General features: G+C 39.1%; 2 protein-coding genes, 2 non-coding genes and 2 pseudogenes across 4 annotated transcripts; 5 read left to right on the forward strand and 1 right to left on the reverse strand.

Annotated features, from left to right (window-relative positions):
- Nucleotides 1-25,425: 25,425 nt before the first annotated feature.
- Nucleotides 25,426-25,498, forward strand: TRNAE-UUC (transfer RNA glutamic acid (anticodon UUC)). The gene has a single exon. It is a non-coding gene; the product is annotated as a tRNA-Glu (tRNA).
- A 3,834-nt stretch (nt 25,499-29,332) lies between these two features.
- Nucleotides 29,333-731,367, forward strand: CA10 (carbonic anhydrase 10). The gene is made up of 9 exons (XM_057717015.1): nt 29,333-29,400; nt 140,882-140,956; nt 359,877-360,019; nt 618,125-618,310; nt 706,537-706,632; nt 711,020-711,092; nt 727,047-727,201; nt 729,096-729,270; nt 730,968-731,367. Exons 1-9 carry the CDS (start codon nt 29,340-29,342, stop codon nt 730,988-730,990), a joined length of 987 nt encoding a protein of 328 aa, XP_057572998.1. The 5' UTR covers nt 29,333-29,339; the 3' UTR covers nt 730,991-731,367.
- Nucleotides 399,949-401,644, forward strand: LOC130840949 (nuclear receptor corepressor 1-like; annotated as a pseudogene).
- Nucleotides 731,368-805,786: 74,419 nt separating the features above from the next.
- On the reverse strand, nt 805,787-806,212 carry LOC130839565 (non-histone chromosomal protein HMG-14-like). Its single transcript, XM_057713813.1, has one exon. The coding sequence runs from the start codon at nt 806,210-806,212 to the stop codon at nt 805,883-805,885; it is 330 nt and encodes a 109-aa protein (XP_057569796.1). The 3' UTR covers nt 805,787-805,882.
- Nucleotides 806,213-1,142,921: 336,709 nt separating this feature from the next.
- On the forward strand, nt 1,142,922-1,144,311 carry LOC130840854 (hepatoma-derived growth factor-like; annotated as a pseudogene).
- Nucleotides 1,144,312-1,147,427: 3,116 nt separating this feature from the next.
- LOC130841157 (U6 spliceosomal RNA) lies at nt 1,147,428-1,147,534 on the forward strand. The gene has a single exon (XR_009050193.1). It is a non-coding gene; the product is annotated as a U6 spliceosomal RNA (small nuclear RNA).
- Nucleotides 1,147,535-1,153,433: the final 5,899 nt, after the last annotated feature.

A 1,153,433-nucleotide genomic window follows, 5' to 3' on the forward strand; every position in this document is an offset into this window, starting at 1 on the left:
GAAAGAGGGATGGATTTTCTTTTTCTTCTTTCATTCTTTTTCACTCCTTTAACCTTTTCATAGTTAACTGACTTTTTCATCCTTTCTAAGATACAGTGGATCATGTGCTTCCTGGCTTCTCTTCCCACCTGGGAATTATAATTCCAAGGGGGTTCCTGATTTGGGACTGCATTTCCATCCATAACATAATGTTCAGGTTGGTCTCTGGCGAACTGGTCAGCATGCCCCTGGGCTGCTGTCTGGATACTCTGTTTTCCCTCTGGAGTACAGCAAGTAGATAGGACTACTTGGACATCCTTCCAAGTTAAATCATAGACCAGAGTTAGGGCATGAAACCCTTCAACAAACTTACTAAGGTCTTCAGAAAATCAGCCCAGTCTCTATTTGCATTGGGCTAAGTTGGTTAAAAAGAGGGCACATGTACTCTGATTGTCCCTTTGTCATTTGCCACTTCCCTAAGAGGGCATAATTTCCCTGATCCTGGGTTATAGGAAGCTCCACTGCAAGTTACTCCAGATGGACTAGTCTCTCATTCTTGGGGTAATGGAGGGTAAGGAGGGACATAAGGAGGTGGAGTTTGGAATTGCTAAGAGGCACTGGGAAAAGTAGGTGACTTCAGAGAAGTAGGTAGATCTGGAGAAGTAGGGATAGTGTCAGGAGTAGGGGGATCTTTGTTTCCCCCTGAGAGACAGGAGAGCTTAGAAGGGGATCATCTAAAATGTTGGGAGAGTTTTCTGGTTCCACAGGTTTTGAAATACAAAAGCCATACAAGGCAAGATTTTGGTAAAGGATCGTGAAAGCCTGAATATAGGGAAACTCAGTCTACTTTCTAATCCTGCAGCAATAAAGATCCACTTGCAGAATGATATTATATGTTAGAGACCCGCTTTCAGGCCATTTTTTTCCATTCGCCAACTTATACAAAGGCCAGGCACTATGATGGTAGAACTTAAGTTATTCCTTTCTTAGCCCTTCTATTTAAAAACATTTCCAATTCTTAAGGGGAGGGGAATCCTCCCATGTTGGGCACCTGCAACTGAGAACAAGAAAGCACTCCTAGAAATGGAACCCAGCATCCTGGAAACACTCACCAGGAGGCATTAACATGAAGGGGTTCAGGGCACCCCCAGATTCCCTTCGAACCTGATGGGGTTTCAAGCATCCTTTAGTCTCCCATAAACTCCTGCCCAGATGTCTCTGGTCTTCCTTGGTACCTTGCACAAGGTGTCTCCCCACGTGGCCAGGAGAGGACATTTGAACCAGTGTAGACTGGTTGCCAGGACTTTCCTTAGGAGGGGTACATTGTCTATAGAGCTTATGTCTTATGAAAAGTCTTCCTACACTGGAGTGTATTCCTCATGATTGAGCATCTATAAAGTTTATAATTTGGGCTTCTGGGTAGCAGCTGGCCCAATAGGCTATCTGTAATGGTGTGCATGCTGTGAAAGCCTGGAGTGAAGTAGATCCAATATATGCAAAGAGGAACCCCTGGAGAAATTGGAGTTGGGCACTATGTAAGATGGCATGGGGCTCAAGGCTTGAGGGCCATGAGGTGGAGAGATTCTCACAGTAAATTTTGGGGCATTGAGTAAGGTGAGAGACTAGACAGCAGACAAACCCAAAATATTTTGTTCTATCTGTTTGGCAGCTAAGATAAAATTGGGAATCTTCTGATGATTTTGTCTGACACAGGCAACACCATGTATGGCAGTGGCAGGATGCAGTTTAGGAACGATGTCCAGGAAATCCTTTCCTAAAAGGGTGAGAAGATATGAAGTGAGAAAGAGACCTTGTTGTGTGAGTAAGGTGGGTAAGAAAAGCATAGTGGAGGGTTCTATATGGTACAGTGAGAGAGGAAGAGCAAGAGAGAGAGAGAGACATTTTGGGCTCCTTCATGGTCCGAAATCACATTTCCACCATGTCCCAAAGGACAGTGTCAGCTGTCACCCAAGCATTATTTGAATCTGCATGACCTGGGGAATACCCCTGCCACCCCCAATTTTGGGGGGAGCCATAACACAGTGGGCAGACAGAGATTATGTCCTGTGGGACTTGGAAAGAAAGCAAAGTTGAGAGCAAGAGAAAGATGGCAAGAGCAAAAGTCAGAGGCCTCAAGCCACAGCTGGGTGAAGCCTCTGGTATACCTTGAATTCCTGGGTTTTGGCAACAAATGTGATCTCAGGTGGCCTTGGCCTGCTGTGGCTTGGAAGCAGGATTTCAGCTCCCAGCCACAGATTGAGTTTGGGCCACAGCAGTGAGAGGGCTAAATCCTAGCCACTATACCAACCATGCAAAAAGAATTTCCACAAAGATGGAAAGTAGTGAAAGAAGTAAAGTGTTTATTAGAAGGAAAAAGAGTACAGTACGTGTGGATAGACATACAGGTAGACTCAGATAGAGTCGTACCCTCATGGTGGTTTAAATCACTTATATGGAACATTTCTTCCAGGCTTCCTTTGGGCAATCATTTTGATTTGCCTGGTTCAGAGTCCATATTTGGTACATTTCAGGATCCTCCCATGTGTGCAAGTGCATCTCTTAGCCAAGATGGATTCCAGTGAAGCGGCCTATGGATAGCTTGACATCATTCGCCTTTTGACCACCAAGGAGCTTTTTCCTCAGGAAGGTCTCCTTGACCTCGAGAATGAGAAATATGTGGTCTCTTATCTTTTATCTGGGCAGGGCTCAGCCTCCCCCATTATTCTCTGTTTATCATCATCTTGGAGAGTACTGGTCCACAGGGAACAAATTCCAGCTGCTCACCCTGGGGAACATCGATCTCCTGCCTCAAATAGACATCTTGTGTATCTTGGTATACCAAATACCAGCACAAAGCTCTCTAAACATTTGTTTATTCAAAAGAAAATGTACTTATATTGAGCAGAAAAGCCACTCTATAAAAGACCTGACAGAATTGGATTATTTGGTGAAAATTTCAGTAGCCATTCAAATGTAGTTTTACTTACTAATTACAGTATACTGAGGGCACAGAATTTGTTCAGAGTCCCTATCTTATCTATTGATTTTTAGGTTGATTTTTGTTACTGATGTGAAATTACTTTATAATAGTATAAGAAATACAGTATATCATCTATTTACTGCTATAAAGGAGTCTTTATGATAATAAGTGAAAAATGCAAGGTGGAGGAAAAAGTGTTTAAAAAGAGAGTATACAAACAAGTGTGTTGAGTGTGTTTATTTTAAAAAATAATTGATATATTAAAAAATTAAATTGGTAACCTAAGGAAAGGCAAAATGTTGTAGGGGACAGAGTTTAAAGCTAGAAATCTCTAAATATATCTTGTTTTATATGCTTGATCTTGGGATCAAATATTTAACATAACTAGAAAATCAAAATAACATTTGAAAAGCAGTTCCTAAAAGCAAAAATCATAATGAAACAAAGGAACCTGGCTGTGTATTGAGTTGCCATACATAGAATAAATATTTTGAGCAATTTAAAACATTTGTTATGCTGAATACCTCTAATAAGGTACATCCAAGGACAAGAAGATTAGTAATTTAAAGAAATCTTAGTACATGCCTTTATGATAGCATTGGAGCTGTTACTCTGAGACTACCATGACTTCTGAAACTTAAAAAATTATAAATTATGTTAGTGACACTGGGAACAAAGTCTTTTGACATGGAAGAATGATACATGCATAGATGTAAGATTGATAAAATTAAGTTAAAACTTAATAACCTAAATTTCACTTGGAATTATAAACCTATAATGTTCTTTGTCTTTAAATATAAATATATAAAAACTAATATGTATGTAAATGTGGGCAAAGACACATATATACATATATACACATATATCAATGTACATATGAAACACATTCTCATATATTTCCTGCATAATTCTATCCACTGAAAAGGCATAGAAACAACAACCAACCAGTGAGCAATGAATAACCCTTCCACACAGATTAAACTCTTAAATACCAAAGTTCTTTGAGAAATTGTTGATTCTAGGTCTTGGACAGGAGTTGTATGAGTGTGTAATATTGAAACTGTGTGGGATCCTGGGCACAAAAGCCTTTCTGTGTCCCCCATTTCTTGATTACAGGAAATAGGCTTCATTCAGACTCCATGACCTTCTCTGAGTTCCAAGAGTCAGTCAGGTTCAAGCAGTTGCTAATTAGGGAAGGGACGGGATGCAGAGACAAGGGAGGAATTGTCAAGAAATAATAGCGCAGCCTTGGGGCCGGGTCATGGTTCCCCCGCCAGGGACACATATAACAATATCTTTGAGCTGTTTTGCAGATATGGAAACCCCCACCAGGTGGGAGAAGTTAACTGTATGCTGCCCACAAGCATATAGACCCCATAATCCCAAAAGAAAAACTTGTACCATAATGTTTATTGCAGCACTATTTACAATAGCCAGGACATGGAAGCAACCTAAATGCCCGTCAACAAATGAATGGATAAAGAAGATGTGGCATATATATACAATGGAATATTATTCAGCTATAAAAAGGGATGAGATGGAGCTATATGTTATGAGGTGGATAGACCTACAGTCTGTCATACAGAGTGAAGTAAGTCAGAAAGAGAAAGACAAATATTGTATGCTAACTCACATATACAGAATCTAAAATGGTACTGATGAACTCAGTGACAAGAACAAGGATGCAGATGCAGACAATGGACTGGAGAATTCGAGCTTTGGGGGGGGCAGGGGGTGAAGGGGAAACTGAGACGAAGCGAGAGAGTAGCACAGACATATATATAGTACCAACTGTTAAGTAGATAGCCAGTGGGAAGTTGTTGTATAACAAAGGGAGTCCAACTCGAGGATGGAAGATGCCTTAGAGGACTGGAACGGGGAGGGTGGGGGGGGGGACTCAAGGGATGGTGGGGGGGGGGAGTTGAGAGAGGGAGGGAATATGGGGATATGTGTATAAAAACAGATGATTGAACTTGGTGTACCCCCAAAAAAATAAAAAAAAAATAAAAAAGAAAAAAAGAAAAGAAATTTACACACTTTAGGGAAGTCAGCTAGTACTCAATAAGAAAGCTTGTACTCCAGAAGACACTATTGTAAATGTTTCAACTATCTTTACCACTAAAACTTTAAATTTTATATTAGATTTTAGAAATTGGTTTTTATTTGTGATATCTGAAGCCTATTAATTATCATAACAGATTTTAGAAATGTGTGTTCATTGGTAAAATTATTGGTATTCAGGGCATGAGGATCAATAAATTATTTTAGAGACACTTTTCACTCTTGCATATATAGCAATCCTAAGACTCTGGTCCCTAGGGATGGTATAAAGGATTTATTCCAAAATGTGTCTAAATCCAGCTATTGATTCATTGGATTCTAGTTGCCTCATTCTGTTAACTAAATCCAGCTTCCAAAATATTATAGTGTCTGACACAAGTAAATTTTTCATGAAAAATATAGTAGGAGAATCTGAAACAACAGAAAGATGAATTTCATCATGCTTATTGAAGAAGCTGCAACAACATTTTTCATGGTAAATAGTTGTTTAATAAATGTTTTATACAAAGCAGAAAAAAATATATATTTGATGTTTTACCAATTATTGCATAAATGTTCATAATTATTATCTCTTTGTTGGAGATCACATCTTTAATAGTATAAAATAATCAGCTTTTTGCCATTTAATTTTTCTTACCTTAAATTCTACTGAGCTGGAATAAATATTTTCACCTATGCCTTCATTTTCCTGGTACACTTCTCTTAAGCAGTACAGGATTGAATTTTGCATTTTATCCAGTTAGCCAGTTTGATGGTAGGAATAGTTCCCATCTGTCTGTAGAAGTTCAGCAAAGATAAATGCCTCAAATAAGAAAAATTAATATTATCAATTCAACTATTGTTACTGAGTCCAAGCTTGCTCTGCTTGCTGCATGACAGGCCAATGAATCAAAGATGAAGTGCTGAGGCAAGGAATACGACTTTATTCAGAAAGCCAGCAAACTGAGAAGATGACAGACTAATGTCTCCTAAAAAACCATCTTATTGGGCTCTGGATGCCAGTTTGTTTTATAGAATCAGAGAGGGAGGGGCTGTGAGGAAGTAAGATGAAAGGGCCATCAGTCTTACAAAAGATCTCCAGGAATGACCAGACCTGGTGAGGGGATATGTTAATTTCAGCCATTCACACAGGTGGGCAGGGCAGACTGTCCACTGGTAGGCTGACCAGAGGCACTTTATTTCAACATTCAGGCAGAGGGGCAGGGTTCCCTAAGACAGGCCATCATGTATGATTACAATAACAAAAGCTGCAAAAAGCAAAGGTTAAGTCAAAGAAACAGATCTAACATGGAGTCCGATTTAGCTCTACATGGTAACACTATGATACATTAAAGGATAAGAACCTGACTATATAAACTGTTGCTTCTTAAGAGATGGATGTTCAAATGTGATCTGTGACCATCTGCATCAGAATCACTTGAGATGCTTAGTAAAAAGGTAAGCTAGAAGCTCCACCTTAAACATCAAGTCTGAATCTTTGAGGGATGGAGTCTTGAAGTCTGCATTTTCAGCAAGTTCCAACAGGTTATTCCATGGTCATTACAGCTTGAGGACAATTAACCAAAAGGATAACAAAAAGGTATCACAAAATAAATTCACTTCTTATTTATTTGGTTGATTTTAGAAGGAAAGCTTCCAAATGAACACTTTTTTTTCTGTGCAAGAAGAGTAAAAGAGTTAATAAGAGGAATTTGACAAGATTGATGGCAGAATTTTTTTGCCCTCAATATTGGAAGAGGAAGGTATAGTGTTCGAATTTGCCCTCTTTTCTGCTGTAGATTTTTCTCCCACTTTGTCCAAATGTTTCCCATTTCTACCACCCCTCCAACTTTAGTTATAGCTGTTCTTATGTTTATATGCCATGATCTTGGACTGTAGGATCTTTTGTATAAACGAACCAAGATTCTTTCAGATTTTTTTTTTTTTTTTTGCAAAAGGGAGAACACATATTTGAAATGATAACAGTGTGTTAACATGCTCTGATTGCACAATCAAGGCTTCCTCTTTTTTTAATCCCATGCAAAATAGTTTCAATTTATGAGGCCAAATATCTCAGTATTTTGCTGTCAAACAATTAAGCTATAATATGTAATTCAATCATTGTGTATTTCTTCCCCCATTCAACATTTACTGACTTTTTAGATTAATCTTTTGACTGAAGAGATTTGAAACATTGTCAAACATATAGTGGTGTATAATAACTAGATTGAACCTCTTCCCTCTGCCCCAGGCATTAGTAAGTCAAATTTCTTTTTATTCACTTTGTTTTATTAGGTCAGATCATTAAAATGGGACTCTATGCAAGCTTTAAATGATATTTACTTAATTCACTGGGTACATTCCTAATGGAATTCTATACACTTCTCACTTAGGAAATACTTCCCTTATGAAGCAAAGTCTCCCAATGTCACTAATGGGTTCAAAATATCTGTTAGCAAATAAAGGCTGTGTTTAATCCTTCAAGACATTGCACAAGTGGAGTAAATGGACTTTTAGGAAGCATCTAGCTTACCCTTTAATTTTTACACATAAGGAAACTGGGAAATATCTTGCTCAAGGTCAAATTATAAGTGACAAAGCTCAGAAAAGTGTGAGTTCTTAGTCCAGTGTTGCACTGGTTATGCCATATTGTCAATGGGATGTGTCCGGATATTACTGTTCACATGTTAATAAAACTTTTTGGACCAACTGATTCTTTAACCACTTATAAAAATTGATATGCATGTGTTCCATAATGAATTTCTTAGCTCTTCTATTTCTTCCATCTCTATAGCCATCACAAATCTTGAAATAGATCTGAAATCTAAATACTTGCCCAATACCTCTTGCTCTGATATCATGATTTATAATAGGAAATATATATTTGGTATCCCTCTCACTTCTGTCAGAGAGCTCCTAAAATGCTTGGAATTATCATGAGTGATAAGAGCAATTAAAGTGACTTATGTTAATGAAGTGATTTTTGGAAAACACATAGGTAACCTCATTTTCAGGCTTGTTGCCTGGTGATTAGTGGGTGGGTTGGAACTTTCCGTTCACCCCTCTATCACTCAAGGTGTGCAAGCACAGCCTGAACAACCATTGATGGGCACAACTATAGAAAGAGATTTAGCATTAAACAGATAGCTGCAGGAGGTGGTCTGAGTGGTCCCTTCCAGTCCTATGGTGCTGTAATACAGGGATTCCACTCATATTATCACTATTTAGAACATTTCTGAGATCTCTGTCTTAGAAATTGCCTCCAAAGCCTGTGATTCATTCCTTAGACTATATTCATTAATAAGTTCAATTTCACTGAAGAAAGTGAATGATAAAATCTGTTAATACATTTCCTATTGTAAAAAAATGGTTGCAACTATAATACAGTTGTTTAATACAGTTGTTTCAATTTTGGCATGACTGGTTTTTTGTTTTGTTTTGTTTATTTATTGGCTGTGCTGGATCTTCATTCCTGTGCATGGATTTTCTGTAGTTGCAGTGAGCGGGGGCACTACTCTTCGTTGCAGTGCATGGGCTTCTCATTGTGGTGGCTTCTCTTATTGCAGAGCACAGACTTTAGGGCTTCAGTAGTTGTGGCACATGGGCTCAATATTTGTGGCTCGTAGGCTCTAGAGTACAGGCTCAGTAGTTGTGGCACAAGGGCTTAGTTGCTCCGTCGCATATGGGATCTTCCTGGACCAGGGATTGAACCAATGTCCCCTGCACTGGCAGGCAGATTTCCAACCACTGCACCACCAGGGAAGTCCCTGGCATGACTGTTTTTAAATTCATTTTCAAATAAGAATTGTCATACTATTTTGCAAAATGATGGAATTGTTGATAAAGTTCTTTTCAGAAGTTCTTCCTTTGAAGAACAAAGTTACCTGAACATGAAAATTTTGCTTTATGTGAATTAAAAAAAGCACACACATACAATGAAAGATACTAAAAATCATCAAATTAACATTATATTTCACCTCTTATGTAACATTCATTAACCTCCGTATATACAAAGTGCTTTAACAAAAGATCTTATTTTAGTGCCTTCTTAATAATATTAGTGCCCACTTTTCATATGTATACATTGAAAATCAGAGATGTTAAGAGGCACTATTCATAGTTAAATAGCAAATAAAAGGTGGTGTGCACACCAGGTCCGAAACTTTCTGATGCCAAGTTCATGGTCATATTTTTCACTCATGCACACCTAAAGTCAAGACTTTCACCAACAGTGAAGAATTCCAGGCCCCACCAAAGGCACATGGAAGACATAATTCTGGGAGGTTTACCTTTTCATTTCCCCTCAAGCCTTGGTGTATGAGAAGCTTCTTATTCAACCTACTTGTTGAACTGTTGTGTCTATAAAGCACAAAAAGATGTCAAAAATTATTTTCCTCTCCTGTAATGTAAATCTTTTTTGTCAGTGTGTGGAAACAATGCTGGATTTTCCATACACTTTATAAATTGTCACACTCTTGTTATTTTGTTTTCCAAATCTATTTACATTCCATGGCTTTATGTTAAGCTTGGGTTACTAACTCACACATTTATTCTAAACTTAATTGAATTTTTATTACTTATGATAAAATTGATATTTTGCATTTTGCACAATATTTCTCTGCTTTGAGCTTTCATAAGGTACAATTATATTTGAGTCAGAGCCTGGGGAAATTAATTATTAGTAAATGGAATAAAGACATTAATGTTTATCTGTAGCTAATGGGAGGCTACATTTGCTTCCCTCAATTGTCACAGCAGTGCCTGAATTTTGATGCCCTTTTCTTACTTTAATCCTAGGTAAATATTAAGTAAATTCCAATCCTAGGACTACCATAGATTATGTAATATTAAGAAATCTTCAAAATCAATGTCTATGTGTGTGTGTGGGTGTATTGTGTGTATATATATATATATGTATATATATATATACACATATATGCCTACATATATATAGTCATGCATACAAAAAAATGTATGTTCACACATACATGCATATGTATACACACACATATATAAAGTGTTTTGCACTGATTTTTCCATCAGCTCCACTACTCAGTAACCCTGTGAAGTAGGGAAAAAATATTAATCTTTTAGTTTTTAAAACTAAAGAAACTAGGGTCTAGAGATTTTAGATGGCTTACCCAAGATCACAGAGCTGGGAAGCAGCAAAGCAGGACTCAAATTCGTATCTCACTGATCTGTCCACAAAAACTGAGTGCTCAGGAACTGACAATAATGGCCCCATGTATTTAAGGCCTACTGTTATACCAGGTACTTTGTGTGTATTCTCATTTATTTCTTAAAACAGCCCAGTGGGGTAGATATTAATCCACCTATTATAGCAAAAAACAAAACTACTATAGAGTCAAAAAGAAACCAACCAACTAAACAAACAAAAACAAATGAAATGAAAACAACAACGAAACAACTCAGACTGGGAAGTAACTTGCCCACATAACTTCTAAATGGCAGAGCAGTAATTTTAGCTTAAGTCTTCTGATTCCTATCTCAGTTCTCCTTCAAATCGCATCTTCCTGATGTTTTTATTTGTTGATAAGAAAAGAAAAAAGGTTTAGTTAGTTAACAACAAGTAAATATTTGCTTAAAATAGAGATATCTGGTTGTATAATTGCCTACTCCACTTTACTTCACCTTGCCTAAATTCCAACCAGCTAAACAAAGACCATTGTATTGGATGGGGGTGGGAGGTGGGGTGGGTGTGGGAAGGGATATAAGAATGGGATGCATGAGAACCATACCTTGTTACATCCTAAATGTCTGGTATTTGGTGTTTTAAAATTCCTGGTTGGCATGTTTCATGAACCACATGTTGCATTTTCCAATTATAATTCTACATAGATTTAGATTAATAATTATTAAGTACCAATCATGTACAATACTAAATATTTTTATTTATGCTATTCCATGTACTTGTCTCAATAATTTTATATGAAAGATGTTTTTATCCTGTTTTTGCAAAAGAAATTGTAGCTTTAAGCATTTAAATACCTTTTGAAATTCCATAGCTGGTGAAAAATATATTTCAGATTCAAATGGCAGGCTTTTGATTCACGGCTCACTGACTTTTTATCCACTGTGTTCTCCACAGAGCCTAAGGTTAGTACAGTTTTGAATTTAGGATGACTTACCTCTGCTATCAACCTTTGCTCAGCTATTATGGTTTATATTGGATATTCCTCTCTGAGTTCCTACAAACATCTTTAAGCCTGTAGGTCAGCTGTATTACTTCTTCAACTCAGGTGACCTCAGGGTCAAGTCTCCAGATCAGAAGACATATATTTTCTTTTTGCATCTACATTGTTATCTGGCAGGTCCTAGGGATATGGAAGAGGCACCAAGGATGGTGCTGGCAATTTGAGAAACTGATTAATCAATTGTGATTATGAGGAGAGCTCAGCCTTTGACTCTGGTGGAACAAACAAAGGCTAAGAGGTGCAAAATTCAATGGTAGGAGAAGAGACTGTAGGGTAGCCTGCTTAGTTTCATGGGGCAGTGAGAGATTAACATAAAAACATATATTAGAAAGTCAAATATTTATGAGTTGTGGGTAAAACAACAGAACTGCTAGTGAATCAGAGAGAAAAGTACTGCTTCAATATCATCAAGCACTGTGAAAAGCAACACTTCATTTTCTAAATCCTGGACTATTACAAATGATGTAGCTCTACCACATTAGATGATAATTTTTCGTCCATCAAAGTCCTGTCATTATTGGAATTAGCGGATGTGTCAATTACTAAACTATCATATTTTAGTTCCAAATTCTTCCATACTCTGTGATGCTGTGGTTAGCTCTTTATCAAACACATTTCTTTTTGGTCTCTGTTAGGTTTTGCCAACTGAGGGTGGTAGAGGGAGATTAGAAGGCCTGAGGTAGCAGAAAGGACTTGATTCATTCAGTTTTTGCAAGTTGTCTCCTCAGCAACAACTCTTGCTTCAGCAAGCAGCAGTTGGTCCACTTTCCAGTTTCTTCCAGCAGTCTCAGAACCAGCCTTCATTGTGCTGCATCAGAGATATAAGTACCAGCTGAGCAACATACCCTCCTTAGAGATCTGAGTTACAGCCCCTCCTCTGAGCTTCTATGGCACCAGTGTCAATGTGAAGCACTTTCTCTTGAGAGGTGCAGGTCCCAGATCATCAAGAATCCCTCTTTCAGGCTTCTAGGTTCTGATAACCCTAACATCTTTGCTTTGTCTCCTCAGTGATAATGGTGGTAGCTACTTCCTACAGTTAACCTCTCCGGGTTATAGACTTTCCTGTTTGCTTTTTAGTCCTCTAATGCCTGTTCAACAAATTATCTACATTAAATTCTCTCAGAAAAATAATGATTGGTTTTTATGTTTTTGACAGGACACTTCTTGGTTGATTGGGTCTTCATTTTCTAGTTTAGGTTTCCACTAGAGTAGCCAGAAATGTCTTCCCTTCAGTGGAAAACAGTTAGGAGGTTCTTAAGTTCCCTTACCTCTAGGTACCTTCATATTAAGTTTGCTCATTGCTTTTCCATAGGGATAAATTATATCCAGGCTGACTCAAGGTTGCACCCTGCTGGTTTAAAGTAGATAGCTGGTAGCAAGTGAAAGTGATAAAAGAGCCTCTACTTGATAGCATTCAGTGGCAAAACAGTTTCGATAAAAGTCACTCTCTGAACCATTATAAACCCAACTTCTTTATGCCAATGGACCTTATCCAAGCTTTCCATCATTTGCTTTTGTAACACTGTCACCCTGCACCTCCTTAAGAGTTCAAGTGTATTAAAGACAATTTTCTTAAAAATTTTAGGAAACTCCTGAAGAGAACTCTTTGGATGTGGCACTCACATTCTGCTTTATAAGGAGAATACTCCTTCTTTGGTTAATTAGAACTATTGAAAAAACTAGCTCAAGTAGTTATTGATTGAACTGAATCCAAATGTTATTATGGCAACACATCCAAAATTACCACCTCCTTCTGAAATTCACTTTTACAAGAGGAAAAAATAGATTTCATTCCATTTTTTTTTTTGTAACTAAAAATCTGATGTGAAGAGGGCAGGGTGCCAATCTGTTTCACATTTTATGGGAAGAATAGTGAGAAATAGCCACCAGAAATTCCTGTTTTATTATGAGAGAACTTAGTGACTTGAAGAGAATTTTTTAAATAGTTGACCATTTAAAGATTTGATTCATATCCATTTAATAACTCTTCCTATAGAAATAAAAAATAATCAGAGATTTAAGTGAAATATATTTTCACAAGTAATGTTTATGTCCTTCTCTCTTCCAAGGGGAAATTCAGCATAAGGTAATATCAGCTCATAAAGGTCTTCAAAGATTCATTAAGATTCATAGATTCATTAAGAGAAAGCATTTGAACTAATGAATTGAAAACCATCACTTGATTATAAGTTTATGTGATATTTACTGCATCCTTGATATTTTACAATACCTGACAATAGTGTGTTTATATTTTTGTAACAAAACTCTACCCTTACAACCACCTTTGATCTCAACTGTTGTTAACTCTGTCATACAGTATGGCTACTTATATTGATACCTCTCCTGTTCTTCTTGGCAGGAAGTTCTTTTTGATTTAATGAGTTTTCACTGTTGCTCTGTTTAGCAGAAATCAGAGAGTAGGAGATGGTTCAAGATGGTGGAGTAGGAGGATGTGTGCTCACTCCCTCTTGCAAGATCACTGGAATTACAACTAACAGCTGAGCAATCATTGACAGAAAGACACTAGAACTCTCCAAAAAAGACACCCCACATCCAGAGACAAAGGAGAAACTGCAATAAGACAGTAGGAGGGGCACAATCACGTTAAAATCAAATCCCATAACCACTGGGTGGGTGACTCACAAACTGGAGAACAGTTATACGATAGCAGTCCACAAACTAAAGTGAGGGTTGTAAGCCCCATGTCAGGCTTCCCAAACTGGGGGTCCAGCAACAGGAGGAGGAATCCCCAGAGAATCAGACTTTGAAAGCCAGTGGAATTTGATTGGAGGACCACCACAAGACTGGGGGAAACAGAGACGCCACTCTTGGAGGGCACACAAAAAATAGCATGCTCACCAGGACCCAGGGGGAAGGAGCAGTGGCCCTATAGGAGACTGAACCAGACCTACCTGCTGGTGTTGGAGGGCTGCCTGCAGAGGTGGGGGGCAGCTGTTGTTCGCTGAGGGGACAGGGACACTGGTGGCAGGGGTTCTTGGAAGTGCTCATTGGCATGAGCCCTCCCAGAGTCCACCATTAGCCCCACCAAAGAGCCTGTAAGCTCCAGTACTGGGTTGCCTCAGGCCAAACAACCAACAAGGTGGGAACACAGACCCACCCATTGGCAGACAAGCAGGTTAAAGTTTTACTAAGCCCCACCCACCCAGCCCAACCCACCATCAGTTCCTCCCATCAGGAAGCACCCACAAGCCTCCTAGATAGCTTCCTCCACAAGAGGGCAGACAGAAGTATCAAGCAGTATCAGCAGTATTTCGTTCTGTGGAACTGAAAACCACAGCCAAAGAAAGACAGAGAAAATGAAAAGGCAAAAACTTTGTACCAGATGAAGGGACAAGATCAAACCCCAGAAAAACAACTAAATGAAGAGGAGATAGGCACCCTTACAGAAAAAGAATTCAGAATAATGATGGTGAAGATGATCCAGGACTGTGAAAAAAGACTGGATGCAAAGATGAAAAAGTTGCAAGAAAAGTTTACCAAAGACCTAGAAGAATTAAAGAGCAAACAAACAGAGATATGCAACACAATAACTGAAATGAAAAATACACTAGAAGGAATCAATAGCAGAGTAACTGAGGCAAAAGGGTCAATAAGTGATTTGGAAGACAGAATGGTGAAAATCACTGATGCAGAAAAGAATAAAGAAAAGAGAATGAGAAGAACTGAAGACAGCCTAAGAGACTTATGGGACAACATTAAACACACCAACATTCGCATTATAGGGGTCCCAGAAGGAGAAGAGAGAGAGAAAGGAACCGAGAGAATATTGGAAGAGATTATAGTTGAAAACTTCCCAAACAAGGATAAGGAAATAGCTACCCAAGTCCAGAAAGCGCAGAGAGTCCCAGACAGGATAAACACAAGGAGAAATACACCAAGACACATAGTAGTCAAATTGACAAAAATTAAAGACAGAGAAAAATTATTAAAAGTAACAAGGAAAAAATGACAACATACAAGGGAACTCCCATAAGGTTAACAGCTGATTTCTCAGCAGAAACTCTGTGAGCCAGAGGGAATTGAATGATATATTTAAAGCGATGAAAGGGAAGAATCTACAACCAAGAATGCTCTACCCAGCAAGGATCTCATTCAGATTTGAGGGAGAAATCAAAAGTTTTACAGACAAGCAAAAGCTAAGAGAATTCAGCACCACCAAAGCAGCCCTAAAACTAATGCTAAGGTAGCTTCTCTAAGTGGGAAACACAAGAGAAAAAAAGAACCTACAGAACAAACCCAAAACAATTAAGAAAGTAGGAACATACATATTGATAATTACCTTGAATGTAAATGGACTAAGTGCTCCAACCAAAAGAGCACACTCTGGCTGAATGGATACAAAAACAAGACCCATATATATGCTGTCTACAAGAGACCCACTTCAGACCTAGGGACACATACAGATGGAAAGTGAGGGGATGGAAAAAGATATTCCATGCAAATGGAAATCAAAAGAAAGCTGGAGTAGTGATACTCATATCAGATAAAATAGACTTTAAAATAAAAAAATGTTACAAGAAACAAGAAAGGACACTACATAAAGATCGAGGGATCAATCCAAGAAGAAGAGATAACAATTATAAATATATATGCATCCAACATAGGAGCACCTCTATACATAAGGCAAATGCTAACAACTATGAAAGAGGAAATTGACACTAACACACTCATAGTGGGGGACTTTAACACCCCACTTACACCAATGGACAGATCATCCACACAGAAAAGTAATGAGGAAAAACAAGCTTTAAATGACACAATAAGCCAGCTAGATTTAATAGATATCTATAGGACATTACATCAAAAAACAGCAGATTACATGTTCTTCTCAAGTGCACATGGAACATTCTCCAGGATAGATTACATTTTGGGTCACAAATCAACCCTTGGTTAATTTAAGAAAACTGAAATCATATCAAGCACCTTTTTGGACCACAACACTATGAGATTAGAAATCAATTACAGGAAAAAAACTGTAAAAAACACAAACACATGGAGGCTAAATTATACACCACTAAATAACCAAGGGATCACTAGAGAAATCAAAGAGGAAATCAAAAAATATCTAGAGACAAATGACAATGAAAACACAATGATCCAAAATCTATGGGATGCAGCAAAAGCAGTTCTAAGAAGGAAGTTTATAGCAACAGAATCCTACCTCAAGAAACAAGAAAAATCCCAAATAAACAATATACTCTTACACCTAAAGAAACTAGAGAAAGAAGAGCAAACAAAACCCAAAGTGAGTAGACGGAGAGAAATCATAAAGATCAGAGCAGAAATAGATGAAATAGAAACAAAGAAAACAATAGCGAAAATCAATAAAACCGAAAGCTGGTTCTTTGAGAAGGTGAATAAAATTGATAAGCCTCTAGCAAAACTCATCAAGAAAAAGAGGGAGAGGACACAAATCAATAAAATTAGAAAGGAAACAGGAGAAGTTACAACAGACACCACAGCAACAAATGCATCATAAGAGATTACTACAAGCAACGATATTCCAATAAAATGGACAACCTGGAAGAAATGGACAGATTCTTAGAAAGGTATAAACTTCCAAGATTGAATCAGGAAGAAATAGAAAATATGAACAGACCAATCACAAGTAATGAAATTGAAACTGGGATGAAAAATCTCCCAACAAACAAAACTCCAGGACCAGACGGATTCACAGGTGAATTTTATCAAACATTTACAGAAGCGCTAACACCCATTCTTCTCAAGCCTTCCAAAAAAATGCAGAGCAAGGAACACTCCTAAACTCATTTTATGAGGCCACCATCACCCTGATACCCGAACCAGACAAAGATACTACAAAAAAAGAAAATTACATACCCATATCACTGATGAGTTTGAATGCAAAATTCCTCAACAAAATACTAGCCAATAGAATCCAGCAACTCATTAAAAGGATCATCCACCATGATCAAGTGGGGTTTATTCCTGGAATGCAAGGATTCTTCAACATACACAAATCAATCAATGTGATACACCATATTAAGAAACTGAAGGATAAAAACCACATGATCATCTCCATAGATGCAGAAAAAGCTTTTGACAACATTCAACACCCATTTTTGATAAAAACTCTCCAGAAGGTGGGCATAGAAGGAACCTCACTCAACATAATAAAGGCCATATATAACAAACTCACAGCAAACATCATTCTCAATGGTGAAAAACTGAAAGCATTCCCTCTAAGATCAAGAACAAGACAATGGTGCCCACTCTCTCCATTACTCTTCAACATAGTTTTGGAAGTCCTTGCCACAGCAATCAGAGAAGAAAAAGAAATAAAAGGAATCCAAATTGGAAGAGAAGAAGTCAAACTGTCACTGTTCTCAAATGACATGACACTATACATAGAAAATCCTAAAGATGCCACCAGAAAACTATTGGAGCTATCAATGCGTATGGTAAAGTTGCAGAATACAAAATTAACACACAGAAATCTCTTGCATTTCTATACACTAACAGTGAAAGATCAGAAAGAGAAATTAAGGAAACAATCCCATTCATCATTGCAACAAAAAGAATAAAATACCTAGGAATAGATCTAACTAAGGAGGCAAAAGATCTGTACTCAGAAAACTATAAGACACTAATGAAAGTAATCAAAGATGACACAAACAGATGGAGAGATATACCATGTTCTTGGATTGGAAGAATCAACATTGTGAAAATATCTATACTCCCTAAAGCAAACTACAGATTCAATGCAATCCTTATCAAATTACCAACGGCATTTTTCACAGAACTAGAACAAAAAATTTTACGATTTGCATGGAAATGCAAAAGACCCCCAAATAGCCAAAGCAATCTTGAGAAAGAAAGATGGAGTTGGTGGAATCAGGCTTCCTGACTTCAGACTATACTACAAGGCTACAGTGATCAAGGCAGTATGATACTGGCACAAAAACAGAAATATAGATCAATGGAACAGGATAGAAAGCCCAGAGGTAAACTATGGTCAACTAATCTATGACAAAGGAGGCAAGGATATGCAAAGGAGAAAAGGCAGCCACTTCAATAAGTGGTGCTGGAACAACTGGACAGATACATGTAAAAGAATGAAATTAGAACACTCCCTAACATCATTCAGAAAAATTATCTCAAAATGGATTAAAGACCTAAGTGTACGGCCAGACACTATAAAACTCCTTGGGGAAAACATAGGCAGAACCCTCTATGACATACATCAAAGCAAGATCCTTTTTGACTCACCTCCTAGAATAAAGGAAATAAAATCAAGAATAAACAAATGGGAACTAATGAAAGTTCAGTGCTTCTGCACAGCAAAGAAACTATAAGCAAGATGAAAAGACAACTCTCAAATGGGAGAAAATAGTTGCAAACGAATCAACAAAGGGTTAATCTCCAAAATATATAAACATTTTATCAAGCTCAATATCAAAAAAAACAAACAACCCAATCCAAAAATGGGCTGAAGACATAAATGGGCATTTCTCCAAGAAGACATACGGGTGGCCATGAGGCACAAAAAAAGAGCTGCTTAACATCACTAATTATTAGAGAAATGCAAATCAAAACTACAATGAGGTATCACCTCACACCAGGGAGAATGGGCATCATCAGAAAATCTACAAACAGTAAATGCTGGAGAGGGTGTGGAGAAAAGGGAATGCTCTTGCACTGTTGGTGGGAATGTAAATTGATACAGCCACTATGGAGAACAGTATGGAGGTTCCTTAAAAAACTAAAACCAGAGTTACCAAATGACCCAGCAATCCCACTACTGGGCATATACCCAGGGAACACCATAATTTAGAAAGACACATGCCCTCCAATGTTCATTGCAGCACTATTTACAATAGCCAGGACACAGAAACAACCTAAATATCCATCAACAGATGAATGGATAAAGAAGAAGTGGTACATATATACAATGGAATATTACTCAGCTGTAAAAAGGAATGAAACTGGGACATTTGTAGAGACATGGGTGGACTTAGTGACTGTCATACATAGTGAAGTGAGTCAGAAAGAGAAAAACAAATATCGTATATTAACACATATATGCGGACTATAGAAAAATTGTACAAATCAACTGGTTTGCAAGGCAGAAATAGAGACACAGATGTAGAGAACAAACATATACACACCAAGTGGGGCAAGTGGGGAATGTTGCAGGGGAATGAATTGGGAGTTTGGGATTGCCACATATACATTACTAATAAGAAAAAAATTACCAAACTATACACTCTAAATATATGCAGTTTATTGTTTAAGTGTATCTCAATAAAAGTTCTTAAAAAAAAAAAGGAAGTCAGAGTGTAGATCCAGAACTCTGTGGGTTTCCTACCATGGCAACTCAACTCCTGCTTTCTTAAATCCACACAGCAGTATCAGAAAACAAAAATTCTTATTAAAGTTGTATAAAAATCTGAAAATCCTAATTGCAGTAGAGGAGAATAAGCTAGATGTGGAGTTCCCTATGTTGATTTGGAAATGGGATTCCTTTTAGAGACTTCCAGTTGCAGCTTCCTCACTCTTGAACATCTTCAGTGCTTTTAATTTATTCAATGTTATTTCACACAAACATATGTTTAACACTGTTGGGTGGGGGAAGGTGGCAGCTCTGTTTCCTTGAGGGTTGACTGCAGTGCTGGTAAGTGCCTACCTAGGACCAAGAGTGTGATCAAGGATTTAAGTGTGTGTGTAAGAAACGAAGGCTTGAGGCACTTGAGCTTGAGGCATCTCATGTAAGCATGAAAGACCCACCATGCAGCCTCTGGCAAATTGAGATGGTGCCAAGAGTGGGAAGAGAAAGGGAGAGGGACATGGGCTTGGGGAGGAAAGATCCATCAGATTTACTCATCCTGGGCCTCCAAATATTTGAGGTAGTTCTGTCTGCCACATTAATTATTTGTAGGTTTTCCTAATAAATAACTGGGATATATGATTTTATAACCCAGCATATAGAAAGTGCTGAGTAATAAACCAGAATATGTTTTTCAATAGCAAAATCAAAAGCTAAATACTTATAAGTTTAATACGAATCATTAGGGAGGCAATGTGAAAAAAATTTTTCGCCAATTATTTTAACACCTAATGCTAACTGCAAAACTATATAAGCTAAGATGGTAGCAGACTGTTGTACTAATTAAAGCCTTTCTTTAAACCTGAGAATCATTATGGAACTAAAATCCTCTATATTGATCTATAATTGCTACTTGAAACAGCAACTACAGCTGGCTTAAGGAGAAAAGGAAAGGATTTTTGTTGGTGTAAAACTTCACGGGAAAGTGTTTAATAGAACCCCAAAACCACACACACACACACACACACACACACACAGTGAGGTAGAATTGAAAGTGTTTTGGACCAAAAGTAGAAAGTCTGGGAAAAGCATGTTTCACAATGTTGCATAAATTTGGATGGTATATTTACTTTCTGTATTTCAGCTGCTGCAGCTTGGTAACAGCAGAAAGAATGATGGGGATGGAAGGTCCTTGGAGGAGGTAATTGAGAGGACGTGACCAACGGTTGACCTGAGAGTTGGACCCTGGCAATCAAGGCTCCTCCTTATCCTTAGAATATATGTTCCACTCCCCATTCCCAAAGTGGGAGCCCTTTAAAGGATGCAGCTTTGAGAGAGTAAGGTGTTGTTGAGATAACTGGACTAAATATGTGATTGAACTCAGTTAAACGCTCTATATAAAATTCTAAGATTCTGGTGAGCAAGTACAGAGATTTACTCATTTTGCAGCCAACCGCCCAAGAGAATCCTCGTTTGTAAGTTTCCTTGTTGATTAAAATTGCCAACTCCTAATCTAGAGTTCTTAGCCTCTTTCTTTGGTCTCTGTGTATAGGAGCCAGTGTGTGAACCAACATAAGTTTAAAAATAAATAATTAGGAACACTAGAGTCAAACTCTGACTCTGCTTCTGCTTCTGTCTATATTTGAACTTGGGCACATCACTTAAGCATTAAGCCTCCATTTTCTCACCTGAAAATTAGAGTTGCATTAGATCAGGTCTGAAATGTATTAATGTACAGTTGAAACGTACCATCAAATCTACCATCAAATCCATAAAACAAATGTAAGAAAGATTGAAGTTATTTAAATAAACAAATAAACATATTCAATTTTTCAGAAATAGTTTACCTGCTATTTATTCATTGTAAATAAGTCTTCCACTTGTAAAATCTTGAGTTCAGAAGGCTGGATACTTGAGACAGTGATTAACTGTAATGAAAAGAAGAAAAGTGTGGTGTTGGTGTCACTAATTTCCAAACTGATGCCCAAATTATTGACCAGAACACCATAAAGTTAGTGTATACCATTTCCTAGTTATTATTCATGTCAGAATTTAAATAACAAATTAAGAATAGAATTTATAGGAATAAAATATCCACTATCTCCTCTAAAAAATAAAATTCCTTATGTTGGTTACAAATTATAGTATGAATGAGAATAAAACCTATTTCAAAAAGATGTCCTATTTCAAAAAGATGTCCTATTTCAAAAAGATGTCCACAACCTAATCCCTAGAACTTGTGAATATCTTACTTTACATGGCAAAGGGAATTCTGCAGATATTATTAATTTAAGGATTTTGAGATGGAGAGATTATCCTGGATTATACAGGGAACACAATATAATCACAAGGATCCTTATAAGGAAAAAAGGGAATTAGGGAGTAAAAGGATATATGATGATGGAAACAGAGGTTGGAGTAAAGCCACTGCCAAAAGGGAGCCATGAGCAAAGGAATGAGGACAACCTTTAGAAGCCAGAAATGGCAAGAATGAATTCTCCCCCTGAGACTCCAGAAACAATGCAGCACTTCAGAAATTTCAGAATTCTCACCTCGAGATCTGAAAGATTAAAAGTTTGCATTGTTTTAAACAACCCAATAAAAAAAATGGGCCGAAGACCTAGATAGACATTTCTCCAAAGAAGACATACAGATGGCCAAGAGGCACAAAAAAAAAAAGATGCTCAACATCACTCACTATTAGAGAAATGCACATCAAAACTACAGTGAGGTATCACCACATATCAGTCAGAATGGCCATCATCAAAAAATCTATAAACAATAAATGCTAGAGAGTGTGTGGAGAAAAGGGAACCCTCTTGCACTGTTGGTGGGAATGTAAATTGATACAGCCACTATGGAGAACAGTATGGAGGTTCTTTAAAAAACTAAAAATAGAACTACCATATGACCCAGCAATCCCACTCCTGGGCATATACCCTGAGAAAACCAAAAGGGCATATACCCTGAGAAAAACCAAAATTCAAAAAGACACAATGAACTTCAATCATCGCAGCACTATTTACCATAGCCAGAACATGGAAGTAACCTAAACGTCCATCGACAGATGAATGGATAAAGAAGCTGTGGTAATTATATATACAATGCAATATTAGCCATAAAAAGGAATGAAATTGGGTCATTTGTAGAGAGGTGGATGGACCTAGAGTCTGTCATACAGAGTGAAGTAAGTCAGAAAGAGAAAAACAAATATCATATATGAATGCATATATGTGGAATCTAGAAAAATGGTACAGATGAACCTATTTGCAGGGCAGGGATAGAGATGCAGAAATAGAGAATGGACATGTGGACATGGGGAGGGGAAAGAGGGTGGGATGAATTGGGAGATTGGAATTGATATATATACACTACCGTATGTAAAACAGATAGCCAATGGGAACCTGCTGCATAGTGTAAGGAGCTCAGCTCAGTGCTCTTTGGTGACCTAGATGGGTGGGATGTTTGGGGCGGGGGAGGTCCAAGAGGGCAGGGATATATGTATACATATAGCTGATTCACTTTGTTGTTGAGCAGAAGCTAACACAGCATTGTAAAGCAACTATACCCCAATAAAAAAGATTTGTGTTATTTAAGCCACTAAATTTATGATTTATCACAGCAGCAAAAGGAAACAAAGACACTGCTTGGTGGTGTCAACCTGCATGCTGAATAGAAGAATCGTAGAGTCACTTCTGAGGTTCTTCCCTCTCACCTACTAATTCCTGAGGAATCCCTGTGGGGATAACCTATCTGTGCCCACAATCCATGTCATCACCAGAGTCTTCACCTGCTTCTTTCTTCCACATAGCTCTCTGCTCTGCCAATGGTATGCCCTTTGTGTCACTTTCCATCACACTCTGCAGTTTGGTGTACCACCATATGTTTGCTTCTGTTACCACCTCCACATTAGTTTTGGATCTGCTGCAATCCACCTTATCAATGTAGCGTAAGTGCTGGCACACAAATTTTCCCACAATATGTTACAGTGTTTATCAATAGTCATCTGAAGAGACAGCAGAAAGGAAGAACATTCAGAGATTAATTTTTAACTGGTTACTACATATGATCGCTCTCAGATTACAGAATTGTATGTCAATCTTACTGGTTTCCCTCAGGGTATGTTTCTGCCTACCATAAAGCTTCCTACCTGCCTAGTTCATAGCCCACCTCCCAGTGGCAGAATCTAGCCATCACCATTAAACATGCTCCTGAATGTACAGACTCCTTTGTCTCTCATTCTAACTCAGTAAAAATTAAGTATTCTTGCTCAGCTTCACTCTAAAGCTCATCTTCCAAGTTTTCATTTTTGTCCCAAGATTTGCTTCTCTCCAGGAATGACTGACTGGATAATTTTCACTAACTTCAAGGAAAATCTCCCCACATAATACTAGGGGAGCTTATCATATGTTCCAAACAGGATAGTTATATTTTAACGTAATAGTCCAATACCTATAAAACATACAAAGATACAGGTACAACATTAGTGCTACTTCTTTGAATGACAGCTTCCAAATTAAAGAACAACTCCTATGATTTTTAATATTTCTCAAAGTCTGAGTAATTTTACAGTAACATTTCACATAGAACAGCAACAGTGCACTAAAGTGGAGCTTCTTTAAGCCTAGTCCAGCCACAGTTTATTAAATATATCCATTTCTGATTATTTATGATTATAGTCTCTGCCTCTATTTGAAAAAGCTAATGATCCATTTTTGATGGCTGATCTTGAAATAAAACTGACATAAAATAAACATCACAGGGGCTTCCTAGGTGGCACAGTGGTTGAGAATCCGCCTGCCAATGCAGGGGACATGGGTTCGATCCCTGCTCCAGGAAGATCCCATAAAAAAAAAGAAAAAAAAAGAAAAGAAAAGAAAAGAAACTTCACATGTTTAAAGCACACAATTTGACAACTTTTGACATATGTATAAATCCATAAGCCATCAACACAGTTAAGATAATATATATATCCATTCCTTTTGCTCCTTTGTAATCTCTCCCTCCTGTCCCTCTCTACTTCCCTGCCTCCCTCCCCAGACAACCGCTATTCTTCTTGAGTTAGATATGGCATGGAGACTAGAAACATATACTGAAATAGTGAACCCATTTTGCCTGAATATAGGTTGACCAAGAGAGGAGTGGGGAAGGGAGATGGATCTGCTGTGTCTTCTAATATAGAAGCTCTGCCTCAGAGAAATGCGCCCTAATGGGTGCCAAATTCTCAAAAATTTTACCTGTCAGATGAGCCACTCCTTTTTCTATAGGGTTGAAAAGAAGAGAAAGTGGAGAGAGAATACAAAGGATTTCAATATCGTTCTCTTCTAGGGAGTGGAATCGCAATTTCTTGCTTTCCCTGGAAAAAACTGGAATTGGCTCTCACACTTGGACTCAGCCAACACTTTCTATTGTATGTGTAAGATACTTGCATTGAATTTGTAGTAGAAAAATGTAAAGCAGGAAAGAGACAAAAGATGAAGACAGATATAGTAGAGAGAAATTCTTTGTAGTTATCAATATATGGGCACAAGTTTATTAAAATATGAAACAAAATGATAAAAATAAATATTTTCTAGCTTCATTGTGTTCTTTAAAATTTCTTTTGTTAGTTTCATGGGTTAAAAAAATTAAACACTTCAGTAAAGAGTGAAGACAGAAGCTTCCCAACTTAGTACATGCTTTTCCTGAGTTATTTTATGGATTAAGGTGAAAAGTTTCTTAGAAAATGTGGGTTAACCCTAGAAATAGCTCAAGAAAATGTTTTTTTTTTTTTTTTCTAGAAAATGTTAACATGGAAATTAAATTTTGAGGGACTGCTGAGTTCAGAGCTGTCTTCCAAGTGACAAGAACAGAACTGGCACTTACCAGGCACTCCCATTCTTTCATTAGAAATTTCTTGAGGGAATTCCCTGGTGGTCCAGTGGCTAGGACTCTGCACTTTCATTGCTGAGGGCCCAGGTTCAATCCCTGGTTGGGGAATGAGGAACTAGGATCCCACAAGCTGCATGGCATGGGAAAAAGAAATGCCTTTGATTACTCTTAACTCCAGTGATCTTTTCTTTCTCCCAATTCTACAGTAGTAAATTCCTAAAGTGTGTAATCTGCCATTACATTACATTTCATCCTGCCTTTGATTAATTTCTAGTTGTGGACTCTGCTTTACCTCCCCAAGATGATCCATTTCATTTTATAGAGTGTGAAGGGAGATAGTGTGTCATGGCCTCTGAGTTTGGAATGCTTGGCTCTGATCTCTACACTACCAATTAGTAGCTGTGAGACCTGGACAAATCACTAATCTGGGCCTCTGTACTATCATCTGTAAAGTGTAAGTAAAAATGATATTTCTCTCATACGGATGATTAAATAAGATTCTTCATGGAAAGGATTTGGCAATGCTTGGCACACAGCAAACAACTGACACATGCGTGTTATTATTTTTACTTAAATACTATCACATGAATTGACATTTTTGTTTCTTTTTGTTTGTTTTCTAACTGAAAGGACTTAGTGGCAGAAAACAGATTAAATATGCTTTGAGAGGGCTGAAGGTGAGTGTACAGGCTGAAAAGAAGGAGATTAAGTGTTATTTTACTGGCATTGGCTTTTAAGGCAAAATGCAGAAGGAAATATGGCCTATAGGCTTCTTGAAAACAAGGATTATGGATGTTTAGTCTTGCCACAGTGCTTGACACATACCTGGCACTCAGTATTTGCATAATACATCAGCAAATAAATGAGTCGTGTTATAGGTAGGTGGTATAAGTAGCAGGCACTGTGCTTCTGCTTCTAGAGAGAGCTCTCCTGCTGGCAAGAAAATTCCACTCCCTGGTGCAGAGCGTAGGTCACTGTCCATGGTTTCAAAAGCTCCCTGGGGTGGAATCTGTTCATCTTTAGCAAACTGCTTTCTTCTCTCACCCCTTCAAAAACCCTTTTGGGCTGTGGACTTTCAAGGCACGGAGACATCCCCCGCCCCGAGTTTCCCAAAATGGCTAATTCTCACTATTTCAGATTCTTTTAATATTTTGAGGTATCAGCGTTTTTCCTGCACGTTTTTAATGTGCTGACCACCTGGAGTCCTTGGCCTTCATCGCAGAGAACAGATCACACCTCCGTCAAAGCAGGCAAGTCTGCCTGTGGTTCTTTTTTCGAATCCCCGAAGGCAGCAGAACCACGCAGCTGTGACTCCCAGGTCTGCCAGGCCCAGGCAGCTCATGCTGTATTCGCTCTGCTCACTCTCCCTGCCCTCCACTCCCAACCCCGCACCCAAAAGTCACTCTGCAAAAAGACCTGCCAGACTCCTTCCAGAGCAGTCCTCCGGATTCAAGAATCCTGGGAACCCTGCAGTGTAACTTCTTTAGCTCCAACCCCTCGCTCTCAGATGCCAAACCGCCTGGAAGACTCACTAACTTTACTGTGCGGATGAACGGCACCCATTTTCCTTCTCCTTCTCCCTTTATCCACCCTTTGTGCAGTTATTAGACTAAGCCTCACACTGAAATGGCTTCTGAACACCAAAAAGTAAAAAGTGCAAAAAAATTCCCTGCGGGTTATGTGTGTTTGTGTTTGTCGTGTGTCCATCCGCGCTTGTGCAAAATCTCCAAACGTTTGCTATCAGAACAAGCGCGCCGAGAAATCCGAGATCTTTTCAGGGATTTCCCCTCCTCTTTTTCAGCTCTCCCGAAGAGGTAAGTCTAGGGCTTTCTCAGACTTCTTCTGCAGCCATTAAGGCAATACAAACCTGCGTTTTCTGTTTTTTTTTTTTTCTCTCCTTCTCTCGCTGCCAGCCTTCTTTTCAGGCGAACAGTCCCGAGCGCAGGGTCTCCTTCGGATTCTCTTGCATCTACATGACAAGGTGTTGACCTGCAGCAAGTCCCTTCCAGGCCGCGGCGAGAGCTGGCGCGGACCCGCGGGAGGCTGCAGCGTCGGGCTCGGCCCGGGTGGCTGCCAGGGCTCCCGCCGCCCCCACCTTCCCCGGGGGCCTTGAGCAGCCCCGGGCGTGTGCGCGCGCGCGCCCGCGCGGTCGGTGGGGGAAAAATCTGTGGAAGCTGCTGTGTTGCTCGCAGTGCTCTGCAGCCCAGCAAACGCCTCTAAAGCACTTGAGCCTCTCGAAAGAAACACAGAATAAACGAAAGAAAAGAAGGGAAGCCCGTTCCCTTAAAGCCTGGGTTTCCAATAGTCCTGGATCTTTCCCGGGCTAGGCAGAGGCGTGGCTGGCAGCGGCCACGGCCCCGCGCCCGGACTTGGAAAGACGGCTTCCCACCCCCCCACCCCGTTTTAGGAGAAGGGAGATGAGGGACTTGAACGACCTGGTCTAGGAAGCTGCAGAGAGAACTCTGGGGTAAGTAGTGTTCCGGCACTGAGCGGAAAGGGGGAAGAGGAGGGGGGCAAGAGCAGGACGAGAGAGAGGGAAGGGAATGAATTATGCAAAAAAAAAAAAAAAAAAAAAAAATTCCCCAGTAGTCCACAGCCGGGGGAGAACGCAGCACAGCACTCCCAAGATGCGTCCGCCCGGGTCTCCCGCGCCTAACCGGCTGGCGCAAAGTTATTTTTAAGAAGAGAAACTCCGCACATCCTGTAGGGTGACAAAAGCAGCCCGGGCGGGGAGGAGCGAGGCGCTGGAGCCCGGCGCTGGGGCGAGGCGGCTGCTGCCGTGGCCCGCAGCTCCGACGTCCAGCCCGCTCCTCCTTAGGGCCGCATGCAGCCTGCCCTCCCCAGCCCGTGCTCGCGTCTCCGCCCCCGGGCGCCGAGCGGCCGGGTGGACGTTTGGACTCCCGGCGGCAGCGAGGACGCTCACCTGGCCGAGCCCCGCTCCCTCCGCCTCCACCCCTCCCCCACCTGCCCTCCACAGCCCCTCGGAATCGGGAGGCGTCGAGATCCATAGGCTTGGAAATAACGACCCCTGCAGTTGCATTGCGGAAAATCGCGGCGGCGGCGGCGGCGCTAGTCGCGGACGATGGAAGCGAGGCAACTGGAGGTTCTGGAGAGCCCAGGAAAATAGCAGAGGAACGGGAAGCGCGCGCGCGCGACGCGGGGAGCCCGTGGGCTCCCAACGCTCCCGGATACCAGGCTCCCCACGGTTCCCGCTCCTTACCTTGGAAGGGCCGCCCGAGCCGGGCTCCGAGGAGGCCGGCTGCGCGCGGATCTGGGCAGCAGGGAGGGTCGGCGGAGGCAGCTGGCGGCCAGCAGGTTCGGACAATAATCCCTGCCTCTCTTTCTGTCTCTCTGTGTGCTGTGTCTGCTCCTCCCCCCGGCCCCCGGAAGCAGGAGGACGGCCCCGGAGTGGAGCAGCTACCCGCTGATCATGCCCCGGTGAGGGGGATCGGACTTCGAGGGCAACTCGTCGCGGACTGCCTGGGCTTATCCAGCAAGCTGAGAGCTGCCAGGGGCCCGGAACTGCGCGGCCCGGCCCGGCGGGGGGCTATCGTCTATGTCTTCTTGGGGCGCCAGGCGGATCGGGGTCTCGTCTTTGCAGGAAGCTGGTGGCTTCAGGTGGCTGCCGCCGCCGCTGCTAGTGCTGTTTCCGCCGCTTGTGCAACGAGCAGAGACCCGCGAGCGGGGAGACCTCCCGGGCAGCGAGGCATCGGACATGTGTCAGCACATCTGGGGCACACATCCGTCGAGCCCCAGAGGAGATTTGCAGGAACAATTCAAACTGCGATATTGATCTTGGAGTGACTGTCCCTGGCTGGCTGTCAGGTGGGAGTGCGAGTGTGCACTCGTTAGGAAGTGTGTGTTTGTGTACATGTGTATGTGCCTTGTGGAGCTTCCCCCTTCCCCCCATTTTCCCGTCGAGTGATGCACTTGGAATGAGAATCAGAGGATGGAAATAGTCTGGGAGGTGCTTTTTCTTCTTCAAGCCAATTTCATCGTCTGCATATCAGGTATGGGACGCGCTGGAGTCACAGGCGGGTTCGGGTTCTGTTGTGGTCTTTGGAATGTATGGGGTTTTATTGTGTGTAGACCATCAAGTAGCCTCGTGGGGTGGGACGGGAGAGGGGTGGTGGCAGAGACCCTTTCTGCTCCGCGGATTTGCTGCCTTCAGAGTTCAAAACCTTCCAAATCCACGGGTGTGTGTGTGTGTGTGTTTTGGAGGTAATATCTGTATAGAGTCCTGGAACATAGTAGGGTGGAAGGATGAGAAAGGAGAGGCAGATGGGTGTTGATTTTCAACTGCTTTCCTGGTTGAGAACTACGGGGAGGAAATTCGAGCCTTGGCAACCCCACCACCATCCCCTGGCTTGCAAAGTTCCCAAACTCTCGGTCATTCCTGGTTGAAAAAATGGACGCAGAGCCCTGCCCTGGTATCTAGGCACTTTCAGGAGACTGCAGGAGGATGCGGGGACTGGAGAGTACCAGCAGGGACCAGAGTGATGTAGAGGTACTCCATGCCTTCCCCAAACATATCAGGACCACCCCAAATAAAAGCAACACAGTATCATCAATACCACTTTAGATCATGATCTTTCTTAATTCCCAGTGGCAAGGATGTACTTCCTGGCTCAGAGTTACTGACCTCAGGCTGCTTGTGCCAGTCTGGTTTTAGGAGCTAGTGGGAAGCCAGGGCACTGAGATGAATGAGGTAGAGCTTGTGCCTGCCTCTGTGTGTGTGTGTGTGTGTGTGTGTGTCTGTGTGTTGGGAAGGGTTTTGATTTCCAAGCAGATGTAAGAAAACGCCCCAGGATAAGCAGTATTTCCCAGCTCAGTGCCTCCTCCCATTTACAGTGTCCACACCATTTCCCTCCACACTTGTCATTTAAGCCCCCCTGGTAAGGCCCATTTGCAGTCCTCCCCTCTGCCTGCATTCCCTCTGCAGAATTGGGGATTCAGCCAACTTCCCATGAAGTCAACAGAAGTGGAGAGCAGGAACCTTGCCCATGTGAGCAGGCATATTTGAGCAGCATTGGGTTGGAGGGAGATGTTTCCTGCATCTTCCTTCAGCTCAGCCAGTCCCCACCCTTTAAGCCAGACCTGATTCTGGGTATTAACAACCTTTGTCTGCCCTTATCCTGGACCAGTTCCAAATACCATTATTCAGGGCAGGAATGGGGGAATCTTTTATTTGAAATCATTCTTTTTGGGGCTTAGCCACCCTAGTAAGAAATTTGCCTCTATAATACTTTAGAGATATGTTGTGTACCAGAAGACAATAAAAAGTGCCCTGGGGTCACTCCAAATCCTCTTCTCTTTTACCCATCCTACATCTAAGAGGAAAAATTCCCAGGTGACTTGTAAATGTTTATATCAGTCTTATGTCCAGGGATAGACTGGGTGGTGTCTCACAGGGCCACATTTTACATCTTTCTCTTGTACATATCTCTTTCAAACTCTCTCTCTTTTCTCCATGTTTTTTCACTAGTTATAAAATAGCCTTTCCCAGCTTCTTTCCAACATTATAATTTTCAAATCAGACAAACCAGCTGAGTCCCTTTAAGATCTACAAAAGGTTAACATTAATTAAAGCTGTGGACCTCCCCATCCTTTGTCCCCCAACCCCTACTCTGCATTTGGTCAGGCCAGCATAAAGGGGAACCAGCTGAGAATGGGTCTGTTCTTAGCCTCCAAAAGAGGCATTAGTGGGATACTTTGTCACAGCTGTACTTGATTTGGTATATCAGACTAAATGATACAAATAGAAGCATTAGGAGGGGGTTATTTCCAACCCAGGAGAGTTGCTACGTGGCCTTTCACATGTATTTACTAAATAATCATTATTGCTATGTAAAGAGAATATAAAAGTGTAAGCAAAATTGCTAGCAATTAGCTAAAATATGGAAAACTAGGTTACTGTTTCAAATGCCCAATTAGGGTCAATATTAATTTATACTTTATGAAGACATTTAGGCAGAGTTACATTATGGACTCTATATTTACACATTCATAAACAATCTTAAAAGGCCATTCTTTCTCCAAAGCCAAGGTGGCCTCCTTCCTTTAGAAGAAGAACTGCTCATTCAGTGATATCCATGTATGTTACAATTCTGATTAGTAATATAGTTATGACTCACATTTGCCACAGTTTGGGTGACTGTTTTCCCATCTGGCAGCCTTAAGAAGTATAGGAATGCAATACACTAAGGTTTAAGTAATTGTGGCAGGGAGGGTTTAGTGGGCTTATCAGTTCTGTTTCCGTGATTTGCAGTTTTAATTTAATCATGAATGAGCTTTACCAAAAGGAATGTAAGCCTGTATTCATAGAACCTGCTAAATCTTAATATTTTTTAAAAGGCTCCTCTCTACCATCTTGGGATCAATTACCCCGCCTGCGAAACGGGTACTAATTGGTAGTGAGTTACCAGGCATCTGTGATTGATGCGTTTGTAGGGTTGACTTCATTACTGAGGAATACCAGACTAGAAAAGGCCAGCAAAAGTCTGAAGTGTAAACATTCTGCCGAAGGAAAATTTTGTAAGTAAATTTGGCCTATAGAAGGTATATTGACTGAATTTCAGTTGGCTTTCAGGAACACTCTGGAGCTTTGTAAATTAGTGTTTTGTTAACCAAAGGTTCCTACTCTCATCTTACCCCACCCCCTAAATTAAAAGTATACCCGAAGGAGTTTTCTCCCTGGGTCTGTGTGGCTATATTGCCGAAAATACAGACACCTGGGCTTGTACGTTTGCTGGCTCTGCATTAATCATCTGGTTGTGATGAAGCTGAGTAAATGGGGCTAGGGGTCTGCTAGCTAGATTAGCCAGGCTAGGTAGTTGCTGGGGAAGTAGCATGTGTGCCTTCCATTTGAGAGAATTTGGCTACTTAAGGAAAGCATGGCTAGTTTGCAGAGGGGATGCCATGATCTGGGGGTTCTTGGGGCTCTACGTTTGACTCAGATGTCATTTTACTGAAAATATGAGGTAGTCAAGATCTGTGGAGATGAGTGGGGGTGAGAGGAGAGAAAAAGAGAGAGAGAGAGTGAGGGAAAGCCAGGATATTTCCCTGTGCTAGCAAGAGCACCATTCCCTTCTTACAAAAGCAGCTCAGATCAGCGAGAATGGTATTACTTAGCAGCACCAGGAGAGAATTTCCTGGTCCACAGAGAGCTGTCTGATTTAATTTATACCACACATCCTACTTCCCTATATGTAATTTTACTTCCTTGTCAATTTATTCATAATGACAACAATAGTAATTAGGATTTTGTGATACTTTCACATGTGTTGCACAATATTGCACATATTTTAACTCGTCTCAGAATTTGTAGGGTGATTTTAAAAATGAGGCAACCAAAGCCCACAGAGGTTCAGCTTGGAGGATTCACACCTAGTTCTGAGTCAAGATTCAGTATATCGTTTATGTTTTGGTACAAGGTTTCTTTTAAACGTTTTTATTAAGTTTTTTTTTTTGATGTCTCCAGTTGAAAGAATAAATTGTGTTAAATGGATGTAAGTCTTAGAGAGTTTGGAAGTGGAAGTTTAGGGTGATTGTAGTATAGAGCTAGAATTAAGATAATGTTTGAATTGTACATGACTCTGTCATTCATACAATGAACACTGTTACCAGTTTGCCCCCAGTGCCTTATGATCAGCAATACCTACGAGAAATGAATATTACATACATTCTCTCCTAATCAGAAAATTAAACTGATTTTCACATCAATGGTTTACCTGTAGAAAGGGGATGACAGTATATACCCCACATTTATTATATAGATTAAATGAGATAATATGGTCAATGATTTTCACTTAGCACAGTGTCTCAGGCATAGTAAGCTTGCAGTAATACATGTTTTCCTACAAACCTGGCATTGCATGGGTTTGTGAGGAATAGAGTAGAACCTTTACCTTCTTCCCTTACAGCTTGTTTAAAAGCAAAAAAAAATCATTAACTAGTGCATTTGATAACACTGAGTACAAACCCTACTTTCATTAAGGTCTTGGCTTCACAACTTTGAAATGTCTCTTAATTTCCTTTCTCATATAAATGAGAGTGGTAACATTAGGCTTCAGTGCATAGTCATGAGTGTAACCCACTCTATCCCTGTGAGCCCAATATTGAGGTGAGGCTTGGAAAGTTAAATAAATCACTGGGAACAATGTAGTGCTTATTCCCAAAGGAGCAAGAGAATTTTCCTCTTTCTGCTTGTAAATTATAACTCAGTATAGACCCAACTTTACAGTGCTTCCAAAATGGCAAACTGCATATGCTGTCAATATGATTTGAAATAGAAAATCCTATTAAATATAAAAAAGAGCCCCACCCCAATAAAGAATCTGATGATCTTATTGGCAATATGGTTTCTTTAAATCCACTTTCCCATGTGATGTCACATAGCCTCTTCATTTACAGATACCATAGGTGACAGATATCATAAATGAGGCTCTCCTGGCAGTGAGATAAGAAGGTTTCTTCCCCTGGGGGGTCAGGGGAAGAATTATTAATGTCAAGAAACAATATCTTGGGTGGGGAGAAGGGGTTTCATTGCCACCCTAGGCAGCTGTACTTATCCCACCTTTTCACCTTAATTAAGCATTACATATTTGGGCCTGAGGTTTAGGCCAGGAAGAGATCCAGGCACCATAAATGTGTACAGTAGCAGGCCACTGTATAAAGAATATGGGAGTTTGAAGACCTACTCTGCAATCAAATTCTGCCTTAGTTACCTATATGACTTTGGGCAATTCTCTTAGTCTCTTAGAGTCTCAGTTTCTCATCTGTGAAATGAAAAGTTATATCCTCTTTGCCTATTTAAAAGAATTGTTGAGGGAAACATCAGAGAGTGATTCTGATTGTTCTTTGTGTTATGCAGATGTAAAGTATAAGTTGAGATACATACACATAATGTAGAGTGATATAAAATAATATGAATGATACTTAATGGTTTAGATATAGTTATGAAAGCAGAGGTGTAATGCACAAAATGTATTGTGATATAAAACTACGAATAATGCCTAATTGATAAAGTACATAAATGCTATGTAAGAGAGAAGTCCAGACATGAAGGAAGAGGAGGATATTAGATAGATATTAGAGGTTTGGATAGAAGAGATGGAGGGGACCACATCATAAAAAGGAGAGGAATAGGAATGAGTAAGATGTACAGTGAAGACTGTGTCAATTGGAAAAAAAGATTCAACTTAGGAGATACTGGAAAGTTGGGAGGAGCCCACTTAGGGAGCTGTTGAATTGAGAGACTATGGAGTGTCCTAATATATTTAATTTTTTGGTGATTTTTATTTTTTTTCTTATTATGGATCTTTACATGGATTCAGTGGTTTGGACATGGTTAAAATTTGTTTGAAATTCTAACATTTCTTTGGATTTTAAATTTGTGTTGCGTGTCTCCAGCTACTGCTGTAATTTGCATAGTTTGTAGGCTGTTTGAGATTGTAGACAGTTGAGTTTTAGGGAGACTTCAGCTTTCTCATCTGTAAAATGGAGATGGTACTTATTTCTCAAGGTTATTGATCCTACAGGGTAATTGAAAGGGACAAAATACTATTTGTAAAATGCCTAGCATCATGGCTGGAATACGGTAATCACTGACCAAATTACACATATCATATAAGAGTAAGCATGGGCTTTGAAACCAAAATAGTCCTAAATGTGAATACTACTTTTAGCATTCACTCTCTGTGTGATGTTGGGTAAGTTCTTTATGTTCTCTGAGTCTCTGTAAAATCTGCAAAATGCAGATTGGAGAAAAAGTACATAAGATCCTGCCAAAGTGCCTGACACGTGGCAGTCGCTTAGTGAATTGGAGCTGTTACTGTAAAATCATTATCATCAATAACAATACTTATTTTGACACTTTGGACCTGTTTTTGTAAATTACAATTAATTTTTCAGTCATTTGTTTGTGTTCAACAAAACAGTATTACCAGTTAACTGCATGCCAAGCATAGTATGTGATAAAGGTGTGTGCAGAGTGCTTTTTATATTTTTAATTATTATTATATATTTATAATTATTATTTTAAATTATTTATATATGTAATTATTTTATATTGTTAACTTATTTAATCATAAAGAAAGAGCAATTAATTCTGTTGTTAGAAGTTGGAAGATGCAAGTGGGAAAGGGGAAGGGTTTATGGAGGAGAAAACAGTTGAACTAGGATACATGAGATTTCAAAAGAACAGTAAAAAAGAAAAAGACATACCATGAGGCAAGAATAGTATGTTCATAGACAAGAAGGGATGAAAAAACCCACAAAATTATCAGAAATATGGTGAAATGAGCTTATAAAATAGATGGGTTGGATTAAGTGAGTGGATATAAAGCTAAAAGAATAACTTGGGGCCAATGTAAAGGGGTTTGCAAGCTAAGGTAAGAATTTTAGACCATATCTTTTAGTTATGAGAAGCACAGGGAGAGATAAAGAAAGTGACATAATGAGGTTTGTGTGCAATTTAATGATACTTTTATACTTTGATTGCAATAAGCAGTAACTGAGAAACCCAACTACTTCTTGTCAATCTTTATTATTGTTCACAAAACCTGTTTAAAAAAATACTGGCCTAATAGATCAATTAGGCCATTATGGGACATTCTGAGGGACAGACTTAAAGAAAAAGTCAAAGACTGTTGTCCTCTTATGGACCTGCTATACCCTAATCTTTGAGATTTATTATTTTCATAATAAACAATTGCAAATGTCTCCAATTTTGTACTTGAATAATAATAGTAATGTCTTTATCATTAGATAAAGGCTAAGAGAAATGAATCAACCATACATGCTTTTGTGTTTTGAAGATTGTGTGCCAAGCAATAGATGTGCTTCATATTTTACATGAAACTGATAATAGACTGCATGTTCACTTGGGAGAGTATACTTGTGGTCCAATCAATTATATACCCATATTACCTTTCAATGGTCCAGTTAATATAAAATGCATAGAGACCTAAAATGAAATGGCTTCCTTTGTTTACTGAGTCATTCAAAATTTATTGAGGGTACACTATACTTAAGGTACTGGGGATCCAACAGGAATGAGTAAGACACTGACCTTTCCCTCCAAGAATTCATAACCTTCTAGTAGAACACTGATTTTATAAATAGTAGTAGTTATAGCAGACTGTGATAAGTACTGTAGTGAAAAGAGATACAGTGGTGTGTGAATAGGACAGAGAAGAGGCGTCGGACTCATTCTGGAGCTGGGAAGGATAGATGAAGGAGAGTCAGTAGTGTGAGAGGGTGTTTGGGGTGAGTCTTAAAGAAAGCTAAAGAGTTAGCTTGGAAGATTTTTGCTGATTGACCAGGAGTCTGATAGGGAAACAACATTTGCAAAGAAAGGGCAATAAGATAGGACATGATGAATTCAGGGGACTGTGAAGAGGTAAAGTAAGTACGGCAACAACTAGAGGGTGCAGTGTGATGGATGAGGCTGAGATAGAAGAGCATTTAGGAAATATGATTCTAATAACAGTAATACCTTTCATATAATAGTAGGAAAAATTACCCTTGTGCCTCTCAGTGCAAGGAAGGCCCAAGGGGTTAGGTCTAGTTTATACCTTTCTCTTCTTCAGGAGCAGACCATTCAGGGTTAAAGGTTTTGGCTTTAGTCCAGCTATGCTCCATTTGGCCCAGATCACTAGTTATTTTCCAGTATTGTCTCTAGTTCCAGGTAGCTTCCCAAAAGGTTTTGTTATAACTCAGATTTAGACTACAGAATCTTATCTCCTTACTTGGTTTGTATTCATGTATTTCTACCCTAGGAAGAAAACCAGGACTCTATTGACCCTCAGTTTTGCAGTATGTCAGCTCTCATCTTATTCCCTTTAATAACTGAATCTTTCCTGCAACTTTTTGCAGATTTCATCTCGTGTAATCTTACACAAAACTTTAAAGAATTTATAGCATGTAAGGGTGGGGTGGGGAGCTATGAATGCTAAGAAATGGTCTGTGATTGCCTTTATAACACAGCCATAATTGCTTTTATTAGTACTATTGGGCTGGTAATGGGGTAGCTAGTGTTTGGGTTTGATTTCATTTACATTAAGGTGCCATCAGGATGGAAGTGGAAAGCTCTTCAGTGGTTGTGAAGAAGACAGTCTGCAAATACCTTTCCCTACTGATCTGGGAGAGGTGGGATCTTTGTCACAGTAAATGGAGAATTAATCTTTACTTCTGTCCAATACTTCATGCCCAGAGGCCAAAGGAGCTGGCAGTAAATAAAGCCTGTGACTTTCAGGTGAATTTTCCAGAGCCAAGTCCTGCTGGCTTCACAACACATTTGGCAGCAATGCCACAATTGGAATAAACATGTTTACTGAAGGATGTGAGTCAACATATTCCTCTTCTGCTGCTCCCTCTTCCTGCCATACGCACAAGCTACTTTTCACCTTTAAGGAAAACAAGTTTGATGTCAGCACTTATTGAATGAGTACAGGCCATTCCTCCTCCATAGTTTTGGAGTAGTATAAATACATCATAGGATTCTTGGGAAGGACAAATACAGGTACATGTCTATGGAAGGGTTCTTTCCCACTCTGAAGGGATTTAATGTGTTGGTTCATTAGTCTCACAAATGCTAATAAATGCCTCCTGTGAGTGAGGCACTGGGCCAGACAGAAGTTGAAATATAGTAAGCTTTGCCCTTGTAGAATGTATATGTAGTGATACACAACGTTTTCCCATTGCTCAAACTAGAGCCTGGAATTTTAGTAGATAATAATGAATGAGTTGGTACATAAGTGAATAACAAGGATTGTTTTAGAATGGCTTTTCTTTCTTCACAGGAGACTGGGAAACAAGATTCAGATCTTGTATGGCAGTTAAGAGGGAGGGAAAATGAAGAAGACATCTCTGTTAGTTGTCCTCTTGCTTCTACTGTGTGCAGACAGAATCTGGTTGAGCATGCAGTCAGAACTGAAACTTTCCCAGGGAACAACTTATTGGATAGTTTTTTATTTCCTTTTCAGACTCAACTCTTATCTGCATTTGACAAACCAGTGTTAGTTGGGGCACTTAAGCGTTATTTAAAATGTATTCTGCTCTTTTGTGTTCTGAGATAGCACCATGTAAGACTTGAACTAGGGCGATTAAGGATCCATGGATGCATTGCTGTTCTTTCTCCATGCCATCTCTGTTCCTATTAAAGGAGATTGCTATGGATATGGTGGTTTTCTCACTGGGTTCCAGCTTGGGAGAAGCCAGAACTTGAGAAAGCTCACTGTTCTTTAGTTAGCAATGAACTAGAGTGCTTCAGGGGAAGAGCCTACCCACCCTTTAGTCTTGATGCAGAGCAGTACTGGAAACTGGTTTCTAAGGTATTTTCAAGCCTTGTGTCAGAAAACTTTACTTCCCTTGCCCTCCCTGTCCCCTAGCCTTTAGTAACAGAATTGTGATGCCCCATAGTTATCACCATGGAGGAGAGCCAGGAGACTAGAAATTGAAAGAACATAGTGGATTTGCTGTTTTTGGCTGTGCATTCTGCCAATAATCGCCTAGTTGATCTTTGCAACTGTGAAGAAATGGTCAGTTGGATGGTTTCTTGATTGTTTGCTTGTTAATTATAGAAAAGAATAGGGGGGGTTATAGAAAAAAGGCTCCTACTGTTAATCTTACAGTAGATATATGAAAATTATACTGATAGTTAAAAAGCGAGGCATCTATGAATAGTAAATGTCTGTTGTATGGCCTGGGTGCGAATAGAAATATCTCACTGGCTGGCTGTCTTGCAGTACACAGTAATGATACCAGCTCTAAGTCACTCACATCTTATAGAATGAAATATAAAGTAATGAAGTCATGATTTGTTTTGGTTATTTCTAACCGATTTCATCCCTGTTTTCCACTATGGTGAAGATATTCTTTGTGGCCTTTTAGTTTGTATCTTTGAAGTTCAGTGTTGTAGTGGGTAAATGAGAGTCCTTTGCAATTAAAATAGTGCATGAGTTAGTGCAGCCTTTTTGTTTGTGGGTTTTTTTTTTGTTCCTCTTTTTTTAGAACTGTTGAAATTAGAGTCTGACTGAGTCAGGTAAAGTTTTATAATATTCTATATCTAAAAGTAAAATGTGTTGAACAAATTAAAAATGAGAGTTTTATTTATGCGTTTGCTGTTTAGGCTAATTGTGTGTTCAACTGAAATGCTCTTCTTTGATCAGTGCTCCTTACAAGCAAGGGACTGTATATGCAAGTGTTTTAGTGTTACAAACGTGAGTGATACTAAAAGTCATTGAGTTAATTTTAATGCTAAATATGATAGAACAATAGTATCAAAGACAATTTAGGAAAACAAACTAATTCTTCATAGACTAAATTTTTATTTCCCAAAGTTTGCGATTATACATTTTTTCCCTTAAAGCTTTGTACTTAAAAAAAATCTTTATGTTATATCTTAAGTATTTCCTTTTGTTGCTTCCTTGTTGTGTTAGTTCAGGAAATCCAGGACTTTGTGACTGGTAAACCCCACAATCTCAGTAACATAACACAGTAGAAGCTTACTTCCTGCTTACATTAATTGTCTAATTGGTGTCAATGTATGTGTGTGTGTGAGAGAGAGAGAGAGAGAGAGAATAGGGGCTTGGTGAGGGGGAAGGAATCCTGTCTGTATAGTAACTTGGCTCAAGGCTGATAGTCTCTGCTATCTTAAAGACATGGCTTCCAATGTTGTTCTGGGCATCAACATTAACAGTAAGAAAAAGAGTGATGCTAACACATGTATATGGAATCTAAACAAATGATACTGATGAACCCAGTGGCGGGGCGTGATTAAAGATGTAGATGTAGAGAACGAACTTGGGGCGGGGGGGCGGGGGGAGGAGGGAGGGAAAGCTGGGATGAAGTGAGAGACTAGCATTAACATATATATACTACCAAATGTAAAATAGATGGCTAGTGGTAAGCTGCTGCATAACACAGGGAGATCAGCTCTATGATTGGTGATGACCTAGAGGGGTAGGATAAGGAGGGTGGAAGGGAGGCTCAAGAGGGAGGGGATATGGGGATATATGTATAAATACAGCTGATTCACTTTGTTGTACAGAGCAAACTTATACTCCAATAAAGATCTGGAAAGAAAAACAGGGAGTGAGGAGGAGGATCAAGGAAGAGATGTTTGTGGGCCTAACAGGAAAACTGTGTACCTCACTTCTGGTCAGTCACATGGCAACATCTTATTGCAAAAGAGATTGGGAATTGCAGGCTAGTCTGGTGCCCAGGAACAAAGGGAAAATGGTTTGGTGAACAATTGGCTGATATTTGCCACTTTAACATTTATGATTTTCTTTGTAATAGTTTCATAATAGTTGATTCATCTAAAATAGCATTGTTTATATTTCTCTTTTTCCCTATTTTTGAGCACCTATGTTGTTTCTAGTTTTGCTATTTTAGGAATACATATTTATATCTATACATATTTATTTCTATTAAGTTATTTCTTTAAAATAATCCCAGTATTGTGGTTACTGGGAAAACAGTATGAAGTTTTTATGGTTTTACCATATTATATCCATAAGTAATATATAACCTATTTATAAGTCACCAGAAATACACTTGAATTCCTGGAGGAAGTAAACAAATATGTAGAACAGTTGTTAAACTTTCAAAAATCTGTTAAAAGAAAACAAATTCAACTCAGTAAATTTTAAAGATACTATTGGTTTTTATTCAACAATTCATAGATCAAGCAGCATCCCATCTAGCAGATAGAAAGAAGCTCCAGAGAGCTGTACAAAATGGAAGACTTTTATAGGCAGAATAGGATGGGACAAGAAAGTTACTAGCAAAGACTGGATTGTTTCAGGCAAGGTCACATTCCTTTGGGGGACGGCAGGAATCTACCTGGCGGATTACCTCATTAGTGCTGACCAGGAAATTCCAGAGTGACTGGTTAAGATTATATTCCTGGGAGAGGCTGAAACTGCAATTAGGGTAGGTATTAAGTCTCAATTTGGTGACATGGGCCTTAACACAAATGATTCCATTTGGGGCCTGTTGTCTCTTTTTTAATAGATCCTTTCAATAGTGGTCCACCCCCAGAAAGTTTTAGCAAAAACCAAGTAGCCGTGGCGTTCAAGACATTATTTTTGCTTAATAAGTGAGATCAGAGATGGGAAACCATGGTTAAGGACAAGCAAGTATCTCTCTAAAGTCCAGAAATTTGAGCCTTCTTAAATATTGTTCCTAGAGCATATTTTTATAAATTATAGGGAAGAATCACTCAGGTGGTTTTCAGGAAAGATTACTGGATGGAAATTAGAACATGTTGTGGTTAGTATTTGTTTTGCCACTGTGTTGTGTTGCGAAGGAAGTAGTTTTACTGGTCTGAATCCCAGTTTTCTTCTTTGAAACAGGGATATTGGACTGAATAATTTCTAGGTCTCTTTCCAACTTGGAAATTTTATAGTATTATGAAACTTTTAGGAAAATTATCAGAGTTTACTGTTGATGCTAAACTTTTCCAGTTTTTGAAATGTCAAAGCAGCAAGTTTAAATTACAGAAAGAACTTTGGAGGTTGTGAGTGAGCAGAAAATTGGGAAGTGACTTTTGAGATGGGCAAGTGTAAGCATAAGACGTAATGAAAGACTAACCCAAACTATATTTGTGGAATGCTGACCTTATAGCTCTCTAGTAAGACCCTGAGAAAGAGTCCAGGGGTCATCATTGACTGCTCCATAAAACCATTTACTGAAAACCTTGGGGGTGTGTCTATATATTAAAGTCTTACAATTTTATTTCAACTCTGCTTTTACTTGTTGTGTGACATTTAAGAAGTTACTTAAACTCCCTAACTAATCCTTAGTGTCCTCTTTCCTAAACTGGAGGTAATAACATCTATCTTTGGAGTTAAGGGAGACTGAAATTTAAAAATGCAGCAGAGTGCTTGTCATATGTACTTGAAAATGGTGGCTTTATATTGCTATAGCTGAAGCTAAAAGAACAAAAGACATGTTGGGCAAAATTAGGAAGGAATTTAGCAATATCATGTAAAACATGAGAATTAAATGAGCCAATTCATGTGAAAATGTTTAGCACAATGCCTGCACATAACACGTTATCAGTTAAGGTTTGTTGAATCAGATTCACTATGGGAAGCTAGGATGTTTGGGGAATATTTGAGAGATTATAAGAAAGACCATCATGTCTTTTTCATAAAATAATCTTCAGAGATAATTTACTGAGTCTGGTCCACATTTTTCTTTAATATCAAAAAAAATAATGACATTTTCATTTTACAACTAGGGTTTAGATTTATCACAGCCTCTAATATAAGCATATGTCTCATGTGACCCAATAAATACTCAGCCCTCACAATGATGGCATAAACAAAATCCTGATTCAGGAATGTGCTCATAGTTTTTCTTGCTTGATATATTAGTAAATATTGGCTTACTGGCCAGAGCAATAAAGAGTTGAGGTATTATGATACAATATATAATATTTACATATTCTAAAGCTGTCATTCATTTTTACTAGAATCTAGTTGTTCTGTTTTCATTATTCAGTTTTGCTAGCTTCCTCAAGCACTAATTTACACACATGGTAACCTTAACTATGTTTTTTCAATAAATTTTCAATATGAAAACATAGTTTTGATTTATGTTTCATATTCATTTAAGAGAATGATTTTTAAAATGATAATTAAATGTTAAGCCATTTGTGGGATTGCAGCATGATTCCTTTTCAAATATATTTGTTCTGAGAACTTCAGCAAAAGGCATAAAAGAAAAACCAACAAGAAATAGGACAGATGACAAATGCTGTACTGATGTTAAGTAGAAACAAGCAAACTGTGACCTAAGTGTACCAGTCTCTAGGGAGCTGGCTTTGGAGCTTTTTTGAGTGTCTGTGTATTTTGTGGGATTTTTTTCCCCAATCACTTTGGTAGAAGCTGGATTACAATTGAGAATTCAGAGATTAATGGCCTGTTGTGACTAATCCACTAAGCTCCTACTCTTATTTCTCTTAAATTGATTGAATTTAGAGAAACCAAAGATAGGCGCATACCAGCTATCCTGATATTAAATTCCAGTGAATTAATGAGTCTTAATAGCTCTAAGTACAGGTAACCAAGAATCATGGCACCTTCATAGAATGTAGTCACTTTTTGTATTAGGAAATTCCTTTATTAGTTGCTTTGTAGAGTAGATCCCAATGTGTTGTTTCATAATCTTTTCTTTTTAAGAGAACATTTTCACATGATTACATTTAAAATTATAACACTAATATAATTCAATTTTAATTAATTTAGGGAACAAGAGAAAAAGAAACAAATCACCTGTAATCACATAACTTGAATGCAACTGTTGTTAACAGTTTGTTCCCCTCTAGATTTTATTTATAAGCATTTTTACTTGTTTGAAATTGTATTCCACTATTATACTTGAGCAAAAAGTCGTGTGAGATAAATATATGGCTTGTGTGCATTAAAGCAAGGCCCATTTAAAATGTAGACAGAAACAATGTGAAAATATAGAAAGATGGATAGATATGGCATTGATTCAAAAAAATCAAAATTTTATGTTAAATTAGTGGGCTCAGATTGGATGAAATTTGAACAAAATATAAATTTCAAAATCTTTAATTATGAATCTGTTGCTCTTGGAAAAAATATTTAGTAGGAAGACAAAAAGATGAGAAAAGTAATCATAGTATTGGGGATTTTTGAGTAGGAGAAACTCTCAAACAGGAAATTTAGAAATGAGGTTTTAAAAAATGTCGTATTTGGAACAGAATAATATGTTTAAGTGCACTGAGAAGCTATTTAGGAGAATGATTAAAAGCTTGTAGATGGATAGACCTGGGTTTAAACCCACACTCAGCCTCTTCCAAGTTGGATGGCTTTGGGTAAGTTAACTTCTTCTGCATCTGTTTTATAATCTGTAAAATAGGGATAAAAATAACCACCTCAGTGATTTTTTTATAAGTATTAAATGACATATGATAGTAAAGCACATTGTATGTTATTATCAGGCAGATAATAATGGCTTAATAAATGCAACCCATTAGTAACATCACATTCATAATATGTAAGATGCAGCCAGCCTCATCATCTTTCTAAAGGAGGAGGATTCTTTGAGTTGCCTGTTTTGTAGGGAACATTGTACTAGGAGCTCAGAAATCCTCAGTGCCTCCCACTGACTCTACAAAAAGAGTTCACACTGTTAAAACTGATGTGTAAAAGCCTTCTGTGATACTCCATAAACACCTTTCCAACTTTGCTCCAATCTGCCAACTCATTATTCTGTGAACACACCTTATGCATACTTGCCTATGCCTTTGTTCATATTGTATTTCTCCACCTGGTTTTTACCCTCCTGGATCATACCCATCTCACAAGTTCAGCCAGAAGTCTCCTCTGTGAATGCTGTTGTGATCTGTCTAGTTAGCAGTGGTCTCTTGGTTCTCTACACCCCATTGGCTTTTATTGACTCTAGTGCTGTTCGTCACTGAACTTTCTTCTTCATCGGATGGAAAACTCATTGTGATCTAGTTTCATCTAGTCTACTTGTATATCCTGTTCCCACTCCTTACACAATATTCTGATTGGTTGGGTTTTACTCCCTCATCTATAATGATGGTTACAAGATTATCTGCAGATATTCTAAGTATTGATAATATCTGTTGATCTAAGTTTTATTTTTTCTTGACCAACCTACCTAGTCCCACTTCAAGATACTACAGTTTAGGACAAGGCTCAGCAAACAATAGCCTGTAGGCCAAATCTGGCTGGCCCACAACATAGTTTTGTAAACAAAGTTTTCTTAGAGCACAGCCAGGCTCATTCACTTATATATTGTCTGTGGCTACCTTTATACTACAGCCAACCTAGTTGAGTAGTTGTAACAGGGACTATATTGCCTGAAATGCCTAAAATATTTACTGTGTGGTCCTTTACAGAAAAAGTTTGTAACCCCTAATGCAAATAATTGTTTCAAAGACTTTTCTTCAGTGAAACCATTTTCCTCAATAAAAGACTGGCTAAATTTTCTCTTAATTTTTTTATTTTTTATTTTATATTGGAGCATAGTTGATTAACAATGTTATGTTGGTTTGAGGTGTACAGCAAAGTGACAGTTACGTGTATCTATTCTTTTTCAAATTCTTTTCCCATTTAGGTTATTACAGAATATTGAACAGAGTTCCCTGTGCTATATGATAGGTCCTTGTTGGTTATTTTAAATATAATAGTGTGTACATGTCAATCCCAAATTCTCAGTCTATTCCTCCCCCCATCCTTCTCCACACCAACCATAAATTCATTCTCTAAGTCTGTAAGTCTGTTTCTGTTTTGCAAATAAGTTCATTTGTATCACTATTTTTTTGTTGTTGTTGAGATTCTGCATATATTTGTCTTTCTCTGCCTGACTTACTTCACTTTCAGTCTGTATATGTCCCTAGATCTGAAGTGGGTCTCTTGTAGACAGCATATATATGGGTCTTGTTTTTGTATCCATTCAGTGAGTCTGTGTCTTTTGAATGGAGCATTTAATCCATTTACATTTAAGGTAATTATCAATATGTATGCTCCTTTTGCCATTTTCTTAATTGTTTTGGATTTGTTTTTGTAGGTCTTTTTTCTTCCTCACTTCTTTTGTTCTCTTCTTTTGTGATTTGATGACTAATTTTAGCATTGTGTTTGAATTCTGTTTTCTTTTTTGTGTTTGTATTAATTGTAGATTTTTAGTTTGTGGTTACCATGAGGTTTTGATATAGCAGTCCATATATAAACAAGATTGCTTTAAGTTGCTGGTCTTTTAATTTCCAATGTGTTTCCAATATCCTGCATTGATGCCTTCCTCTTCTCACAATTACTAGGTGTGATATCATATATGTGTGTGGATGATTTCCTACCTTTACTGTTTGTTTCCTTTTGGCAGTGAACTTTTCCATTCCTAATTTTCTTTATTCTAGTTGTGGCCTTTTCTTTCCTGCCTATAGGAGTTCCTTTAGCATTTGTTGCAAAGCTGGTCTGGTGGTGCTGAATTCTCTTTGCTTTTATTTTTCTATAAAGCTTTTGATTTCTCTGTTGAATCTGAATGAGAGCCTTGCTGGGTAGAGTATTCTTTGTTGTAGGTTCTTCCCTTTCATCACTTTAAATATATATTTTGCCACTCCCTTCTGGCCTGCAGAGTTTCTGCTGAGAAATCAGCTGATTAACCTTATGAGAGTTCCCTTTTTTATTATTTGTTGGTTTTCTCTTGATGCTTTTAATATTCTTTCTTTGTCTTTAATTTTTGTCAATTTGATTACTATGTGTCTTGGTGTGTTCCTCCTTGGGTTTACCCTGCCTGGGCTTGGGTGGCTATTTCCTTTCCCCTGTTAGGGAAGTTTTCAGCTATTATCTCTTCAAATATTTTCTCAGGTCCTTTCTTCTCCTTCTGGGACCCCTATAATGTGACTATTGGTGCAATTCAAATGTTCTCCCAGAGGTCTCTTAGACTGTCTTCATTTCTTTTCTTTTTTCTTTTTTCTTTTCTTTTCTTTTCTTTTCTTTTCTTTTCTTTTCTTTTCTTTTCTTTTCTTTTTTTCTTTTCTTTTCTTTTCTTTATTCTGTTCAGTGGCAGTGATTTCCAGCATTCTGACTTCCAGCTCACTTATTCATTCTTCTGCCTCAGTTACTCTGCTATTGATTCCTTCTAGTGTATTTTTTATTTCAGTTATTGTGTTATTCATCTCAATTTGTTTGTTCTTTAGTTCTTCTAGGTCTTTGTTAAACATTTCTTGTATCTTCTTGATCTGTGCCTTCATTCTTTTTCTGAGATCTTGGATAATCTTCAGTATCATAATTCTGAATTATTTTTTCAGGTAGATTGCCTATGTCCACTTCACTTAGTTGTTCTTCTGGGATTTTATCTTGTTCCCTCATCTAGGATATATTCCTCTGGCATCTCATTTTGCCTAAATTTCTGTGCTTGCAAGTTCTGTTCTGCACACCACAGGATTATAGTTCTGCTTGCTTCTTCTGTCTGCCCTCTGGTGGATGAGGCTGTTTAAGAGGCTAATGCAGGCTTCCTTGTGGGAAGGATTGTTCCTGCCCATTGGTGGATGGATCTGGGTCTTGTACTTCTGGTGGGCAGGGCCATGCTCAGGAAGACTTTAAGCAGCTGGTCTGCTGATGGTTGGGGCTGTGTTCCCACCCTGTTGATTGTTTGGCTTGAGACATCCCAGCACCAGAGCCTACAAGCTGTGTGGTGAGGCCAGGTCTTGGGGAGGAAATGGTGGCCTCCAGGAGGGCTCACGCCAGTGAGTACTCACCAGAACTGCTGCTGCCAGTGTCTTTGTCCCTGCATTAAACCACAGCTACCCCTGACTCTGCAGGCGACCCTCCAATTCTAATAGTTAGGTTTGGCCCAGAGGTCACTGCTTTTTTTCCTGGGTCCTGGTACACACTAGACCTTGTGTGCACCCTCCAACGGTGGAGTTTCCATTTCCCTCAGTCCTGTGGAATTCCTGCAATCAAACCCCACTGGCCTTCAAAGCCAGATTTTCTGGGAGCTCCTCCTCCCATTGCTAGACCCTCCAGGCTGGGAAGCTGATGTGGGGCTTGGGATTTTCACTTCTGTGGGAGAACTTCTGTGGTATAATTATTTTCCAGTTTGTGGGTTGCCAGCTTGGGGGTGTGGGATTTGATTTTATTGTGATTACGCCCCTCCCATTGTCTCATTGTGACTTCTTCTTTGTCTTTGGATGTAGGGTATCATTTTTGGTAGATTTCAGTGTTGTTTTTTTGTTGTTGTTGTTGATGGTTGTTTCAGCAGTTAGTTGTAATTTTGATGTTTTTGTGAAAAGGAGTGAGCTCATGCTCTTCTACTCCACCATCTTGCTCTATTATCTCTAAATTTTAGGTGAAATATTCAAGAAAAGTTTTTTAAAACCTTGAGGCTTTACAAACTCCAGAATTATATTGACTTTTGTGAATGTCTTGGCAGTTTTTATCCCCTCAAAGAGGTTCCTTAAGCTTCTACCAGTGTCAGAAACCAAAAAAAGAAATCTCAGTTTGTGCTGGTTTGGATTTTTAAAGCCGCCTTTGCTGTGAGAGGAGCTTGGAGTATTCTGGCCCTGCCCAAGCAAATATTCTCAGGGGAAGCCTCCCCTAAGAGATGCTTTGTGCTGGGGATGGCAGCTTGGCAGAGAAGGAGCAAGCTTTGAAAGTACTGTTCTGCTGCCAGTTCTTTGAAAAAATAATCCTCCTCTTTTGGGAATGTGAATGTCAGACCACATTCAGAAATAAGAACATCACCTGGAAAGATAAGCAATTTTAGGAATGACAACCTGAAAAATCAAACCTTTACCCTGATGATTGAGACAGGCCAGACACATAACCTGAGTCATGATCAGTTGCTGCACTTGGATCGAGCATTTTCTCCCAAGTAACAAACTGAATGAGCTTTGTGGGCCTCTGGGAGACAATCGTTGTCCTCCCTGGACAGATGGGGGAGTTGCCTAGCCACAGAGGAAGTGGGTTCTGGCAAGGACCCCACAGGACTCATGGGTGCTAGATTTCCAGCCCTCTTAGCCATGGCATTTTCACTGAGGAGCCCCTAAAGCAGCTTTCAGAATGCTGCTTGACAAAGACTCTTTTGAACTGTAGAGCAGGGCTTGCAAAACAATGGCCCAGGAACCAAATCCAGCTTGCTGCCTGTTTTTATTAGGCCAAGAGCTAACAATGATTTTTATATTTTTAAATGGTTGGGAAAAAAAATCAAAAGAAGAGTAATATTTTGTAACACATGAAAATTATATGAAACAAAATTTCAGTCCATAAATAAAATTTTATAGAAACACAGCCACACATTCACTCATTTATTGTCTTTTGTCTATTGCTTTTGAATTATGACAACAGACTGGAATAGTTTTAACAGATCGTAAAATATTTACTATCTGTCCCTTCACAGAAAAAAAAAAAACAAACTTTCCCAGCCTCTACTCTGGAGTGCATATAATATAATAATTAAAATCAACTTTATTGAAGTGTAATATATAAAATGCAATCACTTCAAATCTACCGTTTGATGAATTTGGAAAAAGAATACGGTCATATAACAACTGCCACAATCAAGATAGAACATTTCCATTATCCCCCAAATTTCCCTGTGCTCCTAAGTAGTCAGTCCGTCTCCTATTCTTGAACTCAGGCCGCCATGGATCTGACCTCTATCAGTAGTAGCAGCTTTTAAATGTTTGTTTCCTGAGAATTTTGAATCACTAGAGACTGTTTTAAAGGAGGGTGGTGGGACAGGGTGTATGAAAACATGAAGTTGATTTTATTCTCTCATTTGATAACTCCTTAATTCACTCCAAACACCCACTCCAAACAGCCACTTAACTGTTTATAGTGTTAGTAGCTAACAGGCACTGTTCAGAGAGCTCTCCATCTGTTATCCCATTTAATCATTTAACCTTATAAGAGAGGTCTTATCCACTTCCCATTTTATTGAAAGGAGACAGAGGCACCCAGGTTAACTTGCTGAAGGGCACACCACTGATAAGATGTAACCTACCATTTGAACTCTGATATGTCTGAATCCAGAGCCTGAGCTCAGCCACTACTCCGTACACTTATTCAGTCCTCTCTACAAGCCTGCTTGGAAGTGTAATATGAACATTTTATAGAAAAGGAAGCTAAGAGAGATTAAGTGACTGGTCCAAGTCACCCAGCTACTAACTGCCAGAGTCAGATTTGAACTCCTGACTGTAAGCAGAAGGCACAGACACAAAGCAAATGAAAAAACATTACTTTGAAAAATAAAAATCACCCTGTCCTACAAAGAGGTGAACTAAGGGCCTGGGTGAATAAGCTGTACATAATGCAGGGGTGAGGATGGCGCTAGGTGAAAAGCAGTCTTAGGTCAGATATACTTTTGCTTTCTGAACTAATGGATATTCCAAGACTATTTAATTTAATATAAACAACTAGTGGGGTAAAGTGCTTTGAAAAACACTGAGGATTGCATCCTTACTGACCAACGTCAATAATCAAAATCTCTTTTCCCATCCCTTCACAAACAGCATTAGTATTCATCTGTTTAGGCTGAGAAAGTCTCATAGTAGGGCCACATAGGGTGTTCTCTTTGCATCCTTCTCCTCACACCTACTATTACAAAGGATGGTGCAGTTTATCGGCCCTTAGTTTGAATGATTGCGCTGCATTTCTTCAGAGCCTTTTTACCAAGCACTTGGCATCTAAGAGGCACCCCAAAATATTGTTTGTTGTTATAGTTTTCTAGGAGCACTACATCAGCCTTTCTGCAGGCTCTTCTTACAACCCAGGACAGGAGGTTGTGTTCACTGGGATCCTTAGTTGTAAATAAAAGAACCCCTTCAAAATTAGTATAAGCACAAAAGAGATTCAGTAAAGCAGGTACTCACTGGATCTTTGGGTGGGCCAAATAATTGCAATTGGGGACTACACTTAAAAGACTGTGCTGTAGAATTGTTCTAGAAAAGACCCCTGCTCCTGCACTGCTGGGCAGAGACAGCCAGATTCCATCACTGATGTGGGCTGGTTACCAGACACCACTGGTGTCCAGAAAGCTGGACAATTCTGCCACCAACTCTCCAGAAAATGGATTCCACATAAGACCTACTTTCTCATTGTTCACTTCAGAACTGAAATATCAGGCATCTGAGATTGGCCAGATTCTGTCACATGCCTGTGTCCTAACAAAAGTAAGGTCCAGGATTCTACCTAGGTGGGATTGAACCCAAAAGGTGAGAAATACTCCAAACATAGTGGGTTGGCTGAATAATGACCCCTTCAAATGTGTCTACATCCTAATCTTGGGAACCTGTGAATATGGTAAAAGGGACTTTGCAGATGTGATCAGTAGGATCTTGAGAGAAGAAGATTTTCCTGGATTTTCCAGGTGGGCCCAGTGTGATCATAAAGGTTCTTATAAGAAGGAGGCAGGAAGATCATAGTGAGAAAGAGGAGATGTGATGACAGAAGCTGAGGTTGGAGTGATGCACTTTGAAGATGCAGGAAGAGGACTATGAGCTAATCTATGCGAATGGTCTCTAAGTAGCTGGAAAAAGCAAGGAAACAGATTTACCTCTGGAGCCTGAAGAAGGGATACGAGTCTGCTTACACCTTGATTTTAGTCCCCCAAGACTCATTTCATACTTCTGAGCTCCAGAACTATTAAGATAATAAATTTGTGTTGTGTAAAGCTACCAAGGTTGTAGCAATTTGTTACAGCAGCAATGGGAAACCAATACACATAGGAAAAGCATCCAAAATGTGATGGGAAATCAGAAAGCATGAAAAGTGTCCATCATAGTAGCACTGAAAGAAAGCTTGAGAAACTGTTTTCACATCCAGTTTATAGGGTTATATCTCTTTACCCTTTGAGAGCATTGTAATAGAGTCTTGAAGCTAGATTGGGTGAACAAGCTGAGTAAATTTCTTATTCACCTACTTTATTCACATTCTTTGATTTGTTCAACAAATATTCTTCTCATTAATCAAATATTTGTTGGATTAAGTACCAAGCACTGTGAAAGATATTATGATTGCAAAGAAAAATAAGAGAACAAGACTTAGAATTAACAATCAAGGAGTTCATAGACACTGTGTTTAGATTTCACTGATTTTCAGTTATCTCTATATATGAAATTCCACTAAAAATCCACATTTAGGTGGTTTGGAAGAATGGGAATTAGGATATCCAGATGATTCTAGGAGGACCCCCAATAATGCCCCAACAAGGGCATTATAACTGGTGTGTGTATATATATACACACACACACACACACACATATATATATATATATATATATATATATAGGATCCCTATTATAGCAGCAGTCAGTAGTTACTGAGTGTTCTTTGTGTAAAAGTAATGCTAAATATTTTTGTATATTTTATTTTTATATAATTATATCAGTTACATGAGGTATGGACAATTATAATCCCCATTTACAGATGAAGAGACTGTAGGAATTATGACCAAATTCACTTTGCTAGGGTAACAGAGCTGGGATTTGAACTTTAGATTAAATTTGAACATCAGGTCAGGTTTTGAACATCTGACCTCTGAGTGCATATATTTGCCACCCTGCCTACTTGTGTACTAAGCACTTGGTTAGAGACTAAGGATTCACATGTGTAAGAGAAAAAAAAATGCCAGATAAGTGAACCTCAAAATTTAGTAGGTAAAATAAGCTATGGAATGCAGACAAAGAATTACATGGCTTCCCAAGGTAACTGATTTATATCCTCATTTGAATATATAATTTCTGATTCATTTGGTTAAAGATGATATTGCAGCTATCATCTTTAACCAAAGACAGGGTAGAAGCAACCCCTATGTTGCTTCCACTAATTTAGATACCAAATAGATTCTATATATTTTAAATTTGTAAGTCATATTCCATAAGGAATGTACATGAAGCCTTCTTTCCTCTTTCTCCTCCTTCTTTCTACCCTTAGGTGTAAGGTAGGGTCAATGCTTTGGTCAATGGTATTGTTTAGATTAATGCCCCTTGAATCCTCTTGCCAGAAATTGTAAAGATTGGGGATGCAGCCCTCCAGCACCTTGCTCTAAGCCGGGTGCCTCCCCTCTGCAAACATCCACACAGAAAATGTTGGGGCTGAGTTGGACTGGCAGCAAGGATACACAGATCTGTAAACTGAAGAAAAACACACAACCTAAAAGTTATGAGTTATGTGTTATTTGGAGGCCTTACTGAGGACAATAGCCTGGGAGACAGCCTTTCAGATGCCTGAGGAACTGTTCTGAAGAGGTAAGGGAGGAATCTGGATATATAGGAGTTTTTGCTGAAAAATCAAAAATAAAAACAACAATCAAAAAACATGAACATGTAGTTAAACATCAAAAGATTACTGCTAATCATAAAAAGCAGACATCTCAAGTTACTGATTTTAGTGCTTTTCTATGTATAGGAAGATGCAAGAGTCTGGGCTCATTGAAATTATTCCTTGGATATACATCTTCACTATCAAGGGCCAGTATTCTCCTTTTTCCTTCACCCTGAATTCCCCTCAGGGTACACTGCCCGGGACTGCTGCAGTGGTTGATGGCTTGATGGTGGGCAACGTTCATTGTTTACTAGAATGGCCAGGCAGCATTCTTTATTTAGTGAAATGGCAGGCAGTATTTTTTTTTTTTTTTGCCCACAGATGTCACTTATTTTTCCCAGGCTGAGCAGAGTGTGTAAGATCTCTTGACCACTGAGCCAAGGTTACATCTTACCCAAATGGCACCATAGTATTCTGCTCCTTGGGTTCTGGGAGCTGATGTTTGCTAGGTTACCACTTAGCAATCCTGTTGACAGATGGTGTGTCTTGCTCATTAAATTGGAATCCTTTCTACTTTGAGGGCCTGAGGCATGTTGGGAGACAGACTTGGTGGTGTTTTCTAATGCTGAATGGCCTGCAGCTCAAGAGCATGAAGATAAATATTCTACTTCATTGTGTATTCACTGACTTAAGCCTTTTTGGGTCTATTCCCTTCACTTTGGCAAGGCACATTTAGAAAAGTGAAATGAAGTGCATTCAGGCACTCAGCTCCTGCATCCATCACTTTCTCTTGTACTGTATCAACTTGGCCCTTTTCTGAGACTTGTCTTCACATAGTGTTTTATATAAGTTGCATACAATATCTTGAACCAAAAAGAGACCTTCCTAGTCCAGAGTTCAGAACTTAACTTTATTTTTGAGACAGTATTGTGCAAGACCTATTTCTTCAGAGAGATTGTTGGAGGAAAAGACAACTACCTAGGCAAAGAAGGGGGCTTGATGTAAACCAGTGTGCCTTCAACACAGATAGCAAGTGAGCTTAGAGAACAAGCGTGTTAACAAGCTGTGTATTTATGCTAAGATCAATGGGAAACCATGAGAGGGCCTTAAACTGGGTGGGGGGTGTACTTCACATGGTTACATTTGAGTTTTAAGAAGATTTCTTTAGCTACAGAGGGGAGAATTGACTGGGAATGAAGAGGGGTGAGGGAGACAGGTAACCCTTGAAAGGGGCAGTCAGGAGACTGTGGCAGCAGTTTTTTAGCGACAGAGATAATCTGATGAAGCTGGTGGTGGATATGGACAGCGATGGAAAGAATCAGGAGCTGTTTAGGACATGGGTCAATGGAACTTAATGAACTGTATGTGGCAGGGGAGACAGAGAATGGTGGGTTAGAATGAGACCCAGGTTACTGGCTCAGGAACTGGGTGGATTGTGGATTCATGGATCAGGGTCACAGTGGAAAGGGGAACTGTCATGCATAGCATGCCTCTGCACTGAGTCACGGAAAATTGAAAGACTCTACATCTCCCTCTTCCTTGAAAGGGAGAGGGAGATGTAGAGTTTGGGGTGGGGGAGAAAAGGAAATAATAATGAAAGAAAGAAAAGACAGTGTCCTCTACCAGAGAGTATACCAGGACATAAGAACACACAAACATACTATTACTACAATTTTTAACTTGTGTTGGCAACACCACTATTACCAGCTGCTATTGATTGCTTAGTGTACGTCTAAACCTTCAATAGCTTTCAATTTTTACAAAAAACGTGTTCATAGATATCATTCATTACCCCCACATAGCTGAACGGACAGGCTCAGAGATGTTAAATAATTCAGCTGGAGTTAGAAAGCTAGTAAATGGCCGAGCTGCGATTTGAATCCAAGTTTGTATGGTTCCGAAGAATATATTCATAACTTTTTAGGGAAAACTGATACTCCAAGGGACGTATAAGTTCAGGGTTAGGATGATGTTAAGAATAACGTAGTGAGATAACAAAGAGTCTGATAGGAGGACATTTTAGGAATATTTCTCGGAGAAGTTGAGGTCTGATGGTTTCTGCTATATAGGCCAAATGTCTGGGTGCAAGTACATTAGTTTGAAGCAGGGAGCAAATAAATGAGATTAACAACACGTTGGGTGAAGGGGCCATTGGAGAAGGTGTTTTTGAAACATCATTCTACTTTATACCCTTTGATTATGCTACTTTGCCAGTGTGATAAAGCTCAAATACTTACCTGGACCCACATGACTCTCGTGACGTGCTAAGATACTTTTATAGACTCACTTCTTGCCTCCCCTCTGTGTACCCTATGTCTCAACCATAAAGGATTTATCCTTCTCCCTTTTCTACCTTCCTCCCTCCTTTCCTTTCTTCCCTCTTTCCTCCTTTCTATGTTTTCTTCTTTCACTCTTTCCCTTATTCATCGTTTTTTTTTTTCCCTTATTCAGTGCTCATACAATGAGCACCTGTTGTGTACAGTGCCAGGAACTGTACTAAGTCTTGAGGGTCTTAGGATTATCCTCAGGGAGATCACGGGTAGCTATAAAACATGGAGTTCATAATCGTTGTATTGTACTTTGAAATACACTATTACAAACATTGGGTCATAGTAAAACAGGTCAGATGAGGGTGTGCCCTTCTCTAAAGGAGGTGAATTTTGACGTAGGAACACATAGAAATTTGTCAGATATGTAGAGGAGTTGAGCTTTTCCGGCAGAGAAAATAACATGTGCCTTTTAAAAAAAGCAGCAAGTACTTGGAGAATGGAAAACTGTTCTACAAGTGTAGATTTGAACGGTTTTTGAGATGTGACAGTTATTTTTTTTCCCCCTGTTACCACCCTTTGCATTTCTCTTTCAAAATCCCTAGGCCTCTTCTTCCACGGTCTTCTCTTTTCTGCTTTCTTTCACCTCTTTGCTGGCTCTCTGAATTAAACTCTTCATTGCAGATCTCTGACAATTTCTCCTCTGCTTTGCTGGCCAGTTTAAAAAATAGACATTTAAAAGGTTCTGTGGGTCTCCTGCTATGTTATGGCTCTCGTGCTGTGTGAATTGATGCTCCCTGCCCAGACATAGGGCTCTGGGGGCTGCGAACTTGCCATCAAGGTTTGCACCACGGGCTGTGCTGACTGATAGCTTGGCTTCAGCTCCCCAGAGTCAGTCACCTGCCACGTGCCTGCCTTCACCAAAGGGCACAGCACCAGATTGCTTGCTCACCAACAGAGGCCCAGACAGGGCAATGAGGCAGCCCAATTCAACATGGATCAGGTCCAGTCTAACTCCCAGCTTTTCCTTACCTTTAGGGCCACATGATCCTCACCAACATGCTCAACCTGCCTGGGGTTCTCGGCTGCTCCTGAATGGAGGTAGGGCTGCTTTAATCTGCCTCACCTCGTATATTGGGCTCTGCTCTAAGACAGCCTTGCTGCTGTCTCGCTCTGGCTTTTGCCTCAGCTTAGCCATGAAATTTTACCTGTGTCTGGACTGAATCCTCAGTTTGTGGCTTGGTTCTGATAAGGGACTCCTTTTGTAACCAAGCAAGGGCTTGTGTGCCTGCCTGAGGCACAGAAAGCCAAACTCTGACAAGGAGGTTTTTGCAGCAAAGTAAGGGTTTGTTGCAGAGTGCCAAGCAAGGAAGTGGGAGATAAATCTCAGTTCCACTCCCTCTTGGTCTTTGAGTTGGGGGTGTTTTTAAAGGGGAATAGCAAAGAAGCTGGGATTAATCATCATCCTGTGACATTTCTGTAACATTCTTAATCGTAGTTCCAGGGGTTCAGGATGTCTCTGGTTTATGATTCTCTGGCCTGGTGGTCCATGGCTCCGGGTCCTGTTAGCTTATCTTGCCCTGGATAAACAACCTGAATTTGTGCATTAATGATAATATTTACAACAGCAGTTTTAGTATGTTAACAATGTTATTGACGACAGCAACCTTAGTCACCTGATTGGTTGATTAGTATTCAGTTAGCACAGGATTGAGGTCAGAGGGGACAAAAAAGGGATTGAGGTCAGAGGAGTCAAGCAAGCACATAAAGTTTTGGATAGAAAGATTAGTCATAAAATAGGCAAGGGAATTTGGTTTTAATGGGGCTAGATTTCACTCTCCCTGTACCTAGTGCCTTCATTTCTTCAGGCATTACACAGGGACCTTAATCTCTAGATTTAGGGCCCAGTGCCCTCCCTAAATCTGGTGCCTCTACCCATGGGCTAACCTCACTAAAACCCACTGGAGTCAGGTAGCCAGAGACCTAGGAAAAAATGCTAAATTCTGAATATCCACCATGCCTTCATTCCCCATTGCTGTGCCCCATATACAAGTCAGGACCCCATTTATCAGAGATTGTTCTTCATTCTAATTATTATATATAATATAGCAATTAACACATGAAGTGCACCTACCCTGCCCTTTACTGTGCTAGACTTTTGAGAAGAATTAGCTTACATGGCTTCACAATAGCTGCATGAGAAAGGCACTTCATGGCACTAGGATTCCAGCTCAGGCAGCCTTGCTCCAAAGCCCATTTTCTTAAATAGAATGCACTTTATTGAGTGCTTCAACTGGAGTATGTCCTTATCATGCTCAGTGCTTTTCCAGCCATACCAGTTTTCTGATAGCATCTTCCTCTGGGTCTGCCTTCCCAATGTGTCATAGGTTTTGTGGCAAATCTTGTTCTAGTCTGATTCCTCCGTAATTGGACAATGGCCACTTAAGTAATTGGATGATGGGCAATAGAGTCTTAAGATGATTCTAGAGTAGACTTAAGGACACTGAAAGCACCACTAGTGTCAAATTGTATACCAAGCATCCAATGAATTCTTATTGTGTATTGTTTTTGTGTTCAACTGTTTTCAGTACTATAAAGAGATAACATGGAAGAAAAGTTTCCAGTGGTTAAACTCATGAACCAGACTGAACCAGACTATTCAGACATGAATACTTATTTCACCACATAGTATCCATGTGACTTGAGTGACTTATCTCTATGCCCCAGTATTCTCATCTGCAAAATGGGAAAATAATGGTACCTACCTCACAGGGTTCTTGTGAAGATTAAATGAGTTGATTTGTGTAAAGCATTTTTGCACACACTAAGTGTTAAATAAGTATGTTATAATGATGTTGATGACAGTGATTAAGGAGAATATGGCAGTATGGTTCCTGTTTCAGGATGTTTTTATTTTAATAAGGCAGACTGCAAAATCACATAAAACAAAATTAGACCATATGTAAGTAAATATTAGTTTGGGTGATGAATATGAGAAGTTTAGTAAGGTTCCTAATAGTTTGGGGGAGAAAATTGGGAAAGGCACCTTGAATGAGGGACTTGACCATAGCTTTGGGGAGTAGCTGGCTGGAGAAAGGCAGAGAGGAAAGCGTGGTTTCGTCTTTTTAGCATGAGGGCTGCTTTCTTCAATGGAGCACTGATGATCCTTGTTACAGTGTTTGTTGTTGCCTGTTAGCCAAATTTCCATTCAAATAAACAAGATCCCAAGATTCTGAGTCTAATCTGAAATCTTGGGGACTTGCCTTAATCACGGGGGTAGGGTGTGATTCTTCCTTGGGTAGCAGAGCACAGATTGAAAGGTGATTCAAGAGATAGTGTCCAGGGGTGGAGCTGGCCTGGAAGCTGGACAGTCAAATTAAGCTTCCACTCCACAACTGAGTCGAAAGGCAAACTGAAGGCATGACCCAAAATATTGGAAACTGAGGACTTGGGATGAAAGATGGAAAAGAGAGCATACTGATGGGAAGCAGCAAGCCGCAGTGGGCTTCAACTGATAAATGAAGGGAAATAAATTCTCATTAAGCACAGAGCAATTCACTCAAATCAGATCCTGCATCAGTGGAGTCCTAGGGGAATGCGCCGTAAAGCAAATTATTCCTAATGAGAGAGATGAGATAAATAATAGAGAACAATGTCTAGAGGTTCTGATGTGGGAACCAGCTCCAGGACAGATGCCATAGTAGATAACCCAGGAAGGCCATTGTCAGATTCACATAGGGGGACTTTCAGTGATCTTGGATTGTAGGGGAAGAAATTTTATGAGATTGAATAGTATGTCTTTCTTTCAAAATCTATTTATTAACTTTCTACTGTGTTTAAGGTACTGTATTTTTTGCATCAATGGTAGAGACAGAGGTGACTCAGCCATGTATCTTTCCATTGAGAAGCTGACAGTCTAAAAGATAAGGTAAATCTCATTCACAAATAACTAATACGAAGTAGAAAGCTGTGCCTGATATAAAGAAGGAATAAATAAAGAGCCTTAGGCAGAGAATAGAGTGATTGCTTGCAGTGGAGCCTGGTGGATCATAGCCCCATAGCCAGCATTGGAATCGTGAAGCCTGAGTCTAGATTTCTGCTACACCGCTTAATAGATACTGTGAGCCGGAGTAGGTATGTGTGACCTCTTTGACTATATCTTCATCTGTAAAATACGAATCAAAGTGGTTCCTATCTAACAAAGCTATTTTGAGGATTAAGATAATGCAGATAGTGAGATGGTGCATGCAAAATGTGTCACTTAAAAGGTAGTTGTTATTAATTCCAGTGGACTATTTCATTAGGGTCATATCCAAGGGAAGTATAGGTCCAGAGGATTCTGATATCAGATATCTAGGGTCAGCTGAAGATAGAATAACAGGGCAAAGTAGCAAAAAGGAGGAATTAGTGCTATGTAATAGAAAGGGGAGAATTATCACTAGGGTGAACTCTTTCCACTCCTTCAGGATTTACCTGCTAAATGCACGTATGGAATGCCAGAGAGTTAGAAGTCACCAGTTTCTCCTTCCCTACCAACTTCCTCTCTAGATATTAGCACAGAGATGCCTCCTAACTGGAGTGGATCCTGGTGGTGAAAGTGTAAGTTGGTATTCCGTTACTGGTGAGCAAGTCTGCAGTGTCTATTAAAATTTGAATGAAGAAAAGTATGACTGTTCTGAAGCCACAGTTACAGCTCGTAGTGTACACCCTGGAAAAATATACACACATGTGTACTAGGAAGCACATACAAGATATTCAGTGTTGTATGATTTGAACATGAAGACATTGGAAATAGCCCAAGTAACCATGCAGAAGGAATAGGATAAATTGCAATAAACTAAGATAAACTATAATGGGTCCCCATTATACAATACTATGCAACAGTGGAAAAGGAAGTGGTAGAGTTCTATGTCCCTCTGTGGCAGGGTCTCCAGAATATATGTTAATAAACAAATTTGCTGGATAGTATGCATAGTGTGCTATTTATGTAAAAATACATGTGTATGTTTGTAATCACATATTGAAAAATCTAGAAGGATACACACTAAATTGATAACATTGATTACCTCACGAGTGGAGCGAAGTTACGAAGGGAGAGGTAAGGAGATCAGAGGAACTTGAGCCTATAAACCTATAAATAAAAGTACTATCAAAATTACTGTGAGGATGTGTTCACATTTTATTGTATAATTGCAAACAAACAAGCATATAAATAAAATACTAAATAAGCCCCAAATGTTCACCCCTATTTGCCATATCTTCACCTCACTCCTAGTCAGCTTTCAAAATGGAGGATATCAAGTTCTTGCTTAGCAAATGCGATATAGAAAAACACGTCAATTTATTTTCACGTACTAACTCCTTTAGAACTAGTAAAAATAAGTGTGTTGCCATTGAAAAAAAATTGTGAACAGTTGAAAAATTAAACTTGGTTCTTAAATTTCATGGGGAATGATTTAATGTTCTCTAATACATTTTGGGCATGCACATATGTCCTAAATAAAAATGAGCTACATAGAAATATAAACATTTTTGTGGCATTGACAGTCCTGTTTAGCTTGTTCTTCCAGACAGACGTGAAGATGTCCTTTTTAATTTACATTTAGACAGAATTACCATTATCTCAATAGTATAAGGAAAAGTAATGATCTTAGAGGATGATGCTTTCAAGTGCTTTCAAGTACACAGCAGTAAACTCATGACTTTTCCAACCATGCAGATACAATAACCAAACATTTAGGTGAGGACTACAGTTGTCAGCCAGACATTTGTTCATTTTCAAATATCTAAATGACTAATGGCATTTTAAAACTTCATTTATTGAATTGGAGTGGGTAAATAGAGATGATAGTACATCAAAATTAAAATTAAAAAATAATAATAGCATATACTAGGTATGTTTTCAAAAGTATATTCATTTTCCTGCATACCTAAACGTCATAGAAACCCTACTAGTTATTTAGAGTGGATATTATTAGTGGCATTTTGGAAACTATAACATTTAGTTTCAGAGAGATTTAATAGGTTTGTCCAGGATAGCATAGGCAATGTCATAGGCACGTCTTTCCTCACAGCACTTAGCACTAACATACATTGTATGTTAATATATATATATATATATTTTAAGCTCTTTATTAGAATATAATTGCTGTACACTCTTGTACCAGCTTTTGAGGTACACCAAAGTGAATCAGCTGTATACATATATCCCCATATCCGCTCCCTCCCACGACTCCCTCCCACCCTCCTTGTACTGGCCTTCCAAAGCATCACCCATCATCGAATTGATATCCCTTTGTTATACGGCAACTTCCCACTAGCTATCTATATTACAGTTGGTGGTGTATCTATGTCTATGCTAAACTCTGACATCGTCCCAGCTTCCCCTTTGCCGCCCCCCCTCACCAACCGCATGTCCTCAAGTCCATTCTCTACATCTCCATCTTTATTCTTGCCCTGTCACTGGGTTCATCAGTACCATTTTTTTAGATTCCATATATATGTGTTCGCATACGGTATTTGTTTTTCTCTTTCTAGCTTACTTCACTCTGTATGACAGTCTCTAGGTCTATCCACCTCATTACATATAGCTCCATCTCATTCCTGTTTATGGCTGAGAAATATTGCATTGTATATATGTGCCACATCTTCTTTATCCATTCATCTGTTGATGGGCATTTAGGTTGCTTCCACATCCTGACTATTGTAAATAGTGCTGCAATGAACGTTATGGTACATGTTTCTTTTGGGATTATGGTTTTCTCTGGGTATATGCCCAGTAGTGGGACTACTGGGTCATATGGTAGTTCCATTTTTAGTTTTTTAAGGAAGCTCCAAACTGTTTTTCATAGTGGCTGTACCAGCTTACATTCCCACCAACAGTGCAGGAGAGTTCTCTTTTCTCCACACCTTCTCCAACATTTCTTGTTTCTAGATTTTTTGATGATGGCTATTCTGACCAGTGTGAGGTGACACCTCATTGTGGCTTTGACTTGTGTTTCTCTAATAATTAGTGATGTTGAGCATCTTTTCATGTGTTTCATAGCCATCTGCATGGCTTCTTTGGAGAAATGTCTGCTTAGGTCTTCCGCCCATTTGTGGATTGGGTTATTTGCTTTTTTGGTATTAAGCTGCATGAACTGCTTATATATTTTGGAGATTAATCCTTTGTCCATTGCTTCATTGGCAAGTATTTTCTCCCATTCTGAGGGTTGTCTTGTCTTGTTTATGGTTCCTTTTGCTGTGCAAAAACTTTTAAGTTTCATGAGGTCCCATTTATTTAGTCTTGATTTTATTTCCATGATTCTAGGAGGTGGGTCAAAAAGGATCTTGCTTTGATGGATGTCATAGAGTGTTCTGCCTATGTTTTCCTCTAAGAGTTTGATACTGTCTGCACTTACATTTAGGTCTTTAATCCATTTTGAGTTTATTTTTGTGCGTGGTGTGAGGAAGTGTTCTAATTTCATTCTTTTACATGTAGCTGTGCAATTTTCCCAGCACCACTTATTGAAGAGGCTGTCTTTTTTCCATTGTATATTCTTGCCTCCTTTATCAAGGATAGTGTGAACATATGTGTGTGGGTTTACCTCTGGGCTTTCTATTCTATTCCATTACTCTACTTTTCTATTTTTGTGCCAGTAGCATACTGTCTTGATCAGTGTGGCCTTGTATTATAGTTTGAAGTGAGGAAGCCTAATTCCACCAACTCTGTCTTTCTTTCTCAAGATTGCTTTGGCTATTCGGGGTCTTTTGCATTTGCATACAAATCATAAGTTTTCTTGTTCTAGTTCTGTGAAAAATGCCATTGGTAATTTGATCGGGATTGCATTGAATCTGTAAATTGCTTTGGGTAGTATAGTCATTTTCACAATGCTGATTCTTCCAATCCAAGAACATGGTATGTCTCTCCATCTGTTTGTATCATCTTTGATTTCTTTCATCAGTGTCTTATAGTTTTCTGTATACAGATCTTTTGCCTCCTTAGGCAGGTTTATTCCTAAGTATTTTATTCTTTTTGTTGCAATGGTAAATGGGAGAGTTTCCTTAATTTCTCTTTCTGCTCTTCTGTTGTTCGTGTATAGGAATGCAAGAGATTTCTGCACATTAATTTTGTATCCTGCTACTTTACTAAATTCATCGATTAGTGCTAGCAGTTTTCTGGTAGAATCTTTAGGGTTTTCTATGTATAATATCATGTCATCTGCAAAGAGAGACAATTTTACTTCTTTTCCAATTTGGACTCCTTTTATTTCATTTTCTTCTCTGACTGCTGTGGCTAAAACTTCCAAAACTATGTTGAATAATAACGGTGAGAGTGGGCACCCTTTTCTTGTCCCTGTTCTTAGAGGGAATGCTTTCAGTTTTTACCATTTAGAATGATGTTGGCTCTGGGTTTGTCATATATGGCTTTTATTATGTTGAGGTAATTTCCTTCTATGCCCATTTTCTGGAGAGTTTTTTTTATCATAAATGGATGTTGAATTTTGTCAAAAGCTTTTTCTGTGTCTATTGAGACTATCATATGGTTTTTATCTTTCAGTTTGTTAATATGATGTATCACATTAATTGATTTGCATGTATTGGAGAATCCTTGCATTCCAGGGATAAACCCCACTTGATCATGGTGTATGATGTTTTTAATGTGCTGTTGGAGTCTGTTAGCTAGTATTTTGTTGAGGATTTTTGCATCTCTATTCATCAGTGATATTGGCCTGCAATTTTCTTTCTTGTGACATCTTTGCCTGGTTTTGGTATCAGGGTGATGGTGGCCTCGTAGAATGAGTTTGGGAGTGTTCCTCCTTCTGCTATATTTTGGCAGAGTTTGAAAAGGATAGGTGCTAGCTCTTTTCTAAATGTTTGGTAGAATTTGCCAGTGAATCCATCTGGCCCTGGGCTTTTGTTTGTTGGGAGATCTTTATCACAGTCTCAATTTCCATACTTGTGATTTATCTGTTCATATTTTCTATGTCTTCCTGGTTCGGTCTTGGAAGATTATACTTTTCTAAGAATTTATCCATTTCTTCCAGGTTATCCATTTCTTTGGCATATAGTTACTTGTAGTAGTCTCTCATGATCTTTTGTATTTCTGCGGTGTTGGTTGTTACTTCGCCTTTTTCATTTCTAATTCTGTTTACTTTTGTCTTCTCCCTTTTTTCCCTAATGAGTCTGGCTAATGGTTTCTCAATTTTATTTCTCTTCTCAAAGAACCAGCTTTTAGTTTTATTGATCTTTTGTATTGTTTCCTTCATTTTTTTTTCATTTATTTCTGATCTGATCTTTATGATTTCATTCCTTTTGCTCACTTTGGTGTTTTTGTGTTCTTCTTTCTCTAATTGTTTTAGGTGTAAGGTTAGGTTGTTTATTCAATATTTTTCTTGTTTCTTGAGGTAGGACTGTATTGCTATAAACTTTCCTCTTAGAATTGCTTTTGCTGCATCCCATAGGTTTTTGGTTGTTGTGTTTTCATTGTCATTTGTTTCTAGGTATTGTTTGATTTCCTCTTTGAATTTTTCAGTGATTTCTTGGTTATTAAATAGCATATTGTTTAGCCTCCACGTGTTTGTATTTTTTATAGTTTTCTTCTTGTAATTGATATCTAGTCTCATGGCGTTGTGGTCAGAGAAAATGCTTGATATGATTTCAATTTGCTTGAATTTACTGAGGCTTGATTTATGCCCCAAGATGTGATCTATCCTGGAGAATGTTCCATGTGCACTTGAGAAAAATGTTTATTCTGTAGTTTTTGGGTGGAATGTCCTATAAACATAAATTAAGTTGAGATGGTCTAATGTATCATTTAAAGCTCGTGTTTCCTTATTTGTTTTCTGTTTGGATGATCTGTCCATTGATGTAAGTGGAGTGTTAAAGTCTCCTACTATTATTGTGTTACTGTTGATTTTCCATTTAATGGCTGTTAGCATTTGCCTTATGTATTGAGGTGCTCTTATGTTGGGTGCATAGATATTTACCATTGTGATATGTTATTATTGGATGGATCCCTTGATCATTATGTAGTGTCCTTCCTTGTCTCTTGTAATAGTCTTTAATTTAAAGTTGAATTTGTCTGATATGAGTATTGCTACTCCAGCTTTCTTTTGACTTCCATTTGCATGGAATATCTTTTTCCATCCCCTCACTTTCAGTCTATACATATCCCTTGGTCTGAAGTGGGTTTCTTGTAGGCAGCATATAGAAGGGTCTTGTTTTTGTATCCATTCAGCCAGTGTGTGTCTTTTGGTTGGAGCATTTAATCCATTTACATTTAAGGTAATTATTAACATGTATGTTCCTATTTCCATTTTCTTAATTGTTTTGGGTTTGTTCTTGTAGGTCTTTTCCTTCTCTTGTATTTCTAGCTTTGCCAAGTTCCTTTAGCAGTTGCTGTAAGGCTGGTTTGGTGGTGCTGAATTCTCTTAACTTTTTCTTGTTTGTAAAGCTTTTGCTTTCTCCATCAAATCTGAATGAGATTCTTGCTGGGTAGAGTATTCTAGGCTGTAGGTTTCTCTCTTTCAGGACTTTCAGTATATCCTGCCCCTCCCTTCTGGCCTGCTGAGCTTATATGTTATTTGTTGCTTTTCTCTTGCTGCTTTTAATATTTTTTGTGTGTTTAATTTCCGTTTGTTTGATTAGTATGTGCCTCAGTGTATTTCTCCTTGGGTTTATTCTGTATGGGACTCTGTGTGCTTCCTGGACTTGATTAATTATTTCCTTTCCCATGCTGGGAACGTTTTCCACTATAACCTCTTCAAATATTTTCTCAGACCCTTTCTTTTTTCCTTCTTCTTCTGGGATGCCTATGATTCAAATGTTGGTGTGCTTATTGTTGTCACCAAGGTCTCTGAGACTGTCTTCCATTCTTTTTATTATTTTTTCTCTTTCCTGCTCTGTGGCAGTTATTTCCCCCATTCTATCTTCCAACTCACTTATTCGTTCTTCTGCTTCAGTTATTCTGCTGCTTGTACCATCTAGAGTATTTTTAATTTCAGTTATTTTGTGGTTCGTTACTGTTCGTTTGCTCTTAATTGTTCTGAGTCCTTATTAACTGTTTCTTGTATTTTCTCTATTTTGTTTTCGAGATTTTGGATCATCTTTACTATCATTACTCTGATTTCTTTTTCAGGCAATTGTCCTATTTCCTTTTCACTTATTTGGCCATGTGTATTTTTACCTTGTTCCTTCATCTGTGACATATTTTTTTGTCATCTCATTCCCTCCCCTCCTTTTTGGATGGACAGGATTGTGTTCCTGTCCCACTGCATGTTTGGCCTGAGATTTCAAGCACTGCAGTTTGTAGGCTGTTGAGTATAGCTGGGTCTTGGTGTTGAGGTGAGAACCTCAGGGAGACCTCACTCTGATGAATATTCCAGGGGACCTGAATTTCCCTGTTAGTCCAATGTTTTGGACTCAGAGCTCCCACCTCAGGAGCTAAGGCGTGACCCCAGGCTTCTCAATCAAGATGCCACAAGCCATGTAGAGGAGGAAAATGGAAAAAAAAAGTAGGAGAACAGCAGAACAATAGCAAGATAAAATATACAATAAGAATAGGAAAGTAACAGATGTGTTAGAAAAATTTTAAAACTATAGATGGAGCAACAACTGGAAGGTAAAACAACTGCAATAGCCAAAGTGAGGAGGTGGGAAAAAGAAAAAAAGGAAAAAAGAAAAAAAAAAAAAGCCAGAAAGGCCTTGGCTGTGGGGGCAGGCCTTAGAGAAGGGCCAGGGGGTGGGGTGGGATGGGGTTAGGCATTGGGGAGGGCCTACGCTTAGAAAAGGCCCTGGGGGTGGTGGGAAAAGGGCTTAGGCCCAATGAGGCAGAGGGGCCCAGGAATGCCTCTGGTCCTGGGGGCAAAGGACCAGGTCCACGTATCCGGCAGGCTCCCTGGGCCCGAGTTGGTGGGAGAAATGCTAGGCACTTCCTCCAGCGCTCCAATCTCGGAGGCCCCCTCCCCCTTGTGTTCTGTTCTTTCCCACCCCCTCCCTCCCATTCCCCTAGGACCCTCACAGCTGGAGGGGGCACTGGAAGGCAGGAGACCAGACTCTGATGCCCAACAGGCTTCCTCGTGCCATCTGGGCTAGGGTAATGCCTGCGGCACTTCCCCAGATCTCCCAGTCTCTTAGGGTCCCTGTCCACCTCTCTTCCTCTCGCCGCCCCCCACTCTCCTAGGTCCCAAGCAGCTGGAGGGGGCCCTGGAGTGTTAAAGACCAGGTCCGTGAGCCTAGCAGGCTTCCCAGGGCTAGTGGGCAGGGGAAATACCTTCCCCACCTCCCTTGATCCTCCAATCCCAGAAGGCCCCCTCTGCTTCCCACCTCTCCTCTTCTCCCCTGCTTTCCTCCTACACCTCTAGGACCAGTGAGACCTAGAGGGGCCCCTGGAGGACTGAAGACCAGGCCTGGGGGCACAACAGGCCTCCCGGTGCCAAGTGGGTAGGGAGATTTCCTGCAGCATCTCCCCTGATCCTCTGGTCCTGTGAGGTCCCCCCCACCACTGTCTGCCTCTCTTCCTCTTCCCCTCTCCTCCCTCCCTCCCATGCCTGTATGACCCACTCAGCCAGAAGGGCCCCAGAGACCAAGGGACAAGACTTGGGAGCCCAGCAGGCCCACCAGGCCCAAGTGGGCAGGGGAAAGGTCCCCCACACTTCCCCTGGTCCTCTGATCCTAGAACATCCCACCACTGGTCTGCCTCTCTTCCTCTTCCCCTGCCACGCTCCTATGCCCCCCGGACCAACATGTCTGGGAGGGGACCCTGGCAAGTTGGAGACCAGGCCCAGGAGCCCAGCAGGCTTCCCAGGCCAGTGGGCAGTGGAAATGCCTTCTGCTCCTCCCCCATCCTCTGATCCCAGAGGATCCCTCCCCTCTTCCTCCTCTCTTCTTCTCCCCACGCCGCTTCCCTCGTGTACTCCTAGGACCAACGGCCTGGAGGGGCCTTGGAAGGTGGAGGACCTGCCTGGAAGAAGTACCCAGCGGCACCTCTCCTATTCCTCTGACCTGGAGAAATCCCTTCCCACCCCCACTGTCTGCCTCTCTCCCTCCCCCCATTCCCCCCGCCCCCAATGCCCCCAGGACCCACGTGCCAGAGGGGGGCCCAGAGAGTGAAGGATCAGGCCCAGGAGCCCAGTCGGCTTCCCTGGCCAAGAGGGCAGGCGAAAGGCCCTCTCGCCTCCCTTTCCCCCAGTCTCAAAGCCCCCACCCCCACCAGTCTGCCTCTCCACCTCCTTGCCCCTCCTCCCTCTCCCACACCCCCAAGACTCAGGCAGCCCAGAGGGGGTCTTGGAGGGTGGAGGACCCTGCTGGGGAGCCCAGAAGGCTCCAAGGCCCAGGAACTCAGCAGGCCTCCTGGCCTCCGAGGCGGGAGAAATCCAGATACGGTTTCCCGATCTCCCCAGACCCCAAGGGTCTCTCCAGGCAGGAACCTCCCCCCTCACCCAGCCACGCCCCAGGGGCACCGATCCTGTCCGGCTTTCCCTTCCCTGCCCCCCTGACTTCCCCAGGTCCTACCCCATTGCTTCAGGGTTCCTCTGGTCTCCTTGGACCTCAAGTTCTCCACCGGCCTCCGGCAGGTAGCCAATCTATTTGTGGGGAGAAGCGAACTCCTCTTCCCATGCCGCAATCTTGACTCCACCCTTGTTTATATTTTTTATTCTGATCTATTCATTGCCTAGATAGCTGTTGAATGAATGAATGAAGAGGATCTAAGCCTGAGCTAGCACCTAGTTCAGCATTCTTTCCACCACACCAGTCACCCCCAAACATTATAGAATGGTGATTGCAAAGATGGGAAGGGATCTCCAATAAGAAAAATCAAGGAAAATCTGATCATGGACCCTCTTCTGAGATAGACAGGGGATGTATCAAAGAAGAAAAAGGTCAAGGGTGACATTGGGCAAGTCAGTCACAAGGTACTTATCATGGTGAGCTGGTCATGATCCAAGGAAGAGTGCCATCAACCCTGACTCAAGAAGGCTTCCTAGAAAAAGTGACCTTTCAGCTGACATCTTCTGGAGGACTGAGCTGGGAGGAGGCCAAGGGTACTACATGTGAAGAGGCTTAGAGAAAAGAGAGCCAGTGATGTATATGTGAAAACTGAAGGTTGTTCAGTGTGGATAGAGAGTAGTGTGAGAGGGCTTCATAAATGCAGGAGGACACAAGGCTGAAAGATGTAAGCAAGAGCCAGATCAGAAGGGCCCTTGACAAGTCATGTAGAATGATCTTTATCCTGAGAAAAGATCATGGGAGGCTACCTAAGTAATAGCATTGTGGGCACAGGGGAGAACAAATCTTATTCAGAAAGTTTCATAAGTCTTACTTAAGAAGGCTTTAGAAAAGTGAATAGAAGTGTGCCAGGTGAATGAAGTTCCAGGAGCATTGTGGAGGAAACAGCACACGCAAAGTCTTAGAGGGATGAAGACAGAGGGTGAGGGATGTTGCAAGGTCAGCAAGGCTGGGGCACTGTATGAATAATGGTGAATGGTAGAAAAGAGGCTGGAAAATCAGACAAGCCAAATTATGAGAATCTCGTATATCATGCTAAAGAATCACTATTTTCCCCAATATCTTCTGAACCTTTTTATGTGACTTTTATATGTCACTTCTTATGTCAGGCTTAAACTGATTACATGCTACATATCAGGGTGAGGTCCTTGATAATATAACAGAATCCTGTACTCACATGAAGGTAGGGGTAAAGTGTTTGCCTTGAGGGAAAGGAGACCTGATTCTCAATCCCAGATTTATTACTTACTGAGATCTGGGGCCAACACACAACTTCTCTGACCTTCAATTTCACCATCTGTGGAATGAGACCGATGATAACTTGCCTCGCCAACTTCATAGGATTGTTGTGAGGCCTAGCTGAAAAAGTATGTAAGAAATGGTCCATGATGGACTAAATTGTGTGTGTAGGGTGTAGGTGGAAGGAGAGGAGGACACATGGAGAATTAGAGATGGTAAGCTAGTGTCAGAGTGCTAGGAAGCACAGAAAGGAGCCCCATAGTCAAAATGAAGAAAATCAGAGGGTACGGTCAGGGTTAGATACTAGCTTGAACAAGAGATTGTAGAGTCCAAGTGGGACAAATGTAAGAGGAAGACTCTGTGGGGCAGATCATTAGTTTGTTGGCCAGTAAGTATGAATGCAGGTGCTCCATAATGCTTCTTGTCCTTGCCAAGATGCGTTTTTTAAAAAGGGGGGGACGGCTCTTCTCCTGTGGATACCTGTATCTATCTTAAAGGCACATTTATCCAATTGTGATACCTTTTGGAATGCATTCACATGTTAAAACAATGGTGGCGAAATAAACTCAGAACTCACACACTCATTTATCTATTCAATAAATATTTATTCATTCTGTCCTAGGAGGGCCCTGCAGGATGTTGGAACATATAGATGATTCCTGCAACTCCAGGAGAGTATGGTCTTTCTAATAGATAACCTTGAAAAGCATGTGTAAATGTTATTTTCTTAGACATATATCAAGCTTCAGTGTTTGGCCCCTTGTCCTGCTTACCATATATTCATGAGCCATCTATTCATGCATATCTTCTCAGAAATATAAGTTCTTTTTTATTGAAATATAGTTAATTTACAATGTTGTGTTAGCTTCAGATGTACAGCAAAGTGAGTCAGTTATATATATATTTCAGATTCTTTTCCATTATAAGTTATTACTTATAATGGACATTGAATATAATAGTTCTGTGCTATACAGTGGGTCCTTGTTATCTGTTTTATATGTCATAGTGTATATATGTTAATCCCAAACTGCTAATTTATCTATCCCAGCCTCCCCCTACTATCACCTCTGGTAACCATAAGTTTGTTTTCTATGTCAGTGAATCTAGAAATATCAGTCCTCTTTCAGTTTTCCCCCATAGCTGGTTTGTTTTCAACATAACAATGGCTCTACCTTGGGGTCCTCAGGCCCCATTGAGATGAGGAAGTTGGTAATGAGATCTGGATTCCTTTTCAAATTTTAAATGAAAACATTACATAATTATTTTTTTATTGTCTGTAGTTCTATTACTAGTACACCAAACTATTTTTCTTTTTACATATTTTCTATCTTTCTATAAACCTAGGTGAAAACATAGTATACCTACCATTTATCTTATGTCACTAGTTTTAATTCCTATTTCACCATAATTTTTGAGATCTTCTTAAAATTTCAAAATATCTGATGTAAAGTTTGACACCCTTGATGAAGCTGCATGGGCTGACTTGAAGGACAAGTATCTCTGCCTTTGGTCACAGTTCTGTTAACCCAGCCTGGAAATCATAGGTTTTCTTCCATTGATCAGAAGATAGGATTGAAAAATATAGATATCATGGCCTATTAAAATGATAGAATTTCATTAATAAATGTATTATATATTTAACAAAAAAACATCTTTCAAAATCGAGGTCCTATTTAGAGTTGGGGAGAAATAATTAGTCTTTGATGATGCAAAGACTGGGAATTACTGATTAAAAAGGACGTTGCAAAACAAGACCCATTATGGAACAGAAATGGAGAAGTAATGTTAAATTTGGGGCTTTCCAATAATAATAATATTTCTTGAATTAAAGCCATGGCATTTGAACCCCAGGGGAATGTTTAAAGTTCTTTAATAATGCTTAAGTAGGAACTGGTCTCCATTGCATTATAATTATTCTAAGGCCTCTGTTTTTGTTTTTGTTTTTTAATGAAATGGGCGGCACTAATCTGGAAGGCTATATCAGAAACAGGTACTCTTGCTCTTCCTAGTGATATAAGAATTCTCAGTAGTTTGGAGAAGGGCAGGAATGAGGATAAGATAAATAAGGTATTTGCGTTGGATGTAAATTTAAGGGGGTTCCAAAAAACTTGGAAACAAGATAAGTAATATTTTAGTGAAATATTTTTAAGAAATCAAATTTGGTGTGGAAAAAACCCACGATGAACAAAGTATCCAAATTTTTGATAAAGATAATATTCATATTACTGATTTTTCCTTTGTCTTATGCTTCAAGATGTTCTATCACAGCACTGTTGACTTTTGTTCTTTTTCTTTTTTTTTTAAATTGAAGCATAATTGACCTACAACACTGTGCTACTTTCAGGTGTACAGCAGAGTGATTCAACATATTTATTCATTATAGAATGACTTCCGCGATAAATCTAGTTACCATCTGTCACCATACAAAATTATCACAATATTATTGACTACATTCCCCATGCTATACATTTCATCCCCATGACTCATTTATTTTGTATCTGGAAGTTTGTACCTCTTAATCTCCCTCACCTTTTTAATTCATCCCTCCACCCCCCTTCCCTCTGGTGAACACTTATTTGTTCTCTGTATCTGTGAGTCTGTTTCTGTTTTATGTTTGTACATTTGCTTTTTAGATCCTACATTTAAGTGAAATCATATGGTGTTTGTCTTTCTCTGTCTGACTTACTTCACTTAGCATAATATTCTCTAGGTCCATCCATGTTGTCGCAAATGGTAAGATTTCATTCTTTTTTAGGGTGATTAATATTCCATTGTATATATATTCCACATCTTTTCACATTCATCTATTGAATGTATATACTCTTCTTTATACCTTCATCTATTACACTTACAATTCTTCCATATCTTGGCTATTGTAAATAATACTGAAATGAACATAGGGATGAATATATCTTTTTGAATCAGTGTTTTTTGTTTTCTTCAGAAAAATCCCAGAAGTGGAATTGCTAGGGAGTTCTATTTTGATTATGTGAGGAAACTCCATATTGTTTTTTATAGTGGCTGCACCAGTTTACATTCCCATCAACAGGTATGAGGGTTCCCTTTTATCTTCATCCTTACCAACACTTATTATTTGTTGTCTTTCTGATGAGTCATTCTGACAGGTGTAAGGTGATATCTCATTATGCTTTAGACTTGTGTTTTCCTTATAAGCAGTGTTGTTGAGCAACTTTCCATGTGCCTGGTGCCCTTCTGTGTGTCTTCTTTGGAAAAATCTCTATTCAAGTCTTACCCTCATTTTTTTTCAGATTGTGTTTTTCAGATTGTTTTTGATATTGAGATGTATGTATCTGTATATTTTGGATAGTAACCCTTTATCAGATATATGCTTATAAATATATTCTCCCATTCAGTAGGCTGCCTTTTCTTTTTCTTGATAGTTTCCTTCACTAAGCAAAAGTTTTGTCTTTGTTTTTGTTTTTAGTTTGATGTGGTTCCATTTGTTTATTTTTGCTGTTGTTTTTCTTGCCTGAGGTGACATATCCAAAAAAATATTGCTAAGACTTATGTCACATTAGTGTACTGCCTATGTCTTCTTCTAGGTATTTTTTGGTTTCAGGTCTTACATTTAGGTGTGTAATCAATTTTGAGTTTATTTATTTCATAAATTTATTTATTTATTTACTTATTTATTTATTTATCAGTTGTGTTGGGTCTTTGTTGCTGCGCACTTGCTTTCTGAGTGAGTGGGGGCTACTCTTCTTTGTGGTGGGAGGGCTTCTCATTGCAGTGGCTTCTTTTGCTGCAGAGCATGGGTTCTAGGCATGCGGGCTTCAGTAGTTGTGGCATGTGGGCTCAATAGTTGTGGCTCACGGGCTCTAGAGCACAAGCTCAGTAGTTGTGGCGCATGTGCTTAGTTGTTCTGTGGCATGTGGGATCTTCCTGGCCTAGGGATCGAACCCGTGTCCCTTGCATTTGGCAGGTGGATTCTTAACCACTGCACCACCAGGGAAGCCCACATTTTGAGTTTATTTTTGTACATGGTGTGAGAAAGTAGTCCAGTTTGAATCATTTCCATCAAGCTGTCCAGTTTTCCCAGCATCATTTATTGAAGAGCCTGTCTTTTCCCTAATGTGTATTCTTGCGTCCTTTGCCATAAGTTAATTGACCATATAAACATGGCTTTATTTCTGGCCTCTCTATTCTGTTCCAGTAATCTTTGTGTCTGTTTTTATGCAGATGCCATATACTGTTTTGATTACTGTGGCTTTGTAGTACAGTTTGAAATCAGGGAACATGATACCTTCAGATTTGTTCTTCTTTCTCAAGATTGTTTTGGCTATTTGAGGTCTTTTGTGTTTCCATACAAATTTTAGAATTATTTGTTCTGGTTCTGTGAAAAATGTCATTGGCATTTTGATAGGGATTGCACTGAATCTGTAAATTGCTTTAGGTAGTATGGTTATTATAACAATATTAATTCTTTCAGTCCATGAATATGGTATATCTTTCCATGTGTTGGTGTCATCTTCAATCAGTTTAGTCAGTGTTTTATAGTGTTCTGAGTATGTCTTTTACTTCCTTGGTTAGATTTATTCCTAGGTATTTTATTTTTTGATGAAATTGTAAATTGGATAGTTTACTTAACTTCTCTTTTTGATAGTTTGTTGTTGGTGTATAGAAATGCAACTGATTTCTGTATATTAATTTTTTATCCTGGAATTTTACTGAATTTATGTATTAATTCTTATAGTTATTTGGTGGCATCTTTAGGTTGTCTACATATTCTATCCTATCATCTGCAAAGAGTGACAGTTTTACTTCTTCCTTATCAATTTGGATTCTTTCTTTCTTTATTTTTTTTTTTGTGACTGATTACTGTAGCAAAGACTTCTAATACTGTGTTGAAAGAAGTGGTAAGAGAGGGCATCCTTGTCTTATTCCTGATCTTAGAGGAAATGTTTTCAGCTTTTCACCATTGAATATTATGTTATCTGTGGGCTTGTCATATATGGCCTTTATTGTGCTGAGGTATGTTTCCTCTATACCCATGTTGTTGAAATTTTTTATCATAAATGGATGTTGAATTTTGTCAGCTTCTGCATATTGAGATGGTCATATGATTTTTACTCTTCAGTTTGTTAATGTGGTGTATCACATTGATTGATTTGTGGATATTGAAACATCCTTGCATCCCTGGGATAAATCTCATTTGATCACGGTGTAGGATCCTTTTAATTTATTGTTGAATTTCTTTTGCTAATATTTTGCTGAGGATTTTTTTTTTGATTTCTAATTATATTTATTTATTTATTTATTCATTTTATTGGAATATAATTGCTTTACACTCTTATGCCAGTTTCTGCTGTACAGCAAAGTGAATCAGCTGTATTTATACATATATCCCCATATCTCCTCCCTCCCACGATGCCTTCCCACTCTCTCTATCCCACCCCTCTAAATCATCACCAATCATTGAGTTGATCTCCCTGTGTTATGCAGCAGCTTCCCACTAACTATCTATTTTACATTTGGTAATGCGTATATGTCAATGCTACTCTCTCACTTCGTCTCAACTTCCCCTTAGCCACCCCCTCCATGTCCTCAAGTCCATTCTCTACATCTGCATCTTTATTCTTGCCCTGCCACTGGGTTCATCAGTACTGTTATTTTAGATTCCATAAATATACATTAGCATGCAGTATTTGTTTTTCTCTTTCTGGCTTACTTCACTCTGTATGACAGACTCTAGGTTCATCCACCTCGCTACAAATGATTCAATTTCATTCCTTTTTATGGCTAATATTCTATTGTATATATGTGCCACATCTTCTTTATCCATTCATTTGTTGATGGGCATTTAGATCTATGTTTATCAGTGATATTGCCTGTAAATTTTTCTTTTGTGTGTGTGTGTTATCTTTGTTTTTGGTATCAGAGTGATGTTGGCCTTGTAGAATAACTTCAGAAGTGTTCCTTTCTCCAGTTTTTTTGGAGTAGTTTGAGAAGGATAGGTTAATTCATCTTTAAGTATTTGATACAATTTACCTGTGAAGCCATTTGGTCCTGGACCAAATGACCAAATAGTAGTCCCCTACTATTATTGTGTTACCATTAATTTCTCCCTTTAAGTTTGTTGGGAATTTTTTGATTACTGATTCAATTTCATTACTGGTAATTGGTCTGTTCATATTTTCTGTATCTTCCTGATCCACTGTTAGGAGATTTACATTTCTAGGAATTTATTCATTTCTTCTAGGTAGTCCATTTAATTGTCATTCATAGTAATCTCCTATGATCCTTTGTATTTTTGTGTATCAGTTGTAACTTCTTTTTTCATTTCTGATTTTATTGATTTGGGCCTGCTCTTTTTTTTTCTTGATAAGTCTAACTAAAAATTTATTAATTTTATTTTTTCAAAGAACCAACTCTTAGTTTCATTGATTTTTTTTCTATTCTTTTTCAAAGTCTGTAATTCATTTATTTCTCCTCTGATCTTTATCATTTGTTTCCTTCTACTATGTTTGGATTTTGTTTTTTTCTTCTTTTTCTAGTTTCTATAGATATAAGGTGAGGTTGTTTTATTTGAGGTTTTTCTTGTTTCTTGAGGGAGGCTTGTATTGCCATAAACTTCCCTCTTACAACTCAGAACACAGCTTTTGCTCTGTCCCATAGATTTTGGGTCATTGTTTTTATTTGTCTTCAGGTACTTTTTTATTTCCTCTTTGATTTCTTCAGTGACTCATTGGTTGCTTAGTAGTATATTGTTTAGCTTCCATGTGTTTGTGTTTTTTGAAGTTTTTTTTCTTTGTAGTTGATTTCTAGTCTCATAGAGTTGTGGTTGGAAAAGATGATCAATATGATTTCAGTCTTCTTAAATTTACCTGTTTTGTGGCCTGGCCTGTTATCTATCCTGGAGAATGTTCCATGTGCACATGAAAGAAATTCCACTGCTTTTGGATGCAATGTTATCTCTATATTTATTAGTTTCATCTGGCCTAATGTGTTGTTTAACACTAGTGTTTCCTTATTGATATTTTTTCTGGATGATCTGTTCAGTGATGTAAGTAGGTGTTAAAATCCCCTACTATTGTTTTGTTACCAGTAATTTCTCCTTGTATGTTTTATGTGTATGTTGGTTCTCCTATGTTGGAAGCATATGTATTTATAATTGCTATATCTTCTAGTTGGATTGATCCTTTCATCATTATGTGATATTCTTCTTTGTCTCTTGTTACTGTCTTTGTTTTAAAGTCTATTTTGTCTTATTGCTACGCTGGCCTTCTTTTCATTTCCATTTGCATGGAATACTTTTTTCTATCCCCTCATATTCAGTCTGTGTGTCTTTAGGTCTGAAGTGATTTTATTTTAGGCAGCATATACTTGGGTCTAGTTTTTGTATCTATTCAGCCATCCCATGTCTTTTGATTGGATCATTTAGTCCATTACCATAGGTCTGTACTTATTGCCATTTTATTAATTGTTTTGAATTTCTTTATTTAAAGTTTGGATTTTTTTTTTCTAATTTTTTTGGATTAACTTTGTTTTTTCAAAATGTTGCATTAGAATGTTGTTTTCCTTGGTTGCTGAATGTTTTGACACAAATTAAATTTTGCCTCATCTGCTTTATTCTCATCACCTCAGTCCCCAGCACCTGCGCTTCTTTATACAAATTTGACTCTGCAGCTCTTTTTCTTTTTCTTTTTCTTCTTTCTTTTTAACTTTTTCTTTGTATTCTCTCTCTCCAAGCATTAACTGCTTTGGGGTTGTTAACTGTTTTGGGTGCACCTGATTAAAGGTTGCATAAAGGGATATTTGCTACAGAATAAAAGCCAGTAAGAAGTGTATCTGTGGAAGACATTTTAATTTGCTAACCCCAGTGCTAGGATAATTAGGGTTATGTTCTGGAAGATGTACCAGAGGAGGGGGAGGAGTGAGTAGGTCAAGGCTCTTAAAGATTAGCTTCTTGCCTAAAGGTTCCTGATGGCTGTTGGATGGGAGGGGAGCACATGTGTGTGGCAAGAGCAGGAACATTATTTGGGATACAGGTTTTCTTTTTGCAACACAACTCATGCTGTGTGTTCTGAGTTGCAAGTGTGATAGACCTGATGCCTTCTTAACAATGATTGGAAGTTAATATCCAGCATTTTATTTTTCCTGTTGTATAAGTGGTGTGTGTGTGTGAGAGAGCCAAGAATGCCCTCAATATTTTCTTCTTTTATGTGATTGCTGGAGGATGTCCAGCAAGAGGCAGTAATTCTCTCCTTTTTTTTTTTTTTCAATGAAGATCTCTTTCTAGTGAAAATTGTGGGAAAAGCTTATAGCTCCACATACCTAAGCTTTGTAGAGTAATTTATGGAGGATCTGTTTAGCAATTTTGTTCTGTATATACACTATTAATTTACTTTGTGTGCTAAGCAGCAGTCCTATTTTTTGAAACAATATTCCATATCACTTTTGTCTTCTCCATATTTTAATGCTTTTGCACAATTTTGCCAATAAATAGCAGAATCCTTGTTTTCTCATTTTCTGAAACCAGCTGACCAAGAGGTAATGCAAAGAAAGTGAATTCTTTGAGAATGCTTGGAAGAAACTCTCAAGCATTTACCATAATATTTGCATAACAGTTGGTGGTCCAGTCTTTTGAGTCAACCTGCCACAGGGAAAATTTTGACAGCATTTGGGTAGATTAGATGTCAAACCACAAATATGAAGATGTAGAAACCAATAAGATTCTTGGAGTCAGAGAAGGTAATGTTGGGAGGTTTCAACAGGACAATGGGACATATTCAGGTAACCATGCAGTCATTACCTGATAGTCCTGTCATAGACAAGATCCCAGGAAGAGGCAGAGCACAGCATTGGAGGAACCAAGTAGCAGGAGAGGAACTGGGATGTGAAGACTGTGTCTAGTTCTTGGAATGACTGACATGAGTCAGCATGTTCAACAGAGAAAAATTAGGGTACTTTGAAACTAAGAACTGTTAAGTAGAAGGATAAAGTTAGAATCAAGTTACTAAAATTAGGCCCTCTTGGTGAAACCTGGGTTGGAGTAAGATACACAGATAAACTTTGACTTGTTATAGCCCCCTTTCTAGGACTAGTATTGGTCCCAGAGAAGGAGTCATGGGCTGTTCTTGTAGCTGGTAGGTTAAGTAATAGAGGATTTAAATAATGGTGTATGACAGCTTGTTCTTATTAGGTGCTAACTATGTACCACAGATGATTTGAAAAGCTTCAGATGTATTAACTCATTTGGCCCTAATAACAACACTATGAATTAAGTAGTATTATCCCTTCCATTGGGATAAGTAACTTGCTCAAGATCATAGTGGCAGAACTGGGATTTGAACTCAGGCAGTTTGGTTTTAGAGCCACATTCTTCATCATTATGCTATGTTATTTATACAAGAAGATCATTGACTCACCAAAATTAGAGCTTCAGTAGTTCAAAGGAACAGAAATCTGGGTGTATGGTTAAACTTGAATTTGGTCGCATATCTGGGAATAAAGGAAATAGGATGTCTTCAGTGAATTGGTGAATATGACAGAGAAGCTTCATTCAGGAGACTCACTTGCAGGTATTTCAGATTGGTCTTTCTAGAACTTTCTAGAATCCAGCCACTCCTGCTCATTCTTGCTGATTCTGGGGGGCTGTTTTCTGATTTCTGCTATATTCATATACATTAGCTTTTGAATTCTTTGACTCTGTTCAGGATCTCATCCCATTCTCATATTCTTACTGTGGGAGCTGTCCTCTTTGCAAAGCTTCACCTTATCACCTGTCCTAATTTCCGTCTGACTCTCTTGGTCCAGCCTACACATTTCCTCCAAAAATATTACAACTGAAGTTAAAAAACAATGTTCAGTGGCTGGTTAACACATTATTAACCTGGGAAGCTATTTAATTAATGTTTGTTTTAAACTAAAACACCTTAGATTACTCACTTTGAAATATAAATATATATTTATAAATATATATTTAACTTTGGCATTTTATATTCAGTACAAGGAAGTAGGAAGGCCATTTTCTCCAGTTTTGGTTAACAGATTTACGTCATGTGGATCTTATTCTCCTATAAAATTTCTATAATACTAATTATCTGAAGAAAGCATTTAGCAATTAATTACTTACTACATAGTTGTATATTTACCATTCTTGTCTTGCACTGTCATTGAACTCATTAATTATCATTTAACGTTTCATAGACTTGTCTTCCCAAGTGGATTGTTAACTCACTGGGACAGGAATTATACCTCATGGGTTTTTTCCATGGCCCCCAAGGTAGTGCCTTACACATATGGGAATCAATATATATTTTTTTACTCACAACACTGACCTTTTTGTTATTGAACACTGCCAGAAAGAGAGGGGGAAAGAAAGTGAGACACACACAGAGAGAAGCAGGAAGGGAGAAAGAGAGAAAACACTCATTCATCTGTGTTTTTCAAGGAAGTGGGTTATTCACAACTCATACTAATTTTACCTCCTACCTTTCATTCCTGTCTTACAGAGGCTGGGCTCTCTGTGCATCTTGAGCAGCTAATCTGTATGCTTTAATAAGCCCTCTTACGAATAAAGGGTTGGTGTTTTAAACCACAGTCTCTGAATCATACGTCTTCAGAGTCCCTAATTGATTTTAAAGGTGAGAAAACACTATTAGTTGGGAAGATAAACCTGTTATTTTATCAGAGTTATTAGTCTGGCCATTGAATATTTTAGTAGGATACAGAGGAAGAAAGTTTAAAATTGCTGCATGAGCTTTTGACTGAAGTCCTCTTCTAGGAATAAAGTGAAGAAAAGGAGTAAAACGGTTCCTCCCCTGCATGGCTGCTGGGAATACTCAGCAAGTGCTCTGTCTGCATTCACAGTGAGTTATGTCTGAAAGGTTCCTGTTTATGTGTGGGAAAGGGCAGGAAGGTGTCTACGTGGTCCCGTTGGCAGAAGAACCAATGACATGTAAGAGGAGAGGGAGGAGGTTTGATCTTGGTGTTCATAATAATAATAGCTAACAGTTATCGACTCATTGATGTATTTTAGACATTGTTCTATATACTTTCAATATTTTAAGTCCTTCAACCTCCACATCAACTATGAGGTAAGTAGTGTTAATTTCCTCATGATAATGGTAATGAAGAACTTTCTTTGGTAACAACTAATAAGTGATAGAGCCAATATTTAATCCTAAGGAGTTTGACTACACAACAGGGGTCAGAGAACGCTTTCTATAAAGAGCCAGATAGTAAATATTTTTGACCTTGTGGGCCAAGATGGTCTCTGTCTCATCTAGTCAACTATGCCATTGTAGTTCAAAAGCTGTCCTAGAGAATATGTAAATGTATAGGCATGGCTGTGTTCCAATAAAACTTTATCTATAAAAACAAAGAGCCAAATTTGGCCCACAGTTTGCCAGCCTCTACTCTAGAGCTCAACTATTTGCCCTTTTAAAATTAGGGCAATTATTTTGTCTTTTTCTTTTTCTTTACTGTGAATTTACTTGTGAGGGATTAATTATTTTGTGGATTACCCATACCAAATAGTGGGTATTGTTTTTTCCTTTTTCTTCCTTTCTCAAATACTTCACAGTTCTGGTAGAACTAAAATGAGATCTAGTGAATTAGGGCAACATATCCTCTTGTTTAACATACATGAATCTTTCCAAACTCAACAACTGGTTGTCAAGCATTCAATTCCTTGACCACACGATGGTGATGATGGTATCCAGAATCTCTGTTCCCTTTCCATACGATGCCTAGAGGCTACTATTAAAGCTCTCCTAACACCTGCTTGGACTTGTTTTCTGAATTCAAGTTGGTCTCTACCAGTAGATTGAGTATTAGATGAAACTTCAAGAAAAGAGCTGGTCACTCAGTCTGGTTGGCTTCCTTTTTGTTTGACCCCAGTTACTAGAACAGCAGCAAAATCTCTGGAAGGGGCTCATTAATTCAGAAGGAGATGTGGAGTCAGGGGATTTGGAGAGCATTGAACATAAGGTTGAAGGTAGAAGAATTAATATTAACACTAATAATTAACTTTTATGAAGCACCTTACAGTTTGCAAAATGCTTTCCTCCTACTCCTACTGATGACCATCCCAGCTTTCCCTTCCCCTCCCCTCCCCTCCTTGGGTGCTTGGGGATTTGTTTTAATGGTGTTTCAGAGTGTAAGGCTGCTGATACAATCTAATCTGAGCAGATATTGGGACCTGAGCACATTACTTATTCATGCATTTGCTGATAGCGATGGAAATCCAAGCTTGACATCAGTGGATCCAGAAGGAGATGCCTTTACATCTTCTATCTCTTTAAATCTGGGTCCTTGCATGTCAAGGAGAAGAAAAGTACATCATTTAAAAGTGCATCTGTCACTTACATGCTTGGAAACATGTCACAGTGAGTGGTGAAACATTATTAATTTCTTTTGCCCTCAAAGAATAATTCATGCACTTACAAGTATAATCTGCATCACAATGAAATATTTGGATGTAAGCGTAGGTGTAATTAACATCAGAAAATCTCTGAAACAAGGGAAGCAAGGAAATTCACAGTTAAGTCAGCTTCAGACATAATCAGTGTGGCAAGGAATTTGGGGACATGCTACAACCTTGCATAGTCCTGGTAATTAATTAAGGGGGCCAGTGAAGGGGAGAAATGGGAGAGCTGCCTCCAAAGCTTTTAGATCAGTGGAGGAGACTTGAGCTACTCATGCTGGTTTTGCATACTCTCCATAATTTGGATCTTTTAATTTAATTCAATTTGGTAACTATTTATTGAGTCACTGTCATATCAAAAGCTCAGATCTAGACATGAGATGATACAAATACAATAATAATAGTGTAGTAGTGGGTGCTATTGGTGCCCTGCCCAGATCTCCTTTGCATGGTTGCTGTGAATATTGGCTACTGTCAGCTCACAGCTGCCCTTTTCTCCAGAGAATTGTCCTCAGCCAAATGGGAGCTACCGTGCCATGGAGGGTATGTCTCCCTCCCCACCCCTCAGGGTGCAGTCTATAGTAAATGATTGACTGACATGGAGGGCTTGGATGGGGGGAGGGTAAAAAGGGCTGGATCCATTCCAATGTGGATCCAACACTGGTGCAGTTTATGCTCCAGAGCTCCCCTTGGGACCTTGCTAAAGCTAGATTTCAACTTAGCTCTCCCTGCTGCCCTATCTTACTTCCCTCATTCCTTTATTCCTGAGACTTCTCCTTCAATTAAATGACAGGCACCTAAATCCTCATCTGAGATTTTACCTCTAGAGAGCCCAACCTAAGACACAGTGCTATCATTTATTGCATCAGTTACTAGGGGCAAGGTATTGGCTGAGCAATTTACACATATTATCTCATTTGATCTTTACAATAACTGTTTTGGTGTTGGAATTGAGGCTCAGAGAGGTTAGTTAAAGGCTCAAAGTCCCACACTTAGTAGAGCCAGCTTTCTGGAACAGGTCTGTCAGACTTCATAGGCCTCATTCTTTCCAGCTGCCTAAGTTGAGTAAGACACATGATCATGCATGTTCCATACCCACAGGAGCTTATAGTTCATTAGGCAGAGAAAGCAAATGCAAAAATATTATCAGAGAGATACAGGAAAGGTTATGGGGATTCAGAGGAGAAAGAGCTTGCATCCAGTTGAAAAGCAAGACTGTTTATAGAGATTTTATCACATGCTTACAGAGAGACCATGCTGATCTCTTAATTTTTCCAGCTGGACTCATGCTGGTGTCTAGTCTAGTATATTTTAAGCTTTGTACTTGAAGAACAGTCATGAGGATGAGATTGAATTAGTTATATTGTATGAACTCCTTCATAAGCCTGTTGCAGATAAAACTTTTGTGATACCAGAGAAGTTGAGGCATGGGATGTGTTGCCTCCGGATTAGTAAAGACCACAGAACAGGGTGTCAAATTTTTTAATTGTCAAGAAGAGAACACCTCTTTGATGCTCTCTTCTCTGAAATTGGCTACCTGAAAGTCATGAAACATCAGTGGTCCTATTCCCATCTTTTAGATCACTAGTTTAAAATGGTAATAGTAGAGGTGGAAAGAATGACAAGATTTGGGATGTATGTTGAACTAGAGCTGATGGATTTTTTGAGGACATGCTCATGGGATTAGATGTAACCTACATTAAGTTTCTACTCCATTACTTTCCACCCTTTAGGAACTAAAAGCAGGCATTTTGTCCCCAGGCCTCATAGAGAACAGAATTTAATCTGCATTAATCCTCAGTTTGTTCCCCAACTAGGCAATGAACTGGGGAAGAATTATGGCTTCCTGTGATGTTCTTCACACAGGGGCTGTGCTTTTTAAGTGGGGAACACTCAGTCAACATTCTAGGTGATCTTTTCATTGAATAGAGCTCTTGTTTTTGGAGAAGTCAGTGAAGAATCAAATTAAAAGATTTCTTCTCCCAGACTTATTGCTCTGGTTTTCCCCTAGTAATCCATGATTTACTTCTCTTCTTCTCTCCTTAGAAAAGAAGATACACACACATACATACACACATACGTACAACCCTAACAACCTTAGGATGATTTTCATGTTTTTCTCGGAAAATCCATTACAGAATTATTTTAAATATCTGAAAATAGTACTTATTATCTGTGTGATTTGGTCTTTGTAGGCAAGGTACGTAATCTCTTCAGTTTCATCTACAAAGTGGGCCTAATAATGCTCCCATCAACCCCTTCCCAGTGTTTTAACAAGTATGCAATGCAAATGCCTGGTAGAATAAATGGCTAATTAAATGTAAGGACATTATGATTTTTGTTTTTAATTCTTATAACTTGGTGAATTTTCACTAGACCAGATCATTGCTAGGTCAATGGGTGATTTACATTGATTGATGTTCTGTTTCCCTTGTGGTAGAAAAAGACATTCTTCCAGCATTGCCATGCTCTGAGTTTCTTAAATACTCTTAGCATTTGTTTCAAGGCTGGAGGATTACACTGTGCTCACCTTGTCTAAGCTAATGTGTCCTTTGCACTATGACCAGGGACTGGGGAGTTCCAGCACAAACTGATGGAAGCAAAAGGTTGCTGATCATATTGTAGGTCTAATTTGTAGAGGGAAGTAGTTCAGCTTTTTTCTAAATGTTTCTATGTAATACTCAGAGGCAGCTGTTCTTCCATCACTTCATTTTTTCAAAATATAAGAACCTGCATCTAGGGTCATATTGCATTTTTTTTCTCCCCTATCTTCTGGATAATAAAAATGTTAGGGTTTATTCAAACTGTTCGTGTGGAGACAATAGTTTTAGTTACAAGTATAAGTGGCTATGTAAGGAATAAACCCTGCATTTTCTGGAGAATTTTCATAGGGGAAAAAAAAAAAACTTAAAGGATTTTAAGTGGAATTATCTTTCTGAGAATTTCTCCCTGTCATTTATGCGTGCAGAGCCTTAAGTATGACTTAGGTCATAAATAACGTCAGCATTCAAAGGTGCTGTAGAGATTCCATCCCATCCTTTGTTTGCTTTACAGCAAGAGTAAACATTAGAATCAGGACTAGACCTCAGGGCCCTGGGCTCCTAAGGTGGGGTGTAGTCTCTATACCGCAGCAGTTGGAAAGAATGAAAAGGAGCCTTGGGCCTGTCTTACCCTAACCTTCCTTTCACAGGTGAGAAGACAGGCCCATGTGCACTCAGGTCTCCTGGCTCCTGGCCATGTTTCTTCATAAATCATCAACTCTATTAATTCAGATGATTTCCTTTCAGTAGCTAGAATATTCAAAAATAACGCAGTTGGTTTGGGGTTTCATTTAGATGGGACTCTCTGCTATACTTAAAATTGACCTATAGAAAGTAGTTTGGAGTTTAAAAGCCTAGTACTTTCTAAAAATAGCTATAGTTTTTCTAGGGCCTGATCAAAAACAGGTAGTACTTCATCTTATGACCAGTGGAGGGCAATCAAGTTAATAAATCCTTTTGAGCTATTGGGCTTTCAATTAATGTATGGATATGAATAAATAAAACAAAGAACCAAATTAGTCTAAATGTTTTAAAACAAACCCATTAATCGATATCTACTATATGGAGGAAACACATTTTGCTTTATATATTATAGGCATTCACCAAGGAGTACTGCAGTTATAGAACAGTCCAAAAGAATTTATTAACTGAGCCCTTGAAATCCAGGCTGCTTGTTCCTCATCACTGTCAGAGTCTGGTGGCAGTCAGGTAGAAGACACAGGCATGGGACTTGCTATGTTTTTTTGTAATAGTTTTAGAAGTTTCATATTAATGGCAACAGACAGCCATCTTCTGCCAGAGTGAAAGGACCTCATAACAAATGTGATGGGGAGTAGTTCCTAAGTCATTCTTCATACCTCCCTCTCCCTCCCTATTTGATTTTCAGGGACTCAGCGATAAAGAAATCAGTGGTGGAGGATTCCACCTCCCTGGCTCATTCCACAGGCAGCATAAATCAGGTCTGCTCTTGATTAGAGCCATGGGTAGGTTGGCAGCATTTGGAGACAGAATAAATGGCCCCATGGTCAGTGAGGTTTTTACAATCTTGAGACATGGCAAGATCAGTTTGAAAGTGAAGGCAAATACAGATTCCCTGGTCATTCATTCACTCACACATTTGGGAAACATTCATTGAATCCCATAATGTATGGCTGATGTATGTCAGCCACTGTGCTAAAAGCTGGAGAAACAAACACCAGTAAGACATTTTGCTTCATTTAAGGAGCCAAGTTGGACCATTTTTTAAAAATAATAAGTATACTAAAAATTCTAAAAGAAAAAAAAAATACTACAGGAATTTCAACCTTTACTAAAGTTCTATTAGAATGTGTAATTACAACAGCTGACATTTGTTAAACATTTACTATATACCAGGACTCTGCTAAACACTTTACATGCAATATGCCATTGAATCCTCATAATATACTTAGTCTATAGATGCTGTTTATAGTCTCCTGATACACAGGAATATTAAGTGCTAGCCCAGTCATGCAACTGGAAATCAGAGACTATATCATATATATAAACTACATATGTAAATTATTATAAGTTTAAGCATTGCACATGTAAGTAAGGATTTGAACCTGAGTCTTATTCCAGAGCTGGAGAGAGTAACAGGAAGCCAGTGGATTTTTAAGTAGTGTATGTAAGAATTGCCTGGGAGCAGATTCCTTGACCCCATTTTAGTGATTTGACCCTAATCATCTATAAAAATCACCTGGAAAGCTTTTTAAACTTACCTATTTGGCCCCACTCCAGATCAATTGAACCAAAATCCCTGGAGGTGAAGTCTAGTCTTCCCATGAGTCTAATGTGTAAACAGGGTGGTGGTCAGTTGACCCTTGAACAACATGGGTGTTAGGGAAACTGACCCCCACAGAGTTGAAAATCTGTGTATAACTTGCAATTGTCCCTCCATATCTGTGATTCCACATCGGCAGATTCAACTAACCATGGATCATGTAGTATCTGTAGTACCTATTTATTGAAAAAAATCTGCTTATAGGTGGACATGTGCAGTTCCAGCTGTGTGATTCAAGTGTCCACTGTACCTTTAAAAGTCTAGGATGGGGCTCAGGAACCTGTATTTTTATATTCACCTCAGTGGGAAAACTAGTCTGAGCTCTACTGTTTAATCTAAACTATATCTGAACTACTGGGAGAAAGGAAATGGTTGTCTGCAGTGCAGCACATGATGAATCAAGGCAAGTGAAATCCCCAGCAGGTCAAGACTAGAGTGAGGCACCTAGGGAGCACGTGCTCTCAGGGTTGGGCGAGAGATGGAGCAACTCTTTAAACTGTGCACTCTAGACACTTTACTTGCCTCACCTGAGTCCACCATCTTAGAGACACTTAAGAAGTCACTGAGAGAGGAAGAGAGGGGAGATAAAGTTGGAGATTTTAAAAAGGGTTGATCTAGGAGTGGGGAAATGGATATTTTGACGAAGTTCTCCCAGTAATTATTGGTAATTGTGTTCTCCTTTGAGGAAGAAAGATAAAAAGAGGGCAGGGGGTGTGACATGGACTTGGCCCTCCTTGGTAGGGGAAGCCAAAAGAGGAACGAGCCTGTATCAAGCATCTAACATATGTGCCTAACATCATCTTATTCAATTAGACTAGACTCCCTTGGCAGTTATTTTATTATTCTCTCCATTTTGGAGATAGCAAGTGCAATCTCACTCAAGGGTGGTCACTGGCCCAAGGCCATAGCGCTCTAAGTGGCAGAGCTGGAATTTGAACCCAGGTCAAGCTGGCTCCAAAGTCTGAGATAGGCCACTGCTTCAGGCTGACTCCCTGCACACGTGGAAAGATTTAACGTGCGACACAGCACCCACACCAGTGTAAAGTCATATCAAACCAATTAATCAAGTGAGGGGACCACCTTGGGTGGTAAGGAGAAAATTAGACCATGGAACTGCAACAAATGAGACAGCCATGGAAGAATAAGTGTACTGAGCTGCATTCCTCATTTTGTGTGTATGACTCACTCACCAAGCAGTAGTCCCCAGGTCTGTGGCTGAAGGAAACTTCAAAGATGAAATCACCACAGTCTAGGCAAGTGGTATTCAGCTGCCCAAACAGTCATGGTGCATCATTCCCCTCATTTATGCAGTCAGGGAGCTAGCAGAGTTTGATTTTCCCTAATTTAAGGGTCAGAGTCTCAGGCATTGGTAGGTTAACTGAGTCCCTCTAAGTAGGAAGGGTCTGACTTATTTCTCACTCTTGAGCATGGCTGGCAAGCTCCTGAGGGGGGACAATAATGAGATCAGGGTGACACCTAATAGAAAGACAAATGGGCAGATGAGCACAAACCTGGCTGTCACTTTAGGTTGTGTTGTGGACACCCGGGAGAGTGACTGGAAGTAAGTTGCTAAAGGAGCAAGTGATAGAGTTACTCTTACAGTCACCGAAAAGTCTTAAGTCTCTACCTGATCACAGGAGGCAGTATAATGGCACCCAAAGAAAGAAAATCATAAAGCTTTTCTCCTGTGCTAGCTTAATCAGGGCCAGGTGCTAAAACTACCTTAGGAGATTGTTTATAAAACACAGATTTTTGTTGTTCCATCCATTAACAGATATAGAAGATCTGGGGAGGTTTCTGGGTAGTTTCAAAATCTCTCCAAGTTATTCTTATCACTTTAGACTGAGCCCTACAATTCTAAAGGCTTGAAGTCAAGGATAATTAAGAAATGAAGAGGCTGATCCAGCAATCCAACTTCTGGGTGTATATCCAAAGGAGATGAAAACAGGATATCAAAGAGATAATTTGCATTCTCATGTTCATTGAGGCATTATTCACAATAGCCAAGGTATGGAAACAATCTAAACATCCATTAACAGATGAATGAATGAATGTGATGTGGTGTATATATAAAATGGAATATCATTCAGGTATGAGAAAGAAGGAAACCCTGCCATTTTTCACAACATGGATGGACCTTGAGGGTCTATGCTAAGTGAAATAAGCCAGACAGAGAAACAAATATTGCATGATATCACTTATATGTGGAATCTAAAAAAAGTCAGACTCATAGAAACAGAGTAGAAAAGTGGTTGCCAAGGGCTGGCAGTTGAGGAAAATAGGGAAAGGTATAAGATGAATAAGGTCTGAGGGTCTAATGTAAACCATGACTGTATTTGATAACACTCTATTTTGCTGAGTATAACTTAAATGTTCTCACCAAAAACAGAAAAAAAAAGATAAATATGTGGGGCGATGTATATGTTAGTTAACTGGGTGGGGGGATCCTTTCACAATGTATATGGCGTATCAAATCATCATAATGTACTCTTCACATAGCTTACAGTTTTCTCAATTATATCTCAGTAAAGCTGAAATAATTTTTTAAAAAGAGGTGATGTGGGCATGTGGATAGCAGTTAAAAATCTAATAAATGCAGTCCCTGGAATATTTATATTCATGTCAAGAGTGCCTTCCATATAGGATGGAGTAAGTGTATATCTGGGATAAGATGCATTTTGGATTTTGCTTAAGGCTTAATAAGTAAGACTCATTACTCATTCTGTAATGCAGTTGAGAAAATTTTATTTACCAACATTCTTCTTGAGGAGAGCATTGTTTTGGAGAAATAATCAGAAAAATTGCTTAGTAAGGGATGGGGACATGTTTAAGTGCCTTTATTTTCCTGAAAATCTTGGTGTTTGGGTTTGCAAGTTAAGAAATGAGGGAGTGCAGAATACGAGGGAAAGTAATTTAAAATTCTACAAGGAAGGGAACAGGATCCAGTAAGAGAGAGCCACAGGTGGCAGGGTGGCCTAAGGAGGGATTTTGGAGAACAGAAATGTCTGTGGATTTTAATTTTTAGTGAAATGCCATGAACTCCAAAATATGATCATTCTTCATGACTTCATCACTCTTTAGTACAGACTACCAAGAAAAAAAGAGCAAAAGAGAGGGAGAAAGAGAGGGAGGAAATGAGGAAGGAAGGAATTCATTAAACTGTCTACAAATTACTTTAGAACATTCCTGTTTAATTCTTGTGCTATATGTATTTAGCTTAATTTTATCCATACCCTGGGAACAGCTAACATTTGAAGTGCCTTGGAAAAGAATATATACTCCAGAGGATAGCATTTGAGAGACAATGACTGGGAGTCAACAGTTCAAAGACAGCCATGACAAGCAGTCAACACTCCATATCTAAATCTACACCTAGAGACTGTGGATTAGCACAAGAAATGTTAAAAATAATTTTCTTTTTATTGATGAAATGAAAATATGTGGATTGGCTAGAAGTACCGTATAGTCACCACTGCCCTTGAGTGAATGAGGTGTGAGGACCTAGCAAGCCCCAAAGCCTTGCACTCCTTTCTAGTGGTGCCCATAGCTTAGGGCTCCAGTTAAGTCCTATGTCCAGCTACTTAATAGAGGATTCGGTTGCCTAATTCCAACTAGAAGATTGGCTGAATTCTGCTGCTGACACAGTGTCACATTTAGCTCAACTAACCCTTTCACACAAGAATCCTTCTGAAAGCATCTCAAAGAACAGAGAGATGGTCCTTTACCACCTCACAAAGAAAGTAAAAACTTTTGTGTATATGCTTGTGAATACAGGTCTGTATATGTTATAGAAATCAGTTGGATACATGTTTATATTGAAACATCCCATGTAGTGACCAATTATAGGGGAAGGGACTTAGCCCTCACCAGTACCTCATTGTTGGAGGACATTGATATGCACTCCCAAATCCTACCAACTGAATGGCAGCACTGTCTTAAACCATACTCAGACTTGCTGAGACTAGACTTCTTATGGGAATCTTTAAAGATCTGAGTTTGGCAACCGTGTGGAAAAGGGAACAATTGATATTGAGGCCATGAGTCAGAGTGGCAAAAAGATATTTAGAAGGTATAGTAAGCAATCAGGACAATTATATCCTTCAAAAAGTACAAAACTATAATATAGGAAAGGCTTTGCTAAGTGATACTATAAGACTGAGAAATCAAAGGAGGGCAAGACAGGTACCGATGATGGGGGGGTGGCATTGGGTGGATATCAGGAAAGGCTTGATGGGAGAAATACTTTTGAGGTTGAGAGAGAGTGTCAATATACCAAATGATAGGCAAGGTATAGGGAGAAGACTGTCAAGAAAAGGATATTTCAAGCGTCAGGAACAGTAATGGGGGAAGGGGTATGACAAGATATATTTCAAGAATTTTGAGAGGTTTAAATGTTGTAGGGGATATTACATTTCATTTCCTCTCCCTGATTGCTCTGTTTAGAAGCTGCTTACCTCTCTCTCTTGCCCACTTTTACAAAGAATTGTTTGTTTTCCTTTGTATTTATGTAGGGTCATGCCAGCTGTTGGCTTGCCTGTTTTTCTTGAGAGTGCTGTTGCACTTGAGAATAGATTGTACCTTTTTGATCTCAAACATAGAGAAAATGGGGAAATGGAGGAAGATAGGAACCCTTCATCTTTTCAATGCCAAAACCACCTATCTGTGTTTATACACAGTCTCTTTTGTTTCCCTCCTATTTCTATGAAGACAGTATCTAAGCAGCTATCAAAAACCAATCCTAATGCTTTTGATCTAGATCCCAATCTCTTTTACCATCTCCAAGTTTTTGCTCCTGCAATTATATCTTCCTTCACTCCTGAATCATCACATTATCCCTCTCCATTCCTATTATCATACAAATATGCTTTGAGATCTCCTATGAAAAAAAGTTGATCTCTTATTTCCCTCCAGCTGTTACTCTTTGTTCCCTTCACATAAAATCTTGAGATATTTGTCTAAAAGCACTATTCCCACTTCCTCACTAGCATTCTTTTCCCGACTCACCTGGTAGACTTCCTTCCCCAACACTCCCCCACACCCACTGCTGTTAGGGTCACCAGTAACCTCTATGTTGCCAAATTTGGCAGGTGATGGGTGCTCTGTTCTTATCTACCATGACCTTACAGTAACATCAGACATGGTCAGCCACTGCCTCCTTGAACCACTTCTTAGAGCTCACAAGACTCCACATCTTTACTTTATTCTTCCTCTCTTTTAACCGGCCACTCTTCACATTCCTTGGTTGGCCTTCTGTAATCAGTCTGTAAGTGTGGCATCTCCTATGAGTCTGCCGTAGAAACCACCTAGGTTCTTTCACTCCAGCTCCAATAGCTTGCCAGTTCTCCAGGATTTTGTTTACCACAACTAACTTGGCATCTACTCATGGATGTCTAGCTGGCATCTCAAATTTGCCATGGTTAAATGAAACTCTTTCCTTTCACCCTCAAACGTCCTCACACTACAACTTTCCCCAACTAAGTAAATAGTCTGAACACTTAACTGATTACTAAAGCCAAAAAATCAAAGTAATTCTAGATATCTAGTAATTCAGTATAAAGGCAAGCTTTCCAGAATCTACATGTAAAATATATTGAAAGAGGTCAAAGAACTCTAATGGCTGCACATCACACTTAAAATAAAATTTAAACTCCTTACCCTGACATATGTAGCCAACAGGATCTAGCCCCTTCTTACATCCTTAGTGTCAGTGTATACCACACCCTACTCCCACTCATTATGCTCTAGGCAGCTTACTAGCCATTTTGGTCTATGAAGCTTTCTTGCTTCAGGGTCCAGTACCATCTATTTTCTCTACCTGAATATTTTTCCTTGTCATCTGTGTATGATTTCCTCCTTCTAATCTAGATCTCAGCCTAAATGATATCATCTCTAAGAGGCCTTTTCTCACCACCCAATCCATGGTAATCACCTTGCCACTCTGTCACCTTTTGCTATTATTCTTGGCTTATGAAGTTCTTCTTGTTTATTTATTCAGATGTGTGTGTACACACACACACACACACACACACACACATCTATATACGTTAGCCACCACCCACATCAAAATACAGAACATTTCCATCACCCCACTAATGTTCTCCCCTACTTCTTCCTAGTCAGTTAGCAACCTCTCCACTCTCACACCATAATGGTTAAAACTGTTATGACTCTTATAAACATCGACTTATTTTGCTTGTCCTTAAACTTATATGTTATATCATACAGAACATGCTCTTTGCGCTTTGCTTCTTTCACTCAACAGTTTGTGAGATTCACCCAAGTTGTTGCACATACCAATTTTTCATTCTTATAAATTGATGTGTTGTATGAATATACAAAAATATGTTTATTCATTCTGTTGTCACTGGGCATGTTGGTTATTTGCCGTCTTTGGCTATTATAGATAAAGCTGCTGTAAATATTTTTTGTACATGTCTTTTGGTATACATGAACACCAATTTCTTTCATATATATACCTAATAGTGAAATTGCTGGGTTATAGAGTAGATGGAGTTTGTAGTTTTAACTTTAGGAGATACTGCCAAACAGTTTTCCAGAGTGATTATACCAATTTATATTCCCATCAGCACCATATGAAAATTTCAGTTGCTTCACATCCTTGCCAGTACTTGGTATTGTCAGTTGTTTTAATTTTAGCCATTCTCGTGGGTGTTAGTGCTATCCCATTGTGCTTTTAATTTGATTGATAGGTAATGACATTGAGCAAGCTTTCATGGCTTACTGACCATTTGGATGTCCTCTTCAGTGTAGGGCCTATTGCAGTCTTTTGCCCATTTAAAAAAATTGAATTGTTTGTCTTTTCCCTATTAATTTGTAGGAGTATTTAAAATATCCTAGATATAGATGTATCTTCTCTCAATTCATGACTTGCATTTTTGCCCCTTTAATAATATATTTAGGTAAATAGAAGTTTTTGGTTTCAATGAAGTTCAATTTATCAATCTTTTTTCCCCAAGTGGTTAGGGCTGTTTGTGTCCCGTTAAAGAAACGTTGGCCTGTCCCAAGGTCCTGAAGGTATCTTTCTCTGTATTCTTCTATAAGCTTTATTGTTTAGTTTGGCAGAATTTTAAGCATATGAATTTTCTAGTCAAATCTTGGTTTCAAGTTCCAGCTTCCTACTTACCAGGTGTATAACCCTGATCAAATAATTTAGAGCTTCAGTTACCTTATGTGTGAATGAGATAAAACCTACCTAATAAATTTGTTGTGAGAATTAAACAAGATATTTATATGTAAAGCATCTACTACATAGGTGAAGCATAGCATATTTAGTTATCACCTTTCCCCATTCTGCCACATAAAATAGTAATACTTCGGAGAATTTATCTCTTGCACTCAAAATGTTAACAAATTACATATTTATTGAGTATGTACTGTAAGAGGAACACAGGAAAGACATAACTAAGGCTCACTTGGTTGAAGAGACCATGACAAGGGAAATATGAAATAACAATACAAATGTTAAGTAATAATTAAAAACACTAATTAAAGATTATTCACGGAAGAGTACAGGGTAAACTGCCAAACAGATAAAAATTGCAATAAGTATTCAAAGAGGAACAACTGTTTCTGTCTGCAGCAGCAAAGGAAGCTTTCAATGGATTGTGATGATTTGAGCCAGGGTATGAACAGCTTTTGTAAAGGATGGTGAAATATCTCAGATGGAGTCTACTGATTTAAGCAAGAAAACACATGGCATGTATAGGAGCTACTTTTCTAGTTGGCTGGAATGGAAGATTTGTTGAGATGAGGATTGGGAAATAATACTACAAGCTGGTTCATTCAAAATTCAACAGATATTTATTTAGCATCTGCTATGTGCCCAGCTTGCTGATGCTTGAGTTTCTCAACTATGTGGTCTCATTTAATTCCCTGATATGTTTGTGCATGTGTATTATCTATCTATCTATCTATCTATCTATCTATCTATCTATCTATCTATCTAATGTGTATATACATCTTCATATATACCCCAGATATATATATCTTTAAAAAGGAAAAAAGAATAATACATACACATATATACTATATATACATACATATATGTGTATTTATTTACCTACATGTGTGTGCATATATGTGTGTGTGTGTGTTTGTGTATAAAATAGAAAGTGGTTGAATACAGTATTATGGAAGCTGAGGACAAAGCAAGTTAAGATGAGCTCCATGGTGCTCGATTTTTGGAGACAGCAAGTACAGTAAAGTCTGGGTCATGGCCAGTGGGTCTTGGACATTAGAAGAGCTATGGAAGGATAAGTTTAGATTGCTCTAGGAACAAAAGTCTGGTTGGAGGATGTTTAAAAAGAGCTGGTGGGAATGCAGTGAAGGTGGGAGGGATGGAGGGCTGCTTGCTCTGCTGCCTTTCTCTATACCCTTGGGTAGGTCAGTTCACATCTTGGATCATGGATTTCCCGGCCTGTAGATTAGGAAGAGAAAGCCCATCCATCACAGAGAAAGTGCTTACTGCAAGTGTATCCACAGACTAAGAATAGTGTTACTCCAGAGGGTGACCACAGGGGCTCACTACTGAACAGTAATCTTTCATTTTCTGTGAATAGACAGTCCAGACAGACCTGAGACCAAACCCAACTACTTAACTGAGATTTTGGACAAAATCCTTCTTTGACCTTCAGTTTTATCCACTTAGGTTGCTTAAGTTCAAGCTCCTCTTAGAGTGGCTTGAATGAAATAATGTATAAAAGTTAACAAGCATTGTGCCAGGCAAAGTAGATGCTGTATTAGTACCCCACCTGGAACTTTTTTTGTTTGAATTCCATGTACAAGAAGAGGGAAAGTTATACAGAGAAAGAGACAGAAAGAAACATTGAGGAAAACACAGAAAATAAAAAGATGTAGAATCAAAGAGAGAGTCAGAAGGAGACAGAGAAGTAGAGAGACAGAGAGACAGAGAGGTTGTTTCAACTCTTGGCTTCCATAGGGAAATATGTTGTCACGTAGAGGTTTGTGCAATGTTTTAGAGGCACCAGAATATGTGAAGAGCATAGACAGCAAAACCTTTCACAGGTAACATTTATCTCATTCCCCATTCACTTCTCTTCTGCACCTTTTATTCTGGAAGCCTCATGAAACTTCATTAGCTATGCAGAAAGCAGGTCCTTCCAGTGTTACATTTCATTGAGCAGCTGATGTCCTGTTAGGAAGACCTCTTGTCATGGGATTGGTCTTTGAGTTTGCTCACAGTATTCAAGATTTCTGGTAAATTGAATGCTGACAGAAACAATGAGGCTCCCTACAGTGAGGTCCTCTGTCATTTACAAAGTGAAATCAAGTCCTAAATGTTATCACATTTCCTGAAGTAACACTCTGTGCTCCCTTCCTTAATAATTGCCCTGAAGGAGCTTTCTCTGATTTGACATATATCTTATATGCATGAGTCAAAACCGGTAACTAAGAATTGGGGGAAATGGTTCAGCTAGCAGCATAGTGGTCAATATGTGAGTCAGAAATTTTGCTCAGGAATGATTATCCTTTGGATTTTCTTGCTTTCTTCTATAGGCCTGAAAATTAAATATTAATGTTAAGGCTCATTAGTTTAACCTTAAGAAGAGAAGTTGTTAGGGTCTTCACCAAAATCTGGGTCATTGGTGTTGGGAAGCTCAGCACACAGTGGGAGGTTTTGCCTTTTAAATTTTTTATAACTTTTTTATCCTAATTGTAAAAAATAAATAGAAGTTACAAAAATGTTGTAAAATACAGAAAAATTAAGTTAGAAAATTAACTCCACTTCTTATTACCTGGACATAACCTTGTGTAACATTTGGTTGTATTTCCTTCCAGGTTTCATTTGTCTCTTCTGAAAATTAAGATCATATTTTGTATACTTTTTTCCTTTGTATCCTGCATTTTCCATGTAGTGTTTTTTGGTAAGGATTTTTTCTGTCTTCAAATAATCTTCAAAGAAGGCATTTACTGCTCCATTGTATGGATAGTCTGATATATTTAGGTAATGCTCTATTCAACTTTTGGTTATTTGTAAGTTTATTGATAAGAGTGTAGTCAGTGTTCATTTATATGTCTTTGTCTTCATTGGCTAAAGGTAATCTCCCCTAAGGGCTTCTTTTATCTTTCCTTAGAAAACCTCAGCCCATCAGATAATCTATAGTAGTTTGTACCCCACTTTTAAACCAGGTTCTTGTTCACCTTCCACAGGGGCATGAACAGCACTTGTTTTCATTTCCCTGAATGTTCTGAGGGTTAAGCTGCTGAAATGTCTAAATAGCACTTAAGTTTAGGGAAGCAAGATGACCTATATTGGCTGAGTTGTTGCTTTAGTTTTGATCCAGAAAAATTTTTTTAAATTTTATTTACTTATTTTTTACATTTTATTTTGCATTTATCTTTCTAATCCATCTAGAGCTAATATTGTGACAAGCATATCTGACAATAATTTTGTTACAATTAATCAGTTTTCCTAGTAATTGTTGAATAACTCACTTCTTTGCAATATATTTTGATATTTTCATTATTATATCTTTTTAGCAAATGTGCTAGGAAATATTTCAGCACCATCAGTACTCTTTCATTGATCTGTCTGCCAGTTGCTTATTGTGTTAATTATCGTAACTTTATAAAGTTTTGATATCTGAACATGTAAGGCCCTAAAAATATTCTTTTTAAATAGTCTTATTTGTTTAGTCCTCCATGCAAACTTTGGAAACAGGTTAAGTTTCTAAAAAAATCTTTTGGTATTGAATTAGATTTATCATTAAAATTGACATCTATTTAGTCTACCACTTCTGAAAAATGAAAGGATCTTACTGATCTCTATCTTACTGACTGGTCTATCTTACTCCTCTAAGGTTGTTTATTTCCCAGCTAATTTTCAAAGATAGGTGTTTGTTTATATAAAAACATGTTTACTTGCATTTATACCTATTTTTTCCTTTCTTATTTTAAAATTATGAATTCTTTTGAGTATACCAGAAAACTACTAAGACTATATCAAATAATTATGTACCCACATTCTAAAATAGCAGATATTAACATTTTGCTGTATTTGCTTCAAATATTTTTAAATAAATAAAATTTGTAGTAATCTGTGCACCCCTTCTCAATTCCATTCCCCACTCTCTCTCCTTATCCTTATCTCTGATTATCCAAGAGATAATCACTTTCTTGGGGTTATTATGTATCCATGTTTTTATAACTTTATATGAATGCATGCATGACATTTTAGTTTTATTTTGTGAGTTTTAAGATATTATAAATGTCATATATAGTTTGCACTACATATGTATGTATATATATTTCAAATTTTAGGTGTCTTTTACAAGTTGCTTCTTTACTTGATATAATTTATAGTCTATCTTAATACTTATAGACCTAATTGATTTAACTACTATAGAGAATGTGAAGATGACAATTAATTGACCTATTCTCATACTGATGAATATTTAAATTGTTTCCATATTTGCTTACAGTCTTTTTGTGCCATTTTATTTTAGGCATGTAACTATAATATAAAATATCAGTTTTTTAAAAAAATCCAATATGAATTTGTATCATAATAGTTGAGTTTAAATCATTTACATTTCTAATAACTAGTATATTTGAATTTATTTTCCCATTTTGTTTTGTTTTCTATCTATATGATCTTCCTTGCTCTCCTCTCCCTCTTCTCTCTGCTCTATGTCTCTCTTCCTCTCTTCTTTGTCCACTCTTGACTCCGCTGGATTTTTTTCTTCATTGCTTTTTGTTTATTTTCTTAGCTGATTTGGAAGGTATACAATTCATTTGACAAGATATACTGTACAAATAAATTTTTCCACTTCTTTTCAATAGTATGGTTATTATTCCCAGTCTCCCCTAGTTATTGTTCAGAGTAAAGCCCATGAGGTTCAGCATCAAACAGACTTCCTTTAGAATGCTGGCACCCACTAGAAATTGGAAGCTGGAAGAGATTTTTCCCCCCAGAGCTTCCAGAGGCCTTGGCCTTGTTGATTCCTGTACCCCAGTAAAATTAAAATGAACAAACTGCTACTCTCCCGAACTAGGAGAGAATAAATTTCTGATGTTTTCAGACATTAAAAAAAAATACACACACAAAAAATCCCCACATACTTTCTTTATATCCTGCATCTGCCACTTAATAACTTATGATCTTGGGTAACTTATATCTTTAAATCTTAATCTCCACAACATTTTATTTTGTAGATTTGTTCTGATTGAGTGAAATGGTATATTTGATATACCAAGAAGGGTGTCTGCAATGAAAAGTCACTGAAGAAATGGTAACTTTTACTTTTCAACATTGTTTTAATCACACTTGTCTTATTTCTAATTAGAATTGGAATCCTCATTGATTTATTTCTCCCCTTTGACTCAAAAAATTCCACTTCTAATATGTATCCAAAGGAATTAACCACAGGATCAGTGAAACTTTATTCACAAGAATGTCTTCATAGTTTTCTGAGTAGTTGTGATGGAACATTCCACCAGGAGGAGGAGGACAGTGGAGGTGGAGGGGTGATTTGGTCTTTTCTCTGGGTGTCCATCTGAACCTATGTTTTCTAGAGTCTTCTTGCATCCTACCTACCCCTTTTCTTACTCTATTTCTCCAGGACTGGAGACCTCTTAGCTCGATTGCCATCTTGAAACTTTAGGCAAATTACTTAACATCTCTAATCTTTGTTTTCCTCACCTGTAAAATGGGGATGATGAAAGTAACACTAAAGAGGGTTATGTGAGTTTGAGTCAATATACATGAAGTACTTAGGATAGTGCCTATGAATAAAAACTATTTAAATATTAGCTATTATTATTATTATTTCTTTTCTTTGCTGATTCTTGGCTGCTAAGAAGACCTTTGAATCCAATTCAAGTCCAAAACCTAATGCCAGCCAGTCCTGGTCCCAGTGATGGCATCTTCACACACCATACACTCACCAAAGCCAGGATCTTTCCATTTAGCAGCCATCATGAGTGCACTAGTGACAAACAAAAAAAGGTACACTAGTGATACAAAAACTCAGCTAAGGTCAATATTGTTATATTTCACATGAACTGCTTTAATATTCCAATCCTATGTTTTTGACCTTGAAAGTTAGAGCACAGCATTCGCTTCAGAGTACATATACTCATTCTGTGTCTGGTTTTGCCTATCTTTTGAAATTCACAGTTGCGTGACCTATAGCTGGGGCACCTACTGGATGCTGGAGGGGGTCCTCAGACACTTAAGAGGACAGGAGGACCCCCCGTGTGACGAAGTAGGACGTGGGAAGGAAGGAGCGAGGAAGAAAGAGTGGAGGCAGGATGGGATCAATGCCCCTGAGGGTTCCCGTTCTTGGAGGGGCCCACTCGTGGTGGGGGGATCAGCAGGGATGGAAAGGGACCTTCAGGGGATTGGGAGATCGGAGGGGAACACAGCCAGTGCCTCCCCCACTTGCTCGGGCCCTGGCTAGTCTGCTAGGGTCCCAGCCCTGAGACCCAACCCCCTGGGGCCCCCTTCTGCTGCACAGATCCTGGGGCCTGAGCCCCACCCTTCCAGCCATGTGGGTTCCCAGACCTGAGCAGCCTCCCCACCAGACCTCTTCTAGCCACAGGAGTCCCTGGGCTTGAGCCCTGCCCCTGCCAAAGGCTCCTTGCAGGTCCTGGCAGCCCAAGTGCTTGCCCTGACAAGGCCTTCTCTGACTGTGTGGATGGAGGCAGGTCAAGCACTGCCTCCTTCCAAGGCCTCCTCCAGCTACCGTGGCCCCAGTGGGTGCCGCTCATGACAGGGCCTCCTGGCTGCATGGGTCCAGACAGGCCAAGCACTGAAACCCTCCAAGTCCTCTTCCCACTGCACTGGCCCCTGTAGTTGCTGGCCTGGGCCTGCACCCCAGCAGGCCTGTGTGGCCATGTGTGCTCTGGACCAGCTCCAAGAAGAGATGCTGGTGAGAGGAACACACAGAGGTGGGGCTGACACAGTGGGTCCAGAGACCTACCTAGAGGTCTTGGAGGACTACTGGGGAGGCAGGTGTAGGCCGTATCTCACCATGCAGGCAGGCACACTGAAATAGGAGACACCAGGGAATTATTTATTCATTTATGTATTTATGTATTTATGTAGTTATTTATTTAATTACTTTTTAATTGCTTTTATTTTCTTTATTTTCTTTTTTACTTTTTATTTTTATTTTATTTTATTTTTTTGTTGCAATGGTTCTGTTTTGTTGGCAATTCATTTTTACTGGTATTTTTCTGGTATAGTTTTATTTTTTTATTTTTTAAACTTTTTTATATCTTTTTTTTCAATCTTTATTGGAGTATAATAGCTTTACACTGTTGTGTCAATTTCTGCTGTACAACAAAGTGAATCAGCTGTATTTATACATATATCCCCATATCCCCTCCCTCTTGAGCCTCCACACCCTGCCTATCCCACCCCTCTAGGTCATCAGCAATCATCGAGTTGACCTCCCTATGTTAGGCAGTTGCTTCCCACTAGCCATCTATTTTACATTTGGTAGTATATAAATGTCAATACTACTCTTTCACTTTGTTTCCGGTTCTCCTTCCCCACCTCCTCATGTCCTCAAGTCTGTTCTCTACCTCTGTGTCTTATTCTTTCTCTACACTAAGTTTATCAATACCATTTTTTTAATTTCATATATATGTGTTAGCATATGGTATTTGTTTCTCTCTTTCTGACTCACTTCACTCTGTGTGACAGACTCTAGGTCCATACACCTCACTACAAATAACTCAATTTCATTCCTTTTTATTGCTGAGTAATATTCCATTGTATATACGTGCTGCATCTTCTTTACCCATTCATCTGTCAATGGACATTTAGGTTGCTTCCATGTCCTAAGTATTGTAAATAATGCTGAAATGAACATTGAGATACATGTATCTTTCTGAATTATGGTTTTCTCTGGGTAGATGCCCAGTAGTGGTATTGCTGGGTCATATGGTAGTTCTCTTTTTATTTTTTTAAGTAATCTCCATACTGTTTTCCATAGTGGCTGTATCAATTTACATTCCCACCAACAGAGCAGGAGGATTCCCTTTTCTCCACAGCCTCTCCAGCATTTATTGTTCCTAGATTTTTTGATGATGGCCAATCTGAGTGGTGTGAGGTGATACCTCATTGCAGTTTTTTTTTTTTTTAATTTTATTTATTTATTATTTTTTTGGGGGTACACCAAGTTCAATCATCTGTTTTTATACACATATCCCCGTATTCCCTGCCTCCCTTGACTCCCCCCTCCCGAGTCCCCCCCACCCTCCCCACCCCAGTCCTCTAAGGCATCTTCCATCCTCGAGTTGGACTCCCTTTCTTATACAACAACTTCCCACTGACTATCTATTTTACAGTTGCTAGTATATATATGTCTGTGCTACTCTCTTCCTTCATCTCAGCTTCCCCTTCACCCCCTGCCCCCTCCCAAACCTCGAGTTCTCCACTCCATTCTCTGTATCTGCATCCTTGTTCTTGTCACTGAGTTCATCAGTACCATTTTTAGATTCCGTATATGTGAGTTAGCATACAATATTTGTCCTTCTCTTTCTGACTTACTTCACTCTGTATGGCAGACTGTAGTTCTATCCACCTCATTACATATAGCTCCATCGCATCCCTTTTTATAGCTGAGTAATATTCCATTGTATATATATGCCACATCTTCTTTATCCATTCGTTTGTTGATGGGCATTTAGGTTGCTTCCATGGCCTGGCTATTGTAAATAGTGCTGCAATAAACATTATGGTACATGTTTCTTTTGGGATTATGGTTTTCTTTGGGTATATGCCCAGGAGTGGGATTACTGGATCATATGGTAGTTCTATTTGTAGTTTTTTAAGGAACCTCCAAATTTTTTTCCATAGCGGCTGTACCAACTTACACTCCCACCAACAGTGCAGGAGAATTCCCTTTTCTCCACACCCTCTCCAACATTTGTTGTTTCCAGATTTTGTGATGATGGCCATTCTGACTGGTGTGAGGTGATACCTCATTGTGGCTTTGACTTGCATTTCTCTGATGATGAGTGATGTTGAGCACCTTTTCATGTGTTTGTTGGCCATCTGTATGTCTTCTTTGGAGAAATGTCTATTTAGGTCTTCTGCCCATTTGTGGATTGGGTTATTTGCTTTTTTGGTATTAAGCTTCATGAGCTGCTTGGATACTTTGGAGGTTAATTAATCCTTTGTCCGTTGTTTCATAGGCAATTATTTTTTCCCATTCTGAGGGTTGCCTTTTAGTCTTGTTTATGGTTTCTTTCACTGTGCAAAAGCTTTTATGTTTCATGAGGTCCCATTTGTTTATTCTTGATTTTCTTTCCATGATTCTAGGAGGTGGGTCCAAAAGGATCTTGCTTTGATGGATGTCATAGAGTGTTCTGCCTAGGTTTTCCTCTAGGAGTTTTATAGTGTCTGGCCTTACATGTAGGTCTTTAATCCATTTGAAGTTTATTTTTGTGCATGGTGTTGGGAAGTGTTCTAATTTCATTCTCTTACATGTTGCTGTCCAATGTTCCCAGCATCACTTATTGAAGAGGTTGTCTTTTTTCTATTGTATATTCGTGCCTCCTTTGTCAAAGATAAGGTGCCCATATGTGTTTGGGCTTACTTCTGAGTTCTCTATTCTATTCCATTGATCTTCCTTTCTGTTTTTGTGCCAGTACCATACTGTCTTGATCACGATGGCCTTGTAGTATAGTTTGAAGTCAGGAAGCCTGATTCCACCAACTCCATTTTTCCTTCTCAAGATTGCTTTGGCTATTCGGCGTCTTTTGCATTTCCATACAAATCGTAAGATTTCTTGCTCTAGTTCTGTGAAAAATGCCATTGGTAATTTGATCGGGATTGCATTGAATCTGTAAATTGCTTTGGGTAGTACAGTCATTTTCACCATTTTGATTCTTCCAATCCAGGAACATGGTATGTCCCTCTATCTGTTTGTGTTGTCTTTGATTTCTTTCATCAATGTCTTAAAGTTTTCTGCATACAGATCTCTTGCCTCCTTAGGCAGGTTTATTCCTAGGTATTTTATTCTTTTGGTTGCAATGGTGAATGGGAGAGTGTCCTTAATTTCTCTTTCTGCTCTTCCGTTGTTAGTATATAGGAATGCAAGAGATTTCTGTGCATTGATTTTGTATCCTGCTACTTTACTAAACTCATCAATGAGTGCTAGCAGTTTTCTGGTAGAGTCTTTAGGGTTTTCTATATATAATATCATGTCATCTGCAAAGAGTGACAATTTTACTTCTTCTTTTCCAATTTGGATTCCTTTGATTTCTTTTTCTTCTCTGATTGCTGTGGCTAAAACTTCCAGAACTATGTTGAATAATAATGGTGAGAGTGGACACCGTTGTCTTGTTCCTGTTCTTAGAGGGAATTCTTCCAGTTTTTCCCCATTGAGAACGATGTAGGCTTTTGGTTTCTTATATATGGCTTTTATTATGTTGAGGTAATTTCCTTCTATGCCCATTTTCTGGAGAGCTTTTATCATAAATGGATGTTGAACTTTGTCAAAAGCTTTTTCTGCATCTATTGAAATGATCATATGGTTTTTATCCTTCAAGTTGTTGATATGATGTATCACATTGATTGATTTGCATATATTGAAGAATCCTTGCATCCCAGGGATAAACCCCACTTGATCATGGTGTATGATTTTTTTAATGTGCTGTTGGAGTCTGTTAGCTAGTATTTTGTTGAGGATTTTTGCATCTATATTCATCAGTGATATTGGTCTGTAGTTTTCTTTTTTTGTGACATCTTTGCCTGGTTTTGGTATCAGGGTGATGGTAGCCTCGTAGAATGAGTTTGGGAGTGTTCCGCCTTCTGCTATATTTAGAAGAGTTTGAGAAGGATAGGTGTTAGCTCTTCTCTAAATGTTTGATAGAATTTGCCCATGAACCCATCTGGTCCTGGGCTTTTGTGTGTTGGGAGATTTTTAATCACTGCCTCAATTTCCGTACTTGTGATTGGTCTGTTCATGGTTTCTATTTCTTCCTGGTTCAGTCTTGGAAGATTGTATTTTTCTAAGAATGTATCCATTTCTTCCAGGTTATCCAATTGATTGGCATATAGTTGCTTGTAGTAGTCTCTCATGAGGTTTTGTATTTCTGAGGTGTCTGTTGTTACTTCTCCTTTTTCATTTCTAATTCTGTTGATTTGCATCTTCTCCCTTTTTTTCTTGATGAGTCTGGCTAATGGTTTATCAATTCTGTTAATCTTCTCAAAGAACCAGCTTTTAGTTTTATTTATTTTTGCTACGGTTTCTTTCCTTTCTTTTTCATTTATTTCTGCTCTGATCTTTATGAGTTCTTTCCTTCTGCTCACTTTGGGGTTTCTTTGTTCTTCTTTCTCTAGTTGTTTTAGGAGTAAGGTTAGGTTGTTTATTCGAAAATTTTCTTGTTTCTTAAGGTAGGACTGTATTGCTATAAACTTCCCTCTTAGAACTGCTTTTGCTGTGTCCCATAGGTTTTGGGTTGTTGTGTTTTCATTGTCGTTTGTTTCTAGATATTTTTTGATTTCCTCTTTGATTTCTTTAGTGATTTGTTGGTTGTTTAAGAGTGAATTGTTTAGCCTCATGGGTTTGTATTTTTTGCAGTTTTTTTCCTGTAATTGATATCTAGCGTCATGGCATTGTGGTCTGAGAAGATGCTTGATATGATGTCAATTTTCTTGAATTTGCCGAGATTTGATTTGTGACCCAAGATGTGATCTATCCTGGAAAATGTTCCATGTGCACTTGAGAAGAAAGTGCAGTCTGTCATTTTTGGATGGAATGTCCTATAAATATCAATGAAGTCGAGATGGTCTAATGTGTCATTTAAAGCTTGTGTGTCTTTATTGATTTTCCATTTGGATGATCTGTCCATTGATGTACGTGGGGTGTTCAAGTCTCCCACTATTATTGTGTTACTGTCGATGTCCCCTTTTACAGCTGTTAGCATTTGCCTTATGTATTGAGGTGCTCCTATATTGGGGGCATAGATATTTACCATTGTGATATGTTCCTCTTGAATGGATCCCTTGATCATTATGGAGTGTCCTTCCTTGTCTCTTGTAATAGTCTTTACTTTCAAGTCTAATTTGTCTGATTGAGTATTGCCACTCCAGCTTTCTTTTGACTTCCATTTGCATGGAATATCTTTTTCCATCCCTTTACTTTCAGTCTATATGTATCCCTTGTTCTGAAGTGGGTTTCTTGTAGGCAGCATATAGAAGGGTCTTGTTTTTGTATCCATTCAGCCAGTGTGTGTCTTTTGGTTGAAGCATTTAATCCGTTTACATTTAAAGTGATTATTGTCATGTGTGTTTCAATTACCATTTTCTTAATTGTTTTGGGTTTGTGTTTGTAGGTGTTTTCCTTTTCTTGTGTGTCCTACTTAGAGAAGTTCCTTTAGCACTTGTTGTAAAGCTGGTTTGGTGGCGCTGTATTCTCTTAACTTTTGCTTGTCTGGAAAGCTTTTGATTTCTCCCTCAAATCTGAATGAGATTCTTGCTGGGTAGAATATTCTCTGCTGTAGGTTTCTCTCATTCAGGACTTTCAGTATATCCTGCCATTCCCTTCTGGCCTGCAGAGTTTCTGTAGAAAAGTCAGCTGTTATCCTTATGGGTTTTCCCTTATATGTTATTTGTTGCTTTTCTCTTGCTGCTTTTAATATTTTTTTTGTGTTTAATTGTCGTTAATTTGGTTAATTTGTGTCTTGGTGTATTTCTCCTTGGGTTTATTCTGTATGGGACTCTCTGCACTTCTTGGACTTGGTTAATTATTTCCTTTCCCATGTTGGGGAAGTTTTCCACTATAACCTCTTCAAATATTTTCTCAGGCCCTTTCTTGTTTTCTTCCTCTTCTGGGATGCCTATAATTCTAATGTTGGTACACTTAATGTTATCACTGAGGTCTCTGAGATTGTCTTCTATTCTTTTTATTCTTTTTTCTTTTTCCTGCTCTGTGGGAATTATTTCCCCCATTCTATCTTCCAACTCACTTATTTGTTCTTCTGCCTCAGTCATTCAACTGGTTATAGCATCTAGAGTATTTTTAATTTCAGTTATTTTGTTATCCATTGCTGTTTGTTTTTCTGAGTTCTTATGAACTGTTTCTTGTCCTTTCTCTATTTTGTTATTGAGATTTTGTATCATTTTTACTATCATTACTCTAAATTCTTTTTCAGGCATTTTTCCTATTTTCTCCTCATTTATTTGGTCTTGTGGGTTTTTTTCCTCCTCCTTTGCCTGCCTGGTGTTTCTTTGTTTCCTCATGGTTGTCCAAACTTTTGGGGTTGCTTGTCCTGGTGATAGAGGTGTTTATAGAAGACTGTGCAAGCCTCAGTCTAATGTCCAAGTGTTGGATTAAACAAATGTTAAGTCTAGGAAACACGTACATGTATAAGACACACAATTACTGAATCCATTAGAACATAAGGCTTTGGAAAGACCTGACAGAACCCCAGTGTGCTATCAGATATTCAAAGAGAAACCTAACAGAAATTGACAACTGAAACAGAACAAATCAGAGAGAAAAGCAAAAGCAAACAAACAAACAAATAACACCTTACACATACAAACATTAATCCAGGGAGATTTTGTAAGCTAGGATCAAATATAGAAAAGAGCCAGAGTACCACCAGAGAGAATGGAGATTCTCAGAATGTGATTAGACAACTGTACTAAGAACTAAGGTAAAGACAAAAACCTAATATTAAATACCAAGGCGGTGCGTCATCTGGAGAATAGAGCAAGGAGTCTGAGCAGATCGATAGTGTTGCTTATCAGTATGTTAAGATAAAATAAACTTAAAATGGCTGGTAGAAAGGGGAACAGAAGAACGTAATGTGGTTGGGAATATGCAAATAGAAAGAAAGGAATAGAAATGTATAAATGATAGGGATGAAAGGAAAGAATGAGATATATATTGTCCATACTACCAAAAACTTAGCTAATTATAGAAGTATATAAAAAGGTAAAAAAAAAAATAAAAATAAAAAAATATCATTAAAAAATTATGTTATAAAACTTGTAGATCCCTTAGGGCTAAGATCGTATTTAATAAAGGAAAAAAAAAAAAAAAGAGAGAGAGAAAAAAAAATCCAGAACTGATCTCAGAATGGACCAGTTCAATAGGAATTGATACTAATATTTCTGTTTCCTTAGCGTCTCAGCTGTAAGTGTCCTTCTCCTTGCCTTGGGTTTTTTTGCATTATTCTGTGACCAGCAGAGCTTCCTTTATTGTTCATCTGTAAGCTTCAGTGTGTGGTGAGGGAGAGGGTACAATAGTGTCTCCTTCCCCTGGGAGTGAGTGAGCAGCGGTGCACTTTTGTTTCAGTCGGGCTTGGAGGTGCCTGTTGCAGAGGGACTCCGGTGGCTCAGGCGTAAACAGAAAGTCTTAGAGTTGGGCCTCTCTCAGTTTTTTTTGTTGTTATTGTTGTTGTTGTTTTTGTTTTTGTTTTTTCTTGGCAGCCTCCCTGCTGCTGGCATTCCAAGGGGTTTTAATCTAGCCTTGCCCGAGTGCCTGAGGGTGCTTGTTATCCCTGAGCACCTTAGGTGGCCCATGGGCGTCTCTCCGCTGCCTGTTGCAGAGGCGCCAAAAGAGAGAGAGAGGCTATGCACGTGGCTCCTCCCCCCCGCCCATGAGCCTGCAGCCTCCAGCCGCCATCATGGCCGGGCAGCTCTCAGGGGCAGGCACTCCTCGTCGTGGACCTCTTCCCTCCTGTCCTCTCGGTCCGTCACCTTACTGGCAACAATGTTTCTCACCCTGAACCAGCTCTCCGGTTCCCACGCTCCTGCTCCCGGACTCTCTCTTTAGCTGTTTATCAACATCTCGGTCCGGTAATGCTAAGCTGCGCTGCGGACCCTCCGTATGTTTATCATTCCCTCCCATCTGCCACAGCTCTGCCACTTCACCCTCTTTGATCCCTCGTAGATGCCTCCCTCCCAGTTATGTCGGGCTCCCTGCAGTCCTTTCTGGTGTCTGAGGCCGTCCGCTGGTGTTCAGCTGGTTCTCTGTGTGTATTATTGCGTCCTTCGGTGCATTCCCAATGCACCTGTGGAGAGGGATGCACTCCACGTCCCTCGTTGTAGTTTTGATTTGCATTTCTCTAATGATTAGTGATCTTGAGCATCTTTTCATGTGTTTGTTGGCCATCTGTATGTCCTCTCGGAGAAATGTCTATTTAGGTCTTCTGTCCATTTTTGGATTGAGTTTTTTTTTTTTTTTTTTTTTAATTTGAGCTGCATAAGCTGCTTATATATTTTGGAGATTAATCTTTTGTCAATTGCTTCATTGGCAAATATTTTCTCCCACTCCAAGGGTTGCTTGTCATCATATTTATGGTTTCCTTTGTTGTCCAAAAACTTCTAAATTTCATTAGATCCCATTTGTTTATTTTTGTTTTTATTTCCTTTAGAAGATGGGTCTAGAAAATCTTTCTGTCATTTATGTCATAGAGTATTCTGCCTATGTTTTCCTCTAAGAGTTACATAGTGTCAGGCCTTACATTTAGGTCTTTGATTCATTTTGAGTTTATTATGGTGTTAGGGAATGTTCTAAATTCATTCTTTAACATGTAGCTGTCCAGTTTTCCCAGCACCACTTATTGAAGAGGCTGTCTTTTCTCCACTGTACATTCTTTCCTCCTTTGTTGAAGATAAAGTGACCATATGTACATGGGTTTATCTCTGGGCTTTCTATTCTGTTCCATTGATATATATTCCTGAGTTTGTGGCAGTACCATACTGTCTTGATTACTGTAGCTTTATAGTATAGTCTAAAGTCAGGGTGCTTCATTCCTCCAGCTCTGTTTTTTTTTTTTTTTTTCCTCAAGATTGTTTTGGCTATTCAGAGTCTTTTGTGTTTCCATGTAAATTGTATAGTTTTTTGTTCTAGTTCTGTGAAAAATGCCATTGGTAATTTGATAGGGATTGCATTTTGATCTGTAGATTTTTTAGGGTAGTATTGTCCTTTTCACAATGTTGATTCTTCCAATCCAAGAACATGGTATATCTCTCCATCTGTTTGTGTCATCTTTGATTTCTTTCCTCAGTGTCTTATAGTTTTCTGCATACAGATCTTTTGCCCCCTTAGATAGGTTTATTCCTAGGTATTTTATACTTTTTGTTGCAGTAGTAAATGGGAGTGTTTCCTTAATTTCTCTTTCTGATTTTTCATTGTTGATGTATAGGAATACAAGAGATTTCTGTGCATTAATTTTGTATCCTGCAACTTTATGAAATTCTGTGATTAGCTCTAATAGTTTTCTGGTAGCATCTTTTGAGTTTTCTATATATTGTATCATGTCATCTGCAAACAGTGGCATTTTTACTTCTTCTTTTCCAATTTGGATTCATTTTATTTCATTTTCTTCTCTGATTGCTGTGGCTAAAATTTCCAAAACTACATGGAATAATAGTGGTGAGAGTGAGCACCATTGTCTTGTTCCTGATCTTAGAGGAAATGCTTATAGTTTTTCACCATTGAGGATGATGATGGCTGTGGGTTGTCATATATAGTCTTTATTATGTTGAGGTAGTTTCCCTCTTTGCCCACTTTCTGGAGAGTTTTTGTCATAAATGGGTGTTAAATTTTCTCAAAAGCTTTTTCTGCATCTATTGAGATTATCATGTGGTTTTTATCCTTCAATTTGTTAATATGGTGTATCACATTGATTGATTTGCATATATTAAAGAATCCTTCCATTTCTGGGATAAACCCCACTTGATCATGGTGTATAATCCTTTATATGTGCTGTTGGATTCCGTTTGCTAGTATTTTGTTGAGAATTTTTGCTTCTATGTTCATCAGTGATATTGGCCTGTAATTTTCTTTTCTTTGTGACATCTTTGTCTGGTTTTTATCAGGGTGATGGTGGCCTCATAGAATGAGTTTGGCAGTGTTCCTTCCCCTGCTACATTTTGGAAGAGTTTGAGAAGGATGAGTGTTAGCTCTTCTCTAAATGTTTCACAGAATTTGTCTATGAAGCCACCTGGCCCTGGACTTTTATTTGTTGGAAGATTTTTAATCACAGTTTCAGTTTCAGTGCTTGTGATTAGACTGTTCACATTTCCTATTTCTTCCTGATTCAGTTTTGAAAGATTGTACTTTTCTAAGAATGTGTCCACTTCTTCCAGGTTGACCATTTTATTGGCATTTAGTTGTTTATAGTAATCTCTCACGATCCTTTGTATGTCTGCAGTGTCAGTTGTTACTTCTCCTTTATCATTTCTAATTCTGTTGATTTGAGTATTTTCCCTTTTTTTCCTGATGAGTCTGGCTAATGGCTTATCAATTTTGTTTATCTTCTTGAAGAACCAGCTTTTAGTTTAACTCATCTTTGCTATTGATTCCTTAATTTCTTTTTTGTTTATTTCTGATCTGAACTTTATAATTTCTTTTCTTCTGCTAACTTTGGCATTTTTTTGCTCTTCTTTCTCTAATTGCTTTAGATATAGGATTAGCTTGTTTATTTGATATTTTCATTGTTTCTTGAGGTAGGATTGTATTGCAATGAACTTCCCTCTTAGAACTGCTTTTGCTGCATCCCATAGGTTTTGGGTCATCGTATTTTCATTGTCATTTGTTTCTAGGTATTTTTTAACCTCCTTTTTGATTTCTTCAGTGATCTCTTGGTTATTTAGTAGAGAGTTGTTCAGCCTCCATGTGTTCATATTTTTTACAGATTTTTTTTTCCCCTGTAATTGATATCTAGTCTCATAGCATTGTGGTCAGAAAAGATGCTTGATATGATTTCAGTTTTCTTAAATTTATTGAAGCTTGATTGTGACCCAAGATTTGATCTATCCTGGAGAATGTTCTTTGTGCACTTGAGAAGAAAATGTTTTCTGTTGTTTTTGGATGGAAAGTCCTATAAATATCAATTAAATCCATCTGGTATAATGTATCATTTATAGCTTGTGTTTATATAATTTCTGTTTGGATGATCTGTCCATTGGTGTAAGTGGGGTGTTAAAGTCCCCTACTATTATTGTGTTACTATCAATTTCCCATTTTATGGCTTTTAGCATTTGCCTTATGTATTGGGGTGCTCCTATGTTGGGTGCATAAATATTGACAATTGTTGTATCTTCTTCTTGGATTAAGCCCTTTATCATTATGTAGTGTCTTTTCTTGTCTCTTGTAATAGTCTTTATTTTAATGTCTATTTTGTGTAAGTATTGCTTCCCCAGATTTCTTTTGATTTCCATTTTCATGGAATAGCTTTTTCTATCCACTCACTCTCAGTCTGTATGTGTCCCTAGTTCTGAAGTATGTCTCTTGTAGACAGAATATATATGGGTTGTGCTTTTTATCCATTCAGCCAGTCTGTGTTTCTTGGTTGAAGCATTTAATCCATTCACATTTAAAGTAATTATCAATATGTATGTTCCTATTACCATTTTCTTAATTATTTTGGATTTGTTTTATAAGTCTTTTCTTTCTCTTGTGTTTCCTGCCTAGAGAAGTACCTTTATCATTTGTTGTAAAGCTGGTCTGATGGTGCTGAATTCTCTTAGTTTTTGCTTGTCTGTAAAGCTTTTAATTTCTCATTCAAATCTGAATGAGAGCCTTGATGGGTAGAGTAATCTTGGTTGTAGATTTCTCCCTTTCATCACTTTAAGTATATCTTTCCACTCCCTTCTGGCCTGTAGAGTTTCTGCTGAAAGATCAGCTGTTAATCTTATGGGGGTTCCCTTGTATGTTATTTGTTGCTTTTCCCTTGCTGCTTTTAATGTTTTTCCTTGTATTTAATTTTTGATAGTTTGATTAATATGTGTCTCGGTGTGTTTCTTCTTGGGTTTATCCTATATGGTACTCTCTGTGGTTCCTGGATTTCATTGACTATCTCTTTGCACATGTTAGGGAATTTTTCCACTATAATTGCTTCAAATATTTTCTCAGACCCTTTCTTTTTCTCTTCTTCTTCTGGGACCCCTGTAATTCGAATGTTGGTACATTTAGTCTTGTCCCAGAGGTTTCTGAGACTGTCCTCAGTACTTTTCATTCTTTATTCTGCTCTGTACCAGTTATTTCCACCATTCTATCTTCCAGGTAACTTATCCATTCTTCTGTCTCAATTATTCTGCTCTGTATTTCTTCTAGAGTATTTTTAAGTTTTGTTATTTTGTTGTTCATCACTGTTTGTTTGCTCTTTAGTTCTTCTAGCTCCTTGTTAAACATTTCTTTCATTTGCTCCATTTGTGCCTCAATACTATTTCTGAAATATTAGATCATCTTTACTATCATTATTTTGAATTCTTTTCCAAGTAGACTGCCTACCTCATCTTCATTTGCCTGGTCTTGTGGGGTTTTACCTTGTTCCTTCATCTACTGCATCTTTCTCTGTTTTCTCATTTTGTTTAACTTATTGTGTTCAGGGTTGTCTTTCCTCAGGCTTCAGGGTTGTAGTTCTTAACTCTGTTCTCTGTCCCCAGTGGGGAGGTTGGTTGAGTGGGTTGTGGAGGCTTCTTGGTGGTGGGGGGGGGAGGGGACTGGTGCCTGTGTTCTTGTGTGTGGAGCTAGATCTTATCCTTCTGATGTGCAGGGACATGTCTGTTGGTGTTTGGGTGTGTCTGTGAGCTTAGTATGACTATAGGCAGTCTGTCTCCTAATGGGTGGGTTTATGTTCCTGTCTTGCTAGTTGTTTGGCTTCAGGTATCCAGCACTGGACATTGCTGGCCTTTGGTTGGATTTGGATATTAGTCTTGAGAATGAGACCTCTGGGAGAGCACTTGCTGATTAATATTCCATGGGGTTGGGAATTCTCTGGTGGCCCAACATCTTGGACTCAGTTCTGCTGCCTCAGAGGTGTAGGTTTGACCCTCAGCCAGGGCACTAAGACCCTGGAAGCTGCTCAGCATGGAGAAAAAGGAGGTAGAAGGAGAGAATAGAAAAAAGGAAGAAAAAAAAGGAAGAAAGGGAAAAGAGAGAAATCCCCAAGATAGGTGGTGAAAGCCACTTTAGTCAGTAAAAATCACACAAGGAGATGTGCACACTTGCACTTGCAAAAAGAGAAGAAGAAGAGAAAATTATTAGAAAAGAGAAAGAGAGAGAACAGAGACAAAAAAGAAAGGAGTAATCAAACCAGTAAACAAGCCCACATACAAGTATATACAGTAAAGATTAAATTAACAAATACATAAAACCAGGAACAAGTCAAACATACCAGGAAGTCCTCCACTACTTCTAGTTAGGTTTTTGCATCTGCTGTGGGGAGGACTGTGATCTGCTATTAGTTCTGCATGTATTTCCCCCCACAGTTCACAGTTTCCCTGTAAGTCTACAGCCTCTATTGTAGAAACACTCTTCTATTCAGGTGATCCACAGATTCAGGGTCTATCAAGCCTATTGTGGGTATTAAATCTGCTCCTCCTGCAGCTGTTTCCCTTTCTCTTCTTTGGTTCTGTAGTCCTCAGGGATCAGTTTTGGTTTTGGTCCCTTCTTTGCGTGTGGGGTGCTCTCAGGAGTTGGTTTCCCACCAGAGCAAGAGGGGGCAAAAGAGGGTTGTTGGGGCTCACTTGCAAGTTCAGGTCAGGGGGAGGAAGGAGTGTGACAGTCTAATTGAAATTTGCAGGCAGGCTTGCAGCAGCAGAGGTCGGTGTAAGCCTGAGGTGTGTCATGTGTTCTCCCAGAGCAGTTGGTCCTGAATGCGGGACCCTTGGCATTGGTGGGCTGCCCTTGCTGCTGGGAGGGTGTGGCCAATGACCTGTCTTACTCACAGGGCTTTTGGCGGCCACAGCAGCAGCCACTGTGTTTCAATTTAGCAGTTACAGGTCATGGGTGGTGCTCACGTAGGTGCTGCTCTGCAGCCTGTGATGGAGCCCCCTTCATAGCTCCATCCCAGTGGGGCATGTCTCCTCAGGATGCCTTTGTCTCTTTTGTTCCCTTTTTTCTTTTGTGCTACCCAGTTATGTGGGGATTTTCTTGCCTTTTTGGAGGTCTGAAGTCCCCTGCCAGCATTTGGAAGGTGTTGTGTAGGAACTTTTCCACAAGTAGATGTATTTTTTGTGTATTTGTGGGAAGGAGGGGGATCTCCACATCTTACTCCTCTGCCATCTTCCTGGAATTCCCTACTTTTTAAAATTTTATTTTATTTTTTAGTCTTTGGTATTGTTCTGCTCTTTTCTGTTGTTTTTTTCCTTTGTTTCTTTTCTTTTCTTTCTTTCTTTCTTTTTTTTTTTTTTTTTTTTTTTTTTTTTTTTTTTTTTTTTTTTTTTTTGCCATGTTGCCTGGCTTGCAGGGCCTTGGTTTGCAGGTTGGGGGTTGGGCCTGAGTTCCGGGAGTGGGAATGCTGAGCCCAAGACACTAGACTAGCAGAGAACTTCAGGTCTGAGGGAATACTAATCAGTGTGTGGTCTCCCAGAGGTCCTCATCTCAGCACCAAGACCTGGGTCCACCCAACTACCAACAAACTTCAATGCTAGATGGCTCAGGTCAAACAACCAAGATAGGAATAGAGCCCCACTCATCAAAAAAAAAAAAAAAATGAAACAAGAAAAGAATATGTTACAGATAAAGAGCAAGGTAAAAAATATACAAGACCAGATAAAGGAAGAGGAAATAAGCAACCTACCTGAAAAAGAATTCAGAGGAATGATAATAAAGATGATCCAAAATCTTGGAAATAGAATGGAGGCACAGATTGAGAAAATACAAGAAATATTTAAAAAGGACCTAAAAAAACTAAAGAAAAAACAGTAATGAACAACAAATAACTGAAATGAAAAATACATTAGAATGAATCAGTAGCAGGATAACTGAGACATAAGAATGAATCAGTGAACTGGAAGATACAATGGTGGATATAACTGCTAAGTAGCAGAATAAAGAAAAAAAGAATGAAAAGAAATGAGGACAGTCTCAGAGACCTCTGGGACAACATTAAACAAACCAACATTTGAATTATAAGAGTCCCAAAAGAAGAAGGGAAAGAAAGAGGGTCTGAGAAAATATTTGAAGAGAATATAGTTGAAAATGTCCCTAACATGGGAAAGGAAATAGCTGCCCAAATCCAGGAAGCACAGAGATTCCCATACAGGATAAACCCAAGGAGAAGCACACTGAGGCACATATTAATTAAACTAACCAAATTAAATTCAAATAAAAGTATTAAAAGCATCAAGGGAAAAGCAACAAATAACATACAAGCAAATCCCCATAAGGTGATCAGCTGATTTTTCAGCAGAAACCCTGTAGACCAAAAGGGAGTGGCAGGATACCTTTAAAATAATGAAAGAGAAAAACCTACAACCAAGATTACACTACCCAGCAAGGCTCTCATTCATATTTGATAAAGAAATGAAAAGCTTTACAGACAAGCACAAAGTAAGAGAATTCAGCACCGCCAAACCAGCTTTACAACAAATGATAAAGGCACTTCTTTAGATGGGAAACACAAGCAAAGAAGAAGAAAAATACCTACAAAAACAAACCCAAAACAATAAAGAAAATGGTAATAAAACATACAGATAGATAATTATCTTAAATGTAAATGGATTAAATGCTCCAGCCAAAAGATACAGACTGGCTGAATGGATAGAAAAACAAGACCCATATCCATGCTGTCTACTAGATACCCACTTCAGACCCAGAGACATATGCAGACTGAGAGTGAGGGGATGGGAAAAGATATTCCATGCAACTGGAAATCAAAAGAAAGCTGAAGTAGCAATACTCATATTACAAAAACTAGACTTTAAAGACTGTTACAAGAGACAGGGAGGGTCACCATATAATGATCATGGAATCAATCCAATAATAATACATAACAATTATAAATATTTATGTACTCAGGAGCACCTCAATACATAAGGCAAATCCTAAAATTCATAAAAAGGGAAATTGACAGTAATGCAATAATAGTGGGGGACTTTAACACCCCACTTACACCAATGGACAGATCATCCAGAGAAAAAAATAGGTAAGGAAACACAAGCTTTAAATGACACAAGAGACCAGATAAATTTAATTGCTATTTATAGGATATACCACCCAAAACCAGCAGACTACACTTCTCAAGTACACACAGGATGTTCTCCAGGATAGAACACATCTTGTATCACAAATCAAGCCTCAATAAAGTTAAGAAAACTGAGATAGTATCAAGCATCTTTCTGACCACAACATTATGAGATTAAAAATCAATTACAGGAGGATGCCTTGGAGGACTGGGATGGGGAGGGTGGGGGGGACTCGAGGGAGGGTGGGGGGGAGTCAAGGGAGGGAGGGAATACAGGGATATGTGTATAAAAACAGATGATTGAACTTGGTGTACCCCCAAAAAAATAATAAATAAAATTATAAAAAGATTTAAAAAAAATCAATTACAGGGGAAAAAAATGAAAAAACACAGACACATGGAGGCTAAACAGTAGACTACTAAATAACCAAGATATCAATGAAGAAATCAAAGAGGAAATAAAAAATACATAGAAACACATGAACACATGAACACATGAAAACACACCAACTCAAAACTTATGGGATGCAGCAAAAGCAGTCCTAAAAGTGAAGTTGATAGCAATTCAATCCTATGTCAAGAAACAAGAAAAATCTCAAATAACCTAACCTTACACCTAAAGCAACTAGGGAAAAAAGAACAAATGAAACCCAAAGATTGTTAGAAGAACAGAAATCATAAAAATTGGAGCAGAAATAAAATAGCAACAAATAATATAATAGCAAAAAAAAAAAATCAATGAAATTAAAAGCTGTTTTTTTTGAAAAGATAAACAAAATTGAGAAACCTCTTAGCAAGACTCATCAAGAAAAAAAAAAAGAGAGGACACCAATCAACCAAATTAGAAATGGAAAAGGAGAAATTACAAGTGACACTGCAGATATACAAAGGATCACAAGCAACTATATGCCAGCAAAATGGACAACATGGAAGTGATGAACAAATTCTTAGAAAAGTACAACCTTGCAAGACTGAACCAGCAAAAGAAATAGAAAATATAAATAGACTAATCACAAGTAATTAAATTGAAACTTCAAATAAAAACTTCCAACAAACAAAAGTCCAGGGCCAGATGGCCTCACAGGTGACTTCTATCAAACATTTAGAGAAGAGCTCACACCCATCCTTGTCAAACTCTTCCAAAAAATTGCAGAGGAAGGAACACGCATAGGGTCATTCTGTGAGGCTACCATCACCCTGATACCAAAACCAGACAGAGATATCACAAAAAAAAAAAAAAAGAAAAGAAAAGAAAATTATAGACCAATATCACTTGTGAATGCAGACACAAAAATCCTCAACAAAATACTGGCAAACAGAATCCAACAACACATTAAAAGAACTATACACCATGATCAAGTGAGATTTATCCCAGGGATGCAAGGATTCTTCAATATACAGAAATCAATCAAAATAATACATCATATTAACAAATTGAAGAATATAAACCATACGATCATCTAAATAGATGCAGCAAAAAGCTTTTGATAAAATTCAACACATATTTATGATAAAAACTCCAGAAAGTGGGCATAGAGGTAACCTACCTCAGCATAATAAAGGCCATATACAATAAACCAACAGCAAACATCATTCTCAATGGTGAAAAACTTAAAGCATTTCCGCTAAGATCAGGAACAAGACAGAGATGTCCACTTCACCACTATTATTCAACACAGTTCTGGAAGTTTTAGCCATGGCAATCAGAGAAGAAAAAGAAATACAAATTGGAAAAGAAGTAAAAAATGTTAGTTTACAGATGACATGATACTATACATAGAAAATCCAAAAGGTGTCACCAGAAAAGTACTAGAGCTCATCAATGAATTTGGTAAGATTGCAGGATACAAAATTAATGCACAGAAATCTCTTGCATTCCTATACACTAACAACGAATGATCAGAAAGAGAAATTAAGGAAACAATCCCATTTACCATTTCATGAAAGAGAATAAAATACTTAGGAGTAAGCCTACCTAAAGAGGCAAAAGACCAGTACTCAGAAAACTATAAGATGCTGATGAAAGAAATCAAAGATGACACAAACAAATGCAGAGATATACCATGTTCTTGGATTGGAAGAATCAACATTGTGAAAATGACTATACTACCCAAAACAATCTACAGATCCAATGCAACCCCTATCAAATTACCAATGGCATTTTTCACCGAATTAGAACAAAAAAATTTTACAATCTGTAGGGAAACACAAAAGACCCTGAATAGCCAAAGAAATCTTGAGGAAGAAAAATGGAGCTGGGGAATCAGACTCCCCAACTTCAGACTATACTACAAATCTACAGCAATCAAGACCTTATGGTACTGGCACAAAAACTGAAATATAGATCAATGGAACAGGATAGAGAGCCCAGAGAAAAAAACATGCAAACCTATAGTCAACTAATCTATGACAAAAGAGGCAAGAATATACAATGGAGAAAAGGAAGCCTCTTCAATAAGTGGTGCTGGGAAAACTGGACAGCTACATGTAAAAGAAAGAAATTAGAACACTCCCTAATACCATACACAGAAATAAACTCAAAATGGATTAAACACCTAAATGTAATATCAGACACTATAAAACTCTTAGAGTAAAACATAGGAATAACACTCTTTCACATAAATCACAGCAAGATCTTTTTTGATCCCCCTCCTAGAGTAATGAAAATAAAACCAAAAATAAACAAATGGGACCTAATTAAACTTAAAAGTTTTTGCACAGCAAAGAAAACCATAAACAAGATGAAAAGTTAACCCTCAGAATGGCAAAAAATATTTGCAAATAAAGCAACTGACAAGGGATTAATCTCCAAAATATACAAAGAGCTCATTCAGCTTAATATCAAAAAACCAAACACCCAAATCAAGAAAAGGGCAGAAGACCTAAATAGAAGCTTCTCCAAAGAAGACATACAGATGGCTAAGAGACACATGAAAAGATGGTTCATTACTAAATATTTGAGAAATGCAGATCAAAACTACAATGAGGTAACACCTCACACAGGTCAGAATGGCCATCATCAAAAAATCTACAAACAATAAATGCTGGAGAACATGCAGAGAAAGGGGAACCCTCTTGCACTGTGGTGGGAATGTAAATTGATACAGCCACTATTTTGAACAGTATGGAGCTTCCTTAAAAAACTAAAAGTAGAAGTATCATATGACCCAGCATTTCCACAACTGAACATATACTCTGAGAAAACCATAATTCAAAAAGACACAGGCATTCCAATGTTCACTGCAGCGCTATCTAAAATAGCCAGGACATGGAGCAACTGAAATGTCAATCAACAGATCAGTGGATAAAGAAGATGTGGTACATATATACAATGGAATATTACTCAGCCATAAAAAGGAACAAAATAGGGTCATTTGAAGATAAATGGATGGACCTAGAGTCTGTCATACAGAGTGAAGGAAGTCAGAAAGAGAAAAACAAATATCCTATATAAATGCATATATGTGGGATCTAGAAAAATGGTACAGATGAACCTATTTGCTGGGCAGGAATAGAGACAGAGACATAGGGAAGAGACATGGACATGGGGGGCAGGACATAGGATGAATTGGGAGACTATGATTGACATAAGTGTACTGCCATGTGTAAAACAGGTGGCTAGTGGGGACTTGGTGTATAGTGCAGGGAGCTCAGCTTGGTGCTCTGTGGTGACCTAGATGGGTGGAATGGGGGAGTGGGAAGAAGGGCCAAGAGAGTGGATATACATACACACACACACACACACACACACACACACACATAGCTCATTCATCTCATTCTACAGAAGAAACCAACACAACATTGTCAAGCAACTATATCCCAATTAAAATAAAATTGCATGACCCAAAGGAATGGATTTATAGAAATGCAGAATGATGGTACTGGGGTGATGGTGGCCTCATTGAATGAGCTTGGGAAAGTCCTTCCTCTGCAATGTTTTGGAAGAGTTTCATAGGATCGGTGTTAACTCTGCTCTAAATGTTTGATACAATTTGTCTGTAAAGCCATCTGGTCCTGGATTTTGTTGGAAGTTTTAAAATCATTGTTTCAATTTCAGCACTTGTGATTGGTCTGTTCATATTTTCTATTTCTTGCTAGTTCAGTCTTGGCAAACTTTACCTTTCTAAGAATTTGTCCATTTCTTCTAGGTTGTCCATTTTACTGGTACATAGTTGTTAGTAGTAGTCTCTTATGGTCCTTTGTATTTCTGTGGTGTCAGTTGTAAATTTGCCTTTTTCATTTCTAATTTGATTGATTTTTCTCTTTCTTTTTTCTTGATCAGTTATCAATTTTGTTTATCTTTTCATGGAACCAGCTCCTGGTTTCATTTATCTTTTCTATTGTATTTTAGTCCCTATTTCATTTATTTCTGCTCTGATCTTTATGACTTCTTTCTTTCTACTAACTTTGGGTTTTATTTTTTCTTCTTTCTCTAGTTGCTTTAGGTGTAAGATTAGGTTGTTTATTTGAGATTTTTCTTGTTTCCTGAGGTAAGATTGTATTGTTATAAACTCCCCTCTAAGAACTGCTTTTGCTGCATCCCATAGGTTTTGGATCATTGTATTTTCATTGTCATTTGTCTCTAGGTATTTTTTGATTTCCTCTTTGATTTCTTTAGTGACCCACTGGTGGTTTAGTAACATATAGTTTACCCTCCACAAATTTGGTAAAATTGCAGGATACAAAATTAATACACAGAAATCCTTTGCATTCCAATACACTAACAGTGTGTATAGGATGTGTATAGGAATCAGAAGGAGAAATTAAGGAAACAATCCCATTTACCTTGCATCCAAAAGGAATAAACCTATCTAAGAAGGCAAAAGACCTGTACTATGAAAACTATAAGATACTGATGAAAGAATTAGAAGATGGCATAAACAGATAGAAAGCTATACCATATTCTTGGCTTGGAAGAATCAATATTGTCAAATGACTCTACTACTCAAGACAATCTACAGATTCAATACAATCCCTATCAAATTACCAGTGGCATTTTTCACAGAACTAGAGCAAAATATTAAAAATTTGTATGGATACACAAAAGACCTCTAATAGCCAAAGGAATCTTAAGAAAGAAAAATGGAGCTGGTGGAATCAGGATCCCTGACTTCAGACTATACTACAAAGCTACAGTATTCAAAACAGTGTAGCAGAGGACCAGGACAGGGAGGGTGGGAGGGAGTCACGGGAGGGAGGGGATATGGGGATATATGTATATATGCAGCTGATTCACTTTGGTGTACCTCAAAAGCTGGTACAAGAGTGTAAAGCAAGTATATTCTAATAAAAAGCTTAAAAAATGAGTCAAAAAAATAAAAAAATAAAAATAAAAATGGCACCAAAATTCTACCCATCAAAAAAAACCAAAAAAGCAAACAAAAAAAACCCCCAGCAAAACAGACATGTAGGTCAGTGAAACAGGATAGAAAGCTCAGAAATAAACCCACACACCTATGGTCAATTAATCTATGACAAAGTAGGCAAGAATATACAATGGAGAAAAAACAGTCTCTTCAGTAAGTAGTGCTGAGATGACTGGACAGCTACATGAAAAAGAATAAAATTAGAACATTCTCTAACACCATACAGAAAAATAAACTCAAAATGGAGCAAAGACCTAAATGTAAGGCCAGACACTGTAAAACTCTTAGAGGAAAACATAGGCAGAACATTCTCTGACATAAATTGCAGCAATATTTTTTTGGATCTGTGTCCAAGAATAATGTAAATAAAAACATAATAATATAAAGAAAAATTTTAAAAATAAAGAAATGAGACCTAATTAACCTAATGATGAAAGAACATTTGCTTACTTTATAAACAAAGTATTGACTGGGGAAATCTGGCCAAGATGATGAAAGCAGTTTATTGATTGAGCTCTAAATAATCCTTAGTATATTTTCCACTTTTGTGCCTGATGATTTTTTTCTGGAAGCCAAGGGTGGTGTGGATGTCTGAAATGGCATCTGCCTTGCCTGTGTGATAAAATACTACTTGTGTGTAAGGGTGTTCCTTTCTTTTCATTTCTTGGCTTTGTTATGACTGGATGCAATATTTATAACATAGAAAGTTTGTTCTTGGCATTCCCCAAAATTTGAGAAAACGTATTGTTTGAGGAAAAAAAGAAGTCGTTTTGAAGTACATTTTCCTTTGTTCCTTTAGAGATTAACTTTTGGACAGGGTCTCAGAGAAATCAGCCTCCCATAATTTCTCTTTTTTCATCCATAATAATCTGTCTTTTATTTACAAGTGAGTAGACCTTGAGGGGACAATGCACACAGTTTTGAAGGTGGGTGATTAAAGCACAGAAGGAGCTTTCTGTTACTTATAACTCTGAAACTTGTCAGACTCTACTTCCACTTCATTTTCCTAGGCAGAGAATGCACATTCTTTTCCAGCATCCCATGATATGGCAACAAGACTAAATCTCATCATCACAGATTTATTTGGTGGAATTAATGCATATATTCTCAGAAAATCTTGGAATTTGCTGACTACTGAATGGATAATTCTGAATAACTGAAGTTGGATGTTCTGTTTAACTGATGACTAATCTTTTCTTTTACAACTCATTACAAATCCTTTTATATGTAGTTGGAAGAGCAACAATTTGATCACCAGAGACCTTAAATCACAATATTGGCTCCCTGTTGTTAATTCCTCTGAAGGCTTTTACTCTTCTGGATCTCAGTTTCTCCCTCTGATGAATAAGGGGAACAGAAAACAGGATTCCAAAGCTCCCATCTACATCTATAATTATGTGTCATATTTTCATTTTTCTGAACAGGTTATCCTATATTTAGAAGAAAATGAAATATAATTAGATACTTTATAAGATAATTATAATTCATTGTATTCAATGTCTTATACTACAACTTATTCTAGCAGTGATCCTCACTGTATGGGATCTGAAGAAATCATTGGGGGTTATGTTGAATATTTACTAATAGAGAAAGGTTACTCAGAGAAGGGGAAACACTCCCTCCACTCAACCCCATCAGCACCCAGCCATAACACCTTCAATACCTCCAGTAAGCTATTTCCTTGAAATTTGCCTCTTTTCATCTAACATTTAAATAAAAGGAGAAGTATCTGGGTCATCAGGTTTCTAGTAATTGGGTATAGGGTCAAATGAGTTGGTTTTACTGACATCAGCTGGCAAATGGTGATGAGGATAGTAGTGTCAACTGAAAAAAAGTGCACAACCTAAAAGTTAAGAATTATGTTTTATTCAGGGAATTATGGAGGGCTATTGCCAATGAAGGCAGCTTCTCAGATAGGTCTGAGGAATTGTTCCAAAGAAGTAAGGGAGGAGTCAGGATGTACAGAAGTTCTCTTGAAAAAGAAAAAAAAAAAGCATGTAGTCAAACATCAAGATTACTGCTAATCACAAAAACAGACATCTCAAGTTAATGATTTCAGTGCTTTATTATGTATGGAAGATGCAAGGGTCTGCATTTATTGAAATCATTCCTTTGATATGCAATTTCACTATTTAGGGCCACTATCCTGTTTTTCTTCCATTCTGAATTCTCCTCAGGGTGCACCATAGGGGCATCTGTAGTTGCTGATGGTTTTATGGCAGAAACATCCTTGTTTACTAAAATGGCAGGTGACATTCTTTGTCCACAGCAGGAGAAAGAGAAAGAGTGTATATAAGGGGAGGGAAAAGGTGCAATTCTTGATTTATGTTAGACAACACACATACATGGTAAGATTTTCATCAATATGTGGCTGATCTGATATGAATCTGAGTGCCCTACAGGCAGAATCTTCAAAATGGTTAAAGCAACATGTGGCAAAGACTACTATGTGTAAAAATAACCATATAATTTGCCTAAATTAGGACATATTTGAGAGCCAAAGAGAGCATAATTACATTGAGACAAGGGTAAACTAGGAATATCCTAGGCAAGACAGAAGTAATAGTCGTGCTAGCTACGTATTCTCCAAGACATATTCGGTCCATCTTAGAGGAATGAGAAGCTTTAAACTTTCTTCAGTATTACTCAAGTTTGACTGCTCACCCCTGGAAAGCCAATTTCAAGAGACAAGTGTTGGTTGGAAAGGAAAGCTTGCTTTATTCAGGAGGCCAGCAATCTGGGAAGGCAAACTCATGTCTAAAAAACCAACTCCAAAAATTCTGTTCAATGATAAAAGTTTTTAAAGGGAGAATCATTTGGGAAGGGGGTCAGAGTCTTTGTTATCTTCCACTGTGTGCAGACTTTCTTCTGATTGGCTGATGGTGAGGTAGCAGGGCAGTGCTCCAGTAATCTTGTGTTCAGCATGAGGTTACGCTCCTCCACCTGGGTAGGGGGGCCTTCGTTCTTACAGAAGAACTCAAAGGTATTGTTATATATATTCCTTAAGGAGGAACCAGGACATTGCCCCGCAGCTGCACTATTGTTTCTTGAGTGTTCTGCCTTTGTTTCTGCATTCCCTCCCTTCCCTATTAAGCAATTGTTTGAACCTGCCCTTTGGAACTCAGGGAAGGTCAAGGAGGCTGAATGAAGCCTATTTCCTACAAATAAGAAATGGGGAACACAGAAAGGATTTGTACCTGTGAGGGTCCCACAAGGTCCTGCTCTGTTTTGTCACTGTGGGATATGGAAGCTTCTCTAAGACTTAACTTTGTTCTATCCAGTCAAACACTATTGTGTAGTCCACAGCTGGACAACATTATCCTAGCTTCCTTTACATTTAAGTATATTCAGGACACTAAATTCTAGTCAATGAAATGTGGGAAGAAGTAATGCTTATCCTTTCTAGGCTTATGCCATGAAAACAACTTTTCCCTTCAGGCCTGATGTACACATCATGGTGGTTTAAGTTCATATGTTGCAGAGAGCAGAGCCACAAGACAGAAAGCCTGGCCCTGAATTGGAGAGCTGTGCAACAATCAAGAAAAGCAGTTTGGGATTTTACATATGTACTACACCATTGAGAATTTTTTTTTCTATTGAGATTTTAGAGTTTACTTTTTACAGCAGGTAAAGTAGCATTATCATCACTTGCATTATCTTTAATATATTGCATAAACATTCACCTCAAATGTTAAAACATCCTTTCTTTCTTATTGAACTGTGAGCCTTTCCAAAATAGAAACCTAGAATAGGTAGTAAAATACAATGAGTACACTCTAAATTTATTTTTGGATTGCATTGGACTGAATTGAATCATGTTGAATTGGATTGAAAGGAAATAAATTATACACTAAATGGTAAGAAACTTCACAGATGATAAAGCTTTCTTCCAGCTGAAAGGAACATGGAAGTTTTCAAGGAGAAAGTGGCCTTTGAGCTGATACTTGAATTGAATTACTTTGGCTATGCAGTGATGAAAATGATGTTACAGGAAAAATAAATAGCATGATTCCAAAAAAAAAAGACACATAAGTAAGAGAAGACAGTTTAGTCCAAATAGGACATAGGGTCAATCAGTGAAAAAATATGTTTACATTTACTTCAGTTTAAAAATATTTCTTGGACACCTGTTCTGTCAGGATGACAAACCCATGAAGAGATAATTTACGAAAATACTATATATTGGGTTGGCCTAAAAGTTCATTTGGGTTTTTCTTAAGATGTGTAAGATTATGGAATAACCCAAACAAACTTTTTGGCCAACCCAATACAGTAAGACAGGAGTATATAATGCAATCTTTGAGAGCACAGAGAAATGACTCTCATAGGAGACTAGAGTGAGTTTTGAAAACAGGTAAATTAACCACACCCTGCAGAGCATTGAAAGCATCACTTGCCTATCGTTGTGTATTCAACCATTGAAGGATTATTGTTGTGATCCTTGAATGATGATCAATGAGTCTGAATATTGTTCTGTAAATAGTTGGAAGTCGTCAAAGAATTTTAAGGAGGTAATGAAAGACATGAGAGAAGCACTGCTTTAGGAAGAGGGGTCTTAATAGTGGAGTAGGTGTGGGGACTACATCAGGGAGCATGGAGACAAGAAGTCCTATTACTAGGCAGCTATAATTGTCCATTTAAGTAATTATTGTCCATTTAAGTAATTATATACTAGGTAGTATATAAATGTATAGGAAAGAATAGATTACAGCTACAGCAGAAGTAGAATCAATGTCTTAAGTCCTTGGGTACTGGAGGTGAGTGTGTATCAGTATATGGATTAGTGTCCACAGTGAGTAACAGAAAATACCAATGAAGGTTTATTTCTCTCTTCTAAATGCAGACATTCCAGCTCCATCTATCTTGTTATTGGAAATGAGGCTTTTGCTTCATAGTTCAGGATGGCTACTTGAGCTCCTGCCATCATGTCTACATTCTAGCATCCTGGAAGAGATGAGAAGAAGCATAGCATTTCCCTGTAACATTTCTTGGATGTCCTACATACTAACATCTCATTGGCCAGAACTTAGTCACATGTGCACACCTAGCTACAAGGGAGGAAGAAAATGTAATAGTCTTTATTCTGAGAAGTCAATGTGCCTTACTCAAAATCAAGGCTTCTCTTGTTAAGGAAGAAGAGGAAAATGGATTATTAGCACTGTCCTTGTCATAGGGGCAAAAGACAGTTGTGATCATGAAGTCCTGGAAAATAGCGATACCTTATCTAACGGACTGCTAGAAAGGTTAGATAGAGCTGGAATGTAAAATCCCTGTGAGGAATATAAATTTTTGAATTATCTTTATTGAAATGGTAGCTGAGATAGGTAGAATGAGCAAATCTTTCCAGCTATGGGGATATGTGTATAAATACAGCTGATTGACTTTGGTGTACTTCAAAAACGATAGAAGAGCATAAAGCAATTATATTCCAATAAAGAGCCAAAAAAAAAAATCTTTTGAGCTACAATTCTCCAGATAATCAAGTTTCAAACTTTCTTTTGTCTTTGTTACTTAAATAATGGAACTCTAGTTTGGCTCATCTGCACAACTCAGATATGCTCATAATTCACTGGCTCCATTGCTTATACAGTATGTGACAGCACCTGTCATGTAGTGCATGATCAGCAAATACTGAGTAGATCAGAATCTGAAAGAAGAACAAAAAGATGTTGAGCTGATGGTATATGAAAATAATTAATTAATTAATTAATCCACTTGGCCTTTTCCTAAGAGTTACATCTGGTCTTATTTCCCACCATGCTGATTCCAATGGGTCATTTTGCCTGCTTTCCCTGCAGCCCCATTGGGCATTTGGCTTTGTCCCAGCAAATAGCACAGGTTCCCTGAATCAGTTGTTTTCCTGCTTCAAGTCTCATGTTCTGTTTTCACAGGTTCCTTGGTGACTATACTTTGACTTGAAAATGTCATGAGTGTCATCAGGGGCTTTTGAACTCTGCATGGGTCAGGCAGGGCTATCTTTTTCCTTTCATGAGTTGGCTTAGGATCTGGAGGATGGAGTGTACAGATTAAGCTTCTTCAGGCCATCAATTTTTTTTTTTTTAATTTCAGCCAGATACAAGTAAAATTGTGCCATAGCTTCCGGCTTCTTTTTCTGAGCAATTTTCTACTTTTTGCCAGATTTCCTTTCTGCCCTTTTTTGCACTGCTCTCCCGCTCCCCACTCCCCCATTACCACCACCACTAACATCAAATAATAAAAACTAGTAGATGTTATATATCGAGCACAAAGTATTGTCTTATATTGATTGTCCTTTTGACAGCCCTTCAGGGTAGCTTTACCAATTTTCAGATAAGGACACTGAGGTGTTTTGTGTTTTTTTGTTTTTTTTTTTTTTGGGGGGGGGGTGGTAGAGAGGTTTGAGTATTTGAAAGATGAAATTATTTCTGGAAGTGACACAAAATTTAATAGTAAATTTAGGATTCAATTACAGATTGCTGTATATTTTCCATTATTTCACACTGCCTCTTAAAAGACACCAATAATTCTGCTTGTTTCCTTTACTTTCATTTGACTTAGACTTGCTGAGTTCAAGCTTAAGAGATATAGGGAGATTTTAGTCTCATTCAAAGCTATTAGTTGTGATTGAAAGTTATGTGTGAATTGAGATTAATCCCACAATTGACTAACTCATCGATTTTAAAAATTACCAATAGTTTATCAACTGTGGTTTAAAAACTGATTTATTATGTTAATGGCCTTTTAGGATTCTGAAAATAGCATATGCATTCTCCTTATTGCTATGACTTATGGGAGGCCAGGTGAATCCAGGCATGGACTTGAATTTTTGGGGTCTGAATTTCCATCCATCTGTTTTAAAACATGAATAGATTTTTACTACCAAATCGATCTATAATATTTATGGAAAAACATCTATACCTGATAAATAATAGTAAAAAAGTGAAATACAAAATGTGTCACTTTGATGAAATATTCATCTCATGAATTTGTGACAGAAGAGCATCATTCATTAGAGAGAATTACAGTGCTTCCTGATTAGTTGCCTATTTGTCAGAAGTCAAAATTATTTTTAAATGGATTAGAATTATTTTATTACTATTTGTCTGAAGTTACCCCAATATTTTCCTTTAAAAAATAATCACTTACATTACTATGGCAAATACATTTTTTATGAAGTAATTTAACAAATATACTTATGCCTTGTTCTTTGACCCTAGTTTTGGTGTATGTGCTAAAGAAAAATTCTGAAAGAGGGAGAGCAGGGAATGCTCTAGAATTGAAAGGGTTAATTGCAGTATTCAAACAACCAAATGGCCAATATGCAGGGAATAATTGGGAAATTATGGCATGTTTACTAAAAGGATCTTTATATGCACATTAAAAATAAGAATGAAGAAAACAATTCAGGACATAATGTTTGGTGAAAGAAGCAGAAGACAAAATTATAGCTACACTGTTACAATTACACAGATTACAGCTGATCTTTTTATCCCCTTTATTTTGTGTTCTACTATTGTTATTGTTTTAGTTACATGGTTCTTAAAATCTAGGAACTATTTATCATTAAATTTATTTTAGGGAAAAAGTGGAGAGGAGTCTGAAGGGTGGGTATTCCTATTACTTGTAAATAGCATTTCTAAATGGTGCTTTACATGTCTTTCTTCCTTCCTAGGTTTATTAAACAAATATTCATTAAACATTGTGCCCAATGCACCTATTGTATATTGTGAGTTGCATTATAGTAGAGAAGGCACAACATTTACCCTTGAGATACTGTTGATTTAGTTAGGGAGGCCAGGCTATAGGGAAATTACAAATTTGAAATATATGAAGAAATTGTTGCAGCCATGAGAAAACTAAGGAGACATGATAACTAAATGTAATGTGGGATCCTGGATGGTATCCTAGAATAGAAGAAGAACAATAGGTTAAAAAGAAGGAAATCTGAGTAAAGTGCAGACTGTAGCATGTTAGTAATTAAGGAGTGGTTATGGGATATATATGGGGACTCTGTACTATCTTTGTAATGTTTCTGTAAGTCTAAAACTTCTAAAATGAGAGAGAGAGAGAGAAGAAGGGGGAGAAGAAGAAAAAGAAGAGGAGGAAGAGGAAGAATTAGAAGAAGGGGGAGGGGGATGGGGAGGGGGAGGAGAGGGAGAAGGAGAAAAGTAAAATAAAGGAATGGCACAAGACCACTGTTTTCTCTCCTGTTTGTTTTGTCCAACCTTAGTGGCCTCTCCCTGTCAGTCTCATTTTGGATTTTCCTCCTTTGTTTAACCTCTAAATATTGAACATCCCAGAACTCTATTCTGTGTCCCTTTTGGTCTCTCTCCACATATTTTCACTTTCTTCTTGGTGACCTCTTCTAAACTCATGGTTTTAAATATCATTTTTATGTCACTCATAAATGTATATCATCTCTGCCTCTCCTCAGAACTCCATTTATATCCAACTGCCTACTTAACATCTCCCCATAATTGTTCACTAGCCTGCTCAAATGGAGCTCTTTACTTCATGTTTCAAAGCTACTCTTCCCCTAGTATTTCTTGTTACCTCAATAACTGTCAACATCTGGTCACTCAGGCCAAAAAAGGTGGAAGTTATCCTTGATCTGTGTTAACTTCCCTCATTCAACTCATCAGCAAGTCGTATTCATTCTTCTTCTAAAACAGAGAAATAAAATAAGGATATATTTTATGTAATATATATTAATATATATATATAGGGTCCATATCCACTTCTATTTTCACCAACACTATGCTAGTTGAAGCTACCATCATTTTTCTCCTGGACTACTACCTAAATCATAAGGCTTCATCTTGACCCTTTCTTCCCATACATCTGCAATGGTTCACCCATAATGGCCACTTTTATGTTTCTGGGGAAAGCTGCTCCTGCCTGACTTCTTAAGATCTTTTAATCCACTTGAAATGCAATAGCTGCTGATTTTCTTGAGGCCAGATCTTTTTTGTCATTTAAATCTCATATGATGTCAAAATCTCAGAAGCCATCACTGTTACACAATCTAATGTCTTTCCAGTCATTCTATACTACCTCACCTTCTTTAACTATATTGCAAAATACTTTCTTCTGTCAAATATTCTTAAGTTTGTTTGTTTTTTTCTGTCACCTTCCAGTAGAATGTAAGGTCTTGGAAAATAGGAACTTTGTATTCTTAATGCTTAGGACACTGCCTGACAATCACAGTACTCCAATAAATGTTTGCTGAATTAATGAAAGTGACAAATAAGGAATGGACACTGACATTCTGAAATTCAGGAAGTGAGAAATTACAGTGGAGGTAGGATGATCAGGAGAATTTTATTGAAAGGAGTGAGAATTGGTAAGGCTTTGAGAATTGAGTAAGACTAGTCAATAAGTAGATAAAGAGGGAATTCCAGGAAAAAAGGGTAGAACAAAGGTGTGAAGAGAGCAGTAAAAGTGATATACCTGGGAAAAGCAGGTAAACAGAAATTTTGTGAAGATTATGAGATGCGAATGAGTGGCAAATCCAAATTGCAGACATTCTAGAATACCAGGCTCAGAATCAGCATCGTTCTGTTGATTTTCAACTCCACCTATCTTTTTTGTTTTTAATTTATTTATTTATTAATTTTTGGGGGTACACCAAGTTCAATCATCTGTTTTTATACACATATCCCCGTATTTCCTCCCTTCCTTGACTCCTCCCCCTCGAGTCCCCCCCACCCTCCCTGCCCCAGCCTTCTAAGGCATCTTCCATCCTCGAGTTGGACTCCCTTTGTTATACAACAATTTCTCATTGACTATCTATTTTACAGTTGGTAGTATATATATGTCCGTGCTACTCTCTCGCTTCGTCTCAGCTTCCCCTTCACCCCCTGCCCCCTCCCAAACCTCGAGTTCTCCACTCCATTCTCTGTACCTGCGTCCTTGTTCTTGTCACTGAGTTCATCAGTACCATTTTTAGATTCCGTATATGTGAGTTAACATACAATATTTGTCTTTCTCTTTCTGACTTACTTCACTCTGTATGGCAGACTGTAGTTCTATCCACCTCATGACATATAGCTCCATCTCATCCCTTTTTATAGCTGAGTAATATTCCATTGTGTATATATGCCACATCTTCTTTATCCATTCGTTTGTTGGTGGGCATTTAGGTTGCTTCCATGTCCTGGCTATTGTAAACAGTGCTGCAATAAATATTACGGTACGTGTTTCTTTTGGGATTATGGTTTTCTTTGGGTATATGCCCAGTAGTGGGATTACTGGATCATATGGTAGTTCTATTTGTAGTTTTTTAAGGAACCTCCAAATTGTTTTCCATAGTGGCTGTACCAACTTACAGTCCCACCAACAGTGCAGGAGAGTTCCCTTTTCTCCACACCCTCTCCAACATTTGTTGTTTCCAGATTTTGTGATGATGGCCATTCTGACTGGTGTGAGGTGATACCTCATTGTGGCTTTGACTTGCATTTCTCTGATGATGAGTGATGTTGAGCACCTTTTTATGTGTTTGCTGGCCATCTGTATGTCTTCTTTGGAGAAATGTCTATTTAGGTCTTCTGCCCATTTGTGGATTGGGTCATTTGCTTTTTTGGTATGAAGCTGCATGAGCTGCTTGTATATTTTGGAGATTAATCCTTTGTCCGTTGTTTCATAGGCAATTATTTTTTCCCATTCTGAGGGTTGCCTTTTAGTCTTGTTTATGGTTTCTTTCACTGTGCAAAAGCTTTTACATTTCATGAGGTCCCATTTGTTTATTCTTGATTTTCTTTCCATGATTCTAGGAGGTGGGTCCAAAAGGATCTTGCTTTGATGGATGTCATAGAGTGTTCTGCCTATGTTTTCCTCTAGGAGTTTTACAGTGTCTGGCCTTACATGTAGGTCTTTAATCCAATTGGAGTTTATTTTTGGGTATGGTGTTAGGAAGTGTTCTAATTTCATTCTTTTACATGTAGCTGTGCAATTTTCCCAGCACCACTTATTGAAGAGGCTGTCTTTTTTCCATTGTATATTCGTGCCTCCTTTGTCAAAGATAAGGTGCTCATATGTGTTTGGGCTTACTTCTGAGTTCTCTATTCTATTCCATTGATCTTCCTTTCTTTTTTTGTGCCAGTACCATACTGTCTTGATCACGATGGCCTTGTAATATAGTTTGAAGTCAGGAAGCCTGATTCCACCAACTCCATTTTTCCTTCTCAAGATAGTTTTGGCTATTCGGGGTCTTTTGCATTTCCATACAAATCATAAGATTTCTTGCTCTAGTTCTGTGAAAAATGCCATTGGTAATTTGATAGGGATTGCATTGAATCTGTAAATTACTTTGGGTAGTACAGTCATTTTCACGATGTTGATTCTTCCAATCCAGGAACATGGTATGTCCCTCCATCTGTTTGTGTCGTCTTTGATTTCTTTCATCAATGTCTTAAAGTTTTCTGCATACAGATCTTTTGCCTCCTTAGGCAGGTTTATTCCTAGGTATTTTATTCTTTTGGTTGCAATGGTGAATGGGAGAGTTTCCTTAATTTCTCTTTCTGCTTTTCCATTGTTTGTGTATAGGAATGCAAGTGATTTCTGTGCATTAATTTTGTATCCTGCTACTTTACTAAACTCATCAATGAGTGCTAGCAGTTTTCTGGTAGAGTCTTTAGGGTTTGCTATATATAATATCATGTCATCTGCAAAGAGTGACAATTTTACTTCTTCTTTTCCAATTTGGATTCCTTTGATTTCTTTTTCTTCTCTGATTGCTGTGGCTAAAACTTCCAAAACTATATTGAATAATAATGGTGAGAGTGGACAGCCTTGTCTTGTTCCTGTTCTTAGAGGGAATTCTTCCAGTTTTTCGCCATTGAGGACAATGTTGGCTTTTGATTTTTCATATATGGCTTTTATTATGTTGAGGTAATTTCCTTCTATGCCCATTTTCTGGAGAGCTTTTATCATAAATGGATGTTGAACATTGTCAAAAGCTTTTTCTGCATCTATTGAAATGATCATATGGTTTTTATCCTTCAGTTTGTTGATATGATGTATCACGTTGATTGATTTGCGTATATTGAAGAATCCTTGCATCCCAGGGATAAACCCCACTTGATCATGGTGTATGATTTTCTTAATGTGCTGTTGGAGTCTGTTAGCTAGTATTTTGTTGAGGATTTTTGCATCTATATTCATCAGTGATATTGGCCGGCACTTTTCTTTTTTTGTGACATCTTTGCCTGGTTTTGGTATCAGGGTGATGGTAGCCTCGTAGAATGAGTTAGGGAGTGTTCCGCCTTCTGCTATATTTAGAAGAGTTTGAGAAGGATAGGTGTTAGCTCTTCTCTAAATGTTTGATAGAATTTGCCCATGAACCCATCTGGTCCTGGGCTTTTGTGTGTTGGGAGATTTTTAATCACTGCCTCAATTTCCGTACTTGTGATTGGTCTGTTCATGGTTTCTATTTCTTCCTGGTTCAGTCTTGGAAGATTGTATTTTTCTAAGAATGTATCCATTTCTTCCAGGTTATCCAATTGATTGGCATATAGTTGCTTGTAGTAGTCTGTCATGATGTTTTGTATTTCTGAGGTGTCCGTTGTTACTTCTCCCTTTGCATTTCTAATTCTGTTGATTTGCATCTTCTCCCTTTTTTTCTTGATGAGTCTGGCTAATGGTTTATCAATTTTGTTAATCTTCTCAAAGAACCAGCTTTTAGTTTTATTTATTTTTGCTATGGTTTCCTTCCTTTCTTTTTCATTTGTTTCTGCTCTGATCTTTATGAGTTCTTTCCTTCTGCTCATTTTGGGGTTTCTTTGTTCTTCTTTCTCTGGTTGTTTTAGGTGTAAGGTTAGGTTGTTTATTCGGTCATTTTCTTGTTTCTTAAGGTAGGACTTTATTGCTATAAACTTCCCTCTTAGAACTGCTTTTGCTGTGTCCCATAGGTTTTGGGTTGTTGTGTTTTCATTGTCATTTGTTTCTAGATATTTTTTGATTTCCTCTTTGGTTTCTTTAGTGATTTCTTGGTTGTTAAATAGTGAATTGTTTAGCCTCCATGTGTTTTTATTTTTTGCAGTTTTTTTCCTGTAATTGATATCTAGTCTCATGGCATTGTGGTCTGAGAAGATGCTTGATATGATGTCAATTTTCTTGAATTTGCTGAGGTTTAATTTGTGACCCAAGATGTGATCTATCCTGGAAAATGTTCCATGTGCACTTGAGAAGAAAGTGCAGTCTGTCATTTTTGGATGGAATGTCCTATAAATATCAATGAAGTCAAGATGGTCTAATGTGTCATTTAAAGCTTGTGTGTCTTTATTGATTTTCCATTTGGATGATCTGTCCATTGATGTAAGTGGGGTGTTCAAGTCTCCCACTATTATTGTGTTACTGTCGATGTCCCCTTTTATAGCTGTTAGCATTTGCCTTATGTATTGAGGTGCTCCTATATTGGGGGCATAGATATTTACCATTGTGATATGTTCTTCTTGAATGGATCCCTTGATCATTATGGAGTGTCCTTCCTTGTCTCTTGCAATAGTCTTTATTTTCAAGTCTAATTTGTCTGATATGAGTATTGCTACTCCAGCTTTCTTTTGACTTCCATTTGCATGGAATATCTTTTTCCATCCCTTTACTTTCAGTCTATATGTATCCATGGTCTGAAGTGGGTTTCTTGTAGGCAGCATATAGAAGGGTCTTGTTTTTGTATCCATTCAGCCAGTCTGTGTCTTTTGGTTGGAGCATTTAATCCGTTTACATTTAAGGTGATTATTGTCATGTGTGTTTCAATTACCATTTTCTTAATTGCTTTGGGTTTGTATTTGTAGGTGTTTTCCTTTTCTTGTGTGTCCTACTTAGAGAAGTTCCTTTAGCACTTGTTGTAAGGCTGGTTTGGTGGTGCTGAACTCTCTCAACTTTTGCTTCTCTGGAAAGCTTTTGATTTCTCCCTCAAATCTGAATGAGATTCTTGCTGGGCAGAGTATTCTTGGCTGTAGGTTTCTCTCTTTCAGGACTTTCAGTATATCCTGCCATTCCCTTCTGGCCTGCAGAGTTTCTGTAGAAAAGTCAGCTGTTATCCTGATGGGTTTTCCCTTATATGTTGTTTGTTGTTTTTCTCTTGCTGCTTTTAATAATTTTTCTTTGTGTTGAATTGTCGTTAGTTTGATTAATATGTGTCTTGGTGTATTTCTCCTTGGGTTTATTCTGTATGGGACTCTCTGTGCTTCTTGGACTTGGTTAATTATTTCCTTTCCCATGTTGGGGAAGTTTTCCACTATAACCTCTTCAAATATTTTCTCAGACCCTTTCTTGTTTTCTTCTTCTTCTGGGATGCCTATAATTCGAATGTTGGTACGCTTGATGTTATCACTGAGGTCTCTGAGACTGTCTTCTATTATTTTTATTCTTTTTTCTTTTTCCTGCTCTGTGGCATTTTTTTCCTCCATTCTATCTTCCAACTCACTTAGTCATTCTTCTGCCTCAGTCATTCAGCTGGTTATAGCATCTAGAGTATTTTTAATTTCACTTATTTTGTTATCCATTGCTGTTTGTTTTTCTGAGTTCTTGTGAACTGTTTCTTGTGTTTTCTCTATTTTGTTATTGAGATTTTGTATCATTTTTACTATCATTACTCTGAATTCTTTTTCAGGCATTTTTCCTTTTTCCTCCTCATTTATTTGGTCTTGTGGGTTTTTTTCCTGCTCCTTTGTCTGCATGGTGTTTCTTTGTTTCCTCATGGTTGTCCAAACTTTTGGGGTTGCTTGTCCTGGCAATAGAGGTGTTTATAGAAGACTGTCCAAGCCTCAGACTAATGTCCAAGTATTGGATTAAACAAATATTAAGTCTAGGAAACACATACATGTATAAGACACACAATTCCTGAATCCATTAGTATATAAGTCTCTAGAAAGACCTGACAGAACCCCAGTGTGCTATCAGATATTCAGAGAGAAACCCAACAGAAATTGACAACTGAAACGAACAAATCAGAGAGAAAAGCAAAAGCAAACACACAAACAAATAACCCCTTACACATACAAACATTAATCCAGGAGATTTTGTAAGCTAGGATCAAATATAGAAAAGAGCCAGAGTACCACCAGAGAGAATGGAGATTCTCAGAATGTAATTAGACAACTGTACTAAGAACTAAGATAAAGACAAAAACCTAATATTAAATAGCAAGGCAGTGCATCATCTGGAGAATAGAGCAAGGAGTCTGAGCAGACTGATAGTGTTGCTTATCAGTATGTTAAGATAAAATAAACTTAAAAAGGCTGGAAGAAAGGGGAACAGAAGAGTGTAGTGTGGTTGGAAATATGCAAATAAAAAGAAAGGAATAGAAATGTATAAAAGATAGGGATGAAAGGAAACTATGAGAGATATATTTTCCATACTACCAAAAACTTAGCTAGATATAGAAGTATATAAAAAGGCAAAAAATAAAAAATAAAAAATATCATTAAAAAATTATATTATAAAACTTGTAGATCCCTTAGGCCTAAGATCGTATTTAATAAAGACAAAAAAAAAAAAAAAAAAAAGAGAGAGAGAGAGAGAGAAAAAGAAAAATAAAAAAAATTCCAGAACTGATCCCAGAATGGAGCAGTTCAATAGGAATTGATAATAATATTTCTGTTTCCTTAGCGTTTCAGCTGTAAGTGTCCTTCTGCTTGCCTTGGGTTTTTTTGCATTATTCTGTGACCAGCAGAGGTTCCTTTATTGTTCATCTGTAAGCGTCAGTGTGTGGGTAGGGAGAGGGTACAATAGTGGCTCCTTCCTCTGGGAGTGAGTGAGCAGTGGTGCACTGTTGTTTCAGCCGGGCTTGGAGGTGCCTGTTGCAGAGGGATGCTGGTGGCTCAGGCATAAACAGAAAGTCTTAGAGTTGAGCCTCTCTCGGGTTTTTTTGTTGTTGTTGTTGCTTTTTTTTTTTTTTCCTCTCAGCAGCCTCCCTGCTGCCGGAGTTCCAAGGGGTTTTAATCTAGCCACGCCCAAGTGCCTGAGGGTGCTTGTTATCCCTGAGCACCTTAGGTGGCCCACAGGGCGTCTCTCCACTGCCTGCTGCACAGGCCCTGAAATAGAGAGAGAAGCTATGCGCGTGGCTCCTCCCCCCCGCCCGTGAGCCTGCAGCCTCCAGCCGCCATCATGGCCGGGCAGCTCTCAGGGGCAGGCACTCCTTGCCGTGGACCTCTTCCCTCCTGTCCTCTCGGTCCGTCACCTTACTGGGAACAATGTTTCTCACCCTGAACCAGCTCTCCGGTTCCCACACTCCCACTCCCGGACCCTCTGTTCAGCTGTGGATCGATGTCTCAATCCGGGAACGCTAAGCTGCGGTGCGGACCCTCCGTATGTTTCTCACTCCCTCCCGTCTGCCACAGCTCCGCCGCTTCACCCTCTTTGAGCCATTGTAGATGCCTCCCTACCGGTTATGTTGGGCTCCTTGTGGTCCTTTCTGGTGTCCGAGGCCGTCTGCTGGTGTTCAGCTGGTTCTCTGTGGGAATTATTGTGTCTTTTGGTGCATTCCCAATGCATCTGTGGAGAGGGATGCATTCCATGTCCCTCTACTTCGCCGCCATCTTTTTCCTCCTCCACCTATCTTTGAGGGTTTTAACGATGACCTCATTCTAAGCCTTCTGAGTGAAAGTAATACAGGCTGTTCCACCATCATTTTTTCCTTCCTTTATTTCCCAATGCAAATTTTGATGTCAGCTTTGTTGGTTCTGGTCCAATGTGTAGGGTGATTCTAGGTTATACCTATCTTCTGTGGTTGGAACTGCCACAGCAACCAAAGGAGAATAAAACTGAAATAAGTTTTCTCTGCTATCGAAAGAGGGGCCTTTGCTATCTGTATTTCCTCATCTGGCAGTGATGACAGCTTTTATCATCAACACAATTTTTTTGACTAGATACTTGGATTTTTCCCAGGGGCTATTTTCACATCAAATAAAGAAATCCCAATCCATAGGCAAAGAGAAGCAGAGAACAGAGTGGAAGCTGAAGCTGCTTTCTGTTCACCTGTTTGCTCTGAGAAATTCTCAATCATCTCTCCACCCACTGGAAATTAGATGTAAACAACAACAAATGACTTTTAAGAATCTGGCTGGGAGGTGTGAAAATGGAAATACAGTACTTTTCTTGTTGCTGTAGCTCAGATAAACAGCGGTAGTACTCCAGCAGAAATTTAAATGAGGTGCCTTTTATTTTTATTTATTTATTTATTTTTTTTAACTTTTTTTTTTTTTTGGGGGGGGGGGGGCACACGGGCTTAGTTGCTCTGTGGCATGTGGGATCTTCCTGGAGCAGGGATCAAACCCATGTCCTCTGCATTGGCAAGTGGATTGTTAACCACTGCGCCACCTAGGAAGCCCAAGGTGCCTTTTAAATGTGCTGCCCTGCCTTTCTAAATTGCCAAGCAGTATGAGGCCAGACTGGCCATACAAGGGAATTTGAAAACATATTATGTAAAATGCCTTTATCTTCTTCAATTCTAGCCTGTATGTATTATATTTTGTAATTGATGGGCATTAAATGGGCCCTGCTCATGCTGATTGATTTTTTGCAGGGTGAATTTGGATCATTGACAATGCATGTCTAAGAAAGCTAACAAAAACTCTGCACTTCCATCATTATAATAGACTTGATTGAGATAGTCTGATTGTCTTGCTGCCTGCTAAAATCTTATATAATTCCACCTAAATGGATGGGGTAGCTGAAGAAACAATGACTGGTGATGAAGAGAGAGCAAAGTGTTTTTCAACACTTTTGATGGAACAGAGGCTTTCAGTGACCCTTTTCTCAGTTGCAACACTCTTAATTATCCAGGGGCTTATTTTTCCTTCTTCCTCTTAAATGATTTTTCTTAAATTGATGCTTCTGTCAGACTGATAGGTCTTCCTGTGTGTATGTGTGTGTGTGTGTGTGTGTGCACGCACACATGTAGGGGGCAGATAAAGAAAAGAGGTGAGTCAGAGGTAGAGATAAGTGATGGGAATTCAAATAGGCTTAAATACATACTTACTATTTCTCTTCAGTAGAAATATCCTGAGTGTTTTTTATAAAACTTTATGACAATATCTTTACAGGTTAATAATCAGTTTGAAAATAAGGTTGCTGTTACATTTTGTAGTATGACTTTTGGGCAGAAAAGGAGTGTTTTGTGTATAGTCATTCTTCTTTCTTATACAAGTACACAGGACACAGTACTTCTCTGCTATCATCTTAGTTTCTTTTCTCCTTTGTTTTTTTTTTAGCTCAACAAAATTCACCAAAAATCCATGAAGGCTGGTGGGCATACAAGGAGGTGGTCCAGGGAAGCTTTGTCCCAGGTAAATGCACATTTATTCTTATTACTTTATTTTTAAGAAAATATATGAGTAAAATGTAGTATTATTTCTGGAATTTTGCATTTGCTACATGGCATGGAGTGTATTGCAAAAGGCACCATAGTCTGACTTATGTCTCAGATGACTACTCCTTCAAGAGAAAGTTTATTAAGTATGTGGTAATTTAACCAAGACTATGATTTTTCATCTGTGCTTACATCTTAAGGTTTTTCCATCTACAGGTGGCTCTGCCAGGGAGAGGGCAATTCAGGAGTCAGGGTTGAGGTTCTGTATGCTGAAATTTAGTTGAGAAAGAGCCATTTTTAATGTTAATGAAACAGAAAGAATGGGAAGGCTGACCATAGCAATGTGGCTTGCTGGGTTGCACGCTGTCTCTGATATCACTTCGGTAGCATTCATGGTCAGGACTTAGCAGATTGAGCCAAATACCAGATAAAAAATAATATGTGAAGTGGATGCTGTCAGTATGGAGGGAGAGAACTGAAAACAGGTTAGAGCCAGAAACATACCATAACTTTAGTTTCGAGGCTAAGTGGAGGGTCCTTGTCTTCCACTACTACTCTTATCCTAATCATAGTCTGCAGCCTTCTGCTGCTTCAAGACTTTTTTAGGGAAAGAGGCAAGAGAACGAGCATGAATGTTAAAAAGAAGGATGGAAAGGAAAGCAGGTGAGATATTTTGAAGTATTTTTAACTGCTTATATGTGAGAGGCTAAGAAATAAAGCTCTTGGAAGGAGTCAATGTGGGGTTCCAACTCAGGCACTGAAAACAGAGGGCCTCAACTGTCAGTTGAGGTCTTTGTAGTTGGTGGCAGGTGGGAAGGATGGTGCCCCCAGGTCACCTGCTTCATTCTTGGATGCTACGACTTCTTTTCCTGTTCTTCTGTAGAATTCATTATAACAGCTGTGCAGAGCTAAGCAAGTTGCTAAACTCCTCTGAGCATCACTTTTCTAATTCGTATTGTGGGACATTAATATGTACTTTGGAGCTTTTCAATAGGAGGAAAGCAGACATGGTGAGGAAGAGTGAATGACCTAGGGAAAAGCCAGCTGACTGCCAAATAGTTACATAAATTGGTATTATGAACTTGATAAATTTACTGTGGCACATTTATTCCTTGGCCCAGGGGGCATAGAAACTGGGCTTGATTAATTCACCCACAAATGATCAAGTTTCTTTCTTTTTTTTTTGTTACTTTATTTTTTTAACATACAATAAACTGCATATATTTAGAGTGTACAATTTGATATCCCATCTCCCAATTCATTTCCCCCCAACCCTCCCCTATTTCCCCACTTGGTGTCCATATGTTTGTTCTCTACATCTGTGTCTCTATTTTTGCCTTGCAAACCGGTTGATCTGTACCATTTTTCTATATTCCACATGTATGTGTTAATATATGATATTTGCTTTTCTCTTTCTGACTCACTTCACTTTGTATGACAGTCTCTAGGTCCATCTATGTCTCTACAAATGTCCCAGGTTCATTGCTTTTTACAGTTGAGTAATATTCCATTGTATATATATACCGTATCTTTTTTATCTATTCATCTGTTGATGGACATTTAGGTTGCTTCCATGTCCTGGCTATTATAAATAGTGCTGCAATGAACATTGGAGTGCATGTGTCTTTTTAAAATGTGGTGTTCTCTGGGTATATGCCCAGTAGTGGGATTGCTGGGTCATATGGTATTTCTATTTTTAGTTTTTTAAGGAATCTCCATACTGTTCTCCATAGTGGCTGTATCAATTTACATTCCCACCAACAGTGCAAGAGCGTTCCCTTTTCTCTACACCCTCACCGGCATTTACTGTTTGTTGATTTTCTGATGATAGCCATTCTAACCGGTGTGAGGTGATATCTCATTGTAGTTTTTTTTGTTTGTTTGTTTTGGACTTTCTCTCTCTCTCGCTCCTTTTTTTTCTTTAAGCTCTTTATTGGAATATATTTGCTTTACACTCTTGTACCAGTTTTTGAGGTATACCAAAGTGAATCAGCTGTATTTATACATATATCCCCATAGCCCTTCCCTCCCACGACTCCCTCACCCCTTCCTTTCCTGGCCCTCTAAGGCATCACCCATCATCAAGTTGATCTCCTTTTGTTATACAGCAACTTCCCACTAGCTATCATTTTACAGGTGATAGTGTAAATATGTCTATGTTACTCTCTCACTTTGTCCCAGCTTCCCATTTGCACCCCACCACAGCTCCATGTCCTCAAGTCTATTCCCTACATCTGTATCTCCACTCTTGCCCTGTCACAGGGTTCATCATTACCATTTCTTCAGATTCCATATATATGGGTTAGCATACGGTATTTGTTTTTCTCTTTCTGGCTTACTTCACTCTGTATGACAGTCTCTACGTCTATCCATCTCATTGTAGTTTTGATTTGCATTTCTCTAATAATTAGTGATGTTGAGCAGCTTTACATGTGCCTTTTGGCCATTCGTATGTCTTCTTTGGAGAAATGCCAATTTAGGTATTCTGCCCATTTTTTGATTGGGTTCTTTGTTTTTTTGATATTGAGCTGGATGAACTGTTTATATATTTTGGAGATTAATCCTTTGCCTGTTGAATCGTTTGCAAATATTTTCTCCCATTCTGAGGGCTGTCTTTTCGTCTTGCTTATAGCTTCCTTTGCTGTGCAGAAGCTTGGAAGTTTCATCAGGTCCCACTTGTTTATTTTTGCTTTTATTTCCATTACTCTAGGAGGTGGATCAAAAAAGATCTTGCTGTGATTTACGTCAAAGAGTGTTCTTCCTATGTTTTCCTCTAGGAGTTTTATAGTGTCTGGCCTTATATTTAGGTCTTTAATCCATTTTGAGTTTATTTTTGTGTATGGTGTTAGGAAGTGTTCTAATTTCATTCTTTTACATGTAGCTGACCAGTTTTCCCAGCACCACTTATTGAAGAGGCTGCCTTTTATGCATTGTATATCCTTTGCCTCCTTTGTCATAGATTAGTTGACCGTAGTTTATCTCTGGGCTCCCTATCCCATTCCATTGGTCTTTATTTCTGTTTTTGTGCCAGTACCATACTGTCTGGATCACTGTAGCCTTGTAGTATAGCCTGAAGTCAGGAAGCCTGATTCTACCAACTCCATCTTTCCTTCTCAAGATTGCTTTGGCTAGTCAGGGTTGTGTTTCCATACATATCATAAAAATTCTCATTCTAGTTCTGTTGAAAAATGCCATTGGTAATTTGATCAGGATTATTGAATCTGTAAATTGCTTTGGGTAGTATAGTCAATTTCACAATGTTGATTCCTCCAAACCAAGAATGTCCCTCCATCTGTTTGTGTCATCTTTGATTTCTTTCATTAGTGTCTTATAGTTTTCTGAGTACAGGTCTTTAACCTCCTTGGTTAGGTTAATTCCTAGGTATTTTATTCTTTTTGTTGCAATGGTGAATGAGATTGTTTCCTTAATTTCTCTTTCTGGTCTTTCATTGTTAGTGTATAGAAATGCAAGAGATTTCTGTGTGTTAATTTTGTATGCTGCAACTTTACCAAATGCATTGATTAGCTGAAGTAGTTTTCTGGTGGCATCTTTAGGATTTTCTATGTATAGTATCATGTCATCTGTGAACAGTGACAGTTTGACTTCTTCTTTTCCAATTTGCATTCCTTTTATTTCTTTTTCTTCTCTGATTGCTGTGGCAAGGACTTCCAAAACTATGTTGAATAGTAGTGGCAAGAGTGGACATCCTTGTCTTGTTCCTGATCTTAGAGGGAATGCTTCCAGTTTTTCACCATTGAGAATGATGTTTGCTGTGGGTTTGTCATGTATGTGGTTGAGGTAGGTTCCCTCTATGCCCACCTTCTGGAGAGTTTTTATCATAAATGGGTGTTAAATGTTGTCAAAAGCTTTTTCTGCAACTGTTGAGATGATCATGTGGTTTTTATTCTTCAATTTGTTAATATGGTGTATCACATTGATTGATTTGGGTATATTGAAGAATCCTTGCATTCCAGGGATAAACCCCACTTGATCATGGTGGTTGATCTTTTTAATGTGTTGTTGGATTCTGTTGGCTAGTATGTTGCTGAGATTTTTGCATCCAAACTCATCAGTGATATTGGTCTGTAATTTTCTTTTTTTTTTAAATATCTTTGTCTGGTTTTGGTATCAGGGTGATGGTGGCCTTGTAGAATGAGTTTGGGAGTGTTCCTTCCTCTGGAATTTTTTGGAAGAGTTTGAGAAGGATGGATGTTAGCTCTTCTCTAAATGTTTGATAAAATTCATCTGTGAATCCATCTGGTCCTGGACTTTTGTTCGTTGGGAGATTTTTAATCCCAGTTTCAATTTCATTACTTGTGATTGGTCTGTTCATGGTTTCTATTTCTTCCTGATTCAGTCTTGGAAGATTATAGCTTTCTAAGAATCTGTCCATTTCCTCCAGGTTGTCCATTTTATTGGCATATAGTTGCTTGTAGTAGTCTCTTATGGTACTTTTTATTTCTGCAGTATCTGTTGTAACTTCTCCTGTTTCCTTTCTAATTTTATTGATTTGAGTCCTCTCCATCTTTTTCTTGATGAGTCTTGCTAGAGGTTTATCGATTTTATTTATCTTCTCAAAGAACCAGCTTTTAGTTTCATTGATTTTTGCTATTGTTTTCTTTGTTTCTATTGCATTTATTCCTGCTCTGATCTTTATGATTTCTCTCCGTCTACTAACTTTGGGTTTTGTTTGCTCTTCTTTCTCTAGTTTCTTTAGATGTAAAGTTCGATTGTTTATTTGGGATGTTTCTTATTTCTTGAGGTAGGATTGTATTGCTATAAACTTCCCTCTTAGAACTGCCTTTGCTGCATCCCATAGGTTTTGGATAATTGTGTTTTCACTGTCATTTGTCTCTAAGTGTTTTTTGATTTCCTCTTTGATTTCTGGAGTGATCTCTTGGTTATTTAGTAACATATTATTTACCCTCCATGTGTTTGTGTTTTTTACAGATTTTTTCCTGTAATTGATTTCTAATCTCATAGTGTTGTGGTCCAAAAAGGTGCTTGATACAATATCAATTTTCTTGAATTTACCAAGTCTTGATTTATGACCCAAAATGTGATCTATCCTGGAGAATGTTCCATGTGCACTTGAGAAGAACGTGTAAACTGCTATTTTTGGATGTAATGTCCTAGAGATAGCTATTAAATCAAATTGATTTATTGTGTCATTTAAAGCTTGTGTTTCCTTATTAATTTTCTGTGTGGATGATCTGTCCATTGGTGTAAGTGGGGTGTTAAATTCCCCCACTATGATTGTGTTAGTGTCAATTTCCTCTTTCATAGTTGTTAGCATTTGCCTTATGTTTTGAGGTGCTGCTATATTGGGTGCCTATATATTTATAATTGTTATCTCTTCTTCTTGGATTGATCCCTTGATCTTTATGTAGTGTCCTTTCTTGTCTCTTGTAACATTTTTTATTTTAAAGTCTATTTTATCTGATATGAGTATCACTACTCCAGCTTTCTTTTGACTTCCATTTGCATGGAATATCTTTTTCCATCCCCTCACTTTCAGTCTGTATGTGTCCCTAGGTCTGAAGTGAGTCTTTTGGAGACAGCATATAAACGGGTCTTATTTTTGTATCCATTCAGCCAATCTGTGTCTTTTGGTTGGAGCATTTAGTCCATTTACATTCAAGGTAACTATCGATATGTATGTTCCTATTACCATTTTCTTAACTGTTTTGTTTTTGTAGGTCCTTTTCTTCTCTTATGTTTCCCACTTAGAGAAGTTCCTTTAGCATTTGTTGTAGGGTTGGTTTGGTGGTGCTGAATTCTCTTACCTGTTGCTTGTCTGTAAAACTTTTGATTTCTCCCTCAAATCTGAATGAGATCCCTGCTGGGTAGAGTATTCTTGGTTGTAGTTTCTTCCCTGTCATCACTTTAAATATATCGTGCCACTCCCTTCTGGCTCACAGAGTTTCTGCTGAGAAATCAGCTGTTAACCTTATGGGAGTTCCTTGTATGTTATTTGTCGTTTTTCCCTTGTTGCTTTTAATAACTTTTCTCTGTCTTTAATTTTTGTCAGTTTGATACTATATATCTTGGTGTGTTTCTGCTTGGGTTTATCCTGCCTGGGACTCTCTGCGCTTCCTGGACTTGGGTAGCTATTTCCTTTCCCATGTTAGGGAAGTTTTCAAGTATAATCTCTTCCAATATTTTCTCGGGTCCTTTCTCTCTCTCTCCTCCTTCTGGGACCCATATAATGTGAATGTTGGTGCATTTAATGTTGTCCCAGAGGTCTCTTAGGCTGTCTTCAGTTCTTTCATTCTTTTTTCTTTTTTTTTTTTATTATTATTTTATTTTTTTGGGGGGGTACACCAGGTTCAATCAACTGTTTTTATACACATATCCCCATATTCCCTCCCTTCCATGACGCCCCCCCCTCGATTCCCCCCCACCCTCCCTGCCCCAGTCCTCTAAGGCATCTTCCATCCTCGAGTTGGACTCCCTTTGTTATACAACAACTTCCCACTGACTATTTTACAGTTGGTAGTATATATATGTCTGTACTACTCTCCCGCTTCTTCTCATTTTCCCCTTCACCCCCCGCCCCCTCCCATACCTCGAGTTCTCCAGTCCATTCTCTGTATCTGCTTCCCTGTTCTTGTCACTGAGTTCATCAGTACCATTTTTAGATTCCGTATATGTGAGTTAGCATACAATATTTGTCTTTCTCTTTCTGACTTACTTCACTCTGTATGACAGATTGTACTTCTATCCACCTCATTACATATAGCTCCATCTCATCCCTTTTTATAGCTGAGTAATATTCCATTGTATATATATGCCACATCTTCTGTATCCATTCATTTGTTGATGGGCATTTAGGTTGCTTCCATGTCCTGGCTATTGTAAATAGTGCTGCAATAAACATTATGGTACAAGTTTCTTTTGGGATTATGGTTTTCTTTGGGTATATGCCCAGGAGTGGGATTACTGGATCATATGGTAGTTCTATTTGTAGTTTTTTAAGGAACCTCCAAATTGTTTTCCATAGTGGCTGTACCAACTTACAGTCCCACCAACAGTGCAGGAGAGTTCCCTTTTCTCCACACCCTCTCCAACATTTGTTGTTTCCAGACTTTGTGATGATGGCCATTCTGATTGGTGTGAGGTGATACCTCATTGTGGCTTTGACTTGCATTTCTCTGATGATGAGTGATGTTGAGCATCTTTTCATGTGTTTGTTGGCCATCTGTATGTCTTCTTTGGAGAAATGTCTATTTAGGTCTTCTGCCCATTTGTGGATTGGGTTATTTGCTTTTTTGGTATGAAGCTGCATGAGCTGCTTGTATATTTTGGAGGTTAATCCTTTGTCCGTTGTTTCATAGGCAATTATTTTTTCCCATTCTGAGGGTTGCCTTTTAGTCTTGTTTATGGTTTCTTTCACTGTGCAAAAGCTTTTAAGTTTCATGAGGTCCCATTCGTTTATTCTTGATTTTATTTCCATGATTCTAGGAGGTGGGTCAAAAAGGATGTTGCTTTGATGTATGTCAAAGAGTGTTCTGCCTATGTTTTCCTCTAGGAGTTTGATAGTGTCTGGCCTTACATGTAGGTGTTTAATCCATTTGGAGTTTATTTTTGTGTATGGTGTTAGGAAGTGTTCTAATTTCATTCTTTTACATGTTGCTGTCCAATTTTCCCAGCACCACTTATTGAAGAGGCTGTCTTTTTTCCATTGTATACTCGTGCCTCCTTTGTCAAAGATAAGGTGCCCATATGTGTTTGGGCTTACTTGTGAGTTCTCTATTCTGTTCCATTGATCTTCCTTTCTATTTTTGTGCCAGTACCATACTGTCTTGATCACTATGGCCTTGTAGTATAGTTTGAAGTCAGGAAGCCTGATTCCACCAACTCCATTTTTCCTTCTCAAGATTGCTTTGGCTATTCGGGGTCTTTTGCGTTTCCATACAAATCGTAAGATTTCTTGCTCTAGTTCTGTGAAAAATGCCATTGGTAATCTGATCGGGATTGCATTAAATCTGTAAATTGCTTTGGGTAGTACAGTCATTTTCACGATGTTGATTCTTCCAATCCAGGAACATGGTATATCCCTCCATCTGTTTATGTCATCTTTGATTTCTTTCATCAATGTCTTAAAGTTTTCTGCATACAGATCTTTTGCCTCCTTAGGCGGGTTTATTCCTAAGTATTTTATTCTTTTGGTTGCAATGGTGAATGGGAGAGTTTCCTTAATTTCTCTTTCTGCTCTTCCGTTGTTAGTGTATAGGAATGCAAGAGATTTCTGTGCATTAATTTTGTATCCTGCTACTTTACTAAACTCATCAATGAGTGCTAGCAGTTTTCTGGTAGAGTCTTTAGGGTTTTCTATATATAATATCATGTAATCTGCAAAGAGTGATAATTTTACTTCTTCTTTTCCAATTTGGATTCCTTTAATTTCTTTTTCTTCTCTGATTGCTGTGGTAACACTTCCAAAACTATGTTGAATAACAGTGGTGAGAGTGGACACCCTTGTCTTGTTCCTGTTCTTAGAGGGAATTCTTCCAGTTTTTCTCCATTGAGAACAATGTTGGCTTTTGGTTTGTCATATATGGCTTTTATGATGTTGAGGTAATTTCCTTCTATGCCCATTTTCTGGAGAGCTTTTATCATAAATGGATGTTGAACTTTGTCAAAAGCTTTTTCTGCATCTATTGAAATGATCATATGGCTTTTATCCTTCAATTTGTTGATATGATGTATCACGTTGATTGATTTGCGTATATTGAAGAATCCTTGCATCCCAGGGATAAACCCCACTTGATCGTGGTGTATGATTTTTTTAATGTGCTGTTGCAGTCTGTTAGCTAGTATTTTGTTGAGGATTTTTGCATCTATATTCATCAGTGATATTGGTCTGTAGTTTTCTTTTTTTGTGACATCTTTGCCTGGTTTTGGTATCAGGGTGATGGTAGCCTCATAGAATGAGTTTGGGAGTGCTCCGCCTTCTGCAATATTTTGGAAGAGTTTGAGAAGGATAGGTGTTAACTCTTCTCGAAATGTTTGATAGAATTCGCCTGTGAATCCATCTGGTCCTGGGCTTTTGTGTGTTGGGAGATTTTTAATCACTGCCTCAATTTCTGTACTTGTGATTGGTCTGTTCATGGTTTCTATTTCTTCCTGGTTCAGTCTTGGAAGATTGTATTTTTCTAAGAATGTATCCATTTCTTCCAGGTTATCCAATTGATTGGCATATAGTTGCTTGTAGTAGTCTCTCATGATGTTTTGTATTTCTGAGGTGTCTGTTGTGACTTCTCCTTTTTCATTTCTAATTCTGTTGATTTGCATCTTCTCTCTTTTTTTCTTGATGAGTCTGGCTAATGGTTTATCAATTTTGTTAATCTTCTCAAAGAACCAGCTTTTAGTTTTATTTATTTTTCTTATGGTTTCTTTCCTTTCTTTTTCATTTATTTCTGCTCTGATCTTTACGATTTCTTTCCTTCTGCTCATTTTGGGGTTTCTTTGTTCTTCTTTCTCTAGTTGTTTGAGGTGTAAGGTTAGGTTGTTTATTCGATCATTTTCTTGTTTCTTAAGGTAGGACTGTATTGCTATAAACTTCCCTCTTAGAACTGCTTTTGCTGCATCCCATAGGTTTTGGGTTGTTGTGTTTTCGTTGTCATTTGTTTCTAGATACTTTTTGATTTCCTCTTTGATTTCTGTAGTGATTCCTTGGTTGTTTAAGAGTGAATTGTTTAGCCTCCATGTGTTTGTATTTTTTGCAGTTTTTTTCCTGTAATTTATATCTAGTCTCATGGCGTTGTGGTCTGAGAAGATGCTTGATATGATTTCAATTTTCTTGAATTTGCTGAGGTTTGATTTGTGACCCAAGATGTGATCTATCCTGGAAAATGTTCCGTGTGCACTTGAGAAGAAAGTGTAGTCTGTCGTTTTTGGATGGAATGTCCTATAAATATCAATTAAGTCGAGATGGTCTAATGTGTCATTTAAAGCTTGTGTGTCTTTATTTATTTTCTGTTTGGATGATCTGTCCATTGATGTAAGTGGGGTGTTCAAGTCTCCCACTATAATTGTGTTACTGTCGATGTCCCCTTTTATAGCTGTTAGCATTTGCCTTATGTATTGAGGTGCTCCTATATTGGGGGCATAGATATTTACCATTGTGATATGTTCTTCTTGGATGGATCCCTTGATCATTATGTAGTGCCCTTCCTTGTCTCTTTTAATAGTCTTTACTTTCAAGTCTAATTTGTCTGATATGAGTATTGCTACTCCAGCTTTCTTTTGACTTCCATTTGCATGGAATATCTTTTTTCATCCCTTCACTTTCAGTCTATATGTATCCCTTGTTCTGAAGTGGGTTTCTTGTAGGCAGCATATAGAAGGGTCTTGTTTTTGTATCCATTCAGCCAGTGTGTGTCTTTTGGTTGGAGCATTTAATCCATTTACATTTAAAGTGATTATTGACATGTGTGTTCCAATTACCATTTTCTTAATTGTTTTGGGTTTGTATTTGTAGGTGTTTTCCTTTTCTTGTGTTTCCTACTTAGAGAAGTTCCTTTAGCACTTGTTGTAAGGCTGGTTTGGTGGTGCTGAATTCTCTTAACTTTTGCTTGTCTGGAAAGCTTTTGATTTCTCCCTCAAATCTGAATGAGATTCTTGCTGGGTAAAGTATTCTTGGCTGTAGGTTTCTCTCTTTCAGAACTTTCAGTATATCCTGCCATTCCCTTCTGGCCTGCAGAGTTTCTGTAGAAAGGTCAGCTGTTATCCTGATGGGTTTTCCCTTATATGTTGTTTGTTGCTTTTCTCTTGCTGCTTTTAATATTTTTTCTTTGTGTTTAATTGTCGTTAGTTTGATTAATATGTGTCTTGGTGTATTTCTCCTTGGGTTTATTCTGTATGGGACTCTCTGTGCTTCTTGGACTTGGTTCATTATTTCCTTTCCCATGTTGGGGAAGTTTTCCACTAGAACCTCTTCAAATATTTTCACAGACCCTTTCTTGTTTTCTTCTTCTTCTGGGATGCCTATAATTCGAATGTTGGTACGTTTAAGGTTATCACTGAGGTCTCTGAGGCTGTCTTCTAGTCTTTTTATTTTTTTATCTTTTTCCTGCTCTGTGGCGTTTATTTCTTCCATTCTATCTTCCAACTCACTTATTCGTTCTTCTGCCTCAGTCATTCTGCTGGTTAGAGCATCTAGAGTATTTTTAATTTCAGTTATTTTGTTATCCATTGCTGTTTGTTTTTCTGAGTTCTTATGAACTGTTTCTTGTACTTTCTCTAATTTGTTATCGAGATTTTGTATCATTTTTACTATCATTACTCTAAATTCTTTTTCAGGCATTTTTCCTATTTCCTCCTCATTTATTTGGTCTTGTGGGTTTTTTCCTGCTCCTTTGCCTGCATGGTGTTTCTTTGTTTCCTCATGGTTGTCCAAGCTTTTGGGGTTGCTTGTCCTGGTGATAGAGGTGTTTATAGAAGACTGTCCAAGCCTCAGACTAATGTCCAAGTATTGGATTAGACGAATATTCAGTCTAGGAAACACATACATGTATAAGACACACAATTATTGAATCCGTTAGGACATAAGGCTCTAGAAAGACCTGACAGAACCCCAGTGTGCTATCAGATATTCAGAGAGAAACCCAGCAGAAATTGACAACTGAAACAGAACAAATCAGAGACAAAAGCAAAAGCAAACAAACAACAAATAACACCCTACACATACAAACATCAATCCAGGGAGATTTTGTAAGCTAGGATCAAAATAGAAATGAGCTGGAGTACCACCAGAGAGAATGGAGATTCTCAGAATGTAATTAGACAACTGTACTAAGAACTAAGATAAAGACAAAAGCCTAATATTAATACCAAGGCAGTGCATCATCTGGAGAATAGTGCAAGGAGTCTGAGCAGACCGATAGTGTTGCTTATAAGTATGTTAAGATAAAATACACTTAAAATGGCTGGAAGAAAGGGGAACAGAAGAGCGTAATGTGGTTCGAAATATGCAAAGAAAAAGAAAGGAATAGAACTGTATAAAAGAAAGGGATGAAAGGAAAGTATGAAAGATATTTTGTCCGTACTACCAAAAACTTAGCTAGATATAGAAGTATTTTAAAAGGCAAAAAAAAAAAAAAAAAAAAGTAAAAAATATCCTTATAAAATTATGTTGTAAATCTTGTAGATCCCTTAGGGCTAAGATCGTATTTAATAAATCAAAAAAAAAAAAAAAAAAAAAAAGAGAAAGGAAAAAAAAAAAAAAATCCAGAACTGATCCCAGAATGGACCAGTTCAATAGGTATTGATACTACTATTTCTGTTTCCTTAGCGTCTCAGCTGTAAGTGTCCTTTTCCTTGCCTTGGGTTTTTTTTTTTTTTTTTGCGTTATTCTGTGACCAGCAGAGGTTCCTTTATTGTTCGTCTGTAAGCCTCGGTGTGTGGGGAGGGAGAGGGTGCAATAGTGGCTCCTTCTCCTGGGAGGGAGTGAGCAGTGGCGCACTGTTGCTTCAGTCAGGCTTGGAGGTGCCTGTTGCAGAGGGCGCTGGTGGCTCAGGCGTACACAGAAAGTCTTAGAGTTGGGCCTCTCTCGGGGTTTTTTCTTTTTGATGCTGGTTTTTTTTTTTTTTTTTCTCTCGGCAGCCTCCCTGCTGCTGGCGTTGCAAGGAGTTTTAATCTAGCCCCGCCCGAGCGCCTGAGGGTGCTTGTTATCCCTGAGCGCCTTATGTGGCCCCGCAGGGCGTCTCTCCGCTGCCTGTTGCAGAGGCGCAGAAAGAGAGAGAGAGGCTATGTGCGCGGCTCCTCCCCCCCGCCCGGGAGCCTGCAGCCTCCAGCCGCCATCATGGCCGGGCAGCTCTCAGGGATCGGCACTCCTCTCCGCGGACCTCCTCCCTCCTGTCCTCTCGGTCCGTCACCCTACCGGCAACAATGTTTCTCCCGCTGAACCAGCTCTCCGGTTCCCACGCTCCCGCTCCTGGACCCTCCGTTCAGCCGCGGATCGATGTCTCAGTCCGGGAACACTGAGCTGCGCTGCGGACCCTCCGTATGTTTCTCACTCCCTCCCGTCTGCCACAGCTCCGCCGCTTCACCCTCTTTGAGCCCTCGTAGATGCCTCCCTACCGGCTATGTCAGGTTCTCCGCAGCCCTTTCCGGTGTCCGAGGCCGTCTGCTGGTGTTCAGCTGGTTCTCTGTGGGAATGACTGCGTCCTTCCGTGCATTCCCAATGCATCTGTGGAGAGGGATGCACTCCACGTCTCTCTACTTCGCCGCCATCTTTTTCTCTTGGTCTTCTTTTTTTCTTTATTCTTTTCTGCATCAGTGATTATCACCATTGTCTTCCAGATCACTTATTTGCCCTTTTGCCTCAGTTACTCTGCTATTGATTCCTTCTAGTGTATTTTTCTTTTCAGTCATTGTGTTGCATATCTCTGTTTGTTGTTCTTTAATTCTTCTGGGTCTTTGCTAAACTTTTCTTGCAACTTTTCAATCTTTGCATCCAGTCTTTTTTTCACAGTCCTGGATCATTTTTGTGATCATTATTCTGAATTCTTTTTCTGGAAGCATGCCTATCTCCTCTTCACTTAGTTGTTTTTCTGGCATTTTATCTTGTCCCTTCATCTGGTACAAAGTTTTTGCCTTTTCATTTTCTCTGCCTTTCTGTGGCTGTGGTTTTCAGTTCCACAAGATGAAATACTGCTGATACTGCTTGATTCTGTTGTTGCCCTCCTGTAGAGGAAGCTCTCTAGTAGCCTCATGGGTACTTCCTGATGAGAGGGACTGATGGTGGTTTGGACTGGGTGGGCAGAGCTCAGTAAAAGTTTAATCTGCTTGCCTTCCAAAGATTGGGGCTGTGTTCCCACCTTGCTGGTTGTTTGGCCTGAGGCTACCCAGCACTCGAGCTCACAGGCTCTTTGGTGGGGCTAATGGTGGAGCTCTCCCCAGAACCCCTGCCACCAGTGCCCCCATGTCCTCTGTGAGCCACAGCTCCCCTCCACTTCTGCAGGCAACCCTCCACCACCAGCATGTAGGTCTGGTTCAGTCTCCTGTGGGGTCACTGCTCCTTCCCCCAGGTCTTGGTGAGCACACTTTTTTGTATGCCCTCCAAGGGTGGAGTCTCTGTTTCCCCCAGTCCTGTGGTGGTCCTGCAATCAAATCCTGCTGGCTTTCAAAGTGTGATTCTCTGTGGATTCCTCCTCCCATTGGTGGACCCATAGTTTAGGAAGCCTGACATGGGGTTCAGAACCCTCACTTTAGTGGGTGGACTTCTGCTGTATAACTGTTCTCCAGCTTGTGAGTTACCCACCCCGCATTTATGGAATTTGATTTTAATGCAATCACACCCCTCCTACCATTTCATTGTGTCTTCTCCTTTGTTTCTGGATGTGGGGTGTTTTTTTTTGGTGAGTTCCAGTGTCTTTCTGTCGATGATTGTTCAGCAGTTAGTTGTAATTTTGGTGCTCTTGCAAGAGGGAGTGAGCACACGTCCTCCTACTCCACCATCTTCATTCACAGTTCAATCAAGTTTCTAATAATACTCTTATAATAACTTAATTGACACAGCTGTGTTCATATACATGAACATTGACATACATGACATTTTATACTTACAATTGGGGGCATCCCTTTCAAATTGACAGAAGGTGTGTATTTTTTTTTTTTTTTCTGAGGAATCTGCTTCTCATATTCAAGATATCCAAGAAATTACACTTATAATCATGTTTTTATGCTTTCTGATTATTTAATTAGAGTGAAATGCTCTAATTTATGACCAAAATGCTCATGTATAATACTAGATAGGTTTTGGAAATTTTGCTTTTATGTCGCACAGTTTTTTGTTATGTTCCCATCTGTTGACACATTCTTTCTTTTTTTTTAAATTAATTTTTATGGCAGTATGGTTGCTTTACAATGTTGTATTAGCCTCCACTGAACAACAAAATGAATCAGCCATACACTTACAGATATCCCCTCACTTTTGGATTTCCCTCCCATTTAGGTTACCACAGTGCATTAGGTAGATTTCCCTGTGCTGTACAGTATGTTCCCATCAGTTTTCTATTTTATACATGGTATCAATAATGTATATGTGTTAATCCCAGTCTCCCAGTTCCTCCCACTCCTTGGTATTTGTTCTCTACATCTGTGTCTCTATTTCTGCTTTGCAGATAAGATCATCTATACCATTTTTCTAGATTTATAGCATTTTATATATTTGCTTTTCTCTTTCTGACTTACTTCACTCTCTATGACACTCTCTAGGTCCATCTACAGCTCTAAAAATGATCCAGTTGCATTCCTTTTTATGGTTGAGTAATAGTCCATTGTATATATGTACTGCATCTTCTTTATCCATTCCTCTGTTTTTGGACATTTAGTTTGCTTCTATGTCTTGGCTATTGTAAATAGTGCTGCTATGAACGTTGGGTCACTGTGTTTTTTTGAACTATGGTTTTCTCTGGATATATGTCCAGTAGTGGGGTTGCTGGGTCATATGGTAGTTCTATTTTTAGTTTTTTTAAGAAACCTGCACACTGTTTTCCATAGTGTCTATATCAATTTACATTCCCACCAACAGTGCAGGAGGCTTCCTTTTTCTCCACCCCCTCTCCAGCACTGATTGTAAATCTGATGATGATGGCCGTTCTAACCAGTGTGAGGTGATACCTCATTGTACTTTTGACTTGCATTTCTCTAATAATTAGTGATGTTGAACATCTTTTCATGTGTTTGTTGGCCATCTGTATGTCTTCTCTGGAGAAATGTCTATTTAGGTCTTCTGCTCATTTTTGGATTGGGTTGTTTTTTTGTTTATTTGTTTCTGATATTGAGCTGTATGAGCTGCTTATATATTTGGGAGATTAATCTTTTGTCATTTTCTTCATTTGCAAATATTTTCTCACATTCTGAGGGTTGTCTTTTTATCTTGTTTATGGTTTCCTTTGCCATGCAGAAGCTTTTAAATTTAATTAGGTTCCCATTTGTTTATTTTTTTTTATTTTCATTAATCTAGGAGGTGAGTCAGAAAGATGTTGCTGTGATTTATGTCAAAGAGTGTTCTGACTATGTTTTCCTCTAAGAGTTTTATAGGGTCTGGTCTTACATTTAGGCCTTTAATCCATTTTGGATTTATTTTTGTGTATGATATTAGGGAGTGTTCACAGTTTTTTGATATTTTCACCTCCATTGACACATTCTTTCTTTACATGTACTCAAGTCCCTGCTTTGAGTTGATTTTTGCTTCTAAGACAACCACAGGAAAGAAGTTTTATCTTTCCTTTATGTGTTGATTTCAAAGAATTTAAGTTTTCCTCATTTCCAGTTTTAAATAAGGTAACATATGTAAAACCTACTATATGGGAAGCAGCAAGGGTTGATTTATGAGCATGGACTCTGGAGTCGACCAGACCTGGAGTTGAGTCTGAGCTCTTATGCCTTCTTTCTGGTAGAACTGTCAGCAAGTTGTTTACCAACTCTCAGTCCATCAGGTTCTTCATCTGTTAGAATGGAGATAAAGACCAAATCAGCCTCATGAAGTTTTGTGAGGATTAAATTACATAATATAGGTAAAGTGTCTGGTGCATGGTGTGAGTCAGTACCTGTCAGTTGCTGTTGGCATAACTGTCATTATTTTATCATGACAACATAACTGGATATTTGATACTTCTGTGTTAGGGAAAGGAAGAATTGAAAGATGTAATCTTCCAAGTGAGATTGAAAAATGTAATCTTGCAAGTGAGGGTCTCTCATGATGCTAGAACATGGAAGGTGCTTAGTATGTTCCCTGAATTTATAACCTCAAAGTGTCTCCATACAATAGCCATCAGAGAGTTAACTTCATCATCCTCTAGATTTAACAGTCCCAAAACTCTTTGGCTTCCTGGTAAAGATGACTGATACCTGATGGTCTCACTTCCTAAACCTTTGAAACTCCAAATCTCTTAAAAAAGATAAAAGAGAATTTGTGAATTAAGTAATTGGACCCGAGGCTTTAATATCAGACAGAATCCAGATAACCCACTTTATCTGAATTGGTTCTTAGGCCAATGGTCCCTTTTTCTCTCATTATCATTATGGCGTATAAGGTTAAGAGTGTTCTTTACTTTGCTGCTGGGATTTTTTTTCAGATTATCAATGTGTAAAAGAGAAGAGAATCTCATACAACTAGATTATTTGAACAAGTTTTATTGTCCCAAGAGTTTTTACAAGTGTGTCCAGAAATAATTGTCAGTTGACATAATAGTTGTGAATCTGTGACTTTAATGAAGCTTGTGATAGATAAAAATACATTATTTCTACAGCAATGGCAAACACAAGCACAGGTTGATTTAACACCAGAATACCCTACTTTGGTCAGTTCAGTAGTACTTAAGGAGTAGCCATCTGATACTGAACACATGTGTGGGACTGCTGATAAAGAGCTAACTGATATATGGTTCTTATACAAGGGTAAACCCACAGTCTAAAGAGGAAAATAAGCTATAAACCCATGACTTAGTATAAGGGCTCTAATAGGTTTATAGGACGTATAAAGGAGGCCATAAAGTGTTGGGATTCAGCCTGCCTGGTGTTTAACAGACTTTGTTATTTATTTGCTTAGATGTATATCTTCATCCAGCACCACCCATAACCACAGTCTGCTTTACAGACAGAGCCCTAATTTTGTTTGACTGTTTATCTCCACACAGTCATGTGTGCAGGAAAAGAGACCTTCCCAGCCCCAGAGGGTTACTCTTGGCTAATAACTACACCAATCATGGTGATTTAAGCCTCTTTTTTGACAGTGATTGATTTAGATGTCATTACAGCTAATTTTATGTGTCAACTTGGCTGGTCCACAGTACCCAGATATTTGATCAGACATTATTCTTGATATTTCTGTGAAGATATTTTTTAAATGAAATTAACATTTACATTGGTAGACTCTGAGTAAAGCAGATTACTCCCATAATGTTGGTGGGCCTCATCATCCAATCAGTTGGAGGCCTTAAGAGGAAAAGGCTGAGGGAAATTGTGCTTCCAGAAGTTTTTGGCCTTCAGCTGCAACATCAGCTAGGGCTTCAGGCTGCTGGCCTGCCTTGAAAATTTCAAATTTGTCAGTGTCCACAGTCATGTGAGCCAATTCCTTAAAATAAATTTCTCTCTCTGTAGACACACACACACACACACACACACACACACACACACGCATTCTTTTGGTTCTGTTTCTCTGGAACACCCTGATTAATACACTAACTCAGATATGAACATATGATAATTAGTTCTATCCATTGCTTGTGAGGGGAAGTCTGCTGAACAAACTTGGGAACAAAAGTCACACTAAAAATGGTAGAACAAAAAGTTGGAAAGGACCCAGATCTTTTATGGCCCACTTGAGCATTGAATTAACCATGGAACTGCCTCAGCACTTTTTTTCTTAGATGACATGAGATAGCAAAACATCTTGTTTTTGGAGCCTCTTTGAGTCAGTCTTTCTATTACTTGCAGCCCTAAGCATTCTTCGAGATTCACATTTCTCAGTACATGGGGCAAGGAAGGAAGGAAGTTGAAACTGGGTCTTGACAACCTTCAGGATTATCCAAAGTGGATAAGGAGAAGAATGTGAGGATTATCAGAGTAAACAGCGCTGACAAAGAGGAGTGAAAATTCACTGTGGGTTTGGGGAGTACTGGGTACCTCTGAGTCTCTAAAAGGCAGGGTACACAATGAAATGTGATGAGTGAGGAGGCCAGCAAGGTAACCAGGGAACATGCTGTGAAACTGTTTGTGTTCTGTGTTCAAGAGCTTAGACACAGTGTTTTTTTTTTGTTTTTTTAATAAAAGAATTATAAGACATTTTTAAGCTCTGGAGAGACAATCAAATGTGTATTTTAAAAAGCCAGCTATGAGTCAAATGGCCATGGCCATGGCCATGACAAAATTACAACTATTTACAGTGTAACTATTGATGAAAAAGACCAAAGACTAGCATAAGAGATATGCAACTAAAGATGTAAAGAAGGAACCACAACAAGACCAGTAAAAGGGGCAGAGATGCAGTATAGTCAAGACCCATACACCCAGGTGGGTGATCCACAAATAGGAGGATAATTACAATTGCAGAAGTTCTTCCCAAGGAATGAGGGATCTAAGTTCCACATTTGGCTCCCTAGCCTTGGGATTCTGCATAATGATGAGCCCATAGATTGTTTGACTTTGAAATCCATCAGGGCTTACTTTTGGGAGAGTCAGGGAGTAGTAGGAAATAGAGATTTCACTCTTAAAGTACCCACACACAATCTCACACACTCAAGGACCCAGAGAAGAAGCAGTAATTTGAAAGGATTCTGGGTCAGACCCACCTACTGATCTTAGAGAGTCTCCAGGAGAGGCAGGAGGCAACTGGAGCTCACCCTAGGAACATAGACACTGGTGGCAGTTACTTTGGGGATCTCGCTCTACCACAATTACACTGATTCTGGCAAGTGTTATTTTGGAGTCCTCTCTGTAGCTTATTAGTACTGGGACTGGCCCCACCCACCAGCAAGGTGGCTGCCTTAAGACACCCTGAGACCACAACCATCCTAAGACCCAGCCTTTACACCAGAGGGCCCAGAACCCAGCCCTGTGCACCAGTGCACTGACATTATTGGCTCTCAGACCAGCCTCACCAGCCAGTGGGCAGGCACCAACTCTGAGACACTCTGGGCCCTGCAGCCAGAGACCTTAGGACCTGGATCCACCCACCAGTGGGCCAGCACTAGCCCTAGGAAATCCTGGGGCTCTGCAACCAGCCATTTTGTGACCCAGTCCTGCCCACCAGTGACTGGTAGCCTCATCACAAGGCAAGGCTGGAAAGCAACCCATTCAGCCCAACCCATCCAGCACACCTAGACCATATAGCTCTGCTGACCAGAGGTGAGTGTGCTGTTGGGATTCTTAGGATGTCTCCTACAAAAAGCCACTTCTCCACAGTTGGGCAACATAAACAACCTTCCAAATACATAGAAATAAAAACACCAAATTAAGCAAAATTAGGCAACAGAAGAATATGTTACAACTGAAAGAACAAAAAACTACAGAAGAGTTAAGTGAAGTGGAGATAAACAATCTACCTAATAAAGAGTTCAAGGTAATGATCATAAAGATGTTCAAAGAACTTGGGAGAAGATTGGATACACAGTGTGAGAAGTTAGACATTTTAACAAAGAGTTAGAAAATGTAAAGAAGAACCAACCAAACATAGCTGAAGCATACAATATCTGAAGTAAAAAGTACACTAGAAGGAATCAGCAGTAGATTAGATGATACAGAGAAACAATTCAGTGAGTTGGAAGACAGAGAAGTGGAAATTACTGAAGCTGAACAAAAAGAGAAAAGAATATAAAGAAATGAGGACAATTTAAAAGACCTTGGGAACAACATAAAGTGTACTAACATTCACATTATAGGGGTCTCAGAAGGAAAAGAGAGAGAGAAAGGGACAGAGAACATATTTGAAGACATAAGAGCCAAAAATTTACCTAACCTGAGAAAGGAAACAGACATCAAGGTCCAGGAAGCACACAGAGTCCCAAACAGGATCAATTCAAAGAGGACTACATCAAGACATATTGTATTTAAAATAGCAGAAATTAAAGATAAAGAGAGAATAATGAAATTGGCAAGGGAAAAGCAACAAGTTACATACAAGAGAACACCCCCCATTAGGCTATCAGCTGACTTTTCAGCAAAAACTCTGCAGGTTGGAAGAGAGTGACACATTGTGTTTAAAGTCATGAAAGAAAACCTGCAATCAGGATGGTGGAGCAGGGGTGGGGCAGATGGATGAGCACATATGTGTCTGAAGGAAAAGCAGTGGATGGAAGCTTCCATGGTATGTAAAGCATCCTGTGAGTTAAATTTTGGAGGCATTGGAATGAATTGTTTCAAACACATACTTAGTGTGAGGTTACTGTTAGGTGTGCTGTTTACAGGGTAAACCAAGAACAAAGTAGCCAACCCCCGGCTTCTGCCTGGTGCCAAGGCTTGCATCTGAAATGACTAATACTCTCATTGTTAAAGGCAAATATATGGTAAATGTAGTAAATAATGATTTTCTACATTATATAGGCATAATCATCAAGGGGTCAACCCAAGAAGAAGATGAAACAATTAGAAATATATATATATATATATATATATATATATATATATATATATACACACACATATATATACAATTAGAAATATATATATATACACACACATATATATACAATTAGAAATATATATATATATATATATATATATATATATATATGTATAGCCCCAACATAGAAGCATCTAAGTACATAAAGAAAATATTAACAGACATAAAGTGAGAAATTGGCAGTAACACAGTAATATTAAGGGACTTTTATACCTCACTTACATCAATGAACAGACCATCCAGAAAGAAAGTCAATAGGGAAACACTGACCCTTAAATGACACATTAGACCAAATGAACTTAATAGATATGTATATAACATTCCAGACAAAGCAGCAGAATACACATTCTTTTCAAGTGCACATGGAACATTCTCCAGGATAGATCACATGCTAGTTCACAAAACAAGTTTAAGTAAATTCAAGAAAATTGAAATCATGTCAAACATTTTCTTGGACCACAACACTATGGGACTAAAAATGAACTTCAATGGGAAAAAAATCTACAAAAAACACTACCACATGTAGGCTAAACATATACTACTGAACAACTGATGTATCACTGATGAAATGAATGAAGAAATCAAAAAATGGAAATGAAAACACAATCCAAAATCTATGGGATGCAGCAAAAGCCATTCTAAGGGGGAAGTTTGTAGTGATACAAGCCTACCTCAAGAAAAAAGAAAAGTCCTTTCACCTAAATGAACTAGAAAAAGAAGAACAAACAGAACCCAAAGTTAGTAGAAGGAAAGATAGTAAGATCTAAAAAAAAGAGACTAAAAAAAAAATCAATGAAACTAAGAGCTGATTCTTTGAAAAGATAAACAAAATTGATAAATCTTTAGCCAGACTCATGAAATTAATAAACAGAGCACAAATTAATAAAATCAGAAATGAAATAAGAGAAGTTATATTCAACACCACATAAATATAAAGGAACATACGAGATCACTACATACAATTATATGCCAAAAAATGGACAATTTGGAGAAATGGACAAATTCCTAGAAATGTAGTCTTCCAAGATGGAACCAGGAGGAAATAGAAAATATGAACAGGCCAATTACCATTAATGAAACTGAATATGTGATTTAAAAAATACTCTCAAAAAACAAAAGTCTAGGTCCAGTTGGCTTCACGGGTGAATTCTATCAAATATTTAAAGAAGAGTTAACAGCTATCCTTCTCAAACTATTCTAAAAAACTAAAGAGGAAGGAATTCTCTATTAATTCTGTAAGGCCAGCATCATCCTGATGCCAAAACCAGAAAAATATCACACAAAAAAGATAATTACAGGCCATTATTACTGATGAATACAGATGCAAAAATCCTCAACAAAATGTTAGCAAGCTGAATTCAATGATACATTAAATGGGTCATTCAAGTGAGATTTATCCCATGAATGCAAAGAATGTTCAATATCTGGAAATCAATCAATGTGATACACCACATTAACAAACTGAAGAATAAAAATTGTCTGATCATCTCAATAGATGCAGGAAAATCTTCTGACAAAATTCAACCTCCATTGAATTGAAGATTCAACAAAAATTCAAAGTAATTTCAATAAAGTTGATAGAAAGTGAACACCCTCAACATAATAAAGGCCATATATGACAAGCCCACAGCTAACATTATACTCAATAGTGAAAAGCTGAAAGTGTTTCCTCTAAAATCAAGAGCAAGGCAAGGATGGCCACTCTAACCATTTTTATTCAGCATACTATTGGAAGTCCTGGCCACAGCAATAGACAAGAAAAATAGATAAGGCATCCAAATTGGAAAGGAAGAAGTAAAACAGTCACTGTTTGCCGATGACATGATACTATATATAGAAAACCCTAAAGATGCCACCAAAAAACTACTAGAACTCATCAATGAATTCGCTAAAGTTCCAAGATACAAAATTAATATACAGAAATCTGTTGCATTTCTATACACTAACAACAGACTATCAGAAAGTAAGAAAACAGTCCCATTTACAATTGTTTCAAACAGAGTAAAATTCTTAGGAATAAGTCTAACCAAGAAGGTAAAAGATCTGTAGTCAGAAAACTATAAGATGCTGATGAAAGAAACTGTAGATGACACAAACAGTTGGAAAGATATACTGTGTTCATGGATTGGAAGAATTAATATTGTCAAAATGGATATACTACCCAAGGCAGTTTCCAGATTCAGTGCAATCCCTACCATAATACCAGTGGCATTTCTCTTAGAATGAGAACAAATAATTGTAAAATTTGTATAGAAATACAAAAGATCCTGAATAGAAAAAGCAATCTTAAGAAAAATAAAGCTGAGGGTATCACAGTCCCTGATTTTGAACTATTCTACAAAGCTACGGTAATCAAAACAGTATGCTATCTACACAAAAACAGACACAAAAATCAATGCAGCACAATAGAGATCCCAGAAATGAACCCACAGTTATATGGTCAATTAATCTATGACAAAGGAGGCAAGAATATACAATGGGAAAAGGCAGTCTCTTCAACAAACGGTGCTGAGAAAACTGGACAGCTGCATTCTAAAGAATAAAACCCAACTACTCTCTCATACCACACACAAAATAAACTCAAATTGGTTTAAAGAGTTAAATGTAAGACTTGAAACCATAAAACTTCTAGAAGAAAAAACATAGACAATAAACTCTTTGATGCTGGTCTCAGAAATGTTTTTTTGGTTTTTTTTTTTTTTTTTTTTTTTTTGTATATGTCTCCTCATGCAAGGGAAACAAAAGGAAAAATAAACAAATGGGACTACCATCAAAATAAAAGCTTTTGCACAGTGAGGGAAACTGTCAACAAAACAAATGACTCCTACTGAATGGGGGAAGATATTTGCAAGCAGTATGTCTAATAGATGGTTAATATCCCAAATGTACAAAGAACTTACATAACTCAACATCAAATAAAGCAAGAACCTGATTAAAAAAATAGAGGATCTGAATTGACAGTTTTCCAAAGAGGACATAAGGATGCCAACAGGCACATAAAATGATGCTCCACATAAGTAGTCATCAGAGAAATGCAAATCAAAACCAGGAGATATTACCTCATACAAGTCAGAATAACTATTATCAAAAAGAAAACAAATAACGTGTTGGCAAGAATGAGAAGAAAATGAAACCTTTGTGCACTGTTGGTGGGAATGTAAATTGGTGCAGCCACTATGTTAGAGATTCTCAAAAAATTAAAAATAAAACTAACATTGATGCAGCAATTCCACTACTGGATATTTATTTGAAGAAAATGAAAACACTACTTAGAAAACATATGTGCATCCCTATGTTCAGCATTATTTACAGTAGCCAAGGTATGAATGCAAACTAAGTGTCCATCAGTAGGTGAATGGAGAACGAAAATGTGGTATATACACACACACACACACACATGCACAATGGAATATTGATCAGCCATAAAAAAATGAAATCTTGCCATTTGCAGCAACATGATCTAGAGGGTATTATATTAAACCAAATACTTCAGACAGAGAAAGACAAATACAGTAAGTCCCCTACATACAGATGATTTCCACTCTGAGAGAGCATTCATAAGTTCAATTTGTTCATAAGTCCAACAAAGTTAGCCTAGGTACCTAACTAACACAATTGGCTATAGAGTACTGTATTGTAATAGGTTTATAATAATTTTCACACAAGAAACATAAAAACAAACAGAAAAATAAAGAAAACCTTTTTAATATTACTGTAGAGTACCTTGAAAAGTACAGTAGAACAGTACAATAGCTGGCATACAGGGGCTGACATCTAGTGAACAGGCAAGAAGAGTTACTAACTGGAGCAGGGAGAGGAGGTGGGAGATGGTAGAGCTGAAGGATCATCAACAATAGGAGATGGAGGGCAAGCTGCAATTTCACTCACACCTGACATTGATGGCACAGGTTCTGGTTCTTTGCTGGATTCAACTCTGTCTACCCATTTGAAAAAACAATCCAGTAATGTCTGGGTAGTAGCTTTTTCCTTCTCATCATATATGACACAGTAGCACTGGATTGCATTCTGAATGACTGCTGCAACCTTCGTGTACTATTCTATGTTTGGGTCCTGTGCTTCAAAATCCAACAGTGCCTCCTCAAATAAAGAAAATCCCCATGCCATTTCCTGCATCTTTAATATCTTCAGTTCTTCAGCTACTTCTTCCTCCTTTGTTTCTTCATCCTTTCTCTAGGCCTCCAATTCCATCAGGTCCTCATTGGTAAGCTCCACATGTTGCGCAGCAAGGAGTTCAGTGAAGTTGTCCTCTTGCAGATCTAGCTCCAGCTTATTTCTGAGGGTCACTAAGTTGCTGAAGACCTCTTTGGTCTCCTCATCCACCTTCTCAAATCCACAAAAATTGTGAACAAACTTCAGGCAGAGATTCTTCCAAACCCCATTTATGGTGACAGCTATAACCTCATGCCAAGCAAAGTCGATGTTTTGTTATGGCCTTGTAGATGTTATGGTCCTTCCAAAATTGATTCAAGCTTGTTTCTGAGTCATTACTCATCATTAATGCCTGATGAAAACTGTGACATAAATAATATTTCTTGAAAGTCGCTATAACTCCCTAGTCCATAGGTTGGATGAGCGACATAGTATTCAGTTGGCAAATGCACTACTTTGATGTTGTGATGAAAGTCATCCATATATGGGGGGTGGCTCAGAGCATTGTTGAGCAGCAAAAGAATGTTGAATGGGATGTCCTTCTCCAAGCAATATTTCCCTACCTCTGGGATAAGGTGGTGGAAAAACCAGTCCTGGAAAATGGCCTGTGTAACCCAGGCTTTGGGGTTACTTTTCCACACAAAGGGAAGACAGCCCTTGGCTATGTTTTTTAAGGGCTCTTGGGTTCTCTGAATGATAAACTAAGAGAGGCTTCAGCTTCATGTGGTCAGAAGCATTGGCACCAAACAACAGAGCTAGCCTATCATTTGGGGCTTTATAACCTGGCATCAACTTTTCCTCCTTACTGATGTAACTTCAGTCTGGCATCCTCTTCCAGTACAGTCCTGTTTCATCCACATTAAAAACCTACTCAAGTAAATACACACCTTCATCAGTAATTTCTTGAAGTCTTTCAGGAAATTCTCTGCCAGCTACCATATAGGCACTCGCTGCCTCGTCACTTACTTTTACGTTGTGAAAGTTGGCTATAGCCTTAAACTGATGAAACCAGCCATGGCTGGCTTTAAAACAGCAGTCCCCAACTTTTTTGGCACCAGGGACTGGTTTTGCGGAAGACATTTTTTCCACAGACCAGGGGGTCAGGGGGATGGTTTCAGGATGATTCAAGCACATTACATTTATTTTGCACTTTATTTCTATTATTACATTGTAATATATAATGAAATAATTATGCAACCCATCATAATGCAGAATCAGTGGGAGCCCTGAGCTTGTTTTCCTGCAACTAGATGGTCCCATCTGGTGGTGATAGGAGACAGTGTCACCTGAAGTGTGTTGCTTATGTCCATTCTACTCTGTAATCTCGTTTTGGTTGCTGTCACTGCAGAAAACCCTGCTTCACGAAGATAAGATGTTGGAAATGGAAGCAGACTTTTCAGTGCTTTTGTGGCAATCTCAGGATATTCTGCCTTGACTTTAATCCGGAATGTATGGAGATTTGAAGTTGTCTCAAACATAATTTAAAGGCTCTTGTCAGTTATTTGAGATCTCAAGCAGTTGATCCTCTTCTAGCACGAACAAAGTCGATTCACCTGGCTTGTTCACAAATAGGTTGTGGATCCATTCCTTCCCAGTTTGGTGGTCTTTTGTGGTTGGGAAGTAAGGCTCAAACTCTTTTGAAAGCTGAAATATGTGATCATGCACCAGCCGGGAGAAAGAAGTCCCTGGCTCATTCTCTTTCAAAATCTCTGCTGGTGTTTGAAACATGTCAAAAATCCCAGTGTTCAGTCACTGCCCCCATAATTCCAGTTGGCTTTGAATGTCACTTCATCTGCCAACTTGAACACAGTTGTCATTCTTCCCTGAAGTGACAGATTGAGTTGGTTGAACAGGTTGAATATGTCACACAAATAAGCAAGTTTTGTGACCCATTCTGTGTCACTGAAATGTGCTGCCAGTGGTGACTGTTTTTCTAAAAGAAATCTCTGGAGCAGCTCTTGTAACTCAAAAACCCTGGTTACTTTCTACCTTTAGAAAGCCATCTCACTTCTGTATATAAGAGAAGACGTGTGTGCTCTGCATCCATTTCCTCACAGAGCTGCATGAACAGACTTAAGGGCATATGCATTTACGTGGTTGATAACTTTAATCACATCCCACAAAATGTTGTTAAGTTTGGGTGACTTTTTTTGGCTAGCCATGATTTCTCTATGGATGACTCAGTGTGTAGACTCACTTTCAGAAGCCACCTCTTTGACCCAAGTAGTGAAACCAGAAAGCCATCCAATCATGACAGCCCCTCCATCTGTGCATATACTGACACAAAATGACAAATTCAGTTTTCCGGATATGTAGTCATTCAGAGGCTTAAATAGTTCCGCAGCTTTGGTATTGGTTGGCAACAAAAGTGCACATAACATATCCTCATGCACATCCTCCTGAAAAATATATCACACAAAAGTAAGCATTGTTGCCTTATTGTCCACATCAGCAGACTTAACTTAGATTGTGTACCACAGTTACTCATTAATCCTCTCTAACAATTGTGCCTCACTATCTTCTGCTGTTTCATCAATTCACCTAGTTGTGGTGCTAGCCAAAAGAGGAACACGTGCCACCTTTTGAACTGCAGCCTCTCCTGAAATTTCATGACTGATGCCCTTAGCAGCAGGCAGGATCACCTCTTCACCAACAGTAAAGGGCTTCTTAGCTTTAGCAATGTGGTTAGCCACTAAGAATGATGCTCTCAGCATAGACACATTTGATAAAGCAGTGGCCTTCAATAATTGCTTCTGTTCTTTGTCTTCATGTTTTTTACTTTTGAAGAACTCCAAAGGCTTGTCTTTTAATGCAGGTGCTTGGTCTCCATGTGGTGAAGCAGTTTTGAAGGTTTCATGGCTTCGTTGGATAGCAGGTCTCTACTTGCCACTATAAAGCTTGCCACAAGATCCAGCTTAATTGTCACTTGCCACTTACTGATAGGGTTTTTTTTTTTTTTTAATTTTATTTATTTATTTGAGTCCGCAAGCAATTGATTTATTATCATCTCTGTGCAGGCAAACCTCTCTGCTAATGATAATCTGTATTTGCAGCTGCTCCCCAGCCCTAGCATCACCACCTCAGCTCCACCTCAGATCATCAGGCATTAGATTCTCATAAGGAACACGCAACCCAGATCCCTGGCATGCACAGTTCGCAGTAGGGTTTATGCTCCTATGATAATCTAATGCCCCCGCTGATCTTACAGGAGGCGGAGCTCAGGTGGTAATGTGAGCAACGGGGAGCAGCTGTAAATACAGATGAAGCTTCACTCACTTGCCTGCCATTCACCTCCTGCTGTGTGGCCTGGTTGCTAACAGACCATCGTGCTGGTCCATGGCCCAGGGGTTGGGGACCCGTATATTAAAAGAAAGCCCTCTGATTCTTCACCATTCTTCAAGTCTTTACAAAGGCTTTTAGCTTTCTCTTGAATCAGCATTAAACTGAGTGGGAATTGATGCTGATGCTGATCCTGCATCCACACATTGAGAAGTTTCTCCATCTCCTCCATCAGTTTTCCATGCTTTTTTGATATTATTGTTGACATCATCAGTACAGCAGACTTCCCATGTTCCATGATCTTGTCCTTGTTATTTATTTATTTATTGGCTGCATTGGGTCTTCGCTGCGGCATGTGGGCTTTCCCCCATTGCGGGGAGCAGGGGCTATTCTTTGTTGTGGTGCACAGGCTTCTCAGTGCAGTGGCTTCTTTTGTTGCAGAGCATGGGCTTTAGGTGCACAGGCTTCAGTAGTTACAGCATACGGGCTCAGTAGTTGTGGCTCACAGGCTCTAGAATGCAGGCTCAGTAGTTGTGGTGCATGGGCTTAGTTGCTCTGCGGCATGTGGGATCTTCCTGAATCAGGGCTCAAATCCATGTCCCCTGCATTGGCAGGTGGACTCCCAACCACTGCACTACCAGGGAAGTCCCTTGTCCTTGTTGTTTAGAGTCATGCAAATAGTTGAATGATTCATGTTATAAGAATGGATAATGTCTATTATCTTTTCACCTCACTCCACTCTCTCAATTATTTTCACTTTTGTTTCCATCATTATCACTTGGCACTTATTAGCAGTTCCACCTACATCACCGCTTCTTTTATGCTTGCTTGCGGACATCCTTGGCTTGAAATAAAGATACTGTACTATTTACTCTATACAGTACTGTACAGTAAAGTACACAAAAGCACAACCACTTGTAGAGGATTCATGCACATGACAATGTATGCCAGACACGTGAACTAACTTATGTGATTGGACATGTGAACACATGTTCACATCTTTGAAAGTTTGCAACTTTAAGGTTCGTATGTAGGGGACTTACTGTATTGTATGATTTCACTTATATCTGAAAATCAAAACTAATGAACAAACATAAAAAAACAGAAAGTGTTACAGATATAGAGAACAAGCAGGTAGCTGCCAGAGGGTAGGGGTGTAGGGGGAGAAAAGAAATAGGTGAGGGAGGTTAAGAGGCACAAACTTCCAGTTGCAAAATAAATGAGTCATGGGTATGAAATGTATAGTGTGGGGAATATAGTCAGTAACTATGTAATATCTTTGTATGGTGACAAATAACTAGATTTATTGTGGGGATCATTTTGAAATGTATAGAAAAATATCAATTCACTATGTTGTATGACAGGAACTAACATTGTGCTGAAGGTCAATTATACTTCAAAACCAAACAAACGAACAAATAAACTCATAGGAAAAGAGTTCAGATTTGTGGTTACCAGAAGCAGAGATGGCTGGAGGGGTTATTGAATGGAGGCAGACAAACAGTACAAACTTCCAGTTATAAGATAAATAAGTACTAGGGATGTAATGTGCCACATGATAAATATAATTGTCACTGCTGTATATTATATATGAAAGTTGTTAAGAGAGTAAATCCTAAGAATACTCTTCACATGGAAAAATATTTTTCTATTTCTTTAAATTTTTTTAAAATTTTATTTATTTATTTATTTATTTATTTATTTGGCTGTATTGGGTCTTTTTTGCTGTGTGCGGGCTTTCTTTTTTTCTTAGTTGTGGTAAGTGGGGGCTACTCTTCATTGTGGTGCGCTAGCTCCTCATTGCCATGGCTTCTCTTGTTGCAGAGCATGGGCTCTCGTCACATGGGCTTCAGTAGTTGCAGCACATGGGCTCCAGTAGTTGCAGCACATGGGCTCAATAGTTGTGGTGCATGGGCTTAGTTTCTCCACAGCATGTGGGATTTTTCTGGAGCAGGGATCGAACCCATGTCCCCTGTATTGGCAGGCGGATTCTCAACCACTGCACCACCTAGGAAGCCCTATTTCTTTAATTTTGTATCTATGTGAAATGATGTATGTTCACTAGACTTATTGTGATAACTATTTCACAGTGTATGTAAGACAAATCATTATGCAGCATGCCTTAAACTTATACATTGCTGTATGTCAATTATATCTTAATAAAACTGGAAGAAAAATAAATAAAAACCAGCTATGGTGACAGTAATGGAGATGTACTGTATTTCCATGAGAATATCAAAAGTAGAAAGATCCATGAGGTGATTTTTTTTTTTTTATTTTTAAAGCCCTTTATTGGAATATATTTGCTTTGCACTTTTATACCAGTTTTTGAGGTACACCAAAGTGAATCAGCTGTATTTATACATATATCCCCACATCCCCTCCCTCCCGCAACTCCCTCCCACCCTCCCTGTACTGGCCCTCTAAGGCATCTCCCATCATCAAGTTGATCTCCTTTTGATATACAGCAACTTCCCACTAGCTATCTATTTTACAGTTGGTAGTGTAAATATGTCTATGCTACTCTCTCACTTCGTCCTAGCTTCCCCTTCACTCCCCACCCCAGCCCCATGTCCTCAAGTCCATTCTCTACTTCTGTATCTCCACTCTTGCCCTGTCACTGGGTTCATCAGTACCATTTCTTCAGATTCCATATATATGTGTTAGCATACAGTATTTGTTTTTCTCTTTCTGGCTTACTTCACTCTGTATGACAGTCTCTAGGTCTATCCACCTCATTACATATAGTTTAATTTCATTCCTGTTTATAGCTGAGTAATATTCCATTGTGTATATGTGCCACATCTTCTTTATCCATTCATCTGTTGATGGGCATTTAGGTTGCTTCCGTGTCCTGGCTATTGCACATAGTGCTGCAATGAACATTATGGTACATGTTTCTTTTTGGATTCTGGTTTTCTCTGGATATATGCCTAGTAGTGGGCATATGGTAGTTCCATTTTTATTTTTTTAAGGGATCTCCAAACTGTTTTCCATAGTGGCTGTACCAGCTTACATTCCCACCAACAGTGCAGGAGAGTTCCCTTTTCTCCACACACTCTCCAACATCAAAGATGATACAAACAGATGGAAGGACATACCATGTCCTTGGATTGGAAGAATCAATATTGTGAAAATGACTGTACTACCCAAAGTAATTTACAGATTCAGCACAATCCCTATCAAATTACCAATGGCATTTTTCACAGAACTAGAACAAGAAATCTTATGATTTGTATGGAAATGCAAAAGACGCCGAATAGCCAAAGCAATCTTGAGAAGGAAAGATGGAGTTGTTGGAATTAGGCTTCTTGACTTCAAACTATACTATAAGGCTACAGTGATCAAGACAGAATGGTACTGGCACAAAAATAGAAAGGTAGATCAATGGAACAGAATAGAGAACTCCGAGATAAACCCAAGCACATATGGGCCACTTATCTTTGACAAAGGAGGCAAGAAAATACAATTGAAAAAAGACAGCCTCTTCAATAAGTGGTGCTGGGAAAATTGGACAGCAACATGTAAAAGAATGAAATTAGAACACTTCCTAACACCATACCCAAAAATAAACTCCAAATGGATTAAAGACCTACATGTAAGGCCAGACACTATAAAACTCCTAGAGGAAAACATAGGCAGAACACTCTATGACATCCATCAAAGCAAGATCCTTTTTGACCTGCCTGCTAGAATAATGGAAATAAAATTGAGAATAAATAAATGGGACCTCATGAAACTTAAAAGCTTTTGCACAGTGAAAGAAACCATAAACAAGACAAGAAGACCACCCTCAGAATGGGAAAAAATACTTGCCAATGAAGCAATGGACAAAGAATTAATCTCCAAAATATATAAGCAGCTCATGCAGCTTAATGCCAAAAAAGCAAATAACCAATCCAGAAATGGGCGAAAGACCTAAATAGACATTTCTCCAAAGAAGACATACAGATGGCTAACAAAAGCATGAAAAGATGCTCAACATCACTAATCATTAGAGAAATGCAGATCAAAGCCACAATGAGGTATCACCTCACACCGGTCAGAATGGCCATCATCAAAACATCTAGAAACAATAAATGTTGGAGAGGTGATTTTTTATATCATCCAGGCAAGAGATGACAAGCACCTATATGCTGTCTATGAAAACTAAAAAACAAACAACAAAAAAGCTTTTGTTGATTATGTTATTGTAGGATTCAGCACGCAGTTTTTCTTGTGGCATGCATGTAACATAATTATAATTTAGCATAAATATACCCATATTTAACACATTTCATAAAATTTGTCACAGATGCAATCTATTCACATTCCATTTATCCAAAGCAGTGGAGAAATTGAGCATCCCTTTAGAGGAGGCATTATGCCAGGAGTTGGAAATTCAAGAAGACATGGCTTCTAACTTCTTGGAATTTACCATATCTTCAGATAGTCTCTAATAATAATAAGCAGCCTCTCACCCCCAGTATCTTCTTCACATAGCAATGCTTCAGTGAGGAATTTCCTTCTCCCTTTTCAGAGTAGGACATCAAAATCTCGGGGCTTGCCTCCATTTTAAATTCTTAAATCAAAACACTTGGTGTATGTATTTTTTCAGCTTTATGGAACCTAGAGTAGGAGAAAAACCTCTCTTCCATTCCACCACTTCCAAAAGATCACTCCCAAGTCACTGAATATGAGTTCTTGAGCTCACTTATCCAATAAGCTCACTTTGGACACCTGCTTTCAGCATCACTGTACTTGGTTCTTGGTGGGTAAAGACACAAAAAAGGCCACTGTGACCTCAAGGAGCTAAGCATAGTGGAAGAGGGATAGCTACATGTCTGTAACTTATAATATTTCCAGGATTGCCATGAAGGGCGATTGGGACTTCCTGGTCTGAGAGAGCACAGAGGGCTTCCCAGATGGGCAAAGTTCTGGGGTCTAGGAAGAGAGAGGCTCACTGGAGTAAGAAGCATCAGAGAAATTAGGGCCAAGGAGGGCAGCAGGAGCCTGATCACAGAAGGCCATACCAGTCAGAGTCTGGATTTTACCCTAATGGCACTGGGACACCAAGGGAGGAATTGAAATTAGTGCAGAATTCAAAATGAGAGATGAAGGGGACATGAGATAAGATAGGAGCAATGAGGGCCCTGTTGAGGGTCCAACTTCTAGAAGCAGGAACCTCATTTTCCTTCTACCCCTACTCTTCCAGGTCATTGTGCAAACCTTGAATATAGCAGGGGTTCATTATTTGCTAAATCAATTTGGATCAGAACAGAGGAACTGCTGCCCCTTGAAGCCAGGTATAAAGAATAATAATAATAATAATAATAATAATAATAATAATAATAATGATACATAAACACATCACTACAAATTTCTGTATGTGCTATAAAGGGTTTTAAGAAGTACAGCAAGAATAGTCTGGAGATAAGGGAAGACCTTCCTGCAAAAGCCGTGGGTAGTTGAGAATGGAAGAGTAGGAGGGACAGTAGCAGTGAAGATTGGGCTTAGAAGAGGATTCCAGGCAAAGGAGTGAGCCTGCATGCATGGACATGACGTGGATAAGAAACAGAACAAAATTTACTGTGGCCAGAGCGTAGAGTGATAGAAGCAAATTGGTTTGAGAGTGGAGGTGGTCAGGAGCCAGATCACACTTAGTGTGGGCTACAGTTAAAGAGATCCTAGGAATAATGGGAGGTCATGAAACAGTTATAAGCAATTTACTGTTCCTCAGAGATCTGGCAATCACCAAGGGATCATGAAACTGGGTTTCTAATCATCTGAATAGTTAATAGAGAAGTTTAAAGCTTCATTTTTGATCGAGATTGCATTAGGAGGCTGTTTTGGTTCATTGTATTGGTGCCTTCTTTAAAAGCAGGTAGAAATGGTTCTCCCAGGCCAATAAACTTTCCCAACATGCAATTTTCACCCCTGCCTTGTTGGGTAGTTTTAAAACCTCAAGATTGTTGGAAGATGAAAGTAATTATATCTATTGGCAACCACCTTTGGTTTATCCCTGATGCCTAATTACCTGTGTTGTTCAAATGGCCGGTTTTCTTTGCTTAAGAAAGGCTGCTCTTAGATGTTGGTACGAAACATGAACTCTTTTTTTCCCCAGCAGTCCTCCTAGGAAGGGAAACAGGTACCCATGTTAGTTTTCTATTGCTGTGTAACAAATTACCACACATTTAGTGGTTTAAATCAATGTGTATTTATTGTCTCACAGTTTCCTTTGGTCAGAAATCTGGGCATGGTTTGGCTGGGTCCTCTGCTCAGGGTCTCGCAAGGTTGCAAAAGGTGTCAGACCAGCTACATTCTAATCTAGGGCCAAGCTCATGCAAGTTCTCAGCAGAATGCAATAACAATTATAGGACTGAGGCCCTCAACTCCTATAGGTTATCCCTTGTCCATAGGAGTTCACAACATGACTGATTGTCTCAAGGCCAACAGGAGTGTCTTGCTTTGAATGTCTCTTTTCCCTACTGAGAAGGCTTGGACTCTCCTTTAAAACTTAGGCCTACACAGGATAATATCTCTTTTGATCAACTCAATGTCAACTGATTGAGGACCTCATTCACATCTGAAAAATTTCTTCATCTTTCATATATAGTGTAATCTAATCACAGGAGTGAATGTCCATCATACACTCAAATTCCATCCATTCTCAAGGTGGGGGATTATACAGGGTGTGTACACCAGGAGGTGGGAATCGTGGGGCCATCTTAGAATTTGGCCTGCTATAGTGACTCTCATTCTTCCACATGGTAAACAGTGTCCCACGTACCTCAGTATAGTAAACTGTGCCCCTCATTCCTTTATATAGTAGAAAACCGTGGAAGGCTGCTAAAATGCTCAATCCAGATCAATTCCAGTGTGGCATTTGAAGATACAGTAGACATTGTTCTAGCCTAACATCTTCAAATTGAGAAGTGGGAAATAACATTCTTTGGATTGGGTATTACTTTTGTTGCCTTTACGTGAAGAGTATCCTCAGAAGAAAATCAATGCTAGCTTTCCTCCCCCCCCCACCTCTGATTTCTCGGCCAGCTTGCCCAGATTTGTAACAAATATAAGGGGTGAAGAAACGGAAGGGATTTTATATATGGCTCCCACATATCTGGCTTGGGGAACTTGTTGGAGAGTGGAGCTGTTCTCCATTGTTGGAGACACGGGAAAGAAGCAGTGAGGTGAGTGGGACAGGGTATGCAGAGGCTGCCTCTTGACAACAGCTCTCAGGGACTCACCAGATGCCACTTCAAATTGCTTTTCCAACCATTTACCCCTCCTTGTCTCCCTGGACCTTTTATCTTCCGACCTCAGATTCTGGCTTCTGATGCCTCTCCTTATTCAGTCCATTGTCGCTACATTTGGTACATTGTCTTTTGTCACCTGGTTCAGGCTCAGCGTTTGCTTTCCCCTATCCTCTCCACCTCTTACTCCACCTTCAGCTGACTGGCTCTACTGATGCTGATATCAAGTTTCACTCAGGATTTCTCTTCTCAAGGAATTCATTATATGATCACCCTTATCCTCATTCAGTCTCCCTTTGAAGAGAAGAGGATCCTATAACCCCTAAGCTTACCTACCCTCTAGCATCCTTCAATACAGTATAGTTGAGTGCTATATAAAATCACAATATTAGTTTCATATCGCTGCTGTAACAAATTAACACAAACAGTGGCACAAAACAATATATTTATTACCTTATAATTCTAAAGGTTAGATGTTCTAAAATCAAGTCCTTCCTAATGTCTCACTTTGCATCAGTTTCTTTGCTACAAAAGTGTATGCAAACCTTTTTGTTTGAGTGTAGAATTTCATTTTAAATTCTCTAAGGGATAAAACTTGCATATTGTTTGGTCAAGGGAATAACCCTCTGCTACTGGATGCTGTAAATCCTTACTGTGTAGGTTCTTGTATTTTCTGTTGAATTTCCTTGATCAAGGAGTAGGTGGGTGAGGACACCTGTATTCTGCCCTTGGAGTTTGCTTTTGGCATTACCAACCTTCTTCTTCTTTGGGTTATGGAAACAGCAAAGAGTATTGGAAAGTGCTCGCTGGCTTGGCTCATCCGCTAACCAAACATGAAATCTTAGGCAATCACTTAGTATCTCAGAGTCTTTATTTCCCCAAGTATAAGATCCGAATATTGAGCTGCATGATTTTCAAAGACCCATTCTGGCTCCAATAGTCTCTGAGAGTTTGCTAATGTGATATAAGATTGGTTTGGAGCTATATTTAGCACCTTTAAGAAATAGAATATTGATATCATTCACAGGATAATTTTATTATATATTCAAAATTAGTGTTTGGAAATGCAGCCAGTGATGTAAGTGTATTTCTCTAGATTTCTGATCCCTCATCTCTAAAAGAAAGCAAATAGAACTTAATGGATATATTCTTCTCAGTATAGGAGGGTGATGTTACACTGACTACCCCTCAATTATAAATACCTTTAGTTATATTTTTCCCAGAAATTGGGGTGTGTAGAGATTAAAATTTACTCTGAGCCTAATAGGTGCCATACACCTTGCTTGACACTGGGAATACAAATAAGAACAAACTAACGCCCCTGATTTTAAGGAACTCAGAGACAAGTTTAGAGACAGACATGCAAATCGGGGGTTATAGTTCAGCCTGGTAAGGGATGTGAGATGGGAGTAGTGAGACAAAGGAGAAAGCAACTAACTCTACCTTTGGGGTCAGAAAAGGCTTTGCAGATGAAGACTTCTTTTGAAATAGGTCTTAAAAGATGTAGGAATCTGTCAGGTGGACAAGATGGAAAAGGGCATTGCTGGTGGATTAAACGTAATGGAATCTGACCTAAATAACAGATTGTAAACTTCCTGTAAGCAGTAAGTACTTCTATTTATCATTGCATCTATGACAGCCCCTGTTATTACCATACTTCAAAACTGTGTAGTACAAAGTACACCCCACACAGAAGATCATGTTTTGTATCTCACTCCATTGTGTACCAACTGTATGATGTTTGGAAATCGCCTAATTTCTCAGAGCCTCAGTTTACTCCCTTGTAAAATAAGGACAATAAAACCTATGTCCGCAAATATTTTTGTAAAAATAAAATTGTGTATTAGACCTACACATGCTTTGTAGACTCTGAAAATCTACGAAGGTATTAGTATTTTTATTGTCATACTTTTGTGTTAAGCTATTTAAGCTTGCAAGGAAGGAACCTTCTCAGCTGTACTACTACTCTGAGTTCCTAATAATCCAAATCCAGGGAGGCACTTTAAGTCTTTTCAAGACATGTTAACAATAGCACATTATACATAAAGATGCAACTTGAGCACAAGTGTACATAAAACTTGCAAGAGGGTTTGTTGGGGGTCAGGTTGTAGTCATCCAATATGGAGTACTTCAGTTGGATTGGCTTTTGCACCAGGCCTTCTCAGAGGTACATGGCTTTCCTGGTGCCACACACTAATCCCAATCAACACAAGTGGCCCTAGTCAAACAACCTGTTCGGAAATACTTCTGGAGGTCTAGGACCTATCCAGTTAGCGGTATATGAAGGGAGGCACAGTGGCAGTAGTCCACACTAGGTTCAGGCAGTCAGGGGCCACACTGTCTGTAGAAAATTTAATAATAATAAAGAAACCCACCAAAAGTTTATTCTGATTTTTATTATCCCCATGTACTGGAAATTCTAAAAATGCCAGTGATAAACTATTCTCCCCTGACAAAAATGTTTTATTGGTCTAAGCTCTAAACAATTCCTATGTTTGCTGTTGTGTTTTAAGAATACATCTGTAATCTTCAAATTAGCACATTTTTTTGCTATGTATCCTTTAATTAGCACTATATTCCACACAGAAGTTAATTGGGGGGATTCTTAGTTATTCAACTAGCCTCTAACATGCATGGACTTAATGTGTTTGTTCCAAGAGAATGTCATAAGGGCTCAGGATTGGTGGAGTTAACTGTAGGGCAGTCCCTGTACTCCAGTGTGTAGTAGTACATATTCTTGAATTTAACCAGTTAATTGAAAGTAAACAACAATAGCACTGTGATAGTAAACACAAAGAAATATGACTTGAATTACTTCAGTTAAGTTGTTCAGTGTGATTATTTGGAGTTTTAGTTTGTGCTTAAAATTTAAAACACTGAAGCAGAATGTGAACTGCAAGGTGTAATACTTCTGTTGGGTAAGTGCAATTTTCAGCTCATCCATAAAATATTTTATTGAATCTGGATAATGCCTTAACCATTGAAAATTTTAAATTTAAATTTTAAAGAAAATGATTGTCATTGATTATTGTGTGGTTATTACTAAAAATCATTGTGTTGTTTAGAGGAGTGGGTATTAAAAAATGATCTGCCCCAGAGTCAAATACTTTAGGTATGCCACTGTATGCAGCCTTAGGTTCAGTAAATTTACATTCACTGAATAACCCAAAAGCAGGGGTGGGCAAACCAAAAGCAGAGCTCATGGCTGCCTTCTGGCCATGAAACACATGGCTTCTCTGAGTGAAACTAACTGGGTTAACATCCATGGCACTGGCCTCATTACCTCCTGGCTTCCCAGCTAGCTGAAAATTCACTCTTCTCTCCTCTGGCAAAGCCTCTCATTTGAAAGACATGCCTAGGTTACCTTCACAAGTCACAAGTAGAGCTTTATTGAAAAGCAGCTTGGTGAACTGATGGGAGGTACTTGTAAGGGTAAATACTGTTCATTGAGTTGTTGTGTGATAATAGGATTGTTTACAGAATCCACAGCAGGGTTTTTAACCCTTAGGTTATATCTTTTGTCAGGTGGAAGATAATCAAAGCCAGCAGGACTATAACTTCCAACCAGGAACCCTACTTCTTAAACCTGCAAAAAGATGACAGGGAGATGCCTGTGGACTGTTATAGAACATAATATTCTATAACATTGTCAAAAAGACAAAAGCTTTTATGTAGCAAGTATCCAGCAAAGGATGCTCTTACTTTGAAAATTTGGTGATAGAGGAAGTCAACTCCCCTCCTCAGACTCTAGCTTGGGTTGCAGGATCCCAGTGTGATGATAAAGGCTTTCTTGCCACAGTCCACTCCATGCCTCTTTATGACTGGCCACCATGGCATCTGTGACAATTTCTTACATTCAAACTCCAAATTTCCCTGCAAGCTGTCTTCTCTCCTCACTGAACAGAATTGGGTCATCAGTTTATGCCAAGTACCAAACTCTGATCACCAGTGATTCTCTTTTCAGACACCTCCTCTTCCTTTCTGGAAAAGAGCATATTTCTAGACCTATAGTTTCCAGATCTGAGGGCTCCTTTGTAGCCTTTTTTGCCTAGTCTTCCTGATGTCACCTCCATGAATGGTACTCCAGAGCCTCTATCTTTGTCATCTCTGCTCTTCTCATAGCTTCAGCAGCTACCTACTTTATGTGACAATTCCAAAATCTCTAGCACTGGTTCCAGCTTCTTACTTATGGACTCACTTTCTAAGCTTTTGAATAACCTTACCTTCTCATCTTTTGAACACCTGAGCTTCACAGGATGTAGCTTATATCAGTTATAAACACTATTATATTTTATTTCAGGCTGTCTGCCTTACTCCTGAAGAGCTGACTTTTTTCCTTTTGAATTTTTCCCCCCAGAATGATCTTTCCTAACACTACAGCAGTTTCCCAGAATCATGCCTCATTTAAAAATATTTTATAATTAGACCATACCTTTCTTGCATTTGTTTTTCCTGGGAAAATATTACTTTTTATGTAGTTTCAGAAGAAATTATACCTGTATCTCATCAGTATGGAAATATATAATAAATATATCATATTATTATAATTCATTATGTAACATATATTATGTCTATCACAATATAGTTATACTTCTTGATTTTTAATTATGCATTATGTGTTGTAGCAGCTACCATTTCTTGAAGACATTCTTCTCTGAGCTCTCTAACATTCCATTCTCTTATAGATTGATTTCTTCGTAGGCTTGTTGTTCAGCTATCACACTGGCTTTTTTTTTTTTTTAACCTCTACTCTTTCTCATATATTATGTTATGCTTTTGAATTCACTTTATAACTTTCTGAACTCCATATATTTAAGTTTTGCTTTTTATGTTTTCTATAGAAAGGGAATATGGGTGATCAATAATATGGGTCTTCAGATTGTCAATAAAAGGTCTTTCTTTTGCCCTTACACTTGAATGATTGTTTGTTCAGTAACAGAATTGTAGTTTCAAAATTACCTCCGTTCAGACATTTCTATATATTAATTTACTGTCAGCTTGTAAACAGTGTCAAAGATGAGAAGTCTGATACCTTTGCAGATAAATGTCTCCCACCAGCCCAGGCTCCTACTAGCTTTTAGAACATTATCTTTATCCTTGAAGTTCAGAAATGTCATGGATATATCTAAATGTACATGACTTTTTTCATTATTTATGCTCAGCATGCTAAAATGCAGGTTCCAACAGGGCAGAAATTTTTTTTTTTTTCTGTTTTGTTCACTGATCTATGAATGCTAAGAGCAGTGCCTGACAAAAAATACAAACTCATGGAATCTTATTGACTAAGTGAACTAATACTCAAGTCATTTCTTATTTTAGGGAAATTTTCTTCTATTATTTCTTTGATTATCTTCTAGTCTTTCTTTTCTTTCTATCCACAATTTCCATATCCTTTCTTTGTTCTTATAATTTCATTCTCTGTTGTTTTATATTAAGTTCTAGGAGATTTCCTTTACTTATCTTTCATATTTCTATTTTGGCTTTCAGGGACTTCTATTCTTTTACAATTTTATTAAATTTTTAAGCTTGGTAATCATATTTTAATTTCTAAAAAATATTTTTGCTTTTCGTTTTATATTTTTATGTGTACTGTCCTATTTTATAGACACATTATCTTCCTAAATCCCTATAAGGATACTAATTGAATTTTTTAAAGTTTTCTTTTGTCTTCAGTGTTATCTATCTTTGCTAATCTTGGTTCTTCTCTTTCCTGCTGTTGATTTTTCTCAAGTGTCTAGTTATCTTTGGCTGTCTGTTCAAGCTTTAAATAAAAGACTCAGTTGTTTAGTAACTGGTAAGTGGTGTGGTTTCCTCTGCAGTTATGCCTGTCATTTTCTATGATAAGTCTCTTGAATGGGAGGGTTAAAAATGGGGAATGCTAATGGGCCATTTTCTCTTCAAGGTGTGTGAGTACAAGATAAAAAGTCAAGCTCTATTTCCAAAGTAAAAATGTCTTTATTTAGGGAGTAGTATGTGTGGTTTTATTTCATTCCTCTACAGAATTGCCCTCATTTTTCATCTCTGTGTTAGCTGTGTGGTTCTGAAGTCACTTTAGTTTTGGTCAACTTCTCTTTCTGGACTGAGACACATACTAAATACCATCCCCCCTCCACCACACATGCATACAGTTGGTCTCTGCTTCATTCGAAGGGGCTTCTTATGGCTTCAGAATGGGAGCAAATGCCATATCTAACTTTAGCATAAATACATGGAGGGGAAGGAAAGGCAGCTCAGCACTTCCATAGGCTATAATCTATAATCATTACTCTATGTTTGGCCTGCTCCTGTTCCCTATACATTTGCCTATAGGTTTGGCCTTTCTCTAGGGAGCCAGTGAAAATCTTGAAAGAAAGACTGTTACTACTATTAGGAGATTTATTTATTTATTTATTTATTTATTTATTTATTTATTTAATCTTATTAAATATGATCCTATCTTAAATCTCATCTTGTCTGCTTGATAAACAGCTTCTGAAAACTCCTCAAAATTTCTGACCCTGAAAATGGTACCTGTTCATATTTATCAGAGTTTTTATATATTCATTCTTTTCCTAATGTATTTTCTGTAATTGCATCTGGAGAGTATGGGTGGAAGAGAGAGTAAATATGTATGCCCTGAATGATAATGAATCAATACTGGAATAAATTATTTTTTCCCACCAAACTAGTTCTTTCTCACCAACTCCCTTATTATTTTAATGGCTCATCAGTTCAGAGAAGCAAAAATCAATGGCCACTGATCAGTGTTGGTGAATGTCTTTCTCTCTCTCTTTCCCTCCTTTCTTTCCTTCTTTCCTTCTTCCCTCCCTTCCTTCCTCCTTTCCTTTCTTTCTGTCAAAAAATACATTTCAATCCAGGCATTGGAGAGGGGCTAGGTATATATTGTTAAACAAACAAATACGGTCTTTCCCTTCCAGAATTTACAATCTAGTGCAGGAGGCAAATATCAACCAAATAAGCACACAATTAAAATATATAGTTACAAAGTATGGTATAGCTCCTGAAGGAAATATGAGTGAGAAGGCCTTACTGGGTAAATATCATTTGAGATGGGCCCTGAAGAGTAAGTGGAGTTTGGCTAACAGACCAGCAAGGTAAGAAATTTGCAACAAGATGGGACACAAACATTGGAATTCCTTGAGGTAGGAAAGAGCTTGGAATGTGGGAGGATCATAGAGAAATCCAGGGAAGGTACTGAGGTATCCAACAACATGTAAAAAGAATGAGAAACTGGGAATAAGAGGCCTTGTCGGCCATGTAAGGAATTAAGATTTAAATCTTATTTGGTAATAAGCAATTAGAATATTAAAGAGTTGTTGCATGCATGATATACATTTTTTAAAAATCCTCATTTTAACTATTTTGTACAGAATAGAGTAGAAGAAGGCAAGAGTAGACTTAGGGAAACCAATTAGAAAACTGTTATAGAAGTGTAGGTGAGAAATAATGGTGGCTAGAACCGAAGAGTCAGGAGTGAAGATGGTAAGTGTACTGATTGTGAAAATGTTTTGGAGGTAGTGTGTACATGTCACACTGAAGACCTAAATGGAAAGAGCGTAATAAAAAATAAATCTTAGAGAGAAAAAGATGGCGGCGAAGTAGAGAGACGTGGAGTGCATCCCTCTCCACAGATGCATTGGGAATGCACGGAAGGACACAGTCATTCCCACAGAGAACCAGCTGAACACCAGCAGACGGCCTCGGACACCGGAAAGGGCTGCGGAGAACCTGACATAGCCGGTAGGGAGGCATCTACGAGGGCTCAAAGAGGGTGAAGCGGCGGAGCTGTGGCAGACGGGAGGGAGTGAGAAACATACGGAGGGTCCGCAGCGCAGCTCAGCGCTCCCGGACCGAGACATCGATCCGCGGCTGAACGGAGGGTCCAGGAGCGGGAGCGTGGGAACCGGAGAGCTGGTTCAGGGGGAGAAACATTGCTGCCGGTAGGGTGACGGACCGAGAGGACAGGAGGGAGGAGGTCCACGGAGAGGAGTGCCGATCCCTGAGAGCTGCCCGGCCATGATGGCGGCTGGAGGCTGCAGGCTCCCGGGCGGGGGGGAGGAGCCGCGCGCATAGCCTCTCTCTCTCTTTCTGCGCCTCTGCAACAGGCAGCGGAGAGACGCCCTGCGGGGCCACATAAGGCGCTCAGGGATAACAAGCACCCTCAGGCGCTCGGGTGGGGCTAGATTAAAACTCCTTGCAACGCCAGCAGCAGGGAGGCTGCTGAGAGAAAAAAAAAAAAAAAACCAGCATCAAAAAGAAAAAACCCCGAGAGAGGCCCAACTCTAAGACTTTCTGTGTACGCCTGAGCCACCAGCGCCCTCTGCAACAGGCACCTCCAAGCCCGAATGAAGCAACAGTGCGCCACTGCTCACTCCCTCCCAGGAGAAGGAGCCACTATTGCACCCTCTCCCTCCCCACACACCGAGGCTTACAGACGAACAGAAAAGGAACCTCTGCTGGTGAGAGAATAACACAAAAAAAAAAACCCAAGGCAAGGAAAAGGACACTTACAGCTGAGACGCTAAGGAAACAGAAATAGTAGTATCAATACCTATTGAACTGGTCCATTCGGGGATCAGTTCTGGATTTTTTTTTTTTTTTTTTTTTTTCCTTTCTCTCTCTCTCTCTTTTTTTTTTTTTTTTTTTTTTTTGATTTATTAAATACGATCTTAGCCCTAAGGGATCTACAAGTTTTACAACATAATTTTATAAGGATATTTTTTACTCTTTTTTTTTTTTTTTTTTTTTTTTTGATTTATTAAATACGATCTTAGCCCTAAGGGATCTACAAGTTTTACAACATAATTTTATAAGGATATTTTTTACTCTTTTTTTTTTTTTTTTTTTTTTTTTTGATTTATTAAATACGATCTTAGCCCTAAGGGATCTACAAGTTTTACAACATAATTTTATAAGGATATTTTTTACTCTTTTTTTTTTTTTTTTTTTTTTTTTTTTTTTTGGCTTTTAAAATACTTCTATATCTAGCTAAGTTTTTGGTAGTACGGACAAAATATCTTTCATACTTTCCTTTCATCCCTTTCTTTTATACACTTCTATTCCTTTCTTTTTCTTTGCATATTTCCAACCACATTACGCTCTTCTGTTCCCCTTTCTTCCAGCCATTTTAAGTGTATTTTATCTTAACATACTTATAAGGAACACTATCGGTCTGCTCAGACTCCTTGCTCTATTCTCCAGATGATGCACTGCCTTGGTATTAATATTAGGCTTTTGTCTTTATCTTAGTTCTTAGTACAGTTGTCTAATTACATTCTGAGACTCTCCATTCTCTCTGGTGGTACTCCAGCTCATTTCTATATTTGATCCTAGCTTACAAAATCTCCCTGGATTGATGTTTGTATGTGTAGGGTGTTATTTGTTGTTTGTTTGCTTTTGCTTTTGTCTCTGATTTGTTCTGTTTCAGTTGTCAATTTCTGCTGGGTTTCTCTCTGAATATCTGATAGCACACTGGGGTTCTGTCAGGTCTTTCTAGAGCCTTATGTCCTAACGGATTCAATAATTGTGTGTCTTATACATGTATGTGTTTCCTAGACTGAATATTCGTCTAATCCAATACTTGGACATTAGTCTGAGGCTTGGACAGTCTTCTATAAACACCTCTATCACCAGGACAAGCAACCCCAAAAGCTTGGACAACCATGAGGAAACAAAGAAACACCATGCAGGCAAAGGAGCAGGAAAAAAACCCACAAGACCAAATAAATGAGGAGGAAATAGGAAAAATGCCTGAAAAAGAATTTAGAGTAATGATAGTAAAAATGATACAAAATCTCGATAACAAATTAGAGAAAGTACAAGAAACAGTTCATAAGAACTCAGAAAAACAAACAGCAATGGATAACAAAATAACTGAAATTAAAAATACTCTAGATGCTCTAACCAGCAGAATGACTGAGGCAGAAGAACGAATAAGTGAGTTGGAAGATAGAATGGAAGAAATAAACGCCACAGAGCAGGAAAAAGATAAAAAAATAAAAAGACTAGAAGACAGCCTCAGAGACCTCAGTGATAACCTTAAACGTACCAACATTCGAATTATAGGCATCCCAGAAGAAGAAGAAAACAAGAAAGGGTCTGTGAAAATATTTGAAGAGGTTCTAGTGGAAAACTTCCCCAACATGGGAAAGGAAATAATGAACCAAGTCCAAGAAGCACAGAGAGTCCCATACAGAATAAACCCAAGGAGAAATACACCAAGACACATATTAATCAAACTAACGACAATTCAACACAAAGAAAAAATATTAAAAGCAGCAAGAGAAAAGCAACAAACAACATATAAGGGAAAACCCATCAGGATAACAGCTGACCTTTCTACAGAAACTCTGCAGGCCAGAAGGGAATGGCAGGATATACTGAAAGTCCTGAAAGAGAGAAACCTACAGCCAAGAATACTCTACCCAGCAAGAATCTCATTCAGATTTGAGGGAGAAATCAAAAGATTTCCAGACAAGCAAAAGTTAAGAGAATTCAGCACCACCAAACCAGCCTTACAACAAGTGCTAAAGGAACTTCTCTAAGTAGGAAACACAAGAAAAGGAAAACACCTACAAATACAAACCCAAAACAATTAAGAAAATGGTAATTGGAACACACATGTCAATAATCACTTTAAATGTAAATGGATTAAATGCTCCAACCAAAAGACACAGACTGGCTGAATGGATACAAAAACAAGACCCTTCTATATGCTGCCTACAAGAAACCCACTTCAGACCAAGGGATACATATAGACTGAAAGTGAAGGGATGGAAAAAGATATTCCATGCAAATGGAAGTCAAAAGAAAGCTGGAGTAGCAATACTCATATCAGACAAATTAGACTTGAAAGTAAAGACTATTAAAAGAGACAAGGAAGGGCACTACATAATGATCAAGGGATCCATCCAAGAAGAACATATCACAATGGTAAATATCTATGCCCCCAATATAGGAGCACCTCAATACATAAGGCAAATGCTAACAGCTATAAAAGGGGACATCGACAGTAACACAATTATAGTGGGAGACTTGAACACCCCACTTACATCAATGGACAGATCATCCAAACAGAAAATAAATAAAGACACACAAGCTTTAAATGACACATTAGACCATATCGACTTAATTGATATTTATAGGACATTCCATCCAAAAACGACAGACTACACTTTCTTCTCAAGTGCACATGGAACATTTTCCAGGATAGATCACATCTTGGGTCACAAATCAAACCTCAGCAAATTCAAGAAAATTGAAATCATATCAAGCATCTTCTCAGACCACAACGCCATGAGACTAGATATCAATTACAGGAAAAAAACTGCAAAAAATACAAACACATGGAGGCTAAACAATTCACTCTTAAACAACCAAGGAATCACTACAGAAATCAAAGAGGAAATCACAAAGTATCTAGAAACAAATGACAACGAAAACACAACAACCCAAAACCTATGGGACGCAGCAAAAGCAGTTCTAAGAGGGAAGTTTATAGCAATACAGTCCTACCTTAAGAAACAAGAAAATGATCGAATAAACAACCTAACCTTACACCTCAAACAACTAGAGAAAGAAGAACAAAGAAACCCCAAAGTGAGCAGAAGGAAAGAAATCGTAAAGATCAGAGCAGAAATAAATGAAAAAGAAAGGAAAGAAACCATAAGAAAAATAAATAAAACTAAAAGCTGGTTCTTTGAGAAGATTAACAAAATTGATAAACCATTAGCCAGACTCATCAAGAAAAAAAGGGAGAAGATGCAAATCAACAGAATTAGAAATGCAAAAGGAGAAGGAACAACGGACACCTCAGAAATACAAAACATCATGAGAGACTACTACAAGCAACTATATGCCAATCAATTGGATAACCTGGAAGAAATGGATACATTCTTAGAAAAATACAATCTTCCAAGACTGAACCAGGAAGAAATAGAAACCATGAACAGACCAATCACAAGTACAGAAATTGAGGCAGTGATTAAAAATCTCCCAACACACAAAAGCCCAGGACCAGATGGATTCACAGGCGAATTCTATCAAACATTTCGAGAAGAGTTAACACCTATCCTTCTCAAACTCTTCCAAAATATTGCAGAAGGCGGAGCACTCCCAAACTCATTCTACGAGGCTACCATCACCCTGATACCAAAACCAGGCAAAGATGTCACAAAAAAAGAAAACTACAGACCAATATCACTGATGAATATAGATGCAAAAATCCTCAACAAAATACTAGCTAACAGACTGCAACAGCACATTAAAAAAATCATACACCACGATCAAGTGGGGTTTATCCCTGGGATGCAAGGATTCTTCAATATACGCAAATCAATCAACGTGATACATCATATCAACAAATTGAAGGATAAAAACCATATGATCATTTCAATAGATGCAGAAAAAGCTTTTGACAAAGTTCAACATCCATTTATGATAAAAGCTCTCCAGAAAATGGGCATAGAAGGAAATTACCTCAACATCATAAAAGCCATATATGACAAACCAAAAGCCAACATTGTTCTCAATGGAGAAAAACTGGAAGAATTCCCTCTAAGAACAGGAACAAGACAAGGGTGTCCACTCTCACCACTGTTATTCAACATAGTTTTGGAAGTGTTACCACAGCAATCAGAGAAGAAAAAGAAATTAAAGGAATCCAAATTGGAAAAGAAGAAGTAAAATTATCACTCTTTGCAGATGACATGATACTATATATAGAAAACCCTAAAGACTCTACCAGAAAACTGCTAGCACTCATTGATGAGTTTAGTAAAGTAGCAGGATACAAAATTAATGCACAGAAATCTCTTGCATTCCTATACACTAACAACGGAAGAGCAGAAAGAGAAATTAAGGAAACTCTCCCATTCACCATTGCAACCAAAAGAATAAAATACCTAGGAATAAACCTGCCTAAGGAGGCAAAAGATCTGTATGCAGAAAACTTTAAGACATTGATGAAAGAAATCAAAGATGACATAAACAGATGGAGGGATATACCATGTTCCTGGCTTGGAAGAATCAACATCGTGAAAATGACTGTACTACCCAAAGCAATTTACAGATTTAATGCAATCCCGATCAGATTACCAATGGCATTTTTCACAGAACTAGAGCAAGAAATCTTACGATTTGTATGGAAACGCAAAAGACCCCGAATAGCCAAAGCAATCTTGAGAAGGAAAAATGGAGTTGGTGGAATCAGGCTTCCTGACTTCAAACTATACTACAAGGCCATAGTGATCAAGACAGTATGGTACTGGCACAAAAATAGAAAGGAAGATCAATGGAACAGAATAGAGAACTCACAAGTAAGCCCAAACACATATGGGCACCTTATCTTTGACAAAGGAGGCACGAGTATACAATGGAAAAAAGACAGCCTCTTCAATAAGTGGTGCTGGGAAAATTGGACAGCAACATGTAAAAGAATGAAATTAGAACACTTCCTAACACCATACACAAAAATAAACTCCAAATGGATTAAAGACCTACATATAAGGCCAGATACTATCAAACTCCTAGAGGAAAACATAGGCAGAACACTCTTTGACATACATCAAAGCAACATCCTTTTTGACCCACCTCCTAGAATCATGGAAATAAAATCAAGAATAAACGAATGGGACCTCATGAAACTTAAAAGCTTTTGCACAGCAAAAGAAACCATAATCAAGACTAAAAGGCAACCCTCAGAATGGGAAAAAATAATTGCCTATGAAACAACGGACAAAGGATTAACCTCCAAAATATACAAGCAGCTCATGCAGCTTCATACCAAAAAAGCAAATAACCCAATCCACAAATGGGCAGAAGACCTAAATAGACATTTCTCCAAAGAAGACATACAGATGGCCAACAAACACATGAAAAGATGCTCAACATCACTCATCATCAGAGAAATGCAAGTCAAAGCCACAATGAGGTATCACCTCACACCAATCAGAGTGGCCATCATCACAAAGTCTGGAAACAACAAATGTTGGAGAGGGTGTGGAGAAAAGGGAACTCTCCTGCACTGTTGGTGGGACTGTAAGTTGGTACAGCCACTATGGAAAACAATTTGGAGGTTCCTTAAAAAACTACAAATAGAACTACCATATGATCCAGTAATGCCACTTCTGGGCATATACCCAAAGAAAACCATAATCCCAAAAGAAACTTGTACCATAATGTTTATTGCAGCACTCTTTACAATAGCCAGGACATGGAAGCAACCTAAATGCCCATCAACAAATGAATGGATACAGAAGATGTGGCATATATATACAATGGAATATTACTCAGCTATAAAAAGGGATGAGATGGAGCTCTATGTAATGAGGTGGATAGAACTACAATCTGTCATACAGAGTGAAGTAAGTCAGAAAGAGAAAGACAAATATTGTATGCTAACACACATATACGGAATCTAAAAATGGTACTGATGAACTCAGTGACAAGAACAGGGAAGCAGATACAGGGAATGGACTGGAGAACTCGAGGTATGGGAGGGGGCGGGGGGTGAAGGGGAAACTGAGAAGAAGCGGGAGAGTAGTACAGACATATATATACTACCAACTGTAAAATAGTCAGTGGGAAGTTGTTGTATAACAAAGGGAGTCCAACTCGAGGATGGAAGATGCCTTAGAGGACTGGGGCAGGGAGGGTGGGGGGGCATCGAGGGGGGGGCGTCAAGGAAGGGAGGGAATATGGGGATATGTGTATAAAAACAGTTGATTGAACCTGGTGTACCCCCCAAAAAAATAAAATAAAATAATAATTAAAAAAAAAAATCTTAAATTTGGAATTTGAGCAACCTGGTGAATGATGGTATCATTAAATGAATTGTTCAACTGTGGGAGGTATAGGTGTGGAGTATGGAGAGTCCAGTATTCTGTTGTAGCAATGTTAATTTTGACATGCTGTGAAACATTCAAAAGGGGGCAGCATGTTGGCAAGAGGAGTCTGAGGGATAGATATGTTTTCCTCCTGCCAACATACAAATGATATTTAAAGCCATTGAGTGAATGGGATTACCTAAAGAGAAAATACAGCTCACAAATAGGTTTGTGAAAACTTGAGAAAAGCCAGAATTTTAGGAGATGGTCAAAGATGGAAGACATTTCATCTACTATGACAACTCATTAGTATAGGACTGCATGAGCATTTGCACATTTTAACAAATATTTAGATCACGCTTACCTTGTGCTAAGCATGATTCCAACTGTTCATATGGGAGTGAACTTTGTAAGTGTTACCTTGTTTATTTCTCACAACCGCCTCATGAAGTAGTTGTGATTATTAGCCCCATTTTACAAATAAGGAAATGCATGCATGTGGAAGTTTAGTATTTTACTCAGGGTCACATAGCTAGTGAATGAAAGAGCCAGGTCTCAAACCCAGGCAGGATGACTCTAAAATCCATATTCTTAAGTACTCTGCCATGGTACTTCTCAGCCTCCTCTGGTCTCACCTGGATTCAGTGAGATCCAATCATCAGCGAATATGGGATGTGGGAATGGAAGTATATCTGCTCTTGTTGGCCTTATAGACCTTGATTCTTTCTAATTCTTTCCATTTAAAATCAATCTATTGCCAAAACCCATAACTCCAAAATAATTCTGTAATTTTATTATATGCCTTCTATCACCTGAATTTCAGACTTTAAGATTATTGTAATAAACTCCTAAATGGTTTTTAGTTTTTCCTGCTCCAATCACTTTTCCTCATTGCAAACAGTAATCAAAGCACAACATATCCTCTTATCTCCTAGATCAAAAACTTCAGTGACTACATTTCTGAGAGTCATGCCTACCTTCCTCTCCCAGTATCCAAAGCCACTTGAAATTTGGTCTCAACTTCCATGCTTCACAGTCACAATTCCCTAATGTGTAGCTACCACTGTCAACTTGGACTAAGTAACTAATCGCTGAGTATGTCCTCAGCATACTCAGCTCAGCAGCTTTGTCATGCCTCTCAGCACATTTAGAACATTTTCCTTCTCAACTGTGCCCCAAAAGTTTCTTATCCCTCTCTACTGGAATCTGATTCATCCCACATAACCCATCATTAGGGCCCTGCCTTTCATGACTCCTTGATTTTAGCTGGAATTGATCACATTGTCTTCTGAACTCTCAACTTTCTTTGTACTCTTTTCGTTAGTTATCAGTTTCTAAACATTATAGGAATTTGTATGTGTAGATTGTCAAATCCCAGAGGCCAGGTCATCTGTATGTTTTCACCCACCCCAAAATGCCTACACTGTGCCTGCCTAAGAGTTGTTGCTTTAAGTATTTATGTGCTCAGTAAATACATGCAGGCTCTCCTTTTTAGGTGCCTTTTTTTTTTTTTTTTTTCCTGACCTGTGGAGCACTGCCCCTTTGTCTTGATTTCCAGTGGAATGATTCTGCTGCCCAAGTGTTTTCACATCATGGAGTGATATATTACATGCATTTCCCCTAGTTAAGCCTTTTGCAGGTAGAGTGAACCCTGGACCAGACATTTTCCCCCTTAGTTTGTCTCTCAGCAAACTGCCTTTCAGATGATTCAGAAGAAATAAAATCCAAAAAAAAAAAAAGGTTTTTTTGGAGGGGTTGGTGGTGGTGTTGATATCAGTTTATACGTGGGAACCAAGTACTGAAAACTCATTTATTTTTATCTAAATAAGAACAAAGGGAAGTTTGTCAGGCTTCCATTTTATTAATACAATATTTTTTCACCATAAAACATATTTTCTAATTCGAATTTATCTTAAGTTGAAGAGAGTTATTTTACAATACTTGTGAACTAGATATTCTGAGTTTTTTGGCCAGAAAAATATACACCATATATATTGTTTTAACTTTATAGTTTTGATAATAAAAGCAAGGTAATTAAGTCAAATATACTGTAAGATTTAACTTTTTTATATTCTCTCATAACTGTATAAGAAGGAAAACCAGCAAAATAAAAAAAGTGTGTATCTCTGTGTGCTAAGGTTTTCTTTTTTGTACATTTTTTGCATTTTCTAGTTTTTAATAATTAGCAGACATTACTTTTATGTTAAAACTTTATTAAAAATACAGCTTTTATTTTAATAGGAGAATTATGGGAAAGGAAGGTGGTATTGAGAGCTTTTTTATAGACCCTATATGAAATTTAAGAATGTGGAAATCTTATAATCTTTTTAAAATATGTTTTATTGAGGTATAATTTACATTAAATTATTGAATTTTAAATTTATAATTCCATGAGTTTTGACAAATTATATAGTTCTGTAACTAAACACCACTGCCATGATATATAACATTTATATCATCCTCAAAAGTTCTCTTGTGCCCCTTTTTAGTTAGTTGATAAATTCCTCCTAACTCTTGCTCCTGAAAACCACTGGTCTGATTTCTATCAATATAGTTCTACATCTTCTAGAGGTTTACATCAATAGAACTATAAAGTATATGTATATAGTATTTTGTGCATGGTTTCTTTCTTTAGCATGATGTTAAGTTTATCCATGCTTTTTACTATATCAATAGTTAGTTACTTTAAAATGCTGAATGGTGGGTTATTCTATACATATACCACATTCACTTATTGATGGAAATTTGAGTTGTTTCCGGATTTTGGCTGCTTGGAATAAAGCTGCTATGAGCATTCATATACAAGTCCACATGTGAATATACATTTTTATTTATCTTGATTAAATACCTAGGAGAGGGCTTACACAGTCATTTGGTAAGTGCATTTTATTTTTCAGGAAGCTATCAAACTGATTTCTTGTTTTCATTTTATTTCTTTTCCTTTTTTATTATTAGGCTTGATATACAGTATTATATTAGTTTTGGGTGTACAATACAATGATTCAATATTTTTATACATTATGAAATAATCACCACTGTAAGTCCACTTACTGACTGTCACCACACAAAGTTTTTACAGTATTATTTATAATCCCTATGTGTACATTACACCCTCATAACATTTATTTTATAGCTGGAAGTTTGTACCTCTTAATCCCTTTCACCTGTTTTGTCCATCCCTCCATCCCTCTCCCCTCTGGCAATCATCGCTTTATTTTCTGTATCTCTGAGTCTGTTTCTGTTTTGTTTTGCTTGTTTGTTTGTTTTGTCTTTTAGTTTCACACATGAATGAAATCATACAGTATTTGTCTTTCTCTCTCCAATCAAACTGCTTTTTAAAATGCCTGTACCATTTTACATTCTCACCAGCAGTGTGTGAGAGTTCTAGTGTCTCCACATCCTCATCAACACTGGTATTGTGAGTCTTTCACTTTTTGGTTATTGTAGTGAGTATTAGTAGCTCATTTTTTTAAAAAAGATTTTATTGGAGTATTGTTGATTTACAATGTTGTGTTAGTTACAGGTGTACAGCAAAGTGAATCAATTATACATATACATATATCCACTCATTTTTATATTCTTTTCCCATATAGGTCATTACAGAGTAGTGAGTAGTTTCCTGTGCTATACAGTAGGTCCTTATTAGTTATCTATTTTATATATAGTAGTGTGTATATGTCAATCCCAAATTCCCAATTTATCACACACACCCCCTTACCCTTGGTAACCATACATTTGTCTTCTAGATCTGTAACTGTATTTCTGTTTTGCAGATAAGTTCTTTCATTTGTACCATTTTTTTTAGATTCCACATATAAGCAATATCATACGGTATTTGTCTTTCTCTGTCTGACTTACTTCACTCAGTATGACAATCTCTAGGTCCATCCATGTTGCTGCAAATGGTATTATTTTGTTCTTTTTTATGACTAATATTTCATTGCATATATGTACCACATCTTCTTTATCTATTCCTCTGTTGATGGACATTTAGGTGGCTTCCATGTCTTGGCTATTGTAAATAGAGCTGCAGTGAACACTGGGGTGCATGTATCTTTTTGAATTATGGTTTTCTCTGGATATGGGATTGCTGGAGTGGGATTGCTGGATGACATTGTTAGTTTTTTAGGGAACCTCCATACTGTTCTCCAAAGTAGCTGTACCAATTTACATTCCCACCAGTAGTGTAAGAGCATTCTCTTTTCTCCACACCCTCTCCAGCATTTATTCTTTGTAAATTTATTGATGATGGCCATTCTGACTGGTGTGAGGTGATGCCTCCTTGTAGTTTTGATTTGTGTTTTTTTAATAATAAATGATGCCAAACATCTTTTCATGTGCCTCTTGAGCATCTGTGTGTCTTTTTGGGAAAAATGTCTATTTAGACCTTCTGCCCATTGTTTGATTGAGTTGTTTGTTTTTTGATATCAAGCTGTTTTGATGACTGTAGCTTTGTAGTATAGTCTGAAGTCAGGGAGGCTGATTCCTCCATCTCTGTCCTTTTTCTTTCTCAAGATTGCTTTGGATATTCAGGGTCTTTTGTGTTTCCATACAAATTGTAAAAATTATTGTTCTAATTCTGTAAAAAATGCCATTGATAATTTGATAGGAATTGCATTGATACTGCAGATTGCTTTGGGCAGTATGGTCATTTTGACAATATTGATTCTACCAATCCAAGAACAAGGATCCACAAACATCTCTACATCTGTTTGTGTCATTTTTGATTTCTTTCATCCATACCTTATAGGTTTTGGAGTATAGGTTTTTTGCTTGCTTAAGTACGTTTATTCCTAGGTATTTTATTCTTTTTGATGCCATGGTAAATGGGATTGTTTCTTAATTTCTTTTTCTGATCTTTTGTTGTTAGTGTATAGGAATGTAAGAGATTTCTGTGTATTAATTTTGTATCTTGCAACTTTACCAGATTTATTGATGAGCTCTAGTAGTTTTCTGGGAGCATCTTTAGGATTTTCTATGTATAATGTCATGTCATCTGTAAACAGTCACAGTTTTACATCTTCTTTTCCAATTTGGATTCCTTTTATTTATTTATTTTTTCTTCTCTGGTTGCTGTGGCTAGGACTTCAAAAACTATGTTGAATAAAAGTGGAGAGAGTGGAATCCTTATCTTGTTCCTGATGTTAGAGGAAATGCTTTCAGTTTTTCACCATTGAGAATGATATTTGCTGTGGCTTTTGTCATATATGGCCTTTCTTATGTTGAGGTAGGTTCCCTCTATGCCTACTTTCTGGAGAGTTTTTATCATAAATGGGTGTTGAATTTGTCAAAAGATTTTTCTGCATCTATTGAGATGATCATATGGTTTTTATTCTTCAGTTTGTTAATGTGATATATCACAATGATTGATTTACATATATTGAAGAATGCTTGCATCCTGGGATTAATCCCACTTGATTATGTTGTATAAACCTTTCAATGTATTGTTAGATTTGGTTTGCTGGTATTTTGTTGAGGGTTTTTGCATTTATGTTCATCAGTGATACAGGCCTACAATTTTCTTTTTTTTTGTGTGTGTAATATCTTTGTCTGGTTTTGGTATCAGGGTGACGGTAGCCTCATAGAATGAGCTGGGGAGTATACCTTCCTCTGCAGTTTTTTGGATGAGTTTCAGAAGAACTCTTCCAAACTGATAGAATTCACCTGTGAAGGCAGTGGGTCGTGGACTTTTGTTTGCTGGAAGTTTTTAAATCATAGTTTCAATTTCAGTAATTGTGATTGGTCTGTTCATGTTTTTTATTTCTTCCTGGTGCAGTCTGGGAAGGTTGTTCCTTTCTAAGAATTTGTTCATTTCTTCTAGGTTTTCCTTTTTTTGGTGTATAGTTGCTTGTAGTAGTCTCTTATGATTATTTGTATTTCTGTGGTATCAGTTGTAACTTCTTTTTCATTTCTAATTTTATTAATTTGTGTCCTCTCCCCATTTTTTCTTGATGAGTCTGGATAAAGGTTTATAAATTCTGTTTATCTTCTCCAAAAATCAGCTTTTAGTTATATTGATCTTTGCTAATAATTTCTTCATCTCTATTTCATTTATTTTTGCTCTAATCTTTATGATTTCTTTCCTTCTACTAACTTTGGGTTTTGTTTGTTCTTCTTTCTCTAGTTGCTCTAGGTGTTAGCTTAGTTGTTTACTTGAGATTTTGTTTGTTTGTTTGTTTCCTGAGGTAAGATTGTATTGCTGTAAACTTCCTTCTTAGAACTGCTTTTGCTAAATCACATAGGTTTTGGATCATTGTGTTTCTGTTGTCATTTGCCTCTAGGTATTTTTTGATTGCCTCTTTGATTTTGTCACTGATCCATTGGTTGTTTAGTAACATATTGTTTAGCCACCATGTGTTTCTGTTTTTTACAGTTTTTTTCCCTGTAATTGATTTCTTTTTTTTTTCATTTTCACCAAGAACTTTATTTATTTATTTATTTTTTAAACTCTTTATTGGAATATATTTGCTTTACACTCTTGTACCCATCTCTGAAGTACACCAAAGTGAATCAGCTGCATCTACATACATATCCCCATATCCCCTCCCTCCCACGACTCCTCCCCACCCTCCCCATCCTGGCCCTCCAAGGCATCTCCCATGAAGTTGATCTCCTTTTGTTATACAGAAACTTCCCATTAGCTATCTATTTTACAGCTGGTAGTGTAAATATGTCTATGCTACTCTCTCACCTGGTCCCAATTTCCCCTTTGCCCCTCATCCAAGCGCCATGTCCTCAAGTCCACTCTCTACTTCTGTATCTCCACTCTTGCCTGTCACTGGGTTCATCACTACCATTTCTTCAGATTCCATATATATGTGTTAGCATACAGTATTTGTTTTTCTCTTTCTGGCTTACTTAACTCTGTATGACAGACTCTAGGTCTATCTACCTCATGACATATAGCTCCATTTCATTCCTTTTTATGGCTAAGTAATATTCCATTCTGTATGTGTGCCACATCTTCTTTATCCATTCATCTGTTGATGGGCATCTAGGTTGTTTCCATGTCCTAGCTATTGTAAATAGTGCTGCAATAAACATTATGCTACTTGTTTCTTTTTGGATCATGGTTTTCTCTGGGTATATGCCCAGGAGTGGGATTACTGGGTCATATGATAGTTCTATTTGTAGTTTTTTAAGGAACCTCCAAACTGTTTTCCGTAGTGGCTGTACCAGCTTACAATCCCACAAACAGTGTAGGAGAGTTCCCTTTTCTCCACATGCTCTCCAACATTTATTGTCTCTAGATTTTGTGATGATGGCCATTCTGACCAGTGTGAGGTGATACCTCAGTGTGGCTTTGACCTGCATTTCTCTAATGATTAGTGATGTTGAGCATCTTTTCATATGTTTCTCGGCCTTCTGTATGTCATCTTTGGAGAAATGTCTATTTAGGTCTTCTGCCCATTTGAGGATTGGGTTATTTGCTTTTTTGGTATTAAACTGTATGAGCTGCTTGTATATTTTGGAGATTAATCCTTTGTCTGTTGCTTTGTTGGCAGGTATTTTCTCACATTCTGAGGGTTGTCTTCTTGTCTTGTTTATAGATTCTTCCTCTGTGCAAAAGCTTTTAAGTTTCATGAGGTCCTATTTGTTTATTCTTGATTTTATTTCCATGATTCTAGGAGGTGGATCAAAAAGGATCTTGCTTTGATGGATGTCATAGAGTGTTCTGCGTATGTTTTCCTATAGGAGTGTTATAGTGTCTGGCCTTACATGTAGGTCTTTAATCCATTTGGAGTTTATTTTTGTGTATGGTGTTAGGAAGTGTTCTAATTTCATTCTTTTACATGTAGCTGTGCAATTTTCCCAGCACCACTTATTGAAGAGGCTGTCTTTTTTCCATTGTATATTCTTGCCTCCTTTGTCAAAGATAAGCTGCCCATATATGCTTGGGTTTATCTCTGAGTTCTCTATTCTGTTCCATTGATCTTCCTTTCTATTTTTGTGCCAGTACCATACTGTCTTGATCACTATGGCCTTATAGTATAGTTTGAAGTCAGGAAGCCTAATTCCACCAACTCCATCTTCCCTCCTCAAGATTGCTTTGGCTATTCGGGGTCTTTTGCATTTGCATACAAATCATAAGATTTCTTGTTCTAGTTCTGTGAAAAATGCCATTGGTAATTTGATGGGGATTGCATTGAATCTGTGAATTGCTTTGGGTAAGATAGTCATTTTCACAATATTGATTCTTCCAATCCAAGAACTTGGTATGTCCCTCCATCTGTTTGTATTGCCTTTGATTTCTTTCATCAGTGTCTTAAAGTTTTCTGCATACAGGTCTTTTGCCTCCTTAGGCAGATTTATTCCTAGGTATTTTATTCTTTTGTTGCAATGGTGAATGGAAGAGTTTCCTTAATTTCTCTTTCTGTTCTTTCATTGTTAGTGTATGGGAATGCAAGAGATTTCTGTGCATTAATTTTGTATCCTGCTACTTTACTAAATTCATCGATTAGTGCTAGCAGCTTTCTGGTAGAGGCTTTAGGGTTTTCTACGTATAATATCATGTCCTCTGTGAAGAGTGACAATTTTACTTCTTCTTTTCCAATTTGGATTCCTTTTATTTCTTTTTCTTCCCTGATTGCTGTGGCTAACACTTCCAAAACTACATTGAATAATAATGGTGAGAGTGGACACCCCTGTCTTGTTCCTGACCTTAGAGGGAAGGCTTTCAGTTTTTTACCATTTAGAATGATGTTGGCTTTTGGTTTGTCATATATGGCTTTTATTATGTTGAGGTAATTTCCTTCTATGCCCATTTTCTGGAGAGTTTTTTTTATCATAAATGGATGTTGAATTTTGTCAAAAGCTTTTTCTGTGTCTATTGTGACTATCATATGTTTATTATCTTTCAGTTTGTTAATATGATGTATCACATTAATTGATTTGAGTGTATTGGAGAATCCTTGCATTCCAGGGATAAACCGCACTTGATCATGGTGTATGATTTTTTTCATGTGCTTTTGGATTCTCTTAGCTAGTGTTTTGTTGAGGATTTTTGCATCTCTATTCATCAGTGATATTGGCCTGCAATTTTCTTTTTTTGTGACATCTTTGCCTGGTTTTGGTATCAGGGTGATGGTGGCCTCGTAGAATGAGTTTGGGAGTGTTCCTCCTTCTGCTATAATTTGGAAGGGTTTGAGAAGGATAGGTGTTAGCTCTTCTCTAAATGTTTGATAGAATTCGCCTGTGAAGCCATCTGGCCCTGGGCTTCTGTTTGTTGGGAGATTTTTAATCACAGTTTCAATTTCCATACTTGTGATTGGTCTGTTCATATGTTCTATTTCTTCCTGGTTCAGTTTTGGAAGATTATACTTTTCTAAGAATTTATCCATTTCTTCCAGGTTATCCATTTTATTGGCGTATCGTTTCTCATAGTAGTCTCTCATGATCATTTGTATTTCTGCAGTGTCCATTGTTACTTCTCCTTTTTCATTTCTAATTCTGTTGATTTGCATCTTCTCCCTTTTTTTCCTTATAAGTTTGGCTAATGGTTTATCAATTTTGTTTATCTTCTCTAAGAACCAGCGTTCAGTTTTATTGATCTTTGCTATTGTTTCCTTCATTTGTTTTTCATTTATTTCTGATCTGATCTTTATGATTTCTTTCCTTCTGCTCACTTTGGGGTTTTTTTGTTCTTCTTTCTCTAGTTGTTTTAGGTGTAAGTTTAGGTTGTTTATTTGAGATTTTTCTTGTTTCTTGAGGTAGGACTTTATTGCTATAAAATTCCCTCTTAGGACTGCTTTTGCTGCATCCCATATGTTTTGGGTCGTTATATTTTCATTGTCATTTGTATCTAGGTATTTTTTGATTTCCTCTTTGATTTCTTTAGTTATTTCTTGGTTGTTTACTAGCGTATTGTTTAGGCTCCATGTGGTAGTACTTTTTACTGATTTTTTCCTGTAATTGATATCTAGTCTCATGGCATTGTGGTCAGAGAAAATGCTTGATACGATTTCAGTTTTTTTGAATTTACCGAGGCTTAATTTGTGACCCAAGATGTGATCTATCCTGGAGAATGTTAACACCGTATGCACTTGAGAAGAAAGTATATTCTGTAGTTTTTGGATGGAATGTCCTATAAATATCAATTAAGTTGCGATGGTCTAATGTGTCATTTAAAGATTGTGTGTCCTTATTTATTTTCTGTTTGGATGATTTGTCCATTGTTGTAAGTGGGGTTTTAAAGTCTCCTACTATTATTGTATTACTGTCGATGTTTCCTTCTATGGCTGTTAGCATTTGCCTTAGATATTGAGGTGCTCCTATGTTGGGTGCATAGATATTTACAATTGTTATATCTTCTTCTTGGATGGATCCCTTGATCATTATGTAGTGTCCTTCCTTGTCTCTTGTAATAGTCTTTATTTTAAAGTCTAATTTGTCTGATATGAGTATTGCTACTCCAGCTTTCTTTTGGCTTCCATTTGCATGTGGTTGATTTCTAATCTCTTAGCAATGTGGTCAGAAAAGATGCTTGATATGATTTCAGTTTTCTTAAATTTACCAATGCTTGATTTGTGACCCAAGATGTGCTGTATCCTGGGGAATGTTCCCTGTGCACTTGAAAAGAAAGTGTATTCTGCTGCTTTCAAATGGAATGTCTTGTAAATGTCAGTTAAGTCTTTGGTCTAATGTGCCATTTAAGGCTTGTGTGTCCTTATTGATTTTCTGTCTGGGTGATCAGTGCATTGGTGTAAATGAGATGTTATTGTTTACTCTTGATTGTTTACTCTTGATTTCCATTATTGTTTACTCTTGATTTCCCCTTTTATGGCCATTATCACTTGCCTTATGTATTGGGGTGTTCCTATGTTGGGGACATATATATTTACAAGTGTTATATCTTCTTAGATTTATCCCTTGATCACTGTCTAGTGTCTTTCCTTGTCTCTTGTGACAGTCTTTATTTTAATGTTAATTTTGTTTATTATAAGTATTGCTACTCCAGCTTTCTTTCGATTTCCATTTGCATGTAATATCTCTTTTCCATCCCCTCATTTTCAGTCTGTTTGTGTCCCTAGGTCTGAAGTAGACACCGTATATATGGGTCTTGTTTTTTTATCCATTCATCCAGTCTGTCTTTTGGTTGGAGCATTTAATTCATTTATATTTAAGGTCATTATCAATATATATGTTCCTGTGGCCATTTTCTTAATTGTTTTGGGCTTGTTTTTGTAGGTCTTTTTTCTTCCCTTCCTGTTTTGTTCTCTTCTCTTGTGGTTTGATGACCATCTTTAGTGTTGTGTTTGGGTTGCTTTTTATTTTTGTGTGTTTCTCTCAATTGTAGTTTTTTGTTTTGCATTTCTCATCAGGTTTTGAAATAACAGCCTCTATGTATACAAGGTTGTTTTAAGTTGCTGGTCTCTTAATTTCAAGTGCATTTCCCATTTCCTGAATATGTACTTCTTTTCTTCTCACAGTTGCTGGTTTTGATATCATATTTGTGTGTGGATGATTTCCTACTTTTACTGTATTTTTGCCTTTACTGATGAGCTTTCCCATTTGTAATTTTCTTGTTTCTAGTTGTGCCCTCATCCTCCCCCCCATCCCCCACCTAGAGAACTTCCTTTGGCATTTCATTCAAAGCTGGTTAGGTGGTGATGAATTCTCTTAACTTCTGCTTGTCTGTAAAGCTTTTGGTTTCTCCATCGAATCTGAATGAGAATCTTGCTGGGTAGATTATTCTTGGTTGTAGGTTTTTCATTTTCACCACTTGAAATATATCATGCCACTGCCTTCTGGCCTGCAGATTTTTTGCTGAAAAATCAGCTGATAACCTTATGGTGATTCCCATGTATGTTATTTGTTACTTTTCCCTTTTAATGTATTTCTTTGTATTTAATTTGGGTTAGTTTTATTAATATGTCTCAGTGTGTTCCTCCTTGGGTTTATCCTGTATTTGTCTCTCTGTGTTTCCTGGATTTGGGTGACTATTTCCTTTTCTATATTAGGGAAGTTTTTGACCATAATCTCTTCAAATACTTTCTTAGACCCTTTCTCTTTCTCTTCTTCTTCAGAGACCCCTATAATTAGAATATTGGTGCATTTAATGCTGTCCCAGTGGTCTCTGAGATTGTCCTCATTTCCTTTCATTCTTTTTTCTTTATTCTGTTCTGTGGCAGTGATTTCCACCGCTCTTTCTTTAAGCTTACTTATTTGTTCTTCTGCCTCTGTTATTCTGCTCTTTATTCCTTCTAGTGTATTTTTCATATCAGTTATTGTTTGTTTGTTTTTGTCTGTGTTTCTTCTTTAAATCTTCTAGCTCTTTATTAAACATTTTTTTTGTATCTTCTTGGTCTAGGCCTTCATTCTTTTCCCAAGATTTTGGATCATCTTTACTATGTTTCTCTGAATTCTTTTTCAGGTAGATTTCCTTTTTCCTCTTCATTTAGTTGTTCTTGTAGGTTTTTATCATACTCCTTCATCTGCAGCATATTTCTCCATCTTGTCATTTTGTCTAATCTTCTTTGTGGTCTCCTTTCAGCAGGTTGAAGAATCATTGTTATTCTTGCTTCTGGTGTCTGTCCCCTGGTGGGTGAGGCTTTCTGGTGTGAGGGACTGGTGCATGCCTTCTGGTGGTTGGAACTAGGTCTTGTCCCTTGGTGAGCAGGGCCATGTCAAGGGGTATGTTTTTGGGTGGCTGTGAGCTTACTATGACTTTAGGTAGTCTGTATGTGGATGGGTGGGTCTGTGTTCCTGTCTTGCTGGTTGTTTAGCCTGAGGCATTCCAGCACTGGATCCTGTAGGCTCATTGTTGGGTAGGCCCAAGTCTTGGTGCAGAAATGGGGATCTCCAGATCTCACTCCAATTAATAGTCCCTGAGGCCTCTGCTACCAGTGTCCTTGGCCCCACGGTGAGCTACAGCCAACAGCCACCTCCCTTGAAGCCCTCCAAGACACCTAAGTGTGTCGAACCCAGGTTCCTATGGAGCTATTGCTTTGTGCTGGGTCCCAGTACATGTGCGACCTTGTGTACACCTTCCAAGGGGGAGTCTCTGTTTCCTCCAGCCCCGTGGAGCTTCTGCACACAAGCCCCACTAGCTTGCAAGGCTAAATGTTCTGGTGGTTCTGCCTCCTGATACCAAACCCTTAGATGGTCTTGAAGGTCTGTTTTTAAGTGGGAATGTCCCTGTGTAGCCTGCATGGGTTTAATATTTTTTTGGTGTGAGGGTTGTTTTTAGTATGAATGACTGCCACCTCTTTCCTCAGTGTATGCTGGCCATTATCCTCTTGCTAGGGGGTTTGACTGGTGTTGTGGTGACCAGAGCCTGCCCTGGATATTGATCAGAGCCTCCCCTTAGCTCTATGCGTACCACTGTTCTGTTATGGGTGGGGTCTGCTTCATAGTTGTTGGAGTAGGGGCCCCAAATCTATTTTTTAGCTGTGTTTCTGATCTGCAGTGCAAGGTGGGCATGATTGGAGCATTCCTTAGCCGCCAAAGCTACCCTTCTGTCCCAGCTGATCCCCTTGCTGGTAAGGGGGCTCCTCTGGATACAGGAACCTCTCCTCTCCTTCAACTACTCACCCTCACCCACCCCAGCCAGGGCGCAGGTCCTGTCCCACTGTCTCTCTTATTCCTTTTTCCTAATTCTTTCTTTTGTCCTACCCATTTACATGGGGATCTTTCTTGTCCTTTTTGGTGTCTGAGGTCCTCTGCTTGTGTTCAGCAGATGCTCCATGACAGTTGTTCCATTTGTAGATGTATTTTTGCTGCATTTGTAGGGAGAGGTGAATTCCACATCCTCCTACTCCTCTGCAATCTTGACGCCCCCTGTTGAAAGTATTGTTCAAGTTTTCCATATATTAATTGATTTTGTCATTAATTATTCATCAATTATTGAATGCAGAGTGTTGAAATCTTCAATTATAATTGTGGATTTGTGGATTTCTTCTTTCAGTTCTATCACTTTTTGCATCATGTATTTTAAAACTCTCTTATTTCTATATGAGAATCTAATAACAGTATACATCTGTTTCTCTTCTCCTAGCTTTGTACTTTGATTTTTTACTCTTACATATGTTGTAGAACCTATTATACATTTTTAATTTTGCTTTAAACAGTCAGCTTTTAAAGAAGTGAAAAATGAGAAAAATGTATTTCATACATATCCACCTATTTAACTTTTCTGATGTTCTTTATTCCTTTGTGTAGATCCAAATTTCCATCTGCTGTCAGTTACCCTCTGATCAAAGAATCTCCTTTGGTATTTCTTTTAGTGCAGATATCCTGGCAATGAATACTTTTATATTTTGTTTTTCTTTATCCTTAATAAATATGTAAAGAAAAATTCTTTATCTTTTACTTATAAAATGTATTTCAACTGGGTTACAAATTATAAGTCTGCAGGTTTGTTTGTTTATGTTTTCCTTTTCTTACTTGATATTGTTCCACAGTCTTTTGGCTTGCATAGTTTTAAATAAGTTCAATGTCATCTTTGTTTCATTATATATAGTATCTTTTTTACTCCTTTGGCCACTTCTAAGATTTTTCTCTTTATCACTGGTTCTCATGAATTTATTTATTATGCTTCTTATCATGGTTTCCTCTATGTTCAAGTGCTCATGTTTCATTGAGCTTATTCAATGTATCATTGAACTTCTTGGCCTTTATATAATTTAAAAGTTTTTGGCCATCATCCCTTCATTTTTTTTAACCACTACCTCCTCAACCATTCAACTCCTTCTGGGATTCTAGTTGCATGTATCTGAGACTATCTGATATACTTTCACAAGCCTTTGAAGTTTTATTCAATTTTTTAAATTTTTTTTTTTTCCTGTGTGCTTAATGTTTGATGGTTTCTACTGCTATTTTTTCAGGTTCATGTATCTTTCCTTCTGCAGTGTTTAACCTGCTGTTAATCTTATGAAGTGTATTTTTTGTTTCAGATATTTTATTTCTCATCTCTTGATGATCACTTTGTATATTTTTAAAGCTTTCATTTCTCATCATGCTCATGTTTTCTTCTACTACCTTCAACATATGGGAAATAATTATAATAGCTGCTTTAATGTTTTTGTCTGCAAATTCCACTATTTATGTGTATCTGCATGTGTTTCAATTTATTGATTTTTCTGCAGGGTATAGGTTGTCTTGTTTGTTTGTTTGTTTTGCTTCTTCTATGACTTGCCATTTTGAATGGGTGGCAGATAACTGCAAGTTTTACAGTTTTGGTTGCTGGATTTTATAATATTCCCTTTCTAGTGCTGGATCATATTCCAGCATGCAGTTAGTTACTTGCAATCTTTTGGTTCATTTTAATCCTTGCCTGAGAAGTCTTTACTTTAGGGCTAATTTAGCTCTACTAACAAGACTATATCCTTCTATAGGTTCTACCTGATTCTCTATGCATTCTCTGTTTACACCTGTTTCTTTCCACTTTGGATTTTGGGGATACAAACTACTCCCAGCCCTGTGTGAGCTTCAGGAGTTGTCATGACTACTTCTTTCTAGTGTATTTCCCTGATGTGGGTAGTTTCTTCTCATACATGCTAAGATTAATACACAGCCAAGAATTCAGGGGACCACTCTGCACATCTCTGGAACTCCCTTTTGGTGTAGTTTCCTCCTCTCAGTAATCTGTTCCACAATTTCTATCCCTCCTCATCCTCTCCATCTCTGAATTCTGTCTCCTTAACTCAGTGCAATCATCAGATTCTGTTTCAGATTCCTCCTCCTGTCTTTGGCCTGGTGATCTGGGATACTCACACTACTCATCTTATGTTTTCCTTCTTTCACGGATCACTGTCCTGTACAAATTGATTCCCAATGTCTGAAATCCATTTTTTAATGTATCTATTCCAGTTTTCTTATCATTTAAGGCAAGAGGGTAATCTGACCCCTGTTATTCCATCATAGACTGAAATGAAAGTTTCTACATCCATTCTCTATTTTGAGACCTACATTTAACATCTGTTTAATGCAAAGAAGCCTTTAAAAACAAAATAAGAAGGAAATTACTATGATGGAAGAGGATCTGAAGGCCCAAGTACCTTAATATGAAAGACATCATTAGTGCAAAACAAAATTATGAGTACTCATAAATAGACCAATTACCTGACATTAATTTGGAATTAAAGTTCCATGTTTACAAATGAGCTATGACACCCATGCTTCATTTCCAATAGAAGTGGTGGTTTTTCTAAGCTATTGATTTTGAAGGTCACTTCAGAGTAACTCAAAAAAGAAAAGGTAGGGGATGGGGAATCTTTTTTTTTTTTTTAAGAACTTTTATTGAGATACAGTTAACACACAAAAAACTGCATATATTTAGAGTGTACTATTTGGTATCCCAATCTCCCAATTCATTCCCCCCCAACCCTCCCTGCTTTCCCCACTTGGTGTCCATATGTTTGTTCTCTACATCTCTGTCTCTATTTGTGCCTTGCAAACAGGTTGATTTGTACCATTTTTCTATACTCCATATATATGTGTTAATATACGATATTTGTTTTTCTCTTTCTGACTCACTTCACTCTGTACGACAGTCTCTGGGTCCATCCATGTCTCTAGAAATGTCCCTATTTCCTTGCTTTTTACAGCTGAGTAATATTCCATTGTATATACATACCACATCTTTTTTTTATCAATTCATCTGTTGATGGACATTTAGATTTCTTCCATGTCCTGGCTATTGTAAATAGTGCTGCAATGAACATTGGAATGCATGTGTCTTTTTGAATTATGGTGTTTTCTGGGTATATGCCAAGCAGTGGGATTGCTGGGTCATATGGTAGTTCTATTTTCAGTTTTGAAAGGAACTTCCATACTGTTCTCCATAGTGGCTGTATCAATTTACATTCCCACGAACAGTGCAAGAGCATTCTCTTTTCTCCACAGCCTCTCCAACATTTACTATTTGTAGATTTTCTGACGATGCCCATTCTGACCGGTGTGAGGTGATACCTCATTGTCATTTTGATTTGCATTTCTCTAATAATTAGTGATGTTGAGCAGCTTTTCATGTGCCTCTTGGCCATCTGTATGTCTTCTTTGGAGAAATGCCTTTTTAGGTCTTATGTGCATTTTTTGATTTGGTTGTTTCTTTTTTTGATACTGAGCTGGATGAACTGTTTATATATTTTAGAGAGTAATTTTCTGTAGATTAGTTTGCAAGTATTTTCTCCCATTCTGAAGGCTGTCTTTTCGCCTTGCTTATAGTTTCCTTCACTGTGCAGAAGCTTTGAAGTTTCATTAGGTCCCACTTATTTATTTTTGTTTTTATTTCCATTACTCTAGGGGGTGGATCAAAAAATCTTGCTGTAATTTACGTCGATGAGTGCTCTTCCTATGTTTTCCTCAAGGAGTTTTATAGTGTATGGCCTTACATTTAGGTCTTTAATCCATTTTGAGTTTATTTTTGTGTATGGTGTTAAAGAGTTTTCTCATTTCATTCTTTTACATGTAGCTGACCAATTTTCCCAGCACCACTTTTTGAAGAGGCTGCCTTTTCTGCATTGTATATCCTTGCCTCCTTTGTCATAAATTAGTTGACCATCGTTTATCTCTGGGCTTTCTATCCTCTTCAATTGATCTCTATTTCTGTTTTAGTGCCAGTACCATGCTGTCTGGATCACTGTAGCCTTGTAGTATAGCCTGAAGTCAGGAAGCCTGATTCCACCAACTCCATCTTTCCTTCTCAAGATTGCATTGGCTATTTGGGGTTGTTGCATTTCCATACAAATTGTAAAATTTCTTGTTCTAGTTCTGTTGAAAAATGCCATTGGTAATTTGATGGGGATTGCATTGAATCTGTAAGTTGCTTTGGGTAGTATAGTCATTTTCACAATATTGATTCTTCCAATCAAGAACATGGTATGTCCCTCCATCTGTTTATGTCGTCTTTGTATTCTTTCATTAGTGTCTTATAGTTTTCTGAGTACAGGACTTTTACCTCCTTGGTTAGGTTAATTCCTAGGTATTTTATTCTTTTTGTTGCAATGATGAGTGAGATTGTTTCCTCAATTTCTCTTTTCTGATCTTTCATTGTTAGTGTATAGAAATGCAAGAGATTTCTGTGTGTTAATTTTGTATCCTGCAACTTTACCAAATACATTGATTGGCTCAAGTAGTTTTCTGGTGGCATCTTTAGGATTTTCTATGTATAATATCATGTCATCTGTGAACAGTGACAGTTTGACTTCTTTTCCAATTTGCATTCTTTTTATTTCTTTTTCTTCTCTGATTGCTGTGGCAAGGACTTCCAAAACTATGTTGAATAGTAGTGGTGAGAGTGGACATCCTTGTCTTGTTTCTGATCTTAGAGGGAATGCTTCCAGTTTTTCACCATTGAGAATGATGTTTGCTGTGGGTTTGTCATGTATGTGGTTGAGGTAGGTTCCCTCTATGCCCACCTTCTGGAGAATTTTTAATCATAAATAGGTGTTGAATGTTTTCAGAAGCTTTTTCTGCATCTGTTGAGATGATCATGTGGTTTTATTCTTCAATTTGTTAATATGGTGTATCACATTGATTGATTTGGGTATATTGAAGAATCCTTGCATACCAGGGATATACCCCACTTGATCATTGTGGTTGATCCTTTTAATGTGCTGTTGGATTCTGTTGGCTAGTATTTTGTTGAGATTTTTGCATCTAAATTCATCAGTGATATTGGTCTGTAATTTTCTTTTTTTTTTTTTTAAATATCTTTATCTGGTTTTGGTATCAGGGTGATGGTGGCCCCATAGAATGAGTTTGGGAGTGTTCCTTCCTCTGGAATTTTTTGGAAGAGCTTGAGAAGGATGGATGTTAGCTCTTCTCTAAATGTTTCAGAAAATTCATCTGTGAATCCATCTGGTCCTGGGTTTTTGAGTGTAGGGAGATTTTTAATCCCAGTTTCAATTTCATTGCTTGTGATTTTCTGTTCATATTTTCTATTTCTCCCTGACTCAGACTTGTAAGGTTATACCTTTCTAAGAATCTGTCCATTTCCTCCAGGTTGTCCATTTTATTGGCATATAGTTGCTTGTAGTAGTCTCTTATGGTACTTTTTATTTCTTTGGTGTCCATTGTAACTTCTCCTGTCTCCTTTCTAATTTTATTGATTTGAGTCCTCTCCCTCTTTTTCTTGATGAGTCTTGCTAGAGGTTTATCGATTTTATTTATCTTCTCAAAGAACCAGCTTTCATTGATTTTTGCTATTGTTTTCTTTGTTTCTGTTGCATTTATTCCTGCTCTGATCTTTATAATTTCTCTCCATCTACTAACTTTGGGTTTTGTTTGCTCTTCTTTCTCTGGTTTCTTTAGGTGTAAGTTTCAATTGTTTATTTGGGATTTTTCTTGTTTCTCGAGGTAGTATTGTATTGCTATAAACTTCCCTCTTAGAACTGCCTTTGCTGCATCCCATAGGTTTTGGATGATTGTGTTTTCATTGTCATTTGTTTCTAGGTATTTTTTGATTTCCTCTTTGATTTCTTCAGTGATCTCTTGATTATTTAGTAACATATTGTTTACCCTCCATGTGTTTGTGATTTTTGCAGTTCTTTTCCTGTAATTGATTTCTGATTTCATAGCATTGTAGTTGGAAAAGATGCTTGATACAATTTCAATTTTCTTGAATTTACCAAGTCTTGATTTATGACCCAAAATGTGATCTATCCTGGAGACTGTTCCATGTGCACTTGAGAGGAATGTGTCATCTGCTGTTTTTGGATGTAATGTCCTATAGATATCTATTAAATCAAATTGATTTATTGTGTCATTTAAAGCTTGTGTTTCCTTTTTACTTTTCTGTCCAGTTGATCTGTCCAATGGTGTAAGTGAAGTGTTAAAGTCCCCCACTATGATTGTGTTACTGTTGATTTCCTCTATCATAGCTGTTAGCATTTGCCTTATGTATTGAGGTGCTCCTATATTGAGTGCATATATATTTATAATTTTTATCTCTTCCTCTTGGATTGATCCCTCCGTCTTTATGTAGTGTCCTTTCTTATCTGTTGTAACAGTTTTTATTTTAAAGTTTATTTTATCTGATATGAGTATCACTACTCCTGCTTTCTTTTCAATTCCATTTGCATGGAACAGCTTTTTCCATCCCCTCACACAGCCCATATGTGTCCCTAGATCTGAAGTCTCTTGTAGACAACATATATATGGGTCTCGTTTTTGTATCCATTCAGCCAGTCTGTGTCTTTTGGTTGGTGCATTTTTTCCATTTACATCCAAGGAAATTTTCAATTTGTATGTTCCTATTACCATTTTCTTAATTGGTTTGTTTTTGTAGGTGCTTTTCTTCTGTCATATTCCCCGATTAGAGAAGTTCCTTTAGCGGTTGTTGTAGCGCTGTTTTGATGATGCTGAATTTTCTTAGCTGTTGCTTGTCTGTAAAGCTTTTGATTTCTCCATCGAATCTGAATGAGATCCTTGCTGGGTAGAGTGTTCTTGGTTGTAGGTTCTTCCCTTTCATCACTTTAAATATATCATGCCACTCCCTTCCGGCCTGCAGAGTTTCTGCTGAGAAATCAGCTGTTAACCTTATGGGAGTTCCTTGTATGTTATTTGTCATTTTTCCCTTGTTGCTTTTAATAACTTCTCTCTGTCTTTAATTTTTGTCAATTTGACTGCTATATATCTTGGTGTGCTTTTCCTTGGGTTTATCCTCCCTGAGACTCTCTGTGCTTCTTGGACTTGGATAGCTATTTCCTTTCCCATGTTAGGGAAGTTTTCAACTATAATCTCTTCCAATATTTTCTCGGGTCCTTTCTCTCTCCCTTCTCCTTCTGGGACCTGTATAATGTGAATGTCGGTGCATTTAACATTGTCCCAGAGGTCTCTTAGGCTGTCTTCAGTTCTTTTCATTCTTTTTTCTTCATTCTTTTCTGCATCGGTGATTATCACCATTCAGTCTTCCAGCTCACTTATTCGTCCTTCTGCCTCAGTTAATCTGCTATTCATTCCTTCTAGTATATTTTTCATTTCAGTCATTGTGTTGCATATCTCTGTTTGTTGTTCTTTAATTCTTCTAGGTCTTTGATAAACTTTTCATGCCACTTTTCGATCTTTGCATCCAGTCTTTTTTCAAAGTCCTGGGTCATCTTCACCATTATTATTCTGAATTCTTTTTCTGGAAGAGTGCCTATCTCCTCTTTATTTAGTTGTTTTTCTGGTGCTTTAACTTGTCCCTTCATCTTGTACAAAGTTTTTGCCTTTTCATTTTCTCTGCCTTTCTGTGGCTGTGGTTTTCAGTTCCACAAGATGAAATACTGTGATACTGCTTGATTCTGCTGTCTGCCCTCTTGTGGAGGATGCTATCTAGCACTGGGCTCATGGGTACTTCCCAATGGGAGAGACTGATGGTGGTTTTGGCTGGGTGGAGATCAGTAGTACTTTAATCTGATTTGGTGGGCAGAGCTCAGTGACACTTTAGTCTGCTTGCCTGTCAATGGATGTGGCTGTGTCCCACCTTGTGTGATGTTTGGCCTGAGACGACCAGCAATGGAGCTTACAGTCTCTTTGTTGGGCTAATGGTAGACTCTGGGCAGGCTCATGCCAATTAGCGCTTCCAAGAACCCCTGTTGTCAGTGACCCTGTCTCCTCAGTCAGCCACAGCTGCCCCGCACCTCTGCAGGCAACCCTCCAGCAGGTAGGTCTGGCTCAATCTCCTTTGGGGTCACTGCTCCCTTCCCCTGGGTCCTGGTGAGCACACTTTTTTGTGTGCCCTCCAAGAGTGGAGTCTCATTTTCCCCCAGTCCTTTGGAGGTCCTACAATCAAATCCCACTGGATTTCAAACTCTGATTCTCTGGGGATTTCACCTCCCATTGCTGGGCCCCCAGTTTAGGAAGTGTGACATGGGGCTCAGAATGCTAACTTTAGTGGGTGGACTTCTGCAGTATAACTGTTCTCCAGCTTTTGAGTCACACACCCCGCATTTATGGGATTTGATTTTAACATGATTGTGCTCCTCCTACCATCTCATTGAAACTTTTCCTTTGTCTGTGGATATGGGTTTTTTTTTTTTTTTTTTTTTTTTTTGGAGTTCCAGTGTCTTTCTGTCAATGATTGTTCAGCAGTTAGTTGTAATTCCGGTGCTCTTGCAAGAGGGAGTGAGCACACATGCTCCTACTCTGCCATCTTGATTTTAGCCCCGGGATGGGGAATCTTAATGCTAAAGCAGCCTTTGTTATTTCTCAACCATATCTTATCTAACAGACATCCACCACCTCTGCTTACACATGTTCTATATCTTGTCAGTTCCACTTCTGGGAGGATCCATTCTGAAATAGCAGTACTTGCTTTAAATGACACATTAGACCATCTTGACTTAATTGATATTTATAGAACATTCCATCCAAAAATGACAGAATACACTTTCTTCTCAAGTGCACACGGAACATTTTCCAGGACAGATCACATCTCAGGTCACAAATCAAACCTCAGCAAATTCAAGAAAATTGAAATCATATCAAGCATCTTCTCAGACCACAATGCCATGAGACTAGATATGAATTACAGGAAAAAAACTGTAAAAAATACAAACACATGGAGGCTAAACAATTCACCATTAAACAACCAAGAAATCACTAAAGAAATCAAAGAGGAAATCAAAAAATATCTAGAAACAAACGACAATGAAAACACAACAACTCAAAAGCTACGGGATGCAGCAAAAGCAGTTCTAAGAGGGAAGTTTATAGCAATACCGTCCTACCTTAAGAAACAAGAAAATTATCGAATAAACAACCTAACCTTACACCTAAAACAATTAGAAAAAGAAGAACAAAGAAACCCCAAAGTGAGCAGAAGGAAAGAAATCATAAAGATCAGAGCAGAAATAAATGAAAAAGAAAGGAAGGAAACAATAGCAAAAATGAATAAAAGTAAAAGCTGATTCTTTGAGAAGATTAACAAAATTGATAAACCATTAGCCAGACTCATCAAGAAAAAAAAAAGGAGAAGATGCAAATCAACAGAATTAGAAATGAAAAAGAAGTAACAATGGACACCGCAGAAATACAAAAGATCATGAAAGACTACTACAAGCAACTATGTGCCAATAAATTGGATAACCTGGAAGAAATGGATAAATTCTTAGAAAAATACAATCTTCCAAGACTGAACCAGGAAGAAATAGAAACTATGAACAGACCAATCACAAGTACGGAAATTGAGGCAGTGATTAAAAATCTCCCAACACACAAAAGCCCAGGACCAGATGGATTCATGGGCAAATTCTATCAAACATTTCAAGAAGAGCTAACACCTATCCATCTCAAACTCTTCCAAAATATTGCAGAAGGTGGAACACTCCCAAATTCATTCTACGAGGCTACCATCACCCTGATACCAAAACCAGGCAAAGATGTCACAAAAAAAGAAAATTACAGATCAATATCACTGATGAATATAGATGCAAAAATCTTCAACAAAATACTAGCTAAGAGAATCCAACAGCACATGAAAAAAATCATACACCATGATCAAGTGGGGTTTATCCCTGGGATGCAAGGATTCTTCAATATACGCAAATCAATCAACATGATACATCATATCAACAACGTGAAGGATAAAAACCATATGATCATTTCAATAGATGCAGAAAAAGCTTTTGACAAAGTTCAACCTCCATTTATGATAAAAGCTCTCCAGAAAATGGGCATAGAAGGAAATTACCTCAACATAATAAAAGCCGTATATGAAAAACCAAAAGCCAACATCGTTCTCAATGGGGAAAAACTGGAAGAATTCCCACTAAGAACAGGAGCAAGACAAGGGTGTCCACTCTCACCACTATTATTCAACATAGTTTTGGAAGTTTTAGCTACAGCAATCAGAGAAGAAAAAGAAATCAAAGGAATCCAAATTGGAAAAGAAGAAGTAAAATTGTCACTCTTTGCAGATGACATGATATTGTATATAGAAAACCCTAAAGACTCTACCAGAAAACTGCTAGCACTCATTGATGAGTTTAGTAAAGTAGCAGGATACAAAATTAATGCACAGAAATCACTTGCATTCCTATACATGAACAACGGAAGAGCAGAAAGAGAAATTAAGGAAACTCTCCCATTCACCATTGCAACAAAAAGAAAAAAATATCTGGGAATAAACCTGCCTAAGGAGGCAAAAGATCTGTATGCAGAAAACTATAAGAGAGTGATGAAAGAAATCAAAGATGATACAAACAGATGGAGGCACATACCATGCTCCTAGATTGGAAGAATCAACATCGTGAAAGTGACTGTACTACCCAAAGCAATTTACAGATTCAGTGCAATCCCTATCAAATTACCAATGGCATTTTTCACAGAACTAGAGCAAGAAATCTTACGATTTGTATGGAAATGCAAAAGACCCCGAATAGCCAAAGCAATCTTGTGAAGGAAAAATGGAGTGGGTGGAATCAGGCTTCCTGACTTCAAACTATACTACAAGGCCATAGTGATCAAGACAGTATGGTACTGGCACAAAAATAGAAAGGAAGATCAATGGAACAGAATAGAGAACTCAGAAGTAAGCCCAAACATATATGGGCACCTTATCTTTGACAAAGGAGGCATGAATATACAACGGAAAAAAGACAGCCTCTTCAATAAGTGGTGCTGGGAAAATTGCACAGCTACATGTAAAAGAATGAAATTAGAACACTTCCTAACACCATACCCAAAAATAAACTCTAAATGGATTAAAGACCTACATGCAAGGCCAGACACTATAAAACTCCTAGAGGAAAACATAGGCAGAACACTCTATGACATCCATCAAAGCAAGATCCATTTGGACCCACCTCCTAGAATCATGGAAATAAAATCAAGAATAAACAAATGGGACCTAATGAAACTTAAAAGCTTTTGCACAGTGAAAGAAACCATAAACAAGACTAGACGGCAACCCCCTGAATGGGAAAAAATAATTGCCTATGAAACAACGGACAAAGGATTAACCTCCATAATATACAAGCAGCTCATGCAGCTTAATACCAAAAAAGCAAATGACCCAATCCACAAATGGGCAGAAGACCTAAACAGACATTTCTCCAAAGAAGACATACAGATGGCCAACAACACATGAAAAGATGCTCAACATCACTCATCATCAGAGAAATGCAAGTCAAAGCCACAATGCGGTGTTACCTCACACGGATCAGAATGGCCATCATCACAAAATCTGGAAACAACAAATGTTGGAGAGGGTGTGGAGAAAAGGGAACTCTCCTGCACTGTTGGTGGGAATGTAAGTTGGTACAGCCACTATGGAAAACAATTTGGAGGTTCCTTAAAAAACTACAAATAGAACTACCACATGATATAGTAATTCCACTACTGGGCATATACCCAAAGAAAACCATCATCCCAAAAGAAACATGTACCGTAATGTTTATTGCAGCACTGTTTACAATAGCTAGGACATGGAAGCAACCTAAATGCCCATCAATAAATGAATGGATAAAGAAGATGTAGCATATATATACAATGGAATATTACTCAGCTATAGAAAGGGATGAGATGGAGCTATATGTCATGAGGTGGATAGACCTAGAGTCTGTCATACAGAGTGAAGTAAGTCAGAAAGAGAAAGACAAATATTGTATGCTAACTCATATATACGGGATCTAAAAATGGTACTGATGAACTCAGTGACAAGAACAAGAACGTACATGCAGACAATGGACTGGAGAACTCGAGGTTTGGGGGGGGTGGGGGGTGAAGGGGATGCTGAGACCAAGCGAGAGAGTAGCACAGACATATATATATACTATCAATGTAAAATAGATAGCCAGTGGGAAGTTGTTGTATAAGAAAGGGAGTTCAACTTGAGGATGGAAGATGCCTTAGAGGACTGGGATTGGGAGGGTGCGTGGGACTCGAGGGTGGGAGGGGGAGTTGAGAAAGGGAGGAAATACGGGGATATGTGTATAAAACAGATGAACTTGGTGTACCCCAAAAAATAATAAATAGATAAATAAAATTAAACAAAACAGAACAAAACAAAACAAACAAACAAAAAAATAAAATAGCAGTACTTGATCATTTGGAACCTTCTCTGTACCATTCTGCCAAATATCTCTTCCTTTATCTTCCTCCTATTTATCTGGTCTGTCTTCCTGAATAACATAAAATATATTAGGATCAATAATTGATGACCATTATTTGATCTCCCTTAGGTTTTTTTATCTGGATTAAAATCCTCTGGTTTCCAATATGAAGCTATAAGTCAGGAGAAATAGTAAATGGCATAAACAGTTGCCTTTAAGAAGTGGGACTCCAGGACTGTTTTTTAATCTTATTGTTGTTGTGAAACTTATGTAACTATTTCACTATTTTAACACTTTTGATTGATTTAAAAATTAAAATCAAAAATGCCTTAAAAAAATCCTCTGGTTTCTTATAAAAATCATAGCTTTCAGACCCTCTCACCATTTTAGTCATTATTCTTTGGAAAAACTCTAATATGTTACTTTTATACATAACATGTCCCAGAAATAAGTACTCTAAATACAGAGTGAATGGTTCAAGTATTTCCCATGGCAAGGAAACTAGACTTATATTAATGCAGTTAAAGGAGGTATTAACTTTTTTCAAATGTGGAGTCTATCTGCAGCCACAGGTAATTTAAAACACATTTATTTCCTACCCCACTGACAGAGGGGCAGCAGTGGTGATCACAGGAAGCCCATTGGTTCATCTGTCTATCTAAGCCTTAAGTGGATATTTATGCTGGTTTCAGATCATTTTAAAAAATCAGTATTACTTTCATTCCCCAACTCAAAGCAAGTAACTGCTATTTAAGATGATCCCTTCTCCCCTGAAATTTCCTGTTAGCTGCCAGCTGACAAAAGGTGCTATGGAGTATTTTTTTTTTTAATCCCTGTCAACAGTGACAATGTGGAGTCAACCTAATATTTAGAGGAGAAAGTTGCTCTTTCTAGATTTCAAGGCTGTAATAAAGATAACTCATAGACAGAGAAAGTTGTCTAATATGCATTTATTTTACCAGACTTGTTTTAGGGGCAAGAAAATAAAGATTTCTCCAGATTTCTAGGAACCAAGTTGGAAAGAAGGGGGATGATTAAACCATGTTGCATACATCAAATTGATTTCAGAAGAGTAAATAATCTTAAAATGCAAGATTTGGGAAAAAATTTAGAAATTATTTAATTCAACTCATTTTACAGGTAAAGAAAGTGAGACCAAGAGAAGGAAAATTATATCTAAATCATCACATAGTTGGTTTGTGACAGAATAGGGTTTCTGACTACCCTGTCCCCCAGCCAAAATTTCTACTATACTAGTTAGGGTGTTTCTTGAAAGAGACCACATCTTTTAAATTATTTCTAAGCAGGTTTCAGAAAAAACATGGGCTTAATTGTAATCAAATTATAGTGCTTAAGACAAAAAAGAAGGACAAGCAAAACTTTTTGAGATAAAGTTTCAAAGAATGTAAGAAAGGGAAAATTTCAGGGGGCCTAGAATTACTTATCCCTTAGGTACACATAACTTGCTTCAGTTTTCAAAATGCTTGCAAAATATATTGTCTTTTGTGCTCCATGCCACAACTCTGTGAGGTAAGTAGGCAGGCAGGGCAGATCTGATTTCTTTCCTTTATGAAGACCTGAAGGCTCAAAGTGGGTTAGTGACTTGAACAAGGTAACTCATCTATAAGTGTTAGAGACATGATGAAAGTCTAGGCTATTAAACCTTGTTCAGGGTTGTTTTCACTGCACATTTCTGTCCACACAATGATTAATTCTTCTTTTAATTATAAGTTTAGCTGCTCTTTTGCTGGCAGTACTGTTACCTTATACTAGATCAAGTAATGGACTCTGAGTCTCTATTCACATCTGGTTTAATATTTAATTTAGTCTTCTCTTGTGCATTTTAATTCATGAAAACAACATGGTATCATACAATGCCATAGTGTTGTAGAATCAGACTCATTTCAGTGCTGCCACTTATAAGCTATATGATTTAAGCAACAAATTGGTAGCCTATTCAAGCTTCTGTGCTCTCATTCATGAAATGAGAATAATAATACCTACTTCATAATGTTTATTTGAAGAAAAAATTACTGATGTTGAATGTGTCTGGTAGGCACCTGATTACTTCTCCCTTTCATAAGTCTCCCCTACTTCCACTGTCCTCTCCAAACTTCAGTTCTGTTTATCTCACTCTAGTATAGACATTACTTCTATATGAATTTTCTTATGCTTGTTCTAAATTATTTTAAAATGCTTTTTGAGCATGATACATTGTTTCCTTCATCCATTAAGTAACTAGTTATTGAGTACTTTCTATAAACCAGGCGCTTGAATACAATAGGTTCAACTGGATAGAATACGGACCTAGACTGGTGTGGTCCTTCACCTTGTGGTGCTTACATTCCACAGAAGAGACAGAGATCAAATAGGTAAATAAACAAATGAAATATAGCTTTTGAAAAAGTTCTGTGAAGGAAATAAACAGAATGTTGGGTAGAAGATAATGGTGGGTGAGCAAGGTGAGAAGATCTGGCATGGCACAGAAATCAAGCTTAAAATATGATTAGAACTTTTTTACATAAAATTTTTCATCATTTTGGGAAGATGAAATAATTCTAGACTGGGGGAACAGAATGACCAAAGACCTGGAAGCTTCAAAACTCATGGAATGTGGCTAAGGCAATCTTCATGGAAGAGTGTTGGGGTGGTGGGGGCAAGGCTGGACCAGTGTCATCTATAGCCAGATCACAGAGGGCCTGGAATGTCACACAGGTCCTTGGGCAGAAACTGAGAGTAAAGTATTTAAATTATTAGTCTTGAGGTTTCAAGGGGAGAGTTTTTATTTGTTTACTGAAAAAGATGGCTTTTGAATAATTACTGTCTATGCCTTTTAGCTTTTTACATGCAAATCTATATTTTGTTTTATGAAATGTCTGTGATGCAGTCCACCTACCATAAAGCAGACTTTAACATTATAATTGGCATTTGAGTTCATAGAAGTTAATTCAATGATCCAGCGATATTACATAGAGAGAAAAGGGTCCACACCAATGCTTATAGTGTCAACACTGAGAAGTGGGAAAGAAGACTCATGAGGTATTATCCTAGTAGTGAAGACAGAAGAATTTCAAGGAGATACAGTAACAGTGCAGAAAACTCCAGAAATCAAGCAAGATAAGGAGCATTGAGTGATACCTGTGTTTATAGCAAGCCCTCTCAGTGATTCTGATGAATGGCATCATTTAAGAACTGCTAGACTGGGGTTGTAAAACTGTGGCCTGAGGACCCATAGGCCAAATCCTGCCCAAAGCCTGTATATGATCACTGAGGGCCCTTCCAGTTCTATGATTCCTTGGTTATGAGTACAGTGTCTTATCCCTGATTGATGGTGGACTTCCAGTCAGGAGGCCTGGGTTCTAGACCATCTCTTTCTACCTTGTTGTAATATAAAATAAGTTACTTCTGCCCTCCAAAGCTCAGTTTTCTCATCCTGAAAAATGACATTGGGATAAGTTTCCTGAATCAGTCAGGGTCCAGTTAGGAAAAGAGAAACCAGGCCAGCTATCTCAAATAAAAGGAATTTAACACAGGGAATTGGGGTACATAGATGTTTGAAAGCTGAAGGCAGAAGAAGGGAAAGCCAAGGCAACTTGGCAGGAATAAAATCAGAGTAGCTCCCATGCTTAGAACTTGGGGAGCAGAAAGGAAGAGGCCACAAAGCATTTGGGAATTGGAAGGCAGGCCCTGAGGGATTATAACTTAAACCTCTAAGGTGACAGCATGACAGACTGCTACTCAGACTCCTAAGAAAGTGATTTCCTGTGGCTGGTACTTGGGAATACACAGCTTTATGGTTTCTTAGATTAATAAAAGTGTGTGGCCCAGTAAGTGCTTGAAATATCAAGGAAGCTATAGCCCAGCAGATACTAGGATACCATGGTAGGGGTGGGGGAGTTCAGCTCTGCAGCTGGAGATTGCAATGAGGTGGTATTCTACTGAGGGGGATGAGTCCTTGCAAGGCCAGTCCTGAGAATGATGGGAAAAGCTGAAGAGTAGAGTCATAATTATTTTTTGCTGCTGCAGCAGTAAAGTTGACAAGTACTGAAGCTGGAAAGGGGCCCCTTCTCCCTTCCTCCCAAATTCCAGTTTCCCACCAATGCTTTTCATTGCCAGAATCTGACATGAAGACAGCCAGAAAGGAGATAGGAAATGCATATGGAGTTCCAGCCCCAGCATCACAGAACAGAGGATAAGAAAGGGAAAGGAGGGACTCGGAGCTGAGAGACAGGCAAATAATCAGCACAGGTGGTCTGATGATCTTCCAGGTCCCTCTCTACTTGAGGAATTGTATTATATAAACATATTGGTTACATAGATATGCCATGGATCCACGCATAAGTTTTTCACCCACTTCAAGTGTTACGGACATGACCATCCTCTAAGTATGACATTAATCATGACCCCTAATATCATGGCTCTGAAAGGGTCTGTTTTACCCCTGGAATGTTTTAAGTTGAGAGAAGAATAAATAAAAAGAATGCACTTTTTTTGGGGAGTAACAGTCCCAGGCACTGTTTCCAAATACAAAGATAACTAATAGATGGAATTTTAGTCCTTTCAAGAATATTCTAAGTACCAATTCTTCTTTTTCATTTATATTCACCTTACTTCAGTTTAACTTTAAGGGCAGCCTACCAGCTTCTAAGACCTTTGATTTTTCCCTAGGCTACCTCCCTAGTCCCATCTTCCATCATCACCCATCCAGGCTATCCTGTTCTCTACCTACTTGAGCTGTACACTAGACTAATTTACTTAACGAAATGTAGCTCTTACTTTGTGTTCTAAGAGCTTTTCAAATACTAATTCATTCAGACCTAATAGCACCCCCATGATATGAGTGTTGTTATTAGCTATATTTTTACAGAGGAGGAGTTGAGACTTGAAAAAGCCAAGTTATTTTCCTAAGGTCACGCACTGGTAAAATGGGAGATCCAGGATTTTGACTCAGACAGTCTGGCTTCAGACCCTTCTGATCACCATACTAAAATGTGGTGTATTATCCTGTACCTGTCACCCAGTTCTGCCACATCTGAAAATGCTGCCATATTTGTTTTATATCTTTCTCTCTTCTAAGAAATAAAGCTGTAATTATAGTTAGAGGCATCTGTGTACCTCTCCTTAATCATTTTTCATTTCTTTCCAACCTAGAGCAAACTGCTATCCAAAATTTTATATCCCCATGCAAATTTTTTTATCATATACTTTTACTATATTTTATGTATGAATCCTTAAACAATTTAGAGCATGATTTCTATGCTGTTAATCTTTATTTGTATGATGTACTATAATACATATCCTTCTACAGCGTGTTTTTTTTTTTCTTCTTTTTTTCCATTCAGCATGTTTCTGAGATTTATTTATGTTGGTAGGTGCATTGGGTTTTAGTTCATTTAACTGCTGAATAGTAGTCCATTAAATGGATTTATTACAATTTGTTTTTCATTCTGCTGTTGAACATTTCAGTTATTTCTAATTTTTCACTGTTATAAACAATCTACAGTAAACTTTCTGTAATTCTTCTTGGGCACACATGTAGGTTTGTATTATTTCTGGATTATAGTGTATATACATTTTCAGTTTTACTAGATACTTCCATAGTGCTCTCCAAATTGATTGCCCTCATATGAGGAGTTAATACATATTCTTATCAGGCTTTTGCATTTTCTCTGTGTGATGGGGGCTGAAATGGCATCTCCTGGTTGTTTTCTTTGAGTTCAAACAAGTATGAGCCACACGATGCAATTTTACTGCTTCACATCTCTGTGCTTGCTATTTCATTTTGCCTGGAATGTTTTCCTGCTTCTTCACTTTGCAGCATCTATTTTTCCTTCATTATCCTAACTCAAAAATTCCTCTTAACCCCCTAGCGATCTAAGGTCTTCCAAACACATTTTGCTGCTTTCTGTTTTTTTTCCACAGCACTTTGGTCTTACCAAAGAATAATGTTTATGTCAGCTGTCCTTGCATAATTATCAATAGTGCTCTTTTGTTTTCAAAAGTGACCAGTTTGGACAATGAATCAATAGTGACCTCCTTGATATTAACTCCATTATGGCTTATATTGCAGTTTTTTTGACATCACATATTTGCCCATTTTTTCACCCTTGCAAATCTGAGGTCTCCTAGACCACTCCTTTGTCATCTAGAAGAAAAGTTTTTAGCCACTCACGTTTTATTCTCTTTTAATGGAACCTGACTTGGCTCAAACCCACCTTCTTCTTGCAAGGGAAAAATGTGAAGAACTCTCTGAAGCAGGTTTATTCCATTTTCTTTATTAGCACTCTGCCAAGAGGAAGACATTATGAAGTCAATAACTAAAGTAAAAGAAGGAGGCTGCTTTATGTTTTTACTTCATGTTTTACTTGAGAGTTGAGTTTCATAAGATAATTAGAATGAGCCATTGTGTTTCTAGCATGTTAAAAAAGATACAGTGACTTATGGATTAGAATTACTCAGAAAGCTATCAAGTAGACCCATGCAGAAAGGGAATTTCTCTTTAAAAAAGGTACCTTGCAAAGTGAAAATAATAATAAAATGATATTGATAGCCTTTGGTTGCCGTGGAAATGCTAGTTCACCTGCTCCTGCTAGATATTGTGGTTCATTTCACTATACTAGGTGTAGTAGAAAATCACATATCCTCTTTTATTGTTTCATAGGCTGTAACGGTAGTAGGTAAGCATTTCATTTTGTGCATTAACGTGACCTCCCTGTTAGGTTTAGAAGGCAGAATGGTCAGTGCTTTAAACTCAACCCATTTTATTTGCATGTATGAGACTAGAGATGTTTGCTGTGCCCATGATGGCACCTGTATTTTTCAGAGTGCTTACAATTTTAAATTCTTGCCCTTCTGTTAAAACTTTGTATTTCACTGAAAATGCATTCACAGCAGTTATATCGCAAAGATTCTAAGGGAGTCACACATTATCAATTTCTAATATTTTCAACTTTATCAGTTTGTTCTACCATTCAATTTGTGGACTGAGCAAGTTAATGCAAAGGAGTATGCTGGGGGTTGAGAGGAAAGCAACTAGCATTTATTGAACCCATGATATGACCAAAAACCTGTGTGAAGAAGTTTACAATTATTTTTTGTGTTCAATCCTTAAGACATTAGAAACTCTTGATTTTTTTTTTAAATATATTTTGTAAAACTCAGTACTAGAGAAGGGAGGCAATTTGCATACAGTTCTTCATATAATTAGTGACAAAATCCAGTGTCGTTTCCAACATATGGTGGTAATTGGTAAAAAAAAGAAAATATGTATTTTTTTTTAAGTATGGAAATGTGTATTATTGGGTACAGTAAAGCAAATTTGTTTATGCTTTGCATCTCCAAGAGTTGGAGTCATTGTCAAACACTTCATTAATTATAAGCCAAATATTTTATTTTTCTTTGCTCATGCCTTGATGTATATCTGAGGACTATGTATATGGAGACAGAAATGGAATCCAGTTTGTACCCTTTTGCTTCCATGTGACTTCTCAGTTCCCATAGGACTAAAGAAATGTCCTTTGTCATTCTGAACATTCCTTTCTCACCTCTTCCATTCCACGGGGGCTGCTCCATAGTATACACTTTTTTTCACTTCATTCCATTAATGTTATCCAACAGTTTCGCAACTCATCATTAAGACAGAAAGGTCAGCAGGCCCTACTGCATGATCTTTAAAGGCTGATAATGTCAAGATAAATGCATTCTCTTAAATCTGTTTTTAAAGGCCAGAATCATTCATGCATTTCTGGGAGAGAATAATGACATCAAAATTATTACCAAGAACCAATCCCTGTAATCATGGGGGCCAGCTAGGATTTATTGCTGAGCTGGACAGAAGCCTCTGCCACCAAAAGCCTATTGTTCATCTCTGGTGGACTCAGTTTTAGGGTGTAGAGGGTATGCAACAAAGCAGTATGTACTCTATGGAAGTGAACAGATGACTTTGCTTGATATAAAAATTTTTGATTTTACAAAAAGTCTTTCTCTCTTAGAGTATACATATGAAGTGTGTGAGATAAATATACATGTAATATTTTGATACAATAAATTATAAAATAAATCCACTTTTTAGTTCAGCCACATGGCTTTTTCACACTTGGATATAAAATCGAACCTATGGGTAAGGAGTTGTAAGTTTCTTAGAACTATTCATGATCAGGTTTCAGTGTCTCATTCTTCTCAATGTTCTTACTTCCCTTCAGAAATTCAGATAATATCCAGTGGTGCTAAAGAATATATATGAACAGGGTTGGGACATGTGTAAAACCAAAGAAAACATGTTCTCCAGACCACCAGCTGGGAAGAGTTTTAGTGAGAAGCTATGTGGGAAAAATAGTAACAAAATGTAAAATTTAGCCTTAGCTTCTTCATGGCACTAAAGGTCATGTTATCAATGTAGAAGTTTCATGGGCACCCAAAGAACTGGAATTTTGTGGATGCACATTAGAGAACCGGACAGTCTATTTCATTCAAGGTTATGTCCACAGTCTTGTCTTGACTAACACTGCCCCTTTGCAATGCAGTGGTTCCCTTCTAATACCAAAGTATTAATCTTTGCTGCTTTTATGGGTTCTAAAGCCAGCCCAACGCAATGGCTGCCAGCATTCACTAGTGACATAATTGGTTGATAGAATCTTATTCCAGGAGAGATGCACTGCTGAAATCTCAAGTGGTAATTTCAGTTGTACCTTAAAAATACCAAAGATGTGCCCTTAAAAGGCTTTATGTAAATCGTTTTTTCAATTCCAGTTTTACTGAAATGCTACAAAGCATGAAACATATTGAAGAACGATCTTTTTAATACAATCCAGAATAGTTCTATGAAAGATATAAAGATAAAATCATTTATTCTATACTTTTTTCTATTAATAGGGCTTGCATATAATAGGTTTGCTTGAAAGCAAGAGGTCACTGGTTGTCGGTTTCACTATTAGTAAATACTGACTCCACATCTATGTTTCCTTCCTAAAAAATTGGGAGTGTAAGATTTTGGCCAAATAGAACTCTGCAGCCTCTGCATTTTGTTAATAATACCATGGAGTTTTTAGCACCATCGTTAAGAGGAGCTCATCTGGTTCTCACCTTTATTACTTCATTTATAGTCCTATCCCTAGGGGGCATGGAGTCAGATATCATTACTTGCATTCATAGAGGGGAAGTCTGAAAGGTTAGCCAGCACTGAGTGATGGTCAGCAAGAGGGCTCTAGGGAGAATGCAGGTGGGCCAAAATCAGTCCAGCCCATCAGTGTTTGTTGGAAGTCTAATCCCAGAGGCCCTTGGCATAAGGGTCCAAGGAAAATGAGATTCTATCAAGTGATTGCCCTTGTCTTCTGCTTGTTCTACTCTGCCACTTATTAGAGACACTGTGACCTGAGACAAATTACTCAACTTCTCTGACTCACAGCTGTGTCACAGGAAAAGTGCATAGAATATCTGGCTCAATTCCAGGAAGAGATTCTTTTCTAAAACAGATTAGCACTGACTCTGAGTACGAGTCAGGGGGAGAAAAGGGTTGGGCCCTGTGCCTTGCTCTTTCTTCACACCATGGTAAGGTCACTCCATTAGATTTTTTTTTTTTTACATTATCCCCTTTTAAAAATGCAGCGTATTCAAAGCAAAAGACCGTCTAGTCCTATGTGGATGAGCCTTAGGGAAATTGCTCTCTATTATCAATATTTTTCAGCAAGAGCTACAATGAGGAATGTATCCATTCTGAAGTTATGTGCTGTTCCTCCTTTGATACCTTACTTATTAATCATTGTGAAATTCTGAGCCGTATAACTAAAATTGAGTGCTTCTCTGAGCTCTGTAACAATGGATGAGTTAGCTTTATTCCTTCCCTCTTACTATTAGTTATGAGGGCCAATGGGGCGGGACCATAGTTGTAACATTTCATGTGTCCCATAGAGACTGTTTGGGGGTACTGGGAGTATGACTACTTTGAGGTATAACAAAGTATTTTAAAAGCAGTAAGTACTAGACTTCCCCTTTTATCTTAAAAAAAAATCAGCTATAAAATGTTAGGACCACGTATCCTCTGACTTCTTTCTGTTAATGATGATGATTTTCATCTCATGGTCATCACCACAGTCATCATTATCCTCTGTTCAGTCATCATCATTATCACCATCATCGTTATCATAGCCCTGAGTTATTAATCAATTGCTATGGAGACACTATTCTAAGTACTCTGCGTGTTTATTATTTCCAATCACTACAAGTCTGTAATGTAGTTATTAGTGATTATTGTCCTTTAAGAAACCTGAAGCTTAGAGTCAGGAAGATATCTGCTTTTAGAGGGATATCCGTGGATCACCTGTGGCTGAGGTATTAGCTTGTAAGGGTCCCAGATTACTTTGTATCTTCTGATACATCCCTCTGCATTTCCTTTGACCTGGTTTACTTCCTCTGCTTCTCTTTGGTCTGGGATTTCTGGAAAAAGCTTTGCCACACCTGAGGCCAGCTTGTGATTTGTCAGCTCTTCCAGTGCTCATGGGTTTATAGTGAGGGTCATAATGCCCTAGTTTCATGTGAATGAGCCTTAGGGGAACAGGTGACTAGGACAGCAGAAGATCTAAATTTTATTTAATAGGTTTGACATTATTATTTCCTTAATACCTTACATTTGGCTTCTATTTCACATATGTGTGTATGTCTAAGTAAGAATAAGCAGATTGTGTGTTTAGTGATTGGGTTTAGTACAACAGAAGAAATATCACTCAGAATGGACTGTTCTCCTTCTGGCTATTGAAGACTAGCTTATATCAGATTGATTCTCCTGCTGATAACTAGATAACATGCAAAACATATATATATTTTTAATTAATTTATTATTTTTTGTGGAGTTACACCAAGTTCAATCATCTGTTTTTATACACATATCCCCGTATTCCCTCCCTCCCTCAACTCCCCCACCACCCTCCCTCGAGTCCCCCCCATTCTCCCCCTCCCAGTCCTCTAAGGCATCTTCCATCCTCGAGTTGAACACCCTTTGTTATATAACAACTTCCCACTGGCTATCTATTTTACAGTTGGTAGTATATATATTTTAAAAATATCTCAGAAGTGATTATACAGTGACCTTAGGTTGTTAGGACCTTGGGTTGCCAAGACTCAAGATGCCAAGAGCCTTAACAGCTAGGAGGAGAACATTCCCTTTTGAGGGATATTAGGTAGTAAATAAACAAGCTGTTCACTTTGTGAAAACTCATCAGGGTATACACTTATGATTCTGTGCACTTCCCTGCATGTATGACATATATCAGTTAAAAAAAAGTTGAAGTTACATACAAATATAAGGTGTATGTTTGGATTGTTCCTTGTAAAAAAAAAATCCTCAAATAGATGTCAGCTGCTGAAAGCTGTTAGTGCGATTGGTTACATTAAACAAAGGAAAACTAACCCTTTAAGTATTCAGAATGACTAAAGGTGTAACAGGTAATCTTTTTGGCATGAGAATCAATTAAGAATTTTTTTTTTTAATTTTCTGAGTTAATACAAAGTTAAAACAAAAAGCTAAAGGGAATTTCATGAAAAAGTTATACTTTTGCAACTAAGATTACCTTCTTTATTAAAGAGAATTAAGGCAATAAGAAAATAACCCCATTTTTAAACAACTAAAATGTACAAATTTTAGAATTTATAAAACAAACAAACTAGAATTAACTCTTTCCAATCAGTGTGACATCAAATGGGTGGCGATTGAAATACCAGGCACTCTGCTGTGCACTGGAAATATAGAGTAATAAAATGGTGGGATTGGTCCTTCTTCAAAATGGTTATCCCTTTTCTGCAGTTATAACCTGCATATACACATACATAAAGTTGCCTGCTTCATGACCCAACCTCATCATGATGCCATCTACCAAAGAAAAAATATGAGCAGCAAAAAGTAAACAAGACTGGAAAAAGATGGCGGAGGTATAGGACGTGGCGATCACCTTCCTCCACACAAATACATGAAAAACATATCTACTTGGAGAGTAGAACACCTTCCGAATGCTGGCATGAGACCTCAGACCACCAAAAGGCAAGAGAATTTCCACATAATCAGGTAGCGCAAAGGAAAGAAGGGAAAAAGGGAGACAAAGAATCCGAGGAGACCATCCCCTCTGGGAGGGAGCTGTGAGGGGGGGAAGGCTCCCACCCACTGGGAGCCCCCTCATTGGCGGGAAAGGACTGGGGGAGCCTCCGAGCCCCCAGAAGAGAGAGCAATGGCAGGTCTGCTAAGGGCAGAGTGGAGAGATCCCGGCACGAAGGAGTCAGCAGCACTCCCCAGCCAGAGAAGCTAATCTGCTCACCCACAGCCGTGGTGGGGGCTGGGTGCTGAGGTTTGGGCTTCAGAGAACAGACACCAGGGAGAGAACTGGGGCTGGCTGCATGAGAACAGCCTGGGGGGCAGGTGCACCAGCAAGCTAGGAGGGAGTTTGGGGAAAATCCTGGGCCAGACAGTGAGGCAGGGGACTTTTGTTTCAGAGTAGTTGGGAGGAGCTTCCCTCTCTGCAAAATCACAGGCTGCAAAGTGGCAAGACGCATGGCTGTTGGATTGAAAAGCCTGCCACCCTGCGCCCCTGCCCACCCCATGCACCATTGGGTCCCGCCAAACGCCTGCCCACCTGCCCACCGCCCCGCTCCGCCACCCTGCCGCCATGCTGCTGACCCGCAGCCCACTCACCCACAGCCACCAAGGGTCCTGTGTGTAAGGCAAGTTATTGGCCACACCCACCCAGCAACAGGGGAAGCCCACCAACACCAAGGATCCCACGATCAGGACCAACTTCCCTGGGAGAACACGCTGCACACCTCAGGCTCACAATGACCTCTGCTGCTGCAAGCAATCCCGCAGTTTTCAGTTAGACTGCTATATCCCTCCCTACCCCTGGACCTGATGTTGCAAGTGAGCCCCAATCACCCTCTTTTGCTCCCTCTTGCCTGGATGGGGAACTGACTCCTAAGAGCAACATACACACAAAGTAGGGACCAAAACCAAAACTGATCCCTGAGGATTGCAGGACCAAAGAGGAGAAAGAGAAACAGCCACAGGAGGAGCAGATTTAATACACACAATAGGCTTGAAAGAACCTGCATCTGTGGATCACCTGAATAGATGAGTGTTTCTACAATAGAGACTGAAGACATAGGGGATCACGGAGGACTGTGTGGACAAAAACACACAGGACTAATACCAGATCACAGTCTGAGCTCTCCACAGTCCTCTCAACAGCAAGTTCAGAGCCATGCCTAGAAATATTGGAGGATTTCTTAGTATGCTTATTTTGTTTCTGGTTTTAGGTATTTGTTAGTTAAATTTTTACTGTATATATTTGTATGGGGATTTGCTTAATTGGTATGAGTACTGTCTTCTTTCTTTTCTTTGCACTCTCTTTTTCTCTTTTTTTTTTTTCTTTTTTGGTTTCTTTTCCTCTTCTATTTTTGCAAGTGTGCAAATCTCCTTGTGTGATTTTGATTGATTAGAGTTGTTTTTACCACCAGTCTTGGGGATCTGTTGGGTCCTTTCCCCTTCTCCCCTTTTTCTTCCTTTTTTCTTTGCTCTCCTTTTAGCTCCTTTTTCTCCATGCTGTGCAGCTTCCAGGGTCTTGGTGCCCCAGCCAGGGATCATACCTAGACCTCTGAGACAGCAGAGCAGAGTCTAGGACATTGAACCACCAGAGAACTCCTGACCCCATGGAACATTAATCAGAAAGCGCTCCCCTAGAGTTCCCATTCTCAATACCAAGCTCCAAATCCAAGCAAAGGCCAGCAAACTCCAGTGCTTGACACCTTAAGCCAAATAGAACACAGATAAGAGGCATTTGTACTAGGCAACATAGGGAAAGGAGACAGCAACTACTATAAATTAGACAAAATGAGAAAACAAAGAAATACCTTGCAGGCAAAGGAGCAAGATAAAAACCCACAAGACCAAATAAATGAAGAAGAAATTGGAAACTTGCCTGAAAAAGAATTCAGAGTAATGATAGTAAAGATGATCCAAAATCTCGAAAACAAAATAGAGAAAATACAAGAAACATTTAATAAGGACCTAGAAGAAGTAAAGAGCAAACAAACAGTAATGTACAACACAATAACTGAAATTAAAAATACTCTAGATGGTATAAACAACAGAATAACTAAGGCAGAAGAACGAGTAAGTGAGTTGAAAGATAGAATGGTGGAAATAACTGCCACAGAGCAGGAAAAAGAAAAAAAGAAAAAAAAAAAAAAAAGAATGGAAGACAGTCTCAGAGACCTCAGGGATAATATGAAGCATACCAACATTCAAACCATAGGAATCCCAGAAGAAGAAGAAAAAAAGAAATGGTCTGAGAAAATATTTGAGGATATTATGGTGGAAAACTTCTCCCACATGGGAAAGGAGATAGTAAACCAAATCCAAGATGGGCAGAGAGTCCCATAGAGAATAAACCCAAGGAGAAACACACGAATGCACAAATTAATCAAACTAATGAAAATTAAACACAAAGAAAAAACATTAAAAGCAGCAAGAGAAAAACAACAAATAACAAATAAGGTAAAACCCAGAAGGATAAAAGCTGATCTTTCTGCAGAAATTCTGAAGGCCAGAAGGGAGTGGCAGGAGATAATTAAAGTCTTGAAAGAGAGCAACCTACAACCAAGAATACTCTACCCAGCAAGAATCTCATTCAGTTTTTTTTTTTTAGAAATTTTATTGAGATACAGTTAACATACAATGAACTGAATATATTTAGAGCATACAATTTGGTATCCCAATCTCCCAATTCATTCCCTCCCAACCCTCCCTGCTTTCCCCAATTGGTTTCCATATGTTTGTTCTCTACATCTCTGTCTCTTATTTCCACCTTGCAAACCAGTTGATTTGTACCATTTTTCTATAGTCCACATTTATATGTTAATATACGGTATTTGTTTTTCTCTTTCTGACTCACTTCACTCTGTATGACATTCTCCAAGTCCATCCATGTCTCTAGAAATGTCCCAGTTTCCTTGCTTTTACAGCTGAGTAATATTCCATTGTATATATGTACCACATCTTTTTTATCCATTCATCTGTTGGGGGACATTTAGGTTGCTTCCATGTCCTGGCTATTATAAATAGCACTGCAATGAATATTGGAGTGCATGTGTCTTTCTGAATTATGGTGTTCTCTGGGTATATGCCAAGCAGTGGGATTGCTGGGTCATATGGTAGTTCTATTTTTAGTTTTTCAAGGAACCTCCATACTGTTCTCCATAGTGGCTGTATCAATTTACATTCCCACCAACAGTGCAAGAGCATTCCCTTTTCTCCACAGCCTCTCCAGCATTTACTGTTTGTAGATTTTCTGATGATGTCCATTCTGACGGGTGTGAGGTGATACCTCATTGTCCTTTTGATTTGCATTTCTCTAATAATTAGTGATCTTGAGCAGCTTTTCATGTGCCTCTTGGCCATCTGCATGTCTCCTTTGGAGAAATGCCTATTTAGGTCTTCTGCCCATTTGTTGATTGGGTTGCTTGCTTTTTTGATATTAAGCTGGATGAACTGTTTATATATCTTGGAGATTAGTCCTTTGTTAATTCGTTTGCAAATATTTTCTCCCATTCTGAGGATTGTCTTTTCTTCTTGCTTATAGTTTCCTTTGCTGTGCAGAACCTTTGAAGTTTCATTAGGTCACACTTATTTATTTTTGTTTTTATTTCCATTATTCTAGGGGGTGGATCAAAAAAAGATCTTGCTGTTATTTACGTTGAAGAGTGTTCTTCCTATGTTTTCCTCTAGCAATTTTATACTGTCTGGCCTTACATTTAGGTCTTTAATCCATTTGGAGTTTATCTTTGTGTATGGTGTTAGGGAGTGTCCTAATCTCATTCTTTTACATGTAGCTGTCCAGTTTTCCCAGCACCACTTATTGAAGAGGCTGCCTTTTCTGCATTGTATATCCTTGCCTCCTTTGTCATAAATTAGTTGACCATAGTTAATCTCTGGGCTTTCTATTCTGTTCCATTGATCTATATTTCTGGTTTTGTGCCAGTACCATACTGTCTGGATCACTGTAGCCTTGTAGTATAGCCTGAAGTCAGGAAGCCTGATTCCACCAACTCCATCTTTCCTTCTCAAGATTGCTTTGGCTATTCGGGGTTGCTGCGTTTCCATACAAATCATAAAATTTCTTGTTCTGGTTCTGTGAAAAATGCCATTGGTAATTTGATGGGGATTGCATTGAATCTGTAAATTGCTGTGGGTAGCATAGTCATTTTCACGATGTTGATTCTTCTGATCCAAGAACATGGTAAGTCCCTCCATCTGTTTGTATCATCTTTGATTTCTTTCATTAGTGTCTTATAGTTTTCAGAGTACAGGTCTTTTACCTCCTTGGTTAGGTTTATTCCTAGGTATTTTATTCTTTTTGTTGCAAGGGTGAATGAGACTGTTTCCTTAATTTCTCTTTCTGATTTTTCATTGTTAGTGTATAAAAATGCAAGAGATTTCTGTGTGTTAATTTTGTATGCTGCAACTTTACCAAATGCATTGATTAGCTCCAATAGTTTTCTGGTGGCATCTTTGGAATTTTCTATGTATAATATGTCATCTGTGAACAGTGACAATTTGACTTCTGTTCCAATTTGCATTCCTTTTATTTCTTTTTCTTCTCTGATTGCTGTGGCAAGGACTTCCAAAAGTATGTTGAATGGTAGTGGCGAGAGTGGATATCCTTGCCTTGTTCCTGATCTTAGAGGGAATGCTTCCAGTTTTTCACCATTGAGAATGATGTTTGCTGTGGGTTTGTTGTATATGGCCTTTACTATGTTGAGGTATATTCCCTCTACGCCCACCTTCTGGAGAGTTTTTATCATAAATAGGTGTTGAATTTTGTCAAAAGCTTTTTCTGCATCTATGGAGATGATCATGTGGTTTTTATCCTTCAATTTGTTAATGTGGTGTATCACATTGATTGATTTGGGTATATTGAAGAATCCATGCATTCCAGGGATAAAGCCCACTTGATCATGGTGGTTGATCCTTTTAATGAGTTGTTGGATTCTGTTGGCTAGTATTTTGTTGAGATTTTTGCATCTAAATTCATTAGTGATATTGGTCTGTAGTTTTCTTTTTTTGTAGTATCTTTGTCTGGTTTTGGTATCAGGGTGATGATGGCCTCATAAAATGAGTTTGGGAATGTTCCTTCCTCTGCAATGTTTTGGAAGAGTTTGAGAAAGATGGGTGTTAACTCTTCACTAAGTGTTTGATAAAATTCACCTCTGAATCCATCTAGGCCTGGACTTTTGTTTGTTGGAAGATTTTAAATCACAGTTTCAATTTCAATACTCGTGATTGGTCTGTTCATATTTTCTATTTCTCCCTGACTCAGACTTCTAAGGTTATACCTTTCTAAGAATGTGTCCATTTCATCCAGGTTGTCCATTTTATTGGCATATAGTTGCTTGTAGTAGTCTCTTATGGTGCTTCTTATTTCTGTGGTGTCCATTGTAACTTCTCCTGTTTCCTTTCTAATTTTATTGATTTGAGTCCTCTGCCTCTTTTTCTTGATGAGTCTTTCTAGAGGTTTATCGATTTTATTTATCTTCTCAAAGAACAAGCTTTTAGTTTCATTGATTTTTGCTATTGTTTTCTTTGTTTCTATTTCATTTATTCCTGCTATGATCTTTATGATTTCTCTGCATCTACTAACTTTGGGTTTTGTTTGCTCTTCTTTCTCTAGTTTCTTTATGTGTAATGTTCGATTGTTTATTTGGGATTTTTCTTGTTTCTTGAGGTAGGATTGTATTGCTATAAACTTCCCTCTTAGAACTGCCTTTGCTGCATCCCATAGGTTTTGGATCATTGTATTTTCATTGTCATTTGTCTCTAGGTATTTTTTGATTTCCTCTTTGATTTCTGGAGTGATCTCTTGGTTACTTAGTAGCATATTGTTTACTCTACATGTGTTTGTGTTTCTTACACATTTTTTTCCTGTAATTGGTTTCTAATCTCATAGCGTTGTGGTCGGAAAAGATGCTTGATATGATTTCAATTTTCTTGAATTTACCAAGTCTTGATTTATGACCCAAAATGTGATCTATCCTGGAGAATGTTCCATGTCCACTTGAGAAGATTGTGTAATCTGCTGTTTTTGGATGTAATGTCCTGTATATATCTATTAAATCAAGCTCATTTATTGTGTCAGTTAAAGCTTGTGTTTCCTTATTAATTTTCTCTCCAGTTGATCTGTCCATTGGTGTAAGTGGGGTGTTAAAGTCCCCCACTATGATTGTGTTACTGTCGATTTCCCCTGTCATAGTTGTTAGTATTCGCCTTACATATTGAGATGCTCCTATATTGGGTGCATATATATTTACAGTTGTTATCTCTTCTTCTTGGATTGATCCCTTGATCTTTATGTAGTGTCCTTTCTTGTCTCTTGTAACATTTTTTATTTTAAAGTCTATTTTATCTGATATAAGTATTGCTACTCCAGCTTTCTTTTGATTTCCATTTGCATGGAATATCTTTTTCCATCCCCCCACTTTCAGTCTGTATGTGTCCCTAGGTCTGAAGTGAATCTTCTGGAGACAGCGTATAAACGAGTCTTGTTTTTGTATCCATTCAGCCAATCTGTGTCTTTTGGTTGGGGCATTTAGTCCATTTACATTCAAGGTCATTATCAATATGTATGTTCCTATTACCATTTTCTTAATTGTTTTGTATTTGTTTTTGTAGGTCTTTTTCTTCTCTTATGTTTCCTGCTTAGAGAAGTTCCTTTAGCATTTGTTGTAGGGCTGGTTTGGTGGTGCTGAATTCTCTTAGCTGTTGCTTGTCTGGAAAGCTTTTGATTTCTCCCTCAAATCTGAATGAGATCCTTGCTGGGTAGAGTATTCTTGGTTGTAGGTTCTTCTCTTTCATTACTTGAAGTATATCAGGCCACTCCCTTTTGGCTTGCAGAGTTTCTGCTGAGAAATCAGCTGTTAACCTTATGGGAGTTCCCTTGTATGTTATTTGTCATTTTTCCCTTGTTGCTTTTAATAACTTTTCTCTGTCTTTAATTTTTGTCAGTTTGCCTGCTATATGTCTTGGCATGTTTCTCCTTGTGTTTATCCTGCCTGGGACTCTCTGCACTTCCTGGACATTGGTAGCTATTTCCTCCCCCTTGTTAGGGAAGTTTTCAACTATAATCTCTTCCAATATCTTCTCGGGTCCTTTCTCTCTCTCTTCTCCTTCTTGGACCCCTATAATGCGAATGGTGGTGCATTTAACGTTGTCCCAGAGGTCTCTTAGGCTGTCTTCAGTTCTTTTCATTCTTTTTTCATTATTCTTTTCTGCATCAGTGATGATCGCCATTCTGTCTTCCAGGTCACTTACTCACTCTTGTGCCTCAGTTAACCTGCTATTGGTTCCTTCTAGTGTATTTTTCATTTCCATTATTGTGTTGCATATCTCTGTTTGTTTGCTCTTTAATTCTTCTAGGTCTTTGGTAAACTTTTCAATCTTTGCATCCAGTCTTTTTTCAAAGTCCTGGATCATCTTCACTATCATTATTCTGAATTCTTTTTCTGGAAGGGTGCCTATCTCCTCTTCATTTAGTTATTTTTCTGGGGTTTTATCTTGTCCCTTCATCTGGTACAAAGTCCTCTGCTTTTTCATTTTCTGTGTCTTTCTGTGGCTGTGGTTTTCAGTTCCACAGTAGGAAATACTGCTGATACTGCTTGATACTGTTGTCTGCCCTCTTGTGGAGGAAGCTATCTAGGAGGCTCCTGCATGCTTCCTGATGGGAGGGACTGATGGTGGGTAAGGCTGGGTGGGCAGAGCTCAGTAAGACTTTAATCGGATTTGATGGGCAAAGATCAGTAAAACTTTAATCTGCTTGTCTGCTAATGGGTGGGGCTGTGTTCCCACCTTTTTTGATGTTTGGCCTGAGGCTACCTAGCAGTGGAGCTTACAGGCTCTTTAGTGGGGCAAATGGTGGACTCTGGGAGGGCTCACACCAATGAGCACTTCGCAGAACCCCTGCCCCCAGTGCCCCTGTCTCCTAAGTGAGCCACAGTTGCCCCCCACCTCTGCAGGCAACCCTCCAGCACCAGCAGGTAGGTCTGATTCAGTCTCATGTGGGGTAACTACTCCTTCCCTCTGGGTCCCGGTGAACACACTTTTTTGTGTGCCCTCCAAGAGTGGAGTCTCTGTTTCCCCCAGTCCTGTGGTGGTCCTGCAATCAAATCCCGCTAGCTTTCAAAGTCTGATTCTCTGGGGATTCCTCCCCCCATTGCTGGACTCCCAGGTTGAGAAGCCTGATGTGGGGCTCAGAACCCTCACTTTAGTGGGTGGGTTTATGCAGTATAACTGTTCTCCAGTTTGTGAGTCACCCACCAAGCATTTATGGGATTTGATTGTAACGCGATTGTGCCCCTCCTACCATCTCATTGCAGCTTCTCCTTTGTCTCTGGATGTGAGGTGTCTTTTTTAGTGAGTTCCAGTGTCTTTCTGTCGATGGTTGTTCAGCAGTTAGTTGTAATTCCGGTGCTCTTGTAAGAAGAAGTCAAGAATCTCATTCAGATTTGATGGAGAACTCAAAAGCTTTACAAACAAGCAAAAGTTAAGAGAATTAAGCACCACAAACCAGCCTTACAACAACTGCTAAAGCAACTCCTCTAGGCAGTAAACAGAAGACAAGGAAAAGAGCTGCAAAAACACAACCAAAACAGTTAAGAAAATGATAATAGAAACAAACATGTCAATAATTATCTTAAAAGTAAATGGATTAAATCCTCTAACCAAAAGATACAGACTGGCTGAATGGATACAAAAACAAGACCCTTATATATACTGTCTACAAGAAACCCACTTCACACCTAGGGACACATACAGACTGGAAGTAAGGGGATGGAAAAGATATTCCATGCAAATGGAAATCAAAAGAAAGCTGGAGTAGCAATACTCATATCAGACAAATTAGACTTTAAAGTAACAACTATTACAAGAGGTAATGAAGGACACTACATAAAGATCAAGGGATCAATGCAAGAAGAAGATATAACAATTGTAAATATCCATGCACCCAATATAGGAGCACCTCAATACATAAGGCAAATGCTAACAGCCATAAATGGGGAAACTGATAGTAACACAATAATAGTAGGAGACTTTAACACCTCACTTACATCAATGGACAGATCATCCAAACAGAAAATAAATAAGGAAATACACGCTCTAAATGAGACATTAGATCATCTTGACTTAAGTGATATTTATAGGACATTCTATCCAAAAACTGCAGAATACACTTTCTTCTTAATTGCACACAGAACATTCTCCAGGATAGACCAAATCTTGGGACATGTCAAGCCTCAGTAAATTCAAGAAAATTGAAAGTGTATCAAGCCCCTTCTCTGACCACAATGCCATGAGATATTAATTACAGGAAAAAAAAAAAACAGTAAAAATAGAAACACATGGAGGCTAAACAATACACTATTAAACAACCAATAAGTCACTGAAGAAATCAAAGAGGAAATCAAAAACTACCTAGAAACAAATGACAATGAAAACACAGTGACCCAAAACCTATGGGACACAGCAAAAGCAGTTCTAAGATAGAAGTTTATAGCAATACAATCCTACCTCAATAAAAAAGAAAAATTTTGAATAAACAAAATAACCTTACACTTAAAACAATTAGAGAAAGAACATAAAAACCCCAAAGTGAGCAGAAGGAAAGAAATCATAAAGATCAGAACAGAAATAAATGAAAAAAAAAATGAAAGAAACAATAGCAAAGGTAAAAATAAAAGCTGGTTCTTTGAGAAGATAAAGAAAATTGATAAACCATTAGCCAAACTTATCAGGAAAAAAAGAGAGAAGGCACAAATCAACAGGATTAGAAATGAAAAAGTCGAAGTAACAACTGACACCACAAAAATACAGAAGATCATGAGAGACTACTACAAGCAACAATATGCCAATAAATTGGATAACCTGGAAGAAATGGATAAATTATTTGAAATGTACAGTCTTCCAAGACTGAACCAGGAAGAAATAGAAAATATGAACAGACCAATCACAAGCACTGAAATTGATACTGTGATTAAAAATTTCCCAACAAACAAAAGCCCAGGGCCAGATGGCTTCACAGGTGAATTCTGTCAAACATTTAGAGAAGAGCTAATACCCATCCTTCTCAAACTCTTCCAAAATATAGCAGAAGGAGGAACACTCCCAAACTCATTCTATGAGGCTACCATCACCCTCATACCAAAACCAGACAAAGATACTACAAAAAAAGAAAGTTACAGGCCATTATCACTGATGAACAGAGATGCAAAAATCCTCAACAAAATACTAGCAAAGAGAATCCAACATTACATTACAAAAATGACACATCATGATCAAGCGGGGTTTATCCCTGGAATGTAAGGATTCTTCATTATATGTAAATCAATCAATGTGATACATCATATTAAGAAAGTGAAGAATAAAATCTATATGATCATCTCAATAGATGCAGAAAAAGCTTTTGACAATGTTCAACATCCATTTATGATAAAAATTCTCCAGAAAGTTGGCATAGAAGAAAGTTACCTCAACATGATAAAAACCATATATGACAAACTCACAGCCAACATCATTCTAAATGGGGAAAAACTGAAAGCATTCCCTCTAAGGATAGGAACAAGGCAAGGGTGCCCACTCTCACCACTGTTATTCAACATAATTTTGGAAGTTTTAGCCACAGCAATCACAGAAGAAAATGAAATAAAGGTAATCTAAATTGGAGAAGAAGAAGTAAAATTGTCACTCTTTGCAGATGACATGATATTATACATAGAAAACCCTAAAGACTCTACCAGAAAGCTGGTAGCACTAATCGATGAATTTAGTAAAGTAGCAGGATAGAAAATTAATGTGCATAAATCTCTTGCATTCCTATATACTAACAACGGAACAGCAGAAAGAGAAATTAAGGAAATACTCCCATTTACCACTGCAACAAAAATTATAAAATACCTAGGAATATACCTGCCTAAGGAAGCAAAGGACCTGTATGCAGAAAACTGTAAGACACTCATGAAAGAAATCAAAGACATTACAACCAGTTGGAGGGACATACCATGTTCTTGGATTGGAATAACTAACATTGTGAAAATGACTGTACTACCCAAAGCAATTTACAGATTCATTGCAATCCCTATCAAATTACTAATGGTGCTTTTCACAGAACCAGAACAAGAAATTTTATGATTTGTATGGAAACACAAAAAACACCAAATTGCCAAAGCAATCTTGAGAAGGAAAGAGGGAGCTGGGGGAATCAGGCTCCCTGACTTCAAACTATAGTACAAGGCTACAGTGATCAAGACAATGTGATACTGGCACAGAAACAGACATATAGATTAATGGAAAACATTAGAGAGCCCAGACATAAACCCATGCACATATGGGTACTTTATCTTTGATAAAGGAGGCAAGAATATGCAATGGAAAAAAGACAACCTCTTTAATAAGTGATGCTGGGAAAATTGGACAGCTACATGTAAAAGAATGAAGTTAGAACACTTCCTCACACCACGCACAAAAATAAACTCTAAATGGATTAAAGACCTAAATGTAAGACCAGACACTATCAAACTCTTAGAGGAAAACATAGACAGAACACTTTATGATATAAACCAAAGCAAAATCCTTTTTGACCCTCCACCTAGAATAATGGAAATAAAAAATAAACAAATGGGACCCAATGGAACCTAAAAGCTTTTTCACAGCAAAAGAAACCATAAACAAGACAAGAAGGCAACCCTCAGAATGGGAGAAAATATTTGCCAGTGAAGCAACTGACAAAGGATTAATCTCCAAAATATACAAGCAGCTCATGAAGCTTAATACCATAAACACAAATAACCCAATCTATAAATGGGTGGAAGACCTAAATAGACATTTCTCCAAAGAGGACATACAGATGGCTAACAAACACATGAATAGATGCTCAACATCACTAATCATTAGAGAAATGCAAGTCAAAGACACAATGAGGTATCACTTCATACTAGTCATAATGGCCATCATCAAAAAATCTAGAAACAATAAATGCTGGAGAGGGTGTGGAGAAAAGGGAACATTCCTGTACTGTTGATGGGAATGTAAGTTGGTACAGCCACTATGGAAAACATTTTGGAGGTTCCTTAAAAAACTACAAATAGAACTACCATATGATCCAGCAATCCCACTGCTGGGCATATACCCAGAGAAAACCATAATCCAAAAAGAAACATGTACCATAATGTTCATTGCAGCACTATTCACAATAGCCAGGATGTGGAAGCAACCTAAATGCCCATTAACAGATAAATGGATAAAGAAGATGCGGCACATATATACAATGGAATATTACTCAGCCATAAAAAGGAATGCAACTGAGTTATTTGTAATGAGGTGGATAGACTTTGAGTCTGTCATACAGAGTGAAGTAAGCCAGAAAGAGAAATACGTATACTGTATGCTAACTCATTTAAATGGAATCTAAAAAAAATGATACTGATGAACCCAGTGGCAGGGCAAGAATAAAGATGGAGATGTAGAGAACGGACTTGAGGCCACAGGGTTGGGGGGGGTGGCAAAGGGGAAGCTGGGATGAAGTGAAAGAGTAGCATAGATATATATATTACCAAATGTAAAATAGATAGCTAGTGGGAAGTTGCTGCATAACATAGGGAGATAAACTTGATGATGGGTGATGACTTAGAGGGCCAGTATAGGGAGTGTGGGAGGGAGTCATGAGAGGGAGGGGATATGGGTATAGATGTATAAATACAGCTGCTTCAGTTTGGTGTACCTCAAAAATTGGCACAACAGTGTAAAGCAACTATATTCCAATAAAGAGCTTTAAAAACAAAAAAGTAAACAAGGATTTTTCTTATTTACCTTTAGAGACTTTTTTTGAAAAAACAGAAAACACCATTATACAGCTAAAAATTTTTCAATTCCATTCTATCTCTTTGTAACCAGAGGAAAGCACTCCACTATCATTGGTGCATCATTTTTATTCTTTTTTCATCTATGTGTTCATAAACATTGCATCATGTCCTTTTTCAACTTGCCTATTTAATTCATATTATGTTTTTGAGATATATCCATGTTTATACATGAAGATACAGTTCATTAATTTTATCTGATCTTTAAGATTTTATTGTATGGATATACTGCAATTATTTACCCACTTTCTTCTTTGAAATTTTTGCCCAATTGATGGCAAAATTTTGCTGATGGATGTAAATTGATGTGTCATTGTTTTTTAAATATGCATTTCTCTGGTTTACTAGTGAACATGAGCATCTTTTCACATGATTGGATATACTGTGAATTTTCATACAAATCATTTGCCTGTTTTTTATGGATTTGTAAGGGTTCTGCATACTAATATTATGCCATGTTAGTTGTGTGCCCAGGAAATATCTTTTCACAGTCTAAGAGTTCACTTTATTTATAGAGATTTTAAAGTATCAATATGTCACATTGATTCATTATCAAACTTTTTATTTATCGCTTGTGGATTTTGTAACAATTCATTAGTCCTCCCCTATTCTGTACAAATATTCTTCTGTATTTCTTTCTAAGTTTTGTAATTTTGCTTTTCACATTTTGGTATTTTATCTGTGTGGTATGAGATAGGAATCCAATTTTTCCCCACAACCATTTGGTACCCTACAATTTATTAAGTAGTCTATCTTTTACTGTGTACTGATCTTTAATGCCACTTCCGTCATATTCAATTTGAAATATATATAAACATGTGATTTGCACTTTCTTTTCCTGTCACCTTGGTCTCGTTGTCTACAGGCTATACTTATGTAAGATCCCAATATCTGGCGTAATGAGTCATCATTTCTTATACTTATTGACTTGTCTTAGTCTTTTACTGTTTTGTATGAATTTAGAAGTTGTTATTTCATTAATTTAAAATGTATAACTTTGGTTTTATAAAAAATTTTATATTCTTTTTCTAACATGGGAGTTTAATTCTATTTTCTTTTATTATGATTACTGATATATATGGTCACATTTCTACAGCCTTCTATTGTATTTTTGTTTTTCATCATTTATCTTTGCTTCCTCTGGTTTTTTAGAATTTTAAATATCATTTAATAGTTATCCTCAAACTTATACCATACATACATGAATTAATAAAATCTAAATTTAGTCAGTATAGTACCTTTGACATTGAAAAAGTGAAAGTTACTAAAATACTATTATTAAAGACATGAGAAAACTAACAAACTCTAATATATCCAAATAAATTATTGTTTCTTGGAAGGTAATCTATCTCTTTCTATCCTCTATGTCTCTGAGTCTATCTTTTTAAATTTTTTTATAGTTTTTCTGTGTGCTGCACTCTATGTGGCTTCTTCAATTTATTTTCTAATTCTCTAATACTCTCTTCAAGCCCATCATATTTGTTGTTTAGTGCATCCATTGAGTTTTAATTTTATTCTATTCTTATATATTCAGTCTATTGTTAATTAGTTTTAAATCTAGTTTTCTTTTTTCCACATGGTTTCCTACATGAATTCTATCTCTTTTTTGCTTCATTTTATTTTTGTAAATATGTTATCTCTTTCAGGATTATATATTATTTCTAGTTCTTACAGCACAAAATCTCACTTTCACTTTAGCTTCTGACTCTTCCCCATGTTGATTAATTTCCTCATATTATTTCATTTGGTTTAATAACTTTCTGTTAAGTGAGTGCTCTCTTTTTGGTGGGAATTTTTGGTATGGATGATTATAAAAGTGTTTCTACAGAATTGTTTCATTTTTGATTTTCCCAGTTTGTTACTTTCTCAGCTTAGCAGCTTCTTACCATGCTTAGTGCAAGATTTAATTTAAAATTTCTCACATACACTGATGTCTATCTACATTCCTAGCCAGTAAACAAATTACACTGAGATTTTTCCAATTTTCCTAATTTGCTATCTACAGCAGAGGAATTCCTTTTAGCAGCAATCCAGAGAAGAAAAAGCACTAACAGCTACTTAACTTTAAAACAGGTTATTTTGGCAACTAATGTATTCCCATTTTCTCTTTTATATTCAAACTTACCCTTGTTCCATCTTGCAGTTTTACAAAGAAAACTCATTTGATATTGAAAAATCATTAGACTATTAATCAGAAAATATTAAATTTGGTATCATGCAACTACACATATGGGTAGGGCAGAATAGACTTCTTTGAGTGTGACTCCCTTTAACAAATAATTATTAAACATATTGGACAGAGTTTAATTTTGAACTGTTCACTTCTTTTAGAGTATTTTCTTATTAAATAAGTAAAATTAAGTGTAAAGTAAGTACATTGGAATAAAAGGTATCCAAGGTCTTTTTCATCTCTAAAATTTTATAAAACTTGGGCCTTTGCATGTAGTAGAACTCAATAAGCATTTCAGATGAAATAGCCACTACTATTTAGGGGCTTCTGGTATCATAGGAAGCAGTATGGTACCCAAAGTTGTCATACACACATGCATATGATTCTGTGTTTTCTCTTTGGGCTCATGGACCTATATTTAAATTTTGACTCTTATTTATTATCTATGTGGCCACTGTTAAGTTACTCAGTCTCTGCAAACATCAGTATTCTCATCTGTAAATAAAATTAATAATGCTGAATTTGTTATTGTGAGAATTTAGGATTTTGAGAGAATCACGGCAAGTTCCTCTCTGTCCTCAGTTTTCTCTTCAGTAAAATTGAAATAATCATCACAGAATTGTAAGAATTTATAACAATTATAAGAGAAATTATAATAAATTGCTTAGCACTGTGTTTAATAAATGGCAAGCTACTGTTACTTAGTTCATGGCATATTGCAGCAGAAAGGTGTAAGGTTCTCCTGGCCAGGCTTCTTCCTCACCCCAGGTACATGCTCCCTTATGCAGCCCCCTGGCTCACCTTGGATGTGAGCTTGCCTTCAGTCCTGTCTGTCCTCACAGGCAGTTCTGCCTTCTTGGCCATGGATGACACTGAAACAAACTGTTTCAGTGGAGCTAGTTACCTGGGAAAACAATGCTCACTACTTTTTGAATTTCCACTTTGCTCTTCCATGATTATGAAGTAATTTCTCCAGCAGCATGTACTTCTCATCTCTGTTCCCTTGAAGACTGTCTTCTCCACAAATCCATAGTCCCTTTTCTGTATCCTGATCCCCTGTAGCTTTTCCTGGGCCACATCACAATATATATAGTCTATATAGTCTTTGTAGTGTTTCATGTGTATTTCACTACATTTCCATTATAAAGTGTGAAACCAGCTATCCCATGTTACTAACCCTTGATATACAGAGAAGGGGAAGGGGAATGAGAAGGTGAAGAGGAAATGGGTAGGAAGAGGAGAAGTAGGAGGGATAGGAGAAGAGGAGGAGGAGAAGGAGGAGAAAAGAAGCAAAAGAATAAAAGAAAAGAAAGGAGGGGGAAGAGAAGGAAGATGAGGGGGAGGAAGGGGAAGAAGAAGAGGGGAAAAATCTAAATGTACTTTTGCAAAGTAGATATTTTTTTCTCATTTGCTTTAATAAAGCATCTCATGTTTTTTATATTAGTTAATATAACTGAATACAAATTTTAGCTTTTTGTTATGATGAACTATTCTACTTTATCATGAGATGTTTAATTTTAGAGGGATAAGAAAGGTTTATGATTCAAAACATATTTTAAACCAAAATGTTAAACATCTCAAAATTATAAATTCAGAAGAGAAATGTTCTTATAAATTATATTTGACCATTGTTTTAGAGATCCTCTAAAAGCTAGGAAGTTCCCTGCTACAAAGCCACTGTTGAGAAGTTGATTAGAGAAGGAAAACAACATTTAATACCCACAGGATATCTTATGTCCAAGTAATAGGTCAAAACCATAGTTCAGGTAACTTCATGAAGGCCTGATAAACAGTGATTAAATGGTGAAGTGGAAAATTCAATGTTTAAAATTTATATTTTAAACTATTTTTTCAGTAAATATTTATAATTTGCTTTCCTATGCAAAAATACAAATTAGATCCTGGTATAAGAGAGTTTTACAGTCCTATAAAAAACAGTCTATTTCTATAATCACTGTCCTATAACATAGAAAATACTGTGGCATAAAAAAGAGATATTAAGCTATTTTACAAATAAAAAGAGGAAAAAAAATTTTCCAATTGGGAGTATAGAGGAAGGCTTTGTAATAGAGGGTGGGTGATTCTTGAAAGAGTAGGATTTATACTTGTAGTATCTTTATGGTCTACTATTCATATTTTTCAAGATGAGGTGGACTAATACCAGTGGCAAAAGGAAGCACTTTTATCTGTCCAAGAAACATTCATTGAGTACTCTTTGCTAGGAACTGTACTAGGTGCTAGGGTAAAAAATATAAGACGCACTTCCTGACTTCTAGGAGCCCTCAGTTTAATGTTTAATGTTCAGGTGGGAAATTGGGGGAAAGGGTGAAAGTGTGTGGACAAAAGTAGAAAGGGACATCAACTATTCTGTGTAGAGAATGGAAGGCTATGCAAAAGGAGGAGTAAGAAATAAACTCAGGAAGGCTACTATATTCATGTTTAAATTTAATTTGTTTTTAATTTAGTAAGGTACAAATTACAAATTCTAGTGACTTTTGGGACTGAGAGTGTCTTTCAAAATTTCTTTAAGTAGGAAGGAAGTACGGAAGGTCTGAAACTTCAAATAATGTCTGCTACTTGATTTCTAGTTAAGATGACATTGCAAGTTCATAGTTTTGAGCCCCTCTTCTGCTTCAAACACATGGCAGTAACAGAAAAAAATATAAAAAGAGAAATTAGAAAGGCTTAGACAAAGTTATCCCTTAAATTTTTAACATGCATAAAATGTAAACACCAAAATGTAAATTATTGTTTCCCTACACTGTTACCTCCAGAAATCAATCATGCATTAGACATTTTTTGCATTACCTTCTTAGTAATTTGTGTTTAAGGCTTTATCTTTTTAATAAAAACAGTTCTTATATTTTTATCTAGTCAAGGGTTTGGAACATTCTCATTTAAAATTTATTTTTAGTTTCCTCTATTATCTTCATTTCACATAGAGTGAGTATATTCTCATCTTTATTGATTTTATTGACCTCCCTTGCATTAGCTTTCCTCAAGTGTTTTAGAATGTCACAAAGAAATCCTCTGGAAAGAAGCAGTAATGAAATAGGAGAAAAACAAGAGATGATCAACAAGACCAAAACTGGCTCTTTGAAAAATAGACAAGCCAGATTGTATTGCATCATAAGTAAGCAAGATGGATTAAAAAATACGAGGGACTGCACAAGTAAATAGTATGAATAATGAAAAAGTAATGTAACTATAGATATAGTGGAGAGAGAAGAGAAAGTTTGATGCTATTTCAGTCAGTTACTTAAAATTTTAGGAGCTGGATAATTTTCTAGCAAAATAGAAATAATTAAACATGCCTGAAAAAAAAATGAACCAGTAACCATTACAGAAATGTTTTTCATAGATAATTATAGAGATAAATGGATTTGAGTATAAATAGTTCACATATAATACACACTGTACCAGAGAATAGAAAAATAAGGAAAGCTGCCCAGCTCATTATGTGAAGCTAATAAATATTGACACCAAAATCAGACAAAAACAGAAGAGAAAAGAGTATAAGCTATTCTCAGGTATGATCATATATGCAAAATCTTAAACATTAGCAAATTAAATCCTACACAATATTGAAAGTACACTGTATTATATTTTAAAAGTCATTTTTGTCCAGAAAAGTGCCTTGCTTATGGATAATATATAAAAAGTATTTGCATTAAAAACAGTGCCACTGCTAACATTTAAATTGTTACTGGAGGTCTCAGCCATGAAAAGGTGAGAAAAAATAAATAAAAATAGAAGGATTGGAAAAGAAGAAAAATAGTATTTGAATATTATATACCCAAACTGTTAAGAAGAGTATTTAACAGATTTATTGGTTATAAGATCAATATGCAAAAATTGAAAGTGTGTCTGTACATCAGCCATAGCAAAATAGAGAATATAATAGGGGAAAAAAGTACCATTCACAATAATGGCTATAAGGAACCTATTACTACATATATAACATGTGTGAAAGGCCTTTGCCAACAACCAAACATATATATATATATATATATATATATATATATATATATATATGATTGAAGAATCCAAAAATTGGATGAAAGGGAAAGGGTCACAGTATACATGAATGGCAACAATTAATATAATAAAGAGGCTAATTCTCCTCAGGTGAATTAATTCAATAATATTTTAATCAAAATTCTGAGGGTCCAAGAATTGCCATGACATTTTAAGAAAAGATATATTTATGCAGGAGTACGTTACTACACTTAAAATTAATGAACTAGGTATGCCTGTATCAACACATAAATCTCAACCAATCTTGTGTAAAAAAGCAAGTTGCAGAGTAAACACTATATGATTATACTTATGTAAAACTTCAAAAAACTCTGTAAACAACATCTGTTGTATGGACATCCATATATGTAGTAAAAATATAAGAACAATCATTATAAAGGACATAAAGCAGCTCTCTAGTAAGAAAGGGGAAAGGTGGGCTTAAAAATTATGAAAATGGGTCTTCCACTGAATTTGCATTTTTTTCACAAAGAGAGATCTGTTGAAAGAATGACAAATGTTAACATTTATTAAATATGGGTGTGGGGTGATGTGGCATTTTTATATTCTTTGTATTTTATGTAATATTTTTATTGCACTATTTCATAATTTTAGGCACAAGTGTGCCTCATTCTCTTTTTGTTTAGCTGGTTGGGAACTAGGGAGTAAAGAAAAGAGTAAATTGTACATCATGACTTCATCCTTTTTCCCATAGGGACCTACTGGTTTATTAATGTCATATTTAAACTCTATCAATATGGGATTCGGATTTAGGAGTAAGCAGAAATCACATCAGGTGCTACTTCCTTCTAGGGATAAAGAAAAGGATCTCTGATCATTTTGCTGTCGATCAGTGATTTGGGAGTATGTGCCTTCTGCATCTTTTTCTCTCTAGAACTCATTATTTCACAGTCTATATCAGATAATGTAAGTTGCAATCTGACATTACTTCTAAGACATATGGAAGCTCTGTGTGGCATAAAAAAAATTGTACTTTAGGACTGTTTTTTCATCCTCTTTTCTCCTTGAACCCTTAAGTCGGTTTCCCTTCATCTTTCCTATCTTTTCATTTGTCACTCTTGTCCTTCCATGTCCATGTTTTATACAACCATTTTCCAGCCCCTGGTTGTTTCTCATGTGACTAGTTAGAATGGGTCAATAGAGGCAAAAGACCAATATATTGTAAAGAAAGTTTTCTAAACCATTAATTTGTGAGGATATAAAAGTATATTCTTGAAAAGCTTATCATTACATCAACATTGCAGCTCAGATCCCCACTAGCCCCCAATATAGCTACCCTGGACCATGAAAGTCTGGTAAAGAATTGAGCATCCACGAAATGGCTTAGATGGTTGCTCCAAACCAGTGAAATAGAGCTTTCCCAGGCCAGATAGACTACTCATCATGTTTATTATTAGCAAATTGCCCTAAAGAGCCATAATGTTTAATGAGTATAATGCCAAAGAGTCACGGGGTAGAAAATACACAGTGTGTATCTGGTAGTAGAGCCCCTCACTTGGCTAGGGAGTGGCCCTGGTAGACTGCCTACCTTTTCATTTCAATGAGCCTTGGAAGTTTTCTATTACTCACTGCTGAGAGAATAACTCTCAAGAGGTAGATGCCTCATGGAGATAAAAAGTTCCTTTTAAGATTCCAGTAAGTTCATAGTTAATGTTAGGACTGTATCATAGAAGCATAATAAAATGTAGAGTTAATTTTTGAAGGAGAATTTATTTTTATAGGTTTATAAATGATTTTATTGATGTGTTATAGAATCATTAAGGTTCTGAAGGGTTAACTAAATTATTGTTATATTTTACTACCTTTTATGAGGGAAAAGATATACTATAGATATATTCATAATCTGAGGGATTTATGAACATCCAGTTTCTTAGTTATATTCATAAGAGTGACTTGTTAATACACCAGTGACATTCAAAGCATTTAAGTATTTGAGAATCTTATAGATTTTTTGTTTTCCTTTTTAGACCAGTTTGAAATTTGAATAAGAAAAACAAGAGCCTTGCTTTTGGCCTGGCTTTGAGATGTCTGGGAACAATTAGCAAATTTCTTTAAGACTAAAAATAAGTTGGTATTTTAATAATTTTATACTAAAAATGGATATTTTTTCATTACTAAAGTATGTTCTCTGTTATTATGTAAAACAAGAACTACACTGGTTGACAATAAATGCTGTTTATCATTACCTCATTCTTATTTCTTGAGATATTCTCCTAATCTCTCCATGCCTCAGTTTCTCTAAAAAATTGGGAAAATATTAATTAATTATTGAAACACAATATCTTTGTAGACATGGTGTTAAAATAATGTAAGGTAGTGGCATGTTTGATTAATACAAAATTCATAACTTTATTCTAGATCTTGATGTCACTTCATTTTAGTACCCATAACTCTCTCATTAATGTCTAAGGTACAGAATGGCTGTACTAAAAATCTCTACCGTCAACTTCTAAGAAAACACATATATGTGCCTTTTGCATAGTATTGGATATAAACCACAATTTTAGTAGAATCAGATATTGCACTTATTCCAGAAATGTACAGCTGGCATTCTTATTAACTGGGCAGTTTTGTTGTTCTGATTCTGATTCTGAAATTGGTTAGATATTTCTCTTTGTACCTTTTGGTTTAAGAAATTATGATTTGAAAAATTTGTTTCATTAACCCTTGAAATACATGTGCATATATAAAATTCATTGTTTGCTATTTACTTCTAAGGTATAACATAAGGAAATTAAATACTAATCATGGTGATTAACTCTGGTACTGAAAAACAAGATGTTAAATTATACCATAGAAGAAGCAAAATTCAGTGAATTTTTATGATCTGTAGAGATGGGCAAATTGCATCGCAAATGATAAATGTTTTCAGCATCAATATCTACAAATAAATCATCATAAGTAGATATTTTGATTTATTAATATAGCTAGGAAGCAGCCCCTTGGGATGTGTATGTTATTTTCAGTGGTTGTCCTGGTAAGAGACAGCTAACTTACTGTTGTGTTGTTTTTTTTTCTATAAGTAACTATTCTGAATATTTTGAGGGAAGACTTTATTCCCTTAGAAATATGATTCCTTACACATGGAAGTGGGAATGGATACTAATTTGATTAGCTCAGTAGCAACATATAGAGTTCAAAGTTGATAAAATTCAACAGAGCAGTAGTGAGGTCTCTTTCTCTGCCTTTTACTTAAGGGAAGTCGTTGCATCTAAATACACCCATTTTCCTTATGAGTAAACTCTGGGCATTTTATTTTCTATCTGAGTTGCAAAGTTCCATATCTAAGTCTTAAGCTTCTACTTCAATATCATTGGAAGATTAATGAGCATTCATGTGTGTGTTTCCATCAACTGCTATCCAAAAATGTAACCTAAAAATTATTAAACAGGAAAACAAAAGGTTTCATCTACTCATTCCTTTAATAAGTACCAACTGACTGCTTGTAGGCCAAGGACTATGCTAGAGCTTGGAGAAACAGAATGAAGAAAATACAGCCCCTGCCTTCAAGGAAGTGACAGTAAAGTGAGAGAGAAATTCTAAACTGGCTATTATAATGTAGTGTGATATATGCTTGATAGAGAGAGGACAAGGTACCATGGTACAGACATGTAAACTGGAGAGAATCCTTGAGGGATTGAGATTGTTGCCATGGTGAAAAAAAATGTGGTGATAAAAGACTTCTAGGAGGAGATGAATGCTCAAGTTGAATCTTGAAAGATGTAAGGAGCAGTTAAGGGTATCCCTGCAAGAGGAGTGGCCTGTGCTATGATCTGTAGATTCAAAGGAGTATATTCAGGGATCAAGAAGAGATTAGTCTGTTGAATGGTCCAGAATGTAATCTGAAAAGAAAAGTGGAAGCATCTTGGTATCCTAAACTTACTTTCCCAACCTCTCTTTCTTTATTTCTTAATCCTACATCTCCTACTTATTTCCTACATAGGGAAGAAAGGGTTGTATAATGGCAAGAGACTAAGGTTGTAGCCAGACTTGGAGTTCAAATTCCACCTTTAGAGCCTGCTGCTTGTGAGGTCTTACCTAAACTTCTCAGCCTCAACTTTCTCATGTGTTGGAAAACAACAATAACAATAACTAAATATTAGACAACAAGAGATATAGAGTTGTTGTGATGCTCACATGAGAGAATGTGGAAGTATCTAGAGAGTGCATGACACTTAAGAGTTTCTTAATGCATATTAGTTTCATTTATTTTTGTTTTCTAATTTCTAAAATGTAGGACTTGATTCTTTCCTCCATAACTGGATCTTGAAGATCAAATAAAAGTATGCATGGAAAATCACCAATAAATGAACTTAGATGAATTGTGTGTTCATTATTTATGTGTGTGGGAATAAATTTAGAGCATGGCAGGTAGAATATCCCTATAAAAACCCACTGCTCCACAATTGTTTATTCTCTAATTGCTTACAGCTAGGTGGGGCAGCAGTAGTGTTGCTATGGCAGAGAGAACATCTGGTTTCTCGTTCAATTTTATTCACTTCACTGAAAAACACCAAACAGCTTTCTTCTGCCTCTTTCAAACTTTCCTTCTCTCTTCCAAGATCTATTCATTCTTTAGGCTGAGGTTCTGCCTTTTTTAAAGTAAATCAATGTAGCCTTTCTGGCTCGTTCAGTTCTTTATTTCAAGGTCAAAGAATCAGCATGATATAAGACCATGGACTGGCAAAATTTTCTGTACAGGACTAGATAGTAAGTTTTTTAGGGTTTGTGAGCCATATAGGTCTGTTGCATATTCTTCCGTGTGTGTGTGTGTGTGTGTGTGTGTGTGTGTGTGTTTTGCAACCCTTTAAAATTGTAAAAACCATTCTTATGAGCCATATAGAAACAGCCCTCAGCCTGGATTTGGGTGAAAGGACATAGCTTCCTAATCCCTGGTATAAGCAATAAAAGAACCACCAGCACTTAGGCTGAATATGGACTATTGGATGAGAGTGCTAATGAAAAAGGAGTTCTTAGTACATGTATAAAGCATCTTACTTGTCTTGTTCAGTCCTCAGAGCAACAGTATGAGACAGGTACTATGTAGATACGCTATTAAGAAGCTGAAGCTGGGAAAACCATCCCCACTTCACTCTCAGCCCTTTGGTCTTCTAGTGTTCAGACTTAGTCCCCATTTACTATTTACATGCTATATAACATAAAATAGGTAATTTAACGTCTCTTAACCTTTAAATTTCAATTTCCTAATCTGTAAACAAGAATTAAAATGATTGCCTTTATAGTTTTTATTTCTTTCTTGTTGAGAATTAAATAAACTAATATGTGTAGGCAATATCTGACACAACATATATGCTGCATACATATCAGCTTTATCATCATTACTTCAGTGGATCAGGTTATTGGTCCTTGTTCTATCACTTGCTGTTGGCCCTTGTGAGCACTTGGGAGCCATATGACCTCAATCAAGTCATTTATATACTTTGTGCTTACTTTCTCTTAAATAAAGTAGATGATAGTAGCATTTCAGGACTATCCTGAGGATCCAGTGAAGAGAGCTAGCAAAACTCAAATAAACATACAAATTCAAGAAATAATAATTACCTTTTATTCACTATTATGTGCCTAGCTTCATCCAAGGTCTCCATATCTATTATCAATGTGCTTTTTACAGCAACTCTATAGCAGGCATTTTGACAAATGTGAATACTAGCTGTAAAAATACTTGAAAGAAGTGAGGTGTTAGGCTCATGTGTGGATTTATTGCTTTCACTGAACCTACACAAAACAAGGACACTCAACAACCACAAATCTTGCTCTTAAACTTCATTGTCATCACATACTTCTTCACACAGGTGGCTCAGGGCTTGAGGACTCCCTTGAAATATTGTCCACATCATGAAGTTCAAGACCTAATTCCTGATGATGACACATCTTCACAACATCATCTTTTAATTTAGTTCGTGATTATCCGTATATAAATTACCTATTTTGTGGTATCTGTGGACAAAAAGAAAACCCCTTAGCATAATTCTGAGTCATCCTCCACCTTCATCATAAAGCCAGAAAGGACTATTTGCTGATTAAGAAATAGTGATCTGAAGAGAGGAAATGATTTCCTAGGATTGTTCAGTGTATGGGTCAGAATTTAATCAAAGAAGCAGATCTAGTAGGAGCTATTGAGAATAAGGGATTATAGGGATTGGACCTTATGCAATTGTGGCAGCTGGTTAAACAGTCTATGTGAGGCTACTGCTTCTGTGTCCGGTACTAGAGCTTGAAGTCTACACTTAAAGCAGTGGAGAAGGAAAAATGAATACAAAGAGGAGGAAGCAAGGACAAAATGGCAGGCTAGAACTCATGAGGATAACATGAACCCATATTAGTTTCTCACCAACACAAAGCTTTCAACTTTGATGGCAGAATTACCTGCAGGAAAATTTGGCATTCTACTTCACAGAGCTAAGCACACGTACAATGCTCAGCAGAAACTAAGATTGCTGTAGGTCTGGCTACTGTTCCATGCAAACAACTCAAACTAGCAGATAAGCAAGTGTTTGAGCTACAACTGCTGCCTTAGACCCTGCATAACCTTGTCCACAGAAAAAGAATATGGCTGCTACTTCACTTCCACCTTCCACATTCGGCCCAAAATATCTCTGGTGACCCACGCTAACTTGGAACTCTGCAGCAAAAGGAATTTTGGGAAACAATTTAGCATAGCTAAATTGGTACAATATATATCCTCCAATTTCAGTAAGTATGTGATGATACAGAACCTGAACTCTACTTTTGCTAACTCTTAGCCCTGAGATTTTCCCACAGTGCTCTGCTGCCTCTGAATTTCCTTCTATATGAACTAGAAGTCGTAATGCCATCCTCATAGAGTTATTGCACAACATAATATTTATAAAGTACCCCAAACAATGCTTGGCATACTAAAAACTGCTATCTCCTTTTTTTTGTTGTTGCCTACTTGGGGACCAAGAAAACATAATTAATAAGAAAGATAATTCTTTTCAGGGGAAAAATGTTTATATTGTATTCCTCAAGAAAAATATGATTTATTTGGAGCCAGCCATTATTTTAGATTATTCACTCCATTAATTCCCATTACTAGTAAGGATAATGGTGAGTCAAATGACAATTTCACCAACCTGGCTTTCACTTCTGTTTATGTGGAGTGGAAGAAATGTGCTATTCCATGTGGAAAAGAGAGGAAAAGGGAGGAAACAGTCATTTGTTTACTCTCTGATGATGGCCTACCTGACACCACTGGATGATTACTGAGAATTATCCTGTGACCAAAATAAGTTGATTAAAACCAGAGTCCTGCTGCTGAAGTGAAATTAAGCCACACAGGGTGACTTTAATACCAGGCTCTTTCCTTGTGGTGTGTTGCATAATAGAAACCAATTGAAAATATATATATTTAGACATATAAATATAAATTGATGCACTGTGCAGAAAGCACGCCCTGGGGGAGCCCACAGTGAAAGGTGGTACTTTCAGAGTTGAGAGCAGTGCCTTTTAATTGATAAAAGGGAAATGGGAAGAAAAATATATCAGAGAAAGAATGGGTAGTGCTGTAATTCTATGAGGTTAGTGTTTTACAGTATAAGGAATTCCCAGGGACAGTCATTAAAAGAAAGTAAAGTTAAATTTATCCTTGGCTGACTCACTCCATGTAGAAATGCAGTAGAACAAATATTTATATCCCATCCTTTTCTGGATACTCTTTATCTCATCTCTATAGCACCTGCAGTCTATGTAATTAAGCACAAAAATATTTCACTACTTTTCTTGTTCCTTCATTTTCTCTTATGGTATATCTTTTTAATCCTTTTCCTCCAGGATACAGCCATTAGGGTGGATGAACAAAAAACATGGACAGCTGTAGCCTCTGTAAAGAACATAGGCTTTGACCTGGGTCCCCACCAAGAGGAACAGCTGAGTCCCCAAATACCTCTTTTGTCTTTCTTCACCAGCCTGGGTGACCAGTGTGATCTATCTTTTACCTTGACAGATATTACAGTTAACATGCTGCTTTCCAGTTTCCCACTTGGTGACCATTATCCCCAGACTCTTTTGTCCCTGTGGTTCCCCCTGGTAGGGTGATCTTGGGTTTGCCATTGGAGGCTGACATTGTTACAAAATTTTTGACCCCCTTCTGTTTCTATGAGTCCTTCTCTCGAAGCATGAGGTGAGGTATTCCCTCAAGGGTGTCAGTTTTGTTCAGGGATCCCAAAAGTATTGCCCTGTGCTTTGAATTTCTTGCAGAATGCTATTTTAAATATGAGAGAATTTCTTTCAGGTTGAGTCAAACACTATTTAATTGTTCTTGCACTGATACATCTAAAAATATTTCTTCTTCACCCATAATCAACATGTTTTATTGAAAAAGCCTAGGCAGCTTGACTCTCTTCTACCACAGGATGAATTTCTGTTCCCAAGGGAGTATAGGAAGAATTTTGCTGAGTTTGATTGCAAATTTCAAAGTTCTTTGGTCCCTCTATCTCTCAGGACTTTCATAGGGCCTTCATACAGACAAAACCCTTGAAAACCACTTAGCTATCCTAATGTGTATAGATCTTCATCAACTATTGATTTCTCCAGCAACAAGACTATAACTATGATGGACATATAATCTACATTTTTATGCTATTATGTCATCTGGCATGGTGCAATATGGAACTGTAGTCATTCAACACATATTTGTTGAAACTCACTGCATTCCAGGCTAGGGCTGGGTGGATATGGATGAGTAAAAAACAAAGGTGTTCTCTATCATTATAGACTTTATAGACTTGTACAGAAAAAGACAATAAATAAACAACAAATATATAATGATAAATTAGTGTAAGTGCTATAAAGGAAAGGAATCAGATTCTATGAGAAAGACGAGAGCAGGGACCAACCTGAGAAGGACGTGTAGAAAGATTTCTTGAAGGGTTTGAATATGAGCCAAAATTTGAAGGATAAGCAGGAACTAGAGCAATTGGAAGTCAAAGAATTTAGTGTAATTCAGTCTCTGAAACCCCAGGAGTTTTTGTCTGGGACTAAGTTCAATATTTTGAGAAATGTATTAAATCCATAGAAAATAGTTGAGTACATTATAGCAGCTGTCTTGGTGACATTTTTACCACATGTGAATGTTTTGCACTTCACTGAAGTGTGGTCCTCAGCCATTATTTAAAAGTTAAGTTTTTGCCCTCGTGGCCTGCATTTGTTGGGTGAATGGCCATTTGGTAGCCCTTTGTAAGTTAGGTGCTGAAAAGCCAAGTGGGAATGATTATTTTGGTCTATGGATAAGAATTTTCCAAGGAAGATGGAGTCAGGAAGCAAAATATGCCAAGCAGAGAAGAGAGAATGCTCAAAGCTACAGATAATAGAAAGAACATGCCAAGTTGAAAGAATCAAGAGAAGTTTTGTATAGCCTGGAGAATGATGTGGGATATGAGGCTGGAGAAGTATGTGAGGGACAGCTTATGAAAAGTTATATAGACCATGTGGAAGTGATGGAACTTGATCATATGGAAAGGTCAGAGCCAATGGCAATTTTTGAATCAGTGCTGCTCAGAATTAATAGTAATAATTTTTGGAGGGAAGACAGTAGTGGCAAAGATGTTATTGTAGTTGTCCACGCAAGAGATGCTGATGGCCCAGTTCATTAGCATTGAGAAAAGACTGAAGAGATATTTCCAAAGTAGAAATCACCATTTGATATGAAAAGATGGAAGAGGAAAGGGGTATGACTTCAAAGTGTTGGGGACAAGGTGGATGATGAGACCATGAATAAGAGTTTTGGGAGAGCCACCTCACTCCCGTTGGAAAGAGCTTCTTCCTTATCTGTGCTCTTATAACACATATCTTCCTGTGCACTGAACATCTGCTTATGTGTTTTCTTCTCTTCTTTGACCAGGAATTCCTCAAGGACAAAAATGCTTTGTTTATCACTAAATCCCCAGGACAGCTGGCAAGACATATCTGAGGAATTAAATAAATAACTACTGTTATTAGGCCTTTCCATTTTTGTGTTTCAGTGAATGGGTGACACATTTTTTTTGTTTGTTTGTTTTTAGCTCTTTATTGGAATATAATTGCTTTACACTCTTGTACCAGCTTTTGAGGTACACCAAAGACAATCAGCTGCACTCATACACATATCCCCACGTTCCCTCCTTCCCGCGACTTCCTCCCACACTCCCCGTCCCGGACCTCTAAAGCATCACCCAACATCGAGTTGATCTCCCTTTGTTATACAGCAACTTCCCACTAGCTAACTATTTTACAGTTGGTAGTATATATATGTCTATGCTACTCTCTCACTTTGTCCCAGCTTCCCCTTTGCCCTCCACCCCACCAACCTCGTGTCCTCCAGTCCATTCTCTGCAAGTTCATTGGTTTTTTTGTTTTTTGTTTTTTTTTTTAATTTTTATTTATTTATATATTATTTTTGGGGGGGTACACCAACTTCAATCATCTGGGTTTTTTTTTTTCTTTTTGGGGGGGTACACCAAGTTCAATCATCTGTTTTTTTCGTTTTGTTTTGTTTTATTAATTTTATTTATTTATTTATTATTTTTTGGGGGGTACACCAAGTTCAATCATCTGTTTTTATACACATATCCCCATATTCCCTCCTTTCCTTGACTCCCCCCCCTCGAGTCCACCCCACCCTCCCCACCCCAGTCCTCTAAGGCATCTTCCATCCTTGAGTTGGACTCCCTTTGTTATACAACAACTTCCCACTGACTATCTATTCTACAGTTGGTAGTATATATATGTATGTGCTACTCTCTCGCTTCGTCTCAGTTTCCCCTTCACCCCCTGCCCCCTCCTATACCTCAAGTTCTCCAGTCCATTCCCGGTACCTGCATCCTTGTTCTTGTCACCGAGTTCATCAGTACCATTTTTAGATTCCGTATATGTGAGTTAGCATACAATATTTGTCCTTCTCTTTCTGACTTACTTCACTCTGTATGACAGACTGTAGTTCTATCCACCTCATTACATATAGCTCCATCTCATCCCTTTTCATAGCTGAGTAATATTCCATTGTGTATGTATGCCACATCTTCTGTATCCATTCATTTGTTGATGGGCATTTAGGTTGCTTCCATGTCCTGGCTATTGTAAATAATGCTGCAATAAACATTATGGTACAAGTTTTTTTGGGATGATGGTTTTCTTTGGGTATATGCCCAGTAGTGGGATTACTAGATCATATGGTAGTTCTATTTGCAGTTTATTAAGGAACCTCCAAATTGTTTTCCATAGTGGCTGTACCAACTTACAGTCCCACCAACAGTGCAGGAGAGTTCCCTTTTCTCCACACCCTCTCCAACATTTGTTGTTTCCAGATTTTGTGATGATGGCCATTCTGACTGGTGTGAGGTGATACCTCATTGTGGCTTTGACTTGCATTTCTCTGATGATGAGTGATGTTGAGCATCTTTTCATGTGTGTGTTGGCCATCTGTATGTCTTCTTTGTAGAAATGTCTATTTAGGTTTTCTGCCCATTTGTGGATTGGCTTATTTGCTTTTTTGGTATGAAGCTTCATGAGCTGCTTGTATATTTTGGAGGTTAATCCTTTGTCCGTTGTTTCATAGGCAATTATTTTTTCCCATTCTGAGGGTTGCCTTTTAGTCTTGTTTATGGTTTTTTTCGCTGTGCAAAAGCTTTTACGTTTCATGAGGTCCCATTTGTTTATTCTTGATTTTATTTCCATGATTCTAGGAGGTGGGTCAAAAAGGATCTTGCTTTGATGTATGTCATAGAGAGTTCTGCCTATGTTTTCCTCTAGGAGTTTTATAGTGTCTGGCCTTACATGCAGGTCTTTAATCCATTTGGAGTTTATTTTTGGGTATGGTGTTAGGAAGTGTTCTAATTTCATTCTTTTACATGTAGCTGTGCAATTTTCCCAGCACCACTTATTGAAGAGGCTGTCTTTTTTCCATTGTATACTCGTGCCTCCTTTGTCAAAGATAAGGTGCCCATATGTGTTTGGGCTTACTTCTGAGTTCTCTATTCTATTCCATTGATCTTCCTTTCTATTTTTGTGCCCGTACCATACTGTCTTGATCACTATGGCCTTGTAGTATAGTTTCAAGTCAGGAAGCCTGATTCCACCAACACCATTTTTCCTTCTCAAGATGGCTTTGACTATTTGGGGTCCTTTGCATTTCCATACAAATCGTAAGATTTCTTGCTCTAGTTCTGTGAAAAATGCCATTGGTAATTTGATCGGGATTGCATTGAATCTGTAAATTGCTTTGGGTAGTACAGTCATTTTCACGATGTTGATTCTTCCAATCCAGGAACATGGTATATTCCTCCATCTGTTTGTGTCGTCTTTGATTTCTTTCATCAATGTCTTAAAGTTTTCTGCATACAGATCTTTTGCCTCCTTAGGCAGGTTTATTCCCAGATATTTTATTCTTTTTGTTGCAGTGGTGAATGGGAGAGTTTCCTTAATTTCTCTTTCTGCTCTTCCGTTGTTCATGTATAGGAATGCAAGTGATTTCTGTGCATTAATTTTGTATCCTGCTACTTTACTAAACTCATCAATGAGTGCTAGCAGTTTTCTGGTAGAGTCTTTAGGGTTTGCTATATATAATATCATGTCATCTGCAAAGAGTGACAATTTTACTTCTTCTTTTCCAATTTGGATTCCTTTGATTTCTTTTTCTTCTCTGATTGCTGTGGCTAAAACTTCCAAAACTATGTTGAATAATAGTGGTGAGAGTGGACACCCTTGTCTTGCTCCTGTTCTTAGTGGGAATTCTTCCAGTTTATCCCCATTGAGAACGATGTTGGCTTTTGGTTTTTCATATACGGCTTTTATTATGTTGAGGTAATTTCCTTCTATGCCCATTTTCTGGAGAGCTTTTATCATAAATGGAGGTTGAACTTTGTCAAAAGCTTTTTCTGCATCTATTGAAATGATCATATGGTTTTTATCCTTCACGTTGTTGATATGATGTATCATGTTGATTGATTTGCGTATATTGAAGAATCCTTGCATCCCAGGGATAAACCCCACTTGATCATGGTGTATGACATTATTAATGTGCTGTTGGAGTCTGTTAGCTAGTATTTTGTTGAGGATTTTTGCATCTATATTCATCAGTGATATTGGTCTGTAGTTTTCTTTTTTTGTGACATCTTTGCCTGGTTTTGGTATCAGGGTGATGGTAGCCTCATAGAATGAGTTTGGGAGTGTTCCGCCTCCTGCAATATTTTGGAAGAGTTTGAGAAGGATAGGTGTTAACTCTTCTCGAAATGTTTGATAAAATTCGCCCGTGAACCCATCTGGTCCTGGGCTTTTGAGTGTTGGGAGATTTTTAATCACTGCCTCAATTTCCATACTTCTGATTGGTCTGTTCATGGTTTCTATTTCTTCCTGGTTCAGTCTTGGAAGGTTGTATTTTTCTAAGAATGTATTCATTTCTTCCAGGTTATCCAATTGATTGGCATATAGTTGCTTGTAGTAGTCTCTCATGAGGTTTTGTATTTCTGAGGTGTCCGTTGTTACTTCTCCTTTTGCATTTCTAATTCTGTTGATTTGCATCTTCTCCCTTTTTTTCTTGATGAGCCTGGCTAATGGTTTATCAATTTTGTTAATCTTCTCAAAGAAACAGCTTTTAGTTTTATTTATTTTTCTTATGGTTCCTTCCTTTCTTTTTCATTTGTTTCTGCTCTGATCTTTATGAGTTCTTTCCTTCTGCTTACTTTGGGGTTTCTTTGTTCTTCTTTCTCTAGTTGTTTTAGGTGTAAGTTTAGGTTGTTTATTCAGTCATTTTCTTGTTTCTTAAGGTAGGACTGTATTGCTGTAAACTTCCCTCTTAGAACTGCTTTTGCTGTGTCCCATAGGTTTTGGGTTGTTGTGTTTTCATTGTCATTTGTTTCTAGATATTTTTTGATTTCCTCTTTGATTCCTTTAGTGCTTCCTTGGTTGTTTAGTAGTGAATTGTTTAGCCTCCATGTGTTTGTATTTTTTGCAGTTTTTTTCCTGTAATTGATATCTATTCTCATGGCGTTGTGGTCTGAGAAGATGTTTGATATGATTTCAATTTTCTTGAATTTGCCGAGGTTTGATTTGTGAACCAAGATGTGATCTGTCCTGGAAAATGTTCCGTGTGCACTTGAGAAGAAAGTGTAGTCTGTCGTTTTTGGATGGAATGTCTTATAAATATCAATGAAGTCGAGATGGTCTAATGTGTCATTTAAAGCTTGTGTGTCTTTATTGATTTTCTGTTTGGATGATCTGTCCATTGATATAAGTGGGGTGTTCAAGTCTCCCACTATTATTGTGTTCCTGTCGATGTCCCCTTTTATAGCTGTTAGCATTTGCCTTATGTATTGAGGTGCTCCTATATTAGGGGCATAGATATTTACCATTGTGATATGTTCTTCTTGAATGGATCCCTTGATCATTAGGTAGTGTCCTTCCTTGTCTCTTGTAATAGTCTTTACTTTCAAGTCTAATTTGTCTGATATGAGTATTGCTACTCCAGCTTTCTTTTGACTTCCATTTGCATGGAATATCTTTTTCCATCCCTTTACTTTCAGTCTATATGTATCCCTTGTTCTGAAGTGGGTTTCTTGTAGGCAGCATATAGAAGGGTCTTGTTTTTGTATCCATTCAGCCAGTCTGTGTCTTTTGGTTGGAGCATTTAATCCGTTTACATTCAAGGTGATTATTGACATGTGTGTTCCAATTACCATTTTCTTAATTGTTTTGGGTTTGTATTTGTAGGTGTTTTCCTTTTCTTGTGTGTCCTACTTAGAGAAGTTCCTTTAGCACTTGTTGTAAGGCTGCTTTGGTGGTGCTGAATTCTCTTAACTTTTGCTTGTCTGGAAAGCTTTTGATTTCTCCCTCAAATCTGAATGAGATTCTTGCTGGGTAGAGTATTCTTGGCTGTAGGTTTCTCTCTTTCAGGACTTTCAGTATATCCTGCCATTCCCTTCTGGCCTGCAGAGTTTCTGTAGAAAGGTCAGCTGTTATCCTTATGGGTTTTCCCTTATATGTTATTTGTTGCTTTTCTCTTGCTGCTTTTAATAGTTTTTCTTTGTGTTGAATTGTCGTTAGTTTGATTAATATGTGTCTTGGTGTATTTCTCCTTGGGTTTATTCTGTATGGGACTCTCTGTGCTTCTTGGACTTGGTGAATTATTTCCTTTCCCATGTTGGGGAAGTTTTCCACTAGAACCTCTTCAAATATTTTCTCAGACCCTTTCTTGTTTTCTTCTTCTTCTGGGTTGCGTATAATTCGAATGTTGCTTAATGTTATTACTGAGGACTCTGAGACTGTCTTCTATTCTTTTTATTCTTTTTTCTTTTTCCTGCTCTGTGGTGTTTATTTCCCCCATTCTATCTTCCAACTCACTTATTCATTCTTCTGCCTCAGTCATTCTGCTGGTTATAGCATCTAGAGTATTTTTAATTTCAGTTATTTTGTTATCCATTGCTGTTTGTTTTTCTGAGTTCTTATGAACTGTTTCTTGTACTTTCTCTATTTTGTTATCGAGATTTTGTATCATTTTTACTATCATTACTCTAAATTCTTTTTCAGGCATTTTTCCTATTTCCTCCTCATTTATTTGGTCTTGTGGGTTTTTTTCCTGCTCCTTTGCCTGCATGGTGTTTCTTTGTTTCATCATGGTTGTCCAAACTTTTGGGGTTGCTTGTCCTGGCGATAGAGGTGTTTGTAGAGGACTGTCCAAGCCTCAGACTAATGTCCAAGTATTGGATTAAAGAAATATTAAGTCTAGGAATCACATACATGTATAAGACACACAATTGCTGAATCCATTAGGACATAAGGCTCTAGAAAGACCTGGCAGAACCCCAGTGTGCTATCAGATATTCAAAGAGAAACCCAACAGAAATTGACAACTGAAACAGAACAAATCAGAGAGAAAAGCAAAAGCAAACAAACAAACAAATAACACCTTACACATACAAACATTAATCCAGGGAGATTTTGTAAACTAGGATCAAATATAGAAAAGAGCCAGAGTACCACCAGAGAGAATGGAGATTCTCAGAATGTATTTAGACAACTGCACTAAGAACTAAGATAAAGACAAAAGCCTAATATTAAATACCATGGCAATGCGTCATCTGGAGAATAGAGCAAGGAGTCTGAGCAGACCGATAGTGTTGCTTATAAGTATGTTAAGATAAAATAAACTTATAAAAGCTGGAAGAAAGGGGAACAGAAGAGCATAGTGTGGTTGGGAATATGCAAATAAAAAGAAAGGAATAGAAATGTATAAAAGATAGGGATGAAAGGAAAGTATGAGAGATATATTGTCCGTACTACCAAAAACTTAGCTAGATATAGATGTATATAAAAAGGCCAAAAAAAAAAAAAAGAATAAGAATATCATCAAAAAATTATGTTATAAAACTTGTAGATCCCTTAGGGCTAAGATTGTAGTTAATAAAAAAAAAAAAAAAAAAGAGAGAGAGAGAGAGAGGGAAAAAGAAAAAAAAAAAATCCAGAACTGATCCCAGAATGGACCAGTTCAATAGGTATTGATACTACTATTTTTGTTTCCTTAGCGTCTCAGCTATAAGTGTCCTTCTGCTTGCCTTGGGGTTTTTTTGCATTATTCTGTGACCAGCAGAGGTTCCTTTATTGTTCGTCTGTAAGCGTAGGTGTGTGGTGAGGTAGAGGGTACAATAGTGGCTCCTTCTCCTGGGAGTGAGTGAGCAGTGGCGCACTGTTGTTTCAGTTGGGCTTGGAGGTGCCTGTTGCAGAGGGACGCTGGTGGCTCAGGCGTAAACAGAAAGTCTTAGAGTTGGGCCTCTCTTGGGTTTTTTTTTTGTTGTTGCTGTTGTTGTTTTTTTTTTTTCTCTGCAGCCTCCCTGCTGCTGGCATTGCAAAGGGTTTTAATCTAGCCCCACCCGAGCATCTGAGGGTGCTTGTTATCCCTGAGCGGCTTAGGTGGCCCACGGGCGTCTCTCCACTGCCTGTTGCAGAGGCACCGAAAGAGAGAGAGAGGCTACGCGCGCGGCTCTTCCCCCCCACCCCCCCCACCCCCCCCCGTCCATGAGCCTGCAGCCTCCAGCCGCCATCATGGCCGGGCAGCTCTCAGGGACGGGCACTCCTCTCCGTGGACCTCCTCCCTCCTGTCCTCTCTGTCCGTCACCCTACCGGCAACAATGTTTCTCACCCTGAACCAGCTCTCTGGTTCCTACGCTCCCGCTCCCGGACCCTCCGTTCAGCCGCAGATCGACCTCTCGGTCCAGGAACGCTGAGCTGCGCTGCAGACCCTCTGTATGTTTCTCACTCCCTCCCATCTGCCACAGCTCCGCTGCTTCACCCTCTTTGAGCCGTTGTAGATGCCTCCCTACCGGCTATGTCGGGCTCCCCGCAGTCCTTTCTGGTGTCCGAGGCAGTCTGCTGGTGTTCAGCTGGTTCTCTGTGGGAATTACTGCGTCCTTCCATGCATTCCCAATGCATCTGTGGAGAGGGATGCACTCCACGTCCCTCTACTTCGCCGCCATCTTTTCTCCTCCACCGAGTCATCTGTTTTTATACACCTATCCCTGTATTCCCTCCCTTCCTTTACTCCCCCCTCCACCCTCCCCGCCCCAGTCCTCTAAGGCAATATAGTTAATTGTGTATTCTGAACGCTCCATAGACAATGATGGGAAGTTGATTGAGAGAAATGTCTTTGATTATTTAGGTGAATTTATTTCAAGAAGAAAACTGATGACTCCTAAGAGAAGAAGAAATGTAATATGTGAAGGAACATATTAGCTGAACTCATTTGGTTCCATTGCTAAAAGGTGGCCATGGGAAAGGTTTTAAAGCAGAAATAATACAGGAAATTAGTTCTGAAAATCCAACCATCTTGGTTGGGTCATCCTTAGCCCTGGATAGACAGAGAACCTTTGCACAAAGAATACACAATATTCTCAGATATCATAGAAATTAACCTCAGCTATGCTTTTTTTCCCATTTACATCCTCTTTTTTGTTAGACCCAATTCGTTCAGTTAGAGAATGTCACTGAATGTAAGGGTTGACTATAAATTTAATGAAAATGTTTATTTGGTCTGCTGAGGGTTTAATTTTTGTTTTGAATGATTGAACAGTGTCTTCTCCTAATGATCAAGCTTCAATTATTTGATTCAACCATTATTTGCCTGTTTGTTTTTTGAAGCAATGCTCAGACATAAACAGAATTCTTAGTTGAAAATTAGGCAATTGTGCTTTGGGAATTTTATTTCCTGAATATTTTTACGTATTTGCAATAAGCAGAACATGGCATAAAAGCAACTAATTTTAATGAAAGAATGACATTTTTCTAATAATCCAAATACTAAGTGTTAGGCTTTATTCTCTTCTCTTGGTTGCTTTGTTTGTATTAAGTATTTTATGAACTTGAAATTTGGAAGGTAAAATGCATTACATGGTTTTGCTCCTGAAACATAGCTTTGTGCACTTTTGATCTTGACATCTTATCAGATTTTCCTTTTCTTTTTATATAGCTATGCCTATTTGTTGATTGCTAGGTTGTTGTCACATTCAGTTCCATTCAGGTATCTTCTGTAGGTCTCATATTTTGCAAACCATGAGAAGATAATTTATTATATGTCATAGAATCCTAGAGTTGGGAGATGTAGTTTTGTAAGTAGAAATAAAGAACTTCTAAGAACTTAGCTATATGAAAAGTTAGATTGTGCTCTCCAAGTTGAATTATCAAGTCGACCCAAAGGCCATTAGAAATAGACAGTCACCTTAAGAAGCAGGAATGCTGCATAAAGTTGTAGATAATTTATTAAGGAATAAATATATGTAGACAATACATATTTACTGAGATCTACAGGAAAGAAAAATTGGTGAGTAAAGAAAGTTTAAAGGAAAAGAAAGTCTGGGAGTTGGAAGTTCACAGTGACTCTTTAACATTGTCCTTAGGAAAGGGTTCCTGGTCCAGCCTACTAAAAAAACAGTTCCCTTGATGCATTGAGGTGCTTTCAGGACATGGTGTCATAAACATTTAAATCATTCAATTCCCTTTGCTTTGAGTCCATGCTTAAGTAATCTTTGATTAAAATATGGCTTTCCCTATAAGAAAAAAATGTCAAGGTAGACTGACAAGAATGTGTATTTATAAATCAAGAACTTGATTTATAAACTTTAATCTCATAAATTTAGTCTATGTAAATCAGGTACTCAAGTCCAGATCTTTGTAGCCCTGATAAAGTGAAGTTTGTGGACTTTCAGAATGAGAAGCCAGACCCAGATCTCTAGTAAATTAACCAAGGTAGCCTTCCAGCCTACCTCTCCTGGGGATAGACCAATTTCATTTCCCACTATCAGTCAGAATGTCTGCAAACTTTCAGTACATTTTGTCCTGACCAAACTCCATACATTAGAGTTGAAGAAATTAAAGCCCAGACTAGGGAATTAACTTAACTAAGCTCACATACAAATTTGGCCTCTTGTCTTCTTCCTTCCATTACACCATGTTGCCTAGTAATACCTTCCTTGGAGAACTGATCATATTCAACAAATCTTATCTAAGTCATAGGGAGAAACAAAACTCCTGGATCATTAGTCTAATCCCTACTCCAGTACCTCAATAGATGATGGGTCTACATGCCATTCAATTCACCCCATACTCTTTTTATTCTTTCTAATGGAGTCAGAACCTGGAAAATTCAGACTCATCTTTCAAGACTCACCCCATTTCTCACTTCCAAATTCAAAGCCTTCTCAACTTCTCTGAGTAGGATTGGTCCCTCCCTCTTCTGCATTGTTCATATTTCTGCTATGTACTTATCACATGATATTGAATGTCTATATACCTATTTTATTGCCTATTAGGATGTGAGCTCCTCTAAAAGAGTAACCACAGCTTTTCTATCTCTGCATACCAGCACCCATTACAGCATCTGGCACCTAGCAAATTTCACAATAAAAAAGAGATGAATCAAAAGAGAGAAGAAAAGGAGTGAGGGCAGGAGAGAGGAAAGAAACTTGAGTGCATTATTGACAGGGAGAGATTTTGTTTTGTCAACAGATGTTTTTGGGATTACGTGAGAAGAGGAAGATGTAGAAAATGTAGGCAGAACCACAAATTCAGCTCAAAAAGTAACTTTCCAGGCTGATTTGGAAGGCCCTGAGTTATTTTCTTCCTATTATTACCTTATGCAGAATACAATTATAAATTATTAGAACTTTTCTTCACATTACACAGTGGATTTAAATAATAATGTCCTCAGAATACTGGGGACACTGGGGAGAATTTTTGCTCATGGTTGCACAGATGCTAATAAATATCAGTTCTCCAAAATAACCTCACATCAGATCTGAAGAGTAGTTGGTTCCAGTGGTAACTGAGATGCTGCATCTGTTGAACAGATTGAAAAGAATCAAAGTGTATGCTTGAGAAGAGGTTCTTATGACATTATGTCAGAGACAACAGTGGATGATAATCCAGCAGAGTTAATTTTATAGTGGAGAATGAAATATTATTTAATCAGCAGTGCTTCATATATAATTCAATTAACTGTCTTCACTCATCAGTATTAATGAGAATGGGAGCCTGGATTAATGTGCAAGAGCCTCATAAAGGAGCTCCCAACCTACCTAAGTGCTGCTAAAACTTAATAAAGTCCTGCCAATCAAATTCTGGAATTTGGACCCAATCTATAAGTACACTGATATTACAAATTATCCTGAGCACTTCTCATTGTTTTCTAATTCTTTAATTATGTTGATCTTTGCACTAAAATGTTTAATTAGTGTATGGGGGAAGTGAGTAAGAGCTGCTGCTTCCTTAACTGTTGGGTTAAGTGTCAAGTAAACAAAGGAGAATTTTATTGCAAATAATATTAAACAGCAAGTTCTGCTTTTTGATATTTGTAAATCTCAATAAATGAATAGGAGACAGCAAGTTGGGTTATAACAAACGAAAAAGCTGCTTTTATCTTGAGAGGATATTGTTAATACTGGGTGGACATCTATCAAAAATACCTGGTCATTTTTTAGTTCAGCTTCTGAACTTTAAGAACCTTAATTTTGTCTCATTCTCCTCTGGAGTCAGATATTGGAAAAGAATAAGAGATACTAACAAACGAGTAATCAAGGACACTTGAAAGAATAAGAGATTATCATTATTATGGATTTTTCAAGATGAATGAATAGTAGCCTGCATATTATGGTTAAATTCCTATTTTAGGGAATTGGTAAAAAAAAAAATGCCTAATGTGTTTTAAGACTGTGCCTGAAATCAGAGAATGAATGGCCATCATTCCAATCTTTGTAGCATTCATTTAATTTACAAATATGGTGTGCTGGCTATGTTATCAGGAACTTGGTTAAGCTGTGGGTATATAGAGGGTTTTGAAAGATAGTTCCAGATCTCCAAAAAGCAAAACTCTACTGGAGAAAACAGATAAATGTGCAGAGAAAAGTAATAATGACAATAATGATGACAATGATGATGGTGATTATGAGGATGATAGATCCAACTTTTGCACATTTAACTGACTATCAACCACATTATATATTTGATTTTATTCTCATAACCCTGTGAGACAAATATTATAGAAATTTATTACAAGATAGTGGTTGCTTCAGAGGAGGAAGGAAGAGAAATAGAATTGAAAATTCACAACTGTATCTTTTTTTTATAGATTTTAAAAAACAGAACTTGAATAATACATGGCAAAGGGTAAATATTTATGAAATCTGAGTGGTAGAGACATGGATCTTTTACTTCTCTGTATGTTTGAAGTGTTCTATAATAATACTCAATTTTCAGGAAATAAGGGGAGTTCTGTGATGGTGGACCCCTAGGATGAGAGGGTAGAGCTGGAGTAGTGACCAAACTGAGGGGTTCATGGAAAGTTTTCCAAAGATATTGGTGATACTTTCTGTAAACAGCAGGGTTTTATCAGGTGCCTATTTATTCCTGGTATTGTATTAGGTGCCTAAGAAGGAAGACAAAACTGACCCATATTCCATCCTAGAGATTTCATAGTATAGTTGTTAGTAAGTAAATAGAGTAGAGCATTGCATACAAATATTATGTTACATGATTTGCATCTGAAGGACAAATGCATCTTGGAGGAGGCTGACATGGAAATATTTGTGTTGGCAATTTTGAAGTCTAAAAATCTGAGGCCTCAAAACTCCCGTTGTTAAGTAGGAAAAGAATTGCAGGAGAATGATTATGTGATATTATTTATCAGTGTATTATTTACACTACATTTTTTCATATATTTTATTCTCAGTTAATGCTATCAGACACCATAGGAGATAGGTAAAAATGCCACATTATTGTAGATGAAACCTGAGGTTCATAGTGGTTAAGTATCTCTTCCAAGTTTACACAGTTAAGAAAAGTAACTGTGGGAACACAGCTTTTAAGTGTTGGAAAGTGTATTCACACCATAGTCATCTCTACATCTTATCATAAAAACAGACTTATCTCCATCTTTGTCGAGTCTGCTTTTGTAGGGACAGATACTGGGGCCATCAATTGAGGCAGATAATTTTTCTAACTTGTCAACACTTCCTTGGAAAAGCAGCTGGATGTTAGCAGACAGCTTGAGAATCTAGCTGAAGGCACAAGGTTGTTCCCTACCCATGACTCCAAGTCCTTGAGAACATTTCAGCTACTTCAGTGTGATCAGGTGAGAAACAGAAAGGTGAAGGTGCCAAAGGAAGAAGGAATAAGAATTGGACACTCCAGAGGTTAGGGATGTTAACTGAGGAAAAAAATAAATGTAATTAGATTGATTAGGTTAGAGCAAAAACAAGAGAATCTGAAAAGGTCACTAATGGATGTGCAATAAAAGTTATTACCTAGATATTAAAAAGGTAGTTGTTTAGATTTGTAATTATCCAAGCTTCTCACTTTCTTCCTTAAATATCTACTTTATGGTCATTTATTTTTTGGCTGCGCCATGTGGCTTGAGGGATCTTAGTTCCCCAACCAGGGATTGAACCTGGGCTCTTGGCAGTGAAAATGTGGAGTCCTAACCACTGGACAGCCAAGGAATTCCTAGGAAGAAACTTTTTTTAGAAGAAAAAATGGGTTTGGATATTATCTATAATTTTCATAAATATCTGCATAATATTAGTGCAAAATTATAGAGACAAAATTGATACCTAGGAGATGATTTGACCAGAGCCTGCCACACAGTGATAATATATCTACTAGCATCCATAAAATGGGGGTCATGCATTTTACTCCAGGGCATTTGGTCTTGAAGGACAGCCCTAGTAGGAGAACAGATGAGTCCTCCATTTGTTCCTTCCCAAAACATTTAGTGTATTATACAGGTGTTATGGAGCAAAGGTGAATAGGATATAGTGTATGTCCTTGAAGTATCTCAAATGGGAAAGATAGATATGCAAATAGAACTCTGTAGATTAAGACACAGGACTCTAGAGGCAGATTACCTAGTTTCAAATCCCAGCTCCACTAATTACTGGGTGGTCTTGGGCACCTAAACCAATGTGGGTCTTGGGCTAGGTGATCTTGGGTACATTACATAACTTTGCAGTGTCTCTGTTTTCTCCTCTGTAAATGGGCATGATAGGATTTGTACAGCACACAATAACCAACACATAGTAAGTGCTGCTTGGAGAAATGATAGAGATGAAAAGAAAGAGAATAGTGTTAAGAAACAGGTTAGGGAACCACTGCAGAAACTCTAGAGGAAGTTTGAGTTGGATATATCTAGTCTTGCTACTCAGTGTGTGGTCTGTGGACCAACATAATTAGACAACTTGTTAGAAATGTAGATTCTAATTCAGCAGGTCCAGCGTGGGAACTGAGGTTGTGCATTTCCTGCAAGTTCCTCAGTAATGCCAGTGCTGCTGGTCTGCAGACCATACTTTGAGTAGCAAAGATCTAAAATTATACTGTCCAACATGGTAGCCACTATCCACATATGACTGTTGAGCATTTGAAATGGGTTGAGATGTGATATAATTGTGCAATACACACTAGATTCAAAGACTAAGGGAAAAAAGATGAACTAGCTCATTTATATTTTTATATTGGTTATGTATTTAAATAACACTTTCATATATGGGTTAAATAAAATGTTATTAAAACTAATTTCATCTACCCCTTTTAATGTTTTTCAATGTACCTACTTGGAAACTTAAATTTGTATATGTAGCTTTCACTGTATTTCTATTAAGTGATTGCTGCTCCAGAACATTTTTACCAACAGGTTTCCCTATAATATGTGTAGCTTAAACTACTACAAAGCTAGACATAAACATGCATATTCTTGAGTAAGAGTAAAGGATCTGATATTTTAAAAATAATTTTCATCATCTCATTTCTTGTTACAATATCTCGCTTATTTATTGTAGAACAGTTTTGAAAGACAGAAACAAACAAACAAAAAAAAAACAAAATTAAATCACCCACAAAACCACTGCCTTGAAATAACTACTGTTAACAGTCTGCTTTATACATATTCAAAATTTTGTATGCATTTTGAAATATCTTTTTACTCTTTTATAAGAATCTTTCTTCACTGGCATGTTTCAAACTGTCTTCTCTTTGTTTTTCTATCACACTGATTGCTACTTTTCATTTTCTTTCCTGATTTCTCATCTTCCCCTTCTTCTGGACTTGTATGTTTAAAACTTTCTCAAAGTTAATGCAACTAAAATGAAACTCAATTCTTAATTTCTTTTACCCAGACTTTTTAATTTTTGAAAACTTTTTTAGGGGTTGCCCTAGACTTTGTAAAATACATTTATAACTAATCCAAGCCCACTTTGAAATAACAAACACTTATGCCACTTCCTGGGTAGTGCAAGTACCTTAGAGTATTCCCCATTCCTCCTTCCAGTCCATTAAAAATACTGCTGTTGGTCATGTCATTTATCCATAAGTTGTAACCATTGAATACATTAATTGTTATTATCACTTGGACCAAACTCTTATCTGTTAGAGTAATTAAGAATAAGAAAAATAAAAGATTTTATTTTGCCTTCATTTATTTCTCTCTAATTCTATTCCTTTCTCTATGTAGGTTGATCTGAGTTTCTGACCTATATCATTTTCCTCATCTAAGAACTTCTTTTAACATTTCTTGCAAGGCAGATCTGTTGATTACAAATCCCCTCAATTTTTGTTTTCCTTTTGAATTTCAATTTCTATGTATTCATGCTTTACTTCTTTCCTTTGTTAATTAGCTTGATGAATAGTTCATCCATTTTTATATTTTTACTGTTGTTACTTTTTTTCCCCTTTGAACGAAAGTCTCAGATTTAGTTCTAAATATGCAGTTTTTCTGCCTTGTATTTTTTTATTTTATGCTTTTGTGTGGTACATAGAAGATTTTAATAAACATTTATTCAATAGATTCTTAAGTTAATCTTTCCTCATGCTACCTATTTTTTATTCATTTTATATCTTCTTAGGTTGTGGTTTGTTAATTTAATTTCCTAAGCTTTAAGTGGATCTTAAGGTATATTTCATAGGTCAGATAGTAATCTTTCAGCCATTTTATAGGTAATCTTTAATGAGTTTAATTTCCTTTTTGACACAAAAACTAGTAGAGAGATTCTACAATATTCTATTCTAAATAGCTTGTTGTTTCTATTTTAACCATTTTCTTACATTAAAAAAAAAATTATTGAAGGTGTTTATGTCCTAAAAACATATGGTAAACTATTGCAAATTTTCCATGTGCACTCATAAGGTATTTGTAGGGTACAGAATTACACACATACACACACACACACAAATACAAACACATATTAGATCAACTTTTAAAATTATGTTATTTTGATATTTCATCTTCTTGCTTTGTCTTTCCCAGTCAAAAACAGAGGAAGATACATAAAACTCTCCTTCATCACATTGTTTCCTCAACTTTCTCCCTAAAATGTCCCTGTATTCTGTCATTTTATCTTAGGTGTTTCAATGCATTATTATTTGGTACGTAAAAGTTCAGAACAGTCATAGTTCCAATTTACATTTTACCCATGAAATTGTCTTCTCTTTTCAGTTTAATGCTTGTTTACCTCGAATTCAACTTGGTTTGCTTTTCATATTATAACATTGACTTTCCTTTTGTTTGCATTTTGCTTGTGTATATTTGTCCATCGCATTACTCTGTGAAATTATATACAGAATTATAGATGGGCAGATGTTCATTTTTTGGTGAAAAGGTGCAATACTTTAATTAAATTAGCCATCTAATGAACCTAGAATCTATCAAAGGTTGAGAAGTACCAGAATAGGAATAACTTGGGGAAAACTAATTGAAAGGCAAGAACTATGATAGTCATACTATTCACAGTCAACTCACATAGGAACTTCAGGTTGGGAATATTTGCCAAGGAGAACAGAAGTTAAAGCACTCCTGCCAAAGCAGCTGACGAAATTCTTTCACCCTGACTTGTGGCAAACTTCTCTTCCTTTTCTGAGCCCTAGGCTTAAATAATGGGCTGTTTCTACTTTTGGTGTAACTGATTTCATCTTTTCCCTTCCCATCAGTCCAGTTTCATTTTGCTGTAGGTGATATTTTGCTTCACCTACATGTACTCTCTTTGCTTTAATCATACTTCACCATATTCCAACCACAAAGTTCATATAATAACAGTGATAAGGTGACCATGTGACAAACATCCCCAATAATTCAGGGGAACATGCCAGCACAGGCTTCCCTGAAAATTGTCCCCGCAAAACTATTCTTTTGACCTTATAGAAGGACAACCTGCCCTACTGTTAAATGTTCTTTATTTGTTGGCATAGCTTTTTTAAAAATTAGATATATTGTACATACATACAATAGATATCAATGTCTTCAGTTATGAAGGTGTGAGGGAGTAACCAATAGTCATTGACTTCTGTTTCCATTGTTGAGTAACTAGACCATCTTGTTGCTGGAGCTTTGTTTTCTGAAATTTTATCTAATTATAATATTCTTTCATGTTTGGTGTACAGCCATAGACAGTGTCTTATTTTATTTTGCTTTTACACAAGATTCTAAATCAATAAAAAGTTAACAAATAAAAGGTGAAATACACATGCAGTCATCTGGCAATAAACTAGAGGAGCTGGGATCCATGAAAACAAATAATGTCTGCCATCCATTTTTGAAGTTAAATAGAGTATATTATTGCATTCGAGAGGCAAAGAGGCACTCTAGGTGCAGATAAGTTATTGAGATTTCCATGGTACTTTTGATATTGCACAGTATAGTGGAAAAAATCAATCAAACAAATTAGAAAGCCTGATGTGAGAAAGATTGTGTACACTAACTTTAAGAAAGAAAGAAAAGTTATTCATGGTGGTAGAAAGCAGTCTTTTATGAATGTCCTGTGTAGGAATACAGCTTGAAAAGTGCTCAGGTTTCCTGATGCCCAGAAAGCTGACAGGGAACATTAAACAATGAGTAATCTGTACAGAGTTAGTTTCATGGTGGATAAATGACATGCTCTATTAAGGATGACCAGATATAAAATACAAAAGAGTTTAGAATCAAGAAAATAGAAAAAAAAATATTTCCTCTAGCAAAAGCGAAAGTTCACTCCAAGATGTGAAATTAGATTAGACTGGAAATGAAAAGCACCATTACTGGAGGAAGACTCAAGTTAAAAAAATCCAAAATGGCTGAATATCTGGAGCTAACAGTATCTTCATGAAGCTGACGCCTAATCAAACTATAGGGGTGATGGTGTTCCAAAATCTCTGCTTCATATAAATTCATTTTGTCCTTAATTGAACAGTTATTTCACACCTACTGTGAGCTAGACCACAAGAACACAAAGATTAATATTTCAAAATACATTCTCTCAATGAGATCCCCTATTCTCTAGAAAAGACAGAGATGTGAGCAAATAGATTTAAAATAGCTAACGTTGGTGAGATAGTTGGGGAGAGGCTGTGGTATTTTCGCAGTCCTAAGTGAAGAATAGGACTTTAACCAACAGAGAAAAGGGAAACATTCCAAGTAGGGGAAGAAAGATAAAAGAGCACAGTGAGTTTTGAGTAGTATACATAGCTTAGAATGGTCTTTGCAGTTCTAAATTAGTCCAAGCAAATGTTGAACATATGAAGCTGGAATATCCTTTAGGATTTTCTTAATGCTTTATCCTTGAAGGTTGGAATGAATTAGTGCATTAAATTTCTTTCCCTGAACATCTGTAACTCATAGATGCAAAATGTTCCATAACATTTGATAGCCTGTAGCCAAATATATGGACAGATTCTATATGTTGTCAATAACAGTGATTAGAATCTCATACTTACCTGCTTTCATTGCCAACCAGGGAATGTTAGTACACAATGGACACACTGGTTAAATACCAGGAAAAACAATCTCTGAAATACACAATGCCTGTGCTATTTATGCATGATTTTTCCCCCTTGATATTTACCTAAGCCACCAGAGTTCAGTGTTGGAGGTAAGAGAGTGGCAAAGCTCAAAGGAATTTTTATAGGCTGTCAGTAAATTATAAGTTAAAATTCATGATCGGAGATCTAGCTCTACATCTGGTATTTGTTTAATTGCTTGTAAAGCTGAATGGCAATTTTCTAAGCATGCTCTAAGTTCCTAATATCTTTACATGTTACCTGTGATTACCTGTGGAAGATGTTAGGAAAAAGAGATGATAGATAAATTCAGTTGATTTTATGAATTCAGCCCATTCCTTCTTAACATTCAAATGAGCTATTTTGTCTTAAGAGATATATCCCTAAGTGGTCAGACCAATTTCAGTATTTTCACAATCTGCTATTTTTATTATCATTTGATGTATATCTCAGCAGCAGAAAAAAAAAAAAACAAAACTAAACTAAATTCTGTCGTAGAGCCAGCAGAAACAAATACTAGCTTCTATTACTAATCACATGTGTAGCCTCTTAAAAGATTGAGATATAATCTACTTAATGTAAAATGCATATACCTTAACTATAAAGCCCATTGAGCGGTGATGAGTATAAACACCTACATAACACATCCCCATCAAGGTATAGAATATTTTCATCACTCCAAAAAGTTTCTTTGTGTACCTCCCCAATCAATTACCCCTCCAAGAAAGAACCAATGTTCTGATACCTTTCTTTTTTCTTTTTTAAATTAAAATATAATTGATTTAAAATATTATATTAGTTTCAGGTGTACAACATGCTGTTTAATATTTTATAGATTATACTCCACTTAAAGTTATTATAAAATATTGGCTCTATTTCCTGTGCTGTGCAGTATGTCCTTGTGTCTTATTTATTTTACACATAGTAGTTTGTACCTGTTAATCCCCTACCTCTATCTTGCTCCTCTCCCAGTCCCTCTCCCCACTGGTAACCACTAGTTTCTTGTCTGTATCTGTGAGCCTATTTCTATTTATATTGTTATATTGTTATATATTCTATTCTATATTGTTATAGTCATTTATTTGATTCCTTTCATCATAGACTAGTTTTGCCTATTCTAGAACTTTATACAATGGAGTCATTTAGTAGGTACACTTTTCTTTTCGACTATAATGTTTTTGAGATCCATCCATGTTGTCGCATGTATCAATAGTTCTTTCCTTTTCACACCTGACCAATACCCCATTGTATGACTATGTCACAGTTTTCATAGATTTTCCCAACATTTGTGTACAAATCTTTATGTAGACATATATTATCATTTTCCTTGGGCAAATACCCAAGAGTGGAAAGTCTGGATCATATGGTGGGTATATATTTAATCTTTTAGGATACTGCCAGAACTTCTTCCAACATGGTTGTAACACTTTATACCTACATCAGCAATGTGCGAGTATTAGGGTTGCTCCACCTCCTCACCAGCATTTGGTCTTGTCATGGTTTTTAATTTTATCTATTCTATCAGATTTATAGTGGTAACACACTGTAGTTTTTATTTGCATTTTGCTGATAATTAGTGGTTTGTCATTATGATAGTCAACATCATAATGATGTTGAACACTTTCATATACTTATTGTCCATTTGCATATCACCTTTTATAAAGTGATTGCAGGTCTTTTGCACATGTTTTAAAATTGGGTTGTTTGTTTTGTACTAATGAGTTATTTATCTATCTTGGATACATTAGTTGAATTATATCAATAGAATTTTGTATTTTTAACTGACATGGACTTCCTGGTTGAATTCCTAAATATTTCATTGAATTTAACCCTAAGTAATTTGCCCGTTCAATAATATTCTAAATAGCAAAATTGCTTTTATTTTTTCAAATGCTTACTGCCATTAAAAAGAAGCCCAATTGATCTTTCTATATTGGTTTTGTCTGTGATATTGATAAACTCATTTTTTAGTTTGTCATAACAAAAAGTTCTTTATCAAGATATATATTTTGCAAATATATTTTCCAATCTATTAGTTGCCTACTCATTTTCTGCTTTTTGATGAGCAGAAATTTTTTTTAGATGAAATATATTTATTTTTCTTTAATGATTAATGCTTATTGTGTACTACTTTAAGATCAGAAAGATATTCTCCCACATTTTCTTCTCTAATTTTTTAATTTTACCTAGTTTATGCTTCAACTAAAATTAATTTTTGTTTATGGTATGAAGTAGAAGTTGAGGTTTACTTGTTTTTTTCCCACATGGATAGCTAGTTGTTTCAATACTACTTGTTGAAAATAGTTTCTCTTCCCCATTGTATTGCTTTAGAACATTTGCAAAAAAATCAACTGAACATAAGAGCATGGGTCTGTTTTTGGAATCTCAGTACTGTTTTATTGATCTATTTGTTGATATTTATGTCAAAACCTCATTATTATTATTATTACTGTGGCTTTATGCTAAGTTTTGAATTTCTCTAAATTTGTTCTTTCTCAAGATTGTCCTATTCTAGATATTTTGTGTTTCTGTATAAATTTTAGAATGAACTTGTTTGTTTCTATTACAAATACAAGCCTTGGTGGGAATTTGGTTAGAAATGCACTGAATCTTTAGATCTATTTGAGAATAAAAGACTTTCTAATAATATTGAGCCTTCTAACCCCAGAGCATGGTATATCTTTCCATTTATTTAGGCCTTCTTCAATTTCTCTTAGCAGTGTTGTAAGTGTCAACATAGAGCTCTTATATAGCTTTCATTAAATTTAACCCTAAATATTTTATGCTTTCAATGATATTGTAAATGGCATTTAAACTTTTTCTCTAAATGTTTATTGCTGACCTGTGGGAACCCAATTACTTTTTCTATATTGGTTTGTATCCATGGTATTGATAAATTCACTTTTTATTTTGTCAGATTTTTCTTTGTAGATTTCTTAGGATTTTATATATGTACAATTATGAGGTCTACAAATAAGCCTGGCTTTACTTCTTCCTTTACAATCCATATTGTCATTTATTTGTCTTAATTGTACTATCTAGGATCTTCAGTAATATGTTAAATAGAAATACTGCCAATGGACATCTGTGGCTCTTTCTAGATCTTATAGGGAAAGGTTTTAGTATTTCATAATTAAGTATGATATTAGTTGTAGGTTTTGAGCAGATACATTTTATTTGGTTGAAGGCATACCCTTCTATCCCTAGTTTGCTGAGAATTTTTTCACAATTGTGTTGAATTTTATAAAATTGATTTGTTGTGGCAATTGGAAAGATCATATGCTTTTCTCTTTTAATTTTTACTGTGATAATTTAAATAAACCAAATTTTGTATATTTAACCAATTTTGAATTCCTAGACTAAATATTTTTTCATTATCATATATAACCTTTACAAAAAATGTGTTACTATGTTTTGTTTACTAATATTTTAAGTAATTTTCTTTCTAGATTCATAAGAGGTATTGGAATGCATTTTTTTCTTATAAAGTCCTTGTCTGGATTTGGAATCAAAGATACATGCTAGCTTCATAAAATAAATTGGAAAATTGTCACATATCTTGTATTTTTCTGAAAAAGTGAATGTAAAATTGATATACATTCCTTAAATATTTGATAGTATTCATCAGTGAAGCCATTTGTGCCTGAGTGGGGATTTTTTTTTTTCTTTTTTGTTTTTCATTGAAGTAGAGTTAATTTACAAAGTTGTGTTAGTTTCAAGTGTATAGCAAACTGATTTTATATATATATACTTTATCTATATATGTATATATACTTTTTCAGATTCTTTTCCATTACTAAAAGATACTGAGTATAGTTCCCCATGCTCTACAGTAGATCCTTGCTGTTTACCTATTTTATATATAGTACTGTGCATATGTTAATCCCAAATTCCTAATTTTTCTTTTCCGCATTTCCCCCACTATCCTCTTTGGTAACTATAAGTTTATTTTATGTGTCTGTGAGTCTATTTCTGTTTTGTAAACAAGTTTATTTCTATCATTTTTTAGATTCCATGTAAGTGTTATCATATGATATTTGTCTTTCTCTGACTTACTTCACTTAATATGATAATCTCTAGGCTGCAATCTCTTTGTTGCTGCAAATGGCATTATTTCATTCTTTTTTATGGTTGAGTAATAGTCCATTATATATATATATATATAATCACATTTCCTTTATCCATTCATCTGTTGATGGACATTTAGGTTGTTTCCATGTCTTGGCTGTTGTAAATAGGACTGCTATGAACACTGCGGTGCGTTATCTTTTTGAATTAGTTTTTTCTGGATATGTGCCAGGAGTGGGATTACAATCATATGGTAGCTGTATTTTTAGTTTTGTAAGTAACCTCCATACTATTATCCATAGTGGTTGCAATTTACATTCCCACAAACAGTATAGGATGGTTCCTTTTTCTCCATGCCCTCTCCAGCATTTGTTATTTGTAGACTTTTTAATGATGGCCATTCTGACTAGTGTGAGGTGATATCTCATTGTAGCTTTGATTTGCATTCTCTAATAATTAGCAATATTGAGCATCTTTTCATGTGCCTGTGTCCATCTGTATGTCTTCTTTGGAGAAATGTCTCTTTAGGTCTTCTGCCCATTTTTTTATTGGGTTATTAGTTTTTCTGATATTGAATTGCATGAGCTGTTTGTACATTTTAAAAATTAATCCCTTGTCAATCACATCGTTTCCAAATATTTTCTCCCAGTCCATGGATTATCTGTTTATTTAGCTTATGGTTTCCTTTGCTGTGCAAAAGCATTTAAGTTTAATTAGGTCTCATTTGTTTATTTTTGTTTTTATTTTGATTACTCTAGGAGATGTATTCAAAAAGATCTTGCTGTGATTTATGTCAGAGAGTGCTCTGCCTATGTTTTTCTCTAGGAGTTGTATAGTATCCATTCTTATATTTAGGTCTCTAATCCATTTTGAGTTTATTTTGTATATGGTGTTAGAGAATGTTCTAATTTCATTCTTTTACATGTAGCTACCCAGTATTCCCAGCACCACTTGTTGAAGCAACCGTCTTTCTCCATTGTATATTCTTGTCTCTTTTATCATAAATTAATTGACCGTAAGTGCATGGGTTTACATCTGGGCTTTCTATCCTGTTTCATTGGTCTATATGTCTGTTTTAGTGCAGTACCATACTGTTTTGATGACTAGCTTTGAAGTATATTCTGAAGTCAGGGAGACTGATTCCCCCAGCTCCGTTCTTCTTTCTCAAGATTGTTTTGGCTATTCTGGGTCTTTTATGTTTCCATACAAATTTTAAAATATTTTGTTCTAGTTCTATGAAAAATGCCATTGGAAATTTGATAGGAATTGCATTAAATCTCTAGATTGCCTTGGGTAGTAGAGTCACTTTAACAATATTGATTCTTTGAATCCAAGGACACGGTATATCTTTCCATCTGTTAGTGTCATCTTTGATTTCTTTCATCAGGGTCTTATAGTTTTCAGAGTACAGGTCTTTTGCCTTCTTAGGTAGGTTTATTTCTAGGTATTTTATACTTTTTGATGCAATGATAAATGGGATTGTTTCCTTAATTTCTCTTTCTGATATTTCATGGTTAGTATACAGAAATGGAACAGATTTCTGTATATTAATTTTGTATCCAGTAACTTTACTGATTTCAGTAATAAGCTCTAGTACTTTTCTGGTAGTGTTTAAGATTTTTTGTTTATAGCTCTTGTCACCTGCAAAGGGTGACAGTTTTACAATTTGGATTCCTTTTATATATTTTTCTTCTCTGATTGCCATGGCTAGGTCTTCCACAACTATGTTGAATAAAAGTGGTAGGTGCAGGCATCCTTGTCTTGTTACTGATCTTAGAGAAAATGCTTTCAGCTTTTCACTGTTGAGCGTGATGTTTGCTATGGATTTGTCATATATGGCTTTTATTATGTTGACGTAGCTTCCCTGTATGCCCACTTTCTGAAGAGTTTATTTTAATAATAAATGGATGTTGAATTTTATCAAAAGCTTTTTCTGCATCTATTGAGATGATCATATGGTTTTTATTTTTCAATTTGTTAATGCAGTGAATAATATTAATTCATAGTTTCAGAGAGATAGGTGTCAACTCTTCTCCAAATGGTTCATAGAATTCACATGTGAAGTGATGTGGTCCTGGACTTTTGCTAATTGGGAATTTTTAAATTACCGATTCAATTTCAGTACTTGTAATTGGTCTGTTCATATTTTCTATTTCTTCCTGGTTCAGTCTTGGGAGATTGTACCATTCTAAGAACTTGTCCATTTCTTCTAAGTTGTCCATTTTATTGACATAAAGTTACTCATGGTAGTCTCATGATCCTTTGTAGTTCTGTGGTGCTGGTTGTAACTTCTCCTTTTTCATTCTGATTTTATTGATTTCAGCCCTCTCCCTTTTTTTTCTTGATGAGTCTTGCTAAAGGTTTATCAATTTTGTTATCTTTTCAAAGAACTAGCTTTTTGTTTCATTGATCTTTTCTAGCTTTTTTTAATTTTAGTCCCTTTATTTCAAATGCATTTTAGACACCCTGTATTTGTATATTTTACATGTAATTGTTTTCTATATCCCTTGACTGCCTATTGTGCATACAAATGATTTTACTGTTTTTGTCTTTGAACCTCCCTATTAGCTTTGTGGGTGGATGATTTCCTAGCTTTATTGTATGTCTGCCTTTACCAGTGAAGTTGTCCATTTTGTAATTTTCTTGTTTCTAAATTATGGGCTTTTCTTTTCTGCTTAGAGAAGTTCCTTTAGCATTTGTTGTAAAACTGGTTTAGTTGTGCTGAGTTCTTTTACCTTTTGCTTATCTGTAAACCTTTTCATATCTTCACCAAATGTGAATGAGAAACTTGCTGGGTAGAGTATTCTTGGTTGTAGATTCTACTCTTTCATCACTTTAAATATATCATACCCTTTTGGCCTGCAGTGTTTCTGCTGAAAAAACAATCAGCTAATAGCATTATGGGAGTTTCCATGTATGTGATTTGTTGCTTTTCCCTTGTTGCTTTTTATATTCTCCCTTTATCTTTAATTTTTGTAATTTTGATTACAATGTGTCACGGTGTATTCCTCTATGAGTTAATAGAACTCTCTGCACATCCTGAATTTGGGTGACAGTTTTCATCCCCAGGGTAGGGAAGTGTTCAACTACCATCTCCTCAAATATTTTCTCATGCCCTTTCTCTCTCTCTTCTCCTTCTGGGACCCTTATAATGTGACTATAGTGAGCTTGATATTCTCCCAGAGGTCTCTTAAACTGTCCTCATTTCTTTTCATTCTTTTTTCTTATTTCTGTTAGGCAGCAGTCACTTCCACTACTCTGTATTCCAGCTCACTGATCAGTTCTTTGGCCTAATTTAGTGTACTTTTGATTACTTTCTATTTTCTTTTTTTTTATTACATTGCATTTTTTTTAGCTCTTTATTGGAATATAATTGCTTTACACTCTTGTGCCAGTTTTTGAGGTACACCAAAGTGAATCAGCTGTATTTATACATATATCCCCATATCCCATCCCTCCCGCAACTCCCTCCCACCCTCCCTATCCTGGCCCTCTAAGGCATCACCCATCATCGACTTGATCTCCCTTTGTTATACAGCAACTTCCCACTATCTATCTATTTTACATTTGGTAGTGTATCTATGTCTATGCTCCTCTCTCACTTCGTCCCAGCTTCCCCTTTGCCCGACCCCAACCCTGTGTCCTCAAGTCCATTCTCTACATCTGCATCTTTATTCTTGGCTGGTCACTGGGTTCATCGGTACCATTTTTTTAAATTCTGTATATATGTTAGCATATGGTATTTGTTTTTCTGTTTCTGGCTTGGCTCTATATGACAGACTCTAGGTCTATCTACCTCATTACAAATAACTCGGTTTCATTCCTTTTTATGGCTAATATTCCATTGTATATAAGTGCCACATCTTCTTTATCCATTCATCTGTTGAGGGGCATTTAGGTTGCTTCCATGTCCTGGCTATTGTGAATAGTGCTGCAATGAACATTATGGTACATATTTCTTTTTGGATTATGGTTTTCTCTGGGTATATGCCCAGGAGTGGGATTACTGGGTCATATGGTAGTTCCATTTTTAGTTTTTTAAGGAACCTCCAAACTGTTTTCCATAGAGGCTGTACCAGCTTATATTCCCACCAACAGTACAGGAGGGTTCTCTTTTCTCCACACCCTCTCCAACATTTATTCTTTCTAGATTTTTTGATGATGGCCATTCTAATCGGTGTGAGGTGATACCTCACAGTGGCTTTGACTTGCATTTCTCTAATGACTAATGATGTTGAGCATCTTTTCATGTGTTTGTTAGCCATCTGTATGTCTTCATTGGAGAACTGTCTATTTAGGTCTTCTGCCCATTTTTGGATTTGGTTATTTGCTTTTTTGGTATTAAGCTGCATGAGCTGCTTGTATATTTTGGAGATTAATCCTTTGTCAGTTGCTTCATTGTAAATGTTTTCTCCCACTCTGAGGGTTGCCTTCTTGTCTTGTTTATGGTTTCTTTTGCTGTGCAATAGCTTTCAAGTTTCATTAGGTCCCATTTGTTTATTTTTTATTTTATTTCCCTGATTCTAGGAGGTGGGTCAAAAAGGATCTTGTTTTAATGTATGTCATAGAGTGTTCTGCCTATGTTTTCCTCTAAGAGCTTTATAATGTCTGGCCTTACATTAAAGTTTTTAATCCATTTAGAGTTTATTTTTGTGTATGATGTTAGGAAGTGTTCTAACTTCATTCTTTTACATGTAGCTGTCCAATTTTCCCAGCACCACTTATTGAAGAGGCTGTCTTTTTTCCATTTTATATTCTTGCCTCCTTTGTCAAAGATAAGGTGCCCATATGTGCGTGGGTTTACCTGTGGGCTCTCTATTCTGTTCCATTGATCTACACTTTACTCTTGATTTCTTCTAGTGTATATTTCATTTCATTTATTGTATTCTTTAATTGTGTTTCATTGTTTTTTATATTTTCTAATTTTTTGTTAAAATCTTCTTATTTATCACACTTTTCATCCATTCTCCTCCTGGGTTCTTTGGTCTTCTTTACAATCATTACTCTGAACTCTTTTTTGTGTAGGTTACCTATCTCCATGCAACTTAGTTCTTCTTCTGGGGTTTTATCTTTTTCTTTATCTGAAACATATTCCTAAGTCACCATATTTTATCTAAATTGCTATTTGTATTTTTATGTATGTGGCAGGTTGGTTATGTTTCTCAACCTTGGAGAAATGACCATCTGTAGGAGATGTTCTTTGCCTCCCAGCAGTACACTCCCCTTTCATCACCCAAGGGTCAGGGGCCAAGTAATCCCTAGGTAGTGTCCGGCCTGAGTGTGTTGACTTGGTCTGCACATTGTGGGACTGTAGTATTTTTGCATCTGGTGTCTGCCCCCTAGTGGGTGAGGCTGGTCTAAGGGTTTGTGTAGACATCCTAGCAGAAGAGGCCAGTGTCTGCCCCCTCATGTGTGTAGCTGTGTCTTGGTCCTCTGATGGGCAGGGCCATGTGTAGTGGCATATCTAGAGGTGCTATCGGCTCAGCAAGTCTTTAGGCAGCCTGTTTGCTGGGGGTGGGGCTGTGTCCCCATGCAGTTTGTTGTTTGGCCTGATGTGTGCCAGCAGTGGATGGGGTGGGGTCAGGTCTTGCTCCCAAAAATGTCAGCCTCCAGGAGAGCTCACACAGATGAATGCTACCTGATATATCTGCAACCAGTGTCTATCCCCAGACACAGTCAACCCCACACCCCCTTGAAGATTCTCCAAGATCAGCAGATAATCTGGGCCATGATCTTATCAAGTTACTGCTTTTGCCCTTGGTGCCAGTGCATATAAGATTTTGTATGTGCCCTTTAAGAGTGAAGAGACTGTGCCAGATCAAGATGGCAGAATAGAAGGACGTGTTCTCACTCCCTCTTGCAACAGCAATGGAATTACAACTAACTGCTGAACAATCATCAACAGAAAGACACTGGAACTCTGCAAAAAAGACACCCCACATCCAGAGAAAAGAAGCCACAATGACACAGTAGGAGGGACACAATTGTGATAAAATCCCATAACTGATGGGTGGGTGACTCACAAACTGGAGAACAGTTATACAACAGAGGTCCACCAATTAGAGTGAGGGTTCTGAGCCCCACATCAGGCTTCCCAACCTGAGGGTCCAGCAACAAGAGGAGGAAGCCCTACAGAATCACACTTTGAAAGCCAGCAGGATTTGATTGCAGGACCTCCACAGCACTGGGGGAAAGAGAGACTCCACTCTTGGAGGACAGAAAAAAAGTAGTGTTTGCACCAGGACCCAAGGGGAAGGAGCAGTGACCCCATAGGAGATGGAACCAGACCTACCTGCTAGCATTGCAGGGTTGCCTGCAGAGCTGGGGGGCAGCTGTGGTTCACCATGGGAACAGGGACACTGGTGGCAGGGGTTCTGGGAAGTGCTCACTGGTATGAGCCCTCCCAGAGTCCACCATTAGCCCCAGCAAAGAGCCAGTAAGCTCCAGTGCTGGGTAGCCTCAGGCCAAACAGCCAACGCTGTGGGAATGCAGCCCCACGTATTGGCAGAGAAGCAGATTAAGTTTTTACTGAGCTCTGCCCACCCAGCCCTGCCCACTGTCAGTCCCTCCCATCAGGAAGCACGCCACAAGCCTCCTAGATATCTTACTCCACAGGAGGGCAGAGAGCAGTATCGAGCAGTATCAGCAGTATCAAGCAGTATCAGCAGTATTTCATTCTGTGAAACTGAAAACCACAACCACAGAAAGATAGAGAAAATGAAAAGGCAGAGGAGTTTGTACCAGCTAAAGGGACAAGATAAAACCCCAGAAAAACAGCTAAATGAAGTGGAGATAGCTAAATATCCAGGAAAAGAATTCAGAATAATGATGGTGAAGATGATCCAGGACTTTGAAAAAAGACTGGATGCAAAGGTCAAAAAGATGCAAGAAAGGTTTAACAAAAACCTAGAAGAATTAAAGAACAACAAACAGATATGCGACACAATAACTGAAATGAAAAATATACTAGAAGAAATCAATAGCAGATTAACTGAGGCAGAAGGGCGAATAAGTGAGCTGGAAGACAGAATGATAAAGATCACTGATGCAGAAAAGAAAAAAAGAAAAAAGAATGAAATTAACTGAAGACAGCCTAAGAGACCTCTGGCACAACGTTAAATGCACCAACATTCGCATTATAGGGGTCCCAGAAGGAGAAGAGAGAGAGAAAGGACCGGAGAAAATATTGGAAGAGATTATAGTTGAAAACTTCCCTAACATGGGAAAAGTAACATCCACCCAAGTACAGGGAGCACAGATAGTCCTAGGCAGGATAAACCCAAGGAGAAACACACCAAGACACATAGTAGTCATATTGACAAAAATTAAAGACAGAGAAAAATTATTAAAAGCAACAAGGAAAAAATGACAAATAACATACAAGGTAACTCCCATAAGGTTAAATGCTGATTTCTCAGCAGAAGCCCTGCAAGCCAGAAGGAAGTGGCACAATATATTTACAGTGATGAAAGGGAAGAATCTACAACCAAGAATACTCTACCCAGCAAGGATCTCATTCAGATTTGACAGAGAAATCAAAAGCTTTATAGGAAAGCAACAGCTAAAAGAATTCAGCACCACCAAACCAGCCCAATGGAAATGCTAAAGGAACTTCTCTAAGTGGGAAACATAAGAAAAGAAAAGGACCTACAAAAGCAAAACCAAAACCATTAAGAAAATGGTAATAGGAACATACATATCGAAAATTACCTTGGATGTAAATGGACTAATTGCTCCAAGTAAAATACACAGACTGGCTGGCTGAATGGATAAAAAACCAAGACCCATATATATGCTTTCTACAAGAGAACCACTTCAGACCTAGGGACACATTCAGACTGAAAGTGAGGGGATGGAAAAAGACATTCCATTCAAATGGAAATCAAAATAAAGCTGGAGTAGTGATACTCATATCAGATAAAATAGACTTTAAAATAAAAAATGTTACAGGAGACAAGAAAGGACATTACATAATGATCAAGGGATCAATCCAAGAAAAGAAGATAACAATTATAAATATATATGCACCCAATATAGGAGCACCTCAATACATAAGGCAAATGCTAACAACATGAGGAAATCGGCAGTAACACAATAACAGTGGGGGACTTTAACACCCCACTTACACCAAGGGACAGATCATCCAGAAAGAAAATTAATAAAGAAAGATAAGCTTTAAATGACACAATAAACCAGCTGGACTTAATAGATATCTATAGGACATTACATCCAAAAACAGCAGATTACACATTCTTCTCAAGTACACATGGAACATTCTCCTGATATATCATATTTGGGTCACAAATCAACCCTTGGTAAATTTAAGAAAACTGAAATCATATCATGCAACTTTTCTGACCAGGTTAGAAATCAATTACAGGAAAAAAACTGTAAAAAATACAAACACATGTGGACTAAACAATAAGCTACTAAATAACCAAAAGATCACTGAAGAAATCAAAGAGGAAATCAAAACATACCTAGAGACAAATGACAACGAAAACACAATGATCCAAAACCTATGCGATGCAGCAAAGGCAGTTCTAAGAGGGAAGTTTAAAGCAATACAATCCTACCTCAAGAAACAAGAAAAATCCCAAATAAACAATCTAACCTTACACCTAAAGAAACTAGAGAAAGAAGAGCAAACAGAACCCCAAGTCTGTAGACAGAGAGAAATCATAAAGATCAGAGCAGAAATAAATGAAATAGAAACAAAGAAACAATAGCAAAAATCAATAAAACTAAAAGCTGGTTCTTTGAGAAAATAAATAGAATTGATAAGCCTCTAGCAAGACTCATCAAGAAAAAGAGGGAGAGGACTCAAATCAATAAAATTAGAAGTGAAACAGGAGAAGTTACAAGGGACACCAAAGAAATAAAAAGCACCATAAGAGACTACTACAAGCAACTATATGCCAGTAAAATGGACAGCTTGGATGAAATGGACAGATTCTTAGAGGTATAACCTTCCCACACTGAAGCAACATGAAATATAAAATATGAAGAGACAAATACAAGTAGTGAAGTGGGAACTGTGATTAACAATGTCCCAACACACAAAACTCCAGGACCAGATGGATTCACAGGTGAATTCTATCACACATTTATAGAACAGCTAACACCCATCCTTCTCAAACTCTTCCAAAAAAAATTTCAGAGGAAGGAACACTCCCAAACTCATTCTACGAGACCACCATCACCCTGATACCCAAACCAGACAAAAATACTACAAAAAAAGAAAATTACATACAAATATCACTGATGAGTTTGGATGCAAAAAATTCTCAACAAAATACTAGCCAACAGAATCCAACAACTCATTAAAAGGATCATACACCATGATCAAGTGGAATTTTTCCCTGAAATGCAAGGATTTTTCAATATATGCAAATCAATCAATGTGATACACCATATTAACAAATTGAAGGATAAACAACACATGATCATTTCAATAGACGCAGAAAAATCTTTTGACAAAATTCAACATCCACTTATGACAAAAACTCTCCAAAAGGTGGGCATAGAGGGAACCTCCCTCAACATAATAAAGGCCATATATGACAAAACCACAGGAAACATCATTCTTAATGGGGAAAAACTGAAAGCATTCCCTCTAAGATCAGGAACAAGACAAGGATGTCCACTCTCACCACTACTATTCAACATAGCTTTGGAAGTCATGACACAGCAATCAGAGAAGAGAAAGAAATAAAAGGAATCCAAATTGGAAAAGAAGAAGTAAAACTGTCACTGTTTACAGATGACATGACACTATGCATAGAAAATCCTAAAGATGCCACCAGAAAACTACTCAAGCTGATCAATGAATTTGGTAAAGTTGCAGGATACAAAATTAACACACAGAAATCTCTTGCATTTCTATACACTAAAAATGAAAGATCAGAAAGAAAAATTAAAGAAACAATCGCATTCAGCATTACAACAAAGAGAATGAAATACCTATGAATAATCCTAACTAAGGAGGTAAAAGACCTGTGCTCAGAAAATTATAAGACACTAATGAGGGAGAAAAGATGGCGGCGAAGTAGAGGGACGTGGAGTGCATCCCTCTCCACAGATGCATTGGGAATGCACGGAGGACGCAGTAATTCCCACAGAGGACCAGCTGAACACCAGCAGATGGCCTCGGACACCAGAAAGGACTGTGGGGAGCCCGACATAGCCGGTAGGGAGGCATCTACAACGGCTCAAAGAGGGTGAAGCGGCGGAGCTGTGGCAGACGGGAGGGAGTGAGAAACATATGGAGGGTCCGCAGTGCAGCTCAGCGTTCCCGGACCGAGACATCGATCCGCGGCTGAACGGAGGGTCAAGGAGCGGGAACGTGGGAACCGGAGAGCTGGTTCAGGGTGAGAAACATTGTTGCCGGTAGGGTGATGGACCGAGAGGACAGGAGGGAGGAGGTCCGTGGAGACGAGTGCCCGTCCCTGAGAGCTGCCTGGCCATGATGGCGGCTGGAGGCTGCAGGCTCATGGACGAGGGGCAGGAGCTGCACCTGTAGCCTCTCTCTCTCTTTCGGTGCCTCTGCAACAGGCAGTGGAGAGACGCCTGTGGGCCACCTAAGACACTCAGGGATAACAAGCACCCTCAGATGCTCGGGTGGGGCTAGATTAAAACCCTTTGCAACGCCAGCAGCAGGAAGGCTGCAGGGGGAAAAAAAAAACAACAACAACAACAGCAACAACAAAAAAAAAAACCGAGAGAAGCCCAACTCTAAGACTTTCTGTTTACGCCTGAGCCACCAGCGTCCCTCTGCAACAGGCACCTCCAAGCCTGACTGAAACAACAGTGTGCCACTGCTCACTCACTCCCAGGAGAAGGAGCCACTATTTTACCCTCTCCCTCACCACACACCTATGCTTACAGACAAACAATAAAGGAACCTCTGCTGGTCACAGAATAATGCAAAAAAACCCAAGGCAAGGAGAAGGACACTTACAGCTGAGATGCTAAGGAAACAGAAATGGTAGTATCAATACCTATTGAACTGGTCCATTCTGGGATCAGTTCTGAATTTTTTTTTTCTTTTTCTCTCTTTCTTTTTTTTTTTTTTTTTTTTCTTTATTAAATATGATCTTAGCCCTAAGGGATCTACAAGTTTTATAACATAATTTTTAATGATAGTTTTTATTCTTTTTTTTTTTTTTTTTGCCTTTTTATATACTTCTATATCTAGCTAAGTTTTTGGTAGTACGGACAATATATCTCTCATACTTTCCTTTCATCCCTATCTTTTATACATTTCTATTCCTTTCTTTTTATTTGCATATTTCCAACCACATTACACTCTTCTGTTCCCCTTTCTTCCAGCCTTTTTAAGTTTATTTTATCTTAACATAGTTATAAGCAACACTATCGGTCTGCTCAGACTCCTTGCTCTATTCTCCAGATGACACACTGCCATGGTATTTAATATTAGGCTTTTGTCTTTATCTTAGTTCTTAGTACACTTGTCTAATTATATTCTGAGAATCTCCATTCTCTCTGGTGGTACTCTGGCTCTTTTCTATATTTGATCCTAGTTTACAAAATCTCCCTGGATTAATGTTTGTATGTGTAAGGTGTTATTTGTTTGTTTGTTTGCTTTTGCTTTTCTCTCTGATTTGTTCTGTTTCAGTTGTCAATTTCTGTTGGGTTTCTCTTTGAATATCTGATAGCACACTGGGGTTCTGCCAGGTCTTTCTAGAGCCTTATGTCCTAATGGATTCAGCAATTGTGTGTCTCATACATGTATGTGATTCCTAGACTTAATATTTGTTTAATCCAATACTTGGACATTAGTCTGAGGCTTGGACAGTCTTCTATAAACACCTCTATCGCCAGGACAAGCAACCCCAAAAGTTTGGACAACCATGAGGAAACAAAGAAACACCATGCAGGCAAAGGAGCAGGAAAAAACCCCACAAGACCAAGTAAATGAAGAGGAAATAGGAAAAATGCCTGAAAAAGAATTTAGAGTAATGATAGTAAAAATGATACAAAATCTCAATAACAAAATAAAGTACAAGAAACAGTTCATAAGAACTCAGAAAAACAAACAGCAATGGATAACAAAATAACTGAAATTAAAAATACTCTAGATGCTATAACCAGCAGAATGACGGAGGCAGAAGAACAAATAAGTGAGTTGGAAGATAGAATGGGGGAAATAAATGCCACAGAGCAGGAAAAAGAAAAAAGAATAAAAATAATAGAAGACAGTCTCAGAGACCTCAGTGATAACATTTAGCATACCAACATTCGAATTATAGGCATCCCAGAAGAAGAAGAAAACAAGAAAGGGTCTGAGAAAATATTTGAAGAGGTTATAGTGGAAAACTTCCCCAACATGGGAAAGGAAATAATTCACCAAGTCCAAGAAGCACAGAGAGTCCCATACAGAATAAACCCAAGGAGAAATACACCAAGACACAAATTAATCAAACTAACGACAATTAAACACAAAGAAAAACTATTAAAAGCAGCAAGAGAAAAGCAACAAATAACATATAAGGGAAAACCCATAAGGATAACAGCTGACCTTTCTACAGAAACTCTGCAGGCCAGAAGGGAATGGCAGGATATACTGAAAGTCCTGAAAGAGAGAAACCTACAGCCAAGAATACTCTACCCAGCAAGAATCTCATTCAGATTTGAGGGAGAAATCAAAAGCTTTCCAGACAAGCAAAAGTTAAGAGAATTCAGCACCACCAAAGCAGCCTTACAACAAGTGCTAAAGGAACTTCTCTAAGTAGGACACACAAGAAAAGGAAAACACCTACAAATACAAACCCAAAACAATTAAGAAAATGGTAATTGGAACACACATGTCAATAATCACCTTAAATGTAAACGGATTAAATGCTCCAACCAAAAGACACAGACTGGCTGAATGGATACAAAAACAAGACCCTTCTATATGCTGCCTACAAGAAACCCACTTCAGAACAAGGGATACATATAGACTGAAAGTAAAGGGATGGAAAAAGATATTCCATGCAACTGGAAGTCAAAAGAAAGCTGGAGTAGCAATACTCATATCAGACAAATTAGACTTGAAAGTAAAGACTATTAAAAGAGTCAAGGAAGGACACTACCTAATGATCAAGGGATCCATTCAAGAAGAGCATATCACAATGGTAAATATCTATGCTCCCAGTATAGGAGCACCTCAATATCTAAGGCAAATGCTAACAGCCCTAAAAGGGGACATCAACAGTAAGACAATAATAGTGGGAGACTTGAACACCCCACTTACATCAATGGACAGATCATCCAAATGGAAAATCAATAAAGACACACAAGCTTTAAATGACACATTAGACCATCTCGACTTCATTGATATTTATAAGACATTCCATCCAAAAATGACAGAATACACTTTCTTCTCAAGTGCTCAGGGAACATTTTCTAGGATAGATCACATCTTGGGTCACAAATCAAACCTCAGCAAATTCAAGAAAATTGAAATCATATCAAGCATCTTCTCAGATCACAATGCCATGAGACTAGATATCAATTACAGGAAAAAAACTGCAAAAAATACAAACACATGGAGGCTAAACAATTCACTCCTAAACAACCAAGGAAGCACTAAAGCAATCAAAGAGGAAATCAAAAAATATCTACAAACAAATGACAATGAAAACACAACAACCCAAAACTTATGGGACGCAGCAAAAGCAGTTCTAAGAGGGAAGTTTATAGCAATACAGTCCTCCCTTAAGAAACAAGAAAATGACTGAATAAACAACCTAACCTTACTCCTAAAACAACTAGAGAAAGAAGAACAAAGAAACCTCAAAGTGAGCAGAAGGAAAGAAATCATAAAGATCAGATCAGAAATAAATGAAAAAGAAAGGAAAGGAAACATAAGAAAAATAAATAAAACTAAAAGCTGGTTCTTTGAGAAGATTAACAAAATTGATAAACCATTAGCCAGACTCATCAAGAAAAAAAGGGAGAAGATGCAAATCAACAGAATTAGAAATGCAAAAGGAGAAGTAACAACGGACACCTCAGAAATACAAAACCTCATGAGAGACTACTACAAGCAACTATATGCCAATCAATTGGATAACCTGGAAGAAATGGATACGTTCTTAGAAAAATACAATCTTCCAAGACTGAACCAGGAAGAAATAGAAACCATGAACAGACCAATCACAAGTACGGAAATTGAGGCAGTGATTAAAAATCTCCCAACACACAAAAGCCCAGGACCAGATGGGTTCACGGGCGAATTCTATCAAACATTTCGAGAAGAGTTAACACCTATGCTTCTCAAATTCTTCCAAAATATTGCAGAAGGCGTAACACTCCGAAACTCATTCTATGAGGCTACCATCACCCTGATACCAAAACTAGGCAAAGATGTCACAAAAAAAGAAAACTACAGACCAATATCACTGATGAATATAGATGCAAAAATCCTCAACAAAATACTAGCTAACAGACTCCAATAGCACATGAAAAAAATCATACACCATGATCAAGTGGGGTTTATCCCTGGGATGCAAGGATTCTTCAATATACGCAAATCAATCAACGTGATACATCATATTAACAACTTGAAGGATAAAAACCATATGATCATTTCAATAGATGCAGAAAAAGCTTTTGACAAAGTTCAACCTCCATTTATGATAAAAGCTCTCCAGAAAATGGGCATAGAAGGAAATTACCTCAACATAATAAAAGCCATATATGAAAAACCAAAAGCCAACATCATTCTCAATGGGGAAAAACTGGAAGAATTCCCTCTAAGAACAGGAACAAGACAAGGGTGTCCACTCTCACCACTATTATTCAACATAGTTTTGGAAGTTTTAGCCACAGCAATCAGAGAAGAAAAAGAAATCAAAGGAATCCAAATTGGAAAAGAAGAAGTAAAATTGTCACTCTTTGCAGATGACATGATACTATATATAGAAAACCCTAAAGACTCTACCAGAAAACTGCTAGCACTCATTGATGAGTTTAGTAAAGTAGCAGGATACAAAATTAATGCACAGAAATCTCTTGCATTCCTATACACGAACAACGGAAGAGTAGAAATAGAAATTAAGGAAACTCTCCCATTCACCATTGCAACGAAAAGAATAAAATACCTAGGAATAAACCTGCCTAAGGAGGCAAAAGATCTGTATGCAGAAAACTGTAAGACATTGATGAAAGAAATCAAAGATGACACAAACAGATGGAGGGACATACCATGTTCCTGGATTGGAAGAATCAACATCGTGAAAATGACTGTACTACCCAAAGCAATTTACAGATTCAATGCAATCCCAATCAAATTACCAATGGCATTTTTCACAGAACTAGAGCAAGAAATCTTACAATTTGTATGGAAATGCAAAATACCCCGAATAGCCAAAGCAATCTTGAGAAGGAAAAATGGAGTGGGTGGAATCAGGCTTCCTGACTTGAAACTATACTACAAGGCCATCGTGATCAAGACAGTATGGTACTGGCACAAAAATAGAAAGGAAGATCAATGGAATAGACTAGAGAACTCAGAAGTAAGCCCAAACACATATGGGCACCTTATCTTTGACAAAGGAGGCACGAGTATACAATGGAAAAAAGACAACCTCTTCAATAAGTGGTGCTGGGAAAATTGGACAGCAACATGTAAAAGAATGAAATTAGAACTCTTCCTAACACCATACCCAAAAATAAACTCTAAATGGATTAAAGACCTACATGCAAGGCCAGACACTATAAAACTCCTAGAGGAAAACATAGGCAGAACACTCTATGACATACATCAAAGCAAGATCCTTTTTGACCCACCTGCTAGAATCATGGAAATAAAATTGAGAATAAACAAATGGGACCTCATGAAACTTAAATGCTTTTGCACAGCGAAAGAAACCATAAACAAGACTAAAAGGCAACCCCCTGAATGGGAAAAATAATTGCCTATGAAACAACGGACAAAGGATTAACCTCCAAAATATACAAGCAGCTCATGAAGCTTAATACCAAAAAAGCAAATGACCCAATCCACAAATGGGCAGAAGACCTAAATAGACATTTCTCCAAAGAAGACATACAGATGGCCAACACACACATGAAAAGATGCTCAATATCACTCATCATCGGAGAAATGCAAGTCAAAGCCACAATGAGGTATCACCTCACACCGATTAGAATGGCCATCATCACAAAATCTGGAAACAACAAATGTTGGAGAGGGTGTGGAGAAAAGGGAACTCTCCTGCACTGTTGGTGGGAATGTAAGTTGGTACAGCCACTATGGAAAACAATTTGGAGGTTCCTTAAAAAACTACAAATAGAACTACCATATGATCCAGTAATCCCACTCCTGGGCATATACCCAAAGAAAACCATCATCCCAAAAGAAATTTGTACCATAATGTTTATTGCAGCACTATTTACAATAGCCAGGACATGGAAGCAACCTAAATGCCCATCAACAAATGAATGGATACAGAAGATGTGGCATATATATACAATGGAGTATTACTCAGCTATAAAAATGGATGAGATGGAGCTATATGTAATGAGGTGGATAGAACTACAATCTGTCATACAGAGTGAAGTAAGTCAGAAAGAGAAGGACAAATATTGTATGCTAACTCACATATACGGAATCTAAAAATGGTACTGATGAACTCAGTGACAAGAACAAGGATGCAGATACAGAGAATGGACTGGAGAACTCGAGGTATGGGAGGGGGCGGTGGGTGAAGGGGAAACTGAGATGAAGCGAGAGAGTAGCAGAGACATATATATGCTACCAACTGTAAAATAGTCAGTGGGAAGTTGTTGTATGACAAAGGGAGTTGAACTCGAGAATGGATTATGCCTTAGAGGACTGGCGCGGGGAGGGTGGGGGGGACTCGAGGGGGAGGAGTCAAGGAAGGGAGGGAATATGGGGATATGTGTATAAAACAGATGATTGAACCTGGTGTACCCCCCCCCAAAAAAAAAAAGACACTAATGTAAGAAATCAAAGATTACACAAACAGATAGAGGGACATACCATGTTCTTGGAATAGAAGAATCAATATTGTGAAAATGACTGTACTATCCAAAGCAATTTACCAATTCAATGCAATGTCCATCAAATTACCAATGGCATTTTTTACAGAACTACAACAAAAAAGCCTAAAATTTATATGGAGACAGAAAAGACCTTGAAGAGCCAAAGCAGTGTTGAGGGAAAAAAACTGGAGCTGGAGGATTGAGACTTCCTGACTTCAGACTATACTACAAAGTTACATAATCAAGACAGTATGGTACTGGCACAAAAACAGAAATATGGATCAAGGAAATAGGATAGAAAGACCAGAGATAAACTCTGGTCAACTAGTCTATGACAGTGGAGGCAAGGATATACAATGGAGAAAAGAGTGGTACTGGGAAAACTGGAAAGCTACATGTAAAAGAATGAAATTAGAACACTTCCTAACACCATACACAAAAATAACCCCTAAATGTAAGGCCAGACACTATCAAACTCCTAGAGGAAAACATAGGAAGATCACTCTTTTACATAAATCACAGAAAGATCCTTTTTGACCCACCTCCTAGAGTAATGGGAATAAAATCCAAAATATATAAGTGAGGCCTAATGAAACTTATAAGCTTTTGCACAGCAAAGGAAACTATAAGCAAGAAGAAAAGACAACCCTCAGAATGGGAGAAAATATTTGCAAATGAATCAACAGACAAAGGATTAATCTCCAAAACATATAAACAGTTCATGCAGCTCAATATCAAAAAAACAAAGAACCCAATCAAAAAATGGGCAGAAGACCTAAATAGGCATTTCTCCAAAGAAGACATACCGATGGCCAAGAAGCACATGAAAAGCTGCTCAACATCACTAAATGTTAGAGAAATGCATATCAAAACTACAATGAGGTATCACCTCACACCAGTTAGATTGGGCATGAACAGAAAATCTAGATACAATACATGCTGGACAGGGTGTGGACAAAAGGGAACTCTCTTACACTGTTGATGGGAATGTAAATTCATACAGTCACTATGGAGAACAGTATGGAGCTTCCTTGCAAAACTAAAAATAGAATTACCATGTGCTCCAGCCATCCCACTTCTGGGCATATACCCAGAGAATACCATAATTCAAAAGGACACATGAACGCCAAAGTTCATTGCAGCATTCTTTACAATAGCCAGGATATGGAAACAACCTAAGTGTCCATCAACAGATGAATGGATAAAGAAGAAGCAGTACATATATACAATGGAATACTACTCAGTTGTAAAAAGGAACAAAATTGGGGCATTTGTAGTCATGGATGGACCTAGAGACTGTCATACAGAGTGAAGTTAGTCAGAAAGAGAAAAACAAATATCGTTTATTAATGCATATATGCGGACTATAGAAAAATGGTACAATTCAACCCGTTTGCAAGGCAGAAATAGAGACACAGATGTAGAAAACAAACATGGACACCAAGTGAGGAAAGCAGGGGCTTGGGGTGGCATGAATTGGGAGATTGGGATTGCCATACATACATTACTAAAGAGAAAAAAATATTAAATTGTACACTTTAAATATATGCAGTTTATTGTATGTCAATTGTATCTCAATAAAAGTTCTTAAAGAAAAAAAAAATACCCAGCATGGCCCAGAAATTAATTAATTACTTAATTAAAAAAAAGAGTGAAGAGACTATTTTACCCAGTCCTGTGGAGCTCCAGCAGTCAAGCCCTGCTGGCCTTCAAAGCCAAATGATCTGGGAGCTTCTCTTCCTATTGCCAGACCCCTCAGCCAGGGGGCCTGACGTGGGCCTCAGAAATCTCACTGCTGTGGGAGAAACTCTGTAACAATTATTCCCCAGTTTGTGGTCACCTACCCCTGGCGGTATGGGATTTGATTATATCATGAGTCCACCCCTCCTACCTAAGTCCCTTCTGTTAGGTTTCAGTCTTTTTCTATGATGGTTTACTGCAGACTGTAGTGATTTGTGTGTACTTAGGAGACAAGGTGAGCTTATGGTCCTTCTAACTCTGGTATTTTGGCCACTCTCCCCCAAAGTTTTACTTAAAATTGTTTCTTTATGGATACAATTATGATTACATTTTCTATTTCTTATTATATCAATTTTGTTTAATTTTCCTTCACAGAACTTTTCCATTTTATAAAGTTCATGGAATTTGTTGGCATAAAGTTGTGTATAACTTTACTGTCTTTATATTATTTGTAAAAATATCTCCTCTTTCATTTCTGACACAGGTGATTTTTGCTTTCTATTTTATTCTTGATTAGTCTTATGCATAAACTTTATTAAACTTTTCAAAGAACTAAATTTTGACCTTGATTTTTTTATTTGTCTTCACTCATTTTTATCATCCTCTTTCACTTATTTGAGTTTAATTTGTTCTTTTCTATCTTCGTAAGGTAAAATGTAGGTCATTGATTTTTATGATTTTTTCTTTTCTAATGTAGTCATATAACACTATAAATTTCCCCATAAGAATTTCTTTAGTTTTATCTCACAAATTTTGATATATATAGTGTTTTTATTTTCACTAAGTTCAATAGTTTGAAAATTTTCCTTTGGGATTTCTTCTTTGACACATAGATATTTTTAGACTATGTTGTTTAGTTTTTATGTATATGTGGATTTTCTCAAAATAATATTGCTATTAATTTCTAGTTTAATACCACTGTAGTCAGGTAACCCAATCTGAACAATTTTTAGTTTTTGAAATGTATTGACACTTGTTTTATAAATTAGTATATAGTCCATCTTGAATATGTATCTTGCTATTTTAAAGTGTTATGTTTTATAAAGTTTACGTCAAATTTAATATTTATAATGCTTTTTAAATCTTCTATATCTTACTGAATTTAGTTCTAACAATTATTGAGAGACTTAATGTTTCCAACTACAATTGTGGACTAGTCTAATTCTCCCTTTAGAGAATTAATTTTTGCTTCATACATCTGACAGGTTTCTCATTAAATGACTAATATTTAAAATTTTTGTCCTCTTGATGAATTGTAACTTTTAATGTTATACAATTTCTCATTTTCCCTGATGCTACATTACTTCTTGAAGTCTAACTTTTCAGATATTGATAAATACATTGACTTCCTTGTGATTAATGTTTGCACAATATGTTTTTCTCCATGTTTTTACTCTCGACCTATGTTTTTATATTTAAAATGTTTTCTTATAAATAGCAAATAGTTTCCCCTTGCTTTTTTATCCAGTCTGTCAATCTTTGCCTTCTAAATGTAAAATTTAGTCCATTTACACTCCATGTAATTATAAGTTTAGATTAAATACACGATGTTTATTTTTTGTATTTGTTATTTCATATTTGTTTCCTATTTGTCCTATCTGCTCTTTTATTTCAATTGCACCTTCCCTACCTTCTTCTTGGTGAACTGAATAATTTTCAATGTTCTATTTCATCTCCTATATTGACTTTTTGCCATGCCTTTTTGTGTTATTGTTTGTTAGTGATCTAGACATTATAGAACACATGTTTAACTTGTAGTCTATCTTCAAAAATATCAGTTGTCCAAAAAAAAGTTCTGTTTATCTACATATTTTGCCATTTCTTGTCCTGTTCACTCTTTCAACTAGATCTTTGTTCCATTATTTTTAATATAGAAAAAATGTAAAAAGAAAACATTTCTTTGTTTCAATTTCTCTTTATTTTCGTTTTGTGGAAATGCCTTTATTTCACCTTCATATTTTACACATATTTGGTTGGATATAGAAATCTAGGTTAACATGGTTTTTTGTTGTTTTTTTTTGTTTGTTTGTTTGTTTTTTTCAACCCTTTAGATGTGTCCCATTGCCTTCTTGCTTGCATTATTTCTGATAAGAAGTTGGCTACATTTCTTATCATTTTCCCTTGTATGTAATGTGTCTTTTCTGATTGCTTTTAAGATTTTCTTTTTATCTTCAATACAATAGTAAAGTAGGTTTTCAGTATCTTGATTATAAAGTGCCTATGTCTGAATTTATTTGTGTTTTTTGAACTGGGAGTTTGTTCAGCTCATTGCATTTGTGATTTGAAATTTTTCATCTAATTTGAAAAAATTTAACCATTAATTCTTCAAAAATAGTTTTGCTGTATCTCTCCCTCTTCTCTTACTTCAATTACACATTTACTTACTTACTTCACTTCAATTGCACATTTAAACACTAATAGTTTAATTAGGCTCTTTTCCTTTTTTCAAGCTTATTTTTCTTTTTGAAATTTAGTTTATATAGAGTCTTTCATCCTGTCTTCAATTTCACTAATCTTTTCTTTTTCAATGTTCATCAACTGTTAAGCCTACTCAATTGTTTTTTAATTTCAGCTACTGTAATTTTCAGTTGTAGAATTTCCATTCAGTTCTTCTTTATAGTTTCTAATTCTTTGCTGAGATTATTTTGTCTGTTTACTCAATCTTATTAAAAAATTAACATATTCATAACAGGTACTTTTAAAGCCCTTTTCAGCTAATTACAACATTATTGTCATATCTGAGTCTATTCCTATTGATGTTTTTGTTCTTAATTATGTGTCATATTTCCCAGCTCCACATTCTAGTAAATTATTATTGTATGTTGTACCTTGTTGGTTGCCTCATGTTTAGAGTCTAAATGTTATTGTCTTTCTTTAAAGTGCATTGACATTTTTTTTTGGAAAGTAGTTAATTTACTGGAGAATCAGTTTTATGCTGTCAATGCTGTTTGAGTTTGTTAGAATGGATCAAAAGGATAATTTATGGCTAGTGTATCCCTACTCTTATTTGTGATTTGTATAAGATTTTGACTGTATGCTTGGGGACATTACTGAAAACTTCCTACTCTGAATACCAGAAGAACTCCAATGTTTCCTCACATTATGCAACCTTAAGAAACTTTATTGGGCTCCAATTTCCCAGAAGTTATTCTCTGCCAAACCTCATGAAGTCTAGCCCTTTGTATGTCTAGGCAACTCCAAGGCAAGTTTCTGGAGCTCTTTATTTACAGAGCTTTCTTCTCTTCTCCACCTTACTCTGAAGATTTTATCCTTATCACTCCTGTACCCTAGTCTCTCTCTTTTTTTCATCCAGTTGAGAGTGCTGGCCTTTGTTTGGGCTCCACTTCTGTATGTCAAGACTTGGAATTTGCCTTCTGGCAGAAATTCCAGGAAAATATGGAGCTTACTTTGTGTGGATTTCTTCTTTCAAGGATCCCAGCCTTGTGCTCGGTATTGTTAATGCCTGAAAATAGTTGTTTCCAATTTATGGCAGGAAAGTTAGTCTCATATTTATTACTCTGTTCTGTCAGGGACTGAAAGTCCTGATGCCTTATTAAATTTAGACACTTTAGAATACTACCTCATCAACTGGTCCGTTTTCCTAACTTACTGACCAGGCACCACTGAGCCACATCAGCCTGAAGTGAGGTGAATGAAAATCTCTCCCTGTGATTCTTTATAAGTATATTTTCAGTTTTCCTCCTTCTTGTTTAGGCGGCTTTTGGATAGTCCCTTGATTTGAACAATCACATGCCATAGATGATGTCACACACAAGAGATTAAACTGGTCATGTTTTGACTTTCAATATTGCTTAATATAGTTTTGTTTTTGTGAGGGTTTTCTTGTTGTTTTTGTTTTTCTTTAAAATAATTTCTTGCCTTTGTTGCTCATTTAATTTTTCCCAGTGTCTTCAGAGGTGAAAAGAGTAAACCTCATGTTGGATATCGCTTTACTTTTCGATCACTTGCTTTAAGATACAGTTTTCAGGAATGCGTGGTAGTTTCAAACAACATCCTCCTTTTGCTCTCCTAGTACTTTGTTCTCTTATCACAGTGTGTTAAATTTATATCTGTTCATGAACTTGTTTCCTTTAATTTATGCTAATCACCTCTCAGGCAGGAGTCTTATCTTATTAATCTCTATATCAGTAGCACTACTATTGTCCATATATTTTAGATATTCAGCAAAGTGTATTATAAAAATTAATTCAGAGTACTATTTATAATCCTGAGTATTCAGAAGTATAGGTATAGAATCTAATGATAAAATTTGAGGATTCATGTATATCATTCAACATAAAGAGAATAAGACAACTTACGATTACAGCATTGTTTTTCATTTAGTCTCTGAAAAGTTTTACAGTCTTCAGAATGATCATTTCCAGGATCAGAAAAAAAGGGAGAGGGCCCAAAGTAAATCTCACATCTCTTCTGAAACCTTTCTCTTTTTCTATTTCCCCAAGTAGCATCCTTCTCTTATATGTCTCATATCACATTTTCTATAATTCTTGATTCTAGTTGGTTTTATAGTTGCATATATTTGCCTCTTTTTCTTCTTCCAAGACTATAAGGTATTTCATATAGATAATTGTGCTTAGACATTTTTTTTAATACCCTTTACTTTGATCAAAGGTATAATCTGGAAATCAATAGATAGTTAATGTTACTTGGTAGAACTGAGAGAGAGTTTTAATTAATGAAAATTTTCAATTTAAAATATTTTTACAATTTTTAAGAAAAACATTTAAAATTATTTTTAATATGTGGTATGCTAGTTTAGGATAATAAAATAGATCTATAGTAGATTTATTCTATAATAAACATGAAATAACTTTTAATTAACATGAGATGCTACATAAAATGTGAGCTTTTTTTAAAAATGTTAATTTTCTATTGTGGTTTCTGTCAAGATCGATCATCCCCAAATAATGTTGACTAAGCTTTCTCCTACAACAACAACAACAACAACAACGATAGACTTTCTAAAGAGTCCTTCTATAATAAGGGGTCCATATCACACACAGATAATTTTTTATTCGTAGTGCCCCAGGACAGATTTAAACTTAACCTCACTAAGTATTTGTGCTTCTTAGAGAAGACATTGTTTGGTAGGTAGAAGTATGGTAGGTTTTATTCTGTTCCTAAGCTTGTGTAGATAATAAGCATGATGTTGCTGTTTGTAGATAGGAAATATGAGCTCATGGCTGTGTGTAAATATACATGTTATAGTCTAGGTTCATTTTTATACTCTCCTCACTATAGGTCTGAGACTCTCCAAAATTATTGGTCTAAGACAAATAAACAGCTCTAAGTTCTTAGCTGCTACACCATTTATAACAATTTCCCAAACAAGTAAAAAATCTTATCTAGAACTTATTTTATAGTGTATTTTGAAATCCCTATTCAGATAACACCAATTAACAAATTAACTCCAATTACGATATGACATCTATTCAAATACTAATGTTTAGAGCAATATTACCCATGCAGGTTCATGATATAGTCAAGTAAATTTTCACCACTTCTTGTCCGTTTTCTCTACAGCTTCTCCTTCCAGTCTCAAATCCACCTATACTTGCTGGTCGCTTCTTGACTCCTCTCTACTATTGTTTCATTCCTGGAATGTAGATATTTTACCTTCCAATACAAATATTATTTTATTTTTAAAAGCATCTAGTAGCAGAGTAAATGAAACTTGTTTGTGACTTTTTATAAACAGAAATAAACAAAATAATGGAGCCTTTTAGAATAAAATTTAGAATAGAATTTGCATTAGTGACTTTGGAAAGGCTGACAAATTAGACCACAAAAAGATTAATGCTTATCATGCTTATCCTATGTGAGCTAATTCAAATAATTCAGAATAAACCAGATATTTCAGCATTTGAGCAGTGCAATACATCTGTACTTGCCCTACAAAAAATATTCAGAATGATAGTAGAATCACTTTTCCTTTGTTAAAGTCATGTAGCATAAAATTTTTAAAAAATGCTGCTGTAGTAGTTTTTAATTCAGATTTAGACTCCCATTCTTGATTCATCATACAAGGGAAAAATAGCAAAAATAATAAAACCAGAAGAGTTCTTGTACTTTGTGGAGGGCTTTTTCTTCCCCCCTCAAGGAAGTGACTTTCTTTGGGAAATCCCCTCTGTTTTTCATATTCATTGTTAATCCACATTCTCATAAAATTAAACTGAAGGATTAGACTTTCTAGATATCATAAAAGTATATTTGAGAGAATTGTGCTTTAATAGAATTTAAATGAAGTAAAGATAGTCTGGGTAGCTTAGAACTGGACAACTTTTGCCCAGCCTTGCATAGTATTTTTTAAATTAAAGATGCTGGAGAAATTTCATTTGGAGTACATATCTGCATTGGCCTGAAATGTGTATTCTATCTCTCCCCTTCCACTCCTCGGACTACCTAACTATTCCGTGTACTGCTATTACTCTACCAACAGCCCACTCTCTATCTCCATATTTTGGCTGCCACACTGCAGTTATTGCATCCAATCCCTGCTGCTGGAGACCTGAGAAAGAAAACAAAGATAATTTAAGGAGCAGAAAGGGTAGTTTCTCAGAGGAAATTTTTTCTTGTTCTATTTCCATTTCTTTGTTTCCATTGTTTCCATTCCATGTGCTTTTCTGCTTATTCCCTACTCCTTCTTTAAGATCCACACAAAAGTTCTTTAAGGATTCATTTATTTATTCATTCATTCATTTTAAATTTTGGTCTAATCTTCATTGCTTAACACAGTCCTGGCTCTGAGATAATAGATTATATGTATGTCTCTCATTCCTGGTACAGAGCTCCTAAAACCCTTGTAAATTCTTAACTGATTTGTCTTTACCTCTATCCACAAGAACAGAAGATCCTGTGCTTGGGACCTTCCCAGACCTTGCCCTATGTATCTTTTCATCTAACTGTTCATCTAACTGTTCATCTATATCCTTTATCCCCTAATAAGCTGATAAACATAGTAAGTATTTCCCTGAGTTCTGTAGGCTGCCCTAAAAAAATTGATCAACTTAAACAGGAAATCTTGAGAACCTCCAATTTATAGCCAAATCAGACAGAAGTTGTGGGTAACCTAGGGGACCTACTACCTGTGACTGGCATCTGAAGTAGGATAGGAGCAGTCTTATGGGACTGAGCACTTAACTCATGCTTAACTCATGGGATCTGACTGAATGTCAGGATAGAAAATGCCATAGTGGAATTAAATTGTAGGACACTCAGCTGCTGCCACAGAGACTTGCTTGATGTGGAAAACCTCCACACATTTGGTGACCAGAGTGAAGTATTCTGTGTGAGTAGAAAAAAGGAAACACACAGGGAATAAACAATGGTAGCGAACAACTAGGTTTTTTCCTGGCACACAGTGGGTATTCAATAAATATCCCCCTGGTTATAAGAATACATATATAGTTGAGTTCAAACAGGAACTGGTCTGTTTCTAATGGTTCAAATCTATTCTTTCATTCAATACGCTCACAGCATTTCAAAAAAGATATTTTAGAGGGACACTGTTCTAAAATATCCTTTTTTTTTAAAGCTCTTTATTGGAATATAATTGCTTTACACTGTTGTGCCAGTTTTCTCTGTACAACAGAGTGATCAGCTGTATTTATACATATATTCCCATATCCCCTCCCTCCCACAACTCCCTTCCACCCTCCCTGTCCCACCTCTCTAAGTCATCACACATCATCAAGTTGATCTCCCTGTTTTATTCAGCAGCTTCCACTAGCTATCTATTTTACATTTGGTAGTGTATATATGTCTATGCTACTCTCTCACTTCAACCCAGCTTCCACTTCGCCCCCCACCCTGTGTCCTCCAGTCCATTCTCTACATCTGCATCTTTATTCTTGCCCCCTCATTGAGTTCATCAGTACTATTTATTTAGATTCCATGTATATGAGTTAGCATATGGTATTTGCTTTTCTCTTTCTGGCTTACTTCACTCTGTATGACAGTTTCTAGGTCCATTCACCTCACTACAAATAATTCAATTTCATTCCTTTTATGGCTGAGTAATATTCCATTGTATATATGTGCCACATCTTCTTTATGCATTCACCTGTTGATGGACATTTAGATTGCTTCCATGTCCTGGCTATTGTAAATACTGCTGCAATGAACATTGTGGTACATTTTCTTTTTGGACTATGGTTTTCTCAGGGTATATGCCCAGTAGTGGGATCCCTGGGTCATATGGTAGTCCATTCTAGTTTTTTAATGAACCTCAATACTGTTTTCAATAGTGCCTGTACCAACTTACATTCCCACCAACAGTGCAGGAGCATTCCCTTTTCTCCACACACTTTCCAGTATTTACCGTTTCTAGATTTTTGATGATGTCCATTCTGACCGGTGTCAGGTGACACCTCATGGTGGCTTTGACTTGCATTTCTCTAATGGTTAGTGATGTTGAGCATCTTTTCATGTGTTTGTTAGCCATCTGCATGTATTCTTTGGAGAACTGTCTATTTAGTTCTTAGGCCCATTTATGGATTGGATTATTTGTGTTTTTGGTATTAAACTGCATGAGCTGCTTGTATATTTTGGAGATTAATCCTTTGTTCGTTGCTTCACTGGCAAGTATATTCTCCCATTCTGAGGGTTGCCTTCTTGTCTTATTTATGTTTTCTTTTGCTGTGAGAAAGCTTTTAAGTTTCATTAGGTCCCATTTGTTTATTTTTAATTTTATTTCCGTGATTCTAGGAGGTGGGTCAAAAAGGATCTTCCTTTGATGTATGTCAAAAAGTGTTCTGCCTATATTTTCCTCTAAGAGTTTGATAGTGTCTGGCCTTACCTTTAGGTCTTTAATCCATTTAGAGTTTATTTTTGTGTATGATGTTAGGAAGTGTTCTAATTTCATTCTTTTACATGTAGTTGTCCAATTTTCCCAGCACCACTTATTGAAGAGGCTGTCTTTTCTCCATTGTATATTCTCGCCTCCTTTGTCAAAGATAAGGTGCCCATACATGTGTGGATTTACCTCTGGGCTCTCTATTCTGTTCCACTGATCTGTATTTCTGTTTTTGTGCCAGTACCATACTGTGTTGATCACTGTAGCCTTATAGTATAGCCTGAAGTCAGGAAGCCTGATTCCACCAACTCTGTCTTTCCTTCTGAAGATTGCTTTGGCTATTCAGCATCTGTTGCATTTCCATACAATTCGTAAAATTTCTTTTTCTAGTTCTGTGAAAAATGCCATTGGTAATTGGATAGGGATTGTGCTGAATCTATAAATTGCTTTGGGTTGTATAGTCATTTTCACTATGTTGAAATGTTCAGTCATGAACATATACAATGAAATGTATAGTCATGTTCACTATCATCTTTGATTTCCTTAATCAGTCTCTTATACTTTTCTGCATACAGGTCCTTTGCTTCCATAGGCAGTTTATTCCTAGGAATTTTATTCTTTCTGTTGCAGTGGTAAATTGGAGTGTTTCCTTAATTTCACTTTCTGGTCTTTCGTTGTTAGTGTATTGGAATGCAAGAGATTTTCGTGTGTTAATATTGTATCCTGCTACTTTTTACTAAATTCATTGATTAGTGCTAGCAGTTTTCTGATAGAATCTTTAGGGTTTTCTACATATAATATGTCATCGGCAAAGAGTGACAATTTTACTACTTTTCCAAATTTGATTCCTTTTATTTCATTTTCTTCTGTGATTGCTGTGGCTTAAACTTCCAAAAATATATTGAATAATAATGGTGAGAGTGGGAACCCTTGTCTTGTTCCTGTTCTTGGTGGGAATGCTTTCAGTTTTTCACCAGTTAGAATGATGTTGTCTGTTGCTTTGTCATATACGGCTTTTGTATGTTGAGGTAGTTTCCTTCTGTGTCCATTTTCTGCTGAGTTTTTATAATAAATTGATGTTGAACTTTGTTAAAAGCTTTTTCTGCATCTATTGAGCTGATCATATGGTTTTTATCCTTCAGTTTGTTAATATGATGTATCACATTGATTGATTTGCATATATTGAAGAATCTTTGCATTCCAGGGATAAACTACACTTGATCATGGTGTGTGATCTTTGTAATATGCTGTTGGATTCTGTTTGCTAGTATTTTGATGAGGATTTTTATATCTCTATTCATCAGTGATATTGGCCTGTTATTTTCTTTTTCTGTGACATCTTTGCCTGGTTTTGGTATCAGGGTGATGGTGGCCTCATAGAATGAATTTGGGAGTGTTCCTCCTTCTGCTATATTTTGGAAGAGTTTGAGAAGGATAGGTGTTAGCTTTTCTCTAAATGCTTGATAGAATTCACCCGTGAATCCATCTGGCCCTGGGCTTTTGTTTGTTGGGAGATTTTTAATCACAGTCTCAATTTCAGTGCTTGTGATTGGTCTGTTCATATTTTGTATTTCTTCCTGGTTCAGTCTTAGAAGATTGTACTTTTTAAAGAATTTATCCATTTCTTCCAGGTTATCCAATTTATTGGCATATTGTTGCTTGTGGTAGTCTCTCATGATCTTTCGTGTTACTGAGGTGTCAGTTGTTACTTCTCCTTTTTCACTTCTTTTTCTGTTGATTTCAGTATTCTCTTTTTTTTTCCTGATGAGTCTGGCTAATGGTTTATCAATATTGTTAATCTTCTCAAAAAACAGCTTTTAGTTATATTTATCTTTGCTATTGTTTCTTTCCTTTCTTTTTCATTTCTTTCTGATCTGATCTTTCTGATTTCTTTCCTCTGCTCACTTTGGGGTTCTTTTATTCTTCTTTCCATGATTGTTTTAGGTGTAAGGTTAGGTTGTTTATTCGAAATTTATCTTGTTTCTTGAGGTAGGTTTGTATTGCTATAAACTTCCCTCTTAGAACTGCTTTTGCTGCATCCCATAGGTTTTTGGTTGTTGTGTTTTCATTGTCATTTCTTTCTGGGTGTTTTTTGATTTCCTCTTTGATTTCCTCAGTGATTTCTTGGTTGTTTAATAATGTATTGTTTAGCCTCCAATTGTTTGGATTTTTTACAATTTTTTTCATGTAATTGATACCTAGTATCATGATGTTGTGGTCAGAGAAGAAGCTTGATATGATTCAATTTTCTTGAATTTGCTGAGGCTTTATTTGTGACCCAAGATGTGATCTATCCTGGAAAATGTTCTGTGTGCACTTGAGAGGAAAGTGTATTCTGTAATTTTTGGATGGAATGTCCTATAGATATCAATTAAGTTGAGATGATCTAATGTATCATTTAAAGCTGTGTTTCCTTATTTGTTTTCTGTTTGGATGATCTGTCCATTGGTGTAAGTGGGGTGTTAAAGTCTCCTACTATTATTGTGTTACTGTTGATTTCCCCTACTATTATTGTGTTACTGTCAATTTCCCCTTTTATGGCTGTTAGCTTTGCCTTATGTATTGAGGTGCTCCTATGTTGGGTGAATAGATATTTACAATATTTCTATCTTCTTCTTGGATTGATCCCTTGATCATTACATAGTGTCCTTAATTGTCTCTTGTAATAGTCTTTACTTTAAGGTCTAATTTGTCTGATATGAGTATTGCTACTCCAGCTTTCTTTTGACTTCCATTTTCATGGAATATCTTTTTCCATCCCCTTACTTCCAGTCTGTATGTGTCCCTAGGTGTGAAGTGGGTTTCTTGTAGACAGCATATATAATGGTCTTGTTTTGTATGCATTCAGCCAGTCTGTGTCTTTTGGTTTAAGTGTTCAATCCATTTACATTTAAGGTGTTTATTGATATTTATGTTCCTATTACCATTTTCTTAATTGTTCTGGGTTTGTTTTTGTAGGTCTTTTCCTTCTCTTGTGTTTCCTGCTTAGAAAAGTTCCTTTAGCAATTGTTGTAGGGCTGGTTTGGTGGTTCTGAATTCTCTTCCCTTTTGCTTGTCTATAGAGCTTTTGATTTTTCTGTTGAATCTCAATGAGATTCTTGCTAGATAAAGTATTCTTGGTTGTAGGTTTTTCTCTTTCAAGACTTTAATTATCTCCTGCCACTTCCTTCTGGCCTGCAGAGTTTCTGCATAAAAATCAGCTGTTATCTTTATGTGCTTTCCTTTATATATTATTTGTTGCTTTTCTCTTGTTGCTTTTAATATTTTTTCTTTGTGTTTAATTTTCATTAGTTTGATTAATATGTGCCTCGGTGTGTTTCTCCTTGGGTTTATTCTGTATGGGACTCTCTGCTCTTCTTGGACTTTATTATTTCCTTTCCTATGTTGGGAAAGTCTTCCACTATAACCTCTTGAAATATTTTCTCAGACCCTTTCTCTTTTTCTTCTTCTGGGATGCCCATGATTTGAATGTCTGTGCTCTTAATGTTGTCACCAAGGTCTCTGAGACTGTCTTCCATTCGTTTTATTCTTTTTTCTTTTTCCTGCTCTGTGGCAGTTATTTCCACTGTTCTATCTTCCAACTCACTTACTCATTCTTCTGCCTCAGTATCCTGCTGTTTATACCATCTAGAGTATTTTTGATTTCAGTTATTTTGTTGTTCATTACTGTTTGTTTGGTCTTTAGTTCTTCTAGGTCCTTATTAAACATTTCTTGTATTTTCTCTACTTTGTTTTTGAGATCTTGGATCATATTCACTATCATTACTCTAAATTCCTTTTTAGGCAATTTTCTATTTCCTCTTCATTTATTTGGTCTTGGGGGTTTTTATCTTGCTCCTTTGCCTGCAAGGTGTTTCTTTGTGTTCTCCTTTTATCTAATTTATAGTGTTCACTGTCTCCTTTCCCTATGTTGCCTAGTAGTAATTCCTCTTGTTTATGCTCTCTGCCCTCTGTGGTGGGGTTTTTCTAGTGTTTAGAGTAGGCTTCCTGGTGGGAGGGTCTAGTGCCTGCTTTCTGGTGTGTGGATCAGAGTCTTGTCCCTCTTATGAGCAGGGCTGTGTCAGGTGGTGTGTTGTAGGGTATCTGTGAGCTTAATATGGCTTTAGGTAGTTTGTGTGCTGATGGGTGGATTTGTGTTCCTGTCTTGTTTGTTGTTTGGTGTGAGGTATCCAGCACTGGCTTTTGCAGTCAGTTAGGCAAAGCCATGTCTCAGGCTCTGATAGAGACCTCTATGAAATTCTCTATGGTTAACCTTCCCTGTGACTGAGGACTGTAGAGTGGTCTTGTGTCCTGAGCTCAGTACTCCCTCCCCAGAGCCTCCAACTTGACTTGTGGTTGTGGAACCCAGACTCCAGAGGTCGCATGTCCTGGCAATAAAGGGGATTAAAAAAGTCTATCCAAGCCCCAGACTAATGGCAAAAGGTTAAGTCAAACAAATACTAAATCAAGGAAACACATACACATACAAGAAACACAAAAACTGAACACAATAGAACATAAAGCACTAGAACAACCTGACAGAAGAATCCAAAAATGCAATCAGACAATCAAAGAGAAGACCAACAAAAATTCAAAAGTAAAAACAAAAAAGAAAAACAAAACACACAAAACCAGGGAATTATGAAAACGAGAATCAAATATAACAAAGAGCAAGAGAACAAGCAGACAAACTGAAGATCCCCAAAATGAAATCAAACAATTATAATTAGAACTAAGATAAAGACAAAACCTAATAACAAAAACCAAAGCAGTGTGTCATCTAAAGAATAAAGCAAGGAAACAGAGCAGACCAATAATATTGAGTAGAAGTATAATAAGATAAAATAAACTTAAAAGGTATAGAACACCAAGCAACAGAAGAGTGTAGTGTGGCTGTAAATATAAAAGGGAAAAGAAAAATAAATAGAAATGTATAGAAGATAAAGAAGAAAAAAAGATAGGGGAGATAAACTCAGCACTACAAAAAAGCTAGCTAGAAATAGAAAAATATAAAAAGGCTAAAAATAAAAATAGATGTAATAAATAGAATAAAATATATGTTATAAAATGTGAATATCCCTTAGGAATAAGATCATAATAAAAAGAAAGGAAAAAAAAAAGATAGAACTGATCACCGAAGGGAGCAGATCAATAAAGTTAATAATAATAATTGTTTCCTCAGCTGTAAGTGTCTCAGCTGTAAGTGTCCTTGTACCCACCTTGGGCCTTAGGCCACCTTTGCCTCCTCAAGAGGTCCTCTTCTGCCTCAGAGTTGGACTCTGGACCTGCTGTGGGTCCTATGGGGTCCACTTAGGCTCTGATCGGACCCAATTCCTGTGTGTACTTGCTCCCACAGTCCACAGCTGCCAGAGTTAGAAGCTTTTCATTTGTGGGAACATTCAGATATTCCAAAGACATAGGGTCTACATAGCTGATCACACGGATTTAGTCTGCAGTGTGTATATCTGATGGAAATATTTTAGAACCTCTTCCTTAGTCCCTCTGTCCCTGGTGTTCAGCTTTGGTTTTGTCCCTGTTTCTGCGTGTGGTCTAACCACTGGAGTCTGGTCCTGAGGCTGCCTTTGAGCTCTTTAGGTCTGCCTCAGTGAGGGTTTCCTTTATTGTTCATCTGCAGTTAGGGGTGCATGGGGAAAGAGAGGTTTTCGTAGTGGCTCCTCTCCCTGCATGTGACTCAACAGTAATGCCCTGCTTTGATTGTGGGAGCCCTGGGTGTGACGCCAAATGTGCAGGGATGCCAGTGGCACAGGTATAGGAAATCTGGCCTTAGAGTGGTTCTTTACTGGTGCCTGGTGCAAGGCCACGATGGGCAGCCCTTGGGGGCTTTTTGTATTACTCTGTGACTATCGGAGCTTCCTTTATTGTTCATCTGTAGGCACCAGTGTGTGGGGAGAGAGAGCGTACAATAGTGGCTCCTTCCCCTGGATGTGAGTGAGCAGTAGTACCCTGCCTGGGTTGCGGGAGCCCTGGTGGCAGTGGCCGTGACTATTGCAAATGGAAGCTGGCAGGCTTGGGTGTACACAGAATGTCTCCAAAGCTGGGCCACTCTGCAGACTTCTGGCTCTTGGCCACATGTGCACCAGGCCAACTCTGTCAGGGGGCTTTTTCTATCCCTTGTTGAATGCTACAGCCAGGCACAGTGGGGGCCTCCTTTTGTTTCAGGCACCAAGAGTGGCTACAACCGTGGCTCCTTCCCTCTGCTTGTGAGTCAGTGGTAGTGAGCCACCACCATGGCTGCCCAGCTTTCTGTGGTAGGAATTCTCTGCTGCAGATTTCCTCCTGCCTGTCCCCTCAGTCCGTCTCCCCACTGCCAACAATGTTTCTGATCCTGACCCAGTTCTCTGGATCCCACATTCCAGCTCCCAGAACCCCTGTACAGCTTTGAACCCATGTCTCAGTCTGGGACACACAGAGCCATGGTATGGACCCTCTGTGTGTTTCTCACTCTCTCCCGTCTGCCACAGATCAGCTGCTTCACCCTCTTTGGACAGTCCCAAATGCCTCCCTTATGACCCAATCAAATTCCCTGTTGGAGCAGGGGTTTCCCCATCAGATAAGGGAGGTTTCCCCAAATTTGGCAATCTCTCCTCTGTTTCAGCTCCCCCCACCTCAGGTGTAGGACTCATCCCTTTCCTTTCTTCTCTTTCTCTTTCTCCTTTTCCCCCCCTCTATCCTACCCAGTTATGTTGGGATCTTTGCAGCCCTTTCTGGTTTCCAAGGTCTTCTGCTGATGTTCAGCCGGCTTTCTGTGGGAATTATCACATCTTTTGATGTATTCCTTATGCATCTTTTCCGTCCTTTAAACTTGGTGTTTCTTCCTTCTGGTTTGAATTTCTTTTCAATGCACCACACAGGGAGGGCGAGACACCAAGACACAGGTCAGAGATGAGGAAGGTACAGCTGTGCCCCAATGTGGGGAAGGTGTTTTGAGACCAATCGGGCTGCTGGGCATTATTCCATCACAGACTTTGGTGCCAGCTCCTCAGTGCAGCGGCAGCACAGTAGCCCATGCCCTGGCTCCCCTAGGCTGGTGGAGCACAGCTCTCAGAGTGGAAAGCAGGCAGTGGATGGAGCAGCTGGTGGGGTGGGAGGTGAAGGCTAGGGGGCTGCCCGACCACTGTGTGCCTGCCCCAGTGCAGAGTACTCAGTGGCAGCAGCAGCAGTGGTGGCCAGGCATGGGAACTGAGCACAGGGCAGGAAGGGGCGGCGACCATGTGCCAAGGGGAGGAGGCCTGCAGCCACATGCGCAGCTTGGACAATCCTGCTCACCAGTGGAGGGTGCAGGCTTCCACTTATGTGTTCTTATGTATCATTTAGTCTACTATTCATCCCTTCTGTAGTTTTTTTTTTTTTATATTGAATTCTTCATGTCTGATTGGCTCTTTTTAAATATATTTTCTATCTCCTTGTTCTAATGTTCAGTGATTACATCAATTATTTTCCCTAATTAAGTTAACAATTTTATTACTGATATTTTTTAATTCCTTATCTGGTAAACCATTAATTTTTGTTTCATTATTTTTCAAGTGTTTTCTCTTTCTCTTTCAATTAAAAGTAGTCCCTCTAACTTTTCATTTCGCTAACTTTCTCTGTCTCCATGAATTTAGGTGAAACTGTTACCTGTTGTGATCTTGAAGGGGTGTTCTTTTGTGGAAGGGACCCTATGAAGATTGTATGTGTCTGATGTCTTTGGTGGGAGAGCTGATTTTGAGGTGGATGCCAGTTATGTCTTTCCTCAGGGTGTGCTGACAGGTATCACCTTGGCAGGAGACAGGGCTGGAGATGGAGGGACAAGAGCTGGTGTACATCATGAGGCTGGACTTTCTCTCTGTTCATTGGCTATTACCACACTGTCACAGGCACAATCTTATTTCAAGTTACTGGAACAGAAGCACTGACAGTCAAGGTTAAGCTTGCACTCTTCCCTTTAAATGTGTCTTGTTCTGCCTCTTCCTGCATGAGGACATTTGCTTCAGAGGAGGGAAGTGCTTGCATAATCTCCCTTTCCTCTGAGTCTTCTCCCAAGGGTACACATCCTGACCCAATCACTTTTCTTCCCTTCCTACCCATTTACATGTGTACCTTTCTTACAGGCTTGATTGTTTAGGAGTCCTTTTGCCAATTTCCAGTTAGTTTTCAGTAAGGATTGTTTCCCATATAGATGTATTTTTGATGTTTTCATGAGGGGAGATAAGCTCCACATCCTCTTATTCCACCTTCTTGATCTTCTCTCTCTAAAGTATAATGGTTTGACTTACATACATTGTGAAATGATTATTAAAGTATGTTTAATGAACTTCTATCATCTCATGTAGATACAAAATTAAAGAAATATAAACCAATATTTTCCCTTGTGGTGAAAATTCTTAGGATTTACTCTGTTAACAACTTTCAAGTGTAACATACAGCAGTGTTAATTATCTTTTTCATGTTGTACATTACATCCCTAGTACTTACTTATTTTATAACTAGAAGTCTGTGTCTTTTGACTACCTTTATGCAATTGCCCCTCCACCCACCCTTCACCTCGGTAACCACAAATCTGATCTCTTTTTCTATTAGTTAGTTTGTTTTAGAAGTATAACTGACCTACAACACTGTTAGTTCCTGTTATGCAATATAGTGATTTGATAGTTCTATACATTTTTAAATGATCACCTTTATAATGTAGTTATAATGTGTCACCAAAGATATTACATATTTCTTGACTATATTCCCAACACTGTTGTCCATGACTCATTTATTTTGCAATTGGAAGTTTGTAACTCTCAATCTCCCTCACCTATTTCTTTCCCCCTCCCAACCCATTCCATCTAGCAACCACCTGTTTGTTCTCTGTATCTATAATTGTGTTTCTGTTTTGTTATATTTGTCCATTTGTTTTGATTTTTTAAGATGACACATATAAGTGAAATCATAAAGTATTTGTCTTTCTCCATCTGCTTTATTTTCCTTAGCATAATACCCTCTAGGTCCATCCATGTTGTTGCAAATGGCAAGATTTCATTCTTTTTTATGGATTCCGTTGTATATGTACACCAGATCTTCTTTATCCATTCATGACTGATGGGCACTTAGTTTCTTTCCAAATCTTGGCTATTGTAAGCAATGTGCAGTGACACAAACAGATGGAAAGATATGCCATACTCAGGGTTTGGAAAAAATAATATTGTTAAAATGACCATATTACCAAAAGCATGCTACAGATTCAATGCAACCCCTATCAAAGTTCCAGTGACATTTTTCACAGAGCTAGAACAAATGATTTGAAAATTTGCATGGAAATACAAAAGATTCTGAATAGCCAAACAATCTTGAAGAAGAACAAAACTGAAGGTATTACACCCCCAATTTTTAACTATACTACATAGCTACAGAAATCAGAACAGTATGGTACTGGCATAAAAACAGACACATAGGTCACTGGAGCAGAACAGAATGAACCCAGACTTAAAAGGGAAGCTAACCTATGGCAAAGGAGACAAGAATCGGCAATGGGGAAAAGACAGTCTCTTCAATAAATAGTGTTGGGGTAACCAGGCAGCTACATGCAAAAGAATCAAACTGGACTAATCTCTTACATCATACACAAAAATAAATTCAAAATGGATTAAAGATGTGAATGTAAGACCTGAACCCATAAAAATTCTAGAAGAAAATATAGATAGTGTGCTCTTTGACATTGGTCTTATTAATATATTTGGATATGCCTTCTCAGGGAAGGGAAGCACAAGTAAAAATAAACTAATGGTATTACATCAAACTGAAAAGCTTTTGCACAGTGAGGAAAAGTATTAAAAAAATGAAAAGACTGCCTAGTGAAGAGGAGAAGATATTTGCAAATGATGTATCTGATAAGGCGTTAATACCCAATATACTGAAAGAATTCATGCAATTCAACTTTAAAAAACAAACAACTCAATTAAAAAAAGGGCAGAGAATTTGAATAGACTTTTTTCCCAAGAAGACATACCAATGGCCAACAGACACGTAAAAACGTGCTCAACATCACTAATCATCAGGGAAATCCAAATCAAAACCACAATGGGATATCACCTCACATATGTCAAAATGGCTACTATCAAAAAGGCAGCAAATAACAAGTGTTGGTAAGGATATGGAGAAAAAGGAACCCTTGGACACTGTTGGTGAGAATGTAAATTGGTTCATCCACTATGGAAAACAGTATGGAGATTCCACAAAATATTAAAAATACCATATGATACAACAATAGCATTCTTGGGTATTTATCCAAAGAAAATAAAAACACTAATTAGGAAAGATATATGAGAGAAAATATGGCAGCGAAGTAGAGAGACGTGGAGTGCATCCCTCTCCACAGATGCATTGGGAATGCACGGAAGGACGCAGTCATTCCCACAGAGAACCAGCTGAACACCAGCAGACGGCCTCGGACACCAGAAAGGACTGTGGGGAGCCTGACATAGCTGGTAGGGAGGCATCTACAATGGCTCAAAGAGGGTGAAGTGGCGGAGCTGTGGCAGACGGGAGGGAGTGAGAAACATACAGAGGGTCCGCAGCGCAGCTCAGCGTTCCCAGACCAAGACATCGATCCGCGGCTGAACGGAGGGTCCAGAAGCCGGAGCGTGGGAACCGGAGAGCTAGTTCAGGGTGAGAAACATTGTTGCCGGTAGGGTGATGGACCAAGAGGACAGGAGGGAGGAGGTCCGTGAAGAGGAGTGCCCGTCCCTGAGAGCTGCCCGGCCATGATGGCGGCTGGAGGCTGCAGGCTCATGGATGGGGGGGAGGAGCCGCGCGCGTAGCCTCTCTCTCTCTTTGGGCGCCTCTGCAACAGGAAGTGGAGAGACGCGCATGGGCCACCTAAGGCGCTCAGGGATAACAAGCACCCTCAGGTGCTCGGGCGGGGCTAGATTAAAACCTGCTTGCAACGCCAACGCAGGGAGACTGCAGAGAAAAAAAAAAAAAAACAAAACAACAGCAACAAAAAAAAAAACCCGAGAGAAGCCCAACTCTAAGACCTTCTGTTTATGCCTGAGCCACCAGCGTCCCTCTGCAACAGGCACCTCCAAGCCCGACAGAAACAACAGTGTGCCACTGCTCACTCACTCCCAGGAGAAGGAGCCACTATTGTACCCTCTCCCTCCTCACACACTGACGCTTACAGATGAACAATAAAGGAACCTCTGCTGGTCACAGAATAATGCAAAAAAACCCAAGGCAAGGAGCAGGACACTTACAACTGAGAGGCTAAGGAAACAGAAATAGTAGTATCAATACATATTGAACTGGTCCATTCTGGGATCAGTTCTGGATTTTTTTTTTTTCTTTTTCTCTCTTTCTTTTTTTTTTTTTTCTTTATTAAATATGATCTTAGCCCTAAGGGATCTACAAGTTTTATAACATAATTTTTTAATGATAGTTTTTATTCTTTTTTTTTTTTTTTTTGCCTTTTTATATACTTCTATATCTAGCTAAGTTTTTGGTAGTACGGACAATATATCTCTCATATTTTCCTTTCATCCCTATCTTTCATACATTTCTATTCCTTTCTTTTTATTTGCATATTTCCAACCACATTACACTCTTCTGTTCCCCTTTCTTCCAGCCTTTTTTAGTTTATTTTATCTTAACATAGTTATAAGCAACACTATCGGTCTGCTCAGACTCCTTGCTCTATTCTCCAGATGACACACTGCCATGGTATTTAATATTAGGCTTTTGTCTTTATCTTAGTTCTTAGTACACTTGTCTAATTACATTCTGAGAATCTCCATTCTCTCTGGTGGTACTCTGGCTCTTTTCTATATTTGATCCTAGTTTACAAAATCTCCCTGGATTAATGTTTGTATGTGTAAGGTGTTATTTGTTTGTTTGTTTGCTTTTGCTTTTCTCTCTGACTTGTTCTGTTTCAGTTGTCAATTTCTGTTGGGTTTCTCTTTGAATATCTGATAGCACACTGGGGTTCTGCCAGGTCTTTCTAGAGCCTTATGTCCTAACGGATTCAGTAATTGTGTGTCTCATACATGTATGTGATTCCTACACTTAATATTCATTTAATCCAATACTTGGACATTAGTCTGAGGCTTGGACAGTCCTCTACAAACACCTCTATCGCCAGGACAAGCAACCCCAAAAGTTTGGACAACCATGAGGAAACAAAGAAACACCAGGCAGGCAAAGGAGCAGGAAAAAAACCCACAAGACCAAATAAATGAAGAGGAAATAGGAAAAATGCCTGAAAAAGAATTTAGAGTAATGATAGTAAAAATGATACAAAATCTCGATAACAAAATAGAGAAAGTACAAGAAACAGTTCATAAGAACTCAGAAAGACAAACAGCAATGGATAACAAAATAACTAAAATTAAAAATACTCTAGATGCTATAACCAGCAGAATGACTGAGGCAGAAGAATGAATAAGTGAGTTGGAAGATAGAATGGGGGAAATAAATGCCACAGAGCAGGAAAAAGAAAAAAGAATAAAAAGATTAGAAGACAGTCTCAGAGACCTCAGTGATAACATTAAGCGTACCAACATTCAAATTATAGGCATCCCAGAAGAAGAAGAAAACAAGAAAGGGTCTGAGAAAATATTTGAAGAGGTTCTAGTGGAAAACTTCCCCAACATGGGAAAGGAAATAATTCACCAAGTCCAAGAAGCACAGAGAGTCCCATACAGAATAAACCCAAGGAGAAATACACCAAGACACAAATTAATCAAACTGACGACAATTAAACACAAAGAAAAACTATTAAAAGCAGCAAGAGAAAAGCAACAAATAACATATAAGGGAAAACCCATCAGGATAACAGCTGACCTTTCTACAGAAACTCTGCAGGCCAGAAGGGAATGGCAGGATATACTGAAAGTCCTGAAAGAGAGAAACCTACAGCCAAGAATACTCTACCCAGCAAGAATCTCATTCAGATTTGAGGGAGAAATCAAAAGCTTTCCAGACAAGCAAAAGTTAAGAGAATTCAGCACCACCAAACCAGCCTTACAACAAGTGCTAAAGGAACTTCTCTAAGTAGGACACACAAGAAAAGGAAAACACCTACAAATACAAACCCAAAACAATTAAGAAAATGGTAATTGGAACACACATGTCAATAATTACTTTAAATGTAAATGGATTAAATGCTCCAACCAAAAGACACAGACTGGCTGAATGGATACAAAAACTAGACCCTTCTATATGCTGCCTACAAGAAACCCACTTCAGACCAAGGGATACATATAGACTGAAAGTAAAGGGATGGAAAAAGATATTCCATGCAAATGGAAGTCAAAAGAAAGCTGGAGTAGCAATACTCATATCAGACAAATTAGACTTGAAAGTAAAGACTATTAAAAGAGTCAAGGAAGGACACTACCTAATGATCAAGGGATCCATTCAAGAAGAACATATCACAATGGTAAATATCTATGTCCCCAATATAGGAGAACCTCAATACATAAGGCAAATGCTAACAGCTATAAAAGGGGACATCAACAGTAAGACAATAATAGTGGGAGACTTGAACACCCCACTTACATCAATGGACAGATCATCCAAATGGAAAATCAATAAAGACACACAAGCTTTAAATGACACATTAGACCATCTCGACTTCATTGATATTTATAAGACATTCCATGCAAAAACGACAGAATACACTTTCTTCTCAAGTGCACAGGGAACATTTTCTAGGATAGATCACATCTTGGGTCACAAATCAAACCTCAGCAAATTCAAGAAAATTGAAATCATATCAAGCATCTTCTCAGATCACAACGCCATGAGAGTGGATATCAATTACAGGAAAAAAAACTGCAAAAAATACAAACACATGGAGGCTAAACAACTCACTCCTAAACAACCAAGGAAGCACTAAAGCAATCAAAGAGGAAATCAAAAAATATCTACAAACAAATGACAACGAAAACACAACAACCCAAAACTTATGGGACACAGCAAAAGCAGTTCTAAGAGGGAAGTTTATAGCAATACAGTCCTACCTTAAGAAACAAGAAAATGACTGAATAAACAACCTAACCTTACACCTAAAACAACTAGAGAAAGAAGAACAAAGAAACATCAAAGTGAGCAGAAGGAAAGAAATCATAAAGATCAGATCAGAAATAAATGAAAAAGAAAGGAAAGAAACCATAAGAAAAATAAATAAAACTAAAAGCTGGTTCTTTGAGAAGATTAACAAAATTGATAAACCATTAGCCAGACTCATCAAGAAAAAAGGGAGAAGATGCAAATCAACAGAATTAGAAATGCAAAAGGAGAAGTAACAACGGACACATCAGAAATACAAAACCTCATGAGAGACTACTACAAGCAACTATATGCCAATCAATTGGATAACCTGGAAGAAATGGATACATTCTTAGAAAATTACAATCTTCCAAGACTGAACCAGGAAGAAATAGAAACCATGAACAGACCAATCACAAGTACAGAAATTGAGGCAGTGATTAAAAATTTCCCAACACACAAAAGCCCAGGACCAGATGGGTTCACGGGTGAATTCTATCAAACATTTCGAGAAGAGCTAACACCTATCCTTCTCAAACTCTTCCAAAATATTGCAGAAGTCTTAACACTCCCAAACTCATTCTACGAGGGTACCATCACCCTGATACCAAAACCAGGCAAAGATGTCACAAAAAAAGAAAACTACAGACCAATATCACTGATGAATATAGATGCAAAAATCCTCAACAAAATACTAGCTAACAGACTCCAACAGCACATTAAAAAAATCACACACCATGATCAAGTGGGGTTTATCCCTGGGATGCAAGGATTCTTCAATATACGCAAATCAATCAACGTGATACATCATATTAACAACTTGAAGGATAAAAACCATATGATCATTTCAATAGATGCAGAAAAAGCTTTTGACAAAGTTCAACATCCATTTATGATTAAAGCTCTCCAGAAAATGGGCATAGAAGGAAATTACCTCAACATAATAAAAGCCATATATGAAAAACCAAAAGCCAACATCGTTCTCAATGGGGAAAAACTGGAAGAATTCCCTCTAAGAACAGGAACAAGACAAGGGTGTCCACTCTCACCACTATTATTCAACATAGTTTTGGACGTTTTAGCCACAGCAATCAGAGAAGAAAAAGAAATCAAAGGAATCCAAATTGGAAAAGAAGAAGTAAAATTGTCACTCTTTGCAGATGACATGATATTATATATAGCAAACCCTAAAGACTCTACCAGAAAACTGCTAGCACTCATTGATGAGTTTAGTAAAGTAGCAGGATACAAAATTAATGCACAGAAATCTCTTGCATTCCTATACACGAACAACGGAAGAGTAGAAATAGAAATTAAGGAAACTCTCCCATTCACCATTGCAACGAAAAGAATAAAATACCTAGGAATAAACCTGCCTAAGGAGGCAAAAGATCTGTACGCAGAAAACTGTAAGACATTGATGAAAGAAATCAAAGATGACACAACAGATGGAGGGACATACCATGTTCCTGGATTGGAAGAATCAACATCGTGAAAATGTCTGTACTACCCAAAGCAATTTACAGATTCAATGCAATCCCTATCAAATTACCAATGGCATTTTTCACAGAACTAGAGCAAGAAATCTTACGATTTGTATGGAAACGCGAAAGACCCCAAATAGCCAAAGCAATCTTGAGAAGGAAAAATGGAGTGGGTGGAATCAGGCTTCCTGACTTGAAACTATACTACAAGGCCATAGTGATCAAGACAGTATGGTACTGGCACAAAAATAGAAAGGAAGATCAATGGAATAGACTAGAGAACTCAGAAGTAAGCCCAAACACATATGGGCACCTTATCTTTGACAAAGGAGGCACGAGTATACAATGGAAAAAAGACAGCCTCTTCAATAAGTGGTGCTGGGAAAATTGGACAGCAACATGTAAAAGAATGAAATTAGAACACTTCCTAACACCATACTCAAAAATAAACTCCAAATGGATTAAAGACCTACATGCAAGGCCAGACACTATAAAACTCCTAGAGGAAAACATAGGCAGAACACTCTATGACATCCATCAAAGCAAGATCCTTTTTGACCCACCTCCTAGAATCAGGGAAATAAAATCAAGAATAAACAAATGGGACCTCATGAAACGTAAAAGCTTTTGCACAGCGTAAGAAACCATAAACAAGACTAAAAGGCAACCCTCAGAATGGGAAAAAATAATTGCCTATGAAACAACGGACAAAGGATTTACCTCCAAAATATACAAGCAGCTCATGAAGCTTAATACCAAAAAAGCATATAAGCCAATCCACAAATGGGTGGAAGACCTAAATAGACATTTCTCCAAAGAAGACATATAGATGGCCAACACACACATGAAAAGATGCTCAACATCACTCATCATCAGAGAAATGCAAATCAAAGCCACAATGAGGTATCACCTCACACCAGTCAGAATGGCCATCATCACAAAATCTGGAAACCACAAATGTTGGAGAGGGTGTAGAGAAAAGGGAACTCTCCTGCACTGTTGGTGGGACTGTAAGTTGGTACAGCCACTATGGAAAACAATTTGGAGGTTCCTTAAAAAACTACAAATAGAACTACCATGTGATCCAGTAATCCCACTCCTGGGCATATACCCAAAGAAAACCATCATCCCAAAAAAACTTGTACCATAATATTTATTGCAGCACTATTTACAATAGCCAGGACATGGAAGCAACCTAAATGCCCATCAACAAATGAATGGATAAAGAAGATGTGGTACATATATACAATGGAATATTACTCAGCTATAAAAAGGGATGAGATGGAGCTATAGGTAATGAGGTGGATAGAACTACAGTCTGTCATACAGAATGAAGTAAGTCAGAAAGAGAAGGACAAATATTGTATGCTAACTCATATATACGGAATCTAAAAATGGTACTGATGAACTCAGTGACAAGAACAAGGATGCAGATACAGAGAATGGACTGGAGAACTCGAGGTATGGGAGGGGGCAGGGGGTGAAGGGGAAGCTGAGACAAAGCGAGAGAGTAGCACAGACATATATATACTACCAACTGTAAAATAGTCAGTGGGAAGTTGTTGTATAACAAAGGGAGTCCAACTCGAGGATGGAAGATGCCTTAGAGGACTGGGGCAGGGAGGGTGGGGAGGACTCGGGGTGGGGGGAGTCAAGGAAGGGAGGGAATATGGGGATATGTGTATAAAAACAGATGATTGAACCTGGTGTACCCCCACAAAAATAATAAAAAATAAAAAAATAAAAATAAAATCCTTGTTAGGAAAAAAAAACAGAACTATTTGAACATTCTATAACGGTATGCTAATTTTTAAAATACAGAGGGCAGCATGTTCTAGGCTGTTATTAGTATTAAGTAAATTAATATTAGCAATATTAGCCATATTAGTAAATATTAATCATATAAGTAAATTAATATTAAGAGGACCCAGGATAGTTTTTGTTTATACTTCTTGCCATAGCCTAATTTTTAATAACACCCATTTACTTACAAAACTGTTTTGCCTTGGTAGAGAAAATATATAGAAGAGAAATCATTAACAATTATTCTGAGAATTCTGAGCTTTCAATGATACATTGTTTAATTTGTATGGAAGACCTTATGCATCATGGCCTGTCTGTAGATTCACATCTATATTAAATGATATTAAAAGATGGTGATTCGAATAGAAAAAAAGAGAAAAGAAAGATATATGTCAGTTTAATTTTAAAAGCATTTATAGAATTTTTCCATCTACTCCACATGTACACCACCCAGTGGTCAACCAGGGTTTTGATTTATATTATATTTCAGCTCCCAAAATTCTGCTACCTCAGGTAGGTTCAATGAATATGCAACTCAGTGTTGAGCCTGGGACTCTACACACAGATTTAGGGGCTCGTTTTCTCTATCACCTTCCTCTCCATAACTCCTCTTCTCTCTCAAGTCTCCAGGGGTTTCTCTCTCAGGTCTTCTGACTTAAAAGTCAGGATTTTAGGTTTCCTGTGCCATTTCACACTTCCTATAACTTGGTTTGCCTTGGGGACAAAGCAATCAAAGAGAAGGGAGGAAGAAAGTTAATGATTATTTCACACACACACATCACACTTTGGACCTCAAGAACCTAGTTTTCCAGTTCTTCCCTTCAAAGAGAAAGAATTTTTCTCAGTTTTAGGTCTATACATATCCTTCTGTATTTATTAATATATAGTTTTGTGACTGGGGCTTGTCTTTGACTGAGTAAGCCAGATGAGCAATAAAAAAGAAAGAAAGAAAGAAAGAAAGAAAGAAAGAAAGAAAGAAAGAAAGAAAGAAAGAAAGAAAGAGAGAGAGAGAGAGAGAGGGAGGGAGGGAGGGAGGGAGGGAGGGAGGGAGGGAGGGAGGGAGAGAGAGAGAGAGAGAAAGAAAAGAAAAAAGAAAAGAAAAGAAAAGAAAAGAAAAGAAAAGAAGAAAGGAAGAAGAAAACATAGGAAGGGATTTCTCTCCACAGTCTGCATCCCACATACTCTTCCTTCTCAGTTCTCTGGACAGAAAAATAGAGACTAAGTTTCTTTTGGCGTTTTTCCTCCCCATACCTAATGTGCAGTTCTGTGGTTTGTGTGCCCTAGATTATAAACTGAGAAATAAGGAAAGAAAAAGTAATATCAATAAATTCAATGTCTATCACGTTGGTCGTACTTTCAATTTTGATTTCTTTCTCCAATTCATCTGCTATCATTTACTTTTCTAAGTCCTCAGATAAGCATTTTTATATTATTGTTAGTAATCAATGGGAGGCATAGAGTGGTGTATGTTTACCCTATGGTCACGGAACTAAGCAAAATCATATGTTACTTTCCCTTCTTTTTTAAATTTCTTCTTTTATTGAAGTATAGTTGATTTACAGTGTTGTGTTTATTTCTGCTGTATAGAAAAGTGACTCAGTTATACACATACATACATGCTTTTTTGTATTCTTTTCCATTATGGTTTATCTCAGGATGTTGAATATAATCCCCTGTGCACAAGGATTGTTCTACACATGCAAGTCAGTCAATGTGATACACCACATAGACAAAAGAAAAGACAAAAACACATGACCATCTCAATAGATGCAGGAAAAATATTTGACAAAATTCTACATTTATTTATGATAAAAAAAAAAACTTAAAGTGAATATAGAGGGAACATATCTCAACCTAATAAAAGCTATTTATGACAAACCCACAGCCAATATAATAGTCAACGGTGAACAGCTGAAGGCCTTGAAAATCGGAACAAGACAAGGATATCCACTCTCACCTCTTCTATTCAACATAGTATTGGAAGTCCTAGTCACAGCTATCAGAGAAGAAAAAGAAATCAAAGATATCTAAATTGGAAGGGAAGATATAAAAATGTCACTATATGCAGATGTCATGACACTACATATAGAGAACCCTAAAGACTCCACATAGAAACTGCTGGAACTGATAAATGAATTCAGCAAGGTAGCAGGATATAAGATTAATACACAGAAATCAGTTGCATTTCTTTACACTAACAATGAATTAGCAGAAAGGGAATGTAAAAAAATACCTTTTAAAATCACACCAAAAAATAGAGAATACTTAGGAATAAACCTAATCAAGGAGGTGAAAGACTTATATGCTGAGAAATATATAACATTCATAAAGGAAATTAAAGATGATTCAAAGAAATGGAAGGATATCCCATGCTCTTGGATTGAAAGAATAAATAGTATTAAAATCATCATACTACCCAAAACAATCTACAGATTTAATGTGATCCATATCAAATTACCGATGACATTTTTCACAGAAATTGGACAAATAATCCTAAAATTTATATGGAACTGATAAAAGACCCAGTATTGCCAAAACAATCCTGAGGAAAATGAATAAAGCAGGAAGCATAATCCCCCCCAGACTTCAGACAATACTACAAAGCTACAATAATGTTACTTTTCTTTCTATTGGTACTCTCATTTATTTCTTCTTGTTTTGTTTTATTTTTGCTCATCTGTTTGATTTTTTGTTTTGCTTTGCTTGTTTTTTATATTATGAATATATTAGCCTGATATATTTGAGTTTTAAAATAATTCTCAGCCTTCCTTGCTAAGATAGGTTTCTATTTTCCTATAAATTTTCTGAAGAACATAAAAAAAAAACCTAAGAAAAAGCCATTCAGTCGTTTCAAAAAATATAATAAAGCATAAAGTTGAGTGGCAAATAATAGCCTTTTAAATTCTATGTCTAGTGATTTTTGTTTTGCTTTTTAAATTTTATTTATTTGTCATAGCTTTGTACTATTTATTTACTTTAATAAAAATAAACATTTCACCACATGCCATCTAGGAAAGGTGAGGAATCTAGCAGGAAAGGGCCTATTTTGAACACAATTTGTAAAAGAGATCCACGGGGAATACCCTCATACACCCACTCAAACATACACAATTTGGTTTCTGGCCTAGAGGATTGAACATAGGACTTCTAGGTAGAGCTGAGGGACTTAGTGGCAATTATCAACAACAACAACAACAGCAAAAATCCCAGTTATTTTCAAAGCAATTATATCCATGTGAAGTTTAAGGCAGTGGCACTACTGGGATCTGTTGATTACTCTAATTCCCAAAGCAATTTTCCTTTTTGGCTATGCAAATCATTTAATGAACTTCACATTGAACACTCACTACATGTTGGCACTATGCCAGATTTTGAGGGGATTTCAAAGATGAATTAGACAAATCCCTATCTTCTAAGAGCAGAGGACCAAAGACACACACAATTCATGATGCTGTTTGTCAGACTGTGCTAAGTGCTGTACTCTACAGAGGCAGAAGCAGCCTTCTTTGAGGGAGCACACAGGGATGATTCAGCCCTCCAGAGGGGAGCAAGGAAGGTTTCCTAGAGAGGTTATGCTTAAAATGAGCTTTAAGGATGCATGAGGACACAGAGAAGTGGAGTACTCAGAGACTGTCATTCAAAGCATGTATAAGCAAAGGCTTGGAAACTTGAAAATTCATGGTTTCCCAGGAAATAGAAACTAGTTCATCAAAGCTCTTATGTGGCACACTCCATATTGTTTTTATTCTCATGAACCAAGTTGTATTATTTCTCCTATAACACAGTTTGGGTAGTAATGGAATTGACAAAACCATGGAAAACAGGATTTAGATTCCAAGTAGATGTGCTATTGCATGTGTTCCTTAGAAGCAGTGATTGTTACTGTTTCTTTGCTCACATGCTCCCTCTGTATGGAATTCTATTTTTTAGCACTCTCATTCAATCTCTTGCCTTCACCAGAGAACCATGCCTTGCCATCTCTCTGTCTATGTGTATCTCTCTGTCTCTCTCTCTGTCTTTCTCTCTCTGTCTCTACTTCTAAATTATGTTTTCAAGTATTCAGAGAGTGGCTAGTATCTTCTTAAGAGTAAACACTATCTTATTCACCCCAATGTCTCCAATCCTACCACCATGCCTATGAGATTAGATACTTTTGTAATAAACAGAAAGAAAAAGATGATAAGTGCAAATGTCCCAGTGGAACCAAGGAGAACTCTTGATTCTTGGGGAGAATGTGATTGATGAAAGAAAGAAGAAAGGGTATGTCCAAGACAGAGACAATGAGTGACATGTTTGATGAGTGCCAACTGGCCAAGTGTGGTTAAGTCATGAGTTACCTGGAGCAGTGAAGCAGGAAATAAGCTCTAGCAGAAGCCAGGTTTCCAAGGACCTGGCATGCCATGCTGAGGAATGTAGACTTTACAATGTGGATATAACAAAGATTTCCATGGGTAATGACAAAGCTCAACATGTTTGGTAGTGTGGACAATGGCTGAGAATTGTTGAGGATGTTAAGAAAATTATTCAGAGGTGGTGGGGCCCTGAAGTCAAAGAGGTGACTGCTTTGAGGTCCAGAAAGATTCAGGAGCATTGAGACCAGCTTCTTTGCCTTTTCCTGTCCTTTTTTCCACTTTTTATTCCTTTCAAGACTTCTGTCAAAGGTTTCAGTTTCTTTTTGAAGGCCATCAAATACTCCACCCAGGAGTGAGAATATTTTTAGAAATGAAATGTAGCATATTCTATGGTAAGGTCATCAGTAATAGAATTCTTACTTCCTATTTTGTGAATCTTGAGAATGAGAGAAGAAGCATACATTATGTGTTACACAAATTCCCTGGAAGGAATTGATGTTCTTTTCTCTGGAGTTGTAGTGGGGTCTCTGAGGAAAGGAGCTTCTCCCATGACACATGACCTCTTTTCAGTCCCTTGCAGAGAAGCTGCTTTGTGCCTGAAAAGGGCACTGGGGCCACCAATTTAATGACTTTGAATATCACTGTTGCATAGTATTATACTCTTTTGCAGTCTCTCCCATGCATCTTTAATGACCTTTCTTGCTTTCAGAGAAAGTGGGGAACAAACAGTCTGATTAGGACGTTCTTCCAGCCAGTCATTCTCTTATTAAAATGGTTACAGATGTACAATTGTCAGAACACTGGACTGAGAGGGTACAGAGTTTTTAACTTGCTCTAGGACATAGGATCTTAATTTCCTTATCTGTAAAACAGAGAGCATTGTTTAGAAAGCCTCTAAGCTCATTCAGATCCTAAGCTTATGTGACTGTGACTCCCTCAGATCTGAAGAGGGGCTGTCATCATTTACTCATATTTTATGACAATCTTCTGAGCACAAAGCAGTGGCTGCCTCAAGTACTTGGAGGAGCTATTAGAGAAAGGTGGTTGGCCTATGAGAAATTCATCCAAATTTACATTTCAAGTGAGGAGTAGAAAAAAATTAAGGGAAATGCTAAAGAATTTTATGAACTTTAAAATTGTTTTGATTTAGTTTTGCTCAGAACAATAGAAATTTAGTAAAAAGAATACTGGAATTTGAACTCAAACTTGAAATAACATGAAATATTTATAAAGTCTAGCTGTAGTACTTAAGTTAAAAAAAACACTTACCAGAGTCAAGATGGTGAAGGAGTAGGAGGACATGGAATTCATCTCTCCCCACAAATGCATCAAGAATACATCTACAAATGGAAAATTCTAACAGAGCACCTACTGAACACTAGCAGAGGACCTCAAACACCTAAAAGGACAAGTTTCTGGTTGTTGAGGTTGTTTTAAGTTGTATATATATATATAACCACTATATCAAAACATCATGAGAAATGCAAACCAAAAAACTACAATAGATATACATACACATAAAAGAAAAAGCAACCCAAATACAACACTCAAGATGGACATCAAACCACAAGAGAAGAGAACAAACCAGAAGGGAAGAAAAAAGACTAATCAAAAAAACCCCTAAATAATTAAAAAAATTGCAATAGGAATATACATATTGATAATCATCTTAAATGTAAATGGATTAAATGCTCTAATTAAAAGATGAATGGATGGATACAAAAACAAGACCTGTATATGCACAGTCTGTAAGAGACCCACCTCAGACCTAGGGACACATAGAGACTAAAAATGAGGGGATAGAAAAAGATATTCCATGCAAATGGAAATCAAAAGAAAGCTGGAGTAGCAATACTCATATCAGGCAAAATAGACTTTAAAATTAAAACTGTTATAAAAGACAAGGAAAAGCACAACATAATGATCAAGGAATATATCCAAGATGATATGACAATTGTAAATATATATGCACCCAACATAGAAGCACCTCAAAATATAAGCAAATTTTAACAGCTGTAAAAGGGCAAAGCAACAGGAACACAATAATGGGGGTGGACTTTAATACCCCACTTATACCAATGGACAGATCATCCAGACAGAAAATTAATAAGGAGACACAAGCCTTAAATGATACATTAGACCATATAGATTTAATTGATATTTATTAAAAATTCCATTCAAAAGCAGCAGAATACACTTTCTTCTCAAGTGCACAAGGAATACTCTTTAGGATAGATCACATCATGGGCCATAAATCAAGCCTTGGTAAATTTAAGAAAATTGGATTCATATCAAACACCTTTTCTGACCACAATGCTATGAGATTAGAAATCAATTACAGGACAAAAACTGGGAAACAAACAAACAAAAAACACAAACACATGGAGGCTAAACAACGTGCTACTAAACAACCAATGGATCACTGAAGAAATCAAAAAGGAAATAAAAAAAAGTATCTAGAGATAGAGACAAATGAAAATGAAAACACAATGATCCAAAACCTATGGGATGCAGCAAAAGCAGATCTAAGATGAAAGTTTACAACAATGCAATCTTATCTTAGAAAACAAGAAAAATCTCAAATAAACAACCTAACCTCACACCTAAAGCAACTAGAGAAAGACAAACAAAACTCAAAGTTAGTAGAAGGAAAGAAATCATAAAGACCAGAGCATGTATAGATGAAATAGAGATGAAGAAAACAATAGCAAAGATCAGGGAGTCTAAAAGCTGGTTCTTTGGGAAGAAAAAGAAAATTGATAAACCTTTGGCCAGACTCATCAAAAAAGGGAGAGGGCTCAGATCAATAAAATTAGAAATGAAAAAGGCAAAGTTACAACTGACACCACAGAAATACAAAGGATCATAAGAGACTACTACAAGCAGCTATATACCAATAAAAGGGACAACCTAGATGAAATGGACAAATTCTTAGAAAAGTACAACCTTCCAAGACTGAATCAGGAAGAAATAGAAACTATGAACAGACCAGTCACAAGTACTGAAATTGAAACTGTGATTTTAAAAAATTCCAAAGTGGGGGGAAAAATGTCCAGGACCATATGAGTTCACAGATAAATTCCTTTAACCATTGGGATAAGTGTTAATGCCTATCCTCCTGAAACTCTTTCAAAAAATTGCAGAGGAAGGAACACTCCCAAGCTATGAGTCCACCTCATTCAGATACCAAAACCAGGTGAAGATACCAAGAAAAAAGAAAAAAAAAAAAGACTTTTACAGGTCAGTATCATTCATGAACATAGACACAAAAATCCGGAACAAAGTTCCAGCAAACCAAATCTAACAACACATTAAAAGAATCATACATCATGATCAAGTGGAATTTATCCCAGGAATGTAAGGATTCTTCAACATATGTAAATCAATCTATATGATATACCACATTAAAAAGTTGAAGAATAAAAACCATATAATCATCAACAGATGCAGAAAAAAAGCTTTTGACAAAATTTAACACCTATATATGATAAAAACTCTCCAGAAATTAGACATATAGGGAACCTATGTCAATGTAATAAAGGCAAACCTGCAGGAAACATCATTCTCAATGGTGAAAAACTGAAAGCATTGCCTATCTAAGATGAGGAACAACAAGGATGTCCACTCTTGCCACTTTTATTCAACATAGTTTTGGAAGCACTAGCCATGACAATCAGAGAAAGAAATGAAATAAAAGGAATCAAAATTGGAAAAGAAGTAAAACTATCACTGTTTGCAGATGACATGATAATATGCATAGAAAATTCTAAAGATGCTCTCAGAAAACTATTAGAGCTCATCAATGAATTTGGTAAAGTTGCAGTATACAAAATTAATACACAGAAATCTCTTGCATTCCTATACACTAACATCAAAAAAGATCAGAAAGAGAAATTAAGGAAACAATCCCATTTACCATTTCATGAAAAAATATAAAATACCTAGGAATAAACCTACCTAAAGAGACAAAAGACCTGTACTCAGAAAACCATAAGATACTGATGAAAGAAATCAAAGATGACACAAACAGATGGAGAGATATATTATGTACTTGGATTGGAGGACTCAATATTGTCAAAATAACAATACTACCCAAAGCAATCAATAGGTTCTATGCCATTCCTATCAAATTATCAATGGCATTTTTCACATAGAACAAAAAAAAATTAAAATTTGTGTGGAATCACAAAAGACCCCGAATAGCCAAAGCAATCTTGAGAATGAAAAATGGAGCTGAAAGAATCAGGCTCCCTGACTTCAGACTATACTACAAAGCTACAGTCATTAAGACAGTTTGGTACTGGCACAAAAACAGAAATATAGATCCATAGAACAGGATAGAAAGTCCAGAGATAAACTCATGCATCTGCAGTCACCTAATCTGTGACAAAGGAGGCAAGAATATTCAATGGAGAAAAGACAATCTCTTCAACAAGTGGTGCTGGGAAAACTGGACAACCACATGTAAGAGAATGAAATAGAACACTCCCTAACACCATTCATAAAAATAAACTGAAAATGGATTAAAGACCAAAATGTAAGGCCAGATACTATAAAATTCTTAGACGAAAACATAGAACACGCTCTGACATAAATTGCAGCAAGATCTTTTTTGACCCACCTCCTTGAGTAATAAAAAGAAAAAAAAAGCAAATGGGGCCTAATTAAACTTAAAACCTTCTACACAGCAAAGGAAACCATAAACAAAACAAAAAGACAACCCACAGAATGGGAAAAATACTTGTAAACAAATAGACCAACAAGGGATTAATCTCTGAAATATACAACCAGCTCATGCAGCTCAATATAAAAAACAAACAAACAAACGAACAACCCAAACAATGGGCAGAAGATCTAAATAGGCATTTCTCCAAAGAAGACATACAAGTGGCCAAGAGGCACAAGAAAAAATGCTCAACATCACTAATTATTAGAGAAATGCAAATCAAAACTGCAATGAGGTATCAATTCACACCAGTCAGGATAGCCATCATCAAAAAATCTACAAACAATAAAGGCTGGAGAGGGTATGGAGAAAAGGGAACCTCCCTATACCATTGGTGGGAATTTAAATTGGTATAACCAGTATGGAGAAAAATATGGAGGTGGGCGCCACCTCCTGCATCATCCTCGTGCCCTCAACTTCCCCATGAGGATCAGACAGTCCCAATACGTCTTGGCAGCCTCCCCTACTGAACTGAGTTCCTGTTTGAACGAGTGTCCTGCGAGGGGCTTTTCATCTCAAATATAAACAGCCAAGGAGTATCCATCCTACCAAAGAGGCAGTCCCTGAAATGCACGGAGCCTAACTGCTTCAAAGGAGCTATCTTGGAGTCAGGTGGGAGCCAGAGGTTCACTCCTGAGGACATGGCCCCAGTTTGAGCTCCTGCTTCTGTGCCTCTTTCTGAAGTTTGGCTCCTCTCTGTGAGTTCTCTTCCCTGAGCAACTGGCACCCCTCAGCCCCCTGCCTCCCTTCCCTGTCTTGGAAGGGGGGTGGGGTTTGGGGGGGATTTTCCCACATCCAACTTCACAAGCTTCCAGGAGCACCCAGAACCTTCCATGATCAGGCCCAGGTTCTTCTGCTGGGGAGAGATGACCTTTGCACTTTTTCCTCTGTGAAGTATCAGAAAGGAAAGAATCATTATTTTCCCTCAAGGCTTTCACAGAAATAAACAAAATTCTAAGCAATAGGAAAAGAGAAAGTGAAGTGCCCAATTATTTTTTTTAATAAAATCCTTTGAAAGTTGTGAGAAAAAAAAACTAAAGATAGAGTTTCTCTGTGACCCAGCAATCCCACTCTTGGGCATATAGGCATATATCGGGAGAAAACTATTATTTGAAAATATAAATACACCCCATTGTTTACTGCAGCACTATTTACAACAGTCAGGACTTGGAAGCAACCTAAATGTCCATCGACAGAGAAATGAGTAAAGAAGATGTGGCACATATATACAATAGAATATTGCTCAGTCACAATAAAGAATGAAATAATGACATTTGCAGCAACATAGGTAGACTTAGAGATTGTCATACTGAGTGAAGTAAGTCAGACAGAGAAAAACAAATATCATATGATACTGCTAATATGCGGAATCTAAACAAAAATTGGTACAAGTTAACTTAGTTACAAAACAGAAATAGAGTCACAGATGTAGCAAACAAACATGGTTACCAGGAGGGAAAATGGGGGTGGGGGGGCAGATTGGGAGTTTGGCATTGACATATACACAATACTATACATGAAATAGATAACTAATAAGGACCTACTGTTATAGCACAGGGAACTTTACTCACTGCTCTGTAATGACCCATATGAGAAAAGAATCTAAGAAAGAATGGATATATGTGTATGTATAACTGATTCACTTTGCTGTTCACCTGAAACTAATACAACATTGTAAATCAACTATACTCCAATATTTTTTTTTTAAAATCACTTACCACTGAATCGCATTTTTTCTTTCTGTCAAATAGAAATAATGCTTGTCTCAGAGTTTTCAGGGAACAAATTAGGTAATGTAGTTGAAAATACTTACATGATAGATGCTGTAAATGCATGTGAATAATTCTTTCTACTAATAGAATTAGTTTAGCTTATTAATTCAAGCTTTCTCAGAATGTAGAGGAAGTGCCAGGTACTGTGTCTGGCACTAGTACTAAAAATAAACCTAAAAAGAAACCAACCTAATTTTGGTTGGAATAGAAAGCAGAGTTCCATTTTCATAACACTGGCAGTTAATTTCCTCTTCTTCAAACAGTTCAAGACTGAACATCACAATGTTTTGACTTGCAGTTCAAGAAATTTAAAACCACATGAGAAAACTCTTACTCATGCCACTATATATAGTCAGAAATGAGCACAGCATTTAAAGATGGACCCACATGAATGTGGAAGTTGTGTTTACAAAATGTTTCCTCCTAGTTGCAGGATTCAGCAGTTTCTTGACACTTATGCACTCCCTCCCAAAGCAACCTCAGCAGGTTATGTTTAGTACAGTAGTAACTCTTAGAACCCAGTTACATTTATCGATTAATGCAGAGAAAGAAATTCAGGCATATAAAAAATGATCTGGTTTATCCAAAAGTACTGGGCATGTTTAATAGGCATAAGGCCATTCAGTGAGAAGTAATCACCCAAATGTTCACATTAAAGGGCAAAAAGGGATTTATGTGAGTTTCTGATTTAAAAAAATCATTCTGTTTAGCTATTCTGCTCTAAGGAATGTTGCTACTAAAGACAATTGTTAGGTCTAATCTGAGCAAGTAAGCAAGAGAAGTTGTAAGTTAATTAAAGAATTATTGTATGCAAATTAAGTAGCTTAGTGGGGGACAAGATTCTGAGTGACTTTCTCTTGTTGTGAATTAGGGATAAAGTGGGTCAGCCACGTCTTTACTTAGAAAGTTTTTTGTTTTCCTTACTGGAAGAAAGGAAGACAAAATCTTAAAGCAGAAATCAGAGAGGAGAAAGACAAATCTGTTAACTCAAAGACACCACAGAAAAGTGAACTAATGAAGTCTCTCCTGTGATTGGCTCAATATCTCTTGGGGCCATTATTATAGGACTCTTGTGGGAGACAAGTGTGATCTTCCAGGGAAATTTGATACTGAATTACATTTTTATGATTTAAAAATAGAGCTTTGTATTAGATGGGAATTAGGTTAAATTAATCCATTATTTAGTCAAATCAGGCAAAGAAAGTTATATATTTGAATCTTAAGCTAATGACTTCCAAACCAAAGGAATCCAGGAGGAAAATATTATTCATCTTTTTATTTGGCAACTACTTAAATGCCTATTATGAGCTGGGGACCGAGGATGTAGCAACAAAGAGCAAAAATAAAAATAGATGAAAAAAGTCTCTTCCCTCAGGAGTTTTGCGTTCTAATGAGAGAAAACAGATTATCAATATTAATATTGGTTGTCAGGGTCCTGGAAAGAAACAGCTGGCACACTCAAAAGTAAGTAATTGAGGAGAGTTTAATGGAGAGCTATTTATAGAGGGCTAGGCAGGGTTTAAGAGAAACTAAGAAGACGTGGTGAAACTCCCCAGGGGCTACAAAGAGTAGGAAGTTACCGCACCCAGGGGAGTGGGCAGTGTCCCAAATCATCCCAACAGCTGTGGATATAGAAGGACACCCAACAGGAGGTGTGGCCTTGGAAGAGGAAAGCAGCCATTTTCCAATCTGTGGCCCTGCAGGGATAGATGCTGAGGGGATCAATGCCCTGGCTTCTCTCCCCTCTCACCCTCCTGTCCCTGCTGTTACCTCCCACTGGCAAAATTCAAATGGAGGCCAGAGTCAAAGGATCCCAGTGGATGTAATCTTTGTGAGACAGCTTCCCAGGGCACAGAAAAGGGTAGAGAAGGGAGAAGAGGTACCCTCAGGGAAAATGCAGAACACCCACAGCAAAGTATTCTGGAGTGTAATAAGGCAAGAAAGAGAAGGGAGGAGAAGGAGGGCAAGGAGAGCATGGGAAAGGATTTTAAAATAGGGTGGTCAGAAAAGGCCTTCTGAGAAAGTGAGCAAACATCTGAAGTAGATGATTGTGAACCGAGTGGCTAGTTGAAGGAGAGGTATCAGGGGTAGAGACTGTGAGGTAAGAACATGTTTGCCAGGGTCAAGGGTTACGTAGGAGGTTGGTGTGGCTGCAGATGAATGAGAGAGGATGTTGGCTAGTATCCACTGTCTTAGGAGGTACCCAATACCTGTAATAATTAGTATAATAGTGTATTGATCTACTTTATAAATAAATATTTATAATAGGATTGCATACTGAGGTTTGTTTTTTCACTGTTAGGGCCACGCTATCCAAAATTTTGGCAACCACTGCCTTAGACTGAGTTGCTTTAAGATGTTTAAGGTAAATAAACTTATTATTATAATGGATTATATAAAAGCTTCAAAGGGGCAACAATGCCCTACTAGCCCAATGCCCATTTTCACAGACTAAGATTAACCCAATGTTACACTAAAGAACATGGCCTTGAACTCAGGTCTCCTAAAGTTCCTGTTCAGCACTTGGCTTCCCTACATCATCCTCTCCTCCTGCTTTATCATGGGTTGAAGGGCAACTGTTTCAATAAGGAATTCTATTTCGGCTTAAGCACTAAATGAACATTCTTTGGATGTGGAATCTTGGCCATATTCAGAGACAGCCTTATTGCCTCTACCTTAGAACTTCACCCACACAGCTGAAATTGTGACAAAGGAATCAAGATGAAGAAATTTTAAACATAAGTGCAAATATTCAAACACTGTGATTTTCTGACAGCTACTCACAGCTTGATTGAAGGCAGAAGCACAGAATTAAAATTAATTCATGAATGAGCTTGAAAATTGAAGTGTACATGAGTCTATACTTAAAGTTTTTGCTAATTCTCCTTCTCGGCTATGGACTTCAATGTGGGTTGGTTTTAGCTATACTCAGCCAAAAAATTAAATTTTAGAAATAGTAGCATGTATGCCTTTAAATCACACATATTATATAAATGTTTAGGGTTTCAAATTGCGGCAAAAATATCCAAAAATTGTACCTTAATTATTTCATAGTTATTGCAATTTCAACTAAATATGGGCAAAAAAATATATATCATACTGTCCTGCTTACATATTTTAAAGATATTTTAACAGAAATAATAAAGTATTCTCTTAAGGATGACAGTATCCTTTTTAATTATTTCCTTTGTTTTTCTCTCATTATATAACAAATGCTTGCCAATTATAAAAGCGTTTGCTGTTATCACTCAATATATCATGGGAATCTTTTAGGACAGTTATATTGATCAATAATGTTCTTTTTAACAAATGAGATTACCCGTATGGTTTTAGCACATGAATACACCTTCCAAAATATAAATATAATATCCTTGTAACAATATAGTAAAAGTATGCATAACTCCATTATAAGTCATAAATATCAATTAGGGCCCATTCAAGAAAATACAAACCACATGATCATTTCAACAGAGATAATTTAATATAAAATAATTGTTTAATCAGAAAGTTGGAAAGGGAAAAAGGAACCCTGGTGTTTCACATGGGTCATAATAACAGAAATAAACTGGTGGCCCAGGACTAGGAGAATAGGAGAAAGATGGAGTGAGAATTTAGAAACCTAGCAGAAAAGGCCACTGAACTGGGGACTCAGAGTAGTGCTTGCTGTTGAGGGCTTTGGAGCTCAGAAGAGTTTCCTGCAAACTGGGACCCCAGACCTTTGGGAGTGCTGCCAGCTGGTTGGTGTTGGCACCTTGAAGGGCGTGTGATGAAACTGGCTCTAGAAGTATGGAAGGGAAGACCTGCAAAGTGGAACCAAATGCTGCTCCCAGAGTGAAGCCCCATCCCTGAGGTAATGCTGATAGGAAGAGGATGCAAACCCGGAGTGGGTTCTTCATGTTTCTCTTTAAATCTCCCTATGAGCAGTAGCTACAGAAGTGAGCTGGTAAACCACAAATGAGGCCTAGCAGAAGCAACACAGGCAGAGTATAGAAGGGTAGATTGGAAGTCGCAAGAACCTCACATGATTAGGTGTCTCATGTTAAGTCCCAACATTATTGGGGTTGTTGCTCAGTCCTCACATTAAAAGAAATTCCATTGTGCCTAAATTCAGGTCTAGCTCAGTTTCCTGGACCCCTTCAATCTGAAATTCTGATCAACACTAGCAGAGAGATGGATCTGTTTATTGTGTGCCAGAACCCCCAAGAATAATTCTAGATGTATGTGTTTGGTCTAAACCCCAAGTACCCTTTGCTTTTGCCTTGAATTTCTTAAGCCTTCTCTCTTAGGAAAAGACATGTTTCATATTCTTCTGGGAACAGACTCTTATACAATTAAAAATATCATGCTATGTTATTTTTCAGGGATTCGCAACCAAAATGTTTAAAAGTTCTCAGAGGCTGAAAAATGTCATCACAGACACTTTCTGCATCATCTCATGATTACCAAGTTCTGCTAGGTGCACCATGGCCTCTGCAAGTGACATTGCCAAGAGGGGCTTGAAAGAAAGAACAGAAAGTTTTTAGTCAGAAAGAGGTAATAACTTTATGCTACAAAGTGCTGTATTGTTAAAATATGCATTTGCAATTTTACTGTAGCTCAAAAAAGGACTCCTGTCTAACATTAAGAATTCAGACTATGGTGTCATATTAAGTGAAGTTAAACACCTGTCTATTTGCTGGGAGAATAATTTCCCTGCATAGAATGTGCCTTTACAACTGAGTAGGAATGTTTGCACAGCACTAATATAGTCTGCAAAGAGACCCACAAGGTCATGTCTACACCGACAATAAGATGTTCTCTGTTTACAAGCCTTAGGTAGGTGAACTTCTGTCAGGTTTAATGAGGTCCTCCCAGTTACCACTCTGCAGAAATCTGGGCTGCTAATTTTAGTCATTCACCACCATACAGAAAATGGTGGCTCAGAAAGTCTAGACAAAGTCTTTGACTTATTTTTTGACTTGTGAAGGTGCATCCTAAAATCAAGACTTTGCATTGTAAAAAGTGCCCAAAAGCCCTCTGTTGAATACGGTGGATTCAATATATAGACATACATAAATAATTATATTCTAAAGGCTAAGTAGGAAAAGATCTTCTCTACTTGAGAGGATGGAAGCATTAATCAATTTTTTTTTACTGTTTTACCGTCTGCTTATCAATCTTTTAGTTTTCAATTAAGATATGAATTATTCTCACTGGCAGAAATGCATGAGCATATACGTGTGTGCATATGAGAGCAGTAAGCAAGAACAAGAGAAAGATCTATCAGTGTAGTGTGGTAGCCTTTACTCAGTGTTTGTGGTCAGGATTCCTCATTCATTCATCAATCAATTGATACTCCATTATCACATTATAAGGAAAGGAATATTAGGACATAAAAACATGCTTTTTGCCACTATTATGAAATATTATAAGATGTGGCATAGGAGAGACATTGGATACAACAGGATTTCAGAAAGAGAGTACCACTTCATGAGGCAGAAAGAGGTATTGAGGGAAATTCCCAAAGGAAGAGATACTTGAGTCCAGCCTTGGAGAATGAGTATGATTTTAATGAGTAGGCACATAGGCAAAGAGCATGGTTATGATGAAGACAGCACAGTGTCATTCCCCAGGACACACAGGGAATGACAGAGTTCTTTTTCAGCTGGGGGCTAAGATGCATGAAGAGCAGTGGGAGATAAGCCCCAAAGAGTGCTGCTTCCTGAGAGTGGAGGGTCTTGAAAGCTATACTAACAAGGCCCCAGTGTACCAGAGGCAATGAAGCAGTTAGATGCAATGCAGGGAAGTGGAAGCAGGGAGAAACTGAATATTGTGAGACTTCTCAGTGGATGGTTATTTTAGATTTTTAGGAAGTTAAAAAGATGTATGGAAGCAATGGAAAGGGAGAAACATAGAAGAGACTTCATTCTTCATTTTTTAATAAATTCTGAATTCTTCCCCCTGCTGTTCTTGGAGTCCTTTCATTTGCTGCAATGGTGGATGGCCTGAGCCTTGAAGCCTTTGTCAGCTGGTCTTGAGGTCAGTGTCAGCAGTATGTTACCTCTTCTCACCAAATGCTTTCATTATTCTCTTCTACTTTATCTATTTTTATTATTTTTACTTTTCCTGCCATAATTTTAGACTAGTTTGGATACAGTCCATACCTGGTCTGAATTTCTGATCTAGCACCATTTTCAAGCATTCTGCACTCCTCCTAAGAGTGTGTTTGTATGTTTCTGATCATAAGTGCTGAGTTATAATTCAGACTACATGTAATACCTGTTATTGGGAGCAGGAGAGAGAGTCTGAAAGGAAGTGAAGAAGGGAAACACAGACTACCTGGTGAGGGAACAGGGCAGAATGAGGCTTAAAAGACAGGTGAAAAGATGTGGAAAACCAGTTTTGCTTACCTCAAAGTTTTGCAAAAGGCTAGTTCCACAAAGTGATTTAATTCTGAGACTTGGATCACAGTCCAGGAAATGAGATGCTAATCCCTACATTAAATGCCAGAACTAATTGGTGGGGGCGGGGGGAGAAAGAGCAAATTCAGTTGAGATGAGCTTAACTTACATCTTCCAGAAGGCCCTGGTACTCACATAGTACAAGAGCCTTAGCTATGCCAAATCTTCTATTCCAAGCCCAGAATTGTGTCAGCATTTGCTTAAGCTGAAATCAGTACTAGAACAAAATCAAGTGTGTGCCATAAGTTTCAGCCTTTCTTCAAGGAGGCAGGAAGGCATGGGGTGTCCTTCAGGGATACTTGCCCCTTGCTTGATGGAGTCCCCACCACCTGGGTAACTAATACTCTGAGCCTAAGGACCTCGGACCTCCTGAAACATAAAATGCGGTCTCTTTTAAAGATCCATTAGTAGCTGAAACCTCCTGTTGTTATTTCCTCCTCTTTGGTTTTTCTTGAGATTGGAATAGATTTGTTAGACAATTAGGATGAAAACCAGCCAATTAATTAAATCCCCATTAACTTCTCATATCTAAGGGCAGGGATGAAAGGAAAGAATTCTTGCTCAATATATTGAGATTTCTCATGTCTCTTGTTTGTCAATTGCTAAGTATGACTTATTTCTCTCCTTTCTTACAAGGGGAAGGCTTATCACCTTCATTTTATTCCTGGGTATGCCCAGATCATCTCAGTCAGCTAAGAAATTTGGAAAGTGGGTCCAAGGAGACAGACAGTCTTTCTTTATCATTCCCACACTGAAAACAGATGTTTTAAGACAATTAATCTCAGTTTAACAGAATATAATTCTTGGGAGGATTAAAATTTGACCCAAATAAGCAGTCTTTAAAAAAATTTTTTTTAATTGTGAAAATACTACTTGCTCATTGTAGAAATGTTGGAGCATATGAACATATTGCATATATGTTAATATTCACCTATAATTGCACTACCCAAAGATAACTTCTATCCACGTTTTGGTTATTTTTCCCCTCTACTGTATAATGTTTTATAGATTTGAAACAATATTCTATATAAAAATTTATGTTACTAATTGCAAAAATATTCTTTAAGTGGATGCACCTTATTTATTCCCTATTATTGTTACCTACATTTAGGTTGTTTCCATTATTATAAATTATGTTCTGGTGAATATCTTTATTCACAAAATATTTTTGGTTTTTAAATGCTGTTTATGGTTCCTAAAGTAATGATACATGTAGATTCTCTTCTGGTAAAGTGGGAGGTGGGGCCTGGTTGCTAGCAGTGCCTGTCAGAGGCCACATGTTAGTCAAACCCTCGTGGCCCAGGGTCTGATACACAGATTCTCAAGTCAAGAAACAGGATATTCTTGGTATATCCACAGATCATCTGGCCCTTGGAGCTTGCTGTTTCTCATGAAAATAGCACAAGATGATGAATAAGTCATCATGGTAATCTACTTTATAATGGGGAAATTGGGGAGCCCACTCCCCAACCCCTGCCCCCAATAGCTGAACTGTTTCTGTCCACCACCTAAAACAATACTTCTCTTTTTTGAGATTAGAGCATTTGGGAATGTTTATCTCAGGTTTGCTTGCTGGACAAGGAATTAGAACAAAAGAAGGTGGATAAAATTGAGGGCTATAGTGAGTTCTGGTGAAATATTGCTACCCCCACCAAGAAACACCTTTTTATGTCTCTCTCACATGACAAAACAGGAAGCAAAATGTGGATGTTTGTTTCTTTGTTTTATTCTTTCTTATAAACCCTTTGGTTGGTATGTTTTTCTCCTGTGGTCTATCATTATTCAGGTCACACTGCTGTGAATTTGGGAGACCTACTTTCTCCCAATATAGTTAATTTTATCAGCCATTTTTTTTTTCCAATTTTTGTGGTCTATGAGCAACCTGCATTGGAGCACTTGGGCTGCTTGTTAATAATGCAAATCCCTGGATTCCCACATAGATTTATTTAATCAGAATCTCTTATGAGGTCCCTGATCAGCTCTTTTGACAGCATTTGATTGGTGGGTTTACTTAAAGATCAAGAATCAAGGTGAGTAAGATCACACAGAGTTTAAGGGGTAGAGGTTCTGGAGCCAGATTGCCTGGCTTTCAATCCAGGCCTGGCTTCTTACTGGCTGTGAAACTTAGTCTTCCTGAGCCTCAGTTTCCTCACCTGTTAAATGGGAATAATTCATATGAGGGGACCATTGTGAAGATTAAACTGGAAAAGGGCCTAGAATTGAGTTAGCACTTAATAATAAACCATTAGGCCAATTCTCCATTTATAGAATCCTATAAAGACCTCTGACCCTTTAACCATCTTTCCCTGATTCCTTTCTTTGCAAACATTAACCTACTCCCTTATTTCCTCACTGAACCAATATTAACTGATGCCTCCTATGCTCATAGCTTCTTGCTATTCCCTGAAATTAACACTTCATCATCACACAAAGGCTCCATTGGTATATGTTCATACCTATCAGTAATCCATCACCTCTGATTACTTCTGGATTTGGGTTTTTCTGCCTGCTTTTCAGAAGATCAAAGAAATGTAAAGTGTTGCCTCTTTCTGAGAGAAGAGGGTGTACATTCTTATGTTTGGTGACCCAGAGTTTGCACAGGGTTTTTTGTTGAGCTGCCAATTTGTCGACTTTGTATACAGCTATATCAGAGAGTAGTGGAACTGTGTGTTTTTGAAGTCTTAAAGTGTTGCAGAAGTGATGGCTTTACTGATTTTCCTTGATTTCCCAGTGCACAGACAAAAGCAGGATGTAGTAGCCAGAACTAGGAGTTTAGACTCAGGCTGCTTACAGAGGAAATTTTAAGGATCAGTTTACTGCTGATTATATTTCAGATCAGTCCTTGCTGACTTTCCTAGGCATTGAGGCCTTTGCAACTCAAATGCCCTTTTAATCTCCTGTCACAATGAAGTGGTGTTTCCTCCAGGCACTTCGAGTTCTTCTCAGCTAAGACCAGGGAGCCGCCAACAATAATGAGGAAAGTTCAGATTTTCACTATTTCAAAAAGATTTCAGACTTTAACATCCCAAGCCTATTAATTTGAGAGAGTCTTCTAAGCTGGGTCAATCTCTAAAAGATGCTTCACTTAGATCAGCAAATTCATTTCTTTTGCTGTGTTGCCATGGATCTCTTGGAGAGGCCGTAAGTTGGAGTATGGTTTATTAAGCACCTCACTTTTTCTTAAACAATGGTAAAGGAGAAGGCCAGCCTTCATGCTGTTTAAGCAAGCCTTACAACAAAGGTCTATTTCTTGTATTAGTACCTGAACCTGAGTTGTACTGCCAGGAGAACAAAATTGTACTGAAATGCAGAGACCCTACTGATCAAGAAAGTGCTGGTCATTGTAAGCATGTTGCAATTTAAACATGAGTAGTTAAGAAATTAAGAATGTATAGCAGTTTACAAAGCACTTTTATATTCATTATCATTGAATCTTTGTACAGTGCTCTGTGAAAATAAAAAATGTCTTTAAAAATGGAAGAATAAGTACCAGCATGGCTAGGCATTCCATTATGTTCTAAAGCCATATTGACCAATGTCATGGTCTTATATTATATACTGGGCACTGTCCATAACAATGGTGATATAGGGACAGAAGTCTGTTTGCAAAAAATTTCATTTTATTAGGGAGACAGACATGTACAAAATTACAAGTTGTATTAGAATACAAGAGTGCTCTAGTTGCACAAAGGTGGGGTATAAGATCCATCAAAAGGCAGGATAGTGGAGGGAGAAACAAATAGGGAAAACTTTGTAGAGGGGTCTCTTTGACCTTCATGTTGAAAAATAAGAAAGTGTTCTCTGAATGGGCTATTGTGAAGGGCATTCTAAGTTGTGGAACCACTGTAGACAAGACATGTTAGTGGAATTGCAAAGAGTTTCATAGGGCTGGGCATATGTTAAGGCATGAGGTGGTGAGAAGAGTCAAAATATCACTAAATACATTTCACTGTTGGTGTATTTTCAAATACAAATGTTTTTCTTTAAAAGTCCCTTCAAAGAAAAATTGCAAATAAACAACCTAACGTTACACCTAAAGCAACTAGAGAAAGAAGAACGGGCAAAACCCAAAGTTAGTAGAAGAAAAGAAATCATAAATATCAGAGAAGATATAAATGAAATAGAGATGAAGAAAACAGTAGCAAAGATCAAGGAACTAAAAACTGGTTCTTTGAGAAGATAAAATTGATAAACTTTTAGCTGGACTCATTAGGAAAAAAAGGGAGAGGGCTCAAATCAATAAAATTGAAAATGAAAAAGGAGAAGATACAACTGACACAACAGAAATACAAAGGATCACAAGAGACCACTACAGCAACTATATGCCAATAAAATAGACAACAAAGAAGAAATGGACAAATTCTTAGAAAGGTATAACCTTCCAAGACTGAACCAGAAAGAAATAGAAACTATGAACAGAGCAATCACAAGTACTGAAAATGAAATTTTTATTAATATTCTTACACAAACAAAAGTCCAGGACCAGACAGCTTCACAGGTGAATTCTATTAAACATTTAGAGAAGAGTTAACACCTATTCTTCCAAAACTCTTCCAAAAAATTGCAGAGGTAGGAAAACTCCCAAACTCATTCTATGAGGCCACCCTGATACTAAAACCAGACAAAGATATCACAAAACAAGAAAATTACAGGCCACTATCACTGATGACCATAGATGCAAAATTCTCCACAAAATACTAGCAAACCAAATCCAACAATACATTAAAATGATCATACACCAAGATCAAGTGGGAATTATCCCAGGGATGCAAGAATTCTTCAATATATACAAATCAATCAATGTGCTATACCACATTAACAAACTGAAGAATAAAAAAGCATACAATCACCTCAATAGATGCAGAAAAAGCTTTTCACAAAATTCAACACCCATTTATGAAAAAAAAAAAAAAAAAAACTCTCCAGAAAGTGGGCATAGAAGGAATCTACCTCAACATAATAAAAGCCATATATGAAAAACCCACAATCAGCATTATTTTCAATGGTGAAAAACTGAAAGCATCTCCTCTCAGATCAGGAACAAGACAAGGGTGCCCACTCTCACAACTATTATTCAACATAGTTTTGAAGTTTTAGTCACGGCAATCAGAGAAGAAAAAGAAATAAAAGGAATCCAAATTGGAAAAGTAAATCTGTCACTGTTTTCAGATGACATGATACTAACCATAGAAAATTTTAAAGATGCCACCAGAAAACTACCAGAGTAATCAAGGAATTTAGTAGAGTAGCAGGATACAAAATTAATACATAGAAATTGCTTGTATTCCTATACACTAACAATGAAAACTCAGAAAGAGAAATTAAGGAAATAGTTCCATTTACCACTTCAACAGAAAGAATAAAATACCTGGGAATAAACCTACCTAGTGAGGCAAAAGACCTGCATGCAGAAAACTATAAGACACTAATGAAAGAAATCAAAGATGATACAAACAGATGGAGAGATATACCATGTTTTTGGATTTGAAGAATTAACATTGTGAAAATGACTATACTACCCAAAGTAATCTCCAGATTCAATGCAATCCCTATCAAATTACCAATGGCATTTTTCACAAAACTAGAACAAAAAAATTTACAATTTGTATAGGGTCACAAAAGACCCTGAATAGCCAAAACAATCTTGAGAAAGAAAAATGGAACTGGAGGAATTAGGCTCCCTGACTTCAGACTATACTACAAAGCTACAGTAATCAAGACAGTATGGTACTGGACAAAAACAGAAATATAGATCAATGGAACAGGATAGAAAGCCCAGAGATAAACCCATGTACATATAGTCACCTTATCTTCAACAAAGGAGGCAAGAATATACAATGGAGATGAGAGCATCTTCAATAAGTGGTCTGGGAAAACTGAACAGCTACATGTATAAGAGTGAAATGAGAACACTTCCTAACACCATACACAAAAATAAATTCAAAATGGATTAAAAACCTAAATGTAAGGCCAGATACTATAGAACTCTTAGAGAAAAACATAGGCAGAACACTCTATGACATAAATCACAGCAAATCTTTTTTTGCCCACCTCCTAGAGAAATGGAAATAAAAACAAAAATAAACAAATGGCATCTAATGCAACGTAAAAGCTTTTGCATAGCAAACGAAACCATAAACAAGACAAAAAAGACAACATTCAGAATGGGAGAAAATATTTGCCAATGAAACAACTGACAAAGGATTAATCTCCAAAATATACAAGCAGCTCATGCAGCTCAATATCCAAAAAACAAACAACCCAAACAAAACATGGGCAGAAGACCTAGATAGACATTTCTCCAAAGAAGACATACAAATGACCAATAAACACATGAAAAGATGCTCAACATCACTAATGATTAGAGAAATGCAAATCAAAACCACAATGAGGTCTAACCTCACATCAGTCAAAATGGCCACCATGATAAAATCTAGAAACAGTAAGTGCTGGAGAGGGTGTGGAGAAAAGGGAACCCTCCTGAACTGTTGGTAGGAATGTAAGTTGGTACAGCCACTATGGAAAACAGTTTAGAGGTTCCTTAAGAAACTAAAAATGGAACTACCATATGACCCAGTAATCCCACTACTGGGCGTATACCCAGAGAAAACCATAATCCAAAAAGAAACATGTACCATAATGTTCATTGCAGCACTATTCACAATAGCCAGGACGTGGAAGCAACCTAAATGCCCATCAACAAATGAATGGATAAAGAAGACGTGGCATATATATACAATGGAATATTACTCAGCTATAAAAAGGGATGAGATGGAGCTATATGTAATAGAGTCTGTCATACAGAGTGAAGTAAGTCAGAAAGAGAAAGACAAATATTGTATGCTAACTCACATATACGGAATCTAAAAATGGTACTGATGATCTCAGTGACAAGAACAAGGACGCAGATGCAGAGAATGGACTGGAGAACTCAAGGTATGGGAGGGGGCAGGGGGTGAAGGGGAAGCTGAGACGAAGCGAGAGAGTAGCAAAGACGTATATATACTACCAACTGTAAAATAGATAGCCAGTGGGAAGTTGTTGTATAACAAAGGAAGTTCAACTTGAGGATGGAAGATGCCTTAGAGGCCTGGGATGGGGAGGATGGGGGGGACTCGAGGGAGGGTGTGGGGGGAGTCGAGGGAGGGAGGGAATATGGGGATATGTGTATAAAAACAGATGATTCAACTTGGTGCATCCCCCCAAAAATAATAAATAAATAAATAAAATTTTTTAAAAAAAGAAGATACTTAACCTTGGAAGTAGTTAAGAAATGCAAATTAAATCAGTGAAATCCCATCTTTCCTGATAGATTGCCATAAGTAAATAAACAAATAAATAAATAACATTCAGTGCTATGGAGATTAGGGGAAAATGGACACACCACACATAGCTGACAGGAACATTAATATTTATAGATACTACCAGTATCTTTTAAAGTAACCAGGCAGCATCTATTAAAATAAAGCATGTGCATACCTTGACTAAACAATACTACTAGTACAAAAAGTATATGTTTGAAGCTATTTATTGCAGCATTAATTTTCATGGTAAAATAAGATGGAAACAACCTTAATGTCTTTCATTTAGGAAATCGTTTAGAAAAGTAAGGTGCATTCAAACTATGGAAGCTCTTTTTAGCCTTACACATGAATGAGTAGCTCTATGAAAGACTGCCATGAAAGACATTCATGGTATATTATTACTTGAAACAAAAAGTATTTTTATAAATAGAATTTCTCTAAATGTATATGTATTTGAATGTGTTTGTATGAGCATAGTGAAAGATGTTGAATGATGCCTAATAAACTGCTCACACAGTTTGTTACCTCAGGGGTGTCAGTGGAAGGAAGAAGCATGAGATGATTACCTCTTGCTTTATACACCTGTGTATTGTTTCACATGTTAACACACATGCATTGCTTTGCTTCCTTTGTCTGTCTGGTTATTTCTTTGTTTTAGAGAAAAAAACTGATCTCAAATTCTAGTCCCCCTACTTACTGGTCAAGTGACCTTTGAAAGTCACGTAACCTCCTTGTCTTATTTTTCTCATCTACAAAATAACAACATTATCTCACAGAATTGAGGGAGGATTAAGCAAAATAATATATGTCAAGTTCCTAGCTCGGAGCTTATTGTGATGAGTGATCAGCAAATGAAAACTCCCCCTTCCTTCCTTTCACTTCACCCTCTATTGATGTGTTTGCAGGGATGCAAGCCAGTTACCATATTAGAACCAATCCCAAACAGGAGGATGAAGCTGCTGTACAAACAAATAATTCAACTTCCAAAAGCTAAATTAAAATTATTTTCTTTGGAGACAAAACCATCCTGGATGACCTATATCACTGCTCACTCCCTCCATTCATCCAGACATTGTGAGTTATAGATCCAAGAAATAATTTCATGTGGCTCATTAGAAGTATAAAATTAAGTGACTAATCCTATGACCTAGACTGCTCCCTGCTCTGAATTCAGATTGAATTTTGTGGGCATCTGAAAGCTTGCTCTCTCCCCACCCTGCCTGGAAGCTTTACTCTTTTCATCTCTGGAATGTTAGGGTGGTAGAATCACACTGCTGGTGGCCACACCATTCCCTGACAACCCCTCACAGGACTCCTTCTTCAACATTCATTGAATACTTGCTATAGAAGTGACATTATGCTAGGCCTTTTATAAACATGTTCTCACTTAATCTTCTCAACAACTCTGTGAAGTATCATCTTCACTTTACAGATGGAGAAACTAAGGCTAAGCTTGTGGTCTTTCTCCTGTATAGTAAAAACTCTCCAAGTTGGGGAAGTCAGAAGATCCAGTGGCTTAAGATCACCCTGCATAAAAGTTATTCAAATTACAGCAATTTGTCTCAGTTTTGAGGAAAATTTTAGAATTTTAACTAGCTATAAAACTTGCAGTTTAACTAGTTACATGGCTTGCAGTTTGTATTCATACTTTCAGGATGAATTTAAATGTCTCCTCTGCTAGAAATGCTGAGGCCAGCACTTGAGGAAAGGGGCAGGGTCAGTTTACTCCCCTGTTTCCATTTAGACTTTAATAGTCACATACCTTGATGATAACACATTTTATTATAATATGATTTGTTTTCTTGCCTGTCTTCCCATCATTAGAGGTCTCCATTAGAGTGAAGGGATTTTAAAAAATCTGTCTCATTGATCAGCTTGTTGCTTTGTGAAGACCTGAAGGGGTGGGATAAGGAGGGTGGGAGGGAGGCCCCAGAGGGAGGGGATAAGGGGATATATGTATACATATAGCTGATTCACTTTGTTGTACAGCAGAAACTAACACAATACTGTAAAGCAATTATACTCCAATAAAGATTTAAAAAAAAAAAAAAGCAAAAGTAAACCCTCTCTGAAAAAAACATGTAATATCCGGTGCTTCAGATTGTCTCCCCAACTACCACACACATTGACTATGATGCAATTAAAAATAATCAAATATGCCACACAACAAAGTCTAGGGCCCAGCTGTGCTCAGAAGGGTTTCTACCTGGCTCCTGGGCACTCAAGATCTCTTTGTTGCTCTTGGTCATCACACCATTCTGGGAGTCATGTTTTGAACCTGCTTTCTAATAATAGCTACCTCAGGGCTCCCAGAGCACATTCTATGCCTTCCTCCCTGCCTGCCCTAGAAACCTGCCCTGTTCTATCTCATCCCTCTCGGGGTGGAGCCCTCTTGTTCTGAAAAGAAAGTCTGCTTGACATCCCAGAGCACACCCGTCCTTCCAGCATTTTGGACTTTCTGGTCTTATGTGCAAAAGTAATGTTAGACTTCCTGTTCACTTCTTGTGAAAACCTGAAACTGCCTTGTTTCCTTTGTTCCTTACCTTTGCTTAAATCTATTTTGAGTTTTTTGTTTGTTGAGTTCTCCTACTGTTTGCATATTTCCAGGAGAAAAGAGAAAATTCAAACTAATTGCCACCATACTCCCACTGACACTTGAACTCTCCAATACACATTTTATATTTAGTATGATTTCTACTAATACAAATATCATTTATAGAAAAAAAGGATAAAGAGATATGCAACAGAATGCTAAGAAATAATGATTTGAATGTGGTGGAATTGCAGCTGACTTTATTTCTTATTCTGTGTTTTTTATGTTTCTTCTATAATATTTTATATTCATAAAAATAAAATGATATCCATATTAAACTATTATTTATAAATGAAATAAAAGTTTAAAAAAATCTGGCTCATTGAAGATGCTCCATTAATATTTTAGATAAATACAAAAATTAATCATTATGTATTAAGTAGGATATTTCCAACCTTTTAGAGATTCCCAAGTGAGAGAATGAGAGACCCTAGTTAGAAGCCCTCCTTGTAATGTGAATCAGAGTCCCAACAATGGAAGAAGAATCCAGCAGCAAAGGAGTTATTCAAAGCCAATTCCCACTATGATATAAATTTGAAACCAAAGCCTGCAGCAGTGAGTACTTCAAACATGCTCATTAATAATGCCTCAAAGTAGAGATTTATTACAGTTGAGAATAGGGAAAGGGACAGTAAATCAGCTCTGGTGGGGAAACGAGCAAGGGAAAGATATGAGTTCTTATTTTAAATGTATTCATATGCTTTATAACCCTACTGTAGAGATTGCTGTATTGAAGTGGAAGCCTTTATTTGTAGGATTGAATTCACTGAAAATATGTTTTATGCCAGTATTCATTTTCCCAACTTTCATTTGCTTTCCTTTGGCCGAAAAGTTGGGGACTTAGTTTATTGCTTGAAAGCAAGAAAAGATGGCCTTAGCTGAATCTCTTCATGAAATGTTCCTTGCTTCAAATGATTACTTGCAATGTACTAGTTGCATCATAGGAAAATGTTATTTTTATTGGCACATATGTTGAAGAGAATAGTTTTTAAAACATTCGGTTAGTTGTGCCTTCAAGATAAGAGTTTAAACAAACCCCAAGAATAGGATTAAATTCTCATAAAAACCCAATTGTTGCTTAGAAACCAATCCTTTTCGTACTCAAACTACTCCAAGGGTAATCAAGCTCACTCTTGGCTGTACTCCAACCAAGGCAGATACATGCTTTTAATTCATAAATCAGACCATGGTACTCCCTTGCCCCAAATTATCAGTTGCTTTCTAATACATTAGAGTAAAATGCAAGTCCCTGTCTCTGGTCTACCTGGCCAACCTCATCTCATCACACTTTTCTTCTCATCTGTTTCATCAAGTTGAGATTAACTGGCTTCCCCTCCACTCCTTGAGCACATCAGGCTCTTCTCTGCCAAGACCTGCTCCTCTCCTCTGCCTTGGACACCCTCTCCCCTGCCGTTCTTCAGAAACAGCTCCTCTCAGTCCTTCCAGGGTCTGTTAGATGTCACTTCTATAGGAATTATTCCTGGCCATTCTACCTAGGGTCCAACTGTAATATATTCTATAATTCATTACTGTTTTGATTGTTTCTACAGCATACTTGCAAATACTTCTAATTACATAGATATATATTTATAAACTTGGAGATAAACAATATCTCCCCCATTCCCCACTAGACTGCAAGAACCATGAGAGCAGGAACCATATCTGTTTTTTTCATTACTGACTACACAGAACTGATGAAAGTGCCTGGCACATAGAGTAGATCCTCACTAAATATTTGCTGCATGAATTCTCAGTGTCAAGTCTAATGCCTGTCACATCATAGGCTGTCAATAAACACATTTTAATTGAGTTAGTCTTGTTTCCATAGGATTTATCAAGTCACATAAATTCCATAAATTAATTCCAAGTGCCGAATTCCCTGCCATAACAAGTTGTTCTCTTCAAATTCTGCTGAGGTGACGTGTCAATTCAAGACAAATGAATAAGGAGGATGCCTAAAAGCTCAGACTGACTTTGGAGCATCTTCTCTAGGATAAAAATGTCATCAAGACAAATTTTAACCCAGTATTAGACTTGACCCCTCTAGTTCACTGCTCTCTCAAACTATTTCTTATTTTAGTGGGAGCTGTTTTGGTTTAGTTTGAGGGTTACCATAATGTGTTAATAAACTAAACTGGAGCTTTTTATTTCACTGGTTTTTGAATAAGCAGCTGATAGGTTTTGAGTTTTCTAAGGCTCACATTTTAAGCAAATGAAATCAGTCACTGAGCATCTTTCATAGCTCACTGGATCCAGAGCCTAGAGACCATTGGGATTTGTAGTTTATGGTCACAATGACAACATTGCCACAGGGAAATGTTTTGGCAAGCTAACACATAGCTGGGATACAGCAGTTAAGTTCCATTTTTTAGGCTCTGTGCAAATTATTTTGCAAAAATATCCAAGTCTGGTGTGTGTTCTAGTTTATATACAAATTAAAAGATTGTGTGAAAAGGATTCTAGAGATGATACCATTCAAACATTTCAGACCAGTTGTCCACTAATTAGAGTAATTCTCACTCAATTTTACTTTATTTACATTCATATTTTTTCTTAACAAGTTGAGTCAAGCTAGAAAAAGACACCACATTAGCTAGTAAACCATAATAACTGATGCTTTACAAAAAACAACAGAAAATTTAAAATTTTGATTTATTGGGACAACCATGGGTATTAAGAGAATAGTAATTCAGCAATAGAAGCAGTGCCAAAGCATTCTACAAAGCCACTTCTGTTCCCAGGGATGACATGGGGTATTTATAAACCTGAAGGATTAAAAACATGGAGCATAGTAAGTATTAAAATCCTGGGGATAACTGAGAGTTCTTCACAAATCCAGAGGGAGCATTTCTTACTCTAAATCTTGAAGCCTTAATTCATTTGTTCAGCCTTGCTCTGCAGGTAAAGTCTACTGGCTCACTCCCATGCTCTAATAAGTATGGGCACCCCATGCTTCTGTTTTCACAGCCTTCCTCCTATAGCATCCTCCTAGAACCTAGATTACATCACATTTGTAGACATATTCCTGGTCCTTTTTGGCACCTGAGGTCCCTGGACTAGCTTTGACACCTTAATTATTGTCCCAACACATAACAATGATTCTAAGAGCATTGACTTCTTTCATCTGAACTAGAACCTGGCTAGTTCAGCTCCTCATGAGCAGTCATCCACAGTAGATCTCCTTGGGGTCCTGCAGATGAGACCCAAACACATCTTCTCTTGTCTGAATTGAAGCCTTTTTCTACCCAGCCATAGTTGAATGGCTTTTTAAAAATTCTAACTTTATTTGGGATGATTGATATTTAAAGCAGTTTGATCTGAACCTTTGCACTTGAAATTTAACTGGAAACTAGGCATTAATGTTACTCTTGATTTACCAAAAGAGAAATGGTAGCAAAAGTCTTACAATGGCCATAGCAACAATTTAACTCTGAAATTCCAACTCTAATAACCTGCTCATGTATGAAGTCTGCTGGGGAGCAAGGGCTTTAGAGTACTTTGAATCTTAAGACCTGGGTACTTGTCCTTACTCTGTCCTTCCCTGCCTCTTCCTGGCTGTGTGGACTTTGGTTGAGGACTTTCTCTGCCTTTACGGCCTTAATTTCATGTATTCATTTAGATTAGATGATGTCTAAGGTGGCTTCTTTTTCTGAAAGACTGTTAATATATGGCTGATTCAAAATGAGCAATCCAATGGTGAATAAACTTTGATACCCCTTCAGGAGTGGAGATAATGGGAGGCACAGCTGAGCAAGGAAGAGTGTTTCTCAGTTATTCCTCAATTGTCTAAGTAGGTGGTTAGAACCAGACACACAGGCCTTGATAGTGAAGTGGGTGTATAAAACCTCGAAGCTATTTGTCATAAAGAATGCCATGTCCAATAAAAGCAAATCAGATGTTCCCATAAAATTTTTTCTGTTTGTGTTTTTATGGGGATACTTTGGGGGTGTGAAGTTTATTAGTAAAGCACAGCAGCATCTGCCTACCCATTTTGCCATATAATAGCAGTCTTGCAATCCATTTATAGGGTTTGACTATTTTTGTTAATAATTTTCAAGGGAGAATATGAAATGCAATATGTACCAGCTGTTACTATGTTTATCATGCATCTGCCTTCCAGGGAAGGCTCCCCAGGACATCATAGGTGTCCTGATTGTCAAAGACATTCTTGTCTCACAGAGTTTTAGAGATAAAAGGGGTTGTATGAGTTTCCTATTGTGGCTCTGACAAATATTAACAACTTAGTGAGTTAAAACAACACAAATGTATTAGAGTTCTGGAGGTGAGAAGTCTGAAATGAGTTTCATGGGGTTAAAATCAGTGTCAGCAGGCTGGTGTTACTTTTGGAGGCCCTAGGGGAAGAATCTGTTGCTTTCCAGTTTGTGGAGGCCACCTGCATTCCTTGGCTCATGTCCTCTTCCTCCATCTTCAAAACCAGTATCTTCTGTCCTCTCTGACCTCTGTTTCCACCGTTAAATCTTTTCTCTATATCTGTGACCCTTTTACACCTCTCTCATAAAAAAGACCATTGTAATTACAGTGAGCCCAGATAATCCAGGATAATCTACTCATCTCAAGATCCTTAATTTAGTAATTTCTGCCCAGTACATTTTACAATGTAAGGTAACACATTCACAGGTTCTGGGGTTAAGATGTGGACATCTTTGGAGGGGACCATTATTCAGCCTATGCCAGAGGCCATAGAGACTAACTAAGACCCAAGAAATAAATGACTATCTAAGGTCATACAGCTAATTTGTGGCAGTGCCATGACTGTATCCCTTGGCATCCTCACATCTGCCATGTTTATGTGCATCACTGACAACGACAGGAACATGCACTGATGGCAACTTTATTTTTTATAATAAACTTGAAATGATTGAGGAATAAGTATAAAATTGTCAGTGATTTTAAAAGGGCATTTCAGAGATGATAGAAGTTTATATTTTTTAAAATACAGTTTTAATGCAAGAGCTTCTTTAAATATTATAATTTTGCTAGGACATGGTACCTCCTAAAGATAAAGTGACTTGCAGTGAACGATAAAATAGCTTAAATAATGATCAGAAATGAAAATGCCAAGGAAGCACATGTACATTTTCTTCAATCCACTTCTCCTTTCCCTCCTCCTCCTTCTCTTTCTCCCTCTGTAAACCTGAACATTGCTGCCATTTTGAAAATCCATTATAGCTGGAAAATTAATTCAAACTTTTTAAATTAAAAGGTATGGAGTCACCAGAGGCTTACTGCCATGGGTTAAACCAAATTAGGTTATTTGCCATATTTCACAATGAAGCCAACCTTATTTTGGTGTTGAAACATTCTTCTAAGACTCTAAGGAACTTGTTTTAATCTCTTCTCCCACTTCTGCTCAATAATTGCCTGTAACAATTAAAAGAGTTATAGAATTCTGAATTTAGATGAAACTAGACATACCATCCAGCCCAATACTTCTCTCTTGCATAATATCTTTGGCAAGTATTTGCCATACTCCTCTCTTGCCTCAGTTTTCTCCATCCATGCTATGGGAAGGAATAATGGCTGCTGTAAATTAAAGTCTGTATTAAATTTGAGTTACTGAGAGGACAAGTACATTTGAGAGGGTTGTGACTTTATTGTTAGGCTCATCTTCTCTAGGAATCACTCCCTGTTTCCACTTCCACCTGCTGCAGGCTTTGGTGACCCTCATCTAGATTTTTATACACACTTGATTTAACCTCATATTGTACCCCACTCCCAGTGTGGTAACTGTTCTTACATGTAACTTCCTTCTCCGAAATTCAGCCTGACCCAGTGCTGGACATGCAATAGGAGTTCACTGGACCTCTGATGGATGCTGTGGATGGATGAGTGAATGATGACCATATAATCTCAGAGGCGTATAAAGGACACATGGATCCAAAGCCTCAATAAAGATACTGAGGGGGCAGGAAAATGTTGAAGATGTAGTCTCTGATTTTCACTGATGTAAAATTAGTAGGTTGGCTAAACTACTGCTCTGCTAACTTTTTTAAACAGAAGAAAATGGGACTGGAAATTGCCCAGAAATTTATTTTGAATAGATTCTTTAATGCAACACTGAAAAGTGGATGATTTCCTTTGGATATTTGCACTCAGCACTCAATGCTATCTTTTTTCTACTTATCAATGAGCACATTCTTTAGCTGCTGGTACATTAAGTCAAGTTGCCAAGCTCCTGTCTGGCATTGATTGGGGGTCATAAAATAATTCACTCCCTCGGTTTGGTCTTGACAACCCACAGAATAATACCTTGTATATGTTGAATACTACTTTCTTTGAAAAGCTTATAATTCTTTCTTTCTAAAATGATGTTGATTCCCATATCATTCCTGCCAATCAGAAAAGCAGAGCATCAACTCAGGAGTTACTAAGTATTTAGTGCACCCCAATATGGAAAGATGATGTGGCTGGACTATGCCATCTTCTTATTAAGGCGTTAATGCTAACTGTACCTATCAAAGAGGCCACAGGATCAATGGGTCTGAAATAAGAAAATTTGATCTTAAGACATTATGAATGTAAGACTTAGAGAAACTGACCAAGATTCAGGCCAGGAAACTGCCATAAGGACACCCAAGGATCTCTGTGGGTGGAGAACATCAGATGGCTCTCTTGGATTTTATGACTTTTGTGCCATAGCTCTTTTTACATGGTTTCCCCAGCCTTCCACCCATGCTGATTCTACAATTTCTTTCTGTTTCTAGTTCCTTCTTTCTGGGGACTGGTGAACTCAGCTTGGAATCTTTGCTCTGTGGGGAAACGGCAGTCGCCAGTTAACATAGAGACTAGTCACATGATCTTCGACCCCTTTCTGACGCCCCTTCGCATCAACACTGGGGGCAGGAAGGTAAGCAGCCATGTTGCTTCTGTTGTGAAGTTGAGGATAGGGGAGATGCTGATTCTGAAAGCCAGTCTTCCAATCCTTGATCTCTGTGGTGAGTTTGTCTTTCTGCCCAGAAGTAATATCACAAACCCCAGGCCTGTTGCCAACAAATATAATTATGTCTAAACTGTACCTTTTCTCTCTACCTAGTCAAACCCTCATGCTTCGAATTACTTCTTTGTACTCCCTCGATGTCACCTGAGGTCCTGTTGCTTGGTAGCTCTTGAAGGAAGGTCAGAAAGCAGCGTTGCCTCCCCTGCATATCATGCTGGGAAAATTCTCCCTCTCAAAAACCTCTTTACTGGGGCTTCTTTTAGCCTCAATAAAGTGGAAAAATATTTTAACAAAAGTAAAATCAGACATTTATCATCCTGGAAGGAAAAACAAACAAAATCACCACAGATGATCTATAAGAAAATCAATAATTAATCTTACTATGGCTTGCTGGCTAAGAATCTTAGCTCCTGCACAGAAATGCTAAACTATGCTTCCCAGTTCTCACACCAACATCCCTCCTTCCCTCTCCTCCCCCATGATGAGCTCCTCCTTAATTTGTGGAAGAGCATAATGTGCATGGGGTATTCTCATCACTCAAATCTAGCGTTTTGGTTTTTTTTTTTTTTTTCTGGTTTATTTCTATTTGGCTATCTGTTACTGTTGAGTACATTGTTGAAGGTGGGAAAAACACACATGAAAAATTGTGTTTGAAGGTTATTTAGCTATTGTGAACTAAATAGGAATGGAAAATCATTTGTGTACAAGAAACTGGGGTTAAAATTACGGATAAATTTTGCTACTGCTGACGGCTGATTCTCCAGGCTTTGGGCTCCTTGGGCTCTGCTTTCCACTCCCCTTATGCAGTCTGTTCACCTTAATTACCACAAGTTTGTAAGTAATCTTTTTGCCTTATGATATATTGTATTTTTTTCTTGTCACATAATTTTCACACACACACACACACAGAAAAATCAAATGACTCATCAAAATTTTGTTAGTGACTTTGACTCAGGTCACAAGGCAAGTTTTAAAGGCTCTTGAATGTGATCGAGACTATTTAGCTAAGTAGTGTTTGTGTGCTGTTTTAAATATGATTTGGGAAGCATTTTTGTAAAAAGGTCATATAAAAGTTCATGTAATTTATTGTTCTGATTCTACAAAAAATTACTTTAATTACTGTTCCAAGTGAAGCTTTATTTTTACAAACCCTAAAGGAATTTGACTTGGGTTCTACATATACCTCTCTCTAAAAAGTTGAATCATTCAAGTCATGAGCATGTATAGGTTCACTTATCAGTATATAAAAAAGGCAAATTACAGTTTTGAGTATTCAATCATTCTTTATTTCTTGGAGAAGGTGATGGATGGAATAACTATTCCATGCAAAGTGAGAAATGAAAAAAGTAAACACACACACACACACACACACACACACACATAGCAGAAGGAGGGCTGGTACCTGAATTCCAGAAATTACCTGAAAGATGGCCAGCAAGGCTGAAGCACAGAGACCTAAAAGGAGCTGGTAAGAAGATAAGGATGGAAGAGGAAGGCAGAGGAGGGAACCTGAGGCCATGTTAAGAAAATGGATTTTTTTCATAAGAGTATGACAAGGATTTAAAGCATTATTAGGTAAAGTGTACATAAAGAGTGGGATGGAAAAGGTAGCAAGCTGACATAAATTGTGAATATACAGGTTTTATTTTCCATCAGACCATCTTAGAGGAAAATCTTGATGTGAAAGAAATTTTAAAAAATGAATTCAAGACAGTTTCCTCTAAAATTTATTGGGAAAAAAGAGAATGAGAGAGAGCTAGAGTTAAAAATCATTCATAAGTTATGTTCTTTTTTGGTGTTTTTTGTTGTTATGTGATTTAAAAAAAAATATTTTCAGTTTAGTAAAGTGTACCTGATCCAAATCAATTTTCAAATGCATTGGAGTTTGGAATTTTGGAAACATTTACTTTTCATAGTATAAATATTTATATCTGGCATGATTTGTGTTGTCAGCTGTTTGAAGAGCTGAGAGCTGTATGATGGTTTCCTTTGCATCTGTGAAAGGTGGAAAATAAAATATAGATGGTAATTGCATAAACTAACTAGTAATGAAATGCCTAAACTCGATAGACAATACTTAAATCATGTGTGCAATCTTTTAGAAGATGGTGTTGAATGAATTGGAGATTTATTTTGGAAATAAAGATTCAAATCACTGTTTCTGAATTTAGTTTTTGCTTGAAGAAATGTGTATCCAACTCAAAAGGTTTAAAAACCTCCCTGCAAGATTAGGAGGTTTTGTAGAATTTTGGCAAGCTGCTACATTTTGAAATCTGAGTTCAGCTGGGTATCAACATGTTAAATGCATCCCAGTCATTATGTGTTTTATTTCATATTTTTATCCATGAGCATTACTCTTGCTCATGCTTAAATGTACCATATTTATAAACCCATGAAGCAGCTCTGCTGCAGTACCTGACTGTGTTACTGTTTGTTTGAACATATTGGACCTGGCATAGGGCTCAGATGATGAATTACAGGTTTTGTTTGTTTATTTTAGCATGAGCTAGGGCTGAAGTTCAATGTGAACACAAGAATACAAAGGGTAATAATAGATGAGAATCATAAAGGATATTTATTTTACGAACAATGTGGTTCCTTTTACCTTTTAAGTTGCTTATTTACAATGGTAATTTTTAAGCAATATGTTTTTTTTCTTGAAGAAGAGTACTTTTTATCCAGTTGTTCATTCATATCTGACACAAAGGACTCATTTACAAAATCCAAAATAAGTGTACTTTCAAACACGTAGGTTGCATTGCATATGGAAATAAATATCCTACTTTGGGAGAAATGTGGCCAAGATGAAGGATCAGGAAGACCCTGAGCTTACCTCTTCCCATGGGCACACCAAAATTAGAATTATTTACAGAGCAACTATCTACAAGAACAACTTCAAGACTAGCTGAAAGATTTTCTACAACTAAAGATATAAAGAAGGAACAGCAATGAGATGAGTAGGAGGGGTATAGACATATAGTCAAGACCCACACCCCTTTGTAGGCAACCCATAAATGGGAAGACAATAGTAAATGCAGAGATTCTCCCCAAGGAGTAAGGAGGCCAAGCCCCATATTAGGCTCCCCAGCTAAGGGGTCCTGCACCAAGAAGATGAGCCACTAGAATCTCTAGCTTTGAAGGTCAGTGAGGCTTGTATATGGGACTGTTAGAGGACTATAGGAAATAGAGAACTTAAAGGGTTCACATAAAATCTCACATGCTAAAGGACCCAGGGCAGAATCAGTATTTGAAAGTATCCTAGATCAGACCCACTTGCAGATTTTGGAGAGCTTCCTAGAAAGGCAGAAGGGAAATGGGACCCACCTTGGAGATACAGACACTGATGGCAGTGTCTAGGAACTTGTTCTATCTCAAGGACAATGGTGCTGGCAAGCACCATTTTAGAGTCTTCCTTCTATCCTATTAGTGCCAGAGACTTACACATCTACCAGTGGACCAGCACCAACCCCAAGCCATCCCAGATCCCACAACCAGCAGCAGGACCTGGCCCTGCACAGCACTGGGCCAGCACCAACACAAGGCCTCCCAGACTTTATAGCCAGCTGCCCTAGGACCTGGCCTAAACCACCGGAAGGACAGCATCAGCCAAGGGACCCCACCCCCAGGCCCATGCAGCCAGATGTGCTGGGAACTAGCTTAACCCACCTGTGAGCCAGCAGCCACCATACAAGGCAGGGCCTGATGGCTAGCCAGGCAGAACACAGCGCTACCTACCAGCATTCCCACAGTAGTTGTCCCTGCCACAACAGAAAGGCCCATGCAGCCTACATAGGGGCACTCCTGGAGCATATAGCTCTGGTGACTAGAGGAGAGTATGCTGGTAGGCTCTAAGGACATCTTCTATATGAGTCCATTTTTCCAAAAATCAGGAAATGTAACCAAACTACCTAATTCTAGAAATACGTACAGAGAATATGCAAAATGAGGAGACAGAGAAATATGCACCAAAGAAGGAATAAGACTAAACCTCAGGAAAAATTTTGAACAAAATGGAGATAAGCAATCTACCCAATAAAGAGTTCAAGGTAATGATCGAGATGCTCAGTGAACTCAGAAGAAGAATGGATGGACACAGTGAAAAGCGTAACAGAATTAGAAAATATAAAGAAGAACCAAACAAAGTTGAAGAATCAATAATTTAAATTTAAAAATACACTAGAAGGAATCACAGTAGATTAAATGATACAGAGGAATGGATCAGCAAACTGGAAAAGAGCAGTGGAAATCACCCTAACTGAACCAAAAAGAGAAAGAAAAAAGAATTTTATAAAATGAAGATAGTTTGAGACCTCTGAGACAATATCAAGCACACTAATAGTCACATTATAGGCATCCCATAGGAGAATAGAGAAAGAAAGGGACAGAGAACTTATTTGAAGACATACTAGCTGAAAAATTCCCTAAACTGGGAAAGGAAGCACAGGTCCAAGAAGCACAGAGAGTTCCAAAGAAGATAAAGTTAAAGAGGGCCACACCAAGCCACTGTAATTAAAACAGCAAAAATTAATGATAAAGAGAGAATAATAAAAGCAACAATATGAAAGAAACCATTTATATACAAGGGACCTCCCATAAGTCTGTCAGATGACTTTTGAGCAGAAACTTTGCTCAGAAGGGAGTGACACAATATATTAAAAATGATGAAAGGAAAAAACCTACTCTACCCAGCAAAGCTATCATTCAGATTTGACAGAGACATAAAGAGTTTTAGAGACCAAAAAAACTAAAAAAGTTCAGCATGACTAACTGGCTTTACAAGAAATGTTAAAGGGACTCTTCTAAGTGGAAAAGAAAAGGGCACAACTGAAAACATGAAAATTGCATAAGGAAAAATCTCATTGGTAAAGGCAAATATACTGTAAAAGTAACAGATCAAACACTTATAAAGCTTAAGGAAGGTTAAAAGACAAAAGTAGTAAAATTATTTATATCCACAAAAAATAGTTAAGGAATATACAAACTGGAAAGATTTAAAATAGGAGGTACAAAAATTAAACATGGAGGTGGGGGAGTAAAAGTGCAAGGTTGTTAAAATGTATTTGAACTTAAGAGATCATCAACTTAAAATAACCATGTATTGCTATATATCATGTATTGCTATATATAAACCTCATTAACCACAAAGCAAAAATTGATTGCACATGCACACAGAAAGATAAAGGAATCCAAACACAACACTAAAGAGTCATCAAATCATAAGGGAAGAGATCAAAAGAAGAAAGAACAAAAAAGAACTACAAGAGAAAATCCCAAAACCATTAACAAAATGGTGATAATTGTGTACTTAACAATAATTACTTTAAAGGTAAATGCATCAAATATTCCAATCAGGAGACACATAGTGGGTAAATGAATAAAAAAATATATGCTGCATACAAGAGACCTAACTCAGATTTAAAGACACACACAGACTGAAAATGAGGGGTGGAAAAAGGCATTCCATGTGAATTGAAATGAAAAGAAAGCAGACATGGAGACACTTACATAAGACAAAATAGAGTTTAAAATGAAGACTATAAGAAGAACAAGAATGACATTATATAATAATCAAGAGATAAAGCAATGAAGAAAATATAGCAATTTTGAATATATATGCTCCTAACATAGGAGCACACCTCAATACATAAAGCAAATATAAACAGACATAAATGGAGAAATTGACAGTAACTCAATAATAGTAGGGGACTGTAACACCCCACTTACATCAATGGACAGATCATTCAGATGGTAAACTAGTAACACTTAAACAATGCATTACACAAAATAGTATTAAAAGCTATATACAGAATATTTCATCTAAAAGTAGCATAATACACATTCTCTTCAAATGCATATGGAACATTATCCAGGATTGATCACATGCTAGGCTGCAAAACAAATATCAAAAAATTTAAGTTTGAACTTACATTAAGCATCATTTCTGACCAAAAGAGTTTGAGACTACAGATCAACTAAAAGGAAAAAACTGCAAAACCTACAAACATGAGAAGTCTAAACAATGTGGTACTAAACAACCAATGGGTTACTGAAGAAATCAAAGAGGAAATTTAAAAATTACATGAAGAAACATGAAAATGGAAGCACATAGTCCAAAATTGATGAGATGCAACAAAAGCAGGTCTAAGAGGGAAGCTTCTAGTGATACAGGCCTACCTCAGGAAACAAGAAAAATCTCAAACAATCCATCTTTACACCTAAAGGAACTAGAAAAGGAACCAAAAATCTTAAGTTCATAGAAGGAAAGAAATAAAGATCAGAGCAGAAATAAATTTAAAAGAAATTTAAAAAAAAAATAGAAAAAAGCAGTGAAATTAAAAATTGGTTCTTTGAAAAGATAAACATAACTGATAAACTTTAGGAGAACTCATCAAGAAAAAAAGAGAGAGAAGCCAAATCAATAAAATCTGGAGCAAAAGAGAAGTTACACTGACACCACAGAAATGCAAAGACTCATAAGAAAACATTATGAACAATTATATGCCAATAAAATGTACAACCTAGAAGAAATGGATAAATTCCTAGAAACATGCAATCTCCCAGACTGAATTAGGAAGAAGTAGAAAATATGAACAGACCAATTACCAGTATTAAAATTGAATCAGTAATCAAACAACTCCCAACAAACAAAAGTCCAGGACCAGAAGGCTTCATAGGTGAATTCTATGGAACATTTAAAGAACAGTTAACAACTGTCTTTTAAACTATTAAAAAATAACTGAAGAGAAGGGAAAGCCTTTGAACTCACTCTATGAGGCCAACATCACTCTTGATACAAAAAGCAGACAAAAATACCACAAAAAAAGAAAATTAGAATTGAATATCATTGTTGAAAACAGATGGAAACTTCCTCAACAAAATATTAGCAAACCAAATTCAACAATATATTGAAAGGATCACACACCATAATCAAGTGGGCTCTGTCCCAGGGATGCAAGGATATTCCAATATCTGCAAATTAATCAGCATGATACACCACATTAACAAAATGAAGAATAGAAAATCACATGATCATCTTAATAGATGCAGGAAAAGCTTCTGACAAAATTCAGCAACACTTTTGATAAAAACTCTCAACAAAGTGAGTATAGAGGAAATATACCTCAACATAATAAGGGTCATATATAGCAAGACCATAGCTAACATCATTCTCAATGGTGAAAAGCTGAAAGCATTTCCTCTAAGATCAGGAACAAGATGAGGATGCCCTCTCTCACCACAGTATTGGAAATTCTAGCCACAACAATCAGACAAGAAATGTAAATAAGGAATCCAAATTGGAAAGGAAGAAGTGAAACTGTCACTGTTTGCAGATAACGTGACAGTATATAGAGACAATCCTAAAGACACCAACAAAAAATGAGAACAAACAAATGAATTCAGTAAAGATGTAAGATATACGATCAATATACAGAAATCTGTTGTGTTTTTATACACTAACAACAAAGTATCAGAAAGATATATTAAGAAACCAACTGCATTTACAATTGCATGAAAAGATAAAATACCTAAGAATAAATATTACCAAGAAAGTATAAGACCTGCACTCAGAACACTGTAAGACATTATTTGAAGATGACACAAACAAATGGAAAGATATATCATATTCATGGATGACAGAATTAATATCATTATAATGACTATACTACCTAAGCAATTTACAGATTCAATGCAATCCCCATCAAAATACCAATGGGATTTTTTCACAGAACCAGAACAAATAATTCTAAAATTTCTATGGAAACACAAAAGACCTCAAATAGCCAAAGCAATCTTGAGAAAGAAGAAAAAAGCAAGAGGTTTCACACTCCCTGATTTCCACCCATTCTACAAAGCTACAGTAATCAGAACAGTATGGTACTGGCACAAAAACAGACACATCAATCAATGGGACAGAATAGATAACACAGAAATAAACCCACACACCTATGATCAATTAATCTCTGACAAAGGAGAAAAGAATACACTATGGAGTAAAGACAGCCTCTTCAATAAATGATGTTGAGAAAACTGGACAGCTCCATACAAAAGAATCAAAATAAACTGCTTTCTTACACTAAATACAAAAATAAACTCAAAATAGATTAAAGACCTAAGTATAAGATCAGAAAGCATAAAACTCCTAGAAGAAAACATAGGTGATATACTCTTTGACATTAGCCTTAGCAATATTTTTTTTGGATATGTCTCATTAGGCAATGAAAACAAAAGCAAAAATAAACAAATGGGACTGTGTGAAACTAAAAATCTTTTGCATGGAGAAGAAAACTATCAACAAAAGACCACATGCTGAATGGGAGAAGATGTTTGTATACACTATATCTGATAAGGGTTAATATTCATAATATAAAAAGTGTTTATAGAACTCAATATAAAAAAACAATCAAATTTAAAAAAATAATGGGTAGAGGACATGAATAGACATATTTCTCAAGAAGACATACAGATGGCCAACAGATACATGAAAAGATGCTCAACAGCACTAATCATCAAGGAAATGCAAATTAAAACCACAATTCCAATTGTAGGCATTTTTCCAAAGAAAACCAAAATACTAATTTGAAAAGATAAATGTACATCTTTGTTTAATGCAGCATTATTTACAATAATCAAGATATTGAAGCAACCTAAATGTTTATCCATAGATAGATAAAGAATATAAGGTATGTATGTACAATGGAATGTCATAAAAAAAGAAGGCAATCTGTGACAACATTGGTGGACCTAGACAGTATTATGCTAAGTGAAATAAATCAGACAGAGGAAGATAAATACCATATGATTCCACTTATATGTGGAATCTAAAAATCAAAAGAAATGAACAAGCATAAAAAAGAAAAGACCAGACACATATATACAGAGAACAAATTGACAGTTACCAGAGAATGAAATAGGTGAGGGAGATTCAAGTTACAAAATTCTAATTACAAAATAAATGAGTCATAGAATGAAATGTATAGCATGGAAAATATATTCAATTATATATTAATATCTTTGTATGGTGACTGATGGTAACTAGACATATCATGGTGATTATTTTTTAATATTATTGAAACATCAAATAAATACACCTGGAACTGACATAATACAAGTCTATTATACCTCAATTCAAAAAAAAAAAAAAAAAAAGGTATATAGACAATAGGAGGAAATGCATCAAAATGCTAATGATATTTGTCCCTGGGGGGGTATCATAGGCAATAGTTTATTTTTGCTTTTTGCTTTTATATATGCTTTTTGTCTTCAATGAAATGTATTGCTTGTAAAATTAGAAAGAAAACAATAAATGTCATTAAAAATTTTTAAAGCAAACATAGATATACAGAAGTTAAATGGGAGTTACTGAGTTAAATAACTATTTAGCCATAATTATGGAATATGGAAGCAATGAAATCATTAACTGTCAAACCGTCATATTGGCATTATTTTTTTCCAAACTAATTTTTATTTTATACTGAGGTATAGTTGATTTAAAATGTTGTGTTAGTGTCAGGTGTACAGCAAAGTGATTCAATTATACATATACTCGTTCTTTCTCAAATTCATTTCCCATATAGGTTATTAGAGAATATTGGGTAGAGCTTGCTGTGCTTCACAGTAGGACCTTGTTGGTTATCTGTTTTATGTATAGTAGTTGTGTATATGTTAATCCCAAACTCTTAATTTATTCCTTCCCACACACACACATTTTCACTTTGGTAACCGTAAGTTTGTATTTGAAGTCTGTTAGTTTGGCTCTGTTTTACAAATAAGTTCATTTGTACCACTTTTTTTAGATTCCATGTATAAGTAACATCTTATGATACTTGTCTTTCTCTGTCTGACTTATTTCACTTAGTATGGTATCTCTAGTTCCATCCATGTTGATGCAAATGACATTATTTCATTCTTTTATTGTGGCTGAGCAATATTCCATTGTATATATGTATACAGCATCTTAATCCAGTCATCTGCCAATGGACATTTAGGTTGCTTCCATATTTTGGCTATTGTAAATTGTGCTGCAGTGAATATTGGGGTGCACGTATCTTTTCAAATTATGATTGTCTCGATGCCCAAGAGTGGGATTGCTGAAGAATATGGTAGCTCTATTCTTAGTTTCTTAAGGAACCTCCATACTGTTCTCCACAGTGGTTGTACCAATTCACATTCCCATCAAAAATATAGGAGGGTTCCCTTTTCTCCACACCCTCTCTAGCATTTGTTGTTTGTAGATTTTTTGATGATAGCCCTTCTGACTGATGTGAGGTGATACTGTATTGTAGCTTTGATTTGAATATCTCAATAATTAGGATGAGCATCTTTTCATGTGCTTCTTGGCAATCCTAATGTCTTTGGGGAAATGTTTAACTAGATCTTCTGCCCATTTTTGGACTGGGTTGTTTGTTTTTTAGATATAGAGCTGTGTGAGCTGTTTGTATATTTTGAAGATTAATCCCTTGTCAGTCACTACATTTGTCAATATTTTCTCCCATTCTGTGGGGTTTTTTGTTTGTTTTGTTTTGTTTTGTTTTGTTTATGGTTTTCTTTCCTGTGCAAAAGATTTTGAGTTTAATTAGATACAATTTGTTTATTTTTTAAAATTTTCACTACTCTAAAAGTTGGATCCAAAGGATATTGCTGCTATTTATGTCAGTGTTCTGCCTGTGTCTTCCTTTAAGAGTTTTATAATATATTGTCTAACATTTAGGTCTTTTATCCATTTTGAGTTTATATTTGTGTATGCTGTTAGAGAATGTTCTAGTTTCATTCTTTTACATGTAGATATCCAGTTTTCACCACACCACTTATTCAAGCGACTGTCTTTTCTCCATCGTATGTTCTTGCCTCCTTTGCTATAGATTAGGTGACCATAAGAGAATGACTTTATCTCTGGACTTTCTGTCCTGTTTCATTGGTTTACACTTCATTTTTTGTGCCAGTTCCAATTTTTTTTTTCTTTTGTCTGTGCCACATGGCATGTACCAAACTGTTTTGGTTACTGTAGCTTTGTATAGTCTGAAGTAAGGGAGCCTGAATCTTCCAGCTCCATTTTTCTTTCTCAGCAGGATTTGGCTATTTGGGGTCTTTCGTGTTTCCATACAAATTTTAAGATTTTTATCTAGTTCTCTGAAAAATGCCATTGGTAATTTGATAGGCATTGCATTGAATCTGCAGATTGCTTTGGATAGTATAGTCATTTTCACAATATTGATTCTGCCAATCCAAGGACATGGTTTTTGTCATCTTTGATTTCTTTCATCAGCATCTTATAGTTTTCTGCATACAGGTCTTTTGATTCCTTAGGTATGTTTATTCCTAGGTATCTTATTCTTTTTGATGCAATGGTAAACAGGATTGTTTCTCCTCTTTCTGATTCTTCATTGTTAGTGTATAGGATTGCAAGAGATTTCTTTGTATTAATTTTGTAAACTGCAACTTCACCAAATTCATTGATGAGCTCTAGTAGTGTCCTGGTGACATCTTTAGGATTTTCTATGTATAGTATCATGTCATCTGCAAACAGTGACAGTTTTACTGCTTCTTTTCTGATTTGGATTCCTTTTTTTTTCTTTTTCTTCTCTGATTTCCATGGCTAGGACTTTCAAAACTATGTTGAATAAAAGTGGCAAAAGTAGACATCCTTGCTTGTTCCTGATCTTAGAGGAAATGCTTTCAGCTTTTCACCATTGAGTATGATGTTAGATGTAGGTTTGTCATATATGACGTTTATTATGTTGAGGTAAGTTCTCTCTATGCCTACATTCTCGAGAGTTTCTTTTTTATCATAAATCAGTTGAACTTCTGCATCTATTGAGATGATCATATGGTTTTTATCCTTCAATTTGTTTATGGGGTGTATCACCCTGGTTGATTAGAGGATATTGTGAAAAATTCTTGCATACCTGGGAAAAATCCCAGGTTATCATGGTGTGTGATCCTGTTAATGTATTGTTGCATTTGTATTGCTAGTATTTTGTGGAGGATTTTTGCATCTATGTTCTTCAATGATATTGGGCTGTAGTTTTCTTGTTTTCTGATATCTTTGACTTTGGTATCTGGGTGATGGTGGCTTCATAGAATGAGCTTGGGGGTATTTAATCCTCTACAATTTTTTGGAATAGTTTTAGAAGGATAGATGTTAACTCCTCTCTAAACATTTGATGGTTATCACCTGTGAAACCATCTGGATCTGTTGGATTATTTGTTGGAAATTTTTAAATCACAGTTTCAATTTCAGTACTTGTGATTGATCTGTTCATATTTTATATTTCTTTCTGGTTCACTCTTGGAAGGTTGTACCTTTCTAAGTATTTTCCATTTCTTCCAGGTTGTCCATTTTATTGGCATATATTTACTGGTAGTACTCTCTTATGATCCTTTGCATTTCTGTGGTATTAACTGTAAGTTCTTTTTCATTTCTAATTTTGTTGATTTGAGTCCTCTCCCATTCTTTCTTGATGTCTGGCTAAAATTTTATCAATTTTATTTATCTTCTCAAAGAACCAGCTTTAAGTTTCCTTGATCTTTTCCATTGTTTTCTTCATCTCTATTTCATTTATTTCTGATCTGATCTTCATGATTTCTTTTCTTCTTCTAACTTTGGGTTTTGTTTGTTCTTTCTCTAGTTGATTTAGGTGTAAATTTAGGTTGTTTATTTGAGATTTTTCTTCTTTCCTGAGATAAGTTTGTGTCACTATAAACTTCCCTCTTAGAACTGATTCTGCCATGTTTCATAGGTTTTGGATGGTCTTGTTTTCATTTTTATTTGTCTCTAGGTGTTTTTTAATTTCCTCTTTGATTTCTTCAGTGATCCACTGGTGCTTTAGCAACATATTGTTTATTCTTCACATGCTTGTGTTTTTTACAGTTTTTTTTCTTGTAGTTGAATTTCTAATCTCACAGTGATGTGGTCAAAAAAGATGCTTGATATGATTTCAACTTTCTTAAATTTATCGAGGTTTGCTTAGTGGCCCAGCATGTGCTCTATCCTGGAGAATGTTCCATATGCACTTAAAAAGAATGTATTCTGGGACTTCCCTGGTGGTCCAGTGGGTAAGACTCTGCACTCCCAATGCAGTGGGCCCAGTTTCAAGCCCTGGTTAGAGAACTAGGTCCCACATGCTGCAATGAGGATCACACATGCCACAACTGAAGATCCCATGTGCCGCAGCAAAGATCCTGCACACCACAACTAAGACCCAGCACAGCTAAATAAATAAATAAATATTTTCTTAGAAAAGAATGTGTATTCTGCTGCTTTTGGGTGGAATGTTCTATAAATATCAATTAAGTCCATGTAAATACTATGCCATTTAAGGCCTGTGTTTCCTTATTGATTTTCTGTTGGGGTGATCCTTCCATGTAAGTGGGGATTAAAGTCCCCCACTATTATTGTGTTATTGTCAGTTTCTCCTTTTATGGCTATTAGCATTTGCCTTATATATTGAGGTGCTCTTCTGTTATGTGCATATATATTTATGATTGTTATATATATATTTTGATTGATCATTTGATCATTATGTAGTGTCCTTTTTTGTCTCTTGTAAGAGTCTTTATTTTAAAGTTGATTTTGCATTTATGAGTATTGCTACTCCAGCTTTCTTTAGATTTACATTTGCGTGGAATGCTTTTTTCCATCCCCTCATTTTCAGTGTGTATATGTCCCTAGATGTGAAGTGGGTCTCTTGTTGACAACATTTATATGGGTCTCTTTTGGATCCATTCAGCCAGTCTATGTATTTTCACTGGGGCACTTAATCCATTTACATTTATTGTAATTATTGATTTGTATGTTCTTATTGCCATTTTATTCATTGTTTTCGGTTTGTTTTTGTAGATCTTTTTTGCCTTTCCCTTTTGTTCTCTTCTCTTGTAATCTGGTGACAGTCTTTAGTGTTGTGTTTGGATTTCTTGTGTGTGTGTATGTGTGCGTGTGTGTCTATTGTAGATTTTTAGTTTGTGTTTCCCATTATACTTTGATATAGTAGTCTGTATGTATATATATTCTTTTAAGTTGCTGGTCTCTTAATTTCAGATGCAATTCCAATATCCTGAATTTGTACTCTCCTCTTCTCATGATGGTTTTGATATCATATATGTGTCTGGATGATTTCCTACCTTTACTGTATATTTGCCCTTACTGGAGAGCTTTCCCATTCAAATTTTTTTTTGTTTGTTTCTAGTTATGCCCTTTTCTTTTACACCTAGAGAAGTCCTTTTAGCACTAGTTGTAAAACTGGTGTGGTGGTGCTAGATTCTCTTAGCTTTTGCTTGTCTGTGAAGCTTTTTGATTTTTCCATCAAATCTGAATGAGAGCTTTGTTGGTTAGAGTATTCTTGGTTGTAGCTTTTTCCCTTTCATCACTTTAAATATATTGTGCCAATCCCTTCTGGCCTGCAGAGTTTCTGCTGAAAAATCAGCTGTTAACCATATGGGGATTCCCTTCTTCGATGTTATTTGCTGGATTTCGCTTGTTGCTTTTAATATTTTCTCTGTCTTTAATTTTGTCAATTTTATTAATATGTGTTTTGGCATGTTCCTCCTTGAGTTTATCCTACATGGGACTTTCTGTGCTTCCTAGATTTGAGTGAGTGTTTCCTTTCCCATATTAGGGAAGTTTATGGCTATTATCTTTTCAAATATTTTCTCTGGCACTTTCTCTCTCTCTTCTCCTTCTGAAATCCCTATAATGCAAGTGTTATTGCATTTAATGTTATCCCAGAGGTCTCTTAGGTTGTCCTCATTTCTTTTCATTATTTTTCTTTATTCTTTTCCACAGCAGTGATTTCCACCAATCTGTCTTTCAGCTCACTTTATTCATCTTTCTGCTTGTTTTAGTCTGCTATTAATTCCTTCTAGCATATTTTTCATATCAATTATTGTTTGTCATCTGTTTGTTTGTTCTTTAAATCTTCTAGCCCTTTGTTAAACATTTCTCATATGTTCTCAGTCTGTGCCTCCTTTCTTTTTCTGAGATCTTGGATCATCTTTACTATCCTTACTCTGAATTCTTTTTCAGGAAGATCGCTTATTTTACTTCACTTAGTTGTTATTCTGAGGCTTTATCTTGTTCCTTCATCTGGAACATATTTCTCTGCCATCTCATTTTGTCTAATTTTCTGTGTTTGTGGTGTCTGTTTCTCAGGCTGCAGGTTTGTTGTTCTTCCTGCTTCTGGTGTCTGCTCCCCGAGTGGGTGAGGCTGGAGTAGAGCTGGGTCTTATCCTTCTGGTAGGCAGGGACATGTCAAGGGGTGTGTTTGGAGATGTCTGATCACTTCAGGAAGTCTTTCTGCTGATGGATGAGGCTGTCTTTTCATCCTGTTGGTTATTTGGCCTGAGGTGTCTCAGTACTGGAACCTACAGGCTGTTGGGTGGGGCTAGGTCTTGGTGCCAAAATGGCAACTTCCAAGAGAGCTCACAGTGATGAATATTCCCTAAGGTGTCCACCACCAGTCCTTTCCCCCACAGTGAACCACATCTGACTCCTGCATCCCCAGGAGAACCTCCAAGACCCACCATTAGGTCTGGCCAAGTCTCATGGAGCCACTGCTTTGCTCTGGGTCCCCGTGCATGTGAAAACTCATGTATGCCCTCCAAGAGTGGAATCTCTTTTCCCCCAGTTCTGTGTAGCCCCTGCACTCAAGCCCTGCTCACTCTTAAAGCCAAATGATCTAGGGGCTTCTCCTCCTGATGTCAGACCCCCAGTCTGGGGAGCCTGACATGGGGCTCAGAACCCTCCTGTGGGAGAACCTCTGCAATATGATTATTTTCCTGTTCATGATTATATTGCAAAATTGTCCCTCCTATCATCTCATTGTGGCTTCTTCTTTGTCTTTGGATGTAGCATATCTTTGTTGGTAGGTTCCAGTCTTTTTTGTTGATGGTTGTTCAGCAGTTAATTGTAATTTTGGTGTGTTTGTGAGAGGAGGTGAGATCACTTCTTCCACTCTGCCATCTTGTCTCTCCAATCTCCTTGAAGTCTTCTTCATAAAAGCAAAATTCCTGGCAGAAAAGACTCCTCATCCTGTTTGAAAAAGCAGCATAATTAGCAATAATGCCAACAAGAAATCAAAAGGAAGAGGGTGGAAGAGGCAATGAGATAGCATTAATTTTTTATATGATTAATAAGTTGAATTTTTTGAACCAAGCTTTATGGGGGTGCTAGAATATGAACTAACATGGAACATTAGGTAGAATGAAATATTATTTATAGAAGGTCTTTTAAATATTAGATATTCTGGCTCCATATGAGGAAGATTGAAAAAGATGTAAAGATATATCCATTTTGTCATCTACATATGTTGGTGTGGTGCTTATTTTTATTGGATAACTGATATTAAACTTTCATAGGTAAGTATACTTACTCATTTGGAACTCATTAGTTGTCTTTAAATACCATGGGTCTTTTTACACTGAAGCTCTGGTATGGAAATCCTGTGTATAGCTTTATGTGTATTTGTGGGATAGAGTAGACCTTTAAAAGCTAATGACAGAGTTAATGCAATTCTTATGCATCTGTATTTTGTGGTTTGATAAATTTCTGAAATTTCCATTTGATAATATCCTTTCTCAGAATGAAGCAATAAAAGGTTTCTCTATTTGGATCTAATTTTAAACAGCAAGGTAAAATTTTCAGAGAAAGTGAATGTGTTATCTTAGAAAATATGGTAGCCAAGGTTTTTTTTTTTTAAAAAAAAAAAAAAAAAGCTAAGTACTGTCAGACTTGATCCTAAACCTTCACAAAGCACAGTTTTGAAATATAGCTGAAATGTATACGATCCTATTGCCTCTTGGAAGACAACTCTTGAGGATTCAGAAGTTCTTGAAAGTTAAATTATGGTAATACAATTACAAAACATGATACAAAAGAAAAGAACTGGTAGAAGCTAAAGATACAGATATGGCTGCACAAGGAATTTTGCAAGAAATATTTTCAAATCACATATAAGAGATGTGGTTGAAAGGGCTTATAGCCAAGGAGAAAGACAAAAGGGGAAATAATCTTGAAAAACAGTTTCAGAGAGACTAAAGTCCAATAAGAATTTAGACTTCCAAAATGAGAAGGTCTTTTAAAGTTATGGTTAGAGGAAGTTGGAGTATTAAGATAGTGTAAATTTCTATTTAGATATCCATAGATGTTCTGCTTTTGTTTGAATATTAGTTTTGCCACTGACTACCTAGATACAAAAGGTCTAACCTCTCTAAACTTCTTTCTTCATTTTTAAAAGGGAGAACATAATAGTACTAATTTCACAGGGTTGTGGTAGAAATAATTATATGAAATAATGTGTTTATTAGTCGGGTTATAATGCAGTTAAGCTAGTAACTGGAAAAGAAGAAAATGTTCCACAATTGTTAGCTACTGTCTTAGTCTATTTGCACTACCAGTAACAAACTACCACAGTCTGGATAGCTTATAAAGAATGGAAAATTATTTCTCACAGTTTGGGGGACTGGAAGTCCAAGATCTAGGCACTAGTATGGTCACATTTTGGTGAAGGGCACTAGTCCCAATCAAGAGGTTCTCTACCCTGATGACCTTATCATCTTCTCAAAGCCCCACCTTCTAATAACAATACCTTGGGATTAGGATTTCAACATACAAATTTCGGGGGACACAAACATTCAGACCAAAGCAGATATTTCGGTACTGATGGTTAGATTAGCTAATGGAAAAGACATCAACAAAGTGAAGTATAGAAGAGGAATAAAGTGGTGTTGAGAAGAATCAAATGTTCTATGTTCAATTTTATCTATGTGAAAGAAAAATATTTTAAAGTGTAATAAAGATGCCTTCTAATTTCACCTGTCTTGTGCTGCCTCAGACACAGAGAACTAGCCCAGGTGTTTGGAAGTGACTTAGACTAGACTTCAATTCAAAATAAGAATTCAAGTGGTGTGAAAAAATGAATGCTCTCTATGTGCTTCATTGAGAATCCCATCACAAAAAGAAAAAAAAAAAAAAGCACTCTGGCAGGCTCTGAATCCACTTAAGATTGTAGAACAGGCTAAAGCATCAAATAAGATTTTTGACTTGACCTGGAAATCCCCTTCCAATCTAGAAACTCTTTGATTCTATATGAGTAGTGCTTAGATGGGATGCCCACAAGGGATATATTTGTTTGAGGCTGATCCAAAATGAGGATTTAACTAGGCTGTAAACCCTCTAGTTTAAATGAAAACTCCCTTTAAAGCCCTAGCATTGGTTTGGAAGAAACTTGCATTCTCCTTTTCCCATCCTCTATCAAAATTATTCCTCAAAGTTTTCCATACAGGACTCTTTCTCCTTTAGGATATTTTTTCTCTGAGTAGCTGGAATGGAGGATTCAGGGTAAAACAAATATTACAAAAAAAGACTTTTGATTAATATTTTGATATTAATATTTTGATTAACGATGTAAAAATGAGGCCAAGGTAATTCTGTTTATGCTCAGAGCAGAGTTTTTGGCAAGCAGTGGAAGGTTTCAGATCATAGAATTGAGAAGTGATGAAAGTTAAGCCAAATGAGAAATACTAGATGCTATATTCTAAGTTAGGAAGTAGATTCAGAGTAGAGGCGTTCTGTTGTTGGTAGCAGGTTCTTATCAGATTCTTGTGCATGGTTACCTAGCTTAGATCTGGGCTGAGGATTACTGCTAACTATCTTGGCAGTTTCATGTAATGTGTACCTCTTGACATCACCCAGTAAATCAATGCAGAATCATTAGGCAAGTCTCCCAAGGAAACATCTAGATGCTGGCTTTTTTTTTTTTTTCGGCTGCATTGGGTCTTCATTGCTGTGCACAAGCTTCCTCTAGTTGTGGCGAGTGGGGGCTACTCTTCATTGCAATGTGTGGGCTTCTCATTGCAGTGGCTTCTCTTGTTGCAGAGCACAGGCTCTAGGTGTGGAGGCTTCAGTAGTTGCAGCACTCTGGCTCAGTAGTTGTGGCTCATGGGCTCTAGAGTGCAGGCTCAGTAATTGTGGTGCACTGGGCTTAGTTGCTCTATGGCATGTGGGATCTTCCTGGACCAGGGCATTGAACCCATATCCCCTGCATTGGCGGGTGGATTCTTAACCACTGCAGCACCAGGGAAGTCCTGACTTTAGTTTTTAAAACTGTATCTAGATCTCATTCTTTATTCCTCTGGTGGGTATTTAAATTTAAAAAAAAAAAAGGCTTCCTTTCCTTTCTGCTTCTTGTTCTTTTGCTCATTTTCTTCCTCTTCTCCATCTCTCTGACTTGCTTTCTTATCCTTTCTTCCCCTCTCCAATCCTTTCCAATTTCTTTTCTCCCTTTTACCTTTTACTATACCTCTGTTCTCCCCTTCCTTTCTTCCCTCCTTTCTCCTGGTCCTGAGTACATGTAACTGAGGAACCTGTGCTTTCTCTCTTCTGCCTTAAAGTGTAATAGGCTTTCCCCTTTTATGCATTTTAGAGGGATTGAAAATTGTATGATTTTGGTGGCAATTCTTAAATGAGAGAAAATAATTTATGTGAGAACCAAACAATTTTTAAGAAAGGATACAGGGAGAATTAACTGCAAGTGTTTAATGAATTTATAGTCAGATGAACTTCTAGAAGGAAGTTTTTCCTCCAGTTATCTCACGAGTTACATGGTACAACTTAGTTCTCTGGTTACTTAATTCTGCAGATAAAACTAACAAGTATTTTACAAGTTAACTGTTCTTTCAGAAATATACAATAACAGGTCTTATTCACATATACTGCTTGCAGATCATCTTTCTTGCCATCCATCTAAATATGGGGGGAGAAGAAGAGGAGAAAGGGTAAAAAAAACCCTGATTTTTACAGACTTCTTCCCAGCTAGCCTCATCTCTCAAGCATTCCAGAACAAGAGTCTCTATCACAATCAAGAAGATAAAACTGGTAGAGCACCTGGGTGACACAGAAACAGTCACATACTTAAGAGAAGTTCTGAATTTTGATGTTAAAAATCTAGTATCAGTTGTGCACTTTCTCCAAGAGGGCTCTAAAATTGGGCAACTTACTCCTGGTTGATAAACACTTAATAACACATAACTATTCTTACATGCCAGGGGCAATTCCTAGGGGGTGGGTAAGTTGATTGCAACCAACACTCTAAGAAGCTGGGAGACCTGCCCACTGACCTAGAAAAGGGGGTTGGGGTGGATTAACAACAGCATCTATTATAACTAGTGTTGAAAAGAAAGTTTTAGATTTGTTACAAATATTCATATTGGAAATGATTCCAGTGATCATATTTTGGCTTCCTGAAGTATCATTCAAATGGAGCTGCCTGTGCCCTGTATTCTACCCTCCCCAAACACAGTTGCCACTAACTGGGGAATGGGGAGGAAGCATAGAAGTGATTATGTGAGACTCTGACTTTCCTTACCTTCATCCTAATTCCTCTCTTAATGCATCTTCTTTACTTGCTTGCCTCCTACAAGGCTATATTCCTTTGCAGAGGTAAAGTTGGTACATGGGTGTAGCTTATGCCTTAGCAGTCACAAAGCAATGTCCTCAACTTATTTTCCAGTTTCAGCCACCACTATTCCAGAGCCAGGGATGATGTAGCTATTTCACAAAGCCAGTTCCCCACCAGCTTCTTGTCCATGTTTCTAGCAGCATTGCAGGCATTGCATACAACAATTAAACCCATGTTTGAAGCATGCTGGAAAGTCCAAAAGGAAAAAATAGGGAGAAGCTTGTAGGCTTTTCCAAGTAAGTGATTCTTATTCAATACATTGCCTTTTAATGATTATTTCACAGCTTCTGAATCCAAAAGATAAGATTAAAAAAAAAAATCTAGATAGGAGTGAGAAAGTAGCCCTGCCAGGCAGTTTTGAGTCCACAGTATTCAATCAATTCAAAGTATTACTAGCATTTTTCTCAAGAGTGTAATATACAACAACTACCAAGCTTTCCTTTTGCAATTACAAAAAGGACAGCTACTAGAGTGAGCCATATTTCAGCACTGCAGGGATATAAAAAATGAACTGCTAAAAATGGCCCTGGAGGAATGAATAGCAATAAGACATCAATGTCATCTATATACTGATTTGTGATGAATTCCCAAAAAGTTTAATGGTATGATGCTATGATATATAGGGGCTTCCTGAAAGTTAATAACTAAGTAATGGGTGAAAGTAAGTGATCACAGATAATATATAAATAAGTGACTTCACTAATATAGTCAAACAATTCCATGTGTTTCATATTGCTACTCTCTGATATTAGAAATATAAAATTAAAAGGATTGTGAAGAAACAAGGTCAGATGTTACACAAACACTCATAATTACACATTTGGTAAGACCTTTAATTTGCCTTTTCATAGACTGGGACCTATAGCTGAAAGGGAAAGTGTGTATGTTAATCACCTTTCAGGGGTGAATTAACAACAGTCAGAGTCCCCTGATCCAGATTCAAGTGGGAGCAACAAAATCTATTTGGATGAACATATTGTCCTTGCCAATTACCATGTGGCCTGGCATTTTTTCCTATGCATTTTGTGCTTAAAGCGTCAACACATGTGAGACACAGGATCTTGCATAAAAGTGAACCTTTCGACCTGCAGTCTGGGCTCATTTGGCCCACTAATTTTTGTGGCTGTGGCTGACAGCTTCTGATTAGCAGCGAAGTACACAGCACAAAGAAAGCACTTGACAAATGTTTATTTAATGAAATGATAAATAAATGAGTGGGAAAAAATGCCTCAGATCCTGGAATTACAAATAGATGGAAAAAAGAGAAAGGAAATAAATATACTAAGTACCTACCACATCCATTTATACATACATATTTTATATTATTTAATTCCCCAAATTGAAATGGTCAGTTTTACAGACCAGGAAGCTGAAATGTACAGTTGTTAAATGATTTACGTAGAGTCACAGGGACGACAACAAAAAGAGCTAAGTTTCAACCTCAGGGTGTCTGACTCCAACAATGTGTTCCTTTCCAGAATGTTGCACTAAAACTGAAGACAGAGAGAAATATTTTCCATTTGTATCAAGGGTTTAGGAAGAAGAGGGCATGGGATCAGAAGAACCCTGACCTTCAGCCAGTTTCCTTCTCTTTTTCATAATTTGAAAGAATGAGGGAAAGTGTTGTCCTGCACTAGGTTCTCGCAGTGTTCAGCCTGTTAATTCAACTCTGCAACCTGTTTGTTTTGGCTCTAGTATCATGCATATTTTATCCTTAGAGGTGGTGCTATAGGTTTGCTTTGTTATTTGGCTACCACTCTCTTCCCTGGCAAGGTAGCAAAGCATATATTGAATGTTGTTTCTGAATGGGTAATTTTCCTACATCCTTCATCCAAAAAGTGCCACATAAAATGCCCAAAATAGTTATTGTCAGATTTGGCAGCTATAGAGTAAGGGGAAAGACCTACAGTTTTCATTTCTAGGACACAAAAATGTATACTTTCTCTCTTTGTATAGGGTGGCAGTGTTTTCTGTGTCTTTTCTCTCTCCTGCTGTCTCTTACTTTGTGCTGAGGACACACTTTGGTGTTTCTGCACCTGGACTATTCCCCTAGAGAACATGAATTGTACTGTAGAAATCCTGGTAGGCTTATTTCCAAGTTCTGCAGGGCACAGAGCCTATCAAGAAAAACTTTTAAAATCAAAAGCCTCAAAGGACTGGCCACCGCAAATGTTTTCCCTGTTTCTCCTAGGCAGTCATCCTTTCAGTCATTTCATATGATATGCATAATTTAACAAGGAAGCTGACGTATCCCCGCCATTCATTCCTCAGACTGCCCTTAGCTCTTGGTGGATAATAATGATGATAATGGATGGAAATTTTAGGTTGTTCTTCACATCCAGTGTTAAGACTGAAAGGAATTCAAAGGTGACCCTCAGTTCTCAAATCACTCCAGGAACAGGACAATCAAATCAAAGGCTTGCAATTCCAATGTTACTTAGCTCAGTCTCCCTACTCAACCTCCTAGGCCCCTTTTCCGCATGTTCTGGGGTGACATATACTTCCTGGGAGCATAATGCTTATGCAGGTGGGGTCACTTCTGCTTCTCTCACCCACCAATCCTTTACACTGCTCTCACAAATGCTGCTGAAATGCACTATTACTCTTATCCTGGCAGTGGTACTTCTCCAAAGCAAATAGAGGACTTTTTCCCCAGCTTGCATAGTCTGACCTTAAAGGGACTTCAGCCTTTTTTGAGTTTCTCAGAAGACAGCATCATTTTTCCAATTTCATAGTCACCTCTGACAAAAAGTTTAAAACAATAGCCTGGAGACTTAGCTGCAACATATTTGAGTGACCATGTCTGGTGGGAATCAGAAGCACTGCTCTCAGTCAACAACAAAAGAATGCCTCACCCAAGACATTTGTTTTTAGAGTTTCTTCTACCTCAGAGTGATTCACCTAGCCTCCAATCCCCCAACTACCAAAAATTGGTACATTTTCTCTCCCTGCTTTTCCTGAGATTCTTACTGTCTGTTCCAAAGTTCCCTTTGTGGATTTCCTGAGAATGCCCTGAAACCTTCCTATAAATGGGTTCTTAGAGGCTAGAATCAATACTCTTGTGATTCTAGAGGAATATGAAAATTAAGCTAATTTTGTAAGGTTGACCCTTGTTATTCCTGTGTTTCACATCTGTGGATGGTTAAATTCATTGTACTGTACCATTTTATGTAAGGGACTTGAGCAGATTTTGCTATCCACAGGGACTCCTGGAACCAATACAGGGGACAACTGTGTTTAACTCCCTGTGCACAAGAAATTCCATCCCCCCACCATCTTGCTAATTGGGAGGAAGCCTTTATAATTGGATGCCTTTTACTTTGCCCCTAAGCTTCAGACCTATCCCTTGCTACAGTGTGCAGAGTCGCAAGGTTGAGCTTTTCTGTAACTGAGAGATATTCATCCTTAGAGCAGACTGGTGAGCTAGTGAATTTTTTTAATGTTATTAATGTGAATGCAGCATTATTAGAATGTACTTCGAGTTTTAGATGGGTGTTTATCCTTTCGTTACCAAGGCTTTTTTGAAAGATAAAATATACATTATACTCTGTGGAGTATATGAAAGTTCAGTAAAATGTGATAATGTTGCTTCACATGCTGTTCTCTTGGGTATGATATCAGTAAGATGTTTTCTTCTGACAGTTTTTTATAATGGATGAAAATATTCCCTCTCATTGCATGCACAGTGCTGGTTTTGAGGCATATTATTGGAGTCATGTAATCTGCCTTTGAAATAGTGGTATTTGAAAAGCAAATTTAAGGCTTAGGATGTTTTTGCTTTATGATCATTGACACTGATGATAATAAACTCTTTTTCTAGCTACAAAGAAGAGAAATGGCAGGCAACATCCCCCCCCTCCGATTTCCATTTGCTTTTTAGTGACTACACCATATGGGGCACAGTAAATAAACTGTGAAGGTAGCAGGATGCATAGAAAAAAAGGAACCTATTTGGACTCTGGCAGTCCTTAAGCAAGTTACTTTATCTCCCTGAGCCTGTTTCCTGATCTCTAAAGTGGAATTAATATTAAAAAATTGTGGTGATGATTCAAAATCAAGGTGGTGAAGTAGGAAGATGCTGGACTTACTTCCTCTCATGAACACATCCAAACTACAACTACGTATAGAATGACATTCACTGAAATTGACGTGGGAACTAGCTGAACAAGTCTTCTACAACCAAGGCTGTACAGAAAGGATCCACATGGAGTCTGGTAGGAGGAGAGGAGAAGAAATCTGGTTGGGAACCACACCCTTAGTAGGTGGTACAGAAGAGGAGAGGGATATCACAGGTTTGAGGATCCTCGCTGGGGAGTGAGGAGTTTAAGCTACATATTAAGCACTCCAGCCCTGGGATCTGACACTGGGAAATGACCCCCTTTAGCCAGTTTGAAAACCAATGGGGCTTACCAGAGGGCTGTAAGGAATTGAGACTCCACTTTTAAAGAGTGAGAGCATACTTGCTTACTCTCAGTCACAGAGCAGAGACAGCAGATTGTAATAGCCTGGGGCTCTGGTTAGCTTGGCAGGACTGCCTCAACAGTGTCCTCACTCAGTCTGCTCCAGGTCTCTAGCCCTTCTTGGTCAAGTGCTGCTGCCCACTAAGGTGGAGGCTGTTATTGTCAACAAGAGTGTTCACCCTTGAAGGAACAGAGTCTGCTTGGACCCTGGCCCTACGTCTGGCCAGAGTGGAGGCAACCATTGCCAATGCATGATTTGGCACACACACTCAGAAGAGACTGAGACTAGCTCCATGGCAGAGAACACCACAACCAGGGAGCCATGTCCCTGTGCACTCTAGGGGGACCAAGGCTCTAATCAAAGGCTCAAACATCTAAAGGGGGTTGAAGTGAAACCAACACAAAAGTACAACCCCAAGCCCTCAGGCCCTGACCACATCCCAAATTGAGGCAGACACTGCCATCACACCCAGGAAAAACCCAATTCCTTCCCTGCTCCAGCCCCTCAGGCTCTGCCTCAGCCCCACCCCCATAAGGTGGTGACAGCCATTGAACAGAGGAGAAACCATAGCTTGCACCTGATTCTGGTTCTAGCCCCTCCAACTCCCACCCTTCCTCCCACCAAAGGGGCAGCTGCCAGCACATGCCAGGGGGAAGATGTTCACTTCAAATCCAGCTCTTCCACCAAAGCCACCAGGGAACACATACAGACTGCATAGGGACATTCCCACACAGGGACATTCCCACACAAGGACATGCCCTCAAGACTGGGATAAGTATCTATTTCACCTAATTTCAGAGAAGGAGAAAGTGAAATAAAATAAGAAGAAAGAGGACTATGTTTCAAACAAAAGAACAAGAAAAAAACCTTATTAAACAAAGGTAAGTAATTTGCCTGATAGAGTTCAAAGCAGTAATAATAAGAATGGTAATTGAACTGAGGGAAGAATAGCTGATCACAGTGAGAATTTTAACAAATAAAAAATGGTAAAAAGGAATGAGTCATAGCTGAATAAAACAATAACTGAAATGAAAAATACATTAGATGGAATTAACAGCAGATTAGGTGATACAGAATGCAGGAGTGACCTGGAAGATAGAATAATAGGGATCACCCAATCAGAACAGCAAAAAGAAAAACAATTAAAAAAATTAGAATAGTTTAAGGCACCACTGGGATAACATCAAGCATACTAACATTTGCATTGTAGGGGTGCCAGAATGAGGTTGAGAATGTATTTGATGAAATTATGACTGAAAACTTCCCAAACCTGAAGAAGGAAATAGATATCCAGGTATGGTAAGTACAGAGAGTACAAAACAAGATGAACCCAAAAAGACCCACACCAAGACATGTCGTAATTAAAATGGCAAAAGTTAAAGAGAGAATTCTAAAGACAGCAAGGGTAGAGTCACATACAAGGGAACCCACATAAAGCTATCAGCTGATATTTTAACAAAAACTTTACAGGTTGGAAGGGAGTGACATGAGGAATATAACGTGGTCAAAGGGAAAGCCCTGCTACTTAGGATACTCTAACATGCAAGGTTATCATTCAGAATTGAAGGAGAGAGAAAGGGCTTCTCAGAAGAGCAAGAACTCAGAGAGTTCTACAATACTTAACCACAATTTTAAAGGGTCTTCTTTAAGTTGAAAAGAAAAGGCTACAAAAAGAAATAAGAAATAATAGAAAGGGGAAAAATCCCACTGTTAAAGACAAATATATAGTAAAGGCTGTGGATCAGCCACTTAAATAAGCTAGTATAAAGTTTAAATGACAAAAATTGTAAAAGCAACTATAACAATAAACAGTTAAGGGATAGATATAAAGATGTAAAATGCTACATCAAAAATACAAAACATGAAGGGGGAGTAAAAAATATAGAGCTTTTAGAATGTGTTTGAACTTAAATGACTATCAGCTTAAAATAAGTAGATATAATTTTAGGTCAACGTGTATGAACTTCATAGTAAACACAAATCAAACACCCATAATAGATATACCAAAACTAGTGAGAAAGGAACACAAACACAACACTAAATAAAGTAATCAAACCACAGTGGAAGAGACTTAAAAGAAGAAAAGAACAGAGAAGAACTACAAAAACAACCAGAAAACAAATGACAAAATTGTAATAAGTACATACCTATCAATAATCACTTTAAATATCAATGAGCTAAATGCCACAATTAAAATATATAGAGTCACTGATTGGATAAAAAAGACTCAATTATATGCTGCTTACATGAGACTCATTTCAGGGCTGAAGACATACAAACACTGAAAGTAAGGGAATAGAAAAAGATAATCCATGCAAGTGGAAACAAGAAGAAAGCTGGGGTAGCAACTCATATCAGACAGAGTAGACTTTAAAACAAAGTTTATAATAAAAGACAAAGAATGGCAGTATATAATAATATTCTTAAACATATATGTACCTAATATAGGAATACCTAAATATAAAAGCAAATATTAACAGACATAAAGGGAGAAATTGACAATAATACAATAACATTAGCGGGCTTAATACCACATTTACATCAATGGACAGATGATCCAGGAAGGAAATCAATAATGAAATAGTACCCTTAAGTGACACACTAGACCCATTGGATTTAATAGATATCTACAGGGCATTCCACCCAAAAACAGCAGATACACATTCTTTTCAAGTGCACATAGAACATTCTCCAGGATAGATCTCATGCTAGGCCACAAAATGAGTTTCAACAAATTTAAGAGAATAGAAATTATATTAAGCACTTTTTTCAACCACAATGGTATGAAAGTAGAAATCAATTACATAAAGAAAAACGGGAAAAACACAAACATATGGGAACTAAACAACATGCTACTATAAACAAATGGATCAATGAAGACATCAAAGGAGGAATCATAAAATACTGTGAGACCAATGAAAATAAAAAACATAACTTTTCAAAATCTATGGAACATAGCAAAAGCCATTCTCAGAGGGAAGTTTATAATGATACAGGCCTAACTCAGGATGAGAAAAATCTCAAATAAACAACCTAACTTACTATCTAAAGCAATTAGAACAATAAGAACAAGCAAAGCCCAAAGTCAGCAGAAGGAAAGATATAATGAAGATCAAAGAGGGAATATTTAAAATAGAGACCAAAAAAAAAAAATATTAAAAATAAATAAGCAAATGAAACCAGGAGCTGTTTTTTTGGAAAGATAAACAAAATTGGTAAACCTTTAGCCAAGCTCATCAAGAATGAGAGAGGACCCAAAGAAACAAAATAAGAAAGGAAAGAGAAGAAATAACAACTCTTATCACAGAGATACAAAAATATGTAATAGAAATATTATAGGGTATCACTTGTATGTGGAATCTAAAAAAATCCAAAAAAATAAGTAAATAAAAGTAATGAATATAACAAAAAAAGAAGCAGATTCACATACACAGAAAATAAACTAGTGGTTAGCAATGGAGAGAGGGAAGGGGGGAGATGGACTATCATGGTAGGGGCTTAAGAGGTACAAACTATTAGGTATAAAATAAGCTATAAGGATATATTGTACAACATGGGGAATATAGCCAATATTTTATAATAACTGTAAATGGAGTATAAACTTTAAATAATTTGTAACAGAATACTGTGAACAGTTATATGCCAACAAATTGGACAACCTAGAAGAAATGGACAGGTTTCTAGAATATGACTTGGTAAGACTGAATCAAGAAGAAACAGACATTAAAAACAAGTTTTAAAAGAAAGAAATGGACAATTTGAACAGACCAATTACTAGTAATGAAATTGAATTTGTAATTTAAAAAATTCCCAGGAGACAAAAGTCAAGGACTGGACAGTTTCACAGGGGAATTCTACCAAACATATAAAGAAGAGTTAATACTGACCTTTCTCAAGAAACTGAAGAGGTGGGAACACTTCCAAATTCATTCTATGAGACCACCATTATTCTAATACCAAACCAGACAAAGACACTACCAAAAAAAAAGGAAATTACCAGCCAGTACCCCTAATGGATATAGATGCAAAAATCCTCATTGAAACAAACTGAATTCAATAATACATAAGGAGGATAATACACCATGATCAAGTGGGCACTATCCAGGGATACATGGATGTTTTAATATCTGCAAATCAATGTGATACAACACATTAACAAAACAAAAAAATAAAAATCATAGCATCATCTCAATAGATGCCAAAAAAGTATTTGACAAAAGTCAACATCCATTCATGATAAAAACTCTCAACAAACTAGTTATGGAGGGAACATAACTGCACATAAAAGGGTATTTATGACAAACCCACAGCCAACATCATATTCACTGGTAAAAAAAAATAAAAGATTTTCCTATAAAATCAGGAACAAGATAAGAATGCCCACTCTTTCCATTTCTATTTAACATAGTATTGGACGTTCTAGCCACAGCCATCAGACAAGAAAAAGAAATAAAAAGCATCCAAATTGGATGGAAAGAAGTAAAACTGTCAATTTGCTGATGACGTATTACTATAGAAAACCCTAATGTTGCCGCCAAAATAAAAACTGTTAGATCTAATAAATGAGTTCAGTAAAATTACAGGATACAAGATTAGAACACAGGAATTTGTTTATTTTCTATACACTAATAATAAACTATCAGAAAGAGAAAGCAATAAAACAATCACATTTACAATTACATCAAAAAGAATAAAATATCTAGTAATAAATTCACCCAAGGAGGTGAAAGACTTATACTTTGAAAACTATAAAACATTAATGAATGGGGGGGAATCGAGGGGGGGGCGTCAAGGAAGGGAGGGAATATGGGGATATGTGTATAAAAACAGTTGATTGAACCTGGTGTACCCCCCAAAAAAATAAAATAAAATAATAATAAAAAAAAAAACATTAATGAAGGAAATTAAAGATGATACAAAGAAATTGAAAAATATCTTATATTTGTAGATTGGAAGAATTAATATTGTTAAAATGCCCATACTACCCAAAGCAATCAGCAGATTTCAAGCAATCCCTATCAAAATACCCATGACATTTTCCACTAAACTGGAACAAACAATCCTAAAATTTGTATAGAACCAAAAATGACCCTGCATTGCCAAAACAATCTTGAGAAAAAAAGAACATAGGGGAGGTATCATGCTCCCTGACTTCAAACTATACTACAAAGCTACAATAATTAAAGCAGTTTGTTATTGGCACAAAAACAGACACATAGATCAATGGAACAGAATAGAGAGCACAGAAATAAACCCACACACATATGGTCAACTATTCTACAACCAAGGAGGTAAAAATATACAATAGGGAAGACAGTCTTTTCAATAAGTGGTATTGGGAAGACAGGACAGCTACTTGTAAATAGATGAAATTAGAACATTTTCTCACACTGTATACAAAAATTATCTCAAAATGGATTAAAGAGCTAAGTGTAAGACCAGACATCATAAAACTTCTAGAAGAAAACATAGGGTACACTCTTTAACATAGGTCTTAGCAATAATTTTTTTGATCTGTCTGCTCAGGCAATGCAAGCAAAAGCAAAAATAAATGATTGGGACCTAATTAAACAAAAACTTTGCAAAGTAAAGGAAACCATCAACAAAGCAAAAAGACAAGCCTACTGAATCAGGAGAAGATATTTGCAAAAGATGTCTGGTAAGAGATTGATATCCAAATAAAGAATTCATATAACTCAATATCAAAAAACAAACAAACAAACAAACAACCCAATTAAAAAGTGAGCAGAAGACCTGAATAGGATTTTTTTTTCAAAGAAGACATACAGATGGCTAACAGGTGCATGAAAAGATGCTCAATATCACTAATCATCATGGAAATGCAAATCAAAACTACAATGAGATATCACTTCACAACTGTCAGAATGGCTATTGACAAAAAGAATGCAAATAATGAATGTTAGGTTAGGATGTGGAGAAAAGGGATCCCTAATCCACTGTGGTAGAAATATGAGTTGGTACAGTAACTATGGGAAATAGTATAGGATTCCTCAAAAATTAAAGATAGAACTACTGCATGATTCAGCAGTTCCATTCCTGGGTATAATGTCTGAAGAAAATGAAAACACAAATTCAAAAAGATATATGCAGTCCAATGTTCAGAGCAGCATTATTTACAATAGCTAAAATAGCAGCCTAAGTGTCCAGTAACAGATGAATGGATAAAGATGTGGTTAAAAAGAATGAAATTTTGCCATTTGCAACAACATGGATGAACTTGGAGTGTCTTATGCTTAGTAAAGGAAGTCAGACAAAGACAAACACTGTATGTTTTCATTTATGTATGGAACCTGAAAAATAAAACAAATTAATGAATATAACAAAAACAGAGAACAAAGTTATGGTTAACAGAGAGAAGAGAGAAAGGGAAGGGGAAAGGTAAGGGAAGGAGATTAAGCAGTCCAAACTACTAATTTATTTTATTAAATAAGATACAAAGATATAATATACAGCACATGGAATATGTTGTACACATGAATCTAATGTAACTTCATAAATCAACTGTATTTCATTTCTTTTAAAAAAGGAATTTTGGTGAGGGTCATAGTTTATTGGAATGGCCCCATTATTGTGCCTAGTACATAGTGTTTCCATAATTTAATTTTAATTTAACAGAGAAATAGCTGACCCTGGAAATTATTTCAGCAGAGGCTATCCATAATAATATGCTCGTGATTTAAAGTGAATGTTATTTATGCCATCAGTGTTACTGTACTTTTTAGTCCATCAAAGAGGTAAAAGATGCTACCTGTAACATGGTGAAATATATGGTAGATTACAAGCTTTGTGATGTAATCCTTCTATCCTGCTAGGTTCTCCAGTAGGGGCTTTAAAAATTAGATTGACAAAAGACAGATTAACAACAGAAAAACAAACAGAAGCTTATCAACATGTGCATGGAGTCTTTTAACACTTGGGAGTACCCAGAGTTGAGTAACTCAAAGGGGTGGTTAGAATTTGGGGGTCTATATAACTAACCTAGTAGGGAAAAGAGAGGGGGAGAAAGGGCACTTATGGAAAAGAAAATGATTTTTGGAAGGATAAACAGGCCCTTACGAGAGATATGGTAATTTGTGACAATGATCTGTCTGGCTGTGGTACTGCCCCAAAGAGAAGATTAGAATTGCTAGGGAGTTACAAGAATAGAGTTCTTTGAGGAGACTCATCTTTTTGGCAGATAAGAGATTTCAGGAACTCAAATGCATTCAGCTTAAAAAAATTCTTATGCCAAAGTAGCATATTTTGAGTTGGCATGACCTGGTCCCCATCAGTGATATCTACACCTTTTAGTCTTCATGAAGTACAGTCCTCAGGTACTGTATAATCTGGCATATAATTTAACCACGTCTGGTGGTCTGCTTGCTTACCTCTGAGGTGACATATTATTTAGCTCATAGAAAGTGCCCAGTAAGTTTTTGATTGGCATTTGATTAATGTTTATTGTATTTGAATTGGGCTAGGATGACCAAAGTAGGTTAAAGAAGAATATCCAGAAATGTTGTTGTTATCATAACATCTATGGTTACCTCCAGAAAAAGACTAGATAATTCAGAATTTTACTGATTGCACAAAGTAATATCAATCATATCAAATGATTAGTGCTTAGCAGTAGACCAGCCACATTTCCACTTGAGTTTCCAAACTCCTTTTGGTAGCTCATTACTATTTCATCCCACTCTTTTGAGCTCCTTCTGGATTGTTGGTTTGCATCCTTCTAGGCAGCAGTCTCAATACAGTCCCCTATTCATGCATGATATACACAGTGCACATTGCAATACATACTGTCCACATAAGATGTCAGCTGATGTGTCTGGTTATGCTAGGCATACTGAATCACTTTTTCTATTATTTTGTGTTTTTTAAAGGACTTTTATTGAGATGTAATTAACATACAATAAACTGCATATGTTTAAAATGTACAATTTGATTTTTTTTTCTTATTAGTAATGTATACATGGAAATCCCAATTTCCCAATTCATCCCACCCCAGACCCCACTGTTGGCACCCCTTGGTGTCCATATGTTTGATCTCTACATCTGTGTCTCTATTTCCACTTTGCAAACCAATTTATCTGTACCATTTTTCTAGATTCTGCATATATGCATTAATATATGATATTTAATTTTCTCATTCTAACTTACTTCACTCTGTATGATAGTCTCTAAGTCCATCCATATCTCTACAAATATCTCAATTTCATTCCATTTTTTGGCTAAGTAATATTCCATTGTTATATGTACCACTTCTTTATCCATTCATCTGTCAATGGACATTTAGATTGCCTCCATGACCTGGCTATTGTAAATAGTGCTCCAATGAACATTGGGCTGCATGTGTCTTTTTGCATTATGGTGTTCTCTAGGTATATGCCCAGTAGTGGGATTGCTGGGTCATATGGTAATTCTATTTTTTTTTTTTTTTAAGGAAGCTCCATATTGTCCTCCATAGCGGCTGTATCAATTTACATTCCCACTAACAGTGCAACAAGGTTCCATTTTCTCCACACCCCCTCAAGCATTTATTGTTTGTAGATTTTGTGATGATGCCCATTCTATCCGTATGAGGTGATACCTCATTGTAGTTTTAATTTGCATTTCCCTGATAATTAGTGATGTTGAGAAGCTTTTCATGTGCCTCTGGCCATCCTTATGTCTTCTTCGGAGAAATGCCTATTTAGGTCCTCTCTCCATTTTTTGATTGGGTTGTTTGTTGTTGTTGTTGTTTTGATATTGAGCTGCATGAACTGTTTATATATTTTGGAGATTAATCCTTTGTTGATTTGTTTGCAAATATTTTCTCCCATTCTGAGGGTTGTCTTTTCATCTTTTTTATAGTTTCCTTTGCTGTGCAAAGGCTTTTCAGTTTCATTAGGTCCCACTTGTTTATTTTTGTTTTTATTTCCATAACTCTAGTAGGTGGGTCAAAAAACATCTTTCTGTGATTTATGTCAAAGAAAGTTCTTCCTATGTTTTCCTCTAAGAATTTTATAGTGTCTGGACTTACATTTAGGTCTTTAATCCATTTTGAGTTTATTTTTGTGTATGGTGTTAGGGAGTGTTCTAATTTCATTCTTTTACATGTAGCTGTCCAGTTTTCCCAGCACCACTTATTGAAGAGGCTGTCTTTTCTCCATTGTATATCCTTGTCTCCTTTATCAAAGATTAGCTGACCATAGTTTATCTCTGGGCTTTCTATCCTGTTCCATTGATCTATATTTCTGTTTTTGTGCCAGCACCATATTGTGTTACTTACTGTAGCTTTGCAGTATAATCTGAAGTAAGGGAGTGTAATTTCAGCAGCTCTGTTTTTTGTTTTTTGTTTTTTTCCCTCAAGATTGCTTTGGCTATTCAGGGTCTTTTGTGTCTCCATTTAAATTTTAGGATTTTTTGTTCTACTTCTGTAAAAAAAAAAATGCCATTGGTTATTTGATTGGGATTACATTGAATCTGTACATTGCTTTGGGTAGTACAGACATTTTAACAATGTTGATTCTTTAAACCCAAGAACATGGTATATCTCTCCATCTGTTTGTGTCATCTTTGATTGCTTTCATCAGTGTCTTATAATTTTCTGAGTACAGGTCTTTTACCTCCTTAGTTAGGTTTATTCCTAGGTATTTTATTCTTTTTGTTGCAATGGTAAATGGGATTGTTTCCTTAATTTCTCTTTCTGATCTTTCATTGTTGGTGTATAGAAATGCATGAGATTTCTGTGTGTTAATTTTGTAACCTGCAACTTTACCAAATGCATTGATTAGCTGAAGTAGTTTTCTGGTGGCATCTTTAGGATTTTCTATGTATAGTACCCTGTCATCTGCAAACAGTCACAGTTTTCTTTCTTCTTTTCCAGTTTGGATTCCTTTTATTTCATTTTCTTCTCTGATTGCTGTGGCAAGGACTTCTAAAACTATGGTGAATAGTAGTGGTGAGAGTGGACATCCTTGTCTTGTTCCTGATCTTAGAGGGAATGCTTCCAGTTTTTCACCATTTAGAAGGATGTTAGCTGTGGGTTTGTCATATATGGCCTTTATTATGTTGAGCTAGGTTCCCTCTATGCCCACTTTCAGGAGAGTTTTTATCATAAATGGGTGTTGAATTTCATCAAAAGCTTTTTCTGCATCTATTGAGATGATCATATGATTTTTATTCTTCAATTTGTTAATATGGTGTATCACATGTATTGATTTGCATATACTGAGGAATCCTTTCATCCTTCTGGTAAATCCCACTTGGTCATGGTGTATGATCCTTTTAATGTGTTGTTGGATTCTTTCTGCTAGTATTTTCTTGAGGATTTTTACATTCATATTCACCAGTGATATTGGTCTGTAATTTTCTTTTTTTGTAGTATCTTTGTCTGGTTTGGCTACCAGGGTGATGGTGGCCTTGTAGAATGAATTTGGGAGTGTTCCTTCCTCTGCAATTTTTTGGAAGAATTTGAGAAGGATAGGTGTTATCTCTCCTCTAAATTTTTGATAGAATTCACCCATGAAGCCATCTTGTCCTGAACTTTTGTTTGTTGGAAGATTTTTAATCACAGTTTAAATTTCATTTCATTACTTGTGATTGATCTGTTCATATTTTCTATTTCTTCCTGATTCAGTCTTGGAAGGTTATACCTTTCTAAGAATTTGTCCATTTCTTCCAGGTTGTCCATTTTATTGGCATATAGTTGCTTGTAGTAGTCTCTTATAATGCTTTTTATTTCTGCAGTGTCCCTTGTAACTTCTCCTGTTTGATTTCTAATTTTATTGATTTGAGTCCTCTCCCTCTTTATCTTGATGAATCTGGCTAAAGGTTATCAGTTTTGTTTTTCTTCTCAAAGAACCAGCTTTTAGTTTTATTGATCTTTGCTATTATTTTCTTTGTTTCTATTGCATTTATATCTGCTCTTATCTTTATGATTTCTTTCCTTCTACTTTGGGTTTTGTTTGTTTTTCTTTCTCGTTTCTTTAGGTGTAAGGTTAGATTGTTTATCTGAGATTTTTCTTGTTTCTTGAGTTAGGATTATATTGCTATAAACTTCCCTCTTAGAACTGCTTTTGCTACACCCCACAGGTTTTGGTTCATTGTGTTTTCATTGTCATTTATCTCTAGGTATTTTTTGATTTCCTCTGATTTCTTCAGTGATCTCTTGGTTATTTAATAGCATATTTAGACTCTATGTGCTTCTGGTTTTTACAGTTTTTTTTCCTGTAATTAATTTCTAATCTCATAGTGTTGTGGTCAGAAAAGATGCTTGATATGACTTCAATTTTCTTAAATTTACCAAGGCTTGATCTGTCACCCAAGATGTGATCTATCCTGGAGAATGTTCCATGTGCTCTTGAGAAGAAAGTGTAATCTGCTCTTTTGGGATGGAATGTCCTATAAATATCAATAAGCCTTTCTTGTCTATTGCATTATTTAAAGCTCGTGTTTCCATATTAATTTTCTGTCTTGATGATCTGTCCATTGGTTTAAGTGGGGTATTAAAGTCCCCACTATTATTGTGTTACTGTTGATTTCCTCTTCTATAGTTGTTAGTGCTTGCCTTATGTATTGAGGTGCCCCTATATTTGAGGTGCATGTATATTTTTTAAGTTTATTTTTCTTTTTTTAAATCTTCTTTGTTTTATGTATTTATTTTTATTAATTGGCTGCCATTGGGTCTTTGTTGCTGCATGCAGACTTTCTGTAGTTGTGGAGAGCAGGGGCTACTCTTCATTTCAGTGCACAGGCTTCTTATTGTGGTGGCTTCTCTTTTTGCAGAGCATGGGCTCTAGGTGCTTATGCTTCAGTAATTTCAGCACATGGGCTCTGTAGTTGTGGCTCGTGGGCTCTAGAGCACATGCTCAGTAGTTGTGGAGCACAGGCTTAGTTGCTCCACTGCAGGTGGGATCTTCCTGGGCCAGGGCTTGAACCAGTGTTCCCTCCTTTGGCAGGCAGATTCTTAACCACTGCACCACCAGGGAAGCCCTGGGTGCATGTATATTTATAATTCTTACATCTTCTTCTTGGATTGATCCCTTAATCATTATGTAGTGTCCTTTATTGTCTCTTGCAATATTCTTTATTTTAAAGTCTATTTTATCTGATATGAGTATTGCTACTCCAGCTTTCTTTGGATTTCCATTTTCATGGAATATCTTTTTCCATCCCCTCACTTTCAGTCTGTATGTGTCCCTAGGTTTGAAGTGGGTCTCTTATAGACAGCATATATGTGGGTCTTGTTTCTGTATCCATTCAGCCAGTCTGTGTCTTTTGGTTGGAGCATTTAGTCCATTTACTTTCAAGGTAACTATCGATATGTATGTTCCTATAACCATTTTCTTAATAGTTTTGGGTTTGTTTTTGTAGGTCCTTTTCCTCTCTTGTTTCCCACTTAGAGAAGTTCCTTAAGCATTTGTTGTAGGGCTGGTTTGGTGATGCTGAATTCTCTTAGCTTTTGCTTGTCTGTAAACCTTTTGATTTCTCTGTTGAATTGAATGAGATCCTTGCTGGGTAGAGTATTCTTGGTTGTATTTGCTTCCCTTTCATTACTTTAAATATATCATGCCACTCCCTTCTGGCTTGCAGAGTTTCTGCTGAGAAATCAGCTGTTACCCTTATGGGAGTTCCCTTGTATGTTATTTGTTGTTTGTCCCTTGTTGCTTTTAATAATTTTTCTCTGTCTTTATTTTTTGTCATTTTGACTACTATGTGTCTTGGCATGTTTCTCCTTGTGTATATCCTCCCTGGGACTCTCTGTGCTTCCTGGACTTGGGTGGCTATTTCTTCTCCCATGTTAAGGAAGTTTTCACCTATAATCCTTCCAATATTTTCTTGGGTCCTTTCTCTCTCTCTTCACCTTCTGGGACCCCTATAATGCAAATGTTGGTGCATTTAATGTTGTCCCAGTAGTCTCTAAGGCTGTCTTCATTTCTTTTCATTCTTTTTCATTTCTTCTCTTACTTGGCAGTGATTTCCACCATTCTGTCTTCCAGGTCACTTATCCATTCTTCTTCCTCAGTTATTCTGCTATTGATTCCTTCTAGTGTATTTTTCATTTCAGTTATTGTGTTGTTTGTCTCTTTCTGTTTGTTCTTTAATTCTTCTAGGCTTTGTTGAACTTTTCTTGCAACTTTTCGATCTTTGCATGCAGTCTTTTTTTGAAGTCCTGGGTCATCTTCACTATCATTATTCTGAATTCTTTTTCTGGAAGGTTGCCTATCTCCACTTCATTTTTTTTTTTTTTTTTTTTGAGTTTTATCTTGTCCCTTCATCTGGTGCAAAGTCCTCTGTTTTTTCATTTTCTCTATCTTTCTGTGGCTGTGGTTTTCATTCCACAGGCTGCAGGATTATAGTTCTTGCTACTGCTGTCTGCCCTCTGGTGGATGAGGCTTTCTAACAGGCTAGTGCACACTTCCTGATGGGAGGTAATGGTGGTGGGTAGAGCTGGGTGTTGGTTTGTTGTGCAGAGCTCAGTAAAACTTTAATCCACTTATCTACTGATGGATGGGGCTGAGTTCCCACTCTGTTGGTTGCTTGGCCTGAGGTGATGTGGCACTGGAGCTTAAGGCTCTTTGGCAGGGCTAATGGAGGATTCTGGGAGGCCTCGTGCCAGTGAGCACTTCCCAGAACCCCTGCCACCAGTGTCCCCTCAGTGAGCCACAGCTGACCCCCACCTCTCCAGGCAACCCTCCAACACCAGCAGGTAGTTCTGGTTCAGTCTCCTGTGGGGTCACTGCTCCTTCCCTCTGGGTCCTGGTGTGCACACTACTTTTTGTGTGCCCTCCAAGAGTGGAGTCTCTGTTTCCCCCAGTCCTATAGAAGTTCTGCAATCAAATCCCACTGGCCTTCAAAATATGATCCTCTGGGGATTCCTTCTCCCATTGCTGGACCCCCAAGTTGGGAAGCCTGGCGTGGGGCTCACAACCCTCACTCCAGTGGGTGGACTTCTTTAGTATAACTGTTCTCCAGTTTGTGAGTCCCCTACCCAGTGGTTATGTGATTTGATTTTATCGTGATCACACCCCTCCTACTGTTTCATTGTGGCTTCTCCTTTGTCTTTGGATGTGGGGTGTCTTTTTTGGCAAGTTCAAGTGTCTTCTGGTTGATGATTGTTCAGCAGTTAGTTGTGATTCCAGTGCTCTCACAAGAGAGAGTGAGTGCACATCCTTTTACTCCGCCTTCTTGAACTAATCTCAACAGGTATTTTTTGAGCACCACTGTGTGCTGTGCTTTGTTCTAGGCACTAGACATGCAATGGTGAATGAGTTGGGCAAAGTTCCTGTTTTCAGTCAGTCAGAATTTGATGTCTGAAAGATTAGCTGCCTTTCTGAATCAGAAGATCACATCCTCTATTATTCTGTTGCTCCAATTGTTTCACAATACTTTTGTGGGTCTCTGACTGTCCCAGGATCAATTCTTTCTCTACCAAGCAGCAGGTAAATCTACAGAAAACCCTATAAGCCATATATTGGAGTAAACATCAGAGCTATTATAATTTACCTGTTAAATTTGAACATGCAAATAGTATTCCTAATCATTTCTCTCACTTAATCTTCAGAACAACTTTGTGAAGTAGTCAAGGCAGGGTATTGGAAGGCTATTGCCACAATAATACTATTTAAAAAATAACTACATGGCGCGGGAGCTGCCTCAGCCACCACTGCCGGCCAGGGGGAGGAGAGGGGCTGAGTCCAGATGGGGGCTGAGTCAAGATGGCGGCCAAGGTGGTGAAGCAGTAGCAGTGGTGGCTGGAGTGAGCGCCCAGCTCACTGTGCAGACCAGGGCCCAGGCAGGGCCATACACAGGGCTGCATCCTGTCCCTCAGGCCCGGAGTCGTGCCAGCTGTCATGCTCTGCCTGCTCCTGGTGCTTTCCTTGAAGCATGATTATTTGTTGCACTTGATCTCACAACCTGGTGAGGACTTCTTTTCTGATAATGTCAAGTTCAGCTTATCCTCCCAACCAAGGAGCCTTCAGCACAGAGCAAAGCCATTATCCTCCTCACTTGGTTCCGTACACCTTTCCCAGCACCCGACACCCACAGGAGTTTGCAGTCCCTGATTATTGTCCTTCTCATCTAGAGGTCAGCCAGGCATCACAGCTCCTGCAGCAGCAGCAGCAGCTTTGAAGGCAGCCTTCCTTGCTTTCCGAGTTTCACCCAGGTTCTGACAGGCCTCAAAAAAGGAGACCTGGATATGAGCAGTTTCACCAGGGCCCTTCCCCAGTACATCACGATACCCTGGAGTCCAAGCGACCACGTCTGGAGCAGGTTTCTGATTCCCATTTCCAGCGGGTCAGCGCTGCGGTCTTACCTTTAGTGCATACGTTGCCAGAAGGGTCAAGGTCTTCTGCAAATGCTAAGAAGGATCCAGCATTTGGAGTCAAACATGAAGCTCCTTCCTCTCTGATCTCTGGGCAGCCATATGGAATGATCAAAATGCTTCACCTTCAAAACTTTAAAAGGAAGAGTTGATACAGAGTATGGACTGTGTAGACCAGGAAATCATGAAAGTGGAGCAGCAGATCCTTAAACTGAAAAAGAAACAACAACAGCTCAAAGAAGAAGCCGCTAAAACCTCCAGAGCCTGAGAAGCCTGTGTCCCCTCAATCCCATGGAGCAGAAACACCGCAGTATTGTCCAAATTATTTTATGATGAGAATCGGAAAAAAGCAGAAGCTCAAAATATTTGACGGTCTTGGCCCAAAAGTTGAACTGCCACTCTATAACTAACCATCAGATACCAAGGTGTACCATGAGAACATCAAGACAAACCAGGTGATGAGGAAAACACTCATTTTATTTTTTAAAAGAAGAAATCATGCAAGAAAACAAAGGGAACAAAAAATCTGCCAACGTTATGATCAGCTCATGGAGGCATGGGAGAAAAAAGTGGACAGAACAGAAAATAATCCTCAGAGGAAAGCTAAAGAAAGCAAAACAAGGGAGTACTATGAGAAACAGTTTCCAGAAATTCGAAAATAAAGAGAACAGCAGGAGTGGTTTCAGCGAGTTGGCCAGAGGGGAGCTGATCTTTCAGCCACCATTGCTAGGAGTGAGCATGAGATTTCTGAAATTATTGATGTGTTCTCTGAACAGGAGAATAATAAGAAACAACTGCGACAGTTCTCTGTGATCCCACCTATGATGTTTGATGCAGAACAGAGACGGGTCAAGTTCATTAACATGAATGGGCTTATGGAGGACCCTGTGAAGGTTTGTAAAGATAGGCAGTTATGAATGTTTGGACTGACCATAAGAAGGAGATCTTTAAAGACAAGTTTATCCACCATCCAAAAAACTTTGGACTTATTGCATCTTACTTGGAAAGGAAGAGTGTTCCTGATTGTGTTTTGTATTACTACTTAACCAAGAAAAATGAGAATTATAAAGCCCTAGTAAGAATGAACTATGGAAAATGTAGAGGAAGAAACCAGCAGCCAATTGCCTGACCTTCACAAAAAGAAAAAGTAGAAGAAAAAGAAGAAGATAAAGCAGAATAAAACAGAAAAAAAAGAGGAGGAAAAGAAAGATGAAGAAGAAAAAGATGAAAAGGAGGACTGTAAAGAAAATACTAAGGAAAAGGATAAGACAGAAGGTACAACAGAAGAAACTGAGGAGAGAGAGCAGGCCACACCCCAGGGCCGAAAGACTGCCAACAGTCAGGTCCGCCAAAAGGGCTGGATCACCAGGTCCATCACCAGTGAGGCCGCAGCTGCTAATGCTGCAGCTGCCGCAGCCACTGAGGAGCCCCCACCACCTCTGCCACCACCCCCGGAACCCATTTCTATAGAACCTGTAGAAACCTCTCGATGGACAGAAGAAGAAATGGAAGTTGCTGAAAAAGATCTGGTAGAACATGGTTGTAACTGGGCAGCAATTGCCAAAATGGTGGGAACTAAAAGTGAAGCCCAATGTAAAAACTTCTCTTTTAACTGTAAAAGGTGACACAATCTTATTGATAACCTCTAGCAGCAGCGTAAACAGAAAGCCTCACAGAAGCCTTGTGAAGAGCGAGATGTGTCTCAGTGTGAAAGTGTAGCTTCCACTGTGTCTGCTCAGGAGGATGAGGACATTGAAGCCTCCAGTGAAGAGGAGAACCCCGAGGACAGTGAAGGTATCTCATCTTCCATCTGGTTGTGGCTTCTGCTGACTCAGGTGCGCAACATGCCCCTTAGTCATCCGACTATCTAGGAATCGCTTCATTAAGGAAACGTGAACACAGTGTATTCATTCAGGCAACATGTATTTATTTGTGTAGCCCCTGAGGTGGTCCAGGTGCTACAAGAAGAAGAGTTCGAAGGTGGCAGGCCTGCCTCAGACACCAAGTCCCAACGTCAGCAGAACGTCTGTGTGTCTGGGTCATTGCCACATGTGTTGGTTCCATCAGTACCATCGGTTACCTTTCCCTCTTTATTTTATTCCATTCAGCTTGATTTATTTGAGTGCTTACAGAGTTTACACATGTCATATTGATGTTTACATGTAAAAAAGTAGCACTGGCAGAAAAAAATGTCAACCCAAAAACTTAAGAGAAGAAATAACATCCTTTTTGTCAGTTGAACAAATTAATGACAACTTCCTGGAAAAGTAAATAGTTTCTTGGTTTCTTTCCTAATTAAAAAAGTACCTAATTTAGTTCAGTTTACATTTCTATTAAAGTTTCTGAGGATTTGTAAAAAAAAAAAAAAAAAAAAAAAACAACAACTACAAAATCTTAATTGTATAAAACATAAGCATGTATTTGTTGCTCATGAGTCTTCAGGTCTGCTGGAGCAGGCCTCATTCAAGCTTCAAGTTAAGGTCAGATATGTTCTATGGCCCAGGCTGAAAGGTCAGCAACTACCGAGTCAGTCCTTTTGGCTGAGATCAAAAGTTTTCAGAACAGAAGTAAAGCACATAAATGCCATGTAAGCCTCAGGTGCAAAACTAGCCCACTGTCACTCCCACCAATATTCCATTGGCCGTGTTGCTTGCCTATCTGTATCTTCCAATACATTTTCTCCACTACCTAGGTTATCTTTATTTGAGAAAACTTCACATAAAACAATCCAAAGTTAAAGTGATGAATTGAAAGACCACAACTTACAGACCAAAATTTGTCCCCTCACCCCAATCACAAACAGCTTTAAGATTCATTTTGCTTTACAGAACTCAAATTTATGAGCAGTTTGGCAGACATATCTACTCTTAACTTGCTACTTGTATCCCCTGAAGGAAGAAATTTCTTTAATACTAAGTGCTAGGAAAAACCTTGCTTCCTCTGTACAACTGATGTGATTTTTACCTCCGTGAGAACTGTGTGACTTTGTGGTTTGTTTCTCTTTGAGTGTCAAGATTTTCAGATCCAAGTTTTCACCTGTAATAAAATTAGTCGGACTTTATAACCCACTGAATTCCTCTCTGAATCCTGTTATTCTATTCCAATTTTTTACTTGCTTTGATTCTTTTGTTATATGCAATGTTATATACATTCATTTCTGTAAGCCATATTGAATATTTTGTGGAATGAGGCAAGATAAAAGGAAGAACAAAACAAATAAGTTACTAAAGCTCTGCACTGTCAAGGGTACCTAATTAAGAAGAAGAAAATCGGTCTGTTTTTCTGCTGTCTAATTTTATTAATTGCCATTGGTAGAAAGATATTTTGTTTATAATCAAAATTAAACTAAATCTTTGGAGATTAAGTCTCTAAGTCTCCCCTCTGACACTACCCCCTCCCTAAGCCTCTCTTCTCCCCACACTCCAGCCTGAACCCACAAAAGGATGTGAGCTTTTCTTTCTCCTGATAATTCTTGTCACCCTGCTTCTGACTGGTGGGTCTGGTTTAAATAGCTTCAGTCATCAAGATTTGAAAAGAAAGCATAACGGATATATGTGGGAGCAGATGGATTAAGCAAAACAATGCAACACTTTATTACGTGCCTACAATTTCAAAAATTAAAGTGGAAAATATCCCCAGTTGCATATAGAATGGAAGAAGGTGCAGTAGTTTCAAAGACCCAGTGCAGTGAAAATAAAAGAGGGGACTGTGAGTTGCCCTGCCAGTTGTTGAGGAGAAGGGTCTTTCTTATCACTCTTGTTACCTTCTGCAGTTAACATCAATGAGATGAGCACATTGCACAAGAGTGAACTCGGCAAATCTTAGAATAGTCTAAGAATAGACTGAATAGTCTCCTAAGAGAAGAGGATGCTTCTTCTGGGAGAATCAAATTATAAAAATCTGAGACTCCTGTTGACTATTAAAGAGAAAGCTATCAAAAAAACATCTGTAGAAGGTTCCCTGAAATGGGCTCTTTGTCCTTGGAATGGATGATTGGAAACTGACAGGTTCAGTCTCATCTCAACACTGTCATTTGCTCTTATAAAAGTCATTGCTTTTCATTTCTAATATTTTCCATGCTTCCGAAGTGTCTTCCCATGTCTCAGAATAACTCAATAGAAAGAGCAGAGGACACAATATTTCCCTGTTTTCAAACTGGTAGTGTTTACCTCTGAATTTCACCTACTTTGTGTGGTTTTCATTTCCTGAAATCATGATAGGAAGTTCTATGCTCAGTCTGGAGATAAATAGTAACTAATTCTGAAGGCTTGACCTCTAGTTCCAGAGAAGCTTGAACTCTCTGCACTATAATTTTGCAAAACAGAGATGGTATCCAGGTTTTTTCAGTATTGCTTTAACTGGAATGTGAGTTTTGTCTTGTTTTGCTTTGTTTTCTACAGAGGCTGGGAAAGAGCTATCTGAGTACAACTTTTACATTCTGTCTCACCTGTTACTAGGAAATGGCTACACATATATACTGACTGTAGAAAAGACAACATGGCTACTCTGAAGTATTGTGTGTGTTTGCATATGCATTCACTTGAGTTATGGTCTTCCCTGAAATATAAAGGAAGCTGTATCTCTGGCTTTTTCAAAGAAGCACATGAAGTCAAGTCAAGAAATTGATTATGAAAGCCAAGGGCATTTTATTCAGTGAGAGTAGCTTGATTCACTAATGTCTTTGCATCAGTATCAGATTAGCATAATCAGAGTATGATTCTCTCTACATTTGGACAGATGTCACAGCACATAGCTTTCCTAGTGACTTGGTATAGTAGGGTACTAAACACATCACTGTAATATGAGCTGTGATGCTGTGAGTTTTAATCCAGTGGATGCAACAGGAGTCATTTGGAAGATACAGCATCATTCTTTAACCGAATTGGCTTTTTATTTAGTAACTGAATTTGTATTTCTCAAATAGTCTGGAATAAAGGTGTCCAATACACGCAACTATTTCTATTGGCTGCCTCCCATTTTATTTCAGTGTAGAGCCAGCTAATACCAGAAGTGTCTAAAGTGGAAGAATAGGAAGATATGGAGTTGAACGCTCTCAGAGGAAAATTCAGTTTCCTGACAAAATCTAATCTAGCAAGCAGGAGCTGTCAACGTGATAAATATTCTAGTCTTTAATATTGGTTTACATACCAGGGCAGAAGAAAAGGAGAAATTATTCACACACTCAGAATTTGTTCATATGATGTTGTTTGACTTCAAGTGACAGAGGCCCTAAAAAATTCAAAGTTGAAATAGAAACCTCTCAGGTTGAGCTTGGGTCTGGATTCTCCAGAGGCCTTCTGATGTATTGATGCCATCTAAGTAATTACACTGCCACGCATGAGCTCTTCCAGGTTTGCCATTTGTGAAGATGAGTTCTTTCAATTAATCCCTGTGCCTTAGCTACCTGCAAGTCTCTTTTGGCACCAGGTTCATGCAGAAGCAAGGGCAGTGTTTCAAATTAAACTGGATTTCAAGGTTATTAGTTGGAAATGCCTTCATGGTGGTGTCTGTGAGGCAGAGAACACTGGCTTTAAAATCTTGCAGAACTGGATCTGATACCAGTTCTGCCACTTTATTCCTGTTCAGCAGCTATTCATTGAACACATGCTGTGTTCCAGGCACTGTTCTAGGCTGTGTACATATAGCTGAAAACCAGACAGGTAAGGTCCCAGCACTGGTGGAGCTTACCTTTTAATGGAGGTGTTTCAGGTCAGGTTCCCCAAGAAAAGACTCTGAGATGGACATTTGTGTGCAAGAAATTTATTCAAGAGAGATTAAAAGCTTAACACTTATGTGGGAAAGGAAGGAAGAAAGACTAAGTAGCGGGAGAAGGTGGCCTGTGATGCAGTCTCAAACTGGCTGAAGGTGACCCCATGGTGATCTCTGAAGATGGGATGGCCCTTCACTAAAGTAAGGGGACTCTCACCTTTAGTCCAGTACATAGCCAATCAATGACTGAGGGCTACCTGAGAAAGGAGCATGAAATTGGACAGGAGGCTCTTACCAGCTAAAAGCAATTCTGGCAGCTGAGGACTCCCAGTAGCTGTACTCATAGCAGTTGGGGGTGTACAAAAAGTATATATATGAGAATAGGGTATCTAGAGAGGAATGGGGATCAAAATAAGCTTTGTTTTTCAGGCAGGAGAAATTAGGACATATCTGTATGCTGATGGGAATAATCCAATTCACTTGTAATGCTAAGGAAAGGTAAATTACCTGTAGGTTTCAAGTTCTCCTTTAAGCAAGAGAAGGTGGGGTCCAGTGTGAAAAAGAGGTGCTGGCCATTGGTAAGTGAAGGGGTAACTCACTCCCATAGCTGGAGTGCTGAGAATGGTCTGGGTATGGATGGAGCTGGGGGAGAATGCAGGATTATGGGAAGATGAAGTAGCTCTATATCTGATTGCTTTATGTTTTCAGTCAATCAAGGGCATAAACTAAGTGAAAATAGGAATGGGAAATTTGAGGAGGGTGAGGAGGAGATATGAAACAATGTCTCTGAATATGCGATTGTGAATTGACCAAATCAATATGTAGAGTTTCCACAGACTGCTGAGGGCACACTTGAAAGTTAAGGTTACAAATGAAAATATAGTTGTATGTTTTTACCCAGATTCATTCGAGTTGGGGGTAGGAACAAGGTAGACAGAGAGCTAGTTCCAACCAACTATAGAGTGTACCAGTTGAGTGTGATAAAAGGAGAGAGGAGCAAAGGAATTAAGTTATGGGAAATGCACTGATTGTGGTAATGGGCCATGGATTCTAGGCAAGTAGGAAGAGAAGCCAAGGAGTGATAGAAATGGTACTTTCTAGCTATGTAAGCATTTGATCCCCTTTGCCAAACGGGAGAATGAAGTCTTCCCAACTTAACCAAGGATCACTGAGAGCCCGCTCTATGCCCCATGCTTTTAGATCCATTCTTAATTAATCCTCACAAAAAGCCTGAGAGGTTGAGATGAATTATCCCCACTTGAGACCCGGTGTGAACTATTTGCCAAAATATTTCTAACTCCTTATCTAAGCTCCATTTTCCAATTCTGCAGTTGTCTCAGTACCACAGGGGAGAGTCAAGTGCAATTTCTGGGGCAATGATGAATAACCTTTTTATTTCCAACCTTAGGGCAAATCTTCAATCCTTACTTGCCTTAATGAAGAGAATATAGAGAACTTACTTGCATCTTTGATTGTTGAGATTCTTGTGTTTCTCATAATTATCTATCATGCTGAACATAGGAGCAAACAAAGCAGTCTTCTTAGAAGGGTGGGAACATGTAAATATTACTTTTAAATGTTTTTAAATCTCTATGAGTAATGTGAAGTTTTGAGGGATTAAGTAATACATCCAAGCATATTCAACTAGAAATTGGAAGAACCAGGATCTAAAACCAACTCTTAACAGGCAGAAAACTCCAAATCCATGTGGTTTATATTGCATTCACTGAGAAGTGGAAGGAGCCTAAAATAGAGGTCTTGTCATTAAGCCTGCCAGTAATACAGGCAAAGAGGGGTTGCAGAGTGGTTTGAGAAGGGATTAAATCTGTCAGGCAAGCAATTAGTAAATAAGGAAACTGAGATAGAACTTACTTCATGTATATACTATATAACTCTAAAAGTCCTTTTTTTTTTACTCTCGTTACTATTTTATTTTAGTTTTTAAATTTTTTATTGGAGTATAGTTGATTTCTAATGTTGTGTTAGTTTCAGTGAACAGCAAAGTGATTTAGTTATATATACACATATATTCACTCTTTTTTAGATTCTTTCTCCATATAAATTATTACAGAATATTGAGTAGATTTCCCTGTCTATGCAGTAGGTCCTTATTAGTAATCTATTTTATATATAATAGTGTGTATATGTCAATCCCAATCTCCCAATTTACCCTCCACCTTTTCCCTGATAACCATAAGTTTGTTTTCTACCTCTGTGACCCTATTTCTGTTTTGTAAATAAGTTCATTTACACCATTTATTAGATTCCACATGTAAGCAATATCATATGATATTTATCTTTCTCTGTATGACTTCACTTAGCATGACAATCTCTCAGCTCATCCACGTTGCTGCAAGTGCTTTACTTCATTTCTTCCTTTTTATGGCTGAGCAATATTCCATGCTACATATGTACTATAGTTCCTTCATCCATTCTTCTGTTGATGAACATTTAGGTTGCTTTCATGCCCAGTCTATTGTAAGTAGTGCTGCCATGATCATTGGGGTGCATGTATCTTTTTGAATTATGATTTTCTGGGATATATGCCCAGGAGTGAGATTGCTGGATCATATGGTAGCTCTATTCTTATTCTTAGTTTTTTAGGGAACTTCCATACTGTTTTCCATAGTGGCTATACCAATTTACATTCCCACCAACCAAATGTAGGAGAATTACCTTTTCTCCACGCCCTCAACAGCACTTACTGTTTGTACATTTTTTGATGATGGCCATTCTGACCAGTGTGAGGTGATACCTCATTGTAGTTTTGATTTTCATTTCTCTATAATTAGTGATGTTGAATACCTTTTCATGTGCTTTTTGGCCATCTATATGTCTTCTTTGGAGAAATCTGTATTTAGATCTTCCCCCCCATTTTTTGATTGGTTATTTTTGTTTGTTTGTTTTTGTTTTTGTTTTTTTACATTGAGCTACATAAACTGTTTGCATATTTTGGAAATAAATCCCTTGTTGGTTGCTTCATTTGCAAATATTTTCTCCCTTTCTGAGGGTTGTCTTTTTGCTTTATTTATGGTTTCCTTTGCTGTGCAAAAGCTTTTAAGTTTAATTAGGTCCCGTTTATTTATTTTTGTTTTTATTTCCATTACTCTAGGAGGTGGGTCAAAAAAGATCTTGCTGTGATTTATGGCAAAGAGTGTTTTTCCTATGTTTTCCTCTAAGACTTTTATATTATCTGGCCTTACATTTAGGTCTTCAATCCATTTTGAGTTTATTTTTGTGTATGGTGTTAGGGAATGTTCTAATTTCATTCTTTTACATGTAGCTGTCCAGTTTTCCCAGCACCACTTATTGAAGAGACTGTCTTTTCTCCATTGTATATCCTTGCCTCCTTTGTCATACATTAGGTGATCATTGGTCTGTGGGTTTATCTCTGGGTTTTGTATCCTGTTCCATTGATCTATATTTCTGTTTTTTTGTGCCAGTATCAAACTGTTCTGGTTACTGTAGCTTTAGAATATAGTTTTAAGTCAGGGAGCCTGATTTCTCCAGATCTGTTTTTCTTTCTCAAATTGCTTTGGCTATTCAGGATATTTCATGTTTCCATACAAGTGGTAAAATGTTTTGTTCTAATTCTGTTAAAAATGCCTTTGGTAATTTGATAGGGATTACATTGAATCTGTAGTTTGCTTTGGGCAGTATAGTCATTTTGAGAATATTGATTCTTCCAATACAAGAGCATGGTATATCTCTCCATCATTTGTGTCATTTTTGATTTCTTTCATCAGCATCTTATAGCTTTCTGAGGACAGGTTTTTGTCTCCTTAGATAGCTTTATTCCTATGTATTTTATTATTTTTCATGCAGTGGTAAATGAGATGGTTTCCTTAATTTTTCTTTCTGATCTTTCATTTTTAGTGTACATGAATGCATGAGATTTTCTCTGTGTTAATCTTGTATCCTGCAACTTTACCAAATTCACTGATGAACACTAGTGATTTTCTGGTAGCATCTTTAAGATTTACTATGTATAATATCATGTCATCTGCAAACAGTGACAGTTTTCCTTCTTTTCCAATTTGGATTCCTTTTATTTTTTTTTTTTTCTCTGATTGCTGTGGATAGAACTTCCAAAACTATGTTGAATAAAAGTGGTGATAGTGGATATCCTTGTTTTGTTCCTGGTCTTAGAGGAAATGCTTTCAGTTTTTCACCATTGAGAATGATGTTTGCTGTGGGTTTGTCATATATGGCCTTTATTATGCTAAGGTAGGTTGCCTCTATGCCCACTTTCCAGAGAGGTTTGTTTATTTGTTTGTTTGTTTATCATAAATGGCTGTTGAATTTTGTCAAAAGCTCTTTCTGCATCTACTGAGATGATCATGTGATTTTTATTCTTCAATTTGTTAATATGGTGTATCACATGGATTGATTTGAATGTATTAAAGAATCCTTGCATCCCTGGGATAATTCCCACTTGATCACAGTGTATGATCCTTTTAAATTGTTATTGAATTTGTTTTGCTTGTATTTTGTTGAGGATTTTTGCATCTATGTTCATGAGTGATATTGGCCTGTTTTGTGATATCTTTGACTGATTTTGGTATTAGGGTAATGGTGGCTTCATAGAATGAGCTTGGGAGTGTTCCTTCCTCTGCAATTTTTTGGAATAGTTTCAAGAGTAGATATTAACTCTTCTCTAAATATTTAATAGAATTCGACTGTGAAGCCATCTGGTCTTGGACTTTTGTTTGTTGGAAGTTTTTTGATCACAGTTTCAATTTCAGTACTTATAATTGATCTGCTCATATTTTCTATTTCTTTCTCGTTCAGTTTTCGAAGGTTGTACCTTTCTAAGAGTTCGTCACTTTCTTCTAGGTCCATTTTATTGCCACATAGTTGCTTGTAGTAGTCTCTATTGATCCTTTGTATTTCTTTTGTGTCAGTTGTAACTTCTTTTTCATTTCTAATTTTATTGATTTGAGTCCTCTCTCTTTTTCCTTGTTGAGTCTGGTTAAAGATTTATCAATTTTGTTTACCTTCTTAAAGAACCAGCTTTTAGTTTCCTTGATCTTTGCTATTGTTTTCTTCTTCTCTATTTCATTTATTTCTGTTCTGATGTTTATGATGTCATTCTTTCTACTAAGTTTAGGATATTTTTGTTCTTCTTTCTCTAGCTGCTTTAGGTATAAAGTTAGACTGATTATCTATGATTTTTCTTGTTTCCTGAGATAAGGTTGTATTGCTATAAACTTCCCTCTTAGAACTGCTTTTGCTATGCCCATAGGTTTTGGATCATCATGTTTTCATTGTCATTTGTCTCTAGGTATTTTTTGATTTCCTCTTTAATTTCTTTGGTAATCCATTGGCTGTTTAGCAACATATTGTTTAGACTACATGTGTTTGTATTTTTTTACAATTTGTTTTTTTACTTTAATTAATTCCTAGTCTCAACATTGTGGTCAGAAAAAATGCTCAATATGATTTCAATTTTCTTAAATATACCAAAGCTTGATTTGTGGCCCAAGATGTGATCTGTCCTGGAGAATGTTCCATTTGCACTTGAGAAGAAAGTTTATTCTGCTGCTTTTGGGTGGAATGTCATATAAATATCAGTTTGGCTTATCTGGTCTAATATGCCATTTGAGGTTTGTGTTTCTGTATTAATTTTCTGTCTAGATGATCTGTCCATTGGTGTAAGAAGGGTATTAAAGTCCCCCAGTATTATTGTGTTACTGTTGATTTACATTTTATGGCTTTTACCATTTGCCTTATATATTGAGGTGCTCCTATGTTGGGTGCATATATATTTACAATTGCTATATCTTCTTCTTGGATTGTTCCCTTGATCATTATGTAGTGTCCTTCTCTTGTCTCTTATTTTTAAAGTCTGTTTTGTCTGATATGTGTATTGCTACTCTAGCTTTCTTTTGATTTCTATTGCATGCAATGTCTTTTCCCATCCCCTCACTTTTAGTCTGTATATGTCCCTAGGTCTGGAGTAGGTCTCTTGTAGACAGCATATATATTGGTCTTGGTTTTTGTATCCATTCAGCTGGTCTATGTCTTTTGGTTGGAGCATTTAATCCATTTACATTTAAGCTAATTATTGGTATGTATGTCCTCATTGCCGTTTTCTTAATTGTTTTGTGTTTATTTTTGTAGGTCTTTTTCCCTCCTTTCCTTTTTTGTTCTCTTCTATTTTGGTTTGATGACCACCTTTAATGTGCTTAGGTTGATTTTTCATTTTTATGTATGTATCTATTGTAATTTTTTGGTTTGCATTTTCCATGATGTTTTGATATAGCAGTCTCTCTCTCTCTTTCTCTCTCTTTGTGTGTGTGTGTGTGTGTGTGTGTGTGTGTAATGTAAGTTTGTTTTAACTTGCTGGTCTCTTAATTTCAAATGCAATTCCCATTTCCTGCATTGCTACTCTCCTCTTCTCCTGGTCCCTGGGTTTAATATCATATTTGTATATGGATGATTTCCTGCTTTTACTGTATGTTTGCTTTTACCAGTGTTTTTCCAATTTGTGATTTTATTATTTGCTGTTGTGGCCTCTTTTTTCCCCACCTACAGAAGTTCCTTTAGCATTTGATTCAAAGATGGTTAGATGGTGCTGAATTCTCTTAGCTTTTCCTTGTCTGTAAAGCTTTTGATTTCTCCATTGAATATGATGAATGAGAGCCTTGCTGGGTAGAGTATTTTTGGTTGTAGGTTTTTCCCTTTCATCACATGAAATATATCATGCCACTCCCTTCTGGCCTTCAGAGTTTCTGCTGAAAAATCAGCTGACAACCTTATGGCAATTCCCGTATATGTTATTTGTTACTTTTTCCCTATTGCTTTTAACATTTTTTCTTTGTATTTAATTTTTATAACTTGATTAATGTGTGTCTCATCATATTCCTTCTTGGGTTCATCCTATATGGGACTCTACACTTCCTGGACTTAGGTGAATATCTCCTTTCCCACGTTAGGGAAGTTTTCAACTCTAACCTCTTCAAATAATTTCTTGGGCTCTTTCTTTTTCACTCCTTCTTCTGGGACACCTATAATGTAAATATTGATGTATTTAATGTTGTTCCAGAGGTCTCTGACACTGTCCACATTTCTTTTCATTTTCCTTTATTCTGTTCCATGGAAGTGATTTCCATCATTCTATCTTCCAGCTCACTTATTCATTCTTCTGCTTCAGTTTTTCTGCTATTGATTTCTTCTAGTGTATTTTTCATTTCCGTTATTGTATTGGTCACCTCTGCTTGTTTAGACTTCTAGGTCTTTATTAAGCATTTCTTATATCTTCTCAATCTAAGGCTTCATTCTTTTTCTGAGATTTTGAATCATCATTACTATCATTACTCTGAATTCTTTTTCAGGAAGATTGCCTATCTCCTCTTCATTTAGTTGTTCTTCTAGGTTTTCATCTTGCTCCTTCATCTACAATATATTCCTCTGTCATCTCACTTTGTCTGACCCACTGTGTTTGTGGTCTCCTTTCTGCAGGCTGCAGGATCAAATTTCCTCTTGCTTCTGCTGTCTGCCCCCTGAGGTGAGGTTGGTCCAGGGGCTTGTGCAGTCTTCCTGGTGGGAGAGATTGATGCCTGCCCTTTGGTGGGTGGAGTTGGTCTTATCCCTCTTGTGGGCAGGACCATGTCAAGGGATGTGTTTTGATGTGGCTGTGAGGTTATTGCAACTTAAGGCAGCTTGTCTGCTGATGGGTGGGTCTGTGTTCCTATCTTGCTATTTGACCTGAAGCATTCCAGCACTGGAGCCTGCAGGCTGTTGGGTGAGGTCAGGTCTTGGTGTCAAAATGGGGACCTCCAGGAGAGCTTACACTGATTAATATTCCCTGGAGCCTATGCCGCCAATCCCTTTGCACCCACAGTGAGCTACAGCCAACCCCTGCCTCCCCAAGAGAAACTCCAAGACCCCTAGCTATGTCGAGCCCAGGTTCCTATGGAGCTACTGCTTTGTGCTGGGTCCCAGTGCATGTGAGACCTTGTGTGCATCCTCCAAGGTCGAGTCTCTGTTTCCCCCAATCCTGTGGAGCTTCTGAACTCAACCCCACTGGCCTTCAAGGCTAAATGCTCTGGAGATTCTTCCTCTGGATGCCAGACACTTAGACTCTCTTGGAGATCAATTTTTATGTGAGAATGTCCCCATGTAACCTGCATGGATTTAGTATTTCTTGATGTGAGGGCTGTCTTCAGTATAGATATCTGCCACCTCTTTCCTCAGTATATGCTGACCATTATCTCCTTTATAGGAGGTGTGATTCATCTTATGTGACCCAAGCCTGCACTAGATATTGAGCAGGGCCTCCCCTTTGCTTTGTGGTGTCACTGCTCTGGCAAGGGTGGGATCTGGTCCTTAGCTGTTGGAGTAGAGGCCCCCAGATCTGTTTCCTAGCTGGTTTCTGATCTGCCATGTGAGGTAGGTGAGATTGGAGCACTCCCACAGGGAGAGAAGCCACTGAGTATTCCTCCTCTGGAGCTGTTCACGTGTGAGTGTGCTGTGTCATGTCCCCTTTTGTCTGTTGTGCAGGCTCACAAAGTACGCTGCTGTTGTTACTCTCCTTGGTCCCACCTTAACTGTAGGTGTGCCAGCAATTGGCCCTGGTGACTCTCAGGCATTGTTTTCACCAGGTCACCAGCTCAGATCCACTGAAGTCAGGTCCCAGGACTGCAGTAGTCTGCACCTGTACCTGCTGTGAGAATTATGGAGGCAGCTCAGACTCTGGCTTGACCCAACCCCCAAGCGTACATGCCCACAAAGCCCATAGTTGCTAAAGCCAGATACATCTCAGCTGCAGGAGCACTTGTTGTCCTTTCAGATGTTCTGCAGGTACTGAATTTAGGAAGCAATCAGCGGAGGTGTAACTCTGTGGTTCATGCAGCCATGAGGAGAGGTTTCAACTCTTCTTCCTTAGTCAATGGCCCTTGGGCCTCAGCTATTTTTTCACCCCCATCTCTGCATGCAGGTCAACCATGGGTGTCTGGTCCCAAGGGAGCCTGTCAGGTGGGAAGAGGTGAAGCCAGCAATCAGGGAACACAGATTGCTCAGGCAGGAGGGTGCCAGGGTGGCTATTGGTATGCACCAGCCCATCACACAAGAGGGAGCCAAGGTGGTGTTCAGGGTGAGTGGGCCACCCAGATGGTGAGGGAATGGAGGAGATTATGACCAGGAGCACATGAGCCACTCCAGTGGGAGCCCTCCCTGGTGCCCATGGAGTCAGGGGCCTGCACGTGAGGAGAGAGGCTGCAATGGTGGCTCCACCCTTTGTGCATCACTCAGCAATGGCCCATTGTTTCTGTGGCTGCCTGTGCTTCCTCCATGAGAATTCCTTTTTGCAGGACTCCTCACTCCTGTCTCCTCACAGCCAACAGAAGTCCCCTCCCAGGTCTGCTCTCCAAACCCTATGTTCTAGCCCCCAGTTCCCATCAGCACTGGTAGACACCTGTCTCAGGCTGGGGCATGCAGGGCTGTGGCATGGACCATCTGTGTAGGTGTCACTCTGTTCTGCCTGCCATAGACCAGTTGCTGCACTCTCCTCTGAGCCCCCAAAGCTCCCCTTCTCTCCCAGCTGATCTCACTGCTTGTGAGGAGGTGTCCCCAGGTGCAGGAACCTCTCCTCTCCTTCAGCTCCCCCCCAGGGGCACAGGTCCCATCCACTTCCTCTCTTCTTCCTTTTACCTTCTTCTTTCTTTCATCCTACCCATTTACATGGGGATCTTTCTTGTCCTTTTAGGTGTCTGAGGCCCTCTGCTAGTGTTTAGCAGGTGCTCTGTGAGAATTATTCCATTTGTAGATGTATTCTTCATGTGTTTATGGGGAGAGATGAATTCCACGTCCTCCTACTCCTCCACCCTCTTGGCCACCCCCTTCATTACTCCAAAAGTACATTTTTATTGTGAGATTTTGGCGGCCTTTCTTTTATGACTTCAAAAGTTTATAGTCTATAAAAATATTGAATCACTGTGCTTTACACCTGAAACTAATATAATATTGTAAATCAACTATACTTCAGTAAAAGAAGAAAGTGTATCTCATTTTCTTTTTCTGTTCCCTGGTTAAAAATCACTAGAAAATGTAAAAGGAGCTCTGGGCCTGCTTCATGAACAGAGGATAGATGAGCCTGAGAGAGTCTTCTCTGAAGCAGTGAACAACTGACTGTACTCTGCCCAGAAGCAGTGAGAACTGGTAGCTAAGATGCAAGGAGCAGGGCCAGAGAAAAACAAAGATGGTGAGAGAGGAGTAGGGGATTTGGACTAACAAGCCAATTTAGGAATAAGAATGATCTCTGATGGTCCTATAAATACTTAACCTCTTCTTCCACATTGGCCAAAAGGAGAGCGGAGGTAACAGTACTGACTTGGCCAAACCTGAACCTCTAAATTTGAAATACTAGAAGTTTTTTTATAACCATAGTTTGCATGTATTTAAGATGAAGAAAACATCTCAGTTTGTCTGGGACTTTCCCAGTTTTAGCACTGAAGTCTCAGTTTGTCTGGGACTTTCCCAGTTTTAGCATTGCCAGTCCCAGGCAGACCAGGATGGTTTCTCACCCTATAATGCATTTCAGATGCATTAGAACTATATTTCTTTCAAATACGGTAACTCCAGTTTTCCCTATAAGTACACATGTATATGCCAGGTCATTGATTTCCCATATTTGTATAGACAATATGCCAACCCTACTGCATCCAAGGAACCAAAAAATTTTCTCCTGCTTCTATGTATCCAAGAAAGAATTAAGGCCTTGGTAATATAAAATTGTTTATTGCATTATTCTCTCTCTTTTGTGTTCTAATAAATCCCTTCCTGCAATAATAGTATGAGCTCTTTTCTCTTGCTCTTGAAAATGTAGTTTCTAACATAATGTAGATGGAGTAAAACTGTTGGCTAATTAAGTTTTGACACATCACCATACTCTATGAGGTGGCTAAAGCATGCTCCATGTAGGTGGGGAAAAAATTAGAAAGAGTATAATCAGGTTTTCATTTCTCCTAGCATATGTATCCTGATGTCATCTGTTACCCTCAGTGGAGGATGCTTCAAGTTAGAAGGTAGTGCTTTACTATGAATAATATGGATATAATTGCAATTTTCTCTTTAGGATTGTGTTTGTGGCTTGTTGGAAAGAGAAGAGCCGTCCAACTTTACACTCCATCCATAAACTGAGGACAAGAGGATAAGCATCTACTATATGCAGTGGTGGGGAGGGAGATAATAAAGCATTATCAGGTAGGCTACTTCCAATCAGCACTTGAAACCTATCCTCTAAATGTCCAAGCCTTTGAGGAAATAGAAAAATTCTCAGTTTCTAGGAGAGGGTTGCAAAGAAACTACCCTTTGAAACAAAAATATAGATCATATGCTTTTTACAACACTAATTAACTATGCTTTGCCACATTTATCACATGTCTGTTTTAATGTAAGTCTGTTTGATTCATTCTGTCTTTTGCATTAGATGATAATCCTTGAAGGTAAAGATCAAGTGTTCTTTACTATGTATCCCCAGAACCCAACACAAAGCATGGCAACAAGAAGGCACTTGATGATTATTTGTTGAATGAACAAGCGGATGAGTAAGGAGCAGCATATCCCTCTTCTGAAAGCCTATGTCACCTCATTATGTCTCTTTCACATTACTATTCCCGCTGCATTATACTTTTAGATTTAATTGTCTTCTTTCCTACTGTAGGCTGCCTTAAGGCCACCATCACTAAATCCCCAGGACTTTCATAGTACTTGGAATGCAGTAAATGAGTTTTCCATGAATGGCTGAATAAAAGAGTGTGATACAACTTGTATTCCTTTGATTTTGCCGAGAGTTGTAATATGCCGAATTTAGAGTAGGCATTACACAGAACCTTCATCCATCAATATCTTAAATAGCTGATATTCTGTTAAGCTTTTCTTCTTTGCCAGGAGTAATCAGAACTCTGCAGAGATAGCTGTTGTCATTGAAGAGAACTCTGAATTGAGTTGAGATCAGATTCCATTTTCATGTATTTACTAGCTCATTGTGTGGTCTTGGCAGGTAACTATTCTCATTATCCCTGATGTTCTGTAACATGGGCATTAATAATGCCTGGTGCCCTAGTCTCTTAAGGCTCTTGTGAGGAGCAAGTGAAAGAAGATGCAAATGATTTTACTGAGGAAAGAATAAATCGCCATGGACCCCCAACGTGACTTAGTTCCTCACTTTATGATTCACCAGAGACAGCTTTTCATTTCTGAGACGTCTGTAAGTATGTTCTTCTTTTGGTGAACTATAAAGTAGGGCCTTCAAGAAAGAACAATAGGAAATGCCTTTTTACCTGATGAAGAACAAAACCTAACCTCGATTTCCTGGAGACCCCAAAAGACCTTTTGAGAACAAATATTGCCTAGTTTCTCATTTCCAGAAAAGAAAGTCCACATTGCTTGTTTATTATAAATAAAATTTTGTGTTTTTCCATAGAAAAGTAGCAAGGGCTTATAGGAGACAATGAAGAAATAAAAGAAATAAGAAAAAAGTACACACAGTCCCACCTTTGAGAATCAACCACATTTAATATTATACCATATTTCTCTTCAATTTTTTTCAATAAGTAGTTTTTCTCTTGCAAACGATAAAATTTTACATCTTACTTTTATCATTTCTTCATTTAATTATAAACTCTCAATAATGTCGTCTTATACTGACTGCCTAACTCAGCTTTAAATTTACCCAGATTATTGTGAATATGAGATGAGAGAGTGAATCTATTCCTAAGGATTGATGTGGGCTGCTCCTGTCATCAAAGATGATATCACTATAATTGTTAAGACATTCATAATGTACTTAATGTTCTCTTATGTTGAACATGTAGCATGTTTTTGAATTTTGGATGTTAGGAATAAGTTCCATGATGCGAACTCCTTTCCCAATAGTCCAAAATACTAAGTTGTCATTTAGCTATTGTTTTGTCATGATACTTTAAAAACTCCCCAAATGCAAGGAACATAAGATTTTAAAAATTAATGTGATACTAATAATTCTTTTTCTTCTTAGCCTTTCTCCACTGGACTCACAAGCAGTATACATGGGTATTATATCTGGGATATCAGACAGCCTGTGAGACCTTACCAAATTCTTGGTGCTCATATTCATAAATCTGTCTGCAGACACCTGTAATGTAGAGCTTATCCTTTTAATAGATCTTTACCTTCTCATCATCATCATTCTCAAGCAACATTAAATAGAAGCTGGCTCTATGCTGGGGCCTCATTGTACATGCAGAGCTGCTAGATAGTTCCTGCCTGCCTGGGTCCTATAGGAGTTTTGGGGGTCAGACTAAAGCAGAAAGGGTATTCATAGAGGTAGTTTAACTACAAAAGTAGTTAAACACATGGACTCCAGATTCATATGGGACCCCAGTTCTGCTACTTTTTAGCTGTATGGCATTGAGTAAGTTACTTAACCTTTCTAAGCTTCTTTTGCTGATGTCTGTGATGGGGGTGATAGCAGTACTTCCCTCATAAAGTTGTGAGGATCCGTAACCATATTATATGTGAAGTGCTCAGTACAATGTCTGGTACAGAAATGTACACAACAAATATTAGCCCCTATTGTTATCATCATCAGTATCATTCCCTCTCCTCCTTCTCATTTTCTGTCTCTCTTTTCTTTTTAAGCTCTCTATTGGAATATAATTGCTTTACACTCTCGTACCAGCTTATGAGGTACACCAAAATGAATCAGCTGTATTTATACACATATCCCCACATCCCCTCCCTTCCGCGACTCCCCCCCTACCCTCCCCGTCCCGGCCCTCCAAGGCATCACTCATCATCGAGTTGATCTCCCTTTGTTATATAGCAAATTCCCGCTAGCTATCTATTTTACAATTTGTAGTGTATATATATATATGTCTATGCTACTGTCTATGTTACTCTCTCACTTCATCCCAGCTTCCCCTTCGCCCCCACCACCCCCCCAACTCCATGTCCTCCAGTCCATTCTCTGCATCTGCATTCTTATTCTTGTCCTGTCACTGGGTTCATCAGTACCTTTTTTTTTTTTTTTTTTTTTTTTTAGATTCCGTATATATGAGTTAGCATACAATATTTGTTTTTCTCTTTCTGGCTTACTTCACTCTGTATGACAGACTCTAGGTCTTTCCACCTCATTACATATAGCTCCACTTCATTCCTTTTTATGGCTGAGTAATATTCCATTGTACATATATGTCACATCTTCTTTATCCATTCATTTGTTGATGGGCATTTAGGTTGCTTCCATGTCCTGGCTATTGTAAATAGAGTTGCAATGAACATTACAGTACATGTTTCTTTTTGGATTATGGTTTTCTCTGGGTATATGCCCAGTAGTGGGATTACTGGGTCATATGGTAGTTCCATTTTTAGTTTTTAAAGGAATCTCCAAACTGTTTTCCATAGTGGCCATACCAACTTACATTCCCACCAACAGTGCAGGAGAGTTCCCTTTTCTCCACACCGTCTCCAACATTTATTGTTTCTAGATGTTTTGATGATGGCCATTCTGATCAGTGTGAGGTGATACCTCATTGTGGCTTTGACTTGGCATTTCTCTAATGATTAGTGATGTTGAGCATCTTTTCATGTGTGTGTTGGCCATCTGCATGTCTTCTTTAGAGAAGTGTCTGTTTAGGTCTTCCACCCATTTGTGGACTGAGTTATTTGCTTGTTTGGTATTAAGCTGCATAAGCTGCTTGTATATTTTGGAGATTAATCCTTTGTCCATTGCTTCATTGGCAAGTATTTTCTCCCATTCTGAGGGTTGCCTTTTAGTCTTGTTTATGGTTTCTTTCGCTGTGCAAAATCTTTTAAGTTTCATTAGGTCCTATTTGTTTATTCTTGATTTTATTTCCATTATTCTAGGAGGCAGGTCAAAAAGGATCTTGCTTTGATGTATGTCATAGAGTGTTCTGCCTATGGTTTCCTCAAGGAGTTTTATAGCGTCTGGCCTTGCATTTAGGTCTTTAATCCATTTGGAGTTTATTTTTGTGTATGGTGTTAGGAAGTGTTCTAATTTCATTCTTTTACATGTTGCTGTCCAATTTTCCCAGCACCACTTATTGAAGAGGCTGTCTTTTTTCCATTGTATATTCTTGCCTCCTTGATCAAAGTCTGTCTCCTTCTTTAGGTGGCCCGAGGTAGCACTTATTGGACAGAACATCACGTTTTATCAAGGAGAGGAAGTGAAATAGTAGCCTAGAAAGTGGTATGAAATCTTAAGTTTGAGATAAGGCTGATAATAAGAACATGAGTAAAGGCATCTGTCTTAAGATAGGAGTAGCCCAGGTTGTGGAAAGACAAACGTTTAAAATCAAGTTTATGAAAAGTGTGAGAGCTGTACATCAAAGGTCTATTTTTACCTGGCTTTTATTTGGCATCAGACAAAGGGTGAATTGACTAGCCAAAAGGTCCACCCTTCACTTGATACTATCCATTTGTCATTTTAAAAAAATAAAGAAAGAGAGAGAAAGAGAGCAAGAGCAAGTTAGAGAGAGAGAGAGGACTAGAGTTAAGAGAGATAGAGATAGATAGATAGATAGATAGATAGATAGATAGATAGATAGATAGATGATAGATAGATAGATAGATAATAGATAAAACTCAGAATTGGCAAAACACAAACTGTTTCACATAAGCATGACTAGGAAATGATACCTTTATATTATACCTATAGGTTAGAGCTCATTTTGTCTTAGATTTTTAGTATGGTATAAATAATAATTCTGTTGTTCTTTAATGCACAATCTAGCCAGATGTGACATATACAGCATATACATGGTGTGGTACAGGATGTATATGAGCTATCTAGGGGAGACATCAGATATGAGGGACTTTATTCCAAATTGACTGAGAAAGAGAAGAGTATGTACACCACCCCATGAGCCAGAAACACTGAAGGACAAACAATCAGTAGTGTCTGTCTTATTCCTCTCTCTCTTTTTTTTTCTGGATGAGGATCAGAAACTATGGGTTGAGTTTCTTTCTGTATATCAAAGACCCATAAAGCCCATACCTCTCTCAACCATAAAGGAAACAAATTTGTAAAGAATAGTTTTTGCTGCTTGACTTTAACTAGACTCATTTGTAAGGGTACTTTTCATTCTCACTTGCCATTGGTTCTAGGCAAGGGCAGCCAAAGTAAATATTTGTAATTGGGGACCTGAGTTTCCAATATTTTAGCTCTTGAGTTTTCACTTATTACAAAAAATACATGTCATGAACTTGGTGTTCTCTGTGACTTTTTCTGCTGGTGTGGAAGTGTGGAAGAGAATAGACTATACACTCAGAGAGACCTTGGTTTAAATATCAACTCTGCTGCTTAATAGCTTTGTGACCTTGGGGAAATTTCTAAACCTCTATAATTTTGTCACCTGTACCTCATGGGATGACTGTGAGGATTAAATAAATAACACTAATAGAGCACTTAGCAAAATGTATGGAATGTAATACACACTCATTAAAGGGTAGTTATTATTTTTACTTTGTAAAATAACTACTTTATTGTTATTATTTTACTTTGATATAATTATTCCCATAATTATATCAAATTGCTATCACTATTACTTCTAATATTTTCATTACTGTTATTATTATACTCTGTAATTCTGTGATCTGATTCTCTGATCTCTCCAAAGATCTTATGATTGCTAAAAGTATAAGCACTTACTAGACAATAGCCACAAAGCTCTCTTTTACATTCCTTTAGAATGTCTGGTACATGTGGATGACAGTAAATTTGTGTTTTACATAATAAAGATGACAACACTATAACCATTCAGTGATTCAAGGATGCAGGAAATGTCTAGAAGAGATTAGGATTCCATTGGGAGTCCAGTCAATAGCATCTGGAAGTTTCTTGCCTAGCTAGATTTGGAAATAACCATCACAGCAATGTCATCCCTTTCTCCGTCGAATCTGAATGCAATCCTTGGCGGGTAGGGTATACTTGGTTGTAGCTTCTTCCCTTTCATCACTGTAAATATATCATGCCACTCCCTTCTGGCTTGCAGGGTTTCTGCTGAGAAATCAGCTGTTAACCTTATGGGAGTTCCCTTGTATGTTATTTGTTATCATTTTTCCCTTGTTGCTTTTAATAACTTTTCTCTGTCTTTAATTTTTGTCAGTTTAACTACTATGTGTCTTGGCGTATTTCTCCTTAGGTTAATCCTGCCTGGGAGTCTTCTGTACTTCCTGGACTTGGTTGGCTATTTCCTTTCCCATGTTAGGGAAGTTTTCAACTATAATCTCTTCCAATATTTTCTCAGATCCTTTCTCTCTCTCTTCTCCTTCTGGGATCCCTATGAAGTGATTGTTGGTGCATTTAACGTTGTGCCAGAAGTCTCTTATGCTGTCTTCAGTTCTTTTCATTCTTTTTTCTTTATTCTTTTCTGCATCAGTGATTTTCACCATTCTGTCTTCCAGGTCACTTATTCACCCTTCTGCCTCAGTTAATCTGCTGTTGGTTCCTTCTAGTATATTTTTCATTTAAATTATTGCGTTGCATATCTCTGTTTGTTTGTTCTTTAATTCTTCTAGGTCTTTGTTAAACTTTTCTTGCATCTTTTTGATCTTTGCATCCAGTCTTTTTTCAAAGTCTGGATCATCTTTACCATCATTATTCTGAATTCTTTTTCTGGAAAGTTGGCTATCTCCACTCCATTTAGTTGTTTCTCTGGGGTTTTATCTTGTGCCTTCATCTGGTACAAAGTCCTCTGTGTTTTCATTTTCTCTATCTTTTTGTGGCTGTGGTTTTCAGTTCCACAGAATGAAATACTGCTGATCCTGCTGTCTGCTTTCCTGTGGAGGAAGCTATCTAGGAGGCTTGTGGTGTGATTCCTGATAGGAGGGACTGATGGTGGGTTGGGCCAGGTGGGTGGAGCTCAGTAAAAATTTTATCTGCTTGTCTGCCAGTGGGTGGGGCTGTGTTCCCACCCTGTTGGTTGTTTGGCCTGAGACTACGCAGCATTGGAGCTTACAGGCTCTTTGGTGGGGCTACTGGCAGACTCTGGGAGGGCTCACACCAATAAGCTTTTCCCAGAACCTCTGCCACCAGTGTTCCTGTCCCCTCAGTGAGCCACAGCTGCCCTCCACTTCTGCAGGCAACCCTCCAACACCAGCAGGTAGGTCTGGTTCAGTCTCCTTTGGAGTCACTGCTCCTTCCCCCTGGGTCCTTGTGAGCACACTATTTTTTGTGTGCCCTCCAAGAGTGGAGTCTCTGTTTCCCCCAGTCCTGTGGAGGTCCTGCAGTCAAATCCCACTGGCTTTCAAAGTCTGATTCTCTGGGGATTCCTCCTCCTGTTGCTGGACCCTCAGGTTGGGAAGCCTGACATGGGGCTCACAACCCTCACTTTAGTGGGTGGACTTCTATGGTATAACTGTTCTCCAGTTTGTAAGTCATCCACCCAGTGGTTATGGGATTTGATTTTAACACGATTGTGCCCCTCCTACCATCTCATTGCAATTTCTCCTTTGTCTCTGGATGTGGGGTGTCTTTTTTGGGGAGTTCTGGTGTCTTTCTGTCAATGATTGTTCAGCAGTTAGTTGTAATTGCAGTGGTCTTGCAAGAGGGAATGAGCGCACGTCCTCGTACTCTGCCCCATTCCTTTAACTTTAAGTGGTTTTATTTTCTCTTTAAACATATATGACAATATTGTTTTGTTTCTTTGTTTGCCCCACTCCAACTGAGTCCTTTAAGTAAAAAATTTTAACTGATATTCAATGGTTATAATGTCTGCTATATTTGTTATTTCATGTTTTTCGTACTTTGTCATATTTTCTTGCTTATTTTTTCTTCATTTTACATTTTAGTAGGTTAAATATTCCACCTTATATTTTTGTTCTTCTAGTGGTTATTCTTAAACTCTTCACAAATAGAAATTATTGTCCTTTCTCCATAAAAATGAAGCAGTACCTACAGTCACCTTACTAAAATAAAGTAAGAGATGCAAGCCAGATATTTTACATCTTTTGTTTTTTTTTCCTTACTACTTCCTATTTACTGTTTAAATTATCTTGAATTTTGGTTCCAGATCATTAATTTTTTACTCTGTGCCTCTTCTGTTTTATGAATACCTACTTAACAATTCCCTTAAATTTCACTGCCATATTTTTCAACAATTACTTAATATTAACTCAGTTTTACTGCTATTGTTGCTTATTTTATTGGTATGCTATGTATTTCTGTTTCTCAGCTTTGTTTTGCTGAAGTACAACCAGAAATTTTATCTTTTTTGAAGTTTTATTTTCAACAAAGTCTATGTGGATGGTAAAACCTCTGAGTTCTTGTATATCTAACAATGTCATTTCCCCCTTGCTTCATACTTTAATGATAAGACTCAAATTTCAAAATATATTTCCTTAGCTCTTTATAGGCATTGGTCCATTGTTTCTCTGCTTTCTGGATTGTAGATGAGAAGTTTGATGCTAAAACTTAAGGTCATGGATTTCAGAAATAGGCAACCTAAGTTTTAATTCCATTTCTACTACTTGCTGTCTGTATGACTGCTTAACTTCAGTGTGGCTCTGCTTCCCCATGCATATATATAAAATAAGAATATGATATAAGGCCCTTGCATGTTGAAAGTTAAACACTTAACACAAATAAATAATGGACTCAGTGATGTGAATGATAACAGTTTCTTCATACCAACCTTATATATTTTTTCCCCTCTGGAAGCTTATACGATTTTTCTTTATACTTGAGGATCCCAATTTTTTACAATTTTGCCATAAAGGACTCAGTTGGCCTTTTTCTCTGAAACTCAAGTCCCTTTTCAGCTCAGAGACATTTCTTCTATTATATATTTGGTTACGTCCTACCCACTAAACACATGTGTTTCTTTTATTCCTCCTATATAGCTATTGCGTCTGCTGAATCTGTTCTCCATGTGTATCAATTCCCTATTGCTGTTGTAACAAACTACAACAAAACAAATGTCTTACTTTGTTCTGGAAGTCTGAAGCCTGAAATGGGCTTCACTGGGCAAAGATCAAGGTGTCAGCAGAGTGGCATTTATTCTGGAGGATCTAGGGGAGAAGCCATTCATTTGCCTTCTCCAGCTTCTAGAGGCCATCTGCATTTCTTGGCTTATGCCCCCACCCTGCCCCCATCCTTTATCCTCAAAGTTAGCAGTATAACATCTTTAAATCTCTCTCTGGCTTTGATACTCCTTCCTTCCTCTTTCACTTATAAGGCCCTTGTGATTACATTGAACCCACCTGAATAATCCAAGATAGTGTTCCCATCTCAAAATCCTTAAGTTAATCATATCTGCAAAGTTTATTTGCCATGAAAGGTAACATATTCACCATTTTTAGGGATTAGATATGGTCATCTTTGGAAGGGTCATTATTCTACCTACCATATCACTCTCTGCTTTCTTTGTAAAGACCACCTATTTGGATTTTTACTTTGTTTTCTGAGAGAATTCTTTGTCTCACTTTTCCAGATCTCAGAGATAGGCATACACTTTCTTTCTATAATATTTTTAGTTTTCAAGAATTTTGATTCATCTTTTTTTTACCAGGAGGACACTCACAATTATCTATGAAAGATTCTAATTTTACTTGTTTTATTTTTTTTCTTTTTTATACATTAGCCCTTTTCCCTAGGGTATTTGTCTTTATTTATCCTATTAATCACTTTCAGACTATTAATTTTCATTCAACATTAATGATTAAGTTACTTGTTCATACTTACAAATCTGGATCTGAATGAACAGAATTGGTGCCTTGAGTTTGCCATTTTCATCACATGCGAAAATCATTGTCTCTCCAAAGGGGAATGGATTCTGGTGACAGAAACCCTGGCTCCTTTCAGAGCATGGGGACTAGTGACTGCAAAGTTTTTTTTTTAGGAGGTGTGGGCATTTACCCTTTAGTGGCCCACCATGGTAACCAAAGTTACTTGGGAGCCCAGCACTGTATCGTTTTGGACCCGTGTGCCCTCTCTGGGAGCCCCTCATTCACCCTATTCAGGGAGCCATTCTTTCACATTTACTCAGGGGAACAAATGCCACATTAGTATTTTGAATGGTCCAGCTCTTTCAGAGTTCGTCATTTAGTTACCCCTCAACTTTTCCCTGCTCCCTGATCTTGACACCCCTGCAGAATTTTGCTGGGAAAACATATTTTTCTGGTACCTCTTTTCCCCATTTTGTATTGTCAGTTATTTAGCTTATTAAGATTCTTAGTAAGTGATCTGTTGCCATCTGCCATATACCTCTCAGAAATTCCTGAATAGTCTGATCTGCCAATGGCAAGCTCCCTATACTTCTCCAGTGAAGTTATTATTTTGCTCCTATTTGCCTATATCATTTGTGTCATTTAATGGGATGTGAGTCAGTAGACATACATGGTCAACTATCTTGAACTGCAAATTCTTTTATAAATTGTTTATTGTATTGCTGTGTATGTGTTTTTATAAATATAACAAATATTTTTGAAAATATACAAATACATAAAAATGATATTGAAATATGGTAAAGAGAGTGATAGAAATTTTGATCTATTGACCTCATGAATATAGAATATCTGATTTTATCTGAATGACCCTGCATTTTTTGATCATTTGCTTATTTAGCAAATATATGACTAGGGCTATGTTATACACCGGGGCTTTTGTTGTTGTTGACTTTTTAAATAGCCTTTCTGTTCTTCTTGGTATCTGTTGTTCATAGGATTCAATTTTACACTTTAGGTTCATGCAAATCTGAGCATTTAACATACATTATAGATTAGTAATTTATCTCATTCAGTAGTTGGCTAGAGAATTCTGAAGTTCAGAGAATTAACTTCCATGAATCTTGGCTTCTCTGATTTCTAAATTCCTCATCAACAACCACAGTTTCTCTTTAGCAGTTTGATTCTTCTCTATGCCTATGAAAACAAAATTTAGGTCAGTGCCACAGAATCCATCTTCTATTGTCAGAGCACTAATTTTTTGGCCATTGCTCAGGATTCTCCAGTAGAAATGTTTCCCTTCCTCATCCCCTTCATGTGTGTTCTGTTTCTGCATCTGATAGGGTCCTTTACTATAATCCTGAATTTGGGTTTATAGCCTAGATTTTCCTGACATCTACATAGGCATTTTACACCCCTGCAGAATCACATGGTTTTATGTTATTCTCGATCCTTCATGATGACTTCGTTTCCACTTTTTGACATATTTGCTCCTGTATTTTGATTATTATAGTCTTTTCTTCTGCAAGTTAGCATGTAGCTTGATGTTATCTATCTCTTACAATAGCAATAATTGTGATAATGACAGTAATAATAATAATTTATTGCGTCAACTAGGCACAAAGTGCTTTTATATACTATATCAAATTTAAGGGCTATTAACTGAAAGAATCAGAGCACTAATTCTATTTAGAGCACTAATAGAAAATGAAACCATGGTATCATAAACAAGTAGTTTATTTTTATCAAGTAGTGAGTGGTCTGGAGTTGACAGCTGCTAGTGCTGATCCATTTGTTCATTTTTACTCATGATGAAGCCTCTAGTATTCTCACGGCCTTTTCCTCGTTGTGGTAGGATGACTACATCAACTCTAGCTATCATGCCCACTATCAGGAGAAAAGGAGAAAAGGAAGGAATCTGTATCAGAAAAGTAAAAGCATTCCTAAAAATATAGCCAACTTCACTTGTGTCTGATTAATCAGAATGACAACATAAAACAACCATGGCTGGAATTGGATAGGAAAAGAAATTTGAGAATGCAGATTCAGCCAACTAACCCATGTTGGCTATATGTTTGCCATACCCACATTATCTTATTTTTTAAATCTCTATCACTGTTATTCCCCTTTCCATTTTATATATAAGGATATGGAAGGGCAAAGAATTGATGTGACTGATCTAAAATCACACCACTGGGAAGAAGAATAACTGGGATTTGAGCTCATCTCCATCTTTCTCTGAACTCCAGTTCTTTACACTTTATTACACTCTATCTCAAGATTGTGTATGAAACACCAATAGGCATAATTCAAACAGTTCTGAAGGAATAAATGAGTGATTGACTTCCTAGCTTTGGTGTTTATGCACCTGACTCTACATGGGAGATAGTTCTATTAAGGGCCTTTTAGGCTCCCAATCATGAGGCTCAAATCCTTAAAGTCAGCCTTGAGAGATGGGTGGAAAGAGCTTAGAAGTCACCAGCCTGGGTTCAAGTCCCAATTTTACCACTTACTAGTATATTATTATGAATCCATCACTTAATCTCTCTGCACCCTACGGTTCTCATCTTTCTCTTTGCCACCATTCTCTCCAAGTGCAGTTTTGTATTGCAGCCGAATTAATTGTCAAGAAGTACATTTTCAATTCTATTATTCTTCTGCTCAAAAATCATCAATATGCTAATCACTGTGAACTATCTACTCAAAAGGGACTCATAAGTATATTTTCCCTTATCTTTCTTTACCACAGAGACAGGAAATGTAAAATACTCAAAAGTTTCAGCCTCCCCTACAGCTAGAGATGGCATGACATATTTCTAGTGAGATGTAAGTGAAAGTTTTAGGAAGGGCTTGACAAGCATGTCCCTTTGATCTTAACTCTTCTTCCTGCCTGTAGCACAGACATGAGGCTAGAGGTGGAGCAGCCATTCACAACCATGTGGTGGCAAATATGAGTACAGAAGCCACATGTGGAGGATGACAGGGTGAGGCAAATGGAAAGAGCCTGGGTCTCCCATGGCATCATTGAGCCATCATACAGACTCTGGACTGCCTGACCCCTGACTTCTCATTGCATAGGATAAACAAACTCCGTTCTCATTAAAACCATTGTCTCTTATGTTTCTCTATCATTTGCTGCTAAAAATATCCTTATACGATATAATTTCCTACTGGGTAAAAATGTGAACTCTTTAAGTCAGTATTAAAAATTCTCTGGAGTCTGGCTTCAACCTTCTTTACAGACTTTTCTTCTACTTCTTCCATTCCCAAATTCTATTATTCAACTAAACCAAATTGCTTACTGTTCCCACCTCCATCCACTTCAAGGCTAGGCTGAAGTATGACCTCTTCCTCCAACAAGTTTTTCTCATATTACCTGTGTCATTTCTCATTCCTTAGAACTTTGAGCTTTTATAATCCCTATCACTTTCTCTCTTGAATTACAGTCATTTAGCTATCTGTCTCATCTCCCCTTTGGTAACTCCTAAAAGCCTAGTACATACACATGTACAAATGCCACCTCAATTGCCACACAGCATCTTGCCCAGGTGGGTCCTCTGTGATAATGGATGGATGGTAGTACTTGTGATTGTTTTGGGTTCTTTCTCTGTGTTGGATACCAAAGATAATCACTGGTGTCTCTTATTTACCCCTACTGTTGTTTGAATCTTTGTCGATTGAAACAGTTTTCTTATTCAGAAGTACATATTTTCCAAACTGTTCTTGACCTGCTTATGAAAACCTGGGAAAGAGGAGAAATGGCCTTGTTTGTGGTTCTTGGTTTACAGGACTGAGCAGAAGCAAGCTTTCACTTCTTTCCTTAGTAGGCAGATTGATCTGTGCAGCTATCATCACTGTCAACCAGCTCAAAATTCAATAATCTCAGGATAAGTAGACTGAAAGAAGCTTTGAATACAAGGACCAAATATGACTCATCTTCTGTGGAACTTAGCACAGTGCCTTACAAATGGTATTGACCCAATAAATATTTTTGATTGGTTTGAAATTGTGGTTTGAGTCCAAATTTTCCAATAGGGTTGTTTTGCTTTGAATTACTAATACACTCACTTATTATTTATGTGTATTATTCATACTTTGACTACTTCTCAAACAGATTTGTGGTAACTGAAAGCTACAGGTACACCATAAACATTAAGCCATTCAAGTGAGAGTAAAAAGACAAAAACCAAATAGTAATGGCCCAGTGGTAGGAAGACTTAGGGTAGAATCTTAAAAGTTCAGCTCATTTATTCCTCCCAACAAAATTATGGACTTAGTATCTTTTACAAATGAGAAAGCCAAGGATCAGAGAGGTTGAGCAAACAGGAACAGGCCTTACTTTCATGAATTTCAGAGCCCAGAGTCAAACTGGGCATCTGCTGATTCCATGGTCTTCACTTTACTCTGCCTCACATTGCAACAGAATTAGAATTCTACTCACCCTGCCTGCTCTGTTCTCAAGAATAAACCAAAAGACAAAAAAGAGATTGATGATTTAGGAAAATACATTGCAACAATCATAAGTTAACTAAAATTCTCAGTTCTGTGAAGTTTCCCACAAAATCCTAAGCCACTGGCACATTGATGAAATGTCAGGAGTGAAGAGACCCTAAAAATCATGTAGTTTTGATATCTCCATTTTTCCAAATGTAGAAACTAGGGGAAGTGAGTTGCCCAAGATACTCAATATAAATATTTCATCTATGCCAGTTTACTCCTCCAAGATTAACAGTTAGGAGACTTTTACTCCCTTTCTGCCTTTCTAGGGGTTGGGGTTATAATCAAATTCATCTCAAAGGATGGATGTATCCCATGGGCCCCATCTATTAAAAGAGCTTTCACAGAAGATTTAGCAAAAAATGTTTGGTCACATGTTTTGTTGTCTTTGATGGTAACCTTATTTTCATACATGTAGGTGAAACTTCCATTTGGAATTTGTGGTTAAATGGTAAGTAAATCCATCACTAATCTTGTAAAGGTAAATGCTCTTATGAGCAGGGACATTTAATTAGAAGGTAAGTAAGTGTGGCGGCTAGTCTCCAAAGGTGGCCCCCCAATGCACTATGCTTCCCAGGAATCTTTCCCTTTTGTACCCGGGCACTGGTACACTTGAACCTTGACTGGCCCAGTGTGACCAACAGAATGTGGTAGAGGTGATATTGCATGACTTTCAAGGCGACGTCCCAAGAATCCTTGCAGCCTCCCCCTGGGTCTCTTGATGCTCACTCCTGGGGATTTCCATCTCAGAACCCAACTACTTTGTCCAAGAAGCTGAAGCCACCTGGAGAGGCCATGGGTAGATGTTCTGGTTGACAGGCCCAGCTGAGCTCGCAGCCAACTTCTTAAATTAGCTGCCAGTCTTGGGAGTGACCCATTTTATCATCCAACCCAGAGAGTCTTCAGATGACTTTAGTCGACGTGAAGGAGACCAAGGAAGAGCTTCCCAGCTTAGGCCTGGTAATCTACAGAACCATGAGTAATAATAATAAATAATTATTTTGAGCCACTGAGTTTTGAGATGGTTGGTTATATAGCAATAGATAACAGGCTTCTTTCTGGGTGCCCATCCTCTAAGCAGGGGGATACTTAGAGAAACCCTAACTTTATCTAAAGACTTGCTATTTTTTTCACTACTTTCCATCAAAAATAAGGTCACGAATAGGGCTGATCATGAAAGCTCATATGAATGGATTTAGAGATGGGTTCATTTAAAACAGGAATCCTTAAACCTTAACATGTGTCAAATTTTCCCGGGAGCTCATTGACAATGTGGGTTCTAGGGCCCTACCCCAAAGATCTGATTTAAAGGGATCTCAGATGGGATCTAGGAATTTGATTTTTAAAAAGCACTCAAGTGATTCTATCAGAGTAGTTCTGACCTTGTGGAACACTGCTTAAAGATGAGACAGACCAGTCACACTTTTGAGCTGATTTGCAGGAGGGGATTGTTACTCCAGGACACTTTTTGTAGCTGGCAGCTGTAGTTTTTATAATCACTCAGTCTCATATTTGTCTAAGACCACACAGCTAAATTCACCCACAATGCTCAAAACACCTCTGGGAATGGCTTTAAGGGATGGGCCTTTAGAGATGTTGCAGGTGGCTGGGAGAAGATTCATTCCCCTCACCTACCGCCACTACTGGACTGGCCATAGCTATGACATACCTTGGAGATACATAATCTCTTTGTTAACCTCCTATTATAGTCATGTGCTAAATACTGTTGACAGAATGACGAGAGCAAAGCACATTTGCCATCTTGGGCTTTGAAGTAACAGCAGATATAATTTTGGCCACTGGGCCCCAGAACATATGCACTAGAGAGTCAGGCAATGAGTAAGGTGGGAAAGATGAAGTTTCTAAGACTTTTTTAAAAGTCATTATGTGTCCTTAGGAATGTCCTTAGTCATGGGTAGAGAGTGCAGAGATTAGCACAAGAACACCTGAAACAGACTGTGACTGAAATCTTCCTAGTTGGTAGATGTAGTTTTTATAGTCATTCAGTCTCATATTTGTCTAAGACCACACTGCCTTCCTCATCTTTCCACTGGGTAGATTTTGAAGTTTGAAGTGAAAGAAAGATGGAAAGATAAGGAAGGTGTTGGTCCCTTCCCGAAGGGTCTCCCAGTTTAATAGCAAGGTTGGGATTGTCATGACAGCAAACCAATACATCCATGTGATAAGATAATAAGATTTCTAATGGGGAAACTAGAACAGCTGGGAGGCACCAAGAGAAAGGGGCTATTAGCTGCATATGGGCTCAGAGCAGGTATCAAAGAGGTGATCCTAGGAAGATATATAAGATTTTAACAGAGTAATATAAGTTGTAAAGAGAAAAGAAGTATATTTTAGGAGAGGAGAAAGAAAGCAAATATAGAGAGTTGTAAAAAGTGTGTGTTTAAGGCAAAGCCAGGAGTTCACTTTGGTAAAAAATGAAGGACAATGAGATGGGGGATAAGAGCTAAGAGTGAAAACTTGATTGGCAGATTGTCCAAGAGTGTGAATATCATATCCCATGGTTGGACCTTTATCCTCTTCATCATGGAGCGCTAGCAGGGAGATTTCAGTCATTCAACAAGTCAAGCCTCATTTTAGTCCCTGAGAGGATAACACTTGGAAAAAAAAATTAGATGAAAAAGTTCTGCTCTCTTAGAGCTTGCATCCTTATATGAAGAGAAAGACAACAAAGAAAATAAGTAAAACATGTTGTATGTCAGATGGTGCCATGGGTTGAGATATCTCCCCCCAAAAAAGATATGTTGACATATTAACCCCTGGTACCTGTGTATGTGAACTTGTATTTGGAAATAATCCTTGCAGATGTAATCAACCAAAAATGATACTGGACTACAGTGAGCCCTAAATCCAATGGCTATTGTTCTTGTAAGAAGCTCATGTGAAGATGAAGGAAGAGATTAGAGTGATGCATCAGTAAACCAAGGAACACCAAGTATTGATGTCAACTACCGCAAGCTAGGAAGAGGCATGGAACAGATTGTCCCTTAGAGTCACAGAAGGAACCAGCCTTGCCAGGACTTGGACTTCAGATTTCTGGCCTCAAGAACTGTGAGACAATAGATTTATGTTGTTTTAAATTACCCAATCTGTGGTAATCTGTTACAGTAGCCTTAGGAATCTAATATAGATGGTAATAATTGCTCAAAGAAGAAAATGCTGGAAAGTGGAGTAGGAAATCCTGGGAGGGTGGGAGGAGTGCTGTCTTAAATAGTGTAGTAATAGAAAGCTTTACTGAGAATAGGACATCAAGTCAAAGACCTGGATGGGTTAAATTTGCAAGCTATTGGATATTTGCAAGGAGATTATTCCAAGCAGGGGAAAGAGATCAGCAAATGCAAATGTCCTGAGGCAAGGCCTTGCCCGACCTGTTCTAGAGGAAACTCAGGAGGCAGAAGTGGGGACAAGGGGTTGTAAAGGGCAATGATGTCAGAGAGATTCCAGAAGCCATATCATGTTAGGCCTAATAGGCCATTATAAGAACTTTGATTTTACTCTGAGAAATGAGGGACTTCTGTAGCCTTATAAGTAAAGTGACAATCTACTTTATGGTTTAAAAGAATCACTCTTTATTGGCAATTACTGAATGGATTCAAAGGTCTAGTCAGGGCAGCCAGTGAAAAGGCTATTACAATCCAGGGGAGGGTTATTGTGTCTTGACCCAAGGTGGTAGCAGAAGAGTTGGTGAAAAGTACTCAGATTCTGAATATAATTTGAAAGTAGGTCAGCAAGATGGGTTAAATATTGAATGTGAGTAAAAGAAAGAGGTCAAGGATGACTTCACGATATCTGCTTGAATAGTTGAAAAGATGGAGTTATCTATCATTTTGCAGAAAAAAATGCAAGATGAGGTTTGGGAGAGAATATCATGAGTTTAGTTTGGGATATACTTGTTTGACATACTGATCAAACTTCTAAGTAGAGATATTGAATAGGCAGTAGGGTATGTGAATCTAGAATTCAGGAGAGTGCTAGACAAAAGTAAAATGTGACGTGTGCTTAACATAGATGGCATTAAAAGCCATGACTGATTAAATCAAACTAGAGCTAAAGCTCACAGACTAAGTCCTGGGGCACCCATCATTAAGATGAGGAGGACATTAAAAAAGAAAGAATGTATATATCAATATATGTATAACTGAATCACATTGCTGACAGCAGAAATTAACAAAACATTGTAAATCTACTATCCTTCAATTAAAAATAATATTGAGAAAAAAAGAAAAGATGAGGAGGAGTTGAGGCAAAATCAGCAAAGGAGACTCAGCTGAAGCTGCTGTGAATGAGAGGAAAAGTAGAAGACCATGATATCGTGGGAGCCAGGAGAAGAAAGTGTTCTCAGGTGGAAGGAGCTGCTCATGTGTCAAGTATGATGACTACTAAAACAGACCATTGGATCAACAATACTGAGCTTGGTCAAAGGTCATTAGTGATGGTGATGAGAGCAGTAGTAATGAGTAGAAGGAGGAAAACATGATTAGCGTGTGTTCATGAGAAAATGGGAGGAGAGTTGCAAATGATACAGACAACTCTTGACTTTCGCTGTAAAGGGCAGCAGAGAAATAGGGTTATATCTCAAAAGGGAAGAGTGATCAAGAGGGTATTCTGTTTGAAGTTGGATTTTGTGTTAATGAATAACAGCGTGTGTGTAAGATGATAGAAATGACCCAGGTAAGGGAAAAAACATTTTTATTATTATTTTTAAGCTCTTTATTGGAATATAATTGCTTTACACTCTTGTGCCAATTTTTGAGATACACCAAACTGAAACAGCTGTATTTATACATATATCCCCATTTCCCCTCCCTCCCATGACTGCCTCCCACCCTCCCTATTCTGGCCCTCTAAATCATCACCCATCATCAAGTTTATCTCCCTATGTTATGCAGCAACTTCCTACTAGCTATTTATTTTACATTTGGTAGTGTATATGTGTCAATGCTACTTTCTCACTTCATCCCAGCTTCCCCTTTGCCCTCCCCCCAACCCCGTGTCCTCAAATCCGTTCTCTACATCTGCATCTTTATTCTTGCCCTGTCACTGGGTTCATCAATACCTTTTTTTTTTTTTTTTAAGATTCCGTATATATGAGTTAGCATATGGTCTTTGTTTTTCTCTTTCTGGCTTACTTCACTCTGTATGACAGACTCTAGGTCCATCCACCTCACTACAAATAACTCAATTCCATTCCTTTTTATGGCTGAGCAGTATTCCATTGTATATATGTGCCACATCTTCTTTATCTAAAATATACAAGCAGCTCATACAGCTTAATACCAAAAAAGCAAATAACCCAATCTGCAAATGGGTAGAAGACCTAAATAGACATTTTTATTATTTTTAATTGGTTTGCATATATGCAATATATATGTGTATGTGTGTGTATACATACATATATACACACAAGTTCATTGATCTTCCCCAAATAAAATCAAACAAAGTTTAGGTCATTCCAAAAACTGTGGAATAAATACGGCAGTACTTTTTAAACTTCCACTCCCCACCTTCGCACAAGGTGATGACTCACTATTAATAGTTTGATATGAATCATTCGAAACCTGTACTATATACATAAAATCTATCCCATAAGTAAAGTGTTCCACCAGTACCTTAACTCAGATGAGGCTCAGCAGAATTACATGGCTGTTGGGAGCACAACCTCTCTCTCTTTTCTAAAAGTGCCAAACTATTACTTTGTTCCAGGAAAGGAGAATAAATAATGACTTCTGAGGTTTTTAAAGGAAAACTTGCCTGCACCCCTTTGTGGATTCCGTAGAGATGGAAGAAATGTGGCAACATTGGTTCTCTGAGTTAGTAGATTCCAGTCTTGACTCTGCTGTCTCCCTGGCAGGGGCCTGGAAGCTGCTGAGAGAGCTGAGCATGGAAAGCCACACTCTTAGCTGATCTTAGCTTGAAAGTCATGGGGAGCATCCTCCACTGAGTACCAAGTATAGATGTCTAGGTCAGGGACATCATTATAGCCGAGTACCGCCATCATAAACCCCACTGTGGGAAGCCAGTCTTCACAGTCACATCTTGTGAAAGTCAGCCACATTCAGCTGAATCATTTGAAGCTGGAAGTCAGATTGACATCCTCCTCCAACACACACATACACACACACACAAATACACAACACACACATACACACACACACAAACAACACACACATGCACAATTCACAATTGGCATTCATGAGGCTCTAAGATTTTAGGACGATTTTGGGGATAGGCAACCAAAAATGAGTGATTCTAGGTTTCCTTGTACTAATGCATATGAGGCCTCAAATAATCATCTGAGAAAAATAAAGAGGGGTATGATGAAATAATAATATGAATTTATGAAACAGTTTTTATTAATTTATTTATATTTATATATGTTTGTACATGTATAAATATAGACATCTTTATATACATACATATCTTTATATATATAAAATATATATACACATATATAACAGATAATACTGTATGTGTTATGTTATTTTGCAACTTTCATTCTGTTTCTTTTTTTCTTTTTAGCAAAAATACAAGATAGTTACCTATTTTAAAGTCAGGCCATATTTGTCTATTCTTTTCAGCCACTGTGAACCTATTCCACAGTATTCAGCTATGGCCCTATTAATGAGCCTTTAGAATACCTCTGCTTCTTTACTATTACAAACAATATTGCTTCTAACATTCTGCACTTGAGCAAGCATCCCAACAGGATATGTTTCTAGTATTGGAACTACAGAGCAAAAAGTTCACAAACTTATCATTTTGATGGATTCTGCCAAATCATTCTTCCCCATGCTGTCTCCCTATCACAAGGGTATAAGATGTTCCTTTCCCCCCTTAGCTTTGCCAACCCAGATATTATCAGACTTTAAAATGTTTGCCAATCTGGTATGTAAAAATGCTATCTCATTGTTGACTGAATTTGCATTTTCCTGATTGCTAGTGAGATTCATCACCTTTTCATATGTTTGCCTTTTGTATGTTCATGTGACTTGCCTATTCTTTTCCCTTGCTCTTTTTTTCTATTATATAAGCCTCTCATATTGATTTTTATGAGTTTGTTATACATTATGAATATTAACCATTTTTCTGTTTTAGGTGCTACAAATATTTTTCCTGTTTTATCATTTGCTTTTTAAATGTTATTAGTGACTTTTGCTAGCATATAGAAACTTCCATTTTTAAGATATAGAATCTGTAAATCTTTTCCTTTGTGGCTTCTGGGTTTTGTCCTTGTTTGGGAAAGCCTTCTTTAGCATAAGATTATAAAAAAACATTATTCTATTAATTTAATCATTGTGGTTTTTTTTTACATTTATGCCTATAATCCATCTCAGAATTATTCTTAGTCTATTTTATGATGAAGAGATCTATCTGACATTTTCCAGTTACTCAATTTATTGAGTAAATCATGCATCACCACTAATTTGAAATGCAGCTAAAAGTTCCTGCATGTGTATGGATCTGTACTATGCTTTCCCTTTTTCTTTCTCTCTTCATCTGTTCATGCACCGATACCACAGGGTTAACTGTTGCTATCTTATCATTCAATATGTTTCCACATCTAACTTTCTTTTAAAAATATTTATTTATTTATTTTGGCTGTGCTGGGTCTTTGCTGCAGCATGTGTGAGTGTAGTTTCTCCTCTGATAAATGTCCTTCCATCTAGGTTGGAGATTGTCCTTTAAATTATGTCCTTTCCACTAAGTATAATCTCCAGGTTGCAGGTCGTGGGGCATCTAATTTTCATCCAAAGATAGATTACTGAGAGAAGCTTCAGAAACAAACTTAAAGTGTCCTTTTAAAAATTAATCAGACTTTACATTAATATAATGTAACAGCAAGGAACTATCCAGGGAGTGAATCTTAGTAAATTCAGACCTCCATCAGCAAAACTAGCACTTAATATTCATTGAAACATAATCTTTTTCTCTCTAAAATTACCCTCATTTTTACCAATATAACAAAATTAAGACTATCTTGTTTGTAAAATAAATCTGGTCTCAAAAAAAAACTTAGCCTGATAATTTATGTAACTATTATTGATCATATAGGCTTTGGTTTTGCTGAAACTTTTATAAGGAGTCAGGCTGAATTTTTAAAAGACCTCTCAGAGCTAGGAAAGTCATGCCAAGGGCTTAGCACAGATTTTGTCTAACAGATCTAGGTGAATTCTTCCCTTTTAATGTCCCCCAAATACCAAGAGGTTTTTTTTTTTTTTTTAAATTTTTATTTTACTTTGCCAAGAGTTTTTTATATCTGTTAGTGAGTAGCCTTTCTAATTTATCTGACAAAGCTTCTGGGAACCTAAGAGTTTCCAATGTCCGGAGGGGACAGACAGAGAGAAAAGATAAATGTTTCAAATCCTGTTTACAAAGGTATAATTTGCCAAATTACTGTAAGTCATAATTAGTTTGAGGGGAAGGTTTTCCTTACACCTGGAAATCACAAATTTAACCAGTATTTCAGATAGAAACCATAAAATTTATAACCATATTTACCAGTTACTCAGTCCTATGTAACTAATCCTTTTGTTAACAGCTTATGAAGCCATCAGGTTTCTCATTAGGATTCTTCAATTTCTTACCAGTTCAGCTTTATGGTCTGAAAGTCAGGACCTTGTATTTATCCCAAAGTCCTTTTTATAAATCTTCTTGGAGAGGAAGCATTTTTGCAAAGGCATTAGAATAAAACCATTACTGTCTATAATGACATAAGGCTTAAGAAGTCATGTTTAAAACCTGATTGCAAAGTCAAAGAAGCTTTGTTACTGATGTGACATGCAACACTTTAAGATAATAACTTGAATTATGACTGATAACATTTTACCAGGACATATCAGAATTTTAGGAACCCCATATAATTTCTAGAATATCTACATTAATATCATTTACATACACTAAAACCTAAGATTTATTGCTCATTTGCCAATACTTCCCATGTAACTTAAAATGCCAAATGAACCTTGTTTATATCTCTCTTTGGGATGTTTCAGGGGCCCTTTGAAGCATGCCAAAGTTAGCTAGAGGTCAAAAGGACTTCATCAGAGTTTGTTATAGGAAATTTTCAAAAATTTCAAAAAGGGTTTAGAACACACAGACAGATTCACAGGTCACTCTGAAACATTAGTTATTCACTTAGCCAAAGTAACAATAAAAGAACACTTAAAAGGTAAGGAAACTTAAAATCTGTTATCAAAAGGCAGTTTGACATTTTAAGAAAACATCCTCTTAACAGAGAGAAAAGCCAAATTCAAGTTTTGCACCAGCTTACTTTTAAAATTAATTTACTCAACTAAATTTATTCTAAACTTAGTCAATCCTGACCATGTACAAAACTCTATTCTCAGGGTCCACTTTCCACAAACGTTCTTATCACTTTCTGTATCATTATTTCCCATTCAAAAACAGCCACCTGTAAGTCAGAACTACTTTCTTTTCCCTTAATAAAATGCAATTCCATTCCTCATGGCTTCTTGAAAACACACATCCTACTTTTCCTTAAGCAACCATTAACTGTTCTTTAAGATTGCATTCTGTAGATCGGTGAACATAAATACCAGTAATAATTTCTAAAATATTGTTTACTTTAGAGAACATGGCACCAAATATATTTATTAATAGTCCAAATCATCTTTATTTTCTTTGTAAGAGGAAGCCAGTGTTCAGTAATTAATTTCCAGTATCTTATTTTATTTGGGAATGACCTAGCTATCTAATAAGTTTCCATCACTTAACCTAATTTAGCACAGTTCTAGAATGTCAAGTTACCAGAATCTGAAGAGACAATTTTAGATAGACATTTCTAAAGCAGAATTATTTTAACAGAATTATCTAAAAGCTCTTATCTCATTTACATTTTCTTTCCTTAAAAGTTTTGTCACATAAAGTTACTTTCCTTGCTGACAGATTTGTAACAGATATAGCAAAATTTATTTAGCTTATATTACACCTAGACATAATAAAAGTGTTATACTTAATGTGGATGACTCTAAAAACATGTCTATATTAATTAGATCAACAAACTTAAACATTAATACCAGATATCAATTTAATACTATCTCCCTGTTCACATGAACCTGAAATTTATTTAGCTGAATTTCTCTTGCATTTAGAATTATTTTAATTTGTAAGTGCTTACTTTTCTTTAAGCCAATTGAATAGAGCTCATTTACAAATTAACTGCAGCAATATTATCCAAAGACAAAGACACATACTGAGACATACACATATCCAGACACAGCAAGAGATATAACTGCATTTTCCAAACTTAGTCACTAATTAGATATCATAATATAAAACTCACTAGTTTATAAATAACAGTTGAAATAAGAACAATTTTAAAAGGCTTCTTCCAGTTTTTTGTTTTTTTTTTTTCCTTTTCAATCTCAGGAATTAGAGATAGATTAGATAAGATAATTGTTCCTGAGAGCTCTGGTCTCAAGGTGCAGGGAGAGAAAATCAGGATCTCCTTAGTAGGACTTATTCCCTTAAGGTCAGAATTCCAAAGAGAATTTTTTTTTCCCTTCAAGCTAATTTTCTCTACTAGTTGGGAATTAAATGGGGATCGGTTAAACCTTCGACTGGCATTGTGTACTTAATTGATGCAATTGAAGGTTTATGATTTTCATAGATACCCCCTTTTCTTTTCTTCCTTCCTTTCTTCCTTTCTTTCTTTCTTTCTTTCTTTCTTTCTTTCTTTCTTTCTTTCTTTCTTTCTTTCTTTCTTTCTCTTTGTCATGGTTTTGAAAAGTTGGTCAGGCAATATAACAAGGGTGTTTGTATGTAATGTGGACTAGCTTAGATTGTGTCTTTTGTAGACTAATCCTCATCTAAGTCTTCTAAAAAGGTGCAGTTAAGAAAAAGATTATTTTGGTGATTAGAGAATGATTCAAGTGTCAAGCCAGAATGTTGCTTAAAAGTTTTTATTTCCTCAAACCTTTCCTAATAGTTAAGAATTTATTCATCCAATCTTTTCTTGCATTGTTCAATCTCTGTCCAGTCTACCATCTTTTGGAAAAAGCTCTGAGATAAGTTCGAGTAATTTCTGAGCTAATTCCTTGTATTCAGTGCAAGCCTGTGGTTCAAAATCCATTAACGGATGTTTTCATCCTGCTTTATTTATCCATTCCCTAATTTTGCTTTCAGAACCTAACAGCTGTATTAATTGATATAGATGTGAAAAACTCAGGCTCATAGGTCCAGATGGTCAACTGAAATTCCTTAGCAAATCCCAGTAGATCCTGACTCAGATCAGGAAATTCCTTAGCCAAGGTTCTAAGTTCTGCTCAGATCCACAGTGTATATGTAAGCATCAAGGTTGGTTCACCTCCCCCATAATAGGTTTCTCCTTAAAGGGAGCTATAATCGCTTCTGATATTCTATCCTCCTTTTCTGGGGAGAGGCGAGCAGCAGGAGGTGGAAGAGTTGGGAGAGAAAAAGAGACAGACAATAGAAGAAGATACATGGGAGAGACAGAGTCAGAGACAGTGCTAGCAGCCTTTCTAGCTTAGAAGCTTCTAGGTACCAATCAAAGTAAGCATTCCACTCTGTTTGATATTAAGGCCAGCTTTCTTCTAACTGTACGTACAAAATAGCAATTTTGGAATATCAAAATAACCCCAATTTAGTCATTTTAGGTTGAGATCTCCTTTAGTATAATTTGCCAATTAACCAAACCCCCGCCAGTATCTTGCAACTGGGTGGGTATTTCCCTGGTATCTTTCAACCAGGCCTCCACAGGATCTTTCACCTGGTAGATATTCCTCAGTATCTTTCAACTGAGCCCCACCCAGTATTTTCCACTGGATGAGTATTTCCCTGGTATCTTCCAACTAGAGCTTCCACAGGATCTTTCACCTGGTGGGTATTCCTCAGTATCTTTCAACTTAGCCCCAAGCAGTATTTATCCACTGGGTAGGTATTTCCCTGGTATCTTTCAACTAGGGACACCCCCTCCCCCCCCGATATCTTTCAACTGAGGGGAGGCAGGTACCTGCTACACCACCAAATAAAACTCAAGACCATCAACCAATATGGGAGTTCTGAGAACCAGGAGAGACTTACCCATGTTCATCTATACTCTCTGAGGAGGCGGATGGGCTCAAGGGGCCTGTGCTGGTACCAAGGCTCCAGTTCCTTGTAGAGTTTAGGCTAAGGAGAGAAGTCCACTCTGGGTCCCTTCTTGGTCACCAAAACTGTTGACAAAAAAATGCACAACATGAGAGTTTCAAGTTAAGTTTTATTTGGGGCAAAATTAGGACTGCAGCCCAGGAGACAGCATCCCAGATAGCTCTGAGAAACTGTTCCAAAGAAGCAGGGGGGAAGCTCAGTATATATGTGATGCTGGTGAAAGGGGAAAACATGCAATCAAGCACATATTGTTTACAGAAGGTTTCCGCTAGTCTCGTGCTGGCTAGTCATGAGGACCAGTCATCACCATAAAGGATTTTGGTGTTTTTCTAGATATGAGGAGTTACAAGAATTGGGCTCATAAAGTTGGCTCCTGAAAATATCTGACTATCTAAAAACCTATTGTGCCAGTTTTTCACAGAGCACAGAGTGCCTCATTTCAGCCCTCCACCCTGAACACCATTCAGGGGGGCATTGGCAGTCAGCAGCTGCAGCAGCACATGAGTTAAGTTTTGTAGAGGTAGATGGCAGTGCCAATAGTGAATGCCAATTGTAACTGACAGTATTAATGGAAAACTACAGTAAGGTCAACTGATCAGGAGACAAATGTCATAAGATTATAAAAACAAATGCAATTGAAAAGATAGTTTGTTATTCACAGTTCTCAAGGGGAAGGGACATGCCACATGATGGAGAGACATCTGGGGGAGCACCAAGGTCTGTCAGGAGGCAGATAGAAAGGAGGGAACTGTGGGCAAGAGCCCTTATTATGGTTTCCGTGGGAAGGAATCAGGGAGGCAGGGTAAGACTGAAGATTGGCTAGTCTGAATAAATTCAGCAGATTCTTGGGCATAAGGATTATTCCTAGTTGTCTGGTACCTGGCTGTGGGGTGAATAGAGCAGATGGATGGTGACCGTGAGTGTGAGGGTCCCATAAAGGAGTTGGTAGAGCTATAGACTCTGGATTAGTTAGTTTGCATATGAAAAGCACACTCACAGGCAAGTTGTTTACTATCTAGGAATTGGCTAACCTTGGGAGGGAGAGTCCCTCCCAGATCAACAAGTGGCCAGATGTCAAAGCATCAGAATATAGAATATAATGACATAGTTAATACATCATCACTCAAGGAGTGCCAGCCTCAGTGAGTTTCACTCCTCTACATGTTTTACTGCCATTTTTTTGTTTTTGTTTTTGTTTTTTTTGTTTTTTTATTTTGTTTTGTTTTGTTTGGTTTGGTTTGGTTTTTAAAGAATTCCTTTCTCTAACATAGATTTCAAGAGATTTTTTGCATTCCATTCCTTCTCCTCATACTTGTTGTTGTTCATGTGGAATTCCTCCAAGATTCTGCTGGGAGCAGTTGGCTCTCCTCTCTGCAGGGAGACTGTCTTTGGTCTCCTTTAAGTCTCTCTGTTCTCTGGTCTTCAATTCCTGCCAAATCTATCTTATTTGTTCTTTATTATTCAGAAACTCCTCAAAATTTCTATTCATTCCTGTATTCCAGAGCTTTAATTGATTTCATTCTTTGCTTTATACCTCTTTGCTCATTTTGATAATATTAGAAGGATGAGTGGAGATAAAGGTGTGCTCATTACCACCATCTTGAACAGGGATCCCATTGTAGGTTTAATAAAATGGGAGAGGGAGGGGATAAAATCTCTGTGTTAGAAACATAGTCTTGCCTGTCTTTCTATGAGTAGAGGAGGGAGAGAATGGAGATAGGGAGACCACTTAGAAGGCTTGTGAAACTGTTTGTAATATTTGAATCACTAATGATTCCAATTCTAGTGGTTCATCCTGAAAAAATAAGCAGAGCTACTTGTAAGAATATATGTAAAAAGAATATTTCTCATAGCATGAAATTCAAACCTGAATTAATGAAACTCTCACTCAGGCAAAGCGTCCTATTTGTCAGTGAATGAACAGTTACAAATTTGAAAAACATTTATTGGGCCCATATCATGCATTAAAATCCTAGTAAAAGCAGAGGGACCTCAACTCATGCAATAATCTTATTGGGTGTGGAGAAAAGGGAACCCTCTTGCACTGTTTGTGGAAATGTAAATTGATTCAGTAACTATGGAGAACAGTATGGAGATTCCTTAAAAAACTAAAAATAGAATTACCATATGACTCAGCAATCCCACTACTGGGCATATACCCAGAGAAAACCATAACTCAAAAAGATACAATCACCCCAATTTCATTGCAGCACTATTTACAATAGCCAGGTCATGGAAGCAAACTAAATGTCCATCAACAGACAAATGGATAAAGAAGATGTGGTATATGTATACAATGGATTACTCAGCCATAAAAAGGAACAAAATTGGGTGATTTGTAGACATGTGGATGGAACTAGAGACTGTCATACAGAGTAAGTCAGAGAAAAAGAAATATCATATAGTAATGCATATATGTGGAATCTAGAAAAATGGTACAGATGAACCAGTTTGCAAGGCAGAAATAGAGATACAAATGTAGAAAAAAAAATGTATGGACCCCAAAAGGGGAAAGGGAGGGGATGAATTAAGAAATTGGGATTGACATAATATGTATAAAATAGATAACTAATAAGAAAAAATTATTAAAAAAAAGATAAACATATATAAGAAAAACATAAGGAATGTTAAGTATCCTGAAAGAAATAACCTTAGGTTAATCAAATAAACTATTGGATTATAGAAGATATTGGATCAAAGACTTTTGTAACTAGAAGCTCAACTCACACTAAGTCCTAGGCCTTACCCTGAATCTATGGCTTTGAAATCTCATTGGGATTAGGTCTTGGAATCAGAATTTTCAAATTTCTGCAAGCAATTCTGATGTACCATCAACTCTGGGAACCACTGTGTTTTTATATTTCATTGCCTCTCTACATTCTTGGAAAATGGACAAGTAGAGAGAAAATGTGAAAAGTGTAGCTGACTAATTAAAGACCTTCACAACAGACAATGACATGTAGGAGACAGGTTTTAAAATGACTCAATATTATTAATTGCCACTCAAAACAGTGTGCTTGCAGTGTCACAGTAATGCTGTGCCCTGAACCCTGGGTGGTGTACCAGCACACCTGAGGGACAGGTGGTCAATGAGATGTATGCTTGCTTCAGTCTGACTCTTTGAGACCAACTTATTCTCAGGGTACCTTGAAGGAGGTGAAGTAGTTCTATTAATGCATTACAGAGAATAAAATCTGTGAGTTTATAAATAGAAGAATCACCATGCAGTAGTAAGGTCAGGGAAGAATAAATAGTTATAATAATAGCAATCATTTACTGAGCACTTACTTTGAGCCAAGAACTATGCTTAACTGCATTAACCACATTTAGTTCATAAATGCTTACAATGAGCACATAGGAATTAGTTTCAGTCAAGCTACACTGGATATGATGAGGTAGCACACAATCCCAAAATAACAGTGGCTTAAAATAACAAAAGTTTGTTTCTTGCTAATACCTCAGGTCCACTTGAGGTTTGGCAGGGAATTCTTCCATGTCATTCTTACTCAAAGACATTGGCTGATGAAGTCCTCACAATTTGCAATGTAACTGGTTGCCAAAGATGATAGAAAGGAAAACAAAGAAGAGTGCATCATTTCTTCTGTGTGGCTACCCTGAAGTGACCATCCTCACTTCCACTTTTTGGCCAAGGCTATTCACATAGTCAAGTGCAACTTAATGGGAGCAGGAAATGAAATTTTCTTGAGTGACAAGAGTCACAGAACTGGACATATTGGTGAGTTGTACTAATATCTGCCACAGTATTGTTATCTCTTATTTTAAAATGAAGGAAGAACCCAACTATTAGAATGGCTAAAATTTCAGAAACCCGCTAATACCAAGTGCTGACAAAGATGTGGAGCAATTAGAACTTTTATGCATTACTGGTAGGAATGTAAAATGGTACAGACACCTTGAAAAATAACTTAGTTTCTTTCAAAGTTAAACATATACTTACCATATTGACCAGCAATCCTTCTTATGAGTTTTTACTCTAGACCATTGTTTCTCATCTGGAGGTGATTTTGCCCCCCAGTGGGGCATTTGGCAATGTAAGGAGACATTTTTGATTTTGGTTATCACACTGGGTCAATGGACTCTACTGGTATCTAATGGGTAAATCCAGCAATGCTGCTAAACATCTGCAATGGACAGGACAGCCTCCTACATCAAATAATTACCCCATTTAAAAACCCACTTTAATAATTAATAGTATGGTGGTTGAAAATTTCTGCACTAGAGAAATGAAAACTTATGTTCACACAAAAAGCTGTGCATATGTGTTTATTAGAGCATTATCCATAATAACTGAAAACAACCTAATGTCCTTCAGTGGATAAATGGATGAACAAACTGTGCTACACCCATGCAATGGAATACTGCTCAGCAATAAAAAGGAATGAACTGCTGATGCATGCAACAACATGGATGAATCTCAAATGTATTATACTAACCAAAGGAAACCGGTGTCAGAAAGTTACTTATTGTATTTCATTTATATGATGTTTTGGAAAAGACAAGACTATAGGGATAGAGAACAATTGTTTCCAGGGGGTAAAAAGTGGCAGAGTGGAGCAGGTGAGTTTGAGTACAAAGGGGCTACGTGAGGGAAGTACTGGAGATGATGGAATTGTTATGTATCCTGATTTTAACACAAATCCACACATGTGCTAAAACTCATTGTACCCCCAAAGTGGAGTTTTATTGTATGTAAATCATTTTTTAGTTGAAAAAAATTTGAAAAGTAAAAAACACAAATGAAGAGGGCCTGAGAGAATTGTCTGTGACACAAATCTTGAAGTCGTGGAGTAGGGAGTGGAAAACAGATCATATAGCACTCTTCCCTATTATGTAAACTACACAAGGAAGGGCAGTGAGCTATGAGCAGCTCTTAAATGACTTTTAGGATCAAAGCTATTTGTTGTTCAATTGTGCTGACTGTCGTGAGTTTTAAGTTTATTCATGGTAACTCGTGTACTCTTGTAATAATACCATGGGTCTGCCTAAAATCCAAACACAGATTAAAACCACCTTCCTCGCTCTGACTACCCCTCACCCCTCTTATACAGGATGCCCAAGGGCAAGTTTGGAGACACGCCAACACGCAGAGAGATCCAGTTCAGGATGCAATATTGTTAGGTATAGTAGTCAGGCTATAGGATTATAGAAGCAGACACTGAGTTTCATGTTATAATGTTATTTCAACTCACATTTACATTTTATTTTTTCATGTCTTTGTCTTATAATACTCTTACAACTTTTAGCTCTAATAGTGAGCAGTTGCCTGAGGTGCCATGAACAAAACAAGGAAGAGCTAAATATCAATGTTTTCAGCATACTTGACATTTGGAACAATGTTCATATAATACACCATGTTAATAGTGAGGTCATATTCAAGAATCCAGCTCTCTCTCATTTGACTTTTTTGGTGCATGTGGTCAGAGGCTATTCTAATCTGCTCTGCTCACCTCCTGATATTTTAATTGCTGAAGCAATTATTATTGCTTAGGAAATAGCTTGAAAATGACTTGAATAAAAGAACAGAGAAAGGAAAAGTGAGTTTAGGATTTTTAAAAAATAGTTACTCCCAGAGTAGGTGCTAAGATGGCAATTTTAAAAACAGAATTAATAAGTAAATATTGGGGTTGGACACTACATCCACTAGGACTAGTCATGAATGAAAACAAAACTGACTCTTGAAGTCCATAGAAAACTTTTCCAAGCAATGCCATATTCTGACAGTTTCCAGAAGGAATGGCCTTACCTCCCATGTTCAGCAGCTACTGTACAGTTCTGTCCAGGAAAGCCACAGTCTTGTAACATTGTTTAGCATCCTTTGAGTATTTACATATATAAAAGCAAACTTAGAGCAGTGGTCTAACTTTCCAGGGAATCAATATACATTTCTCCCACAGTGTGCACAGGAAGGTCACAAAACAAATTATGCTGATTACACGTCATGGTGATCTGGGTCTTTTTCTTCCACAGAGAAAGGAGGGTTGATGAATATGAAAAGAAAAGGGGACTCATTTATTAATAACCTGTTTCATGCCAGACACAATACTAGATGTTTTAAGACTCATTGTTCTATGTGCCTGTAAAATCCTCCCCAAACTCTGTTTATCAGTCAAGGTCCAGTTGCAGAACACAAACACGTGTTTGGTCACTTAAAGTTATTTAACACAGCTTGAAACATCACTGGAAGTGCTGAAAGGGGACCGTAGGCTGGGCTTTCAGGATGATTCCGAGAACAACATTGTGGAAACCAAGGGAGCTGTTCCTGCTGCCACAGTCAGAAGGAGTGGAACCAGAGGCCCACTCCAGCCAGCACAATTGCCTCTCAAAACCCCCACAGCCAGTCATGAACACTGGAACTCTGCTGCAGAAAAGTCCAATGTCTCCACAACCATGTGTAACAACAATACAAGCCAAGAAATGAAAAATCGGTCTCTGCCTTGCATCTGCATTCCACATCCTATGCAGGTGCATCGTATTGGTAGAACATATTTCACTTCTGAGTGCTAGCTGCAAGGGAGTCTGGTAAGTGTACTTTTTACCTTTCCAGCCTCTGCAATACTGAGAAGACCAGAAGGATGCTGAGTGCTAACTACCTAGTTCACTACGTCCTGTGAAGTATTTAATGCTACTCTTTGTACGAAGAAACACAAGACCAAAGAAGTTAGATAACTTTAACAAGATTATACAAGCTGGGAAGTAGTAGTACTGGCATTTGAACTTACATTATTCTGTCGCCAAAGTTATTTATTGGGTGCTTACTCTGTTCTACACATTATTCTAAGTGCCTTCAATATCATCTTATTTAATCTTTATTATAACTCTGTTATATAAGTATTAGAATCTCTATTTTTCAGATAAGAGAAATGAAATACAGAGACATAAATAAACTGCAGTAAATCACACAGTCAATAAGGAATAGAGCTAGTATTCTTAGATTATATACTTCAGTGTTTCTCCCCTTTCCCATGCAGCATGTGCAGTCTTGACAGTGGGTGTTTGACCAGCACCATTGTTGATATCCATCTCCCAACAAACTTACCTCGACACCAACATTCCATTAGTTTGTGAAATAAGGTGATAATCCTCTGAAAGCCATTTGTGTGCTCTTAGCCAACTGGTATGGAATATTTGGGGACACTTAAGAGCCAAATATTCAGTATGGTACTGGTAAAAATCTAACAGCTGGCTCTCTGAAGGTAAGATCCATGATCTTGGAGCCTTTCCCAATTTCCATGGTATAAGTACTCCCACTCTGATCAATTTCAAGTTACCAGTATGATATCAACCAGATCACAAAATTCCTGAATATTTGGCAATTGACTCTTGCAAATCCAGAATGCGTCAGGTCCAGATAGCACCACAAATAATCTTTATGGTTCAGTACTCAAGATACCCTTGCAAGAAAGCTTAAATCCTTTTCTACATTTGGATTTCTGACATATACTGAGATACCTAAATGCTGGAGATGTCCTGATAGAAGGCAGATAGAAGGGAGAGACAAAGAAGTCTCTAAGGAAAAAAAAACACAGTAAATTTAACATGAGCCTAGCAGGACAGGCTTGACAGTGTCTGAAGGAACAAGAATTTGGGGTGCTATTCTTGAATTCTCCTGGTCTTAGGCCCCTGTTAACAACAAGCACTAGAAAGGAGAGAAAATTGAATTTTTAGGGATTCAAGAGACTTTGTGGGGGACCCCCTCCCCACATGTAGGTAAGTGATAAAGCTGACAAAACTCTATGACTAAGGTTCCAAGTCACTCTTTGGACTAGTTCCTATTCTTTTTGCTAGGAGGAGGAGATATTTCCATTCCAGAGACTCATGCTAGCATCAGCAATGCCATGGTGCTCCATAGAGAAGACTGAGTGTAACTACTGCCTTTCTCTTCTCCAGGTCTTTAACATGCTGTTTTCTGGCTGGAGATGTTTTTTTCTACTCCCCTACTGATGAAAATTCTATTCCTCAGTCAAAGTTCAAATGCCATCTTGTACAATATGCTTTCTCAAAGTCTTTAGAGTTGGAATTAGTCATTCTTTGCTTTGCTTATATTCTCTTTTAAATTACACATTTCATTCTTACTGGCATTATCATTAACTGCCTACACATGATTTCTTGACAGTAGCTGGTGTAACTCTCTGAGGGTAGGGGTGGTAGCTCATTTGTATCTGCAATTCTGCTTACATAGGCAAAAGCTCACTAAGAATGCAGGCATTGCAATGTAGTGTGCAGCAGAGCATCTGATATGAAAATGCACTTTTCAAAAAAAAAAATCTGGGAGGGAGCTAGAGGGGAAGAAATTAAGGAAAAGAGGAAGGGAAGGAGGAAGGGTGTAAGGAAGGGAGAGAGGACGAGAAGATGGGAGGAAGGGAGGGAAGGATGTTTACCTCCTAACTCATTCATTATTTGGCCCAAAGGTTGGGGGTATAGTTTTCCCCCATGATCTGAGATTAAAATCATGGCTTTAGAGGAAAGCAAAGAATCCCTTTAAAACATTTAGATCTACCTAACTGAGAACCTTCTTTCATGTCATAAGTGTAGTCTCTCTGTATTTCCTACTGTGAATCAACTTTCTAGGAATATGCATGTTCTCCATGAGAAGTATTTGCCAGAGGGACTGTCCTTGGCAAAGCCATTGATCAGAGGCTAAAGCATTCTTTCAGTTAATGTGCAAATGCTTCCTTGATAGAAAATGCTTTGATGATGCAAACACCTTCATCGCTTTGTGTTTCTCTGAGTACATCAATAAGTGCTCATATATAATATATGTGTGCTTACAGCATATATAATACATTGGATGTATGTGGTGTTTGGTTTTCCATGCCTGAAAGAACAGCTGATTTGTTTCATAGCTTTTATGGGCTGTTTTATCATTCTCAACAACATCACATCCATTCATTTTGCATGCATATTTTATAGCATCTTGATGGAGTTATTTGATTTGATCCAGTGTTTTAATGACAGCATAGCCATAGGAAGTGCACATTAACTTACACAAATCATTTATTCAAGTCACTTCAGAGTGTGATCCTGCCCTCAGGTGATTTGTGGACTGCCAGCCCTTTCATGATGGGCAAAATAGCATAGCATGCACTATAAAGCCATAGCCCAAGAAAAGCTAGTGGTGATTCCTGGATCAGTACAGGGCAATCTCCTTGAAAGGGCTGCTAATTGTGTAAATGTAGTTAGACATTGCCATAAATGTATCATTGGGTTCAATTCGATGTGATTCTTTTCTTCTGAATCTCAACTCCCAGACAGAGCATAGTGATGATAGGTCAGATTCTTGAATCCTAAAAATTTATGTAGCAGTGGAATGGTATAAATAAATACTAATTAAATAATAATACAGGCAGGATGGTCTGAGGCTTCCTTTTGGATAACACCTGACCTCTTCTTCCCTCTTAGTTTTGGAGAAACCACTTCTAAATTCCAAGGTTTACACCCCTGTCTTTTTGGTGCCCTAGTTTTTATCTGGTTAAGGGGAATGATCTTGTACCCTAGGACAAAGAATATTTATTTGTAATAGTGACTTCCATCCTTCTTACCATGGTGTCACTTCAGGTAATCTTATGTGGCTTCATTTAAAAACATCTTTGGTATAGTGACAGTCTATGGAAGTTTGCCTGATTCCCAGAGTAACTTGTCCTATTAAGGCCAGAGTTTGTGCTGGATTGCAGTATCTGAAACACATTAATGTATTCAACACATGTTTTCTTTTAGCCTGCTTTCTTGGCAGTCTAGTAGGTGCCAGGCACTTGATAAGACATGCACTCTGTTTTTAAAACCTTTTTAACACCAGTACATGTCAGAATCACCAGTGGGTGATTGCACATTACTAGATATTGGAATCTCTAGAGAGAGGGCTCAGGTGAGAACTAAGACTCAAGGAGCTTGCTTTAAGAGGCTTATGATCTTTCTAGGGATGTTAACATGGGTTCTCATAGACATCTCTCTAAAGTGCTATGTGAGGGCTTCCTAGGTGGTGCAGTGGTTAAGAATCCGCCTGACAATGCAGAGGTCACGGGTTCGATCCCAGCTCCAGGAAGATCCCACATGCCACGGAGCAACTAAGCCCGTGTGCCAAAAAAAAAAAAATTAAATTAAAGTGCTATGTGAGCCAAAGAGTGCAGTGACAAACTCCATCTGGGATAGTTGAGACCAGTTTCCCAAAGATTTGACATCCAGACTCTTTCTTATCCCCTGATTTTTTTCTACTCTATCAGATAAGCTCCTTTTTCTCCTTCCCACATCCTGAGTCAAAATAGCTCTGTCCAGGATTCTGAAACCTGCCTTCTACATGATCATCATATGAAATAATACCAAGGATCTGGAAGAGAAACTCCTGTTTAAGTTGCAGATGAGTTTTGCATTGTTTCCTGATGATCTCATATTAATCAGACCTGAATGCCACACAAGTAAACTTACACATCAGGAAACTGAGGCCCAAAAAGATCACAACATGAGTTCATGGCAGGACCAAGACCAGATTCCAGGCTTCCTGATCTTGAAGTAGTTAGTCTTCCCATGACAATGGGTTCCCTCTGATCTCCTCTCTTTGCCCTCAAAGATTCTCCCTGTGCATTTGAAATGGTTTCTGGTCATCAAAGAGGTACACATGAGAATTCAGTGTTCAAAACTGAAATTTTTACAGTTTAACTTCAATAAAGACAAATCTTAAGACTGTATTATTCTTTTGTATCTAGCCTTAATTAGCAGACAATAGTTTTCCTTTTGTATAACACCTGACCTCTTCTTTTTGACTTTTTCACCTTTGTATTTTAGATTTAAAAAACACTATATTATAAGCATTAACATCATTTTATGTCACTATATTTTGAATGTCTTTAGAGGTGTATGTCTTTTTTTTAAGTAATGTGCTCCTATTAAAGTGATTAGCACAACTTAGATTAGACATTATCTTGCCTTTCAGTTTTGTATACCTATGTTTGTGTATGTGTGTGTATATAACTTTTTATAAAAAGTCTTAGGCTTCATAGCTAACTTGGAATTCCTTCCTTTAAGACTTCTTTGAGAATAATCAAAACTGTCCAGTATCAACCCTCTTGAGCAAGAACTGAGGAGGGTGAGTGACTACATAAACACTGAGCTGTGTCCAACAGAGCTGCTCATGGGTGTTGTTTGTGAGGGAGGGTCTTAAGGTCAAACAGAAGATGTCAAAATACCAGGTGGTTAGGCTGAGCAGTACTAGGCCAGGGGAAAAAGAGGAAATAAATCTTTCAGTTTGAGATTAGAGAAGCAGTTAAATCAAGGCCACAACTCTGTTGAATTTTTTAAAAGGGAGGCCAGAAGATCAGGAGGCATATTAACAAAAGCCTGACAAAGATTGGGTAGGGTTCCTAGTGTGGAATAAGGTCAGTTCAGGGCTGAATCTTGTAATCTTAGTGACTGAGTGCCTTTTACTGGGGACTTGGCACCCTCACACTGGGTGGGGCAGGAGATAGCTGCTTTAGGCCATAAGCACCTTCTGAATAGTAGGTTAGTTTCTTCCAGGAACAATGCCACAATCATGCATTTATAACCTACAACAGTGAAAATAATTTGAGCATTATGAGAAAAAAGTAGAAGAGATTCTAGTGCTTTATGTAAAAACCTTTAAATTCCCACTTCATTAAAAATTCCTCTCTGCAGCTGGTAGCAGAGATTACCATGATTCACCATCTGTGTGGATTAATGTTTACTAAAAAAGAGAGAGAGGGAGAGCTCAGCAGATAAGATGAATGCCTTCCCAGATAAAACAGAAATCCGAAGTAGAATATCTTTCCACAACTTTGTTTCTGTGTCTTACACCTGTTTTATTTGAATCTTGATAGAATTGTTTAAGGAAAACTCAGATTTACTTGTTTTTAAAAGACTGAATAATGTAGAAACTATGGGTTATCATCAAACTGTTTAGATTTACATTTATGCAACATTTGCACTGAAAGCCTTTAAGAATTTGTTGGAAATAATTAGGCACCTTTGGCACTTCACTTTCACATTTCCCATTCTGGAAAGATTTTCCCTGCTATGTACAGTTTTAAGTTCACAAGGCAGAACTTCAGATTCTGCCCTGGGTGACCACAGACTGCCAGTTGCCTCTAAATCTGATTCTAATCAGTCACAAAAGTGCATCTCATCCATAGGCTGACTTAGCTTCAGTGAACCACTGGATGGTTGTCTTCCAGTAACTGAAGTTTCTGGTGAACTAGTAGAACTATATAGGTAGTATTTTTGTTGTTGTTTGTTTGTTTTTTGAGCACCTGCAGTAGGAGAGACACAGACTTTGCTTTACTTGCATTGTCTCTTTTAATCCTCACAATCACCTAGAGAAGTAAATACTATCAGCATTCCCATTTTATTGTGGAAGAGAGAGAGAGTTTAAGAAACATACTGCACATCAACAAATGAATACATGTTACAACTTATCTTTGAAATCAGATCTGTCTCCCTCTAAAGCCCATACCCTTAACCATTACACTGTATAGTCTCATTTAATAGTTAGGTTATTTTCAATTCAATTTGGGTGCTTGTAGATCCAGTCTTAATATTGGGAATCACAGTACCTTGCAAATCATACTTTTCCCTCTCAGTATGTTGCAAGTCATCATTCCCAGCAGCAGAGAGCACATTACTGCAATTACATTTGCTAATCAATTCTGCATCAATGTCCAGAATTATAAATATCTAGTTACCTATATTCTATTGACACGTAGCCTCGTTTCTTACCAAAAGGGTCAGTAGTCTTAATTTTAGAGGCTGTTTTTCCAATAGCCCAGGGAAGCCAAAGAAATATGTCACTCTTATTTCCAATCAAACAGAAATAAACCATTGTGTCATTTTTCATGCTGGAGATTCATCATCTGAGTGCACTCCAGGTATTTCTGAGTTTTAACTTTTTAATCAAGGACACTATTTGAGGAACTATGCTTCTTACCATTATTTTCAAATTTTCCCTTTAATTTTTCTACTGATAGCTGTCTAACTTGCATTAAAAATTTTTTCAGTGTTTCTTTATGGGATTTAAAAAACAAATTACATGAGGCTACATTTCCACTAAGCTTTAAAAAGTAAACATCATAAGTTATGTGACTATGTTAGAAGACATCCTAGGATCAATTCCATGGCTCTCTGGCCGACCATGTGGAAGGTGATGTGATAGAGGCTGAGAAATAAATGAGCCAAAAGGGGTGTCCTCTCATTGCCTCTAAAGGAGAAGCTGACAATCATAAAGTCGAGGGGATATCCTGAGTGTCAGTCAAATGATGTTCAGGGTGCAAGAAGGAGCAAAGATTCTGTTTCTGCTCCAGGTCCAGAGAAACCTAGTAGCTGGGGATATGCTGGAAACATGGTCCAATCTTGGGGAAAGCCAGATGAAGAGGACATGAGAGAGAACTGGATTAAAAACTACCTACCAAGAAGAAGGAGGGTGGTTACGTAGAGAGGCTGTTACATGCGCTCCAGTCAACTTTTTTTTTAAGCTCTTTATTGGAATATAATTGCTTTACACTCTTGTACCAGCTTCTGAGGTACACCAAAGTGAATCAACTGTATTTATACATATATCCCCATATCCCCTCTGTCCCGTGACTCCCTCCCACCCTCCCTGTCCCGACCATCTAAGGCATCACCCATCATCAAGTTGATCTCCCTTTTTCATACAGCAACTTCCCACTAGCTGTCTATTTTACAATTGGTAGTGTAAATATGTCTATGCTACTTTCTCACTTTGTCCCAGCTTCCCCTTTGTCAACCCCCCAACCCCATGTCCTCAAGTCCATTCTCTGCATCTGCATCCTTATTCTTGCCCTGTCACTGGAATCATCAGTACCAAAAATAGGATGGAAGATCAATGGAACAGAATAAAGAACCCAGAGGTAAACCCAAGCACATATGGGCACCTTATCTTTGACAAAGGAGGCAAGAATATACAATGGAAAAAAAACAGTCCACTTTTAAACAAGGCATGGAAACAGCATACTAATTTCAGAGCCCTCTTCCTGCTAGAGGAGTGCCTCACTGCGGCTTAAGTTTGTCCCTCACAGGGGCTTTCTTGGCTCAGATCTGGAAAGGGGGGGGGCTGTCTTTAACCAGAAGGAGTCAAGTTAAGATCAAGAACAGTTGAGAGAGGAGAAAATCAAGATGGCAGAGTAGGAGGATGTGTGCTCACTCCCTCTTGCAAGAGCACCAGAATTACAACTATCTGCTGAACAACCATCGACAGAAAGACACTGGAACTCACCAAAAAAAACCACCCCACATCCAGAGACAAAGGAGAAGCCACAATGAGATGGTAGGAGGGGCTCAATCATGTTAAAATCAAATCCCATAAATACTGGGTGGGTGACTCACAAGCTGAAGAACAGTTATACTGCAGAAGTCCTGAGGGTTCTGAGCCCCACGTCAGGCTTCCCAACCTGGAGGACCAGCAATGGGAGGAGGAATACCCAGAGAATCAGACTTTGAAAGCCAGCGGGATTTCATTGCAGGACCTCCACAGGAATGGGGAAAATGGAGACTCCATTCCTGGAGGGCACACAAAAGAGTGTGCTCACCAGGACCCAAGGGAAAGGAGCAATGACCCCATAGGAGACCTAACCAGACCTACCTGCTGGTGTTGGAGGGTTGCCTGCAGAGGTGGGGGGTAGCTGTGGCTCACCGAGGAGACAGGGGCACTGGCAGCATGGGTTCTGAAAAGTGCTCATTGGCAAGAGCCCTTCCAGAGTCCACCATTAGCTCCACCAAAGAGCCTGTAAGCTCCAGTGCTGGGTCACCTCAGGCTAAACGACCACCAGGGTGGGAACACAGCCCCACCCATTGGCAGAGAAGCAGATTAAAGTGTCACTGAGCTCCACCCACCAAATCGGATTAAAGTTTTAGTGAGCTCCACCCACCCAGCCCAACCCACCACCAGTCCTTCCCATCAGGAAGCACCCACGTGCCTCCTAGACAGCTTCCTCCACAAGAGGGCAGACAGCAGAATCAAGCAGTATCAGCAATATTTCATCTTGTGGAACTGAAAATCACAGGCACAGAAAGACACAGAAAAGGAAAAGGCAAAGACTTTGTACCAGGTGAAGGGACAAGATAAAACCCCAGAAAAACTAAATGAAGAGGAGATAGGCACTCTTCTGGAAAAAGAATTCAGAATAATGATGGTGAAGATGATCCAGGACTTTGAAAAAAGACTGGATGCAAAGAATGAAAAGTGTCATGAAAAGTTTACTAAAGACCTAGGAGAATTAAAGAACAAACAAACAGAGATATGCAACACGATAACTGAAATGAAAAATACACTAGAAGGAACAAATAGCAGATTAACTGAGGCAGAAGGAAGAATAAGTGAGCTGGAAGACAGAATGGTAATAATCACTGATGCAGAAAAGAATAAAGAAAAAAGAATGAAAAGAACTGAAGACAGACTAAGAGGCGTCTGAGACAATGTTAAACACACCAACATTCGCATTATAGGGGTCCCAGAAGGAGAAGAGAGAGAGAAAGGACCTGAGAAAATATTGGAAGAGATTATAGTTGAAAACTTCCCTAACATGGGAAAGGAAATAACTACCCAAGTCCAGTAAGTTCAGAGAGTCCCAGGCAGGATAAACCCAAGCAGAAACATGCCAAGACATCTAATAGTCAACTTGACAAAAATTAAAGACAGTGAGAAGTTATTAAAAGCAACAAGGGAAAAACAACAAATAACATACAAGGGAACCCCCATCAGGTTAAGAGCTGATTTCTCAGCAGAACTTCTGCAAGCCAGAAGGGAGCGTCATAATATATTTACAGTGATGAAAGGGAAGAAGCTACAACCAAGAATACTCTACCTACCAAGGATCTCATTTAGATTCGATGGAGAAATCAAAAGCTTTACAGACAAGCAACAGCTAAGAGAATTCAGCACCACCAAACCAACCTTACAACAAATGCTAAAGGAACTTCTCTAAGCAGGAAACATAAGAGAGGAAAAGGACCTACAGAAACAAAAACAAAACAATTAAGAACATGGTAATAGGAACATACATATCGATAATTACCTTGAATGTAAATGGACTAAATGCACCAACCAAAAGACACAGACTGGCTGAATGGATACAAAAACAAGACCCATATATATTCTGTCTCCAAGAGACCCACTTCAGACTTAGGGACACATCCAGACTGAAAGTGAGGGGATGGAAAAAGATTTCCATGCCAATGGAAATCAAAAGAAAGCTGGAGTAGTGATACTCATATCAGATAAAATAGACTTTAAAATAAAAACTGTTACAAGAGACAAGAAAGGACACTACATAAAGATCGAAGGATTAATCCAAGAAGAAGAGATAACAATTATAAATATATATGCACCCAATATAGTAGCACCTCAATACATAAGGCAAATGCTAACAACTTTGAAAGAGGAAATCAACAGTAACACAATAACAGTGGGGGACTTTAACACCCCACTTACACGAATGGACAGATCATCCAAACAGAAAACAAATAAGGACACACAAGCTTTAAATGACACATTAGACCATCTTGACTTAATTGATATTTATAAGACATTCCACCCAAAAACTACAGAATTCACTTTCTTCTCAAGTGCACATGAAACATTCACCAGGATAGATCATATCTTGGGTCACAAATCAAGCCTTGGTAAATTCAAGAAAATTGAAATTGTATCAACCATCTTTTCTGACCACAGTGCTATGAGATTAGAAATCAATTACAGGAAGAAAACTGTAAAAAACACAGACACACGGAGGCTAAACAATATGCTACTAAATAACCAGGAGATCATTGAAGATATCAAAGAGGAAATCAAAAAATACCTAGAGACAAGTGACAATGAAGACACAACAATGCAAAACCTATGGGATGCAGCAAAGGCACTTCTAAGAGGGTAGTTTATAGCGATACAATCCTACCTCAAGAAACAAGAAAAATCCCAAATAAGCAATCTAATCTTACACTTAAAGAAACTAGAGAAAGAAGAACAAACAAAACCCAAAGTGAGTAGATGGAGAGAAATCATAAAGATCAGAGCAGAAATAAATGAAAGAGAGACAAAGAAAACAATAGCAAAAATCAATAAAACTAAAAGCTGGTTCTTTGAGAAGATAAATAATATTGATAAAGCTCTAGCTATTATCTAAAGACTCATCAAGAAAAAGAGGGAGAGCACTCAAATCAATAAAGTTAAAAATGAAACAGGAGAAGTTACAACGGACACCACAGAAATAAAAAGCACCATAAGAGATTACTACAAGCAATTATATGCCAATAAAATGGACAATGTGGATGAAATGGACAGATTCTTAGAAAGGTATAACTTTCCAAGACTGAATCAGGAAGAACTAGAAAATATGAACAGGCCAATCACAAGTAATGAAATTGAAACTGGGATGAAAAATCTCCCAACAAACAAAAGTCCAGGACCAGATGGATTCACAGGTGAATTTTTTCAAACATTTAGAGAAGAGCTAGCACTTATCCTTCTCAAAATCTTCCAAAACATTGCAGAGGAAAGAACACTCCCAAACTCATTTTATGAAGCCACCATCACCCTGATACCCAAACCAAAGATACTACAAAAAAAGAAAACTACAGATCAATATCACTGATGAATTTAGATGCAAAAATCCTCAACAAAATACTAGCCAACAGAATCCAACAACACATTAAAAGGATCATCCACCATGATTAAGTGGGGTTTATCCCAGGAATGCAAGGATTCCTCAATATACCAAAATCAATCAATGTGATACATCATATTAACAAATTAAAGAACAGAAACCACATGGTCATCTCAATAGATGCAGAAAAAGCTTTTGACAAAATTCAACACCCATTTATGATAAAAACTCTCCAGAAAGTGGGCATAGAGGGGAAACTCCTTCAACATAATAAAGGCCATATATGACAAACCCACAGCAAACATCATTCTCAATAGTGAAAAACTGGAAGCATTCCCACTAAGATCAGGAACAAGACAAGGGTGTCCACTCTCACCACTACTAATCAACATAGTTTTGGAAGTCCTTGCCACAGCAATCAGAGAAGAAAAAGAAATAAAAGGAATCCAAATTGGAAAAGAAGTAAAACTGTCACAGTTTGTAGATGACATGATGCTATACATAGAAAATCCTAAAGATGCCACCAGAAAACTACTTGAGCTAATCAATGCATTTGGTAAAGTTGCAGGATACAAAATTAACACACAGAAATCTCTTGCATTTGTATACACTAACAGTGAAAGATCAGAAAGAGAAATTAAGGAAACAACCCCATTCACCATTGCAACAAAAAGAATAAAATACCTAGGAATAAACCGAACCAAGGAGGTACAAGACATGTACTCAGAAAACTATAAGACACTAATGAAAGACATCAAAGACGACACAAACACATGGAGGGACATACCATGTTCTTGAATTGGAAGAATCAACATTGTGAAAATGACTATATTACCAAAAGTAATTTACAGATTCAATGTAATCCCAGTCAAATTACCAATGGCATTTTTCACAGGACTAGAGCAAGAAATTTTACAATTTGTATGGAAACTCAAAAGACCCCGAATAGCCAAAGCAATCTTGAGAAGAAAAGACGGAGTTGGTGGAATCAGGCTTCCCGACTTCAGGCTATACTACAAGGCCACAGTGATCCAGACAGAATGGTGCTGGCACAAAAACAGAAATATAGATCAATGGAACAGGATAGAAAGCCCAGAGATAAACTACGGTCAACTAATCTATGACAAAGGAGGTAAGGATATACAATGGAGAAAAGGCAGCCTCTTCAATAAGTGGTGCTGGGAAAACTGGACAGCTACATGTAAAAGAATAAATTAGAACACTTCCTAACACCATACACAAAAATAAACTCAAAGTGGATTAAAGACCTAAAAGTAAGGCCAGACACTATAAAACTCCTAGAGGAAAACATAGCAAGAACACTCTTTGACGTAAATAACAGCAAGATCTTTTCTGATCCACCCCCTAGAATAATGGAAATAAAAACAAAAATAAATAAGTGGAACCTAATGAAACTTCAAAGCTTTTGCACAGCAAAGGAAACTATAAGCAAGATGAAAAGACAACCCTCAGAATGGGAAAAAAATATTTGCCAACGAATCAACAGACAAAGGATTAATCTCCAAAATATATAAACAGTTTATCCAGCTCAATATCAAAAAAACAAACAACCCAATCAAAAAATGGGCAGAAGACCTAAATAGGCATTTCTCCAAAGAATACATGCAGATGCCCAAGAGGCACATGAAAAGCTGCTCAGCATGACTAATTATTAGAGAAATGCAAATCAAAATGACAATGAGGTATCACCTCACACCGGTTAGAATGGGCATCATCAGAAAATCTACAAATAGTAAATGCTGGAGAGGCTGTGGAGAGAAAGGAACGCTCTTGCACTGTTGGTGGGAATGTAAATTGATACAGCCACTATGGAAAACAGTATGGAGGTTCCTTGAAAAACTAAAAATAGAATTACCATATGACCTGGCAATCCCACTGCTGGGCATATACCCAGAGAACACCATAATTCAAAAAGACACATGCACTCCAGTGTTCATTGCAGCACTATTTACAATAGCCAGGACATGGAAGCAACCTCAATGTCCATCAACAGATGAATGGATAAAGAAGATGTGGTACATATATACAATGGAATCTTCCTCAGTTGTAAAAAGCAATGAAACTGAGACATTTTAGAGACATGGATGGACCTAGAGACTATCACACAGAGTGAAGTGAGTCAGAAAGAAAAACAAATATCATATTAACACATATATGTGGACTATAGAAAAATGGTACAAATCAACCTGTTTGCAAGGCAGAAATAGAGACACAGATGTAGAGAACAAACATATGGACACGAAGTGGGGAAAGCGGGGAGGGTTGAGGGGGGGGAAATGAATTGGGAGATTGGGATACAAAACTGTACACTCGAAATATATTCAGTTTATTGTAAAAAATAAAAAAAAAAACTATTGAGATGTGCTTACTGAAACAGTCAATAACTACCAGGACATGACAGAGATTTTTAAAACATTTCTTTTTGTTTATTTGGTAATAGCCTATTTTTTTTCCCTCCCTAGTTTTGTTCCTTTGATCTCTCATGACACTAAGTGTCCCAGGACACAGTCCACATGGGGATGAGGGAAGTCAATAGCTCATTCAGTGCAATATTTTTATATCTGCCCTGCCGAGCCTTCTGTGAATGGTGCAAAGGGGAGCACAGTCCCAACCTTATGGACTAGCATGTTTTCTTAAGTACAGATTTGTCCATCTTAGTCTGTCAGTGCCTGCAGTGGAGTGAATGTATCTTGTTCATTTTTTGTGTTCACCAAGACTTGGTGTAGACAGCCTAATATCATAGATGGGAAGAACATAGAACATGAAGTCTACAGGCTCGTGTTTTGTTTGTTTGCTTTTAAGATGCTGTTTTTAAATTGAAGTATAATTGATTTATAATGTACTAGTTTCAGGTGTATGGCAAAGTGATTCAGTTAATGCACATTATCTTTTTCAGATTCTTTTCCATTATAGGTTATTATACAGGCTTGTGTTGGAAGCTCAGTTCTGGCACTGATAAGGTGTGGAACCACAGGCAAGCTTGTGATCACCCTCTATTTTCTCATCTATGAAATGAAGAGAATGAATCTTATCTCACAGAGTTAAATGATACAATACATACAAAATACGCACTAAAGTGTGACTCTGAGTGCATATGGGCTCCCTCTCCCACTTCTCTGTGGCCTGGACACCTCTCCATGCCCAACAGTCTAAGACACGTCTCCAGCCCACTCTAGAGGGATAATCTTGTCATACACATGTCTCTTAAAATTTTTCATTAGCAGAGAGGAGGCTTCACCAGTTGGAAAAACAGCCCTTGTTTGGTAGATTTGTTCATTCATTTATTCAAGAAATTGTTCTTAAGAAAAGAAAAGAAAGAAATTGTTCTTGAACACAGTACATCCTAGACATAGATTTAGGAATCAGAGATACGGCCTTGAGTAAAAATAGACAAAAATCCTCACCTTCATGAAGCTGACATTCTAGTGGGAAGATGCAAGCAAACAAACAAATAGGCAAATTGTATGAGTATCAAGTGGTAATGAATGCCATGGAGAAAGATAAAGCAGGGAGGTGAGATGAGAAGTTCAGGGGTATAGTGCAATAACTAGGATCTTAAGTATGCCAGTCACATCTCAGAAGATGACATACAGGGACCCTGAGGAATTTCTGTTGGGTAGAAAGACCCTAAGAGGGAAAATACATTCTGCCCTTTCCTCATCTCTGTGGTCCCCTAGACACTAGGTTTCTCAAAGCAAGAAACTGTGCTTTCTTATTACTGGTATTCACAGCCCCCAGCACAATATGCGCCACATACTAGGCATTCAATAATTGTTTGTTGAACCAAACTGCCCCTCAGACCTCTCTGAGGAGCCAGTGAGCCCCTTGGCACCTGAATTATCTTTCTGTTAACAACTCCACCTGCATGCTTCAATTTGACAGGCAGTAAGCACCAAACCTGCAGGTTGTTTATTGATTTGACTAATAATAATAATGGAGTGGCAACTAAAGTGACATTAATATAATATGGAGGGGAATGAACATCAGGATTGAAATGCTCTCATGCATCAAGGTGCTTCTGCTGCTGAGAGAGGAATTTGATTTTCTTGCAGTGTCTTTTGTCTCATTTCCTCAGCAATCAGCGCTGTAAAATCCCAAATGATAAGGTGTGAAAGGCAAAGGCAGAGTTTTAAAGAGGAACTTGGAGTTTCTTTCACAGTATTAAGAAATTAGATGCTAGTGGGAAGAACTCAGTGAAAACAGGAGAAATTAGAAGAGAGAATAGAATAAGGGATGTGAAGGCTTCATATGCCAGAAATAAATCTACCCCAAAATAAAGATAATTGGCCAACTCTCTCTTTCCATGTGGTTAAGACAATGGCCTTGTTTTGACTTCTCTTATTTATTCAGTAAATTATTATCATTTATTCAGCAAATATTTACTGACCATCTACTGTATACTCTACTAAGCACTCAGTGATAGGAGTGTCTTTGTTATTCATAGTGGGCCTTTTAGACCACACACCTGATAGTTTATGCTAACAAGGAGACTCAGGACAGGAGTTGGCCAGGCTAGAAAAACCAACCATGTGATTAGAGGGAGGGGTTTTGAGACACCTCATCTCATCTTTTCACCTGGGATAGAAAAAGGGCTGGAAATTGAGTTCAACAGTTTAGCCAATTGTTCAATCAGGAAGGCATAATGAAGCCTCAATAAAAACTCTGGACACCAAAGCCGGGGCAAGTTTCCCTGGTTGGTTTTACTCAGAGTGATGTGCCACAAGGGTAATGCATCCCTGAGGATGGTGGAAACTTCTTGTTTGGAACCCTCCTAGGCTTTACTCTATGGGTCCCTTCTTTGGTTGGTTTTCATTTGTATTCTAATAATAAGTATAGCACTTAAATTCTGTAAGCTGTTCTAGTAAATTATCATACCTAAGGGAGTCCATAAGGACCCCTGAATTTCTAGCCAGCTAGTTAGAAGTGGGGATGGCCCAGGGGACCCAGAACTTGTGACTGGTATCTGAACTAATGAGGGCAATCTGGTGAAGGACCATGCCCTTAACTGTGAAGTTTGGCTTAACTCCAGGCAGTCCCTCAAATAGCTCAGAGTCTAGCTAGAGTAATGAAAAGAAAAACCATATTCACAATGCAGTGAGAAAGCTCTTTGCTCACAAATGTAGGTTTAGTCATGGAGAGCAAGGGAGGTGCCATCCAACTCATTGAGGATAATCAGAGGTGGCCTTCTGGGCAAAGTGAAATTTAAGCTGAATTCAAGCACAGATAGTAATTAGCAAAGCAAGGCAAAAACAGAGAAGCACATGGGACAACTTTCAGTCGTCCTGGATCATCTGAAAATAATACTAATAATAAAAGCAACAGTGGTAGCAACTACAACCATTTCTATGTGAAAGAGCTTTATGTTCATTGACTCATTTGATCACCACAACAGCGTTGTTGGGAAGGTTTTGTTGGGGTTTCTGTTTTCCAGTGAAGTATCTGAGAATTAGATATATAATTTGGCCAAACTCACACAACTAGTAAGTTGGCATACCTTTGCTTCACACTTTGGTTTCTGTGAAGAACTCAATGTTTGTGTTCCTCCCAAATTCCCTGTGTTGAAGCCCTAACCCCCAATATAATGGTATTTGGAGATGGGACCTTTGGGAAGTAATTAGTGTTAGATGAGTACGTGAGAGTGGAGCTCTCAAAATGGGATTAGTGCCCTTATTAGAAGAAACACAAGAGAGCTTGCTCTCTCTCCCACTCTATGCACATGCACTGAGGAAAGCCCACATGAGCACAGGAAAAGAGCCCTCATTAGAACCCAATCATGATAGCCACTCTCATCTTGGACTTCCAGCCTCCAAAACTGTGAGAAAATAAATTTCTATTGCTTAAACCACCCACTCTATGGTATTTTGTTATGACAGCCCAAGCACACTAAGGAAGTTTCTGAATCCAGAGCTCTTGTGTATAATTATTGCACTTTGTAAAGAACACCTTTGTAAAAAGAACCGTAGTCTCTGAAAAATATGCTCGATTTAAGGCAACCTGTCTCCTCTAGAGTGTAATGGCACATTTTGAGGTGGGGGAAGGTGCTAGGGTTGAGGCAAAAGAAAAAATGAAATCCTATTGAATGATGGTTCTTTCTAAAATCCCTCTTATTTGAATGAATAACATCATAAATATCTACTGTAACATTTTCTTAATCACTGAACTAGTTGCCAAAGAATCCTACGAATCTTTGCAAGGAGGGACCTCCCCATCTGATTCTGGATTCAGGTAGTCCTCCAACTTAATTTTGACTGCCTTTCCTGGTAGATGATGCTTTCTTTATATGGATTAGACCATCTGAAAATTTCTTCAAGGAGTTTAAATTTACCTCTATGTGTTTCCCACTCATTGATCCTGACTCTCTGTGTGAGAGTAAATTAAAGAAGAAATAGTGACAATAGTGAGAGGGTAGCTGCTATATATGATGGACCATGCAAGAAGTCTTGCAGTTCTGTTTTGAACCCTTTCTATCCTTGCAGAGTCCATTATAGCTTGTTTTAAGAAGGTCATTTCTGGAGTTCTTTTCAGATGTAGCTTTTAGTGATTCCTCTTTCAATATGAACCTTTGAAGTATCTGGTAATATACGTAAATTGTCTTTTATTCAACTGTTATTTTCTGTGTATGTGTTCATTGTTCATATTAGACTTCTTTTATGTAAATCAAATCCCTCAATATGAAGAAACAAAGCAAATCCAGATTAATTGGCTAATTTTCAAAGGCTTATTCTACATTGATTACAGCTTTTTTCCCATGAATTTTTAACTATGCTCTCTCTTTTCTATGCCGAGTCGCTTTTGAAACAACAGCATGTAAAGTTGGTATATAGAAAGTTGACCCAAATCATCTCATAAAACAAAACACACATTGTGACCTATTTCTCATTTTTCCAATTCAGCAAGTTTAAAATATAACAAGGAGAAAAAAAAAGGGGGGAGTTTCTTCACAGGTATAACTTTTTATAATGCCTTTCTAACCTTATGCTTTGCATCTGTCCAACTTTCTCTCTCTCTCTCATCCTCATTATTTTTCCACCTTTGCAAGTTTAACCTGTGAATTTAGTAAACTTAGACTAAAATCAGAGGATTAAATAGCTTTGGATTTGAAAGGAACTTAACAATCAGTTCCATTGCTGCTCAAAGCCTCCTTACTTTCGCCTAGCAGATGCCTGCCTCAGACTGATCACCTCCTACCTCCCACCTTCCAGCTTGATAGGGAACTCATGTTTTCCCCAAGCAGTAAGCCTTTGTATATTTCTCACTTTTATAAAATCCCTGTTTATCTTAAGCAAAATAACTCTTTTTCTCCTATCTTTGTTCACATGCCTTATTCCTCATTTGCTTCAGAGTTCTGAAGAAAAAGAGACTTAGGTCTTAAGACTTAAGCCCACTTTGCTCTCTTCAAGCCCTTTTTTCTCTGGGCTAAAAGGAATGTCAGTAGTCTCCTTTTTATTCCTGCTAATTTTATATGGCAAAAACAGGAAAGAGATACAGCTGCCAATTTTGTTTTCCTAAATATCCAAATTTAATGGTGTTGGTTTCTGTAACAACTTTGCAGGAAACAGTACAATTGTCCTGCTTTTTTTTTGTTTGTTTTAACACACACACGTATGTGGCATGGGAGGTGTTTTATGTTAAAATTTCAAAATATATAGTATCTATCCTTGATTTAATAAGAGATCAGCACAATATAGCTCACAAGTAGTGGGGAGGAGGAATAAATCAAGTACTTAGTAAAATATCTCTTGATACCATTCTTAGCCTCTTTTTTCCCCTAATTTCAACCTATTAGGTTGGCTGTTGCTGGTGTTTATATTTTGAATATCCCCCAATGATATTTTAATGGAGGAGAGAAATCAAGAGCTGCTATGCTGACATTGGCATATATATCATTAAAAGTCTCTAGTGTGTTTCTGTTACATGGGTAAACATTTAGGAGGTAGAAAAACCCCCACTTGCTGCCAGTCCTCCAAGTTCAGAGTTACTTGGAACTATTTGGAACTGCTCACACTGGGGACAGCATCCATCCTCCAGACTCATTTCTCAGAGCAGTAAGTGTGAACAGCAGCCAACCATACTACTCTAGGCAATTCTTTTCCTCAAATAGTTATCCTTGCAGACCTGCAGCATGAAATGGCAAGGCCCACCTCCTCCATGGCATCAAAATACATATTGCACATTTGGCCCAGTCTCCTAATCATTGCTTGTAGTTGTACTTCCAGCCACTCAACTTGACAGGTGTTTCAGGGAAAGAAAAAAAGGGAATGCTGCAAATGAGGGCTCTAGGACTTGTGAGGCAGAGAATTGCAAATCTGGCTATGCTTGAGCCTCTCCATAATTGGATGGTTCCAAACAGGAAGGACTAATTTCATGGGGTCAGTGCCGGGTCCCATAAAAGTGTATTCCATTTAAAAATTAATGAGAGCTAAGTCCAAAGTGTCTCAATAGGCCAGAAGAGAAAAGGTTTCCAGGAATGGGATTTGAAAAGAGCATAAGGATGAAGTGGGATAAGTCCACATAAAGAAGAAAAAATGTAAAGAAGTTCAATTCTAATAAATCAGAAGTAAATGAACCTTGCTTTCTCCCTGACACAATTCACTTTCCACAGCCATGTAGCCTGGCGTGGCCCAGTACAGCAATCTTCTGCCTCTCACCATTGTACCCTTCCTCATCCAACCCTACTGCTCTGACTTCTGATAAGAAATACATTTATTTTTACATAGGCAATCTTCAGCCACAGAAGCCCTCACAATTCTCAGTATAGGGAACTGATCAGCCAATGATGGTCCTGCTTACAAAAGTAATAAAATAGCATTTATGTTTTTCGTTACAGTTTATAATGTTCTTTTGTGTTATGTCATTTAGTCTTACAAAAAAACTGTGTGAAATAAATAATAACATTATTTCTATTTTTGGATGTGAAAACTGAGGCTCAGAGAGATTGCATACTTTGTCCAAGATTATGTCAATAGGGAGTGGAGCCAGGACTTGAACCTAGCTCTCCTGACTAGTATTTTTAGCTTCTCAGTGGCCTTTGTGAAAAGTGGCACAAGGAACCATGTGCCTCACTGGTTGGGTGGGTCCTCCAAGGTTATTTCCAGACCCAGCCTAGAGTATAATCCCAGACACCATTCTAGACCAAATAATTCCAGTGTGAGGGAAATGGATAACAAAGGATAATAAACATTGAGACTGGGGAGGTCCTAACATACTAGCACAGGATACTGATATTGTGCCAGGTCCTCCTTTCACTCACTCGCAGACAAGGCCAGGCAGGAATGTCATCTTGCCATAGGCTGGAATCCTTCGATGAAAGAAGAGAAAGCTAGAATTCATCACTGTTAACTCTGAGTTCTCTTAAGAAAGTTCCTCAAAATATTAAAAATAGAACTGCCATTTGATCCAGCAATACCACTTTTGAGTATATATCCCAAGGAAGTGAAAACAGGATCTCAAAGAGCTATCTGCACTACCATGTTCATTGCAGCATTATTTGCAATAGCCAAGGCATGGAAACAACATGTGTTGATGGATGAATGTATAAAGAAACACAAACACACACACACACACACACACACACATACACACACACACAGGAATATTATTTAACCCTTAAGGAAGAAGGAAATTAACTCATTTGCGATAATAAGGATGAACTTGGAGGGCATTATGCTAAATGAAATAAACCAGACACAGAAAGACAAGTACTGCATTATTTCACTTATATGTGAAATCTAAGATAGTCAAACCGATAGAAGCAGAGAGTAGAATGGTTGTTGCCAGAGGCCAGGGAGGAAAGAGAGAAGGGGAAATGAGGAGATGTTGGTCAAAGGGTACAAGATTTCAGTTAACCAGATAAATTAATTCTGGGGAACTAATGTATAGCGTGGTGACCATAGTTAACAGTATTGTATACTTTGCTAAGAGGATAATAAAGCTTAAATTGAATCTTCTCAACATACACACAAAATAACTATGTAGAGATGATGGATAAATTATTTAGCTTAATTATAGTGATCTTTACACCATATATATTTACCAAAACATCAAGTTGTACACCTTAAATATATATAATTTTTATATGTCAAAGTTGTCTCAATAAAGTCATTCTAAGAAGCAAGTGATTATAACAGGGGGATATGGTCATAAAATTTCAATCTGCTACAGATTCCAAAACCCAGCTCTGATGCAGAAGAGATAATGATACTAGTTCAACAATGTTAATACCTAACTTTATTGGGCACTCACTATGTGCTTTACATATCTTATTTAATTCCCACCACATCTTATCTGGCAGGTACCATTGTTGTTCCCATTTGGCACAGGGGAACTCTGAGACTTTGAAAGGCCAAGGAATCCATTCACACAGGAATTAAAAGGCATCTCTAGGATTCAAGCTTGCTCTAACTCCAGCATTCATCCTCTCCATCACTACATCACATGGCCTAGAATTGAAGTCTGTCCTTACTTTCCCCTTCCTAGCCACAGAAGTTATTTCAATATGACATTTCTCTCTGTGGGCTTGCACAAATGTGCTGGCCATAACATTTACTGCATTCCAGCTGAGATGGGGACTAAGACACATTGGAGCCAAGTGTTTTAATAGCTTCCTGTGCTAGTAGTTATAAAAACATAACTGTTGCTGCAGATTCAAAGAATTAAAATATGGCCAGGTAGAAGGAGCTCTCAAAGTCATCTTTCAGAACTATGGCTTTGCCCTTGTAAACAGCTTTTATATACCACATTTGGACTGTGTGTGATGAAATGACTAACATTTTCAACTGTAACCAGAGCTATTACACAGCAGTTGAGAGTTTTGTAGATGGAAATCTGAAAATTGTGGAAAGGGGAGCTGTGGGGATTCCTTGTGTCTGCATGGGCACATTTTCTGTCTCTTCCCAGTGGGAATGGCTTGCATAAAACAAAACAAGGTAAGAGAACCAGGCAAATCGCACCTTGCCTTCTCAGTATAAAATGAAGCTCTTATCTGCACGTTTCACTTCTGCTTTTAATGCCTTTGACCCTTCTCTCTTACTTACTGAGGTGGAGTATATAGTTTATTTTTAATCTTCCCCCAAAGAAAACTACAAGCTGAGATTCCAGGTAGAATCTAGAATCTTACATGATTTGCATTTGTAAAGGAGATTCCCAGAGAGATCTTTGATGAGTATTTTCTTTCCTCTTCTGTTTCGTGGTTTACATAATAATATAGCTTTAGTTGCAGGCCACAGTTATGAATATTCAGAAAAGGATAATATGAGGTTACTGAGCCCTTTTCCCCTGAATTCCAGAAGGTGGGCCTCACACATGATTGAGTGATGCCACCTAAAGTCTTGAGTTTCCCATCCAATCTTAACCCTAACTATGCTAAAAATGAGTGTTTTCTAAGGGGAGACATTATTACAGAATCAGAGGGATTGCTATTATACTAATTCCTGCAGAATTAATATACTAGACCAGAAATCATGAAATTATGGAAACAGAATAGTGTGCCTGTCTTGTCTGCTGTCTTTAATAACATTCAGATCACAAAGACAGATGACTCTATTTTCAACCCTTTCACATGAGAATGGCTGTGGGAACAGAATGTGAGATTGCTGTACTTCCCTCAAACCCAACAATAGTTTGTTGCTGGAATAGAAAAAAAAAAAAAAAATGAAGTCATATGTGACCCAACCATATCATGGCAGGTAAATGAGATGAGTATCCTTACCTGGTCCAATTTACTATCCAGAGTCTTATGGTATTGTGCTTGGGATTCCTAAAAGTGAAGCTTGAAGGGCTATGCTAATTATGGTGTTTCTCATCCAAGGCTTTTTGTTAAAATACAAGGTCATTTTTTTGTCTGATAAAATCAGTAGCACATAGCGAAAGGTGTATACTGCAGGTTGGAAAAAACAGTCTTTAGACTCTGGGAGCCTTCTCTTTAGTCCTTACTCTGCCATGATAGACAGATTATGTCCTCTTGCAGAACCTCAGTGGCCTCTTCTGTAAAATGGGCATAATAATATTTAAGATGATTGTGGTCATGAATAAGTGAGATCACAATTGTAAAATGCTGGCAATGGTAGATGCTCAGTAAATAGTGCTTATTATTATTATCATGGAGTATATGGTTTTGTGGAGAAAAGCAGTGGTTTTGATTCATTTAGAACACAATAGTTTTTAATTTTGTCATGTTACTTCCCTCCTCAAAACAATTACTTTGCACTGCATATATGATACAACCATTTTCTGTGTGTGTCTGTGTGTCCATCTGTCTGTCTCTCTTCCTCTCTTTGTCTGTCTCTGTCTTTCTCTCTTGTCTTTCTCTCTCTCTCTTTCTCTGTCTCTCTCTCTCTCTTTAAAAGCACACATACACACATGAAATCCATGACTGAGTCACCATCCCCTGTATTATTGTCCTGAATCAGGGATTTTGCTTCTGCTGTCCCAGTCACCTAGAATGTCAATTCCCTCTCTCTCCACCTGTTGAACTATGTTCCACTCCATCTACCCTCCTCCACAGATCTTTATACAAGGCTTCCAGCTCAAGTTAAGTTTCTCCATTTCTCCAAGTAACCTTTTTTTGTACCTCTACCCCTGCACTCTGCACAGGCAGCCGTGTAGTAAAGTGGTCTTGGTACTTTCTCTCTACCCCACAAGAATGAGAAACCCACCAACACAGGAATTATAGCATATTCACCTTTGCATTCCTCCCAATTGTGGACCAAGTAAATGGATATCAATTTGAGTTGAAGTTGAGTGTTTATAGAGCTCCTATCTCTGTTCTGAATTTCCCAGTAGTTTATTTGTGATTTGTGTCTTGTCATTGTTTCATGCTTCTTGGCAGCCACTTACTTTAGAACTATCAGTCTTTTTATATTAGTCATTTCTAGACAAACTTGTGGTTTCACGGTAAGCATTCAGGGATTTGGAAGTTGTCTTTGCTGTTGTTTTGCTGAAATGTCTCTCTCATCTGTTTCCTCATGGGTGACCCTTTTAAATAACCAGAATAAACAACGGGAAACAAACTAAAACAAGAGTTTGGACTGCAGCATCTTTTCCATTGCTACTTCATGGATGCAAGAAGAATCTCAAATACATTAGGGTTGGATCTGCTTTAGGAGGATGTTTTACTCTGGCTTGCTATTTTCTTTTCCGGTAGAGAGCTCAGGCAGCGAAGGGCCAGGATTGCCCAGGGAACAGGTCAGAAATGCTTGAAGCATTGGAAAGTCCAGTATCCTAATATCATCTTCAATTTAACTCTTTCACATGTGTGTTAGGTGAAGACACATACTTGTTCGGAGCTAGAAAAACTGCATTGTTTCATTCTTCAGCCCCTCATTAGTAGCCAGGTAATTAAAGTCCAAAGGTAAACCCACCAGCCCAAGTCCCATAGGAAATTAAGGAGGAAAGTGGAAGCCAGGACAAGGGTCTTCAGGCTCTAAGTCCACTGCTCTTTCCTCTCCTACCCTCTGTGGCCTCTTTGCATTCATGGATTACTCACATAATCCAAACTGTGTTATTTTCAGGGTCCACCTAAGGAATTAACCACCTTTTTTGTCATCACCTCTTTTTACTTGGATGTAGAGCCAGACTTCACCATCATTGAACTCTGTGGCTCCACGAGTGAAGAGACTTGCCTACCTAATCGCCTTCATCAACCTCCTACCCGTAGAGAGCTGGCCAATAAGCACCCGTGTGCAGCTCTTTGGTTCCTTTGTGGTCTGGGCCCTGCGCTTCTCATAAAACTGCCACTCTGTCTTTGTTTGCATTGCTTTCCTCCCTTGCTGTAGGTGATGGGCAGTGGCAGGGGATTCCTGGATTCTTTTTAGGTTGTTTGTACATTTGTATACTATACTATAGTTAGCATTTTATCATTACTGAAATTGAGATGTTTCCTATAGTCAGTGGTATGTGATAGTTTGTCAATATCTTTTCTTAAATGGTGGTGCATATTAAAATCTTCCCATTGTGGTGTTAAAAGTATATGATAGTTCAAATTTTATAAAGCGCTCTTCCACATAACAATAAGAGCTAACATATATAGAATGCCCAGTGTGTGTCAGGCACTGTGGGCTCGGTGTGTCACACTAATTAATTCATCCCCTCCTCATAATGACTTCAAGCTGGCATTATCCCCCATTTCATAGAAGAGGAAACTAAGATAAAGAAATTTTGTCAAAGTCACAAAGCAGTAGGATGCAGAGCCACATCCACACCCAAGGCAGTTTTAATGTAAAGCTGAAATTCTTTCCTCTTCTCCACCTATTGAATTTTTCTCTCACTCTACCCCAGAGTCAAATGGGTGGCAAGATGGGCAGCATAAGAACACAAACTCTCAAGTGACCTTGTGCAAGTTACTCAACCTTTCTGTGCCTCATTTGTAAAATGGGGATGAAAATAGCACCTTCCCATAGGCAGCTGTGAGGGTTAAGTGAGATGAGCTGTATAAAGCACTTGGAACACTGACCCCAGCATACAGCAGGGGTTAAGTAAATGTGAGTGATATTAACCAAAATCTCAGAACTGAAGAGCTGATTGAAATAAAGGGTCATCTATTTGGGGTTTGTTAGAACTGTAGCCTGGAAGACATAGATTCAAGAAACACTTGAATTGTGTTTCACCAGCCTACAAAATGGGAGAGGCTTATAAAGACAAAGAATTACAATGTTAAATAAATTGTTGGTCAAGAATTAGGATTGGAGCTGGCAAGACATAAGGTTGCTATTTTAAGCAAGGGTTGGTCAGGGTTCAAAATGATTACATAGTTGTGAAGTGGGGGTATTTTTGAAACTACAAGGTTGCAGCTGGCAGCTGCTAGCAGATATTGTTTTGAAAATGGCCGGTAGTGTCCTTGAATTTGATATAGTTCAGAAAATTCATGTTCTCAGTGACTCAGGAATGTGTCTGAAACCACATGCAGAATGGCCACCTGGCTCCATTTTGGATGCCCAAATCATAGTTTCTCCATTTTAATTTTTAAATGATCTGAAATATGTCATCAGTGATAATATCACTCCCTGCTTTGCTATATACCCTGTGGGCATCATCTTAAGCTTAGAAATGGCCTTCAGCTCAGCCATATGCCCAGAAGCCTCTGAGATGCCCTGTATTGTGTACCCCCTTCTAAGAGAGCAGGAGGGGAACTGTGGACCCAATGCTTCTCCTTCCAGGACCTCTCTCAACAGTCCTGGGGAGATGGCCTGAGCAGGGCTTGCCTTCCTCAGATGCCACTGTCACGAAGTGAGTGCTCAGCCTGTCCCCCTGTTCATTCAAGTTCCCTAGCAGAGCAGGAGCATCCACAAGACTAGCCCCTAGAAACCACATGTGCTAATAAACCCAAGAGGTTGTCTGCTGCCATTTAAAAACTGCATGGAAATGCATTTCATTCTCCCTCACAGGAATGTTTTCCAGCCAGAACTCATATTGCTACGCACTGTTCAGTCCTAATCTTATGTTTCCTGAGTGGCCAGAGACCGTCTGACCTCACTGAAAATTAATACCGAGTAGAGGTGAGGTTGCTGCCACCCAGCACTGTGAATCATTTACCTGGGCCTCGGTTTCTCATTCTGGACCATAAGTTGGCCAGAGTGACCTCTTTACAGGGACAATGAAAGAAAGTTCCCACTGAACAAGCAGACTGGCTGAGATGAGTGTTTCTCAGCCATGGCCAAGTTCACAGGCCTGGAGGGTAAATATCTGAAGTGCGTCCAAGGGCAGGTTCAGAGACTGAGTCAGAAAACCTATCTGTTTAACAGAGTGCCAAAGTTGGGGAGGCCTGAAGTGGACACAGAGAGCTAAGGAGAGGGAGGAGCCTTGAAGTGATGCCCAAAATCGGCTCTCTGTGAACAAATGCTGACAGAGTTTTGGAGGAATGAGAAAAATGGCTTTAATCTTTGCCCAGCAAAGGGGAAAACAGAAGGCTAGAGACTCAAGAACTGTGCCCCCCTTCCCTGGGGAATAGAGAAAGGCTATATAGCCCGGGGCTCATGATCTGGAGTAGATGATAAGGCTCAAAGTAATTAAGGTCTTGCATTTCTTTTCTTCTGCAAATTCATGGCCAAAGCTGGTGTCCAGTGGCTCAGCAACTGGGTCTGATGTCCCTGACATTATCAGCCTGTGACCTTTTCTTTCTGAAATGGAGAGTGCTACAAGGGAGTGTAGTGGGAGAAGAAATGCCAGGTGCAAAGGGTAATTCATATAGAGTCAGAGAGTAATCAGTTTTGTGAAGGACAAGTCTAGCTACAAAGTGTTTGTCAGTAGTAACAGCTAAAGAATAACCAAAATTGCTTAACTCTTTCAGGCCTGTTTATGTTGTTTCCCCAGCCTGTTTATTTTTTCCTTGTTTATCATAAAAGAAAAGTCTCATTTTCTGCAACAGGAGCAGAGTGTGAAGAGGAGTGCAGGCTGGAGGAAATGCACCAGGAGGTGACCCGGGCTGGGTAGAGTCCTGGGCAAGGGCCTCTGTTAGGGCCTCTATTTAAAGGGCTTGGTGGGACAGACCCTTCAAGAAGCAGCACTCAGGCACACGGAGTGGGGCTGCTGACCAGAGCAAGGACAGCAGCCAGGCTCCCGGCCACTCCCCCAACTGCCCAGTGCACCTCCCAGCTCCTGCAGAACTGCCTGGTGAGCCTGGGTCTGGGCAGCAACACCACAGCCTCCAGAATTACAGTATTAAATTGCAGCAGTATTTCATTGCCCAATGCTCTATCTAGTGGTTTCTATGAGTTTTATTATACAGTTAAATATCATCAGGACCTTTTTAATATTCTCTTTACTATATTTAGGCTAATGTCTTGCAGTATAGTAGACTCAAGCTCTGTTGAGTATCCACTTACCTCCTTTCAGTTTTTCCAAAGACAAATGATAAATCCCCCATATTTCTAAATAGAATACTTTCTTATTTAAATAAAACAGGTAAGGCATATTAGGCTTTCTAAATTAAAAATTCGTAAAGACATTCTTCTCTAAAGAATGAGGGGAATGGGGAACATCTGAATTATATAAAAAGCATGATACAGGAGTAGTAAATTTTAAACAGTAGTACTAAATAAATAAACTTGATGGAACAACTACTTTGTGGCAGACATGAGTCAGATGAATCTAAATGAATCAGATGCCTTATCTCACTTAACATTCAGTACAGTTCTGTAAGATGAATACAGCTGTTATTCTCATTTTACATGTGATGGACCTGAGACTGAGAAAGTTTTAATAGATTCCATAATACAACACAGTTCTTAAGAGGTGGGCCTAGAATTTAAATCTAGATCCTCTGACTCCAGAGCCCAAATGCATATGATATTTAGATTCAAGCCAGTATTTGAATTTCAGCTTTGGGCAAGTTACTTAACCTCTCTGGGTCTGTATTCTGGAGGTTTGTTATCACTACCTCAGTTTCTGTGGTGACTAAATTAAATAATATATAAGCAAATGCCCAGTACTATAATAATACTATAATTGGCACATATTTACTACTTAAAAAAATGTTATCCACATTCCTAAATACAATTGAGCCTTAAACAACATAGGTTTGAACTAACACAGGTCCACTTATACATGGTGATTTTTCAACAGTAAATACTATCCATGGATGTGGAATTACAGATGCAGGGAAACCTCGGATGGAGAGGACTCTCAAATAGGGAGACCGACTATAAGTCATCCATGGATTTTTGACTGCACAGAGGGTTGGCACCCCTAACCCCTGAATTGTTCAAGGGTCAACTATAATTCAGAAAATCGATAAGGTTTTTTTTGTCTGAAGTTCCTCTGGCAGTCAGTCACCTCCACTCATCACAATAGTGTGCAGACCATGGCCAAATCTGATTTCCTCCCCTCTGATTCAGCGAAGCTGGAATCTGCTTGAATGGAACCAGGCTGTGGTCATGGCTGAGGGCCCGTCCATCCCCATGCTGTCTAAAAATACGGACAAGCTCACTGCTGCATGATCCTGGCTCTAACTCTGGCCCCAGAAGGCTTAAAGACTCTGTTATACTGGGTCCGGGGTAGACTAGGTTGCCTATATATTTCTTCTACTTAATTGTATGACCCAAAGAAGAAGAGCACATAAAAAATTCCTTTATTGAGTATGGATTTCAGGCTGGCAACCAGATAGAAAGCTCTTTAAATTTCTCTCAAAATAAAAGCATTTGAGTTAGAACGAAGGGTGGGGGGAGAAAAGTTTAGCAAAATCTAAACCTTTTAACTAAAGAGGTATTTGCCTCAATTTTCTCAGTCTGTGAAGCAGAAGAGAACAAATCATAATGAGACATGGTGAAAAAAGGCTCAGTTTTACTATTTGTCAACAGGTGGTTCCGATTAGTGCAACAAATATTTATCAAGGGCCCACTTCTTGCCCAGCACTGGGAGAATGATGAGAGATGGATAAGTGGCCACAGGCCTTGCCTTCTATAAGAGTCCAGTCTAGTCAGGAAAACTGACCCTAAAATAGGCCTAATACAGAATAAAAAATGGTAAAATAACATAATAAAAAATAATAATTAACTATTCCTCAAGCACTAACGACATGCCTTCTAAGTGTTTTATATGCATTAATTCATTTCTTTCTCAGAACAACCCTATGAGATACGTACTCCTTCTGTTACTATTTACAAATGAGGAAGTTGAGGCAAGCCTGCACAGCTTGAGAGTGGTAGCATTGATTTGAATTCAGGTTTGTCTGATTCCATTTGTGGCTTCTTTCTCCTGTGCACAACTTCCTCCTCGATCCAGGAGCAAGGCTGCTGTGTAGTACAGCTCCAGAGAGTACCATTCATATTGCAGATTACAGACTGTGAAGTTGTCAATATATAGCCTATGAAGCTGTATAAAGATAATATGGGTATTATTATACTTTTTTATTGTATTTTTTTTTACTGGTGTATGGTTGCTTTACAATGTTGTGTTAGTTTCTACTGCACAGCAAAGTGAATCAGCTATACATACAAATGTATCCCCTCTTTTTTGGATTTCCTTCCCATTTAAGTCACCGCAGAGCATTAAGTAGAGTTCCCTGTGCTATAGAGTAGGTTCTCATTAGTTATCTGTTTTATGCATAGTAGTATGTATATGTCAATTCCAATCTCCCTATTCATCCCACCCCCCCTTCCCCCTTGGTATCCATACATTTGTTCTCCACAGCTGTGTCTCTATTTCTGCTTTGCAAATAAAATCATCTATACCATTTTTTTAGATTCCACATATATACATCTATCTATTTTAATACATCTTTATTAGAGTATAATTGCTTTACAGCATTGTGTTAGTTTCTGATGTACAACAAAGTGAATCAGCTATATGTAGACATATATCCCCATATCTCCTACCTCTTGAGCCTCCCTCCCACCCTCACTATCCCACCCTTGTAGGTCATCATGAAGGACTGAGCTTATCTCCCTGTGTATGCAGCAGCTTCCCACTAGTTATCTATTTTACATTTTGTAGTGCATATATGTCAAGACTATTCTTGCACTACATCCCAGCCCCGCCATCCCCCCACCTATTCTCTAGTCAGTTCTCTACATCTGCATCTTTATTCCTGCTCTGCCACTACGTTCATCAGTATCATTTTTCTAGATTCTATATACATGTGTAAGCATACTATATTTGTTTTTCTCTTTCTGACTTATTTCACTCTGTATGACAGTCTCTAGGTCCATTCACCTCACTACAAATAACTCAATTTCATTTCTTTTTATGTCTGAGTAATATTCCACTGTATATATGTGTCACATTTTCTTTATCCTTTCGTGTCGATAGACATTTAGGTTGTTTCCATGTCCTGGCTATTGTAAATAGCGTTGCAGTGAACATTATGGTACATGTATCTTTTGAGTTATGGTTTTCTCAGGGTGTATGCCTAGTAGTGGGATTTCTGTGTCATATGGTTGTTCTATTTTTAGTTTTTTACAGGATCTCCATACTGTTTTCTAGACTGGCTGTATCAATTTACATTCCCACCAACAGTGCAGGAGGGTTCCCTTTTCTCCACATGCTCTCCAGCATTTATTGTACTTAGATGTTTTGATGATAGCCATTCTGACCAGTATGAGGTGATACCTCAGTGTTGCTATGACTTGCATTTCTCTAATGACTAGTGATGTTCAGCATCTTTTCATGTGTCTGTTGGCCATCTGTATGTCTTCTTTGGAGAACTGTCTATTTACATCTTCTGCCCATTTTTGGAAGGGGTTGTTTGTTTTTTGGATATTGAGCTTCATGAGCTGCTTGTATATTTTGGAGATTAATCCTTTGTCAGTTGCTTCATTTGCAAATATTTTCTCCCATTCTGAGGGTGTTCTTTTTTTCTTGTTTATGGTTTTCTTTGCAGTGCAAAAACTTTTAAGTTTCATTAGGTCCCATTTTGTTTATTTTTGTTTTTATTTCCATTACTCTAGGAGATGGGTCAAAAAGGACCTTGCTGTGATTTATGTCATACAGTGTTCTGCCTATGTTTTCCTCTAAGAGTTGTATAGTGTCTGGCCTTACATTTAGGTCTTTAGTCCATTTTGAGTTTATTTTTGTGTATGGTGTTAGGAAGTGTTCTAATTTCATTCTTTTACATGTAGCTGTCCAGTTTTCCTAGTGCAATTTACTGAAGAGGCTCTCTTTTTCCCATTGTATATTCTTCCCTCCTTTGCTGAAGATGAGGTGACCATATGTGAGTGGGTTTATCTTTGGGCTTTCTATCCTGTTCCATTGATCTATATTTCTGTTTTTGTGCCAGTACCATACTGTCTTGATGACTATAGCTTTGTAGTATAGTCTGAAATCAGGGAGTCCGATTCCTCCAGCTCCATATTTCCTTCTTAAGATTGCTTTGGCTATTTGGGGTCTTTTGTGTTTATATAAAAGTTGTATAGTTTTTTCGTCTAGTTCTGTGAAAAAAAAAAATGGCATTGGCAATTTGATAGGGATTGCATTGAATCTAGATTATCTTGGGTAGTATAGTCATTTTTTCAATGTCAATTCTTCCAATCCAAAAACATGGTATCGCTTTCCATCTGTTTGTATCATCATTGATTTCTTTCATCAGTGTCTTATAGTTTTCTGCATACAGGTCTTTTGCCGCCTTAGGCAGGCTTATTCCTAGGTATTATATTCTTTTTGTTGCAGTGGTAAATGGGAGTATTTCCTTAATTTATCTTTCTTTTTTTTTTCCTTAAGAACTTTTATTGAGATACAGTTAAAGGACAATAAACTACATATATTTAGAGTATATAATTTGGTATCCCAATCTCCCATTTCATTCCCCCCCAACCCTCCCTGCTTTCCCCACTTGGTGTCCATGTGCTTGGTCTCTACATCTGTGTCTCTATTTCTGCCTTGCAAACCAGTTGATTTGTACCATTTTTCTATAGTCCACATATATGTGTTAATATACGATATTTGTTTTTCTCTTTCTGACTCACTTCACTCTGTATGACAGTCCAGACTTGTCTCTAAAAATGTCCCAGTTTCATTGCTTTTTACAACTGAGTAAGATTCCATTGTATATATGTACCACATCTTCTTTATCCATTCATCTGTTGATGGACATTTAGGTTGCTTCCATGTCCTGGCTATTGTAAATAGTGCTGCAATGAACATTGGAGTGCATGTGTCTTTTTGAATTATGGTGTTCTCTGGGTATATGCCAAGCAGTGGGATTGCTGGGTCATATGGTAGTTCTATTTTTAGTTTTTCAAGGAACCTCCATACTGTTCTCCATAGTGGCTGTATCAATTTACATTCCCACCAACAGTGCAAGACCGTTCCCTTTTCTCCACAGCCTCTCCAGCATTTACTGTTTGTAGATTTTCTGATGATGCCCATTTTAACCGGTGTGAGGTGATACCTCATTGTCATTTTGATTTGCATTTCTCTAATAATTAGTGATGCTGAGCAGCTTTTCATGTGCCTCTTGGCCATCTGCATGTCTTCTTTGGAGAAATGCCTATTTAGATCTTCCGCCCATTTTTTGATTGTGTTGCTTGTTTTTTTGATATTAAGCTGGATGAACTGTTTATATATTTGGAGATTAATCCTTTGTCTGTTGATTCATTTGCAAATATATTCTCCCATTCTGAGGGTTGTCTTTTCATCTTGCTTATAGTTTCCTTTGCTGTGCAGAAGGTTTGAAGTTTCATTAGGTCCCAATTATTTTTTTTTGTTTTTATTTCCATTACTCTACTGGGTGCATCAAAAAAGATCTTGCTGTGATTTACGTCGAAGAGTGTTCTTCCTATTTTTTTCCTCTAGGAGTTTTATAGTGTCTGGCCTTACATTAAGGTCTTTTCTCTGTTTTGAGTTTGTTTTTGTCTATGGTGTTAAGGAGTGTTCTAATTTCATTCTTTTACATGTAGCTGTCCAGTTTTCCCAGCACCACTTATTGAAGAGGCTGCCTTTTCTCCATTGCATATCCTTGGCTGCTTTGCCATAGATTAGTTGATCATAGTTTATCTCTGGGCTTTCTATCCTGTTCCATTGATCTATATTTCTGTTTTTGTGCCAGTACCATACTGTCTGGATCACTGTAGCCTTGTAGTATAGCCTGAAGTCAGGAAGCCTGATTCCACCAACTCCGTCTTTCTTTCTCAAGATAGCTTTGGTTATTTGGGGTGTTGAGTTTCCATACAGATTGTAAAATGTCTTGTTATAGTTCTGTGAAAAATGCCATTGGTAATTTGATCGGGATTGCATTGGATCTATAAATTGCTTTGGGTAGTATTGTCATTTTCACAATGTTGATTCTTCCAATCCAAGAACATTGTATGTCCCTCCATTTGTTTGTATCATCTTTGACTTCTTTCATGAGTGTCTTATAGTTTTCTGAGTACAGGTCTTTTACCTCCTTGGTTCGATTTATTCCTAGGTATTTTATTCTTTTTGTTGCAATGGTGAGTGGGATTGTTTCCTTAATTTCTCTTTCTGATCTTTCATTGTTGGTGTATAGAAATGCAAGAGATTTCTGTGTGTTAATTTTGTATCCTGCAACTTTTCCAAATTCATTGATTAGGTCAAGTAGTTTTCTGGTGGCATCTTTAGGATTTTCTATGTATAGTATCATGTCATCTGCGAACTGTGACAGTTTGACTTCTTCTTTTCCAATTTGGATTCCTTTTATTTCTTTTTCTTCTCTGATTGCTGTGGCAAGGACTTCCAAAATTATGTTGAATAATAGTAATGAGAGTTGGAATCTTTGTCTTGTTCCTCATCTTAGAGGAAATGCTTCCAGTTTTTCACCACTGAGAATGATATTTGCTGTGGGTTTGTCATATATGGCCTTTATTATGTTGAGGGAGATTCCCTCTATGCCCACCTTCTGGAGAGTTTTTATCATAAATGGGTGTTGAATTTTGTCAAAAGATTTTTCTGCATCTATTGAAATGATCATGTGATGTTTATCCTTCAGTTTGTTAATATGGTGTATCACATTGATTGATTTGCATATATTGAAGAATCCTTGCATTCCAGGGATAAACTCCACTTGATCATGGTGTATGATCCTTTTAATGTGCTTTTGGATTCTGTTGGCTGCTATTTAGTTGAGTATTTTTGCATCTATGCTCATCAATGATATTGGCCTTTAATTACCTTTTTTGTGTGTGACATCTTTGTCTGGTTTTGGTATCAAGGTGGTGGTGGCCTTGTAGAGTAACTTTGGGAGTGTTCCTCCCTCTAATATATTCCGGAAGAGTTCGAGAAGGATAGGTGTTAGCTCTTCTCTAAGTGTTTGATAGAAATCACCTCTGAAGTTATCTGGCCCTGGACTTTTTTTTCTGGAAGATTTTTAATCACAGTTTCAATTTCATTACTTGTGATTGGACTATTCATATTTTCTATTTTTTCCTGGTTCAGTCTTGGAAGTTTATACTTTTCTAAGAATTTGTCCATTTTTTCCAGCTTGTCCATTTTATTGGCATATAGTTGTTTATAGTAGTCCCTAAGGATCCTTTGTATTTCTGTGGCGTCAGTTGTTACTTCTCCTTTCCCAATTCTGATTCTGTTGCTTTGAGTCTTCTCATTTTTTTTTCTGATGTGTCTGGCTAATGGTTATCAATTTTGTTTATCTTCTCAAAGAACCAGCTTTTAGTTTTATTGATCTTTGCTATTGTTAACTTCATTTCTTTTCATGTATTTCTATTTTGATCTTTATGATTTCTTTCCTTCTACTAGCTATGTTTTCTTTTTTCTTCTTCTTTCTCTAATTGCTTTAGATATAAAGTTAGCTTGTTTATTTGAAATTTTTCTTGTTTCTTGTGGTGGGATTGTATTGCTATGAACTTCCCTCTTAGAACTTCTTTTGCTGCATCCCATAGGTTTTGGGTCATCATGTTTTCATTGTCATTTTGTTCTAGGTATTTTTTATTTCCTCTTTGATTTCTTCAGTGATCTCTTGGGTATTTAGTAATGTGTTGTTTAGTCTCCATGTGTTTATATTTTTTACAGTTTTTTTTTTCCTATAATTGCTATCTAGTTTGATAATGTTGTGGTCAGAAAAGATGCTTGATATGATTTCAATTTTCTTAAATTTCTTGAGGCTTGATTTGTGACCCAAGGTGTGATCTACCCTGGACAATATTCTGTGTGTACTTTGGAAGAAAATGTATTCTGTTGTTTTTGGATGGAATGTCCTATAAATTTTGATTAAGTCTCTCTGGTCTAATTTGTCATTTACAGCTTGTGTTTCTGTATTTAATTTCTGTTTGGATGATCAGTCCATTGGTGTAAGTGGAGTATTAAAGTTCCCTACTATTATTGTGTTACTGTCAATTTCCCCTTTTATGGCTGTTAGCATTTGCCTTATGTATTGAGGTTCTTCTATGTTGGGTGCATAAATATTTACAATTATTATATCTTCTTCTTGGAATGAACCCTTTATCATTATATAGTTATTGCCCTTCCTTGTCTCTTATAATCATCTTTATTTTAAAGTTTATTTTGTCCAATATGAGTATTGCTATCCCAACTTTCTTTTGATTTCCATTTGCATGGAATATCTTTTTCCAAACCCTTACTTTCAGTCTGTATGGGTCCCTAGTTCTGAAGTGGGTCTCTTGTAGATACCATATATAAGGGCCTTGTTTTTGTTTCCATTCAGCCAGTCTGTGTCTTTTGGTTGGAGTATTTAATCCATTCACATTTAAGGTAATTATCACTATATATGTTCCTATTACTATTTTCTTAATTGCTTTGAGTTTGTTTTTGTAGGTCTTTTCCTTCTCTTGTGTTTCCTGCCTAAAGAAGTTCCGTTAGCATTTGTTGTAGGGCTGGTTTGGTGGTGCTGAATTCTCTTAACTTTTGCTTGTCTGTGAAGCTTTTCATTTCTCCATCAAATCTAAACAAGATCCTTGGTGGTTAGAATAATCTTGGTTGTATGTTTTTCTCTTTCATCATTTTAAATATATCCTCCACTCCCTTGTGGCCTTCAGAGTTTCTGCTGAAAGACCAACTGTTAACCTTATGTGGATTCCCTTGTATGTTATTTGTTGCTTTTCCCTTGATGCTTTTAATATTTTTCTTTGTATTTTATTTTTGAAACTTTGATTAATATGTGTCTTGGTGTGTTTCTCATTGGGTTTATCCTACATGGGACTCTCTGTGCTTTCTGGACTTGATTATTTCTTTTCCCATGTTAGGGAAGTTTTTAACTCTAATTTCTTCAAATATTTTCTTAGACTCCTTCTTTGTTCTTCTTCTTCTAGGACCCCTACAATTCAAACATTCATTCTTTAAGGCCATTCCTGAGGTCTCTGAGACTGTCTTCAATTCTTTTCATTCTTTTTTCTTTATTCTGCTCCATGGCACCTTTTTCTGACATTCCATCTTCCAGGTCCCTTATCCGTTCTTCTGCCTGAGTTATTCTGCTATTGATTCCTTCTAGAGTATTTTAAATTTCAGTTGTTGTATTGTTCACCCCTGTTTGTTTGCTCTTTAGTTCTTCTAGCTCCTTGTTAAACATTTCTTGTATTTTCTCCCCTGTGCCTCCATACTATTTCTGAGATCTTGGATCATCTTTCCTATCATTACCCTGAATTCTTTTTCAGGTAGACTGCCTATTTCTTCTTCATTTGTTTGGTCTTGTGGGATTTTACATTGTTCCTTCATCTGCTGCATCTTTCTCTGTTTTCTCATTTTGTTTACCTTACTGTGTTTGAGGTCTCCTTTCCACAGGCTTCAAGGTTATAGTTCTTAATTCTATTGTCTGTCCCCAGTGAGGAGGCTGATCCAGTGGCTTGTGTAGGCTTCCTGGTGTGGGGGACTTGTCCCCATGTTCTGGTGGGGAGAGCTGGATCTTGTCCTTTTGATATGCAGGGCCACGTCCAGTGGTATGTTTTGGGATGTCTGTGAGGTTAGTATGACTGTAAGCATCCTGTCTGCTAATGGGTGGTTTTGTGTTCCTGTCTTGCTAGTTGTTTCACATGAGGCATCCAGCACTGGAGCTTGCTGGCCTTTGGGTGGAGCTGGATCTTAGTGTTGAGATGGAGACCTCTGGGAGAGCTCTTGCTGTTTAATATTCCATGGGGCTGGGAGTTCTCTTGTGGTCCAATGTCCTGGGCTTAGCTCTCCCACTTTGGAGGTCCAGGTCCAACCCCCATCCAGGGCACGAAGACCCTGCAAGCTACACAGCACAAAAGTAAATGAAGAAGGAGGAGGAGGAGGAAAGAGAAAGAAAGGGAAAGAACAAACAAAATGCCAAGACACTTGATAAAAACAAAACTAAACAGACAAAATCACACAAAGAGAGATACACACACACACACTCACAAAAAGAAGAAAAGAAAAGGAGAAAAGGAAAAGAGAAGAAAAAAAGAGAGAAAACAAAGAAGAGAGCAACCAAACCAATTAACAAACCTACATATTCAAAATATACACTAAAAACTAAACTAACAAAAGCACAGAACCAGAAACAAGTCAATAGTGAAAAGCAAACTAGGAAGTCCTCCAATATTTCTATGTAGGTCTCTGGACCTGCTGTGGGCACTGTGATGTCAGCTCAGACTCTGATCTGTCCTTACTCCTGCATGTACTTGCCCCCAAAGTCCACAGCCTCGATTGTAAAAACACTCATCTATTCAGGTAATCCACAGATGCAGGGTCTACCAAGCCAATTGTGGATATTTAATCTGCTCCTCCTGCAGCTGCATGGAGAGGTTTCCCTTTCTCTTCTTTGGTCCCATAGCTCCCAGGATTCTGTTTTGGTTTTGGTCCTGCCCCTGTGTGTGTTGGCTGCTCTCAGGTGTCGGTTTTCCACCCCCGGCAAGAGAAAGTGAAAGCAGTGGCTGATTAGAGCTCACTTGCTCACTAAGGTGGGGGGAGGGAGGGATATGTCGTTCCAATTGAGATGTGCAGGGAGTGCCTGCAGCAGCAGAGGTCAGCATGAGCCTGAGGTGCACTGTGCATTCTCCCAGGGAAGTTGGCACCAGATTGTAGGACCCTTGGCAATGGTGCACTGCACTGGCTGCCAGGAAGGTGTGGACAGTGACCTGCCTTGCACATAGGACCCTTGGTGGCCACAGTGGCAGCCTGTGGGTTCCAATATAACAGCTGTGGCTTGCTCTGGTGCTTGTGTAGGCATTGTTCTGATATCTGTGAGAGCAAGGAGCAGGAAGTCCCTATGGTGAGCCACCTCCAGAGCACCCCAAAACAAAGGACTTCTGCCTCTCCCTCAGGCCCAGGCTTTCCCCCAGACTCCCTCCCATCTAGCTGTGATACACTAGTCCCCCCTAGGCTGTCCTCACACAGCCAAGCCCAGTCCTGTCCCTGGGGTCTGACATCTGTAGCCCAAGCCTCAGCGCCCAGCCCTCACCCACCCCAGTGGGTGAGCAGACAAGCATCTCAGGCTAGTTGGCACCAATCCTCTGTGCAGGAATCTTTCCATTCTGCCCTCTGCACACCTGTTGCTGCCCTCTCCTCCAAGGCTCTGAAGCTTCCCCCATTCCTGCCAGTGAGGGAGCTTCCTAGAGTGTGGAAACTTTTCCCCTTTCACAGCTCCCTCCCAGAGAGACAGGTCCCATCCTGATTCCTTTGTCTCTTTTTTTATTTCCTTTTTTCCTTTTGCTCTACCCAGTTACATGGGGATTTTCTTGCCTTTTTGGAAATCTGAGGTCCCATGCCAGCATTCGGTAGGTGTTCTATAGGAGCTGTTCCACATGTAGATGTATTCTTGATGTATTTATGGGGAGGAAGGTGATCTCCACATCTTGGTACTCCACCATATTCCTGTGAACCCCCTATTATACTCTTTTAAGAGACAAAATGATTGAGGTTTGGAGGGCCTAGGCGACATCTCCACAGTCATAACTCTAATAAGTGGCAATGCTTGGAACTGGGTCTGCTACCTCTAAGCACCATGCTCTTTCTAGATTCCATGCTGCCTCCACTTTACTCCTCATGAGCTACTTTCAGAGCACAGAGAAGGGACATTCAGTACAGGCTAGTCTGGAGAAATGGTCTGGGCAGGCACTGGGGAGATGAAATAGCTTGTTCCTTAAACTTCGATTTCCCAGAAGATTTCCAAAACCTGTCCTCTCAGAGGTGGCAGCTCTCAATGCACCCTATGAATCCTCTCTTCTGTGCAAATAAGCTGCTTCATTCCTCTTGGCACTGCGATGACCCTCTGGGAAGAACATCAGACACAGAGTCAGCTGAACCTGGGTTTGCCATCTTTACTCACTTGCTCAACAAATGTTTAATCAACACTTACAGTGTGTCAGGCACCATTTTAAGAGCTGAGAGTAAGTGATGTCCAAGACCCTTACTTTCATGAGGCTTCTACTCCAGTGCAGTATCTGCTACCTATGTGTCCTTGCTTATGTAATCCAACCTTTCTCAGTGTCAGTTATCTCATCTGTGAAATGAGTACAGCAGCATCTGACTTACAGAGTTGTGGAGAAGCTGAAGTGAGATAATGGATATAATATGCTTTTCAGAGACCTGACCCATTGCAAGCAGTCGAGAAATCTTAGTCTGTTCCCCACCCACCTGCCACCCTATAAAATGAATATGACCAAACCTGTCTTTGCCACTCACTTGGATCCTTCTGAGATAGCAATTTTACTTGTTTAGTCCTGCACAAGATTGATAAATTATTCCAAGTCCATTTGACAAGCATGGGTTAAAGCAATGAACTGGTTCTCCATGTTCCTCTACTTTATATACATTATGACTTTGTATATGGAACCATAAAACTCAGGACAGATTTATGCATATGACATACTGCATATTTTCATAGAAATGTTTTGCCAGGCACCTGTAATACACTGATCTATGTGAGCAGTTTTCTAAAGTTTATTTCTCATAGATCTCTCTTAAATTGAATGTGAAGTGACATTTTATGGTTTAACTCTTGTTTTCATGACACAGCCCCGATTTGCATCTTTGTTCTAGCACTCAGGACTTCCATGCTAATAGCACATGTGTTTCTCCTGTCCTTGAAGCATTTCTTCAGGCCCACATTTCATCAGGAAGCTGTTGCTAAAGACCCCAGTTTGGCACCTTTCCTGAAGAAGTCATTCCATTTGCTACTGTCTTGTAGAAATGGACTTGAATTACTCACATCCTATATCCAACTTGTTTATAGGGTATTGATACAGAGAAACAAACCGGTTCCATTCTTTGTGTCGTCAGAGCTCTTGGCATTATAGGTGCCATGAAATCTCACTACCCCTTTCCCAAATGCTTTTCTTTGCCTGAGGTTGACTCAGACTTTCTGACCTGCACTTCCATCAAATTCTGAAACAAAGTGGAAAGGAAAAAAATGCATCTAATGAGAATCTCTTATAAGCCAGACTCAAAACACTTTGAAGATCCATAATCTCCCTAAAGACTTCCAAGTTTGGTGGTATTAACTTTATTAGAGGAAATCATTTCAGAAAGATTAAGTAAACTGACTTAGGTCACACAGCTAATAGGTGGTGGAACCAAGTTTCAAATTCAGATCTGTTAATTGCAAAGTCTGATTCTCTCCATTGCATCAAGCCCACCAGCATCCAAGGCAAACAAAGGGATTCCAGGTGGGCAGAGTGTAACTTATCATCTCCATCTGCTTATAGAAATTCATTAGCTTACCTTGGGTTTTTTTTTTTGCGTTATTCTGTGACCAGCAGAGGTTCCTTTATTGTTCGTCTGTAAGCCTCGTTGTGTGGGGAGGGAGAGGGTGCAATAGTGGCTCCTTCTCCTGGGAGGGAGTGAGCAGTGGCGCACTGTTGCTTCAGTCAGGCTCGGAGGTGCCTGTTGCAGAGGGCGCTGGTGGCTCAGGCGTACACAGAAAGTCTTAGAGTTGGGCCTCTCTCGGGGTTTTTTCTTTTTGATGCTGTTTTTTTTTTTTTTTTTTTTTTCTCTCGGCAGCCTCCCTGCTGCTGGCGTTGCAAGGAGTTTTAATCTAGCCCCGCCCGAGCGCCTGAGGGTGCTTGTTATCCCTGAGCGCCTTATGTGGCCCCGCAGGGCGTCTCTCCGCTGCCTGTTGCAGAGGCGCAGAAAGAGAGAGAGAGGCTATGCGCGCGGCTCCTCCCCCCCGCCCGGGAGCCTGCAGCCTCCAGCCGCCATCATGGCCGGGCAGCTCTCAGGGATCGGCACTCCTCTCCGCGGACCTCCTCCCTCCTGTCCTCTCGGTCCGTCACCCTACCGGCAACAATGTTTCTCCCCCTGAACCAGCTCTCCGGTTCCCACGCTCCCGCTCCTGGACCCTCCGTTCAGCCGCGGATCGATGTCTCGGTCCGGGAACGCTGAGCTGCGCTGCGGACCCTCCGTATGTTTCTCACTCCCTCCCGTCTGCCACAGCTCCGCCGCTTCACCCTCTTTGAGCCCTCGTAGATGCCTCCCTACCGGCTACGTCAGGTTCTCCGCAGCCCTTTCCGGTGTCCGAGGCCGTCTGCTGGTGTTCAGCTGGTTCTCTGTGGGAATGACTGCGTCCTTCCGTGCATTCCCAATGCATCTGTGGAGAGGGATGCACTCCACGTCTCTCTACTTCGCCGCCATCTTTTTTCTCTCTAGAAATTCATTAGCTTAAACAGTCATTTTATAAATACTTATTTATTGAATGTGTCTTATGTGGTAGGCACTGTACTGGTTGCTGCATTTGAAGTAGCCATAGTAATTTTTGAATTCCAAAAGGATTCCTCTCTACATCCTCCTGGTAGGTCACCATAAATGAGTGTTTTTACAAGGAAATACTGACCCGTGTAGAACCAATTATTCACTTCCTGAGTTTCCTATTGTACCTAGTACATATTATGTGCCTGAGTTTCCTATTGTACCTAGTACATATTATGTACATACAGAGAAGGTGCTCACTGAACATTGTGGGATGAATTAATGAGTGGATGCATTTACAACACCCCTGAACAATACATGGCACATATCTGTATCAGTGTCCACAGGCTGGTGCTGTGTCTCATCACTGGGTAGGCACAGCACCTGGCAGAGATTGGGGGCTTGCTGAATGAGGGGATGAGTGAAAAGAGAATTAGCATCAAACCAATTTAGGCACAGTTAGAAACAATCTGTCTAACATTAGAAATGTAACCAAAGTTGGGATGAAAGTAAAGAAAATGAGGCACTAGCCTCAGGTGCAAAATTTAAGGGGACACCAAAAAACTTATAAATCAAGATATATAATATTTTCATGCAATATTTTAAATAATCAAGACAGGATCCAACAGAGCAGAGATTAAGGTAAGGCAATGAGGTGTGTCATCCAGGTGAAGACCCAGATCCTGCTTTTGCTTAAAATTTTGTTTTCATTTTGCATCCTTGGCTTCTTTCATTAGTCATGATTTTTTTTAATATATTATTATTTTTTAAGCTTTTTATTGGAATATATTTGCTTTACACTCTTGTACCAGTTTTTGAGGTACACCAAAGTGAATCAGCTGTATTTATACATATATCCCCATATCCCCTCCCTCCCATGACTCCCTCCCCACCTCCCTGTTCTGGCCATCTAAGGCATCTCCCATCATCAAGTTGATCTCCTTTTGTTATACAGCAACTTCCCACTAGCTATCTATTTTACAGTTGGTAGTGTAAATATGTCTGTGCTACTCTCTCACTTCGTCCTAGCTTCCCCTTCGCCCCCACCCACCACCCCAGCCCCATGTCCTCAAGTCCATTCTCTACATCTGTATCTCCACTCTTGCCCTGTCACTGGGTTCATCAGTACCATTTCTTCAGATTCCATATATATGTGTTAGCATACGGTATTTGTTTTTCTCTTTCTGGCTTACTTCAGTCTGTATGACAGTCTCTAGGTCTATCCACCTCATTATGTATAGTTCAATTTCATTCCTTTTTATGGCTGAGTAATATTCCATTGTATATATGTACCACATCTTCTTTATCCATTCATCTGTTGATGGGCATCTAGGTTGCTTCCGTGTCCCGGCTATTGTAAATAGTGCTGCAATGAATATTGTAGTACATGTTTCTTTTTGGATTATGGTTTTCTCTGGGTATATGCACAGTACTGGGATTACTGGGTCACATGGTAGTTCCATTTTTAGTTTTTTAAGGAATCTCCAAACTGTTTTCCATAGTGGCTGTACCAGCTTACATTCCCACCAACAGAGCAGGACAGTTCCCTTTTCTCCACACCCTCTTCAACATTTATTGTTTCTAGGTGTTTTGATGATGGACATTCTGACCAGTGTGAAGTGATACCTCATTGTGGCTTTGACTTGCATTTCTCTAATAATTAGTGATGTTGAGCATCTTTTCATGTGTTTGTTAGCCATCTGTATGTCCTCTTTGGAGAAATGTCTATTTAGGTCTTCCACCCATTTGTGGATGGGGTTATTTGCCTTTTTGGTATTAAGCTGCATGAGCTGCTTATATATTTTGGAGATCAATCCTTTGTCTGTTGCTTCATTGGCAAGTATTTTCTCCCATTCTGAGGGTTATCTTCTTGTCTTGTTTATGGTTTCTCTCACTGTGCAAAAGCTTTTAAGTTTCACTAGGTCCCATTTGTTTATACTTGATTTTATTTCCATTGTTCTAGGAGGTGGGTCAAAAAGGATCTTGCTTTGATGTACGTCATAGAGTTTTCTGCCTATGTTTTCCTAGAGGAGTTTTATAGTGTCTGGCCTTACATTTAGATCTTTAATCCATTTTGGGTTTATTTTTGTGTATGGTGTTAGGAAGTGTTCTAATTTCATTCTTTTACATGTTGCTGTCCAATTTTCCCAGCATCACTTATTGAAGAGGCTGTCTTTTTTCCATTGTATTTTCTTGCCTCCTTTGTCAAAGATAAGTGGCCCATATGTGCTTGGGTTTATCTCTGAGTTCTCTATTCTGTTCCATTATCTACCTTTCTGTTTTTGTGCCAGTACCATACTGTCTTAATCACTGTGGCCTCATAGTATAGTTTGAATTCAGGAAGCCTAATTTCACCAACTCCATCTTTCCTTCTCAAGATTGCTTTGGCTATTCAGGGTCTTTTGCATTTCCATACAATTAGTAAGATTTCTTGTTCTAGTTCTGTGAAAAATGCCATTGGTAATTTGATAGGGATTGCAATAGGTAATATCTTATTTATCTTGATCACTGAGACTTTGGCTCCCCTTAAGTTTCACCTCCAAAGCAAATGCCTCGCTTGCCTCCCCCTAGCCCTGGCACTATAAAACCAACAGCAGTAATGAAGATTCTTTGATAACATATTATTGGAATAGTGTTTTATGCACATAAACCCACAGAATGCCCATAAAAGCCACTTATCAGGAAGGTACTGTTATGATCTCTTTTACAGGCAGGATGACTGAGATTTGAGGAGGCAATACTGTCTTCCTAGAGTCTCACAAATGAATCAGGTATGCTGAGATACTGAGTTTCTCAGCCCCAAGGGGTGCTAACCCAAACCTGGGGCTACAGGATCCCTTAGACTGGCTGCCTGCAGCCAGAAGCAGCTTCATGCATTTACCTTAGCATGCTTTACAAACACCATATTCCACTGAATCCCAATAGTCCAGCCATTATATGAAACAGCATTATTTTAGGTACCATGTCACTGCTGCCCCTAAGATGACAGTAATTGGAAGGTGCTAACAATTGAAAGATACATACCAACCTCAGAGATTTTATAATGCCAAAAAAAAGTGCCTCTTGGAATGGGATAAAAATACATTATTTTCATATTTCAAATGGCCATGACATTGAAAAGAGTTTGGGGAGACTCTATGCAAGGGTGCACTGCAATGAGAGATGTGAAAGGATTTTGGCATTTTGTATATCTCTAAACATCCAGAAGTCCATTCACTAGCCTCTGCTCATTGAAAGCTGATGCCATTCCTGCAATGAGATAAACTTTAATCTAACAGAAAGGTAGAGGATACTTAAGTAGGAGACCACTTCATTTGTGCTCTGAAGAGACTTCCCCGAGAGAGAAGAGACTGCAGTATTAGTCTTCTGATTATATTATTCTTGGATAGGTTAAGAGTTTTATCTACTTACAAAATTATTTGGAGCCACGGATTAAGGAGGGAAGGAATGATGCTGTACAGCTGACTTAAGACTCAGAATCCCTTTTCCTTAGCAGTTTCCACATAAATTAAATCTATGATGAGCTGCAGCAATTCCCTAGCTGGCACCCATAATCTCAAAGAATGATCCTGGGTTTATTACAAAATACTAAATAGTCCATACTACTTCACATTCAACTGATCTGCCTACCCCATCAGGCAATTATGAGCAGACCTAATTAAATGTATTCTGAAGTATTACATTAAAATTTATTTAGACTTAAAATATACACAATGATGCACTGATCTGAGTCAGCATTACCTTCCTAACTATTTTAGGGAATGGTCACAAAACACAAAGCATCTGTCTGCCTCCCCCTCATTTACTTTTTTTTTAAATATATCTACCAAGCACAGACACAAGTCAGCCCTTTGTTGTAATAGCAAGCTCATCAGTGTTAGACCTCTATGATTTGCTTGAAAGTCCTAAAATTCTGCCTTATGCCATATGTTATCAAAATGCCAAATCAGCTGTAGTAAAGAGAGGTTAATTTGGAGGGGCATTGTCTGGAGACAGATTGTCCAGGTTTGAATCCAGCTCTGCCCCTTACTGTGTCTCAGTTTCTTTATTTGTAAAGTGGGAATGGTAATAGTACCTACTTCTTCAAGTTATTTAGGAGGATTTAGTGAGTTAATACTTCTGAAGCACACAGAACTCTGTGCAGTACTTGGTATACAAGATTCACTAGCATTTCTGATCACAGGTAGCCCCAGCACAGGATTTCCACACATAAATGATCATTAGAGTGCATTCATCCATCCCAGGGGTATGAGCCTATGGTACTCAGCCTGCAATGAAGTGAATTTGTTTCTTCTTTTCTTCCTCTTTCTCCTTCAACATCAGATGGGTGCAGTTGTCACCTTGAAAGCAGTTCCCATCCAACTTCCAATGGTGAACAAATCTGTGGGCAAATATATTCTGGAATAAAAAAACATTTGGCAAACTCACCTCATCTCTTCTTGTTTCCTATTGACCTGTGTACATATTTCCATTGTTGTCCTCACCATACTGCATGTGATGATCTTTTTATGGGATCATCTCCCTGAGGAACAATGGTGGGTCCTTATCTTATTTTTCCTTGTCTGCCTGGGACCTGAGATCCTATGCCTGGTACACAGCAGGGATTGGATGAATCTGGTATATTAGGCAATGACCAATGCCTGACTCTGTGGACCTGTGTCACATCTTTGTAGGAGTTGATTGCTCCATTCTCAGGGATCCTCTTCCTCCTTTGTGTACTCACTGGTAAAGCTGCTGGAGCAACAGCAACAGAACAGCCTTCATTGAGCTTTCTGAGGAATCAGGGAGACCAGAGACCAGAGACTACTTACACATATCCCTTGAACATCCTCTAAAGCTTACTGAATAGAATGCCAGTGTTGGAATCTACATTTAAGGACATTTTCCAAGGGGACTATAAGATGTTCAGGTGGTTTTTGAAATATCTGAGGTAATAAAATGAATAAATCTCATTTATGAAAATGGCAGCCACTCTATTTAGAATCTTTACATTTCAGAGGTGACAGAGCTTTATGAGAGAGTTCTATGGTAGAAAGAAGTCCATTTTTTAATCTATCAGAAATAGGAGGTGAACAGGTTGTGGAAATGAAGTTATGGAAAATTATAATAACCTGCGGAGAAGAAATCTCTGTTCAATTCTAAATGCATTATGATTGTAGTTGCATGTTCAGGAACTTTGGAGGTGGGGAAATTAGATCTGAAGGAACAAAGGTATTAGTTGTTTGTTGCTACATAAAAAATTATTCCAAGGCTCAGTGGTTTGAAACAATGAGTACTTATTATCACACAGTTTCTGTGGTTCTGAAATTTGGAATTCACTTAGCTGAAGTTCTGGCTGAGGGTTTCTCAGGGAGGTGCAGTCAGGATTTTGGCAGAGGCTGCAGTCATGTGAAGGCTTGACTGGGGCTGGAAGGTACGCTTTTAAGATGACCAGCTCACATAGCCATTGGCAGGAGGCCTCGGCTCTTCACTGCAGAGGCCCCTTGTAGTTTGCTTGAGTATCTTCATGACATGGCAGCTAACTTGGCCTGGAGTGAGACAGCCAAGAGGGAGAATGAACAAAGAGAAAGCTTCAGTGCCTTGTATGATGCAGTCTCCAAAGTCAACCTATGCTAGAGCTGCCATAGAAAAGTACCACAAACTTTGTGGCTTAAAGCTATAGAAACTTATTTTCTCACACTTCTGGAGGTGAGAATTCCAAAATCAAGATGTCAGCAGGGTCATGCTATCTCTGAAGAATCTAGTGGGGGAATCTTTCCTTGCCTATTTCTAACTTCTGGTAGCTTCTAGCAACCCTTGGCATTTCTTGGGTTAAAGATGCACCATTCAGTGTCTGCCTCCATCTTAACATGGCTGTCTTCCCTTTGTATGTCTGTTTTCTCATAAAGACACTAGACATTGGATGAGGGCCTATCCTAATCCACTCTGACCTCATCTTAACTGACTATATCTGCAAAGGCTTTATTCCAGATAAGGTCATATTCTGAGGTTCTGGGAAGACATGAATTTTCTTTGTTGAGGAGGGATACATATTCAATCCAGTACACCCACCATCACTTCTGTTTTATTCTATTTATTAGAAGCAAGTCATTAACCAGTTCACATTCAAGAACAGAGAAATTAGACTCTGCCTTTTTTAAAAAAAGAAGTATCCAAAAATTGGTGGGCATATTTTAAAGCTAGTACAAGGACAAAGTCGTGTTTCCATACTAGATGTCCTTTATGCTGAGCTTTTCTTTTCTTTTCTTTTTTCTTTTCTTTTCTTTTTATCTTTATTGGAGTATAAAGCTTTACACTGTTGTGCCAGTTTCCACTGTACAACAAAGCAAGTCAGCTGTATTTATACATGTATACCCATATCCCCTCCCTCTTAATCCTCCCTCCCAAGCATACCTCCCACCCTCCCTATCCCACCCCTCTAGGTCTTCAGCAATGATCGAGTTGATCTCCCTGTGTTAGGCAGTTGCTTCCTACTAGCTATCTATTATATTTGATAGTATGTAAATGTCAATACTACTTTTTCATTTTGTTCCAGCTTCTCTTTCCCCATCTCCCCATGTCCTCAAGTCTGATCTCTACCTCTGAGTCTTTATTCTCCCTCTACCACTGAGTTCATCAATACCATTTTTTTAGATTCCATATATATGTGTTAGCATACAGTATTTGTTCTTCTCTTTCTGACTTACTTCACTCTGCATGACATACTCTAGGTCCATACACCTCACTAGAAATAACTCAATTTCATTCCTTTCTATTGCTGAATAATATTCCATTGTATATATATACCACATCTTCATTTTCCATTCATCAGTCGATGGACATTTAGGTCACTTCCATGTCTTGGCTATTGTAGATAATGCAGCAGTGAACATTGTGGCACATATATCTTTTTGAATTATGGTTTTCTCCAGGTATATGTCTAGTAGTGAGATTGCTGAGTCATATGGTAGTTCTCTTTTTATTTTTTTAAGGAATCTCCATACTGTTTTCCATAGTGGCTGTATCAGTTTACATTCCCACCAACAGTGCAGGAGGGTTCCCTTTTCTCCACAGCTTCTCCAGCATTTATTGTTCCTAGATTTTTTGATGATGGCCAATCTGAGTGGTGTGAGGTGATACCTCATTGTAGTTTTGATTTGCATTTCTCTAATGATTAGTGATCTTGAGCATCTTTTCCTGTGTTTGTTGGCTTTCTGTAAGTCTTCTTTGGAGAAATGTCTATTTAGGTCTTCCACCCATTTTTGGATTTTTTTTTTTTTTTATTTTGACATTGAGCTTTGTGAGCTGCTTATAGATTTTGGAGATTAATCTTTTGTCAGTTGCTTCATTGGCAAATATTTTCTCCCATTCCGAGGGTTGTCTTTTCATCATATTTATGGTTTCCTTTGCTGTACAAAAGATTTTAATTTTCATTAGGTCCCATTTATTTATTTTTGTTTTTATTTCCTTTAGGAGGTGGATCAAGAAAGATCTTGCTGTCATTTATGTCATAGAGTGTTCTGCCTATGTTTTCCTCTAAGAGTTGTATAGTGTCAGGCCTTACATTTAGGTCTTTGATCCATTTTGAGTTTATTTTTGCATATAGTGTTAGGGAGTGTTCTAAATTCATTCTTTTACAAGTATATGCTGAGCTTCTCTAGTTTCACATGCAGTAATATGGCCCAGTACAAACAGAATATTTACCAAAGTTACATCTTATTTAATAATAACGGATACCTGAAAAAGGCCATTCAAAGTGAATGACCTTAAAATGGGATCAAATTTTCTTTTAAAAAATGAATAAAAAAATCTTTTGGATTTTGTAATGAAAGATCCTTAAAATAAGTGCATTTTACTTAAATTTGAAAAGTTTATAAATATAGCTGTACTAATTCTTAAAACAAATGATAGTCTTGCTTTGTTTCCACCTTTGGTTTAATTTTTCCAACAAAATATTATGATTTCACAACATATCCTTCATTTTAAGTTGACTTTCAAAGCATAATTATAAAAAAGGGTTATTTTTGCAAAATTCAAGGATTTTATCATTATTCCCTAATTCCTTTGTTATTCATGGCATTCTCTTCCATATGTCATTATGTCATATGCTTGAGGATTTCTTCTTCTTCAAATAATGTCTACTTATGTTTCTGCCTCATCATCATTTACCAATAATTCTGCATGTATTTCCAGTCATTCTTCAATAACACTTTTTTTTAACTTCATTAAATCTTCCATTTGGGGAAATTTTTAAAATTTACTTTATAATCAATTTACAAAGTATATTTATAAGATTGTATGTAAGTGAGAGACTTATAATGACATTGACTAAGGCTCTACTTTTTTTTATAAATTTATTTATTTATTTATTTATTTTATTTTATTGGCTGTGTTGGGTCTTTTTTGCTGTGCATGGGCTTTCTTTTTAGTTGCAGTGTGTGGGGGCTACCCTTCATTGTGGTGCACGAACTCCTCATTCCAGTGGCTTCCCTTGTTGCGGAGCACAGGCTCTAGGCACGTGGGCATCAGTAGTTGTAGCACATGGGTTCAATAGTTGTGGCTCACGGGCTCTAAAGTGCAGGCTCAATAGTTGTGGCACACGGGCTTAGTTGCTCCGCGGCATGTGGGATCTTCCTGGAGCAGGGATTGAACCCGTGTCCCTTGCATTGGCAGGCAGATTCTCAACCACTGTGCCACCTAGGAAGCCCAAGGCTCTACTTTTAAATGGGGACTTATTTTGAATGGGGACTGATTTTTGTAAGTTGTCAATTCAGTAATGGATATGTTCATGCAATTATGACTATACTTCTCTCTAAAACCTTATAAGTGAAGGTTGCAATCATGAAAACCCAGATAATAAGGACTCTCTGACATTTTTCCTTTCTACAACTCCACCCCCATCCTACTAAATCTATCATTAAGATCTTTCAGTCTTCTTTAAACTAATACTGTAAAAAATAAATAACACTAGATAGAATTACTTTGGTATATTGTTGTAGGATAAGGATAGTGTGTATAACCAGAGACTGTTAGTAGGACTGAACTGCATCAGAAATATCTTTACTGGCAGTGGGCCTACATCATTTCAGATAACTAGAAGACAATATGATGTCTTGGCTCTGAGAGAGTCTTCATGTGAGAGGAAAAATCAACAAGCATCGGATGATTGTTGTTTAACCTTCCCTGTAGCAGAGGTCTGGAATTTGTTTTTTGAAGCCTCCTTCCAGACAAAGTCTTGAACCAGTGTTCAAAGGCAATTAAAGTAAAAAATAAATGAAAGTCTGTCTTGTCTTCCAAATGTAACGATTTATACAAAGGCTATGTGTTTAGAGGGTTGTCAATTAGAGAAGATTTCTGAGCCAAATGTTAGGGGCCCAGCCATCATATGTTGTCACCTCTCCTTAAGAGAATGGCTCCTTCTCACAGCAACCCTCTCCAGTCTCCATGTACCCACTTGGAATGTGCTAGGTGCTTGGAGCCCCCTTGCTCTCTTCAAGGAATAGACTGCCTCAGCTGTGGCAGATGCCTCCATGGTTAATTTCTTCTGTAGCTGTTTCTATACCTTCACTCTAGCTTAACTCAGGATGAATTTGCACTTTAGTATCTCCATCAATCCCAGCTTTAGTGCATACACAATGGATTTTCAGCAATAAACTTAGTCACAGTAGTAATTATTTGCAGGTAGCTTAGCAAGGCTATGTATAAGCATCCCTCTTGCTCAACCTCTGGAAATAACCTATTTGCAGCCCCCACTCTTATCATTTTTCTGCAACAGAAACAATTTTTTACTTCTCTTTCATGGGCTTGTTTGTAAAAACTGAAAGCCAGCTGAAAACAGAGAGTCAGGTTATACAGTTCTATGTACTGCTATTCTCCTCAGAATGAATACTTAAACTTTAATTGCTTATTGATTTGTTGATGTGACTTACTAAAAGCAAAAATTATTTAATATGCATGAAAAATAAGTGATTAGTTTTATATATGTGTGTGTATATATATATACATATATATATATATATATATTTCTCTGTGTAAGTTCATATGTGAGAGAGAGTTTTATACCAATGATGTCTTATGTTTTACAGGGATATACTTCCAACAGGTAAATCTAATAACTACCAGCCCTTTAAAGTTACACATAATACAGCTCATAGTAAATGTCATCTCTAACAATGCACACATTCTGAGAATAAGTACAGAGTTATCTGACACTGCAGTGCTCAATCACAGTTGTGTCCAATGGATATATGAGATATTTTGATATTTTTGCAGCTGCTGATCACAACATCCAGCTCTTTAAATCTCCAGATTTTCTTTCTAAGTGTGTCAAGCTGTCCAAAACGAGGTTCCTTTGCCCAGAATCAGTCTACCTTCTTGACCCTTGTCCTATTCTAATAGCTGCCCGTTTCAAATCTGTCCTCCTCTTCCACTTCATTGACGGAGTACTGATTTTGTTCAGGTGGCCTCTCTCAGAAAACATGACTGCTCAGGGGGCAAAACCCAAATAGTTTAAGACCATCATGGTAATCTCATACCCCTTATAAGTGACTAGCTTACAGGCAGTTGCATGACCTTGTTCAAGCTAGTGAGATAAGAAACTCATGGAAGGCATTCATGGGAAATGTTCTCTAGCTCTTAAAAAGAGACACAAGGGGGAGACAGTACTGTCTCTTCCTCTAGTCATTGGCATGTCTGGATATGATACCTGGAACTGCTGATGAAGCAAAACCCACAAAGGAAACAGAGCCACAGAAAGTGGAGTCAGAGCCCTTATGTACACTGCTTGGAGCCTTCCTCACCTATAGATGGCTTGCACTTTGAAATAATAAATCTTCTTAAATTTAAGTTGATCAGGTACAGGTTTTCTGCCAAAATAGTAAATCAACCTATGCTGTGTCCTTTGCTTGGAGGGAGCTTCTGTCCATGTTTACATGGAGATTTTGAAGACTAGCCAAGGTGCCCAGTCTTCAGAGTGGAATGAACTATTACCTCATGCAATTTTTCATGAAATCTTATGTACTCATCCTGCTATTTATTCTATTTACTGGGATTTCTTTGTGAGTTTGTCTGCTTACAATGGAAACTCCCTTACAGAAGAGTCAGACCTGCACCAGAAGTAGTACCAGGAACACCACTCAACAAAATATTTACCAGCAAAGGAGATGCATTCTTGTGCTCATTGGCTTATTGGAGAATATACTGTGAGAGTTAGAGGTCATACATGTGTGGAGGCCATGAAACCAGCAAAGGGGACTATAAAATCCAACTGTCTGTGTGTACACACAGAGTCACATATGATGGTAAATATAAGTGACACATGGACTGAAGACTCAGTGTTGGGGTAGGAGTGTGAAGACTTGACTTTTCGCTGCTACTAGAAAGGAAGGGAAAGGAACCAAGAGAGCACATCCTTCTTGAGGGTGGGCAAAAGGGATTCCATGTCATGCAAGAATCTGGTCCTCGCTAGGAAAGCAGAAGCCTGACTATTTGACTGATGAAAATGAAGGTCATCACCATCTGTCTCTACCACTATAAGTTAGCCCTTCAGAATATTAATTCATCTCTACTTCTGAGCAACCACATGGGTCTCATGAAGTGGACTCAGCTCTATTTTGCTGTGGATTCAGCTCTGTCTTGCTTTCTGTATCTCAACTGATAAACTGTGAGTTTATTCTCACAAGATCTGCTTCTGCTGCTGCTTTGATTTAATGTTGATCTGTTTCATTTAAGATGTCTGTAGTAATAGCACACGTTTTTGGACTGTGGTTCTGGTGTCTTGCCTCCATACTCAAGACCTCTTAGCCTTCTCCCTCATGTAGTCAGTTCCTCTTGACAATGCCTTTATGATATCTTTCCCATTTGTGCTTTCTTCTGTACTTGTATAATCCATGGTAATGAATCTCAGACCCAATATATTCAAAACTAAAGTCATCCTTCTCATTATGTCTTAGACTTACTCTCCAAAGTCAAAAACATAAGAAAGAGCTATAAATACTCCTTCCCTTTATCTATAATTTACTAGCTTTGTATCATTATAGCAACAACAAAATTTTTTTAAATAGATTTATTTATTTATTGGCTACATTGGGTCTTCATTAAGGTGCATGGGCTTCTTATTGTGGTGGCTTCTCTTGTTGCAAAGCGTGGACTCTAGGCACATGGGCTTCAGTAGTTGTGGCACATGGGCTCAGTAGTTGTGGTGCATGGGCTTAGTTGTTCCACTACATGTGGGATCTTCCCAGACCAGGGATCAAACCCATGTCCTCTGCATTGGCAGGCAGATTCTTAACTATTGAGCCACCAGGGAAGTCCCACAACAAACTTTTATTAGGACATTTTTGTCCCAACTTGAACTCTAAACCCAAGGAGAGATTGAGATTGGGTTCAAAGTTCAAGTTGGACAGGACGTCCTAATAATGTGATCAGAAGAGCTGCATCCTGCCTTTTAGTCCATGTCAGAATCTAAAGAATGTGTGTCAAATCACCCAGAAAGACAGAAAGCATGAAAGAGCATCAACTTTGCAGTGAGGGCTGGATGTAACCCTGCCTTGCTAGCTAAGGTCTTGAACTAAGGAAATAGTCAATAGGTAATGGATTCTGTATTGGGCACTATGATAACAAGTACCTTACCTGCCTCATCAGTGAGATGAGTACTGTCATTAGCCCCTATATTTCAGGTAAAAATCCTGAGACTTAACATGATTTTTCCAAATATACACAGTTAAGTTTTAGATCCAGTATTCAAACCCAGTTCTGCCAGAAACCAAAGCTGGCTTCTTAACCACTATACCTTATTTACTTTATCTCCATGATCCCAACTTTTTATCTGTAAAAGAAATCCAAGTGCTTATTTTCCAGGGTTAGTGTAAGAAGTAAGTTATACTGTACAAGGAAGGTACCACAGTGTCTGACACTGAGGAACAATTCATCTAAATGATAGGAACCCCATTGCTCATTGCCTGACCCTGTGTTGCTAATTCCCAGAATTGTTTTTCATGTGAATTCCTCTGCTAGATCTCTATTTTGTATCTCTTTTGAAGTTTGCCAATTTTCTTTGTTTCAATCTTCCTTTACATTTAGGCTCTTGGTTTACTCTATTTTAGTTACTTGATTATAGTCCAGCCTGCAAGCCCCTCCAGAACCCCTGTCATTCCTTTTTTTTTTTTGGCACACGGGCTTGGTTGCTCCATGGCATGTAGGATCTTCCTGGAGCTGGGATCAAACCCGTGACCTCTGCATTGGCAGGCGGATTCTTAACCACTGCACCACCTAGGAAGCCCTGTCATTCCTTTTTATACCTAGTCATTAGCTTATGCCTGGACCATAGTAGCAATTACCTAATATCTAATGAACAAATTAATGATTTTTTGTCATTTACATATTAACTTACCTCTTCTAAAAGACAGAGCCTTTTTAACTGCATCATTCTGTACTTGGTAGGAAAGCATAGGATATATTCAAAGCCTATTGCTTCTTGCTCTTTTTACTCAGCAAGGAATATGTAATTACCTAAAGACTATGAATCCCTGATTTCATGCACTTATGTCTCCCTCTAACATTTTTGAGGACCTGCTTTGTGTCGGGTACTGTGTCAGGCATCAAGACCACAAATGTTAATAAGACAATATCTCTGCCTTTAGGAGGTATGTACACAATTTCATAGGGGAAAAAATGAGAAATTAAAATAAAATAACTTTACTATTCATAGAAGTTTACAAAGGGTACAATGGTGGTAGATGGGAAGGAGCGATTCAATCTTTGATGGGGGAGTTGGAGAAGGGACAGGCAGGAGCAGGGACACAGAAGGTGATAGGGAGCTAATCTAGAGTCTCCCTTGAGGAGAATTATGTATTTGCCAACCATCTACTGTTGAGAAGTACAGGGTGTGTATGTAGAGATGTTTGCTATGTAATGTGGAGGTACTTGCTCTGTCGTGGAATGTGTCATTGAATTTCTGTGGAGGTTTTGATAATGCATCAAGTCATTCCAGAAAATAATTGTCAGTCTTCAAATAAAATAAGAACAAGGATCTTTCACTCAGAGTAATAACTGCATTCAGCTCCTCGCAGCAATTAAGCAGTCCCATCCCCTATAGCTTGAGTTAGCATACAAGCCACTGCATGTATTTCTCAGGACTTCTGAAGCTTACAGCAGTTCCAAGAGCTGTATTTCCATGGGGGTTTGGAGGCAAATGGGAGTTGATTTAGAAGGTACTAGTTCTATCAGGATTTTTCCTACAGTAAGTTAACTAGGACAGCATGAATATATATCTAAAAGACCTAGACTAGAACCAAGACTCAGATAAGACAGTTTAATGAGAAATGCCCCAGATTCAGAACGCAGATCCAGGATCCCTGATTCCAGTCTGTAATTAGCTTCTTCTGTTGACTCGGAGGTATATCAATTATCTCTCTGGGGCTTAGATTTTTAAAGTATGTTAATAAATATTTGCAAAATGAATGAATTAATGGATAAATGTAAGATGAGGATCATAATACTTGCACCACCTACTTCACGAGAGTTTAAACAAGGTAATTAATTATACATTGAGAAGACAAAATGCTTCAAGACACTTGCACTCCAATTTTTAAATCATTGGTGATAAATATCATTTTAAGGATTTCAGAGCCTGAAAAAATACTGATTCTTTTGTGCTTGACCAGGAGAGAAGAAATATTAACATGAAGCATAGGTGTTATATTGCATTTCTATTAGATAATTAGCTGACTAGAAGCTCCAGCAATCCAGTCTCCCAATGAACCAGACTCAAAAAAATTTAGAAGTTGTAAACAATGGAAAATTTTCAATGAAAATGAGGTAATGATAAATAACCATAATAATCTTCATATAGATATACTTGACATATATAAAATGTCTTACATTCTCACATTTGATCATGTACATAAAAGACACTATTTCTTTGAAGAATGGTGTTTACTCTTTCCAGGGTAGCATTGTGGAGTGGACAAAACATATGCTTTGGAATAAAAGAGGCCTGACATATAAGCTGTATGACCTTAGATAAAGAATTTGTAAACTCCAAGCCACAATTTGTAGCCATTGATGAAATCTAACCTTTTACAGCCAACACTATAGGGTGTCATAAGAATTAAATAAAATTTTACGTAGCATCTGTCAAAGGGTGAACCATCAGAAATGTGAGATATCACCTCCTCAACCCTATTATAATTGGTAGAGGAGGATCCTACTTCCATATCAATTGCCATGATAATGCTAAAAGAGGAGACTCATAATTTCTAGAAACTCAGTTTGGAAAGGAAAGCTGTACAAAGGCCTGCTAATCCTATTCTTTCAGTGGTGCTTCTTTGAAGAATTTTCCTGAAGTGTTGGACCTTACACAGCACTAATCTGAATCCTTTCACTGACTTTCTGCCAAAGTTGTGTGTGTGTGTGTGTGTGTGATCTGACCTCAAACCAGTATATATGTACAATTTCTTATGACAGTATAAATGTTCACACAACATTTCCCTTCCTAGTCCCCAGCCTCATATTCCCCTTCCCGCCTTTATTATCCCTTTACTCTCTGCTAAGTGTTTTACTCCCTGGGTAAAACATCCAGTGAAAGGAACTAAGTATATACAATAAGAATTAAACAAAAGACAAGCTCCTCCCTCTTTCACACTCACATATGTTCACTTTTGGGGAGGATTTCTCACACTCCTATCCCTCCCTGACAAACCCCACCCCACCAATTATCTCAGTTCTCTGTGCCACCATAGTTTCTTAGCATTTGGCACAGAAAATAAACAATTAATTTTCACATATCCATTTTCTTCATATACTGAGAGATCTTTGACCATGGTGCCCACAGAACTTGGCACAGGCACTCCACAAATATTATGCTGCAAGTGAGTGAGTGAACCTATGTATTTTTCTCCACTCTGTATTAGTACCTAGTGGGAATGGATATGGGCAAGATACTAAGGGGGACCCCTGCAGGCTAGTGTGGAGGAGACTTGGGTTACCAGTGTGCCACAGGCCCTGTCCTTTTGCTATTTCATCTCTGTTCTTAGACTACTTGGCCATGGCTGCCTCCACCATGAGAGCTCTGACTGCAAAGGAGGATCCTGACTCCTTTACAGCTCTGACTTTTCCGGTATACTGGCTGCTGATGCCTTTTTTCAAAGTGCTTTTACATAGAGCATCTCACTGGATTTATAAGGGAGTTACAGGATCTCGGGGGCAAAGATCCCAGAAGAAGTAATGCCATTTTCCCTTTACAGTTTCTTCACCTTGGCCAGCAAGAATAGCAGATGAGAGGTAGATAGCCAACCTTCAGCCTATGGAAAAAAAGCCTTGCTTTTTGGCAAAGTCAACAAAGGTTGTAGTAGTCCTATTTATGTTTGATTTTCACAGTCCCTTCCAAGTTGATGAGTGGAAAATGTGTGTTGAAAATCTGCACTGAGAGATGTGTTTATGGTGGCTGGGACTTTATACCTCTTAAATCTTACTTAATTTTTTTCCATTCTACTTGTCCTCTTCTTTTCCCTCCCCTTCCTTGTCTTTGGATCACCACCATCATCAGAACCACCATCATGACTTTGTGCTCTTCCTTCCATCCCTATCTGGCTAATTCTCACTCACCCTTCTAGCTCAAATGTCCCTTCTCTTACCTTCCTCACACCCTTCTTTGTGCTCCAATAGCATTTGCCTGTTACATTCTTATAGCACTTAGTGCTAGCATTGCCCATTCAGTTGGTTAAGTGGCTGACTCCCCACCTAACTCAAAGGCAGGTGTTATATGTTAGGTATCTTTTTATAAAACACATAAAATACTTAGAATATAGTCTTCAGGCAGTAAAACTCAATAACTGTTCAGAGCTATTGTTGGTGGTGTTAACCTCCTCCCATTGCTACATTCCCTGGTGCCTAGAAGGTACAATGGGGAATGTTTATTTTATTGAATTGAAAAATAACAACAAAATGTCTTTCTTATAAACCTAATTACATCTTACCTTATGTTAGTTTCCTCTTGTTATCTGTGCTGACTCATAGTGAGGCTGAGGAGGAAAGCCTGAGAGCATGTTATGAATAACAGGACATAGATAGTCAGAATATTTAAGAATACAGCGTGTTGTCAGCAGACCAAAGTAAACCCTGGCTTGCAAAATATGTGGATCAAAGCAAAGTGGCCCCTCTTCTCAAGCATATAGTCCAAGGCACAGCTTCAACTCCAATCCAAACCTTGCCACCTTCTCCTCAAAGATTCCCCCCACCTCTGTCTCCAGCACATGTCACCCTTGGTGGTTGACTGTCATCTCTTCAAGTGGGAGGGGTTTAGACTTCCCACAAGTTGAAGGTGATATCATACCAGGAATAAATAACTCCCCTGAGGAGCAGGTGTCCAGCTGCAAGATGTTTGTCTACAACCCTCTCAGACAACTGAGATGTAAGATCAAATTGTTTTTGCCAGTCTTTCGAGAACCCTCTCACATTCTACCTATAAAAGGATAGAGTAGCAGGGTGGTAGGTCCTACTCCCAGAGCACAACTTCACACTGTGTCCAGCCAGCTTGGCCCCTGGACAGCTCTCTACATAGAGGAAAGAATGGGGAACTAATCTTGCTGACCCTCTGCTTATAAATTTCCCCAATAAAGCCTGCTTTTGCATGACACTGGAATGGTTTCCATTACCTCCTGTTCCCATCAATGACTACCTTTAATTTCCTCAATAACCATATAAGAGATGTTTCATCAGCCTTTTAGCAGTTGAGGAGCTGACTGTAGCTCAACTAATTTAATAACTTTCTCAAGGACTCATAGTAGCTGGAGAAGCAAGCATTCAAGTCCAAAGTTGTCAAGACACCAAAGCCTTAGTGCCTTTGCCACCTGCCTCATATAGCAGGTGTCCCTCTCCACGACGATAGGAAATCATGTACTATGGGAGAAAAGGATCCTTTTGCCAGCCCGGATATTCTACCGGTCTCTCTCAACTTGCAGTTAAAAAAGAGGTGAAACATTGGTGGCGCAACTTTATTATGATCATCTGGACAGCAAGCAATTTCTCTTTCCTCTAAGTAATTGCCATTGTGTGTATAATGCTTTTGGGGAGTATGGACAGAGAATCCAAGGAAGGAGCAGCTTCACGAAGAGTATCCATTCTCTTCCCATTTTTCCATGAAAACCTGGAAAGTGCTATGTGCCATTTCACTTTATGAAACTGATAATTTAGATAATTTAGATAATCTCTAAATCATTCTCATGTATCACATGCTGCTTTTCAAAGGGAAAGAATATGCATTAAAAAGTTTTGTTCAATCTTAAACCTGACTCTGAGCATCCAAGATCAATGTAGAAGCTGATTAAGTTGTGCTCTCTAGATTTCTGCAGTCAAGTTCGTCAAGGCACCCATTTCTCTTCCTCTAATGATGTTGAACCCCAAGCTCTTCTCTGAGGTGCTTTAACTTTCACTTTGTCATTGTGAGAAGACAGTGATTTAATGAACTGCAAATAGGAAAAGAAAATTACATAAATCATCTTTGTATCCTTTTCCATGGTCTTACCATGGCTGTTCTTTCATCAAGTACCTCCACTGGTTTCTCTGTACTCGGCATTAGAAGTTAAATTATAAACTACAGTTTCAGCAATGTAGCACACCAATAAAACCATAAAATCATTAGGATAAATAACAAAGATAAATTAAAGTCAACAAGGCAAAATATTATTTTACCCTGTATTATAAGAACTTTCTCTCAGCTGATTCTTGCTAGATTTTTTTAGAAAACAGTTGTCTTCTAATATGTATATTTCAGGACTGCTGTCTATCAATGCAGATTTTACAAAGCCAACTTCCAAAAAGAGACTACTACAGAGCATTCTTTTTTTATTCTCTGGCAGAGAGTCCTGCCTTTCAAAATGATAAGATAATGAGTTTGAGGTTAGACCACAGCTCTGTGTTTTAAAGATAGCATTGAAAATTAAAGTGAAGTGTTAATTAAAGATTAATCAAAAGTGCTAGGCCTTTAGTAAATTCAGTGCTTTTTGCTTAATTCTGAATGGCGCAATTTGAAAGAGTCTTTCAACTTAGAATTTTGATCAGCTGGCTAGAATTTGGGAGAATAACAAAGAGATAGAAAGAAAGAAACAATCCTGATCATAAATGCTTAAAAACACATCACAGGCTATTGAAAAGTAAATTCTTAATCTGTGTCATGTTGGAGGAAAGAGTGCTGACAGGAGAGGGACAGGATGCATTGGCTTGTCTTGGCATCTCAGGTGGTGATGTTACTGAGATCCACCAGTGAGAACAGTCAGCCTGCTTTCCTTTCAGAACAAGCCTCTCTTACTAATGCCCAAGGGAGAAGCCTGGATCCACAAAGGACTTTACTGTCACCTCCTAGCAGAGACTCAGAGAAATGAAGGAAAGGGCAGAGAAATCAAACCTGTTAAACTCCAGAATTCCCATGTAAATTAACCAATTCTGAACTTTGATCCTGCTGAAAGAGTAGATTCTACCCATTCCAGAGCATCTCATGAGGCTGATGTTGCCCTGCCCCTTTCTCTCACAAAATCTTGGATCTCAGAACTAAAAAGTTCCTGAGAACCATTCATTCATACTTCCCTGCCTGCATCCAAAGCACAGATTATCTCTATAGAAGAGGAGTGCTGCTTGATTACCTCTAGTGACAGGAAACTCACTTCTCACCAACACCACTCATTCCAATGTTGCTTAGCTCATACTGCATATTCTTCCTTATGTTTCTCATAATTTCTCTCCAGTAATGTGATCCTTGACTTCAGTCTCTGAAGCCTAAAAATATAAGTGAAATCACTATTCCACAGGCCAGTTCTCCTGATGTTTAAAGACAGCCAGCATAATGCTCCTGAGTTCTTCAGATTAATCCTCAATGGTTATCAAGCAATCTGCTATTGACCTTACTGTTCAGCTTCCAGGTGCCAAGGTAAAATCAAAAGAGGCCAGGTAGCCCTAGTGACTAATTCTGCCCCTGTTGCTTACCGAATGTACCCTCAGGTCCATCATGAGCATCTTTAAGCCCCTGATTTCTCAACTGCTAAAAGGATTGTATGAAGATTAAAAGAGATAACGTATGTAACATTTTCTTACACATTTGGCAAACATGTCACCTTGTAGTTGGGACAAAACTATCTCTAAAATCACCAGGTTATACATTGTCAAACCACCTTCCCTAGGAGGGTTATGCATCAGAACATTCCACATTTGTATTCCTTCTCCTTCTAAATTAGTTATTGCTTATCATGTGCAAGGAATTGCGTGTTACTATAGCTTCACAACAATCCAGGAGACAGCTCTATTGTTGCCTCCATTTTGTAGATGAAGAAAGAGAAGTGAGAAAGTCCCTGCCGAGGTCACACTGGGCAAATGAGAGAACTATGACTCAAACCCCAATCTCTCTCTGACAATGGGTCCATCAGAAGGCTCTGAAGCATCTGGAAGTTGTCCTGGGGAAAATGGAAATCAGAATCTGGTAGTAAATCTTCCTCTTCTAGAAACAGATTCCTTTTGCCAGTTCTGGTCAAGGGGAGAGCAAGCTAAGAATGTAATTGCGGTAGACATCAGTTGCCTATCCAGCAACCACCCCTTTCCTTCTTCCTTGGTAATAGAATCTGGATTTTCCAGCCCCTGGTACTAAATCATGGTTGGTCTAAGCTTATAATGGCTATCACATTTCTTTTGGTCAGATGCTCCATTTCCAATTAGTGGTGCTCTTGTGACCGAGTTATGGTCAACGGAAAAAAAGGGAACATGGAAGAGTTCCTAGAAAATATTTCATCTTTAATCAAAAAATTTTTAGGGCTTCCCTGGTGGTGCAGTGGTTGAGAATCTGCCTTCCAATGCAGAGGACATGGGTTTGATCCCTGGGCCGAGAAGATCCCACATGCCACGGAGCAACTAAGCCCGTGTACCACAACTACTGAGCCTGTGCTCTAGAGCCTGTGAGCCACAAGTACCGAAGCCCATGTGCCTAGAGCCAGTGCTCCACAACAAGAGAAGCCGCCACAATGAGAAACCTGTGCACCACAATGAAGAGTAGCCCCTGCTCACCACAACTGGAAAGAGCCCGTGCACAGCAGTGAGGACCCAATGCAGCCAAAAATAAATAAAAAATAATAAATAAATAATAAAATAAATCTTTAAAAAACCTTTTTAAAGGACAAAAGAAAGTTTCTTTTCTGCCCATTCATTTATTTTTGACTTGGAATAACAATGTGTGAAGATGTGATGTTGGGAGCCATTGAACCAACCTTAAGATAAAAAGTAAACACACAAAACTTGGGAGGATAGAGGCTGAATCCTTAATGATACTTTAAGCTGCTGCTCTGACCCTGGAATCACCTTATTCCTTGACACTTGACAGCACTGGTCAGACTTCTAGGTTGCAAACTCACAGCATCCACTGTGGCTAGTTTGAGTGAAAACCAATAATTTTTAAAAGATGTTAGCTGACTCACAGACTCCGCAGGAGGACCAGAGAGCTGGGCTTTGAAACTACAGAGATAAAAATAATGTCTAACTGTGTCAGGGGAACCGTTTCAGTGAAAACATCAACTGTCATAGTCATTGCCCATCATCCCCAATGCTGCTAATGCCTGAATGATAGAAGCTCTGAAGAAGCAGAAGCCTACACCACAGTGATCACCAGCCCACACTGACTACCTCCTCACACTGCCCACTGTTGAATCCAAGTCTTACATCAGTACAGCCAATTGGCAGAAACCAAATCTCAGACCTGTACATTAACTGCAAGGGAGTCTGGGAATACAAGTTTTATGGTCCCTATCCTTGAGAAGGGAAGACTTGTAATATGAAATACAACCGAAATATAGAGAGAATATGAGGCAGCCACAAGAGACAAATATCCACTAGAGTGAGACAGTCACATGCCATCAGTTTCTTAAGCCAGTATCAGTCAAATATTCTGTTTCTTGGCTTCATTCTCCCTATCAGGTGTAAAGTAAGCAGATAGGTTGCATGCTGGCCTCCTCACTGAAACACAATGTCAGCTTTCTGTCCCTAGAATACCTGGGGCACAACCCTGATTGCTCAGGCCTCTGCAAAAGATGTTTAATGATGTGAACTCCTAAAGTTTTCAAGAGCTGCGGCTGATTTGCACCAGCATATCATAAACCTTATATGAATAAGGGTAACAGGAGCTGCAAAGCATAAAAATATAGAATTGTAAGGCTGGAATGGACCACAGAAATGATTTCTTAAAAAGCATAATACTCTGTAAATCAGGTGCATTTTATCTTTTTAAATTTTTATTGGAGTATAGTTGATTTACAATGTTGTGTTAGTTTCAGATGTGCAGCAAAGTGAATCAGTTATACATATACACATATCCACTCTTTTCTAAATTCTTTTCCCATATAGGCCATTATAGAGTATTGAGTAGAGTTCCCTGTACTATACAGCACATTCTTATTAGTCACCTATTTTATACATAGTAGTGTGTATATGTTAATCCCAATTTATCCCTCCCCCATTCCCCACCTGGGAACCATAAGTTTGTCTCTTACATCTGTGACTCAACTTCCATTTTGTAACTAGGTTCATTTGTAACATTTCTTTATATTCCACATATAAGTGACATCATTATGATATTCATCTTTCTCTGTCTGACTTACTTCACTCACTATGACAATCTCTACATCCATCTGTGTTGCTGAAAATGGCATTATTTCATTCTTTTTTATGGCTGTGTATATGTGCCACATCTTCTTTTCCCATTCCTCTGTTGATAGAAATTTAGGTTGCTTCCATGTCCTGGCTATTGTAAATAGTGCTGCAATGAACATCGGGATGCATGTGTCTTTTCAAATTATGGTTTTCTCCAGATATATGGAGTTGGATTGCTGGATTATATGGTAGCTCTATTTTTAGTTTTTTAAGGAATCTTCATACTGTTCTCCATTGGCTGTACCAATTTACATTCCCACCAACAGTGTAGGAGGGTTCACTTTTTTCCACACCCTCTCCAGCATTTATTGTTTGTAGGTATTTTGATGATGGCCATTCTGACTGGTGTGAGGTTATGTCTCATTGAAGTTTTGATTTGCATTTCTTTAATAATTAGTAAGGTTCAACATCTTTTCATGTGCCTCTTAGCCATCTGTATGTCTTCTTTGGAGAAATGTCTATCTAGATCTTCTGCCCATTTTTTGATTGGATTGTTTGGGTTTTTGTTTTATTTATTTATTTATTTATTTATTTATTTATTTATTTATTCATTCATTTATTGGCTGTATTGGATCCTCATTGCTGCACACAGGCTTTCTCTAGCTGTTGTGAGTGAGTGCTACTCTTCGTTGTGGTGCACGGGCTCCTTATTTTGATGGCTTCCCTTGTTGCGGAGCATGGGCTCTAGGCATAAGGGCTTCAGTAGTTGTAGCACATGGGCTCAATAGTTGTGGCACATGGGCTTAGTTGCTCCACGGCATGTGGGATCCTCCTGGAGCAGGGATCGAACCCGTGTCCCGTGCATTAGTAGGCAGACTCCTAACCACTGTGCAACCTAGGAAGTCCCAACTGGGTTTGTTTGTTTTTGTTTTTGTTTTTTTTGATATTGAGTTGCATGAGCTGCTTGTATATTTTGGAGATTAATCCCTTGTTGGTTGCTTCATTTGAAAATATTTTCCCCCATTCTGAGGGTTGTGTTTTCTTTTTATTGATGGTTGCCTTTGCCGTGCAAAAGTGGTTAAGTTTAATTAGTCCCCATTTGTTTATTTTTATAACTCTAGGAGGTGGATCAAAACAAAGATCTTGCTGCAATTTATGTCAAAGAGTGTTCTGCCTATATTTTCCTCTAAGAGTTTTATAGGGTCTGGCCTTACATTTTGAGTTTATTTTTGTATATGGTATTAGAGAATGTCCTAATTTCACTCGTTTACATGTAGCTGTCCAGTTTCCCCAGCACCACTTATTGAAGTGACTGTCTTTTCTCTGTTGTATTTTCTTGCCTCCTTTGTAATAGATTGGGTAACCATAGGTCCGTGGGTTTATCTCTGGACTTTCTATCCTGTTCCATTGATCTATATTTCTGGTTTTGTGCCAGTACCATACTGTTTTGATTACTGTAGATTTGTAGTATAGTCTGAAGTCAGGGGGCCTGATTCCTCCATCTCTATTTTTCTTTCTCAAGATTGCTTTGGCTATTTGCAGTCTTTCGTGTTTCCATACAAATTGTAAAATTTTTTGTTCTAATTCTGTGAAAAATGTCGTTGGTAGTTTGATAAGGATTGCATTGAAAATCTGTAGATTGCTTTAGGTAGTACAGTCATGTTGACAATACTGAGTCTTCCAACCCAAGAACATAGTATATCTCTCCATCTGTTTGTGTCATCTTTGATTTCTTTTATTAGTATCTTGTAGTTTTCTGAGTACAGTTCTTTTACATCCTTAGATAGGTTTATTCCTAGGTATTTTATTCTTTTGATGCAATGGTAAACAATTTCTCTTTCTGATCCTTCACTGTTAGTGTATAGGAATGCAAGAGATTTCTGTGGAGAGAGAGAGATAAAGGCATCCCCATTCTATTATGCATGAAATGAATCACATGCTTTCTGGAATTAATGTATTGCCTGTTTCTCATCTTCAGTTACCCATGTGTATCCTCTTGACTTTTTTATGTCTACAGTGACCCTTTCTCCATTTTGTGGGGGTCATTACTAAATTTCATGATGGAGTCTCAATCACTTTCTCTTCTAGGAATAAACAAAAGCTTGGAAATCAACTTAGCCTGGATGCTAGTTCTTTCTGAATGAGGCCTTCAACAAGCCATTTGTCTCTAAATCAGTTTCCTGGTTTGTAAAGTTGGAGTAATGATTAAAAGTGCCTCACTGGGCCACTATGAGAGTTGAAATGCTGACCTGGTAATGGAGGCCTCTAGCACGATGGCTGGCACATAGTAGGCACCTAAACAAATGCTAGTTCCTATTCTCCTTTCCTCTACCTTTTCAGTTCTGTCATTGTACTGGTTTGCAACTGCATAATGTCCCTTGTAACTCTTTTTGCTAAGTATTAGCATGAAGCATTTCAATGTCACTCCTTGATGCTGCCTTTATTTGTGTGGAGCTGTCTTTGCAAGATGTCACAGGAGGAACCTTTGATCTCCCTCTGAACACAGCCTTAGCACCTCACTCCTCTTCTTCCCTGTCTCAGCCCAGCCCCTCACAATCAGCTCCAGGCATACAGTGCTTGAGTTTCATGGGAACAGGAATTGAGGCTTCAGCAATCCATGTACATAACAAATGTTTACAGTCACTGAGGCTATTAACTTGGTAAAGATTTAAAACACTTTAAAAATTAAGGGAGGCAACTGCAGGGGGCTGCAGTGGGCTCTTCAGAGGACTCAGAAGACATTCACAGGGGGTTAGTCTTTGAATAACATGAATCTCTGCTACCTACAACCTTCATTCCTGTGAAATCACTGAGACTCTAGAGTAGGATTATGTGTGTCAGGAAAATGAGGAAGAACCAAGAAGAGCTGGAAAGCAGTTCTCAAAAGGGGGCTTGTTTGGCCATGAGATTGGGACTCCCATTGCCCTCCTATGTCCTGTAACATCAGGGGTCTCTAACATGGAGCTTCTACAGTTGCTTATAGCTCCACTTTCACCCCCAGTGGCTGATATTTGCACAGGGTTTGTACTGTGCTCTGAATCTGCAATTTTGCTGATTAAAAATAATTTTTGGATTTCTGGCCCAGTAGAACAGTGCTGATATGAGAGGCAAACAAAATAGTAGCCACTGAACTCCTAGTCTGAGTGAGGCCCTGGACTAGGCATGTAGACACACATTCTCATGTTTATTCTTAAAATAGTCCCTTGAAATAGGCATGACCACCTAACCATCCCTATTTACAAGGATAAAATTATATTTTGCATATTTTAGTGAGGAAACTGTGGCTCAGGAAAGTTACATCATTTGTCCAAGTTTATATACCTAGGGTCAGGAGTTTGAATCCATTGTTCACAGAGCGCTTCACTCTATCATACTACCTTTGAAGAAGAGACAGTGCTGTCATTATCACAAGTAAATATCTGTTACTCTAAAGCATTGATTGGCAGATGTTTTCTATAAAGTACCAGAGAGTAAATATTTTAGGCTTTGTCGGAACCATATGGCCCTAAGCATATTCTGTTTTGTTTTTTCTATGTTTTTGTTTTATACCTTGAAAGTATAACAACTATTCTTAGCTTGTAGGCCTATGAAAACACAGGCAGTAAGCTGGACCTGACTAATGGAACATAGTTTGCTGATCCAGGTGAAAACTAGATGTCTTAATTAAATTAAACTCCTGGCCTATGAAATAATAAAAATAGCTAACATTTCATGAGTACTGACTGTGTGGTATGCACTATTTTCAGCCCTTTACATGCATTAACACTGTGTAACAACTATGTATTATTATTATTATTATTACTCATATATTACAAATGAGAAAAAAGATTAAGCCCCTCAATATCACACACCTGAATGGTTTCCAAAACTACAGCTTTAAACTGTGGCCAACAGTCTTTGGAATCTTATTTTAACAATAAGATCTTGCTTTTTTTCATGAACAATATATATTTGCCTACAAACTAACCCTTTGGAAAGGCTGTGGATGAAAGATTTTTTTGTTTTCAATGTTTGCTTTTCTCAAAACTCTGATTCCTCTTGGAGTCTTGCGTTAGTTTTATTTATATTTGTTCAAATGGTGGGATTTACTTGGAGATACTCTAAATATATGGGAAAGGTCCCAAGATACCTTACTTGACTATACAAAGTCCTAGTAATTCATTAATTCAATAAAATATCATGAATACGCACACAATGCCAGCCCCTATGTGGGGCATTAGGAGTAGGGACATGAATCCATTGAGGTCTCTGATCTCATGGAATTTGTGGCAAATGAGGGAGATAAACATCAACACAAAGAGATGAAATGCAACTTTACAAGTGTTTTAGTAAAATTATGCCCAAAGGGGCAGGAAGAGTAGGCAAGGGAGCAGCCAGCACTCACTGGAACATGGGGAAGACATCAGAGAAGAGAAGGCTGGGTGTGGAGTGCTGTCCTGAGTTTATAGAGGCTAGGGTTGTGTGCAATGTCTAGCCACAGGCTTTACACCTAACCCCAACCACTCCCTAGTCACAGGGAGGTTGTGTTAGTTTATGCAACACCAGCCACAGTATGAGGCAGATGAAGCCCACAGTCTCAGTGACTTTGTACAATGGAAACGTATTTCTTGCTCACTCAAAATCCAGATAGCATTAATGGGAGGTTGGGCATAGAGGGAACTCGTGTGTTGAGAAATGTAGGCTAACGATATGTCTGCATCTTTAATACATGGCCTCCAAGATTGCCTTGGGTATCGACACCCTACCAGCTGATGGGAGAAGAGGGTATGAAGGGGTGGATTTTTAAGGACCAAACTTGAAAGCAACACATATTATTTCTGATCATATTCTATTAAGCAGAACTCACAAAGCCAAACCTGACTGTGAGGAAGGCTGAAAAATGCAGTTAGTTTTCTGCACGTGGGGAAATAGAACTGGGCTTGGTCAACAGTGAGCCAGCCTCTGCCACAGAACCCACTCAACACTCATAAGATGTTAGCTCTATGTCTAGAGATGGAATTAATAGTTATTACTTGTCAAGCAGCAGACTAACAATCAATTTATAGCTAAACAACAATTCAATAATATAAAAGAAATGTGTAGGCGTTATATATGTTGTTGGCTGTTAAAAGATATGGGCCAGGGTTTGCTGAAATATGTCCCCTAGCACTCTATTCTGATGAGATTTTTCTACCCAGAAAGGGACCCTCAAATAAGAAAAATTGAAAGGTGTGCATACTTTTATATTCCATCTGTTTTAAGAACACTTTTCCACAAATTGATAGCTCTGCAATAGTAACACATTTTATAGTAGATGGCTTCTTACAATTACATAGTTGGTGTGTATGTGTGTGTTCTCTGCTAGTGGTATGTAATATGCATAATAGCAAATTAAATGTTCTCAGAAGTCTTGCAGAGTAGAAAGGGGGGTTGTTGGTAATATAGCTTGTTCAACCTATGAGTCCCAAAGGTATCAGAACATGAAAAAAAAATAATGTCAGTTATTAATGTTCACTAGATCGAATATTCATTCCACTGTATTCACTTTGGCAAAAAAATGGCAAAAATATAAACAAAGGGAGCTTTGAGTTCAGAGAAAGGTTGGTTAGCTGGCTGCTGAATTGGGTTTTACTAGGAGAGCCTCATGAAGAAGGTAAGACCTTGAGCAGGTAAATTAATAAGGGTCCCGGTAGGAAACCATAACACAAATCAGCATAACTTGAGGAGGGTTTGGTGTGTGCGGGGTGTAGAGACACTACAGGGAGAATTCAGTGCCCAGGACTTGCTGTCATTGCCCTTTGATTGGAAGGGACAAATGAGGGAGAGGGCCGGGTAGAGACCGCTGCCTTAAGAGGGATGGTGCCCTCAGTTGAGGGGCACAGCCAGTCCTATTGGGATCCTGGGGTGAGGGATAGACAATGAAATAAATATCCTGGCCTTTTGCTCCTTCTTTGTCTGCTGCCAAGGCTCCTCACTGGCCAAATCCAAGCAGAAGTCAGAGAGCAAAGGAAGCTGATAATGACCATAAGGGTCAGATTCCCAGGACAGAGACAGGTGGGAAAGTGTGGAGGCAGGATCTAGAGATAATGCAGAGTACCCAGCACAGGCAGGGCTTTGGAGGATGTGAGAATATAGATTTGGCATGATTAAATCCACCCAGGGAAAATATGATCACCTCTTAGATTCCTCATTGCTTCATGGCTTATAAAGCTCTTTTATATCTTCTCTCATTTGCTCTCACAACAACCCCATGAGGTACAAAGAGCAGGAGTAATTATCCATATCTTATACATGACAAAACCTCCTTCCCCATATCTGAGCTTCAAAGTTCTGGTTGGGACTTGAAAGTGGAATTTCCTGGAACAAACCTGATGTGAATTTCACCATGTACATGACACATCTTGCTGATGGTCTCCCAGAAGGGTCATCTCCATGAAAGGATGTTATTAATCACTTACTGCTACACTTTTCAATAGTTAGTACCCCTCACTGTCTCCATATTTATATGGCAATTTATGCTTTCTATCCACTGTATAAAAAAGTCACGGAAAAATCTACAGAATCCTCTGACCTCTCAGGAGTTAGAGGCCATTTCTACTGGGCATATCCATTCCCCTGTTCCCTCTGCTGCAAGTACTTATTACTATGTTGTTTTGCACAATGCAAAGATGAAATTCACTTAATCCAATAAATTAAGAGAGATCACATGTGTGTTGAGTAAAAGAACAATAAAGTTTGAATGAAAGTGCTGCGGATTGTTCTAAGAAGGATAAACTACTTCTAGCTTGCCAGGGAAGGCAATATGGAAAGGCAGCTTTCTCTGAGCCTTGGAAAAGGCTAGGAACAGGAAAAATGGGAGAAGCCATGGGCAGGACACTGCTTCCATATGTCATGATTATGGAATTAAGAACAAAAATAAATATATGCAAAAGTAAAATACATGAAGTCCAATAGATCTATACGTTACTTAAGAGGTTTGGTGTCCTTTAGGCTGGGAGTCAAACCACCTGGGTTCAAATCATGGCTCTGACACTCATTAGCTGTGTGGCCTTGGACAAATTATTTAGCTTCTCTGAGCTTCAGTTTCCTCATTTGTAATAAAAAAAAAAAAAACAGATGAAATAGATAATATTAATACTTACTCTCTAGGGTTGCTAGGAGGATTACATGAGTTAACACATGTAAAATGCCTGGCATAGAGTACATCCTAGGTTAACAATTATAATGACATTTAAGGATGCTCCCAGAAAAACTGAAAAAAAAAAAAAAAAAGCATCAAATCTGATTAAACCTCACCTTTTGAGAGAATCTTTGATAACATATTTTTAACATTTTTATGCATCCTTTAATCCTGTTCTTTCCTTCCACATGTGGACACAACGTCAACAAGCAAGTGCAGCAAGGCTCTGATTGAAGTTCAGGAAGCATTGCTTTTGGCATGCCTACTGACTTCCAATTTTTGTTTCAATTAGGTTAGATTAGAAGACTTAGACTTTCTCTCAATAGATGCAGCTCGTTCATTTTTCCTTTTTCCACTCATATTCACAAAATAATAAGGAAAATGCAACAAAATAATCTAGTAATTAAACAACATGGTAGTACAGGCAGTAGTCCTGACAAACTGAACTAGTAGCTGGTAAGTGAAGTCAATGCTGCCCTTCCCAGTGGCCATTGGTTAGCGAGGTAAGGGAATCAGAATTTGTGGAGTAAAAATAGTGAAGCAACAGTGCACAAGAGATGTCACACAGTGGTATGTGATGAGTCCACCATGGTTTAGAGAGAGCTGTCAAACACACAAAAGTGCCAGTGGTTCAAGAGGCACATATCTCAAGGTCCAAGAGCATTTGAGCAAAGACTTGGAGGGAAGACGTATCTGAAGAGTAAGAGATTTAACATACAACTGTGATTAGAGGGCAGGGCAGGAGTCAGAGTAATATCAACATTTTAAATAAAGATGGACCAGTGCTGGATTAAACCACACTGGAGCCTGAGGCAAAAGGAAGAATCAGTAATACTGTTCCTTTATAATTTTGAACTTTTGTTCATTATGAGTTTTTCAGCATTAAGAGTTTTGATTTTTTTAAATAGTACATTAAAACATTTATTTTGATTATTGAATTTTTTGGTGCCCCCTTAAATTTTGTATAGAGATGAGTGCCTAATTTGCCTCACCCTAACACCAGCCCCACTAGAATGTAGGGTGTGTGAAAGGATGTATTAAGAAAGATGTCTCTGAAGTCAGCTGGCCTGGAATCAAAACCTGGCTCAGATCTACTCTCAGGCTTATCCTCGATGTGTTATCTTGGGAAGTTTACTTCCCCTTTGGTTGGTTTCTTCCTCAATAAAAGAGTAATAAAACATTACTCATGGATTTTTTCATTTATCTATTAGTAAGAATTTATTGAGCACCTATTATGTGCTTAAGGTGTAGGGCATATAGCAGTTATCAAAAACAAAGTGTTTGCTCTTATGACATTTTTATTTTAGCTTTGGAGAGTAATGCTCAGTAAAAATAAATATATAATATAATGTAGCATAGTTATGGTAATTACTGAAAAGAAAAATAAAGCAGGGTAGGGTGACTGAGAGTCATGGCAACAGAGAGGGGGGCAGAGAGAGGTGAGACTAGTTTAGAGAAAGGTTACTGAGAAGAACAATGGAGATAATTATCTCCATGTGCATCGTAATACCTAATACATCTAATACTTTAATAAATGATTATTATTTATCTTGCTCATGTAGGAAAAGATGAGTTTGGAAAGGCAGGTAGATCAATGGACATGCCTATACTACTATCTTTGAAGCTGAAACTCCAGGATTCTGGACAATTCTACCACAAAATATACAGATACAGCATTAAAGTATTAACAGCTATCTTCATCCTTGGTTCAACCCCAGAAGCATGGGGGTTTCTGGCCCTGAGGCCCAGAGAATGCAATTATCTGAAAAAAGTTTCACTCTCCTCAGCCTCCAAAGTGAGCTCACTTGAGCTTCATCCTTATTTCTTACAGAGAGAACAGAGGAGAAAGATCAGGTATGCTGAAGAAGTAAAAAGGAAGAGCAGAACTGGAAACCAGCTTCTGGGTTACTGGGTGTACCAGAGTGAATGTGATTCCTTTCCAGAGCAGCATCCAACCATGGCAGAAAACATCAACAAAACTATTGCCCTTAGTTGGAGCCAGAGCCCCCTTCTTCACCCCCTGACTTCCTGTGGGTTGGCTGATCTGGCCTGGCTTGGCCCAGTGGCCCTTTGCCAATACTTTAGATATGGCTACCTTGCATTTTACCAACTTATTTTATGGTGTTTGAGTTCTGACAAAGCAACATGTAAAGAAAGGAATGAAAGTTTTCTTCATCTGAGCTTTTTATGCCTGTTAAAAACCTAGAAAAACAAAACAAAACAAAAGAAGAAAATAAAAGTGAAGAAAATAAAGTGCTACCTAGATTAGAAAGAGCAGGGCTAAGAAAAAATATTTTTAAAATCTCTCAGTTGATAAAACCTCTAGCAAGTTATTAGGGATCAAAAGAAGATGAGGACTATAGGAGTAAGGCTATATCTCCTCCTTAGACCATGGTAGAAGGATTTTGGCCTTCTTTCCATCTAGAGCCACTTAAAATTCCCCAAATGCATCATGGTTTTTCATTCTTTGGGGAGTTTGCACAGAATATTTGAATCCTCCATTGAATACACACTTCCCCTCTTTCCTTTTCAATCCTTAATAACTCAGAGCAGGTGGCACTTTTCCAAAAGGGACTCATGACCCCTCCCTCTGTCCTACCAAGTCCTGTGAGATGCTCCTTCTCTGTGATTCTGCTGCACCACCCTTTACATTCTATCTATTTATATTTATTGAGTACCTGCTATGTGCCAGGCATACTTTTATATGCTAGGAAAACATCATTGAAACAAACCATCATGGAGCTTCCATTCTGTGGAATGGAGAACAGTGAATACCTAAACAATTAGATATATATCCAGTGGTGTTAAGTCCTTAAAAGAAAAATTAAGTAAGAGGTTACCAATAATGGGAGAGTGTGGATGCTTTTTTACCTATGGTGGTCAAGAGTGGAGTTTTAATGTAAGATGTGAGCAGAGGCCTGAATAAAGTGGAGGAACAAGCCACATGAATATCTACAAAAAGGATATTCTAGGCTAGGATTTGTGTCAAAGTATCTGTAAAAATTCTAAGATGGGCATGTGTTTGGAGGAGTTAGGGCAAAGCAAGGAGGCAAATGTGTGGGCTGAGCTAGGAAGAGAGGGAGCATTGAACAGAGGGTAGCCAGAGTCAGAATGTACAAGGCCATGAACCTGTTGTTGGAACTTTAGGTTTTACTCTGAGATAAGAAAGCACTAAAGGATTCTGAGCAGAAGAGTGACTTGTTCTGACTTCCACTTTAAGTTCTAGCTGGAGAGGGAGAGGATGATGAGAAGTGGAGAAGGTAAGGATGATTCCAAGGTATAGTAGATATACATGATACAGGAGCTCCCCTTCCTGCCATCTATTTCACAGCATTTGACCTACTGCATGGTGGTCGGAGATTCACCTGTCTCTATTTCCTTCTAGACTGTGGGATCCATGAGGGGTAGGAGCTCTGTCTTATATGGTTTTTAAACTGAATATCTACCCAGCATTTAGCATCTACTGCCTGCATGCATTAAGTACACAATAAATATTTGAAGACATGAAGAATTTTAGAAGGAATTAGCCACAGTCCCTCTACTTAGTAGTTTTATCTGGGAAAGGTATCCTTAAGATTTCTGCTGATTTTGCTATCCAAAATGAACCACAACAAAGTTACTCTACCAAAAGAAACACTTCTGCCACCAGCTCGTGGGCTGGTGGTCAGTAAGCATAATAGCTGATGTACAAGTTGATGCAATGTGTATTATCTAACTTAACACTCATACCAGCTCTGTGAGGTGGTCTGGGTAGACAGATGCTACTATCCACGTTTTACATATGAAAAAATTGAGGTTCAAGAATCTTGAGTCATTTGCCAATGGTCACACCTAATAGGTGACAGAACGGGACTCAAACTTAGGTCTTCTTACTCTAAATTCCAGGTTTTCTCCTCTGTCAAGATGGATTGGTATTAATTGGGGTATAGGTAGAAATTTTCTATTATGGCTCAGACTTAAGGAAATGAGTTTAGATTGCTGTGTCAGAGATTTCATCTAGATACGAGAAAGAACTTGTCTGGTATTCAGGAAGAATCGAATAGCTTCAAACTTTGAGCTCAGCATTGTTCAGGGAATTCCAGCTGGGGGGTGAGATCCCTAGATGTATAAAACAAGATCATTATCTTCAAGGAGTTTATAACCCATGGAGTCATGGAACAAATATTTATTGAGTGCCTACTGTGTGCCAGTTGGGGAGATCCATTACAGGTACATAAGACAAGGACACACTGAAGTGGGAGTGGTGTAGACGCAGACTGAGGAATTATTAAGTGTTCCTAGTTGAAGACAGTGTTACATGGGGTCTCAAGTTCTGGAATCAGACTTTTGGGATTCAGATTCTGGCTGTGCCACTTACTAGCTGTGGGACTTGGGAAAAGTCAGTTAACCTCTCTAAGGCTCATCTATAAAACAGGAATGATGACAGTTATCACTTTATAAGGTCCTTATAATGATTAAATGAGAAGATGCATATGAGAACTCAGCATAGGGCAAGTTGTCAAACAAGGACAGGAGAAAATAAGAGTGCACACTTCTGGCAAGGAGTAGAAATTGAGCAGCACTCTGGAGGTTGGATGTAAATGTAAAACAGAAGAGAGAAGAGGAAACTCCACTGGACAGAGCTCTCCATCTAAAAGAAAGTACAAAGGGGCACCAGCAGCCCCTCCAGTCTCCAGGCTCAGGCTCAGATGAGGAGGAAGACCAAACCTGTACCACTTCTTCCTGGAGGAAACATGAACATGGGACTTGGAGACCTTGGGAAACTGCTGGAAAGTTACTTTATTATCAGATTGCAAATCTGCTAAGTGATTTCAGAAGATGACTGCTTTTCAATTTCATTTCTTCATCAAGAGTTTCTTAATAAGGCTAATTAGCCTCAAACGGCTCCCCCCTCTCCCTGCCCCCCACAGTACTCCATTGAGAGCTTGGTTGTGTATAAACTAGTGAGCCTGTGACCTCTGTCTGTGGCTAAAAGTCCTGGCTTCTGGGATCAATCTTACCACAGCTTAATGCTTAAAGACATTTCACAGTTAGTAAGGATTTGCGGAGGCCCTGGATCCAAGGAAGCCACCAAGTGCTGAAGACCAGTTCTGTGGCCAGAAGGAGGCTGCCTTTGTGGGGACCCATGCGCAGATTAAATCAGATGTCAAGGGCCAGCTCTTGGCTGGATAGAAACACCCGCAGAAGATTTACCTCAGGAAGTTTAAGTTGTTTATGGGTGATTACTTCAGTACTCATACCTTCTGACATCAAAACATGAAATAAATACATATTTAAACTCTCATTTATTGGTATCAAGTAAGAGACCTAAATTTGCAGTGAGTCTCTTGAATGCAGCTTTTCTCAATCACAAAAGTGGGCAGTAGCCGTAGCTACTAATAGTTACCTTGCTTCTTAGCATCCTTTTTACAGATGACACATCATAGCCTGTTTCCTGCCCCAACAGTGGGTTGCATTAGGAGATCCTTACCTTAGGTTGCTAGAATAATAGCTAGCATTTATCAAGTCTTACTATATGCCAGGGGCTTTATTATGCATGCTTTATCTGTATCATCTTATTTAACCTCTCAATACGCTATGAAGTAGGTACTACAGATCTTCAACTTATAAGGGGGTTACATGAAACATTTAATACATCTAACCTATCAAACATTAGCCCAGCCTACCTTATACATGCTCAGAACACTTAAATTAGCCTACAGTTGGGCAAAATCACCTAAGACAAAGCCTATTTTATATAAAGTGTTGAATATCTCATGTAACTTATTGAATACTGTACCAAAAGTGAGGAACAGAATGGCTTCTGGGTACACAATGGTTGTCAGTGTATCCATTGTTTGTCCTGGTGACCGTGTGGCTGATTGGGAGCTGTGGCTGCTGCCCCGCCCAGGATCATGAGAGAATGTCATCCCCCATATCTCTAGCCTGGAAAAGAGCAAAATTCAAAATTCCAAGTATGGTTTCTCCTGAATGCATACCGCTTTTGCACCATCGTAAAGTCGAAAAACCTCAAGTCAAGTACTGTCTGTATTATTATCCCTCTTTTACAGGCAAGGAAAGAAAGATTCCACAGAATAGGAATGCAGTGAGCTCAAGGTCTCATTTGTCTGTGACAGAGGCACCATTCAAAGCCAGACCTTCTTCAAGCCAAAGCTGGCAGACTTAGCGTTGTGCACCTATGCCCAAAGGAAAGGGACATATTGATGATTATGACTTTTAAGCTTGAACAATCATCCCCAAAATCAAGTACTCTGATCAGGTCCCTCCTTCAGGAGGCAGTGCAGTAATGCAGAGAACACAGGCCCTGGGAAACAAGGGACTGAGACAGTCCCTGGGAATTGTGGGCTGAGACAGCCCCAGTCTCAGCCCACAATTCCTGGGACACCCAAAGTAAATCACTTTGCCTCCTGGGACCTATGATTCCTCAACTGCTAAAAGAAGGGCTAGCTTAGAAAGATCTTTTAAACTCCCTTCTAGCTCTGGCATTATGAAATTCTATTATGTGCCAAACTAATGGAGTCAAAGAAGATATATTTTTTAAAAAGGAAAAGAGCCAGATACTAATTTTGGCAGCTGTCAGTTTTGTGAGTCTTTCAAAGAAAAATACATTTTTCCAGTACTGAGACTAAAAAAAGAAAAATCTATTCAACTAATTTATTTCCTTTCTTCTTTTGATGAGTTCTAAATTACCCAGTCAGGAAGCATAAAAATTATAATTCTGTTTTTACATGAATGAACTGAGACTCAGAGAGGTTAAGTGACTTGCTTAGGATCATATAACAATTCAACAGCAGAGGACAAAGAGTTCACTATGTATCATTTGAAAGACCACTTTGGACTGGCATATAGCAAAGACTTTGTCACTCAGTAACCACATACATCATGCAGAAGTCTTTGATAAAGATGCTGCTGGCAGTGAAAATGACGGCAGAGAGCAGCATTGAGCAGTATACACTGTAGTGGGAATGGAGCCAAGCTGGGTTAAAAGCCCAGCTCTCCCATTTCTAATCACACTAACTTGGGCAAATCCTGGGATTTCCCCCATTCCCACATCACCCAATTCCTGTGTTCCTCATAGTAGGGTTTTAAGGAATGTACATGATGATTGAAGACACTTGTCCATTATATGGTAGTTTCCCTTCTCACACTCCCTTAACCTCTTATGACTCAATTTCCTTAACCGTAAACTGGTTGTGATCATATCTTCATTGCTACATGCAGTCATACCACTGGGAGGATATGGAACAAACTGCCCTTATTATTCTGCTTCATGCATTCCTTCATATATGAGGATGTTTGTCTGCCTAATCAAAAGAAAGTAAGCATCAATATATTGAACCAGTTCGAGCAAATGCCAAAGCGGCTGCCAGTTCTGGCTTGGAATCCAGTCAGTGCCATTAGGTGGCAGGACCTGCTGTGTGTCTTTGGTACCCCAACACCAACCTCCCAATTGTATTTGAAGAGGATAGCATCTCCCCAGGTTTTCCATCCATACAAAGAGGCTGCAAATTTTCCCTCCCACTGCCACCTAAATGAGAAAAGCAGGGCCTAGGGGCAGAGGGTAGTAAACTTTTCCTTAAAGAGCCAGATAGCAAATATTTTAGGTTTGGAGGGCTTATGGTTTCTGTCTCACCTCTGCCATGAAAGCAGCCTCAGACAATACATAAACAAACGATGGGCCTGTATTCCAATAAAATGTGATTTACAAAAACAAGTGGGTCATTTTTTGCTTCTTCCCAGTTTAGGGAAAGCAGCCACACTTGGTAATTCATAATAATCCCTTCATCTGTGGCACATGGCATACACCCCACACCCCCCCACCAGCCACTCTGTGAATAGATATAATTATTTCCAAGAAGTTTGGAAGCTAGGCTTAGAGCATTTGAGAGGCTCAGCAGGGTTTATCGTTGTGGCTGTGGCAAACACCCCTCAAATCTCAGTGGTTCAACACCAGGAAGGTTTCTTCCTTGCACATAGTATGGCCCTATGTGGGTTGGCGGGGCTCCCTCCAGAGATGGGGTGGTGCTGTGGTGGGAAAAAGGACTCTGATCCATGCAGTCATTCAGAGAGCAGGGGCTCTGAAACCTTTTTGTGCCATGAACCTCTTGTCAGTCTGGTGCAGCCTATGGACCATTCTCTGAATAATGTTTGTAAATGAATAACACAAAATACATATGATTACATAGAAAATCAAATTTTAAATAGCTATTAAAATATTAAAATTAAAAGAAAAAATTGTAATGTAGTAATATGTGTGCTTCTTTATTAATGCATTATTAAACAGATCCAGCAGCCACTCTACTACTATAATTAAAAAGTAGTGATGGGCAAAAATGATATTTTGAGATATTGATGTAATAACCACAATGTGATATGAAAATATCTCTGATTTCTATTAGAAAAGAAGTCACAAGTACTGTTAATGCTATAATGGTTTGGTGCTTGCACTCATAATTGAAAAAATGCTAACTTTCAATTAGAGGTTAGCAAAAATAAAGAGGTAGTGTTTCCCTTCCCAAGTTCCAGCATCCTCTGACTTCTTGGGCACCCAAGGGTCTAAGTTTTAGAATTCCTGATTTAATATCTATACCAGGCCTCAGAATCCTCCACTGGATTCTCTGCTGGCAGGTGGTGGAAGGGAGCACAATTGGAAGGTGTCATGGGCAGCTTAGGGGCCAGGCTCAGAAGGCGTCACATCACTTCCCTTCTGTCCACCACCAGATACTAAGGCATAGGCTTTACCAATCGATGGTAAGGGGCAAGGAGGGCTTGCTGTTTGAACGTTCCCTGCATACCAAAAAGGAGAGGACAACTACATGGCAATGAGTCCCAGAAGGCTCTTTCACACTAACAGAGACAGGATTTGAACTCCGACTTTCAGGCAAGTGGTCAGAGTTCTTTCCACTAGTCTACACTGCCTCAATAATGTGGCACATGCCCAAACCATCTCACTTCCTGTAGCCCAGGGTTTCGCTACCTCAGGACTATTGACATTTTGAATTACTTGTGGAGGCTGCCCTGTTCATCACAAGATATTTAGCAGCAATGCTGGCCTTTACCTACTTGATGTCAGTAGCACTCCCCTAGTGGGGATAACCAAAAATGTCTCCAGACATTTCCAAATGTCCCCTGGCAGGAGGCATTGGGGGTAGATTGCTCCTGGTTAAGAACCACTGTTTTAGTCCCCTTACCTAATCCTTGGTCTTTGGTTTCTGGAGTATGTCTCTGGAATGTTCAGAGCTGCTTAGAAAGAAAAACAATGAGACTCCGGAAGTCATGTTTACAATGCATGATCCTTTTAGACTTGAAAGACTGGGGCACAGATGCCTCAATACACCTTTCCCCAAACTCCCAACCCTGTACTTTTGGTGGATGTTTAAGTCTGGACCAGCCATGCAGTGATTTGAAGTTAGCTTGGTACCAGCAACTCAGCATTTCATTGGCAACAAGTGAAAGTCAATAGAGACTGAAGTGGCTGCCCAACCCTATTGGGACAAAGCAAATAGGAAACTGACCAATACAGGTAGTTAAATTTATTATGAACAGAGGGCTGAAATATGTTTCTGTTAATGACCATACCACCTCATATTGACTCAGAGGTAGAAGATCAGCTCTCCCAGTCACACTACCTTGATTAAATAGTTTAGTGCAGGTAATCCTGAAGGTCAATTCCACAGATTATGAGCTGCACAGAAACCTAGTTTCTCAAAATATTAATAGGTTTTCAGAGAGGGGGGCTATCATTTGTGTTTATACATATACATTTTAGTAACTATTTAAGTAAAATCAACCTGCTTTCCTTATTGCAGGACTTACCAGGGCCCCAGGAGGTTAAGGTCTTGCCCAAGGTTGTGTAGCTGGAAATGGAGGCACAGCTAGGATTAATTAAGATGACAATAAAGACACACTCTGAGCTGAGGAAAGCAGTCTCTGCAATGTCAGTTGCTTTTGTTGTTGGGATGGTTATTATTTTGACTGTAGTGGAAAACAAGGCAGTAGGAAGTCAAATAGTGGCAAAAGCCACCCAGCAGTTTGGAAATAATGAGGAAAGGGCACTAGACTAAATTGGAACTTGGCTTGAGCTCTTCTGCAAGCTACTTGACCTTTCTGAGCCTTTGTTCTCCAATATACAAAGTGGGAGCTTTTTATAACACCTATCTTCCAGAGTACTTGTGGAAGAATTGGAATATCCATGAGGTATCAAGATTGATGTAGCAGGATATAGTGTGGGAGTGGAGACCATATGGAGGAGAAAGTTTTCGCTCTTTCCATGCAATTGCACACAGATTTTTGGAGAATTGTCTAAAGGCTACAACTCTGTGAAGGCAAAATCTATGCAGAGGATGCAATGGAGGCAAAGGGCATGATTCCAGAACTCCAGGTGAAACATGCAAGTGACATCCAAAACAACATTGACCCAAGGCTGACTCAAGGGGTAGAGAGAGAGTTCCTGGGGTTCTGAGGAGAGCCTAGTGATCTATCTAGAAGGGCTCCCTGCAGGAGGTGGTACTCCTACTGACCCCTCCCTCTTCACATGTAAGTGTAGGCTTACCCTACCCCACACCTCTGGCCCTCACCACAGCTACCCAGGTGAGCGATCCAGATGTGGAACAGACCAGTGCCTGATGAAGCCAATAGATTGGCTACAGAGCTGAAACCTCCCTCTCATTTGAGAATCCCACTGTGAGAAAGGATAGTGAAGCTCCATGTCCTGAGGTAATGGCACAATTACATCTTAGAACTGATGCAGTGCTTTAGGCTTTTAAAGTATTTTATAACCATTAATTACCTGGACTGTTGCTATGCCAGAGACTATCATTGGAGAAAGCCCCTTCCTTCAGAGCACAGCACTCTTGTTCCTCCCCCGGTGGTATAATTTTTAATCTGTTATATATGACTCTCTTTTTAATCTTTCCTATCTGCTCTGTGCTTTTCTATTACCTGACTTAATCTAAGTAAAATTTTAATGCTGATTGAAAATTTTAAAAAGTAAATAAATTTTATGCATCTTTATTTTTAAACTATACCTGAAGTAAATAATTTAAGACACAAAGTTGTGCTTGTTCTCTCAGGTTATGATGAGCTACCTGGGAGATGGCTAAGCAAGATCCCCTCAACCTGATGGCTCTTACCAGTGCTCGGATGCCAGCAGAACTGCCCTGAGCTTTTTCCTGCCTTTTAAACTAAAAGCCAGAAATCAGCCTGGGAGTGAACGGGGCCCAGGACAGTGTAAAGAGAATCAGGAAATGATATCTTGGTACCTAAAGACAGGACTCGTTAAGCAAAGGAAACTCAAAGTGTCATACTTTTCATACCAGAGGGTGGGAGAAAAATTCAGATAATTAATTCCTTTCTCTGTCAGCTCTCCTGTCACCTGTATGGTTCTTGAAGCCACCCAATGATCCCCTGCCCTGCTCTTAGTGCTTCAGTGCAAGACCTCAGCATTTGTGGATTAGCCCAGCACAGGGGTGCTGGTTTGCTAAACAGCTGGAGAAGCTTTGATTTGTAGTGTTTGTCAATTTCCATGGTGTAACCATTTCCACTGTGACAAATCTTGAGTTAGCAATATGATATCATTAAACATGGAGTCAGGAAGAGATGTACAGTAGCACATCATTTTATACAATTTCCACCATACAGATAAAATAGATGCTAATAATCTCCAGAGCAGAGATAATCATAAAATGTAATAAAAGAATTAGGAAGTAATGAGTTTTGAGGATGCATTACTGTTGTTTCAATATAATTAAATTTAATTGAAAGTTTATATAAATTAATTATTAATAATGATGTGTTTGACAACTAGCTTGCAAAATTCCTAAAAATTTAGTAATAGGCTCTCACAAGCTGGTGCGGGTGGACTCTAGAACCTTACTTGTAGCAGCATTTTAGCCACATAATTGCCTTCCAGACAAAGGCTACCAGGAACACATCTGCAGTTGAACAAATCTGGTTTATTGCTCTTTCCAATGAGGCAGGATGGATAACATTGGATATCATGAGGCATCTCAGTATGAGGGGCTGGCTAAGAAGGATTTATTATACGATCAAAACTTGTGTTAGGTGCTTTGGAGGAGGGTTCAAGGAAGCAGGACATGGTTCTGAACTGTGTGTTGTCAGGAAATGGAGGTAATTCTGAGACTGGATATCTTAGTAAATCTTATCTATAATACTGGAAGAATGAAGCAAGGTTAAAATTGTAATTGGTAAAGCAGCATCAGCCACGGACATTAACCAAGAAAGGGGGATGTTTGGTCATTTTCGTAGTTTGGACAATGTTTGTGCTTTTTGTCTGTGTTCAGATAGGATTATGAGGTGGTCTTGTTTTTGACTTGACCCATCACATGCAGAGCGGCCTTGTCTGCTGTGGTCTGTGAAGGGGTTTATGTTCATCAGGGGAACACCAAGTCCTAGCTGATAATTTCAGGCCAGCCTCCAGAGGTAAGGGGCCACTTTTCCTTTCACCAGCTGAAATCCTCACCCCAGTCTTATGTCACCCAAATGTGTCTTTCCATACTGCCAAACTTTCTAAAACACAGATCCAATCTTGTCCCATCCCCACTTAAAACCCTCCAATGGATTTTCTTTAAATGGATTCCTCATAAAATGGAAGCTTCCAAGTCCTGCTGGAATTTGGTCCCTGCCTCATTTTGAGCATCATCTTTAGGCACACTTTTCAGCTCCTATCCCATCGTTTAGTGCTTCACACTTTTCAGCTCCTATCCCATCGTTGTTCTCCACCATGTCTTGTTTGTGCTGTTCCCATGCTCAGCAATGTCTTCTCCTGTTTCCCTCAGCCCTTCTACTCCTACTCAGACTCTGCAGACAACCTACTCATCCTTTAAGGGATATCTCAACTGCCACCTCCCACAGAAAGCCTTCCTGACATCCACCCCTATTTCTATCCAGGCTGGGAACCCTCCTTGGTGCTCCCATAAAGGCAATTAATTCGTTCAACAAATATTTCATGAACGTTTTCTTTTCCAGGCTTTGTTCTAGGCTCTAAGAATTCAGCTAGTAATAAGACAGACATGGTCCCTGTTCTCTTGGGTTTCACATTCTGATGGACAGAAATAAGCAATAATTTTTTAAAGCTACAAAACAAGAGACATACCAATACTGATAAGTGTTCAGTGTAGATTTATAATTGGGTTCTATGGAAAAGACTGGCTGCTACTTCAGATTGGGGCTTGCTGCAGAGGTGACAATCTGAGGATGAAATCTAAGTGACCAAATAGACCTCATATTCTAGCCTCATTATCTTACTAGGGACCCATTTCCCTTACAAGACTACAAGACCATGGGATCACTCTTACCTCCTGGCTTTTTGAGCTGCTGGGATATCTTCCCTGTCATCTCCAAGTACCCATATCTCATCCACAGTGTGAAGCCCAGTAAGGTCGTCCCTTTCCTGAAGGTTTTGCCAGCTGCTGAAGAGTTTGGCAGTCCTGCAGCATCCATAACCTGCACTACACAATGGGCTTCAAAACCGGGATGTTGCAGAGGAACAACTTGAATCCTGGCCAGAGCTGTCTTTCTATGGGACATTAGACAAGTCATTTAACTTCTCAATGCTTTTTACATCTGTTCAGTGAGCAATCCCCTTGTGATAAAGGACTATACTTTTTTCTTTACATATAATTTACATAGAGCCATAAGGACTGTATCCTATTTATCTTTGTAACCCCAGCATTGAACACAGTGCCTGGCACACATTAGGTACTTATAAAGGTGTGTGGAATAAATGGATGGGAATGATCATAACAACTTTCATCAAGGAATGTTTTTGAGATAACTGATTTCAAGTGTCTAATACAAAATAGGTCAAAATAAATGCTTAGTTTTCACACTTATATTAGCCTCTCTTTTTCCCCTGTTGTTTTTGTTCCTTTTATTTACACTGTTATATTTTCATTTTCTCCCTCATAGTGTTATGAGAAACCTTCAACACAAAGTTGGGGCTTAATAAACTTGAATTTACTGGTTTAAAAAAGTAATGTTGTTAGTAATATGAGGCACTCGATAGCTCTGAAAAATAGAGAACATTTAGCAAGTATGCTTCAAAGATATCGAAAATTAATTTGTTTTTGTCTTCATAGATGTCATTTTTAAACACTCATTAAAGAAAATTTGGGAAATGTAGAAGATTAGAAAGAAGATTAGAAGGAAGAACAAAATGCTGTAGTTCTCTTATCTAAACATAATCACCGTTGACACTTGAGTATATATGTATTTTAATAAGCATGTGTACTTTCACTTAGTTGAGACATACTGTATATGTAATTTTATTTGCTTTTTCCCCTTAACATACTATAAGCACTTTCCAAGCTGTTGTCTAAATCTTAACGTCTGCATTATATTCCATCTAGCAGATACACCATAGTTCACACACACATTCCCTATCATTCAACATTTATTTGCTTCCTGTTAATTTCTATTATAAATAATGCTGCAGTGGGTGTTTGTGTGGATATTCTTCCTCAACACAAAACAAAACAAAATAATAATTTCAAGAAAGTGTGATGCAGATGTAATTCTGAAATTGCCTCTAGAATTGCCTCTGAAATTGCCTTATCAGTAAAGCAAACTATATAAAGTACGTTTTTAAAAAATCCCTTAGATCCAAACTCTATTGGCTCCATTGGTATAGGTTGAAAAGTCAGAAAAATAAGTTTTCAGGAGTTAATTGGGAAATAACAAGCAAGTTGAGTAAATTACCTAGTCTAAACCCATTAGACAAGCATGCATTACAATACAAAATATTTTTTTTTATTTTTTATTTTTTATTTTTTATAATAAAATGCATACATTTAGAGTATACAATTTGGTATCCCAATCTCCCAATTCATTCCCCCCTCAACCGTCCCCGCTTTCCCCACTTGGTGTCCATATGTTTGTTCTCTACATCTGTGTCTCTATTTCTGCCTTGCAAACTAGTTGATTTGTACCATTTTCTATCGTCCGCATATATGTGTTAATATACAATATTTGTTTTTCTCTTTCTGAATTAATTCACTCTGTATAACAGTCTCTAGGTCCATCCATGTCTCTACAAATGTCCCAGTTTCATTGCTTTTTACAGCTGAGTAACATTCCATTGTGTATATGTAGCACATCTTCTTTTTCCATTCCTCTGTTGATGGACATTTAGGTTGCTTCCATGTCCTGGCTGTTGTAAATAGTGCTGCAATGAACACTGGAGTGCATATGTCTTTTTGAATTATGCTGTTCTCTGGGTATATGCCCAGCAGTGGGATTGCTGGGTCATATGGTAGTTCTATTTTTAGTTTTGCAAGGAACATCCATACTGTTTTCCATAGTGGCTGTATCAATTTACATTCTCACCAACAGTGCAAGACCGTTCCCTTTTCTCCACAGCCTCTCCAGCATTTACTGTTTGTAGATTTTCTGATGATGCCCATTCTGACCGGTGTGAGGTGATACCTCATTGTTGTTTCGATTTGCATTTCTCTAATAATTAGTGGTGTTGAGCAGCTTTTCATGTGCCTCTTGGCCATCTGTATGTCTTCTTTGGAGAAATGCCTATTTAGGTCTTCTGCCCATTTTCTTATTGCGTTGTTTGCTTTTTGGATGTTGAGCTGGATAAACTGTTTATATATTTTGGAGATTAATCCTTTGTTGAATCGTTTGCAAATATTTTCTCCCATTCTGAGGGTTGTCTTTTCGTCTTGCTTATAGTATCCTTTACTGTGCAAAAGCTTTGAAGTTTCATTACGTCTCATTTATTTTTTTGTTTTTATTTCCATTATTCTAGGGGGTGGATCAAAAAAGATCTTGCTGTTATTTACGTCAAAGAGTGTTCTTGCTATGTTTTCCTCTAGGAGTTTTATAGTGTCTGGCCTTACATTTAGGTCTTTTATCCATTTTGAGTTTATTTTTGTGTATGGTGTTAAGGAGTGTTCTAATTTCATTCTTTTACATGTAGCTGTCCAGTTTTCCCAGCACCACTTATTGAAGAGGCTGCCTTTTCTCCATTGTATATTCTTGCCTCCTTTGTCATAGATTAGTTGACCGTAGTTTATCTCTGGGCTTTCTATCCTGTTCCATTGATCTATATTTCTGTTTTTGTGCCAGTACCATACTGTCTGGATCACTGTAACCTTGTAGTATAGCCTGAAGTCAGGAAGCCTGATTCCACCAACTCCAGCTTTCCTTCTCAAGATTGCTTTGGCTATTCGGGGTCTTTTGCATTTTCATACAAATTGTAAAATTTCTTGCTCTAGTTCTGTGAAAAATGCCATTGGTAATTTGATCAGGATTGCATTGAATCTGCAAATTGCTTTTGGTAATGTAGTCATTTTCACAATGTTGATTCTTCCAATCCAAGAACATGGTATGTCCCTCCATGTGTTTGTGTCGTCTTTGATGTCTTTCATTAGTGTCTTATAGTTTTCTGAGTACATGTCTTGTACCTCCTTGGTTCGGTTTATTCCTAGGTATTTTATTCTTTTTGTTGCAATGGTGAATGGGATTGTTTTCTTAATTTCTCTCTCTGATCTTTCATTGTTAGTGCATAGAAATGCAAGAGATTTCTGTGTGTTAATTTTGTATCCTGCTACTTTTCCAAATACATTGAGTAGCTGAAGTAGTTTTCTGGTGGCATCTTTAGGATTTTCTATGTATAGTATCATGTCATCTGCAAACTGTGACAGTTTGACTTCTTCTTTTCCAATTTGGATTCCTTTTATTTCTTTTTCTTCTCTGATTGCTGTGGCAAGGACTTCCAAAACTATGTTGAATAGTAGTGGTGAGAGTGGACATCCTTGTCTTGTTCCTGATCTTAGAGAGAATGCTTTCACTTTTTCACCATTGAGAATGATGTTTGCTGTGGGTTTGTCATATATGGCCTTTATTATGTTGAGGGAGGTTCCCTCTATGCCCACCTTCTGGAGAGTTTTTATCCTAAATGCGTGTTGAATTTTGTCAAAAGCTTTTTCTGTGTCTATTGAGATGATCATGTGGTTTTTAACCTTCAGTTTGTTAATGTGGTGTATCACATTGATTGATTTGCATATATTGAAGAATCCTTGCATTCCAGACATAAACCCCACTTGATCATGGTGGATAATCCTTTTAATGTGTTGTTGGATTCTGTTGGCTAGTATTTTATTAAGGATTTTTGCATCTAAATTCATCAGTGAATTTGGTCTGTAGTTTTATTTTTTTGTAGTATCTTTGTCTGGTTTGGGTATCAGGGTGATGGTGGCTTCATAAAATGAGTTTGGGAGTGTTCCTTCCTCTGCAATGATTTGGAAGAGCTTGAGAAGAATGGGTGTTAGCTCCTCTCTAAATGTTTGATAAAATTCACCTATGAATCCATCTGGTCCTGGACTTTTGTTTGTTGGGAGATTTTTCATCCCAGTTTCAATTTCATTATTTGTGATTGGTCTGTTCATATTTTCTAGTTCTTCCTGATTCAGTCTTGGAAGTTTATACCTTTCTAAGAATCTGTCCATTTCATCCAGGTTGTCCATTTTATTGGCATATGGTTGCTTGTAGTAATCTCTTATGATGCATTTATTTCTGTGGTGTTTTGTAACTTCTCCTGTTTCCTTTCTAATTTTATTGATTTGTTTCCTCTCCCTCTTTTTCTTGATGAGTCTTGCTAGAGGTTTATCGATTTTACTTATCTTCTCAAAGAACCAGCTTTTAGTTTTATTGATTTTTGCTATTGTTTTCTTTGTTTCTATTGCATTTATTTCTGCTCTGATCTTTATGATTTCTCTCTGTCTACTAACTTTGGGTTTTGTTTGTTCTTCTTTCTCTATTTTCTTTAGGTATAAGATTAGATTGTTTATTTGGGATTTTTCTTGTTTCTTGAGGTAGGATTGTATCGCTATAAACTTCCCTCTTAGAACTGCCTTTGCTGCATCCCATAGGTTTTGCATCATTGTGTTTTCATTGTCATTTGTCTCTAGGTATTTTTTGATTTCCTCTTTGATTTCTTCAGTGATCTCTTGGTTATTTAGTAGCATATTGTTTACCCTCCATGTGTTTGTGTTTTTTACAGTTTTTTTCCTGTAATTGATTTCTAATCTCATAGTGTTGTGGTCAGAAAAGATGCTTGATACAATTTCAATTTTCTTGAATTTACCAAGGCTTGATTTATGACCCAAAATGTGATCTATCCTGAAGAATGTTCCAAGTCCACTTGAGAAGAATGTGTCATCTGCTGTTTTTGGACGTAACATCCTGTAGATATCTATTAAATTAAGCTGATTTATTGTGTCATTTAAAGCTTGTGTTTCCTTATTAATTTTCTGTGTGGATGATCTGTCCATTGGTGTCAATGGGGTGTTAAAGTCCCCCACTATGATTGTGTTACTGTCGATTTCCTCTTTCAAAGTTGTTAGCATTTGCCTTATGTATTGAGGTGCTCCTATATTAGGTGCATATATATTTATAATTGTTATCTCTTCTTCTTGGATTGATCCCTCAGTCTTTATGTAGTGTCCTTTCTTGTCTCTTGTAACATTTTTTATTTTAAAGTCTATTTTATCTGATATGAGTATTGCTACTCCAGCTTCCTTTTGATTTCCATTGGCATGGAATATCTTTTTCCATCCCCTCACTTTCAGTCTGGATGTGTCCCTAAGTCTGAAGTGGGTCTCTTGGAGACAGCATATATATGGGTCTTGTTTTTGTATCCATTCAGCCAGTCTGTGTCTTTTGGTTGGTGCATTTAGTCCATTTACATTCAAGGTAATTATCAATATGTATGTTCCTATTACCATGTTCTTAATTGTTTTGTTTTTGTTTCTGTAGGTCCTTTTCTTCTCTTAAGTTTCCCACTTAAAGAAGTTCCTTTAGCATTTGTTGTAGGGCTGGTTTGGTGGTGCTGAATTCTCTTAGCTGTTGCTTGTCTGTAAAGCATTGGATTTCTCCGTCGAATCTGAATGCAATCCTTGGCGGGTAGGGTATACTTGGTTGTAGCTTCTTCCCTTTCATCACTGTAAATATATCATGCCACTCCCTTCTGGCTTGCAGGGTTTCTGCTGAGAAATCAGCTGTTAACCTTATGGGAGTTCCCTTGTATGTTATTTGTCATTTTTCCCTTGTTGCTTTTAATCACTTCTCTCTGTCTTTGATTTTTGTCAATCTGACTACTATATGTCTTGGCATGTTTCTGCTTGGGTTTTTCCTGCCTGGGACTCTCTGTGCTTCCTGGGCTTGGATAGCTATTTCCTTCCCCATGTTAGGGAAGTTTTTAACTATAATCTCTTCCAATATTTTCTCAGGTCCTTTCTCTCTCTCTTCTCCTTCTGGGACCTCTATAATGCAAATGTTGGTGCATTTAACGTTGTCCCAGAGGTCCCTTAGGCTGTCTTCAGTTCTTTTCATTCATTTTTCTTTATTCTTTTCTGCATCAGTGATTTTCACCATCTGTCTTCCAGGTCACTTATTCTTCCTTCTGCCTCAGTTAATCTGCTATTGGTTCCTTCTAGTGTATTTTTCATTTCAGTTATTGCATTGCATATCTCTGTTTGTTCTTTAATTCTTCTAGGTCTTTGGTAAACTTTTCTTGCAACTTTTTGATCTTTGCATCCACTCTTTTTTCACAGTCCTGGATCATCTTCACCATCATTATTCTGAATTCTTTTTCCAGAAGAGTGCCTATCTCCTCTTCATTTAGTTGTTTTCCTGGTGTTTTATCTTGTCCCTTCATCTGGTACAAAGTCTTTTGCCTTTTCATTTTCTCTGTTTTTCTGTGGCTGTGATTTTCAGTTCCACAAGATGAAATACTGTGATACTGCTTGATTCTGCTGTCTGCCCTCTTGTGGAGGAAGCTGTCTAGGAGGCTTGTGGGTGCTTCCTGATGGGAAGGACTGGTGGTGGGTTGGGCTGGGTGGGTGGAGCTCACTAAAACTTTAATCCGATTTGGTGGGTGGAGCTCAGTGACACTTTAATCTGCTTGTCTGCCAATGGGTGGGGCTGTTTTCCCACCCTGGTGGTCGTTTGGCCTGAGGTGACCCAGCACTGGAGCTTACAGGCTCTTTGGTGGGACTAATGGTGTACTCTGGGAGGGCTCTCGCCAATGAGCACTTTTCAGAACCCCTGCCGCCAGTGCCCCTGTCTCCTCGGTGAGCCACAGCTGCCCCTCACATCTGCAGGCAACCCTCCAACACCAACACCAGCAGATAGATCTGGTTCAGTCTCCTATGGCGTCACTGCTCCTTCCCCCTGGGTCCTGGTGAGCACAATTTTTTGTGTGCCCTCCAAAAGTGGAGTCTCTGTTTCCCCCATTCCTGTGGAGGTCCTGCAATCAAATCCCACTGGCTTTCAAAGTCTGATTCTCTGGGTATTCCTCCTCCCATTGCTGGACCCCCAGGTTAGGAAGCCTGACATGGGGCTCCGAACCCTCAGGACTTCTGTGGTATAACTGTTCTCCAGCTTGTGAGTCACACACCCAGCATTTATGGGATTTGATTTTAATGTGATTGCGCCCCTCCTACCATCTTTGCAGCTTCTCCTTTGTCTCTCAATGTGGGGTGTTTTTTTGGTAAGTTCCAGTGTCTTTCTGTCGATGGTTGTTCAGCAGTTAGTTGTATTTCTGGTGCTCTTGCAAGAGGGAGTAAGTGCACGTCCTCCTACTCCACCATCTTGATTCTTCTCCTATAATACAAAATCTTGATGATTGTAATTAACACATTTATAGTCTAAAGGAAGCTTAAAGACTTCTCTCTATTGGCTCAAGTCTTGAAACCAACAGCCTTTCAAACGGAGCTGTGGCAGGGCGGCATGTTTGATGGACTGTGGAGTTAGTCACCAAATTCCCTGAGCCTAATACTCCCAAGCCTGGTCTTACTTCTCAGAGCTGTTGTGAGAGGAACAGGAGATGACAATTGGAAACTTTTTTTTTCCATCAAATCTATTGAGATATGGTTGCATTAAAAAACATACACAATTGTCCTCTTCAGGGGACAATTTGAGGACTTTTTATGCACATTTACACCTGTGTCACCTCCATTCAGATGAAAACAAAGAACGTGTCCAGCACCTTGGAAGACTCCTTCATGCCCCCTCTCAGCTAGCAGCTCCCTATTGTAACTTTACCTCTATCACTATTTTGCTTGGACTTAAGCAAAATTATACAGTATGAACCCTTTTTTCTGGTCTGACTTCTTTTACCGGTTATTGTATCTGTTAAGATTTTCTGATGTTTTGTGAAACAGTAGCTCACTCTTTTTCATTGCTTTATGGTATTCCATTATGTGACTATATGCATTCTACCAAGATGGACATTTTTGTTACATCCATTTTTTTGGCAATTATGATTAAAGGCACTATGGACATTTTCATATGTCTTTTGGTAAACAAAAGGTATAAGGGTTTTAGGTGTCTTATAAGTTGGTGGTGAGAACAGTGGGCCAAGAGCTAAGGGGCTTGGGTTCCTTTAGGAGCTCTGCCATTCCCTAGCTATAATTTAATGCAAATCACTTCACATCTCTGGATCCAAATTTCCTCAACGGTAAAATGAATGAGGGCTTTTCACTCTAAGAGTTCATGGCTTTCTGACTAAATACCTGTGTGACATGAAGGAAAGTCATTTCATTTCTATGGGTCTTAGTTTCCTTATCTGTAAAATAAAGCAGTTGAACCAAGTGTTCCCCAAGGTCCCTGCCAGCTATAAATTCCATGTTTCAAAAGAGTCCAGTATTGTCTACGTTCCAGAGATAACTATTACTTTCCACCCCTATAAACACCCCTATGTCATGAATGCAGCAATTCTTTCCAAGAGCCACTATTCAGCAAAGGGATTTGAAGGCAGAAGTCACAGATTTGAGTCTCAGCTCATATCTTAGACATGCACCTCAATCTGCCTTCGTTTTTCTCATCTGTAAAATGGGGATAATGAGATTTGACTTACCGCACTCTCAAGCATATTGTACGATATTGTGATCATCAGATTCCTCCAACAAGACCACAGCCTCATGCAGAGAGACCCTTACTATCTTCTCAAACCCTGTACCACCCACTAACACCCAACACAGTGCCTGGTACATGGTCAGTACTCAGCAATTCTTTCCTGAATGAATGAAAGTGCTTTGAAAACTGTACATTGTTATTCAAATGTTCACTTTCATTTTTATCTCATGTCATATTCCATGTGCTGATGGAGTCAAATCTCAAGGTAGATTCATTTATGCAACTGAAATTATACATTGCCTCTCTTTTGGACTAATTCATGCTACTTGCTAAGGGGGTTCAAAACATGAGGCATGGTCTCAGCCCTTGAAAACATGCAATAAATATTTATTTCCTTAACAACTGTTACTGTACCAGGCATAGTGCCAGGTGCTAGTAATAAAAGGATAAATAACATAAAATTCTTTTTGCTTTTCCCATTATTGTTTGTTACATTTTCTATTAATTTACTCATTTGGTGAGTTTTTCCCCCAAATGATTCACAAATGACATGCATAACCTATAGGGAAGACAGACAAGTAAATAGATTATTAACAATCCCTTAAAACTGATTTTTAATGGAAGTGTGAATGAAGCTCTATGGGAACAAAAGTGGGGACACAGAGAAAGCCACCCAAAGTAGGTCATATTTAATCAAGCCTTAAAGCATGAGTAGAAGTCAACCACGTAGATGTAGCCTTCTGTCTCTCTGCTTCTCTCTTTGGTGCCTCTCTGATCTCAGCCCTGCAAAGCTGCTAGGAATCTTTTAAAGGAGAATGACAGCATGTTGCATTCTTACACAAAACCCTCAGCGATCTCGCATTGCTCTGAGAGGAAACCCCAAGCTCCTCACCACACCACAAAGCTTGGAATATTTTGGATCCTGCCTCCTGCTCTGCTCTCAGCATTGCTCATTGTGCACAGTGGCCTCCTTTCTGCTCCTGGGCCACGACAAGCTCTTGCACTCCTCCAAGCCTTACCTTTGCTGTTCCCTCTGCCAAGAGAGCTATTCACCACACTCCTTGTAGAAATGGTTTATTTTCATCCTTCCAATCTAGCTTAGCTGCTCACTGCCCTCATTTATTCAGCCTTAGTGTTTCTCAGTCCAGCATGCACATTAAAACTATCTAGCAAAGGAAACTTCTAGAAAAGGCAAATCTGTAGAAAGCAGATCGGGGTGATCTAAGGCTGGGGGTGAGAATGCAGAGTTATTACAGATGGGCAGGAGGGATCTTTTAAGGTGATGGAAATGTTCTAAAACTGAACTGTAGGGATAGTTGCACAACTTTGTAGTCTACTAAAAATCATCAAACCGTATGCTTACAATGGGTGATATAAATTGTACTTGAATAAAACTGTTTTCTAAAATTACCTGGGGAGCTTTTAAAAAAATACTGGTACCCCACTCCTAGAAATTCTGGGAATAAGGCCTAAGCATATATAAATTTTTAAAGCTCTCCAGGTGATTCTGATATACAGCCATAACTGAGGACTGCTGCTCTGTTTATTGCCTTCTTAGCACTGTAATTATCTTATTTACTCAATTGCTTACTTGGTTATTGTCCTGACTGCACATGGTGAAATCTGCCTAATGCAGAGTCTTTTACTGGACCACCTTTGTATCTCCAGACTCTAAATACACAGTAGCTTCTTAATATGTTTATTAAGTAAATGAATGGAAAGGTGGAGGATAGAGGGAAAGCCCTTGCTAAGGCACGGAAACACAAAGAACATGGTATGTTAACATGGCATGTTATGCCCAGAATGGCAAACACAGACCTGGAAATATATATCTATAAATCATTCAGTCAATGCTGAAAAGGACAGCTGAGACCACAGGTCCAGTGAGATGGTCATATAACCCTGTGAAACAATGTGGAAAAGACCCCAGACACAGGAAATTGAGGTATTCAGTAAAAGAGCCCAGAAATATGGGAATGGAAAGTTCTGCAAAAGTTCTCTCTTCCTGACACACTCTGTAGGAAAATTTACATTTGAGGATTTTAAGACCTTATGTTGCCTATCTCAAGAGTTATCTGCATGCCTATGTTCATAGCAGCACTATTTACAATAGTCGAGACATGGAAACAACCTAAGTATCCATCAATAGATGAATGGGTAAAGAAAATGTGAAATATAGATACAATGGAATGTTATTTAGCCATAAAAAGATGGAAACTGCTGTTTATGACAAAATGCGTGAACCTTGAGGGCATTATGCTAAGTGAAATTAATCAGATGGAGAATGACAGATATTGTATGATCTCACTTATATGTGGAATCTAAAAAACAAAACTCATAGAAACAGAACAGATTGGTAGTTGTCAGGGGCAGGAGCTGAGGGGTGAGGGAAATGGGTGAATGTGGTCAAAGGGTGCAAACTTCCAGTTAAAAGACAAAAAAGTTCTGGGGATGTAACATACAACACAATGACTATACTTAACAATACCATATTTTACATTTGTAAGTTAAGTAGTAAATTTTAAAAGTTCCCACCACACACACAAAACTGTAACTATGTGAGCTAATGGATGTGTTAACTAGCCTTATTGTACTAATCATTTTGCAATATACACATATATAAAATCATTATGCTGTATACCTTAAACTTACATAATGTTATATGTCAATTATATCTCAATAAAGCAGAAAAAAAGACATTATGGCAAAAAGAAGGTTAAAGAAAGTGCTCTAATCTGTAAACCTATGGAAACCCTATGGGTGTTTTGCATTCACTGAGACAGAGCATCAGACAGATGACTAAATAATAAAATATAAAATATAAATGATGGTACATACATATTTAATTAGTAAAAATGGTCTAGAAAGTTTTCAGGCTCTCCTCCCTCCATTTTCAATTAGATATGTGTAACTTTATTTTGCATTGCTGCAGATAATTTTCTCATAGGAAAGCAAATTTATTTTTTCTCTTTGGTGCTCCACCCAAGTTAGAAGAGTACAGATGGAACTTCGGCCAAGTCTTGGTGAGGACTGAAAGTACATATAGAAATAGGCTTATTTCAATAAGAATAAGTAAGCCAGAAAGACAAAAACAATTACAATATGCTAACTCATATATATGGAATCTGAAAAAAATGGTACTGATGAACCCAGTGACAGGGCAAGAATAAAGATGCAAATGTAGAGAATGGCCTTGAGGACACGGGATGGGGGGTGGGGGGGGGGTGAAGGGGAAGCCGGGACGAAGTGAGAGAGTAGCATTGACAGGTATACACTACCAAATGTAAAATAGATAGCTAGTGGGAAGCTGCTGCATAACACAGGGAGATCAACTGAATGATGAGTGATGACTTAGAGGGCTGGGATAGGGAAGGTGGGAAGGAGTCACGGGAGGAAAGGGATATGGTGATATATGTGTAAATGCAGCTGATTCATTTTGTTGTACAGCAAAAATAGGCACAACAGTGTAAAGCAATTATATTCCAATAAAGAGCTTAAAAAAATCCAAACGAAACAAAACAAAACAAAACACCAATAAGAGGAAACCACAATGTCCAAACTGAGGTCAAAAGTTGGCTCTGAACAGGCCACAGGGGCAGGTTTCAAAGGAGAGGGCCGCAAACAGAAATGGGACTCTAGGACTGGGGAGATCTTAGGTAAAGAGCATAGGGTAAGCAAGATGGAATAGAACTTGCCCAGAGCTAAACAAGAGTATAGCTGTCTTTCCTGCATATGTGATTCCCATTTGGTACACCTTATCCCAATTCCCTGCCTTAAAAAGTCTTTTGTGCTAGTTTAGGAACCACAGAGCACTTGGGCTGAAAATTAAGAAGCAGGAATGCAGGAAGGATAGCTAACAACAAATTGATCTATTGAACCAAGTTAATGAAAACAATTATGTTTTGGAGGATGTCTGTAACCAGTAGTTATTTTAACTTTTAGTATAGTTGATAGTCAAACAAACATCTGTGTGAAGAGTTATTTAGCAAAATCATTGGTAAGTTTCAGCAACTCCTAGTGTGTGACATCATAGAAGACAATCCTAATTTCTATGCCTGAGGAGTTTGCATGCAGGTGATTGTAAAGCTATTTAAGGTCATAAATATGTAAGCTAAGAAAAAGAGGTTTCCCAGTATAGCCCTTTGTTACTAAATATAATTATCTGATTTCTCAAAAGAGGATGCACACTGACCTTAGGTCTCCTAGCAGAATTGCAATGCAGATTTTGTCTATGTCAGTAACCAAGAATCTGCAACTTAAATTCATACCAGATCAAGTTAAAGGCTAAGAATAGGTCAATGAAAGTTACAAAGTTTTTGTATTATTCTTGAAAAGTTTTTCACAAATGATAAGTATAACAGCTGTCAATAACAGATTAATTTTGCCTAAAAAAAAAGCCCATTTGCTCCTCAAGAAAAATATTAGCGTAAGAAACCCTGACCCATTGTTAAGAAAGAAACTGGAGGCGGGGGCAAGGGCTGGCGTCTGCCAGTCTCCATCTTGGAAGGCTCCTTCGAGGGCCCCCAGTGCGAGTCAAAGCAGATGCCTGCGTCTCACGCCGATGCTCCAAGATGAGCGAATGAGCCCCTTCCAAACACAGTCCGGGAGCCCTTTGCTGGGCGGCTTCAGTCCTGGGCCCTGAGGCAGATTCAACAAAGACATCCAGACGGCTCTGTGTGGTGTTTTGAGAGCAGCCCCTGTTGACGCTCTTCTCCAGACTGAATATTCATCTACTCCAATACTTGGACATTAGTCTGAGGCTTGGACAGTCTTCTATAAACACCTCTATCACCAGGACAAACAACCCCAAAAGCTTGGACAACCATGAGGAAACAAAGAAACACCATGCAGGCAAAGGAGCAGGAAAAAAACCCACAAGACCAAATAAATGAGGAGGAAATAGGAAAAATGCCTGAAAAAGAATTTAGAGTAATGATAGTAAAAATGATACAAAATCTCGATAACAAAATAGAGAAAGTACAAGAAACAGTTCATAAGAACTCAGAAAAACAAACAGCAATGGATAACAAAATAACTGAAATTAAAAATACTCTAGATGCTCTAACCAGCAGAATGACTGAGGCAGAAGAACGAATAAGTGAGTTGGAAGATAGAATGGGAGAAATAAACGCCACAGAGCAGGAAAAAGATAAAAAAATAAAAAGAGTAGAAGACAGCCTCAGAGACCTCAGTGATAACCTTAAACGTACCAACATTCGAATTATAGGCATCCCAGAAGAAGAAGAAAACAAGAAAGGGTCTGAGAAAATATTTGAAGAGGTTCTAGTGGAAAACTTCCCCAACATGGGAAAGGAAATAATGAACCAAGTCCAAGAAGCACAGAGAGCCCCATACAGAATAAACCCAAGGAGAAATACACCAAGACACATATTAATCAAACTAACGACAATTCAACACAAAGAAAAAATATTAAAAGCAGCAAGAGAAAAGCAACAAACAACATATAAGGGAAAACCCATCAGGATAACAGCTGACCTTTCTACAGAAACTCTGCAGGCCAGAAGGGAATGGCAGGATATCCTGAAAGTCCTGAAAGAGAGAAACCTACAGCCAAGAATACTCTACCCAGCAAGAATCTCATTCAGATTTGAGGGAGAAATCAAAAGCTTTCCAGACAAGCAAAAGTTAAGAGAATTCAGCACCACCAAACCAGCCTTACAACAAGTGCTAAAGGAACTTCTCTAAGTAGGAAACACAAGAAAAGGAAAACACCTACAAATACAAACCCAAAACAATTAAGAAAATGGTAATTGGAACACACATGTCAATAATCACTTTAAATGTAAATGGACTAAATGCTCCAACCAAAAGACACAGACTGGCTGAATGGATACAAAAACAAGACCCTTCTATATGCTGCCTACAAGAAACCCACTTCAGACCAAGGGATACATATCGACTGAAAGTAAAGGGATGGAAAAAGATATTCCATGCAAATGGAAGTCAAAAGAAAGCTGGAGTAGCAATACTCATATCAGACAAATTAGACTTGAAAGTAAAGACTATTAAAAGAGACAAGGAAGGGCACTCCATAATGATCAAGGGATCCATCCAAGAAGAACATATCACAATGGTAAATATCTATGCCCCCAATATAGGAGCACCTCAATACATAAGGCAAATACTAACAGCTATAAAAGGGGACATCGACAGTAACACAATTATAGTGGGAGACTTGAACACCCCACTTACATCAATGGACAGATCATCCAAACAGAAAATAAATAAAGACACACAAGCTTTAAATGACACATTAGACCATCTCGACTTAATTGATATTTATAGGACATTCCATCCAAAAACGACAGACTACACTTTCTTCTCAAGTGCACACGGAACATTTTCCAGGATAGATCACATCTTGGGTCACAAATCAAACCTCAGCAAATTCAAGAAAATTGAAATCATATCAAGCATCTTCTCAGACCACAACGCCATGAGACTAGATATCAATTACAGGAAAAAAACTGCAAAAAATACAAACACGTGGAGGCTAAACAATTCACTCTTAAACAACCAAGGAATCACTACAGAAATCAAAGAGGAAATCAAAAAATATCTAGAAACAAATGACAACGAAAACACAACAACCCAAAACCTATGGGACGCAGCAAAAGCAGTTCTAAGAGGGAAGTTTATAGCAATACAGTCCTACCTTAAGAAACAAGAAAATGATCGAATAAACAACCTAACCTTACACCTCAAACAACTAGAGAAAGAAGAACAAAGAAACCCCAAAGCGAGCAGAAGGAAAGAAATCATAAAGATCAGAGCAGAAATAAATGAAAAAGAAAGGAAAGAAACCATAAGAAAAATAAATAAAACTAAAAGCTGGTTCTTTGAGAAGATTAACAAAATTGATAAACCATTAGCCAGACTCATCAAGAAAAAAAGGGAGAAGATGCAAATCAACAGAATTAGAAATGAAAAAGGAGAAGTCACAACGGACACCTCAGAAATACAAAACATCATGAGAGACTACTACAAGCAACTATATGCCAATCAATTGGATAACCTGGAAGAAATGGATACATTCTTAGAAAAATACAATCTTCCAAGACTGAACCAGGAAGAAATAGAAACCATGAACAGACCAATCACAAGTACAGAAATTGAGGCAGTGATTAAAAATCTCCCAACACACAAAAGCCCAGGACCAGATGGATTCACAGGCGAATTCTATCAAACATTTCGAGAAGAGTTAACACCTATCCTTCTCAAACTCTTCCAAAATATTGCAGAAGGCGGAGCACTCCCAAACTCATTCTACGAGGCTACCATCACCCTGATACCAAAACCAGGCAAAGATGTCACAAAAAAAGAAAACTACAGACCAATATCACTGATGAATATAGATGCAAAAATCCTCAACAAAATACTAGCTAACAGACTGCAACAGCACATTAAAAAAATCATACACCACGATCAAGTGGGGTTTATCCCTGGGATGCAAGGATTCTTCAATATACACAAATCAATCAACGTGATACATCATATCAACAAATTGAAGGATAAAAACCATATGATCATTTCAATAGATGCACAAAAAGCTTTTGACAAAGTTCAACATCCATTTATGATAAAAGCTCTCCAGAAAATGGGCATAGAAGGAAATTACCTCAACATCATAAAAGCCATATATGACAAACCAAAAGCCAACATTGTTCTCAATGGAGAAAAACTGGAAGAATTCCCTCTAAGAACAGGAACAAGACAAGGGTGTCCACTCTCACCACTGTTATTCAACATAGTTTTGGAAGTGTTAGCCACAGCAATCAGAGAAGAAAAAGAAATTAAAGGAATCCAAATTGGAAAAGAAGAAGTAAAATTGTCACTCTTTGCAGATGACATGATACTATATATAGAAAACCCTAAAGACTCTACCAGAAAACTGCTAGCACTCATTGATGAGTTTAGTAAAGTAGCAGGATACAAAATTAATGCACAGAAATCTCTTGCATTCCTATACACGAACAACGGAAGAGCAGAAAGAGAAATTAAGGAAACTCTCCCATTCACCATTGCAACAAAAAGAATCAAATACCTAGGAATAAACCTGCCTAAGGAGGCAAAAGATCTGTATGCAGAAAACTTTAAGACATTGATGAAAGAAATCAAAGATGACACAAACAGTTGGAGGGACATACCATGTTCCTGGATTGGAAGAATCAACATTGTGAAAATGACTGTACTACCCAAAGCAATTTACAGATTTAATGCAATCCCGATCAGATTACCAATGGCATTTTTCACAGAACTAGAGCAAGAAATCTTACGATTTGTATGGAAACGCAAAAGACCCCGAATAGCCAAAGCAATCTTGAGAAGGAAAAATGGAGTAGGTGGAATCAGGCTACCTGACTTCAAACTATACTACAAGGCCATAGTGATCAAGACAGTATGGTACTGGCACAAAAATAGAAAGGAAGATCAATGGAATAGAATAGAGAACTCAGAAGTAAGCCCAAACACATATGGGCACCTTATCTTTGACAAAGGAGGCACGAGTATACAATGGAAAAAAGACAGCCTCTTCAATAAGTGGTGCTGGGAAAATTGGACAGCAACATGTAAAAGAATGAAATTAGAACACTTCCTAACACCATACACAAAAATAAACTCCAAATGGATTAAAGACCTACATGTAAGGCCAGACACTATCAAACTCCTAGAGGAAAACATAGGCAGAACACTCTTTGACATACATCAAAGCAACATCCTTTTTGACCCACCTCCTAGAATCATGGAAATAAAATCAAGAATAAATGAATGGGACCTCATGAAACTTAAAAGCTTTTGCACAGCAAAGGAAACCATAAACAAGACTAAAAGGCAACCCTCAGAATGGGAAAAAATAATTGCCTATGAAACAACGGACAAAGGATTAACCTCCAAAATATACAAGCAGCTCATGCAGCTTCATACCAAAAAAGCAAATAACCCAATCCACAAATGGGCAGAAGACCTAAATAGACATTTCTCCAAAGAAGACATACAGATGGCCAACAAACACATGAAAAGATGCTCAACATCACTGATCATCAGAGAAATGCAAGTCAAAGCCACAATGAGGTATCACCTCACACCAATCAGAATGGCCATCATCACAAAGTCTGGAAACAACAAATGTTGGAGAGGGTGTGGAGAAAAGGGAACTCTCCTGCACTGTTGGTGGGACTGTAAGTTGGTACAGCCACTATGGAAAACAATTTGGAGGTTCCTTAAAAAACTACAAATAGAACTACCATATGATCCAGTCATCCCACTCCTGGGCATATACCCAAAGAAAACCATAATCCCAAAACAAACTTGTACCATAATGTTTATTGCAGCACTCTTTACAATAGCCAGGACATGGAAGCAACCTAAATGCCCATCAACAAATGAATGGATACAGAAGATGTGGCATATATATACAATGGAATATTACTCAGCTATAAAAAGGGATGAGATGGAGCTATATGTAATGAGGTGGATAGAACTACAATCTGTCATACAGAGTGAAGTAAGTCAGAAAGAGAAGGACAAATATTGTATGCTAACTCACATATACGGAATCTAAAAATGGTACTGATGAACTCAGTGACATGAACAAGGAAGCAGATACAGAGAATGGACTGGAGAACTCGAGGTATGGGAGGGGGCGGGGGGTGAAGGGGAAACTGAGAAGAAGCGAGAGAGTAGCACAGACATATATATACTACCAACTGTAAAATAGTCAGTGGGAAGTTGTTGTATAACAAAGGGAGTCCAACTCGAGGATGGAAGATGCCTTAGAGGACTGGGGCAGGGAGGGTGGGGGGGACTCGAGGGGGGGGGGCGTCAAGGAAGGGAGGGAATATGGGGATATGTGTATAAAAACAGTTGATTGAACCTGGTGTACCCCCAAAAAAATAAAATAAAATAAAAAAAAAAAAAAAAAAAAAAAAAGAAAGAAACTGTTTTTATGTTTTGTATATCCAAGTTTTATGGATATGTGATAATCATACCCTCTATGGAGATAGGTAAATTATACACCAAATCCTTTCAGGTGGGATAATGCCATGATATTTATGAGGGTAAGCAGGTTGGCGAGGGTCAAGTCTGCCAGTCAGAAAGGACTTGAACTCTCCCTGGGGCCAGCGAGTCTTTATCTGTTAATTACATTATGCTAACAGTTTTTTAAATCAGATTGTGGTATGTGGATTACCAAGCAAGTAGAGTATTTACCCCTTAATGCTGGAAAGCTACCTCCCAGTGCATGACTAAGAATGCAGCCAGGAATGCAGTTTGTGGCTCTGTCTAAGGCTCCTCTTAGAGCAAGATGGCCAAGGCCTTTTCTTCGTTTTCTCTTCCATCTCCTGCCAACTTCACCTTCCTCCATATTCTGAAGGCTTGTGAAAGAAACTTGTCTATTGTGGAAGTAATTCCAGCATTTTAGATTTTAATGCTTCTCTCTTCTCATGAGCTCTATAACTGTTCACAAGAAGATCTTTACCTGATCCGAATTAAGAAATAAACCAGCAACTTTAGTCACTTGCAAACTTTCAGTTGTCAGAATCTATGAAGGGGACAAGAGAAGAACATTGGAAGCAGAAATATGGACAGTGATAGGTCACAAATTAAGAATGATTGGCTAATCCTGTGTGGCAGATGCTATCATCATTGAGTTTGGTTTCTTATTCTCTTTTTTTCTCCAGATCCACTTCTAGAAATTTGTATTTTTGAACAGGCTTGACATTGGAGGAAATAAGTTCAGAAAGAGTAAGAATTATTTAAAAATCATCATAGGTAACACTAACTTAGCACTTAGTATATGCCAGGCAACATTTAAAATTTTTTACAAGAATTAATTTATTTGTTCCTCATAACTCTGTGAGATAGGTAGTGAGTAATATGAGAAAACTGAGACACCGAAAGGGTAATAACTTGATCAAGATCACACATCCAGTCAAGTCAAGTTTTAAACCAGACAGCCTAGCTCCTAGGTCTATACATTTAACTACTATGTTTCATATAAAATACTATGTGGAAAGAAAATCTCTTTTATTATCATTGTTTTGCCTGCTTTTATTCACTGACAAAAGGAAAGATACTAGAATCATTGCAGCTTAGTAACTTATAACTCCATTTATGGTGAAATTTAAAAACATAGAAAAGTAAATTTAATTAGTTTACTGGTAATTACTTTCTGACTAAATTATAATTTAAAATTTAATGTACCAATCACCACTTAATTAGCAAGCCAAGTTGTAGAGTAGCCTCATGCCCTAAATTGACTAAAACTTGTGCTTAAAGATTTCTGCTTTTCCCAAAGTGTGGTATTTCTTTGCTTATTCCTCCATACCATTTTTCCCCAACACCAGTAAATAGAGAAAAGGTAGAGAAGATAGAAATAAAACAAAAATTTTCCATGATTTGAAATCTCCATAAATTTTTCATTTTTATATTAGATCATATAGCTGGGAGAGAGATACAGAAATCAGAACTTGGGGGAAAGAGGCAGTAAAAACGAAATGAGGAAATGAGCCAAGGCCTGGAATACAGGAAGGGAGGAAAGGATGAGGCAGTAGGGAAGCTGCCCAGTTCCTCCTGCCATTTTGGAACAGTGAAGGCTCAGGGAGGGGAGACTCAGTCTCAGGAGGATGGAGGGCAGAGCTACTTCTGCTTCAGGAAAACTTGCACAGAGTTCTCCAACATCACCAGCTTCTCAGAGCCAAACCTCAAACTCACCCTCCTGAACAGCCCTTTCAGTTAGATGGTCTTAGTTTCCTACAAGTCCAGAGGTTTGAGCACTACTCGTTTTCTGGTACAATTTCAAGAGATGTCAGGGAAAGTAAGGGCAAAACTGGCTTGTGCTGCGACAGGCTTATTCCCCATTTAAACAAGGAGAAGCATGTTAATTCTTTACCCAGAATGGTGTCTGGGCATGACTGGCAGGGTCCTGAGATGTTAGGCTGTGAGTCTTACTGTCTTCTACTCTGCACTTAATGTCAATAAGATGGCTGTTTCATTGTTATTGGTGAAGTGATAGGGCACTTAAATATGGGAAGTTTCAGCAGAACCTGGAAGCAGATATAACTTGGTTACTTGAAAGCAGGAAAAGATCGCAGAACTATGTGTAGGCTGCTAGGTATCATGTCCTAATGGGCATGGAATGGAGGTGTCTGGGTCCTTCCTCACCACAGCTTTCAGTAACTTCTGTACGTTAATTGGTGATGGGGACACTCTACAGATGCCCCTAGCCATCTGCACCTCAGACTGAATCCAGACTCAGAAACCCACTCTCAACTTAGATTTAATCTTCAGATGCCCTTTGGCTCATTTAGGAAGCACTTCTGGATTTTCAGATTTCAAGTATAAGGCCTCCCTCCAAGCAGAGCCTGCAGAGTACATTAGGCTGAGTTCAAAGGCACTGGACTGAGGAAGAAGAGTTTTCCCAAGTGGAAAGCATTTTTCTTCTACAATGCCAGGGATGGATCGTGCTAGGCACTTGTGAGACCACATGAGTTGAAATGTGCAAAGCCCTTTTGAACAGTGCATGGCACTAAGTGGGCAATGTACAAGAGATCACAATTGTTATTACTTCCATTTCTAAATGAGGAAACAAAGCCTCAGGGAAATAAATGTTTGCCCCACTGACAAGTAACAAAAAGCAAAACCAAGATTGAGACCATGTGTGACTGATTCCAAATCTTTCTTTCTAGGATGCTGTCTCCCTGAGGGAAACTAATGAGAAGCATAAATAGCAGATCTACTGGCCCTACCATAAGACCAGCCCTACTCCCAACCCCTGCTAAAAGCATAGGTAGGCATGATCAATAATACTGCATTTTTTCCAATTGAAGTTCTGAAGTAGCTTCTGAATCCTTCTCAACGTGGCATGCCAAGCAGTCACTTCCCATCATTTAGAATCTTGATGAAAAACGAAGCTATTTTCCATCTCTGAGTTGTGATACCCAACTTTTAGGCATCCAGACCCTGTGGACCACGCCTTTTAATCTTTCCCTGAAGCTTAATCGATTGTGGTCCCTTGGGCTTGTTCTCTGAGCAGTGTCTCCAGTAGTACTGAAATTAAGACTTCAGAAGGACAGTTTCACACATTTCAAGTATAATACAAGCTCTGTTATGAGAATTAAACATCTCAAACACCATGATCAAAGCTTCCTAGTGTCACTGGATTAGATATCTTTCATAAAACATGGGTTGTCTTGCACTAGAATGCCTTCTTCTTATCGCACTGTAATTTTTGTAAAGTTATACCCTAAATTTGGAATCATTCAGAACAAAATGTCAACCCCAGGAGAAGTATCATAAAGTATACATGGCCTCCACGACATTCCTCGCTGCTTTCTCTAGATTTTGTTTCTGAGAAAGATCAGTTCTCGTCACTATTTTTTTCTTAATTGCTTTTCCTCACAAGAACATTCTATAGTTCACATAAGGTTTGTATATAAGGAAGATAGAACTGAAAAGCTTGTTTTTTTCCTCTTGCATGAAAATTAGAAAGTACATTCATGCTGTTAAGAAAGTTCAGGAGAGTCTGCCTATGATGAAGTTATTCTCCTGTCTGTCCTAAGTAAGACTGGTAAATTTCAAGACGAAGAAACGAATTCTTCCCAGTTCCCAAGGTGGACTGAAGATTTACTGACAACCAAAAGATAGGTGGGTAGTGCTTTTATTCATTTCATTGTCTGTCAGTCAACAGCTCTGACTGCTAATCACTCAAACAAAACGGAACCTGTATGTGGTTTTTTACTCTCTCGCTCAGTGGAAGCTGCCACCAAGAGCCAGGTGTCTCTCACCACAACAAAGCCCTCTTCTTGTTTATCCCAGTCACATCCCATCATGGGGGAGAGGAAAGATGCCTGAAGGGCTTTGGAGCCAGAAATAACCTCCAGTCCCTGAGGGAAACGCAGGCTTATTCTATGTCCAGGCCTCCCTCTCTACAAAGAGACGAGATACTCTGGCCATCCAGGGACTCCTTGGACAGGGCTACAGTGGGAATGGCAGGTCAGGTTGGACCGGTGAGGGTAGGTACGTCACCTGATCACACTTGCTGAAGTGGATGGAGACTGGGAGTCAAGAATGGATACCCCAAAACCATTAATCTAGGAAAGGTGTGTGAGCGTAAAATTTGAATCTGGAAGAAATAAAGATCTGCCTTTTTGTTGAATAGATTTAATTTCAGATGCTACAAACATTTCTTCAGCATGTACCATAATTCATTGGTTCTAAGATACATATTTTTCTGCAATGTAAGATCTCTGAAATCAGAATACACTTTATAATTGATTATCTGTCATAGTTAACTTGGCAGTATTTTTTCTTTCTTAGTTATACATAAAATAATGGTGCATATTACAATCTACAGCATCATATATTTCATGAAGTATGGTTAGCATGGCCAAGTACTATGCCAATACCTTCATAGGAGTTATCTCATTTAATTTATTTTTTCTGGTAGAAGCTTTATTGAGATACCATATGATTCACCCAATTAAAGTTTACTATTCAATGTTTTTTGTATATTCACAGAGTTGTGTTACATTACCACAGTTTTAGAATATTTTTTTATCCCATGAAGAAGCTCTTTACCCATTAGAAGTCACTTCCATTTCACCCAGCTCTAGACAACAACAAATCTGCTTTCTAGCCCTATAGCTTTGCCTATTCTGGACATTTCATGTAAATGGAATCATGTCATATGCGGCTCTTTGTTTTTGGCTTCTTTCATTTAACATGATGTTTTCAAGGTTCACTCATGTTTAGCATGTATACTGATTAATTCCTTTTTATGGACAAGTTATTATATTGTATATGTATACTACATTTTATTTATCATTCATCAATTGATGGACATTTGGATTGGTTCCACCCTTTGGCTCTTAAGAGTAATGATGCTGTGAACATTCATGTATGAGTTTTTTGTATGGACGTATGTTTTTATTTCTCTTAGATATATACCTAGAAGTGGAATTGCTAGGTAAACTTTTTGAGGAACTACCAGGCTGTTTTCCAAAGTGACTGCACCAGCTTACATTCCTACAAACAATGTACGAGGGTTCCAATTTCTCCGTATCTTTGTCAACACTTGTAATTATCTGACTTTTTGGTGCTAATCACCACAGTAGGTGTGAAGTAACATTTTATTGTGGTTTTGATTTACATTACCCTAATGACTACTAATATTAAGCATCTTTTCACCGTACTTATTGACCATTAGTATACCTTACTTGGACAAGATTCAATTCACTTGTTGTGACAAACCTTTATTGAGCCTTTACCATATTCTAGGCATGTGGGAAACTGATTGCATTAATGGCCCCAATTCTTCACTGCTCTATGTATTCATACCCTTTTCCAGTTAATTTGGTACTTGGTAGTACCGATTTGATAGTACGCTATCCTTCAGAATCAGAACTCAGCCATATGTCTTGCTTTGCCCAATGAGATGTTAGGAAATCATAACAAGCCAGCCTGCTGAAGGATGAGATATGTTGGTGAAGGGCTGAGTTGCCCCATCATCCTAACTAAGACTATTCTAGATCAACCAATAGCCAGGTAACCCCGATACATGTGAGTGAACCCAGCAAATTTGACAGAGCTGTTTAATTGACTTACGGCTAACCACAGACACATGAACAAATTCAGCTCAGATCATCTGAAATCCTAAGACTTATGAGCTACATAAATGTTTAATGTTACCTGCCACTGAGGGTTTGTGATTGTTTTGCAGCATTATTATGGGCCCAGATAATTAACACAAGACTGTACCTTAAGTAATGATGATAGAAAAATAAAAGACAGTTCTGCCCTCAGGGGACCATATTGAATCAGGGAAGGCAGAAAAATGCCATAGAACAATCATATAGTTCAATCTGTGCTGTGAAAGACACTTGGACACTCCTTTGATCAAGTAGCCATCACTGTCCATTTTGCAGAAGAGGGTTTAGGAGCTTGAGTGGCAAAGCTTCCTAGCTATTCCCACCAATTTCTCCACCTTGTGCATTTGACTGTCTCCTTTGATGTTCAGTGTAATGTATCCTGTACTGACATCATGTTCTTCCTGGAGCAATTAAAAATGTTTGCAAATGTGCAGAGTAGGCATAAATTTTTTAAGCTCTTTATTGGAATATAATTGCTTTACACTGCTGTGCCTATTTTTGCTGTACAACAAAGTGAATCAGCTGCATTTACACATATATACCCAAATCCTCTCCCTCCCATGACTCCTTCCCAACTTCCCTATGCCAGCCCTCTATGTCATCACCCATCATTGAGTTGATCTCCCTGTGTTATGCAGCAGCTTCCCACTAGCTATCTATCTTACATTTGGTTGTGTATATCTGTCAATGCTACTCTCTCACTTCATCCCGGCTTCCCCTTTACCCCCACGCCCACCACCTTCCACCGCCATGTCCTCAAGTCCATTCTCTACATCTGCATCTTTATTCTTACCCTGTCACTGGGTTCATCAGTACCATTTTTTTAGATATCCTATATATGAATTAGCATATGGTATTTGCTTTTCTCTTTCTGACTTACTTCACTCTGCATGACAGACTCTAAGTCCATCCACCTCACTACAAATAACTCAATTTCATTCCTTTATATGGCTGAGTAATATTCCATTGTACATATGTGCCACACCTTCTTTATCCATTCATCTGTTGATGGGCATTTAGGTTGCTTCCATGTCCTGGCTATTGTAAATAGTGCTGCAATGAACATTGTGGTACATGTTTCTTTTTGCATTATGGTTTTCTCTGGGTATGTGCCCAGGAGTGGGATTGCTGGGTCATATGGTAATTCTCTTTTTAGTTTTTTAAGGAACCTCCATACTGTTTTCCATAGTAGCTATACCAATTTACATTCCCACAAGCAATGGAAGAGGGTTGCCTTTTCTCCGTACCCTCTCAAGCATTTACAGTTTCCAGCTTTTTTGATGATGGCCATTCTGACTGGTGTGAGGTGATACCGCATTGTGGCTTTGACATGCGTTTCTCTAATGATTAGTAATGTTGAGCATCTTTTCATGTGTTTGTTAGCCATCTGCATGTCTTCTTTGGAGAACTGTCTATTTAGGTCTTCTGCCCATTTGTGAATTGGGTTATTTGATTTTTTGGTATTAAGCTGCATGAGCTGCTTGTATATTTTGGAGATTAATCCCTTGTCATTTGCTTTGCTGGAAGATATTTTCTCCCCCTCTGAGAGCTGTCTTCTTGTCTTGTTTATGGTTTCTTTCCCTGAGCAAAATCTTTTGTCTCATTAGGTGCCATTTGTTGATTTTTTATTTTGTTTCCATTATTCTAAGAAGTGAGTCAAAAACTACCTTGCTTTGATTTATGTCATAGAGTCTTCTGCCTATGTTTTCCTCTAAGAATTTGATAGTGTCTGGCCTTACATTTAGATCTTTAATCCATTTAGAGTTTATTTTTGTGTATGGTGTTAGGAAGTGTTCTAATTTCAATCTTTTACTTGTAGCTGTCCAATTTTTCCAACACCACTTGTTGAAGAGACTGCCTTTTTTCCGTTGTATATTCTTGCCTCCTTTGTCAAAGATAAGGTGCCAATGTGTGCATGGGTTTACCTCTGGGCTCTCTATTCTGTTCCACTCATGTATAATTCTGTTTTTGTGCCAGTACCATACTGTCTTGATCACTGTAGGCTTGTAGTATAGTTTGAAGTCAGGGAGCCTGATTCCACCAGCTCCATCCTTCCTTCTCAAGATCGCTTCGGCTATTCGGGATCTTTTGCGTTTCCATACAAATTGTAAAATTTCTTGTTCTAGTTCTGTGAAAATTGCCATTGGTAATTTGATAGGGATTGTGTTGAATCTGTAAATTGGTTGGGGTAGTATAGACTTTTTCACAGTGTTGCTTATTCCAATCCAAGAACATGGTACGTCCCTCCATCTGTTTGTATCGTCTTTGATTTCATTCATCAGTGTCTTATATTTTTCTGCATACAGGTGTTTTGCCTCCTTAGGCACTTTTATTCCTAGGTATTTTATTCTTTTTGTTGCAATGGTAAATGGGAGTGTTTCCTTAATTTCTCTTTCTGCTCTTTCATTGTTAGTGTATAAGAATGCAAGAGATTTCTGTGCATTAATTTTTTTGTTTTTTAAAAAGAGCTTTTTAAAAAAATTTTTTATTGGAGTATAGCTGATTTACAATGTTGTGTTAGTTTCAGGTGTACAGCAAAGTAAATTGGTTGTACATATACATATATCCACTCTTTTTTTTTTTTTTAGCTTCTTTTCACGTATATATCATTATAGAGTATTGAGTAGAGTTCCCTGTGCTATACAGCAGGTTATTATTAGTTATCCATTTAATATATAATGTGTATATGTCAATCACAATCTCCCAATTTATAAAAAAGAGCTTTATTAAGATATAATTTGCATTCTGTACTGTGCATTAATTTTGTATCCTACTACTTTACTAAATTCATCGATTAGAGCTAGCAGTTTTCTGGTAGCACCTTTAGGGTTTTCTATGTATGATATCATGTCATCTGCAAAGTGTGGCAATTTTACTTCTTTTCCAATTTGCATTCCTTTTATTTTGTTTCCTTCTCTGATTGCTGTGGCTAAAAAAACTATGTTGAATAATAGCGGTGAGAGTGGGCACCCTTGCCTTGTTTCCTGTCCTTAGAGGGAATGCTTTCAATTTTTTACCATTTAGAATGATGTCAGCTGTTGGTTTGTCACATGTGGCTTTTAGTATGTTGAGGTAATTTCCTTCTGTGCCCATTTTCTGGAGAGTTTTTATCATAAATGCATGTTGAATTTTGTCAAAAGCTTTTTCTGCATCTATTGAGATGATCACATGGTTTTTATCCTCCAATTTGTTAATATGATGTATCACACTGATTGATTGCATATATTGAAGAATCCTTGCATTCCAGGGATAAACCCCACTTGATCATGGTGTGCGATCTTTGTAATGTGCTGTTGGATTCTGTTAGCTAGTATTTTGTTGAGGATTTTTGTGTCTATATTCATCAGTGATATTGGCCTGTATTTTTCTTTTTTTGTGACATCTTTGCCTGGTTTTGGTATCAGGGTGATGGTGGCCTCATAGAATGAGTTTGGGAGTGTTCCTCCTTCTGCTATATTTTGGAAGAGTTTGAGAAGGATAGGTGTTATCTATCTCTAAATGTTTGATAAAATTCACCTGTGAAGGCATCTGGCCCGGGGCTTTTGTTTGTTGGGAGATTTTTAATCACAGTCTCAATTTCCATACTTGTGTTTGGCCTGTTCATATTTTGTATTTCTTCCTGGTTCAGTCTTGGAAGATTGTACTTTTTAAAGAATTTATCCATTTCTTCCAGGTTATCCAATTTATTGGCATATAGTTGCTTGTGGTAGTCTCTCATGATCTTTTGTGTTACTGAGGTGTCAGTTGTTACTTCTCCTTTTACATTTCTATTCCTGTTGATATGTGCCTTCTCCCTTATTTTCCTGATGAGTCTGGCTAATGGTTTATCAATTTTGTTTATCTTCTCAAGGAACCTGCTTTTAGTTTTATCAATCTTTGCTATTGATTCCTTCATTTCTTTTTTATTTATTTCTGATCTGATCTTTATGATTTCTTTCCTTCTGCTTACTTTGGGATTTTTTTGTTCTTCTTTCTCTAATTGTTTTAGGTGTAAGGTTGTTTTTTCGAGATTTTTCTTGTTTCTTGAGATGGGTTTGTATTGCTATAAACTTCCCTCTTAGACTGCTTTTGCTGCATCCCATAGGTTTTGGGTTGTTGTGTTTTCATTGTCATTTGTTTCAAGATATCTTTTGACTTCCTCTTTGATTTCCTCAGTGATTTCTTGGTTGCTTAATAACATATTGTTAACTTCCATATGTTTGTGTTTTTTATACTTTTTTTGCTGTAATTGATATATAGTCTCATGGTGTTGTGGTCAGAGAAGGTGCTTGATACAATTTCAATTTTCTTGAATTTACCAAGTCTTGATTTGTGACCCAAGATGTGATCTATCCTGGAGAATGTTCCATGTGCCCTTGAGAAGAAACTGTATCCTGTTGTTTTTGGATGGAATGTCCTATAAATATCAATTAAGTTGAGATGGTCTAATGTGTCATTTTAAGCTTGTGTTTCCTTATTTATTTTCTGTTTGAATGATCTGTCCATTGATGTAAGTGGGCTGTTAAAGTCTCCTACTATAATTGTGTTACTGTTGATTTCCCCTTTTATGGCTATTAGCATTTGCCTTATGTATTTAGGTTGGGTGCATAGATATTTACAATTGTTATATCTTCTTGGATTTATCCTTGATCATTATGTAGTGTCCTTCCTTGTGTCTTGTAATTGTAATAATCTTTACTTTAAAGTCTAATTTATCTGATATGAGTATTGCTACTCTGGCTTTCTTTTGACTTCCATTTGCATGGAATAACTTTTTCCATCCCCTCACTTTCAGTCTGTATGTGTCCCTAGGTCTGAAGTGGGTTTCTTGCAGACAGCATATATAAGGGCTTTGCTGTCTGTCCAACACAAGTCACTTTCCAAGGCCATTGCATCCTCTTCAATGAAAATTTTAGCAGTGGAGGGAGGGTATTTGAAATACAATCAGTGGCTCTAAAATGCTAACCCATGGATGCATGCTGTGCTGGCTATGTCCAAATCATTTGGAAAACTTGTTTAAATATAGATATTTTTCCCTTTACCTCTAGATATTCTGATTTTCTAGGTCAGAGTGTGGGGTCCAGAAATCTGTAATTTCTGAAGGTGGTTAGTATGGTCAGTAGGCATGGTCAAGTGTAGGAACCAATGGATTAAATGATCCTTGGGTCACTTCTAGCACACCACTCCACAAGTCAGTAATCATGTGTGTGTGTGTATGTGTGTGTGTGTATGCATCCAAAAAGTCTACAAAAACATCACCATTTCACATAGTGTAGACAAATCTATGTCCATTTTCATGCTCTCTGCCCTCAGTAGCTATTCCATGCCCAAATTGGCTGTGTCAGCCACCAACAGCTGGGACTGTCTGTGACAGGTCTGCCTGCTTCGTTGATGCCAGAGCTGTGCAAAGGCTCTCTGGGTTCTTCTTCCAGCTTATGGGCAGCTTTTCTGGCAGACACAGCTGGCAGATGGTTTGTGGGTAGGAAACAGTGTATTTGGGATACTTCTGGGGAAAAGAATTTAAAAAGGTATCTTTAAAGGTGAGGATGATGACTGAATAATTGTTAGCATCCTCATCTTTAAAGCCACTTATTCTGCGTTTTATAGAAAAAAGTGCTAATGTCTCTGACAGCTGTTGGAGTTGGTTTTACAGTGACCTCCCCAGGCCTTGGTAGCATTAGGGAAAGCAGCAGTGCTCTTGGCATGGATGCTAAAGGACTTGGCAAAAAATAGAACTTAGGGAGTTGGAGAGGATGGGGATAGAATAACAGATGCTCCACTGTAATTAGGAGATGGCTTCCCTGATTTGAAGTGCTCTAGGTAACCCAACTCCAGGTAGAGAAAAAGCCCAGAGCAACACAGTTTTATGACTATTGTGAATTTAGCTTTAATCCCAAGCTAGAGTGGTCCAGGCCTCATGAATTTTATTTGAATTACGCAAAACGATTTAAGCCAGGGGATAGTAGTTCTCCTCGTCTAGTCTGTTGACTTAATCTCCTTCTTATCTCCTTTACCACAAAGGATATAGGTTTCTCTGCACGGTGCCCTGCATGTCCTCAAACATGGCCCTGGAACTTGCAGTTCCTAGGAGTGATAAGAACATGTTGGTCCTCTTTGAAGACTGGCTATCCACAGACTCTGCATACTGAAGTAAAAATAGCATTGGGCCCATGATAGGGGAGGTAAGCTCTGGTCAGGCTCTCTCACTAATTTCCATGAAATCCTGGGCAAGTCCCAGTTTCTTGCTGGGCCTCAGTGCCCTCCTCTGAAAAATAATAGAACTGGAACAAGAAGTCTGTGAGATACCTTCCCTCTGTAACATTCAACTTCATGTTAGTTGTCTAGGAATGGCCCTAGGAAAGAAGGTCAAGAACCAGGTTTTCAGAGATGGCAGTAAAAACCTGGATGAAAAATAGCATCCTTAGGTTCTGATCCCACTGCTGATATTACCTCTGTCCCTTTCTGGACTGCAGTTTCTCATTCTATAAAATAAAGTATCTAGATAAATTACTCTGACTTTTAGGACTTTACCAAAAAAAAAAAAAAAAAGATTTTATTTTTTAGAGCAGTTTTAGGTTCACAGCAAAATTGAGAAGAAAGTACAAAATTTCACATATACCCACTGCCCCTACACATATATAGCTTTATCAACATCCCCCACTAAAGTGGTATATTTGTTAATGAACCTATATTGACACATCATTATTACCCAAAGTTCATAGTTTACATTAATTAGGGCTTACTCTTTGTGTTGTACATTCTATGAGTTTGGACATATGTATAATGACATGTATCTGTCATTGTAATATCATAAAGTTTTTTCACTATCCTAAAAATTCTCTGTGCTCTGCCTGTGCATCTCTCTCCACTCCATCCTTGGCAACCACAATCTTATTACTGTCTCCAAATTTTGGCTTTTTCAGAATATCATATATGTGTAATCATACAGAATATAGCCTTTTCAGATTGGTTTCTTTCTACAACTTTTTTATCCCATGATTTTCTTGTGCTTTAGATTCCCTTCCCTCCTCCATCTACCCTCCAAATCCAATTTTTGAAAAGTAGGGGTTAGTTGACACATTCAGAAGCATTAGCATATATGCTCACCAGTTTTTCCTTACAACTGCCCAGCACAATGTTGCCCTCTGACCACCATGAGTGTGGGTGAAGACCTTGCAGAGGACATTTTGTGCCTTCCCGGGATCAGCCCTGAGCTCTGTCAGCACTAGTCCAATCCTGGAGCGACTATATTTAGTAAGGGCACTCGAGTCCTTTACCTCCTGGAGAAAGCTGATGCCAAGAAACAGACCTTCATCCAAAGGCACCTTTATTAGATTAGTATAAAACAAAACCTCAATCACCCACATTTCTTATAGGAACCATGTTAGTTGAATCTTCTGATTGACTTTTCAGTGGTTAAAAGTCTTTCCAAAATGTGTAATTCCATATTCTCTTTCGTTAAGTGGAAAACATCAGTGAGAATGGAATCTTTATTAGATGGTTGTAGCTCCCCTGGGGCCTTGTCACATAATTCCAAATGTTGGTTCACACTATTTGATCTTATGAGGAAGATGATGCCAGATACAACTCTGAATATGAATCAAACCCAGGAAAGTCCTCTGAGAGTTCAGTTTTAGAAGTAAGGAAGAGCATGAGCACTTACTGAGCAGAATCTATGTGCCAGCCTCTAGGCTGGGTATTCTGCATACATTGTATCATCCCACTCACACAATTAAGCCTTGTATTGGCCTTTTGCAAGTGATGAAATGAGCAGCAGAAAAGTTAAGGTTTCTGGAAAACCTGAATCTGAATCCAGGTCCTTTCCAGATGCCATCCTGCTTGATATGTCCTATATTCTTTGCAGTTTGTCTCTCTCTCCCAAAGCAGAACTAGCAACCCAATTCTGATTAACTGAGAGTCCTGGATAATTCTTTTCTAGTTAACTGAGGTTTCACCATAAACCCTACTTAAAGTGAGCATTTCTTAGATATGTTTTAGAAGTCTGGAGTGTCTTTCCTTATACTTGCGGAAATATGCTTGATTTTGCTGTAATCAATACATTTCTTGGGTTGCACTCTATTTTTTCTTTCCCTACTTTCTTCTCTACCTTTTCACTCTATTCTTATAATTTTTCTTACATTTTTTATTTCTTATATTGAAACTCGGACTATCTCTATTCCAGAATTTGTAGAAAGGTCCTAAATAAATATTGGTTGAAATAATGAAGAAATTTATGACAATATATATTATATTTAGTATATATATTATACATGATGCTTACTTGGTTTTATTTGTTGATATCAATTTTTAAATATCATACAATTGAATTTAAGTTCTGTATAAAAAATAACACTGTTTCCATAAGAGAAGTTGTCTTAGAGCCCAATACATAGAAATTAAAATTAATATAATATAGTGGGATGATACCTGCCAACTCGGGGGTAAAAAGAGCTAGTCTTCACTTCCACCTCTGCCACCAATTAGCCATGTGAACTTGAGCAAGCATGTAATCATTCTGACCTCAGTTTTCTACTGGTAAAATGGAGAAGGTCCCTTCAGCAGCTTGTCTTCCAGCTCCATGTCTGTACTTGTAGGTGCCCAGCAGCATAATGCCCTGTTTACACTTTCATTTTGGTTAACAATGGAACCAGAAACAAACTAAAAATACACCTCTCCCTCTTGTGACACTCAAGAAATTCAAAATGACTAGTGTAATTAACTTCTCTCCTTGGTCCTTGTGAGACCCAGCAAAAATCCTGACAGAAAAGCAGTTGTTTTAATTTGTAAATATCTGTACTGCCTAGTTCAATCCAGCTTTCTTTCAAACAACCACTGGCATCTGTTGATTTTGCAGAGGTGGGTCCCAAAGTCACCATTTGCTGTTTGATTTATTGTGTACAGAGGAAAGAACTCTGAAAAGCAAATCCCCATCAGATTGCATTGGATGTCTAGAATCTGGCCATACTGAGGCATTCTAGGGCAGATGGAGGCACAGCAGGTTAACCCTACGCTGAATGAACAGTTGACAAAGAAAGGTCAGAAATGAGGTGGTAAGGAAAGAAAGCACAAGGAACATCAAACATCTGTCTAAAAGATGCAAGGAGAAAAGAAATTATCTTTCCTCCATACATACCATATAGATCTGTGTACTAATTTACCAATCAACAGCTGTTTGGGGTTTCTACTGTCCATTGTACAAGAGACAAGTTTATTATCAAGTTATAGTAAATTTCTCTAAGCTCAACCTTTAGTCAAAAACTATTTGTTTTATCTTTCTGTCTTAGCCAGTAGTTTCAACATGGCAAAACTTGGTTTTTTTGGGATTCCTGGCCTCCCAGGAATCTGCACCAAAGTAAAGATTGCAAAGAATATGTTTTCAATCATGGTCCATTATTCAGTTTTGATACAATCTATATTCTTTTCTCATTTTTCAACCAGCAATGATTTAATATACATTTGTCATATGGCTAACCAATGGGGGCAGGCAAGTAATTTTAGACCCATCTCATCACATAAAACCACAACCAGACAGTTTTCAAAAGAGGCATCTTGGTTTTTGTTTCTCTGAACTTTTCCCCCAAATGGCCACTGATCCAAAGCAATTTGTCAGGAATTCTATATCCTATAAGAAGTTCATGGCCCAGAATTCTCTCTGCCCTCCGCTCTATCCCAAGATTTTTGTTTTTTTTTTTAACCAAGAAGCATCGTTTCCTGTTCCTTCAATTTAGGTGGACTCAGATGTAAGGCATGCTGGGTCCTCAGTAGCATGGAGGTCCTCAGTAGCCATGGAGAAAGAATGGAAGATGGAACAGCATGAGATAGGAATAAAGTGACTGGATAATCAGTTCTCTCTATGAACATCACTAGGAACAACAAAATTCTTGGAAGAAAAGCAGTTCCTTGAAGGTCTGCTTTCTCTTTGCTGCTTTTCCGTTAACTATGAACAACCTTGGACAAGGTGCCTGAACCTCTGAACCTCTGCTTCCTCACCTGTGAAATGAAGGTGATAACACACATGCCCTATAGTGTTGTTGGAGAATTAAAATTGATGAGGGGTTTGAGATTATGTTTAAGCTACAAATAGCTACATAAACATAAGATATTGTTATAGTTGTAATGGTAGCACTTGGGCAAAACATTGATCATCCCTAAAGTTCACTCACACATGATTTATGGCTCTTAACTGCATAATACAGACCAGCCTCTCCATTGGATCTGTTCATCCTGGTGCTCATTTTCCTATTTTTTTTTCTTTTCCAGATGCATAAAAACATAACTAATAGCTAGCAGTCAATTTGCTTTTGATTTAAACATTAACAGAATGCTATGATGATGGCTTTGCATATATCCAGCAACTGAGGCCGAGCTTCTACACTGTGTCATTCATTAATTTAATCTTTGCTTCCAATTTAAACGAGTTAGCTTCTCATAATGTAGTTACTCTGACAAACCTATGCTTCCACCCATCTTCCCTTGCTCAAGTACTTCGAAGCTGTTAAATGGGATTTGATTATGTTTAGCTATGATCGCATACCCTCTATCTGTTATTGGGTTTATCAGGTCATGGTTCAACAATTACTAAGCCTCTATTATGTGCAAAGCATTAGGAGGGAACTGGTAGAGTCGAAAGGCTTTGAAATCAAATAGAATGGGGCTCTTTTTCTAGCTCCACTGTTTGCAATCCTCATTACTTAGAGCAAGTTGTTTCACCTCCTGTGCCTGTTTTCTCTTTGGTAAATTGGAGAAGTTATATCTGTCTCTCAGGTGAGAATTACCCATAATATCGATTAAGTACCTGGCATAATACCTAAAATAGGAGTAGGTACAATATAGCATCTTTTCACTTACTTAGCTTTCAATTTCTCTCCTCTACACATCATGCATGATGTTTCTCTGTACAGGGAAGAATTAAGTGTTTATGTTCAAGAATTTACCATCTGGTAGAAAAGAGAGAAATATACATATGGAATGTTCATGCAAAACAGAATTAAATAGGTTATTAAATAGAGGTTCAAAGTTCCATAGCACACAGATGAAATGCATTAATACCACAAATGGAGAGACTAAATTAACTTCAAAGGCTAGCGGCATCCTAATAAGTGGAAAAGAGAGAATATTCACTTAGGTGCTTAACCCAGAAGAGCTGATTTCACCATAGCACCATGAAGAATTCATCTGTGTCTGGTCATCTGAGTTGGTGACACCACAATGCTGGTAATTCCCAGACACAGGTCTCCATCTTTTTATGGGCCATGGAAGAATTTCTTTAGGTTCTTCATCACAGACAGTTTCCCTAATATGAGCCAGAGAGAGTAGGATTGGATCAGGCAATCCAAAAAGGCATGTCAGTATCCTCCTGGTGCAGTCAGTGAGAAAGTCTAGGGCATGCAAGACAAGGAGCTAAGAATTCCCAGGGTGTGGTATTTAACGAACATTAGTTGAATATCTACTGTGTACCAGGCACTGTACATTTCAATCAAATAAATATGTAGATGAGATATTCATTGTACTTGTGTGTATGAAGATAGAAATGTGAGAGACAGGCGTTAGCTGTCATGCTCTTGCTGAGCTCTGCTTTATTCTTGTCACTGTGGCACAGTCATCAGGGGCCCAGCCAAGCAAGGGAAGTCAGCCACCAGGGCTGCAGTGGAGCAGCACGTTAAGCCGGAGTCCCAGGCATCCACCTAGAATGAGCCCTCCTTCCCCACTCATTGGTCTGTACAAGCATGTGATGTACAATGGCTCCACCTATGGGTAGCAGGAAAGGAGGCAGCTAAGTCAGCCACCCACCAGGTTTTATCTAACAGGGCAAGGATGGGGCTGGCTGCTGCTGGTGCAAACTGTGGACCCACCAAAGGGCCTGGAAGGTGATGGGGAGGTGAGATATATGCCTCATTCTGAGAAGAGTTATGTCTAGAGGAATCACCAATCTTCATCCTTTGCAGAGCCATCTCCCCAATATCACCTAAGGCTAAGAACCAGAGACATTTGCTAGGATTCACAGGTAGAAGGTGAGACATTTAAAGTGGAAAATGACCAATAAAACTGTTGGGGGGGGGGTGTAAATACTACCTGTGTACAAGCGCCCAGCATGTGAAACAGGCTTAGGGAACCACTACAAGCTGGGGCTCAGGGAAGGCTTCCCCAAGGAAATGTTAGCCAGGTGGAAGGGTGTGGGGAGGTGAGGTTTACCCAGCAGGGGAAATACGATGTGCACACACTCCGAGGCAGAGGGTTACAAGCTCAGGGAGCCATAAACTATGCAATGTGTACTGGAGTGTTTCATGCAAGGGCAGAATCAGAGAGGAAGTTATCAATATATGGAAGGTTTGTCTGTGGCACATTGAAGAAGCTAATGGTGAAGGTACTAAATCTGTTCCTTTAAGCTTTGGGCTGTAATCTGATAGAAAAAAGTGAATCGCAAATAAATACAGCATTATAGTGTTGCTGTAAGGTAAATGTCTTTTACTAGAAAACTGTCTAATTGAGAACTAAAGTATCTGACAAATACTATAAGTGCCATTGAATGTCAGAGGAAAAGGAAAAAGAAGGGGGTGGGGGACTAGATTTATTTAGTTTTTCTTCAGTTATATATTCTATCTAGGTAGGTTTTTTCATCCCAGTTTTTCAGAGGAGGAAACTGAGGCTCAGGCAGGTAAAGTAACTTGCCCAGAATCACACAGATAATTGGTGACAGAGATTGGTGACAGAGACAGGACTTGAACCTGGGTCTATTCATTTTTTATCAAGCCCCACTTTGGTGGTCAGGGAAAAACTTCCAGGAGGAGGAGAAAGGGGTTCCCTGGAAATTCTCCATAGTAGCTTTTGATGAGAGCTCTTTAAACCAACACATTTTAAACAAAAACCTCCCTAATTCCCAGAACCAGATGTAACTGCCTACCGTATTCCTCTTACACCATCCAGGGCTTCCATTTCTCCAGCTCCCAGGGGTCTGACCAACTCCTCAGAAAAGTTATCCCAAAGTTTGCACTTGGCATCTGACCCTGAGCAATGAAAGCTGTCCAACTGGCTTCCCTGCCTGAAAAATGAGAATAATGATACTTAACCCTCTGGGCAAGGCCAGGCGCAGTGAAACAGAAGGGACTCCAGGTATTGTTGACACAGTGCTGCCAGCCTGGGAGAGCTAGTCTTTCCTTATGCCATCACACCCTGCAATCAGCCTCCCAGGCAGGCCTGTCCTGTAGATCCTTCCCCTGCTCTCTAGTCAGCAGCCACTCAAGGAACTCAGGCTCTGAAGACAGGGATCCAGGCAAGCTTCTCAGCCTTGCTCAGACACAGCTCAAAGAACCGCTGTGCTATCAGCTGAGGGCCTGCTTATATGCTGGCTCTCTCCGAGCAGGGAGGGGCAAACTCCACTGAGAACATCAGCACCCAGCACAAGCTGCCCTTGCCCTTTGTTTGCAAACAGGAAAGGATACCTCAGGAAATTCTCAGTTGTCCCAGTAAGGGGACTCATTCTGAAACCTACCAAGCCTTTTCTTCACTTCGTTACCTTCTCTTTTCTTCTCTCTTCTTTTTAGTCCTTCTCTTCATTTTTCTCATTTTCTCCTTACCTGCCTCAGGATGGGGAGTGGAATAGCATGAATTGAACAGACTCAGTAACCCTTACTGTGAATTTCAGCTCCTTTGTTAATCATCTATGAGACCTTGAGAAAGTGACTTAACCTTGCTGAGTTTCACTTTCTCTATCTCTATTTATATAATGCAGATAACAGTAGCTTGTTTGTGTACTGTTTATGAAGTCTAAATGTGATGTGCCTGGTAACTACTATTTGAGACAACACAGGTATAGAATATTTCCATCATCTTGGAAAGTTCCCTTGTGTTCCTTCCAGTCAGCATTCCCTAATAGGTAACCACTTTTCTGACTTCTGTTATTGTAGACCAGGGGTTCTTCACCTTGGCACGATTACATTTGGGACCAGATAATTCTCTGTTGCAGGGGCTGTCCCATGCACTATAGGGTATTCAGCAGTGTCACTGGGCTCTACCCACTAGATGCCAGTAGCAAACTACTCCCCCTACCAGTTGTGACAACCAAAAATGTCTTCAGACAGTGCCAAATGTTCCTCAGTGGAGGGTGGGGATTCACACCTGATTGAGAACCACCACTGTGAATTAGTGTCATCTATCCTGAAACTTCATATAAATAGACTCATACAGTAACATAAAAAGACTAAACGTGAAAATACATGAGCTTTTTATCTAGATGTTAATTAATTCATTAAGCAATCAAGTATGTATTGATTGAGTACCCAGTGTGTTCAAGACACTGTTCAGCATTTCAGGACTATAGCAGTGAGCAAAGAAAACACTAGCTTTCATACTTCTCTAATGGGCCACATGAATAAGTACTCATTTCTAAAAAAGTTCCTGCTCTGGGGGTATCTTCCTGCTCATCAGCACTCTGAAATATGGGAAGGAAGGAAAGAAGTGTTTCGAACCAGCCAATGAAACAGCTCTGGGAAAAAGAGGTTAATATTATAGACAACAATTGACTGGGAGAGTGTCAATAAAATTGTGTGTTCTAAACTATGTCACCCAGGATTCTCAGTTGCAAACAATGGAAATAACTCTGGTTGTCTTAAGCTAAAAGTAGATTTGTTGGAAGGATATTAGAGTGAGGCTAGAGGAACAAACTTGGAACAAGGGATGCCAAGCATTGGAAAAACCACCTCTGATCAGGAGGCCATCAAAGACTCTGAGACATCACTGCTGTCATCACTGTTCCACCATTGTTAGCACAAGCTGACCTCCACCAAGTCACCATTTACTATTGTGAAATACAGTGTCCTGTCTCCTGTCTATACCAGGGAGTGGTGTAAGGATCAGAGCCCTAGACCTCCGGAGTGGGAAACAGGCACTGGGAATTGCTCTCCTGCCATGACCATATACACTGGAGAAGAGGGAATCTTAGGGGGCTTGGGTTTTTACATAATCAGAAAAATGTCCCATGTCCATTGTGCATCCTGTTTCCATGAAGAATGGAGAGATGAAGAAAGTAACCATGGTCTTTTCTTATCAGAAAAGAATGGATCAATGCTTGATACCAACTATCACTATTAAAAAGATAATTCTAGTCCAATGGGCCTTGATTTCAATTTAACTGAGAAAGTGTTTTCTCAAAGAATGCTTAGAATCAGGCCTGCTCCACAGAGAGAATGCACTTCTGAGCTGGCTTGTCGTCTGTGATTACAACATCCAGGTGCTTGATGGATGGCAGGCCTATATTCTCAGGCAGCTGTTATAATGCTGCTTAGCATATAAACAGAGAAAAATATTTCCACTCTTGCTACTTGTCAAAGGAAAGGTTATTCCCAAAGGCCAAGAATGAGTTAGTAATGCATCCTTTGGAACAATCCAAGTGACCATGGGACAAAGGGCTTTTCAAGTTAAGTCTCCAAGGCATTTAATAAATGTCAGCTTTTCCACTTGATTGAGTATTAGGAAAAAAGCACAGTCTGCTTGGGAAAAGAGACTGATTTACAAGGAATAACTTGGAACATCAGAAGGTAGTGCACAAACACATGTCTTTCCAGAACACAATTTCAGGCTTTGAAATCAGAACAGCCTAATTCAAATCCCAGTCCTGCCACTTAGTAGCTGTAAAATTTGAAGCGTGTATTCTGAGCCCCAGTTTCCTCATCTGCAAAATAGGAGTAATAGCAACACCTACCTCACTGTTACATAACCATATTGTTATATAATATCTACCTCATATTATACAAGATGTGGAATTGATGTATATAAATTGTTGATGATAATTCCCGGCATATAGTAAGAAGTCAAAAAAGTGACATATCATTATTGTCATAAGATCAAAAATCTACATGGCATAGCAATAAAAGTGGGACTTAGGAGAAGAGAAAGAAGGCACACAGATGGAATGACAGAAACAAGAGCATCTCCATCACATATTAATTGAGTTCTACTGGGTGACGGGTGCTGTGGATACATAGATGAACGGTCCACTTTCAAGGTGCTCACATCCGTTGGAAGAAATGAGCAAAGCAAAAAGTAGGTTTGTTGGAAGGATATTAGAGGTTTTCATTAGGCTTAATGTAAATAAGGTCAGATAATACGAGACCATTTGACCTGGAGCCTCCAGGGAGACATCCCATTGAAGACTTCCCCTCTCAATTTACAGCCAAACAACATCTCTCTTTTTTAAACTGCTGGTGGAAACATGGCACTTTGCTCATTGGGCCAGTTCTGAAACCATGGCAATTCCTCATTCCCATCTCCAAATATATCTTATTTGTGGAGCAATAGCAGCTAAAATTTTATAGCAAATTCCTCCTCCCAAATGCCAGGAATTGTGCTAGATTTATTTCAGATAATATCCACAACAGTCCTTCTTGGGAAGTTACATTTATTCCCATTTCACAGATGAGGAAGCTGAGGCTCAGAGAAGATAAATGACTCCCACAAGCATATAAGTTCCTGTTTGATCTGGTCTTTACCAAGCTAACCAGATTCATCTTTTGTCATATTTTCCTCCTAGTTCTCCCTCTTCGAGCTCTACGTTCCAAGCATTCTGAACTACTTATACACGTTAGAACAGGGGCTCAGCAAACTATATCCCACTGGCCAAATCTGGCTCACTGCCTAATTTTATTAGAGCGCACTCGTGCCCATTTGCTTACACATTGTCTGTGGCTTCTCTCAAGCTATGGCAGAGTAGAGTAGTTGCAACAGAAAACCTATGACCCACAAAGCCTAAAATTTTTACTTCCATACTCTTCACAGAAAATGTTTGCTGACACCTGCTCTAGAGTTCTCACTCCCCCAGACTCTTACACATGTTCTTTCAGCCAGGTGTGCTGTTTCCTTCATCAGGATGATGAGCTTTGACTTCTGACACAAAACCCTCTGAGACTTTCTAATTTCTCAAGAAGTTCATTGCTTCCTGCCTGGAGTTACCAATGTTCTACATAAACTTCTACTTTGCATCTGTCCCGCTGTACTTCAGTCGTTCATTTACATGCCTGTGTTGCCTAAAGGGCAACAGTCTTATTTTATGCATCTTTATCATGCCACCTAATTCCTTGAGTATATTAGGTTCTTAGTTAATATTTATTGAAACAAATTGAAGTTCTTCCTTCCTTCCCTGCTCCCTAGCATATTGTAGCCATATAATGAGAGTAACTCAGAGGCAGCAGTTGTGCGGCAGCCAGAAGCCAAGGCTCAGGAAACATGGTGTCTCTTCTCCTGTCTTTGGATTGTGCGTTTCATTATCTGAGTGGCCATGGATGGTATTTCAGAGAGATGGGCATGCCTTCACCTGCACTATAAAGGGGTTGGCCTCCATTCTCTCCAATGTCCTTCTTGTCCTAAAAATTCTATGAACTAGGGAGACATCTAAGTCACAAACTCTCCTCTCTTGTTCTCAAGGGAGGTTTCATTTGCAAGAATGCCAAGAATATTCCAGAAATCCAGTTTGGGTTTCCATGACTACATTCCCAAAGCTGTTTATTTTCTGTTATTTATACAAAAAAAGAGAATTAATTGGTAAGTCATGGTGCCTTCTTGTTTTCATGCTTATTGGATTAAACCACTACTCGCTCAGCATCCACAGAGAGATACAGCCTTCACTGTTATCTATGGCAAAGCCAAACCAGAAAGGGGTAGTAAATGTCATTCCCATATCCCATCATCATGCATCCCCACAGACAGCATTTCACAGCCATGATCAGCTCCAGCTTTTACTTCTAGCACATTCCCCAAACTTGTCATATGACAAAAGTCATATGAGTTACTTTTTAAGCTACAGATTTCTAAGCCCCACACCTGAACTCCTTGAACTTGAATCACCAGGAGTAGGGCTGAGGAATCTATAAATTCACAAGGAGTAATTCATCAGGCAAGTCTGGGAATCCTGACTTAGGAGTCTGAGTCCAAGCCTGAAGTTCTACTGGCCTCATCATCAGCTCCATTTGTCTCCCAAAAAGAAAAGGGTAATGCAAGGAAAGTGCTTGCTGGAGGGGAGGCATTTTTCCAGCCCTTCTGCAGTGCCTTGAGGTAGGTCTCATTTGCACACCTGCATTATTTTTCTCAATTTTCCAGTGTAACCCTCTGTAAATAATTGCAGTTTTGCTAATTGAATCTGAGAGCACCTGTTTCTTAATCAATATTAATGCAGCTCATGGACACAAAATGTATAATGAATCATTCTGGAGGTAGAGGGGTGAATGATTAAATTAAAAAAGCATTCAGTGCTCATCGGCAGTCCAGAATCCTGTGTGGGAGAGTAGAGGACAGAAGGGGGCTGCTAAACAGGCAGGAGCCCTGAGATGCCAAACCCTCAGCAGGACTCTCACTCCAGCCACTACTGCTCACTAATCTTTCCCCCATTTTTGGAAAAGGGAAAATAGTGCCTGTGACCTACCTACCCCTAGACCCCCTCACTATTTGTTGCCCCTCGCTGGCTCTAACCACTTATTGGTTTTCAGTTTCCTTGCAACTCCAGGTCCTGTACTTCCTGCCACAAACTCTTTCTCCCTTGTTGTTGCTGTAAATCAAAAGGCACCCAGTTCAACCAACTGATGTATGACTGCAGCTGGCAGGAGGCAGGAAACCTGGATTTCATGAATCCCAGGGACCTCCTCAACTCTGGCCCAAGAACATGAGACTTCAGAGCTCCTGTTCCCTCAACAGTTTCATCAGAGGTCACTTTCTCTAGGAAAACTTGCCTGTATTTTCCTCCCTGCACAGCTGGAGCTAGAAGCCTCATTTCTGTCATACCTTCTAGCACATTCTACCCTGATTGTCTGTTTATTAATTCTCCCTCCTGAGTGGAAGTGGAAACAACTCACCCTTGGGCTCGCATTCCTTAGTACAAGGCCTTGGGAAAATATCAACACTTTACAACTTCAAGTTAAACAAATGATTAAGCAGTGGATTATTTCCTCTGTGTAAAGGATGTGATTTTACAGTTATTGAGGCCATTATTATGTGGTCAGGGTGTGTTTTCTGTAATCTCATCTAAACTGATGGAACAAAACCTTCTAATAAAGTGTGAAATCCTGTAAGACCTCACCATCTATATCATCTAGAGTGCCCTGTGTTAAAAAGCTTTCTGCAAACTACCCAAGCAATGATTCATTCCCCCGGAACCTGCCTACAAGCCCACAAACCAGCCTGCCACACTTGACTTCCAGAAAACACTGGGTCTGAAGGACTTGCAGGCTGTGCCACCAGTCCTCCTCTGATGTCAGTGGAGTCTGGGGAGAGCTGCCTGTGAGCCTCATACTGGGCTATGTCATCAGCCAGGACACACAGAGTTGATGGGTCCCAGGGAGACTCAGGTAGAACCTGACACTCAATTCAGTTAATGGGAAACTTCTAAGTATATTTACAATTTAGGAGTATGAGTCTACATTTTCAACAATAACTTTTATGAAATATAAACACATATCAAGTATTTCCAAAGACAATCTGGTGTTTATTTGAACTGAGATGTGCTGTAAGTATAAAATACACACTGGATTATGAAGATTTAGTATTAAAGATGCATGTAAGACATCTAATTAATAATTTTTATTTTGACTACATGTTAAATGATAATCCTTGAGATAAACTAGGCTAGACAATCATATATATATGCATATATATTTAATTATTTTTTATTAGAGTATAGTTGATTTACAATGTTGTGTTAATTTCTGCCATACAACAAATTGAGTTATACATACACGTATACCACTACTTTTTAGATTCTATTCCCATATTGATCATTACAGAGTATTGAATAGAGTTCTCTTTGCTATTCAGTAGGTTCTTATTAGCTATCTATTCTATATATAGGAGTGTGTATATGTCATTGCCAATCTCCCAATTTATCCCTCCCCTCACCTTCCCCCACCCCACCCCGGTAACCACAAGTTTGTTTTCTACATCTGTGACTCAACATCCATTTTGTAACTAGGTTCCTTTGTAACATTTCTTTATATTCCACATATAAGTGATATCATATGATATTTGTCTTTCTCTAACTTCCTTCACTCAGTATCACAATCTCTAGGTCCATCCGTGTTGCTGCAAATAGTATTATTTTGTTCCTTTTTATTGCTCAATAATATTTCACTGTATATATGTACCACATCTTCTTTATCCATTCCTCCATCAGTGGACATTTAGATTGTTTCCATGTCCTGGCTATTGTAAATAATGCTGCAATGAACATTGGAGCGCATGTATCCTTTTGAATTATCACTTTCTCTGGATATGTACCCAGGAGTGGGATTTCTGTTCTATTTTTAGTTTTTAAAGGAACATCCATACATTCTCCATAGTAGCTATATCAATTTATAGTCCCACCAATAGTGTGGGAGTGTTTACTTTTCTCCACACTCTCACCAGCATTTATTTTTTGTGAATTTTTTGATGATGGCCATTCTGACCAGTATGAGGTGATGCCTCATTGTAGTTTTGATGTGAATTTCTCTAATGATTAGTGATTTTGGACAAATTTTCATGTGCCTCTGGCCCATCTGTATGTCTTCTTTGGAGAAATGTCTACTTAGGTCATTTTTAACTTTTTTTTTTTTATATAGAGCTGCATGGGCTGTTTGTATGTTTTGGAGATTAATCCTTTGTCGGTATCTTTGTTTGCAAATATTTTCTCCTATTATGTGGGTTTTCGTTTTGTTTTGTTGATGGTTTCCTTTGCCATGCATAAGTTTTTAAGTTTAATTAGGTCCCATTTGTTTATTTTTGGTTTTATTTTCATAATCCTAGGAAGTGGATCAAAAAAGATCTTGCTGTGATTTATGTGAGAGAGTGTCCTGCCTAATTTCCTTTAGGAGTTTTATACAATCTGGTCTTACATTTAGGTCTTTAAATCATTTTGAATGTAGTTTTGTGTATGGTGTTAGTGAATGTTCTAATTTCATTCTTTTACAGGTTGCTGTCCAGTTTTCCCAGCAACACTTATTGAAGACATTGCCTTTTCTCCAGTGTATATTCTTGCCTCTTTGTCATAGATTAGGTGACAATAGGTGTGTGGGTTTATGTATGGACTTTCTATCCTGTTCCATTGATCTATATTTCTGTTTTTGTCCCAGTACCATACTGTTTTGGTTAGTGTAGATTTGTAGTATTAGATTTGTAGTCTGAAGTCAGGGAACTTGATTCCTCCAGCTCCGTTTTGTTTCTCAAGATTGCCTTGGCTATTCGGGGTCTTTTGTGTTTACATACAGATTGCAAAAGTTTTTCTTCTAATTCTGTGAAAAATACCTTTGGTAATTTGATAGAGATTACATTTAATCTGTAGATTACTTTGGGTAGTATAGTCATTTTCACAATGTTTATTCTTCCAACCCAAGAACATGTTTGTATCTCCATATGTTTGTGTCATTTTTTATTTCTTTTATCAGTGTCATAGTTTTCTGAGTAAAAGTCTTTTGCCTCCTTAGGTAGATTTATTCTTAGGTATTTTATTTCATTTTTTAATGTGATGGTAAATTGATTTTTCTTATTGATATTTTATTGTTAGTGTATAGGAGTGCTAGAGATATTTGTGTATTAATTTTGTATCCTGCAACTTTACCAAAATCATTGATGAGCTCTAGTAGTTTTCCGGGAGCATCTTTAGGATTTTCTGTGTAGAGTATCATGTCATCTGCAAACAGTGACAGTTTTGCTTCTTTTCCAATTTGGATTCCTTTTTTTCTTTTTCTTTGATTGCTATGGCTAGGACTTCCAACAACATGTTGAATAAAAGTGATGAGAGTGGGCATCCTTGACTTTTTTCTGATGTTAGAGGAAATGCTTTCAGTTTTTCACCATTGAGAACGATGTTTACTGTGGGTTTGTCATATATTGGCCTTTATTATGTTGAGGTAGTTTCCCTCTATGCCTACTTTCTGGAGAGTTTTTATCATAAATGGATATTAAATTTTGTCAAAAGCTTTATCTGCATATATTGAGATGATCATATGGTTTTTATTCTTCATTTTGTTAATGTGGTGTATCATATTGATTGATTAATGTATGTTGAAGAATGTTGTATCCCTGGAATAAATTCCATTTAATCATTGTGTAGGATAATTTTAATGTCTTTTTGGATTCAGATTGCTAGTATTATCTTGAGGATTTTTGTGTCAATGTGCATCAGGGATATTGACCTGTGATTTTCTTTTTTTGTGTGATATCTTTGTCTGGGTTTAGTATCAGGATGATGGTGGCCTCATAGAATGAAATTGTGAGTGTTCCTTCCCCTGAGTATTTTGGAAGAGTTTGAGAAAGACAATCATTAACTCTTCTCTAAATGTTTTTTTTTTAATCTCTTTATTGGAATATAATTGCTTTACACTGTTGTACCAGTTTTTGCTATAAAACAAAGTGAATCAGCTGTATTTATACATATATCCCCATATCCCCTCCCTCTCATGACTCCTTCCCACCCTCCATATCTCACTCCCCTAAGTCATCAACTATCATCAAGTTTATCTCCCTTATGCAGCAGCTTCCCACTAGCTATCTATTTTATATTTGGTACTGTATATATGTCACTGCTACTCTCTCACTTCTTCTCAGCTTCCCCTTTACCCCCAAGACCCCTACCCCATATCCTCAAGTCCATTCTCTACATCTGCATCTTTATTCTTGCCCTGTCACTGGGTTCATCAGTACCATTTTTTAGATTTCATATATATGAATTAGCATACAGTATTTGTTTTTCTCTTTCTGGCTTACTTCACTCTGTATGACAAACTCTAGGTCCATCCACCTCACTACAAATAACTCAATTTCATTCCTTTTTATGGCTGGGTAATATTCCATTGTATATATGTGCTACATCTTCTTAATCCATTCATCTGTTGATGGGCATGTAGGTCACTTCCATGTCCTGCCTATTGTAAATAGTGTTGCACTGAACATGGTAGTACATGTTTCCTTTTAGATTATGGTTTTCTCAGGGTATATGCCCAGTAGTGGGATTGCTGGGTCATAAAGTAGTTCTATTTTTAGTTTTTTAAGGAACCTCCATAGTGTTTTCCATAGTGGCTGTACCAATTTACATTCCCACCAACAGTGCAGGAGGGTTCCCTTTCCTCTGTATCCTCGCCAGCATTTATTGTTTCCAGATTTTTTGATGATGGCCATTCTGACTGGTGTGAGGTGATACCGCATTGTGGCTTTGACATGCATTTCTCTAGTGATTAGTGATGTTGAGCATCTTTTCATGTGTTTGTAGGCCATCTGCATGTCTTCTTTGGAGAATTGTCTATTTAGGTCTTCTGCCCATTTGTGAATTGGGTTATTTGATTTTTTGGTATTAAGCTTCATGAGCTGCTTGTATATTTTGGAGGTTAATCCTTTGTCCTTTGCTTTGCTGGAAAATATTTTCTCCCATTCTGAGGGCTGTCTTCTTGTCTTGTTTATGGTTTCTTTCCCTGAGCAAAATCTTTTAAGTCTCATTAGGTGCCATTTGTTGATTTTTTATTTTGTTTCCATTATTCTAGGAGGTGAGCCAAAAAGAATCTCGCTTTGATTTATGTCAAAAAGTGTTCTCTATGTTTTCCTCTAAGAATTTGATAGTGTCTGGCCTTACATTTAGATCTTTAATCCATTTAGAGTTTATTTTTGTGTATGGTGTTAGGAAGTGTTCTAATTTTACGTGTAGCTGTCCAATTTTCCCAGCATCACTTATTGAAGAGGCTGTCTTTTTTCCGTTGTATATTCTTGCCTCCTTTGTCAAAGATAAGGTGCCAATATGTGCATGGGTTTATCTCGAGGCTCTCTATTGTGTTCCATTGATCTATATTTCTGTTTTTGTGCCAGTACCATGCTATCTTGATCTCTGTAGCCTTGTAGTGTAGTTTGAAGTCAGGGAGCCTGATTCCACCAGCTCCATCTTTCCTTCTCAAGATTGCTTTGGCTATTCGGGGTCTTTTGCGTTTCCATACAAATTGTAAAATTTCTTGTTCTAGTTCTGTGAAAAAAATGCCATTGGTAATTTGAAAGGGATTGCATTGAATCTGTAAATTGGTTGGGGTAGTATAGTCTTTTTCACAGTGTTGCTTATTCCAATCCAAGAACATGGTACGTCCCTCCATCTGTTTGTATCATCTTTGATTTCTTTCATCAGTGTCTTATACTTCTCTGCATACAGGTCTTTTGCCTCCTTAGGCACTTTTATTCCTAGGTATTTTATTCTTTTTGTTGCAATGGTAAATGGGAGTGTTTCCTTAATTTCTCTTTCTGCTCTTCCGTTGTTAGTGTATAGGAATGCAAGAGATTTCTGTGCATTAATTTTGTATCCTGCTACTTTACTAAATTCATCGATTAGAGTTAGTAGTTTTCTGGTAGCATCTTTAGAGTTTTCTATGTATAATATCATGTCATCTGCAAAGAGCAACAATTTTACTTCTTTTGCAATTTGCATTCCTTTTATTTTGTTTCCTTCTCTGATTGCTGTGGCTAACACTTCCAAAACTATGTTAAATAATAACGGTGAGAGTGGGCACTCTTGTCTTGTTCCTGTCCTTAGAGGGAATGCTTTCAATTTTTCACCATTTAGAATGACGTTGACTGTGATTTTGTCATATATGGCTTTTAGTATGTTGAGGTAATTTCCTTCTGTGCCCATTTTCTGCAGAGTTTTTATCATAAATGCATGTTGAATTTTATCAAAAGCTTTTTCTGCATCTATTGAGATGATCATATGGTTTTTATCCTCCAATTTGTTAATATGATGTATCACATTGATTGATTGCATATATTGAAGAATCCTTGCATTCCAGGGATAAACCCCACTTGATCATGGTGTGTGATCTTTGTAATGTGCTGTTGGATTCTGTTAGCTAGTATTTTGTTGAGGATTTTTGTGTCTATATTCATCAGTAATATTAGCCTGTATTTTTCTTTTTTTGTGACATCTTTGCCTGGTTTTGGTATCAGGGTGATGGTGGCCTCATAGAATGAGTTTGGGAGTGTTCCTCCTTCTGCTATATTTTGGAAGAGTTTGAGAGGAATAGGTGTTATCTCTTCTCTAAATGTTTGATAGAATTCACCTGTGAAGGCATCTGGCCCTGGGCTTTTGTTTGTTGGGAGATTTTTAATCACAGTCTCAATTTCCGTACTTGTGTTTGGTCTGTTCATATTTTGTATTTCTTTCTGGTTCAGTCTTGGAAGATTGTACTTTTCTAAGAATTTATCCATTTCTTCCAAGTTATCCATTTTATTGGCATATCGTTTCTTGCAGTAGTCTCTCATGATCTTTTGTATTTCTGTGGTGTTGGGTGCATAGATATTTACAATTGTTACATCTTCTTCTTGGATTGATCCCTTAATCATTATGTAGTGTCCTTCCTTGTGTCTTGTAATAGTCTTTAAAGTCTAATTTGTCTGATATGAATATTGCTACTCTGGCTTTCTTTTGACTTCCATTTGCATGGAATAACTTTTTCCATCCCCTCACTTTCAGTCTGCATGTGTCCCTAGGTCTGAGATGAATCTCTTGTAGATAGCATATATAAGGGTCTTGTTTTTGTGTCCATTCAGCCAGTCTATGTCTTTTGGTTTGAGCACTTAATGCATTTACATTTAAGGTAATTATTGTTATGTATGTTCCTATTGCCATTTTCTTAATTGTTTTGGGTTTGTCTTTGTAGGTCTTTATTTCTTCCCTTCCCCTTTTGTTTTCTTCTCTTGTGGTTTGATGACCATCTTTAGTGTTGTGCTTCAGTTGCTTCTTCTTTTGTTTGTGTGTATCTGTTGTAGTTTTGGGTTTTGCTGTTCCCATGAGGTTTTGACTTCACTGTCTATATAAGTACAAGGTTCTTTTAAGTTGTGGGTCTCTTTCCCCCCTAGAGAAGTTCCTCTAGAACTTGTTGGTAAAGCTGGTTTGGTGATATTGAATTCTCTTAGCTTTTGCTTGTTGGTAAACCTTTTGATTTCTCTTTCAAACCTGAATGAGAGCATTGCTGGCTAGAGTAGTCTTGGTTTTAATTTCTTCCCTTTCATTACTTTAAATACATCTTGTTGCTCCCTTCTGGCCTTCAGGGTTTCTGCTGAAAAATCAGCTGATCACCTTATGAGGATTCCCTTGTATTTTATTTGTTGCATTTCCCTTGTTGGTTTTAACATTTTTATTTGCCTTTATTGTTTTGCCAGTTTGATTAATATGTGTCTCAATGTGTTCCCCCTTGGATTCATCCCATATGGGGTTCTCTGAACTTCCTTGAGTGAGTGTTTCCTTTCTTGTATTAGGGAATTTCTTGGCTATAATCTCTTTAAACACTTTCTCAGGTCCTTTCTTCTTTTCTTCTCCTTCTGGGACCATTATAATGTGAATGTTACTGCATTAATATTGTCTCAGAAGTCTCTGAGTCTGTCCTCATTTCTCTTCGTTCTTTTTTCTTTATTCTGTTCTCTGGCGGTGATTTCCACCACTCTGTCTTCTAGCTCACTTATTCGTTCTTATGCCTCAGTTATTCTGCTATTGATTCCTTCTAGAATATTTTCATTTCAGTTATTGTATTGTTCATCTCTGTTTGTTCTTTAAATCTTCTATCTCCTTTTTAAACATTTCTTGTATCTTCACAATCTGTGCCTACAATCTTTTTCCAAGATTTTGGATCATCTTTACTATCATTACTCTGAATTTTTTTTTTTTTTTCAGGTAGGTTGCCTACCTCCTCTTCATTTAGTTGTTCTTTGGGTTTTTGTCTTGTTCTTTCATTTGCAATATATTTCTCTGTCAACTCATTTTGTCTAACTTTCTGTATTTGTATTCTCATTTCACAGGCTGCAGGATCATAGTTCCTCTTGCTTCTGGTGTATGCTCCCTAGTAGGTGAGGTTGTTGATCCAGGGGCTTGTGTAGGCTTCCTGGTGGGAGGGACTGATGCCTGCCCTCTCATGAGTGGTGGAGCTGGGTCTTGTCCCTCTGATGGGCAGGGCTATGTCAGGGGGTATGTTTTGAGGTGGCTGTGAGCTCAGTACAACTTTAGGCAGCCTGTCTTCTGATGGGTGAGGCCATTTTCCTATCTTGGTGGTTGTTTGGCCTGAGGCTTTGCATCTCTGGAGCCTGCAGGTTGTGGCGTGGGGCTAGGTCTTGATGCCCAATGAACTCTGGGAGATCTCACTCCAGTCAGTATTCCCTGGGGCTTCTGCTGCCAGTGTCCTTGCCCTCACAGTGAGCAATAGTCAACCTTTGCCTCCCCAGGAGAACCCCAAAGACCCCTAGGTAGGTGTAGTCCAGGTTTCTATGGAGGTACTGCTTTATGTTGTGTCCCAGTGCATGTGAGAACTTGTGTGTGCCCTCCAAGAGTGGAGTCTCTGTTTCACCCAGCCCTGTGAATCTCCTACACTCAAGCCCTCCGGCCTTCAGAGCTAAATACTCTGGGGGTTATTCCACCTAATGCCAGACCCTCAGGCTGTCTCAGAGGGCTATTTTATGTGGGAACATCCCTGTGTACCTGCATGGATTTAGTATTTCTTGGTGCCAGGGCTGTTTTTAGTATAGATGTCTGCTACCTCTTTGCTCAGTGTATGCTGGCTATTATCCCCTTTATAGGAGGTGTGACTGATGTTGTGGTGAGCAGAACCTGCACTGGATATTGAGGAGGACCTCCCCTTTGCTCTGTGGTATCACTGCTCTGGCAGGGGTGGGGTCTGCTCCCTAGTTGTTGGAGTAGAGGTCCCCAGATCTGTTTGTTAGCTGTGTTTCTGATCTGCAGTGCTAGGTAAGTAGGATTGGATCACTCCCATTGGGAGGGAAGCTACTGAGTATTCCTCTTCTGGTGCTGTTCACCTGTGGGTGTGCTCTGTTGTGTCACCTTTCATCCATTGTTCAGGCTCTCAGATAACACTGTTGTTGGCACTGTTCTTGGCCCCAATTTAACTGCGGGTATACTGGCAATTGGCCCTGGTGACTCTCAGACATTGTTTTTACTAGGCCACCAGTGTAGATCCACTAAAGTCAGGTCCCAGGATTGCAGTAATCATGGATCTGGACCTGCTGTGGCTGCTATGGGGGAAACTCCAACTCTAGCCTGGCCCAACCCCCATGTGTATGTGCCCACAAAGTCTACAGCTGCTAAATCCAGGCCCGTCTTGTCTGCAGGAGCATTCATTTTCTGTTCAGATCTTCTGTAGACAATGAGTTTACAAGGCCAGTCATAGGGGTGTCAATTTGCAGCTTACACAGCTGCAAGGAGTGATTTCAGATTTTCTTCCTTAGTTACATGTCCCCTGGGACTCAGCTATGGTTTCAGCCCCACCTCTGTGTGCAGGCCACCCACAGGGGTCTGCTCCTGAGGTTGCCCTAGAGCACACAAGTCCACTCCAGTGAGGAAGGGGTGTGGAGGCAGCACAGCGGCTAGGGTCACAGGAGCCCTGGCGGCAACAGGCACATGGAGAAGCCAGTTGTGGGCACAAGAGAGCTGGCCTCAGTAGCAACAAGGCATGCAAGGGAGTCAGTGGTCATGGACACAAGAGAGCAGGCCCCAACAGGAATCCTTCCTAGTACCTGGCCATGGGTGTGAGAGAGCCAGCAGGTGGCAATGACAAGGTGTGAAGGGAGCTGGCTGCCAAGAACACAAGAGAGCCAGCCCCAGAGGGGAAGGATCTTCCTAGTGCCCAAGGAGGCAGGGGCTGGTGTTTGGGGAGAGAGGCTGCAATGGCAGCTCCACCCCCCACGCATCACTTAACAATGGCGCTTTGATTTTACGCAGTTCGGGTTTCCTCTACAAGCATTCCCAGTTGTGGATTTCCTTACTCCAGTCCCCTCAGGCTGTTTCCTTGCAGCCAAAATCAGTCCTCTCCCTGGGTTTGTTCTCCAAATCCCACATTCCAGCACCCAGCCCCCAACCATACCAGACATATGTCTCAGGCTGGGGCATGCAGGGCTGTGGCGTTGACCATCTGTGTAGGTTTCACTCTGTCCTGCCACAGACCAGTTGCTGTGCTGTCTTCTGATAGGCCCTAAAGCTCCCCTTTTGTCCCAACTGATCTCTTTGCTGGTGAGGGGGCTTCCCCGGATGCAGGAACCTCTCCTCTCCTTCAGCCCCACCCCCGAGGGGTGCCATTCCTGTCCTGCTTCCTCTCTTTTTCTTTTTCTCTTCTTCTTTCTTTCATCCTACCTGGTTACGTGGGGACCTTTCTTGTCCTTTTAGGTGTCTGAGGTCCTTTGCAGCGTTCAGCTGGTGCTCTGTGAGAATTATTCCATTTGTAGATGTATTCTTGATGCATTTGTGTGGAGAGATGAATTCCAGGTCCTCCTACTCCTTCACCATCTTTGACAATATATATTCTTAAAACTAATTTTACTTGTTTTCTTTTGCTTTTCTTAATGTAATCACTATAAAATCTTATACTACACATTTGGCCCTCATTTTATTTCTAACAGACAGTGCTGCTGTAAGACGTGTCCTGGCAAGATGAAGTTCCAGGTACCAATAATAGCTTGGATACTCATCTTTAGCAACCTCCTTCCCTTCCCTGTCTCATATCCCTTTCCCATACTAGTGTTTCCAAACAAATACCTGCCAATCAAATTACTGTACTAGAATCTCAGAGTTTGCTTTGGGAGCAGCCCAAACTAAGATACCTAAACCATCTCCATTTTAACAAGATGCATCTCTATTCCTAGCCTCATATTTAGACTATTTCAGTATCCTTCTAACTGGGCTTCTGGCTTTTGTTCTTCCTCTGCTCTAATCCGCTCTTTACATAGCAGCTACTGTGATCTTAATGAAATCCACATCTCAGCATACTCACTCTTGCTTGAAAATCTTTCTATGCCTTCCTGTTGATCTTAGAAAACAACTAGAATATCCTAAATATGACACAAGATCCTGCATGATTGGCCTACCTTATCAGCTCCATCTTGCCATGAGCCCCAGTTCCTTTCCATTTTTCTGTTTCAACCACATCCTGCCTCCTTTCAGGTTCCCAGGTACCTTGTGCTAGGATCATTTTTCATCCTTCTTCATAGAAATACTTTGGCCGGTCTCCTGCTTATCTCTCAGAGTCCAGTTTATGTCCCATGGCTCACAGAAGACAACATTCAATTTCCAGACAAGACTATGTCAGGCCCCCCATCATACATTCTCCAAGTCTCATGTGCTTCTTTCCTGAGTCCTTATTACAGTGTAATTGTGTATTTAATTGTTGAATGCCTTTTTCTACCATATAGAGTATGCCTTTCTCTATATGCTTGATGAGGACTCTTCATTTTAAAACCTATGCCCTGACACCTACTAAATATGTGTGGAATAAATAAGAGAACATCCTCACTATTTGATCTTAGATTTGATTTTTCTTATCTGTGTTGGAGTGGACCAAAAAATAACATTTCCTATACACTTTCACCTTACATCCAGTGTGGTTTAAATTAAGAGATAAACTCAGGAGTCAGATAGTTGGAGACTAAAATGTCAGCTTTATTAATGATGAAAACCATGTTGGAGGATGCAGCTAAGGTGTGCTGCAAAGTGAATTTGAGGACACTGCCCACCCCATTGCCCATAGGCCTGCCTGACCTCAGCGGGGTCAAGTCTATATAACAGAATTCCCAGCATGACCAAGAGAAGCAGCTAGTACACCTCCTCTGTGGGTTGGCTGCTCTGAGCAGGGCATAAGGCACCGAGCTTCACAGGCCCATTTTTCTCTCTCAAACTCACCAATCAGAGAAGTCACCCCTCTCTTCCTTGGGGAGGAGTGAGACGGTGACTGAGGGAACAGCAGTGCTTTTCTGGGAAGAGTCCCTCCTCATGAATTGAGAGGCATGGGGAACAAGGGTCCTTCCAAGACCTGGGAATCTGCTTACATATCTGTAAGAGAATGAAAACAAACATCACTGTTGGGAGGGTCAAGTGAATCAGGTACATGTAAGTGCTCTGAGTGCTATGAATATGTAAGCTGTTATTAAGAAACTTTACAGACACCTAGGATGGCTGGCATCCTGCTTCCTTTCCTCACCTTTCTTTTAAAATTAAACAAATAAAATTATTTATTGTCTGAGAAACCAGGACTCTGGCCCATGGCCTTGAGCCTAAAAGGTGGCCTTGAATGAAGCAAGATTTCTACCCACCCATCCCACCAACCCAGCATCATATCGCCACCCCACACAATGAAGTAATAGCCAACAGATTGATTTGAAGGCTGGGGAAAAAACTCCAATTAAAAATGTGCTAAAGTCCTTTGAAAATTCATAAGTAACAGCTAAGGATCTAGTCTATTGCTTATATCCTGACAGTCTGACAGCTTCACTGGTTGAACTCTTTTAAAAAAGTAACTTTGAAACTTACACAAATTGCACCTTTTATATTTTAAGTCACACAAGCATGACAACATGATTATTCATGACTTTGGAGAATGTTCTTGACAGCAAGAGGACATTAATAGCCCCAGCACTGTACCAAATTAATAAGAAGCCCCAAGAATCAGAGAGAACAAATAAGCAGAACCCCTTCTCCATAGCAGAAGAGAAGGTCTGTGCTTTGAAATGTGCTGGGGCCTGAGGTTTCACCTCTGAAAAGACAGGTTTGTTCTTCTGGCTTGTAGCTGATCAGTACGCTCAGGCAGAAGCTTCCAAAAGGCCCATCTCTCCACTGGCCACTGAGAGGACTTTGATTTGCTTTGTGGTGCAAGTAGCAACTGGGCCTCTGAGAGTTCTTAAATGAGGAAGAAAGGTATCCAAGATGCCAGAAACATACAGATGGGAAATCCAGCAGAAGAAAATGGAGGTACAACCTTAAAATGATAGCTACGATTCAAAGACAGTGTATTATGTGTTCAACACTGTGCGAAAGCAGGTGACCTGGGATCCTAAGGGAGGTATGACCATCCCCGTTTTGTAGAGGCAGAAACAGAGGCCTGGAAAGGTTGCACAATGTTCCCACAGTCACACTGATTGTAAGAGACAGAACCGGGTTTTGGACCCTACCAATCTGGCTCCAAAGACTCAGAGAGTTCCTTCCTTATGCATCAGTCTGCAGAAATCTACTGACTTCTTCAGCAGGCTGTGAGGATGTCATCTCTCTGAATGTCTGCTTCATCCTTCTCTGCTTCTCAGGCAGAAAATGACCAGCCTACAGTCCCTGAGTTTACATCCCCTTTATCTATGAGACCAGCCCCAACTAAATCTCCTGGTCTTAGTCCCAAACTATTGAGAAAAAATTCAAACAGTTCAGCTTCAGTAAGGGATCCAGACTTAATCAAATCACCTATGCTCAAGGGTGGCAACTTGAAGCTTAAATGTGGCTTCCAGAGGGTTCTACATACTGAGGACATTCTCAGTTCTGGCTTTACTTTGGTCCGAAAGGAACCATTGCCTCCTCCCCAGTCTTGCACATCTCAGACTCCCTCCCCTCCACCAGGTTATTCAGTGGATGCTTACTATGTACAAGGCCATATGTTAAGCACTGTGCCACTACAACACTGACCCTGCCTTTAAGGAACTTACGGCCTGATTGCAGAGATCACTCGGGTGTACAGATAACACAATGATGCTGTGTGTGAGTGTTGTGTGTGCAAGTGTGGGTGTACTTCAAGCTCTAAGAGTTCAGAGAGGGGAGAAATCATAAGCTGCTCTCCCTTGATGCCTTCCCAGATTGTGATGTCATTGTTGGTGAGATAGAAAACGCATGGGCTTTGGAGTAAAACCTCTGTGTTAAAATTCCATTCCATTCTGTGACAAGTTGTTTAACTTCTTTGAGTCCCAATGTCCTCATTTGTAAAATGGGAATAATACCACTTATCTCACATGACAGTTACCAGAACTAAACTGCATGATTGTGTTAGCAGGTTCAGTAAGAATAAATTACTTCTCTTGTCTCTTTTCCTCTCACCTCCTCCTCCCTGGCCCCATGACAATTATAGCCCTTGCCTCATTTTAACCTGCTTACCTGCATATGTATCTGCCCCTCCATCTTTCCCATTTGTGGATTTCTCAAAGATTTAGTCCATACTTTAGTCCCCCTTGTGGCCTTAATTACTGAAACATAAACTATCAGAGCTGTGTACCAAGAACAATAAAGTTTGGGAAACCTTATTTTATATCACTTTTTACCCCATATCACTTAACACTTTCATGTGCTCATTTGCATGTATCTGCAGATTTATTTATATTGTTTCTTATTTGTCATGTGGGAATCATAGTAGTAGCAGTAAGAGTAGTATTAGTAACTAATTAGTATTAACTAGTACTAGTACCTAATAATTGTTAAGTAATTACTATATTAGGCACTCTTCTAAGAACTTGTATATGTATTACCTTACTTAATCTTCATGACAAACGAACAGCTACTATTGTTCTCCCCATTTTACAGGTGAACAAAGTGAGGCACAGACAGGTTAAGTAGTACAAGGGTGAGACAAAAATTATCCGCACTCTGGTTATAATAAAACTTCTGTTGGCCACACTGTCTTACCAGCACTTTCCGTTCAAGGCTATTGTCTCCCCAGTCATTGCTGTGCAGATGTGAATGTGTTACATTAGTTCATTTGTAACTGCAGTGTGAGCAAAAATGGATGCCCCACTTCTGATTTGCACTAAAGAAGAGCGGTGTGCAGTAATTTGTTTTTTTGGACTGAGGGTGTACCTGGTGCCATTATTTATCGAAGACTTTGTGTGCAGTATGGAAAAAGTGTTTTGTCACGAAGTGTGAATGAATGGATAGAGAAGTTTAAGGAAGGTCGCAGAAATGTTAGCTATCAAGAAGGAGCTGGATGCCTGTCCACATCCACAGCGGATGACAACACTGAGCGTACATGTGAAATGATTCTGTCAAATAGATGACCAACAGTGGATTGTGTGGCAAATTATTTGCAAATCAGCCATGGCTCTGCCTATGAAATAATCCATGACAGATTTAGGTTTCAAAAAGTTTCTGCTGAAGCCTAAACTTCAGATTAAACACAGAGGACTGCTATCCAACGGTGTTGTGATCTTGCATGATAATACGTGTCTGCACACTTATGCCCACACTGTTGACACACTGCAAAACCTTGTTTCGAGGTGTTAAAGCTTCCTCCCTATAGTTCTGATCTTGCTTCATCAGATTTTCACCTGTTTGGTCCCCTGAAAGCAGCCCGACGAGGACAAAGATGCATTTCTGATGAAGAAGACAGTGGTGCATTCGTGGCTCGCAGCTCAGCCTAAAACATTTTTTAATGAGGGACTATAAAAACTTGTTGACAGATGGACAAAGTGTATTGAAAAGCAAGGAGATTATGTTGAAAAATTATGTATTTGTCTTTTCTAAAAGTTAATTAAAATAAATTCTACAGCCAGAATGCAGATAATTTTTGACTCACCCTCATGTATGAGAATAAGAAAGAGGAAAAAAAGTATAAGCAGTGATAGAACTGTAGCAGCAGCACAGAGCGCTCTGCGCTGCATCACATGAATGGTATCAAACCCTGATTCTGCAAGCAGGGTGGCCATCGACAAGTTGTTTCAGCTGTGTAAGAGGCTTGGTCCTCATTTGTGAGATGCTCTCACTTCAGAGCTTTCTGTCGGGGAACCCTAGGGTGATCTGTAAATGATAAGGAGCCATAGTGACGTTAGCCAGCAGGTAATGGTCCAGTCTCGCCTCACTCTTTCCTCCCCTTTTTCTCCCTCCCCATGCCAGGACCGAGGAAAACATTGGACACAGCGCATGTTCAATCAGGGTTAGCTGAAAAAAACCAGCAAAGGGCCAGAGCTGGCTGATACTCATTTTCTTGAATGTAAGAAGAGTAAGTGACAAGGCTGAGACATGGTGAGACAGCTCCCATGGCAAAAGGGGGAAAGTTGGAACTTCAGAGAATTCCAAGGGTGTGACTATTGAGTTTCACAAAAAGTCCTCAGATTCACCACAGCCATTATAGAGAATAGGCACTGCTGAGTAAGGCCTGGAGAAGCACCCTTGACTTACTTCTGGGAAATATGATAGGGGAAAGGCTCTGCATCTGCATGAGGCTGGCTGGTGACCTAGTTTTGTTATCTTCTAACTGTGTGATCTTGGACAGGTCAACGATCCTCTCCAAGCCTCAGTTTTCATACTTTAAAGTAATTATAACATTAGTACCAGATCATAGGATTGATGTGATGAGTCAGCAGGATATTGTGTTCACTGCAAGGCCTGGGACACAGGAAGCATTCAATACAGTTTAGCAAGTATTAGTATTAATATTTGTATTAGTATTTGGATTAGATTAGCATAAGTATTAGCATTAATGTTCATAGATTTTGTGACCCTCCAAGCTTTTGGGGGGCTTTGTATCTTATTTGCTTCGGTTGTTTTAGGATTCTTTGTCCCTCCATAGCATATGGAAAGAACTTGGGATGTTATAGCCACACTTGGTAACTGGCTGCTCACTACAGGTAACTATGATTGAGAGAACATGGAAGTCACGTCTTTAAAGCTTTTTATTTCTAGGGAGAAAAGTACAATTTTACAATGTGCAGCTACTGTGCATTACTATGCATTAAAAATAGACAGGTCCTCTCAAATAGTTATAGAGAAAAAAAAAAACACTATGGGGGCTATTTTAAAAGGGTTTAACCTCAATCTTTTAAGAAAACAGTGGAGATACAGACCTTTAGATTTGGGAGGAAGCCTCCGAGATCCCCTGTCTAGCTCTCCTATACAAGATCCTTCAGTAACTGGCCTTAAAAAAAATCGCAAAGTAGCAACTCATGACATCAGACTAACATGGAATATATCTGCTCCTTAAGCACAAATGGACCCTCATGTTTTACTCACTGCTTCACTTTGCTACTTGATTGCTGCCTGAGGGGAAATTTCGACTGCCACAACTGGACCACATTGTCTTCTGCTGTATCCCCACTTCACCTGGTCTGGGGATGAGCAATCAATTCTTTTTTGGTCAACAATCTTAGGATGCACTAGTGAGTGCCCAGGAAATAGAGTTTAACTTATTGACTATAATTCGAATGCTCTTGCTCTCTGGTCTGATTAAAATAGATGAAAGACTAAATGTGCATCCCTGATGACTCAGGATTCATTTGAGCCTGTATCCATCCCTCTTTCACATATAGCTGATGTCCACCAGTTCTGCTAGATTCAGATCAGACTTTATCTCCTTTAGGGAAAATTTTGGACACACACACAGAGACTGGGTCACAGGCACTCTTTTATATACTGAAGATCCCCGACTTACAATTTTTCGACTTTACGATGGTGCAAAAGAGGTATGCATTCAGGAGAAACCATACTTGGAATTTTGAATTTTGCTCTTTTCTAGGCTAGTGATATGGGGGAATTACACTCTCTCATGATGCTGGGTGGGGCAGCAGCTGCAGCTCCAGGTCAGCCACACAGTCACCAGGGCAAACAATCGGTACACTGACAACCACTGTGTACCCAGAAGCCATTCTGCTTCTCACTTTAGGTACAGTAGTCAATAAATTATATGAAATATTCAACACTTTGTTATAAAATAGGCTTTGTTTTAGATGATTTTGCCCAAATTATGAGGGGTTTATTGGAATGCAGCCCCATTGTAAATCAAGGAAGATCTGTATTCCAATAGCATCTTTTGCAAACCTCTGTCATAGAACCTAACATCTTGTATGTACAGTAATTATAAATTTACTGCTCAGTCCCCACCAGCCTACAGAGACTCTCACTTTCATCTTCACATTTCCAGTCCTAGCACACTGTATTTGCCTAAGAAATGTTAGATGAAGGACGCAATTTGCCTAATGGTGGCAAAGCTCTGCCTTCAGCTCTCCCATGCCACTAGCCTACCATGGATCCTGGAATATTACCTCAAGGAAAGCCATCTACCCATTTTAAAAGACTATGAGCAGACTAAATATTAGTCATCCAAATATTATTTTCTCATTGAGTTGCCTTAACAAATGGCAAGAACAGATGGCATTCAAGACGTTATCATTATAAAAGTATGAAAAAAAATTTTTTTTTAATTTAAAAAGAACCTTCACATAACAGCAGACTATTTTGAGAGCAGCCCTGGGAAAACTGGTGTGGGAAGAAACACTGTGCTTTGACTTTTGCCCTGTTCAGTCTTGCCCTGTCATCAGTTTTCCTCAATAACCCTTTCCTTTCTATAAATGTGATGAACTCTTAGAATTGACTTCTGAGACAATTTTGATTTTCTTTTGTTCTAGGACAAAAGGAAGCACAGAAATGTTGGATGAAGGATGCAATTTGCCTAATGGTGGCAAAGTACATGTACCATGTGCTAGCCACAGTGTAGATTCACAGGGCTCCTGTCCACATTCTTTTGTAAGCATTAATGAAATTTTACTATGACGTTAAGGCAGCAGCAATGACAAGAAGGTCGCTATGATCAGTTTGAACTTGATGTATTGCCAGGAACTGAAATTTAGAGTCAGGGACCCTGACCTCATACATGTCCCTACCCGTGTAAGTACAGAACATCCCCCTTACAGAAAATTCCAGCCAGCAATTTTCAATAGAAAGCCAAGCACTAAGATCAATAGAGCAATATTTTATAAAATTCAATTCATCAGAAGATTTGACACTTTAAAGATGATGGAATGTCTTATTTATTGGCAATTGTGGAAACTTCAGGAATGTTTGGTGCAGTGAATACTGAAGCCCAAAGTTGATTTGAAATTTTCCTGTCCTTGAAAGAAGACAATGATGGAGAGTTGCTTTTGAAATCTCAATCCCATACCTTCATAGCCATGGTACAAGTGAGCCAAGATTCTGAGTAGAAATGAAAGTGTCATTTGCAATAAGTTTTAAGAACTGCTTCTACCAAAAGCAAAATCAAAAACAAACAAAAAACTAGCATATCTGTACAAGTGGGTACAACATACAAAAATATTAGCCTTTAAACTTTATCCTTATGCCAACCTTCTCCCAAATGAAATTGAAACAAATAGGTTAAAACTGATAATCACTAAATGCAGTGTGGTATCCTGGATTGGATCCTGGAAGAGAAAAATGACACAAGTGGAAAATCTGATGAAATCCAAATAAAGTCTACAGTTAGTAGTGATGTACCAATGTTAATTTCTTAGTTGTGACAAGTGTATGATGGTTGTATAAGATGTTAACATTAGAAAAATCTCAGTGGGGGTATAAAGGAACTCTCTGTACTATGTTTACAACTTTGCTGTAAACCTAAAATTATTCCCAAATGTAAAGTGTATTTTAAAAATTTAAGAGGATCAAATCCAGAAATCACTGAGGAAGAGATATGAAATGCAAAAAGAACATGAGATATGGAATCCATCCAAAGGCATGAATATGGAGTTCCCTGTGCCTAAGTTCCTAATCTACTTGAGCCTCAGTTTCCTCATCTCTAAAAACAGGAATAATTAAACCATCTTCATGTAGTTATTATAATGATTAAATGACAAAACCTATAAAATGAAAGTGTAGCTAGTAAATGTTCAGTGCATATTAGTTGAATTTAGTCAAAGATGAAGACAAGGTAAGTGTCAAAAGCCAAAGAAGAGATTTTTTTTTAAATAGTAGGAAATTTTTGCCAAAGGCACCTCCCACAACTTCTGGAGAACCAGGAAAGACATGTCAAAGACAGGAAAAGTTGCTAGGCATTGCCAGTGTTGCCCATCAGGGGCCTCTGGCAAGAGTTTGCATAAGGTTTGGCACAATCCATCTCTCACTTTAAGTAAATACCCCAACTAATGTATTATTGTTTCAGTCCTCTGACTCATGGAAAAGTCCTTTTTCACAAACTTATTTCCAAGTTATTTGAATGAACAGCAGCCTTACTTTTCTAGGTAAGTTCCTCTATAGATAAGAATTGCTTCAAGGAAAAGAATCCTGATTCTGTTTGTAACTTATTTTTTATCTTTGGTTTTGGAGAAATAAATAGAAAATAAAAATAAGCAAACTGACACATTTATCTTCCCATCTCCTTTGAAATAAATAGATTTCCAAGCAAATTAAATGGCAGTTAAGGAAAGTACAGCTCAGAGAAGTTGAGCAACCTGCCGAACACCACCCAGCTAAGAGCAGGGGAGTTTAAGAAGAACTTGAACCTGACTCTAAGAGCTTTTTTCTCTCCTCTTTGTCACCTATCCACTCCACTGGAGTCAAGCTGAAGAATACTAGTGGAACTCATCTTTCATACCTGTTTTTCCTTTCAAAGCAGAGCTTCCCAGCATGGTTGGGTAGCATGTCAGAGGATCACCCATCCACTCCTGCATGACACGGGAAATTCATTCCATCTATTTCTATATTTAAAACCAAATAGGTACATTTTTGCTCTTGGATGCAGATTATAGAATCAAGCAAGTCTGACTATAGAGTCCTTGCTCTTAAAGGAGCTACTCAAAGTGGATCTTGTTAAAGAGACACCCATTGGGCTGGTGTCCCATCACCACAAAGTGCCCATTTCTTCCTACACTGCATGGGAAACCCCAAATCAGCATGAGTTCCCAGCACCTTTTCATGCTTCCAAGCCTTGGTCCTGCACCCTTTTGCTGCCCAGCACTGCTATGTTTTGATTGAATCCTGTTTACCTTACCTAAAGGATCCCCTGTCTTTTCAGTCTGGATTTCACACTTGGAACTACCTACCTAGTAGCACCCTCAGCTTCTTCTTTCAGGAATGGTTTCAGGGCTCTCAGACTATATACTCCTGACTTTCCCAGGTATCCATTTGCCTGTCTTGCCTGAGTCATCTCAGCCCTCCAAAGCCTTTCCCAGAGCCCTCCCAGGTTCCTGACTTTCCTGCTGGATTGCCTGAGCCCAAGACACACACACACACACACACACACACACACGTGCTTGACTTGCAAGCACTTATCAGCATTAAATGCCAAGTTTCAGGAATAAAGCCTTCTTGTTACAAGCAAATCAGAGATCGCTGCATTAATGCAGTAATGGAAATGTAATGGAGGAATTTATTGTCCCTGAAAGACACTGTCTGCCACGCAGACCCCATGGAATATCTCCAGACAGTAAGCACATCTCCACGCCTCTAATTCCTCTGGCCCATAATTATCTCAAGAGGACCATGACCCTGCAGTTCGCCCTATTAAAAGTATATTTCTTTACAAAATGAACTGTGCTTTATTGAATTGCATCATTTTGGTCACCAGAAATTGACATATGGGCTCATTACCAGGAAGTTGCATAGTTAATTTATGAGGTTTCCACAGATCCTGTCCCAGGCCACTCATTGAGGGAACCAAACAACCCACAGTGAGCTGGAAGAAAGGTACTCTGGCATAGTTGCATTATATATCTCTCATTACAGAAATAATGAACAGAAAACTTTCCTGATGCAGATATTGCTTCCCACCCCTTGCTCCCTCCCATCTCAAAATGATTTTGCTTTATTGCAACCTGATACCATTTGATGGGCACAAGCTTATTCTGCTCATTAGCACCATTTTTTCTTTAAAATGCTTCAACTGCTGAGATGAAAAGGCAATCTGAGTCTTTGCCTTTATCTTTAATATTTAAAACTGTTCACACAGCCTTTTAAAAATCAAATATTGATGCTGCTACCTGTTGTTCTTCAAAGTGGGGCAATTATACTGCAGGCTCTTCATGGCAAGCCTGTCTTTATTAGAAATGAGAATGGAGATGTTAAGGAGGCATTTCTTTCCCTCTTCATGGCTTCCCTCTTCCACCCTGGATGGAAAGCTGGGAAGAGTGGCTCTTATTAAAGAAAAGTGCTGAGGCAGCCTCCCAAAAACACCTAGTGGGCGGGCTGATAAAGGAGATGGAGATGCAAGAAGCATCCTCAAAGTAGATTCTGCAGAATGGTGCAGCACCCTTGGAACTACATAGCTTGCTAGGCTCTCAGCCAGTTTGCCCACAGGAGGCCACCTTCCTTCAACCTCTGCAACCTAAAGAACAGTGGTTTGTAATGGTTCCACACTGCCCTCTAGTGACTGTTCCCAGAAGCTATGAGCATCATGCAGTCCTCATCTGCATTAAGCAGTATCTAACGCAGGGCCTGCCCTGCCAAGGACCAGGGATATTGAGGTGAATAAAACATGCAGCCTGTCCTAAAATTCCTCAGAGTCCTTGGAGAGGAAAACACATAGGCAAATAATTACAAAGCAATGTGCAAGCATCATTACACAGGAGAAAGTTCAGAATGCTCTGGGAATTCTGGACAGGACAGCATCATCACCATGCCTGTAGAGTCTCAAAAGACTTTGAAGAGGTGATCTGGAAAGATGAGGAGTGTCGTCCAAGCAGACAAAAAGGAGACATAGTTCAGGGCTTGATTGTAAAGGGGCTGCTGTGCCTACACAGGAGACAACAGCATAAAATAATGGAACAGAACAAGATGAGGTAGTGTGCAGACAGAGAGAAGGGGACAGATTTTAGAGGCTTTTGGGGGGTGGGATCTTTTGTAATTGCTGAATGACTGTACATCAGAGACAAAGTGGAGGAGAGTTCCTCTGTGGAGTGTTGGGGGGTGGGGGGAACGATTGGAAGAAAATAGTAAAAGCAGGTTTTGCTGTGAGTATTTCAGGTTCTTTGACTATAAAAGAGGTCGGGGGTTGTGTAACAGAAAGGTACTCTGAGATCACCTCATTAAATAGAAATCTGCATGGATTTTCAATGGAGGATAATGGAAGCAGGACAGGGAGGGCGTGTGGGAAAGGATTGGGTGATTTCTTTTTGGTCCTCTGGGTTTAAGACGGTCTTCTACCTATAGGAAACAGGAACACGGCATTGCCTTTAATTTACTCTAATTCATCTGGTGAATATGTTCTCCTGATATCAGCTGCATCAAGTGTATAAATAACTTTTGAGCCATTGAATACTTTTGTCATGGATGAAATTGAAAAGTACCATTTGCTTCCCCATTCTGAATACCCAGAGAGCTGATTTTAGGATCTGCAACAAAGAATCTCTACACTCACGGCACACACACCACACTGCCTTCCTTCAGTAAACATTTTACTATATTAAGGAAATTGGCTCATGTAACTGTTGCTTTGGAGCTATTAAATGGAATATCAGTTGCATAAAACTGAGCCATATGTTTCTGAGATATTGGTTATTGCAGTATTTAGCTTCTCACCCTGAAAGTGAGATTCTAGCTCGTGCTGGCAGCTACTTAACCATTTTGGGGGAGCTTTCATTGGTTGTTGGTTTTTAGATTTTTTTTCCTATTAGTCAGAGACTGGGGAAGAGGGAGAAGAGGGTTGACAGGGGTGGAGATGGTGGTGGTAGAGGTGATAGGCATCACAGAGGAGAGTTGAGAGCTGGGCTCTCTCTGATACAGAAATGTGGCAAATAAGAAGAATCAGTATAGTAGGACAGAGCATGCTACCAGGAACTTATTTTTTGGGAAAACGTAATTTTGCATTACAGTGAAAAGAGTGGAACAGACATGCACTCAAATCCTCCCTCCTTTGTTTGCTGGCTGTGCAAACTCGACAAATCCCTGAACTTCTCAAAGCCTGGTTTTCCTTCTCTGTAACACAGAGAACCTCACAGATTTTGCTAACAAGTAAAGGAGATGACCAGTGTAAAGCACTAGCAGGGAGCCTGTCACACCCTGTCACAGATACTCTGTGTCACCCCCACCCTCGCTTGTGTCTCAATCACTCCAGGAACAGTGACTAGTCCCTTTCTCCATTCCTCTTTGCACCTCTTATATTTTCCCATTTCTGAGTCTTTGCTATCCTAAGTATCTCTGGACATCCACATCTTACTCATCTCCAAGGCCCACTTCATATGCCAGCTCCTCTAGGAAACGTTGCTGGCACTCCTGAACAGAAGTCGTCTCTCCCTCCTCAAAGCCAATGTAACAGCTCAGTATGTAGTCCACATATGGACTCTTTCATATACACCAATTCTGACACTCACAGCTGTGACTTTTGCCCTCGCTGAGCCTCTGTTTCTTCACCAAAATGGTGATAATAAAAATATCTGCCTCCCGGGCAGCAGTCAGTATCAAGTTGCTAATGCATGCAGCCGACACACAGGCTCGACAGACGGCAGTGTGGCTGATATAGTCTTCATAGTAGATCTAGATGTGACCTCTAGTCAGAAAATGTAATTTCCTTGGCTGCTTGCTTCTAGAAAGGACACATGCTGTTTCTAGAAATTGGTGTCTTTTTTCATAATTGCCCCGCACTTGTTAGGGGCTACAGCAGTCAATGGCAGCAACAATGAATCCAATAAAACAAGTGCATCGGGGTGGGGTACTCTTTGAATTTCAGTTGTGGATTATATTTACTCACCAGCCAAAAACCCTAAGTCTTCCTTCCATGGCACAGGAAATGGTCATTATACTTGCAGGGCCACTGAAAAATGCAAAACACATGAAAGCTGGGCAATGACGTGAAATCTCAAATGCACAGTTGTTAACTGACAAGATGAATATAGAATAAATGACCTTCATGTTGGGGACAGAGGCTATCTAATCCTGGGAGGAGAAGAAGCAGTGGGATGACAGCACTTGGGAATTCTTCCATGATCTTTCAACAAATACACCTGTGAGCAAAAGGTTTCCCACTTTTATGTAATCTATCTTCTCAGATTATTTCATAATTTTCAGATTCAACCAACTTCTTAGGAGGAATATTAAAAGGTTTATAATTTAGATAATGGTATATTATACATTCTTAGTCAATAGCATTAGGCCATGCATTACTTGGTTTCAAGGTCAGTAGATTCTAAACACCAACCCAGGCGACTGTCATTTGTCTGCTCTCATGCATGGTTGCCCCATGAAATTTACTATATGAATCACATACACACACACATGAAAGAAAAGAAGAAGAAGAGAGAAGAGGAAAAGAGAAAAGAAACACCTGACCAGATAGGGAGATGTGTATATGGATGGGAAACAGATACAAGTTACTGATACTATACTCCTAATTTATTCCTGGGATGTTTAGAGTCTAGCATCTCCAGCTGCTGCCCAGCTGGCTCAGCCCCTAACACAGGAGTATGAGAGAGAATAGATTGGGAAAGAAGACTGACTAGGCTACACTGTCCAATGTGGTAGCCACTAACCACATGTGGCTAGTTTATCCATTCATCTGTTGACGGGCATTTAGGTTGCTTCCATGCCCTGGCTATTGTAAATAGTGCTGCAATGAACAGATGAATAGATAAAGAAGATGTGGCATATATATACAGTGGAATATTACGCAGCCATAAAAAGGAATGAAATTGAGTTATTTGTAGTGAGGTGGATGGACATAGAGTCGGCCATACAGAGTGAAGTAAGCCAGAAAGAGAAAGACAAATACTGTATGCTAGCTCATATATACGGAATCAAAAAAAAATGGTACTGATGAACCCAGTGCCAGGGCAAGAATAAAGATGCAGTTGTAGAGAATGGACTTGAGGACACAGGGTGGGGGGTGAAGGGGAAGCTGGGACGAAGTGAGAGAGTAGCATTGACATATATACACTACGAAATGTAAAACAGATAGCTAGTAGGAAACTGCTGCATAAAACAGGAAGATCAACTTGATGATGGGTGATAACTTAGAGGGACGGGATAGGCAGGGTGGGAGGGAGTCGTGGGAGGGAGGGGCTAGGGGATATATGTTTAAATACAGATGATTCACTTTGTTGTACAGGAAAAACTGACACAACAGTGTAAAGCAATTACATTCCAATAAAGAGCTTTAAAAAAATGTGGATAGTCTGAATTATGTGCTTTGAGTGTAAAATACATACTGAATTTCAAAGATTTATTATGAAAAAGTAATTTAAAACATCTGATTAGTGTTTTTTGTACAGGTTGCATGTTGAAGTAATCTTTGGGATATATTGTGTTAAATGAAATATGTTTCTTAATGTTAATTTTACTCTCTTGTTTCTTTTTACATATAACTACTATAAAGTTTAAAATTACAAATGTAGCTTTGCTTTCTATTTCTATGGACAGCTGCTCTAGACTAGCTCCTGGACCCACATCATAACCATGGTACCACAGCCAAGATTTAGCATCAGATGTGATTATCCACAGAATATCTTATTTCACTTTAAAAAATCATTTTGTTTACTTTTAAAATTCAAATAGTACTAAAGAGAACAAGATGAAAAGTGAGTCTTGTACCCCCGGCTCCTCCTTTTCCTGATTCCTTTTGTTTTCTCCCCCAGAGGTAAGCATCACCCCAGTTTCTTATACACCCTTCCAGAGATACCCAGGACGTGGTGCTCCCCAGTGCCCACACCATCTCCATCACTCTCTGTTGTCTCACGCCTCACTATCTCATTTATGTTGCCCGCTGACTACTTGAGCATTTGAGTATATCCTAAAGGGTAGTAGCTCATGATAAACAAGAGTCCATAGGGGCAAGAACACTGTGAGAGATAAACGTTAAATAATTAACTTGTGTATAGTGACATGAGGAACGAGCAACGGGACTTATTCGCTGATTATCCTCCAAACATTTGCTCTTTCTAATTTCTTTGAAAAACTGGCATCAGGGATTCTAACCCAACCAGTGGGACCCAGGACACCCACATGGGGGGATGTTAAGAGGGTGATCTGTGTGCTCTGCTGGCATCTATGTACCATTGTGTCCCACCAAGCTCCCCTTAGGAGGCATTTTCCTCTTTGGAAACCAAATAACTGGAGGTGGAGAGTTATTTGCCTAAAGCCTTGTGAATCAGGGATTGAATTAAATGACATTAAGCTAGAAATAACTTTTCTAAGACAAGTTTTAGTATATTAATTAAGGTGGACTAACCTTCAATTTTCATAGTTTAAGGATAAACAGTGGCCTGAATATGAGTCAGTATATATTTAGAAAGAGCTTTTATGCTGTCATCTTTATAATTATCGAAGCAACTCCTTACAGCATGGAGAATGGGGAAAGGATAAAGACAATTATTCTGTATCACTGTGCCCGCCCCACCCCCCCAGCACTGAATAGTCAGACTCCATTAAGATGAACACAGAGGGCAGCCTGGAAGAAGATGATGGCAGTTTCCTGAGTCCCACGTCAGACCTATTGGGTCAGGCTGAGGGTGGAGATGGGGCTGCATCCAGATGTGGTGCTCAGAACATCATCTTGTCCACTTCTTTGCAATAAATAGAAACCACAGCAGGAAACAGGAAAGGTAAATACAGAAGAACATGCCTATATTACCCCCCTGCCAAAAAAAATATATTTAAATTTATTGGAGCATACCCAACCTATGCTTGATTTGAGCTAGCACAGGTAACTAAGGGGTTTTGCCAACCCACAAAAGGAGCAGAGCAGATATTTCCATGGGGGCAGTACTGTTGATCAATCAGCTAATACCACCTTGGCTCTGGTTACTCTATCCAATTGGTCACTCATTAGAGGGTCCAAAAAGTTGGATACAGATGACCAACAATGAGAGGTTTGGCAAGAACTCTGCAAGCACTCAAAGGCCTAGCAGGCTAAGATTTTAAGCAGAGTTCTAGTCCAGCTAATAGAATTGGAGAATTAATCCTGAAACCAAAACTGAACCACTGTGATACAGATGAGGCCTGCTTGCTAAGGATTAGGAGAAGGGCAGTGAAGCAGAAAGAGACCAACTTTGAAATCAGTCTGCATCCAAACTCTGACTCTTTAGCCCATTAGCTATGCGACACTGAGCAAGTTGCTTAACCCTCTGTGTGTCAGTTACCTCATCCAGAAAATGGGAAGATCATGCCTACCTTTTTTGCGTAAGGATTTTAAATGTTCATAAAGCACCTAAAAAGACACAGAAGGCAAATTATTCAATTTAAATTGTATTCATGATTAAATTATTAAAATAATATTAAATTTGACTTGCATTTCTCTAATGATTAGTGATGTTGAGCATCTTTTCATGTGTCCGTTGGCCATCTGTATGTCTTCCTTGGAGAAATGTCTATTTAGGTCTTCCACCCCATTTTTGGATTGGGTTGTTTGTTTTTTTGATATTGAGCTGCATGAGCTGCTTACCATAATTCAAAAAGATACATATACCACAGTGTTCACTGCAGCATTATTTACAATAGCCAGGACATGGAAGCAGCCTAAATGCCCATCAACAGATGAATGGATAAAGAAGATGTGGCACATATATACAATGGAATATTACTCAGCCATAAAAAGGGATAAAATTGAGCTATTCGTAGTGAGGTGGATGGACCTAGAGTCTGTCATACAGAGTGAAGTTAGCCAGAAAGAGAAAAACAAATACCTTATGCTAACACATATATACGGAATCTAGAAAAATGGTACTGATGAACCTAGTGGCAGGGTAGGAATAGAGATGCAGATGTAGAGAACAGACTTGAGGACACCGGGGGGAGGGGAAGCTGGGACATAGTGAGAGGGTAGTATCGACATATACACACTACCAAATGTAAAATAGGTGGCTAATGGGAAGCTACTACAGATCACAGGGAGACCAGCTTGATGCTTTGTGAAGACTTAAAGGGGCGGGAGAGGGAGATTGGGAGGGAGGCTCAAGAGGAAGGGGCTATGGGAATATATGTATACATGTGACTCGTTCACTTTGTGTGTGTTGTGCAGCAGAAACTGACACAATACTGTAAAGCAATTATATGCCAATAAAGAATAAGAAAATAATAATGTTAAATTAATAAAATCATTGGTTGGCAGCGGTAGCTCAATAAACAAGTAATATATAGGACTCACACCTGGAAACCTACACCCCAGGGCTATAGTGGAAAAACTCATTCCAGACAACTCTCTCTGCTGTCCCCTCCCTGGTCAGATACTGGGCAAAGCTAGGGTATTGGTGAAGGGCTTCTGTGCCAACAACTATGTGAGGCAAGAACATGCCCAGCCCAATGCCAGCCACCTGCCCATGGTCCCTTTGAGAGAGACGGAGGATAAAGAACATTCTCTTTATGTACCCTACACCTTTGCAGATCAGGTGACACCTTTCACACCTGTTCTCAATTCCTCTTGTCATTACCACCAGCACCAATCATGTTCAAAGGATGCTTTGCTGTTAGTGCTTTGCTTTGCTGCAAAGTGGTGCTGCCTAGCATCCCTGAAGAATTTGAATTGAAAGATACCATCTGTTATCTGCAGAGCCAATATTACCATACATAGGTTCAATTTTTATCTTAATAATAATGATTAGTGTAATAATAAGCAGCATATTTGATCATTTCATCTGGTTTTTCAATATTGACTCCAAAACCCTAGTCTCTTCAAATAGGAAGAGCAGTGACTCAGATGAATGGGTTAGAGAGAGATGAGTAAACTTAGCATTACTAAGGAAGAAATCTCTATCCTCCCTGCAGGGTTAAGAGTGGTGGGTGAGATCTTGGAAGAACATCAACCCTCCTGTGCAATTCCATCCATGGCAACTCAAAGCCAATCATTTTGGTCCAGTTCCATTTTCTTTTTTACCCACATCTCAGTCACTTCCTTCATAACTGCTCCAACCCACAAGCTCCAAATATTTATCTTTTTCTTTCAAAGCTACGTTGCAAAATTACCTGCTCCTCACACTCCACATCCTTTATCTCCATCTCCCCTCTCAGCATCTAATCCCCTCCATTTCTCCTCATTGCTCTAAAATCTACATGGCACAAAACATCTGGGCAAGCACTGAGAGGAGCTCCATATCTAGATGAATGATATCATGTAAATGGTATGTCCAGATGTCAGGCTGAATTGTTTCTATTTTTTCATGGGTGATAGTATTTATGTATCCACAGCCTTAGTGCTCCAGTATTTCTGATTCAGTATGCTAGTGTACCCTTAGTGTAAAATAATTTAAAGGATAAACAAGTAATAAGAGGAAGGGGAGATATGCTGCACAGAGCAAGAAACAGAGTTGATTAGTTGATTTCTATTCCCAGGTCTGACACTTACTTGCACAATCTTAGATAAGTCTCTCAACCTCCCTGTGTCTCAGTTTCCAGGTTTATTGAGAAAAAAGTTGGGTTTGATTATCTCTGAAATCCTTTTGATTCTAAAATCCACACTATCCTAATTTTGCCAATCTATGTACACACTACACTGTAGTGAGGCCAATAATTTGACTCCAGTTGTTTCTGCCACATTGTTTATTCTTGCAGTGATGCCTCCAGAGTGCCTATGTGAGCAAGCAGCCAACTGGCTTCTTGAATTCAGCCTTTACAAATCGGCCCTTTGGCATCTTAAGCTACTCTGCAGGAAACTTGACTAAGTGGTATTCTTAAATCTCTTAGGCCCACTAATTACGTTCAAAGAAGACCTATTACACACCTCAGCAGAGCAGTGTAATGCTCTCAGCAGAGACACACATGATAGGAAACCTCAGCTGCAAAGAAAGGACATCTAATTTATATGACATGATTGTTGGACCTTCTTCACTAATCCCTCCAGGCACTGAGCCAACATTATGAGCTCGACCACCCAGTTGCTAGGCCAGCACTAGGATAGTCAGGTATGATCCATTTCTCAAGAACCAGCAAGTTGTGGACTGGGATTTCCCCTGCCACCTAGGCGTCTAGAAATCCCCAAGGATATTCAGTCCAGGCCTGGCCAAACAACTAAACTAAATCTGGCACATCTGTGGGGAATCATATTTGGGCTTTAAGAGTTTATCCCCAATCCTAGAAGCTACTTATAAGCTAAATGATTTCCCAAACACTCTTTCTGCCAACTTCTGACCTCTTCTCTTTTGAGAGCTGTAGAATTTGGAATCAAACAGGCCAGAGCTGGATTCTGGCTCTACCAAGTTCTAAATTTGCAGCTTTTGGTAGAGTCATGTAACCCTTTTGAGACTCTGTCTCCTCCTCTATAGACCGTGGATAATAATGCCTTCCTCATGTGGGCAGCACAGGGATTAAGTGGAGACAGTAAGCATAAGGCCCAGCACACACCACAATCACTGCTGCTGTTGTGGATGTTAGGGTTACAGCCATTAGCCCAATGCGGTCACTCAAATTACAGTAAAAGACAATCTGCTAGAGAAGACCATATCCTAAAGGCAAGAGTGCCTCTGTTAGGAGTGAGCAGGGCCTCTGCCAGCTCCATATAGAAAAATAAATTGGGACTATTATTAAATTTCTAAAGTTTACAAGGTCACTGAGAAATGGAGTGCAGCATCTCTATGACAGCTTTGAAGTTCTTGTCTGAGACAGTGGAAAGACCACGAGTTTTGGGTTATAAAGTCTTCTGAGCGTTAGTGCCCTCGCTTGCTCCTTGTATAACATTGAGAAGAGTCTGTAGCCTATCTGTACCTAGTTTTCTGATCCAAAAAGTGACGCGGCATCTGACACATAGTAAGTCCTCAAAATTTGTGGGTGCCCTCCACCCTGTCTCTCCCAACTAACTGTGCTAAGAATGCAAGTAACCCTTGTGCACAGCAGATGGCCGTCTCTCCCTTTTACACAGTGGAAATTCTGTTTCCTGTCCGATACTCTATTTGTAGTGTTACATTTCTGTAAAGCTGTGGGGAATTATTTCTGAGTATTTAGAGGAGATTTCAGTCAGATTGACTTGAGAGAGAATATAATGGGAATGTCACATAAGATTTGTAACACACCAAACAAATAACTACTTATTGAATCTTTTGTAATTTCAGAAGGTAAGATTTGTTCAAGCTTTGCTGTCCACAATAAACATCAACCCTACAAGTGCTATCTCCATTAAACCAAAATATTGTCAGTATGTTTATTTTGTGAATTGGGTCTTTTAAAAAATATATACCTCCTCTTTTTTTTTCTAATCTGATAATTGGAGGTTTGACAACCTGAGGGACTTGCACCAGAATCATCTCTGATATCCCATACAAACTCAAAGATAAATCTACCTTGTTATGCATATAGCTGTTGACAAAAAAAAAAAAAACAAAAGTTAAATTGTCTTTACAACTGTTCTGTAACTAAGACATACATTGTATATATCAACCTGTTATGTGTGGTGTCAGCACAACTGGTTAAGAGCTATTTGGATAAAAAGCAAATGGAATTTGAAGATAAATATGATGGTTCATTTATGTGTTAACTGGTCTGGCCCACAGTGCCTGGATATTTGGCCAAACATTATTTTGGATGTTTCTGTGAGGGTAGTTTTGTATGAAATAAACATTTAAGTCAGAGGGCTTTGAATAAAGCAGATTTCCCTTCATAATATGGGTGGACCTCATCCAATCAGTTGAAAGTCTGAACAGAACAAAAAGAATGGCCCCCCAGAACAAGAAGGAATTCTGCAGTAATTTGCCTGAGGACATGCACTACAGCATCAGCTCTTTCCTGGGTCTCCAGCCTGACAGGACACCCTACAGACTTTAGACTTACCAGCCTCCATAATCACATGAGATAATTCCTTAAAATAAATCTCTTTCTACATGTATACACTCATTGTATTGATTCTGTTCCTCTGGAGAACCCTGACTAATATAAGTAACCCCAAACACTCTGAACTCTGAACCACTGTGGAGTTCTTATGCTATAAACCCATATTTGAAGGAAGTGTTGTTAGGTAATCAGTTGTGCAATCTAATAATTCTCAGTGGTTAAAATTATAGGCTTTAGAGCCAGAGACAGTTGGGATCAAGCCCTGGCTCCCTCGTTCATGGGATGCTTACCTCAAGATGTGAAGGAGCCACAGAGACAGAGGAGAACAGGTATGCCTGTGGGAGCCCTCCACTCCATACAGGGTTGGCCCCATGTCTCCCCATCCAAGAGGAAGCAAACAGCACACGTCTAAGTACCACACTGGGTTTGGTGAGGGAGAAATTGTAAAGATTAATTAAGTTCAGGTTCAGTACTTAGCACCATATCTGACACCAATTAAGGATTCAAACCAAGATGCCGACTGTTATAAACAGGATTGTTGCTTATTTTCAAAGAATGAAAATTCTCCTTAAAAGCACACTGGCTGAATTTATTTCCCTCTAATGCTGCGGTGTCAGCAGAATGAAAAAGGAGACAAGTCCATTAATAAGAGGCCCTGGCTAATCGCGAGCCACCACAAAGCACTGTGTTGGCTATACAAGAACAGTCCATCTTACAAAATGAATAAACTGGGGGTAAATGTTTTGCTTGGAAAATGAACACATTGCTTTTAGACTGTTTCAAGTTATCAAGGTGATATTGATTGACGTACAATCTTGACAGGCATATCTGTCTGGAGCATCTGTTACCACTTCCTTCAATGCCTATAGCTGCGCCCAGTCTCAACCAGTGAAAATGTCTGCAGAGGAGGAAGCCAAGGGACTTGCCTGACCTTTGGGTTTCTGCAGGCTTCCTCCTGGGATGAACTTCAGCAGCCTAGGGTCCTTCCCAGTTTTCTATTTTCCTGAAAAAGAATCCTGCTGCCTCTGGAACTGTCTGAGCCTTGCACCTACAGCCTGGAGAAGAAATGAAAACCCCTGACATAATTTCCATCTGAAATGAGCTAAGATACTTGCATTTGCTCACATCAAGATCAATTAGACTTGGAATCAAGAGACCTGGGTTTGCCACCACTGCCAGCTGTATGATTCTAGACAAGTCACTGAGCATTCACCAACTGCACTTACTTCTTTCCCTTACAAAATGGGCATCATATCTCTCACCTCATTTTGTAGTGAATTAAGATAAGACAAAAAGGAGAGCTGTGAGGCAGCCAGAGGCAACCTGGATATCCCCTGCAGCTTCAACTTCTCCATTCAACTCTGTTTCCTGGTCTACATAACACAACTTTTTCCAATATACTGTGCACCAAAGTAGTTCATTGGAAACATTGTAATTAGCATTACAGGTAAAATGACATTGCTGCAGTGTTAATTACCACAGTGCAGATGTACCATTAGATATCATACATAATGCTGTCAAGCCTTTATTTTTAAATTAAAGTGCAACAAACTGTACCCTGGCTACACAGCTTTTTTTGATTAATATAAATTAATGTTATTTTGATGTCTGGGGGAAGGGAAGGGTTAGGGATGTTGCCTCTAATTGTAAGAACACATAAGCAAATGGCAGAATTTCAGATAGATTCCCCATAACTTCCTTTCCTTCTCTGGTCTCTACATAATGGAGATTGTGAGCTCGTGAGGGCAGGAACCATGCCTGGTTTTACTTAGCACACTATCCCCAGCTCCTAGCACACAGTCAGATGAATGAATGAACACAGAGACATGGAAGTAGAAGGAGTCTGGAAGTATGGAGTAGAAGAACTAGAAGGGACACTGGTTTATTCCTGATTACCCTGGTTTCACGTATGCTTCATGGCCTTCAAAATGATCTTGGATGCTTCCCACATCTGGAGCTTTAAAATCCAAAATGGAAGGCAAATGAATCATCACAATGCAGAAGTCAGTAAAAGTTCTTCATTGTGACTTTTAGAAAGCAACACTATATTCCAGTGGGCTATGGGAAGTGGGTAAGATCAACACAGGTCCCTCAGCATCAGCTCAGCACTCATTGTCAAAAGTAAAGGATTAACCTCCAAAATATACAAGCAGCTCATGAAGCTTAATACCAAAAAAGCAAATAACCCAATCCACAAATGGGCGGAAGACCTAAATAGATATTTCTCCAAAGAAGACATACAGATGGCCAACAAACACATGAAAAGATGCTCAACATCACTCATCATCAGAGAAGTGCAAGTCAAAGCCACAATGAGGTATCACCTCACACCAGTCAGAATGGCCATCATCACAAAATCTGGAAACAACAAATGTTGGAGAGGGTGTGGAGAAAAGGGAACTCTCCTGCACTGTTGGTGGGACTGTAGGTTGGTACAGCCACTATGGAAAACAATTTGGAGGTTCCTTAAAAAACTACAAATAGAACTACCATATGATCCAGTAATCCCAATCCTGGGCATATACCCAAAGATAACCATAATCCCAAAAGAAACATGTACCATAATGTTTATTGCAGCACTATTTACAATAGCCAGGACATGGAAGCAACCTAAATGCCCATCAACAGATGAATGGATAAAGAAGATGTGGCACATATATACAATGGAATATTACTCAGCTATAAAAAGGGATGAGATGGAGCTATATGTAATGAGGTGGATAGAACTACAGTCTGTCATACAGAGTGAAGTAAGTCAGAAAGAGAAAGACAAATATTGTATGCTAACTCATATATACGGAATCTAAAAATGGTACTGATGAACTCAGTGACAAGAACAAGGTCGCAGATACAGAGAATGAACAGGAGAACTAGAGGTTTGGGAGGGGGCAGGGGGTGAAGGGGAAGCTGAGACGAAGTGAGAGAGTAGCACAGACATATATATACTACCAACTGTAAAATAGATAGTCAGTGGGAAGTTGTTGTATAACAAAGGGAGTCCAACTCGAGGATGGAAGATGCCTTAGAGGACTGGGGCGGGGAGGGTGGAGGGGACTCGAGGAGGGGGGGAGTCAAGGAAGGGAGGGAATACGGGGATATATGTATAAAAACAGATGATTAAACTTGGTGTACCCCCCAAAAAATAATAAATAAATAAATAAAATTAAAAAAAAAATAAAGGAAAGAATGAAAATGTTTGACCATTACATGTATTACTTCTCACAACAAACTCATAAGGGAATTTTTTTCCAATTTTTATGTGTGGAAAATACACATCTTAATGATTTTTACTTATACATATCAGCAGTGTTAAGTTCAACCACCATCCATCTCCAGAACTCTTTTCATCTTGCCAAATTGTAATTCTATGCCCATTAAACAATAGCTCCCTTTCTCTCTGCCCACTCCCCCCCCACCCCCGCCCAGCCCCAGCAACTCCAGTCTACTTTCCATCTTTATGATTTTGACTGCTCTAGCTACCTCATGTAAGTAGAACCCACTTATATTTAAAGTAATTACTGATGGAACTTCCCTGGTGGCACAGTGGTTAAGAATCCACCTGCCATTGCAGGGAACACGGATTCAATCCCTGGTCTGGGAAGATCCCACATGCCGCAGAGCAACTAAGCCCTTGTGCAACAGCTACTGAGCCTGTGCTCTATAGCCCATGAACCACAACTGCTGAGCCCAAGCACCAAACCTACTGAATCCCAAGCACCTAGAGCCTGTGCTCTGCAACAGAAGAAGCCCCCACACTGAGAAGCCCATGCACTGCAATGAAGACTAGCCCCCACTCCCCACAACTAGAGAAAGCCCGTGCACAGCAACAAAGACCCAACACAGCCAAAAGAAATTAATAAATTTTAAATTTTTAAAAATAAAAAATAAACAGTTGAGAATAATATCAAAAAATAAAAAATAAAGTAATTACTGATAAGGAGGGATTTATTTCTATCATTTTGGTATTTCTTCTCTATATGCCTTATAGTTTTTTAACCCTAATTTTCATAGGGGAAATTGTTTTATCTCTATTGTTAAGGAAACTGAGGCTTCAAGAAATTAACTGAACTACCCAAGGTAACCAAGAGGCAGATTAGGAATCTTTGGACTCAAGAGTCCTTTATTCTTCTCTCTACTGTGTGCCAGTGTGTTAAGTACTGGGAAAGTGCAGACAAGCATAGGACAGGGTCCCTGCCTTACTTCAATGGACAACAATTTTCTTAGAAACATTAGACAGACACATTGAGAGGATTTTTAGAAGAACAGGGAAGCCCAACATACTTGCTAATTGGAAGAAAGCACATATCCTACAAGAATTTGAAGCAGCTCCTATTATGCAGCCTTGTAGATGCCCATGGATGTTGCCTGTTGAGTTAATGTCATTTGAAGAGAATTTGAGCCCCAGCCCTGCTCTGTGGGATCTACTCTCCACAGCAGATGGATTTGACAGTAGGTAATAAGCACTGTAATAATGTGTACACCACCTGACCCAGAGTTTGCCTAATGAAATATATCTGGACTAGTAAAAATGTTTATCCATAAAGATGTTCATTGCAGTATTTTCTTATTGAATGAAAGATTCTTTAAATTCTGTAGTGCTTTACAATTTTCAAGAGTTTCACACATTTGATTTCATATAATCCCATATTAACACTTTTTTTCTTCTACTCCTATATTGCTCCTCCTTCCTTCCCTCTCCCCACTGGTAACCACTAGTTTGTTCTCTATATCTCATTGCAATATTTTTTAACAATAGTGAAAAAGTGAAGGGGCTGTAAAGATTCAACAATAAGTTATATATTTTTACAGTGGAATATTATGAAACCATTTCAAAGTAATATAGAGAAGAACAGTTAATAACCTAGAAATATTATGTGCCTAAAAATAATATATATTACTACATATCATTTAATATATAAATGATGTTATAAATATATTAAATATTTTATGTACAATATATTATATAATATACTTTAAATACATAAATGTATATAGATATATAAAATTATTATATACAATGTATATGTATATGTATGTAAAATCATATACCCATGTACATGAAAATCATTTATTATCACATATATAAAATGATCTCATTAAAATATGGGTATATATGACTATGAGTGTGAATAGTTAGATAGGAAAATATTGATGATTATTGGTTAACTGTGGAATTGTGGCTGATTTTTATTTCATTGAGCTGTTCTGTATCTTCCTACCCATGTACAATGTCTGAATATTATCTTAAGTAGAAAAAATAAATTTTTCTTAAAGATGAATGCAGTGTCAAACACAAATCTATCTCTACCATTCTACTGCAAAGAAAGTCATGAATTGGGACAAGAAAAGAAGACAAGTTCTCATTATATCATACTGACTAATATACATTTATTTGAGACTGGAGAACAGGTGTAGTCTTTGATAGGGATCATTTGGTTGCAAGAATAGATAACTTAAGAAAAAATAAGTCCCTTTGTAAGATGTAAAGTATCAGAGAAAGTACAGCCCAGGCCTCATGAACAACTGGAACAAATAGGTGCAAAGAGTTTCTGAAGGTGAAGTAGATGTTCTCTCCAATTCTCTTGCTCTCTCTCTCTGCATGGTTTCCTCTGTCACTGTTGGCATATCTGTTGCTTTCTTCTCTCGCTCTGGTATGACTTTCCAGCTGACTAGGAGACTGACTGTCTGAGCCTCAAGTGACTTTCTAGTTCAGCTACTCAACAAAGACTGTCTAGAGTTTCTGTTGATAGTTTCAGATTCACAGGTCAGAGAAGGTGATTAACTTAATGTATATCAGTTAGTTTGTGCTCTATAACAAACTATCTCAAACCTTAAGGACTGAAAACAGACAATTTTTTAGCTCCCCAATGTATGGGAAGCTATGGTCTGTGGGAAATTCTTCTAGTTCAGACCAGACTAAGCCAGTCAACTGGTGGATCAGCCATGGAATGACCAGTCTAGGATGGCTTCTACTGGGATGGTTTCTCTTCACTCTGGTGTCATCCTCCGGCAGGCTAGCCCAGGCTTGTTTGCATGATGGTCTCAAGTTTTCAAAAAATGTGTAAGGACATGCACAAGGCCTCTAGAGGTCTGTTCTCAGAATTTGCATGTTGTATCCACTGCGTGCTATTGGCCAAAACAAGTGACAAAGCCAGTCCAGATTCAAGGGGTGAAGAAACAGACCTCCCTATCTTGATGGGAGCAGCTATAAGGTCATATTGTAAGTAGTGTGGTTACAGGGAGGGGAAGAATTCTAGCCATTTTTGCAATCTGCACATAATCTGCCAGGGACCCAGGCTGACACAGGCTTCATCTTGTAGCTGTGCCATATTTACATATTTCCACATTGCCCCCTTGATTTTTGCAGCAGGGGGAGAAAGAGACTGAAGAATCGTGCATAAGCTTTTCACTGTTTCAGCCTGGAAGTGACACTTGTCATGTCCCCTCACAGACCATGGCCAACATCAGCACATGGGCTCCACCTTATAGCAAGATGGTGCTATAATGAGTCAATAGTGTCTTTGGTGAGTACTGCTATCTCTGCCACAGTGAGAAATCTACAGAACAAAGTTAACCCATCATTCACAAGACTAGTATCAGAAAGGTGGAGGGACAGGTAAGGCTAATGCTATAGAGCAAATATGTGAAAAACATATCTAATGAAATTGTCAGAAGTTACATGAATCCCTTAAAGAATCCCTAGGGCTGGGCCCAAAGGAGTTGGAGTAAGCAGGTAGAAAATCCTAGTAGCTCAGCAGTCAGTAGCCCAGAAGCATTCCATCCAGACCCATTCAAAGTCTCCCTTAAGCTTTCAATCTGCTCCTAAAGTTAAGTCAACCCAGGAGACTAAGTCAATAGAGTCACAGGTAGGAATCAGTATTCTAGAATCAAGTGTTGAGAGGTGCTAAGGTCATAGTCAAGAAAATGAACCTGAGCATCAAGTTCAAGAAAAAGGAAGCAAAAGAAACCCCAAACAGTAAGGTTTAGCTTGCAGGGGCTGAAGCAAGATGAAAGAGGTAGTCTGTGAAGTGGGAAGTTTGTATGTTTCTCTTTAGCTTAACATTGAGGCCATGAGCTGCAAGGAAGGATCAGAGCTCTGACTCTGTGCAGTGTCTGGTTGCAGGGGTGAGAGAAGGACCTAAACCAAGACACACCTGACTGGATGCTTGGGATGTCAGACCTAAGCCTCAGTCTCCCACTAGGGTTTGCTCCTATTCACTCATTTTATCTTTCTTGTCTCTCTTTTGGCCTTTGTAGCACCTCATCCTTACTAACTGCTTTCTCTAATTTCTCACACCTGAGATTTTAACTTTTGCAGCATTTTTACATTCCAAATATTTATGGTAAGAAGACAAGTTAATTCTTTATAAGATGCAATGTCCAAAATATTACTAGCAGTTGATGAGATCTTTGAATTCCTACCTCAGATTCCTAAATGATAATATGGTTTATGCCTCACAGAAAGTACCACAGAGGCCAGGTAGGGAAGGAATACCCCCTGGGGAGGCTGTCACTCCCTATTCCACTGTGGAATTAGCCTAGTGTCTTCCTATCAAAAGGAAGCAAAAGGCATTGGTCTAAGCAACATGCTAGGCTGAGTGGGGAATTGTGAGAAATGGAAGGAGGATAGCCTTGTTTTAACTTTTTCCCATTGCCTTGCAGGTCAGTGGGACCATGTACAACACTGGAAGACATGTGTCCCTGCGCCTGGACAAGGAGCACTTGGTCAACGTATCAGGAGGGCCTATGACATACAGCCACCGGCTGGAGGAGATCCGGCTACATTTTGGGAGTGAGGATAGCCAAGGGTCAGAGCACCTCCTCAATGGACAAGCCTTCTCTGGGGAGGTATGTGGGGTTATTGAAGTACTACGGGTAAGTGCCAATTAGTAAGATTCAATGCCTATTTATATACAAGGTGGGATGACAGATGGAAAGACTGCTCTTGAACCTATTAAGTAAGAAGGTCTGTGCTTCCTTTCTCCATCCATCTTTTACAAGTTTATAATGAGCTTCCAGTGTTTTCCAGGGAAGACCACAGTGAAACTTGATATTTCCTCCTGAGACATTGGTGCAGCTCTCTTGCGACTCATGCCCTAAGATATCACCAGAGCATTATCTAAACCCTAAACCCTCACCTTAAGTGTACATCTTCATTTACTACCTACCTGGGCAATCAGCCTCCCTTATGTCACATATGTTCGCATAGATTCTATAATCCTCCTTTCTGGCAGAATGGGTCTTATTTGCACAAAACTATTACTTATAGTGAAATAAGTGTCAGGCAACTAAATAGTCTGAGTTTCTGCAGAATGGAAAGGTCATCATGTGCCACCATTAATGATGAGTGTCACTGTGTCCACCATCAACCCAGACAGAACTCAGGCCACATCAGTGAGCCAAACCACACCTTCATTTATTAGAACAAAAGCTACAATTTAAGCGAATATCATGTGTGTTATGACACTTGACAAGCAGGGTGTAGTTAATTTGACCTGTTTTACCTCCCTTACACTTGAAGGTGATTATCAACTAGAAGTCAGGCATCCTTACATGCTAAATATCTTGTAACTAGGTTTCCTGTTTCAGAGTCCTCAATAACTGATGTCAAGAAGGGTTTGAAATAACAGAAGTATATATCTTACTATTGACTTGATCTTCTTAATATTTTTAAGGAAGATCATGCTTAAACCTGGCATTGTTTTTAATATAGTAAGGCTATATACTGAGAAAGAGATCCACAAGATGAATGAGTCAGGTGGCCAGATTTTAATGATCATTCAAAATGCATCAACTGAAAACCTACCTAGGCACTGTGCTAGCTACCAGGGATATGGAGATATATATATATATATATCAAACAAACAAAAAACAAAACAGAGCTCCTACCACAGAGGAGCTCAAAGAATGCTATATTCGAATCATTAAAGTATAACACAATGCTGTAATGCAGATGTACAAAGGCCCTGGCAGATCCTCAACTAAAGCATAGCAGGGAATACGATGAAAGAAGGGCAAAAATTCATGAATTGAGAGTGACTGGGACTGCCAGTCTGAATTAGAGACTATTCAAACTTATAAACTCTTCCTTTTTAAACATGTTATTTTAAGGTGTGTATTTATTTTCTTTGCTTACTGACATTTATTTGCTGTTATTTCTTTGTTTTTCTCCCCTACTGAACCTGTGCCAGTGCCTGTCACAATATTGTCTCAGAATAAAAATGAATTCATGAATGAATTTATTAAATGAATGAGTGAAAAAATATGGATGTTACTTGGCTAAAATCTTTACATTGTAGAATTTCTTAAAGTTGCTTGTTTCTTCAATATGTAATAAGGGTGCTTTGTAACTTGTATATAAACTACAATTTTGGAGTAAATGAGGGCTTCCAAAACCCTTAAGGGAAACGTAACAATTTGATCTTGATGTATTAATTTTCCTAGACCTACCCCAGACCACAGGTATCAGATGCTCCAAAGAACCTACACTTTTAAAGCTCCCAGAAGAGTATGATGATTAGGTTTGTGAAGCACTCCCTCAGTAGTACATTAGCAAGTGTTCTCAGTGAAGAAGCATTTAAACAGAGTTAATGAATTAGAATTAACTGGAGAAAATTGCCAAAATATTTACACTTGAGTCCTTCTCCTAAAACAGCTTGAATCAGTCTCCAGAGAAGGGGTCCAGGAATATGCATATGTAAAAATTTCTGCAAGAGAATTTGGTTAGTGACCACTGTGTCAATTTCAGCTCAGATTCTGCCTGAATTATCCCAGTTTTCTAAACAAGGAGGACTTACCAAAGTCATACTGCACAAAAATTTTAAAAGCGGCAGCCAGGGTAATTGCCCCGTGGAAATGGCAAATCTGGAGTGCTATCTAGACTAATGGTGTTTGGAGAACAGCTTCCCAAGCAGAGTAGCCACACACACATCCACTGTTGCACAGAAAGATTGAGCATCAACCTAGCACAAGTAGTTACATTTTGCCCTGGGTAAACCACATCAGATATATCACATTTCTTTCTGAGCCCCTGGATATGAGTGGTCTATAAATTGGTGTGGGTTTAGGTGCAAAAAAACAGAATGTTAAAAGAACTAGAATGTATCATGTGGAAAGAGTTGGATAGGTGTTGATTTTTGAGATACCTCGAAGATATTGCAGGTTTGGTTCCATATCACTGCAATAAAGTGAATATCACAATAAAGCAAATCACGTGAATTTTTTAATTTCCCAGTGCATATAAAAGTTATGTTTACACTATACTACAGTAAGTGTGCAATAGCACTATGTCTAATAAAACAGTGTGCTTACCTTAATTAAAAATACTTTATTGCTAAAAAATGCTAACCATCATCTGAGTCTTTAGTGAGTCATAGAATACTCACAAATCACCTTAACAAATAAAATAAAATGAAAAAGTTTGAAATATTGCAAGAATTACCAAAAAAAGACACAGAGACACAAGCGAGGAAAGGCTATTGGAAAAATGGCACTAACAGATTGCTTGGTGCAGGATTGCCACAAAACTTTAATTTGTAAAAAACGCAGTATTTGCACAGTGCAAGAAAGTACAACAAAACAAGGTATGCTTGTATTTAAAGGGCTTTTGTGAGCAAGAAGAGTTTGGCATCTGCTGTGTGGGATGAGGGGAAAACCCAGGGTCAATGGTCAGAAGTTCCAGAGAGATGGCAGTCAGTTAAATATATGTTCTAACATTGAGAGCTATCTATCTATGGAATGAGTGTCTCTGAAAATAATGAATTCTCATCACTGGAATTATTAAGCATGGAATGGAATTTGAGGACTTCATAAAGGTGACTCATCCTAGTGAGCAAGTAATCTGTGGGCTTTACTGCACTTTCTAATGCCAAAACTCTACCCAACCCATAAATTTCCTTAGAGAAAATGTTTTCCAATTGGATTCTACTGAGGGTTAGCCCCAGTTAAAGTAAGTATATTTCATCCTGTAGGTTAGCATTTTATTTTTATTTTGAGCTATTCTCAGAGCTGTCTTTGGTCTCTATTTTGGGCTATCCACTGAGAGGACCCAAGTAGACACTTCAGCAACAAAGCATGTACTTATTTTGTTGACAGTGAATAATCACACTGCCATCTGCCCCATCTATCATTGCTGATCATGATAAGTCAGTTAACGCCAGGCATTTTCCTTGGCATAGTGCAGTAGTCGTTGTCTTAGAGCTGTAGATTAATTGCAGTCTTGTCTAGTGAGGTTGTTGTAATTGATGGTAATCATTTGCTTTGTTTTGTAAAGCTGCATGGATGTACGACACAGTCAGCAACTGTGTTTTTATAAAAATTATTCATGTCCTACACAAGAACTCCTGGATGGCTTGTTGGGGGTTGGTGATAAATGAGCGTATTCAGAGATTCAAATGTCTCAATTTTTTTAAGATGGTAAAATTAACCGTTTTTAATAACTAAACCTTTAGCTTGCTAACCATGTCTAAGTGGTTAGATTAATGTCCAATATAGAGTGTTAATGAAAAGAAAAAATACATTAACCAGGGAAAAGATAATATTTAAAAAGAATCATGCCTGTGGATTAAGTTGCAATGGTGAGGCTAGATAAGAAGAATCTTTCTTATTTGGGGAAATGGGAAGTATACATTTTGAAAACATTCCTTAAGTTCTTCATTTCAGTGGGTTAAGGGGGTACACTGAGAACTGCACCAGCCACTTCATAGGATACCTGAGGCCAGATCTCCCTGTTTATTTTATCCACTCTTCACATGGCTGTTGTGCTTCTGCTGTGTGCTGAGCTCAAAGCCCAGCTCTTGCCCAGAGACGCATACAGTCTATTAAGGCTTATGTATGTTTATAATGCAACACAATATTGGTTATATTTGAGGATTGTTCTGGAAACAAAACAATGAAATAGCTCTCTGGATTGTGTTAAGGAGAGAATGGATGACAGTTGTGTGGCATGACACAGTTGCTGCTCCCTGTGAAGACTGAAGAAATACATCAACCTTTCAAGTCTCAACATCTTGAATCTTGATTCTGTTCAAACACATTTGAGGGAGGAAAAAGTCCATAGTTGTTGCTATGTAGATAAAAGATTTGTTTAATTAAAAGGAGAAATAAAAATCCCATGTAAATATATGTATTTTTTAGTGGCTCTGAATCAGAATGGAGAAAACAATTATCTCAGAGCAAACAACTGAGACTAAACAACAGAAATTGCAGGCCTTCATCTCTTGAAGGAATCAGTTATTTGCATCTTTTGAGAGACTGGTTTCACCAAAATAACACAAATTTGTAGGAATAAGCAACTAACATTAAATTGTCCTGAAGTGTGCAAGGGTATGAAAGTGCTGAGGAACACATGACTAAGAACGAGACCCCATGAGGCACTGAATGGTTCTGGGGGGAGGTTCTCCAGAAATCTAATTAGCACCTTGATGGAGGCTGGGACCTCCTGGTAGAGATGCTCCGTTGGCACAATTGGAGACTTGAGGGGGAATAAGAATTAGGATATTTAAAAATAACAGATAAATGAGTAATAAGTAATACACATGCAAGAGCTACTTGAGTGCCATGGTAAAGCTGTTCCCCTCTATCATGATTGCTAGCTCTTTCTTCCTCCCTCTGTATCCAGCCAAGCCCACCTGGTTTCCTTTCCAAGCCCCTTCCCTCCTCCCAGTCGGTAAAGTGTTGCTGCCTCCTTTTGACTTCCAGAGAATCTTGTATATTCATCTATTACAGGAGTCACAAACTGTAGACTGTAGGCCAAATTCAGCTGAGGTGCTAAGGATGGTTTACATTTTTAAAGGACTGTTTTTTAAAAAGAAGAATATGCAGCAGAGATCATATGTGGCTTGCAAAGACCAACATGTTTATCACCCGGCCTTTTAGAGAAAAATTTTGTTGACCCCAATCTACTAAATTACCCATCACTGTAGATTTTATAACTGTTTACTCTCACTTCTGGAACCACAGTTCTTTGTTGATAGGAATTTTATCTTGATTATCACTGTATTCACAGAACCTTGTACATTGTCTGACACATGACAGCAGAGTCAATAAATGTTTGCTGAATTAAGGAATAAATAATCTTGGTAATCCCCTCAAGGGCAGAGATTTTTGCTCTTTGTCTTTGTATGCATAGCACAGTGCCTAACATACAGTAGGTGCTTAACTGATGTTTGTGGAGTTAATCATTCAATCACTTTATAAATAACTTAATCTACTATTGGTATCTTAGGAACTGAAAATTTATAGCCTTTTTTCCCTGGAATTTTGGGTGTGTTGCATTCAGTGATGATACAGGAATTATATAGCCTCATTTAAACTGAAGTTTTTTAATAAAGGCTGTCCAAAGCATCAAATTCTATTAGAAACTGGAAGAAAGGAAGAGTGATTTAGCTCACAGTAACCACTAAGGTAGGTGCTGGGCTTTCTCTGAGAAAGAGGTATGCTTTGAGAAATTCAAAGCGTGTTTACAAGGCACTAACCTAGCCCTAAGCTCATGTGGTAAAGAACAGAAAGGGACTGAACAATTAGGTGTCACCTTGGAGGAATTTTATATCCGTTGGAGGGACAGAGCACGGACTTGAATCAGTTACTGTGCAGTGCAATTCAGAACTTATTCAGTCACACCCACAGAGGCTATGGAATCTCGCTGCTAATACCCAGTCACTGTTTACATGCTGCGAGACTTACTTTCATTAATTCATTTAGTTAACAAGTATTAATTGAGAGCCTATAATGTGCTACAGTGAATTAAATAGGTAAAAATCCTGCCTATAAGATAATTAAGTCTAGTGGGGGTAGACAAATAATAAATAATAAACATAATAAATGAGTACATTTCTAGGGTAAGTTAGAATATGATAAATGCTATGGGAAAAGAAATAGATCAGAGTAAGTTGGATCAGAGCATGAGGAGTGGAGGTAGTGAGTTACAAGTATAAATATGGTGGTTAGTGTAGGCTTTGTTTGAGAGCAAGACATTTGTGAGGTTGCCATGGGGATGACTAGGGGTAGGACATTCTAGGCAGAGGTGACAAGCAGTTCCATGGCTTTGAAGTGGGAAAGCGCTTGAGTGTTCTAGGAAGACCGGGGACAACATAAGCACACATCTAAGTGATCAGGTGTGAGAGGTCAGAGAAAGAACAGTAGGGCTGGGAGCTTCTGCAGATCATCACCTCTTTGCATGGACTTTGTATGAACTTTGCTTTTATTTTGAATGAATTCCAAAGCACATTGACATAAATTCTCCAATTTAATCACTAAACACTAGCTCAGTGAGGTTGCCCTTAATATTATCTCCTTTATACCTAGGGAAACTAAGGCCCAAGGCCATCCTGGCTGGGCTTAATTCAGGTCTCCTGATTCATAACATTGCTTACCATAGGCCAAGGTTTATCCATGGTGTGCTAGAAAACTTCATTTAGATTCCTCCTTTCAGCCCTAGAGTTACTCCCAGATTCAAACCAGGGAAATTGTCTTTGCCAATGCTAGAAGCCAAAGCTCTGGATTCTGGGAACCAGTCCCACCCAGAGTGAGCAAAAACTGGCTGTTAAGAAGCAAAGCAAACAGAGGTTAGAAGCCCAGTGGTAAAGCAGATTAGGATGCTATCAGCAAGCAGATGATGACTCTGATCTAAGGATAGGCAGTTTTCCCTTTGGACAGTCCAGTCAGCAGCTTCTTGGACTGCCATTTTAGATGGACATTTTGGGGCTGCCTAAGAGAGAAGATATTGCATTTGAAGATAGACTCATTATCCCATTGATTCCATCCTAATCTGCATCATAACTCTGATCTGATCTTGCCAGGATGGCATTATGACAGCCACCATCTTCCTTTACTCGATTCCTTTCTTCCCCTTTGGTGTTCCATCTAAAGCAGGGAGGGAGGTGTTATATTACAAAGACAATATTAAAGAAAAGCATTAACTGGGACTTGATAAGTGTTCAGTAGAACCTAACTATCATAATGGAAATCATCACTGTTATGACTCTACAAGTGTTAAATGGAATATTTTATTCAGTAACCAACGACACTGCAGTTATAGAATGGGTAGTGCTTCTAACACTTCTGTGAACCATCAACTGGCAAACAGTTAAGCTGGCACCATTGAAATGATTAGTGGTACATTTTTTATCTGATTCCAAAGCCACAGGAATAAAATTAGTTGGGAAAGAAAATGCAGAATTAAAATGACTTGATCTGACTGCTGTCAACATTCATTAAAATTTGTAGAGGTTCCCCCAAAGATCACATCTCCACTTCAAGATATAGACCTGCTATTAGAAAGAAGTCTGCGCAAAGCCTCCATCTAAAGTATCAGTGTTAGAGGCCCCATTGAAGTCATTTCTTCCAACCCACTTATATACAAAGGGAAAATTAGAGCCAGGGAGGGCCCAAAGTAACCAAGATTCAGTGGCAGAATTAGGACCAGAACCCAAGTTTCCTGACTCTTTAAGAGTATTTAAAATTTTCTAAATAAAAATTTTAATTATATCAAATCCCAGCATTCAAAAGGCTTTTTTAGGTCATCTGCTTTTTTGTTGCTCAGTAGAGTAGGTGTAGTCTGATATTCAGGTTTCTTGTCTTAGTGTGCAGAGCCCCATCACAAGCGCATTTATAAAATCAGCCTCAAAAGGGCAAAGACATTGGCAGATTATCTCACAAACATGAACAATGATGAGTGTCCACAAAAATACCACTGATGTAAGAACCATTATTGTTCCTGATTGCAAGAAGTATGGAAATTAAAGTTTGGAAGACCAAAATAAAAAGTGAAATGCCTTAAAGATCCTTCATTTGATCTCAATAGGAAAACACAATCATACTATTGCGTTTAAGAACCCAAGGATATAAGCCATACTTTTCTACAGTTTGAATCCCTCCTCCAAGCCACTCTCCCCAATAACCAAAATATCTCAGTAATATTAAATATAAGTAATCTAGATAATAATATTGCAAAATTAAATCATTAGATGTCTAGCTGCTCCATGGATATGCTGCTATACAATTCAAAATAAAGCCGTTTAAAATCCCCAGATCCATTTGCTCTGACATATTAATAAACTTTTGCTGAGACAAAGCTAATTATTTCAATGGTGCCAACTTAATTGCTCGCTAGTTGATGGATAATAAACAGATCTGAGGATTAAAATATGAACTAATTACTGTACTCAATTCCATTTACTTGATTTCATGTTCCATTAATTCTTTGTATCATTTCTGGTGGAAGTCTTAGATTTATGGTCACCTCAAATGAATTATGCCACTTAGTTGCCTGTGGCATGCTCATGCTCAGAATTGGTTTGAAAGGGCAGCATTCTGGGCAGATACTATTTAGCCAAGGCAGCCTAGGATATAGTAAGTGAAGGTAATTATCCATTCCCAAGTACCAGCCAGAGCCAGCCTCTGTGAACCTATCCCCATATCAGCAGTAAAAGGTCAACACTAGGATTGCTCTCATGATTATTCATTGGATCAGCTTGTTAGAAGCCGTCTCCAAGAGCAGTGTTGCCTTGGGCTGGAAGAGGGCTGCAGGAAAGCAGAGATAAACACATCATGAGGAAAGGACGTTGGCTTAGGAGACAGACACTTAGGGCAACTGTACAGAAGGCAACATTTTGACTTAGAAGATCTGACTTCAAGACCCTGTTCTGTCATTTAGCAGCTGTGTGATCTCAGTAGGGGCAGAACTGGGAAAGTCACTTAGCCTTCCTTAACTTTTTAAGCTGTGACATGAGGTAATAATGCCAGTTCTATAGACACTGTAGAGTGATTGTGCAGTGCCAAAAGAAAAAAAAAATCACTCCTGAGATAGAGGTTTTAAAAGTGCTGGTCAAGTCAGTGATTAGCCAGGCTAAACTTTAGAGCTCATCTAGTCCAAAATCCTTGCAGATAAAACATGTAAAGATATAATGTACTAATGTTATTACTACCGTCAGCTTTCATTTATTGAGCATGTACTATGTTCCAAGAATTGGACTCAGTGCCTTATTGCACCCAATCCTCACAAGAAACTTGTGAGGTAGCACTCATTAGCACCATTTTACAAAGAGGAAAGGAAAGTTGGAAAGGTCAAAGAGACTGCCTTCAGTCACTTTGTTGGTATGGGGAAGAGCTAGGATTTGAACCCAGGTCTCTTACTCCAGCTATGCACTGAATGACCTTAGACAAGTCAGGTCAACTCTCTAGTTATGCCTCTAAGTAGCTTCTTGATCATGCTGTTCTCTCTAACCATAAGTGCCCTGTCTGTTACCTGAAATGATCTTTTAGACCCTCCCAGTTCTGCATCAGCCTTGAGAATAGCCTGCAGTTTTTCTGACTGTAAAGCGAGATAGGAGCCTATGTCTCTAAGTGGCACAATTGCTATGTAAAATACTACACAACATCATTTTGTGTGCCTGCTGAGAACTACAGCGTCATTCACCTTCCCCTCTCAGATGGACAGCAACTAGGTAGTTTCATACAGATGCATAATTACATTTTTTCTCTCACTTCTTTGAAATATGATAAGCAAGATATGGTATATCTGTGAATTTGTTTGTGTATAAACAGAAGTTTCCCTCTGCAAAACATGAGAGGTGCATATTCCTTAGTTTCAGAGGTAGCTTGAGTGAATATGTTTTCTTGCTTTGGATGTATTTGCTGAACCAGAAATTTCTGGATTGAGCCTTGAAAATGAACCCTGCAGGAGCATTTGACAATCATAATGAGCTTAGCCAGAAGGTTTTAAATCACTTTCCAGCCAGAAGAAGGGAGAGGCCCAGGAACCATATTCCTGCATCAGGACTCAGTGTCCCTATACCAGTTTTTTCAATGCAAATAATTCTCTGCTTCAGGAAAGATTCACTGTGGTGGACCCATATGGCCACCCCAGAACAGCTACTGTTTCCATAAGGTCCTCTATGGAGGACATATTTCTTCCCTGCTGCACCTGCCTCTCTAGGGCTGATGTGTTTCCCTGCCCCAGGTGAGGAACTGTAACCTACTTGTGTGAGCAGTAGTTAGTTGCAGAGGTTAATTGCTGCAATTGTTCATTCCTGTGTTTGAATCCGGGCTCTGTCACTTATCAGCTGTGATCTTGGACAAGTTATTCAACCTCCTTGTGTCTCAGTTTTCATGTTGAGACTAACAGCAATGCTCATGCTATAGAGTTGTTTTCCACATCCTCCATCCATATCTAACAAGAATCTGGAGTGGCATCTGTGTGGGAGATAAAATTCCTAAAAATTCCTTCAGGCGTTGAGAATTGGTTCCCAAAACCCTTACTCTAAGAAGATGGATCTGAGGCCTTTTCTGATTGCCAGTTTCTTATCAGTGTTAATACTGGAATATTATCCTATACTGGAGTATTATAACTCCCTTTATCTTTGCAAAGGTACATTCCCCTGTGTTTGTCCTCAGCAGATCTGCACCTTTTTCTAATTCTCACACAGACCCTGTACAGGCCAGTCAAGCCCGTACTAACTCCTGCTCAGAACTGTGGGGAAAGCTCATCAGATCGAACACGTACAAGGAAGTATACTTCCCCATCCTGGCCTCCTAGGATCACCTTTCCCATTCCCAGATAATAACTCATTCTTACAAAGGGTACCAGCAGGTGGCACATATTTTCATTCCCTGTGAGTCTCAGGCAAAGCTTTGAGGTGTCTAGGCAGGATGATCACATGCCCTGATTTGCCTGGAATAGTCCAGGTTGACGGCAGCTGGTCCTGGTGTCATCTTAACAGCACCTCCTTTTGCTCTCAAAAGTGCTCCAGTTTGCACAATGAATCAATCATATGGTCATCCTCTGTGTAGATGACCTTAGTTAGGCAAGCAAGGAACCTCTCTGAATCACCTTTCCCTCATTTAGAAAATGAAAGGATTAGAGTTGCTCAATCAGGGCCCTTCCAGCACCAAGACGCCCATGGAAGTAAAATCTTACTGCAAAATTTTATCTTCACATATAAACATTGACTGAGGGGGGTCACTGTGCTGTCTGGGGAATCAGAAACATTGATCTGTAATAAAAACTTTATGTTATATTTGAGAGGTTCTCTCAAAGTTTAAGTATATACTTTAAAAATAGCCATCATCATATATCCTTTAAGGTAAAAGCTTGGGAAATTAAGTCATTTGATGTAACACCAAAAATTAAAGCTCAGATTGTTCTGCTCACTTGTGTATGTCACCTTTACTTGTTATGATGCTTGAAATATTGAACTTTCTACTCACGGCACTGACATCACCAGGCTACCAGTGTGTGGGCATGTGCGCACGCGTACGTGCGCACATACACATACACACACACACACACTTATTTTACTAGAAACTAGCAGTTCCCCTTGAACCGTTTGCTTTGTATATTTTAATTACAATTTAAGTGATTTCTCTACACCAAGCACTCGCTGGAAGAAACCCCAGGAATTGTCATCATCATCCACTTAGGCTTTGTTTCAGTTCTGGTCTTTAGAGAGCCAGAACAGCAAGAAGATTCTGTCATCTTAAACTCGGTAAATCCCTATTGGTGTCAGCATTTAGTCTCCTTTGCCATTAAACAAAAGGGAGTGTTTCTGCTCTAAAAAGTAGTTGCAGGCTTTGCTTTTAAAACCTCAGGGGCATCCAAACACTCCATCCCACCAAGCTCTACTGCTGCTTCTGCATTATTCATTTAGCTTGATTTACATTGTTTTAATTTTCTTAGGGCTGTCTTTACTAGCTGGAGAGTGATTTTTTCCCCCATAATTAAAGAATAAGTGAATTCCAAAGCACATAGAACAAAACAAACCCCTTTCATACTCCGCTTCACTTGTCACTCTCTCCTGCTGTTCTCTCTGTGTTCCTAGTGCTTTTCAGCTTTCACTGTACCTGCCTCCTCCAGCTGGAAACGAGGTGAAGTGACAGCAAGGCAAGGCCTGCTTTTCAATGGAATCAACTATCCCTTGGTTTCAATTCATTGAATTTCCTGGAGCATATGACAATCTGGGGGAGGGTCAGGTAGTGTTATCTCTATCCCTTAGATAAAAAAAGCTGTATTTAGTAAGCACAATTTGACAAAGATTAGTGGGGTTGAGCCAAGAATGGTGCTAGACTAAGGCTGCACAGATGAACAAACCTGACCACTGTCCACATAGAGCTGAAATTCCCAAGGGCATCTTAGGTACAGTGCTTTAGAGTACAAATAACAGAAACTCACTCAAGCTAGGTTAAGGTACTAGGGGAATTAGTGAAAGGCTTCTAGGATATGTTATAGGATCCAAGAGTCACTGACCCAGTGAAGAGACTGGAATCCAGGAGTGAAACAAGGCCATGACTCCAGGAACTACTCCGATCCCATTTCTTATCTTTTCACAGCTGCTTTATTCTCTCCTAAAGCTGTCCTTTTTCTGATTTGCTGTGCACATGGAGGTCACATGTGGCCCCTCACTTTAAGGTCCCAAGTTTATGTCCCTTTGGATCAAGACCATCCTGGACCAGCTGGCTGGCTGGCTCTTCATCCTAATTTCAAATTCTCCAAAGACGGTATTTTATTTTCCCAGCTTTGGCCTGCAGTTCTCTCTGACCCAATCAGCTATGTGTGTGGGGGTGAGGTCATGAGGTAAACAGGTCATGAGATAAACCTGCCCCTGTGGTGGGGAGAGCAATTATATGGAGAAGGCAGGCATTATACATTATGTAGACATCCCCCAAAATGTCTGCTGTGGTGGGGAACATAGTTCTTTTCTGTTCAGCCCAACAAAATCCACATGCTAAAGTGCTATTGATACATTTGACTCAAATCTGGGGGTTGGAGAAGGTTTTCTGACATGAGCAGAATCTTGAAGGAATAGAATGAGTGTGGCAGAAATAGGATGCAAGCATCCCAGACAAATAGGGATATCACTTATAAATAGAAAGAATGACCGTAGTCAATCATACTGTGCCCTCAAAGAATTGTGCTTCTTGTGATTGAGAGTCACAACAAACTTATACATCACAGGGACATCAGGAGCACATCACAACCAAGTCATTTTACCTTCCTGGCTGCTAAGTTTGCTCTTCTCCTTCCTTTCTGCCAATGCACAAACTTTAGGGTGGGCTCAAATATGTTGCCTAGGAGTTAGTGTCAAGCAAACACACATTGAATGCTGGCTCTGCCTCTTAATTGTGTGCCCTTTAACAAGTTATGTAGGCTCCTCCTAAATGAGAAAAAATGGTAATAATAATGTCAACCTCAGAGGGTTGTTGTTTGGATAAAACAAGAAAGTGCAAGGTAAAGAACCGTAGTACTGTGTCTGGCACAGAGTGGACATAAAGAATGTTTGTTTTCAGTCCCTTTCCTCTGTACCTGTTTTATTCTCCTGTAGTGGGCTGATGAGTGTCTTGGATTTTAAAAATGCAGAGTTGGGATGGACATGCGAGCTAAATTGGAACACAATAGTTAAAAAAGACCCCCCCCCCAGCCAAAGAAGGAAGATTACTAACATAACCAATGGGCCCTGAGACATATCCTCACCTCTTGCTTCACTATTATCTAGTATCTGTCCCTCCCAAGGCACTGTAACAACTCAAGAATTTATTATGTCCCCTGCATTGACAACTTTTTGAGTCTCAGATGTAGGATGCTCTCCAAAAATTGTATGAATATCGAAGTCCAGGATATCCCCATTGGAAGTTTTCTCATTATTAATGTTCTAAAAAAGGCCAACAGTTTAGAAACACACAGCTTTCTTGGGCAGAGGTTGAGTTTGATCAACATTACAGGTTATCTCATTTAATTTTGGTGCTCATTTTTGTGTCGGTAAATCACTGAATTTATTTTTAATCCCATTGTCATTTTGGCTTAGTATAATGTATGACATTGCTCTTTACATAGGACCTTAAATTAGTTGTATCTCTTAAAACTTTTTTATTGAAGTGTTTTGATTTACAATATTGTGTTAGTTACAGGTATGCAGCACAGTGATTCAATATTTTATGAAAATAAAAGTTCAGTTAGAGTGGACCTTTAATACTGAAGATGCATTTTTTTTCATACTGGCATGTATTCAATTTCTTTTTCAAAAGGAAAAAGAAAGCTTACTCGTGTTAAGAGCTGGAGATCGGGGTTAAATTTGCAAAACCAACTACTTCCTTAGCTGTAGTATGATTTGCTTCACTGCAAATACACATTTATCCCTTTAACCTTGCTTAAGCCCTTGTTGGTTTTATGGCCAGATTTACAAAACACTTATGATAGGAAATGATGGTTAACAAGTTCAGAAAGAGAATATGACTTAGGAGAATATATCCTTGCATCACAGGACTTGACAAAGTCTGACCTCTGTGTCTAATAACTTCATCAAGGAAACAGAAGAATGACTAATCCAAAATAATGAATAGTCCAAAACTCTGTATAATAAATTATATTTATTCCTCAAAGATTCATGTTTGAGTTTCTACTGTGTGAATTATTTTGCCAGCCTCTATGTTCAAATATGAGTAAGGCACAATCCATGCCCTCAGGGAGATTCCATTATAGTAAGGAGCCATTTTCAATCCTTCTTGGTGAATTAGATCTGTGCTAAGAAAAGGCACTGCCTGCAGTGGGAGAACGGAGGAAAGCTTGCTATTCTCTGCACTAAAGCTACTGGTATGGGGTTATGAGCACATCCAGATCACTTGAAATTGGCTTTTGGCTCCACTGCTAGCCTTGGGGGAGTTATTTATCAATCTCTGCCTTAGTTTCCTCATCTGTAAAATGGGAATGATAATGGTACCAACTTATGCCTTACTGATTCTTCTTCTGTTCTGATTCATTGGCCATTTGAGAGAGATGTCTATTCAAGACTTATTTCCCCTTATCTGACCATGTAGTTTGACTTGACTTTTGTGTTTTCTGAAATTAAACTCAATATCCACATCATTAGAGAAAACAGATTTGTGAGATTTTTAGCAGAAATGAAATGATACAGTACAATACATGCCAGCTGAAGTTCTCAGGCCACTTTCCTAGTCTTTCCAGTTATCATTTCTCTACCATCATGGCATAGCTACTAACAGTCCAGCTTTGTCTATCCTGCTGGAATGCCACCAGTGAGGGCTGCAGGGTTTGGCTGTTTATTGGGTTGGCAAAAAGTGAACCAAAAAGATGACTGTAAAGGAAGCTTTAGAAATCCTGGATTCTGTCTCCATTAGAAATACTGGAAACTTCCACTCAAAATGTCAGTTTCTCTTCAAAATTTCTTTTTCAGGCATAGGCTGGTGGGGAATATGATGCAGACGCCTCTTCAGTTACCAGCAAATGAAGAGAGAACAACAGAATGCACCGTTGCCTGAACTGTAGGCAATGTCTAAAGCAAGGAAAGAGTAAAACTGTAAACCTTGTAAACCCAGCAATGATGACAGTCGAAAAAAGCAGCAATAAGGAGGTGGAAATTAAACAGTCAGTTATCTATTGGCTTGTCACGCAGGCCCAGTTAACTAAAGAAAGTGCCCAAGACATGATTATATGCAAGAGACTTCCCTCTAACCCAGTGCTATGTCCTAAATGACAAAGGCACCGACTCACTCACTGGGTCTTGGGTGTGTGCGTGTGTGTGTGTGGTGTGTGTGTGTGTATGTGTTGCAAGTTAAAGATGGTACAGAAAAAGAGAGCAGATGAGGCAGCTTGGAGTTACTGCCAGTGAGGACATGCTGCTCTTTTTGATAAGAATGTCAAGGTAGGCATCACTAAAAAGATGACATTTCAGCCAAACCTTAAAGGAAGTGAGGGAGCTGGCCATGACTGTAGGTGGGGAGGATAGAATTTCCTTGGAGGAAAGAGCCAGTGCCAAGGCCTGGATATGGAGCATGCTTGGTGCCTCTGAGGAACATCAAGATGGTCAGTATGGGAGAGTAGAAGAGGCATGAGGTCAGAGATGCGGGGGTGGGGAGGGCAGATAGTGGAGGTTTTGTGGGCCAGTATGAGGGCTTTGGTGTTCCCTCTGGGTGGAAAAGGATTCATTGGAGGGGAGTGGCATGTGGAATGATGCTGGCCTTGTCCCTGCGTTAGAAGATCCCCTTTCCTTAGATGCCCTTCCCCTGGACTCTTCATGTCTGACTCCTTGTTATTCAGATCTCAGCTGCAGTTGCCCAGTCACTCATAGTCACATCACCCTGTTTTAATTCTCAGATCATTGTTTATGAATCACCGGTAATTTTTCTTATTTACCCATTTGCTTGAATGTTTCCTATCCCCTTTCATTAAAAAGCAATTCCCCACCTCTTGAATGGAGGCAGGACTTAGTGACTTGCTTCCAAATAATAGATAATGGAAATGGGAAAATAGTAACTTCACAGAGGAGAAACCCAAACCAATTGATCAGAGTAACATCAGCAGGGAAGTCATGTGGGTATCAGGTACCCATGAGATGGGATGAGGAGGGCACGTTACCTTTGTGATATGCAACCAAAAATCCATAATCCCAGTAAAACCATCAGAGAACATCAGACAAACCCAAACTGAGAGAAGTGTAGAAATTATCATGAAAAACAAGGGAAGACTAAAGAAGTATGACAGATTAGAGGAGGTTGCGGAGAGATAACAACTAAATGAATGTGGATCCTACATTGATCCTGGAACAGGAAAAGGTCAGTAGCAGAAAAACTTGTAGAATCTGAATACAGTCTCTAGTTTTATTAATAGTTTTGTGCCAATGTTAATTTCTTAGTTTTAATAAAAGTACCACAGTTATGTAACACTAAGGAAAGACAGATGAAAGGTATATGCAAACTCCCTGTACTATCTTTACAACTCTTCTGAAAATACAAAATTATCTCCAAATAAGTTTTTTAAAAAGCAGGCTCTGCAATATCAGGGACACTATCTTCTTTTTCACTGCCTTGCCCCTAATGTTTAGAATGGTACTAGGAGCTAAATAAACATTCAGTAAATTTTTAAGATGGACACTCAGTCAACCCAATAATGATAGTGTAAAAAAAATGAAGAAATTAAAGTGCTTTGCCAAATGCTAAGTATTTTGCAGACAGCTCTTTACAAATATAAGGGAATATCATTATTATTCCATTTTGATGGGGCAAAGACTGCCCATCTCCTGGGGCATAGCTGCTAAAAGTGACAGCTTAGTCTGGGACCACTAGAAGTCACTATATGTGATCAAGCCATTCCTGGGCATCACTGACCTGCAGCCAACTCTGTTCTTAAAAATTCTCCAACTCAGAGGCTCTGCGACAAGAGAACTTCATTTAAAATTATTTTTTTAAATCATCATCTTGGTGACATCTTATCAATCTGGGTTTATTAAGAATGAAGCTCTTACTCCACAGCTGATTATTACTCTGAAAACACTTGTCAAACACAAGGGGAAGACTTCTTTCTGAAGAACTGTAAGTGAAAGCAGATTATGCCCTCTTCCGTCCTCTTTCAACCCCTAAATGTCAGTGGCTCTGTGAAAGGTATCTTTGGAAGGCTCTGGTGGAAGATAGTCCATTGACGAAGAATCTCAGCTTCTGGAAATGCAAGCTCTCCTCCCCCATGATAGTGTTGGGGCACCAGGAGGAAGGGTGAAGGGGCTTAGCAAATGTCTGAAGAGCGGGCAACATTAAGACAAGGGCTCAGTTGACACACATCATGCATTATGATATCCATCCATCCATTCATCCATCCATCCATCCATCCATCCAACCATCCATCCATTCATACATCCACCCAGCTATTCAATAGCTAGGGAAGCAGCTGACAGAATAGATAGACCATTACCTGAGAACCAGAAGACCTGGGTTCCAATCTGAACAAATGGTTTCATAAATGTGGGCAATTCATTTCATCTTTCTGGACCTCTCATCTGTCAAATGAGGGCAGATCTCTGGAAAATCTCATAAGTCCTTTTCTGGCTCAAAGTTCATATTAAATATTATATTTCTAAGGACTCTGTGCTATGGCTTGTCATAGTAGGGCAATAGAACATATATAGGATATTCTCCATGCTTTCCAAGAGCTACCAGTATAAAAATAATAGACATACATTGGAAAGTTAAGTAACAATACAAGGTATTAGATGAATAATTGTAGACAGAATAATTCTATAGAATTATTTTAAAAGGAGGCTGGGTGTTCCCTAGGATGGTCTAGTTCAGCTTCTTACATAAAGTGGGACTTAGAAGGCACCTGAAACGATGCATCACATTTGCATAAACAGAGAACAAAAGAGTAGTTTTTCAGTCACTTCTCCAACAACAACATGTTCCTTTGTATCTTCAGGCCTTTGCATAGGCAGTTCCTCTGCCTAAGACACTTGACTCTCCTGCCCTGCTTGTCTGCCTGTCAAATCCCACTTCTCCTTCAAGATTTAGTTCAGATGTCCACCTCATCTCTGAAGACCTCTCTGTGCCCCTGCCCTGCCAGCATCACCACTTCCATTCCCAGACAGGCTTCATCTCCTTGGGGTCCCACAGGATCTGTAAATGTGTCCTTATTGCACATCACAGTTTTTTACACCCAGAGGGTCTTTCCACCCCCAAGATTGTTCAAGGTTGCTGTCTTTCTTATCTCTCTATCTCCAGCAAAATATGCGATGCCTAGCAGAGGATAGACACTGCATAGATAACAAGTGAATGAATGAATGAACAAACAAATACATGAACAAAGACTGTAGGAACAAGCTCTGAACCAGATACAGCTGAGCATCAGTATCTGCCTTCTACTCAAACCTGAGGGACAGGCATCAGGATGAACAGAGAAAAAACACAGAGAAATTGCAAGAGAAAAAAAGATCCCTCTCAGTGAGCAAACATACCTTCTTTGATTCTGGGGAAGGAGAGAGAAACTAAAAATCATCCTTCACCTATCGACCAGCAAGTAGCTACAGGGTACCTCCTATGTGCCCACTCCTACTTGCTATAGATGTGTGGGGACACCCAGGAGGGTTTACTCTGTCCTTGCCATGGATACTATTACTAGGAAAGCTCCTTCATCTTGTTGATGTGCTGGGCAGCAGTGCACACTTCCCCTCCTGAGAAGCATGGCTCATGCAGAGGAAAATTGGCAGTGAAACTAGAGAGGGGAAAGATATGCAGTCTATTAAAGTTCAAGCTAGAGCACTGGGAAACTCAAGAAAGTAAGCTGATTTACTGGGCTGGGCCCTTCTCATGTGGGTTACTCAAAAGCTGTTTTAAAAGGGGTTCTGGCACACTCATGAAACTTTGAGCTGTCCAGATGTAAATAGAGAGGAACATGCCGACCAGTCATACCAACATGTGTGCTGCCCCACGCAGAAGCTACCAAGCCCACTACACAAAGCAGGGCCTTCGGAGTCCAAGGACCTGGGATCAAGTTCCAGTCCTGCCATTTTCTAACTTTGTGGCCTTAGACAAAGACTTCACTCTTCTAGTCTAGCCTTACCATTTGTAAAATGGGACATAGCTCCTTCTTTGCTGGTTTGTCATGAGGACTAGAGATAATGACCAGCAAGCTGCTCCCACCAGTGCAGGCTCCTGGGAGACACTGCACAGTGGAAGCGGGCTCTCACTATTACTAGCGAGCACCATGGCCTTCGTCTTCAGCAGTGTTTCCTGAGTGACCAGTAGGCTAATACCAATGTTCTGGGGCCTGGAGAGGCACAGAGATGTTTAAGAGAGAAATTTCATGGAGGAGATGGAATTTTCCTTGGGTCCTCTGGGATAGGCGCAATTTACTTCTATTCTCAAATCAGGAAAGGAAATTCTCTCTCGCATTGTATTTTCAATTGCAAACCTTTGCTCCTTGAGAGAACAGGTAATTGTTTTTCTGCATTACACAAACATATAATAATATTCTGAGAAAACAAAATAAAAGAGAGGAAACTTTTACCCATAATCCTCCACCCCAACAAATCCCACTGTTTTTGGTTTCCCAAGTTCAGGGTGAGTGAAATTTCATTAGGCAAATTCAGTAGTAGACAAAGACATTTTATTCAGAGGCTGTTGGGCCCCTTTTGCGTCATCTAAAAAAATGGGGACATTAGCCCTGCCTACATTTTTTTTGGCAATGGCCAGTGTTTACTGAGAAAAACTCATTCCTGATGCTCATGTTATTTAAAAGTGCATCCCCTAAAAAGACCCTCCTGTTATGGAAAACAGTTTCCTTAAGTAGAAAAAAGTGGGCAGGCCCAGATAATCTGAACACAACTCTTAACTTGGGGTGTCCTTGATTACAACAATGTGCTTTCTTATTGTACCATTACAGAACACGTGAGAGTGGGTGTGCCTGCCACCCTGCAAGGACGACGTACACTGCATTACCAGACGCTCTTTCTCTCCTCTCGAATGGCTGTTTATAAAATCTCTTACACTTGTGAATTCTATCCACGAAAACCTTGTTCCTCTCCTGCCCCCTCAAAATTCCAAACTCCCAGGCTGCCTCATACTCCTGATTACTATTCACCAGGCCTGTCGTTCTGCTGCTGCTGTGCCCTAGGCCCATGCAGCCCCGCGGTGCTGTTGGGAGCCAGAATTCAAGGCAGAGAATGTCAGGGCTGTCGGCTTCTCATGCAGGTGCCCGGGGTGATGGCTGGCTGGCTGCAACGATGCCCAGCTAATGAGTACCAAGCTTTTTATCTATACTCAGAAATATGAAAATAGATGGGGGAAGGGGGCAGAGGGGGAAAACAGCATTACACAGAAGCCCAAATAGCATCATACCAGCACATTCAGACATAAAGGATTTTGATTTCAGCAAAGATAAAAGGGTCAGCAAGCACCCCATATGAATGAAAAATAGGTTAAAAGAAGATTTCAGTCTGATTCTGCTTTTCTCACATCAAAAGGAGATGAACTGACTGAGTTTCAAAAACTTCCCCAGAGACGTAAAAAATGTAATTCTTTGGAATTATGACTAGTTACTTCCCTAAAATGATGTCTTTCCTATAGATGACACCCACAGGATCACTCAGTGGACATCATGTCCAGTCCCGCATGGTACCTCCAGGCAGCCTGCTTGTCCCCATACTATATCCCAGGCACCAATAGCACTTAGTGGCCATTCGCATCCTTGGTTCTGAACACTGTTCTTCATTCTAAATTCATGCTGCTCTTGAACCTCTTGCCATCACCTTTGTGATTCATCCTCCAATTTCATCCCTAGCTTCACTCTTTGGACTTAACATTTGGCACTAACTTTTTAGGTACAATTCTGATCTTGCTTATCACAATTCAAATTCCCCCACCAATGACATATTCTGGGATAGCCTGAATAAATAACATGCCCAGGTTTGACTCATCTTGGCTTTCTTCTTCCACCAACCTATCTGATGGGCAACTTTCCCATTTGGCCCAGTCTTATAAGTAGGAACCAGGAACCATCTTTAAAGTCTCTTCGATAAAGCTGAGTTACTGTTGTTGGTCTAGTTTTATGTTTTCGATCAACTATTCACTCTTCGTATCTGCAGGTGGAAAACTAACTTCATGAGGATCCTATATTTCACAGATAGTGGTATAAGGGGGTGGGGTGGGGATAAGCCCTTTGTTATAAAGAAAGAGACATAACTGATGTAACCAAGGGAGAGATGTACCAAAGTAAGGATCAAAACAGATGGCTTCAATCTACCAGTGACCATGTAGCATTGGGCATGTCATTCACTTCCTGATCCAGGCTTCGTTTTCCAATCATAAAATGAAGGGGTTGTGCCACATGATCTCCAAGACACCCTCCAGGTTTAATATGCTTTGATTCTTTGATTACAAGTCTGTCTTTCTGAGATTCCATTTTCTCATTTGGAAAATAGTGGTAATACCTAGTTCAAACTTCCTCCCAGGGCTACTGTGAGTGTCAAATAAGAAAATGGATGAAAAACCACAAGACACTGTAAATTTTGGTAAGTGGGGAGAGAGACAGAAAGCCTGACGCCATCCCACAGCCTAAGATTTAGCGGAGTTGTTTACATGAACTGTGATGGTGAATATGCATCCCTCTTCCTCATGTCTTCAATTAAACTTTCAAATCATACAAAATAGACCAGGATTAAAAGGATACCCACATTAGCCCTGTCGGAAAGGTACTTGTAAAGGAAAAAATGTCACATACCCACAGTGGAATTGACCTTGATGTTGGAGCCAAAAGTTGGACTAGTGGAATCCGGCCAAATCACTGAAGGAATTGGGGCAGCATCAGCACAAACAAGCATTTGCATAGTGTCTGTTGCGTTCTGGCCACTCTGGGTGCATTATTATCAGCTCAGTCTTTGACACAATGCTGTGAAGTTGTAATTGATTATTACTATTACTGTGACTACTATTACATTCATCTCAATTGTGGAAAACCAGAGCTCAGAGATCATACACTTATTCTATTCCAAAGCTGAGAACCAAACTCCAGTCTATCTGGTCTCAAAACCCACCTCATTGCCTCCTTAAAAGGCTGGAAAATCCAGGTTCATCTCCATCTGCACCTACTTAACCCCTTAAATCATAAAGGATAGGTGTCTGCTGACAGGTCCTCCTTTATACAGAGACAGGTCTCCTTCCCATTTAGAAACATACGAGAAACAATATTGAGACCTACTGTGTCCCAATCCTATATTAGGTTCTGGGACTACAGGGAGAAATACAAATCCCCAGTGACTGAACTTCCCAGTCTGATTTTCAGCAGTAGTCTGAGTTCAAGTGTCATCTAAGTTCAGTAGTGAGTGATGTAGCTTTTGCACAAGTTTTGTGAGGACAAGCTGAAAAGAAACAGAGGGGCAGCCATCTGGGAGTTTAAAATTTCATGGCTTCGTGCCTCAGTTTGCAGGCGATGTCATGCATCATTTATGTGGGGGTTTTGGTGGCATTTATTTTATTCAAAGCCCGTTTATCCTGGACTTTCTCCAGTGCTGTGTGAGATTTTATGATTCATCAAATCCCTCTTCTCCATAATGTAGTTTTGCACACATGCTGTTGTGTGGTATGCTTAGATGAACTCTCAGAAGGAAAAAAGGCCTGGAGGGAGGTCAGAGGAAAAGGTGTGACCTTTCTGGGAACTGCCCACTTCTTCCAGTTTATAATGCTGTGCTTAAAAAGGAGGTACAGAAGCCTTCCTCACTGAAGTAAGTTTCCAAAGATGGCAGCTTAGATTTCATAGATTACTCACATAATACTGTAATTCATTTCTCCATGTTCACATCCTACTTAAGATCTCTGTGCCTGAAGAGTCAAAGCTTGAAAGGCCACAAACTTGATAAGCAAGTGCTGGGCCCACCGTGAACCTGGTGAACCTTGGGCTTTCTGTTAAATGCAAAACCGAATTTTTCAGCAGCAAGCCTTAAGACTGAAGCGTATATAAGGGAACAGATTTTATACTACATTGAACAATTATTGAGGCCTACAATTCAGTGGTGGGGGGTTAGCATATGCTTAAATAACTCCTCTACAAATAATATGGAAGGAATCACAGCTAAGTATTGCAAAATGAGGTTCCCAAGTTTATACATGTAGTAGGTAGTGAGGCATTATTTAAACCATGGTACCGGCATCAGCTGAGGGGGCAGCCCTGCGATGTTCGCCAGCCAGGGTTCAATCCTGGAGGGCTGAGGGGGAGGAGGAGGGGACAGGGAAAGGACCCAAGGGAAGACCATCTTGGCACTTTTTTTCTTTCTTCTCTTTTTTTTCTCCGTATAAGAGTCACTTTCCTGATGTATAAGAGGGAACTGTGAACATTTTAGACCTCTTTTCCTTGGGGGCAGTTTCTTACCCCAGGTGCACTTCTTCTCCCCAAAATACACTAATATACTTCCTTAATCTAGTCACCTCCAGGCCCAGGACTCTCCCCACCCAACCAAAATCCACTCAAAATGATTCAAGGAGTCATCATGTGTCACTCAACCTCATTTGCTGGGTCAAATCGGGAAGAAAAAGCCCTGAGTGAAGTGGCCCAGGGGACTGTCCTCAGGTGAGGAGCAGGAGAAAGAAACAGCCATTTTTACGTTTTTGTGTAAGGTATTTATTGATTCAGGAAAACAAACACAAAATTCTGAATGAAATTACTTGGAAAATGCCCCCCCAAAATAGTTTCCCCACTCCATTACTTTGTTCTTTTCCCTACAATAAATTTACAATGTGATAATGTAAATCCAGAAGAACTATGATTGCTGAGAAGCTAGAGCTCCTATAAAATAGTGAGAATTTGAGAGATGGGCTCTTGTGCTGACAGACTATGCAGCTTTTCCATTCTCTGGATAATGAGCACCTATTAGTCAGGATCACAAAGCAGAAAGGGATCTATGAATTCTCATTCCTCCCTGCCCACTCTCTTCTCAGGCTACTAACCGAAACTATCCCATATAGATACAGATGAAAATCTACTTTCTGCAGATGTCTTCTGTCTACAGACTCCCTTTTCTCTCCATCTGAGCACACTCTTGCTTACATCTAAATTAAGCTTCTCCCATCACCATTTAAGTGCATGATCTTAGTGAGGGTATGCATCACCTTTCCAATCATATCTCCTGTGTTTGAAACCACAGAGTCTCTGCTCATCTACCTGAGTGTGACCTCATCTAGTATCCCGACAAGGTTCAACACTGTAAAATAACTATGATGGTGAAAGTCCCAACCCACCTCCCAGAGAGCTCCAGAGGAAGGAAGGGAATTGTTTGTTCTAGTGAAAGTCACAATACTTGGTCCTTTATAAGCATTGCTTTATTCAACTCTCACACTACCCAGTGAGAAGATAGCTGTTATTGTTCCCATTTTTACAGGTGAGGAAAGTAAAAGGATTACATAACTTTCCCAGTGTTACACAAATTGCAGATGATGGAACTGGCAGTCAAACCCCATTTTCTTTGACTGCAAAATCTGTACTCATTCCACTATGGGACTATGCCTCTTCGAGACAGAAATGGATGGTAGCATATGAGGTAGCACCTTACCTTTCAAAGTGACAAGAAGTCTGAAGTAAACCTTGTGGAGGCATACAAAACTTATCAGTGCTTACATTAGCATAAGTACAAACATATTCAGGGAGAGCAAAGAGAGAGGGAGTAAGAGAGAGACTGGCATTTCTATCCTCAGGCACACCACTTCCCTCTATCCTGGAACACACGTTGTTCCTTGGTTATAAGCACCAGAAAGCCACTCTAATTTAAGGATTAAATTAACTTTTTAAAATGATAATTAAGGGCTACAAAAATATCAGGAACATAAGGTCAGCACCGTGGATCTCGAACTTACTCTTTTTGAGTGCTGCCATCAGATGGTCTCATCTTCAGTCATAATCCATCCACATTTCCCTCCACTTATATAATTCAAATTCCTAGGAGGTTGAATCTGGCCTAACTTGTGAGGTCATGGACCAGGATTGGTATTTTTCCAGTTACCACATAGAATGAGATAGGGGCAGTTCTCCAAAGGAAAAGGAGGATGCTATTATCAAGAGAAGGGAAGAACAGATACATTCTAGGCAGGATAACAATATTCTTTACCCATACTCTGTGCTTTGCTTGGGTCTAAGTAAGCCTAGTGGTCAGGGAACTTAGCCTTATGTTCTAGGTTTGAGTGATAGCTAAGGAGCCATATTCAGCAGCTTTATATTCTTTCAGACTCTATTCTTTTCATATGACTTACCATGACCATTGTCCTCAGTTGCTCCCCCTTGTCCCCATCTTTGATGGGTTCAGTCAATGCAGGATTCTAATTGTCCTCTTATGCCTGCCTGTTAGGTCTCTATTTCCTCACTGTGGTCGTGACTAGTTCAAGAAATGTCCAGTCATAGGTTCCTTCCTCCTTCTGACCATACTTGAAGTCCAGCCATTAGTCCTGTCCCTTAGTCAATGACAAGAATAACGTGCACACCATTCAATGAGTATGAGATAAGTCATTTGGAAAACACTCTCTGTAGAAATAACCCAGTTGGAAACTGACATCTTCGTGTTCCCAAATAATCAAAAATCCAACCTCTGACCTAGAGTTTGGCTGAGTCTCTCTAATGGCCTTCTGTTCTGGACCCATGAAGAGCTGTCCAGCAGGGGCAGAAAAGCAGAGTCCGTAGAGGTCAAGAGAGACAGCTGGAACACCCGGTCACAGAGTACCTGCAGTACTATGTCTTACCTGACAAGCCCAATTATTTTTCTTATGCTTTCCTGGCAGGTGGTAGGGAGTGTTTGTTTTTGGCAACCCCATAAAAGTCTCACCAGATAGTCTGAGAGGGAGTAGTAAGTGTTGTGCATAGAGACCCCACAAGTGGTCTACACTTGGGAAACTCATGTTCAGCTTGAAATTCACCATTTCTCTAGTTCAGAGTTGTTCAGGGCCTTAGCTGCAAACTATGTTGTTGAACAAAACAAACAGACACTTACTTTAGGTCTACCTAGCTTTATGTAGTAGCTTCATTCCTAAAAGTGTGTTCAATAAATACCAATCCATGGTGCCTATCGACTTACAGCACAGTACCAGTATTGCTTTACCCTTACACAGTAAATTTTTATTATTAAAGCATTCTATCCTTTTGCTTTACATGTCTCTACTCCTTCGCTCTAGCCTCTCTGTCAAAGGAGAGCATTCTATGAGAAAAAGACAGATTACTAAGCATTTCCATGTGCCATTTCTCTTAATCTTCACAAGAGCCTTGTGAAGTTGTATTTTCCCTATTTTAAAGATTGGACAACTGAGGTCCAAAGCCACATAGCTAATGAGAAGGTACACCAGAGCTCCAACCAATGTCTTCTGATGAGACTGAACTTCAAGTAGTATATTATTGTTTTATCTCCCATGAGAGTTTGTGAAATGTTTGGAAAGGGCATGGAAACTACTCCATCTCCAGTTGACACTATAAATGCTTTGTTCATCATTCATTTAACACACATTTGCTAAGTGACTCATATGTTCAGAGGTAAACAAGACAGTGTCTGGAGCCTGGAGTAGCTCACACTTTAGAATGAGCTTTTCATCAAAGGCAACTTTCAACCCTGCCCTTACCTAAGATCACACAATGGTCTGTATGAGGCAGAAGTTCCTTGGTCCAACAGAGCAGAGCCCCCCTCCCAAATCCCATCTGGTAGCCTCTGGGCCCATCCCCCAGTGGTTGTGACTGTCTGATCACACCTGAGAGCTGGCCTTGTTCCTGAGAAATTGCCTCCTGCTATTGCCCAGGAGACCATGCCCAATACTCCCACCCACCCCCAGCGGAAGCCCACAGCCAGAGACTGATATATACAGGGCAGAGTCATAATAGGCTGACATCTCTGCCTCAGGTCAGACTAATTCTGTTGTGTAATCCACACTCCAGCACTTCCCTAAGGCTCAGAGTGAAGCAATCTCCAGCTGAGTCAACATCCTTGCTTATATATTTGCTCCTGTTCTGTCCTGCTTTCCTTCTTCCCTTTGTCTAGGGAGCATGTCCCCAATAAATCACTTGAACTAGACTCCTTACCTCAGGCTTTGTCTAAGGGAACCCAACCAAAGATAACTAATTTGACTTTATTTTGTAGCAGAAGAGTTAGAAGATATAGATATTTGAAAAGAATCCATACACAATTTTTTCACTTATTCAGATTAAAGAAAATCAGCAAGATCTATTTGCATTCGCATGGTTTTATTTGTATTGAGGGTGAGGAAACAGCAGTCTCTTGTCATATTCAGGACTATTTAAAAACCACATGATCATTGCCGATTTCCCAAAAGTCTATCTCTAAACTACTTCTTTGTGAGAATATCACATCTACTGATAGGAGTCATGAGTTCTGGCTTTTGAATGCTGTTAGTGTGAGCTGCATTGAAAATTGACTGCCTGATCATTTTCACAGAGCCTTGGTGAGGTTGATGTTGAGTTTGTTGGATAATTATCTGTTTTTTTAAAAATCTAAGCAAACTTTTATACACTGCAATTTCTGTTTGCAAGTTTAGCTTCAAGTTTACTGAACCATTTAATTAACTTAAGTGTTTAAACTTCTAGAGGTGTTGATTGATTCTAATCAGTATTTTCTGCTACTCTAATTGAAGACTTCCTCTCTTGGACTACTGTCGGTAAAGCAAAAAAATAGAAAAAAAAATAAAAGCAAAATGCTGTTTAGTCTTTGGCATAATCTAACACAAATTTTGTTTGGCCCATGATAGCATAAACTTGGGAGGATAGAATAGAGCCAATTTCTGCTTCCTTTGAAGTTGGAGAGCCAGCCCCAGGAAAATAGATTGTGCAGCAGGCATGGGGAAGAAACTATTGCAACCTCTCCCCAGGATTTAGACTTCAAGCCAAGCCACTATCAGGTCTGGCAGATTTCACTCTTCAGGGAAACTCAGTAGGGGATATTTTGCAGGGACACTTGCCATCCAGAGAAAGTGGTTTTCCCTTTTAACACCTCTTCTTTTCTCAGAAAAATAGTCACCCCAACCTCCCACCTCCTATAGTAACACTGCAGGCAAGTGCAAACCTAACCCCTAGGATAAGAGTTGCCCAACATTGATGGGGTCTTTCTGTTGGTGGTGAGGATGGAAGCCAGACTTCTAAACTCCAGGTGTTCAGACAGCCCAGGAGTTGTGTTTATTTGCCCTTTAGAGTTCCACCAGGGGAAGCAGAGGGGAGAGGTGTGTCAGAACAGCTCTGGGGAGCACCTTCACCCTGCAGGCAGCTGAGATGTGACCCCAAGACCACTCCTCAACTTCAGCTTTTGAAAACCAGGTTTCCTGTTGCCTTCCAAAAGATTTTTTGGAAAATTGGCCTTAGTCTCTTCTGAGACAATTCTGTTCTAGTTGACTTCTGTTCAGCACAAAATGATGTATTATGGATATTGCATTTCTCTGCTAAGAAAATGTCGGCTGCTAAACTAGATCAAACTGCCCTCCAGTTCTTCAGTACTGACTCATTTTAATTATTGAACTTCTCTCTCTGGAAACTACTCTCTGTGCTATTTGTGAGAAACTTGTAGTTTTAACACAATTTGGAAACTTTTCATAGATTGATCACCTTGGAAAAACAGGCAGCTGATCACCAGAGAAATTCTTCAGTCAAGACTAGTTTGCTATGTGATGACACTGAAGAAATGACGTGTGTGGGGTTTTCTACCTATCATTCACTCTGCCTCCCTGACTGCCTCTAAGACAATACCCTTCTCTATATGTAGCCAGGAATGCATTTTTCCTGTGTAATTCAGGGGTGCAGTGCTAGAGCTATGGCAAACTCAGTAGCTTACCTTGGCCTGCTTTCTTCTCCAATTCTATCTCTTACCTCCCTCAGTTTTAGTCACTCTCTTCCAGCCATGCCCACCTTCTCTCTGCTTTGGGAACACTCCAAGCTTTTCTCTACCTCAGGATCCTTGCACATGCTACTCTGTCTAGTGTGTTTTTCTTCTAGTCTAGATACATGGTTTGAAACCCTGGCCACACATTGGAATTATTTTATGCCTCATCTTTAGAGCAATTAAATAAGAACCATCATCAGTATCATTTAAAAGCTCCCTGTGAACCATCACCTTAGATCTGCATGCGATTGGGTCCTCCTCATTGTTTAGGTCTCAGTTCCAACATCCTTTCCCAAAGAAGCATTCCCTAACCATCCCATCTAAAGTAGCCTGAACACTCACCCCCCAAACTCTGCATCACTCACTGACTTTATTACCTTTATAATACTCATCAGTGTCTAAAATTATCTCTTCTATTTTTGGTTTATTAGTTTATTGTCTGTCTTCTCCACTATAGTTCAAGCTCTAAGATAGCAGGGATCTTGTTCATCTTGTTGACTTCTATATCACCAAGACATATGCCTAATACATAGTAGGTGCTCAAAACATATTTGCTAGGTGAGTGAATAAGGGAATGAATGGATATATGAATGAGTAAATAAAAGTGTGGATGAGTGAGTGAATGAATGGGCTTCTGTCCTTAGAATCCAAATTACTGTTTTTGATAGCATATTGATACTTCATCTGATAAGAGCCCCATTTTCAGTATCCCTGAGGAAAATATACTTCTGTATCGACAGTCATCGTTTTCTGTTTTGTGGTGCTTTTAACAACAACAAGTTTACATAAACACAACATATTACAAGTTGCACATCTGTATTGGAAGTTCTGTGAAATTCTAGGTTTTTAACACCCTCTCCTTCCATATATCCCACAGACAGCCATTAGGCCTGCAAGTCAATACTTTACCGTTCTGCACCTGGCCCTCCCCACTCCAATGCCATGCCACAATGGAGGCATCAGAGTTCTCATTCCCTCCCTGTTCCCCATTCCTTCCATCTAGGCTCCCCAGAAGACTACTTGGATAGTATACTGGTCTTCAGTAGAATCTGATTGAAATAACTAGTAGAGACCACTTATGATCATTGAAGCAGCAAGAGTGATCATGTCTTTGGGGATCCTTGACTACTTTTACTGCCATCTTCTGTTCATCTCCACCCCCAGATCTTTCCTGGGTTGATGTCCTGCTGTACATGTATCTATAAATGCCTTACCCCAGAATCTCCCCTGTGCTCATTCTTTGACCAACATGTATCCCAACATGAACAAGCCTGATGAGTTCTCCTGAGCACCACCACCAGAGCTGCCTCAACATTTCCTTTAAAAACGAAACTACTATTTTCCAAAACAGAAACAGCCCTAAATGAGGCCAGCCCATCTTCCAAAAAGGATTCCATCTTTCTGTTTAAGGTTAGGAACATGAGAAACAAATGTGTATATTCATCCACCTTCTTTCTCTGCCCAGTAAGCATAATGCCTGGTGACGAAGATGGTAAACATCAGACTGCTTCTTTCTGTCTTGGCTATTTATGCACATCAGTAAGTGTGTTCCTGCTTCAGGGAACTCAGACATATTTCTGGTGACCTGAGAGAACTAATTCACCTTCAGGAGGAGGTAAGTAGCCAAATATTTATACCATATCAAAATCTGACTCTTCACTGTCATGAAAATGTGTCACAGTGCCTGAAGTTAGACCTGGGTATCAGGGATATCTAAGATCTGGGATTGACACTGCAACTCAGGGAATTTGGAAACTTAATTGTGGTAGAGTCTCCATATAAAGATCGGGCTCAGGGCAGCCCTGGTGGCACAATGGTTAAGAATCCACCTGCCAAAGCAGGGGACACAGGTTCGATCCCTGGTCCAGGAAGATTCCACATGCTGTTGAGCAACTAAGCCCATGAGCCTGCACTCTAGAGCATGCGAGCCATGACTACTGAGCTCATATGCTGCATCAGCTGAAGCCCCTGCACCTAGAGCCCATGCTCTGAAACAAGAGCCACTGCACTGAGACGTCCACACACGACAACAAAGAGTAGCCCCTGCTCGCCACAACTAGAGAAAGCCCGCACAGTAATGAAGAACTAATGCAGCCAAAAATAAATAAATGAATAACTAACTAACTAACTAAATAAATAAATAAAAAGAAGGGGCTCAGGGAGCCTGATTCACACAAATCATAAAATCCAGGACAGTTTCTGAGTTTGCACAGAAAGGTATCCATACCCCAAGAACTGAGGTAACGAGTCAGTCATTCATACACTCATCCAATAATTATTTATTAAACACCTAGCATGTTGTTTCTGTAAAGATCTGTGCACTGCGGCTACAACGGGGGGAAGAAAAGAATAAAAACTCCTTCATAATAGAACTCACAATGGAAAAGACAAACAATAGACAAATATGTAAAATGTATAGTATATCAAATGATGTCAAATGCTGTGGGGAAAATAAAATAGATGATGGATTATAGGAAAAAGTGCCCATGGTTGTGGGGGCTGGGGGGATTGCAATATTAAACAAGGTGGTCAGGGAAGCCCTTACTGCGAGTGTGACCTATGAACAAAGATAAAGGAGATGGGGAGGCCGGGTTGCAGGTTTCCAGGAGGAGTTGCTTCCAGAGTGTGACACAGAGGCCACTGCGGCAGGAACCTATGTGTCAGAGGAGTGGATAGGATCAGAAAAGTTGGCTGAGGCTGATCATGAAGGTTTTGAAGGGCAGGATTTGGCTTTCATTGTAAGTGTGATAGGGGCCACCAGATGTTTTCCAGCAGAGGAGTGGCATGATCCAATTTAGATTCTAGCTACATGTTCTTATTGTTGTACCAGGAAAAGACTAGAGGATAAAGACAGAGGCAGTTAGGAGACCACTGCAATCAACTGGGTGAGAGCTACTGGCAGCTTAGACCAGAGTGTTAGCAGAAGAATGGTAGAGAAGCAATTGGATACTGGATACATTTTGAAAGGAGAGCCAATTCTGGTAGCTGATGGACTTGGTGTGCTATGGATTGAGGAGAGGAGTCAAGATTTAGGACTGTGACGGGGAATAATTCCCATGGGAGTCCACTTCCAACAAATGGATTCACCCAGGAATCCAATGCAGACCAGATGGACCTGTAAGTAACCACAGAAGCACAACAAAGGGAGAACTGATCTCATTGGTAACAGCTTCCATGTATGGAGCACCGAATACATGCTGGGCCATGTATTAAGCTCTTAGCCTTCATAACTTCATTTTCCTCTTCCGACAACACAGTGATAAACATATCATTGTCTACATAGATGATGAGGTTGAGACTTAGAGCAAAGCAACTTGCCCAGTACTGGAACCATGACTCCAGCTACTCTTGTCTGACTTCCAGACTCAGGCTACCAACAACTGTTCCTGCTTTCATGAGGCTGACAGGCTGGTAGGAGAGCCAAAGATTAAACCAAAAGGTCCCTTTGTTAAGGCTTAGGATAAAGGTAGGGTTTGTGCTCTAAAGAGAAGAAACATGGTTCTATGTTTATATACAGCAAAGGAGCCAGGCCTTGCCTGGGAGGTGAGAAAAAGTATTCCTGAATAGATGGTGGGAGTGATTCTCTCTGGGCAGAGGATGGGGCAAAGAAAAATGGTTCAGACAGAGGCCTTGTTAACAAGAGGAACAAGAGTTTAAGGGGCAAAGAAAGCAAGTCAAGGCTTGATGTAAAATCAAGTTAGAAAAGACCACAAAGGCCTCCTTAAGCATGTTGATCTTTAGCCTAAGAGGAATAAGAATCCACCCTTAGAGGACAAATGAAAAGAGAAAAAAATAGATTTTCTTTGGAAAGGCCCACTCTGCCTATACTATAGCAGGTAGATTGGAGGGACTAGGTATACAGAGGAGACCACTTACTACATTACTGCAGTATCTGCACTTCCATGAGGAGATTATTTTACACTGAATTTGTCTGGATATAGAATCTTACCATGCGTGACCTGGAAGAGACCTCAGAGAGCATTCCTCCAGTCCAGCTACATTATTTTATGGATGATAAAATTGGCCTAGAGAGAAGTAACTTGCCCAAGACCACATGGCCAGTTAAATCACAGAATAGGGACTTCCCTGGTGGCACAGTGGTTAAGAATCTGCCTGCCAATGCAGGGGAAACAGGTTCGATCCTTGGCCTGGGAAGATCCCACAGGCCATGGAGCAGCTAAGTCCATGCACCACAACTACTGACCCTGCTCTCTAGAGCCTGCAAACCACAACTACTGAGCCCAAGTGCCACAACTACTGAAGCCTGCGCACCAAAGAGCTCACGCTCCGCAACAAGAGAAGCCACCACATTAAGCCTGCGCACCACAATAAAGAGTAGTCCCCACTTGCCACAACTAGAGAAAGGCCATGTGCAGCAGCAAAGACCCAATGCAGACAATATATTAATTAATTAATTTTAAAAAAATCACAGAATAAACACTCAAACCCAGGTCTTCTGACTTAGAGCTTTGAGCTTGTAACCATTGTTTTAGTTGACTATTAATTGTGCCATATTTAATGTTGTATCTCCCATGTTTGACAGGAGTAACTACTCAGTATATGTTGGATGGATTAACAGAGAGGTAAATGGATGAATGGATGGGTGGTTTTAGAAGGATGTTCTTTCTTCCACATTCCAAAAACTTACATAGCAGCATTTGAAAGAGAAGTCATTTTTCCCTTAGTGAGAATCATATTTCATGACCTTCCTTGCCAAAAAACCTGTCCTCTAGTCATGGCAACCACTATTGGGCCACAACATCAGTGTGACCCCACAGGATACTCTGCTTTACCCAAGACTGTGCCCAGGAAGCCTGGGTCCCTGAAAGAAGCTGAGAAACGCACTTCAGTTGTTTGATATAGAAAGCAGTCCAGGATCAATTAGCTTTTTACACTGACTCCTTATTCCTCCATGAAAGGAGCCTAACTTGCTAACTGTCCAAATTGAATTTTAAAAACTTTAATTAGGGAGGATCAAGATGGTGGAGTAGGAGGATGTGCGCTCACTCCCTCTCGGAAGACCACCAGAATTACAACTAACTGCTGAACAATCATCAACAGAAAGACACCGGAACTCACCAAAAAAACACCCCACATCCAGAGACAAAGGAGAAGCCGCAGTGAGATAGTAGGAGGGGCGCAATCACAGTAAAATCAAATCCCATAAATGCTGGGTGGGTGACACAAGCTGGAGAACAGTTATACCACAGAAGTCCACCCACTAAAGTGAGGATTCAGAGTCCCAACTCAGCCTTCCTAACCTGGGAGTCCAGCAATGGGAGGAGGAATCCCCAGAGAATCACACTTTGAAAGCCAGCAGGATTTGATTGCAGGACCTCCACAGGACTGGGGGAAACAGAGACTCCACTCTTGGAGGGCACACAAAAAAGTATGCTCACCAGGACCCAGGGGGGAGGAGCAGTGACCCCATAGGAGACTGAACCAGACCTACCTGCTGGTGTTGGAGGGTTGCCTGCAGAGTTAGTGGGCAGCTGTGGCTCACCAAGGAGACAGGGGCACTGGCAGCAGAGGTTCTGGGAAGTGCTCATTGGCATGAGCCCTCCCAGAGTCTGCCATTAGCCTCACCAAAGAGCCTGTAAGCTCCAGTACTGGCTAGCCTCAGGCTAAAAAACCAACAAGGTGGGAACACAGCCCCACCCATTGGCAGACAAGCAGATTAAAGTTTTGCTGAGCTCCACCCACCTAGCCCTACCCACCATCAATCCCTCCCATCAGGAAGCTGGCAAGAGCTTCCTGATAGCTTCCTCCACAAGAGGGCAGACAGCAGTATCAAGCAGTATCAGCAGTATTTTGTCTTGTGGAACTGAAAACGACAGCCACAGAAAAACAGAGAAAATGAAAAGGCAAAAGACTTTGTACCAGATGAAGGGACATGATAAAACCCTAGAAAAGCAACTAAATGAAGAGGAGATAGGCACCCTTCCAGAAAAAGAATTTAGAATAATGATAGTGAAGATTATCCAGGACTTTGAAAAAAGAGTGGATGCAAAGATTTAAAAGTTGCAAGAAAAGTTTATCAAAGACCTGTAAGAATTAAAGAACAAACAAACAGAGATATGCAACACAATAACTGAAATGAAAAATACACTGAAAGGAACCACTAGCAGGTTAACTGAGGCAGAGGGCGAATAAGTGACCTGGAAGACTGATGCGGAAAAGAATAAAGAAAAAAGAATGAAAAGAACTGAAGACAGCCTAAGAGACATCTGGGACAATGTTATATGCACCAACATTCGCATTATAGGGGTCCCAGAAGGAGAAGAGAGAGAGAAAGGACCCGAGAAAATATTGGAAGAGATTATAGTTGAAAACTTCCCTGACATGGGGAAGGAAATAGCTATCCAAGCCCAGGAAGCGCAGAGAGTCCCAGACAGGATAAACCCAAGGAGAAACACACCAAGACATATAGTAGTCAAGCTGACAAAAATTAAAGACAGAGAAATGTTATTAAAAGCAACAAGGGAAAAATGACAAATAACATACAAGGGAACTCCCATAAGGGTAATAGATGATTTCTTAGCAGAAACTCTGCAGGCCAGAAGGGAGTGGCATGATATATTTAAAGTGATGAAAGGGAAGAACCTACAACCAAGTATACTCTACCCAGCAAGGATCTCATTCAGATTCGATGGAGAAATCAAAAGCTTTACAGACAAGCAACAGCTAAGAGAATTCAGCACCACCAAACCAGCCCTACAACAAATGTTAAAGGAACTTGTCTAAGCAGGAAACATAAGAGAAGAAAAGGACCTACAAAAACAACAACAAAACAATTAAGAAAATGGTAACAGGAACATACATATCGACAATTACCTTGAATGTAAATGGACTAAATGCACCAACCAGAAGACAGAGACTGGCTGAATGGATACAAAAACAAGACCCATATATATGCTGTCTACAAGAGACTCACTTCAGACCTAGGGACACATCCAGACTGAAAGTGAGGGAACAGAAAAAGATACTCCATGCAAATGAAAATCAGAAGAAAGCTGGAGTAGCAATACTCATATCAGATAAAATAGACTTTAAAATAAAAAATGATACAGGAGACAAGGATACTACATAAAGATCGAGGGATCAATCCAAGAAGAAGAGATAACAATTATAAATATATATGTACCCAATATAGGAGCACCTCCATACATAAGGCAAATGCTAACAACTATGAAAGAGGAAATCAACAGTAACACACTCATAGTAGGGGACTTTAACACCCCACTTACACCAATGGACAGATCATCCAGACAGAAAACTAATAAGGAAGCACAAGCTTTAAATGACACAATAAATCAGCTTGATTTAATAGATATCTATAGGACATTACATCCAAAAACAGCAGATGACATGTTCTTCTCAAGTGCACATGGAACATTCTCCAGGATAGATCACATTTTGGGTCATAAATCAAGCCTTGGTAACTTTAAGAAAATTGAAATCATATCAAGCATCTTTTCTGACCACAATGCTATGAGATTAGAAATCAATGACAAAAAAGAAAAAAAAAAAACTGCAAAAAACACAAACACATGGAGGATAAATATGCTACTAAATAACCAAGAGATCACTGAAGAAATCAAAGAGGAAATCAAAAAAAATCCAGAGACAAATGATAATGAAAACACAATGATCCAAAACCTATGGGATGCAGCAAAGGCATTACGGAGAGGGAAGTTTATAGCAATACAATCCTACATCAAGAAACAAGAAAAATCCCAAATAAACAATCTAACCTTACACCTAAAGAAAATAGAGAAAGAAGAGCAAACAAAACCCAAAGTTAGTAGATGGAGAGAAATCATAAAGATCAGAGCAGAAATAAATGAAATAGAAACAAAGAAAACAATAGCAAAAATCAATAAAACTAAAAGCTGGTTCTTTGAGAAGATAAATAAAATTGATAAACCTCTAGCAAGACTCATCAAGAAAAAGAGGGAGAGGACTCAAATCAATAAAATTAGAAAGGAAACAGGAGAAGTTACAACAGACACCTCAGAAATAAAAAGCACCATAAAAGATTACTACAAGCAACTATATGCCAAAAAAATGGATAACCTGGAAGAAATGGACAGATTCTTAGAAAGGTATAAACTTCCAAGACTGAATCAGGAAGAACTAGAAAATATGAACAGACCAATCACAAGTAATGAAATTGAAACTGGGATTGAAAATCTCCCAACAAACAAAAGTCCAGGACCAGATGGATTCATAGGTGAATTTTATCAAACATTTAGAGAAGAGCTAACACACATCCTTCTCAAACTCTTCCAAAACATTGCAGATGAAGGAACATGCCCAAACTCATTCTATGAGGCCACCATCAATACCCTGATACCAAAACCAGACAAAGATACTACAAAAAAAGAAAACTACAGACCAATATCACTGATGAATTTAGATGTAAGATCCTCCACAAATTACTAGCCAACAGAATCCAACAACACATTAAAAGGATCATCCACCATGATCAAGTGAGGTTTATTCCTGGAATGCAAGCTTTCTTCAATATATGCAAATCAATCAATGTGATACACCATACTAATGATTTGAAGGATAAAAACCACATGATCATCTCAACAGATGCAGAAAAAGCTTTTGACAAAATTCAACACGCATTTAGGATAAAAACTCTCCAGAAGGTGGGCATAGAGGGAACCTCCCTCAACATAATAAAGGCCATATATGACAAACCCACAGCAAACATCATTCTCAATGGTGAAAAAGTGAAAGCATTCTCTCTAAGATCAGGAACAAGACAAGGATGTCCACTCTCACCACTACTATTCAACATAGTTTTGGAAGTCCTTGCCACAGCAATCAGAGAAGAAAAAGAAATAAAAGGAATCCAAATTGGAAAAGAAGAAGTCAAACTGTCACAGTTTGCAGATGACATGATACTATACATAGAAAATCCTAAAGATGCCACCAGAAAACTATTTCAGCTAATCAATGCATTTGGAAAAGTTGCAGGATACAAAATTAACACACAGAAATCTCTTACATTTCTATACACTAACAATGAAAGATCAGAGAGAGAAATTAAGAAAACAATCCCATTCACCATTGCAAAAAAAGAATAAAATACCTAGGAATAAACCGAACCAAGGAGGTACAAGACATGTACTCAGAAAACTATAAGACACTAATGAAAGACATCAAAGACGACACAAACACATGGAGGGACATACCATGTTCTTGGATTGGAAGAATCAACATTGTGAAAATGACTACATTACCAAAAGCAATTTGCAGATTCAATGCAATCCTGATCAAATTACCAATGGCATTTTTCACAGAACTAGAGCAAGAAATTTTACAATTTGTATGAAAATGCAAAAGACCCCAAATAGCCAAAGCAATCTTGAGAAGGAAAGCTGGAGTTGGTGGAATCAGGCTTCCTGACTTCAGGCTATACTACAAGGCTACAGTGATCCAGACAGTATGGTACTGGCACAAAAACAGAAATATAGATCAATGGAACAGGATAGAAAGCCCAGAGATAAACTACGGTCAACTAATCTATGACAAAGGAGGCGAGAATATACAATGGAGAAAAGGCAGCCTCTTCAATAAGTGGTGCTGGGAAAACTGGACAGCTACATGTAAAAGAATGAAATTAGAACACTGCTTAACACCATACACAAAAATAAACTCTGTGGGAAGACATTCAGGAGTCTTTCTGAAACCTTGAAAATGTTAAAGTATGTGGGCCGAGCGATGGGATTCAGAATGTCCTGCTTGAGCAGTGGAGGAGCTGAGGAAGCAGGGCGTGGAGACTATGGGGGCATAGGCAGAGGATTGGCCCTCTCTGGGGGCGCAGCCCCTTTCCTCATATCACCCTGGTTGGCCCTGGAGGATGGCTGGTTAGCCAAAGATGGGTAAGATTCCTCAGGGGAGGAACAACCTAAGACAGCCACAGTCGCAGAGGAGCCAACAGGGGTGGGGCACAGACCCCTAATATCTGAGAGAGGTCTCCTACCCCCAGGGCTGTTTTGCTCTCCACGCCCAGCTCAAATCCACACTTGCTCAAATCGGATCCGGGAGGCAAACAAAGATCATTGCCCCAGTCATGTGAGGCCTTTGATTGTTTATGGGATTAACCTGGGATGTGTTAGCCAAGAAACAAATAAAAGCAACGTGGGATGAATCAACAAGGCTCTTGATCCTAGAGGTCTTGAGTCCCCCGGTCCCATCTTTCTCTTCAGTCTGTGTCTGTGTTTTCTTCAAGCTTGTGGCACCCGTCACTCACCTTGAGTCGCCGAGCTGGTCTCAGCAAAACTCAAAATGGCTTAAAGACCTAAAAGTAAGGCCAGACACTATCAAACTCCTAGAGGAAAACATAGCAAGAACACTCTTCGACGTAAATAACAGCAAGATCTTTTTTGATCCACCCCCTAGAATAATGGAAATAAAAACAAAAATAAATACATGGGACCTAATGAAACTTCAAAGTTTTTGCACAGCAAAGGAAACTATAAACAAGACGAAAAGACAGCCCTCAGAATGGGAGAAAATATTTGCAAACGAATCAACAAAGGATTAATCTCCAAAATATATAAACAGTTCATCCAGCTCAGTATCAAAAAAACAAACAACCCAATCAAAAAATGGGCAGAAGACCTAAATAGGCATTTCTCCAAAGAAGACATATGGATGGCCAAGAGGCACATGAAAAGCTGCTCAGCATCACTAATTATTAGAGAAATGCAAATCAAAACGACAATGAGGTATCACCTCACACCGGTCAGAATGGGCATCATCAGAAAATCTACAAACAGTAAATGCTGGAGAGGCTGTAGAGAAAAGGGAATGCTCTTGCACTATTGGTGGGAATGTAAATTGATACAGCCACTATGGAGAAGAGTATGGAGGTTCCTTAGAAAACTAAAACCAGAGTTATCATATGACCCAGCAATCCCACTGCTGGGCATATACCCAGAGAAAGCCATAATTCAAAAAGACACATACACTCCAATGTTCATTGCAGTACTATTTACAATAGCCAGGACATGGAATCAACCTCAATGTCCATCAACAGATGAATGGATAAAGAAGATGTGGTACATACATACAATGGAATATAACTCAGCTGTAAAAAGCAATGAAACTGGGACATTTGTAGAGACATGGATGGACCTGGAGATTGTCATACAGAGTGAAGTGAGTCAGAAAGAGAAAAACAAATATCATATATTAACACATATATGCGGATGATAGAAAAATGGTACAAATCAACCCATTTGCAAGGCAGAAACAGAGACGCAGATGTAGAGAACAAACACATGGACACCAAGTGGGGAAAACAGGGAGGGTTGGAGGGGGAAATGAATTGGGAGATCGGGATACCAAATTGAATGCTCTAAAGATATGCAGTTTATTGTCTGTTAACTGTATCTCAATAAAAGTTCTTAAAAAAAAGAAGAAGAAGCTAACAACAGGGGGTTTGGTAAAATAAAATTTACACTGGTATCTTCTCATGATAGATAATTTTTAATTAGCCTCTTATTCAGAGGCATTAAAATTTGCAGATTCAAAATTTGTAAAAATGGAGATAAAAAGAGACTTTGGCCTGACGACATGCTCATTTAGATTTCTATACTCACATACTAGGGAATCAAAACTTCGTTGAAAAAGTATGTGTCAGCCTTTGAACCACAATTGACATGAGAAAATTGTTTTGCTTCCTTGTATAATAATCCAATATAATGACTTGCATATATGAAGAGGGAAGAATGAAGTATATTCTCATTATGGACATTCTGTGATTCAGTTTCAATACCATACATTGGAGTTTGTTTTTTGTATTGTTTTGTTTTGTTTTTCAATAAAAACATGAGCCACAGTAAAAAAAACAAACAAAAAACAAACAAACAAAAACTTTAATTAGGTCACCATAAAGATCTGTCTCTTTTAATGGCAGAAAGCCCAGTTTCCTAAGTGTTAACTCAGGAGCTCATTCTTTGCCACCCCACTACTCCTATTCAAACCACACCCACTAAGGGAGGACTATGAAGGGAATGCTGAAGAAATATTATCATGAATGGCAATAAGCATGAGGGTACTTGGAAAATGGCTCAGGGGCTATTGCTAAAATATCCTCTTATTTAATCCTCGCAACAATACTGGAGAATGAAGGCTTGTCTCAATTTTATGGATGAGGAGAATGAGACTGTAGGGTCTAAGGGGCTTGCTCACTGTAGGCTAATATTCAGACTTAGCTCTACTAGCGACAATTCCAGTTTTCATTCCATGATAGTGATATCCCAAATAGGCTGACTTCCCACATTTAGTTATTTAGAAAATAATCATTATAACTAATATACAAAGAAAACTTATCTGCCATCAGCCAACATTAATTGATCACCTACTATATACAGTGTATCCTACCAGAGGCTTGTCTCAGGCCAACTGGACATTCTTCTTTGTGCTCAGAGTACTAAGCTGGAGCTCTCATTCCAACCTCTAGTTGGCTACTTTCTCCACATAAGCCTCTGTCTTCTCTTCTCCCAAGTGGACACAGTAATTTGTATACAAACAATTCCCAATAGGATATATATGGCAGACTCAAAATTGGATTATTTTAGGAATGTATATTGCAAAAGGACCATTCATAAAGGCATGAATATGAGAGAGCCTCCTGCAATAACACACCAACCCAGGGATAGAACATCTTGTTTGTTACTATCCCAAGGCACAAAGGGACAAAGGGAGGAAGAAGCTACCAGAAGCTGGCAGGAGAGTAACTCTTGTTTGGTTGGCAGCTCTGAGAGAGACAGTGACCTTTGGGATACAGCCAGCCCAAGACAACTTCACAGGGCAGGAATCAGGTGCATAAGGACCTGATCTCCCTGGCCTCCTCCCTCTGATTTCCTTCCAGGGCAGAACCCCAGGATAGCCAAAGGGCATGTGAGGCACAAGTTAGTGCAGTGCACAAGTTGGGCTTCCCAGGCAGAGTAGAGAAGGATGGAAAGGGACTCTGGGGGCACAAGTGGAAATCACTGGCACACAGTGCCTGCTCTACCTGCATGGAAATGAAATGTGTCCATGTAAAGCAAAGAATGCCAAACTAATAACAAAGTTATTTACTCACTTGGGAATAAGAACTAACTGTCACCAGCCCTCTATAAGCTATTTAGTGTGTCCCCACATAGGGGGTGAGAGGGATCAAAAAAAAGAGGCAGAATAAGATCTGCTTTTCTCCTCTTCAAACTGAATGATAAGGAGCTGGGTTTCAAGGCAGTGTCATTCGAAGGGCTTAGAACTTGAGCATCCTGGTTTGAACCTGGATCTACCAACTACCAGATGAGTCATCACAGTGATTCCCTTAATCTCTCTCTGCCTCTGTGCCCTCATCTGGACTGCAAGGACCATCATGCTCACCTTGCAAAGTGCTGTGAGATTTTAAGGGGATAGAAAGGGAAACTCATAACGCCTGGCACATAGTAGGTGCTCAAGAAATATATTATGAGGTAAGTGAATAAATGAATGATTTCCAGGATCCCTACTAGCTCTTAGATGATGGGAGTCTGATTTACCAGACCAGTTGGCAGGTTCTGAGACATCTGAGCGAGGAACTGAGCTGAGGGCAAAACTACAGTAGCATAGGCGGTGAGCATGGTGGGGGTGAGCATAGTGACTACAAGCTCTGCAGAAAGAAGGGGTTCCGAGTGGAGACAACACATCTAAAAACTCTATCTCTTGTCATACACAGCCTTCAGCAGGCTATGGCAGCCTCTATGTAAGTGAAATTTGAATATTAGAAACTTTGATAGAATGTCCAATTTGTCAAAGTAGAATTTTTCTGGCAATACATTAGAAAAATTACTGTGAAATTACTTTTCTTGGTCAGTTCCGAAATATGGGTGGATAACTGGGAATTATTTACTATGAAAATTTCATTTGGAGATATAAATAATATTTAAAAGATGAAGAACTTAAGGGAAGGAAGCTGACATTGTTAAGTACCTTGGGATTCAACCAGTGCACATAAAAAAGTGCCAGTCTTCGCAGAGCTTAGGAAAACAGAAAATAAACAAGAAACATAACAAAAATTAAATTATTATTATAGGCTGAGTTCCAAAAAGTTAAGTTCAAGTCCTAACCCCCAGTACCTATAAATATGACCTTATTTGGAAACAAGATCTTTGCAGATTTAATCAAGCAAGTTAAGATGATATCATTATGGTGGGCCTTCATCCAATGACTGCTGTGCTTACAAGAAGGAAATGTGGACATACACAGACAGAAGACAGCCACATGACAACAGAGGCATAGATTGCAATTATGCTGCCAAAAGCCAAGAAATGCCAAAGATTGCTGGCAGTTACCAGAAGCTAAGAGAGAGGCATGGGACAGATTCTTCTCCAAAGCTGCCAGAATGAATCAACCCTGCCAACATCTTGATTTTGGGTTTCTAGCCTCAAGAACTGTGAAAGAATAAATTTTGGGTTTTTTTAATTGAAGTATAGTTGCTATACAATATTCTATTTGTTACAGGTGTATAATATAGTGATTCACAATTTTTAAAGGTTATACTCCATTTATAGTTATTACAAAATATTGGCTATATTCCCCACATTGTACAATATATTTTAGTAACTTATTTTATACCTAATAGTTTGTACCCCTTAACCTCCTACCCTATACTGCCCCTCCCCTTTCCCTCTCCCCACTGGTAACCACAAGTTTGTTCTCTATATCTGTGAGTCTGCTTCTTTTTTGTTATATTCAATAGTTTGTTGTATTTTTTAGATTCCACATATGTGATATCAAACAATGTTTGTCTTTGTCTGACATTTCATTTAGCATAATGCCCTCTAAGTCCATCCATGTCACTGCAAATGGCAAAATTTCATTCTTTTTTAAGGGCTGACTGGTGTTCCATTGTATATGTATATACCACATTTTCTTTATCCATCCATCTGTTGATGGACACTTAGGTTGCTCCCATATCTTAGCAATTGTAAATAATGCTGTTATGAACATTGGGATATATGTATCTTTTCCCATTAGTGTTTTTATTTTTTATTTTTTTGAGTATACACCCAGGAGTGGAATTGCTGGGCCATTTGGTAATTCTATTTTTAGTTTTTTGAGAAACCTCCATACTGTTTTCCACAGTGACTTCACCAATTTACATTCCTACCCAAAGTGTGTGAGGGTTTGCTTTTCTCAAAACATCCTCACCAACATTTGTGATTTGTGTTCTTTTTGATGATGGCCATTCTGACAGGGGTGAGGTGATCTCTCATTGTGGTTTGATTTACATTTTCCTGATAATTAGCAATGTTGAACTTCTTTTCGTGTGTCTGATGACCATGTGCATTTTCTCTTTGGAAAAAGTCTACTCAGTTTTGCCATTTTTTAACTGGGTTGTTCAGTTTTTTTGATGTTGAGTTATATGAGCTGTTTATATATGTTGGATTTTAATCTCTTATCGGTCATATCATTTGCAAATATTTTCTCCATTTCAGTAGGTTGTCTTTTTGTTTTGTTGATGGTTTCCTTTGCTATGCCAAAGCCTTTAAGTGTAATTTGGTCCCATTTGTTTATTTTTGCATTTATTTCCTTTACTTTAGGAGACAGATTCAAAAAAATATTGCTGTGATAAATTTCTGTTGTTTTAAGCTACCAGTTTGTGGTAATTTGATATGGCAGCCTGGGGAAACGAACACATGTAGTATACTGGAAGATGGTAAGTGCTATAGAAAAAAGTAATACATAGAGCTGGGTGAGAAAGATAAGGAAGGAAGGAGGCGGGTGGGCAGGCAAAGGAGGTCTAGAGAAATTGGGGCACGCAGCATGGAGAAGGTGAGATGTGAGCAAAGCTTGGAGGCACGAGGTGAGCCAAGCAGAGGTGGGGGAAGAGCGTGCCAGGCAGAGGAAGCAGATGCAGTGGAGGCCTTGAGGTGGAATGTGGCACATCTGAGGAACACCAAGGATGACAATGTGGCAGGAGTGTGAGCAAGCAGAGGTGACCATGGGACCAGACCATGGCAGGGCCTTGTCAGCCATTGCCAGGAGTTCTGCTCTCACTCAGAGTTGGGTAGAGAGCTGTGGGATGGTTTTAAGTGTTGATAGGACTGAAAATGCTCACTTTGGCTGCTGCACTGAAAGCAGATGGAAGCAGGAGAAGGACAGAAGCAGGGGACCTGTTAGGAGGCTGCCACAGCAACCCAGCTAAGAGCACTCCCTATACAGTTTCCCCAATGAAACCCTGCTGGTTAAGGGGCAGAGCTGATATTCCTTGTCTGGTTCTCTCCTTAGCATCAATCAGCCTGCAGGCCCACCACCCAAAGTTCAGGTTTCTAACCCCCAGCCTTGATGCAAACTGACTCTGAGACCTGGCAAAGAAGGAAGGGAGATACCTTGCATGCTTTCAGAGTTTCACTGCCCTCAACTCTAATGCCCGCCTCATAGGGTTGTTTCAAGAATCAAATGAGGGAACAGCTGTGGAAGAATTAAAAAGCATAAGCACGAGATAAATGTGATTATAATTAATACTGATAATAGTCCCCCCTCTTTAGCCTGCAACCACCAGCATATAAATACCACCAAAATAACATCTAAATGAAGAGATTGAATCCCACATGGAAATGGAACTGGTATATACAACTGTTGGGGATGATTTTTCACTTAATAGAATTCATTAAAAAATCAGCGATACCCTGTTACTATGGGCCATCTGTTAGGATGGGAAAGTGGCCTTTTCATGCTGAACTGGACCTTCAAAGGGAACAGTAGTTTACCAACATATAATAGCTTAAGGCATTGGGTTCTTCTATAAGGCTATTTTTAATATTATTTTTACCAATAACTAGTTTTCTTATTAGTGCTCTAGAGAGATGTATTGGCTGAAGCTAAGTGAAGGCTGGGTGTGAGATCAAAGGACACCTGCTGGCAGACAGGTACTCACATGAATTGGGAGCCCTGAAAGAGGTTGGTTCAAATGAAGCTTGGAGTAAAGACCAGAGGAAAGATGACAATGTAGAGCAGGGTCGTGTCTGTCAGGTGTTGTGCTAAGTCCTAAATAAAAACTGAAAGGGACCATTTTGTTGCACAACCTTGAAAGGTTTGGAGCACAAGCTGTTTTGCTTCAGGGTCCAGGTGAGCCTTGGCAACAGAGGGTAGAGGAGGGGAGAATTTTCTTCCATTCTGGGGAAACACAGCACAGTAGTCACAGCCAATGATGGAGCAGCAGTAGCAGCATCTGCTGTGCTGGTAGGGAAATGAGAAAGTAGCAGCAAGGCCTGTTGAGTGAAGAGGAAGGCAGGGAAGCAGCATCCTATGGAGGGCTCCTCATCACTTCAAGTATCTGATACCACCACAGGCTTGGAGCTGGAGACAACTGGTCACCTGGGCCCCTTTAGGGTCTTATAAATGACTGCAGAAAACATAGGAGTGGCGGGGGATGGGCTTGAGGTCCTTCCACTGTGCAGGGGTGTAAGTAGTGAAACTGGGGCATTAAAATTGTTCATAATCCCAGGATGAAGAAGACTGGGGGATATCCAGGTTACAACAATAATAGCTAACTTTATTGCAGTCACTGAATGATTTAATTCCTGTATATATTCATTTATTTAATTATTCATTCACTCAGTAGATATTTATGGTATGGCTACTATATGCCAGGCTCTCTTCTAATTTCCAGGGACACATCAGTGAGAGAAAGGAAAGCAAGTAGTTTCAGGAGTGGCTGGAGGGGGGTGTAAAACTAATTAGTGTGGTCAAGATAGACCTCATGAAGGAGGAAACATACAAGCCAATACTTGAAGTGGTGAGACACTGGGTATCTGAAGGAGACATGTTTGAGCAAAGGGAAAAGCTGGTGCAAAGTCCCTGAGGTGGGCATTTGCCTGATGAATTTGGGGAATAGCCAGGACGTCAATGCAGCTGGAGATGAGAGTGCAATGGAAGGATATCATAGAATATAAACTCAGAGAGGAATGGGAGGTCCTACCAGGTCAGGTGATACTTTTTACACATTTAATCCTCACCATAAAACTGAACTAGATCCTGGACAAGGGTCTGAAAACCACTGGTGTAGGGCACAGAGCTCAGCCTCTACAAACCATGAGACCGAGTGAGCCATGCGAAGATCAAGAAAAGTACAATCTCTGTGGATGAAACAGTAGGTGCAAGATTCTAAAGATAGAAATGAGTTTGATGTTTGAAGTCAGAGTATCTAGACTTGATGGATAAAGGAGGAAAGAGACAAAATGAAGTTATAAAGATAGGATAGAAAAGGTCATGGAGGGCTTCAAAAGTCAGGATAATTAGCTTGGTTTTATTCTACATGGAATGGAAGCCATCGGAAGTTTCTAAGCAGAGTATGACATGGCCTGGTTTTAATTTTAAGATCACTTTGGACACCAACGGGAGAATAGATTAGAGAGAAGACAAACATAAGCAGACATACAGTGGTCTAGGTTAGACTAGATGGTGAGAGGATGTTTTTTCTTTGAGTTGGTGTTGAAGAATTTGCTGGTGGCATATAGGTACTCAGAGAAAGAGCAAAAACAAGAATAAAGTTTAGATTTGGGGCTTGAGCAATCGGTTGATGGGGAGGACTGGAGAGGACCAGGAGTGGAGTGGGGGTGTGTTAGGCCTTTAGGTGTGTTCGGCCATGTTAAGTTTGAGATACCAATTACACATCCCAGTGGAGAAGTTAAGTAGGCAATTGAGTAAAGAAGTCTAGGGCAGTGGTTCTCAAACTTGGCTGCACATTGGAGTCATGTGTAGAGTTAAGACGGATGCCTGGGTCCCACCTCCAGAGATTCTGACTAATTGGTCTAGGGTGTGGTCTGAATGTAGGGATTTTTAAAAAATATCCCCCAGGTGATTCCAGTGTATAAGAAATTTTGAGACCCACTAGCCTAGAGTCTGAGAGAAAGGTTCATTGAAGATTGAACTTTGAGTGTCAACAGATTATAGATGATACTTAAAGCCAAGGAACTGATTGAGATTCTCTAGAGAGACAGTGAGACAGGGAAGCCCAAGGTCCAAGCCCTGGGGTACCTCAAAGCATGGGGGCACCTCAGTGTTTGGAGGTTGTCCAGAGAAGTAAAGGAGCCTGAGAAGCAGCAGCCAGGACCTAACTCATAGAATGGTCGGCAGGCCATTGTCATTTGTCTTTGTGGAGCATCAGGTGTGTGTAAGGCAGGCGTTAACCTAGTCATTCTCCCCCCTCTGGCTTTTCTGGGATTCTTTTCCAGCAAGGGAGACTGGCCTCTCCAGCCTTCCCCTCTGTCATCTCTTTGGCTGCTGCTCAGGGCCATTTCTATTCCCTGGTCAGTGTAATGCAAACCAATTCATTTAGCAGCTGTTCCTTGTACTGATTGTTTGTTCCAAGACATATTATTCCACATTTGTCCACATTAAACTTCATTTTATCACCCATTATCCGAAGTCCTTCAATGATCTGGGCAACTCTGTATTTGATTACAAGGCTTGGTGATTTGTGGTGCCTGCAAAAGCTGTCATTTGCAGATTTAAAATCCTTCTTGCAGGGCCATTAGGTGTGTTATTAACATCAATAACACAGAGAGCTATACCTGGCAGCTTTGCAGAGGGAGAAAGAAACACACTGGACACAGGCTGATTCGTTCTCTTTGCCTGGCAAACACGGTGACACCCCAGCCCTCCCCCATCCCACCCCAACCAGGGCTTCCCTCCTGTCCTGCACTGACACTCAGAGTATCTCCAAGGATTCACAGACTCCAACTCCGACTCCTCATTCCATTCTCCCTGGCATCCATAGCCTCCAGAAATCTTAATAATTTAATAAACCACACACCAGCATGTCTCTGGCTATTTCTTATCAAGCTGGGTGCATTTTCCAATCATCTCTCACCTAATTGTAAGGAATGTTCCCCGAAATCAAACATGTATTTGTATTTCTAGCATTTGCGTTTTCATGCACCATAGCTGGTAAACACTATGGCACGCCTGACACTGCCTATGGCTGGACTTTGACCTGCACGCGGGACCTAAGAGGAAGTTTAGTGGCTGTTGCCTGTCTAACTTTTGCCATCAGGAATTCAGAGCCAAAAGTGGTGCTCAAAAACAGGGGCTCAACCTCCCAGCCTTCCTACCTCCCACCCCAGGTGCCTGGACATCTCTTTCTCTGCTCCTTTTAATGAGATTTTATTTCATTATTTTCAGCTTACACTTTTTAATATTTTAATGTGCAATAAATCTTTCTTGGAGGTCTAAGAAATAATTAATCAAATAACCCATTTATTTTCTTCACAAACACTTAGAGAGCACCTACTCTCAGCCAGGTGGTGGGCCCTGATGTTCAGGGGGCATGTAGGCATGAAGGAGAGTTTCCAGTGGCATGGTGAGCCAATAATACTAAAGAGGATTGTTGAGCTTTAAACAAATTTTTTTAAATTCTGCTTTTCTGAAGACCACTCCCACATGCACCTTTCCTCCCCAGATGACTCAGTTATATAAGTTGTTGTTTTCAACCCAGGCAATGCCAGCCCCTGCCATGAGCATTTGAGAATGCATGGGTATGTTTTGGGTGGTCACAATGACTTGGGAGGGAAGCTGGCATTAACTGCCTGCAGGACACTAGATGCCCTGCAATGCTCAGCACCAGCCTTCACCAACCTGCCAACGCACTCCACTGATAACCACTGAGAAATAGCATGCATTAGTTTTTTATAGCTGCTCTAACACATGGCTACAAACTTAGTGGCTTTAAACAACAGTGTATTTATTATCCACCTTTCTGGAGGTCAAAAGTCCAAAGTGAGTTTCACTGGGCTAAAATTCAGATATTGACAGGGCTGTGTTCCCTCTGGTGGCTCTAGGGGAGGATCCATCTTCAAAGCCAGCAGTGGCCTGTTGAGTCATTCTCACACTGGATCACTACAATTTGTGCCCCCAACATCACATCTCCTTCTCTATTCTTCTCCCTCCCTCTTTCACTTACAAGGACCCTTGTGATTAAATTGAGTTCACTAGGATAATCCAGGATAATCTCTCCATCTCAAGATCCTTAACTTAATCACATCTGCAAAGTCTCTTTTTCCATGTAAGGTAACAGATCAGATTCCAGAGATCAGACATGGACATCTCTGAGGCACCATTGTTCTTCCTGCAACAGCGGGTATCTAAAGATGCACTGACAGCCTCAGCCACTAGAGGACACAGGCAACACTCAATTATCCTTGCTAAAGCAGTGGCCTGGTTAGTATTCAACTACTCAGATTAATCCACTGGGCCATTTGCTATCACATGTCAGGAGTTTCAGAACCAGGCATAGATGGCTTTGGAGGGTGGCCTACCCTGGGGTTTCTTTCTTTCTTTTTTTTTTTTTTTTTTAATTTTTTATTACAGTATAGTGGATTTACCATGTTGTGTTGGTTTCAGGTGTACAGCAAAGTGAATCAGCTATACATATATATATATCTCCGCTCTTTTTTTAGGTTCTTTCCCACATAGACCATTGCACAGTATCAAGCAGAGTTCTCCATGCTATACAGAAGGTCCTTATTATTATCTGTTATATATAGTAGTGTGCATATGTCAATCCCGGTCTCCCAATTTATCTCTGCCCCCCCCACCTGGTAATCATAAATTTGTTTTCTACATCTGTGACTCTACTTCTGTTTTGTAGATAAATTCATTTGTACCATATTTTTTAGATTCTACATATAAGCAATGTCACATGATATTTGTCTTTCTCTATCTGACTTCACTCAGTATGACACTCATTTGGTGCTGCAAATGGCTACCCTGGTGTTTCTTATGTTGAGTAACAGCCTTCAATGGGGAGCACCATTCATGCTTCACTTAATCTGTCAATAAGTATGAATTCCTTTTTCTCACACTGACCACACAATGGGAAGTGATCCAAAGGTGAGAAGGAAAGTTCAGATCTTTACAAAATCTTTGCACAAAATATCAATAGGGACTGGTTATGCGGATAATTGGGCATCGATCAATCAGGACTCTGTAATGTTAAGACTTCACAGGTGGCTCTGCCATTTGCGAAGCTCTTTCACATCCATTATTTCATTCAATCCACACAATGAATCTGGAGGCAGTCGGAGCAAGTATTATTTTTTATCACCATTTTACAGATGAAAAAACCATGACCAGGAGAACTTTAGTAACTCGCCCAAGGTCACAGAGCTAACAGACTGCAGGGCTGGAGCTTAAGTCCTTGGACTCCAGTCACAGGTTCTGTCCTATCTACCACACTGGCTCTCAAAGCTCTAAGGAGCTGATATGCAAAGCAGTGACAAATTTTAAGGCCATCTTCTTTGAGTCTTAATTGGATCTGTCATTTCTAAGGAAGCAGCATGAAGCCATAAGAAGGATTTAGAATTAGAGGTCAGGCAAAGCCCAGTTTCCACGTCTATAACTAGGGATAATAAATTACGGTTTACTTCAGTGCTTTCCAAACTAGCCTGATCATTAGAAACCCCTGAGGTGATAGTTAAAAATGTAGATTTTCCTTTCTCCCCAGAAAGTCAGATTTAGAAGGTCTGAGGGTAGGACTCAAATCTAGACCTGTAGTAAGCATACTTGATGGTTCTTTTTTATTATTATTTTATTTTATTTTTCAAGCTCTTTATGAATAAAATTGCTTTACACTCTTCTGCCAGATTTTGAGGTACACCAAAGTGAATCAGCTGTATTTATACATATATCTCCATATCCCCTCCCTCCCGCGACTCCCTCCCACCCTCTCTGTCCTGGCCCTCTAAGGCATCACCCATCATCGAGTTGATCTCCCTTTATTATACAGCAACTTCCCACTAGCTATCTATTTTACAGTTGGTAGTGTATATATGTCTATGCTACTCTCTCACTTCATCCCAGCTTCCCCTTAGCCCCCCACCCCCCCAACCCCATGTCCTCCAGTCCAATCTCTGCATCTGCATCCTTATTCTTGCCCTGTCACTGGGTTCATCAGTACCATTTTTTTTTTTTTGATTCCGTATATATGTTAGCATACAATATTTGTTTCTTTCTGGCTTACTTCACTCTGTATGACAGACTCTAGGTCTATCCACCTCATTACATATAGTTCCATTTCATTCTTTTTTATGGTTGAGTAATATTCCATTGTATATATGTGCCACATCTTCTTTATCCATTCATCTGTTCATGGGCATTTAGGTTGCTTCCATGTCCTGGCTATTGTAAATAGTGCTGCAATGAACATTACGGTACCTGTTTCTTTTTGAATTATGGTTTTCTCTGGGTATATGCCCAGTAGTGGGATTACTGGATCATATGGTAGTTCTATTTGTAGTTTTTTTAAGGAACCTCCAAGCTACTTTCCATAGTGGCTGTACCAGCTTACATTCCCACCACCAGTGCAGGAGGATTCCCTTTTCTCCACACGCTCTCCAACATTTGTGGTTTCCAGATTTTGTGATGATGGCCATTCTGATCGGTGTGAGGTGATACCTCATTGTGGCTTTGACTTGCATTTCTCCGATGATGAGTGATGTTGAGCATCTTTTCATGTGTTTGTTGGCCATCTGTATGTCTTCTTTGGAGAAATGTCTATTTAGGTCTTTCGCCCATTTGTGGATTGGGTTATTTGCTTTTTTGGTATTAAGCTTCATGAGCTGCTTGTATATTTTGGAGATTAATCCTTTGTCAGTTGCTTCGTTGGCAGGTATTTTCTCCCATTCTGAGGGTTGCCTTCTTGTCTTGTTTATGGTTTCTTTCACTGCACAAAAGCATTTAAGTTTCATTAGGTCCTATTTGTTTGTTCTTGATTTTATTTCCATGATTCCAGGAGGTGGATCAAAAAGGATCTTGCTTTGATGTATGTCATAGAGTGTTCTGCCTATGTTTTCCTCTAGGAGTTTTATAGTGTCTGGCCTTACATCTAGGTCTTTAATCCATTTGGAGTTTATTTTTGTGTATGGTGTTAGGAAGTTTTCTAATTTCATTCTTTTACATGTTGCTCTCCAATTTTCCCAGCACCACTTATTGAAGAGGCTGTCTTTTTTCCATTGTATATTCTTGCCTCCTTTGTCAAAGATAAGGTGCCCATAGATGGTTCTTATAAGCAGACAAGTTTGGAAATAATTGGCCCACAGGATTTTTGTGTGAATTAAATAAGATGATATATGCATCAAGCACTTGGCACAGAGCAGCCCTTTCTAAACATTGGATTTCTTCTTCCTGTATTCATCAAGGGGGTGTTCTGTTTCTCCATTTCTTTACTTTTGACTATTGGTGTTAAGAAGACAAGCTCCTGCTCCCAGTGCCAAAGTTCTGGAACTTTCTTTTAGAGAATATGGCCTTGGGTGGGTGGAGGTGGAGGTTGAGGTTAAGACTTGGGGTGGTTTAAGGGAGAATCCACTAACTTCATATAATTCCTTTGAATAGCTGTATTTCACCATTCCCTTTCACCCTTATCCAAGGAGCAGGAATATCTAGTCTAACACATTTATTTTACTTATCTGCTGATTTATAAAACCCACCTTCTGCCTTGAACTCTGAGTACATTACACTCGTATAAACAATACACGCCACACAATCCGTCTTGTCAACCAAACCACATCCTCTGAGATAAATCCAGCCTCACAGTGGCAAGGGGAACTTTCATTTTGCCCGAGGGTTCAGCCTGTGCCTGGGCACAGCTTTCAGATTAAACACAAGCATAAATCCACCCAGACTCCCATCTTATCAGTTCAGCTGCCCAACCAAATGTTTTCCAGAGACCTGAGGACAGGCCCTACCTGGAAAATGAATGGCTGCTTGGTGGTCAGAGTTTCAAGAACTTTCTTTCCCAGATATGACTCTGCAAAGCAGGCTGTCTTCGTCTAGCGTACAGCGGCCATGTCTTGTTTCTATCTGTCCCTAGGACTGAGTATAGTGGCTGGCATTGAGTTGAAAACATGGTATGTTGTGGTATTTACAGGCAACAGAGTTTTGAGATTTGTAGTCAGAATTTTGGCTTAAGAAAAAAAAAAAAAGAAATCCATGTTTCTCCTTTCATCTGAAACAGCTAAAATTTATTTTTCACTCACCTTAACCAGTGGTTCTCAACTATGCATAATTTTGGTCCCCCGGAGGACTTTTAGCAATGTCTAGAGACAATTTTGTTTGTCATGACTGAGGGATGCTACTAGCATCTAGCAAGTAGTAGGAATGCTGCTAAACATCCTCCAATAAACAGGACAGCCCCACAACAAAAAATTATCAAGCCCAAAATGTCAGTAGTGCTGAGGTAAAAAAACACTGCCTTATGCTAATTATTGCTATGCTAAAATTGGTTCCCCTCTAATTTTGCCAACCAGCCTATAAGGGCAACACTGTTGGCAGAAGAAATCCATTTATGGTCATCAAAGCAAAGAGAAAGGAAAACACATTTACTGGGTGCCACTGTGGACCCCAATATTGTGCTAAGCCTGCACCAAAGATTATCTCAATCAATCTTTACAACAATCCTTCACTATACCCACTTTACAGGTCAGGAAACTAAGGTTAAGAAAATTTAAATAACTTGCCAAGGGTCACCCAGCTACTAAAAGACAAAGCTGAAATCATACCCAGCAATCTAGCCACTGTACACATTGAGGCTGAAAGAGTGATTGTGGGTAAATGGTAGTGATAGACCACCCCCACCCAAATCATATTTGTCATGGGCACTATAAATATCCCCTAAAACATAGGTTCCCTTTGGATTTGTGCATTACCTGGCATTCTGGCTTTGTTTGGAATATGAGGGAAAACATAGAAGTCTTTCTGTCTAACTGCCAAACATCAGCATCAGTATCCATGTGGGTGGCTTTCCCTTCATCCAGTTTTTTTATTCCTCAACCCATGGCCATTCTGCACCACAGCAGAGTCCCAGCCTAAAATTGTTAATGGAGGTGCTATTGGCATTTAGAAGAAACTATTTGATGTTGCCCAGAATTATAGTCCTCTGTGTGTCTTACTACAGTTCCTTTAGCCTTGGGCAGTAAATGTCAATAGATATTCCTTAATTATTGTGACAACCCAAAACACACTGACACATAGCCAAACACTCCCTTGGGAGCAGAGTCACTACCCAACTTTGAGAACCACTGGGTCCCAAGTTCTCACTTCAGTGTTATTCCTGGGTGTCATTGTTGCTTACAGATATACACATAGTTCATCATATACTTGCCCATCTGGCTTCATCCTCCCACAGTTGGAAATGGGGTTTCATTATATCAGACCATTTTTCTTTCTCTTCACAGGGAAGTTTTAAGGATGCTTTCACATTGGCAGTCTGGACAGTAGCTTGGTTTGTTCATCCTTTTGACACTGAGATCCGCAATCACATCCTCTTCTTTTCCCATTCCTGAGACTTTGTACCTACTGGAATTCTTTCTTCCCTAAATACTACTGTTCAGGTCCTACCCTCTAGTCTATCCTACCCACTCAGATGCACTTCCTCCTTGAAGTCTGCCTTGATTAATCCAGCAGGAACTGATCTCTCCTTCTCTCCTTAAATCCCTTATTATATCATACCAAGGGTAAACAATGTTTTCTGTTAAGGGCCAAAGAGTAAATATTTTAGATTTTATAGGCCATATGGTTTCAGTTGTGACTACTCAATGCTGCCTTTGTAGTAAGAAAGCAGTCATGGCCAATATGTAAAGCAATATATGTGTCCATGTTCTACTGAAGTTTTACTTATGACATTAAAATTTGAATTGTATATATATTTTTAGTTGTCATGAGATAGGATGCTTGTTTTTTTCCCAACCATTTAAAAATGTATAACCATCCTTAGTTTGTAGGCCATACAAAAACAGGCAACAAGCCCTGTGTGGCCCACAGGCCATCATTTGCTGAAACCTACTTTACATCATCATTTTTCTGTGTGTGTTTATCACATTCTAGCTCCTTGCCATGCCAAGTGAGGTCCTCAGAGCAGCAGCATGGATTTCACCTCAGTCCTTTGAGAAATTAACAATCTCAGGCCCTTCCCCAGACATAATGAATCAGAATCTGCATTTCAACAAGATCCACAAGTGATTCATGTACACGATACAGTCTACATGCACTACTATGGTTTGTTTAATAATTGTTTGTGCCCACATTTCCACCCCCACCTCCACACGATAGATGGTAAACTCTTTGAGGACAGAAAATGTCTGTCATATATCTTTGATTCCTTACGGTACATGAAAAATGGAACATAAATGTTTTTGAGAGTAAATGAATTAATAAATGAATTAATGGATTGGGAAATCTTGATTCACATACCTCTTGGTCTTTAGGCGGTCCTTTTCTCTTTTTACCTTCACTCCTTTATTATCAGTCTCTCCCAAAAGCTTAGTTTTCTATTTTCTGGATAATCCATTAGGGAAGGAGACTAAGACTTTACTTTGCTAATTAAGATAAAGAGAGAGGCAAAAACTTGGCGGAGACTTCAGATAATCCCAAACTGTGTAATAGAGAGGAACTGCCAATTTTACAGTCCTATCTGTCTCTCAGGACAGCGTGCCTCCATGCTTTTCCTCCACATTTTTCTCTTGGCTGCATTAAACCATTCCTCTGACCCTGTCTTAGATGTTCACCTCTTTTAGAAGCAGCTGAGTTGTTAATAACTTTCATAGTTCCTGATTTCTACCTGAAATCCCTGGACCAGCAAGGCCAAAATTGTGACCATAGACACGTGCTGGAGAGCCACTCATCCTTCACTAAATTCCCCACATGGACCAAGGGATTTTTAGTTATTGGTTGTGTTTTTCAGGAATAACTAAATAAATCATGCAGGCCCAAATTTTAATCTTTTTTGTTCTTTAAATATACATACATATATATTTTAAATTTATTTTTCAATTTTAGTGATATTAAAATAACCAAATTAAAGTGAACAATTTCATGACTCAGTACATTGACAGTGTTGTGCAAACACTACCTTTATTTAGTTCCAAAACACTCCCATCACCCCAAAAAGAAAGCCTGTAATTACTAAATAATTACTCCCCATTCTCCCCTCCCCCCAACACCTAGCTACCACCAATCTGCTTTCTGACATGGATTTACCTGTTCTGAATATTTCATATAAATGGAATCATACAACATATGACCCTTTGTATCCAGACAGCCAGCTTCTTTCATTTAGCATAATGTTTTCAAGGTTCATCCCTGCTGTAGGATGTATCAGTATTTTACTCCTCTTTATGGCTGAATGATATTCCATGATATGGAGAGACCACAGTTTGTTTATCCATTCATCTGTTAACAGACATTTGGGTTGTTTACATCTTTTGTCTGTTATGAATAGTGCGGCTCTAAATAAGCATGTACAGATTTTTATTTGAGTACCTACTTTTAATTCTTTTGGATATATACCTAAGAATGGAATTGCTGGGTTACATGTATGTTTAACTTTTTGAGGAACTGCCAAGCTGTTTTCCTATATTTTTTTATGGCACACTTACTCTGTGCCATGCATTGAGTTATAGAGTTCACAAGATAGTGCATTTACACAAAAAACATCTAGAAACAGGGGGAGACCAGAGGGCTGAAGTAGTCCAAGCAGTCTTTAGGAATCCATGACAGTTGTGTCTCTCTTGTTCTCTCCACTCCAACTTGATCACCTTCCTCTTTCCATGTATTTCTCTTTATTATTATTATTAAAAGGGGACAAGAGGAAAAGGAGGGCAGAAGCACCATGGAGAGCTCCCACATGTGCCATCCGCAAGGATTAATAACAATAATATCCACTATTTATTGGACAAATATTATGCCATGTAGCAGGTATTATTAACCCATTTTTCAGACAAGGGACTGAAGGCTTAGAGAATTAAGAAATGTATTCAGACTTGAGTGTTAAAACCAGGATTTGAACCCCATCCAACAACAAATGCAGTCTTTCAACACACTACCACGTTGCCATTTCCTGACCAGCAGATACCTGAAATGTTAGCACAAACACCAAGTATCATATGTCAAGGCTGCTCTTGGCTGTCAGGGAGTCACAGGGGGTTAATCCAAAGCAATGAACTCCATCATAGACTAATCATCATACTTGTAGGTTAGTCTGGGTACTGAGGAAAAGCACAGTCTCAGTATTTACTAAAAAGATCCTAGACTATAACTACCACACAATCCAGCAATTCCACTTCTAGGTATTTATCTGGAGGAAACAAAAACACTAATTCAAAGAGATATCTGCACCCCCATGTTCATTGTGGCATTATTTACTATAGACAAGATATGGAAGCAATCTAAGTGTCTATCAATGAATGAATGGATACATATATGATGGAATATTACTCAATCATAAAAACAAATGAAATTTTGACATTTGTAACAATGTGGGTGGACCTAGAAGGTATTATGTTAAATAAGTCAGAGTAAGACAAATATTGTATGTTTTTACTTATATGTGGACTCTAAAAAACAAAACAAATGAATAAACAAAACAAAACAGAAACAAACTCATAGATACAGGACACAAATTGGTGGTTACCAGAGTGGGGAAATGTTAGGAGAAGGGGCAGGTGATATAGGTGAAGGGGATTAAGAGGTAAAAACTCTTACTATAAATAAATGTCATTGGGATATAATGTATAGGCTAGGGAATATAGTCAGTAACATTATAATAATTTTGTATAGTGACAGATGGTAATTAGACTTATCACGGTGATTATTTCCTAATGTATATTAATATTAAATCACTATGATGTATACCTGAAAGTAATAGGATGTCAATTATATTTCAATAAAAAAGAAATCTGAAAAAAAAGACCCTAGATCATTTCTACAGGGACAAGTTGAGAACTTACTGACATAACATGGGGCTGAGATGGCTCTCCATGCATAACTGCCCAGAATGGTCTGGTACTGTCACTGAAGTGAAGCAAGGTGCACACAATTTTCTCTAAGTGAGGAATGTTGCAAATGATTTATTTTATATAAAGTAGAGCAAACTCAAAGATACCCCTAAAGCAGTGTCTCTCTCACTCACTTTGCTGTAGATAGGTTTTCTGACATGAAAGGAAAGAAAATCATTGTACAGCTACCCTGGAGTCTATCTCAGAGCTTCTCGAATTTGAGAAATCCTCAGAATCACCTGCATTACTTCTTGAAAATAGATTCCTGGGCCTCACCCCCAGAGATGCTGATACAGTAGTTCTGGGTGGGGCACTCAGTTCTACATTTCTAACAAGCTCCTAGGTGATGCCCATGCTGGATGTGCCACTCACAAGACAGCTCAAGGTAAGCGAGTGAGAAGAACCATGGGAAAAGACCCTAGAGATCTGCCTGCACCACCTTGGCCCTCTGGTCACCTCCTGTCTCTAGATATTCCCTGTCCAAGTGCTCTATCTTGTGAACACTTGCTCAATTTTGAAATGTAAGAAAACAGTTTGGCTGTTCCTCAAAATGTTAAACATAAAATTACTGTATGACCCAGCAATTCTACTCCTAGGTATATATCCAAAAGAATTGAAAATAGGTACTTAAACAAAAACTTGTATACATGTGTTCATAGACTCCACATCAGGTAGTACTGACCAACATTAATTGTGCTGAAACCCCCAATAACCATCCATTACTGACAGTGCTTTATGTCTCTATAAGATCTCTGTGGGTCTTTCTCAAAAGCAATGTATTTCCATGAGAATGGTATCACATGAATGTCATGCATGTGTTCAGGTGGGAGAAAATTTTAGAAGCTCTGGGAGATTTAAAGAGTCACAGATCCCATTCACATTGCTCAGACCACACAGGAATAATGACAATTATGCTAATTATGTCAGTTATACTCCTGCAAACAGCATGGCAGATCATGGGGATGTGCTTACTAGGCAGAAGCAAGCCAGGTATTCCCTCCCAGCAGCTGCCTCCATCGCAGTGTCCGCTGCGAAGCTAGGATTTCTTACCTCCTTGCCTCTTCAGAGCTCATCTTTTATGAAGAAGTACCCTCTTTGAGATTGTTCTCTGTTTATTTAAGTCAACTGGGGAGGCAAAAGGCTTTGTGCCCAAGCCTAAGCTGAAGATGAAAGGGGAGCCATGTTAATTTCATGTTAATGACAGCAGAGCAATTTTCTTACAGGAAATAACTAGTTACCTTAGTCATTTTAAGTAGTTATAAGCAGCAGCCTAAAAAGGATCGTTATGCTTATTGCAGTACATGCACAAAGGAAAGGAATGAATAAATAACAAGACCTTAAACAGATTTCTGGCATCTTCCTTCTGGGTCGTATTAAATGGTATTAATCTTTTTAACTGACTTCAATCCTGTGACCATAGCTGTGTGATAAAATGTTAACTGCTGGAAATAGAGGTGGGCCCACCAGATTTATTATGCCAATTTACTAACAGCAGAAGTGTGTACCGCTGCTGTGAAGGAGACCATAGAAAGAAAGAATGACAGGTAGATGTATGGATTAATTAATAAAATGCAGATAAAAACATCTTTCCCAATATTAAGACCTCTTCAGAGGCTGCCCTATATGTCTCTGGGAATAAAAAAAGCTACGTGTATTTGTTGTTTCATCCCATCCCACCCCCCCCCCCAAGATAATGATTAGAGTTTGGAAAATGAATAAAACTCAGGCAACTTATCCAGACCACAGTCACACGATAAAAAGGAAAAAGTAACTCCAAAAGAATAAGATACTTGTTCAAAGGTTTTACAGTTTTAAGATGTGTGAAGTAATTTTTTTCCTAAGTAAGAGGACAATATTTTTCCCTGTGGTGGTTGTACTTTGTGAGAGGAATCAGCTTGATCAATTCAGTAAAATCATCCATATCAACAAAGTGTATTTAGTGCCTGTGATACAACAGGAGCCCTGCTAGAACCTGAGGGAAGAGTTTCTATAAGCCTCAGTTCTGCATTCTGACAACTCTCATTCTTCTGGGGAGATGTTCACATAAACAATAATTGTAACTTGGATTGTAAATGCCTTAGTAGAGGTATGTTGTATGAATAAATTTGGCACAGATGCACACATGAGCAATCTCACCTAGACTGTGAAGCGTGGGCAGGGTTTTGAAGGATGAATAAGAGTTTGCCAGATGGACACAGGAGTGAAGGACATATCTGGTGGAGGAAAAGGCATCTTCAAAGGTACAGATGTGCAGATGGGTCTGTCCAGGAAGCTGCATACACTTAGCATGACTGGCATATGTGGTTTGGAGGGAGAATGAAAGGTTGGAGGTTGCAAAGGACCTTTCAGATGATGCTAGAGAGCCTAGATGTTTTCCTAGGGGGAATGTAGTGCCTCGGAAGAGTTCCCTAAGCAGGGGAGTAAAATGTTTAGACTTAGAGTCATCACAATGCCCATTGTGCAGAGACTGGATTGGAGGGACATAAGGTTGGAAGCAGCAAGGCTAGTTAGGAAGTTATGAAATAATCTAGGTAGCATTAGGCAAGACCCTGAACTTGTGGCACTGGGAATAAAGAGGAATAGTTGAAAGAACTATTAGAAATATTCCTGAAATCTACAGGACTTCATGACTAATGGACTCACAGGAATAAGGGAAAAAAAGAGTCTTCCTAAGCACCCAAGTTTATCAGTGCAATGCTGGGTGGATGATGGCCTTGTTAGAGGGGATGCAAGAGGAGCAGATCTGAGAGAAGTCCAGGTGGTGGGATCAGGAGTGTGGTTTAGTGTAAACTGAGACTTGGAGCATAAAATTCCTCATGAGTGCTCAAAATTCTCCTTTGCCTAGATGCAACAATTTGCCACAGCCAGCTGGGGCAGCTGTGTGGTATTGCCTTGGGTTAGCCCTGTATTTTTGCCATCTGGGGCTTTAGGTGTCCTGCTTTCCAAATGCCAAAAAAATGAGAGTGAGCAAAAGAAGCCCCAGGGCTGGGATTGGGAGGCTGTGTTTGTTTATCCCTGCTCTATCCCGATTTATATCCGCTGACCTAGAAAGCAAAGAATGTCCCTTTCTCATAGCCAACCAATTCAACAGGCCTTAGGGCCCCAAGCATGTTCAACACAGAATAATCAGCAAGAGAGGTGTGTACTTTGTATCATCCTGAGATAGAGTTAAGAGTCTTGTTTCTTGGGCAGGCCTAAGGGCATGCCTCAGAACAACCTAAATTGTTGGAATGCGCCTTCCAGGCTTCCTCTTCTGCAAAGCTTACTGGAACTCCCCCCAGAAAGTAACCAACACTTGGGGGAGCTTATTTTAGCTATTGAAGGAGGAGACAGGAGGGCAAGTGATCCAAACAGGTGAAATTCACTTCTGTTCAATTCAGGTTCTCCTGGACAAAGCTGGGCAAATAGCTCTGGCAGAGAAATTGGGACATGAGCTTTGTCTGAATTTTGTCCTGAGACAAAATTCCTTTGTCTGAATTCTTTGTCTGAGGCTCTGGAGAGGAGTCTGGAAAGAATGCAGGTTCTCGGCAGGGTACCTGGGGTCCAGTTTTATTTTGGCTTCTTGTTAAGAGCTAGGCTCTGGAATTTGGTTCTGGGGTTCAAATTCTAGTTCTTCAATGTATTAGCAAAGTGAGATATTTGACAAGCTACTTAACTTCTTTAAGCCTTAGTTCCCCCACACCTCTATAAAATGGGGATGATGAAAATGTTATTACCTAACTTCATAGGGTAGTCATTGGAAGGATTGAATAAGATAATGCTTGTGAAACACCAAGTAAAATGCCCAGCACATAGCAGGAAACCAATAAATGTTAGTTATATTACTGCACTAACTTAGGGCAGCTGAGGGCAACTGACCCCCAACCCAGATGTTAGTTATTCCTATATAAACACTGGACTGCTAATGAACCTTATATCTTGGACATGCTGTGAATCCATGTACACTAGAAGCACCTTCATGGTGGTGGCAGTGGTAGTGGTGGAGGTGGTGTATATGTACATAGGTATATGTGTATTAGGGAAGAGGTAATAAAGAAAGTGGGGTTGAAGGGTAAATGAAGGTTCTTGAATGCCTAGTATATGCCTGACATGTGCTGGGTGTTTTACACGCATTAATTTATATAACCCTTTGCTAATAAGTTGAACAACTAGAGAAATAAGTAGTATCATCCCTACCTTAAAGATGAAGAAAATTAAGAGGTTAACTCACTGGCCCTAAGTCACCGAGTTAGTGCCAGGGCTAGGGTCAGATTTCCAATTCTTTCCACTACTTAGAGGCTATGGGAGAATTGCTACAAACATACAAAAGTTATCATTTAGAGCAGAGTAAAAGCCCCCTTTTAGTACCATAAGAATTCAGAAAGAGAAAGAGAACAAATTCAGACAGGAAAATCCAGAAAGCCACCATGGAGAAGGTGGCAGTTAGGATGGGCTTTCAATTGGCAGAAAAGATGGCTTAAGAAAATAGCCATTCCAGGTAGAGACAAAGAGCATGGGCAGAGGCCAAGCTGTATGAAACTATGAGGCATGCGGAGGCAGCAGCCAGGAACCCCTTACATGGCTGATGAGGCTGTAGAGAAGAGGGTGAGAGAAGGCTGGAGAATTTGGGATGGGGCTACAGAGACCTTGAGGGCCAAGGGAGACCACAAGGGCAGGGAGGCCTGGAGGTGGGAAGGAGATAGAACTAGCAGTTGGGAAAAGCCAAGAGGCTGGCCCCTGGTCAGAACTTGCAGGGGAGGGGTTGGCAGTGTGTCTGGAGTGGCTCCTACCCGGGAGAGACAGAGCCTGAGACTCATAGCTCATCGGCACACTGAGCCGCTCCCTCCAACCTTAGAGATAGGATTCCCGGTAGCTGGAGCTGAGGCTGGGGGATGAGGAAGGAGCACACTGGAGAATGGACCTCTGGGCCTTTTTTTCCATAGGTGACACTAAATAACACTCTAGTACAAGAGGCCTTTGTTCTATAGGGAGTCATTTCCTTAGCCAGTCCCTCAAGTCTGAGAGACCATCCCGAGTCCCAGAGTATTTACATCAGTTTGGGGGCCACATAGCTTGGCAGTTAACATGTTGTCTTTGGCATCTTGTTCTATCCATTAATAACTCTGTGACTTGGACACATTACTTAACATCTCTATGTCTCTGTTTCCTTATCTGTAAATTGGGGGTAATGATAAGTTTCTCATGCTTGAGGTTTTTGTGAGGATTAAATGAGATACTGAACACAAACTAGCTAACACAGTCCTGGCTCAACTACAGGCTCAATAATGTTCATAAGCTTTGTTGTTGTTACTCATTGTGGATATGAGATGAACACATGGAAGCTTGGGAGTAGAATGAACAGTCCAGATACAGCCAGAGAAAGGCAGAGGTGGAGTGGGGTTCAGAGATCATTCAATCTCTCAGCCAGGGCCCAACAAGGGAAGGTGTCTTCCCCAGGTTCATGCATGAGTTGATGTCCCAGAGGTTTAGGGAAGAAAAAGGAATGTAGACCAGAATGATCAGGGAGGCTGTAAGCAGGCAGGGCAATCACACTAACCCTGCGGAAGCAGATGCTGCGCCTAAGGGCACAGAGCAGGTTGATTCATGGCTCCATCTTTTACTAGCTGGGGGACTTCAGGCAAGTCATTCTACCTCTCTGACCTCAGTTTCCATATCTATTAAGTACGGACAATTCTAGCTGGTATATCTGTTACAAGAATTGAAGGCCATGGTGTAGGGCATTCAGGACCCTGTTGGCTCATGGAAAACTTTCAGTATACAGTAGTTCCTTTAATATTTTTTTAATTGAAGATCAGGCAAGATAGGATGGGTGGATAAAAGTAGGAAAGTACATCAGGCAAAAGTAGCGGCTTGAACAAAAGCCTTGAGATGGGAAATAGACTGTGTTTGGAAAATAAGAGACCTGGATTCAGGCCTAGAATCTACTGTTTACCAGCCGAGTGACTTTGGGTCCTCAGTTTCTCCTATCCAAAGTGGGTTTCAAGGCTTTCTGGCCTAATTCACACAAAGGCTATTGTGTGTGTCCATTGAGGAAATGGATGTGAAGATGTAAATTTTAAAGCTCTGCATGTATGAGCTGGCTTTCTTCTTCCTGGTACAGGGAACTGCTCAAGTCCAAGACCAGGTCTCTATATTAGAATTCCTCCCCCTCCCCCAGCACAACTCTCAGCAGAGTGGGTGCTAACTCTCTGTGAATGTGAACCTCACTGTCCCCATATATTCTCAGGAATGCCTCAGACTCTGACTACAAAGAACTAAGAACTTCCCCTCTGGCTAACCGAGTTTTATTGGAAAGAACCTTTGCTCTGGCAAATGACAAAGGTCCCAGATGGAACCATGATATTGGGCTAAACCCAATATCATAAGCACAATATGTTTGGGTCTGGCTTATGGTGGATAGGTGGGAAAGAATGAAAATGCAGTCTGCCCCAGAATGATGAGGCCTGGTGATTTCCAAGTAAAGACCTGGTGGTCTCACGTACACACAGATACACTTGGAATGGATGTCCAAGTCTTAATATAGACTACCCACATGTCTGTTCCCAAATGCTGTCAGCAAAATGCAGTCTGTGTTTCCCTTCCAGTGTATATTTTGGGAGTCTGGGACAAGGGCAACATCTGGGCTCCCCTGTTGTACAGTGAGAGTAATTCAGCTTTCCCTTATTCTGTCTCCTTTTTCCTCACTATTGGCTCAGACCAACTCCTCAGTAACAGAATCAAAGGACCTTTCTATAAAACAAAATCCACTGGAAGTGAAAGGAACTAGCTATATCCTGCAAAGAATCAAATGACAATCAGACCACACATGGATACATCAGGAAGAGTATTACAACCCAAGGTCATTTCCACTTGACTCCCGAGATACTACAAGCTTCATGAAGATGTATAGCACAAATGTGTATCATGAGAACCTCACCATTACCTCCAGTTTGATAGGGAAACTGATTTTCCCAGCCATAACCCTCAGTCTGGACAATACCACTGATCCATACCACCACCACCACCACAATCCCCACCATGCTCCAGGTGTTTGTACTGCAGAGGTTATTTGAAAATGTATGGGAAACTTTTAGTATTTCCTCTAAGATCAGGAACAAGACAAGGGTGCCCACACTCACCACTATTATTTAACATAGTTTTGGAAGTTTTAGCCACAGCAATCAGAGAAGAAAAAGAAATAAAAGGAATACAAATTGGAAAACAAGAAGCAAAACCATCACTGTTTGCAGATGACATGATACTATGCATAGAAAATCCTAAAGATGCCATCAGAAAACTACCAGAGCTAATCAATGAACTTGGTAAAATAGCAGGATACAAAATTAATACACAGAAATCTCTTGCATTCCTATACACTAACAGTGAAAAATCAGAAGGAAAAAATAAAGGAAACACTCCCATTTACCACTGCAACAAAAAGAATAAAATACCTAGGAATAAACTGACCTGAGGAAGCTAAAGACCTGAATGCAGAAAACTATAAGACACTGATGAAGGAAATCAAATATGACACAAACAGATGAAGAGTTATACCATGTTCATGGATTGGAAGAATCAACACTGTGAAAATGACTATATTATCCAAAACAATCTACAGATTCAATGCAATCCCTATCAAATTACCAATGGCATTTTTCACAGAACTAGAACAAAAAATTTTGCAATTTGTATAGAAACACAAAAGACCCCAAATAGCCAAAGCAATCTTGAGAAGAAAAACTGGAGCTGGAGGAATCAGGCTCCCTGACTTCAGGCTATACTACAAAGCTACAGTAATCAAGACAGTATGGTACTGGCACAAAAACAGAAATATAGATCAATGGAACAAAGATAGAAAGCTCAGAGATAAACCGACCCACATATGGTCACCTTATCTTTGACAAAGGAGACAAGACTATACAATGGGGAAGACAGCTTCTTCAATAAGTGGTGCTGGGAAAACTGGACAGCTACATAGAAGAGAATGAAATTAGAACACTTCCTAACACCATACACAAAAATAAACTCAAAATAGATTAAAGGCTTAAAGGTAAGGCCAGACACTATAAAACTCCTAGAGGAAAACATAGAAAGAACATTCTATGACATAAATCACAGCAAGATCCTTTTTGACTCACTGCCTAGAGTAATGGAAGTAAAAACAAAAATAAACAAAATGGGATCTAATGAAATTTAAAGGTTTTTGCACAGGAAAGGAAATCGTCAACAAGATGAAAAGACAGCCCTCAGATGGGAGAAAATATTTGCAAATGAAGCAACTGACAAAGGATTACCCTCCAAAATATACAAGCAGCTCAATATCCAAAAAACAAACAACCCAATCCAAAAATAGGTGGAAGATCTAAATAATTTCTGCAAAGAAGACATACAGATTACTAACAAACACATGAAAAGATGCTCAACATCACTAATCATTAGAGAAATGCAAATCAAAACTACAATGAGGTATCACCTCACACCAGTCAGAATGGCCATAACCAAAAAAATCTAGAAACAATAAATGCTGGAGAGCATGTGGAGAAAAGGGAACGCTCTTGCACTGTTGGTGGGAATGTAAATTGATACAGCCATTATGGAAAGCAGTATGGAGATTCCTTGAAAAAACTAAAAATAGAACTATCATATGACCTAGCAATCCCACTGCTGGCCATATACACTAAGAAAACCATAATTCAAAAAAGATACATGTACCCCAATGTTCATTGCAGCACTATTTACAATAGCCAGGACATGGAAGCAACCTAAATGTCCATTGACTGATGAATGGATAAAGAAGATGTGGCACATATATACAATGGAATATTACTCAGCCTTAAAAAGGAATGAAATTGAGTTACTTTTAGTGAGGTGGATGGACCTAGAGACTGTCAAAAAGAGTGAAGCAAATCAGAAAGAGAAAGACAAATATGGTATGCTTATGCATATATATGGATCCTAGAAAAATGGTACTGATGAACCTAGTGGCAGGGCAGAAATAAAGACGCAGATATAGAGAATGGACTTTAGGACATAGCCGGGGAAGGGGAGGCTGGGACATAGTGAGAGAGTAGCATTGACATATATACACTGCCAAATGTAAAATAGATAGCTAGGGGGAAGCTGCTGCATAGCACAGGGAGATAAGCTCAATGTTTTGTGATGACCTGTAGGGGTGGGTAGGGATGGTGGGAGGGAGGCTCAAGAGGGAGGAGATATGGGGATATATATGTACATATAGCTGATTCACTTTGTTGTACAATAGAAACTAATGCAACATTGCATAGCAATTATACTCCAATAAAACTATAAAAAAATTTTTAAATATATGAGAGAATTTTAGGATTTTAGGATTGTCACCATGATTGGGGTAGGGGGTACAATAAGCAATCAGTGGGAAGGGAACAAAAGTTCTAAAGGCCCTGCAATGCATGGGACAGTCACATACAATAAAGATATGTCCAGACCCAATTGTCCACTGCTCCCTGATTATAAAATACGGCCTGGATAGCAGAGAGAGGGCTGGATTCTAATACTATATTAAGTTGGCAGTAAGCCCATTCTTCAGCATTTATCACAGTCCCCTCCTTCTTCTACACTGTGGTGCATCTTTGTGGCTCCCTCTCTCGTACGTGGCATTTATATTTTTTTAAGCTTTTTATTGGAATATAATTGCTTTACACTGTTGCATCAGTTTTTGCTGTACAACAAAGTGAATCAGCTGATTTATACATATATCCGCATATCCCCTCCCTCCCACAACTCCTCTAGGTGGTATTTAAATACCTAAAAAACCATTCCCATTATCCTCTGGCATTTGACTTCATTTTAAATTGCAGTAGTCAAGAACCAATGTGCCCATCCCTGGATCATTCAAATTGGGATTTTCTTGGTATTTTTTGCTATTTATTTTCTAATAATTGGATGACCAGTATCTTATTTTTTGGAATAAGCTAATATTTCTCTGTATTTGCCAAAGTTGTTTTGCACTCATTACTCATCTTTCATAATCTTCCTGAATATTTTTCCTGATTTTTCAAAACCTGTTTGAGACTTCCATTTCCTATAATCTGGATTGATATGTTGTTCTCTTAGTCTCTTTTTTTTTAAAGAAAAGAAAATCACTAAATAATTTGCAGTGCCTTTTATGATTAAAATACTTAGGCAGATATTCAAGTTGCTTTTAACCTGTAAAGCATCATGACAGGAGGTATGTTATTGAATTTAGGTGATCTGATTCCAGGATTTGGAATGCATGGCTCACTGAGAAGCTGGGCAGATTCTGGAAGGGCAAGAATAGTGCAAAGTTGGCAGGCAGTTGGCAGTGTGATTCCTGAAAGTGTCAGACATCATAGTGAGAAAATGTGCTTTGGTGAAGAGTCTCTACAGTTACAGACTTCCCTCTATAATAATCTGCACCAAAAGTAAATTTGACATTTTCACCATTCCCATCACTCTACATGCATGCTGCCTTCATCTTAAAATTTTTGATAACTTTCCACAGTTTTTAGGATAGAGGCAAAATTCTTGCCAGGGTCTCCAAGATTAGGTATGATCTGGTCCCTACTTTTTAATCGTAGGTCATCTTACCTTAATTCCCCATTAACTTCTGGGCTTCAGCCTGTACCTTTTATACATGCCACAAGGCCTTTGCACGTGTGCTTCCTTCTGCCTCTAAGATTTCCCCTCTTTTTAGCATCTCATGCCCAGCATAGTGCTAAATGTATAGGAGACACAAGTAAGTGTTTATTGAAAGAATTAATGAATGAAGACTTGAGAGTCAATTCTTAGGTTGGGGATACTTTGTTACCTTTGGGTTTGATTTAATTTGACCTAAACATAATCAAATGAAGAAACCAGATGTTGCTTCCATGTCCTGGCTATTGTAAGTAGTGCTGCAATGAACATTATAGTACATGTTTCTTTTTGGATTATGGTTTTAACACGGTATATGCCCAGGACTGGGATTGCTGCGTCATATGGTAGTTCAACTTTTAGTTTTTTAAGGAACCGCCATACTGTTTCCCATAGTGGCTGAAACAATTTACATTCCCACCAGCAGTGCAGGAGGGTTCCCTTTTCTCCACACCCTCTCCAGCATTTATTGTTTCTAGATTTTTTGATGATGACCATTCTGACTGGTGTGAGATGATACCTCATTGTGGCTTTGCCTTACATTTCTCTAATGATTATCTTGAGCATCTTTTCATGTGTTTGTTAGCCATCTTCATGTCTTCTTTGACTAAATGTCTATTTAGGTCTTCTGCCCATCAACTGGATGATGGGTGATGACTTAGAGGGCTGGGATAGGGATGGTGGGAAGGAGTCGCAGAAGGGAGGGGATATGGGTATATATGTATAAATACAGCTGATTTACTTTGTTGTACAGCAAAAACTGGCACAACGGTGAAAAGCAATTATATTCAAATAAAGAGCTTAAAAAATAAAAAATAAAAAAATAAAAACAATCTGCCAAATATAAAGAATGAGTAAAAATGTGGGAAACTGTGAATTCATGAATACCTGTTGTTACATTTTTATGTATGTGAATACTTCCCCTACATTTCATAAACTCTTAGAATAAGAGCTAACTCTCACATTTCTTTGTAACCTCGGGGTCTAAACCACTTTTGTACACAGAGTATGCACTTAATAAATTGTTGATGGTCTTTAAAAAAAAAAAAAGAAAGAAACCAGAGGTCACAAACTGGCAGCCAGGAGGCCCAGGGACTGTTCCTGACCTGCACAGGTGTTCTTTGGCCAGTCCTACCTAGACTCCTTCTTTTATCTATGCAACCTGCCTGGCCTCTATAGTCACGCCATTTGCAACCCTAAGCTTAAACATGCTGTCCACTGAAACTTTCATTTAAATACTTGGTTTCAATTCAACGTCATTTAATTGACTTTGATGGAAACTCAGAAGGCAACAGCTCATACCTCCCACCAATGCGCACTCATTTTTTAGAAAAACCGCAAAACCCTATCCTTGAAATCTCTGTGTTTTCCAGATAAAAATCTGAGGTCTAAAAGGAAGCAGGGACTCACCCAACTACTGAGTGGCTAAGTGTCCTTTAAAACCCAGTCCCCTTGACTGCTGGCTCAGGGCTCTTTCTGCTCCTTATCACCAGAATCAATCCATCATGGATGGTGTTTATGTATATTTAATGGCTTTGAAAGTATGTATTTCTAGTTATTAAGTATCACACTTTATGCAGTTAATGTGTTCAAAATCAAGCCTAGTTTTATGAACATGTTATTCAAATTGCTCTGCAGCTTGATTTACAAAAAGAAAGAAAACCCTCCTCTCTTTATCTAATAGATGTTGTCTTTCTATTTCCATTAATAACAGTTAGGAGAGTACTCATCAAAAGTGACTCTTCTGGGCCAGACACTATAAAACTCCTAGAGGAAAACATAGCAAGAACACTTTGATGTAAATAACAGCAAGATCTTTTTTGATCCACCCCCTAGAGGAATGGAAATAAAAGCAAAAGTAAATAAGTGGGACCTAATGAAACTTCAACACTTCTGCACAGCAAAGGAAACTATAAGCAAGATGAAAAGACAACCCTCAGAATGGGAGAAAATATTTGCAAACGAATCAACAAAGGATTAATCTCCAAAATATATAAACTGTTCATCCAGCTCAATATCAAAAAAACAAACAACCCAATCAAAAAATGGGCAGAAGACCTAAATAGGTATTTCTCCAAAGAAGACATATGGATGGCCAAGAGGCACATGAAAAGCTGCTCAGCATCACTAATTATTAGAGAAATGCAAATCAAAATGACAATGAGGTATCACCTCACACCGGTCAGAATGGGCATCATCAGAAAATCTACAAACAGTAAATGCTGGAGAGGCTGTGGAGAAAAGGGAATGCTTTTGCACTGTTGGTGGGAATGTAAATTGATACAGCCACTATGGAGAAGAGTATGGAGGTTCCTTGCAAAACTAAAAATAGAACTACCATATGACCCAGCAATCCCACTGCTGGGCATATACCCAGAGAACACCATAATTCAAAAAGACAATGCACTCCAATGTTCACTGCAGCACTATTTACAATAGCCAGGACATGGAAGCAACCTCAATGTCCATCAACAGATGAATGGATAAAGAAGATGTGGTACATACATACAATGGAATATAACGCAGCTGTAAAAAGCAATGAAACTGGGACATTTGTAGAGACATGGATGGACCTAGAGACTGTCATACAGAGTGAAGTGAATCAGAAAGAGAAAAACAAGTACCGTATATTAACGCATATATGCAGACTATAGAAAAATGGTACAAATCAACCCGTTTGCAAGGCAGAAACAGAGACACATATGTAGAGAACAAACATATGGACACCAAGTGGGGAAAGCAGGGAGGGTTGGGGTGAATGAATTGGGAGATTGGGATACCAAATTGTACACTCTAAATACATGCAGTTTATTGTCTGTTAACTGTATCTCAATAAAAGTTCTTAAAAAAAAGTGACTCTTCCGAATTAATACCAACTGAATACAGTGGGTTTGGCAAGTGGTTTGTGAGGATTTAATCTTTTCTTCTTCCATGATAGGTGTTTATGGCCTCTGCAGAAAACAGATGTGACTGAACAATATGTCATAAAAGTCTTGATAGAGTTACTTGCTTAAAGAGTTGGAATCTAAGAAAAATTGGTCCAATGTTTGCTTTGCTCTGGTCCAAAACCCTAGAGTGACAGGTTCTGCCTCTGTAATTCGCCTAATTTAACCTCTGTTTTTGCCCCTAGAGGATTCTAACTATTCCTCAGATGAGTCATTTTCCTTTTCTTCTAAAGAAGTCATCCAAGTATCCTCTCAACCCCAACCCCAGTTACTCCCATTGAGATACCATAGGAATTATCTATTGATGTCCTGAAAAGACTGAGTATTGAGTACTTCAATTTTCAGGGAAGAAAAGGAAAATATATATATTTCATTAGACATATGTTGCATTATAATGATCAAGTATGATGGATTTTCATATGTGCATTTGTTCATTTAAGTATTTAAATACTTAGACTATGCCAGGCACTGCATCTAAAGCCTGCTTTATCTCATTTATGTACTTTAGCTCATTTACATGTTTTGACTCATTTAATCATCCCAACAACTCTTTGAGTGGTTATATTGTAATCATTTTTGTATGTGAAGAAATTGGGGCTCAAAAATGACTAAATAACCCAGTACTTGAGCATAGGATGTTTGACTCCAGAGCCAGTAAATGATCTTCATTGACACTCTTTGCTGGGATGCATTTATGGTAATGAGAGTATAGGTGGGAAATAGGCGATTGCAGAGAAAGAAGATGGGAGCAATGAAGTCTGGGTTGCAGGAAGCAGTGAGGTAGAGCCTTAATTAAAATCAGCTGAGGTTCCAAAAGTACCTGCAGACCCCACCTTTAGATTCTGGCAGGTAACAACCACTCCCTGTAGGTTTCTTCTGGGATGATCTGGACCTCATTACAGGAGGTCCATCCTTCTCTGGCTTTCAGCAGTTTCTTTTATGAGAAGTGGAAGGTATATGACTGCTTCAGAAAAAGGATCATAGTAGAAAAAATAGGCTTCTAGAAACAGCTATTTCAGGATATTTCAGGGGGGAAAAAAGCATCAGGAAACATCCTAATTCAATAGTTCTTGATAAGGGTGTGAGAAAGATGTGAAAACTCTCTAGAAGATTCTTGGTGTGCAGTTTGCTTTGTGACCACAAACTTGAAGTACAGAAATCAATAAGAAGGAAAGTATGTCCAATCTTTGCATCGTGGAAAGAAAAAGAAGGAGCTTTTGATAACTACCTTTTATATGTGTGGTCCTTTGTATGTGTCACCTCATTTATTTTGCTTGTTTGATTATACCCTGTCTAGTTCCTGAAAGGCTGTATAGTAGATTATCTTGTTTCATTCTCATGACAATCCTTAGATGCATCCCCTTATTACAGATGAAGAAACCAAGACAGAGAGGAGCTAAGCCACTAGCCTGAGGTTATTGGACAGAAGAGGTATCTGAGGAGGCCCAGAGCATTGCCTTTTCCAGCATCATCCTGCACCCAAATATATCACTCTGCATTTGTGCAAACTGTGAAAAACACCATGTATTAAAATCCAAGTTTTGTTATTTTCTGGGGGGAAAAGTTCACTCTGGTTTTATAGATTGCTGTGATAGCTGGACCGTATTTGGAGGTCTTCAGTCAATGAAACTATAGGCACTTCTTTTTATTTTTAGCCATAATTGCATTGTATGTCTTAAAATGCAGGAAACCATTAGCCACCAGGTAGACCAGTGGTAATTGCCAAACCGAGGGTGAGAATGTGGTGGTTGGTAAATCTCAAACTGTGTTCTCTGCAGACTGTGTGTGCTGTTACACAGAAAAACAAACTTGTTAATGACTTTCTATAAATAAATTCTAGCTTATAATTACTGTTCCAGCAATAGCTACTGAAATGTGATCTTCCCTCAAATATAAAACACCTTTCCTTTGTTGTGGAAAGAAAATGTTATACACTCGAAAGCAAAGTGGACTAGGATCACTGTTTGACTGTACGACTTTGGAAAAGTTGCTTAACCTCTTTGTGCCTTCATTATATCCTTTGCCTATTTTGGGAACAAATGGGGTAATGTGGGCAAGCTCCTCAAGGATATGGAATATACATCATTTACCTTGGGACTCCTGGGGTCTGACATAGGATGGGCACTTGGAACTTGTGCACTGACTAGAATTAAACCCACTTGAGTATGCTTTGAAAGGTTTAAAGGGCTATAGAAATATGAAATGGTAATCATTATCATTTAAAGGGAAGGGAGAGATTAATACTTAGATTCTTTCAGGAGCTGAAGGCCCTGTTATCTACAGTTTATATAATAATGATAGTGTAACAATAACAAGAGTAGCTAATTATTGAGTGCTTACTAGATTTACATATTCTGTGTCATAAATCATCACCACAGTTCTATGAAGTAGTTAGTATTATTACCCGTGTTTTTATTTTTTAACTTTTTATTGAAGTACAGTTGCTGTAAAGTATTATATATGTTCCAGGTGTACAATAAGTGAGTCACAAATTTTAAAGGTTCTATTCCATTTAGAGTTGTCATAAGATGTTGACTATATTCCCTGTGTTGTGCAATATATCTTTGCAGCTTATTTTATATCTAATAATTTGTACCTCTTACTCCCCTTCCCCTATAGTGTGCCTGCCCCCTTCCCTCTCTCCACTGGTAGCCACTAGTTTATTCTCTACATCTGTAAGTCTGCTTCTTTTTTGATATGTTCGTTAGTTTGTTGCATTTTTTAGATTCCATGTGTAAGTGATATCATATAGTATCTGTCTTTCTCTGTCTGATGAATTTCACTTAGCATAATGCCCTCCAATTTCATCCATGTTGATGCCAATGGCAAAATTTCATTCTTTTTTAATGGCTGAGTAGTGTTTCTTTGTGTATATATGTACCACATCTTCTTTATCCATTCATCTGTTGATTGACACTTAGGTTGTTTCCGTATCTTGGCTGTTGTAAATAATGCTGTTATGAATATTGGGGTGCATGTATCTTTTCGAATGCCTTTGTTTTTTTCGGGTATATATCAAGGAATGGAAATGCTGGATCATATGGTAACTATTTTTAGTTTTTTGGGAAACCTTCATACTGTTTTCCACAGTGGCTGCACCACTTTGTATTTCCACCAACAATGTAGGAGGGTTCCCTTTTCTCCACACCCTTGCCAACATTTGCTATTTGTGTTCTTTTTGATTATAGCCATTTTGATGGATATGAGGTGATATCTCATTGTGGTTTTGATTTGCATTTCCCTGATGATTCGAGATGTTGAGCATCTTCTCATGTGCCTGTTGGCCATCTGCATTGTCCCTGTTTTTAGTTGAGAGGCCTGCCTTGCCTAAGGGTACCCAGTGGCAAAGCCGAGCTTTGCAATTCAAATATCATCATATGATATTTAGTTACTGGGTTCCCATTTTAGAGATATTCTTTAGGATTTTGGGCTGTTCCTTTAAAAGCTCAGCCAAGCACCTTGCTCTCCCTATCCCTCAGGACATCACATTTTGTTGCATTATTGTTAGCCTGCATGGTTTTCTTTATTCATTTAACAGTTATTTCTAACTTACTCATATGTTAGTACCTGGCTCATATGTGCCAAGTACTGTGCTGGGTAATGGGGACATCATAAGAACAAATAAGATACAGTCCTTGCCTGGATGAAGTTTAAGTTCCAGTGAAAGTGATGGGAATTAATCAATCACACAATAAATGTTTAAGTAAAACTATCAGGGACTTCCTAGGTGGCACAGTGGTTAAGAATCCGCCTGCTAATGCAAGGGACATGTGTTCAATCCCTGCCCCCGGAGGATACCACACGCCATGGAGCAACTAAGCCTGTGTGCCACAATTATTGAGCCTGTGTGCTGCAACCACTGAAGCCCACATGCCTAAAACCCATGCTCCGCAACAAGAGACGCCACCACAACAAAGAGTAGCCTCTGCTCGCTGCAACTAGAGAAAGCCCATGTGCAGCAATGAAGACCCAACGCAGCCAATAAATAAATTTATAAATAAAACTATCATATGCATTTCAAAGGGGAAAGGCACAAGATACCATGAGAATGGGTTATGGTGACCTCTCTCAAGAGATGACCCTTAAGTTGAGAACCAAAGTTGTTCATAAATAGGAGTCAGGCAGAGAGGGGAGGGAATTGTCTTCTAAGCAGAAGGATGGTGCGTGCACAGGCTCTAGGGAAGGAGGAAGCATTGTGTGTAAGGGACACCAAAAGAAAGTCTTGTGGCCAGAGCACATTGAACAAGGAGAAACAGTTGGAAAAGTCAGGGGCCACACAAGGCCTGTGCACAGATTTGGGTCTTTATCTTAAAAGCAATGGCAATCCACTGAGGTGTTTTGAGCAAGGGTAATCAAAGTGTTATCACTCCAAATTCCATGTGTGGTCCTCCGCTACAAGGCTGCTCTTTCCTGAGTTCACTAAGGGGCTTCTGCTAATGCACCACCATGCTGAGAAAGACGAACTAGGGTGTATATATCAGAGTCTGAAAACACAGCTGGTAGCTCTGCCGAGGCCTGAGGGGTGAGGAAGCTGCAGCCTGGCATGCAATGGTGAGTCAGCTCACTGCTGCAAAGTGAAGACTTCATTTGAGGCCTATACATCAGAGGCTGCACCCAGCCTAACCAATGACAAGTGCAGCTTGCTGTCAACTTAGAAGGCTGCTTGCCACAAGTCTGCTTATTTAGTAAAAATAAGTACTTGTCAATTAGCTTGAAAGCTGGGTTACTTGTCACCAAAGCCCAATGTTTGCCTGGCTCCTCACCTCAGTTATGGGGCAGAGAAGAAGCTTTGCTTTTAGTCCTAAGAGAATTCTAGGACATAAACATAATTTTACATCACCCTTAGAATGGAATCCAGACCCCCTAGGTTGGCCTGCCAGGTTCTCCATGGTCTGGTCCTGCTTGCCTTTTCAACTTCTCCTCCTATCACTTTCCCTCACTTACTAATCGCTCAATAAATACTTGTTAAACAAATGGATGTACAAATGACTATATCATCATGAACAAGACATAGCCCCTCTCTGATCTCAGTTTTTTTCATTTTTAAAAGTGGGCTGGCCTGGGTTTTCTTTAAGGCCCTGTCTCTATGAGATGCAGAATTAGGAGTCATTCAGTAAACACTTGCCAACATCTCCCCTGAGCCAAGTGCCATGACAGGCATGAGGGCTATCCCTGCCCTTGAGATGTTTATTCAAAAATCAATACAGACATAAAGAACACAGTTTCCAAATCACATGGGGCATGAATATGAACTCTATAGTCATAGGAATTAGGCATAATCCTAGCTCTACCACTTTCTTGAGCAAATAATCTCTCGGTGGCCCAGTGCCCCCATGACTCATTTTGTGAGAGGTAATTGAGAATACGTTACTGCTGGCATTGTCTCTGGCACAAAGCCATGCTCAACACATGCTGACGGTGATCACCAGCAAGTGATGCGGACCACTAACATCAACAGGAAATTTGGCACCATTGTGCCTACACCAGGGGTCAGTAGCTTACATCTGCTCTGATTACCTACTACCCATGCCATCCTGGTTGTAAGATATTTTGAACTTTCCCAGTGAATGAAAGCACATGGTAGCAGAGAGGAGCTGCATTTGATGCTCGGTGTCAGTGGTTCATGGCAGGTGTCCTGAGGAAGATGAGGCCAAAGCTGAGCTGTGCGGTAAAGAAGGGTAGACAAAGCCTCTTCTGCCACCTTTGCCCTCCAACAGTGACCAGAGGAATCTTTCAAAAGTGCACCTCAGAAAAAACAAACTGAACAATGCACAACAGATCAATTGATTTCTTCCTTAAAATTAATGGCTATCTGTTGCACTTGGAATAAAATCAAAGCTCTTCACCATGGTCTGCAAAGCCCTGTATAAGCTAGTGCCATTTTGAACCACCTTCACCCTTCCCAACCACACTCACCTATTTATCCCTACCTCAGGCTCTTTGCTTTGGCCATACTCTCTGCCAACAATGCACCTCCGTCCAGTCCTCCCATGCCTGGCTCCTCTTCATCAGCAGAACTCAGCTCCAATGTCACCTCTGTAGAGAGACCTTCACTAGCTATACTACCGGACATTGTCCCCACTCCTGCATGCCACCCACCAATATTTCCACTACTGTCATTCACTTCACAAGCCAAAACCTTTTTTTGTTTCCTTCAAAGCTCTTACCACCACCTGAAATTATCTCTAGGAAGATAAGGACTTTATAAATTTCATTCCAACTGGCCTCAGCACATAGTTGACCTTCAAAAAAAATTTGAATGAGCAAATTCTAGGGGCCTGTAAAGGATTGAGGTGAGGCAGCATATTCTGGGATGAGAACATAGGATTAAAGCTAGTGCCATATAGTGAAGAATCACATCAGATCTCAGAGATCTTAGATACAGAGAATGCTCTGGACCACGGCGTGTGCCATGTCTGAGCATCATGTGAAAAGTCCAGCAATATCTTTTTTTTTTAAGAACTTTTATTGAGATACAGTTAACAGACAATAAACAGCATATATTTAGTGTGTACAATTTGGTATCCCAATCTCCCAATTCATTTCCCCCCAACCCTCCCCGCTTTCCCCATCTGGTGTCCATGTGTTTGTTCTCTACACCTGTCTCTCTGTTTCTGCCTTGCATTTCCTCTTTCATAGTTGTTAGCATTTGCCTTATGTATTGAGGTGCTCCTATATTGGGTTCATATATATTTATCATTATCTCCTCTTCTTGGATGGATCCCTTGATCTTTATGTAATATCCTTTCTTGTCTCTTGTAACATTTTTTATTTTAAAGTCTATTTTATCTGATATGAGTATTGCTACTCCAGCTTTCTTCTGATTTTCATTTGCATGGAATATCTTCTTCCATCCCCTCACTTTCAGTCTGTATGTGTGCCTAGGTCTGAAGTGGGTCTCTTCGAGACAGCATATATATGGGTCTTGTTTTTGTATCCATTCAGCCAGTCTGTGTCTTCTGGTTGGTGCATTTAGTCCATTTACGTTCAAGGTAATTATTGAGATGTATGTTCCTGTTACCATTTTCTTAATTGTTTTGTTTTTGTTTTTGTAGGTCCTTCTCTTCTCTTATGTTTCCCACTTAGAGAAGTTCCTTTAGCATTTGTGGTAGGGCTGGTTTGGTGGTGCTGAATTCTCTTAGCTGTTGCTTGTCTGTAAAGCTTTTGATTTCTCCGTCGAATCTGAAGGAGATCCTTGCTGGGTAGAGTATTCTTGGTTGTAGGTTCTTCCCTTTCATCACTTGAAATATATCATGCCACTCCCTTCTGGCTTGCAGAGTTTCTGCTGAGAAATCAGCTGTTAACCTGATGGGAGTTCCCTTGTATGTTATTTGTCGTTTTTCCCTTGTTGCTTTTAATAACATTTCTCTGTCTTTAATTTTTGTCAGCTTGACTACTATGTGTCTTGGCGTGTTTCTCCTTGTGTTTATCCTGCCTGGGACTCTGCATTTCCTGGACTTGGGTAGCTATTTCCTTTCCCATGTTAGGGAAGTTTTCAACTATAATCTCTTCCATATTTTCTCAGCTCCTTTCTCTCTCTTGTCTCCTTCCGGGACCCCTATAACGCGAATGTTGGTGCATTTAACATTGTCCCAGAGGTATCTTAGGCTGTCTTCAGTTCTTTTCATTCTTTTTTCTTTATTCTTTTCCGCATCAGTTATTATCACCATTCTGTCTTCCAGGTCACTTATTCGCCCTTCTGCCTCCGTTAATCTGCTATTGGTTCCTTCCAGTGTATTTTTCATTTCAGTTATTGTGTTGCATATCTGTTTGTTTGTTCTTTAATTCTTATAGGTCTTTGGTAAACTTTTCGATCTTTGCATCCAGTCTTTTTTCAAAGTCCTGGATCATCTTCACTGTCATTATTCTGAATTCTTTTTCTGGAAGGGTGCCTATGTCCTCTTCATTTAGTTGTTTTTCTGGGGCTTTATCCTGTCCCTTCATCTGGTACAAAGTCCTCTGCTTTTTCATTTTCTGTATCTTTCTGTGGCTGTGGTTTTCAGTTCTGTAAGATGAAATACTGCTGATACTGCTTGATACTGCTGTCTGCCCTCTTGTGGAGGAAGCTATCTAGGAGTCTCCTGTGTGCTTCCTCATGGGAGGGACTGATGGTGTGTAGGGCTGGGTTGGCAGAGCTCAGTAAAGCTTTAATCCGATTTGGTGGGTGGAGCTCAGTAAAACTTTAATCTGCTTGTCTGCTAATGGGTAGGGCTGTGTTCACACCTTGTTGGTTGTTTGGCCTGAGGCCACCTAGCGCTGGAGCCCACAGGCTCTTTGGTGGGGCTAATGGCAGACTCTGGGAGGGCTCACACCAATAAGCACTTCCCAAAACCCCTGCTGCCAGTGCCCCTGCCTCCTTGGTGAGCCACAGCTGCCCCCCACCTCGGCAGGCAACCCTCCAACACCAGCAGGTAGGTCTGGTTCAGTTTCCTATCAGGTCACTGCTCCTTCCTCCTGGGTCCTGGTGAGCATATTTTTTTGTGTGCCCTCCAAGAGTGGAGTCTCTGTTTCCCCCAGTCCTGTGGAGGTCCTGCAATCAAATCCCGCTGGCTTTCAGGATCTGATTCTCTGGGGATTCCTCCTCCTGTTGCTGGACTCCCAGGTTGGGAAGCCTGACGTGGGGCTCAGAACCCTCACTTTAGTGGGTGGACTTCTGTGGTATAAGTGTTCTACAGTTTGTGAGTCACTCACACAGCATTTTTTGGATTTGATTTTAATGTGATTGCGCCCCTCCTACCGTTTCATTGTGGCTTCTCCTTTGTCTCTGGATGTGGGGTGTCTTCTTTGGTGAGTACCAGTGTCTTTCTGTCGATGATTGTTCAGCAGTTAGTTGTCTCCAGCAATATCTTATTTCTTCCTTTAGGACAGCCATTTCTCAGTCTTGCATTTCTAGAAAACTTCTCTAAGAGGACACCTGTCTTTAATTAAAAATCAAGATTATACAATAATCTCTAGTAATCCAGGTTTAGCTAGCTCTTTCACATTGTAATTCCAACTAGACTAGCAGAAGCCCTTGGAGTGTCTCTTTAATGAATAGCTAAACGTGGTGTTTAATTAGCATGTCATCATTAGCCCCTAGAGAGTTTACTCTTGTAAGCAGTTTCGATATTTTACTTGCAGTTCTAGTTGCCTCACACACTTGCTCAGAAGGTCAAGCATTCACTTATTAATCTTCTATCTCACACCAGACACTTTGATTACCTTGAGTAAGCTCCAGAGTTGGTGTTCAAACTACAGTTTAAGTGCTCATTCAAATTATTCAAAATTCTGACTTTGTAGGGTTTGGACTTTAAAATATTACCCATAATGACAAAAAGTAATCCACAGACATCTCTTTCAGAACATACTCTCCAATATTATACTGTCTTCCTAGCGGGATATGATTTGCACATGGCTGCTCCCTCATCCCAAATTAATAGCAGGACAAGCAGTAGACCCCCTTCCTCCAGACCCACACACACATGTGTGTGGTTAGTGTGTTTTGGATTGGCTCCAATGTGCCTGCCTGGGGAAAATCAACATCAACAGCTGCAGGAACTATAATTGCTACTGACAAGGACCAGGGAGGCAGGTGAAAGGGAAGCAGTGCTTTTTAACCTTTAAGCCCTGCTGTTGATGCATGAATGTCCCTCTTGCCACAATGCCAAGATTGTGTTCTGACGGGTGGGAACAAGAAGACTGGCCATTGCCAAGCTGCCTCCTGGGGTCTTCTGGTGGTCCTGACTGGTCTGTGGCCTGAAGGATCACTTGGTGCCCACTCACCACACACATCCACACCCTATAAACTGCAAAGTCCTATGGAACATTCTCTGCCTTAATGGTCACCACCTGAAATTATATCCACCCTACCCCCAGTCTCACCCTGCTCTAGTCTCCCTCTTACAGTCCACAGTGATTATATTATCTCTTGTTCAGATCCCTTCCCTGGCTCCTAGTCTAGATCTCTTATGATCTGAACTCAGCCTATCTTCCAACATACATAATGCATGTACCCCTAAACTCAGCCGAAGTGAACCAGAGGAGGGATGAACAGCCAGACAAAATAGAACCCTGCTAACCAGCCAGCAGTATCTGCTAAGTATTAGTAGTACTTCTCGACTACTAATAATTTACATTCAAATCACTAGGAATTTGTTAAAATGCAGATCATGATTCAGGAGGTCTAAAGTAGGGCTCAAGTTTCTGCATTTTTCTAACAAGTTCCTAGATCTTGTGGCTGTTGCTGATCCTTGCACTGCACATTCAGTAGCAACGTACTATGTCATCCTTTTAATATCTAATTTGTGCAGAGGGTGGGGTGAGGGGGAATGCTATATTCAAAACAGCTTTATCTTAAGATTATGTTAACTCTATAAAATCACCATTTTTGTAAATCAAAAAGTCAATTTCATGCGGTTCGACCTTATCTCAGAATCCTAGCCAATTTACCTTGGAATATAGAGGAGGCAAGACTTCAGATCAAAATTCTAAATGTGTTAACTTGAGCTTAGAGCAGAGTATAGCCTCACCCCTATACTTGCCAGCCCCTTTCTCACAGGCCCTGGCCCCTATGGAATTCTACCCTATGGGGCACCCAAGAGACATCTTTCTGCCTTTTTCAGTCTTATAAGTTGGAGAAGAATCACTCCACTTGATTGCCTTCCACTTCTCTGCTCTCCAAAGCCTAGTTCTCGGAACATGCTGAAATTCCAAGGCGTGCCTTTAAGCACTGGCACATCCCCAGGTGGTTTTCTAGGTCACCTGGTATGAAGATCTTAGCAGATGGCAGGATGTGTTTTGATTCTCATTAAGAAGCTTACTCAACACTGAAAGGATTTTCTCCAACCTACAGAAATTCTTGGCTTTGTGGGTGGGAGGTAGGGAGGGAGGAGATTGATGAGCACAGGACTATAATCCTGCCTGGCCTGAGTCCTGCACAGACAGAGAAGATTCACTAGCCCCTGCCTGCAGTTGCCTTTTTGATGGCAGAGTAGCTGCTGTATAACCATCTGCCACCATTGGCAAAACTCACAAGAAGTGAAGAAGCAATAAACAAATAGGATATTTCAAGAGCAACAATGTCATGTGCTCCCTCCTTGAGAAACTCTACTGACTCAAGATGGTCAGGATATTATCAGATTCAAGGTACCATACATCTGAGTTGACACTGATGGGATATTGATGCTCATTGATTATGTTGCACTAGTTCTCCACTCCAGCTGCCCTCTAGCAAGAGAGCTTTTAACAAATACCAGTGCCTTGCTCCCACCCAAAATGAATCAAATCAGAATTTGGGGGGCAGGCATAAGTGGATTTTAAAAGCACCCAGGTGAGCTGGATGAGAGTGAAGGCTGCAAGTCATTGTGTTAGAGATGTTTTTTTCAACAATCAAGGAAAAGTACCCTTTTTTGATCATTGACTTTCTCAGCTTCTAAAATTACACTTCCTTTTTAAATTCAACATAGGATGTTGGTAATAATGAATAATCTTTATACTTCCAAAATCATAAATCACTTTTACATGCACCATCTTATTAGATTCTCATATGAGCCTGTGGAAAATGCTAATACCATTATAGAAAGATATAAGCTAGGCTTGCTGTGACATTGCTTACAAGAGACAAAAAAAAAAATGGAAACCCTGAAAACTAGTGAGAGTCTGGTTAAGTATGTTATGGGGCATTTACGTGATGGAGAATTCTATGGCTGTTAGAAAGATTTAGGTAGATCCATACACATTGACTTAGAAAGACAGCCAAAAACTATTCTTAAACTTTAACTTTTAAAATTCAAGTTCACAATTACTTATAAATGATTCCATTTCCATTGTATTCTTCACTTTTATTTTTAATTTTTATTGAGATATCTTTGACGTATAAAAATTGCGTACATTTAAGGTATACAACTTGATATTTTGATAGAGGTACATGTTCTGAAAAGATCACCACACTGAAATTAAACATATCCATCACCCCTACATATTTACGTGTGTGTGTGATAAGATTTAATTTAGAATCTACATATACTTTTAGCAAATTTCAAGTGTACAATACAATATTGTTAACTATTACCACCATGCTGTACATTAGAGCTCCAGAATTCATTCACCTTCACAACTGAAACTTTGTACCCTTTAACAAACATCTCATTTCCCTCTACCCTCAACCCGGGAAAACCAACCATTCTATTTTTTTTCCTTCTATGAGCTTGACTATTTTATTTATTTATTTATTTTGAGTTTGACTATTTTAGATTCTGCACATAAGTGAGTTCATACAGTATTTGACTTTCTGTGTCTGACACCTTTCACTTAGCATAAGATTCTTCTGGCTCATCTGGTTCATCTATGTTGTCACAAATGACAGGATTTCAGTCATTTTTATAGCTGAATAATATTCCAGTGTGGAGGGAGGGGTATGTATCACATTTGCCTTATCCATTCTTCTTGTCAGTAGACACTCAGGTTGTTTCCAAATCTTAGCTATTGTGAATAATGCTACAGTGAACATAGGAGTGCAGGTATCTCTTTAAGAGCCAGACTTCATTTCTTTTGGATATATACACAGAATGGGGTTGCTGGATCATATGGTAGTTCTATTTTTCATTTTTTGAGGAACCTCCATACTGTTTTTCATAGTGGCTGAACCAATTCACATTCCCACCAACAGTGCACAAGAGTTCCCTTCTCTCCACATCTTCACCAACACTTGTTATCTCTTGTCTTTTTTATAACAGCCATTCTAACAAGTGTGAGTTTATATCTCATGGTTTTGATTTGCAATTCCACAGTGACTGGTGATGTTGTGCCCTTTTCCATGTACCTATTGGCCATTTGTATGTTTTCCTTTGAGAAATGTCAATTCGAATTATTTTCCCATTTTTAGATCAGGTTTTTTTTTTTTTTTTTTTTTTTTTTTTTGCTATTGAGTTGTATGAGTTACATGTATATTTGGGATATTAACCCTTATCAGATACATGGTTTGAAAATATTTTTTCCCATTCTGTGCATTGCCTTTTTACTGTTTTGATTGTTTTCTTTGCTGTGCAGAAGCTTTCTAGTTTGATACAATCCCACTTGTCTGTTTTTACTTTTATTGCCTTTGCTTTTTTCCTTCATAAACAAAAAAATCTTTATCAAGACCAATGTCAAGAATTTTTTCCTATATTTTCCTATACTAGTTTTACAGTTTCAGGTCTAACATATAAGTCTTTAATCCATTTTTAGTTGACTTCAGTATGTGGTATGAGATAATGGCCCAATTTCATTCTTTTGCATGGGATATGCAGTTTTCCCAACATCACTTATTGAAGAGTCTATCCTTTCCCCATTAGGTGTTCTTGGCACCCTTGTCAAAAATCAGTTGACCATAAATGTGTGGATTTATTTCAGGGCCCTCTGTTCAATTCCATTGGTCTATACGTATGTATTTGTACTCTTTTAATTACTATAGCTTTGAAATATATTTTGGAACCAGGAAATGTAATTCCTCTAGCTTTGTTCTTCTTGCTCAAGTTTGCTTTGGGTATTCAGGGTATTTTATGGTTCCATATGAATTTTAGGATTTTTTTTCTATTTATGTAAGGGATGCCATTGGAATTTTGATAGGGATTGGATTGAATCTGTAGATCACTTATATTAGTATGAACGTTTTAACAACCTTAATTCTTCCAGACAAGCATAGGCCTTTCTTTCCATTTATCTTCTTTAATTTCCTTCATTAATGTTTTATAGTTTTCAGTGTGCAAGTTGTTCACTTCTTTGAGCTTATTGCTAAGCACCTTATTATTTTTGTTGCTACTTTAAATGGGATTGTTTTCTTAATTTCCTTTTTGGATAGTCCATTGTTAGTGTACAGAAATACCACCAATTTTTGTATACTGAATTTGTGTTCTGCAATTTTACTGAATTAATTTATCAGTGCCAAGAGTTTTTTGCTGTGGTTGAGAATTGTGTTCTATGAATATGATCATTTTATCTACAAACAGAGACAATTTTATTTCTTCCTTTCTGATTGGATGCCGTTTATTTCTTTTTCTTGTCTAATTGCTCTGCCTAGACTATGTTGAATAGAAGTGGAAAGAGTGGGCATCCTTGCCTTGTACTGGATGTTAGAGGATAAATTTTCAGTGTTTCTCCATTAATGTTAGCTGTGGGCTTCTCATATATGATCTTATTGTATTGAGGTAAGTTCCTTCTGTTTTGTTGAGATTTTTTATTATGAATGGATGGTGAATTTTGTCAAATGCTTTTCCTGACTCTTTTTTGAGATGTTCATGTGATTTTTATCTTTTATTATGTTAATATGGTATATCACATTGATTGATTTGCATGTGTTGAAAAATCCTTGCATCCCAGGGATAAATGCTACTTGGTCATGACTCAACTGATATGTGTTGTTGAGTTTGGTTTAGTAGTATTTTATTAAAGATTTTTGCGTCTGTGTTCATTAGGGATATTGGCCTTTGGTTCTCTTTTCTTGCAGTGTCTTTGTCTGGCTTTGGTATCAGGATGATGCTGGCCTCATAAAATGAGTTTGGAAGTGTTCTCTCTTCTATTTCTTTGGGAGAGGTTAAGAAGGATTGGTATGAATTCTTTGAATGACTGGTGGAATTCACCCACAAAGCCATCTGGTCCAGGGATTTTCTTTGTTGAGAGTTTTCTGATTACTACTTCAATCATCTTATTTGTACTCATCTGCTCAGGTTTCCATTTCTTCTTGATTCAGTCTTGGTAGGTTGTATGTTTCTAGGAAGTTATTCATTTAGTATTTTTAAACTCGTGTGTGTGTATGTGTAATTTATAAGCATAAAAAAAATCTGGAAGGATATATACTAAACTGTTGAGTCATATTGCTTGGACTGGGATTAGAAAGAAGTGGGGAGGGGGAAGTTTTTAAAAAATTTCTCTATCTTTTAGTTTGTTACAAAATTATACTTCCATACTATTAAAAAAAAGAAAACTATTTTAAAACCACAGCCTGGAATGAATGCACAAGGCAGATTGCTGATCTTCATTCAACGAGGAGCAAGTTAAGTCCTGCACAGTCAGATGACCTGTGCAGGCTGGTGCATCAGGAGCCTAAGCAATCAGCTCTCTCTCCATCAGGAGCACTGTATCTTTCAGGCTGTCCAGTCTCCTCTCAGAGTCACTGGGCTGACTCAGGACCTAGCAATTCCCTGCTTGCCTGTGGCCATGAAGAAAATTTACTTGCTGCCAATGGCAGCTGTTGGTGCAGGTGAAAAGCACATTCACTCCTATAGGGCAGTTCTGCTCCTAATAAGAGAAATTCACTTTACACACACTTTAGGGGAAACGTCCTGGGATGAAGCCAGAGCCAGAAGGGCACCAAGTTTATTAAAGGCATGCTTGTTACTAGAAAATGTTTACAATTATGTATGGGTATCTGTGTGTGTGTGTGTGTGTGTGTGTGTGTGCATGTATTTTATATGCACACATACATACCATACTCCTGAAATCTCTTAAATTATAGGATTAGCTTTCCAGTTGTTCTATAATATACTTTACCCTTATGTAGTTTGGCTATGCCTCACATCTTTTAATGCTAGATTGTTGTTCTTATTGTTTCTCCCTCCTGCCAGGTGCAGCTCATCCACTATAACCATGAGTTATATACCAATGTCACAGAAGCTGCAAAGAGCCCAAATGGATTGGTGGTAGTTTCTATATTTATAAAAGTAAGTGTATTGCATTCCTTCATTCTTCTCTTCTTGCCATTCCCACCCCAATCAGAATATCACTTTACAGTCCTGTTGAATCTTAGAAATAGCAAAAGGGGTAAAATCTATGCCCAAGAAAAGCTGCAATGGGTGACTTTTATGTCTATGAGATTCATGAAAAGTAAAGTCCCTTTCAGTGAGATGCAAAAACAATGAGCTCCATTTCACAGCACTGGGGCCTGAGGATTCAGGAAGCTTCTGTCCTGGAGAGAAAAGAGTGCTGGATCCAGGGGCAGGCTTTAGGTCCCACTCATGCAGAAGAATCAGAAAGAAGTGATAGAAAAGGAGATGGTGTCTCACTGACGCCCCACAGGGTTAAAGCCCTGTCCATCAGATGACCCTTAGAAAAAGAGATAAAAGGAAAATGTGAGATGTCCCTTCCCTACAGGCACTGCACTAAACAGCTCCCTCCAGCTTCCCACAATTGCTCTAAGCATCATGTTTCCCTCCCAGTGTCCCTCTCTTTTGTAAGCATCCCTGTGAAAAATCAAGCAAAGATCACCAATGCTGACTTTATGACATTTTAGGGAGGTTCCACATCTCCTTATAGTCATCATCAACAACAAGCCTCCAACCAAGCAAATTGTAATTTGTTAAAATATAATTATCTTTAACATTTTGACAGTTGTTGAGTAAAACAGGTTTGCAAATTAAAACAAACAAACAAAAAAACCTGTCTTTCCAAAAGGGAAAAAAAAAGCGGAAAAAGAAAAAAAGCATGTGCGGCAGTTCCAAATGGTGGCAATCACTGTGCTAGCCCCTCAGGAAGTTTTAGCCAGACCGTTAGAGGAAGCGCTCTAATCAGAACTTCGACTCTGATGACAGTCAATAGAAATTCAGCATTTGGCACTAGGGAGCTTTAACAGAGCTCTCCTGATGGCATCATCATCACTCAGAAGAATGGGCACAAGGGCAACCCCAGGCACTACTCCCCCGCTCTCCTCGCAAGCATCACCCTTTGCAACAGGCACTTTGTCCTGCCTGGTCATGACACCTCCTAACTTCCTCTCCCTCACCTGGGTCAGATCAGGTCTTTTTGTGGTCGCAGCAGAGCTGAACATTGGACAGAGGCATTAGTGACATATTGCTGCCACTGCCCACCAACCCCACCTCCTCTAGCTTGTCACTGGCAAAAATAGGAAGGGGCTTTTGACCAGGGAAGTATGTTTTTAGGCTATTGTGCCTTCTTAATACCTGATGTGACTTCCCAAAGGAAACTGGTCCTGGTATAGACAGAGCCTCCCAGTCCTTGCTCTATACCTCTTGGCATCACCACAGACCCTATTATAATAAACAATAGATTCCTGAATGCCAGGCACTGAGATATGTACTTTACATATATTTTATCATTTAACCCTAATAATAAACCTGTGAGGTGGGCATCAGTGTCCCTATCTTGCAGATTAGTAAAATGGTTCAGGTATCTTTGACATTCCATCCTAGTTCATGTAGCTCATAATAGCCCATACAGGAAAGGAACCCAGGTCTTGCTTGACTTTAATACTAATGACCTTATTCACACAGAGCTGGGAGGGATAAAGGAGAAAACAACACTTAAAAACTTTTCCCGCACATCCCCATGCTGCCCACAAACATGGGGCAAATACCTATAACCCTCAACAAGCCCCAATTATGTATGACATGGATAACCAACTGATGCATTCAGTCTGGGCCACACTTATTGTTATGAAGCCTGAAGATATTTCACAGTGTTGTGCCATGCGTGTCCACAGGCTCACGTCCCTGTAGCTTTCCCAATGCTGGGCCTTCCGTGAGTAACTCTCATAGCCAAAGCGGGCTGCCCCAAAACTCCTGACCTTTGGTGAGTGCCTCAGGCTTGGCCACTGATATTGCTTCACTTTGCTCAAAGCTCCTGAGTCAGTGAATGTCATCCTGGAAGTGCGGGCACGTTACAGCTTACAGGGTGATTGATTCACCAGGAAGTCAGCCTCCTAACTGCAAACTACTGGTGTGTTTCACAAGATCCTGCAGAAACACTCTCCACTGAAATTACTGCTTCTTCCCTGTGGGTTGTTGAGAGGAAATTATGCCCCACACCCTGAGGTCAGTGAAAGGATGGTGACTAGCTCCTGCATCTTCTCAGGCCAGTTTGACCCTTAGGGATGCTTCCTTTCTTTCCCTGAGCAAACCTGAAGCTTCCTGGCTAGATCTCAAGGTAAGCCACAGCACTTCTTTGTCCAACATAATCAACTCCCAGATGCTCCACAGTGAGTTATCTAAGCTGTGCCTTGTCATTCACTCATCCCCAAGCACTGACTGAGCATGGACACAGACCAGCCTTGTGCTAGGCACTGGTACCTAGAAATGATGTGAACAAAGCCTCTGGTACTCCTCCCTTCCTTCTGATCTTTCTGCCTCCCCTCCCCAGCTCCCTGCAAGGTAGGCAGGAACAGAAAATGAGAGGCTTCATATTTAGGTCAGCTGAGCCCTTGAGATGTCACCCTGGCCAAAGGCTGAGCCGTAAAAGGATTGGAATTGTTTGTTTATAAGAGATTTGTTTATCTGTGGGTTTTACTTATCCCAGTCCCCTCCTAATCCCCCACTCTTCCTGTGACCACAGGGAACTGAGATTTGGCTATAATTGCTGCTCAATCACACACTATTAACTTCCCACTTAAGCTTACTTATATCAAGTACATATTTTATCCTCTCACCCACGTAGCCAACATGATAGAGCCCACAAATCATTTGTGTGTACTTTGGAAATTTTTCAATTATTTTTCATCAGCGCAAAAAGGTCTAGTCACATTGTTAGCTCTACCCAGACTCACCAGGTACCAGGAACCCAAGGCACCTGATTAAGGGACATAGCAGACTCCTTACCTACCACAACAGTCTATTTTTGTCTCTCCTTTCATGAGGTGCATCAGCACAAACAGGCAGCTTCCGGCTATCTTTTAAATAGCTGAACAGGATGTCAAAGTAGAAATTGGATTTGACGCTAAAGCTTCCAGGGAGCAGCAGTGTTTAATTTGGGGACTTTTCTCCATTTGGGTTAGGATTTTACCTCTGTTGAACATTGTCACTCACCAAACCCCCTTGGTATATGTCTCACCACACAACATACCCAGGAAACTGTGTGGGAAAGGAAAGGCAGATGGAGGGAAAATAAACAGTCTGTGCTTTCTCCAAACTAAAAATTACCTGTTGCTTATATAATAATAATAATAATCTACTGCAATCTTTCCAACCCTCAAAATAAATCAGATTTAAAATGTTAATGTGTCACAACATCTGATTAGCAGCTGAGGTGTAAATTACAGAGCAGAGCTGAGCAAGGTAGGAGAAAAATAACTAGGATGAACAATGGTCCCTGGAAAAAGGTTGAGTAAAAAGGGAGTTGTTGAGAAAACAGTATACACAGTCTTGTGGGGGCCCATCAGTCTCCAAATGGTAGTTCCCTGGCTTAAGCCCCTGGAAGCTTGGCTTATTCTCCAAAGAAGGAATTTGGAGACCTAACAGCATGGGTATAAAATGGGAACTGATCCCTGAACATCTAGTAAAATGTGTCACCCATAATAGGTACTTGGTAAATATTTTTTGGATGGATAGATGGACGGATGGATGGATGATTGATTGTCTGAATGACATGGCTTATGATATATTTGATTCATGTGATACTGAGCAATGGTATAAGATCCTATATTATTTCTGAGAGATCTTTTTTATCTCCTGATACCACTGCTCTGGGTGCTCTTTCTCTTTCACCCCCTACTTGAATGACTATCCCCTTCCTAATATGTCACTCCCTACTCCCTACTCCCTCTGATGGTTCCCCATCTCTACATAATAAATTTTAAATGCCCTAATATGACATTCAAAGCCTGACATGACCTAGCCCCTGCCTACCTCTCTATCCTTACCTCCCATCCTTCCCCATCCTCTCACCTTCATCTACACTGACATACTTCCCTAGCATGACTAGTTCTTTCATGTCCATGTGTGCACAATCCTCTGTATCTCATGTTTCTCCTCACCCTTCCTCCTTTTCTACACTATACTACCAAAGCACTTTGCTAACTTCTACCCATCCTTTAAGACTCAGCTTAGGCCTGGTCTTCCTCTAATATCATCACACCTGTAACTCTATCTTAGCACTCTTCACACTAAATTATAATTATTTGGTTACTTACCTGTCTTCTTTCTCTAGACTGTGGTTTCTGGAAAGTAGATTCTATATATTTGATCTGTGAATTTCCAGCCATCACAGTGTTTAGAGCATGGTAGGCACTCAATAAATATGAGTAAATAAGTAAATGCATGGAGCTGATGTTTATCCTGGAATAGTACAGCCAAGTTATTAATATTTTCTTTTCTCCCCTAGGTTTCTGATTCACCAAACCCATTTCTTAATCGAATGCTCAACAGAGATACTATCACAAGAATAACATATAAAAGTAAGTTTGGTTCAGTTTCCTATATAGCAACTATTCTATAAAGGTTAGTCCTGTCTGAAGGCAGAAAGCCAGCACTGATGATCTCCAAGGGCCTCTTTCAGCTTCTCGATCTTTTAATTCTGCAGAAAGTCACTCTGGAGAGTCAGGGTTGGCTAAGAAGCAGCCCATTTCAAGCAGAAGCCCCCAGAGTGCCTTTGCATCCATGCTGTCTAAGGCAATGCTGGTTATGATGATGACACTCATCGCTACCCCATGGGTTGGTAATGAGCTGGGGGACTCTACCAGCTGACGGACTCCTCCGTGTCAGCTGGGAACATTTGGGGCTTTGCCGATTATGTGATTGAAAAAGCATTCACCAGGTGATCTGGATCCAACTTCAACACATCCAGAGGCCCTCGGCTGGACCCTATCTCCCTCTCTGTGTCACTGAGTTTCCCTTTCAGATGGAGGCAGGGTGGTATTTTTCTTCATTTCCATATATGATACAATGACCTAGAGAACTCTGTCTAATTTCCTTGGATTTCTAGAGTGTTTTATCCCCAGAATTTTTAAGCATAAAAGAGAGAACAATGCAAAGTTGAAGGGAGTAGAGAGGAAAAGATACTTCTGTCTTCCACAGCAATCCCAAAGGTTGCAGGATTTGGGGAAAGTTATGGGAAATAGCACACACCAAGGGAATGAAAGAAAACAGTACAGGAAAAAAATGTTAAAGTGAAGTTGAACTTCAGTTTTCTAAGGCCTTTCTAAATCTAGGATTCTTAATCTGATTTTCGCAAAAGTAGAAAGCACACAAACATCCTAACACCCCACATCCTCTTGGCATGTCCTGACTTGGTGGAGGATACTGCTGCTTCTACCTGCAATGGTGATGTGAAAAGACAGAGTGAATACCTACAGATCTCATCTTGGACTGCTGGAGGGAGAGTACGAAGAACCCTTCCCTTGTTCAATTTTTCATCCATTCAGCAAGCATTTCCTGCACACCTGCTTCATAATAGGCACCAAGTGAGGCTCCTGGAATATAGAGATAGGCCAGATACCAGCCCTTACCACACGGAACTCCCATATGAAGCCAATCCCATATGAAGAGGTTGGGGTTGGGGACGCTGGGGTGATGAATGAACCTGGAGAATCACCTAGAAGTATTAAGTTATCTCCAAAACCACCCCACCCTTCCTCATCAGTACCCCTATGCAGTCCTCTTTAAGTTCAAACTTAGATTGCTCAGCAGAGGGAGATATTTCTGTCTTCTGTGCAAATAGTTTTTTATAACTGCCCATAAAAGATTATAAGTTTTTTAACTTTTTGATTAAAAGAGCATAAAAATTAAATAAAATGCTTTCAAATAATCTTGAATTTTCAAAAACAGTTTGGAGGTTCCTTAAAATAAAAATAGAACTACCATATGATCCAGTAATCCCACTACTGGGCATATACCCAGAGGAAACTATAATCCAAAAAGAAACATGTACCGTAATGTTCATTGCAGCACTATTTACAATAGCCAGGACATGGAAGCAACCTAAATGCCCATCAACAGATGAATGGATAAAGAAGATGTGGCACATATATACAATGGAATATTACTCAGCCATAAAAAGGAATGAAATGGAGCTATATGTAATGAGGTGGATAGATCTAGAGACTGTCATACAAAGGGAAGTAAGCCAGAAAGAGAAAAATGAATACTGTATGCTAACTCATATATACGGAATCTAAAAAAATGGTACTGATGAACCCGGTGACAGGGCAAGAATAAGGATGCAGATGCAGAGACTGGAGGACACAGGGTTGGGGGGGGCAGGGGTGGTGAAGGAGAAGCTGGGACAAAGTGAGAGAGTAGCACAGACATATTTACACTACCAACCTTAAAATAGATAGCTAGTGGGAAGTTGCTGTATAACAAGGGAGATCAACTCGATGATGGGTGGTGCCTTAGAGGACCAGGACAGGAAGGGTGGGAAGGAGTTGCGGGAGGGAGGGGATATGGGGATATATGTATAAATACAGTAATAAATAAATAATAAATAAATAAATAAATAAATATAGTAAAAGAAAGAAAAGGATAGAAAATCAACCAAAGTACTTGAAGCTCCCTTGTCATCTTAAAAATGTGTGTTGCACGGAGATAATCTATCACCTCCAAGTATTTTATTTTCTCCTACTTCCTCTTGCTTACCTATTTCTTCTTCCAAGAGTAGATTCACTAGTCACAAAAAAAGAAAAAAGAAAAAGGTGTCATTTTCATCAAGGTGGATTTTATTTTTAATTTTTCTTCTTCTTTGGTGGGATCCTCCTGGAGCAGGGATTGAACCCGTGTCCCTTGCATTGGCAGGCAGATTCTCAGCCACTGCGCCACCTAGGAAGCCCCATCAAGGTGGATTTTAAAGCAGCTGAATCAGTTTTTGTTGGTCAAACTTTTTAAGTGGATTTTTCTGCCCAAAGTCTCTTTTGAGCAAAACACTACATTTCTGGTAAACTATATTTACATGTGCTCAGGAGATAATGTACAAACCTTGCAAAGTAAAGAAATGCATTATTTACTTACCATGCTTCAGGAAAATGAGAGATACACATGCCTAACATTTATCCAGATTAATAAAGCCTTTTCTCTATTAAAAAAAAGATTAATTGGAAAGGTATAGCTTCACAGGACTGGGCTATGCAAATTTCTGCTGCCACAGAAGCAGCACTTATGTTTTTGAAGGGATCCAATATATAATAATTATATATATACAAGATGATGTCACAATGTCAGATGCCCCACTGAGGACAAGTCATCAAGTTCTTTCCTGCAGTCTATTGCTGTTGTTGTAAATATCTCTGGTACTAGATTTCAAACAAAATGAAAAGGAAGTAATGGGACCATTGTTTTTTCCTCCAGTTCTCTTTAGAGCAGACATGGGTAATTTAATATTCTAAGGGAGGGAAAGTATTCCTAAATGACAACCTACTTCTGCAGAAGGGTATCTCTCAAAATACATGGCCACATATAGAACTTCAGAGCTTTGCATGAGAGAGCAGTCCAATAACCTACTACTGGTATGTCTAGAATATCTTCTCCTACATCTCACAATGTAGCTAGAGTATATACTCTTACAACCGGATTGTTTCACTTGAATCCAGAAGAAGATGGGGTAACTTAATGTAATGAACATACTCATTGTCTCACTCAGAAACAGTTTCTTACCAGGTCTACTGGACGTAGCCTCTGATGGGTCTCCTTACCTGTGGACGTGTCTATTTTCCATCCATTTTTCACACTGCAGCAGACTGAGTTTCCACCGGTGACTCCCTAGGACCTTTAAGGACAAAGTCTGAAATTTTAAATGTGGCATAAATGGCCCTCTATTAGATGCTCCAGCTTAACTTCCAGGTTACTGTTCTTTACATTTCTTTCTACAAATGTTGTAATTCTCCCTCCTAAATATATTTCAAATCTATGCCCATGATTTGGTCTACATGTTCATTGCACTCACCACGGACCTTTATTACTTTTTACCTAGATTGCTTAAAGTAATCTCCTAAATGGTCTCCCTTCCTCCAGTCTCTACCCCCTCCAATCTACCAGTCAGACTATGAAGAGTGCAACTAAAACACCAATCTGATGATCTACCTCAGATTATCTCCCATGGTTAAGAGCCACCCACAGCTCTGTCTTTGCTACAGAGCAGAGGCCAAATCCTCGCTAGCTTGGTTAACACTGCCCTCTCACGTAACACGTGGGCATCAACCTCTCCAGTCTCATCCTCTCACCATCCACATACCCATGCTCCAGCCATGCTGACTGTTACACACACCAGCATCCGTCATAGTTCTTGGATATATGGCAGAAGTTTAAACATAAAGAAGTATAAGAAACAATCTCTATTGCTGGTGAATAACTTAAACAGCCAAGATTTGGGGAAATAGAAGAGGCAATTGGATGCTACTTGCTCTGCTTTATTCCTTACACATACACATTCCTCATGTCTACCTCTCTGTGGTACAGATTTTAGTTCCCCAAGTCCAAATGGCATTTTTATTTGGGTTTTTGTTTGTACAGTGATACAGTTTTGAAAGCATACATAAAGATTGTAAGTTGGACTGGTTAAAAAAAAAATAATAATCTTGAATTTGCAGTTTAGAGACCATGAAAAGCCATGAAATCACACATTAAGCCCCAAGACACCATCTAAGAAATTGCCAGCTGCAGAGTCAGTCGTTAGTGGGAACTTCCTCCCCATCCCCCGGCTCTGGTCTGATTAATATTAAGTGATGTGGCTGCTGCCAAAGATGAAAGCATCCATATGGGTTTGTGCTATGGCAAGGTGGCCTTTTACATGAACAGGTATCAATTCTGGTGCAAATAGGGGCTAGAGAACCGGCATGACGGATCTTGTGGAAACAGCGATGAATAGCAGTTTTGTGGCTGAGGGGAGCTTCAACTTCATCTACTTCAAGTGAGATGTCTCTACTGACTCACCCCCATTGGGTCTGTAGGAACTGAGAAGGACTGACTTTGGCAATAGCTGAAGAGGATAGCAATATTAAGACCAAAGACCTTCATTCGTTTGTGCACTCACCCATATTACAAATATTTATTAAGTGGTCCTGAGTGCCGGGAATAGAGAGATCAATAGAACATGTTTTCCGTCCATGAGTCCCTCACTCTCTAGTCAGAGAGACAGACATATCATAGTGTTTCCTAACGATTTGTGTAACAAGTACAATGTATTAAAAATAGGAACAGAACTCTTTGGGATCATAGAAAATCTGCCTAAAATTCATGGCAAGGTTACACATAGCAATTGCTATTCAAATAAGCACTGAATAGAGGAGTAACAATTTGGTGAAGAAAGAAAGAAAGCCAGAAAAGAGGGAGGGAGATTCTAAGCAGCATATACAAAAGCAAGGAGAGCATTTAAAGGGCTCTGAAGAGTTCAAATCAGGAACTTTGTCTTCATGAGCTCTTCCTCTCAGTACCCATAGCACACCCAATACACGTTGGTGACGGCCTGAATTAAGGGAAGAATGAATGGTCCCTAAAGTAGCAGTGACAGGGACAGAGGGAATGGCAGGAAAGATGGTCTGGAGTCAAATCTTGAGGTGTCTTGAGAACAGGCTGAGGAGTTTACACAGAAGCATATTTGAAGAAATGACCTCACAACCCTAGATACAGTCTCCTAGAAGTGGGACTAGGAGAGAGCAGGAGTTCTCCCTTCTCCTGCCCCCTTTTCTATCTGTCAGGGCCAAAGGGAACTCATGTAAGATAAAGAGACCCCACACGGGGAGATTAACTCCCTAATCACAGGTATTTTGTGCTCTTACACTGTTGGGGAATAATGGAGGTGTTCCCAGGAACACCTTTATCAAGTATCTGAAGGAAGTAACACTGCAGGGATAATGACTGTCCCAAGAAGTGGGAATCGCCTACACACTGCAATGCCCAGGACACTGTGGCTCAAAGAGATTGATTTTCTCAGCAGGAAAGTGCCAGCACTCTTCCCTCCAGCTGCACGCCCAGAGGCAGCCAGCCTGTGGAATGTTGGACAGGTGGCAAGCAGGGGAGTTTCTGAAACAGGAGTCATGCATAAAGCCACAACCAGTGGGTGGGAAATAAAAGCATGGAAGTCCCTCCAGAGGCTCTTCAGGAGGCAGCAGGTTACGCTGGCATTGGCCCATGAGTTCTGGTAGAGACAAATTCTGCCCCTGCTCAGGGGCACCTATCAGAGTACCCTGCTTTCATACTTTAAAGCAAACAAGCAATGGATTCCCCCCAGCTGCCACTCAACCACACTACCCAGGGACACATGACCTCAGCCCCCACCCACTCTCCCAACCAGCCCATTCTGCTGCTGCTAACCAGAACTACAACCCAGCATAGCTTCAATCTGCTGCACTCGCTCAGGTGTGGTACTCACTCTGCAAAGTGCTCAGCATCAGGAACATGGAAGTGATGCTAACCAAGCACTTTCTGCACTCCAGGCTCTGTGCTAGAGCTTCACGCACAGAAGCTCACCTGATGCTTACATCCTCAAAATAGGTACAATTGCTATCTCAGCTTACAGATAAGGTAAGCAAGCCTCTAAGCAGTGAAGCCATTTGTCAAGGATACACATCTAATGAGCGTCTCTATTAGTCAGCAACTTCTGCATAATAAACAAGCATTCAATGTTAGGCATTTATTTCTTACTACTGCATCTGTGGGTTGGTTGGAGTGACTCTAAAGTTCAACTAGGAGAGCTTGGCTCCATGTGGCTCTCATTTTTCTGGGATCAAGTACTTCTCATGGTGGGGGTTAGAAATGTATGGTATTGCTTAAGTCCTAGGCTTGAAACTCATTTGCTGTCAATGCTATCCACTTTCCACTGGCCAAAGCAAGTCACATGGCCAAGCTCAACATCAAAATACTCCCATGGAGCTGGGGCTGGGGAGGGAGTGAACATTTCCTGAACAATAATTTACTCATCCATAGTGGGAGAACAGGGGTTCCTGCATAGGTCCTCCCAGGGACTTATCTATGCTCTTACTTTTCTGCTGTCTTCCTCTCTAAGGAGCAAGGAAAGCTTAGCTGTGAGGTCTTAAAACCTTCACATTACATGAAGCTTAAGAGTATGTTCTTCTCTTAATTCCAACTTTAGTTCTGTTTGAAGAGCCATCTCTTTGCTTTTTGCATTTGTTTCCACTTGAGAAGGGTCATAAACTAAGCACAAAACTCGTGGGCACTTTGAAAGTTCAAGCTCATACCATCCTAAGCCTCCTGAAACTCCTGATTGTCCCTTGGCATGGGACTACCAGTGGAAATCACTGTCATTCAAAGGAACACACTGGCACTGACATTATTGGGCACATACAGAAACCAGAGAAGGCATAGAGATTGGTACTAGATTGGGTCAACCTTCCTCATCAGTCTTTCTCTTGGAGGTCATTTGTAATGAAAAGTCAATCTAAGACTCTGAGCAGAGAGTGACATGATCTCCTGACAAAAGGATCACTCTGTTTGGATAGACTATAGAGGGGAATGAACAAAAGTTGGGAGATGATTGCAGCAATTCAAATGATGAGGCAATATTGATCATGACCAGGCCACTGTTGGGGAGGTGATGAGAAATGATTGGGTATATTCTGAAGGAAGAGCCAAGAGATTTCCTGACAGATCAGGTGTGTGATATGAAAGAGAGGAGTCAAGGATGACTGTGGGTTTTTAGCCCGAGCAACTGGAAGGAAGACTTTTGCATCATCTGAGATGGGGAAGATTATGGATGAAGCATATTCATGGATGGGAAGGGAATCAGAAGTTAAGCTCGAGATGGGCATCAAAGAAGAGGTATGAAATAGGCAGTTGGATATATGAGCCTGGATTTCAGGAGACAGAACTACAGATATAAATGTGGAAGTCACTGGGATCCAGATGGCATTTAAACCTGGGTGAAATCATGGGAGAGAATAAATAGAGAAGAGAGGTGGACATATCCTCACTTTTGGAGGATCCCCATGACTTAAGATTATAAATCATTTCTAAAGATATCTTTTAAATCCTACCCTGGAAGAGGCTCTTGTATGTCTGTCTCATCAACTGGCTCAGGAGGTGCAAAGACACAGGAGTAAGCATGGAAACATGGGGTGAAATCACTGCAAAATGGCAGCCAGTAGGCACACAATCCATTTGCTTGATTTGAATATACATACGTTAGATGACTAGGGAGAAAAAAAGGAATTGTGCAAAATCATTCTATTCAGGCAGTTGAGAAAGATCAATGCCAGGTGATCCATAAAAGGAGGAAAAAAGGAGAATCTTGCCAAAAGGACTGGAAATTTTGGAAGCCAACATGCTGGTAAAAATCACTATACTTATGGGACACAATGTGTTCTAGTGAAGCGATACGGAGCTAAGCACACCTGGGCTCCTGGCTCTACCACTTCTTTACTGTGTGACTTCAGGCAAGTTTCTTAACCTCTCTGAGATAATTTCCTCATCAATAAAAGAGGATATTAACACTTATATTGAGAGGGTTGGGATGAGGATTAAACAAGGCAATGTGTCAGTTGCATGGACATTGACTGGTATAAACAAGGTACCTAATAACATGTGTTTCTAAATTATCCTAAGGTATATTGTGGTCAAATCCAGCTTCCGGGAGGGTGGGAGGCAGGTCACTATAATACTAAATAAAAGTTATCTTCAAGGTGAATTCAGGGCAAGGCACAAAGGCAACAGAGCTTGCTTGCTCTAATGAAGCCCACCTCCTTTGTGGGACCCATACAGTGGATGGTAATAGCCAAGTGAGCTTATACTTTCTTTGAAAGCTTGGATTTCACACTTCTGAGCAAATCTCACAAAATATTCTCACTAACCCAGACTGAAAATGGAAAAGACCAGCCTGAATTAATTTCAGGCTGAATTTAGAAAGTCTTCTAAAGAAAATCCATTTTATTAAAGTTAAATTCCCCTTCAACAGATTAAGGGTCAAGACTGAAATCATGACATTGAAAAATGGATTTTCTGAAAGGATTTTATGGAGAAGATGTTGGTAATTTTCTTGAAGTATTTTAATTTTTTAATGTAGTGTATTGGAACAATGCCAATATCCCTCCATCTTCCTTGTGTTAATTAATAAGCAGGCACAGAGCCCCAATTACATAAAAGGTGACATTCCTATCATTTTATTAGCCACATGATTTCATGGAGATAGCATTATTTAAAAAAAAAAATTTATGATATTTTCAAGTGGTGAAACCAGTGACTAATGGAGAGTAAAGAGCCTTCTTAAGTGGGTAAGAGGGAGTTGTTATTAGAACAGTACACATAAATGAATGCTTTCTTCCAGGGTCCTAGGACAGTGGAGTATTTTATTAGCTTCATTCTGTTTCAATTTCACGTACTCCATTCATTTCACAGACAGTAAATACAATGGTGAACTTCAGTCCAATAAGAATCTAAAAGATTATAGATTCCAGATTTAAAAGGGTCTGGTTATTGTCTTAATATGTATTTCCAGCAAGGAAATAAAGGCACACAAATAAAGTGTTTGGAGGAAAGCTTTTAAACATGATGCTTTTAGCCCTTTAAAAATCTTTCATCAGTCTTGCTTGTTTATAACTTTGCTTTAGCCACCTCCCCAACCCTGACTAAAAGATGAATGTGTAGGCAAGGAGCGACCAACTTGTAACTGTCTTATACTTCTCCGTTCCTAGGGAAGTGTTCTGTGTGCCCGCTCCTCAGAGGAACACAGTGTTTAAAATGTGATGAAATATCGCCGGGGAGATTAAGCATATTACTCCCAGTGCCTTTCTCTATGCTTAATTGAACTTGTGCTTTCATTTCAAATGAATGGCTTTGGAAATTTTTTCACAGAATGCAAAATGCAGCACACCACTCCCCATGTTGCAATCCAAGTAGTAACTAGAATCAGCAAGGAAAAGGAACAGCTTACCTCCATTGAATCCAATTCTCAGAAGCCCTCTTTTTCATTTTTTGTTTGTACAAAATGAAAAGTCATATTACTTTATCCTTTAGTAATTGCCTTTTTTTCATTTCAGTTGAATTTGCCTCAGATTACAAGAGGAAATGTCATTCCATATGAGAAAATTGCCAAAGAGTTCCATATTGATCAGAACCAAGTCCAGTATTGATCTCTGGAACTGCCATGCCTTTTTCTCACTTGGCATCATTCTCTTTGAATGGGAACTTCATAAGTAGGAAGCCAAACGATGTTAAATCTCATCAGTGTTACATAAGTAAACAGCATGCATTTACCAGAGGCCACCATTGAAGTTCAGACTAAAGGAAAGATTCCCCCACTATGTGATCCTAGGCATTTCATCACAGTGTGTTTCTCTTGAAGGAAGGAAGGAAGGAAGGAAGGAAGGAAGGAAGGAAGGAAGGAAGGAAGGAAGGAAGGAAGGAAAGAAAAAGTCAGAGTCAGCTTGGGAGTTGTGTCCATAACTAAGAACTCAGTATAAGATAAATCACAGATTCGACAAGGGCATGTCATAAAATCAAAAGCACAGCTGTTAACTTCTCTAATTATTAGAAAGAATAAAATGGGGCTATAAACTGTGTGTAAATATTCTCTACCTATTGACTACCTAAGAGGTCTTCCTATGGTGTAGAGATATAGCGAACACATTAAAAAATTACAACTCTGTTGTACCAAAAATTTGACCTACTGAAGATAAATTTGTCTATGTAAGCTTATTTATATTGAAGGATATTTGAGGGTCTACAAATTATTTTTTAACCTAAAGATGACCTTGCCAATTATCCAGAATATTCTGGTGCCAACAAGAAAGAGGTTACGTGACTTATCCATGAAGAAAGAGTAAGTTACTGGTACAGCCACAATCGGAACTTAGACTTGAATTAAGACTCCTGCTTGAAGTCCAGGGCTCTGCCCTCTATGTGATAATGATAGATGATGGATAGATGATAGATGGATAGATAGATAGATAGATAGATAGATAGATAGATAGATAGATAGATAATAGATAGATAATGATAGATGATAGATAGATAGATAGATAGATAGATAGATAGATAGATAATAGATAGATAATGATAGATGATAGATAGATGATAGATAGATGATAGATAGATAGATAGATAGATAGATAGATGATAGATAGATAGGAAAGAAACCTCTCTATAAAACTAGCCATGAAAATTTATTTCATGCCATTGCTTCCTTTCAGAAAACATCCTTAAAACAAGCAGAGGCAGGCATGATCAGCCTATTGACCTCTGAGCTTCACCCAAAATTTTTATTTCTCTGTTTATAAATAACTCCGACCTGTGGATCATTGGCATCCTTGCTAATGAATAGAGCCTTGAAAGTTTGGAGAGCAGAATCCCCTTTCAGAACATTAGTTCTTGGGCTCCTTTCTGTCTGCAATGCCCACAGGATAATAGTGGCATGTACAAACCTTTGGTTTTCTGCTGGCTTCTGCATGAACAAGATAGTCTGTGGGTCAGTGTTTCTTAACACTAGGACTGAAAACTTTCTTGGGTTCCACTGCCTCTTTCCTGCCAAATACATCAAGCAAGTCTTCTCTGTGGAGAGAAAAGAAGATATATAAAAGATATAAAAATGTAGTCTGTGGTTCTCAAATTTCAATCCCTAAAAGATAGAACAGTGACTTAATGGCAGTCTTTGAGGCAGAATGGTGAGTCTTGAGGACAAGTGTTACATGTTAAATGCATACATTACAGTTTCAGCAATGTAAACACACAGGCATGTTTGGTGTAGAAACAGCAATGCCATATGGTGACAGGCAACAGTCTCTGTCTCACTCTGAGATCTGGGGTATGCCATATTCGGAAGTAGTGGTGAGCAGCACCTATTTAAGCTAATGGTATAGACTAAAGCCTCAGAGATTTTCTCCATCATCTGATGCAAGATGTTGCCTCTTCCTCCTTTATTTTCTGTCCAGAACCACCAGCAGGTGAAGCTGTTAGGCAGAAACTATTTCATTAATTCATGTAACCAATGTTTAATGAGCACCCACTATGTGGTAGATCCCATGCTAGAGCTTAGGGAATCAGAGATAAAAGATGGAAGCCCTTCTCCCAAAGGATCTCACACTTTAGTGGGTCATTCAAATAGGTAAGTAATTATTGGCAAGCTAATTCAGTAAATATGGTGTAAAAGGAAGGCCCTAACCCAGTGGGGAAGAGCCAGGAAACCTCAGGGAGGCCAAGCAGTGGTTATCCCAGGGAAGCTGGGCAAAGACATCAGTATTGGTGAGTACTTACCACAGGCCAGGCCTTGAAAAGTGTGATCTCATTTGTTCCTCAAACAACTCTGTGAGACAAGTACTCTGTCTTAGTCATTTTGGCCTAATATAATAAAGTAGCATAGACTGGGTGGCTTATAAACAACAGAATTTATTTCTCATAGTTCTGGAAGCATGCAATTCTGGGATGAGGGTGCCAGCATAATTGGGTTCTGTTGAAATCCCTCTTCTGGGTTGCAGAATTCTTGTTGTATTTTCACATGGCAAAAAGAAGGTGAGAGACCCCTCTGGGTTTTTTTTTTAAAGGACATTAATTCTATTTATGAGGGCTCCACCCTCATGACCTAATCACCTCCCAAAGGCCCCACCTCATAATATCACATTAAGGATTAGGATTTCAATTTATAAATTTGAGGGAGACAACCATTCAGTCCATTGATCACTCCTACTATCTGCATACTATAGAAGTGGAAACTGAGGCTCTGATGGTTACCTGCATGTCCAAGGTCACGCAGATGGTTAACAGCAAAGCCAGCACTGAAACTCCAGTCTGAGACCAAAGTTCACATTCTTCACATGGGGGTCGTTCTGAGTTCGATAGTGTGAGGAAATTGAAAGGGCAAATGTGAGGTATGCATATTAGCAGATTCATGAGAAGAACAAAGTGGTGAATGAGAACTGTGAGAGGTTAAGAGCTGCCATGTTCTCTGACAACCACTGCATACCTCACAGGCAACATGGGTGAAGAGGAATCTCCTGGCAGGACCACAGCAGCAGAGTCCGGGATATCAGCACAAGAGTGTTTTGGAAGCAGGTTACCCAGCTACGTGGGTTAAATCCATCAGCATAACTTCTTGCTCTGGGCTTCCCCCCACCTCAACACACACACACACAAACACACACACACACACACCTCAACCCTGTCCTCAAATGTAGATGCAACACAGAAACTGATTATAGTTTCAGAAAAACATAAATGTTCTTTTTCTTTACACTAGTCATGCCTAGAATGCCCCTCATTCTATGGTCTCCTTCGATCCCTCCTCCCCACCAACCCTAATAAAATAAAATACAATAATAGCAGCATGCTACAATACCCAATATGTTTCAAGTGCAAGCTTGGTTAAACAAATCACATTGACCTTTAATAAAGATGTGCCAAATGCTTCCTTTTCTCATTCAATATGTTAATCTTCAGGCCAAGTCACCATCAGAGGAAGCATCATTAAGTGCAAATCTGATCATGCTAGTCCTCTGCTTAAAACATTTTGGTGGCTCCTCATTGCCTACAGGATGAAGCCCTAACTCCTAACAGTGCAAAGAAGGACCATCTGGGTATGGCCTGTACTGACCAACCACTCCCTCAGCCTTATTTCTCACAACACACCTTCCCCTGCATCTTACCCATGCACTAGCTGTCCCAAGTATGCACTGGCTCTCTGTGTCTTTAGCTTTCTCTAGCATGACTGTCTACAGTGCCCTTGACAGCCACCCCCTACCAGCCACACTCTGATTACCTCCTGTCATTCAAGATGCAGTTCAGGTCAGCTCCTCAATTAATCCTCTGTAGTTCCACCCCCAAGCATAACTGACAGCCTCTCAATGTACCCAGTGCAGATATACATCACTACCCCTGTGATCCTGCTTACCTATATCTAGTTTAGTGCCTAACACATACAAGGGGCTTAAGAAATAGTTAGAGCCAAATGGTGACTACTCACCATAAGCTTGTTGTGTTGACACCTGATCTAACTCCCAAGGACAATCACATCAGTGTGTACTCTGGGCACCACAGCTTTGTCATGGAACCATCTGACTGCACAAGTCAGAGTACAGGCTCAGCTCAGCCATATTCCAATCACTGTGTCTCTCTTGGGCTTGTATTGATTCCCTGCTGTTTTGATAGAAAGGTAGAAACATTTAAATGGTAAGAGAAAGAAAGTCCTTTCTCCTACTATTGGTTCACTAATCCAGCCTGACCAATCTCTTTCATGGGCATTTTGTGGACAGAACCCTGGAGAAGTTCAGTTACTCTATAAGGGTAGGCAGAGGTCGGGGGGCAGTTTGGGATGAAGCAGACAAACAGTGGTTTTGTTTACATCATTCCAAAACACTGGATCAATTGACTTGTTCTTAACTCAGTTGGCAAGCAAAGGAGCTCTGAAATTCAAATTTCCTTGGCAAAGATGGCTCTTTCTTATTAGAGAAATTTGAGTGAGCAATTTCTGGAGGAACAGATGAGGAAGGTGAGGGGCCTTTGCCCAGGAAAACGGATTAGCAGCATTAATGTTCAGGATAAGTAGGTACAGCCTGGGCCAAGGTGCACTTATCACACCACCCTGATATTAGGGTCAACATATTACATATTTATTTTGTGATTTCTTGTCTATCTCTTCAACTAGAATGAGGGCAGGCATCTACTGTTGTTCACTGCTCTACCCCCAGAGCCTAACCCTGTGCCCAGCACTAAGAGGTCCTTAGTAAACATTTGTTGAATGAATGAATGACTTTGGCCTGGAAGTCAGGTGAGTTGGATTACACTTTCCACTCTGCAGTTACCATCTAGCACTCTGACTTTGGGCAGGTCACTCTGCCTCTATGATCTTCTGAAGATGTTATTATGCACATGACCAATCTCACTAGGACAGTGTGAGGTCCCAGCTGTATGTGAAAGTGCATTTTTACCATTATACATGCACAATATTGAATCTGAGAGATTATATCAACCACCAAAGAGTCAGTCCTTTCCCACTGGGAGTTGAACACATGGATGAGGAAATATATGTGAACCTAGGGAGACTGGAGGAGCTGGTCTCATCCCTCTGCCAGCCACGCTGTGGGTCCCTGGCACGTGTTCTTCAGGCTCCCTGGGCTAGCTGCAGTGGTGGACACTCATGGCAAACCAGAGGGTGCAAGACTCCCAAAGACATAGATCAGAGATCACTGGGGTACAGAGGGCAATGGAAGCCATGAATGTAGATGGGCTATGATGAGAGTATAGACTGAGGGAAGAAAGAGCCTTGGACTAATCCTCGGGAAATGCCAACACTGAGAAAAGCAGGTAGAAAATCAGGGTCCAGCAACAGGATCCTGGAAGGAATAACCAGAAAAATAGGAATCCCAAGTATGGTGTTTTAGAAGCCAAGAGAAGAGAGAAAGAGTCTTCAGAAAGAAGGGAGAAAGGATCATAAGATGAAGAGAGGAGTTCACTGAAGTTTATTGATATTTGAAAACTCCAGTACATTTTAATTTTATAAAAATACAACCAATGCATTGAATTTAAAAATCAGAATGAAATACACCAGTATGATAATGACAATTGTTTTATATGATCAGGGTTATTATTTTCTTCTTTTCTTTCTTTTTTCCATATAGTCTATGTACTTATGTCACTTTTATAATTGAAAAATATATTTAGTAATAAAAGATTATGTGTGTGAATACCTCGAATAGGTGTAAGACAAAGTGTTATCTGCGTGGGCCTTATGGACAGGAAAGCCACAAAAATGAAATCAGTTGTTGAACTTAACTGTTGGATCTCATGGTAGGATTTGGCCTGACTTACTTTTCTGTATTTTCCTAATGTTCTTTTAATTAAGCAATGTTAATAAATAAGACTGGTGACCAGGCAATGTTTTAAATGGTCCTGAAGTCTTAAAATGTGCATTTCATTATAACTATAATATCATGGGTCCAGGTATCAGGGACCATAACCAAGGACTTGGATCTTCCTATTGTCCTTGTGGTAGACCACATTACTCTTCTTGAATATTCATTGTCTCATCCTATGGAAGGAATGTGCTTCCTTGAATCCCTAACATCAGCCTTGGCCATATGACTTCTCTGGTTAACAAAATGTGAGCAGAAGTGACAAGTGCCACTTCTGGGATAGGAGTTTTAAGAACCAACATATATTCCACCATGCTTACTTTTCCTCCCATCATTGTGACTCACAAGTGTCTAGACAGCAGCTGCTCTGATAGTCTGGGTCCCAGAGTATGGACAACAATGACATGCAGGAAGCTCTAAGCCAGCCTAGAATGGACTTGTATCTGAGCAAGAAATAAACTTATTTTTTTTTGCTTAAAATGATTGAGATTTGGAGGACTGTTTGTTACTGCAGCCTATCCTGACAGTTACAGTCTTCTGGAATCTGAAAAGAAGAAAATTATCAGCAACACCAGCACTTTCTCAAGAAACCTAATTCTGAAGTCTTTTTTTTTTTTTTTTTTTCTCTAGATGATGCATATTTACTACAGGGACTTAATATAGAGGAACTATATCCGGAGACCTCTAGTTTCATTACTTATGATGGGTCAATGACTATTCCACCCTGCTATGAGACAGCAAGCTGGATAATAATGAACAAACCTGTGTATATAACCAGGATGCAGGTGAGCTTCCCTGTGGTCTTTTAACTAATGGGGGAGATGATGTGAAGACTGGCTGGGTTTGTGGAGTGCCTATTGTATTAGTTTGCTAAGACTGCTTTAACAAAGTACCACAAATTTGGTGGCTTAAACAACAGAAATATATTGCCTCACAGTTCTGGAGGCTCTAAGTCCAAAATCAAGGTGTCTACAGAGGTGTTTCCTTCTGAGGAAGTGAGGAAGAATCTGTTCCATGCCTCTCCCCTGGTTTCTGGCAACCTTTGGTGTTCCTTGGCTTGTAGAAGCATCACCTCAGTCTGCCTTCATCTTTACATGGCATTCTTCCAATGTCTGTGTTTTGTTGTCCAAACCCCCCCTTAGTAAGGATATTAGTCAAATGGGCTTAGGGCCTACCCTACTCAGTCATGTTAGATTAGGACTCACCCCAATAACTTCATCTTATCTAATTACATCTGGAATGACCCTACCTAATTAGGGCATATTCTGAGGTACTGAGGGTTAGAACTTTAAGTTTTGAATATGAGGGGTACATAATTCAGCTCATCACACCTATGTTTAAAGAATCAGCATCTGGAAAGGCTTAGCATGAACTAATTATAGATGCACACTACATGTCTGAGTGAGAAAGGACAGCATGATTAGTTCCCAAAGTGTGCCTTACAATTCTAGTGTTCAAAAAAGCAAATGAGCAAAATAGATATTATGGTCAAATATGTTTGAGAAAGCTGTATCTAAAAAGCGCTAAATCAATTTCATTGTTGGGAGACTCCTCAGGGCCTTTAGAGGCGGCAAGTCTCCAAGAGAAGGCAAAACGATATGTAGCATTTCATAAGCATATTTGAATGTGGGATTTTTTAGAGCATCTCACAGTATTCCTAGTTGGGATCGCTAGTGTTTCTCAGAATTGGATGGAAACCAGGAGAGCTGGCCTCTGAGGCCAGCTTTGCTAATGGCTCATTATGTGCTCCTAAGCCTGTTGACTCACTTCTGTGAAGTGAATTCTCTTCTTTATAATGAGGGGGTCAAATTACATGAGTCTATTTTATGATTGTGAGGGTCTATAAAAACTCAGAGGAAAGATAAACAAAGGAAGCAAATCCAATCTGCTTTACAGGATATGTACTCACAATTCAACAACCACTTGAATAATTTTTGAAGTGCCTGATGCTATCTGTATTTATTGGGACACTTTTAGTGACAAGCAGCCCCCTCCAGATAACTTCAACTTAGAAAAAGGATTTATTCATGAGATACTGGGGCATCTTATGGAATTTAAGATCAGAAATTGATGTTAGGAATTCACTGGAATCAGAACCCCAGAAGCCCTTTCTCTCTGCTCTCTCCTGCTCCCTTCTGTACCCTGGCTTCATTTTCCTCTACTGCTAGAGAGTCTTCCTTAGCTTCACAGTGCTGGGTGGAACATGGCTGCAACATTTTAGTCCAGCTCCTAGTCCTGATATTCACAGAAAAGAAACCAAATTAATCCAACTTAGTTTAGCTCTGACTCCTGGACCAATCACTATCATTTAGATAATACCCATGTGGGAGAATAATTTCCTGAATTACTGAACCCCAGGGTGTTAGAGAAAGAAGAGACACTGGAGAACACCCAGCTCAGTTTCCTCCTTTGACAGACAGTGTTTCATAGGACAGAAGAGAATCACTGACTTGTTCAGGGGCACACAGGAGCCAGTGAGCTCGAAGCAAGTCTCTCTCTAAGCATGGAGGTATCCGTGGGTTGTACGCACTGAACCCATGGATCAGGGTCTGTGGAGGGCTCAGGTGCCCTTTCCACACAGTTGGCTCTGCCCATGTTGGCCATGGTCTATGTGGTCTTGCTTCTTTCCTGGTACATTTAATAATACGGTGGATCTCACAGCTGTTTCTCTCTCCTCAGATGCATTCCTTACGCCTGCTCAGCCAGAATCAGCCATCTCAGATCTTTCTGAGCATGAGTGACAACTTCAGGCCTGTCCAGCCACTCAACAACCGCTGCATCCGCACCAACATCAACTTCAGTTTACAGGGAAAAGACTGTCCAAACAACCGGGCCCAGAAGCTTCAGTATAGAGGTGGGTTCAGTGGCTCAGAAGGCAGTGGACACAGGCCAAGGCCAGTCTTCTTGCTTACAGCTACTCTGAAAGGCCTGGCACTATCTCCCATTATAGGAATCATGATTATAAGTGGCATTTGCATGGTGCTTTTCTATTGAGGAAGTCTATATTTCATAAACAGAAACAAAGATCAAATCCCTAAACCTCGTCTGGTTCAAGGAAGACAGCATTTTCATTGCCATTTTACAGACAAGCCCAGAGAGGTTGATTTGCCCAAAGTTACATGTTAAAACAGGATAGCTAAAGACACTGAAGCTTTTGGTTATGTACACGGTAGACCCTTTTTCCCCTGGAAGATGAGAAATAACTCTGAACGCCAGGCCATTGGGACCCAATGAGGTATGTGTCTGAATGCATCCTTTTCTAGTGCTATGTCCCTAGCAGTGACTACTAAAGGGGACATTCAAGGTGCCTCCCACCTCCCATAGCCCTCTGGTCCACACCCAGCCCTCTCTCTTCCCTTCTATACACTAAGTACCTGTTGATCATTGTCATAAACCCTCAACAGGGAAAGGAAGGTAGAGGCAGGAGTCAGGACACCCAAGTTCCTGGCCTGGTTCTAATACTAGCAATCCATGCAAACCCAGCCAAATCATTTAGCCCCTGGGCCTGGGCACCACAACAGTCCCAAGATCACCTACTTCATGATTTATCATTAGGAGCAAATGAGAGCCTGGATAGGGAAGCCCTTTGTAGCAATAATGTGCTGCCTAAATATGGGGACCAAGGATATCACTAGCCAGCTTTTAGAAGCAGCTACCACCTCTATCCTCTATTTTGTCTCTCTGACTTCCCCTACATTTGTTTCTTTAATTTCTCTCTCAGACATACCCAGAGTGCCCAAACTATAACTTTCTGTTCCCTTTCAGCCCGAAATACCAGACAAAAAAGTACTCAACTCATTCATTCATTGAACCTTCTCTTTATTCAACATTTATTTATTGTGCACCTACTATGTGCCAGGCACTTAGCTAGGTGATGAGGGTACAGTGGTGATGAAGACAGATGTGATCCTGTCCATACAGAACTTACAATCTAAGAGCAGGGTCAGCAAACTTTTTCTGCAAAGGGCCAGATGGTAAATATAGGCTTTGTGAGTCATAGGGTCTCTGTTGCACTCTGATGTTGTAGTATGAAAGTAGCCATAGACAATATGTAAACAAATGGGTGTGACTGTGTTCCAATAAAACTTTATTTACAAAAGCAGTTCACAGCTGGATTTGGCCTTCAGGCTGTCATTTGCCCACCCCTGGTCTAAAGCAGCACCATCCACTACAACTTCTGAGATGAAGAAAATGTTCTGTGTCTGCGTTGTCCAATACAGCTGCTAGCTACGTGTGGCTATTGAACATTTGAAGTGCGGTTCCTGTGACAATGAAACTAAATTTTTATTTTTATTTAGTTTTAACTAATTTAGATTTATATCAGCCACATGTAGCTAGTGACAACTCTATTGGATAGCTCAGGCCTAGAGGTTCATAAGAAAATGGAGAGGGTAGTTGGGATACATACAAGTAAGCAGACATTTACAAAACCGTCCCTTCCCTTTTGGAATAAGCCCTCAAACTGTATGCAAATTAATCCAATTATGCCTTGTTTTGTGTTGTTTGTGTTGTTTTGTTTTGTTTTGTTTTTTTCTTTCTCTCTCTTTCCAGTAAATGAATGGCTCCTCAAGTAGGGAACTAAGCCAAGAAGAATCCCACCTCAGTGAAATGCTACAACTGTGAATTGACGTAACCTAAAATGTTCCCCTTCTTTCTTCTCTCTCCTTCCCTCCCTCAAGCCTCATTCACTTTTTGGATTGGCCCTTTCTTCATGAAAAGTGTCTGCAAAACCTTGGCAGAGGAATACATCTCTTATGCATACTCACAAACACACACAAAAGCACTCACACATACATACACACACATGCAAATATATCTACACACATACACACTCACACAGCCTCCACAATGGGAAGCCAAGTTTCAGAAACAAAAGGCTCACTCATAAGAGGTCTTAGAAGAAAATAACCAATTAACCTGATTACAATTTTGATACTTTTTTCCGAAAGAAATAAATCTACCCAATGAGACTTTTCAGCCTTTGTGCATACAAAATTCTTCCAAAAGAGAGAGGAGAAAACACAGCTCTGACAGCATCAAGCGGACTTTGTTCTTTGCATCAACTAATCTCGGATAGTGTCCTAGGATCCTTTAAGGGTGCTGTGTCTGGCAAGCCAGGACAAAGTTGGCCAAGGACACATTTCTAGATTATGATTCTTCCGTTTACTCAACAATTTAAAAAGAAAACAAGGACAGACATTGAAGAGTTACACATTGTATATATATATATAGATAACACAGACTATTAAAAAATAGAATTATTGCCCCCTCTTTGTCATATATCTGTAGTAGAATTTGCTGAGATTGATCCATTTGCTGTTTCTTGTTTTCTGAAGGTCATACATTGTGTTTGGTTATTGTTAACAGCTCAATAAATGTGTTTAACAAGTTAATTTCATTTTTCTGGCTTTGGTCTATTCTCCTTCCCTACAGGCTAAGCCCTGGCTCCATGTAACTGCCTTCTTTGCTTTCACTTGTTCCTTCATCTACATGTTTTGTTCATTTGCGGCCAGTTTTTCTAATTTTGTGGCAACTGGGAATGCATTTGCTAAGCAAACATAACTTTGATTCCACTCCATGGCTTGATCATTCATATGAGGTGAGCTTCAGCCTGAGATAGTAGGTGACAGATTTCTTGCATTTCAAAACTGCCACTGCCCACCCCACCCCACCCCCGTGATGCTCCCTTGAAGGAATGCACTTTGTCTTGTAAATTCTTGGGAAAGGGGTATCTTTTCTCTCCAGGTACAGCTGGATCTCACAAAGTACAAATGAATGCCTTTCTTTTCTTGTTTATAATGGTCACTCGCTGTGTTTGGTTACTGTCAAGAAATCAATAAATGTGTTTAACAAGTTACCCAGTACCCATGTCTGAGTTTATTGAAGAGGAGGACACTCCCTGCTGAAGACTGTCAGTCCTGCCGTGTCCACGAGAAATTGCATTATAGCCAGCAGGGCAGCCAGAGCCGCCAGAACAACTCATCTGGTTATTCCCAGAGCCAGGTAATTAATACCCTGTTGAGAAAACATATAGGCTCAGCTGCTGGAAGGGAAGACTTGGATGTTTGTTCGGTGGCCAAATTAAAAATAACTTTTGTCTCTCCTTTCTGTTACAGCCTCCAGAAAGTGGGAAATCACAGGCATGTAGGGTCTGTGCAAATGGGAACATTCCATAAGTATGTCAAAAACTTCAGCCAAGTGGCTAGGTTTATTGATGACAAAAATAATCAAACAGCCAGATATTTCATATTTGAAATAATACACTTAATTGGATTTTTTTCACTTTTTATACCAAAATTAGTTAGATGATGGCCTTAACCATGATGACGTATGACCCTGTTTCTGAGCAATCATGTTTTTCCAGAAAACAAGATCCGTATGAAAAGATTTAAGGTGGGCAGGTGGCAGTCTTTCTTTGTATGCCTTGCTGCTTCCTCTCTGGGTCAGAATCTTCTTTAGCCTTCAAGGGCAGGCAGTGATATAGTGTGTCAACCAGGCCTGGCTTCGAATCTTCACTGTACCACGTGCCTGCTTGCTGTGTGATCCTAGGCAAGTTGCTTTACTTCTCTGATCTGTAAACTGGGGATGCTAATAACTGCTTCCATGAATTATGAGATTTAAATGCTATATAGCTACTTAAAGCAGCTAGCACAGTACCTGCAATGATTGTTCTATAAAGAATGCCTATAGACCACTTGTGTGGCCTACCTATTAGAGGTTTTTCTGAACCAGACCATACCTTCCCCTCCAGGGAGGGGTGAGCATCAATCACGAAAGGGGCATCAAATTAATACCGAATGACAGCAATAGATACCCAGCAAACAGCACATAGGGAAATATATAAAGTATGTCAGGGCAAAAAGGAAAGAGCACCAGTGAGAAAGGAAGACAAGGGGCTGGGTTTCTAGACCTTGTTCTGTTACCAGAGTCTTCCGTGACTTTGGGCAAGTCAACTGCCCTCCCTGGAACAGTGTCTGTATCCATAAGTAACTTGGATATAGTGACCTTTCACGGACTCGATTTCCTCACTCTGTCTCACATTCAGTTCTCAGTCCAGGGAGGAAAAAGGGAAACCAGGCTCTCACCCCTTGGGGTCCCTGGGCAAAGGCAGAATCTCACTCTGGCCAAAGAAAACTCAAAATTGAGTGAACTAGCCTGTCCCCCACCTCAGGGACTCATCCAAAATATCCTTTCTCCCACTCACTGGGTTTCCCAAACTATAAAATGGAGCACTTTGCCTTCAAAACACATAGAAGTAATAAAAATTAGCTAGATTTATACCACTCTAAAAAATGAAGAAGTTTTAAAAGCACCAAAAGCCCCTGACAGCTTGGCCTGGTGAAATTATCAAGGAACAAAAATATATTCTTACATTTTGGATCCATGATACTCAAGAAAGTCAGGCAGCTGTGCTGCTGTGCTCTGAGGCATGTGAGGGCCATCTGGTTTTGCCTATCAGAGCCATAGGCTTACATGGACATCTCTTCCCCCGATGAGGATAACTAGACATTATAGGAAAATATATGCTGAGACTCAGTTCCCTCCTTAGCTAAATAGGGGAGGGAGGTAACTATACACAGAAGAGAATTCTGGGCAAATTGTGTGGGAAAACAGAGAAGTCATAGTGTGAAGATCCGCAGCTCCCCTCTCAAGGACACATTTCACGGTTTCCAAGACAATTTAGGGCCCAGTTCCCACTTCCCTCAGTAGCAGTTGGGTTTCCATGGTGATCTCAGAACAACCACAACTCACTGCACCACATGTGTCTGGAATGTGAGAGTCACTTGGCGTTTGGGCAGGAGCACAGTCCTAAGGCACGGTCCATAGCTTTCCATACCAGGCTGAAAGGTCTGAATGAGAACCATCAATTATCATGCCAACACCTCTGGGGGAGCCCTTACTCACCCTGTGGGAACCCAGAGCACTTATAGTTCACAAGAGTATCCCAGTTTCCCTGTTCCAGAAGGCCTAAAACTGGGATCTCTAGGAGCAGAAACTGATTTTAACATCAGTCACCAATTAGCACAAATGACCATAAGGAAAGATCTGCCAAGACCTCAGCCAAGGAAACATATTAATAAAATCCACCATGGGTTACATATTTCCTGTGGGCCAAGCCCTATGCTAAGCAACTTACAAATATCATCTCATTTCACCCACGCAGCAACCCATAAGGTAATCGCCATTGCTATGTTATAAATGCAGAAACTACTTCTTAAAGACTGGGGACATGCTCTTAAGCAGTCAAGGCAGACCCAGCTCTTCTAAGCCAATGGTTCTCAAAATGTGGCCCTGACTATGAACATCACTGAGAAACTGGATAGAAATGCAAATTCTTAAGACGGCACTGCAGACCTACTGACACTCTGGGAGTGGGGCCCAACCATCTGTATTTGAACAAGCTCTCCAGTTGACTCTGAAGCACATTCAAATGTGAGAACCACTGTAAAGCAAATGCTTATTCCCTCTAGCTCTTCCCAAACCACATTAGACTCTCCTGGAATGTTTTAAAAATTCCAGTGCCCAGGTTGTACTGCATACCACTGAAGTCAGAATATCTGAGGGTGTCAGGGTTTTATAAAAATCCTGAGATGATTCCACCATGCAGCAAAGTTGGGAACAACATCCTTGTCTGAAGGATCTGCTCAGAGGAGGGCTCTCCTATAAGGTGGGTCCATGGAAACCTAGAGGCAGTGTTAACTAGCAAGTTTTCACTTTTCAGAATCACATATCAAACCCGGTGCATAATAACTTTTTTGGATGGTTTCAGAATGTTCCCCAGCCCCCTTATCCTTCCCCAATCTTCAGTTAACAGCTTCAGAGTTTGAATAACAGATCTCCTTTTATAAAATAAAGGAAGCAGTAGTATTTGAAATAATGGCTTGGTGCCAACCTTCCAGAACCCACCCCAGGTCATCCCTCCTAATTACTCAGATTGTAATATTTCCAAGACTTCAGACTATTATGAAAAAATGAAGCAAGCTGTGAGTTAGGATACCAGAAGTTTGAAAAGATAAGCTGGTCCATAATTAAAAGTCACAGGCAAATTATAGCCCTGTCAGTTCCACTGTCATGGTGTCTCTTCCACGCAGTGCTCCCTCCCCCAGCCCAACAGCTCTGTGACAAGCCCTAGTCCCACTTTCACCATCTAAGGCCAGACTCTAGTAATAGCCATCCAGCAGGTCCCCCTGCCTGCAGTCTCCAGATAAGTGAAAGACCCTGGGCCAAGAGCAAAAACTACCCAGTCTTTGCTCTCAGATAAGGGGAATTTGAATCCACCCTGAACAGAGGTTGTAGGAATTTTAGGCTGGACTGGTGAGGGGGTAGAGGATGATCTGAGATACTTACCAGGGGAGAGACCAAAATACAAAGCTGAGCAGATCATCCAAAGGGCAGCACTCCAAATCGATCGGTACAGAAACAGATTCCAGACACTATGTGAAAGGACAGAAACTGTATGCAGTATCTAGAATGGAGACTGGGGAGCAGAACCCAGGGGTATTTCCTGAGCTGCTCTTCATAAAGTATCTGAGGCCTTGGCCATAGGCCAGGGTGGGGAGAAAGAGATGGAGAGTCATGTCCTGCCAAACATTTCCAACCCATTCCCATCCTATCACTAGAATCAATGAACCAAAATCCTCAAGTGGAGCACATCTCCCAAGAATCAAATGTCCAATGATCACCAGTTGTTTTCAGGCTAAAGGGTCAAACTCCTTGGTAAAGCAGGCAAAGCCTCCCTTGATGGATTCTCAGCAGAGATCTTCAAACTCATGTCTCAGCCTCCTAGCCTCAGTCATGTCATCCCTCAGCCTGGAATGCTCTTTCCAGTTCTTCCTCACCTATGGAGAGACAACACATTTTTAAAGAAACACAGCTCAAATGCCACCCCAGGCTTCCCTGATATCCCCAAGGAAAATTACTTCTTCCTTGCTCTGAGCTTGAACAGCATATTGATTTTGTCTCCAATTAACATTTACTTCATTTGGATCTACATTAGAAATATAAATAAATATAAAAATATATGCGTGCAATGTATAGACTTCATTTGGTTCTTTGTTTTCCTGTCTGTACATAACAATCTGAAATCCCCTGAACACAGGGACTATCTCTTCATTCATCTCTGTAGCTCTCCCTCATACACACAGAAATAAAAAGAGAAAGACGTCATATTATAATGCTTTGCAAATAATAGGTACTCAAAAATTTTGTTGATACATAGAATTTTCCTATGGGAGGGAGGATTACATTTTATTCTTTTCAACTTATAGTTGTTGAGGTTGTTCTTTGTACCAGATATATATCAGGCACAATGCTTTGTTCTTTTATATATATTTTATATATATTATTTTATTTGGTGCTTTTAGCAGTTCTGCCAAGTAGTTCTTGGTTTTATTTTATAGTGATAACAAATAGAAATTATAACTGAGTAATCACAGTTTAGGTATACAAAGATGGAGTCAGGCAGCCGCTGAGGATCTGGTCTCAGACACATCCCTGCAGTACCGAGAATTTGAACTTCCTTTGAACAGTACCAGACCCAGGGATACCACCAGCCATATTCAGAACACCTGCCAGTTACAAACTTATGGTCTCAAGGTCTCCCCTTGTAACTATACAACTCTTTCAGACCCCAGCCAATCCTTATCTAACAAGCACCTTTACTTCTTGCCAGCTCCAATTATAATTCTTAGAAACAACTCATGGAGAATGGGCTGGAGAGCCCGAGGTTTGGGAGGGGGCGGGGGGTGAAGGGGAAGCTGAGACGAAGCGAGAGAGTAGCACAGACATATATATACTACCAACTGTAAAATAGATAGTCAGTGGGAAGTTGTATAACAAAGGGAGTCCTACTCGAGGATGGAAGATGCCTTAGAGGACTGGGGCGGGGAGGGTGGGGGGGACTCGAGGCGGGGGGAGTCAAGGAAGGGAGGGAATACGGGGATATGTGTATAAAAACAGTTGATTGAACTTGGTGTACCCCCCAAAAAATAATAAATAAATAAATAAAATTAAAAAAAAAAGAAAAAGGAAAAAAAAAAAAAAACCTCATGGAAATAACTGTAACCTTGTGGGGTTTGCCTTTATAAGCCTCTCCCTATTTTATAGTCCAGCAGAACACAATTCAAGTGCTTCATGAAACTGTGTCTCTGAGCTATAGTCCTAATAAACCCCAAATAAACACCTTTTAATTTCAATCAGTTCTCCATTTATCAAATTTTGGTTAACAATAGGTAAAGAAGTTAATGAGAGGTAAAGATATTTACCCAAGATCACACTGTTGGTGAGTATCAGGGCCAGAAAGTTATAGCAAAGTTTGATGCTAAAGCAACATTAGCTCTTAGCTGGTGCCAGAATGGAAGACTTTGGTCATTTAGCCCCAGAACCATTAAATCAGAGTTTCTGACAATGTGCAAGCCATCAGTAGATTTTTTTAAAGCCACAGGTGATTCTACTCTGTCATCAGCATTGAGAACCAGTCCCAACGTAGGCTGCCCACCAGAGCCACCTGAGGGAACTCATAAAGTTACCAAGTATTGGCAGTTCTAATAGTTCCCCAGGTGAATCTAATGTCAGTCAAGGCAAATATTTGCCAAAGATATTTGCCAAACAGTTCTGAATATGTAGAGTCTACATTCTAGGCTACCTGCCACTGGATGAGATACTCAAATAAAATGGTAGAATGGAGAGTTGATGAGAGAAAAGAATGATTCATTTAGGAGCCCAGGATGCTGGATTCTGACATGTGAATCCAGTGAGCTGTGCTCATAGGATATAGAGTTCATAAGGATACTTAATCCTCACACCCAAGTCAGCCTCTTGACCTCAGGGCTCACATTCTGTGAGAACCCCAAGGACAATGAGTGGTTACCTTCAAACAAGAGTTAAGAGGATGAAACTACAACCAAACTGTCACTGTGCCCCAGTGTCCTGGAAGCTCAGGACATCCTCGTGGGTGGCAGCCATGGCCCTGTCACCAGACAATAAGATAAGGTATCTACCTCCTGGACTAAGGTGACTCGTGAGTGAAATGGACATAATCATTTCTTTTCTTACATCCTAAAGTTGTGAAAATAAAACCAGAGAAGAGGTGAGAAAAAACTTGGGGAAAGCGTCACACAAGTGTCGGATAAGGAAAGATGCAAATGCTCGTGGTGCACTGGGTGAAGATGCACTGCTGGGAAATGAACGTAGTGAAGGGTGCTGATGGACACTAATCCAACAGCCATTGAGTGAGGGCCTACTGTGTGCCAGGCACCCATCCTGTCCTCAAAGAACCTAGAAGTGGAGATTAGGCTCCAGTGTTTTGGGGGATACACCTCCCTGAAGCAAACAGATTTTAAAGATGAAAACTTGAGCTGCATCATATGCAGCACTTTTTTGAGAGTCGGGAGTGGTAGGTTAGAAGGGAAAGACCACCTAGGGAACTGTAGGAGGAAGGAATTGATTCCAGTAGAGGCTTCTGGGCAAGAAAGCTCCCCTGGGGAAGTGGCATTTGAGCTGACAAAACTCCAAGTGTGGTTGGGTGAATAGGGAAGGAGTTCACATTCCAGAGAGGAAGCAGCCTGAAAGAACAGGCTGGCTGTATTCTACAGTGGTGAAATGGCCAGTGTGGCTGAAATGGGACAGAGGCCTTGAGGTCACCTGTGGATGTCAGTCAGATCTTACCTGCAGGAACTGTGCTGGGTCCCTTCAGAGCCAAGGGCTGACAACAATTGCTCTAAGTCCCTAGACTGACTGGGCACTAAGGTCTTAACACCAACTTCAAAGGTGGCTCTGGTCCCAGTATGGTGTGGGAAACTGAAGGATAAGATATGGTTCCTGCCCCCAAGAGACTTCAAATCTAGATGGGGAGAAAATGAATGAGCATGGAGCTTTTGCAATCTATGTGACTTAGAAACGTTTTACACTCAGAAGACAATTATTTTTGAAGCTGTCAGATCAGCAAGTTGGCTGAATGTGGTTGTACAGTCTGCACGCTGTAGAAACATGCCCAGCTGAGAGAGTGACGAGGTCATCTTTTTGTAATTCATCAGCCTGGGGTGGGGGAGGGGAGTGTAATTCACACAAAGACAATTCTTATGCTAGCTGAAGCCCTGAGGGCAGAAATTTTAAGAATGATAGGAGATTCAAAAATGAAGAACAACAGCTTGATTGAAAAGTTCAGTAGGGAGCTTTAGGGAAGGAAGAGGGATTTGAATTGGGCCTGCCAGTTGGCAGGATTGGAATAGGTGGGAGACAGGATGTTGTTCCAGATAAGCAGAACAGCTGGGGCTAAGCTTTGGGGCTAGAATAAGCCTGGCAGGTGCTCAAGGCACAATGAGACTTCACTGGCTTAGTACAGATCAGAAGAAAATGAACCAAGGAAAAATCAGCTGGGTTTGGGATCAGGAAGTCTGAGTAGGTGGCAGTGTGCAAGTCAGAAGGAACCAGTACTCCTGGGTCTGTCTAGCATGTTCAAATCTGAGCCCTATAGTTTACTCGCTGGTGACAATGGCAATTATGCCTCTGAATCTAAGATTCTTCATTTTAAAAAGAAAGCGAGGAAGGGAGGGAGGGAGGAAGGAAGGAAGAAAGGAAGGAAGAAGAAAGAAAGAAAGAAAGAAAGAAAGAAAGAAAGAAAGAAAGAAAGAAAGAAAGAAAGAAAGAAAGAAGGAAGGAAAAGAAAGGGAAAGAAAGAAAAAGAAGGAAGGAAGGAAGGAAGGGAAGGAAGGAAGGAAGGAAGTAAGGAAGGAAGGAAGGAAGGAAGGAAAGGAAGGAAGGAAGGAAGGAAGGAAAGGAAGGAAGGAAGGAAGGAAGGAAGGAAGGGAAAGAAAGAAAGAAAGAAAAAGAAAGAAAGAAAGAAAGGAAGGAAGGAAGGAAGGAAGGAAGGAAGAAAGGAAGAAAGGAAGGAAGAAAGAAAGGAAAGAAGGAAGGAAGGAAGGAAGGAACTTCCTTTGCAAGCAAATACACAGAAATAAGATGGAGAAGAGCTACGTACTTCATAGGGTTATAGATGGGTTGTGTTAGAGTAATAGGCAATGAGGATTTGTTGTTAAGTCTTGAACAGGAACATGACAAGAAGTGGAAACACGAGTCGACTGGCAGCTTTGAGCAAGGGCACCTCCACTGGAAAGTAGATAGTCATATGAGATCTGGGCCATAGATTCAGGGGGTCTACGGAGCGGAGGAAGAAGGTAGCATCAGATTTGGATTTCTATTGGTCAGGCAGGAATAGGCTCAGAACCCAGTTCCTCTAAAGCTTCTCCTAGTTTCAGAGATCCTGGTCCTCCAGTGTCCCAAGACTCCCTGTGTTAAAGGGGGAGCGCAGTAACTCAGCCACCCTGGCCAAGAAGAAACTTCAGCCACTGGCTCTCTGGGAAATACATGAGAGACCCTACAACAAATGGGGATTAAAAAGGAAATTCCAGGAAGGAAGTACTAGAAGGAGAGGGTAACGGTGATTGCTAATGTTCATTAAAGCACAGACTGTGTATCAATCCATTTAATTATCACAATCTTCCTAATAAGCAGGATATTATATGATTTCATCCATATGAAATGTCCAGATTAAGTAAATCTATAGACAGAACACAGATTGGTGGTTACCAGGGACTGGGGGATGGGGGAAATAGGAAGTAACTGCTTAACAGGTACAGGGTATTCTTTGGGGGTGATCAAAAGGCTTTGGAAGTAGATAGAGGTGGTGGTTGTACAACATTGTGAAGATACTAAATGCCACTGAATTGTACAGTTTAACTTTACAATGGTTAACTTTATGTTACTTGAATTTCAGTTCAACTTGGGAAAAAACACAAGTAGCAAAATCTCAGGATGGGCAAGGCTAGGGAGGGAGGCACCAGCTTGGAAGGAGGGGTAGAATATATATTCAGCCTCTGACTTGTGCACTACAGGCTTATTTAAATCCAACTTTGTGGCATCACTTAGTTGGTGGGAAAATATAATAAACAGTAATGTTGGCTAGTCATCAAATACTTCCCATGTTCCAGGCATTATGCTAAGCACTTTTCTAGCATCATCTTATCCAATTCTCCAACAGTCATCTGTGATAAAAATACTTATTGTCCCCAAGCACAGTGAGCCAAACAGAGGCTCAGACTTGCCCAATAGCCTACTTTTAGTAAGTGGCAGAGGCAGGATTGAAACCCTGGTCCCTCAGACTGCTGAATGCTACATTCTTTCATACTCCTCCCTCCAACACTGAAACTTCACAATCCCTCTGCACACAGGCTTACTTTGGGACTGGAGAGATCACTACTGCAGACATCCAGCAACACCTCCCCCAGCTTATTCCCATCCTTCAGGCAAAGAGAAGTGAGCTCATTCTCCCACTGTAAGTGTGTCTAGAACTCCCTGCCTGACAGCTGTTTGAACCAAGAATGGGCAACTCCGCCACACCATTTCCAATTTCCTTTCCCAACCAGGGATGGACAGAAGTCATTGGAGCTCAGAGAAATTGCTTTGTTTCCTGTGAATTAAAACAACTTTTAAACCACCGAGGCCATCTTCTGCTCTCTTGCTACAGAATTATTCAGAAGAGAAGTTTGCATGATAAAGACCCAAACTGATTATAGTGAGAAGCCCAGCATCAGAGAGAACCCAGACTCCTTCCTGAAGTATCCAAACATATGGAAATAACAAAGTACCTGTCAAACACCCAAGCTGAAGCAGAGGATGAAAAATAGGTAATAAATCTTTTCAAGAGGAAACTGCTCACCAACAAGGAGAAAGTAGAACTGGCCCAATTCCAGGAATTCAGACAGCTCACTCAAGTGGCAAAAAACCCAAGTCTCCCAGAAAAGCCAGAATTGAGGAGAATTGGTGACAGTGATGAAAGTATAGTAGGATAGCAGAAATTGATGGAAAAGAGGAGAAATCTGGTGACCCTTGGCACTAGAAACCTCAAGAAATAACTAGTACTACTCCTCCCTCCAAAAAAACCCCCACATGTGAGCCCATGTTTGAGATCAAAGAAAGACGTTGAGCTCTCCTTGGGCACATTTTATAAAATAGATAACTTTTGAAAAAAGCCCCAATTTTTCTTTTTGAAAAAAATTTTAAGGTCATTGCTTGTTAATGATAATTCTTAAATCTATGATGAAAAATATTAGCCGAAGCAATGTGGAGGTAAGTCTTGATTTGGGTGGAAAAATTTGTCAAAACTAGGAACTCTTTATGTGCCAGTTCCTCCACCTACCAGAGGTACAGACCCAACCCCCAAACTTGGTTCCCTTAATGTTGAAATGTGGCCTCAAGGTAAGCTATTTAGAAAACTGAGCAGAAACAATTCTGGAAGTTCTGATTAGAGACTGGACACTTTCTAAGGGAAGTTCAATTATCAGTAGAAGAAAAAGAGTGTGGGCTTTGAGCATGGGTTCAGACCCCAGTGCTTCATCTTACTGGCCAGATGACCGGGGCATGGCACTTCCCCTCTACAACATTCAGTTTTCTCATCTAAGACAGTAGAGTATCATCTTCTATTCTTTTTAAAATTTCTTTTCACTGAGAACACACATGTTCTACATGATAGTTGGTGAAGCTTTCTCAACTCTCACGGCTCACTGACTCTTGTCCCCTCTGCATTAGCAGATGATGCCTTTCTTCACATCACTTTGTTCTTCTTCATAAGCCATTTTGAAAACCTTATACTGTTTTACCTGAAGGTCACTTCTCTCCTTCCCAATTATGGCTCCCCAGCTGTAAAATTATAGGAGTTATTTAATTACTTTGAGCCACAATGTCTTATGCAAAACAGGAGTAGTGAATATTAAGTAATATCTAACTCTCATGATTTTGAGAGGATAAAGTGAATTAACATGTGTGAAAATGCATAACATATAAAAAACATGCCTATAGAAAAGTTGTTTTCATCTTTTCCTAAAGAGGAACCCCCAAAGACAGGTGGTATCTCTCCACACACACTAGGAAATATTTTTCCTCTGAGTATCTCCATTTCAGGTCATATTAAGCACACATTTGGGACATCATCACTAGATACAGGTGAGGGGTTGTCTACCCAATGACTAAGAGGAGGAGAGCATATTAGTGAGGTTAATTAAAGCTAGCTGCTATAACAATCAACCCCCAAATCTCAGGAGTTTAACCTAATAAAGATTTTGCATCACAGTTAAATGCCAATGTCAATGTTCTTTGGTAGCTCTCCTCGAAGTGCTGAGTGACTCAGGGATCCAGGTTCCTTTTACTCAGGGCAGTCTGGAAGTGCCATATTTCATTTCTCATCACATCCTCTTGGCCAGAACCCAGTCACATGGCCCCATTTCCCTACAAGGGAAATGGAAACAGTCTTTCTGTGTGACCAGAGAAGCATGGAAACAGTTTGATTCACATGTGGCTTCCCCCAGCACAGTCTGGAAGGCACTGCAGGGAGGAGTCCTTGCCCACTCCACCCATTGCCTTAAGAAACATCAGCAGTTCAGTATTCTGTGACATGAGCCTAGCCAGGGCCCACCCTACTCCTGAGGAATTTGTCTGTTCTTAGTCCAAGTGGGTCATGTCTTGGGAGAAAGCTGAGCCTCCTGAGCAGGAGGTAAGAATCCCACTCAGTATCAGGTTGACCTAGCCTTCTACCTGTGCAAGCCCTGCAAGGGAGACGTGCCTCACCTCACAAGGGGAGGGGCACCAGTGAGAGCCACATCCCTGCAAGAACACAACACTTACCAGGGATGCCAGTACAGAAAGCTTACACAGATCTTCCTCTGCTTATGATGCAGTTATGGACGTAACCCGTAGTAGGTTGAAAATATCGTAAGTTGAAAATGCATCTAATACACCTAATTTACCAAACATCATACCTTAGTCCAGCTTACCTTAAACATGCTCAGGACACTTCCATTAGCATACAGTTGGGCAAAATCATCTAAGTCAAAACCTAACTTATAATAAAGTGTTGAATATCTCATGCAATTTATTGAATACTGTACGGAAAGTGAGAAACAGAATGGCTTCGGGTAAACAATGGTTGTTAGCGTATTGGTTGTTTGCCCTGGTGACTATGTGGTTAACTGAGAGCTGCAGGTGCTGCCCCACCAAGCATCAGGAGAAAATATTGTCCCCCATATCACTAGCCTGGAAAAGAGCAAAGTTCAAAATACCAAGTATGCTTTCTCCCGAATGCACATCACTTTTGCACTATCATAAAGTTGAAAAATCCTAAGTCAAAACATTATATACGGTATTTGTTTTTCTCTTTCTGACTTAATTCACTCTGTATGACAGACTCTAGGTCCATCCATCTCACTACAAATAATTTTGTTCCTTTTCATGGCTGAGTAATATTCCATTGTGTATATGTGCCACATCTTCTTGCTAATGCATATATATGGAATCTAAAAAAAACCAAAAAACAAAAAAACGGCACTGATGAACCTAGCAGCAGGGCAAGAATAAAGATGCAGACATAGAGAATGCACTTGAGGACACACAGGGGGATGGAGAAGCTGGGATGAAGTGACAGAGTAGCACTGACATATATACACTACCAGATGTAAAATGGATGGCTAGCGGGAAGCTGCTGCATAGCACAGGGAGATCAACTTGATGCTTGGTGATGACCTAGAGGGGTGGGAGGGAGGTTCAAGAGGAAGGGGATATGGTGATATATGTATAAATACAGCTGATTCACTTTGGTGTACAGCAGAAACCAACACAACATTGTAAAGCAATTATACTCCAATAAAGATCTGAAAAAAAATCATTAAGTTGGGGACCATCCGTATTTAAAACTATTCCAGACCTGTTTCCTATTTTGACAATGCACCTTCTTTCTGCCATTATGGCCCTTGGGAAAGAGGGGGCTAAAACCAATTCAGAAATGTGAAAGATAGCATGTGGGAAAGGTATTGTCCAACAAAAACAATGACAAAGATTCCTCTCCTGATGGGGGCACAGGAGTGGAAGTGGAAGGACAGGACCTCAGACACCAGTGTCCTGACCCTCTGCATACACAAGTCCCAAGAGAGAAGTTCCCCACTCCCAAGGGTGCTATCAAATCTCCTTCTGCCCTTTCAGATCCATTCTCCACCCTTCTTTACACTGCTCTGTGCCCCAAGAGGCTGACCTTGTGGATTCATTACCAGGCTCCCTGGCTCTCTCACTTCCATTTGGGCCCAACAATGGAGCAGGCAAGAGACTGGAGGATGGGAAAAGAGTGAGGTGGAAGTATTTATTCCCACAGCACTTTCTCGTGGGCAACCAGCCTACAGTGTCTGGATTCTCTGTTGAAGGCCACAGCTGCAGTTGTCAGCCCCCTCCTGTAGCTACAGGTCTCCAAGGGCAGGTGCCACCTCCCCCTGCCCCATGTTCACTCATCCATGATGTAAGTCTACACCATGCTCCTTTGGCAAAAGTATTTACACTGTGTATGCCAAGTTCATCTCATCAAAGCACCCTGTGACCTCCCCAGGCAGAGCAGTTATGTCCCATCACAGCCCCAGAGGCTGAATGAATTACATCTAGTCCTCTAGACTGAACGACCCAATGCAACACAGACCTTCACTGCAGTCATGCCCAGAAGGCTGTGAGATGCTCTAGAAAGAGCCCTGAGTTCTAGACCCACTTGGATCAGTAATTTGTTTCACAAATGTAGGCAGTTTCCTTGGCCTCTCTGAGCCTCATTTTTCTTTCCTGTAAAAATAGGGTGATACTATCCCTGTCTTGAGGATTCAGTGAGCAATGAAGATGGAATACAGTGATAGCCACAGAGAAAGATATATGTTACCTTCCTTCCTCTCTCTCTTCCTCTCTTGCTCCCTCCCTCTTAAATTCTTCACCTATAAAATAAAGAAGAAAAATTTTAAGTAAGATTTGAAACAGTAACCTTAATTAAGCATCTACCATGCATGCAACTCTAAAGTGTGCAGTGGAGGTCACAAGGTTACATGAGACTCTGTGTCTGCTACTGGAAGGGTTAGGATTCTGACAAGGGAGACAAACATATTCCTAGCTCCTACAACAGAAGCAGGCAGTGGTAACCAGAGGACTGAACACAATGCCCAGGGAGCACAGTGCAGGGAGCACTTCATGGGACGTGGGAAATGGAAAAACACATCCTGAAGGAGTACAGTCCTGAGGTTCTAGGTTTTCAATGAAACAGTTGGGACCATTAATTGCCTCTTCACACCAAGTACGCATTTCATACAGCAACCTGTTACTGTGCAGCAGGTGGGGCCTGATGTCCAATTCTATCCTGGGCAAGACACTCTTCAGAGTGTAAATGACATCTTATTGTTTTGTCCAAAAAGTAAAAAAGAATGCAAAGAAAGGAAAGGAAAGGAAAACAACGACACTTTAAACTCTGGGCTTCTGACTGCAGAGTAAAGCTGGTTTGTTGAGGAAGTCACTAGAGGCTTCCCTGCAGCCTGGGGCAGTGTCACCCACCTCACCCCTCACATCCCTTACACATATCTGACTCACCACTCCCTGCTTACACCCTTCAAATTCCCCCACTGCCCTTGGAATAAAGATGAAGCTCAAGCCACTGAGCTGGTCCATGAGACCTTTACTTATCTGACCCATATTGCACCCCCCACCCCTCTGCCAACTCCAGGATCCCAAATTCTCTCCCCGTCACCCTCTGCTCCTGTCACACCTGTGAGGCTTTGAACAAATCACTGTACAGTTGACCCATGGGTTTGAACTGCAAGAGGTCCACTTATATGCGGGGCCTTTCCAATAGTAAATACTGCAGTACTATGTGATGCGCAGTTGGTTGAATTCATGGATGAGAAACCCTGGATTCAGAACAGCAGTTAGGGAGGGCTGACTGTAAAGTTATACATGGATTTTCAACTGCACAAGAGTGCAGCATTGGTCAAGGGTCAAGTGTATTTCAAGCTATGGTATATGCTGTCCCCTCTACTTGGAATATCCCTCCTCAACTTGTCTACCTCCCATCTACTTATCAAAAACTATTTTTAAGTACCACTTCCTCCCAGAAGCCCCCCCTGACTTTCTCATCTGAGCTCCCTGCCCTTCTCCATGTGTATGACAGACATTTTTCACTGCATTGGAATTGTTTCTTGTCTATTACCCACTAGATGAGCAACTCCTTGGAGGAAAATACCATGTCTTATTTGTAATCTGGGCACCAAGCAGAATGCCTGGCATACAATAGACACCCAATTAATGTGGAATGAATGAAATAACAACAGAGTGAATGAATGAAATAACTGAGTGAAGAGAAGCAATTCAGAAATCCAACCAGATACATTCATTCATTCATCAAAATGGTCATGTACACTCCAAGGCTGAGATGAGCATTTGGAATCATGTGCAATATATGGGTATGAAGGAGATGCCACTCTGGAGAGAGAGGAAATGGAGCAGTTACTCAGCAGTTGCTGGAAATCAAGATGCACCTTCAACGAAGGAAATAGCCACAGTTAGTCCTCACTGCAGTCCTGTGTCATAGGTACAATTATAATATCCATTTAATACATTAGGCAACCAACACTTTTTCTTCCAGGGTCTCATAGCTAATAAGTGGTGAGGCAGGAGTCACATCCAGGCAGCTTGACATGAGTCACTTGCTCGACCCCTACACAATAGCCTCCCAACTTGGCCACCAGTTCCTCATCACTCCCCAACTCCCAAAAGAACTGTCTCAGATTCCTATCCTTGCTGTGAATAACATGATGCTACCTGAACCCTTATAGACGTGCCCTGCAGCTGGCCTGCAAAGTCTGTGTTTCCTGTGGCCCAAAAGGCCAGACTAAAAGCCTTCTGATAGAGGCCTCTGCTAAGAACACCTAAGAAAGGATTACTGGCCAGGGTGATGCAAGGAAGGGACTAAGTGGACCTGCTGAGGGCAGGGAAGGGCCTGAGAGGGAAGGGCACATGGAAATGCAGGATGCTTGGGAAAATGTGCCAGAGGGTGGGGTCTAGGCTGGGCACTTTAGAAAGTAAAGTTCTCCAAACCACTTAGAACACTGTTCCTAAAGCTTCTCTTTATCTATCCACGTGACATAAGTTCAGATAAGGAATTCACTCAAAGTGTTTATTGTTTCTCAGACAAAACATATCCTAGCAGCTATCAGCTTATGTCTCTGAAAAACCTAAACTAAAAATACCAGAAGAATTCTTAGACTCATAGAGTCCTTGAATATTAGAACTTGAGTAATTAAAATAACAGAAGCTGCAGTTACCACATATGGGGTGAGCACTTGATATACAGTCATCTAATTTTCACACAACCATCTCAACAAAGTGATATCCTGATTTTTATGGCTGAACAACCTCAGGATAGAAATGATTAATTAACTCGTCTAAAGCCAAACATTTGGTGTTCAAGCTGGGGGTCAAATCCAGGGGGATCTAAGCCTAATATTCAAGACATTCCCCCCCCCCCCATATACAAAAGTCAGCCTGCTGCCTCTTTTTTTTTTCATAAATTTATGTACTTATTTATTTATCTATTTTTTGGCTGCATTGGGTCTTCATTGCTGTACACAGGCTTTCTCTAGTTGCAGAGAGTGGGGGGCTACCCTTCATTGTGGTGCGCGGGCTCCTCATTTTGATGGCTTCTCTTGTTGTGGAGCACGGGCTCTAGGTGCATGGCATTCAGTAGTTGCAGCACATGGGTTCAATTTTTGTGGCACACAGGCTTATTTGCTCCTCAGCATGTGGGTTCTTCCTGGAGCAGGGATCAAACCTGTGTCCCTTGTACTGGCAGGAGGATTCTTAACTACTGTGCCACCTAGGAAGTCCCCTGCTGCCACTTTTTGTAAATAAAGTTTTATTGGAACACAGTTATGCACATTCAGTCTTTACTGTGCTGCTCACTCTAAGGAACAGGAATTAGAAATCAAGACAACTGGGCCCAGGTAGGAAAACAAAGTATGAGCAGGTCGGGCAAGTGACTCTGGATGGAGATTATGAACTGTGTGAAGAGAGAGTGATAACTTTGAAGCACAGAGCTGAAGCAAACATCCCAACTCAGGAGTCTGATCATTGTGAAACCCTCTTAATAAAAATGATGCTTCTGCTCCACATTCCACAGGAATTTAGACTGCTTTTTCAGTATCATGGATGGGAAAAATAAGTAACAACATTCTTTTACTTGGCAGCCATTTCTAAGTGCCTTTTCTGATGTAAAAGACTTATCTGGGCTTCTCCTAGTAGAAAGGTAAGGAATTTATATAAGAATCAGTTGATTGACTACATTAGCTAATCCTGTTACCTAACCTTGTTAAGAGAAAAATTACCTCTTAGGTATCAAAACTCATTTTGACAAGGTGAGATACAAACACATCAAAGACAGTGGAAGATATCCCCCTCAAAGGGGTTGTAGTCCAGTGGGGAAGACAGGACACATGCACAGAAGCAACGTGATAGAATGCGCTGGGCTTTAGGAGTCACTGGTTGCAGACTTGTCCCTTTAGATCATCCCTCACAGGCTACAAGGCCCAAAGTACAGTTGAACCTAGAACAATGGTGGGGCGGGGTGCAACCCTCCTTGCAGTGGAAAATCCTCCAAACACATGGTTGGGTTCTGCCATTGCCGTTTCTGTGCTTCTGCATCCCCAGATTCAACTGCAAATGGCCTAGTACTGTAGCATTTCCTATTTTTAAAAAGCTACATATAAGTGGATCCATGCAGATCAAACCCTTGTTTTTCAAGGGTCAATTGTAATTGAATGAATGTCTCAGACACTCATCATCTTATTTTCAACCTGGAGATAATCTTACCTGTGACTGTGAACTGTGAATTATGACATTATTGCCAGTATTAACAGTTACTAACTAGCATTTGTTTAGCACTTTACATTGAACAAACCACTTTGCACTTAGTGTTTTAATAAACAGTAAAAGTATTGTGAGAATTACATCTTTGTGGAAATACCTACCTCATACTCTTTTCCTTTGAACTAGAGAGCTACTGTACAACAGTGTCTTCCCATGAGCTCCCCTATTTGATCCTAAGGGTCTGACGCCCAGGCATTGATGCCCTTGGCCTTTTGGGGGAGGCCTGTTCTTCAGGAGTAAATTGCTACCATATATACTGTCTTATATAGGATCTTGGACAGTTACTTCTTTTTAAATTTCAGTTTCCTCATCCATGAAATGCGGTTATTACCACTTAGGTCATTGTGCTATCAAGAAAGAATTCCTGAATCCAAGTACAGGAGATAATATAGGAGAGAAGCGGGCTAATAATATCTTTCAATCAAAGGCAAACCATTTCCTAGATCAGAATACATAATGTTTGTTTCCACCTATGATGAAGTTCCAGGTCAGGAACAGTGGTGTGCTGGGACAACCACACCAGCTCACAAAGAGCTGATTGCTAAACCTTTAAGAATTTTATAAGCCAGTTGTTAAACTATGGCGGCTTTAAATTGATCATGGTGAAAGTATTTAGACCATGGAAACTGGCAAATACTACAAGTCATGGTTCATTTGTGAAAAGAAAAAACTCAGTTTCTCCTCTTGACACTTTTTCTATATTCTGCTACAACACTCTACTCACAGAATACTTCACTTCTGGTCACCAAATACATGGGGGATTTTTCCATACAAAGCAATTCTCAGAAAATGGCTGTGTGTCCTGTAATTTAACTCAATTCTGACACTGTCTACCTGGGGTTAGTATCAGATCCCACTCGTTAAAAGCTCCATCACACAAGATTATCCCCCTTTATAGGCTAATCCCAAGCCCAGATTGTTAGTTATGCTTCTGACCGACTAGCTACAAATAAGAGGTTCCCACAAACTTTTCCTCAGGTTCAATAATTTGTTAGAGTGGCTCACAGAACTCAAGAAAATGTTCACTTACTAGATTACTAGTTTATTACAAAAGGGTATGACTGAGGAACAGATGCAAGAGATGCATAGGGCAAGGGTGGGAAGGGGCAGGGTGTTTCCATGCCCTCTCTGGCTGTACTACCCTTCCCAAACCTTCATGTGTTCACCAACCTGAGAGCTCTCCTAACCCTTCAGCTGGGGTCTTTATGGGGGCTTTATTACATAGACATGATTAAGTAAACCATCAGCCATTGGTGATTAACTCAACCTCCAGCCCCTCTCCTTCCCTTCCCTGGAGGGAGTGGGGATGAAAGTTCCAGCCCTCTAATCATGTAGTTGGTTTTCCTGGCAATGAACACCCCATTTTAGGGGATTTTTAATAATCACCTCATTAGCATAATCATGGATGAGGCTGAAAGGGGCTTGTTGTGAACAAAGGGTGCTCCATTCACCATTATTGCTCCATCACTAAGGAAATTACAAAAGTTTTAGAGCTCTGTGCCAGGTACAGGATGAAGGTCAAATATTTCTTCTTATAAATTACAATATCACAGTTTGTCTTATTGTTGGTGGTGATGATATTCTTGTTAGTTTCTCTAGATTTCTAATTTACCAGCAAACCACTGACAGTGTAAATAGTTTGGTAATCACCAGAGCATCAGGATCAATGCTTATTTCCAAGAATTTCATTCCTAAATATCAGTCAAGATGGCAGAGTAGAAATACCTTGAGCTCACGTCCTCTCACAGGCACACCAAAATTACAACCAGATACAGAGCAGCCATCAATGAAAAGGATTAGAAAAGATCTTCTACAACTAAAGATATAAGGAAGGAACCACAATGAGACAGGCAGGAGGAGCAGAGTCATGATATACTCAAGTCGCATACCCCCATGTGGGCAACCCACAAACAGAATAATTACAACTGAAGAGGTTCTCCCTAAGGAATGAGGAATCTGAGCCCCACACTGGGCTGCCCAACCAGAGGGTCCTACACTGGGAAGACTAATTCCCAGAATGTTTGGCTTTGAAGTCCAGCAAGGTTCACTTTCAGGAGTCCCAGAGGACTCAGGGAAATAGACTCCACTCTTTAAGAGCACACACAAACTCTCACAAGCTTCAGGACATGCGGGACCCCACTGCTAGCTGTGTCAGGAACCTGCCCCATTCACAAGTGGTCTGACATCAGTTTTGGGACCCTTGGGCTCTGCAGCCAGATCCCAGGACCCAGTTCTGCTCGTTAGTGGGATAGCAAAAGCCCTAGAACCTGGGTTCACCCTCCAGTGGGAGGACACCAGCACCAGGGTCTCCTGGAACATGACTCTTCCCACAAGTGAGTTAATACTAGCCTTGGGGTCCCCTAGAGTTCCACATTCTATACTCTTATGAGCTGGACCCACCAACCAGTGGCTAGCAGCCTCCACACAAGGCAGGCCCTGGCAACCAACCAAACTAGGAGCCAACCAAGCTGACCAGTAGTCAATCTGCCACAAGAGGATTTCATAGCCCACATAGGGGCAGCTCTAGAGCATATAGATCTGGTGATGAGAGGGGAGGGAGCATGTTACTGGGACACATAGGATATCTTCTACAAAAATCCACTTCTCCAAGTTCAAGAAGCATAACTGACCTACCAGATGCTGAAATAGAAACAGCAAATTAAGCAAAAGGAAGTGAAAGAGAAACATGTTCCAAATGAAGGAACAAGAAAAGACCCCAGAAGAAAAACTAAATAAAGTGGAGATAGACAATCTACCCAAGAATCATTTTAAGGTAATAATCATAAAGGTGATCAAAGAACTCAGGGAAAGATTGAATTCACAGAGCCAGAAGTTAGAAAAAAAATTTTAAGTTAGAAAATACAAAGAACAACTAAACAGGGATGAAGAATACAATAACTGAAATGAAGAATACAGAGAAAGGAATCAACAGTAGAATAAATGATACAGAGTAAAAGATCAGTGAGCTGAAAGGCAAAGTAGTGGAAAGCACTGATGCTGAACCAAAAAAAAAAAAAAAGAATGAAAAGAAATAGTTTAAGGGACCTCTGGGACAACATCAAGCACAGTAATATTATAGGGGTCTCAGAGGAGAAGAGAAATAGAAAGGGGAAAATGACATACTGGAAGACATTATAACTGAAAACTTCTCTAACCTAGAAAAGCAAGCATACATCCAAGTCTAGGAAGCACAGAGAGTTCCAAATAGGATTAACCAAAAGAGGGACACATGAAGATACACAATAATTAAAATGGCAAAAATTAAAGGTAAAGAGAGAGCATTAAAAGCAGCAAGGGAAAAGCAACAAGCAACATATAGGGAATTTCCATAAGGCTATCAACTGACTTTCCAGCAGAAACTCTACAGGTCAAAAGGGAGCGGCACAATATATTTAATGCAATGAAAGGGAAAATGATACAACCAAGAATACTCTACATGGCAAGGCTGTCATTAAGATTTGATTGAGAGATCAAAAGTTTTACAGACAAACAAAAGCTAAAAGTTCAGTGTCAAACTAGCTGTACAAGAAATGTTAAAGGGACTTTTATAAGCAAAAAAGAAAAGGCCACAACTAGAAATGTGAAAATTGTGCAAGGAAAATGCTCATCAGTACAGGTAAATATACAGAAAAGGTAGTAAATTATCCATGCACAAAGCTAGTAGGAAGGTTAAAAGACAAAAGCAGTAAAACCATCTATATCCACAATAAGTAGTTAAGAGATACACCAAGCAAAAAATGTAAAATATGATGTCAAAACAGTAATCATGAAGGGAGGAGAGTACAAATACAGGGTTGTTAAAATGCATTTGAAATTGAGATCAGCAATTTAAAGCAATCATATAGAGACTTTGCTATATATGAATCTCAAAGTAACCACAAACCAAAAATCTATAATAGATACACAAAAAAGTTATCAAATCACAAGGGAAGAGAACAAAAGAAGAAAGGAACAAAAAAAGGACTACAAAAACAAGCCAAAAACAATTAAGAAAATAGCAATAAGAACATACCTATGCATAATTACTTTAAATGTGAATAGACTAAATGCTCCAATCAAAAGACATAGAATAGCTGAATGGATACAAAAACAAGACCCATATATGAAAGTGAGGGGATGGGAAAAGGTATTCTATGCAAATGGAAATAAAAAGGAAGCCAGGATAGCAATATTTATATCAGACAAAATAGACTTTAAAACAGAGGCAAAGAAGGATATTACATAATGGTTAAGGAATCAATCCAAGAAGAAGATATAACAATTGTAAATTTATATGCACCCAACACAGGAGCACCTAAATGTAAATCTAATATTAACAGACATAAAGGGAGAAATTGACAGTAACACAGTAATAGCAGGAGACTTTAACACCCCGTTTAAATCAATAGATGGATCATCCAGACAGAAAATCAATAAGGAAACAGTGGCCTTAAATAACACATTAGATCAGTTAAATTTAATAGCTATATATAGACTATTCCATCCAAAAGTGACTGAAAACACACTCTTTGCTACTGCACATGGAACATCTTCCAGTTTAGATCACATGCTAGGCCACAAAACAAGTTTCAGTAAATTTAAGAAAATTGAAATCATATCAAGCATCTTTTCTGATCACAAACTATAAGAGTACAAATGGACTACAAATAAAAAAACTTCAAAAAACACAAACATGTTGAGGCTATATAATAGGATACTAAACAAGCAATGCAATACTGAAAATAATCAAAAAGGAAATTCAAAAAATACCTGAAGACAAATGAACCTCTTTGTCAAGGAAAAGAAGATGAACCCAAATCTAAAGTACCATAGAATTGATTGTTTTGACAAACAGCTTTGCCTCCATTCATCCTATTCCTAGGGAATGAAATTCTTCTTTAAATTTTTATTTTAATTATTTTTCTTATTGAAGATTAGTTGATTTACAATATTATACAAGTTTCAAGTGTACAACATAGTGATTCACAATTTTTAAAGTTTATACTCCATTTATAGTTGTTTTAGAATATTGGCTATATTTCCTATGATGTACATTGAGTCCATCTTCTTTTCCTTGACAAAGAGCTTCTTAAATTTTTCTCCTACTGCAACACATGTCACAGGTAAGACACATTTCTCTGGATTTCTCGAGATTTCAGTCAGATTTTGCATCACTCTGCCTTGTACCCATCTCATTTCCTCCACTGAAGAAAGCACATGAGAATGCCCTGAGTGGGGTTGTACTTTTATAGGCACAACTTTTTTTTTAATTGAAGTATAGTTGATTTACAATGTTGGGTTACTTTCCAGTGTACAGTAAACTGTGTGTGTGTATGTATATATATATACATACACTCACACATGCACACACACATATATATTTTTTTATATTATTTTCCATTAAGACACTGAGTGTATATAGTTCCCTGTGCTGCACAGTAGGACTTGCTGTTTATCTATTTTATGTATAGTAGTTTGTATCTGCTAATCCCAAACTCCTAATTTATCCCTTCCCCACCTCCTTACCCTTTTGTAACTGTAAGTTTTTTTCCTATGTCTATGAGTCTGTTTCTGTTTCATAAATAAGTTCATTTGTGTCATATTTTAGATTCCACATGTAAGTGATATCATATGGCATTTGTCCTTCTTTTCCTGACTTACTTCATTTAATATGATACTCTCTAGTCCTTCCAAATTGCTGCAAATGGCATTATTTCATTTCTGTTTTATGGCTGAGTAATATTACATTGTGTATATATACATATACCACATATTCTTTATCCATTCATCTGTCAATAGACATTTAGGTTGCTTCCATGTCTTGGCTATTGTGAATAGTGCTACTATGAACATAGGGGGTGCATGTACCTTTTTGAATTATAGTTTTCTCCAGATATATAGCCCAGAAGTGGGATTGCTAGATCATATAGCAACTGTATTTTTAGTTTTTTAAGGAAAGTTTATACTGTTTTCCATAGTGGCTGCACCAGTGTACATTCCCACCAACAGTGTAGGAGGATTCCTTTTTCTCACCATTTCTCTAGCTATTTATTGTTTGTAGACTTTTTGATGATGGTCATTCTGACAGGTGTGAGGTGATACATCATTGTAGTTTTGATTCGCATTTCGCTAATAGTGATGTGGAACATCTTTTTATATGTCTATTGGCCGTCTGCATGTCTTCTTTGAAGAAATGTCTATTTAGGTTTTAGGCCCATTTTTTAAATTTTTTTAATTGAGTTGTATCAGCTGTTTTGTATATATTGGAATTTAAGCCCTTGTTAGTCACACTGTTTGCAAATATTTTCTCCCAGTTATAGGCATAATCTTGAGGTTCTCTCCTTTGCTAAGTAAAACATTTGGAAACATTACTATTTCATTACTAGCAATATATTGGTTGGGATAAACCTCACCAAGGAACAAGCCCTGGCTATTAGAATCACCACATGAAGCATATCATATTTGCCTCCTGACTTGTGTTTGATCCAGTTTCCTTGTTTTCCAAGCTGACTTTAAAGCTGCTGTAACATTCTCTGAATTGACTTGGAAAAATAGAGAAAAAAAAATTCTGAGTTTGCACTTGTAATTTCTCAATTGCCTAACAGAGTGAATTTAAACTTGAGCCTGACATACAGAGCTCTCACAGTCTGGCCATTTGTCTTCAATAGCCCCTTTGCAATTTCTGGAATGAAACGTGCCCTCAGAACTCTGACTTTTTCTTAGAAAAAGATTAAAGGACAAGTTCTCATGATTAAACTTTTAAGCAACAAAAAAGTATTTTTTCTTTTTATTTTATTTTGTATCTATATGAGATGATGGACGTTAAAGTTAAATGTGGTAATCATTTCATTATGTACATAAGGCAAATCATTATGCTGTATACCTTAAACATATACAGTGCTGTATATCAATTATATTTCAATAAAACTGAAAGAAAAGGAGTAAAAAAATAAAAGTTCATCTTCACCCTCTATCTCCAACTCCCAATTTTACCCACCTCCACAAGGTAACCAAATAACCATCTTTAGAAACTTTTTTCAAATACATTTACATACATATATAGTGCATATATGAATATACTGCTTTGATTTCAAAAACAAGATAATACTATATGTTATATGCAAAATAACTTTTCACTTTATATCTTAGAGGTTTTCCCATGCCTGTACACACACACACACACACACACACACACACACATATCATTCTAAAGAACTGAGTTGATTTCCATATTATGAATATATCAAATTAATCAATTTCCTTGATGCATATATAAGTTGTTTCACAATTGTGAACAATTCTGCAAGAAGTATACTTGTACACATCTGTGCACATATATAAGTATTTCTTTAGAGCAAAAATTTTGAATTGGAATTTCTGGGTTAAAGGATATGTTTATTTAGAATTATAATGGGTACTGACAAAATACCCTCCATACTCTACTAATTTATGCTTCTGTCTACAGCATATAATTGTTCCCATCTCCTCACAATCTCATTCTTGTGCTTTATCACTTTTTAATTTTTGCTTATCTAAGTTTTTTTAAAAGATATCTCATTCATTTACATTTACATTTTTATTGCCCTGATTATTAGAAAGAGTACTCAATTTTTCTTTTTTTAAAGAACTTTTATTGAGATATAATTGACATACAATAAACTGCATAATATTTAAAGTGTACAATTTGATTTTTTTTCTTGTTAGTAATGTATATATGGCAATCCCAATCTCCCTCAATTTTTCAAATATTTATTGGCAGTCTCTGTTTCCTGTGAATTACCTATTTGTACACTTTGTGCATTTTTCCATTGGGTTATCTTTCTTATTGAGTTGCAGGAGTTATTTATGTATTAACAAGAATAATCTTTCACCTATTAAATATGTTCATTTATTACCCCCTTTGCTTCTCAAGCAGAGAGCTGAAATATGCAAAGCATCTCTAATGAATATAGGAGAGTTTTTCACAATACCTAAAGAATCTCAATAAACATTTCTATACCCATATTACTCATTCTCTAAAAGTTCAATCATTGCATCCTCCTGTGTCTGTGATAGGCTTACCAACAATCATAGCTTTCTATCCCACTGAGCCTGAATCTGTTCCAATGCAATGATCCTGGTAGCAAAACTGAATAGAACAAAGTTGTCCTAAAAGTAAAATTATTTGCCACATCACCTGTAGAACACACATGGTATACATTTAAGGATGGCCCTGCCCAGGGAAACTTCACCCCATAGTCCTTGATCTCTAGGAAAATACTTCAGAGCTCCTCCTAGGGGCAGATACCAAGAGAACAATCCCAGTCCTGGCGTCTGTCTTCTGATAGATGAGAAATAGAGGACAGTGCAAGACTTCTTGCTCAATCCTCACTCTTTAAATAAGGGTCTCTCTTTAGGTGTGGCTACATAGGTATTATGTTCTGGCTCTGATATTTAGCTTGTTGCAACAGCCCTCCTGCACCAGGTGGGTCAGTTCATCTTTGGTTGTCAAACAAAAGCAATCGCTTCTCTCCCCTTTTCAAATGGAAATGAGGTTTATCAAATGGAATATTTTGATACAAATAATGATGCTCTATATATGTAACTAGTTGTTCTGATTCCCCTCCAACTGTCCTATAAGGCATCTTCCTTGGTATATTGCTACCTCAATATTGAAGCACTTGCCTCCTTCTTCCGTTAACTATGTTTTTACTTACCTCTGAGCTTCCTGAGGGTAAGGATGAGTCCATATTCAAATTTCCTAGCCTAAGCATTTGTTGTAGTGACTGAAGTTCTATAGCTATTCGGTAAATGTTATTGCATTAATGAATGAATGATTATTGTACCTACCCTTGACTGCATAATTGTTCTGTATCAGGCCCTGTGCTAAATCTTTATGTAATTCATATAATTTAATCCTCACAATAACACCATGAAATTAAAGTTATACATATTTTACTGATGGTGAAACTGTGAGTAAATTAAGTTAAATGAGTTCCCTGAAATTATATGGCTTGTAAGCAGCAGATCCAGAAATAATGCCGAGGTCTGCCTGAGTTCAAAGCCCACACTTAACACACCATAGCCAACCAAGGTGACCTGCTCTAATGCAATTATCTTTATAAAGCAAAAAGTACAACTACACACATTTAGTATGAAAACACATGTAAAAATAGGATGTTTTCAACTATTACAAATGATGTTAAGATTCATTGACAAGAAAAGTATTTATAATATATTAATTGAAAAACAACCATTTTAAAAACAATATGCCCTGCTGTATAATTATGACAGAAAAATCTAGACTAAAATATATGCTGATGTATTATAATTATCATAGGTCTTGTGAATTTCATTCTCTCTGAGTTTACCTGCATTTTCCTTCTAAAAAAAATAAAGTATAGTTGATTTACAATATTGTGTGAGTTTCAGATGTACAGTAAAGATATTCAATGACATTTTTTCAGATTATTTTCTGTTACAGGTTATTACAAGATACTGAATATAGTTCCCTGTGTTACATAGTAGGTCCTTGTTTAGGTATTTTATATATAGTAGTTCATAACTGTTAAATCCAAACTCCTAATATATTGTTCCCCTCCCTTACCCTTTGGTAACCATAAGTTTCTTTTCTATGTCTGTGGGTCTGTTTCTGTATTGTAAATAAGTTCATTTGTATTATTTTTAGATTCCACATATAAGTGATACCAAAATATTTGTCTTTCTCTGTCTGAATTACTTCACTTAGTATGATAAACTTTAGGTCCATCCATGGCTGCAAATGGCAATGCTTCACTCTTTTTTATTGGCTGAGTAATATTTCATTCTGTATATAAACTAAATCTTCTTTTTCTTCTCCTTCCTCTTCCTCTTCCTCTTCCCCTTCCCCTTCCCCTTCCCCTTCCCCTTCCCCTTCCCCTTCCCCTTCCCCTTCTCCTTCTCCTTCTCCTTCTCCTTCTCCTTCTCCTTCTCCTTCTCCTTCTCCTTCTCCTTCTCCTTCTCCTTCTCCTTCTCCTTCTTCTTCTTCTTCTTCTTCTTCTTCTTCTTCTTCTTCTTCTTCTTCTTCTTCTTCTTCTTCTTCTTCTGTTGTTGGAGAAATTTTTTTCTCTTTTTTTAAAATTGGGATATAGTTATTATACAATGGTATGTTAGTTCCTACTACACAGCAGTAGAGTTCCCTAAGCTATACAGCTGGTTCTCATCAGTTATCTATTTTATACATATGAGTGTATATATGTCAATTCCAATCTCCCAATTCATCCCACCCCCTGCCTTTGCCGCCTTGGTGTCCACAAGTCTGCTCTCTAGGTCTGCGTCTCTATTTCTGCCTTACAAACAGGTTCATCTGTATCATTTTTCTAGATTCCACAGATATTCATTAATATACGTTATTTGTTTTTCTTTCTGAATTACTTCACCCAGTATGACACTCCCTAGGTCCATCCACATCTCTACAAATGACCCAATTTCATTCCTTTCTATGACTAATATTCCATTTTATATAGCTACCACATCTTCTTTACCCATTCATCTATTGATGGGCATTTAGGTTGCATCAATGAATTGGCCATTGTAAATAGTGATGCAATAAGTATTGCGGTGCATGTGACTTTTCAAATTATTATTTTCTCTGGGTATATGCCCAGAAGTGGCATTGCTGGGTCATATGATAATTCTATTTTCATTTTTTTAAGGAACCTCTATACTGTTCTCCGTAATGACTGTATTAGTTTACATTCCCAACAACAGTGCAAGAGGGTTCCCTTTTCTCCACGCCCTCTCCAGCATTTATTGTTTCTAGATTTTTTGATGATGGTAATTCTGACTGGTGTGAGGTGATACCTCACTGTGGTTTCTATTTGCATTTCTCTAATGATTAGTGATGTTGAGCATCTTTTCATATGCCTCTTGGCCATCTATATGCCTTCTTTGGAGAAATGTCTATTTAGGTCTTCTGCCCATTTATGATTTTTTTTTTTTTTGTATTGAACCACTGAGCTGTTTGTATATTTTGGAGATTAATCCTTTGTCATTTGCTTCGTTTGCAAATATTTTCTCCCGTTCTGAGGGTTGCCTTTCCATCTTGTTTATGGTTTCCTTGCTGTGCAAATGCTTTTACGTTTAATTAGGTCCCATTTGTTTGTTTTTGTTTTTATTTTCACTACTCTAGGAGGTAGATCAAAAAGATCTTGCTGTGATTTATGTCAAAGAGAGTTTTTGCTCTGATTTCCACTAAGAGTTTTATAGTGCCCTGTCATACATTTAGGTCTTTAATCCATTTTGAGTTTATTTTTGTGAATGGTATTAGGGAGTGTTCTAATTTCATTTGTTTCCATGTAGCTGTCCAGTTTTCCCAGCACCATTTATTGAAGAGGCTGTCTTTTCTCCATTGTATATTCTTGCATCCTTTGTCATAGGTTAGTTGACCATAGGTATATGTGTTTATCTCTGGCTTTCTATCCTGTACCATTGATCTATATTTCTGTTTCAGTGCCAGTTGCATACTATCTTGATTACTGTATCTTTTTGGAAAGTCTGAAGTCAGGGAGACTGATTCCTCCAGGATTGGATTTTGTTTGTTTGTTTTTTCTCAAGACTGTTTTGGCTATTTGGGATCTTTTATATCTCCACACAAATTTTAAGATTTTTTTCTAGTTCTGTGAAACATGCCATTGCCCATTTGGTAGGGATTACATTGAATCTGTAGATTGCTTTGGGTAGTATAGTCATTTTCACAATATTGATTCTTCCAATCCAAGAACATGATTTATCTCTCCATCTGTTTGTATCCTCTTTGATTTCTTTCATCAGGATTTTATAGTTTTCTGAGCACAGGTGTTTTACCTCCTTAGGTAGGTTTATTTCTAGGTATTTTATTCTTTTTGTCACAATGGTAAATGGGATTGTTTCCTTAATTTCTCTTTCTGATCTTTCATTGTTAGTGTATAGGAATGCAAGAGATTTCTGTGCATTAATTTTGTATCCTACATCTTTACCAAATTCATTGATTAGCTCTAGTAGTTGTCTGGTGGCATCTTTAGGATTTTCTATGCATAGTGTCCTGTCATCTGCAAAAAGTGACAATTTTATTTCTTCTTTTCCAATTTGAATTCCATTCATTACTTTTTATTTTCTGATTGCCATCATTAAAACTTCCAAAACTCTGTTGAATAATACTGGTGAGAGTGGACACCCTTGTCTTGTTCCTGATCTCAGAGAGAATGCTTTCAGTATTTCATCATTGAGAATGATGTTTGCTGTGGGTTTGTCAAATATGGCCTTTATTATGTTGAGGTAGGTTCCCTCTGTGCCCGCTTTCTGGAGAGTTTTTATCATAAATGGGTGTTAAATTTTGTCAAAAGCTTTTTCTGCATATACTGAGATGATCACATGGTTTTTAATTCCTCAGTTTGTTAATATGGTATATCAATCGCATTGATTGATTTGCATGCATTGAAGAATCCTTGCATCTCTGGGATAAATGCCACTTGATCATGGTGTATGATCCTTTAAATATGTTGTTGGATTCTGTTTGTTAGTATTTTGTTGAGGATTTTTGCATCTATATTTATCTATGATATTGGTCTGTAATTTTCTTTTCTTGTGATATCTGTGTCTGGTTGGGTATCAGGGTGATGGTGGCCTCATAAAATGAGTTTGGGAGTATTCCTTCCTCTGCAGTTTTTTGAAAGAGTTTGAGAAGGATGGGTGTTAGCTCTTCTCTAAATGTTTGAGACAATTCACTGTGAGGCCATCCAGGCCACCTGGACTTTTGTTTGTTAGAAGTTTTAAAATCACAGTTTGAATTTCAGTACGTGTGATTGGTCTGTTCATATTTTCTATTTCTTCCTGGTGCAGTTTTGGGAGGTTATACCCTCCTAAAAATTTGTCCATTTCTTCCAGCTTGTCTATTTTATTGGCATATATTTGCTTGTAGTAGTCTATCATGATCTTTGTAGTTCTGTGGTGTCAGTTCTAACTTCTTTTTCATTTCTAATTTTTTGGATTTGAGTCCTCTCCCTTTTTCTCTTGATGACTCTGGTAAAGATTTATTAATTTTGTTTATCTTTGCAAAGAACCAACTTTTAGTTTTATTGGTCTTTGCTATTGTTTTCTTTGCTTCTATTTCATTTATTTCTGCTCTGATATTTATGTTTTCTTTCCTTCTACTAACTTCGGGTGTTTTTTTTCTTCTTGTTTCTCATTCCTTTAGGTGTAAGTTTATATTGTTTATTTGAAATTTTTCTTATTTCTTGAGGTAGGATTGTATTGCTGTAAACTTCCCTCTTAGGACTGTTTTTGCTGCATTCCATAGGTTTTGAGTCATCATTTTTTCCTTGTCATTTGTCCCTAGGTATTTTTTGATTTCCTCTTTGATTTCTTCAGTGATCTCTTGGTTATTTAGTAATGCACTGCTTAGCCTCCCTGTATTTGTGTTTTTCATAGTTTGTTTTTTCCTGTAATTGATTTCTAATCTTATAGTGTTGTTATCAGAAAAGATGCTTGATACGATTTCAATTTTCTTAAATTTACCAAGACTTCATTAGTGGCCCAAGATGTGTTCTATCCTGGAGAATGTTCCATCTGCACTTGAGAAGTGTATTATGTTATATATGGATGGAATGTCCGATAAATACCAATTAAATCTAACTGGTCTATTGTGTCATTTAAAGCTTGTGTTTCATTATCATTTTTCTGTATGGATGATCTGTCCATTGGTGTGAGGTGTTGAAGTCCCTCACTATTATTGTGTTACTGTCAATTTCCCCTTTTATAGATGTTAGCATTTGCCTTATGTATTGAGGTGCTCCTATGCTGGGTGCACATATATTTAAAATTCTTATATCTTCTTCTTGGATTGATCCCTTGTTCATTATGTAGTGTCCTTCCTTGTCTCCTGTAACTGTCTTTATTTTAAAGTCTATTTTATGTGATATGAGTATTGCTACTCCAGCTTTCTTTTGTATTTCCATTTGCATGGAATATCGTCTTCCATTCCTTCCCTTTCAGTCTGTATGTGTCCCTAGGTCTGAAGTGGGTCTCTGTAGACTGCATGTATATGTGTTTTGTTTTTGTATCCATTCAGCCAGTGTGTGTCTTTTGGTTGGAGCATTTAATCCATTCACGTTTAGGATAATTATTGATATGTATGTTCCTGTAAGCATTTTCTTTATTGTTTTGGATTTGTTTTTGTACATCTTTTTCTTCTCTTGTGTTTCCTGCCTAGAGAAGTTCCTTTAGCATTTGTTGTAAAGCTGGCTTGGTGGTGCTGAATTCTCTTAGATTTTGCTTGTCTGTAAAGCTTTTGCTTTCTCCAATGAATCTGAATGACATCCTTGCTGGGTAGAATATTCTTGGTTTTAGTTGTTTTCCTTTCATCACTTTAAATATATCCTGCTATTCCCTTCTGGCCTGCAGAGTTTCTGCTGAAACAAAACAGCTGATAACCTTATGGGGATTCCCTTCTATGTTATTTGTTGCTTTTCCCTTGCTGCTTTTAATATTTTTTTCTTTGTATTTAATTTTTGATAGTTTGATGAATATGCATCTCGGTGTGTTTCTCCTTGGGTTTATCCTATATCAGATTCTCTGCACTTCCTGGACTTGATTGACTATTTTCTTCCCTATGTTAGGATAGTTTTTGACTATAATTTCTTCAAATATTTTCTCAAACCTGTTCTCTTCTTTTTCTTTTTCCCCGACAATTCAAATGCTGATGCGTTTAACATTGTCCCAGAGTGCTCTGAGATTGTCCTCAATTCTTTTTTTTCTTTTTCTTTATTCTGCTCTGTGACAGTTATTTCCACCATTCTATCTTCCAGCTCACTTATCCATTCTTATGTCTCAGTTATTCTGCTATTGATTCCTTCTAGAGTATTTTTAATTTCAGTTTTTGTGTTGTGCATCACTTTCTTTGTTCCTTAGTTCTTCTAGGTCCTTTTTAAATAGTTCTTATATTTTCTTCATTCTATTTCTGAGATTTTGGATCATCTTTACTATCATTACTCTGAATTATTTTTCAGGTGGACTGCCTATTTGTCTTCATTTGTCTTCATTGACTTTATTTTTTTTATTGACTTCATTTGTCTGGTCTTGTGGGTTTTTACCTTGCTCCTTCATCTGCAGCATATTTTCTGTCTTCTCATTTTGTTTAATTTACTATGTTTGGGGTCTCCTTTCTGCAGGCTGCAAGGTCATAGTTCCTCTTACTTCTAGTGTCTACCCCCAGTGTGTGAGGTTGGTCCAGTGGCTTGTACAGGCTTCCTGGTGGGAGGGACTAGTGCCTGTATTCTGGTGGGTGGAGCTGAATCTTGTCCTTCTGGTGGGCAGGGCCATGTGCAGTGGTGTGTTTTGGGGTGTCTGTGAGCTTAGTATGAATTTAGGCAACCTGTCTGCTAAAGGGTGGGGTTTTGCTCCTGTGTTTCTAGTTGTTTGGTGTGAGGAGTCCAGCAATGGAGCTTGCTGGCCATTGCATGGAGCTGGATCTTGGTGTTGAGATGGAGGCCTCTGGGAGAGCTCTCACTGATTAATATACCATGGGACTGGGAGTTCTCTGGTGGTCCAATGTCCTGGAATCAGCTCTCCCACCTCAGAGGCTCAGGACCAAAGCTTGTCCAGAGCACCAAGTCCATGCAAGCCACACAGTGCAGAAGAAAAGAGAAAGAAAGAAAGAAAGAAAGAAAGAAAGAAAGAAAGAAAGAAAGAAAGAGAGAGAGAGAAAGAAAGAAAGAGAGAAAGAAAGAAAGAAAAAAAGAGAGAAAGAAAGAAAGAGAAAGAAAGTGAACAAATAAAACCCTGAGACAAATGGTGAAAAAAAAAACCAAACAGACAAAAACACTCAAAGAAACACACACAGAGATACACACAAATAGAAAACAAAAAAGAGAGCAACCAAACAAATAAACAAACCCCAAAACAAAAAACAAACACTAAAAACTAAACTAACAAAAACAAAAGACAAAAACAAATCAAAAGCAGAAAGCAAACTCTAGGTAGGTCTCTGGACCTGCTGTGGGCACTGTGGGGCCAGCTCAGACTCTGACCTGGCCCAACTCCTGTGTGTTCTTGTCCCCAAAGTCCACAGCCTCAATTGTGGGAACACTCATTGTCTATTCAGATATTCCACAAATGCAGGGTTTACCAAGCTGATTGTAGGGATTTAATCCACTATTCCTGCAGCCACATGGGGAGATTTCCCTTTCTCTTCTTTGGTCACACTGCCTCTGGAATTCATCTTTGGTTTTGGCCCTGCCTCTGCATGTGGGCCACCCTCAGGCATCTGTTCCCTGCCCAGGCAAGAGAGTTGGAAGCATTGGCAGATTAGAGCTCACTTGCTCACTCAGGCCAGAGAGAGGGAGGGATATGGCAGCCACAATTGGGATGTTCAGGGATTGCCTGTAGTGGCAGAGGCTGGCAGGAAGTTGCAATAGCCTGAGACATGCTGCACACTCTCCTGGGGAAGTTGGCCCTGCATCACAGGACCCTCAGCAGTGGTGGGCTGCACAGGCTCCTGGGAAGGTGTGAGCAGTGATCTGTGCTTGCTCACAGGACTCTTGGTGGCAGTGGTAGCCAACATGCCTGCTGCTGGGATCCAAGATAGCAGCTGCAGCTTGCACCCACCTCTGGAGCTTGTGCTCACCCCTGCCGTTTGTGAGTACACATAGAAGATGAGCCTACGGTGGCCCCACCCCTCTCCTCACAACCCCCCCCAACAATGGTCCCTTGCCTCTCTGACTGGCCCAGGCTTCTTCCCAGGCTCCCTCAACTGTGGTGCACTAACCCCCTCAGGCTGTCTTTATGCAGCTAACTGCAGTCCTCTCCTTGGTGTCTGACCTCTGAAGCCTGAGCCTCAGCACCCATCCCCCAACTGTCCCAGTGGGCAGGCAAGCATCTCAGGCTGGGAAGTGATCATTGGCACCCATCCTTTGTGCAGGATTCTCTCTGCTTTGCCCTCCACACCCTTGTTGCTGCCCTCTCCTCTGAGGCTGCAAAGATCCCCCCACCAGTCCCCAGCAGTGAGGGGGCTTCTCAGTGTGCAGAAACTTTTCCTCTTTTACAGCTCCTGCCCAGAGGCACAAGTCCCATCCCAATTCCTTTGTCTCTTTTACTTTCTTTTTTCTTTTGCCCTACCCAGTTATAAGATTTTCTTGCCTTTTTGGAAGTCTGAAGTCTTCTGCCAGTGTTCAGTAGGTGTTCTGCAGGAGTTGTTCCACATGTAGATGCATTTTTGGTGTATCTGTGGGGAGAAGATGATCTCCACCTTTCACTCCCCCACCATCTTAAAGGTTCCCTATACCACATCTTCTTAAACGAATCATTTGTTGATAGGCATTTGCATTTTTTCCATATCTTGGCTATTGTAAATAGTGCTGCCATGAACATTGGGGTACATGTATCTTTTCAAATTAGAGTTTTTGTCTTTTCAGATATATGCTTAGGAATGGGACTGCTGGATCATTTGGTAGCTCTATTTTTAGTTTTTTAAAGAGCCTCTGCACTGTCCAAACTGTTTTCCATAGTGGCTGCACCAATGTACATTCCTACCAACAGTGTAGGAGGGTTCCCATTTCTCCACACCCTCTCCAGAATTTATTATTTGTAGACATTTTGACAATGGCCATTCTGACTGGTGTGAGGTGATTCCTCATTATGGTTTTGTTGTGCATTCCTCTGATAATTAGTGATGCTGAGCATCTTTTCATGTGCCTATAGGCCATCTGTATGTCTTCTTTGGAGAAATGTTTATTTAGGTCTTCAGTCTATTTCTTATTGGATTTTTTTTATAGTGAGTTGTATGAACTGTTTGTATGTTTTGGAAATTAAGCCCTTTTTTTTTTCACCATTTGCAAATATTTTCTCTCATTCCATAGGCTGTCTTTCCATTTTGTTGATGGCTTCCTTTGCTGTGCAAAAGCTTATGTTTAATTAGGTCCATTTATTTATTTTTGCTTTTATTTATTTTGCCTTGGGAGGCTGACCTAATAAAATATTACTTTGATTTATGTGCAAAAATGCTTTGCCTATGTTCTCTTCTAGGAGTTTTATGCTGTCATGTTTTATATTTAAACCTTATATTCTCTATGTAGCTGAGTATGTGCCACCCTTCCAGTTTAGGGTACAAACAAGGTCTATTTGTAGGTTTTTATACTCAGTTAATCATGTAAAATTTCCCATATTAGCAGGATGCCCATTTTCTCATTCTTGGGTTTGTCTCCCTTCCTAAATGGTCCAGGCTTAAGAAGTTCTGTTCCCAGCCATGAGGCAAAAAGAGGGGAGACAACCCTGACAAGCACTGTTATGTTTTCACTGCTCTTGCTGCTGTTAAAAATTGGGCCTACTCACTTAAAGCTTCATGTTTACCCTCTTTCTGTCCCAAATCCTTGCCCAAGCCAAGGACATCCTTTGAGGAAGGACAATCCCATCCCTCCCCCATCCTTCCATCCTACCTCCACAGGTGGTCACCCAGAGTTCTAGATCTCAGCTCATATCTCCAAGCAGAGCCTTTGTTTCAAGCTCAGTCACTATCTAGATCCCCATCTGTCATGGGAGCATTTTGAAGGCCTGCTTCTTCTTTCCAACCAATGCATCTCCTTGTGGACCATTGCAACACACCTTGGGTGTCCACTACCTTTGAACCTCAAAAGGAAGCACCTAAGGCCTTGATCTCTTTCCTTCCAGTGGCACCTTGGCCCATGTGCAGATGGACTCACCTTCTCCAAAGCACTAACCCAGCATATCAAAAGATATTCCCAAAGAGCAGATTCTCCTGGTGATAAATGACCCCCTTACACCCTTTCCCAAGGGTGGAAAGTAGCCACTAAATCTTCCTCTTGTATAACCTTAAAGGCCACTTTTCCTAAAAAAAGGATCTGCTCAAGTCTTCTTGCTAGTCCACCCAAACAAGGAAGTTGCAACTTGTAAATAGAAACTTCTTAAATATTTGATAAACAAGCACTCCATTTCAGTAATTTTTCTTCAAAGGACATGCATTGTCTCTCTAGTAAAAAAAAAAAAAAGGTTTACTTTTTATTAAAATATAATCTTTATTGTATGGGTTACTCACAGTTTATTCACAGGGAGGATCATGGCCAAAAAAAGACAATCCAAAATCCAAAACTAATAAAAAATCATTTACTTACATTTCTCAAAAAGGGTAAATGGGATACAAATATATAGTCTAGAATGACCTTTTTCTTTTTCTTTTTCCTCCTAGCCACACCTGGACCATGAACACCTGGCCCAGCACTGATTATCTCTTTCTCTCCCCAACCAAACTCTGCTTTCCTGACTCTCCAATCAGAAAAAAAAAAAAGTAAGAATTGAGCAGTAAAGTAAAAGATTTTTATTTTGGTGGCCTGGGAAAGGATGAATACATATATTAGCTGTATAATGATATAAGCATATATAATAACTATATAAAATATGTAATTATTTGGAGAGCTGGCCTGTCCAACTCAGAAAAATCACCCACACGATATTGTGCATAATTAGACAGCAATATCAGAGCTGCTGCTGCTGGGAGTAAGTGCAGAGTGGGTTGTTTAATGGAATTGCACCAGAAGTAGAACAGCCTATAGTTCTCATGATACCAGTGCAGTACAATGGGCTAATCTACTCTTAGCTTAATTCTCAACCAGTAAGTGTTTCTTCCCATTCAAGGTGCGAAAACCTTCATCCTTTTGCACCACATGGTGACTATTGCCACCAATCTGAGCATTCTGGTGGAAAAAAGAGTCAGAGTTATAGAAATATGAAGATTTCTCATTGATAGGAACACAGACAGCTAACATTACATGCTCGTTAAATTACATTAGAGGAAAGGGTTGACTTCCATGGAAATCAATAAAAAAATGACTAAGTACTTAATGAGATCTCTTTGAGCAGGTGAAATTAGTTATTAGAGCATGTAATTAGAAGCCAACTTGGGAAACATAGATGATCCCTAAAACCTTAGGCCAGCACTGACTGTTATTACCAGCCCCCTCCTGAGGAGGGGCTAAAGGACTGGTATTATGAGCATTTATGTATCCTTCTCGTTCATTTCTGACAAGTGTGTACAGTAAATGATTCTTATTCCAGAATAAGACTCCAGTCATTCTTCACAAATCCCTCTCATGCATCGTTGTGTCTCGATGCTTCCCATGCATTACTTTAGAGCAACTGGTACATGCCTATATGTCTTACTAGCTGGCATCTGTTCCAATTGGTCAGGGATGAGACAGTGATGACAGACCTACTGTTAGTTTTTGTTTTTTGTTTCTTTTTTTAATAGTACCCCTGATGTGCATACCAGGGTCAGTTAAGATTCTCATGCTTATAGTGAGAAACTAAGGGAAATAAGATCACTTATAAAATTCCTTCTTAATGAAATGTATTATAATATGATTGCACTACCCATTATATAAACTCACCTGTTTCATTGTTGGAAAAATTGTCAAAATTGAGCTAGAAATGCTCTGCCATAGGTATGGATTGGAGCAGCTATCCACTTGTCACCTTGGGCCATTATATAAATCTGTATGTTCCAGAAACTTCTATTTGCCTTCCTTATATCCATTCTTCCATTTTATCCTAATATTATTGAGAATAGTAATGTGCCATGCTAAAACACTGCATTTCTTGGAAGATAGGGATAGCTAATGGCATATAAATGGAAGTTATTTGGTGGAGTTTCCAGGAAAGTTATTGAAAAGTTATTCCTCTCATCTGGTGCTTGGAATATGAATGTGATGGCTGGAGCTACAGTGGCTTCATTGATACCATAAAAGGACTTTGGGGATAAAAGCCAAGTGAGACAAGTGAGACAGAAAGATAGCAGAATCCTCAGTCCATGCTGACATCATGAAACTACCATGTCAGCCTGGACGACTGACTGAGAGAAAAATAAACACATATCATAATCCCTATATTTGAATTCTCTCTTACATGGAGACTTCATTATAATCCATACACCACATTATCCTGGAGATATGAGAAGATAACAACTCCCTTAAGATACAAATTCTTGAACCATCTGGCAAATGGTAATCAGAAATGTGAAATGAAATAAAATAGCATAGAACATTAAATCTAATAATAATCATAACAATAACAACAACTCCATTTTGCAGATAAGAACATTGAAATCCAAAGACATGAAGTGACTTACCTAAGTTCACCCAGCTCCTATTGAGAGTCAGAGCTAAATCTTCAATCACCCAACTCAGGTTACCTCCAATCTATAATGAAGCCAACTTCCTCCAGCAAGCCTGAATGAAGGTCCCTCTGTCAACGCCAAAAACAACACATAATAGCCTCTGCATCAAGCTCCATTTCCCTGACACTTTCTCCCTCACAAGGTGACCTATGAGAGTATCCCAAGGTAGGATACTAACATAGGTATGAAAAGTCTCTTATCAGTAAACAACAAATGCACAAATATCCAAGGAAAGGCCAGAAGATAGAAGGCAAAATTACTTTAAAATAAAGGTTAACAAACTAAGGTCCCCTAGATCAAATCTCTCCCACTGCCTGTTTTTGTCAACTTTTATTGGAACGAAGCCCTGCCTTTTCCTTTCTGTTTTCTCTTTAGCAGCTTCTGCACTATACCAGCAGGTTTGTGGAGTTGTAACAGAGACTATATGGCCTGAGAAACTTAAAATTTTACAATCTGATTCTTTACAGAAAACATTTGCTGACCCTGATATAAAACAGTAAGTACACTTGGAGACCCTCAGCAGCAATGACCATGAGCCCATCAAAGCACCCCCACCAGCTTTGGAGGTGGCATGAAGCTGCACACGGCCCCTGACTTTAACCCCAGCAGGCAAGGCAGGGGCAAATGCTAACATTCAAACAATGGCCACAGGTTTCATGTGTGTAGTTTTCTTTTTAATAAGAGAAAAACACAAACTGCCAAAGGTCACAGAGACAGTTAAGAGAGAATGACAGGGCAAGTTATGAAAGAAATGCTGTCAGGGAAATCTGCAGGATCCTAGCCAATCAAACAGCCTGGATAAGGAGCAATGGGACATTTGAGGAGCTGAAAAATGTCAGGGAAGGCAAGGTGGGTGATATTAAAAAGGAAATAAGGAAAATTGGAAAAGGCAGAACATTCATAAGTGGGGCAGGAGAGACAGATGGACTGTCAAGGAGGGTAAATTGCTCTGAGAGAGGATGAGAAATATGCCAGGAGCTAAGAGAAAATCAAATCCTGGACCCACCACGTGAGGTGGGGAAAGGAACAATAAAGACAACTCTGCAAGCAGAATGATGTACAAATGATATTTTTTCCAGAAACAGACTGATAAAATGTGGATGAAACCCATCACATTGAAAAATGCTTTTCATCACTTGAAATGAAACACAATGTGCTGAACAGTGTATGGCATGGAAGCCAGTAGAAAGGGCTTTGAGCTCTGGCTCCATCACTTACCAGAACACTCAAAACAAAATAAAATTTACTTAGGAATTCTATAAGTGATTCTGCTTACCTAGCTTGGCTCACTGCAGACCAGAATCCTGGCTGATCTTGGCATTTATATCAAGGGTAATATTCAGAATACCTAATGACAACCATGACATTGGCACTGGTCAGTCAGAATGGATGCCTACTGGTGGGCCATACAAGTGTATCTCAGCTGAGCATTAACCTTGAAACACAGAGCAATGCCTAGGGTGGACTTATGATAATGACTGGAGCCTCATTTGGGAATAAGAACTACTTATTATGTACATGTGTATTAAGAGAACTAGAAGAAGACATGAATTTGATACCAGTTTAAGCTTCCTTCTCAGGAGGGGCTGGTGATAACCTTCAGTGCTGCCCTGAGATGGATTCCTCTTCCTTCAGGTTTGGAGATCTTCTCCACAATTTTCTAAGTTGACTTCTTACTCCTGGCCCTAATAACTAGTCCCTAAGGGTTTAGTTACTTTAGGTCAATTTCTATGGAAGGCAACCCTTTCTTCTAATGTAATCCAACAAGCACAAAAGATTGGTTATTTGTGTTCCTGTCAAGGAGAAATCCTCCTATTTCTCTGACTCTTTTTCACCAGAATGCTCAGGTCGGTGGCAACAGTCCACTCACTGTGACAAAGGAAAAGAGTTCTCATTGCCTCTAATGGAAAGAGACATTACTGAGTGAAAGCTGAGCTGAAAATGGATAGGAGGTACATCGTTTAACCTTTCCAGTTCTCAGTGTCCTCACCTATAGAATGGTTGGAGCAGAAGGAAGAAATTATTTTGGCAGCTGATACATGTTTGAGCCTGAACTTCCTGCATGAAAAATGTTCTTCCACCCACTCACCAGAGAATGCCTGTGTCTCTCACCTTATCAATGACAAAAAAAAAAAAAAAATCAAACAAAATGAGTATTTGGTTTAGACCAATGTAGTAGAGTAAAAAGAACACAGTCTGAGAACCAGGCCCAGAGGCCCAGGTTCTAGTTTCCATTTCTGCATTAACTGACCATGTGCCCTTGAGCTGACTATGCTTCCCCTCTGGGCCACAGTTTTCCCATCTGCAAATGGAAAGTTCAAATCTGTAACAATGGTTCCTCTGGGGCTCCCATGAGATGCTCAGGGGCCACAGAGAATGAGGTATCCTCCCCTTTCCCATCAGCAATCCACTTCTACCCGAACAATTTGTCATCATCTGTTTTGTATAGTATCTAGTCACACTTAATTTGATAAAAGGAGCCCAATATTTAAAGAGATAAACAGTTTTAAAACCCCCACATTAACATCCTATGCTTCCATAACTTGAGAATTTTTTTTAATAATTTAAAGAGATTTTGTCAGATAAAAATGTAGTATTTGTTCAAATCAAACGAAGACAGAAAGGAAAATATGGAGGATTTTAACAAAGGTATTTGTTGGAGAGTAATGAAAAGTAATAAAAGCTTTTTTTCTCTCCACTTCAAAATGAGAGTGAATACCTGGGGTGATCATTGGACTGATATTTGTCATAAATTGCTGTGTACCAAGTCTTTTTGGAAACATATTCTGAAATCCATGTTACCTTGTCTTCCTGCCTTTAAGTCTGGGCCAGTCCATCAGAAAGCATACAACCTGCCTAGAAAGGCAAAGTATTTGTTTCCTATTATTGTTGTAACAAACTACCACCAAGTTAGTGGCTGAAAACAACACAAATTTATTATCTTACAGAAGTGGTGGTCTCAGAGCTAAAATCAAGGTGTTGTTTCAGAGCTGTGTTTTTTTCTGGGAGCCCTAGGGGACAATCTATTCTTTTGCCTTTTCCAACTTCTAGAAGCTGCTGGCATTTCTTGGCTTATAGCCCCTTCCATCTTCAAAGTAAATAGTGGCCTCTTGAGACTCTCCCACACATTCTGACCTGACTCTTCTCTTTCCCTTACATGGACACCTGTGATTACATTGGTCCCAGTAGTGGGATACTCCAGGAAAACCTCTTCATCCAGAGTCAGCTGATTAGCAACCTTAGTTCCATTCACAAGCTTAATTCTCCCTTACCATGTAATATAACACATTCACAATTTCCAAAAATCAGAGCATGAAGATCTTTATGGTGAGGGAGGGACCATTATTCTACCTACCATGGGCATTTTACAAGAAACAAGATCTGAGGATCAGCCAGAGCAGGGGGCGGGTAGGAGATGATGGAAGCAGGGAGGGTCTTACCAGGACATCTGCAAGCACTAATGTCAGAGTAGGATGAAACTAAAGTATCAGGAGACCAAGGAAAAGTTGAGCATTCTGTTCAAGCAAGTTGGTGTCAAATCTGGAAATACTTATCAGAGGTAGGGATGGAGATATGGACTAAGGTTAGCAGTAAAGAGATGGCCACAGTCAAAAGAGGTATGGGTAGCAAATCAGGATGATGAAGGACTGGTGCTGGGAAACCTGAGTTCCAAAAACACCACCAATGATCACCATGACTGCCTTTGAGTCCTTATTGTGTGTCAAATATAAAATTCTGAGCACTTTATAATCTCTCTGATGCAATGTTTATAACAACTCTATGACATAAGTAGTGCCAACCCCATTTCAAAGAAGGGGAATTAAGCTTAGAAAAAAGAAGTGATTTGCTCATGAACACTCAAATTTGGGGACTGGAAGTCAGACTGGCTTTGTCTGACTCCAAAAGTGCACTACAGTTCTGATAGTCCCCTGGCCACACATGTCTCTACAACAGAATTGACATGTTTTGCCAGATGGAGGGAAGAATCTTATAATTTTGCTCCTCAGTAACTTCAATTTTTTAATCTAAAATGAGTTTGTGGACTCTAAATAAAATTTAAATTTTTTAAAACATTTTCAACTTGTAAAAATAAAAATTCAAGAGTTTTTAACCACACTTTCTAGTATCCAACAATTGAAGAGTACTGTGCAAGATACCTTGGACTATGTGTTTGGACAATGTTTTCTCAACTGACAAGCAGTTTACAAATGTTAGCTGCACTTCCATTTTAATAGAACTGCCCTGGGAGTGTTGTTCTTGGCATTAGAATCCTGTCTTGGCACCCCAAAACCACAGACAAAACCTCAACCTCAAGGTTTTGATCTCTTCTCTCTGTTCACTTCTCTTTCACCCCAGAAGCTGTCAATTATTCCTTGCAGGTGTCTGAACATGAAGCAAAGTATTCTACTCTTTAGCTACTAGTAGAAAGGGAGCCAATAATTTAATTTTGTTTTCCAGAGTTTATTGGGTGAATTCAAATTTTCATCAATTTACCTCCAGCAGAAAATTTACCCACAGAATGCTTTGACATTTGAGGCAAAGGCAGCCCTCATTCTAATCTCAAGAGCAATTGAAAATTGCCTTTCAAGACTGAGTTATGGGGTGTTCCACCCACAAAGTCCCATTCAGGCTCTGACATTATCTGCCCTTGATGTATTTATCACCTCCCACACACAGGCACCAGGTAAGCAGGGTGAGAATCCTGGCCTGCCAAGGAAACAAGGTGTTCTCCCAAAGGGCATTTCCCCATATATCTGGCCAACAATAGCTATTCAGTTCATAGGAGTTAGAGACAATATGAAAGGAACAGGCTTTCCAAATGAAGCCAGATAATATCACTCTTCTTCAATTCTTCAATGATGTTTTATCACCTATGGGATTTATTCCAAACTATTTAGCAAAGCACAAAAGGCTCTTTATAACCTGGCCTCTGCTGACCTTTCCAGGCTCATTTTCAGGCCTTATCCAACCTGCAGATAAATCCTACACTCTGATTTCATCAAACTACTTATCATGTCTTAAGGGATTCACACATGCTATTTCTTCTGCCTGGAAATCAAATTCTGCACCTCAACCTCTACTCTGTTGACTGAGCTAAGCTTCATACAGATTTTCAGACCCTGGTCCATCCATCCATCTGTACATTCATTTGCCTATTGTTGCCATAACAGTTGTGTCACATATATACATCTTCACACAAACATGTATAATCCAGAATCAGAGAAGGCAAAGACAAGGCATTGCTTCTCTCTACAGATGTTTCATTTTCCCTTAGTCACCCCTAACCCAATACCAGGGTTGAATTTCTCTCCAACTGTAATACCCATAGGAGAATATACATCTACAGAGGCCAGACTCAGATATCTGATTGAGGGACCAGATATACCAAGTTTCAAGTCCTGGTATTTCTCCTTAGTAGTTACTCACCTTTCATGTTACTTAACTATTCTGAACCTTAGTTATTCTCTTCTGTAAAATAAGGGTATTAATATTTACCTCATAGAAATTTTACAGAAATTAATTGAAATTACTTATATAAAGTAACTAGAAGTACCTGGAACATAGTAGGTACTCAACAAATGGTATTATATGTTCCATATATGTCAACTTAAATGTTCACCTTTTAAAGAAATAGAAAATATATATACAGCGTGTTTCAAACTTAGTCTCCTTAAGAAGTGCAGCTGAAAGTGATGAAGATACTTACCCAGGAAGAAGTTAGTGAGTACCTTAGATGAATGGTAATTAACTGTCTCTAATTTATGAAGCATGGTTCAAAATGTCATAACTATAAAAGTGTCCAGAGATCATCCAATCCAACCATCAACATCATAGTTTTCAAAAAGGAATCAAAGATCCCATGGCATGGCTGAGGAAACTCACAGGGTCTGGAAGCTTCAAAGGGCAAGGGTAGAAAGTAATTAAGTGAAGTTAGCTGCCTCAAATTGGTTTTGGAAGCAGGTGGGGCATAAATAATACATAAAATAAAGACAGAAGATTAATGTTTTTCTTCTTAACATCAGCAGACTGCTGAAGCTGATAAACCAGAAGCAGAGTGAAAAGACTCTGGAGATGAGAGACATATATTAGCCTCCCTTCAATCATAAAAGGGGGGCAACGTTTACATAAGAAGGAAAGTTCATAGTAAAACAGTCTTCAAAAGAAAGAGTATAAATGACAAAATGTACCTTATTTATAAGCAGAAATAGAAATTAAAGTGCCACCTTAATACAGAAAGTCTGTCATAGAAAATCATGGTTAAGGCAAGGATATACAATGGAGAAAAGGCAGCTTCTTCAATAAGTGGTGCTGGGAAAATTGGACAGCTACATGTAAAAGAATGAAATTAGAACACTTCCTAACACCACACACAAAAATAAACTCAAAATGGATAAAAGACCTAAATGTAAGGCCAGACACTATCAAACTCCTAGAGGAAAACATAGGAAGGACACTCTTCGATGTAAATAACAGCAAGATCTTTTTTGATCCACCTCCTAGAATAATGGAAATAAAAACAAAAATAAATAAGTGGTACCTAATGAAACTTCAAAGCTTCTGCACAGAAAAGGAAACTATAAGCAAGACGAAAAGACAACCCTCAGAATGGGAAAAAATATTTGCAAATGAATCAACAGACAAAGGATTAATCTCCAAAATATATAAACAGTCCATCCAGCTCAATATCAAAAAAACAAACAACCCAATCCAAAAATGGGCAGAAGACCTAAATAGGCATTTCTCCAAAGAAGACATGCAGATGGCCAAGAGGCACATGAAAAGCTGCTCAACATCACTAATTATTAGAGAAATGCCAATCAAAACGACAATGAGGTATCACCTCACAACAGTCAGAATGGGCATCATCAGAAAATCTACAAACAGTAAATGTTGGAGAGGGTGTGGAGAAAAGGGAACGCTCTTGCATTGCTGGTGGGAATGTAAATTGATACAGACACTATGGAGAAGAGTATGGAAGTTCCTCAAAAAACTAAAACCAGAGTTACCATATGACCCAGCAATCCCACCGCTGGGCATATACCCAGAGAACACCATAATTCAAAAAGACACATGCACTCCAATGTTCACTGCAGCACCATTTACAATAGCCAGGACATGGAAGCAACCTCAATGTCCATCAACAGATGAATGGATAAAGAAGATGTGGTACATGCATACAATGGAATATAATGCAGCTGTAAAAAGCAATGAAACTGGGACATTTTTAGAGATATGGATGGACCTAGAGACTGTCATACAGAGTGAAGTGAGTCAGAAAGAGAAAAACAAATATAGTATATTAACACATATATGCAGACTATAGAAAAATAGTACAAATCAACCCGTTTGCAAGACAGAAATAGAGACACAGATGTAGAGAACAAACATATGGACACCAAGTGGGGAAAGCGGGGAGGGTTGGGGGGGAGTGAATTGGGAGATTGGGATACTAAATTGTACACTCTTAATATATGCAGTTTAGTGTAAAAAATAAGAAAAATAAAAATTAAAAAAAAAAGAAAATCATGGGTAAGCATGAAGAAAGTCAAGTTACCATAATTTACTGCAAACAGAAAGTTCTCCAAAGTGCTCACATTATTTCTAAGAGGATGCATGTTTCTACCTAAGGATAGTATTTTACCCCTTTGATTATATTCCTGATGAAACATTCATTTATTCAGCAAATATTTATTGAGCACTTCTCAAGTGTCAGCTACTATTTGTCTAGCCACTAGGAATATACTATCAAATAAAATAAAACATGATGAAGAAGGAAAACAGAGAGTAAACAAATAATAAACAAGAAAATTTTTAGGACATGACAAATATTACACAGAAAATAAAACATGGTGTTGAAGAGGTGATAAAGAAATACCTCTCTGGCAAGGTGACATCTGCACTGAATGACAAAGGATTAAACAAGTGAAAATATGAGGACAATTTTCTAAGCAGAAGGAAACAACTTCAAAGCTTCTAAGGAATGGGCTGGGGTATTATTCAAAGAAGAGAAGGAAATCAAGTGTGGCTGCAAATGAAAGAGTGAAAAAGAAAGCACAAGAAAAAGTGATCAGAAAAATAGAAAGCAGACAGATGATGTCACATTCAGTAAGCCAAAAAAGGAGTTTGAATTTTATTCTATATTCAATGAGAAGTCATTTGAGGGTTTAGGCATGGAAGTGAAATAATGACCTATTTTCAACACCAAGTTTTAAAATCTTCAGTAGAATGGCAGTCAATCTCTAAGGTAAGTATTCTAAGAGAAAGAGCCTGATGCCAGTAAGTAGCAGAACTTTCCCCAGAGTGGGCTAAACAGCAGTTTATAGAACATGTGCATGTAACCCAAATAAATCATGTAACCCAAATAAGTCCCAGGGCCCACATGGTCAGTGTCAACATGCATCCATTCAACCATTCATTTATCTGTTTGTTTGCCCATTCAATAAATATTTATTGGAAACTCTGTTCTAAAGGCTGGACATACAGCATCTAAAAAAAAGGGGGGGGGGGGTAAGGGCATATGATGATGCAGATTTCATGTCTCCACAACTAAGGTACCTACCTGAAGCTGGTGGGGGTCCTTGATGCCCAATGAGACAGGAAGAACCCCTGAGTGACCAGGCAGGGCATGGGGGAGAGTGGGAGGGGGAGGAGAAGTGGAGGCTGGGCTGGACCATCACCCCAAGGGGTAGCTGGGAGAGGGGAGGGGTTCCCATGCCTAGAGGGATGCTGTGAGGGGGGGTGCCATGGAGGGTTGGTGGGAGAGTGCCTAGTGTTTCCCCTACCCAATTGGACCAGGGGCCTGCTGGGCTCCCAGGCCAGGTCCTCCACTCTCCAACGTCCCCTCTGGGCCACATGGGTCCTAGGAGCATTGGAGGAAGGGAAGGGGGGGGAAGAGGATAAGAGGCAGACAGTGGAGGAGGGGACCCTTCAGGACCAGAAGATCAGAGGAGGCACAGAGGGCATTTCCCCACCCACTTGGGCTCTAGAAGTCTGCTCAGCTCCCAGGCCTGGGACTTCCAGTTTGCGTTGGTCCTAGAGGTGTAGGAGGAAGGGAGGAAAGGGGAAGAGGAGGAGAAGTGGATGGGAAGACCCCCCCAGACCAGGGACACAAGGGAAGTTCCATGGGCATTTCCTTTGCCCAGTCAGCCTGGGAACACTTTTGGACTTCCAGGTCTGGTCCCCTGACTTCTGGGGTCCCTCCAGCTGCATGGGTCCTCAGGTCATGGGGGGAGGGAGACAGAGAGGCCAATGGGGAGAGATCCCCCAGGTAGAAGGATCAGTGGGAATGCACATAGCATTCCCCCACCCACTCAGGCCCAGGGAGCCTACTGGAGTCCCAGACCTCAACTTCTGCCACCAAGACCAGAGACACTCCTTGGCCCCTACTGCCTCCTTGAGCCTAAGCCCCACCCCTCATACCCCCAGGGCCTTTTCAGGCCCTGTGGGTCCTAAGCATAGGCCCTGCCCACTGCCCAAACCCCACCCCCCACAGCCAAGGCCTTTTCCAGCTTTTTTTTTTCTTCCACCACCTCTTTTTGCTGTATGGTTCTGTTTTACCTTCCAGTTGTTTCATATACTTTTTAAAGTTTTTCTAACACAACTGTTAATTTTCTAATCTTATTGTATTTTTTACTCCTTGTTATTGTTCTGCTCTTTTTCTTTCTTTCTTTCTTTCTTTTTTTGGCCTCCCTGTGCAGATTGCTTTATTTTGATTCACAAGCTGGGATAAGGCCTGAGCACCTGCAGTGGGAGCTCTGAGTCCAAACAACTGGACTAACAGAGAACCTCAGGCCCCAGGGAATATTCACTGGAATGAAGCCTCCCAGAGGACCTCACCTCGGGACCAAGACCCAGCTCTACCCAACAGCCTATAAACTCCAGTGCTTGAAACTTCAGGTCAAACAACCAGTAAGATAGAAACATAATCCCACACATCAAAAAAAAAAAAATATGAGGCAACAAAAATATGTCACAGATGAAGGAACAAGGTAAAAATATACAAGACCAAATAAATGAAAAGGAGATAGGCCACTTATAAGAAAAAGAATTCTGAGTAAAGATAGTAAAGATGATCCAGAATCTCAGAAACAGAATGGAGACATGGATTGAGAAAATACAAGAAATGTTTAACAAAGATCTAGAAGAACTAAAGAACAAACAAACAGAGATGAACAATATGATAACTGAGCAATTGACTAGAAATAATCAATAACAGAATAACTGAGGCAGAAGAATGAATGACATGGAAAACAGAATGGTGGAAAAATAATTGCTGCAGAGCAGAATAAGGAAAGAATGAAAAAAATTGAAGAAAATCTCAGAGACCTCTGGGACAACACTAAATGCACCAACACCTGGGATCAGCACACTCATCCCTTGCAGCAGCCCGCTCCTGCCCCAGCACCTGCGGCACAGAACTTGGGCTCGAGGAGCCAGAGGATCGCATCCTGTGATGGAGCAGAGAACCAACTGAGCACCAGCAGATGACCTCGGACACCAGAAATGACTGCAAGGATCCTGACATAACCAGTAGAGAGGCATTTACAACGGTTCAAAGAGGGTGAAGTGGTTGAGCTGCAGCAGATGGGAGGGAGTGAGAAACACATGGAGAGTCTGCACCACGGCTCAGCGTGCCCAGACTGAGATGTCACTTCACAGCTGAACAGGGGGTCTGGGAGAGGGAGTGTGGGAACTGGAAAACTGGTTCAGGGTGAGAAACATTGTTGGCAGTGGGGAGATGGACCTATAGGACAGGAGGGAAGAGGTCCACAGTGAAGATTGCCTACCCCAGAAACCTACAGGGCCATGGTTGCAACTGGATGCTCCTGGCTCACAGGCGGTGGGGAGGAGCCAAGAATATAGCCTCTCTCTCTCAGAACCTGTGACGGACAGAGGAAGGACCCCTGTGGACCAAGCTAATGCACTCAGGGATCAAAAGGCACCTGGGCAGGGCTGGCTTAGAGTGCCTGCAACTGAGAGCCAAACACACACAGAGAGGCCAAACTCTGAGACATTCTATTTACACCTGAACCACTGGCATCCCTCTGCAACAGGCACCTCCACACCCAACTGAACCTCCATGACCCAAACAGGGCACCACTGCTCAATCACTCCCAGGGGAAGAAGTCACTATTGTACCCTCGCTCTCCCCACATACCAGCGCTTACAGACAAACAATAAAGGAAGCTCTGTTGGTCATAGAATAATACAAAAAACCCAAGGCGGGTAGAAGGATACTTACAGCTGAGACCCCAAGGAAACAGAAATATTAGTATTAATTCTATTGAACTGGTCCATTCTGGGGTCAGTTCTAGTTTTTTTTGTTTTTGTGTGTTTTTAACTAATTATGATCTTAGTCCTAAAGGATCTACAGTATTATAACATATTTTTTATTCTATGTTTTATTCTATTTTTAGCCTTTTTATATATTTCTATTTCTAGCTAAGGTTTTTGTAGTGCTTAATGTATATCTCTCCTACCTGCTTTTCATCTCTATCTTTTATACATTTCTATTTCTTTCTTTTTATTTTCAAATTTCCAGTCACACTATGCTCTTCTCTTGCCCTTCTATCCTTTTTTAGTTTATTTTATTTTAATATACTTATAAGCAACATTATAGGTCTGCTAAGTCTCCTTGCTTTAATGTCCAGATGACACATCACCTTGGAATTTATTATTAGGTTTTTGTCTTTATCTTTGTTCTTAGTATAATTGTCTAATTTCATTTTGAGAATCTTCAGGCTGTCTGATGGTACTCTAGCTCTTTATTATGTTTGATCCTAGCTTTCAATATCTCCCTGGATTTTGTGTTTATGTGTATGAGGGTGTTATTTGTTTGATTGTTTGTTTTTGCTTTTCATTCTATTTTGTTCTGTTTTGGTTTTGAATTTCAGTTGGTTTTCTCTTTGAATGTGTGATAACATACTGGGGTTCTTCTGCCAGGTCTTTCTACCACCTTATGTTCTAATGGGTTCAGTATTTGTGTCTCTTATACATGTACATGCTTACTTGACATAGTATTTTTTTAACTCAACACTCTGCCATAAGTCTGGGGCTTGGACAGTCTTCTTTAAACTTCTTTATTGCTGGGACAAGCAACCTCTGAAGTTTGGACTACCATGAGAAAACAAAGAAACACCATGCAGGCAAAGGAGCAGGAAAAAAACCCACAAGACCAAATAAATGAAGAGGAAATAGGAAAAATGCCTGAAAAAGAATTCAGAGTAATGATCATAAAAATGATACAAAATTTCAATAACAAAATACAGAAAATACAAGAAACAGTTCAAAAGGACTCAGAAGAACTAAAGAACAAACAAACAGTGTTGGACAATAAAATAAGTGAAATTAAAAATACTCTAGATGGTATAAACAGTAGAATAACTGAGGAAGAAGAACGAATAAGTGAGTTGGAAGATAGAATGGGGAAAATAATTGCCACAGAGCAGGAAAAAGAAAAAAGAATAAAAAGAATAGGAGACAGTCTCAGAGACCTTGGTGATAACATTAAGCGCAACAACATTTGAATCATAGGTATACCAGAAGAAGAACAAAAAAAGAAAGGGTCTGAGAAAATATTTGAAGAGGTTATAGTGGAAAACTTCCCCAACATGGGAAAGGAAATAATTAACCAAGTCCAAGAAGCACAGAGAGACCCAGACAGAATAAACCCAAGGAGAAATACTCCAAGGCACATATTAATCAAATGAATGACAATTAAACATAAAGAAAAAATATTAAAAGCAGCAAGAGAAAAGCAACAAATAACATATAAGGGAAAACCCAAAAGGAAAACAACTGACCTTTCTACAGAAATTTTGCAGGCCAGGATGGAATGGCAGGATATACTGAAAGTCCTGAAAGAGAGAAACCTACAGCCAAGAATACTCTAACCAGAAAGAATCTCATTCAGATTTGAGGGAGAAATCAAAAGCTTTCCAGACAAGCAAAAGTTAAGAGAATTCAGCACCACCAAACCAGCCTTACAACAATTGCTAAAGGAACTTCTCTAAGTAAGAAACACAAGAGAAGGAAAACACCTACAAATACAAACCCAAAACAATTAAGAAAATGGTAATTGGAACACACATGTCAATAATCACCTTAAATATAAATGGATTAAATGTCCCAACCAAAAGACACAGACTGGCTGAATGGATACAAAAACAAGACCCTTCTATATGCTGCATACAAGAAACCCACTTCAAATCAAGGGATACATATAGACTGAAAGTAAAGGGATGGAAAAAGATATTCCATGCAAATGGAAGTCAAAAGAAAGCTGAAGTAGCAATACTTATATCAGACAAATTAGACTTAGTGAAGACTACTACAAGACACAAGGAAGGACACTACATAATCGGATCAAGGGATCCATCCAAGAAGAGCATATCACAATGATAAATATCTATGCCCCCAATATAGGAGCACATCAATACATAAGGCTAACAGCCATAAAAGGGGAAATTGACAGTAACAAAATAAAAGTGGGAGACTTGAACACCCCACTTACATCAATGGACAAATCATCCATACAGAAAATAAATAAGGACACACAAGCTTTAAATGACACATTAGACCATCTCAACTTAATTGATATTTATAGGACATTCCATCCAAAAACGACAGAATACACTTTCTTCTCAAGTGCACATGGAACATTTTCCAGGATAGATCACAACTTGAGTCACAAATCAAACCTCAGTAAATCAAGAAAATTGAAATCATATCAAGCCTCTTCTCTGACCACAACACCATGAAAGTACTTATCAATTACAGGTAAAAAACTGCAAAAAATACAAACACATGGAGGCTAAACAATAAACAATACACTATTAAACAACTAAGAAATCATTAAAGATATCAAAGAGGAAATCAAAAAATATCTAGTAACAAATGACAATGAAAACATAACAACCCAAAACCTATGGGACGCAGCAAAAGCAGTTCTAAGAGGGAAGTTTATAGCAATACAGTCCTACCTTAAGAAACAAGAAAATATCAAATAAACAACCTGACCTTACACCTAAAACAATTAGAGAAAAAACAAAGAAATCCCAAAATGAGCAGAAAGAAAGAAATCATAAAGGTCAGAGCAGAAATAAATGAAAAAGAAACAAAGGAAGCAATAGCAAAAATCAATAAAACTAAAAGCTGGTTCTTTGAGAAGATTAACAAAATTGATAAACCATTAGCCAGACTCATCAAGAAAAAAAGGGAGAAGATACAAATCAACAGAATTAGAAATGAAAAAGGAGAAGGAACAACGGACACCACAGAAATACAAAAGATCATGAGAGGCTATTACAAGCAACTATATGCCAATCAATTGGATAACCTGGAAGAAATGGATACATTCTTAGAAAAATACAATCTTCCAAGACTGAACCAGGAAGAAATGGAAATTATGAACAGACCAATCACAAGTACAGAAATTGAGGCTGTGTTTAAAAATCTCCCAGCACACAAAGGCCCAGGGCCAGATGGAGTCAAGGGCAAATTCTATCAAACATTTAGAGAAGAGCTCTCAGCTATCCTTCTCAAACTCTTCCAAAATATAGCAGAAGGAGGAACACTCCCAAACTCATTCTACAAGGCCACCATCACCCTGATACCAAAACCAAGCAAAGATGTCACAAAAAAAGAAAATTACAGACCAATATCACTGATGAATATAGATGCAAAAATCCTCAACAAAATACTAGCTAACAGAATCCAACAGCACATTAAAAAAAAATCATACACCATGATCAAGTGGGGTTTATCCCTGGAATGCAAGAATTCTTCAATATACACAAATCAATCAACATGATATATCATATCAACAAATTGAAGGATAAAATCCACATGATAATCTCAATAGATGCAGAAAAAGCTTTTGACAAAGTTCAACCTCCATTTATGATAAAAGCTCTCCAGAAAATGGGCATAGAAGGAAAGTACCTCAACATAATAAAAGCCATATATGAGAAACCAAAGCCAACATTGTTCTAAATGGGGAAAAACTGAAAGAATTCCCTCTTAGAACAGGAACAAGACAAGGGTGTCCACCCTCACCATTATTATCCAACATAATTTTGGAAGTTTTAGCCACAGCAATCAGAGAAAAAAAATGAAATAAAAGGAATCCCAATTGGAAAAGAAGTAAAATTGTCACTCTTTGTGGATGACATGATATTATACATGGAAAAACTGAAAGACTCTACCAGAAAATTGCTAGCACTAATTGATGAATTTAGTAAAGTAGCAGGATACAAAATTAATGCACAGAAATCTCTTGCATTCCTATACACTAACAACGGAAGAGCAGAAAGAGAAATTAAGGAAACTCGCCCATTCACCATTGCAACAAAAAGAATAAAATACCTAGGAATAAACTTGCCTAAGGAGACAAAAGATCTGTATGCAGAAAACTTTAAGACATGATGAAAGAAATCAAAGACGACGCAAACAGATGGAGGGACATACCATGTTCTTGGATTGGAAGAATCAACATTGTGAAAATGACTGTACTACCCAAAGCAATTTACAGATTCAGCGCAATCCCAATCAAATTTCCAATGGCATTTTTCACAGAACTAGAACAAAAAATCTTACGATTTGTATGGAAACACAAAAGACCCTGAATAGCGAAAGCAATCTTGAGAAGGAAAGATGGAGTTGGTGGAATTAGGCTTCCTGACTTCAAAATATACAACACATCCACAGTGATCAAGACAGTATGGTACTGGCACAAAAATAGAAAGGAAGATCAGTGAAACAGAATAGAGAACTCAGAGGTAAGCCCAAGCACATATGCACAGCTTATCTTTGACAAAGAAGGCAAGAATATAGAAAGGCAAAAAGACAGCCTCTTCCATAAGTGGTTCTGGGAAAATTGAACAGCTACATGTAAAAGAATGAAATTAGAACACTTCCTAACACCATACACAAAAATAAACTCCAAATGGATTAAAGACCTAAATGTAAGGCCAGACACTATAAAACTCCTAGAGGAAAACATAGACAGAACACACTATGACATACATCAAAGCAAGATCCTTTTTGACCCACCTCCTAGAATCATGGTAATAAAATCAAGAATAAACAAATGGGACCTCATGAAACTTAAAAGCTTTTGTACAGCAAAAGAAACCATAAACAAGACTAGAAGGCAACCCTCAGAATGGGAAAAAATACTTGCCAATGAAGCAACGGACACAAGATTAATCTCCAAAATATACAAGCAGCTCAGGCAGCTCAAAAACAAAAAAGCAAATAACCCAGTCCACAAATGGGCAAGACCTAAATAGACATTTCTCCAAAGAAGACATACAGATGGCCAACAAACACATGAAAAGATGCTCAACATCACTAATCATCAGAGAAAGGCAAGTCAAAGCCATAATGAGGTATCACCTCACACCAATCAGAATGGCCATCATCAAAAAAAATCTAGAAACAACAAATGTTGGAGAGGGTGTGGAGAAAAGGGAACTCTCCTGCACTGTTAGTGGGAATGTAAGTTGGTACAGCCACTATGGAAAACAGTTTGGAGGTTCCTTACAAAACTAAAAATAGAACTACCATATGACCCAGTAATTCCACTCCTGGGCATATACCTGGAGCAAACCATATTCCAAAAAGAAACATGTACTGTAATGTTTATTGCAGCACTATTTACAATAGCCAGGACATGGAAGCAACCTAAATGCCCATCAACAAATGAATGGATAAAGAAGATGTGGCATATATATAAATGCAATATTACTCAGCTATAAAAAGGGATGAGATGGAGCTATATGTAATGAGGTGGATAGACCTAGAGTCTGTCATACAGAGTGAAGTAAGCCAGAAAGAGAAAGACAAATATTGTATGCTAACTCATATATACGGAATCTAAAAAAAAAAAAAAAAATGGTACTGATGAACCCGGTGACAAGACAGGAATAAGGATGCAGATGCAGGGAATGGACTGGAGGACACGAGGTTGTGGGGAGGCAGTGGGTGAAGGGGAGGCTGGGAAGAAGTGTGAGAGTAGCATAGTTATATGTATACTACCAACTGTAAAATAGATGGTCAGTGGGAAGTTGCTTTATAACAAAGGGAGATCAACTGGATGATGGATGATGCCTTAGAGGGCTGGGACGGGGAGGGTGGGGGGAAGTCAAGGGAGGGAGGGAATGTGGGGATATGTGTATAAATACAGCTGATTGACTTTGGTGTACCTCAAAAACTGGTACAAGAGTGTAAAGCAATTATATTCCAATAAAAAAAAAGTTAATGTGCACAATAGTGTTTTGGTAACTTAGAATATATTTTTCTTTTAAAATTTTTAAAACTAAAAATAGATTTTTAAACCATATATTCAGTTCAGGAGACATTCTTAACTTTAGGTCCATAAGTGGGCTCCCAGATGTTCATAAGATCCCTGAAGCTTTAGGTAAAATGTTGGGTGTACAACTTTTGTGAAGAACATTCACAACTTACATAAAATGCTCAAAGGACTGGTTACCTCAAATAGGTTAAGAAGCAATGCAACAGAGCACAGGACCATGAGCCTTAGGTTCTGTGTCTCAACCTGACCATTGGAGCAAATTTTGTAACTTATTTTTGTCTCTTATGTCCTTCTCTTCAAAAAGAAGGAAACAATAGTACTTACTTCAAAGGATTATTATGAGAATTAAGCTAATAAATATAGCACAGTCTGCCACCAGGATAATACAAATAGCTGATAGTAATCTGGGCTCCAAGAAACACCTAAGGCCATCAAATTCCCAGCTCTGATCAAGGAATATTGTAGACATTCCTCTGGGTTTTTGGTTACATGTTACTGCTCCAATATCTCAAACTATCCCTTCTCCAACAGCATATTGAGAAAATCACACAAATAATGCCTCCTCTCAAGTATTTGCTTTACTTAGCTTTCCATCTTTCCAAGATTTTTAAGGAGAAATCTTAAAATTGGCAATATACTTAATTGCCACAGTACTCTTAAACCTCATCACTGAGTCTGACTTCACATGTTCCTTTGATATAGAACTTCTCCACTCAAATTCATTAGACAATCACCAGACCATCAGTGCAGCAACAAATAGGTTGTATATTGCATACTGCTTCAGCCCAGTCTTGCCAATATTTACTTTGACTTTGCAAATATGAAATTCAGTCTGATTCCCCACTCCACAGTAAACCCAAGCAACATCTTGCTCACTAATTTCAACCTATTATTCCCCATTTTCATCTACTGTCATTTTCTGACCCCCATTTGATTCTGAACCTTGGACCCAAGATTACTGACCTTTCATTAATTACCCACTTAAGACCTGCTGAATCTCCTCACTCTTTAGGGGCACAAATTTGTTTCTTTGTTACCTAATCTGATGTGGGGACCAAGTAGTGGGCCTGCTTCCTTTCCACCTCCACGTTGGGAGAGAAGAATTATACATGGCCAACTAGTCAGGAGCTAGAGCTTAAAGCATTTCTACTGGCATGGTCAGCTCATGCCCCTCTCCATCTGGTGTCCATCCACGGGGTTGTACTGAGCTGTCCATAAGGGTAATCAGCAAGTATCAAACAATCTATGCAGATGCTAAATAGGAGGCTTGTTACTGGTAATAGGTTCACATGAAAATTGTACACCAAGGGGAAAAAATATTGAAGGACACCAGGGAACAAAGCCCAGGATGGACACAAGGCACTACACAGTAAAGGTTTTAGGTAGAAGAGAAACTTGACAGCAGAAAAGGCAGATACCAGGAAGGTCACAATTTGGAGAAAGATACATATAAAGCAGTTTTGTATCTTATTCTGTGATATTGAACAACTACAGGCACTTTCAAGGTCCAGGTTACCACTTGAAAGACATCAGGCCAACACTATTCTTGCTTGGACTCAAATATCACTAACAAACTGCTGACCACAATCACCTTTTCTAAAGTTACTCTGCCTATCAGAGTCACTATTATACAAGTAATATGAACTCATAACTAGGGGAAACAATTTTTTCTCTGTAGTTTGAATGCTGAGATACTGGCCCAGTTTCCCCTCATTTTTCCAAGGATCTTTTTTTTTTAAGCTCTTTATTGCAATATGACTGCTTTACACTCTTATACCAGCTTTTGAGGTACTCCAAAGTGAATCAGCTGTATTTATACAAATATCCCCATATTCTCTCCCTCCCGTGACTCCCCAACACCCTCCCTGTCCTGGCCCTCTAAGGCATCATCCCTCATAGAGTTGATCTCCCTTTGTTATATAGAAACTTCCCACTAGCTATCTATTTTGCAGTTGGTAGTGTATGCATGTCTATGCTACTCTCTCACTTCGTCCTAGCTTCCCCTCCCCCCCCGCCCCCCCCAACCACATGTCCTCCAGTCCATTTTCTTCATCTGCATCTTCCAAGGATCTTTTAGTCAAGTTCTCTTCAAGAGCCAGCAAACAGAATTCTGCTCTCATGATGACTGGTTCCATGAAACTCAATCATCTCTTTTAGTGGAGGAAACAAATCAACTAGGGTGGATTGTTTTATTCTTAGTTTTTTTTTGGTTTTGTTTTAGTTCTCACTTCTTTACTCAAGTAAGAAGCAATCTTCAGATGTGGGTTTGGTTACAGAAATGAAGTATACATAAAAATAAAAATATAAAAACGATCTCCTTTAGTGAAAATAGATGTTTCAACACCTTCTACCTGTCCATGATTGTGAAGAAAGTGCAGGTCTGAAATCATCTAAGAGGCTAATATCTGTATTTAGAATTAAGTATGTATATGTATGGGGAAAAAATAGAATTCTATGGTACAGAAACCAGACAACCCCTTGGCTAGTCATAACTAGTATCATTAATGAAGGACATATGGATATTAGGTGCCTGCAGATATGATACCTTGAGAGGCACACAGAGTCACTTAAATAGTAAGGATGCATAATCTAACTATGAGGAAATATCAGACAAACTCCAAAATGAGGAACTTTCTATTAAACACAAAAACATAATTGTACCTTCAAAAATGTAAATGACAAAGAAATGTTACAAAATGTTCCAGATTAAAGGAGACTAAAGAGACATGACAACTAAATGAAATACTTGATCCTCGTTTGTTCCTATACTGAAGGAGAAAGGGAAATGCTATAAAGGACATTATTGAGTCCATTGACAAAATTGGAATATGCATCATAGATTAAAGTATTGTATTGGTGTTAAGTTACTGAAGTATTATATTGATTTTAAATTATACATAAAAGAATATTCTCAGGAGATGCACATTAAAGAATTTAGGGATAAAAAGGCATGATGTATGCAACCTAGTATCAAATGGTTCAGAAAAAAAAGATGTGTGTGTGAGAGAGAGAGAGAGACGGGGGAATATAGAAATTATAAAGTAAATTGGGAGAAATGTTAATAATAGGTAATCTAGAAAAGGGTATATTGGTGGTCTTTGTACTATTCTATTTCTTGCAGCTTTTCTGAAAGTTTATTTCCAAATAAACTATGTTTTTTTAATTTTAGGGTTTTGCTTCTTTGTTTTGTTTTTGTGGGGTTTTTTTGAGTTGCATTGTTTCATTTACCCTGAATTTGACATGCAAGAGCATTGGAGCTATTCTTCTTTTAAGAGGAACCAAAGCAAAAGTAGCCCAGGAAATTCTGGCATTAGTGAAAATAAACATAGAAAACAGCAGGACATGTGTTCTCTTCTGCTTCCTTTGTCAATTAGCCTTTATTAACCTAAGTATTCAAGCACACATATGGAAAAAGATCCTGTCCTTAGAGGTTTTTCGTTTGGTTCATTCCTCTATCTATGCACGGTGAGAGTCCAATGACCTTCTCAAGACATCAGAAAATCCTGAATGTCCTCATTCCAGCATCACTTAGAGTGTGACCAATCAACCCAATTTGTTTGGAACTAAGGATTTTCTGGGACATGGACTTTGAGTGCTAAACCCAAGGTGGTCTCAACAGTCACCCCATTCTTTTGGGTTCTGAGTTTTGGCTTCAGATGGAAATCTCATTTCACTCCCATAACTTACATCATCTCTGTTTCCCTACTCCTTACAGAGGTAGATTTGGAACTCAGCCTCCTTTCTGGGGGTGACAACTGCCATCTGCCTCAATGTGAAAACTGCTCTCTCAAGTCATTTGAGGTGGTAATAAACATGTTTGAGGATTTGAGGCAGTGAGGAGTTGCATATACCAGGTTGTCCAGCCCCCATCTTCTCAAAGACCCCTGTTTTTTTGTGTCTGGATTCCCTTCCCTCTCAGCCTCCTTCTAACACTCAACTCCTCTCACATTATTATGCAAAAAGTTCACCTCTGGAACCTTTACTTATTCCTCATGATCTAAGATATGTTAATGTGTTTCGCTAAATAGGAGGTCAACTCCAGATTTTTTACTTTAGAGGCCAGAACCCTGGACAGTGGCTTTGAATTCCTGCATTTACTTCCCCTGCCATTGCCTTCCCTCCATGATACTGAAAAATGCTCTGTTTCATGACAGAGAATAAAATTTAATGTGTGTAGTTTGAAATTTATGTGAACTTTGTCCTAATTCTTTCAAACTAGCAATTCATGGCTGGTGTATGTGATAATATTGTCACATCTTCAATATGTATATTTCAATATGTAATTTTCAAAGCACTCCTACAAATGTCACCTCATTTGATCCCTATATCCTCACTAACAGACCAGACAGAACAGGTGTAAGATACCAATTTAACAGTTTCAAAATCTGAAGGTTGGATAATTGATGTGACTCACTAGAAAGAAACAACTACATCTTTTGACTCTAAGCCTGGGAGTCTTGCCACCATTCCACAGTCTCATGCTAAATTCTTTATTAACTAAAATGCCCAATTAACAGAAAAAAAAAGATTCCTCAGTCTGCAGTATTTCAGAGAGTTTACCTAAGCAGATGTGGAGGGAAGAGATGAAATTTCTTTTGGCCTTGTGAGGAACTGCTGGTCTAAGGGCAGACAGGTGCTAATTTACAGGAGTCTTTACCTCTGGACTATGGGTTAGACCCTAGACAGCCAATGATTATTCTTTGCTACCCTAGAAAAGTATTAGAGGTTATTTAGAGAAGACTTGCAAAGCCTTCTTGCCTCTGTTGGCTCATCTGCCACCTCTGTTCTCTCGGTCTCCTTGGCTCTCTCCTCTGCCCCACCTTCCACTTTCTGTGCAATGTTTTAGCATGAGCAATGTGGAAGTTTCATACAGCTTCCTATAAAGTCGTCCTAATTGGTTTTTTTACATGCTACTTTGTATCAATTACTCTTTATATTTTAGCTTTGCAGCCATTCACTCAACCTCCAATTCTTTCACAATACAGGCCTCCTAGTTCTAACCTGACATAGACAAGATCCCATTTCACCTCTACTACTTAAACAGGACTACACTACACTTTATCCTAATGGCTTCTGTCTTAGCCTCTTTCTCCCTGGGCTTGCTTGGAAAACAAGATAACAGCACTCTGGTACAGCCCATTCTTAGCTGAATCCCTTTTCCAAGATTGAGGTTAGAGGGAACAATGACCACACAGTGTAGAGTTCTGGGGTTAGGGCTACATTTAATAGGATTCCTCAGGGCAAGGAGTTATTGGGGACAGAATTTGAGTGTTAGCTAAGAGCTAGCCAAGGATTTAGACCAAAATAGCTGCTAGGTCTAAGGCAGAGTTTCTCAATCTAGCCCTGGTAACATATTGGGTTGGAAAATTTTTGTTGGGGGCAGTTCTATGCACTGGAGGGTGTTCATCAGCAACTCTGCCCTCTGCTCACTAGATGCCAGCCAGTAGCATCCCTCCAAGTTGCAGCAACCAAAAATGTCTCCAGACATTGCCAAACATCCATGGTGGACAGGGGCAAAATCATACCTATTGAGAACCACTGGCCCAAGCTGTGAGCACAGGGTGGAAAAGAGAGACTAAATCATAAGGTTAGGGTCAGGTAGATTAGGAGCAGACAAGAAAGCAAGTTACAAAGCTGGGTGAAGTAAGAGTAAGAATTTTTGCCACCATTAGAAGGATGCCCCACATTCATCCTACCCAGGAGCTGGGCATGAGTTATATAATTCAAGGGAACAGAATCTAAGTGATATCATATTTGTCTAAGATGGTTCCCCCTGTTAGCCGAGGCATGCTAATTAGGATGTAAGAAATAGGTTGGGCAGCTGCCTAATATGCTGCATTTAAGACTGATATTACTGGTTTAAACCAAGAGAGCTGATTGTTTTCATGTAACAAGAAGTACATAGGAGGACGGTCTAGGGCTGGAGCAGCTACTGAAGAAAGTCAGCAAGGACATAGGCTCCTTCCAGCTTCCAGCTCCTTTGCATTCAACATGTGGCTTTCCTTGTGATTTCAACTTAGCTACACTTATTTTACATTTTCTTTAATTAAAAAAATAGCAAACAATGTAGTTATTTTTAAAAAGTAAATAGTACAAAAGAAAGAAGCTTAAAAATGACTCCAGATCCAATCACTCTTGTTGTTGGTAACTATCATTTCCAATAATGACCATGCATATATGCAGTATAGGGGTGGATGGAGAGATAGATAGATAGAAATACAGAAAAGATAGATAGGTAGGTAGATAAGTAAGAATGAAGTTATGTCTCTCTTCTGACATTAAGTATGATATGCAGAAACTTAAACCACAAGGTTCCAATCAAATTATAAAGAAGTGTCTTTCAAAACTGTGATTCTTACTTTTAAGGAAATTTGTTTCATACTTGATATCTGAGGGAAAAGGGTTGATCACAGCATCCCCTCTCATACTGGTCCAAATGGCTCAGTTTAAGGCATGCATGTTTGACAGTTCATAGTTTAGGGTTGCGACCATTGTTTTGTTTCATTAAAAATGGCATTTTACAACTTTGGTTTGTTTTTTGTTTTTTTCTCAAACATGGGGGAAAGGAATTTGGATTTTAAAAATAACTTTATCATCTCTAATCACAAATTTTACCCTTACATTTTATTTATTTATTTATTTATTTATTTATTTATTTAATGGCTGTGTTGGGTCTTCATTGCTGCACATGGGCTTTCTCTAGTTGTGCACGGTGAGCAGGGCCTACTCTTTGTTGCGGTGTGCAAGCTTCTCATTACAGTGGCTTCTCTTGTTGTGGAGCACAGGCTGTAGGCACGTGGGCTTCAGTAGTTGTGGCACAGGCTCAATAGTTGTGGCTCACGCTCAATAGTTGTGGCTCACAGGCTCTAGAGTGCAGGCTCTATAGTTGTGGTGCCCAGGCTTAGCAGCTCCATGGCAATGTGGGATCTTCCCAGACCAGAGCTCAAACCCATGTTCCCTGCATTGGTATGGGAATTCTTAACCACTGCACCACCAGGGAAGCCCACCCTTACTTTTTTTGTGAGTTAAAAAAAGAATAGAAAAAAGAGCACATGGAAACAAAATCTTTGTTCTTTGCCCACAAAGCTTCCTTCACATCACATCCAATCCATCAGCACATCCTTCTCACTCTCTTCCAAAATGTACCATAAGTTCATACACTTTTCTCCATCTCTCCTACTTTATCCCCATTATGTGCAGTATTATATTTGTCTAGGAAACTGCAACAGTTTCTTTACTGTTCTTCCTGCTGCCACTGCTGCTTCTCTTCATTCCACCATTGACACAGTAGTCATGGTGCTCTTCCTCCATGTAAATCAGGTTATGTTCCTCATTTTCCTGTTTAAAACCTTCCAGGGTTATTTGTTATTGTTATTATATATACTAGCCAAGAACTAGAAACCCTAATGTGCATCAACTGGTGAACAGAGAAACAAAACTTGGGCTATCAATACAACAATACTACTCAGGAAAAAAAGAAAAAGTACTAATACAGGTTACAATGTGAATGGACCCAAAAAACTCATGAAAGAAGCCAGTGCAAAATACTACATATTATATGATTCCTTTTACATAGAAGATCCCATAAAGGCAAATCCATAGGAACAGAAAGTAGATGAATAGTTGCCAAGAACTGGAGGTGGAAATGGGGTGTGAGTACAAAGGAACAGGAGAGATCTTTGGAGGATAATGAAAATCTTCTAAAATTGGATTTTGGTGATGTTTGCATACCTTTGCAGATTTACTAATAAGCATTTAGTTGAAAATTAATTGACAGAAACAATCAAAAAGATTAAATTAGTCCACTACATTTTATACCATACACAAAAATTAACTCAAAATGGATTAAAAACTTGAATGTAAGACCTGAAATCATAAAATTACCAGAAGAAAACACACGTGGTAACTTCACTGACATCAGACTTAATGATTTTTTTCTGGATCTGACTCCAAAGACAAGGGAAACAAAAGCAAAAATAAACAAATGGGACTACATCAAACTAAATTGCTTCTGCACAGGAAAAGAAGCTATCATCAAAACAAAAAGGCAGAGGGAAAAAAAGATGGCAGTGAAGTAGAAGGATGTGGAGTGCATTTCTCTCCATAGATGCATCAGGAATACATCAAAAGATGCAATAATTCCCAGAGAAAACCAGCTGAACACTAGCAGAAGATCTTGGACACCAGAAAGGACTACAAAGATCCCAACATAACTGGGTAAGACAGAGGGGGGAAAAAAGGAAAAAGAGGAGGAGAAAAAAAGGATGAGTCCTACACCCTAGTGTGGGGGGAGCTGAAACAAAGGAGAGATTGCCGAATTCAGGGAAACCCCCCTTATCTGATGGGGAAAACTCTGCTCCAACAGGGAATTTGATTGGGTCAGAAGGGAGGCATTTGGGACTGTCCAAAGAGGGTGAAGTGGCCGATCTGTGGCAGATGGGAAAGACTGAGAAACACACAGAGGGTCCGTATCATGGCTCTGCATGTCCTGGACTGAGATGTGGGTTCACAGCTGTACAGGGGCTCTGGGAGCTGGAAAGTGGGAACCAGAGGACTGGTTCAGTGAGAGAAACATTGTTGGCTGTGGGGAGATGGACTGAGTGCACAGGATGGAAGAATCCACAGTGGAGAATGCCTACCAGGGAAAGGTGGGCAGCCATGGTGCTGGCACACTACTGCTGACTCACAAGTGGGGGGAGGAGCCACGGTTGTAGCCTCCCTTTCAGCGCATGCGACAAACAAAGGGAGGCCCCCTCTGGGTCTGGTTGTCACAGTCAACAAGGGATAGAAAAAGCCCCCTGGTGGGGCTGGCCTGGTGTGCCTGTGGCCAAGAGCTAGAAGAAGTCCACAGAGAAAGACATCTCTGGAGACATTCCTATTACACCCAAGACCACCAGCTTCCCTCTGCAATTGGTGCCGCTGTCACCAGAGCTCCCATGAGCCAAGCAGGGCATTACTGCTGACTCAAACACAGGGGAAGGAGCCACTATCGTACCCTCCCTCTCCCCACACACCACCACCTACAGACAAACAATAATGGAAGCTCAGCTCATTGCAGAGTAACACAAAAAGCCCCTGAGGGCTGCCCAACAAGTACCTTGCACCAGGCACCAGTAAAGAAGCACACAAAGGCCAGATTTCCCATACCCACAGCTGCCAGTATCCCTGCACATTTGGCCTCATCCCCGGGGCTCCCACTAAACAAAGAGGATGCTACTGTTGAATCACATTAAGGTAGAAGAGCCACTATCAAAATCTCTCTCTCCCCAAACACCTGCATCTGCAGATGAACCATAAAGGAAACCCTCACTGAGGCAGACCCAAAGAGCTCCAAGGCAGCCTCAGGACCAGACTCTGGTGGTTAGACCACATGCAGAAGCAGGGACAAAATCAGAGCTGAACACCAGGGACAGGAGAGCTAAGGATGAGATTCTAAAATCTTTCCATCAGATATACATGCTGCAGACTAAATCCCCATGACCAGCTAGGTATACCCTATGTCTTTGGAATGTCTGCATAGACAATGAATGTTCCCACAAATGAAAAAGCTCTAACTCTGGCAGCTGTGGACTGTGGGAGCAAGCACACACAGGAATTGGTCCAGATCAGAATCTAAGTGGACCACATAGGACCCACAGCAGGTCCAGAGCTTAACCCAGAGGGAGAAGAGGGCCACCTGAGGAGGCAAAGGTGGCCTGAGGCTCAAGGCATGTACAAGGACACTTACAGCTGAGACCCCCAAGAAAAGAGAATTATTATTATTATTTCTACTGATCTGATGCATTCTGCAGTCAGCTCTAACTCTTTTTTTTAATGATCTTAGACCTAAAGGATCTTCACGTTTTATAACATATTTTTTTCTACTTTTTACTTTTATTTCTATTTTTTAATATTTCTATTTCTAGCTAGCTCTTTTGTAGTACTGAATTTATCTCCCTTATCCTCTTTTCTTCATCTTTAATACATCTCTATTTCATTTTATTTTATTTTATTTTTATTTTTGTATTTCCAGTCATGCTATGCTTTTCTGTTGCTTTGTGTTCTATCCCATCTTATTTATTTTATGTTATTATACTTTTAAGCAATATACTTGGTTGACTCTCTTTCCTTGCTTTAGTCTTCAGATAACGCACTCCTTGGTTTTTGTTATTAGGTTTTGTCTTTATCTTAGTTGTAATTATAATTATCTGATTTCATGTTGGGGATTTTCAGTCTATCTGCTTGTTTTGTGGCTCTTTGTTATATTTGCTCCCTGCTTCTATTTACACTTTGTTACATTCGGTCCTCATTTTCACAATTTCCCATTTTGTTTGTTTTGTTTTGTTTTGTTTTGAATTTTTGCTGGTTTTCTCTCTAATTGTCTGATAGCATTCTGGGGTTCTTTTTTCAGGTTGTTCTAGTGCTTTATATTCTATTAGGTTCTGTCTTTGTGTTTCTTGCTTGTGTATGTGTTTCCTTGATTAAATATTTGTTTGTTTGACTTAACCTTTTACCATTACTCTGGCATTTGGACAGGCTTTTTTAATCCACTTTATTGTTGGGATGAACAACTTCTGGAGTCTGGATTCCTCAACCAGAAGTCAAGTCAGAGGATCTAGGGAGGGAGCATTGAGTACAGGATGTTAGACCATTAAAGAGTCTTCAGCCACAGGGAAGATTAACTGCAGAGAATTCTCATGGAGGACTTTATCAGAGTCCATGATCTGGCTTCATCTGACTGCCTGAAACTGCCAGTGCTGGATACCTCACACCAAACTACAAACAAGACAGGAACACAAACCCACCCATCAGCATACAGACTACCTAAAGCCATATTAAGCTCACAGATACCCTAAAACACACCACCTGACTTGGCCCTGATCATTAGAGGGAAAAGATTCAGATCCACACACCAGAAAATAGGCACCAGACTCACCCATTAGGAAGCCTACTCAAGACACAGCACCAACACCACCACAGGGGGCAGAGAACAGAAACAAGAGGAATTACTACTAGGCAGCATAGGGAAAGGAGAGAGCAAACACTATAAATTAGACAAAATGAGAAAACAAAGAAACACCTTGCAGGCAAAGGAGCAAGATAAAAAACCCACAAGAACAAATAAGTGAAGAGGAAAAAGGAAAATTGCCTGAAAAAGAATTCAAAGTAATGATAGTAAAGATGATCCAAAATCTCAATAACAAACTAGAGAAAATACAAGAAAAAATTAATAAAGACCTAGAAGAACTAAAGAGAAAACAAACAGTAATTAAAAACACAGTAACTGAAATAAAAATATTCTAGATGGTATAAACAGCAGAATAACTGAGCCAGAAGAACAAGTAAGTGAGTTGCAAGATAGAATGGTGGAAACAATTGCCACAGAGCAAGAAAAAGAAAAAAAAGAAAAAAAAAGAATGGAAGACAGTCTCAGAGACTTCGGTGACAGCATTGAGCACACCAACATTTGAATCATAGGCGTCCCAGAAGAAGAAGAAAAAAGGAAAGTTATCAGAAAATATACAAAGAGGTTATAGTGGAAAACTTCCCCAACATGGAAAAGGAAATAGTTAATCAACTCCAAGAAGCACAGAGAGTCCCATACAAAATAAACCCAAGGAGAAACACAAGGAGGCACATATTAATCAAACTAATGAAAATTAAACACAAAGAAAAAATAATAAAAGTAGCAAAAGAAAAGCAACAAATAATATATGAGGGAAAACCCATAAGGATAACAGCTGATCTCTCTGCAGAACTTCTGCAGGCCAGAAGGGAGTAGCAGGATATACTTAAAGTTTTGGTAAAGAAAAACCTGCAGCCAAGAAAACTCTACCCAGCAAAAATCGCATTAAGATTCAATGGAGAACTCAAAAGCTTTACAGACAAGCTAAATGAAGAGAATTCAGCATCACAAAACCAGCCTTACACAATTGCTAAAGGAACTTCTCTAGGCAGGAAACACAAGAAAAGGAAAAGACCTACAAAAACAAACCCAAAACAATTAAGAAAATGGTAATAGGAAGATACATGTCAGTAATTACCTAAAATGTAAATGGATTAAATGCTCCAGCCAAAAGACACAGACTGGCTGAATGGATACAAAAACAAGATCCTTCTATATGCTGCCTACAAGAAACCCACTTCAGACCTAGGGACACATATAGACTGAAAGTAAGGGGATGAAAAATTTATTCCATGCAAACAGAAGTCAAAAGAAAGCCAGAGTAGCAATACTCATATCAGACAAATTAGACTTGAAAGTAAAGACTATTAAAAGACACAAGGAAGGACACAACATAATGTTCAAGAGATCAATCCAAGGAGACGACAAAACAGTGGTAAATACCTATGCAGCCAACATAGGAGCACCTCAATGCATAAGGCAAATGCTAACAGCCATAAAATGGGAAATCGACAGTAACACTATAATAGTAGCAGACTTTAACACCTCACTTACACCAATGGAGAGATCATCCAAACAAAAATACAAAAGGACACAAGCTTTAAATGAAACATTAGACCATCTTGACTTAATTGATATTTATAGGACATTCCATCCAAAAAGGACAGAATACACTTTCTTCTCAAGTGCACATGGAACATTCTCCAGGATAGATCATATCTTGGGTCACAAATCAAACCTCGGTAAATTCAAGAAAATCAAAATCTTATCAAGCATCTTCTCTGACCATCCCATGAGAGTAGGGAAAAAAAACTGTAAAAAATAAAAACACATGGAGAATAAAAAATACATTATCAAACAAACAAGAAATTACTGAAGAAATCAAAGAGGAAATCAAAAAACAACTAGAAACAAATCACAATGAAAACACAGCAACCCAAAATCTATGGGTTGCCAAAAAAGCAGTTCTAAGAGGGAAGTTTATAGCAATACATTCCTACCTCAAGAAGCAAGAAAAATCTCAAATAAACAACCTAATCTTACCCCTAAAATAATTAGAGAAAGAAGAACAAAGAAACCCCAAAATGAGCAGAAGGAAAGAAATCATAAAGACCAGATCAGAAAGAAATGAAAAAGAAGTGAAGGAAACAATACAAAAGGTCAATAAAACTAAAAGCTGGTTGTTTGAGAAGATAAACAATATTGATAAACCACTAGCCAGACTCATCAGGAAAAAGAGGGAGAAGACGCAAATCAACAGAATTAGAAATGTAAAGGAAGAAGTAACAATGGACACTGTAGAAATACACAAGATAATGAGAGACTACTACAAGCAACTATATGCCAATAAATTGGATAACCTGGAAGAAATGGATACATTCTTAGAAAAGTACAATCGTCCAAGACTGAACCAGGAAAAAATAGAAACTGTGAACAGACCAATCATAAATACGGAAATGATACTGATTAAAAATCTCCCAACAAACAAAAGCCCAGGGCCAGATGGCTTCACAGGAAAATTCTATCAAACATTTAGAGAAGAGATAACACCTATCCTCCTCAAACTCTTCCAAAATATAGCAGAAGGAGGAACACTCCCAAACTCATTCTACGAGGCCACCATCACCCTGATACCAAAACCAGGCAAAGATGTCACACACAAACAAACAAAATTACAGGCCAATATCACTGATGAATATAGATGCAAAGATCCTCAAAAAAATGCTACCAAACAGAATCCAACAGCACATTAAAAAATCATACACCAGAGAGAAAAAAGATGGCGGCGAAGTAGAGGGATGTGGAATGCATCCCTCTCCACAGATGCATTGGGAATGCACTGAAGAACTCAATAATTCCCACAGAGAACCAGCTGAACACCAGCAGATGGACTCGGACACCAGAAAGGACCGCAAGGAGCCCGACATAACCGGTAGGGAGGCATCTACAATAGCTCAAAGTGGGTGAAGCGGCGGAGCCGTGGCAGACGGGAGAGAGTGAGAAACATACGGAGTGTCCACACCACAGCTCAGCGTTCCCGGACGGAGACATCGATTCACAGCTGTACAGAGGGTCCGGGAGCGGGAGCATGGGAACCAGAGAGCTGGTTCAGGGTAAGAAAAATTGTTGCCAGTAAGGTGACGGACCAAGAGGACAGGAGGGAAGAGATCCACGGCGAGGAGTGCCTGCCCCTGAGAACTGCCCAGCCATGATGGCGGCTGGATGCTGAGGGCTCTCGGGCGGGGGGAGGAGCCATGGGCATAGCCTCTTTCTATCTTTCAGGGCCTCTGCAACAGGCAGTGGAGGGACACCCTGTGGGCCACCTAAGGCGCTCAGGGTTAACAACTACCCTCAGGCGCTCGGGCAGGGCTAGATTAAAACACCTTGGAATTCCAGCAGCAGGGAGGCTGCAGAGAAGAAAAAAAAAAAAACAGAGAGAGGCCCAACTCTAAGACTTTCTGTTTACACCTGAGCCACCAGCGTCCCTCTGCAACAGGCATCTACAAGCCCGACTGAAACAACAGTGCGCCACTGCTCACTCACTCCCAGGTAAAGGAGCCACTATTGTACCCTCTCCCTCCCCACACACCGATGCTTACAGACCAACAATAAAGGAAGCTCTGCTGGTCACAGAATAATGCAAAAAACCCAAGGCGAGTAGAAGGACACTTACAGCTGAGACTCTAAAGAAACAGAAATATTAGTATCAATCCTCTTGAAATGGTCCATTCTGGGATAAGTTCTAAGTTTTTTTTTTTTCTTTTTCTTTTATTAGTTACGATCTTAGTCCTAAGGGATGTACAAATTTTATAACATAATTTTTTAAATGCTATTTTTTATTCTATTTTTATTTTTTTGCCGTTTTATATACTTCTATTTCTAGCTAAGTTTTTGGTAGTATGGACAATATATCTCTCATACTTTCCTTTCATCCCTATCTTTTATACATTTCTATTCCTTTCTTTATTTGCATATTTCCAATCACACTACGCTCTTCTGTTCCCCTTTCTTCCATCCACTTTTAGTTTATTTTATCTTAACATACTTATAAGCAACACTAAAGGTCTTCTCAGATTTCTTGCTCTATTCTCCAGATGATGCACCGCTTTGGTATTTAATATTAGGTTTTTCTCTTTATCTTAGTTCTTAGTACAATTGTCTAATTTAATTCTGAGAATTGCCATTCTGTCTGGTGGTACTCTAGCTCTTTTCTATATTTGATTCTAACTTACAAAATCTCTCTGGATTAGTGTTTGTATGTGGAAGGTGTTATTTGTTTGTTCGCTTGCTTTTGCTTTTGTCTCTGATTTGTTCTGTTTCAGGTGTCAATTTCCGTTCGGTTTCTCTTTGAATATCTGATAGCATACTGGGGTTCTGTCAGGTCTTTCCAGAGCCTTATGTCCTAATGGATTCAGTAATTGTGTGACTTATACATGTATGTGTTTCCTAGACTTAATATTTGTTTAACCCAACACTTGGACATTAGTCTGAGGCTTGGACAGTCTTCTATAAACACCTCTATCACCAGGAAAAGCAACCCAAAAAGGTTGGGCAACCATAAGGAAACAAAGAAACACCATGCAGGCAAAGGAGCAGGAAAAAAAACCCCACAAGACCAAATAAATGAATAGGAAATAGGAAAAATGCCTGGAAAATAATTCAGAGTAATGATCATAAAAATGATACAAAATCTCAATAACAAAATAGAGAAAGTACAAGAAACAGTTCATAAGAACTCAGAAAAACAAACAGCAATGGATAACAAAATAAGTGAAATTAAAAATACTCTAGATGCTATAACCAGCAGAATCACTGAGGCAGAAGAATGAATAAGTGAGTTGGAAGATAGAATGGGGGAAATAACTGCCACAGAGCAGGAAAAAGAAAAAAGAAAAAAAAGAATAGAAGACAGTCTCAGAGACCTCAGTGATAACATTAAGTGTACCAACACTCGAATTATAGGCATCCCAGAAGAAGAAGAAAAAAAGAAAGGGTCTGAGAAAATATTTGAAGAGGTTATAGTGGAAAACTTCCCCAACATGGGAAAGGAAATAATTAACCAAGTCCAAGAACCACAGAGAGTCCCATACAGAAAAAACCCAAAGAGGAATACACAAAGGCACATATTAATCAAACTAAAACAAACACAAAGAAAAAATATTAAAAGCAGCAAGAGAAAAGCAACATATAAGGGAAAATAACATATAAGTGAAAACCCATAAGGATAACAGCTGACCTTTCTACAGACACTCTGCAGGCCAGAAGGGAATGGCAGGATATACTGAAAGTCCTGAAAGAGAAAAACCTACAGCCGAGAATACTCTACCCAGCAAGAATCTCATTCAGATTTGAGGGAGAAATCAAAAGCTTTCCAGACAAGCAAAAGTTAAGAGAATTCAGCACCACCAAACCAGCCTTACAACAAGTGCTAAAGGAACTTCTCTAAGTAGGAAACACAAGAAAAGGAAAACACCTACAAATACAAACCCAAAACAATTAAGAAAATGGTAATTGGAACACGCATGTCAATAATCACTTTATTTTTTTTGTTTCATAACTGAGATTTTATTGGTTGTTTTGAGGATCAGTACACAGGTATTTCAATTTGTACACAATTCTTAACATACGTACCAAAAATCTAAAAAATCATGTAGTTGTGATTCTTTCCCGAAGTTATTCCAGTGACTTTGCAGCTTAAAATTTGGAGGCAAATTTTCCTTAACAGGATATCAAGTACCAATATCTTCAAATATTGACATGCTGTTACATCTGAAGTCTAACTGAGTCACAATTTAATTTCATATACAGTACACACTCCAATTGTCAATCATTCACAGCACATTAACAAAGTTACTAGAAGAACTGGATTACCACAACGAAAGATGTTACAGGGTGCACAAAATTCTGACCAGGAGAGCCGAGATCAAGGAGTGAGTAATTTGCTTTAGGAAACAATTCTACCACAAACAGAGGAGCAATTTAAAGTGTTCAAGACATTAAATGCACAACTGACTCCAAACTGCCATTTAGTATGCTTTGTATTATAGGATATAAAAGCTACCCCCCATCTATGGAATGTTAAGCTGACACCCAAGACAATCAAAGCCTCCCATATTCAATATCCCACTATCTTCTGGTTGTACCAAAAAATAAACAACCAGCAAATGATTTCACCTCTTAAAAAAAAGCATTTACACTTAAAAAATGGGATGAGGTAGGATTCCCTCCTTATTTTTAAAAATGTTTCTAGAGCTACTAAAAAACTTGCATTTACAAAATAGTTGATAAAAATATTCCTCTGGATTGTGCAAGAAGGGAGACTGTGACCACTGAGGACCAGGTGTGTGATATTAATCCGACCTGGCTTCTTTCTCTCCTGCTTCATCAGAGGCTGGGCTCTCCTCGTTTTTAGTTTCTCCGTTTTCTGCAGGTAAGTCTTCTTTAGCCTTTTGGTTAGTCACTTCGGCATGTTTTCCCTTTGCTCCCCTTTTCCCTTTTGTTTGTACTTTTTTGTCTGAAGATTTATCCTTTCCTGCCGCCTTTTTTGGCTTCATCTCCACTTTTGCAGGAGCCGGTTTAGCTGAAAACCACACTGATCTCCTCTTGGGCTCCTCCTTCATTGACCCCTCAGTGGAGCTGACCTTCCTCTTGGGAATCGTGGTGGTGGGGGGGGGGCACATGCCGGGTGACTGCAGGCCATGGCACACCGAGAGCCTTCACAGAGCTGGGCTGCCTGGCCGCTGCCACTCCTCCAGCTGCCTGAGCTCAATAATCACTTTAAATGTAAATGGATTAAATGCTCCAACCAAAAGACACAGACTGGCTGAATGGATACAAAAACAAGACCCTTCTATATGCTGCCTACAAGAAACCCACTTCAGACCAAGGGATACATATAGGCTGAAAGTAAAGGGATGGGAAAAGATATTCCATGCAAATGGAAGTCAAAAGAAAGCTGAAGTAGCAATATTCATATCAGACAAATTAAACCTTAAAGTAAAGACTATTAAAAGAGACAAGGAAGGACACTACATAATGATCAAGGGATCCATTCCAGAAGAACATATCACAATGGTAAATATCTATGCTCCCAACATAGGAGTACCTCAATACATAAGGCAAATGCTAACAGCTATAAAAGGGGACATTAACAGTAACACAATAATAGTGGGAGACTTGAACACCCCACTGACATCAATGGACAGATCATCCAAACAGAAAATAAATAAATACACACAAGCTTTAAATGACACATTAGACCATCTCAACTTAATTGATATTTATAGGACATTCCATCCAAAAACGACAGAATACACTTTCTTCTCAAGTGCACATGGAACATCTTGGGTCACAAATCAAACCTCAGCAAATTCAAGAAAATTGAAATCATATCAAGCAGTTTCTCAGACCACAACGCAATGACACTAGATATCAACTACAGGGAAAAACTGCAAAAAATACAAACACAAGGAGGCTAAACAATTCACTATTAAACAACCAAGAAATCATCAAAGAAATCATAGATGAAATCAAAAAATATCTAGAAACAAATGACAATGAAAACACAACAACCCAAAACCTATGGGATGAAGCAAAAGCAGTTCTAAGAGGGAAGTTTATAGCAATACAGTCCTACCTTAAGAAACAAGAAAATTATCCAATAAATAACCTAACCTTACACCTAAAACAACTAGAGAAAGAAGAACAAAGAAACCCCAAAGTGAGCAGAAAGAAAGAAATCATAAAGATCAGAGCAGAAATAAATGAAAAAGAAAGGAAGGAAGCAATAGCAAAAATTAATAAAACTAAAAGCTGGTTCTTTGAGAAGATTAACAAAATTGATAAACCATTAGCCAGACTCATCAAGAAAAAAAGGGAGAAGATGCAAATCAACAGAATTAGAAATGAAAAAGGAGAAGCAACAACGGACACCTCAGAAATACAAAACATCATGAGAGACTACTACAAGCAACTATATGCCAATAAATTGGATAACCTGGAAGAAATGGATAAATTCTTCGAAAAATACAATCTTCCAAGACTGAACCAGGAAGAAATAGAAACCATGAACAGACAAATCACAAGTACGGAAATTGAAGCAGTGATTAAAAATCTCCCAACACACAAAAGCCCAGGACCAGATGTATTCATGGGCGAATTCTATCAAACATTTAGAGAAGAGCTAACACCTATCCTCCTCAAACTCTTCCAAAATATTGCAGAAGGCAGAATACTCCCAAACTCATTCTATGAGGCCACCATCACCCTGATACCAAAACCAGGCAAAGATGTCACAAAAAAAGAAAACTACAGAGCAATATCACTGATGAATATAGATGCAAAAATCTTCAACAAAATACAAGCTAACAGAATCCAACAGCACATTAAAAAGATCATACACCATGATCAAGTGGGGCTTATTCCTGGAATGCAAGGATTCTTCAATATACACAAATCAATCAATGTAATACATCATATCAACAAACTGAAGGATAAAAACCATTTGATAATCTCAATAGATGCAGAAAAAGCTTTTGACAAAGTTCAACATCCATTTATGATAAAAGCTCTCCAGAAAATGGGCATGGAAGGTAATTACCCCAACATAATAAAAGCCATATATGAGAAACCAAAAGCCAACATCGTTCTCAATGGGAAAAAATTGAAAGAATTCCCTCTAAGATCAGGAACAAGACAAGGGTGTCCACTCTCACCACTATTATTCAACATAGTTTTGGAAGTTTTAGCCACAGCAATCAGAGAAGAAAAAGAAATAAAAGGAATCCAAACTGGAGAAGAAGAAGTAAAATAGTCACTCTTTGCAGATGACATGATATTATATATAGAAAACCCTAAAGACTCTACCAGAAAACTGCTAGCACTCATTGATGAGTTTAGTAAAGTAGCAGGATACAAAATTAATGCACAGATATCTCTTGCATTCCTATACACTAACAACGGAAGAGCAGAAAGAGAAATTAAGGAAACTCCCCATTCACCATAGCAACAAAAAGAATAAAATACCTAGGAATAAACCTGCCTAAGGAGGCAAAAGATCTGTATGCAGAAAACTTTAAGACACTGATGAAAGAAATCAAAGATGACACAAACAGATGGAGGGACATACCAGGTTCCTGGACTGGAAGAATCAACATAGTGAAAATGATTGTACTACCCAAAGCAATTTACAGATTCAATGCAATTCCGATCAAATTACCAATGGCATTTTTCACAGAACTAGAGCAAGAAATCTTACGATTTGTATGGAAACGCAAAAGATCCTGAATAGCCAATGCAATCTTGAGAAGGAAAAATGGAGTTGGTGGAATCAGGCTTCCTGACTCAAACTATACTACAAGGCCATAGTGATCAAGACAGTATGGTACTGGCACAAAAATAGAAAGGAAGATCAATGGAATAGAATAGAGAACTCAGAAGTAGGCCCAAACACATATGGGCACCTTATCTTTGACAAAGGAGGCATGAATATACAATGGAAAAAAGACATCCTCTTCAATAAGTGGTGCTGGGAAAATTGGACAGCTACATGTAAAAGAATGAAATTAGAACATTTCCTAACACCATACACAAAAATAAACTCCAAATGGATTAAAGACCTACATGTAAGGCCAGACACTATAAAACTCCTAGAGGAAAACATAGGCAAAACACTCTATGACATACAACAAAGCAAGATCCTTTTGGACCCACCTCCTAGAATCAGGGAAATAAAATCAAGAATAAACAAATGGGACCTCATGAAACTTAAAAGCTTTTGCACAGTGAAAGAAACCATAAACAAGACAAGAAGGCAACCCTCAGAGTGGAAAAAAAATAGTTGCCTATGAAACAACGGACAAAGCATTAACCTCCAAAATATACAAGCAGCTCATGCAGCTTAATACCAAAAAAGCAAATAACCCAATCCACAAATGGGCAGAAGACCTAAATAGACATTTCTCCAAAGAAGACATACAAATGGCCAACAAACACATGAAAAGATGCTCAACATCACTCATCATCAGAGAAATGCAAGTCAAAGCTACAATGAGGTATCACCTCACACCAATCAGAATGGCCATCATCACAAAATCTGGAAACAACAAATGTTGGGGAGGGTGTGGAGAAAAGGGAACTCTCCTGCACTGTTGGTGGGAATGTACGTTGGTACAGCCACTATGGAAAACAATTTGGAGGTTCCTTAAAAAACTACAAATAGAACTACCACATGATCCAGTAATCCCACTCCTGGGCATATACCCAAAGAAAACCATAATCCCAAAAGAAACATGTACCATAATATTTATTTCAACACTATTTACAATAGCCAGAACATGGAAGCAACCTAAACGCCCGTCAACAAATGAATGGATAAAGAAGATGTGGCACATATATACAATGGATTATTACTCAGCTATAAAAAGGGATGAGATGGAGCTATATGTCATGAGGTGGATAGACCTACAGTCTGTCATACAGAGTGAAGTAAGTCAGAAAGAGAAAGACAAATATTGTACGCTAACTCACATATACGGAATCTAAAAATGGTACTGATGAACTCAGTGACAAGAATAAGGACGCAGATGCAGAGAATGGACTGGAGAACTCGAGGTTTGGGAGGGGGTGGGGGGTCAAAGGAAAGCTGAGACAAAGCGAGAGAGTAGCACAGACATATATACACTACCAGCTGTAAAATAGATAGCCAGTGGGATGTTGTTGTGTAACAAAGGGAGTTCAACTCGAGGATGGAAGATGCCTTAGAGGACTTGGATGGGGAGGATGAGGGGGACTCGAGGGAGGGTGTGGAGGGAGTTGAGGGAGGGAGGGAATATGGGGATACGTGTATGAAAACAGATGATTGAACTTGGTGTACCCCCAAAAAAATAATAAATAAAAAAAAATCATACACCATGATCAAGTGCAGTTTATCCCTTGGATGCAAGGATTCTTCAACATACACCAGTCAATCATTGTGATACATCATATCAACAAATTGAAGGATAAAAACCATGTGATAATCTCAGTAGATGCAGAAAAAGCTTTTGACAAATTCAACATCCATTTATGATAAAAACTCTCTAGAACATGGTCACAGAAGGAAATTACCTCAACAAAATAAAAGCCACATATGAGAAACCAAAACCAACATCTTTCTAAATGGTGAAAAAATGAAAGCATTCCCTCTAAGAACAAGAACAAGACAAGGGTGTCCACTCTCACCATTATTATTCAACATAGTTTTGAAAGTAGTAGCCACAGCAATCAGAGAAGAAAATGAAATAAAAGGAATCCAAATTGGAAAAGAAGAAGTAAAATTGTCACTCTCTGCAGATGACATGGTATTATACGTAGAAACCTTAAAGACTCTACCAGAAAACTGCTAGCATTAATGAATGAATTTAATAAAGTAGCAGGATGTAAAATTAATGCACAGAAATCTCTTTCATTCCTATTCACTGACAATGAAAGAGCAGAAAGAGAAATTAAGGAAACCCTCCCATTTACCATAGCAACAAAAAGAATAAAATACCTAGGAATAAACCTGCCTAAGGAGGCAAAACACCTGTATGCAGAAAACTTTAAGACACTGATGAAAGAAATCAAAGACAACGCAAACAGATGGAGGGACATACCAGGTTCCTGGATTGGAAGAATCAACATTGTGAAAATGACTATCCTACACCAAGCAGCTTACAGATTCAGTTCAATCCCTATCAAATTTCCAATGGCATTTTTCACAGAACTAGAACAAAAAATCTTACGATTTGTATGGAAATGCAAAAGACCCTGAATAGCCAGAGCAATTTTGAGAATGAAAAACGGAGTTGGTGGAATTAGCCTTCCTGACTTCAAACTATATGACAAGGCCACAGAGATCAAGACAGTATGGTACTGGCACAAAAATTGAAAGGAAGATCAATGGAACAGAATAGAGAACCCAGAGGTAAACCCAAGCACATATGGGCACATTACCTTTGACAAAGGAAGCAAGAATATACAATGGAAAAAAGACAGCCTCTTCAATAAGTAGTGCTGGGAAAATTGGACAGCAGCATGTAAAAGAATGAAATTAGAACATTTCCTAACACCATACACAAAAATAAACTCCAAATGGATTAAAAACCTACATGTAAGGCGAGACACTATAGGACTCCTAGAGGAAAACATAGGCAGAACACTTTATGACATACATCAGAGCAAGATCCTTTTTGACTCACCTCCTAGAATCATGGAAATAAAATCAAGAATAAACAAATGGGACCTCATGAAACTTAAAAGCTTTTGCACAGTGAAGGAAACCACAAACAAGACAAGAAGACAACCCTCAGAATGGGAGAAAATACCTGCCAATGAAGCAACTGACAAAGGATTAATCTCTAAAATATATAAGCCACTGATGCAGCTTAATACCAAAAAGCAAATAACCCAATCCACAAATGGGCAGAAGCCCTAAATAGACATTTCTCCAAAGAAGACATACAGATGGCCAACGAACACATGAAAAGATGCTCAACATCACTCATCATCAGAGAAATGCAAGTCAAAGCCAAAATGAGGTATCACCTCACACCGATCAGAATGGCCATCATCACAAAATCTGGAAACAACAAATGTTGGGGAGGGTGTGGAGAAAAGGGAACTCTCCTGCACTGTTGGTGGGAATGTAAGTTGGTACAGCCACTATGGAAAACAGTTTGGAAGTTCCTTAATAAACTACAAGTAGAACTACCATATGATCCAGTAATCCCACTACTGGGCATATACCCAGAAAAACCTATAATCCAAAAAGAAATATGTACCATAATGTTCATTGAAACACTATTTACAATAGCCAGGACATGGACGCAAACTAAAATGTCTATCAACAGATGAATGGATAAAGAAGATGTGGTACATATATACAATGGAATGTTACTCAGCCATAAAAAGGAATGAAACTGAGCTATATGTAATGAGGTGCATAGACCTAGAGACTGTCATACAGAGCAAAGTAAGCCAGAAAGAGGAAAACAAATACCGTATGCTAACTTATACATGTGAAATCTAAAAAAATGGTACTGATGAACCCAGTGACAGGTTAAGAATAAAGATGCAGATGCAGAAATTGGACTGGAGGACACAGGGTTGGGGCAGGGGGGTGAAGGGGAAGCAGTGAAGAATTGAGAGAGTAGCATAGACATATATACACTACCAAGTGTGGAATGGATAGCTACATGGAAGTTGCTGTATAACAAAGGGAGATCAACTTGATGATGGGTGATGCCTTAGATGGCCATGACAGGTAGTGTGGGAGGTAGTTGCAGGAGGGAGGGGATATGGAGATATATGTATGGATACAGCTGATTCACTTTGGTGTACCTCAAAAGCTGGTACAAGATTGTAAAGCAATTGTATTCTAATAAAGAGCCTAAATAAATAAATAAATGTATGTTTGTTGAATTGATCTATACTGATGCTTAACAATTTAGCCTCCAATTTGTTTCTTAAAAATGTATGGGAAATTTCACCTGAAACAGTGCACTATATTAACCTAAATATATAAAATTAAGTAATATTCGGGTGCATCTTAATGTGCCACCATTAACCAGAAAAGAGAACTGTACAGTTCATTGTGCTTTCTTTTTTGCTTTGGCTGCTAGAAAACTCAGTTGAAAAGTTGGTGCTCAAGGACAGAAGTAAATATCCTTAACCTAGGATTCTGGCATCCCTATGACTCCTCTCCCCCTTTAGTGATTCAGACTTTTGTTTTTGTTACAATTTTAGACCAATTTTAAGTATTCTTTATTGAAACCTGCCTGAAATACTTTTGAAAATATGTGTGAAAGGGAGTATATTTTTGAAAGTATGTATAAATCATAAGTCAGTACTAGGATTTGTTTATAAGCTTACTCATGAGGCATGAACATGAGGCATTCTAGGATCATAGCCGCACAGATGTTTGGCAAGGGGAAGAGACAAGATGCAAAGGCCTGGAACTAAAAGAAGTGACTCAGTATTAGACCTGGCCCCTGAAGGAGAAACCATCAGTGCAAAGCCACAATTCAGCAGGACGTGGTGGTCTCAAAGATCCAGAAGGGGATCAGAGCCCCTGTTTAAAAGACCCAGAATCAGAAAGCAGCCCCAGGTTGTAACATTAGAGATGAACATGGAACCAACGCAGAAACAGCTGTAAAGTGTGAGCAATAGTGCAGAGCATAGGGAAGGCTGTGCTTCTAAATGCCATAGGCCCCAGACCCACAGCATATCCTGCCTGACCATCACCAGGCTCAGAGCCACTCACAAGCCAATGCAGTGTTAGGTGGAGATTACATAACCTAAAGATTTAACTCTTCACTGCTTATGGGAAAATGTAACAAGAAAAGACGTGAAATGGTGATTTCCTGTTTTGACCAAGGTCCTGAGAGAATGCAAGATATGATATGTCAGCTTTGATGGGGGGCAGTGGGCAGGAAACCTCCAGAGAAGAGCCCAGGAGCCAGAGAAGATATCTGAATAGGCAGAAAACCACACGGAGCACAGAACACCCGTCAGCAGAAGGTAGAGGCGTGCCAAACGGCACCTTACCAGGTGAGTCAACTCTGGTAACAAAGAAAACGTGTAAGATGAGAAAGGGAACACCACTTCCTCCCTGCCCATTACAACCAATGCACTTTCCCTTTGCATCTTTTTCCTCCCCAATTTACAGGTGAGGAAACTAAAACTCAGAGTGCTATGTACCCAAGTCATCCCACTATCACATGGCAGAGCCAGAATTCAAATCCAAGTCCCTTTGACACACAAGCTGGTGCTCTTACCACACACAGGGCTTTCATTAAATAAGAGGTGACGAGCACCAGAACTACTGGTGCTCAGGAAGACTGCACTCGGCCCCGGTTGGGGGTAGGCCAGCCCTCTTCTGCTCCAGGACTTCAAGAAGAAAGCACATTTTCCAGGGGGAAGGGAGGATGCGTGTGATTACCTAGAGGCTGTATTCAAAGCCTGGATAGAGTAATTACAGTCCCCACAGGTGCCCGCCCCTGCTTCAGTTCATGGAGCAGATTAGGCTTACCAGTGTCTCAGGCAAAGGGCTCAGCTACAGAGCCCAAAGGTCAAAGATGCTGTTCATCCTCACCTGGCAGCTCTGCCCGGCCTGCAGCCGATTGCTCCAATTTGGATAATTAGTCTGTTAAGTGCACAGGATCCCTCAGGCCTGCCCAGCTTGACAGTTCTTCAACTTCCAAACTTTGCTATCTACTTCCCTTTCAGGGGCTGATTCATCTTTTCAAGTTATATTGATGGCATTTCGGGGTCCTCTGGACTCTCATGCATGTTGAGAGTTTTCTCAAGTGGGGTTTAACTGGGAAAGCCTTAGACGTAAATCAGATGCACTTCACATGTATTTATTTTTTGATGTCTTTCTTGCACAAGTAACTGTACAGGCATTGTAGCAGACCCAGAATTCCCCAAAGAAAAGACAAAAATGTACATCATTAATTATGATGCCAAACTTGCTTAAGAAATCTCTAGAAGTTATGGTAAATTTAAAAAAATAAAAAAGCAATCCAGTAGGGCCTCAAACCCTCATCCTATATAACCTCTGAGATCGTTTTGTCTAGCAGGTTCTGGGTAGATAGCATCCCTTCCTGGCCACTGAAATCTTCTGCCTTGTGCTATGGGTCCCCCTCTCTGTTCTGCTTATGGTGATACCCATACCAGGAAATCCTCTGACTGCCCAAGTTGTTGATGCAACACTCTTATGTTCCCACAGAGATGCAAGGCGGGGAGCCTTCCCTCCACAAGGATTAAGATGACTGTTTCCAAGAAAGGGACTTCATTGTGGCCTCATTCTTCACTAAGGAATCCAAGACAAGTTTCCATTTTCCACTGGGTTGGAAGATATTAGAATCAATTTGTGTCTCAAGACAGGAAGGGACTCACCTTCAAGGGGAAATTCTAACCTATGCCAAGAATTTCCCCAGAGGTGGTGCAATTTGGTTTTGGTTTTCTAAGATTCAACCATTAATTTCACATTCCTGAGGTCCAGGAAATCCCCAGGTAAATACTCCTCCTGGCCACATGCTCCAATAGAGCCAAAATCCCCAGTGGAGCAAATGGATCAGGCTTCTCCCTCAAAACCACACTGCAGTGATGCACATACATAAATATATTTATAATTCCTTATCAAGGATCACATATAAAAAAACCTAGAAGCCTTTCAAAAAGAAAAGAGTGAGAGGCAACTTCCACATCAACCTAAGAATGAGACAATACTCAAGCCAGAAGTCAGGAAGACTCGCAGCAAGTTGTTATGAGATGTGTCACCACATGTGGTTCAGAAGTCTGGTTGTGAGTGGCGAGAAGGTGCTAGAGGTGCACTTTTACATGCTGCTGACTGTGTGAATGGGGCAGGCCCTGCCACCTAAAGGGTCAGTGCAGAGTCAGACAGGTGTGGCCAGGGAGGGACAGGGGCCCCCAGTGGCCATAGATGTTATGGTTAAGGGTTCCTTGCTCCACATTGAGGTGAATTAAGAGCCACTTCCTGTTCATGACTGTACTTGCACAGAGCTTTGTTTCAGAACCACCCTGAGAGAGAGAGGTGCTAAGAGAGGGTTGGGGCAGCGGCACTTCTGATGAATTGGCTGCCCCTGGAGTTCACCTTGATTGATGCTAATTGAATTCTAATTGAAACCATCTATCCAGGCCCCAAGTGCACCTGAAAGAAACTTCAATATCCGGAAGCCACACCCCAGAGAGTTTGTAAGCATCTCTTTCATTGCACAATTCTAACAAGTACATTATTTGTCTATTAAACCTTGATGTACCTTTGGAGACTCTGTGGATTGTGTGCTAAAGACAAAAAGAGTGCAGCATCTATTTTGGGCTGCCCTAGAAAGCTGGGTTTTGACCTGACAAGACTATTACAGTTCATTTAGTATCATTGCTATGCACCATGCTAATTAAAACTTGGGGGCTCTTAAAATCACTGGATTATGCAGTGTTTCCTCCCAAGCCTTTCTGTGTTGTGGTCCAATTCCTTATGAAATTTGTATTCAGTGAGTAAAGTGGGGACAGGAAGAGCATGGACAGTCGAGGGGAATAGTTAGAGGTAAATAGGAATCTTGCATTGCATCATACGGTAAACAGGCTATTCAAATAGACTTTGTTCATTAATTCCAGAAACATTTACTGAGCCCCTACTATATGCAAGGTGCTAATTATTCCAGAACCTAGAATACAGCCTCTCAAAAGTACATATTTTAGTAGAAGAAGTCAAAAATCAAGTAAAAAATGAGTAAATGAAATACTCTCAGCTGCTAAGTGCAATCAAGAAAACACAGAGTAATAAGGTAAATAATAGATTAACAAAAAAGGGGGGGTTAATAAGGATTGGTAGAAAAGGACCCTCAAAGGAGGTAACATTTGGGTTAAGAGCTGAAGGATGGCAGATGGATCTGTGAAAAGCTCTGAGAGAAGAGTATATCAGAGGAGACTTTGCAATATGTATAAACTAAGGTGGGAGAGAACTTGGCATGTTTGAGGGTCAGAGAGAAAGCCACCATGGATAAATAAGGACAAAATAGAGACAGGTAAGACTAGTGAGGTAGGCAGGAGCCATACCCTATAGGGCCTTGTAGGTTGTGGAACAGTTTGGAAAGTGGTGTGCGCGTGTGTGCACGCTCACGCATGTGCACTCAAGCACATGAACACATTCTAACCAAGTCTCTCACTGCCTTTCAGACCACAAATTAAAAATTTATCCATCCAGAAAATCTTCCCTGACTTCTCTTTCCACCCCAGTTTCTCATTATACATCCCCTACCTTATTTGGTAAAGGGAGGAGAGGGCGCTACTACTTACCCGGCAGGAGAGAACAGTGCTTGGCTCTTAGGCGCTCACTATCACTTACAGTGTTAGTGTTGTCTCCGTCGTTATCATTGCTCTAGTGTTTCTCACTATTACCGTTATTAGTACAGCATCGATTGCCGAAGACTTTCTCAGACATGGTTTTATTCATCTTGCGTCCCTTCACCCTAAGATATATGGACCACAACAAAAAGAAAAACAATGCAGATAACACTCATTTATACCCAAGTAACCAAATTCTTTCCTATAGCCTGCAATCTTGTAAAGCTGATTCATGTTGCAAGGGTACAACGAATTCCATTCACATCACAGCTTTCCATTTTCCCCAGCTCTTTGCTCAAAATCACACATTATGAATTGCCTTTTATGTTATCTCTCTATTCCAGTAAACCTTTCCCCTAATCCTTTCACCTTGTCCAGATCCCATACTCTGGGGCTGCCTGCAGCGGCCTGCCAACAACTGGATGGGCTGCTCTTTGTAAAGCTATTGATCCCTATAAACTACTTTAGTAGTGGCCATTATTACTCTGTTTCTAATCACCACTTTAATTAAAGTTTTATCATCCACATTAAAGAGGGTATATGACTTTTAATAGGCTAAATGGTTTTCCCTCAGCCGTGAAGCAGTCCCATGAAATCAGCCAGCAAACTCCTGTTTTCAAGGACTTTCTGAAGCTCGTTTCCCTTCAGGATGCAGGTGTATCTGTTTATGAGTGAGAACAGGGGCAAGATGCAAGGGCGGGGTCCCCTCTAAGACAGCCCCCTGTCTCCCTGACTCAGGAACAACCAGATAGGATGTGCCAAACTCAGTTGTCACAACAGCAGAACTATCTATTCACATTACTAGAGGCACACACCTAACTTGAATGGTCTGTAAATTCAAAAGGGGATATTGATTGAGACTTCAAACTCTCCTTTACGTCCACATTTCTTATAATACCCATTCTAGCAAAACCTTCTCTCCTCACAGGAGTTACCCACTCATTCAAAGGCCAAAATAAGAAATGGAAGCAATTGCTTCTCATACCAAATCTAGATGCAAGTAGCATCATTTGCTGATGAACCTGCCCCACATTAAACTGAGTTTTTGGTGGAGAGGGACACGTCCTGGCTGATTTTGTATCTGCAACACTAAATGAAGTACCTAGAACACAAGGGGTCCTCAAAGGGCACAAAGTGAAGTTTCTGACTATCCAAGAGACCAAGTCTGCAATGAAGAATCAGCAGACATATAGCCCTGCAGGGCCTCTTTCTTTTTTATTTCTCCAAGAGTCTGAAGTAGGAGAGTTTATTAAAAGCAGCATTATTCACAACAGCCAAAAGGTGGAAGCAACTCAAAGGTTCATCAAAGGATAAGCGGATAAACATAACGTGGTATGTACATACAATGGAATATTGTTCAGCCTTATAAATGAAGGAGATTCTGATGTGCTACAACATGGATGAACATTGAAGATGCTGCACTAAGTAAACTGAGCCAGGCACAAAAGGGCAAACACCATATAATTCCACTTATTTTGAGAAGCCTAGAGTAGTCAACTTCATTGAGACAGGAAGTAGAATGGGGACCTAGTGTTTAATGAGTACAAGGTTTTAGCTGGGAAAGATGAAAAAGTTCTGGAGATGGATGGAGATGATAGTTGCACAATAATGTTAATTGTACTTAATGGCACTGGAACTGTGCACTTAAAAATTGTTAAAATGTGAGTATTATATTATGCATATTTTACCAGAACAAACAAAAAAAGCAGGAGAGTATGTTTTGTACTTCAGGGGCTGGGGGTATAAAGCTTTTGCAGTTAGCCAGATCTTTTCAAATTCTCCTCCTGGGGTGCCAGGAGGTCTGCAACACCTCAGTCTGAAACATGAATTACATTCAATCCTTCACTCAGTGGATACTGAGTACCTACTATGTTTTTAAGAACTACAACTACAAAGATAAACTGCACACTCCATGTAAGGGCCATGCTTCAAGGAGGCTGACCTCTCAAAGCTGCCCACCTCAGGGTCCACCTGCTGTTGTGTCCCCTTTCAGTTCCTACCAGAGTCACCCTGGCTCCCTCCAGAGAGGGTGAAATACCCCTCACCCAAAGCTCTGTCGCACTTTATAACTGGGCCTAAAGCTGCTCTGCTTCCCAAATCCTTCAAGATCCCATTAAAAACATGCCCTCTACCTCAAGCTGATAGCTGTTCTCATTCCAGAAAGCTCAGAATGGGTCCATAGGACCACCCTATGGACAAATACCATCTATTTGCCCACAGGACTGGGAGTAGCCTTGGATGCAAATTTTAACAGAGGTGCCAAAAAACTCAGTAATTGAGATAAGTATTTAATGCAATATTTTTAAAAATCTAAAGTAATGCAAAAAATACTAAGATATCAAAATTTTAAACAAAGACGGTCAGTAATACTGCTATGCTAAGACACCTTGAAGCCTGAGGTCAAAGAACAAATCAGGAAGAACAAATCCTGTCTGTATTTTAAAATTTTAACAGTTTGTTCACCATGCCTTTTTGCATTGATTTTTATGTTTTTAAATGTAGCATTATGATGTTATTTATCTCAGTTACTGAGTTTTTGGCACCCCTTTAAATTTTGTGCTTGAGATGCATGCCTCACTGCCTTACCTTAGCCTGAGTCCTGCTTCTACACATCATCCTCTTTCCCCTCAGCAGCCAGCACCCACAACCTCCTCTCAGACCTGCAGCAGCTCCTCCCAGATATTTAGGGACCTGCTTGTTCATCAGAGAGACTTCAGCCTAAATCAGCCCAGCTCACCCTTTTGGGGGCAGAGTAGTGGGGGCATCTCTTCCACTAGCCTGCAAATACTTGAGGACATATCTGTGCTTTCTTTGTTAGCATCTGTATCCCTAGCACCCAGCACAGCACCCAGAACAGGGAATGGTCTTGAAAAGTGTTGTCAAGCTGAATTTAATTCCTCTAAGAGCTCGTGGGAAAATATACAAGCAAGTACTTTCATTTGCATGATTTCTCACTTGCCTCATAGTAAGTTTCATGGAAGCTTAATAGTTTTGTTTTGCTTTTTTATTATTATTATTTATTTAGGCTTCTTCTGAGATTAAGCTGCTTTTTAATCAAATGCATTTCCCTTGCATCCTCAGATCTTCTCTATCAAGCAGGTCACAGACTTTTGCCTGTAATTTCTCCTATTTTCAGCTTTGCCTTCGAAGCCCTCAGTGTGGAGTTCATCTCCTGTGGGTAATTTTCAGCTATTCTGTGAGCTCATATTAATCCCTTCTGCAACTTCTGACAACTTCTCATAGGCACTTCATCATTCAGTATTTTATTTCTTTAATTGGATTTTAGTATGTCTCACTACAACCAGATTTGCTTGAAAATTTGTCATCCCATGTTGAAATTGCAAACTGAAATGACACACACATCACAGAAGGAAGAGGAAACAGGAAACCAGCCAGGAAAATTACAGAGGCAGAAACAGAACCAAAAAAAAGATGGGATCAGAGATGACCCTCTGCTCAATACTGGGATATTCTTGCACTAGGAAAATGTTCCAGAAAGCCCATCTCACCAAGGGGGCCTTTGGGCTTGCCTTTGCTGACCCAGCTACAATAACCAGGCAACACTCCTACTGAATGCTGTCCTGACAAGAAAATATCTTCCCTTACAAAATAGCATTGATTGCCAGGAGCTACTACCTCCACAGTGGGAAGTGGACATCAACCATGACCAACTTTCTCAAAAAGTAGCACGGAGGTATACACCTTCCTGTAGCAATGTGGTCCATAAGGTCTGTTACAGGTTGGACTCTCCAGAAGCAGGTGCTGGGGCAAAAGTTCAACACCTACAAAAGGAAAGGAGGAAGATGCAGTATTGGGCAGAGGGAAAAGCCAAACTGCAATGCAGGTGGGGACCAAGTTTTTCTTGTTGGATTGTGCATGTCAGGCCAAAATTACTTAATATCCCTTTATATTCTCATCTCTCACAGTTGCCAGATATAGCCTGCCACAGGGAAGATGGTTGTCTGAAGCGGCAGCCCCTGAAGGAGCTGACAGCTTGAGGCAAGTCCTTCTTTGGAGGGCCTCTGAGTGCTGCATATCCATGTCTACCACACAGTGCAATTACAGACATGAGTTTTAACAGTCAATGGTTTGGGTTTGGTATGGTTCAAGGTCAAATGAAATTTAAAACCCCTAGGGCTTTAAACTCCTGGAACCTTTCTTTTCTAGAGGTCCGTTATAAGGTCAGAGACTGGGGGAAATGAGAAATGAACTTCAGAGAGTATAAGTAAGCAGATTAGGGGAGAGGGGACTTCCAACTTGAGAAAAATAATACCTTGAGCAGTTCTGAACATATACATGGACTAGACAGATCTATCCACAACCTCATCTTCTGTACCTCAGAAAATTAGTTTCTCAGGATTTCTGCTATCATGGGCAATTCTTGATTTTTCTGACCAGTGGCTCAGTCAAGTCTAGGTCCAAAACATGTTTGAGGATGTTATGAAGATAAACAGTGGGACCTCAGTGCCTAAAGGTCATCCCGGAAACTGTTCATCAGCTATTGTCATGCCAAGGGCATGTTTCAACTGGCTTCATTGGGTATTAGGTCAAATCATCTTCAGGCTGTCTTCTATTCATCTCCCTCTCCACCCAACATTAAGTTGTAAAAGCCCTAGCAGTACTACTTCAAACCTGAGCACCAGGGAATTACTGAAGTAAAAAGCCCTATGATAATAACAAAATCAAGGTATCAGGACAGTACCTCTGTTTTTCTTTTCAATCGAGAGCCAGCACTTCCCAGTATTCCAGATTCTGGTGTATAGAGGTAGCTGGAGTGTGGTATGGTGGAACCTCACTGGCAGGCTTAATCTTCAAATGCACAAAGGGCTTCTCAGAAATGGGAAGGTCATGGGTCTCAAACTAGGAACTGCTCAAAACCAGGGGAAGAAAGTGTGAACAGTCTGTAGAGGTGTCTCAGCTGTTCATTCTGATTCCCCTCCCCTTTGTAATGTCCCATTTATCCAACCAACTCAACCACTATCCATCAAACAGGGCTACAATGTGAGTGACTGAGCTTCCTGGATCTGTAAGCCCTGTCCATCATCCACCTACATGGGAGCAGATTTGAACTGAGAGGATGAGAGAACTTGGATTTGGGTCACAAAACCATATCAATTGTGAGCATTAACAGGACGCCTTCATGGCAATTTTACAATGTTATATTAAAAAAAAAAAAAACTTCCAATCTGCAGTTCAAAAAAGTATACACAGTGAAAAATAATTCTTTACCTTGCTCATTTCTACCTCACTCACTACTATGCTCTCTTGATAAATCATACCAGGACTCTTCAGCCTCCTTCTAATTTCACCATCCTTTACCCTAATCAGCACAACAGAGGCCAGAAGTTAAGCAGATGATTGCAGGATCCTCCAGAAAGCCTTAGATCAAGACTGTGAATACTAGACACTGTATTATTTTTGTCTCTATCACATACCTAATGCCTCTGAATCCGTTTCAAGGTGAATCACATATACATAGGGGTACAGGATACAGGCCAGATGCTCAATAGGAAGCAGTGTTAGGTTTCCAATCCACCCTGGCTCTTGAGAATGTATGACTGGGTCCCAGTCATATCTCTATCCTGCACTCAACATCAGCACATCTTTAGGGATACATTTCCTAAATTAAACTATGACCTGGCATCTCTGCCTCCCTGACCCTGGGCTACTGTTTCCAAATTTCCCTGATGATAAGCATCACCTGGAATACTTGTTAAAACTGTGAATCCCAGCCCTATCCCAGACCCACTTCTTGACAATCATCCATGGAAGGGCCTGGGGAGATATATGATTAAGAAGTACCCAGGGGATTCTTTTTTAGTATAGGTGCTGCCAAAGCAAGCACCCCTGGGGATTCTTAACATCAGGTAAACTGAAAAACACTGGTGATGCCTAGACCCTGCCCTCAGAAATTCCAGGGCAGAATTTCTCAACTTTTTTATTATTGGAATTTTATACTGGCTAATTTTTTTTGAAAGACTATCCTGTGAACTGGAAGAAGTTTATCAGCATCCTTGGCTTCTACCCACTAGATGCCAATAGCACCCACAACCCAGTTGTAACAATCAAAAGTGTCCCCAGCTATTGGCAAATGTGGGGAATGGAGGGGTCAAATCAACATGGCTGAAACCCACTGGTCTAGGGTGTGGGCCGAGCAATGTGGAGTTTCATTAAGGCTCTCTAGATGATTTCACATGCAGCCAAAGTACTTTAGACTAGAGCTTCTTAAACTTTCATGTGCATGGGAATCACCTGAGGAGCTTGTGGAAATGCAGATTCTGATTCTGGGTCTAGGTAGGGCCTGAGAGTCTGTATTTCTAACAAGCCCCTGGGGGGTGCTGATGAGAAGGAAATCTGAAGGTCATTCTTTAATTGGACTAGTCATAAGTGTCCTTTTATCAACTGTTATTATAGCAAATCAGTTTTCCCCTAAGTCAGCAAAGAAGAGGTCACCATACTACAAGTGTTGAACTTGCCAACATGGTTCATGTGGATAGGATAAAGGAGGCATCAGTTTGTAAAAGATACATTTCCCACTATTCTGTCTCCTGGAAAATGATTTGTAGAAAAAGTCACCTGCATGGCTCCCCTGAATACCACACTTCTAGCCTTGGGGTGCACAAATCACCCAATTGTATGAGGGGTCTCCAGCACTGGCTAGAAGCACCCAACCCCCTCCAGGAGAAAAAAAAGGGTGAATATAACCATAGACAAATCTGATGTTACCTGTATAAACTGAGGGAAAAAGCAGTTCTTTGTCCTTATAGTTTTTTATTTTGCTTTCTTATTACCAAGCTTTCGAGGGACAGCAAATGGAAAATGAAAAGAGTTCTTTCAGAGAGAATGACAGGGGCAGAGTCAAGTTGGTGGAGGGGAAGGATGTGGAGTTTGTGTCTCCTCAAAACTAGGGCATCTACCAGGTGCTGCTGGGGAACCTCAGACACACAAGGGGATGAGAGGAATCCCTGTATGACCAGGCAGGACACTATGGGGGAAAAGGGAGTGGAGGAAAATTGGAGGTGGGATGGGACTGGTACCCCTGAGAGGCAGCTGGGGAAGGGGAGGGGTTCCAATACACACTGGGGCCCACTCATGTTGAGGGGATCAGCAGGGATGGTGAGAGACCCTTGGGTGATCAGGGGGTTCGAGTGGAAGATGGTCAGCAAATCTCCCACCCACTCAGGCCCTGGTGAGCCTGCTAGGGTCCCAGGTCTAAACCTCTGCCCTCCAGGACCCCTCCAGCAGCACAGGTCCTGAGCCTAAGCCTGCCTCCCCATCCCAACCCCTGCCACAGGCTTTTACTGGCTTTTTTTTTTTTTTTTTTTTTTTTTTTTTGCTGTTGTTCTGTTTTGCTTTGTTGTTATTTCATTTTTATTTTTATTTTTTTCTAATATACTTTTATTTTTTTAATTTTATTTTAGTTTTTATTCCTTATTATATTTCTGCTCCTTTCTGTTTGTTGCCTTTTTTTTTCTTGCTGCACTGCTCAGCTTGTGGGGTCATGGTTCCCAGGCCAGGAACTGGGCCTGAACTCCTATAGTGGGAGCACCAAGTCCAAATCCCTGGACTAACAGAAGACCTCAGACCCCAGGAAGTATTAATTGGTGTGAGCTCTCCCAGAGGTCCTCACCTCAGCACGAAGACATGGTTCCACCCAACTGCCTGCAAACTCAAGTGCTGGATGCATCAGGCAAAACAATCAGCAAGACAGGAACACAAACTGACACATCAAAAAAAACTGGGATGCCAAAAAAAAAAAAAAGTTACACATGAAGGAGCAAGGTAAAAACCTACAAGGCCAAATAAATAAAGAGGAAATAGGCAACCTACCTGAAAAAGAGTTCATAGTAATGGTAGTAAAGATGATCCAAAACCTTGGAGACAGAATGGGGGCACAGATCAAGAAAATACAAGAAATGTTTAACAAGGACCTAGAAGAAATAAAGAACAAATAGTGGTGATTAACACAAAAACTGAAATGAAAAATACACTGAAAGGAATTAATAGCACAATACCTAAAGCAGAAGAATGAATAAGTGAGCTGGAAAAGGGTGGAAATAACTGCTGAGGAGCAGAATAAAGAAAAAAGAATGAAAAGAAGTGGACAGTTTTGGAGAACTCTGGGACATCAAATATACCAAAATTCAAGTTATAGAGGTCCCAGAAGAAGAATACAAAGAGAAAGGGTCTCAGGAAATATTTGAAGAGATTACAGTCAAAAACATCCCTAACATGGGAAAGGGCATAGCCACCGACGTCCAGGAAGCACAGAGAGTCCGATAAACCAAAGGAGAAACATGCTGAGAAATATATTACTCAAACTAACAAAAATTAAGTTCAAAAAATATATATTAAAAGCAGCAAGGGAAAAGCAATAAATAACATACAAGGGAATCCCCCCCCCCCCCAATAAGGTTACAAGCTGATTTTCAGCAGAAACTCTGCAGGCCACAAGAGAGTGGCAAGATATATTTAAAGTGATGAAAGGGAAACAACTACAACTGAGACTGCTCCAGCAAGGATCTCATTCAGATTCAATGGAGAAATCAAAACATTTACATCCTGTTCCCCTCCCACCCCTGCCCCGAATCTGATACCAAAGAGTCAGGGTCCTGGGCCCTGGCCTGGGAAGAGAGCAACCAGCAGGATTTCCCACCCTCCCTTGCCAAAAAACACAAGACGGTGAGGCGAGGAGGGCAGACCTCCAGAGATGGGCAAGAGTTTTCTACAAATCTATTTTTCTTCAGACTAAGGAGTTTTGCTGGCCCAACACCCCAGAAGAATTGTCACATTCCCCCGCCTCCACCACCAGCTCACCCTCTTCCTTCTTTGCTGTTCACAATCACACACAGTGACCTCACACCCTCTGCCCCTGCCACAGCAGGCCTGTTGGGCCAAGCAGACAGGGCCTAGGGGCCTAGCTGGAAAGGCCAGCAATGGCCTCTCCCAACACTCTTGGGGACAAAATATATTTAATGGTTAAGGGACTTTTCCCATGTCTGACAGCCAGAGCAGTGGAAAGGGCCAGATGATCTCGAATTTACTCCACGACGGGGGCCCGAGGGTAGTTGACCTGCACCATTGACTCAGTATAATTGAAGACACTGTTGTCTGCACAGATATTTTTAAAAGGAAAAAAAGTTTTCTTTCTCTAGCTGTAATAAATGGTAAAATTCCAAGTCTTTATCACTGCCTTTCCTTTGGAACCATGTCTAGAAGAAAGTAGCTTCCCCTACACTGGTCTATACTGGTGGCTGAATTTTCCTGTATTCCTAACTGTTTTGTACATGCTGCATTTAGACTTACTTATGGCAAAGAACGCATTTTTTTTTTAAGAAAACAAACTCACAAGAAATAATGAAGATATACAAAAGCTGTATATGTCTAAAAAGCTCTGAAATTAAGGTCCCAGTTGCTGTCACAAAGGAGTGAACAGAACTTCCAGCCCCACCCATTATTTATGTAATGAAAGTGCCTTAGCATGGTTGCAGCTGTCACCACTACAGTGAGGTAGTTTACAGATGTTTCCCACTGAGTGACACAATAAAGAGAACCTTGTGCTACCAAAAACAAAAACAAAAACAAAAAACTTAGAGACAAGCAAAAGTTAAGAGAATTCAGCACCAGCAAACCACCTTTAAAACAAATGCTAAAGAATTTCTCTAGGCAGGAAACACAAGAGAAGGAAAAGACCTACAAAAACAAACCAAAAACAATTAAGAAAATGGTAAAAGGAATATACATATCAATAATAACCTTGAATATAAATGGATTAAATGCTACAACAAAAAGACGCATGCCAAGACCAGCTCGGCGACTTGAAATGAGTGACGGGTGCCGCAAGCTTGAAGAAAACACAGACACAGACTGAAGAGAAAGATGGGACCGGGGGACTCAAGACCTCTAGGATCAAGAGCCTTGCTGATTCATCCCACGTGGCTTTTATTTAGTTCTTGGCTAACACTTCCCAGGTTAATCACATAAACAATCATAGGTGTCACATGACTGGGGCAATGATCTTTGTTTGCCTCCTGGGCCCGAGTTGAGCAGGTGTGGATTTGAGCTGGGCATGGAGAGCAAAACAGCCCTGGGGGCAGGAGACCTCTCTCAGATATTAGGGGTCTGTGCCCCACCCCTGTTGGCCCCTCTGCGACTGTGCCTGTCTTAGGTTGTTTCTCCCCTGAGGAATCTTACCCATCTTTGGCTAACCAGTCAAAAGCAGTTCTAAGAGGGAAGGTTATAGCAATACAGTCCTACCTTAAGAAACAAGTAAAATATCGAATAAACAACCAAACCTTACACCTAAAACAATTAGAGAAAGAAGAACAAAGAAACCCCAAAGTGAGTAGAAGGAAAGAAATCATAAAGGTCAGAGCAAAAATAAATGAAAAAGAAAGGAAGGAAACCATAGCAAAAATTAATAAAACTAAAAGCTGGTTCTTTGAGAAGATTAACAAAATTGATAAACCATTAGCCAGACTCATCAAGAAAAAAAGGGAGAAGATTCAAATCAACAGAATTAGAAATGAAAACCGAGAAGTAACAATGGACCACAGAAATACAAAAGATCATGAGAGACTACTACAAGCAACTATATGCCAATAAAATGGACAATCTGGAAGAGATGGAAGAATTCATGGAAAAGTACAGCCTTCCAAGACTGAACCACGAAGAAATTGAAAATAAGAACAGACTAATCACATGCACTGAAATTGAAACTGTGATTAAAAATCTTTCAACAAAAAAAATCCCCAAGCTAGATGGCTTCACAGGTGAATACTATCAAATATTTAGAGAAGAGCTAACACCTATTCTTCTCAAACTCTTCCAAAATATTGCAGACGGCGGAACACTCCCAAACTCATTCTATGAGGCCACCATCACCCTGATACCAAAACCAGGCAAAGATGTCACAAAAAAAGAAAACTACAGACCAATATCACTGATGAATATAGATGCAAAAATCCTCAACAAAATACTAGCTAACAGAATCCAACACCACATTAAAAAAATCATACACCATGATCAAGTGGGGTTTATCCCTGGGATGCAAGGATTCTTCAATATATGCAAATCAATCAACGTGATACATCATATCAACAAATTGAAGGATAAAAACCATATGATCATCTCAATAGATGCAGAAAAAGCTTTTGACAAAGTTCAACATCCATTTATGATAAAAGCTCTCCAGAAAATGGGCACAGAAGGAAATTACCTCCACATAATAAAAGCCGTATATGAAAAACCAAAAGTCAACATCGTTCTAAATGGGGAAAAACTGAAAGAATTCCTTCTAAGGACAGGAACAAGACAAGGGTGTCCACTCTCACCATTATTATTCAACATAGTTCTGGAAGTTTTAGCCACGGCAATCAGAGAAGAAAAAGAAATAAAAGGAATCCAAACTGGAGAAGAAGAAGTAAAATTGTCACTCTTTGCAGATGACATGATATTATATATAGAAAACCCTAAAGACTCTCCCAGAAAACTGCTAGCACTAATTGATGAGTGTAGTAAAGTAGCAGGATACAAAATTAATGCACAGAAATCTCTTGCATTCTTATACACTAACAACGGAAGAGCAGAAAGAGAAATTAAGGAAACTCTCCCATTCACCATTGCAACAAAAAGAATCAAATACCTAGGAATAAACCTGCCTAAGGAGGCAAAAGATCTGTATGCAGAAAACTTTAAGACACTGATGAAAGAAATCAAAGATGACACAAACAGATGGAGGGACATACCATGTTCCTGGATTGGAAGAATCAACATCGTGAAAATGACTGTTCTACCCAAAGCAATTTACAGATTCAATGCAATCCTGATCAAATTACCAATGGCATTTTTCACAGAACTAGAGCAAGAAATCTTACGATTTGTATGGAAATGCAAAAGACCCTGAATAGCCAAAGCAATCTTGAGAAGGAAAAATGGAGTGGGTGGAATCAGGCTTCCTGACTTCAAACTATACTACAAGGCCATAGTGATCAAGACAGTATGGTACTGGCACAAAAATAGAAAGGAAGATCAATGGAACAGAATAGAGAACTCAGAGGTAAGCCTAAACACATATGGGCTCCTTATCTTTGACAAAGGAGGCAAGAATATAGAAAGGAAAAAAGACATCCTCTTCAATAAGTGGTGCTGGGAAAATTGGACAGCTACATATAAAAGAATGAAATTAGAACACTTCCTAACACCATACACAAAAATAAACTCCAAGTGGATGAAAGACCTACATGTAAGGCCAGACACTATAAAACTCCTAGAGGAAAACATAGACAGAACACTATGATGTAAATCAAAGCAAGATCATTTTTGACCCACCTCCTAGAATCATGGAAATAAAATCAAGAATAAACAAATGGCACCTCATGAAACTTAAAAGCTTTTGCACAGTGAAAGAAACCATAAACAAGACAAGAAGGCAACCCTCAGAATGGGAGAAAATACTTGCCAATGAAACAACGAACAAAGGATTAATCTCCAAAATATACAAGCAGCTCATGAAGCTTAATACCAAAAAAGCAAATAACCCAATCCACAAATAGGCGGAAGACCTAAATAGACATTTCTCCAAAGAAGACATACAGATGGCCAACAAACACATGAAAAGATGCTCAACATCACTAATCATTAGAGAAATGCAAGTCAAAGCCACAATGAGGTATCACCTCACACCGATCAGAATGGCCATCATCACAAAATCTGGAAACAGCAAATGTTGGAGAGGGTATGGAGAAAAGGGAACTCTCCTGCACTGTTGGTGGGAATGTAAGTTGGTACAGCCACTATGGAAAGCAGTTTGGAGATTCCTTTAAAAACTACAAATAGAACTACCATATGATCCAGTAATCCCACTCCTGGGCATATACCCAGAGAAAACCATAATCCAAAAAGAAACATGTACCATAATGTTTATTGCAGCACTATTTACAATAGCCAGAACATGGAAGCAACCTAAATGCCCATCCACAAATGAATGGATAAGGAAGATGTGCCATATATATACAATGGATAATTACTCAGCTATAAAAAGGAATGCGATGGAGCTATATGTAATGAGATGGATAGACCTAGAGTCTGTCATGCAGAGTGAAGTAAGCCAGAAAGAGAAAGACAAAATTGTATGCTAACTCATATATACGGAATCTAAAAATGGTACTGAAGAACTCGGTGACAAGACAAGAATAAGGACGCAGATGTGGAGAATGGACTGGAGATCTCAAGGTTTGCAGGGGCTGGGGTGAAGGGGAAGCTGAAATGAAATATGGGAAATATGGGACTCTTCTCATGAGCAACTTGGACTTAAGATTCCCCACCGCCCTAGTTGAAATATCTTTAGAACTGTACCACAATTTTCTTCCCTCCTCCTCCCTTCCTTCTCTCCCTCATAGGGGCTAAAACTACAACACATTCTGATGGCTCTCTCAGCCTTCTCTGGCTCCATTCCCATTTCCCCTCATCAGTGTTATCCCCAGTGAATCTCTTTCATGTCTAACTCATCTTGGTTTCTGCTTTCTGAGGGATCAGAAGGAATCATCTTACTCCAGAAGCAAAGTTCTTACAAGCTTTGCAACAAGAGAGCAATCCAAGTCTTATGTAAAAGATTGTTGTAAGAATTAAGTTCCGTGGCACAGATGAATCACCACTAGATGCAATTCATCTGGCTTACTGTGGATACTCAGTAGTTAATGTATGGATTAAATTAAATAGTTTGTATGGTTGTTAGCTAGGATGGACTTAATGGAGGCTTGTTCCCTTCTGCCAGTTAAAGAGAACCAAGGAGGGAACAGAAAGTAGATTCTCTCCAGGCATCTGACAGTCCCCACCTGAGTGTCCATAGGACCACACCACTACCAGCCTCTTCCTCTCTCCAAACTCAGCAGGGCACAAACAGGCCTGGCTGCCTTTGCCCATGTCCATCAGCTTTTTATACAAAGAAGAGTTTCCATGCTGTCATCCCAGCTGGCCCCCATACCTCATGAAAGCTACTTCCATGGGCTGAAAAATCTCTCTCTGAATAATATTTCTCATAAAATGCTGTGAATTGGATGACCTGGAGCTGACCAGAGAAATTTTTCAATACCCACTTTTATATATAAAATTTGTAACTTTTATGTTCTCATTGAAACTAGGTGCTATTGATTGAGCAGAAGTTTCAGGAGAATGTGTTTGGGGCTTAATAGGGGTGATCTCCTGATAATTGTGGCTATAAGTAGTTCAATTAAGATTCCTAACCAAAAGGAGAAAATAAAATCAGAATCAATACTTCCACAGGCACCAGGTTTAAGAAATTTGTGGTGATTTGAGCAGGGCCTCCTTCAGCCACAGGCTGCTCCAATTCTCACATGTACTTGTTTCTCAGTAGTTTGTCAATCAGAAGATAAAAAAAGAAGAACTGAAGAGGGAAGAGATGGAAGCTGATTCTAACAGCAAGGAAAAGCAAGCAGAACTAAGAACCAAACAGCAAAATAAATGCCTCCACAAGACAACAGAGTACTAAGCCTTACCAGCCAATTATGGGCAAGATTCTTGTCTCCAAAACTTGTGGGAAAATTAGAAAATGTCAGATCTGGAAATGATCTAAAGATTCTTCATTTGTAAATAAAACTGAGGCACTGAGAGACAAAGCAATTTGCCCAGAATCTTGAAGAAACAGATGAGGAATAAAGTAGAATCCAGTCCATCATTTTACACCACTACAAACAGGCCATCATTTTTCTTAGGCTAAACAGTCTCACTTCTTATAACTTTCCCTCTTCCCTACCCCTATACTTATCAAGAGGACTCTACTTTCAACTTTTTAAAAAGTCTTCCAAGGCCCAAGCACCCAAGAGTTTATCCAGCTTTTACTTCCACTGTGTAGTGGGCTTCTGGTTTGGTGCATGGAACATCACAGTACACATAGAGTTCTGTCGGCAATGCCTAGCAGGTAGAAGTAGAGTCCTGATAAATAGTGGGAGGAGGAGGAGGGGACCTGGTGTTAATGGGCCCTCTTCCTGAGGTTGACCCAAGAAGTTGGTTCCTACTCCAACCAGAGCTTCCCTATTGTACCCTGAGTTACCCTCTCTAGTGGCTCACTGTTTCCTCTTCTGATAATGTATAACTAAAAACCATAAAGAACCGAGATCCCTCCCATCTGTCCTATTCTGATTATGCACAGTGTAGAGAGGCAGCAGTTAGGAGGCAGCTAGATGAATTAGCAAAAATTATCTTTTGCTAAACAAAAAAAAAAAAGCCAACTCTTCAGAACAACATTATCTTCTCGCTCCCATAAGTCCTTTCTTCACAGTACAATTTCTAGACTGTTTGGGGCATCTGGCATCCTGTACAAAGCTTATAACTCAGTAGAGGGTACTCAGGAACCATGCTGAGTGAGTGTATAAGTGGGTGAGTGGACCAAGAAAGGAATGCAGTGCTGCTCAAGCAGTGACTTCAAAGATAAGGGTTCATTATGAGGAAATGAGAGAGTCTAGGAATTCTTGTGGCTGGTTTCAAAAGCAATCACACTTACAAATACAAATACAAAGAGAAAGAGAAAGAGCATGGACTTTGGAGATAGATAAACCTAGTCTGAAATCCAATTTCTCAGCAGTCAGCCATGGGATCTCAGCTAAATTATTTACCTCTCTGAGCTCCTAGATATCATCTATGAGCAGTACATACTTCTCATAGCTGTCATGTAGTAAATGTGTTAGCATGTGTGTAATTAAATGGAAGAGAATGATATATTTAAAACCATTTAAATAAATGAAGTTGTGCCTGGATAAAAGAATCTGTGAGCATGCAGGAGGCTATGTGCAAAGTGGTCTGGTTTAGCTACCAACCTCATAATCATGACCAACAGAGACATAAAAATAGGGAAATCTAATAGTAAATTTGAGGTGGCTCATGATGATGTGATATAACTCTTTTCTCTCTACTCAAGCTTCAGTAAAGTCTTTTGTGCATACAGAAAGGCCCTTTATAACTGGAAGATGGGGAGGAGACCATAAAGAGAACCGTTTCATGCCTAGTTTGGGTGGTGCCTAACAGGGAACAAAACACTCAATTTCTTCAGCAGAAAAATAAACTCAGAGCCAGGGCATACCATGAAAACTTAAGCCCCCAGGAAATTTGCGTATGTTTGGGAAGGGCTTTGGTCTTTCCATTGTTCATGGCATAGCATTTTGGATCAATCATATCTAGATTTTAAAGGAGCTGGAAGAATCAGCTGACTTCAAGTTCATGTAAAATACCTGACATTATAAACCCTTAATAATAGTTTATTTTCCCTTCTTTTTAAGAGACTATCGTTGGATTGTGTCTCTTGAATGGCTTGTCCCACTCTAATGCCTGGAAATGTGGAATAAACAGAAAACAAGGGATTAGTGAAAAATTACCACAAAGAAAAGCACTGTCTGTTCCACTTGGCTGCACATGTCCAGCAAATGAAAGCACACAGTAGTTTTCCCATCAATTTCCAGTAATACAACATTTTTAAAAGGACCTTTGACACCCAGATGGTTCTTAAATAGCTTAGCTAAAGCCTAGCATCTATCCGTTTGCAGTAACTGCTTGGAAACAAGTAAAAGGCTTACTTAACTTCCTTCACTGAAGGCAGGGAAGGAAAGACATGAAAAATAGAAAACACTCATATTTTTGAGGGATAGCTCATGCATCCCTCTGGAAATCCTATATCTATTCTTATGATACTGAAATTATGCAAATCATGTGATGATCTGAAGCCTAGTAGTGCACTGCTTTGGGACCTGTAGTTTGTGAAGGCCCCTACACAAACTTTTGAATGCTTAAATGCCGCTAGTGATAACTGGTCCCTCTCTAAAGACGGAGGTGAAAAAAGGCTTCTTAGCACTCTACTTTCTCTTCGCCTTGTGCAACCACCACCAACAACAGCACTGAGTTTCCAATACTGAATTCCAATTGATGGGGAAAAGGTCAACAAAAGAGAAATTTTTCTCCCTAGCCATATGAGCTGGACAAGATGGTCTCTCTCCTAAGGAGGACTCAAGGCCAACTTCTCCCTTCTCACAGCCCCATCCTCTTCACATTCCATCCATCCATTCTACAAATATTAATTGATTGAGCACCTTCTATGTACCAAGAACTACACTAGCACATAGGGAGACAATAGCAATCAAAACATAAGACACTGTCCCTCTGGTTATAGAACTCAATAGGGAGAAAAATAAAAGACTTCTTGACGTGAGAGAAACCATTAAGCTGAGAAAATTGAGATTCTTTTTACTAACTATATCATTGCTGATAAAGCATGTTCACTATTTTGCACATAGGACTTTCCACATAGGACCACTACTTTGCAGAACCTTTGTGGAAATGTTTTATTCCCACTCCCCTAGTAGATAGAACAGAGCAATAATCTCTCCCTTCATGGAAGTCATGCTCCCATATGCAAACAATGCCAAAATTTTGTGGATCTGACTAGGTGTATCCACGGAGTATGGTTGTCCTTTCTAACTGTCTACTGTGTATTCAACAAGCACAGAAATTGGTGCATGCATACATATCCTTAATGAATCCTCACAACAATACTGTGAGGCCGGCACTATTATCACATTTGACAGTTAAGGAAATTTAGGTTATGAACATATGAGTAAATCTGCTGAAGATCACACAGAAAACAATTAGTAAAGATGAATCAAAGATAAATTAGCAAAACAATACCATTTATAGTGGCATCAAAAAAATAAAATAAAATATCTAGGAATAAATTTAACCAAGGAAGTAGAACTACACACTGAAAACTATGACATTAATGAAAGAAAACAAAGAAGACACAAATAAATGGAGAGATATTTCAAGCTCATGGATTAGAAGAATTGGTATTGTTAAAATGGCCATACTACCCAAAGAAATCCACAGATTGAATGCAGTCCCTATCAAAATTCCATTGGTATATTTCACAGAAATAGAAGAAACAATCCTAAAATGTGTATGAAACCACAAAAGACTCTGAATATCCAAAGCAATCTTGAGAAAGAACAAAGCTGAAGGCATCACACTTCCTAATTTCAAACTATGCAACAAAGTTATATTAATCAAAACAGTATTATATTGGAATAAAAACAGACACATGGATAAATGGAAGAGAATAGAGTCCCGCCCCCCCCCCCCCCCCCCAGAAATAAACCCACACAAATATGGTCAATTAATTTACAACAAGGAGCCAAGAATATACAATGGGGAAAGAGCAGTCTCTTTAATAAATGACTTTGGGGAAACTGGACAGCCACATGCAAAAGAATGAAACTGAACCACTATCATATACCACACACAAAAATTAACTAAAAATGGATTAAAGACTTGAGTGTGAGACATGAAACCATGAAACCACTGGAAGAAAACATAGGTGGTAAGCTCCTTGACATTAGTCTCAGCAATGATTTTTTGGATTTGACATCAAAAGCAAACATAAACAAGTGGGACTACATCAAACTAAAAAGCTTCTGTGAGGAAAGGAAATCATCAACAAAATTAAAAGGCAAACTACTGAATGAAAGAAAATATTTATAAATCATATGTCTGATAAGGAGTTAATAGCCAAAACAGACAAAGAATTCATATAACTCAATAGAAAAAAACAAACAAAAAATCTCATTAAAAAAATGAGCAGAGGACCTGAATAGACATTTTTCCAAAGAAAACATACAGATGGTCAACAGACACATGAAAAGGTGCTCAACAGCACTAATCATCAGGGAAATGCAAATCAAAACCATGCCTCACATCTGTCAGAATGGCTATTATCAAAAAGATAACAAGTAACAGGTGTTGGTGAGGATAGGGGAAAAGGGTATTCTGTGCACTGTTGGTGGGAACATAATTTGGTGCAGCCACTATGGAAAATAGTATAGAGGTTACTCAAAAAATTAGAACTAGAATTGCTATATGATCCAGCAATTTCAATTCTGGGTATTACCTGAAGAAAACAAAAACACTAATTCAAAAATATACATGCACCCCTATGTTCATTGCAGCATTTATTACAATAGCCAAGATGTGGAAGTAATTAACCTAAGTGTCTGTCAATGGACAAATGGATAAATAAAATGTGATATATTATTCAGCCATAAAAAAGAAGCAAATCCTGCCATTCCTGTGACAACATGGAAGGACATTGAGGGTATTATGTGAAGTGAAATACTAAGGCAGAAAAAGATAAATGAACACATGACCTCATTTACATGTGGAATCTTAAAAAAAATAGCAGAGGCAATAGAGAGAAGGTGTTATTAGGCTGCTGCAAATAAATCTTGGTCCAAGCTATTAAAAAGTCACCATAAGGCTTTTGCAGCACCTTTGTCCTTGTGGTATGATGAGCTCTCAAAAATGGCTGCTGCTAGCATCTATGTTGCCCTGGTGAGTCCCAATTGCCACGTGCCTCTCTGGGAGACTCTCCAAGATCAACAGATCTTCAAGATGGTGGAGGAGTAGGAGGACGTGAAGTCCATCTCTTCATGAACAAATGCATCAAGAGTACATCCACAAATGGAACAATTCTCACAAAGTACCTGCTGAACACTAGCAGGAGGCCTGCTAAAAGAACACCAGACACCTAAAAGAACAAGAAAGACATCCACATAACTGAGTAGGATGAAAGAAAGAAAAAGGGAAAGTGAGGAAGAGGGAGAGGACCTGTGCCCCTGGTGGGGAGCCGAAGGTGAGGAGATGTCCCCACATCTGGGGAAGCCCCCTCACCAGCAGGGAGATCAGCTGGGACAGAAGGGGAGCTTCAGGGGCATGGAGGAGAGCCCAGCAACTGGTCTGTGTCAGGCAACACAGAGTGAGACCTACACAGATAGTCTGTGCCACGGCCCTGCATGTCCCAGTCTGAGGTGGGTATCCACCAGTGCACACAGGGGCTGGGTGCTGGAATGTGAGGTTTGGAGAGCAGACCCAGGGAGGGGACTGTAGTTGGCTGTGAGGAGACAGCCTGATAGAACGAGAGTAAGGAGATCCACAACCAGGAATGCTCATGAAGGAAGTGCGGACCTCCATAGAAGCAAAACACCATTGTTGAGTGATGCACAAAGGGCAGGGTCACCATTTCAAACTCTCTCTTCACACACAGGCCTCTGTCTCCATGGGCACTACAGAGGGCTCCACCAGAGCCAGCTCATATGCCCCAGCCGTTACCTCTCCCCACTTCCTGGGCAACCTGATCACCCTGATCACCACCTGATGGGCTTGTACATCCAATCACTTCCCTAGCACCCTCCCATGTATGTGACCTGCTCACCTCAGTTGCCACCTCACCTCCTTCCTGCCTATCTGGATCATCACCCCTGGTACCCTACCACCTGGGCAGCCCACTCACTCTGATCACTCTCTTAACCCCCTCACACCTTATGGGCTTGTGTGCTCTGACAACCCCTAGACCAGACTCCAGTGGTAGGAACACACACACAGGTCGGGCTGAAACCACAGCTGATCCCCAGGGCCCATGTGACTAAGGAGGAAGAGATGAAATCTTCTCCACAGCTGCACAAACTGCAGAGTTATACCCCTACTGGTGGCTTCCTAAATTCAGCACCTGCAGAACAACTGAAGAGACAAGTGCACCTGCAGCTGAGACATGTCTGGCTTTAGCAGCTGTGAATTTTGGGGGCACATACACACAGGTTGGGCCAGAACAGAGTCTGAGCTGCTTCCATATCTCCCATGGTGAGTCCAGGTTCATGATGATTGCAGCCCTGGTACCTGACCTCAGTAGATAGGCACTGGTCATCTGGCAGAAACAATGCCTAAGAGTCACCAGGACTAGCATACCCACAGTTACAGTGGGATTGAGAGAAGTGCCAACAACAATGTATTTTGTGAAGCTGCACAATGGCCAAAAGAGGGAAAAAATGAGTACATTCAAAGGACAACAGCTTCAAATGAGGAATACTCAGTAACTTCTCCCCCAGTGGGAGTGTCCCATTCCTGCCTACCTGGCACCACAGATCAGAAACACAGCTAAGAAACAGATCTAGGGACCTCTACTCCAACAACTAGGGAGGAGACCCCACTCCTGACTGGGAAGTGACAACCACAGAGCAAAGGGGAGGGCCATGCTCAATATTCAGGGCAGGCTCTGGTCACCACAACACCAGTCAAACCCCTTATCAAGGTGATGATGGCACAAGCTTCGGGACCAACCTCATTAACTAGGGGGCAGTCACAAGAAGCAAAAGAAACTATGATCCTACAGCCTGTGGAAAGGAGACCACAAGCATGGTAAGTGAGACAAAATGAGATGACAGAGAAGTATGTTGCAGATGAAGGAACAAGATAAAAACCTACAAGAACAAATAAATGAAGAGGAGTAAGGCAATCTGCCTGAAAAAGAATCCAGAGTAATGATAGTAAAGATGATACAAGATCTCACAGAAAATAATAGAGGCATGAATCATAAAGATATAAGAAATGATTAACAAAGGCCTAGAAAACTAAGAACAGAGATGAACAATACAATAACTGAAATGAAAAATACACTAGAAGGAATCAATAGAAGAATAACTGAAACAGAAAATGGATAAATGAGCTGGAAGACAGAATGGTGGAAATTACTGCCACAGAACAGAATAAAGACAAAAGAATGAAAATAAATGAGCAGTGTCTCAGAGACCTCTGGGATAACCTTAAATGACCCAACATTTGAATTATAGCAGTCGGTGCCAGAAAAAGAAGAGAAAGAGAAAAGGTCTGAGACAATATTTGAAGAGCTGTAGTCAAAAACTTCCCAAACATGGGAAAGGAAATAGTCACCCAAGTCCAGGAAACACAGAGAGTCCTATACAGTATAAACCCAATGAGGAACACACTGAGACACATATTAATCAAACTGACAAAAATTAAATACAAAGAAAAAATATTCAAAGCAACAAAGGAAAAGCAACAAACAACATAGAGGGGAATCCCCATAAGGTTATCTGCTCATTTTTCAGGAGAAACTCTGCAAGCCAGAAGGGAGTGGCATGATGAAAGGGAAAAGTTTACAATTAAGAATACTCTACCCAGCCAAGTTCTCATTCAGATTTGACAGAGAAATCAAAAGCTTTGCAGACAAGCAAAATCTAAGAGGATTCAGGACCATCAAACCAGCTTTACAGCAAACGCTAGAGGAACATCACTAAGGCAGGGGGGAAAAAAAGGCCAAAACTAGAAACAAAAAAATCACAATGGGAAAGCTCACTGGTAAAGGCAAACATACAGTAAAAGAAGGAAATCATCCATATAAAAATATGATATAGATTGGAGAGAAAAAGATGGTGGTGAAGTAGAGGGATGTGGAATGCATCCCTCTCCACAGATGCATTGGGAATGCACCAAAAGACACAATAATTCCTACAGAGAACCAGCTGAACACCAGCAGATGACCTGGGACACCAGAAAGGACTGCAAGGATCCTGACATAATTGGTAGGGAGGCATCTACCACGGCTCAAAGAGGGTGAAGCAGCCGAGCTGTGGCAGACGGAAGGGAGTGAGAAACATACGGAGGGTCCGCACCACAGCTCAGCATTCCCGGAACGAGATGTCAATTCACAGCTGAACAGAAGGCCTGGGAGCGGGAGTGTGGGAACAAGAGAGCTGGTTCAGGTGGAGAAAAATTGTTGCCAGAAAGGTGATGGACTGAGAGGACAGGAGGGAAGAGGTCCACGGCGAGGAGTGCCTGCCCCTGAGAGCTACCCAGCCAAGATGGCAGCTGGAGGCTGCAGGCTCACGGGCAGGTGAGAGGAGCCATGGTCATAGCCTTTCTCTCTCTTTTGGAGCCTCTGCAACAGGCAGTGGAGAGATGCCCTGTGGGCCACCTAAGGCGCTCAGGGATAATAAGTACCCTCAGGCACTCGGGTGGGGCTAGATTAAAACCCCTTGGAAGGCCAGCAGCAGGGAGGCTGCTGAGAAAAAAAAAACCCAAAAGAGGCCCAACTCTAAGACTTTCTGTTTATATCTGAGCCACCGGCATCCCTCTGCAACAGACACCTCCAAGCCGGACTGAAACAACAGGGCGCCACTGCTCACTAACTCCCAGGTAAAGGAGCCACTATTGTACCGTCTCTCTCCCTACACACCGACGCTTACAAACAAACAATAAAGGAAGCTCTGCTGGTCACAAAATAATGCAAAAAAACCCAAGGCGATTAGAAGGACACTTACAGCTGAGATTCTAAGGAAACAAATATTAGTATCAATCCTATTGAACTGGTCCATTCTGGGATCAGTTCTTGATTTTTTTTCCTTTATTAATTACCATCTTAGTCCTAAGGGATCTACAAGTTTTATAACATAATTTTTAATGCTATTTTTATCCTATTTTTATTTTTCTGCCATTTTATATACTTCTATTTCTAGCTAAGTTTTTGGTAGTATGGATAATATATTTCTCATACCTTCCTTTCATCCCTATCTTTTATACATTTCTATTCCTTTCTTTTTATTTGCATATTTCCAATCACACTACGCTCTTCTGTTCCCCTTTCTTCCATCCATTTTTAGTTTATTTTATCTTAACATACTTATAAGCAACACTAAAGATCTGCTCAGACTCCTTGCTCTATTCTCCAGATGATGCACCCCCTTGGTATTTAATACTAGGTTTTTGTCTTTATCTTAGTTCTTACTACAATTGTCTAATTTCATTCTGAGAATCTCCATTCTGCCTGGTGGTACTCTAGCTCTTTTCTATATTTGATCCTAGCTTACAAAATTTCCCTGGATTAATGTTTGTATGTGTAAGGTGTTATTTGTTTGTTTGCTTTTGCTTTTGTCCCTGATTTGTTCTGTTTCAGGTGTCAATTTCTGTTGGGTTTCTCTTTGAATATCTGATAGCATACTGGGGTTCTGTCAGGTCTTTCCAGAGCCTTATGTCCTAATGGATTCACTAATTGTGTGACTTATACATGTATGTGTTTCCTAGACTTAATATTTGTTTAACCCAACACCTGGACATTAGTCTGAGGCTTGGACAGTCTTCTATAAACACCTCTATCACCAGGATAAACAACCCCAAAGGTTTGGACAACCATGAGGAAACAAAGAAACACCATGCAGGCAAAGGAGCAGGAAAAAAACCCACAAGACCAAATAAATGAAGAGGAAATAGGAAAAATGCCTGAAAAAGAATTCAGAGTAATGATAGTAAAAAGGATACAAAATCTCAATAACAAAATAGAGAAAGTACAAGAAACAGTTCATAAGAACTCAGAAAAACAAACAGCAATGGATAACAAAATAACTGAAATTAAAAATACTCTAGATGCTATAACCAGCAGAATGATGGAGGTAGAAGAATGAATAAGTGAGTTGGAAGATAGAATGGGGGAAATAAACACCACAGAGCAGGAAAAAGAAAAAAGAATAAAAAGAATAGAAGACAGTCTCAGAGACCTCAGTGATAACAGTAAGTGTACCAACATTCAAATAATAGGCATCCCAGAAGAAGAAGAAAACAAGAAAGGGTCTGAGAAAATATTTGAAGAGGTTCTAGTGGAAAACTTCCCCAACATGGGAAAGGAAATAATTCACCAAGTCCAAGAAGCACAGAGAGTCCCATACAGGAAAAACCCAAAGAGAAATACACCAAGGCACATATTAATCAAACTAACAACAATTAAACACAAAGAAAAAATATTAAAAGCAGCAAGAGAAAAGCAACAAACAACATATAAGGGAAAACCCATCAGGATAACAGCTGACTTTTCTACAGACACTCTGCAGGCCAGAAGGGAATGGCAGGATATACTGAAAGTCCTGAAAGAGAGAAACCTAAAGCCAAGAATACGTTAACCACAAAGAATCTCATTCAGATTTGAGGGAGAAATCAAAAGCTTTCCAGGCAAGCAAAAGTTAAGAGAATTCAGCACCACCAAACCAGCCTTACAACAAGTGCTAAAGGAACTTCTCTAACTAGGAAACACAAGAAAAGGAAAACACCTACAAATACAAACCCAAAACAATTAAGAAAATGGTAATTGGAACACACATGTCAATAATCACCTTAAATGTAAATGGATTAAATGCTCCAACCAAAAGACACAGACTGGCTGAATGGATACAAAAGCAAGATCCTTCTATATGCTGCCTACAAGAAACCCACTTCAGACCAAGGGATACATATAGGCTGAAATTAAAGAGATGGAAAAAGATATTCCATACAAATGGAAGTCAAAAGAAAGCTGGAGTAACAAAACTCATATCAGACAAATTAGACTTTAAGTAAAGACTATTAAAAGAGACAAGGAAGGACACTACATAATGATCAAGGGATCCATTCAAGAAGAACATATCACAATAATAAATACCTATGCTCCCAACATAGGAGCACCTCAATACATAAGGAAAAAGCTAACAGCTATAAAAGGGGACATCAACAATAACATGATAAAAGGGGTAGATTTGAACACCCCACTTACATCAATGGACAGATCATCCAAACAGAAAATAAATAAAGACATGCAAGCTTTAAATGACACATTAGACCATCTCGACTTCATTGATATTTATAGGACATTCCATCCAAAAATGACAGAATACACATTCATCTCAAGTGCACACAGAATATTTTCCAGGATAGATCACATCTTGGGTCACAAGTCAAACCTCAGCAAATTCAAGAAAATTGAAATCATATCAAGCATCTTCTCAGACCACAACACCATGAGACTAGATATCAATTACAGGAAAAAAACTGCAAAAAATACAAACACATGGAGGCTAAACAATTCACTATTAAACAACCAAGAAATCACTAAAGAAATCAAAGAGGAAATCAAACAATATCTAGAAACAAACAACAATGAAAACACAACAACCCAAAACTTATGGGACACAGCAAAAGCAGTTCTAAGAGGGAAGTTTATAGCAATATAGTCCTACCTTAAGAAACAAGAAAATGATCGAATAAACAACCAAACCTTGCACCTAAAACAATTAGAAAAAGAACAAAGAAACCCCAAAGTGAGTAGAAGGAAAGAAATCATAAAGGTCAGAGCAGAAATAAATGAAAAAGAAAGGAAGGAAACCATAGCAAAAATTAATAAAACTAAAAGCTGGTTCTTTGAGAAGATTAACAAAATTGATAAACCATTAGCCAGACTCATCAAGAAAAAAAGGGAGAAGATTCGAATCAACAGAATTAGAAATGAAAAAGGAGAAGTAACAACACACACCGCAGAAAAACAAAAGATTATGAGAGACTACTACAAGCAACTATATGCCCATAAATTGGATAACCTGGAAGAAATGGCTAACTTCTTAGAAAAATACAATCTTCCAAGACTGAACCAGGAAGAAATAGAAACTATGAACAGACCAAACACAAGTAAGGAAATTGAGGCAGTGATTAAAAACCTCCCAACAAACAAAAGCCCAGGGCCAGATGGATTCACAGGAGAATTCTATCAAACATTTAGAGAAGAGCTAACACCTATTCTTCTCAGACTCTTCCAAAATATTGCAGAAGGTGAAACACTCCAAAACTCATTCTATGAGGCTACCATCACCCTGATACCAAAACCAGGCAAAGATGTCACAAAAAAGAAAACTACAGACCAATATCACTGATGAATATAGATGCAAAAATCCTCAACAAATTACTAGCTAACAGAATCCAACACCACATTAAAAAAATCATACACCATGATCAAGTGGGGTTTATCCCTGGGATGCAAGGATTCTTCAATATATGCAAATCAATCAATGTGATACATCATATCAACAAATTGAAGGATAAAAACCATATGATCATCTCAATAGATGCAGAAAAAGCTTTTGACAAAGTTCAACATCCATTTATGATAAAAGCTCTCCAGAAAATGGGCACAGAAGGAAATTACCTCCACATAATAAAAGCCATATATGAAAAACCAAAAGCCAACATCATTCTAAATGGGGAAAAACTGGAAGAATTCCTTCTAAGGACAGGAACAAGACAAGGGTGTCCACTCTCACCATTATTATTCAACACAGTTCTGGAAGTTTTAGCCACGGCAATCAGAGAAGAAAAAGAAATAAAAGGAATCCAAACTGGAGAAGAAGAAGTAAAATTGTCACTCTTTGCAGATGACATGATATTATATATAGAAAACCCTAAAGACTCTCCCAGAAAACTGCTAGCACTAATTGATGAGTGTAGTAAAGTAGCAGGATACAAAATTAATGCACAGAAATCTCTTGCATTCCTATACACTAACAACGGAAGAGCAGAAAGAGAAATTAAGGAAACTCTCCCATTCACCATTGCAACAAAAAGAATCAAATACCTAGGAATAAACCTGCCTAAGGAGGCAAAAGATCTGTATGCAGAAAACTTTAAGACACTGATGAAAGAAATCAAAGATGACACAAACAGATGGAGGGACATACCATGTTCCTGGATTGGAAGAATCAACATCGTGAAAATGACTGTTCTACCCAAAGCAACCTACAGATTCAATGCAATCCCGATCAAATTACCAATGGCATTTTTCACAGAACTAGAGCAAGAAATCTTACGATTTGTATGGAAACGCAAAAGACCCCGAATAGCCAAAGCAATCTTGAGAAGGAAAAATGGAGTGGGTGGAATCAGGCTTCCTGACTCAAACTATACTACAAGGCCATAGTGATCAAGACAGTATGGTACTGGCACAAAAACAGAAAGGAAGATCGATGGAATAGAATAGAGAACTCAGAAGTAAGCCCAAACACATATGGGCACCTTATCTTTGACAAAGGAGGCACAAATATACAATGGAAAAAAGATAGCCCCTTCAATAAGCGGTGCTGGGAAAATTGGAGAGCAACATGCAAAAGAATGAAATTAGAACATTTCCTAACACTGTACACAAAAATAAACTCCAAATGGATTAAAGACCTACATGTAAGGTCAGGCACTATAAAACTCCTAGAAGAAACCATAGGCAGAACACTCTATGACATACATCAAAGCAAGATTCTTTTTGACCCACATCCTAGAATCATGGAAATAAAATCAAGAATAAACAAATGGGACCTCATGAAACTTAAAAGCTTTTGCACAGTGAAAGAAACCATAAACAAGACAAGAAGGCAACCCTCAGAATGGGAAAAAAAATAGTTGCCTATGAAACAATGGACAAAGGATTAACCTCCGAAATATACAAGCAGCTCATGAAGCTTAATACCAAAAAAGCAAATAACCCAATCCACAAATGGGCAGAAGACCTAAATAGATATTTCTCCAAAGAAGACATACAGATGGCCAACAAACACATGAAAAGATGCTCAACATCACTAATCATTAGAGAAATGCAAGTCAAAGCCACAATGAGGTATCACCTCACACCGATCAGAATGGCCATCATCACAAAATCTGGAAACAGCAAATGTTGGAGAGGGTATGGAGAAAAGGGAACTCTCCTGCACTGTTGGTGGGAATGTACGTTGGTACAGCCACTATGGAAAACAATTTGGAGGTTCCTTTAAAAAACTACAAATAGAACTACCATATGATCCAGTAATCCCACTCCTGGGCATATACCCAAAGAAAACCATAATCCCAAAAGAAACATGTACCATAATGTTTATTGCAGCACTATTTACAATAGCCAGAACATGGAAGCAACCTAAATGCCCATCAACAAATGAATGGATACAGAAGATGTGGCATATATATACAATGGAATATTACTCAGCTATAAAAAAGGATGAGATGGAGCTATATGTAATGAGGTGGATAGACCTAGAGTCTGTCATACAGAGTGAAGTAAGCCAGAAAGAGAAAGACAAATATTGTACGCTAACTCACATATACGCGATCTAAATATGGTACTGATGAACTCAGTGACAAGAACAAGGACACAGATGCAGAGAATGGACTGGAGAACTCGAGGTTTGAGGGGGCGGGGGGTGAAGGGGAAGCTGAGATGAAGTGAGAGAGTAGCACAGACATATATATAGTACCAACTGTAAAATAGATAGCCAGTGGGAAGTTGTTGTATAACAAAGCAAGTTCAACTCTAGGATGGAAGATGCCTTAGAGGACTGGGACGGGGATGGTGGGGGGGACTCGATGGAGGGTGGGGGGGTGTCGAGGGAGGGAGGGAATATGGAGATATGTGTATAAAAACAGATGATTGAACTTGGTGTACCCTCCCCCCAAAAATAATAAATAAATAAGTATAATTGAAAAAAAATGGTATAAAAACCAACAACCATGAGTAAAAAAGAGTACAAATGCAGGAAATGGGAATTGCTTTTGAAATAAAGAGATCAGCGCCTTAAAACAACTATATTTAGACTGTTTTATCAAAACCTTATGGGAAATGCAAACCAAAAAACTGCAGTAGATACACACATAAAAAAGAAAAGCAACCCAAACACAAACCTAAAGATGATCATCAAATCACAAGAAAACAGAACAAAAAGGGAAGAGAAGAAAAAAGACCTATGAAAACAAACCCAAAACAATTTTTTAAAATGGCAATAGGAACATACATATCAATAATTACCTTAAATGTAAATGGATTAAATGCTCCACCGAAGAGACCTAGACTGACTGTATGGATACAAAAACAAGACCCACATATATGCTGTCTACAAGAGACCCACTTCAGAATTAGAGACACATACAGACTGAAAGTGAGGGGATTGAAAAAGTTATTCCATGCAACTGGAAATCAAAAGAAAGCTATAGTAGCAATAATCATATCAGAAAAATTGATTTTAAATTAAAGAATGTTACAAAAGACAAGGAAGGACACTACATAATGATCAAGGGATCAATCCAAGAAGAAGATATAACAATTTTAATTATATATGCACCCAATATAGAAGCATCTCAATATATAAGGGAAATGCTAAAATCCATAAAAGGGCAAAAGCTAAAGCCATAAAGGTAACACAATAATAGTGAGGGAATTTAACACCCCACTACACCAATGGATAGATCATCCAGACAGAAAATTAATAAGGAAACACAAGCTTTAAATGACACATAAGACCAGATAGACATAATTGATATTTATAGGACATTCCATCCAAAAGCAGCAGAATACACTTTCTTCTCAAGTGCACATAGACCATTCTCCAGGATAGATCACATCTTGGGTCACAAATCAAGCCTCGGTAAATTTAAGAAAATTGAAATCATATCAAACATCTTTTCCAACCACAACGCTATGAGATTAGAAATCAATTACAGGAAAAATAAACTACAAAAAAAAAACAAACAAACACATGGAGGCTAAACAACATGTTGCTAAATAACTAATGGATCACAGAATAAATCACAAAGGAGATGAAAAACAATACCTAGAGACAAATGACAATGAAAACACGACAATCCAAAACCTAAGGGATACAGCAAAAGCAGTTCTAAGAGGGAAGTTTATGGCAATATAATCTTGCTTCAGGGAACAAGGAAAATCTCAAATAAACAACATAACCTTACACATAAAGCAACTAGAGAAATACAAAAACCGAAACTCAGAGTTGGTAGAAGGAAATAAGTCATAAAGATGAGAGTAGAAATAAATAAAGTAGAGATGAAGAAAATGATAGCAAAGATCAATTAACCTAAAACTGGTTCTTTGAGAAGATAAACAAAATTGATAAATCTTTAGCCAGACTCATCAAGAAAAAAAAAGAGAAACATAATGTATAGCACAGGGAACTCTACCTAATGCAGGGAGGAGATATCAGTATGTACATGGCTGATTCATTTTTTTTGTGTGTGCAGTTGATGCTAATACAACATTGTAAAACAACCATTCTCCAATAAAATTTAAAAATAAAAGAGAGAGAGAGAGAGAACTCAAATCAACAAAATTGGAGATGAAAAAGAAAAAGGTACAATGGACACCACAGAGATTCACAGGATCAGAAGAGACTACTACAAGCAACTATAACACCAATAAAATGGACAGCCTAGAAGAAATGGATAAATTCTTAGAAAGGTACAACCTTCCAAGTCTGAACCAGGAAGAAATAGAAAATATGAACAGACCAATCACAAGAACTGAAATTGAAACTGTGGTTAAAATCTTCCAAGAAACAAAAGTCCAGGACCAGATGGCTTCACAGGTGAATTCTATCAAACTTTTAGAGAAGAGTTAACACCTACCCTTCTCAAACTCTTCCAAAAAAAACTTGCAGAGGAAGGAGCACTCCCAAGTTCATTCTGCAAGGTCACTGGTCTCAACACCCATTTATGACAAAAACTCTCCAGAAAATGGGCATAGAGGGAACCTACCTCAACATAATAAAGGTCATATACAACAAACACACAGCAAATATGATTCTCAGTGGTGAAAAACTGAAAGCATTTTCTCTAAGATCAGAAACAAGACAAGGGTGCCCACTCTCACCACTATTATTCAACATAGTTTTGGAAGTCCTAGCCACAGAAATCAGAGAAGAAAAAGAAATAAAGGAATCCAAATTGGAAAAGAGGAAGTAAAACTGTCATTGTTTGCAGATGACATGATACTATACACAGAAAATCCTGAAGATGCTTCCAGAAAACTATTAGAGCTCAGCAATGAATTTGATAAAGTTTAAGGATACAAAATTAATACACAGAAATCTCCTGCATTCCTATGCACTAACAATGAAAAATCAGAAAGAGAAATTGAGGAAAGGATCCCATTCATCGGCATATCAAAAAGAATAAAATACCTAGTAATATATCTACTTAAGGAGGCAAAAGACCTATATGCAGAAAACTATAAGATACTGATGAAAGAAATCAAAGATGACACAAACAGATGGAGAGATATATCATGTTCTTGGATTGGAAGAATCAATATTGTCAAAATGACTATACAACCCAAAGCAAGCTACAGATTCAATGCAATTTCTGTCAAATTACCAGTGGCATTTTTCACAGGATTAGAATAAAAAACTATGCAATTTGTACAGAAACACAAAGGACCCCAAATATCCAAAGCAATCTTGAGAAAGAAAAACAGAAATGGAGGAATTAGGCTTCCTGACTTCAGATTAAAGCTACAGTAATCAAGACAGTATGTTCTAGTGGAAAACTTCCCCAACATGGGAAAGGAAATAATGAACCAAGTCCAAGAAGCACAGAGAGTCCCATACAGAATAAACCCAAGGAGAAATACACCAAGACACATATTAATCAAACTAATGACAATTCAACACAAAGAAAAAATATTAAAAGCAGCAAGAGAAAAGCAACAAACAACATATAAGGGAAAACCCATCAGGATAACAGCTGACCTTTCTACAGAAACTCTGCAGGCCAGAAGGGAATGGCAGGATATCATGAAAGTCCTGAAAGAGAGAAACCTAAAGCCAAGAATACGTTAACCACAAAGAATCTCATTCAGATTTGAGGGAGAAATCAAAAGCTTTCCAGACAAGCAAAAGTTAAGAGAATTCAGCACCACCAAACCAGCCTTACAACAAGTGCTAAAGGAACTTCTCTAACTAGGAAACACAAGAAAAGGAAAACACCTACAAATACAAACCCAAAACAATTAAGAAAATGGTAATTGGAACACACATGTCAATAATCACTTTAAATGTAAATGGATTAAATGCTCCAACCAAAAGACACAGACTGGCTGAATGGATCCAAAAACAAGACCCTTCTATATGCTGCCTACAAGAAACCCACTTCAGACCAAGGGATACATATAGACTGAAAGTGAAGGGATGGAAAAAGATATTCCATGCAAATGGAAGTCAAAAGAAAGCTGGAGTAGCAATACTCATATCCGACAAATTAGACTTGAAAGTAAAGACTATTAAAAGAGACAAGGAAGGGCACTACATAATGATCAAGGGATCCATCCAAGAAGAACATATCACAATGGTAAATATCTATGCCCCCAATATAGGAGCACCTCAATACATAAGGCAAATGCTAACAGCTATAAAAGGGGACATCGACAGTAACACAATTATAGTGGGAGACTTGAACACCCCACTTACATCAATGGACAGATCATCCAAACAGAAAATAAATAAAGACACACAAGCTTTAAATGACACATTAGACCATCTCGACTTCATTGATATTTATAGGACATTCCATCCAAAAACGACAGACTACACTTTCTTCTCAAGTGCACACGGAACATTTTCCAGGATAGATCACATCTTGGGTCACAAATCAAACCTCAGCAAATTCAAGAAAATTGAAATCATATCAACCATCTTCTCAGACCACAACGCCATGAGACTAGATATCAATTACAGGAAAAAAACTGCAAAAAATACAAACACATGGAGGCTAAACAATTCACTCTTAAACAACCAAGGAATCACTACAGAAATCAAAGAGGAAATCAAAAAGTATCTAGAAACAAATGACAACGAAAACACAACAACCCAAAACCTATGGGACGCAGCAAAAGCAGTTCTAAGAGGGAAGTTTATAGCAATACAGTCCTACCTTAAGAAACAAGAAAATGATCGAATAAACAACCTAACCTTACACCTCAAACAACTAGAGAAAGAAGAACAAAGAAACCCCAAAGTGAGCAGAAGGAAAGAAATCGTAAAGATCAGAGCAGAAATAAATGAAAAAGAAAGGAAAGAAACCATAAGAAAAATAAATAAAACTAAAAGCTGGTTCTTTGAGAAGATTAACAAAATTGATAAACCATTAGCCAGACTCATCAAGAAAAAAAGGGAGAAGATGCAAATCAACAGAATTAGAAATGAAAAAGGAGAAGTCACAACGGACACCTCAGAAATACAAAACATCATGAGAGACTACTACAAGCAACTATATGCCAATCAATTGGATAACCTGGAAGAAATGGATACATTCTTAGAAAAATACAATCTTCCAAGACTGAACCAGGAAGAAATAGAAACCATGAACAGACCAATCACAAGTACAGAAATTGAGGCAGTGATTAAAAATCTCCCAACACACAAAAGCCCAGGACCAGATGGATTCACAGGCGAATTCTATCAAACATTTCGAGAAGAGTTAACACCTATCCTTCTCAAACTCTTCCAAAATATTGCAGAAGGCGGAGCACTCCCAAACTCATTCTATGAGGCTACCATCACCCTGATACCAAAACCAGGCAAAGATGTCACAAAAAAAGAAAACTACAGACCAATATCACTGATGAATATAGATGCAAAAATCCTCAACAAAATACTAGCTAACAGACTGCAACAGCACATTAAAAAAATCATACACCACGATCAAGTGGGGTTTATCCCTGGGATGCAAGGATTCTTCAATATACGCAAATCAATCAACGTGATACATCATATCAACAAATTGAAGGATAAAAACCATATGATCATTTCAATAGATGCAGAAAAAGCTTTTGACAAAGTTCAACATCCATTTATGATAAAAGCTCTCCAGAAAATGGGCGTAGAAGGAAATTACCTCAACATCATAAAAGCCATATATGACAAACCAAAAGCCAACATTGTTCTCAATGGAGAAAAACTGGAAGAATTCCCTCTAAGAACAGGAACAAGACAAGGGTGTCCACTCTCACCACTGTTATTCAACATAGTTTTGGAAGTGTTAGCCACAGCAATCAGAGAAGAAAAAGAAATTAAAGGAATCCAAATTGGAAAGGAAGAAGTAAAATTATCACTCTTTGCAGATGACATGATACTATATATAGAAAACCCTAAAGACTCTACCAGAAAACTGCTAGCACTAATTGATGAGTTTAGTAAAGTAGCAGGATACAAAATTAATGCACAGAAATCTCTTGCATTCCTATACACTAACAACGGAAGAGCAGAAAGAGAAATTAAGGAAACTCTCCCATTCACCATTGCAACCAAAAGAATAAAATACCTAGGAATAAACCTGCCTAAGGAGGCAAAAGATCTGTATGCAGAAAACTTTAAGACATTGATGAAAGAAATCAAAGATGACTTAAACAGATGGAGGGATATACCATGTTCCTGGATTGGAAGAATCAACATCGTGAAAATGACTGTACTCCCCAAAGCAATTTACAGATTTAATGCAATCCCGATCAGATTACCAATGGCATTTTTCACAGAACTAGAGCAAGAAATCTTACGATTTGTATGGAAACGCAAAAGACCCCGAATAGCCAAAGCAATCTTGAGAAGGAAAAATGGAGTTGGTGGAATCAGGCTTCCTGACTTCAAACTATACTACAAGGCCATAGTGATCAAGACAGTATGGTACTGGCACAAAAATAGAAAGGAAGATCAATGGAACAGAATAGAGAACTCAGAAGTAAGCCCAAACACATATGGGCACCTTATCTTTGACAAAGGAGGCACGAGTATACAATGGAAAAAAGACAGCCTCTTCAATAAGTGGTGCTGGGAAAATTGGACAGCAACATGTAAAAGAATGAAATTAGAACACTTCCTAACACCATACACAAAAATAAACTCCAAATGGATTAAAGACCTACATATAAGGCCAGACACTATCAAACTCCTAGAGGAAAACATAGGCAGAACACTCTTTGATATACATCAAAGCAACATCCTTTTTGACCCACCTCCTAGAGTCATGGAAATAAAATCAAGAATAAATGAATGGGACCTCATGAAACTTAAAAGCTTTTGCACAGCAAAAGAAACCATAAACAAGACTAAAAGGCAACCCTCAGAATGGGAAAAAATAATTGCCTATGAAACAACGGACAAAGGATTAACCTCCAAAATATACAAGCAGCTCATGCAGCTTCATACCAAAAAAGCAAATAACCCAATCCACAAATGGGCAGAAGACCTAAATAGACATTTCTCCAAAGAAGACATACAGATGGCCAACAAACACATGAAAAGATGCTCAACATCACTCATCATCAGAGAAATGCAAGTCAAAGCCACAATGAGGTATCACCTCACACCCATCAGAATGGCCATCATCACAAAGTCTGGAAACAACAAATGTTGGAGAGGGTGTGGAGAAAAGGGAACTCTCCTGCACTGTTGGTGGGACTGTAAGTTGGTACAGCCACTATGGAAAACAATTTGGACGTTCCTTAAAAAACTACAAATAGAACTACCATATGATCCAGTCATCCCACTCCTGGGCATACACCCAAAGAAAACCATAATCCCAAAAGAAACTTGTACCATAATGTTTATTGCAGCACTCTTTACAATAGCCAGGACATGGAAGCAACCTAAATGCCCATCAACAAATGAATGGATACAGAAGATGTGGCATATATATACAATGGAATATTACTCAGCTATAAAAAGGGATGAGATGGAGCTATATGTAATGAGGTGGATAGAACTACAATCTGTCATACAGAGTGAAGTAAGTCAGAAAGAGAAAGACAAATATTGTATGCTAACTCACATATACGGAATCTAAAAATGGTACTGATGAACTCAGTGACAAGAACAGGGAAGCAGATACAGGGAATGGACTGGAGAACTCGAGGTATGGGAGGGGGCGGGGAGTGAAGGGGAAACTGAGAAGAAGCGGGAGAGTAGTACAGACATATATATACTACCAACTGTAAAATAGTCAGTGGGAAGTTGTTGTATAACAAAGGGAGTCCAACTCAAGGATGGAAGATGCCTTAGAGGACTGGGGCAGGGAGGGTGGGGGGGAATCGAGGGGGGGGCGTCAAGGAAGGGAGGGAATATGGGGATATGTGTATAAAAACAGTTGATTGAACCTGGTGTACCCCCCAAAAAAATAAAATAAAATAATAATAAAAAAAAAAAAAAAAAAAAAAAGACAGTATGGTACTGGTACAAAAACATAAATATAGCTCAATGGAACAGAATAGAAAATCCAGAGATAAACCCATGCACCTATGGTCAATTAATCTAAGACAAAGGAGGCAAGAATATGCAATGGAGAAAAAGTATCTTCAATAAATGATGCTGGGAAAACTGGGCAGCTACATGTAAACAAATGAAACTAGAACACAACCTAATACCATACACAAAACTAAACTCAAAATGGATTAAAAAGCTAAATGTACGGCTGGATACTATAAAATTCTTAGAGGAAAAGATAGGCAGAACACTCTATGACATAAATCACAGCAAGATCATTTTTGATCCACCTTCTAAAGTAATGGAAATAAAAACAAAAATAAATGAATGGGACCTAATTAAACTTATAAGCTTTTGCACAGTAAAGGAAAACATCAACAGAACAAAAAGACAATCCTCAGAATGGCAGAAAATATTTGCAAGTGAAGAAACTGACAAGGGATTAATCTCTAAATTATACAAACAGCTCATGCAGCTCAATATAAAACAAACAAAAAGTAGGCAGAAGATTAAAAACCACATGAAAAGATGCCCAACATTATTAATTATTAGAGAAATGTAAATCAAAACTACAGTGAGGTATCACCTCTCACTGGTCAGAATGGCTATCATCAAAAATCTACAAATAATAAATGCGGGAGAAGGTGTGGAGAAAAGGGAATCCTCCTACACTGTTGCTGGGAATGTAAATTGGTAGAGCCACCATGGATAACAATATGAAGGTTCCTTAAAAAGCTAAAAATAAAGCTACCATATGATCCAGCAATCCCATTCCTGAGCATATATCCAGAGAAAACCATAATTCAAAAAGATACATGAACCCCAATGTTCATTGCAACATTATTCACAATAGCCAGGACATAGAAGCAACCTAAATGTCCATTAACAAAGCAATGGATAAAGAAGATGTGGTACACATATGCAATGCAATATTACTCAGCCATAGAAAAGAATGAAATAACGGACTTGCAGAAACATGAATGGACCTAGAGATTGTCATACTGAGTGAAGTAAGTTAGAGAAAGAGAAATATCTTATATAATCACTTACATATGGAATCTAAAAAAGATGTGTGTGGGGTTTTTAAGTCCCCCACTATTATTTGTAATATTGTCATTCTCCCTTTATGTCTGTTCATATTTGCTTTATATATTTAGGTGCTCTGTTAATAGATGCATACATGTTGGGCATAACATCCTCTTCTTGTACTGATCCCTCTACCATATACAATGCCCTTCTTTGTCTTTCATTATAGCCTTTTTTTTTTGGGGGGGGGGCTGCATGTGTGGACTTCATTGTTGTGTGTGGGCTTTCTCTATTTGTGGTGAGCAGGGGCTACTCTTCATTGAGGTGTACAGGCTTCTCATTGCAGTGGCTTCTCTTGTTTCAGAATATGAGTTCTAGGCACGTGGGCTTCAGTAGTTGCAGCACACAGGCTCAGTAGTTGTGGTTCACAGGCTCTAGAGTGAAGGTTCAGTAGCTGTGGTGCATGGGCTTAGTTGCTCCACAGCATGTGGGATCTCCCCAGACCAGAGATCAAACCCGTGTCCCCTGAATTGGCAGGCGAATTCTCAACCACTGTGCCATCAGGGAAGTCCGTCTTTGTTTTAAAGTCTATTTTTTTTTTCCTAATGTGAGTACTGCTTCCCCACTTTCTTATCATTTCCAATTGCATGAACTACCTTCTTCCATCCCCTCACTTTCAGTCCCTGTGTGTTTTTAGCTCTGAAGTGAGTCTCTTGTATGCAGCATCTAGGGTCTTTTATTTTTTATCCAATAAGCCACTCTACATCTTTTGATTGGAGCATTTAATCCATTGACAATAAAGTGATTATTGATAGATATTTATTGGGTTGACCAAACAGTTCATTCAGAATTTTTTGTAAGGTTTTTTGGAAAACCCTGAAAAAACTTTTTAGCTAACCCAACACTTATTGCCATTTTCTTGGTTGCTTTTGTAGTTCTTCTCTGTTCTTTTCTTCTTTTAGTTTCTTCCCTGTGATTTTTATTTAGTGGTATGCTCATGTTACTTTCACTCTACTTTTTTTGTATCTATTGTAGTTTTTTGATTTGTGGCTACCATGGAGTTCATGTATGTTGACCTATAGTTATATCTACTTGTTTTAAACTGGTTGTCATTTGAGTTCAAGTACCTTCTAAAATATTTATATTTTTTTACTACCCTCACCAACATTTTGTGTTTTTAATGTTATATTTTACACCTTCATGTTTGTCCCTTCACTTTTTATTATAGTTACAGTCAACATCACAATTTTTTCTTTTAATCTTTATACTAGCATTTTTAAGTGGTTGATCTGAACTATTACTACACATCTGTCTTTACTAGTAGGTGGGATTTTTCCTTTCCTATAGATTCTTTCTTTCTTTCTATCTTTCTTTCTTTCTTTCTTTCTTTCTTTCTTTCTTTCTTTCTTTCTTTCTTTCTTTCTTTCTTTCTTTCTTTCTTTCTTTCTTCCTTTCTTCCTTCCTTCCTTTCTTTCTTCCTTTCTTTCTTCCTTCCTTTCTTTCTTTCTTTCTTCCTTTCTTGCTTCCTTCCTTTCTTTCTTTCTTCCTCCCTTTCTTTCTTTCTTTCTTTCTTTCTTTCTTTCTTTCTTTCTTTTTCTTTCTTTCTTTTATTGGCTGCATTCAGGCTTCATTACTTCACATGGGCTTTATATAGTTGTGGCAATTGAGGGCTACTCTTCATTGTGGTGCACAGGCCTCTCATTGTGGTGGCTTCTCTTGTTGCAGAGCACAGGTTCTAGGCACATGGGCTTCAGTAGTTGCAGAGTGTGAGCTCATTAGTTGTGGCTCATGGACTCTAGAGCACAGGCTCAATAGTAGTGGTACATGGGCTTAGTTGTTCCATGGCATGTGGGATCTTCCTGGAGCAGGGATCAAACCCACATTCCCTGCATCGGCAGGCAGATTCTTAACCACTGTGCTACTAGAGAAGCCCAATAGTTACTTCTTGTTGTAGCCTTTTCTTTGTCACTTAGAGAAGATCTTTTCACATTTCTCTTAGGGTAAGTTTAGTATCGATGAACTCTTTTAGTTTTTTCTTATATGAGAAATTCTTTATCGTGTCTTCAATTCTAAATGATAATCTTACTGGGTAGAGTATTCTCAGTTGAAGGTTTTTCCCTTTCAGCACTTTAAATATATCATACCACTCCCTTCTGGCCTGCAAAGTTTCTGCAGATAAATCAGCTGATAGCCTTATGAGGGTTTCCTTGTATATGACTCTTTGTTTTTCTCTTGCTGCCTTTAGAATTCCCCCTCTATCTTTAACTTTTGTCATTTTAAATACGATGTGTCTTGATGTTTGTCTGTTTGGATTCATCTTGTTTGGGATACTTTGTGCTTCCTGTACCTAGATATTTCTTTCCTTTCCCAGTTTGGAAATTTTTCAGCTATAATTTCATCAAAAAGATTTTCAACCTCTTTCCCTTCTCCTTCTGGAACCCCTATATAATGTGAACATTAGTACTCTTGATATTGTCATAATGTCCCTTAAACTGTTCTCATTTTTTAAAATTTGTTTTCCTTTTCACTGTTCTGGTTGGTTGGTTTCCATTACTCTATCTTCCATATCACTTATGCATTCTTCTGTATCATCTGATCTGCTGTTAATTCCTCCTAGTGTGTTTTTCCTTTCAGTTATCCTTCAGTTCTGACTCATTCTTTTTTATATTTTCTAGTTCCTTGTTATCAATGGAATTCTTACTGTCTTCATCTATTATTTTCCCTAATTCAGTTGGCATTCTTATTGCTAATGCTTTGAACTCTTTATCTGGTAAATTACTTATTTCTGTTTCATTAGTATTTTTTCCAGGAGTATTTTTTTTTCTTACAATTGAAACAAATCCCTCAGTCTTCTCATTTTGCTTAACTTTTGCCATCTCTATGAAATTAGGTGAAACAGTTACCTTTTCTGGTTTTGAAGGGGTGTCAATTGTGGGAGCATCCCTGTACAGTCTGTGTGTGCCCAGTGGCTTTGATGGGAGAGCTGGATCTGACTTGAGCATGAATCATGTCTTTCTCCAGGTGGTACTGGTGACTATCTCCTTTGTAGGTAGTGGGGCTGAAGATGGAGGGACTAAATCCAGAGTCAGATGTTAGCCAGGGTTTCTCCTCTGCTCAGCGGCCACCAGCACCCTATTGGGGGCAGAGGTGGTCCTAAGTTTCTGGAACAGAAAACCTGAGGGTCAAGTCCAAGCTCATTCCTTTCCCTCTACATGTGTGCACTTCCCCCTCTCAGCATTGGCACCCTCACTGCAGAGAAGAGTGGTGCTGGAGAAAGAGGAGCTAGAGCAGACACTCAGCCTAGGTCTGGGTACAGGCTGTGGTGGCCCCAGGCTGTCAGAGTTCCAAACTGCTCCTGACACGCTGCCTCTATGTCTGTAATGACTGCCCCTGCCCTATTCAGCCATTGTTCTAGATCCAGGCCAGCTCCACCCCCACAACTGAGCACTCCCTTCAGCCATGATAGCCCTCACCATCGTGTGGAGTTGTTTGCGAATAAAGCAGGGCTGGAACCTATGCTGGAGTGATCACACCTAATTCTTGATTTGTGTTGTTAGTAATTTCTTTATTATGTTACAAAATTTTAAGCATTGCTATAATTTTTGTTTCAACTTCTTTTTCCTAATTATTAAACACTTGTATACAGTTTATTCCTTGTTTAAAAGCAAGGTATTTAGGCTATACTTTTTCTCTGAGTACAATTTTAGTCATATTCTAATAAGTTTGATATTTCATATCCTCAATGCCATTATTGGCTAATTTGATTCTAAGTATACTTTTTATATCCTTCTTGACCTAAGAACTATTTAGGTGAATGTTTTGCATTTGTTTTGTTTTTAATTTTTAAATGGTTGGGGTTTTATTTCAACTTTTATACAGTTTTGTACTTGTGCCAATATTGAATATGACCTGTGAAATTACCCTGCTTTGGAATTTGAGAGAGTTTTATAGCCCAGTTTTTACACGTCTTTCAACCTTAATGAGAAGAACAGATAAAAGTTCGGATTTACTGCAGAATTCCAGAATGTAGCAGACTGAAGGAAGGAGCTAAAACTGTAAGATACCACAGCAGAAGTTTTGTATCTGTTTACAATTTTTTTTTTTTTTTTTTTTTTTTTTTTTTTTTGCCACACTGGAGTGGCCACCAAGAGTTGGCTGGGAAGTGCACCCATGTTTTGCCTGACAGAGACATCTATGACAAGTGCAGTCAGTGAGTAGTTACCACGCTGGCACAGGATGCTTAATGGGCTTCTTCTTGCAGTACCCAGCTATACCTAACAGCCTGCAGCCCACCCTTGCCTCCAACTGGCATCCCCCAAAATGAAGGGATGTCACTGAATTCTGATCAAGTTTTTCCTACTCACCTCCCAGGCAAGCAGGTTTTAAGCATAAAAGGAGTCATGAGTCAAATCAGTCCTTCTTTTGATACATCTTTAGCAGAATATCTGCAGTTTCTCACATACATATGGCTATAAGCATTCCTAGTGTTCAGTGAAGCTTTTACCTTCCTTTTATATCCTTGGCCATTTCCATGAGATTTTCCAAAGGTCAGAACTATATCCAATTGCTGAAATCACTAACTTGCTTAAAAGTCCCCCTTGCCTTTTTTCTTTTTTTCTGACAGAACACTAGTCTATTGGTGAAGTACTTATTAAGGTAGAGGTTAATATTTCCTTTTCAGCTATGTATTTACAATCTAAGGGTATGAAACTAAAGGCATTGAAAGCAACAGCATTACACATTACAGAACGTCTTCTGCCTAAGAACCTGGTTTTAGAACCTGGAGTTTCAAGATCACTCTCCATTTCTACCAGAACAGCAGATGTCCCTTAGTCACCAGAGCTCACTGTCAGTAACATCTTACATCTGAAAATAAATCTAGCTTTAGGCAGCTGACCACATACGTGTCTCTGAGACTATGGCAACAGAAAGTCCTTTTACCCGTGTCCCAATTAAAAGTGTTCTATTGGCTCTAATTGGGGTGTTAGTTTCCAAAACTAATACATCAAAGCAATCATGTAATCTTCAAATGTCATCACCACACAAATTATAGTTCCCTTGCAAGTGGCTAATGAGGGTCAGACGAAAGAGTGTGTGAGACTGGGATTACAGAGAGCAACTAGATAAATCCACTTTGGGATCCTTTTTCTCCATGTCCCACCCCACCCATACAAGGTTTGACAACTGGTTCAAGATTGGGGTGAGGGAGAGAAATGATAGAGATGTCAACTATGGGTGTCTAGAAGGATGAAGGAGTTTTAACAGAAATGGGAAAAAAAGGAAAAACTAATTTTTGTGGGAAGAATGACACATGAGGAGAAATATGTTCAATTCTACTCTACTAAGGTAGCCAGATTGCCTGGCACTGAAGCAGGACACATAATATTTGAGTTTTCTGCCTGGCGGAGGAAGAAGGAGAAGGAGAAGAAGAAGGTGGGGGAGGAGGAGAAGGGGAAGGGAAAGGAGAAGAGAAGGAGGGAGAGGAGAAAGAAGGAGAACAATAAGCTAGTAATATGTCTTTTTTGATCATTATACTCTCATATTTGTTTCATCTTGGTTTCTGGTTGACTTTTATCAGCAATAGCATGGAAAAACTCTGCTTCTAGTTTCTCCTCTGTTAAGTACGAAATGATCTATAAACAAACATTTAAAAAGATGCAATTGAAATGGATCCTGGGATCCTTTCGTAATGTGAAAAACCCTCTGGTAACATGGATAATGTCACCCTCTAATAATCTTTTTGCTAACATATTTAGAGTACTGTTTTATAATGTAAAAGGCTATTTGCTGGGGAATTAGAGGATACAGATATAGATGATCAAGATAGAGATAGAGGTAGAGATTTCTTTTTGGACAATATCAGAGGAATATGTTAGATTACAAATAACAAAGTTCAACTTACATTGGCTAAGTCAAGTCAGAAAGCAGGCGGTTGCTGACATTAATTCAGTAGCTCAAGTATGTCAAAGTCAAAGCCCATGCAATTCTCCTGGCCTAATGGGCACCTCATGTGATGAGAAGGCTATTCTACCTCTAACCTGGCAGTCAGATGCTAAGCAAAAAGAAGAGAGTGAAAATGGCATATTAGTTGAGTCTTCCCTGCCGCTAGGGAAACTTTTCAGAGGCCCCACCTGATGACTCCCACCTACATCTCATATAGCCGGAATTATATCATGTGGTCATCTCATCTGCAAAGAAAGCTGGGAAATGTGATCTTTTAGTGGGTACATCAGTACCTTTTAGCTGCAGTTCTGTTAATAATGAAGAAGAGAGAATGAATATTGGGTAAGCGACTATCATCTCCCCTCCCCATCCAACACACCTAGAAGGTCTGGCATTTTTTTGGCAGCCATCAGGCAGCTTTCAATCCAGGATTTCAAGAGGCCAGTCATGCATAATCCATCATTAGAGCAAAGGAATTCAAGTCAAAAGCTCTGGGATCAAATTCTGGCTCTGCAACTAGTTTGGTGACCTTGGGCAAATAAGTCATTTACTTCTATTATTTCTTATCAGTAAAATAAGGGAGTTTAAGTCAATCACTGTAAAGATCCTGAAATTTTATGCTTCCATATATAGCCTTATCTGATATATAGACAAGTTACATGATATTGCTCTCCTGGACCCCATTCCTCACACTTTGTTAGGGACAGATAGGAGGAACTATGAGCAGCATTGCTTCAGGAATCCTATTGCTTTAGAGAAATGAAAAATAACTCCTTCTATCCCTTGCAAAGAGAAGGTTGGAAGTCAGTGGTGGTTCTAAGATGACATAACTTACCTACTTTAGCAAGGCCCCTGAGCTATGCATGACCAGCACACCTGTGCCTAAGATGAGAGGTTGCCCATGGAAGTCAAAGATGAGTTTATCTCTAACAGGAGCAAGAAAGACAGGAGCAACTTCTGCCTCCACCACTGCACACAGACTGCCAGTAAAACTGCTAGAATAGAATTAGAAAAAGAAAGAAAAGAAGAGAGAAGGAAGGAGTGAGAAAAACTTAGGGTAACGTATGCAGTCTTGCTCAGATATACAACACTGGGGGAGTGAATTTATACCACCAAAGAAGAAAAATTCACTTTTCTCCCACTCTTTCCACCTAGGAACCTCATCCTTGGGTAGCTAAACCCACTTTCCAATGAGCTGGTAAAAAGTGGCATGTTCCATTTGTTATATGCAAGAGGAACCAATTACTTACACTCTGCATCAGGGACCTGTTTTACAAGTCACACCATGGTGAATGAACCCTGTTCATTCCAGAGAAATTTCACCATCTACCTGTCTTTCTCAGCTCTGCCTACCCACCCTTTTTCTGCATGATTTACTGGTGAACAGAGACTTTCAGTAGCTGCCTCTGTTTAGCTGATAAATTGGGCTTTAAAATGCATTTATGACTATATATCATCCACTAAAGTTTTTAGGTATTTAATAATAGAGAAACAGCCTCCGTTGGTAATAATTCTCAAAGAGTAGAACACATAGAAGAACTAACAGTGCCCCTTTTCTATGTAAATTGCACAAGCTAGAACCAGATCTACCAAAGATTCTGAGAGATCTCTTAAGTTTCTGAAAACAGAGATTGTTCAGACTTCTGAAGAGTCATTAAAAAAGGAGAAATAACAGAAACTTCATGTAGATACAAAGAGCTTCTTTACTCTTTTGAACCTATATTTCACATCTCATAGCAAAGTGAAACTACAAAAGTTTTATAAGAATCCATGAGAAAATAAGAAAGGCAAAAAGCCTCAGAGTTTTAACTTCCAGTTTTAACTTCATTAAAAATGCTTCTAAATCTCTGAAACATTAGCCAAGTTAAAAGACAAATTATAAACAAGGGGGGAAATGTAAGTGATATTACAGATAAAGGCATATTTCTTTAATATATAACTGGCACTGGCAAAAATCAATAAGAAAAATATCAACAATCTAGCAGAAAAAAATTGCAAAAAATAAGAATATGACTCTTCATTGACTAGGTAATACAAGTGGATAACAAACACATGAAAACACTCAAATATGAGGGCAGAGCTGTGCTGGGAGGAACAAAGACAAAGACATTTGCCCTCCTTAAGCCTAACTTTGTCCTCCAGGATTAAGTTTTGATATGAAGAGTCATTTTATAGAAAGATATCACCCCACACTTCCAAAACACATGTTGAAAATATGAGCTCAAAATTGAACAGGGAAGATAATTGCCTATTTGGTGTGATTTCAGGGTTATTAGGAAGGTTCAGTAAAGTGTTTCCCATGTTGCCCACCAATGTGTGAACTTCAACCTGTTAGTATGGCTTATGGACTTCCCTGTTGAAAGCAAATAGAGGTGAGATAAATAGCCCCTGAGACTTCTAGCTATTCTTTGGTATGAGTATCAATAATAGCAAGTTCATAACCTTGTATTCTGCTATGCCATGTGCAATATACTATCACAGCAGGAGCTATTTGATCTTGTCAATAACTCTGTAGTGTAAGAAAAGGGAACATAATTCCAATTTCATAGACACCTTGCAGTGATGGAGTCACTACTCAAATCCAAGTTCTCTGATTCCAAATCCCAAACTTTTTCCAGAATGCTATGCTCTATGTAAATAGCTATATACAAGGACCTTACAAGGTCCTTTCCTGAGATGGCATTCTGGCAGCGAGAGTGGAGTGAAAGCATAAGACCGGTGTTGCTAGGAGTGAAGGGAGATGAAAGAAAAAAAGTGCCACCATAGACAAAACGGTGCTACAGCAATGGTCAGCCATACTAAAAACACATTAAACTTGACTTACGATTTCATTTGCTGATCTGAAAATGGACATGGACATTTCCAATGCCTCCTTCCCTCCTAAGTATACTATAAAAAGAAAGTAAACATCTCAGTGATTCTGAAAGAGAGGGTCACTGGAAATTCCTGAGCATCCACTAATTGCAAGTATTTGAGTTCACTCATATTCTCACTCTCATGACCAGTCCATTCTTTACCCTGCCACTGAGTTTTAATTTCAATGACTGCATTTTCATTTCTACAAGTTCCCTTTGGTTATCCTGTTTCATTCTTTCCACATATTCTCACTTCTTTCTATTACAATTTTGATGATTTTTGAGTATACTCATGTCATGGTCTTCATCTAATAGCTCTGTGATTAGAAACTCTTAAGGCTCCCATTCTGATGTTCTATAGTCATTCCAAAATTATCACCTGCCTGGAATGAAGGTATGTTCATTTTTTTTAGTTTAGACCATACAGGTAGTATAACTTAGAATATCAAACTTGTGCTAGGAGTTCAGAACTCAGGAGGAGACAGATAAACTTCACTACAGGATCTCTGCCAGTGGGTGGAATTTTTTCTATCTAACCATTTCTCCTTTCAAATACCCCAGATTTTTCCAGGGGTCTTAGTTCCAACTGCTTGCTACACAAGTGCCCAAGACCTCATCTCCCATCTCTGTGTGAGCTTGAAAATCCAAACCCTTTGTTTAGCAGAAGGATAAACTGCCACCTCCTCAAGGCTGCTGGACCATTAGCCCTCTTCCTCATTTTCCTGCTTTTAGCTCCTGAGGATTCCTCTGGCTTTCTATGCATTCAAAAGCATGCATTATATTCTATTCCGTATTTCTAGGTATTTTCTAGTGGAAGGTTTTCAGACTGTTTAGATTATGATATTACTGGAAATGGGGCCACCAGCCACTTTGGATACATTATTCAATTTAATCCTCACCCCATTCCTGCAAGATAGATAATCATAGTTCCATTTCATAAATTAGGAAATTGAGAGTCAAAGAAGTTAGGTAATTTTCTTAAGGTCACACAACTAATCCTGACCTTGAAGACCACGTTCTCTCCCCTATATCATATTACCTTTCTGAAGAGCTAGCCTAATTCCTCTACTGTGTCTGAAAGGAGTCCAGAGCTTGTCAAGACTTTATACTGAAGAGTTACTTTGAATATTCTCCTTGAAGAACATTCTTTCAGAAAAATAATTTCTGGCAGGGTTCCATTATTAATTATAAGGGTGAATGATAAGCTAAAAAAATATGAAACCCGAATGTGGCTTGACATCACCTTTGGGGAAAACATCAATAATCATTGAATAGGCTTGTTTCTGAGCATACTGAGAGTGTGAGAGAGATACATCTTCCCTCCTCAGGCAGCCAGCCTCATTTTATCCAAGGGTGGGTCAGCAGAAGGTCTAGAGGACTGACTCAGCCTGAAATCTACAGGAGAAAGTGGAAACAGGAAAGGTTAATGTCCATGCTGTGGAATCATAAAACCAATGAAAACCTGCATCACTGGGTTAGAAATTGGCTCAAGGCCAAATACAAAATATAGCCATAACTGGATCCTTTCCAAGTAGAAAAAGGTTATTAGTGGAATCACATTAATCACAATGATTAATTCTAAAACCCAAGCTTTTTATTATGTAAAAGGCTCAGAAGAGTACATTGACAGGGGAACTAAAAGGTTCCAATTTTGCAGAAAATAGTGAACCAAAGAGGGACAGTAAATACTCAGGATGTGATCTGAAAATCAAAAAGCTGGATGAGTCACACAAATCATGCTTAAAAGCTGCTTATGCAAAGAAGTTTGCCAGAAAACAAATGTGCCCACAGATGGCCCATCAGGAGGTAGTTAGGTAGCCCTGAGAGCTGCAAGGGCAGCCAGACCAAGGGACAGGGCAAGTGGGAGTGCTGAGCATGAGCCCAGAACATGGGCCTGGCCATCCACCAGGCCTCCAGAGCTCATAGCCTGCCAAAGTCTGTTCTCAGGACTGGTTATCTTGGAACTCCAGAGTTTTAAAAATCGCTTACCCCAGATAAGTAGAAGCAGAGGAACAATGCTAATTGGGTACAGTTGTGAGACTACAAGAAACAGTGCTGAATCAAAATGAAAATACATAGAACAAAGTTTCATCCCTGAATTGCAACCAAGCTAGATGAAATATCGGTCAGTGATGAAGGAAATGCAGAAGAACGAGGCCATTTGAAAAGAAAGAGGAAAGTTGACCCTGGAGAAAATTTAAACTGGAATTATTAGGTGGTCAGAAGGCTTTTAATGGTCTGACCATTACCACTGGTGAAGTAATTTGATCCAATGGAATATAAGCACAAATTACATACATCATTTCCTGGTCCAGACCATACACAATCCTCCATCTCTTTCCTCATCTGCCTCTAGAGCCGATCACTCCATAGGCTGACATGAAGATAAAGTCTCAAGAAAGAAGGATTCTGAATTCCTAAATCATTATTTGAAAGGATTTGGAATCAGGAATATCTGTGTGAACTTTATGTGAGAAAGACAGTAATTTCCACTAAGTTTAACCCCCTGTTATCTGGGGGTAGGGAGTATTTTTAAACAGCTAGCATTGCTCCTGACTAAAAGAGACATAAAAGAAAAATTAGAGACCACATGGAGTTAAGAAATAAATTTAAAAAAACAAGAGCAATAAGTAAGGCATTATAGCAATTTATTTATTTATTTATTTATTTATTCATTTATTTATTTATTGGCTGTGTTGGGTCTTCATTGCTGCACACAGGCTTTCTCTAGTTGTAGTGAGTGGGGGCTACTCTTGGTTGTGGTGCATAGGCTTCTCACTGCAGTGGCTTCTCTTGTTGTGGAGCATGGTCTCAGGCACACGGGCTTCAGCAGCTGTGGCACGTGGGCTCAATAGCTGTGACTCACGTGCTCTAGAGTGCAGGCTCAGTAGTTGTGGTGAACGAGCTTAGTTGCTCCACAGCATGTGGGATCTTCCTGGACCAGGGATCGAACTCATGTTCCCTGCATTGGCAGGCAGATTCTTAACCACTGCACCACCAGAGAAGTCTCCATTATAGCAATTTAGCATATGGAAAACAGACAAACCAAAATAAATAAACAAACAAAAATCATTAGACAATACAGTTCATGGTGCCTAAATTAGAAAGCATATAAATGTCAAGACAAATTTTTTGGTTCAAATGCAGGGAATATCTGCCACATGGATCACATAGATCTTTGGGAAACTGTGAAATGGATTTCTTCAGCTGCATTTTGGTAAATCATGCAGAATGAGTCGTGTTGGACAATTCCAATAAAAGACAAGAGTATACAATCAAAGATCGCCTGAGTGAAGGGAACAAAATCATGTAATGACCATATATCTTCACATGTTTATTTTGTGATCTTTCCCTACCCCTACTGCATGCAAGCTTTCAATGTCTTTCCAGTGCCTTCAGTCTAAACTTAAGTCACTAGTTAGTTGTCCCTTAACTTCCTCTTCCATCTGATCTCTCTCTTCCCCCACATGTACCCTCTGCTGCCATCAACTGTCCTACATTCTGTTCCTCACATTCCCAACTCTGATCCTTTACCTGCATTTCTCTCTTGCCTAGAGTTCACTCTCCTCTACTCCCAACTTTGCTAAGCTCTACCCTCACATCAAACCCAGCTAAATTTTTACCTCTTCCTTAAAGTCTTCAGCCAGGCAGGTGCCTGCTATTTTAAGGTCCTGTGCGTGGCCTTGTGAGAGAACACCTGTGGTAGGGAGAGCAACACCTTCTCCCAAGGATACTAATGCAACATTTAAGTGTGGGAGTAGAGGAGGTGCTTGTGGTCACAATCCTACAGACCGATGTTCACTCCCAAACCAACTCTATTTTGCACCCATGTACTTCTCCTATCCAGCCCCTCACTTCATATGACCCCTGCATTCTTCAGCCCATTCCTCCATACTTTTCTTTCAGGCCATTGTCTAATGAAAATCTACCATACTACCTACTAGTCATGGTTTGTCTCCTGTTTCCAGCTCAGGCATGTTCCAACCATGAATGTGATGAAGGTGACACTCTTAAGAATGATTGACCTAGTCTGGTCAGTGAGTATTGTGCTGGAATCCACCACAGTGTGACTAATTCTGTTCATTTGGGGCATGCCAATGTCATCCACAGCTGAGAGTATGGCATCCCTGTCCCAACATCAGACCTCCTCAATCCATCACTCCTCTAGTACTTGCATACACTGCACTGAGGTGTTCAGGGACCTCTGCTTTCCTAGAAATTAGGCGTGGACCCTGGGAAGCTGAAAAACTGTCTTAGGCTCAGCTATATGGACAATTTGCCAGCCATTTCTAATCTATATCCCTCCCCCAACCAGCATCATGTTATCAGGCAACATAGTGAAATTTGAGCATCTCTAAGGGTCTCACAATTTTCTCAGGCTATGGTTTAGAAATGTGGAATAAGGAAGAAGTTTCCTTCACTAGGTTTTCCCCAAACCTGTCTGGGTTCTTCTACCATCCCTTAATCCTTCTCTCCACTCCCAATTCTTTCCCACCATACCAGAAGGATACTTTTTATCCTTCTCTGTCTATATGAAAGGAGCTACCTCTAAGGAAGGTCTCTCAAAAATACTGACCCTCTTACATCTATAACCAGCTAGACTATAAGATAGCAAGAATTCACCATCATTGGGGAGGAGTCAAGATGGCCGAATAAGAGGGTGTGGAATTTGTCGCTCCTCACAAGTTCATCAAAAACACATCTACAAATGGAACAATTCCCACAGAGCTCCTGCTGAACAGTAGTGGTAGACTTTGGACACCTAAAAAAATGAAAGAAAAAAGAAAAGAGGAATCAACTTGGTGTACCACCCCCAAAATAATAAATAAATAAATAAAATTTAAAAAAAAAAGAAAAGAGGAATCAAAAAAGAGGTTAGTAAACTTGGCGGGAAGCTGAAGGTAAGAAGAGATCCCCACATTAAGATTCCTTCATGGAAGGGAAATCAGCGGGACAGGAAAGGGACTTTGGGGGATCAAAGGAGAATGCAGCAGATGGTCTGTGGAAAGCAAGACAAAGAACCACATGTATGATCTACACAGCAGCTCTGTGCATTTCAGCCTGAATCGTGAGTCACCTGTTGCAAAGGGGAGCTGGGTGCTGGAAGAGGGGATTGGAGTGCAGACCCAGGGAGAGGACAACTCTTGGTTGTGAAAAGACAGCCTGAAGGGACAGGAGCAAGGGGCACCACAAACAGGAAAGTCTGTGGAAAAAGCCTGAGATACAATAGCAAGGCATCATCATCGAGCAGTATGCAAGGGGCACAGCCACCATTATAACCCCCTTCCCCGCCTACTGGCTTCTTCCACATCTGCAGGCATTGGGAGGGGCTCCCACCAGAGTGGGCCAGCCTGCCCCTCAGTCCAGGGTCACCTCTGCCTGTGTAGGCTCTGGGGGCCTGAGTGTTGCCCTCCCCAAGACCTCCTTGGGAATCAGCCCTGGGTGCCCTTGCCTGGGACAGAGCTGGCAGGGTTGGAGGGCTAAAGCATGGAGATGGAAGAACAGACCTGGGGAGAGAAATGCAGTTGGCTGTGTGGATACAATAGAAGGGACAAGGGTGAGGCGACGCATAGCCAGGAACGATCCTTGGGGAGGCAGGGTCTGCCTGGAAAGCAAGGCACCACTGTTGAGAGGCGCACAGGGAACAGGGCCAACAATGCTCCCATACACCAGCTCCTGCTGCTGCAGCTACTGGGAGAACCCAAGTGTGCTCCAACCAGCTGCTGCTTTAGCACCCACTCACCTGGGCAAGGATCAGACACCTGAGGGCAGCACACACACAGAGGTGTGGTTAAAACCAAAACTGAGCCCAAGGGGCAGTGCAACCAAAGAAGAGAAACACAAAACTTTCTATGCAGCAGCATAAGCTGTGAATTAAATCCCCAAGTTTGGCTGGGTAAATCCTGTGTTAATGGAATACCTGAATAGACAATAAGTGTTTCAACAGCTGAGGCCAGTCTAGCCTTCACAACACTGAACTTTGTGGGCAAATACAAACAGGAATCAGGCCAGATCAGGCTGAGCTTGCCCACAGTGTCCACAACAGGTCCAGAGACCTACCTAGGGGTCTTAGAGGCAGCCGCAGGAAAATATTATGATTAATAATCTTTGTTGATTTGTTTTGTTTTGTTCAGTTGTTGGTGTTGTTGCTTTTATTTTTTATATTTCATTTAATATTCTTTATCTTATGTTATTTTCTTAATATATATAAAGTTTTTACTTTTATATTTTTCCTTTATTTTTTTGTTGCTCTCTGACTTTTGTCTTGATTTTGTTCTTCATTTTATGTATATGTTTTCCATTTTTCTATTTTTGTCAGTTGTTTTCAGGTGTATATTCTACGTTTATTCACTTTTTTGTTGTTGTTGATGTTGTTTGCTTGCCTCCATTTCTATTTTATTTTTCATTCTTTCTTTTCATTAGTATAATCCTTATTGACTGTTCTCATATGAGAATTCTCTTGTTTGGTTGTCTGTTCCCCCGTTTTTATTTTTATTTTGTTTTGTTTTCTCTTTTCTGTGTGTGTGTGTGTGTGTGTGTGTTGCTGTTGCTGCTGTTCTTGCTATCTGTCCTGAGCTTTGCTTGTTTGTTGTTGTTGTTTGTTTCCTTTTGGGGTTTTTTGATTGCTGTTGTTTTTGATTTTGGGGGTTTTTTGCTTGTTTTTTGTTTTTCTTTTTTCTTTGCTTTTATCTATTTTTGAGCAGGTAGCACTGTACAACTTGCAGGCTCTTGGTCCCATGACCAAGGGTCAGACCTGGGCCTCTAGGGTGGGAACATAGAGTCCAGGACACTGGAACACCAGAGACTTCCAAGGCCCAGGGAATATCAATTGGCATGCATGTTCCTGAAGGCATCCATACCAACATAAAGACCGACCCGCATGCTCCAGTTCTAAACACCTCTCACCAAACAATGAGCAAGACAGGAACACAGCCCCACCCATCAGTAGATAGGCTGCCTAAAGTCATACTAAGCTCACACACACCCCAAGACACAACACTTGACATAGCCCTGCCCAATCAGAAGGAAAAGACTCAACTCCTCCCAACAGAGCACAGGCATCAGGCCCTCCCACCAGGAAACCTGAACAAGCCCCTGGACCAACCTCACTCAACAGGGGGCAGTGACCAGAAACAAGAAGAACTATGACCCTGCAGCCTGCAGAGAGAAGACCATAAAAATTGTAGGCTAGAAAAACTGAAATGATAAAGAAATAAGCTGCATACAAAAAAGCAAGGTAAAATCCCACAAGACCAAAAAAATAAGAGGAAATAAGCAAGATAGCTGAAAAAGAATTCAGAGTAATGATAATAAAGATGACCCAAGATCTAGGAAATAGAATGGAGAAAATACAAGAAACATTTAACAAGGACCTAGAAGAACTAAAGAACAAACAATCAGTGATGAACAACACAATAACTGAAATGAAAAATATACAAGAAGGAATCAACAGCAGAATAACTGAGGCAGAAGAATGGATAAGTGACCTGGAAGATAGAATGGTGGAGTTAACTGCTGAGGAACAGAAAAAAAACAAGAGTGGAAAGAATTAAGGACTGTCTCAGAGACTTCTGTCACAGTATCAAGCACACCAACATTTGAAATATGGGGATCCCAGAAGAAGAACAGAAATGGAAAAGGCCTGAGAAAACATTTGAAGAGACTGTAGTCAAAAACTTCCCTAACATGGGAAAAGAAATATTCAATCATGTTGAGGAAGCACAGAGAGTTGCATACAGGATAAACCCAAGGAGAAACACACCAAGACACATATTAATCAAACTGACAAAAATTAAATACAAAGAAAAAATATTTAAAGCTGTAAGAGCAAAGCAACAAATAATCTACAAGGGAATCCCTATAATGTTATCAGTGGATTTTTCAGCAGAAACTTTGTAGGCCAGAAAGGAATGGCAGGACATATTTAAAGTGATGAAAGGGGGAAATCTGCAACCAAGATACTCCATACAGCAAGGATTTCATTCAGAATTGACAGAGAAATCAAAACATTTACAGACACAAGTCAAGTCTCAGTAAATTTAAGAAAATTGAAATCATATCAAGCATCTTTTCTGACCACAATGCTATAAGATTTTAAATCAATTACAGAAAAACATACCGTAAAAATAGAAACCCATGGAGGCTAAACAATACACTACTAAATAACCAAGAGATCACTGAAGAAATTAAAGAGGAAATAAAAAAATAGCTAGGAAAAAATGAGAACAAAAAAGACAACATCCCAAAACCTATGGGATGCAGCAAAAGCAGTTCTAAGAGGGAAGTTTATAGCAATACAGTCCTACCTCAAGAAATAAGAAAAATCTCAAATAAACAATCTAACCTTACACTTAAAGCAACTTGAAAAAGAAGAAGAAACAAAACCCAAAGTTAGAAGAAGGAAAGAAATCATAAAGATCAGAGTAGAAATAAGTGAAATAGAAACAAAGGAAACAATAGCAAAGATCAATAAAACTAAAAGCTGGTTCTTTGAGAAGATAAACAAAAAGATAAAGAAAGAAGATAAACAAAATTGATAAACTTTAGCCAGACTTATCAAGAAAAAAAGGGAGAGGACTCAAATCAGTAAAACTAGAAATGAAAAAGGAGAAGTTACAACTGACACCATAGACATACAAAGGATCATAAAAGGGTACTACAAGCAACTATATGCCAATAAAATGGACAACCTGGATGGAAAAGACAAATTTTTAGAAAAGCACAACCTTCCAAAACTGAACCAAGAAGAAATAGAAAATATGAACAGACAAATCACAAGCACTGAAATTGAAACTGTGATTAAAAATCTTCCACCAAACAAAAGTCCAGGACCACATGGATTCACAGGTGAATTCTGTCAAGTATTTAGAGAAGAGCTAACACTTAACCTTCTCAAATTCTTCCAAAAAATTGCAGAGGAAAGAACATTCCCAAATTCATCCTACAAGGATACCATCATGCTGATGCCAAAACCAAAGATATCACATAAAAAAAAAAGAAGAAGAAAATTACAGGCCAATATCACTGATAAATATAGATGCAAAAATCCTCAACAAAATACCAGCAAACAGAATACAACACATTAAAAGTATCATATATCATTATCAAGTGCAAATTATTCTAGGGATGCAAGGATACTTTAATATATGCAAATCAATCAATGTGATACACCATATTAATAAATTACAAAATAAAAAAATATATGATTATCTCAATAGATGCAGAAAAAGCTTTTGATAAAATTCAACACCATTTGTGATAAAAACTCTCCAGAAAGTGGTCATAGAGGGAACCCACCTCAACATAATAAAGGCCATATATGACAAACCCAGAGCAAACATCATTCTCATGGTGAAAAATTGAAAGCACTCCCTCTAAGATCAAGAAAAAGACAAGAATGTCTACTCTTGCCATTATTATTCAACATAGCTTTGGAAGTCTTAGCCATGGCAATAAGAAAAGAAAAAGAAATAAAAGGAATCCAAATTGGAAAAGAAGTAAAACTCTCACTGTTTTCAGAGACATGATACTGTAAAAAGAAAATCCTAAAGATGCCACCAGAAAACTACTAGAGCTAATCAGTGAATTTGGTAAAGTTGCAGGATACAAAATTAATACACAGAAATCCCTTGCATTCCTACACAAACAATGAAAGGGCAGAAAGAGAAATTAAGGGAAAAATCTCATTTACTATCACAACAAAAAGAATAAAATACCTCAGAATAAACCTACATAAGGAGGCAAAAGACCTGTACTCAGAAAACTATAAACCCCTGATGAAAGAAATCAAAGATGATATAAACAGATGGAAAGATATACCAGGTTCTTGAATAGGAAGAATCAAAAAAGGTTCTTGAATAGGAAGAAAATGACTCTACTACCCAAAACAATCTACAGATTCAATGCGATCCCTATCAAATTACAAATGGCATTTTTCACAGAACTAGCACAAAAAAATGTTACAATGTGTATGGAAATACAAAAGACCCTGAATAGCCAAAGCAATCTTGAGAAAGAAAAACAGAGCTGGAGGAATCAGGCTCCCTGACTTCAGATTAAAATACAAAGCTACAGTCATGAAGACAGCATGGTACTGGCACAAAAGCAGAAATATAGATCAATGGAATAGGATATAAAGCCCATAGATAAACTATAGTCAACTAATCTATGACAAAGGAGCCAAGGATATGCAATGGAGAAAAGAAAGCGTCTTCAATGAGTGGTGCTAGGAAAACTGGACAGCTACTTGCAAAAGAATGAAATTAGAACAGTCCCTAACACCATACACAAAAATAAACTCAAAATGGATTAAAGACCTAAATGTAAGACCAGACACATTAAAACTCTTAGAGGAAAACATAGGTAGAACAAACTTGGACATAAATCACAGTAACATCTTTTTGACCTCCCTCCTAGGGTGATGAAAATAAAAACAAAAATGAAGAAGTGATACTTAATGAAACTTAAAAGCTTTTGCACAACAAAGGAAACCATAAACCAGACAAAAAGACAATCTTCAGAATGGGAGAAAATATTTCCAAACAAAGCAACTGACAAAGGATTAATCTCCAGAATATACAAGCAGCTCATGCAGCTCAATATCAAAAACAAACAAACAAACAATCCCACCCAAAAATGGACAGAAGACCTGAATAGAGATTTCTTCAAAGAATACATACAGATGGCCAACAAACACCTGAAAAGCTGCTCAACATCACTAATTATTAGAGAAATGCAAGTCAAAACTACAATGATGTATCAAAATTACAATGAGGTATGACCTCACACAGGTCAGAATGGCCATCATCAAAAAATCTACAAACAGTAAATGCTGGAGATGCTGTGGAGAAAAGGGAATGCTCTTGCACTGTTGGTGGGAATGTAAAGTGATACAGCCACTATGGAAAACAGTATGGAGGTTCCTTAAAAAACTAAAAAGAGAACTATCATATGACCCAGCAATCTTGTTACTGGGCATATACCAAGAGAACACCGTAATTCAAAAAGACACATACACCCCAATGTTCATTGCAGCACTATTTACAATAGCCAGGACATGGAAGCAACCTAAATGTCCATCGACAGAGGAATGGATAAAGAATATGTGGTCCATATAGACAATGGAATATTACTCAGCCATAAAAAGGAATGAAATTGTGTCATTTGTAGGGACATGGATGGACCTAGAGAGTGTCATACAAAGTGAAGTCAGAAGGAGAAAAGCAAATATCATATAATAATGCATATATGTGAAACCTAGAAAAATGGTATAAATGATATTATTTGCAAAGCAGAAATAGAGACATAAATGTAGAGAACAAATGTATGGATACCAAGGGGGAGAGGGGTGTGGAGGTAGGAATTGAGGAAACTGGGATTGACCCGTATACATTATTGATACTATGTATAAAATAGACAACTTTGATGGGAACATACTGTGTAGCACAGAGAACTCTATGTAATGCACTGTGGTAACCTAAATGAGAGGGAAGTCCAAAAGGGAGGGGATATCTGTATGTGTACAGCTGATTCATTTTTCTGTACAGTGGAGGCTAACACAACATTATAAAGCAGTCATACCCCAATAAAAATTAATAAGAAGAAAAAAGAATTCATCATCATGTCTTCAATTCCTACCCAATGTTTATGTTTGACATGCAGTAGGCACTGATGGATGTTTGTTTGGTAAAAAATAAAATAAAATAAATAAAACTGTAAAACCTGAGGTACATTGAATTTAGGGATGGTGATAAGCACCTGGGAGCTAAACGTGGAAGAGGAATTTCAGAGTCTCAAGGTAATGACACATGTCAGGATAAAATCAGCAGCCTATATCTACTGCCTGATAGAAACTTCCCAAGGGGACTTGTGAATTCAACTTGGTGCTGTCTCTTCTCTCCTGCAGACCCTGAGGCAGTATATAGGTATGACTGCATTCACTTACAGAGGTCCAGACTTGAAACCCTAAGCTCTCTTCATTATAATTCAAACACCTTTGGATATGAGAGGAAGGTTGGTGGGGCAAAACTTCCAATGGTCAGTTTGCATGAAGCACTAAGGAGTGCCCTGGAACATAACCCATCCCAAGGGAAGAAAGTGTTGAATTTTATAAGTCTGAACCAAAGAGAATAATGACTTAGGAATGGAGGCACAGTTCTGAGCCCAGCACAATGGCTGTCCTTCAGCTCAGTGTCTAGTTCAGTTCTTGTGGGTTTGTGCCAGAAACCAAGATGGATGTTGCACACTGCAATACATATGTATACTGTATGTATGGGTGTATGTATAAATATATATATATATATTTGAGGCTGGTACTAGAGATTAAAAGAAAGTTTGACTTCTATACAGAGTGATCATATGTCCCAGTTGTCCCAAGGCAATACCAATTTATACCTGTTGTCTCAGCATATAACCCTCTTCCCTCTTCCAGCTTACTTTTTTTTAAGCTCTTTATTGGAATATAATTGTGTTACATTGTTGTGCCAGTTTCTGCTGTATAACAAAATGAATCAACTGTATTTATACATATATCCCCATATCCCCTCCCTCCTGTGACTCCTTCCCACACTCCCTATCCCACCCCTCTAAGTCATCACCAATTATCAGGTTGATCTCCCTGTGTTATGCAGCAGCTTCCCACTAGCTATCTATTTTACATTTGGTAGTGTATATATGTCAGTGCTAATCTCTCACTTCATGCCAGCTTTCCCCTCACCCCCACCCTGTGTCCTCATGTCCGTTCTCTATATCTGCATCTTTATTCTTGCCCTGTCACTGGGTTCATCAGTACCATATTTTTAGATTCCATATATATGAGTTAGCATACGGTATTTGTTTTCCTCTTTCTGGATTATTTTGACATATTATACATAATACATTATCTATTATACCTAAAGATGCTACCAGAAAACTGCTAGCACTAATCGATGGATTTAGTAAAGTAGCAGGATACAAAATTAATGCACAGAAATCTCTTGCATTCTTATACACTAACAACAAAAGAGCAGAAAGGGAAATTAAGGAGACACTCCCATTTACCATTGCAACAAAAAGAATAAAATACCTAGGAATAAACCTGCCTAAGGAGGCAAAAGATCTGTACACAAAAAACTATAAGGCACTGATGAAAGAAATCAAGGATGATACAAACAGATGGAGGGACATGCCATTTTCTTGGATTGGAAGAACCAATATTGTGAAAATGACTATACTACCCAAAGCAATCTACAGATTCAATGCAATCCCTATCAAATTATCAATGGCATTTTTCACAGAATTAGAACAAGAAATCTTACCATGTGTATGGAAACACAAAAGACCCCGAATAGCCAAAACAATCTTGAGAAGGAAAGATGGAGCTGGAGGAATCAGGCTCCCTGACTTCAAACTATACTACAAGGCTACAGTTCCAGCTTACTTTTGATGTGTCCCAGTTCAGTAAATAAATTATATGGTCACCTTAGTTCTAAGGACCTTTTGGAGATAAATCTAAGTAACTTACACCCTCATTTTCTAACATATAATGTCCTTGTGTTCATAAAGGGAGCCTCTTATTGAAAAATACTATAAAACAAGGAGAGCAAGAAAAAGGAGCATAGACTCCATTTTTATGAGACTATGAGATATCTGTAACTCAGAACCACAATGGATGAATCCAGAAAACAGAGAAGTGGTAAATAACTTAGTAGGGCTGAGTAAAGTAAAACCCAAGTGTCTTCAAAGGGAGAACTCAGTGAGAAGAGAACAAATCTACCCTGAAGAGCCCCCAAAAAGCTAAGAAGCTGGAGTCATCAAGTGCTCAGAAGGCAAGAGTAGACACATGGTTGTGTGCTGCAAAGCAATTATCCTCCCCCATCCCACTGGGAGATGGAATATAGATTCTCTGGATGAAATGAAACAGACATGCTCCTTTCAGAGACACCAGGCACAGAGAACAGAGAACACAAGGTGTCAAACTCAGATCAGGAAGAATTAAATGAACACTGTGTCCTAAAAGTGAGACCTCAACCTTCTTCCTTATTCCAGCTTCAGAAGACTGTTACCTAGCCCTATATTCTTCAAGAAGATTTAAGAAAATAAACAATCTCAAGGGGAAAAAAACCTACAAATAATGACACTTGGGGACAATCTGGCCAGACAACAAATATCCCCACACAAAAGCCATATAAGTCAAAAGGACCAGTCCAATTCTAACTGCCTTTTAAGTGCCTCAATCTTAACTATGAATGGACGCCAGGCATTTAGGGGCAGCTGGAAACTTAAAAGAGAATAAAACAAACAGGAAGAAAGGAATAAGAAAAAGAAAAAAAAAACAGGAAAAAATTTCAAGAAAATTATAATTAATGACTTCAGAGAATAAAGTAAGATAGGCCACTATCTTCTTAAAGAAAACAACTAGAGAACAATAATCAGCTCTTTAAATGTAAATATTAAATCCAGTTTTCATAAATTATTCAACAAAAGATGAAGAGATGGATACTAGGAAAAGAAAGATAATAAAAGTAGAATATAAGTCCAAGAGCCCTAATATCTGACTAATAGGAATTCCAAAAAAGAGAGAAGAGAGAAAATAGTGGGGAAGAAATTTTCAAATAAATACTACAAGTAGAACCTTGAAAACATTAGGTTATGTGAACTTGCACAAAAGGGCAAATAATACATGATTTCACCTACATGAAGTACCTAGAATAGGCAAATGTATAAGGATTGAAAGTAGAGTAGTGGTTGAAAGTAGAATAGAGGCTGGGGGCCTTGGGGTAGAAATGGGGAATTAATGTTTAATAAGAAGAGTTTCTGTTTGGGATGATGAAAAGTCTGTAAATGGATAGTGGTGTTGTATATACAGCATTGTAAATGTGTTTAATGGCACTGAATTGCATACTTAAAATGATTAAAATGTTAATTTAAAAAAAATACTACAAGTAAATTTCCTAGGACTGAAAACAGAAATATTTACATTAAAAGAGCCCACCAAGTATACAACACAATGAATAAAAGCATATCATATCTGAAATTTCACAACACCATGGATAAAGAGAAGATCTCAAAAGATCTTAAAAGCTTTGAGGTGGGGGGAGGAAGGGGGGAACTGCACAAAAAATCAGGAATGAGAAAGGCAACGGATTTTTAAACAGCAGTAAGGAAGATAGAAGAAAGTAGAACAATAACTTTAAAGTGATTAAAATGGTTTCCAACATAAATTTTATACACTTTTAACTATCAACCAATTTTGAAAGTAGAATAAGACAGAGTCTCATACAATTTATCTCTCATGCTTACTTTTCTCAGAATACTGCAGGAGAACGTGCTCCACCAAGATGATGGAGTTAACAAAGAATAAAAAAAGTACATGGGATTCAGGAAATAGGAGACTCAACATAGAAGAAATGCAAAAGGAATGTTCAGGATGGGAAACCATCCAGGGCAAAAATAGTTGTGACTGAGACAAGAGAAGGAGGACTTCGGGAAGTTTAAAATGTTCACTGATCGATTATCTGACAGGTGTATGTGTAGAAAATTGAATTGAGTGGAATTTTGTAGAACTGTGGGAAGATGTGGGAAGATTTAGCCAGAGGTTCCAGAAAGTAAAATAAGTCAAAATAAATGATACCTATTAATTAAAAACAACTTGTTCAAGTAGAAAATAAAATAGTATACTCTTAATTCAGAAGTTGGCAATATTAAAGTTGTACTATTTAAAAATGGTATAAAAAAATAAAAGAATAAAAATGGTATATATGGACTTTACTATACAGTGAACTAATTATATTGGAAGTATGAAGAGAGAGAAAGTAGTAATAGAGATTTAAAACTTTCATCTCCCCGTAATATGAAGGCAATAAATAATGTCCAAAGGTGATTAATCAAGACAGAGCAGGGTATCCACATTATTTAGAAATATGGAGGCAAATATCAGAAGAAAAAGAAGATTAAAAGTTAAAAGAGATTGCTTCCAGGGAGAGAGAGGAGCTGTTAAGCAAGGGACAGCTGGGCAAGTTTAAAGTAAGCCTTCTAGCAGTACTTGACTTTTAAAAATCATGGGCATGTACTTTTTAACAAAAATAAAAATACTCTTTTAAAAAGTAGTAATTCTTTGTTGGCTCTTTTTCTTCCATCTGGTAATTTTTTTAATTATAATAATAAATCTACATAAGATGATGAGAGCCCTAATGAGGGGTGAAAGGTATTATCTCCATTTCAAAGTCGTTGTTGAAGCATAGAACAGTGAGTACAGTGAGTACTGAGAATATTTTTCATAATTTCTGCCATTACTGTTTGAATAGCCTTCTTAAGTTTAGGAAGTTTTCCACCTTAGGACTAATGCCTCCCTGAGGGAGAATTCAGAAGCTTACTTTCCCAGGCTTCCTTGGCAGCCAAGACAGGCTCATGACAGCTCAGTATGGAAGAAAGTGATCTGAAATCTTAGTAATTCTCCCAAGGTTTGAAGAGTTGACTTTATATCAAGCCTTAATTACCAGTAATATCCAAGCATTTGTATGAAATGAGAATGGATTCCTCCTGATGCAGAATTTTACTCATTTTAATGTTTCCAGCAGTGCCCATGTTGGGAAGTGAGCATGAATAGAGTGTTGCCAGGGGCCTGGTTGGTGCTCCTGAGGATTCTGGCTCCACCACTGCCCTCCACACACACTCACAAGCATTATTCCAATGATGCTCCAACATCATTGGAACCCACAAGCATGTGCAAGATCACTTAGGGTATCTAGCTCCCTCCCAGACAAGTGGGCCTTCACTCAGGGTGGGACTGCAGGAGTAGACTGGTAAGTGAGAGGGCGAGGCTGATCCATGTTGTGAGATGCAGAACAAAGGGAAATGGGAGAGCGTGCCAAGGACTCAGAGCACTCAGAAGCAGGGAACCTCTGAATCATCAGTTCTAAGGAAGCAGGCAGAGAGGACAGAACAGAACCAAGGCTAGAGGTCTCTACCCAAATGCAGGCCAGGTGCAGAGTCAGGGTCAGTCAGTGCCAAAAGCAGTCCCCCAAGCACCAGGGCACAGAGGAGGAGAACTTTTACAGAGCCCCTGTGGCCTCATTTTGAACAGGAAGAGGGTCATTGAAGGTGTTGAGTCACACTAGACTCAGGGGCAGAGTTGTTGAAGAGGCAGCTGGCATCATTGTCATCAAGAGCTGATTGAGTGCCAAGGCCCATATGGACCACAGTGCAGCAGATGGTAGCACCAGCCTGTGATCCAGAGCCAGAGAAGGGTATCGAGTAAATTTGCATTAGACTGGACATACAAGGTTTACCACTAAAAAGGTGTTCAAAGTCATTTTTTGGTAAGTCAGAACTTAAGTATATTGAGAAATTATTTTTTGAAGCAATAACTTTTAAAGGAATCTCTTATAATATAAATCATCTTTGAACTGTGTAACTTCAGACCTCCAGATATTTGAATTTCTTGAAGCAAGTCAAACAAATATGCAAATAGGAAGGACTGCATCTAGTGTTTGTACCCTGCCCGCCATTGGGAGGGTATTTGCAATAGCTAGGCCTCCAAGACAGGAAAGAAAAGAAAAAACAAACAAACAAAAAATTTCACTAAAGCAGAATATTTGGTCCTTATGAGGATCAGAATCTTGACTATAACAATCTTTTCCTATTCACTCAGCTTGGTTATCTGCATAAGGTACCTGCAGAGATTCTTTAACTTAAAACTACGTGAAGGTGACAAAATTATTTCTTGAGAATGTCCATGTTCCTTCTCTATAGTGAGGACACCACCCAGGTTACTCTGCTTGTCAACACAGCAAACAACAGAGGATATACAGTGGGTTCACATCCTGCATTTCCATTTCCCACACACTGCAAAGCAAGTGGTAACTGTCAATCAGCGGCTCAAGGGCATTCATATCTGCCCCAAATGCTTTTGTTTCTATTTCAGATTGCTTTGGAAAATACTGTTTCTTATTTCTCCTCTACATTTACAGCCATTCAATATACAATTTTTTAAGCCCTTTATGGGAATATAATTGCTTTACACTGTTGTGCCAGTTTTTGCTATACAGCAAAGAGAATCAGTTGCATCTACACATATGTCCCCATATCCCCTCCCTCTCGCAACTCCTTCTGGCCTTCCCTATCCCAGCCCTCTAAGTCATCACACATCATCAAGTTGATCTCACTGGGTTATGCAGCAGCTTCCCACTAACCATCTATTTTACATTTCGTAGTGTATGTATGGCAATGCTACTCTCTCACTTCATCCCAGCTTCCCCTTCCCCTCTCTCAGTGTCTTCAGGTCCATTTTCTACATCTGCATCTTTATTCTTTCCTGTTACTGGGTTCAACAGTATCATTTTTTTAGATTCCATATATATGAGTTAGCATACAGGATTTGTTTTTCTCTTTCTGGCTTACTTCACTCTGCATGACAGACTCTAGGTCTATCCACCTCACTACAAATAACTCAGTTCCATTCTTTTTATGGCTGAATAATGTTCCATTGTATATATATGCCATATCTTCTTTATCCATTCATCTGTTGATGGGCATTTAGGTTGCTTCCATGTCCTGGCTATTGTAAACAGTGCTGCAATGAACATTTTGGGACATGTTTCTTTTTGGATTATGGTTTTCTCAGGGTATGTGCCCAGGAATGGGATTGCTGGGTCATATGGTAGTTGTATTTTTACTTTTGTAAAACTTCCATACAGTTTTCCATAGTGGCTATACTAATTCACATTCCCACCAACAGTTCAGGAAGGTTTCCTCTTCTCCACACCTGCTCCAGCGTTTATTGTTTCCAGATTTTGTGATGATGGCCATTCTGACTGGTGTGAAGTGATACCTCATTGTGGCTTTGACTTGCATTTCTCTAATGATTAGTGATGTTGAGCATCTTTTCATGTGTTTGTTAGCTATCTGCATGTCTTCTTTGGAGTAATTTCTAGTTAGGTCTTTTGTCCATTTGTGGATTTGGTTATTTGCTTTTTTGGTATTAAGCTGCATGAGCTGCTTGTTTATTTTGGAGATTAATCCTTTGTCAGTTAGTTCATTGGCAAATATTATCTCCCATTCTGAGGGTTGTCCTCCTGCCTTGTTTATGGTTTCTTTTGATGTACAAAAGCTTTTAAGTTTCATTGGGACCCATTTGTTTATTTTTGTTTTTATTTCCATTATTCTAGGAGGTGGGTCCAAAAGGATCTTGCTTTGATGGATGGCATAGAGTGCTCTACCTATGTTTTCCTCTAAGAGTTTTATACTCTCCAGTCTTAGATTTAGGTCTCTAATCCATTTTGAGGTTATTTTTGCGAACGGTGTTAGGAAATGTTCTAATTTCATTCTTTTACATGTAGCTGTCCAATTTTCCCAGCACCACTTATTGAAGAGGCAGTCTTTCTCCATTGTATATCCTTGCCTCCTTTGTCAAAGATAAGGTGCCCATAAGTGCAAGGGTTTCTCTCTGGGCTCTCTAATCTGTTCCATTGATCTATATTTCTGTTTTTGTGCAAGTACCATACTGTCTTGATCACTGTAGCCTTGTAGTGTACTTTGAAGTCAGGGAGCCTGATTCCACCAGCTCCATCTTTCCTTCTCAAGATTGCTTTGGCTATTCAGGGTGTTTTGCATTCCCATACAAATCATGAAATTTCTTGTACTAGTTCTGTGAAAAATGTGTGCTGTTGGATTCTGTTTGCTTGTATTTTGTTGAGGATTATTGCAACCATATTCATCAGAGATATCGGCCTGTAATTTTCTTTTTCTGTGATATCTTTGCTTGGTTTTGGTATCAGGATGATGGTGGCCTCATAGAATGACTTTGGGAGTGTTCCCCCTTCTGCTATATTTTGGAAGAATTTGAGAAGGATAGGTGTGAGCTCTTCTCTAAATGTTTGATAGAATTCACCTGTGAAGCCATCTGGCCCTGGGCTTTTGTTTCTTAGGAGATTTTTAATCACAGTCTCAATTTCAGTACTTGTGATTGGTCTGTTCATACTTTCTATTTCTTCCTGGTTCAGTCTTGGAAGATTGTATTTTTCTAAGAATGTATCCATTTCTTCCAGGTTATCCAATTTATTGGCATATAGTTGCTTGTAGTAGTCAATCATTATCTTGTGAATTTCTCTGGTGACTGTTGTTACTTCTCCTTTTTCGTTTCTAATTCTGTTGATTTGCGTCTTCTCCCTTTTTTTCCTGATAAGTCTGGCTAATGGTTTATCAATTTTGTTTATCTTCTCAAAGAATCAGCTTTTAGTTTTATTGACCTTTTGTATCGTTTCCTTCATTTCTTTTTCATTTATTTCTGATCTGATCTTTATGATTTCATTCCTTCTGCTCACTTTGGAGTTCTTTTGTACTTATTTCTCTAATTGTTTTAGGGGTAAGATTAGGTTGTTGATTCGATATTTTTCTTTTTCCTTGAGGTAGGAATGTATTGCTATAAACTTCCCTCTTAGAACTGCTTTTGCTGCAACCCATAGGTTTTGGGTTGCTGTGTTTTCATTGTCATTTGTTTCTAGGTAGTTTTTTATGTCCTCTTTGATTTCTTCAGTAATTTCTTGGTTGTTTGGTAATGTACTGTTTAGTCTCCGTGTGTTTGTATTTTTTATAGTTTTTTCCGGTACTTGATATCTACCCTCATGATATGATCAGAGAAGATGCTTGATACGATTTTGATTTTCTTGAATTTACCAAGGCTTGATTTGTTACCGAAGATATGATCTATCCTGGAGAATGTTCCATGTGCACTTGAGAAGAAAGTGTATTCTGTAGTTTTTGGATAGAATGTTCTATAAATATCATTTAAGTCAAGATGGTCTAATCTGGCATTTAAAGCTTGTGTGTCTTTATTTATTTTCTGTTTGGATGATCTCTCCATTGGTGTAAGTGGGGTATTAAAGTCTCCTACTATTATTGTGTTACTGTCAATTTCCCCTTTTATGGCTGTTAGCATTTGCCTTATGCATTGAGGTGCTCCTATGTTGGCTGCATAGATATTTACCATTGTGATATGTTCTTCTTGGATTGATCCCTTGATCCTTATGTAGTGTCCTTCCTTGTGTCTTGCAATAGTCTTTACTTTCAAGTCTAATTTGTCTGATATGAGTATTGCTACTCCAGCTTTCTTTTGACTTCCATTTGCATGGAATAACTTTTTCATCCCCTTACTTTCAGTCTGTATGTGTCCCTAGGTCTGAAGTGGGTTTCTTGTAGGCAGCATATAGAAGGGTCTTGTTTTTGTATCCATTCAGCCAGTCTGTGTCTTTTGGTTGAAGCATTTAATCCATTTACATTTAAGGTAATTACTGACATGTATGTTCCTATTACCATTTTCTTAATTGTTTTGGGTTTGTTTTTGTAGGTCTTTTCCTTTTCTTGTGTTTCCTACTTAGAGAAGTTCCTTTAGCAATTGTTGTAAGGCTGGTTTGGTGGTGCTGAATTCTCTTAACTTTTGCTTGTCTGGAAAGCTTTTGAGGTCTCCATTGAATCTTAATGAAATTTTTGCTGGATAGAGTTTTCTTGGCTGCAGGTTTTTCTTTTTGAAGACTTTAAGTATATCCTGCCACTCTCTTCTGGCCTGCAGAGTTTCTGCAGAGAGATCAGCTATTATCCTTATGGGTTTTCCCTCATATGTTATTTGTTGCTTTTCTCTTGCTAATTTTATTATTTTTTCTTTGTGTTTAATTTTCATTAATTTGATTAATATGTGCCTCCTTGTGTTTCTCCTTGGGTTTATTTTGTATGGGACTCTCTGTGCTTCTTGTACTTGATTAACTATTTCCTTTCCCATGTTGGGGAAGTTTTCCACTATAACCTCTTCCAATATTTTCTGAAAACTTTTCTTTTTTTCTTCTTCTTCTGTGATGCCTATGATTCAAATGTTAGTGTGCTTAATGTTGTCACCAAGGTCTCTGAGACTGTCTTCCATTCTTTTGATTCTTTTTTCTTTTTCCTGCTCTGTGGCAGTTGTTTCCACCATTCTATCTTCCAACTCACTTACTTGTTCTTCTGCCTCAATTTTTCTGCAGCTTATACCATCTAGAGTATTTCTAATTTCAGTTATTATGTTGTTCATTACTGTTTGTTTGCTCTTTAGTTCTTCTTGGTCCTTATTAAATGTTTCTTGTATTTTCTCCATTTTGTTTCGAGATTTTGGATCATCTTTACTATCATTACTCTGAATTCTTTTCCAGGCAATTTTCCTATTTCCTCTTCACTTATTTGTTCTTGTGGGTTTTTTATCTTGCTCCTTTGCCTGCAAGGTGTTTCTTTGTTTTCTCATTTTGTCTAATTTACAGTGTTTGCTCTCTCCTTTCCCTATGCTGCCTAGTAGTAATTCCTCTTGTTTCTGTTCTCTGCCCCCTGTGGTGGTGTTGGTGCTGTGTCTTGAGTAGGCTTCCTGATAGGAGGGTCTGGTGCCTGTTTTCTGGTGTGTGGATCTGAGTCTTTTCCCTCTGATGAGCAGGGCTGTGCCAGGTGGTGTGTTTTAGGGTATCTTTGAGCTTAATATGGCTTTAGGTAGTCTGTGTGCTGATGGGTGGGTTTGTGTTCCTGTCTTGTTTGTAGTTTGGTGTGAGGTATCCAGCACTGGTAGTTTCAGGCAGTCAGACAAAGCCAGGTCTTAGGCTCTGATAGAGCCCTCCATGAGAATTCTCTGCAGTTAATCTTCCCTATAGATGAAGACTCTCTAGTAGTCTAGCATTCTGGACTCCATGCTCCCTCCCCAGAGCCTCTGACTTGACTTCTGGTTGAGGAATCCAGATTCCAGAGGTTGCTAATCCTGACAATAAAGGGGATTAAAAAAAGACTATCCAAGCCCCAGACTAATGGTAAAAGTTAAGTCAAACAAACAAATACTGAATCAAGGAAACACATACACACACAAGAAACACAAAAACAGAACCCACTAGAACATAAAGCATCAGAACAAGCTGTAAGAAGAACCCCAGAATGTAATCAGACAATTAAAGAGAAAACCAACAAAAATTCAAAACAAAACAAAAACAAACACACAAAAACAAACAGGGAAATTGTGAAAATGAAGACCAAATATAACAGGGACCAAATAGAAACATGGAGCAAATATAACAAAGAGCCAGAAAACAACCAGATAGACTGAAGATCCCCAAAATGAAATCATTTATAACTAGAGCTAAGATACAGATAAAACCTAATAACAAAAACCAAAGCAGTGTGTCATCTGAAGAATAAAGCAAGGAAACAGAACAGACCAATAATATTGCTTAAAATTATAATAACATAAAATAAAATAAGAAAGGTTAGAACACAGAGCAACAGAAGAGTGTAGTATGACTGGAAATATAAAAAGAAAAAGAAAAAGAAAAGAAAAATAGAAATATAGTAAAGATTAAAGAAGAAAAGAAGATAGGGGAGATAAACTCAGCACTACAAAAAAGCTAGCTAGGAATAGAAATATATAAAAAGACTAAATATAAAAGTAAAAAGTAGAATAAAAATTACATTATAAAATGTGAAGATCCCTTAGGACTAAGATCATAATAATAAAAAAAAAAAAGCTAGAACTGACCACAGAATGGATCAGATCAATAGAAATAATAATAATAATTCTGTTTCCTTGTGATGTCAGCTGTAAGTGTCCTTGTGCATGCCTTGAGCCTTGGCCCACTTTTTGTTCCCTGGGAGGCCCTCTTCTGCCTCTGGCTTGGGCTCTGGACCTGCTGTGGGTCCTATGTTGTCCACTTAGGCTCTGATCTGGACCAATTCCTGTGTGTGCTTGCTCCCACAGTACACAGCTGCCAGAGCTAGACTTTTTCATTCGTGGGACCATTCATTGTCTACTCAGATATTCCAAAGACATAGGGTCTACCTAGCTGATCAAGGGAATTTAGTCTGCAGCCTGTATATCTGATGGAAAGATTTTAGAACTTCTTCCTTAGTCCCCATCCCTGGTGTTCAACTCTGGTTTTGTCCCTGATTCTCCATGTGGTCTAAGCACCAGAGTCTGGTCCTGAGGCTGCCTTGGAGCTCTTTGGGTCTGCCTCAGTGAGGGTTTCCTTTATTGTTCATCTGCAGATGTAGGTGTTTGGGGAGAGAGAGGCTTTGATAGTAGCTCTTCTCCCTGCATGTGACTCAACAGTAGCATCCTGTTTGGATCACAGGAGCTCCAGGGATGACTGTGGATATAGGAAATCTGGGCTTAGTGTAGTTCCTTACTGGTGCCTGGCACAAGGCACCTGATGGGCAGCCCTCAGGGGCTTTTTGTATTACTCTGTGACCAGCTGAGCTTCCTTTATTGTTCTTCTGTAGGCACCAGTGTGGGGGGAGAGAGAGGGTAACAATAATGGCTCATTCCCCTGCCTGTGAACTAGCAGTAGTGCCCTGCTTGGCTTGCAGGAGCCCTGGCAGCAGTGGCACCAATTGCAGAGGGAAGCCAGTGGGCTTGGGTGTAATAGGAATGTCTCCAGAAATGTCTTTCTATGCAGACTTCTTCTAGCTCTCAGCCATAGGCACACCAGGCCAGCCCCATCAGGGGACTTTTTCTATCCCTTGTCAACTGTGACAGCCAGGCCCAGAGAGGGCCTCCCTTTGTTTGTCACATGCACTGAAAGAGAGTCTACAACTGTGGCTCCTCCTCCTCCTTGTGAGTCAGTTATAGAACCCAGCCACCATAGCCACCCATCTTTCCCCAGTAGGCATTCTCAGCTGAAGATTCTTCCTGCCTGTCCCCTCAGTCCATCTCCCCATAGCCAACAATGTTTCTCTCCCTGAACCAGTTCTCCAGTTCCCACATTTCAGCTCCCAGACCCCCTGTACAGCTGTGAACCAACATCTCAGTCCAGGACATGCAGAGCCATGGTACAGACCCTCTGTGTGTTCCTCACTCTTTCCCATCTGCCACAGATTGGCCTCTTCACCCTCTTTGGACAGTCCCAAATGCCTCCCTCTGACCCAATCAAATTCCCCATTGGAGCAGGGGTTTCCCCAAATTTGGCAATCTCTCCTCTATTTCAGGTCTCCCTGCCCCAGGGTGTAGGACCTGTCTTTTTCCTTTCTTCTTCTCCTCTTTCTCCTTTTTCCCCCTCTGTCCTACCCAGTTACGTTGGGACCTTTGCAGTCCTTTCTGGTGTCCAAGGTCTTCTGCTAGTGTTCAGCCAGTTTTCTGTGGGAATTATTGCATCTTTTGCTGTATTCCTGATGCATATGTGGAGAGAGATTCACTCCACATTCTTCTACTTTGCCACCACTTTCCCCCTCCCTCCAATATACAATTTTTAAGTACAGAAAACCTATCATCTACAAGCCTTTTGTATTCAGCATTCACAATTTTGACTGTTCTAGAATGTCACTGAAGGTACATGGCATGTACTATTTTTCAACATCTTAAGACACAAATTTCAATCCTATGTTCTGCAGGATCAGTTGTCTGAACCAAGTCACTAACTTAGCTAATGAATTACCTGAACCAGATCTCTGAATCTGCATCTCATTCAGTCATTCTCTACTTTCTTGTCTTATATGCTGCAAATTTTATGAAGTGATTTAAGTTTTGTTTCTGTGTGAAAAATACCTCCCATAAGAAAGTCAGCTGTTGATGCTGATGATACAAATAAAGAAAAAATGAAGACATCTAAGAAAGTAATTGTCCTTACCAGAGAATTTAAATGCTGGATACATTGAGGGTGAAATGTCAAGTTGGCAGCAACTGTAATCTGAAGGACTCCACCATGCCTCCTATATAAAAACAATAAAGTCCATTTGCAAAAAATGCTTCAAGACTTGTGAAAAATAGCTCATTGAGTGAGCAATAAATCATTTTCATAAGTCATTTAAATTTTATGCTTATAGGGGAAAGTATATGCTATAATATTGGAGATGTTTTTACTCTTGAGACATATCTTGAGTAGCAAAAAAAACATATCTTAAACATCATTTCTACTAGGTCTTTATTAACTGTCAGCTGCAAAAGGTTTTTCTTTCCCCCAGCTCCCTCTGCCAGGCAATAGCGATGTCTTTGATGTTACAGGTCTTGGTGCCCCCAACCCAAGGACTCTGTGCTGAAGTAGGTCTTGCCCTTGATCACCCTCACTTACTCAGGTAGTGTCATAGTCGACTCAGGTTGCTACAACAAATAGCATAGACTGGGTAACTTAAGCAACAAAAATTTCCTTCCTATAGTTCTGGGGGCTGGAAGTCCAAGCATGGTCTTTCCAACAGGGTGCCAGCGTCATCAGGTTTTACTGAAATCCCTCCTATGGACTTGTAGGCTGCTGCCTTCTTAATGTGTCCTCACATGGGGGACAGGAAGGTCATCTCTCTCATGCCTCTTCTTATAAAGGTACTAATCCCATTCATAAGTACTCCACCCTCATAATCAGATTAGCTCCCAAAGAACCTACCTTTACATATCATCACATATGAATTTGGGGGAAACATAAACTTCAGTCCATAATAGGGAAGATGTTCCCTTGGTGGGGAACTCTGAAAATATCTTCCTCTTGAGGCAGAAACATCCATGTCCTGACACTGCCTGGACACTGAAGAGTCCCAAGAATTAACAGTAACTACTAAACCACTTCATTCATTCACTTACGAATTTTTCCTTTTTGTGTTAAGTCCTTAAAACTAAACAGCACAACTCTTCATCATTTTGAAAAGCTCACCTTTTTATAATATTGATCATCAACAATTTGTATACACATACATGCATTATTGCCTGAGGAAGGTAAAATCTACAGCTTGATGAGCTAAGCTTAACTTCCTGAGACCCACCAAACTGCCAGGATTTTCATCTTTCTTCAGAGAAAATTTTGCCTCCTTTCCTCCTTTTTTACACACATTGGGCAGAGGTTCACTAGTTCCATTTTTCCTGATGTGGGATATACTTAGCCTATCTGATACCTGAGGCAGATTATTTTTTAACACCCCCCCTTCCCCTATACGAAAAAATTATTTTCAGTAATAAATAATGTCATAAAATAAGACAAATAACAAAAATGGCCAGGGAAATGCAAACAGTAATACATTTCTTCTATTGAATTCATATATACAAAATGGTCAGTAAAATTAATAACAATAAATTAAATAAATGTTTCAGTACAAAAAAAGGAAAAAATTAATAGATGAAAACTTTTTAATCACTTGTACTCCTGTCCACAATCTGTGTTCCCCCAAAGCTTAGAAAAGGGACAAAGAGGCCACAAAGAAATGCCACAAACAGGCACCAAGGCAAGCAGCTGTCTTAAGATCATAAGATGACAATCTTTGGCCATATCATTCTTGGTTCAGCTATAGGAAGGAATTTAGGCTTTTACATATTTATTATACTTAGCCTTTTTGCTCTCATTCAGACTGTTTTCTTACATGTGTGCCCAAAAGTTATCCTGGCACAACACTGTCCTTCTAGAGCTTCCCTGCTTTTTGGCCAAATTAGTTCAGATTCATGTCTGGTTCTCTAGTTACTATGGATAATTTCCTAGAAACTTAAAATGATTTATAAAATGTTCCTGTAATGTGCTAGTCATTATCTTGGCTGTTTTATGTTTTTTTTAAAATATGTTTGTGCATAAAACTCAAAATTCCCAACTCAGAAAATCCATTCACAATAATGTTTGTGAGGCACATGGGATTTGGGTCCATTCCTTCAGCTGCCCTCTCAGTCTAGGCCTTTAACTTTGCATCTCATACACAACTGTTGATACCTCTATTTCAATATGCATTGCTATTCTTGGACAGCAAAGTTAGTCTTTGGCCAATTCACTTGCTCAGAAAATATTTACTGAGTCCCTACTCTGTGCCAAGCACAGGGAATATAAGAATGAACCAAACATGGCCCCTGCCTTCAAGGAACTTAAAGTCTAGTAAATATCCATATAGTAGTTAATTACAATATAGAGGCCCTTGATGAAGCCTTGGCTCTTTGCCATGAGACAGTACTTTCTTCTATGAACTTTGTAAACATTCATTAGAACACCAAAAGACTAGCTGATTTATACAGATTACCACAAGGAAGTGAATGGATGCCTGTGAGTTCCACAGTCTTTCTTTTCTGAACTTGTTAATTTATAAAGTCTCTAGTAGAGAATTTAGAAATATCAACTCTCAGTACCCAAAAGGAGAAAAGAAATGCTGTAATTGGATGATGTCATTGATGATCACCCTGGCTATAAAACAGGCAGATTACATGAAGAAGCAGCAGCAATGACTTGGTCATGTCAGCAGAGCTTAATGGTGGACTATCCTTCTATGTTCACCTCATAAAGTGCACTAGGATAGGGTGCTCTCTAGTTCTGCACAAATATGGCAGAGTTCAAGGAGAGAGATCTCACCCATAGAGAGCTGATAATGTACTGTTGCCAAATTCTGAATGTTTTTTAATTTTTGTTGGAGTATAGTTGATTCACAATGTTGTGTTAGTTTCTTCTGTACAGCAAAGTGCTTCCGTTATACATATACACACAACCACTCTTTTTTAAAATTCTTTTCCCATATAGGCCATTACAGAGTATTGAGTAGAGTTCCCTGTGTTATACAATAGATTCTTTTTAGTTATCTATTTTATATATAGTAATGTGTATATGTCAATCCCCATCTCCCAATTTATCCCTCCCCCCTTAACACCTGGTAACCATAAGTTTGTTTTCTACATCTGTGACTCTACTTCTGTTTTGTAAATAAGTTCATTTGTACCCTTTTCTTAGATTCCACATATAAGCGATATCATATGATATGTCTTTGTTATTCAATGTTATCTTAAGCAGGGAGTGAAGAAAGTGTTTCAAAACAGTTATGATGATCTTAGAATTCATATCCATTCACTCACTGCCTTATTTGAAGAATCTATTACTAATCATGAGGCCTGTAAAGGAAAAGAGAATATCCACTGATGTAGAAAGTTACAAAAGACCATTGTTTTTAGCATAACAATGAGAAAACACACTTTAGAACTATCAAATAGCCATAAATACGAAGAAGTCTAAATGAATTAAATTCCAGGGAAGAACAAGACTTTAGTAGATGAGTAAAACTGGCAATCACTTTTGTCTCTGGAGGCATCTACCCAAGTCAAGACAAGGCAGGAGAGTATCAGATTTGCAAGAGATTTAGGGACTTAGCTGGGGTAAGGTAGGAACAGCCAAATAACCACATGTGAGCTGATAGAGCATATGGAGGAACTTCAAATGCTAAGCTAGTTCTCTATGCCAGCCAATTTCCTCCATGGAAGTTTTGATTAGGAAGTAGTTGTGCAGAAGCAAGGGCTGGGCTAGAAAGCAGGGAAAGATCTTTTATGAACTCACAGTATTTAGATCCCAAAGCTCTGATGAAGGTAGAGACTTGATCCCATTGTCAAGACATTTTAAAGCAGAGGAGACTGAAACTAATTAAGCAACAAATAAGCCCCAACCCAGCTCATGTCCTGTGTAGATAAAAGAGATCAATCCTTATGCTTGAGATCAATCCCTAGCTGCTTGATGAAGGAAAGGCTGATTACTTTCTGGGGGAAAATATTATGACTCTATTATTTTCTTTTATAATATGTGGCCCATAGTCAGGAGAAAAAGCAATCAACACAAGCAGACTCACAGATGACTGAGATGTTAGAATAAACAGAAAATATCTTTAAAATAACTATTATACATATGATAAATAAATTAGAGGAAAATATAAACAAATTGGTTGAAAATATGGAAAATTTCCATAGAAAAATAGAAATCAAAACACAACTAAACTGAAAAAATTTAAGTATATGAATTGAAGAACTCATTGGATGGGCTTCATAACAGACTGGACACAGCAGAAGACAAGATTAATGAACTTAAAGACAGGCCAATAGAAATCATCCAAGCTGAAGCATAGAGAAAAAAAAAATAATGTGTGAGGGTGGGGAGAGAAAAGCATCAGAGACCTCTAAGACAATATCATACATAACTGGAGTCCCATAAAGATAGAAAACAGAAACTATTTGAATGTTCAAAATATTTGAAGAGATAATAAGCAGTAATTTTCCAAAATTGATTAAAATTTTCAACCTGAAGATTCAAGAAGCTTTAAAAACCCTAGGCAAGTTTTGTGCAAAGAATTCTACACTTAATATCTCATAGTTAAAGTGCTGAAAAGCAGATAAAGAGAAAATCTTAAAAGCAGTCAGAAGAAAAAAGACATATTGCATTCACTAATCTTTAGAGACATGCAAATCAAAACAACAAGATATCACCTTATAGCTCTCAGAATAGCTATCATCAGAAAGACCACAAATAACAAGTGTTGGTAAGGATGAAGGGAAAAGGGAACCCTTTACATGGTTGGTGGGAAAGTAAATTGGTGCAGCTACTTTTGAAAACAGTATGGAGGTTTCCTCAAAAAACTAAAAACAGAACTATCATGTGATCCAGCAATTCGACTCCTGAGTATATATCCAGAAAAAAAAATGAAACCACTAATGCAAAAAGATACATGCACCCCAGTGTTCATAGCAGCATTAGTCACAGTAGCCAAGATATGGAAGCAACCCAAGTGTCCATCAACAGATGAATGGATAAAGGAGATGTGGTGTGTATGTGTGTGTGTGTGTGTGTGTGTGTGTGTATACATATATATATATAAAGGAATATTATATATTGCAGTCATTTGCAGCAATGTGGATGGACCTAGAGATACTTAGTAAAATAAGTCAGACAAAGACAAATACTGTATGATTCCCTTACATGTGGAATCTAAAAAATAAAGCAAACAGATATATATAACAAAACAGAAACAGACTCACAGAAATAGAAAACTAGTGGTAACTTTGGGGAGATGGAAGGGGGAGGGGCAAGATAGGGATATGAGATTAAAAGATACAAATAACTATGTATAAAATAGATTAACAAAAAGGATATATTTTATTTCATGGGGAATTGTATCCATTATCTTGTAATAACTTTTAATGGAGTAAAATCTTTAAAAATACTGAATCACTATGCTCTACACCTGAAACTAATATAATGTTGTAAATCAACTGTTTATCAATTGAAATACACTTCAATAAAAAATATTGTCCTTGGGCTTCTCATTAATCAAATTATAGAAATTTAAGGAATTATAAGAGATTATCTGCCACTGGCTTGCTTTTCAAAAGCTCGTCCAGTGATTGTAATATGCAGCCAGGATTGAGATTTCCTCCATGAAGTGCAATGACACTGAAATCTGATCCCCAAGTAGATGCAAATATGACTTCAAACAGACCCAAAATATGCCACATCAATTTGGGTCCAAAAATGGAAGAAGAGTCCTTTCCCCAACCCAGGCCATGATGAGAAAATGATTTTCCTTTGTTAAGTGGCAATGATTATGAAAGAGCATGTCAAACTGCCTAAGTTTTCTGGGTAGTTCTGTATCTAGTATAAGACCTTTACTTGAGCTTGGTCCCCTGAGCACATTAAGAAACTACTAGGAAAAGAATACCACTGCCTAGGCTTCCTGTTGAACTCAAAATCCCTCTCAATTCTGCCAAAGAACTTTTCCCACAAGATTTATGAGTTACATGTCCTCAGTCTTCAGCATCTCTGAAATAGTTTGGGGAAGACCCCTGCATCTGAACACTGGATACCTAAGTCTTACTCTGAGAGAGCTAGCTATACTGCAGGATATGTCTGCAAGTCAGGCGGATCCTTGGGTTTATGTGCACACACTCCTGGAACATGAATTCTGTAAGATCCTCACCAAGGCTGGTGACAGTCCCAGCATTCTGCAGACCTCCCTGTAGTCTAACATCAAGTTTAGCATCTCTGTCCTGGCCCTGGTATTTAATGTGCTAGGGATAAGCCCTTAGTTCCTGCATTTACATGAGATTGCAGCTCTTCATTTTTAGCTCCCCATCTCAACCCTATCCCTCACTCAAGCCCACCCTCTTTGGCTGGGGGATCTGACAATTCCCTTCATTTGCAAGCCCTTCACCCCTGGAAGCTAAATCTTATTCTCGTGCTCTGTGCCCCTGTTCGCTAGCTGAAAATGTGCTGTGAAGGAATGCGATAATGGGCACCTTAACCTCTTAAGTATTGCTGGTCTTCTTCTGCTTACATGTGCACTATCAAACCCTGGACTAGGCTCTCTGAATTCCAACACCTACTCCAAGAAGCTTGGATATTTCATAGCCATTTTAAAACTGGGTATTGGATCTCTAAGCTACTCTGATGGAATCTACACTGTATTTTGTCAGTGTCCTTTTGTTTCTGTCTCCCCCTCTCTTTTATTTCCAGCTTCACTGAGATATATGTGATATATAACACTGTGTAAGTTTAATGTATACAACATGATGAGTTGACATATGTATACACTGCAAAATGATTACCACAATATTAGTTAACACATCCATCATATCACATAGTTTCCTTTTTAGTGTGTGGTGAGAACATTTAGATCTAATCTCTTAGTTCTTTCAGATATACAGTAATGTTAATGATATTCACCATGCTGTACATTACATTCCTATAACTTTTTTCTCTTATAACTAGAATTTTGTGTCCTTTAACCACCATTACCTATTCCCTCCACCCCCAGGCCCTGGGCACCACCAATCTACTCTCTGCTCCTATGAGTTCAGGCTTTTTAGATTCCACATATAATTGAAGTCACACAGTATTAGTCTTTCTCTGTCCAACTTTTATTTCACTTAGCATAATGTCCGAAGGTCCATCCATATTGTCACAAATGGCAGGATATCCTTCCTTTTCATGGCTGAACAATATTCCTCTGTGAGTGTGTATGTGTGTGTATGTGTGCATACATATGTATATATTACATTTTCTTTTTCTATTTATCAATCAACAGATGTTTAGGTTGTTTCCATGCCTTGACTATTGTAAATAATGCTGCAGTGAACATGGGAGTGCAGATATCTCTTCAAGGTAGTGATTTCATTTCCCTCAAATATATACCCAGAAGTGGGATTGCCAGATCATATGGTAACTCCAGTTTTAATTTTCAGCAGAACCTCCATACTATTATTCATAGTGGCCACACCAATTTACATTTCCACCAACAGTCCAAAAGAGTTCCCTCTTCTCCACATCTTTGCCAACACTTGTTATCTCTTGTCTTTTTTATAATAGCCATCCTAACAGATGTGAGGTAATGTCTCATGGTTTTGATTTGCTTTCCCTGACAATTAGTGATGTTGAATATCTTTTCATATACCCATTGGCCATTTGTATGTCTTTTTTTGAAAAATGTTTATTCAAGTCCCTTGCCCATTTTTTAATCAGAGAATGTGGTTTTTTGCTATTGAGTTGTATGAGCTCCACATTTATTTTGGATATTAACCACTCATCAGATAGACTATTTGCAAATAAAGATTCTCTCTCATTCCATAGATTGCCTTTTCATTTTGTTGATTGTTTCTTTAGCTGTGCAGAAGGTTTTTTTAATTTTATGTAGTGCCACTTGTTTATTTTTGCTTTTGTTTCTTGTACTTTTGGTGTTACAGGCCAAAAATTGCTGCCAAGATCAACATCAAGGAGCTTTTCCTTGTGTTTTCTTAGGAGTTTTACACTTTCAGTTCCTATGTTTAAGACTTTCATACATTTCAAGTTAATTTCTGTAAGTGGTATTAGGTAGAGGTCCAGTTTCATTCTTCTACATGTCAATACCCAGTTTTCTCAACACCATTTATCTTTCCCATTGAATTATCTTGGCTCCATTATCAAATATTATTTAACTATATACACATGGGTTTATTTCTCAATTCTGGAGTTTTATTAGTTTCTTTTGATAATGTCATATTTACCTGATTCTTCATGATCTTTGTAGCTTTGCATTCATGTCCATGCATTTGAAGGAGCAAACACCTCTTTACATACTAGTTTTGGCAGTTCCCTAGGCTGATGGGATTACCTTCAGAATCACAGTCATGCTGCACTGGGGCTGAGTTATGAGGCTGTTACTGGGTTTGCTGTGAGGTCCCCAGTTGGCAGGCTTGTTACCAAAAGCTCAGATAGGCACGGATCCTGTCTGTTCCCTGGGTGGATGGCACTGCCTCCAGAACCTTATTCAGCAGGGTGGCACTGGGACAAGGGTCCACTTCAGGGCCCACAGATGGGTTCTCAGGCAGCTCACCTATTACCAGGTGCACGGGCAGGTATCGCTCCTAGGCAGGCTCTTGCCAGGTCACTGATGGGTCCATGGGTGGTCAGGACTAGCCCTGGTCCATGGCTGAGAAAGGGTGGAACCAAATCTCAGGGCTGTTTTAGGGTCCACAGCCATGACTGAGGTACAGGCCTGGCTTTGGAAGCACAGATGGGCATATAGCCCACAAGGTTCCAAGTAGGCTGAACTGCTCCCTGACCATGGTTGGAAGGGTTTGAGCTGATTACAGGGCCATTTCAGAATCTCCTGAGGCTCAGACAGGAGTACCTCGCACCAGGTCCCTGCACCAGCAGGACTGCTCACAGACAGTGGTGGGAGGGGTTGGAACCAAGTATAGGGCCCTTTCAAAATCTCCAGGGTTCCAGATGACAGTGTCTTGCAGACTGGGCCAGTAGGACTGCTGGCAGACTGTATCAACCTCTGTCTTATTCGGCCCTGACTTCCTGCAGCATCTCTCCAAGGCCCTGAAGTTCTAGCAGATCCCATGAAGACCCAATAAGAACTGTGACTGCTGGAAATTCAGAGTTCTTCAGATGGGAGGAAATGGTATTTTTCTATAACTTTATATTTTTCCAAAAAAAAATGGACGCTGATAGCACTTCATATACAACAATAGAATTTTGGAAGGGAAGAACTGCTTTGCCCTAGAGTGGCAATTAATTTGCATCTCTAGTAACCCCAATCAATTAGCAGGGGCTGCCTAGAGAGCCACTGTGAGAAGAATTCTGAGGCTGTCTCTGGGCTTGGCTAGAAATCTTAGCTTGATCTATTAGCAACGTCTGCCATGGACAAGGAGCAGAAGTAATAGGATGTATGTAAAATATCTGCAGATATTGATTTTATTTCAAACTATCAGCAAAGTGAAGCCTAAAATCCAGGTTTCCTAACACCCAGTTGTTCACACATTCCATTAAAAACATCTAAGAAACATATATTTGAGTTTATCAAATAGCAATTGAGTATGATCTGTTGCATTATAGAACATTTCTTTGCCTTGAAAACTTTTTATATGGAAAATATAGTTAAAGTTAGTTAAATTGAAGGGTTGGTTTGCAGATCATTAACTACTTGACAGTGAAACCTGGGAGCAGATCATTAGGACTCTCACTAAATAACTACCAGAGAGAAATTAAGCTAAAATCTAAACTCAGAGATGATCACATAAACTAGTGATGAAATAAGACATAGTTTAAAAGCATTCCATTTACCCTGAGCTTTTCAGAATCATGGCTCTTGAGAGGATAAATATGTATTCAAATTGCAAAGAAGAAAAAAGAGAGACGATATTTCATTTTTAGATCTTCATAAGGGGTAAAAATGATTCCTTTTTGTATACATGATTTATGAAGTTAAACATTCATTCTAAAAAAAGAAAAAATTTTAAAGTTTGAATACACTTTTAGCCAGCAGTTTTCCTTGTGTTGATATGATTAGCCTGAAGTCACATGAAAAGACAATACCCATTTCTTGGAAGAAGAAACCTCCAAGCAACTTTTCTAACTGTGACTGAGGTGTAATGAGACATGATGAAATAAAAAATAAGGGACAACTGATGATAGACATGATTTTCCTAGGAAGGAGTTAGAACAAAGAAAAAAGGAGGAAACTCTGGCCTTAAAAACTCAATAAAACAGACTCCCCACTGGTCACTGAACTCGGCTGGGCTGGCACTGGCTTGGACCCCAGCTGGTGAGGGTTCTCAGGGGGAATAAAGTGAAAGGAGCTTTTCCTCCAGGAAGAAGTTATCTGCCTGTGGACTTTCTGGTTAACTGTCTTTCTGGTCTATTCAATGGCATGACAGTGATTGATGCCCTGCAGCAGTGTAATATTTTGCCAGTATTTAGGTAACAGAGTTCCACACCTGCCCCCAGTAAAGACTCAGAACCAGTGCCTGCCACTGGTCAAGTCCCTATCTCACCATCACCTTTTAAGTCTGCAGCACAATCTATAGCTGCAGCATCCTGGAAGAATAAATATCCCTAACAATAAATGAACAGAGGGCTCTACTTCCATTGCAGCAAGAACAGCAAATCAACACTTTTTTAAGATCCAAAGTGCAATCTATGTTACATGAATAAACTTCAGGCACTGAAACTGCATTGGGATTTCCATGTACACAGGAAAAGCTCACTGATTTTTTAACCTACATTTTTTTTAATAAAAGAAGGCAAAACAAAATTATATCAGTAATTTTTGTGGACTAGAACTATATGTCTATGTCAAGTGGCTGCCTTTGGCAATTTTTTTAACTGCATAAACACAAACCTGCATGATGCATGGTGTATAATGAACTCACTGGCATAACCTTAACTGGCTCAATGTTAATAGGTGTCTCTCTTGTTTTGTAAATTATAACCTGCAAAATGATGACATGCCTGGAAAGCAGTGATGGGGATTCATTTTTTTTTTCTTAGCAGCAAGAGTCAGAAAACGCTCATGAGAACCCATCACAGGCAGATTTATGATGACATTAGACAGTATGTGTATGACATTAATTATACCCTCCAAGTTTTGCATGATTACAGACCCAGGGTGTGACAGGCAATAACACTGCACCCACAATGTTTCTCAGCCACCTACGAATGATATCTTGACATCTTTGTGAAACACAATTGGCATACTAGAAGCCCCCAGGCCCAGGCTCAGGCCCAGGCCCAGAGGATGAAATCTCTAAATGTTCCATCCTGACTCCATCTGGTGGGCAGCCAGGTGAACCTAAGCCAACAAAGAGAAAGCAGATTCTCTCACCCAAAAGAGCCATCTCAAGATTGAAGGGGAAAATGACAATGACTGAGAAGCTGGAAACAGGACGAGAGAAGAAAGATTTGCAATTTAACTAAGGCAAAGGAAGTTTAGAGATGGGAGCAAGAAAAGAGGTGTGGGAGAGGATATTATTGTATGTCTTTATAGTTTTGAATTACTGACTTGCATGACCAGAAGGGACCTACAACTTGCAGCCAACCTTCATCCTCAAACCCTGATATAGCATTCCACCAAAAGGCCATCCTAAACCACCCTGCACAACCTCAACCACAAAACCTCACTACCTCCCAAGGCAGCCCATTTCATCTTTGGACAACTCTGATGATTAGCAAGTTCATCTTCCTGTGGAGCCAAAACCTGTTTCCCTATAACTGACAGCTGTGAAAGAAAACAAAGAATGACTCTGCCCCTTCTTCAAGTGACAGCCCTTCAAGTATTTTAGAAAAGCTTCTATGTTCCACAAATGACGCTTCCTCAATGTGGCATAGAGTGTCTCTAACCCCCTGGGACATTACCATCAAAAACACTAAGGAGAAAATTTTTATTTTTTATTTTTATTTTATTTTTTTTTGGGGGGGTACACTAGGTTCAATCAACTGTTTTTATACACATATCCCCGTATTCCCTCCCTTCCTTGATGCCCCTCCCCTCGAGTCCCCCCTACCCTCCCTGCCCCAGTCCTCTAAGGCATATTCCATCCTCGAGTTGGACTCCCTTTGTTATACAACAACTTCCCACTGACTATTTTACAGTTGGTAGTATATATATGTCTGTGTTACTCTCTCGCTTCTTCTCAGTTTCCCCTTCACCCCCCGCCCCTTCCCATACCTCGAGTTCTCCAGTCCATTCTCTGTATCTGCTTCCTTGTTCTTGTCACTGAGTTCATCAGTACCATTTTTAGATTCCGTATATGTGAGTTAGCATACAATATTTGTCCTTCTCTTTCTGACTTACTTCACTATGTATGACAGATCGTAGTTCTATCTACCTCATTACATATAGCTCCATCTCATCCCTTTTTATAGCTGAGTAATATTCCATTGTATATATATGCCACATCTTCTGTATCCATTCATTTGTTGATGGGCATTTAGGTTGCTTCCATGGCCTGGCTATTGTAAAGAGTGCTGCAATAAACATTATGGTACAAGTTTCTTTTGGGATTATGGTTTTCTTTGGGTATATGCCCAGGAGTGGGATTACTGGATCATAGGGTAGTTCTATTTGTAGTTTTGTAAGGAACCTCCAAATTGTTTTCCATAGTGGCTGTACCAACTTACAGTCCCACCAACAGTGCAGGAGAGTTCCCTTTTCTCCACACCCTCTCCAACATTTGTTGTTTCCAGACTTTGTGATGATGGCCATTCTGATTGGTGTGAGGTGATACCTCATTGTGGCTTTGACTTGCATTTCTCTGATGATTAGTGATGTGGAGCATCTTTTCATGTGTTTGCTGGCCATCTGTATGTCTTCTTTGGAGAAATGTCTATTTAGGTCTTCTGCCCATTTGTGGATTGGGTTATTTGGTTTTTTGGTATGAAGCTGCATGAGCTGCTTGTATATTTTGGAGGTTAATCCTTTGTCCGTTGTTTCATAGGCAATTATTTTTTCCCATTCTGAGGGTTGCCTTTTAGTCTTGTTTATGGTTTCTTTTGCTGTGCAAAAGCTTTTAAGTTTCATGAGGTCCCATTCATTTATTCTTGATTTTATTTCCATGATTCTAGGAGGTGGGTCAAAAAGGATGTTGCTTTGATGTATGTCAAAGAGTGTTCTGCTTATGTTTTCCTCTAGGAGTTTTATCGTGTCTGGCCTTACATGTAGGTCTTTAATCCATTTGGAGTTTATTTTTGTGTATGGTGTTAGGAAGTGTTCTAATTTCATTCTTTTACATGTTGCTGTCCAATTTTCCCAGCACCACTTATTGAAGAGGCTGTCTTTTTTCCATTGTATACTCGTGCCTCCTTTGTCAAAGATAAGGTGCCCATGTGTGTTTGGGCTTACTTCTGAGTTCTCTATTCTATTCCATTGATCATCCTTTCTATTTTTGTGCCAGTACCATACTGTCTTGATCACTATGGCCTTGTAGTATAGTTTGAAGTCAGGAAGCCTGATTCCACCAACTCCATTTTTCCTTCTCAAGATTGCTTTGGCTATTCAGGGTCTTTTGCATTTCCGTACAAATCGTAAGATTTCTTGCTCTAGTTCTGTGAAAAATGCCATTGGTAATTTGATCAGGATTGCATTGAATCTGTAAATTGCTTTGGGTAGTACAGTCATTTTCACGATGTTGATTCTTCCAATCCAGGAACATGGTATGTCCCTCCATCTGTTTGTGTCGTCTTTGATTTCTTTCATCAATGTCTTAAAGTTTTCTGCATACAGATCTTTTGCCTCCTTAGGCAGGTTTATTCCTAGGTATTTGATTCTTTTTGTTGCAATGGTGAATGGAAGAGTTTCCTTAATTTCTCTTTCTGCTCTTCCGTTGTTAGTGTATAGGAATGCAAGAGATTTCTGTGCATTAATTTTGTATCCTGCTACTTTACTAAACTCATCAATGAGTGCTAGCAGTTTTCTGGGAGAGTCTTTAGGGTTTTCTATATATAATATCATGTCATCTGCAAAGAGTGACAATTTTACTTCTTCTTTTCCAATTTGGATTCCTTTGATTTCTTTTTCTTCTCTGATTGCTGTGGCTAACACTTCCAAAACTATGTTGAATAACAGTGGTGAGAGTGGACACCCTTGTCTTGTTCCTGTTCTTAGAGGGAATTCTTCCAGTTTTTCTCCATTGAGAACAATGTTGGCTTTTGGTTTGTCATATATGGCTTTTATTATGTTGAGGTAATTTCCTTCTATGCCCATTTTCTGGAGAGCGTTTATCATAAATGGATGTTGAACTTTGTCAAAAGCTTTTTCTGCATCTATTGAAATGATCATATGGTTTTTATCCTTCAATTTGTTGATATGATGTATCACGCTGATTGATTTGCATATATTGAAGAATCCCTGCATCCCAGGGATAAACCCCACTTGATCATGGTGTATGATTTTTTTAATGTGCTGTTGGAGTCTGTTAGCTAGTATTTTGTTGAGGATTTTTGCATCTATATTCATCAGTGATATTGGTCTGTAGTTTTCTTTTTTTGTGACATCTTTGCCTGGTTTTGGTATCAGAGTGATGGTAGCCTCGTAGAATGAGTTTGGGAGTGCTCCGCCTTCTGCAATATTTTGGAAGAGTTTGAGAAGGATAGGTGTTAACTCTTCTCGAAATGTTTGATAGAATTCGCCTGTGAATCCATCTGGTCCTGGGCTTTTGTGTGTTGGGAGGCTTTCAATCACTGCCTCAATTTCTGTACTTGTGATTGGTCTGTTCATGGTTTCTATTTCTTCCTGGTTCAGTCTTGGAAGATTGTATTTTTCGAAGAATGTATCCATTTCTTCCAGGTTATCCAATTGATTGGCATATAGTTGCTTGTAGTAGTCTCTCATGATGTTTTGTATTTCTGAGGTGTCCGTTGTTACTTCTCCTTTTTCATTTCTAATTCTGTTGATTTGCATCTTCTCCCTTTTTTTCTTGATGAGTCTGGCTAATGGTTTATCAATTTTGTTAATCTTCTCAAAGAACCAGCTTTTAGTTTTATTTATTTTTCTTATGGTTTCTTTCCTTTCTTTTTCATTTATGTCTGCTCTGATCTTTATGATTTCTTTCCTTCTGCTTACTTTGGGGTTTCTTTGTTCTTCTTTCTCTAGTTGTTTTAGGTGTACAGTTAGGTTGTTTATTCGATCATTTTCTTGTTTCTTAAGGTAGGACTGTACTGCTATAAACTTCCCTCTTAGAACTGCTTTTGCTGTGTCCCATAGGTTTTGGGTTGTTGTGTTTTCGTTGTCATTTGTTTCTAGATATTTTTTGATTTCCTCTTTGATTTCTGTAGTGATTCCTTGGTTGTTTAAGAGTGAATTGTTTAGCCTCCATGCGTTTGTATTTTTTGCAGTTTTTTTCCTGTAATTGATATCTAGTCTCATGGTGTTGTGGTCTGAGAAGATGCTTGATATGATTTCAATTTTCTTGAATTTGCTGAGGTTTGATTTGTGACCCAAAATGTGATCTATCCTGGAAAATGTTCCGTGTGCACTTGAGAAGAAAGTGTAGTCTGTCGTTTTTGGATGGAATGTCCTATAAATATCAATTAAGTCGAGATGGTCTAATGTGTCATTTAAAGCTTGTGTGTCTTTATTTATTTTCTGTTTGGATGATCTGTCCATTGATGTAAGTGGGGTGTTCAAGTCTCCCACTATAATTGTGTTACTGTCGATGTCCCCTTTTATAGCTGTTAGCATTTGCCTTATGTATTGAGGTGCTCCTATATTGGGGGCATAGATATTTACCATTGTGATATGTTCTTCTTGGATGGATCCCTTGATCATTATGGAGTGCCCTTCCTTGTCTCTTTTAATAGTCTTTACTTTCAAGTCTAATTTGTCTGATATGAGTATTGCTACTCCAGCTTTCTTTTGACTTCCATTTGCATGGAATATCTTTTTCCATCCCTTCACTTTCAGTCTATATGTATCCCTTGGTCTGAAGTGGGTTTCTTGTAGGCAGCATATAGAAGGGTCTTGTGTTTGTATCCATTCAGCCAGTCTGTGTCTTTTGGTTGGAGCATTTAATCCATTTACATTTAAAGTGATTATTGACATGTGTGTTCCAATTACCATTTTCTTTATTGTTTTGGGTTTGTATTTGTAGGTGTTTTCCTTTTCTTGTGTTTCCTACTTAGAGAAGTTCCTTTAGCACTTGTTGTAAGGCTGGTTTGGTGGTGCTGAATTCTCTTAACTTTTGCTTGTCTGGAAAGCTTTTGATTTCTCCCTCAAATCTGAATGAGATTCTTGCTGGGTAGAGTATTCTTGGCTGCAGGTTTCTCTCTTTCAGGACTTTCAGTATATCCTGCCATTCCCTTCTGGCCTGCAGAGTTTCTATAGAAAGGTCAGCTGTTATCCTGATGGGTTTTCCCTTATATGTTGTTTGTTGCTTTTCTCTTGCTGCTTTTAATATTTTTTCTTTGTGTTTAATTGTCGTTAGTTTGATTAATATGTGTCTTGGTGTATTTCTCCTTGGGTTTTTTCTGTATGGGACTCTCTGTGCTTCTTGGACTTGGTGAATTATTTCCTTTCCCATGTTGGGGAAGTTTTCCACTAGAACCTCTTCAGATATTTTCTCAGACCCTTTCTTGTTTTCTTCTTCTTCTGGGATGCCTATAATTTGAATGTTGGTACGTTTAAGGTTATCACTGAGGTCTCTGAGGCTGTCTTCTAGTCTTTTAATTTTTTTTTCTTTTTCCTGCTCTGTGGCGTTTATTTCTCCCATTCTATCTTCCAACTCACTTATTCGTTCTTCTGCCTCAGTCATTCTGCTGGTTATAGCATCTAGAGTATTTTTAATTTCAGTTATTTTGTTATCCATTGCTGTTTGTTTTTCTGAGTTCTTATGAACTGTTTCTTGTACTTTCTCTATTTTGTTATCGAGATTTTGTATCATTTTTACTATCATTACTCTAAATTCTTTTTCAGGCATTTTTCCTATTTCCTCCTCATTTATTTGGTCTTGTGGGGTTTTTTCCTGCTCCTTTGCCTGCATGGTGTTTCTTTGTTTCCTCATGGTTGTCCAAGCTTTTGGGGTTGCTTGTCCTGGTGATAGAGGTGTTTATAGAAGACTGTCCAAGCCTCAGACTAATGTCCAAGTATTGGATTAAACGAATATTCAGTCTAGGAAACACATACATGTATAAGACACACAATTATTGAATCCGTTAGGACATAAGGCTCTAGAAAGACCTGACAGAACCCCAGTGTGCTATCAGATATTCAAAGAGAAACCCAGCAGAAATTGACAACTGAAACAGAACAAATCAGAGACAAAAGCAAAAGCAAACAAACAACAAATAACACCCTACACATGCAAACATGAATCCAGGGAGATTTTGTAAGCTAGGATCAAATATAGAAATGAGCTGGAGTACCACCAGAGAGAATGGAGATTCTCAGAATGTAATTAGACAACTGTACTAAGAACTAAGATAAAGACAAAAGCCTAATATTAATACCAAGGCAGTGCATCATCTGGAGAATAGAGCAAGGAGTCTGAGCAGACCGATAGTGTTGCTTATAAGTATGTTAAGATAAAATACACTTAAAATGGCTGGAAGAAAGGGGAACAGAAGAGCATAATGTGGTTGGAAATATGCAAAGAAAAAGAAAGGAATAGAAGTGTATAAAAGAAAGGGATGAAAGGAAAGTTTGAAAGATATTTTGTTTGTACTACCAAAAACTTAGCTAGATATAGAAGTATATAAAAAGGCAAAAAAAAAAAAAAGAATAAAAAATATCCTTAAAAAATTATGTTGTAAAACTTGTAGATCCCTTAGGGCTAAGATCGTATTTAATAAATCAAAAAAAAAAAAAAAAGAGAGAGAGAGAAAGAAAAAAAAAAATCCAGAACTGATCCCAGAATGGACCAGTTCAATAGGTATTGATACTACTATTTCTGTTTCCTTAGCGTCTCAGCTGTAAGTGTCCTTCTCCTTGCCTTGGGTTTTTTTTTTTTTTGCGTTATTCTATGACCAGCAGAGGTTCCTTTATTGTTCATCTGTAAGCCTCGGTGTGTGGGGAGGGAGAGGATACAATAGTGGCTCCTTCTCCTGGGAGTGAGTGAGCAGTGGCGCACTGTTGTTTCACTCAGGCTTGGAGGTGCCTGTTGCAGAGGGCGCTGGTGGTTCAGGCGAACACAGAAAGTCTTAGAGTTGGGCCTCTCTCGGGGGTTTTTTCTTTTTGATGCTGTTTTTTTTTTTTTTCTCTTGGCAGCCTCCCTGCTGCTGGCATTGCAAGGAGTTTTAATCTAGCCCCGCCCGAGTGCCTGAGGGTGCTTGTTATCCCTGAGCACCTTAGGTGGCCCGCAGGGCGTCTCTCCACTGCCTGTTGCAGAGGCACCGAAAGAGAGAGAGAGGCTATGCGCGCGGCTCCTCCCCCCCGCCCGGGAGCCTGCAGCCTCCAGCCGCCATCATGGCCGGGCAGCTCTCAGGGACGGGCACTCCTCTCCACAGACCTCCTCCCTCCTGTCCTCTCGGTCAGTCACCCTACCGGCAACAATGTTTCTCACCCTGAACCAGCTCTCCGGTTCCCACGCTCCCACTCCCAGACCCTCCGTTCAGCCACGGATCGATGTCTCGGTCCAGGAACGCTGAGCTGCGCTGCGGACCCTCCGTATGTTTCTCACTCCCTCCTGTCTGCCACAGCTCCGCCGCTTCACCCTCTTTGAGCCCTCGTAGATGCCTCCCTACCGGCTATGTCGGGCTCCCCGCAGCCCTTTCTGGTGTCCGAGGCCGTCTGCTGGTGTTCAGCTGGTTCTCTGTGGGAATGACTGCGTCCTTCCGTGCATTCCCAATGCATCTGTGGAGAGGGATGCACTCCACGTCTCTCTACTTCGCCGCCATCTTTTCAATTTTTATTTTTTAAAGCTCTTTATTGGAATATAATTGCTTTATACTCTTGTACCAGTTTTTGAGGTACACCAAAGTGAATCAGCTGTATTTATACATATATCCCCATATCCCCTCTCTCCCATGACTCCCTCCCACTCTCCCTGTCCTGGCCCTCTAAGGCATCACCCATCATCGAGCTGATGTCCCTTTGTTATACAACTTCCGATTAGCTATCTATTTTACAGTTGGTAGCGTAAATATGTCTATGCTACTCTCTCACTTCATCCTAGCTTCCCCTTCGCCCCCTGCCCCCCAAACCCCATGTCCTCCAGTCCATTCTCTGCATCTGCATCTTTATTCTTGCCCTGACACTGGGTTCATCAGTACCTTTTTTTTTTTTTTTTTTGATTCTATATATATATGAGTTAACATACAGTATTTTTTTTCTCTTTCTGGCTTACTTCAGTCTGTATGACAGACTCAAGGTCTATCCACATCATTACATATAGCTCAATTTCATTCCTTTTTATGGCTGAGTAATATTCCATTGTATATATGTGCCACACCTTCTTTATCTATTCCTCTGGGCATTTAGGTTGCTTCCATGTCCTGGCTATTGTAAATAGTGCTGCAATGAACATTATGGTACATGTTTCTTTTTGGATTATGGTTTTCTCTGGGTATATGCCCAGTAGTGGGATTACTGGATCATATGGTAGTTCTATTTTTAGTTTTTTAAGGAACCTCCAAATTGTTTTCCATAGTGACTGGACTGTACCAGCTTACATTCCACCAACAGTACAGGAGAGTTCCCTTTTAGGAGAAAATTTGTAAATAAAGCAGTTTATAAAATAAACACATAGAATAACTGTTTGATAATAAAGACCTGTAAGAGGATAATTTTTCCTCCAAAAAAGGTAAAAGCATGACTCTTCTACAGATATAAAATAGACATGTGTCAAAGACTTAAACTCATTATCAAATGCAGGAACCAGCAAAATGTTATAACAAGTTCAGAGGAGAAACCAAAGAACAAACACATTTAAAGATGAAGAATAGTGGAATGAATGTGCAAATAGGAACAAAACTGGCTTTTTTCACAGTAGGAGAAGGAAGCCTCCATGTGGACAGAACAAAATTTGCATGTCTATGGACAAGGATTATTTGCACTGCTATCAATTACCTATAATTCACAGAGTTTAAAGCGGCTCAAAGGCAATGAAAGATGTATAAGTTTTCTAGGGCTGCCTTAACAGAGTACCACAATCTGTGTGGCTTAAAAAACACAAATTTATCATCTCACAGTTCTGGAGGCTGAAAGTCAGAGACCAAGATGTCAGCAGGACTGTTTCCCTATGGGGGAATATATTCCATGGCTCTCATCCGGCCCTTTTTGGTTTTCTGGCAATCTTTGGTGTTCCTTGGGAATGCTATGTATATCCTGACCTCTGCCTTCTTGCTCCCATGATATTCTCCTGTGTGTCTTTGTCCAAATTTACCCATTTTATGAGGATAATTGTCATATTGAATAAGGGGCCTAACAAGAGGTCCAGGACAAACTCTTTATTTTTTCTGTTCTCAAAAATTTTTAACTGAAATACATTTACAATGTTTCAGGTGTAAAACAAAGTGATTCAATTATACACACATGCATATATATATTCTTTTCAGATTATTTTCCATTACAGGTTATTAAAAAAAATTTAATACATTTTTATTGGAGTATAATTGCTTTACAATGTTGTGTGAGTTTCTGCTGTAGAAAAAAAGTGAATCAACTATATGTATACATATATCCCTATATTATCTCCCTCTTGAGACTCCCTCCCACCCTGTCTATCCCACCCCTCTAGGTCGTACAAAGCACTGAGCTGATCTCCTTGTGCTATGCAGCATCTTCCCACTAGATACCTATTTTACATTTGGTAGTATACATATGTCAGTGCTATGCTCTCACTTCTTCCCAGCCTCTCCTTCCTCCCGTGTCCTCAAGTTTGTTCTCTACATCTGCATCTTTATTCTTACCCTACCACTAAGTTCATCAATACCATTTTTCTAGATTCCATATATATGTGTTAGCATACAGTATTTGTTTTTCTCTTTCTGACTTACTTCACTCTGTATGATAGATTCTAGGTCCACCCACCTCACCAAAAATAACTTAATTTCATTCCTTTTTATGGTTGAGTAATATTCCATCGTATATATGTGCCACAACTTCTTTATCCACTCATCTGTCGATGCTTCCATGTCCTGGCTATTGTAAATAGTGCTGCAATGACCATTGGGGTCCATGTATCTTTTGGATTATGGTTTTCTCAGGGTATATGCCCAGTAGTGGGACTGTTGGGTCAGATGGTAGTTCTATTTTCAGATTTTTAGGGAACCTCCATACTGTTTTCCATAGTAGCTGTACCAATTTACATTCCCACCAACAGTGCAAGAGGGTTCCCTTTTTTCTGCACCCTCACCAGCATTTATTGATTCTAGATTTTTTTTTTTTGAATTATGGTGTTCTCTAGGTATATGCCCAGTAGTGGGATTACTGGGTCATATAATTGAGTCTTATATCTCATAGCCTTAATAACATTTGGTACATTTTATAAATTTATTTTTTTATTTATTTATTTGATTGTCTGTGTTGGGTCTTTTTTACTGTGCACGGGCTTTCTTTTTAGTTGCAGTGAGTGGGGGCTACTCTTTGTTGTGATGCACGGGCTCCTCGTTGCTGTGGCTTCTCTTGTTGCGGAGCATGGGCTCTAGGCATGTGGGCTTCAGTAGTTGCAGCACATGGGCTCAATAGTTGTGGTTCATGGACTCTAAAGCGCAGGATCAGTAGTTGTGGCACACAGGCTTAGTTGCTCCATGGCATGTGGGATCTTCCTGAAGCAGGGCTCGAACCCAAGTCCCCTGCATTGGCAGGCAGATTCTCAACCCCTGCGCCACCTAGGAAGCCCATTTCTAGATTTTTTGATGATGGCCATTCTGACCAGTGTGAGGTGATACCTCATTGTGGCTTTGACTTGCATTTATCTAATGATTAGTGATGTTGAGCATCTTTTCATGTTTTTGTTGGCAATCTGTATGTCTTCTTTGGAGAAATGGCTAGTTAGGTCTTCTGCCCATTTTTGGATTGGGTTGTTTGTTTTTTTGGATATTGAGCTCCATGAGCTGCTTGTATATTTTGGAAGGTAATCCTTTGTCAATTGCTTCATTGGCAAATATTTTCTCCCATTATGAGGGTTGTCTTTCCATCTAAGAGTTTTATAGTGTCTGGCCTTACATTTAGGTCTTCAATCCATTTTGAGTTTATTTTTGTATACGGTGTTGGGAAGTGTTCTAATTTCATTCTTTTACACCTAGCTGTCCAGTTTTCCCAGCACCACTTATTGAAGAAACTGTCTTTTCTCCATTGTATATCCTTGCTTCGTTTGTCATAGATTAGTTGACCATAAGTGTGTGGGTTTATCTCTAGGCTCTCTATCCTATTCCATTGTTCTATATTTCTGTTTTTGGGCCAGTACCATACTGTCTTGATTACTATAGATTTGTAGTATAGACTGACATCAGGGAGGCTGATTCCTCCAGCTCCATTTTTCTTTCTCAAGATTGCTTTGGCTATTCAGAGTCATTTGTGTTTCCACTCAAATTGTAAACTTTTTGTTCTAGTTCTGTAAAAAAATGCCATTGGTAATTTGATAGGGATTACATTAAATCTGTAGATTGTTTCAGATAATAGAGTTATTTTCACAATGTTGATTCTTCCAATTCCAGATCATGATATATCTCTCCATCTGTTTGCGTTGTTTTTTTATTTCTATCCTCAGGGTTTTATATTTTTCTGAGTGCAGGTCTTTTGCCATCTTAGGTAGGTTTATTCCAAGGTATTTTATTCTTTTTGTTGCAGAGGTAAATGGAAGCGTTTCCTTAACTACTCTCTCTGATCTTTTGTTGTTAGTGTATAGGAACACAAGAGATTTCTGTGTGTTAATTTTGTATCCTGCAACTTTACTAAATTCATTGATGAGCTCTAGTAGTTTTCTGGTTGTATCTTTAGGATTTTATATGTATAGGATCATGTCATCTGCAAACAGTAACAGTTTTACTTCTTTTCCAATTTGGATTGTTTTACTTCTTTTTCTTCTCTGATTGTCATGGCTAAAACATCCAAAACTCTGTTGAATAACAGTGGTGAGAGTGGGCACCCTTGTCTTTTTCCTGATCTTAAAGGAAATGCTTTCAGGTTTTCACCGTTGAGGATTATGTTTGCTGTGGGTTTGTCATAATGTCATTTATTATGTTGAGATGGGTTCCCTCTCTGCCCACATTCTGGAGAGATTTTATCATAAATATGTTGAATGTTGGCAAAAGTTTTTTCTGCATCTACTAAAATTATCATAAGGTTTCTATCCTTCAATTTGTTAATATGATGTATCACATTGATTGATTGTGTATTTTGAAGAATCCTTGCATTCCTGGGGTAAATTCCACATGCTCATGGTGGATGATCTCTTCAATGTGTTGTTGGATTCTGCTTGCTAGTATTTTGTTGACAATTTTTGCATCTATGTTCATCAGTGATATTGGCCTGTGATTTTCTTTTTTTGTGACATCTTTTTCTGGTTTTGTTATCAGGGTGATGGTGGCCTTGGAGAATGAGTTTGGGAATGTTCCTCCTTCTGCTATATTTTGGGAGAGTTTGAGAAGGATAGGTGTTAGCTCTTCTCTAAGTGTTTGATAGAATTCACCTGTGCAGCCATCTGGCCCTGGGCTTTTTTTGGTGAAAAATTTTTAATCACAGTTTTAATTGCAGTGCTTGTGATTGGTCTGTTCATATTTTCTGTTTCTTCCTGGTTTAGCCTTGGAAAGTTGGACTTTTCTAAGAATGTATTCATTTCTTCCAGGTTGTCCATTTTATTGGTATGTAGTTGCTTGTAGTAGTCTCTCATGATCCTTTGTATTTCTGTAGTGTCAATTGTTACTTCTTTTTAATTTATGAGTCTTTTGATTTGAGTCTTCTCCCTTTTTTTCCTGATAAATCTGGCTAATAGTTTATCAATTCTGTTTATCATCTCAAAGAACCAGCTTTTAGTTTTATTGATCTTTTCTATTGTTCCCTTCATTTTATTCATTTATTTCTGATCTGAACTTTATGATTTCTTTCCTTCTGCTAAAGTTGGAGAGTTTTGCTGTTGTTGCTGCTCTTCTTCTTCTTCTTCTTCTTCTTCTTCTTCTTCTTCTTCTTCTTCTTCTTCTTCTTCTTCTTCTTCTTCTTCTTCTTCTTCTTCTTCTTCTTCTTCTTCTTCTTCTTCTTCTTCTTCTTCTTCTTCTTCTTCTTCTTCTTCTTCTTCTTCTTCTTCTTCTTCTTCTTCTTCCTTCTTCTTCTTCTTCTTCTTCTTCTTCTTTCTTCTTCTTCTTCTTCTTCTTCTTCTTCTTCTTCTTCTTCTTCTTCTTCTTCTTCTTCTTCTTCTTCTTCTTCTTCTTCTTCTTCTTCTTCTTCTTCTTCTTCTTCTTCTTCTTCTTCTTCTTCTTCTTCTTCTTCTTCTTCTTCTTCTTCTTCTTCTTCTTCTTCTTCTTCTTCTTCTTCTTCTTCTTTCTTCTTCTTCTTCTTCTTCTTCTTCTTCTTCTTCTTCTTCTTCTTCTCCTCCTCCTCCTCCTCATTTCTCTAATTGCTTTAGCTTTAAGGTTCGGTTGTTTATTTGAGATTTTTCTTGTTTCTTGAGGTAGGATTGTGTTGCTGTAAAGTTCCTCTTATAACTGCCTTTCCTTCATCCCATAGGTTTTGGGTTGTTGTGTTTTCATTGTCATTTGTTTCTAGGTATTTACGATTTCCTCTTTGATTTCTTCAGTGATCTCTTGGTTGTTTAATAACATATTGTTTAGGCTCCATGTGTTTGTATATTTTACAGTTTTTTTCATGTAATTGATATCTAGTCTCATATTGTTGTGGTAAGAAAAGATGCTTGATACAATTTCAATTGTTTTGAATTTACCAAGGCTTGATTTGTGATGCAAGATATGATCTACCCAGGAGAACATTCCATGTGCACTTGAGAAGAAAGTGTATTTTGTTTTTTCTGGATTCTATGTCCTATAAATATCAATTAAGTCCATCTGGTCTAACATGTCATTTAGGGCTTGTGTTTCCTTATTTGTTTTCTGTTTGGATGATCTGTCCATTGGTGTAAGTGGGGTGTTAGAATCCACCACTATTATTGTATTATGGTTGATTTCCCCTTTTATGGTTGTTAACATTTACCCTATGTACTGAGGTTCTCCTATGTTGGGTGCATACATATTTACAATTGTTATATTTTCTTCTTGGATTAATTCCTTGATCATTATGTAGTGCCCTTCTTGTCTCTTTTAATAGTCCTTATTTTAAAGTCTATTTTGTGTTTTATGAGTATTGCTACTCCAGCTTTCTTTTGATTTCCATTATTATGGTATATCTTTTTCCAACCCCTCATTTTCAGTCTGTATGTGTCCCTAGGTCTGAAGTGGGTCACTTGTAAACACCATATATAGGGGTCTTTCCTTTGTATCCATTCATCCAGTCTGTCTCTTTTGGTTGCAGCATTTAATCCATTTACATTTAAGGTAATTATTGATATGTATATTCCTATTACTTCTTTTTTGATTGTTTTGGGCTTGTTTTTGTAGGTCTTTTCCTTCTCTTCTTCCCTGCCTAGAGAAGTTCATTTCACATTTGTTGTAAAGCTGGTTTGGTGGTGCTGAATTCTCTTAACTTTTGCTTCTCTTTAAAGCTTTTGATTTCTCTGTTGAATCTGAATGAGATCTTTGCTGGGTAGAATAACCTTGGTTGTAGGTTTTTCCCTTTCAGCACTTTAAATATATTCTGCCACTCCCCTCTGGCTTGCAGAGTTTCTGCTGAAAGATCAGCTTATAAGGATTCCCTTGAATGTTATTTGTTGCTTTTCCCTTGCTGCTTTTAGTATTTTTTCTTTGTGTTTAACTTTTGTTAGTTCGATTAATATGTGTCTCAGTGAGTTTCTCCTTGGGTTTTTCCTGTATTGGACTCTCTGCACTTCCTGGTCTTGACTATTTCCTTTCCCATGTTAGGGAATTTTTCTACTATAATCTCTTCAAATATTTTCTGAGAGTTTCTTTTTTTCTTCTTCTTCTGGGAAACCTATAATTTGAATGTTGGTGTGCATAATATTGTCCCAGAGGTCTCTGAGACAGTCTTCTATTCCTTTCCATCTTTTTTCTTATTCTGCTCCATGGCAGTTATTTCCACCATTCTATCTTCCAGTTCATCTATCTATTATTCTGCCTCAATTATTCTGCTATTGATTCCTTCCAGTGTATTTTTAATTTCAGTTATTGTGTTGTTCATCACTGTTGTTGTTGTTGTTGTTGTTGTTGTTGTTGTTGTTGTTGTTGTTTAGTTCTTCTAGGTCCTTTTTAAATGTGTCTTGTATTTTCTCCATTCTATTTCTGAGATTTTGAATCCTCTTTACTATCATTATTCTGGATTCTTTTTCAAGTAGTTTGCCTATTTCCTCTTCACTTATTTGATCTTATGGGGTTTTATCTTGCTCCTTTGTCTGCAAGATATTTCTCTGTCTTCTCAATTTGTCTAATTTACATTATTTGAGGTCTCCATTCCCTGGGCTGTTGAGTTGTAGTTCCTCTTGCTTCTGTTCTCTGCCCCTGGTGGTGGGGTTGGTCCAGTGTCTTGCATAGGCTTCCTAATGAGAGGGACTGGTGCCTGTGTTCTGCTGGGTGGAGCTGAGTCTTTTCCCTCTGATGAGCAGAGCCATGTCAGGTGGTGTGTTTTGGGGTGTCTTTGAGCTTAGTATGACTTTAGGTAGTCTGTGTGCTGATGGGTGGGTTTGTGTTCCTGTCTTGTTCATTGTTTGGTGTGGGGCATCCAGTGCTGGGAGCTGCAGGCAGTTGGGTGGATCCAGGTCTTGGATTCAGATAGAGATCTCCATGAGAGCCCTTGATGATTAACATTTCCTGAGGCTGGGAATTCTCTAGTGGCCCAGCATCCTGGACTCGGTGCTCCCACCCCAGATCCTCAAGCCCAACTTCCAATCAGGGAACCAAGACCCCACAAGTCACTCATCACAGCAATAAAGGGGATTGAAAAAGAGAGAGAGACTAACAAAACCCCAGACAAATAGTAAATAGTAAAATCAAACAAACAGAAACAAGGAAACATGCACACACACAAAAGAAACAAAAACAGAGCCAAATAAAACAAAAGCAAGAGAACAATCAGACCAAAGAAGCCCAGAACGATATCAGACAATTAAAAAGAAAACCAACAAAACTCAAAACCAAGAAAGAAACCCCCAAAAAAACAACAAACAAACAGAAACCAGAGAAGCATGCCAACGGAAGAATGAAGCAAAGAAACAAAACAAACTGAAAAAAATGATTTAAAAAAATAAGAGGGGAGACCAGAGAAAGATGGCAGAGGAGTAGGACGTGGCAATCACTCTCCTCCCCACAAATACTTGAAAAACACAACCACTTGGGGAGTGGCTCCTGGAGAACACCTCACAAATGCCAGCAGGAGACCTCAGACAGCCAAAAAGGCAAGAGAAATTCCACATAATTGAGCAGTGCAAAGGAAAGAAGGAGAAAGAAAGAGACAAAGAATTCTGAGGAGACTGGTCCCTCTGGGAGGGAGCTGTCAGGGGGGAAGACTCCCACACATGGGGGAGCCCCCTCACTGGCAGGGAAGGACAGAGGGAGCCATGGAGCACCCAGAAGAGAGAGCAATGGCAGGTCTGCTGAGGACAGAGTGGAGAGATCCCCACACGGAGGAGTCAGGAAGCATTCCCCAGCCAGAGAAGCCAAGCTGCTCACCTGCGGAGGAGGTGGGGGCTGGGCACAGGGGCAAGGGCTTCGGAGAACAGTCCCCAGGGAGAGAGCATGGGCTAGCTGCATAAGAAAAGCTTGGTGGACACATATGGGCACCTTATCTTTGACAAAGCAGGCACGACTATACAATGGAAAAAAGACAGCCTCTTCAATAAGTGGTGCTGGGAAAATTGGACAGCAACATGTAAAAGAATGAAATTAGAACACTTCCTAACACCATACACAAAAATAAACTCCAAATGGATTAAAGACCTACATGTAAGGCCAGACACTATCAAACTCCTAGAGGAAAACATAGGCAGAACACTCTTTGACATACATCAAAGCAACATCCTTTTGGACCCACCTCCTAGAATCATGGAAATAAAATCAAGAATAAACAAATGGCACCTCATGAAACTTAAAAGCTTTTGCACAGTGAAAGAAACCATAAACAAGACTAGAAGGCAACCCTCAGAATGGGAAAAAATAGTTGCCTATGAAACAACGGACAAAAGATTAACCTCTGAAATATACAAGCAGCTCATGAAGCTTAATACCAAAAAAGCAAATAACCCAATCCACAAATGGGCAGAAGACCTAAATAGACATTTCTCCAAAGAAGACATACAGATGGCCAACAAACACATGAAAAGATGCTCCACATCACTAATCATCAGAGAAATGCAAGTCAAAGCCACAATGAGGTATCACCTTACACTGATCAGAATGGCCATCATCACAAAATCTGGAATCAACAAATGTTGGAGAGGGTATGGAGAAAAGGGAACTCTCCTGCACTGTTGGTGGGAATGTAAGTTGGTACAGCCACTATGGAAAACAATTTGGAGGTTCCTTAAAAAACTACAAATAGAACTACCATATGATCCAGGATTCCCACTACTGGGCATATACCCAGAGAAAACCATAATCCCAAAAGAAACTTGTACCATAATGTTTATTGCAGCACTATTTACAATAGCCAGGACATGGAAGCAACCTAAATGCCCATCAACAAAAGAATGGATAAAGAAGATGTGGCATATATATACAATGGAATATTACTTAGCTATAAAAAGGGATGAGCTGGATCTATATGTAATGAGGTGGATAGACCTACAGTCTGTCATACAGAGTGAAGTAAGTCAGAAAGAGAAAGACAAATATTGAATGCTAACTCACATATATGGAATCTAAAAATGGTACTGATGATCTCAGTGACAAGAACAAGGATGCAGATGCAGAGAATGGACTGGAGAACTCGAGGTTTGGGGGGGTGGGGGTGAAGGGGAAGCTGAGACGAAGCAAGAGAGTAGCACAGACATATATATAGTACCAACTGTAAAATAGATAGCCAGTGGAAAGTTGTTGTATAACAAAGGGAGTGCAACTCGAGGATGGAAGATGCCTTAGAGGACTGGGATGGGGGGGGACTCGAGGGAGGATGGGGGGACTTGAGGGAGGATGGGGGGGAGTCAAGGGAGGGAGGGAATACTGGGATATGTGTATAAAAACAGATGATTGAAATTGGTGTACCCCCAAAAAATAATAAATAAATAAATTTTAAAAATAGTCAAACAAATCAGTCTTCTGCTACAGTTATTATTATTTTTTAATAAATTTATTATTTATTTCTTTATTTATTTAAAAAAAAAAAAAGCTTGGTGGACTGGTGTGCCAGCAAGATAGGGAGTTTGGGGAAAAACCTGGGAAAGACGGAAAGTCAGGAGACTTTTGCCTCAGAGTGCTTGGGAGGAAAATCCCTCTTTGCAAACCCACAGGTGGCTGTGAAGTGGTGTGACTCGGGGCTGCTGGCTCCAAAAGTTCACCACTCCGAGTAAACACCAGCTGCCACTGGGTCCCACTGAACACCCACCCACCTGCAAGCCAGCCTGATCCTCCACCCCTGCCACCATGCCGCAGGCCCAGGGACTGCTGCAGAGAAAAGCTAGCCGACCCCATGCCCCACCCACTTTGGGTGCAGCTGGGTTGCACCAAACGGCTGCTCACTTGTCTTCCATCCCACTCCCCCATTCCCCCATGGCCCACAGAGCCACAGCCACCAAGGGTCCTGTGTGTAAGCAAATTATTGGCCACACACTCCTAGCAGCAGGGGAAGTCCACCAACATCTCAGGCTCACTGAACTCTGCTGCTGCAAGCAATCCCAGAGATTTTGCCCACAATAGGCTTGAAAGAACCTGCACCTGTGGATCACCTGATTAGACGAGTGTTTCTACAATGGAGACTGCAGACACAGGGGAAAACTGGGGAATGTAAGGACAAATACACACAAGACTAATACCACAACACAGTCTGAACTCTCCACAGTCCTCTCCACAGCAGGGTCAGAGCCAAACCTAGAAATATTGGAGGACTTTTTGGTATACTTATTTTATTTCTGGTTTTAGGTATTTGTTAGTTAAATATTTACTGTACATATGTGCATGCAGGTTTGCTTGTAATTGGTATGAGTACTCTCTCCTTTCTTTTCTTTGTTCTCCTGTTCTGTCTTCTCATTGGTTTCTTTTCCTCATCTCTTTCTGAAAGTGCAAGTGTGCACATCTCTTTGTGTGATTTTGACTTATTAGAGTTGCTTTCACCACCAGTCTTCAGGATCTGTCTGTCCTTTCCATTTCTTCCCTTTTTTCTTCCTTGTTTTCTTTGCTCTCATTCTACTTCCTTTTGCTCTGAGCCATGCAGCTTCCAGGGTCTTGGTGCCCCAGCCAGGGCTAAACCTGGACCTCTGAGAAAGCAGAGCAGAGTCTAGGACATTGGACCACCAGAGAATTCCTGACCCCATGGAATATTAATCAGCAGGTGCTCCCCCAGAATTCTTATTCTCAATAACAAGTTCCAAACACAATCAAAGGCCAGCAATCTCCAGTTCTTGACACCTCAAGCCAAATGGAACAGAGATAAGAGGAATTTCTACTAAGCAGAATATGGAAAGGAGGCAGCAAACATGACAAATTAGACAAATTGAGGAAACAAATAAACACACTGCAGGCAAAGGAGCAAGATAAAAATCCACAAGACCAAATAAATGAAGAAGAAATTGGAAAATTGCCTGAAAAAGAATTCAGAGTAATGATAGTAAAGATGATCCAAAACCGCAATAAAAAAATAGAGAAAATACAAGAAACAGTTAAGGACCTAGAAGAACTAAAGAGCAAACAAACAGTAATGAATAACACAATAAATGAAATTAAAAATACTCTAGATGGTATAAACAGCAGATTAACTGAGGTAGAAGAATGAGTAAGTGAGTTGGAAGATAGAATGGGAAAAATAACTTCCACAAAGCAGAAAAAAATAAAAAAGAATAAAGAGAATGGAAGACAGTCTCAGAGACCTCAGGGATAATATTAAGTGTACCAACATTTGAATCATAGGTGTCCCAGAAGAAGAAGAAAAAAATAAAGGGTCTGAGAAAACATTTGAGGAGATTATGGGGTAAAACTTCCCCCACATTGGAGAGGAAATAGTAAACCAAGTCCAAGAAGTGCAGAGAGTCCCATATAGAAAAACCCAAGGAGAAACACACCAAGGCACATATTAATCAAACTAATGAAAATTAAACACAAAGAAAAAATATTAAAAGCAGCAACAGAGAAGCAAAAAATAACATATAAGGATATATGTTATATTTCCTTAAGGAAAACCCATAAGGATAACAGCTGATCTTTCTGCAGAAACTCTGGGTGCCATAAGGGAGTGGCAGGGGATAGTTAAAGTCTTGAAAGAGAAAAACTTACAGCCAAGAAAACTCTACCCAGCAATAATCTCATTCAGATTTGATGGAGAAACCAAAATCTTTAAAGACAAGCAAAAGTTAAGAGAATTCAGCACCATTAAATCAGCCTTACAACAACTGCTAAAGGAACTGCTCTAGGCAGTAACACAGACAAGGAAAAAACTTACAAAAACAAACCCAAAACAATTAAGAAAATGGTAATAGGAACATACATGTCAGTAATTACATTAAATGTTAATGGATCAAACACTCCAATCAAAAGACACAGACTGGCTGAATGGATACAAAAGGAAGACACATATATGCTGCCTACAAGAAACCCACTTTAGACCTCGGGAAACATACAGACTGAAAAGTAAGGGGATGAAAAACAAATTCCATGCAAATGGAAGTCAAAAGAAAGCTGGAGTAGCAATACTCATATCAGATAAATTAGATTGAAAGTAAAGACTATTACAAGACACAAGGAAGGACACTACATAAGGATCAAGGGATCAATCCAAGAAGAACATATCACAATGGTAAATATCTATGCAGCCAATATAGGAGCACCTCAATGCATAAGGCAAATGCTAACAGCCATAAAAGGGGAAATCGACAATAACACAATAGTAGTAGGAGACTTTAACACCCCACTTACACCAATGAAGAGATCATCCAAACAGAAAAAAAATAAGGAAACACAAGCTTTAAATAACACATTAGCCCATCTTGACTTAAATAATATTTATAGAACATTCCATCCAAAAACTACAGAATACACTTTCTTCTCAAGTGCACATGGAATATTCTCCAGGATAGATCATATCTTGGGTAACAAATCAAGCCTCAGTAAATTCAAGAAAATCAAAATCTTATCAAGCATCTTCTCTGACCACAATGCCATGAGACTAGATATCAATTACATTTAAAAAAAACTGTAAAAAAATACAAACAAATTGAGGCTAAACAATTTGCTAATAACAACCAAGAAGTCACTGCAGAAATCAAAGAGAAAATCAAACACTACCTAGAAACAAATGACAATGAAAACACCAGGAGCCAAGACCTATGGGACACAGCAAAAGCAGTTCTAAGAGGGAAGATTATAGCAATACAGTCCTACCTCAGGAAACAAAAAAAAATTCGAATAAACAACCTAACCATACTCTTAAAACAGTTAGAGAAAGAAGAACAAAAAAACCCCAAAGTGAGCAGAAGGAAAGACATCATAAAGATCAGATTAGAAATAAATGAAAAAGTAATGAAGGCAACAATACAAAAGATCAATAAAACTAAAAGCTGCTTCTTTGAGAAGATAAATAAAACTGGGAAAACACTAGCCAGACTCATCAGGAAAAAACAGGGAGAAGATGCAAATCAACAGAATTAGAAATGAAATAGAAGTAACAGCCAACACTGAAGAAATCATGAGAGACAAGCAACTATGTGCCAATAAATTGGATAACCTGGAAGAAAGGGATAAATTCTTAGAAACATACAACCTTCCAAGACTGAACCAGGAAGAAAGAGAAAATATGAACAGACCAATCACAAGGTCTGAAATTGAAATTGATTAAAAATCTCCCAACAAACAAAAGCCCAAGGACAGATGGTTTCATAGGTGAATTCTATCAAACATTTAGAGAAGAGCTAACACCTATCCTTCTCACACTCTTCCAAAATATAGCAGAAGGAGGAACACTCCCAAACTCATTCTATGAGGCCACCATCACCCTGATACCAAGCCAGAAAAATATGTCACAAAAGAAGAAAATTACAGGCCAATATCATTGATGAACGGAGATGCAAAAATCCTTAAAAAATAAGAGCAAAAAGAATCCAACATCACATGACAAAGATCATACACTATGGTCAAGTGGGGTTTACCCCTGAAAGTCAAGCATTCTTCAATACATGCAAATCAATGAATGTGATATATCATATTAACAAATTGAAGAATAAAAACCATATGATCATATCAATAGATGCACAAAAAGCTTTTTACAAAGTTCAATATCCATTTATGATAAAAACTCTCCAGAAAGTGGGCACAGAAGGATATTACCTCAACGTGATAAAAGCCATATAGGACAAACCAACAGCCAACATAGTTCTAAATGGTGAAAAACTGAATGCATTCCCGCTAAAGACAGGAATAAGACAAGGGTGCCCACTCTCACCACTATTTTTCAACATAGTTTTGGAAGATTTAGCCACAGCAATCAGAGAAGGAAATGAAATAAAAGGAATCCAAATTGGAAAAGATGAAAATATGTCACTCTTTGCAGATGACATGTTATTATATACAGAAAACCCTAAAGATTCTACCAGAAAACTGCTAGCACTAATCAATGAATTTAGTAAAGTAGCAGGATACAAAATTAATGCACAGAAATCTCTTGCATTCCTATACACTAACAATGAAAGAGCAGAAAGAGAAATTAAGGAATCACTCCCAGTCACCATTGTAACCAAAAGGGTAAAATACTTAGGAGTAAACCTGCCTAAGGAGGCAAAAAACCTGTACACAGAAAACTATAAGACACTGATAAAAGAAATCAAAGATAACAAAAAGAGATGGAGGGACATACCATGTTCCTGGATTGGAAGAATCAGCATTGTGAAAATGACTATCCTACCCAAAGCTATTTACAGATTCAATGCAATCCCGATCAAATTACCAATGGCATTTTTCACAGAACTAGTACAAGAAATTTTATGATTTGAATGGAAACACAATAGACCCTGAATAACCAAAGCAATCTTGGGAAGGAAAGATGGAGTTGGAGGAATCAGGCTCCCTGACTTCAAACTATACTACAAGGCTTCAGTGATCAAGATAGTATGGTACTGGCACAAAAACAAAAACATAGATCAATGGAACACAATAGAAAACCCAGAGATAAATCCATGCACATATGGGCTGTTCATCTTTGACAAAGGAGGCAAGAATATACAATGTAAAAAAGACAGCCTCTTCAATAAGTGGTGCTGGGAAAATTGGACAGCTACATGTAAAAGAATGAAAGTAGAACATTTCCTAACACCATACACCAAAATAAACTCCAAATGGATTAAAGACCTAAATGTAAGGCCAGACACTATAAAACTCCTACAGGAAAACATAGGTAGGACACTCTATGACATAAATCAAGGCAGGTTCCTTTTTGACCCACCTCCTAGAATAATGGAAATAAAATCAAGAATAAACAAATGGGACCTAATGAAACAAAATCTTTTGCACAGCAAAAGAAATCATAAACAATACTAGAAGACCACCCTCAGAATAGGAGAAAATACTTGCCAACGAGCAACGGACAAAGGATTAATCTCCAAAATATACAAGCAGTTCATGCAGCTTAATACCAAAAAAGTAAATAACCCAATCCACAAATGGACAGAAGACCTAAATAGAAATTTCTCCAAAGAAGACATGCAGATGGCTAACAAAGACACGAAAAGATGCTCAACATCATTAATCGTTAGAGAAATGTAAGTCAAAGCCACAATGAGGTATCATCTCACATCAGTCAGAATGGCCATCATCAAAAAAACTAAAAACAATAAATGCTGGAGAAAGTTTGGAGAAAATAGAACCCTCCTGCACTGTTGGTGGGAATGTAAGTTGGTAGAGCCACTATGGAAAACAGTTGGGAGTTCATTATAAAACTAAAAATGGAACTACCATATGACCCAGCAATCCCACTACTGGGCATATACCCAGAGATAACCATAGTCCAAAATGAAACATGTACCATATTGTTCATTGCAACACTGTTTACAATAGCCAGGATATGGAAGCAACCTAAATGCCCATCAACAGATGAATGGATAAAGAAGATGTGGCACATATATACAATAGAATATTACTCAGCCATAAAAAAAGAATGAAATTGAGTAATTTGTAATGAGGTGGATAGACCTGGAGTCTGTCATACAGAGTGAAGTAAGTCAGAAAGAGAAAAACAAATACCATATGCTAACTCATATATATGGAATCTAAAAAAAAAAAAAAATGGTACTCACGAAGCCAGTGACGGGTCAAGAGTAAAGATGCAGAAGTAGAGAATGGACTTGAGGACACAGGTTTGGGGGGCACAACGGGAAAGCTTGGATGAAGTGTGAGAGTATCTTTGACATATATACAGCACCAAATGTAAAATAGATAAGTCATGTGAAGTTCCTGCATAACATAAGGAGACAAACTCGATGATGGGTGATGACTTAGAAGGCCAGGATAGGGAAGGTGGGAGGGAGTTGTGGGAGGGTGTGGATATGTGTATAAATACAGCTGATTCATTTTGGTGTACCTTAAAAATTGGCACAGCAGTTAAAGCAATTATATTCCAATAAAGAGCTTAAATAAAAAAATAAGAGGAAGGGGAAAGAATACAGAAAAACAGAAGAGCCACATAGAAATAGAAATATAAAAAAATAATAACAAATATATTAAAGAAAAGCAATGAAAAGAAAAAAAAGACAAGCAAAGCTCCAGAGAAATGTTGAAAACAAAAACAAACAAAAACGGAAACAAGGAAACATACACATTCAAAAGAAACAAAAAAAGAACCAAATAAAACAAAAAGCAAGAGAACAACCAGATATACAGAAGAACACAAAAACAAAATCAAATAATTAGAATCAGAACTAAGAAAAACACAAAACCTAAAAACAAAGCCAAAGCAGTGTGGCAACTGAAGAATAAAGCAAGGAAGCAGAACAGGCCAATGAAGATGATTAGAAGAAAAATTATCTCCAAAATACACAAGCAGCTCATGCAGCTCAATATCAGTAAAACAAAAAACCCATTCCAAAAATGGGTGGAAGACCTAAGTAGACATTCCTCCACAGAAGACATACAGATGGCCAACAGACACATGAAAAGATACCCAATATCACTTATCATTAGAGAAATGCAAATCAAAACCACAATGAGGTATCACCTCACACCAGTCAGAATGGCCATCATCAAAAAATCTAGAAACAATAAATGCTGGAGAGGGTGTGGAGAAAAGGGAACCCTCCTGCACTGTTGGTGGGAATGTAAAATGATATAGCCACTATGGAAAACAGTATGGCATGTCCTTAAAAATCTAAAAATAGAACTACCATATGACCCAGCAATCCCAATACTGGGCATATAAGAAAAAAAACATAATTCAAAAAGATACATGTATCACAATGTTCATTGCAGCATTATTTACAATAGCCAGGACATGGAAGCAACCTAAATGTTTATTGACAGATGAATGGATAAAGAAGATGTGGCACATATATACAATGGAATATTACTCAGCCATAAAAAGGAATGAAATTGAGCTATTCCTAGTGACGTGGATGGACCTAGAGTCTGTCATACAGAGTGAAGTAAGCCTGAAAGAGAAAAACAAATACCATTAGGTAACACATATGTATGGAATGTAGAAAAATTGTACTGATGAACCTAGTGGCAGGGTAGGAATAGAGATGCAGATGTAGAGAACAGACTTGAGGACACCAGAGGGAGGGGAAGCTGGGACGTAGTGAAAGAGTAGCATCGACATATACACACTACCAAATGTAAAGTAGATGGCTAGTGGGAAGCTACTACAGAGCACAGGAAGACCACCTTGATGCTTTGTGAAGACTTAAAGGGGTGGGATAGGGAGGTTGGGAGGGAGGCTCAAGAGGGAGGGAATATGGGAATATATGTATACATGTGGCTCTTTCACTTTGCTGTACAGCAGAAACTGACACAATGGTGTAAAGCAATTATACTCCAATAAAGATTTAAAAAAAAAAAGCCCATGAGAACAACTGTATGAGAAGATAGTCAGTCTACCTGAAAAAAGAACTAAGAGTAATAATAGTAAAGATGATTCAAAAATCTCAGAAAAAGAATGGAAACACAGACCAAGGAGATATAAGAAATATTTTTTTTAAAGAAGACATTTGATGAAAAATGCACTAGAGGGAAAGAGAAAGGGGAAGAGCCTGAGAAAATATTTGAAGAGATTATAGCTTCCCTAACAGGAGAAAGGAAACACTCGCCTGAGTCCCATACGAGATAAACCCAAGGAGGAACACACTAAAACATACAGTAATCAAACTGATACAAAAAATATATATATTAAAAAATAACAAGGGAAAAGCAACAAATAATATACAAGGGAATGATAGCCATAATGTTATCAGCTGATTTTTCAGTAGAAACTCTGAAGGCCAGAAGAGTGGGGCTCACTATATTTAAAGTGATTAAAGGGAAAAAAACCTACAACCAATAAAATACCCAGCAAGACTTTCATTCAGATTCAATAGAGAAATTAAAAGCTTTTACAGACAGACAAGCAAAAGTTAAAAGATTCAGCACCACCAGACCAGCTTTGTAATAAGTGCTAAAGGAAATTCTCTAGGTGGAAAAAAAAAAAAAAAAAGGCCACAACTAGAAATAAGAAAATCATCAAATTACCAATGGTGTTTTGCACAGGACTAGAACAAAAAAGAACAAAAATTTTTTTACAATTTCTATGGAAACCAAAAGAAGGCCTCAAATAGCAAAAGCAATCTTGGCGGGGGGCAGGCGGGGTTGCACAGGCCCCAAAATGGAGCTGGAGGAATCAGGCTCCCTGACCTCAGACTACAGGGCTAAGGTAATCAAGACAGTATGGTACTGGCACAAAAACAGAAATATAGATCAATGGAATAGGATAAACCAATGCACTTATGGTCACCTAATCAATGACAAAGGAGACAAGAATATACAAAGGAGCAAAGACAGCCTCTTCAATGAGAGTGCTGGGGGACTTCCCTGGTGGGGTAGTGGTTAAGAATTCACCTGCCAGTGCAGGGGACATGGGTTCGATCCATGGTCCGGGAAGATCCCACATGCTGTGGAGCAACTAAGCCTGTGTGCCACAACTACTGAAGCTCATGCACCTAGAACCTGTGCTCCAAAACAAGAGAAACCACTGCAATGAGAAGCCCGCACAACACAACGAAGAGTAGCCCCCACTCACCATAACTAGAGAAAGCCTGCATGCAACAACAAACACCAAAAGCAGTCAATAAATACACTGATTAATTAATAAGAAGTGCTGGGGAAACTGGACAGCTACATGTAAAAGAATGAAATTAGAACATGCCCTATCTCCACACACAAAAAAATAAACTCAAGTGAATTAAAGACCTAAATGTAAGGTCAGACACTATAAAGCTTTTAGAGGAAAACACAGGCAGCACACTCTTTGACAAATATTTTTGACTCACCTCCTAGAGTATTGAGACTAAAAACAAAACTAATGGGACCTAATGAAACTTAAAAGCTTTTGAACAGCAAAAGGCACCATAAACAAGAGGAAAGGACAACTCTCAGAATGGGAGAAAATATTTGCCAGTGAAGGAACTGACAAAGGATTAATCTCCCAAATACACAAGCAGCTCATGCAGGTCAATAAAAAAAAAAAAAAAAAAAAGCCAAAAATGGGTGGAAGACATTCTAAATAGACATTTCTCCAAATAAGACATGCAAATAGCCAAAAAGCACATGAAAAGGTGTTCAACCTCAATAATCTACAATGAGATATCACCTCATGCTACTCAGAATGGCCATCACCACAAAATCTAGAAACAATAAATGCTGGAGAGGGTGTGGAGAAAAGGGAACCCTCCTGCACTGTTGGTGGGAATGTAAATTTGTACAGCCACTATGGAGAACAGTATGGAGGTTCCTTAAAAAATTAAATATACAAGTACCATATGACCCAGCAATCCCACTCCTGGGCATATACCCAGACAAAACCACAATCTGAAAAGATACATGTACCAATGTTCACTGCAGCACTGTTTACAATAGCCAGGACATGGAAGCAACCTAAATGCCCATCAACAGATGAATGGATAAAGATGTATACATGTATACAATGGAATATTACTCAACCATAAAAAGGAACAAAGTTGGGTCATTTGTAGAGATGTGGATGGACCTAGAGACTGTCATACAGACTGAAATCAGAAAGAGAAAACCAAACACTGTATGCTAATGCATATATATGGAATCTAAAAAAATGGTACCGATGAACCCAGTGGCAGGGCAAGAATAAAGACACAGACATAGAGAACGGAGTTGAGGACAGGGGGGACGGGGGTGAAGGTGAAGCTGGGATGAAGTGAGAGAGTAGCATTGCTGCCATTGACATATATACACTACAAAATGTAAAATAGATAGCTACTGGGAAGCTGTTGCATAACACAGGGAGATCAGCCAGTTTGATGCATAGTGATGCCCTAGATGGGTGGGATAGGGAAGGTGGGAGGAAGGCTCCAGAAGGAGGGGATATGGGGATATATGTATAAATACAACTGATTCACTTTGTTGTACAGTGGAAACTGGCACAACATTGTAAAGCAATTATACTCCAATAAAGATCTGAAGGAAAAATAAAATAAAATAAAATGAAATAAATAAAATAAAAGAGAAAAAACAGAACAACAGAAAAGCAAAGTAAAAATTGAAATATTAAAACAAATTAAAAATATACTGAGGAAAAATAAGAAAAAAATAAGGCAAAAGAACACAGCACAACAACAAAAAACTAAAAATAGAAATATACTAAAAAATAAAAACAGAAAGTAAATATGTTATAAAACACAAAGATCCCAAAAGACTAAAGTAAAATATAAATACTAAAACAACAGCTATAGCAAACAGACAAACAAAAAAACAAAAGAAAACAAAAAGCCAGAACCAACAACAGAATGGATGAAAACAATAATATTAATAATAATAATTATTATGTTTCCTTGGGGTGTCAGCTGTAAGTGTCCTTGCCCACACCTTGAGCCACAGGCTACCTCCACCTCCCCAAGAGACCTTCCTCTGCCTCTGGGTTGGATTCTGGACCTGCTGTGGGCCCTATGGGGACCACTAAGACTCTGATCTGACCCAAGTTCTGTATGTGATTGCCCCCAAAGTCCACGGCTGCCAGAAATAGACCGTTTTAATTTGTGGGAACACTCACTGTCTACTCAGATACTCCATAGAGTATGGAACTATATCCAACAGGGTCTACCTAGTTGATCATGAGGATTTAATCTGCAGCCTGTGCAGATAATGGATTTTTTATCTTCTTCCTTAGTCACCCCATCCCTGTGGTTCAAGTTTGGTTTTATCCCCACCTCTGCATGTGGTCCACCCACAGGAGTCTGTCCTGTGGTTGCCTTTGATCTCTTCAGTTTGCCCCAGTGAGTATAGGGAGCAGAGGTGATATGACTGCTTGGATCATGGGAGCACTGGCAATGCCAAATGTGCAGGGAAGCCGGAGGCCACACGCACAAGAGATATGGCCCTAATGAGGGCCTTTTCTTGCACCCCGTGTAAGGTGCATGAAGGCCATCCCTGGCCAGGCTTTTTCTGGCACCCAGCAACAAGCATAGGAGGGCCAGCCCTGAGAGAGTTTCTTTCATTGTCCGTTGGTAGGCACTGGTGTGTGGGGAAAGAGTGGCTACAATGGTGGCTCCATGCACTATGTGTGACTCAGCAGTAGTGCCCTACTTCCATGGCAGTCTGGTCTTCCTCTGTAGGCCTTCCCTACTATGGATTTTCTCCCTCCCATTCCCTCTGCCCATCTTCCCACAGCCAACAACAGTTCTCACCCTGGGCCTGTTTTTCAATCCCCATGCTCCAGCTCCCAGCCCCCTTGCACACCTGTGAATACATGTCCCAAGTCTGGGGAACATGGGACCAAGGTACAGACCATCTGTGTAGTTCTCACTCTGTCCTGTCTGCCACAGATTGGCCATTTCACTCCCCTCAAACAGCCTCAAATGCTTCCCTTCTGGTCCAATTGATTTCTCCATCAGAGAGGGAGTTTCCCCTGATTCGGGAAAGTCTCCTCTGCTTCAGCTCCCCTGCCCTGGCATGCAAGTCCTGTCCTGCTTCCTCTCCTCTTCCTTCTCCCTTCTTTTTTTCATCCTACCCAGTTATGCAGGGATCTCTATAGTCTTTCCCAGTGTCCAAGGTCTTCTGCTAGTGTTCAGTTCATGTTCTGTGAGAATTTTAGCATCTATAATTTTATTCCTGATGCATTCATGAAGAGAGATGAACTCCACATCCTTCTAATCACAATGACTCTATTTCCAAATAAGGTCACATTCTGAGGTACTGGGAGTTAGGACTTCAACATATGAATTGGGCAGGAAGGGGAGCACACAGTTCAGTCCATAGAGGCTCAAAGCCCCCACAAAATCAGAATTAAATAATCTGAAAGGGTATGCTCTAAAAAATACATACTTTTCCACTGAAACACAAATTTCTTCCTTACAGAAATGTGTAGAGAAATTCCATAAAGCAATTTCAAGAAATATTGGAAAAGTGATACCCAGACACCTGGATATTCAGAACTTTCCCCCCCATTTCTCTGTACATGTCAAAAGAGTGTAAATTCTGTCCTGCTGATCATTCTCTAATAACCCAAAGGGAAGAAACAGTCACAACTCAAAAAGGGTAAGGAAATTGCCCATTGCTGCAAATTTCCCCACTTGCCTAGAAATCTTATTCAGCTAACTTGTTCTTAATGAATGGAAGGTGATTAGACTGGGTTGGGGAAAAAAAGGAATCTTTGTTATGATAACAATAATTCATTAATATAGTGTTTTCAAATGTAATTCTCATGACCTTTTGAGGTTAGTAGTTTGGGTCCCATTTTATAAATGAGAGAACTGAAATCAAAAGATTTAAATAAACTCCCTAGAGCCAGAAAGCTATACACAGGATGTACAGCAAGTATCCTTACTCAGTTTTGTTGAGTTAAAACAAATAGACTGCCAGTTATTTCTTCACCAAAAATACATTTATTCAGAACCAGCAGAAAATTGCAATTTAGGGTCTTCAGCCATGGTGAGCCACACAAGTCCCCAGCAAAAATGGAGAGGAGAAATTTTTTATGTGGGGTTGGGTGGGAAGGGAGGAGTTGGGAGGACTATAGCAAACCAAGAGTCCATGGCTTTTCATTTGCTGAATTGTAATAATCTCTCATTTGCTGAGTTCTTGCCTGAAAAGAAGAGGAAATCTTTCCTCTTGTTGGGTTCTGCTACCATTGTAGGGCATGGAACTCCCCCTTCTGGTTTCCCAATTCTATTTAATTGATATTTATGTTTATTAATTTTTCATATTTCCCCTTTCTAATCGATATTTTTCTCTGAAAACATTGCTGATCAGGAGTCAGTTTTCCTGGTGTCAGTGGCTTTTTGTCCCTTAATGTCATGAAGGACTTTTTCTGGTGTAGTGGCCCACATAGGAGGGAAAGTGTACGGATTGGAAACCTATTGAGGTCACATTTGAATAACAAGGAAGGGCAGAAAGAACTCAGGCACTTTTTCTTTAAAGTCCACATGTTACCAAGAGCATAGAAATTGGAGATCACTTGAAGTGTTATGTCATCATCAAAAGTTTGATGACAAACTTCCAATAGGTCTGGTTGGGATATCTTGGGAAAGCGGGCTCTCTTATCAGATGTCATCTGCTTTAATTTGGAGAAATCTTTACTTCCCACTCACCAAATGATATGCAGTTCCAATCAGTGTTTGGTGCCATCTTTACATGTGTCAGGTGAGTCCAAGAGTCTATTTTCTGGAGTTTGGCAGCAGAAGAGTTGGTTACTAGTACCTGTTAGGGGCCTTTCCACTTGAAGAGAGTCCTTCTGGAGGTATCTTTTCTAATAGATGAAATCTCCATGTTGCAAGGCATGATGTTCAAGGTCATTGTCTCCTGAGGGTTCACTCTGAAAAGACCATGTTACCAAAACATGACTATTTTCAACAGAAGCAATTAGGCCTTTGCAGTATTGAATTCTCTCTCCTTTTATTGGTTGTGGGTCAAAAGATGCAGGAGCCAAGTGCATTGGGCATCCCATGACTATCTCAAAAGGTGAAAGGTTTATGAGTCCCAAAAAGGGTGGATCTAAGATTTAAAAGGGTCAACAGCAGTGCTTTTAGCCAAGGTATTTGAAGGGTCTCTACAAATTTTGCCAGTTGAGTCTTAACGCCCTTAGTGCATTTGACTAAACCAGAGAGGACTGAGTGGAAGTGTTGTAAAACCAGCCAAACAGCACAGACTAGTTGAAGTACCTGATCACTAAAGTAGATTCCTTCATCATCAGGGAGTTAGAGAGGAGTACTCAGGTAGGAATAATCTTTTCCAAAAGGATATTAGCCATAGAAGAGGCAGTAGACTGCCTGCAAGAGAAGGCTTCAGTCCAGTGTGAAAGCATACAGACCATGACTAAAACACATTTCTATCCATGAGGTAGATAAAGTTATATGGAATCCATTTGCCATACCTTGAATAGTCCATTAGACAGTTTAAAATGTCTGAGAGCAGTACAAACAGGCTTCCTTGGGTTGTACTTCAAACAAGTGGAACAAGTGAGGCAGGTGCTTTTTGCATTCCTGTTAATGTTTCACTGCCCAATATTGACTCATGAATACTATTATTTTGTCAGTTTACCAATATTTTGATGCATGTACCATGGTGAAGAGTGGGCATTTTAGAGTCTCTGATAGGACTGGAATATTATTTGGCCCAAACAAGGGCTTCTCTTTTAATAAAACCAATAATTATTGACTTTCCAATCTTTTTTCCCCTATCTGAGGCCAAATGTTGGGCTTCTCTAGCCAGTTTTTAGAAGTTATCATTTGGGGAAATATCCCTTTGGACCATGACAGAGGTTTAGCTGCTCTTGGTTCCTTTAAGGGTAGCATTTCTTGCAAAAATGTCAGCAAAGTGATTTCCCTTAGTTTCCAGAGAGTCAAGTTTAGAATGCTGCAGAATCATAATAGCTAAAGTGCCAGGTAAAAAATATTGTATCCAGTAATTTCTGTATATAGGGACCATTTTAAATTTTATTTCTGCTGGAAGTAAGGAAGGCATGTTGCTTCCACAACATTCCAAAATCATGAGCTATCCTGAAAGCATATCTAGTTATCAGTATGAATATTGGCAGTTTTGCCCTTGGCTAAAGTGTAAACTCATGTAAGAGCATATAATTCAGCTGTTGGGCTGAAGTAGTCATAGGTAAAGATGCTGTCTCAACAACATCAAAAAGAGTTGTAATAGCATACCCAGCACAATACTTGCCATTGTCAACTTTTAAATAAGAACCATCAGTGTATGATGAGAAGTCAGCACTACCCAAAGTAATTTCCTGCAGATCACCACCAGGAGTCAGGAGGTGATCCATCAGCATTAAGCAGTCATGAAGGACTTTGTCTGCAAAGGAGGAGAGAAGTAGCAGAGTTAAGATTATTACAAAGTGAAAGAGTTATGTTAATAAAGAGCAGTTAATAAAAGGACTTCATAGAAGGTGAAGTGGCTGGCTGAAAAATGTTAAATGTAATGAGAATTCAGGAAGCTTCTACTGCATGATGTACAAAAATGGTTAAAGAGGGTCCCACAACAATTTTTTCAGTGGCCTGAACCAAAAAGGCAGTGGCAGCAATGGCTCTAAAGCAAGAGGGGTATCCTTGTGCCAGAGGATCCCATTGCTGGCTATAATATCCTATGAGTATAAGGTGGTCCTTATGTTTTTGGGTGTTTATCCCAAGAGCATTGCTTTCCTTTTCATATACAAAAAGGAAAATGGGAATCTGATCATTGGGATGCAATGCTCAAGAGCAAGTGGGTTTATCAAATTCTCATTTAAGGCATTAAAATCTATGTCATCTGCTTCTTCTCATAAAATTAGGTTGAGGTTGTTATTCTTTACGAAAACATACACAGTTTTGACCATAAGAGAGAAGTTTGGAATCCAATTTTGGCAATAACCAACTAGCCTGGGAAAACCTCACAGTTGGCACTTAGTTTTGGGTTTGGAGAAACTTAGGACACCATGAAGTCTATCTGGATCTAGTTGTAGCCCTTGCTCTGTTATCAGATGGCCTAAATGTCAAGTCTGGGCCTGAGCAAATTGCAATCTTTCCTTGGTTACCTTAGGTGTCTTTAAAGCTAAAAGCTTTAGCAAGTGGATACTGTCTTCCCATTAAGAGGCCATGAAAAGTAGAGGAAAAAAGCAAATCATCCCATATTGTGACAAAGTAGAGCCCCTAGGAAATTTTATATCATCCAAATCATCTTTCAGGATTTGTGAGAAATAAGGACTCTCACTAAAACCCTGAGGCATTACTATCCATGTAAGTTGTTTTCCTTCCCAACTGAAGGTCAAAGTGTAGGATATCTTCATCAACTGGAATATTAAAGAATGCAATACATAAACAAGTTACAATAAAAAATGTTCTTCCTATGATGAATGGGTGTTAGTGACATATGAGGATTAGGAACGACATGATGTCAAGATATAACGGTGTTGTTTATTGCTTGGAGGTCCTGGACAAACCACCGTCCTCAACCCATAGGTTTTCTCACCAGCAAAATAGGAAAGTTATGGGGACTAGTACAAGGGATAATGAGACTTTGAGCCTTCTAATATTCTTTTATGAGCTTTATACCTTGAAGGACTTCTTTACTTATATGACATTGATTAATTCTGAGGAGAAGTTTTGAGGAATCTATCTGCATCTTGATGGGAGGTGTGCTATAAATTTTGCCAGTATCAGTTGGAGATTTTGCCCATAATAAGGGTGGTAGCTGATTCAAAATAAATGATCAGTGTTTCCAGAATCATCTCTAGTCCTATCAGAGATGGAGCAAATAAAAGATGTCAAAAAGTCATTGAATTCACCTGATTGGCTGCTTTGATGACTACTGTCAAGTTCTAGAATTATTTCCCCCTTTTGGAATAAAGAAATTCTGGTATGATTCTTCTCTAAGAAGTTCTCAAAATGGACAGAGATGGAGGAACTAAAAAGAAAAAGGTGTGTATCTCTCAAGGGGCGTAAACAAAAGTGAATAGGTTCAGAAACAGCAACCTCTTCAGGTTCATTAGAGACCCCCACTATTTGAACTATTTTAGTACTCCAAGGCAGGAGCTGCTTTATAATAATGCTGAGAGTGTGGCTCCGGTGTTAATTAGAACTGTAAGAGATTCATTCCAATCTGGAGAATGATTCTCCAGGCCAATTAGGAGGGAAGATTAGGAAGAGCCACTGTAGTTCCTCGGCACCCCATCGTTGAGAATTGGAAGGACTTTGTAAAGGCTAGTTAGAGGGCTGAAGATGATTGATGTGCTTAAACTTGGAATAATCTCTTTTCCAATGTCCTGTCTTTTTTCAATAATAGCAGAAACTAGAAAGGTTTTGTTTTTGTTTAGGGGCCTTCATTTCCTTGAGTTGAAGATTAAGAATTTTAGCAGCCTTCATTTTAGGTTACTCATCTGGAGTGTGAGAGAGCTGGCTTACCAGATTAAATCTGGAGTGGACATATTTTCCCATTCCATCCTGGTCCTCTTTTCTAGAAGGAAGAGGTCCTGGTTCAACCCATTAATAAACACAGAGTTAAAAGCTACCCAGGCGGAATCAACATCTGAAGGAAGACTAGAATTTAAAAAAAAAAATCAGTCTGAAGTCAATTGTAATAGTTATGAACAGCTTCATCAGATTTTTGTGAGAAAGCCTGAATTTTGTTCCAATCAACAGGTTTTGGAAAATCCCTAAGAATTGCCTGATGAAGTCACCTAGTGATTGCCCGAGCCTGGTCTCCCAGTTGTAATTGTAGAAAACTTTCAGGATTTTCCCAGTGCTGGCTCTGGCATTCACTAGCAACCATATGAACTAGTTAATATAAGTCAGAGAAACCAGGTTAATAAATTAGAATTACTGTATTAAATCCCTCAGCAAATCAGTAAGGATCTTCAATTACTTTGGGAAAGTCTTTGACTATGGCTTTCAGTTCAGCTTAGTCCAGGGGATATAAGAAATTAAGGGTTTAGCCTCTGTATCCTCAGAAGGCTTAATTCTAAAGGGACAAGGTTCTGATAGATTCAGAGGAAAAGTGAGGGGGAGAGTTTCAGAGAAAAAGGGAAGTTCAGTGAGACAATTAGTATGGGGAACTGAGGGTATAGAGGAGGTGTAGGCAGTATAGAGGGGGAAGAGAAAGATGGCACTGGAGGCAGGACCTGAGAACTGGAGGTAAAGCCTGAGACAAAGGAGCCAGGGAAGAACATGAGGCTTCAGAAGCCATTTTACCTTTCTTTGTTTGTTTGCCTCAGTTAATCTTAAAATATTATTTGACAGGGAGCCAATTTAGGCTCCTGATAATGTTTGGAAGTCTCAAAATACCAATTGAAATAAGGATTCCATTCAGCTTTAGACATTTTAGAGCTATAGTTGCCTAATTTGATTTTAAGAAAAGTAAGTTTGGGGATTCCAAAAGTTCCCCTTAATGGTCATTGATATTCTAAATTGCCTTTGATTAGGTCAGTCCATTTAGTTAGAAGTGATCATGAAGAAGAACCATGGTTTTCAAACATAAAATCAACCAGGGCCTCTGTGGGAGGATACCCTCGAAATATTTAAATAACTAGATCCCATTTCTCAGAAGTTTTTCTCTAGAATAAGAGAATAATTTTCCAACAGCCTAAACAGCTCAAATAGCCCAAATGGCTTGCATGCTTAATATCGGCCAGTTCTGAAAAAACAATCTGTTGCTGGAGGAGCCAGGCCAAAAGCTGCTCAGCACAATTCCAGTAGAATAGTCCCTATTCCAGAGGGAATTGGGCTGAAGCCTGAACTGGCACAGCTCCAACAAAACGTCCTCTGTTCCAGGGAATGGGCTTAAGGATAGCCTGTCCCCAGTTGGAACAGTCCGATCTCAAAACCAGGCCTAAGTATTAACAGGTACTCATATACAAAACAAGTCCTTAACAGAAAGGAAAAAACCTTAAAACAGATCCCAAAATAAACCTGGAGGGCTTCAAAATGCAAAAGGGGCAGAAGCTTGGATTCAGGAGAAATACTTACCCTCAAACTCCAGGCTCAATGAGAAAAGCAGTAAGCAACCAGTCTTGGACTCATCCAGGGTCCTCTCTGGATTCCCATGCAGGACACCAAAATGTTGACCTAAAGCAAATAAATTGCCAGTTATTTCTCCAGCAAAAAATGAGTTTATTTGGGCTCAGCAAAGAATTTCAGTCTAAGATCTGCAACCATGGCAAGCCACATTCACGTCCTCAGCAAAAATGGAAAGGAGAACTCTTTTATAAAGGAGGAAAGGAAGTTGGGAGGGTTTTAGTAAATAAACAGTCTGTGGCTTTTCATTGACTAGGTGGTGACTGTCTCTCATTGTCTGAGCTCTTGCCAGGAAAGAAGAGGAAATCTTTCTTCTTCCAGTTGGGCTCTGCTATGGTCATAGGGTAATGAGAGCTCCCTCTTCTGGCATCCCAGCTCTATTTAATTGAGGTTTCCGTTTATTAATTTCTTACAGCTTCATCTTATTATTTTCCTGCTTCCTTTTTCCCTTTGTCTAAATTTTCCTATTGATTATTTAAACTGATTATTAGCATTTGTTTCTCATGCTATGTTTAAATGCTTTGTTGAAATGGAGCAAGGAATAAATAAGTTAAAAGCCAGATGACCAGAATTTGAATGCAGTACTTCTGTCTACATCAACATAGATACTAAGACAGTAAGCCAGGTCCTTCAAACATCACCCCCATCCCCACACCAGACTCCTCTCAGTGGGTCTGGTGAACAGGGCTTGTGGGTAAAACTGTTCTCAGAACCCTAGATAAAACTGACAAGTGGTAGGTAAACGTTATTTTATGGAGCATCTGCTTTAGTCAAGGATATTCAGCCAATAGTAGTTTTCCTTGCTGTGCTTTTTGGTTATGAATTTGTTCAGACCTACTCCTTAATAATTGCAGTTAGCCAATTGCCAAGTCAAAGCCATTTGCATCTCAAGATGTGCTGAGCCTGTTTTATCTTATCACATTGAAAATGAATTCTTTGGACAATTTCAGGCTACATGGTCTTAAAGATACCATATCTTAAAGAGAAGGTAGAAGAGACAAGATTTCAATCATTGCTTTCTTTCCCAAATCCATTTCATCACCTCTTATTTATTAAATTAAGTGTTCAGGACTTCCTAGGTGGCACAGTGGTTAAGAATTCACCTGCTAATGCAGGGGACACGGGTTTGAGCCCTGGTCTGGGAAGATCCCACATGCCACAGAGCAACTAAGCCCATAAGCCACAACTACTGAGCCCATATGCTGCAACTACTGAAGCCCATGTGCCTAGAGCCTGTGCCCTGCAACAAGAGAAGCCACCTCCATGAGGAGCCTGCACACCACAACGAAGAGTAGCCCCCACTGAGAAAGCCCATGTATAGCAATGAAGAGCTAATGCAGCCAATAAATTAATTAATTAATTAATTAAGTGTTGATTTTCTTCTAATGCTTGAAACACAAGCTGAATAAATATTTAAATTTTTGTGTAAGCAACTGGATTTTAGACTTTCTTACAGATTGATTCCCTGGGAATTACAATTCTAACCAAGTAAAATAATTTTTTTCAAAATACTTCATAGTTTATTTTCTCCATTTATTTCTGAACACTAGAACTAAGCCCATATGAAGGGTATTGGGGAGGGGAAAATGTACTGTTTCACAAAAAGCATTGAGGAACTGGACACAGTAATGCAAATGGAAAATGTAACTTATGGTACCCCATCTCTCCCTCTCTCTCTCTCTCTCCCTATATATATATATATATATATATATATATATATATATATATATATAAAGTAATTGAGAAATGAAAAGCAAAGAATAATTATTCTTTACATTACATACCTCATTCAAAAAAAAAAAAACTGACAAGTGCCCCAGATTCTACATTTCATACAGTTAGTCAGGCTTTTACAGCCCCCCATAGCATCTTCCTGTCAACAAGATCAATAAAATGACAAGTGTAGAATCTCAGAACAGTAGAGTATCTCGATATGCTGTGTAACAGGGACTGGCACCTAGAAGGTGCTCAATATATTCCCTTCAGAACATGTTTTTCTTGCATTTTTTCAGAGTTCAAAAGAAGAAGGGACATATAATTTTGATTTTACAAGATGAAAAATTTCTGGAGATCTGTCACACAAAAATGTGAATATACTTAACACAACTGAACTGCACACTTAAAAATGGTTAAGATGTTAAATTTTATGTTATATGCTTTTTACCAAAATTTTTAAAATGTAAAGTTGAAGGGAGATCTGGATGCTTCCTAATCAGGTGTGATTATTCCTCAGGTGTTAGTGCTTCAATGATTTTTTTCCAAATGGGAGATTGGGTTTTTTTCCCCACATAATCATTATTGACAGGTGATAGGGAAAAGGGACATTGATGAATTTTGTTTTAATAAAATACCTAGTGTCGGTGATATCTATATCATTCTACACTTTTTTGTATGTACATGTTAACTGCAAAAACATGGGAAGAAAAAGTTGGAAAGCCATTTTAAATGGGACTGCTTGATCTAGGTATCTTTGGAGAGGAGGCTGCTTTTCAAGAGATTCTCATAATAGCCACTCCCTTTCTCAGATTGAAGATAATTTGGGTTTTCCAAGGAACCTTGTGTATGAATTCTTTACCCCCGATTCCCTGCACCCACCCTTACCCCATCCCAAGCATACCTATTTCCTCCATTTTTCTCTTGGTGAGCAGAGCGAAGCAGCAAACAGTAAAGCCTACTACTCAAACATAAATTGCGTGTGACAGCATAGGAAACAGCTCTTTACTTAGGCCGAGGAAGAAGAATCCTCAAAGTAACATTTGATGTTACAGTAAATATTTGTATTTCCTGAGCACCTACTATGTGTCATGATGGTTTCTGAAGACTACATTTCTAGGATGTGGCACACATTGATATTCAGAGTTACCACTATTGCATAGTGGATGGGCAATTATGACTTCTATGAGGAAACCATTAGCTGATCCCTTACACATGCCAACATCTCAATAGAGTACAAATCCCTCTCCCCAGCTTAGCAGTGTTTTTACATTTCCTAAAGATCAAAATTAAATACTTTTTCTTGCAAAGAATTTATGTGGATCAAAGGCTTTACCTTGCTTCATAGACTTTTCACAAATAAAAATTAATCCAACATGAGGGAAGCATCCCCTGCGCAGATGATACCCATATTAAGATGAGTACATGACTGAATCTTTTCAGTTAGGCCTCCTCTTGGATCTGAGAAGCACTGAGGACAAGAGCTGGGGAGAATCTCAGGAACTGTCCAGCCCCACCTTTTCTAGGGGAACCTTAGATCCAAAGAAGTTAAGCAACTTGTCCCAAGTCAGACAGCTGGAGCCAGAATACAGATCTCCTGACCCCAGGTCAAGGACTTTTCCAATACATCTTAAAGGTCTTGGTTTGAAATGAAAACGTTCCTTCTTTCTCTTCCCAGTGATTTTAAATATCTGCCAGGTTATTTTGTGTTTCCTTGATGTAGGTTTTGTTTTGTTTGGGGCTTCTTAAGTGAAATAATGGAAAATATTGACTTGAGGACTGCTTTTGAAATTTCATATTTCTTAAGATTATTGAAGAATTTCAGGAAGTAGTTTTTAACCACATGAAGAAAATGACAGAGCTCCTCCATGGACCTACTAACTCTGGATCTTAAGGATGAGGTCCAACATCTGTTTTTTAAGCCCTACAGGGGATTCTGAAGGTTAGAAACCACAGATTCAGGTTGTTTCAGATCCAGTTCTGGAAAAGGTCTTTTCACAAGACACATTTCTTCAGCACAAATGTTTGACAAAGAAACTAATGCTGATTGATAGTGGCCAAAATGGCAGAGTAAAAAGGCCCTGAGCTTACCTCCTCCCATGGGCACACCAAAATTACAACTATCTACAGAGCAACTGTTGAAGACAAAGACTGGAATTTGGCAGAATATATTTTCTACAAATAAAGATATAAAGAAGGAACCCCAATGAGCTAGGTAGTAGAGGCAGAGATGTGGTTTAGTCAAGACCTATATCTATAAGCGGGCAACCCAAAACAGGATAATCACAATTGTAGAGGTTCTCCCCAAGGAGTGAGGGATCCAAACCCCACCTCAGCCTCCCCAGTCCAGGGGCCCTGTACCAGGAAGACAAGGCCACAGAACATTTGTCTTTGAAGGCTATGAGGGCTGTGGAAAAGAAAGACAGCTTCTTAAAGGGCACACATAAAATCTCACACATTCCAGGACCCAGGGAAGAAGCAGTAATTTGAAAGGAGCATGGGTGAGACCTACCTGCTGATCCTACAGAGCCTTGCAGAGAGGAAGAGGGCAACTGGAGCTCATAGACACTGGTAGCAGTCATCTTGGGAAGCTCATTCTACCATGAGGACACTGGTGCTGGCAAGTGCCATTCTGAAATCCTCCTTCTAATCTTATTAACCCTGGAACTGGCCCCACCTACAAGGGCCAACACCAATCCTAGGATGCCCCAAGCCAAGCAGCTAGCTGGCCAGGGACACAGCCCTACTCACCACTAGTAAGGCTACTTTAAGACCTCCTGATCCCACAGCTGCCCCAAGACACAGCCCTATCCACCAGGGGCACAGGACCTGGCTTGACCTATGAGTGGACTGGCATTAGCCCCAGGAACACCAGGACCCTACAGTCAGTGGCCCCAGGACCTGACTCCACCCACCAGCGAGTATGCATCAGCCCCAGGACCCTCTGGGAGCCAGCCCCACTCACCAGTGGTCTGACGCACCAACTTCAGGACCCCCAGAGCCCTGAAGCCAGAGACCCCAGGACCCTGTTTCAACCACCAGGGGGCCAGCCCTAGCCTCAGGATCAGCCTCATCCACAAGTGAACTGGCACTAGCCCCAGAATTCACTGGGCCAGGCCCTGACCACCAGCAGGTTTGCACCACCCCCAGTCCTTCCCACCAGTAGGCAAACACTGACCTTGGGCCCCTCAGCCGGTGGCTCCAGGATCTGGCTCCATCCACCAGCAGGCTGACAACAGCTTCAGGACCCCCAGGTTCCTGCAGCTAGAAATCTCAACACAGTTCTGCCCACATGTGAGCCAGCACTAGCCCTAGGACCCCCTGAGCCCCAACCTAGCAACCAGCAGGCCAACACCAGCCCTGAGACTGCCCATGTCTTGGCCCCACCCACCAGCAGATCAACACAAACTCCATGACACCTTGGACCCCTCAGCCAGCCATGGCAGTATATAACCCCTCTCACCAGAGGGCCAACATGAGCTTTGGGACACCCCAGAATCTGTAGCCATCCATGTCAGGAAGTGGCCTCATCCACCAGCAAGCCAACAGTAGATCCAGGAACCCTGTTCCCACAACCACCTACCCTAGAATGTGGGCTCCCTCCCCCCAGAGGGCAAACACTAACCTCAGGATACCCCTAGGACTCCACAGCCAGCCAACATGACCTAGCCCCAACAAAGAGCAGCCAGCAAACACCATACAAGGCAGGGCCTGGCAACCAACCAGATCAGGAGTCTACCTACTAGGCCACCCACAGTAGTCAGCCTGCCATGACAGAAGTATCCATGCACACCACAAAGGAGACACCCCTAGAGCATATAGCTCTGATGACCAGAGGAAAATGCACTGCTGAGGTGCACTACAAAAGACCATTTCTCCAAGCAAGTGGGAAACATAACCACCCTACCAGAGACATAGAAATAAAAACAGCAAATTCGGCAAAATGAAGTAACAAAGGAATATGTTTTGAGTGAAGAAGCAAGATAAAACCCCAAAGAAGAACTAAGTGGAGTGGGGATAGGCAATCTACCCAATAAAGAGTTCAAAGTAATGATTGTAAGAATGATCAAAGAACTCAGGGGAAGATTGGATGAACAGAGTTAGAAGTTAAAAATTTGAAACAAAGAGTTAAAAATATAAGAAGAACCAGAGATAAAGAATATAATAACTGAAATTTAAAATACACTAGAAGGGAGGATTGCTTGGTGTTGCAGGACTCTGAACTCTAACTGCCAAGGGCCCAGGTTCAACCCCTGGTTGGTGAACTAAGATCCCACAAGTTGGCATGGCACAGCCAAAAAAAAAATACACTAGAAGGAATAAACAATTAGATATCAATTAGATGATACAGAGGAACACATCCAGGAGCTGGAAAAGAGAGTAGTGGAGATCACTGAAGAGGAACAACAACAAAAAAAAAGAATGAAAAGAAATGAGGACAGTTTAAGAGACCTCTTGGTCCCAGAAACAGAGGAGAGAAAGGGACAGAGAAGATATTTGAAGATATAATAGCTGAAAACTTGTCTAACCTGAGAAAGGAAATAGACATCCAGACCCAGGAAGCACAGAGAGTATCAAACAGGATCAGCTCAAAAGGAAAATATTGACACATTATAATTAAGATGGCAAAAATTAAAGTTAAGAGAAAATAAAAGCAGTAAGAGAAAAGCAACAAGTTATGTACAAGAGAACTCCCATAAGACTATCAGCTGACTTTTCAGCAGAAACTCTGCAGGCCAGAAGGGAGAAGTATGATATATTTAATGTGTTGAAAGGGGAAAACCTGCAACCAAGTATACTCTACCTGGCAAGGCTTTTTTATTCAGATTTGATGGAGACATCAGAAGTTTCACAGACAAGCAAAAGCCAAAAAGTTCAGCGCCACAAAACTGGTGTGAAAAAAGGGACTTCTCTAAGTGAAAAAGAAAAGGACACAACCAAAAACATGAAAATTATGAAAGGAAAAATATCATTGGTAAAGGCAAATATACAGTAAAGGTAGTAAATCAACCATATATTAAGCAAATGGGAAAGTTAAGAGAAAAAAGTAGTAAAAATCATTTATGTTTGCAATAAGCAAGTGAGAAATATACAAAACAAAAAGATGTAAAATATGATGTCAAAACAGCAATTGTAGAGAGTGGGGAGTAAAAAGGCAGAGTTGTGAAAATGCGCTTGACATTAAGAGACGAGCAACTTAAAATACTCATGTACAAATATAGATTGCTATATATATACTTCATAGTAACCACAAGAGGGAGGGGATAGAGGGATATACATATAAACACAGCTGATTCACTTTGTTGTAGAGCAGAAACTGGCACAACATTGTAAAGCAATTATATTCCAGTAAATATCTGAAGAAAAATAATAAAATAAAATATTTTAAAAATCTATAATAGATACAAAAAAACAAAGAAAGGAATCCAAATGTAACACTAAAGATAATAATAAAATCATAAGGAAGAGAACAAAAGAAGAAAAGAACTACCAAAACAACCAAAAAACAATTAACAAAATGGCAGTAATTACATACTTATCAATAATTACTTTAAATTTAAATGGGCAAAATGCTCCAATCATTTCTCCTCTTTCATTTCTTACTTTGTTTACTTGGGTCCTCTCTCTTTTCTTCTTCAAGAGCCTGGGTAAGAACTTATCAATTTTGTTTATATTTTCAAAAAACCCAGCTGTTGTTTTCAATTATATTTTCTTTTTCTTTTTCTTTTTCTTTTTTTTTTTTTTTTTTTTTTGCTTCTATTTTATTTATTTCCTCTCTGATATTTTTATTTCCATCCTTCTGCTGACTTGGGGCTTTGCTTCTTCTTCTTTTTCTAATTACTTTAGATGAAAGATTAGGTTGTTTATTTGTGATTAGTCTTGTTTCTTGAGGAAGGCCTGTATGCTATAAACTTCCCTCTTAGAACTGCTTTTGCTGCCTCACACAGATTTGGTAAGTTGTATTTCCATTTTTGTTTGTCTTGAGTTATTTTCTGATTTCCTCTTGATTTCTACATTGACCCATTTGTTTTTTAGTAGCACATTGTTTAGTCTCCATGTATATGTGCTTTTCCCATTTTTCTTCCTGTAATTGAGTTCTCATTTCTGACCATTATGGTCAGAAAAATATACTTGATAAAATTTGTATACTCCTAAATTTGTTTAGAGACTTGTTTTGTAGCCTAGTATGTGACCTCTCATAGAGAATGCAACAAGAATACTACCAATAGTTATATGCCAACAAATTGGACAAACTAGAAGAAATGGATATATTACTAGAAACTGTCAAGATTCAATCAGAATGAAATAGACAATCTGAATAGGCCAATCACTAGTGGTGAAACTGAATTTTTTAATATTTATTTATTTATTTATTTTTGGCTGCATCAGGTCTTAGTTGCACTGTACAGGTTCTTTGTTGCAGTGTGTGGGCTTCTCTCTAGTTGTGGTGTTCAGGCTCTCTAGTGTGGCACACAGGCTCTCTAGTTGTGGTGCATGGGCTTTTTTGCCCCATGGCATGTGGGATCTTAGCTTCTCAACCAGGGATCTAACTTGCATTCCCTTCATTGGAAGGTGAATTCTCAACCACTGAACCACCAGGGAAGTCCTGTGAAATTGAATTTGTAATTAAAAAAAAAATTCATAGGTAACAAAAGTCCAGGACTAGATGACTTCACAGAGTAATTGAACCAAATGTATAGAGAAGAGTTAACAGCTATCCTTCTCAAACTATTCCAAAAAATTACAGAGGAAGGAATGCTCCCAAACTCAAACTATGAGGTCAGTAACAACATGATACCAAAACCAGACAAAGATATCACCAAAAAGAAAATTACAGGCAATGTCACTGATTAACAGAAATTCAAAAATCCTCAACAAAATACTGGCAAATTGAATTCAGCAATACATTTAAAGGATCATACACCATAATCAAATGGAATTTATCTCAGGGATAAAAGGATGGCTCAATATCTGAAAACCAATCAATGTGATACAGGCATTAATAAATTGAAGAATAAAAATCATGTGATTATGTCATCTCAATAGATGCAGAAAAAGCATTTGATAAAATTCAACATCCATTCACAATAAAATCTCTTGAAAAAGTGGGTTTTGAGGAAACATATTTCAACATAATAAAAGCTATTTATGACAAACTCACAGCCAACATAATACTCAATGATGAAAAGTTGAAAGACTTCCCACTAAAATCAGGAAAAAGATAAGGATGAGCATTACTTGCACCACTTCTATTCAACACAGTTTTGGAAATTCTAGCCACAGCATTCAGACAAGAAAAAGAAATAGGAGGTAGAAAGAGGGCAGCAGAGAAGAAGGACATGGAGTTCGTCTCTCCCCATGGACACTTCAGAAATACATCAATAGATGCAAAAATTCCCACAGAAAACAGGCTGAACACTGAAGACCTTGGACACTGGAAAGGACTGTAAAGATCCCTCCATAACTGGGTAGAACAAAAAACAGAAAGGAGAAAGAGGAGGAAGAAAAAAAGGGACAAGACCTGCACCCCAGGGTGGGGGAGCTGAAGCAGAGGAGAGATTCCTGAACCTGGGGAAACCCCCTTATCTGACAGGGAAACCCCCTCTCCAACAGGGAATTTGGTTGAGACAGAAGGGGAGGCATTTGGGACTGTCCAAAGAAGGTGAAGCAGCTGACCTGTGGCAGATGGGAAAGAGTGAGAAATACACAGATAGTTGGTGCCATGGCCCTGCATGCCCTGGACTGAGATGCATGTTCACCAGAGTGCAGGGGGTCTGGGAGCTGGAGGAGCATGGGGACTGGAGAACAGGTCCAGGGTGAGAACTGCTGTTGGTTGTGTGGAGATGGACTGAGGGGATGGGAAGGAAGAAATCTGCAGCAGGGAATGCCTACTAGGGAAGACTGGCCTGCCATGCAAGCAGGAAGCTACTGCTGAGCACATGCAGGGGGAGGAGCCACTATTGTAGCCTCTCTCTCAGAACCCAAAATGAACAATAAAGAGAGTCCCCTCTAGGCTGTCAAGCACCAGTCAACAAGTAATAGAAAAAGCCCCTCGAGGGCTGGCCCTAGCATGACTGCTGCTGAGAGCCAAAAAATGTCTAACCAGGGTGGGCCATCCCTAGGGCCATTCCTCTTACAGCCATGCCTGCTGGCTTCCCTGTGCAATTGGCACCACCACTGGGATTCCTGGGATCTAAGCAGGGTACTACTGCTTGCTCACATTCAGGGAGAGGAGCCACTACCATAGCTTCTCTCTCCCTACATGCTGGCACCTGCAGATAAGCAATAAAGAAAGCCTTTACTGAGGCTGACCCAAGAGCTCCAAGGCAGTCTCAGGAATAGACTCCTGTGGTTGGACCACACACAGAGGCAGGGACAAAACCAAAGCTGAATGCCAGGGACTGAAGCACTAAGAAAGAGGATCAAAAGTCTTTTCATAAGCTGTACAAGCTGCAAATTAAATCCCCATGATCAGCTAAGTAGACACTGTGTCTTTAGAATATCTGAGTAGACAATGGATGTTCAAATGAAAAAGGTCTAGCTCTGGCAACTGTGGACCTTGGGAGCAAGTACACATAGGAATTGGGCCAGTTCAGAGCCTAAGTGGACTGCACAGGGCCCAGAGCAGGTCCAGAGTCCAACCCACAGGCAGAGGAAGGCCTCCTGGGGAGGTGAAGGTGGCCTCCAGCTCAAGGCATGTACAAGGACACATACAGGTGAGACCCCAAGGAAACAGAATTATTATTAATTCTATTGTTTTGGTTCATTCTGTTGTTGCTTCTGGCTTTTTCTTTAATTACTATTTTAGTCTTATGGGATCTTCATGTTTTATAACATATTTTATTCTATTTTTTACTTTTATTATAATTTTTATTCTTTTTATATATTTCTATTTCTAGTTGGCTTTTCTGTTGTGCTGAGTTCTTTTTCACTTTTTTTCATATTTCTTTAATACATTTTTATTTTTTTCTTTTCTTCTTTTTCTTTTTATATTTCCATTTATACTTTGCTTTTTGGTTGTTCTGTGTTTTGTCCCTTTTCATTATGTTTTATTTTATCTTATTTTACTTATTCATTATTATTGGTCCATTCTGTTTACTTGCTTTATTTTCAGTTGACACCCTGATTTGGTTTTTTATTTTTAGGTTTTGTCTCTATCTTAGTTCTAATTCTGTGTGATTTCATTTTAGGAATCTTCAGTCTCTCTGGCTGTTCTTTTGCTCTTTACTATATTTTGTACTTGTTTCTATTTTGGCCTTGTTATATTTATCCTTGTTTTTATCATTTCTCTGGGGTTCTGTCTGTCATTATTTTAAATTCTTCTTTTTTCTTTCTTTTTTCTTTTTCTTTTCTCTTCCTTTTAAATGTTTTTTATATATTTCCATTTCTACCTACCTTGCTCCTCTGCTGTTTTGTTTTCTTCCCCCTTTCTCTTTTTTTTTTTTTTTTTGTGTGTGGTTGTTTTTGTTTTTATCACTCATAGGTTTGTTTTCTTTCTTTACATCAGTCTTTAGTTGGCACTCTGCTTTGGTTTTGTGTTTTTGGTTTTGAATTTTTGTTGGTTTTCTTTTTTCCAATTTCATTCTGGAATCCTTTTGTCTCATTGTGCTAATGCTTTATGCTTTATTGGGTTCTGCTTTTCTTTCTTTTCTGTGTGTATGTGTTTCCTTGTTTCAGTATTTGTTTGTGTGATTTAACTTTCTACCATTAGTCTGGGTCTTGACACTGGACCACTAGAGAATCCCCAGCCACAGCAAATATTAGTTGCAGAACACTCTCACAGAGCCCTCTATCAGAGTCTGAGACCAGGCTCTGGCCAACTGCCTGCAACTGCCAGTGCTGGATGGCTCACACAAAACAACAAACAAGACAGGAACTCAAACACATCCATCAGCACACAGACTACCCACACTCACAGATTAAACACAGCACCTTACATGGCCCTGCTCATCAGAGGCAAAAGACTCAGATCCACACACCATAACACAAGCACCAGTCCCTCCCATCAGGAAGCTGACTCAATACACTGGACCAACCCCAACACAGGGCTGAGAACAGAGGGAACAGGAATTACAACTAGGCAGCCTAGGGAAAGGAGACCTCAAATACAGTAAATTAGACAAAATGAGAAAACAGAAAAGCATCCTGCAGCAAAGGAACAAGATAAAAACACACAAGACCAAATAAATGAAGAAGAAATAGGCAAATTGCCTGAAAAAGAATTCAGAGTAATGACAGTAAGCAAAATCCAAATTCTCAAAAACAAAATAGAGAAAATATAAGAAACATTTAACAAAGACCTAGAAGAACTAAAGAGCAAACGAAAAGCATTGAACAACACAATAACTGAAATTAAAAATACACTAGATGGAAACAACAGCAGAATAACTGAAGCAAAAAAACGAGTAAGTGAGCTGGAAGATAGAGTTGTGGAAACAACTGCCACAGAGAACAATAAAGAAAAAAAATTAAAAGAATGGGAGACAGTCTCAGAGACTTCAGGGACAATGTTAAGCACACCAATATTCAAATCATAGGCATCCCAAAAGAAAAAGAGAAAAAGAAATGGTCTGAAAAAATAATTGAAGAGATTATAGTTGAAAACTTCCCCAACATGGGAAGGAAACAGTCAATCAAGTCCAAGAAGTGCAGAGTCCCATACAGAATAAGCCCAAGGAGAAACACACTGAGACATGTTAATCAAACTAACAAAAATTAAACACAGAGCAAAAATATTAAAAGCAGCAAGAGAAAAGCAACAAATAACATACAAGGGAACCACCAAAAGGTTAATAGCTGATTTTCTGCAGAAACTCTCCAGGCCAGAAGGGAGTGGCAGGATATATTTAAACTCTTGAAAGGGAAAAACATACAGCCAAGGATACTCTAACCTGCAAGAATCTTATTCAGATTCAATGAAGAAAGCAAAAGCTTTTAAGACAAGCAAAAGGGAAGAGAATTCAAAACTTCTCTAGGCAGGAAACACAAGAGGAGGAAAAGACATACAAAAACAAACCCAAGACAATTAAGAAAAAGGTAATAGGACATACATATCAATAATTACCTTAAATGTAAATGGATTAAATGCTCCAACCAAAAGACACAGACTGGCCAAATGGTTACAAAAACAAGACCCATAGATTTGGGGCCTACAAGAGACCCACTTCAGACCTAGGGACATATACAGACTGAAAGTGAGGGGATGGAAAAGATACTCCATGCAAATGGAAGTCAAAAGAAAGCTGGAGTAGCAATACCCATATCAAATAAATTAGACTTTAAAATAAAGACTATTACAAGGAACAAGGAAGAACACTACATAATGATCAAGGGATTAATCCAAGAAGAAGATATAATAATTGTAAATATCTATGCACCCAAATTAGGAACACCTCAATGCAAAAGGCAAAAGCTAACAATGATAAAAGGAGAAATCAACAAAAATACAGTAATAGCAGGAGACTTTAACTTCCACTTACACCAATGGACAGATCATCCAAACAGAAAATAAATAAGGAAACAAAAGCTTTAAATGACACATATATACCAGATGTACTTAACTGATATTTATAGGACATCCATCCAAAAACTACAGAATACACTTTCTTCTCAAGTGCACATGAAACATTCTCCAGGATAGATCACATCTTGGGCCATAAATTAAGCCTTGGTAAATTTAAGAAAACTGAAATTGTATCAAGCACCTTTCCTGACCACAATACCATGAGACTAGATATCAATTACAAGAGAAAAAAAATATATAAAAATTACAAACACATGGAGGGTAGAAAATACGCTATTAAACAACCAAAAGATCACCAAAGAAATCAAACAGGAAATAAAAAATACTGAGAGGAAGATTGGGATTGCCATATATACATTACTAATAAGAAAAAAAAATACCAAATTGTACACGCTAAATATATGCAGTTAATATGTTAACTGTATCTCAATAAAAGTTCTTTAAAAAAAATACTGAGAAACAAATGACAATGAAAACAAGATGACTGAAAGCCTATGAGGTGAAGCAAAAGCAATTCTAAGAGGGAAGTTTATAGCAATACAATCCTACCTCAAGAAACAAGAAAAATCTCAAATAAACAACCTAAACTCACACCTAAAACAATTAAAGAAAGAACAAAAAAAAAGTTAGCAGAAGGAAAGAAATCATAAAGATCAGAGCAGAAATAAATGAAATAGAAACAAAGAAAATAATAGCAAATATCAATAAAACTAAAAACTGGTTCCTTGAGAAGATAAATAAAATTGATAAACCTTAGCAAGACTCATCAAGAAGAAGAGGGAGAGGACTCAAATCAATAAAATTAGAAATGAAACAGAAGAAGTGACAAAGGACACCACAAAAGTAAAATGCACCATAAGAGATGACTATGAGCAACTATATGCCAATAAAATGGACAACCTGGAGGAAATGGACAGATTCTTAGAAAGGTATAACCTTCCAAGACTGAATCAGGAAGACATAGAAAATATGAACAGACCAATCACAAGTAATGAAATTGAAACTGGGATTAAAATTCTCCCAACAAGCAAAAGTCCAGGACCAAATGGATTCACAGGTGAACTTTATCAAACATTTAGAGAAGACCTAACACCATACTTCCTAAGCTCTTCCAAAAAATTGCAGAGGAAGGGACACTCCCAAACTCATTTTATGAGGCCACCATCACCCTCATATCAAAGCCAGACAAAAATACTACAAAAAAAGAAAATTACAGAGCAATATCACTGTTGAATTTAGATGCAAAAATCTTCACCAAAATACTAGCCAACAGAATCCAACAACACATTAAAAGGGTCATCCACCATGATCAAGTGGGGTTTATCCCAGGAATGCAAGGATTCTTCAATATATGCAAATCAATCAATGTGATACACCATATTAACAAATTGAAGGATAAAAACCATATGATCACTTCAACAGATGCAGAAAAAGCTTTTGACAAAATTCAACACCCATTATGATAAAATCTCTCCAGAAGGTGGGCATAAAGGGAAACTACCTTAACATAGTAAAGGCCATATATGACAAACTCACAGCAAACATCATTCTCAATGGTGAAAAAGTGAAAGCATTCCCTTTAAGATCAGAAATCAGACAAGGATGTCCACTCTCTCCACTATTATTCAACATAGTTTTGAAAGTCCTTGCCACAGCCATCAGAGAATAAAAAGGAAAAAAAGGAATTCAAATTGGAAAAGAAGAAGTAAAACTGTCACTGTTTACAGATGGCATGATACTATACATAGAAAATCCTAAAGATGCCATCAGAAGAGGAGAGCGAAAAAGATGGTGGCAAAGTACAGGGACGTGGAATGCATTCCCCTCCACAGATGCATTGGGAATGCACCAAAAGACACAATAATTCCCATGGAGAACCAACTGAACACCAGCAGATGACCTCGGCACCAGAAAGTACTGCAAGGATCCTGAAATAACCAGTAGGGAGGCATCTACGATGGCTCAAAGAGGGTGAAGCGGCTGAGCTGTGACAGATGGGAGGGAGCGAGAAACACATGGAGGGTTCACACCACAGCTCAGCATTCCCGCACTGAGACGTTGGTTCACAGCTGAACAGAGGGTCTGAGAGTGGAAGCATGGGAACCGGAGAACTGGTTCAGTGTGAGAAACATTGTTGCCAGTAAGGAGACGGACCAAGAGGACAGGACGGAAGAGGCCCACAGTGAGGAGTGCCTGTCCCTGAAAGCTGCCTGGCCATGATGGCAGCTGGATTCTCCTGGCTCACGGGCAGGGGGGAGGAGCCATGGGCATAGTCTCTCTCTCTCTTTCAGTGCCTGCAATGGGCAGAGGAGGGAACCCTGTGGGCCAAGCTAAGGCACTCAGGGATAACTAGGGCCCTCAGGCCCTTGCGTGGGGCTGGCTTAAAACACCAGCAGGCAGCAAAGAGTAGACTTAGAGCACCGGCAACAGGGAGGCAGCCGAGAACAAAAAAACCTGGAGAGAGGCCCAACTCTGAGACATTCTGTTTACACCTAAGTAACCAGCATCCCTCTGCAATAGGCACATCCAAGCCCGACTGAAACGACAGTGCACCACTGCTCACTCACTCCCAGGAGAAGGAGCCACTATTGTACCCTCCCCCCCACACACACACCAGCACTTACTGACAAACAATAAAGGAAGCTCTGCTGGTCACAGAATAATACAAAAAACCCAAGGTGAGTAAAAGGACACTTACAGCTAAGACTCTAAGGAAAGGGAAATATTAGTATTAATTCTATTGAACTGGCCCATTCTGGGATAAGTTCTAGGTTTGTTTTGTTTTGTTTTGTTTTTTTCTTTTTTTCTTTATTAATTATGATCTTAGTCCTAAGGGATCTACAAGTTTGTTAATATATTTTTATTTTATTTTTTATTCTATTTTTATTTTTAGCCTTTTTATATATTTCTATTTCTAGCTAAGTTTTTTGTAGTACAGACTACATATCTCTCCTAACTTCTTTTCATCTCTATCTTTTATACATTTCTATTTCTTTCTTTTTATTAGCATATTTCCAGTCACACTATGCTCTTCTCTTGCCCTGTCTTCCATTCTTTTTTAGTTTATTTTATCTTCACATACTTATAAGCAACACTATTGATCTGCTCAGATTCCTTGCTCTATTCTCCAGATGACACACAGCTTTAGTATTTAATATTAGTTTTTTGTCTTTATCTTAGTTCTTAGTACAATTGTCTAATTTCATTCTGAGAATCTTCATTCTATCTGGTGGTACTTTAGCTCTTTTTTATATTTTATCCTAGTTTTCAATATCTCCCTGGATTTGTGTTTGTGTGTGTAAGGTGTTATTTGTTTGTTTGGTTTTGCTTTTGTTTTTGTTATGTTCTGGTTTTGAATTTCTGTTGGCTTCTTCTTTGAATGTCTGATAGCATACTGGGGTTCTTCTGTCAGCTTTTTCTAGTGCATTATGTTCTACTGGATTCAGTATTTGTGTGTCTTATACATGTCTGTGTGTCCTACAATTAGCATTTCTTTGACCCAACACTCTGCCATTAGTCTGGGGCTTGGGCAGCCTTCTTTAAACTCCTCTATTGTCAGGACAAGCAACCCCTGAAGTTTGGACTACCATGAGGAAACAAAGAAACACCATGCAGGCAAAGGAGCAGGAAAAAAAGCCCACAACACCAAATAAATGAAGAGGAAATAGGAAAAATGCCTGGAAAATAATTCAGAGTAATGATAATAAAAATGGTACAAAATCTCAATAACAAAATACAGAAGGTACAAGAAACAGTTCATAAGGACTCAGAAGAACAAAAGAACAAACAAACAGCAATGGACAACAAAATAACTGAAATTAAAAATACTCTAGATGGTATAAACAGCACAATAACTGAGGCAGAAGAACGAATAAGTGAGTTGGAAGATAGAATAGGGGAAAAAACTGCCACAGAGCAGGAAAAAGAAAAAAGAATAAAAAGAGTGGAAGACAGTCTCAGAGACCTCAGTGATAACAGTAAGCATGCCAACATTCGAATCATAGGCATCCCAGAAGAAGAAGAAAGAAAGAAAGGGTCTGGGGAAATATTTAAGGAGGTTATAGTGGAAAACTTCACCAACATGGGAAAGGAAATAATTAACCAAGTCCAAAAAGCACAGAGAATCCCATACAGAATAAACCCAAGGAGAAATACACCAAGGCACATATTAATCAAACTAATGACAATTAAACACAAAGAAAAAATATTAAAAGCAGCAAGAGAAAAGCAACAAATAACATATAAGGGAAAACCCAAAAGGATAACAGTTGACCTTTCTACAGAAACTCTGCAGGCCAGAAGGGAATGAGGGTATACTGAAAGTCCTGAAAGAGAAAAACCTACAGCCAAGAATACTCTACCCAGCAAAAAAATCATTCAGGTTTGATGGAGAAATCAAAAGCTATTACAGACAAGCAAAAGTTAAGAGAATTCAGCACCACCAAACCAGCCTTACAACAAGTGCTAAAGGAACTTCTCTAAGTAGGAAACACAAGAAAAGGAAAACACCTACAAATACAAACCCAAAACACTTAAGAAAATGGTAATTGGAACACACATGCCAATAATCACCTTAAATATAAATGGATTAAATGCTCCAACCAAAAGACACAGACTGGCTGAATGGATACAAAAACAAGACCCTTCTATGTGCTGCCTACAAGAAACCCACTTCAGACCAAGGGATACATATAGACTGAAAGTAAAGGGATGGAAAAAGATATTCCATGCAAATGGAAATCAAGAGAAAGCTGGAGTAGCAATACTATTATCAGACAAATTAGACTTTCAAGTAAAGAATATTGCAAGAGACAAGGAAGGACACTACATAATGATCAAGGGATCCATCCAAGAACATATCACAATGGTAAATATCTATGAACCCAACATAGGAGCACATCAATACATAAGGCAAATGCTAAAAGCCATAAAAGGGGAAATCGACAGTAACACAATAATAGTGGGAGACTTCAACACCCCACTTATATCAATGGATAGATCACCCACACAGAAAATAAATAAAGACACTCAAACTTTAAATGACACATTAGATCATCTTGATTTAATTGATATTTACAGGACATTCCATCCAAAAACGACAGACTACACTTTCTTCTCAAGGGCACATGGAACATTTTCCAGGATAGATCACATTTTGGGTCACAAATCAAACCTCGGTAAATTCAAGAAAATTGAAATCATATCAAGAAACTTCTCAGACCACAATGCCATGAGACTAGATATCAATTACAGGAAAAAAAACTGCAAAAAATACAAACACATGGAGGCTAAGCAATTCACTATTAACCAAGAAATCAATAAAGAAATAAAAGAGAAAATCAAAAAATATCTAGAAAAAATGACAATGAAAACACAGCAACCCAAAATTTATGGGACACAGCAAAAGCAGTTCTAACAGGGAAGGTTATAGCAATACAGTCCTACCTTAAGAAACAAGTAAAATATCAAATAAACAACCTAACCTTACACCTAAAACAATTACAAAAAGAAGAACAAAGAAACCCCAAAGTGAGCAGAAGGAAAGAAATCATAAAGATCAGAGCAGAAATAAATGAAAAAGAAAGGAAGGAAGCCATAGTAAAAATTAATGAAACTAAAAGCTGATTCATTGAGAAGATAAACAAAATTGATAAATCATTAGCAAGACTCATCAAGAAAAAAAAGGGAGAAGATGCAAATCAACAGAATTAGAAATGAAAAAGGAGAAGTAACAATGGACACCACAGAAATACAAAAGATCATGAGAGACTACTACAAGCAACTATGTGCCAATAAATTGGATAACCTGGAAGAAATGGATACATTCTTAGAAAAATACAACCTTCCAAGACTGAACCAGGAAGAAATAGAAATTATGAATAGACTAATCACAAGTACAGAAATTGAGGCAGTGATTAAAAATCTCCCAACAAACAAAAGCCCAGGGCCAGATGGATTCATGGGCAAATTCTAACAAACATTTAGAGAACAGCTAATACCTATCCTCCTTAAACTCTTCCAAAATATAGCAGAAGGAGGAACACTCCCAAACTCATTCTACGAGGCCACCATAACCCTGATACCAAAACCAGGCAAAGATGTCACAAAAAAAAAAAAATTACAGACCAATATCACTGATGAATATAGATGCAAAAATCCTCAACAAAATACTAGCTAACAGAATCCAACAGCACATTAAAAAAATCATACACCATGATCAAGTGGGGTTTATCCCTGGGATGCAAGGATTCTTCAATATATGCAAATCAATCAATGTGATACATCATATCAACAAATTGAAGGATAAAAACCATATGATCATCTCAATAGATGCAGAAAAAGCTTTTGACAAAATTCAACATCCAATTATGATAAAAACTCTCCAGAAAATGGGCATAGAAGGAAATTACCTCAACATACTAAAAGTCATATATGAGAAACAGAAAGCCATCATCGTTCTCAATGGGGTAAAACTGGAAGAATTCCCTCTTAGAACAGGAACAAGACAAGGGTGTCCACTCTCACCATTATTATTCAACATAGTTTTGGAAGTTTTAGCCACAGCAACCAGAGAAGAAAAAGAAATAAAAGGAATCCAAATTGGAAAAGAAGAAGTAAAATTGTCACTCTTTGCAGATGACATGATATTATATATAGAAAACCCTAAAGACTCTACCAGAAAACTGCTAGCACTAATTGATGAGTGTAGTAAAGTAGCAGGATACAAAATTAATGCACAGAAATCTCTTGCATTCCTATACACTAACAACAGAAGAGCAGAAAGAGAAATTAAGGAAACTGTCCCGTTTACCATTGCAACAAAAAGAATAAAATACCTAGGAATAAACCTGCCTAAGGAGGCAAAAGATCTCTATACATAAAACAATAAGACACTGATGAAAGAAATCAAAGATGACACAAACAGATGAAGGGACGTACCATGTTCTTGGATTGGAAGAATCAACATTGTGAAAATAACTGTACTAACCAAAGCAATACAGATTCAATGCAATCCCTATCAAAATTACCAATGGCATTTTTCACAGAACTAGAACAAGAAATCTTACAATTTGTATGGAAACGCAAAAGACCCCAAACAGCCAAAGCAATCTTGAGAAGGAAAGAAGGAGTTGGTGGAATTGGGCTTCCTGACTTCAGGCTATACTACAAGGCCACAGTGATCAAGACAGTTTGGTACTGGCACAAAAACAGAAATATAGATCAATGGAACAGGATAGGAAGCCCAGAGATAAACTATGGTCAACTAACCTATGACAAAGGAGCCAAGGATATACAATAGAGAAATGGAAGCCTCTTCAATAAATGGTGCTGGGAAAACTGGTCAGCTACATGTAAAAGAATGAAATTAGAACACTCTTTAACACCAAACACTAAAATAAACTCAAAATGGATTAAAGACCTAAATGTAAGGCCAGACAGTATAAAACTCTTAGAGGAAAACATAGAAAGAACACTCTTCACCATAAATAACAGCAAGATCTTTTTTGATCCACCCCCTAAAGGAATGGAAATAAAAACAAAAATAAATAAGTGGGACCTAATGAAACTTCAACGCTTCTGCACAGCAAAGGAATCTATAAGCAAGACGAAAAGACAACCCTAAGAATGGGAGAAGATATTTGCAAATGAATCAACAGACAAAGGATTAATCACTGAAATATATAAACAGCTCATGCAGCTCAATATCAAAAAAAAAAACAACCCAATCAAAAAATGGGCAGAAGACCTAAATAGGCATTTCTCCAAAGAAGGCATATGGATGGCCAAGAGGCACATGAAAAGCTGCTCAACATCACTAATTATTAGAGAAATGCAAATCAAAACGACAATGAGGTATCACCTCACACCACTTAGAATGGGCATCATCAGAAAATCTACAAACAGTAAATGCTGGAGAGGGTGTGAAGAAAAGGGAATGCTCCTGCACTGTTGGTGGGAATGTAAATTGATACAGCCACTATGGAGAACAGTGTGGAGGTTTCTTCCAAAACTAAAAATAGAACTACCATATGACCCAAGAATCCCACTGCTGAGTATATACCCAGAGAACATCATAATTCAAAAAGACACATGCACTCCAATGTTCATTGCAGCACTATTTACAATAGCCAGGACATGGAAGCAACCTCAATGTCCATCAACAGATGAATGGATAAAAAAGATGTGGTATATATATACAATGGAATATTACTCAGCTGTAAAAAAACAATGAACCTGGGACATTTCTAGAGACATGGATAGACCTAGAGACTGTCATACAGAGTGAAGTGAGTCAGAAAGAGAGAAACAAGTATCTTATATTGACCCATATATCCGGAATATAGAAAAATAGTACAAATCAACCGGTTTGCAAGGCAGAAGTAGAGACACAGATGTAGAGAACAAACATATGTACAGCAAGTGTGAAAAGCCGGGAGAGTTGGGGGAGAATGAATTGGGAGATTGGGATACCAAATTGTACACTCTAAATATATGCAGTTTACTGTATGTTAACTGTATCTCAATAAAAGTTCTTAAAAAAATGAAAGAAAACATACAGAATCAGTGAAAAAACTAGCTTGGCTTGAACACACAATTCAGGAAGAGAGTGGATATAATACTGGGGAATGATTACTATTTGTAAATTTTTCTGTTGGATTTGGATGTTTGTGGGCCTGGTGTTGTGGCAAGAGCACTAGAAAGAATTAGAAAACTCAGTCCTTCATTCAAAAAATCAATTGAGCATCTCCTGTTGAGTTCCATGCTCTGTACTAAGCCACTGGTGTACAGCTGTGACTACACATTATAATTACTTGGGGAGTGTATTAGTCAATTCAGGCTACATAACAAAGTACTGCAGACTTCTGGTGGCTCATACAAGAGAAAGTTATTTTATCACAATTCTGGAGGCTAAAAGTCTGAGATCAAGGGTTGGTTTCTTCTGAGGCCTCTCCCTTTGGCTTATAGATGCCCTTTTTCTGGTGTCTTCACATGGTCTATCTTCTGTGGTTGTCCATGTCTTAATCTCATCTTACAGGGACACTAGTCATATTGGGTTAGGGTCCATTCATAACACCTCATTTTCACTTAAATACTTCTTTAAAGGCCCTCACTCCAAATACAGTCACAGTCTGAGGTACAGAGGTTAGAATTTCAACATATGGATTTTGCAGGAACACAATGCAGTTCATAACAGGTAGCTCTGAAAAAACCAGCAATTCTGGGGCCCCACCATAAACTCACTTTCATTGGTCTTAGTGGAGCCTTCCATTGGTACCTTTTTAAAGCACCAAGGAGAGTCTAATGTGTGTCCAACATTAACAACTACTAGGGCCCTCAGTGGGGATTCTAGCCCCAGTTCAGGCTAAAAGAATATGGACCATAGTTTTCTCAGCTATAAAATGGACCAGCTGGACAAAATGATTTTAAAGTCCCATTTCAAGATACATGCACCCCAATGTTCATAGCAGTACTATTTACAATAACCAAGATGTGAGAAATGGAATGTTTCCTGCCATATCAGTAAACAAGGATGTCACAGTCATCCTTGATTGCAGCTCTCCAATGTGAGCCGGTGAGCCCTGAGGAAACTCAGGATGTGAAAACACAGGATACTGGCCCCAGACAGCTGAGGTACATATCAAAGGAACGATTTCAGTGAGCCCAGACTCTTGCATCTTCCCATACATGGAAAAGCACTAAATTTCTTAACTTGAGATATCTGGCTTTCTTCAATTAACAATCTTTTGATAATACCAACTCCCTGCCCTTTGTTGCAAAACTCCCATATATCCTACCTCTGCCCTTGCCTCCTTGGCACAGTTTCTCAGAGCTATCTGAAACACTATCTCCCAGGCTGCCATCCTCATTTTACCCCAAATAAAACTTAACTGAAAACTCTTGTGTTGTGCATTTTTTTAATAATGGAAAAACCCAAGTGTCTATCAATAGATGACTGGCTTAAGAAGATATGTGTATATATATATACAGACATATTGGAATATTACTCAGCCATGAAAAAGAATAAAATATTGCCATTTGCAGCAACATGGATGGACCTAGAGAATGTTATTCTTAGTGAAATAAGTCAGAGAAAGACAAACAGTATACAATATCAGTTATATGTGGAATCTAAAAAAATACAAACAAATTATATGCAAAACAGCAACAGACTCATAGACATAGAAAACAAACTTATGGTTACCAAAGGAGAGATGGAGGAGGGAGGGACAAATTCGGAGTATGGGATTAACAGATAAAGGCTACTATGCATAAAATAAATAAGCAACACGGATTACTGTATAGCACAGGGAATTACATTCAATATCTTATAATAACTTATAATGGAACCTACACAGGGCAATTTGGCAGTACATGTCAAAATTACGAGTGAATTCTTAGGAACTTAATCTACATATATTCTATAGGTACAAGACTATTCACTGTAGCATCTTTGTCTTAATAAAATATTTAAAATTTAAAAAACTAAAATGGAATATAATCAGAAAAAATAACTGAGTCACTAATGCTGTACACTTGAGACTAACACAATGTTGTAAATCAGTTATATTGCAATAATAAATAAATAAATAAATAATAAATAAATAATAAATTTTTAGCATTGAAATTTCATGGCACAGAGGAAAGAAAGTAGTCCATAGTCTAATTCTTCTTTTCATCCTAGACAGCATCCTTTTACAGTATCCTGATAAGTGACACATCTGAGGTTCAAGAATAAATATAAAGAAACACCAAAAAATTACAAGAGGATCAACTTCTGGCCAATCAGGTGTTCCCCAGTAATATGGCTGGGCAAGATGCTCATGGCATTCTGCCCAAATGCTTTTGCAGCTAAAAGCTATTGGGAAGGGCTTCCTAGGTGGCAGAGCAGTTGAGAATCTACCTGCCAATTCAGAGGACATGGGTTTGATCCCTGCTCCAGGAAGATCCCACATGCTGCAGAGCAACTAAGCCCTTGTGCCACAACTATTGAGCCTGTGCTTTAGAGTCCATGAGCCACAGCTATTGAGCTCATGTGCTGCAACTACTGAAGCCCACATGCCTAGAGCCCATGCTCCACAACAAGAGAAGCCATGGCAATGAGGAGCCCGCGCACCACAACGAAGAGTAGCCCCTACTCACCACAACTAAAAAGAAAGCCCACACATAGCAAACAAGACCCAACACAGCCAATAAAATAAATAAATAAATAAATAAATAAATAAATAAATAAATAAATAAATTTATAAGAAATAAGTAAATAGATAAATAAAAGCTATCGGGCAAACATCAAGGGACCCTGTCATTAGCATCTCTGTGCAATTGCAATGAGACTCCTCTGAGAGGAAATTTGCACAATAAGTGTAGTATGCTAATTAAAATGGAATTCTGTGTGGGCTTTTCACTTATGTATTAGTTAAATGCAGTTAGCATCTGGGGCAGAAAGGGTACTGTGGGAAAGAAGCTGATCTGGTTACTTTTCTGAGTGGAATGGAAAGGTTAAGCTTTGGCTAGAGTGCTTAAGGAAGTTGACTACAATCTTCTTGGGTGCTCTGTCAGTGAGATAAAATCCACAAAACAGTCTAGGAGAATCCAAAATGCCAGGCCACATGACAAATTGACTGGGTTCTTAAGCTTATGTCATGCTACTTTCTACTTCTTATCTTGTTCACCACCTTTAGATGTATAATACAATAAAAGCATATTTGGGAATTCCCTGGTGGTCCAGTGGTTAGGATGCCATGCTTTCACTGCAGAGGTTGTGGGTTTGATCCCTGGTCAGGAAACAAAGATCCCACAGGCTGTGCAAAAAAAGAAAAAAGATTAACAGTAGTAATAATAAAAGTAGATAAATACGTGGCATATTCTTTTGTAGCCAACTGGTAATTTGAGACATTAAATAGCATGTTTCTAGAAAACACCTATAAACAACCTTTTTTTAAAGGGGGCTGGGGGTAGGTCCCAAGGCACTAGGTACAGTGGGCAGTGGGCCAAGTGAGACAAAGCACTGGAGGGCATGTATCTATTGGGAGAATTAAGTTTTCAAGATAAAGAGGCATGAAAGTGAGAGACAAGATTTGGTGGAAGATGAAACAAGTTAGAGAGGGTATAGAGGTTGAGGGGCCTCCAGTTTATGAGAGGAAAGCAAGGGAAAAGGAAGAAAAATACAAGAGGATCCCCCTGGTGTTTGGGTGTAACTGTAAGTGGGTGAATTGATGTGCTCTTTCTTGACTGACATTATAAATTGAGAATCCCACTGATATCACACACAGTACAAGACATGGACAGAACAGTAAAGAGACAGCAGCAGGGGTTCCAGACAGGAAATGGCAGAGAATGTCCCCTGGTTCCTTGCACATTACACTTGACATAGTGGAGACCCAGAATTTCCCGTGTGCCCAGTGGAAGAGGGGAGAGGGTCACAGAAGCTGAGAGTCTTGGTTAGCATGCTTGACCAGGGATTTCCATGGCAGGAAACAAGATGACCCTGGGGTGGAAGGCTTGAAGGGCAGTTTTGTCCCAGCCTCAGGGGACCCTCAATTCCAGCCACAAACAAGCCTAAAGTTCCCCCTAAAAAGATTGATGGATATCAGACATGGTCCAGTCAGAAGACACAAACCATACCAGTTATTTGTAAAAGAGAAATGTTATTATAAAAGCTGTTAACTAGGTAATTGAAAATGCCAAAAAGGAATTCTAAGGTACCATGGAAGTAGCAACTGCAGAAAGAGCCCCAACCCCTCATGACTGAAAGAAGAGGAAAGAGATTGGGTAACTTGAGTGGATTTGACCACAACATCCTGACTTACAAATATTTCCACCTATAAACTGGATGCCCTCTCCTTCCCCTATCCATTATTCTCATCCTCTTGGGACCTACAATTAATCTCTCTATCTCTGTTTGTCCCTTGGTCTCTGTGCATCTCTCTCTCTGTGTCTCTGTTTCTTTCTCTATCTCTCTGTCTCTGTCTCTCTCCCTCTTCCCCCACCCCTGACTTCCTTTGCATCTACACTTAAATGCACTCAGATCTAATTAATCTTTAAAAATCATCCCTCCTCCTATATTGCCCTCCCAAGATTCCCTTACCTCTCTCTTCTGTACTTCCTCAAGCCTCTTAAAAGAGCTGTCTATGGTTCTCACCTACCATTAAATCCTCAACACATTCAATGTCCCCACCATACATCTAACATGACTCTTGTAAATTCTCTTCTCAGGGGAAAGCTTTCATCCTTTCAACAATCATAGCATCTTATACCCTTCACATACCTACATTTATTGCCTGTTTTTCTCTACTAAACTATATGCTTCCTGAAGCCAGGGACTTTCCATCTTGTTCACATCAGAATCTTCAGCACATAGTGTATGCATGACCTGTAGTGAATGGTCAATGATTGTTGAAAAAAAGGTTTAGAGAGATTTTTTTAAATCATAATTTAATCACTTGGTGAAAAGTCATTCAAATTTACATTATTCCCTTGAAGTTTTATGCTCATTTACATTCTCATCATTGTGTATATTTAATTTTAATATATCACCATATTTTGAAATTTTTCATGCTAGTGTTGAATGTCTTAGATCTTAGGCCTGAATGATTTCACTAAGAATAAGTTTAATAAAAGCAATCTGCAAATTGGTAAGGGCCACTTGTATGAAATGGTTACTAATTATGTCTTAAATTGATATAGCTATTGCATTCAAATAAAGAGCTCTCTACTCCTTGATTTTCAGGAATTTCAATTAAACCTGTTTGCCAGCTGGTTACCTTGAGAAGCCTCAGGGACTGAGTGGAGAAGGGAGTGTGTGTGATTAATGCAGAGGTGTCATTCCAAGTTAAGGCAGATGCCAAGGACCAGATCTTAAAAGGTACAGAGCAAATATTTTCCCTTTTTTCTTTTTTTTTTTTTTATGGACATATAATGGACCTAAAATATTTTTTGTTTCTTTGTTTGTTTGTTTGTTCTCATCCTCAGATCCTTATTGGAGTATAACTGTTTTACAATGTTGTGCAGTTTCTGCTGTACAACAAAGTTAATCAGCTGTATTTACACATATATCCCCATATCCCCTCCCTCTTGAGCCTCCCTCCTCTCCTCTCCTGGATAGGTCCCACCCCTCTAGGTCATCACCAAGCATTGAGTCGATCTCCCAATATTATGCAGCTGCTTTCCACTAGCTATCTATTTTATATTTGGTAGTGTATATATGTCTACACTACCTTCTCACTTCATCCCAGCTTCCCATTGCCCTCCATGTCCTCAAGACCATTCTCTGTTTCTGCATTTTAATTCTTGTCCTGCCCCTAGGTTCCTCAGTACAATTTTTATTTGTTTTTTGTTTGCTTTCTTTTCTTTTTTAGATTCCATATATATGCATTAGCATACAGTATTTGATTTTCTCTTTCTGCCTTACCTCACCCTGTAGGACAGACTCCAGGTCCATCCACCTCACTCCAAATAACTGGATTTCATTCCTTTCTATAACTGAGTAATATTGCATTGTATATATGTGCCACATCTTCTTTATCCATTCATCTGTTGATGGGCATTTAGGTTGCTTGCATATCCTGGCTATTGTAAATAGTGCTGCAATGAACATTGTGATATATGTATCTTTGAATTATGGTTTTCTCTGGGTATCTGCCTATGAGTGGGATTGCTGGGTCATATGGTAGTTCTCTTTTTACATTTATAAAGAATATCCATACTGTTTTCCATAGTGGCTGTACCAATTTACATTCCCACCAATTGTGCAGGAGGGTTCCCTTTTCTGCACACCCTCCCCAGCATTGACTGTTTCTAGACTTTTAGATGATGGCCATTCTGACCGGTGTGAGGTGACACCTCATTGTGGCTTTGATTTGCATTTCTCTAACGATTAGTGATGGAATATCTTTTCGTGTGCTTGTCAGCTATCTGTCTGTCTTCTTTGGAGAAAGGTCTATTTAGGTTTTCCACCCATTTTTAAACTGGGATCATTGTTTTCTTGATATTGAGCTGCATGTGCTGTTCATATATTTTGGAGAGTATTCCTTTGTCAGCTGCTTCATTGGTGAATATTTTCTCCCATTCTGAGGGTTATCTTCTTGTCTTGTTTATGGTAACTTTTGCTGTGCAAAAGCTTTTAAGTTTCATTAGATCCCATTTATTTTTATTTTTATTTCCATTATTCTAGGAGGTGGGTCAAAAAGGATTTTGCTTTGGTTTATGTCATAGTGTTCTGCCTATGTTTTTCTCTAAGAGTTTCATGGTGTCTGGCCTTACACTGAGGTCTTTAATCCATTTAGAGTTTATTTTTGTGTGTGGTGTTAGGGAGTGTTCTAATTTCATTCTTTTACATGTTGCTGTCCAATTTTACCAGCACCACTTATTGAAGAGGCTGTGTTTTTTCCATTGTATACTCTTGCCTCCTTTGTCAGAGATAAGGTGCCCATATGTGTGTGGGTTTACCTGGGCTCTCTATCCTGTTTGACTGACCTATATTTCTGTTTTTGTGCCAGTACCATGTTATCTTGATCACTGTAGTCTTGTAGTATAGTCTGAAGTCACGGAGCCTGATTCCTCCAGCTCTGTCTTTCCTTCTCAAGGTTGATTTGGCTATTTGGGGTCTTTGGTGTTTCCCTACAAATTGTAAAATTTCTTGCTCTAGTTCTGTGAAAAATGCCATTGGTAATTTGATAGGGATTGCATTGAATCTGTAAATTGCTTTGGGGTAGTATAGTCATTTTTGCAATGTTGATTCTTCCAATCCAAGAACATGGTGTATCTCTCCATCTGTTTGTATCATCTTTGATCTCTGTCATCAATGCCTTTTAGTTTTCTGCATACAGGTCTTTTACCTCCTTGGTTAGGTTTATTCCTAGGTATTTTATTCTTTTTGTTGCAATGATAAAAGGGAGTGTTTCCTTAATTCCTCTTTCTGATTTTTCGTTGTTAGTGTATAGTATGCTAGAGATTTCTGTACATTAATTTTGTATCCTGCTACTTTACCAAATTCATTGTTTAACTCTAGTAGTTTTCTAGTAGCCTCTTTAGGATTTTTTTGGTATAATATTATGTCATCTGCAAAGAGTGACAATTTTACTTCATTTCCAATTTGGATTCCTTTCTTTTCTTTTTATTCTCGGATTGCTGTGGCTAAAAATTCCAAAACTATGTTGAATAATAGTGGTGAGAGTAGGCACCCTTGTCTTATTCCTGTTCTTAGATGGAATGCTTTCAGTTTTTCACCATTGAGAATAATGTTGGCTGTTGGTTTGTCATATATGGCTTTTAATACATTGAGGTACTTTCTGGAAATTTTGTATCATAAATGGGTGTTGAACTTTGTCAAAAGCTTTCTCTGCATCTATTGAGATGATTATGTGGGTTTTATCCTTCAATTTGTTATTATGGTGTATCACATTGATTGATTTGCATATATTGAAGAATCCTTGCATTGCTGGGATAAACCCCACTTGATCATGGTGGATGATCATTTTAATGTGCTGTTGGATTCTGTTTGCTGGTATTTTCTTGAGGATTTTTGCACCCATATTCATCAGTGATATTGGCCTGTAATTTTCTTTTTTTGTGACATCTTTGTCTGGTTTTGGTATCAGGGTGATGGTGGCCCCAGAGAATGAGTTTGGGAATGTTCCTCTTTCTGCTATATTTTGGAAGAGTTTGAGAAGGATAGGTGTTAGCTCTTCTCTAAGTGTTTGTTTGATAGAATTCACCTGTGAAGCCATCTGACTCTGGGCTTTTGTTTGTTGGAAGATTTTTAATCATAGTTTCAATTTCAGAGCTTGTGATTTGTCTGTTCATATTTTCTATTTCTTCCTGGTTCAGTCTTGGAAAGTTGTACTTTTCTAAGAATTTCTTTATTTCTTCCAGGTTGTCCATTTTGTTGGCATATACTTGCATGTAATAGTCTCTCATGATCCTTTTTATTTCTGCAGTGGCAATTGTTACTTCCTCTTTTTCATTTCTAATTCTGTTGATTTGTGTCTTCTCCCTTTTTTTTTCCTGATGAGTCTGGTTAATGGTCTATCAATTCTGTTTATCTTCTCAAAGAACCAGTTTTTAGTTTTATTGATCTTTACTATTGCTTCCTTCATTTCTTTTCCACTTATTTCTGATCTGATATTTATGATTTCTTTCCTTCTACTAACTTTGGGGGTTTTTTGTTCTTCTTTCTCTAATTGTTTTAAGTGTAAGTTTAGGTTGTTTATTTGACATTTTTCTTGTTTGTTGAGGTAGGATTGTATTGTTCTAAACTTCCCTCTTAGAACTACTTTTGCTACATCCCATAGGTTTTGGGTTATCGTGTTTTCATTGTCATTTGCCTCTAGGTATTCTTTTATATCCTCTTTGATTTATTCAGTGATCTCTTAGTTGTTTAATAGCATATTGTTTAGCCTCCATGTGTTTGTATTTTTTACAGTTTTTTTCCTGTAATTGATATATAGTCTCATGGCATTGTGGTTGGAGAAATGCTTGATACAATTTCAATTTTCTTAAATTTAATGAGGCTTGATTTGTGACCCAAGGTATGACCTATCCTGGAGAATTTTCAGTGTGCACTTGAGAAGAAAGTGAATTCTGCAGTTTTTTTATGGAATATCCTATAAATATCAAGTCCATCTGGTTTAATGAGTCATTTAAAGCCATGTTTCCTTATTTATTTTCTGTTTCGTTGCTCTGTCCATTGGTGTAAGTGGGGTGTTAAAGTCTACTATTATTAGGTTATTGTTGATTTTACCTTCTATGGTTATTAGCATTTGCCTTATGTATTGAAGTGCTCCTATGTTGGGTGCATAAAAATTTACAATTGTTATATCTTCTTCTTGGATTGATCCCTTGATCATTTTGTACTGTCCTTCCTTGTCTCTTGTAAGAGTCTTTTTATTAAAGTCTAATTTGTTTGATATGATTTTTTGCTACTCCAGCTTTCTTTTGACTTCCATTTGCATGGAATATCTTTTTCCATCCTCTCACTTTCAGTCTGTATGTGTCCCTAGCTCTGAAGTAGGTATCTTGTAGACAGCATATGTATGAGTCTTGTTTTTGTATCCATTCATCCAGTCTGTGTCTTTTGGTTGGAGCATTTAATGCATTTATATTTAAGGTAATTATTAATATGTATGGTTCTATTACCATTTTCTTAATTGTCTTGGGTTTGTTTCTGTAGGTCTTTTCCTCCTCTTGTGTTTCCTGCCTAGAGAAGTTCCTTTTGCAATTGTTGTAAGGCTGGTTTAGTGGTGCTGAATTCTCTTAAATTTGCATGTCTTTAAAGCTTTTGCTTTCTCCATCAAATCTGAATAAGATTCTTGCTGGGTAGAGTATTCTTGGCTGTAGGTTTTTCCCTTTCAGGACTTTCAGTATATGCTGCCACTCCCTTCTAGCTGGAGAGTTTCTGCAGAAAATCAGCTGTTAAACTTTTGGGTGTTCCCTTGTATGTTAATTGCTGCTTTTACTATTTTTTCTTTGTGTTTAATTTATGTTAATTTGATTAATATGTGTCTCATTGTGTTCTCCTTGGGTTAATTCTCTATGGGAATCTCTGCACTTCCTAGACTTGGTGGTCTATTTTCTTTCCCAACCTAGGGAAATTTTTGACTATAATCTCTTCAAATATTTTCTCAGACACTTTCTTTTTTTATTCTTTTTTGGGATGCCTATAATTCAAATATTGGTGTGCTTAATGTTGTCCCTGAGGTTTCTGAGACTGTCTTCCATGCTTTTCATTCATTTTTCTTTATTCTGCTCTGTGACATTTATTTCCACCATTCTATCTTCCAGGTCACTTACTCATTCTTTGGCCTCAGTTATTCTGCTATTGATTCCATCTAGAATATTTTTAATTTCAGTTATTGTGTTGTTCATTTCTGCTTGTTTGCCCTTTAGTTCTTCTAGGTCTTTTTGAAATGTTTCTTGTATTTTCTCTATTCTGTTTCCAAGATTTTGGATCATCTTTACTGTCATTACTCTGAATCCTTTTTCAGGCAATTTGCCTATTTCTTCTTCATTTATTTGGTCTTGTGTGTTTTTATCTTGCTCCTTTACCTGCAATATGTTTCTCTGTTTTCTCATTTTGTCTAATTTACAGTATTTGAGGTCTCTTTTCCCTAGACTGCTGAGTCATACTTCCTTTTACTTCTATTCTCTGTGGTGGGATTGGTCCAATGTCTTGAGCAAGCTTCCTGATGAGAGGGACTAGTGCCTGCATTCTGCTGGTTGGAGCTAAGTCTTTTCCCTCTGATGAACAGGGCCATGTCAGGTGGTATATTTTGGGGTGTCTGTGAGCTTAGTATGACTTTAGGTAGTCTGTGTGCTGATGGGGTGGGTTTATGTTCCTGTCTTCTTTGTTGTTTTGTGTGAGGCATCCAGCACTGGGAGCTGCAGGCAGTCTGGCCAAGCTGTGTCTTGGACTCTGATGGAGGTCTACATGAGAGCTCTCAGTGATTAATCTTCCCTGTGGCTGGGGATTCTCTAGTGGCCCAGCATCCTGGACTCCGTGCTCTCACCCCAGTTCCTCAGGCTCAACTTCTGGTCAGGAATCAAGACCCAGCAGGTCACTCATCTTGGCACTAAGGGGGTTTTAAAAAGACTAACCAAGCCCCAGACTAATGGTAAAAATTTAAATCAAATAAACAAATACTGAAACAAGGAAACGTACACATGCAAGAGAAACAAAAACAGAACCAAATAGAACACAAAGCATTAGAACAACCAGAAAATAGAACCCCAGAGCAAAATCTGACAAGAAAAAGAGATCCAACAAAAACTCAAAACCAAAAAAAAAAAACAAAAACAAACAAAAAAAACAAAACAAAACAAAAGAGTGCCAACTGAAGACTGATGAAAGAAATAAAACAATCTGACAACAGTGATTAAAAAGAGCGAGAGAGAGAGAGAAAGAAAGGGGAAAGAAGAAAGAACAACAGAAGAGCAATGTAAAAATGGAAATATAAAAAAAAATTTAAAGGAAAAGGAAGAAAAAATGACAAACAAACCCCAGAGAAATGAAGAAATCAAAATCAAACCAACAAAAATAGAAACAAGAACCAAATATGACAAAGATCATGAGAACAACCTGAATAACTGAAGAACCCCAAAAACGAAATCAAACAATTAGAACTAAGAAAAAGACAGAACCTAAAAACAAAAACCAAAGCAGTGTGTCAACTGAAGAATAAAGCAAGGAAACAGGACAGACCAATAATAATGAATAAAAATAAAATATAAAATAAAATAAAATAAAAAACATAAAATAAAAAGGGATTAAACAACAAAAAAAGTATAAATGGAAATATAAAAAGAAAAAGAAAAAATATATTAAAGAAAAAGAAGAAAAAAGATAAGGGAAAAGAACACAGCACAACAGAAAAGCCAACTAGAAATAGAAATATATTTTAAAAAATAATAAAAATAAAATAAAATAAAAAATATGTTATAAAACACAAAGATCCCATAAGACTAAAATTTAAAAAAAAAAAAAGCTTTTAAAAAGACAGAACCAACAACAGAATGAATCAAAACAATAGAATTAATAATAATAATTCTCTTTCCTTGGGGTCTCAGCTCTAAGTGTTCTTGTACATGCCTTGAGCCAAAGGCCACCTCCACCTCCCCAAGAGGCCCTCCTCTGCCTCTGGGTTGGACTCTGAACCTGCTGTGGGCTCTTTGGAGTCCACTTATCCTCAGATCTGACCCAATTCCTGTGTGTGATTGCCCCCAAAGTCCACAGATGCCAGAGTGAGACCTTTTTCATATGTGGTAACATTCATATATGGTAACATTCGCATGTGGCATGCAACAGCCAGCCTACTCCAATAGTCCAAAGACACAGAGCTCTTGGGTCTGCCTCAGTGAGGACTTCCTTTATTGTTCATCTGCATGTGCTGCCATGTGAGGATAGAGAAGGTACTAAAATATGGCTCCTCCCTCTCCATGTGGGTCAGCAGTAGTACCCTGCTTGGATCACAGGAGCTCTGGTAGCAGCACCAAATGTACAGGGAAGCCAGCAGCCACAGGTGTAAGATACATGGCCCTAGTGATGGCCAGCCTTGGCTAGTCTTTTATTGGCACTTAGCAGCAGGCATGCTAGGACTAGCTCTTATGGGGGCTTTTTCTATTACTCATTGACTGGCATACAACAGCCAGCCCTAGAGAGAGCTCCCTTTATTTTTTTTCCTTTTTTTAAAATTTATTTATTTATTTATTTATTGGCTGTGTTGGGTATTTGTTGCTGCACATGGGCTTTCTCTAGTTGTGAGAGAGGGCTTCCTTTATTGTTCATCACAGGCACTGAGAGAGAGGTTACAATAGTGGCTCCTCCCCCTGCATGTGACTCAGCAGTAGCACCCTGCTTCCATGGCAGCCCAGTATTCCCTGGTAGGCATTCCCTGCTGTGGATTTCTTCCCTCCCATCCCCTAAGTTGGTCTCCCCACAGCCAACAGCATTTCTCACCCTGGACCTGTTCTCTGGTCCCCACACTCCAGCTTCCAACCCCCCTACATTCCTATGAACACACGTCTCAGTCCAGGGCATATAGGGCCACAGCGTGGACCATCTGTGCATTTCTCACTCTGTAATGTCTGCCACAGATCAGCTGCTTCACCCTCTTTGGACAGCCCCAAATTCCTCGCTTTCGTCCCAATCAAATTCCCCATCAGAAAGGGGGTTTCCCTGTCAGATAGGGGGCTTCCCCAAATTCAGGAATCTCTCTTCTGCTTCAGCTTCCCCACCCTGGGGTGCAGGTCCTGTCCCTTTCTTATCCTACTCTTTCTCCCTTCTTTTTTCCCTCCTACCTAGTTATGCAAGGATCTTTATAGTCCTTTCTGGTGTCCAAGGTCTTCTGCTAGTGTTCAGCCTATTTTCTGTGAGAATTGTTGCATCTATTGATGTATTCCTGATGCATCTGTGGAGAGAGATGAACTCCACGCCCTTCTACCTGCCACCATCTTGCTAACCTTGACCTAAAACATTGTTAGTTGCATGTGTACAACACAGTGATTTGATATTTCTATACAAAATGATCACCAAGATAAGTCTAGTTACCATCTGTCACCATACAAAAATATTATATTATTATTGATTATATTCCTGATGCTATACATTTCAACCCTATTACTCATTTATTTTGTAACTGTAAGTTTGTGCCTCTTAATCTCCCTCGCCTATCTCATTCACCCCTGACACACACCTTCTGCTCTGGCAACCACCTGTTTAATATCTGTATCTATGACTCTGTTTCTGTTTTGTTATGTTTATTCATTTGTTTTATTTCTTTTTATATTCCACATATAAATGAAAATTACTGTATTTGTCTTTCTCTGTCTGACTTTCTCCATCTGACAAATGGCAAGATTTCATTCTTTATATGGCTGAGCAATAAACCACACTTTCTTTATCCATTCATCAATCAGTGGACACTTAGATTGCTTCTATCCCTCAGCTATTGTGAATAATGCTTCAAAGAACATAGAAATGCACATATCTATTGAAATTAGTGTTTTTGTTTTCTTCAGAAGAATACCCAGAAGTGGAATTCTGGATCATATCATAGTTCTACCTTTAATTTTTTGAGGAACTTCCATAAAGTTTTCCATAGTGGCGCACCACATTCCCACTAACTGTGCATGAGAATTCCTTTTTCTCTATACCTCCATCAACAATTATTTTTGTTTGGTTGGTTGGTTGGTTGGGTTTTTTGACTGCACTGCTATGCTTGTGGGATCTTAGTCCCCACCAGGGATTGAACCCAGGCCCTTGACAGTGAAAGCATGGTGTCCTAACCACTGGACAACCAGGGAATTCCCAACACTTGTTATTTCTTGTGTCTTTGATAATAGCCATTCTGACAGGTGTGAGATGATATCTCTTTGTGGTTATGATTTACATTTCCCTGATGATTAATGATGTAGAGCATCTTTTTATGTGTCTGTAGGCCATCTGTATGTCTTCTGTGTGAAAAAAAATCTATTCAGGTCCTCTGCCCATTTTTTAATAGAGTTTATTTTTTTTTGATATTGATTGTAGGAGTTCTTTGTATATTTGGATATTAGCCCCTTGTCGGATATATCATTTGCAAATATCTTCTCCTATTTAGCAGGTGGCCTTTTTGTTTTCTTGACAGTTTTTTTGCCATGCAAATACTTTTTACTTTGATGTAGTCCAGTTTTATTGAGATATAACTGACATAGAACACTGTGCAAATTTAAGGTATACAACATAATGATTGTTTACATATATCATGAATTATAACCACAATAAGTTTAGAAACTATCCATCACTTCATATAGAAACTGCATTAAAGAAATAGAAAAAAAGAGCTCAGAAAAGATGGCAGAGGAGTAGGACAAGGAGATCACCCTCCTCCCCACAAATACATCAAAAATACATCTACTTGGGGAGTGGCTCCTAGAGAATACCTTCCCAAGGCCAGCAGGAGTCCTCAGACCCCCAAAAAGGCAAGAAAATTTCCATGTAATTGGGTAGCACAAAGGAAAGAAGGGAAAAAGAGAGACAAAGAATCCTGAGGAGACCAGCCCCTCTGGTAGGGAGCTATTGGAGGGAAGGTTCCCACACATGGGGGAGCCCCCTCACTGGTGTGGAAGGACAGGGGGAGCCTCGGAGCCCCCAGGTGAGAGAGCAACAGAAGGTGTGCCAAGGGCAGACCGGAGAGATCCCTGCATGGAGGAGTCAGGCAGCACTCCCCAGCCAGAGAAGCTACTCTGCTCACTCATGGCGGCAGTGGAGGCAAGGCGCTGAGACTTGGACTTCAGAGAACAGACACCAGGGAGAGAGCTGGGACTGATTGCCTGTGAACAGCCTGGGGAACAGGTGCACCAGCAAGTTAGGGGGGAGTTTGGGGAAAATCTTGGGCCAGACAGAGAGGCAGGGGACTTTTGTTTCTGAGTGCTTGGGAGGAACTTCCCTCTCTGCAAATTCGCAGGCTGCGAAGCTGCACAACCCATGGCTGCTGTATCTAAAAGCCTGCCTCTTGCCCCACACCCCTGCCCACCCCACGTGCCACTGGGTCCCACCAAATGCCTGCCCACCTACCTACCACCCTGCTCCCCTGCCCAGCTGATGCACCGCTGGGCCCCATGGCCTGCCCACCCAGAGCTGCCAAGGGTCCTGTGTGTAAGGCAAGACACTGGCCACACCATCCTGGCTGTATGTGAAGCCCACCAACACCAAGGGTCCCGTGATCAGGGCCAACTTCCTTGAGAAAACACACAGCACACCTCAGGCTCACGCTGACCTCTGTTGCTACAAGCACCCCTGGAGATTTCAGTTAGACTGCCATATCCCTCCCTACCTCCTGACCTGAAGTGGCAAGTGAGCCCCAATCACCCTCTTTCACCCCCACTTGCCAGGGTGGGGAACTGGCTCCTGACAGCAACTCACACGCAAAGTAGGGACTAAAACCAAAACTGAATCCTGAGGACTGCAGGACCAAAGAAGAGACAGAGAAACAGCCACAGGAGAAGCAGATTTAATGTTCATAATAGCCTTGATAGACCCTCCATCTGTGGATCACCTGAATAGACGAGTGTTTCTACAAAAAGACTGTAGACATAGGGGGTAACTGGGGACTGTGTGGACAAATACACACACGACTAATACCAGATCACAGTCTGAGCTCTCCACAGTCCTCTCCACAGCAAGTGCAGAGCCATGCCTAGAAATATTGGAGGACTTCTTGGTATGTTTGCCTTGTTTCTGGTTTTAGGTATTTGTTAGTTAAATCTTTATATATTTGTATGTGGATTTGCTTTCAATTGGTATGAGCACTCTCTTCTTTTCTTTGCTCTCTCTCTTTCTCTTCTCTTTGGTTTCTTTTCCTCTCCTCTTTTTGCAAGTGCAAGTGTGCACATCTCCTTGTGTGATTTTGACTGATTAGAGTTTCTTCTAACACCAGTCTAGGGGATATGTCTGTCCTTTCCCCTTCTTCCCTTTTTTCTTCCTTTTTTTCTTTGCTCTCCCTCTACCTCCTTTTTCTCCATGCTGTGCAGCTTCCAGGGTCTTGGTGCCCTGGCCAGGGGTTAAACCTGGACCTCTGAGACAGCAGAGCAGAGTCCAGGACATTGGACCACCAGACAACTCCATGGAATATTAATAAGCAAGTGCTCCCCCAGAGTTCTCATCCTCAACACCAAGCTCCAAATTCAACCAAAGGCCAGCAAACTCCAGTGTTTGACACCTCAAGCCAAACAGAACAGAGATAAGAGACAGCATCGGAAAAGGAGACAGCAAATACTATAAATTAGACAAAATGAGAAGACAAGGAAACACCTTGCAGGCAAAGGAGTAAGATAAAAAACCCACAAGACCAAATAAATGAAGAAGAAATTGGAAAAGAATTCAGACTAATAATAGTAAAGATGATCCAAAATCTTGAAAACAAAATGGAGAAAATACAAGAAACATTTAATAAGGACCTAGAAGAACTAAAGGGCAAACAAACAGTAATGAACAACAAAATAACTGAAATTAGAAATACTCTATATGGTATAAACAGCAGAAGAACTGAGGCAGAAGAACGAGTGAGTTGGAAGATAGAATGGGGGAAATAACTGCCACAGGGCAGGAAAAAGAAAAAAGAATAAAAAGAATGGAAGACAGCTTCAGAGACCTTGGGGGTATAACATTAAACATACCAAAATTCAAATCACAGGCATCCCAGAAGAAGAAAAAAAGAAAGGGTCTGAGGAAATATTTGAGGAGATTATGGTGGAAAACTTCCCCAACATGGGAAAGGAAATAGTAAACCAAATCCAAGAAGCACAGAGAGTCCCATACAGAATAGACCCAAAGAGAAACACACCAAGGCACATATTAATCAAACTAATGAAAGTTAAACACAAAGAAAAAATATTAAAAGAAGCAAGAGAAAAGCAACAAATAACTTATAAGGGAAGACCCATAAGGATAACAGCTGATCTCTCTGCAGAAACTCTGTGGGCCAGAAGGGAGTGGCAGGAGATATTAAAGTCTTGAAAGAGAAAAACCTACAGCCAAGAATACTCTACTCAGCAGGAATCTCATTCAGATTTGATGGAGAAATCAAAAGCTTTACAGACAAGCAAAAGTTAAGAGAATTCAGCACCACCAAAGCAGCCTTACAACAACTGCTAAAGGAAATCCCCTAGGCATTAAACACAAGAGGAGGAAAAGACCTACAAAATCACAGCCAAAACAATTAAGAAAATGGTACTAGCCATATGCTAACTCATATACATGGGATATAAAAAAAAATGGTACTGATGAACCCAGTGACAGGGCAAGAATAAAGATGCAGATGTAGACAATGGACTTGAGGAGACGGGAGTGGGGGGGGGTGGTGAAGCTGGGACGAAATGAGAGAGTAGCAATGACATATATCCACTACCAAATGTAAAATAGCTAGTAGGAAGTTCCTGCATAACATAGGGAGATAAACTCGATGATGGGTGATGACTTAGAGGGCCAGGATAGGGAGGGTGGGAGGAAGTCATGGGAGGGAGGGAACACGGGGATATATGTATAAATACAGCTGATTCACTTTGGTGTACCTCAAAAACTGGCACAACAGTGTAAAACAATTATATTCTAATAAAAGCTTTAAAAAAAGAAATAGAAAAAATTTTTCTTGGTGATGAGAACCTTAGAATTTATAACATACAACTGTATTAATTATATTTATCATGTTGCACATTGCATCCCTATTACTTATTTATCTTATAACTGGAAGTTTGAAATTTTGACTACCCTCATCCAATCTCCACTTCCCACATCCCCCGCCTCTAGTAAACACAGGTCTAATCTCTTTTTCTAGAGTTTGTTTGTTTCTTTGTTTGTTTTTGAAGTATAATTTACTTATAACACTTTGTTAGTTCCTGGCACAACACATAATGTTTTGTTGTTTCTATACATTTATTTCAAAATGATCACCATGATAAGTAAAGTGACCATTTGTCACCATACAAAGACATAATTATTGGCTATATTCCCCACACTGTATATTTCATACTTGTAACTCATTTATTTGTAACTGAAAGTTTGTACCTCTTAATCTCCCTCACCTATTTCTCTATTTTCCACACTCCACTCCTCTCTGGAAACCACCTGTTTTTTCCTGTATCTATAACTGTTTCTGCATTATGTTTGTTGATTTGTTTGGTTTTTTTACATGTGACATATAAGATATATCATATTTATTTGTCTTTGTCTGTCTAACATTTCACTTAGCATAGTACCTTCTGGGTTCATCCATGTTGTCACAAATGGCAAGATTTCTTTCTTTTTTATGGCTAATATTCTATTATATAAACAAATCACATGATCTTTATCCTTTTTTCTATTTCTGGGCACTGAGTTTGCTTCCATATCACGGCTATTGTAAATAACACTGCAGTGAACATAGTGGCTCATATATCTTTTTTGAGATAGTGATTCCATTTTCTGCAGATAAATACCCAAGAGTGGATTGCTGGATCATATGGTAGGTCATATAGTTGTTCTCTCTTTTAATTTTTGGAGGAATCTCCATACTGTTTTCCATAATGGTTGCACCAATTTACATTCCCAACAACAGTGCACAAGGATTCTCTTTTCTCCACATATTCACCAACACTCATTATTTGTTGCCTTTCGATAATAGCCATTCTGACTAGTGTAAGGCAATATCTCATTGTGGTTTTGATTGGCATTTCCCTGATGATTCATAATGTCGTTGAGCATCTATTCATGTATCTCCTGGCCACTCGTATGTCTTCTTTGGAAAACAGTCTATTTGGTTCTCTGCCCATTTTTTTTCTTACATAGAGTATTTTATTTTCTTTTTAATTAATTTTTATTGGCATATAGTTGCTTTACAATGTTGTGTTCGTTTCTATTGTACAGCAAAGAGAATCAACTGTATGTATACATATATTCCCTCTTTTTTTTTTTTTAATTTCCTTCCCATTTACATCACCACAGAGCATGGGGTAGAGTCCCCTGAGCTATAAAGTAGGTTCTTATTAGTTATCTATTTTATACATAGTATCAATAGTGTATATATGTCAATCCCAGTCTCCCAGTTCATCCCCCCACCCTTTCCTCTGTTGGTGTCCATATGTTTGTTCTCTATGTCTGCCCATTATTTAATTGGATTGTTCAGGTTTTTTGATATTGAGTTATAGGAGTTCTTTTTTAATATTATGGATTTTAATCCATTGTCAGATATACCATTTCCAAATATCTTCTCCCATTCAGTAGGAGACATTTTCATTTTGCTAATAGTTTCCGTCACTGTGCAAAACTTTTTATTTTTATGTAGTCCCATTTGTTTATTTTTGCTTTTGTTACATTTGCCTGAGGAGACATATACAAAAAATATTACTAAAACTGATGTCAAAGAGCATATTGCCTATGTTTTTTTCTAAGACTTTTAGAGCTTCAGGTCTTAACATTTAATTCTTTAATCAATTTTGAGTTTGTTTTTGTACATAATATGAGAAAGCCGTCTGTTTTTATTCTTTTGCATGTACTGTCCAGTTTTCCAATCACCATTTATTGAAGAGGCTGTCTTTTCCCCATTGTGTATATCTTTCTTCCTTTGTCAAGGATTAATTGACCACATAAACATAGGTTTATTTCTGGGTTCTTGATTCTGTTCCACTGATCTATGTGTCTGTTTTTGCACCATACCACACTGTTTTGATTATTGAAATTTTGTAAATAGTTTGAAGTCAGGGGGTTTGATAGTTTCAGCTTTGTACTTTCTCAAGATTGGCCATTTGGGGTCTTATTGTGTTCCCACACAAATTTTAGAACTATTTGTTATAGTTCTGTAAAAAAAATCCATTTATTTTATTCATTTTGCTGAGATTGTAAATAGGATTGTCTCTTTTTTAATATTTATTTATTTATTTAGCTGCATTGGGTCTTAGTTGCAGTATGCAGGATCTTCGTTGCAGTATGTGGGATCTTTCATTGCAGCACATGGGCTTCTCTCTAGTGGAATGTGGGCTCCGTGGTTGTGGCATGCAGGCTCCAGAGCATGGAGGCTCAGTAGTTCCAGTGCATGGGCTTAGTTGCCCTGCAGTATGTGGGATCCCAGTTCCTCAACCAGGGATTGAACTCATATCCCCTGCATTGGAAGTTGGATTCTTAACCACTGGACCATCAGGGAAGTCCCAGGATTGTCATCTTAATTTCTATTTCTGACAGCTGGTCATTAGTGTATAGAAATGCAACAGATTTCTGTGTATTAACTTCGCATCCTGCAACTTTACTGAATTCATTTTTCTGAAAATGTTAAAGTTTTCCTTCTTCCTTTCCAGTTTGGATTCCTTTTATTTCTTTTTCTTGTCTGATTGCTGTGGCTAAGAATTCTAAAACTGTGAATAAAGAGGTAAGAATGCACATCTTTGTCTTGTTCCTGATCTTAGAGGAAATGCTTTCAGCTATTATTTGCAGGTAAAGAAACAGAATAAGAGAAGTTAAGAAACTGCCTAAAGTCACACATCTATCTAAGTGGTGGAGTCAGGATTTAAACCTGGTATTGAATGTCTTCAAAACCCTTGGAGTTAATCACTGTGCTATGCTGCTCACTACCTGCTACACCTTGTGTTTGAAACTCTCAATGGCCTCAAAATCTAATGAGTATAGAAAAATTACACATAATCAGGTAAGTGCTGTTGAGGAATGTGTAAAGTGCCATGAGTACCAAAAGGAGGAAGCTCATATCAGTCTGGAGGACTCAAGGAAAGTTTTGCCTATGAGCCAATTCCAAAGGAAGCATTTCCCATTTGTTTCTGCACCCAGAAATGGGCTCTGCCTCTTGATAGAAGGGTGGCATATGTGTACAAGGAGGAAACAATGGTGACAGGATTGTGGCCATTTGGAACTGAGCAACTGCAGTCTTAATCAACAAATGTGCACTTTTGAGAGAGTACTATGGACTGTATTAACTTTCCTTTCAGATTCTTTGGCTTTAAAAATGTGACAGACCCTCTTTGGTAGATGGAAACCAGATTGATTTCTGTCTATTTTTAAGCTTCCCTACAAAAGCCACAACTACTGAGAAGAGGATCCTAGCCTCAGTAACACTGAAGAATTCTTCATGATCAGAGCAGCCAGCTGAGCCAATGGCAGCATCCACTGCCCTAAAGAGAAATCGTTTAGATAAAGTTTAATATCTTATGACTTCTCTGGTGGTGCAGTGGTTAAGAATCCACCAGCCAATGCAGGGACAAGTGTTCAATCCCTGGTCCAGGAAGATCCCACATTCCGCAGAGCAACTAAGCCCATGTGCCATAACTACTGAGCCTGCACTCTAGAGCCCATGAGCCACAACTACTGAGCCCACACACCACAACTACTGAGCCCATGCACTGCAACTACTGAAGTCTGTGTCCTCTAGGGCCCACGTGCCACAACTATTGAGCCTACATGCTGCAACTACTGAAGCCCACGCACCTAGACCCCCTGCTCTGCAACAAGAGAAGCCACCACAATGAGAAGCCCATGCACTATAATGAAGAGTAGTCCCTGCTCACCACAACTAGAGAAAGCCTGCACACAGCAACAGAGAAAAAAAAAGTTTGACCTCTTACTTGGTAAGATATCTCCTAAGCCAATGTCAATTTATTGTATCTGGAAGGAGAAAGGACACATTTAGGCTTTCAAAAATGGGAAGCTAAAAGTGAGCATTAGTCAGGGTTGTCACCACCTTATATATCAAAATTGGGATCGTGCTGATGTCATTCTTGAGTCAGAACATAATGAACTTTAAAATTGCCAATCCAGAGGCTGCTGCTCATGCTTATGATTTATAACAGAAATCACAAACTGCTACATAAACATCTCCACTTCCCATTTATGTTTGCATAAAGTCCAGGGGAAAAGAAAAGCTGAACTCTTTGTCAGATATGGTCAACAAGACTACAATCTCAGATGGAACCAAGTTTTCCTGTACTGGGGAGTGGCCAAGATGGTAGAGCAGGAAGACACTGAGCTCTCCTCCTCCCACACCAAAATTACAACTACTTACAGAGCAACTATTGATGAGAACAAATTGAAGACTAGCAGAAAAGATTTTCCATAGCTAAAGATATAAAGAAGGAACCACAGGATGAGTAGGAGGGGCAGAGATGTGGTATAGTAAAGACCCACACCTCAGGAAGGTGCCCCACAAACAAGAGAATAATCACAATTGCAGAGGTTCTCCCCAAGGAACAAGAAACTTGAGCCACACATCAGGCTTCCCAACATAGAGGTCCTGCAATGGGAAGACAAGCCCCCAGAAGGTCAGGCCTTGAAGGCCAATGGGGCTTGCTTATATGAGAGCCAGAGAGCAGTAGGAAACAGAATCTAATCTTAAAGAGCATGCAAAATCTCACATTCTCCAAGACCCAGCACAGAGGCAGTAAGGAGCCAGGGTCATACCCACTTGCTGGTCTTGGAGAGCCTCATAGAGAGGGAGGAGGCAATTGGGACTCCCCATAGGAATACAGATACTAGTGAGAGCCATTTTAGGGAGCTCATTCTACCACTAGGACACAGGTGATACAAGCACCATTTTGGATTTCTCCCTCTAGGCTGTTAGTGCTGGAGGCTTACCTGATGCAGGGCCCCACAAGCTCCTAGTCAGCCATCCTGGGACCTGGCCTAGCCCACCAGCAGCTGACAGCCTCAGCATGAGGCAGTACCTGACAGCAAACTGGGCCAGCCCCATCTACCAGTATGCCCAAGTAGTTGACCCTGCCATAACAGAGCCCACATGGGCACTCCTAAAATATTAGCTCTGGCGACCAGAGCAAATTGTGCTGCGGGGCCCCATAGAATGTTTTCTACATAAGGCAACTTCTCTAAGATTGGGAAATGTAAATGACCTACTTAATACTTGGAAATAAAAACAGAGAATTAGGCAAAATGAGGCAATAGAGGAATATGTTTCAAATAAAGGAATAATATAAAACCTTAGGAGGAAAACTAAATGGAGATAAGCAATCTACCTCATAAAGATTTTAAGGAAATGATCACAAAGATGCTCAATAAACTTGGGAGAAGAATGGATGAACACAGTGGGGAGTTTAACAAGAGAGCTTTCTTGGAATATTCCATTTCAAGGCTATCATTGGAGGAGACCCCAAATGCCTCTGGCTCAGACTAGGGACCTCCCACCTAGTCTGTCTATCCTCTCATAAATCTTTCCATACTTCCTGCAAGATATCCCTAAAACACAGCTCTGGTCAAGTCTCTTCTCTGCTGTAAAATGTCATGGCTTCCCATTGTCCTCTTTCATCTCCTTGCCTGGGCTCAGAGCATTCTGAGATTTGAAACTGCGGTCTTTCCTATCTCCCAACCTAACCCTATCTGCAGCTTGCTCTCCAGCCATGGTTTACCACTCATTACCAGGATAACAGACCCTCATGCTCTGCATTATGGTCTTTTGATCTTTGTTCAAGCTGGAGTTTCCATTTAAGCCTATCTTCTGTCATCTATCATCTATCTATCTATCTAACTCTACCTCTATCTCTCTTTCTTCTCTTTCCTCATTCTCAACTTTCCTCCTTCTTCAGAATTAATGCACCACTCATACCTCCAAAAAGAGTTCCATCTTCCTGGGTCAGCCATAAGGCCTCAGCTGGTTTACTTATCCCTGGGTCTCTTCCAATGATAGCCTTGAAATGGAAAATTCCAAGAAAAACTCCATGATCCTCACTTCTCCATTCCATCCTCAACAGCCCAGACTAGGGCAATTGAGCCGTTTGTGGGTCCATCACCACTAATCCTAAAAACATTGACAACTGGCAGGCTATCTCCCTGTTAGCTTCCATGATTGAATGTAAGGTTTCCAAGCCACTGGATTAGAGATTTATTTATTTATTACCTGTTGTGCTTGGGATTAAGAACACAGATTCTGGAGCTAGGGTGCTTCTTAGGTTTGACTCCTGGTTCTGCCACTTATCACCAGTAAGACCCTAAGCAAGTTATTTAACTTCTTTGCTTCAGCTTTTTCATTTGTAAAATGGAAAAAATAATAGTACTGACTTGCAGAGTTGTCATGAGAATTAAATGACAATAGTATAAGAGCCTTAGAAAACTATCTGGTACATGGTAAGCATTGTGTAAGGGCTTGTTAAATAAATAGGAAATCTTAGTATGTGTTAACCAGCCATTTAACAGAATGTAAACCCACTAAGGGCAAAAATAGCTTCTATTTGTCTGGAACAGAGTAAGTGTTCAAAAAACATGTGTGTGTTGATAGCTGCCAGAAAGTGGAAATCAGTATATTCTTGGAGGACTGTTGGGTAATATGTATCAAAATTTTAAATATGACTGCTCTTTGATCCAGTAATTCCACCTCTCAGAATAATATCTATAGATATAACTAAAAAATGTGGAAAGGTGCATCCATGAAGACATTCATTTTATATGGTAGGAAAAAAAAATGGGAACAACCTTAATGTCCATAATGTCAGTTACATCAGCTATGGGACACATATACAATGGAATATCATGTATCTATTAAAAGTTGCTAGTGTGTATCTATATTTTGAGGACATGGAAAGATGTATAAGATATATTATCAGGTTTCAAAAGCAGGCTACACAACAAGTATAGTATGATCTCATATTTCACACATACATGTATGTGTGTTTACACATGGATAGAAACATCAGGAAGAATACATATCAAATATTAAAAGTTATCACACCTGGTCAATGAGCTTATGATTGGTTTGTACCTTTTTTATTTTTAAATTATAAAGTGGTACATTTTAATTAATATGTTTTCATTGAAATAATACTGAAGTATACATAGAGAAAAAAGTGAAGTTTCCCTCAACTTACCAATCACTCACATAAAGTAACACTCCCTAGATGCAGCTAAACATCTTGGCATGATCTTGAACTTTTTCTTCATGACCTTTATCTATGTGCATCTGTATGTACTCAGGTATTAGATGAGATTTTTCTAAGCTTTAGGATATAAATAAAATTGGCAACAATGCCCATGCCCACATTCTGCAGGAAGTCCAATGCCCTCCCCAAAAAGTCTATGAATCCCCAAAGTCATACGCTCTGGTAACCTCCGCTGACTTTCAATCACTGTTCTTACCAAATTCTCTGTCTTGTTTATGAATTTCCTTCCCTGCCTCTTCTTTTCTCTACCCTCACCAATCCTAATGTGCAACAGAGTTCCTTTTTCTTGACTTTGCCCAAAACCTTACCCCAATACCTTAATTTTCCTTAACAATGGCATTTTTTACAGAAATATATTCTTTGAATAAGTCATTTTCCTTCATTTATTCACTCATTCAATAAACATTTACTTTGATTTAAAAAAAACAACACACCCCAAGCCATATGTCTAGAAGAATTTACTGAGAGTTTGGTCACAATAGGTAAGGATTTATTTCAAAGAAAAACAACTTTCAATTTAATATCAAAATCCCCATTCTTGAAAATTTTATGCCTCCTTTCCCCAAGCAATGGGAATTTCTCCTTATCATCTTCCTCAGCAGATTCAAGACTCCACCCAGCTCTTTTAAATTTTCTATATCTCCTAAGACCCTCCTCATATTTACTTTTGCATACTTGAAAACATAACTCTACTCAATGAACTGTAACATTCTCTGGGTCTCATCCTTATGGTAAAATATTGGGTACCCCAGAACACATTGTACAGCAAAGCATCCAGATGCTCCCCCAGATGGTGCCCTGAGGTGGAAGGGCACTGCATTCCAGAGCACTGATTAACATGGGCAAAGTCTTCATCTCATACTCCAGGGGTTCTAGAAATGATTCTAGATAAAGATGAATTTCTAACTCTCTCTATAGAGGCATCCACCCTGTTTCATTTCCTTTAGAGAGGCTTCTTCCTACCACTGACATTACATGTTACTTCTGCTACACAGAAGCCTTGGTTCAGGTGACTGATTTGAGGGTCCCCATATTTAGCTTCAGATCACAGTGTGGTTGGCCAGTGTGAGTCTACCTTCAAGAGCATCATCTGTTCCACTTTCATGCTCAGATTTACTGTTCACCTCATCTTCCTTTTTTCCTAACAGTTTAGAAAATCTACTGAGGAATATCTCCCAAAAGTCAGAAGGAAGTTATGGAACTCCTTTGACATCAACCTTACAACTTAGGCTTGGGGGCAGGTAACCTGTCAGAGAACCAGGCATGCAGAATATGAAGTCCAGAAATTTCCCTGGGTGAAAGTAAGCAAAGGAGGCTGCTGGAAGCTGGTTATAAAAAAACAGTCTATAGACAGGATTTCATTAAAAGTTGAAGTCTTTTGGGAAGGCATCCTTGGATGGATCAAAAATCTCTACCCAGTTCTACCTGCCAAGAACAAATCTGAGGAGACTGGCTGATGCAGTGCAGAAAGAAACTAGGGCCCCAGTGGATTCCTCAGTAAAGCTGTGTGCTATAGACACAGAGGAAGAAAAGGCAGTGTCCAGGTTGGAAAGGATTGTTGTAACGTGCAGTTAGACACACTCTGCAGATGTCATTACAATTTCTGCAGAGCCCGAAAACAGAAGAGTAGAGTTAACAGTAAGTCTCCAAGTCCTCGCTTAAAAGCCAGTGGCTGCCTCAAAGCTTCAAATGACTTGGTCCCCATGGCTGACTGCCTAGCAATGTTCAAACAGATGGTTGGGAATGCAGAAGGAAGCAGGGACCCAGATGCTAACATTTTGATGGTGTACCAACAGAAAGGAGAAAAGATGCCTTTGTATAAGTGTTCTGAGAAGAGCATGGGAAAGCTGATCTAGCTCACCCCAGGCTGCATCGAGGTGGGGAACTGGGCCTCTGGGGCTCTGCTCCTGACAATTCAAGCTTCATGGAAGTGCGATAGATCCTCACCTCTGTCAGAAGGCCCCTAGCACAGACCTAGCCAGAGTTGGCAATCCTGACCACTGTTTGACCACAAGTGGAGATGGCTACAAACATGTTAGTTATGATCAAGAGGCAAATTACCTTCTGGGGCTTAGCAAATAGAATGTGGCAGATCCAGGAGAGGGCAAAGAATGTTAGCAACCCAGCCTGGGGACTCAGGGCCTCCGAACTCTTCCTGAGCTGGATGCAGGCACCTTAGCTATGGAAGAGATGTGGTGATGGGAGAGTTTCAAAGTTTCAGGCAAGGGAACAGGGAAGCCAGTAAGCAACATGCATCATGCATGAATCCAAGACTTGTCGGTCCTTTCAACCATATTAGAACCACCTGTATGACACTTCAGAACAATTTTTACTTGTTTGCAGAGGCATTAAAAGTATTGATACTTCTTAGCATATCGACAGGTGACCTCACTTCCAACTATAAAGCATTGTAAGGTGGTTAACAAGTGAAATCTATACTCTTACAACACTGACACCTAAACCACTCAAATCAACCAACAGGAGTTTGGATCTAAGTAGTGCTGGTGCATGTGTTGGACAGGCATGGGCCTCACCACTCAATTATATAATCACACTATAGAAGCTGCATTTATTAACATCTTCTTACAGTGCTGGTGCTTTATGCAGATAATCTTCACAGAACCCATTGCTCCAAATGAGGAACCTAAAACTCAGAGAGATTAATTAATTTCCTCCAAGTCACATGGCAAATATTGTAAGGAATTGAGGCTCCAAAAGCCATGATCTTAACCATTCCTCCACACTGCCCCCAGAGAGGAAACAGAAAGGAGCACGCATTTATTGGGTTACTACTATGTGGCAAGCATTCTTCTAAGGGCTGGAGAGGAAGAATTGAAAAGAAATACTCTCTGCTCTTGAAGAAGCATAAGGTCTTTGGGAGAGAGTTACACAATGCAAATTATAAAACAGTAATATGATGTCAGTGGTTTTTCATTGCTACTCTGGGACCCCACCCAGGGCTGTGTTGGGTGCTCACCTCCAGGCCCATGGTACCCTCTGCTTTTGCTCCAAATCACTGCCTTGTTTCTGCCTCTGTCTCCCCTACTGAGCACATGAGAGATGGTACCATGGGTTGGTCAGCACCATGTCCCTGCTTGCAGCAATAAGCCTCACGAATGCAAATGCACCTCAAGTGAAAGATTTACTTATTAAAATGAAAATTAAATACTGAATATATGTGTTAATTGGAGTATAAATACTGATGAGAATTCCCTGGCAGTCCAGTGGTTAGGACTTGGTGCTTTCATTGCCAGAGATCCCACAAGCCATGCAGCACTGCCAAAAAAAGAGAAAAAAAGAAAGAAAGAGAGAAAAACTGAGATACGCACACCCTGGAGAAACAGAGTACAAAGGAGGGACATAGGGAAGGAGGGTGGAAGACACAAGGCCTGGCAGTGTGCAGCCCTAGAGCTCCCCTCTCACAGGAAGCTAATAAACCATGGTGGAAAGAACACCAGGCAAGAGCCAGAAGGGTGGGGTTCCACTGGGCCTCTAGCAAGATGTGTGGACAGTTGACCAACCTCCAGAGCCCCACTTCCATTGTCTCTAAAATGGGACAATCATGCCCACTCAGCCTACCTCAGGAAGCTGTTGTGGGGATCACACAATGAAGCGACAGAATGTTAAGAAGCACTTTCTAAACTATCAATAGATAGTCAGGGGACTTCCCTGCAGGTCCAGTGGTTAAGACTTCGAGCTTCCAATGCAGGGGGAGAGGGTTCGATCCCTAGTCAGGAAACTAAGATCCTGCAGCTGTGCAGTACAGTCAAAAAAGAAAAAAGGAAGGAAGAAAGGAAGGGGAGAGAGAGAAAGAAAAAGAAAGGAAGGAAGAGGGAGAGAGAAAGAAAGAAGAAAGAGAAAGAAGGAAGGAAAGAAAGAAAGAAAGAAAGAAAGAAAGAAAGAAAGAAAGAAAGAAAGAAAGAAAGAAAGAAAGAAAAGAAAGAAAGAAAGAAAGAAGGAAGGGAAAGAGGAAAGAAGAAAGAGAAGAAAGAAAGACAGAATGAGAAAGAAAGAAGAAAGAGGAAAAGAAAGACAGAAAGAGAAAGAAAGAAGAAAGAGGAAAAGAAAGAAAGAAAGAAAGAAAGAAAGAAAGAAAGAAAGAAAGAAAGAAAGAAAGAAGAAAGAAAGAAAGAAAGAAAAAGAAAGAGAGAGAGAAAGGGAGAAAGGAAGAAAGAAGGAAAGAAAAAAAAGAGCTCTTCAGGAGACAGGAACTACAGTAGTTCCCATGTTTCCCATTGGGTGGGCATGCAGGTTACTGGAGGTGTTATGAGGCTTTCCACCAATTTCTTTCAGTAGCACCCAGCTCAGGCCAGCTCCAAGGACACCCATACCACCCTTCCTCTTGGGGTCCTGTGCCCTATGGACAAATCAGCAGACTAGAAGTACCTCTTCCCCAAAGAGACAGGCCTGTGCATGCCCTTACCTGGCCTGGACAATTTAAGCTGAGCTGCATGAGACCCCTCCCTTCCATCAGAAACCCATTCCTGCACCCTTTTAGGCCATGCAGCACAGTGTAAATATCACTCACTTTGGGGGCAGCAAATCTGGGCTCTGATGCCAGCTATCTCTGCCTCACAAGAGCTATGCTTTCTGGGGGAGGGCACCTCACCTCTTGGAACCCTGTTTACATACCTGTATGGGAAATTCAGGATACCAAGATCAAGCTTTCTCACTCTTGGCACCACTGACACTTAAGGTCAGATGATTCTGTGACGTGAGGGCTGTCCTGTGCCTTGCAAGACACTCAGCATCATCCCTGGCCTCCACCCACTAGAGGTTAGCAGCACCACCATTCCCATAATGGCAACCAAAAATGTTTCTAGACATTACCAAAACCACCACCAGTGGAAGACCACTCACCCGATGGTTTCTAAGGCCATACAAACTGCTTCAACTTCTCTAGCACAGGCTTTTCATGCTTTAGACAAACACTGCCTCACATCAATTGTCACCGCCTCTTCAACAACCACAGCCAAAACAAAGGCATTCACATCTATCCTATCCGGTGTTTTATCAACTATCTGCATTCTCATATTTCTTTTAAACGATGGTCAGAGATGGAAATCTTAGCAGAAAGAGCCCAAAGGAAAGGGAGACTCCTGGAATGACCTTAGAGTCAAGCAGATCTTTTTTTTTTTTAATATTTATTTATTTTTGGCTGCATCAGGTCTTAGTTGCGGCATGAAGTATCTTTCATTGTGGTGCGTGGGCTTATTTGCCCCTTGGCATGTGGGATCTTAGTTTTCTGACAAAGGATCAAACCTGCATCCCCTGCATTGGAAGACAGATTCTCAACCACTGGACCACCAGGGAAGTCCCATGAATCAAGCACATCTCGAATCCTGGCTTTATAGTTTCAGTTTCCTCTGTGTAAGGTAGGATACTACAATAGCATTGAGGGGCTGGCTTGGTGATTAAATGAGAGGGGTATTGGATGGGCCCATTGCTGTGTCTCCCCACAGCAGGCTCTCAATGTGTGGTTACTCCTTCCTGGCTCTCTAAATGTGTCACCAGTGAGGAACTCACTGAAGGGAAGTCCCTCTGGCTCTTTGTAACCCCTTGTTACACCCCAAGGCTTTGCCTTGTCCCTCTCTCGGCTGTGCAGGTATGTGACCAGAACACTAGACAGTCTTCCCTCTAGCTTCAGCAGCTGATGTCTGGTCCCTGGGCCAGCTTCCCAAGAGGAGCTGCAACCTTCCAAGCTGTATGAAGCCCACCTTTACATCCTATCAAGACACCCAGACTAAGTGGGGACAGCTACCAGAATAATGCTGAATTATTACCAGAATAATGCATTATTACTTCATTACTTGCTGGAGACAGTCCTCTTTTAATCCTGCTTCACTTCCCTTCTTGCTTGCCCTCCCCAATCCTTGAAGTTCAGTAACTTAGTAGGAAGGAAATCGAACCAACAGGAAATGGAGCTGCCTGTCTGTTTGCAATAAACACAATGAGATCTCACTTCAAGAACAAATCCAGGAGTACAGGCTATGAGTCATGTCTACTGATGAAGCTGCCTTCTTCCCCAGCTGCAGTGGCAATGCCATCCCTGAGACCAGGAGAGGGATGCAGAGAAAGCACAGAGTTCTGCAATGTATATATTGTATGATGTCAGCCTGTCTGCCCTGCCTTCTCTCCATCAGAAAACATCAGAGCAGATCAAGTACTTTTGGAGGCCTTGGAGAGTTATTTAACTGCTCTCTGCTGCAATTCATCATTTATAAAGGGGTGGTAATAATAGTGCTCTATCTTATAAGGATTAAGTGAGTTAATAGGGGCAGTAGCTGGAACATAGTAAGTGCTTATATCAGTGTGCACTGCTGCTGCTGCTGCTGTTGCTGTTGTTGTTTTATTCTCAGTCTTTGTTCCTAGTTATTTGGGGGCCCCAGAGACAGATGAGACCCAACACAGCACCACCATCCATCCAAGTTTTCATGATTGCAATCACAATCAGATTCAATGTTTATCAAGAACTTACTATGAATATTTTTTAAATCTTTACAGACATTCAACGTGGCTGGTATTATTGTTATCCCCACGTAGCTGAAAAAAAAAAAAAAAACTGAGGCTTAGGAAGATATAGAAAGTTATCCAAGGGCAGAAATAACCAAAGGTGTCTTCAGACATCATATTCAATATGGCTTAGATCTGTTCATTTTCAGAGCCTGAATATAACTAGGTGGCATGACCCATAATTTCCAGAACTCTGGAAATGTCTGAAATTTAGGGCAAATATTCTTTCCACAAGGTCACATTTAAGAAGTTTAGCGGGACGAGAAGAATCAAGATGGCAGAGTAGGAGGACGTGTGTTCAACCCCTCTTGCAAGAGCACCGGAATTACAACTAACTGCTGAACAACCATCAACAGAAACACACTGCAACTCACCAAAAAAACCACCCCACATCCAGAGACAAAGGAGAAGCCACAATGAGATGGTAGGAGGGGAGCATTTGCATTAAAATCAAATCCCATAAATGCTGGGTGGGTGACCCACAAGCTGGAGAACACTTAAACCGCAGAAGTCCTGAGGGTTCTGAGCCCCATGTCAGGCTTCCTAACCTGGCAGTCCAGCAACGGGAGGAGGAATCCCTAGAGAATCAGACTTTGAAAGCCAGCAGGATTTGATTGCAGGACCTCCACAGGACTGGGGGAAATGGAGACTCCACTCTTGGAGGGGACACAAAAAATGTGCTCACCAGGACCCAGGGGGAAGGAGCAGTGATCCCATAGGAGACTGAACCAGACCTACCTGCTGGTGTTGGAGGGTTGCTTGCAGAGGTGGGGGGCAGCTGTGGCTCACCGAGGAGACAGGGGCACTGGCAGCAGGGGTTCTGGGAAGTGCTCATTGGTGTGAGCCCTTCCAGAGTCCACCATTAACTCCAATAAAGAGCCTGTAAGCTCCAGTGCTGGGTCACCTCAGGCCAAAAGACCACCAGGGTGGGAACACAGCCCCACCCATTGGCAGACAAGCAGATTAAAGTGTCACTGAGCTGCACCCACCAAATCAGATTAAAGTTTTACTGAGCTCCACCCACTCAGCCCAACCCACCATCAGTCCCTCCCATCAGGAAGCACCCACAAGCCTCCTAGACAGCTTCCTTCACAAGAGGGCAGACAGCATGATCAAGCAGTATCAGCACTATTTCATCTTGTGAAACTGAAAATCACAGCCACAGAAAGACAGAGAAAATGAAAAGACAAAAGACTTTATACCAGATGAAGGGACAAGATAATATCCCAGAAAAACAACTAAATGAAGAGGAGATAGGCATTCTTTCAGAAAAAGAATTCAGAATAATGATGGTGAAGATGATCCAGGACTTTGAAAAAAGATTGGATGCGAAGATCGAAAAGTTGCAAGAAAAGTTTACCAAAGACCTAGAAGAATTAAAGAACAAACAAACAAAGATATGCAACACAATAACTGAAATGAAAAATACACTAGAAGGAACCAATAGCAGATTAACTGAGGCAGAAGGACGAATAAGTGAGCTGGAAGACAGAATGGTGATAATCACTAATGCAGAAAAGAATAAAGAAAAAAGAATGAAAAGAACTGAAGACAGCCTAAGAAACCTCTGGGACAATGTTAAATGCACCAACATTCGCATTATAGGGGTTCTAGAAGGAGAAGAGAGAGAAAGGACCTGTGAAAATACTGAAAGAGATTATAGTTGAAAACTTCCCTAACATGGGGAAGGAAACAGCTACCCAAGTCCAGGATGCGCAGAGAGTCCCAGACAGGATAAACCCAAGGAGAAACACACCAAGACACATAGTAGTCAAATTGACAAAAATTAAAGACAGAGAAAATTTATTAAAAGCAACAAGGCAAAAATGACAAATAATATACAAGGCAACTCCCATCAGGTTAACAGCTGATTTCTCAGCAGAAACTCTACAAGCCAGAAGGGAGTGGCATCATATATTTAAAGTGATAACAGGGAAAAACCTACAAACAAGAATACTCTACCCAGCAAGGATCTCATTCAGATTCAATGGAGAAATCAAAAGCTTTACAGACAAGCAACAGCTAAGATAATTCAGCACCACCAGACCAGCCTTACAACAAATGCTAAGGTACTTCTCTAAGCAGGAAACATAAGAGAAGAAAAGGACCTACAGAAACAAAAATAAAACAATTAAGAAAATGGTAATAGGAACAAACATATCGATAATCACCTTGAATGTAAATGGACTAAATGCACCAACCAAAAGACACAGACTGGCTGAATGGATACAAAAACAAGACCCATATATATGCTGTCTGCAAAACACCCACTTCAGACCTAGGGACACATCCAGACTGAAAGTGAGGAGATGGAAAAAGATATTCCATGTAAATGGAAATCAAAAGAAAGCTGGAGTAGCAATACTCATATCAGATAAAATAGACTTTAAAATAAAAAATGTTACAAGAAATGACACTACATAAAGATTGAGGGATCAGTCCAAGAAGAAGAGATAACAATTATAAATATATATGCACCCAATATAGGAGCACCTCAATACATAAGGCAAATGCTAACAACTATGAAAGAGGAAATCAACAGTAACACAATCATAGTCGGGGACATTAACACCCCACTTACACCAATGGACAGATCATCCAGACAGAAAATTAATAAGGACACACAAGCTTTAAATGACTCAATAAATCAGCTGGATTTCATAGATATCTATAGGACATTACATCCAAAAACAGCAGATTCCACATTCTTCTTAAGTGCACATAGAACATTCTCCAGGACAGATCACATTTTGGGTCATAAATCAAGCCTTGGTAAATTCAAGAAAATTGAAATTGTATCAAGCATCTTCTCTGACCACAGTGCTATGAGATTAGGAATCAATTACAGGGAAAAAAAACTGTAAAAAACACAAACACATGTGGACTAAGCAATAAGCTACTAAATAACCAAGAGATCACTGAAGAAATCAAAGAGGAAATCAAAAAATACCTAGAGACAAATAACAATGAAAACACAATGATCCAAATCCTATGGGATGCAGTGCAGGCATTTCTAAGAGGGAAGTTTAGACTGATAAAATCCTACCTCAAGAAACAAGAAAAATCCCAAATAAACAATTGAAACTTACACCTAAAGAAACTAGAGAAAGAAGACCAAACAACACCCAAAGTGAGCAGACAGAGAGAAATCATAAAGATCAGAGCAGAAATAAATGAAATAGAGACAAAGAAAATGATAGCAAAAACCAATAAAACTAAAAGCTGGTTCTTTGAGAAGATAAATAAAATTGATAAACCTCTAGCAAGACTCATCAAGAAAAAGAGGGAGAGGACTCAAATCAATAAAATTAGAAAAGAAACAGAAGAAGTTACAATGGACACCGCAGAAATAAAAAGCACCATAAGAGATTACTACAAGCAACTATATGCCAATAAAATGGACAACCTGGATGAAATGGACAGATTCTTAGAAAAGTATAAGCTTCCAAGACTGAATCAGGACGACATAGAAAATATGAACAGGCCAATCACAAGTAATGAAATTGAAACTGGGATTGAAAACCTCCCAACAAACAAAAGTCCAGGACCAGATGGATTCACAGGTGAATTTTATCAAACATTTAGAGAAGAGCTAACACACATCCTTCTCAAACTCTTCCAAAAAATTGCAGAGGAAGGAACAATCCCAAACTCATTTTATGAAGCCACCATCACCCTGATACCCAAACCAGACAACGATACTACAAAAAAAGAAAACTACAGACCAATATCACTGATGAATTTAGATGCAAAAATCTTCAACAAAATACTAGCCAACAGAATCCAACAAAACATTAAAAGGATCATCCACCATGATCAAGTGGGGTTTATCCCTGGAATGCAAGGATCCTTCAATATATGCAAATCAATCAATGTGATACACCATATTAACAAACTGAAGGAAAAAACCACATGATCACCGCAATAGATGCAGAAAAAGCTTTTGACAAAATTCAACACCCATTGATGATAAAAACTCTCCAGAAGGTGGGCATAGAGGGAATCTACCTCAACATAATAAAGGCCATATATGACAAACCTACAGCAAACATCATTCTCAATGGTGAAAAACTGAAAGCATTCCCTCTAAGATCAGGAACAAGACAAGGATGAGCACTCTCGCCACTACTATTCAACACAGTTTTGGAAGTCCTAACCACAGCAATCAGAGAAGAAAAAAAATAAAAGGAATCCAAATTGGAAAAGAAGTAAAACTGTCACTGTTTGCAGATGACATGATGCTATATATAGAAAATCCTAAATATGCCACCAGAAAACTACTTGAGCTAATCAGTGAATTTGGTAAAGTTGCAGGATACAAAATTAACACACAGAAATCTCTTGCATTCCCATACACCAACAATGAAAGATCAGAAAGAGAAATTAAGGAAACAATCCCATTCACCATTGCAACAAAAAGAATAAAATACCTAGGAATAAACCTAACCAAGGAGGTAAAAGATCTGTACTCAGAAAACTATAAGACACTAATGAAAGAAATCAAAGATGACACAAACAGATGGAGGGACATACCATGTTCTTGGATTGGAAGAATCAACATTGTGAAAATGACTATACTACCAAAAGCAATTTACAGATTCAATGCAATCCCAATGAAATTACCAATGGCATTTTTCACAGAACTAGAACAAGACATTTTACAATTTGTATGGAAACACAAAAGACTCCGAATAGCCAAAGCAATCTTGAGAAGGAAAGACAGAGTTGGTGGAATCAGGCTTCCTGACTTCAGGCTATACTACAAGGCTACAGTCATCAAGACAATATGGTTCTGACACAAAAACAGAAATATAGATCAATGGAACAGGATAGAAAGCCCAGAGATAAACTATGGTCAATTAATCTATGACAAAGGAGGCAAGGATATGCAATGGAGAAAAGGCAGCCTCTTCAATAGATGGTGCTGGGAAAACTGGACAGCTGCATGTAAAGGAATGAAATTAGAACACTCCTTAACACCATACACAAAAATAAACTCAAAATGGATAAAAGACCTAAGTGTAAGGCCAGACACTATCAAACTCCTAGAGGAAAACATAGCAAGAACACTCTTTGACGTAAATAACTGCAAGATCTTTTTTGATCCACTCCCTAGAATAATGGAAATAAAAACAAAAATAAATAAGTGGGACCTAATGAAACTTCAAAGCTTCTACACAGAAAAGGAAACTATAAGCAAGATGAAAAGACAACCCTCAGAATGGGAAAAAATATTTACAAACGAATCAACAGACAAAGGATTAATCTCTGAAATATATAAACAGTTCATCCAGTTCAATATCAAAAAAATAAACAAGCCAAACAAAAATGGGCAGAAGATCTAAATAGGCATTTCTCCAAAGAAGACATATGGGTGGCCAAGAGGCACATGAAAAGCTGCTCAACATCACTAATTATTAGAGAAATGCAAATCAAAACTACAATGAAGTATCACCTCACACCACTTAGAATGGGCATCATCAGAAAATCTACAAACAGTAAATGCTGGAGAGGGTGTGGAGAAAAAGGAACGCTCTTGCATTGCTGGTGGGAATGTAAACTGATACAGTCACTATGGAAAACAGTATGGAGGTTCCTTAAAAAACTAAAAATAGAACTACCATATGACCCAGCAATCCCACTACTGGGCATATACCCAGAGAAAACCATAATTCAAAAAGACACATGCACTCCCATGTTCACTGCAGCACTATTTACAATAGCCAGGACATGGAAGCAACCTAAATGTCCATCAACAGATGAATGGATAAAGAAGATGTGGTACATACATACAATGGAATATTACGCAGCTGTAAAAAGGAATAAAACTGGGACATTTGTAGAGACATGGATGGACCTAGAGACTGTCATATAGAGTGAAGTGAATCAGAAAGAGAAAACAATATTGTATATTAACACATATATGTGGACTATAGAAAAATGGTACAGATCAACCGGTTTGCAAGGCAGAAATAGAGACACAGATGTAGAGAACAAACATATGGACACCAAGTGGGGAAAGTGGGGAGGGTTGGGGGGGAATGAATTGGGAGACTGGGATACCAAATTGTACACTCTAAATATATGCAGTTTATTGTAAAAAATAAAAAAAGAAAAAGAAGTTTAGCAGAAAATTTCTCAGTATTGCAGATCTATTGTTGCAAATAATAGAAACTGATATTGTCTAATGTAAGAAAACAGGGATTACACTGAAGGAGATCAGGGGCTCTCAGAATCAACTGGAAGACTGGGATTCAGGCCTGGGCACTGCTAGTACGTAGACAGTTCCTGGAAGCAAGAAGTACAGGAAAATCTTGCTGCAGGAATGGCCACATCCAAATGCCAAGAGGAGCGGGCAACACCAGGCATTTGCAGCCTTTTTTCATTTGCTCAAGATTCAAATTCCAGGAAACAAACAGCCTGGTTTGGGTCACATGTCCCTGTGTTTACAGAAGGACAGGACCCCATCAGACTAATGTTCCCAGGGAAGAGGTAATTATCCAAAAGGATATTGGGGTGCTGTTAGGAATGGGAAATGGGTATCAGATGAGCCAAAACAACACTCTCCACTACCATGATGCTTCCCTAAGTTCTCACATCATGACACTCAAAGAAAAGAAGGAATCCTCTGGTGAGGGCTAAGCCAAGCTATCTTGGGTGTGACAAAACTACTAAGAATCATCATTTGCTAGACTTTGAAGGAAACTTAGAGTTATCTAATTCATTCCCCATTTTTTTTACAAACAACAAAACTAAAGATAGTGAATTACTCCAAATCTCACCACTGATTAGTGGCAGAACCAGGACTCTCTTGCCTGGATAGTCCTGGATGGTGCTTCTTTCACTACCATGTGAAAGATTTCTCACTATCCAGAAGCACTGACACTGATTTGAAACTCCAAGTCAGGACTACATGCAGTCCCAGAGATCTCTCTGGGGTTTGGAAAACCAGGTCAATCATTCTACTCTGGGCTTCACAGGGCCTTCTTCTCCTAAGGAGCCAGTCATTGACATGTGTAGGGAAGACAGAGAATCACAGAGAATGGGGGACTTTGGCCAGCCACCGAACAGCCCTGCGCACACTTTGGATCTGAAAGGGAAGAGGAGTTCCATCTTGTTCATTTCTCCTTCTCCATACCCCTCCCAGGCTCATATGGTCCTTCTTTGCTTTCTCCTTTCCCCTTTAGGGGTCCTTGATATTGACTGTAACCAGGTTTCCTTGGGGGGGATCTGGGGGTGCTCTCAGTGAGACACCCTCAGATGCCACACTCAGATAAAGATAGACTTGTTTTTTCTTGGTCTTTGGGCTGTGAAGTCTGGGCTAAGGTTGCTTGTTGCCCTAATTTAGACTCTGCTTTCCCACTGAGGCAGAGATAAGAGGAGACAGAGGAGGACAATGCCCCCAGACACCAGGGGGGTGGTCCCTGCAAACATGCTAATCTTTGTGAATTCTAGCTATGATATGCAGCCTATAGGGAGCTGTGAGTTATGGCATGAAGCAAGATTTAATTCCTTGCCCAGGAATTGAACCTGGGTAGCCTGGATGAAAACCAGGAATCCTAGCCACCAGACTCCCCCCACCCCAGACATTTCTCATGGAGGCAAAAACTGTAAAAACAGGTACAAAGTTTATTATTAGAGACATAGCACAACAGCAAGTAGCAGAGCACCAAGAGAAACCATTTGTTTTGTTAAGATAGAAGCAAGGCAGGGCTTCCCTGGTGGCACAGTGGTTAAGAATCTGTCTGCCAATGCAGGGGACATGGGTTCAATCCCTGGGCCAGGAAGATCCCACATGCCACAAAGCAACTAAACCCATGTGCCACAACTACTGAGCCTGCACTCTAGAGCCCACGAGGCATAACTACTGAAGCGCATGCACCTAGAGCCCATGCTCCACAACAAGAGAAGCCACCACAATGAGAAGCCTGTGCACCGCAACTGAGAGTAGCCCCCGCTCACCACACTAGAGAAAGCCCATGTGCAGCAATGGAAGAAAGACAGAAAGAAAGACAGAAAGACAGGAAGGAAGGAAGGAAGGAAGGAAGGAAGGAAGGAAGGAAGGAAGGAAGGAAGGAAAGAAGGAAGGAAAGAAAGAATCTTTTTAAAAAAAGATAGAAACAGGGCAGATATGCACACCCAGAGTGAAAGGGTGTGGGTACCCTCCCTAATGAGGAGGAGCACAGTAAAGAAGAGGTTAAGTCATTTATATAGGGCAGTTCTTCCGGTCTTTGTTTACCTTTGGCAATTACCTTGTTTCTTTTCCCACACCTGACCTGCCCTAGGACCCTCCCCAACATGAGTGTGCAACTTTTTTCCAAGATAGATTTCAACCCAGAGGCCTATGGGATAGCCTTAGCATCGCATATTATGGGGTGATGCCCCCTCCTTTTTGACCCCCAAGGAGACTTTCTGCACATGTGCAATGTCTTCCTTGCCCCAAGAATGGGAAATATATGATCTCTTGATCCTTTACTCAAACAAGGTTTAGCCCCTCTCTGGTTCTGCCATGACTGTTATCTTCAGGTGTCCACAGGAAACAAAACCTGGCTAATTACCCTGTTTCTGTTTTTACTTCCAATTCGGAGAGCAAACAGGAGGCTTGTTGTAAGTGCCCAGCCTGAAGCCTACTTTTTCCTGCCCCATGAAGTGTAAACAAGAGGCCAGTTGTAAATGCCTAGCTTGGGGCCCATCTCTCTCCTGCCTCACCACTACCAGAAGAATGGCTTAGATGAGAGCAGACTTCCACTGAGAAGGCTGAAAATAATAAATTGTTCTTCCTCCATTTCAAATGCAAGAGAACTTGCATTTCTCTAAATTAAAATGGAGTACTTTTCAAAACTTTCAAGATCATGAAAAGAATAAAAGACTGAGGTACTTTCACAGATGCGAGGAGGCTAAGGGCCTATGATAACTAAATGCAATGTGGGATCCTGGATTGGATCTTGGAATAGAGAAAAGACATTAGTGGAAAACCTCGTGAATTCTGAAGTCTGTAGTTTTGTAAATAGTATTGGACCAAAAGATATTAATATTAAGGGAAGGTGGGTGAAGGACATTTAAGAATTCTCTGCAAATTTTCTGACAATCCAAAACAAAAAGTTAACTAAAGGGAGGGGGAGCCCTTGTTCAAAGGATGTATCACCCCTTGGTACTGTAACAGGAAAGAGCCAAATCCACTACATGTTGGATCTGTTTCTTTTACCTTTGCTTTTTGCTGCTTTTGTTCACTAAAAGGACACTGTCTATACATAATGGCCTGCCTCAGGGAAACTTGCCCCTCTGCCTGAATGTTAAACCAAAGTGCCTTTGTTCAGGGAAACATCCTGACCCTGTTCACCTGTGAATGGCTGTAAGAAAGAAGAAATTAAGACAGACCCTCCCCAAGGCTAGCCATTCCAGGGTACATTTGCAAATCTTATGGCCTTTTTACTTTACTTCCTCATCTCCTCCCCCTTCTCTGTTCTGTAAAAGAAACTAGCATCCAAGCTCTGATAAGATGGTTTTTTTGGAGACGTTAGTCTGCTATCATCTCAGTCTGCCAGCTTTCTGAGTAAAGTCCTATTCCTTGCCTCAACAACTCATCTCTGATTTATTGGCCTGTCGTGCAGCAAGCAGAGTGAGCTTGGACTCAGTAACAGTACAAAGCCCAGCATGAGTATAGGGGAGACTTGCATGAAGCACAGTTAAGAGCAAATCACTAATTATTAAAGAAACACAAATCAAAATGACAATGAGGTATCACTTCACACCTGTCAGAATGGGCATCATCAGAAAATCTACAAACAGTAAATGCTGGAGAGGGTGTGGAGAAAAGGGAACACTCTTGCACTGTTGGTGGGAATGTAAATTGATACAGCCACTGTGGAGAACAGTATGGAGGTTCCTTAAAAAACTAAAAATAGAGTTACCGTATGACCTAGCAATCCCACTGCTGGGCATATATCCAGAGAAAACCATAATTCAAAAAGACACATGCACTCCAATGTTCATTGCAGCACTGTTTACAATAGCCAGGACATGGAAGCAACCTAAATGTCCATCAACAGATAAATGGATAAAAAAGATGTGGTACATATATACAATGGAATATTACTCAGCTGTAAATAGCAAGGAAACTGGGACATTTCTAGAGACATGGATGGACTTGGAGACTGTCATACAGAATGAAGTGGGTCAGAGAGAAAAACAAATACCGTATATTAACACATACATGCGGACTATAGAAAAATGGTATAAATCAACCGGTTTTCAAGGCAGAAATAGAGACACAGATGTAGAGAACAAACATATGGACACCAAGTGGGGAAAGCAGGGAGGGTTGGGGGGGAATGAATTGGAAGATTGGGATACCAAATTGTATGCTCTAAATATATGCAGTTTATTGTGTGTTAACTGTATCTCAATAAAAGTTCTAAAAAAAGAAAAGCACAAATCTAGCTCAATGTCACTGAGGCCCTCAGCATTCAGAGATATTGGAGTTGACAAGCAGCACTAACAGAAAGCCAGAAGAGGTCAATTGGCCCTCTCTTCCCTGCCATAGGAATTTCTCTCATCCTTGTGAAAAATTAAAACCAAATAAACATTGAGCTGGACCAGCTTGGGTCCTAAGCTCCCAGATTTTATAAATTACACACACACACACACACACACACACACACACACACACACACACACACAAGCAGAGTGCTTTTCAATAAAGGAAAATCTTAAATTTTTTAAAGTAGCATTAAAAAGGGAGCCAAGGGTTCAGGCAAACAAACGGTGCAGAGGGGAGAAATATGAGCACCAGGTCTCCTCAGGTCACAGGGGGAGAGAAACCAATCTGACTGAACAAACAAACTCAATGGAAACCCAGCACACCCTTGCCAAGCCTCCAGGTCACCCTTCTGTCTCTCTCTGCCAGGTTGACTCCTGGTAAATAGCAGGACAGCACAGGCTGGCACCCAGTGTGGCAAGCAGATTGAGTCTCACAGAGGGGTCCACCTGGCTGTACGTGTGGGCTTCAGAAATCATAAAGCCCCACACTCTCGCCAACACCTCCAGCTACATTCTGTAGCAACCTCTTGGCTGAGCTCACCGAAAACACTTTCAGCTGAAAGACAAAGGCAGCAAAGGCCCCAGGGAACAGTCTTCACATCCAAGATACATCTCTCTGTCTGTAGGTTTTGACTCTGTTTTTCTTCTGTTTGTACTCATTGATTTGTTCATCTAGCAATTCTGCAGTATGGATCTCAGAATTCCTGTAGATTTGATCCTCTTGACCTTGATAACTAGCCTGCCACGTTAGAGTGGAGGAAGATGATGGTCACTGATATTAGTGGGTCACTTGTAACTGACAAGTGGCAGAGCTGGAACAGACACAAGTCAAACTTCAGGGCCAATTCTAAGTCTCCTACAGCACACTACCAGTGTGAATTGCTTACCAGGTTTAAGGCTCTGGGGGAATATAAGGAATTTTTTTTAACAGCACCTGTCCTCAAGTCAATGAACAAAGAGACCAAAAATGCCTCCTACAGGGAGGGAATATGGGGATATGTGTATAAAAACAGATGATTGAACTTGGTGTACCCCCCCCAAAAAAAATAAATAAATAAATTTTAAAAAAAAGAAAAGAAAAATAATGCCTCCTATAATTCAACTGAATAAACATTTATTGATAATTAAATCTAAAGTAAGTTAAACTGCAATGCAAGTGTTAATGGATTCTTGGAATATGAGGCATACTCTAAGAAAAATAGTTAATACCATAAAACTAAAACTCCTAATTATTTCAACAAAACTGATGGGACATGGTCATTATTTCATTTTTGTAATTGTTAGAAAACATGTTTAATATGTATATTAAATGTTTACATGTAACACTAGTAGAATATGGAGGCATATTAGAACTTCCAATTCACTGGATAGAAAAAAATGAAAAAAGAAAATTTCATCAATTTAACAAATATAAGTAAAGGGAAAATGAGGAAACAAAGAGAAAGTGTAATAGTAAATATAAAATTTTTAAATGGCAGGAATAAGACCAAACATCTTGAATGCCAAATAAATGTAAAAAGGTTGAATTCTGCTATGGAAAGACAAAGACCCTTAGAATGGGTTTGAAAACAAGAATCCAATTATATATTGTCTTTTTTTTTTTAATTGGGATATAGTTGCTTTACAATGTTTTGTATGCTTTCACTGTACAATGAAGTAAATCAGCTATATGTATACATATATCCACTCACTCTTGGACCTCCCTCCCCCCGATCCCACCAATCTAGATTACCACAGAGCACCAAGTGGGCTCCCTGTGCTATACAGCAGTTTCCCACTAGCCATCTATTTTACACATGGTCGTGTATATATGTTAACCCCAATCTCCCAATTCATCCCACCACCACCACCACCACCATCCCCCCGACCCCACTGCTTTGCTCCCTTGGTGTCCAAATGTTTGTTCTCTACATCTGTGTCTCTACTTCTGCCTTACAAATCAGTCCATCTGTAGTATTTTTCTAGATATCACATATATACGTTAATATATGATATTTGTTTTTCTCTTTCTGACTTACTCTGTATGACAGTCTCTAGGTCCATCCATGGCTCTACAAAAGACCCAATTTCATTCCTTTTAATGGTTGAGTGATATTCCATTGTATATATGTACCACATCTTCTTTATCCATTCCTATGTTGATGGACATTTAGGTTGCTTCCATGTCCTGGCTATTGTAAATAGTGCTGCAATGAACATTAGGGTGCATGTGTCTTTTTGAATTATGGTTTTCTCTGGGTATATGCCAGTAGTGGGATTGCTGGGTCATATGGTAGTTCTATCTTTAGTTTTTTAAGGAACCTCCATACTGTTCTCCACAGTGGCTGTATCAATTTACATTCCCACCAACAGTGCAAGAGCGTTCCCTTTTCTCCACACCCTCTCCAGCATTATGTTTGTACAAGGGTGAGTGAAAAATTATCCACACTCCAGTTATATTAAAACATCTATTGGCCACACTGTCTAATCAATGCTTTCCATTCAAGGCTACTCTCTCCCTCGTCACTGCTGTGCAAGTGTGAATGCATTACATCTGTTCATTTGTAACTACAGTGCAAGAAAAAATGGATGCCCCACTTGTGTTTTGCACAAAAAAAGAACAGCGTGCTAACCAAGAAAAAGTTCAAAAGTCAACCATCAGCTGGAAAATTGATGCTTACAGTTTTCTGGGATTCTTAAGGGCCAGTATTGGAACATTATCAGGAAAATTGTTCAACAATCAACAGTGCTCATTACAGTGAGATGCTTATTGAAGAGGTGAAGCCTAAACTTCACTTTAAACACAGAGGACTGCTATCCAAGGGCATTGTGATCTTGCATGACAATGCATGTTTGCACACTTCTGCTCACACTGTCGACACTCTGCAAAAACTTCATTTTGAATTATTAAATTATGGTTTTCTCAGGGTGTATGCCCAGTAATGGGATTACTGGGTCATATGATAGTTCTATTTTGTAAGTTTTTTTCTTAATTTTTTTATTTAATTGGCTCTGTTGGGTCTTTTTTTGCTGTGCGCAGGCTTTCTTTGGTTGTGGCGAGTGGGGGCTCCTCCGCATTGTGCTGCGCGGGCTCCTCATTGCCATGGCTTCTCTTGTTACGGAACACAGGCTCTAGGTGTGTGGGCTTAAGTAGCTGCAGCACATGGGCTCAATAGTTTTGGTTCATGGGCTCTAAAGCACAGGCTCAATAGTTGTGGCACACGGGCTTAGTTGCTCTCTGGCATGTGGGATCTTCCTGAAGCAGGGATCAAACCCGTGTCCCCTGCATTGGCGAGAGGATTCTTAACCCCTGCGCCACCTAGGAAGCCCTATTTTTTAGTTTTTTAAGGAACCTCCATACTGTTCTCCACAGTGGCTGTATCAGTTTACATTCCCACCAATAGTGCAAGAGCGTTCCCTTTTCTCCACACCCTCTCCAGCATTTATTCATTGTAGACTTTGATGATGGCCATTCTGACCAGTATGAGGTAATACCTCATGGTAGTTTTGATTTTCATTTCTCTAATCATTATTAACATTGAGCATCCTATCATGTGCCCCTTGGTCATCTGTATGTCCTCCTTGGAGAGATGTATATTGAAGTTTTCCACTCTTTTTATTTGGTGGTTTTTTTTTATATTGAGCTGCATGAGCTGCTTGTACATTTTTAAGATTAATTCTTTGTCTGTTGCTTAATTTGCAAATATTTTCTCCCATTCTGAGGGTTGTCTTTTTGTCTTCATTAGGCCCCACTTATTTATTTTTGTTTTTACTTTCATTACTCTATGAATTGGGTCAAAAAAGGTCTTGCTGTGGTTTATGTCAAAGAGTGCTTTTCCTATGCTTTCCACTAAGAGTTTTATAGTGTCCAGTCTTACATTTAGGTCTTTAATCCATTTTGAGTTTATTTTTGTGTGTGGTGTTAGAAAGTGCTCTAATTTTATTCTTTTACATGTAGCTGTCCAGTTTACCCAGCACCACTTATAGAAGAGGCTGTCTTTTCTCCATTGTATGCTCTTGCTGCCTTTGTTGTAAATTTGGTGACCATATGTGCATGTGTTTACCTCCGGGCTTTCTGTCCTGTTCCATTCATCTATATTTCTGTTTTTGTGCCAGTACAATACTGTCTTGGTTACTATAGCTTTGTATAGTTGGAAGTCGGGGACCCTGATTCCCCCAGCTCCGTTTTTCTTTCTCAAGATTGCTTTGCTATTCAGGGCCTTTTGTGTTTCCATACAAGTTGTAAAATTTTGTGTTCTAATTCTGTGATAAATGCCGTTGGTAATTTGATAGAGATTGCATTGAATCTGCAGATTGCTTTGGGTAGTATAGTCATTTTCACAATATTGATTCTTCCACTCCAAGAACATGGTATTGTTGCAGAAAAAAACCAATCCCACAAGAAACCAAGCACCACACTCGGAGAGTTGGAGAACTCAGGTTTATTGAGTCGGCAGACCCAGATGAGCTAACGCTCCAAAATTCTGGGCCCCATTTCAGGGGAGTCTTCTCCTTATATAGGTTAAAACATACAGCTATAATTGGTACAAACTGATTGGCTACAAAGTTCTATAGATCACAGGCAGTTACAGAGTGAGGGGGTTGGCATGGGTCGCACACATGGTAGGGGGTCCTATCAGGAACTTGTAGGAACCAGACATTCCATTCCTATCAGGACTAAGGTCGCAATTTGCATTCTCATATTGGTTGCAGGTTGAAGTTAATGGTCACTTAACAAGTCTATGTGCAAAGGGTTTCAAACAAAGGCTTGAGGGGGTTGCCTGAGAGTGAGAGACATTCTTCCCTTATCTGATCACTCTAGTAATTCATTTTACTGTTTAACTGAAAGTGGTGAGCAGGCCTTTACAAGATAGAGGAGGGTATGAGTATGGAAATTTCAATTTCCTCATCAGTATATTTCTCCATCTGTTTATGTCATCTTTGATTTCTTTCATCAGTGTCTTATAGTCTTCTGAGTACATGCCTTTTGCCTCCTTAGGTAAGTTTGTTCCTAGATATTTTATTCTTTCTGTTGTGATGGTAAATGGGACTGTTTCCTTAATTTCTCTTTTTGCCCTTTCATTGTTAGTGTATAGGAATACAAGAGATTTCTGTGTATTAATTTTCTACCCTGCAACCTTACCAAATTCATTGATTAGTTCTAATAGTTTTCTGGTGGCATCTTTAGGATTTTCTATGTATAGTATCATGTCATCTGAAAACAGTGACAGTTTTACTTCTTTTCCAATTTGAATTCCTTTTATTTTTTTTCTTCTCTGATTGCTGTGGTTAGGACTTCCATAACTGTGTTGAATAAGAGTGGTGAGAGTGAACATCCTTGTCATATTCCTCATCTTAGTGGAAATACTTTCAGGTTTTTACCATTGAGAATGAATTTTGCTGTGGGTTTGTCATATATGGCCTTTATTATGTTGAGGTAAGTTCCCTCTATGCCCATTTTCTGGAGAAACTTTATCATAAATCGGTGTTGAATTTTGTTACAAGCTTTTCCTGCATCTATTGAGATGATCATATGTTTTTTATTCTTTAATTTGTTAATATGGCATATCACATTGATTGATTTGCATATAGTGAAGAATCCTTGCATCCCTGGGATAATCCCACTTGATCATTGTATATGATCCTTTTAATGGATCCTGTTTGGTAGTATTTTGTTGAGGATTTTTGCATCTATATTCATCAGTGGTATTGGTCTGTAATTTTCTTTTTTGTGTGATATCTTTGTCTGGTTTTGGTATCAGGGTGATGGTGGCCTCATAGAATGAGTTTGGGAGTGTTCCACCCTCTGCAATTTTTGGAAGATTTTGAGAAGGATAGGTATTAGCTCTTCTCTAAATATTTGATAGAATTCTACTGTGAAGCCATCTCGTCCTGGACTTTTGTTTGTTGGGAGATTTTTAATTACAGTTTCAACTTCATTACTTGTGATAGGTCTGTTTATATTTTCTAATTCTTCCTGGTTCAGTCTTGGAACATTGTACTTTCCAAGAATTTGTCCATTTCTTCGAGTTTTTCCATTTTATTGGCATATAGTTCCTTGTAGTAGTCTCTTATAATCCTTTGTATTTCTGCAGTGCTGGTTGTGATTTCTCCTTTTTCAATTCTAATTGTAGTGATTTGCATCCTCTCCATTTTTTTCTTGATGAGTCTGGCTAAAGACTTATCAATTTTGTTTATCTTCTCAAAGAACCAACTTTTAGTTTTATTGATCTTTGCTATTGTTTTCTTCATTTCTATTTCATTTGTTTCTGCTCTGATCTTTATGATTTCTTTCCTTCTACTGCCTTTGTATTTTCTTTCTCCTTTCTCTAGTTGCTTGAAGTGAAGGTTAGATTGTTTATTTGGGATTTTTCTTGTTTCTTAAGTTCAGATTGAATTGCTATCAACTTCCCTCTTAGAACTGCTTGTGCTGCATCCCATAGATTTTGGGTCATCATGTTTCTGTTGTCATTTGTCTGTATGTACTTTTTATTTTCTCTTTGATTTCTTCAGTGGCCTTGTGGTTATTTAGTAGCACACTGATTAGCCTCCATGTGTTTGTGTTTTTTAGAGTTTTTTTCCTGTAATTGGTTTCTAATTTCACAGTGCTGTGGTTGGAAAAGATGCTTAACGTGATTTCATTTTGCTTAAATTTTCCAAGGCTTGATTTGTGACCCAAGATGTGATCTATCCTAGAGAATGTTCCATGTGCACTTGAGAAGAAAGTGTATTCTGCCACTTTTGGGTGGAATATCTTATAAATATCAATTAAATCTACCTGATCAATTGTGTCACTGAAAGCTTGTGTTCCCTTATTAAATTTCTGTCCTGATCTGTCTATTGGTGTAAGTGAGGTGTTAAAGTCACCCACTATTATTGTGTTACTCTCATTCCTCTTTAATAGCTGTTAGCATTTTCCTTATGTATTGAGGTGCTACTATGTTGGGTGCATATACATTTATAATTGTTATATCTTCTTCTTGGATTGATCCTTTGATCATTATGTAGTGTCCTTCCTTATCTCTTGTAACAGTCTTTATTTTAAAGTCTATTTCATCTGATACAAACATTGCTACTCCAGCTTTCTTTTGATTTCCATTTACATGGAATATCTTTTTCCATCCCCTCACTTTCAGTCTGAATGTGTCCTAGGTTTAAAGTTGGTCTCTTATAGACAGCATATATATGGGTCTTGTTTTTGTATCCATTCATCCAGTATGTATCTTTTGGTTGGAGCATTTAATCCATTTACATTTAAGGTAGTTATTGATATGTATGTTCCTATTACCATTTTCTTAATTATTTTCAGTTTGTTTTTGTGGGTCTTTTTCTTCTTTTGTGTTTCCAATCTAGAGAAGTTCCTTTAGCATTTGTTGTAAAACTGGTTTGGTGGTGCTGAATTCTCTTAGCTTTTGCTTGTCTGTAAAGCTTTTGATTTCCCCATCAAATCTGAATGAGACTCTTGCTAGCCAGAGTAATCTTGGTTGTAGATTTTTCTTTCATCACTTTAAGTATATCCTGCCACTCCCTTCTGGCCTGCAGAGTTTCCACTAAAAGATCATCTGATAACCTTATGGGGATTCCCTTGTGTGTTATTTTTTGCTTTTCCCTTGCTGCTGTTAATATTTTTTCTTTGAATTTAATTTTTGTTAGTTTGATTAATATGTATCTTAGTGTGTTTCTCCTAGGGTTTATCCTGTATGGAACTCTCTGCACTTCCTGGAATTGGGTGTCTATTTCCTTTCCCATATGAGGGAAGTTTTCAGCAATAATCTCTTCAGATATTTTCTCAGACTTTTTCTTTTTATCTTCTTCTCCTGCAACCCCTATAATTTGAATGTTGATGCATTTAATGTTGTCCCAGAGGTCTTTAATACTGTCCTCAATCCTTTTCATTCTTTTTTCTTTGTTCTGCTCTGCAGCAGTTATTTCCACTATTCTGTCTTCCAGCTCAATTATTCAGTCTTCTGCCTCAGTTATTCTGTTATTGATTCCTTCTAGTGTATTTTTCTTTTCAGTTATTGTGTTGTTCACCTCTGTTTTTTCTTTAGTTCTTCTAGATCTTTGTTAAACATTTCTTGTATTTTCTCAATCCATTCTTCCATTCTACTTCTGAGATTTTGGAACTTCCTTACTATCATTACTCTGAATTCTTTTTCAGGTAGGTTGCCTATTTCCTCTTCATTTATTTAGTCTTGTAAGTTTTTACCTTGCTCTTTTATCTGTAACATATTTTTTTGTTGCCGCTTTTTTTTTTTTTTTTTTTTTGGATGGGTGTGACTGTGTTCCTGTCTTACAGGTTGTTTGGCCTGAGGCATCCAGCACTGAAGTTTGTAGGCTGTTGGGTAGAGCCAGGTCTTGGTGCCAAGATGATGACCTCTGGGAGACCTCACTCTAATTAGTATTCCCTGGGTTCTAAGGTTCTCTGTTAGTCCAGTGGTTTGGACTCAGAGATCCCACCACAGGAGCTCAGGCTGACCCTGGCCTGTGAACCAAGATTCTGCATGCTACCTGGGCAGAAAAAAAAAAAGGAGCAGAACAATTAGAAACAGTAAAAAATAAAATAAGATTAGAAAACTAACAGGTATGTTAGAAAAAATAAAAATATAGATTAAACAACAATAGGAAGGTAAAACAAAACCATAGTAGCAAAAAAGAGGGGAAAAAAAGCCAAAAAAGTCCTTGACTGTTGTGGGGATGGGGTTTAGGTGGGGCAGGGATTAGACAGGGGTGGGTTTTAGGCAGAGAGCAGGTCTAGGCTTAGGGTCCTAAAGAAGCCAGAAAAGCCCCTGCATGTGTGGAGGACAGGGCTTGGACTCAGCATGGCCAGAGGGACCCTGGAGTGCAGATGATCAGGACTGGACCCTGGCAGGCTTCCTGGGGCCTGATTGGGCAGGAGAAATGCTTGCTGAGTTTCCCTGATCATCCAACTCCCCAAGGGTTCCTCTAGGCATGGGATCCCCTCCCCTCCCCCAATCACCCCTTAGGGGCTGTGGTGCCATGCAGCCTCCATTTCTCCTCCCCCCTCACTTCCCCCCACATTCCACCCAGTTGCTCAGGGGTTTCTCCCATCCTCTTGGGTGTCAAGGTCCCCTACCAGCAACTGGCACATGTCTTATTTGTGGGGACGATATGAACACTGCAACCTCCTACTCCTCCATCTTGACTCCACCCCCATATGTTGTCTTAAAGAAATGAAGCTGAAACAAAATGATGCAAAGAAGTTGGAAAAAATTAGATGAGCAAACAGCTATCAGACAAAAGCAAACAAAAAGAAACAGAGGTAGTATACTTAAAACTAACACAATATTGTAAATCAACTATACTTCAATTTGAAAAAAAAAGCAGAGGCAGAAATATTAAGGATCAGGACTTCCCTGGTGGCACAGTGGTTAAGAATCTGCCTGCCAGAGCAGGGGACACTGGTTCGATCACTGGTCCAGGAAGATCCCACATGCTACAGAGCAACTAAGCCCATGTGCCACAACTACTAAGCCTGCACTCTAGGGCCCATGATCCACAACTACTGAGCCCATGTGCTGCAACTACTGAAGCCCACACACCTAGAGCCCATGCTTCACAACAAGAGAAGTCACTGCACTGAGAAGTCCATGCACCACAATGAGGAGTAGCCCCTGCTCACCACAATGAGAGAAAGCCCACGCGCAGCTACAAAGACCCAATGAAGCCAAAAGAAGAAGAAAGAAAGAAAAGAAGAAAAAGAAAGAAAGAAGGAAGGAAAGAGAGAAAGAAAGAAAGAGAGAGAGAGAGAAAGAAAAAAAAGAAAGAAAGAAAGAAAGAAAGAAAGAAAGAAAGAAAGAAAGAAAGAAAGAAAGAAAGGGAAAGAAAGAAAGGGAAAAAGAAAGAGAAAGAAAGGAAGGAAGGAAGAAAGAGAGAGAGAGAAAGAAAGCAAAAAAGAAAGAGAAAGAAATATTAAGGATTAAAGATAGAATGTTAGGTTAAGTATTTAAACAGTTTAAAGAAGAATATTACAAATGACAAAAGGACATTCCTTGAACAAGTTATAATAGGCATGAAAATTTATACACTAAACAATAGCTAAGAGCAAAAGCTCTTAGAAATGCAGAGAATTCAATGAAGGAAAGAAAACCATAATGAGAGAATCTAAAACACCTCTCTTCAAAGTTTTTTATTTAAACAGACCAAAAAAGGAATAAGTACATGAATTATTTTGACAACATATTATCAATCTTGATTTAATAGATATATAGAAAGAAAGCCATGTACACTAAAAGAAATAATATATTATTTATGGCCATAGAGATTGAAAAAATTGTGATCATGTACTTGGCAACAACTGAATGCTTCTTTTAAAATGTTAGTATTTTACAGGTCATGTTCATTGACTATACTGTCATAAATTCAGAAGCAAATAATTAAGAGTTGGGAAGCAAAAAATTATAATCATTGAGGAAATCTGGAAATGATCCTTTATCATTAGGAATTTAAACAATTATTAGAAGTAGAATGACAGAATTATTTAGAATTAAAAAAAACTTAGAGTCCTTCTTTTCAAACCCTTTGGGATATGACTAAACATACACTTAGGAAAATTCATAGTCTTAAATTATTTTTATTTAAATATAAGAAAGATTTTTAAATGAACTACACACAAATAATCAATAAGCACATTAAAAAATATATTAGTCTTCAGGGAAATTAAAACCATGATGAAATATCACTACATATGTGCTAAAATTGATAATATGAAAAAGATAGACAGTAATCAGGATGCTCATACATTTCTGGTAGGAATGTAAAACCAGCATAACCAGTATGGAAAACTGACTGGCAGTTTCTCAAAAAGTTAAATACATATCTACCCTCTAATCCAGAAGTTCCACCTCTAGGCACTTATCTGAGATTTAATTAATTAATTCCTAAAAAGAGTTTAGAATGGTGCCTGGCACACAGTACATGCTCAATAAAAGTTATTATTATTTCAAAAGAAAGGAGCCAGTGGCTGAGAGGCTAATGATTCGATAAAGTCAAATCTTCTTGTCTTATTAGAATGTCTTGTATTTCAGTGATGTACAACTGCATAGCAGATCAAGTAGTGTGATCACCCTTCTCGCCAAGGGATTTCTCATCTGTCTTTTTCTATGAACAATAGCAGAAAACATCTGAACAGGGATAATACCCATTAGGTCCCTTGAGTCAAAAAATAAAGTGTGAGCTGTAAACACCCTGCTTCCATTTCCTTCAGTCTCCTTTCATGAGAAGTAGAGACCATCTGAGACCAGAAGATCAATGCTAAGGGACATCAACAAGTCCCCCTGCTCACCTCTGCTCAAAATAACACCTTGCCTGTGCCCCTGTTTGCAGATGTCCACTCACTGAGAGCAGCACCATGTGGAGGAATAACCATATATGGGGACCACACTGGCCTGCCTCCCAGCACTGTGTACACAGGCATCCAAGGGCTCTTTTCCTTGTGTGTAGAACTGAGGTGGTCATGTGCAGATCTCAGAGTGTGGGTAAGCTCAGCTGTGAAAATCCACCTATGCAGTAGCAGAAACAGCTGTTTTGAATCCTTTTTTATTTTTTATTTTTTTTGAAGTATAGTTGACATAATGTTGTGTTAGTTTCTGGTATACAGCAAAGTGATTAAGTTTATATATATGTATATTCTTTTTCAGATTCTTTTTCATTATATATTACAATATATTGAATATAATTCCCTGTGCTTTATAATAGGTCCTTGTTGTTTGCCTATTTTATATATAGTATTGTGTATATGTTAATCCCAAACTCCTAATTTCTCTCTCCCCTCCTTTTCCCCTTTGGTAACCATGTTAGTTTTCTAACTCTGTGAGTCTATTTCTGCTTTGTAAATAAGTTCATCTGTATCTTTTTTTTTTAGATTCCACATATAAGTGATATCATATGATGTTTGCCTTTTGCCAACTTACTTCACTTAGTATGATAATCTCTAGGTCCATCCATGTTGCTGCAAATGGCATTATTTCATTCTTTTTTATTTCATTGTATATATATAGCACATTCTCTTTATCCGTTCATCTGTTGATGGACATTTAGATTGTTTCTATGTCTTGGCTATTGTAAATAGTACTGCTATGAACATTGGGGTGCATGTACCTTTCAAATTATAGTTTTCTCTTGGTATATGCCCAGGAGTGGGATTGCAGGGTCATATGGTAACTTTTAGTTTTTTTCAAGGAATCCATGACATTCTCTATAGTGGCTGTACCAATTTACAGACCCACCAACAGTGTAGCAGGGTTCCTTTTTCCCTACACCCTCTCCAGCATTTATTATTTGTAGACATTTTGATGATGGCCATTCTGACTGGATTGAGGTGATACTTCATTGTAGTTTTGACTTGCATTCCTCTAATAATTAGCAATGTTGAGCATTTTTACATGTGCCTGTTGGCCCTATGTATGTTGGAACACTTGAGCCTTGAGATGACTATAGCCTTGGTCCACAGCTTGATAACAACCTCATGAGACAAAGTCATAGGTACCCAGCTAAGCTAGGCCTAAATTCCTGACCAACAGAAACCAGAAGATAGTAAATATTTGTTGTTTTAAGCCACTAAGTTTTGATATAATTTGTTGCTGCAGGGATAGATAACTAATACAGTGAATGAAGAATTCTTTGAGTTAGATAAAGGCAGTATTATTGTCACAGAAAAAAACCAATCCCATGAGAAACCAAGCACAACACTTGGAGAGTTGGAGAACTCAGGTTTATTGAGTCAGCAGACCCAGATGAGCTAATGCTTCAAAATTCTGGGCCCCATTTCAGGGAAGTCTTCTCCTTATATAGGTTAAAACATACAGTTATAATTGGTACAAACTGATTGGCTACAAATTACTACAGGTCATGGGCAGTTACAGAGTGCGGGAGTTGCCATGGGTTACACACGTGGTAGGGGGTCCTAACAGGAACTTGTAGGAGCCAGACATTCCATTCCTGTCAGGACTAAGGTCACAATTTGCATTCTCATATTGGTTGCAGGTTGAAGTTAATGGTCACTTAACAAGTCTATGTGCAAAGGGTCTCAGACAAAGGCTTGGGGTGGGTGCCTGAGAGCGAGACATTCTTCCCTTATCTGATCACTCTTAGTAATTCATTTTACTGTTTAACTGAGAGTGGCAAGCAGGCCTTTGCAAGCTAGAGGAGAGTAAGCAATTACAAGTATGGAAGTTTCAATTTCCTCATCATTATCATTATACCCTGTTTATGGATGAAGAAGCCAGTGCTTTGCCTAAAGTCAAAGAGCCTGGTAGACCCTCTCAAGGGAGTGTAAGAGGAAGCCAAACATAAGCTTGGCCTCATACAAGTTTTGCCTTGGGCTACTCTGATAGGCCTGTCCAGCTGGGGGCACCAAGATATTGAGAACATTCCTGAAATACCTGAGAGTGTTAATTTAATGCTTTCCTTAGAGTCTTTGCCACCAAATAGAGTTTTAAAAGAATTGGTATTTTAACAAGGTCCACCTTGGCAACCTTACCACCTGCAATAATGAGGTCCCTTGGATGTGGTCTAAGAGAACCACTGCCCTCAAACCAAACAGTGCACTTTTGAGGTTGGTGTTTTAAAGAACTCTAATGTGTGGGATCTTATCAGAGAGTATAATAGTGATGAAATAAAATTTACATTTTAAGACAGGACAAGAAAAAATTACACATAAAATTCTCTCTGGGTGTTTGTTTGGGCCTCCTCCCTCCCCAACGTGCAGTGCGCATGCACATTACACCTTAACCAGAGTTCCTCAAAGGTGGGAGTGCCTGCTCAACCTTAAAGATGAACTTTTTTCTTTTCTAATTCTAGCAATGTAACTTTTTAAAAGAATTGCTTTCTTTCCCAGCCCTGTACGGGGTCATGGTGACTTGCTGCTAGCTTTGTATGTGGTTACCTGGACTATGGTGAATTATGTAAAATATCAGCATGTCATTTTGATGTAAAATACTTTGTCTCAAAAATGTATATGACTGTGCCTCCAACTTCTAACAGGCAGAACAGTTCTCAGAGCTTTCTGAGAATCTGCTTCCCAGGTATAATCCTCAATTTGGCTCAAATAAAATTCCCTTTTTTCTTCTTAACTTGATACTTAACTGAATTTTCATTGACAATAGCAAAGACTCATAGAATATTAGATGTATTCTAGACAGTGTTCTAAGCACTTCATTATATTCATTTAATTCTCTGAAGCAATAAGGCTATCATCCCCACTTTATAGATGAAGAAACTTGAGGCACCAAAGAGTTGAGCAATTTTCCCAAAGTCATACAGCTAGCAAGTGATAGAACCAAGATTTAAAACCAGGCATTTTAGCTCCAGAGTTTATGCTTTGACATATTTTTCTCTAGGTCTTCACATTTTTTTAATATCCACAATGTAATAATAACTTGTTGGCAAATTTCTAACTGATAGCCTTCCTAAGTTTTAAAATAGTGAAAAGTAATCACAGCACATGAAGTATATCTCCCCAAGCCCCATGGAGAACCCTTTAGAGGTTCCCTGCTGCCCTGGGTGTGACTCATGTGCCCTTCAGGCTCTGACTCCTATTTCCTCTGCAGCCTGAGCCCATGACTCCACCCTCCATTCACAGAGTGGCATTTCCTCTTCATTGCAATCAATCAGCTAGCTCCCACCCCCACCCCTGTGCCCCTGCTTTGCACAGGCTCTGTCTGGGAAACTGTCCTCACTCATCTCTCTTCCTGCTAAACACTCTTCATCCTTCACTTCTTCTTGGGAGTCGCTCTGCCACCTTCATACCAGTCAAGAGCCTTAGCCCTGCCCCCAGAATACTGTGGATCCCTCTGGCCCAGCGTTGTCTTACCCTCTTCTCTCCCTCTCCCACTGGACTAAGGTTTCTGCAAGAGCAGAAAGAGCTTGTCTTTATATTCCCAGCAATTAGCGCAGCACCTGGCACCTACCAGTTTGCTGAATGAACACAAGTCCTCCAAAGAACCTAGCAACATTTTTAATTATTCACTCCAACTGTGTCCACTAGACAGCCCTGGAATCATACAAAGTCACGCTGGAAGGGACCCAGGAGAGATCCTAGTCTAGTTCAATACCTTCAATAAACAGGTGAAAAAACAACTTTAGAGAAAACAATCAACTTGTCTCAACTAGTCAAGGGCAGCTATGCAAGCACAGTGGGGTCAAGTTTCCAGGCGTCTAATTTCACCCCACCCCCACCCCACAAAACCTAAGGTATCTGTACTGTTTCCTATTGCTGCTATGACAAATTATCAAAAAATTAGTAGGTTAAAAACAACACAAATTTATTATCTTACAGTTCTAGAGATGAGAAGTCCTAAATGAATCGCACTGGCCTAAAATCAAGGTATTCATAGGGCTGGATTCCTTTTGGAGGAGGCTCTAGGGGAAAATTGGTTCCCTTGCCTTTTCCAGTTTCTACAGGCCACTGCATTCCTTGACTTGTGACTCCTTTCTTCTTCAGAAGCAGCACTGTAACATCTTCACATCTCCTCTTTGATCTCTGCTTTTGTCCTCTCCTCTCCTACCTCCCTCTTTCCCTTATAAGGACCCTGATGACAATTCAAGATAACCGCCTCATCTCAAGATCCTTAATCAGATCTGCAAAATGTCTTTTACCATGTAAAGAAACACATTCACAGGGCTTCCCTGGTGGTGCCGTGGTTAAGAATCCTCCTGCCAATGCAGGGGACACGGGTTCGATCCCTGGGTGGGGAAGATCCCACATGCCGCGGAGCTGCTAAGCCCGTGCACCACAACTATCGAGCCTGTGCTCTAGACCCCGTGAGCCACAACTACTGAGCATGTGCTACAACTACTAAAGCCTGTGTGCCTAGAGCCTGTGCTCTACAAGAAGAGAAGCCACGGCAATGAGAAGTCTGTGCACCACAGTGAAGAGTAGCCCCGCTCTCTGAAACTAGAGAAAGCCTGCGCACAGCAACAAAGACACAAAACAGCCAATAAATAAAGTAATTAATTTAAAAAATCTTTAAAAAAACCTTAAAAAAAAGAAACATTCACAGATTCTAGGGATTAGGATGTGGACATCTTTGAGGAACTGCTATCTGTTTACCACAGCATCCTAATGTTTCTGATATAGAAACAGATTCATGGTGTGTACCTGAAACTAATACAATATGTCAAATATACTTCAATTAAAAATTTTAAAATAAATAAAATAAAGTAAATTCATGATTCGACAGCATCTTCTATATGCAGAAAAAAACAAATGAAAACAAAACAAAAAAACAAAACACTTTCACCAATGTTCAAGCATGTCTTGTTCTCGTTTTTCATTTCTAAATGTCTAGATTTATAGAACTGGTAGGAGAAGTGGTTCCCAATATATTTATATAAAATATAGTATTATGAACAACTATGGCATACTCCTCCATATTGCTTATTTTTTAGGCATATGCTTTTAATTTGATTCCATACAAGGTCAGGAATATCTAATTTGCCAAGAGAAAAAGTGGAAAAAATAAAATTTATTTATTGAGTATTGCCATGTGCCTGGTACTCTGGGCCTTACTTAATTTAAACCTCACAATAGCCTTCTGAGCTTGACTCTATTATCTCTCATTTTATATTTGAAGAAACTGACTCTTAGAGAGATGAGGTAACTTATCTAACTCATAGAGCCAATAAGTGGCAAAAAGAGTTTGAAATATTTATTTGGCTCTAGAATTCATGCTTTTTCTACTAGCTGTTGTTGCTTCCCCCAAAGTTTTAACTTTCTTTTAGCTGCCTGGTTAACTGATGGATGCAGAGAAACAGAGGAAATGGGGGAGGAGAAAGAAAAACAGAGGCTGAGAGAGACCTTCTGGATGGATAAATTTACTTGAAAATTTCCATGAGCAAGCAACTTTTGGGAACCCCTTCTGAAGGCAGTGTGACTGCTGTCAACCAAAATCTGCAGTGAGGTCCAGGCAACTTCTGGTTGCTAGGCAACTCCTCACCAACCCAGTCCATACCAATCTAATTCACAGATTTCACCTGAAGTCCAGCTGTTACAAGGTAACCCTCAGACTGGTGCCTTTTCCCCTCCAAGTCAATACTGATCCCAAAAGAAAAGTGAGTGTTTGTAAGAAAAAAATTCACTGAAATAGATAGATAGAGATGATAGATGATAGATAGATAGATATAGATAATAGATAATAGATAGATAATAGATAGATGATAGATAGAGATAGACAGATGATAGATAATAGACAGATATAGACAGACAGAGATAGATGATAGATAGGTATAGATAGATGATAGATAGATAGATAGATAGATAGATAGATAGATAGATAGATAGATAGATAGACAGATAGATGATAGATAGATGATAGATGGATAGATAATAGGCAGGTAAAATTCCCATTGTGACTTCACTATATTCACCAAGAGTAAGCAAATCCAGGATATATAATTGAGTGGCACTGATATTGATTCTTCAGAGAGGCAAGAGACTTATGGGACCAGATATCAGGCAGAACTGTCTTTGGAAACCACTTCAGACAAGAACTCTTATTGAAGATTCTGAAGGGACTGATTCTTTGGAGCAATCTGAGAGGGAGGAAAGAAGACTAATATTTATGGAAAACCTATTATTACCTGTCAATGGGTGAGATGTTTTCATAAACACATCATCTAATCTTCACAAAATTCTTGTCAATGGGTAGCTGTTACCATCTACATTTTACCAGTAAGATATTGCAATTCAGAAACAGTAGAAATTAAAGCCAGGATAGCCTGACTAAATTTCATGCACGAACTTCCCACTACCCTCTGCGTAGGGCTATCTCCACAGGATAGCAAGTGTTGTTATTCATTCAGTATAACCTCAGCATTCAAACGAACTACCAGTGACAAAAATGCAAGCTAGGAAAATAATTCCCTTCCCCTGTCCATTGTCAGGGATTTACCACTACCTTAAAGCAGTGATTCTCAAACTTTTTGGTTCCAGGACCCCTTTACACTCTTAAAAATTAATGAGGACTCCCCAACTCGAGGATGGAAGATGCCTTAGAGGACTGGGGCAGGGAGGGTGGGGGGGACTTGAGGGGGGGGAGTCAAGGAAGGGAGGGAATACGGGGATATGTGTATAAAAACAGATGATTGAACCTGGTGTACCCCCAAAAAAATAAAAAAAATAAAAAATAAATTAATGAGGACTCCAAAGAGCTTTTGTTTATGTAGGTTATAGCTATTAATACTTAGCATATTAGAAACTAATATTTATATATTAATTAATCTCTAAAATAACAATAAACCCATTTCATGGTTAACATAAATAATTTATTTTTATGTAAAATAAATGCTTTCAAAAAATAGAAGAGTGGCACTGTACTACACTTTTGCAGACCTCTTTGATGTCTGGCTTCATAGAAGAGTTTGATTCTCATACCTGCTTCTGCATTCAGTCTGTGGCATTATCACATGGCAGACAGTCCCTGGAAGATTTCACTTTCCTTCTCAATTGCACACATTCACAGAATGAGAGAGAAACAAGTGCATAACATCCTATATTATTATGAAAATAGTTTTGACCTTGAGACCCCTCTGAAAGGGGGTCCCCAGGGATTCCCCAGACCACACTTTGAGAAACACTGCCTTAAGCCATAATAATTTGAATGCTCAGAATGCATGCAGAGTTTGACAGTGTTCTTTCCATTTTTTCAGCCAATTGTTTAGGAATAACCCACATCTTTCTTGCCTGTAGCATTTTATGGTCCCTTAGAACACCAGACTACCCTCTCTGATATGAGATCTTTACAATACTATCTGCAAAAAGCAAGATAGAGATACTGGCTCCAGACTGACTGAAATGGTTAGAAACATTAGAATGCAGTTTCTATCTTACCAGTAGCCTTTCCCCCCACCTCTTCTGGTAACTGGTACAGAAAGAACCATGAGACTTCCTGGCCTCTGTGATTGGTAGAAGGGATGGGCATTGGACCCAGCCAAGTTAATCAGAACCTTTCCCTGAATTTTTTTATCCTGGCTTGTGATTTCTTTTTCTGCTGAGGTATTAGCATCTTGTACTGAATCAACTTTACATGCTGGTACTTCAGGGACAACAACCCTGCCATCCCACACTCACAGCTTCACATGCTGAGGATTATATCAGGTGATTTCTACTGGCTCTTTTAACACTGAAGTTCTATTCCAGTTTTCTTACTGAACACCTTATTCCCCTGTGAAATTCAATCTTGGCTGTACTGCCTATCAGAATCCACAGTACCTGAATTACTCCTCATAGCTTGAAATATTAATGTTCTCTCTGCTCCCTCACACCCTCCCACAACTTCCACAAATTCCTCTTCAAGGAGCTCAAGTCTTCTCTGCTTTCACAGCAGGGGTAAAGTGGCCCAGGGTGCCCTATCACCATGCAACTAATGGCCACCCATTCCAGCACCCACTTTTACTGATGTCACAGTCTGCTGTGGTGGGGTGTGCTTTGTGTCTTTGCATGAGCCATTCCCTCTGCATGGAATTCAGTTTGCCTCACTTCAGCAAACATTTACTGAGCATCTACTTTGTGCCAGACACTTCACTGAGAATACAGAAGCATAAAGAATGGTCTATACCCTCAAAGAGTTCACATCTAGTAGGAAAGATAAGACATAACCAATAACTACAATATGAGCTAGCTGGTAAGACTTATGTTTCACACAGGACTCTGGCAGTACAAAACAGCCATCCAAAACTGGCTGACTGACAAACCTAATAGGACACCAAAAGCAGCTCTGTGCTGGTTTTCTCCATTTACTTCTCTGACTTCAGATCCATTCTGTGCCCTTCTCTACCCTGCAGTGACCTGGGCTTGATTGATGGCTTTGATTGTGTCTAGCCAGTGCAAGAACCAGCAGAAGATTGGAAAGCTTGAGGAGGGTAAGATCAGAATATTTACTTCCCCAAAACCCATCCCCACTTCCTCTCTGTTTTGGTAGTCTGGCAGTGATTGTGTTCCTCTTCTAAATTTTGTCAGGCTCTGGTAACACTGTTCCTTCCTCTCCACTCTTCAGGACTAAGGGTACCAAGGCCTACCATTGCTAGTCCCTGGGTACTTCATTATACTTTCTATGTTCCCAGAATTCTCCCCAATGCCTCTGTAAATAGTTCTGACGTTAACCTTACTTCACTTAAGCCTTTTTGAGTATTCCATCTCCCTTCATGGTGGGGCAAGATGGTTACTGGTGTCCAGCGTCTCCCATCCTCACATCATCAAGATCCAAGGCAGTGAAAAGAGACTGCCTCTCCTCCTGTAGTGCCCACTAAATCCTGGTCATGTGCCCCCCCCCAAACCAATCACTGTGGCTAGAGGAATTCAATTTTCTTATTGGCTAGGTGTGGTCACATGATCCACCCCAAATGCCGGCAATGGAGCTATCTTCACCCAAAGCTGTGGCCTGACAGTAAGGAGGAAGGGGTCACCCAAAGGAAATTCTGGGGGTTGTTAGTAAAAGAAGGAATGGGCCTGGGTGGCCCCAAAACAAGGAATTTACACTTCAACATGTCAAAAGAGAGAGAACCAGATGAAAGGCTGGTGGAGTTACTGATGAGAGAGATGGCCAGTGGCAAGGATTGTCCCTCTGTTGACTACCTGTGGCAGGAAGTTCTTGTCTCCTTTTTACTTCAAAGGTAATCCATAGCTCAAGCCTCCTCACTGGGAAGGAGCAACTTTAGCATTTCCCTCTATGGTTCTCTGGACTGTAGACTTGTTCTAATACAGTCACAGGAACTACCTGCTGTCATTTTGTTTCAAGATAATTAGCTACCCCAAAAGTTGAAGTTGAGGCATGTGCTAAATTCCATAAGAATCAATGACTTCTTCCTAAGTTATCATAGTATGCATGGACACATTTGAACTTCCAGGTAATGACTTTTAACAGAGATTCCCCTTTATTCAGTTTAATGCAGCAAATACACTGCATGATGACCTAGAAGTATTTTGGAAATTGAAAAACGTCATACAAATAGCAGGCATAATGAAGCTCATGTTTGAGGCATTGTCCTGGACCCTGTCCATCAGCTTAGCCCTTTAAGGATCAATCCCATCCCCCATGTCATGCAGCCAGTATCATCAAATCAGATCTTTCACATCTACTGTCCATTCACAACCTCATAACCTGCTCCACCAACACCACATCCCAATCCTCTCAAATCCCAAGGCCTCATGACCTCATTGCTCTTCCTCTCTTCCTTCTTCAGACTTGAAGACTTCCTGGATATGACCTTGCCTCTACTCCTGCACCGAGAAGGCTCCCCACCTGCTACACTGTCTCATGATACAGGGCCTCCCTCTGATCCAGGATGGTCAAACATTCCTTTCAAGATGCTGCTAATTCTGGTGTCCTCCTGATCCTTAAGAAAGAAAGTAGATGACTCTGAAGAATCCTGAGTTATGACCTCTGAGGAGAATATACTTTCAAGGGTGCTCATGGAGTCAAGTGGTGGTAGAGGGTGATGAAATACTATAAGACCCTAGAAAGAGTTCCTTGATTGTGAGACTTTGGTGCACCTGTCCATCAGTGTACTCAAGAGAGTCTAAAATGATGTCTAAGAATCTTGTAGCCAACTAAATCTGATTCCCTCTAACCAACTTGTTGCCCTCCTGCACTTTCCCCTCCCTCAATTTGGATCTCTATATTTATAGCCATATAGCAGAAATACTATAAACAAAAGTTACAGGATCATATGACCTATTTTTCAAATTTAGGCAATGTCCTTAACAGATATGTGACTTCAGGCAATTAACCTCTTTGAACCTCAGAGGTAAAGTTGGGATAACAGTTCTGCCCTGCCCACCTCACAGATTTCTGACAATTCATTAAGACAGTGATCAGAACCCAATAGGTGCTCAAAATAAAGTGAGCTATTGTTTTATTATAATCATTACTATTAATAAAACTCAAGAGGACATACATTCTATTTACCTCCCCTTTCCCATCACACCACTCAAGTTGCCCTTTGAATGCAGCCAGCTACTCCACCCAAGCTCAAGTTTCTCCCTGACCACCAGGAAATTATTTTCCTCATATATCCCTTTTTAAAAGGATAACCACCCAGAACTCATCTCTCCATAGAAACTCAGAGAATAAATAGAAGCAGCAGATTTTCTGCCGTTTCTACTCTGCTTCAGTTAAATTAAACTCCACATAACTCTTCCATTAACATGTGGGTGGAGAAGCCAGAGATGTCTCAATGACCCTGGCTCCACGGTTGGCTTAGACCTTCCAATTATTTTCAGCCAACATCTCATCTCCTTGACTGGTATTGTTACAAGCAACCTGCACTGATGTCTGTGTGAAGAGATGTGATCAGGACAAATCTACTGTAACTTTAACATCTTTTTCAAGTGCTAAAATTATAAATATGTTTTTCCAAATCAAGAAATTCTTTATCAAGTACTTTTCTTTTTTCTCCCAGTGGGCTCACTCTCCAATAAATGCCTTTCCTCTGTTAGCAGACTCTGAGACATAAAAACGTAAGCGATAAAGAAATGGAAATAGGACTGCTTAGTTCAGATGAGAATGTACTATACAATAGAGTGTGTATATTCAGAGCCACGTGGCTGTGAGGGCACATCACAAGTCAATGTGCCATATATAGGATTCTCAAATCTTTCTTCCATTAAGGCTCTTTTCAAGAACAGGAATGCAGACAGAAAACTTTCTTGTTCCCCACTAGGTATAGCCAAGTGGCAACTCAAAGATGTGGCATGGACAGCTGCCAGAAAAAGAGGTTTAGCTGAAGTGACATGAAAATCCTGGGGAACAAGATGGAAAACTCTAGCTTTGGTGTCAGAAGGAGATATGAAGAGAAAAGAATGAGGATTCTCATGGTCCCAACCTGGTGCAAGGGAAGCAGTAATACATTTGGATCAACCTTGAGTATGCAACAGAAAAGTGGTAGCACCATACCAAGAGACAGCAATTTAAAAGAATGAATTAGCTCCCTGATTTCAAACAATACCACAAAAGCTACAATAATCAAAACAGTATGGCACTGGCACAAAAACAGACATATAGATCAATGGAACAGAATAAATAATCCAGAAATGAACCCAAACTTATATGGTTAATTAATATATGACAAAAGAAGCAGAAATATGCAATGGAGAAAACATAGGCTCCTCAATAAATGATGTTCAGAAAATTGGACAGTTACATGCAAAAGAATCAAACTGAACTACTTTCTCACAATACACACAAAAATAAATTCAAAATGGATTAAAGACTTAAATGTAAGACCTGAAACCATAAAACTTCTAGGAGAAAATGTGGGCAGTATGCTCAATATTTTTCTTGATCTGTCTCCTTAAGCAAGGGAAACAAAAGCAAAAATATACAAATTGGACTACATCAAACTAAGAAGTTTTGCACAGCAAAGGAAACTATCAACAAAACAAAAAGGCCCTCTATTGAATGGAATAAGATATTTACAAATGATATACCTGAGAAAGGGTTAATATCCAAAACATTTTTTAAAACTCATATAACTCAAAATCAAAAAAACAAACAACCTGATTAAATAATGGGCAGAGGACCTGAATAGGCATTTTTCCAAAGAAGACATCAAGCTGGCCATCAGACATAAAAAAAAGATGCTCAATATCACTGATCATCAGGGAAATGCAAATCAAACCACAATGAGATATCACCTCACACCTGTCAAAATTATTCTCAAAAAGACAAGAAATAACAAATGTCGGCAAGCATGTGGAGAAAAGGGAACACTTGTGCACTGTTGGTGAGAATACAAATTGGTGCAGCTACTATGGAAAACAGTAGAGAGGGCCCTCAAAAACCTAAAAATAGAACTACCATGTGGTCTAGAAATTCTGAGTCTAGGTATTTTTCCAAAGAAGACAAAAACACTAATTAGAAAATATATATGTACCCTATGTTCATTGCACAATTATTCACATTAGCTAAGGCATGAAAGCAACCTAAGTGCCCATTGATGGATGAACAAATAAAGGCAATTATTGCTGTATGTGACAATATGAATGGAACTAGAGGGTCCGTAAGTGAAATGGTCAAACAAGGAAAAATAAATGACAAATACTGAATGATTTCACATTTTTTAAAGCTCTTTATTGGAATATATTTGCTTTACACTCTTGTACCAGTTTTTGAGGTACACCAAAGTGAATCAGCTGTATTTATATATATATCCCCATATCCCCTCCCTCCTGTGACTCCCTCCCTCCCCGCCTTGTCCTGGCCCTCGAAGGCATCAAGTTGATCTCCTTTTGTTATACAGTAATTTCCCACTAGCTATCTCTTTTACAGTTGGTAGTGTAAGTATGTCTATGCTACTCTCTCACTTTGTCACAGCTTCCCCTTCACCCCCTACCCCAGCCCCATGTCCTCAAGCCCATTCTCTACATCTGTATATCCACTCTTGCCCTGTCACTGGGTTCATCAATAACATTTCATCAGATTCCATATATATGAGTTAGCATACAGTACTTGTTTTCCTCTTTCTGGCTTACTTCACTCTGTATGACAGATTCTAGGTCTATCCACCTCATTACATATAGTTCCATTTAATTCCTTTTTAAAGCTAGGTAATATTCCATTGTATATATATGCCACATCTTCTTTATCCATTCATTTGTTGATGGGCATTTAGGTTGCTTCCTTGTCCTGGCTATTGTAAATAGTCTTGCAATAAACATTACGGTACATGTTTCTTTTTGGATTATGGTTTTCTCTGGGTATATGCCCAGTAGTGGGATTACTGGATCATATGGTAGTTCACTTTTTACTTTTTTAAGGAACCTCCAAACTGTTTTCCATTGTGGCTGTACCAACTTATGTTCACACCACCAGTGCACACCCTCTCCAATATTTGCTGTTTCTAGATTTTGTGATGATGGCCATTCTGATTGGCATGAGGTGATACCTCATTGTGGCTTTGACTTGCATTTGTCTGATGAATAGTGATGTTGAGCATCTTTTCATATGTTTGTTGGCCATCTGTATGTCTTCTTTGGAGAAACGTTTATTTAGGTCTTCCGCCTATTTGTGGATTGGGTTATTTGCTTTTTTGGTATTAAGCTGCATGAGCTGCTTGTATATTTTGGAGATTGATCCTTTGTCCGTTGCTTTGTTGGCAAGTATTTTCTCCCATTCTGAGGGCTGCCTTCTTGCCTTGTTTATGGTTTCTTTCACTGTGCAAAAGCTTTAAGGTTGATAAGGTCCCATTTGTTTATTCTTGATTTTATTTCCATTATTCTAGGAGGTGGGTCAAAAAAGATTTTGCTTTAATGTATGTCATAGAGTGTTCTACCTATGTTTTCCTCTAGGAGATTTATAGTGTCTGGCCTTACATTTAGGTCTTTAATCCATTTTGAGTTTATTTTTGTGTATGGTGTGAGGAACTGTTCTAATTTCATTCTTTGACGTGTTGCTGTCCAATTTTACCAGCACCACTTATTGAAGAGGCTGTCTTTTTTCCATCAGATATTCTTGCCTCCTTTGTCAAAGATAAGGTGCCCATATGTGCTTGGGCTTATCTATGAGTTCTCTATTCTGTTCTATTGATCTTCCTTTCTATTTTTGTGTCAGTACCATACGTCTTGATCACTGTGGCCTTGTAGTATAGTGTGAAGCCAGGGAGCCTAATTCCACCAACTCCTTCTTTCCTTCTCAAGATTGCTTTGGCTATTCGGGGTCTTTGGCGTTTCCATACAAATCATAAGATTTCTTGTTATAATTCTGTGAAAATTTCCATTGGTAATTTGATAGGGATTGCGTTGAATCTGTAGATTGCTTTGAGTTGTACAGTCATTTTCACAATTTTGATTCTTCCAATCCAAGAACGTGGTATGTCCCTCCATCTGTTTGTGTCATCTTTGATTTCTTTCATCAGTGTCTTATTGTTTACTGCATAAAGTTCTTTTGCCTCCTTAGGCAAGTTTATTCCTAGGTATTTTATTCTTTTTGTTGCAATGGTAAATGGGAGGGTTTCTTTAATTTCTCTTTCTGCCTTTTTGTTGTTAGTGTATAGGAATGCAAGAGATTTCCATGCATTAATTTTGTATCCTGCTACTTTATTAAATTCACTGAGTAGCATTAGCAGTTTTCTGGTTGCATCTTTAGGGTTTTCTATGCATAATATCGTGTCATCTGCAAAGAGTGACAATTTTACTTCCTTTTTTCCAATTTGGATTCCTTTTATTTCATTTTCTTCGCTGACTGCCGTGGCCAAAACTTCCAAAACTATGTTGACTAATAATGGTGAGGGTGGACACCCTTGTCTTGTTCCTGTCCTTAGAGGGAATTCTTTCAGTTTTTCACTATTTAGAATGATGCTGGCTTTTGGTTTCTCATATATGGCTTTTTTTTATTTTTATTTTTAAATTTTATTTATTTATTTATTATTTTTTGGGGGGTACACCAAGTTCAATCAACTGTTTTTATACACATATCCCCATATTCCCTCCCTTCCTTGACTCCTCCCCACCCCAAGTCCCTCCCACCCTCCCCGCCCCAGTCCTCTAAGGCATCTTCCATCCTCGAGTTGGACTCCCTTTGTTATACAACAACTTCCCACTGGCTATCTATTTTACAGTTGGTAGTATATATATGTCTGTGCTACTCTCTGGCTTTTATTATATTGAGGTAATTTCCTTCTATGCCCATTTTCTGGAGAGCGTTTATCATAAATGTATGTTGAATTTTGTCAAAAGCTTTTTCTGCATCTATTGAGATGATCATATGGTTTTTATCCTTCAATTTGTTGATATGATGTATCATGTTGATTGATTTGCGTATATTGAAGAATCCTTGCATCCCAGGGATAAACCCCACTTGATCATGGTGTATGATTTTTTAATGTGCTGTTGGATTGTGTTAGCTAGTATTTTGTTGAGGATTTTTGCATCTATGTTCATCAGTGATATTGGCCAGTAATTTTCTTTTTTTGTGACATCTTTGCCTGGTTTTGGTATCAGGGTGATGGTAGCCTCGTAGAATGAGTTTGGGAGTGTTCCTCCTTCTGCTGTATCTTGGAAGAGTTTGAGAAGGATAGGTGTTAGCTCTTCTCTAAATGTTTGATAGAATTCGCCTATGAACCCATCTGGTCCTGGGCTTTTGTGTGTTGGGAGATTTTTAATCACTGCCTCAATTTCTGTACTTGTGATTGGTCTGTTCATAGTTTCTATTTCTTCCTGGTTCAGTCTTGGAAGGTTGCACTTTTCTAAGAATTTATCCATTTCTTCTAGGTTATCCAATTTATTGACATATAGTTGCTTGTAGTAGTCTCTCATGATCTTTTGTATTTCTGAGGTGTCCATTGTTACTTATCCTTTTTCATTTCTAATTCTGTTGATTTGCATCTTCTCCCTTTTTCTCCTGATGAGTCTGGCTAATGGTTTATCAATTTTTCTAACTTCTCAAAGAACTCGCTTTTAGTTTCATTGATCTTTGCTTTTGTTTCTTTCATTTCTTCTTCATTTATTTCTGATCTGATCTTTATGATTTCTTTCCTTCTGCTCACTTTGGGGTTTCTTTGTTCTTTCTCTAATTGTTTTAGGTGTAAGGTTAGATTGTTTATTCGATATTTTTCTTGTTTCTTAAAGTAGGACTGTATTGCTATAAACTTCCCTCTTAAAACTGCTTTTGCTGCATCCCACAGGTTTTGGGTTGTTGTGTTTTCATTGTCATTTGTTTCTAGATATTTTCTGATTTCTTCATTGATTTCTTTAATGATATCTTGGTTGTTTAATAGTGTGTTGTTTAGTCTCCATGTGTCTGTATATTTTACAGGTTTTTTCCTGTAATTGATATCTAGTCTCATGGTGTTGTTTTCAGAGAAGATGCTTGATATGATTTCAATTTTCTTGAATTTACTGAGGCTTGATTTGTGACCCAAGATGTGATCTATCCTGGAAAATGTTCCATGGGCACTTGAGAAGAAAGTGTATTCTGTCGTTTTTGGATGGAATGTCCTATAAATATCAATTAAATCAAGAATGGTCTAATGTGTCATTTAAAGCTTATGTGTCCTTATTTATTTTCTGTATGGATGATCTGTCCATTGACGTAAGTGGAGTGTTGAAGTCTCCCACTATTATTGTGTTACTGTCAATTTCCCCTTTTATGGCTGTTAGCATGTGCCTTATGCATTGAGGTGCTCCTATGTTGGGTGCATAGATATTTACCATTGTGATATGTTCTTCTTGGATGGATCACTTGATCATTATGTAGTGTCCTTCCTTGTCACTTTTAATAGTCTTTACTTTAAAGTCTAATTTGTCTGATAATAGTATTGCTACTCCAGCTTTCTTTTGACTTCCATTTGCATGGAATATCTTTTTCCATCCCTTTACTTTCAGTCTATATGTATCCCTTGGTCTGAAGTGGGTTTCTTGTAGGCAGCATATAGAAGGGTCTTGTGTTTGTATCCATTCAGCCAGTCTGTGTCTTTTGGTTGGAGCATTTAATCCATTTACATTTAAAGTGATTATTGACATGTGTGTTCCAGTGACCATTTTCTTCATTGTTTTGGGTTTGTATTTGTAGGTGTTTTCCTTTTCTTTTGTTTCCTACTTAGAGAAGTTCCTTTAGCACTTGTTTTAAGGCTGGTTTGGTGGTGCTGAATTCTCTTAACTTTTGCTTGTCTGGAAAGCTTTTGATTTCTCCATCAAATCTGAATGAGATTCTTGCTGGGTAGAGTATTCTTGGCTGTAGGTTTTTCTCTTTCAGGACTTTCAGTATATCCTGCCATTCCCTTCTGGCCTGCAGAGTGTCTGTAGAAAGGTCAGCTGTTATCCTTATGGGTTTTCCCTTATATGTTATTTGTTGCTTTTCTCTTGCTGCTTTTAATATTTTTTCTTTGTGTTTAATTGTCATTAGTTTGATTAATATGTGCCTCATTGTATTTCTCCTTGGGTTTATTTTGTATGGGACTCTCTGTGCTTCTTGGACTTGGTTATTTCCTTTCCCATGTTGGGGAAGTTTTCCACTATAATCTCCTCAAATATTTTCTCAGATGCTTTCTTTCTTTCTTCTTCTTCTGGGATGCCTATGATTCAAATGTTGCTGTGCTTAATATTATCACCAAGGTCTCTGAGACTGTCTTCCACTCTTTTTATTCTTTTTTCTTTTTCCTGCTCTGTGGCAGTTATTTCCCCCATTCTATCTTCCAACTCACTTATTCGTTCTTCTGCCTCAGTTATTCTGCTGTTTATACCATCTAGAGTATTTTTCAGTTATTTTGTTGTCCATTTCTGTTTGTTTGTTCTTTAGTTCCTCTGAGTCCTTATGAACTGTTTCTTGTATTTTCTGTATTTCATTATTGAGATTTTGTATCATTTTTACTATAATTACTCTGAATTCTTTTTCAGGCATTTTTCCTATTTCCTCTTCATTTATTTGGTCTTGTGGGTTTTTTTCCTGCTCCTTTGCCTGCATGGTGTTTCTTTGTTTCCTCATGGTAGTCCAAATTTCAGGGGTTGCTTGTCCCAACAATAGAGGGATTTAAAGAAGACTGTCCAAGCCCCAGACTAATGGCAGAGTGTTGGGTCAAAGAAATACTAAGTGTAGGAAACACATACATGTATAAGACACACAAATACTGAATCCATTAGAACATAAGGCACTAGAAAGACCTGACAGAAGAACCCCAGTATGTTATCAGACATTCAAAAAGAAAACCAACAGAAATTGAAAACCAAAACTGAACAAAACAGAAACAAAAGCAAAAGCAAACAAACAAACAAAAACATCTCACACACACAAACACAAATCCAGGGAGATATTGAAAGCTAGGATCAAATATAATAAAGTGTTAGAGTACCACCAGACAGACTGAAGATTCTCAGAACAAAATCAGACAATTATACTTAGAACTAAGATAAAGACAAAAACCTAATAATAAATACCAAAGCAGTGTGTTATCTGGAGAATAAAGCAAGGAGACAGAGCAGACTGATAACATTGCTTATAAGTATATTAAGATAAAATAAAGAAGGATAGAAGACAGGGCAAGAGAAGAGCATAGTGTGACTGGAAATATGAAAATAAAAAGAAAGAAACAGAAATGTATAGAAGATAGAGATGTAAAGAAGGTAGGAGAGATACAGTCAGCAGTACAAAAAATTTAGCTAGAGATAGAAATATATAAAAAGGCTAAAAGTAAGAATAGAATAAAAAAATGGAAAAGAACTGTTATAAAACTTGTAGATCCCTTAGGACTAAGCTCATAATTAATTAAAAAAAACTAGAACTGACCCCAGAATGGACCAGTTCAATAGAATCAATAATAATATTTCTGTTTCCTTGGGATCTCAGTTGTTAGTGTCCTTCTACCTACCATGGGTTTTTTGTATTATTCTGTGACCAGCAGAGCTTCCTTTATTGTTCATCTGTAAGCGCTGGTTTGTGGGGAGAGAGAGGGTACAATAGTGATTCCTTCCCCTGGGAGTGAGTGAGCAGTGGCGCCCTGTCTGGGACACAGTGGTTCAGTTGGGTGTGGCAGTGCCTGTTGCAGAGGGATGCTGGTGGCTCAGGTGTAAAAAGAATGTCTCCAGAGCTGGGCCACTCTACAGTCTTTTGGCTCTCAGCTGCAGGCACTATAAGCCAGCCCTGCCCGGGGGCCTTTGTTATCCCTGAGTGTGTTAACTTGGCCCACAGGGGTCCTTCCTCTGTCTGCTGCAGGCACCAAGAGAGAGGCTATGCCCACATCTCCTCCCCCCTGTTTGTGAATCAGCAGTATCCAGCCACCACTATGGTCTCGCAGCTCTCTGCAGTAGGCACTCTTCACTGCGGACCTCTTCCCTCCTGTCCCCTCAGTCCGTCTCCCCACCACCAACATTGTTTCTCACCCTGAACCAGCTCTCCAGTTCCCACACTCCCTCTCCCAGACTCCCTGTTCAGCTGTGAATCGATGTCTCAATCTGGGCCCTCTGAGCCATGGTACAGACCCTTCATGTTTTTCTCACTCCCTCCCATCTGCCACAGCTCAGCTGCTTTATCCTCTTTGAAAGTTGCAAATGCCCCCCTACCAGTTATGTCAGGATCTTTGCAGTCCTTTCTGGTGTCCGAGGTCATTTGCTGGGGTTCAGCTGGTTCTCTGTGGGAATTATTGCATCTTTTGTTGTATTCGTAATGCATCTGTGGAGGGGGATGCATTCCACATCCTTATGCTTCACCGCCATCTTTCTTCTGATTTCACTTTTATGGGTAATCTAAAAAACCAAACAAATGAACAAATATAGCAAAACAGAAACAGAGTCATAGATACAGAGAACAAATAAGTGATTTGCCAGAGGAAAAAGGGATGAGGGGATGAGTGAAATATGTGAGGGAAATTAAGAGGCACAAACTTTCAGTTACAAAATAAATTAATCACAGAGGTAAAATGTACAGCATGAGGAATACAGTCAATAACAATGTAATATCTTTGGTGATAGATGGTAACTAGACTTATCCTAGTGGTCATTTTGTAATGTATACAAAACTTGAATTACTAGATTGTGTAACAGGATCTAACATAGTATTGTAGGTCAACTATACTTCAAAAAACAAACAAATAAACATACTCAGATGAATGCATAAAGTTGTGGTATAGATATACAATGGAAATTTTTTTAAGCTCTTTATTGGAATATAATTGCTTTACACTCTTGTACCAGCTTTTGAGGCACACCAAAGTAAATCAGCTATATATATATATATATATATATATATATATATATATATATATATATACACACACACACATATAGATATATATACAGCTATATTTATATATATATATATATATCTCCCCATATACCCTCCCTCCTGCGACTCCATGCCACCTTCCCTGTCCTGGCCCTCTAAAGCATCACCCCTCATCGAGCTGATCTCCCTTTGTTATACAGCAACTTCTCACTAGCTATCTATTTTACAGTTGGTAGTGTATATATGTCTCTGCTACTTTCACTTCGTCCCAGCTTCCCCTTCGCTCCTCCCAACCCCATGTCCTCCAGTCCATTCTCTGCATCTGCATCCTTATTCTTGTCCTGTCACTGGGTTCATCAGTACCATTTTTTTAGATTCTGTATATATGAGTTAGCATACGGTGTTTGTTTTTCTCTTTCTGGCTTACTTCACTCTGTATGACAGACTCTAGGTCTATCCACCTCATTACATATAGCTCAATTTCATTCCTTTTTATGGCTGAGTAATATTCAGCCATAAAAAAAGAAAATCTTGCCATTTGTGACAACATGGATGGACCGTGGGGCATTATGCTAAGTGAAATAAGTCAGAGAAAGACAAATACCTCACAATACAAAGATAAATGATCTTACTTATATGTAAATCTGAAAAACCATACTCATAGGAAGAGAACAGATTTGTGGTTGCCAGAGGTGGGGGTTGGTGTGTGGGTGAGTGAAATGGGTGAAGTTGGTCCAAAGGTACAAACTTCCAGTTATAAGATAAATATGTCCTGAGGTTATAATGCACAGCATGATAGCTATAGTTAAGAACAGTGAACTGTATATTTGAAAATTGCTGAGAGAGTGAATCTTAAAGGTTCTCATCACAAGAAAAAAACTTGTAACTCTGTGAGGTAATGCATGTTAACTAGACTTACTGTGGTAATATTTTGCAATATACATATACATCAAATCATTATGTCGTATACCTTAAGCTAATAAAATATTATATGTCAATTACATCTCAGTAAAACTGGTAATTTTTTAAAAGAAAATTCCTTAAATTAACCATAAAATGAAACATACATGCACTTGCAAAATAAAGCTATGTACTTCCGTGGAAATATATACACATACATGTACAGGTAAAGAAGACAATCCAAAAGGTTAAACACAAAACTCTTAAAAGCAGATACCTCCCAAGAGGGGACTGGGTTGTGCAAAGGAAGAGAATGCAAACCCCACCACTCAGCAACTTCTGCATTAGGGCTCATTCTGATTTTCTCCACACTGCACATGGAAGCCACTGGCCTTTTCTGCAAACATTAAATATCTTCCCTTTTATAGTGAAGATTTTGCCCTCTGCTTCCTAATGCACATGTTTGTGCACATGCATCCTCCCTGACTGGTGATTCTCAGACACCGTCATCTATGTGCATCATCCTAAAGTATTATTGCATTTAACCTAGACACTGAAGTGGAATCTGACTTTTGAGTTCTATCAACTTAGAATCACCCTACTGCTTACAATATCTCCCAAAGACCATTACACCCAATTAAACTTACCCTACTCATGCCCCTCATCAGCCAGGCAAGTTCATGCTTTTTGCCCTTTTCTAAGCCAGAACTAGCTATTTAGGCTGCCTGTGAATGTTCAGTGCTTAGCTGTACTCTGTCTCTGTGGCCTTATCAGTGTTTCTCTGCATCCTGGCTACCCCTACTGTGGTCACTTCGTATTCAAATTCCACCAGGATTGTTTCAAGAGACCCTTACATAGTCTCCTTGCTTTTATCTAATCTAATACACTCCAGGGCAAGTTAGCTAAACCATGAATTCAGCAACATCACCACTTGAAACTCTTCAATGACTCTTGTCTCTGTAAGTGGCAGCTGTAAATTTCAGTGTATTCCAGAATCACTTGGGAGATTCTTTAAAATGCAGATTTCTGGCTGCCTCCTCCAAAGGCTCTGATTCAGTAAATCCTGAATTTTTAACATGCACCTAAGAGGATTCTGATGCAAAGAGTATAGGTATCAAAGTATGAAAAACACCAAACTTAGGCTAATAGCAGACCCAGTTCCTTGCAACGGTAACAAGGCCCCTCATAATGTAATTCTTACCTCTCCAGCCTCACCATGCTCCTCTCCCCACCTCACACATTTCCTTGCAGTTACGCAGACCAGCATCTTGTCCGCCACTCACTGTTTTGCTCCTGAATGCAATTGTTCTCAACTGTGCCCATAATGTCCTCCTTGCTTATCTGCCAACACACTTCATCTGGCTAATGCCTACTCATCCTTCAAAACCCAGTGCAGGTATCACCTCTCCCAGGAAAATTTCCCTGACACTTCCTGTTATGTTCTGCCGCCATCTTGTCCTTCTAATACCCAAGCTTTTTCAGACAAAATCCATTTCCTAGATTTTCTAGATATTCTGGATTCTGAGGTCCTTGCAGGAAGCCATGTCTTACCCTCCAAAATCTCTAGGAGCTACCACAGAGACTGGCACAGTATAGGTAGTTACAGTGGTACACTGTAGGTAGTTAGACTGGTACACTGTAAGGAGTTACACTGGTGCACTGTAGGTAGTTTGCTGTGGTTGGATAGGCCACAACAAGAGAAGACTTTTTAGTTGATACCTTTCCAAATCCACCAAACAAGTTGGCCAAGTGATAATACACATGCTCTTTCCCTCCTCTTAAACCAAAAGATTTGCTGACCAAGCTAAGGGTTGATCTTTTTTCCAACAATATTTAAATGAACAACAACAAAAAAAAGGTTATGACTCAATGCTTTCTAGCAGCAGTTTGACTCTAAAAATTCAATAACCAAGTTGACATCCACCAAAGTCATGCCACTTACACAGCTTCTGAGAAAGAGGATTTTGTCTGGCCACCTCAGCAAGGCAGACAATGTCATACTAGTGCAGTCATTATTCATCCCACAACTTTCCTCTGCTATCATTCTATCCCTGACCACATTCTCATTATCAAACAATTTTTAAATTCTGGTTAGTATTTATAAAGACCCTATTCCCTGGAGAGCAATGCTTGCCCTTAGGATCAAATGTAAAGAACAAACCCTACCTCCCTCTTTCCCCACAACATGGGTCTGGAGGCCTTTTGATGAGTGACTTCATGCACATTCATCTCATTTCTGGAGAATTTGTGCTAATCAGTCATAACCCTGCTCAGATCCAAGCCACAATTCTTTTTTTTTTTTTTTTTCATCATAAAGCTCTATTGGAATATAATTGCTTTACACTCTTGTGCCAGTTTTTGCTCTATAACAAAGTGAATCAGCTGTATTTATACATATATACCCATATCCCCTCCCTCCCACCCTCCCTATCCTATCCCTCTAAGTCATCTCCCATTGTCTAGTTGATTTTCTTGTTTTATGCAGCAGTTTCCTACTAGCTATCTATTTTACATTTGGTAGTGTATATATGTCAATACTATTCTCTCACTTCATCCCAGCTTCCCCTTCGACCCCCAGCCTGAGTCCTCAAGTCCATTCTCTACAACTGCATCTTTATCCTTGCCCCGTCACTGGGTTCACCAGTACCATTTTTTTAGATTCTGTATATATGAGTTAGCATATGGTATTTGTTTTCCTCTTTCTGGCTTACTTCACTCTATATGACAGACTCTAAGTCCATCCACCTCACTACATATAACTCAGTTTCATTCCTTTTTATGGCTGTGTAATATTCCATTATATATATGTACCACATCTTCTTTATCCGTTCATCTGCTGATGGGCATTTACATTGCTTCCATGTCCTGGCTGTTGTAAATAGTGCTGCAGTGAACACTGTGTTACATGTTTCTTTTTGGATTATAGTTTTCTCAGGGTATATGCTGAGAAGTGGGATTGTTGGGTCATATGGTAGTTCTATTTTTAGTTTTTAAGGAACCTCCATACTGTTTTCTATAGTGGCTGTACCAACTTATATTCCCACCAACAGTGCAGGAGGGTTCCCTTTTCTCTGCACCCTATCCAGCATTTATTGTTTCTAGATTTTTTGATGATGGCCATTCTGACTGATGTGAGGTGATACCTCATTGTGGCTTTGACTTGCATTTCTCTAATGATTAATGATGTTGAGCATCTTTTCATGTGTTTGTTAGCCATCTGCATGTCTTCTTTGGAGAAATGTCTGTTTAGGTCTTCTGCCCATTTTTGGATTGGATCATTTGCTTTTTTGGCATTAACCTGCATGGGCTGCTTGTATATTTTAAAGATTAATCCTTTATCAGTTGCTTAATTGGCAATATTTTCTCCCATTCTGAGGGCTGTCTTCTTATCTTGTTTATGGTTTCTTTCGCTGTGCAAAAGCTTTTGAGTTTCATTAGGTCCCATTTGTTTATTTTTTATTTTATTTCCATTATTGTAGGAGGCGGGTCAAAAAAGATCTTGCTTTAATGTATGTCATAGAGTGTTCTGCCTATATTTTCCTCTAAGAGTTTTATAGTGTCTGGCCTTACGTCTAGGTTTTTAATCCATTTAGAGTTTATTTTTGTGTATGATGTTAGTAACGTGATATATTATATTAACAAATTGAAGAATAAAAACCATATGATCATCTCAATAGATGCAGAAAAAGCTTTTGACAAAATTCAACACCCATTTATGGTAAAAAACTCTCCAGAAAGTGGGCATAGAAGGAAACTACCTCAACATAATAAAAGTCATATATGACAAACCAACAGCCAACATCATTCTAAGTTGTGAAAAACTGAAAGCATTCCCTCTAAGGACAGGAACAAGACAAGGGTGCCCACTCTCATCTCCATTATTCAAGATAGTTTTAGAAGTGTTGGCCACAGAAATCAGAGAAGAAAATGAAATAAAAGGAATCCAAGTTGGAAAAGAAGAAATAAAATTGTCACTCTTTGCAGATGACATGATATTACACATAGAAAACCCTAAAGAAGCTCCCAGAAAACTGCTAGCACTAATTGATGAATTTAGTAAAGCAGCAGGATACAAAATTAATGCACAGAAATCTCTAGCATTCTTATACACTAACAATGAAAGATCAGAAAGAGGAATTAAGGAAACAAGCTTATTTACCATTGCAACAAAAAGAATAAAATACCTAGGAATAAACTTGCCTAAGGAAGCAAAAAACCTGTATGCAGAAAACTATAAGACACTTATGAAAGAAATCAAAGATGATACAAACAGATGGAGAGACATACCATGTTCTTGGACTGGAAGAATCAACATTGTGAAAATGACTATACTACCCAAAGCAATCTACAGATTCAATGCAATCCTAATCAAATTACCAATGACATTTTTCACACAACTAGAACAGAAATTTTATGATTTGTATGGAAACACAAAAGACCCCAAATAGCCAAACCAATCTTGAGAAGGAAAGACAGAGCTGGAGGAATCAGGCTCCCTGACTTCAAATTATACTACAAGGCTACAGTGATCAAGACAGTATGGTACTGGCACAAAAATAGAAAAATATATCAATGGAACATGATAGAGAGCCCAGAGATAAACCCACACATATGGGCACCTTATCTTTGACAAAGGAGGCAAGAATATACAATGGAAAAAAGACACCCTCTTCAACAAGTGGTGCTGGGGAAAATTGGACAGTTACATGTAAAAGAATGAAACAAGCCACAATTCTTTACCTTGCATTGGACATATCTAAAGGGAGATAGGGAATGCATTTCTGAAACTTACTTGATGAAATATACTATACCACTACTGTTCCCTGGAATATATTTTGGTAAATGCTGCCTGAGAAACTACTCTATCTTAAGATGTTCTCAGGTACAACAAATGTCCTAGTTATGAAACACATGTCTCAATATCCAAGTTTCATTCCATTTCCAGGACAAGCTATGGATTTGGGGTTGAGGAAAGAATAGACTTCATTGAATTAGGATAATTCCATTTCTCTGAGACTTCTAAAGGAGCAGAGTCCCTTAGAAAAGGTGAAAACTGGGAGGTATACTAGAAATTGTATCATGCAGTGGTTTTATTTCAAAGCCCAGGATCCTGAGGCCCAGAAAGCTTAAGGAATTTGTCTAAGTTCATAATCACCCAATTATGGAGCTGGGATCCAGGACAAGGTTCTGATTAAACTCCAGAAATCTTTCCACTACAACATGCTGCCTTCAAATCATTTTTATACCTGTAGGTCTACTTTCAGCTTTACAGTAGAATAGAGTCTGTGGTAATGTAATCAGGTGACAGAAGCATCATCATAAATGGATAATATATTTCTGCAAGATTTTCCTAGTTCTTTTCTGTTTCAAAGACCCTTTCATAACCATCCCTTCCTTTCATCTCAAACCCAGTACCAAACAATTTTTAAATTCTAGCAATTATACACAAAGACATCACTCTTTTGGAAGGCAATGCCTACCCTTGGGGGCAAAATCAAAGGACAAAGCCTTCCTCTCACTCCTTGCCCATCACATGGCTTTGGAAATACCTGATATTTGAATCTGGCCAATTCTGAAAATGTCCCCCTCAAAGCTGTTTCTGACCCATGGAACTACCCTGTTTCAGTCCTTCCTTCCAGAGCTAAATTTCCAAAATAAAATGATGTACTATCAATCACCACCTCCTCAAAACCATTCATGCTTTTTAATACAATACAGCATTCTATCATCTAGCAGGTGAGTTTAATCCATTTATGTTTATTGTCATAGATGTATACAGACTGCGCTTCTGCCATCTTACTTTATGCTTCTACTTCTCTTCATTTACTTTTTCTTTGCTTCCTCTTTCTCTTGTACTACACTATTGGAGGCATGGAGAGAAGAGAGAACTGTGCTTTTGTTACTGGGAAAAGGAGTGGATATAAGTAGAAAAAATGGGAATTTACTACTTGCTGTTCAAATAATCCAAAACTAACTTCACATACTAAAGCTATGCCAGAGAATAGATGCATGTAAAAAATAGACCAAAATGCACTAACTATAAGTTGAATTGAGGTGATGAAATTAACTGTGACTTTTTCCTTTTATCTATTTTTTTATAATGAGGTTAAACTACACTTTCAACTAAAAAAATTATTTTATTAAAATTAAAACTCAAATGGGGTCTCATCACTTAGAGCAGAATTTTCTGAAGTGTTTTGGGGTGTTAATATGTCTTATGTGAAAAAAGGGAAACAATGATCAAGTAAATTTTGGAAATATTCAATTAAACATATCTCTTTACTTCAGGACTTCATGGAGTCTTTAAATTATTAACGTTAATTATGAATTTTCAAATGAGAACTAGAGTGTGTAATGATACCCAAAGTTATCTGATCTTTTGACCCTGTTTGCAGAATATATCAAGGGATAGGACACTATTTTGGAATCTCTGTCTTACAGGGAAAGAGAGTGTAAACTATGAAGATTTTCATAGCCTTTCAGACTCCTCTCCTTCCTTCTCCTGAGCTGTATCACTTTCCTACTGCAACTGTAACAAGTTACCACAATCTTGGTGGGTTAAACAACACAATTTTATTATAATTCTAGAGGTTAGAAGTACAACACAGGTCTCATTGAACAAAAAAAGGTGTCAGCAGGACTTTGTTTCTGGAATCTAGGGGAGAATTCATTTCCTTTCCTTTTACAACTTCTAGAGGTAACCTGCATTCCTTGGCTCATGGCTCTTTTCCCCATCCTCAAAGCCAGTTGAGGTCAAAGAGAGTTGAGTCCTTTTCACATTGCATCAATTTAACTCCTCTTCTCCCTCCCTCTTTCACTTTTAATGACATTGTTTCTGGGCTTTTTGTTTGTTTTAATTTTTTTTATTGATTTACAATGTTGTGTTTCTGGTGTATGGCAAATTGATTCAGATATATAGATATATTCTTTTTCATATTCTTTATCATTATGGTCTATTACAGGATATTGAATATAGTTCCCTGTGCTATACAATAGGACTTTGTTGTTTATCCATTGTACATATAATAGTTTGCATCTGCTAATCCAAAACTCCCAATCCAGCCCTCCCCCAGCCTTGGCAACCACAAGTCTGTTCTCTATGTCTGTGTTTCTGTTTCACAGATAGGATCCTTTGCGTCATATTTTAGATTACATATATAAGTGATATCATATGATATTTGTTTTTCTCTTTCTGACTTACTTTGCTTAGTATGATCATCTCTAGGTCCATCCATGTTGCTGCAAATGCCATTATTTCATTTTCTATGGCTAATATTCCATTGTGTATATCCCACATCTTCTTTATCCATTTATCTAAGTGTCAATGGACCTTTAGGTTGTTTCCATGTCTGAGTTATTGTAAATAGTGCTGCTATGAACCTTGGGGTGCATGTATCTTTTCAAATTATAGTTTTGTCTGGATATATGCCCAGGAGTGGGATTTCAGGATCATATGGCAACTCTATTTTTTTAACTCTTTATTGGAATATAATTGCTTTACACGCTTGTGCCAGTTTTTGCTGTACAACAAAGTGAATCAGCTGTATTTATACATATATCCCCATATCCTCTCCCTGCCGCGACTCCTTGGCACCCTCCTTATCTCAGCCCTCTAAGTCATCACCTATCATTGAGTTGATCTTCCTGTTTTATGCAGCAGCTTCCCACTAGCTATCTATTTTACATTTGATAGTGTATATATGCCAGTGCTGCTCTCTCACTTCATCCCAGCTTCCCCTTCACCCCCCACCCTGTGTCCTCAAGTCCGTTCTCTACATCTGCATCTTTATTCTTGCCTGTCACTGGGTTCATCAATACCATTTTTTTAGATTCCATATATGTGAGTTAGCATACAGTATTTGTTTTTCTCTTTCTGGCTTACTTCGCACTGTGTGACAGACTCTAGGTACATCCACCTCACTACAAATAACTCAATTTCATTCCTTTTTAAGGCTGAGTAATGACAACTCTATTTTTAGTTTTTTAAGGAACCTTCATACTGTTTTCCATAGTGGCTGTACCAATTTACATTCCCACCAACAGTGTAGGAGGGCTCCCTTTTCTCCACAACCTTTCCAGTATTCGTTATGTAGACTTATTAATGATGGCCATTCTCACCAGTGTGAGGTGGTAACTTGTAGTTTTGATTTGCATTTCTCTAACAACTAGCAATGTTGAGCATCTTTTTATGTTCCTGTTGGCCATCTGTATATCTTCTTGCAAAAATGCCTTTTTAGGTCTTCTGCCTATTTTTTATTGGGTCATTTGTTTTTTGTTATTCAGCTGTGTGAGCTATTTGTATATTTTGGAAATTAATCCCTTGTTGGTCACATTGTTTGCAAATGTTTCCTCCCATTCTGTAGGTTGTCTTTTTGTTTTGTTTATGGCTTCCTTTACTTTGCAAAAGCTTTTAAATTTAATTAGGCCCCATCTGTTTATTTTTATTTTTATTTCTATTGCCTTGGGAGATTGACCTAAGAAAATGGTGGTATGAATTATGTCAGATAATGTTTTGCCTAAGTTCTTTGCTAGGAGTTTTATGGTGTCGTGTCTCATGTTTGTCTTTAAACCATTTTGAATTTTTTGTGTGTGTATAGTGTGAGGGAGTGTTCTAACTTCATTGATTTACATGTGGCTGTTCAACCTTCCCAACACAACTTGCTGAAGAGACTGTCTTTTCTCCATTGTATATTCTTGCCTCCTGTTTTGAAGATTAATTGACCATAGGTGTGTGGGTTTACTTCTGGGCTCTCTATTCTATTGCATTGATCTATATGTCTGCTTTCATGACAATACCATGCTGTTTTGATTACTGTAGCTCTGTAGTATTGTCTGAAGTCTTGGGAGGGTTATGCCTCCTGCTTTGTTCTTTTTCCTCAGGATTGCTTTGGCAATCCTAAGTCTTTTATGGTTCCATATAAACTTTAGGATTATTTGTTCTAGTTCTGTGAAAAATGCCATGGGTAATTTGATACGGATCGCATTAAATCTGTAGATTGCTTTGGATGTATGGCCATTTTAACAATATTAATTCTTCCAATCCAAGAGCATGGGATATCTGTCCATTGAGGTCACCCATGATAACCTCCCTGCTTTTAGGTCATCTGATTAACAACCTTAATTTCATTTACAATTTTAATTCCCTTTGCCATGTAAGGTAACATATTCACAAGTACCAGGGATGTAGGCATTTGGTGGGGTTTGGAGGGGAGGAATACATATTCTGCCTGCCACACCATCTTTTCCATTTCCCTCCTTTCTCCCATAGTACTCATTAGACTTCTTAACAAATTTCCTGTTATACTCAGAGAAAAAAATTATTTTCATACCCACAGTTTCCTCTCCCTCTAATGCCCAACCCCACCCTCACCATTGTCTTATCTATCTGAAGTGTTCCTACACATTCATCAGAGTGTTTGTTCAAATCTTACTTCTTCTGTTAATGTCTCCCTGAATTCCCCAGGCAGAACAAGATACTCTGTGCTCCAAAAGTATTTTGTACACATCACAGAGATAACACTCATTACACTGTTTTGTATTAGTAATAATATAACAGCTAATACTAACTGAGCACTTACTAATGTATCTGGTGCTGGGCTATCTACTTTACCTGCTGCACTATCTCATTCAGTCCTCACAGCAGCACTATCAAGTAGGCTTTACTGATAATCTATCTCTTCCTTCAGCCTCAGACTGTGAGCACTTGCAATTCATGAACAATACATGCCTTATTCATCTCCATGCTATCAATACCTCACTCAAGTATTAACACATAATTCAGACTCAATACATTTGTGGTTTTTTTTTTTTTTTTTGGATTTATTTTATTTATTGCAAAAAAGAGTTGAACTCAGGCAAATCTTTTAATGTAATTCACCAGACTCAATACATTTGAATCAATTTAACTGCACTGCTGGTTTCTGAGCCAAAAATACTGTTAGCCACCCTACTATATGATGGAATCAAAACTTTCACAATGGTCAAAGTTAAGGCATGTGACATGTAATTTGTCTCAAGTTTTGGGGTCAGGAGCAAATTTGTCTGATCTAGGCACATGATGAATCACAATGCAGCCCAGATATTTGAAGATCATCATGAGAAGGCTACAATGATCAAGAGATAACAGCTTGCAAAGCAAATGCTTTTTCAGGAGCAGATTTCTTCTGCAGCAACTACAGACATCATTGGAGTGTTCAGCTTGTCCTGTGCTGCTCTTAAAATAATGGGTCAACCATCACTGACTGATAACTCAGTTCTTAAACTACCTGAGAAATACATTTTTGTTGAGCATACCCCATTGTGGATCAGTATAAAATAAACTCACTGATCAATAAATATATTAATGTATTGAATGGCAACATCACTTCATACAACAAATAGCTTCTGAGAACATGTCATTTTCAAGCATAAAAGGTGAATAAACTAGATCCCTGCCTGTGATGAGCTCAGACTGGAAAACAAATCAGTACAATGAACTGCAATATAATTTTTTTAAAAAGTCCTTGGACATTCACCTTATCTCATAAACCTCAGGTTCCTAGTCTTTGAATCAGAGATAACATACTTTATAGAGTTTGTGTGAGCATCATTAAGGGTTAATGCATGTAAAGCACTCAGAACATGGTAAGACACATAGGAAAATCTGGTCAATATTAACAATAGGCAAAATGCTATGAAAGCAGAGAGGGACTGGGGCTCGAGTAGACCTAGGAAAGTGTTTCTCAGGAGGGTGATGTTTAGGCTGGGCCTGGAAGGATGGGGAAATGTTCACATACCCAGAAAAGCAGGCCAAGGAGAGTCCCTGCATCTGGGCTCTGTCTTCAGGATCTGAAATTTGATGTTTCTTGGAAATTCATTAACCTCTACCAAGGGCATTGCATTCTCTGCAAAGACAGTGTAATTAAAGGGAGCAGATTTATCAATTTCCTAATATTTCCTGTTTTGGGGGGCTATTTCCAGATCTGTTAAAGGTCTGTATTTTCCCTTCATTCTCCTCCATCCCTTCCCTAGAAACTGGTGTTATCTCCCAAACCTTTCTCTTCTTCAGCCTTTTAAGGGTTCCCTCAATCCCCCAATTCTGTGATTCCCTACACTGAAATTCCTTCCACCTAAGAAGGTAACAACATTCTACAGCAGGGATGGACAAACTTTCTCTGTAAAGTGCCAGATAATAGATATCTTGGGTTATGAGGCCATGCAGGCTCAACTCTGCTGTTGAGCCATAGACAATATGTAATTGAATGAGCACAGCTGTTTTCCAATAAACTCTACTTACAGAAACAGGCTGTGGGGCCAAGTTTCACTTGGCCCATGGGCCACAGTTTGCCAGCTCCTGCACTGGACAGACCCAGAGCCATATTGGAGTGGAAGCCACAGGAAGCAAGGAGAGGACCTGAGCTGTGTTCTGGTTTTCACTATGTCTACATGAGAAAGGCATGTAATCTCTCTGGACCCAAGATTAGGGATTACACAGATATTGTTGTCTGTTTTTCTTGCCCTCCCTGTTTATTGTTTACTACAAATAAACAAGGAGAAGAGAACTAACTGCTATTACATGCCAACAAGGTGCCAGAAATTTTACATTCCATATTTTATTTAATCTCCAGAGGAACTCCATAATGCATTCTTATGCCCACTTTTCAGATGAGAAAGGCAAGTTTCAGAGGGATTAAGTAAGCAACTTAACACACATTGCTAAGAAATTACAAAGCTAGGTTTTGATTATGGGTCCACCCAGTTCCAAATTCAAGCCCTGTCCAACATATCATACTCTCTCTCAAGAACAGATATTGCCAGGGAAAGGCCAGCTGACCAACTCTGGCCAGAGAATTCCTCAGCTTCACCACCCCCTTTCAAGATCTGGTCCTCAGTCAAGCTCAAGAGCTGATTAACCAATCACTCTGGACAGACTCTCACTAACAAAGCTCACAATGGAGTAGTTATAAGTCAGGATGCCAAAATGCATCTTTGTCATGGGGAACACCATTCCTTTTTTTTGTAACTAGAATGTTCTAGTCTGTTAACTAGCATAAACCCATTTCTGATATCAGGGCACACTAAGTTCAAGTTAAAAATCCCAGTGAGTGTGAGAAACAGACTCACAGACAGAGAACAGACTTGTGGTTGCCAAGGGGGAGGTGGAAGGGGAGGGAAGGACGGGGAGTTCAGGATTAGCAGATGTAAACTATTACATATAGAATGTATAAACAACAAAGTCCTACTGTATAGCACATGGAACTATATTCAATATCCTATGATAAAATCATAATGGAAAAGAATACTTAAAAAGAATGTCTATACACATATAACTGAGTCACTGTGCTGTACAGCAGACATTGGCGCAACATTGTAAATCAACTATCCTTCAATAAAAATTATTTTTTTAAAAAAGGAAAATAAATAAATTAATTAAGTAAAATCACAGTGAGTGTGGTGTCAAAGCCAGGGGAGGAGGGAAGCCAAGGTGAGGCCCAGTTCAAGATCCATCACTGGACACAATGGGGCCTAGAATCCTCAAACTGAGGTCTCAAGGACCAGGACAATGCTGTAAACTGCAGCTTTCTATTCTCTTCCTGGCTTCCCATTTTCCTGAGCTTGACACTGTCTCCTTTGAGAGAATTGTCCTTTCTCACTTTTATAAATGTTTATCTTATTTCAAGTAGTTTAATTATTAAAAAAAATTTTTTTAAATACTACAGGGGGCAAGACGGTGGAGTAGAAGGATGTGAACTCACTCCTTCTTGCAAGAGCACTGGAATCACAAATAACTGCTGAACAGTCATCAACAGGAAGACATTGGAACTCACCAGAAAAGACACCCCACATCCAAAGACAAAGGAGAAGCCTCAATAAGATGGTAGGAGAGGTGCAATCATGACAAAATCAAATCCCATAACCACTGGGTGGGCAACTCACAAGCTGGGGAACAGTTATACCACAGAAGTCCACCACTGGAATGAGAGTTCTGAGCCCCATATCAGGCTTCCCAACCTGGGGGCCTGGAAATGGGAGGAGGAATCCCCAGAGAATCAGACTTTGAAGACCAGCAGGATTAGATTGCAGGACTTCCACAGGACTGGGGGAAACAGACTCCACTCTTGGAGGACACACAAAAAGTAGTGTGCAAACCAGGACTTGGGGGGAAGGAACAGTGACCCCGCAGGAGACTGAACCAGACCTACCTGCTGGTGTTGGAGGGTTGCCTGCAGAGGTGCGGGGCAATGGTGGCTCACCACAGGGATGGGGACACTGGTAGTGGGGGTTCTGGGAAGTGCTCCTTGGCATGAGCCCTCCTGAGTCTGCCATTAGTCTCACCAAAGAGCCTGTAAGCCCCAGTGCTGGGTCACCTCAAGCCAAACAACCAACAGGGTGGAAACGCAGCCCCGCCCTTTGGCAGACAAGTGGATTAAAGTTTTACTGAGCTTCACCCACCAAAGGAACACCCAGTCCTACCCACCAGGAGTCCCTCCATCAGGAAGTGTGCACAAGCCTCTTAGACAGCCTCATCCACCAGATGGCAGACAGCAGTACCAAGAAAAACTACACTTCTGCAGTCTGTGGAAAGAAAACCACAGCCACAGAAAGACAGAGAAAATGAAAAGGCAGATAACTTTTTACCAGATGAAGGAACAAGATAAAAGCCAAGAAAAACAACAAAATGAAGTGGAAACAGGCAACCTTCCAGAAAAAGAATTCAGAATAATAGTGATGATGATAGTGATAGTGATGATGATCCAGGACTTTGAAAAAAAGACTGGATGCGAAGATTGAAATAATGCAGGAAAAGTTTAACAAAGACCTAGATGATTAAAAAACAAACAAGGTAAGCAACAACTGAAATGCAAATACACTGGGCGGTATCAATAGCAGAATAACTGGGCAGAAGAATTGAAAAGTGAACTGGAAGAAGAATGGTGAAAATCACTGATATGGAAAAAAATAAAGAATAAAAAGAAATGAAGACAGCCTAAGAGACCTCTGGGACAACATTAAACACAACAACATTCTCATTATACAGGTCCAAGAAGAAGAGAGAGAGAAGGAACCTGAGAAAATATTTGAAAAGATTATAGTCAAAAACTTCCCTAACATGGAAAAGGAAATAGCCACCCAAGCCCAGGAAGTGTAGAGAGTCCCAGACAGGATAAACCCAAGGAGAAACATGCTGAGACACATAGTAGTCAAATTGACAAAAATTAAAGACAAAAATTATTAAAAGCAACAGGGGAAAAATGACAAAAAACATACAAGGGAACTCCCATAAGATTAACAGCTGATTTCTCAGCAGAAACTCTGCAAGCCAGAAGGGAGTAGCGTGATATATTTAAAGTAATAAAAAGGAAGAAACTACACTCAGGAACACTCTACCCAGGGAGGATCTCATTCAGATTCAAAGGAGAAATCAAAAGGATCTTCTCTAAGTGATCCTTAGAAACACAAGAAAGGAAAAGGACCCACAAAAAATAAACCCAAAACAATTTTAAAAATGGTAATAGGAACATACATATTGATAATTACCTTGAATGCAAATGGATGAAATGCTCCTACAAAAAGACACAGTCTGGCTGAATGCATACAGAAACACAACTCATGTATATGCTGTCTACAAGAGACCAACTTCAGAACTAGGGAGACATATAGACTGAAAGTTAGGGGATGGAAAAAGATATTCCATGCAAATGGAAATCAAAAGAAAGCTGGAGTAGTGATACTCATATCAGATAAAATAGACTTTAAAATAAAAAATGTTACAAGAGACAAGAAAGGACACTACATAGTGATCTAGGGATCAATCCAAGAAGAGGAGATAACAATTATAAATATATATAGGAGCACCTCAATACATAAGGCAAATGCTAACAACTACGAAAGAGGAAATAGCAACACAATCATAGTGGGGGACTTTAACACCTCACTTACACCAATAGACAGATCATCCAGACAGAACAGTAATAAGGAAACACAAGCTTTAAATGACACAATAAACCAGCTGGATTTCATAGATATCTATAGGACATTACATTCAAAAACAGTAGATTATACATTCTTCTCAAGTGCACATGGAACATTCTCCAGGATAGATCATATTATGGTCAAAAACCAAGCCTAGGTAAATTTAAGAAAATTGAAATCATATCAAGCATCTTTTCCGACCACAGTGCTATGAGATTAGAAATAAATTACCGAAAAAAAAAAACTAGAAAAAACACAAACACATGGAGACTAAACAATATGCTACTAAATAACCAAGAGAACACTGAAGAAATCAAAGAGGAAATCAAAAAATACCTAGAGACAAATGACAATGAAAACACAATCATCCAAAACCTATGGGAAGCAGCAAAACCAGATTAAGAGGGAAGGTTATAGCAATACATTACTACCTCAAGAAATAAGAAACATCCCAAATAAATAATCTAACCTTACACCTAAAGAAACTAGAGAAAGAAGACCAAACAACACCCAAAGTGAGTAGACAGAGAGAAATCATAAAGATCAGAGCAGAAATAAATGAAATAGAGACAAAGAAAATGATAGCAAAAATCAATAAAACTAAAAGCTGGTTCTTTGAGAAGATAAATAAAATTGATAAACCTCTAGCAAGACTCATCAAGAAAAAGAGGGAGAGGACTCAAATCAATAAAATTAGAAATCAAACAGGAGAAGTTACAATGGACACCACAGAAATAAAAAGCACCATAAGAGACTACTACAAGCAACAATATGCCAATAAAATGGACAACCTGGATGAAATGGACAGATTATTAGAAAGGCATAACCTTCCAAGGCTGAATCAGGAAGAAATAGAAAAATATGAACAAACCAATCATAAGTAATGAAATTGAAACTGTGATTAAAAATCTTCCAATAGGGGATATATGTATAAATACAACTGATTCACTTTGGTGTACCTCAAAAGCTGGTACAAGAGTGTAAAGCAATATATTCCAATAAAGAGCTCAAAAAAATCTTCCAACAAACAAAAGTCCAAGACCAGATGGATTCACAGGTGAAATCTATCAAACATTTAGAGAAGAGATAACACCCATCCTTCTCAAGCTCTTCCAAAAATTGCAGAGGAAGGAATACCCCCAAACTCATTTTATGAGGCCACCACCACCCTAATATCAAAACCAGACAGATACTACAAAAAAAGAAAATTACAAACCAATAACACTGATGACTTTAGATGCAAAATTCCTCAACAAAATACTAGCCAATAGAATCCAACAACACATTAAAAGGATCATCCACCATGATCAAGTGGGGTATATTCCTGGAATGCAAGCTTTCTTCAATATATGCAAATCAATCAATGTGATACACCATATTAACAAACTGAAGGATAAAAACCACATGATCATCTCGATAGATGCAGAACAAGCCTTTGACAAAATTCAACACCATTTATGATAAAGACTCACCAGAAAGTGGGCATAGAAGGAACTTACCTCAACATAATAAAGGCCATATATGACAAACCCACAGCAAATGTCATGCTCAGTGGTGAAAAACTGGAAGCATTCCCTCTAAGATCAGGAACAAGACAAGTATGTCCACTCTCACCACTACCATTCAACATACTTTTGGAAGTCCTTGCCACAGCAATCAGAGAAGACAATGAAATAAAAGGAATCCAAATTGAAAAAGAAGAGGTAAAACTGTCACTGTTCGCAGATGACATGATACTATACAGAGAAAGTCCTAAAGATGCCACCAGAAAACTACTTGAGCTAATCAATGAATTTGGAAAAGTTGCAGAATGCAAAATTAACACACAGAAATCTCTTGCATTCCTATACACTAACAATGAAAAATCAGAAAGAGAAATTAAAGAAACAATCCCAGTCACCATTGCAACAAAAAGAATAAAATATCTAGGAATAAATCTACCTAAGGAGGCAAAAACATGTATGTAGAAAATTATGACACTGATGAAAGAAATCAAAGATGACACAAACAGATGGAGAGATATACAATATTCTTGGATTGGAAGAATCAACATCGTGAAAATGACTGTACTACCCAAAGCAATCTACAGATTCAATGCAATCCTAATCAAATTACCAATGGCATTTTTCACAGAACTAGAGCAAGAAATCTTACGATTTGTATGGAAACGCAAAAGACCCCGAATAGCCAAAGCAATCTTGAGAAGCAAAAATGGAGTGGGTGGAATCAGACTTCCTGACTTCAAACTATACTACAAGGCCATAGTGATCAAGACAGTATGGTACTGGCACAAAAATAGAAAGGAAGATCAATGGAATAGAATAGAGAACTCAGAAGTAAGCCCAAACACATATGGGCACCTTATCTTTGACAAAGGAGGCACGAGTATACAATGGAGAAAAGACAGCCTCTTCAATAAGTGGTGCTGGGAAAATTGGACAGCAACATGTAAAAGAATGAAATTAGAACACCTCCTAACACCATACACAAAAATAAACTCCAAATGGATTAAAGACCTACATGTAAGGCCACACACTATCAAACTCCTAGAGGAAAACATAGGCAGAACACTCTATGACATCCATCAAAGCAAGATCCTTTTTGACCCACCTCCTACAATCATGGAAATAAAATCAAGAATAAACGAATGGGACCTCATGAAACTTAAAAGCTTTTGCACAGCAAAAGAAACCATAAACAAGACTAAAAGGCAACCCTCAGAATGGGAAAAAATAATTGCCTATGAAACAATGGACAAAGGATTAACCTCCAAAATATACAAGCAGCTCATGAAGCTTAATACCAAAAAAGAAAATAACCCAATCCACAAATGGGCAGAAGACCTAAATAGACATTTCTCCAAAGAAGATACACAGATGGCCAACAAACACATGAAAAGATGCTCAACATCACTCATCATCAGAGAAATGCAAGTCAAAGCCACAATGAGGTATCACCTCACACCAATCAGAATGGCCATCATCACAAAGTCTGGAAACCACAAATGTTGGAGAGGGTGTGGAGAAAAGGGAACTCTCCTGCACTGTTGGTGGGACTGTAAGTTGGTACAGCCACTATGGAAAACAATTTGGAGGTTCCTTAAAAAACTACAAATAGAACTACCATATGATCCAGTAATCCCACTCCTGGGCATATACCCAAAGAAAACCATAATCCCAAAAGAAACTTGTACCATCATGTTTATTGCAGCACTATTTACAATAGCCAGGACATGGAAGCAACCTAAATGCCCATCAACAAATGAATGGATACAGAAGATGTGGCATATATATACAATGGAATATTACTCAGCTATAAAAAGGGATGAGATGGAGCTATATGTAATGAGGTGGATAGAACTACAATCTGTCCTACAGAGTGAAGTAAGTCAGAAAGAGAAGGACAAATATTGTATGCTAAGTCACATATACGGGATCTAAATATGGTAGTGATGAACTCAGTGACAAGAATAAGGATGCAGATACAGAGAATGGACTGGAGAACTCGAGGTATGGGAAGGGGCGGGGGGTGAAGTGGAAACTGAGTCAAAGTGAGAGAGTAGCACAGACATATATATACTACCAACTGTAAAATAGTCAGTAGGAAGTTGTTGTATAACAAAGGGAGTCCAACTCGAGGATGGAAGATGCCTTAGAGGACTGGGGCGGGGAGGGTGGGAGGGACTCGAGGGGGGGGAGTCAAGGAAGGGAGGGAATACGGGGATATGTGTATAAAAACAGATGATTGAACCTGGGGTACCCCCCCAAAAAAATAAATTAAAAAAAAAAAAAGAATCAACATTGGGAAAATGACTATACTACCCAAAGCAATCTACAAATTCAATGCAATCTCTATCAAATTACCAGTGGCATTTCTTAGAACTAGAATGGAAAATCCTAAAATTTGTATGGAGACAAAAAAAGACCCCAAATAGCCAAAGCAAACTTGAGGGAAAAAATGGAGCTGGTGGAGTCAGACCCTCTGACTTCAGACTATAATACAAAGCTGCACTAATGAAGAGAATATGGTTCTGGAACAAAAACGGAAATATAGACCAATGCAACAGGATAGAAAGCCCAGAGATAAACTATGGTCAGCTAATCTATGACAAAGGAAGCAAGGATATACAATGGAGAAAAGACAGCCTCTTCAATATGTGGTGCTGGGAAAATTGGACAGCTACATGTAAAAGTATGAAATTAGAGCACTCCCTGACACCATACACAAAAATAAACTCCAAATGGATTAAAGACTTAAATGGAAGTCCAGACTCTATCAAATTCCTAGAGGAAAACATAGGAAGAACACTCTTTGACATAAATCAGAGCAAAATCCTTTTTGACTCACTTCCTTGATTAATGGAAATAAAAACAAAAATAAATACGTGGGACCTAATGAAACTTCAAAGCTTTCGCACAGCAAAGGAAACTATAAACAAGATGAAAAGACAACCCTCAGAATGGGAGGAAATATTTTCAAATGAAGCAAGAGACAAAGGATTAATCTCCAAAATATATAAACAGTTCATGCAGCTCAATATCAGAAAAACAAACAACCCAATCAAAAACATGGGCAGAAGACCTAAATAGGCATTTCTTCAAAGAAGACATATGGATGGCCAAGAGGCACATGAAAAGCTGCTCAACATCACTAATTATTAGAGAAATGCAAATCAAAATGACAATGAGGTATCACCTCACACCGGTCAGAATGGACATCATCAGAAAATCTACAAACAGTAAATGCTGGAGAGAGAGTGGAGAAAAGGGAATGCTCTTGCACTGTTGGTGGGAATGTAAATTGATACAGCCACTATGGAGAACAGTATGGAGGTTCCTTGCAAAACTAAAAATAGAACTACCATGTGACCCAGCAATCTTGTTACTGGGCATATACCAAAGAGAAAACCATAATTCAAAAAGACACATACACCCCAATGTTCATTGCAGCACTATTTACAAGAGCCAGGTCATGGAAGCAACCTAGATGTGATATATATATACAATGAAATATTACTCAGCCATAAAAAGGAAAGAAGTTGGGACGTTTGTAGAGACATGGATGGACCTAGAGAATGTCATACAGAGTGAAGTAAGTCAGAAAGAAAACAACAAATATCGTATATTAACGCATATATGTGTAATATGGAAAAATGATACAAATCAACTGGTTTGCAAGGCAGAAATAGAGCCACAGATGTAGAGAACAAACATATAACAGCAAGGGGGGAAAGCCGGGGCAGGGGGTGATGAATTGGGAGATTGGGATTGCCATATACACATTACTAATAAGAAAAACAGTGTCAAATTTTACACTTTATTGTACGTCACTTATATCTCAATAAAAGTTCTTTAAAAAATTCTACAGGGGAGGAAAGATGGTAGTGAAGTAGAAGGATGTGGAGTGCACCTCTCTCCACAGATGCATCAGGAATACGTCAATAAATGCAACAATTCCCACAGAAAACCAGGTGAACACTACCAGAAGACCTTGGACACTGGAAAGGACTATAAAGATCCTGCCATAACTGGGTAGGATGAAAAAAGGAAAGAGAAAGAAAGAAAGAAAGAAAGAAAGAAAGAAAGAAAGAAAGAAAGAAAGAAAGAAAGAAAGAAAGAAAGAAAGAGAGAGAGAGAGAGAGAGAGAGAGAGAGAGAGAGAGAAAGAAAGAAAGAAAGAAAGAAGAGAGAGAGAGAGAGAGAGAGAGAGAGAGAGAGAGAGAAAGAAAGAAAGAAAGAAAGAAAGAAAGAAAGAAAGAAAGAAAGAAAGAAAGAAAGAAAGAAAGAAAGAAAGGGAAAGAGGAGGAGAAAAAAAGGATGGGGCCTGCACCCTGGGGTGGGGGGAGCTGACACAGAGGAGAGATTACCAAATTTGGGGAAACTACCCTTATCTGTGGGGGATCCCCCTCTGCAATGGGGAATTTGATTGGGTCAAAAGGGAGGTATTTGGGAACTGTCCAAAGAGGATGAAGCAGCTGATCTGTGGCAGACCAGAAAGAGTGAGAAACACACAGATGATCCATACCACAGCTCTGAACGCCCCGGACTGAGATATAGGTTCACAGCAGCATGGGGGTCTGGGAGCTGGAACATGCAGACCACAGAACAGATCCAAGGTGAGAACCGTTGTTGGCTGTGGGGAGACAGACTGAGGGGAAGGGAGGGAAGAAGTCTGCAGCAGGGAATGCCTACCGTGGAAAACTGCACTGCCATGGAAACAGGGCACTACTGCTGAGTCACATGTAGGGGGAGGAGCCACTGTTGTAGCCTCTCTCTCAGCATCTGCAAAGAACAAAGGGAGGCCACCTCTGGGCCAGTTGACAAGGGATAGAAAAAGCCCCCTCAGGGGCTGGCCCTAACGTACCTGCTGCCAAGAGCCAGAAGTCTGGCCAGGTCAGGCAATGTCTGGAGACATTCTTCTCACACCTGTGCCTGCTGGCTTCCCTGCACAATTGGTGCCACTACCACTGGGGCTCCCATGATCCAAGCAGGGCACTACTGCTGACTCACATGTAGGGGGAGGGGCCACTAATGTAGCCTTTCTCTTGGCGCCTGTGACAAACAATAAAGAAAGCTCCTGTAGGCCTGGCTGTCGATCTCCAATCAACAACTGATAGAAAAAGCCCCCTCATAGCCTGGCCCTAGCATGCTTGCTGCTGAAAGCCAAAAATATCTGGCCAGGGCCAGCCATCTCCAGGGACATTCCTCTCATCCCCATGCCTGCCAGCTTCCCTGTGAAAGTGGCACCACCACTGGGACTCCTGTGATCCAAACAGGGATCCTCACATGCAGGGGGAGGAGCCACTATTGTAGACTTTCTCTCAGTGCCCGCAATAAACAGCAAAGGTAGCGCCTTCTAGGCCTGGCTGTCAAGTGCCAGTCAACAAGTAATAAAAAAAAAGCCCACTTGGGGGCTGGCCCTAGTGTGCCTGCTGCCAAGAGCCAAAAAAAGTTTGGCCAGTGTAGGCCATCTCTAGGGACATATCCCTTACACCCATGCCCACCAGCTTCCCTGTGCAGTTGGCACCACTGCTGGGGATCTCACAATCCAAGCGGGGTGCTACTGCTGACTCACATTCAGGAGAAGGAGCCACTATTGTACCCTCTCTCTCCCCACACACCAGAGCCTATAGATGAACAATAAAGTAAGCTCTGCTGGTCACAGGGTAATACAAAAAGCCTCCAGAGGGCTGGCCACCATGTGCTTTATATGGGGCACCAGTAAAGAATCATACTCAGGCCAGATTTCCTACACCTACAGCGACTGGCATTCCTGCACATTTGACATCACCACCAGGGCTCCCAAAATCCAAGCAGGGTAATACTGCTGAGTCATATGCAGAGAGAGGAGCCACTATCATGGCCACTCTCCACAACATGCAGGTGCCTGCAGGTGAACAATAAAGGAAGCCCTCACTAGGGCAAACCCAAGAGCTCCAAGGCAGCCTCAAGACCAGATTCCTGTGGTTGGACCACATGCAGAGGCAGGGACAAAACCAAAGCTGAACACCAAGGACTGGGTGACTAAGGAAGAGGATCTAAAATCTTTCCATCAGCTATACAAGTCGCGATCAGCTAGGTAGACTCTATGTCCTTAGAATATCTGAATAGACAATGAGTGTTCCCACAAATGAAAAAGGTCTACCTCTGGCAGATGTAGACTTTGGGAGCAAGAACACACAGGAATTGGGCCAGATCAGACCTTAAGTGGATCCCATAGGGCCCACAGCAGGTCCAGACTCCAACCCAGAGGCAGAGGAGGGCCTCTTTGAGAGGCGAAGGTGGCCTGTGTCTCAAGACGTGTACAAGGACACTTACAGCTGAGACCCTAAGGAAACAGAATTATTATTATTAATTATATTGATTTGATCCATTCTGTTGTCAGTTCTGCTTTTTTTAATTATGATCTTAGTCCAAAGGGATCTTCATGTTTTATTACATACTTTTATTATATTTTTTACTTTTATTTCTATTTTTACCTTTTTATATATTTCTATTTCTAGTTAGCTTTTCTGCTGTGCTGAGTTCTTCTCCCATATCTTTTTTCCTTCTTTATCTTTAATACATTTCTATTTTCTTTTCTTTTTCTCTTTATATTTCCAGTTATACTGTTTTTCTGTTGCTCTGTTTTATCCCTTTTTACTTTATTTTATCTTATTATACTTTTAATCATTATTATTGGTCTGCTCTGTTTCATTGCTTTATTCTTCAGATGATACACTGCTTTGGTGTTTGTTTTTAGGTTTTGTCCTTATCTTAGTTCTAATTATAATTGTTTGATTTTGTTTGGGGGATCTTCAGTCTGTCTGGTTGTTCTCTTGCTCTTTGTTACATGTGGTCCTTGTTTCTATTTGGTCCCTGTTATATTTGGTCCTCATTTTCACAATTCCTCTGGGATTTTGTTTGTTTGTTTGTTTGTTTTATTTTGTTTTGTTTTGCTTTACCATGCTTGTTTGTTTGTTTGTTTGTTTGCATCAGTCCTTTGTTGGCACTCTCCTTAGGTTTGGATTTCTTTTTTGGTTTTGAATTTCTGTTGGTTTTCTCTTTAATTGTCTGATTTCGTTGTGGGGTTCTTCTGTCTGGTTGTTCTAGTGCTTTATGTTTTATTGGGTTCTGTTTTTGCTTTTCTTGTACGTGTACATGTTTCCTTGATTCAGTATTTGTTTGATTTAACCTTTTACCATTAGTCTGGGGCTTGGATAGTCTTCTTTAATCCCCTTTATTGCCAGGATGAATGACCTGTGGGGTCTTGATTCCTCAAAAAGAAGTCAAGTCTAAGGCTCTGGGAAGGGAGTACCAAGTCCAGGATGCTAGACCACTAGACAATTGCTGGCCACAGGGAATATTAATCACAGAGAGCTCTTATGGAGGCTTCTATCAGAGTCTAAGACACAGCTTCACCTGACTGCCTGCAACTGCCAGTGCTGGATACCCAACACCAAACTACAAACAAGGCACAGCTGATAGGAGCCCCATCTCCTCAGAACATGCTGGGGCTTTGGCTTCTGCAACATGAAGGGCTAAGTCCATGCTGACAGCCTGGGCTTCCAAACAACCCAGGGCCAAGTTCACAGGACCTGCTGGGGCTTCAGCTTTAGGACATTATGTGGTCCAGTGCTCTCTGACAGGAGCCCGGTCTCCTCAGAACCTACCAGAAGGTGGTGCCACTGAAGGAAAAGGTAATCCACAGGACCCAAGACATGGTAGCTACTAATATACTCCTCCCACAGTGCCTTTAATACCACGTAGACTCCTACAAGGGAAATAAGAATCACAAGTTGAAGTTGAACTTGGTCTGGTCTCAGATTTACCTGATGGTCACCACTCACAGTTCCTTCAGAGCCCAAAGATTTCTCCTTGAAGGAAACGTTCTGGAAAAGTCAGAGGGATAAATAAAGAATGCAGCTGGGACTTCCTAGGTGGTGCAGTGGTTAAGAATCAGCCTGCCAATGCAGGGGACATGGGTTTGATCCCTGCCCCAGGAGGATACCACATGCCATGGAGCAACTAAGCCTGTGAGCCACAACTATTGAGCCTGCACTCCAGAGCCCATGAGCCACCACTCTTGAGCCCATGTGCCACAACTACTGAAGCCCACATGCCTGGAGCCTGTGCTCTGCAACAGGAGAGGCCACCGTGGTGAGAAGCCCACATATCACAATGAAGAGTAACCCCCGCTCACTGCAACTAGAGAAGGCCCATGTGCAGCAGCAAAGACCCAACACAGCCAATAAAATAAATAAGTAAATAAATAAATAAATATATATATATATATATTTTTAAAAGGCCCTCCTAATCATAAAAAAAAAGAATGCAGCTGATTCTCTTTCATTAAATAGCATGCTCTTTAATGACATCTAACTCTAATTCTATACATTTTTACTTTCTGTTAGTAAAATAGTCACATTACAGCTATTAAGACTTATTCCTACTCATTTTGTTTAAAAAAACCTACAGAGAAGTACATACATAATTGTAAAAGACAATGAATTTTCAGTCATCACATCTATGTGGTCCGAATCCAAATGAAGATAGAATTTTACTAACACTCCAGAAACCCCAGTTGTCCTGTGTTCTAGTTACTATCTCCTCTAAGAGTAATTATTGTCTTGACTTCTAACACACTAGATTAGCTTTCCTCATTTTGAGCTTATTCAGATGAAACATACCATATGATTCTTTCAGATATGACTTTTTTTTTGGGGGGGGGGGTACACCAAGTCAGATATGACTTTTTTTGGCTCAATTTTATGTTTGTAAAACATTCATTTGTGGAGAATAACAATAATTTATTCCTTTTCAAAAAAAGAATGCAGCTGATTCCCACCTTGTGGTGATGCCCAAGAGGGTGATGAGATCAACAGTTTTGGCAACCACAAATAAGGGACCCAAAGTGGACTTCTCTCCTTCACCTGAACTCTACGAGGAACCAGAGCCTTGGTACCATCAGAGGCCCCTTGATTCCATCCACCTCCTTGGGGAGTCCAAACAAATTTTGTCAACAACCCATATGAAATTCTCTTCAAGAGCAATGAGGAGACATTTATTCCAGAGAGAATTGAAATATTCACATATGTGACAGAGTCTTCATGCACTCTGACTATAAAAGAATGAGGGGATGAAGGGATATTGGCTTCCCCCCACTTTTGAGTGTGGGGCTTGGATAGTCTTTTTTAATCCCCTTTATTGCTGGAATCCAGAGCGACATCTGGAGTCTGGATTCCTCGACAAGAAGTCAAGTCTGAGGCTCTGGGGAGGGAGCACAGAGTCCAGGACACTAGATCACTACAGCGTCCTCAGCCACAGGGAATATTAACTGCATAGAACTCTCACGGAGGCCTCTATAAGAGTCTAGTATCTGGCTTCACCTGACTGTCTGCAACTGGCAGTGCTGGATACCTCACACCAAACTACAAACAAGACAGGAACACAAACCCACCCATCAGCACACAGACTACCTAAAGCCATATTAAACTCAAAGATACCCTAAAACACACAACCTGACACAGCCCTGCTCATCAGAGGGAAAAGACTCAGATCCACACACCAGAAAACAGGCCTCAGACCCTCCCATCAGGAAACCTACTCAAGACACTGCATCAACACCACCACAGTGGGCAGAGAACAGAAACAAGAGAAATTACTAATAGGCAGCATAAGGAAAGGAGAGAGCAAACACTATAAATTAGACAAAATGAGAAAACAAAGAAACACCTTGCAGACAAAGAAGCAAGGTAAAAACTCACAAGACCAAATAAATGAAGAGGAAGTAAGCAAATTGCCTGAAACAGGATTCAGAGTAATGATAGTAAAGATGATCCAAAATCTGAAAAACAAGATAGAGAAAATACAAGAAACATTTAATATGGACCTAGAAAAACTAAAGAGCAAACAAACAGTAATGAACAACACAATAACTGAAATTAAAAATACTCTACATGAACAGATGATTGAACCTGATGTACCCCCAAAAAAATAAAAAAAAAAATAAAAAATAAATAAAAATAAATTTAAAAAAATACTCTACATGGAATCCACAGTAGAATAACTGAGACAGAAGAATGAGTAAGTGAGCTGGAAGAGAGAATGCTGGAAATAACTGCCATAGAGCAGGAAAAATAAAAAAGAATAAAAAGAATAGAAGACAGTCTCAGAGACCTCGGGGATGACATTAAGTGTACCAACATTCAAATCACAGGTGTCCCAGAAGAAGAAGAAAAAAGGGGGTCTGAGAAAATGTTTGAAGAGTTTATAGTCAAAAACTTCCCCAACATAGGAAAGGAAGTAGTCAATCAAGTGCAAGAAGCACAGAGAGTCCCATACAGAATAAACCCAAGGAGAAACACATCGAGGCACATATTAATCAAACTAATGAAAATTAAACACAAAGAAAAATATTAAAAGCAACAAGAGAAAAGCAACAAATAACATATAAGGGAAAACCCATAAGAATAACAGCTGATCTCTATGCAGAAACTCTGCAGGCCAGGAGGGACTGACAGATATACTTAAAAGTCTTGAAAGAGAAAAACCTACAGCCAAGAATACTCTACCCAGCAAGAATCTCATTCAGATTCAACAGAGAAATCAAAACTTTTACAGAGAAGCAAAAGCTAAGAGAATTCAGCACCACCAAACCAGCCTTACAACAATTACTAAAGGAACTTCTCTCGGCAGGAAACACAAGAAAAGGAAAAGACCTACAAAAACAAACCCCAAACGATTAAGAAAATGGTAATAGGAACATACATACTGATAATTACCTTAAATGTGAATGGATTAAATGTTCCAACCAAAAGACACAGACTGGGTGAATGGATACAAAAACAAGGACCCATATATATGCTGTCTACAAAAGACCCACTTCAGAACTAGGGACACATACAGATTGAAAGTGAGGGGATGGAAAAAGATATTCCATGCAAATGGAAATCAAAATAAAGCTGGAGTAGCAATACTCATATCACACAAGATACACTTTAAAATAAAGACTATTACAAGAGACAAGGAAGTATACTACATAATAATCAAGGGATCCATCCAAGAAAAACATATAGCAATTGTCAATATTTATACACCCAACATAGGAGCACCTCAATACACAAGACAAATGCTAACAACCATAAAAGGGGAAATCGACAGTAACACAATAATAGTAGGAGACTTTAACACCCCACTTACACCAATGGACAGAGCACCCAAACAGAAAACAAATAAGGAAACACAAGCTTTAAATGACACATTAAACCATCTTGACTTAATTGATATTTATAAGACATTCCATCCAAAAACTACAGAATACACTTTCTTGTCAAGTGCACATGGAACATTCTCCAGGATAGATCATATCTTGGGTCACAAATCAAGCCTTGGTAAATTCAAGAAAATTGAAATCGTATTCAAGCATTTTCTCTGACCACAATGCCATGAAACTACATATCAATTACAGAAAAAAACAGTAAAAAATACAAACACATGGAAGCTAAACAATATGCTATTAAAGAACCAAGAAATCACTGAAGAAATAAAAGAGGAAATAAAAAACCTAGAAATAAATGACAATGAAAACATAACTACCCAAAACCTAGGGGACATAGCAAAAGAAGTTCTAAGAGGGAAGTTTATAGAAATACAATACAGCTTCAAGAAACAAGAAAAATCTTGAGTAAACAACCTAACCTTACATCTAAAACAATTAGAGAAAAAAGAATAAAAAAAAACCCCAAGTGAGCAGAAGGAAAGAAATCATAAAAATCAGATCAGAAATAAATGAAAAAGAAATGAAAGAAACAATACAAAAGATCAATAAAACTAAAAGCTGGTTCTTTGAGAAGATAAAATTGATAAACCATTAGCAAGATTCATTAGGAAAAAGAGGGAGAAAATACAAATCAACAGAATTAGAAATGAAAAAGGAGAAGTAACAATGGACACCACAGAAATACAAAAGATCATGAGAGACTACAAGCAACTATATGTCAATAAATTGGATAACCTGGAAGAAGTGGATAATTTCTTAGAAAAGTGCAACCTTCCAAGACTGAACCAGGAAGAAATAGAATATATGAGCAGACCAATCAGAAGCACTGAAATTGAAACTGTGATTTAAAATCTCCCAACAAACAAAAGCCCAGGGCCAGATGGCTTCACAGGTGAATTCTATCAAACATTTAGAGAAGAGCTAACACCTATCCTTCTCAAACTCTTCCAAAATATAGCAGAAGGAGGAACACTCCCAAACTCATTCTATGAGGCCACCATCACCCTGATACCAAAGCTAGAAAAAGATGTCACAAAAAAAGAAAATTACTGGCCAATATCACTGATGAATATAGATGCAAAAATCCTCAACAAAATACTAGCAAACAGAATCCAACAGCACATTAAAAAAATCATACACCATGATCAAGTGGGGTTTATCCCTGGAATGCAAGGATTCTTCAACATATGCAAATCAATCAATGTGATACACCATATCAACAAATTGAAGGATAAAAACCATATGATAATCTCAAAAGATTCAGAAAAAGATTTTGACAAAATTCAACATACATTTATGATGAAAACTCTCCAGAAAGTGGGCATAGAAGGAAAATATCTCAAAATAATAAAAGCCATATATGAGAAACCAACACCCAACATCATTCTAGATGCTGAAAAACTGGAAGCATTCCATCTAGGGACAGGAACGAAAGAAAGGTGCCCACTCTCACCACTATTATTCAACATAGTTCTGGAAGTTTTAGACATAGCAATCAGAGAAGAAAAAGAAAGAAAAGGAATCAAAATTGGAAAAGAAGTAAAATTGTCACTGTTTGCAGATGACATGATATTATATATAGAAAACCCTAAAGATGCTACAAGAAAACTGCTAATGCTAATCAGTGAATTTAGTAAAGTAGCAGGATACAAAATTAATGTACAGAAATCTATTGCATTCCTATACACTAACAACGAAAGAGCAGAAATAGAAAGTATGGAAACACTCCCATTTACCATTACAACAAAAAGAATAAAATACCTAGGAATAATCCTGCCTAAGGAGGCAAAAAATATGTATGCAGAAAACTATAAGACACTGATGAAAGAAATCAAAGATGATACAAACAGATGGAGGGACATACCATGTTGTTGAACTGGAAGAATCAACATTGTGAAAATGCCTGTACTACCCAAAGAAATCTACAGATTCAATGTAATCCCTATCAAATTACCAATGGCATTTTTCACAGAATTAAAGCAAGAAATCTTATGATTTGTATGGAAATGCAAAAGACCCCGAATAGCCAAAGCAATCTTGAGAAGGAATGACAGAGCTGGAGGAATTAGGCTCCGTGACTTCAAACTATGCTACAAGGCTACAGCGATCAAGACAGTATGGTACTGGCACATAAACAGAAATATAGATCAATGGAACAGAATAGAGAGCCCAGAGATAAAGCCACGCACATACAGTCACCTTATCTTTGACAAAGGAGGCAAAAATATACAACAGAAAAAAGACAGCCTCTTCAATAAGTAGTGCTGGAAAAACTGGACAGCTACTTGTAAAAGAATGAAATTACACTACCTAACACCATACACAGAAATAAACTCTAAGTGGATGAAAGACCTAAATGTAAGACCGGACACTATAAAACCCTTAGAGGAAAACATAGGTAGAACACTCTGTGGCATAAATCACAGCAAGATCCTTTTTGACTCACCTCCTAGATTAATGGAAATAAAAACAAAAATAAAAAAATGGGACCTAATGAAACAAAAGCTTTTGCACAGCAAAAGGGTTTAAGGAAACCATAAACATGGTGAAAAGACAACCTTCAGAATGGGAGAAAATATTTGCCAACAAAACAACTAACAAAGGATTAATCTCCAAAATATATAAGCGGCTCATACAGCTCAATATCAAAAAAGCAAACAAACCAATCCACAAATGGGCAGACCTAAACAGACATTTCTCCAAATAAGACACGTAGATGGCTAACAACACATGAAAAGATGCTCAACATCACTAATCATTAGAGAAATGCAAGTCAAAGCCACAATGAGGTATCACCTCACACCAGTCAGAATGGCCATCATCAAAAAATCTAGAAACAATAAATGTTGGAGAGGGTACAGAGAAAAGGGAACTCTCCTGCACTGTTGCTAGGAATGTAAATTGGAACAGCCTCTATGGAAAACAGTATGGAGGTTCCTTAAAAAACTAAAAATAGAACTACCATATGATCCAGCAATCCCACTCCTGGGCATATACCCTGAGAAAACCATAACCAAAAAGATACAAGTTCCACAATGTTCATTGCAGTACTATTTACAATAGCCAGGACATGGAAGCAACCTAAATGCCCATCAACAGATGAACGGATAAAGAAGATGTGGCACATATATACAATGTAATGTTATGCAGCCATAAAAAGGAATGAAATTGAGCTATTTGTAGTGAGGTAGATGGACCTAGAGTCTCACACAGAGTGAAGTAAGCCAGAAAGAAAAACAAATACCATATGCTAACACACATAAGTGGAACCTAAAAAAAATGGTACTGATGAACCCAGTGGCAGGGTAAGAACAAAGATGCAGATGTAGAGAACGGACTTGAGGACTCGGGGTGAGGGGGTGCAGAGGAAGCTGGGATGAAGAGGGAGAGTAGCATTAACATATATACACTATCAAATGTAAAATAGATAGCTAGTGGGAGGCTGCTGCATGACACAGGGAGATCAACTCAAGGATTGGTGATGACTTAGAGGGGTGGAATAGGGAGGGTGGGAGGGAGTCATAGGAGGGAGGGGATATGGGGATATATGTATAAATACAGCTGATTCATTTTGTTGCATAGCAGAAACTGGCACAACAGTGTAAACCAATAAAGAGCTAAAAAAAAAAAAAAAAAAGTACAGAAAAGAACATGGGACTTCCCCGGTGGTCCAGTGGTTTAGAAGCCACCTTTCAATGTAGGGAATGCAGGTTCGATCCCTGGATGGGGGACTGAGATCCCACAGGCCGCAGCTCAGCTAAGCTCATGCACCTCAACTAGTGTGTCTGCACACTCTAGAGCCCATGTGCCAAAACTAGAGAGCCCGCATGCTGCAGATACTGAGCCTGCATGCTCTGGAGCTCACAAACCACAGCTAGAAAGAAGACCAAGCTCTGCAACTAGAGAAGCCCACACACTGCAATGAAGAGCCCATGCGCCATAGCAAAAGATCCCACATGCCACAACAAAGATCCCGCATGCTGCAACAAGACATGATGCGGCCAAATAAATTAATTAATTAATATTTTTTTTAAAAAATACTACAGAAAAGAACAAAGTTCTAAATCATCCACAATCTAACCACTCTGAGATAACCAAGGTCACTATTTTGGACTATCTGACATTTTTATGTACATGTTGAAACATATACACACATATACATATATATACATATGTGCTTTTACAAGAAAGATCATGTTGTACTTATTTTCTGGTGACTTTTCTGGTGACTTTTTCTTCACTAAGTAACATATAGCAACCAACTTTTCATGTTGCCATATATTCTTCTCAATCACTAATTTAATTGTTGCATAATAGCCCATTATATGAGGGTGAGTCAAAAATTATCTGCACTCTGGTTATATTAAAACTTTTGTAAATTCTACAGCCAGAGTGTGGATAATTTTTCACTCACCCTCATACATATGTGTTCATTTGGCTAGTTCCCTACTTTTGGACTCATTCTTCCTGAAACTGCATTAATATCCACCAATTTGACTGCAGCTTGGCCTGGGAACCATTGAGTCTCTTGGCTTACTTCTATTAGTCATACTCTCTGCCTCCCCACCTGAGCCCACTCCTCCCTCACAGCACGCTCTGAGGTTTGTGTGAGGTGTATGTATTAAAGCTCAATGTACACTGCAGGTTACGGTCCCCAAGGGAGGGCTGATTGAACCTGCATATGAGGAGCCTTCAGGAGGCTAGAGCTAGCACCTGAGACAAAGGTGCCATGGAGTGGTGGTGGGAAATGACCCTGAGTCTGCTGTCCCTGGCCTCCCCCTCCAAAGGAGCCCCAGAAACCAACCCTAGAGAACAAGGACATGGGATTGGGCAGGCAAAGGTCGAGGTGCATCAGTTAGCCAGCACTCTCCACTGGGATGGTCCAGGATGTTCCCATGCCAGCCACACACATACACATGCACACACATGTACACACACACCTGCACACATACATACACAAGTCAGGACATGCTGAGAATAAGAAGTGCTTCAATGTCAATGTCAAAGTGAGATGTCCCCTTCTTCTGTGGCTGCTTGCAGACAGGGCCAAATGCAAGCAGCAGTGGTGACAGACTCTGTCAAGAAGTGGCCTTTGTTCTCATTTCAATAATCTCTGTTTATCTCCACAGAGGCTGTTAGTTTGGGGAGGAAACAAAGCACTCAGAATTAATACACATATAAAATAAAAATTAAATAAAGCTAAAAAACCTGGATTCAGATTGTCTGAGTTTGAATTCACAGCTCAGATCCTGCCAATTGTGTGGCCTTGGGGACATGGCTTAACATCACATGCATCCATCTGCTCACCTATAAATTAGTGATTGAATAATGTCTACCATAGAAGACAGTTTGAGGAAAATGAAATAATGTATGTTACGTGTTAACATATGTGCCAGGCACATAGTAAAGGCTTAGCAGGCATGAGCTTTTTTTATTATTATTATTACTATTATTATTATTATTATTATTACTATTATTGTTGCTAACAGACGTTAAGTGATATATCAGAGCCAGCTCCACAGGGAAAAACCTGGGCCTTGATAAATTCTAGCTCACTGGGGCCCGTAACAACTCCATTATCACAGCCATAAACCACCGGGGGCACCTTCAGCACAGTGGCTGATATAATGCTGTACTCTGGGAGACAGAGGCCAGCCCATAAATAAAGCAGACCAAGCTTCCAAGGCACGGTATTCAGACTCCTAAAATTTAGTGGTATGCTTTCTCATCACCACTTACACCACTTTCCCATCAGCAGGATCCAAGTTTTCGGCCACCACTCTCTGGTCTAATTAAGAAGGGAGGTGGTAAAGGATCATGGTGGGAGGGCATGAGTAGAAAGAGCAGAAGGGGAAGGGGCCTGGTGTATATATCTGTCTTGACGGACAGACCACAAGACAACTACTACCACAGCCTTTAAAAGGTTCAAACCAGTGTTGTTCATGTCCTCTGCATTTTGAAGCAAATAGAAACAGACCTAGGGCACAGCAGGCAGGATGCAGGGGAGACCTAGGGCACAACTTTGTGGCTAGAACAACTGTTAAAACAATAGCTTTAGGAGCCAAAGTTACTTTAGCATCCCTTTCCCTGGGGTATCATTTTTTAATTAATTTTTATTGGAGTATAGTTGCTTTACAATGTTGTGTTAGTTTCTACTGTACAGCAAAATGAATCAGCCACACACATACATCCCCTCCTTTTTGGACTTCCCTCCCATTTAGGTCACCACAGTGCATTAAGTAGAGTTCCCTGTGCTATACAGTATGTTCTCATTAGTAGTCTATTTTATACATAGTATTGATAGTGTATATGTGTCAATCCCAATCTCCCAGTTCCTCCCACGCACCCTGCATTCTCCCTTGTATCCATACATTTATTCTCTACGTCTGTGACTCTATTTCTGCTTTGCAAATAAGATCATCTATACCATTTTTCTAGATTCCACATATATGCATTAATATGCAATATTTTTCTCTCTCTGACTTACCTCACTCTGTATGACACTTGCTAGGTCCATCCACGTCTCCACAAATGATCCAATTTCATTCCTTTTAGTGGTTGATAATATTCCATTGTATATATGTGCCACATCTTCTTTATCCATTCATCTGTCAATGGACATAATTTAGGTTGCTTCTATGTCCTGGCTATTGTAAATAGTGCTGCTATGAACATTGCGATTCATGTGTTTTTTTCAATGATGGTTTTCTCAGGGTATATGCTCAGTAGTGGGATTGCTAGGTCATATGGTAGTTCTATTTTTAGTTTTTTAATGAATCTCCATACTGTTTTTCATAGGGGCTGTATCAATTTACATTCCCACCAACAGTTCAGGAGGATTCCCTTTCCTCACACCCTCTCCAGTATTTACTGTTTTTAGATTTTTTGATGATGGCCATTCTGACCTCTGTGAGGTGATACCTCATTGTAGTTTTGATTTGCATTGCTCTAATAGTGATGTTGAGCACCTTTTCATGTGTTTGATGGCCATCTGTAAGTCTCCTTTAGAGAAATGTCTATTTAAGTCTCCTGCCCATTTTTGGATTGGGTTGTTTGTTTTTTTGATATTGAGCTGCATGAGCTGCTTTGTATATTTTGGAGATTAATCCTTTGTCAGTTGTTTCATCAGCAAATATTTTCTCCCATTCTGAGAGTTGTCTTTTCATCCTGTTTATGGTTTTCTTTACTGTGCAAAGGCTTGTGAGTTTAATTAGGTCCCATGTCTTTATTTTTGTTTTTATTTTTATTACTCTAGGAAGTGGGTTATAAAAGATCTTGCTGTGATTTATGTCAAGGAGTGTTCCACCTATGTTTTCCTGTAAGAGTTTTATAGTGTCTGGCCTTATATTTAGGTCTTTAATCCATTTTGAGTTGATTTTTGTGTGTGGTGTTAGGGAGTGTTCTACTTTCATTCTTTTACGTGTAGCTGTCCAGCTTTCCCAGAACCAGAGGCTGTATATTCTCTATTGTATATTTTTTCCTCCTTTGTCATAGATTAGGTGACCATAGGTGAAGGGTTTATCTCTGGCCTTTTTATCCTGTTCCATTGATCTATATTTCTGTTTTTGTGCCAATACCATACTATCTTGATTACTGTAGCTTTGTAGTATAGTGTGAGGTCAGGGAGCCTGATTCCTCCAGCTCCGTTTTTCTTTCTCAAGATTGCTTTGGCTATTCAGGGTCTTTTGTGTTTCCATACAAATTGTAAATTTTTTTGTTCCAGTTTTGTGAAAAATGCCTTTGGTAATTTGATAGGGATTGCATTGAATCTGTAAATTTGCTTTGGGTAGTACAGTCATTTTCACAATGTTGATTCTTCCAATCCAAGAACATGATATATCTCTCCATCTGTTTGTGTCATCTTTGATTTCTTTCATCAGTGTCTTATAATTTTCTGCATACAGGTTTTTTGCCTCCTTAGGCAGATTTATTCCCAGGTATTTTATTCTTTTTGTTGCAATGGTGACTGGAATTGTTTCCTTAATTTCTTTTTCTGATCTTTCATTGTTAGTGTATAGGAATGCAAGAGATTTCTGTGTAATAATTTTGTATCCTGTGACTTTACTAAATCCATTGATTAACTCTAGCAGTTTTCTGGTGGGATTTTCTATGTATAGTACCATGTTGTCTGCAAATAGTGACAGTTTTACTTCTTTTCCAATTTGGATTCCTTTTATTTCTTTTTCTTCTCTGATTGCTGTGGCTAGGACTTCCAAAACTATGTTGAATAATAGTGTTGAGAGTAGACACCCTTTTCTTGTTCCTGATCTTAGAGGAAATGTTTTCAGATTTTCACCATTGAGAATAATGTTTGCTGTGGGTTTGTCGTATATAGCCTTTATTATGTTGAGGTAGGTTCCCTCTGTGTCCACTTTCTGGAGAGTTTTTATCATAAATCAGTGCTAAATTTTATTGAAAGCTTTTTCTACATCAATTCAGATGATCATACATTTTTTATTCTTTAATTTGTTAATATGGTGTGTCACGTTGATTGATTTGCATATATTGAAGAATTCTTGCATCCCTGGGATAAGTCCCACTTGATCATGGTGTATGATCCTTTTAATGTATTGTTGGATTCTGTTTGCTAGCTTTCTGTTGAGGATTTTTGCCTCTATGTTCATCAATGATATTGGTCTGTAATTTTCTTTCTTTTTTTGGAATATCTTTGTCTGGTTTTGGTATCAGGGTAATGGTGTCCTCATAGAATGAGTTTGGGAGTATTCCACCCTCTGAAATTTTTTTGGAAGAGTTTGAGAAGGCTAGGTATAAGCTCTTCTCTAAATGTTTGATAGAATTCTCCTGTGAAACCATCTGATCTTGGAATAGTCATCTTTATTTAACCAGACTCCCACTGTTTTTCTTGTACAAGTTCTGACTTAAGTGAACATTAAGATAATGCCACTGGTTCCAGTTGATGTAATATGCAAATTTGAGAACTTGTGTCCCCGTTACTCCAAAGGTGAAACAGGCATCACAAATTGTTTCCCAAAATGTTAATCTCAGGGCTGCAGGGTTGTCTCCTGCAGCTACTGCACCATCCTCAATCCCTGGCAGCTGACCACATTTGGCCAAACACAAGCTGTGTTTTCAGGAGGGAAGCACACACTCTCTGACTGCTGACCCACTGCACCCAGGATATCCCTGGGGTATCATTATAAAGAAAAGCAGATTTTTCCTCATTGGGTCAGGATAGGGGAGAAGAAGATGAGGTGGGGAAGAGAAGGCAGTGAACAAAACGTCATATGTGCAACCTCTACCTCTTCATCACATTCTCACTGTGCTTGATGATCAATTACATAACACTTTTATATGTGCTATAGTCAATCATGACATTAATTCCAAAACAAGATTTATTTCCTCGCCTGAGTTGAAAGTCCCATATTGACACATGTCTGCTACTTGGAGCCCTTCTTATAAATTAAGACCCTATAAGTCTTTCCAACAGGATGAGAGCAGGTGGTTTTTAGTAGCAGAGTCACACTCCAGCTGCATGGTTTGAAATTAAATTCCAGGGTGTGGCTTAATTGCAAGCAATTCACTTGCTCCAGGCTGATGACAGTCCCCCCACCCAACACTGCCCCCAGGTAAGGTGCTCTAGGAGGTGCTCCCCTTCCCACATCACTCCTTCCTGAGTAGAGATGTCCTTGGTAAGGCAGAAAAAGAGCCACTTTGCTAGGATAATAATGCCCCCAGGTTCTCCTATAAGAGGCTATTGATAATGGCAAAGCAAAAGTTTTTGGTCTTAGGGAGGTTTCACTCTGACAACTCAGCAGGACCTGGGGTACTTACGGGGAGGTCCTTCAGGATGGATCCAGGGCTCTGCAGAGAAATGAGAGCCTAGAAAAACCAAAAGCATCCGAGAGTGGGAAGCAGTCAGAGAGAGAAGAGCCTCCTGGACATCCAGCAAGGAGAGTTCAATGTGGACTGAGAGGTGATCAGATGAAGCACCCTCTGGACTCCATGTATTTTTCTTGGTCAGCTGCAGGTCAAACTTTCTTTCTGGCAATAGCTCATATCAGCACACTGCTACAGATGTCATGGGCATTACCAAGGGTTACATCCTGTTTAGATTCTGTTGGCCTTTCTCTGACAGCCCATTGAGAGCCCAAGAATAACAGCATGATAATAATAGTAACAGCAAACAGGCATTTCATGCCTATTGCATGTCACATGCTGGTCTAAGTGCTTTATACATATTTGATCATCTAATCATCTCAGTGGTCTTCTGAGGGGGCACAGCTATTATCCTCATTTCACCATGGGGGAAATGAGGAGCAGAGGGGTTAAGGAATTTGCCCAAGGCCACACAGCTAGACAGTGAGTGAAGTTTAAATTCAAACCCAGGCATTCTGGCTCCAAGAAAAGACCATGGGCCAGGATCAAAGCAGAGGACTAGAGCTTATGGCCATGTCAAGGAGTTTGGAACAAGGAGACAAAATAAAAAGGAGAGAAGGTCAGAGGCAAAAGTGAGGAATGAGGGAGAACTTGAGTGATTGCCTAGAATATTCTCAGGCATTCAGGACTTGTTTGGGAAGCATAAAGGAGTATGGGACATGGTGTGTGGATGATTCTACCTGGCTTGGTGGGCCAAGAGTAGCAGGTAAACTGTATAAGCATCACCCATTACATTACATTAGGGAGTGAGATACTGACTGACTGGTTCCCACCTCTCCACTCACTGCTCCTGCATGTGACCTTTTACCCTTCTCTGACCCTCTCACTATGGTGACTAGGAAGAGCCCATCAATTTATCCACAAAGATAAATTGAGAGCCTCCCGTGAGCTATGCACTGTCCTAGATGCTGGAGCATTCAGCAGTGAACAAGACAGAGCCCTGCCCTTAAAGTGCTTGTGCTCAAATAGGTCCAGGGAAATAAATTTTGAGCTAGAAAATGAATGAGTGAATGGGGAAAACACATCCAAAACACATTTCAAAGGGATGCTTTGAAAATAAAAGTCTAAATACACTCTGGAACAAAATAATTTTTCTACAGCCCTCCAGGCCAATCTGTAGGGAATATGAGTGTTAAGGAAACCAGTTTGATGATTTCAGGGAATTTTCTTGCATGTGGTACAATGTCATTTAAGATTTAGCTTAGACACCAATAAATTGTTCCAACAAATTCATCATAATCAGTCATTTGTATCAGCCTTCATGAATCCCATATTTTTTAACTGATAATATTTGAATGCACATTGCAAACTATGGTGCATCCCTCAAATGATATCTTAAAGTTCATGATAATTTTCAGTGACAGCATTTGTGTGAGCATTTCCTCACTTACATATTCAACAAGCAACCATTGACAACAACTGCTCTGTACTGGGCAATTGGCATGCAATGGTGAAGAAGACAAAGGCCTTGCCCTCAAGGATTCGTGGTAGACGGGGGACACAGATGAGAAGCAAACAATTACAATACAGCGTTTAACACAGAACTGGGTGGACGAGTACCCAATACTAAGGAGGACATGGAATTGAAAATAAGGAAGACTGCATAAAGCAAATTACATCTGAGCTGAGACCTGCAGGAGTCACAGGAGCAGACAATAAAATACCCAAACAAAACACACACTATCACTTCTGGAAACAATAAGCACTCCATATTCAAAAACCTAGGCTTGAATCCTAGCTGACCAGTTGGGTGTTGTTGGGGAAATTCCTTCATTTATCTCAGCTTTGCTTCCCAGTTTATGAGGTGAGCCTAGTAACATTTACTTTGCAGCCTCAGTTTAAAGATTACTTGTAAATTGCCTAGCACAGTGCCACAGTAAGTGCTTAATAAGTGAGAACCATTGTTTTTATGTTAGTGGGAAGTCGATAAACATTCCTTCCTTTCAACAGAGCAGGAGTAACACTGAGCTGACTGACAGGCGTGAGGCAGTGAGGGAAAAGAAGGTAAAAACATTGCCATATTTCCTCATTAAAACCTGACTTCACTTTGGAAAAGGAGAGATTTTTCCTCCCTCTTCTCCCACATACAGTGATTAACTAACTTATTCCAAAGTAGGAGAAATGCCACTTCCCCCTCCAATAAATAATAAACTAAAATTTCCCTACATGCTCCAGGCCACCCCCAGTCTCATCTTTGTGAGCCAGCAGGAAACCTCTCCTGAGTGCTGAGGGTGACTGTAATTGAATCATTTGGCATGAAATTGGGGAATGCATCATAATAAATCAGACCTACTCCTGCAACCTCAAAGAAGCAGGCACCTAAGGGACCCCAGGGCCAGATCTAGCTGGGAAGGCCCAGCTGCTGAGGCCACAGGAGGCTATGTGCACAACTGCACAGCTGGCAAAAAATGTACTTCTTGGCATTGCTAAAAGGAAGGATATTGAGAAGTCATCCCATCCATCCTCTGGCTCCAGGTAGCCCTGCATTAACCTGTTGGACACAGATAGAGCCTTCGTTGTATTCAAAATGCACTTAGGGAAAGAAGATTCCACTGGCAGCAAAATCAGATAGTAGGAAAGGCAGAGGCTCTGAGTCTGACAGTCTTGGGACCAAAGCTTTTTCCATCTCTTACTGGCTTTGTGTTCTTGGGCAAGTTACTCAACCCCACTGAACTTCTTTGTGAAGATGGGGATTACAAGAACACTACTGTATTAGTGTGCTACTGCTGCTATAACAAAATGCCACAAATTTAGTGGCTTAAAATAACACAGATTTACTTTCTCACAGTTCTGGAGGTCAGAAGTCTAAACTTGGATTCACTAGGCTAAAGTCAAGGTGTCAGCAGGTCTGGTTTCTTCTGGAGATTCTGAGGGGAAGATCCATTTCCTTGCTTTTTTCAGCTTTTAGTAGCTGCTCATATTCCTTGGCTCATGGCCCCTTCCACCACCATCAAAGTATATCACTCCAATCTTGGCTTTATCCCATAGCCTTCTCCTCTGACTCTGACCCTCATGTCTCCCTCTTATAGGGACCCTTGTGATTACATCAGGCCCACCTAGATAATCTAGGATAGATATCCATCTCAAAATTCTTAGCTTAATCACATCACAAAGTCTCTTTTACCATATAAAATTACATTCAAATGTTTTGGGGATTAGGAGGTGGGCATATTTGGGAGGCCATTCTTCTACCTACCATGACTACCAAAGGACAAAAGAAGAAATCTATGTAAAGCACCTAACCTGGTGCCTGGAACCTACTAGGCCTTCAACCTTCCACTCTTTCTCTTCCCCACTTCCCACAGGACACTTGTGCTCAGAGGGGACCATCACATAGCATGCCCTCCTGGTACAAATGGCACATTCTGGCTCCAAGGAAGACTCTTTGGCCCACCTGGAAGCTGCAAACTTTCACAGTAATACTCTGACTATTCCTGGCCCTGGATCAGTCACCTCTGGCCAGCAGAGACCATTCTTCTGGTCAGGGGTTGTTTGCTTGCAAGGAAGAGGAACTCACTCAAAGTAGATGGAGGCATTATAGGACAACCAGCAGTCAAACATCTAGGAAACTGGGCCCTGGTAGACTGAGGAAACTCCCAAAACTCTCCTAGACAATGTACTCCCACATTTCTACTTATCTCCACTCACGTTCTCCAAAGACCAGCTTTTGGGCAAGGCTCCAGAGTCTCCTCCCATACCTTCAGCTTGCCCGCAGGGCTGGCTGGCCTTGGCTCCAACTCTGGCTCCAACATTGTGTTGACCTTTCCTTGCCCAATACCAACTCACCCAGCCAGGCTTTTATTCAATTTAGCAGTAGAAATAATAGATTGGCTTGATGCATCATAGATCCCTGTCATAGTCAATTAGAGCTGCTATAGCAAGTACCATAGGCTGGGTGGCTTATAAAATCAGGACTTTACTTCTCACAGTTCTAGAAGCTGGAAGTCCAAGATCAAGATGCCAGCATGCTTGGATTCTGGTGATACCCCTCTTCTATGTTGTAGACTGCTGACTACTCATTGTGTCCTCACATGGTGGAGAGAGAAAGAGGAAGCAAGCTCTCTTGTGACACTTATATGAGCAATAATCCCATTCATTAGGGCTCCATCCTTATGACCTCATCTAATCCTGATTATCTTCCAAAGGCTCTACCTCCTGGTACCATCACGTTATGGGGTAGGGTTTCAACATATGAATGGGGGGCAGGGGCACAAATACTTGTTCTGTAACAGTCTCCCAGAGCTAGGTATCCAACCTTGGATCAATCAACTGTGTGTGGCTAAGGGGCTAAGATCACATAGCACAGGCATAGGTTCTTAGAGGTCCATACCTGGGGGGAAAGAACATTTACCAAAAAAGGCAACTTGGGCTGGACACTCACTCTGAAACATATATACTTGATGACCATCTATCTCTAAAAGGGATATAGAGCTCTTCTAAAATTCAAAAGTAATCATTAATTTTAGTAGTGCTTAAAATACCCAAGAATGATTAATAATAAACTACCTAGGCATTAAGAATGAGAACTACATGAATTGCTGATCACAAATTCCCACTTCCTTGCACTACAGCTTCCAGCCTAATATAGTAAAGACACCAGCAGGGCCTAGGATCTAATGCAAAGCTGTCCCTTTCCTCTAGGTGTCTGTGGAGCTCAGAACATGAATGAGAGCAGCTGAGCTTAGGACTTTAAGAATGTCCTTCTATGCTCTTAGACCTAAGACACTCATTGTCCAGCAAGGCAAGTAGCCTAAGCCCCACTGTCTGAGATTTCAATGATTAATGAAAATTCTCCCACTTAGGGAAATATGAAGTTGAGTACTGACCTCAAAAAGTCAAGAATTAAAAGCAGGCAGAACAGCCATTAAAGAAGAAAAATAAATAAAAGGAATCCAAATTGGAAAAAAGTAAAACTGTCACTGTTCACAGATGACATGATAATATACATAGAAAACCCTAAAGACGCTACCACAAAACTACCAGAGCTCATCAATGAATTCAGTAAAGCTGTAGGGTACAAAATTTAATATACAGAAATCTACTGCATTTCTATGCACTAACAAACTATCAGAAAAAGAAATTAAGGAAACAATCCCATTTACCATTGCATTAAAAAGAATAAAATACCTAGGAATAAACCTACCTAATGAGGCAAAAGGCCTGTACTCCAAAAACTATAAGACACTGATAAAAGAAATCGAAGATGACACAAACAGATGGAAAAATATATGGTGTTCTTGGATTGGAAGAATCAGTATTGTTGAGATGACTATAGTACTCAAGGCAATCTATAGATTCAATGTAATCCCTATCAAAATACCAAAGACATTTTTCACAGAACTGGAACAAAAAATTTTTTTAATTTGTATGGATACACAAAAGACCCTAAATAGCCAAAACAATCTTGAGAAAGAAGAATAGAGCTGGAGGAATCATGCTCCCTAACTTCAGACTATACTACAGAGCTACAGTAATCAAACCACTGTGGTATTGGCAAAAACACAGACACACAGATCAATGGAACAGAATAGAGAGCCCAGAAATAAACCCACAAAATTATAGTCAATTAATCTATGAAAAAGAAGTCAAGAATATACAATGGAAGAAAGACAGTCTCTTCAGAAAGTGGTGCTGGTGAAACTAGACAGCTACATGTAAAAGAATGAAATTAAAACATTCTCTAACACCATATACAAAAATAAACTCAAAATAGATTAAAGACCTAAATGTAAGTTCAGATACTATAAAACTCCTAGGGGAAAACATAGGCAGAACACTCTTTGGAATAAATTGCAATAATATTTTTTGGATCCATCTCCTAGAGTAATGGAAATAAAAATAAACAAATGGGACCTAATTAAACTTAAAAGCTTTAGTGCAGCAAAGGAAACCATAAACAAAACAAAAAGACAATCTACAGAATGGGATAAAACACTTGCAGACAATGTGACCAACAAGAGATTAATTTCCGAAATATACAAACAGTTCATACAGCTCAATGTCAGAAGAAAAAAAAAAGCAAACACACAACCCAATCCAAAAATGGGCAAGAGACCTAAATAAACATTTCTCCAAAGAAGACATACAGATGGCCAACAGGTACCTGAAAAGATGCTTGACATCACTAATTATTAGAGAAATGCAAATACAATGATGTACCACCTCACACTGGTCAGAATGCCCATCATTAAAAAGTCTAAAGATAATAAATGCTGGAGAAAGTGCAGAGAAAAGGGAACCCTTCTACACTATTTTTGGGAATATAAATTGGTATAGCCACTATGGAGAAAAGGATAGAGGTTCCTTAAAATAACCAAAAATAGAGTTACCATATAATCCTGCAATCCCACTCCTGGGTATATATCTGGAAAAGATGAAAACTATAATTCAAAAAGATACATGCACCCCAATGTTCATTGCAGCATTACTTACAACAGCCAAGATACTGAAGCAACTTAAATATCCATCAAGAGATGAATGGATAAAGAAGATGTGGTGTATATACACAGTGGAATATTACTCAGCCATAAAAAAGAATGAAATAATGTCATTTGCAGAAACATGGATGAACCTAGAGATTATCATACTAAGTGAAATAAGTCAGACAGAGAAAGACAAATATTACATATCACTTATATGTGGAATCTTTTAAAAAAAAAAAAGGTACAAATGAACTTATTTACAAAACAGAAATAGACTCACAGACATAGAAAACAAAGTTATGGTTACCAAAGGGGAAGGGGTAGGGGATAAACTAGGAGTTTGGGATTAACAGATACACTTTTATATACAATTATATGTAAAATAGATAAAACAAGAACCTACTGTATAGCACAGGGAATTGTATTCAATATCTTGGAAATGAGTCTGAAAATGAATATATATATATATATATATATTCCAAATTACTTTGCTATACACTTGAAACTAACACAACACTGTAAATCAACTATACTTCAATAAAAAGTTGTTTATTTTGAAAAAAGTAAAAATAAAAGGCATGCAGAAAAAGAGAGAGATTCTGATCAGTGAAGGACTCCAGCCACACCCAGAATCCTGGGGGATAGAATCACCATGCCCAGGGAATATCAGTGGTATCATTTGTCACTAAGAACTTGTGGGCTTCATGACCCCATGGCTGTTCTCTCGAAATAGAGGTAGGGACATCAGTGTGTAGGTAAGCCCCCCCCCATCCTCCCAGCCCATGGAAAGGTAGCTAAATAAATGTGAGCTTCCTCCCATCTGGCCCCCTCTAGACCTGTTTCAAACACACTGGAGAAACAGAGGTAGTTAGGAGACCCTTGATTGGAACAAAGGGACTCCTTCCCATCAGGGAGGAAAGAGGGGACCCCTCTAGGCCAGAGTTGACAGGGTTCTGCCTCTGTGCTGAGCCCAGCATTACAGAACACAGAGGCAATGAGAGTAGGATGCATGCTGCATATGTTTATCGGGCTGTTTCCAATTTGTGTCTGAAATCAAACAGCCAAGGATCTGAATGCCTTGAATTTTAATCTGTCCCTTAAGGGCAGTCACAGGTTATGAATACAGAGAACAAGTTCTGGGTACAGTGAGCCAGCTATGTACACACATTTATCCCTTGTGTTTCCCTTTGCCAAGGCCACAGCATAGAGGTCCTCCTGGTCTTATTTTAGCCAGAATCTTGTGGGAAGGAAGGAAGGAAGGAAGGAAGGAAGGAAGGAAGGAAGGAAGGAAGGAGGGAAGGAGGGAAGGAAGGAAGGAAGGAGAGACATTTTTATTTCCATCCAATAAAGACCATCTGATCATGCTCTGGAGACAGCAAGATAGCTGATGAAACCTCATTTCCTCTCTGGAACGGTTATCTACTCTAACATCTCAGTCCCCAGGTGACCAAGTTAGGAAAGGACTTTATCACTGGAGCTTGGGCACCACGAAAGTGGATTCTCCATTTCTAAAAAGTCTTCTTCATGGTGACAAAAAGAAACCAAATGTTTGTTCTATGAGGTCTCAAAATTGAAATGGAAGTTAAAATAAATACCAAAAAAATATCATTAGAACTTTGTGAGTCACCATTGATTTTAGATATTTTGAATTTATATATTACTTTTATGTTGCCTTATGTTATGCATTTCAATATATTTGGCCATGCTCTGCATTCTCAAAAGTTATATGCTGTCTATAAATATGAGAGAGAGAGAGTTCTAAATTATGAGAGGGGGCAAAAGACATATTTTCTGAGTAGGAAAAGATGATACCACAAGCAGCTCCTGATGTTCCCTATAAATCAAAGCACCTGACACTCAACTTGGTCATGGGGAGATCTGACTCTCAGCCACGTCTAAGTCTACATAATTGGCAAGTGTATAATGAATGACTGACTGGGATTTATTTCTATTTTACTTGAAAATATGAAATGAGAAAGGAATTGAGATAAGTTTTTTCAAGGCAAATTGGTTTCATTTTGCAGAATCAAAGGCTGGTACTACTTTCTTTTCCCATTTCAGATGCTATTCAAGATGTCTGCCTAAATCTAATCAAAGGCTTCTTCTCTTGCATACATCAGTGTTTCTGAAATTATGGGTGATCAACCACCAGCAAACTCAAAAAATATGAAATTGTGTTACTGTTGTTTTTTTAACTTAGGATCTGCTTTGGTAAATGGGCTAAACTATTAAGTGAGCCAACAAATTTCATGTCAATTATACTTCCTCTGGACTGGCAAAGAAAAAAAAAAGACTCAACTTTCTCTACAGGGAAATCTTCGGCCATGAGACATTTATGCAAACACAATTGAAGAAAAGAACACCAATTTGCACAGAGACATTTGTCCTTGTACCTCTCCCACTTTAAATCAGCCTCAATGCTAAATGGGCCCCTGCAGTTCATTGATTTCTCTGTTGCCTTCGAGGACAAAATTTCCTAGAATTGGGGCTACTAGGAGATTTAACTCTGCAAAGTATATTGAGAAAGTTGAGAATGGTAGATATTCTCCCAGGGGATGGCCAGGAGGGCATTTTTCTGGAGCCAGGAGGTAATCTCAGTGGAAAATTAAGGCAAACTGAGAGCTATACCCAGAAGCCCAAAATTCTAAAGATATATTTGACCTGCTCTTTGCTCTGCCTCTAATGCTCTCCTTTAGCCTCTCCCTATTTTTTTCAGCTGGAAGAAATGCCCATCTTTTGAGGCCCAGCCACAGTGGCCCCTCTCTCTAAAGCCTTGTTGGCCTTTTTGGCCAGATGATGATAATCTCAGAAGAGAAGAGTTTTTCTCATGAGGATGCATGAGTAATAATCTGAAAATGCAATGATGACCAAGAAGAAAGCCAGTAATTGCTCTACACCCATTGAACAGGACCACTAGGGTTCATTCACCATCAACCATTTGACTGCATGCACCCAGGGGCAAGGACTGTATTCCCAGGACCTCCCATAGAGCTGGGGACATAATCATAATCAGCTCTCAGAAAACTGTTGAGACATCTGACAGGAGCCCAGTCTCCTCAGGACCCACTGGGGCTTTGGCTTCTGTAACATGCAGGGCTGAGTCCATGCTGATGGCCTGGGCTTCAGGACAACCCAGGGCCAAGTCCACAGGACCTGCTGGGGCCTCAGCTTTGGGAACAGTTCTCTCTGAAAGGAGCCCGGTCTCCTCAGAACCTACCAGAAGGTGGTGCCACTGAAGGAAAAGGTAATCCACAGGACCCAAGATGTGGTAGCTACTAATATACTCCTCCCACAGTGCCTTTAATACCACATAGACTCCTACAAGGGAAATAAGAATCACAAGTTGAAGTTGAGCTTGGTCTGGTCTCAGATTTACCTGATGGTCACCACAGTTCCTATAGAGCCCACAAATTTCTCCTTGAAGGAAAGGTTCTGGGAAAATCAGAGAAATAAAGAATGCAGCTGATTCCTACCTTGTGCTTATGCCCAAGAGGGTGATGAGATATATACATCTCTTTGTGTGATTTTGACTGCTTAGTGTTGCTTTTACCACCTGTTGGAGTTTTGTCTGTTCTTTTCCTTTCTTCCTTTTTTTTCCTTTTCTATTCTTCTTCCTCCTTTTTCTCCACACTGTGCAGCTTCCAGGGTCTTTGTGCCCTGGCCAGGGGTCAGACCTGGACCTCCGAGGCAAGAGAGCTGGGTCCAGGACATTGGACCACGAGAGAACTCCTGACCCCATGGAATATTAATCAGCAAGAGCTCTTCCAGAGATCTCATTCTCAACACTAAGATCCAACTCCACCCAAAGTTCAGCAAGTTCCAGTGCTGGATACCTCAAGCCAAACAACTAGCAAGAGAGGAACATAACCCTACCCATTAGCAGACAGAATGCCTATAGTCATACTAAGCTCACAGATACACCAAAACACACCAACAGATGTGGCCCTGCACATCAGAAGGCTAAGATACAGCTTCACACACAAGAATACAGGCACCAGCCCCCCCACCACCACCACCAGGAAGCCTATACAAGCCACTGAACCAACCTCCCCACTGGGGATAGAAAACAGAGTTAAGAAGAACTACAACACTGAAGCCCGAGGAAAGAAGACCCAAACACAGTAAGTTAAACAAAATTAGAAAGCAGAGGAAGATGCAGCAGATGAAGGAACAAGGTAAAAACCCACAAGACCAAACAAATGAAGAAGAGAGAGGCAGTCTACCTGAAAGAGAATTCAGGATAATGATTGTAAAGATGATCCATCTCAGAAATAATATGCAGGCACAGATGGAGCAAATGAAAGAAATGTTTAGGGCTTCCTAGGTGGCGCAGTGGTTAAGAATCTGCCTGCCAATGCAGAGGTCACGGGTTCTATCCCAGCTCCAGGAAGATCCCACATGTCACGAAGCAACTAAGCCCGTGTGCAAAAAAAAAAAAAAGAAAGAAAGAAAGAAATGTTTAACAAGGAGCTAGAAGAACTAAAGAGCAAACAAACATTGATGAACAACACAATAACTGAAATTTAAAATAATCTAGAAGGAATACAGAGCAGAATAATAGATAAGTGACCTGGAAGATAGAATGGTGAAAATAACTGACACAGAGCAGAAGAAAGAAAAAAGAATGAAAAGAAATGAGGACAGTCTCAGAGACCTATGAGACAACAATAAACACACCAACATTTGAATTAGAGGGGTCCCAGAAGAAGGAAAGAAAGAGAAAGGGTCTGAGAAAATATTTGAAGAGATTATGGTGGAAATTTTCCCTAACGTGGGAAAAGAAATAGGCAATCAAGTCCAGGAAGTGCAGAGAGTACCATATAGGATAAACACAAGGAGAAACACACCAAGACACATATTAATCAAACTGTCAAAAATTAAATGTAAAGAAAAAATATTAAAGGCAGTGAGGGAAAAGCAACAAATAACATACAAGGGAACTTCCATAAGGTTAACAGCTGATCTTTCAGCAGAAACTCTACAGACCAGAAGGGAGTGGCAGGATATATTTAAAGTGATGAAAGGGAAAAACCTACAACCAAGATTACTGCACCCAGCAAGGATCTCATTCAGATTTGAAGGAGAAATTAAAAGCTTTATAGACAAGCTAAGAGAATTCAGCACCACCAGACCAGCTTCACAACAAATGCTAAAGGAACTTCTCTAGGCAGGAAACACAATGGAAGGAAAAGACTTACAAAAACAAGCCCAAAACATTAAGAAAATGCTAATAGGAACATACATATTGAAAATTACCTTAAATGTGAATGCATTAAATGCTCCTACCAAGAGACAAAGAATGGCTGAATGGATACAAAAGCAAGATCCATTTATATGCTGTCTATAAGAGACAGACCTCAGAACTTGGGACACATACAGACTGAGAGTGAGGGGACAGAAAAAAAATATTCCATGCAAATGGAAATCAAAAGAAAACTGGGGTAGCAATACACATATCAGACAAAGTACACTTTAAAATAAAGGCTATTACAAGAGACAAGGAAGCACACTACATAATGATCAAGAGATAAATCCAAGAAGAAGATATAACAATTGTAAATACCAGTGCTCCCAACATAGGAGCACCCCAAAATATAAGGCAAATGCTAACAGCCATAAAAGGGGAAACTAATAGTAACACAATAATAATAGGGGATTTTAACACCCCACTTACACCAATGGACAGATCATCCAGACAGAAATTAAATAAAGACAAGTTCTAAGTGACATATTAGATGAGATAGACTTAATTGATATTTATAGGACTTTCCATCCAAAAACAACAGAATACACTTTCTTCTCAAGTGCACATGGAACATTCTCCAGGATAGATCACATCTTGGGTCACAAATTAAGCCTCAATAAATTTAAGAAGATAGAAATTTTATCAAGCATATTTTCTGACCACAATGCTATGATCCCAGATATCAATTACAGGAAGAAAACTGTAAGAAGTACGAACACATGGAGGCTAAAAAACAAGCTACTAAGTAACCAAGAGATCACTGAAGAAATCAAAGATGAAATTAAAAAAATTCCTACAAATAAATGACAATGAAAACATGACAACCCAAAACCTATGGGATGCAGCAAAAGCAGTTCTAAGAGGGAAGTTTATAGCAATACAATCCTACCTCAAGAAACAAGAAAAATCTCCAATAAACAACCTAACCCTATATCTAAAACAATTAGAGAAAGAAGAACAAAAAAATCCCAAAGTTAGCAGAAGGACAGAAATTGTAAAGATCAGATCAGAAATAAATGAAAGAAACAATACAAAAGATCAATAAAACTAAAAGCTGGTTCTTTGAGCAGATAAACAAAATTGATAAACGATGAGCCAGACTCATCAGGAAAAAAAGGAAAAAGACTCAAATGAATAAAATCATAAATGAAAAAGAAGTAACAACTGACACTGCAGACATACAAAAGACCATGAGAGACTACTACAAACAACTATATGCCAATAAAATGGACAACCTGGAAGAAATGGATAAATTCTTAGAAAAGTACAACCTCTTCCAAGACTTAACCAGGAAGAAATAGAAAATATGAACAGAACAATCACAAACAATGAAATTGAAATTGTGATTAAAACTCTTCCAACAAACAAAAGCCCAGGGCCACATGGCTTCACAGGCAAATTCTATGAAATACTTAGAGAAGAGCTAACACCCATCCTTTTCAAACTCTTCCAAAATATAGCAGAAGGAGGAACACTGCCAAACTCATTCTATGAGAACACCATCATCCAGATCGAAAACCAGGCAAAGAGGACACAGGAAAAAAAAAAAAAAGAAAAAGAAAGAAAATTAGAGGCCAATATCACTAATGGACATAGATGCAAAAATTCTCAACAAAATACTAGCAGACAGAATCCAACAGAACATTAAAAAGATCATACACTATGACTGAGTGGAGTTTATCCCAGGAATGCAAGGATTCTTTGATACATGCAAATCAATCAATGTGATACATCATATTAACAAATTGAAGGATAAAAATTATATGATCACCTCAATAGATGCAGAAAAAGCTTTTGACAAAATTCAACACCCATTTATGATAAAAACTCTCCAGAGAGTGGGCATAGAGGGAACCTACCTCAACATAATAAAGGCCATATATGACAAACCCACAGCCAACATCATCCTCAATGCTGAAAAAACTGAAAGCATTTCCTCTAAGATCAGGAACAAGACAAGAGTGCCCACTCTCACCACCATTATTCAACATAGTTTTGGAAGTTTTAGTCACAGCAATCAGAAAGGAAAAAGATATAAAAAGATCCAAATTGGAAAAGAAGAAGTAAAAATGTCACTGTTTGCAGATGACATGATACTATATATAGAAAACCCTAAAGATGCTACCAGAAAACTACTCGAGCTAATCGATGAATTTAGTAAAGTTGCAGGATACAAAATTAACACACAGAAATCTCTTGCATTCCCATACACCAACAATGAAAGATCAGAAAGAGAAATTAAGGAAACAATCCCATTCACCATTGCAACAAAAAGAATAAAACACCTAGGAATAAACCTAATCAACGAGGTAAAAGGCCTGTACTCAGAAAACTATAAGACACTAATGAAAGAAATCAAAGATGACACAAAGACATGGAGGGACATACCATGTTCCTGGATTGGAAGAATCAACATTGTGAAAATGACTGTATTACCAAAAGCAATTTACAGATTCAATGCAATCTCAATCAAATTACCAATGGCATTTTTCACAGAACTAGAACAAGACATTTTACGATTTGTATGGAAACACAAAAGACCCCGAATAGCCAAAGCAATCTTGAGAAGGAAAGACTGAGTTGGTGGAATGAGGCTTCCTGACTACTAGGCTACAGTGACCAAGACAGTATGGTACTGGCACAAAAACAGAAATATAGATCAATGGAACAGGATAGAAAGCCCAGACATAAATTACGGTCAATTAATCTATGACAAAGGAGGCAAGGATATACAATGGAGAAAAGGCGGCCTCTTCAAAAAGTGGTGCTGGGAAAACTGGACAGCTGCATGTAAAAGAATGAAATTAGAACACTTCCTAACACCATACACAAAAATAAACTCAAAATTGATAAAAGACCTAAGTGTAAGGCCAGACAATATCAAACTCCTAGAGGAAAACATAGCAAGAACACTCTTCATCATAAATAACAGCAAGATCTTTTTTGATCCACCCCCTAGAATAATGGAAAAAAAAACAAAAATAAATAAGTGGGACCTAATGAAACTTCAAAGCTCCTGCACAGCAAAGGAAACTATAAGCAAGATGAAAAGACAACCCTCAGAATGGGAGAAAATATTTGCCAACGAATCAACAGACAAAGGATTAATCTCTGAAATATATAAAGAGTTCATCCAGCTCAATATCAAAAAAATAAACAACCCAAACAAAAAATGGGCAGAAGACCTAAATAGGCATTTCTCCAAAGAAGACATATGGATGGCCAAAAGGCACATGAAAAGCTGCTCAACATCACTAATTATTAGAGAAATGCAAATCAAAACAACAATGAGGTATCACCTCACACCGCTTAGAATGGACATCATAAGAAAATCTACAAACAGTAAATGCTGGAGAGGGTGTGGAGAAAAAGGAACGCTCTTGCATTGCTGGTGGGAATGTAAATTAATACAGCCACTATGGAGGTTCCTTAAAAAACTAAAAATAGAACTACCATATGACCCAGCAATCCCACTCCTGGGCATATACCCAGAGAAACCCATAATTCAAAATACACATGCACTCCAATGTTCATTGCAGCACTATTTACAATACCCAGGACATGGAAACAACCTAAATGTCCATCAACAGATGAATGGTTAAAGAAGATGTGCTGCATACACACAATGGAATATAACTCAGCTGTAAAAAGCAATGAAAGTGGGACATTTTTAGAGACATGGATGGACCTAGAGACTGTCATACAGAGTGAAGTGAGTCAGAAAAAAAAAAACAAATATCGTATATTAACACATATATGTGGACTACAGAAAAATGGTACAAATCAACTGGTTTGCAAGGCAGAAACAGAGACACAGATGTAGAGAACAAACATATGGACAACAAGTGGGGAAAGCGCGGAGGGTTGGGGGGGACGAATGGGAGATTTGGATACCAAATTGTACACTTTAAATACATGCAGTTTATTGTAAAAAATAAAAAAATAAAAAGTTTAAAAAAAGAAAACTATGAGTTAATCACAGAATTTGGCAAAGTTGCAGGATACAAAATTAATGTACAAAATCTCTTGCATTTCTGTATACCAACAATGAAAAATCAGAAAGAGAAACTAAGGAAACACTCTCATTTACCATTGCAACAAAAAGAATAAAATATCTGGGAATAAACCTGCCTAAGGAGGTAAAAAGACATGTATGCAGAAAATTATGAGACACTGATGAGAGAAATCAAAGACGACACAAACAGATGGAGAGATATATCATGTTCCTGGATTGGAAGAATCAACATTGTGAAAATGACTGTACTACCCAAAGCAATCTACAGATTCAATGCAATCCCTATCAAATTACCAATGGCATTTTTCACAGAACTAGAGCAAGAAATCTTACGATTTGTATGGAAACGCAAAAGACCCCGAATAGCCAAAGCAATCTTGAGAAGCAAAAATGGAGTTGGTGGAATCAGGCTTCCTGACTTCAAACTATACTACAAGGCCATAGTGATCAAGACAGTATGGTACTGGCACAAAAACAGAAAGGAAGATCAATGGAATAGAATAGAGAACTCAGAAGTAAGCCCAAACACATATGGGCACCTTATCTTTGACAAAGGAGGCACGAATGTACAATGGAAAAAAGACAGCCTCTTCAATAAGTGGTGCTGGGAAAATTGGACAGCAGCATGTAAAAGAATGAAATTAGAACACTTCCTAACACCATACACAAAAATAAACTCCAAATGGATTAAAGACCTATATGTAAGGCCAGACACTATCAAACTCCTAGAGGAAAACATAGGCAGAACACTCTTTGACATACATCAAAGCAACATCCTTTTTGACCCACCTCCTAGAATCATGGAAATAAAATCAAGAATAAACGAATGGGACCTCATGAAACTTAAAAGCTTTTGCACAGCAAAAGAAACCATAAACAAGACTAAAAGGCAACCCTCAGAATGGGAAAAAATAATTGCCTATGAAACAACGGACAAAGGATTAACCTCCAAAATATACAAGCAGCTCATGCAGCTTCATACCAAAAAAGCAAATAACCCAATCCACAAATGGGCAGAAGACCTAAATAGACATTTCTCCAAAGAAGACATACAGATGGCCAACAAACACATGAAAAGATGCTCAACATCACTCATCATCAGAGAAATGCAAGTCAAAGCCACAATGAGGTATCACCTCACACCAATCAGAATGGCCATCATCACAAAGTCTGGAAACAACAAATATTGGAGAGGGTGTGGAGAAAAGGGAACTCTCCTGCACTGTTGGTGGGACTGTAAGTTGGTACAGCCACTATGGAAAACAATTTGGAAGTTCCTTAAAAAACTACAAATAGAACTACCATATGATCCAGTCATCCCACTCCTGGGCATATACCCAAAGAAAACCATAATCCCAAAAGAAACTTGTACCATAATGTTTATTGCAGCACTCTTTACAATAGCCAGGACATGGAAGCAACCTAAATGCCCATCAACAAATGAATGGATACAGAAGATGTGGCATATATATACAATGGAATATTACTCAGCTATAAAAAGGGATGAGATGGAGCTATATGTAATGAGGTGGATAGAACTACAATCTGTCATACAGAGTGAAGTAAGTCAGAAAGAGAAAGACAAATATTGTATGCTAACTCACATATACGGAATCTAAAAATGGTACTGATGAACTCAGTGACAAGAACAGGGAAGCAGATACAGAGAATGGACTGGAGAACTCGAGGTATGGGAGGGGGTGGGGGGTGAAGGGGAAACTGAGAAGAAGCGGGAGAGTAGTACAGACATATATATACTACCAACTGTAAAATAGTCAGTGGGAAGTTGTTGTATAACAAAGGGAGTCCAACTCGAGGATGGAAGATGCCTTAGAGGACTGGGGCAGGGAGGGTGGGGGGGAATCGAGGGGGGGCGTCAAGGAAGGGAGGGAATATGGGGATATGTGTATAAAAACAGTTGATTGAACCTGGTGTACCCCCAAAAAAAATAAAATAAAATAATAATAAAAAAAAAAAAAAAGAATGAAATTAGAACACTTCCTAACACCATACACAAAAATAAACTCCAAATGGATTAAAGACCTATATGTAAGGCCAGACACTATAAAACTCCTAGAGGAAAACATAGGCAGAACACTCTATGACATCCATCAAAGCAAGATCCTTTTTGACCCACCTCCTAGAATCATGGAAATAAAATCAAGAATAAATGAATGGGACCTCATGAAACTTAAAAGCTTTTGCACAGCAAAAGAAACCATTAACAAGACTAGAAGGCAACCCTCAGAATGGGAAAAAATAGTTCCCTATGAAACAACAGACAAAGGATTAACCTCCAAAATACACAAGCAGCTCATGCAGCTTCATACCAAAAAAGCAAATAACCCAATCCACAAATGGGCAGAAGACCTAAATAGACATTTCTCCAAAGAAGATACACAGATGGCCAACAAACACATGAAAAGATGCTCAACATCACTCATCATCAGAGAAATGCAAGTCAAAGCCACAATGAGGTATCACCTCACACCAGTCAGAATGGCCATCATCAAAAAATCTAGAAACAATAAATGTTGGAGAGGGTACAGAGAAAAGGGAACCCTCCTGCACCTTTGGTGGGAATGTAAGTTGGTACAGCCACTATGGAAAACAATTTGGAGGTTCCTTAAAAAACTACAAATAGAACTACCATATGATCCAGTAATCCCACTACTGGACATCTACCCAAAGAAAACCATAATCCCAAAAGAAACATGTACCATAATGTTTATTGCAGCACTCTTTACAATAGCCAGGCCATGGAAGCAACCTAAATGCCCATCAACAAATGAATGGATACAGAAGATGTGGCATATATATACAATGGAATATTACTCAGCTATAAAAAGGAATGAGCTGGAACTAAATGTAATGAGGTGGATAGACCTAGAGTGTGTCATACAGAGTGAAGTAAGTCAGAAAGAGAAAGACAAATATCGTATGCTAACTCATATATACAGAATCTAAAAATGGTACTGATGAACTCAGTGACAAGACAAGAACAAGGACACAAGGCAGAGAATGGACTGGAGAACTCAAGGTTTGGTGGGGGCGGAGGGTGAAGGGGAAGCTAAGATGAAGTGAGAGAGTAGCACAGACATATATATAGTACCAATTGTAAAATAGATAGCCAGTGGGAATTTGCTGTATAACAAAGGGAGTTCAACTCAAGGATGGATTATGCCTTAGAGGACTGGGACGGGGAGGGTGGAGGGGAGTCGAGGGAGGGAGGGAATACGGGGATATGTGTATAAAAACAGATGATTGAACTTGGTGTACCCCCAAAAAAATAATAAATAAATAAATAAAATGAAATTTAAAAAAAGAAATCAAAGACAACACAAACAGGTGAAGAGATATATTATGTTCTTGGATTGGAAGAATCAACATTGTCAAAATGACTGTACTACCCAAAGCAATCTACAGATTCAATGTAATCCCTATCAAATTACCAATGGCATTTTTCACAGAACTAGAACAAGAAATTTTACCATTTATATGGAGAAACAAAAGCCCCTGAATAGCGAAAGCAATCTTTAGAAGGAAAGACAGAGCTGGAGGAATCAGGCTCCCTGACTTCAAACTAGGATACAAAGTTACAGTAATCAACACAATATGACACTGGCACAAAAACAGAAATATAGATCAATGGAACAGGATAGAAAGCCCAGCGATAAACCCACGTACATATGGTCACCTTATCTTTGACAAAGGAGGCAAGAATATACAATGAAGAAAAGACAGCCTCTTCAATAAGTGGTGCTGAGAAAACTGGACAGCTACTTGTAAAAGAATGAAATTAGAACATTCCCTAACACCATACACAAAAATAAACTCAAAATAGATCAAAGATGTAAATGTAAGGCCTGACACTATGCAACTCTTAGAGGAAAACATAGGCAGAACACTCTATGACATAAATCAAAGCAAGATCCTTTTTGACCCACCTCCTAGAATAATGAAAATAAAAACAAAAATAAACAAATGGGACCTAGTGAAACTTAAAAGCTTTTGTACAGCAAAGGAAACCATAAACATGATGAAAAGACAAACTTCAGAATGGGAGAAAATATTTGCCAACAAAACAACTGACAAAGGATTAATCTCCAAAATATACAAGCGGCTCATGCAACTCAATATCAAAAAAGCAAACAAACCAATCCACAAATGGGCAGGAGACCTAAATAGACATTTCTCCAAATAAGACATATAGATGGCTAACCAACACATGAAAAGATGCTCAACATCACTAATCATTAGAGCAATGCAAGTCAAAGCCACAATGAGGTATCACCTCACACCAGTCAGAATGGCCATCACCAAAAAATCTAGAAACAATAAGTGCTGGAGAGGGTGCAGAGAAAAGGGAACCCTCCTGCACTATTGGTGGGAATGTAAATTGGTACAGCCTCTATGGAAAATAGTATGGAGGTTCCTTAAAAAACTAAAAATGGAACTACCATATAACCCAGCAATCCCATTACTGGGCATATACTGTGAGAAAACCATAATCCAGAAAGATACATGTACCACAATGTTCATTGCAGTACTATTTACAATAGCCAGGACATGGAAGCAAACTAAATGCCCATCAACAGATGAATAGATAAAGATGTGGCACATATATACAATGTAATATTATGCAGCCACAAAAAGGAATGAAATTGAGCTATTTGTAGTGAGGTAGATGGACCTAGAGTCTGTCATACAGAGTGAAGTAAGCCAGAAAGAGAAAAACAAATACCGTATGCTAACATATATATGTGGAATTTTAAAAAATGGTACTGATGAACCCAGTGACAGGGCAAGAATAAAGACGCAGATGTAGAGAATGGACTTGAGGACACAGGGTTGGGAGAGAGCTAAGGCGAATCTGGGATGAAGAGGGAGAGTAGCATTAACGTATATACACTACCAAATGTAAAATAGATAGCTAGTGGGAGGCTGCTGCATAACACAGGGAGATCAGCTCAAAGATTGGTGATGACTTAGAGGGGTGGAATAGGGAGGGTGGGAGGGAGTCACAGGAGGGAGGGGATATGGTGATATATGTATAAATATAGCTGATTTACTTGGTTGTACAGCGGAAACTGGCACAATATGTATAAAGCTGTTACACTCCAATGAAGATCAAAAGAAAAAAAAGAAAAGAAAAGAAAAACTGGGCAGACTTTCCAGAAGATAATTTCAACAGGTAAATTCTACTCATATTGTTTAAGAATAAAAATTAAAAAAAAAAAAAAACTTCTGAATGAATGAATGATGCAGGCCTTCTAACCTTAGATGCAAAGAAAGATAGGCATTTTTGTTCTCTAAATTGGGAGCCATTAACCATGAAGGGAACCATGGGGATTCTGAAGGCAGGAACCCCTAAAGAAGGAAGTGCTGATTGACTCCACAGCTCAGCCACAAATCCTCCATTACAAGCCACTCTTTGACACCTGAAGTTTTTTTGAATGCTACCCAGAAATTCGTAGTCTTCTTTATTTTCTCTCTTACAGGTGTCTACCATATGCCTGAGCTAGCCAATTCTTAGAGGTAGTAAAGGACGAAGCCAGGAACACGCCTTTGATATGTAAACTAGCCAATCCAGAGCCATACCTCCTCCATCTGACCTATACACCCCCAGAGGCAATATCCTTCTGCTTTAATCATCCCAGGGCCAGGGAGCAGCAAGTAGAGACTGCCTCTATAGCCTGGAGCCTGCCAAAATTATTAAACTACCCAATTCTAAGCTCTTTACCCTGCCTTACTTTGCCTTTCCCATGGAAACTCCAATAAAGGCTGTGGCCTAGGCTCTCCCCTTGCTCCAGTCCCTTCTGCCTCCTGACCGATGGTGATGCTTCCCCATGTGACACTGCATGGAGTACCACGCATCCTGTTTCTAGGACCTGTGAATATAACAGACTTTGTTTTCCTGAGCCTCTCTTGTGTCTCCTCTTGTGGCTGCACCTGATTGATAATCACCAAAAAGAACAAGCCTTGATTCCTACAATATAGATGCTAGAAGACATTTTTCTTCCCCAATAGTTATGGATGCCCAATGCGCTGAACCACTGTATCCCTCCTTCACTATCACTGTAACATGATAAGGCTCCATCTACCTTCTCTGCACTAGTTGTAATCTTTATTTTTCCCATACTCTTTCATTCCCTACTTCTGGATTATATCCATCCTTGGCCAGTAAAAGAATCAAATATCCCTCAACAAATGTGACCCAAGCTGCGGCCATGAAGGTCTTTTTGCACTGGAGCTGACAAGAAGTACTCTTTTGCTTTGGGAGTCATGCAGAAAGTTCCTCTGCAGGAAAAGGGACTGAAATTAAGCAGAGCCAAGTAGAGAGAGGTAGAGATGAGAGAGACACCAAGAGACAGATAGAGAAATGTGGACTCAGCTCCAAGGCCCTTCCTTTTATTCTGTGCACATGTGCTACCCTGTATTCTTTAAAAAACAAAAACAAAACTGTTCTTTCTAGCCAACTCCACCTCTTCCCTAGACACCCACCACCACACGCTTCTGATTTTCATCATATCAGTCACATCAAACTGAGGACATGGTACAGGATCATCCCTTCTCAGCTGTGGCCTGTTTATTTTGTTTCCCAAGAGCACTATTTCCTGAAGACTGTTCCCTAAACCACAAATTCCTCAATAGTGCCAAGGATTTCCCCAACTACTAAGATGGGGAAACACTGACTATTATGGGCTGAATTCTATCCCAATGTCCCCAGATCACATGTGGACTCCCTAACCCTCATTACCTCAGAGTGGAACTGTATTTGGACTCAGGGCTTCTAAGAGGTGATTAAGTTTAAATGAGGCCCAAAAGAATGATTATATGTGTAAATGTATAACTGAATCACTTTGCTGTATACCTGAAACTAATACAACATTGTAAATCAACTATACTCCAATAAAATTTTTAAAACTTCATTTAAATTTAGAGGCCTTTAGAGTGGGCCCTAACCTAATCTGATAGGTGTCCTTATAAGAAGAGGAAATTTGCACATACAGAGAGACACAGGGGAGGAAGAGATACAGTGAGAGAAGCCAAGGAGAGAGGCCTCAGAGGAAATCAACCCTGCTGAAAACATACCTCAGACTCCAGCCTCCAGAGCTGTGAGAAAATTAATTTTTGTTGTTGAAGCCACCCAGTGTGTGGTGTTTTATTATGGCAGCCCCAGCAAACCAATACACTGACTATACATCTCCTTGAAGAGTTATAATGCACACAAACAAAGTAAAGGCTCTGCGAAGGCCTGTTGTAAAGACAACTGTTTCCCTTTAAACTGCGCTTCCTGAACTTCTGTATACACTCCCTGCACAGAAGTGCCATTACCAGGACTGGTGGCAGAGAAAAGGCCATCTGGATGTCAGTAAAAATCATGTTCTTGCTCTTCTGAAATGAAGAGGTGGATAGAGAATTGTGAAAAACATTACCCAAATTATTTTTTTAAAAAAGAAGGATGTCATAAAAATGTACAAGGCTTCATGGTGCAAAGATAAAAGCAGCAAAATTAAAACTGAAGCTCAAGACTCCATCTCTGCTCTTAACTGACTCAGCAACCTTGGTCAAGCCCCTTTCCTTCTCTGACCTCCGCTTCCCCATTTACAAAGTGAGTGGATGGTCTAGATGATCTCTTTAGCTAGATTGTGCCTGTCATCAAATGCTGGTGTGCCTAGGTTTCTTGAATTCTTAGAAGTCAACATGCCAAGGCCCCCTCTTCTTAGTTTCCAGCATTCAGGTTGGAGGTTTTTAGTAGTGGACATTTTCAACTTAGAAGCATACCTCATGACTAAGTGCCCAACTCCTCCTGCTTCCCATGTTCCTGGATCTTTAATTTTTCTAGTCTTTATCTATTGGAGCAGAATAATATTTTGATAAATTACCAGGGTATCCCACCACTATAAATTTCCTTTTCCTCTCTAGCCATGAACCTGAGCATTCTTTCCATGCTAACCATCTTAGGGAAGAGATCACATAGCAAAATACAGAGGACATGTGAGTCAATTCTTGGCTTTTGAACTGAAAAAGTCCTGAGTGAATCTAGGGCATAGAAGATATGTGAAGAAGAGCAAAGCAGGACTGACTAGCGGGGGTTCCCTGGAAAGACTTCTGATTCCAAAATGGGAAAGCAAAACTGTTTCTATCCCCTTCCCTTCTCAAAAATCATCCCAAAATAACAAGAAGAGCAAGATACAGAAACAGAAACTCCATATTAATGAGGCTACAGGTTACCTAAATAAAATCAAACCATGGCACACAGAAATGGAGAAGGAAAGAGGAATGAAAAATGACACAGCAGAGAAAGGTCATAACTGAGCACCTAGAGGAAGAGATCATGAGAAACAAACCAGTCCATCCTCTCAGGCCCCCAGAAAGGCAAAAAGTCTTGGAAGCAAAAGATACCCTGAAAGGTGGTGCACAGAAAATTGGAGACTTCTTGAAAATCTGTATAAAGAACAGATAGACTCTATGATGGTCAACTTCTACAATGGTCCCCATGGATCCCCAGGGCCTGCTGTTCACACATTTGTATTGTTTCCTCTTGCTTGTACCAGGGTCAGTCTGTATGATCAATAGAACACAGCAGAAGCAATTGGTAAGTCACTTCCAAGATTAGGTTATAAAAGACAGACTGCAGCTTCCACCTGGGTCTCAGTCTCTCTCTGTCTCTCTCTCCTCTCTCTCGTCACTTGCTCTAAGGGCTGGTTCACAACTTCTCAGCAGCAATACTGGAAGCTGAAAGAAAATGAAGCAACACAATATTCTGACTGAAAATTCCTTTCAGCCTAAAATTCTTGCCCTGTGGGGCAGGAATAAAAACGCAGAGGCAGAGAACGGACTTGAGGACACAAGGTGGGAAGGGGAAGCTGGGAGGAAGTGAAAGAGTAGCATTGATATGTATACACTGCCAAATGTAAAATAGATAGCTAGTGGGAAGCTGCTGCATAGCACAGGGAGATCAACTCGATGCTTTGTGACAACCTAGAGGGGTGAAATAGCTAGGGTGGGAGGGAGGCTCAAGAGGGTGGGGATATGGGGATACATGTATACATACAGCTGATTCATTTTGTGGTACAGCAGAAACTAACACAACGTTGTAAAGCAATTATTAAAAAAATTTAAAAAATTGAAAAATAAAATTCTTGCCCTGGCCAAACTATCAATCAAGTGTGAGGCTATAATAAAGATATTTTCAGACATTCCTGGATTCAAGTTTAACTCCACACACCCCTATCTCAAGAAACTGCTAGACACTGTACCCGGCCAACATGAAGGACTAAATCATGAAAAATACAGCTATGGGGTTGAGGAAACAGAATTTCCAACAGGGGCAAGAAGTAAAGGGACCCCCAGGATGATGGCCCAGAAGGAGCAAGAGGACAGAGGACTCCAAGAGGAATACCTCTGGGGTAGGGCGGAGGGGCAGGAAATGTTTGACTATGTGAAAATTTGCACCAAAAAATGTTATACAGAATTATTGAAGGATGTGAGAAGGCTTAACCAGAAATGCAAAGAAAACAAGAAAACAAAATGTCACAATTATTAATTTTTTAAAGGAGTTGTTCAGGAAAGGACATAGGATCATAGTGCATTCAATAATGAAACAATAATAGTATAATTATAATAATAAAACACTTTTTATTGTCAAAAAATATATAACTGAATTGAAAGGATGAAAGAGTTGAAGGGGGTGAACAAAAGAAAAATTCTCATCTGCCAGAACAGGAATTAAGCACAGAGCGTCTGAAGTGGACAAATTAAAAAGGAGCCATAGACACATATTATTTATGAACCTAGAGAAATGGCTTTTAAAAATTGAAAGAGATGCCTCTGGGGAATGAGAAGGAGTAGAGGAGGAGGAGAGGGAGGCCAGAGTTGCTCCTTTTCATTATAAGGCTTTCAGTTCTCTTGTCCTTCACGGGCTGACGCTGGGATGAGGAGCAGGAAGTCTTGGGAATAACAGGGTGTCTGGCACTAAGTCTCCACCTGAGACCTTGGCATGACATAAGGCCCCTAGAATTTGCCCCGCCACAGGAAAAGGGAGAGGGACCTCAAATAGACGGGAAAGTGTCCTTCGCCCAGCGGAATAGGGCCTTGAAATTGAAAGTAAATTCAGTCATAAAAAGTGAAATTACATTTCTTAGCCACCTGAGCGAATGGACCGATAATCATGCTTACTAACTGCACAGCGCAATAAGACTTTCTCTGGTGGTTGAAACAGTCTGCACTGTCCAACACAGTAGCCAGTAGCCATAAGTGGCTACTGAGCACTTGAAATGTGGCCAGTGTGTCTAAGGAACTGAATTTTTAATTTTATTTCATTTAAATTAATTTAAATTTAAGTAGCCACCTGTGGCCAGTGGCTCTCATATTGGATGGCAGAGTAGGAATGTCGCTCTTTAAGTCAGTCTGTCATTCAATAAATATCAGTGACTGCTGTGTGCCAGGCTCTCTTCAAGGCTATTGAACAAAATGATCCTCATGCCTTACCTCACAGCATGTGCAGGCAACTAGGTGAGACATCATCACTCTAATTAGTATATTATTACAATGAAGGAAAAGGATGGGGTATTAGAAGAGAGTGTAATTGTGGCCCCTAATTTAGATTGAGGAGCCCTTTCAGGAAAGAAAAAGAAAAGCCAAGAATAAAAATCTGACTGAAGAGCAGAGCGTCAGCAGCCCAAGTCAGAGGTGACACTGGAGAAGTGAGCAAAGACCAGAATGTAAGGGGCTCACAGGCCGAGTTGGGGATCTTAAATTGTATTCTAAGTGAAATGAGAGTAAAAGTTTTCCATGGAAGTGGCAGGAGCACATTTCCATTTTTAAAAGACCAAAAGATGCTCTGGAGCTGTGAGAGGACGCAGTGAGGAGGAGACTTGTATGAGGCTGTCCTGGCGGTCCAGGCAGAGGTGACGACAGTGAGTGACTCAGCCAAGCCAGACGCGGCTGGAGCGGACAGATGTGAACAGCTCTGGTGTGTCTGGCGGGTAGAGCCCATGAAGAAATGGATTAGGTGAGGGATGGAGGATCATGTCAAGGAGACGCCCTGCTCCCGGCACACATGAACAGGTGTGGTCCTCGCCAAGTGAGAGCGGGTGTGGAGAGTCGGCTGCAGGGGAAAGGTCGAGGGCTGACACTTCCAGTGGGCTCCTCAGTCAGCGTTCCAGTCTCCACTTGGTCCGGCCATCACCCAGGCCCGGAAGGGTGGGCTAGACGAGGCAGGGCTCTCAGCAGCCTGGTGGAGCCTTCTTCTGGGACTGGGCCTGAGCTCCGAGGCTGCTTGGTCCTCATCCACGGCACACTCTGCAGGCCAAGCTCCCTCCCACGCCCCATACGCCCACCTCCTACCCCAGGCTGGTTTTTCAGGCAGGTCCTTACTTTCACCTAGGTTTCTTGTCACCAACATGTCTGTGCTAAGAGGGATAGGAGGGGTCCCCAGGATCCTGTCCCAAGCTTTCCAGTACAAGGACCCAGTGCATGCTCAGGGCGGGGCGGGGATTGTTCACCATGAGGGGCTGGGCATGGGAGTAGGCTAGATTCAGAGCGAGGGGCCTGGTGTCGGTTTCCAGGACAAAAATGACTGGAAATCCAGGGAAGAGCCTGATCAGTAGGGGCAGGGAGCAGGAACAGAGCCAAAGCAAAATGGAAGGCGGGGGAGGCACCAAGGCAGAGAGCCTGAGATGCAAAGGAAGGGGACTGCTATGGCCTACCTTCAAAGGAGCTCCTGGGCTGACTCAGAAAACTTCCTGATTAACTCTAAAGGGCTGTGTCCATTCTTCTTAAAACAGAAGAGGCACCATTCCAAACTCAGCAAAAGCCTCACTATGAAGGACCACCTGGCCAAAGCATCTGCACCCTGACCATGCTCAGCCTGCTGGGGACCTGGGGTAGTGCAGCTCTGACCATATCTCTCAGGTCCAGCCAGTCCATAGGCCTGGTCATGACCCAAAGGACCCCCAAGGCTGTGCTCAGGGCCAGCCTATGCCCCTGATGAGCTTGTGCTGATCTTTTCTATGTCCCATAACCCGACTCTTAAAACATTCTGAGCTCTCAGGTATGTGTCCTTTCTCCATCGGGGATGAGGGTCCAAGTCTGAAGGGGTAAGCTGAGGGGCCCTTAGAATTTAGGCCTATCTGGGAAATCTGAAGAGTCTATGAGACTATCCCACCAGTGATCCGTGTACAAACAGGAAACGGGGGCCTCCTGGGAGAGGAATCTAATAAGGGAAGAGGGTGGACAGTCTATAAATTTTTTAGAAATTTTCATAGGGGTGGGGGTGGTTCTGGCCACAGCCTTGGGAAGAGGAGTTGGCTAGAAAAGAGCTCCATGACAGTCTCTCCAAGGTGGTATGAGCAAAAGCTAGCCTTACTTTGTAGCCTATGCTCCATGCTTCCAGGTGACACACACAGTCCTCTGCATAAATGTCACCTCTTCCAGGAGGGCCTCCCTGCATGCCAGACTAGGTAAATTTCCCCCGTCATATATTCCCATGAATATATACTTCCTTCTCTCAGTGTTTATCAGCTTTCTAACAATTGCCTATTGACTGACCTGTTTTCTCCTGCTGGGTGTCATCACCAAGAGCTCAGGGGCCACGTCTGTCTTGTTTACTCTTTATGCCCAGAACCTGCAGCAGGGCCTGGCACGGAACCTGGCATGTCATGGTGCAAGTGTAGGCACTTTACCCTTTTCAATAAGGGACCCAATTTTCTTCCTCAGGGAAGACACTTCAACACCCACTGCCCTCCAGTGCCAGAGACCTCTTCAAGGAGCTGGTAGGAATGCAGAAGATGCTGCAGTTTCCTAAAAGCCTAGGAACGCTGCATTAGTGTGACTGTATACATAATTGGCCTAGCTAGCAAATAAGTAGTACCCATATTTGAACGTCCTAAACAAAGAATGCCAAGGTCAGGGCCACATCTCTCCTATCATAGGTTAAAAATGTTTGGACTAAAGTGTTGCAGATGGATGTATATTAAAGTAAAAGTTCTAACAGAAGCAACAACATCTCTTCAGCTTTATGGAAGCTGTCAGATGCCACTACAATATTGACTGTCTTTTATCCAGACTTAAATCATTTCCTCAGCCATAGGGACCATCAGTTTAGAATCTGATGTACAGCTATCAGAGAGAATAACAGACACTTGCTGCTCCAACCTTGACTCCTAAAATTAGATAATAATTCTTTTGACACCTCAGAGAATATACCATCAGTTGGTCAAAAATGGATGAAGTCATCTAACTATATTTTCAGGACCCAGTAGGGGCTGATTTAAGCACATCAGTTTTAAAGAATTGAAGGTGGGGGAAGGAGATTGCTGATTCTTAAACCCAGAAAAGTCTTGGATTTACTACTTGACCACCGGCTAAAATCATATTAATTTTATTTCAAATGTATGTATCCAAGCTTAGAGGTTGTCATGAAAGCTTTAAATCTTAAATCAAATGTTCTTTCCAATAAGGTCATTACTGACAGGCTGAAATGTTGCAAGAGATGTGTTACATGATGGATGTTTATCATTTACTCAAAGACAAATGCTACAGTGAGCCTAAAGGGTCATTTCCCAAACCGTAAGGTATTCTCAAGAGGCAAAGCTGCCGAGTGATGAAATCCAAATTGCTCCCCCACCTCCCCTTACCACATTAATTACTCCTGCACTTTGCAGGGACAAGCATCCTGCTGGCACTCTGCTGTCTTCCAACATTGCCTGGCTAAGGAACTTAGATCAGCACTTTGAACGAATGCTCTTCAGTAGACCACCAAATCCCAGGAAAGGGAGAAGGAGAGGAGCCCTGTGCCATTAGAGAGGTCTGGAGGTGTCTCCCAAGCATCATGTTTCTGGACATTTCTGCATGCTTGTATTTGGAGATAACCAAGGATGTGGGTTGTGGATTCAGAGGTGAATGTGGGCCAGAGGTAGATGTGGATTCTAATTCCACCTATCAGTGCAAGACCTGTCACTGGGACATGAAATAATAATATCACTGCTATATCCTCAGCTTCTACAACAGTGATAATCAGGCATTTGCAGAATCCCTGAAGTCTCCACAAACAAGTTAAGGTTCCACAGAGTATTCTTCAAAACCAATTTGAGTTTTCGTGGGTGTAGGCAAGGTCAAAGCCTGACCCCACCACTTCTTAGCTGGGTGACCATATATAAAAGGCATAACAAAGTAAACAACTTTCCCCTAGTTCCCTCTAAGTTCTCCTTGAATCTCCTCTTTCACTCCAAGGAATTATCCTCATTGACAAGTACCTATAATAATCAATAAGCAACGGTTTGGTGCAATAAGCAGAATCGCTCTCATATATTGTTGTTCAGGGTCAACTGTAGTGTTTCACAGTTTGCAAAGCATTTTTAACATATGTTATCTCACATGCCCCCCCTGACAATTTTACCTGGGAGGGAGGGAGGGAGCACAGGGCTATCTCCCTATGTTATAGATCAAGAAGCTGAAGCTCAGAGATGAAACAACTGGCCCAAAACCACACAGCAAAGAAGGAGATGTGCCAGCATTGAGGCTGAGAATTTCTGTCTCCAGCTCCAGTGTTCTCTTCCTTCCCTACACAGTGCAAGCTCCTCACCCAGCATCTGGAATTACCCCTCACTCAGCACACACATGGGCACATCATCATGCACTGTCCACTCCAAGAGGCCTGCAGTCAGCCTGCGGTCCCGAGAAAAGTTGCTGATTGTGTCACGTGAATACTCTGGGCTGAACTTTGTGAAGGATGAGGCAAATAAATTAGCTCTTGCATAATACCCAAGCCCATTTATTGAGTATTACAAACAAGAGTTTGTGGATGTCCATAGAAATAGCTGTATTATGGTGATACTGCTGTTCTGACTCCTCTGGTCAACTGTCATCCACAATATTGGATTTTCTGTTCCAAAACTGCATAGAAAAGTCATTATATAAGGACAGTTCTCTGTACTAGTTGTAAATTGCAAGATGAACAAGTCATCTTTGATATCGTATTCAAGAGGCACTTGGTATTGAAAAACTTTGTAATTCACAAGTCTTCCTGGACTTACAACCTCAAGCTATAATAGCAAAACATAAAATGTGGAAAGTCAAATGGCAGGGCAGCCTCTTTCCTTCATACACATTGAGAAAACACTCCCTGCTTAGGTCTTTCCACACCGCTGGACCCAGAGGGAGGCACCCTCTGTTTCTAGCAGTCTTATAAGTAGTCTTACAAGGCTTGTAGGCTTTGGGGGACTCTGACTCCTTTCCCAGGAGACCCCATGTACCTGGGCCTCCCTACCAGGAGGGACTTTGGAGATGATCTTATCTACAACCTCATTTTTCAGATGAGAAAACTGAGGCCGAAAGGGTTGAATCCCCTTGCCCAGAGACAATTAGCAATTTAAGGTATGAGCTAGGACATCAATAGAGAGAGACAATGGATAAACCAAAGCAGTGGGTGTTGTTCCTAACAAACTGTGCAATAATATATTCAACAGTTTTTGTTTCTTCAGGATAAACATGACTCCTTTGTACCAGTAAGCTAAGCTCTGTGATTCTTATATCAATAGAACAAAAGATATACATTGTTAACCTCATTTTATAGACCAGGAAGCTGAGACTGAGTTGTCTAAGGTCACACATCTAGTAAGAAACAGCACCAGAATGCCAACAGTTTTGCCCAGCTCCAAAATGTTGCTCATTCTCCTTCCTCAAGCTGGGGAGTCAATCGAAGCACTCAGTTGAGTTGGTCTGAAGGCTGGTGCTCACCTGAATTTTGGAATTACAGTTCCAGGTAGGCTGCTAGGCACCTGATCTTTGCTCTTGCAGCAAAGAACTCTTTCTGCCTGGGTATCAGTGGAACCTGCGGCAGCTAAGATATAGGAGCCATTCTCTTGACCACTGCCCAGAATGTGACTTTTATGAATGGAAGTGCTGGGAGTCCCCACCTTTACCTGTCACCATCATGCCTGAGCCCCAGGTGAATAAACTTTCCTCCTCTGGCACTAGGAAGCCAGCCAAAGACTCCCATCAGAAAAAAACAGAAAACATCCTGGACCAAGAAAGAGAGCAAAGGTCTAGGAGGGGCATGCAACTCAGACCCCTGTGATTCAGAATGCCATCTGAAACCTGACTCATACTGGCAGGAAGGCTGTTCAGACCAGGCAGCCTGCCTCCCCTGGGCCCTGGGCTCCATGCTTCAGGAGTCTGCTCGCTCAGAGGAACAGCAGACTGCCTCTGTACGCCGGTCAGAAAGGAAAGCAATTTTGTTTGGGAGAATTTTGTGTTAGTCCTTTTTATTATCTTAAGAAGCATCTGTATAACAAAGGGAGATCAACTCGATGATGGATGATGCCTTAGAGGCCAGGACAGGGAGGGTGGGGGGGAGTCGAGGGAGGGAGGGGATATGGGGATATGTGTATAAATACAGATGATTGACCTTAGTACCTCAAAAACTGGTACAAGAGTGTAAAGCAATTATATTTCAATAAAAAAAAAAAAGAAGGGTCATGAAATCCTCTAAAGCAAAATCAATTACAGTCATGCTTAGGGAGGCCAGAGCAGCCCTTTGGCTTATAAGCAACAGGCAGGTCTCCAGATGAGAAGCCCTGGCCTTGAGTAGCTGCTGGTCCTCCCCCTGTGGACTTAGATCCATGTCACCATATGCCCTCCACAGAACAATTCCATCAGCTTACGGGATGGCTCTGTCCTGAGACCCTCAGTAGTTAATGGCACTGCGGGGACACCTTGTCCAGGCTGGACCAGCTGGTTTCCCCTCCCAGAAATTAGGAAGTGCATCCAGAGCCTCTGAATGTGGCGAGAACAGAAGGGATATTAAGTAGGTGTTCGGGGAGAGGGCATCTTACAGCACAGGCACTGAACAGCAGAGAACCCGCCTAAGCAAAGAAAGAAGCAACTGATGGGGACTTCCTAGGTGGTGCAGTGGTAAGACTCCACCTGCCAATGCAGGGGACACAGGTTCGATCCCTGCTCCAGGAAGATCCCACTTGCCTTGGAGCAACTAAACCCATGCGCCACAACTACTGAGGCTGCCCTCTAGAGCCCGTGAGCTGCAACTATTGAAGCCCTTGTGCCTAGAGCCTGTGCTCTGCAACAAGAGAAGCCACTGCAATGAGGAGCCCGTGCACCACAGCAAAGAGTAGTCCCTCCTTACCACAATTAGAGAAAGCTTGTGTGCAGCAACAAAGACCCAATGTAGCCAATAAATAACTAAATTTATTTTTAAAAATAATTTAAAAAAAAAAAGAAGTAACTGATGGGTAGAAAGAAGTAGAAACCAAAGACAGAGTCTTGGCAAGTCTTCTGACCCTGGCACCAGACCCTCTGACTGGGCTTGACTTCCGAAAGGAACTCAGGTGGATCGGTAATTCCCTTTTTCTCAGTTAAACTGGATCAAGCTGGTTTGTGTTGTTTGTACCAATATCAGAAATAACCTTTTTCTTTAGTTTGTTTGGTAACTATTAAAAAATACCCCACAAATCTGTTTAGTTGTTTTCATTAAGAATATCCAGAATAGGACTTCCTAGGTGGCGCAGTGGTAAAGAATCCGCCTGCCAATGCAGGGGACACGGGTTCGAGCCCTGCCCTGGGAAGATTCCACATGCCATGGAGCAACTAACCCCGTGTGCCACAACTATTGAGCCTGTGCTCTAGCGCCCATGAGCCACTACTACTGAGCCCATGTGCCACAACTATCGAAGCCCATGCGCCTAGAGCCCGTGCTCCACAACAAGAGAAACCACTACAATGAGGAGCCTGTGCACCACAATGAAGAGTAGCCCCCACTCGCAGCAACTAGAGAAAGCCTGTGTGCAGCAACGAATACCCAACACAGCCAATAAATAAATAAAATAAATAAATTAATTAAAAAAAATAAATAAAAGAATATCCAGAATAGGAAAATCCATAGAGACAAAAAGCAGATTGGTGGTTGCCAGGGGCTGGGGGAGGTATTAATGGGGAGTGACTGCTTAATATGTATGGAGTTTTCTTTTGGGATGATGAAGATGTTTTGGAACTTGACATAGGTGCTGGTTGCACAGTGTTTGAATGCACTAGATACCAATGAACTGTACATTTTTAGATGGTTAATGTTATACTATATAAATTTTAAATCAATTTTTTTTAAAAAGGAAACAGTATGGTATACCTTTGAATACCAGGAAGTCCCATTAAAGGTGCAGACTTTGCCAACTAACTTACTGAAATACCTTATTCATTTGTTCATTTATTCATTAATTCAGCAAATATATATTAAGCATTGACTACATGCCAAGCACTACCTTGAGAATACTAGGGTAAGGAAGACACAGTCCTTGCCTTGGAGAGCTTAGAGAGGACAACTAACAAGCTATAACATTAAAGTACTGCAGGGGGCTGTTTTTGTCCTCCAGTACCAACTCCTTCCTTTCTTCTAGCAATAGAACTCCCCTTTTCAATAGGGAATGCATTCTCTGTGATACAGAGAGGAGGATGATTTTACCCACATCTTTCAAGAGGTCAGTCAGGATACCCCCATAAATGGACACATGACCAAAGGTGAGCCAATCAGAATCTCTCTGGAACTTTTCTGCCATTGCTACCCTGAAAGGCCCTGTCTTTCCCCTGGTGTTGCTAAGCAGTAGGATGGAAGTATGGGATGCTGGTGGCCACCTGGCCCATAAGTGGAGATAACCACTCCAAGAAATTGCAAGTGAGAGAGACCCAGAGTGCTAAAATTAGCTGACCCACTGATGTTTCCAGGGATAGAGCTAAGAAACTCTCTTCTTTTTGGCTTAAGTTAGTTTGAGTAGCATTCTGTCACTTTTATTTCAGATTATTTTCTTTTTTTTTTTTTTTTTTTTTTTTTTTTTTTTCAGATTCTTTTCTTGCAAGGAAGATAGGGGAAGTATTTTGATAGGGGAAGTATTTTGACAGGGGAAGTGTTTTGACCTGGTCCCATAGAAGCTTATAGCAGGAGCATCTATTACAGGTTATATGAGGTACCTTGTCCTATAATTTACATGTGTATTATAGATTTCATTGTTGACTATTGAACATTTATGTTCAAATTGCTGTTGCTGTGTATTGCTACATTATGATTTCTAAAATGTTTTATGGTCATCAATGCTTGGGAAACAATACATCACAACATACTGTCTCTAAGCCTTGGGATAATGGTCTATAAGGGAGATACTCCTGGGGCATCTGTGTTTCCAGAGCCCTGAGAGAATAGAAGACTGAAACTATACATGGTCCTGGCTGTACAGGGGGAACCCTCCGTCGCTGGCAGCTCAGAAGAGCCTGAATTCATCATGAATATCTGGCATCCTGCATCGCATCCTTCATCCCAGTAGGACTGAGGCTGGTTCCCTAGCAACCCTGCTTCCATCCTGTCCATCCACCCAGAATTGCAGTCCATTCTTCCTCCCTACGCTACTGGGATCACTCCCTGATGGTCTGATTCTCAAAGTCTCAGAAAAACTACCTCTTCACTCCCTTAGCTGCCTTCCAGGAAGAAAATTCTTGCTCTTCATCACATATGGCAGTGACATACAGCTTGAACAGCTTATAACATGCTTCCACTTACCTTTCTTAATCAGATACTCACTGCCATCCCATTAGGTAATAATTATTCTCTCAGTTTTACAGATGAGGAAATAGGCTCAGAGGGGCTGAATAACTTGCCTAAGGTCACACAGCTAGCAAACTAAAGGACTGTGGTAGGACAGTTAAAGAAGCTATTACTCCATCACAACAGACTGCATTCCACATGAATACTCATAGACCAAATACTCTCCTACCCAGCTTTCTGGACTTTTCCAGGTCATTCTATCATCAGTCTCATTGAAACATGTGTCTCCTACTGTTTTAATCGGCAAAGGCCCTGACCTTGCTTTACCATCCTGGGTGGGGTTTTCACATCCTGCCACATTCTCAAGCATATCTAGTCTCTTACTGTTTTCCTTCTCACCCAGGTACATCTCAAGGGGTCACAAGGTCACTGGCATAGGACAGTAATTGAAAAGCACCTAATCCCGGAGGGCTTTTGACAACCAGAAGGTTTAGGTGCCCCCAAGACAGTTACAGCTAATATAAAAGTTGACAATAGCAATACACAAAATAATTCAGGGTGTGGCTGACACTTCCAAAACTGTCGTGGGCTTTGCAGCCAAGAGAACTTGACACAAGCAGGACTATGCCCTGGATCCCTGGGACAGACCGGAGGGGCACATTCCACCAAGCCTGGGGCGTCTTTTGAAAAAACCAGAAGCAAGGTAGTTTCTCCAGAAGAAGGCACTGAAGATTGTGTAAACTTGTTCAATTCAATTTAAAGTCCTGAGAAAAACTCCAGGAGACATCCTGTGTCAATGTCAGTTACTGTGGCAGGGCTGGCCTTTCTGAGCCTATTTGCCAACCCCTGGTAATAAAAGTCTATCTGTACTCGACAATACATGTTTATGTGCTTTTGTGTATCTGTATATATGTTTAGTTTTATGATCATGACACGTAACTTGCTGTTTTGGTAGATCCAGAGCAGGGAAGTATTGGAAATTTTACTTGGTTTGACCTAATGTTTTGAAAAATGGAAAACTCCATTCATGAATGATTTATTCACACCTTCCTCTGAAGATGTGCTTTTCAGAAACAACAAACAACCAAAAAGAACTATTTGGTTTGTATTTGACAAGTGTTAGAGACAGGGGCCTAGGACAGAGCAGGCCTTATTCCCAATCACACCCAGTACCTGGCAGCCCTGGCAGGAGGGCTCACAGCTGCCCTCGCAAAGGCACCATCTGCTGGAGTCCAGGCAGACCCTCCCATGTTCGGCTCTGAACCCCTGTTTGCCTCATTTGCTGGCGATATTACCCTGTTCTCTGCTTCTGTCTCCTCACTATGGATTCAAGCACTTCTTATTCTTCGGAGTGTGAAGGCGTCTGGAACTTGGGCCCAGCCTGCAACTCCACCCCTGGCTTCTCAGACTGGAATTGTCTCTCCCTTGCTTCTGTCCCCCTCTACAGACCCTCTCCTCTCCCTCACTCCCTTCCATGCCTCATTCAGTGCCAGCACACCGCAGGACAGCCTTTGCAAATGGTTTTAAAGGTCTAGGAAATTCATTACAATGAAAATACTTGTCATTTTTATACAAGTCTATTCACCTAAAAATGGGGGCAGTCTTGAGAAAATCTTAAAAAGGCAGCATGCTGCTTTCAGGGAGAAGCTGGCAGTCTTGTTGAGAACCTGGAGAAAGAGAGACCTGGGAGCTTGCAACCCAGAAAGGGGCAGAGTCACCAAAAGAAAGGGGCTGCCAAAGGGGGCAAGCCCAGAAAAGGCACCCAGAGGAGTTGGCAGGGTCTGACTCGCCCCAGAAGGGCTTTTCCAGGGGATACATCCTGAAGTAATATACCCTGAGGTTGGCAACACAGCCCTGGGTTTGAATATCACCTCTGGCCGTCCTGGAGGAGGAAAGCAGAGACTGGGAAAAGGGAAAGAAGGTGGGCAGAGGGAGTCGGGGCTTTGGGGCCAGACTATGATGGGGCTTATACAACTCCCTCACTTTTTACAAAGCAAGCATTTCACTAAAACGAGCCCCTTGAACCTGGTGGAGTTATATGATGCGTGTGATATTTAGGACATATTTGTTCTAAAAAGTGATTCACTGTTTATCAGAAATTTACATTTAACTGGGCATCCTGTAAGTTATCTGGCAGCCCTAGGACGGGAGGAAGCTCTCAGAAGGGATAGAGAACCAGATTCCCAGCCTGGGATGACATCTCCCCCAAGCCATTCCTCTCCCTAGAGGCTAAACACTACTCAGCACAGATGAAAGATAGGCCCACACATTGAAAGGAGATGTCAAGAAGGTCTCAGGATGAATGAATACCCAGGAGAGAACTGTCAGTTCCCATCCCAGTCCCCTGTCTCCATGCTTCCCAGCTCCTCACACCCAGGCTGGGCTCTGCCCCAGCTCCCGGATTATGGGTCTGAGCATATGTGATTTAAGTGGCTCCCCACACCTCATCCGTCATTGCCAGGAGTTACAGTCCTAGTTCCTACGTAGCCTTTTTTAAGAACAACTGTTTCTTTTAATCTTGACTATGCAAATGATAGATGTGTATGATTATGCAAATAAGTTGCTGTAAAAAATGGAAAATAGAGAAAATTCTAAATAAAAGAACACAAGACAATGCTATTATGCTGGTAGTTTCTCTTGCAGTCTTGTTATACACCTCTATGAACTTCTTTTTACATAGCTGGCATCATACTAAATGTTCAGGGTCTTTACTTGTTTGTTTCACTCAAGTTGTTTTATCTTCTAACATCATCATATTCAAGTCAACTTTAGTGAATAATTATTTAGCAAATGCCTACTATCAGCCCACACTGTGTATAGAGCAGTAAGCAAACTTGACACAGTCCCTGCCCTGTGAGGCTTCGGGGGTTGCGGGGGAGGGGAAGGGTCAGACATTGAACCAGCGAGAAAAGATCAAATGAAAGTCTTCTACAAAGTTTGCAGTAAAATCCAATTGTAAATTTTGCTTTTGAAGAAATATGTTCCTAAAAATTTAGAGAAAATATTTTAAAGAGTTATATTTAAATATTTTGTATATGACTCTAAGTGGTAGAACATTTAAATGAAATAATGTCTTATTCTTTTTTTTTCCCAGTCACTCAAAAACTTTTAAGTAGTTTATTTTAGTGTTATACTTTTATTTTTTTTAGAGCGTCACCTTTATTTATGACCTAGGTAAAACATGAAACACAAGAGATATGACTGTTTCCAAGCTAAGAACAAGGCTTTTTCTTGAAAAACAAACAAATACACAAAACCAACAACTATAAATGATATGCTAAAACCAAGTAAACACCAGATTATCTGTATATCAAAAATAATTTCCTGAAACTTGCCCTTTTAAAAATAACCTAATGAAATGGATAATGCCTGACTGTATTCTATTCTTGACTCATTTAAGTCCTGGGACTTCCTAGGATTACTCCTTAATAAAGCACTATGATGACTTTGGGGCCAAAACACATCCTTCTACAGTACAACTTTCAGGGCAGCATAGAATTCCTTTGTGTGAAAAGACCATAAATTCTTTAATCCCTTATTGCTAAATATATAAATTGATTCTAAATATTTACTTTTAGAATAACCAAGCAATGAGCATCTTCATGCACGAATATCTGTGTGTACAAATCTGATTATTTCTTTGGTATAAAACCTATAGTTCGACTATTTCAATAACGAGCCTTACGCAGAGACTGGCTCGTCACACACAAGATCCACTTCCTCATCCCTGTGAGCATGCGCTAGGCCACATATCCCAGGCACCTTTGTAGTCAGGCATGGCCTTGAGACTCATTTCTGGCCAATGAAATGGAGATGGGAGCAATGTCTCCACCTGTGCTGGGCCTGGCCCATAAAGCTTCTCACTCATGTTCTTCCATGCTCTTTCCCCTTCTTGTCAGCCTTAGAAGACATGCATTGAAAATGGCAGAACCACACGACAGAAGGAACCTGGTCACTGAATCACCCATTTTGAACATTACACGAAGAGGAAATGAACTTCTACTGTGCTAAGCTGCTGAGATTTGAAATTGCATCTCTTATAGCAGCTAGTGTTACTTGATATAGAAGCCCCGCCCCCATCCCCCACACCTGAATCCAGTTCCTATTGGGCATCTCAGGCAATAGAAATGCAGTTGTCGCACTCCAAATTTCCCACCCCAGTCACTGTGCACCTCCCCCAATTTCACCACAGGAACCAGAGCCTGTCTTGTTCATGGCAGTCTTCCTTCCTAGGGATTGGACCTAAAGCTGGGCCACAGTTGAAGCTGTCCTACCCAGCCACTCACCTGGAAAGACTCCAGTGAAGGCTGCCAGCTTCCTGTCCTGGGACTTGCCTTGTAGCCTATGCCCCTGGAAGGCCGGCACCAATCCCTCTCCATGGAGCAAAAAGAATCGACACAATTCATAGGATAAATAACTCATTCAAATAACAGATCACAAATAACCCATTCTCCAGGCTCACCAGCACTCATTTTGTGCCCGGAAACCTCTATGTCGTTTTGTGTCTACGTCTCTTTCGTCAGAAAGCAAAATGGATAATGCATCCCTGTTCTGGGGAGAACTATGGGTTACTGGGAATGGAAGCCTCTGAATATGACTTCCCAGCTGCCTGGGGTTTGGGTCAACAGGGCTTTGCAGTCCCCCTTTAAAAGCCCCTTCCTCCCACTGTACACTGGGGAAGCATCTCTGTAGTTGGGAGACAGATGCTGGAGTGTTCCCTTGTGGAGGCTGCAGGCTGGTCCATTGTGTGCCATGATTGCCATCTTGTGGCAGAAAGAGTGTAGTGTCCCTGGTAGACATCAAGAAGACCCATCTGACAACAAATAGCTTCCAAAGAGCACCAGAATATGATGGTCAAGACCAAAGTTGCTTCCTCACACTGCCTCTCAAAGCCTTTTCCTTTGCCTGACCAAAAAATCCAAGTCCCTGCTTCCTATTTAGCCTCCTGTAAATCATATGCTTTGGGGATTATCTGCAAATCTTATATTTCATTATTATCAAAATGACACATGCACATCATTAAAAACTAAAACACTACTAAAGACTTTTAAAAAGACAGTCCAAAATCACCGCAAATCAAACCATTCAGAAACAGCCAGTATTAGTACTTGGGGCAAGTCACTATAGGCATCTATCTCTCCGTGCCACCTACAAGAAAAGCAGCCTGTCTTCTAGCAGTTCAGGGCTTGGGCTCTGGCACCAGGCTTTAGGGGCTCCTAGCTGGCTCTGGGAAAGTTACTTAAGCTCTGTATTTCTCTTTTTCTCATCTTAAAAACAGGGATAATAGTGGTATCTCCCTCACAATATGACTATGAGGACTTAACTCTGAACTACTCAGCACAGTGCCTGGCTCATGGAAAACCTTCACGTGTTATCGTTTATCATAATAGATGGATGAACAGGCAGAGAGCAAGATACACTTTTAGGAGAAGAATATTGAACTATGCGTGTTACTTTTTGTATTAAAAATAGAATTACCATATAGTCTAGCAATTCCAATTCTGGGTATTTACCCGAAGAAAACAATAAAATATCTGTACCCCCATGTTCACTGCAGCATTATTGAAAATAGCCAAGATATGGAAAAAAAACTAAGTGTTCATCAATAGATGAATGGATAAAGAAAACATGCTAGAAATACACAATGTAGTATTATTCAACCGTAAAAAAAAAAGGAAATCTTCCCATTTGCCACAACGTGGATGGATCTTAAGGGCATTAAGTAAAAAAAAGTCAGGCAGGGAAAGACAAATACAGTATGATCTCACTTATATGTGGAATCTTAAAACAAAATTTTAATAACTAAATAACGAAACCAACCTGACATTTACAGAGAACAGACTGGTGGTTGCCAGAGGCACAGAGTGGATGAAATGGGTGAAGTTGGTCAAAAGGTGCAAATTCTCAGTTATAAAATAAATAATAAGTCATAGGGATGAGTGACTATAGTTAATAATACTGTATGGCATATTTGAAAGTTACTCAGAGTAGATTTTCAAAGTTCTCATCACACATACACAAAAAAATTTTAACTATAGTGACAGATGTTAACTAGACTTTTTGTGATCACTTTGCAATATATACAAATAACAAATCATTACGTGATATACTCGAAACTAATATAATGTTATATGCCAATTATACTTCAATTGTAAAAAGTTATGGACCATGAAAAGAAGAGGGATAGGGAATCCATAACTGGAGATACTAGGAACCGAGTAGCTGAATCCCCCTGGGATCCCACCTAGCTCCCCAGGTGATCAACCACGTGTCTCTTGGCTTGTTCTTAACCTCCTGCTGCCCGTATGACCCCAGGGAAGCTGCCCCTAGCAGAATGGTTCCCCTTAAGCAGTTCCCACTCAGGAGAAAAAAAGAGTGCTAGCAATCAACCAGGAGAAACAGAATTAGGAGAGAAAACCCATCCTGCTGTGGCACAAATCTGCGAGTTCCCTAAGGACGGGTGCTGGCTCTCGCACATTAAGCTGTCCCCGCTCTTCTTTCCGCACCTGGCTTGCCATGGGTGCTCAGTCACATTCATTGAAGGAATAAGGGGCTGGCAGGTAGGCCTGAAAGGCCAGGCCTAGAGCCACTCCCAGGAGATGCCACACACAGAGAAGTCATTCTGGTAGAATCCCTGCTCCCCATCAACAGATGTGGTCCGTGATGGAGAGCCCCTACCCAACACCCCCAAAAAGTACCTTAGACACAGCTGTCACTTCATTCTCTGGGTTAGATATTATTATCTCCATTTCTCAGTAAGGTAAACTGAGGGTCAGAAAGACAGAGAAACTTACCTAGGAGCACTTCGCTAGTAAGTAGCGGAGCTGGGATTTAAATTCAGGATCCACAGTGTCTGACCCCAAAGCTCTTTCAACGGGTCCTATTCTTATAAAGGGAAATAATCATCAACGCATTTCCCTGTTACTTCTGAAGAACTTCAGAAAGTTTCCACATATGGCCACAACCCACATTTAGTCTAGCCAAGGAATCCCAGAGGTAATTGGAAGCTTGTTTTTTAATCCTTAATCCTTTAACAAGCACCAAGTAGAGTAAAATCTTGGCCATCTAGAATCCTTATGAAATTGGGGTGGGGTGGAGAAGGGGAAGTTAGTTGGTTGGTTGGTGGTTGGTTGGTTCATTCCAAAGATATAACTCTTAACTTCTTCAAAAAGTCATACGAAAATAGAATCATCACAGGTCCTCCAGAAAACTGTGATGGATGCAGAAGTGATCCTCTCCTTGTTCCTTCTATACAACCCATTGCCAACACGGCCACTGTCTTATTCAGTTCAGGCTCCTACAGCAAAGTGCCACAGACTTATAAACAACAGAAATGTATTTCTCTCAGTTCTGGAGGCTGAAAGTCCTAGATCAGCGTGTCAGTTTGGTCAGATCCTGATGAGAACTCACTTTCTAGTTCAGTCTTCTCGCTGTGTCCCCACATGGCTGAAGGGGCAAGGGAACTTTCTGGAATCTCTTTTATAAGGACACTAATCCCATTCATGAGATCACCTAATTCCCTCCCAGAGGCCCCACTTCCAAATACCATCACATTGCGGATTCAGTTTCAACATATGAGTTTTGGGCAGGACACAAACATTCATCCTGGGGAAGGCCACTGAGTGACAGCATCTTCCCAAAAACAGAGCCAAACTTGCTTACTCTCTCACTTAAAACCCTTGCCTGGCTTCCTATCCCTAAAGAAAAAGGCCTAAGACCCCCTGGCAGGATATACAGGGTCCTGCACTGTCTGGCCTTAGCCACCCAGTCTGCACTCTCTCCTCTGAAAAAGCCTATGCCACTATTTAAGCTGTTCCCTCTACCCGGAAATTATTTTTCCATTTTTTACATCAAAAATTCATTGAGAAACAGCAAAGCCCAACAAAAAAGAAAAAAAAATCATTACCTCTGGAAAGCTCCCTCTAATATCCCTCAGACAAAATTGATCACTTCCTTTCTTTGTGTTCAGCTGAAAAACTGCTGTTGCTTGGGTCCCCTTCATGGGCACCCAGAAGGTACTCAACAAACATTTGCTGATTGTTCAGAGCAGATACAGAATAACCAACATGATGGGAGCCAAGCCTTTATGGAGTAATGCTCTGGTCTATCAGTGCACCATCAGGGGCTTCAAAGCCACTGAGGAGGATAAAAGAAATCAAGAGTCATTCCTGCCCTTGCACCTTAGGCACTACACCTCCACAGTGCCCCCATCCACTGCCCATTGCACCCCCAAGCAGAATGTGAACTTGCCCTGGCTCTGACAGCCCCAGAACCCAGAGGCAGGTTGTTGGACCCATTTCCCACTCTTAACTGTGGGTGAGACGGCCAAGTGGGGCAGAGCTGACCAACGTACTTTCCAGCTCCCTAGCTTCCCCATCCAGCATTTGAAGAATATACCCAGAGTTTCCAAAGCATGAAACAGAGACCCTGAGAACAATCACAGGGATGGAAGGAATGCTCCTAGTGAAGTTTTTCTCCCTTATCTCTGGGATCTGCCGCCTAGTAATGGGGCATGAACGGGTATGTCCAATTCCCATTGGGAGTGCCAGAGCCCTGTGGGGAAAAAGGCTGACAGGCTGGGAATGTGCTGTCAATAACAGTCTGAGCCCCAAGGGGCTGAAGGCTGGATAGGCACACATAGCCTGGGGCCAATATTCTCCTTCCTTCTTTGCCTCCCCTCCTCCAATGAGTGGAGGCCACGTGCATGATGAGGAACTGGGGAAGGGGAGCACTGCATTCCCAGAAATGTGTCCCAGGATCCCTCTGCCCCACAGATTTGTCACATTTGGGTGGTCTTGAGAGGGCCCCTAGATCTCTTGGTGTACTAGTTTGGCTTTGTAAATTGACATTGGATTTGGAATCTGAAAGCGGGTTCAAGTCCCAACCCAGCCACTTTACTAGCCACATATGTAAGGTGCTCCCCATCTCTGGCCTCAGTTTGCTCAAGAGCAAGAGAAGGTAAACTAAGACCTACCTCTTTGGCGTCTTCCAACTCCATCTAACTCTACAGCCTTCTGTGGTGGCCAAAGTGGGAGAAAAGAGCAGCGGAGTTCTATAGAAGGCTCAGCTTAGCTCATCCCCAGACGTAACAAATGGATGACTAATTGGCTGTGTTTCCACTTACCCTGTCTACTCAAAATGTGCTCACACCTTGATTAAAGAACGAAATTCCTAATTTTCACCTTGACTTTATATAAGAAAGATATAGGGCTTCCCTAGTAGCACAGTGGTTAAGAATCCACCTGCCAAAGCAGGTGACATGGGTTCAAGCCCTGGTCTGGGAAAATCCCACATGCCACAGAGCAACTAAGCCCGTGCACCACAACTACTGAGCCTGTGCTCTAGAGCCCATGCTCTGCAACTACAGAAGCCTGCATGCCTAGAGCCCATGCTCTGCAACGACAGAAGCCACCACAATGAGAAGCCTGAGCACCCCAACGAAAAGTAGCCCCTGCTCTCCACATCTAGAGAAAGCCTGCATGCAGCAACAAAGACCCAGCACAGCCAATAGATACAAAATAAATAAATTTATTCATTTATTTTTTAAAAAAAGAAAGAAAGATATAAGCAGGACTTCCTTGGTGGTCCCATGGTTATAAGACTCTGCGCTTCCAATGAAGAGGGCACGAGTTCGATCCCTGGTTGGGAAACTGAGATCCCACATGCCGTGTGGTGCAGCCAAAAAGAAAAAAAAGATGTAAGCAAAATGCCCCACAGATGTTTAGGGGAGACTCAGAGACCATCTGGGCAATCCCCATGTTTTCCAGGCAAGGGAGATAAAGACCTGGGAGGCAGAGGCAGAGCCCAGGACTCTGGGTCTACCGTCACCCAGTGACTTCAGACTTTCTGGCTCATCCTATCCTTCTGACTCAGAGTACCCAGAACCATTGGGGCCAAAATGGCGCTAGAGGGACTAGTGTGGTGTGCACAGAGTATGAACGTGGAAATTATTAATACTAGGAATCCAGCTGCATGAGAGCCCAATTATTTGCATGATCTCAGCAATGGCAGTTTCATATATTTGGAGTTTATTAAACAATTTTTCTCTCATAAGAAATTCATCAGTAATACAATGGTTCATCCTATGAACATAAAAAAAAGGGATGGACCCTGTCCGCAAATCACAAATATCCAATTTTGAAACTATTTCAAAGGGTCCCCAAACCCAATGAATCCTATCAGTAATCCACTAAGTGTTCTTTGACCCCAGATGAAGAACTCCAGGAGAAGAAAGACTGCAGGCTTTTTACTTAAAAGTCCAAGGTTCAAATCTTGGCTTCGCCACGTACTGTTTACGTGATCTTGGGACAGTTCCCAAATCTCTGAGCTTCCACTTCCTCATCTGTGAAATGAAATAATACCTCCTACCTCACAGGGTAGTTGTGGGATTAAAGAAGATCTGAAACCTTAGAATATAGGGCTGTCACAGGGTTTGCAGACAGTAATTAAAGCTGATAGATTCTGGGTACTCTCTAAGCACCAGGCTCTGTCCTTTGCACTTAATATGTACTATCCCAACAACCCTATGAGCCAGGTACTGTCATTTTCCCTGTTTCATAGATGAGGAAGCTGAGAAACAGAGATGTTAGGAATTTTAACAAGATGACACAGCTTCTAAATTGCCAGGCCAGATAGAGGGCTCCAGAATCCATGTTCTCAACCACTACACCACATTGTCTCATTGAATGACAATTTAATTTTCTCTGGAAGTGTTGTTCTATTTAAAAAAAAGAAAAAATGTTAAAAGCAGAGAAGAGAGAGGAATAGAAAGAAACAGATCTTATGAGGAATAGAATGAAACAGGTCTTACAACCAAAAGACACCTTTGCAAACCTTCCCACTTTGCCCCTTTCTGTGAATAGAGGTAAAAAATCAATGTCCCAAGCCCTGGGGCAGCAAAGGCCCCTAAAGGTTAGTCTCACCCATGTTCTGGCAGGCTAGTGCTTTGAAGACACATGTACAAACAATGTCCTAAAATACTTTCTGTAAATCATCCCATTCAATTCTCATTCTCCCTATGAGATTGATATCTCCACTAGCTCCATTTTACAGATGAGGAAACCCAAACACAGGTTAAAAATATCCCTCAAGACCATAAGATAGGAAGAGGCAGAGTCATGCTGAAAACCCCAATTGGTCTGAGGCCAAAGCGGTTAACTGCAGCTCTAAATTACTTCCCACCACTGGGTACCATAAATGGTTTTAGTATAATATGATGGTTGAGATCAGAGTCTTTGGGGGCAAATCCAGGTAAAAAGTAGAGAGATGTTCGGGAGAAAGGTTAAATAAGCACAATCCATGTATTGCACACTGGAGCTACCTCTACCCAGTGTGAACTGCTCAGGTGTGGAGGGCTCATCAGAGAAGCTGCCCAAAGACAGGAGTTGGGGAAGTAAGCTAGTGAATGTGAGAGCAGAGGGCTAGTGGGTGGGGCAGGTGATACTTTAAATGAGAAAATCAGGGATCTGAACTCCAGCTAGAAAATAACAATATTCTGCGTTCCAAGGCCCCTGAGAAGACTCTCGCACCCATCAGCTGGTTGTTTGTGGTAAACACCAGCAGGGTACAGGAACAGCCCCTCGCCCCATCCCCTTCAGCCCCATCCCCTTCAGCGGGGTGAATCAGACCTGGTTCCTGGGCTCTGAATTCAGCCTCAAGGTCAACAGTGGCAAGTGAGTGGTGTGAGGCAGAAACTTTCCAAAGGAAGAAGTACAGGGCAACAAAAAAGCTGACACAGCTTCTGCATGTGCATTTTTTTGCCCCTCACCATGCTTTAAAATAGTGCTTCTTAACCTTGGCCACACAATGGAATTACCTGAGGAGTTCTTACAAAATATCAGTATTCTCTCAGGATGGGTATATACCTGAAGACTGGTATATCAAAAATTCACCAAGGGTCTGAACGTGCAGCCAGTATTGAGAATCCATCCACTGTGTCTCATCTAGGACAGCCTCTGAGACCCCTCAGAGTGAGGTCCATGGAACCTCAGCATCAGCATCACCTGTGAGCTTGTCAGGAATGCAGAAATAGACTTCTAGTTATAAAAGAAATAAGTGCTAGGGATGTGATGTACAACATGATCAATATAATTAACTATTATAATTAATTGCTGTATGTTATATATGAAAGTTAAGAGAATAAACCCTGAGTTCTCATCACAAGAAAAAAAATGTTCTATTTCTTTAGTTTTGTATCTATATGAGATGATGGATATTCACTAAACTTCTTGTGATAATTATGTCATGGTGTATGTAAGTCAAATCATTGTGCTATACACCTTGTATTTATAGAGTGCTGTATGTCAATCATATCTCAAGGGAACTGGAAGAAAAGAAAAGAAATGCAGAAATACAGCTCCCACCCTGGACCTATTGAATCTGAATCTGCATTTTAACAAGATCCCCAGGTGGTGTGTATGCACACCATAATTTGAGAACCACTGGTTTAGTCTTTGCCTCTTTCTACCAACCCACCCACCACTCCCCATCTGGACAACCAGCAGCTGTTCATCTCAGCACCTGCCTCAGCCTGAGAAAGGAACCAAGATGTAATGCAAGAGTTCCCAAGTTTTAGCATGCTTCAGAAGCATCTAGAGAGCTCATTAAAAATACAGGCCCAGGTGTGTTTTACCAGCCCTCCCAGCCCCAGGTGCTTCTGATCCAGGTGGTCCACAGACTATGAATGGAAATGTTCTATCACAGTGGAGAATGCATGGGTATCAGAACCAGAATTACACCCCAAGTTCTGACTCTGCCACTTGCCATATACACGAATTTATAGGAGTCACAAGCTTCTCTGAACCTGTTTTCTCATCTATAAAAATCAGGATCTCACTTAGAGCAACGATATGCATTAAACTGTTCCCTTCCTAAAAAACATGTTCAAGTCCTAACCCCCAGCACCAGAAAATGTGACCTTACTTGGAAATAGGGCATGGCTGATGCAATTAGTTAAAGTGAGGTCATACTGGAGTCGCGCAAGGCCTGAATCCAATATGACTGGTATCCTTGTAAGAAAACTTATAGACACACAAAGGGAAAATGCCATGTAATGGCAGAGGCAGAGAGGAACACCAAGGATTGCCAGCAACTGCAAGAAGCTAGGAAGAGGCAAGGGAGGATTCCTCCCTACAGGTTTCAGAGAAAGTATGGCCCTGTGACACTTTGATATCTGTTGTTTGAAGCCACCTAGTTTAAGGTGCTTTGTTACAGCAGCCCCAGGAAATAAGTACAAATTAAGGTTCAAGAATTAGGGCAGTCATGTGAGAGTTCCTACAAATAGTATGTATGAATAAAGGAGCGTTCCCATCTCCTGTACTCCAGTTTCTGATCTTCTAGTCATTTGTCAGCACTCAAACTCAACAGCATTGCGACTGCCCATCCCTTCAAGGAGTTTAGAGTCCAGTGTGAAGTCGCAAGGAAAATTCTTAACAGGGTGATACACAGAGAAACTCAAAGTCTTTGTCCCATGAGCAGCCAGACAACAGCTCTCAAACCAGAGTAATATGATCAAAACCTAACTCTGCCTCTGCAGAAACAGTGGCAGCAGTGCTACCCCTGTGCAGCCACAGCAACTGTCAGCAGCCCAGAAGGAAGCCTTCACCCAGAGCACCTGCTCCCTTCCTACCCACACTGCCAGAGAAAAACAAAGGCTGGATCAAAGAGCAAGTCAGGATTGGAAAATAATTTCAGAAAAGTCATAAAATCTTGAAAAGAATTTTGAATGATGCCCACTGGGTGGGGTAAAAGAGAAAAGAGATGCAAGGGCCACGCTATTTAAATATGAAAAGAGTTGCTCTTAGAGTGAGTGAAGAATCATAAAGCATCCACGCCAAAGGGGACTCAACTACCTCCTTGTCTGCACCCCTGTGTTCATTGCAGCATTATTCACAATAGCCAAGATATGGAAACAACCTAAGTGTCTGTCAATGAATGAATGGATAAAGAAGATATGGTATGTATATACATAGTGGAATATCTTTCAGCCATAAGAAGGAAGGAAATCCTGCCATTTGCAACATGGATGGACCTCAGAACATTATGCTAAGTGAAATAAACCAGACAGAGACAGACAAATACTGTATGATCTTACTCATATGTGGAATCTAAGATAGCCAAACTCAAAGAAACAGAGACTAGAATGGTGGTTACCAGGGGTCAGGGGTGGGGGAAATGGATATATGTTGGTCAGAGGGTATAAACTCCTAGTTATAAGATGGATACGTTCTGGGGATCTGATGTACAGCGTGGTGATTATAGTTAATAATACTGTATTATATACTTGAAAGTTGCTAAGAGAGTAGATCGTAAATGTTCTCACCATAAAAAAAAAGAAATGGTAGCCATGTGATATGATGGAGGCGTTAGAATGCTGTGGTGGTAATCTTATTGCAGTATAAGTGTATCAAATCTGCACATTGTAGACCTTGTGCTATACGTCAATTATATCTCAATAAAATTGGGGGGAGGAAGGAGACATCTCCGATCCCTGCTGCCCAGAGAGCAATGAGCTTACCCTAATCCATTTTACAGAGAGGGAGACTGAGGCCCAAAGCCAGGAAGGGCTGTCCAAGTCTATATAGGTAAGTATGTAACAGAGCTAGGACCTGAGACTCCTGTCCCCCAGCCTGGTGCTCTTCCCCTCACACTAGGATTCCTGGGGAAATGCCTCATTCATTTGCCTGTGCAAGATTATGACATCCAAGCCAGTTGATTGGAAGTGGTTCCCTCAAGCCATTCAGGCATAAGCGTGTGAAAGAAACCCCTTAAGAATGGCAGCAGGGATCCTGCCACTGATGTCACTGCAAAGAGAAAATTTTGGGTTTGTCATAAAAAATCAGACCCAGAAATCTTGCAGGCCAGCAACTCTAGACTGCGCTCAGCTAAGTCCACCTGTGAACCCTGCCCTGGGAATCTTCAAGGCACGGACACAGAACCTGCTGGGCTCCTCTTACCCGAGACTGTGTCCTGACCCTTAGGACCCTAGAATGGTTCAGCTGGAAGGGGTCTTTGGGGGTCTTCTGCTCAAACCCCCTCATTTCACTCTAAAAGCCGGGCCCAGAAAAGGAAGGAGCTAGCCTAAGAGCAGTGTTGAGTCAGGGAAGGAGTCAACTTGAACTTAGGTCTTTTGGCATTAATTCTACATCCACACAATGCTAGGATTTTTTGATTGCAAGTGTTATGGTCTGAATGCATATGATGGCATAAAGATTGAAGTTTTAACTCCCAATGTGATTATAGCTGGAGAGAGGGCCTCTAAGGAGGTAATTAAGGTTAAATGAGGTCATTAGGGTGGGGTCTTGGTTCGATAGGACTGATATCCTTATAAGAAGAGGGAGAGACCAGGAGAGGGCACACACAGAGGAAGGGCCACTGAGAAGACACAGCAAAAAGGCAGAGACAAACCAAGGAGAGAGGCCTCAGGAGAAACCAATCCTGCTGACACCTTGATCTTAAACTTCCAGATTCCAGACCTGTGAGAAAATTACCTCTATTGTTTAAGCCACACAGTCTGTAGTATTTTATTATGGCAGACCTACCAAACTAACACAGTAAGAGTCTCACTAAGCCCCCTCAAGTTTGAGGCATTTATTATTTCGATGCTTGCTAGAGTTTGAAAACCACTAGGCTAAGACTCCCTCCATCTTGGGCCCACACAAGTTGTGTTCAAATCACCAATCATACCATAGGCCTAAGAGCTAACTAGAAGCCTTTGAGAAGAATCAAAGGACCCTAAAACATACTAAAATAAATTGTTCCATTACTTCCAGTTACTTGATCCAAGTATAATTCCTTATTACCAAAGTCCATTTGTATTTCCAATTATTAGGTGTAGTTATTAATATCACAAAACTTTAGACCTACAAAGGATCTCAAAACCTCCATTTGCAAATGAAGAAAATACAGCCCAGAAAGACTGTGGGACTTTCCTAAGGTCACACAGCAAGTATGTGGCAGGACAGGAATTTGAAATGAAGAAAGTCTTGAGCACTTCATGCAGAGACAAGTGACTAAGATGGTGACCACCCCTCCTACCCAATCCTTAGAGCTGCCCACCAGGCATACCTACCCCATCCTAACCCATTTGTGACAATCCAAACCACTGGCCTCAGCAAGAAGCCTGGTTCTGTTTCTTAACATCCCTTGATTTTGGCCTGAGCATCCTTGGACCCAATAAGTTCTTCGGGGAACATGCACACCACTTTTATACCTCCCTCACACCAGGACAGGCAGTCACATCATTGGAAGCTCCCAAGAGCAGACCACCTATCCTCCATCCCCCCCTGAGAAGGAAGGAGAAATGTCCTACTGGTCTGAGGAGTCTATGTGTCCCCTAGAAGCGGACTCTGCCTGGAAAGCACCCCAGACAAGCCACCCACAGTGGAGACAGGAGCCTTGCAGGAGTGAGGGGGTGAGGGGAAGCACAGATTTTACAGGGGATTAGACAGCCTCACATCTGCTGCCACACCGAGCACAGCCAACCCCTTTCACATTCCCCCTCTTCCTTTCTGGCACTTAGAAAGATTCTAAACCCTGTACCCCAGCACCAAAAATAGGCACAATTGCTCAAGCATATCTCACAGTTCCTTTATATCCCCTGCTCTATCTGTGTCTCTGGACAGTCTTTGGACAGTATTATAACTTAACATCATACCTATTTTATAAGGCATTGAGGGTCAAAGAAGTGAGATGACAAGTCCAAGGACAGTTGGTCGTTCATGCAGCATAGCTGGGATAAGAATCTGGGCCATCAGAAACTCTTCCAAAATATAGCAAAAGGAAGAACACTCCCAAACTCATTCTACGAGGCCACCATCACCCTGATACCAAAATCAGACAAAGATGTCACAAAAAAAGAAAACCATAAGCCAATATCACTGATGAATATAGATGCAAAAATTCTCAACAAACTACTAGCAAACAGAATCCAATAGCACATTTAAAAGATCATACACCAGGTGGGAATGTAAATTGGTACAGCCACTATGGAAAACAGTGTGGAGGTTCCTTAAAAAACTAAAAAGAGACCTACCATATGACCCAGCAATCCCACTCCTGGGCATATACCCTGAGAAAACCTTAATCCAAAAAGATACATGTACCACAATGTTCAATGCAGCATTATTTACAGTAGCCAGGACATGGAAGCCCATCAACAGATGAATGGATAAAGATGTGGCACATATATATAATGGAATATTACTCAACCAAAGAAAGGAATGAAATTGAGCAATCTGTAGTGAGGTGGTTGGACCTAGAGTCTGTCATACAGAGTGAAGTAAGCCAGAAAGAGGAAAACAAATACCATATGCTAAGACATATATATGGAATCTAAAAAAATGCTACTGATGAACCCAGTGGCAGGGCAAGAATAAAGATGCAGTTGTAGAAAATGGACTTCAGGACACGGGGGTGGAGGGGAGCAAAGGGGAAGCTGGGACGAAGTGAGAGAGTAGCATTGACATATATACACTACCAAGTGTAAAATAGATAGCTAGTGGGAAGCTGCTGCCTAACACAGGGAGATCAACTCGAGGACTGGTGATGACTTAGAGGGCTGGGATAGGGAGGTTGGGAAGGAGTCGTGGTGGGAGGGAGGGGATATGGGGATATATGTATAAATACAGTTGATTCACTTTGGTGTACAGCAGAAACTGGCGCAACAATGTAAAGAAATTATACTCCAATAACGAGCCTTAAAAAAAAAGAATCTGGGCCATCTGACCTACATTTTTTTTGGCCTCACCACATGGCATGCGGGATCTTCCCCAACCAGGAATGGAAACCACCGCTGCTGCAGTGGAAGCACGGAGTCTTAACCAATGGACTGCCAGGGAAGTCCCAGAATCTGGGCCATCTGAATCCACACCTGTGCCTCTCCACCATGCTGGTCCTGCCTGGAATCCCACCACAAGGCAGATCCTAGTAATTTATTGCCTTGCTTAAAACCCTTCAGGGCAAAAAAGGAACCCTCCTACACTATTGGTGGGAATATAAATTGGTGCAGCCACTGTGGAGAACAGTATGGAGGTTCCTCAAACAACTAAAAATAGAACTACCATATGATCCAGCAATCCCACTCCCGGGCATAATCCGGAGAAAACCAGAATTTAAAAAGATACATGCACCCCAATGTTCATTGCAGCACTATTTACAAAAGACAAGACATGGAAACAATCTAAATGTCCATCATCAGATGAATGGATAAAGAAGATGTAGTATATATACACAATGGAATATTACTCAGCCATAAACAGAACAATGCCATTTGCAGCAACATGGATGGACCTAGAGATTATCATACTAAGCGAAGTCAGTCAGACAAAGACAAATATCATAGGATATCACTTATATGTGGAATCTAAAAAAATGATGCAAATGAACTTATTTGCCAAACAGAAATACACTCACAGACATAGAAAACAAACTTATGGTACCAAAGGGGAAGAAGGGGGGATAAATTAGGAGTTTGGGACGACCACACTACTATATACATGAAACAGACAGACAACAAGGAACTACTGTTTAGCACAGGGAACTATACTCAAATCTTGTAATAACCTATAATGGAAAAGAATCTAGGGACTTCCCTGGTGGTCCAGTGGCTAAGACTCCACACTCCCAATGCAAGGGGCCCAGGTTTGATCCTTGGTCAGGGAACTAGATCCCACATGCCACACCTAAGAGTTCACATGCCACAGCTAAGAGTTTGCATGCCACAACTAAAGATCCCACATGCCGTAACTAAAAGATTCCCACATGCCACAACTAAAAGATCCCACATGCTGCAACTGAAGATCCCACACACTGCAGTGAAGATCCCACATGCTACATAACTAAGACCCAGCACAGCCAAATAAATAAATAAAAATTGTTTTAAAGAATATATATAACTGAATCACTTTGCTGTACACCTGAAATTAACAGAACATTGTAAATCAACTATATTTCAATAAATTTTTTTCTTATTTTTTTAAAAAACACTTCATGGTTTCTCATTCCCCCAGAACCAATCTCAGCTCTTGAGCCTGGCTGGGAGGACCTTCACGACCTGACCTCTTCCATCTTCTGCTGCTGTCCCTCCCGCTGTGTGCCCCACAACCTGCTTCTGTGCTTTTGCCAGTAGTATACCCTCTGCCAGGCATGCCCTTCCCCTTCTCCTCCACTTAGCAAATGTCCATTCTCCATTGAAGACTCCAGCTTTACTCAACCTGGAAAGAGTGAGTCAGTTCTCCCCAGAGTCTGCCTTTGCCCTATTATTGTTTCTGGGTTTACAGTTACCATTGCGGCACTGTAATTATTGCCCTGTTGGACTAGGCTGTGAACACTTGGAGGGTAGGACCTGGCTCTTTCCCATCCCTGACTCCCCAGCCCAGGTGTGAAACCTTAACTACTGTGACTCGAGTTGATTCCAGCTGCTGCCACGAAGCTGCCCAGAACAGGAAGGAGCCAGCTCCCATAACCTGTGACTACTGCTGAAACAAGATGGAAATATGCAAAATTCCTCTCTCTACAATAGGAACATATGAAAGGCTCCAGCAATAAAAACTTTTTAAACAATTATAGCAACATGTCTACGTGTTCCTGAGGGTAGGGGATTGTTCAGAGGCTGTATTTCCCAAATATTTCACTCTTGTCACTCCCAACAAGTTGAATGACTTGGCAGGTGCCAGGAGGACAGCTTCAATGAAGCCCAAGAGGCAGATCCTGGAAATAAAGGGGAAAAAGAGGAAGCTGTACAACTCATTGAGTCACTGGGTGTTCACCCAACACCTTGTGATGCCTGCCCCTCCAAGGGTGGGAAAGGCAATAAAGGAAGACTAAACTTAAACTGGTTGGTGTTGCTGCTTCTGGATGCTGACGACTGGGACAACAGCAACTCATTCTAATAGCTGTACATACCTATAGCTTATCGTTATAACATTGGGTCTTACAGGAAGTGATTATTAAGGCCAGTGGTGGGAGACATGGGATCAAAGGGACTTTAAAAATACAAAGGTCATCCCCCGCCGTCCCCGCCGGCGGGAATAAAAAAAAAAAAAAAAAAAAAATACAAAGGTCAGGGGGCTTCCCTGGTGGTGCGGTGGTTAAGAATCCACCTTCCAGTGCTGGGGACATGGGCTCCATCCCTGGTCCGGGAAGATCTCACAGGCCGCGGAGCAACTAAGCCTGTGCGTCACAACTATTGAGCCCACGTGACACAACTACTGAAGCCTGTGTGCCTAGAGCCCAAGCTCTGCAACAAGAGAAGCCAAAGCAATGAGAAGCCCACGCACCACAACAAAGAGTAGGCCCCGCTCTCCACAACCAGAGAAAGTTCGCGTGCAGCAACAAAGACCCAACACAACCAAAAATAAATAAATAAATTTACCAAAAAAATAAAAAATAAAAAAATAAAAGGTCAGGATTACATCCCAGACTAATTAAATCATGACCTCTGGAGTTGAATCCTGGACATCAGAATTTTTTAAAGCTTCCAGATGATTCTAATGCCAGGCATGGTTGAAAAATACTGGCCTGGATGCAGGGCTGGAAAAGCAGTGTCAGGCAAGGCACTTCATTGTTCTTTCATTCATGCTGCTTCCCTGAGACCTGGCCCTGCCAGTCACTGGGTCAAGGGCGGGTAATAGAAGAAGGAGCTATGCTCTCCTAGTTCACAAACTCAGGATCTGCTCCCAGAACTCTGAGGCCTGGCCTCTGAGAACAAGGCTATGTTGTCAGGGGACTGGGGATGCCATCTAGGACAGGGATCCCAGGCTTTGGTACTCATAGATATGAAAAAATTAAAATGAGGAAACTGGTGGTGTTGGTTGAGCAATTAATTTTTCCCAAAAAAGCCATAGAGTACCATTTTAAAAGAACGATCATTGATCATTAAAATCAACCATAAAAAAGAATCTCATTTTTAAGTCCTCTGGATCACAGGATCTTTCGGAGGATAAAGCCTATCGTCATCATCTGCACCCCCAGGGCCAAGACGGACATGCATTTGCAATGGAATAACGGTGACAGCAGTGGTGGTGACAATGTTTACTAAATGCTCACTAAGCACGTGCCAGGCCCTCCCCTTGTGACCTCCCTGAATTCTTAGAGCAACACCAGGAGGTACTGGTATCAGTAGGGGCTCAGGACAAGAAACTGGAACAACTCTGGGTCTTTCAAGCAGGAAGGGATTTCATAAAGGAAATTAGGCACTGAAAAGTCATTGGAAGGGCTGGATGAGCACGTTCTCACCTAGGTGCCCAAGACTGATTTCCAGAACAATAAGAACTGGCCAACTCTGGGAGATGGTCACCTGAGGCTGACCTTAGAACAACTGAGTCCCCAGCACAGCCCCACCACTGTGAGACAGCCCTCAGAAACCAGAGTGAGGGATCCTTGACCCCCACTGCTGTCTCCATAACTACCACTCACCCCAGGAGTCAGGAACCAACACTGCAGCATTGTTGCAAAGTCTTTCATTCCTGCACCCTTGTTTATCAGTAGAAGGGCCAGAAATAAGGTCTGTGCCTCCTCCTCACATGGCCTACCAAATCCCTGGCAAGGGTCTCTGATTAGCAGACCTTCCATTGCATCCCGAACCCTGGATGCAAGGGCATCTGGAAAATGTACATTTTAGCTTTCCCGCTCCATAGAACAAGCAGGTGGCCCAGAAGGTGGGTGGACTGAGAATAAGCAAGCCAACCCACAGCATCACTAGCCAACCCACAGTAACCACTAGTACTATTTCTACATCTTACAAATATGGAAACCGATGCAGGGAGAGGTTAAGTAATTTGCCCAACATAACACAGCAAATTAGGGTGAAGTGAGAATTTGAAACCAGGGGGGTCTGATTTCAAAGTCCTCACTCTGAAAATGATCCTTACCAAGAAAGGACAGTTTGCAAAATTAAACAACATATTATAGAAGAGATATACTTTTTTACTGCAGAAAATTATAACAAAACTTTATTTTTTTATATTAAACTATTAAAAAAAACATCAATATAAGGCTTTAAATTCAGTAGGACTGCCAGAAGTAGAGTTCAAAGTAGGAATTTTTTAATAGCCATTCTATAAAATCCAATTTCACATATTGATGGAAGAAGAATAAAGCAAAAGTATCTCATTTAACCCAGAATATTCTGGGAGCACTGCAGGAAGCAGAGAAACTGCAGATCCTGAGGCACCAGAAGCGTGTCCTGCCTTCTTCTTGCTGGGCCACCAAGAGAGGCAGATCAGCTCCTGGAGAGGGTTCCAGGACCCTCCCCCTCCAAGACTGTTTATTGGAGTCAGGAGTGAATACCCAGTAACGATGCCAAAGACCAGAAACAAGCTGATCAAGGACGAGCAATGGTTCCCAAGCCCTCACCTGTGGGCAATCAGGAGGGAAGGTGAGCAGTGGCCATCACAACGACCCCTGACTACCTTATCTCAGGATCCTTGTGCAGGCACCCTCCTTTCTTCAACCTTATAAATCTGCCCTCTACATTGGAGGCCTAGATACGGGATCAGAACCCCCAGTCTGATTTTCATATGTCCGATTTTCCTTCTTCTCTGTCTCCAACACAAACAAGAAGAGAACATTTTAGGGGAAGAAAGAGAAGTTATAAATTCAGACAAGGGTTGAGATTAATTGAATTTTCCCTTTTTGTTTTAGCTCTCTTTGGTTTCCATGACCATGGGAAAGCATGAACGGCCTATATCCCCTAGCCAAGCATCTTAATCTTTCCTAATTCAGAGCCATGGAATGCATGGAGGAATAAGGGACAGTTAGACAGATAAATGGCTTAATGGTTGAATGAACTGGTAGGTAGATAATGCTGTAAGGAGAGATGGACAGAGACAGAAATAGAGAGAATAAACTTTTACCAATCAGCCAGCAAGGCCAGAATTGAAACAAACTGTCTCTCTGGAAACATCAGGAAGAAGAATGCAGCTTCTGGGAAGCTGCTGGGGTGTACATCGAACAATGTTCAAGTTGCCAAAAAGAAACAGCAGCAGCAAAATGTAACAGCCACCAAACTACAAAAGAACAAATGGAATAATTATGAACTTTGGTAATTAGAAATAGAAGAGGATGCTAAATGGAAAGAGAGACCTATGAAAAACCTTAATTCTATCAACAACCAGATTCAAAGTCAGGTTCAAATCAATCAGCAAAACTCCTGAAAGCAGCCACGGTCTCCTCTTCTCGTGGCTGCAAGAAATCTGCAAGCAGCAGATTTGCCCCTACAGCCAAGATGTTCTTGGCAATCTGGAAAATCAGAGCCCAGGGAAGAGCCTAGAATGCCCAGGAAACCAGAGCCAAGGTCACTGCTGTTTCTGCACAACAGGGCAGGAAGGAATGGAGGGTGGAGAAAGTAATCATCTGTTCTGAGTAGGAATGGCAGGGAAGCAGTATGGAAAGGGGGAGGGGAACACGCACAGGCCTTTGGGTTTGCTTCTCTCCTCTGCCAGCTGGCACCACTGCCCTTAAGCAAGTTGCCTCATTTCTCTGACCTTCTGCTTCCTCACCTATGAAAAGAGATGGTGTCCTTCTCCTGATGTTGTTTCAGGATTAAAGATTCTGTGTAAAAGGGCCTGTCCTGCGATCAGTGCAAGCGGTCGTCATGGGTGTCCAGCCCTGCGGGTCCCCAAGCCCTGCAGCCCTGCTCAGCCCTGCCCAGACTGAGGCTGCTGCCCCCATGTGCAGGCTCTGTGCCTCTCTCACTCCCAGAGTGAAGGCAGCTCCGTATGGAAACTGGAAACCAAGGCTTCCTTGCTGCTACTCCACCCTCACGGGGTTGCCCCAGCATTAGAGTTGGGCCTTGGCCCTGGTACCTGCCCCTCATGTCTTGTTCTCAAAAACTGCTTGATAATCTGTCCTGAATGTTCACCAAACACCCATTAAGTCAGGTCCCTCCTCCAACAGACATCCTCCCTGGCTTCAGCCTTGCTCTTGCTGCCTCTTTCCCAGAGGCCTGAAGCCTGGTTGGTGGCAGAGGCTCTGTTATTTAGAGAAAGAACTCCAGACCAACAGAATCCTAAGTACAGGCACATCTCGTTTTACTGCACTTCACTTTATTGTGCTTCACACATACTGCGTTTTTTACAAATTGAATGTTTGTGGCAACCCTGCATTGTCATATGATGATTAACATATTTAGCAATAAAGTACTATTTTTGTTGTTTTTGATTTGGTTTGGTTTGGTTTTGGGTACACCACACAGCTTGCAGGATCTTAGTTCCCAGACCACGGACTGAACCGGGGCCCCCAGCAGTGAAGGCACCGAGTCCTAACCACTGGACTGCCAGGGAATTCTCAGCAATAAAGTATTTTTAATGAAGATATCTACACTATTCTTTTAGACATAATGCTACTGCACACTTAAGAGATGACAGTATAATGTAAACATAACTTTTATGTAAACTGAGGAACAAAAAATTCATTTGACTCACTTTATTGTGATATTCCCTTTATTTCAGTAGTCTGGAGCCAAACCACAATATCTCTGAGGTCTGTTGTACCTCCTGCATCAGGGATCCTGCAGCTGAACTCTGCCCACTTCAACCCCCATCACTTTATTCCCAACCCACCCCAGCTTCAGGCTGCCTGCCAGAGCTTACCAGACACCTTCTGCCTTCCTGCCAAATCTCCTCCCTCTGCAGAATGTGGCTTAGTGGAAAAGACACAGACCTCCCTGCACATCTACTGTGTAACCTTGGGGAATTTCTTTCACCTCTCTGAACCTCATCTATAAAATGAGGATAACAGTTTCATCAGACCATGGAGGAAATTCAAGGGATAGTGTGCATCCTAAGCCTAAGCCTAGCACGATGTCCGGCACATAGGGAGCGTTCCCAAAAGATCAGCCCCCTCCCTTTTTGCCTCCTTCCACCCCAGATGGTCTGTTCCTAGTCATGCCTAGCTAAATGCAGAGATATGACAGCAGTCATTAAAACAAATTTGTCACTTGTTTCTATAGCCAGGTGGCACATGACAGCTATTAATTTTTCACATGAAAAATGGCTCTGCTAATTGGAAAACATCAAAAAGATTGAGGTTTACACAAATGTTCAGCTCTGTTTATTTTTTCTAATTTACTTTTCAGCAGTCAGTAAGAACTTAATGAGCTCTAATTTTTGCTTCCTCCCTATGTATAAATATTAGTGCCTGTGGTGTTCTGGACGTACGCACAATTGTCCTTTGGTATCCGCCGAGGATTGGCTCCAGGTCCCAAATCCCCCACCCCTTCCCTGCAGATACCAAAATCCTCAGATGCTCAAGTTCCTCATGTAAAATGACATGAGGAATATTTGCGTATTCTCTCGTACATTTAAATCATTTCTAGATTACTTATAATACCTAATTCAATGTGAATGTTATGTAAATAGTTGTAGATATTGATACAAGGTAAATGTTATGTGAATAGTTACCAGGGAGCTGGCAAATTCAAGTTTGGTTTTTGGAACTTTCTTGAATTCGTCTTTCAAATATTTTTGACCTGCCATTTGTTGAGCAGATTTGGAGAGCCGTCTGTACTGAGAGCATCCAGCCTGGGCTACACAGCCAGGAGGGAACAGCTACAACACTTAAATGAATTCCAGACGGGAGTTACTGCTCCTCTACAACTTAGCTGTTACACTCACTGTTCTGTCAACACCTCTGCTGGTCCTTTACACCAGCTGGATTCTATTTTTCCTTTCCTTGGCATAGATTTTTCTGTCTTGGAAGTCTTTTTATTGTTTCATTTGGTATGAAATAAAAACAGGTAACATTTATTGAGCGATTACCCTGCGCCAGGAGCTGTTCTGTGCACTATACGTGGGTTATCTCACCTCACACCCAACACAACATGCTGAGGAAGGCACCACTATTTACCCTGTTTCCAGATGAGGGAAATGAAACGTAAGCAGAGATTAGAAACTCAGACACCCACATGTCTCTGGGTCCAGAGCCCATTTTTTATCATTGAGTTCTCTTTTCCATAAGCAGAGCACCACTGGTGAGCTCCACATTTTGAGGAGAAAAAGACATGGAGGAAACATCACTAAGCCAAGAGTCAGGAGACCACAGCTCAAGTCCCACATCTGCCAAGAGCCCCCGCAACCTTGAGAGAGCCCTCTATCTTCTCTGCCACTAAGTTTAGAGGTCTGGAAAAGCGTGGCAGTGAGAGTGCTGACACTTATGTCTCTTCCCCTCCAGCTAACTAGCCACCAGAGGAATTAGTCTTGGATTTATTTGTCGCCAGCTTTGCACCCAAGAGCCCCAAAAGGAAGAGCCCTCTGACAAAGCTGGACAGGAAAATACAAATTAGACTGAGGCCCTCCCCAAATTTGGACCTTAGAACCCACAGGACCATGAAGATGTCCCAGACAGTCAGGAATGGGGTGAGAACAGAGCTCTTTGAATCCTGAGGCAAGTAGGTCAAAAAGAGTGGAGACACCAGAAACCCTGCCCACCAGTAAAACATGACTAAACCAGTCCTCTGGTTTAGAGGAGGACAAACAAGGAAGAGGGCAGAGGAAATTCCCTGGCAGTCCAGTGGTTACGATGCGGTGCTTTCACTGCCGGGACCCAGGTTTGATATCTGGTCAGGGAACTAGGATCCCACAAGCCATGCAGCATGGGAAAAACAAAAACAAAAACAAACAAACAAAGAAAACAGTAAGAGGGCAGAGAGAGGAATAAACTTACCCTGCAGCAACTCCCTGAGCAGAGAGCCATGATAGCAAAGTTCCCTCCTCTACAGGCCAAGGTAAGGACCTGGGGAGAGAAGGAGAAAGAGCCCCCTAAATTTCTTCACCTATAAAGGAAGGGGCTGGATCGCTGACTCAAGAGACAATGAGGATGAACTGAAGTTCATCCTCAGGCCACAGTTATGGAAGGTGAAGGATTCTTGAGGTGTGGGTTTATCTGGCTGCAGATTGGAGGTGCAGGGTGGGGAGAGGTTGACGTTTCTGTTTTGGAGAAATGGAGGATGATGCCCTTGGGGGTGAGGACCCTGTCTTATTCATTTTTGAACCCCCTGTACCCAGCATGGATGGAGCCTGGCTCAGGGTCAAACTCAATCAGTATCTGTTGAAGGAATAAGGGATGAATAGGACTGTGTTTTCAGCATCATCCTGAGACAGTGGCTCAAAGGGCTGCATTTAATTCATGAGCCTCATGGTGCTACAGGGATGTTAGCTTGTACTGTACTTATATATTTTGACTCCCAATCACATACTTAATTGCCAAGGTTGGCAGCAGTCTCTATAATAATGTTTGTGGGGAGATGGTAGGGAAATAATCACTCAGGAGATCAGTGTATTACAGTTCAATCACTTGCATAATCACAGACCTCAGGTCTTGAGAGGGTATTGAAAATTCGTCCTGGAACCCTGGGCTCCTGACTCCTGTTGCAGTGTTCTTTCCCTGAGCCATGGGGCAGGGACAGAGGCTGCCATGGAAGCAGAGCCACACCTACACCACACTGTGAGGACCCCCTGCTATACCCACAGTAAGATCACTTCTTATGAACTGGGTTTGTCAACCACTCCCAGTCTACAAATATCAAATAATATCATCCTCTTCTTGGATCTCAAATGCAAATATCAAGAACACACAGAAATGATATGTACAGGCCATCTCTTGATTGTTCTTATTTTTAAAATTTTTCCCAACTTCATTGAGGAATAAATAAATAATTGATAAATATAATTATATATATTTAAAATTTGATGATTTGATATACATATACATTGTGAAATGATTGCCAAGATAAAGATCATTAACACACCTCCATCTTACTTTGACAACTGAACCAAGAAGTTCACATAGCTAGTAAGTAGCTGAGCCTGTAAAATGTGGATATCCCCTGGGCAGAGGGTCAGGAGGAGCTTTTCCAAAGATGTGATGTTTAAGCAGAGCCCTGAAAGATGAGCAAGCAGGAGTTGGCTTGGGGAAAGGGATGGTGATTATTTCCTATAGGGAGAGGGCCAAGCACTTTTGTTTGAAGTCCCTAAATTAAGAAAGCCTATGCGTTTCCATTTGCCTTGCAAAACCCCATTAACATGAACGAAAGGAGGATTTCTCTAGAACCGTGATCTTGGATCATCATTATCTAAAGGAGCTCAGGACAAGGCAAAAACTCATTGCATTTCCTAAAAGCACATTCCCCCGGCAGTTGAGTGTGTATGTGCGTGTGCGGCACGCACGCAGGAGGGGACAAGGAGGTGGAGAGAAGAAGGGGAGGGGACAGGAGGAGAAAAGAAGGAGAGGAGATCTAATCCTTCCCATTTCCAATATTCCAAAATCTGTTCTGCAGGTCACTTATCATGGGAGATGCTCCATAAAAATAGAGTTCTGAGACCAAATAAATTTGGGGAATACCACACACTATATCCTGCCCTTGACAATCCACACAGCTTGTTAACAATTTAAAGACCTTGAGAAGGCCTGCCTTAAACAATATGGGTTCTCCAAACTCACTTGACTACTTTTTCACGCAATACTTATTTAACACTGCACAGAAGCTATATCAGGGAACGACAGCTATAAGTTAACTTCAATAGCCACGTGGAAAGTGCCAACTCTGACATCAGCCCCAAGGACCAAATTCTGTTTAATAGAACAATCTATTGCTACAAGTTTCCTAGGCAGTCCCAGGAGCATCGCAAATGCCCTGGTCAAGCCCCAGGCTTCAGGCGCCCACCCCAAGATGAGGGGCAAGTGGAATGAAGCACACGTTCACCATTTGATCCCAGGGAAGAAGGAGGAGGAGGCATGACTTGGGCTGGCTTAACAGGGATTTACTTCCTCAGCATCCTTTGGAATGGATATCCTGCATGATTGAGCCTGGCTTTGTTCAATTCTCAAAGCAATTTGCCAGAAGTGAGAAAGGAGCACTTAGTGAAGCAAGTTGGTCAGTCCTGGGTGATTACTTCTTATTCCAAAACAACTACAATAAAGGTTATGTTGCTGTAAAAAAATAGGACTCTTTCCAAACAGCAACACATGAATTTCCAACCAGAGCCATGAAGGCCACAGCCAAAAGCCGGCCAGGCATAGCAACTATGGGGAAGACATTCATGCCCTGTCAAACAGTACTGGTTTCAAGCTGAATTAAAACAGACAAAGGAGGGCTAGATAAGTGGGGAGTGATGGGGTGCCCTGGAGACAAATACCTACTTAGTAGTCCGAACCCATCCCTAAAGAATACCCTGAGGGGGAAAGAAAAGATTACCCTAAGGAAGCGGCAAAGACAACCACACAGTTGCCTTCTTCTTCTACCTGGACTCCCAGTCCTAAAAAAATAGGGCTTAGCAGGATTTCTCAGCCTCAGCACTACTGACAATTTAGGTGGCTAATGATTTGCTGTTGGGGCCATTCTGTACACTGAAGGGTGTTTAGCAGCATCCCTGACCTCTACCCACTAGAGGCCAGTGATAACCCCTCCTCTCCCCCAAGTTGTGGCAACCCAATCTCCAGACGTTGCCAAATGTCCCCAGAGGATAGAAAGTGGGGTAAAATCACTCCTGGTTGAGAACCCCTGGACTAAAGCAATATAGATGAGGGGCAGGGGTCCCACCAGGTTCCTGAATCCAGCCCAGCTCCAAGAGAACACCGCTCAAGACTGGCCTCTCCCAGAGAGCAAAGGGAGTGTGTTCAGAGGCGTTACTGTTACCCTTTTCTGGACACTGAGGGAGCAGGAGTGTCCTGATTGCCTGGACAGGCCAGTGGCTGGCATCACAGCACCTGCTCTGCAGAAGACAGCCAACGTGAGGGATAGAAGCCAACAGAGGTCAGAGAGGCTTCCTGACGAGCCGGGGAGCCATTGCAGGCAGCCTCTCCCCTTCCCCGGCCTGGCTTCCAGACTGTTTAAGATAGAAAGATGTCTCGTAAGACTCAAGGAGGCCCAGTAGGAAGAGTTTGAGAAATCTTCCTCAAGACTAAAGCTGCTCATTGTTCCTCCAGTAGCAACCAACAGATGACATTGCTATATAAGGACCCGAGTCTGTTCCCCACAATTTATGAATAAGCCTCGATTAATACCAATTGCCTATGGATGACAGAGCAGAAGGAATGCCTTGGCTTGGAGGTGGATACTGTGTTATACGCTCTGCTGCTGACATCTGCTCAAGGTTTCTTCACTTCAGTAGCCCCTGGTTTTCTCTCCGTCACAAAATGAGGAAAATAGCAATATCCACTTCACTGGGTTGTTGCAAGGTTCAGATGGAAAATGTGTGTGAACACACTTTGCAAATTTAGAGCACTGGGTTTTTTATTAACCCAAGAGGTATCATGAAAGTTGCAAAGCAAATCAATTTTAATTCATTCACAAGTAGATGCTGTGCAGACATTTGCAGAGATGACTGAGAAAGAATATTTACTTGAATAAAGTGATTAGCAGCAACTAAGATGGGTACTTCCCTGTTGGTCCAGTGGCTAAGACTCGGAGCTCCCAATGCAGGGGGCCCAGGTTTGATCCCTAGTCAGGGAACTAGATCCCACACACCGCAACTAAGAGTTCACATGCTTCAACTAAAGATCCTACACGCCACAACTAAAAAAAGATCCCGCATGCCGCAACTGAGACCCAGTGCAGCCAAATAAACAAATAACTATTTTTTAAAAAAGACAAAAAAGACAAGGGCAGCTAAGATGGAAAGAAAAGCATAAGACAGCGTTTTAGTTTTGAGGGTTTTTTTTGTGTGTGTCTTTTTGTTTTTTTGTTTTTTTAGCTCTTTTTCGGAGTATAATTGCTTTACACTTGTGCCAGTTTCTGCTGTACAACAAAGTGAATCAGTTGTATTTATACATATATCCCCATATCCCCTCCCTTCCACGACTCTTTCCCACCCTCTCTATCCCACCCCTTTAAGTCATCATCCATCATCTAGTTGATCTCTCTGTGCTGGGCAGCAGCTTCCCACTAGCTATCTGTTTTACATTTGATAGTATATACATGTCAATGCTACTCTCTCACTTCATCCCAGCTTCCCCTTCACTCCCCCACCCCACTCCCATGTCCTGAAGTCCATTTTCTACAACTGCATCTTTATTCTTGCCCTGTCACTGGATTCATCAACACCATTTTTTTAGATTCCATATATATGTGTTAGCATATGGTATTTGTTTTTCTCTTTCTGGCTTACTTCAAGCTGTATGACAGACTCTAGCTCCATCCACCTCAGTACAAATACCTCAATTTTATTCCATTTTATGGCTGAGTAATATTCCACTGTATATATGTGTCACATCTTCTTTATCCATTCATCTGTTGATGGGCATTTAGGTTGCTTCCTGGCTATCGTAAATAGTACTTCAGTGAACATTGTGGTACATGTATCTTTTTGGATTATGGTTTTCTCATGGTATATGCCCAGCAGTGGGATTGCTGGGTCATATGGTAGTTCTACTTTTAATTTTTTAAGGAACCTCCATATTGTTTTCCACAGTGGCTATACCAACTTACATTCCCACCAGTAGTGTGGGAGGGTTCCCTTTTCTCTGCACCCTCTCCAGCATTTGCTGTTTCTAGATTTTTTGATGATGGCCATTCTGACCAGTGTGAGGCGATATCTCATTGTGGCTTTGACTTGCATTTCTTTAATGATTAGTGACGTTGAGCATCTTTTCATGTGTTTGTTATCTATCTGCATATCTTCTTTGGAGAAATGTCTATTTAGGTCTTCTGCCCATTTGTGGATTGGGTTGTTTGTTGTTGGTTTGTTTGTTTGTTTGTTTGTTTGTTTGTTTTTTGATATTGAACTGCATGAGCTGGTTGTATATTTTGGAGATTAATCCTTTGTCCATTGCTTCGTTGGAAAATATTTTCTCCCATTCTGAGGGTTGCCTTCTTGTCTTGTTTATGGTTTCTTTTGCTGTGCAAAAGCTTTTAAGTTTCATTAGGTCCCATTTGTTTATTTTTGTTTTTATTTCCATTATTTTAGGAGATGGGTCAAAAAGGATCTTGCTTTGATTTATGTCATAGAATGTTCTGCCTATGGCCTTATGTTTAGGTCTTCAATCCATTTTGAGTTTATTTTTTGTGTATCGTGTTAGGAAGTGTTCTAATTTCATTCTTTTACATGTAGCTGTCCAGTTTTCCCAGCACCACTTATTGAAAAGGCTGTCTTTTCTCCATTGTGTATTCTTGCCTCCTTTGTAAGACAGTGTTTTTAAGATTTTAAGAGTGAACGCCTACAGTTCCCAAGATTGCAGAGCTCCCATGGCACCAAAATTACAACTATTTACAGAACAACCATCTATGAAAAAGACCTAAACCTACCAGAAAATAACTTCTACAACTAGAGATATAAGGAAGGAACCATAACAAGATGGGTAGGAGGGGTGGAGTCATAGTATATTCAAGACCCATACCCTGGGTGGACAACCCACAAACAGGAAAATAATTACAATTACACAGGCTCTCCCCAAGGAGTAAAGGGTCCAAGCCACACAGTGGGGCCCCAAGCCCAGGGGTCCTGTGCCAGAACCCCTGAGCTCCAAGAATATTTGGCTTTGAAGGCCAGCAGGTCTTACTTTTGGGAAAGCCAGAGGGCTGTGGGAAATAGAGACTCCACTCTTAAAGAGCACACACAAAATCTCACACACTCCAGGATTCAGAAAAGAAGCAGTAATTTGAAAGGATCCTGAGTCAGACCCGCCTTCTGATCTTGGAGGGTCTCCCAAAGAGGCAAGAGGAAACTGCAGCTCACCCTGGGGACAAAGACATGGGTAGCAGCCATTTTTGGGGACTGGTACTGGCAAGCACCATTTTGGAATGCTCCCTCTAGATTATTAGCCTCAGGACCCAGCCCTGTCCCTGCCCACCAGCTTAAAAGCATGGGATGTCTCAGGTCAAGCAACTACTGGGCAGAGACACAGATATACAGCCCCATTCACCATCAGATAGGCTGCCTTAAGATCCCCTGAGGCCACAGCCACCTCTGGACACAGCTCTGCCCACCACACAGCCCAGGACCTGGTCCCACACCAGTGCACAGGCACTAGAACTGGATCCTCTAGGACCCTGAAGTGGATCCAGCTCCACCCACCATTGGGCAGACACCAGCTCAGAACTCCCTGGGCCTCAGCCCCACCCACCAGTGAGCCTGCTCTAGCCTCAGGACCAGCCTCACCCACCAGCAGGCAGACACCAGCCCTGGGAACAGCTGGGCCCCAGGCCCACCCACTAGCAGCCAACACCAGCTCTAAGATATTTTGGGCCCCATAGCCAGCCACCTTGGGACCTAACCCCACATACTTGTGGACCAACACAAGCTTCAGGACCCACGAGCTCTACAGCCAAAGACCCCAGGACCTGGCTCTGCACATTAGTGAGCCAGCACTAGCCCCAAGACATGCTGAGCTTTGGCCTTACCCACCAGTAGACTGAAACCAGCCAAGGGAGTCTTGGGAAACTGGATCCAATCCACCAGGAGGTGAACACTATCTCCGAGATGCAATGGACCGCTAAGTCAGCTGCCCCAGGATCCAGCCCCACTCACCAGCAGGCCAGCACCAGGTATGGAACTCACCAGAACCTGCAGACAGCCATATCAGGAACCAGACCCACCCACCAGCAGGCCAACACAAGATCCAAGAACCCCAGCCCTGCGACCATCTACCCCAGAGCCTGGCCCTGCCCATCAGTGGATCAGAACTAGTCCCAGGACACCACAGGGTTCCACAGCCAGCTGCCACATCATCCAGCCCCACCAACCAGCAAGTAGCAACCTCTGTATAAGGCAGGCCCTGAAAACCAACTGAACTGGTGAGCCAGCCATGCTTAGCAGACCACCCACAGTAGTCAGCCTGCCACAACAGAAGGACCCACACTGCCCACACATAAGTCACCTTTACGGCATATAGCACTGATGACCAGAGAGGTGTGTGCTGCTGGGATGCATAGGATGTCTCCTACAAAAGATCACTTCTCCAAGGTCAGGAAATATAACCAACCTACCAGATACATAGAAATAGAAACAGTAGATTAAGTAAAATGAGATGACAGATGGGCATGAAAATCATGAAAGAAAAAAGCTCATCAGAAAAGGCAAATATACAGCAAAGGTAGTAAAAGCTAAAAGACAAAGTTTAAAGACAAAAGTAGTAAAATCATCTATACCCACAGTAAGCAATTAAGGGATACACAAAACAAATAGATGTAAAATATGATGCCAAAACAGTAATCATGAGGGGAAGGGAGTAAAAATGCAGGGTTGTTAAAATGCGTTTGAAATTAAGATATCAGCAACTGAAAATAATCATACATATATATAGATAGATTGCTATATATAAACCTCATGGGAAACACAAGGCAAAGATCTATAATTGAGGACTTCCTAGGTGGTGCAGTGGGTAAGAATCTGCCTGCCAATGCAGGGCACATGGGTTCAATCCCTGCCCCAGGAAGATACCACATGCCGTGGAGCAACTAAGCCCGTGCGCCACAACTATTGAGCCTGTGCTCTAGAGCCCGTGAGCCACAACTATTGAGCCCATGTGCCGCAACTACTGAAGCCCATGCACCTAGAGCCCATGCTATACAACAAGAGAAGCCACGGCAATGAGAAGCCTGCGCACCACAATGAAGAGTAGCCCCCACTCGCCACAACTAGAGAAAGCCCATGTGCAGCAACAAAGACCCAACACAGCCAATAAAATAAATAAATAAATATATTAATATATTAATTAATTAATTAATTTTTAAAAATCTATAATTGATTCACAAACACAAAAAAAAGTAAAAGGAATTCAAACATAACAGTAAAGATAGTCATTAAATCACAAGGAAAGAGAACAAAAGAAGAAAGGGACTAAAAGAACTACGAAAACAATTAACAAAATAGTGATAAGTACATACCTATCCATAATTACTTTAATTGAAAATGTACTACATTCTCCAATCAAGACAGAGTGGCTAAATGGATACAGAAATAATACCTACAAGAGACTCACTTCAAATATAAAGACACACACGGACTGCTAGTGAAGGGATGGAAACAGGTAGTCCATTTAAATGGAAATCAAAAGAGAGCCAGGATAACAATACTCATATAAGATAAAATAGACTTTAAAACAAAAACTATTTACAAGAAATGAAGGACACTACATAATGATCAAGGAATCATTCAAAAAGAAGATATAACAATTGTAAACATATATGACCCAACATAGAACTACCTAAATGCATAAAGCAAATAATAACAGACATAAAGGGAGAACATGAAAGTAAGATAATAATAGTAGGGGACATTAACACCCCACTTACATCAATGGACAGATCATCAGGCCTGAAAATCAATAAGGAAACACTGGCCTTAAACAGCATTTTAGATCAGATACACTTAATAGATACATGTAGAACATTTCATCCCAAAACAGCAGAACACACATTCTTTTCAACTGCCGTGGAACATTATCCAGGATAGATCACATGCTAGGCCACAAAATAGCCTTAATAAATTTAAGAAAATTGAGATGGTTGCACCGGAACCCAGGCCAGGGGCCATCACTGAGGTGGGGGCCACACAAGGGCTGGAGCGGAGAGGTGCCACCACAGCCACATGCACAAACTTGGGCTTATGCTTTCCAGACCAGTGTAGAGCCTGAGGTGCCTGGAGCCCCACCATGTCACAATCAAAATGGCAGAAGGAGTACAAATGCGGGGACCTTATGTTTGCCAAGATGAAGGGCTACCAACAGTGGCTGGCCCAGATTGACGAGATGCCTGAGACTACTGTGAAATCAACAGCCAACAAATACCAGGTCTTCTTTTTCAGGACTCATGAGATGGCATTCCTGGGCCCCAAAGACCTCTTCCCTTATGAGGAGTCCATGGAGAAGTTTGGCAAGCCCAACAAGAGGAAAGGGTTCAGTGAGGGGCTGTGGGAGATCAAGAACAACCCTACCATGAAGCTTCTGGCTACCAGTCCTCCTGATCTCAGGTGGCCTTGGCCTGCAGTGGCTTGAAGAGAGATTTCAGCTTCAGGTCAGTGATTGAGGTTGGGTCGTGGTGGTGAAAGTGCCAAATCCTCGTCTCTAGACCAGTGGTCACTGACAAGGCCCCGGCCCTATGGCTTTGCAGAAAAGAATTCCCACAAAGACAGAAAGTAGTGAAACAAGTAAAGTATTTGTTAGGGAAAAAAAGGAGCAGAATACATGTGGATAGACACACAGGCAGGCTCAGAGAGAGAGTCGCACCCTTGTGGCAGTTTAAATCACTTATATGGGGCATTTCTTCCATGTTTCCTTTGACCAATCACTTTGATTTGCCTGGTTCAAAGTCCATATTTGGTGTATCTCAGGATTTTCCCATGTGTGCCTGCACATCTCTTAGCCAAGAGGAATTCCACCGAAGAGGCCTATAGGGAGGTTTGGCCACTTGGCATCACTCCCCTTTTGACCTCCAAGGAGGCTTTCTCACATGTGTAGTCAGGGCAGGTCTGCTGACTTTGAGAGTAGGGAATATGTGGTCTCTTATTTCTATCTGGGCAGGGCCCAGCCTCCTCTCCCAATTGTCCTGTCATTCCTGTCTCAGAGTATTGGTCCACAGGGAATGAGTTCAGACCTTTTGCCCTGGGGACCCATCTGTCTCCTGCCTCACTCCCAGAAAGACAGCAGTGTGGAAGAGCCTGAGCACAAGCCCAAATCCACCCAGGGTGATGGCAATAAGAAGGGGAATGCCTAAGGTAGCAGTGATGAACAAGGGAAGCTGGTCATCAACAAGGTGACCAAAGAGAAGAATGGGAAGGGGGCACTGAAGAGGAGAGCAGGAGATCTGCTAGAGGACTCCCCCACATGTCCCAAGGAGGCAGAAGACCCCAAAGGGAAGGAGAAGGAAGGGGCCAACTTAGAGGGCAAGAGGCCCCTTTCAGTGGAGGCAGAGAATAACAGCTCCCCCTCTGAGCCCAGCTCTGGCTGGGGGCCTCCTCAGGAGGAATAAGAGGAGGAAGAAGAGGTAGAGACTGCCAAGGAAGATGCTGAGGTCCTGGGCATCAGAGATCATGAGAGCCTGTAGCCACCAATATTTCAAGAGAAGCCCCTACCCCTTTCCTGCTGCTGTCTGGATGCTACTGGTGAAACTGGCAATGGCCTGCAAACTTGGAACCCCTTCCCAACCCCAACCCACTCTCATCTCCCACTCACTCTCCCCATTCTGACCTCAGACCCGGAAGATTGACCCAGATGGGACAGGCCACCTGGCCCTCACCTCCATGTCACCATGCCCCTGTGACCTGAGTCTGGTCCATGTCTTCTGCTCTGTGGGATGAGAAGAGGCCATTGTGTCCCTCCCTGCCTGGAGCTGTTTCCCAGTGTATTTGATAAGACCTTAACCTACTATTTCCACCTCCTGACACCCCTCACCGCCTTCCCTGGGCAATCTAGACCTCTGGTTGGGATCAGGGCTATGAGTGAAAGGGATGGAGAATAAGTAGCACAGTGGGCTTCAAGGGCCTAGGAGGGGCAATATTCAAATTGGGATGGGGGAGTAGGCAAGAAGACGGCATCTCCTTGAGCTCCTGTCCCTTCCTCCCACACCTATTATCCCAGCTGCCTGGATCCAGGGAAAGTGGGACAGTTTGTGGGGGAGGGGCTCCCTTCCATAAATCCTTGATGATTGACAATGCCTATTCTCTTACACCAACTCCAGGTGTTATAAGAGTTGCAGTTTATCATCAAAAGATTTGGGGTCTTCCAATTTCTTTGGGTCAAGGACCTGAGATCTGAAGAGTTGACTTCACCCAGCTTGGGTGGGAATGTGGAGGAGTATCCATCCATCTTTAGATCTCAGGCCAGAGATGGGATGCCATGAGGAGACCCTTAACTGCCCTTTCTCCTCTCCCCACAGTGCTCAAGGCAAGCCTACAGTCACATACGTCACCCAGACATAAAGGAAAAGACACATTTTTTAGGAAATGTTTTTAATAAAATAAAAGTACAAAAAAAATTTTTAAAGGCCCCTCCTAACCCTTTGTGTGCCCCCCATTCTGCTGCTCTCTTTCCCACCATTGCCCCCATTTCTGAGGTGCACTCAGAGGTTTCCCTTCTATTTGAGGCTTGATGACTTTTCTTGTTGTAGTTGGGGCTTTGGTGTTCCTTCTGGTGTCATTTCCCATCCACATACCATCACCTGGTCCCCCTCAGTGTTGTCACCAGATCCTATTTGTAACCCACTGAGAGGCCAGAGAGAAATAAGTGCTGTCTCCCAGCTTCTTTCTAGCAGCCTATTTGCCTCTTCTGTCTCTTATCACTTTCACCCTTGTCTCTCTCCCTTGGGCCCTGATGAAAAATTGCTGACTGTAGCTTTGGAAGTTTAGCTCTGAGAGCTGTAGATGATTTCAGTTTTAGGAAAATAAAACCCATTGATTACTACAAAAAAAACTGAAGTCGTATCAAGAATCTTTTCTAACAACAACATTATGAAACTGAAAATCAATTACAAGAAAAAAACTATTAAAAAAAACACGTGACGTTAAACAACATGCTACTAAACAACCAATGTCTGCTTTAGCTCCTCTCAGAAGTACCTAGATAACAGTATTTGATGCACATGTCCTGAATTGTTTTACAGATGTAAAAATCCCCCACCAAACGGAAGACATTAACTACTTGATGACCATGAGCACACAACCCCCAAGCCTCCTGGAGCCTAAGGACTGATAATGTTAACCCCTGTGCCCCATCAGTCAGTCAGAGAATTGTGCATGAACTGATCACATACCCTGCAACCCTTCTCCTTCACCTGACTTTTAAGAATGCTTTGCCAAAACTCTTTGGGGGAGCTAGGGGATTTTGGAGGCCTGAGCCACTCATCCCCTTGCATGGCCCTACAATAAACTTTTCACTGCTCAAAAATAAATTAACCAATTAGTTAAAAAATACACAACCAATGGATCACTGAGGAAATTTTAAAAAACAAACAAAAAACACCTGGTGACAAATGAAAATGAAAATAATCCAAAATCTATGAGATGCAGCAAAAAAAGTTCCAAGAAGGAAGTTTATAGTGATATAAGCCTACTTTAGGAAACAAGAAAAATCTCAAATAAACAACCTAACCTTATACCTAAAGTAACTAGGAGAAGAAGAGGAGGAGGAGGAGAAGGAAGCAGAAGCAGAAGGGGAAGGAGAAGAGGAAGAAGAAGAAGAACAACAACAACAAATCTCAAAGTAGGAGGAAAGAAATAATAAAGATTAGAGCATAAGTAAATGAAATAGAGACTAAAAAAATAGATCAATGAAACTAAAAGCTGGTTCTTTGTAAAGATAAACAAAGTTGATAAACATTTAGCCAGACTCATCAAGAAAAAAGAGGGCCCAAATCAATAAAATCAAGAATGAAAAAGAAGTTACAACTGAACCTCCTGAAATACAAAGATCATAAGAGATTGCTATGAACAACTACAGGCCAAAAAAATGAACAACCCACAAGAAATGGACAAATTCTTAAACATGTACAATCTCCCAAGACTGAACCAGGAAGAAATAGAAAATATGAACAGACCAATTACCAGTAATGAAATTGAATCAGGAATAAAAGAATATCTCCCAACACACAAAGTCCAGGACAAGATGGCTTCACAGGTGAATTCTACCAAACACTTAGAGAAGAGTTAACACCTGCCCTTCTGAAACTTTTCCAAAAATTTCAGAGGAAGGAATGCTTCTGCACTCATTCTATGAAGCCAGAATCACCCTGATATCAAAATCAGACAAAGATATTACCAAAAAATTATAAGCCAATATCACTGATGAACATGGATGCAAAAATCCTCAACAAATACTAGCAAAAAGAATCCAACAATACCTTAAAAGGGTCATACACCATGATGAAGTAGGATTTATCCCAGGGATGCAAGGATTTTTCAGTATCTGTAAATCAATCAATGTGGTTCACCACATTAACAAATTGAAGAATAAGAACCTCATGATCAAAGATGGTTCAAGAAGGCAGAGTAGAAATACATGCATTCACTCCCTCTTGCAAGAGCACCAGAATTACAACTAACTGCTGAACAATCATCAACAGAAAGACACTGGAGCTCACCAAAAAAGACACTCCACATCCAGAGGCAAAGGAGAAGCCACAATGAGATGGTAGGAGGAGTGCAATTGCATTAAAACCAAATCCCAGTGCTCGCTTCTGCAGCACATATACTAAAATTGGAATGATACAGAGAAGATTAGCATGGCCCCTGTGCAAGGATGACACGCAAATTCGTGAAGCGTTCCATGTTTTTTATCCCTGGGATGCAAAGATTCTTCAATATACACAAATCAATCAACGTGATACATCATATCAACAAATTGAAGGATAAAAACCATATGATCATTTCAATAGATGCAGGAAAAGCTTTTGACAAAGTTCAACATCCATTTATGATAAAAGCTCTCCAGAAAATGGGCATAGAAGGAAATTACCTCCACATAATAAAAGCCATATATGAAAAACCAAAAGCCAACATCGTTCTCAATGGGGAAAAACTGGAAGAATTCCCTCTAAGAACAGGAACAAGACAAGGCTGTCCACTCTCACCACTATTATTCAACATAGTTTTGGAAGTTTTAGCCACAGCAATCAGAGAAGAAAAAGAAATCAAAGGAATCCAAATTGGAAAAGAAGAAGTAAAATTGTCACTCTTTGCAGATGACATGATATTATATATAGAAAACCCTAAAGACTCTACCAGAAAACTGCTAGCACTCATTGATGAGTTTAGTAAAGTAGCAGGATACAAAATTAATGCACAGAAATCTCTTGCATTCCTATACACTAACAACGGAAGAGCAGAAAGAGAAATTAAGGAAACTCTCCCATTCACCATTGCAACGAAAAGGATAAAATACCTAGGAATAAACCTGCCTAAGGAGGCAAAAGATCTGTATGCAGAAAACTTTAAGGCATTGATGAAAGAAATCAAAGACGACACAAACAGATGGAGAGACATACCATGTTCCTGGATTGGAAGAATCAACATCATGAAAATGTCTGTACTACCCAAAGCAATTTACAGATTCAATGCAATCCCTATCAAATTACCAATGGAAGTTTTCACAGAACTAGAGCAAGAAATCTTACGATTTGTATGGAAACGCAAAAGACCCCGAATAGCCAAAGCCATCTTGAGAAGGAAAAATGGAGTGGGTGGAATCAGGCTTCCTGACTTCAAACTATACTACAAGGCCATAGTGATCAAGACAGTATGGTACTGGCACAAAATTAGAAAGGAAGATCAATGGAATAGAATAAAGAACTCAGAAGTAAGCCCAAACACATATGGGCACCTTATCTTTGACAAAGGAGGCACGAGTATACAATGGAAAAAAGACAGCCTCTTCAATAAGTGGTGCTGGGAAAACTGGACAGCAACATGTAAAAGAATGAAATTAGAACACTTCCTAACACCATACACAAAAATAAACTCCAAATGGATTAAAGACTTACATGTAAGGCCAGACACTATAAAACTCCTAGAGGAAAACATAGGCAGAACCCTCTATGACATACATCAAAGCAACATCCTTTCTGACCCACCTCCTAGAATCATGGAAATAAAATCAAGAATAAACAAATGGGACCTCATGAAAATTAAAAGCTTTTGCACAGCAAAAGAAACCATAAACAAGGGCTTCCTAGGTAGTGCAGTGGTTAAGAATCCGTCTGACAATGCAGAGGTCATGGGTTCGATCCCAGCTCCAGGAAGATCCCACATGCCACAGAGCAACTAAGCCCGTGTGCCAAAAAATAAAAATAAAAAAAATAAAATAAAAAAACAAAACAAAAAGAAACCATAAACAAGACTAAAAGGCAACCCTCAGAATGGGAAAAAATAATTGCCTATGAAACAATGGACAAAGGATTAACCTCCAAAATATACAAGCAGCTCATGAAGCTTCATACCAAAAAAGCAAATAACCCAATCCACAAATGGGCGGAAGACCTAAATAGACATTTCTCCAAAGAAGACATACAGATGGCCAACAAACACATGAAAAGATGCTCAACATCACTCATCATCAGAGAAATGCAAGTCAAAGCCACAATGAGGTATCACCTCACACCAATCAGAATGGCCATCATCACAAAGTCTGGAAACCACAAATGTTGGAGAGGGTGTGGAGAAAAGGGAACTCTCCTGCACTGTTGGTGGGACTGTAAGTTGGTACAGCCACTATGGAAAACAATTTGGAGGTTCCTTAAAAAACTACAAATAGAACTACCATATGATCCAGTAATCCCACTGCTGGGCATATACCCAAAGAAAACCATAATCCCAAAAGAAACTTGTACCATAATGTTTATTGCAGCACTCTTTACAATAGCCAGGCCATGGAAGCAACCTAAATGCCCATCAACAAATGAATGGATACAGAAGATGTGGCATATATATACAATGGAATATTACTCAGCTGTAAAAAGGGATGAGATGGAGCTATATGTAATGAGGTGGATAGAACTACAGTCTGTCATACATAGTGAAGTAAGTCAGAAAGAGAAGGACAAATATTGTATGCTAACTCACATATACGGGATCTAAATATGGTACTGATGAACTCAGTGACAAGAACAAGGATGCAGATACAGAGAATGGACTGGAGAACTCGAGGTATGGGAGGGGGCGGGGGATGAAGCGGAAACTGAGACGAAGCGAGAGAGTAGCACAGACATATATATACTACCAACTGTAAAATAGTCAGTGGGAAGTTGTTGTATAACAAAGGGAGCCCAACTCGAGGATGGAAGATGCCTTAGAGGACTGGGGCAGGGAGGGTGGGGGGGACTCGTTGGGGGGGGGTCGGGGAGGGGAGGGAATACGGGGATGTGTGTGAAGGAGCAGATGATTGGACCTGGTGTACCCCCAGAGAAACAAAAAATAAATAAAAAATAAAAAATAAAAAAAAACCAAATCCCATAAATGCTGGGTGGGCCACTCACAAACTGGAGAACAGTTATACCACAGAAGTCCACCCTCTAAAGTGAGGGTTCTAAGCCCCACATCAGGCTTCTCAACCTGGGGATCTGGTAATGGGAGGAGGAATCCCCAGAGAATTAGACTTTGAAAGCCAACAGGAATTGATTGCAGGACCTCAACAGGACTGGTGGAAATGGAGACTCCACACTTGGAGGGCACACAAAAAATACTGTGTGCACCAGGACCCAGGGGAAGGAGCAGTGACCCCATAGGAGTCTTAACCAGACCTACCTGCTGGTGTTGGAGGGTCACCTGCAGATGTGGCGGGCAGCTGTGGATCACCTCAGGGACAGGGATACTGGTGGCAAGGGTTCTCAGAAGTGCTCATTCGCATGAGCCCTCCCAGAATCTTCCATTAGCCCCATCAAAGAGCCTGTAAGCTTCAGTGCTGGTCACCTCAAGCAAAAGAACAAACAGGGTAGGAACACAGCTCCAACCATTGGCAGACAAGAGGATTAAAGTTTTCCTGAGCTCTGCCCACCAAAGCAGATTAAAGTCTTACTGAGCTCCACCCACCCAGCCCAAGGCACCATCAGTCCCTCCCATCAGGAAGCACACACAAGCCTCTTAGATAGCTTCCTCTACAAGAGGGCAGACAGCAGCATCAGGCAGTATCAGCAGTATTTCATTCTCTGGAATTGAAAACCACAGCCACAGAAAGACAGAGAAAATGAAAAAGCAGAGGACTTTGTTCCAGATGAAAGGAAAAGATAAAACCCCAGAAAAACAACTAAATGAAGAGGAGATAGGCACCCTTCCAGAAAAAGAATTCAGAATAATGATGGTGAGGATGATCCAGGACTTTGAAAAAAGTCAGGATGCAAAGATCAAAAAGATGCAAGAAAAGTTTAATAAAGACCTAGAAGCATTAAAGAACAAACAAACAGAGATAAGCAACACAATAACTGAAATCAAAAATACACTAGGAAGAATCAATAGCAGGTTGAAGGAGAAAAGATGCCGGCGAAGTAGAGAGACGTGGAGTGCATCCCTCTCCACAGATGCATTGGGAATGCACGGAAGGACTCAGTCATTCCCACAGAGAGCCAGCTGAACACCAGCAGACGGCCTCGGACACCAGAAAGGACTGCGGGGAGCCCGACATAGCCGGACCTGCACAGGCCCAGGCCCCGCAAGACGACCTGCCGTTGGGCTAGTCCCAGCCTCGGTTCAGGCTCTGACTCACAGCCCCTTTTCTCACCTATCCCCTACTGCTTGGGCAGTGGTGGTGGGAATTTCTAGGGCAGAAGGGAGGAGGGCAGTGAGGACCCTGAGGTGCTTAGTTCTGGCCAGGCAGCTGCCTTTTTGCATTTCAGGTGAACAAAGGAAATCTCACAAATCCCAGCTGCCTTCAGCTCCCCGGCAGTGAAGGGAAGGGTTCGTGCTCTGCTACAATTTGCCCGCCTTGTAGAGGGTGGAAAGTGAAGAGAGCCTCCACCTCCTCCCCAGGTGGAATTACCTGACCAGTCCCTGGGCTCTGGATCTCAGCTGCCCCTCTGGATTCCTCTGTGAGTTTCTTTTCCTTCACTTTAGGGAGTGAGTAGTGGCTGTTTCTCCATGCAGAGATCCAAGTCAGAGTTTTTTTTTTCCTGTCTCCATTCCCTGGATGAACACAGATTCAATAACTACTCATTGCGCCAGGAAATCGAGGTCTAAGGAGGCTACGTGGCTTTACCAGTGTGAACCAGGATGCGGGGGCGGGGGGGGGGCGGCTCTCACGCTGCAAATCCATTGCTCTCTCCACGCAAATGGCCACAGAGGGCAAGAGAAGATGTTCAACATCATTAGTCATTAGGGAAGTCAACATCAAAATCACAAGAGATACCACTTCACATCTACCGGGGCACCGATAATTTAAAAAATGGAAAGTAAGAAGCGTAATAAGGATGTGCAGAAATTGAACTCCTCATACACTGCTGGTGGGAATGTAAAGTGGCGGGGACACTGTGGAGAGCGGTTTGGAACTTCCACCAAAAGTGAAACACAGAGTGACCACGTGATCAGCAATTCCACTCCCAGACATGTATCCCAGAGAATTGAAAACAAACATTCAAACAAAAACTTGTACGTCACTGTTTATGGCAGCATTATTCACAAAGCCACAATGAGGAAACAACCCAAATGTTCATCGACTGATGAATTTTCAAACAAAACATGCTATACCCCACCATGAATTTTTATTTAGCCATAATGTGGGATGAAGTAGTGATCCATGCTGAAATACGAATGAATCTTGAAAACATTATGATATGTGAAAAAAGCTTAGACACCAAAGAACACACGCTGTAAGATCTCATTCACGTGAAGTATCCAGAACAGGCAAGTCTACAGAGAGAAAAAATCAACTCGTGGTTGCCAGGGGCTAGTGAGAGGGCTGTGTTAGGAGGAAAACTTTTTCTCTACCGTCTTAGGTTCAACTGGCTAGGGGTCTGAAAATTAACTAACAGTAAATTAATAGGAGAGAAGTTTATCATGTAGGAGCTTTCAGATGCAGAGGCTCCTTAAATGGCTGGAGAGAGGGGTTTAGATATCAACTTCACAAGGGGGCTTGGTGGATTAGGCCTTCAAAGCATGGAAGGGTCTGATGAGGCTTATTTACACAATCTTTTGGAATGTTCTAATGTCCAAGACCAGGCCTCCCTGATTAGAGACACCCCCGCCCCCGTGTGGGTGGGGTTGTGGCAGCTGTCTCATGAAGTTCTGCTTTAGTCGGATAAGGGCAGTTCAGGGAAGACTTATTTCTGCCTCTGTTGGAGCTCAGCTGTTTTCAATTTGAAGTAATCTTTGTACCATTCAGGTGGGTTATCAGTCCCATCAGGAGAATAGCGAATGGCTGATAGTCACAGTTTGGTAAGAAAATCAAAGGGCGTGATCAACAGCTCGTGCACTGCCTTGGTGTGGACCCACGGTTCAAGCCCAGACGAAGATCAGGCACTGACTTCACACTTCTGATAGCTCTCATGAAATATTATGAAGTGAACATTTATGGTGGTGATCATTGCAAAGAAATGAAGAATCCAGAGCTTGATCCTAAGCTTAAGCCAAGGGGCAAAAGAAGGAAGAAAAGATCAAGGAGCTTAGAATAGAATTCCAGCAACACTGAACCCAGGAACATGAGCCCTCAGATTGCTCATAAATTTCAGGAACTCTTCAGCCACATCCACAG

Source organism: Hippopotamus amphibius, chromosome 17 (genome assembly GCF_030028045.1).
Source record: "Hippopotamus amphibius kiboko isolate mHipAmp2 chromosome 17, mHipAmp2.hap2, whole genome shotgun sequence".
Taxonomy (NCBI): Eukaryota; Metazoa; Chordata; class Mammalia; order Artiodactyla; family Hippopotamidae; genus Hippopotamus; species Hippopotamus amphibius.

Excerpts from the sequence above, each read along its gene's own strand:
- CA10 (XM_057717015.1), top strand. The coding sequence starts at position 29,340 with ATGGAAATAGTCTGGGAGGTGCTTTTTCTTCTTCAAGCCAATTTCATC. Across the intron at positions 29,401-140,881 it reads TTTCATCGTCTGCATATCAG|CTCAACAAAATTCACCAAAA; the intron begins GTATGGGACGCG and ends TTTTTTTTTTAG. Across the intron at positions 729,271-730,967 it reads CCAGAAGCTTCAGTATAGAG|TAAATGAATGGCTCCTCAAG; the intron begins GTGGGTTCAGTG and ends CTCTCTTTCCAG.
- LOC130839565 (XM_057713813.1), bottom strand. The coding sequence starts at position 806,212 with ATGTGCCCCCCCCCCACCACCACGATTCCCAAGAGGAAGGTCAGCTCC.